The sequence below is a fragment of the Podarcis filfolensis genome (assembly GCF_964270895.1).
Source record: "Podarcis filfolensis genome assembly, chromosome: 7".
Classification (NCBI taxonomy): Eukaryota; Metazoa; Chordata; class Lepidosauria; order Squamata; family Lacertidae; genus Podarcis; species Podarcis filfolensis.
Window position 1 is genome coordinate 67693597 of NC_139603.1, and position 1101547 is coordinate 68795143.

Here is a 1101547-nt window from a genome sequence, read left to right on the forward strand (position 1 = left end):
CTTTCATCTGCCTATTTCCCTGACTTCCTCACACCTCCCTTTTTTGTATCCTAATTCAGTCATTGTTTCAGCAAATCCTTTCTTATATTCTAGCTTTTAACCAATTAATTAACTCTATACATCCTATCCATCTTTCACCATATTCTGGTATTCAATTTACCTTACTTTATTTAACCTTATCTTACCATAAAATACCTTAAAACTTAAAAAACTGAATACTTATTTATCCTTATATCATTTCTGCTAAAGCCAGACAATTTCATTCCAACATTCTCCCTAATATTCATTAAATTTACACTAATTCCCAAAATAAAAGTTTTTCTTTATAGACTCTTCCAATTTTCATCCAACGTCCCTTCTTCCTGGTCTCGGGTTATCTCAGTCCTTACTATCCATTCCATCTAGTCCATCAACCTGGTAGTCTGATATCCGAGGCTCTTAAATCTCTTCCATGCCCCTTCTGCAGATCTTTTTCTTCTTGTTTATACTTGCACTTTTCCTTGTCTTTTGTTGGTCTCTTTCTTAGTTTCTTTCCTTTCTCCTTAGGGAGTAGGTCTCCGGGGAATTTTCACCCATACTCATGTCCATCTCCCCACATCAGACCAGCCCATTCCCCACAGTCCCACTCCCCACAGTCATCAATATAATCCAAAAGATCTTTAACAGCATATTTCAAAATCTCTCCAAAGTTGAGAGCCTCCTCAGCTCCAGACTCCCTCTGGCCCAATGGAAGTTCATTCTTCCAAAACAGCGGCTTATGCTCCTGCAGGGCCTCAGGTCTCTCCATTTGTGTTGCTTGAGGTATCACCATAGCTTCCTCCATTATTATCTGCCCTTGCATTTGCCCAGTCGAGCCAGTTTCCTGGATTGGTCCCTGTATGATTTCTATGTCAGTATTCCCTATTTGTTCACATTCACTGATTACAACAGTCATCAAATCCAACTTCTCGTTCATCATATCCACCTTCTCATGCAACTGCTCCAACAAAGCACTTGTCTTGCAAAAAGCAAGCACCAGGACTTCTTCCAAACACATTTTTATTCAAGGTCACAGTCTGGTCCCACGATGTTAATCTTGCAGCTGTGAAATCCCCAAGTAAACTGCAGCAACAATTTGACAAGCTCCCTCTAGAGGATACAATTTCTATTTGTGTCCATCTTTTTAAATCATGTCCAACAAAAGAAAGTTACTTTCAATTTTCAAATATTTTGTTTTTTAGAGTGCAACAGGCAACATTGGAATCAATTTGTTTCTCTTTTTTCTTGCTATCTGTCAAAATGTTCCATTCACAGTCAATGGACGTCTCCGATAATTTCTGTCTCTGACACCCCGTTCCCAGGTTTGAGACGGTGGAAACTTATTTTCCTTTACTCCCTCTCCAGCAGGCTTGAACAGTTTAATTCCCCCCCCCTTTTCTCCTGCTTCCAAGGGGGTTTTAATGGTTATAAATGAAGGAAATTCCGATCTTTATAAAGCGACTTTCCAGGCTATTAGCTTACAAGATTTTTGCTTTAGTCTATTTACAGAAAGCGGAAGGCGGACTTCCTGTTTTGAACCTTCCCGCTTCGGTACCAAATTAAGATATTTCTTGATCCAATTTTCCATTTCTACTCACGGGTACTTGTTTAGAGTCCAATTGTCGACAGGAAAAAGTCAGCGCTCTCCGGCAATGGCAATGCGGCTTCCCTCCATGAAAATAGCAGTCAGTTCGCAGCACCGCGCTGATCACCCTACTTCACTCCGGAGCCCAAAAATGGGGTTCCCCGCGAGTAGGGGAGGCGCTCCTGGTGCTCTGCCGAACCCCACGTTCCCAGGCTTCTTCCACCTGGGATTTCTAGCGGGTCCCCACCTTCGCCGTGGCGGGTAGACCCAGTTTCCACGGAGCCAGTTCCTCCGATCGGAGGAACTCCGCCATTTCGCCGATGGCGCTAACCCAGAAGTCCGATGCAAATGTCTTCTCAAACCCCAAATGTCCACCCTAATAACCGAAAACACACTTTTCCAAACCAGCAAAATTTCAGACATAGCAAGTGCTTCCTGGCACATGGCTATGATATATCCTGGTGAATAATTGTCTTGAAGTCCACGAAAATCTGTGCCAGCCTAGATGCCATATGTATTGGTGAAATTACATAAGCCACTAATCTGTGTCCCACCTCTGAGGTTTCAACTCTGCAAACATGGTCAGGCAGCTCTCATGCAGCAAGGGCACTGGAGCATCAAGAGAATCTTCCACCTTGAAACTGATACACTTTTTAAAAAAAGAATACAAAAAAGAATATGGCATACTAATCAGAGATCCTCACACATTTTTGGCTTAGAAGTTGAGTCCTTATTGTAAACTACTGTGAAAATCTCTGTGCTGAGCATGACTAACCTTTGCCGATATGGTTCCTACCTTAGCTGGAATAAAATTTAGAACTGTAATTATACAGAATGATAGGGTAAATAACCACAGAGCACTAAATGCACAAGTGACTTGTTTAAAACAAGAACAATGCAACAGTGCCTTTGAATCCAAAGAGAAAATTAGACAACTACTGCTTGCAAACTTTGTGGTGAGTCAGTCCAAATACACCTCTAATTCTCCAAGACAATGTGAGGAGAGAGTGTTTCATGCCACTCCTCATATTAAAAGCTTGGTGGGAGGGGCAGGAAAACTTGTTGACTTTCATCTAGTTCAGACCTTCTTGCCCTGCTCCTGACCTCCTGAACGGTGACTTCTGAGCACTGTGTCTGCTGCCGAGTCTGTGCCGTTACTTGCCTGAATAAAGATTTCTTTCTTTCTCATAAGTAAGATCCTTTATCTGCATGTTTTGGACAGGAGCCAGAACAAGCCACTCATAGCTACTATTTTAATTTCCAACAATTCCCACGATATAGTGCCACTCTGGGGTCACTGTGAGAAATCAAAATGGTGGCTCCAAACTTCGCGGCATGTGGGCCCAGGGCAGGCATTGGCTTGGGCCCCAACAGCTGCCCAAAAGTAACCCAAGTTGACGTCAGGCCTGCTGTTCGGATCCACTGAATTAACGGAACTGATAGGTAACTGGAACTTAGCAGATACAACACAGGGAAAACTGAATGGAGCTTCTGGGACAAATGGTCCTCTATAAAAATTAATGCAAATTGGCTGAAAGGCAAGTACTGTCATATAGATTGAAAACAGGCTGAGATGCATAAACAAAGAGTAATGAATGATAAGCAGCCAGGCGCAGAGTTCACCAGGAAGTATCCAGTGGGATACCAGAGGGATCTGGATTGGATCTGGTTTTATTTAACATCCGTATTAATGATCTGGACGAGATGAATAAACAACATGCTAACTCGGTTTATATACATTGTAGAAGATTATAACAAATTGGAGGTGTTGCAAAAAAAGTAAGAAAGAAAGGAAATAAAACTAAAATCCATACACACCACCACAGTGTAGAGAATCACTACCAAGCAACTGGTGAGGCTTAGCAAATCTGAGCTGAAAGTGGCAGGATGTGAATGATGCTGAATGTAATTTGGAAACAGGGACATCTGAAAAACGGTTACTCACTGGGAAAGAGAGATTTGGCACGTGGTGGTGCAAAGAGTTCCAGTCCCACTGTGATGGGCAGCAAGCTTGCTATGGAAATTCAGAACAAGGCACATCTCAGGGTGCCAGAAGGATTCACTGATGAAGAATGAAGAGAACTGACCGGTGAGTGATTTGATTTATGAAGTGTTTGCATCTACAGCAACAGTAGAGGCAGGCCATGTGGCTGTATTCTTCCCTTTGCTTTACTAGGCCTCAGACACTGGTGGAAAGCACTACCAAGAGAACTTTGCATGGCACAGTTCATGCACAACAACACCCACCACAATGAGCTGGGCTGTGACTATGACCATATGAACAAAATAACATATAAACTAACAAGACTATTGTTGTTGTTGTTTAGTTGTTTAGTCGTGTCCGACTCTTCGTGACCCCATGGACCAGAGCACGCCAGGCACTCCTGTCTTTCACTGCCTCCTGCAGTTTGGTCAAACTCACGCTGGTAGCTTCGAGAACACTGTCCAACCATCTCGTCCTCTGTCGTCCCCTTCTCCTTGTGACCTCCATCTTTCCCAACATCAGGGTCTTTTCCAGGGAGTCTTCTCTTCTCATGAGGTGGCCAAAATATTGGAGCCTCAGCTTCACAATCTGTCCTTCCAGTGAGCACTCAGGGCTGATTTCCTTCAGAATGGATAGGTTTGATTTTCTTGCAGTCCATGGGACTCTCCAGAGTCTCCTCCAGCACCATAATTCAAAAGAATCAATTCTTTGGCGATCAGCCTTCTTTATGGTCCAGCTCTCACTTCCATACATCACTACTGGGAAAACCATAGATTTAACTATACGAGCCTTTGTTGGTAAGGTGATGTCTCTGCTTTCTAAGATGCTGTCTAGGTTTATCATCGCTTTTCTCCCAAGAAGCAGGCGTCTCTTAATTTCGTGACTGCTGTCACCATCTAAGACAAACCTGGCTGCATTAGACCTAGTCCAACTTTGTGCTTCTCAGGAGTGACCAGCCATAGGTTTTCAGGAAGCCGATGTTCCTCTCCAGCAGCTAATATTCAGTGGCTTGCTGTCTCCGAACATTGAGGTTCATATTCTCAGTGAGTGTGCATATTTGTGTGCAAACACACATATACACACATGCATGTACACACACTAATTGTCATAGTCTAATACAGGGTTCAGCAAACTTTTTCAGCAGGGGTCCAGTCCACTGTCCCTCAGACCTTGGGGGGAGGACTATATATTTTTTGGGGGGCGTGAATGAATTCCTGTGCCCCACAAATAACTCAGAGATGCATTTTAAATAAAAGCACACATTCTACTCATGTAAAAACACGCTGATTCCAGGACCATCCGCGGGCTGGATTTAAAAGGCGATTGGGCTGGATCCGGCCCCCAGGCCTTAGTTTGCCTACCCATGGTCTAATAGCTATCTCAATACTCTTGAATGTCAGTCATTATGCGCCCAAAGCAGCAGCACCCACAAGGTGGAGGTATCGGCAGTGGGGGAAACTCTATGGGGGGTGGGAGACCCAAACACAAGCCAGTGAGGACTGAGCATGCTCAGAGACCACAGAATGCTGACTGACAGTGGGTAGGGAAAGAAAAACCAAGTGGGAGGAGGAATGGAATGGAATGTCCTGAACCAATCATCATCTTGAACCAATCAAAATCATTTCGTTCTTCAGCCCTCATTGTCATGCCATGTAGTTACATATAATCATTTTTCAGTGTCTTTATTAAGACTTTGACTAATTTTCCTATTCATTAAATGCCACCCAATATCCTCTTTCTTCTACTTACAAAATAATTCAAGATTAATCACAATTGCTATGCCAAGCCTATTCTCTTTTCATGCATACAATGGCTGCCATAAAGTCTATTCTTTTCAGTGTTCCGGAATGAATGTTTGCTATGTACAGTACCTAAAAGCAGCTAGTTCTGTAATGTAAAAGGTAGGAAGACACAGGTCTTTCCAGTTTTGCTTGGCCACAGGCTCAAGAGGAAATGGAATAAACAAAACCATACAGTTTTATGGAATTATTATTTTCTCAATCAGCATCTTACTGAAAACCACCCAAAGTAGAAGCTTGTGTTATGGGGCAGCATATAAATGCCCAAAATGTTACAAATTAAACTTAATTAAAAAGATGCTGTTGTATAACTGCTGATCGGAAGTGAGTCATCCTAACATGTTTTTATATCTAGATATATGGGCTTGTATGTGTTCAGCTGAATTCAAACAGTGTAAGAAGAGATTTGTTGTAGCTGTGCTCCCAGATATAGCACCCTGGGACCAGCTTTGCAGCTACACCAAAGAGATAAGGAAGTCAGGGACAAGTGAGGCTCCTTCTAATCTTGTTGCTTTTTATGGAAATGCTTTATTTCAGAAATGGCCAGGCTGCTTCTTAAAGCGACAGCCGTCAGCTAATTGAAACAATATGCAAAGAACTCTCAACAGTTTTAAAGAAGCAGTGTTAATTAACATGCTTTGCTGCCATATGCCACAGTGTGGGTGAAGCAGCACAACAACAGATGTTTGGCAAGGCAAGCCTGGAAGGGCAGAAAATAATATGGGTTTCTATTGTTGGTAGCCACGCCATCTGAAAGTGCAAGTCCCAAGAAGAGAGTAGCTGCCTCTACGCGCACATTCAGGTACTTTAACTTAGTGGGGCTTTTAAAAAAGGACGTCAACAATACCTCACAGCTCAAATCATGCAGGTGCACAAAGGAGGTGGTCCAATGTGGGCAAAGCTCGATTGGGTCAGAACCACAAGATTCTATGGTTAAATGCATTTGCAATTGATTTCTGTCTGTACCATCGAGACCAGAGCCTAACGTTATTTAATTGAGTGGGTGGTGCTGTGGGTTAAACCACAGAGCCTAGGACTTGTCGATCAGAAGGTCGACTGTTCGAATCCCCGCGACGGGGTGAGCTCCCGTTGCTCGGTCCCTGCTCCTGTCAACCTAGCAGTTCGAAAGCACGTCCAAGTGCAAGTAGATAAATAGGTACTGCTCTGGCAGGAAGGTAAACGGCGTTTCCGTGTGCTGCTCTGGTTCACCAGAAATGGCTTAGTCATGCTGGCCACATGACCCGGAAGCTGTATGCCGGCTCCCTCGGCCAATAAAGCGAGATGAGCGCCGCAACCCCAGAGTCGGCCACGACTGGACCTAATGGTCAGGGGTCCCTTTACCTTTACCTTTACTACTGCAGTCTCCTTTTCCTTGCAAGTTAGGGTGGCTGTATGCTCAATATGGAAGAAGGTTTCTTTTTAAGAGGGAGAGAGAAGGAACCATTTCAGCACATGCTAATTTCCCCACAAAGGCAACACTATTGCGACAGTGGCATCTATGGTGGCAGGGAAGGTAGAAACTTCCTTTTTGTGCAATTAATAAAGCATCAAGAATCCTGTCCTGTATTAAAATTGGCCATAAAAGAACCTGACATTCTAAAGTTGTATGTGAGGTTTGCATATAAACTGCCTGATCCTGTGAAGTCAGCTACAACACACCTAATCCCGTTAATTTCCATGGACTTAGGCATTTATTGGTTGATTTACTTATTTGTTTATTTGGGCAATTTATATATGACTTATATTTGAACAAACCTCAAACCATTTACAGCATAGCTTGAACTGTCTTAAACAAACAGCATATACAAAAAATATCAGGAAATTTCTGTGTTCTATAAAATACAATTAGCAACTGTCATGGAAACTTGTTGAGATTTCTGCATTGCAGGGGGTTGGTATAGATGACCCTCGGGGTCCCTTCCAGCTCTACAGTTCTGTGATTCTATATGAAACAGAGAATTCTCTGTGGTATCAAAATTAACATGGCACATAGAAACCAGTTACAAAAATACAAGGAAGATTCCTAATAAATAATCAAGTAAGATATTACAAATGAAAAGCAACTAAAAAGTATAAGTTCAGCTTTTTAAAATAACATGATAGACAATTGGGGGGGAGATTCAACCCATTTCCCAACCACCATACATCAATGTGTCAAAGCAATCTAATTTAATTCCCAGCAATAAACACAACGTAATCTAACTGCAGGGAGACTAGGCTAGGTTAATATTTGTACATATGCAGCAGTTCTTGACAACAGATTGCAGTGAGATACAAGGGGCCTGATCCACAAACAGCGTATTGGGTGCAGGTGGAGTACTTCTGGAGCAGGGTGGTGTTGGTTGCTGCTGCCTATGGTTATGGCTTTGTTAATTCTAGTGCTTTTAAAAGATGTAATTCATTTTTAACACAGCTCTTCTCTTTTTTTAATGCTGCTCTTTTTAACTTCATAAGTTCCTTGCCAAAGTGATTGTTGTGGGTTGGAAGAGCATTGTAGAAATATTAGATAGAGAGACCGATAGATGATAGATAGATGATAGATGATAGATGATCAGATAGATAGATAGATAGATAGATAGATAGATAGATAGATAGATAGATAGATATGCTCCAGGGGTTAAAATGAAGAGCCCAATCTTCAGGAAAGCAATGCCTTTATCCCTGAGTTTACTCATCTGCAGTTCAGCTACAGCTGAATGCCTATCTGCAAGGTGTTTACTGTTGCTAACGGATGGAATTGTTGCTTGGAATGTTTAATTCATAGCAGAACGTGCAGCGTTTGCTCTGTGCAACCCAGCTTTCATCCAATGATGATCGTATAAATAAACAAAGAAATACTCAGAGAAAACAAATCACCAGTCCATCAAAATGCCTGATAAATTAGTTCAACAGTCTGGACTACAGACATATTCAGTGAATCATCATCTTCACCCAGAGTAAATAAATTCAGATTAAGCCAAACTTGATTGAACCCTGCTGAAGTTTGGCACTGGGAACACAATGGATCAGTCTGAAATCTCACATTAGGAACACATAATCTCATAAGATTTATGACTGTTATTGCTCACCACATATGTTTCTAGGTTACTGTTTGCTGTGTTAAGGATGGGATGCTCAGAGTTTATAAAGGTTTCCTGGTTGTTATATGCTTTAATCGTGTTAAAAGTGTGTGTACTTTGCTTAAGCTCACACACTTTCAAAGGTGGAAAGCAAACTTTAACCTTTGTCACATACTTGAGTCCCAATCTTTCTCTTGTTTATATCATCGGCCTCTAATCCACAGGACTTTTGGATCAGAATTCTTGTAAACTGGTTTTGGAGCAATGAAAATGTGCAATTATCCTGTATACCTGAAGTTTCTTGTCAGCTCCTGAGGGGAGAGCTAAATTCAGAGACTTGGAGATAATCTTTTCGAACTTGATTGCCCATGAGGAAAGAGTGTGTGTGTGTGTGTGTGTGTGTGTGTGTGTGTGTGTGTCCCACAACAGTCTCTGGTTAAATCTGTGTTTCAGGAAAACAGGAACAAACATTGGTGTTCACAGCGCATGTTCATTTTGCTGTGGCTAGTATGAGAACATTTGGAAAAGGCCTAAAATCAGTTGCTTAAACAAAAATGTTTTTATGAGGCCCTGAAAACAGTACAGCGAAGGCACTGGCCAAATATCAATGAGCAGTGAGTTCCAAAGTGTAGGATCAATTCCTTGCAAGTGCAGAGCAAATAGTATGTGCCATTGGTAAAAGTGCCACTTCCCACAAATCAAAGTGGTTGGGTGAGTATAGATGGGGAAAGGTGATCCTTCAGGTAAACAGGTCCCAAGCTGTCAATGCTGGAGGATATTCATTACTCACAAAGGATAATTCATGGCTGAATTAAAAGTGTCACCTGCATTAGATATGGCATTGATTCTAGAGAGAAGAAGAAGAGTTTGGATTTGATATCCCGCTTTATCACTTCCCGAAGGAGTCTCAAAGCGGCTAACATTCTCCTTTCCCTTCCTCCCCCACAACAAGCACTCTGTGAGATGAGTGGGGCTGAGAGACTTCAGAGAAGTGTGACTGGCCCAAGGTCACCCAGCAGCTGCAGGTGGAAGAGCGGAGACGCGAACCCGGTTCCCCAGATTAGGAGTCCACCACTCTTAACCACTACACCACAGAGGATTATGTGGGCTTGCATATAAATGTTGTGGTCGAGGAGGAGGTTCAGTTCTAGGTCATTGCAGTCACTATGCAGTCACTACTATGGAGAGGCTTCTCCCCTAATAAAATGATACAAGGCTTCAGCTTATACTTTGTTTGAACGTCCTTTGATTACATGCACTATCACCATTCTCACTGCTCACAGCAAAACCAAACTAAACAACTTGGAGCATGCGCAGAGTCCTAGTCAAACCTAGCTTCTAATACGCACCTGGGCTTTCTGGCCCATGACTATTGAGAGCTGGGGTGGTATAGGTGGCTAGAGTGCTGGACCAGGAACTGGGAGTTGTTGTTGTTTAGTCGTTTAGTCGTGTACGACTCTTCGTGACCCCATGGATCAGAGCACGCCAGGCACTCCTGTCTTCCACTGCCTCCCGCAGTTAGGTCAAACTCATGCTGGTAGCTTTGAGAACAGTATCCAACCAGCTTGTCCTCTGTTGTCCCCTTCTCCTTGTGCCTGCCATCTTTCCCAACATCAGGACCTGGGAGACCAGGGTTCAAATCCCCACTCAGCCATGAAGTTCACTGGGTAACGTTGGGTGAGTCACTCAGTCTCAATTTAACCTACCATGCAGGATTCTTCTGAGGATAAAATGGGAAGGAGGAAAACTATGATATTGAAAGGTGGGGTATAAATGTAAAACAAACCAACATTGTTTCTATTGAGCTCAGTGGTGGAACATCTGCTTTGCATGCAGAAGGTATCCTGTTCAGTCCCACGCATCTGCAGGCTGGGCTGGGAATTCTCCTCTGCCTGAAATGCAGGAGATCTACTGTCACTCAGGGTAGGTAATACTGAACTAATCAACCATTGATTTGGCTCAGTATAAAGTGACTTCCTTTGTTCCCATCCATATGGATTGTGCATTATTTACCGGTGGGGTTTTTTTAATGGTCAACTTTTAAAGTTCAATACTATATGCTGTAACTTGCTAGTATGAGATATCCCCAGAAATATGACTTACTGGTATATCGCCAGCCAAAAACGAGATATACTGCCCTTTTAAAAAATACTCTGCAAAACAAAAGCTGCTCAGTTGTGGCCTTCCAGGATTTGCTCCAGCCATGAGCCTTGGCTTGACTTTTCAGCTTCCATTGTGTTTCTGCCTGCCAGTCCTGTTTCTGTTGCAAGGCCTTGAGAAGGTCTTAGAGGACTTGGCAGCACAGCAACATCCCACAAAGTCAACGCTACAGCTTTCTTTCTCTCCAGCTGCAAGAAGAGCTGAAATCATTTCTAAAAAGAGGGGGAGCCCTTAAAAAACAAAAAATCCATGATCTCGCTCTTTCAATGCTTGAGCAACAAGTTCACAGCAATCCATTTTTTTCAACATTTGTTTACGTTTCCTCTCCTAATCCTAAGTATCTTAGTTTTCAAGTAAAAGCTGCAGATTCCAGTGAAAGCAGTCTCCAAGGAAGGGTCCTTAGATTAGAGTTGACTTTGTATGTGCACAGAGGGATGAAATGCAGCCTGCACAACTTCTCCTAATACTGCCTTACCCTGGTGGGAGACTGTGCCACCCTCCTCAGTGAAGATGGGAGTGAGAGGATGTGACTGGATTTTGGTGTGACTTTAAAAGCTCAGACTCTGCCTGTCAGAATACTTAAAGGGTCTGTTATTATCTGTACGTAGTAGCGTTTCTTGATAACCAGCAGCAAGGTATTGCAATTATGTGATCTAAGTAAGAATGAGGCACTTTTGGAACAAAAGTAGAACTTTATTTATTTACACTTGATGAGGGTTACAGCTTAATGGCTACCCTATTAAGGTTCGTTTTAGACAAACACTATTTACAGAGATAATCGAGAACTTTCTTAAACTCCTAACTTTGAACCTGTCTCTGAATAGAATAGTTCCTCCTACAATGACTATAATTTGTGTCCATGCTGCCCCTGACATTGCCTGCCACAGAAGTGATTAATAAACACATATGCCTAACAGGTTTAATTCCCCCACCCACCCATTTGTTAAACTGCACGTTATCAGCTTTCCCAGTGCACCATTTCCCTGCAGCTTCACATTTTGTATCCAACTGCACACTGAGAAAAACAACAACCGATAATATCCTTGCTGCTGCATTCAGGTGTATCAGAGGATGTTGCCCTGTTGCAGACCCTCGAAGTGTCCCTATTTTCCAGGGACAGTCCTAGATTTACAGAAGCCTTCACAGTTTCCGATTTGATCCTGGAATGCCCTGCTTTCCCTTAGGAAGTCCCTATTTTCATTGGAGAAATGTTGGAGGGTATGGTAGGATGTCCCTATTTTCATCAGTGAAATATTGGAAGGTATGGAGTTATGCAACGCCTGAGCCGAGGAGATAAGCAACTATGCAACCTTGAAAAGACATCTGAATTCCCTGTATAGGGAATTTTTTGAATGTTTAATGTTTGATTATGTTTTTTCTCAGTGCTATTTTTCTAGAAAAAGAGGTGGAACGCACCATGAACTCACTCTTGTTCTCTTATAATGGCCCTCACCTGAGAAGTGCTGGAACTGAGGTCCAGTGAGTTCCAGTTGGGGAAAAAGCTTGTGAAGTTTCAGAAACACTGTTTTTTAATTATTATTACTGTTACACTACTGCTGCTTCTGCAGCTGCAGGATTAGGGATAGTACAATATCATCTGAGAACAGCAATGCTCTTCTGGTTTCTTTTTCAATTAGTAATGAGATGCTGCTGCATTAAAATAATATACAATGTGACCGTAAGATGGAGATATAGAATCTGCAGCTCTCCAAATGTTGTTGGGCTACAACTCCCATCATATCTGACCATTGGCCAGGCTGACCGGGGCTGATGGGAGTTATAGTCCAACATCACCTGAAGGGACACAGGTTCCCTACCTCTGTTATAAGATAAGGGACTGATTGCATCAGGGACGGTTCTGCTGAAATAGGAATCCGTCTGTGCACCTAGCCAGCTTTTGGGGGAGCCACAAATAATGTTATGTGATGGGTCGTCCTGCTAACCTTCTTACAGGCATTATTTATGTTATATGGCATTAAGCATCCCCTTGGAGGCATGCATTAGGACCAAGCTAATTGATATTTATAAAGCTCTTTGGAGATCTTGAGCAGGGAGCCACGAGCATTTTGATTCACCCCGGGACCACCTGCCTCGAAAAAGGATGCATTAATTTAAATGCTGCCTGGCCCAGTGCAGCCACCAATCTGATATCACTCCAGGAAATCCACAGAACAGATGCAGCTGTCACATTCAATTTCTCTCTCCCCACAAAACACAGAGGACAAGGAACTCCTTGAGGTGGAGCAAAATAAAACAAATGAAAAAGGAGCACATTCAAAGCAGGAGCCGAAGGAAACCCCATTGTTTCACTCTAGCAGCTTATGAAGGTACCACCCGTGTTGCAAGAGAGAGAGTGAGTCATTTTTCCTCCCACAGAGCAAAAAAGACCTGAACTCAGCCCCCTCTTCCTCCTCCTTTTTAGCATGTGCATTGGATAGCAGCGTGGCATGATATTTTCACCTTCCCCACATATGCCTGCATTTTGAAGCAGGGAAACCATTGTCAGATATTCCTTGTCGCAGCTTTTAGAGCTCCCTCACCTTTTCCAATCAATCAGTATCAATCAGTGGGCACCATGCAGCAGCGCCATACATTCATTCCCCTGCCCACCCATTCAGTTATCAGATTGCCTCTTCTTATTCTGTAAATAGAGGTGGGTTTAGGGGAACACAACCAGTTCGGTCGCACTGGGTGTGGAGCCTCGGGGGCACCATAGGGGACACCACAACAACAATGTGGAATGGAAGGTGGGGAGGGTTCAGGGGGCACCAAATTTTAGTGTCACGAAGGATGCCCCTAAAATTTGAGATGCCCATGGACTACCACTGCTGGAAATGCAGGCCTGTGTGCTTTTCATCATATGTTTCAGGCATCTTTCTCAGCATGGGTCACAGTATTCTCCTCAGCATTTCATTTCAATTAAAAAAGAACTATGCAAGTTACTAGTCCTCACTGTTGCTTAAAATAAACAAATGGAGGATGATAGCTGCAATCAACCCCTCCATAGAGAAAAACCTACTGACATGTCTTGTTTGATTATTTCCACTTGTATCCTAGCCAGTCCCTTGGGGTTTAAGCAGGAATGTTATTAAAATTAAATAGAAAAGAGGGATTTTAAAGTTAAAATACAGATGTCCTGGTTATAAACAACAAGGAAGTATTGAGTGGTATCCAACTAACTCATTCCATTGGTGATTGTGGAATGGAAATCCCCACCTCTCCACCCTCCATGTGCCTCCTAAATCTGTTCTGGGGGTTCCCTCATCACTTTGGAGCAGAACTTAGGAAGCTATACATACAGGGAGAATTCCATTGCATAATGAGAAATCCTTGCCCTGACTTAACGATTTGGTTGGCTGCCACCCATTGTTTCTAAAACATCAGAAGCTTTGGTGAAAGTTCCACAAGAGGGTATTGTTGGGAGTAAAGCAACAACACTTGCACTAAGTTACCAGAACCACGGGGTGGCATCTCAAATTTCAGTGGTGCCCTGTTCAACGCCAAAATTCCGCACCCCTGCCTCTTGCCTTCCAATCTGCATCATATTTGCAGTACCCTCTGAGGCATCCCTGAGGCTCTGCACCCATTGCAACCAATCTGGTCGCACTGCCCCAAATCCAACTGTTGGTATGTTATAGGCAGAAAGACAACCTGTTTGGATTTGATATCCCGCTTTATCACTACCCGAAGGAGACTCAAAGGGGCTAACATTCTCCTTTCCCTTCCTCCCCCACAACAAACACTCTGTGAGGTGAGTGAGGCTGAGAGACTTCAAAGAAGTGTGACTGGCCCAAGGTCACCCAGCAGCTGCATGTGGAGGAGCAGGGAATCGAACCCGGTTCACCAGATTACGAGTCCACCGCTCTTAACCACTACACCACGCTGGCTCTCCTGTTTTTCCTTACTGTTGTTTCTCCTTACTGATTCTATCTTGAGTAACACTACCTGTAGGGCGCTTTTCTCTTCCTTCCTGGTACTTCATCAGTATTAGTGTCAGACTTTTCTTTTGTTAACATCATAACCTCTGCAATGGCCAGATGTGCTCAGAATTGCTTGGATTGCCAAGAGTAATAAATCTTAAATTCATTTACTCTTGCAACTAGCAGTCTTACGAGACTCTTGTTTCTGCACCCCGTTGCTACATACACCAGCAGGAATTTCATTTTAGTATTCACTCGATCAGTGGAACTCACAGCTGCGAGAGGTGGATAAACCCATTTTCAGATCAAACAAGCTAGGGAAAGGGAAATTGCTATATGACTGATGATGAGCAAGTTTCAAACTTAGGGCCTGCAGTAATGGAGTATTCCGAAACACACTCCACAGCTCAGCTGGAAAAAACTGCACACGAGGAGATCACATTGCAGGGATGAGAAACAATTGCTTTGTTTGAGACTGCAGTAAAGAATAACTCTCTGAAGTTGCCTTTATCGTGCTCGCGCTGTGTTAGCATTTCTATAGCAACTGCATGCTTGCATCTGTCTGATTCCTTCCTTCCTCCTCAAAGAAAGCAAAAGGTGAATTCAGCAGCAAAGTTTACTGCTTAATTAGAAAGATGTGTCTGAACCAACAGGTGTGCACTGAAGTTTGACTCCAAGGACCGGTTACGTGGACATTATGATGCAAAGCATACGAGGTTTGTGCTATCAGGAGAAGAAGGCAGATCGCAGCAAGGTTTAGAGACCTATTCTTGAATGTAATTCAGGTTTACAGTGCAAAAAGCACTGTGTTGTAAGAGCATTGTGGATAATGTGGTGTCCACACTGACTGCCAGGGGCTCTGCAGGATTTCAGACCAGATTAACTTCCAGCCCTGCCTGGAGTTGCTTGGGATTGAACCTGAAACCTTCTGCACGTGAAGCAGGTGCTCTCACTGAACTCTCACTGAACTATTTTACAGGAAGTGCAAGTCAGCCTCTTGTGCATTGTGGATTTCCGAGCGGATACTTACAGAGGCCTTTCATGGGCATCACAGGAGGTGTTAGCAGGTCCATTGGCACCTGAGAGCACCACTAGAGCAAGCATCAGCCCAGAGTGTGCCTGGTTGCTCTACTCAATGCCATCAGATTATACAATCTAATTCTCTTCCCCAGGGATAATTAGGAAAGAATATTCTTCATCACCACGCCTTCTTCTATTTCCATCGCCAGCTAGAATTATCTCGCTATGGATCGAAATAGATTGAAACTAGAAAACAAAGCTGTCATATCCACAATATGCAATTAAGACACTTCTAGGTAAAGACCAAAAATTCCCTCTGCTATTTAACACTCTTCTGAATTTAGAAACTGATGCTCATGTCAAAAATATGAAGAGAGAAATGAGAAGTCAGCTCAGCTATTCCGCCCGGAGTGAAGGGTGTGAATTAGCTCGGGTATTTTTTTCACAGTTACAGAGAACAACTTGCACGTCCCAATCCTCCCTCTGCCCCCACAACTGCATTTCTTGAGAGACAGAGGCGTGTTAAGCGCACAATAGCAAAAAGAGAATCCCAGTGAAGAATCTTTGTACTTTATGGACTTTATCGTAATGCAGATTGTAATCTCCTTGCTGGAAGGGACCTATAATGAATTTTTTTTAAGCATAAATGGTGCTGTAGTAGTGCTGTAGTAATAACATGCCACCACAGCGATTATTGCTGCTCCTATTTGATTCCACCTCCTAAAGGAATTTCAGTGGCTGTACACTGATAAATTATTTGATGTTACCATGATCCTATTGGCTAAAATCAACAACCCCACACGGCAGTAATGGGGGAATCTGTGGTCCTCCAGATGTTGCTGGACTCCAGCTCCTGTTGTCTGTCCATGATGACTGATGCAACATCTGGAGGGCCGTTACTGCTCTGTGGGGTTGTTGAGCCCTATCATAGAGGATGCAATACAGGCCCAGGTATTGAGTATGTTTAGCAGTACCAGAGGCACCATCTTCTTGACGTCGCCTGCACGTCATGAGGAGCAAGGGGGTGTTGCCAAAAGCCCTCTGAACTTTGGGGGGGGCTAGTCCCCTAAAAATTAATAATGCCTTGGGCCCTAGGAGCTGGCACATATGAACAGCACAAGTGTTATAGTGTTGCTTACAGACGTCTCTGTGGAAGCATATGATGATGATGATGACGATGATGATGATGACAAATGTATAAAGGTAAAGGTAAAGGGACCCCTGACCATTAGGTCCAGTCGTGGCCGACTCTGGGGTTGCGGCACTCATCTTGCTTTATTGACCGAGGGAGCTGGAGTACAGTTTCCGGGTCATGTGGCCAGCATGACTAAGCCACTTCTGGCGAAGCAGAGCAGCGCACGGAAACGCCATTTACCTTCCCGCTGGAGCGGTACCTATTTATCTACTTGCACTTTGACGTGCTTTCGAACTGCTAGGTTGGCAGGAGCAGGGACCGAGCAACGGGAGCTCACCCCGTCGCGGGGATTCAAACCGCCGACCTTCTGATCAGCAAGTCCTAGGCTCTGTGGCTTAACCCACAGCACCACCCGCGTCCCCGAAATGTATAATGGTCCCCAAATCAGGATGGTGACTGCAAGAAGGAGCTCATGGCTAGACCTATCCAGTAACCCTTTCAGAAGAAGAAATTCTGCTCCTGTAAAGAGGGCCTGTCAATTGTTTTCTCTCTGGGAGCAGCTCAGCAATAATCATTGCCGGTCTGCCGCACTTGTGGGCATTCTACCAGCTACAGATTGGATTGTCCTTGTGGAGGGCATGCCTGGCCTATTCTCTCATATGCTGGTAAGTGCCACTTTGGGGGATGTTTGCAATTCAGATCCAAATCCTCAGCAAAGTTTCTATTGATAGTAGTAAGGCATACTGCATATATAAAAACCCAAAATGTCAATGCTGATGCCAAACTTGTCATCTTCCCCTGTCAAAGTGCACTGGATGTCTAAGGTCTGGTCTACTGATTCAAACTGCTACATCTGATCGGAATAAGAAAGAAGAAAAAGTAGGCAGAGGCCTTAGACACAGTAATGAATAATAGAGTTTTAACACCCTGTATACAGTATCACCTTAAGGCTATTAAAAGTATTTCAAACCCTGGCTACCAGTAGCGATGGAAGGACCTCCACCCATTCTCTCCGTTTCTCATTTATCCAATCTTAAATTTAGTTATTCACACTTCTACATCAATGTGCAAATTTCTTTTTTAAAATCCTCCTGAAATTTCTCCAGCATTTTAGTGTGAATTTCTGTTTGTACACAGTTTTGACTAATACACATGTTTTTGCAAGCCATTTCTCTAAATATAATGCATTTTTGCTTGCTATTTTCACACACACACACAAACACACATTTCACTCCTCCCCCTAATATGTGCATTTTTGTGAACAATGGTTGGTTGGCGAGCAGCAAATTTCAGATAAGTGAAAATTTTGAAGGATGGCTGCATTTCGGTTCTCATATAGTTTCAGAAAGTGTGAATCTGATAAATCCAGCTTTAAGTGTGAACCAAATCAGTTTTCTCCTGCATCCCCCATCACCCGCAACTCCCATCAACCCTGGCCATTAGTCAGTGTGGCCAGGGCTGATGAGAGTTGGAGTCCAGCAACATCTGGAAGGTTGGCTGCCACTGGACTAGAGAGACCTGGGTTCAAATTCTGACTCAGCCATAAAACTAACATACAGGGTGACCCAGAGCCAGCAACTATCTTTCAGCCTAGTCTAGCTCATAGGTTTGCTGTTTAGATAAAAGCAGGGACTATTTATGTTGCTCTGACCTTGGAAGAGGGGCAGATTAAAAATGCAATCAATAAATGCAAAATGCTCTGCTGAAGATCATTGCTTTCCCCCCCCAGCAGGTGTTCTCAGACTACCCCAGTGAGCTCTAAGATGAGAAACATTTGTTCAGTCCTCTCCAGTTGCACAAACACAAACACTTTGATTGCCAGAACTTTCAACGGTGAGCCCAGGAAGGGACCTGCCAAGGCAAATGCATCTGGATTGTAACCACATGGGCTCACGGAGCGCTTACAGATCAGGGGCTCTTAGGTAGGAGTATAGTAATGAACCTGTTTTCCAAAAAGAAAGCCGTGAAGCTAGCTGGGGGCAAGCTCCATTGAAGTCAATGGGCCTCGCTTCTGAGCAGACTGTAAGAGATTAGCCCAGTGGACCACAGCATTATTGGTTTGGGTAAGGAGAATAGGAAAGTGTGGGGAGGGGGGAAAGGGGGCAGACTACTAAGCAATTTCCAGTGTAAGTATGACTGTTGAATGTAAGCTTTGCCATTCCTGCTGCACAATCAGTGTATCGGTCTGATCTCCCTAATGTGTATTCCGCTTGTGAAGGACGGAAAAGAGATATGACTCATGGCAGGAGGAGATGCACAAAGAAAGGTCACTGTACGTCTAGATAATTTACAAAGAAGATATGAGTCTGCTCTGATACATGCAAACAATTTCACCAACTTTATCCGAATAAACACAAGGCCCCAGGGTGATTGCAGACAGGACTGAATCACATGCATTGCTTGCCCAATCCACTGTTTGTTTGTTTGTTTGTTTGTTTGTTTGTTTGTTTGTTTGTTTGTTTGTTTGTTTGTTTAGGGAGTGATGCCCCACCCCTCAGAGAACTTCCCAGGATAGCTTACAAAAATCTCTTAACAGAATAAAATAAATTAAAACATACGGAAATGTACAAAAGCCACAGTGTACAAGCCAAGATAAAATGAATCAGTTTGCATTGAAAAGCTTGAGAAAGTGAAAAATGAAGTATTTTCCTGGTGGTGAAATGACAGGCAGCCAGGTTGTGTATCCACAGCAGTGACCCAGAGGAGGAATGACTGCTGGGAGGAGCACAGAGAGAAGAAACACCATGGTGCATCTGCAGCGGCACAACCGGACACCTTCATCTGCCCCAGCTGCAACAAAACATGCCTCTCCTGTATCGGTCTCTACAGCCACAGCAGGTGCTACAACCTTCCAACATTTACCTTTACCCTCATAGGCATATCCAACAACAAACTTTCCTAGGGAGAGCATTCCACAACCAGGGTGCCACCACTGAGAAGGTCACCTTCTTCCCATGGTGGAGGACGGAGTATGCTCACTTCTTCCTCTGTACACATAGCATATGGGGTATGGGCACTCAAATATCATGCTAAAGAGGTGACATTCCGGACTATATCTGTATTGGGGTTGTGGAGGGAGATTATGGGTGCTTTTATTGTTAAATCGTGTCAGGATGTTTTAGGAGAAATGACTCATAAATAAATAGTGTGCGTGTTTTTTAAAGGCATGCACACACCTCTACTTCCAGCATGAAATGTTTCCAGAGGGGCAGCCCCACAAGTCTCTTGCAGCAAAAACAACAGAGGCGGTCTACTTGATCCAGCTGTGCACTTTTATGTTCTATTGTGCATCTGGTGAGATGTTAAACCAAGATGACATCCACACAAGACATTTAAAGAACATGACTTCCCTCTCAAAGAATCTCAGGAACTGTTGTTTGTTAAGGCCACTGGATATTGTAGCTCTGCAAGGGATAAACTACAGTTCCCAAAATTATTGGGGGTGAGCCATGTGCTTTAAGTGTCTGGTGTGTAACGAGCCAAACAATCTTGTCTCACCTTCAAAGCTAGCACTATGTTTATAGCATAAGCCTCCACTAACTACACGCCTCTTCCTGCAAGGCATCGGGTAGGGTCTTTCTTTGTCAGGCAGATGGGCAGAAATTGTATGGCAGGCAGAAATTCAACTGATTAAGCCTTTTCTGGTATGGAAATACAGTGATGGAAAACTCTTCACCTGTTGATATTTTGTCTGTCAGACATCTTACGACACATGTGTAGTCCCCAACCTATTTTGGGATCTTACATCCCACCTGTATAAAAAGAACACAAATGCACACATGACCTGAAGGGTATGCAAATTTTATGCAAATTTATACCCTCTTTTGCAACTGAGGCAGAGAAACTAATCCATATACTAGGTCCAGAAAATCCTGCTGAACTCCCCCTGCTCCTCTCATTTTGGAGAGTGGGGGGACCTTGACTTTTACCCCAAAATCCTGCCCTAGCAACACTGCTGATCCTGGTCCATGACATTTTTCTGCTAAAATTACTCTCATCTGCCTGGTTTTTTTGGGGGAAGGAGGTATGACAGCTGTTTCTCCAAAATAAAGGTTATGCACTCATTTTTAAACAGGTTTGCCCCTCATTTATACCACTTGTGAACAATATTCATCCTGTTACAGCAAGAAAGGCCACAGAACTATAATCAAATTCTAGGCAACAAAATATTACCACTAATGATCTGTGTAAGCCAACTCTGTGAAAATGCCTTATTAATGTGAAAAGCAGTCGTTAGCAATTTCTACTATTAACATACCAATGAGCCTGGAGACTTGCTTTCTCAAGGAAAGGACATAGTACTAGATGGTGGGCATGGCCCAACAAGTTCTGCTGAATCAAGGAACATAGTAGTTTAGCCTTCTCCCCCAACCTGGTACTGTACAGATGTTGAACTACAACTCCCATCAACCCTGATCATTGGTCATGCTACTGGGGCTGATGGGAATTGGAGTCCAAAATATCTGAATAGTGCTAAGCAGAGAAAGGTGGTATAATCCAACCTTTGTCAACCTGGCACCCTCCAGATGTTTGGGAGAACAGCTCCCATCATGCTGGCTGTGGTTGATCGGAGCTGTAATTGTAATGATGGTGGTGATGATGATGACGATGATGATGGAGCAGTTGAATCTCACTTTTCAGCCAAAAAGGTGCCCAGAGTGGCTTAAGGGTAAAGGTAAAGGGGACCCCTGACCATTAGGTCCAGTCATGACCAACTCTGGGGTTGCGGCGCTCATCTTGCTTTATTGGCAAAGGGAGCCGGCATACAGCTTCCAGATCATGTGGCCAGCATGACTAAGCCGCTTCTGGCGAACCAGAGCAGCGCACAGAAATGCCGTTTACCTTCCCTCCGGAGCAGTACCTATTTATCTACTTGCACTTTGATGTGCTTTCAAACTGCTAGGTTGGCAGGAGCAGGGACCGAGTGTCGCAGGGATTCGAACCGCCCACCTTCTGATCGGCAAGTCCTAGGCTCTGTGGTTTAACCCACAGCGCCACCCGTGACCCCCAGAGTGGCTTACATATCACCAATTAAAGCAAGACAGTTCCTGCCCACAGGCTTACAAGCTAAAACAAATGACACACATGGGGAAAGGGGCAGGAAGGGAAGAGTGGGAGGGAATAAGAACTCAAATACCAATTCTTAAGCAGGCAGAGTTCAGAGTGCCTGATGGAGCTGGTCTGTCACAGCAGAACTGCTGGAGTGAGCCCTGCTTCCCACCTCTCCCGCTAAGGGAGAGATGTGGTGGCATTTTCTATGGAATGTTTTTGTAATCCAAAGCATCCTGAGGGCACCAGATAGGCAATGACTGGTCTAATGCGACACCCTTACAACAGTGACCAGACAGGTATCTCTGAGAAGCTGATACCTTCCCAGTTTTGTGTCTCAAAAACATCTGTGATTGGCATAGGCTGCCTCTGAACCTGGAGGTCAGACACTTTCCCCGCTTAATATGCAGCATCACCACCTACCCACAGGCACCTGAACATCTGGCTGAACATCTGGTGGTAGTGTGATGGCTTACACACACACAGAGAGAGAAGTGAATAGGAAAGGTGGCTAGCCGGTGTCCCAAGTGTGCGGACTACCTCTGAATGCACAAGGATTGTGAGAACAGCGAACTCACTGGAGAAGGAAGGGAGAACAATGAGCCGTTGTGAATCAGCTGCCAATCCGTTTCGGCAAGGGTCCATTTCTGAAAACGGACTAGACGCTCGCGGATCTCCCTGCTAAGACGGGAAAGCATTGCAAAGCAGGCAATTTCTGGACACGGAAGCGTGACTCGCTGGCTCTGGGGCGTCAGCGCGATCGCCACTGAGGGCAAGAGAGCTTCATGTTGTGATGAAAGCATTGCTCATGACAGATACTCTTATCTATACAGAAGGAGGCTGGCATCTGTGGCAGAGCTGTGTGTAGGTGGGGGAGAGGAAGGCACCCCCCTCCCCACACTCAGGCAGGAATCGGTTCCCCTCGCACACGTACGGACTGGCTGCCTTGCCTGCCCGCGCCCTATTTTTCCCCACCATCGATGCCCGCAGGCGACGGGTCTTCTGTCGGTCAGCTCGCCAGCACAACACGCCCATTCCCTGCCTGCGCGCAGATCGAGTGAGCGCCCATCAGATAGTGTCGCCTCGTTGCTAGCGGTGCCAATCGCAGCCCCGTCCCTTCCCGTGGCCCAGGAGCACGATGTCTTTGCGAACTTCGACCTTTAGAGCAAAACAGGTGTAAGGGAGGGGGGATGTTGACTGTGGGTATTGTGGATTATGATTACGATGACTATTAGCAATCTGCACGGGAATGTGGGGTTAGGGGAGACAGGTGGGTGGGTGGGTGGTGGCTGCAGTCGCTCTAGAGCGATCGGTCCCATTCAGTCCCAAGACACGGAGTCAGGCTAGTTTTTGTGCACGCGGAGCCCCTGCAAAACCTGCCTTCCCTAAGAAAAGGTGTACATGGAGCGCATCGCTCTGTGGATCCCCTCCTCAGGTACCTCTCAACTGCAGCCCGACCGGAGGAAGAAGCAGGCGGCGCCCACCTTGGGTCGGGGTGCGGGGAGGCGTTCAATCCTCAGGCAGGGCTTGCCTGGAAAGTGTGGGGGGATGCCGGTGGTCGCCATGACTGCTGCTGCTGCAGCAGCTGCCGCCGCCACCGCCGCCTTCAACTGAGTCGGGAGGCGCGGCTGGAGAGGAGCTGTCCATTCAGCACCACGGCGCCGCGGCTTCGCTCTTGGTAGTAGCTCAACTCTCGGGCGTTGTAGGCGCTCCAGGATGTGAGCAACGCCCGCTGACACCTTCTCCGGGAAAGGGGCTGTCTGCCTACTTCCATCACACAAAAGGTTAGGCGGCGGATCGGTTCCTGGAGCCAAGACATCTTCAGCCTGGATGAAGGACCCCGCCCCAGCGATGCTCGAGTGGTGCTGGGGGAAGTTTCACGCTCCCAAACGGGGTCGCAGCAGCAACAGCAGCTCTTGAGGTAAACGGGGGTATGAGTATTTAAAGGGCGGGGGTTCCTATTTTGGTCGAACCTGGGGAGTTGGCCGTCGGAAACCACTGTCTCTCCTCGCCCTTTGTTATGATGGAGAGCGAGAGAGACCCACACGCTTACTGAGAGGTACCTGGGAGGTAAAGCGAAGGAAGCAAGAGAGGCTTGCCTTCACTCCACTCGCCAGCGCTACAGACTTTGGGGGAAGACGCCTGCTAGTCTGTCACCTGCAGCTGTTTTGGCTGCCCATCCAACCATTAAAATCCATGCCCTATTTCCAGCAGCTCCACTCTTGCTAAAGGAGGGGCTGTGGCAGTCAAGGGCTATGCATGGTATTGTGCCAGTTACAGCACTGCCAGAGGATGTGCACGGAAAGAAAAAGAGGGGAAAGGGCCAAGGAAGCACAGGGTGTCCATTTGTGGATTTAGCACACACTAAGCGATCCCCTCATCTGTAGTGGAGAACAAAAGCTACACCTTAAAGAACGGAGCCTCTTTGTGGTAATCTGTTAATATGTGTGGGGTGCTTTGGGTGTAAGACTATTTTTTGACCCAAATTAAACACAAAAGAGTGGGGGTAGGAGTAATTAAGAATCCCCTCACTACTGGATAACACTGAATGCCTCCTTTAATTATTCCATAGGTCTTCTCTCCCTGCCCCATATAGATTTGGAAGACACTCACTATGACAGGGCTGAGTCTGAGGGATTTATCAGAGGCTGATTTTGAAGACAGTGAAATCAGCATCAATGTCGGAGGCTTTAAGAAAAAGATGAGATCCAACACACTGTTGAGATTCCCTGAAACGAGGCTGGGTAAACTGCTGAGCTGCAATTCAAAGGAGTCGATTCTAGAGCTTTGTGATGATTACGACGACACTAAGAACGAGTTCTACTTTGACAGGAACCCTGAACTTTTCCCTTATGTGTTGCATTTTTATAACACTGGAAAGCTGCATGTGATGGGTGAGCTCTGCGTGTTTTCCTTCAGTCAGGAAATCGAATATTGGGGAATCAATGAATTCTTTATTGATTCTTGCTGCAGTTACAGCTACCATGGGAGGAAAATGGAACCGGACCAAGAAAAATGGGAAGATCACAGTGATCAGGAAAGTACCACCTCTTCCTTTGATGAGATCTTGGCCTTCTACAATGATGCTGCTAAGTTTGACAAGCAACCCTTTGGGAAAGTCAGGCGGCAGCTGTGGTTAGCTTTAGACAACCCTGGCTACTCTGTCTTGAGCCGAATATTCAGTGTCCTCTCCATTGTGGTTGTTCTTGGATCCATAGTAACCATGTGCCTCAACAGCCTCTCAGACTTTCAGATTGTTAATAGCAATGGGAACTCTGAGGAAGACCCTCGATTTGAAATTGTGGAACATTTCGGTATTGCGTGGTTCACTTTTGAGCTGGTGGCAAGGTTTGCCGTGGCCCCAGACTTCTTGAAGTTTTTTAAGCATGCACTCAATCTAATTGACCTAATGTCCATCCTTCCATTTTACATCACTTTAATTGTTAACTTGGTGGTGGAAAGTAGCCCTGCTTTAGCTAATTTGGGTAGAGTAGCCCAAGTGCTGAGACTGATGAGGATATTCCGTATCTTAAAACTTGCACGGCACTCAACAGGCCTTAGATCTCTTGGAGCCACCCTCAAGTATAGTTACAAGGAGGTAGGGCTTCTCCTGCTATACCTGTCTGTTGGAATCTCTATATTCTCTGTAGTGGCTTACACAATTGAAAAAGAGGAAAACAGGGCCCTGGAGACCATCCCTGCTTGCTGGTGGTGGGCTACAGTTAGCATGACCACAGTTGGTTATGGAGATGTTGTCCCAGTGACCACGGCAGGCAGGCTGACAGCTTCTGCATGCATCCTTGCTGGCATCTTGGTAGTGGTCCTCCCTATCACACTCATTTTCAACAAGTTCTCCCACTTTTACAGGCGCCAAAAGCAGCTAGAAAGTGCCATGAGGAGCTGTGATTTTGGGGATGGGATGAAAGTTGTCCCTTCAGTCAACTTAAGGGACTACTATGCCTACAAAGTTAAATCTCTTATGGCCAGTCTCACAAACATGAGCAGGAGCACCCCAAGTGAACTAAGTCTGAATGATTCACTGCATTAGTCTCTGGTTCTAAGACCAGTTTGCATGATGGAAAACCAAGAGCTGTATTTATGTGTGTTGTTTTTCCTCACCCCGGCATCTAATATCATCAATTAAGCACCATGGGCAGGTCCACATAACCATTCTTCCTCCACCACCATCCTTTTTTTGGCAGTAATCTTTCAGTAGCAATTCATATGCACTTGAGTCTTGTGAATGGTTCATCGTACATTCGGATTTAGAGACAACATGCATTTTGAAGTTTGTTCAGCTTGTGCTAGCTTGCAATTGGAAGTGTGTTGAACCCATCACAAAGCCATGGTGCACATAAATACCAACACATGCAAAGGGCCACCTAATGGGAAAAATGGTTGTGGGAATACACTTACTTTGGCAATTGTGAAGAATATAAAGTTTACTTACAGAACGATACGTGGTGCATTTTCACCTAGCTACATAGAAACAGCCTCCTGGTTTTTCTATGCAGCTGTATTTGTCTCCATGACGTTTAGTGCTGGTGATGTTGAGCTTCTTTGTCACATGCATATTTTGCTTTGGAAGTCCTTGTGAGAGAACCGAAAAGAATATTTCCAGGAAGACTACAGAAACAAATCACCTGCAAAGCTGGAAATGTGGCTATCCCAGTTCCATGTACGCTTGTGATACAGTAAAAAGGCTGCACAGTTAAATCACTCCTTTGTTTAAGGCCATTATAAAGCGGCTATAACACCCAGATTGCATTTCCAAAACCACTTGCCGCTATCATACTTTACTAGTTAATTGAGAATTCACTTGGGGAATCACTGCCCATTTATGAGAAGTAAAGCTGTTGTAACCATAATTGTGCAGCTTCAATTGAGTTTGATTATTCTGAAGAAATGGGAAGCAATTGTCAGCAACCCCTACCCTAAAGTGTGATAGAATATTGGGAGAGAGTGACAGAATGTTGGGGATTGATCGATAAATAGACAGAATGATTTCCAAGACCATCCAGTAAGTGCATATTTTTATTTCTTCTGGGTGTCATTGATAAGACTCTCGTTCACAGGAACTGATCTGTGATGACAGATTTCAAAAACTTATCTCCCATCAGCTCCTGCTCCTGAAACATGCATTAGGCCACTCTCTCAAAAGGAGCCTTAAAAAGAAAGAAAGAAAATACCCACTTTTGTGCTGAAGGAAATATTTAAGGCCTAATCTCCCTAGACATCAGAAACTGATACCAACTCTTAACTTCAGTATAATCTTTCATGCTCAGAATTTACATCTCTCTTTCTCTCTCTCTCTCTCTCTCTCTCACACACACACACACACACACACACACACACAATGTCTGAGCTAAGGGATCAACATTAGAAGATATTCTTACAGCTGACTAGTAAAAAGAAATACACCAAATCCAGTGGTAAAGGCAGCAATGTAATATGCAAGCTGACAACTTGAATGGCTTTAAAATAGATTAGACAAATTCATGGCGGATAATGTTATCAGTGGCTACTAGCTATACTCTGCCTCCACAGAGTATTGTGGACACAATTCTCTGCTTTCACAGTGGGAGGCATATACTTCTGAATACCAGTTCCTAGAAACCACAGAAGCAGAGAGTGCTCTGGAACTTAGGTCCTGCTTGCTGGTTTCCCACAGGTGTTTGGTGGTCAAGCATTGTGAGAGCAGGATGCTGGACTAGATGGGCAATTGGCCTGATTGAGCAGGCTTTTCTTATGCTCTTTGTTTCTGAGAGGGAGCCACAGGTTCCAATGAGAAGGATGGAGAGAACACATTATATTTTAACATTTGAATGGGAGGCCATTTCCTAAGGGGACCTAAATTCATGTTCAGGAGGCTTACTGTGAAACAAATAAACCATACCCATAAAGAGAGCACAGTTCTATACATCTCTACTCATATGTAACACCCACTGAGTTCAATGGGGCTTGTTTCCAGGTAAGTGGTTATAGGACAGTAGCCTCAAACAATTATCTCAAGCAACGGTTCTCAAACTGTTGTCTATGGACCACCACTGGTCCACAAAGTTCATTCAGGTGATCCACAGTAAAAATACAATAAAGAAATCATACAGCATCTAACACAGAACATTACATTTACTACAACTGGCAGAAAAACAATTGACTGGTCATCCAAGACCCTCAGCATTTTACAAGTGGTCCAGGGGGCAGGGGGGAATTTGGGAAACCACTGATCTAAAAATTCTGGTTGAAGGAACCTAACTGATCTCTTAGGGAAGGCGGTTCCACACTACAATGTCATAATATATATGTTGGCCAGTCCTACCATTAGACAAAGTGAGTCATGCTCCCAGCCATTTTCCTCTGTTAGAGGTCAAAGCGGCATATGCTCCATGGTTTGTCTTGCCACTGCCACCATCCTCTTAGAGGATATGGAGGATGCTATAAGCTTACCAATGATGAAACAAGATTCAAGCGCCTGTTGAGTCAGCTTTTGTACAAGGAAAGGAGAGGGGAAACCATCTTGTCCTTTACCTCAGGCAGCAAAATACTCCGGGCCAGCCCTGCACATACACAAGGCTAAAGAGATGTTGGCACTACCCTTTGAGTCCATGCTTTCACCAACCCAGAAGTTCATTTCCAAGTTGAAAAATGCTGTGACCTTCTCAGCTGGTGGCCCTCTCTCAGCTTGCGACAGCATTCAAACCATATTAGATCAGCATTCAACTAGACTGAAAGTTGTTTGCATTGTATGGGAGTCTGGGTGGTCTCAGAGAATGTTTAATGCTAAATAGTCCAGCACCATACATTGCATGGAAATAAGTCTCACTGATTTCAGCAAGACTTATTTCTACATCATGGACACATCCCCAATCTGGGGAATAAATTCTTCTGCACACGCACACACTTCCAAAACTTCCCCCAACTCTGAAGTGACTCTTACCAACATGTGTAATTCTGGGTGCTTATCAGGATCCTTGCAGAGCTTTGGATCATGGTGCAAGATTAGGCAGCTTTCCTATTTAAGAACTTGTGTTAAAAGGACTGAGTCACTACTGATTACTCCTATTTCTGATCAGGTGTAGAAGTGTGGTGTGATTTACCCTCCAATGTGGCAGGACCATAGAGTCTGCCAGTTTACCAAATGGTTTACATGAACATTATGTAAAGCTACTACTTGTTAAATGATTGTGTGTAGTCACGAAAATGAATGGTCCTACTTGTGATTTGTTGGATTTAGTGTTTTGATAGCTGCCTTGGACCGTGTCAAACCACATGCCCTTCCAGCTCAGTTATTTGTCTACTCTGGCAGTGGTTCTCCAGGGTCTCAGGGAAAGTATTTCCATCAGGTGCCGCCTGATTCTCTTAAAAATGGAAATGCCAGAGATTGAGCCTGGGATTCTCTGCATGCCAATTGTGTGCTCTACCCACTAGGGTAGGATCTCTCCTTATTTATGCCTCTGTATTAAAAGTCAATACATTCATCAAACTAGAAAGACTTGCATTATTTACAAATTAAATCTTTCTCAAGCCATGTCCTCAGAAGAAAAATGTGAGTGAGAGATCGGGGTGAAATAATTGAGGGCATCGGGAATTATCCTGAGGCAGCTGGAGGTTAAATGAGAAGTTTGTGTTTCTGATTCCCCCCCCCAACAAATCCTAATCCCATTTTACCACTGAAGGGTTGAATTGAAAGTGTATATAAATAATACAGCAGGTAGAGTTTTAGTACAGTATATATGAGTTATATACTGACCAAGCCAACCCAGTATATAACCCATATATACTGGGAAAGTTTGGTCAGTAATGAGACTCAATAATAATAATAATAATAATAATAATAATAATAATAATAATAATAAATTTTTATTTTTTATTTTTATTTATAGCCCAGCTCCCAACAAAATATTAAAAACAGGATAAAACATCAAATATTAAAAACTTCCCTAAACAGGGCTGCCTTCAGATGTCTTCTAAAAGTCAGATAGTTGTTTATCTCCTTGACATCTGATGGAAGGCTGTTCCATAGGGTAGGTGCCACTACCAAGAAGGCCCTCTGCCTGGTTCCCTGTAGCTTCACTTCTCGCAGTGAAGGAACCGCCAGAAGGCCCTCGGAGCTGGACCTCAGTGTCCAGGCTGAACAATGGGGTGGAGATGCTCCTCTTAATCTCAGGGTCATGGGTTTGGGCCCCACATAGGGCAAAAAATTCCTACATTGCAGGAGGTTGGGCTAGATGACCCTCAGGGTCCCTTCCAACTCTATAGTTCTATGATTCTAAATGATACATACTTGAATTATCTGACCTGGGCCTCATCTAGATGTGTGGAAATTGCCAAAATCCTTGTGGCAAAAATAATGACCACTTACCGGCTTGAACCCAGGAGCGGCAACTGCGATGCGGTTCAGCAGTCAGGAGTCGGGGGTGATTCCCTGGTCTTCCCGCACAATTGATGGATGATGTCAAATGCAAGCCTCATTCCAAAGGCAGTTAAAAAAATTAAAACCCCTTAGATTTTTCCTCACTGCTGTTTTGGCCAATGGCAAGAATTAATTTCTTTGGTATTAAAACAAAAAACTCCCTGGATTCTTAAATCCAGTTAAAAAAATTAAAACCCCTTAGATTTTCCCTCACTGCTGTTTTGGCCAATGGCAAGAATTAATTTCTTTGGTATTAAAACAAAAAACTCCCTGGATTCTTAAACCAACTATCCTTTTAACTTCTAGCCCAAAGGAGTTGCAAGTTCCCTCCAGGTCACAGATTCCTCCAGCTTTAGTCAGGAACACAGGGAAGCTGCCATCTGCTGAGTCAGACCATTGCTCCACCTAGTTCTACATTTTTGGAATGGGTTGGCAGAGGCTTCACGGGCATCTGTAGGAATTTTTATGGGGTGCGGGTATGACTAAAACACTGAAAGTTTCTCCTTTTTAAAAACCCGAGAAGAATAATGGCTGTACATTTTCCTTGTATCTCAGGTTCTACAGGTGCTAGAAACGTCCTCTTTTAAATAAATGAAAGCTTGAACTATTGAGATTATGGTTCATCAAGAAGGGGTATGACAACTGCCCCCCCCACTCTTTGCAGACACCCATAAGTGGCTTTCCAGAGTTTCAGGCAGGATTGACCCTTGGGCACACAGGACACATGCCCTGATGCTGAGATATGACTTTTCCCCATTAGTCACATTTGGGGCACATAAATTAGTTTCAGATTATTCCCTGTTATAGTTTGATTATTGACTGAGGCTAGGCTTCGTTGAAACTGCAGAAATGGGTTTAAATATTCTCAACGTTGCATTTTACTACGAAAAATGAATGGCTCAACAGAGACCAATGTCTGTTTTTATTGCATTGTTTGGAAGAAATTTTCATTAATGCTTTTAAATGCATTCAAGTGCTTTGATTAATATGGGCTTAACAAATAAAACATGTTGCAGTTTAGCCTGAAGTCACTGTCCCAGTTCAATAGAATAACTAACAATGCTACAGTGAAACTTCTCACACCATGAGTTTAGAAAATGATGACTCATTAAGACTTTATTTTGCCAGTGAAACTGTTGGGTTGAAATATGGAAACTATTTTAAAAGAACGAGCCAAGCACACATCTATCAAAACTGTAGCAAACTGGACGCACTGAATGCAAAATTCCCCAAACCTGGAGAATGACAGAAGAAAATAAACCACAGGCCAGTCTATGGCTTACATTGTTTTCTGAGAAGACCAAAGTGAAGACTTAGCCAAGTAAAGGACCCCATTCCTTTACAAGTAGTAACTGATGAAGCAGGAAAATAACAGGGGGTGGGGAGGTAGATGCCTGGGTCACATCCATACCATACATTTAAAGAACATTTATACCACCTTAACAGTCATGGCTTCCCCCAAACTTGGTACCTCAGGTTAAGAACTTAATTCGTTCTGGAGGTCCGTTCTTAAACTGAAACTGTTCTTAACCTGAGGTACCACTTTAGCTAATGGGGCCTTCCGCTGCCACCGCTCGATTTCTGTTCTCATCCTGAGGTAAAGTTCTTAACCTGAGGTACTATTTCTGGGTTAGCGGAGTCTGTAACCTGAAGCGTCTGTAACCTGAAGCGTCTGTAACCTGAAGTGTCTGTAACCCGAGGTACCACTGTAGTCCCCAGGTTTTAGTCCATTAGAGCAGGCTGGGCCTAGCATCAGATGCAACCCAGAGGAGCTATAAGTTGACAGAGGGGGAGACAAGAAAGGCAAAGGAGGATTCCCATTTCTACCATTTTGGCCAGTCCTGTGTGAGGCACCGTTTCCATGCAGCAATTGCTGACAGGGTCAAACTAACCTATGTATAAATAAGGATCCTTCTCGTGCTCATTGGACATTGCTGGGGGCAGTGCTGCTGCCTGTTATATCTTTGCAGTGTAATCGCTGATCTGCTCGTTGTTGTGTGCCTGCTTGCTCTCTCTCTCTCTGTGCCACTTAAAGAACACATATCTGGCCTCAGTGGAAAACACTGAGCACATGTGACTATGACTGTATCTGTATATAAATGGGATCTTTAGCATATAAGTGTATTCAGATTAAGGCACTTCCAGCTGAGCAACTTACTTTGTTAAAAGGATTACAATTTGTTATGGAACTGAGGCTTCTGATATAAAGTCAACTTGTGCCACTGGGGGGGGGGGGGAACATATCATACATCCCTTTTGGCAGCCTAGGAATTGTTTTAGAATTTGCAGTGAAGTAATTAATACTTGCTCAGGTTTAGTGAGAGTCAACATTAATTATATTAGCTGCTAATTGTACTTTTCAGCAGACTTAAGGATTTTTTTTTTTGTAGTGGTTTAACAATGTGTTTTCACTGATTAATTGATCAAGCAATTTGCAAATTCAATTCTATACCACCTTAATGCACTTCCTGGAAGTTCTTGTAGTTTCAAATATCAAGAAATTGATCACAGATTAACCCCCATACAATGTCTCCTGAATCCAATTACATGAGTCTATAGCCAGTACTAAATGGGTGCTTTCCTCTGGAAAAAGCAGGAGTTAAATCAGTTGTGACTCATGAGTCTTTACTTATTATTGCACTTATTATTTGCGTTTCCATTACAAAATGCACCCCAAAGCAACTTACTCAATGCATTCTTACCTCATTCTTCAGCAGAAAAGGCTCCCAGAGTAGCTTACACCAGATCAGTAACTAACAAGACAGCCCTTGCAGGCTTACAGTCTAAAAGACACAACACAAAAGGAAAAGAAGAGAAACAAGCAACCTCAGGCAACAGTTCTTAAAGTTACAAGGTTCTATATAAACCAGCTGAAATGGTAATAGTTCAGGGAGAGGAGAGCTGGTCTCTCAACACAGCCAATGGAATGCCTCGCTTTTCCATCCCTCCTTCTGACGGCTGATCCTAGATGACCACTGAGATTTTACATGCCTTAAAACTGGCCTTTGGAGCTAGTTTGCTAGCAGATTGGTTGGGAGGCAAGTCTGAGTTATAGCAGAGGTGGACAAATTGTGGCCTTCCAGATGTTGCTGCACTACAACTGCTCCCATCCCTCCCTATTGGCCAAGCAGGTAGGAGCTCATGGGAAATGGAGGCCAACAACATTGTTTTGTGTGTGTTACTATGTTGTGTGTTCTTTCCCAGCCAGCCAGATGGGCGGGGTAGAAATAAATTTTTATTATTATTATTTCTGTTTATATTGCAAAATGCCCTGTGAACCTTGGATGAAGGGCAGCACCTCAAGGACCAACATCTGCCCACCCCTGAGCTTCATGGAGCTTGGAAGTTTGGTTTTTCCCTTTTCCTCCAGTACTGGAAACAGTTATTACCTTATTTAAGGGACCTGGGCCTGACACTGAATAGAAGCAACAAACTCCTTCATACTTGCAGGAAGCTACTGTAATGAAGCAAACACTAGAAATGTGTTCTCTATAATCAGTTATGGTGGACCGTGGGCGCCACAGTCTCAGAATGAAGTCTTACCCAGGCCCAGATATAGTCACAAGGGGCAGACAGTAAGCACACTTTCCTATGCAAAGAATCCCATACCTTGAAATCTGCTATTGTCTAGAGAGTGAAGTAGTTGGATAATGGTTCAGAGGAGATGAATTCATGGTGGAACAACCCAATGCTACTGAAAGTGACATGTAGCAACCCAAAATTGTAATAGATACAAAAATAAAAATAATTATCACCACCCACCCCTCACTTGCACATCCCAGGGCAGGTTAAAACAATTTAAAATTCAGTACAGTGGTACTTCGGGTTAAGAACTTAATTCGTTCTGGAGGTCCGTTCTGAACCTGAAACTGTTCTTAACCTGAAGGCCACTTTAGTAATGGGGCCTCCCACTGCCTGAGCACCGCTGCCACACGATTTCTGTTCTTATCCTGAACAAAATTCTTAACCCAAGGTACTATTTCTGGATTAGCAGAGTCTATAGCCTGAAGCATCTGTAACCCAAGGTACCACTGTATTAAAACAGTTAAAACAGATTACATTAACGGGAATAGGGTGGGTCCTGAACACACTAGTATACTAACATATATTAATGTTCAATAAACATGCTAATTTGCCAGGATGTGGACAGGCGGAGCCAACAATGGGGAAAAAACCCAAGTTTTATACATGGGTATAGCCAAGATTAGGGACGCGGATGGCGCTGTGGGTTAAACCACAGAGCCTAGGACTTGCTGATCATAAGGTCGGCGGTTCAAATTCCCGCGACGGGGTGAGCTCCCTTTGCTCGGTCCCTGCTCCTGCCAACCTAGTAGTTCAAAAGCACGTCAAAGTGCAAGTAGATAAATAGGTACTGCTCTGGCGGGAAGGTAAACAGCGTTTCCGTGTGCTGCTCTGGTTCACCAGAAGCAGCTTAGTCATGCTGGCCGCATGACCCGGAAGCTGTACACCGGCTCCCTCGGCCAATAAAGCGAGATGGGGGCCGCAACCCCAGAGTCGGCCATGACTGGACCTAATGGTCAGGGGTCCCTTTATCTTTACCTTTATAGCCAGGATTTATTGGGGGGGGCAGAACCGAGTTGTCTGTGATGCAGTTGGTCAGTTAATCTGGCATTTCCATTTATTTACTTGATTTGGGGGGGGGGGGCAGCTACGCCCATGGCACTTCCTGATTGCTGAGGGATAACAGTGTGGATGAGCTAATGGCCTCATGTCCAGCTTGTGGACTTCCCATAGGCATTTGGTCAACCAATGTGAGAACAGAATGCTAGACTCATTTACTGACAACAGCAAAGAACTCCAGCAGAATCTTAACTAAATTGTCTTTCTGGAGGGGGGTTGTATTTTATTAAGCTGAGTATTAATGAAAAGTGGTCCCTTCTGTTCCAAACCGCCCCCCTCCTTGCCAGTAAACAGAAGGCACAGAGTTCTCATTTTCTCTTTGGTAGATTGGGGACTCGGCAAAGCAGCAATAATACTCAGAGGTGCTAAATCAATATGACATGACCTTTCGGCTCTTGCACAACAAGTCCTCTCCCCCCAGGCCCAGCTGTGCAATTGTTCCTAGTGACGTGCTTCTCAAACTGACTGTCCTTTACTGTATCGGTTATTTACTTTCATTGACAACAGGCTTTGTGGTCGTTGTTGTTTTAAGTTTCCTAACTCTGTCTAACGGCACTTGGATAGCATTCATCTTGCTGTCACCATTTCTGTTCCTTGGAAAGCTCTCACACCACAGCTCTTCCTTTGGTTAGCTTGCCTGACTTTCAAAGAATTTCACCTGGGGTGAATTTGGTCCAGTGTTTCTACTTTCCAGCTGTGTGCAAGGAGGCAGAGATGTAATGACATCCCCCCCCAGGCTTTTAGAAGTATCTTAAGCAAAACGTATCCTAAAGAGAGAACAAGTATTTTCCATCAGAGAATAATAAGGTACTGTATTAAGAAAAGAGACAGCACATAAAGAATTATATAGAACAAATTGCTGGCTTCTTTTCTATCTAAGAGTCTCCCCTAAGCCTTCTATTGTTTTGTTTTAAACACTGGATCCTGTGTCGGTCCAGAAGAAACTTTTCATAATCCACAGACAGGCAAGACCAACCAAAATATCACAAAAATACTGAGCCAGCTTTTGAGTTCTCTGCAAACTTTAAGTTAAGCAAAATGGGGGAGGTGTTGGGTTGATGTTGAAACCTCAAAGACTTCATTTAAAGCAAGGCTGAAGGTGGCATTTGAGGGGAGATCATATTCTTAGGGTGCAGTCCTACATCCACTAGCCGGGGAGTAAACCCATGAAACTCCATAGGACTTACTGCTAGGCAGACACCAAAGGATCTGCACTGTTAATTGAACTACAGTGGAACCTTGGTTGTCGAACGTCATCCATTCTGGAAGACTGTTCGACTTCTGAAATGTTCAGCAACCGAGACACAAAGTGCTGTCGGCAATTTCCATTGAGAAAATTGAGAAACGCGCCTTGGAAGCCATTCGACGTCTGAGGCGTGTTCGAAAATGGAAGCAATTACTTCCGGATTTTCAGCATTCGGGTTCCAAAACGTTCGGCTTTCGAGATGCTCAAAAACCGAGGTTCCACTGTAGTTTTTACTATAAGAATGGGGAACGTGTGGTGTTCTGGAAGCTGTTGGGCATTGACCCCGGTCATATGGAATCAAATTCTATTTCAGCCAGGAAGCTCACACAGGAGCATGGGTGAAACAGCCACTCTCTCAGCAAAAACTTTTGCACCAAATTGAGGTGCCTCTTTGGAGCTCAGTGTTGTCTGGCTTTCAATTTCATCTGGGGTTTTTTGTTTTTTTTAATGTTTCCTGAATATATTTACAAACAGAAGCATTCTGCTGGGTAACAGCTTGTAATACAGTCCTTGTGGCCTGGATGAGATATATATCAACTAAGCTACATATACTCAAATCCCTAAATAGTTTGGTTATAAATTCTGCAGTTTTAAAGAGGAATAATACCCTCTATATCTATTACACAAACACTCATATACACATTCCTGTTAACATTCCTGATTATTTCCCCTCCACATTTGACCATGGAACACCTGACAGCTTTGGGTATATAAACAGAGCTGATCATTTCATTTACCAGTTGAACAAGGTTTAGGTTCAGCAAATCCTTGCACAGAACAATCGAGTAGCTACCAGTAACTTAAGGAATATTGCATTACGGAAGATAAACAAACCTGGATGCCATCGGATTTCCCTTAAAGTAGAGCAATCAAGTCTTCAATACCCTTGACTAATAGAAGGGACCACTACGAAAACAGCCTATGGTTACATTCAGTCAACAATTTGTATCATATGTGCACAACCACAATCATCACACTTAAAACTTTTCTCCTGCTCAGAAGGATTTTCTACCAACAGGGCAGACATTTCTCATGCCCAAGGACAAATGAAAGCTTATAGTCACAGGAAGATATTCAATTTTTATTGATTACTAATTAATTATGACTATTGTTTTTTATTTGCTAAGCAGCAGATCCTCAGCAAGCATTGCATGAGAAAGTTGGGCAATGCAATGCACCATTCTTTACCCCTCCTGTTACCCTTCACACTAGCATAAAGGCAAGTATCTGAAAGAATTACCATCAAATGGCATTAAGTTGTTTCAACTTTACAAACGTATCCTGAGAAGTATATGGTGAACAGTGACTCCTTCCCATCTCTTCATAAAGGTAAAGGTAAAGGGACCCCTGACCATTAGGTCCAGTCGTGACCAACTCTGGGGTTGCGTCACTCATCTTCCTTTATTGGCTGAGGGAGCCGGCGTACAGCTTCCGGGTCATGTGGCCAGCATGACTAAGCCGCTTCTGGCGAACCAGAGCAGCACACAGAAATGCCGTTTACCTTCCCGCTGGAGTGGTACCTATTTATCTACTTGCACTTTGATGTGCTTTCGAACTGCTAGGTTGGCAGGAGCAGGGACCGAGCAACGGGAGCTCATCCCGTTGCGGGGATTCGAACTGCTGACCTTCTGATTGGCAAGTCCTAGGCTCAGTGGTTTAACCCACAGCGCCACCGTTGTAGAAATGCTCAGCCCAGCATTCCTTGCTGAGCTAGGAAACGGAAAAGGGTTTAAGGAAATCCAAGAAGCACTTGGTGGGAATCTACAAAAAGCCATACAAAAGAATGGTACCCTTTGGCTGTATCATTTTATACCCCTTGAGTGTTTAAAATAACAAACAGAAGGCTGTAGATACAGTGCAACAAAAGTGTACAGTCGTACCTTGGAAGTTGAACCGAATCTATTCCGGAAGTCAATGTATGTGGTGGACATGTGGGAAAGGGCTCCATTCTGAGGAAATATTTGTTGAAATGAAAATAAGTACCAGACAAAACCCTTTTACACGTGCAGATATCGCTCTGCTCAACCTTTTTACAGGAGATAACACTAACTTGCCTTTCAAAGCCCTAATAAGTTCTCTTTCACTAGCGGCCAGGCTTGTACTAATGAGATACTGGGAGGGTGCTTCTTTGACAAATTGGTGTAATAAAGGATGGCAAATAGCACTTGAGGAAAAATGGACTAATAAATAAAATTAGCACAAGGTTTGAAGCATAAAGACTTTTGAACCAGATTAGAACAGCTTTATTACGTTCATGGCTAAAAATGGAGGACTCCCCATTATAAAAAAATTGTTTAGCACAAACTGTATATTACCTGCTCTACAAATGGTTGTCTGGGATAGGAACTTACTACCTTACTTGGATGTCGTTTTTGACGTATTGCCAAAACTTCATCTTCTGCATCAGTATGGGGTATTTTATTGTATGTTTGTACAATGTAATATGATGTCATAATTTAATAACAACATTTATATATGTAAAAAAAAAGACACTATTTCAGGGACGATCGAATTGTAAAGCAAGAATGTTTGGAAGGCCACAGATCCCCCACCCCCAACCTATTGTTGACTAAAGTGAAAATGGGCCTGCTTTTTGAGAGCACTTCAGAAAAGGAACATTTCGTTCCCTGTTTTACTTCCTTTTTTAAAAAAAAATGATGTTCCAAATTACCATTTCCCTGCTTTTACGTTTAGCTGTTAACTGCTATACAAATAAGCACTGACAATTCTGTTTTATACTGGGGGGGGGGAGAAAAGGCAACACAAATTATCTCTGAAAGAAAAATGTAGGCTCTCAAACTTGCAACATGTATAGTGTTAAAATGTCACAGTATTTTCGATGGTAGACTGCATTTTTAATACAGGCAGTCTTGTGCAAAAAGGAAGGGAACAGGCACACCAAATAAACTATAAAACATCCACCTACTTCTACATGTTGCAATGTAATTTAACCACTAAAATCATCATAAAAAGTTGATCAGACAATGTAATCACAGCTTCTTTCACTTTGCAGAATAGGTTTTTGGAATAGGTGCTTCTGACTTGATTTTGCTTCAAATTCGGGATAGAAAATTTGTTATACCTTCTAATGAGCTTCAGAAGTAGTTGTTGGGGGGTGGTTTTAAGGCCACACAAATTCCCTGCATATTGTAGCATGCAGTTCTACCGTGCAGCTACACCTAAGGGAATTATTCCCAAACAATACTTTAAAAACAAGGCAGTAACCCAAATTCATAAGATTCATAAGATTGAATAGTACCGGTAATTGAGTGAGATCCAGCAGAGCACGAGGTGGTGTCCACTCATCCAACACAGCTTCTCCTTACTCTCTGCCCCCACCCACCCACCTGCAGCTCCCTGCAGGCCCCAAAGGGGTGGGGCTAGAGGATTTCCTTTTGATGTTACCCATTGTGTGATAGAACTCATGATCACACCTGAACTCCACTATCAACTTCCCCCCTCCTCAAGTTGAATGGAACTGACTTTCTCACCAGTATGCTTTCCAAGTCACGTTTTGGCTTTGTATTACCTAACCTCTGCCTTTTGTAAGATGGGCAAACTAAGAATAGAGGAAATGTGTTATTTTTCTGATCATTATAGTCTCACTTTTTGCATAGGGAATTCCCTATTTAAGGGAATTAACCAAGGTAGCAGAACATTCCTATCCAGAGAGAAAGTGAATATTTCTAATTTCCAGCCGCTATGTACAAATTACAAGGGATGGCTCTACTGGGCCCTACCTGTAGGCTCTGGTCTGAAGGCACAGTATATCACCTTGAGTTCTACTGAAGAAAAGGGTAAAAGAAAAGGGTATGAGCTTCCCAGGAACATTTCATTGACTGTGGCAGATGTTGGAATAAATGTTGGAATAGATGTTTGATCTGATCCACCAAAGCCATTCCTGTGTTTTTAGGCTGGGACATCCCCTTCACTTCCTTCACAAGCCTTCACTTCCAGGGTTGTGTTATGAATTCAGAACCAAAATCAACTACCCAGTGACAGTCCATCTTTCTGGCTTATCCAATGTGTCTGACAACTTGAGATAAATAAGGTTTTATTACAGAATACACAAAACAATGAGTACACCATTTTAAGCATTTTTCAAAAGAAAGTGCTTATGTCCAGTGTTGTTTTAGACTTTGTGCAAACTATTCAAGGTCCTTGTGACTGAAAATTATTACAAGGTGGGGTGGTTTTGTTCACAACACTAGGCTGGATTCCTCTGTTCAGCAGATATTTCCCTGATGAGTGGTTAGATAAATTACTGTGGAAGAAGTTTTAAATGGCTACAACACATTTTGTAAGATAATCCATCATGCATCCATATTGTGTTAGCAGCCTATAATTATGTTTTCCATTGTTAATCAAGTCAGTCTTATTCTGGGATCTGTTTTCATCAGCTTAATAAATAATCATGTTATTGAAACTAGTATGTGTAAAAATAAAACTGCATTGTTGTACAAAGTAGTTAGTTGGCAGGCAAGATATATGTCTGGAAATGCAGTAGTCTCTTGTTCTTCTAAATGACTTACCGATGTTGAACAACAAATTGGGACAAAGGAAGCTGCCATATGCTCAGACCAATGGATCCATCTAGCTGAATATTGTGTAAATCAACAGTAGCCAACATGCCACTCTCCAGCTGTTGTTGGTATACAACTCCCATACAATCTTCCCACAAGGGCTGACATTGATGCCGAAATCCAGCATCACCTGAGCTCTGCGAGTGCAGTTTTCTCCTGATTGAAGCACAAAGTGTTTGAGGACCAGGACATGCACAGGGAAACCAAAACGCTTGTTTACAAAGCTACTGTACTTACCAACCTTACTGTATGCTTGTGAAACATGGACCATCTCCAACTCTTTGAAAGATTCCATCAATGGTGTCTCTGAAAATTTTTACATATCACTTGGGAAGACAGGGAAACTAATGCCAGTGTACTGGAAGAAGCAAAGATCAGTGTCAAAGCAATGATTCTTCCACATCAACTTCATTGGACTGGTCATGTTGTTCAGATGCCTGATGATCATCGTCCAAAGCAACTACGCTATTCCAAACTTTAAAATGGAAAGCATAATGCTGGTGGACAACAAAAGAGGTTTAAAGGCTCTCTCAAGGCAAATCTAAAAAAATGTTGACAATTGGGAAACACTGGCCTGCAAGTGCTCCAAATGGAGAACAGCCTTTACCATATGTGTCATGGAATTTGAAGACGCTCAAACTCAGGACGAAAGGGAGAAACGTTCTAAGAGGAAGGCACACTTGGCAAATCCTCACCATGATCAACTCCTGACTGGAAAACTATGTCCCCACTGTGGAAGGACGTGTGGATCCAGAATTGGCCTCCACAGTCACTTACAGACTCACTTATAAGACTGTTTTCATGGAAGACAATCTTACTCGGCTACGTGTAATCACCAAAGAAGAAGAAGACAACCACCATTATTCCTGATCATTGGCTGCAGCAGATGAGAGCTGGGAGTACAACAACATCTAGAGAGTACTCAAAAGCTACTCCTGGGTATACTGACTGGTAGCAGTTTTTCAGGGATTCTGGCAAGAAACAGCCCTGCCTGGAGACTATGGTGACTGAACCAGCAAATTTTTGCATGTGGAGTATGCACTCTACCTCTAAGCTATGCTCTTCCCCTTGAACATGCATTTATTGTGCCCGTTCACTGTGTAATTTCCCTCTTGCAACTTTTTATTGTGTGAAGGGGTCTTTCAGTTCATGTATCTTTCCTACACAACCACACTGCTTGTAAGAAACATTAGAAGGCAAAGACATTCTTCAAAAATGTTGTGAAGTGTGCCCAAGAAGTATCACAGCATACTAAATGGCCAAAGGAGAATTTCTGGAAGCCTCAGATGGACATCTACCTCCAGGCTGATCTGTCCAGTACTTGGTATGGGATAAATGGACACCATAAGAGCAATTTCTGGAGTCAGGCAGTACAACCACGAGGCTACTAAAAAATAAGCCATACTCTGATTAATCTGGAAGAGAGTTCTTAATCTGATTTTCAGAATAGCAGCTAAACAGGCCTTCCACTGATGTCTATTAGAGAAAACTTTAATTCAAGACTTAACAGTCAAGCAAATAAAGAAAACAGAGACAATATGGGCAAGCCTGTGTGTTAATTCTAAGACACACACACACATATGCTTGAGTGGAAGACTGCTGAAGACTGTAGCCACAATCTTAAGCATAGTTACTAAAAAGTAAACCCCTCCAAGTTCAGTAGGACATGATCTAGTAAGTGAGTTTAGAAATGCAACCTAGCAAAGCTAGAATGAATAGTATGACAAATTGAGGCATAGATGGAAAATAACTTTTATTCAAAATGTTTGGTAACAAACAATTGTTTTTTTCCAGAGTTTGGGGCAACTGTACTTTAAAACTTTTATATACAAGACAGGAAACAAACCATAAACCAAGCTGGGTTAAAATTTCACTAAGGTTAATAATAATCAACTCTACTAGATTTATTGCAAGTTATAGTAAAATAAATACTTTACCAAATATGTATGTCTTCAGTGGAAATAAAAGTTAAGGACATTAATAGTATATGATTCAGTAAATATTAATAAATATGAACTAATAAAAGGCCAATTGCATATAAATTCTAACCCCATATTCAGTTTGTAGCACATAGCTTGTTGTTTGATCCAATAAACAACTTTTCAAAGTTGCTATATTCATTTCTGTACATATACAATTCCAATGGCATGTTTTGTGTGCCACTTTGCAGTCTGATTTAAAGGTGTATTAACTGTAGTTTAGTTTAACAAAATAAAATAAAACTGATTCAATTCAGTTCCATCTTTCTGGAGGAAAAGGCTATTGTGAAACTGAGTGGTTGAGTGTGGACATATATATCCTCGCTTCATAAACTGTGATATATACACAAGCCCTATGCTTGCATATTCCATCTTCATATCTCCCATTCCTTCTTTGGTACACCATGATTAACCTGAGAAGTCTTCCATGAAACTTAGTCCCATTATTTTCAAACTGAGAATCTATAGTTAACTGGTTTGGAACAAGTCATGATCTGAAACCACAGTTTGTAGTTGATTTAACATACTGGCTTGTTCCAAGCCTGGAAATCATATGTTCTCAAACCGGACAGAGCAAGAAACTATGGTTAACTTCCTGGATTAATCAAGGAATGCTGAAAAGCGAGGAAAAAAGGGGCAATAAAAGGCAGGAGTATGTTTGTTTATTATGCAGATCTTTGTACATTCAAAATGGGCCAGTATGTGAACATAGATTTTCCAGATTCTTTGCATGTGTATTGACCTGCTCACTGGTTCTTTAATACTGTCTTTCCGGGTTACAATGTGCAACAGTAATCAAAGCAACATCAAGCGAGGAAGTCAGAGAATATCTGATTGGTCAAAGTCAATTATGTATAAGGCACACCAGAGGAAGAAAAGGCTGATGCCCACAGTGATCTTTTTAGTAATTCACTTTGCTTAATTGAAAAAGGTGTGACTTATAAATTCATTAAAAACTTTAAGACTTTGGTGCTGCTCTGAAAAACTGATGGGGGCCTCTCTTGACACCCCTTGATATAATGAAGCCGAGTAACAGAGGCACTCACCTTTTTAGTAAACCCAGTGGAGGACAAGTGACTTGCTGTTAGTGGTAGGGGTTCTCACTGAACTAAAGCAGAAGCAATAAATAGTGCTGCTATTTCAGTATGGAAAAGCCTTTCTCAGGGCAGAAGCACAATTGGACCCATGCATTCCATTCCCAATGCCCACAGCCTCCTAGCTTTTGTACGGCCATGCATTAGCTAGGAGCTGCATCAAGGAATTATTCTTTACTGTAAATATATCTGTGCAGCTCTGCACTGTTCATCTCATACAGGATGTTGCAAACACATGCTAGCTACTATAGTGGAGGATGATCATACTGCCAATGAAGCAGTGTGCATGATTCTTCTGTACTGTAGATTATTATAAAGCATATAAAAAGAACGGTTCCGGAAGTCACACCGTAATTACCTATAATTAACAACAAATCTGTATTTTATTTAACAAAAGGTTTTAGAAATCTGATTTACAACTAAATGACCAACTATACTTTCACAGAACATCACAACGACTCTGATGTGATGAAAAATAGTGGCATACCAGGAGCACACAATTCCAATCAAGGTATTTATTCCAATCAAGGTTTGCAACCACAACTTTCCCTCTTCCTTCACAAAAGCAATTCAGGGTTTGCAAGAGCATTTCAGGAAAATATAAATTATATTATATTATTTTAAGGACAGGTACACAGAGCATGTGCTAAGATCATACTCAGCTGAAACTTAAAGATATGGTCTCTCTCTCTGCTGATCATTTCTTTTGACTGCTTAAAGGTTTTTCGGAATGTGTGCTGTATGGTTTGCCTGTCTGCAACGCACGGCACAAATGGAGTATCTGGTGTAAAGCCCAGAAATATTTGCAGAATAATATCTACATAGTGGTCACTAATAAAATCTTTACCAGCACTGTGTACAAGTCATTGTCAATAATAGCACATGTTCCGGGAGGTATAGAAACGCCACAGCTACATTAATTGTTAGTCAGGGGGGAAAGTCAAGATGAAATAAACCTGTAGTCAATGTGAAAGTAATTATACAATGACTTATGAAATGGATTGCACAGTTGTACAGAAGGAGCTTACTATACTGATTGCAATAGGATACTTCTCCCCTACCGTATATAAGCACAAATCAAGGACTGAAAAAGTAATAGCAACTTATTAAGAGGCAAACAGCCTGGTTTCCTGGCTGGCTAAGAAAAGCTCCTGCTGCCACAGGGAAAACTCTAGCTGCCATGGGACCTCACACTTGTGGGTTACATGAGAAGTGCTTCTTCACACAGCCCATGGTTAAACTATGGAATTCATCAGCTACAAGATGTGGTGATGCTACCACCTTAGATGGCTTTAAAAGGAGCTTTGACAAACTGATGGGAGGGTAAGGCTGTCAATGGCTAGATGCTGTCTCCGGGATCAGAGGCAGAGAAGGTTGCAGCTGACCTTGCGTCCTGCTTGTGGGTGTCTAATGGGCATCTAATTGGCCACTGAGAGAAACAGGATGTTGGACTAGGGCTCTACTTGCACTAAGCAAAACCCGTTCAGGTTGCACTGTTCCAAGAAAACCCCAGACAACAGGGCTGCAGTACCTGTGCTGGTAGCAAACCTGTTACTTTGCAAAAGCCAGATTGCCTAACAGTTACGGGAATTTTGCTGTGCTTTTTATTGCCACACGCACACTGTTATGCAAGGCTACCTGTCTCTTAGGATTCTGCATTTTTCTCACAGTGGTACTTCCCTACAGAAAATGTATTTCCTATAAGAAAATACAACTGCAAATATGCAGTTAGGATATTTAAAAAGTACTGATATGCTCTGTCTCCTTAGGGGGATTATTAAATTAGGATTCCTATTTATTGCTCACAATGCAGCAAGGTAATTAAGGCCACAACCCTATGACCACTTACATGGGAATAAGACCCACTGAACTCAATGGGACTTACTTCTGAGTAGACATGGATAGGATTGCGCTGTAAGACACATACTTGCCTGGGAGTTTTCCCACAGCTATTTCCTTTGCTTGAACAGCAAAATGCAAAATTCATTTTAAAACTCAGCAGTTTGTTTTTTTAAATGGCTTTGGCATTTGTTGTGAAAAGCTGCCCAAAAGGAGAAATACTAAGGGGGGCGGGGGGAAGCCACCTGTGCATGCTTGTAGCTATGGACCAGAATAATTTTCTTTGGCTTTTCAATTAGTGTTTCTTAACGTATGTTTATAATAAAAATATTTCCAATACAAGGAGGAAAAAATGGGTGAGGGTATTGAAAAAATAAGCAAGAATTCAAAATGGTCCATTTAGTGTAACAGTATTTTTTTTTTAGCTGTGGAACCAAGTAGGGTATTAAAATAGTTTATAAATGAAAAGCAAAGGCAGGCAAAAATGTGAAACAAGAATGAGTGACCTGAATTTTTCCTGCATAATGCGGGGGGGGGGGGGGGGAGAGGCAGAGAGAGAGAGAAAACTACATAGGCACTTGTCCCTTATTTTGTAGGATCCTTTTCAACAAAAAGCGAAAGTGGCAAGCTTAGGGGGAAACCTGCTAGGGACGTTTCCTATTCTAATCTTTGGGTGATGAATGGAAGTTGTTTAAGAGTGCATAACCCCCATTCACACACACACAAAAAATTGCACAGGAAAACCTTTTAGTGGATTGTGCCCTATGTCCCTACGTGAGCATTTCTCTAGCACTGCCAGTGTTATCACTAACCCCCCAAAATCTCCACAGTGCTTAAAATGCATGAACTTCAAGCTCAAAGAAAAGAAGAAGCAAAAACAAAACCATGAATCCCAAGTGTGCACTTACAAGCCAAGTAGAGCTAACACTCGAAACCTGAGCCTGATCTTAATATATCGTCGTAACTTTTGTTTAGAGTTTGGCCGCACACATACATTTTACTTACTCTATCACGGCTTCCACTATTAGTATCTGCAATCACTATTTGTAGCTAAGAAGCATCAAGCATAAAAATAAATAAGATCACCTACGTGTACACAATAAATATGCTTTTAAATGGAGGAAAATATATTGCAACTTAAGGCCCTGCATTATTGTGCAATTAGGAAATAGTTTTAGGTCTTACCAGGAACTAGGCACTACTCCTTATTGTACAACACACATCATTACTGCAACATAGCCAAGTAAAATATCAGGAAGTGGAATGTGAAATTTCTATTGTATTAAAACATAAAAATAGGACAGGGTTTTCATTCAGGCTGCCAAACATACAATGTGCCTTCTTTAAGGACTTCAGCTTAAGTTGTTGTGGAGCTCAAAGTCGCAAATTTTCAAGACTTGTAGTTATGTACAGTTTTCACCAGTGTCCACTTCGCTTTGCTGCATTATCTTGCAATGTAGGAAGATCAGAAGTTCTGTTGCCTTCGTTTTTTTGCATCCATAGCATCCAGAATCGGCTGCCTCTTGGCTGTGTATCTTTGACGAAGTTCTTCAATTTCTCGTTCCATCATTGGATCCAAAGCTTTTAACCTCATCTGCAGCTCTTCCAAACTCAGGTTTTTCAGCTATCCAGATAGGAAAACAAAAACAAAAGTCATAAAGCTTATTTAAAATAAGAGTAAGACTGAGCAATAAATAAAATAAGGGTAAGACTGGGCAATAGCTGTGCACAATGCAGCAAAATGCATAACAAATAACCTAAAACTTGACAACATATGAGCATATGAGGTTCCCCTGTATCTTAGCTTGTTTTTAGCTCCAGTCTTCATATAGTTTAATGGTTAACAAACCATGAGTTAACCACAAGTTGTCCTACAGTAGATCAAACAAACCATGGCTTTTTGCCATTTGGTTTGGTTTGCAGTTTCTCTCACCTCGAGCCTTTGTAGTTTCATGAGTATATGGCAGGGATATCCAACTCCCAAGAGACTGCGATCTACTCCCAGGGAGGGGAAAATGGCAGTGGGGGGGGGGGGCAGGTCAAAGTTGTGAGCTTTTTTTAAGGGGGCACATCAAAGTTATTTACCGTTTGGGGGGTGCCGAATTTGCAGTCCTAATTTGATAACGGGAACACCGAATAATGCTCACCAAAAAAAGAGCAGGGCAGCAATTTTTGTGATCCTGCACGAATGAACGACACAGCAAGGGGGCAGGGCTGGAAATGAGCAGCGGTTGACCGCGATCAACCAATATCACCCGGGGATCGACCTGTCGATCGCAGTCGATTGGTTGGAGATCCCTGGTATATGGGATGGGGTGCTCAAACAAAGCATGGTTAAGTAAGGGTTTTGAGTTTACCCTAAATCTCAGTTGGAACAAACCAAGGTTTGTTAACCAACAACAAACCATGGTTTCATACTGCGGTTTGTTGATAGTGTACAAACAACAGTTCAGCTTCTGGGTTAGTTTCACATGCTATCTAAAAATTTGGGAGCTTGTCATGCCTAGTTTGGCCCTAAGGCAGCTCCGTATGTTAGGAGGCAGGCACTTCTAACTTTATTGTGACGCGGAAAGCAACTATTTACTCTTGCCTTACTCCTAATTTGTTTCCTATTATCTTTACTAGCAGTGAATGGTCTACTCACTGCTATACAGAAACAGCAAGCTATTTTCAACATGCTCATATGGGCCTTCTGACAAAAATTCAGATCCTTCACTGGGTCACTGTTGCACCTACTCAAGGCAAGTTGCCTTGGATGATCAACACTGCCTAAAAACAATGGTCTGGATTCAGAAAAAGGAGACTGTTAAAATCAACTTCCTTACTCTCAGGGCAGCAGTACATTAGCATTTTTGCAAAAGGAGTGCTTGATTAATTTCTCAGGAGCTATCCAAACATTAATAATAATGAGGGCTATTTAGAAAGAAAATGGCTCATTTGCATGTCGGCTAGCTGCAGTGAACGATGAAGCTGGATTCTTGCCAGCAAGTGGGGGGGTGCTTTAAGTGGGGGATCTTCCACCTGTACTCGCAGGAAATAGTACAGTTTCAAAACGGGAAATGAACCCTGGGGTTCATATTTATTACATCATCCATCAAAGCTGCTGCTGTGTGTGCAGGCATACCAATCAGGTTTCACTGGTGGTAAAATTTTGCCTATTTTACGGGAAACAAACCATCTAAAAGAATCAAGACAAAATCATACCCTTCTATGGGGGGAAACAACAAAAGTTTGATTTTGCAGTAAATTCCCTGACATTTTGAACACATGGGCCTAAGAAAGAAGCAAATGAATAAAAGCATGATATCTGAATTGACCTGGTTGTGAATCAATACTGAATTCAGTGTATTTTTCCATCGTCAAAGTCGGACCTCTTTCTGTTGAGGATATAAATATTATCTTCAACCTTTACTTCTATTGTCATCTGCAGCATACAGATTCGCAAGAACCATGAGTGTTGGGCAAGCAAAATACCACGTGGTCCTGTAGTACAGCAATGTACACGAGAGTGCTTTAGGATTGGGTACAAGTATCCTACCCAGTAGATCTCAGAAATTTGCCACTGGCAGGCACTCCTGGCGCATTTCCAGAGATTCAATAGTCTATGCCTACTACAATGAAAAGAGCCAAAACGAGCCGTGTCAGGGACATGTCAAGAGAGGAGGAGTAGCAACATGACAAGAACTGTAGTACACAATGATTAAAATATTTTAAAACAGAACAGCTAAAATAATAACATTATACAGAAGTTTGATAATAATGCTAGTTAAGACCCAGGACAAAACTCATGTCCCGAAATTCAAAATTCAAAAATGTTTTCAGTTGACATCTGAAACTTAGCAGCACGTAGAATGATCACCCTTCCCCAGGGATTCCAGTGCTGTTTTTGACCTCTGAGAAGGTCCTGTCTTTAGTCACATCACGGGCCACTCCTGTTGGTAGGAGCACATGTGGGACCTCCCCAGTCAATCGTAAAGCACAGGCTGGGAAGGGGATCGTTCAAGTTCTTGGATCCTGAGCCATGAAGGGCTTTGGGTACTAATACCTACACCATGAATACCGATCACAGACTGGGAGCCAGTGCAGTGTTTTAAGGATCAGTGTTATACAACCCCATTTAGCTGCTTTACTTAATAGTTAATAAGCGGCATTCGGCATAAGCTGCAACTTCTAGATATTCTTCAAGGGTTGCCCAACATAGAGGGCATTGCAGGAAGAGAGCATAGGCATTCCTCACCACCAAGGACAGTTGTGTTTCCTTTTAAGAACCCCCAAGCTATGTATAACCTGTTCCTTCAGGGGAAGTAAAACACCACCCAGGATAGGCCATCTTCCTAATTCCTGGACATGAGAACCACCCACCCACATTAGGTAGATAGAAATAAAAAATAGCTAATGTTCATGCTGTCAACCATGATTTGTGCATACCTCATTTCAAAGGGCCAGTCAAAATATGTGCTTTGCCTCAATAGAATGTTTTTTGGCTTGATGTGCACATGTGTGTGTGTGTACATGTGTGTGTACACCTGAAACAATGTTATTGTTAACAGGCACTCTCAGAAACTACAACCTTCCATGAATGAAGGATTGAGCAGAATGCACGAACAAATCGACTTTACTAAAGGCTCTCATGCAGAAAATGTACAAACATTTATTAAAACATTCAAGCTCATAGCTCATTCGCTTCCACTTTCCGTTTGCTATTAATTAAGTAAAAGCTACAAATAAAAACCCATAAAACCCTCGGTTCAGCTTGGGAAGGGTAGGCTAAAGCTATTGATTTGATTATTTTCGTCATGATTACTTAGGAAGGATTAAACAGAAACTCTGTTTCCTGCTGAACAAAACTCTCTGGCATCAAATACGCCATTGCTTCATCAGATAAAAACAATTTCCTGGTGAAGCTACTCTGTAGTCCAAAAATATCCTTTGTCTACAAAATTGAAAACACATATCATACTTTAATTATGTTGTTACACTAGAAAACAATTCTGGAATGCCAAAAAGTCCTTTGTTTTTGTAAAATATCAATTGAAACAATGAAATTGCTGTTGAGAATCTCCTAGGGCAATCAACTTCTGCTACAAGAAGAGAGTGTAGAAGCATTCTCTTCCTGTGAAGGCCGCGGGAAATAGAAAAGTTATTTAAATGACATTTTTATAGTTTTTTTAAAAACCCAACTAACCACAACAACTCACACAGACCCATGTATCTTTCCTAAATCAGACAACAGCACTTGGTGCTACCTATCCCAGCTATGAAACCATTTTCCCTTTCAATATTTTTCAGGACGGAAAGTCCACAATCCAATAATCCAGTGGTTGGGCAATGTAAACTACTGGCCAATGTGAAGAAAATAGCAAACACAGCACAGAGCAATGTTCAGTACTATTCTGTAAGAAGACATGTAAATCTTGCACATAGGCCTGCAAGACTTTTGTGTACCTCCCATCAGAACTTTTTTTGGTCTTATCTGCAGACAGGAAATTACATAAACATTCATTTGTTATTTGTTTCTGGAAGCTAACTAGCGTAGTTCATAATATTAATGCCGCACGTTTTGAAAGTAAATGCTAGCTGGGAAGAGACAGAATTGTGGAAATGAGTCATTTTCCTATTTGGAATCAGCAATATGTGTTTTCAAAAAACCCTCCAAAGCAATGCTTATAGTATTCAAGTGCCAGGGAGGTGGGCAGAACCAAAATACAAGGGAAGCCAACATTTGAGTCAAAAGTGGCACAATGTGATGCACACAGATAGACTGTTTTGTTAACAGCAGCAATGGATTTATGAAATTAAACATGAAGCTCCATAGCCAAGAGCAGATTGTTAAAAATGACATTTAAAAAATGTTAGATTCCAAGTAGAGCAATATACCCCAACTCATCCTGACATGGTTTGAAAATTTCACAAGATACTGCTCATGAAAAAATTACCCAAACCCGGTAATGCATTTTTTTCTTGTGATAACGAGCACAGGATTCTAAAATTTAAAATAAACAGAATTATCCACAGTTGACAGCTTGGCTGAATATTGTATTTAAGAATAGCACTGTAATCCCCATTTTCACAATCTATTTTGCATCTTGCAACAATCCTGCCTTCTATATGTTGCCCCTTCCAGCACAATGAGATGGTAGTCAATTAATTACTTAGATGAAACAAATGAAGTTATGAATTAAATATTGCATCTTATATGCAAACTATTTAAAGAAATTTCCACGTCTGGAACCCCAATGGAAGAGTTGAATGATATTAAAATTACAATATACTTAACAGTAATAACCTTTGCTTAAAAGCAGAAATCTCTTCATTATCTAAATGATCTAATTTGCCCTGCCTTCAAGAGCCAACTTGTTTCTTCTGCAAAACACTATTAGGAAGGTGATACCAACTAGCATCTCCCTGGTAGCCTCTAGCAGAGAAAGCATGTGAAGTAACATCAACACATTCTTAATTTATCTGCCATCTGCAAGCAACAGCCAATGAACTGGGAAGATGGCAGGGAAATGCTGAAACGTAATGATGTTTTTGTCATGATTTTATATTAATAAACATTACTAGGTAGATGTGGAGTTTGGTAGCAGTCATGGCTAGCGTAACATCCCATTAGGCCTTCATTTCATCCACAGCGGGTGGCGCTGTGGTCTAAACCACAGAGCCTAGGGCTTGCCAATCAGGAGGACAGCGGTTCGAATCCCCGCGACGGGATGAGCTCCCGTTGCTCGGTCCCAGCTCCTGCCAACCTAGCAGTTCGAAAGCACGTCAAAGTGCAAGTAGATAAATAGGTACTGCTCTGGCGGGAAGGTAAACGGTGTTTCCATGTGCTGCTCTGGTTCGCCAGAAGCGGCTTAATCATGCTGGCCACATGACCCGCTCCCTCGGCCAGTAAAGCGAGATGAGCGCCACAACCCCAGAGTCGTCCGCGACTGGACCTAACAGTCAGGGGTCCCTTTACCTTTACCTCATCCTCAAAACTATCCTGAAAGGTACGTTAAGGCCAAGACACTAAGTGAGTTTCATGGCTGAACGGGGATTGGAACCCACAGTTCCCTTGTTCAGCACATAATGGTTGCCAAAGCTGCCATGTCTGAAAAAACATTCAAAAACTTGAACAAATTATTCAAGTTTAGGACATTTGTCTAGGTAGTTAGAAAATGTGACAGTTGTATACCATCTCAGCAAATCAGAATAGTTTTCTACTTACCATCATAACTTTAGTCAAACAAAGCTGAAGTCATCCAGAATTCAGCTAGGATTAGGTTTTAAAGTTTTATATACAAGGTGGTTAGCATGGTCTCATAGGAAAAAGGGGGGGCTGTAATATCTAGTCAGTGATAAATTAAGTAGACTCTGATTGGAGTTGTATACTATTTGCCTCTATTCATCCATGTTACAGCAAATTTCCAGGGAAAGAAAGCAAAAATAAATAAATAAATAAATAAATAGTGAGTTGAAGAGGCAGTTCACTCTTCCAGAGATTAGTAAAATGTACTGAAGAAAAATTGGTGCAACTCCTATTTTTGGATCAGATCAGGAAATAAAATGTCCATATATATCTATATATCTATATATTTTGAACCCACTTATGAATGTCTTGTTAAAGAAAGTTCTTTAACTCTAGGGTGACATTTCTTTCTGGTCAGTTAGGCAGAAGGTTGGGTATTCACCCTTCCCAGCATGCAAACAAGTACTGAGGTCTTTTGCACTCCGTCTTTATTACAAAACTTTTGATAAATTTCTTCTTAAAATCTGAGTAGGTCATACTTTTACTTCAAAGGAAGTAAGGCATTCTCTATGATATAAAACCTTTTGATTAGATGTGGCTAGTTATCAAGTAAGAAATCGGATCAATTTTGAGTTAGACAGCTATGAATCAAAGCAAAGCAACTGCCATCTCCAGCAACACAAATACTGGTTAATTCTTGTCAATCCTACTTTTTGATTTGATTTATTCAGTCCCACCAGCATAAAGATACTGGGAGGCAGAGCACAGAAATTGTTTGAACCTCTTTGTTTGCAGTCTTGAAACACACTTACTTGGAAGTAAGCCTCGGTGAATCCAGTGGGATTGATCTCTGAGTAACCATGCATAGGATCACACTGGCAATCAATACACCAATTGTCACTGAGGAATTTCAAGATGCTTATGAATCTCCAAATAGTTTTTTAAATGTTGCTCGCTTATTGTTTAAAACAACAATGGCAGGAATGCACAGAAGCTCCAGTCCATTTCAGCAACATTCACAAATAATCGATGTTCTGATTTTAGATTAGATACTGTTATTAAATGGAAGACATGGAAGGCATCAGTTAACATTTCCAAAATAACTGGTGTTTAAATTTTTAAACAAAACAGACATTCACTAAGAAACAAATTATATAGACAGTGTTTTGTTTGCTTCAAACACAATTTCTTCCTAGCAACTGTTTAAATGAATCTCACAGATGCTACGGGCTTTATTAGAGGCCTTTGATTTAAAAAATATGGATAGCTAATACTGTATTTCTGAGTCATCTATTTTCCCATCTGCTAGTAATTCCAACAATGTGAACTATCAACATAACGACTAACAATAATTTTCTATGGCAATTGCAATGGTGGGTTGCCTGTAGCACTTTCTAAGATTTAACTAGTGCATGCCTCAGATTGTTTTGAGTTGTTAATAGATTCAAGTAACAGGCAGCCTTTTCTTTCTTTCCAAATCTCCATTCTAGTTCATTCCTTTGCTGCTTGTAAGAAGAATATGGTTTTATTTTATGGAGTTTAGTCCATCAAGGAGCTCATTTTATTAAAAACTGTGCTTGAAACAAGAAAAAGCAAGTTAAAGGTCAAGCAGTTTATTTCTTGATCTGAGGTCAAAAGCCTACAGCCAGAACCTGCTTACTTATAATGCCATTAGTCTCATCCAGCCAAGGACATTTCTACAAGAGTTCACACGATAACAGCTAACTGTGGCGGAGGTGACAGGGATAATGATGTAAATAAAAGCAAGGCGCTATTAGATCTTTTAAAAAGCAGTATGATCTAAAGATTTACTGACAATAGGGAAGCACAGTACTAGCATTAACTGCAGCTGCAACCCAGAAACACAGGCACCCCACAAAGAAGCCGCCCACATAATTCTGCCAGGATCTGTCCAAGTGGACCTATTCACCTGAAAGATGTTTAAGGCTGTCTATCTGCATTGATTAACAACTATTTCCTGTTAGGAACTGATGGAAGGCTGACCTCTGTCAACGGTGCACAGTAGGGGCAAGGGATAAATTTAGTTAATCCTCATATATACAGTGGTACCTCGGGTTACAGGCACTTCAGGTTACAGACTCCGCTAACCCAGAAAAAGTACCTCGGGTTAAGAACTTCGCTTCAGGATAAGAACAGAAATCGGGCTCCGGCGGCAGCAGGAGGCCCCATTAGCTAAAGTGGTACCTCATCTTAAGAACAGTTTCAGGTTAAGAACGGACCTCCGGAACGAATTAAGTTCTTAACCCGAGGTACCACTGTAAGATTTACACTGATCTGTTACTTTCCTCAGTACCGTATATTGTGCATGGTTCCTAATCTGCTATCAGGAACTCCATCCAGCCTCAAGTGTTGGTTACAGATCTAGTATTGCAAACCCTGCACATTACTTTTTGGGCCATGCATAGGGCACATCTTCCATGCATTCTAATATGTAAAATGGCTTTAACTGCAACCAGGAATGAAGCTGCAACTATGGCAGGAAAACCATGTGAATTCTGGAGGAGTGCAGTAAATTGGTGAGAAAAAGGGATGGAAAGCAAAGGCATTAGACTTCAAAGACAAAACCCAAGATGAATTAGTAGAGCAAGTTGCTGCAATAAAAATATTTTCATTAGCAAATTGAGCATATTAATCTGCAAGCTAAATCAACAGGAGTCTCTGTGATGTCCTTATTACAAAGGCCACCGATCCCAAAATCACATTATAATAGACATTGCTCTTTCTAAATCCTTCCCGCGTTCAATAAATATACTGAGTAGTGTAAGATATTCAACTGGATTATACTGAAATATAAATTAAGGCTAAGCTTTCACTCCAAATCTATAGCAAAAAGAAGAGAGACTTGCCTAAGGTCACTTAATAAAGAGAGATTCAAACCAGTGACTTCCAGATTCACAGCTCAGTTAGCACACACTTAGGAGATTAATAGTTAGAAATAACTAAGTAAGCAAGCCTTGCATTATGGAGACTGTATTTCAATAGATCATCAAGTTAGCTTGCAGCTTGGCTCAGCATAAAGTTGTCACTGTATAATTTTCAAAATTATAGTTTACTACTATACTGTTATTTCTCCAAGTAGAAATTCAAGATTTGTTAAGTTTCTCAAACATAAAATGGAGGGGTGTCAATAATATTACAGATCAACAGAGAAATAGTAATGCTTACGGAACAGAGTATTCTGAAATAGGTGGCTAAAATTCCTGTTCTATGTTGCATTTCTTAATCCTGTTAAAGTTTGTCTGAAATTCCAGCCCAGTTGATACCTCAGCATTCAGCTGCCAACACCTGAAGTCGAGCTGAAAGCAAATAATTTTGTCTCAGATATGTTCAAAAATGTCTAATAAGGCTTTCTTCAAAAGAAAGCTTTAGGGCAGGGATGGGTCACCTTTTGCAGCCCAAGAGTATCATTCCCTCCTGGGCGACCTTCCAAGAGCCACGTGCCATGTGGTGGGCAGAGCCAGAGAAACAAAACGGGCAGAGATACCGCTTGCCCGAGAAACTTTTTTTAAAAAAAATCACAACAGAAATTAAATGCCAAGACAGTCCTACAACTGAAATGCTACTTAAAGACTTTTGAAAATAGAAGCATTTGCTTCTTTTTTCAACTTAACATAGCCATACATTCAGTCTTTACTGACATAATTTAGACAATAAAATCATAAAAAACATCAATAAAACATTAACTTAGATAGTCAATTGTTATGCCTGAACAATCTGTGATTAGCATTAACTATGGTTTACTGAAACAAACCAACTTCAATCCTTGCCTTTTTTAAAAACACCAACCACGTAATTAATATTAGCCACAGCTGAACGTTAAGACATGACAAATGGCAATTAGTTAAAAATGGAAGTGGATGATTACAATCTCCTCCTTGTGACTACACCAGCAGAGAAGATAGGAGAGGGCTGGAATGCATCAGTCCAAGACTTCTACACAACACTAAATTACGGTCTAGTGTTATGTATGAACTAGGCCATTAAAAGGGATGCCATTTAAACTGCCTTAAAAATTCTGAAACAACCAGTATGAGAGGCACGTAGTATTGCATGGGTGGTATTCAACTAAATTTTACTCGGCGAAGATCCACTAAAATTAATTGACCTAAATTATTAATGCTCATTAATTTCAATGACTCTACTCTGAGTAAAACTTAAGTTGAACAGCACCCTGTATTTTCACTTCATTGTCATTACGAACATCTTCAAAAACCCATGGTGATGGTCCTCTATTAAGACGTATGTTGTATTTGCATGGTCTATGTAGAAATTATGCAATTAGGGCTGCCTATTCTGAATGTGGAATAAGTGAACCAACAACCATAGATGAGCATTAGGTTACATCAGTCCTTTAGCTGTGAACAACAGAAGTTTGATTTTAAAGCACAAAATGCTCATCTCCAAAAATGGTTAACAAAAATTGTTACAGTAAATCTACCTCATCCTAACTAGGAATGCTTGCTGGAGATCTCTCTCAAGTTCTTCTGAAAACTATTTGAATATACAAATGTATCTTAGTTACTATGACAAATCTTGACTTATAAGGAAGTAGGAAAAATCAGCACAGTTTAAAATCTGCCAATTTCAGAAGGGTCTAGGAAAACAAAACTTAATTTAGGCAATGTTATCTACATATTGTTTGTTAACTGCATTTTATACAGAAAGCCACTGGTAGTCCCTTAGAATATGTTCTTCTGTAATAAATATTCCAGATGCCTACACAAGTCAGTCTACGACTCCTGGATCTTTTTAAGCACAAAAGATGAGGGAGAAGGATAGAGGGAAATGAACAGATGAGATGGAGGGTTGAGTACAGCAGCAAAGACAGTTAAATGGAAGGAGTAGGAAGGATGAAAGAAAGGCAGGGGATGAGATGAGAGGGGATGGTGAGCAGGCCAACAAGACATGGAGAGGACAGGAGTAATAGTGATGGTGACAAGTGTATGGACTCCATAAGCAGAACAGGGAACAAGCTAGTCAACTACAAAGCTAAGCTATGCTAGGGAAGACAACATAGCTACAAGCATTCAGTGGGACAAGGTCTATGGCTTCTGGTGACTTCTGTTTCTATCGTATCTTGTTGCATTTTTATTGACTTGATTATATGTTTTTAGATTATAGTCTTATTCTCTATTTTGTTCACTACCCAGAGAGCTCAGAGGCTGAAAGAATAATAAATAAACCCATTTTCCTTCAGAAAAAAAAAACTTATGGGTAGAGCGGAAATTCAAATCCAGATATGCAATCATTGTGTACAGCCCAAGTTCATCCTCTGACTGCCTAAGGAGCCCAATCTTTCTTTGCCCTCACTAATTTTCATGGGTGCCTACTTATAAATGACTCACTTGATGCTGATTTCCAAATGACTTCAGGATGGCAAAATGCCCCCAGTCCTGCACCTGGTATGCTTCTTCCCTTCCCATTTCTGTGCTATGTTACAATTCTCATCACACACTGGTATGTTACAAATCTTAATTGTGCCTATGGTTAGCGGAATGGCACCTATTAATCTTGTTGCACACTGCACATTTGATTGCTTATTTGGTATTTTAATGGACAACAAGAACAGAGGGTGCGTAAGGTGAAGAAAATGCTAAACTATGGTTTTGAATTAAGAATTAAAACTGTTGTTATAAAATAACCCCTCAACCAGTTTATACAATAATTTCCATGGGACAAGGTAAGAATGCACTGCTTGCAACTGTTGCTAAATGAAAACAATAGTATTTAACATTTTAGCACAATTCTTTCATTAAAATATAATATATGTTGGGATAGCCATTTACATATAGGGTTGTGGGGGAAGGGTTCCAAATCCAGAATTATAATACCATTATTATCTGTTATATTTGTCTCTGACTAAAACCCAAATGAGCAATCCATTCACAAGCTCTCATCAGCTGGTAATTGTGATGCTTTATTTAGAATTAATTCTTTGAACGCGGCATATTCTATCTGACAACTTATTCAATGAAGTACAAAATAACATCACTTTGTTTGATTAGCTCCTTTAGATTAAATTCTGTAGATACATTAGTTACTTGGAAGGATGGGGCAGGAATAATACTCAGCTGAAACAAATGTAATACAGGCAAAGCCAGTTTTTGTTTTTCTACATAAAAGCATGAATCGTAAGAATATAAAAATGAAGAGAACATAAATATCTTCATTTTCCTGTAGCATTATTGCTCATGAATTGATATACTGATAAAGTTATAAAGGTTTACTGCAAGTATATAAAACTGAACAGGAGGTAGGTTTATGCCCTACCTAGATAACTGACTGCAACACCCCTCTCATATGCACCCCTGTCATTTCATTCTCTCTCTCTCTCTCTCTCTCTCTCTCTCTCTCTCTCTCTCTGTGTGTGTGTGTGTGTACGCTATTCTTTCAAAATGATTGTGGATGTTTTAAAGGAAGAAGAAGAATAAATATTCCTCTCCTGACACTTTTGGATCTTGCACAAAAGCAAGCAATTGGGGTCTCCCAACACAGGGACAGAATGCATTTCTCCCTAAGAAGCCACCAAAGCCACCATACAGTAAGTGATGGGGGGGAATCATCAACATATACAGATTACTTGCAGCTAGGGATGAAAAATAATTTGATTTGGTTGACACTTTTAAGCAATCTAATTCACGCCTCCCACACTCATACATGGCTCAAAACATAATAATCTTTTGGATTTCACAGTTCTCTGAATTTTAGAATATAATGCTTAGCTCAAAAAAGTACCAAAATGCATATTTTAGGGTAAAATGTGTTTACAAATGCATATACTGAGATGAAATAAATATCTAAATAAGTATTTTGTATTAAAATAACATTTAAATAGGAATTTTGAATAGATTAATATGGAAATGGGATGGATAGGGCTTATGAATGTGAAATTGACATAGACAGGAAGTAGACTGACCTGTCCATCCCTAGCCTGATGATGAACTTAATGTGGACACAGCTCAGTGGATGACAAGGGGACAGTTTGTGGTTCCATCTCAGGCATATCAAGTCAAAAGGCTCTCAGGTAGCAGGCTAGGAAAGGTTTCTCTGAGACCTTGAGAAGCCATTTATAGTTGGCCATTGCCCAATAGTCTGACTTGTTATTAGGCATTCATATGGCCTGCAGTGATGACTCTGCTAGCAAATGCCTTAGTTGGAGGTATTTAAGCAAAGGCTGGGGGGGGGGTCATCTGTATGAGATGCTGCAGTTCCAAGATTTCTGGACTGAGCAGAGGATTGGACTAGATCACTTCCATTGTTCCCTTTCAACTCTAGCATGGTATGATAATGTTCTTAAGTAGGTATTGTAGGGAAAAGCTGGGAACAAGGATCATGTCACAGCAGTGACTTAAACTTGGATCTCCCCTGTTCAACATTTTCAATACTATACTACAGATGAGCAACACTGGGGGGAAAACCCAATTCTCCTCTTCAAGTAATTTTCTCTTTTAAAATTTTAATCTGGCAAAACTCATACCTTCCTGACTTAACAGTTTCATGCCCCCGCCCCAGGGCATGAAACGTGCAGAAAACAGCTCATGTCTACCTTTTGGAGAAATAGGTCCAAAGCTTTCAGAACTGACAAACAAAAGGAAAAGAAAAGGAAAGAAGCTCTGCTTCTACACTAAGAATTACCTTTGCCTCTATTTTTAGCTTTCAAGCACCTGATTAAGGATGACTCATCTTTCACCTTCCTAAAACAGCCATAAAGAACCTCAAAGCTCCAAAACAAAAAGCAAACCCTCTTCACCTTTTCATCCAGAGGGACCACCATATCCATCTTCATCACAAACTCAGGCTATCTAGATCTTGGGTATGTCACAGGATCAAACCCTTCCTCAGGCAAAATACGGCTCATGTTCAAGCACCATTGCATCAAGTAACCAAACTGTGTCTACCACTTGGGAAACTTCAAACAGCTGTCTGGGGGAAACGGAGGCATCTTCTGAGATGTACGTCCTTGGGAAAAGGGCAAGTACGCACCCACTCCTCTGGTTTTCAGTTTTAATTATTCAACTCCACAGTGTGTGAGGCAAACTGAGCATCATTCACCAGTCTGAAAATGATATTAGAACCTGAGGAGTGATTTAGCCTATTTACAGTTGCTATAGAAACAAAAAGGCAGCTATCTGTCTATGGCAATAAAGCAGCAAAAGGAGCTTGACACAACAGTTAAAATGACAGGAACAGAACAGGTTGAACCAGGAGGCTCTTCAGTTCTGCATCAAAAGGTTGTGTAGAAATACATCGTGAATTACAGACCTTACAACAACTGCATATATTAAACCAAGAGTGTTGTTTATGTGTCTGTTTCTGTCTGTGCTGGGGGATATCGACAAAGGGAGCACATAGAAAACTACACCAAGGAACAGCTTCCAAACACATTCTTTTCCTTCAGTTCTAGACCTTGTTTAATCTAGATGTCCCAAGGGTAGAATATTGGCACAATCCAAGTAGTCAGAAGTTGGATGGTATGAAGGAGGAGAAGCTCCAATGTACATGACTCCTATAACAACAAGGCCAGGTCTACACAAACCCAGAAACGAGCAAATTCCTTCCTCACCAGTCATCCCCAGTATGGGTGATGGCAGCAGAACAGTCATGAACTGGTGTCATTGGAGATGAGGAAAGAAAACAAATCAAATATAAAATGCATAAATTGAAAAACACAAAGAAAGAATGCTGTGAGAACAGGGCCTTTGGCAGAATACTATCTTCCCCTGTTGAATGCCACTGTAAACAAAAACGGCTTACTCAGCCTAGTTCACAGTCCATCTTGGTAAATCTTGTTTCCTATAAACTCATAAGAGAGCTGTTCTTTGGAATCCATTTCTCCTCCAACTTAATTTGTTCATCTGCTTTTCTGAGGCTGTGCCTGTACATTTAGTTAAGACATCAAGTAATCTGCTTACGCCTGGCTCAGAGATTCAGAAGTCCCTGCTGACTTGCGCATATCCTACTGCTGTGTATTTCAAATGACAATGATCATATGTACAAATTACCGTTGAACGTGAACCAACATAGTTTCTCCCCAAAGTAAGAGCTGGGATGAGTGTCAAGGTTGTATAGTTCTTTCACACCTCCGCGTATTGTGTATAGAAAGTAACATTCAAAGAGAGAGAGAGAGATCCCACATTTATTTGAATGCAGAATTTTACTTGCAATATACGTAGAACCTTCTAATAAGGTAAATACTGAGATCTGACGGCTGGTATGTTTTCTATGTGCCATCGCACTCTGCCCTCATATGATGCAGAGGGAGAAACAAGCTGTATCAGCGAGGCGCCGATACAGCTTGTTCCTCCCTCTGCATCTTTAAACTGCTATACTGAGGAGTGTAAAGCTGCCCTTACCTCAGCCAAGCGGTTAAAGGAGCCCACAGATTGGTTCTGGCTCCCATGAGCCAGTGGTGGAGTGGGGGCTCTGTGAAACTGCTAAGCTGAGGGGAACGTGTTGGTACTCCCCACAGAGAGCAGTTAAAGGAGCCCCGATGCTCTGCCCGTGAGCAGGGGGAGCACTGGGGCTGTATCAGCTGGGGAGGGGGAACCTTCCCAATCCCCAACTGAGCTGCGCGAACAAGCTGCGTTGTCCCAGCCCATGAGCACGTAGGTGAAACTGCCTCAGTTCCTGAGGTGAGAGCTGGGGCAGTTTCACCAGGTGCAGAGTGCACTGTGATGTTGAAAAACTGATATCGCCCAGACCTAACAAGTGGAGGCCACGGAGGTGTGTGCAGTTCCAGCATTGTGACCCTCTACAAGAAAAAAGGTGACTGCCATGGCTGGAACAACTTCCATGGAATGCCAAGAGCAGAAATGCTTGGACACTGGACATTGCCTTCATAGATCTGACACAGGCCTTTTGACCTCGTCGGCCAAAAAGCAGCCTAATTGTATTAGAAATCAATTTATCTGTATGCAAAACAAGTAAGATACACCCTAATAATCTTTCTCTGAGTTCTTTTGTTAGAGCAAACTCTCAAACTCTCTGAAGACTATAATGCAGGCCTCAACACTGGGGCGGCAATGTAGCTCAATGATACAGGACATGATTGACATACAGAAAGTCCCAAGATTAACTGCTGGCATCTCCACTTTAAAAGATAAACAGCAACTGATAGGAAAGACTTTGGCCCAATACCCTTCAGAGCTCCTACAAGCTGCTAATAGGCTAGATGGACAATTAGTCATAAGGCAGCTTCCTAAGTTCCACATTACGCATTCATCATCTTTTTTATAATCATCTGGCTTAATTCATATGTGACATGTTGTTTCTGAGTCTTTCTTAGCTCTCTTTCATAGGCTAATTCCATCACAAACCGCGTAGGACAGCTGCTCCACGTGGCTAACCATTTGTATTCATGTTGCCATACTATTGCTGTTGAGCCGAGGTGCCAGCTTGCGAAGATGATGGGAGGGGGGAGAGACAACATGTTCGGGACATTGGGAGGAGCTGGGGTCAGAACTGAGCATGGCGGCTGTGCAGCTAAATGGCCGGCAGCTCCTCCTCCACCTCCTCTTGGCACCATCACTGACAGGAGGCTGCTTCAACCCTCCTTCCCCTCCATGGCAGGAGGAGGAGAAGGAGCCGGGCCCTGGAAGCACGCCACACTCTGCTTTGCTCTTTGGCTCCATGCTTTTGGGGCATGGGGAGCCCAGCCCCTATCCCAAAAATATAGGAGGCGCCAAAAGGGCTTGGACCCTAGGAGCCAGCGCCCTGCTGCAAAGGTTTCCTCTAGATAGTTGTGCAATATGTATGGAGAAATATATGTATTACAGACTGAGGTGTGGCAAAACTGCCATGTGGAATTAATGCAAAGCAGCCTCCATGCTGATTGTTGTTTGTGTGAAATGAGACTCACCCTATGAAATCATAAGTTTCTCCTTGTGTTTCACCTTCACTTTCCATCTCAGACTTCACAAACTTCCTTCCATGTGAGGCCTACCAAATTGACAAATGCAGCTAGAGCGCTTCATTCAGCCAATCAAGATTATTAATGGCAAAGATCACCAGCTGGTTGTTATTTGACACAACTGTAGCAAAACAGGAAACTTCTCTGAATAAATGGTGCTACAAAATGATTCTATAACAGAAAATTATTTCTTATGATCCTTAAACTTGCTTGCAACAGCATAAAATGGGAGATAGCCAACTGTTGCTGAAGAAAGCAGAATTGTGATACAGCAAGCCATGGAAATCCCAGGCAAGAATCAGCTCTGAACTTACTTTTTCCTAAAAAAAACAGAAACCCACTGTATTTTGTCTTCAGCAACATCGTTCTTGCTGCAGAATGATACATATAGTTAATGGCATTCAAAAACACAGTAAAGGAATAAACTGCTGACAGTTCAGCATGGTTCTCTACAATTCCCTCCAGCTGAACGAACCAACAAGTGGCTTAGGAAGTTATGAGGAAATCCAAATGAAGTGATTTTTCCAGGTTGCCCCACTACTAACACTGTATAATAAATGTAAACATGAAGAGCGATATCATTTCATCTCTGCTGTTCACCTTTCCAATGACCTTTAAGAAAATACCCTGCAGCCAAATTTGGAAGGGAAAAAAGCATACGAATCATGCAGGCGGGATAATATTACATCCTTACCTACCAGCGAAACACCTTTAATACATTAATCTCTCCTGAAATAAAAATAAATATAGTAATATGTGAAAGATGGAACTAACACATAGCCATGTTAATTAAAACAGAACTTGTGCATGCAAGCATTTTGAATTCTATTTATTTAAGCATCGTTGCTGAGGCAATTATAATCTATTAGAAGGATCATTTTTAATTCCATTGCATTTATTAGTAGCTAGTGATGGGTAGAACATTTTGAAAAGAATGGTGAAAACTAAATGGGTAGCATCCACAACTCTGAAGATAAGCAATTGTAATTCAAAGATAAGCAATTGTAGCTACAAAAAATAGGATTGATAATCCAAGAGGCTAAACAAGCTAGTACTATGGAAACAAAGAAAGACACGCTTTGCCAGTATCAGTATCAGTATTCTCTTGTATCAAGCAAGAGAAGCAAACTATATCAGAGAGAGAATACAGCTTTGGATCCTACCCGCCACCAACAGCATTTAGACATCCTCTTCAAAATTAGTGCTGATATGTAGCTCCAAGGACGAAAAACAGTCTATGAAGAAATTTGTATATTATTCATAGCAGAAGTGGCAGCTAAGAAGGTACAGAGCAGCAGACCACTCACCTATAACCACAGTTTGCAGACAATCTTTATGAAATATTTTCATTCATGATTTTTAAAATAATGTTATAAAGCAAAATGTTTTCTAAAGGTGCTGCTTACTATCCTGACATAACTGTTTCTTATTTCTGAATTTATTTTTTGGCAAAATTGGTCACAGCTATGTCTTATATACCTATCATTTGCTGATAATGTTTTTATGTGTTGCTTATGTGTATCATAAATATTATAACACTTACAACACTGTCTGGAATGTTGGCGGGCACAACATCTGTTTTACATGAGTGTACATGAAGTACACTCTGAGTATTTTATTTTCTATCATGTTTGATGCTGTTAAATCAAATAAGGGGGGATGAAGGTTTTATGGTCATATTTGCGGGGTTGGAATAGATGACCTTTGGGGGTCCCTTCTAACTCTACCATTCTATGATTCTGTGGTTCTATAATATTGGGGGGGGTTAATCCTGGTGTTTATTTTGCTCTAGGAGGCTTAGTTAGGTCTAAATCAAGTATAAACTTCCAGAGTTAATGCAAATTACATTACTTTTGTTAAATGAGTCTAGAGGGCTGTGAAAATTTGTGTCCCAGGCCTTTTAGACTTTTCTACCCATGCACTATCTGGAACCAAAGTGTTGCATTGGTTTCCAGATGTGAAATATTTTGGCATTATTTTCAGCTCTCCCACCCCACTAAAGTACCTGCCGAGAGAACTAGTCACAAAGTGGGAGCTCTCCAAGGTCCTGCAGGTACTTTGGGTGCCAGGAACACTCAATGGGACACAGCTGGGCTTCTGCTGTAAGCCTTAGAGCAGGGCAATAGCAGATGTTCTTGCACAAACTTGTGCACTTTCCTTATTTGTCAAGGTCAGACTTTCATATCTCTCAGTCATAAAAAATTGTTTTGTTATTGTCTCTATTCCAAACCGGAGTCCACCTGGCAGTGTGCTACCAATCATCCTTGTCTCTGATCCCACTCAGATACGACTATGTTTGAAATAAAATATTGTCAATCTTTGTTTACCCATAAACTTATATCCATACATTTAAAAAGCATGTGATACCCCTTCTAGAACAAATTCTCAGAGCGCTATATACTATTGAAGTTATTATCATTTTGCTAAAGATGAAATCTAAAAAACTATAGGGCCAAAGCATGGTTGTGGAAGCTAGCCAATGACAAAAATCTGACAAGTTAATCAACTCACATTACCCCAATGTATACACACCATGGCTGCTTTTATGTCAGATGACTTTTGCCACTCTTAAAGGTCAAGCTACAGTTGACAAATATTTATAGCTTCAAAAGGAATATGGTTTCACTAGAAGGGAGTTAACAAGTCTGTGTCTTACTTTGTAGACTTGTTACACTTTTTCAAATTCATTTTATTATTTTCAAATGGCACACATATGTCTTGATTAAAATTTTCACACACACTGATATTATATACATTTAACAAGCCACCCAACAAGATGATGTGCCGAAAGTTTTATCTGTTACAGATTTGCTATTTGTGGCCTGAAACTAATTGAGCTTTTAGAACTGAACTGTCAATTTTTGAACTTTAACTGGTTGTTCTTGTTCTCTAAGAAGTTATTAATATAGCAACATATAACAGAGGCCATGTTCTCAAGTAATGTGCTAGTAAAGGTAAAGGGACCCCTGACCATTAGGTCCAGTCGTGACCGACTCTGGGGTTGCAGCGCTCATCTCACTTTATTGGCCGAGGGAGCCGGCGTACAGCTTCCGGGTCATGTGGCCAGCATGACTAAGCCGCTTCTGGTGAACCAGAACAGCGCATGGAAATGCCATTTACCTTCCCTTCGGAGAGGTACCTATTTATCTACTTGCACTTTGACGTGCTTTCAAACTGCTAGGTTGGCAGGAGCAGGGACCAAGCAACGGGAATCCCTCTCACGGGGATTCGAACTGCCGACCTTCTGATCGGCAAGTCCTAGGCTCTGTGGTTTAACCCACAGCGCCACCCGCGTCCCTCAAGTAATGTGCTAGAACTAAATTATTTGGGATGAACTTACTGCACTGTCATTTCCATGTCAAAGTTATACTCAATTATATCAATTTAAACATTGCTTTAACTTAGTTCATTCACCTAACTTAAATGAACTAAAATTTCAAAGATTATTAGCTGAAGGCAGAGGGTGGGAATTACAGCATCTTATCTGAAACAATGTTTTAATGCAATACAAGTGCATGTTTTAGTAAACTGCTATTATGATTATTACCCATTTAGATATGGCTGAAAACTACATGGTCTCCAGCTTATGTTCAGGAAGAGATACAAGAACACCATTTTTACAGGTATGCTTATAAAAATCTGTGAGTAGTTTAATTTGGAAGTCCTGGACAGCAACTCCAAGCAATCCTTGACCATGTAAAATGTATTATAAATAGTTCCATGTGCAACATTCATTTGGAAGCTCACTGGAGACGAATAATGACCTTGTATTTTGTTCTCATTTACTCTGAATTAGCCAAACCTCCTGTTTCCAATACACCTGGCATGGTTTAATTACAGCAAACAAAACATCATTTAAACAAAAGGTGACCTTGAACATAATCTATCAAAACACTAGTTAGCTTTAAAAGTTTGCAGTTTTTAACAAACTGCCAAGACATGCAAGAGCAATTTTCTATATAAGTTCATACATCTTTTAAAGCAACACATTTACCACATTTAAGAAACATCTGTATATGCTTCTTAAAACTGCAAGGGTTTCTTCTTTATTAATTCAAACCCTTAGATTTCAATAGCCATATAAAATACAGCTTGTGTGTAAATATTAAGGTCATACTAAATACGGTTCAAAATGTTGTAGAGTGATGGTTTGTTAACCTTGGTAACCCCTTAAATAGCTTTAGGGTTTTTGTTTTTTATAAAAAGGCAGTCGTGCCCCTTACCCACATACTGGAATCCCTGTTCTCCAATGAGACATTAAAACTTAAAGGAGGTAACCAACATTATTTCGGGAATATATCTACTTTGGCTCAATGCATAAGCAACAAACAGTGATGTTGACAATGTATCAGCCCTTAACAAAAGTAAACAAAACAGATCCCTGCTGAAAGTTTGTATATGGAACCTAGACAAGGAAAACACAACAGAGGGGAATGGGGGTCAGAGAAGCAAAGGGAAATTTGCACAGGGTTATGGCAATGCAGTTGTACCACCTGAAGGTAAGTTTACAGTGAACAAAGATCAGTACTTCTGTAATAGCTACCTCACTTGAGTACTGCGTACATGTTCTAAATTACATCAATAATATCATGGCAATCCATTGTGAGCTATTTATTTGCATGGTGAGCTATTTATTTGCATCTGCACAATGGGAAACTACTCATGCATGTCTACACCTTAATTCTGCATACTCTGACAGATGCATATAGGATTTGTCCATAGATGGCCAGTTTAAATCAGTGGGAAGTGCAGCAGCCAATCTGAATGTACATACTAAGGCAATTTAAGGGCATTTTTAAATCACTGGTCATGCTCCTGGAGTGTGTGATGGCTGTAGGCAGATCTTTGCTCATGTTATGTACTGTATGTCTGAACTTTGCAGATAAAATGGGTCACATTCACTTCCAACGTAAATGGCTCATTAACTGTAAATCCTAGGCAGGAGATGGCCGTGGCCTCCAGCAGTCTGATTTGCTTGGCTGAGCTTTTGTCATTGCTTAAGGGTGCAGACAAGGCCCTTAGGATTTGATCAACTACCTGTGCACTTGATCCTTACCTTTTGTGGCTGGTTCATGCTAGGCTAGGAAGCTTGCCCGAGATGGTACACAGGTAAACACCTCTCCAAGATCAAAGGAATGGCAATACCTTTGGGTCATTATTAAACTCTGACCCAAAATAACTATCAGTAAATTTCCAACCTACTTTTTTAAAGCAAGGTAGTGAAGTTTTCATAGTCAATCCTTCTCCTCTCCTCCCTCCACATCATAATTGCTCACAGCACTTTAACTATGTGGTCTTTATTACTGCTACATGGAAATCATTGGTGCTGGCATAGACTAGTTGGTTTATTCTGCACATATATTTGTCTCCAAGTTTGGCTCAAAGTATTACTTGGAGCTGCAAAGACTAAAATTCAAGCTAAATTATGAGAGACAGTTTCAAGGCAGCTCTTAGATTCTGCTATTCCAGGCCCTACCAGCAGCTGCCAATCTCAAACAGTTCCCAGGAGCAGTTGGAGGGGGGCTTTCTGTCCATTGAAGTCCTGGGACGATTGCTGTTTACATGCTATTGGGCTCTCATGATTACAGTTCATTAGTACAGCAGATTTGAAGCATTAAAGCTTCTAAACAACCACGGGTATGTTTCCGTGGGAAATCTACCCATATGCCATGTGACTTGTAAGGATCAGGTAGACATCTAATCCTCACACATGACATGGTGCCCATTTCCTAGCCATGGTAGAGCCAATATGGATAGTAGAAGCATCATGGGACTTTGTCAGGCACAGCAACCTCCTCCTCTACCTGGAATGCTTGAACACGCAAGAAAAGTACTCTACATATGCGAAGCATCAATATACCACCTTTGCTTCTTCCTTTCTATTAAATGGGACTTCTACTGCATTTCCTGTGGAGTACTGGAGTGTAACCTGGGAACCCACAATTCTTCTGTGTAGATTAACGTTAGAAATTCAACAAAGCCACATGCCCCACAGCAGGAAGCTGTGAAGGGGGTTCAAACAGATTGCAGAAATATGGCAGAAGGGCTAAGAGCTATTATTCAGTTCCTCGCTCTCCCCACCCTACACCGCCCCCATGAAAAATAGTAGGCTTCAACTTGAATAGTTTCCAACTTCTAACAGTTAAATGTTATGAAAATAATTCTGAGCTGGAATTGTTAGGAAATATGATAGAGCAAGATTTGGACTGGGCATTACTCAGACAGGACATTACTATCTCACAATAGAAAAACTAATTGCCCCACTGTAGGTGCTCACTGCTTTCTATCTAACTGCTCTAATCGGTCACCAGGAATCACTGGTTGGAGAATGAAAGTAAGCCACGCCCACTCCAAGTGAGTGGCCAAACAAATCATAGTTTTAAAGCAAAGCTGCTGGGTTTGGACATAATGCCAACCCATAGTTCATAAGCCTAACAACAAACCATGTCTTCACATCATGGTTTTGTTTCCAGAAAACAAACTATGGCTTGGCATTATGTGTAAACTAGACCAATGTACACAAATTCATGAGCTTAAGAAGAAGAGAGGGAAAAATTCAACAGGCTCACAAAAGGATGTTCACATATGGATTCTCCTCCTCTATCTGGAAATGCTAACACATTTTATAAAATGCAACTCATTGGTTACCTAATAAATTAAAATGTGTCAGAAAAGGTAGGTCACTGATATTTTAATTAATGTTGTGAATACCATTTGATTAGCTGCCTCTTCAAACAGTAATCAGCCTGGCAGGTTTGAAAGCGATATTTTTGACAAGTGATTATACAACACTAATAGAAGACAATTACCTGTCACAGAACAGAGTACCAGGGTGCTGTCGAGAAGTACCTGCAAGTCTTCAGGTACATTTAAGGTTAAGGAACTTATGGTCCTTAATCATACTAGCAGAAAAAAAGTAGCTCAGTGCTATCAAAACTTTGTTTCCATTGAAGAATTTAGAATCCTTGGGGAAGTCATTTAATTAGAAATACTGGAAACAGTTTTCAGCTGATGGCTTATTAGCAAGCTACCTGAGCCTGGATTAGAAAGCAAAGATCTTTCTAGTGGAACTTGTTAAAATAGTTTTCTTACTCTCAAGCATGAAAGCAAGGGAGCCAATTTAAAATTTTATTTATTATAGAATTTATATCTATACAGCAAGTCCTTATACTTTATTGTCACTAAGCCAAAGTACATGTAATTGAAATAATTGTATATTCTTCTCCTGCCTACCCATTCCTCCATTTCCCCCTTTTTCTGTTTTGTTTCCTTATAGCTATTTTAATCTGTAAACCCCTTGGGACACAGGCCTGTCATAACTGTTATTTGTAAAGCACCAGGCACATGGGTGGCCCTGAATAAATAAATAAATGCAATTTTCAATCATTCCCCAACTTAAGAGAAAAAGGCAGCTAAATTTGACAAGTAATTTAAACAAAGACAAGGTCTAAGAAAGGATCCACATTGCAGTCTTTATTTCAGGTTCTATGCTACAATTTCTTTTTGTTCAGTACAACAGATGGATAATGTAATTAGTTCTCTCAATCAGTGCAGATTATCACAGCAAATCATTGCAGTGGTTAGTAATTTTTGCCCAATCAGCATCTGCTGCAATCACACCAAAATTCACCGTTTCATGAAGTGCTTTGTATTAGGGCTTGCTTACACCTCCATTTTCAAATCAGCTGCCATTTGCAATTCAGGACAAGTAGATTGATCTTCAAGGTTCTTACTATACAGTGGTGCCTCGGGTAAAGTACTTAATTCGTTCCGGAGGTCCGTTCTTAACCTGAAACTGTTCTCAACCTGAAGCACCACTTTAGCTAATGGGGCCTCCTGCTGCCGCCACGCCGCCGGAGCACGATTTCTGTTCTCATCCTGAAGCAAAGTTCTTAACCCAAGGTACTATTTCTGGGTTAGCGGAGTCTATAACCTGAAGCGTATGTAACCCGGGGTACCACTGTACTGGACCTTTTTCTTTAAATTCTTAATATAGTGTGAGAAGCTTTATTCCAGAGGCGGGTAACCTCCACTCTGCAGGCATAATTAGGTGCTGATCTCAAAGGCCACTTCCCCCAAACCACACCTACTTTTCCCTCACCAGGTGTCACATGGGAAATCGAATGTGGACCAAGTAAACTCGTGACTCTGAAGGATAAATCAGGAGCTTAAAGCAAGCTCCCAATTGTTCATTTGCAAGTGACAAACTCAGACAGCTAACAATTAAGACCCACTGGGATTGGATGCAGAAGCAAATTCCCTGCCCAGTTCATTCTGGGCCAATTATTCAGCTGGTGCTGACAGTGTGCCTTCAAAGGGGCCCCTTCGAAGTTGTCACCTGATTGTTGTCCCTGGGGTGCTGGAGAAAAGGATCCTGCCCACCCACCCACTGGATCCCGTTCCCCTCCCTGCTTCACTCATTGGGCTTCTGCACAGGAAGAGTGAAAACCAATATAGCTCAGCCCAAAACAAACAAATGAGCTTGCCTGCGACGTGGCTCCAAACTGCCATGCCACATAGATTCCCTGACATAGCTGGGAAGCGAACATACAACCAGTGTCCAAAAACAGATAAGCGGAAACAAAGCATTCTTTAAAATATATATATATGCAAGCCAGAATTGTACTATGGCAAGCAAATAGGCTGACAGAGCTACTGAATAATGTGTTTCAGATATTCTGCTAAGCAAGAATTAAACTGAATCAGGTACAAAATATTGGTAAAGGGAGCTAGAAAGAAACCAGCCTAGCAGTGGGCACCACTTTGAAATCAACTCCCTTCTTATCTCTGCTAACCAAGAAGATGAGTCCAGAAACTTCATTCTCTTTGCTCTACTGGAAATGGAAGATAAAAAACCCTGTTAAATACTGCTAGATTTTAAAACGGCAAGCCCCCTCTTAATCTCTGTACTCAACAAGAGCAGAGATAGAAAAAAATTGCCCTGCCTCCCCCTGGATTAGGAACACCACCCCAGGTGCTGTTTGTTTCCAGAAGCTTTAATGCTCAATCAGTACCAGACATATGCAAATCACCAGTCAAAGGCACAGCAGGCCATACACATCTCTACTCAAAGGCATAGGTATACAAGGGCACAAGCAAAGAAGCTGATCCAGCAACACATCCCTTGCTTTCCTGTTAGGCACAACTTAGCACAGCAATTTAGCACTGCCCCTTGAAAGCTGTCTGCACTAGTGTCTCCGGGAACTGGGTGATGGGGGCGCTGTTCCCACTTCCAGAGAGGCGAGGGGTCAAGCACAGCATCCCCCTCTGGAGAGACAGGGGCAGACCCTGTATCTGACTCCAAAGGTAGGGTGGCTGGGCCAAGAGGCACAGTAAGAGCTTCAGAACAGGACTCTTGAAAACCATGGAACTCGCAGCTTTCCACTCTGATTGACAGGGCATGACAGTAAGTTGAGGGAAATTCCCCCCACACACATGCACACTCTGGGCCTCCCTAGGATTCTCAGCATCAAGCTCCTCTGGGTCAGAACACAACCTCCCAAGCCCACTGGAGTCGTCCCCGGGGTCCATAGCAAACCACCCCTTTGCGATATCCTGACTTGACCAACCGGTGATGTCTTATGTTCTGTTTGGTGAAAAGATTTTCACAAATTGCTTCTGAGCTACCACTCAGTGGTATAAGATTCTACAAAAATAAACCCCAAAGCACCCAAAATACTTGGAGTTTCTTTTTTTAAAAAAAGTTTGTATACTTTTCTTTTCCTAAAACACCCAAAACTTTGTAAGGGTTATAAGCATGATGAGATATGTACTGTATATATAAACTACAGTGACTGTGATGGAGTCTGCAAAACAAACATTTTCCCTAGCTCTCCAGTTTAGAAATGAATTTAAACAGATTTTTAAATAGGTTTTGAGCTATTCTTCTTTGAAACGCCTCAAGCAAAAAAGCAGCTCTAGGTGTATTTGGCCCCTTGTATGGATTTGAGATAAAACAGTTCCAAAAATTCCTGGCAACGGCAAAAATATATGCACAAGGAAGTTTTATCCTTACAACACCCCCAACCTTTTAAAAGAATACATTTTAAGTGCTTGGTCCTAAGTATTTTAATAAGAAAGCTGTTCACCTACACTATTGTAGAATTCAGGAAGACACAGTGATCAGCATTTTTCCCCTCTTTCTGACAGGAGTGAATGAGGAAATAAGAATACTATTGTGCACAAATTCCAAAGGAGGGAGAGGCTGAAACAGTTACTTGGGTGCAGGACCAGTTATCTTTGCTACCCAGGGATTCCAGGCTAAAAGGGAAGTTGCTGAGAAAGTGACCAAGAAAATACTTGTATACCACAATTTCATAAAAATATCAAAGCAATTTACAACAATCATATATATACAGAATAAAACCACATAAAAATCTTACAGGGCTGGATATCTCTTCCCTTCCTTTGATGGTAGCTCCTTCAGCTTGTTTACAGCAATTCAAAGGATGCACTGCAGCTAGTAAAAGAGCTTTTCTTAAGTAAATGTCCACTGTGCTTTACATCCTAACCAGAAGTAAGCCGCAGAGTTCAAAAGAGCTTATTCCCATGGAAGTATGCATAGGATAGCAGTCTTAGAGGAATATGGTGAAGAGCCAAAATTTGCAATCAATCAGTACTATAATGGGAATGCAGCAACTTTCTCCACTCTTCAAAAACAGGCTTTTAATCATTTTAATTGAATTTTTGGAGTATTCTGGAAACCCTAAATGAACCCTAAATGAAGGATTTTACATGCCAAAGGATTAATCATAAATTCTGATTTTTTTAAAAAGTCTAGAAGAGCTTTCACAAGCACTGTGTAAGCAGAGTTTCACAGTGATCTAACTTTAAAAGCTGCAGCTATAGAGTATAGCATAGCCTGTGAAAATTCATGACACAGGAGTTTTTCTTTAAGGTGTCGCAGGACTTTCACTTCTTCAAAAACTCATCATTAGTTGGTCCAGAACAGAGCCGCAAGATTATTAACGGGGACAGGGCACTTATACATTGGGAATATTATGCCTGAGTTTAGTCAGCTACTCCAGCTCTTAGTCCATCTCCTGGTCCAATTTAAAATGTTGGTTTTAACTTTAAGAGCCCTAAATGGCTTGGGATTTAGTTACCAGAAGGGCACCTACTCAGTCCTGATCATCATCTTTTCAAACACAGCTCTGAATGTCGCCATCAAATGATTTTTGGTAGTGGCACTCTGCTTCCTGGAATGGTTGCCTGGCGCCATCTTTGTGGTCTTCTGAGCCTTTTAAATAACATGCATCTGATTGTCTAGCCTCATTTTAAAATATGTTTTGTCATTGTTTACTTTTAATAAAGTTTATTGTTTTATGTTGTATTTTTATTGTTGTATCTGTTTTGTGAGCCACCTATAAAACGTTTTTAAATATAATACATAAATATTTGAGCCTAATATAATATATTTGCAAGAGCAACAAAAAGCCATAAAAATAGAAATAACACAGTTAAAAGCTTAAAAAATGAATCATGGTTTCAAAGTTTTTAGAAAGTCATATGCTCATTAACACAGATAAAGCCTACATTATTAATATATCCTACAGTCAGAAGAAACTGGAATCTATTCTGAAAATGAATATAAATGTTTTGGCAGTGTCATGGTGGAATTGGACATCATAGATAATAAATGTTGACTACCAGGGGCAACCAGTATTTTCTGGAATGCTGTAGATATAGCTATGTAGATGCTGTGCATTGTTTCTCTTGATACACATGATTAGGACAGTCAAGCAAAAATTCAAAATAAATCTCGACTTGCAGTGCCAATTAATGTGGCAACTCCCCTATGACTCTGCAAAGCCTGTGAAAACTTAAACTAGCATTCTGTTCTCTTCCGGCTGCTGTTCCCATGACAACAGCTCTCTAAATCACAGAAAACAGGTCAGGTTTTTAAAACTACCCACAGTTTCCCCCACTAGTTTTATACTAACCAACCTGTTTAAGATCATCAGAGGACTTGTTGCCATAGCAGCTGCGGGAGACAGTGGAAAAAAGAAGACCATTATGTATTCAGAGGGACAACAGAGAGAGGCAGCTGCCTGTATATTTGCCACTTCCTCCCTCATCATCTCTTTCACCGCCCTCATCTGTAAACCTCTCTAGGCTCTTCATTACTTTTCAGTTTTAAATCCAGTATCCAAAGCATTCCAAGGAAAGGTGTAGACTCCCGTGCCCTAAATTTAGCCTGGAGAAGAGGATCCCAGTGCTATTAAAATGAATTTACAAGCCATGGTCCCTCACGAATCGTTTTTGTGTATATATACTGAAGAATGCTAAATATAAGTTACTTTCCATACTATTTGCACTAGAGCTGGTCTACTTTCTCACTGTCAGTTGGTTTTGGAACCCTAAAATGGGAGAAGGGTGTCAGCAAAATGTGAATTCTTCCATTTCATTTTGGGAGCAGAGGGGTGGGAAGGGAAGCTTCTTAATTTACTTGAATTAAAATCTGCAGATTGTGCAGCACAGCAGAAGATAAGCTCTGGTCCACCACAGTCACAGTCTTTCCTTCTCAGAGTGTCACCTAATGATATATAAATTATTTTAAAGATGAAATAAAGTGTTATTCCTTTAGCATCTTTCCCAGAGGCACCCGAGGAAGACAAAATGGCAAACAGTTCTAACTGCTACTGCCATAGTACCAAAGGTGCCAGTATAGTGACACCTTTTATTTAAAGACAGAAATATAAGCATCCTCCCCACACCTTGAAACTATTTTAAGCTCAATTTATGGTCTCCAAAATGCCCACCACCAGTTAACTACCTGTAAGTAAGAGTGGCAAAGGGGGGCAACCATTTTGACCCATCCAAAATACTTCAACACAGAGAATGGGATTCGCCTCTAACCTGAATAACTTAAAAAAGATCTGGAACCATACTGTAATCTTTTACATTTGGTGCCAGAGTATGGTCTGAAGGTATATGAGGACACCACCTTGATGAAGCTAAGTAGGTCAGGGTCTGGATAGTTCTACTTTGGGTTCCATGACAGAAAAAAGGCAAGATATTAATGTAATACAATACAAATAAATACATCAAGTGGGGACTATTAGCTTCTGGGAGCCAAGAGGAGGGAAGCAAATTCAGGCAAATACAAAGGGCCTTCTGGGTAGTGGTGCCCGCCCTGTGGAGCGGCCTCCCATCAGATGTCAAGGAAATAAACAATACCTGACTTTTAGAAAACATCTGAAGACAGCCCTGTTTAGGGAAGCTTTTCATGTTTGATGTTTTATCGTGTTTTTAATATTCTATTGGGAGCCACCCAAAGTGGCTGGGGAAACCCAGCCAGATGAGCAGGGTATAAATAATAATAAGTTGTTGCTGTTGTTGGTGTTGATGATGATGTTGTTGTTTGCGAAGCTACTTTAAAGAATAGTTAGAGAATAATGTTGCTTCCAAGCTCCCAATGCATTCTTATGGGAGACGTGGTGATTATGATCCAAGCCTTTAACGGTGTAAGCACTATGTATTAGCAACCACTAAACTGGTACTATCCTGGTATAGTAATTCATATTATTATAAACCTTTTAAACTGGGGTGGTATTGTTTTTGTTTGCTACTATGTATTAATATTTTCGTGTTTTTATATTGTAAACCACCCTGTGATCCTCAGATGAAGGGTGGTAAATGAATGAATGAAAGAAAGGTTGGGCTACAGATTCTATGCTATGTGGATTCATAATATGTTTTTAAATGTGAATATATATATATAAAAACTTCAGCTAGAACACACCCAATGATGTACATAATTAAACTTAAAAAGCACAAGTTCATTTAAGATGTAAATTATCTCAGAACTAGGCTCATGATAGTCAAATTGCCTGAAGTCCAAAACCCAAATCACACTGATGTGTAGGGGGCGGGGGCGGCTATGAAATATCTGGTCTGGTCTAGTTACAAACATTTCAAAGCTGTCCCTGAACTCAGAAGGCTACTGAGCTATGTGCATGAGATGTATTAATATGAACAATTAGTTACCAAGGCAACGAAGACAAATATAACTGCTGCTTCATCACACTATTCTCACCATTTTATTTTATTCATTAGAGTCCTCAAACTATTCATGAATTATGAACCTGTTATGCAACTAAACAGATGTTAACAGAGCTGGCCAGCAACCTTCACAACCTACCGATTCTCCTAAGAGTCAATTCACTACAAAAACCCTTCTAGCTTTTCTTATGTGCCCAAGGCCTTGTTTTCATTTAATCTTGATGTTCTAGGAAAGATAGCATTTCTGAACTTTGTGTTGAATCTTAAAAGAAGCAGGAAAGGACTGTGAAATTTGTTGCAGGAAAATCTGCCTTATCTCATAAGTGAGCAAGGAAACACATGAGATGGAGTGAAAAAGGAATCCAAAGTTTATTTCTGCGCAGAAGTTTGGTCCAGCGGGATCACTCCTCAAAGACTGAACCCCAAACACACCTACAAGCCATCTTTTATAAACATCCCAATCAGAACCCGTGAGTCCTGTCTTTTCCTTATATGGTAAGCATGCTTAGGCTATGCTGTTGGCCTGTGATTGGTTCCCTTTTGCCGCATAGCAGAGTGTGCGCACTGAGTCGTGGCCTCTATGTCTACATATCAAATGCCTAGCTTTCCTGTACTTTCAAGCTATGGTGCAAACAAATCATCACCTATAGCTTGATCCTCAGTAGGCAAGCGTTTATACATCAAAAGCAATTTTCTAGCCATTGTAGCTTTTACGGTAGATTCTATCATGCGCCTAAGGGCCTGTAGAAACAAAGGTATAATACATGCCAGAATCAACAACAACAAAAACATAACCAATAATCCTCCTATCAAGGTTTAAGGCCTCCCATCTGGGGAAGCCATGAAGACAACCAATCCAGATTCCAACCCTCCCAAGACTGTACTGGAACATGGGCTACCGCTTCTATATGATCAGCTAGAGAACGAATAGCCTCACCATTATCAGATATGTTGAAACAACAAACAACTTTTGTTAAATTCAGTGCGTTACACATCCCGCCCTGTTTGACCAGGACATAATCCAGGCCCATTTGGAGTTGCAGAATGGCAGTTCTACTTTCATCTAATTGTGGAGTCACCACCCACAGAGCCTGAGCAGTTGTGTTGGTGACTATTTCCACTACAGCCTGCAGCCTAATGATGCAGTTCAGATTATAAATAGGCTCCTGGAGCCCCGCGACCAATTCATGAGGGTCCCATGAGTGTGCTCAATGGTCCACCTGTGGAGAGAATATATGACACGGGAGAGAGACTACACTTGTTTCTTTAGCACATGGTCACCCCATTCCATTAATCCATGGTATAAGGGCTGAATAACAGGTGGCAGTCCACCAAACATCAATTCAAGTGGTGAGACTTTTAATTTTTCCTTAGGAGAACACCTAATGTGAAATAGAGCAAAGGGTAACACTTCAGTCCATTTTAAATGAGTTTCCTTGCACAGTTAGGCTAGTTGAGCCTTTATTGTCTGATTCATACGTTCGCTTTTTCTCGAACTCTGGGACCTCCAGGCCAATCACATCTCCCAGTGGGATCCCATTCACCTTCTCTCTAGTTGGTTAGTATCCAACCTCCACGCCACTGGCCTTGTCCTCTTCCTCTTCCTCTCACTATAATTCCTCTACCTCTCACTGAGCCATGTCCTCCTCTTCCTCCGCATTCCACTCTCGGGCATTCATTCTTCCAGTGTCCTTCTTCTCGGCATATAGCACATTGGTTCGGGCCTTTGCCAACCTCCTTTTGCTCCCCAGCCTCCTTGTGGGAAGTCTGGCTGCTATGGCCGCTGTCAATAAATCCACTTCCCTTTTAAACTTCCTTTTTGCTTCCTTTTTCTCTTCCAAATCTCTACTCATATATACTTTCCTAGCTACTGCCACCAACTGTTCTGGATTCATTCCAGCGAATCCTTCCAGCTTCTGAAGCTTCCTTCTAATGTCTGGTGCACTTTGCTCCACAAAACTCATATTCACCATTCCGCGGTTTTCAGGAGCCTCTGGGTCTAATGGAGTATTGGTCCTATAGGCTTCATGAAGTCTCTCCAGGAAGGTGCCCAGAGACTCATCTGTTCTCTGTATGATTTCCTTCACCTTGCTAATATTCACTGCTCCAGCTTTCAAGCCTTCTATTATGGCCTGGTGGTGTTGCTCAAGCTTCCTTCTCCCCCCCCCCCTTCGTTGGGGTCTCAATGGGGGTCTTGATCTGGATAATTCTCCACCACCCAGGCCTGTGTGTTGGCCGCCCCATGCCTCTCTGCTTCTCACCTGAGCCAATCCTGTGCTTGTTGATCGACCCTTTGCCTTTCCTCAGTACTGAGAAAGGTCATCAGTAATTGCCTGCAGACTGCCCAAGTGGGATAATGTATTTCCATAATTGAACTAATCAAATCTGTTATGGCTTTGGGCTTTTCAGAATAGGGTGGGCTATGTGTTTTCCAGTTCAATAGATCCATGTATGAGAATGGCACATACGTCCATATCCTAGGGTTATATTTTTCCTTATTATCTAGAGGGGTTGTTGGATTAGGCACTTCCTTTAGGGGGAAGATTCTTGCCCCTGGGATCTTGTTGCATGGACTGCCCAAGGATTCCAGTGCCGCTGCACTTGGATTGGGATCCGGGCAGAGACCATATTCTGAATTTTCTTGTCGCCCTTCCTTTTCAGTTTGCTCTGCCGCCCCTGTAGTCCCAGCCTCTTTTTGTTTGTTATCACCCGATCCTTCCTTTCCTTTAAGTAGTTTTGGATAAATGAGGGCATAGGGAGGGGGTTGCTGCCAGTTCCTGGTCAGGGTCAGCTAGGATAGCAGGGGCTGTAGGCTGTAAGAAGGATTAAGGATTAAGCACATAGCAGGTAACTTCAGAAATGTGTGTTGCTAAATAGCCATCAAACTCTGCAGCTTACTTCTGAATATATCTGCATAGGATTGGGAATACGGCCCCACAAGGGAAGGCAACTATCAACAGAAAAGTTGCCCACCTCTTGTATAGTGTTAGGTCTGTAAGCCTATATATGCCTTGGATCTGCACATGCACACGCACACACACACATAGTGCAACATGGCTATAAGATCAGAAGCTTTTGCTTCTGCTTTTAAACTAAATTTATCTACCACAGATTATTTTTTTTAAAGTTGTGCAGAAACATATTTACAGAAATCATTGCATTTTTAAATTCATTAGGGTAACGGCAGCTAAGATATAATACAATAAGACTCTAATAAAATACCAATTTACATTGTTTCTGAGATTTCTATCTAAATGCTGTATATTATCCTTAATCATTTTAATGATTAAATCATGTTATTCTATTACCTAATCAGCTGTCACATTTAACGTCTGTAGCGCTAATTAAATACTTGCTATTTGCAATGTCATCGTTTTGGAGTGATTGTTATGTTTTAATGTATTTGTTGTTCTAAGAATACATTAAAGAATCATGCCTTTTAGTAACAGATGGCTTTTTAAAAAAAAAAATGCACAAGGCATCAAAAGTGTACTTAAACAACAGTGTAATGCCGACACATGATATGCACGTTCTGTGTTTAATGTTAAACAATCTGGATACCAGACCTGTTTGGTAGTAAGTTTAGCAAAGGCAGGAATCTTTCCTTTGGCACTGATGTAAAATGCATTTGCCTTCTCTATTTGAATTATTCTACCCAGGGAGAAAAAGAGGCACTTCACTTAACATGTAGATGCAGTTAAGATAATTGATTCAATCAGCCCTGATGAGACTTTTAACAGTTATCTTTCTAAATTAAATCAATTCCTAATACTAATGCCTGCATTTTTTGAGCCATTAAGAAAACTTATCTCTTTTGGGGAATGTAGACGCTCATTCATCTGTTAGAAAAATAATGCAAAATTTAGTAACTTTTATTAAAGAATGTGCTTTTAAAATAATACTATACTATTTCATGATCAAGCTAGCATGTTGACTGTTTTATTTTTCAGCAGCTTTTAGAGTATAGATTAGGTGGTTATTCCTTTATCATTTTAAAAGCAGTAAACAGATGGGGAGACAATCTCTGCTAGCCAACTACAATCCTAAAAGGCAGGCAAAAGAACATCAAGATACTTGCAATTACCGTATTTTTCGCACGATTGGACGCACCGGACCATAGGACGCACCTAGTTTTCAGGGGGGGAAATCAAGGAAAAAATATGATCCCCCCCCCCCGCAGCTCTGGGAGCAGTGGACAGGCTGCACGCAGCCTGTGCGCTACTCCAAGACCTTCTCCCTGCTTTTGCGGGAGGTGGCAGAATTCCCCCACCTCCCGCAAAAGCCCACAGGAGCCCCGCGTGACTCCTGCGGGCTTTTCGACCAGGAGGGAGAAGGGACTGAAACGGCCCGTCAGTCCCTTCTCCCTCCTTGGGGAAAAGCCCCCAAGAACCGCTCGCTCTTTAAAGGCTGCGCGGCTCCTGCGGGCTTTTCTAGGAGGTGGGGGAATTCCTAGAAAAGCCAGCAAAGCCGTGGAGCTCCTTTAAAGAGCGCACGGCTTTTGCCTGCTTTTGCGGGAGGTGGGGGAATTCCCCCATCTCCCGCAAAAGCCCACAGGAGGGAGAAGGGACGGACTCGGCCAGTCAGTCCCTTCTCCCTCCTTGGGGAAAAGCCCCCAAGAGCTGTGCACTCTTTAAAGGCTGCACGGCTCTTGCAGGCTTTTCTGCGAGGTGGGGGAATTCCCCCACCTCCTAGAAAAGCCAGCAGAAGCCACGGAGCCCCTTTAAAGAGCGACCGGCTTTTGCCTGCTTTTGCGGGAGGTGGGGGAATTCCCCCATCTCCCCCAAAAGCCCACAGGAGGGTTGGAGAGTAGCGGGAAGGCGTCGCACGCCTTCCCGCTGCCCCCCAATCTCTGGGGCTGCCGATGGGGGAAGCGCTGCTTTCCCCACCGCCAGCCTCAAACCCGGGTTGGAGAGTAGCGGGAAGGCATCGCTGCCTTCCCGCTGCCCCCCAATCTCTGGGGCTGGCAATGGGGGAAGCGCTGCTTTCCCCACCGCCAGCCTCAAACCCGGGTTGGAGAGTAGCGAGAAAGCATCGCTGCCTTCCCGCTGCCCCCCAATCTCTGGGGCTGGCGATGGGGGAAGCGCTGCTTTCCCCACCGCCAGCCTCAAACCCGGGTTGGAGAGTAGCGGGAAGCCGTCGCACGCCTTCCCGCTGCCCCCCAATCTCTGGGGCTGGCGATGGGGGAAGCGCTGCTTTCCCCACCGCCAGCCTCAAACCCGGGTTGGAGAGTAGCGGGAAGGCGTCGCACGCCTTCCCGCTGCCCCCCAATCTCTGGGGCTGGCGATGGGGGAAGCGCTGCTTTCCCCACCGCCAGCCTCAAAGAGCAGACTCTCCTGGCTTCAGCGGAAGCAACGCAAAGCCTCCGGAGCGCAGGCTTCGGAGGCTTTGCCTTGCTATCGCTGAAGCCAGGGAGCCTGCATTCACTCCATAGGACGCACACACATTTCCCCTTCATTTTTGGAGGGGAAAAAGTGCGTCCTATAGAGCGAAAAATACGGTAAGTTTTCTTTCAACCTCCGTACTGCTATCACTGATGTCCAATTCTCTGAACTGACTCTTATGCTTGCACTCAGAGGGGCCAGCTTCTCTGGATGATTGAGGGGGCCCGATGCAATGTCCTGACGTCACATGCACGACATCATGTGACATTGCAAGGAGCCAGGGGGCAGAGTCCAACACCCTCTGAACACTGAGGGGGCCCAGCACCCTAAAAATATAATAATAATGATGTTCCCAAGTGTCTCAGCCATCAGGAGCTGGTGCCTATTCTTTCACTTAGGTGATCCTACGTGAAACTCAATCCTTCATTTTTAGAAAGAATGAAGATATTGACCCCTGTAATGGTCTGACAAGAATTAAACTAAGAGCAGCTACAGTGTCCTAAAATAACACTGGATGCTGATTCATTTTTTACATTTTGGAATTTAAACTGCTACCCTATTCTTTTAGAACACACAAAATTAGTCATTCCTGATTGCATTCACTGATAAAATCCTTAACTAGATCCCATTAAGGCAAAATCCAACAGAGATAGAAGAGAGTTCCTTAGAACTGAAAGTTATCCATTATTTACAATTTTCATGAATTACTTAAAGACTGTATGTCAGCAATCTAAAAAATTGATGTCAATTTTAGAAAAGCATGAAATGCATGCTCCACCATGAGTTATCCTTTAACAAGTGTCAGTACCTATAGCCAATAATATGAGTAACATTTCCCAAAGCAAACAACTAGAGAAAATAATTGAATTTTCCACATACTGTACTACTCAGAACACCTACAACGATTATTACTGTCAGCTCATAGGAAGAGCTACAAAGTGTGATGGTTAAAATAACTGATAACAAAATCTATATACTTCATGCATGACTATTGCTATCACAAAAAAATAGATAATACTTCTTACACCAGTTTAACTCAATTTTCTAATGGGTGACCTTAATGTATACTCCCATACAGTTAAGGTGGACAATACAAGTAAAATATTGATCAATTAAGTTAGCTTAAAGATGTATATACAACAAACATTTGCCTGGTTAACACACTGAAAAGTGGGCGTTTGTTTTTACACTAAAAAGTGTGTACAGAAAACATTCAGCAGGATAGAAGGAACAGACCTATGATTGAGTGCAAGTGAAACTGAAACAGAGTCTAATAAGCAGCTAGTCATAGGATGTTCACAAACATCCTAAATGGCTGAGAATGAAGAGTCAGATTCATTGGTTATTTCAGTGGTGATAGAGAGAGAAAAAACTGCTGGATCACAAAGGTTTCACGTACCAAATAAAGAATTTTATCAAAAAACTGCAGTTTGCTATTCAGAGAAGATGGGAGATGCTGTCAGAGAGAAGAAACCAAAAAGATAAACTAGGTCACTTCTACATTGCTAGGTTCAAGTTCATTTGACAATATGTAATTTTGCATGCACATTGGGAGAATGCACATAGTGGCCAAGACAAGTCTCTAATAGTACAGAAAACGATGAAGGGAAGGGACCACTAAACTGCAGAACATGGAATTCACAATCTGAAAAACCCTACATTGCATCCTGGATCAGTGTTTGAAACTTCCATTGTTCTAGGTCTAGGCACATTTTGCAACAGGGAATTTCATTAGGGCAACCAGTTTCTGAGCTCTGGGTACAGTACTGCACCTAAAATTTCAGATTAAAACAGCAGAGTGGAAGGAAAGGTGGACTTTTTTCTGCCTCTCCATTTCCAGCTACTCTCTGAAGACTGGAGAAGAGATCCTCTAACACTGTCCTGGATCATGCTATGTAGGTGGCCATATTCCTAAGCGATTGCTACACTGCTAAGAATTCTGTATAGTGTTCATGTTCGCTGACCTCAGTTAGAATTAATACACCATGCAAAGATACCAGGAAAGCAAACTGTACAGCGGTACTTACAAAATCAAAATCACCATCTTGAGGAACCTTCCAGTTATCAGGAAAGACATTCTTCGATATATGGTAAGATTCATGCATATTCTGGTTGCAGTTTTCATGGCTTTTATTCTTGGAATCCTGTTTATCAAAGTAGTCCATAAAAGAAGGTCGCTGAGCCTGGGGTGATGTTGCATTTCCTAGTATGAAAATTAGAAGGCTGTCGTTAAAATTTAAAAGAGAAAAGCAGTAAGTTCCAAGTAAACTGTGTTTATAACGGAGCTGATCAAAAGATATCAATAGGCAGAGTTAATGTTTGTTTCCTAGCAATTGGGTTCCCAGGATAGGGTGACAGGGCAAACAAGAAAGAGGCATGCAATCAGAGCGACAGAAACCTAATGAAATACCACTGTGATGCAAATGAGTGCAAAAAGTGGCTTACGGCTCAGTTAACTCAGGATACATCTACAGAATTAAACATAGTTGGACTAACATAATGTTTGCAAATCCTGAAATTGAAGTCCAATATTTCTTTTCATTTTTTAACATTGACACTAATATAAATGTCCCTCACATGAACAGAAACACTCCAGCTTCACCCATAGCATATAAAGATTCTGGCAAAACAGTGCCTCCAACTCCCATCCCAGCAAGGGTAGTACAGAAGGATACCATGGTTGATGATATCAAAAACTGCTGAGAGGTCCAAGAGAACCAACAGGGACATACTCCCCTAGCCCAGTTCCTGGCACAAGTCACCCACCAAGGTCACCAAATCCATTTCTGCCCCATAATCAGGCCTGAAACAAGATTGAAATGGATCTAGATAATCAGTCTCCTCTAGAAACCCTTGGAGCTGAAATACCACCAACATGCTCCAGTACCTTGCCCAAAAATGGGATATTGAAGCAATCATCCAATACGGTGGGATTCAGGGATGGATTTTTCCATGGTGGTCTTATAACTGCCTCCTTTAGGCATGCTGGCACTCTGCCTTGTTGTAAGGAGAGGCATTGACCTCTCCCTTCACCCACTCAGCCAGTCCGCTGCTGACTCTTTTGATGAGCCAGAAAGGGCAAGGATCAAGCACACATGTGGTAGCTCTCACATTTCCAAGATTCCTGTCCACATCCTCAGGCTGTACAAATTGAAAAGCATCCATTAACTCCGGACTTAAGGTTGTATCCAACAGTGTGTGAGGGAAGTTCCATTCATGCAATGGGTCTTCTATTTCCTCTACTCTACTCCATATGCCCCCCCAAATCTGCTCTAGAGGGGCTCCCAATCCCCCAGAGCAGATTTTGAGGGCATGCCCAGAGCAGGGAGAGTGGAGGCGTCTTTCGCATCATTCCCAGAAGTATGTTGCATTAGCAGAGCTGCAGCATTGGATACACCCCTAATATCCCCTCTTACAAGTGGGACAACTCAATGAGAACATTCTAAGAAATGAAGATGCAGATCAATCACATTACATCTATGCTGAAAATTTACAATTCAGTCTTTGTAAATAACTGCATTGGCAGGATTTTTGCTTCTTATGTTTATGGCTTTACAAGCTGATCTTTAAGAAACTATTCACAGGACAAAAAAAATGTCTACTTTACCTAAAGAAAAAGAACCAACTAAGAATCTCAAATTTGTGTATCAAACCGTATGGCAAAGTCAAGAAGACCATAGAAACCAAGAGCCACTAGCAGCATCCTCCATATGTTGTGAACTACAACTTCCATAATTCCTGATCTTTGACTGTGTTGCCAGAGCCTGATGGGAGTTGATAGCCCACAACAGCTGTAGGACACTACATTGGCTACCCTTCCATAGAGAAAGGGCAATTATCTCGTAAGAAAAGGGAATCCTAGGCTCATGAGGAAACTGTAATAAATTGGTCTGACACATGTTATAAGGTAATCTTACAAACTATTTAAGCGATCATTTGGAATACAGCTTTGGTAGGAACAGCTAAACATTGCTGCAGGAAAGGAAAGTCATGCCTCACTAACTTCTTGATATTCATTCCTATTACTACAATAATCCACAAGAGAATTGCACTGACATCACTTGATTAGATGCTCAGAAAATGCAGAAGTTCCACATTAAAGGATAATCTCTAACTTGCAGAGTTTCACAATCATTTGCAGAATTGGCTGATTACTATCTTAAGCATAGCTTGGGAGAAAGATTAAGCATTTTCAACTCCAAAGAAGCTTCCAGATACAAAGTTTTTAGGAAAGAAAGAAAGAAAGAAAGAAAGAAAGAAAGAAAGAAAGAAAGAAAGAAAGAAAGAAAACCAACATTTACAGAGAGTCCCTACCTGCACCCTGAAACTGTATTGCTAATTTCCCCAAAATGTGTTAAATTGTTGCTACACTTTGCTAGATATAATGGAGAGGGGTTATAGTTTGGTTTCTCTCTCTAGCACAGGGGTTGTCAACCTGGTCCCTACCACCCACTAGTGGGTGTTTCAGGATTCTAGGTGGGCAGTAGGGGGTTCTACAGCACAAGCCGAATCCTCCTTCCATTGAGCACTGGTGGGCGGTAAGGAAATTTTACCATCAAGAAAGATGCATTAGTGGGCGGTAGGTATAAAAAGGTTGACTACCTGTGCTCAAGCATTTCCATTTAAAAGGACTGCAGGGATGGGAAAGATCACCACTGGAGACCTTAGAGAGCCACTCAAGGTCAGAATAGTCTGTACTGTGCTAGATGGGCAAATGGATGGACTCAAAATAAAAATGCAAAATCAACTAACACAATTCTTGTTGCCAGAGATGTCACCTTGACATGACCTTAATCCTATGCCCTTGAAGGCGGCCATCATCAACTGAGAACACACTGGATATTTTATCAAGACTATATTAATTTTATAAAGGTTTGCCTTTTAGTGCTGTTGTGAGATTTCCCCTCATTTTTCTCTGGCACACAAAAGCAGCCACTTTGGGGGAAACTGAGGGGGGGGACACAAAAAGACCCTAACCCTAAAAGGTGGGAGAATGAAAATCATTGTGGAAAAATGCCTTATGAAAACAGAAACTTGTATAAGCGAACTAGCAAGCGTATTTAGTAAGGATGTGGGCTTTCCAAATTAAAGCCAGATGAAACTGTAGAAAAGCAAGAGTAGGTCAATCAAACTGTACCACCATAGAAGGACTCTAGAGCCCACTTGATTTTCCAGTCTTCCAGGTTCTGTTTTCTTGTATTGATATAGTGCATCCCTTTCTCACCAACAGTTTACCCACACAAGCCCCTACTCCTGAAAAAATATAAGGCCAGAAAACACAATGCTATTTATTGCTAGGCTGTGTATTAAAATGTTAGGTTAGAATGTCAAGCTTTGTTTTGTTCCAGATCTCAGCTTTATTTGGGCACAAGTCCCTATTTGTTGGGGGGAAATATGTTTTTACTTATTTTTTGTCATAGCGCCCAGGGGCCTCCAAGCATGGGCGCCTATAAATAAAAAACTTATTATTGTTACTTATTTTGTCCTTGAGCAGGAAAATAGAAAGTTGAGGGAAATATATATACAAAATCTAATGTTAGCAAAGTTTTAAAGATGTCCAATAGTTTTGCATTGCTAGGAGAGGAAGAAAATTCCCCCTCTGTCTAAACACATTTATTTCTGCAGTTGTGTGGCTTGCTGCAAAAAAACCATCTGAGAATGTGTCACCCAAAAATCTACACATTTTAAGCAATCTGAAAGGGAGATCTGACCCAAACTAAATCCCAGTATGTCTGGGGCTACTCCTCCCTTTAAAAGACGCCTGCTCCTTGGGAGAAAGGCGATGGCAAACCTAGACAGCATCTTAAAAAGCAGAGACATCACCTTGCCAACAAGGGTCTGTATAGTTAAAGCCATAGTTTTCCCGGTAGTGATGTATGGAAGTGAGAGCTGGACCATAAAGAAGGCTGATCGCCGAAGAATTGATGCTTTTGAATTATGGTGCTGGAGGAGACTCCTGAGAGTGGACTGCAAGAAGATTAAATGCATCCATTCTTAAGGAAATTAGCCCTGAGTGCTCACTGGAAGGACAGATCGTGAAGCTGAGGCTCCAATATTTTGGCCACCTCATGAGATGAGAAGACTCCCTGGAAAAGACCCTGATGTTGGGAAAGCTGGAGGGCACAAGGAGAAGGGGACAACAGAGGGTGAGATGGTGGGACAGTGTTCTCGAAGCAACCAGCATGAGTTTGACCAAACTGCGGGAGGCAGTGGAAGACAGGAGAGCCTGGCGTGCTCTGGTCCATGGGGTCACGAAAAGTCGGACACGACTAAACAACTAAACAACAACAACAACTCCCTTAGTAACATTGGAAACCATTGTTGTAAAGCTCTCTGATAATTTTTATGATAGAGCAGTATACAAAGACCACCAGATCATAGGTTCCTCCAAATGCATCATCTATAAGTCGCCTTTTGCTTCTCCCAGAATACAATTAATTCCAACATGAGGAATAAAAATGCTTTCCCCCACTCATTTCTGAACCCACCCTATTCCTGTGACTGTGGTTTGTTTTAACTGTTTTTAATGCTGCATTTTTTATTATTGCAACATGCCCAGGGATCTGCTGGTGAAGGGTGGAAAATAGGTTTAACAACAACAACACACAGTACTGGGCTGAGAAAAAGCAATCCTGCATCACTGGTGGAGTAGAATGAATGATTTTTAGGAATATTTAGGGTTAGCAACTCTGCAGATTTATCAGTCACAGCGTTTCACATCTTCATTGCATCCTAAAAGAGCTACATTAAGAGACAGAGAACCAACAGATACAGAGGGCTGCCAGTGAAGCAATCACAGCAACTTTGCTTCTACCCAGTCATTTTTCACCTCAAGCCAGACTTCATGGCTTTGTTCTCTCCAGACTAACTATGAGCCATAGCCAAGAACAAACCTTGGTTACAACATGATTAGTCTGGAGAGAGCTAAACCATGAGCCTGGTTCAGAGGACAAGCAAACTATGAGGGAGAAATGAAGAGGTTGCATGAAACAGGCCAATGAAATCATCTAAAAACATCCTGGGGTTCTCATCTCATGCTCTGATTTCCAGAAAGGGAATAGTCTTTCAGCTTACGGTGGGCAGACACACTGTGGGAAGAGGCAGGAAAGTTCCTTCCTCGTAACATGCACAAGACCAAACAGATCATATGTTAAGAGACTGTACGAATTCCTCTCTCAAGCTCAATTCACACATAACCCATGAGCCATGCTTACCACCAAGACCCAAACTGCATGAATACAGGAAGAATGCCCACATGTACTGGTATAATTTTTAACATATTTAAGAGAACCATCTGAAAATAAGTGATTTCACAGTCGTTTTAAAAAAATCAAGTGCACCAAACCAATCCTAAGAGCTGCTTTATTGAACTGCTTCCCAGTTTGACATTTGACAGGAATTTTCATGTCTTTGCACAATTGTAACAACCATTCACAATCTTTAAGTGAATAAGATAGTGCATTCAGTTCAGCTTCACAAGTACTTAAGCTAACTGTTGTTTGCTTCTTGCATGACCAATCAAAAAGACCCTGATTGTACATGTAGCAAACTCCAGACGTACTTTTCCTGTCTGTAGTGTCACTTCCAAAACTTGCATCTGCAAATATCTCAAGACCACCAGACTTCTGATTGTTAAATCTCAGTCTGTAATGCATAGTGCCTTTCAAATAGCGTGCTATGCGTTTCAGAGCTTTCCAATCCTTAACAGTAGGATTGTTGACTTGTCTGCTTAGCAAATTACAGCTAACAGCAATGTCAGGTCTTGAACATCTGGCAATGAAGTTTAGTTTGCCTAGCACACTTCTGTACAGTGTAGTGTCAGAAAATGCTTCTTCAGTGTCATCTACCTGATAACCTGTTGTCATCGGTGTGTCTACAGGGTTAGCATCCATCAGGTTTAGTTTGCTTAACACATCAGCAATTTTCCGTGACTGGTGTACTAGAATGTTACCACCTTGATCTCTCTCTATTTCCAGAGATAGGTAGTTGTTTACCTCACCAAGATCTTTCATGTCAAAGTGCTCTTTCAGTTGAGCTAGGGTGTTATTGTACATTGTGATATCTTTCCAAAAGAACAAAATATCGTCAACATAAAACAAGCAATACAGCTTCTTTTGCCCCTCCTCTTTGACAAATACACATGGATCAGCTTTCCCTTGCTTAAAACCTAGAGAAAACAATACTTCAGCGAGTTTTGTGTGCCAACACCGTGCACTTTGTTTGAGACCATAAAGAGACTTCTTTAGAGCACAAACAAATCCCTGTTTTACCTGTACGCCATCAGGTGGAAGCATATAAAGAGATTCACCTAGAGATCCGTACAAAAACGCTGTATTCACATCGTGGTGACTAACGTGTAGATTCTCCTCTGCAGCAAGCTTGAGCATAAGCCTAATGCTCTCATACCTCACTGTGGGTGAGTAGGTCTCGTGATAGTCTTCACCTGGTACCTGTGAAAAACCTCTGGCTACCAATCTGGCTTTGTGTCTGACTATCTTGCCATTTTGATCAGTCTTCGCTTTGAAGACCCATTTGCTTCCAAGCAGTTTCATTCCTGGAACTACTGGAACAAGCTCCCATGTTTTGTTCCTCTCTAAGGAATCAAGCTCAGCCTTCATGGCATTTAACCATGGCTCAGCATCCTTTGAATCCAAATCCTGGATTTCTTTGAAACTTGAAGGTTCAAATACCTTCTTGGAGCTTTTAACAGCTGCTACTGCTGTCTTAGCAAATTCATCAGCAAATCTCTTTGGAGGTCTGCCTTTTGTGACTCTTTGTGATCTGCGAATTAGCCTTAAGTCTTCAACACTCTCCTCTTCTTTCTTAGGAGAAAAGTGACCTATTGTGAACAATGGTTCCTCCAATTCTTCTCGATCAGAACTTTCAGAGGGTCGCATAGAGGCTTTCGCACTCTTGAAATCCTCTGAATCACCCGATTCAGTCTCAGACTCAGAATCAGGACCTTCATCAGTGGGAGTGGGTGGTCGCGGCTGTGGCTTTTGCTGCTGCTGTTGCCTATCCTCAGTCTTATCGCTGTCATCAGGATAACATTGGAAAATTCCCACATTCTCCCCCCACTTGGCATTGTACTCAACACTTCTTGTGAGCCTAATTGTCTTAGAGTCAGTCATCATTATTCTGTAAGAACCTTTCTGATAACCTAGAAAGATACCATGCAATCCACGCTTGCCTAACTTGGAGATTTGTGGTGTGTGAACCCACGTCAGAACCAAAAATTCTCATGTGTTTGATGTAAGGTTTCTTGCCAAACATCTTCTCATAGGGGGTACAACCAATCGCTGAAGATAACCTGCGATTATAACTGTAAACAAAACAAGCCAAAGATTCGGCCCAATAACTTTCTGGAAGATTGGCATCATGCAGCAAGGTTTTTAACCCTTGAAGCAATGTCTGATTTGCCCTCTCGCAAAGTCCATTCTGCCATGGCGAGCGAGGACTAGACAAATCGTGAATTCCTTTCTCAGTCAGAAAAGCTTCAAACTGCTGAGAAGTGAATTCCCCCCCCCCCCGCGATCAGTGAAAAAAGTCTTTATCTTCTTACCATGCACATTTTCCAACCAAGCACAGAATTCCTTGAACCTTGGAAAAGCCTCTGATTTCTGCTCGAGATTGTACACATAAATATACCTGGAAAATGCATCAATGAGAACCATGAAGTACCTGTTTCCACCCAAAGAGGGCGATAGTGGACCAACCAAATCAGCATGAACAACCTGGTATGGTTCTGTGGCTTGCCTACTAGACACCTTACCTTTCGCAGCCATCTTCACCTTGTTTGCTGCGCATGCCTTACACTTCATGTGGTACCTGCAGGGTTTAATTGTCATACCTTCAACCAAGGCAGGCATTTTAGATACTGCCTCAAAATGCAAATGACCAAATTTCCTGTGAAAATCATGAATACATCCTGCATGCAAACCTTTGTTAGAACCTGCAACGCAACAAGTTTCATCCTGCACATCATCATCAAAATACAAAACAAACAATCAACATATTCAGCATGCGATACATAATCGTTTTTCTTTGTGATGGTGCACTTCTTGTTCTTGAAGGAAACGTCAATGTTCCGTTCATTTAGCTGCGCAACGCTGAGTAGATTGTGTGCAGCATCTGGAACGTAGAGCACATTGTGTATCGACAAGTCCAAACTGTGAAGAACAACAGTTCCGTAGCCTTGACTGGAGATCGTGTGGTCATCCGCCTGGTGAATCGCACCTTCCTGCGGTGTAAAAGACACGAACAGTCGCTTATCGTTGCATAAATGTCTCGTGGCTCCTGAATCAATCACGAAGAAAGATCTAGACGTCTTCTGGACCTTTGCAACCTTTGGAGTGAAGCGTGAGACCATTGCCTTGTGCTGCGTTGTCCTGGACACCGGACCTTTGCCTTTGCCTTTGCTTTTTCCACGCGATGAGCTTTCGCTGCGCTGCTCTGTCTTGGCCCTGGGAAATCTGCATTCCCTCTTCATATGGCCTAGACGTCCACACGAGTAGCATTTCACTGCCTTCAAAGCTTTGGCATCATCTGGTGGTTCCACTGCATTCTGGGATGACGTCTGTGAAGACTCCCCCTTACCCATGCAGCTAGCACCTCGGCGGTCTGCTTCATTCAGAATCACGGCAGTAACATGGGCTACTGTGAGCTGAGCAGTTGGCTGAACAGCAATCTGAGTGGCAACGGACTCCCAACTTGAACCCAAAGAACGTAGTATCATGAAGGAATACACAGCCTCTGGAAAGGTGAGTCCTCTCTGTTGCAGCTCATGTCTCAGATTCTGCATCTCCATCAGATGTGTTCGCACATCTGCACCTTCAGCAAGTGCCATATCATGCAGCTTGGCATAGTAGAACAAAGAAGCACCAGCTTCTGTTCTCAAATGAGAATCTCTCAAAGTGTCCCAAATTTCTCTGGCTGAGGTCTTTTCACGCAACAGACAGAGTTCTTCTGGGGATACTATCAATGTAAGTGTTCCCCTTGCTTTGGAATCCTTAGCTGCCCATTCATCTGTTATTGGAGCTGGGGGTGTGTCTGTAATAACTGTAAACAGACCTTCTTTTCGCAGAAGAGCCTCTGCGTAGAGCACCCAGTTCGCGTAATTCTTCTTATTGAGCTTTGGAATCCCAAAAGCATCAGCTAGCCTTGCATTAGCCATCTCTGCTCCTTTAATCAAGCTGCTTTCTAGCAGGCTGCGTCTGTGTACAGCAGCTGCATCCAAAAGCCCTTTTTAAAGTACTTTCGGTTTTCCAGCCTCTCAAGCCTGTGAGCCTGTGCCACGGCAAACGGCTTTAAAAGTTCAAAGTCCAGCCTTAAAGCCATTAATTAGGAGCTGGCAGGCTGCCCGGAGCAATGAGCACATACCTCTCATCAATCTTCTTGACTCGCAGAGCAGATATCGTCCGATCCGTCCCTCTGCCTCTGCCGGCGTTCCGATCCTTTGTTTCTTTGTTCCTTTGCCAGCAGCCATTCTTCAGTCCGATTGCGTTTTTCTGGGCCCATAACCAAAAATGTGAGATTTCGACCAGCTTTGGCCCATCTGAAGCTGAAGCTGATACAGGCTCGTCTTATCTTGAGCCCAAGCAGAGCGCTGTCATACACAGCGGAAGGATAAGCAGTATGTGCCACATTCTTAACTTTATTTACACTTCTATGCTGAGAGAATACAAACGTGCATCTTGCCTCTGCGACAGCAGATAAACAACTCCTCTCGGAAACAAAGAACACCGAGAGAACAGTGAAAAACAGGAAACCAGTGTACGTCACATCCAGTCTCCCATTCCCGTGGGAATCCAACAGTAACTCTGACTGTGGAAAGCAAAACAATGTCTTGTGACTGCAGTTGCTGCTCAGTGAGGGAAATAGAAACCAACAGTTTGTGGCTCGTATTGTGTTTATTTTCTATTTTGGTACTAGCCTTTGTCTTAATGGACTTGAGTGTTGAACTTTGATTGTTTTATGTGGATTTTATGATTTTAATTTTTTTTAATGACTGTCATCCAGAGAACTTGGGTTTTGGAGTGACTGATAAATACGTTAAATAAATAAATAAGTTCCAATATAACACAACTAAAAAAGGGGTGGCTATAGGGCTTCAAAACAGAACACATGTCAAAAGATGCATCAATAATTTGTGAAGTTGAAGTAACATCCACATTCCTTGGACACAATTTGTTATTAGGGGCAGATCATTTCTTTCCAGAGCAATGACATAGTTTAATGATTAACACAGAAACCAAGTATACTGCTGAAACAGCACAAAACTATTAAAGAATTTCACATATGACCACACTGCATTATGTGGAAGAAATTTATCACATACTGGGAGGAGATAAAAGGGAAACACTAATTGAGGACACACCAAAATCACAACGATGACTCATTCCAGTTTTTCTACACAGAACAGAGTCCTCTCTTCAAATAGGCAGAACAAAATCATATTTCCAAAAGCTGGAGAACTATCTCATCAAGTTTCATTATTAAAGCTAAGCAGTTTGGAGCCTGGTCAATACCTGACTGCGAGAATGTCTAGCAACAAGATGTAGGTAGCTTTAAGCTCAGTGTAGGAAGTGAAAGATGCATATGTAAATAATAGGAAAATTAAATAATTCCTTATACTATATAATAGTGAAATTAAGCATTTTATGACAAAGCTGCATGATCAGTCCAGTTCACTACTTTTTATACTTTCAACAGAATCTGGTGTCACCTCTTAACTGAGGAGGCAACAGTCCTCCATAAAGTATGGTTGGTAGCTATCTGAAGGGTAGATTTCCTTTGGATTAGGCAGGGATGGTATGTTGGGTTATGGCTCCACATTCTGGTCAAGGCAGGAAGTAAGAGGATGCTCCCATGATGCTCTAGTTTGCAGACTCACCAAGCTTGATACAAGAATCATGAGCCCATGAACTTAAAGAGAAACTTAGAAAAACAAGCACCAGAAAATAAACAGTAGTGGAAAGCCTGCTTCCAATACTATCAGCAAAATAGCTTAACAGATCAGTGGATGTATGGTCCCTATAAAAATATGTGCAGTCAAATATGACAGGGTGCAGTCATACCATCCGTGCTAAAGCGAAGGAAATCTACTGTTCAGGTAGGTACCAATCAAACTATTTATCTTCAGCTATCAGGGATCGTATGTTGGGATACACCAAAGCTAATCTTCTTCTTTGGAGATCAATTGTAGTCGAGTAAAATTGAAAAATAGGGCAGGTCCCTGGACTGCATCCAACTGTGCAATGTTCTATGGAAGGACCTGCTGAATGGCATATGAAATTATTTGGCGAAGCCCATGCAGTCACTTCCCAAACATCAGGAAGAGGCCTATTAGCAGTGAAAGCTGAAGAAGAAGCAGCAGCCATCGTGGAATGAGTAGTCAGTCTCAAAGGCGCTGGTATCTTTAACACCTCATAAGCCATCCATTTAGACAAAGTGTGCACACAAACCTTTCTACCCAGAGGTGCTGGATGGAAAGACACAAAAAGAGAATCTGCTTGTATGAGCAATTGGTTCTGGCTATGTACATTTTAATGGTTCTCCGTACATCCATGAGATGTACCATGATCCATTAGATCCATTAGATCCTTAAAGATGAAGCTGAGGGAGGAGAGGAAAACCACTCAAGATGAAAGTCTGAATACAAGACAGAAGAAAGATCAATAGCAACTAGCCTGAGAATATTACACAGGTGCCAACAGCGAACATAATTGAATTCATCATAACAAAGACAGGAAATGAACTAGAGCATCATAGGAGCCTCAGTCTGCTTCCAAAACCTTCTTTCCTGTCCTGAGGCATAATCCAACACACATCCCCTGCTATTTGGAGGGAACGTTTCCAGCCTAAATAATAGAAACAGAGTACAGATTAAAGAAGGGCTCGGTGTTCAGTGAAATGTAGTGGTGATCTACAGGATAACTAGTAAGTGACACTCAGTGCAAAAGGGGGACTGTTTTTAAGCCTGTTTCAACAAAATGTAAGTGTGGGCAGGTTTGAGGCATCCAAGTGGCAGGCTCTGTTCCTGACTTCCTTAAAACATTTACAGAGAGCATCCGCTTACACTGTTATATGTGCAGAGTCTTCTATCTAGGCTAGAGGTGACTAACATGGCACCCATAGGGGCACCTGCACCCATAGAGACCTTCCCTGGAGCCCAAAGGATCCTCTCCCCCAATGAAATTCAGCATGAAATAAGCATTCTATTGTAGCAAATAAAATAGGTTGTAGTATGCAAATATGCACATGGGTCCAAAGGACTGCTGAACCCTGGTCTATGCTATCAGGAACATTGCTTTTCAGTTATGCCCAAATGCCCAGAGAGAACCCTAAGACTTCCTAAGATGTACAGCTACATTCAGGGCAGCATTCTACAGAAATCTCATGAAAGTGCAGAAGTTCAGAGGCAGAACCTGCCACCACAATACCAGACTTTACAGACTTTTACAAGTCTGTAAAAGGTTATGATGGACCACAAACCCATGGAGTTGTGTATTTCCAAAAAATGAGAGAGGCTAGAGTATGTATGGGAAACTTAACATTAAAAGAGGGTACTTATTCTGCAATTAAAAGAAATGTTTTCTTAAAAGAGTTGCACAGTGTATCTTTCACATAAAAGGTAAAGGTAAAAGGTAAAGAACCCCTGGACTGTTAAGTCCAGTCAAAGGTGACTATGGGGTGCGGCGTTCATCTCGTTTCAGGCCAAGGGAGCTGGCGTTTGTCCGCAGACAGCTTTGCGGGTCACGTGGCCAACATGACTAAACCGCTATTGGCACACAGAAGACCATGACGAGTGCCAGAGCACACAGAAACAGTGTTTACCTTCCTGTTGAAGGAGGAACTATTTATCTACTTGCACTGGTATGCTTTCAAACTGCTAGGTTTGCAGAAGTTGGGACACTGCAATGGGAGCTCACCGTGTCATGTGGATTCAAACCGCCAACCTTCCGACTGGCAAGCCCAAGAGGCTCAGTGGTTTAGACCACAGAGCCACCCGCGTCCCTTTTCTTTCACATATACCATGGACTGGAAAGTTGTGCCTATCTCTTTGTGAATATATTTCCATCCAGAATAATTCATCCATTATTCTTCTTGGAACTCTTACATTTGCTTTACATAACATTATCTTCATGATGTTTTATAATACCCTTCTACCATATGTTAAATATTAGTTCAAGATTTTGATAATAAATCTCTCCATTATCCGCAGAAGTTTATAAAGCAAATACCTATTTCAGCATCGTACACAAATTAAAACATGTATTAAGTGTTTTATGGATTGAATCATTCTACTCAAGAGTCATCACTCATCAACAGAACTGTTTATTATCTTTTAGCTGGAGATAAAAATCCCTGGTCTACTGTACATAAGCACTACAAAATAAACAAAATCCTGTCTTAAATTGCCAGCTCCACTTCTACAAGTCACAACAAGCATGTTTCTAACATTCAAAGAAGTTAAATCTTTTCAGACTTTAATATGGCACATAAAGCTGCTTCAGTTCATCATAGCAATAGATTATATTAGGCTAATTTTGACATATGTGTATTTGCCAGACATATGGCAAGATAGCCATCAGATGGGCAACTGATGTTTCTTCTGCATTTCTGGAGAGAAAATATTAGATACTTTACATTGCCAGGAGTTATGACTGAACAGTCATACCACCAATGTTTTAACTAACTTCCAGCAGAGCTTTTGCAAAACTTAATTCAGCTGAATGTGTTGGGAGAGACAAAATGCTTTTGGAAACCTCAGTTAATATTTGAAGGCACTGGGCAAAAGGCAAGCAGTCATAATAGCAAAAGACAGAAAGTTTGTGACAAGGAGTTAGATTAATGCCAACATTGTACATTTACCTTTTGAACAGATAGTGAACACATTACACATCTCACGACACATTAAGCCATAAGCTATAATAAAATGTGTTTTTTCACCAACTGGCAGCATGCTAATGCATACTGCTCCATTCTAAGTTTTAATTTATATATTTTTTAACTGTCGCTATATCTGTATTGTCCCTGTTATACCTAATTGCAAATTCAAATGTATCCCTATCGTGTTTTATGACTTTCTTGATATTGTATGTGGGCTGGAACTGGTCTGTTACCGAAATAAAATTCATACTACTCCATTGTGCCTCTTTTGTCCTCCCCGCACCTCCTTTTCCTCAGCCAGACTCCTTTCCCTTATTTCTTCTCAGCATTACAAGACAACCAGTACTTCTGGTTTGTTTCTCTTCAACTTTTTTGCTTGCGGTAAACCACAGTTTATTTTTAACCATGGCATAACAAGATGTGCGAACCAGTCCAATGCTTTATGACATCATTTTTTTTAAATATACCCTTTATATTGTTCAACCATTAACTCCTGGCTATAAATCTATATGACTATCATAGAACTGGCTCCAAATGGCTCTGGGTTTGACTGGTGTGCCCTTAATGAAAAGTGTTCTATAGTTCTAAAAGATATTTTAATTTTTCCAGTTATCCTACGAGAAATGTTATGTGAATGACTTAAATAAAAATGAAATCACATTTAAAACTTATATTTAGTTCCATAATATAGGATGAAGTAAGCAAAGTATTTATAACTAATATTACTAATAAAGGCAATTCAGAGGTCGTGAGCCGTCTTGCAGAAGAGATCTGTGTGTTCATGAAATTTTCTGCCCAAGGGCAGACATGTTGTCAGGGAAAACTAGCTCAAGTACACATGTGAATCTCATCTGCACAAACCACAAGAATGTAGCCAATATCTACATGGACAACTTCCTTTCCCAAGGTTTTAACTCCAACATTCTTTTGTAGAATCCATAACATAACTGATTTTAAGTGCATATTTATTGATAGCAATTTATATATCTAGAGGGAAAACAGAACATGCTTTAAACAGAAAGGAAAATTGAACATACTTTTCATAGTTCCATCTTCATCTTCATCATCATCATCATCACTGTTTATCACCATGGTCCCCAAATCGGATTCGAGCATGGTGCTATTATGTTCAATCATTGTCTGAGCACTGTCACTCATAGTACTTGTGGCTCTCATTGTGCCGGCACTTTCTGAATTTGTCTTCACCATGGTATGGGAGTCCAGCTCATCCTCATCCTGTAAAAATGTTTAAAGAGAAATTACTTCCAAACACTTACTGATCTTGAGGACAAAAGAACTTCCAATCACACATTCTGAATCCCTTAGTTCTTTCTTCACATCATGGCTTGTCACATTTAAATTCTGGGTGATACCCAACTAAGTCCTGCTTAGAATAGACTCACAGAAATCAACAGACTTGTGCTCTATAACACTGTGAAACACCGTAGCATTTCTTGTTTCTCATATTGAATTTTGGGGCATGTCAGATTTAAGATTTACAGTCATTTTCATGGTTAGGAGAAGGGCAGTAGAGCATCTGCTTTGCATGCAGACGGTCCCAGGTCCAAACGCCAGCATCTCCAGGAAAGACAAGGAGAGAATGCCTTCTAGAATCCTAGAGAGATATCGCCTATAATGGTAGACAGTGCTGAGCTAGATGGACCAATGCTTTGACTTGGTATGTGGCAGATTCCAATGTTCATCATTCCCATTCTTCTCCTTCCCCATCCCCACTCCACAACTTGAAGCCAAATAAATGTTTAGTTGTTTCGCTTGGTACACTTTTTAATTCTCTCTTTCTCTCTCTCAACTATTAAAGGAGCTCAGAGCAGCAAACACACAAGCAGTAAAAAACCTAAAAACCATTCCAGTACAGATGCAGTAGGGAAAGATCTCTACTTAAAAGGCTTGTCGCTTCTCCAACATTGTTGCTCCTTCCTCATTGCTCCTCGATAAATTAGGCTTGGTTAAATGTTACACGGGACACGGGTGGCACTGTGGGTTAAACCACAGAGCCTAGGACTTGCCGAGCGGAAGGTCGGCGGTTCGAATCCCCGCGACGGGGTGAGCTCCCGTTGCTCGGTCCCAGCTCCTGCCAACCTAGCAGTTCGAAAGCACGTCAAAGTGCAAATAGATAAATAGGTACTGCTCCGGCGGGAAGGTAAACGGCGTTTCCGTGCGCTGCTCTGGTTCGCCAGAAGCGGCTTAGTCATGCTGGCCACATGACCCAGAAGCTGTATGCTGGCTCCCTCGGTCAATAAAGCGAGATGAGTGCCGCAACCCCAGAGTCGGCCACAACTGGACCTAATGGTCAGGAGTCCCTTTACCTTTACTTTAAATGTTACACAGAGAGAACTAACATGGTAGTTGGGGACAACGAGCAATGTTAAGGAAAAAATTAACGCTTTCCCCTTTTTTGTAATAGCTACCTGAAATATAACCTACAAGGATTTAAAAAAAATATGTCATGTTTTCCACTGTATTTTATTGTCCTATCTACCTAGATAATTCTTCAAAACTTTCCCTAGTAAGCACCAAAGCACACTTGGTTATGCCCCACACTGCCCTGCAGTCCCCAGGTGCAGATTGGGGGGAGTACAGTGGTACCTCGGGTTACATACGCTTCAGGTTACACACTCCGCTAACCCAGAAATAGTGCTTCAGGTTAAGAACTTTGCTTCAGGATAAGAACAGAAATCGGGCTCTGGCGGCGCGGCAGCAGCAGGAGGCCCCATTAGCTAAAGTGGTGCTTCGGGTTAAGAACAGTTTCAGGTTAAGAACGGACCTCCAGAACGAATTAAATACTAAACCCGAGGTACCACTGTACTTGATACAACCCAGTTTTTACACATCACCAGCAACACGACAAAAACAACTGGAAAGCATTCTGTGAAAGAAGAATCTCAAAAACAGAAAGAGGATATATGCATCCCCCTTACTGTTAATTCACATGACTTGCCCACCATGCCTGTTGTTTACTCTCACTAAGACTAGCTCTTCAATGCCTCAGGCAGCAGCCCTTTCCCAGTCCTGTTACCCAATGTAGTTTTAACAGAAATTTAACAAGAACTTAGAAAGCTGCCTTATAGAGTCAGGATGTTGCTCCATCTAGCTCAGCACTGCCTTCACTGAGTGGTAGCAGCTTTGCAGGATTTCAGACAGGGGTCTGCCCCACTCCTACCTGAAGATGCCAGGGACTCAACTGCAGCCTTCTCCATGATAAGCAGTTGCTCTACAAGTGACCTAAGGCTCCACCCCTAGGGACATGTATAAAAACCACAATAGAAATGAGTCCAGGAGATCAAAAGGGCATTGCATATCATGTTTAAAAAAAAAGTTTCTTTTTAAAATAAAATCTCAATGGTCAAAGGCAATTCCTTTCATTTGTATGTACTTAAAGGGTTTGTTAAGCTATGATAAAAGGGGGAAGAAGAAAACCCGTTGATACTTTGTAGAGAAGTATCTGCTGAGCAGATGCTTCGGGACCGTGGAACAGAGTTAATTCCAGCAAAGGATACAAAAGCATTTCCAATCAGTGGCAGTAATGTGCCAGGAATGTAAAACAGAGAACTGATGATAATCCAGTTCATGAATCATAAAACCCATATGGAATAGAAGTATTTGAAAACATTATTAGGAAATCCTACTCTCTTTCTGAAGTCAGATTTAGAGGATGTGCACAATATCCCATCTATTTAAGGACTAACATGCTGTTCTGTGCCTCAAGTCCTGTTACAAGGGCACATTCTACAACCCACAAAAAAACATCAGAATGCAAAAGAGCTGCTTGTTGATTGTATAAAAGCTTCCAATTAAGTGTTTAATTTTAGGTGACTCAATAAAAAGCAAATTCTTTGATTTGTAGCCCTCTTTGAGGGCCAAATAAAACCAGCCAAATACGCTTCGAAAGTCTATCCTAACATTGAGTTTACAAAATAGCCCTACGGATTTCAATGGCTAATGAAAAAGCCACGTACCACTAATCAGTGCCATCGTGAAGAAAACGATCCTGCTGTCCTGGGGGGAGTAAACTTATGAAGCACTGACTGTGTCTGATGATACCCATGACACAGACTAAAACTATAAAAATCAGGGTTGCTGGCATTATTGTATTTACTTTTTTTTTTAAAGTTGCAAGTTAGTAAGATAAATTCAGCTTAAAGTGCACTGGCTGTCTTTCAGGAATAGTTATTTTTCTCTTGCCTATTTACAGAAAGATAGGCAAATATTTTCATATGCAAAAAATATATGTGGAGTGTAATTCAAATGCCTAAATGTATGTTCTACTGATTTATAAATCAATAAAATCACAACCTTGTTTCCGGGGGGGGGGGGAGGGGACGACCCTAAATACCACATTGTTAACAAAGTTTCTTTTAAAATAAGTGATTAAGTGAGCCACAGTTTCAGAGATAAGTCTCAGTTTATTGGCCATAATGAAAATCAGCAATTAACAACAGCACCACAAGAAGAAATTCATGGGAACAATTTGCTACTATTCACAATTCCCTGCTGAGTTTGTCTTATAAATCAAATTTCTACCTTTTGCCCCTTGCTGTATATGTTAGTCCTCTAACATAAGATCTCTTTCAAATGTCTCCTTCCATACTTTTTAATATCTCTACCTCCATTTCTTCAGATTCAAATACCTTCAGGAGTTGTATACTCTCCTTTATATAAACAATAATCAGAGTTTTCTATTTCACGTCCACGGAATAGCACTAATACAATCTGTCATTCGAATTTGGATCTAAATCCATAAATTCAAGCAAATTTATTTACAGGTAATTAAAAAGAACAATTCAGGACTATTGTAACCAATGGAAATCCCTAAATTCCTCTCATTTCATGTTTCACTATAGAAAGATTGGCAGAACCCTCTAGGTCAGGGGTCAGCAACCTTTTTCAGCCGCGGGCCGGTTCACCACCCCTCAGAGCATGTGGTGGGTCGGACTATATTTTGAAAAAAAGTATGAACGAATTCCTATGCCCCACAAATAACCCAGAGATGCATTTTAAATAAAAGCACACATTCTACTCATGTAAAAACACGCCAATTCCCAGACCGTCTGCAGGGCGGATTGAGAAGGCGATTGGGCCACATCTGGCCCCTGGGCCTTAGGTTGCCTACCCCTGCTCTAGGTTTTCGCTCCATCATGAATGTAAGGGGCTTCTGTTCAGTGCAGTATCACTCACAAAGGGGGCCTTCCATGAATGCAACTCTCCTTCAGCTCAATGAGTGAAAGCTGTATTACTGAACTATGCTAAATTATATTAATCTTGCCTATCCTCTCCAAAAGAAACATGGAATCAACAAGAAATATTGGTTGAGTGAGCAAGAAAGCAATGGGTTTTACGGGCCTCCTTGCTGATGGATGATTTCTGTTGAGTGCTCCAAAAACAAAACTTTTTGTTTCCAATTTGTTTCTACTCAAAATAAATATGTTCACAAGCCTATGTGTTTGTGCTCTTCCCAAGGGCAAGTCTGCAAGACTGGCAAGCCAGAAAATTGCATGGAACCATGCACACTCCATAATGCACTGTTAATCGCGCGGTGAAATCCACGCCTTGTCAACCAGAATACCTACATTTCAGACGAAGTGAAGAAGGTAAGGAGGACAACAATACCACCTACAGAAAGCAATTAAGTCTCCCATTTATCCTAACATAGCTCCTCATTACAGCATCAACATGCTGCACCCCTTAGTATTCGAGTTCCTTCCATTTTAAGCAAGGAACGGATAGCATTTCTAAAAGAAAATTCAGTTGCTTCAGATGTTTTGGAGAAGCCTTGTCTTTTTGTCCAGGCTTTCTCCGACCCATAAGGTTGGTACATGTTTGAGTCCTCTGAATTTCTGTTTTATTTGCTTTCATCTACTTTTATGTGTTTTTATACTCCTGCTTTATTGGTTTTAGGTTGTTGTTTTAATAATGCAGTGTTTGTTTTTTAGACTGTACACAGCTTACAGATTTTTGAAATATGTAGCAGCCTATAAATGCTTTCAAATGAATTAATGAATCAATATGGAACTCTTTACATACTAATAAACAATAATACTAAATAATACTAATATCATGTCATAAAAAAACAAGTTTGGACATTCCCTCAAGACATGTTTAATGCCTCAGTACTACACCAGGTAGGGCCACTATATTCCTTATACAAGGAATGTATATGCACTCCTCCTGATGGGAGAAAAATTAAAAATATAATTGTAAGTTCCCTTATTTATAAATTGCATATTTCTAAAATTATTTCTGTTCTAGCATGTTAGAGACAATTATTTGGTTGGGATTTTTTTTTAAGCAGTATGCCCACCACATCTACAGCAGTCACATTAAATTTAATATTAATTATATGTGACAATCTTTTCCCATTAATTTTCATATTAATTATATATAAAAAAAACCTTTTCCCATTCAGATGCCATGTCTTTTATGCTGTACAGCTGGGAGAAAGTTTGCTGATTTTTAAGTTTTCTGCAATTCGTCTCTCTACTCTTTATTTCTTTTTTTTTTTTTTTTTTTTTTAAATAATATTTATTGAAGTTTCCAAAATACAGAAAGAGAAGAAAAGAAATTATGAAGATACATTCAGAACCTTATTTTCAAACATCCACTTTCTGGGACTCCCCCCTTCCCCCACCCCTACCGTATTCCCCTTTCATATTGTTGTTTCCACAAGTTCTATTTCTGATTTAAAGCACAATTTATATACCCCATTGTTCAAATTTAAATTTATACAAACCTTATGCAACATCCTTGATAAAAAAAAAGCAAAAGATCTCTCCCCATAGCCCACCCCCTTTTCTTTCCACAATGTCCCCCTTTTTTCCCATTAAAGTAAAAGCACACAGAATAAAAGTATAAAAAAATAAAAAATATATTAGAAAAAAGAAAACCAATTCAGAAAATAGTTGCAAGCCTTTGGATTCTAATTCTCCCTCCCCTTCCCCGGTTTAATTTCCCTTATCCTCCAATCTATGTTTCCAGCCTGGAAATCTTAAGTCCATCAATCCCATTTTTCCCCCAACTCCTTGCAGAATTATTTCCCATTTTTAGGATTACTTTTTTTAAAAATTAATTCCTAAATCTTTAAAAATGTCAAATTATAAAATTCCCCCCATTGTTCTTTCAAGGTTATAGTCCAGCTTCCTCTTGTTCCGCTGCTAAAACTTTCTTATTCAGAAGTTTAGTAACTCTACATGGGTTGTTGTTATTCAGGAACAAAAACTTGCGTTCAGTCCCTTCCTTCTTCAGTAAGGTATTCTGTTGTCTCCTTTTAGTCTAAACACCCTGTAGACGAGATTCAGTTTCAGTTTTGCAGCTTTCCCAGGAGATAACCAGTTCTGTGAAATTCCGAAGTGTTGTATTTTTCCCGGCTTACGCCCATCTTTGTAATGTCCCGAAGCTCCTCTAGGGGGGTTGTTGTAACTTTGTTTCCAAAAATCCGATTGTTCTCCGTATTTTCGCCATTTTGTATTCAAGTCTTAACAAATTATATCAAGTTGTAACAAATTTGACCAGCAAGGTCCTTGTAATAAAATCCTCTTTAAAATTCCGACTTTGACAGCTACTTTGACAGCTGTCAAAATCACCGGCTCTTTTCACCAGGCTCACTCCTCAATCGCCCCGGTTCCCAGGGAGGGGGGTGCATTTTCCTTCTCCTTCAATTCTTCCTCCAGCACAATTCTTGTACTTTCCCATCATGGAATTCTTGATTTTAGCAAAGATACCGTTCTTTTTGGGCCTTGGCTTCCCAATCCTTGTTTTAAAATGTCTACAATAGGGAGGGGGACTGACTTCCTTTTTAGATCCCCCCCCGCTCGTCTCAAATCCCAAAAATTTTTCTTCTTTTAAACCCGATTTCCAATTTACTCACGGGTTGTTGTTAAAAGTCCAAATTCTCAATGGAAGAAGTCAGCGCTCTCCGCCGGATGGCATGCGGCTTCGCTCGGCAGGGATGGCAGAGGACTCAAAGCACCACGCTTCTCCCCGGCACCCGATCCGTAGCCTTTAAAAAGGCTCCTTCACGAGTCGGGAGGGCGCTAGCGGTGCTAGCCGAGTCTCCAAGTCCACGGCCCCCGTGGCCGTGGTTTCTAAGGGTCCCCGCATCGCCGGTGCGGTAAAACCCAGCCCCTGCCGAGCCGGCTCCCTCCGGAGCTCGGAGGGAGTCCGCCATTCGGCGATGGCGCCAACCCGGAAGTCCTCTACTCTTTATTTCTGGTCTGAAGTATTCAAAATTTTCTATAAAAGCAATGACAGCATCTGCCAAGGAATTTGGAAATGCTTTTCTAGATCACTGGGCCAAAAGGGCAACATAATTTGAGTGTATTGATGTAAAGCTGGAACCTTGTTAAATAAACAGCACAGAAAAAAGTGAAAACAGATAGTAGAATTAATTACTCTACCCGATACAGTTGTAAGCAGTCAAGACGGCCGATATATGCAGTGCAACTTACAGAACTGTAGAGTTGGAAGGGACCCCAAGGGTCATCTAGTCCAACCCCCTCCAAGGCCGGAAACTTTTGCCCAACGTGGGGCTCATGACCCTGAGATTAAGAGTCTCACTGGAGAGTTGCTGCCAGTCAAAGTAGACAATACTGAACTAGATTGGCCAGTGGTGAAGCTCTGTACAGTGGTACCTTGGGTTACATACACTTCAGGTTACAGAGTCCGCTAACCCAGAAATAGTACCTCGGGTTAAGAACTTTGCTTCAGGATGAGAACAGAAATCATGCTCCAGCGGCACGGCGGCAGTGGGAGGCCCCATTAGCTAAAGTGGTGCTTCAGGTTAAGAACAGTTTCAGGTTAAGAACAGACCTCTGGAACGAATTAAGTACAGTGGTACCTCAGGTTAAGTACTTAATTCGTTCCGGAGGTCCGTTCTTAACCTGAAACTGTTCTTAACCTGAAGCACCACTTTAGCTAATGGGGCCTCCTGCTGCCACCGCACCGCCAGAGCATGATTACTGTTCTCATCCTGAAGCAAAGTTCTTAACCCAAGGTAATATTTCTGGGTTAGCGGAGTCTGTAACCTGAAGCGTATGTAACTCGAGGTAACACTGTACTTAACCCAAGGTACCACTGTATAAGGCAGCTTCCTATGTTCTTCCTGCACATTCTTTAAAAACAATTGTGTTCTGCAACTTAAAGTAATTAACAGTTAATGGATTGGATGAACTTGTGCTTTTTAAAAACACACACATACACAGACATGTATTCTAGGAGAGATTTCAATAAATTTGTGTTGTGTTCATTATTAGGGTCTGGCATATTTTCCAGTCAGGAAAATGTTTGAATAGGTTAGCTTGGCTACCGATAGCCTTTATCTTCCCCTACAGTATGTTCATTCTATTAGTTCAACAGGCAGAACCTTGCTTTGTAAATATCTGAAGATTCTCGGAAGATGTAATGCAGAGCACAATTTAACAAAATGTATCTCTCCCCACCCACCCCTTATCGCTAGTAAAGAGAAAAGAATTTGTGATCCATCTTGGATCTCAGTATCAATTTTAACTAATCTCTGTCTTATATACACAAGATCACTAGAGGGCAGCAAAGACAAGTAGAGTGCAATGCACAACTTTGCGGACTTAAAAGAACTAAATTTAATACTCTATACAATAAACACCTCATCACTGCTTTGGGGTGGGGAAAATGTGAATATAATTACAGTTTGCTTTTTAAAAAATTACTAGAGTAGCCTATGATCGCATAAAAGATGAGGAAATTCAGGAGCTCTAAAAACTGAGCATTTGAGCAAGTTTTTCAACAAATAAGACAACCTGCACAAATACTGTAAAGTGAAAGAGAACTATATATCAGATTCACTACTTCCGCGGGTTAATCATTATTGTCAATTAGCACATAAAAAGTTATTGTGCTATTTTACAAGCTATCGTAATAATGGGCACACTTCAGTGCTAGCTAAAATCGTATTGATTTCTCTCTCTTCTTCAAGAAGTCATAGGGATCCAATTATTTGATTAACATTTAGAAAAACTTAAATGAATGGAGCCATAAAATGTATATGGCATTACAGCAAAGGTGTGGAGGAGGGGGACTACTGCTCTTTATTAAAAATAAAAATTAATTCCTGGCCCTAAGAAAATATTTCATAAGAAAAGGCTGCCTTAAACAACAACTGGACAGCGTATTTACCCACATCTTTTGAAAGGCACACAAAATTCAAAGAATCCTGGCCTGACTTAAAAATAAGTAGGTTTCCAGCTATAATAGTTTCAGAAACACTTTTGAAAAACATGATGGCAAAACAAGAAGGCTAGAAACAGGAAGGTGATTCAGCTCTTTTTAAACTTCCCTGATTTCTAACTCTCTCAAGAGTTAATATCAAGTAATTAGATACATAAGGAAGTTGAACTGTAGGAATTAGTAACATAGAAGCAAGCATACTACACCAATAAATCTAACTGCTTTTTTGTTCTTAGTTATTACCATAAAAAGCACAGCATTTTATTTTTGTCATTAGGAAGTGTTTTCAAACAATCTTGTGGTAATGTAGATATTGAAATGTGAAGCAAAAAGATACACTAAGTTGACTATTAGTTCATTTCTTTAAAGATCCTTTGAAATAAATATTTGGACATGTTTCTTGGGCGCTGCCAGGCAACGAGTTGCTTTACGTTTCCATAATACAGCTGCCTGACATCAGAATCAAATTTGCATCACAGTTCAAAAATGCATAAAAGAAGAGATAGATCATGTTTAGTAATGCTTAAACCAACATTTAAACTTTGATATTGGGATTAACCTTCTGTAGAGTACTCAGCTTGGACTTTTTACTTAATTAAAAAAATCTGTAAAGTTACCTCAACACCTATCAAAACATGTCAGTTTGTCAGAATACATTCTCATCAGACAAGCTATTCTTGTAACATGCCTAAACTCAACTTCATGAGCTCTATTATTGACCATATTCCACATAGCTTTCAAAGAAGGTAGACACTGCTACTTGTTTATAAAAGTTGCCCAGACTACAGGTGTGCCAGTTGAACTTTTGAGGATATACGATATGCTGAAAACAACAGGCTTGTGGCACTAACAAATGAAGTGTTATCTGATGAAGTGGATTGCAGTCCCAGAAATAATATGCCATAATGAATGTGTTACTCTGTAAGGTCTGCAAGACTGTTGTTTTTGCTGCAAGAAACTAATGCAGCTACACCTCTGGGTAAATAATTACCACGGGTTATTTTTCTGTAATAAAATTCTAAAGGGCAATAGATCATTTCATTTTATTTATGAAACCTGACATCAAGCAGCTCAAAATTTTGCAGCCTTTTCTTCAACCAAAGTACTAGTTTTAAGTAACTTTGCAGCTGGTTTGTCATAACTGTTTCTTTAAAGGTATCTAATAAGAGAGGCACCGCAAGCTAACTTTTCATAAAATCCAGTATCTCAATAGCTCAGTTTTCTCAGTATTACATGAATGGAAGTGCTAAGAAAGATTTAGCGTGTCTGATAGATGAAGAAATGGTTCTAAACTCTGCCCTCAAGGAAAAGATGTCCAGTGAAGGAAAAAATGACCACTGATCATGCTACTTGAATTTCTCTCTCTAGATAGAACAACAACTGGTGAGAATGCTGTGTGTCACAATAAATATTCTTGTCTATATAAGCAGTCCAATAATATAGGATACAGTGGTGTCCAAACTTTTTTCAATGAGGGCCAGATTTGGTGAAATGAAGGGCTGTGAGGGCTGACCAAAGGGCCAGCTGAAGTTGTTAAACTTTTTTTAGGGTTGAAGTTGATGAGGTTTTTTTAGGATTTTACCCTAGGAAATAAACTGCCACAGGGGCTGGATTAAACCAATCGGCGGGCCGGATTAGGCCCCCGAAACAGACTTTGGACATGCCTGGGATATAGGAGCAGGGAAGCAAATCCCTTTTACTTGACAAATTGAAGAATGCACACATTTTCATTTTTTTGCAGAAGTCTCTGTCAAGCCAAAAGGGAATGCAGATACCAGGAGAAATTTACTAATGTAAATGCTTTGAGTCACCTCGGTAAGATTAGTCACCTAGTCACAAAAGACACAGCACGAAACCCTGATAGACAGACATTCACAAACTGCTGCTATACTCCCATTAGATATCTACTCAAATTATTGCTTGTATTTGGCAAGGTTATAAATTTAATTCTCTAACATGTTCTTTAAAGGTTGTATGGCCAATTATTATTAAAACAAGGGCCAGAACAGGTAAGATGGTCATACCAGAGTTACTACATGTCCACACACACCATGCCTTTGTTTATTGTAGTTTTTCTATGAGAAAGAATATATTTACAATCTCAAGCACGTTTATGTTTTGGCCATGAGAAACTGAGCAATCACTTTTTCCCCATAGTCTTGATTCTATCTACTCCCGAATGCAGGTAAAATATCAAGACTGCATTCCCACTAAAATGGAGGGAGCCAGACTGCTTTTGAGCCAACTGCCCACCCCTTTCTAATAATTAAAAACTTACAACAAACCTACAAACTGCTTTTGCAATCTGGGGTTTTACGTGGCACTTGCCAGGAATAAAACTCAGAAAAACCCAGGGACAACTCTCTTGATCACAACTGATCATTTAAATATGTTGATACTGGCTGGTTCATATGCAACACTAAACCATGACTTAGCGTGGCATGACCAACCTCAGCAAGCCTGAGCAAGCATCAGCTTGTGTATTCCATCTCCTGAACAGCTGGGAGGAGTGCTGGTGAGATTATTTTCATTTTGGAAGAAAAAACTAAAATGGTTTTTTAAACAAGCTAGCTTCATAAACCATGGCTTGAAGATGGCTCATTTAGCAACCACTGGCTTGTTTTAAAGCAGGATTTCCAATGCTAAGCCACAAGGGGGGAAAGCAAGAGGGCGGAGCACAATGCTTCGCTCAGGCTAATCTGTATAGCATTAAACCATGGTTTAGTACCACGTGAAACCAGCTCCATGGAACTAGCTACAAAATTCATAATTAAATTCTCACACACCGAGTTTTCGTCTTCTTCTTCAAGTTCCCTCTGCTGTTCTTCATGTCTTTTCGCCTTAATTTCCATAGCTTCAGTAATCAAGTCTCTCAGGATTGAAACTGGTTTTGCATTCTTAATAAAAGGATGCTAGAAAACAAAACTATATAGTTATACAAAACGGAGCCCACAGACACTGTACATATAGTATAAATATGGTGTAACATGTTAAAACAACATGTCAATCAACTTCACAGACCAGTGCATGAAAGAACATTTCCCTTTGGACAGCAATTAAAATTTGGAATAAAAGAACATATGATCTGTTTAACCGCTTTGCAGCTAAATAGGATTTTCCATTTTGTTTGTTTAGGTAAACAGCAACCATGAGAAGAATGTTACTACAAATCACAACTGCTTTACAGTTAAGGATATAATTGTCCAAAGGAAATGTGAATTAGGTGGTAAATAAACAAAGAGAAGATAGCCTGACATAGAAAAATAAACTTTTTAATGCATTCAGTTACAGTATTTAATTCATCTTAACAAGCTGACAATGCAAGTTAGTGGCCATAAGCAGAGCAGGCAATATAATGATCCACATAAATTGAATCACTGAGCCACTGAACTGGTTCACACCAGCCATGGTTTGGCTTAGCATTCCATCAAAACCCAGGCTAGTGGCTTGTTTTGCTCCAGGCAAACCATAAGCTGTAACCAAAGTTTGTTCCTGGTTTACCACCTGTGATTTGTCTGGGGAAATCAAACTACAAGTCAAGGTTAAGTTGTGACATTACACCAAACCATGGTTAACCGTGGGTAGCAGAACTGGAGGGAAAGTGCTACAGCCACAATGTGTAATCTGGGAACCTCCATGTTTTATCATTCTTTCTAAGCCACAGTTACATGAGCGCTGGGCCACCTACAATGATGAAATAAAAATGAAGTAAAATTAAAACCCTCAGGCTGTCCAAATGATATTGAAGAAATCAAGAAAACCCACCTATTTTGATATAATTTACACTCCTGTTTAAGAACTGGCATGTATTCTGCCACTAATGTGAATATGGCTGTTTACAGATCACCTGCTTTCCTATTCTTTCTATTAATATTTGCACATTAAAATTCCAACTGGAATTTTAAACCAATTTTTCTAATAAAAACCCAAGAGAGAAATTCAGTGTTGCATTATGTCAATTATACCACCCATCGGGGCAAGCATGTCACCTTGCCAGATTGAATGGTCCCCCTCTCCTACCCCTGCACACTGTTCTGGGGTTTTTCCCAACCCCCAAGAGCCAATTTCAGGAACATGCAGAGAGAAGATGGAGGAAGTCCCCTTGTGCTAGTTTCCACTGATGGGACTTTATTAGTTGACTTCTGCACCATAGGGTTTGGGGTTGTTGTTTTTTGGTGTGTTTTTTTAAAGAAGAAAGCTCATAAATTGTGCTCTTGACTCTTGATATGTCCTAATGGTCCTTGATATGTCCTAATAGGCTGTGCTCTCAAAAATATATTTTGCTTCGCTATTAAAAGTTGCTAAAAATATTGCTGATTTTTTTTCTTACAAAAGTCAGAGCAAACTCTTTTTGTAACTTCAGCGCAGGAACTTCCCACACAATCACATTTTAGTGCAAGTAATGCACCATTATCCATTTTCTGCACAAAGCCTGGATGTCTCTCCTCAAGGCTGTGTTTTTATTGCACAGATATCACCTTATTCCCAGCATCAGATTTGTAAGCTATAAAATGAAGTTCTTCCCCCATATCCCATGCCACAGGGAACATGGTTCCAGGACTATTGTGGTCACAGGGTGGTAATAAGAGAGATGACCATTTTCAGCGGCGTCATCTCTCCTCTTTTCCCAGGCATTATTCAACTGCTGGTTTTTATTGCTGTGGTTGAAAGCGGGGGTGAATTTTAGCTGAATAATTTATAGCAAGCATGTCTGTGTCGTTGGGAAGAGGATTTGGATCAATGAATTGTGCCTTATTTATACATATGATCATTGAGGTTATTTTAAATCTGTTTTAGTATTTTAACCTTTGTATGTTTTAAAGTATGTTTTAAAGTCTAAACCACAGAGCCTAGGGCTTGCCAATTGGAAGGTCAGCAGTTCAAATCCCCGCAACGGGGTGAGCTCCCATTGTTTGGTCCCTGCTCCTGCCCACCTAGCAGTTCGAAAGCACGTCAAGTGCAAGTAGATAAATAGGTACCGCTCCGGCAGAAAGGCAAAGAGAGTTTCCGTGCGCTGCTCTGGCTCGCCAGAAGCGGCTTAGTCATGCTGGCCACATCATGAGCCAGTGTGGTGTAGTGGTTAAGAGCGGTAGTCTCGTAATCTGGGGAACCGGGTTCGCGTCTCCGCTCCTCCACATGCAGCTGCTGGGTGACCTTGGGCTAGTCACACTTCTTTGAAATCTCTCAGCCCCACTCACCTCACAGAGTGTTTGTTGTGGGGGAGGAAGGGAAAGGAGAATGTTAGCCGCTTTGAGACTCCTTAAAGGGAGTGAAAGGCGGGATATCAAATCCAAACTCTTCTTCTTCTTCATCACCTAGAAGCTGTCTGTGGACAAACGCCAGCTGCCTCGGCCTATAGAGCAAGATGAGCGTGCAACCCCAGAGTCTTCTGCAACTGGACCTAACGGTCAGGGGTACTTTACCTATGTTTTAAAGTACTGTTGTAATTTTTGACTTGATTATCTTGTTTTATCTTTAAATAAGTTTCTAGTGGATTGTTGTAATTGTGTTTTTAATCTTTTATATGTGATTTTGTGTGTTGATTTTATTATCTCTCTCACTGTAAATCAACTTGAGACTTCTTGTAGAAGGCAATTAATAACAAAAATAGTAATAATTATGGCTTTCATCTTGTTTTAGATTTTTATGATTTTACTGTCTGGTTTTACTTATTTTTGCTGCTGCTGCTGCTGCTGCTGTTCTATACCACCGTGATAATATTTTTATGATACAGTTGTATATAAATATTTTTACAAATAAGTATGAATAAAAAGAAAAACAGTACAGGGATATTAATTCAGTTCCATCTAGAATAAAAAGAGTTACAGCGCTATCCTAACCATATCCTAACCATAAGCAGGGGGTGGATGGCCATCTGTCAGGGATGCTTTAGCTGCAATGCAGGGGGCTGGACCTTGAGGTCCCTTCCAAATCTACAGTTCTATGATATCTACCCAGAACTGAATTTAATGAAGCTTACTCCCAGGTAAGCATGGTTACAATTACAGTCTTAATATCCATCTACAAAGCTGCATGAGGACAGGACAGTGTGCTTGCTACCTGTGCAGAAACAAACTACTAAAATGAAGTTGGGCCACACTTGGATTTGTATTTTTCGCCCGCTATCACAAAAGAAAAGAACTAAAACCCAAAATTATACTGCAACAAAAGTATTCAAGAATGACAAAGGTAAGCGGGAAAATAAGGAAAGATGGAAAGCAGAGGGTTGGAGGGGACAAGGAGGGAGAAACAGTTCAAATAAAGCAGACTCAGATTTGCTAGCTGATAGAAATGGTTTGGGGAGTTCCAGAATGAAGGCAGGAAGAATGAAGGAGGCAGCAGCATGCAAAATTCAACAGTGACTAAAACCAATACCAATTTTTTTAAGTTTTTAAGAAAGCTGGGTAAGTGAAAAAGGTTTCCCAGAACTGTCTCTCTGGATCAGGGAATAGCCAATATGGTGCCACCCAGACTCTGTTGGATTACCTCTGCTGGGGGCATAAATCCAAGCTTCCCTAGGGGACACAGCTGAATACTAACCTGCAAAAGTTGGGTTGCAGTTGCTCTCTGCTCAGGATTCTTCACCAAACATTTTTTCACGAAATCAGTGAATTCATCAGACCAAAGCTCTGGCTTCCGGAATGTTGGAGGGGGGTTCGTAGGAATCATAAAAATTGCCTGGTTTTTTTAAGGGTGAAAGAAAAGGTAAGGATATCAGTATTTCAGCAAATTAAAACAACTTTGTTCCTTTTATCTTTATTTTTCAAGCTGAAACTGGAAGGGGGTGAGGGGAGTTTAGCTAGTCTTGAATTTCCAATATCACCAAGATAAAGGAACCAAATCCATCTGCTACCAATGTAGCTACTTCCCATTACAATTTCCTCTATTTAAACCGTACCTCATTGTGCACATCATTTCTTTATTTTATCTATTATTGCTAATCAGTCTCAAGAGAAGATTTTGTATTTCACAGTCTTTTGGCTGAGAAGCAAAAGCACTTCCTGGTTAAGCACATAAAATGTGATCTTGCAGCTATTATATGCCACTTTCATACATACAAAACAGTAAACTGGGTAAATCAAATGGGTAATATTTTAGAGTACATAACAAATCGATTAGGTTTCTGTTAATCTACCAATGCAATAAAAACCTCACTACATAAAAATAGATAAAGAATGAGAGGTTAATTGTAAGGTAAGCAGGTAAGCTTGGAACCAAACTACATATTAATCAGAATAAAGTGGTATGCCAAGTCCCTCTATCTTATATTATATTGTGGGAGCTCCTTTTGCATGACTCCTTCAGAGGCTAAAAAAGAAGGTAGCACAGGGCCATTTCCCCCGCAAGTTTTGTCTTTCCTGGAAACAGAAATAACAATGGGAGGGGAGAAGCCACAACCTGGATTCCTCCAACATATCTAAGGCTCCTCAGTTTATTCCAAAGGCAGAGGAAGGAATTGTGATAATACTGCAGCTTCCACATCACCACCATAATGGGTGTGGGGGAATGGGGGAATGATGCAATAATAAAATGACTGTAATATGCAAAATTGCAGGGTGTGTGCTTTTACTACTTCCCAATGTAAGAATCTCCCAGAAGCTGCCAAACTTTCCTAGAGATAAAGATTTAGCAAAACACTCTCCCTAAAGCGCAAGTTTATTGAACTTCTATGTGGGCATGCATAGAAAACACACATTCACTGCAAAAAAGGGGGAAAAGAAAGTACTTATTTGTGTAGTGCACAGTTATGGGACTTTCTCCCATAGTAGGCAGTGACGGTCACCAACTCAGATGACTTTAAAAGAGGATTGGATAAATTCATGGAGGACGGTACTGAAAGCCAGTAGTCGTTATGGCTATTGCTCTGACCCCACAGCTGGAGGCAGTAATGCTTCCTAATAGCAGCTGCTGGAAACCACAGGAGTGGAGAGGGCTCTTGCGCTTGGATTCCGCTTGCAGGTTTCCCACAGGCATAAGGACTGCCTCTCCCCATATGTACCAACCCAGACTCTGCAATCATCATTGGAGGCCCTTCTTCATGTGCCACCACCACAAGAGGTCCAGAGGGTGGCAACATGAGAACAGGTCTTTTCTGCAGTGGCTCCCCATTTGTGGAATGCTCTCCCCAGGAAAACTTGCCTGGCACCTTCATTACGTATCTTTAGGTGCCAAGTGAAAACATTTCTCTTGAAGCCAGGCTTTGGGGGGCTCATTAACATTCCATGGCCTTTCAAATGTGTTTGTGGGAGGGGGGTTATTGGATTGTTCTTGTTTCTATTGTGTATTTTGTGTTCTCATTTTGTATTTTTATCTTGTGAACCACCCTGTGATCTTTGGAGGAAGGGCTATATACAAATTTAATTAATATAGTCATCGTCATCATCTGGTGGGACACTGTGAGAACAGGATGCTGGCCTAGATCTGGCAGGTTCTTCTTGTGTTCTGATGCTACACCCAAAATGTACATACGTTGTGCACAGTATGTAGTGCAACCCTGAGCCTTAAGCATAACAACTGTGAAAAGGTCTCAGAAAAATTGTGACTATTATAACAGTCACAACATTTTCACAAATGGGAAAAGCTGCCATCAACATAAAATGTAATATTCTTTCCCAAACTCCATTCAAGTATTTATTTTTCATGAATAATTCAGATAAACTATTAACTTGAGAGAAATCTGGCAATAAGTCAAGCTGTCCATCTGGTGTAACATAATAATTCCTTCTACAATGATTTTCTTTATCATGTTTAATAAAGATACTCTAATTTAAGGCATAGTTATCTTCCAGTTAGAATTTCAGAACAGGCTTAGCAATGATCAACAGATTCATCTTAGAAAGTCTGCAAATCCAAACTAATTGTTTAGCAGCATACTTGAATTTAAAATTAAGGACATGCCAAGATAAAGTATTTGCTTGTGACCTTGACAATAACCAACATTTGAACCTGGAAAGTTGGAAAGTTGTCACATAATGTTCAAGTTAGAATGGCAGTTTTGCAGTAGCTTAAAAAAAAACTAAAGGGGGAAAATGGTCTAACTACTGTTTTCTTTAGTATCATCATCATCACAGAGTCAGCTGAAGTTCCATATAGTAATTAACAGTGACCTATGACACAAGGACTCACTATAAAACTTATTATATAAACCACTATATACAGGATAATTAGAGTATATTCCAACCCTTCAGAGTTTATTTCACTTTACAAGGTTGTTTGAGAATCAGCTCCAAAGCAGCTCAGAACCACACTATAAAATTGCTTTGGCCATGTGAAGGAAACAAACATTCATTACAGTTAAATGCTCAATATACTTTGCTCAGTTTACTACAGAAGATAGCTGAGTTACTAAGCTTGCACATAAAAGTTGATAAAAACAAATCCCGTTGCTAGACTGGAAGCGGAGTTGGGGCCAAAGCTTTCCTCTCGCCGTAAATAACCAGTGTGGGGTAAGAAGGAAGAATCTGAACAGGAATGCAGCAGGCTCAAAGGATTAAAAAGCCCACCTCTCTCCACACCAGTGATGATCCCACTTATCGCCCAGCCCACATAAAGAGTGTGTGTGTGTGTGAGAGAGAGAGAGAGAGAGAGAGAGAGAGAGAGAGAAACACATACAGTGGTACCTCAGGTTAAGTACTTAATTCGTTCCGGAGGTCCGTTCTTAACCTGAAACGGTTCTTAACCTGAAGCACCACTTTAGCTAATGGGGCCTCCTGCTGCCGCCGCGCCGCCAGAGCACGATTTCTGTTCTCATCCTGAAGCAAAGTTCTTAACCTGAAGCACTATTTCTGGGTTAGCGGAGTGTGTAACCTGAAGGTATGTAACCCGAGGTACCACTGTATATACACACACTATAAGACGAGGGGGTATACCTCTGCATGCAAAATGTCCCCAAATAAATTCCTAGCAATTCCAGATAGGTTTAGGGGGCGGGGGTGGATCCTTGTATGAAAACACAGGAGAGCTGCTGCCAGTCAATGTACACCAGAGAAAGCTAACATTGTGCCTCCAAATGTTGCTTAACACCCCGCCCCCATCAGCATACCCAATTATCGGGGATGATGGAAGTTGTAATCTACCAACACTGAGGTGGATAACTTATTGGCTATCTATGCTGCAGACAGTACTGAGGCAAGAGGCATTGTCTCTCAGTGTGGCTCACAGCAAGGCAGCTTCCTTGTACATCTCTTTTGACCCTTCGCAACCTGGCCATCCCAACAAGTGTGGAACAGGTATTATGTGGCATCTGTAACAGCGAGAGTTCTGCCAATCAAAGTGGCTGAAAGGGCTTATATAGGGTAAGTAAGGCGATCTCATAGGTAAACTGGTCCCAAGTTCTTATGGGCTTTATATACTAATAGTAACACCTTGAACTTGGCCCGGTAGCAAATCGGCAACCACTGCAGATCTCTGAGAACAGGTGTTATATGCTGACAAGGTCTCACGCCTATCATTGCACCAGTAGTTTAGCTGTCCATAATTTGCACCCATAAACTGCAAGTACTCTTAAAATTATGACCTTTGGATATTATTTAATGCAAACTATGATAGGATGGTACAAGCAGAAAATGTCACAGGAGGAGGAAAAAGATAAGGGAACAATTGTCACATGATTAAGAGAAAAGATTACCAAAGGATAGGCATTTTATCTTCAACTACAAGTTTATTCTGCAGTTTTGCACATGCTATGATAACAATTCAAGAGGTCAAATGTGTAAAAGTAGCTTTCTAGCACTTTTCAAGCACAATACTTTCAAAGAAGCTCAATTTGATTAACTTTAGTTATACATGCCACAATGGACATGTTCTACCTCTGTGTGCTAATTGTTGGTAATTACCTGAGACCTCCAAATATAGGGTGGTATATAAATTCTAACAACAACAAGTGGGGAGAGTGTAAGATGCACTCAGGTACATATTGCAGATGTCCTATAGAAATCTGGTTGGCCACTATGAGAACAGGATGCTAGACTAGATGGGCCTCTGGTGTGAGCCAGAACGACTTTTTTAAAGTTTACACTAATGAAGCTGTCTAGAGACGGGTTTGAATCAAACTATATGTGAAGGCAAAAGAGCCATTCTTTGAAAATGGATTTCCCCTGATCATATGTAAAGCAGAGGGTAAGAGTACAGAAAGGGCCCACAGGTTGAAGGTGTTGAATTTTTGCCACTTTTTCATATCTGGCTCACTCACCTGCCCAACCCCTGGGACATCTATTCTGCAACTAGACTCCAATACCAGAAATGAGCCTGCAATAAAGGAAGTGCTATGGGGAAGAACAGTGTGTGGGGTCTGTCACAATCACACATTGTCTGGCCCACAGTTTCTGCATTATTTCTTGCATATCAAGAACAACAGTTTTCTTTTCTCTCTCTTTTATTCTTAGCTGAATGATCTAGCTTCCATAATATCTGCAAATAGAAACCTAAGCACCTGTGTGTAAATATTCCCCATGTGATCTTTAATAACGCCTAAACAAGCCTGTCGCATGTTGGCTACAACACACAAAAGAAATCTCACTGATCTCCCTAGGGATCAGTGTACTTAACTTTTTGTGGATTGTACATGGATCAATTGCTATTAGTGGGTTTCAAATAATTACAGAATTACAACATTCTATCCCGGATCTCTGCAGAGATTCCCTGCACCAGTGACTGGTCAGGCTTCATATAACCAGAACTATAGAACCAAAAAGCCAGAAAAAGACACAGTTTCTCTCTCTCTCTTCTGCCTCTACCTTCTTCTGGCAAAGTCAATATAAACTGCACATGAACATAAAACATGCCACTTGTATTTGTACTAGTCTTCTTAAAACTACCTACAGTATTCACCTGGCTCTGGTCTAATTTATCTCTCAAATTGACCATTTCTTGATCACTTGCCTATCATTTCCAGGGGGGCACTGCCTAGGACTGAGCCTCTTGCATAGGTAACAGACCCTTCTTGCAGGTGTTTGCCACTCTCCAACCTACAAGTCCATTTTAAAAAGGATTAAATTGGCTAAAATAACCCTATACTGATGTGAGAAAGTCAAATAAGTTTGAGGGAGGAAATGTTATTTTCCAATAGTGAAGAATAAAAAGTAAAAAATTAGTATTTTAAAGAGTCCAAAACAGGTAAAACAGATGTCTAAACCTGTTTCATATCTCAGATTTTATTTATCAAACAGGGAATTTTTTCCAACTTTCTCCTTTCCTGTATGAGACCCAAACTATGTGATATTTTGTTTGTGTTACAATTATACTAATTCAATGCAGGTCATTTGCTTTTTACTGAGTCCAGATGACATTTAGTAAACTAAACATGGAACAATTAGCTTTGAAAAAGTAAGGATTGCAATTGCCGTTGGGTAGGTCATACAGTGGCTACAGAACACTATTGCCTTGGATAACACCAAAACAGAAGAATTAAGAGCAACTAATATTTCTGCATTGTTTTCCTGTTTCTCATCTTCAAACTGACATTTAAACTGAAATTGCTTAATCGCTTGACAGGCAAGAACAGTAGCTTTATACAATATTTTCTTTTATATATCTTGGCTTAAACATGGATTGTTGGTACCTCTAGGACACGAATAATGTAATTTGCACTTCTGTTTAAATGTCAGGTGACTACCTAATTTTCAAGCTACTCTAATAAAAGGGGGGGTGCAGATTCAGTGACCATTAAGAACAACAATAGTCTAAAGCTTGCGCCCTGCTTTTCCAATAACATTTGTACTTTTAAGTCAACCTAAACAACTGTATTAAATAATTAGGAATCTAGTCAGTTTTACTGACATCACTGGCTATCAACGTGGGAGGGTGATATTCAAGCTTATAAGCTTTGAATGAAATGATGTAAGTAGCCTGGAAGTTGAAACTTGAAATAAGACTAACAAAGGCTAGCACGCTAGCTTAGGAGGCACACAGAAGGTTGGGTGACACACAGTTCTGTCTGTTGCCATTCTTCCCACATCTGCTGTCTGAGGCAGCTGCCTCACTTTACCTAACAGTAAGGGGAGCCTTGAACAGAATGCAAAAGCAAATGAGATTGTAAAGTAAGGCACTTTGGGGCAGCAGCAGTAATCATAATTTTACATATAATCTGAAGTAACTCTTGGTCATTCAAATAAAAATTGGTCAGCTGTGAAGGAAGAAAGTCACAGCTTATTTTGATTTGAATACACAAATCAACTTTCAGGTTGTGCTACAATTACAATTACATATATAATATTGCAGTAAAACATCAACACAGAGAGCAACTATTTGGAAACAATTAAGAAGCATGTTCTTGACCAAGAAGCCTTCCTGCTGACCAACACCTTTACATACCAACTTAAGATCCAGGTAAAGAGCTATCTACTCTAAATAAGTTTAGCAAAAATCATCCAGTTTCCATTACTTTCCAAAAATATCTTCAACCAGTACAAAGTCTCTTCACTTCTGAAAAAAAGTTAGAAAAACCACTTTTATCTTTATAATCAAACACAATAGGAAAGAGTGTGTTTTATATAAACACCAATTTCTTAAGAACAACTGTTTCAGCATCCTGCAAGTCTTGTGCCAGCTTTTGAATAAGGTTGAAGCCATCCAAGTTCAGAAATAAGACTTTCACTATCAAACAATATATGCAGTATAGCAAAGAATTAGAAATCTAGGGCCACCCATCATATGCAGTTTTTAAAAATGTGTTAAATACAAATCTATACCATGGAAAGAAGATTTCAAAATGTGTTTAACTGAACTACCTCAGCAAAGTTGCATTAAATTATAAATTGAATAAAATTAAATTTAACCTTAATGCTAAATTCAAGGAGCACTCGTTTTACAATTCTGCTGGTTATATTTCAGTATGTCTTACTGGCAGATCTCTGCCATTTGGACTTAATAACATCTCATAAATGATCCTCAAAAAAGGAAGGAAAAGACATCTTTAGTTGACTGTCATTGAAATGGTTATTTAAACTTAAGCAATCACACAGTTCTTTCAAATTCTTATCATATTACCAAAATTTCATCAGAAGCATATGTTAGCAGCACAATTTAGCTAGAATTATTGAACAACTTTTCTTTCACTTTCATAACAAATTAGGCAATGCATAGTTGATGCATCTGAAAAAAGTTACAGAATCACAGCCGTAAGGCAAAGCACTGGGTGTCATAATCTAAACCATCTCTGGCTAAAATTCAAAGGGAAAGAAAATCAACATATTACTTCGTACACTAAATTACTTTTATTGATTATCTTCTTTATTTGCTAATCCCCAATGGGAAACCATAGGCTGCCATTGAAGCATTAAAAGCTTAAAGGAATTCTGAAAATCTAATGCAAGACTCAGTAAGATTCATAAGCAAAGGGAAAACCAGAATCTACATAGCAGCTCAGTTTACACACAATGTTAACCCAAACCATGGGTAAATGTGAATGTGTCAATGTACAGGTACTCCCAGAAAAAAAAAATCACAGCCACTTCACTCTTCTCTGCTGCTGTTGTACCACCCAGAATTAAGCCATGGCTTTGCCTGGTGCCGCAAGAATACCGAGTATGTTGTTATTCCATTAAATTTCAAAGCAAAGCTTATGGGTCAACCAAGAAATTCCAACACCCATCATATGACACCTTGTATACACACAAATAAATGCATTGCCTGACCAGACCAGAGACAAAATGAATACAAGTTTTGATTTAGATGCCTGAACACCACTTTACCACCTCAGCAAGGGAATTTTGTAACTGATGCTAAACTTTGAAGAGGCTTGCAGCACTCTTAACAGCTCTCATAATTAACCCAAAGTAGAAGCAGATACTATACGTATGTTGCAATGAGATGCTGATCAGTTTGAAACAAATGGGTATACTTTTCAAGTTAAGGCATCCTATAGAAAACATAACTTCCTATCAAAATTCAAGAGCAGTCTCTCATACAAATGTGGTTTTAAAACTAGTATCAAATTTATGTTTTGAGAATGTGATTATGCTCGAAGGTAGATGCAACATTGCCCATAGAAAACCTTTTTATGTGTGTCCAGTGCAAAAAGTATGGGCAATTAGTATTCCTACTGCTAAAACCCTGCTTTTCAAAGCAAAAGCCTTACAGCCTAGATTACAATATAAATAAAATAAATGCAGACTACTACAAACTAAGAGCATAACCCAGCCAAATGTTAGCTGGATGACACACAATATGAGATCTAGTTGGAGAAACTATTTGAATTGTTTTGCTTGTTCCCAACAGATAAAATTAGATATATAATATAATTAGGTAGGCCTGGCTATCAAGGCATTTATTTACCATTTAATATTTCTAAACTTTCCCCATTGCAAAGGAAAACAAATGCTACAAAAATGTAACAGCAGCAGATACAATGTGACATACTATACCAATATTTTATTTAATGCAAAATAACCTGCTAGAAATTTTTTAGACACTGATGCAGCACAAACTCTGCCCCAAGTACTACACGTCAGAAATAGACCATTAGGATATCAGCAGAATTCAGAAAGGTGGTCAAACCACTCTTTGTGACATAGGAACCTTTTATTCAGAGTTAGGGCTAGCAACTGGAAAAACAACTCCGTGGCAGTATCTTCCTTTGTCTCGAAATTAGAAAATGGGTAGGGGGAAAAAACACTGGCTGTCAGTTTACTACAGTGCTGAGTTCAATGTGGTATTATTGAATTAGGACCAGTTTACTTAAGGGATCACCTTAAGCCAACATGCTGACTCGATCACTTAAATCTGCAGAACTGGCACTTCTATAAGTGCCACACATTGTCCATGCCAAAATTTGGAAGTCTCTACCTATTTACATTAGACAGGCACCACAATTTATTCCTTTGTAGCCCTTTATTGATGTTTCTATGGATACTTTTTGGTGATTTTATTCTTCTGTGTTATATACTGCCTTGATATGTTCTTTTATGAAAGTGTGGATTATAAATATGCAAATAAACAAAATAGTTGCCTGCTGAAAACTTTTACTGTTTTGCTGCAAGTATCCAGACATACTATTTGGTTGCATCAGTCTTTAAATTCGCTTCAGGTGTTTTATTGTTTTTATCAGTTTTTAAATGTTCTAAGTATGTGGGGGGTTTTTTATTCTTAATTGTATTTTTATCACCAAAGTACTTACTGCCCTGGGCTCCCTTAGGACAGAGGGCAGGATATGAATTAAATAAATAAATTATGTAGCCAAGCAAGACCATATGCCCTCTGCCTTCAATATGCTGATTGTAGGGGCTGGATTGTGCCCAAAATTCCACTGGGCCAAGCTTCCCCAACATGGTGCCTTCCAGTTGTTTTAGACTGTAACTCTCACCAGCCCCATCTGGCATGACCAAGGGTCAGGAATTGTAATAGGTAACATCTGGAGTGCACCAGGATAGGGAAGGCTGTTCTGGGCCAAGTAATGCCTGAAAATGCTTGCTCCTTAATATAACTGGGTAGCCTGGAACAAAACTGGAGAGCAAAAATGGTCCTGAGCCAGGCGCAGCAAGTGTTTTACACATGATGGAATCAGAGCAGATCTGCTCCAGACCAAGCAAGGGAGTAGCTGACTTGGCTGATTTGGGAAAGTAGCAAGAGCAAATTACATTAGCAGAGAACTATTCTTCCCAAAGGGAAGAAAAAAACCCAACACATACTATACAAGAGATCAGTTCACCCATGACTGCTATTTTTTAAGGGACAATTCTGGTTTTATTTAATACTGCAGAAGAGTAATTATTATTTTAAAAAGGAATAATCCCCTGTCCAATTTCCCTTTGGCCACCAGCATACACAATTCACTTAGATACCATTTTTAAGGAGGGGAAGCATATGCTATACAAAATCCGTGTGGCCTTTAAGACAGCATGGCATTTTCCATCTTACTAGTTTATCAGCATCGTTGCAAAGAGAATTCTTCAACAACAACAACAAAAATGGTACCTGGAATGGCAGCCAAGGTTTTCCAGGTTTTACTGTCCTTCCCTGCCCCTGCCTTTTCTAACATACCACCCAAAAAACAAAGCTAGGGACTCATAATGCTTAAAATTCCATACACATCTTTAAACATTTTAACCCATGCTCATAGTCAATGTAAACTTACTGACACTGTCAAAAAGGCACAAGAGCAAAACTCTGGAGGTAACATTTGTGTTGGCTCTCTCTCTTTCCCATGGGAACCTCAATAATGAAAACTAACTCACATCTGGAAGCAACCTTGGATTCATACAATGTTAAAAATAGACCATGCAAGCTAAAAATATGAACTTTTAGGTCTATTTCTCAGGACAAGAGCTGCTTATTGCTTTAAAACACACATTCTTACTTCTTGCCTTGTAAAATGTAAATCATAGTTTAATTCTCTTTTCATTTAGAGTGCTAAACATGAAGACAATTTTAAGATTAATCTGTGTTTAAAAAAAAATTGCAAATTATGCACCACAAAGTCTTGCTCTACAGCTATGTCACAAACTATAACAGATGTGTTATACCTCTGTTTAAATATTTAGTCAGCAAACTAAAGGAATAAAAAGAAAAGGCCAGAGTGATTTCATCCTTTGCTTAAACCAGGGTGGTCTGCTGGTAACTTTTGGTACCAGTGGTGTTGCTGGGGGAACAAAAATGAAACCAGGTGCCATCAAATTCAAATTAAAGATTTTGTGTTCCTTTAAACAATCCTAAACCAAGTTTCCATAAACTCCTTAACTGATACTACTACAAAATTTGACTATTTTATAACAAGAAAGGAATGATAAGTTATCCTTAGACCATCAAATTCTAGCTACAACAAATTTAGATTGATTGGCACCTCTTTTTAAATAAGACTCTTACATTTAATATGCATCATATCCAACAAAACATAACTTGGAATTATGTTGTCTTTGAATAAGCACAGACATTACATGTGTACAAATTTTAAATAGACTTTATCCCAGTCTTATATTTTAACCAACTTGCAGTCCAAATAACCTTAACATTTCGGCAAAGTCAATCATTATATTAAGTTTCGTAAAGAAAATGCAGGATGGAAGCTTTAGATATTCTTTTGACTATAGTTTTTTCTCCTCTGCGATTAAAAAATTGACAATCTTAGGGGGTAAATAAGTGTACTGCTACATTTTAAAAGCATAGTGTTTTGAATGTGGGTGTTTGCTAGTCAAGTCTCTGCACTTTGCTTTCCCAAATAATCAGTTATTCTGACAGAAATACTTAAAATGCATAATGAAAACACTGAAGAATCTCACTTTTGATCTACGTTTTCTATGATACTGACCGCAGAAATCTCGGCACCCTATCTCCTAACAATGAAATGCCATATTGTTCAACAGAGTTCATATAACAAGAGCACCTGGGCAATTGTGAATCAATGAAAGGTTATTAACAAAACACATATATATAAGTTTACAGAGAGTAAATACACATAAACACTAGCTGGGAGAGCAATCCTATAAACAAGAAGATGGCATAAAGCAAGCCAAGGTAAGGTGGCATAAATTTACAGTGGATCCAAACCAAATTCAGCAGGATAGAGGGAAATCAAGCCTTTAAAAATAATGTTCTGCGCTGGATTGTCAGGTGACATAATCAAGCTTAGCATCCAACCTCTCTGGTCCCCCATGCCACACCCCTGGAATGCCCCTTTTGCTGGCTGGGCAAGTTGTTCCAGCATATCATTGGCTGAGGCACAGTTAAGAGACTTAACACCAGCTGAGTCAGGAATCATCTGGCTAAGCTGGAGATCAGCTGCATTCTAAGCTGCTCATCCTGGTGAATCTTGCCAAAGGGTTTCACAGTCTATCACAGAACAGTCTACTCCAGAACAATAGGCAGCAGAGTCCTCAACTGTGAGTTCAAAGAGGGGCAAACAGCTGATTCACACATGTATATATGTGCATGCACGCCTGCCGTTTCTTAATGATCTTCAGAGAAGTTCTGTGTTCCATGTTGGTCCCTTTCCATGAAAATAATAAAAGATCTTGTGCCATCTTAAAGGCCAACACATTTATTAGAGCGTAAGTGTTTTGTGGACTCAAGCCCACTTTGTCAGATGAATGAAGTGGAACCTTAGCTGGCATGTATGTAAAGGAGAAACTTGTAAAGGTGCAAGTATAATGGCAATGAGATGCAAAAACTGAAGTCAGTGATTATTACAGCTGAAACTTATGTTAAATATCACATCTTTTATAGTATCAGATTAGCAATAATTTATTCAGCTGAGTAAACTGCCATGTTGCAATGAGCGAAGTGTGCTTGAGTCCACAAAGGCTTATGCCATTATAAATATTTTAGCCTTTAAGGTGCCACAATGGCTAAATGTTTCAGCCAGCGGGGTGATATAGAAGCTTTATCCGTAGTGTTTTGTTTGCAATTACTATTTCACAATTGCAAGTAGGCATGATAGGGAGGGGTCTCTACTGACTACTGACGGAAGCAGAATGAACTGCATCTTTGCTCCAAAAATCAAGGAAAGCAACCCACCTTTCAATCATCTTAAAGGCACACCAATCACACCAGAAGAGAAAGAAATTGAAATGCAAGTTAATGGGACTCCCTATCAGTACTGCAGGGTGAGCAATGGACTGTTTGCTTTCTTCCTTTTCCAGCTGGCCTCCAACCCCCAGCCCAGTCAGATTTTCTGCACCATCAGGAGTTCCCAAGATTACAGATTACCTTGAAGGTGTAAGCAAGCAGGCAAGGACATCTGCTATAGCCTTACCAATCAATGAGATCAAAAAGTTACACCTTGGAGATGACCAAGCTGAAGAGCACAATGTGGCAGAAGATCCTGGTCACAAGCACCTGTGGCCCATTTTGACCTTCATGTTGCAGAACAGTTTTGTCTTGCACTTTGATCCAACGGGAGACTTAACTCTTTCTCATTACAAGCAATCATGCTCTGTAGCAGTTTTAAATTCTTTCAGCTTGTTCAGAGTTTTATTTATAACTTTTCTCTTGGGAAAAAGGAAACTAGTGCATTACCATACAATAATAATTCACAATGAGCAAGATTTGTTGAATACTTTAACCACAATGACTGTTCCATCAAATATATCTTCAACAAAGCTTAAAAGTTGTAGGTCCTGATCCAATGTGTATAGAAGACCAAAGCAGACATCTATCGACATCAATGGAGGTTGAATAAGCTCTTAACTATTGCTACAGTGCCTTTGAAATTAATATTCCCATCTCAAACAATTTCCTATTAAAACATCCTGAAAATAAATGAATAGAACCATGGAACTGCTCTTTTTTCAGATTAGCACTTGTAAGTATTTGAATTATGTAACAAAAATATACAGCATCACATGAAACTAACCAACATCATACTTCCTTTACAGTTATTTTAGTTAAGGTTTCAAGTTAACTCACTGGCGTGTAATTATGAAATTATTGTTCTGATCCTCTGCTTACTTTGAAAGTGATTAATCAAAGTCAGAGAAAGCCAACCATCAAGTCAAGTATGTTTCAAATTTCCTATTCAAGGATAAAACTAAAAAGATGAGCTAATTTTACTTTAATTAAATCCTCATTTAGATGTCTGAAATAAATGTTTTCTATTTAAGTTTCAATTAGACTCAAGCTGTAGTCCAAATTTCATATATTCTTTCCTTCTGCTACTTTATTACACATTCCCAATTAAGTTTTCCTACTTATGCACTCAACGACATAAAAGGTTTAAAATATTTTTCCTTGACTTTGTAACAATACAGAAACACATTTTGAAATCCTGCAATAAGGTCTTTTTTCTATTCTACTCACTACCTGTGGACGTTTGGATGAAGTCTCCTCTAAAAGGAATTCAGTGGGAAATTCCTGCCCATAGTTTGTCATACCCTAGTTCAGCCCAGCATGCACTTCCCCACTATGGACAGGAAATGGGGAGGGGAGCATAGTAGTGAATGGAACCCCGAACAAATCAAGAGTCACAGATTCAGGAGAGAAAATGGTCGCTTGTAGGCAAGTCTGATTTGCTCAGAACAAATACACTAGAGAAAGTCTGCACTTTAGAGAATGGGATTCTTTCATCCTTTTTCCAATGTCATTTGTTAAAAGAAAAAAACATTCTGCATGGAATCTGGGGGAAAGACCACGGGTGAAAAAAACACAATCTCATGTTAAACAATTTCTGCAAAACTGTAGAAAAAGAAATATTGGAACATTAATATGGGAATGTTCACTATACTTACTAGACTACAAGCACAAACTGTATTGGCCCACTTGGCTGGTTGTATTAAGCCAGGGGTAGGCAACCTAAGGCCCGGGGACCGGATGTGGCCCAATCACATTCTCAATCAGGCCCACGGACGGTCCAGGAATCAGCGTGTTTTTACATGAGTAGAATGTGTGCTTTTATTTAAAATGCATCTCTGGGTTATTTGTGGGGCATAGGAATTAGTTCATTTCCCCCCCCAAAAAATATAGTCCAGCCCACCACATGGTCTGAAGGGCGGTGGACCGGCCCACGGCTGAAAAAGGTTGCTGAACCCTGTATTAAGCCATAGATAAAAACAGTGATTTAATGTGAATGAAAAGTTTTTGCTCAGCTATTCTCCCACTTGAAGGGGACGACAGAGGATGAGATGGTTGGACAGTGTTCTCGAAGCTACAAACATGAGTCTGACCAAACTGTGGGAGGCAGTGGAAGACAGGAGTGCCTGGCGTGCTCTGGTCCATGGGGTCACGAAGAGTCGGACACGACTAAACAACAACAATTCTCCCACTTCTGCTGCACTGCCAGGAAACAAGCCAGTGTCTGGCTTGCTGTGATGTTCAAACCCAGGCTTGTGATTTGTTTCTCTCCAAACAAACCATGAACAGCAAGCCAAGAGCAAACCTTGGTTTCTGCTCATAATTTGTTGGGGTTTATTTTTCAGTGCCATGGCAATTGCCTGTGTTGCACCTTCTTGTAAGATGTCTACTAACATATATCAGGCACCTACTCTTTGGAATTCTTTTCCTTTAAAAATCAAACAGGTGCTTTTTCTGTTCTTTTTGTCACCTACTGAAGGCCTTTATCTTCCATCAAGCTTTGGGGCTTCTTTCCCAGTCAGAAGTGAGATATTTATTTAATGAATTTAGAATAGAATAGAATAGAATAGAATAGAATAGAATAGAATGTTGAATTTTGTAACACGGTAGTAACTGTTCCTAATCAATTCAGCAACACTTACATCTCACACCAGCTCATGGGCACCACTTAACATTAAGTCCAGGGTTGCTGCCTTTGGTCGGTTCCATGCCCAGCTCTTTGTGGGCACAGTCATTTAGGGTTTCCAAACATGTTACCTCTTTGTCACAACTGGAAGATATACCCAACCAGCCTGTGAGGGTAAGTGAAGGCACTCATAACTAAGAAACTTTCTCCTTTGGATGCCTCCTTTATTTTGTTCTTCATCTCAAGAAGACCCTGGATGTTTTGGCCAGAGGGGCAATAGTGTATCACCAATACAAAATTACTTTTGGGACCTGGTATTGCCACTAACAGTGTTTCCATGGAGGAGTATGCCCTGTTCGGGATTTCTAGCTACTTGGGCTGTGCACTCTATAATGTAGAGTTGCACACCACCTCCAAAGTACACTCTTCTCTGTATTCCCTATAGAGTTTGCATCCAAAGATAACTGTGTCCAACTTAATTTCTTCATTCCACCAGGTTTCCATTATGCTCACTATATATCCGCACTCCAGCTTACCCATCTTGGTATGAAAGCTTCTAGTGTTAGTATATCAACAGCCTCTAATCAAGGGAATGTGGCCATGACAGAAGAACATTTGTCCACCCTTGTTTTAGGCAATCATGTAACAGACATGATCCAAAACCACCTTGGGGATGTTGAAGTGTATTTAGTTGCCAGGTGCTGTCTTTGCTTGTTGAAAAAAGGAAAGGGTAACATTCAATAGCTAATAATGTTCAAAGTAAAATAAAAAAAATAAAAAAGTTAACTTTTCAGTTTATACAGACACTGATCCCCAGCAGAATGCCCAAATCTAGACTAAGGCTATATGGCAATATAAACAGCATCAAGAGTTCTGTGGCAAAAGGCAGCTGCTTGTAAGATACATTGGAAAGAAACTGATCACAAGCAGATTAGTCCATGGTGGCAGTGACACAAGCTAAGCAGGAGGTATGGATAATCTGGGTAAGTGCCATGGAAAAATAAATATCATGATTGGACTTAAGGCAAATGGAAACATTTCAAATTGGCTTCCTACGGTATTTTGTGGAACATATGATGTCCACATGTCCATTACCAACAACTTCAGCATAGAAAACAATAAAGGCAAACGCTGGATATGTTTTCAAGAGCTTACATTACTAGCCTCTCCCAAGACAAAACAGCATAAATTGGGGGGGGGGGGGCAAATTTGCAATGCTAGATTGCTTATACAAAAGGTTGGCAATGTTTTCTTGGAGTGCCACCAGGGCTGAAGCCTTCTTGGAAAGCTTATGTGGGTGTATGCTAAAGGATAAAGGAAGGAAAAGGAAAGTAAGCCCAGGGTTAGGTTCCAGCTGGGCTTCAGAGGCTTCCACGGTGTTCCTCACTTTCCAAGAGATTTGCTGGGTGACACTAGGTAAAGCACAAATGCCATTCTCTAGACAATATATGTGAAGTACCTACTTCAGAGTGTAAGATATACAGAAATAATTACCTTGGGACTATATACATAGACTCACCAAGGCTTCAAAAGAGGACTTGGAGATCATGTTTTATATTTTTATTGCAAATTTGTCTATCAGATCTAATCCCCCAAACCATGAAAAGCAAGTACTCATCATGAAAAGACATAAACTATATTGTAAGAAAAGTGAGAGCTAAGTAAAATACCAAGGAAGCAGTTCTGGGTGTAGAAACATAGAACCGGCCGAAGCACAGAAGAAGTGTAGGAAGGGGGTTCAATTTTAAAAGCAAAATGTGGGTACTGCAGAAAGAGTAAACTGACTGTGGAAATGTTGAAAGTTTTTTTGCTCTATCATCACAAGTTTTGACACACTGGACATTTCCACATACTACAAGTCACAGAACCATACAATTGGAGGGAGGCATTGGAGGCCATCCAACAGCCTGCTTGATACTAGAAATTCAGAGCTAGAGAGCATCCCCAACAGAAGGCTGTCTAACTTCAGCCTGAAGACCTCCAGTGAAGGATAGCCCAACAGTCCTTTAGGTAACTGGTTACACTGTTGAGCTGATATAACTACAAAGAAGTTCTCCCAATATTCATTCATTCATTCATCCTGCCCTTCCTCTCAAAGGAGCCCAGTGTGGCAAACACATCAATATATATTTAAGTATTCTAAAAAGAGTTAAAAACATTATCTCAATCAGTGATCTGAGGCTTGCCAGGAACAGTGTATTTCAGCCATCAAGTGCCTAGGGTAAACAGGAATGTTTTTTAATTCCTCTTGAAAGTTAATGAAGAGGGAGACAGAAACACCTCACCAAGGATGGCATTCTGTGAATGGGGAACTGCCACTGAAAAGGCCCTGTCACAGGTCAATTCCAACTGGGCAGCTCCCATTGGTGACAGCACCAACAATATTCAACCAATGTAATTAAACCCATCCAAGTTGGCAGCTATCAAGAATAAGACAAATTCTTAGACTATAAAGCTGTCAACAGCTACTAGCTACAATGGTTATGTTCTTCCCTCCACTGTATATGTGTATGTCTGAATACCAGTTTCTCAGAATAACAAACATAGAGAGTGCTATGGCACTCAGGTCCTGCTTGTGGGCTTCTCATAAGCATGTGGTTGGCCAGTGTGAGAGCAGGATGCTGACCTAAATGGCCCTTTGACCTGATCCAACAGGCTCTTATGAAACGGACCGTCTTGTAACTGAAGTCTTGATAGATCTAGTTTTGCCCTATAAGGCAGCAGAGAATGAGACTTTGCCCTCTTCTGCATGAGAGGCCTTCAGATATATGAAAATAACTGTCTTCTCCAGGCTAAACAGATCCTTCAGTCTTTCCTCACAGAGTTTGTTTTCCATACTGTAGACCATCTTCATTGTCCTGCTCTGACCCATTCCTATTAATCTATAATTTTATTAAAGTGCAGGGACCAGAACTCATAACACTATCTCAAATTTAATAGCACAAATTTACCCTGCCCTATTTCATTGGCTATGATTTGTGGGAGCAGGGGAAATTGCAGTCTGGTGATGTCAAGCTGTATGTTTGGTCATACTAAACCATGGTGATGAACCTGTGAGGCTCTTCAGATGCTGTTGAGCTCCCAAACAGCATGGCCAATGGACAAGAACGATGTAAACCATAGTCCAACCATATCTGGAAGGCCGCAAGTTCCCTACCCCTGTACAAGAGATGCTGGTTTTTGGTGGCAGCCCACCACATAGAGTTGCCACAATACTGGAACAGAAACATTTATACAGTGTCCCCATTATAGCCATCTTTCATATTTCAATCTGCTTCACCATTACTTCAACTCTGATATATGAACAGGAACTCTGAAGCACTTCCACTAGAGATTGCAATCTACTACTTACACCAAGTAAATCTTTTCCCCTTTGAGACTTCCTGCCACAAAAAGTTGATATTTTAAAGGTTTTAAACATCTAAAAAGAACATTCACTGATGCCAACGAAGCAGGTGGCCCTTACATCTGACATTCCTAAAACTACTAGTAACATTAGATCAAGTGTGGAAAGTAGCCCCAGGCATACTGCACAGATTTCAAAATATAGTAAATAGCCTACTGCATTGGCTGATTGTCAACACCTTTCCAACCGCAGCAAGAATGGGTTGGTTTTTGACAAAGATCTGATATATATTCCCAAATACTGAGCCCTAAAGTACTTTTATTGCCATCTTTCAACCTGAAATCCTTTCCTTACCTTCGCACTCTCACAAGATTTAGTACAACTCCTTGAGTAGCTAGTGTGTGGTTAGGGAGAGGAAGCTATGCTTGTTTGCTTGGAATCTGCCATTTCCGCCCCTGCCAAAACACTTGTTTAAAAAGTCATGTAATATCTCTATTAGATTGTAAATGCAATTGACAAGGAAATGGCCTACTGGCAATGCATTACCTTTGTGGCAGTGCCAACCAGCCTACAGCAAAATAGCATAAGGAATAACTTCAGCATGCATTCCCAAGTAACAAAACAGTGTTTTACATAAATACCACAGAATCTAAGCAAGATCCAGAAAAAGCAATGAAAATTTGCCCGAGCTTTCATGCTTGCCTATATCAATTGAATGTCTTAACGAAAACAAAATAGAAAAGCATCTACATATGTCCAGGAATCTTGTGAAGTTGGATCATATAACACTGGGAAAACTATCACAACTGAAATCTGTGTATTTCTTCTCAACCACTGTAACAACTCTCTAATAAAAATTAAGAAGAACTGTAGGGTATCAAATATACAAAAGAGTATTAACTGCTTACAAGCCCTTAAAAACCAGAACACAAATTATTAACAAGAACATGTGCACCATGTAAGCCAGAATTGTTATTTTTAAAATGAATTTGCCCTTTTGATTTAATACGACTGATTACAAGCATTACAAATATTCACATTCTGTCAAGTTAAAACACTAACCCTTAGTTTAAAAGCAGCTATTATGCTTAGAAAATATTCTCCAATAATTTAAGCTCTTACCTTTCATTACCAAGTGCAACTACAAGCAATTATGTCAAAGTTATCCCAGATGTAAAGAGGATGATATCATTAAATTTTAAGAAACCATTGTAGTCATCACTAATCATTATGTCTCCAAGAATAAGGGTACATACTTCTTTAAGATTCAAAAAATCATTAAAAAAATATGTTTCCTTTTCACCCTAAACATAAGACCAAAATAGCTTCATTATATAAGAAAAATCAGCTGCTTCTGTAAGATAATTAATAGTTCAAGTTCCAAACTCAGTTCACACACTACAATATACACACCATTACCCTTTAACAAGACACATGAGTGATGGAATATCCTTTTTCACAGCTGATCCCTTGACAAGCCGGAATGTTCAAGGGTATCACCAAAAAGCCAGAAATACAGATTGCCTATGCATTTTCAGTGCCATCAAAAGTAGCAGCTGCACTGCCTTTTTCACATTCCGTGCACACATAAATAATAACAGACAATAAATATAGGTTTACAATTAATTATATCATGCATAGTAGGTCCATAGTTACAGCTTTGTTTGTTTCCTATTGGAACAAAAGAGGTGACATCGCATAGATATAAGACCCATCACTTAAAAAAAAAAAGCAAAGCATGTAGCCACTAAAATATGAGATATGAAAACATTAAACTACTCTCTATTTAATTCTTGTTCTAAACTCAATATGTTTTTGGACTCTAACTCCCCTTATAGCACCATCCAGCATGGTCAATGGCCAGGAATAAAGGGAGTTCTAATCCAACAACATCTGGAAAGAAACAGGTTCTCCACCCCTGTGCAAAAGTGATTAACTCCTAAAATGCCCAAAACAGCAGAATCATTAGATAAGCAAACATCAAAATATCCTTGGTGACAGTAGCTGTCTTTTGGGGGGAAATCAAAGCAGCAGGTGTAATTAAATTTAAGATTTTAAACCATGTCATTAACAGCAACAGCTGCCTATTAAACGACATGAAGTAAATGATCACTTTTGGACTATATTAACTGTTGTGTAGCATATTTTAGTGCCTTCTACCACTGTAAGATTTACACTTTACTCATAGTAGTTTAGTTTTAAATCTCCAATCAAAGTAGCAACTGGACATTCAACTCAAGATGACCAATGTAACCACTTGTTCCACTTTTCCAATGAGCAACATTATACAGCGTGTAATTAATAACAAAGTCACTGTGTATGATTCTTACCCGCATTGGGTGTATATCAGCATACGGAGGCTTTCCTTCTGCCATTTCTATTGAGGTAATGCCAAGGGACCAGATGTCTGCCACACAATTATAACCAATCTCTTGTATTACCTCTGGAGCCATCCAAAAGGGAGTACCTATGACAGTGTTGCGTTTTGCCATTGTATCCTGTAATGACATTATTAAGAAGCTTAACATCTCTCAGTGTATTTTCATCTCTCTCTCCCATTATAATATCACATGGAATCTGTGCAACTGAACTTTAACACTTGTGCCTCAAGAAAACTCAGCAATGCGCTTTCTCCTAAAAGGCTTCTTTCCAAGAAAAACAGCCTTATTTTAGATAGGTACAAAAGAGTCCAATACAATGTTCTGGAGGCCATGTTTGTGCCTTCAATTAAACAATATTTGAAGCCGCAAACACATGCATAGTTTTTTCACACATTACACATGTTTGTGTGTGTGTGTGTGTGTGTGTGTGTGTGTATACACACACACACACACATATACACACAACCTCTGTGTGTAATTGCAATATGTGCTTACAGAAAATGTGCATCTAAATACACAAAAATTACAGTCATATGCACCAGGGCATTGGGACTGGCCACAGCTCTCTAAGCAAATACATCTGCCACCATATAATGTATGAAGCACCCTAAATATCTGATCCCACATTCAACTTCAACAGTCCATAATCCAGTGTATTTTTCAGTACATGGTCTATTTGCAACTTGGATAGAGAAAGTATTGTCAGAGTTAGGCCTCCATCTCTAAAGGCAACCATTGTTCACATTACTTTCCCAGCCAAGTGACACATGTGGAACTGGTTCTGTGAATTGTTCAACGCATGCTCTGAGCATGACAAAAAGTCTGGGCTCAACCCACTGTTCAAAAGCTTTGCAGGACACAGTTTGGACAAGATTCAAAAGGCACACACAAGAAAAGCTGACTTCAGTAAGCAAAGACTGCCAAACTAACTGCACCTTTGAAATGGGAAAAAGCTCCATCTCTCCCTACAACAGACTGTAGGAAGTGCAGTGCATATTTATAAAATATGACTCTACCCATACACTTTATACTTACAGTTAACTGTCCAGCCACTCCAAAGTCAGCTAATTTAGCATGCCCTTCGGTGTTTAAGAGAATGTTTCCAGCCTTTATATCTCTATGTATTTTTCTCATGAAATGCAAATATTCAAGTCCTTTAAGCGTAGATTTAAGAATGGTTGCAATTTCATCTTCTGTAAGCTATGGAGAAACATAAATAACATTTTCTTCTTCTGTGTGTACACACACTGATTACACACTTACGTAAACAATTTGAAAGACTGAGAAACTGTAACACAAAATTATGCAAACTGCCTTATAATTATTATTTATATGGCATGCATAAGGTTATGCAAAATGTTTTACAAATACAGAAAGCAAGACCCCCAATCAAGGTCCCACTCCTGCAATCCAATCCACATGGCTTGACCTCCTCGAACATGAATTAGATCCCACAAAAATCAACAAGCATCAAACAGGAGCAGAGGTCCCACAAAAAAAGACTGTGGACAGAGGACCTAAACAAACAGGACATGAAAAGTGAGTGTAAGAGTTTGTAATGTACTCAAAGCCTGGCTTGTGTTTTATTTTGTTATAGAGACAATTCTCCCTGTCTTCCCAATTTATCAAAACAGGATTGTATTATAAACTTTTCTGACAATGTGCCCTTTGGGTTGTGTATTTACTGACTGCAGTAGAGTTTGAATTGCTGGTTTTGATCTTTAAGGTCCTTCATTGCTTAGGGCTGGGGTACCTGAAGGATCAGCTTTCTCTATACACCTGCCTAAACTTTAGGATCTACTTAAGGTAGATACTAAGAACCTTGAACACATTCAGCACTAAGCAAGTAATTTTTTATTCCCACCCCAAAAATTTTAATATATTGCTGCTTTAAAATAAGTTTTATATGGCCCGTGTTTTTTTATGCATTTTAATGTGTTTTGTTGATTTATTGTACATAGCTTTAATATTTTTATCTCTGTTGTAAACTGCCCTGAGAATATGTTTATAGGGCAGCAAAGGAATAGATAAAACAGTGCCAAAATACTACCCCAAATCCATGTGCGTCATTAAAATACAAGTAACGCCATTTTCATCAGTCTAGAGGGTTGAACTGCTCCATCTCCGATTACAGAATTCATGGCCTAACTATGAGGACCCACATTTTCAGGACATCTTCCTTCAGCCTTAGGATGCTTCCACCAGAAGTCAGACTGTGAAAATCAAAGTAAATGCTATGTTGCTGGGATTCTGACTAGCACACAGCCTCCAAGACACAGGAGCACAGGACCGAGCTCACACTGATTCTGGTGGCTGCACTTAGGAAACACTAGTCTGTGAGGACATATCCATGGACAGCTATATAGAAGAAATATGACTGGAAATGTGAGAAGAGGCTGAGTCCTTCCTAGTCATATGTATGCTGCAAGGCTAGTCTGACTTCCAAGCTCCAATTCCTTGTGATGGATATAATATATGTGCTTCTAAATATGAAATCATAAACCAGTCAGTCCATCATTTTCTCTCTTTCTTCCCACAACACTCAAGCATGTCTCAAGCGGACTCTCCATCCTTATAGGATTTCAAACAGACGTTGGGGGGCATCTATCATGGATGCTTTAGTTGGGATTCCTGCATTGCCCGGGGTTGGACTAGATGACCCTCAGGACCCCTTCCAACTCTATGATTCTATGAAATTCTTGACTAAACTAAAATTGTTGACACTGAGTTTACTTCTACTAGGTATTTTCTAGTGGTTTCATTATTTCCTCCATGGATAATTAGCAATAGGAAAGAAAGGAGGACAAACTGATCTTGTATTTTACCATATCAAATAATTTTAAAGAGAATAAAGAAAGGAGAAAAGGCAAAACTATCATTCTGAACCAGATACAGGTCTGATTTATATATAACAATAAGTCATTGTTTTAAATAAACCATGGTTTAATGGTAGATAGCAGGTCCTGACAGAGGAAGCTACGCCCGTGGTTTGTTTTTCTCCAAACTGTGACTGGAACTCAAGAACAAGCACTGACATCCAAATGTAATGTGTGTGTGTGTTTTCCAGTGAATTTCACATTTAAAAACAAAGGTCTAAGAGCCAAACAGCTTATGAACTACAGTCAGAATCTGTTCATTGAAAGTTTATGATCTTTAAACTTTTAAACTATCAGCCTGGCAATAAATATAAATATTAATGTTAATAATGAACATCAGCTTATAAATACAACTGAATTTGCACCCTCATCCTAGCAGCCAGCAAAGGGTTTCCTCTCTTGCCAGTCTGCCCCTTCCATGACCCTCCTGAGTCAGGATCACAACCACTGACTGAGCATCAGCTTCTCAGACTCAAATTCCTACTTTATGCATCCCAGTTCATGTTCCTACCAGCCCACAAATATGGTTTTTTACTTTAATGTCCTCTACAGCTTGAACACCACATAAAAGAGAGAGAATATCTTCTTCCTTATAAACAGCCATGAAGATTGGTTGATGCAGGGCTGCTTCATATTCCAGCAACCCAAGAGACTCAGCCTTACTCCTCTGACATGTTGGTATATACTAGTATACTAGTAATATGATTTGCCAAGGTTAAGTCTGTGGTTCTCTGAAAAAACAGTGGATAAGTCATATTTCCCTTTCATAAAATTCTTACATTTTTATTAGACATGGTCTGAAAAGATTATTAGACTCTGTCATGGCATGTTATTGTACTTTAAACAGCAGCAGGAGAATCACTATCACTAACAACTAATATAAAAGTAAACAGGGAAAGTATGGGGGCCTTATGAACATCCTCCTCAAGTAAATAAATCTTTGTTGGGAACACTTTTTTATGCATGCAAACAACTGCAAAAGTAACAATATTTTATAAAAAATAATTAAACACTTACCGTTTTATTACGTAATCTAATTATGTCCGAGACGGAACCAGCTCCACAGTACTCCATAACAATCCACAGGTCTGTGTTCTTAAAATAGCTGCCATAGTACTTGACAACATAAGGGCTGAACACAAAAACATGGGTTATCAACATACAGATGTGAACCGTCAAGAATATTAAGAAGCAGTAGTGTCCACGATAAATTTTGCTAGAATCAGAGCTTGGTATCATTTTTCCAAGCAGCTGCCTGAGTTTTATGATAGGATTTAGAAAACAGAACTAAAGATGTTGGTGCACGTGCTAATAATTAAGAGTGCAAAATAGATAGGTAAAGGTAAAGGGACCCCTGACCATTAGGTCCAGTCGTGGCCGACTCTGGGGTTGCGGTGCTCATCTCGCTTTATTGGCCGAGGGAGCCAGTGTACAGCTTCCGGGGCATGTGGCCACCATGACTAAGCGGCTTCTGGCGAACCAGAGCAGCGCACGGAAACGCCGTTTACCTTCCCATCGGAGCAGTACCTATTTATCTACTTGCACTTTGACATGCTTTCGAACTGCTAGGTTGGCAGGAGCTGGGACCATCGCGGGGATTCGAACCGCCGACCTTCTGATCGGCAAGTCCTAGGCTCTGTGGTTTAGACCACAGCGCCACCTGCGTCCTTTGCAAAATAGATAACCGCTCGCCATTTTTGTATATGAATAAAAAAGTCACACACTCAGGCCTCCTAGGCCTCTCTATAAGCATTTCTCGAGGCCTCAGGATTTTCTCCAGAGGCCACACACCTCACAAGCCTCCTTCAGTGTTTCTGCCTGGCCAGAATGAATCCTTGAATTCTGATAAAGTTGCCTACTTGCCTGCCTGCCTGCCTAGATGACGAACAGAGAGGGTCATGTGACTGTAGAAACTAGCCTATGGTAGAAGCAGTGCTTTTTTTTCTTTAAAAATGTTTAGGGGTACTCTCATTTTGACTCAAGAAAATCACCATTTTATAGTTCAAATCAGGAAAAATAAATACTGGACAAAGGACAAAGATTCAATAAATGTTTAGGGGTATGCGTACACCTGCTTACCCCCCAAAAAAAGCACTGGGTAGAAGGTACAAATCATATTCATTGCTCTACCCACTTTTTCCCCCAGCTCCATTCTCCAAGGCCCCCAGAAGGGAATGTGGCCCTCAAGCTGAAAAATGTTCCCCACCCATGTCACATACCAAACTAGAAGAAAAAGAATCCTAATTCTGGTTTCCCCAGCAGATCCCAGAAAAATCTGTTCTGGTTGGTCCCCCTACCTTTCATAACAAACTTTCAGGGACAATGAAGGCTACAAGGGGAGGGGGAAATTAGCAAAAATCACCTCCCAAGCCTCTTCCATCAATGGACACCTTCACTGGATCAAAAGCCCTTGAGCTCACAAAACACCAATGGTTAGATACAAGCCAATATGTTCCTGCCCCCAATCTACATCTTACTGCTCATGCTTGCCAGCCAAACTGTTGGTTAAAAGCATGAGCATGGATAATGGCAACCATTTGCTTGGCGCTACATATTCATTCCCAGGGGAACTTCATATGTAACCCCTCTTTTTTATTCATACTCCCAAGCAGCAAGCGAGCCACTTACAGACACCTGCTTCTGCACTATATTAAATGTCACCTGATTAAGGTAACTGTATCTAAAAAGCCCCATAAAATATGTATTTGAACATACAAGACAGTATTACAATCTATTCATAAGGAAATTATCTCCATTAATTAGGAATTTTAAATACATAGTGCCACCACGCTGCATTAGTCTCTTTGCTTAAGAGAGTTTAAGACTTTGCTTAAGAGAGTTTAAGACTTCCTTTTCTCCCTAGGTCAAGGAGCTCTCGTTGCCTCTAGATTTTAGTGCTTAACTTTTATCTCTCACCACTACTGAGTTAAGCACAACTACTACTACTGACATATCAGTGTCAACAGGACATCTCCATCCAAATCCAACCCGGAGATCTACCAAACTCTGAATAAATACATCATAAAATCCCATTTCATCCTTATCAGCGATATATGACAGACTTTAAACCTTGCCCCTTACAATTGTGCTATTCCTAGGATACAATATTTTGGGACAATCTCCATAACAAATTCTGAAGACCTTACACTAAAGATTAACAAACTGCAATAAAAACAAATGATAAAAGCCTGCCGAAGTATATATGATATTTAAATATTTAGAGCTGAGCAACATTCTTGCAATCTTCTAATTCAGGTCAGTTAGTCTTACTTTAACTACTGTGTGTTTTGGGGCATTTGCATTTGTCCATAAAGATCTTCACTGATAAAAAAGCAAGCCTCTAAAGAAAGAGAGGTATTCTCCACACAAATATTTTACAAGGGAGTGATTCACAAATATTTTACTAAGGGCACACCCTTATCTACCTATCACTGCCAACCTTCTGCATGGATGGAAACCCCACTTAATCCCTCTTACTGCCTCATCTGAAGAACCAAGGCTCTCATCACCAGTGAATAACTGCAGTATAGTTTAAAGGAGTTCCAGCATCTTGATGCTTGGCTCCTCTGCCTTGCCCTTGCTAGCTAAATAGAATCCTCAAAGCAGCTGAAGAAAAATTCAAACACAGAAGCCTACACCAAGATACGACCTGCTCTCAATCCATGAGATAGGGCAGACTGTAAACATTTATTTGAAGGAGGATATCCTCTTTGCTCAAACTACTCCAGACATATTTCCAGCTTCTTAGTCCAAGGAAATCTATTCAATGCCATCTCAAAAACAGAAACACCCATGCACTAAGGAAGACCACAAATGAGGCGTAGTGGACCCCACTATATCATTGATGAATGGAAAGGGAGATTGGGATTTTTTGTTGACCACCCTACATGCAAGTTTCCTAGACAGCATTTACCGTATTTTTCACCCTACAGGACGCACTTTTTCCCCTCCAAAAATGAAGGGGAAATCTGTGTGCGTCCTATGGGGCGAATACAGGCTTTCGCAGGGCTCTCCACACTGTGGATAGCAGCCTGCCGCCCAGCGCGCGGGGCGCCCTGAAGCTATCAGCAAGCCTGGGGAGCCCGCAGGAGTTCCCGCAGGGCTCCCTAGGCTGCGGATAGCAGCCTGCTGCACGGAGCGCGGGGCGCACTGAAGCAGAGCGCCCCGCGCTTCGGGCAGACATCAGCCAGCCCCACAAGCTCGAGGGACAGCGGGGAGGCGCAGCACCGCCATCCCGCTGTTCCCCGACCTGGTTTTGGGGTGGAAATAAAGGGGGGAAATTTCCTTTATTTCCCCCCCAAAAAACTAGGTGCGTCCTATGGGACGGAGCGTCCTATGGGACGAAAAATACAGTATGTATTCATACATCACCATATTTCATTCATCTTCAATGAAACCTTTCTTTAAATAAAAACAAATTGGTCCACTATTCGTTTCATTCCAATATTTACCTTGCATCTAACCTGAACTGTAACTACCTGGTGTCAATTCTGAGATGAACTGTGGAATTCATTGCTTTTGTATATTAGACAGGGGTCCTCTGTGTTCAGCCTTAGAAGTCAGCTTAAAACAATTTTGTATACACAGTACTACCCTACCATGCAACCTTGTTCTATGTTCTTTTGATCTTTGCACTTTTGTGCGTATAGCATTTGAGAATATTTTTCCTTCATTCAGCAGTAATTTATGCATAAATAAATAACGAACATGAAACATGATCAAGCTTTGTCAGGGCACCAGAGTCAGCACCAAGGCATAAAAATACTTCAAAGAAAGAAGAAAGGATGCACCAGTCCTCTTCCACTCACCCAACTGCATTAGCCAGTAGGTAGGAAAGGCGTGTAGCAAGATTAAAAACCCAATAAAACATCCACATTTCTCATAACTGAACTGTGAAGACTTTAAAGGAGACTTTGAACTTCAGCTTGAAATTCTCAGCAGATTCAAACTTACACTATCAAATACTTTAGGCACTAAAAAAAAAGACAGAAGAGCTCTCACAATAAGTATGTACTTCATACCTGTCACATTGTTGCATTATAGAAATTTCCTTAATAATTTCCTGCAGATCCGATTCAACAGGGACTTGCTTAATTGCCACTACTTGACCAGATTCTTTATGAATGGCTTTAAATACACTCCCATAAGACCTAGAAAAGAAAACAGTTTCCAACTAATTTAAGCTCTGAATAATAAAATTGCAGTTCATTCAAACCAACCTATAAATAGTTAATGCAAAAGCCACATTTGTTCATTGTAGAGGCTTCATTTTCACATGCCTCTAAAACAGGATGCCCTGGCTTTAAATGTTTGTTTGTTTGTTTGTTTGTTTTCTTTACTGTCTTTTATCTAAGGATCACAGAGTGGCTTACAATATAAAAACATAAAAATGCTCAGCATAGTAACAAACAAAAGCAATAACCCCCCCCACACACACACACACACAGTTTAAGAGACCATAGATTGTTTAATTAGCCAAAGGCCTGGGAGAAGAGCCTCCATAGGGAGAGGACTCCACAAATGGAGAGCAACCACAGAATTGTGCAATAGAAGTAATGAATATAAAGATCTCAATAGTATTCCCTGATTTTAGGAAGTACATCGTTTTCTTAGATGGAACCGACACCCACATAGCAAATTGCTGCCAGTGAAACAGGCCTCAGTCAATGCTCTTTTTAGTAGAGCAGGCTTCCTCAAACTTGGCCCTCCAGCTGTTTTGGGACTACAACTCCCATCATCCCTACCTAACACGACCAGTGGTCAGGGATGATGGGAACTGTAGTGCCAAAACATCTGGAGGGCAGAGTTTGCCTATACCTGCAGTAGAGTGTGAGCATTAACATATTCCCTTGCTCTGTGAGAAATGCTAGTTAACCTGCAATAGGTCTTGTTGATGTTTCAAAGAGAAAGGAGGATAGGGAGGTCGCATAGTGACAGCTTCAGCTATGACAGCAACAGAAGTTGACTTAAGGGGCAAAACACCTGTTTAGTAGCATGCAAAGGAAAAGAGTTGCGGAGGAAGAAGAAATGCAATCTGGAACTTAAGCATGGCTAACAGGAGAAAAAATAACTAGCCCCTTCTCCACTCAAAATCAACAAATCGTGTTTTCATTTTATTTTTTATTTTTAAATCCCTATCAGAGCATTGTTACACTCACATGGGTAATACGGAGCTTTCCCACAGCTCCAAAATATTTCTTGGCTGTGGGCACTAGTCCAAATAAAGAAGCTTTTCCAGCTCTAGGTCAGTTGTACTATTCTTGTCTGTGTTTGTGCGATGTTTTGTTTAGAGTCTTCCCAACCATCCCACCTCTCTGCAGCACATAAAGTAATACATACCCTTCACCGAGCTTCTCCAATACATCAAATACTTCTTCAGGCTGTTTAGTCAAGCTGTCTTCGCTTAGCTTTTTCAGTTTGCTATCAAAAATATTTTAAATAAACAAAAATTAGTGATTTGCTATTTCTTATTGTAGATTCATTGGGTCGTATTCAACAAAGCACTGTGCAAATGTGCAAGGATTTTTCCTTGCGCAACAGAACATTTTCTCCTTCTCCTCCTCTGCATACCCCCTAGATCCATGGTTCCCAACGGTGGGGCACACAGGAATGTGTGGTTGGGTTGGGGGAGTGTATAGGCTAGTGAAATGTTGGAACTTGCTTGCAATGCTGTTTAATGATTAGATTCCTCCTGTTTAATTCTTATCAGCACACCAGTGCATGCCAGCCTCATGAGATTTTCATGTATGACATGTGCCCCTGCTGATGACTAGACAACAGTTAAGAACCACAATACAGTCATACCTCATGTTACGTCCGCTTCCTGTTAGGTTCTTTCAGGATACGTCCCGCAGTGACCCAGAAGTACCAGAAAGGGTTACTTCTGGGTTTCGCCGCTCGCACATGCGCAGATACGCAAAATGACATCACGCACATGCGCAGAAGGGGTGAATCATAACCCGCGCATGCGCAGACGCGCCGCTCCGGATTGCGTTCTGCTCATGTTGCGAACGGGCCTCCAGAACGGATCCCGTTCACAAACAGAGGTACCACTGTATCCCCTACAGAAAGGCATTATACTGAGTCTGTCTAACCTCATACCCAGAAGTTCTAGAACCTCCTCTGCTCTTCAATTCTTACAAAAGATTCATGTTCTGGACACGCAGGACAGAACAGTTCAATCTCAATATTTTCTCCAGCCCTGTTCTGTGAGTATCTTAACGTTATACTTCCAGTCCCAGAAAAGGTGAGAGCCTATTTTGTAAATGATTAAACTGAACACTTGAAGCAGCTGCCAGATGAGTCTTAGTTGCCACCAGAAATTCAAATTCAAATGTTTGGAGTGGGGAGACCCTCCCAGTCGAAGATGAGGAAATTGTAGTCTGCTTTCGTGCTTCATAAGAGCGGGGGGGGGGGGGAGATGACAACTAAAAAACTAGTACAATAATAGTACAGAGCTACAGAGTTGCACCACAACTTTGTTTACTGATGACCAGAAACTAGCTAGCTCTAAACGTGTACACCCAGTTAATCTTTTATGTTGGTTTTAAAATGAGAACTAGGATTTTCACGTGTTAAGGAGTTGAATGAGGGCCAAACATGGAAAGGAACTGTACAGTAGGGGTCTTGGTTTGAGGAGGCAGCAGCGGAGGAAGAAACATCTGTCCAATGAAAAAGCAAAGACAGAACAGTCATCCCATTGGTATCATTTCCCTTTCATGTACATGCATCACTAAGCCACCAATGCAGATATTTGCCTTCTGTATTGCAAGTTCCCTCATGAAATCAGGAAGCTAAGTTGATCAAAAACGAAGCTAATTGAAGAAATCAACCAATGAAAATTTTGCCTGAAATCCCCTTGCAAGTTGTATAAGATGTATGAACATTCAGAAAAAGTACAAAGAGCTGAGATGCTTCTTCTATAATACTAGCCAGTCCTGCCCACATAACAATGCAATCTTATCACAACATGGTGCTTTGATTTTAAAAAAGGAAAAGGATGGCAGATTATTGCCAGTGTGTTACCATTCCAAGCTGGCTACCAGCCAACCAAGCTGCAATTGTCTCTTGATGCTCAAGGATTTCTACCCTAATATATGGCAATGTTTGTTTTCCCAGGCTGCAATAGTGTATGCTCTACTACTAAGTCCATGGAACAGCAACAGAACATTTTATCCAACTACTCACAGTTTTTGCATCCAAACCTTTAAATTTAACATTTACTTTGCCGTTTTATTTAAGGAACACTATTTCCATTCATTCACATGTGTGATATGCAGTAATGGACAAAAAAAATTAAAATAATTCATGAGAGCCTGTGTGGTCTAGTGGACATCAGATCAGGGCCACTTCACGATTAAGTTGGTGATAAATGGAGCTCTTTACCAAGGCACATGCTTTGCATGCATCGAGTCAATCCCTGCCATTTCCAGGTGGTGATGGAAGAGTCACTACCATGCATAGTACAGTGGTACCTCGGGTTACATATGCTTCAGGTTACAGACTCCGCTAACCCAGAAATAGTACCTCGGGTTAAGAACTTTGCTTCAGAATGAGAACAGAAATTGTGCGGCAGCGGCACGACGGCAGCAGGAGGCCCCATTAGCTAAAGTGGTGCTTCAGGTTAAGAACAGTTTCAGATTAAGAACGGACCTCAGGAACGAATTAAGTACGTAACCAGAGGTACTACTGTACAAGGGCTATGTGGACAAATAAACTGGACCTCATATAAGGCAGCTTCCTAAAAGCCATGGTTGTCCTCAGTTTTATACTTTTTGGGGGCTGCAAAAACCAATCACAGCTCTGTAATCAGTATGCCATATAACACATTTCACAAACAAATCTTTGCTATATTCACATATTAATATTCTATAAGCGTATGTAGAGGATTTTACATGTAAAAAAGTAACATGATCGGGGCCCAAATCCCACATCTGGGTGCTTTTATAATTGTTACTGAACTGAATTTCTGCATTCTTTAATAAATTTTATTGCGTTTTGTTGTATTATATATATCGTAAATAGCTTTGGGACTTTTAATATATAAAATTACATACAGGTCTGGAAAATCAACCTAACACTCACTATATTGACTTGAAGAAATTCCTTTGTCACAGATTCAATACCTCATCTCTTCAAAAAGAAGAAAATATACTTATCTCTTACTACAAAAGCACCACCCATAGGGACTATACAGCACTGTACCTATTTTAACAATCTAAATTATTTTACCAGTGGAAGTGGTGGTTCTGAAACCTTGCACCTCTTGGGAAGCAGCAGATTCAAATTCACAGAAAAAAAATTCCAGCTGAGTTACAGTGGTACCTTGGTTCCCAAATGGCTTAGTTGATGAACAAATTAGCTCCCAAATGCCGCAAACCCAGAAGTAAGTCTTCTGGTTTACGAACATTTTTTGGAAGCCGAAAATCCGTTTTGGCTGTTACCATTGTTTCCGGGGCTAATCAGCCAATGAGAAGCCGTGCCTTGGTTTTTTAATGTTTTGGAAGTTGAACGTAACTCTAGAACGAATTGAGTTCGAGAACCAAGGTAAAAAGGTAAAGGTAAAGGACCCTTGACAGTTAAGTCCAGTCACGAACAACTCTGGGGTTGCGGCGCACATCTTGCTTTACTGGCCAAGGGAGCCGACGTTTGTCCGCAGACAGTTTTTCTGGGTCCTGTGGCCAGCATGACTAAGCCGCTTCTGGTGAAACCAGAGTAGCGCATGGAAACGCCCTTTACCTTCTCGCCAGAGCAGTACCTATTTATCTACTTGCACTTTGACGTGCTTTCGAACTGCTAGGTTGGCAGGAGCTGGGACAGAGCAATGGGAGCTCACCCTGTTGCAGGGATTCAAACCGTCGACCTTCCGATCGGCAAGCCCTGGGCTCTATGTTTAGACCACAGCGCCACCTGCATCTATTTTATGAAGTTGCAATATATTTGATGCAGTTCATACAGAACTGGGTCCAATGTAGCATTGATTTCCCCATTTTTCTGTCAGGCTTACGGAATGACTTGCCAGATGACTAGTGCCCAAGGAATCATTCTAGACCTCTTCTTACAACCCAACTTCATTCCTCTTACTTGCTTGGGGGAATCATTTTGTATATTTGATCCTTTGAATCTGCTTTGGCCAAACTGTGTTTTATACAGCACATGAAAGTATGCAAACCGGGAGAAGTTTTTAACATAGCCTACATGCCAAAGTTAGTCTAAAATAAACTGTATTTAGTTTCTAAATGAAGCTGGGGAATTTCCATTAATTGCTGTGTTGTCTCTATGCTCACTACAAGGATCTGTTGCAGACATTTGTTGGCCCATGTTCATTTTAAATTAAAAGTGGCATCTGACCCAAGAAATGGAGTTAAGAAAACTAGTCTACAGCAGAACAAATTGCTTATGAATACGTGAATATTTATAACCACATGTAAAAACAAACAGCTTCCTTAATTTAAAAACATAGGAAGAGAAGAGAATATATATGGAAATCATAGGCAGTTCTCATGTTTACAAAAGCCAGGAATGAATATTTTCTTCCTAAATGTAAAAAAAAAACCAAAACTTGAATCGAAGTTTATACAAGCTTATGGATGAAAAAAGGCATGAACTACAAAAAAACCTCTTGATGATTAATAATTTAAGCATTGCAATTGTAAAATAACACAACACATTGAAAGGTAAAGACAATTTAAAGAGGTGCAATCTCAAAAAAGCATATTATGTTTTGCCATTGTTAGAAATGCTCAAATTCTACCCCAAATAAAATAAAAATACTTCATACTGCATATAATTCTAACCACATCTACCATTCCTATGTAAGCCAGTAACAAATCTTGGTGCATGGTTTCTTTACAGAGAGGCAAACCACAAGCCCAGGTTCAGACATAAAGCTAAGCCTAGCCATGGCTTAGCACAGGAGTGGAAGAGAAGCAGCTGTGATTTCTCCCCATGCACCAACATGCTGTTCATTTACTTTTAATCATAGCAAGCTTAACTGCCAAGAGGCTAGTAATATTCCAGGAAAGGGCTTTTCTTCTTCCGTGGCTAGCACAGAAACCAAGTACAATGGTACCTCAGGTTAAGAGCTTCATTCGTTCCGGAGGTCCATTCTTAACCTGAAACTGTTCTTAACCTGAGGTACCACTTTAGCTGATGGGGCCTCCCAGTGCAGCCGCGCCACGCCGCTGCCGCGTGATTTCTGTTCTCATCCTGAAGCAAAGTTCTTAACCTGAGGTACTATTTCTGGGTTAGCGGTGTCTGTAACCTGAAGCGTCTGTAACCCAAGGTACCACTGTATGAAAAGGGAAGGGGAAACAAAGTGTTCCATCTCTCCTCTGTCAGTCTGCTCCACGCCTGCATAAAACTTCTAGTCACCAATGGCTACCAAGCAAGTTGTTGCTAAATAAAAGGCTGCCTTCTCACAATAACAGCATCAATGCTGGCAGCCCTAACACACCTTACTATGATTGCAAAGTGGGTTTGCTAGCCATGTGTGGATCACAGCACCAGCCATCACTGAACCTCTTTCCGCTGCAAGTTACTTTAAGCTTGCAGCTGTTACTTTAATGTTGGGGAAAGAACATAGCTCAATAGTAGAACACATACTTTGCATGCAGAAGGTTCTAGCGCCAATCCCTAGCATTAAAGAGATCAGGAAGCAGGTGATGGGAAATACTATCTGTGGACAGCAACCAGCCATCCAAGTAGCCAATATTGGACTAAAAAAACAGCTAGGAAATTGTCTGAATACAGTTTAAAATTAGCATCTCCCCAACCCAAAAATACGGCAGACGTTTATTATCTATCAATTACAGGAAAAAATACATAATCTGTTTTCAGTCCTGGTCAACTTGAAGATTCAATACATCCTAAGAAAGTGCACATAACAGGGCATACAGAACACCTACAGTCTGCTTCCTATGTAGATGCTGGAAAGGGAAGCTTGAGATCACTATCTACCCAACCCAACAGATCACCACAGATACAATGAGGTAAAATATACAGTAATATACCAATAAACATAGCTTTTAGGGTATGTATGTTTTTACCTCCTATAATCTTTCAAATATAAAATAAGTTGTGTGTATTACAAGATTCCCAAAATCGTGTTTTTTTTAAATAGATGCTGTCTCTTCAGGGATTTCATTTCTCACAATTTAGCACTCTCTCCTAAATCCATAACTTGAGTAAATGAAATCCAATAGCCTAAACTGAAGCATGTTCTTGACAATGAGCCAGAACCTACTGTCGTTGTCTGTTTCAAACATACACTTCCAGAAAGATTTGTAATAATGCAGACAGGCCGTAATTCCCCAAACTTCTATTCCCACACCCCTTCACTAAGATACAGGTCAGATGTTTCAGCAGGCCTCTTCCAAGGGGACCAAAGGAAGGACATTCAGAAAAATGCAACATTCTCTATGCCCCATGGGAAGAACCGGCAGGGAGGTCTAAAGTGGGTGGCGTACATGCAAGTATGAGAGAGAAATTAATTTCTGCCCTACTCCTACATGGACTACAGATGGGACCACGTGTGGGGTCTTTATCCCTCTGTTGGGACTATGAAGACTATATACACCGAGGGGGCATGTCATCAGACTGACCCAAAGCAAACCAGTCATGTCTTAATGTCCTCTAACAAAACTGTCAAACCCACAAGCATCATAGTACAGTGGTACCTCGGGTTACATACGCTTCAGGTTACAGACTCCGCTAACCCAGAAATATTACCTCAGGTTAAGAACTTTGCTTTCAGGATGAGAACAGAAATTGTGCTCCGGCGGCGCGACAGCAGCAGGAGGCCCCATTAGCTAAAGTGGTGCTTCAGGTTAAGAACAGTTTCAGGTTAAGAATGGACCTCCAGAACGGACCTTATAGTGAGGTACCACTGTAAAAGAACGGCAAAGGGGGGAGATGCCACAATTCCTGCTATGAAAGGCAAGCAGTACATATCCCACGTTACTAGTGCCTACCTGGAAATATTAGCCCAAACCTGTGCCACTCTGAGGCACAGAGATCTGGGGAAGGCATGATCCAGGCCATCATGTCTGTGTGTGTGTGTGTGTGTGTTTAACAGACATGATGGGGCATCCCCTGCTTTCCCACATGGGGCATCGGCTTTGGGGGAGGGGGAAATGTACACGTGTATTTACACGCATTCACACAGCAAAACTGTGACAATGATGGGGCGTCCATCGACGCTTAGCTAATGCTATAATAGATGTCTTTAAGAGGTGGGAAGTGTACATTTGAAACACACACACACACACTCAGGATCCCTCCTCAGAGGGAGGCCTGGCAGCAGGGGGATGCGGGGAGGAAATGGTGGCCAGAGGGGACGAATCCACCGGGAAGCCTCCCCGGGAACCCGGAGCCGGAGCGTCAAGGGAGGCGCCCGGGAGCTGCGCGGTGCGGCCTAGCCTGGCCTCCTCCTCCTCCTCCTCCTCCCTTGCGCCCAAAATAAACCTCGCCCCCGCCCGCTCCCGCGGCCTCTCGGGAACCGGGGAGGCCCTCGGCCGTTACCTTTTGGGCGCTGCCTGCTCCATGGCTGCGGCCGGCGGCTCCTGGGATTATTCCCGCCCCCCTTCCCCACAGGCCACCAAAGGCAAGGCGCCGTTTAAATACCCCTCTGACAGGACCTAACAGAAACTCTCCGCACAACTTTCCTTCCGCAGCTGGCCCTTTAAAAGCGACCCTCCCCTCGCGCCGCGTCCGCTGCCTGACTTCAGCGCTTACGCACAGGACGGGGCCTTTGCTGCTTGGGACGGAACGCGCCGCCCACCCAGCCTCTCTATTGGCTGAGGGATAGGAGATGCGAAGCGGCCATTGGCCTCCCCGAAAATCAATCGGGAAACCCAGAAGGAGGAAGAGAAAGTTACACTTTACGTCGGCTGGAAGCGAAGCGGGAGCGTTTGCTATAGTGGCACGCAAGAGGAGGGGGGATGGCGAGCAGAGTGCGTCATGACGGAGGCACGCAAGAGGGGAAGGTCCCCTTTGCGTCGCTAGGGTCCCTGCGTGAAACGGTGCATGTTGGATTATGTAGTATTGTGGGCCACATGTGTTCCACTGCCTCCCGCAGTTTAGTCAAACTCATGCTGGTAGCTTTGAGAACACTATCCAACCATCTCGTCCTCTGTCGTCCCCTTCTCCTTGTGCCCTCCATCTTTCCCAACATCAGGGTCTTTTCCAGGGCGTCTTCTCTTCTCATGAGGTGGCCAAAGTATTGGAGCCTCAGCTTCAGGATCTGTCCTTCCAGTGAGCACTCAGGGCTGATTTCCTTCAGAATGGATCGGTTTGATCTTCTTGCAGTCCATGGGACTCTCAAGAGTCTCCTCCAGCACCATAATTCAAAAGCATCAATTTTTGGCGATCAGCCTTCTTTATGGTCCAGCTCTCACTTCCATACATCACTACTGGGAAAACCATAGCTTTAATTATATGGACGTTTCATACATCACTACTGGGAAAACCATGGCTTTAACTATACGGACCTTTGTTGGCAAGGTGATGTCTCTGCTTTTTAAGATGCTGTCTAGGTTTGCCATCTCCTTTCTCCCAAGGAGCAGTCTTTTAATTTCGTGGCTGCTGTCACCATCTGCAGTGATCATGGAGCCCAAGAAAGTAAAACCTCTCACTGCCTCCATTTCTTCCCCTTCTATTTGCCAGGAGGTGATGGGACCAGTGGCCGTGATACATTGGTGGGTTAATCCTTAGTTATGGCTGCCATCGGACACTTGCTGGAAAGTTAAGCTTCACTGAATGTAGTGGCCCTTCTGCGAGTAAATAAGACTTAGGATAGTGCCAGAAAGACTCTCTTTCACAAAGGTGCTAGACCAGCAGGCATGGCCAAACTTGGCCCTCCAGAAGTTTTGGGAGTACAACTCCCATCATCCCTAGCTAACAGGACCAGTGGTCAGGGATGATGGGGATTGTAGTCCCAAAACATCTGGCGGGCCATGTTTGGCCATGCCTGTAAGAGCAAAGGGGTCTTCCACTTTTTCTCCGGGGGGAATTTGGCACAGAACTTTTCCTGGCATCTTGTGTAAACAGTGCAATGCTACACTTCTACTCCAATGTAAGCCCCGCTGAGTTCAGTGCATGTACAGCTGCTGCCTAAGTGATGAAATGAGCTTCTGCTTGCCAACAGGGATCTTACTCTGAAGTTGTGTCCTACCTTTAAACAAAAGAATCCCTAAGCATCTTAACGATTCGTACAGTACAACATATGATCAGTTTTTTGCAGTTTCTTCTTCATTTTTTAATGCCTGTGCCAATTTAATCCTGTTTCAGGGCTCCATGGTTGCAACCTGGAAGACCTTGCTTTTCCAAGAAGAATAATGGGAGCAAGAGTGGCTTCCTCCCCACCTCATTCCTCACCCCAATGCACCTGTATAGCAAAATTATATTCAGCTTGATGTTCAGGAGATGAGATGGGAGGATGAGCAAAGAAAACTGGTCAAGAAGTTACTGCCACATCCTCTTGCAGGGTTGCAGGGCTATTTGACAAAAGCATTCTTCCTATCTTCACAGATATTGCAGTGACTCCAAGTATCACACTGGAAAACTTAATTATTTTTGGGGGGGGGGTTAATCTCTCCAGGAGATTGGAGTGTGTATGGAAACCTCTGTTACAGGAGTCATCTGAAATACTCTGAAGCAAAACTTTGAGAATATACAAGTGCTGACATCAATTTTAAATATCACGTGAAAAGCTGTGATCCTGAACACTTGACATGAATGGATGGGCTAGAGAGGGTTGTCAAAACTAGCCTACTGAGCCTGAAGGATAAATTTTACATTCATTGTTTTGCCTCTGGCATCATGTGCTACTGACACATAGCCCTCAGAAGGGAATGCAGTGTTGGGAATCTGAGGTGAGATACCCATGTAGCAAAAGTTGCCCCAAGTTCCAATCCCCACACAAAGGCAGCTTGAGGTCCAAAAAAGTTTACTGCTATAGAAGATAACAGTTCCAGACACGCAGAGAGAGAGAGAGAGCTTGTAGGCTTTTGACTTTGGCAGATGCAAGCAGAAAGTATTTCTGTTGCTCCGGCTTCAAGACGTAACCCAGACTCCGACTCACAGACTCCCAGGGGGAGGGGGCTCACTGGCTGACCCCAACACACAGCGCAAGACCACAGATGCTAGTGAAATGACGCACCTTAATCACTTATATAGACAACACTAGGTTGTTACTACAGTGGTACCTCTAGTTACGATCTTAATTCGTTCTGCAGGTCCATTCTTAACCTGGAAATGTTCTTAACGAGAGGCGTGCTTTCGCTAATGGGGCCTCCTGCTGCCACTGCGCCGCTGGCAAACGATTTCTGTTCTCATCCTGGGGCAAAGTTCTCAACTCGAGGTAACTCTTCCAGGTTAGCAGGGTTTGTAACCTGAAGCGTTTGTAACTCAAGGTACCACTGTATAGCAACTGACTTGGCTGATCTTGCACCTGTTGACTTATCTCAGACCATGGGGTGAGTTATGCTCATTAAGGAAATTAACCCCTTCCTCCATGTCCAGTTCCTCCAACATGCAGCCCTCGGTTTGAAAAGGTTACTCCACCCCTACAAGAAATACTGCCAAGAAGAAAATTAGCAGTTATAATATGAGATAGGTAACCATAGGAGGGAAGAGTAATATTGCACTCAGGTCTTGCCTACACTGTTCCCATAGGCCTATGGTTGGCCCCAGTGAGAACATGATGCTGGAATAGATGGGCTACCTGCCTGATTCATCAGGCTCTTCTTATGTTCTTAACTGCCTTTAAATTATATTTAATGTATATAGATTGTGAATTATACATGGTTTGATGTCAAGTTAATATTTCAGGTTCTTGTATTTCCAAATAGTCAGTAGAGCTGAAGATAAGCTGTTGGCATTTTATTCAAGGTTTTATCTTGGAGATAAGAGAAGCATATTTCTTCCTCTCTTTTGTATTTCTCCTCAGAGGGGGTGAATTCCAACCATCCTGTCAAACACAAAATAACCTTGCATGCTTATCTTAACATGTACATCCTTAACCCTGGTTATAAATAATACTGTTGCAATCAGAATCTGAAGGCTCTTCAGGGAAGAGATTGCCCTTCAATATTTCACACAAAAATTAGGTTTGATTGAAACAAACTGTTGAAGAACCTTAGGATTATATTGAAACAGATCCATATCATTTGTACTTGGCTGTCCCTTACTTTCACATTGGCCATTATGACTGATAGAATGGCTGCTGATTCAGAATTAATCCAGCTCTAAAGCAATAACAGCCACAGACTGCCCATAACACTGATTTGCAATGTACAAGCAGCCTGCAATCCATGGGGGGAAACAAGTTTTCTTTTAAAATATTTTTAAAATTATACACTTTTTTTAGTCCCATCATGGATATGTTGTGCAGATTTTTGTTCTTAATTATCACACATTAATGGTGGTTGGACTATTAAGGTAGGTGTAAAATTTGGGGGAGAGGGAATCCTAATTTAGAATGCAGACCTAACCCCAGTTAGCTGAGAGCAGAGAAGAGAAGACATAGTCTGAACTATGACTAGCCATTCTATTCCAACTTGTTGTTATAAGAACTCTGTAACTAAGAGCTAGTGTCTGAGCTTGCTGTTTTATTCCTTCTCCCTCACAATTCCCTTTCCTTCTGAGTTGTCTTTTATATTGTAAGCCTATGAGAAGGGATTGTCTCACCACTGACATTCGTAAGGTGCTCTGGCAGCCTTGCTTGGCTAAAGACCAGAGTTAAAATGTTTGAAATAAATTAAGAGCTATGGTGGAAAGCTCAGCTAAAATGCTGTCCAGAGTGCAATACATGTGGAAAAGATTAATTCCATCCTAGGAGTCTTTAGGAAAGGGAACAAATATGTAACTGCTGATATAATGTTTTCATACAAATCTGTAGTGTGGCCACACTTAACAAATGCTATGTCCAGTTAGATGCCTCTTCTCAAAAAGGTTATTGTAGAGCTAGGAAAAGTGCATTAAAAGTCAGCCAATGTTATCAGGGACCAGAGCATCTTCCGCAAGAGGAAAAGCTAAATCATGGGAGGCTTTTTAGTCTATTTAAGAAAATGCAACAAAGTAGAGACATTATAAATTTATGCATAGTGAAAGTGGAGAAAGAGAGAGGTCTTTCAGACCTTCTCATTATAATAGAACCTGGGTGTTGGGAGTGTCAGGTGTGCAACTCTGCTTGCACTGTTGGGTGATACCTGCTTGGGGAGGGTAGAAGAGAGAAACCTTCTGGCTTCTTAGGCTGTCCTTCCCATGCTGATCTCTTGATCTTCCTTCAGTGTTAAACTGACACTCTTAGGATTGCTGATCTGACCACCTTTCTTCACTTCCTCTTTCTTCTTCATCATGCCTTCCTCATGAGAGGAGACATACTTGAATCTCTCCAGCCTAATGCGCAAGAGCAAGCACGGCTTTAGGCATCTCCAAGAACTGGTACCTCGGGTTAAGTACTTAATTCGTTCTGGAGGTCTGTTCTTAACCTGAAACTGTTCTTAACCTGACGCACCACTTTAGCTAATGGGGCCTCCCACTGCCGCCGCGCCACTGGAGCACAATTTCTGTTCTCATCCTGAAGCAAAGTTCTTAACCCAAGATACTATTTCTGGGTTAGCAGAGTCTGTAACCTGAAGCGTCTGTAACCTGAAGCTTATGTAACCTGAGGTACCACTGTATTTCCGGTAATAAACATTGCTTTCTTATTTAACAAACTCAGAGTTCCAGTGTGATTGCATGTAGCGTACGGTGTGTTCCTTCTGCAGGGATTTTGTAGCAAGTTTATGTCTGCTGATAATGTAAACTCAAAATGCCATCACTGGGATCATCCAGTTAATCTGACTGTGTTTCATGACATGGCACATAATTCGTTTATGGAATGCTATGCCACAAGATGTCACATCCAAGATGTACATCACTACATCATAAAAGGGAAGTAGACAAATTAATGGAGAATCAGGCCATCAGTAACTATTGGTCATGATAGCTGTAGAGTACCTCCTTGTTCAGAGGCACTGTCTTGTTTGGTAGGTCACTGCAGAAAAGAGGGTGCTGGACTAGATAGACCTTGGGTCTGATGGTATTGCAGGGCTCCCCTTACACTCTTAGGCTTGTGGACCATCCATACAAGGAATTCAGGAAGAAGAAGCAGGTGGGAAATGGTGTTCAAAAAATTAATATTTGTGTGCAATCTATGTATTCAGGAAGTGGGGGTGCTGGTTACATGTCTTTATGTAATTCCTGATCAATATGTTGCTGATTGTCTGTCTTCCTTTCATCCCAGTTCTGTGTTCCTTCCGGTTTTATTCTTCTTTGTATTTCTTTATACCAGCAGTCTGAAATAACTAGCCACAGTTATTTTCAGTTTAAATCAAGACACTGCTGTAATGATTGATCCGCTCTCCTTTCATACAAAATATTTAAACTTCTTTTTCTTCTTCTTTAAGGGGATGGAGTTACTTTATCTGAGAACTGGAGTTTGACTTCAATGTCAGAAACCTGCAGCTGCAACAATAAGAGGTAGAAATTTGACCCCCTCCAGGTTGAAGGTGATGTGGATTAGAAAAATAGTGTTAGAGAACCTTGCCCTGTGAAATTGTAGCCACCGCATAAATCAGCCAATAGCCTTGGCTAGCTTTTCCACAAATAACATGAAGATCTGCAGTCTCCCTGCTACTATCAGTACTGGTCATCTTGTTCACTCATACTGAGACACCAGATGTAACTAAGGGGCCCAGAGGGAAAGTAGGAGATGAGTTAAAATTAATAATTGCAGTGGCAACAAACATGTGCTGTTCTGATATGAAACGGAAACCTCTGTGATATTTGGGGGCACATTAAAAGCTCCGATAGCGCAGAAAACCTGCTGCCGACTTCAAAACAACCCCACTTTCAAACACTGCAGATAACAAGAGAGCAGATGAAACTTTGACTGGATTTATGTTTTCTTCTGCTTGTTCATTCCTAGATCACTTTTTCTTTTTTTGCAGCTGCTTTGATCTACACTTCAGAAGTCCTTGTACATCTAACTGGGGGCGGGGGGAGAGAGTTAGCAATACATATCAGCCCTATTCGCTTCCTAGATGTGGTGTTTCTGTCACTGCGTAGTGGATGGCATTTTAATGGATGAAAAGGATGGGGTTTTTCTTACATTTCAGTGTTAAGCCAGTTCAGGCTGTTGTGAGAGGTTTCATTTCCTGCTTCTGCATACTGAATGAAAGAGCCAGGTAGACCAGAGGGGAAATTATAATCCTCACCACTACTCGGGATAACGCCTTGTGCATCTGATGAAATCTGTTCCACAAAAGTTTATGCCGTAATGTGTTTGTTGCTCTTTAAAGAGCCAAAAGACTCTGCTGTTTATGCATTTATAAATATATCCCTGTATCCAGAAGAAACAAGACTGAAACATATGATAAAGTGGATTCTAGCCCATGAAAGATTATGCCATGGTAAATTTACTAGTCTTTAAACTGGTGTCCCAAGATTCTGTTGGTTTTGCTGAAACCAGCTAACAGTGCAGTCCACAGGAGCCAACTCCTAGGGGCCAAGGTTCCTTTGCCCCCCCATAAAATATTTGAGGGGACCTGGGGCCCCCAAATGGGCATTGCCATTCAAATGGTGTTTGTGTGCCCAATCTTGTGACTGATTACCTGCCTCCTCCTAAAATATATTATTCAAGTTGACACTCCTGGTGCAGTCCTAATCCCATCTACTCAGAAGTAAGCCCTTTTGACTTCAGTGAGGCTTGCTCCCATGTAAGTGAGGCTAGGATTGCAGCCTAACGGGGCTGCCCCTCTGGAAAATAAGATTGAAAGGCATACTTAGCCTCCATTGAGAAATCAATAAGTATTGAGAGCCAGTGTGGTGTAGTGGTTAAGAGCGGTAGACTTGTAATCTGGTGAACCGGGTTCGTGTCTCCACTCCTCCACATGCAGCTGCTGGGTGACCTTGGGCCAGTCACACTTCTTTGAAGTCTCTCAGCCCCACTCACCTCACAGAGTGTTTGTTGTGGGGAAGGAAGGGAAAGGAGAATGTTAGCCGCTTTGAGACTCTTCTTCTTCTTCTATTCATGACCAACTAAGGCTTAGTCCTGGTAATATTATTTTTAGACTGAAAGCTTAGAAGGAATAACTGTGCTGTTAGAGCTATTAAAAATGCTCACTCATAAACCACAGTAGGGTAATACTTTCATTAGGACCAACCAAAATGTCACAGCAAGGTTTCACCTTTTCCATAACTTTACTTCAGCCTTGGATGTTAAGCAAAACGGCATCTATTCTTAATAAATAGGAGAACTTGAAAGTTTCAGCCCTTATATACCCAGTCAATCACAGTCACTCTGTGGGTGAGGGCCTCTTGCAGATATCACCTTATTAGGAGGTCCATTCTGATGATACAGGGATTAGGATTTGAGTGTGGAGACACCTACACTTTACACATTGGAATTCCCTCCTGTTATATAGTAGACAGGTGCCGTCTCTGTGGTCTTTTCAATGTCTAGTGAAAACCTTCCTCTTTCAGCAAGCCTTTCAAGTGGAGATCTTTATCCCATACCTTATTCATATTGGAACTATTTTTAATTTTTTTAAATGTGGAAGTGGTTTTAAATGTTTGTATTTTATATATATATGGATTGTTAATTGTTTTATATATGGATTTTAAATTATTTTAACACTTGGTTTTATGGTTGTATATGTTTTCATTTCATCTTATTATATATCTGTGTATTCTGTTTATTGTTTTAACCTGCCCAGGAACCTTATGGTAGAGGGCAGGTAAGAAATCTAATAAATAAAGATATAAATAAAAGTTTGTTCACCATTCCACGACATTTGGATCGGCTCTAATTACTTAATAATGGACCAACATGACTACATTTGTTGACCGTACCTACTATTCATGATAATCCTGTTTCTCTTCAATTGAGTAGATTTCAAACCTTTCTCTCCTGGAATGCAAACTCACAGTATGACCATGGCTGCTCAGGAGGTACATAGCGCAGCAGAATCAAAGTCTGGGAATGTAAATGAATAAGAACTAGGAAAACTTGGGAAGACCATGTGGGTAGCTGCTCTAGGTGATCATATAAGAATAAACAGTAGGTGGAGACAGTAGTGTTACCAAGGCAGGACTTTGAGGCAGATGTTGAGGACCTCTCTCTCAAAACACACACACACACACACACACACACACACAAAAACAAGAAGGAAGGCCCTCAAATTTAGTACTGGATTATTTTATTTTATTTTTATTATTTTTAAAATTTATATACTGATTGTACAAAAGCCTCAAAGTGGTTTACAAAGAAGATGAAATTATCAATTAAAAATTACAATAATTTAAAGCCAATGCATGCAGAAAATGATCAGCTGCTTTCAGAGTAATTTATGAAGTAAGTGGAATAATAGACACTATCATTAAAAGAGGCCCCTCCCGTAAATGCATTAGGTCTAAAAGTAGTCCACAGTAGTCTAATTGCACCACTGGGTGGAGAAAACAACCCTATCTACTTCAATTCCCCTTTCTAAAGCTTTGTTCTGGAAGAAAAAGCAATCATTAGTCCATCACAGTGGGAGGGAAGTCCTGAGTTCACTCTTCAGATGTTATTATATGCCCCCCAAAAAAGCAATTTCATATGTTAGCCACTCATACTTTTGCTTTCCCCCATAACATTTAAAGTCACTTAAAATACCATAGTTACATTTGCACAGCACTTATAAATTTCCTACATTGGAATCATTACCCTCTAGAAGAGAAACATGCAAAACATATGTAGGTTGTCATGTATGATTACCACACAAGCACAGAGTTTGCAAGATGCACATGGAGGGCACACATGCTGAAAAGCTGAGACCAAAGGTGGTTTCTGGTGTGTGCATATTCAGAAAAAATAGATGTGAGTGGAGGTGATTATACGCAGGGAGCAGAAAACTTGTAACATATGAGTGGCCCTTGGATGCAGTTGTTTTGGGGGGGAATTGATGCTTAAAAAAAATAATAATTAAGCCACATCCTATTGAAGTATGCACCAGCTCCCCGACTTCTGGGGATTTTTAAAATAATTTAGGAAATGTCGCAGTGACATGTCTCCGGCACCTCAATCTTTTTACATCTTTACTTGACGTTGCTTGAAATTGGCATTGATTCCCATTGAAGTTACTTCCAGGAGGACATGATAAAAGTGACATAAAAACTATTCCACCATATACCCAATCAAACTGTAAACCTAACAAATCAAGTGCCTAAGCAAACAAATAATCAGAGCCTTCCACGTTGCATGATGTTACCCAACTTTTCTTTTTGTTTAATTCTAGTACAGTATATTGAATTGTGGGGGGTGGCATAAATTCAGACAGGGCGCGCGCTGAAACTTGCAACGATTTCCTTAGCAACATTGTTTTTGCTGAGCGATTCCACTTCCCGCTGCAGAATGAAAAACTTTAACCCAAATGGCAACAGTGGAGAGACTCGCCTTGCCCCAGCCGTGTGCTGTGGAACGTGGAACAAGCGGTATCCCCTGCGTTGTTATACTGTTCAAAACAATATTTGTGCGCAACGCGGACAAATTCTACTGGATCTCCTCGCCGTGTATAAGAGCTGGATTCAGGAGGACCAGGGAATGTGGACTTTTTGCATGGCGCTGCATCTCCCAGCTGGAGTTGTGGTCTTTGCACATCCGAATATAATAACCAAAGCACGGGTGCATAAGGTGTACACTGATCAGAGTTGCCTCCTGCAACATCTCTGCAACCCCAAGAGCAGAAGCCAGGAAGCCTGGAGAACTTGAGACGTCTCACGCGATTGGCTGCGCGCCCTTTCTATACGTCCAATGCTGCGTCCTCAACTTGTTTCTCTCGGTGAAAGTCGCTTAAGCGAGTAACAGGAGGCGTGCAGAGACTCGCAGGGCTTCCATCAGATAAGGTGCCCCAATACTTCGCTCCTCATCATCCCATACACGCATAACGTTCATCTCGGCTCGTTTGTCCTGAGATAGATCCGTAGCCGCCCAGCTGATTATGGGCCGAGATTAAGATGGCATTAATCAGCTGATCGGTTAAGAGTCATATAGCATATTTGAAGTGATTTAGCAATGTGTGGAGCAAAGGAAGGCTACCAAATGCCAGTCGTTTTTATTGTCTCCATAATTCATAAACGCTGGGGAGGTGGAGCATTGATTCCTTAACGCCTAAATTAACATTTTGATCTGAACTGTTTTACCCCATTTAGAAAGTTTTGTTACGTTCGCTCTCTTTTTCTCCTCTTCAGATCGGATTCCTCTTTCCACTGCTGCTGTTGTGGACTCCGTAATAAAAATCTTTAAATAATCAGGTGCTTTGGCGTCCCGTGGCTATTTTAATTGGCTAATCCACCAGGCAAAAACTAGATCCTTAATCTCCGAACATTTTAAGGGATAAGTAGAACTGTAATAATAATAATAATAATAATAATAATAATAATAGCAGCAGCAGCAGCAGCAAATCAACAGCCTAACAAAGTTAAATAGTTGCATCGCCTTGTTTTTGCATAAACAAGTATTTGTCCATCAATTTTTTTTTTTAATCTTCTTTTTTTCGTTATGCGCACAGACCACTTTAGGGCAACTACAGTCTGGGTTTCAGCTCTCTCAAATCCCAGCCGTCCCGTTTAACTACCTTGTGGCTCTCTGTCTGCAGGGGTGTTCAAAGATTAAGAGCCTAGTGTTCTCCGTATTCAACCTGCTTCGCAGATTCTCTTTTCCTCGACTCTTAAAGGAGAGAAAATAGAAGGTGGGATCGGACGGGATAAAACTGCGGAGCCTCGGCTCGCTTTTCCCATTTCCCACATCGACTTGTTTCCAGGCTGGGCCTCTCTGAAGTCCAGACCCAGGCAAATTCTTACCTGAGCGCAAAAAGCGCAAGGCTCCTGGAGCCCAATTCTCGTAAAGCAATGCTACCAGAATGTATGGATTATGATTCTTAAACGGATCTCACATTCGCTCTCGGCTGTGTTTTTCCCCTGAGACGCAGCTGCAGGTTCGGGAGGGCTGCGCTCCTGGAACTCTGCCCTAAATCTACTTGCAGGTCGCTCCCTGCTAAGTTTACTCTGGAGAAATCCCATGGATTTCCATGGGACTTGCTTAGGTTTGCAGTATATTTAGGAAACAAATCCCACTGAACTCGGTGAAAATCTATTTAGGAATGGTCTGTGGGTGATCTTGGTCCGAATTGTACATTCAGAAGGATTAACAGAGCACAGCTATCCAAATGGTTAGTGTAGAATTAGGGGCGCGGAGGGGGTGCTAATCAAATCCATGCCTTTTGCGAGTATGGGGGGCGGGGGGCTGGCGGAGGAGTTAGGAGAGACTTGCTTCGAATTCATGGTTCACGGTAAAAGAAAGCAGCCCTTTCCATGTCTTCCTTTCCCAATAGGAATAAATAAACCTAAAATATTTTCATGCTTCTGGGACGAGGTCCAGAGATTATACAAATGTTGTTGTTTTGAAAACTCAATAAATTGAATTAAAGTAGCAAAGCTCTCTTGCAGCCTGTAATGCACGTTTCGCGATGTAAAGCCTGCATTCTTAGGTTGTGCTCTCGAAGGACGTGGGAAGCAACTTAAAGGCAAGCGATTCGATTTAACGGGGTCTAACGTCGATCTGGATTGTGCAGTAGAGTGGTACGTTAGGAACAGCAAGCGCGCAAAGGCAAGTAACTACAAAGTTCCCGGGATTTGACTTCACCAGAAACTCGAACGCAGGAAATACGTGTAAATCCAGATACTCCGCCTGGACTCATTTGGGGATCAAAGGATGAGTTATACAGGGAAGCTGCGGGCTGTTCCGGGAGCCTTTTTCCTCTCGGGAAGGAGGCGGCCAGGTGGGCGAGGATTTTAGCTGTAGTGACAGATTCTGCGGCGCAGGAGCTTATTTACATTCGCCATAACCACGCCCCTTCTAAGACTATATAGAGCAAAAGTTAATTTTCAGCCACGTAGACATGAAGGTTTCAATATCAAGCCAAACTTTTTCTCTTCGCCATCCCTCCTCCAGCTTTACTGAGCATCACCCCGCCTAGCGAAGGGTTCTGATAGTCTCAGAAGCTTGCTCCCTGTTTTGTTACATTTTCATTGGTGGCGCTGGGGATTTCCCAAAGTAAAAGTAGCAGTTTAGCTGGGGACCAAGAGCAATCTGCAGTCGCTCTTCTTCTTCCCGTGGGGGTGTCTCGACTGAAGTCGAGCATTTTGAATATCCCGGGGGAAATTGTGGTCTCCTTTCGGCGCGAAGAAAGTGTCAGTCCTGCTCGTTCCTAACTCAATCCCATCCCGAGACCACATAACACCGCTCTTGAAAGACCTACATTCGCTCCCAGTACCTTTCCTAGCACAATTCAACGTGTTGGTGCTGACCTTTAAGGCCCTAAACGGCCTCGGTCCAGAATATCTGAAGGAGCGTCTCCTCCCCCATCGTTCTGCCCGGACACTGAGGTCCAGCTCCGAGGGCCTTCTGGCAGTTCCCTCCCTGCGAGAAGCCAAGTTACAGGGAACCAGGCAGAGGGCCTTCTCGGTGGTGCCGCCGCCCTGTGGAACGCCCTCCCACCAGATTAACAACAAATACCAGACTTTTAGAAGACATCTGAAGGCAGCCCTGTTTAGGGAAGCTTTTAATGTTTAACAGTCCACTGTATTTTAATATTTTGTTGGTAGCCACCCAGAGTGGCTGGGGAAGCCCAGCCAGATGGGTGGGGTATAAATAAATGATGATGAAGAAGAAGAAGAAGAAGAAGAAGAAGAAGAAGAAGAAGAAGAAGAAGAAGAAAAGGAGGAAACCCTACAGACCGTGGAAGGTCCGCTGCTGCACCTCGGGACCAAGAATGGCAGGTGATGGGAGCAGGCAAACAGGCCCGCCCTCGACATCTGGTCCACTGGCCTGATGTTATCACATCCCATCTTTTATTTCTTCATCGTCCGGGATGGAGACACTCCTTGTGTTATTTTTTTTTTACTTTGAAAACGTTTTATTATTTTCTACAACAGATTGGTGCTGCCACCTAAGAGACCCAGGTTCAAATCCCCCACTCAGCCATAAAGCTCTTTAGGCGGCCTTGGGCCAGACACGGTCTCTCTCCGCTTCGCCTTCCTGGCAGGGCTGCTGTTGTGAGGATAAAACTGGAGAGCGGGCATTCCGTGTGTCGGCCACCTTTGAGCTCCTGGGAGGAAAGACGGGAGTATTAAGAGAAATCATAAATGTGCTTAGCCTCGGGGCAGCAGAAGCAACTCAGTTCTATTCCTCTAGTCTACAGAGTGCGATGATTTATGCGAGAGCAAAAGGAGAAGCTGTGTGTGCGCTCAGAGTGCGCTTTTTTGGCAATTTCGGGAACGAAGAAGCAGTGGAAACGCTGGGGAGAATATAAGTGTTAACGGTGTGCTTCGCAAGTGAAGTAATGCACACGGGTCACCTTAAAGGGAGGAGCCGTCAAACCACTAAACCCAGAATTACCTATATGCGCCACGGATGGGATTGGGTCCCGTTGTGCTAAGGACCGCAGCCTGCATCAGACATGCCTCTCGGTTTTTTGCTCTCTCATCTCTGAATCGCCGACGCTTCTGCAAGCTAAATGTGTGAACCCTCCCCCTGAAAAGCACAGCAATGATTTCATGAAAAAGGCTACACGTGGTGTTTGACCCTTAAGAGGTATTTCGCCCTGTATCACCGGGCGACTTGGCAAGCCGTCTGGGCATGTGTGAATCAGCTGTCGCTGGGCACCGCTTCTTACAAGCTCTGAATCCCTCGTTTCCTTTTGATTTCACGACACACACAGGTCTATGAGAACAGTAATGCACTTAAGTAATTTTAGACTGGGGACTTAAAGGTCTAAAAGCCCCCTCCCATCTTAATATGGCAACGGAGATTGTTTCTCTTGCTTCAAAACGTAACCAGACAGCCCTGCTGCGGGGCAGAGACCTGAGATGCAAATCGAGTCGCTTCAGAAAAGTCTCAGTTGGGTAAATGAAGCTGCCTCAAAAATTATTAGGTGTCAAAGGGCTTGATTTGTACCAGCGCCCAACCACATAATCTGTTTTCCGCATGAGAGCCCAGTTCTGGGATATATGAAGAGAGTATCTGAGCATGGGCAGAGAGCACTTGTGACCACCATACTGGCTTAAAATCGTCTAACTCTGCGCAAGTCCTGATGGGAAAATCTAAACCCTATTTAGTGACCTAACACGGGTGTTTAAGCCACGAGCAAATGTGATTGAATGTTGTTTTTCCTTGGGCAAGTAGTTTGAAAGTTTTTATTCAAACGCAGCTTGGCAGCGCTATGAAATCGAAAGCGTGGAGATTCTTCCAAGAATCTCCGTTTGAGTTGCAGCAGAAGCCGGGAATCTGGATTAAATGGACCAGAAGCAGGTTAGGGAGCAGATGGGACCTCTGCAGCTTCTTGGTTCCCAGGCTGTCGCGCTGGGAGTTTTTGCCGGAAGCGCGAACTTTAGAGGTCTGCGCAGGAGAGGCTTCAGCGGAGCTCCACGCGCTGAGACCTAGATCCAACCTCCCAAGCAGAAACGCATCTGGGAAACGCGCAAAGCTTCAGCGGAGACAACAGGTCCATTCAAAAGACAACGTGGGATGAACTGAGCTGCAGTCCACTGGTGTCCCTCGGGGCAAATGAGCCGAGGCCATTTTGCCTTCAGTCATTACAGCTTTATACATTTTGACACTTATTCAAACCCACGCATAAACTAGCCCTGAATCATGTTGCTTTAGGGAAAAATTGGTAGCAAAAAAGGGAAAACCGACGCCAGAGCATCTATGCTGTATTGGATTGTTGCTACAGCGCTATCAAAGTAGGACAGGGAAGTCAGATTAATTTGTTTGCCTTCACACGTGTATATGTAGTGGTTATTTCTTCACAGTTCTTTTCTATGCGTGTTTATTTCGAATTCAGGTCGCTGTGTATAATGGAATTAATTCCTAAGGGAGTAAGCCTTGTGTTGCGACTTTTATTTCTACGGGTATTTACTTGGGAGTAAGCCCTCTCGAGCTCAGTAGGGCCTGCTTCTGAGCAGGCACGTTTAGCGTAAGTCATTTTCAGAGTAGGCCCATTGAAACCAATTGCCTTAATTTAGTCATGGCTAACTTGATTTCAGTGGGTCTGAGTATGGCTTAGTCGGAGACCACTCTATATGTGGAACGGTCCTGCTCCTGTTGTACTAAAAAACAGCCACCTGTGTTTATCATATTTAACCGTATCCAAATATTTAAAAAATACATTTTTATTTGTATTATAAAGAGAGTAAAAGAGCTTTCACAACACCCCTTTTAGAAAGGAACTCAGGGGGGTTAATAATAAGACCCAACTCGGAAAGGGAAGTTCAGGTAATCAGAGCTTGGTTTTAAAACTGAAGGGGGCTGGAGCTCAGCCAGAGGTGCGACCTTGCTCTTGATTCCAGGTGTCTGAGCAGGGCCGGGTTTGTAGAAAGGGAGAAGCACTCTGCACATGCCTGGATGCACGCCCATCTTTTTTAGGCCCTCACGTCTCCCTCCAACTCAAAAGGCGTTCTAATCTGAGGGCTCTGGGTCCTTACCTGGAGAGGAGTTCACCTGCTGCAGGAATTGCCACACCTTTGTCCCGGGCTGGCTAGTGAGAAATAGCATTTGCGTCATTGGCTGCAGGGCAAGGAGCTACTACAGTACTGTATATAACCGGGCGCACCCAGTTGGTGCCCTCGCTCTGTCCTTAGGGCTTGTTTTCCCCCGTCTGTCCTTCAATCCGCTCATCAGTCCCCATGGAAAGTCTTGTGGTACCTTAAGAACGTAGAACAGAAGAAAAACCCGCTGGATCGGGCCAATGGCCCTCCTCCTCCTCCAGTGTCGTGGTATCGCAGTGGCCACCCAGATGCCGGTGGGAAAACCCGCAAGCAGACTTCGAGCGCAATAGCCCTCTCTCCTCCTGTGGTTTCCATTTTATTTATTAGATTTATATACCGCTGTTCATCATAAGATCTCAGGGCATTGCTACCTCCCAGCTAATAGTAATCGATAGCCCCCCCCCTCTTCCTTGGATGTACCTAAGCCTCTTGTAAAGTCATTTAGGTTGGGGGCCATCACTACCTCCTATATAGTTTAACTATGAGCTGCCCTGATATACTGTACCGCCTTTTACGAGTTCTAGGGTTATGAGAGAGGGAATAAAGCTTTTCTCTAACCGCTTTCTCCACGCAATGCATACTTTTGCAAACTTCTATCCCTCCACCTATTTCGATCCTTGCAGAGCATCCTTTCGGGGCTGCTTCAGAACAGCGTTTTTGTCTTGCCTCAGATATGCCATCCTATTGTCTATTCAGAAGTAAGTCGCTCCGAACTCAATGGCTGCAATCCTAACCCCACTTTACCAGAGAGTAAGCACCATTGAATTCGATAGGACTAACTTCTGAGTAGACATTTTGCGCTTGGCACATCAACTCTATGCCCTGCCAGCGTCCAAACGAAGACACGTTTACTCAAGAAGTAATTAAGTGGCACTGAAATCAATGAGCCTTCTTGCAAGCAGAGGAAAGCAAGGCGCACTCAGCTCAGTCTGCAACCCCAAATGCACTTTATTGGGAGTAAGATCCAGCGAGCTCTGTGGGGCTTACTTCTGAGTAGGCATTTACTGGAGCGCGCTGTCCTACTCAGCCCTTTTGAATTCCACAGGATTTATTTCGGAGGGGATCGCGCTGTTCCTTAATCCTGCGAAATGCTGGTCCCGAGCCCTTCTTTATCAATATCTATGTAGATAAAAGTCTCTATAGAATGACTCGATTCTCTCTGGTTTGGATCTCATTCTTAGTCTTTCGTGCTGTGGTTTTAAATGCACACAATTCCCCGCGCCGCAAGGGGCACAAAATAACCTAAACAGAGTGACCGGGGATCCTCAGCCTTAGTATCAGTTAGCGAGGAAGTGCAAGAGTGAGCCGGAGCTCCGCCCAAGCCGCTTCTTTCTTACGTGTTAGGGAAGCATCCTGAGCCTTTTCTGCCCCTTCCGCGAGCCGCAAAGCAAACAGATGCCTCCAGGGGGCGCTGGAGCTCTTCGTTTCCCTGCTGCTGCTGCTGCTGCTGCTTCCTAAGCGGACCTGCACAGCCGCTAACCTCCCCGCTTCCCTGCCTTGGCCCCCCAGCCCAGCGCCCCGCAGGCATTTCGTGTCCCCCAGCCCACCCTGCGGGCTCCGTCCCCGGTGCTCAGGAGTCGTCCTGCTCCCCTCGCCGGCTTCCTCTGGTCCTGCCTGGACCCCTGCAGAGGAGGGCAGGGGCGAGAGGAAGGGGCGCGCGCGCCGGCGCTGCGCAAAGCAGGCAAGTAAGTGGCCGCGTTGCGCGCGCCCGCCGCACCAGGCAGCTTGGCAAGCCGGGGAAACGACGCGCCGGGAAACTGCCCAGGCGCCGGGTGATTCCGCCTGATACTTTTTTATTTTTTTAATTTTTTTATTTTATTTTATTTTATTTTATTTTATTTTATTTTATTTTATTTTATTTTATTTTATTTTATTGAGTCGGAGGCTGATGTCTATTTAAACCTATTTTTTTATTTTATCTATTTGGGCCTAACCGCCTTGGGCAGCTGACTACTAGCTGCCTGCCTCTCCATCCGTCCTCCTCTCCCTACCTGGTGTCCCACCCACCCGGCTCAGCCAGCGTGCCTAGTGGTCAGGGATCATCGTCGTCGGTGGAGCCCAGCAGAAAAGGTCTTGGAAGGTCACGCAGGTTTCCCCAGGGCTGCTCTTGCGAACGGTGAGCCTTCCAAGGCCTAGAGCGCGTCGCTCCGACCCAGTGTCTCCTAGCTTTTAAGAAAAGCGTAGCGGCGAGAGAGCTTCGGAGCATGGGCAGAGCGCCTTCCGCTCGTCGGGGTGCGAATCCCACACCGCACTCCCCGTCCAGGAGATCAGGGCAGAAAGTGGAGCGAGGAAAAGGGCCCGGAGCGAGCCTTCTAGATCTTGCAAAACGAAGCAGGGCGCTTTTCGATTTGAAACCCCCCTCCCTCCCTGCTTCCCTGCAGGACTCCGGATCGGGCTTCCTGGGTGGCATCACCAAAGGGGGAAACACCGGCTCGGCGAGAAGGGGGTCCCGCTGCGCTTGCATTGCTGCCCCCAGGCTCGCGGGGGGGAGGGAGGGAGAAGCGGGCTGGGGGCGAGCAAGGGGTGTGCGCGCTGCTTGGATGGGAAAAGCGGCGAGTTTAGAGTGGGATACCCTTCCCACCTCATTGCCCTTGGAAAGGAACGCAGCCAAGGCCGGATCCGCTCCCGGCGGGTCTCCTCCGGCTCCTGATTCCCTGACAGCGGCCACCGGTGAGGACTTGCAGCCGCTTCCCCAGCGCGCGGACTCGGCTTCGGGAGCGCCTTCTTGCTTGGAAGTAGAAAGTTCTGCTGCAGCCAAAGCGAGCAGTTGCTTCCTGGTCCTGGGTTCCAATCCTGGGCACATGAAGTTCCTCGGGTGGCCCGGGGCCTGCCTCTCTCTCTCTCTCTCTCTCTCTCTCTCTCTCTCTCTCTCCCCCCACCCCCGCCGCAATTCCCTCGGCCTAACCTACCTCACAAACTTATTGTGAAGATAACACAGAGACACACACCGCTACCTCTGCCATCACCCGCAGCTCCCTTGCGCACGCAAATGCCCCGCAGAGATTGCGCACCGAGAGAGTGCGGAGTCTTCCTCCCAATGTGTAGGATGCAGCCGGTCTCGACTGCGCCCAATGGGGCTTCCTCGCAAGTAAGTGTGCGGGCTCAAGCTTCGTCCATTCAGAACCAACAGGACAGGTCCCAAGTCAACTCTACAGTATTTAGGGACTGGGAGGCCGAAGCAGTCGTGCATTTGTTTGCGTGTTTGTATATTTGCTTGTGTGTGTTTGTTGTCGTTGCTGTTTAGCGGCAGACCGTAGGAAACACACATCAACACCATTTCAAACGTCGAATGGATTCGACCCGACTTTGCACCAGATGCTGGGATTCGCTTTTAGCGTCTGAAAGAGTGAGCGGAAAGTCTCTGTTTGGGAAACCAGAGCGAAGGAAAAGCAAAATTTGCTAGCTCTCACCCAGCTTCTGCCCCGCGGAGGCACCTGTTGTGCCTTGTAAATGAAAACAGTCTCAGCCCAAGGATTGGGGCCCAAAACATGGTGCTCTCATCCTCGCCGTTGTTCTCTACCACTTGCGACTTTGATAGTGGCATAGAGGCAACGCCAGATTATTATTATTATTATTATTATTATTATTATTACTATTATTATTATTAGCCTCAACAGCAGCAGCAGGAGCAACCTCGTGAATTTTTTTGCAGATTCCTTCTTTCACTCCAGTGCCAATACCTTACCCAGCCACTGTAATCCGTGGGTGATTTTGTTTTCTATTATTGCTGAACCTGCATAATATGGAATCTAGAAAGAACAACGGGGAAAGATGGTCAATATGTTTCCTCTCTCTTTTCATTTTGGGGGGGGACCCAACCAGCATGGAGCGCCGATGGGAATTTAATTTATTATGGATAAGGGAGTCAATATTGCGCGGGGTGCGGGGCAGAGACATTTGCCGGCGACGGGAATTTCGCTCAGATCCTGCTGCTCTCCGGACATGGGTCATATTTTTAAAATGAGAAAAGGTAGGGATTGTTCTTCCTAACTTACGTAGCCATGCCAACACATTGCAGCTATGGCCACGCATGCATTTATCGAATAAATATAGAGTAGCCTCGCCCGGTGGGTCGCTCCTGTTTCTCCGCGCCGTCCTCCGTTCACCTTTGGAGTCAGCCGTCGAGGGAAGAAGTCTCACTCTGCGCCCATGGTGCTGTTGCCAAAGGCCGCTGGCGAACAGGAGCAGAGCCACCAAGTCCCACTGCTCTCCATGGAACTGAATTAGAAGGTTCCTTAGGATTACAGCCATTGAGGTCAAGGGGCCAAGATGATGGCCAGGCAGTCCCTTTAACCCCCAAGTTGGGGGCGAGAAAATTGTCTCGCTGTCTGCCCTGATCGTGCATTCACATCCATTATTATTTTTCTTCCCACCCCTTATTTTCCTGCTCATTGCCATTCTCCCCCCCCATCCACCCTCCGCCCTCTGCATCTTCCTTCTCAGTTTCTAATCATCTCCTGTTTTCTTTTCTGTGCAGGGAAATTCAGGAATCCTAATTGCTCTAGGACAGGAACGGATCCTTCAATGCCCACTCAGTTCCTTATCAATGGGAAACTGGGAGATCTGGCTTTTTTTCGTTGCCTCACTCAGCATCTCACATTTTCCAAAGTTTCCATCGCTGGCGTGTTTATTGAGAGTATTTGTTTCGCGTTCATCGTTTGAACCAAACGCGCTTTCGCATCTGGCCCATTTGCTCGAGATCTCTCTTTCTCTCCTTCCCTGTCTCTCTCCCCTAGCTCTTAAGCAGCGCGATTTTGCTCCAAGTCCCGAGAGGTGGAGGGTGATGCGGCTGTGTGTGTGTGTGTGTGTGTGTGTGTGTGTGTGTGTGTCTTTTAACGTCATTTCGCCATGTGGATTGTTTTAGGTTTCAGGGAGCCGGTCCTGCACGGTTCCGTCTGCGGGGCATAATCAGCCCTCCGCGCTGCGCTCCGTGCCATTAATGAGTAGTTAACAAATATTCGTCTAAAACGCCGCTTGCATGCAGGGGAAAAGGAGCCCGACCGCAACTTAACCACGAACAGTAATGTGTTTCTATTTATCCAGGGGCTCAAGTTAAACAACCTGTGATTGGTCACTTGGGATAAGTAAAAACAACAACAACATAAAAAATCCCTCTTAAACTGAAAAGGAGGAAAAGTGGTAGCAAAAGCCCCCGAGGTCCATATAATCTGCATGCATATGCTTCCAACAATTAAATGTATATAAAATATATTTTTATGTATATATATTTGAGGGAACTTTCTCATCTAACAGAGGAAAAGCATTTCCGAATTATAGTCACTCGGGAAGTTTAAAAACTACCTTTCAAGATTTTCCTAGATGCCAGATATTTTTATTTATTTCGCCCGGGTAATGTTGGCGGTTCCTTGGGATTCACCTGTTTCGGGTAGAAGAAAATCGTTTGCTCACGAAAGCCAGGTTTTGAGAGAGGATTTCTTCAGCTGGGAGATGATGATGATGATGACACTAATACTTTGAAATGGCTACGACAAAGTGGCGCCCTATAATTTTGTTTTAAAAACACGATTCTCTCGGGAACCTCACAGTCTAACAAATTAAATAAAGAAGAGGCAAAGGAAGGGGGGGAGAAAAGAGGGGAGGGAAAATATAGGATTAGAGAATTCAAAGAAGCCTTCTAAACTATCGCGTTCACATTGATCTGCTTCACACGAAGCAGGAAAAAACTGCTAATGGTCTGAAGGTATTACTCGGAGTGTATAGAGAACATATAGCCAGCATATTTAGTCCATGAAAACGGTGTGTTGGACACGTCCAACTTCTAGGGCTTAGCCTGAGAGACAGCTACCGAAGTTTCTGCAGTTGGAGTAGCCAGAAGCATTAAGGAAGGAAGATCTTGATTTATGCACTGATCGTGTTTTCTCAAAGGGGAAAAAGTCACCTTAGGTAACGTTGGGGGTGGGGAGCGAAAGTGTGGAGCGGGGGGGGTGCAGGGGGAGAGAAAGGAGCTCTGCCCCTTTAAAGCCAAGTTGCTATCCAAACAGAAGTAAACAGTGGTGGTGGAACGGAGAGGCGGGGCTTCGAGGGGCGGCCCTCGGAACGTTCGCAACCTCTCGAGCGTTCGGAGGGGGGCGTGGTTTCGAACGCTGGGGCAGCGAGCGTTCGAATTGCTGGGGCTCGGGGAGGGACTGCGGGCGGGGACAGAGCCCGCGCCGCGGCGAGCGCTGAAATGCGATGGACCCGCGAGGGGGAGGTCCAGACTCGCGCCGAGCTCCGCCGGAGCCGAAGGCAGGACGGGGCTCCCGGGGAAGCTCTATGCCGGCACTTGACTCGCCGTCTCCCAGCCGCCGGGGGAGCCTGAAAGCCCGGGCCGGAGGCCTCCTGGAGCCGCCCCTCTGACTCCTCGGAAGCCGCCCCTCGGAACATGCCCGGAGCCCCCGGGACTCGACGGCTCCACTGAGCGAGCTCCTCTCTCGAGTGGATCTAATGACACCGCCAAGGCACTTGCTGGCCTGAGGAGCGCCGGGAGGACGTGGGTCCGGGGACGAGGCGGAGGCCCCGTCGGAAGAAATTGGCAAGGGGGAGGTAGGTAGTAGAGTGACAGCTCCGGGATGGTCGCCCTGCTTGGGAACGGGGCACCTGCGGGTGGGAAGTGAGGGATCTGGGCAGGAAGGGGCAGAACAGGGCAGAACAGGGGAAGGACCCGATTCTAAGCTCCGCAGGGAACCCCAACCCGGAGAATTGCCCTCGGAACCGTCCAGGAACGGGCTTCTCCAACAACCAGAACCTTCTTGCACTTAGTAATGTGACTGTTGGGATCCTTTGCGCGTTTTACCCGGGAGTAAGGCTCGCTGAGCGCAGGGAGACTTCCTTCGGAGTAAGCGCGCGTGTAGAGCTCGGGCTGGCCGCAGAGGGCTTTGTCAGCCAGCTCGGTCTCTCGCCGAGGAGGAGCGAGCAACTCCTCGCCTTTACTTTCGGTTTGACTCCCGGCGGCTCACACCAGAACAGGGGCAGACCTGTCTCTCGGTGCACAGAGCCGGCTGTGTTCTGCGCGCTCCATAACGCTCCGGGCAAGTGGAAGGGCCTCCAGACCCCGCCTTAGAAAGTTCGCACTCCGAAGGCTTCCAGGAAAGCCAGGTGAAGTCGCATTGCTCGTTCAACAAATCTTGGGCGAAAGATTTCCTTTCCTCCTCTTGATTTGTTCGAGATAGCCTTTGGGAACGCCGGAGCGGGACGGAGGTCTTGGTTTTGGCGAGGATAAACCAATACAAATCTGTGGGATCTGGCAGGGATAGTTTCCCCCAACTTCAGCCGGCGTTTGCCTACCTGATAGCTGAGACCCTCGGCGGGCTCCTAGCCTTCTCCCACCAAGAGCGGTTATTTATTTCCCTCTGACATCCAAGCAAAAACTCCTTTCAAGTCCTTAGCCGTCGGAAGCCCTTGAAAAAGCGAGTCAGAGCCAGCCAAAGATCACGCCGGGAAGACTCTTCTTTCTGCAGACACTGGCCTTAATTAAATTAAGGATTCGGAGTGGAAAGGGAAGTGACAGTGTGTCTAAATAACATCCGTGTTTGATTCGCACCCTGACTACCAGTGGGCTCTCAAAGGAAAACACTGCACTTTCTGGCCTAATTTCAACCCCCATCCCACCCCCACACTTTCTCATTGTCAAGTTTGGCACTTAAACGTATTTACTTTGTACTGCGCTGCTTGCTTTCCGCGGATGGAGGGTTGTGAATATAGGACTGCAGCCTGCAAGATGGCTCAGAGGGCAGTAAAGTCTGTATCTAACGTTGTTCGGGGTGCAGTCCTACGCCTTGTTTTCATTCGATTCTGTGAAATACTGCCTTATGCATCAGTATGGATACAGCAGGTAGAGAAATTCTGCTATGTCTTATTTTAAAAAGATACCACCTTTGGGTTGTGCTGAAGCAAAAACAAGATCGGTGTGAATATTACACAACTTAAACACGTGGCTTTGAAAGTAAACTTTAGCATTTTTTTAAACAAAACTTATAGGCTGTAATGGATATCCCATTGAATCAAAGAGCAAGCGTGGGCAAAATCTTGTAGTAGAGAGGCGATCCCATGTAAATGAGCAGGTTCTCCTAAAACCTGCGCTACTATTTTCCACGTAAATTTATAAAATGTACGCCTAAAGATCATACTTGTATGAACACTTACTAGGGAATGAAGTTGCAGTGGTTTAACTAGTATCAAGCCCCACTGAATTCAACAGAACTCATTTCTGAGTAGCAATGGTTAGGATTGTGCTGAAATAAATGGAACCTACTTCCAAATAAACATTAATCGAATTGTCTTTTTTTCTTGCAATGGGAAGCTCTGAATATATTTGCTTTTTTTAAATAAAAAACTAAAATTATATTCGAAAAGTGGCGTATTTTTTCATCATATGCCTTTAATCAGAAACGAAAATGTCGGTGTTAAACAAAAAACCCTCAACTTTGTTGAGAACAATTAATATAAAATAAACCATAACTGGATTTTTATGTGAGCGGCCTAATCCCCGAGTCCCGGCCCTCGGTCTTAAAACAGGTTAACATTAAAAGTAACTCTCGCTTGATTCATTGGGATTGTTTCACTTAAATGTGTATTAAGCAGCACAGCAGCAGGAAGTAAACTCTAATTAGATCAGTAGCACTTAAGTTTCTGATGGATGTGTTTTTAGGATCTGTGAGGGAAACATTTAAACCGACTCAAATTTTCAAGCCGCTTCGAAGGAAAATGTCAAAACGAAATTGGAGTCTCTATCCTTAGCACATTTGCTTGGAAACAAGGACCATCGAAATCCGCAGGGCTTCTAGAAAATGTGTGCGGTGAAAGTGTTTGGGGACAAATTGCGTCGTGGGCGTGTAAAAGCTGCACATCTGAAATATAAATACCTAGGCATAATACTAGTACTTTGGTGCTATGCATTACAGCTATTTTAATACAGAACAGAAAGAGTTTTTTTAAATTAAAAAATCACGTGCTTTCTGGGTGTGTGTCCCCCCCCTTTTAATCTCCGAGAAAACATGTTTTTCTTTCAAGCGTACATTTCAATTTTTTGTGTCAAGGTCCTGCAGCATGATGTTTTATCTAAATCAAGCAGTCCAGCCCAGATGGAGAGGGGATCCCCTCCCCCCTCGTTAGGAAAGGACCCCCTTGAGTAAGTCTGGAAGCCCCTTGACCCTGGCACTATGGGAGCTCCAGCAGGAAAAAGTAAACGAACCTCTTTCCTTTTTGCTTCCCATCTCTGCGAGGCGATGTCTCTTATCAGGATAGCCAGCCCTTGTGCGGTCGCGTTGCAGTGTCGAGGGGGTGGTGGTGGTGGCGTGGGCGCCATGATTTGTGCATTTATTTATTTATTTGCAAAAGGGAAAGTGATGAGTGGTGGGAAAGTCGTTGGGGGGGAACGGGAGTTAATAGTTTCGGTTGAACGGGCTGAGTGAAACCCTCTGACTGTCACACACCGCTCATTAACTCCCTTCCCTGCGCACTCGGATCGCATACCAGAGGCAAGGAAGAGGCTGCGTGTTTTGTTTTGGGTTTTTTTGCTACCCCTTTTTAGCGCTGCATTAATTTAGAAATGGTCCGTCCTTCCCCCCACCAATCCCCAGAAGCAAAGCTCTGCTCCGCCCGGGCGCGAGTGGGAAACCGGGCCGAAGGCAACCAGGGCACTTCGGCCCCTTTGGCCCATCAGATGTTGATGCAAAAGAGGAAAATAATGCACGATCAAGTGCGCTTTATGTTGGCACACGTATAAGACCCTGAGGTCTCTGCTCCTCCTTCCCTCTTTGCAAACTGGCGGTGCAGAGGCCTACAGCTGCCATTGGAGAAATCAAGGAAGCCTTTTGCGCCCAGGAGCGCTTCTATCCAAACTGGTTACCCCTGCAGACTCATAACCCAGCCTCACGATCCTCTATTTTTTGAAATACAAAAACAAAAGACGATGCCTTTAAAGAAGGGGGGGGGGAATCAGATTATTTTCACTTCCCTCCCCGGGCTTGTTAATAGGTCGCAAGGCGCAATTCGGGGATAGAGAACCGGTAGCTTTTTTTTTCCGACCAGGCATTTGAAATAAAGCTCGGTTAAGCTCTTGTGAGCATCTTCCAACCGGATTATTATTGTGTTTTTTTAGAAGAAAGTATCTGGGGATGCCTAGAAAGGAGCATCTGAAGGCTTTATTTCTTTTCTTTCGAAAATTGCCTTGTGAGAGCGAGCGGGACTAACAGATGTGGCCGAGCCCCAGCCCGTCCCAGAAGCCCGTTTAAATGCTTAACTCCCAATTGGATTTTAGGGCCGCTTTTATTTTTCTCGAAGTATCACATTTCCCACACTCCTTTCGGGAGGCTGCAGGGACGTTCCAAATGCAATAAGAAAGCGGAGCAAGGAAGAGCCGCCAAGATCCTGGGGCAGGAATGGCCGCGAAACTGCAGTGCTGGATGAGAGAAAGGCGGGGGGCGAAAGAGTAAGCCTCGCCTGCCTCCTCGAGCGAGCAGGGCAGTGCTTGCCAATGCTACTTCTGCGGGGCTAAAGCACCCCCCCAAAATAACCTCGACCCCAGATTAAGGTCCGGCTGCCTGCTGGAAGCCTGGGAGCTGAATCCCATGTGGGAGATCCTCGGGGCAGCGCCCTGTGGCGCTTGCCTGTCGCAGAAAACATCCCCGAGCGAAGTGGCTCTTCCAATGGACTCCCAATGGGGCGGGCGGGTGTTTCCCCTTGCAGAAAAGCGCCCAGCTGGCCCCTTGGTCAGGGCGCGCGGCTACTACTCGCCTTTCCCTGAAGGCCGTCTGGGAGAGACCCTGAAGGTGTCCCTCTTGGGTGGCGCCTTGGCCAGCTGAAAGGGATCTGCGAGAGAGGAGGAGGGAGGGGGTATTCCGAGCCTGGAGCGCTTGGCGTCGAGGGGCGACGGGGGAAGTGTTGCTTTTCTCTCTTTCAATTATCTTGATTAATGAGTTGTCGCTGAGGGAAGAAAAATAAGCGCAGCAGCACCGGGGAGGGCCAAGGCGGGCGGCGCGGGCAACCCCACCAAGGAGAGCCACCAGCCCCTCCTTTCCTCGCCTCCCGCGTTGGACCTTTGCTTCCCCGCCCATGGAGACCCCTCTGCTCCCCTCCCCCTGACTAACCCCCGCCAGGCCAACCTCAGCCGACGACTTCCAAGGCCTGGGAAAAGGCGCTATACCAGTTCAGGGCCTCGCCATTGAAACCTCGTGGACACTTCCGACGGAGCCGGTGGAACTGACTTCCAATGGCGAGGAGGATCCCAGGCGCTGACCCCCCCCCCACTCCTGTATAATCTGTAGATGCGACGAAAGAAACAGCCCCCAAGTTGTAATTGTTCTGGCCCTTTCATTCAGCAATGACCGGCCCTGTTCGGTTGGCGTTTTATACCCCCTTTGCCCTCCTGAGATGATGGGTGTCTCGGGCAAGCGCGCCAATTCGAGGCCCAGGCTGCGATCCTGGGCTCACCTGCTTAAAAGCAAGCTCCGCCAAGGCGAACGAGCCCTCCACCTATGTTTCCTCGGAAGTCACGTCCATTAATTTGAACCGGATTTCTCTTCCATGAAAGCATGGGCCAGGTCATCGGCCTTACCCGTAGGTGGAGTTGCTTACTTGAGAGCAAGCCCCCTTGTAGTCAATGAGACCCCTATTTATTACATAATAGGATCCTTTGGTGGGAAATGCACTGGATCGGGCTGCGCGCGTTTGGAAGTGTTTCAAGATGGGGCATCGGCATCTTCATTCAGTCTTACAACCCAGGCCAGCTTCTGAAAGGATTGCTGGTGGTAGGTAGCTGTGATCCATAATACAGCCAAATTCAAAGCAGCTGCCATCGTGCTGGTTGGACCTCGTGTGCCCTTTGCATGGTGGAAGGAAGTTAAATCGACTCAATGAGCCTTACTCTCGTGTAATGTGGGATCGGGGCCCCCTCCGTTTTCACTGGTTAAATGAGTCGGGAGCCATGTTAGATGCACTGTGCTCGCACATATTTCCCTGTGAAGCGAGGGAATCAGCGAGTATTTATCACTTTCCCCTCTCCGCCCCCTCCCCCGCAAGCCCCTGACATGACTTATCGCTTCTTCAGACATCATGAGCTCTTAAAGAGCCTCCTGCTCCCCACCTAGGCGCATAAAAAGTCCATTCGAACAAGCAGGATCGCAGCCAAACGCCTTAAAAAAAATCTATTTGTGAAGCTCGCTCATGTTGGACGGGAGTCAGTAGCTCGCTTGTAAGGGCGCGCGAACTTCCCTGCTTACACCACCACTGTGTGCGCTATGGCAAGGACGCAGAAACCGCACACCAAAGCAGCCCCCGCTTCCAAACGGCTCCTGTCCTGAGCCTCCAGCCTTGCAGGACACCCGCTTCGAGGGTTAAGTGGCCGGCACATCGCGCTCCTCCTGGGTCGTTTCAAAAATATGGACTTTGTAGTCAGTTCTGTCATCAGTACAACTCGCATTCAGAGAAATGATGGACCTGGGATCCCCCCGCCGCCGCCGCTTTCAAAGATTCTAGTCCTCGTGACCTTGCACGCAGACGCAGCCCTTGCCAGGAAACTCGGCTTTGATTTCTTGATCCATCTACGATACTGGAAAGAAAGAGTCACTCTGCCTAAACCAATTGCGGAGTGTGTGTGTTTCAGGGGTCCGTGCGCTTGGCCGGCTTAATTGCTATTTGATATTTTCAGGTGATATTTTATTTGCGTTGGCCTCTTCCAGGTAATGCCGTTCCCTCCCAAAGTTGCTTGCATTTCTGAACATTATATATGATTCCGCCGGTTTGGGGCCCGCTTCACCAGCGAGATCAATTCGGAGTCTGAATTATTCGCCGCTCTAACTACAGCCCTCTCATTCGGGTCCCCTAATTAGTTATCCTGGTTGCGCATTATTGTTGTGAATGTTGTTTAATTCTACTGTACTTCGTCTTAAGGGGCCTGCAACTGTACTAAAACCAGGCCCCTCTTGTCAAATCCACGTGTAGACGCTGCCCTTGCAATAACCTGCTTCTTGTTTTGTTTCTGGTCCCCTCCCTCCCTCTGTCCCTGCTCAGGACCTGCGCCCGTGCGTGCGCCCCGAGGAGCCGCGGGTCGCCTCCGGCCCTCCACGGCCAGGCCCGGCCGCTGGGACGATGGGGAGCAAAGCGCTGCCGGCGCCGATCCCGCTGCACCCGTCTCTGCAGCTGACCAACTACTCCTTCCTCCAGGCCGTCAACACCTTCCCGGCCGCCGTGGACCACCTGCAAGGCCTGTACGGCCTGAGCGCCGTGCACACGATGCACATGAACCACTGGACGCTGGGCTGCTACGCCGCGGCCGCCGCCACGGCCGGAGGCGGCGGCCCGGCCGAGATCAGCCGCTGCTCGGCGCTGAGCGAGATGGCGGCGGCGCAGGGCCTGGTGGAGCGCTTCCCCTTCCCGGCGCTGCCCTTCGCCACGCACCTCTTCCACCCCAAGCAGGCGGCCGCCATCGCGCACGTCCTGCCGGCGCTGCGCAAGGAGCGCCCGCGCTTTGACTTCGCCAACCTGGCGGCGGCGGCCACGCAGGAGGACCCGCCCAAGGCGCACCAGGCCGCGGCGGCGGCGCACGGCGAGCTGGCCAAGCTGAGCGGCCCCCTGTCGGCGGCGCTGGGCAAGCTCTCCCCGGACCGGAAGCCGGCGCGCGGCAGGCTGCCTTCCAAGACCAAGAAGGAGTTCATCTGCAAGTTCTGCGGGCGCCACTTCACCAAGTCCTACAACCTGCTCATCCACGAGAGGACCCACACGGACGAGCGGCCCTACACGTGCGACATCTGCCACAAGGCCTTCCGGAGGCAGGACCACCTCCGCGACCACAGGTCAGCTCCGCTGGAGATTCAAAAGGGGGACTGTTGGGCTACTGCCCTCGCTCCAGCCTCTTTGGAGAAAAGGGTGCCCACGGGGTTATGCCATGCAGGATCCAGCCACTCCCCAACCCTCCATTTCCCTGGGAAATTAAGCCTTATGATGGATGGCCTAGTGGTGAGGTTGAGGTGCCAACCAGCAAGTCCTGGGCTCCAGTTTCCCCCTAAACCCACTTAGATAGGCCTAGAGGAGAAAGGACTGTTTCTCAGCCTCCTGTATGCAATAGGGAGGTGGTTGGTGTTGTTAGAATGCTGCCCTAACTAACAGGGCAGTTCTCAATATGTAGGAGGGGCGCCGGTTGGATTTATTTCCCAGGGAACAAGGTTGGGACTGGGAGTGTTGGGTTGATTTGCATAGAATCAAGTGACGTTGATCAGAAGCAATTTTCTTCCACTTCAGTGGGCCCAACTGAGGGTGAGGGGTGCCTTCAAGGTGGTTGGCTTTCATGACACTTCTTTCCAGGGCTCTGCATCTGATCCGTACCTCCTGATGGCATTTCCAATCTTTTCCCTTTTGCTTTCTTTTCTAGTCTGTAGGATTTGATAAAGGCTTGGTGATCCCAGCAAAAAAGCAACAACAAACTATTTTACCTCTGTAGAAATAACATTTGATAGAAGTCCAGTAAGGAAGCTGCAGAAAAAATTCAGTAGATTTATAGCCTAGCAAATGTGGATCAAAACTCAAAGGGGAGGGGCAGAGAGAAGGCAGTATGTTCCTTGGAATGAGTATTTCCTAACACTAATGGGATGTTTGTTCTTTTCTGTCCCATACATGCCAGAGAAACAACATTTACAATGTGTTTGTAGCAGTGTACAAATGGCCCTTTTCCTCTGTTGCTTGCTCTGAGAAGCTCAAGGGCTTTCTGCCTTTTCTCATCCCATCAAACGATAATGAACTGTGGGCCAGATCCTGTGGGGCTCTATAAACTTAGTAAGGCAAAATTCCAGCTGACCTCAGCTGGAACAAGTGGGACCACAGCCTTTACATGTTCACCTGAAAGCAAGTCCCAGTGCACACATGTGGAAGATTGCATACTTACATAGGACTTTTGTGCATTGCTACTCAGAAGTAAGTTCCACTGTTCTCAGTAGAACATACACTGTAGTAAGTGTGTTTAGGATTGTCTCCTTAATTTGTTAGCAGAAAAGGGCAATGAAGCGCTTTGGAGAAACTACTGTCAAGTGGCTGCAGAAAACAACCTCTGAAAAGAAAATTGGAAAAGTAGATTTCAGTGTTGAGTTAGGCTTAGGCTGCAACCGTTTACCCTTACCTGGAAGGAAGCTTCATTGACCTCAGTGAGACTTACTTCTGAGTCAACATTTATAGCATTGTCCCATTAGTATAATTTCCCCCCAGATACTTGAGCTACCCAGAGACTACTGCTAACTGTTATGGCTCTTTCTGTGTCTACACATACTGATTCCAAATGCCTGTATTGGCTTTTAGGTATATCCATTCCAAAGAAAAACCGTTCAAATGTCAGGAATGTGGGAAAGGATTTTGCCAGTCCAGGACTCTAGCAGTTCATAAAACTTTACACATGCAGGTAAGGTTAGATCCATATTGCTCTAGACAGTTTATTTTTATCTTAATTCTGTTTCAACTCTTTATACATAGCAATATTCATTATGAATAAGTAAAGACATGTAACTGTACCAGAGGAGTGGTGTTGATGGTTATTTAAATTAGATAATTTATCCACTACTGACCTCCACTTCGTTTCATTGTGCAGAAAATATGACACAGTCTGAACTTTTATTTCAGTTGTTCAGAGTCATTTAATTCATTTTTGGGGGGTGTAAATTGTCTTGACTCATTCTTTATGGTAAAGAAAATAAGCACACTGGGATCTTAGAAGGATTAAAGAAGCCTGCAGAAGTTGTTTATGGTTGTGTTCCAATGCACAATTACTTGAGAGTAAGTCACGTTGAATTTAACAGGATTTTATTCTGAGTAAACGTGTGTTGGTTTGAACATCAGTTCATTTAAGACTTGCATATTCCATAGCTGGAAAAGATTCTTTGGGAAGTCTGACACTTCTGAAGCAGATGAAATGTATGCTCTGTTTTTAACAGCTCAGATTAAAAAAGACTTGCTTTGTGGAAAGCTTTTCACTGATAGAGATGATGCAAGTATCCCTGGGAAGCTGGGTGGATTAGCAAGAAGCATTTTTCAGTAGATCCTAGAGATGGGGAAATGTGATGAAGTGAGGATTGTCCTTGACAGGCAAGAAGATATATCCCTGCTGTTAAGGCTGTAATCTTAAGCACACTTACTGGGGAGTTAGTTCCAGTGAGCTCAGCTGGACTGACTTCCGACTAAATGTCTATAAGGATCAGGCTGCAAAGAATTGTGATCTTGTACCTACAGCAGATACATGAGCTACCCCTGCCACCCCCCCAAATGCATTTACTGGGAAGTAAACTGTTAATAAGTTCAGTAGAACTTGTCTTCAAGTAGGGCTGAACTCCTAAGCATACTTGTTTCCTCCCTCTTTGTTTATTTTTATCTTCATAACAACCTTGTGCAGTAGGTTAGCTAGAGATATAGGGGATTGGCAGAAGTTCACCTGGTGAGCTTTCTGGCCGAAGAAGAATACGAATCCACATCTCGCTGGTCCAATCCAAGCTTATATGTACTATCCCTGACAAGCTCTCTATTTTATTTTTAGAGACCTACTTCCAGTTAAATGTGCTTATGACTGGGCAGCAAGCATGCTAGGATCCTCACCTTACTTTCAGGACTCTAATCATCTTCAAATTTATGGATATTTACTTTGGAGTAAATCCCACTGAATGCCATAGGATTTACCTCTAAGTAAACACACATAGGATCAGGCTACAAATGCACATACAGCCTAATCCTGTTTTGGGTTTATTTGTTGTTGTTTTTTAAAATAACTAAGAAGTGAACATTGTTTTCCGTGGTGTTTACTGCCCATTTAAATGTGCCTAGAATTGCAGCCTTATGTGGAAACCACTTCCATGGCATTTAGGCCTGAGAAGGGGCACTTAGGATTTGTGAAGATTTATTTCCCGCTATGGCATGGGTGTTTTGAAGGGTAACGAAACTGGGGAGGGTGTGTGCATATAACAAGAGACGTTTTGAGAAACTCAGTAAACCAGGTAGTTTGTAAAGGGTTTAATCCTTTGCTTGCTTCAAATCTGAACAGGAATCTCCACACAAATGCCCCACATGTGGAAGAACCTTTAATCAAAGAAGTAACCTGAAAACTCACCTTCTCACCCATACAGACATCAAGCCCTACAACTGTGAGCAGTGCGGCAAAGTGTTCAGGCGAAACTGTGATCTGCGGAGGCACAGTCTAACTCACACCCCGCGGCAGGACTTCTAGAACCCTCCACAGGGAGCTAACTCTGGCTCAAAGGACTTGAACTGTAGAGAAATCTTTAAGCCCATGCACATGTGGACAGATGTATGCAGGGCCCCATCCTCTCTCCCTTGGCTCCTGCCAAAAGCAGCTGGGGTGGGCAGCACAGGGGAAGTGACAGCAGCCCCAAGCTGCTTTCTTCGGCCCAAGAGCACCTCTTGTAGATAATAACATCGCAGCTCATTTTAGAGCTCTGTACAGAAACTATGGCGTCATGTGTGTTTGTGTACTTCCTTTTTTTTTTTTGTCTTACCAAATGCACATTGGTAACAAGGACAACGAGAGTGAAATAATATTTTTAAAAAGTGTATTGCAAAGTAAACCAGTTTCCTCCCCCCCCCCCAACTCTCTCACGTTTGATAATTAATGATTCCACGGACAGTGTGGTTATTCAGTCCTTCTTTCCGTGTTGGTTAAAAAGCAGGAGAGTACGGTAACTGAAAGGTAAATGGCGTTTCTACTTAAGCTGGGTTGTTTGGCTTCTTTTTTTTGTAAGAACGGTTTTGATTTCTAAATATCGTCTGTACGTTTGTAAAAGGGATCTACATTTTCAAGTGTTTTAATGGTGCAATCCTTTGCATGTTTATTCAGAAGTGAACTATTATTAAGAACAGTTGGACCTCAAGATCAGTTTAATAGTACACCTCAAGACATGAATCCTCTTGAGTTAAGCGCACTTGTGTTATATAGGATTTAATTTTAGGTAATGGATTTAAAGGTGCATATTGGGCACTAAGCCTCATTGAGCAAATATACAGGGGAAAACACTGCAGAACTGCCATTTCTTTACTTGAGAAGACATTTTACAAGCGTGCATACGCACAAAACATTTAAAGTACACCCCAAAGAATTCTGGGGACTGTAGTTTTTAAGGGTGCTGGACTTTGTAGCCCTGTGAAGGGCTAAACTACAGTTCCCATGAGTCTTATTTTTTGGGGGGGCGTTAAATGTATGGTATGAATGGCACGCATAGGGCCAGGCTGCATTAAATCTGTAATGCAAAAAGCAAGCAAACCGGGTAGCTTTCCTTAAAACGTTAGCACGTTTACCTATATATTTCCTCTCCTACTATTCCCCATGCAAAGCTGAGAGAAAGAGAAACGGCAGGACGGGTGGTGGGCTGGCTGGGAAAGGCTTCAGAATCCTAAACCCTGAAGTTATTTATTAGTAACTTATTGGCAATCGAGCCTCAGAAGCAATAATCAGCTCTTCTCTACAGATTGCCTGAGATAGCGCCCCTGCTTAGACTTTGAACGCGGGCGGCGATTTGCCCAGTTTGAGACAGGGACTTTACACCGCCCAAGACGAGGCAGCGGGCCTGGCAGCTCCCTCGAAAACAAATACAGCGCGGTGGGGTGGGGAGGAAGGACCCTGCCCCCTCCAACCCTCCAGGCAGTCGAGCGGGGCTCCGCGGGGCCGCATCCGACGAGGCTGCCCAGGGGGAGCACGCGGGAGCCACACGATCGCCAAGGCGCAGCAGCGGTGCTCGCGCAGAGCGCACGGGGTTTGCCGTGGGGAAAGGGAGCCCGTTTCCAAAAACGAGGATCGGGGCGGAGGGAATCGGCGATCACGAAGCGGAGGAAGGGATGCAAAGCGAGCACAACGGCAGCTGCCGAGGGAAGCCAAGCTGACAGCTCCGGGCAAACGCCTCTAGGCGGAAGGCTGCCAAGATGCGCTCTGGCCGGCTTCCCGCGCTGGGAAACACGCGGCGGCGGTGGAGAGAGAGCTCGAGGGAGCCTCGGCTCTGCCCGGGAAAGGCGGAGAGGTGGAGGGTCTGGTTGCTAATGGGTAGATCTGGGTTGTTATCGAAGGTGAGTTTTCTGAGGCGGGTCCTTCTATATTCCTAAGAATAGATTCGGTTGCACTGCATAGCATTTCCCCCTAAAACATGTGCTGCGGTTACTTGTTCCAGCAACTATAGTATAGCAAAGTTATCAATACAGGCCTAGACATGGGCGCAGCCAGGGGGAGCAGTCCTTTTGTTAGAGGGGGAGAGCCTCAGTTAGCTATTTATTTTTTAATATATATATATATTACTTGGGGGGTAGCTGCTCCTCCCTGCCCCCCCCTACACTCATGGGCCCAGAAGCCCCCTGTGGAAGGGAGGGGTAACCAAAGCAGCTGTGTTGGATCTGGGTGCCAAATTTAAGGGCCTCACAGCCTGGATGTCCCCAAATGACCATCCAGAGAGCGACCAATGTTGGGGGCAGAAGCATCCAGGCCCCACATAAGTACCTGGACTGGCATCTGGGCACGTGGGCCTACGCTGATTGGCACAGCATCTTTTTTCTAAAAAATAAATCCCACATTTTATAGTTGGGTGGGGTTGATGGCCATGTCTCACTCTGACCAGGCTAACAGATGCCTATTTTATAATTTTTATTTTAAATGCACACAAAGTGGTTATTATTCTCAAGTGAATGTGCTTTTTACCAGATGCAGAAGCAAACCCCATTTTGTTCAGGATGGTGCTATGATTTAAGCGAGTTTAAAAGGAGAAACTCCATGTGTTCAGAGTATTCCCCACCCCATCACGGTTGGCAAACTTTTTTATTTGCTCTAATGTATCAGGAATGCAGAAGCAGCTGTAAAACATGAAGTGATGGAGGAAGTAGAGTAATGTTAATTTTGTGCTTCACAACCAAAATAATACACGTAAAGGAGGGAAAGGTTGTAAGACCACTGAGTCTGGGGACTAAAATTTCTGAGCTGTATGGGAGGCTGGGGGAAGGCCAAAGGGATTTGGGCCTTTGACATGCATATGTAAACTCATCTGACATATGTATAACCATATAGGTCTACTCTACACATTCTGAAGTGGCAGCAAGAAGGGATTGCTACCTATATACATGAAGCTGCCTCATCCTGAGTCAGGCCATTGGACCATCAAGTGGATTGTCTACACTGAAAATTGAAACTGGAGTTTTTTCCAATCCCACCTGGACATGCTGGCTGAAAAACCAGGGACCTTCTGCACACAAATTATGCATTCTCCAACTGAGCTAATGCTTATCTGTTTTTTTCCTTTAAAAAAAAATTCTCTGAAACTCGAAATCTCGCACAACGATGAAGCAGGATAGAATACACGTCTCCCTAGTCTGATATGTTTTTGCTTTCAGATTTTTAGAGTGTGGTGGTGGTCATGTAAAGTATGGGAGCATATAAAAATGGCACACACACACACACACAACTGCAGTCTCAAAAAATGCTAAGTGTTCTGCCACCTCATTCTGCTGCAGGTGTAGACCAGGGCCCAGTGTGAAGAACCACTGAGTTGTCCCAAAATCTAGGTGCTTCTGTGAAACGATGCCATGAGATCTGAAAGACATCAGTATGTGACATTGCTGCAAATTGGTGAGGATAAGATGTGGTTACTCAGTAATGAGGGGGGAGGCTATTCACGTGCTCAGAATACTGTATTATGACTTCACATGCTCCAAAGCTGAGCCATAGTGTGGAAAAAGAAAGGCTGGCTTGGAGCCCTGTCTCAGATTAAGTATAATAGTCACAGGGTCAGTAAAATGTTACAAGCCAATGTTCCCAAGGTGGGGTTTCAGCTTTGGCGTGACACACTCAGAAGCTCATATAGTAGCTACATAACTGACACTGCTTTCTCCCTGCAAGTGCATTATTTTACAGAGTGACCCTGCAAACACTACCACTGTTGCCAGTGAATATGTTTGCCGTATCTCCATATTATAGTTTTAACCCAAACGTGTGAAGCATTTTACATTTACACTTTAAAAACTTAAGCAGGAACCCCAAGGCAACTCTTTCCCTCCACACCCAACATTTCAGACCACATTTACTTATTTCTTAGGTGCTATATAGAAGACATTAAAGGTAAGCACAACAATATCACTTAAAATGCAATGTGTTGGGACTGTTTAATCCTGGATATAGTCAGCCTTTGAACGTTGGCCATTGAAATCTCTTCTTTGCCCATGAAAACATCAAAGAATATCGTTGCATCCAAACTAAGCTGCTCTGTAGTTCCACTGAAATCAACAGGAGTAGACTCTGTGACAGCTAAATTGTCAGAAAACGTGATGAACAATCTGGATCCAACAGATTTCTCCTCCTTCACTAATCTAGTTCTCTCCCTCTCTGTAGATATTGATTCCTATGTTCAGCCTGCATTTGAGGAGTTAATAAATATAATGGTATAAAAGAGAAGGAACATTTGTACTCAATATCTTCTTTAGCGTGGGTGTTATGTAATAGCCTTGAGGACAGACTTGTATACTTGGCAAAGCACCTTGACACGAGCAGAATGGAGCTGTCTTCTCTGTGCAGTTTGCTGTTTCATTTACAACACTAGGTTTACAAGGCTTATGTTTGTAATGCTGACCTAAACATTTAAAACTCACACAAGACCATTCAAGTGCCCTTTGCTAAAAATATTCACACAGCTGGGAGCAGCAGTTCTATGAAGCGCGAAGAATGGGCCACTCATCCCCTGTAAAATAAATTTTTTGCATAATCCTAAAATATGGACCTTTAGAATACATGTTACCAATTTTAATCACAATTGTATGCTATACGGGGAGACAGGTAGCAGAGCATTTCCTTCAGCATCCCTGGTAAAAATGGAGGGCAGGACCCAAATCTGATGATGGAAAATTATTACTATTATTTGCCCACACTTTACACTAAGGTCCCCGGATAGGTTACAACATCTTGGGGGGGGGTATTTTCAGCCCCCAGAAATGGGTGAGAAATGTTGGGTGGACCTGGAATGTTTTGAATTTGGAATAGGGAAGGAGAGTCTCACTATGGGAACAAACAGCAGTGGTTTCGTCTCCCCACCTAAAAAAATGTATAAAATATATATTTGTTGCTCCCTGTGATAGTGGCAGCTGAAGAGTTCTTCTCAGCAGTCACCAAGAAAAGCTATGCAAAAAATGCATTTTAACATTTTTTTCGAGAAAGGAAAGCACTGTCCCCTGCTGCTAAAATTTCCCACAAAACCAGAGGGGGTAGTCCCACTCCTTGACAATCTACAAATCCCACCCCTCAAGCCTGCCACTTTTTAGTATAGTGGTGTGATGGAGTAATTCATTTCAGCCCCAGTGCAGTCAGGGGGATTCCAGAGGAGTATTGGTACAGATTATGAAACATTTCACGGTGCTCCCCCTTTCTATTCTAATGCTCCATGAAAGTAACACATAGGGGAGCAGCTAAAACTCTTTAAGAAAAAGCAATCTGAAACTGACAAGTTTTAAAGGCATCCTTAAATGCTTATAAATAGGAGGCTAGGCACAATTAAGTGGAGAGGGGATTCCATAGCTATGGGGCCACCACAGGGAAGCTCCTGTCTCTCAGGCCTGCAAACTTCATTGATCTTACTAAATGTTGCATTGTCTTCAACAGGCAAGTAAGAGCAGATATTGCACAGCACATATGACAATGGAATGCTCATATATTCACTCAGGTTTCAGTTTAAACCACTTTAGAATGTCGGTAGGATGGCTGTTTTCCATGAAAGAAAACATCCTTGCACATAGAAAACTAATGTGTCACAGAGAGGGCTGGAGGGGGAGAGTGACTCAAACCTCTCTAGTTGATGTTTTGTGTTCTGAGGAGTTAGTCAGTTATATTATAGGAAACAGTATTCCATCAGGGAGCCACCACCTGGAATCTGAAATAGTACAACTAGACCCAAGTTTGCTATTTCAATGGGCTCAAGGATAGGACTGCACTAAGTCATGCTGTTTGAAAAATGCAGAGCAATTTGTCCTTGACAATCACTCCATAACCATGGAGAGCAGTCATCCGGGATGAATGGTGCAACCCGCCTTAACAAGTGCTTCCAGCTAATGGATGAAGCTAATTTTCTGTGTCCTGAAAGAGAGAGGTTAAAAATTAAGAACCAGAACAGCAGGCCTGCGGCTTTATCACACTGAAGTGAAAAAGAAAAGCAGTGACACAGGCTATCTCATAGCTGGATATAGAGTACCCAAACAGTGCAACTATACATGACAAGGAACCAAATCAGTCTCAAAAAGAATATATTGAACCGGTGGGCTATTGAATGAATTATCCAAACAGAGAAGCAGCATATCTACTTTAAATGTGAATTCAATACTATTAATTCTAAAGTGAGAAAGATTAGCAGCTGTAGCAGAATCACACTTCTGCCAAATTATAAAAAAAATAAAGTGAAGAAGTGTGCATGCACACTTCTGAAGAAGTGTGCATGCACACAAAAGCTCACACCAAGAACTAACTTAGTTGGTCTTTAAGGTGCTACTGGAAGGAAAAAAAATTTTTGTTTTAAAAAAAATAAAGGTACTGTATGAGTATCAAGGACCTTTAAAACCTCCTGCTGCTACAATTACAGCCCTACTAGACAATTTTCAAAAGAGATTTAGTTGGCCTCAAATCTGCTATCAGGCAAGTCAAGATTTCTTGCAGCAGATCTGGGGCACAATTAAAGGAGATAAAAGTTGTTGGTTCTGGGTGTGGAGTTGGTTAGATTTTCTGTCCCTGGAGTTGAAGCACCTCCTGCTTGGCCCTTTTGGAATGTCACATTCTTTGAGCTGGAAGCCTTCCTCTGTAATCTGAAGCGTGCTGCAAGCTGTGGTTGCTCAGTGATGACAGGAAATGCATTCTGCCCATGTTTAGAAACACACTTTTCTGAACTACCGCTGTGTAGTCTGGTATCTAGTTTTCAGCCTAAAAGTTTCTCCTCTTCCCTGCTCCACTGAAACACACATTTAACAGCAGGCATTCTGAACCAGCAGGCCAAGTGAAGTTTTATTTTTTCCTCCAAATTCTTCACATCTCTTTGGACCAAACTCTCTTACAATTCAGTGGATCAAAACATGAGTTTGATAGCTTACTCAGCATGATGCCTGTGTCATTTTAGATCGCTTCTCACACTGTGGGCAATATAAATGACATGAATTTGTTAGGACAGTGGTTTTCAGTCTCTGGTCAATGGATCAGGGCCAGCCCACAGACTGCTTGTTGCTGGCAGTAGAGGACTCACAGTTTTTTGCTGCCAGATGGAAACTTCACTTCTTTCTCATTTCTGTACAGTATTCTAGTACCAGAGATCAAGCACTCAATATCCTAGCACTGGGAATCTGAACCAGCCTCTATTGATTGGCTGGACTGCAGCAACACGTTTTCTCTCATTAAAGAGGACCACTGCTGTATGGGGAGAGTGTCTAAGATAGGGATGGTTGACTATGTCAATTTCAGTTTCTAGTTATTCTACACTTAAGTTCAGAATAATTTTTGCATCAGTTTGTGATTTTTATACCAAAAAAAAGAGAACTGGCACAAAAGTTCATACACATTTTCCTGTGCATTTCTCAGCAGACCAATAAGTGAGGGAAGGATTCACTGAGGCCAGGAAGCCTGAAAAACACAGTCATATTTCAATGCCAATGAAGAATCATATCCAGTCCTCGTCCTACTCAGACTAGACCCATTGAAATGAATGAACATGACTACCTTAGCTTAATTAATCTTAGTAAGTCTACTCTAAGTGAAACTTAGTTGGATACAATCCAAAGGCATTATGGCTGCAACCCTATCTTCCTTTACCTGGGAGAAAGTCCCACTGAACTCAATGGCGATTGCTTCCAAGTAGCCATTATAGGACTGGACTGTTTAAGGCTTACAGAGATAAATGATGGAACTTGGCTGGAATTCCTACTGGAATAGGATACTAACACCTTTTGCCTACTGTCATTTTACATTGAGACCTCAATAAAACTCCACTGCTTAAGCACCACCATTTAGAGCAATGCTTTTTTGACATTGAATGCACTGGGTTGCAAAAATATGGTAATATCCTTGTTGCTCATTTAAAGAAAATGGCTTCTGTCTCAAGCTTCAGTAGCTCTTAATTATGAGGTTAAAAGGTCTCGTCATTTTCCAGTAGTGGGAAACCTTTAATGTTCTGTATGTACACATAAGTGAATGGGGCTGAGTGATTTTATTTAAAAAAGAGAGGAAAGGTAGCATTTTTCTTAAGAAAAAAATAATCTGTGGTGGTTTACAAGGTGCAATCACTTGACTTGTCAACCGACATCCTTTGGAGCATTACTCGCTTGGTGAAAGGGTCAGGATCATTGCCCCAGGTGTTTGGAAGGTGCTTCAAGGTGTGTCAGCATATTCATGTCAATTCTGCACCTCTCTGGCATGGATTGAAAAGTACAGTTTCAAAATCTCCCCGTGACCCATTATCTATGGATCACTGATAAGAGAGAATGCAATTGCTCTTGTCTGTCATATTCATACAAGTTTGCCTCTGTGCAAAGCAATGCAGCTGCATTTCAACCTTGTATCTGGAGCTTCAAAGCTAGGGCAGAAACGTGTGAATTTATTTACAGACTGTGCATTAAGCAGTTTCACTTACATTATGCAATGTTTAGACTAGCTGTTGCATAAGTAAGTAAAACAGACTCCAGCTCTAATCCTAAACATATAATTTATTTCTCACATGTGCCTCTGCTCCTTTTCCAGTGAACTCTGGGTGCTGCACACTTCGTTAATTTGTCTTATACTCTCAACACCTCAGGGAAGTAGGTTAAAGAGAAAAAGTAATAGTCACATGTCCAAGGCAATCTAGATTGCTCAAAGTGTAGTAGGGATTTCTCAGCTTCCTGGTTTCCAGGTTTACCCCTTCCTGGTCTACTGCTTTAACCTAAGGTTGGCCATATGTTGTTGGTTCCAGATGCTGCAGAACTACAACTCCCATCATCCCCCACCATTAGCCATGCTGTCTTGGGCTAATGGGAACTGGAGTCCGATGAATCTGGAGGGTGCCATGTTGGGTATCCCTGCTGTCACCAGTACTGTACACCACACCAGCATTAAATACTCACTTACTTGAAAATCTTATTCAATGGAATTGGGGCTGAATCACATGACCACCTCTGGCATGGTTACTACCTGTGTATGCTCACGGGTACCATGTGCTAAGATGGTCATGTAACTCCATGATGGTTCTCAAACCCTCTGGCAGATTGAGATGATGAGACCAACAGTGGATCCAATGGTCAAGAAGGCGGTTTCTGCACATGCTATAGAGGGAAGTGAGGGGCCGATGGGACTCGTCAACCTGGGAAGATAGCCCATCAAGGAAAAGGAAAACTGATCCTAAGCCTCCACTGCCTTGCAGGACATATTCGGGAAAAGAAAAGGCTAAGGAATAAACCCTGCAGAAATTTGGAGCAGAGTTCCTATGATGTTTGGATGGCGCTTTGTACAATGTGCCTCCTTCCAGCAATTCCTGCAGCCAAGCTGGTGCCAAATGTCTTGCTCTGCTTTCCTTTGGACCACAAAGCCCAGGACCTCCACACACACTGCCTGGGTTTGTGCTCTGGAGAGGTCACTTTGGTGCTGCGAATGCAGTGGTTTGACTTCACTCCCAAAGGAGCACTTCATTTTCTCTAGAGAAAGATGGACGCCAGCAACAACTGGTGTCCAAACAACTCACTTATCGTTGACAGCTCTGCCTTCACTCATAGGCTAAAAACACAGACAGGTGACAGCAGTCAGGCTGGCTCATCTCGCAGTAATCACTTAGAATAGTATCTACATTATACCCGCCTTTCAGGAGCCCAGCTCAATAGCATTAAGAAGGCTTTTCCGTGGGAATTCCTGGGCCACCTCCCTGCGTAGTACCAGGAAATATATTCAGTGCTTACCATGCCAATGATGTTTGTGTGACCCATCTCTTCTTCCCATGCAGTTAGTTAGGATCTAGCTATTGTTCCAGTGTGCCAACCATCTATGATCATGCTTCACTGCTTCCTTTGAGAGATTGAACCACTGATAAGCTGCACTTGTTACAGTAGTGTTGACAAACATCTTCCTTCAGCCCCATGCTAGTAGTGAACAAAATTCAAGCCCACTTTTGACCAACTTGTTTGGTGGCTCCACCTCTTCAAGACTGCTGATATTAGCATTTTCCTTTTACCCGGCTTTTTTTCCACACTTTCCACGACTCTGAAATGTCTTGTTTTATTTGTTGCTACTCCTTTTGCTGCACACTGCTATTTTGCATTTTGCCTTATAGTGACACATCTTGATTTATTGCTCTTGATTGTCGTCAGACACCTTGTGCACCTCAGATTGGAATAACAGCCTCTAGACATGTAAGAAAAATAAAAAATAAAAAGTTGTATAAGGATGAAATGGCAGCAACAGCAGGTAATTGCCTTCAAGCTTCATAACCGGAACACTTCTACTCTGTGGATAAAAAGTCATATCACTGAATACCTTGCACTGTCAGAAATGCATATAGAAACTCTGGCCACATCTAAGCAAGGCCCATTGAATCACTCAGCTTCTTTGGTCTCTTCACTACAAGGTGCCAAGTTGCCCCACTCTGGCTGCAATCCTGTGCACACTTACCTGGGAGTAAGCACCATTGAACACCCAGTGGGACTTACTTTCAAGTAAGCATTCAAAATAATTGGACTGCACAACTTGATTGCTGGTAGCAATAAAGAGCCATGATGTCAGTGTACAGATCTATGTAAGCAGCTGCCTTTTAAAAGTCAGACTCCTTGTCAATTTCCCCATATTGTGTGCTTTCTTTGTGTTCCTCCTCTGCGAGAGGTCAGGAAAATGGCAGCATGAAAACAGGCCTTTTCTGCAGTGGCACCGTGCTTGTGGAATGCTTTCCCCAGGGAGGCTTGCCTGGTGCCTTTGTTCCATATCTTTAGGTGCCAGGTGAAAACATTCCTCTTCTCCGAGATCTTTGGCTATTTAAACAATCGATGGCTTTTTAAAGTGTGTGTGTGAGGGGTATTGTTTTTGTTTGTTACTATGGTATGTATTGTTGCATTTTTATATTGTAAATTGTCCTGTGATCCTTGGAATAAGGGTGGTATAGAAATTTAAACAACAACGATGATGATGCTTACTCTGACAGGCAGTATGTCTCTGTTGTCTTAGGCAACACCTGCAACCGTATCCTTTTAACTGGAGATACATGAAAGGGTGTGCTCTACCACAAAGCAATGGTCTCTCCTCAGCTTAACATAGGGGTTAGAATCCTCACTGTATTTGTTCTACCCGCCCCACATGGCAATCCTTGCTCTGATCCAGTACGATTCCTCATGGTGGGTGAATGGAGGTGGAACACTCACAGATATGTTGAGACCTGTGCTTTCAAAGCAATGTGTCTTGTATCAAAGGTGAAGTAGCTGAGGGCTAGACAGCAAACCTGGTGGGCCTCTTCTGTCAGGCACTTGCTGCAGGTGGATGAAACACGGCCCCGTGCTTCCATTCTCACCTTTTTACCTATTGTTTTTCATCCTATCTCTGCAGATCAGCTTTGATCAAATGTCCTAACATATTATTATAACACCTGCCTCTTCCTCATCTCTTTTTACATATTTTGCTGTGATTTGCCCCCCGCTCACTAGAATGAAAGTATTTAATTTTTAGCAGATACTAATGAATGCACAGTGTGATTAACAGTGCAATCCTATGTGTGTATACTCAGAAGTAAGTTCCATTGTTTTCAGTGCAGCTTGCTCCCCGGTTAAGTGTTCAATTTACAGGAGGTCAACTTGCAATCCTGCAGATGCTCATCAGGGAATAAACCTCAGTGAAAATAGCAGAAATTACTTCCAAGCATCGGTCATACTGTGCGGAGGCTTTCTCCAGCAAGGATTTTCTTTTCTTTTAAAGCACTTTTAGGGCTGATTTTTATCACCTGAGGTTCATCTCTATGTGCCTTCACCAAGGGAAATGTGGAGGGTGGCAACAAGAGAATGGGCCTTTTCAGTGGTGACTCCCTACTTAAGAAATGTTCTCCCCAGGGAGGCATGCTTGGTGCCATCACTGGCTACTTTTAGACACCATAACAACAACAACAACAACAACAACAACAACAATTTTATTATTTGTACCCTGCCCATCTGGGTTTCCCTAGCCACTCTAGGCGGCTTCCAACAGAATATAAAAACACTAACATCAAGCATGAAAAGCTTCCCTTCAGGTGTCTTTTGAGGCAAAGACATTTATCCAGGCAAAAGCATTCTCTTCAGCCAGGCTTTTGGCCTTTAACATAGAGGGTTTTAGATATTATGGTTCCTTTAATGTGTGGGATGTGTTAGACTGCCTTTTATGCATTGTTGTAGTTTTTATTTTATTTTTATTTTTTATATTATAACTCGCTTTGAGTTTACTCTTTGAAAATATGTGACTAATAACTATATGAAAGAGAAGTAAGCATAGCTGTCAACTTTTCCCTTTTCTTGCGAGGAATCCTATTTGGAATAAGGGAATTTCCCCTTGAGATGGATTGAAGAGTGGCAGCACTAGTGCTGGACCACCAGGAACAGGTCTGCCCCCCCCCACAAACCCTGAGAACCAATGACATCATAATAACCAGCAACCTTTGGGGTTGGCTATGCTGCTTCAATCAGAGAAAAGCTTCTGGCAGTCATCCTGGGTCCCACTTGGATCCCCTGGCACTCTGAGAAAGGAACATATAGGGGGCAAAAAATCTAGAGCTTTGCTCCACTTGATACAGCAAATCTACTCTCTAAAGGACTTTTTTAAAAGGAAAATCAGTTGTGGCCCCCCCCCCCTTCACCACCATTGCCATCGCCTGATAAACAGGAGGGGAAAGAGAGACTAGGGAGACCGACCAGGCAAGTTTTGAGGTGAAGTGAGGTAATGAGCAGGTCAGCTGGGACATCCAGGAATTTGGAGTCAACATGTAGACCACACCCAATTCTATCTCTTTGTTCTATCGGAGCTGGGAGAGGCGTGGCTGAGGCTCTTGGAGGCAGTCCCTGGAGATGGTGATGGGCTGCATGTGGGCCAATAAATTGAAGCTGAATCCTGAAATGACAGAGGTGTTATATTTCCTGAATTCTCAAGTCAGGGAGGTGGGGAGATGGCCTGTCCTGGAAGAATCAGGTCCGCAGATTGGGGGAGGTTCTGGATTCACTGGAGTCTCTGGTGTCCTCGGTGGCTAAGAGTGCCTTTTTCAGCTGTGTCCAGTTGGCCAGTTACTGTCCCTTTTGGACAAAAATGACTTCAAGTGGTCCCAAATGCAGCAGCTAGGTTACTGGCTGGGGGTTCTGTTTAGTACAGTACTAGCATAAACTCTGGCTCCATTGGTTGCCAATTAGTTTCTGGAGCCCAAATTAGTGTTTAAAGCCCTAAGCATCTGAAAAACCACTTATTTCCCTACAGAACCTCTCAGGTGTTAAGATAGACAGAGGTGGGCCCTCTTAGTAGTTCCACCATGCTCAAAAGCTCAAGGTGTGTAGGTGTGTGTGGCCTAGGAGAGGACATCACTGGCGGACATTGGGCTCTCAAATTTCAGCATTGCCCAATAATAATAATAATAATAATAATAATAATAATAATTTATTTATAACCCGCCGTCCCCAGCCAAGACCGGGCTCAGGGCAGCTAATACCAGGTATAAAAACAATTGATTAAAATACAACTTAAAAACAAGATTAAAATACAACATTAAAATGCAGCCTCATTTCAGTAGAAACTCAAATCAAAAACTTTTGGGGGATGAAACCGTCAAATCTTCACCAAGGCCAGCTATGCAGACTGGTCCTGTGTGGGCCAGAAAAAAGCCAGGGAAGTCCCCAATTAGAAATTCCATCACAGAAGGAGAAAGGAAAAAAGAAAGAGGGGGAGGGGATTAAGTTGATCCAAGCCAAAGGCCAGGCGGAACAACTCTGTCTTACAGGCCCTGCAGAAAGAAATCAGATCCTGCAGGGCCCTGGTTTCATGAGGCAGAGTGTTCCACCAGGCCGGAGCCAGAGTTGAAAAGGCCCTGGCTCTGGCTGAGGCTAATCTAACTTCCTTAGGTCCCGGGACCTCTAGGGTGTTACTATTTATGGACCTTAAGGTCCTCCGTGGGGCATACCGGGGGAGGCGGTCTCGTAGGTACGAGGGTCCTAGGCTGTGAAGGGCTTTAAAGGTCAAAACCAGCATCTTAAATCTGACCCTGTACTCCACCGGGAGCCAGTGCAGCTGGAAAAGCACTGGGTGAATATGCTCCCATGGCAGGGACCCCGTGAGGAGCCTCGCTGCTGCATTCTGCACCCGCTGGAGTTTCTGGGACAGCTTCAAGGGCAGCCCCGCATAGAGCGAATTACAGTAGTCAAGCCTGGAGGTGACCGTCGCATGGATCACTGTGGCCAGGTCGGGGCGGGAAAGGTAAGGGACCAACTGCAATACTGAAATTACTTCCCCCACCCCGGCTTCCACTCGTGCTCCATTCTACAGCATTGTTTACTGCCCCTTGCAGTGTGGTGCCCTGTGTAACCACACTAGCATTACCCTAAAACCACTTCTGAGGGTATTCCCTGTGGGAGCCCCTAAATTGTGAGACTCCCTCTGTATGGATGTACATCTGGCACCTTCACAAAACAACTTTTACCTTTGCCTTCCCGCCATTTGCTCTCACAAAATAACCCCTCCCGAACTGTATTCTCCCCACAGGAGAAGAAATTACAAGATTTCAGTCAGGTAAGTAGGAAGTTATAAAGTGTGTGTGTGTGTGGGGGGGAGAAGGGTACATTTTGAATGAGCAAGGAAATGGTTAAACAGATCCTTACCTCTACCATTATGAATTCAGCATCCCACAAGTGATTTCAATTTTTATTTTTATTTTTATTTTAAAAATAAATCTTGACAGGAGGAAAAACCACTGAACTGCCCATCACATGAAGTTCAGCCCTACATTTTTAGTTTTTATTGGCTTGTTCCATGTGCGTTTGTGTGGAACTTCAATTCCAGATAATCATGATACAAATACATTTCCTCACTGGAGTGAGGAAAATGAGTCAACTGAGATTTGAGGCAGCCTGTCTAACATTATTTTGATATGCAACAGGCCCAGAGTCCCTGTTTTTATTACCTGCAAAAGACTATCAGAGAAAGCATCAGCTATTCTTACACTTCTGAGGTTTGGCCCGTTCATTTGCTATTCCAGAAAAAGCAGTTAGATTGCAATTTCTCAATCACTACCTTCACAAGATGCTGCTTCAGAGGACTGTGCAGTTTCGTATGGGCTCCATCTTGGAAACATCTACACACGCTTTGCTGATGAGACCAAGGAAATACAAAGGAACAATTTGCATGATGAACAGTAGCTAAACAGGTGTACATGGGACCAGGATAAGACCATGTCAAAATTCTAATACATTTTTAAGAACAGGTGGTTGGGCTCCTACCTAAATCATCACAAGACCAAACTAGGCAGAACTTTAGCTCCATATTTGTGCCCTAAAGTCAGTGCTTTTTTTCCCTCTCTAAAAAAATGTTTAGGGGTACTCTCATTTTCCTACTCATATTGAAATACCGCCCCTCAATGAGGCCAAACTTAGATTCACAAAATGTTTAGGGGTATGTGTACCCCTGTGTCCCCTCCGGAAAAAAGCACTAAAGTGCAGGATTTTTAAAAACATAGATTGCCCGTGTGTGTGTGTGTGTGTGTGAGAGAGAGAGAGAGAGAGAGATCTGGATTAGGGGGGACTCTAGTATATGGCTCTAGTGTATGGCTACGTAGTTCCAATCTAGATCACACCTTTTGCACAGAAGAATAAAGGTAAAGGACCCCTGACAGTTAAGTCCAGTCGCGAACAACTCTGGGGTTGTGGCGCTCATCTCACTTTACTGGCCAAGGGAGCTGACATTTGTCTGCAGACAGTTTTTCTGGGTCATGTGGCCAGCATAACTAAGCCACTTCTGGTGAAACCAGAGCAGCACACAGAAACACCGTTTACCTTCCTGCTGGAGCGGTACCTATTTATCTATTTGCACTCTGACATGCTTTCAGACTGCTAGGTTGGCAGGAGCTGGGACCGGGCAACGGGAGCTCACACCGTTGCGGGGATTTGAACTGCCGACCTTCCGATCAGCAAACCCTAGGTAGGCTCAGCGGTTTAGACCACAGCGCCACCCGTGTCCCTTGCACAGAAGAATAAGCTCCTGTTAAAGAGAATGGGGTTTCCCCCTCCTCTGTGCTTGCCAGTGGTAGAAGTACATTGGTACCTCAGTTTTTGAACGTAACCCGTTCTGGAAGACTGTTTGACTTCCGAAACGTTTGAAAACCGAGACACAAAGGGTGGTCTGCAAAAAACTGAAAAAAATAACAGGTGCATTCGAAAACAGAAGCATTTCCATCTGGGTTTTCGGTATTCGGAAACCGAAGCGTTCAGCTTCCGAGATGTTTGAAAACTGAGGTACCATTGTATTCTGAACTGATATTAAGGGGGGGCAAAGGGTTAAAGTCCCACCACCCACATCCAGATAAGGCATCCTGTGCAGCCAATTTGTGTGTTTTAAAAACCAAAGAATCCCTGTAGTTAAGGGCACAGATTTGGAGCTAACATTATCAACTAGTGTGGCCCTTGGCTTTGGGGCCCTGATTTTAAAAATTTTCATGCTGACGAGCACAACTTAATAATTAGATAATAAGGCAGCACACCATGTTGTTATCGTTGGGTATAAGCAACCTTGCATACCCCCGGCCAGTAGAGGGCAGGCTTGAGACTAACAGACAGTCAGGGGAAAATACACTTTGTGGTTTCTCACTAGCTCCGCCCCTTCCCCCCCATCTCTCTCCTTGAAGAAACAGCCAAGAAACTGGCTCCCACTTGTAGGCTAAGAATATGAACTCATCCTTGTAAATATGAAGAAACGGTAAGTAAAGAACCTTTTTTCTTCTTCTTCAGTGGGACCTCTATGTGTTTTGTTTTACTTTTTTAAGCAATGCTGGTGAATTAAATAGAATGTGAGATACACTGCCATTTTGGCAGCAGAACAGCTGCCATATCTTATACCTAAAAAGGCGGGGGAAATGGCAGATATGCTCACTGCATCCATGGGAACACAGCCAAAGCCCACCAGTCAGGGACTGTGTTGGTGACAACACCCACACATAGCGAGAGCCAATGAACCCGCAAGAGCAAGGGACATGCCCCCTGGCCCAAACAACAAAATGACACCACAGCACCACAAATCCATCAACCCCAACAGTACGAGAGCGAGCGAGCCAGTGTGGTGTAGTGGTTAAGAGCAGTGGACTTGCAATCTGGGGAACCGGGTTCGCGTCTCCGCTCCTCCACATGCAGCTGCTTGGGTGACCTTGGGCCAGTCACACTTCTGTGAAGTCTCTCAGGCCCACTCACCTCACAGAGTGTTTGTTGTGGGGGAGGAAGGGAAAGGAGATTGTTGGCCGCTTTGAGACTCCCTAGGGTAGTGATAAAGCGAGATATCAAATCCAAACTCCCCTTCTTCTTCTTCTTCTTCTTTTACTACTACTACTACCAGCCACAAGCTAGCTACATCTGAAGGCAACCCTGTACAGTGGTACCTCGGGTTAAGTACTTAATTCATTCCGGAGGTCCGTTCTTAACCTGAAACTGTTCTTAACCTGAAGCACCACTTTAGTTAATGGGGCCTCCTGCTGCTGCTGCGCCGCTGGAGCACGATTTCTGTTCTCATCCTGAAGCAAAGTTCTTAACCTGAAGCACTATTTCTGGGTTAGCGGAGTCTGCAACCTGAAGCGTATGTAACCCAAAGCGTATGTAACCCGAGGTACCACTGTATCTGGAAATTTTTCCACAACTATAGCTACTCATGACACCAGAAAATTAATCCTGAGAATATGACACATTTTCACAAAACAAAGTAAAAGCAAATGAATGGATTTATATTTATGAGCCAGTATGGTGTAGTGGTTAAGAGCGGTAGTCGCGTAATCTGGGGAACCGGGTTCGTGTCTCCGCTCCTCCACATGCAGCTGCTGGGTGACCTTGGGCTAGTCACACTTCTTTGAAGTCTCTCAGCCCCACTCACCCCACAGAGTGTTTGTTGTGGGGGAGGAAGGGAAAGGAGAATGTTAGCCGCTTTGAGACTCCTTAAAGGGAGTGAAAGGCGGGATATCAAATCCAAACTCTTCTTCTTCTTCTTCTTTATATTTTTTAGCTCTGATGTCTCCTGTGGGTTAAATTATCAGGGCTTGATCTGGCTCCCATTGGAAAGAAAGGCAAAGCTCACATACATTTTCAATGTTTTGCTCATAGAACTATGAACAACTTTGCCTACGGTCTCAGGAAGGCAGGGATTACACATGATTGGAATGCTGTTGTTTATACTTCCACATGAACATAACAGGAATGTGAGGAATGCATGGTTTCATTAATCATGCCCAATCAAACCTATCACTTTTTTAGCATTTTAATTGCAGAATTATTCCAACCACAGAGTTATTTTGTTTTTATCTACTGAGAATACACATTTCTTTTCTAACAGTCTGCCTCTTTTTATTGGCTCCGACCTAAAAGCCTGTCAGTGAAAATAGAAACTACTGTGAGGGTGTGATCCTATGGGATGGATTAGTTTGCTGAGCGGCAGAAGGACGCTTGGGGAGGCCTCGAGATGCCCAGGTTTTGAAACCACTTAGTCTGCCTGTGGGGCAGCTGTGGGGCAGGAAATGCCTTGCTGTCTAACTAGTGGATATACAGGGCCCAGAATTTGAGTATGCCATGGGCAAGGTGGGGGCAGATGTCCATAGTGGATAGATGGCTGTTGGGGGGTTGAATTCAATGCTAGTACCACCCAGCATAGACCCACTGAAATTCATGACCATGGCTAACTCCGTTCCATTAATTTCAATGAGTCTGCTCTGAGTAGCACTTAGCTACAACCATAGGCTGTACAGTACAGCTCAGGGAAGGTTTAGCAAACAAGGAACAGGGATCCTGTGTCAAAAAGAGAAAACCGAATTGCTGTCATTTGATTGCTGTCATTTGATTCAATTTATATGTAGGCCCCATTAGCTAAAGTGGTGCTTCAGGTTAAGAACTGTTTCAGGTTAAGAACGGACCTCCGGAACGTATTAAGTACTTAACCCGAGGTACCACTGTAACAGCATTATAGACCCCACAGTTATCTGAATCCAACATAAAATTGATAAGCGTGGATAAATAACACTGCATGGATCCTGCTGTGATGCTTCCATAGAATTACAGGGGGAAATGTTTCAGGGCAGCTTCTCCTGTTCCTATCAATGGAGCATATCTTGGGAATTTCCCTCTGGATTGTGTTCCAGAACTTCCTGTCTATATATCTGGGTGCTGAAAATGCACCATTTGCCATATGCTGGACGTCTTATCGTAACAGGCAACAGTAACTGTAAATTTGCATTGGCATAATAAATAATGTTATCCTTTACTTCGTTGACTCCAAACTCTCCCCTGCTACACAAGCACATAACACTTTCACACACCTCTGTTAATATCAGATAGGATCCTAGGTCAGTTCTTTTTTATCATAATGTGTCTGTTGGGGCCACTTTTCCACCCTGTCCAGTTTGGTGTCCAGAGAGGATTTGTCAATGTATGTATATTTTAAAACAGGGGTCAGCAAACTTTTTCAGTAGGGGTCCTTCAGACCTTGTGGGGGGCCGGTCTATATTTTGGGTGGTGGGAAAGAACAAATTCCTATGCCCCACAAATAACTCAGAGATGAATTTTAAGTAAAAGAACACATTCTACTCATGTAAAAGCACACTGATTCCCAGACCGTCTGCGGTCCGGATTTAGAAGCCGATTGGGCCGGATCCGGCCCCCGGGCCTTAGTTTGCCTACCCATGTTTTAAAATAACAACAACAGTACAGTATCTTACTTTCATTAAGCTAAGCTTCCTGCTGATGTCATTCTTACATTACAAAGGTCTTAATTTAAAGCATGACATAAATGCTTTTCATCAGTTTAATTCTTTCTTCCTTCCCTTTCCCCCCCCTTTTTGGTTCTTTGTGCCAAAGTCTTGCATTTTTAAAAATAAAGGGTATGCTGTGTAATAATTGCTGCAGGACAAGCGGCTTTATTCTTAAATATGAAAGACAAATGGGGTGTGACATGCATGTGTTTCAACATGCAGAAGTTATTTCTACAGGACCTCACGTTTTTCCATTCTCCCCCCCCCCCATAGAATATTCAGCTTCCTTTGAATTTGACCTAATAATAACACTAGATTTCAAGCACAATTCCCAGAAATGATTGGACCGGGAGGTGAAAACTAATTTGCCTTTTGAATTCTCCGTCTCACTGTCACACATACTCACACATGCACACACTTCCACACAGGTACTTGTGGATTATATTTAATGACAGCCTTTTAAAAGAAGAGATGAGATGTTTCATTACACATACATATGCTGCTTTGTGTGGTGCCAATAAAGGCCCTTTGCAGCAATGTCAGGAATAATATAAGTGGTTTCTTTTGCTTTGTTTGACGTACGACAGACATACAGCGCTGATTACCACCTTTCAAAGGTAATATTCCCCACCCCCCACAGAATGGACCCTAATTCAGCTTATGTACTGCAACACTTTATGGATGTTTCCCAGGAGTTTTAGAACTCATGAATATAAATTATGAAATGTACTTTGCGTTAACACCCAGATGAGGACACCATTCAGCACTTTCATTTTAAACCAATCTTTATGTTTCTTTTTAGACAAAAATTGATAGCAGTGGAGTTAGATTTATATTAGACATTGATTTAAAATTTATCTGAGATATTGATTTTGTTTATCCTAATTTATTATATTGTCTTTCTTTTTGTCTGTCTGTGTACACACATGCAAAAATATAATGGTTTTAATCGCGTTTTCTTCTTCTGCATATTAGTGATCTACTGTGTTTCTGTGAATCTTTAACATTTTTAATTGTATTAGTTATTTTATTATCTTAAAAGCTTAGATTACCTTGGGAATGTGTGCATACAAACGGATTCACAATCATAATATGCCAGGGCTTGTCATGACTTTTAGTCTTTGTAAGGGACCTGGCTTTGCCATGCCGTAACTTTCTAAGAATGCGTCTCAGATTGTTTTGTCTCTGTCCTTCCTTCACTACTGAATTTGGAATCTTGTTGCCTTTCCTTGGAAGCAACCACGTCTGAAAAAAATAGCAGATTATTAATGCACTTACAAAAACAAATAAGGCGGAATTAAAGCACAGAATACAGATATGCTGAAAAGCAGGCTTTTTTGCATTATATTTTTTTTAAAAAACATTTTTACAAAAGGGCAAAACTTGCTTCCACCCAACCAACAAACAGTCATGGTTTCCCCCAAGGAATCCTGGGAAGTGTTGTTTGTTAAGCATACTGGGAGTTGTTGGAGACCCTATTCCCCGCATAGAGCTACAAAGTTCAGAGTTCTCTGGAAAGAGTGATTGACTGTTAAACCACTGGAAAGTGTAGGACAGGGCATGGGGTCTCCACAAACCACAACCCCCATGACTCTCTGGAGGCTGTTTAGAGTGCTATGATACTGCTTTTAAAAATGGTGAAGATGGGGCCTGGGACAGACTGGAGAGGAAACTTAGCTCTTTGTACCTAATCTCCAGCCTTTTCCTGCAGAGGAGACGACTGAATGCTTGCCTCAAGACAGAGCAGGATGGGAGACAAGTTGCTCGTGCTTACAGTTCTCTTTGGCAAATAGGGATGATTAGGGCAGCAGTGACTCAGTTGGTTCCATTTAACTCAGAATTGTAGAGTTGGAAAGGGAGCTAAGGATCATCTAGTCCACTGCAATGAAGCAATCACAGCTCAGTAATCCCGAGGGAGTGTGTTCCACTGTCAAGCAGCTCTTACCATCAGAAAGTTCTTCCTGATGTTTAGTTGGAATCTCGCTTCTTGTAACTTGAATCCATTGGCTTGAGTCCTACCCTCCAGAGCGGGAGAAAGCAAACTTGCTCCAACCTCCATGTGACAGCCCTTTAGAGATTTGAACATGGCTGTCATATCTCCTCTTAGTGTCTCCTCTTATCCAGGCTAAACATACCCAGCTCCCTCAACCATTCCTCATAAGGCTTGGTTTCCAGACCCTTGATCATTTTGGTTGCCTGCCTCTGCACACCTTCCAGCGTCTCAATGCACATCTTAAACTGCGGTGCCATTAATGGACAGGCAAAGAGAGACAAATGTTTAGCCACGTGGTCTTAGTTTATTGACCACATCAATAAGTCAGCACAGTTATTGCAAACTCCTATAACATATGTACCCCATATCTTTATGGAGAGCACTAATTAATGTCAGGGACTGGCAGAGCTCCAAGGAAGGGCTTGAAGAGGCACCACAACCACTTCCATTTAAGAGAAGTTGCAGGTTGTTTGCATACACCCCATCAGATGAGGTTACTTAAGCTTGGGTGGAGACGTAGTGATGCCGTTGCTCCAACAGTCCAGCTTGGAGTGCAAACCTGGGGACGGAATGCCAGATACTTTGTCGCCCAAAGTGTGTGTGCATGTTCTGTGCACCTTTGGAGCTATTGTAAATGCGTGCTTTGCCAATGAAGAAGCAAACTACGGGCTGTTTGTCCTCTCTGTGCTGGGTGGGCTCAGGACAATTAATCAGTGATGTATGTACTTTACTGTTACTTTTTGTAACTGACAATCCAATAATTTGTATGTTACATTTATGGTGTTTCTGCTGAAAAATTTAATACAAGTTAAAAACAAAACAATACTGTGGGGCCCAGAACTAGAAATAGTACTCCAGTTGGGGTCTGACCAAAGGAGAATAGAGTGGTACTATTATTTCCTCTGATCTGGACACCATCCTTCTGTTGATGCAGCCTAGAATTGCATTAGTTTTTTTGCAGCTGCATCACACTGCTGACTCACATTCAGCTTGTTAGGATCCTTTTCACATGTAATGTTGTCAAGCCAGGTGTTCCCCATCTTATATTTGTGCATCTGATTATTCCTGCCTAAGGATAGAAGCTTATATTTGTCCCTGCTGAAATTCATTTTCTTAGTTTTGGCTCAGTTCTCCAATCAAGACAGTAGACTGTTCTCCCATCACCCTTGATTTATGATGGTGATCTAATTCATTATTAAATTGATTTTAACAATAGTGAAATTTCCAGTTTCACCATTTTTGCTTTGAGCAATTTGTATTTGTACTCTTTCTGCTCCCTTTAGGAAGAAGCAAAGCATAGAAAAATTCAAATTATTTCCCCCTTTTTAGGAAAAAAAAAGATTCCCTCCACAAAATAAAAGTGGCATCGAAGTCTTCTACCCTGAGGTTTATCTCTTGAGGTTTAAATAGGATAAGTAGGAACCTGTATTGGATTCTTAGCAGGTACTGGAGAGTCTGATGTTTAAGATACAACCTTATATTGTTCCAGAAAAGGAAACAACCACAATGCTCCTGAATAGCACAGATTATTAAGTTTCTATCTCACTCACAACATAATGAAATCCACATCTCCTATCGCTGGATGGCAAAAGAGGACAACAATTGCCCTAACAGTCACAAGTTGATCTCGTTTGGGCAGATATTTCTTCATGATCTCAGGGATGGCAGTTAGAGGAAAGGAAATTTCAGGAATGCGTCCCTATAGTGAATTACTCTTGGGTAAAGCTATTCCACACATTACAACAGTGGCCCTCGGTCTGGGCCTCTTGGGAGTGTAGGACACTTGGATGGGGGCATGAACTTCTAGGAATAGATACAAATGAGGTAGATTGAGCCTTTGTTTGCCCCAGTGCCTAGAGCTGGGTGGTTAAATGCCCTTGGCAGAGAACCTACACTAATCAATGTTGGATTTCAAGGGATGACTACACCTGTGTAGCCCCATCATGCCATGGGAAGAAGAGAAACTTGCAATGTATTCCTGGGCATAATTTTAAGGGGGGTGTCAGAGAGACAGAACCTGTTTTATTCCTTTTCTTATACCAGTGTTTGTTAGTGCCCCAGTCTGAACACAGCAGCAAGCTGGATATATTGCCTTTTGCAGATACACACAGCCTCTCAGTATTCAGGTACTCTGTCATGCAGCCAAATCTTTTGTTTATGTCTTGTGGTTATCAGAAAATACATTTCTCGCCTTTATTTTGAGCAAGATTTTCACTCTGTTCATTAGATCTTACCACATATCTCTGGCAGACACTCTTAAGTCACAATAAGATATAGAGAGAGTGTGGCGGGGGGTGGGGTGGGGGCTGATCCCTGACAGTTAAGTGTCTTCTATGAATGCCCTCATAATACTGGCATTCTCATGTTTCAAAGAAGCGCTAATTTTCATGGTTCTTGACAAGCCATCTCTTTAGATCCACTATCACATTCTGATAGGAAGCTACAGGGTGTAATGTCATAAGAGAGATAATAATTCAAAGGCCTTTTCTCCCGTTATGAAGGGAAAGGAAGAAGCCCATAAATCTAAGAAGCAGGCATGTACATGCAAAGTATCTGTAACTGCACCAATGCTTGTGTGATGTCAGCCACTCCACTCATTCAAGTGTAGAAACTATAAGCTCAGTTGAGCAGCATTTGTTTTGTTTACATTACTGAGGTGCAAGGGAAGGGCTGGAGCCGGTTTTACTCCTCTGTCAAGACCAGAAGAGGCCTAATTTGGTTCATAATAACAGAAGAGATGTGCGGCATCAGGCTCAAGGACTACCTAGTCCAGATCCTATTTCCCACAGTGGCCAGTCAGATGTGTATGGGAAACCCAAAGCAAAGCAAATATTTAATAAAAACTAATTAAAAACAAAAGAGATCCCAGCAACTGGTATTTGGAGGCAAGCTGCCTCTGATCCTGGAGGCAGGATATAACCATCATGACTAGTAGACGTTGACGGCCTTATCCTTCATGGGTTTGTTTGATCTCCCTGTAAAGCCATATAATCAGCAGAAGTGTGTCTGCATTCTCAGTGTCTACCCAGTCTCCAGTCTAAGCAACTTGTCTTGAAAAAAATGCAAATAAATAAATAAATAAAAACACTCAACAAGTCACTCTGGGTAAAAGGTGCTGTTTCCTGTTTCTATCCAATACTGTAGGCTTAGATTTCTTAGGTGAGGAATTCCGTCTGCAGACCAGAAGGTTGGCCTTTTAAGAGACTAGTTCTCAAGCAGGTGGAACCCAGCAGAGCTGGTCTGGAGGCAGAGGATCAAAAGGCCTCTAGACTTCATTGGAGCAAGTTGCTCACTCCATGGTGCTGCCATGTCTTGTGGGCTTCTCTGCATGGCAGAACAGGGTACTGGTTATTTATTCTCTGGTCCTTCCTTTGGGTTTGCCATGGATTTCCCCTGGCTCACTCCAGACCTCTGTCCATGACTGAGTCCTGGTAAACACTCAGCAGACTAGCAATACAATTTAAGAGTTCCCTTGTGTCTGACCATTTGCTGAAGAAACATCTGCCTTCATTGGGAGCTCTCCTTGGTCCTGAAAATCCTGACCATGACTTTCTACATGGAAACCACTTCCTACTATCTGATTATTCCAGCTTAAAGGCCTGCTCTCTTGCTGAGTGTCCTGGAGGATGTTATGGGCCAGGAGTTGGCTTCACCTGCAGAGCAGCAGCCTGAAGGAGCAGAGGCAGGAGATCAGTAGGAAAAAAACGCCTCCCACTTCACTTTCCCAGGGCCTTCTGTTGTTCCACAGTCTGAAAAACAGCCACTAGGTTGTTCTACGGTGTCTGGACTGGATCCAGACAGTATTCTGCCTACTTTTTTATTCTGCTGTTGGTTTCTGTTCATCATTGCTCTATCTGTCCTTGCCTTGCTGAGTCAATGGCACTGAGTCCACGAGAGTCCCTGACTTCTTCACAGCACAGGTTCTGTGCATTCTACATTTCCTAAGAGATTGAGCCATGAACCAGAAAGTCCATGCTTCAGACCTCATCTGTATCAGGGATTAAGTGGAAGCCTTAGGCAAGCCACTATCTCTGTCACACTTTCCATCAGCAATATGGCAATAATAATAATAATAACCTACCTTGTAGGTGTGGTGTAAGGGTTATTGAGAAAACATATGTGGAACACTCTGAAAATAGCTGCTACCATCATCATCTCATCTACATAACTGTGTTGCAAGAGCTCATATTTATCTAGGTGTTTTTTTTTTAATTAGTCAATGTGTCTGGAACCCAGTCCTTTAAAATGCCACAAATCCCAGGACCAGAATGCTGAAATAACTGAAATACATTTTGTCAATTAATCAAACTTCCATTTGCTTTCAAAATTTGGAGTTTATTTACATGAAAGTTTTAGAATATGGTGGAAATGAGGCTTTGTATGTAGCAGAGCAATTCCCACAGTTGTGATGTATTGAAAGTCAGCCCTGCAGTCCTAAGGCAGCATTCTTCAGATAGGTAATTGCATTTTTAATATTCTATTGGGGGGGGGATCCTGCAAGTCGAAAACTAGCAGAACAGGGAGTTGGTACAGTAAGAATCTTGCTTTTAGATGGGCTAGTGTTTTTAGGGAGTTTAAAAATAAAAATAAAAAGAGAAGATTATTCAGAAGTAGCTTCCAATACCTGCAGACTGAAATTAGAGTCCACTATAGCACCAAAGGATGCTACCATCTCTTTCTGCTGGGAATAATGTTGTATTTTCCAACTCATTAAAAACTTTTTTAAAAGAAAGTGGTTTCAGAAACAGAGAGACTTATGTGGAGAGCCTCAACAAAACATCACAAGTTATTCAGATTCATCAGTAGAAGAGAAAACACCAATCTGTGCCTTATTCATGTTAGTTGTGAGAAACTTGTGTGGGGAAAAAGGCTTAAAGATCTGTTGCATGCAGAAGCTCAATCCCTCAGTGCTTCTAAACTTTTAAGAAAAACACCACATACATTTTTAGTGTTAATAATCAGGACTAGAAACTTGCTTTTTAAAAACCTGATGTTCCCCGAATTCTTCAGGAACTGTTTTGTGATATGCCACTTTTAGGGGCATGTCTGTATGGGAGTGTCCCTCACTACAAATTTGGTAATTTACCACAGTGCTTGAAGCATGGGAATGAATCCCTGAGAAAAGTAGGGTAGGCTGTGGCGTGGGGATTAATATGCCAACTTCTCCTTCCTATTTGTGAATTATGATTAATGTTACTGAAACGGAACAAGCCACCCCCATGTGGGGACATGTCACTAGACACTTTGATGTGAAGATACCCTGAGGCTCATCAGTCCTGATTCATAGATGGTTTTCTGTATTCCAAGTTACAATATGTGCATCTGATAAGGCTGTATCTTGGAGATGTTTGTCCCTAACATTGGAAGCTGTCAATACCCAGGGCAAAATAAACAATTTAAAACATGAACAGACTACGGTGTTTAGTAATCATGGAATGTTTCTAGTTCATGCAGGGATTGTCCTCAGGCAATTCAATCATCATAATTGCAGTTTCACATTGTCTTCTGACATATACTTCTCTGTGTACTCCAGAATCTGGGATACTTTATTTTGAATAATCATGGTTGTCTCCTTCAGGGTCTAAAGAAGCAAAAAAAACAACCCATCAACTACATTCCAAAATAAACTCTCATAAATGAAAAATGACTGCTTGCAGCACTACTTCTCAACATCTTATTTTTTTAAAAAAAGTGTTTACAAAATTTCCTCCTCTTCAGAAGCAGTGAGGCACAAAGTTGATCACCATTAGGCTTATAGTCAATTTTATATTTGGATACTTCCTAGTGTTGCTTAAGTCAATGGGTGATTTCCCATTCAATGTCACAGAAAGTAGCTTTTCACCATTAATGTGCTGATTTAGCAATTTATTATGACGCACAGGCCAGTTAGTTGCAGCAGGCTGCAGGTAAACAGAGACATTTAAAGATTGGGTTACAGGAGCAGGCATTAGCGTCTGCTTGTCAACACGTTCAACAATTGAAAGCTCCCTGGCAGCCAATAAATTGTTAGGAAAGTGGCCACAGGAAAACTGATGGCTGGGGGCTGCTGCTGACATTATTATTATTTTCCTAGGGAGTAGAGGGAATAAAGCATCCAAAATGTGCAAGCTACTTTGCTGATTGCATTCAGTTAAACTACAGAATTCTCTAGTACCACAAGGTGTAGTAATGGCTGTCAAGATGGATGGCTTTAAAAGAGGATTAGACATGTCCAGGGTTAGAGGTAGCATGTTTCCGAATACGAGTTGCAGGGGAATAACAGCACCTGTGTCCTGTTTCTGGGTTTCCCCATAGGCATAGGTATGAACTTCCTGGACTTGGGTGGACTTTTGGTGTAACTGGGTAGGGCTGTACTTATGGAAGATTAACAGGATATAGTATATCACTTCAGATACATACCAATAGTTTGAGAAGTACACAGGTAAGCATTGAGTGTTTCCTCCCAATTTATTTTTTACTCACTTGTGTGAGACCTCATGTGTATAACTCACGGAGCAAGCAGCCCCCAGCTGGCTTTAGAACAGTGTTTCCCAAATGGTAGGTCCTGGTGTGTACCTGGGTATGTTGCACAATGTGGAACCCCTACCCGCATTTCCAGCGGCTTTTCAGACTCTGAACACACATGCTTTGGTCTAGAAAGGATTTTTGAATTATACAAATAGAAAGACTGGAATTGTCCCAGTGCAAGCATCATCCTGGATCCAAACAACTGCACAGCAGTTTCACATGCCCAAGGGGCCCCTGAGCTTAGGTCTGGCTGCATGCCAAAGCTTTTTTTTAAACTACTGAGAGAAGTTTCTCAAAAGCAGCTTGTGATAGGGCATGAAAGTCTGTCATTCAAAGAGCAGGGGAGTCAGAAGCCCCACAGGGGATGCCGAAAACCATGGGCGCACCCAAAATCCAAAATAGATCGTTGGCCATACAATGCAGGAATACTAGACCTACATCTTCTGCCCCTTCTATTTTCCTTCTTATCTCACAACTATTCAGTTTTTAGGGCATAAGGATTATCTACTTACTTTTCTTTCTCAGCTCTCTCGTTACTTCTGTTTTTCTGTCGTTCTCATGACTGGGCCAGTGGGCTAGGAAGAGTTGAGTACAGTGGTACCTCGGGTTAAGTACTTAATTCGTTCCGGAGGTCCGTTCTTAACCTGAAACTGTTCTTAACCTGAAGCACCACTTTAGCTAATGGGGCCTCCTGCTGCTGCCGCACCGCCGGAGCACGATTTCTGTTCTTATCCTGAAACAAAGTTCTTAACCTGAAGCACTATTTCTGGGTTAGCGGACTCTGTAACCTGAAGAGTATGTAACCTGAAGCGTATGTAACCCGAGGTACCACTGTAATTCATTCCTTGTTGGCAGTAATCCTTCTTTTGCATGATATTGCTGAAAAATAAAATAAGATTACAGATATGTGGCCCAGGACCTTAATACCTCAAGGGCCACCATTCCTCACGTAAACCAACCCAGACACTGAATTCATCATCTGAGGGAGATGCAGAGGGAGGTAACACAAGAACAGACCTTTTTAGGGATGGCTTCCTGTTTGTGGAATGAATTCCTCAGGAAATAACACCTGGCACAATCACTGCCTGCTTTTAGGCAACAGGCAAAAACATCAGTATTTACTCAGGCTTATGTTTTTTAATTGAGAAGGTGGTTGCATAATGTCAGTGGATTTTGTTATGACCGTCCTTTAAGTGGGGTGGGTAAGAATTGTTCCTTTAAAATATGTTTTTGGAAGAGTACTTTAGTTTTCATTTATTGTTGTTTTTGTCTGATTTTAATGCTGTCGTTATTTTATTTTTACTATGTGTAAGTCATTTTGAGGCACTTGAGTGCAAAAATGCAACTAATAAAAACAAACAATTTGGACTGAGCAACAGCAGCACACATACAATCACAGCAGCTTTTAGCCACAAGTTCATGTGGGTTTGAATAAAAACACAACCCACACAATTCTGTGCCATAAGCCTAGAAGTTTGTGTAAATTGGCATTGAAATTATATGTCACATGTACAAGATATCTACAATGTATACTGGAATAGATAAAGACAGAAGCTTCACCATGATGCTAATTTGCTCATTGCACCCCTGCAATTCCCATTAACCACATCTGCAGATTATAGGTTGCCAGTCTTCTTAGTCATTTTGTCCCTGTCCAAGGGAGTGTCCTTGGCAGATAGCATGAATACATACTACCAACACACAAACATGATGGGTGGATCTGTTTACCTTATTATTGAGGACAAACAGATGAGCTTGAATAACAGCCCCAATGCCCAAGACATATTTTTATTTAAAAGTGAAGTGAAACTAAGGAGCTTTGCAATATTTAAAGATGCTAGGAACCTAGGTATCAACCCTGAGTTTCAGCTTTTGCCAATGAGATCACATATTGAATAGCATTGAAGCTGAAAGTACAGTAAAATGTTAACAGCCAAAGAATGGGTGGGAACTGATTATATAGCTAGCTAGCTAGCTAGCTACCTACCTACCTACCTACACACACACACACACACACACAATTGTAATATAATGTTACTGTTTCTGTACAATTGGACTTTGTAAGAAGCAAAAAAGGGACTGACAGCTAAAATGATAAAAGTGCAGTATAGGCAGAAGCCACACTTGCAAAGAGAGAGACTCGACAGCTGAGTTGGTTAGGGCGTGGTGCTGATAATGGCAAGGTTGCAGGTTTGATTCCCATATAGGACAGCTGCATATTCCTGCATTTCAGGGGGTTGTTCTAGATGATTCTCAGGGTTCCTTCCAATTCGATGATTCTATGAACTTCTAGTGGTATCTGTTCCCTGGTAGGCTATTGAATAAACTCAGCACTTGGTCCTGGAGTTACATTCTCTGCTGATGCTCTTAGGCCTTCATTCAGTCAAAATGTTCAGAAGTATAGGAGAAAATCTTGAGCTTCAAGGGGTACCAAAATTACTTGGGAGCTGGAGCAACTCCCCTGTGAGGAAAGGCTGCAACACTTGGGACTTTTTAGTTTAGAAAAAAGGTGAGTTTTGGGAGGACATACAAAATTACACATGGTATGGAGAAAGTGGTTTAAAAGTTTTTCTTCCTCTCTTATAACACTGGAATTTGGGGTCTTCATTGAATGATTCACTAGTCTTCTTCACCCCTAATCTTTAGCACTTCTGAGAAGATATACATGCACTTGGGCTGTTAGTACCTCTTTTTGTCTGTCCTGAATCATCCAATGAAGCCCCATAAATGATTCAAAGATGTCTCATTTACAGTGGCGTAGCGTGGGTTGTCAGCACCCGGGGCAAGGCAAGTAATTTGCGCCCCCTAACCCGTGGATTTGCGCCCCCTAACCCGTGGATTTGCGCCCCCTAACCCATGGATTTGCCCTAACCCCAGATGTTGCGCCCGGTGCGGCCCGCCCCCCCTGCACCCCCCACGCTACGCCACTGCTCATTTACAAAATCTAGTGTACCTATATCTATAAATATATATATGCTTGGCAGTGTATTCAGACAGCTTAAGCAGAAGAAAGAATAATATTTTTTTATTATATTTGTTCATCACTATTTATGAAACATCTCAAAGTGAGTTACAAGACAATTAAAATACAATACAACTTGTAATTGTTCCTTATCAAAACTTGCACTAAGTATGGAAGTAAAACCAGACCCAGTTTGAGACACATAGCTCTACACTTGCTAGCGTTTGCACAGAGGGCAGTGACTGCCCTCGTTCCTTGTGTCCTGCTGCCTAATGAGACTGATGCTGGTTTCTAGTTCTCAGTTCTTTATTCAACATGAGCTGCATAAACTGCCTGAATAGGAAACTCAAGCTTCCCCAACTTTGCATCTCAAAATCCTTGGGGACATACCAAATTATATATCCCTATTTTTGGAGACAGTCCCCTTAAAGAATTCCCAGCATTATTTTTTAGCTTTAATATGTCCAAGCCACTGAAGGGTTTCCCCACAAATCCAGCTTCAACATCATCCCATTCTAGCACCTTTATTATAATTGTGTGGGTGAGTCTCCCTCCTTCCATGCCACCACTGCAGTTTTACAGCTCTGCGTGTTCTGTGCCTAATGTCAAAATGACAAAGTTAACTCTCCAGTTGGGGGTGAGGGGAGTTTTGGTTCTGCATAAATCAATCTGCCCCTCAGTGTGTCTGCGTGCGCTGCCTGTTCATCTGGGGAAACTGTGCATTTCCCAGCCTTGGGGTTTACTTGTGCTGCCTTTGACAAGCTCTTTCATCAGTCTTGTGGTTCTGTTTTCTGACCTGTTCAGTGGGAACAATGGAATGCTCTTGCGATGAATTTGTGATGTTTGTGCGGCTCTCATGGGAATGCATTGTCAAGCATGGCACAGGGTGGCATTTAGGTCTTTTTACCTCATCGTTATTTGCCTGAAATCAAATAATATTGGCAAGGAAACAAAGAAACAGATCGGGCGGGGTGAAGACAGTGCAGCGATTTGCTTTTCACAAACCAGAGAAGCTCTTGAGAATCCCTTGTAATTTCTCCCTCTCATCATTCATTCATTCAGCCTTCCTCTTAAAGTCAAGCACCACCATTCCATACCTGTATTTACACTTCTCAAGTATCCTTTACCCTCAGCTTTTCATCACTTTACAACATTATGTAAGATGGAACAGGGAGTACTCATTTCTCTTATTAGGGAAGGACATCATACTCAAACGTTACAGGCATAATTGCAAAGCTGTTATAAATCATGGGCTGTCACTGAATCTTAGCCTCCCATGGTGCCATATCCCTTTTGTGTGCTTGTTACTTTAGTGCCTTCTTCTGTGTTTGAAAACTAAAGGCTCTCTTGGCTCTTCTTTTCCACATTAACGAAATGCATTTCTCCCATTTGTACAACACAACGGCATTGCTGACAGCTGTGAACCCGTCCTGATCCACACCCACACACTTGTCAATCAGGCGTAATATTGCAAAAAAGGAAAAAAGTTTGTGTTGCAACGTTAATCAACATTAATCAATGGCTAATGTAGTCATGGTATGACGTTAATGTTATAATATATTTACTTTGAATTTGCTTTGATTGAGCAGCAGCTACAAGCTGAACACAAAGTATGTTGCCACTCCTGTTAGATATGCTGTAGAAACGGGGCTTCGAATATGACCTATCTTGAATAGGCAACATAAGAAGAGTGTGCTGGATCAGGCCAGTGGCCCATCTAGTCCAGCAACCTTTTCTCACAGTGGCCAATCAGATGCCTATGGGAAGACCAAAAACAGGACTTGTGTACAAAGGCAATTTCCCCACATGTGATTCACTGTAAATGTTATTGAGGGGCATAGTTTTGAGATACCTTCTGGTTCTCTAAGCCAGAGGTAGACATTTTGGTGCCCTCCAGATGTTTTGGACTTCATCTCTCATTAGGTCCAGCCAGCATGGCCAATGATCAGGGAAGAATTAGAGCCCATGACATCTGCTCTAAGCTATCATTTCACACCCATCCTCATCTTTCTTTGCATTTACACAATATGCACCATAGCAGACATCTAGGCATCTTTCTCCTTTGCTGTTGAACATTCCAGTGCCATGCCAGGCTATGCCTGGTCATTTGCTACCAGTGTTTTAAATTTCTGCAGAACTGGGGACTTGGCACAGCCCTCCATCATGCAGTAAAAGAGCAGCTGAAGTTTTAAATAAGCTTGGTTTTAAGCTTCACTTTTTTGGCTTTAAGTATCTCTCACAAATACAGGCATGGAAATGAATTGATTGGGATGAAGAAGGAACAGATCTATAATCTGACTCCTAGCCCAGTGCAGATATATATACATCTTGAGTTTGAGATAAAGAGGTTTCAGAAGAAGCTGGCATATTTCCCTAACACAGCTAGGGAGATGCATATCCAACTTTTGGAACTGTGGATTTTTTAGTGCCTACATAACTGTTAGCTTGCATAATGATTTTATTCAAGGCCATTAGCTTTTAACATTCCTCAAAGTAGAAGCAGAACTATAAAATCTGCAACCTTAGGTAGAATGCTTTACCTGGACAATTCACAATGCAGGTATGTCTTTGGAGGACAAATGCACTTTACTTAAAAAACAGTATTTTGTTTTAGCTTTTAAAAAAGTCATCTTAATTAAGCATAGCTCAGAGATAGTTAAGCTTGCTATCAGGAAGAAAATATGAAATAACTGGGAACTCCCAAGTTGAACTGTATACCGCTGTCACCTGTGTGATAACTTCATGTACAGTAGTCACACCTTGATCTTTGCACAATATTATTGCATTCCTGGCACAGATAATACATGGTTTTTAGGATATATATTATAAATTGATTCAAGATAAACTCAGCCTATGGACAAGGACTGATAGAGTAAGCAAATACTGTGTGTGTGTGTGTGTGTGTGTGTGTGTGTGTGTGTGTGTGTGTTGTTACATTTCTTACTAGTCAAAGTTGAGTAATCTCATGCCTTTGTAAAATGCTATCTTCACTTAGATCTTCTTTAGTAGACTATTCGTCAATCATAGAACAACAGGGTTCCAACTAAACTTTTTTTACCAGCAACGCTCTTATGTCAACACACCACTGGATTCTGTGTTCATTAGTGACTTCATCTGAGTTACAGGAATATATGATCTTGTGCAAACAGGAAGTAAAGGAAATAATCAGCATAAGTACTTCCCCTTTTCATACGGCAGTCCTCCCTCCCTTCCTTCCTTCCTTCCTTCCTTCCTTCCTTCCTTCCTTCCTTCCTTCGTGGCACTTGCCACTTTTACCTTTCCTCTTAGTGAAATTGACAACCTGCTTCAAGTTACTTCCTCAATCTGTTTTCCATCATTAGAATATATTCATATGAGGGACTTGCAGGAGAACTGTACAAAAGGGGAAATGTTATGCAGGCAACTTGCAACTTCAACTTAAACACATTAAACCTGTGCGTATTCAGCTATACATACATGACAAGATTTTTTTTAACTATTAAAAAGAGGGTGGAAAGGGAGGGGCATACCCCTGGGGGGGACTTTGGCAGCCCCACCCACCATTGCACCCAATGTGTTTTGACTATATGCAGTTTTGGGTTTATGTGCTATCTCCAGAACATAATCCCCTGCATACAGTAAGAGTCGCCTATATGCAGAATTGCAGAGTGATTCTGCAAAGACCAAAATGTGGTAAAGCCATACTTTCAAGTTATCATGTGGATAAGCTGCCAAGGTTGATAGTACTGGGCCAGATGAAACACTGTTTTTTTCAGTATAAGACAGTCTATAACATCCGGTTATCAGTATATATTTTAGCTATTGCACAGACTTCCTTGGTGTGGACCAATGTTTGCTGGCATAACATCTGAGCGAGTCCTGGAAATGGGGAATGGTGTCACTGTGGATGTTGCTGGACTCAAACTCCCATCAGCTTCAGACAGCAATTCCAATGGCCAGGGAGAATGGGTTTGTAGATCAACAATATTTGAAGGGCCACGTTCCCCATTTCTGCTTTAAGCACAATACAGCCTATGCAGCAAGTGGCATCTTGCACATGCAAAACTATATTAATGGGGTTTAATGCAATAGAAAAAGCTGTATGGAACTTTACCTCCATTCTAGCATGGGCAGCCATTTGTCTTCTTTTTTTTTGTTTTGTTTCATTCTTTTTTGCTTGGTTGGTACTCTCCTTTTCTCCCCCCACCCCTGTAGTTCATATTTATGGCACATAAAGTGGATTGCTTAAAACGCTTACAAGAGCAAGTCAGGCAACAGTTTAACCTTTGACAAAGGGAGCATTTTTAGATTTAACTGAAAGCACTTAGTTAAGAAAAATCTGTTTCCACTTTGCTGATGAGATATTTTTAAACAAATGGCAGGTTACAGCTACATGTGGCAAAGCTATGGTTTTTCTAAAAGCCTGAACTTCCATTCTTTATTCCTGAGAAGTCCAGGGATGTAATCAGAGTCCTATGACCAGGGGTACAGATTACACTTCCAAACAAGTTCAGAAATGGTACTTCATCACAATGCGTGCCCTACAAGCCCATTAAGTGTCCTCTGATTCTTTCCCAGTGAGACTATGAATGCAATCCTATGCATACCTAAACAGAAGTATATTCCACTAAGTTCAACAAGACTTTTGCCCAGGTACGTTAAGTGTGCCTAAGGCAGCAATCCTGTACCCACTTACATGGAAGAAAGCACCACTGAACTCAATTTGGACTTTTGAGTAGACATTAACAAGATTGGGTTATAACTCTCATAAGATTGATGCTTAGTAATCCAGCACATGAGTCATAATGCAGACTTAATATACTAATATAAAACCCTGCATGGTGGATTATATGTATGTTTGATGTAGGTGTTCTTGTAAACCTGTTGAAAAGCCAAGAAAATAAAGATATTACCTGTCAAACAGGTCAGATCTGGAGAATGCAGCACATCCAATTTGCATGCCCAGATCACTCTCAAAGCTGGAGAAACAGAAGTAAATCATTGTTTCGGCTAGCTAAGTTACATCTGAGTTAAGGCACAGGCTTTCCTGGGTATGAAGGCTTCTGGGATTTTTATTTCTTACCCACCATTGTTTTTTTTAGAGATACAGCACTGCTATAACATAGATGTCTTCAGAATTTTTATCCACATTGTTCTGAATTCCTGTGCAGTTTCTGCTCTACATAAGAATGCAGTCAGATTTGGCATTTGGAAGGCATATGTTCTAGGTTATTTGAGAAGCACCAGCTTACTCTATTGGAAGACAACATGGCCACCACCCTGGTTAAACCAACATGCTCTGGCATATCTGCCTTGTAGGAAGTGTGTGGGGGAGGGGGGTTATTGGTTTTGTTCGTTCGTTTATTATGTATTATGCATTATGTATTTTTATCTTGCATTTTTATGCTGTGAACTGCCCTGAGATTTTTGGATGGTGATAATAGTAGTAATAATAGAAGCATTATTTACAGTGGTGCTGTAAGGGGATAACTGGGGTGGGGGGTGCTGAGCCATGGGTCTCTTGCAGTGGGTCCCAAAACTACTGCAGGAGATTTGCTTTCTCACATTGTCCCAGTCCATGGATTTTCCTTGTAAAATCCAACTACAATGGTGCCTCAGGTTAAGAACTTAATTAGTTCTGGAGGTCCGTTCTTAACCTGAAACTGTTCTTAACCTGAGGTACCATTTTAGCTAATGGGGCCTCCCGCTGCCGCCACATGATTTCTGTTCTCATCCTGAAGCAAAGCTCTTAACCTGAGGTACTATTTCTGGGTTAGCGGAGTCTGTAATCTGAAGCGTCTGTAACCTGAAGCGTCTGTAACCCGAGGTATTATTGTAGACATGGAAACATCCCCCTCCCAGTGCAGTGTTGTTGATGTTGTTTTTAACTTGCAATGATCTTTCAATGAATATGACTTATACTGAGGGAAAACATTACATCAGAATCTATTCTGAGCTGCTGATTCCCTTTGAAACATATCATCTTTGTGTCTCCATTTGCACATGCAGCAAAAGCAGCTGAAGACGCATCTCTTAACACAGAAATGTTTCAAAAGATGCTGGGAGTGGAATGGAAGGAAAATCTGTGTTACTGTCATGCTAAGCTGGAGTGTGCAGCGAATGATCCCATCCTTATTGGTATTTCGGATTCAGAACAGGCAGAGCCAGCTGTTTAGGAGTGTTGACTTTTTGAGTGTTAAAAGACACATTATGCCTTCTTCTGTGACCTCCTTTCAAAATTGTTCTTACTGTTCTTAATATATCCAAACCGATAGCGCTTAGGGAATTTGAGGAAACTATTTTACTGCTTTGCATCATCAAGCAAAAATGTATTACAATGCAATCCAGTGTGTGCCTATGCAGAAGTAAACTCCTAGGTGTGTGTTTATTTATTTAAATTTTTTATTAAAAAAACATATTTCTGAACTGCACCTTCATCCAAAACATGGATTCCGATACAGTAGCAAATGTAGCAATACATTTTTAAAAACAAATCAAAACAATATATCTGAGAAATAATAGGATGTACAGAATTGCAACTTTAGTTTAATTGCTGTGGAATCTTTATTTTGAATGCTGACAAGAACTAGAAAAAGGGTACTGGGCATGAAGATAAAGAATTAAGTGGTATATAAATTAAATTAAAGCAAAACAAGTAAAAATATGGGAAGTTCTGGCCTTCGCGTTCAAGCCTCTGCCTGCCGTGCAGCTCACTGCCTTGCAATTGGATTTCAGCCCAACCTGCCTCGAACGGTTGCTTTTGCGATGAGAAAATGAGATAAATATGACAAAGTGCTTTAAAAGGATTATAGAAGCAATTAATAATAATCCCCCCAAAGTTAGATTATATTCACAAACCTGTAGAGCAATTCTATGAATGTTTTCTCAAAAAGTAAGCAGAAGTAATTCACTTCAGTTAAACAATACACTGTAAACCAGACATAAAACATACACTGAATTCTTCATACTCTTAAGGTGAGGATTGGGGCAGCGAGGTGGGGGTTCTGCTGCCAAGAGCAGTGGTGACAATGACAGCCGCTTGTCATTTGGATGGTGGCAGAAGTCACCTGCCTTTTCACAAGAGCTAAATGTTACTAGGAAAATAACCTGGGGGATGTGGTAAACCAGACTTTTCTGCGTAAATTTAAAACGAGACCATTAAACAAATGCATATCCAAACTAGCAGAAAAATGAGTCTGTGGTGTCTGGTGGTGTAGAATTGTGTTGTTCTCTTTTAACAGGAAATTATCTGTTTAAATAATGAAGAGTAAACCTGGACTGAAGAAAATCTAGATTTCCTGTTCAATGCCGCTGACTTTAAAATGGTTTAAATAAAAATTTCAGATTGTAGCCAAGTAAATTTGACGCAGAGTACACTTATTGAAATCAATTAACCTAATGTACTCCTTCATTATCTCCTGAGGTGGATGAATGTCAATAACAACAAGTCAGTCATGTCCAGTAATTTCAAGGGGCCCGCTCTGAGTAGGGCTAACACTAGATACAGCCGTGTATTCCTCCACATTAACCTATATATTGTTCCTCATGACGCTTACATTAATGCAACTGCAGCTATTAATATCCTTTTTATATTTGGTTATTTTTGAAGCTTTAACACATCAGACCAGCAAAAAAGAAAGAAAGAAAGAAAGAAAGAAAGAAAGAAAGAAAGAAAACAAAAAGAAAAAAGTGGGGGGAGAGAAGAGGGGAAAGCTCTACTAAACAGAACTATCTTTGCCCAAGAATTGACCAAGCTGGTCTCCCTTGGCATGGAATTCCACAAAGAAGTCTCTACAACTTGAGGGGCCTTGCCACCAAACATATACTGTACCTTACATGCAAAAAGTCCCAGCAACTCCAAGTAAGGCTGAGCCTGGGAAAGACTTTCTGAGACCCTGGGAGAGCTGTTGCCAGTCAGTGTGGGCAGCACAACAGCTGATGAACCATGTTCTGACTCAGTATAAGGCAGCCTCCTATGTTCTTAACTGACTTAGAGACTGTTCACATTCTTCTGTTTTTCCTAATGTAAGAAGTCATTGGCTGTGTCCATGTGGTCACAGGGAGAAATGTTAACTGTGATACTGGGAGAACGTGGATGCAGTCAGACTTTCATCCAGCTGCATTGATCACAGGAAATGCTACTGGCTGTGTTCATGCAGATCAAAGACCATCTAGCTGTGAGACCTGCTGCCTGTTTTCAGTCCGACTCATCTTCCATCTGGCCTGGAAGGGCCCTCGCTGACTCCAGCTATGAAGTCTCCTCCTGCTGCTGAAGGTCCTTAAGAACCATCTAGCCGTCAACCCTTCAAGATCTGGTCCCTGCTCTCTGGCTCATTTCCTTCCAACCTAGCCAGGTGGGGCCCCAATTTGATGGAGGTGGTGTTGCTTGAGGCAATGTTTACTTTTGTTTTAAGGTTTATGGTTTTTGTTGCTATTTAGATTTCATTTTTGTATTTCTGTTATTGAGTCTTAGTCTGAATGATCAGTGGATTGTTTCATTGTGTGACAGCTCCGTCAATAGAGCATGAGACTCTTAATCTCAAGGTTGTGGGTTTGAGCCCCACACCGGTCGAAAGATTCCTGCATTGCAGGGGATTTAACCAGATGATCCTCACCGTCCCTTCCAACTCTACAATTATATGATTTTATGATCTTAGTGCACATTTGTTAACATGAGACTGTTTTTGTAACGGTTAGTGAATTATCTTGAAACATTGCTAGGTTTTATAATGTGAGCTTTTCTAATGCTGTGAGCTGCTTTGAGCATGTTTTACCCTGGAAAAGTAATATACAGTACACTAGTGGTAGTGATGTGTTGTTGTTTTTAGTGATGATTTGCTCATACATATAAAAAATGTCACAAGACACTGGAGTTTCTGCTGCAGTTAAGTCTCATGCTGTATCATCCAATGCCACTTGACATGAAGACATATTAAGGTTCATGTTTGGCTTGAGATTAAAATCTGCTGATACTGGTATCCAGTACACAGCACTCTCTTCCCAGTCTACCACAGACCTTACGTAATCCTATCTTCAGGTAAGCAGAAATCAGCAAATAATTAGCATAAATATTCCCAGCTTTGTAACACACAGAGACTTATGTCCCCTTCACAGGATTTCCTTACCTCTACACACAACAAATAAAAACTAACTCGAAGCACAGTTGTAATATTATTTATATATAGACCAGAAACTTAACTTTCCATCCAGGACAGAAGCAATGAAAGCAAGCAGACATCTTTCTTGCTACTAGTGTTAAACAAGAGCAAGTCCCCAGCTGCCACATTGCATTGTATGGGGATATTTTTGGAGTTTGTTTTGTATGGGAACCCAGGTTTTATAGCCAGATTTCCTGGCAGCACGCTGTGCAGGTTGCATGTGAAATCTGATTGAGGTGAGTGAATTAATGTGGTGGCGGTTTGGAATGTCGTCCAGCTGCCAGTTAGAATTATGTTTGTTTGCCTTTGGCATAAGTGTGAACGGAGCAGCCATACATTTCAGAAGTGTGAGCGTACATTTTTACATCTCACACTAATGAATACATTTTTTTGTATCCTTCTCACTTGGGAGAATGCATTTGTGGCTGTTGTTTACCACTTGTGTGGTACGGGGTTGGGGGGACTTTGACCTCAGATTTAATGCGGCAAATACAGCACTAGATAGATGAACGAACTTAATTATGTCTGCAATTAAAAACATAAATGAGGCCATAAGATTTAGGGCAAATTTTGGATGGCTGAAAGGCAGTGTTATAAGAATAACAAATTTTTAGAGACAAGGTTATTGAAAGATTTATTTATTTATTTAGCGCAAAAAATGTATTTTCTTTAGAGGGATTTTTAAAAATAAAATAAAAAATCACCAGTTTCACATGCACACCCTATGTCTCATCCTCATGCACAACCTCTTTTATCAACAAGCTGATGGTAATACAATTTACAACATGTTTTTCATGTGGAAGGTACTATATAAAATTAAATTGCTGTTACTGCTGATATGGCCAGAATTTTCCCCCCAACCAAAGCTGTCAATAACTGACACTAAACCAATAAGTTACAAAGTACACTGCAATAGTGTCAGACACCATTGGCTTCGCTCTTTATCCTAGATAAACTATTTTCTTTCTTTCTTTAAACAGATTGGAGGTTCAGTAGGAGAGGTTACATTTATATATGGTGTAACCCTTTTTTATCACCTTCTAATTAATGCATACAAAATCCCCTCTTTTTATGTGTTTTGTTGACATGATTTTTCTAATTTAATGTAGATGTGTCTGCCTGGCCCTGTCTAAATTACTTCAGGACATGAACTTGGGGATTTGAATATGTAACTCACTTTCACAACAGCTGACATGCCAAATTGTGTAATAACAATTACAATTGGAAATAAACTCTCTTTGCTTGCAGTTCTTTACGCTGAGCAATTATATGCAGTGTTTTCTTTATTTGTTTTTAATCAGGATATTTCCTGCGTACAGAGTGTCAAATACTTGTAATCTAATCAGTTGTGAAGGACACATTAATGCGTAAATCAGCAGGAGAGGATCATGCCCTGGCCTTCATACATTTTGATTTTAGAGAATGTACAAATCTTCAGATATTACGTAGGGCACATGTGTTTTGGTACTCAGACTTGTAGTACAAGACTATAAAATGTAGAAAGTCCCGTTCAGACTATTGCAGTATGAATGCTTTCCAAGATGAAAAGAGGGTTTGCTATGGTAAAATATACTGCATTCAGTTTAAAACAAAATGTGTTCAGTACCTACTTGAAGAATGGGTAAATCAATCACAACAGATATAAACAGAGGCAATTTTGACAAACCTGTTCTATAAAATATGTACAAAGTTCATTGCTTCTCCGATGTAACTATAGTTCTGGAATTTTTGGCACTTTACCCATCATTCTGTTTTCATACACAGAATAAGTCAGGGGGGAAAATATCTCCAGATATCTGTCTTTGAGCATCTCCCACCCTCCCCTTCCGCCTCAATCCATTTTGGACCAAATGTGGACTATTGACCTATGAAAGAAAGCTAAAGTTGCTTTAATATGAAAATAGGGACATTTGATTGATTTGGAACAGAATGTCTTCATTTTCATGCAGTGTTGGAGAGTATGTGATTGAGTGATAGCCAAGAGGTATATATGCAGATCCTGTTAATTCACAGGCTTGTGAAAACACAATTTAAGGACTGTAGGATCACATGATAATAGATTCCTCTTTCCACAATGAGCTCGATCCAAGTCCCAGGTATGAAAGCACTTGGAACTGAGGTTCGAAATCAGAATGCAATGTTTCCAAAAATTCGTGGTATATGGAACTGGTATTGAGATTTGATAGGTAAGTCTCAAAATGCTAACACTGTGGATTCCATTTCCCCCCTTTCACTTTTACCCTTGTAAGTTCAAGAACATTGCGATTATAGTGTGTTTCATGAACATGGGAACTCCTCCTACATATCTTTTCTTTAAATTTAAACTTAGACCGATCCACCTCTCCTTGACTACTTCCTTGTTTTTGCCAAAATGGCTGCATTTGTCAGCAGCAAAACCTGAACAGAATTTTTAGCTGACCTGCTCCCTCTTCTGGCTGGCATCTAGCTTTGCAGCACCAGAAGGAAAAATAAACAGACTACACGTGCATAGGTTTATTTAAAATAATGTTTCGTGTTTATTTCTTCTGATTATCCGCAAGTTTAGTGGTTTTATTTTTTTTTTTAATGAGAGATATTAATCTTGAGTGTGACAAGAGAGGACACTGGTGTATAGGTTGGAGTAGCTCAATGTACCATTGGGTATATGATCTTTAGTTTCATTTTTTGAAACAGTGAATAAGTTGAGGTGTAGTGTGATAGCACCACAGGAGTGCAAGATGAGAAGTCACAACTACTAAGGACCTGTGACCAGTAGTGGCCAATTAATCCTTGTTCTTTGCGGGTCTCTGTTTGGGTTCCCTCATCAAAAACTCCCTTTCAAAAATGGCAGATTTCAGTCCCACTGTGTTTTAAGGACACAGTAGACGCCGCAGTGTCAGGCTTCCTGGACATCCAGTCAGCTGGCCCCCAAGGACCATTCTCAGGACACCAGGCCCTATATACCCCCTGCTTCAAAGCTAGCTCTTCAGTCCAAGGAACTAAGCTCTGGAATTGGATTTTTGCCTAGCCCATGCTCCGTATTCCGGGTTGCTGCTTTGCCTGAGCCCACTCCTGCTTCTGGTCCATTTGGGTGGATAGTCAACTCCTGAAACCTGATGGGCCAGATCCAACTGAGGCCAGAAACACATCAGACCATGTACGCTTTTTGCTCAGCTTGAGATTAAATAATCAATATTTCACAGCTGATTCAATTCTGTCAATAGAGCTAATAGGAGTTTGGATTTGATATCCCGCTTTATCAATACCCGAAGGAGTCTCAAAGCAGCTAACATTCTCCTTTCCCTTCCTCCCCCACAACAAACACTCTGTGAGGTGAGTGGGGCTGAGAGACTTCAAAGAAGTGTGACTAGCCCAAGGTCACCCAGCAGCTGCATGTGGAGGAGCGGGGAAGCGAACCCGGTTTACCAGTTTACGAGTCTACCGCTCTTAACCACTACACCACACTGGCTCTCTACTCTAATAGAGAGTAATTACCTGTGCCCAGGGTGGTGAACCACCAAGCCTGCAATCCTTAGGCAGAAGATGAGAAAGAAAAGACTGTCTTGCCTTTTCCAGTGCTCTGCTGGAAGTAAGAGAGAATGAGCACTCTTGTGCTTCTCTGTAGTTTCCCTGGTTTATATATATATAATTATTCTCTACCGTTGGGAAGACTCAATATACTCAGTGCCCAGCTATTTGAATATATTGAACACTTTTCATACAATTTATATTGTTTAATTATGCAGTGACTGAATACTTAGGATTTCTTCCCACCCCTTCATCCTCACTTATACTTGGGAGCTAACAGTAAAGAAATTCTTGGAAGTCAGCATAACAGTAAGTTTTTAAAAAAACACCAGAAGTTGAACAATACATGCAAACCAATGTACTGAATCTGCATAACTCAAAGAACAAATTAATACAATTGCACTCAGACAGAAGTGTACTCTGTGTATATATGGGCCAAATTAGGATCCCTGTTCATATTAAGCATATTAAGGCAACAGGAAAATACTTACTGCTAGTCACTGTTGTTTTCCATAATTATTGTATTTCTAACAGCGTGCTAAGTTTGCAGATTACTAGGATCAGTCCCAACCCATGCTTTTGTAAAAATAAAAACTCTTCCCATGTATTTGACTGTAGCCTCCATATTTTATGTTTTTAGTGAAATAACATTTATTGAAACTGTCCATGTTCCAATGGGATCCAATGGGATTCCAAAGCGCACAATTAAGCAGATGGAAAACAAAGATATTGCTGTTGTGTCAGCGTGAAATAAATCTGCTTAACTTCTTCACCAGTCTTGTGAGATACAAGTAGCCCTTTACTTCTGTTTTCCAAAGTGTCAAATGCACTTACTGCCTTTTTCAAAGAAGCCTGATGTTTCTCCACAAAGCTCATTACATTGTTTTTGGATAAACTTGGGTGGCATCAGTCATACTACAAAAAGACATTAAGTACCTCCCTGGAAAGCAACAGAATCATGCACATCATGGAGTAAAAAACTCTTTTCAGATATTTATATTGCAGTAGGATAGGAGGAGGAGGTGCTGCTCTGATTAGAAAGGAGTAGGAGGAGAGCAAACCATCAGGATGTCAAGTCCATTGAAGAAGAAAAGGGAAAAAAGAACACATCTGTTCTCTATTCTCCTTCTCCCAGTGTCTGGAAACACACAGATCTAATTTCTCATTGCAGCTGGCCACAGGGAGGTCAATTTGAGTGTATTCCTATTCTCTGAAGATTATCTCTAGAATTCTTTGGTTCCAGTCCCAATTTCTAGCTGTCTTCTGCTTTCAGCCCGGTTTGCAGAGTGCATTTTGCTCAAATGCACTTTGTTGAAATTTGTATGTGATTCTTGAATCCACTACAAAGTTGACTCCTGAGTTCCGCAGAGAGGAATCTAGTTCCCCCTTGTTGGTTCACATGTGGCTGTTGTTTCGTATGATTGCCTTTAAGCTCTCATCCCATGCGATTCTCCATGAATCACTGCCCACTTAGTTGCTCTCAACTTCCTCTGCTTTATGTTTAGATTTTAATCATTTTCCTTAGAATGTTACAAGGGGTTCATCTGTGCTCCTGAAAAGGAACTCTCCAAGGCTATTGACAGGATGTTTTGGTATTTGGTCAATAGGTTGCATTTCAGAAACAGGCAGAAAGAACTCTTGTCCAAATAGCACATGCTCTGAGCTGATTGGGTAACGTCCCAAAGCTCCCCTTGTTGAGGGGGAGAAGGTTCAGCAATGGACCAAATGACTTTAGCGTGCATGTATTGCTCCTTTGGGGTTCCAATTATTTTTAGACTTTCAGGTTCAGATTAGGCATACTGGAAGAAGATTAATGAAACTTTGGAAGGATGGTGCAGAAGATGATTTGCTCCTGAATACTTGTTGGAATTATGTGGCCTCAATAGTTCTTTCCAGAGTGATTTCTATATATTCGGCTGCTTATATTCCAAAAGTAGTTGAATAGACATTTCCTGGTTGAAAGGATAGGCTCACCAGCACAACCAAATACTTTGCTGCCCCAGCCAGTATGGCCAATGATCAGAGATGATGTCAGTTGTAGTGCAGCAACATCTGGAGGGCATCATATTGGCTTACCCCTGCTCTCTACCCGTGGGCTCTAAGTAGTAGAAATGCATGCTGAAAAATCATTAAAAAATAAATAAATTCTGGAACACCAAAGTGGAAATTCTTCCTTTTTGAGATTCTAGTTTGATCAATCATATGTAGCCAGAGCCTCTTGGCTCTACTATAATCCATTTAAAAACAATGTAACCTATCAATTGAGTCAGCTGGATAAAGAATGGCTGGGTGGTGGGGAGACAAAATGTGTTAATGGATGGATTTGTCTAGTTTAAACAATATTTTTGAATTGTTTGGCATTAGGGTGAAAGAATAAGAGCCGGTAGATGTACGGTGGGAATAAAGGTTTTAATTCTTTTTGGGTATCAATTTATGATACTGTCAGGCTGTTCTTAGCACTTTTGGCTCAGGAGAGGAAATGGACTTTAGTCTAACCTTAAAGACTTGAGATTTGGAAAAGTCAGCAGTTCCTTAATGTTTGCTGCTCACACGGGAGTTTTAACTGTTTGCCAAATTAGTGAAGCAACCTTTCCATCTCCTTCTCTAAAGATGGCAGAAAGTGTTTTGTTTCTGGAAGAAGGAAATGGGGATGTTGACCCTATGCATTGGAAGCATTTTCCTTCATCTCCTCTTGAGACATACACTTACATATGAGCAGGATTTACACAGCATTGTAGGAGGAAATGGTCATGCAAAAGCAGCATTTCTGAATAAACACAAATAAAAATGTGAGATCACTGCATATGTAGTATTTCAATAAGAAATCTACTATTTCTAACATCTATGTGATACACTTTGAAAACAAATCGTTTCTCAGAAAGAAGTTGTCATTCATGTTTCACTCTGTAATAACGTTGTCCAACTTTAAAAAACAGAATGAATATTTAATACTGGTAGAAATGTTTCATTCAAAATGCCAATTTCCATTTGGGAATAATATTCATTTGTTGTAGCTCAAATCTTCCCAGAATATCTAAATGAGTATGTATTTGATTAAAAACAGGATAAAGCTGCTTTTGCAAGTTCACAGACTTTATTTCTTGTAAGACCAAGGGCATAAATCTGAGGACATCTGGAGGTTACAATAAATCATGGACCGTTTCTTTAAAAAAAAGTATTTTAAGGCTATTTATCATATTTGTACATCGTATACTGCAACCAGAAACACTTTTGGGTGGATGCTTCTTGGTTTCAGAAGTATTCACTCATGAGATGTTCAAGTGAAAGATGTTTTTTTGTCCAACGGAACAATAAAACACAAAATGGAAAATTGCAAAATAACTTCAAACATTTTGGTCACAAATCTGATAAGAAGGTTGAGAATTACTGTGCATATCCTTAATCCTCACAATCAGTTTTATGTTCAAGATTATTTTGCCAGCAACGCACTGAAGCCTAGCCCCTGGAATACTTTATTTTTTTAAAAAAAGTTTGATTAAGGATAAAGATGTTTATGATGTTTGTTATAACATCATAGAATCATAGAGTTGGAAAAGACCACAAGGGCCATCGAGTCCAACCCCCTGCCAAGCAGGAAACACCATCAGAGCACTCCTGACATATGGTTGTCAAGCCTCTGCTTAAAGACCTCCAAAGGAGGAGACTCCACCACACTCCTTGGCAGCAAATTCCACTGTCGAACAGCTCTTACTGTCAGGAAGTTCTTCCTAATGTTTAGGTGGAATCTTCTTTCTTGTAGTTTGGATCCATTGCTCCATGTCCGCTTCTCTGGAGCAGCAGAAAACAACCTTTCTCCCTCCTCTATGTGACATCCTTTTATATATTTGAACATGGCTATCATATCACCCCTTAACCTCCTCTTCTCCAGGCTAAACATGCCCAGCTCCCTTAGCCGTTCCTCATAAGGCATCGTTTCCAGGCCTTTGACCATTTTGGTTGCCCTCCTCTGGACACGTTCCAGTTTGTAAGTGTCCTTCTTGAACTGTGGTGCCCAGAAATGGACACAGTACTCCAGGTGAGGTCTGACCAGAGCAGAATACAGTGGCACTATTACTTCCCTTGATCTAGATGCTATACTCCTATTGATGCAGCCCAGAATTGCATTGGCTTTTTTAGCTGCCGCGTCATAAAACACCCCAGTAGAATTGTGATTCCCCCTTCTCTTTCCACTGCAGTCATGGATAGAAGACTGAAGGTTGTAAAGATATCAATAAGTTTCCAAAGTTTAAAGCTTCAAATGTCTGTCAAAGGGAGTCATATCTGATAATAACTTTTAATAGTCTGTTATGACGTCCAAATGTCCAATGTAGTTTGAAGATAAGCTCCCTGTCCGTGATATTAGGTGCAGAAAATAAAGGACCACTATCTTGTGTGAAATGTCTCTGGTTTTTCTTTTCCATGGGAATCCTTAATATTATGGGTAATCTGGAATACTTTACTGCATTTCTAATCAAAGGTGCAATATAAGAAATGACTGTTTATTGCTGGCAAAATCTAAAAGATTTAAGTTCAAGATACACAGCCTAAATTATAAGTTATGTAAAGTACTACTTTTCTGTAGTGTGGAGGAATCATATTATTTCCTCCACACTAATAATGTGGGTTTTTTTATTCTGTGTAGAATGTAAGGATTAACAGTTCTGTAAGATGTCTTGTGTTCCTGCTAAGAAATGTGGAGATACATTATGTCAGCAGGAGGCCAAGAAGTTGACTCAGTGACACTTAACTTGCCATTGCCTACAATTGTTTTAAATATTAGATTGTTATATCTTCTTATTCCTCTTCCTCAAGTTACAATGGTGTTTCAAGGCCAAAAGAAGATACCCTATTATTGCCACCTACTGGCTATAACATAATACTTCTCAATTATAATTGCCCATAAACTATTATCTTCTAAGAACTTCCACAAAATTGGCAGCACTTGACCCTAAAGATTTTTGTCCTGAAAGATATGACCCAAAGCTAAATTTAAATGCTGAAGTTATTCATCTTGCGGAAAATAAGCTCCCTCTCATCCCTGCATCTCAAATAACCCTATACTTTACTTGATTATCAACTCATTCTTCTACCCTGAAAACTTCGCAAAGTGCCAACCTATCCAACAGTGAGATAGCTATATGAGGTTATATAAAGGCACCAAGACATCAGAAGCTGGCAAATTCTAGTTGGCCAGTTGGTATACATCCTATTGGATCATAGTTCTAGGCCAATGATGTGACAGAATCCAACCAAAAATTGAAATGATTGGCTGTGGGGACCATGGCTGGAGACAATAAAAGAGCAAGCCTTGGGCAAGGAAAAAGTGCTACTGGTGTGCAACTGTTGGGTAGCTGAAGGAAGAGTTGGAAGTCAGGTAGTGGGTATTGAGGAACTTCAGAAGTGGCTTGGACAGGCTTGGGAACCAAGAGCTATCATCACTAGACTAGGACTGAGAATGTTCATAGGGAAGAGTTTATGACTGTAGAGACAAACCTCAGAAGAATTCTGTAGCCAATTGTCAGCAAGACTGCTGAAATATTGAGACAGAAGAGTTGGCTGGACCAGGGTAGAGACGGAAGCAGAAGTCCTATGAGAAGTATGAGAGACTCTGGAAGGAATAGGGCATTAATCAGTTTGAAGACTTCATAGTCCTGAGTTCAGGACTGTTATAGGGAAACTGGCTTATGTTTGGATAGGGGGAGGAACTGAAGTGCAAAAGGCAGGAACCCTATATTGTGTTGGTTATACTGCTTAAAGTTATAGTAACATATTACTGTAGTGTATACATACTTATTTAAAGTAATTGTAGCAAAGTAAAGTTTATTACTAGCTGATTAGGTAACCAAACATACATACATCACAATCTGTTTATGTTAACAATTTTAAATAAAATGTAGTATACTCTGTATTTATATTTGGATAGCTGTGCTGTTTTGCCCTATGCTTAACCATAGCTACTGATGGATAAACATATCAAAGTGAGATAACATGGTGGGTAGCAATAACAAAGGGCGAAGAAAGAAATTGATGGGTCATAGCAGGGAAAACTAAAAGTGTGAAATAACCCCCTCAATAATAAATGAGTGAGGTATTTTCCACGAGGACAAGTACATGGATTGGTTTAAAACTATAACGTGAATAATATTCCAAATTCCTTTGTCTCAGAACCCAGAAAAGGATTTTCATCAGAATTTTTTATGTTACATTAAAATTAAATGTATGCTATGCAGTTTCTTGTAATCCTTGCATTTGGCCCTGAACACTGTTGCATCTGCACATCTATACTTCAGCCCAGGATTTCTATTTCCCCCCAAGAGAGATTTTAACCCTTTTCAAGAGTTTCCTAGGGCAGCTTACAAAAAAAGTTTAAATTACAATAAGATTAAATCAAAACAAAACATAGCAGTATAAATGAAAATATACCCACACACCAGCATAAAAGCAGTGTACAAATTATAAACCCTGGGAAAATAAAAAGGTCTCTGCATAGTGCCAAATTTACATCAAGGTATTTGCCAGGTGAGCCACCCTGGGAAAAGCTTTCGACAGCCAGAATGCCATTCCACTGAAGCTACCTGCCACACCTTAGAATCTTATGTAACTGTAGATTACATGAATACTGAAACACAGTTGTAGTTAATGACAAAATAAAAACTGACAAATCACCAGGTCTGGATGGCATCCAGGTGAAAATTCTTAAAACGAACCGACCTGGACTCTGCGATCGTCATCTGACGCCTTTCTTTGTGTGCCTTCTCCATGAGAGGTCCAGAGGTTGGCAACGTAAGAACAGGCCTTTTCTGTGGTGGCTCCATTTGTGGAATGCTCTCCCCCCAGAGTGCCTTAATTACATATCTTTAGGTGTCAGGTGAAAATGTTTCTCTTTAACCAGGCCTTTGGCTATGTCCTTCTAAATGTGTTTGTGCCAGGGAGGTTATTGGTTTGTTTTTGTTATGTATTTTGTGTTCTCACTTTGTATTTTTATGTTGTGAACTGGCCTGTGATCTTCAGATGAAGGGCAGGATACAAATTTAATTAATAATAGTAATAAAATTAAAAGAATGTGAATGTGAGAATATTCAAAAATATGCAACTTGCTTCTAAGACCAGGCTCCATACCATAGAACTGGAAAGTGGCCAACATAACACCAATGATAAAAGTCAGATTTAATGAAAGTGAGACCAATTTGCTTAATATCTATCTTAGGAAAAATCCCATTTTGTTTAAACTACCTGGTATTGGGGCCTGTGTTTTTTAACTTGTCAATGTACTCATTATGATCTATGAGTAGTGAGGAAGCCAAATTTGCCTATGATATCAAATGGTTCAGGGTAGTTTAAACAAAATGGGATTTTTCACACCAAGTGAATAGATAGTAGAAAGGCAAACACAATTTAATAAACACAAATGTAAAGTGATGCACCTTGGGGATCTTTAGGCAAAAGGTGCACAAGGAGGAACATGACTGAGGTGTATAGAACTATGTATGTTGCGGAGACTCACTCCTAAACTTCCTTCCTTCCTAAAACCCTCATCAGCGAACAAGCCAAAAGCCAGCGCTAAACTGCATAAAATCAAGATAAACAAACCAGCACATGGAAAAGTAATGCGGGTCAGTTATTTAATAATAATAATAATTTATTTATATCCCACCCTCCCCAGCCGAAGCGGGTTCAGAGCGGCTAACAGTAAAAATAACAATTTACATAAAATCACAATCAATTAATTGAAATACATTCTAAAATCAATTCAGGATCAAATTAATGGCAACCATTGGGCTAGAGTTCTATGAGGATTACCAAAAGGAGGTACTTAAATGCACGTAATCAAAAATGACTGGGTGTGTGTACGTGTACAGTGGTACCTCGGGTTAAGTACTTAATTCGTTCCGGAGGTCCGTTCTTAACCTGAAACTGTTCTCAACCTGAAGCACCACTTCAGCTAATGGGGCCTCCTGCTGCTGCCACGCCGCTGGAGCACAATTTCTGTTTTCATCCTGAAGCAAAGTTCTTAACCTGAAGCACTATTTCTGGGTTAGTGGAGTCTGTAACCTGATGCGTACGTAACCTGAAGCGTATGTAACCCGAGGTACCACTGTATTTCAAAAGTCTTCCCGCGGCTCTAGGCAGACCACAGTGCAGGGGCCAGGAGAGCCTCTTCAGGAAGGTCCTTCCACCACCGGAGCCTTTTATGTTCCCCGAGGCTGCGCGGGCAGCGCGTGGGAAAAGCCGACAAAAGGCGCCAGCGAGGGAGCCCAGGGCATCTCCAAGAGATAGGAAGTAGTAGTTAAGAGAGGTGGCCAACGAATACAGCACTTTCCCCTCCTTTCCCCTCTCCCTTCCGCCTTGCACAGCCTCAGGTCCGGGCAGGAAGCCGTCGCCGGGAGCTCCGCGCGCCTCCTCTCCCTTCCTCCCTCTCTTTCTCCCGCAGCCCTTCGCGTCCCCAGCTGAAGCCTCTCTCGGAAGCTTCCCGCCGGATGGTGTCACCGCCAAATGCGTCCGGCGAAACGGAGGCGGCGGTTGTTGTGAGGCTGGAACCCGGAACTGCCTCGGCGGCCGACCAAACAAACCAACCTCAGGCTCTCTTGGCCCTTGGCGACGCCTTCTGGGCTGCTGAGCATGAAGGGCCGGGCTGCGGACGACGGGGCGCCTCGCGGGGAGTGAACCACCGCCGGCGAGCCGCTAGCAGGGGAAGAAGCCCCATGAGGAAGCCGAGGCCGTGGTAGGGTTGAGGGGCGTCTCGGTGGGGGGCGGCGAAGGGCGGCGCGCGCGCGCTCAGCTTGAGGGGGTCTCGGGGTGCCTGGCGGGGGGCGTTGAAGCAGGAGGAAGGCGGCGGGGAGAAGTTGCTGAAGAGGCGTGTTGGAAGAGAGTCAAGGGTCCTGAGCCTGGGGGGCATGAGATTCAAGGGTTGGGTTCCCCGTGGCAGAATACGCGCAGGGTGACTTGCCGGAGCCCACGTGGAAGAAACTGCTAAAAGTTTACACCTGGTTGGTTGGACGCTTCCCGTGTTTGGGTCGCGTGCCAGCAAGGATGAAGTTTGTATGGTGGTGTTGGCCTTAAGAGAGAATAGCAAAATAGCTTACAGCTGTCACCTGTGACGCTGTGTGCCGAATGCATTGGTTGTTTTTAGGATGAAGAACGCTAGGGACATTACAATAATCCCATATGTTCTTCATCCTAAACAGAACCAACGCATTATTACTGTAGTAACCTGCAGTTTGATAAGAGTATATATTTAAAGTCGGTGAATAAATGAGGAAATTAAGTTATTTTGGATATGCAGAAGATATTAAAAATAAATTTAAGGAACTGCTGAAAGAGGGGGAAGGAGGTCAAGTTTCAAAATGTTAAAATGATTGTAAAATTGGTGAAATATATAAACCTGAAAAGCATAAATAATGTTTTTTTAAAAAGGAAAAGAACATTTGGGACAGAAATGCCACCCCTCATAGCAAAAACCCAATGAGTGGCTGGGGAAGCCGAGCCAGATGGGTGGGGTATAAATAAATTATTATTATTATTATTATTATTATTATTATTATATATGTTTGCATGCGTTGCTTCAGATTTGTTCCCTCCTACTAGGCACTTTAAAAGGAGTTGTTTTAAACTGATACAATAGATGCATTGTTTTATTATTATGGGCCGCATACAAAACTTACTATATTTGGGCTGCAAATTGTCATTGGAAGTGATACACAAACTGGTGGTGAGATTACGTGAGCTACAAAACTTACAGCTTTGGAATTGCTGCTTAACAGCCTGTGCTGCAAACTAGTTAAGAGAGAGAATAACATTGTTTAAGTGAATAATTGTGTTCAGTCATCTGTAGGTATACTTTAGTGCTAAGATACAAAGTTTAAAGGGGCCTGCTACGATAGCCTAAGCTTGTGAATGCTTACTGGAAGTCTCCTGTATTTGCTGTTCTTGGTATAAACCTCACTGAATTCAGTGGGTCTTCTCAGTTGAAATGCATATGATTTGAATGATGCATGGCTGTTAAACTGCATCAGTTTAAATCCAAGTACAGTACTCTGATTTGAAAGTTTCTGGCAGTGGCAGTAAGTTTGCTTTGTACAGTATTTTTATGCATACTAGGAAGATATAACATGAGTTTCTTTTCTTTTTTAAAGGTTCCATCAACAAAGACACAATGCTTGAGTCGTATGTGACTCCTATTCTAATGAGCTATGTGAATCGCTACATTAAGAACTTGAAGCCTTCTGATCTACAGCTATCACTCTGGGGAGGAGATGTCGTTCTTAGCAAGCTTGAGTTAAAACTTGATGTACTTGAACAGGTATGTTGTTCGTTGTGCTTAACTCAAATAAATTAATGTAACATTAAATAAGCTGTCCTGAATTTACTTGGGGTGAATGATACCCTTTTTTAGCATTATTGAGACGTGTATATTCCATGTTTCTCAGGAATAAAATCATGTGAATTTAGGGTGCAAACGGTGCCTTACTACTCTGGCGTAATTTTCTATAATGCATGAAGGTATTTTATATATTTTTTTCTTCCATGTTTGTGAAGCCTGGCCTCCATTCCTCTCTCAAGGCCCTCCGTTGCTCAGATCAAGCTGCCTAATTCTATATTGGTGGCATTTCTTTCCCACAAACATCAAGCACCTTTGTACCTACATCTTCTGTCACTCAGTACGCAAGAAGCCTTGTGGTACAGCACTACAGGCCAGTTGAAGTTGTCTTTCTTGCAGTGAGTTGTTTGAAAAGACACACTTTATATTTCCCTACATATTTTCAGCCGAAACTTGCTAATTTAAGCTGTTTCTCTTCTGAATATTGTGTTGAAAAGATAAAATGGACTTTCTACAGAAAAGACTTGCACAATATAACAGTCTTGTGTTGAATGTCTGTAACATTTTGTTTCTGTAACTGATGTTGCATCTTGTTGACTTGGGGAAAATAACTTTGGTTGGGATCCAGTGATGCAATGTATGTATACCATAGCTGTCAACTTTTCCCTTTTTTAAAGGGAAATTCCCTTATTCCAAATAGGATTCCTCGCAAGAAAAGGGAAAAGTTGATAGCTATGATGTATACAGGGGAGAACCATACCTGCACCTGTTGTTTGCTTTGGTACAGCAGTTCTATTGCTGAAGAGACAACTTGCAAATCCTCAGATGTGGGAATTGTTGCATCATAACACAGAAATGTAGGGATGACTGTGCATGGTTCTCCTGCTATGTGTGCAAATCTTGAACATTACGTCTTTCCTCTGGAGCAGTGTTAAAAACTGATATATGAAAGCTAGGAGCTAAATGGCATCTTAAACCTAGGTTATGGGCGGAACAATGGATTGTCTAGGCACACTTTTATAACAAGAATACAAAGCTGACAATGAATGAGCTGCAGCTAAAACGTATGTTCATTTTTCATATGGTCTAGTCCTTATCTGGAGCCTGCAAAAAACAAAGCCATGCTTCCCCTGCCCGTCTCCCTAATAGGGTCTCTGCTCCAGTATTCAGAGAGTGGCTGGAAGTGGGGAGGAAAAAAATGGTCCTCCTTTTCTTCTACTCTGCAGACAAGCCCTGGATTCTCCCTATACCCCCTTTCCTTCATATAAATATATATATTTTTGGCACCACAAACAACACATATTAAAAGCCTATAAAACTGATGGCAGAGACACCTACCTTGAGTGTCTAGTTCGCAAACCTAAGACCTATAATATTTTTTCGTGTAGAAGATGACCCCTAGATCTATTGGAAGCCTAGCGAGGAAGAATTTCTCCTCCCCACCCTTAGCACCAACAGTGGCAGTTTTAATCGGAAATCTTAGGCGCAGTACTGCACCCAGAGCTCAGAAATTCCCTGTCGCAAAACGTGCCTAGAACAATGGGAGTGTCGAACACTGCTCTGGAGAATAAACTCTGTTCGTCAGTTGATATTACTTCTAACTCACTGTGCATTTTTATCATTGTCCTTTATAATATAAAAAAACTTGCTTTGGCAAGTTTATCTACTTACTGTACATCTATCTACTTACTGTTAGTTTCCCCCCCTCTTTTGCCAAGTGTTTTTTTCCGAGAATTAATTTGATTCAGTGTTGTTGGTCATGTGTTCTGTGTTCTATGATTTTTAGAATTTTATGATTTATTTTTTTATACAGAACCATGATAGATAGATAGATAATTTATTATGGTTGGAGACCAGCTTTTAAAACACATTTGGGGGTACAATCCCAGAAGGAAAACAAACATTTAAAACAATATACAACAGTAAATTTTAAATTTATAAATGTGATAAGTGTATAGATACTTATAAGCTATAAGATAAGCTACCGCAGAGAAATGACCCAGAATCACCCATGGAACCGAGTTTGGGGATTTTCATAATGAACTAGTTTGAACTGGGGGGATGGTTTGCACCTACAGATCTGTATACAGAATCTGGTGGCCATCCGGGTTGTCTTATGATCTTTGCCTAACAGGAAAAGGTCAAATTTATGCTTTTCCGGGAGGTCAGTGAGCCTCACCAGCAGGGGATCAATGGTCTCACTACGTGCCTCTTCGTAAAAGGGACATCTAAAAAATAAGTGCTCTGGACTTCCTATATCCCCCAATGAACAGGTGCAAAGTCTCTGAGCATATGAGACTTTTTAAAAGGATCCTTCCAGGACCAGTGAGGGCAGAGCCGAGCTTCTGGCGAATGTAAAAGCCCTTCTTGCATTTTTGGATATGAGAAAGAAGAGATTTGCTGCCGGTGTGGCTATATCTCTCGATTTCTCCAATTTTATAGTCTGGGCACCTTGAGCAGTCCTGTTGTCTCTCGGTGCCTATGATTCTTTGCCTAACCGTAGCTTTTGCTTGGTCCAACGCCTGTCTTAGAAAGGCTTGAGGTGCAAAACCCAGTTTCTGAAGGGTGTTCAGGACTGCTGTCTGCCAGCCTGACTGGAACTGGTCGCAGAGGATCAGTGGGGCTTTTCCTCAGGGGAGCACATTCAATGACAGCCATTTGTACCGTAGATTAATGTTAGCCTCCACTCTCATCATCCCCGTTTCTAGTCTGACCCATGCGTTTGAAATGCATCTGGGGACTTGTAGGAGAGCTCTAACAAAACCATGATATATTTTTATGAGCTAGAAGTTTATAAATGGTCTTATAAATAATATATATATGTCTACATCATATTCATGTGATTAAAATGAGGAATATTTTTTTATCTCATATGAAAGTAAAAAAGATTAATAGATGAAAATGACCTTTGTTGAGCAATGTTTATGAAGTTTGAAATTGCCACACATTGGTGTATCTGAAACACAATATAAAGAGCTACAGTAGAGCTACATTATAGAAAGGCTTTTGAAATTGAGAAAAGATTCAAGATCAAGTGTCACACATGGTGTGGAGGAGGCTGCTTTTTGAGGAATATGTTCTGTGTTCTAGCATAAACATTCAAATAATAACTTCTGAAGGATTCTCAAATTGCTTGGCCAAATTGAACATATTTCTAGACCTAGAAATGAGTTTTAGAAAGAATGTGGGTATGATGTATCTGTTTAAATTTGCTTGTCATTAAAATGGATGTACACATTTGTTCTATGTAGCATCAATCAACATACTTAATAAAGATAAATTCTAGTGTAAGATGTTGGACTATATTCTTTTTTGACATATGTATTCTTGGCAATCTTGCACTTTTGGTCAGCATATTAAAGAAGCTCTCTTCATCTAAACAAAACAGAGCATACAAAACAGATGTTTTGTTTACTCAGGAGTAAGTTGTTGTTCAGTGGACTTGCTCTCAAAAAAGTGCATTGGATTGCAGCTTTAAGTGGTGTCTCCTGGGTTGTCAGCTTTTGACATCTGACTTGATTCTACATTTTGACAACTTCACTTTGTTAAGTTGAAAACGTTTGTTGGAAAAAACACCAACCTGTATTTATACAACAAAGAGTGAGTCAGGCAGCTGTCATAAAAGGCAAACAAGTTGTTTTCAAACTTTCAGCAGCTTTCTATTATCCACTTTTATGTTTTCTTCACTTCTATTCTCTACCCTGATGAAGGCTGAGCTCCTGTGTTTCCTCTTGAAGCATTAGGACAGTGGCATTGAATCTTCTATCTTTTCAAAAGTTGTGAAATTGCTGTACACAGTAGTAGTAGATCATGGGAACCTGTATACCTTAAAACCTAGCTTATAAACACAGTGGACCTGAACCTGATCTCGAGAAACAGTTGCACATCTTTCCATAAAAACAGAATTGAACAGTAGCTCCTAAAGTAACTTCTGTCCCCTGCACCACGGTGCTGTCTCACAAACTGCTGCTGTAATACTGTGCAAGGGAGTTGGTGTGTGTATGTGTGTGTACACACACACACACACACACACACACACTGGCTTGTGCATGTGTGCACTTACACCCTTGCCTGAATGGTTGCAAGTCTATGTGTAAGAACACACGACCTTGATGGATTATCAGGCAGGTTCCTTCGATGTACTGTTTTTGGTGCCTGGTTAAATCATTTTTGTTTAGGCAAGCCTGCCCAGTCCCTGACATATAGATGTTAACATGTTTTTAATTATTTTAACTGGTTTTATGTAGAAGTGGATCCCATTTCTCATTGGCATTGCATCTTGAGTACATGCATGATGATTCCTTGTTCATTCAGCTTCTTGTTACTGAATTCAACAAACAGCAGTTCATGTATATGCCAGAGTGCTTATGGATCAAGGCAATTTTATGTAGGATCAGAATATAATGTTTCCCCTAGGCTTGGCTAAACAGTAGCTTCTAATGTCTGTTGTTAGTGACTTGTCTGGAGTTCCTTTTATATGTCAAAAGTGAACTGCAAATGTCCCATGCAATTCACAGTGCAACATCCCTTATTCATGACACAGTTGTGGAATAAGGGGCTGACTTGTTATACATTATTGAAACCTATTGGGTGAGCTATCTGGGCCTCACCTGACTCAGATTGTCCTGTCTGAGTATTTGGTGTGGCACCAATCCAGCGGATGGAGGGCGGTTGCTCCTGGGGGGTGGTCTTTAATATTCAAACTGAGTCTACCTTGTTAGGACCACCTCAGAACTTTATGGCCACCTTAACAATTGTGGGGCTGTCTCAGTATACCATTGACCCAGCACATATTGCATGTCTGACAACTGATCTGGAATTTGCTACAGAGTGAATTTGGAATGATCCAGTGGCTGTGCAGAGTTTGACCCTATTGTGGGTGGAATCACTCACTGGTGAGGTTTGGATTGGCTGTGGCTGCCTCCCCCTATGGAGGTGCGGGACCCATTAAGATGGATCTTTGAGCAATAAATCAGCCCAGTTCATGGCTAGGTCTCAGGTGGTACACATCTCAGAGCAGCTACAGCCAGGCAGAGGTAAAGGTGTATAATCATGCCTACCATGTAGCAACATTGAAAACACCTTTTCCTCAACTGTTGCCTCCTCAGTGAACTTTTTTTGGTGGCAAATGGTCTGGTTAAATCATGTTTGGTAATAAGTAAAGGTAAAGGGACCCCTGACCATTAGGTCCAGTCGTGACCGACTCTGGGGTTGCGGCACTCATCTCGCTTTTTTGGCCGAGGGAGCCGGCGTACAGCTTCCGGGTCATGTGGCCAGCATGACTAAGTCGCTTCTGGCGAACCAGAGCAGCACACAGAAACGCCGTTTCCCTTCCCGCCGGAGCGGTACCTATTTATCTACTTGTACTTTGACATGCTGTTGAATTGCTAGGTTGGCAGGAGCAGGGACCGAGCAACGGGACCTCACCCCGTTGCGGGGATTCAAACTGCCGACCTTCTGATAGGCAAGTCCTAGGCTCAGTGGTTTAACCCGCAGCGCCACCCGCGTCCCTCCATGTTTGGTAGTAAAGACAGATAATTATGGAGGATGCTGAATGCTGTTTGTGCTGACTAGTAAGGAGGAGACAGACTACTGCCGAAGCCATAGGTATATTGTATGAAGCTTTCCAAGGAGGAGCATGATGGAAAGTTGGATTTAATTACCTCTGAAGTTTTATTTTAGTCACTGGAGAGTAGAGCATACAGGAAAAGGTTGCCTCCTCTTCTGGAAGGCAGGGTTAAAACTGGAACAAACTGTTAAAGGTGGCAAGACTGACAAATAGGAAATCTTAGCAGCCTTACAGGCTTCAAGGCCTGTGGGTTTTGTCAGGACCTCGGAAAGAGGAGAGAAACACCAGCTGTGGCATATTGCCACCTTTCTCTTTTGTGTGTGTTCTGTTTCTACTATGGAAAAGGAGTGGGAGATCTTTGCTGTTTATACTTGTGGGCGATGATTCATACCACTCAGGATAAGGTCCTGGATGAGTTGGAGAGAGGGGTGAAAGTTGTTAAGTTGCGCAAAGGTCACAAAGTAGAGTGGGGACTTATTGCTAGGTTTTACCCAAGTTATTTTATTAAATTGACATTTGTAATTGCTGCCCTTATTTCAGTTGCTTTGTTTGCATTATCATGGAACTGTTTGTTTTTTACTGGGCCTGTTGATATGATTTTGTAACTGCTGTGCATGGTTATATTTTTCTGTATGTCCTTCCTACTTTGTTCTTTTGTTTCCGCACTCTTGGATTGAAAATATTCAATGAATAGCAGGTTATAAATATTTCTAATAAAAAGTAAGTCACTCAGAAGCTCATGGTGGTTTATGTAGCACTTTGAAGGCAAAATTGCTCATATTTGCTTCAAACTTGGTGTCATAATTGTAGCAATGATGATGGGATGAACCCATGTGCTGATTATAGGACTCCTCTGTGGCAAATGCCCTGTATGTGGAACTCCTTTCTAGGGGATATTTGGTTGTTTCCTTCCCTTGATGGGTTTCAAATGCCAATGAAAGATGTGCATCTCATCTTTAGCACATGGTTGAGGAAGTGGTGTTATGTTTTTATATTTGTAAAGGTAAAGGGACCCCTGACCATTAGGTCCAGTTGTGGCTGACTCTGGGGTTGCGGTGCTCATCTCGCTTTATTGGCCGAGGGAGCCGGCGTACAGCTTCTGGGTCATGTGACCAGCATGACTAAGCCACTTCTGGCGAACCAGAGCAGCGCATGGAAACGCCGTTTTCCTTCTCGCCAGAGTGGTACCTATTTATCTACTTGCACTTTGGCGTCCTTTTGAACTGCTAGGTTGGCAGGAGCAGGGACCGAGCAACGGGAGCTCATCCCGTTGCAGGGATTCAAATCGCTGACCTTCTGATCGGCAAGCCATAGGCTCTGGTTTAACCCACAGCGCCATATTTGTACTTAGATACAAAATTTTAATTGATCTTTTAATTATGGTTTTGAGTATATTTTTGAATTCTGTTAAGCATTCTGAGCTCCTTGGGGAGGAAGGGTGGCATAGAAATTTGATAATAAGTGTTTATTTGAAGGCAACCTCAGGATCCACTTCCTAGCTTGAGAATTCCTATTCAAGTTTACTGTAACCCTTTGAGTGTCATGTGTTTGTGTGTGTGTGGTGGATTAGCAGTGTAAGACCATTTCATTCATTCATTTTTATTGGATTTTAGTGGCCATTGATAATTAGGCAGAGGGCCTTCTCAGTGATGGCGCCCGCCCTGTGGAACGCCCTCCGATCAGAAGTCAAGGAAATAATTAGCTATCTGACTTTTAGAAGACATCTGAAGGCAGCCCTGTTTAGGGAAGTTTTTAATGTTTGATGTTTATTAATCTGTTGGGAGCTGCCCTGAGTGGCTGGGGAAACTCAGCCAGATGGGCGGGGTATAAATAATAAATTATTATTTTTATTATTAGAAGTTTGAATTAACTGTATATAGTTTATGGATTTTATGTTGTATAAGTTGTGCTTATTTTTTCAATGAGTCTTCAAGCTTAGAACTGAATAAAAGCCGAATGAATGAATGCAGTGTGTGTGTGTGTGATGTGTCAGAATAGATACAACTTGACACACATTGGTTATGTTCTTGGTTTATTTATATGAATGAGGTAGTTCCCCATTATCCGGTAAACTATTTTGAAATGCACCAAAATTTATGTCAGACAGCTTGCAGCAGAAAAACTTGTTAAATTGCATTTGGATAACTGTAACTACATGCTCAAGCTGCTCATTTTATTTCATTTTGTTTTTAATAGCTAGCTTGGTAATTTGATGTGACTTTTGTTTTCAAGGAGCTGAAACTACCATTTACATTTTTAAGTGGACACATTCATGAACTGCGCATCCACGTACCATGGACAAAGCTTGGTTCCGAGCCAGTTGTGATTACAATAAATACAATGGAGTGCATTTTGAAGTTGAAGGATGGAGTCCAGGTAAGAAAACAACACACAATCTTTAAAAAGACAATATATATGAACTTATTGGATTTTACAGGAACTTGGATACATGGTTAGTTTCCCTAGCAAAAGGCTACCATGATGCTCATCTTATCCTTATGGGGTTTTCTCCTGAAAGTCACTTTCTATTGCTGTCAAGATGTGATTGGAGGCTCAGTTTCTTCTTGATTCCACTGGATCTTTGAAGAAGGTGAAATGTGTTTCTTGCTGTAGCGATCCTTTGGACTGGCTATAACTGTTCCAGTTTTCTACTACGGTAACTAAAAATCTGGATCTCATTGCTGGAGTTGAGTACTGGCATCCTTCCAAAATGAGGAAGTGATGTAGGGAAACTAGTTTTTTATTATCGTGCTTCAATATTTTCATACCAGTGCACTTATCACATTTAAATTTTGCTTTTAATTTTTATTTCAATTTTCTTCTTTGTCATCCTGGAATTGATCTTCGTAGTTGAGTTTTTTCTTTTTTTAAAAAAAACCTTTCCCATCAATAAGATGTTGAATGTGCAAAAGGGATGTGAGGGATGTTGAGATGGAACAACAACAACAACTTTATTATTTGTACCCCGCCCATCCGTCTGGGTTGCCCCAGCCACTCAGGGCGGCTTCCAGTACAGTGGTACCTTGGGTTAAGAACTTAATTCGTTCTGGAGGTCTGTTCTTAACCTGAAACTGTTCTTAACCTGAAGCACCACTTTAGCTAATGGGCCTCCGACTGCTGCTGCACCGCCACCGCACAATTTCTGTTCTCATCCTGAAGCAAAATTCTTAACCCGAGGTACTATTTCTGGGTTAGTGGAGTCTGTAACCTGAAGTGTCTGTAACCTGAAGCGTCTGTTACCTGAGGTACCACTGTATTTCACTGTAACCTGAGGTTTGATTGTATATGAGGCTGGAAATTGCCCACATTTGTATGCTGTGTGAGAACTGGTACTTCTTTTGGTTGGGTTGGCACACTGTGTACATTGATTAAGAAATTGCTACCACGTTCCCTCTTGAACAGTAAAACCAAAATGATCACATGAATAGGAAGGGAATTTCTCCAGTTAGAGTTCTCCTCTATTGCACGAGTTTAGGGTATAAAATTGCTATGTGCTGTCCTTCATACTGAGAACTGTAAAAGTGCAGAAAGTTCAGAGTTGCTATTATTTCTCCTAGAGATGAATTGATTTCAGAAATTATATTCATACTTGGACAAAAATATCTACTGTGTGTCCATCTTTTAGCAAATAAGTTATTTGCTCTTGTAGCAAATAGGTTCTTCTCACCTTCTGCAGAATAACTTATGTAGGTAGATGATATGAAAGGTATGAAGATGTATCACCATAAAACTCTACTACAAATGGGCTGATGATACCTGATGTGCTTGCGATGGCTCTGAAATGCTTTGATATGCTTATGATTTGTGCTGAGATACAGGAAAACACTTATCTTCATCTAAGTGCTTATGCACTAGTATATTTGGAGCAGATAGCACAGTGCCTTCATTTTCTTACAGTGAAAAATGTATTGCGCTACTAGGCACAACAGCATTTTGCTCTCTGTTTTAAAAATTAGGAGCGCTACTAAATAAATACATCTATATGTACTATATATGTGTACATTTTATTCATTTTTTATTATCTACAAAGTACCAGTGCTGCTGCATACAATGTTCTAATCTCCTTAACAGGCTCCTGTTTAATAATTAGCCTGGAAAAAAATCTGACTACCTCTGAAACATTATTTGCATACATTTAGATTATTTAATATTTCTGCATAATGATATAAATCTCTGTTTAAGAAGTCTGGTCCTAGTTATGCCACCCATGCAGTGACACAAACACACGTACATGTATGTATTTAAAATATTCAGAACACTAAGTATTTTTTCAATGCAAAAGGTAGACGTTTCAAGGCCAGATGTCCCATAAGAAACACATTTTAGAAGCAGCAAATTACAACTAATTATAGAAGCTGCAGAAACAGATTTGTAACACATGACTTTGTGCAACCCAGAACTAATATTTGATATTGGACCATGCAGATGGCTACTGCTGGAATGATCATATTTCCTGCTTGCATGGTATTTGAAACTTGAATTTTGTGGTGCATACGGCAAAAGGTCAAATGTCACAAATGTAAAGCACTCTCAAAACAAGTATTTGTTACAGATGTTTAAGAATCTATAGTAAGAGGGGGATTTTGAAAATTACAACTGACATTTGGACAAATTATTCCATGGTATGTACAACCTTAGAGAATAACATTTGGATTTTTGCCAATGATAGGATTTATCTTTGTAATAATAAGAATGTAAATGAAAGCAATCTCTTCTCTTTTTTGAACATGTATTTAGGAAGTTATAAATTCACTTCATTTCATGACAAATAACTCCTTTTGGATTTCTGGTTCCCAAGCTCCCCCGCCCCCCGCCCCAAGCTGCCTTTAAGAACTTCAGGTACCAGCTTAAGCCCCTTCTTTGTATTTTATAATATAATATATCTTAAATTTGTAAAGGTTTTGTAAAAGTTGATTTATGCACATGGCTTCTATGTAGCCCTTTACCCTGATAAGAGATGTAATATCCCCAAATCCACTTCCATACTATTTATTTATTGTATTTCCCTGTTGGAGAATAAATCTGATAAGTTCATAGGTTTAAACATCTGCACCAACAGATTTTTTAAAACCTGCACTTCTGTTTTATAGTTAATCGACATTTGACTTTAAGTCACCTTTTGACTATAAATCAACTTTTGAGTATATAATATAGCAAAGAGCATTGTGTCAAGAACCTTGTGGAAAATTACAGTAAGTAGTTAATTGGCATGAACTTAGTTCAAATTTGGCTAATTTTGAATAAGGCTATCATATCATAATACTTTATTCTGCATTTTTCTAGTTGTTCATGAAGCATATTGTTGTCATAGTAAAGTCTTAGTATGCAGTATAGAAGAAGAAGAAAGAAGATAATAGTATAACTAGATCAGAGGTGGAGAACTGGGTCTGGTCTGTGTCACAGAGGTTTATTTTCCCCAGCACTCACAGGCCATGGTTGACAGGTGGAAAGGGCCATCCACTTCTTAATCACATGATGTCACAGTGTCATCAGATGACTTGGTTTTGACCAATCAGTCATCTGATTGTAAAGTGCTGCAGATCCTGATTGATTGCTGGCAAAGTGCTGTGCACAGAGTTTTTCAGGTGTCATTGATCACTTTCAAACCCCATTTGGCACTGCCATGTCTTTACCTGCGTCACACTTGCAGGGCAGGTAGGTGTGGCTTGGCCAAAATGGCACCCCTGGCCAAATTGGAAGGTGTGGAGGGACTAACTAGGCATGTGGACTGGAGGTTCTTGTGAGCTATATATCAATAATGACTGAAAGAGGACCGTATGGACAAGCAGTGAGAGTGTGTACTTGTTTTCTAAATAGATGGCTTCTTGTCTCTTTATTTTTCAAGCCTAATGTTTTGCAGAAAAATACTCAAGGGTTGGGGGAAATAATATTTAAAAATGGGTTGGGATCACACATGCTCTGTGACCTGTAGATATGACATTGGTTTGCTTTGGTCTTCCGTTGCCTGCAGGTCATCCCATTATTGTTAGTGACAGTTCCTCGACCACGAAGTTTAGGGTGGGTATTGTGGGAACAAATGGAAGAGAGCTGAAACCTTCATAGTGTCATTTACCCTTACTTCAGACCATTTCCCCAGGGTTTGAGTGGGGATCCTGTGTGTACTTTCACCAGTTCTATTAATGACCTTTTTGCTGGGATGTAGAATACGGAAAGAGAGTGAAGGAGTGTTCCCAAGTGAGGTGGACCTGCAGAAACCTTACAGATTTCAGCTAATTAGCATGCCAATCATTGCAATCCAACCTTACAACCTTCTCCTGTATACAGTATACCTACTATGATTACACTTCCTGCATCTGAAGAAGTGGGTATGTCCAGAAGAACTTATGCCATATTAGTGCCATAAGACTCCTTGATTGTATATGTGTTGTGAGTGCTAAATGTGACATTTCTCAAATCCTCATTTCTCTGTTCTCTTACTAAACTTACTAAATTGCGTGCAGTTATGATGTTGGAGCACAGACTTGGTTCAAGTTCCAAATGAAATGAGTACTTCTGTAACATCCATCTCCAGTTGTTCAATTTGCTTTGGAATTGTTTTAATATGTTAACCTAGTAAACAGTGATGAAAGTTGTTGTAGACATTGTAATAATAATCAAAATGCATACTTTATGGCAAAACACTGATTCCTTCTCCCAAGTTCTTTGGTAAAAGCTTTCAGAGTAAGCAGTGCTGTCAGGAGAGGACAAGAGTAGCAACCATTTAAAAAGCCATCAGCTGAACTAGTATGTCCATTTGCAGCAACGTAGATGTTTTGGAAGAGAAAGTAACCTGCATGTTGCAAAACACATTTATCAGTTCCTAACACATGAAGGGTGTGTGGTTCCCATTTATGGGGAGGGGAATGCTATCTGTGCCTACAGCTCTGGAACCAGTCTGCCTCAAGCCATTACCACCAGGCAGCGGAATTCCTTCATCCCTGTTTCTTTTCTCCTCTGCCCCAGCCACCTTTTAAAATGCTATTTTTTTCCTGTGTAGTTTCAGAATGGCTGAAGCAACCAAGTTAGATAGGTGGGGTACAAATGATAAAATTATTAAAATTATTATTATAAGAATGTAAGAAGGGGCAATATTTTAGTTGCTAAGATAAAGGGTGATACCCAGTGATGTCATACTCCAGGTAGACTCCTTGAAATCAGTGGATTTGTCTTTGAATTTCATTGAGTGTACTCTTGAGTATGACTCAGTTGGATATAATCCAAATCAATGCTTTTTAGAATTTTATTCTGGTTGTGTTGCTCAGGGGCGAAGAAAGTCACTTGCTGAAGTGAAACAGGACTGGGCACTGTCAGTACCAAGTTGGGAGATGGTTTGGGAACCCCTTGTATGCTGTTTTGAGCTTCATGAGTGAAGAAAGGACGGGAACATGAATGTAAATAAGTAAATAAGTACATCTAAGTTATCATATCTGCATAGCTAATAAGAGCAAGAAATGTAATGCCCCCAATACCTTGGCATGTTACAATGTATAATACTAGGACTGAGTCTTGCCCATCCTTTTTGTTGTGAGAAAACTCATACATGAACATATGTTATCAATGATTTAAGGCTATATTTAAGCCAGTGCACGAACTGACATTAGAAGCAAGCCTATTCCTTTTCTTATCAATATAGTCAGGTTACTAGAAGTAATGGGAGGACTGTTCAGAATTAGACCTAATCCTTTTCAAGCTTAAACTTCTAAGATGACTCTCCTTTTTTTAGCATGCTACGAGGCATGAAAGTAGGAAGATGCTTCCAGAGGAAAAAAGAGAACTTCATCAGGAGTTCAACTATAAAGGAAAAGAATTAATTCGCTACAGTAATAAAAGAAAAAAGATTGCCTCAAATAATTATTGTAAATTTGCAATGGGTAACTCAGAGGGGAACAAAATATGGTCCAAGAAAAGAAAAACAAACAAAATCAGCAACAGAAAGTGAACAAAATTAAGGAAGGAGGAGGGAACAATTCAGAGTATACCGGTAATTACATGCTTAAGTCTTTACAAACAAACAAAATCTGAAACACATGTAAAAAATGAATTTCGCAAGAATATAATTTGGCTTGAAGAAGTGAGGGAATTGTGTATCATAAAAGCAATGTGAAAGAAAAAAGTCCCAAGGACCCTTAAAACATTAACACACTTTGGTTATGTAATTTTTCCAAGAAATCTTAAACGTCAACCAGTATGGGATGCACCAATTTAAACTACACATTTAGCCTTCATTTGCATGTAAAAGTTAAGCAAAGTTAGTATGACTGTAGTGCTAAGATTGATAGCATTTTAATAATACTTACATATATATTTCTTTATTTTTGAGGTACTATTGTATTTTGTAATCATGTTCACTTAAGAAGGATTATGTACTATTTCTTTCTCTTTGGGTCTGTGCAGACAGAATGCTGCTGATTGCTTTTGGTCATGGCTAAACACTAAATACATGGATTGAATGTATGGGAATGGTTCAAACTCTCTCTCCTTGTTTGCTTTTGATCCTAATACTGAATTCCCATTACTTTGGCAGCAGTGTTAATCACAGTAAGGGCAATCAGGAGCACTGTTCAGGTGTTAACTACAATTGCACCTAAGCAGATCTGGGATGGGGAGTATATTATCAAGTCTCGCTCCTCTGGCATATTGTCCCCATTCTGTGTACAGCTGCCCACAAGCCTTAGGGTGAATGTCTGCAGTGGTGAGCTGCCTCTGTGCAGGAACATTCCATGTGTGATTTAGATCAGGGTTTTAAATTGTGTGGAGTCTGATGTAGGTCTTCATCTGCAAACATGGAACCAAAATAATGTGACAGAGTAGGGGGTTGGCAGTGCACCCCCTTGTGTTATTGCTCACATGCAAGTGCAGTCAACGCTTGAATCGGCTAGGATTTCCTCTTACAATGAATTCAAAAACCCAGGTTAAAGCTACTTTTAAAAAACCCACTGTTCAGTGGAAATCTGGGTTAGAGCTAGGTGGGATTTCAGTTTCACTGAGGACAATGTTACTACCAATGTGGTGGTTAACCCAAGTTAGGTCTGGTAGGAGGGCATTCACATCCAAAGGGGAGAGAATGGGAGAAAGAAGGGCATATGTTTTTGTAGCTTGCTTCCCATTCCTTAAACATGAGTTGGCCCTTTCCATTTTGCTGGTTCAGTAAGTTCCCATTAAAGGGACTGATGTGGTCCACCCCTTCTTAGCTTCAGTAGTTCTCTGCATCAAGGATTCCCATTTGGCTCTTCTTAATCACATACCAGCAATCTATCATTTTACTTCTTTCCTGTGCCATAGACTCTGCTGTCCAAAAATCCATAACATTCTAAAACGATGAACTTACCAATAAACCTGTGGTATTTTATAGCAGTTCAGCCAAAAATATATATACTGCATTGCTTTATTTTTTTAAAAAATGTTCTTCTAAAGAAGAATAAATTTTTTTTGCCCGATATGCATTTGAGAAGGAAGACTATTAAAAGAAAAAAATAAATTCTAAATAAAGTTTCCTTGACTTGATAGCTTCATTTTCTTGTCACTTGCCTAGCCATAACTTTGTGCAGTTGTTCCATACATTAAAAGCTGAATCATGTCAATCTGTTATTTCCTGCAGTGCTTACATAGTTCAATTTCCACGTAGTTACTTGCTTTGTAGGCTCTACTAAATCTTGGGTGTATTTCCTTTTATTGGTTTTAGGAAGCCGCCCTTGGGAAAGAATGTATAGAATCTTCTTAAAATTTAAATTTATTTCTCTTGCTGGAGAACATTTTATCAAAGAGGAAGGTTTTGCCATATGCCCTAAAGTTGCTTAAATTCCAAGTGTTTGAGTTCCTAGGGGAGAGCATTCTGTAGCTAGATCCTCTCAACCGATAATGCTTTAGCTCCGGATCGCATGCATTTGTCAGGAATTCATAAATGTCATTGTCCCACAAGAGTGCAGCTGTCTTGATGGGTCATGGGGATGTATTTGCAGATGTATTGGAGCCCTAATTAGTGTGTGTTATTTTATGTAGCAATTTTAAATCTTAAATGGAATACGTTGCAAACTGTTTATGCTGAGCTGATTTGTTCATGAAATAATGATTGCACTAAAGGAATGTATTTAATGTTGGCATTAGTTTTAGCAGTTCAGTGGAAAGCAACATAATGCATCTTATTTAAATAACTGATTGGTGATTAATAGCACAATGACTTTTTTTTTTAAAAAAAGGAGCATGACAACCTCTTTATATGGATCAGGTTCTTCACAATTTTGTTGATTGTTAAAATAACCTTATTTGCAGTCCCATTGATTTTCAGTAGGACTTAAGACTGCAGTCCTAAACATAATTGCTAATGAATAGTTCCCATTGAACAAAGTAGAACTTAAATGTTTACTCAGAAATATGGAATTGCACTGTAAGCATTCCAACTTCTGCGCTGAACTGAGTCTGCACAGTCCTTTCAGCTTTGTGTCTGATCCGACCAGTTGCAGGTTTTTATGCCCTTGCTATGGGAGACAGGTGTTCCCAAATCCTTTCTCTTGTAATAAATTTTATTAGTTTTCAATTACAGTCCAATAATAGCCTCATTATAACAATACCAATTTATAATACAGTTATTAATACCAAACATTCAAATACTGAATTACATAATTTAGTTAAAGTGCCTGCTAGATTTGATGGTTTGATGATTTTCTTTATTTCTGCGTTCCAAAATCTTACTAGTTTCAATTACATTCCGGTCATCATAATAATCCCCTTATACAGCAACTGCAATACTAATAGCTTCTATTTGTATTGACACATTAAATGGTTTATAAAACTGCAAGTGAATAACTCAAACTATATCCTTGTTCATCCTGTGTGTGGCAATTATTCTGTCCGTGGTGTTTCTTCCTGTCCTTGTAAGATGTTATGTTTTTCTTTCCCCTGATTGTTGCTGTTATCTGTCATGCCTTGGGCAGAGCTGATATCCCATTGCCGTTCCGGAAATTTATCCATGTTCCTAGATCCTTTCTGCCGTTTTCCTGCCTTTCCACCTTATCAAAGTCCACTATCCACAAACGAGCTAGCTGGACTTACTCACAAACAGGAGGGAGAGGGAGGCAGATATGTTATCACTGTGGACAAGAGGAATTGGAAACAAGTGGTGGCATCTTCAAGTAGGAAGGGCAGCAGCAAGGAGACAGGGCTGGGCTTGCCTATGACACAGTTCTGTGTTTGCCACATATTACTTCAGCCCATAGCTATCAACTTTTTCCTTTTTTAAAGGGAAATTCCCTTATTCCGAATAGGACTCCTCACAAGAAAAGGGAAAAGTTGACAACTATGCTTTAGCCAGTTAACGTTCATGGTGCTCTAGAGCCTGTTTCTTCCAAGTTTAATTAGTGCCAGATGCAGGGAGCATGGAGACAGCAGTGAAGGAAAGCCAAGGGCATTGTCTGCTATCCAGCTTTTAACTTTGAACCACTTTGGGTGGATAGTTGGAAGCGGAGGGCCAGATCTACCCACTTTTGTTGCCCTCATATGCTAAATTATGTGGCCTAACTACTAATACATTGTGCTGGGAAAATATATGACACCAGATACTAAAAGTTGGTATCAATGTATTTCTCCCTATGTGTTACATTATAATAGATTGTCTTTAAAGCAAACAAATCAATTGATAGCAGTCGAAAGAGTTAGTGCATCTGCTTTGCATGCTGAAGGCTTCTGGTTCAATTCCTGGTATCCACGTAGGGCTAGGAAATCCCCCTGCTTCAAACCTTGGAGAGCCACTGCCAGTCTTTGCTCTGACTTGGTATAAAGCAGCTTCCTGTGCTACTAAATCCTTGTGCTTGCTTAACTTCCATCAGGCACCCCCAAACTTGGCCCTCCATCTGTTTTTGGACTACAACTCCCATCACCCCCTAGCTAACAGGACCAGTGGTCGGGGCTCATGGGAACTGTAGTCCCAAAACAGCTGGAGGGCCAAGTTTGGGGATGCCTGACTTACACAAAGGAGAAAGGAGAACTATGCCAGAGGTTTCATATTTGGTAGTTGGAACAAAAGCTGCAACTAAACATTTGCATCTTAACCAAAAATTTAAGTGTTTCAGTAAAAACAAGTGCTTATTGGCAAATTGTAAAATGTTCTGAAAAGGAAAGCTGAAATTCTGCTTTGATTGAATGTAATCTACGTAATATATTTCCAGGGTGAACATTTTTTTTTGGCATGCCAATCATCAAGAAGTAGGTGAGATAAAATAGGCACTTCCGGGTCAGCGCCATCGGCAATGGCAGATTTCCTCTGACTCAGAGGAACCTGCTCCGCAAAAATCGGGTCTTGCCGCCGCGGCGAAAGCGGAGACCCTTTAAAAATCCCAGGCGGAAGAAGCCTGGGAACGTGGGATTCGGCTGACACCAGGAGCGCCCCCCCTACCCACAGGGAAACCCCTTTTCCGGGCTTCCGAAGTGACGCGGGGTGAGTGGCACGGTGTTTCGAATCGACTGCTATTTTCGCGGAGTGAAGCCGCACAGCCATTGCCAGAGAGCGCTGACTTTTTTCTGTGGACATTTGGATTTCAAACAACAACCCGTGAGTAGTACGGAAATTGGATTCTTAAAATATTTCTAAATTTGGCACCGATCGGGGAAGGCCCAAACAGGAAGTCCGCCTCCCCTTTCTGTAAATAATCTAAAGCAAAGAACCTCCAACTAAGGTCGTGGAGAATTTTTTTTTTTTTGTAAAAGACTTTAATTCTACTGATTGAGGCTATAAGAAATTTTATTTGGAAGCAGGGGAGCCTGCAGGAGAAGAAGTAAATTTGGGAATTGATGTGCCACCCCCCCCCCTGGACCCGGGAGTGGTCCGTGAGAGCCCGTTGATGAGGAATTTAACAATTTGACAGCTGTCAAGCTAGCTGTCAAGATATAATAAGAGGACTTTGTTTCTATTGTCTACATTTGCTACAAGCTTATGTTTAAAAAGAAGGAAGGACTGTTACAATCTAACGTATGGGACTTTTGGGTCTGTGCTGAGAGGAGTAAAAAGAAACTTAAATCCCCCTAGAGGGAGCTTTGGGACATTGCATTAAGAACCAGCTGAGAAACTGTTTTTTTGACCTTGATACGCTTAAGAATGGCAGTCAGAAAGGAAATCCAGTCTGAACTGACTAGGACATTTTTTCTCTTGGGAAAGTTGCAAGGTCAAATAGGTGTTTTGACTACAAATGTTACAACTTTGAACACAAGAGTGAGTACCAGTAATGAACTTGATAAGAACTCGGCACAGGAATTTTATTTAACTGAACAAACAGGGAAATTTGAGAAGGAGAATAATGTTGTCTTTGAAGAGAAGAAAGGGGGAGCCGTAACCCTGCAGATGCGAAAGGCGAGCTGCAATTTGAGGCCTGACATGATGGTAACAAGGAGAAATAAATTTTCGAAGATGGAAGCCTGGCCTGAATTGGAAAGTGAAAGATGGAGAGATCTCCTTATGTGGAGATCAGATGACCCTTGGATTACAAATCTGATCCAGGTGGAAGTTGGAGCTATGGGGACATTTGGATTTGAAAGAAGAATGAAACAAGATTTGGAATATCCTATAGGCCTTACCTTTAAGTACGGAGGTTTGGCTGGAAGGAATGTGGATGCTGTTGGGTTGGAGCCTCCCCGAGATTTGGTTTTCAATATTAAAGACTATCAAAAAGACTGGCAGAGGAGTCATGAGAGAGACTTAAGAGCCTCGGATTTAAGATCTCCGGGTTGATGGTTTTTTGAGATTGATGGATTTATGCTGGGGACTGAAACCAGGAAGGGGGTATGGGTGGAATGAAAATTGGGAACTCAAAGTGTATATAATATAAGTTGTTTTTTTGTTTTATTTTTATAAGAGTTGGGAAATTCGTGGAAGGGAATTTTTTTTTTCGACCTTAGGCAAATGTCTTAAGAATAAGTATTGATATTTAGGTTTGGATGAGAGTAAAGATCGGATAAAGTAAAAGTGGCTTTTAAAAAATATTGTAAAATTAAGGATTTTGTTGATAAGATGTTTGAAAAAGAAATTTATGTGGTATTGGTAAAAAGACATAAAGGATTATTTTAAAACAAATTATTAAGATAAAAATTAGGTTAAGGATTTGCTGAAACAACAATTTAAATTAGAATACAAAAATGGGAGGTGTGAGGAGGTCAAGGAAATAAGTAAAGGAAGAAAGTTATGTAAAGGTTTGATTTGTTTCTTTTTCCTTTTTTAATGTTTGTATTTCTTTCTGTCTTTTTTAAATTTCTTTTTTTTTCTTTTTTCTTATTGTAATTTTTAAAATCTTGAATAAATATTATTTTTAAAAAAAATAATAGGAAAAGGCAAAATAACAGCACTTTAGTCCTTCACAAAGTAGGTTGGCAACAGCAGGAGCCACATTTTTCATCTGTTTCCTACTTTGAAGAGGCAATAAAGTACACATTGCTGCCCCTTCAGCCTTGCAATCTCTTTAGAGACGTTGCCATTTGTCCCTACTGATTTTCTTCCCCTTTTTTGGCTGGGTATAGAACTTGCAGAGCTAAAGTTTGCAGAGGATGGTAGAACTAGGCACCCTTCTTGACTGAATCCTAGTTTCATGCGTGATTTTGAGGACCCCATTAATCATGTAACTTTGGAAATTGCTTTATTTGTATGTGTTTTTGAATGATAGTATATCTTAAGATCACTCCAAGGAAAGAAGTGAGTGTCTTATTTACTGGCAGATTTTGAAGGGGCTTAATTTACTCTCTTGGCATGCTTACAAGAATTTCATTCCAAGATTAATGCCTATTATTCTTGTGTATATCTTCAGTGATTTATACTGGAATTATTCCAGATTTACATTAGTTCAGAACAGATCAAATTCTGGCCCTTAGTGTCCCATTATATTATGCAAAGGCCTTAGATTGGTGCAGTTTAACATTGAAAAGGTGAGGTAATGCATTTAAAATTTTACCTCTGAGAGGAAGTGGGTTTTCCTTATTTGATGATAGATTAAAGAAGAGTTAAATTTCTGGGAGTGTGTTTTTAACATGTTTCTATAGCAAAAGTGGTAGTTGTGCATTAGGTATAACCACAGATTTTTGTAGTGGGGAAGAAGTGTAATGTGCCTTAGTTTAATTCTTTAAGTGCCTTCTACAGGTCTTGTTACAGGTCTAAATATAATTTCCTTATACTTGAGAATAAAGTGGGTAATGACTCATTTCTATACCAGGCCAATATGATCCCCTCTTTCAATTATAGTCTCTTAAAGACAGCAGGGTGGTGTTCTCTTAACTATTGTTAAGAGATTGGGTGGAAGAAAGTGCCTATATTGTATTTGGTTTAATTTCCTATTAGACCTATTTCAGGGCATGCAACTGGTGCTCTTTAACTCATGGAAGAGCTTTTGATTCAGTGAATGCTTTCGCTAACAGAAGTGGAGTGCAGGTCATTTTTGCTGATGCACCCTCCCACCAAGCGCCCCTTGAAAATCAGCTCTGGATAGAACAGTGGGGAGGGTGGTGTGGGGCTTCAGAACCAAGGGAAACAAGCAAAAATTGGCACCCATCTTCTGTTCATGGATCAGAGCCTTTCAGTGAATTAGAAGGGCATCAGTTGTAGTCCACTGTCATTGTATTTTTCCTTGTTAGGAGATGGTAGCCTGGCTAATAATTAATACCGTATTGGCCTGAATATAAGCCACACCTTTAAAATTCAAGGGGGGGGGGGAGACAATACCCGAATATAAGCTGCTCCCTTAAAATTCTGCAGGCACTCACACCCGTTACGTTTTACCATATGTCTGTTTCAGCAGCGATAATGTAAAAGCCAATTTTTGTAAGGTCGCGAATTTAAACCACACGTTAACTCTTCACAGTCAGAATTTGGGGGGGGGGGAGTGAGGCTTATATTCAGGCCAATACGGTAATCTGTTTACTGGCAGCACTTTGGTAGGTACTTGATGGAGAGCAGTATATCATAGAATTGTAGAGTTAGAAGGGACCATGAGGGTCATCTAGTGTAATCCCCTGCAATGTAGGAATCTTTTGCTCAACTCAGGGCTCAAACCCACAAGCCTGAGATTAAGAGTCCCATGCTCTACTGACTGCGTTATTCCAGCTCCAGTCTGTCCCAGTCAGTCATAACATTTAAAGTAGAAAGGTCATGGAATGTGGAATAAACACAAAAATGAATCCCACTCTCCCCATAAGCATGCACTGAAAGGGTGGGGAGAGAGTTCAAAAAATAGTAAAACAACAGGAAAGTTTTATTTCCTAGTCTTAGAATGGTATGGCTAATTCATGATCCTTGTCTGCCAAATGCCCATTAATCATCTGCTATCACAATGATGTCAGGTGATTGGTTGCTTTGAAGTCCCCACTATTTGCAGTTAAGTGATTCGATGCAGAAGGGGGTTACTTGTGCAGAACTCCCCTCATGCAGGGCGCTTTGCGCAGACATTATGTATCTGAGGGAGTTCCTTTGGGAAGCCAGTGGGTGCTTTCCCCTGCAAATACACAACCAGGAGAGCACTTAAAGGCTCCCAATTTTTATCGACAACCATGTATCTACCCGCCCCATACTGACATCTCTTATAGATCCACTATACATTTTTCACTGTATGCTGAAGATGCACCTCTTTACCCTGGCCCATGACACTTTTTCAAGTATATTTTTTTAATGACCCACCCAGTTATTGTGATTGCAATTTGTTTTTAATTGCTTTTAATCTTGAATTTTAAATTGTTGTGACCTGCCCTGGAACCTTAAGTCAGGTAATAAATAAGGAAATAATGCTGGTTAGGTGACTGTGGAATTTGAATCCCTGGCAGACCTGGTTTAGCCTGTGGGCCAGAGCACCCCTCACCTCTGGTTTATTGGAAGGGAAACAAGCCTTGTTCCTGCATGCTTCCTTTTTGGCATGCCTAGATTCAGCATTGATATAGGCAGGCACGTCCTACAGGTAGATCGTGATCTACTGGTAGATCACTGGGTGTCTGTGGTAGATCACTGGTAGATCACCGCCAGTTTTTAACTCTGTTTTTTACCTGAACCCCAAAAAAAGGGGTAGATCACTGCTAGTTTTTAACTCTGTGAGTAGATCGCAGTCTCTTGGGAGTTGGCCACCCCTGATAGTGGTTTATTAACCATAGTTCTCCATGATACCCAAACCAGGAAACTTTGTTTTAACCACTCCTCACAGAGCAAGATATCTGCCAGATAATACTGTAATAATAATAACTTTTACTTCTATCATAGTCTGGCTGCTTCATGAATGTTGCACATACGCATGTATACACAGTCTTCTGTTCTGGACTACACCTGTGATAGACTTAGTGCAGGAACTTAATATCAGGACTTAATGCAAGAACCTGTTTCCAGTGCTGGAAATTGATTTTAGAACACTGTAGGAAAGAAAAAATAAGTTTGTAGCTGGTTGTGTGCAGAATATTCTAATTTTATTACTGAATAAAAGTATTCACGTAAGACATTTTAAATTACTGGTTCCTTTGAGAGTGAACAATTTACGTTTCTTAATATGTTCTGCTTGCTTAGAAAACTGTGGTTTAACAAACCACCATATGTGGGCAAAAGCTAGGTGTGAAAGACAGCACATGAGAACAAGGCTTGTTCTGTATTCCGTGATGAAATTTAAGAGCTTTTTAAGTAGCACTTCAGTGCTAGCGAAAGATGTAAAACAACAGAGGTGTAACATACTAAGGGAATTTTCTCTTTGCAACTGAGTTGGCTAAGAAATTTAAGAATCAATGTAGATAGATGCAAAAAAATGTTAGGGAACAGTGATTTTCCTTGAGATTAAGTGTATACAGCTTTGGAAAATGTTTCAGCAAACGTAATAGTGTTTTCTATGCTGTTTAAACATTGTGGAATCTATTTTTCATGAGCCTAATAAACTTTAGTTTTATTTGCCACACAGAAATTATTGTAACCACTGCTTTGTCCTCAATAAATCAAAAACCAAAAACTCTGCATTCTTTTTGAGGCTGTGGTAACTAACAGAGACCCACATCATTGTGAATAACATGGTAATGGCCTAATTCAAACCAACTTTTGAGAAAGAAGCCAGTGTGTGCTAAGTGAGGTATTTGGAGACAGTAAATGAAGTGACTTAATGATTCACGGCTTTAGAAAATGAATCCTTTCCCACCAGTAGTGTCAGGATTCAATTAATATATTGCTAAAGTAGGCCTGTGGTGTTCATAGAAGCATGTGATTTATTCAGACTCAGATATGTTACTTTAACATTTCTAGTTTTGACGCGTGGGTTCCATTCCTGATAAACACAGATGATTAATTCTATGGGCAAGGAGAAACCCTTGAATCCCATGGCGTTTTGGCAGGTGGAGTGCAGCTCATCAAGGATTTTCGAAATGAAGAATTCCAGCCCAAACTGGATGACTCACTGGAGATATGCAATGGGATCTCCTGTCTCTCTGACGCTGAGGGCTGATAATGAGCTGAAAAGCAGGATAGATATGATAAAATAAAAATAAAATTGAAGCAATGTCATGTCTTAACAAATTTTTAAAGATCTAATGTAATCACTCTTTCTGTGGCTATTGGTGGTTCTACGTCTTAACTTTCTAGCAGTGTTGGCCTTATGCATTCTCAGATTATTTTTCTGCCTTTACTCGTAACACAATTTTTGCTGGTAATAGTGATCAGCAAGCATTGTACAAAACTTAACCTTTTTACAGAGAAGAATGAGAGGCTAAATCTGCTCTGTGCTCTGGGGGCCTAGGAGATCTTGCAGCTCTGGAGTTCACAAGGCCCAGAGCAGGGGTCAGCAACCTTTTTCAACCGTGGGTTGGTCCACTGTCCATCAGACCATGTGGTGGGCCGGATTATATTTTTTTGGGGGGGATGAAGGAATTCCTATGCCCCAGAAATAAACCAGAAATGCGTTTTAAATAAAAGGACACATTCTACTCATGTGGAAACACGCTGATTCCTGGACCGTCCGTGGGCCGGATTGAGAAGGCGATTGGGCCGCATCAGGCCCATGGGCCTTAGGTTGCCTACCCCTGGCCTAAAGTCTAAGAGGAATTCCAAGAGAGCTAAAATATATGGAAAAAGAACAGTTACCAGAATCCAAATTTTGTAGAAATTTTACACTTTTCCAGCAAGGAGTCTGAACCCACCTACACACTACCCATAATTTGAGGCCATTCCTTTTCCTGGTAGTACAGATATTCAGGCCAAAGCAATGTCCTTATATAGTCCCTTTGAATCCACTTGGGAATCGTTAGGACCTGCTTGGTGATAAAAGGGCTTAAGGCTGCAGTCTAGACCTTCCTTATGCTCTCCACTCACTTCAGCTGGCTTCCTGCTGGCTGATCATATCTCACTGAGATGTGGACTCAGAAGCAGATAGCATATTCCAAAGGGATCTTTGCAAATATATGGGCAAGAATAGCGCATGAAATAAGTTGCCCTCCAGGATACTGTCAATGCTAACTGAAATAAGCAAGGTATATGACATCCTTTAGCTTTAAAGTTGAGACTTTCAATATTTTGGCAATTATTTGATGTGTAGGAGAATAATTCATTAATGTTTGCTCCTGCCTTTGATTTAGAGATCTGCCAATGGAACTATTTGATTTCTGGCAACTCGGCAATAGAGTTGAGCTTTACAGCGCTGCATATATAATTGACTGAAATGCTGCCATGGGATGCCTGTGGGAGTTCTTTTCATACTAGTTGGTTTGGCTGTCGCTCAGGGAGTTGCTTTCAAAACTGTTTCAAAACTATTTTGGTAAACTTAAGGATCATATGAATAATGAGTCACATTGTAAAACCGAGAGCCCTGAGCTCTTGCAGTCAGGGGATCACTTCAAAAGTGGACAGGAGAGCATTAAAGGATTCGAGATCACTTGTATTCTTGAATCCAATGTTTTGATTACCTTCATAAAACTCATTTTCTTAGCTGAACAAAAGCTTCTGCTTTAAGTGGTGAGCACTGGCTTGGCCTTCTAATTGTAAACTTGTTTATATTTCTCTAGTTTTTTGTGAGATACTGAATGCCACAGTCCCTCTCACAAAATAGTTGCTAAAGGTTATCATTTAGATTTTTTAAAAGAGTTTGGTGACTGTATATTAAAACGTAGGGTTGCAGTCCTTCTCACACATTGAATTCAATAGGACTTACTTCTGAATGGATGTGTAGGCTAGCACTAATAGCTACAAAAATTCCCAGATATTGCAATTCTTACATGTTTGGTTCTGTACACATTTTAGATCACCAGTTAATTTTATAACAATAGAATTTAGCATGTCTGTTTGCTACACGTTGCTGTTACAATAGATCACAGAAAACTGTCAAGCAAAATGATTTTGCAACATATTTAATGCTACTATTATTGTTATTTCCTTTATAAATTGCTTCCCATGAAGTATTCTGAAGCAATTTACAATATAATAAAACACAAACACACACACTGTGTGCAAACCTTGGTTATAGCTCATGGATTGTTTGGAGTGAGACAAACCACGAGCCTGGTTTGGATAGTGTGTTAAGACAAATCATGACTTTGCTCATGGCAGCGAAGCAGCAACAGGACAGGAGGAAGAGCAAAACTGCTGCAGTCTCCCATCAGGGAGTCTGTATGTTTGCATGTTCACACCAAGACATAGGTTGACTTAGCATTCTGTGCAAATCAGCTCACTGTGTTCGATCATTTAAGGCTTTCCCCTCTCAAATTATATTTTTATAAACTAGAAGAAACTAAACCTTTACTTCACATTTAATGTGCTGCAGTATCTTCACGTAGTCTCCCTGCAAATGTAAGCACTATTAACTTAAAATGCTTTTGATCCAAATCATCCTCCAGAGTCATTTTTAAAGCACATTTTTACTACTCGCTGTTGCTAAATCTAGCAAAATATTTATTATTGGGTAGAGAAACATGATCCGGCATCTCCAGGAATATTTTAGGTTTATCAAGATTTACAGGATTTGCTTTTCTGTCTTTTTTGGGGAAAGTTCTCCATACCTATACACTACTGATTAATTTTCCATGGCATTAAAGATATTCCTGACTATGACAACCTAGAAATATAGAAAGCCCAAAGCTGAAGTTCAATAAGTTATAATGGTGTAAAGTGATACAGATTTTAAATTATTTTGGTATCCAATTAAGTCAGGAGTAGACCCATTGAAGTAAACGGACTTAAGATCATCATGACATGCCACCCTTTGTTTGGGCTTTTGTCATCTTTTGATACTGCATATTCTCATTGAAAATATCCTGGTAAATGTTCTAGGTTTCTGTTATGTCTTTAGTAGCTGTTATAGCCATCCTAATTCCAAAGCCCATGATCCTAATTTCTCCATTTTGTTGCTCCAGTATCAATACTCTGATTGGTCCCCCTTTAACCATACCAGTACATATTATTTTAAACTCCATGAGCTATGACTTACCTGTTAAGACCCAAAATATTTTATTATTATTATTATTCAGTGTGTTTGTTTCCACTCCAAATTATTTTAAGGCTCTCCTGAGATACATTATGAAGACTTCCATAGACATTTCACCTTGCTTTTAATTAGGTGTGCTGTATTCCTTTCCAGCAAAGCTACATGCCTATCAAATTGCACCTGGTTTTCATACATCATTATCTCCTTCCGACTTGTGAGAATATTACTTCTAAGGTCATGCCATTGAGTTTGTGGTCTTATCCTTGCATTTCTACATCAACTGTATTTGTCTGAGGAATTAAGTGACACCAAAGGATATGACCCATGCATATGCACGCTCAGCACAACGTTTGCTTTCCTTTTGTTTCTTCCTTTAAACATGTGGCTCTGTTGTTGCCTTGTAGAACCTAGAAAGCAGGAAGCTATTCCTACCCTTGATTTACATACAGTGGGAAATCTAAACTAGATTCTTAATCTGGACCATGGAGAACCTTGTGGTACCCCAAAAAAGATGTATGTGGGAGGAGTCAGTCATGTGGCGGAATGTCAGTATATAACATGAATTAAAGCAATTTTAACATATATAATGACAGAATAATACTATACTGTAATAATAAAATTTGACTCTACCTTTGCTACAGACTATTACCATGGTTTGCTTTAATTTGAAACTTTACATTATTTTCTCTGTAAACACTCAATACTCCCCAAGCTGCTTCTATCTGGCATTATGTACGAAAATTGGAAGATGCATCCAAGATTTTACTTTCCCACACTTCCCTTTTCCCCTATGTTACTTGTAAATCTTTCTTACTCCATTCTGTTCACCCTGCTTTCCATATTTTTAGTAAACCTCGTTGAATACTGGAAAGCAACTCTTTGTTTTTTCCTTTTCCCAAAGTTTGAAGATTCCCCACACCCATTCTTCTTCTTGGTTCATCTGAAATAAGTACTTAATAAAAAAAAATATTTATTTGCTGTATGGCAAAATAATCTGGATAATTCAGTAGCAGAGAGAGAGAGACATGTGAATATTGCTTTTCATGTAGGCTATAAACTCTTGCAACCTTGTGCATAATTTTTCAAATGAAATTATTTACACTTAATGGATGATTATGTATCTATTCAAATTATGTAGCATCCAAAAATAAATATTGTAACTTTTAACAATTTAGAGCGCAGTAATCAAGACTTATTGCACTAGTAAAAACTGCTTGTAACCAGTTTGAAACCAGAGTTTCAGATATTAAATGGGGTGTGCATCCTCTGGGTTTGTATTAAACATGGTTCATGCTGGTGCAAACCATGATGAACCATGGCTAAGGACAGTGGGAGGAAATTCCTGTGGGGGTGGATAGGGGTTGCAGAAGTGAATTCATGACCCTGGGACCAGCTTCTAAACTTCAACCCTGTTAAGGGCCTAATGACATTACATCTTTATTTCACTCGATGCTGATTTGTATTCATGGGACAGTGCTATTTGAAATTGGTGTGTTTAATGTGCTTCCTTGTGATTTATATTTTTTAGCATAGCATCAAAATGTTTAAGCCTTTTAAAGTACTGATGATTATTTTTCCAAATGTCTATGTTTTCATTAGTGTGCCTTAGCTTTTGGTGTTATTTTTGGCAGCAACTGAGCAGAAATAATCTTGTTTTCAGTTATTTGATTTGTATGTAATCCAGGACATTTTATTTAATGTTAAGCCACTTAAAAATGCTACTTGTCTCTGCTTACAACTTATGAAGGAAGTACCAAGGCCTGGCTCTATCAACTTGGGATTGAGGCCCTTTGGATCTTAGGCCAAATTGATCCAGTGAGGATACAGCCCATTGGTTGCCCTTCCGTTATCGAAAATCGAAACCACTTTCTGTCTCAGGAAACATGGAGGACGGGAATAATCATAGAGGATGCAATAGGAAAGAGAAAGGGGGGGTACACGTGTATGAAGAGGGGTTGGTTCTTTAATGCATATATATTGCTGTTTTTCCTGCTCCTGCCTCAAATCTACAGAATGATTTCAGAAACTTACTGCGACCTGTGCTAACAAATGCAGAATAAGATGCTGGCATGTGCGGATATAACGCTGTTACCTGGCATATTGTCATCAGATCAACTTGCAGCCCCCGACTCTTATTCACTGACATCTGTCTCAGGAGAGCACTTTGGAGATGCAGAAACAAATAAATATATAAAAATATACAGTGTTACCATATTTTTCTGTGTATAAGACACCCCCATGTATAAGACAACCCCTGTTTTTTTAAACCCAAAATTAAGAAATTAAGTTGTTTAGCTTTTTTGGGGGTGGTGGTGGAGGTCACTTCTACTAATTGCTCACCTGCCTGCCTGCCAGTCGAATACCTCACTGCAGCCGCCAAATGTCTGCTTGCTCACCGCCACCAACAGCCCCCTGCTCACTTGCCGCAGCCGCCAATCGCCTCCCCGCCTTGCCACAACTGCCAATCGCCTGCCCGATTGCTGCAGCCACAGCTAGTCACCAGCAGGCCTTGCTGCAGCCACCAATCACCCGCCCAATTGCCGCTGCCAATCTCCTGCTTGCTGCTGCCATTAATCACAGGTTCCCACCCACTGCATTCATTATCCGTGTATAAGACGACACCCAATTTTTGCCTTTTTTTTTTTTTAGCAAAAAGCATCTTCTTATACACGGAAAAATACGGTACATTGTGTGTTTATAATATATATGTAAATATATACAAGCGTAATATATGTAAATAAATAGTGGGCAAAGTAGCATTATTCACCTCGGAAACCAGCTTTTCTCCTTCGTGAGCTATCCCTCAAATACTGGAAGCACTGACATCCCCTTTATCTTCTCTATATTTCCAATAATAGTCATGCAGACAGAGAAACCTTCCATTTTACTTACTAGCCACCTTTCATCAGGTGGCAGTCCCAGAAGTGTCAACACAAAAAGACTCTTAAATATTTATAAAATTAAAGTTCGTCTGGTTTTTTTTTAAAAAACCTGCTTCATCATGAATGCCATAGTTAGAGGGGGAAACTCGGCAAAAGTAAATATGAGAGAGGTGGATTGTGAAACGATTATAGGAAAAAGTATTTAGAGTTCTTTCAGATTTAGGCACCTACAATCACAACTAAAGTTTTTTGGGAATAATTCCTGCAGTTATTGAAACCTTTTCTTTTATGAAATCCTCTATTTGAATTCAAGCTAATAAAATGGGAAAATATCATTTACATTTCTTAAACTTTAAAATGTTTGTCATATGCTGTGACCTAGATTTATTAGACTGTAGTAGTTTTAGTGCATTTTGGCTGGGAAGTGTGTCATGACATCAGTGTAATCTATGCAGTATGTGATTTCAGTTGGTCCCAGTGTTAAATATTTTCATAATTATGCTGGTTTTGGCAGTTAACTTGGAACTTTTAATGAACATGTTTTATTTCTGGGCTTGTGAGCAGCCACATATGTTTCAAAAATTAATTGTGTGTTTTCAGAGTTAACATTGAGCAGAAATATGTATGACTGCAGATTGCTTTGACATAAAAGGTCTAAATAGCAAAATAGTTCTTGTAAGGTCATGGCCACATGTAATAATTAGGGTTTACATATTGTGTTAAAGATATCATTAGCTGTTGTTCACTTAAACAATAATATTTTGAGAGCTTCGCTTTGGGGTGATTCCCCCCCCCCCATGTTGATAAGAACAAGCATAACTTGGTCTGCATGTCACATGAGCCAACATATCAAACAGGTGGGAAAGTAGATCTGGCTAGTGGGTCCCGTTTGGCCAGGTGGCAAGCTGTGCTATAGAAGAAAAGCCAAGCCAAGCAAGGCTTGAAGTTCTGCAGGGATCGGCTGTGCGACTGAGTTCTTCATGGGAATCTTGGTTGCATGACTGACCCAGTGGGCTTGGAATCGCTGCCTCTTAGCTGATAGCTGGTGACTTCAAGCCCTCTTTGGGCAGAAGTCAGCTGTGCTACCCAGCAGTTTTGTTCTCACTGCCAGTCAGCCGATCAGCCGTGACAGCAAGTCTTCTTTGCCAGGGAACCATCAGGAGTACGGCTTGAGGCTTTTGATTTTCTGTTGACAGCCACATCTGTGCTTGCCCCACATATGACATCCAGTTTGGGGCAGATGTGCATGGTTTGTGGGAAGACTGTCTCACATATTAAATTGGGATCCGTGCTGCGCCTTATTAGGTCTGTGGGTCAGAGTGCTACTACAGCATTCCGTAGAAGCCAGCACTTTTGATTTCTTTCTCTCCCAAAGAAACCACAAAAGGGGGCCAAGGACAAACCTTAGCTGCCTCTCATGGATTGCTTTGAGAGAACCAAAGCGTGAATGCTTTTTTGCACAGAACGCTAAGCTAGTTCTGCGGTTAGTTTTCTCCTGGTTTGGCAAAAGTAGGTGTGGCGTGGCTGCACTTTGAGCAGCATGCACTTGTGTGCTGCTCTTGCATGGTAAACTATAATGTATTTTAGGCTATGGCTTCTTATGATGTGCAAGCAGGGCCAGAATTTTATAACCTTAAGATACTCCTTTTGAATCCCACATTATTCAAATATTAATTAAATAGAGATACAGTGGTACCTCAGGTTACATACGCTTCAGGTTACATACGCTTTAGGTTACAGACTCTTCTAACCCAGAAATAGTGCTTCAGGTTAAGAACTTTGCTTCAGGATGAGAACAGAAATCGTGCTCTGGCGACGCAGCGGCAGCAGGAGGCCCCATTAGCTAAAGTGGTGCTTCAGATTAAGAACAGTTTCAGGTTAAGAACAGACCTCCGGAACGAATTAAGTACTTAACCCGAGGTACCACTGTAAACATAAATGCAGGGCTTTTTTTAAGCTGGAACTCAAAGGAACTCAGTTCTGGCCCCTCTCAGGTGGGCGCCATTGACATTCTAAGAGAACGAGGGAGTCATTCATGGTGAGTTCTGAGCTCCTCTTTTTCTAGAAAAATAGCACTGCATAAATGACTTTTTCACATCAACAAATACAAAGAATTGAAAGAGGTGTCAAAATACCAAGGTTCTTTGTTTATTACATTAAATAATTTTATATTAAAAAGAGATATTTCCGTTGAAAGGGAGAATTCTAGGCATCTTACACTGTACAGATGTAGTATCCTTTCGTATTGTTGTGAACAAGTACAAATGGCCATTGTGGCGGTCGTGTAACTGTAGTCTGAGAAATTTAAGCCATAACCCCCTCTAAGCATGCATATATGGTTCTTTGAAACTGTTCTGTCCACCAATCCAACCATTATAAAATGTTTGAAATGTGATAAGCAATTATAGAGCACCGTTGCCAAATTGTTAGCACTTTTGTTTGTTTTCATTATCTCGTGGTCAGCAGCTTTTGTTTCTAAGGTATTAGACCCCAACTTATCCATTCTGCTGTTCATTCCTTCCCCTATTACATATTTAATTAGTTTGTATCTTTCTTACCTTTGTTACTTTTCACTAGCAATCTGTTTTTTATTCTTTATTTTCTTTTTTAAAAAATAAATTGTTTTCCCCCCACTATTTTTTTTTTTGGCCGTTGTGGATGCAGTATGAACATTTGTTAACTTTTATAGGATGATCATGAAAGCTGTGGTTCAAGTTCAACAAATCGTAGTACCACGGAAAGTGCAAAAGCAGCAGTGAAACCAAGAAGAATTCAACAGACCACCCCTGACCCAGATTTACCACCAGGTACTTTGTGATAAAAAATAATATAGTTATTTTTAGGACTCTGTTCTTTTGGCGGTTGTTAGTTTGCTTGAATCGCAGGAAGCCTGATGTTTTGTTTTATTTAAACACTTGATATCTCTTCAACTGGCAATTTTATTTTTTTCTGTATTTGGTAACTTGTTGGTAAGGTTCCCAAGCAAAGGGTTTAATAAAACCATTATTTCTTTTTAGGCTATGTACAGAGTTTGATCTGGCGGGTTATAAACAATGTCAACATTGTCATCAATAATCTCATACTCAAATATGTGGAGGATGACATCGTTCTGTCAGTCAATATCACTTCAGCAGAATGTTACACCGTGGATGAATTTTGGGATCGAGCATTCATGGACATATCTGGTAAGCAGACTATTGAATTTTTAAATGACATTGTACATTTTTTTTTAAAGATAATGTTCTAAAATAATTTTGCAGAAAAAGTGACCAGAGAGACAAATATTGATCTATTTTACAGGTGAGCTTTATTCTCTGAGTTTCCCCATTGAGTTCTTACAACACGATGCATTGTACAGCTTCAGGCTTTTCAGATTCTGCACAGACTTGAAGCAGATACCAAGTAGGCAGCATTTGTAACTTCCTCACTCCTGCAGTCTCTCCAGTGTTTCGAATAAAACTTTGGATATGTTAAACTTGTGAAGGATCCTTTAAAAATGTTTCTATGTATTAAGTAGTGTGAAATAAATACGAGCATTTGTATAGTATTTACTTTGCTTTATCTGCTAAGAACTGAGCAACATTTTTCTTTCTTTTGAAAGCAACTGATTTGGTCCTAAGGAAGGTGATAAATTTTTCTGACTGCACAGTTTGCCTAGACAAAAGGAACGCTAGCGGCAAGATTGAATTTTATCAAGATCCCCTGCTTTACAAGTGTTCGTTCAGAACTCGTCTACATTTCACTTACGATAATCTTAATTCTAAGATGCCATCCACTATTAAAGTAAGTACTTTTCTAGATCTTTTAAATTTGATGTATGAATTGTTTTTCACTATGTACTCCTAAGAAAAATGAAAATCGACCACCTAAAACAGATTAATTTCTGCTCTGCCTTTGGGGACCACTAATTTCTGAGCCTCCAGATGTGAACATTGGGTGGCTATAGCCGTACCAGGACTTTGTGTCCCAGGAATAGTAGTTTGGCTGTTAGCGTGTTACTGCAACCATTCCATACATTTTTTGAGATACAACTTCTAGCCTCAGTATGGCTAATTCATCTTAATTTAGCTACTTCTTCATAGTGTGAGCTTAAGGATACTTAATTCTGGTACTTGTATGGATAATAAAAAGGCTGACTGGGGTAATAGATAAGTGAGAATTCAAAAATATTATGATGTAATTCAAGGTACTTAATAGTCTTTAATGAGATTGTGTATTCTAATCTACTTCAAGAGAGGATGCACATACTGTATGTGGGAACAGTGGTGCCAGAGCAATCTGAAAGCCTGTAACAACATGTACTGTGGGGGTTTTGTGAATTTTTGAAATTAGATTGAGAAAGCGAAGTATTGTCTGTTCTGAACATGTTTCCAGATGTGTCCATGAGTACTGTAGTTTATCTGTCCCTGTGTGCAGCTAATTATCCTGATACTATTGATGCCAGATGCCGCATAGGAGTTGTTTTGCACATACATTTATCCAGTAGCATGTGGCTGTAGGGTCTTAATTCAGACTAACAATTCATTATTAGGTACTTAAAGCTATTCAGTTTAGTTTCAGTTTGTTTAACTGTAACAAACTTTCTCCTGTTTCTAAGCCAAGGATTGGAAGCAGATATCCAGAGCGGTTCAGGATCTGTAAGGCTCTTTCTAATCAATACAACTATCAATCTGGCATTCTCTGTGGCATTTATCCGAGCTTAATGTTCTCTTAGATCAGGCATAGGCAAACTCCGGCCCTCCAGATGTTTGGGACTGCAATTCCCATCAGCCCTGACCACTGGTCCTATTAGCTAGGGGATGATGGGACTTGTAGTCCCAAACATCTGGAGGGCCGGCATTTGCCTATGCCTGTTTTAGATCTTCACAGTTTGCACTGCATGCTTTAGTTTCTAAATACAGTGGTACCTCGGGTTAAGAACTTAATTCGTTCTGGAGGTCCGTTCTTAACCTGAAACTGTTCTTAACCTGAAGCACCACTTTGGCTAATGGGGCCTCCCGCTGCTGCCGCGCCGCTGCTGCACAATTTCTGTTCTCATCCTGAAGCAAAGTTCTTAACCCGAGGTACTATTTCTGGGTTAGCGGAGTCTGTAACCTGAAGCGTCTGTAACCCGAGGTACCACTGTACTAAAACGGCGATAGGGAACCTTGTGCAGTCCAAGGGCTGCATTGCCTCAAGAGCAACTTTCTGGGGCTTCATCCTGGCAGGCAAGAACCATTATCACAGCTCAGTGACACATTCCAGCCTGGCAAAAACACTCAAGGAGAGAATGAAGCTGGCCTAGGGAGCAGTGTTGACTGGTGAGAGTATCAAGGACCAGGCACTCAGCCTCCAGCCTGAGTTCCCCACACCTGTCCTAAAGTCTATGACAAGCACTGTAGACAAAATTACTTGTCAGATTCTGGAATTTATATTTTCTCAACTTGTCTACAACTTTGCTATGCATACTGTAACACTAGATGGAAAGAGATGACAGCTAAAGTCATTTTGAGATATTTGTGCTCAGCAGCTTCTGAAACATAAACAGGTTCTTGTCTTCTATTAATCATAATAAACTCTGACATGCTAAATGCACTTCACTGCGGTACTATGTGGCTATTGTAGGTAAGCAGAATATTAAATCTTGGCCTTCTCTCTCTCTGAATCTTAAAGTTTGCCAAATTTTTGTTTTTGATCGAGGAATGAAGTTCAGTTGTGGGCTTGATCATTAACTTTCATGCCAGGTTTTAGCAGAGGGGATATTTTAATGGCAGAATCACAAACTTCTGACAGCATATAATGGAAATTTTGACACAGTCTTCACTAATGTCAATTGGTGCTGTGGTTCTAATAAGGAATTCTGTGTTTTCTATTCCTTCATTACTTATATAGATGGTTTTAATGAATTCTGAGTTACCATAAAAAGCATGCCAGGGAACATAGATTAGTGTGAGCATAATTATAATTACGTTTATAAATAACTTGCCTGGTTATCTCTGTTGGTGGCCACAGTTCCTCATCAGGGTACCCTGGAAAATCTGTCATTAAAAATGAAATTAACATAATGTTTAACATGCTTCATAATTACAATCTTCATTTGCCTTGGATGTATATTAACATTTACTTTTAAAATCTGAATTTTGTCTCTTGTTGCTTATGTGGAGCCTGGTCCTATATGCATGTTTAAGTCTGACTGTGCTCAACAGAATTTATCCCTTATTATGCACGGGTCGCCATCTAAGACTGCAGGAGAAAGGCACTACTGCTTGTGCAAGACAGTTCAGCTGAATTCTTATAATTTCCCTGTCCTACTGCAACTTATGCTGTTCCAGAGGATCCATTGTTGCACAATTGGAGTTCCATTCATTCTTCCTTTCATGTATTGAAGGGAATTGGGCCAGATTACCCTAGGGGGCCTCTCTCAGCTCTACATTTCTTCAGATCCAACTCAAGGCTTTTCTTTGTACTTGCAGATCCACACTTTAGTAGAAACCCTGAAGCTCTCCATTACTGATCAACAACTTCCTATGTTTATTCGAATAATGCAACTTGGAATTTCACTCTACTATGGAGAAATAGGCAACTTTAAAGATGGAGAAAATGAAGACTTGGTTTGTCACACTAAGGATGTTTTGGGGAACATCTCAGGTAAGACAGATTGAATTCGTTCACAATCCTTCAAAAGCATCAGAGAAATTACAGTTCAAGTGCAGATATGTAAAACTAGTTGTTACCTAGGTTCTCGGGCAATTTTGTAGATTGGTTTGAGATGATTTAAAGACATAATCACAACTTCATGTTTAATTCTCCTATTATGGTTTAAATAACAAGTAATTATTCTGTTAGCTTCCTAAAGAAGCTATATGTAAGATTGTGAAGGCAAAGTTATCCTGTAAGTAAACTGGTCCCAAGCTATTCAGGGCTGACTGAAGAGGGCTGAGAAAATCCCCTGGGACAGATTCTTGAGGCACTACCAGTCAAAAAACACAATCCTGGCCTAGATGGTCTGACTTGCTGTAAGGAACCTTTATATGTTTGATTTCATTGTCCCGGTAACTAGGTTAGGCTGGCTGCTTTCACAGTTTACATTGCCTTTATTTTCATTGGTCTTTCTTACAGGCTCTTTAAAAAGCACAAGATTCTGGAGGCACAGTACTTTTAAAGGGTTTACACATCTTGCAGGAAAATTATGGCCTGAGGCATCAGTTTGTCCGATTAATATGCCATGTCACTCTTGACATAGGAATCAAAAATAATCCCTACAGTTCCTATCATGTTCGGCTAGGAGACCACCAGCTTATTCAGACTAATATAGCAATGTTTTATTTGCGGGGAAAGGCCATTTATAACAATGTGAGCTTTTTCCTTTTGAAAATATGCATCTGGACCATAGCTCTGAGCAATGCTTTCACTGCAGTGGTAGAAAAGCCAAAAGTATCTACTTTGGTTGCTACTCATGTAGGAATGTGTTGTTGAAGACTTTGTCTGCTTTTATTATGGCCTACATTATAATATTAAATCCAATATAAATATGTATAGACAGGACCTGTGCCTAGGCTAAATATCACATACCATTCAGCCTGTGCAGCCCCTACTTTTCGCATTGTACTGCCTTTCTCATAAAATAGAATAATGAGTAGAACAAAAATGATGATAACAAAGGAGATATTAAGATGCATAACTGATTGTGCCATTTCTCCCAAATTAATAAAGTGTGCAAAAAAATTGCTGCTGCATGTATCTGTATGGTGGTGGTTAGTAGATATTTTCTTGTTGTGTATTCTATGTTTACTCAAGTGTTTCATTTTCATATTAATTATAATTGCCTAATTTGATAAGCTTTGTGGTGTCTAGTTTGTATTGGTTAATGTTAGGGGGAAGAAGCCAACTCTACTTCACTATCACTCAAGTGGAGCTGCTGGTATCTGTGGTTTGTCTGTATGCTGGTTCAGGCTCAAATGCAAACTATCAAAGTCATCTCCTGTTCTACCTGTTCTAAAATGTTCAGGATAAACTCTGCCTTTTATCTAAATGACGGGGAAGAGCAGGATATTATAGCATTAGGATGGTACTGCTGACTGTCCCATCACAAAATGCGCAATCCCAAAGTGTCTGCATTAAATTCCCACCATCCCCTTCCTGACCTACTTCCAGATGAAAAAGATACCCCAACTGTGGTGAATTTGGGAAAATGACACACACTATCCACAGTTTTCCAGGCTCCTCTGCAACATCTCTGCTACAAACCATAGTTAATTAAAAGTTCACACAGGTTTCTGAAGGTATGGATTTGATAACTTTATCCATCAGCAAAAGGTGACATAAATGAAACCTAGCATTTTCCTGCCAGTTGTCAATACCTTTAAAGGGATAAAATGGGAACATTTCTGCTGTTTGAAGGATGCCTGTTTGGACATATTATACTTGAAATTGTTCAAGAACAGTTAATCCTTCCGTTAAGACTGTGCTGGTGATGCTGCCAAGGCCGGGGTCCAGCTTGTGTTAACAGCCATGTAAGCACTGATTGCATAAGTTTAGGGATTTTATCTGATGTTTGATATCAAAGAACCTTTTAAGCATTTGCAGTTCATTTGTTTACTTTTCCTGTTCATCAGCTCTGGAAACTGAGTAAACGTTATCAGCTAAATTAGGCTGGGATTTTAAAAAATATTTCTAAATTGGTATAAAACACAGTATTTTTTGCCATGTCTCCTCTGAAGAGAGTTGAATGTGAATTGCTCAAGTTCACTATGAGAATTCTGACAAGGAATGTATTTCATGACTTATGGAAGAGTGTATAGGGTGTCTTGTAATTTGCTGCTAATTTAATTCTGCAGTTTTTCATTATACTGGCTACTGTGTTCAGTAGTACATTTCTTTTCCGTAGTCTATACCCTCCAACATTTCTCCAATGAAAATAGGAACATTCCATTCCATAATGATAATTTTACTGTTTATACCCTGCACACATTACTGGGTTGCTGCAGCCACTGTGGGCAGCTCCCAACATATATAAAAACATAAAAAATTAAACATTAAAAAAAAAAAACTTCCCTATACAGGATTGCCTTCAGACAGCTTAGTGGGGTCGGATAACTCCATACCCTCCAACATTTTTCCAATGAAAATAGGGACACCCTAAGGAAAAGTGGAATATTCTGGGATCAAATCAGAAACCGAGGCAGCTTCCCTAAATCAGATGTACCTTTATAGTTTGGATCAAAACGGATGATTTAGGACAAAATGAAAGCCAGTTTTCATAATTTTAATTAGAGTTCTAAATGTAAATTATTTAGTGTTCATCAAATATGACTTGGTTTGAAATGATACCAGGAATGTAATATAAAAAATATATTATAAATGCAGGGTGCCCAATCCACATACAGTGCACTGGGCCCAGGAAATCTTGCTGGCATCCCTGTTCATACCGCAAGGTATAGTATATATTGTTTAAAATACATGTTGTATGTAAGTATAAAATAAAATGCCTCTTGTTTCTAGTTTGTGGCTAATACTGTTTTTCAAGCTGAATAATCCCTGCTTTGCTTCTTTTAAAGGTGCAGAAGATGAAATAGGCCATGATATGCAATATATTTCTCCAGAATCTTATGTTCAACAAGATGATGATCAACAGCAGGGATGGGTGTCATGGGCCTGGTCGTTTGTACCTGCTATTGTGGGTAATGATGATGAAGAGGGAGACTTTCTTGGAATAGATGATGGAACAACAATGAATCAGCATAAATCGCCAGCAGTTAAAGATCCCATTGTTTCTATAGGATTTTATTGTACAAAGGCTACTATTACCTTCAAGGTAACATTAAAAAAAACAAAAACAAACAAACCCATAAGTATATTTCTAGTCATTTTTGCTAAGTGCTCGGACAACAAAAATAGATGGCAGTATATGGTCATTAGTTCTCATTGCGAATAACAATGTATGCTGGTTCACATATAGTTGAATACCTTTAACAGTGCAATCCTACATATGTCTATCCCCCTGTTCCCCATGATTCCTACACATGTGTAGATCATCTGAAAGCTAACTTTGTTAGTTTTCAGATGATCCAAACGTGTAGGCATCAACTTTAATGCTTCCAGTCAAGGAAGCTGATTGATCATTGGGTGTTCACAGTAGATCTATGTTCTACTCTGGGGATATGAAGAAGGGAGCAAGTATATTTTCTCCCAGAGCACCAGTCTCAAAGCAGTGATTCTTCAACATCAACTTCGTTGGACTGTTCATGTTGTGCAGATACCTGATGATTGTCTTCCAAAGCAACTACAGTGGTACCTCGGGTTACATACGCTTCAGGTTACAGACTCTGCAAACCCAGAAATAGTACCTCGGGTTAAGAACCTTGCTTCAGGATGAGAACAGAAATCGTGCTCCGGTGACACGTCAGCAGCAGGAGGCGCCATTAACTAAAGTGGTGTTTCAGGTTAAGAATAGTTTCAAGTTAAGTACGGACCTCTGGAACGAATTAAGTACTTAACACGAGGTACCACTGTACTCTATTCCAAACTTAAAAACGGAAAGCGTAATGCTGGTGGTCAACAAAAGAGGTTTAAAGACTCTCTCACGGCAAATCTAAAAAAATGTAGTATAAACACAAACAATTGGGAAACACTTGCCTATGAGCGCTCCAATTGGAGAACAGCCTTTACCAAAGGTGTCATGCACTTTGAAGACACTTGAACTCAGGACGCAAGGGAGAAATGTGCTAAGAGGAAGGCACGCTTGGCAAATCCACACCGTGATCAACTCCCACCCGGAACCCTATGTCCCCACTGTGGAAGGATGTGTGGACCCAGAATTGGCCTCCACAGTCACTTACGGACTCATTGTTAAAACCGTGTTTATTGAAGACAATCTTACTCGACTATGAGTGATCGCCAAAGAAAGAAAAAAAATGTTCTACTCTGGGGCTATGAAGAAAGGAGCTCGTATATTTTCTCCCAGAGCACTCACGTTCTTCACTATCCATGGATTTGTTCATACCTTTGTTATTTTGTACAGTAGTTGCCTGATCCTGTCAGTCACTTCTTACAGCAGACTTGTAGGATGAGCCTGCCCAGTTCAAGAGGAAAAGGGACTTCAGCACTTTAAAAAGATGTTTTATTTATAATCTAACATGGAACCCAGTGGCCTCAACTCTAGTTCGGATATTATTCCCACTAAATCTCATAATAAACTGCTAGTGTATACAGCGTCCTTTGCTGAAGTAGGTAAAACCCATTAAAGGAGACTTTGTTTTTATTCTTGTGCATTTAGCATTATACATTACAATAATTTTACCACATCCTAACATCTTGAATGTTATATTTTTTACACTATAAAATGGTATGCATAAGAGAATTATGCTGGCACTTAGAAGGAAAACATTAGAATTCATTGTTCTGCTTGAATGCTAAGAATGTATGGAATTAATTTGTGGTTCATATTTTGGTCAAAAACAAGCTCAGGTTTCTGCATTAGCATTCTGAATAGCTGATACCACTCCAGCTTAAAAAAAAACCCCATGCCAAATTAAATGTTGCATTTTCCTAATAATGTCGAAAATTGTTCTTGCAATGTTTGAGTTCTTTTAATCAATTAATTGCTTTTCCTCTACAATGATTGCAGACAGCTGAAGGGCGGGTTTTTAAATCCTGTTTTCCTTGAGCATTTGCTTTATAGAACTTAGCTTCAAAACAGCAACCATGTGTACACCCAGTTGGAAATAGCTAAGTAATGAGAGCTTCTAGGAATTTTATGTTATAAGAAAATTAGAAGGAATTATTTCAGCAGTTAAAGATGCCAGAATTAGGAGCTGTTAGGGCTAAACATTTAAATGTTTCATTATTTTGCCCTTGTTTAATGAATGATGTTGAATAGTCAAAAGTGCACTATTGATCTCTTTTTGCTGCTTTATTCATGGTGATCAGAGCATAGACAAAAAGGTAGTATATTTACTTATGATTGAGGTTTGCAAGGGTTGCTTAAGTACATCCATCTTGTGAATTACTTCCTATGCTATTATAATAAACTGTCAAGTTTATTCTGTCAAGTTCATAAACTGAGTTGCACCTGCGTATCTGTTAGATTACCTTTTTATTCATTGTTTATGTAACCGAGAAACTAAAAATGTTTCAGTGTTGTTGTTTTTTTTAAATTGTGCCAGTACATAGATTAAAGTTGTTATTTTCTAGTGTGGATAATATATTGCAGCTGTTTTAGTGCACCTGTTTCCTGCCCAATCATAATCACCAATAGTAAAATTTAATTTGTCATCATCTTTTCTACACAGTAATAATAACTTATATGCAGCTAATACTAATGTTGACTAATGGTAAGTGTTTGGCATATTGTTACACAGCTCACAGAAATGCAAGCTGAAAGTAGCTATTACAGCCCACAGAAAGTAAAATCCAAAGAAGTAATATGCTGGGAGCAAGAAGGAACTACAGTAGAGGTAATTTTCCATTACTTCTGTATATTTATAGTAGATTTCTTGGCATCAGTATTTATTTCATCAGAATCATTACTTTATACTGGCAGTTGCAGTATTGATTTTATATTCACTCATTATTGGATGGCTATAATAAAAACATAACTGAAATAGAGCCATTCTTGGACTTTAGCTGTAGTACACTAGGCAGTAAATAATAAGCTCTCAAATCTGGTGTACATTATTATTGTGCTTTTACTTCATTTGTTTCTTAATTAAGTGCAAAAAATGACCACAATATTCCTGCTTATACATTCATCCACATAAATATTAATTTTGGATAGATAGGTGTGCATTTACTTATGATTCAGACCCTGCCTTTCGTTCCAAAGGTGCCTAGGGTGGCAAACAAGGCATAAGACGATAAAAACATATTTTTAAAATCTTAAAAAAACAATTCCAGACTGGGAAAATCTCAACTTAGAAGATTTGTTGATAGATGAGAGTCTTCAGTAGGGACCGGAAAGACAACTTAGAAAGTGCCTGTCTAATATTCAAGGGGACAGAATTCCAAAGGATAGGCTTGGAATAGCCTTGATTCTCATTTTTCTCTTCTGTCCTTGTCCCTTGTCCCGTTTGTTTTATTTTCGTTTAGATTGTAAGCCTGTGGTTAGGAAATGTCTTGTTTTGATTTTATGTAAGCCTCTCTTGGAGTGGAGTGCAAATGCTATAAAAAAATGAAAAAATAAAATAAAGGCGACAACATGAAAGTTAGATAGGTGAGCCCAACAATGTGTTGGTTCTTGGCTAGAAGCTTAACTCTCTTCCAGTTTCTTTATACACACTCAGCATGTTAACATTTTTTCCCCCAGGTCCTCATGAGTGGAGAACCTTTCTTCGATTGCCAAATAGGCTTTGTTGGTTGCCAAGCTCTTTGTCTCAAAGGAATTATGGGAATTAAAGATTTTGAGGAGAATATGAATAGAAGTGATGCGGTAAGTACAAGTTACGCTTTGCTAGCTTGTAGACGTGCTTTGTTAAAAGAGGGCATAAAATATTTTTAGAATTTTTCAGAACAACCCCAAAAGCCGCATGACTGGCTCACAAAAAAGACAGGTAGCTGTGTTAGCCGAATTGGACAAACCATGAGCCTCGGCTCACATGTAATACTAAGCCAAATCATGGCTTAGCTCTTGGTAGTGTGGCAGCAGCAGATGCGGGGCGGTGTGGTAGGGAGTGAAGAAGCTGCAATTTCCAGCTGTCTACCAGCAAACTTGCTTGTTCATGCTTAGCTGTGGTTTGGCTTATCATTGTGCAAAGAAGACCATGGTGGGGAGGGGGGAACAGTTTCTTCAAGTACCATGTTTGTAAAGAAGAAATCAAATAACATGTTCTTTTGTTTGTTATGTTTTGTTACTATCTTTCTATTCCCACTGATATATTTTTCCCCCTTTTATAAAAGGAGGCCTACTTTTTCAACTGTGGTGAAAATCTGAGCACAAAAGGGATGACATACCTCACCAATTCACTATTTGATTACAGAAGCCCTGAGAACAATGGTGTCCGTGCAGAATTCATTTTGGATGCAGCCGCTCATAAGGTCTTAAATAAGTTTTCTTTTAAAATTTTGGATTTGTGCTCAGTGTTCATATCCTGTTGCTTATTTTGTCCACATCTATGTTCAGCAGCTCTGATTATGGAGTCAGTGTTAACACCTTATTTCTACTAAAGTATTTTGTCACTTAATGAGTAGATGAGTTATGTCACAATGAGCTGCTTGAATTTACTTTTCTTGCACATTTTACTTGAATGCCTAGAGGCCATAACTAATTTAGACCTTAGTCTTCTTAGATTAAGCCTTATTGAGCTAAGTTGGAAAATGATTATTCGATAGCTGGGATAGCTCAGTTTGTAGAACATGAGACTCTTAATCTTAGAGTCATGGGTTTTGAGCCCCACGTTGGGCAGAAGATTCCTGCATTGCAGGGGGTTGGACTAGATGGCCCTCGTGGTCCCTTCCAACTCTAAAATTCTATGATTCTATGAATGAACCACTTTTAGGGCTTCCGCTGGGATAGAAATTTGAAGAGTAAATAGATAAGAGTCAGTCTTTAGTAGTGGGCAAAGGCACAGAGTGTTCAGTCTGGAGAAGAGAGACCATGGTTCAAATCTCCTTCAGCTATGAAGCTCACTGGCTAATTATTGAAGAGTTTATCTCTTTCAGCATAAGCTACCTTTAAAAAGTTGTTGTGAGTAAACATGAGAGAACTGAGAAAGCTGCCTTGAGCTTCTTGTAAGCAGGGCAGGCACCTGATAACATCAACATTGCCTTAAGGCTTATTCCCGCTATAAGTTTTTGTACTCGGGCATGTGTATCAGAGTACAAATTGCTCAGGGTCGTATTCAGCTATGTTTTACTCAGAGTAAACCCATTGAAATGTATTAATATTGACTAAGGTCCATAAATTTCAATGGACTCTGAGTAAAACAGCCTCCAAGTTTTCACTCAAATATAAAGAGGTAGCAGAGGTAAAATTAGATACCTCTTCTTTTAAAATATTCAGTAGTATGGCTCAGATCCATTCCTAGTTGCCGCTTGCAAGTACTCTAGAGAGCTGCAGTTGATAGGAAACTGTGATTCTGTACTCAAGTCTAAAATGCTGAAATTAATACATTAAAAAGAGATCAACTCTTTAATCCTTAGTGTGTCTGCACGTTGAACTGGATTGTCCTTCATATTTGGTTTCTCTGTTTTTGTTTTTTAATGAGATGTGCCCTTGTGAATTGGACTGAAGGTCCATTAAGTCTAGCTTCATTCAGTGGTAAACCACAACAGCACAAGCAGGGCAAAAGCTTGTAAACTACAGCCTTCTTTTGCTGTGGATCCCCAGCAACTAGAATTCAGTAGCATACTTCCTTTGAACATGAAAGTTCTATATAGCCACTGATAGATTTATCCTCTGTGAATTTGTCTAATCCCGTTTTCAAGCCCTCTAAGCTTGTGACCATTACCACATCTAATGGAAGTGAATTCCATAAATGAATGATGTGAATAAATACATTATTTTGTCTGACTTGAATCTATCAATTTCATTGAATGATCCTGAGTTATAGTACTATGAAAGGGAGAAAGACTAAACTTTTCCCACACCATACATCACAACATTATGCTGTCCCTTTAATTGCTTTCTCCTGAAACAAAAAAGCTCAATCTTGTAATAAAAGTGTTCAGCTCCTGAGTATTCTGGTTGCCTTTTCTGTGCCTTTTATAGCTCTATGATGATGATGATGATGATGATAATGATGATAATAATAATAATAATAATAATAATAATAATAATAATAATAATAATAATTTTTTATTTATACCCCGCCCTCCCCAGCCAAGGCCGGGCTCAGAGCGGCTTACAAGCAATAATAAAAACAAGATGAATGATTACAACTTAAAAACAAAAATAAAAAACAACATTAAAATAATGGAACATTAAAATATTAAAATGTAGCCTCATCATCAAAGAATGATGCCTTCTTTGAGTTGCAGCAGTCAAAACCACACACAATTTTCCAAATGTGGCTGCACCATAGATTTCTACAAGGGCATTATGATATGGGCACTTTTATTTTTAACCCCTTCTTAATGACATCTAACACAAAATGTACCCTTTTCACAGTTGTTGATGTTTTGACTGAGCTGCCTGCCACACAGCTCAAATTGTTTGCTGGTTAGTCATCACCTATTTGCGAAGTTAGGATTTTTTTGCTGCCTTGGTCATCGTTTTACACTTTTTCATATTGAGCTGCAATTCCCGTTTTGCTGCCCATTCACCTACTTCACATAGATTCTTTCAGAGCTCTTTATAGCCTGGTTGGGATAAATTGGTATTATTCATTAATCTGGCCTCAACTCACTGCTCATTCTTAAATCCAAACCATTTCTGAGCAAGTTAAAAAGCACTGGTCCCAATACACATCCTTGTGGGCCATCACTCTGTTTTTTTTAATGTGTTTATATTATATACTTCTTTTTAGTTTCCTCATCCTTCATAGAGCAGGAGAACAGAGAAACACTGAGAATTCCATGTATCTCATTACTGCCCAATAAACTCATTTTGTTAAAGCTGCAAATTCTCCTTTTATTGGTAGTAATAATAGATTCCATTTACTTAAATGTCAACCTTCATGTCTAATGATGTGATTAGAATGTTACTTACAACTCACTGCTTCCTATGGAGACAAGAGCAAACAAATACCTACCGAGTCCAAATAAATCTGATTGTTCTCTAGCTAGATGTCCTAAAATGTTTCGGAAGTAGCAAATGTTAGATATGAAGTTTGCCCTAGTCAGCTGGTTTACTAGTGAGTGAGAGGTCAAGCTGAAATAATTGACTCCGCTAAAGATACTAATTAACTAGCTGCTTTGGAAAAGTGGACAAAACATCCAGAAGAGTTATAGATGTCCTTTTGTGTGGTCTAGTCTAGATGTTGCATTAGCTATCTGAAGGATGAATTCTTTGGCTAACCTCTGTCCTTTGTTTTGATAAGGTTTACCATGTATTCATGCACAAACCCAAACAAGTATATATCTCTAGTACTTGACTATAGCCCTGATACCATTGGGTTGTAATCTCAAGATTCTTTCTTAAGAGAACATTAGTTGTATGTACTTTGCTTTGTTGGTAGGAGATGTACACAGAGATAGCTGGAATGCAGAGGTTTGGGGCTTTCTACATGGATTATCTGTACACAATGGAAAGCACCAGTGGCAAAGGTACTTCATTGCTTTGTTTGCTTACTTTTTGAATAACAGAAACAAAGGCTTCTTCAGAGGCACCTGACAGTCCTTGACCGACTGTCCTCAGATTTACCTTTTTGACCTAATTAAAAAACTGGATAGACTTGCTGAAAATTTTGAATTCTAGCATGCTTGTTTGCTTATATACCCTTTTTCTGACTTTGCCCTAAGAAATACAGCAATGTGCAATTTGATATGACTGCTTTGCCCATGTGCTTTGTTATCGTACAATGATTTAGCTTGAGAAAATCTGGGTTCAAATTGCTGTTCAGCAGGGTTGTTGTGAAGGCAAATCTGGAGGTGGGCAGAAGAAGATCCTTGCTGATTCTCTTAACCCCTGTGCTACACCTTGCTGTTCAGCAAACGTATTTCAAAGCAGCTTTGCAAGCTTTATGCTGGCTTAAAGGAAATAATCCAGTTTGCAAAGGAATAAACTGTGATGATTATGGTGATGTGCAATTAAATTTGTATACTGTCCATTTAAGATGATAGGGTAGTTTACAACGTTAAAATGCAGAATGGGAACACAAAATACCTAACAAAAACAAATAAAAACAAACCAGTAACTCTCTGAGGAGAGCATTCCATAAACGGGGAGCCACCACAGGGAAGACCCATTTTTGTGTTGTCATCCTTCAGACCTTTTGTGGAGGAGGAACACGAAGAAAGGCCTCAGGTGATGATCACAGAGTGTGGGTTGGTTCATTTGGGGAGATTACATTAGAGAAAGACGAAAGTTTCCCTTCTGTGTGTTTATATTATAGTTACAATCAGTGCTTTTTTTCTAGAAAAATAGATGTCGGTACTCACCGTGAAGTTGTTACAGTGAGTGCCACACTTTTTAACAACAAAAAAGAGGTGCGAGTACTGCATACCATTGAGTACCCCCTGAAAAAAAAGCACGGGTTACAATATTACTTACAGTGGCATCCTATGCATGTGTAAGCAGCAGTAAATAATAGATATTAGGGCAGATCAGTATGATCTGCTTTATATAAAGGGCAGGAGTCTAATAATCTCTCCAAAGTCAAGGTCCTTCAAAGTGAAGGACATGAACAAGCCTTGGGCTTCCTTACTTGCTTTCCACTTTCCTCTTTGAGGAGGAGACTGGAAGCTCCCATTTCTGTTTTAGGTTAACCACAATTTAGAGCCCTATCTGAACTATGCTCTTAGTCCACCTCAGTGTGCAAGGCTCTGCGTGATCAGAGCACTCATGCTTATGGGTGTTCTAGTTCTGTGGAGTCCCTGCACATGAACAGGGGTTTGCATGTTGGGTCTTCTTTGTAGACAACTGTGTTCAACGTGAAGCTGAAGGAGGAGACTTGATATGTTTGGGGCAGTACTAAAGGCATGGCCCTGCTTTCAATTAAGTACAGCATTGCCCTATATCTGAGTAACATAAATAGGGTGGGAACATACAGTGGTGGGAAACTTTTCCTAGCCCAGGGGCTGCATTTCTTCCAGGGGTTGCATGCCACTGGTGTGCAGAGCAAGTCCTTCCAGGGGCAGAGCAACAGATGTGTCTTCTAACTTTGTACTGTAGGATACATTCCATCCATGCAGAAGTTAGAGATTTCTGCGCCCCCCCATTTCTTTGTCTTCCAACGAAGCAAACAAGAGGCATTTTCACAGCTTGAGAGCACATTCCGGCCAGGCAGAAGCACTAAGGAGGGTTCTGAGCAGAGCCTGGAGACAGCCTCAAGAGTTAGAGGGAGAGGCCTGGAGGATCCACATTTGACTCCCAAGCCTGAGGTTTCCCAACCCTGACTTAAACATGTTGTAAATTGTGGTTAATCTTGACTGTGACCAAAGTTCTAATGAACTTGAAATCAAAGCAGCTTTCTCATCCCATTAAGTGGTTATTTAAAAACACAGCTGAGTTGCAGTTGGCAAAAAGCATGTGCACTATGGATATGGGTGGTTTAAAACCCTGTCTCCAATTTTGAGTATATAGTGTAGTACAGTTGTTGAGACCATGTGATTTGAGCTTTAAGCCTCCAGTTTTTCAGCTCAATATTGCTATTCACCTCCTACTTCATCTTTCCTTCTTGTCATGGACATGAAGAAGGAAAAGTGGGCCTCCCTGTGAAAATGCATTGGTGATCTTGCTTGTATTAGTTTATCCTGAAGAAACAAAGTGCAGTTAAGGCTATTGTGTGAGTGTTTATAGCTAACCACTGATAATTGCAAGAAATTGTTTTTCATAGGTAGTTTTTAATGTCTCTACCATTGTCCCAATCAGTGTTAGAAACTGAGATATGAAAGCTAGGAGCTTAAACCTATATCATGGGTGCAACAACAGAATGTCTAGGCACACTTTTTAAAAATAACAATAATACAAAGCTGAAAATGAATGAACTGCTGCTAAAATCTTATATTCATTTTTCACATGGTCTAGTTCTCATCTGAAGTCTGCAAAAAGCAAAGCCATGCTTCCCCTGCCCACCCCCTAATATTCTTAGAGAGTGTCTAGAAGTGGGGAAGCAGAAGAAGGTCCTCCTTTACTTCCACTGCAGTTTTTATCTGAAATGTTAGGCGCAGTACTGAGGCCAGACCTCAGAAACTGCTTGTGTTAATGAAATTCCATGTAGCAAAACACGCCTAGAACAATGGGAGTTTCAAACGCTGGTCCTAATGCGCGTATTAACTATCTGTAAATATATATATATTGTAGTTTTAGTGTCTGGAAACCAGCCAGATGTGACTTCAGTAAAGAGTGAAGACTTTGGCCATGTTCAGGAGATGTCTACAAAAACCCTTATTGTGGGCCCTCTCAGTCTTCGGCTTGATAGCAGTGCAGTGCACAGGATTATGAAAATGATTGTTTGTGCTCTGGAACATGAATATGAACCATATAGCAAGTCTAAGCAAGGTATGTCGTGATTTAATTCTATATTCTTTATTCTTTTTTACAAATAAAGTAGGAGAGCTTCAGTGGAAAAATGTTAACTGCAAATAATGTGTGTGCGAAAAAAAGGAAAGATTGGTAGTGGTTTATTTGAATTTTTTCATTGTTGTCTGTGGTAAGAGCCCAAACAGAATCTGTTTGTGGCACTGCTGATCTGACCAATGCAGTGTTCGATTAAAGTAGCCATTTGCAGCACTTTTTGAGAGGGAAACTTGGCATGGGGTCACCAGATTGGGCTCTGACTCCACTCTGATCAAGAGCAAAGACTTCTTGGGAAAGTGGGTGGCTCCCAATCAGATTTTTGCTCCTGCCTGATTGAAGCAGTCATGTCACCTTTAGCTCCCATTTCCCCCACTTTCTCAGGCTAGTTTCTTGAATCTTTTCTTTATCTGTTCCTGTTTGCCTTCCCTCCCTCCCTCGTTTGTTATCCCTACTAAAAAATACTTTACATAAAAACTTTTCCTTTTCCACCCACCCCACCCCTCTGTTAGTTCTGTTAGTTTTCCTAGTTCCATTGGTTGTTACTATATTTGGGGAAAGTGGACTTCTGTTATTTCCTTAATTATGCTGTCTCCATGGGCTGTTTGGGCTTGGCAAGTCTGCAAAACTTTCTCAAAGAATCTTTGTTCCTGCCTCATGATCATGGTGGAGTCAGAGCCCAATCGGGTGACCCCCATGATGCCATTCATGATCTGCACTTCAGATGAGACCAGTTGTACTTTTTTAGGAAACTGGAGAACAAGCAATCTCTAACATAGGACTATCTTATTTACTTATTTAGCTAGTGCTATCACACTTTACAACGAATAAGAGGTCCTTTCCCCAAGAGCTTGCAGTCAATCTAAGAGCTGTCACACAGGGGATAACCAAAAAGCAAACAACAACAACAACTCAGAACATCTGAAGAAGTGTGCATGCACACGAAAGTTCATACCAATAACAAACTTAGTTGATCTCTAAGGTGCTACTGGAAGGAATTTTGTTTCGAATAAGGCAGACCAACATGGCTACCTATCTTTATCTAACCCAGAACTATGACAGTCCCCACCCTCAGGCTCACAGTCTAAAAGGATGTGGCACATGAGGAAAAATGGTGGTAGAAGGGAAAAGCAAGCTCAAGCAGAAGTTCTTCCAAGTTATAGTTCTTATAACACAGTTATGGAGTTCTGTCCATGTGGAGTCTGGCTGTCTAGAAGAGCAGCAACTCCTCACCAATGTCAGTGGCAATTCTGTCTGTCCTGCCCATTCTTCTTCCAGATCAGATTTAGGAACAGAGCAGGTGACAATGTCCAGGCCAGAAGGACAGGAGAGCTCCTGCCGCACAGTTCTTCCCTCATACAGCTGACTTGATGGCAGTTAAAATGAACTGTGGTGACAGTTTAAAGGCAAATATATAAAGAGAGCCAGTTTGATATTCCTTGTGAGAAATGCAACAATGGAAATCTTTTTGCCCTTTTCATATTTAGAGAAGCACGGAGTGATCAAAAAATTAATAATAGTTATAGTAGTACTTATGGAAGACTATGTACATTCCCATTGATAATTATGTTAAATTTGAGTAATTATAATTTATTACAGATTCTGTAGATGGAACTAAAGCTATGCCAAGCCCAGAAGAAGTAGCAGCTTTGGAAGAATATATTCCAACTCGGATCACAAACTTCACAATTCTGAAATGCACTGTGACAATCCTTATGGCTGAATTCAACTTGCTGGGCCACTTGTTGCCTGTTATCATGGGTCAAAAGGTACTATAATGTAGTCTGTCATGAACTATATTTGGAATTAAAACGTATGCACCTAGTCAGTTACATATGCTTATTTCATATAGGTTAATTTAGTGTGCATATATTTGCATACATGATAGACTGATTAAAAAAAACCAGACTGTGCAAACATCTAGAATGAAACCTTTTTAAAAGTTAGATTTGGAAATGTTGGGCTGTATTTTTAAATTTATGGGGTGTTACATTAATTTGGCTTGTATTTTTCCTCTACTATAGTCCCTGAAGAGTTCAAGCAGCCTCTTAAATACTACAAATCTTCAGCCTTTGCGTCCTCTGCCTTGTATCCAAATACTGGTGGACAAAATGGCCCTGGAACACTCCATGCCAATGTATGCTGAGCAGCTTGTGCAGACCGTCAGCAGCCTTAGCCAGCCATCTGATAACTTACTTCACTATTGTTACTCACACTGCTATCTTAAGGTAAAACATTTTCATTACTTTTTTTTTAGTTCATTGAAAATTGCTAAGACTTCTCAGAAACATTATTACAGAGTGATCCTAATTATGGCAGGGAAGCAGCAGAGTGGAAAGGAGTGGCAGATCATCCACCACATTCCGAGTCCTGATGGACGGGTGGTTCTGGTTTTCTGTTCACTGTTCACTGTTTTCTGTTCACTGTTCACTGTACCATTTCCAAGCTTGTGCAACTGAGGACTCAAGGATCACGCCTCTCGGGTTAACAGCAGGGCTTTGGATACAGTAAATTCAAAGGCTCTGGCATCCGAGACCTGATCTTGGGAGGCCCTTCTTTGTGTGCCCCTTCCACGAGAGGTCTGGAGGGAAGTAACACACTAAAAAGCCTTTTCCGCAGTGGCTCTGTTTGTGGAATGCTTTCCCCAGGGAGACTTACCTGGTGCCTTCATTGCATATCTTTAGGCACCATGCAAAAACATTCCTCTTCTCCCAGGCCTTTGGCTAATTAAACAATCTATGTGGGGGAGGGGGTTATTTTTGTTTTGTTACTACGGTATGTACTTTTGTGTTTTTATATTGCAAACTGCCCTGTGATCTTCTAATGAAGGGTGGTATAGAAATTTTTAATGATGATTATGATGATGATGATCATAATCATCCCAGACAGAAGCCCTCTGTTTTGCATCTACTACAGTGGTACCTCTGCTTCTGACCTTAATTCATTCCGGAGGTCTGTTCTTAACCTGAAACTGTTCTTAACCCGAGGTACTACTTCTGGGTTGGCGGAGTCTGTAACCCGAAGTGTTTGTAAGCTGAGGTGTTTGTAACCCGAGGTACCACTGTATTGGCAGTAGCCCTCTGTCTGCTAGGACAAACCTGGCGCCTCCACTATGGTGGAAAACTGCCATGGCACTCCTTTCTACCAGCAGAGGCTTATACTGCTGCCCCCCACAAGCCATCAATGTGGGTTGTTAAGATTGCGCTGTTATACTGACATCATGATAATATCATGTAATTATAATACTCATTGTGGTTTAGATTTGTTAATGTTTAGTCAGTTGTTTTAAGTCAGTAGGACATACTCTTCCTGTGATATAAATTGTGTGTGTTTTTATAGAAACATGATTTTCTATCTTACATTTTTCTTGGGGATAAAAAAAAATTGGCTTAAAATTGACATTGGTTTATATTAAAGTAAAATAATTTGTACTAATATTTTTTGTTACTGTACAGCTTGATGTTTTGGTTTGTTTCAGATATTTGGTTTTCAGGCAGGGCTGTCATCACTGGATATTAATGGATCTTACAACTCACCAGTTTCAGTTGTTTCTCCATTCAGTACTGCTGTTTATGGCAAAATGCTTAAGCTTCCTAACTACTGGTGAGTATTAAATGCTTTATATTCACAAGCACTCTACATGTGGGTGCATCATGGGTACATTTTTATCTTTACTGTACTGTACTGTACTGCATTATATTATACACCTCTCCCTTTCTCTAGATACAGATACATGGACATATATACATATACAATTTTCTGTTTATTAATTTTCTGCATTAATATGTTTTAAATATTGCTGTCTCTGACCATACTACTTAGACTGCCATTACCAAAAGTGTTCTTTTTCTTGTTAGAATTTTAGACCAAAATGTTTGCTACTAATGCATGGATATTGCTATAGACTTGTTTTCATTCGTTCTGAAATGAATACCATAACTTATAGGTTGACACCAAGAAAAATGTGTTGAAGATGTCTCTTCTCATTCAACAGAGTATCCCTTAGCCCTGAGGGCTGATGCCAGCTGCAGCAATATCTAAAGTAATCTAGAGAGATGTGTGTGTTCCTTACTCACGGCATCTGTGAATGATATTTTAATCCAGATATTAGTAGTACTTTGCCATATTTTCATAACTGTCACAAAAATCTTGCAATGTACTCATTGACCACAACCTCATTTTCTTCATATTTTGTAAGAGTCTTGTCATATTTTGCTTCATTGGATAGTTCTTCTTGTTTTATTGAGTAAAACCTTTGTCCATTCAGGTCTGTGGACAAATTCTGCTGTAAGTTCTGTTACAATATTAGATATTCAGTGGGCTATTTCTGTATAATGACCAATAACCACATTTGAACTTGAACAAATAGTAGCAGTTTACACTTGAACAAATACTGCCTATTTAATTTTCTTGCTCATCTGTTTCATTGGAAACAATTAATTAATTCAAAGTGATTGCTTTCTATCCAGCTACTTTTCTTTTCTTAGTAAAGGAAATGCTTCAGGCATTCAAGTTTTTGAAATTATGTCAAAGCTGAAAATAGTATTTATCTTTCTTGTGATGTGTATGAATACAAAAACTACTTTCCAGTGGATTTCAGATCACTGCACATACATGGATCTGTGTGTGCATGTAACATCTTTTTTTGCCCAGGTGTTTATAGATTGCTGGCTTGTTTTGCCAATCTTTACTGTGCTAAGTAATTTCTTACTTCTATTTTGATTGTTTTAATATAAGTGTTTTAGTCATGTTGTACACTGCTTTGGTATGCACATGAAAAGTCACATAGAAATCTGTTTTTATAAATCAATAATATCTGTATATTAATGATTAATTCATATTGGTTACTGGTATTTTAAAGTTAGTAAGAATAGTGCAATGGAGAAAAACATTCCCAAGCTGTAACAGATGCATTAGTTAAGCAGAGGGAGAAATTAATATAAAAAAGGTTTAACCTGACGTTTGTAGCTAGTGCAGTGATTAAACTGGATTAAATCATTGCCTTTTAATATATGCCTGTACAAATGTGTGTGTGCATGCGCACAAACACACATACAGACATTAAATTGTACTAAGAATGTAAACTAAGACCAAAATATATTAATTTGAGGATAATGAAGTAGAAACAAATGAATACTGCAGCCACATTGTTAAATGAAGTGCAGTATGAAGTGAATAAAACACCAGATGAAATACATCAAATAGCACTTGAACTAAATCGAAATCAGCATGCGGACTGAGAGCTTCATTGAAGTCATGAAATGAGTGGGAACTAGTCTGGTAGAATAACCTGGTAATGTCATTAAACTTCCACTCTTTTTTTCCTCCCAAAAAATTATAGCACCTGCTTTATTTGGATTTTGAGATTTCGCATTCCAGAGTTGCCTAAAGTGCACACATCTGATGATACATATGTTCTATATACACAACAGGTCATAGTTTTTAAAAACAAAGACACTTTATGAACTGTTATGGAATCCCCTAGGTAGTATGTTTTGAATTAGCAGTGAAAATCTCAACTTTATTTCTGACATAAATCTGCAAAATAGCTTTCATTTTTCTTGTTTAAAAATAATTCCAAGCGATATACATCCAATATATGGTATTACTGTAATATTTGCGCTTTTCAAACTGTATTTGAAAAACTTGGATAACATACTTCATTGCCTAGATGAAATAGCGTCATTAGAAAGGATCAATATTAACTTGTTTTTAAAATCAGCATAGAAAAAAATAGTTCTGTAAAGTGTACTACTTGCTACTATAGCTTTCAGTGCTAAGATATACTGAATATCTCAGAACAATAAATAATGTTTACAGATATGACTTCATTGTCAGAATGATAACACTTGCCTTACTAATTCCACATTTTATATATTTGAATTTTCAAATACTGAGTTCGTATTTTGAAGGCAAGAGAGTTGCTCCCCCATTTGAGTGCTGCTGCTTAAGAGAAGTAAAGTACCGCTATGAGAATTGTCTTCCCAGAGAGAACTAATTTTCAAGATATTGCATTTTTCCATGTATAAGACTATATTTCCCCCCAAATTTTTTAAGGTTAAAATTGGAGGCCGTCTTATACATGGAATGTTTAAAATATTTATTTATTAATCGTGGGCTCAAAAAATAGGAGTCGTCTTATACATGGGGGGTCTTATACACGAAAAAATACAGTATATTACACTTACCAATACATAATGGCAAGGGAACATCTGAGTAAAAAATTGGATTATTTTTTGTTTCTCCAAGGAAACACTCTCAATTCTCACAGGGAAGAGACATGTCCAGGATGCTTAATAGGTTTTTGGCTCTCTTAAAATGAAGATTGAGTCCTTCCAAAATAGAACATCTTTTGACTAAACTTTTAAAAGATGCAGCCTAGGTTCATCACAGTGATGCCAACTGCAGTTGAGAAGTGATCTCCACACCTTGTTACATATCAGATTATTCAGCTTCAGTTCCACATGCTGAGGAATGCTGGATTAACCATTCCAGGGCAGAAGCATTTGGTCTTTCAAGATGCTACTGCATACCTATGTCACATTAAAGACTCCATTGCTATTCAATATCATATAATTAATCAAATACATTTTTTCATTCCATTCCAGGCTCTCTCACTGATCTGAGGAATTGTTTGGTAGTATACCTTACATAAAGAAATTACCAAAAGTTTATATGTATTATTCATTTATAACACTTATAAATACTTATACACCATTTTCTACTGCAAATTCAATATTGATAAACAATATATCAAAACACTTAAAGTAATTATGGAATCCTCCAAAATCATTAAGGACCATCAGTTCAAATTTAGTTGGTCTTATGTTATTTTTCTTAAGGTTTGGAAAGCTAAGAGTGCATGTTTCTTAGGTTCATTCACAAATTTTAGCTCAGTGAGTAGTCATCTTCTGCTTGCTGTTGCTGGACTGAAGCCCAGAAAAGAGAGACTACTTCCTCATCCTCAGATTCCAGGTTTTTGTTTTTCTGTGCAGCCTTGAGCATTTTCTCCTGGTCTCACATAGCAGATAGAGTTACAGTAATTTTTCCTTTGAGACTACAGCTTCTGGCTTTACTGTGCATTGTTATTGTGTAGTATTATTCTTTGAAATAAGGAATCTGAATGTCCAGGTCTGATATTTTGAATATTTTTGACAAAACCAAATATTCCAGTTGTTATAGCCAAATGATCATATCATTCTCTTAGGATTATGCCATATGTTAGGTTTTTAATGTTTAGTTTGTAAGGTAAAACATGCTTGGTGTTGCAAAATATGTTTTTGGTACTGGTGTACAAGTTGGAAGGTCAGCGGTTCAAATCCATGTGACGGGTTGAGCTCCCATTGATCTGTCCCAGCTCCTGCCAACCTAGCCGTTTGAAAGCATACCAGTGTGAGTAGATAAATAGGTACCACTGTGGCGGAAAGGTAAATGGCATTTCCATGTGCTCTGGTTTCCATCATGGTGTTCCGTTGCGCCAGAAGCAGTTTAGTCATGCTGACAACATGACCTGGAAAGCTGTATGTGGACAAACGCCAGCTCCCTTGGCCTGAAGCGAGATGAGTGCCTCACCCTATAGTCGCCATTGACTGGACTTATCCATCCAGGAGTCATTTAACTTTTAACCTTTTATGTTTACACAGTTGGAAAAATGTTTTTTGGTCTCCCTGAGATGTCTCCCCATGTTAAATGTGAAGCTGCTCTCACACCAGATTCCTAAAACCATTTTTATTTCATAGTGGTAGTATAATATAAATCAGTATAGTCATAGTGGCACACAGTTTTTCATAAAACTAATTGGTTGAATGATAGCATATTCTACTGCATTCCCTTTTTTAGTTTGAGTTGCTTCCTTATCCTAAATCTATTTAGTTAGAAATGTGTCCCACTGATGTTTTTGCTGATCTTGTCTAATCCTCTTTTAAAGCCATTCAAGTTGGTGGCCATCACTGCCTCTTGAATTTCATAGCTTAATTTTATGCTATGTGAAGAAGTATTTTCTATTGTCTGTCCTGAATCTTCCAACGTGCAGCTTCACTGAATGCCCCTGAGCTTTACTACTGTGAGAGAGGGATAAAAATTCTGTATTTACCTTCTCTGCTCCATGCATAATTTTACACCTTCATCATGTATTTTCCTCCTCTAAACCAAAAAGCAACCAAACTTTGTAGCCTTTCCTAATAGGGGAGTTGCTACATCCCCTTTATTATTTGGGTTGCCCTTTTCTGAACCTTTTCCAGCTTTACAATATCTCTCTTTCAGGTGAGGCAACCAGAACCGTGCACAATATTTCATGTACAGTTGCACCATAGATTTCTATAGCAGCATTATCATAATGTTTTCAGTCGTTTTCTGAATGATCCTTAGCATTGAATTTACCTTTTTCACAGCTGCCACATACTGGGTAGACATCTTAATCAAGCTGTACATTACAATCTCAAGGTCTCGTTCCAGGTCATATACCATTAGCCCCAGACCCCATGGGGGTATATGTGAAAGTTATATAGTTTTGCCCCAGTGTGTATCATATTACATTTCCTTTCTTTGAACTGCTTTTGCCATTTTCTTATTTCTTATTTCATTAAAAATGCTGCCCATTCACTCAGTTTTGAGAAATCCTTTCAGAGCTCTTCACAATCAATTTTTGTTTTAACTATGCCAAGCAATTTGGTATCATAGGCAAACTTCTTACTTCTCAGCCCTAACTCTAGATCATTAATAAACAAGTTAAAAAGCACAGGTTGCAATACTGATCCTTGAGGGACTCCACTTTCTACACCATTGTATTGGGAGAACTGTAATATATAATAGATTTGTGAGCAAGAAGCAATAGCCCCTTTCATGAAATATCCATGTGGATTTTCAATTGTGGACATGTATTTTAGTTAACTTACCCATCAAGCTCCTCTAAGAGCCAAACCATATTAGTTCCTCATGAAACAGTATTAGAAATGGTGTTGTGCCTGCCTTTAACAACAAGAGAAATATGTTGGGAAGTGTTCAGAATCTTTTCCCCACCTTAAGTGTTTGCCTCCTGTAATGGTTATAGGGGTTGCTCGTGCGTAAGTTGCCGCCACTCCTGGCTAGGTTACCTGGTTAAACCCTTTCTGTCTGGACAGCCCTTCACTTCGTGGCTGTTTCAGTCGCTGGCAGAATCTGTCAGTGGGCGTTTCTTGAACTTCTTCCAGCAAAGAAGTTCTTTGACGCCAAGTCTCCGCCTACTCTCCCTGCGCGGAAGTCTTCTGCGCAGGGTGGGTGTGGGCAGTGGAGGACCCGTGCTCTCCTCGCTGGTCTCCGGCGAGGAGTCCTGGAGCCCCTTCGCCGATTCCCCCATCTGCCCCCCTTCACCCCTGGTGTTACGCTGATTTCCTTCCCCAGCAGATGGGCTGCCTCTCCCCCTGCTGGGCCCCCTCTCCAGCATCGCTCTGGAGCCTTGCCTCCGCCTCTGGCTCCGATGGCTGTTCCCTGACACCTCCCTACAGCATCTCTGCCTGAATGCTTTTCTCCTTAGCCAGGCTGAGCTACTAAAAGACTAGGCCTAAACCGTTTGGGATATTTGCTGTGGAATGAAATCGGCACTATGCATGGGAGGGTTCCCCATCCCTCTTTTACACATGCCTTCTGCTGTCAAAATTTGATCTCTTCCTGCTTTTTCTGTATTAAGGTAAAGGTAAAGGTACCCCTGCCCGTACGGGCCAGTCGTGTCCGACTCTAGGGTTGTGCGCCCATCTCACTTAAGAGGCCGGGGGCCAGCGCTGTCCGAAGACACTTCCGGGTCACGTGGCCAGCGTGACAAGCTGCATCTGGCGAACCAGCGCAGCACACGGAAACGCCGTTTACCTTCCCGCTAGTAAGCGGTCCCTATTTATCTACTTGCACCCGGGGGTGCTTTCGAACTGCTAGGTTGGCAGGCGCTGGGACCGAGCAACGGGAGCGCACCCCGCCGCGGGGATTCGAACCGCCGACCTGACGATCGGCAAGTCCTACGCGCTGAGGTATTACCCACAGCGCCACCCGCGTCCCTTTTCTGTATTAGCCTTTGCTAAACTGAGGGCCTCCACATATTTTGTACTACAGTTCCCATCAGCCCTAGCCAGCACAGTCTGGGACTAATGCAAGTTGTAATCCAAAACATCCAGAGGGCACCAGCTGGTGAAGGCTGTTCTGTATGGTTGGGGAAGTTCTTTGTTTAAATGAATTGAACTGTTCCCACCACACCTAGTTGACACCATTCAGTAAGTATTCTTGCTTGCGAACAAATATTTCATCTAGGGAGCACTGCACCCTCTCTCTTATATCATTGCAGTACTACTAATAACGATACAATGTTATAATTTTATTAATTGGCATTGGTATTTAATAGTTGGATCCTATATCAGTCAATAATCAATCATTCTCCTTTATTGGCATAGAAAAAGTGTATTTTATACATGGATCAGTCTTTAATACCAATTTGTTACCCTGAATGAACAGATTTATATGGAAAGTAGATAATAAGTGCATATATACATGTATTTTTGATTTAAAGACATGGTGTTCTGTCCATAATTTCTATGTTACAAAATCATGAGCCTGTTTCTTCTTGTAGCAAAAGAACCTGTTCACTAGTGATCCTTGAAAACTCTAAGGTATATGATGTTTAAGAGTGGTAAGGGAAATTGTGGTTGGATTTACAAAGTTAAGTGTGACATTCGTATTCCAAAGTGTTGGTCTATCCATTTGTGCTTGGGCATAAGTAAAAAATGGCAGACTTGCATATCTCTCTTTATCATCACCACCACTACCGTTATTAAATTTAAATTAATATTACTTCAAAGATGGCAAGGAAAAACAGCCTTGTGACTGTACCGGAAGTGATGCACATTATTTGGCTGCTGACATGCGTAACTGATTGGTTAAATGAAGTAGGTGTTTTAACTAAATGATCAATACCACTATCAGTATACTTGCAAATATTTCGTATTCCAAAAAGCTAAGCATGTTAAAAATTTTTTTAATCAATTGTGTAAGTGCCAACTGAAATGTATCCATTTTTTTAAAAAAGCAACACACACACCCTGGCCCCAAGTCATCACTAGGTTCTGGTAGCAGGTTACTGGTCTTGTGTTGGAAAAAATGAACTAATCTTATTTTACTGTACAGGATATGAGTAATAAAAAAAATTAATTTTTGGAAATACTTGGCAGGTTCCAGTCTTACATTTGGGGACTCTGTATAAACTTTTGGAGCCAGCTGTTCGCTGCTATGTTCATTCAATCACTATGAAGTGTTGATTTTAAAGGAATGGGTTGCTGTTTCTAAAGGTACACATTGCTAATATTTCACAGCGAGCCTGTGGACTTGCATGGATTGGTTACATTAGTTCCTTCACATAGAGGGTCAATTCATTTTCACATTCAAGAACAGGGATTAGAATTGCTTTAGCAGTATGTCAGATTTATCTAAACTCTTTAAGGCAACTTGCATCAGGGTAAGCAAGTTAGAGAGGAAAACAAATGAATTTTAAAGTAATTCACTTAGGACAGAATCTTTTTTTAAAAGAAATTCCATGCCAAAGCATGGCAAACATTGCGTGTTCTTCTTTCCTTAAATTTATACTGGAAATGTTCCAACTTCAGCTTTAATGAGTGGCAGATTCCCTTAGCTCTACTAAGGTTTATTTCACCCTAAAGAATAATAATTGGATTGATAGTTTTTTAATCTGTTCTGCTAAATAGGCATATGTTGAAGGTCCATTTTTAAGGACAGAAGTTGTGAAACAGATGCTTTATAGACAATAAATGGAAATACCTTTTAAAACAATTTGGTGGTACAACAAATTCATAGCAAAACGTTACCAAAACTAAAGATAAAAAGATGAGAGATCTGTTTGACATGATGATGATCATTCTTACATTCATTTGCATTTTACTCTGACTACAGGAAAATGTTTTCAAAACTTTATATTTCAAAACAGTTATAATAAAATTATAAAATAGCTTTTCATCTAAAGGCAGTTGAAGCTAAAAAAAAATCCTTTCAGAAACATTTGCTGCACATATGGTACAGTAGAATGTACTGATTTTTTGTATGTGTCCTGCTTTTGAGTGTGTAATATTTTCTTTAAGTTCTCCCCATTCACTGAAAACCAGTATCTTTCTCCCAAAGGAAGTATAAAAAATACAGTAAGTTTTAAAATTTGCATATTGTTAATTTTTTTTTTTTAATACAGTGTTACTAGCCATCAGGGAACTTTTTATGTGAAAGCTGTAAGTTTAAACGTCACTGTAGTTCAGTACAGTAGCTGTATTTCCCATCAAACCAGAGGCTTGTTTTAAAATAAAGTTATTCAAAGATTCTGCATTATGAATAGTTGTTATTGCTACTGATGTTTAAACCCACGTGCGTTTATTTTCATGAAAATGCTTCCTTAGAATTTGGAGATTCTCTGTCAATGTTTACGTCCATGCTTAGTTCATGACACTTTACATTCCCACTATGTGGTCTGCTCACAAATTACATGTAGTGTTCAATATTCAGAAGAGCAATTTGGTCCAATAAAACACAGCTACGTAAAATATTTGAATTAGAATAATAGATTAGAATCAAATAATTGTAGAGCTGGAAGGGACCATGAGGGTCATCTAGTCCAACCCCCTGCCTTGCAGAAATCTTTTGCCCAACGTGGAGCTTAAACCGACAACCCTGAGATTAGGAATCTCAAGTTGTTACACTTCAGATATGGTATAGATTCTTAATGACAACAGCATCTGCCAGGGCAAGTTAAAACAGTATAAAAATTTAAACAGTCCAAACAGAAACCACAGGAATAAGGCGGAACCTGAAAACACGTGTCAGGTGTCAAAGTGCACGGTAACGGCTGTGTCTTTAACATTTGCCGAAAGCTCTATAGCAATGAAGCCACAGACATTTCTGCGATCAGTTTATACCAAGATCTGCTTGTTCCAGAAGTAATAATTAATGATAAATAAATAGCATTTGTATGACTTTCAAGTGTTCAAAGCACTTCACATACTTTATCTCTTTGTATAGGAATCCTTGCAAAACGTAAGGAGGGTCAGTATTGTTATTGACAAGTTAAGAGAGACTGGCCACCTAGGGCAGTCTGGCCACCATGGCAGATGCAAGATTCATTCTAGGACTTCCTGATTTGGAGTTCAGCCTCTTAGCAATCAGCTCTCTGTTTCATGACTTTGGCATGGGCCTTCTAAAATCCTCACTAACTTATCTTAAAACAAGTTTTTTTGTGGACAGGCCCCGAAGCAACAAACAACATGGTGGCTAAGTTTTAGTCCATGCAAATTGGCATCTTGGGGCCAATTTTCTGAGAACTTCTGATGAACTAGAGGTAGAAGTACTCATTCTGATAAATACAAACATGCTGGAGGAGAGGGCAGCCCTGTGTTGAGTTGTACCTTTCCCTTCTCTCTCCATAATGTATCATAACACTTAATACTTCTCATTGGGCCAGTTCGGATGTAACAACCCCATGGTTTAGCAAACCGGGAATAAACACCAAGTTGGACCCACATGCTCTTGTCTCAGTTCTCTCATCCTCCCATTGCAAGCTAGCTTCAGCTCCATGATCTTAAGTTTGTTTAGAACAGAGTTCCCTGTTAGATCCCAGTGGGGATACCTGGCTTTAACATCACTTTACAGAGATCTCAACTAGAATTTATTCCTGTCTCTCTCAATGAACAATCTATATCAGTGGCTGTTGGGGCCAGAGAATGCACAATATGAGAACACAGTAAGTTTAATATGTGTTAGAGAGGGAGAACTTGACATAGGCTTTTTGGCAACAGCTCCATGTTGCTTGTAGTGTGAATCCTTATACAAGTTGACGTCCTTCTGCCTTAGTATGTGTTATTGTCTTAGTATGTGTAGAACTTTTGAATTGTTGAAGAAGTGTCTAAATTGTTATATGCTTGTCTACATCAGGGGAAGAGGTGAATATTGTGGTTATAACTAAACATGGAAGTTATGTGGAATTCAAATACAAACCAGCTATAGGTTTTGTGAGAATGTGAAGTTCGGAGATTCATTTTTGGAACATTCGATGTATACTCTTTAGCAAAATAATTGTACTATTGCTTTCTGTTTGTTGTAAATCACTAATTTTTGAAGTTCACATAAAATGAACATGAACTAGCCACGTTTTCAGTGAGCTTTTCCAGTGTTGCCTCTCCTAGGGATTTGCCATTTGGCATTTCTGCCAATAAGCCTGTATACAGATTTAATCATATTTTTGTTTCTGTTGTATTTTCTAGGTCCAAGCGTTCTCATGTTGCAGTTAAAGAATGTATATTTGAGCTTCCAAGTCTGACAATTCAAGCAACAAGAGCCCAGACCTTCCTAATGCAAGCTATTTGGCAGAGTTGGGCTTATACTGGAAATGTTAGTTCACCAGTTGTGAATGAAGCTTTAGTGAATGAAGTCTTTCAACCATCAGGTAAAAACTATTTTTTTTCTTACCAGTATACTTAACTGATATCGCTGCCACAGTACAGTATTGCTTTTAGTTTTCATATATTGAACTTTATCTTTAGAATCTAGCATTTAAATACATTTTAGTTGGAAAATCAGTTTGAATGTAGTATCAGTGAAACTTTCTGCTTATAGATTAAGAAGTCACCAGGCTTCACTCTTTGCAAAAGCTTCTACATGCTTTTAAAATTGCTTTTCTTCATTTTGGATGTGTCATAATATAGTAACCTAAGGAAATTTACATGTAAACCTTTGGAATAAAACGTATAGATCTTGGTTCCGTGTGTTTCAACCAGGAGTGACTTGAACCAGGACAGAGTATATATTTTACTGTATTATATTGGTTGCAGAATTGTAAATGTTTAGAGGTTGCAATGTTTGGAGGGAGGGTAGGATGTTTTGTCTTTAAAGTATGAAGACAGGCTTCTGTAAAAGCTTTATATGCTGTAGTGAATGTTTATGTCTGTCTTATAAATGTGTTTCTATCTTGCTCTGTTGTTATGCCTGGGAAAAATGCAAAACAACTTTTAGTGTAAAGAAAAATATGGAAGATACTCTGTTTCTTTCACTACATGCGCCATTGCACCCACTCTACCTTGGACATTTCTGTGTTGTGAATGGTGGTTGGGGCAGGTATTAAATTGAATGAATGAGTAAATAAATAAATAAATACAGGCACCCCCCCACTTACGTGTGACTGTGTATACACGTGGCACCAGGAATAGAATCATATCACGAAATGGCGGGAGCTGGAGAGCCCTTGTGGCTTACGAGGAGAACCTCCGCAGAGCCCAAAGAGGACCCTAGTGAGGGCATAGGAAGCCCCAAATAGACCTCAGGAGCACCAGAACTTTATTTAGGCTGCTCAGCCTCCCTGCCTAACAGCTGACACGCAGGTTAGCACAGCAGCAGCAGCAGCGTTCCTGCACATCCTCCAGCTGATTCCAGAGCTTCAACTCTAGATATTTTGGTCTGGATTGGAGAGAGAGCTGGAGAGCAGGGAAAAATAGGCATTTACAGGCTTTTTAGAGGGTGCTCCCCACTTTATGTGATTTCACTTATGTACATGGGGGTGCAGAATGTAACCTCCGCAAAAGTGGGGCTACACCCTTACACTTTAAAAGCCTGAGAAGAAAACAGCATTCATCAGGAGAGATTACCCTCTGCCCCGTGGCTTACCTGGCTTGGTTTTGCGCACTTGGGTGCAGAGCAGGAATACACCCATTGTGCTGAATCAAAGAGGCTAGTTAGAACCATTTGGGGGGGGGCTGTGCATAATTACTGTTCTTTATTAATTTATATACTGTTTAATGCCAAAATAGGTTTCAAAGCAGTTTACTTCAGAGGTTTATTTTTTCCTCTCTGCTTTCCACCTGTCTGGGAGTCAGGGCTGAGCAATGGAGCAGCATCACGGCACCCCCTGCAGTTGTTCCCTCACAGAGTGAGCCCTTTCCTCTCCTCCTTTGGGGGAGGGAGATGAAGGGACCACCCAAGATCCATGGCTGTGGTGTGACCCACCCAGCTGCCACACTCCCACAAGCATGCGCGTGGTTGAGGAAGGAGAGTTGGCATGCCAGTTCTGGTCCAGCGGCTTCCAGAAACCTTAAAGTGGCACCCAGCAGCAGCAACTAGAGCTCACAGATGCCAAGAGAAGCAGTAAAGTTGCTGCAGTTAATACCCCCAAAATAATACTCCCGCGAATCTCTCCTATTTTCTCACCCTTTTTAACCTCAAGAATTTTACCAACAGCATTGTGGTTGCTCCAGTCTGTTTTTTTCCTCTCAGTGTCTCAGAGCAGGCATATGGGAGAAGCACTGCTCTATTAGCGTTTTCTCTTTTGAAGCAGTTGCTCCCCCTTCCCCTCATCTGTGGGTGAAAGTGCCTAACTGCAGTACTGAGGCCTAGTAAATTTGATGGGAAATGTGTAAGCAGTACTGTACTGTTAGTGAATTGAGGGTTAGTATGTTTCTTAGTGGAGTGTAGGCTGCAGCACCTTGTGGTGGGTGCTTAAAATGGCTGCTGGATTTAAGCGTCATGAGAAGCTCAGGATAGTTTCCCATCCAGGACAGGCCGGTTGTTGCCAGAAAGCTGGTTTCTCTCCTTTGGTGGAAGCTTGGCAACCCTCTTAAACTCCATTGCAGCTTTGTGTGGAAACGAATGGGTCATCTCGCTCCTTATTCGCTCTAGAAAACACTACAGTGGTACTTCGGGTTAAGTACTTAATTTGTTCCAGAGGTCCGTTCTTAACCTGAAACTGTTCTTAACCTGAGGTACCACTTTAGCTAATGGGCCTTCCGCTGCCACTGCATGCTGCCGTCGATTTCTGTTCTCATCCTGAAGCAAAGTTCTTAACCCGAGATGCTATTTCTGGGTTAGTGAATTCTGTAACCTGAAGCGTATGTAACCTGAAGCGTATGTAACCCGAGGTACCACTGTACATTTTTCCTTTCAATCTTGAGACACAGAGGTAAGAACAGCATGTAAAAGAAGGTAGCTCTTACTTCTCTCCTGAGCACCCCCCACGCCTTTTTGTCCTTATGTGGTGCAGGATGTAGTACGAAAAGGGGAAAATGGCAACTCTGAGGGGATAGCCTTTGAGGAAAGGAATGGTGGCTCCTAGACCTAGACCCCCCTCCTTCCCTCAGCAAAGCTGACCACCTTCCTCTGAAAGATTAGCACAATGTTGTCAAGGAGCTGAGGCACACACTGGAAACAGACACACAAAGGGACCTCTCTCATTCTCTCCCTCCCTCCCCCTCTGTGTGTGTGTGTGTGTGTGTGTGTGTGTGTGTGTATAAATCCAAGGACCATGCTGCGCTCTCTCTCTCTCTCTTGCTCTCTCTCTCTCTCGCTCTCTCTCTCTCTCGCTCTCTCGCTCTCTCTCTCCCTCCCTCTCCCCCCTTCTCTCTCTCTCTCTCTCTCTCTCTCTCTCTCTCTCTGTGTGTGTGTGTGTGTGTCTGTGTGTGTGTGTGTGTGTGTGTGTATGTGCAGGGTAAACTACTCCCCCTGCAGACTTCCATGTCCCCTATTTGTGTTGCTTTTCCATGTTCAGGCATAATGTGATAGGGTGATTGTTGTGTTGTGAATGGAATAGAATGCTAAAAAGAACGTTCCTTCAGAATGGTGGGATGCTCGTGGGGATGGTCTTATTTGTTTAAAGTTAGGCTAGCCCTCTCCAGATAGGAGGAGCGTAACTGGGCCACCAGCCGAGGCTCATGTGCCCTAGAGGCCACTTGACCCTCAAGTGATGCTGGTGGAGCCATAAGTATTCCCAACCTAGTTACCTCTTCCTTCAGAGGGAGCGTAACTCCATCAAGAACAGGCTACTTCCCACCCATCTGGTCTAGGGAACCACCATGAACAGTACCTCAGACTTGTCTTGATTAAGTTTCAGTTTATTGGCTTTCATTCAGTTTCCCCCCAACCAATTTATTCTAAAGAAAAATTAAAAGTAGGTGAATTCTCTTTAATACTCTTTCTAAGGACCATTCAAAAGCAATGAATGATTTTTGCCCAGGGAATTGGCTGTTGAAGGACATACGTTTCAGAAGGAAATAAATACAATGGGATATAAATATATTGCCAGAGTTACAAGAACTACTCATGAACATTTATGTTTCATAATCAACTGTTATTGTTAAAATACGTTTGGGTAGAAAATGGAAATTTATTTGTTTGCCTAAGTAAAAATCAGTTTATCTCGGGCAAGTTATTAAAGTATATTGAATTAGTAGAGTGTGAAGTGGTCAAGCTTTTGTTTCAGCCCTGAACTTCTTAGGTGACTTTAGGCAAGACACTATATTTTGGTTTGCCTGTAATAATTATATTAGTAGCATAATTTTATTTGTATAACTGGGAAAAAAGCTTAGCAAAAAAAATACTTGCTGCATACATTGCACAACAGAATGAGTTTACCAGCGAAAGATTGCCACTGGCAATTGTAGGCCTTTCAGTATGTTTTCAAATTTCTGTTTATCACAAACCTACTTTACTTTTTATGTGTATCCTAGAATAATCTGTACTAGAAAGGTACTAGATAAAGATGTCCGAAGTGAAGATCTAGGTTTAATATTATTTGTTTTAAACTGAATAACTACATTAATAAAAGCTATCATCTCCTGTTTTAGAGTTCTCATTAAATGGTTATATTTAGTGCACCTAAATTTAGTGCAATAGGCCTGCTAGAATGCTAGGAAAGCATAGATGCAGTTGCACATGCTTTGGTTTTCTCAGGAAACTGAAATTGCTGTTGCACTCTCCTTGTACTGTTCAGGTAGTTCATAATTTTGTTGACAGTCCAGTTCCATTAATCTGGTATTTTTAGGAAAATTGCTTGCAGACCTTAAATTTCTCTGCTTAAGGTGATCAAATAGGCATTTGCATCCTTCATGTAAATGATGTATTAAAGTTAAAATAAAATCTACTTTCCAGAAAGTAACTGCAAAACTATTTTATGCAAGACTTCATGTGGGATACCTTAATGGTTGAATAATAAATTTTACCTCATAAAAATGAAATTCAATAATACAGTAGCTTTCTCAGCGCAGTAGCATCTGGTTAAATCTCAGGAGAGCCAATATTTTCCAACTCATTAGGATCATGTCATTCTGTATGTCGTCAACATTGACTTAGCCAAGCTACCTTTACTTACATAACCACCAAACTATTAAATAGGTCTCTTGTGGAGTGAAGTCAAATATTCCTCTTATTTTCCTTTTGCCTTAGAAGAAGAGAAGAAAATGTACATGTTGTAACATTTAAACATCTGGTCGAAACCACATCAGGGTAATGCTGAGGAAAGTAACAGGATTCAGAATTCTTCCCAGGTGTGCATATAAAAAGGGTTTTGGAGTTGCTGCATAGTTCTTTAACCACTTAGGAAAAAGATTGAAATATAGTGATTTGCTGTTCTAATGCCCCTGTTTGAAATCTGCTTTCCCCCTCTTTCTCCTCTTTTTAAAAAACATTTCTGAGTTCAGTTGTAATGCAGGTTGTTGAGCTTTAATCATTTCCTTCCAATGTACTGGTTGGAATGTGTGTTCCACATAATACAGCCAAGACTGGTGCTTATTTTGGGCGCTGCAAGTTTTGATTTTAAGCAGTGTGCAATCTGTGTTCAGGGTTGTGTTTTCATGAGTAATTGCTTGGTTGTGTTCAGAGCACATATGGAAGAGTCTTGCAATGTGTAAATGTTTCGTTGTCTCCTGTAGATCATTGTACTTCCAAGAGTTTTGATCCCTGAATAGGCTCCTGTGCTCAGAGCTATTGTGCTGTCTTAAATCTGTATTTCACTGATGGGTTTAGCATGCCATTCCAGAGAAACTCATGTTTTGCCTGTGGCTTGCTAGAAGTTGGTATGGGTTGATATCTGTCACCATAAGGACTCTTGGCATTTCCTAGCCTCTTAGAAGCAGATTTTTTGCTGCTGGCTGAGGTGATCAGAATAGTTTGTAGCAGGGGTGCCAACTTGAATAAAATATTGTGGGGTCCCAGGTAAGCCCTGCCCCACATAATTGATCACATGATGCAATGCACACGCTCCATTTGAATGGGAATGCCCATCAACTTTGCGGGGGCCCAGCCCCTCAAATATTTTATTGTGGGGGCTGAAGGCCTCGTGACCCCTAGGAGTTGGCTGCTGTGGTTTGCAGGGGTACCTCAGAGTGATTTAAATGGATCTCCTACCTGGTCATGAACTTGGATAAACACTTCAGGTATTTTTCAGAATTGGGTTGCAGGTAGGGGAGGAAGTGGGAGAGATAGGCAACACTGCACAAGCAAGATTCAGAAAGAAATATAGGGAATTACAGTGGTACCTCAGGTTACATATGCTTCAGGTTACATACGCTTCAGGTTACAGACTCCACTAACCCAGATATAGTACCTTGGGTTAAGAACTTTGCTTCAGGATGAGAACAGAAATCTGCTCTGGCGGCGTGGCAGCAGCAGGAGGCCCCATTAGCTAAAATGGTGCTTCAGGTTAAGAACAGTTTCAGGATAAGAACGGACCTCCGGAACGAATTAAGTACTTAACCCGAGGTACCACTGTACGTAGAATACGTGTGGTAAGCCTGCTCAGCTTTGCTATTGGATGAGACCCTTTCTCATGTAACTTAGTTCTTAAGCATTTAAAGGGCTTATGCTTAAAAAGTTTTCTTCAGTTTCTGTAGAAGAAAGGCAGGATATAAATTTAAAAAATTAAATTAAATTTCATTATTGAAAACCCAGCTTCTTCACTGATCACTTTGGTAGCTGCCCACTTTCAATGCAAGCTGCCTGCCTTTTTGTCTACTCTAAAGCCATTGTAAATTTAGTTCTTTAGTTTCATTTAGTTCTTGGAAGTCTAGGTGTTTTGTTAGCTATCCAGGATATTAATGCCCCAGAAAAGTGAAGTGTAAATATTGTAATTAGCAATCTGAAGATAGCACAGCTGATTTAAGATGACTGCAACAAGAAAATGACAGTCAAGCACAACTTCCTTGCAAATCTGTGCAAGAAATACACACTGTGTAGTCTTGAGCCAAGATAGATGCTGACAGCTGAGATAGCTTCAAAGAGTTGCTGTTCCAAATGCTCGCAGTAGAAAGAGCTTCAAAGGCAGACTGACTCAGCTGTTCCCCCCCCAAAAAAAGTATTCTCACACTCTTAATCCTGTGCTTTCATTACCTGTCACCTTTTCCCATGCAAAGTTGAGTAGTTAGTGTGTGCTATCACTTAAATTGGTAGAAGTAAGCTCTGAGATTGTTGAATTGTGTGGTACATTGTGGTGAAAGAGAGAAACAGGGTGCTTTGTTAAGCAAATAGTTCTGCAGTTCTGCTCATTCTACTAGGTACCCCACTGGTTATGTAGCATTGTGTGTTTTTCTGTGCTCCTTGAACCATTAATTCATTTTGCTGTTTCCCAGCATCCCCTACCCCAGTGGATTTTTCATTTTCATTTCAATTCATTTTGCTGTTTCCCAGCATCCCCTACCCCAGTGGATTTTTGATTGCCTCAGTGTTAAGAACTGGATGAGAGCAGCAGTGGGTCTCGTGCACAGGAGGCATAGAAGGCAATAGAAAGAGGCCATCCTAGACTTCATTGAAACTGCTCTACTTGGTGCTTTTCATGGGCAGTGGGCAGGATTCCCTCTCAAAGTTATAATCTTAAGTTTAATTATGTGTAGCTCCTAAGTTTAATTATGTGTAGCTCCTAACTTTTGGCCACCTCATGAGAAGAGAAGAGACTGTGGAAAAAAACTCTGGTGTTGGGGAAGATTGAGGGCACAAGGAGAAGGGGACGACAGAGGGCGAGATGGTTGGACAGTGTTATAGAAGCAACCAACATGAATTTGACGAAACTCTGGGAGGCAGTGGAAGACAGGAGTGTCTGGTGTGCTCTGGTCCATGGGGTCACGAAGAGTCAGAGACAACTAATTGACTAAACAACAACAAGCTCCTAATTTGAATTCATTAGCTTCATACCTGTAAGCAGGAATGCTGTTGTTGTTGTTGATGATGCAATATTCAAAGCACCAGTGATCAAATCACAATCATCAATAAATACAAGTAATCTTGCCTGAATTTCAGCAGTGCATGATTCCACAGTTAACAGTATTGTTATTGTTGATTACTGATTATTATTGTTGATTATGAGTCCTGGAATACCTGCTCCCTGCCTTGCAGGCCTTTTTCCACCTGGCCTGGGAGGGTGGGGTTCTGGCTGACTCTAGCTACAAAAGCAGAAGCAGCTGAACAGAATCTTGGGCTGGGGTATTGTTCAGTTTTTGTTGGAGGTGAGGAGTTGTCGCCTATGTCAATGTTTTGTAGCTTTACTTTGGATCTTAAGATTTATGTGTAAATTGTTCAGTGTGGCTGAGTACATTTTATGTTTTGTTTATTGTTTATGACTACTTTCGTTATGCTTGTAGCCAGTGTTTTTTTTTCTAAAAAAAAAAGTATGTTTAGAGAGACTCTCATTTTGACTCAAGAAAGTCACCATTTTATAGTTCAAATTGGGAGAAATAAATACAGTAAATGTATAAAAGTACAAAGATTCACAAAATGTTTAGGTGTATGTGTACTCCTGTGTCCCCCCAGAAAAAAGCACTGCTTGTAGCTATGTAATTTTTTAGTGCTAGAAGCCGCCTTGAAGATGGTTTTAACTTTGGCAAGGTGGCATACAAATAAAATGATTGATTTCCAAACCTCAAAAAGTTTGTACCTCCAAATACTTGGGTTAATGTCAGTCTGGATCTGTGTATTTTGTTGTTGAGTCGTAAACATAAATAACCCCAGCTTTCTGATAGATAGTTTGTATTGAATTTGCTGGCTTCAACTAAGATAATTTGGGCCAGGCCTTCGAAACTTGCTAACAGTACTCTCTGTAAAGGAATGGATGACTAAAACTTGAGATAGGTTGGTTTTTACAGCAAGAGCGTAGGAATCAAAATGCAGGATCTGTTGCTCATCAGAATTTCCAGGCTCTTACTACCAAAACACTTTAAGTTTATTCTTGAACCCGAGTTTCATCAGTATTGCTAAGGGCTGTTTAATGCTGTTACTTTGTACATTTCGGCACCTGTTTCACAGAAAAGAGTCTTCTTTCTAGGATTTATGTGCACAATAGAGTTGTCTTCTAGATTGTTTTCATCTGTGTTAGGAACTGTTTGATATTTAAGTTGCACAACTGTTTCCCAACAAAAGTCATGTGACATCAGCACTGAGGTGCAATAAGAGCTCTCTTAGGATTACATTAAACAGAATGGAAGACTTTGAGTATGTAAGGTTGTGTGGCCTTGAGTACAGTTTATATTTGATATATGAGCTGTCACATAGCTGTTGCATGACTGAGATGTGCCTGTAAGCAATGTACTATGCAGATGGGTTTTCTCTGAAACAAAGCCAGAGACTAAATCTGAATGTGTTCATTTGGAGGGTAGAGAAGGCTTCATAAAACATATGGAAGCATTTCTATGTTTTTATTAAATAGGCCTTTTGGTATTTAAGTGGTTTTGATAATAAGGTTGATACCAGTTACCTGAATTTTCAACGTCTGAATCTAGATGTGGGAGATATACCGTAGTTAGAATAATATGGTGAGGAATTAATATCTTTAAGTTATCAGTTTTTTAAAAAGTATGGTTAGTTATTAAGTATTAAGTATTGCAGTTAGTAAATGCCTCAGATGAGTTATTTTTTGTCTTCACTAAGCATATTTATCCAAGGACTTCCTAGGTAAATTTCTACCTACTCGTTAAATAATAATCTATTTTTGCTTTGGATGTAATCCTTTGGGGTCCTATGTAATTTATGGACCAAATTCCACCCATGCATTGTGTTTCACTGTGGTTCCCAAGACTGACTGGACAAGGCTTCCTTTCATGTTTCTCAACTGTTTTAATCTGTAATCTGATCTCTGATAAATTTCCACCCTGACTTGCATAAGCCCTTCAAGCTTCCACATGTCCTCACCGCTTTTCTTCTTTATTTTCTAATTGTATCTGTGGCTTGCTCATGTTCTTTATACTTTCAATTTCCCCTCAGTGTTATATTGGACTGGTCCTCAGTTTCCTAGAATGTGCTCTATCATACATGATGGCCTCTTCTTTACACTTGGCACCAGTCCTCATCCCTTTCCTGCTTCATCCAATATTTATTGGTTAGTTTTCCTTTCTCAACTCACTTTACACATTTTTCTCTAGCACCTCCATCCTTCTTCCCTTTTTGGGTTTCCCCCTAAAGCTTAAGTTATTTCTCTTTTCCACATAGATTGATTTTTAATGTCTTTTACCATACATACTCTGTTTTTGATTTCTGCTCTATATCTTCCAACCACTGTTAAAGTGAGCCCCAGGTATATCTATTGCAGTATGCAATTTCTTATCTTTTATTTCCTATTTATTTCTGTTTACTAGATCAAGCAGCTTTTCTTCTGTGTTTATCATTACCGTTTGTTTGAATGTAAAACCATTATGAGATCTTGATTAGTTGCGGCTCCCATTTTTATAGCAGTGCTTTTCACTGAAGAGAGTTCTCTAGGGCTACTCACCTAACATCTTATGGATGTCAGTGAAGGTGTGGAGCATGCAGGAAAGGGTTAACTCCTCTTCTGGAAGGCAGGGTCAAAACTGGCCAGTCTGAAGAGGAGCGAACCAGCCTGGACTCTGCCTTTGATGGAAGAACAGAGTTAATTCATGGCTTCTACATACCATTTCTGAGGGTGCAGGGCAGCTGCTTTTTCTTGAAAGATGTAGGGAAAGGGGTTGTTTTTGTTTGTGGTTTGTCCTGTTGCCTCCTTCACTTCTGGTATTCCATTTGCTGATGTTGTTAGGAAAGGCAAAGAAGGGTGTTTGAGTGGGAATAGCAGGTTTACGTGTGGAAAATGGGTCCCACAAAGTCACAGAGGTAGACGGCAGCATGTGTCTAAAAAGTGGCATGCTGCAAACCAGCACCGCAAAGCAGGTCCAAGGAGGAGAACAGTAGAGCGGCTTGGCACCCTTACTGCTCACATGGCAGCAATTATTTTCCCAAAGCAAGCAAGGTAGCAGGAAAACAGCTTAACACACTTCTTGCTACCCTGCCAATGCTTGTTTCCCTATCACTCCTTGGAGGGGGTTGATCTCCTCCTGCTTCTGTAGCCCACCCTCATGCTCACTGAGATTCAGGTGGGGGTTTCTGAGGAGAATCAGGCAGGAGGACAGTCTCTCTCATCTCTTCCTCCACTTTAAAGGCTTCTATTACCTGCACACCCCTGCTTTGACTAAAACGTTGGGCTGCTACAACTTCTTGCCAAGTCATGTCCATGAAGGAGAGAGTAGGCTATGTGTGGAAGGCATGTGTCAAACTCTGGCTTTTGTCATGGGCACCATTTTGCTTCCCACTTCAGGGAATGAAGGAGGCATGGACAAGGACTGAGAGTCCTCAAAAAGGATGTAATCTCCAGCTTGAGGCAGAGCTTTAGGAAAGAAACAAAATTCTCTTCAGATACATTAGGCTGGATTAATAGGGAGGTAGTTTTCATGTAATACCTCAGGCCCCAGTAAGTGATGTAGAAATAAAAGGTGTAGAGGTCATGGCTCCATTTCATCCTTCGTACTCTTCCAGTTTCTCATCTAGGAGTGTCACAGTAACGGGAAGGGGTAAAGGTAGGTGGCACAGAAGTCATAGAAACAGCTGTTCCATGGGGACTGGGAATAGGAGTTCTTCTCCTTCCAAGTCCAGATGTTGTCTTCATGCCAAGGACTTAAACACTAATTCACGAGGAGAGGATATTTTTCCATTCCCTGAACAGTCACTATCAGCTCCAGTTCCACCCTCTATCTCAGGAGGGGGTGAGGAAGAGACTTCTCCGTAAAAGTTTGCTTCAGGGAGAGAAGAGTGCAAACTGTCAAGTGAACCATTATTTCCCTCTGCCATTACAAAAGCATCTTTTCCACACTGAATTTTATCTATTTCTACTCCGTAAAGCTATAAAGGCCTTGCTGATAGACCCATATAAGTAGGCTACCAGTATTCCTGAAGGCAGAGGAGATAAGGCTTGGGGAATCACTCAAGGTTTTTCTTAGAACAAGTCTTTTAGACCCAGTAGTTTATTAGTGTCCTCAGCTCATTCATAGCACTTTATCTCAGGAATGGGGAGAACCAGACAAACCCAATATGCCTGCCACTTTCACAGAAATTTTGTGTATCTTACCCAAAGCAGTTATGGACATTCTGAATGCGCTTCTTGTTTCAATTCCTAAATCTGTGATTTCACAAAATGGTGTCAAATTTCTATTTGCTAGGCCATAGAATGAACAATGCTGTTTATAGATATCTTCATGACTGGCCATTAGGCCAATTTCATCATTACAAGGACATCTTTCCTCTGTGAATTGCTGTTCTACTGAAAGTGCCAGCTGAAGCATCTCTCAAACTCGTGTCTGCAACGCCTCAACTAGCTCCATCCATGGGGCAGCTGCCACAGTCAACCCACACACTGGTGCTTCTATAAAGCACTGTATGGCACCTATTTTGACTCACCAGTCCACCAGTTAATGTTTGTCAAACACTGTATTCCTCCGCTTTTGGCAGAAGGGTCCTTCAACAGGTAACAAAAGGTTCTCCCTTTCTTCTGGGCATCCCTTTCTTTTATCACCTTCCTGTTCCACTGACCAAGAATGGCAACTTGGATTTACTACGAAGTGTTTTTCCTGTCAGTGGAGAGTGGATAGTTAGGAGCAGCAACAGCATCCCTCCTGTTTAGTTCTGTCTACCTGTTTGGTTCCTTGTTTTGTAATTAAATTGGTCTGAGTTACAAGGTTATTTGAATTGCAACTATGTTCGTTGTTGGGGCTTAATCTGGAGACTGGTGGAAGGTTGCTACCTCTTCAGGCTGGTCACCACGCTTAAGATGGTAGACAATTTTGTCTGCCTGGGTTCCTCCATAACCAACAACCTCTCCATAGATGCTGAGCTGGATAAGCATATTGGCAAGGCAGCTACGGCAATGACTCACCTCTCCAAAATGGTATGGGAAAATGTGATGCTAATGTCCAATACCAAGATGGAAATCTACCAGACTTGCATGCTAAACATGTTGCTTTATGGAAGTGAGTTGCGGGCAGCTTACAACTGCTAGGAGCAGCACCTCAATGCCTTCCAAATGCACTGGGTCAGGAGGATTTTGGCCATCACATGGCAGGAGAGTCTCAAACAAAGAAGTGCTCTCCCAAGCCCATATTCCCAGCATGTTTGCACTCCTGTCTCAGCGACGTCTATGCTGGGTCGCTCTAGTCCACAGAATGGAAGATGGCAGGATCCCCAATGACTTGCTCTATAGGAAGTTGGCTTCAGGAACGAGGCCAGTTGGCAGACCAACTCTGCATTACAAAGATAATCTGCAAACGTGACACGAGGGTTGGCATCATGAAGCCTGCTATGTAGAAATCCCTTGCAGACAACTGCAGTGCCTGGAGACAGGCAGCCTGGTCATGTATCCATAGCAGTGAGCAGAGGAGGAATGACTGTTGGGAGAAGTGCAGAGAAACACCACGGTGCATCTGCAGCAGCACAACCAGATGCCTTCATTTGCCCCTGCTGCAACAAAACATGTCTCTCCTGTAGGTGCTGTAACCTTCCAACAGTTTGACTTCACCCTGAAAGGCGCACTGTTCCATTGTCTCCCAAGACAGACAGATGTCAACCAAGTACAAATTCAAGTTCTCCCAGACCATTCACAGATGGCCTGGCATTCTGCACCTGGGAAGCACATTTGTTGCTCTTTGTAAAAAGAAAAAGAAAAGAAGAGAATTCTATCTGTTCTGAAATGAGCTGGGAATGATGTTATGATTCTCTTAATCCCCTATTTTTCTTTCAATGTAAGAATTTATTATCATATTTCCTTGTGTATGAAATGAACATAGGAACTCTTTGTAATAATTGGTGTGTGGTATAGATTTGTAAATAAAGTGTATTTGTGTAAGTAAAGGTAATTCCCCCAGCTCTTAATCAGCTCTAACTCCCCCAGTGCTTAAACCTCTCATACTGCTGTTGTTGGGGCTCTGGGGGCTTTCTTTGTAATACATACTTTAGTCAGTTTTGGGGGTGTTGAGCCAAACAGATCTTTTCTCTTTGTTTGATTTCCACTTTTAATTTCCCCTGATATTTTTTATTTCCTATGGCAGGGTTAACCTTTATTTCAAATGCTTGCATATTTAGATTTCCCACATACTGTGTAGTCACTGGGGTGGAACAGCAACAACTGTTTTCTATTGTTCCCATCTCCTCCTCCTCCTCTCCCCCGCCCCCTTCTCTCTACAGTCAGTGTGGGCACCACAATGGAGTGTCTAGGCACACTTTTTAAATAGCAAGAATACAAAGCTGAAAATGAATGAACTGCAACTAAAAATGTATGCTCATTTTTCACATGGTCCACTCCCGTAATATTCTCGCGAGGGTCCCTTTTCCAGTCTTCAGAGAGCGGCTGGACAGTGAGGAGGCAGAAAAAGGTCCTCATTTTCTTCCAGAAGTAGCAGTTTTAATTTGAAATCTTAGGCTCAGTACTGCGCCCAGAGCTCAGAAACTGCTTGCATTAATGAAATTCCCTGTCGCAAAACGCACCTAGAACAATGGGAGTTTCAAACGCTGTCTACAATATGTCTTTTAATTTAGAGATCCTGGTATGCTCATTTTAAAATACCAAGATAATGGCACAAAACTGATAGTTCAGGTTGTAAAAATGGACACAATGCCTGTTATATCTTAAGCACATTTTCTCTAAATTCTTTTGTCATATGTTCTGGTCCTATTTAATAAAACTGCTTTCTGTTTCTTTGAAAAGTTAGAAGAACTGCACACTCTTGATTTTTATGTTGCTTATTGATCAACGTGTCACCTAAAGATGAAATATTTGGAATAAGTGTTAGTATCTAGGCTTCCGTGGTTGCAGTCCTGTACACACCTAGATGCTAATAAGAATAAGTCTCATTCAAATTAGTATATCAAAGAGTGTCCAACAAGTTAAAATCTTCAAACAGAGCAGACTCTTCCACATAATCACTGTGGGTGCTAATATCGGACCTCAGTAGTAATTTAGTACTGGGGGCTTACTGTTGTACCCCTAAACAAAATCTCTAGGGTAATATTTCTATTTTTGATAGAATTATATGCCTGATGGATCAGGGGGATGCTGTGGATCTAGTGTATCTTGATGTCAGTATGGTGTTTGACAAAGCAAAGTCCTTCATATTCTTGTGGAGAATCTGGTAAAATGTGGGCTTGATGATGTTACTGTTGGTGTATTTGCAGCTGGACAACTGACTGAATCCTGCATCATCCTGGAAAAAAGTAACAAGTGGAGTGCTTCAGGGTTCTGTCCTGTGCCTATAGTTGTTTAATGTCTTTATAAATGTATTGGATGAAGGAATTGAGGGGATTCAAATGGCCGTAACAGATTGGAGAACTAGGCCAAAACTAACAAAATGAATTTCAATAGGGACAGATGTAAGGTTCTACACTTTGACAGGAGTAATCAGTTACAAAAATGTAAAATGAAGGGCACCTGGCTTGCCAGTGGTACATGTGTGAAGAATCTTCACATGAGTCAGCAGTGTGATGCAGCAGCAAAAAAAGCTAATGCAATTCTAGGTTTCATCAACAGAAGTATAGTGTCCAGATCAAGGGAAGTCATAGTACTGCTGTATTCTGCCTTAGTCATACCAACTCCTGGAGTAGGATATCGACAATCTGGAACATGTACAGAGGAGGGCAACCAAGATGATCAAGGGTCTGGAAACTAAGCCTTATGAGGACGCTTGAAGAAGCTGGGCATGTTTAGCCTGGAAAAGAGGAGACCGAGAGGAAGTAAGATAGCCATCTTCTAATATCTAAAGGGCTGTCACATGGGAGATGGAGCAAGCTTGTTTTCTCCTACTCCGGAAGGTAGGACCCGAACCAATGGATTCAAGGTACAAGGAAGGAGATTCTGACTAAACATCAGAAAGAAATTTCTGACAGTAAGAGCTGATTGACAGTGGAACTGAATCCCTCAGGAGGTGGTGGAGTCTCCTTTATTGGAGGTTTTTAAACAGAGGTTAGATGGCCATCTGTCATGGATTCTTTAGTTGAGAGTCCTGCATTGCAGGGGGTTGGACTAGATGACCCTTGGAGTCCCAACTCTATCATTCTGTGATTCTATACAGTGTTTAAACTTCGTCGTTGCCTACCTGGGTTACAGTAAACCTGCATACCGTACTAAATGCTCTTGATAACTGGATTCTAAATGCAAGTTTAGATGTGTAACATTCTGCTTAGTATTTTTTCTTTGAGGAATTTGTATGTGAACAGGTTCATACAAATAGCCCTAGTTTTAAGAAGTGGTACAGTTGCATGCTTTAAGATAGTAAAGTTATACACTGGTTGTGCATCACTCAAATTGTAGGCCTCTTTTTGCCAGACAGAAAGGAGACCTTGGAAGTGATACTACAAGTTCTGAATGTAGTGGTCTCATTGCAAGTGTTCCTGAGAGAAATGTGGGTAAAACTCTTAGTGTGATGCATTTCAATATTGAATTAATTTCTAAAAGAATGTCTGCTTCTTATTTTGAAGATAATGCCATATTAATGTATGCTTGGCATATGAAAATGATTATGGAAATAAGGGTGTGAGATCTGAGCTGCATTTTCAGTTGGAATGTAATACAGCTTCTGTTAAAGACCCATGTAATTCAACACCTCTGCTAATAGAAATATTAATGTTTCTTGTTAAGGGTAATGATCTCTTCCATCTTTATATGTCTCTCTTGTTGTTGCTGGGAGAGGTATTATCGTACATAGTCATAGATAAATTGCAATTTGATTTTGACACATTTCCTCCATTTATTGTAATTAGGATAAAATGGATTCAATTTTGCTTCCCTTTGAAATGTATCTTGTAGACCTTCCTTTGAATGGAGAACTGGTGGCTCTTTCTACAAAGTAAGATATTAAAAGCATTATATATCATAAGAATTTCACTTCCCCCAGTATACTGAAAAGCAAAAAAAGTACAGTGATTAGGTTTAACTGGGTGACCTTGAGCCAGTAGTAACTGTCTCTCAGCCTAACTTACATCACAGGGTGGTTGTGAAGATAAAATGTATACCACCTTGAGCTCTTTGGAGGAAAAGTTGATATATAAATGTAAGAAAGAAAGAAAAACTGAGATTGTTACTACTTTTTCAACTCACTAAATGAACCAGGGTGGCATGTATGTACCTTTGCACTAGAAAAGCATCATGAAAGTTTACATTGTTTGACAGCTACAGCTTTGGGAATGGAAAAATAGAAGACATCCGCCCATATATTTATCTATAAATATATCTTAGACCTGTGTCTCAAGTGACAGGATCCCAGTGCTAAAAGAGGAAGGGAGTCTACCAAGTCTCAATCCTGAATCTTCAGCTTTTCGCCTTGTACCTACCTATGTAGCGAAATACTGGTGTCACCCTGCCCCCCCCACGTGTGATTGACTTGCATGTGACTGCATGTGCACATGGTGCCGGGAGATAAATAAATAGATTCAAAACAGGAAATGGAGAGGAAGAGAGTTCTCGTGGCTTGTGAGGAGACCCTTCCCGGAGCCCAAAGAGGACTGGAGGCACAGTGGGACTTTGTTTAAGCTGCTCAGCTTCCTGCCTGGCAGCTGACACACAGGGTAGCGCAGAAGCTGATACTGCTTTTCAATGCATCCTCCAGCCTCTAGCCAGCCCCAGAGCTTCAACTCTAGTTGAAGAGGGAGTGTGGGACCAGGATAAAACTGGTGTCTATTGGCTTTTGAGAGAGTGCTCCCCACTTACATGATTTTTGTTTATGGGGGTGTGACTTCATAAGTGCGGGGGGACACCTGTAATGTGCTCTTGTTTATGAGTCAGAGCAAGGGTCAGGATGTCCGAGACCCTTTCACATTCAAGCTCAAGGAGTATCAGAGCAATACAAGAGCACCAGCTTCTGCATAAAATTTCCCAACATAGTGCCCTCCAGATGATTTTAACTATAGTTCCCAGCAGACCCAACCGGGTTGGGAAGGCTGGTTTAGGAAATGGAGGTAATAAGTGTCAGCCTCTAGTGTAGCTGAGGGCAGGAAGGGGGCAAAGGTGTAGTGGGAGTAAGTGTCTGTAGCTAACACAACCAGTTCTTCTCATTGCCCAGATTAGGAAGCATCCTAGAAATTTTTACAGGAGGTTGGGGAATATTTCCTGAGCTGCTCTTGTCTGTTGATGTGTGAAAGCGTCCTTGTCAGCACAAATGAGATTGGGTGGTGGTACACAGGCTAAATTCCCACCTGAATGATTTATGTCACCAGTTCAAGACCTGCTACGTGCTTGAGTCCAGAAAATAGGTTGGGTTTAGGTGACAGTAATCAGAGGTGAAACATAATTACATCACCTCACTCTGTAGTTCTCTGTGTGTGATTTACCCTTAAATTAAGTTCAGACCTGAGAGCTTGAGATGAGGCCTATAATAAGGTAGTTACTTTAATTAAATTCACTGTGTTCACTTTTGTCTCTTGGATGAATTCTGCTGATATAATACTGGTGTGGAAACAAATACTCAACACATAATTTTGCATACCAACAGGCAAGAGCAGCACTATTTCCTGAACACCTGTAAAATTTTCTGTGATGTTGCTTGCTGATCTGGGCAGTGAGGAAATCTGATCCTTTGTGATATATTATAGGAAGCCAGAAATGGAATGAATGAATGAATAAATAAATAAATAAAAATGTTCTAGAGAAAATGAGGTTTAAACCATGTTTTAGGTTTCACCAAGTTTGAAAATCATAGTTATGACTAAAGTTATTTAAATCCTACCTAAATTTAGAACTAAAGGTGTTTCAAAGAGCTCATCTCTTAGTTTTTAAGTATTTCAGTATATGCATGAGAAATTCTATGGGTGAGAGCCCCCTAACTAGCCCCATTAGTGGAAGCCCTAGTCCAGGCATAGGCAAACTCTGCTCTCCAGCTGTTTTGGGACTACAACTCCCATCATCCCTAGCTTAACCGGGCCAGTGGTCAGGGATGATGGGAGTTGTAGTCCCAAAACATCTGGCGGGCTGAGTTTGCCTATGCCTGCCCTAGTCAATAACTTTTCCCTATATAACAGGACTTTCTGCTGTCTGCTCCGCCTACAAAGCCCCCTGCACCCCCAAAAATCGACTCTGGGGGTCTGTACTGTATGCAGGGGGAGGAGAGGGAGGATGTTCTGTCTGGCAAGCTGAAATGCTTGTGCAGATGGGATGGTTGTACGAGCATAGCATTGAATTCCATCCTGTGTGACTCGTATTGGTAGATAATGTATTAACATGGACATTTCATATATATTTTTAGTGACAACAGACAATTGGAGATTTTCAGCAAAGTGATAAGTGCAAATTGAGTCATAGTGTCTGCTGAAAGAATATACTGTACTTGGATGTGAGACTGCATACCAGTTTCTGCTGTATCCAGCAGAATCTGTATCCAGATTTTCCAAAAAAAAAAGAAAAGAAAAGATAACCATTTTATATCTCATTGATCTTCCCTCCACATCCATGAACCTATTCAAGACAGATCCATGAATATATAAACTAAGTCTGTAGAAACTAAAAAAACCCTCAACCCATTTGTATTGTTCTTTCGCATTAAAATAATGCAAACTCAAAACAGTGGTAGTCCACTGATTTAATTATGAAGAGATGCAAGAGATAGTATTTACTGGAGGCGAAGGAGTTCTTGAAGATTAGGCAGTTGTGTAGGTTCCAAACAAGTAACAGAGCACACATTTTGCTAACTTAAGACATGGCTTAATTTCATTAACTGTGGTCTAATATGTTGTGCATCCCACTCTTGGTAAACCACAGTGGCATTTACTGGCTATTGCTTCAAAGCACTACTGTTTTTCATCCATTTTCATTGACGAAATGTGTCATAGCAACATTAACTAAAGTCTGGAAAATAGTTCTCAAGGCTTTTGCTTTAATGAAAAATCTAACATGTACTGCACTTGCTGATATAATCAAGTCAATGGAATTTCCAAAATCTTGACTTAATGTCTTCTGAGTATGAAGCAATAATGTTTTTATGAAGTAGCTTTTAAAAAGCATTTGTTGAAGCAGAGAGCAGATGGATTAGAAGGGTCTGTTTGTAACAGCAATCAGCAATGATCATGGTATACTATTACAATCACCCTATAAAATAGCCCGTATTTAAAAAAAAAGTGGAAAAGGAAAAGAGAGGTTGTGGGAGAAGGGGAAACATCCATATATGTGAAGCCTGTGAGGGATCTGGAGCTCCTTATATTTTGAGATTGTTTCTCCAGCTGTCTTGATGAACATTAGTTTTCAGTCTGCAAACTTCTATGACTTTAGCTTTCATTTTAACTTTGTTTATAGTAATTATGGTTATGGTGACTAGAGAGATATTTAATTATAATGTTTCCCAGACCCCTGTTCTCAAAGAAAAAATGCAAAAACTAAGTTGTGTTTTAAAATGCTCCCATTTTTTTTGCCTGCACGGTCATGACAGGGTAAAATATGCCTGCCCGTTTCTGACTCTATAGCTACTGCCAGTTTCTAGAATCATTGGGCCCTTTCTGAATTGTCTGGTCTGTTTAGCTCAAGTTTGCATACTGCCTTTCCTCTGTTATTTCTTCTGTTGTGTCTAATAAGATAATCAAGCAATCCTATGCTCTATTTAAGCTGTGGGGGCACCTATTCCAGTGCTGTGTGTGTGTGTGTGTGTGTGTGTGTGAGAGAGAGAGAGAGAGAGAGAGAGCGCGTGCGTGTGTGTGTGTGTGCGTGTGAGAGAGAGAGAGAGAGAGATGCCACAGCAGAAAACTATGTTAAGGAACATTATCAGCCACACTTGGTATTGGCACAAACCACTGTCCCACACCAGTTATGGGGTTCATGAGTGACAGTACCCCATGTCATTCTATCAAGGAAGGAACTAGTCAACTCACAGAGATAGAGACACACTCTCCAACACCTCTCTATTTCACCTCACACACAACCCAGCTTGCATGACTAGGTCCCTGGCACAAGGAAGAGTGACCCATTCTGTCAGAGTTCCTGGCAAGCCCTGAACGCAGTGGCTCAAATGCACATGTGCATTTGACACGTGTACACTCCTCAGAAATATCTTTTTGACAGAGGCAGATTTAGGGCAGCACAACCTGTTTCCCTTCACAGCACTCAGAGCCAAGAGGGGTGCCTTCGTGCCTTCTTCCCAAAGCCTAGTAAGTGCTTGCTTCAGGAAGGAGGTGTGAAGGCTCTGACAGGGCCCTAGAGTCCTTCCCAATGGGGAAACTGTGGCCGCCAAGAGGTTGTTGCTCCCACATAATCCAGCTAGTCCCTTTGGCTCACCCCTCACCTAGCAAACCATGTGACCATTCCCTTCCCTACTATTTTGTCTGACAGGCCGCTGTATTATCAGTGCAATTGTGCTGTCCTTGGAATGTGGTTGGCTTCTGAAAGGATATAGGATTTGACATGTCTGCTTCTTCCCTGTTCCATCCATATATGTACCCCATTTTGGGGTTCAGACAGGTAGAGCAAACACTCCATGTATCGCTGTGGTTGTGTTGGCATAATTTATTTCTGCTGGCACAATGGGGCTTCCGCTATATCCTTTTGTATCTGACTCTCTTATTTCTGTTTAGGCAAATGGATCTTTTCTGTCATGCCAGTACTAATTTAAATGGCCTCTTTCTAATTTATTCAGACAGTAATGAATGCCTATTAGGTTGCAATTTTAGGGGTAATTTCCAGTGTTCTTTCTTAGATTGCCACATTCATTTTATTGAAATGTTTTTAGTTTCTGTCTACTAAATAATATCAGGTCCCCCCCTCCCAAAATTTGAATTTTCATGAACACATTTTGTACAGATGAAATGTGATCTCTGAAGAGCAATTGTATTAAAGTGTGTATTAAAAGCGCCAATGCAGACATAATCCTAAATTACTGGGGTGGGTGGAGAATCTCAAGTTACTTTATTGGGCCTTCTTTTAATTAGCATTTATTTGTATGTGATGAAATCACTGATGCAGTTAGAAAATGCACAGCAAAAAGTTTCACTGTTTCAAAAACTCACACAGGGAAAAAACTGAAAATGCAAATAGTAAGAAAGCAGTATAGTTTGGGAGAGTGATTGTAGCTGTGAATGTTGAGTTTTGCATCTTTTAAAATTAATAATTAAGCAGACTGAATGTAAGAGAAAGCAAATATAGGCTCCGAAATGTTACAAATAACAGCACCAAATAAAATTAGTATTTCATTGTGTAATGCATTTAGCCTTATAGAGGAACAGTAAAACTAAGTGGGAGGTAAAGCTCTTGTAAATAACTTAACATTTGTAGTTGTGATCACCATACACCCCTCTAACTTAGCCCAGGATCGCTTGTGCTGGGCACATTCCTAAAAATGTTTCCTACTCAGTAGAAATAATGATTTGATTGAAATACCAGAAAGCAGGATCCAACTATAGTGACTCACTAGCAGACTTGCTTGCTAACTTTTATTTCCAAGAAAGGCCACTAACCCCATTGCTTCAATAATCCTCTGTGTATGTTCTGGCAGGAAGGTGAGCCCCACAGCTGTTTAGCCCTCCATAGGGCAGTCCTGCTCTGAACAAGCTGCTACTTACACATTCTGGCTGGGCATTTGTCTTGCCTTTTCACACATCACGCCCTTAAAGGATCTAATGACTTAGATTGGGGAAGGTTGGCTTTCATATTCTTAATAGATTTGTTCAGAGTGGTGGAAAACAACACAAGGTTATGTAGATGCAAGGAAACATCTTTCACCCAGATGACCTCACCCTTTACAGAAATGTGGTGGTCTAATGATAAATGGATAGACAGATAGATACATACATAGTGGTGTTTACTTCTTGGTAAGTGTGTTTTGGATTGCTGCGAAATGGGAGTTAGTTCTACTGAGCACAGTGAAGATTACAGTATTGCTGAATACCGAATTTAGCTCTTTATTATTGTATTGCTACATTTCTTCTATTCTGGATACACTGGGTTCAGGTTCCATCTTTAGAAGGACATTTGAAGAAGTAACACCCCCCTCCCCTGTGTAGCTTAATTTATATGATAGAATAAAGCAAAGATTCAGAGAACTTGCTCAGCAACATCCTTTTATGTTGTCTCCTTAGAAAACATTTAAGTAAAATAATTTCCCTTAAAAAACCCATTTCCCTTAAAAAAATTCAAATTATATTTTCAAAGTAAAGTATGTTAAAAGCCTAACTCCAGGGAGAGTTTTCACAGTACAACTTAATATATTATTAACTAAGCCTTTAAGTCTCCACATAAGGATCACAATATTTATAACATGCTTGCAATTGAGCTTCATCACACACAGAGATTCACATTGCCAGGCATGATCAGTGCTGTCTTGGGATCTCATCTCTATGCATCTTGTTATGGCGTCCTATGAAACCATCATTGTCATGCAGATATTTTCTTGACAGGCGCCTCATGACAGTTTTAATGTGTGAAGCAACCCAGTGTCTCCCTATGTCATCTCTCTGGAGATGGTATAGCCTATTATGGTAATTTGTTAGAGATCAAGGACATCAGATTCTAAAGCTGTTCTGACTTCACTGTCCTTCTCTTCATATGGTAAGCAAGCTATATTCCACCAGTGAAGGAGAAACCTGTTGACTCAGCTGCCTACCCTTAAAACGTATCCTTAATTTTTGGCCTTGGACACTGGAAATTTTTGGGTGATTTTGTAATTGCCAGATTCAAGCCAAAATCAAAGCTGTCAAAAATTTGCATAAACACATGATACTAATATGACATTTTACAAGAGAAATCTTTTCTCTATAATTTTATGTCAGGCTCAGAACTCCAAAATATTTGTGCTCACCAAAAATATGTGCAAACCTCTTAAGTCGGTTGATCTTAAAAATCCGTAGAGCAGAAAACGCTGTATAATTATGGCAAAATAAAATATATAACCAACAGGAAGTTTCACAATATACTAATTTGAGTTGATTCCAATGATCCTGCTAAAGCCAATGCAAACAATTGTAACATCTGTCAAAAAACACCTCTAGCGTAAAACCCTTTCAACATTTTACACATAATAAACTGTTTTATATATAAACTACCTTATTGTTTATATTGCAAACTAAAAAATAGCCACTCTTTTTCCAGCATTCAAACAAAAACTTTAATAAGTAGACATTGCATAAAAATGACACAATCCAGCAGTTATTTCGTAAGGCCGGCATAATCATAAATTTGCCATCCATGCTTTTCCAAAAATACTAACCCATATTGTTCTCTCTGGACCTGTTGCAGAGATGATTAATCCAGCTGCTGAGGTCTCCCTTTATGCGTTTGATGGAACACTTGGCTTGCTAGGCTACAGCTGTGTGTTTATGTGCAGTGCACACCTGCAGGGGCCTGACAAATAGCTGTAGTATGCACAGTATACAAAATTACCCTGGCAGTGCTGCAAATAAGGAAGTTTCTGTTTTGAAGTCCATATGTGTGAGAGCTTGAGATGCCAGCTGGGGTATTTTTGTTGCGTTGCACAGATGTAAAACTGCCAACTGATTTTATACCAAATAAAGGCTAATCTTTTTATACATACTTGGTGTCAGAGTTATGAAGTGGTACGTAAGAATGTTCTCACGACTTAAGCGTCTTTTAAAATAAAAGCTGATGTTTAAAAAGGCTCTAACTTAGAATGTGAGTAGAAAAATAGAAACAAAAATATACTGCATTTGTTTAGATAAATGCTACATTAAAGTTCCCTAAAGGGGTTATTATCAATGATGTATAGTTATTAGGTGCAAATCATGATAAGGATTTGATTTATTGCATGCATATCCACTATATTACAGAACCTTTTTTCCTGTAGGTCACTTCATCTCTGTGTTGAATCCATTTTATGGGCTCTGAAATGTGAAAGCCAAATGTATATTGCTACTTAACTTGAAAGCTTTGCCTTCCTGTTTTCAGGAGTATAATTTGTAACAGACTGAAATGTATAAAACCAGACACTGTGTACATGTTTAGCATTTATTTTAGTAAATCAAACTTATTAAATATATTTTATTTTTCACAGAATAGAACTTGGCGCATTTCTTTTGAATGTGTGCTTAAAACAAATAAGTGTAAAGGTAGTAAATATTAGTCAAGCTTCTGTAGATGTTAACAGCCAAATCCTTGTTAGATATATGATTAGGGCATATAGCAATAAAGAAGATAAAATATATCAAGTGGCTTGTTAAATGGGGGCGGGGGGACTTGCCTCTTGTAAATGGTTCTGTGCTGAATCTTGAGAGCATGTGCTCTAAGGTTCTGACTTCAGTGGAAGAGTTAAAAGTTTGAGGTCATATGAATTCCAGTGGAAGGCAAGGTACATATGCAACCCAAAAGGTTCTATTGAGCAACAGAAGAAGAGTGCACCATTTTTCTATGCAGAAACAGAAACTAGGGAGTAAGGATCAGAGCAAAGTTTGAAAAAAGGGGAAGCAAGTCTGGAAAGCAAGAAAACTAAGTCTAATGTGGCTTTGATGAGTTGTTCAGATAGAGAGGGTAGTATTCAGCTAACGCAGGATTCTCATTTCCTGTTGGCTGGTGGTGTGCGAAGAGGGAGAAAGGCAGCTTGGATAGGAATTTACCCCTTATTACAACCACCTCTGTGATCTACAACCTGTCCCCCAACTGTTTCCCCCACCTACCGCTACGGGACACGCATAAGTGGGGATTTCCCTATTTGGCCCTGCCCCCTTTCAGTGCCATTTTGGGCTAGTGTGTGAGTGCATGTGTCAATGGGAACTCAAGCAATGCCACTGCTCTGCAGGGCCAACCTAAGGCACTCCACATGGGCCCCCCCACTCCTGAATCTAGTGTGTGCATGGTGGGCGGGGGGTGGAGAGGGCAAAGCAAGATTAAGATCAGAAGCAGAAATATTTCATTATTATGGGGAAGGAAAGTAGAAACACAGCACAGGACACACATGCAGACATGGTCCTTTCCTGCAACATTCTCCTTGTCCCCATAAAGCTGGATGACTGTTAAGGAAGAGGAAGGTTGCCTGCGGGGAGAGGTAGTGAAGAAGAGGGTAGACGGATGTTGGGGGTAGAAGGAGAGAAAAACACAGAAGACACTGCTCACTTTCAGAACAAAACAAAAAAATTTTTTCCTTCCAGTAGCACCTTAAAGACCAACTAAGTTAGTTCTTGGTATGAGCTTTCGTGTGCATGCACACTTCTTCAGATACACAGTACACTTCTTCAGATACACAGTGTATCTGAAGAAGTGTGCATGCACACGAAAGCTCATACCAAGAACTAACTTAGTTGGTCTTTAAGGTGCTACTGGAAGGAAAATTTTTTTTTGTTTTGTTTTGACTATGGCAGACCAACACGGCTACCTATCTGTAACTCACTTTCAGAGTTATTTTTAAATCCCTACTTATAGCGCACACATACATCCAGGTACACACACCATCAAGCTGATTTGCTATTTTTTTGCATTTCTCAAGCCCTCTGTGTAAAACTAAGGAACTGTTAGTTACTGAAGCAGGGGAGGGTTTTTGTTTGTGTGTGGGGAAGAAGATTTTAAGAAAATGCAAAAGTGTTTCCCCACTTTTTTGCCACTGTTTTATTTCGGGAAGATGATGGGCTGCAAGTTTAAGCTGCTGGCTCCCCTGAATGTTTCTCGGAGAGAAAAGAGAGAAAGAGAGATAGATAATCCAGAAAGATGTGGTCTGCAAGTTAATGAAAGGACAGTCCCACTCCCCTGGGGCTCCCCTGAACAGTCATCAAGTCACCCCAAGGTGCCATGGCACTCTGCTTGAAAACCAGTGTCTTAGTTATTTTGATAGTTACTTGAACAAAAGCCACCTTTTAGCATATTTTGTTTTCTCATTATCGGCAGATTTAGAAAACAAATATTTGTATTTGATACACAGCATGAGGCTCACTTAAAGTCAGGAGACTGAGGGTAGATGGTGAGTTTAAAAATTGTGAAATGAAATTCTGTTGGACTGTGATGCTGGACTCAATTAGGCATTATTTCCTTTATTGAGAATATTTTATTAATCCATTTAACATAGGTTATTTAGAATATTGGACCTCCTGTGAGAGGCAATACTACAAAGATGGCCATTTTACTCAGTGACAACTTCAACACTTCTAAGAAGGTTTTCACTTCAAACAGCTTTCCGCCACTGCAGGTTGCATGTATACAGTTGAGAGTTTCTAGTTCTTGGCTCATGCACAGATGTCTTTCAATAATGCTGGCCTGTAATTTCGTCAAATTGCTTGGTTTATCAGCAGCACATGTCATCAATCCTAGAGTGCTTGCTCAAGTCAAGCCTCAGAATTCTTAGCTTACAGATGCAGCTGCAAACAGGTGAACTGGCAGAAAGTAATTTGTGCAGCTTGGTGGCTGTCAGACAAAAGACAGACAATCTGTGTTTTAAACAGATTGCAGGCCTTGCATGAGCCAGACAAAAGGGATTTCTACAACTGCAAATAATTCCAAGGTTGACATATTTTCCTTTCTGCCATTAGGTGATTTGTTAAAATTGGAAACAATGAATGTAATAAATCTACACAGAAACCAGAGATAAGATGAAAGAAAAAAGGAGATCACTAAATAAGTTTACATTGCTTTGTTGAAAAGGATACAACTGACATTCATATAGCTTATTCTCTTGCCAAGTTACGGAGTTAGTCTTTGTAACTCACAGGGCTCCTTATAGGCACATGCAGATGTTACACAAAGGCAAAACTTCAAATAACAAGAATTATTTGTGCATTATATTTATGAGACACCTCATAAAATAAATTCTCTCGGCATCATACAAATAAAAAACCACACACCTTACAACAAAGGTGGTTATCTTATACCCATTTACCTTGTAGCAAACCTATTGAACTCATTAGGTCTTACTTTAAAGTAGACACATATGGGATTACACAGTAAATGAGTTTAAAAAAAACTAATAACAGGTGATAAAAAATTAAAGAGCTTTTGTAAGGCAACTAGTGAGCTTCTCTATTTTCCAAGCTGCAAAAAGAAAAAAGAAAGAAAAAAGGGGGGGATTTACTTCCGAACTTTATTTAGATATTATTTCTTCTGATAGCTAATTGTGTCAAATGAACATTTTATACCCATGGGTATGATACAGTGTGCTGTGTGATCTGTGCCCAAAGGCTTGCATTGCATACGTTTGCAGAGAAGGTGAGATCATCATCTAATAAAGTATGGTTTCAATTTGTCTTAGTGAATCAAATGGATACCGTATTTAAGGGGGGGAGGGAATGCACTCCTACAGGTTGCTGTCTGCAGTCCAAATCACTGATCAGAGAGTCTTTATACACATTGGTAATGTGCTGTGCAACATAAGCTGAAATATATTCCACAAGGGAGGAAAACGGAATAGTTTACATACACTGTTCCTAAGTGTAATGAATATAAAACTCCATTACTCACTTTAAGCAGGTGCTTTTTATATGAGGCTTAAAAAAAAAAAACTTCTGGTGAAATTATTGGCTTCTACAGGCACTTAACTTCCAGTGGTCTGACCAGATAAAGAGGCTAAAAATACTATCAAAAACATTTGTTTAATGCTTTATGGGATGAAAGGTTAATATCCTTTTGATAGAAGGAACTGTCATTTTGGACAGTAAAGTCAAAAATCCAAAAAGACTACTGTTGTGTAGTTCTGCGGATCAGCAGGTGTATAGATCTCTGATAGGATGGGGTAAACGGAAACATTTTAAGCTTTTTTTAGATTAAATTCTAGTTGTGATTTCAGATACTCCTTTATATTAACATCCATTCCAATGACTGAGGAACAGGGATAATCTGTATGTGTTTTACTTGTTTTCATAAGTGTATATTGTATTGTTGTGTTGTGTGCTGTGGGATCTTATGGTGAAGGGCAGAGAAGAAGTCTTAACCAAATTAGAGCTGCTGAAGTAATAGAGCAGCTATGACCCTGTTAAATGGCATATTGGACCATTTGCTCATTCCTCTTTTCCTTACCTTCCACAGAAGATCATGTGTTTCTGTGTGGGTTGCAGGGGAGGAGTCTTTCCCCCTTTGGGTGGGTATGTATTTAATGCCTTTACGTCTGCATACCTTGGGGTTCCCTCTTGTTTATGGATGGAACAATTTTGACTGCAGTGTTGTAGGTACAGCCAACCTGAATTCAGTATTAGAGGGAGTTTGTTCCTGTTTCCTATTAACTGTATTAACAAAAACACAGCACAGGACTGTGCAGATGAAAGGGCCAGTACTAGGTAGATAAGGACTCCTTTGGGTCTCAGTGCTCCGGTTTGGCTTCTGTGTGACTGCCTATGTAGGTTGCAATCAAAGGTGTAGCCAAGGCATAAAACTCTATCCTTTCCTTATACTCTGAGATATCAAGGACGTATTTAGTCTTTGTTCCATTATTTTCCCCATTTATTTTCTCCTGTATGAGCAATTAGATGGGCATTTGCCCTCATTGGAGGAAAGCAAAGCACTGGACATAGCACTGTAGTGGGGGCAAACCTTTTCCACCCCCCTTTCTATTGTGTGGTTCACAGACACATCACCACTCCTAAATGAACATCTTACTAGAGCCAGTGTGGTGTAGTGGGTAGAGTGTTGTGCTAGGACCTCAGAGACAAGGGTTCAAATCCCCTCCCAGCCATGCAGCTCATTGTGTGACTTTGAAAAAGAATAAGACAGATTCAGGGAGAACCCCTGTGGCTATTAGTTGTGATAAGTAGAAACAAAAACTCACAGGCAAGTGAGATGAGCTGTTCTCATCATGACTCATTTCTGAGCTTACTTGATGCATTCGTTGAGGACAGTACGCTACGTCATACTTTTTGATTGACCGAATGTTATTATGATAGAATCCTTTAAAGTATTAGAGATGACAGAGTCAAAGCAAACCTACCTACCAGCAGGGCGTTTTAATATAGGATTCTGAAAGCTAATTTTGTGTCCTTGCTCTCATCCCTGGGTTTGTATTTCTTTTCTTTGATCCAACTCTTTCTAATTCCTGATAGTGTTCAATTCTCCAAGAAGTCCATAAATAATTATAGAAATTTATAACTGCTGTAACAGGGTGTGGTGTGTTGTTAGGTATTGCTATTAAATCAGTATTTTTAATGTTATTTTTGATTGCAAATTCAGCAATCCACTCTCCACTATAATTATTCATTTTTATAGACCTTATTTGATCTATTTTCTCTTATATTTTCAGTATCAACATTTTGTTCTCCATTGAATTCATAGGGTGGAACTATGACAGACGTTATGTTGGTGCAAGCATTTCAGATTGTTAGATGGACTGACACCCACTCCCTCTCCTGCTCCTGTGCACTATTCTAGGGGATCTGACATCCTCCAGAATCAATTTTGGGGGTTGTAGGAGGAGAGTGAGGAGAAGGAGAGGGGGAAAGCTGTGTTGCTCAAGCTGAAGTTTTTGCATTGATAGGGCTCATTAGATTAATCCCACCCATAATTATTACTATCTTATGGTTTTGTTATGCTAATTCCACTAGGGACTAAAATGCATGCCCAGACATCTAAGGGAATCCAGACTTCTATTCAGCAAAGCACTATTATATTATACATACATGTAAGCCAGTTGTGGGATTTTGTCACCATCTAGGTCAACCTTTCTCAATCTTAGCTCCCTAGTTGTTGTTGGACTACAACTTCCATCATTCATAGCTAGTATGGCTGGTGGTGAGTGATCATGTGAGTTGTACTTAGGTCCTAGATCAGGCACCCCCAAACTTGGCCCTCCAGATGTTTTGGCACTACAATTCCCATCATCTCTGACCACTGGTCCTGTTAGTTAGGGATGATGGGAGTTGTAGTCCCAAAACATCTGGAGGGCTGAGTTTGGGGGTGCCTGTCCTAAATGCTGGGATGGCCAAGATCTGGAGCACAGAGCTGAAGATAGGAAGATGAGGTGCACTTTGTTCTCAGTGTCATATCAAGTCTTATGGGACAAAGTAAGCAACCTCCAATCACTAAGCATATATGTACATGGGAGAGTATTCACAAAAGGCAAGGGCAGATTCCTCTTCCATCCTTGAGAACACCAGAAGAGTCGCCACTTTTGATGTTCCTCATACAAATAAATGGTTGCTATTCATTCCAAGTAAAGCCTTGAGGATTCTGGAGCAGTGGAAGCAGCATATGGACATGCTTGACATTAGATGGCCCATCCTCTATTGAGAAAAGGGACTTGACTCAGTGATAGAACACACATGTTCAGCTTGCAGAAGTTCCCAAATGAAGTCCACAGCATCTCCAGAATGGCTTGGAGAAACCCCAGTCTGAAACCCTGGAAGGCTGTTGTCAATCAGTCTAGATAATACTGAGCGAAATGAACCGGTGGTCTCACTCGGTATAAGGTAGCTTCCTGTGTGCTTTTTATCCAATCCTCGGGAGGCTTTAGAATGTTTTTTGTGTGCAGAGCTTTACACACACACGGGCATTTTACTTCTATTTGGTGTTGAAATTAAGTTTTATTCTGGTTACGGCATTTGTATCTTGCTGTTCCACAGAGGAGCTCAAAGAATGTCAAATAGTTCTCTCACCTCTCCCAGTATATCCTACCCTATGAGGTAGGCAAGGCTGATGGATAGTGACTGACCTAAGATCACTCACGGTCAAGTAGAAATTTGAAACCGGGTCTCTCCTCATGGGCTCTAAATACAGTCATACTTCGGAACTTGAACGCCCTGGTACACATATTTTTCGGCTCCCAAACGATCAAAACCCGGAAGTGATCTGGTTTTCGAACGTTTTTCAGAAGCTGAACGTCCAACATGGCTTCCACTTGACTGCAGGAAGCTCCTGCAGCCATTTGGAAGCCACGCCTTGGTTTCTGAATGTTTCGGAAGTCAAATGGACTTCCGGAACGGATTCCATTCCAGTTTCGAGGTACAACTGTTTTAGTTTCCATGATGATGTCCCCTCCCTCCACCTTCTGAAAGCACTGAGTTGCAAACAAAAACTGATCACCTAATTTTATTTTGTCTCTGCTACTGAAATGGGTTTTGATTCATAAAAATGGTATCTGTACAGTAGTGCAGCCTTATAACTGCTCCCTTGGGCCTTGTAACAGTGTTTGATTACATTGTCTCATGCTATTTTTCCACAGCAGGGATGGCTCTCTTGAAAAAGCACTGTTCTCATCTTTCGGTATGTGGCCCCATAGCTTTTAAATACCAGCTGGCCACAAGAGTTTATAGTGGAAAGAGGCCCACTCATTTATTATATAGCAATCGGTGCAAACTCACCAGTTTTGGTGTGCATGAATCTGCTACAACACCAATTAAGCAATTGGAAAGATATGGCCTGGCGAACCATGTGAAATGAAAACCAACATTTGGTATTAGTGGTGTTGACCAAGTAGTAAGTTGGTGTGTGTTAATGCAAAAAGTGCTGTACACTGTGCAAATACTCTAGCCTACTTTAGCTAATGTGAGGGGTGTAGGCTTCTCTAACGGGTTTCATCTATGCTCTGCAGTATGCAGCTGGAGAGTTCGTATCTAAATTTTAAAAGGCGTACTTTCCGGTTAGGGAATCTGTTCCTGTCCAGCATGCAGCTTAACACAGCAATTATTTTATGTGGTTAATGGATGATAAGGTGCATCATTTGAATATAACAGTCAGCCATGACGACTTCAAAGGGTCAAGCAGATTTCATTCATTTGGATTTTTGAACGTTATTCAACAACCTTCTTTTGTTTTGTTTTCCTGGTACATAACACGGAATATGATCTGCACCCCTTATTTCAGACAATGCACAAGTTGTGGATCATATTCAGTGGGTGGATGAGCTGAAGGCTACCTGTGCAATCAGTCTCTCTCTCCTACCACTGCAACCTCCTGTACCCCCAAAAAGCGAGTCCAGAGGGTCTGGGGACCCCCTGTTCCATGTCATAAGGGGCTGCAGAAAGAAGGGGGCATTGCTCAAGATTGGGCATCAGAATCTTACAGAAGCAGAGCTCTGCTGTGTTTGGAATTCCCACTTTTGTACAAGGGAGATTTCCCCTCCTTCCCTGCAACTCACTTTTTCTCACAGGTGCCCAAGCTAACTTTTCCAGATACTGTGAGTTAATGCAGCTTTCCTGAATATTGCCGTTTATGAAATAATAGCAATGGATACAGCCAAATGTAATGTGGGTGGGTGTTCAGTTAGCTTTCCTGTGCAACTGCCAGAGTTGTGCACTCGTGACCTGTTACATCCCCCACCGTTGCAGTTCTAGGTCTCTCTTCAGAAACAGCTGCCAGTAAGTGCTGAGTTGTGCCAAACTGTGTGGTAGCCTCCTTGAGTGTACAAATGGAGACAGAAGAGACCACCAAACCGATTTCCACTTCTGACCTGAAGCAAAGTTTGAACTTTGGTTTCCGTAAAAAGATGACACGTGTAGTTACCTGCTGTGCAACTCAGCTGCATAAGTTTAATTTTTATTTTGCTACTGAACCAAATGGTTTTAAGTGAAATCTTAGATGGTTTTTTAAAAAAACTCGTTTTAACACTTTGAAATTACAGGATTAAAAAGAGGAGCTAGAGGAGCCTGGCTTGCCTTTATATGACAATGAAAGCAAAGTTTAATGCATATATGAATATGACCAGCTAATTAATTTAATGCAACGTTCTGTGTTTTTATGTATAATAAAGATCTGTATTCTTATGTAGAAGAGATATTTGTATAGATCTAAGCATATAATAATTGTATACTATCAATAATTATCTTTAGAATCCAAACAAAAATATTGTAAAGCAGATAATTAAAGTATAATTAAATTTAAATGTCTTGGTGAAAGAATATAAAAATATTTAAATTCAGCAGGCTAGTACATTTGCAGTTTTCTTTTATTAGGTGTGAAATCTAAGAATCCCCTGCCAACTCTTGAGGGCTCAATCCAGAATGTTGAATTGAAGTACTGCAGCACATCATTGGTCAAATGTGCCTCTGGGACCATGGGATCAATAAAAATTTGTGCCAAAGCCCCAGGTATGTGCAGCTGGACCATGTAAAAGTTTATAGCCTGTGTAGGAGAATTGGCCTTGCTTTTTACAAGGAGAGTTACTGAAACAAGAATTTATTCATTGTTCCTATGAATCAGATGTATTTTTAATTTTTTTGTTTTTAGAAGCAGGATAGGATGATGTAGCATGGCATCGTCAAAGGTAAAAAATAAGAAACTATGTTAAGGTGTTTTGGTCACTACAATTTTAAAGGCATTCAAAATCAACACAGGTCAAAATCAAGAGTCTCCTTGATAATACTCTGAATGTGAGTGTAGCAACTGAATTCTGCATCTTCATAATGATAAGTTTTGGGGGGAAGAAATGAAACATTGTTTCCTCGAATGTTATGTAATGCCAGATACACGAAGTGCACAACATTTAAACTGTTTTGCATATGAATGTAAGATCTTTGCTGAGTATTACCTGTATCTAAAATTGGAGAGATTCTGTACCTGTGCTTAAATATATTGAATGCTGGTTTTCCTGTGGCTTTTTGGACTAAAAATCACAAAATGTCAGGTAAGAGCTTCCAATTTATGCATCTGGAGAAAATGACAACTAGATAAATATAAGTGCCCTAACAGAATATGATTGTAGTCTTAGAATTAATGATCCATAAATAATAGAAAAAATAGGGGCAGGGAATCAATTGCTAAAGCCTATTTTGGATCCAGTTAAGAGAAAACAACATGGCTACTTGAAAGTGTACCACCTGCTATAATTTACTCCTTAGGTAGATTTGCTGCCGCTGGACAAAAAGGAAAGAAAAAGCCCTGCTTCTGATTTCTCCCTAAGGCCCCTATAAATGAGGCCAGTGCTATAATTGCAACCAGAAGGAGTGCAACACCACACAGCAGAAAGATGACAAAAAGGCCAAAGCCAATTTGTGCAAAAGGAGATAATTGAAGTATTAGCTTCAGTCTTTTATGGCAAATCAAGAAAACTGATTTATAGCATATTAACAAATGTTCAGGTAAATTCGCAACAATATATTTGATTTACGCACATTTCAACTATTAATCAAGTAAAATAATTCTTCCTTCAGACTAATAACTTATTATTCACCATTTGTGATCAAAACTAAGTTGCGCCCACTGCAAATAATACTACCTTACAAGTCACTGTATTATTAATATCATGCAGACAAAACCAGTATAAATTTTGTTGCTTATCTCACCATTTTGATTCAATACACATTAAATAAGGAGCCCTAATTTTGGCAGCTCATTTTCACCTGCTGGCTAGACATGCCAGCCTCCTATGGCTGTTCAATGGGCATAGTAATTCCATATTTTATAAAGAGGATACAACCAGTCTGGCCATCTATTCCCTAGGGATATCCATGCTAAATTATACATACAGCATCTCTTAAACAAGTGAGGTACATACAATTCTGTATTAGCAGCCCAAAAAGTGAGTGGTAAAATCTACAAATAATCACTGTTTCATACTGAAAACATATACCAAAGAGAGAACAATGTATTCAGATTTTATGTCTTTGACCGCAGAGTTTGACCATATTGATAAATCAGATTTATGTCAGAAAATTGAAAAACTGGTTTTAAAATGTTCAGCATTCCTATGTTCTTCCTCAGGACACTGGATATAGAGTAGTTTAGTCATGGAAAAAGCTGTTTTCTTCTAGTTAGTTTATGTTGCCATGGTTACACACCGTGTCAACCCTCACGGTTTGCCGCTTACCACCCAGTTACAATATTGAAATGGCAAAACTGCAAAATCAGCCTAAGTTGGAGAGAACAGTGTTTTCTATGACCTGTCACTGTGAAACAGCAGTACAATGTCCTCTGAGGAAGGCATTTCAAATGTGTTGGGAATTCAGAGACATTTTAAAGCTAATCTTTCAATAAATCTGGAGTCTTTGCACTGATCAGCCTTGCCCTTCTCTTGTTTTCCATATTGTTCAGGTATGTAGCTTATCAGGAGAGCAATGTATTGGACAGTCTCTCAGTCCTCCCAAAACATTTTTCTCCTGGCTTTGGGGCAGTTTTCCTAGTTTTTGACAAGTGAATGCGGCAGCCAGCAGCTGTCTTATCCAGTTTGTCCCATATGCAGAAGAAGCATTCATAATAATTATTTGGAGCAAGTGAATATTTTCTCTGTGATCTTTCAAGAGAATTTGCCTTCTACCTTACAAAGTCAACAAGGCTGAGGTATGTTCAACCTACCATAGCATAGTGGACAGTTGGCAGATTAGTCTTGAACTTGATTCACTTTTCTTTGTCCTTTAGTCTTCATAGACTAAAGTCTTCAGAAGTCTTCAGTAGCCTCCTCATGACACTTTTGCTCTCTTTCCAAAAACTGATTTTGAGGGGGCTTCTACTGTAAGTGAGTGTATGTATGACTGGAGCTCATGTGTTCAAGTAACACCGAGAAGTAAACATTTAAAGATGTTTATTTTATATGTTGAAGCTCTGAAATCTAATGAATTTAATGCTTCCATAGAACATAGCCCTGAAATACTTTGAATATACTTAAAATGTTTGCAGGTAAACTACTGATATCATCTTTTAACCTATGCAAATTATTTAATACATTCTGACCATTTTTTGGGAAAATATTATTTGCAGATTATTTCTGTCCTTAGTAATAGAAAAGGCAGTGTTATCTGGCTTCTTCAATACAATAAATGTCATTGTGATTATATAGTTCTCTGAGGTTCACTGAACATCTATTCACTAAACCACAATGTTGTTGTTATAATACACTTAGGAGATGGTGGAAAGGAGAAGCTGATCCCTTTAATTCAAGGCCCATCTGATACCAGAGATTTATACAGCAGCAAATGGCTTAATGAAAGCAGAAAGCCAGAGTCAATCCTTGCTCCAGATTTGTTTGCCTTCACAATTCAGATCCCTCAACATAAAGACTACAGCTACAGTTCTGGTGAGTGCAGAAATTATTCGTTATGTTATCTTCCTGTATCTAATATAGTATTCAGAAGGATGGTAAAGAGTGTTAAGGGAACCCATGGAAGCCAATGAAAACTACATGTTTCTCACATTGTTTGTGAAAAACGTTGAGAGGCACTGCAATCTCATTTGGAAAGCTGAAATTCAAGCCAGCTATTGGAATCTTCTTGTGTTCTGCTAAGGTATAGTATCTTAACACGGTCCAGGGTTGCTTTGCATATATATTGTCCTTGTGCTACTTTTATTTTTTAAAGGCATATGATTCATGCTTTACTGTAGGGGTTGCCAGCCCATTGCCTGGCAGGTTCCAATGTGCCTTCCAGTCCCTTTTATGAAGCCTGTGAAATGTTTGAATAGATCTCCTTTGAAACCCATAATGCACACGAGTTTCTGTTTCTGCACTGGTTGACCTCTCCTATGCTGACCCCTAAACCCGTGCACATTTCACTGGATGCCAGGATTGGGCACCTACTCTTCTTCTTTTCTGAACTGAGTAGGGATGCAAAAAGCTGCTCTCTGTCAGTGAGCACAGTAGTGGCTGACCTACAGGTAGGTGCCTTTTTTCCTTTTCTTTTTGTGGCCATTCCCATGCAATTTTGTGTTTCTCTCTCTCTTTCTGCTCTCTTAAATGTGGCAGAAACTCCTGCAACAGCTGTTTTGTGTCTGCTGCCTATGACACTTTCACAAAATTCCAGGTGGACTTACTGGCCCCAAAAGGTTGGCAGCTACTTCTTTAGTGCTATGTGGACAAGCCTGAGCCAAATGTTGAGCTCTCATGCTGCCCCTTCTTCTCTAATAGATTTCATAGCAAGTAAACTTCAAACCACAGGTCGTAACGATGACTTGTTAAACGAACCAGGATATCTGGTTCAGACATGACATTAAGAAAGTGATCTGTAAGAGTCAGAATAAACCAGAATAAATAAATAAACAAACCAGAACAGTCAGAATAAACCAGAATAAGTCCTCCTCCCAACTGGGGGGGGAGGTGAAAGAGGAATGGGGAGCAGGCAGCGCTAAACAATGGTTTAGCATAAAATGTGAACACAATCTAAGTGTTTTGCTACATTAAATGACTGAAATGTTATTAGGAGCTCTTTAGAATTCTGTGCAAACTAGGTATTTAGCTTTTAGTCTTGCTTTTAGCTGTACACATTTTGAATGTTGTGTGGCAATTCTGAGCCATTCCTTGCCGCTTTCCGTCATTTTGTTTATTTATTTAACAAAATTTATATACCGCTTGATTGTAATGAAACCTCTAAGCAGTTTACAAGAAATTGTACCCGTTTGCAGGATGTCATGGAGACCCCTTAATTGGGCAAGCATGAAAAATGAGGATGGAATCCAAGAATTTTAATTGGCTGAAAAAAGCCAGGCTTTGGTTTTAACTCTCATGCTCAGCATATTTTGTCAGTAATTCAATATATTCTTTAAACATTGAGAGCTGCCTCCAGTTTTTGAAAGAAGCCCCCCCCCCTTTAGATCAGACCAAGATGCATGATGAGAGGAAGTGCTCCCTTGTCATTTCATTTAACCATCTGAAGTGGTTTCAGGATAGTGATATGCAGCATACATACTCAGACATAATGCTGCATTTCATATTTGCAAATTAGCCTGATTTGTCCACCTGTTTTCAGAGGGCAAAAGCAATCAGGAAGGTTGTAACAAGTTTTGAATGTGAAGACTCAGAAACTGTTTTACTTGCAGAAAGCATAAGACAGTAAAAGTAATAAATGAGTTGGGAAAGCAGATTGAAATAAACCAAATCAAACCATAAGATACTAAAACACAAGTTTCTTATTTTTACGTACGTAGTTTGGAAAATTTGTTCACCACCCCAAGGTGGCTATTGTTCCTAGTTACTGGAGTCCATTGCATGGGAATCTCCCAATTGTGCATATATAATGTAATAAGAAATCACTTGATTTTGCATTAATATTAAACTATATGCCATATTTCCTTAGTAATGTTGAAGTTTGATCTTGTTTGCTTTTGTTAATCCTGTAGAAGCCATGCAAAAAACAACACTATAAATTTGTTTCAAGTATTTGCAATGCAACAGGTCATATTTTTCAAAGCGATAACTTGTTTTTCTTTCTTAATTTTTTTATGGGAAAATCTAGGCCTTTCTGCATCCTAATAATGTTTGGTGTGGTAGGATATTTCACATATTACCTTTTTTACTTCTCCCCCAAAGTATAAGGAACAAGTCCCATACTGCAATCTGCAGAAACATAAATTATAGCAGCAACAACAATGTTACTTGATACTTCCATACTTTGTAAAGGTTAATTTTGTTCAGTGGGGTTAATTGGAAAGGAAGGGATGGGCATAAAATCCAGGTTTGCTGCCTCACTTTTTTTTTTTTTTTTTTTTTGCATTCAGGAGAGGGCAAAATGAAGTTGCCCATATTTCTCATTCTTAATTCAGGTCCAAGATGCCATCAACTCTAAAAGGGTCTAGACTTCAAACAGTGTGGCTTAAAATATATATATATTACGTAAACACACATGATCAAAATATTTAATACATTAACTGATGGGCTTTTTAAATGTATAATAAATGCATTAAAACATTGTAGTAATTAAAGACAATTCACGTTTATGATTTGGGCATAAAAGCATAAAAATGATACCCATCTATCTTGTTACATTTCCTCTTCTCTCCCTGAGGACTTAACTATGTACTTTATCTGTAATTGTTGCCAGTTTTCTATCACGTTCCCACTGGATTTCTGGTGCAAAAAAAATCTTATCCTCCTGCTGACAGAGCTTGCTTGAATGATTTCATGCTCTTAGCATTTTTGTTCACGGGAATTAGGAGCAAAATGTAACTGCAGCTGAACATAGCATCTATTTTTGTAATTTTGAAGTTTATATGCCATTATTGGAACTAAATGAAGAGATACAGGTGTTCTCCAGCTCTAGTCTGTTGGGATTTCTTGATGGCCGAAGCTTGAAAAGAAAATGCATGTGTTTTCAGAGTCAAACAGCAGCTGTGAGACAAGGATTTATGCTTTTCTCAGAACTTTGGGATTTCAAAATGTTACATTTAATCACAGGCACAGAAAGAGAGCAAATGTTAAAGATGTTACATCTGAAAGTAGGGATTGATCTCTTTACCATACCAGTCAGTTGTGGGAATAGAGGAACAAAATAGTCTTTAATCTTAATATGAATAATTTCAAAAGTATTATGATAGCTGCCAGTACTCCGTGGTCAAGGTATTTTCACTGGGGCACGGAATAATTTAATCTTTCCCACAGAATTTGATATATTTTCATTACTTTATCTTTGCTTGGTGAGAGTCCTGTAAAGTTTGATGAAGCCAACAGTAATTATTTTAAAGTCTCATTGAATTTAAGTCCCTCTGAAATCAGTTGGACTTAAAAATGTCCTTTTGTAATTTTGAAGAGCAGATTTAAAATAGTTTAAATTCTTACCTAGGGTTCGCTTAGGTAAAAATAATATCAAGATGAGTATTTGATAGTTCATTGTCCATAATCTCCATGAGGAATGAGAGCCATCTACAATTTCTAAATTGCTTCTGTCTTTCTTAGGGAGATTTCCAGATGGCACTGTGTGGAAATATCTCATAATATTTTGTGTGAAACTAATAATAAAAAATGTACATAATATAACAGAATACACTGGCAATAACAGAAAGTTGACCACATAAATGCTAAATAAAATGGCTGTGGCACCATTTACCTTCCTTGGAGGTGGGGCAGAACAGATAGAGTTTAACCTGCGCTCTATTATTGATGGTGTTTCTTGATAGGCTTTTTTTTTGGAAAAGAAATTTCACAGCTTTGTCAACCAGTGTGCATGCACACACATGCAGCCCAGCTCCAAACCAATACAGAATGAGTCTGTCTAGAGCAGAGTTTAGGAAAAGAGCCCCATCTGATTATGTCAGTTGCCCAAGGGGAAGTAATCTCTAAGGTACTTGGTGTCCAGGCCATTTCACACTATATAGCACTAGCACCTGATGATAGTAATATATACCTACACACACATGCTTAACCTCTTTAAAGGGACAACAACATTCCAACAGCAGTCATTGAATTAGTACATGCTTTGCTGTGGTATGTTTCTGAATTAGGGTCTGTGTTTCATAGTTGCTATTAGATACTTTTATGGGTTGAAGAAATTGTTTTTTCTGATGCTATGCAGGTTCTCCTCCTGCCAGATCCTGTGGTGAGGTCATAGTTCTGTATTTATGATGTAATGTTCTGTTCCTATGGAAATTGTGATACAGCAAATTCAGCATTTCAGATTTATAAAGATTAAATAGGAGAAACAGAAGGGATATGAGCAAATGCAGTACTTTAAAAATGAAATCTTGCTGATTTAGAAACAATAGCAGCCATAAGAATTAAATTATAGCTATTCGAAAGGTTTAGCTAATGTAAATAGCTATAATCTCCTTTAAGTTGTTTCTACAAGTGTAAGTGATTTCTTTTGTACTCTGTAAAGGGGCTTTGGATACTTCAGAGAACCTTGTTCAGCCCCAAATCACTTCTGCATCTGCTAGCTTATAAAAATCTGTGACAGTTTTAGGGTTATGAAATGTTGTGATCTAGCTACCTATAGCAAGTGAGAAACAATGCATTTCCTGTGTTGCTCCTGTTGCAATTTCAGATTATGTTAGGGGCATGTTGTTGTTACTGTTTCGTCGTTTAGTCGTGTCCGACTCTTCATGACCCCATGGACCAGAGCACGCCAGGCACTCCTGTCTTCCACTGCCTCCCGCAGCTTGGTCAAACTCATGCTGGTAGCTTCAAGAACACCATCCAACCATCTCATCCTCTGTCGTCCCCTTCTCCTTGTGCCCTCAATCTTTCCCAACACCAGGGTCTTTTCCAGGGAGTCTTCTCTTCTCATGAGGTGGCCAAAGTATTGGAGCCTCAGCTTTAGGATCTGTCCTTCCAGTGAGCACTCAGGGCTGATTTCCTTAAGAATGGATAGGTTGGATCTTCTTGCAGTCCATGGGACTCTCAAGAGTCTCCTCCAGCGCCATAATTCAAAAGCATCAATTCTTCGGTGATCAGCCTTCTTTATGGTCCAGCTCTCACTTCCGTACATCACTACTGGGAAAACCATAGCTTTAACTATACGGACCTTTGTTGGCAAGGTGATGTCTCTGCTTTTTAAGATGCTGTCTAGGTTTGTCATTGCTTTTCTCTCAAGAAGCAGGTGTCTTTTAATTTTGTGACTGCTGTCACCATCTGCAGTGATCATGGAGCCCAAGAAAGTAAAATCTCTCACTGCCTCCATTTCTTCCCCTTCTCTTTGCCAGGAGGTGGTGGGATGATCTTAGTTTTTTTGATGTTGAGCTTCAGACCATATTTTGTGCTCTCCTCTTTCACCCTTATTAAAAGATTGTTTTAATTCCTCCTCACTTTCTGCCATTAAGGTTGTGTCATCTTCATATCTGAGGTTGTTGATATTTCTTCCGGCAATCTTAATTCCGGCTTGGGATTCATCCAGCCAAGCCTTTCTCATGATGAATTCTGCATATGTTAAATAAACAGGGAGACAATATACAGCATTGTCCCACATAGAGATTTCTCAGGAGACAGATGAGGTGATCAGGCACTCCCATTTCTTTAAGAACTTGTCATAGTTTGCTGTGGTCAACACAGTCAAAGGCTTTTGCATAGTCAATCAAGCAGTAGAAGATGCTATTCTGAAACTCTCTAGCTTTTTTGCAATTTGGTCTTTGGTTCCTCTGCCCCTTCGAAATCCACCTTGCACTTCTGAGAGTTCTCGGTCCACATACTGCTTAAGCCTGCCTTTTAGAATTTTAAGCATAACCATGCTAGCGTGTGAAATGAGTGCAATTGTGCAGTAGTTGGAGCATTCTTTGGCACTGCCCCTTTTTGTAATTGGAATGTAGACTGATCTTCTCCAATCCTCTGGCCACTGCTGAGTTTTCCAAACTTGCTGGCATATTGACCTTATGCTAGGGGCATATTATAGTGCAAATCCAAAGCTTTCTGCATAGGCACAACTGTTGGTTAATCAGGGAATAGTGGTGGTTTTATAGACAAAGGAAGTTAGTTCCATGCACTACAGTTCTGTGTATGTAGTATGTAGTATGTAGTATGTAGTTCTATGCTTTATGGAATGTACCTGTATTTTTGTGCCTGTTCAGTGTAGTACTAGGCTGTAGCCTCAATAATCTGCCAGGACCAGGTCTACTACCCATACACTGAAATGTACAAACCCTTCCCTTGTTGTGCTTTATTTGATGTATTTATCAAATTTCTATCCTGCTTCATGATACATAAGGACCCACAGGGCACTTTATATATGAAATAATACAGTGCAATTACACTAAGGCAATTTTTACCATCTCTAACAAATAGCATAGCTCTGAGGTAGCATATCCTCTCCACCTCACCCCACCCCATGCAGCTTTCATTAGGTCATTGAGGCTTTTTCCACTGCTATTTCATTCCCTCAAATGCTGGCAATGGCTGTGTGTTCCTTACTGCCTTCCCCTGTGGACTCCTGGTCTTTTTGCTATCTAAGTGCAAGGAAGGAGAAGTCCAATGCAGCCACTGTGAACTGCAGAATGATGGCAGCTAGAAGTTCTCTTGCCTTTCTGTTTCCTCGTTAGTCCCTTCCTGAAGGATTTCAGGTCCTTTTGCCATTCAAGTGCAGAGGACAATTTTAGCTTGTCTCCATGAGCTAGTGGTGGTGACAGGGAGGGAACTACAGTCATACCTTGGTTTACAAATGCCTTGGGAGTCCAACGTTTTGGCTCCCGAACGATCGAAAACCAGAAGTGATTGTTCCATTTTTTGAATGTTCTTTGGAACTCGAACGTCCACCATGGCTTCCAATTGGCTGCAGCAGCTTTCTGCAGCCAATCAGAAGCTGTGCCTTGGTTCCCAAACGTTTTGGAATCCGTTCGACTTCCAAGGTACCACTGTAGTTTGGACTGGTGGGAAATTTAGGACAAGAGTGTGGAACCTGATAAAATGTTAGCAGTGGTCTCTCCAGTTCCGTGTCTGCTATTAAATATATTGTGTCCTCCACATCTGGATTCTCAGTGCTGTTTGGATACATTCCCTTGTCTGCTTTTTGGTCAGTGCTACACAAAGTACTTCGCTAAGGGTAGCTCCTATCTTTTGGTTAGTTTACACCAGATCTCTTTTGATATAGACTTCCTACTACAGAAGTGAGATGGTGGCAACAAGAAAAAGGCACATTCATTCCTTACGCTTATTAATTGGAGTGGCAGATAAATAGCTCACATTCCAAACATTTCACATGTTTACTACTTTCAGGAAGAAGGTCAGGTGGACTAAAACTCAGAATGAGCTCAGGGAGAATGACCTTCAGGGAGGGAGGGAGGGAGTTGGCTATGTTTAGCTTGGAGTAGACTGAGAGGTGATGTGATGGCCATCTTCAAATATCTGAAGGGCTGTCACATGGAAGATGGAGCAAGCTTGTTTTCTTCTGCTCCAGAGTGTCATACCCGAATCAATGGATTCAAATTATCAGAAAAGAGTTTCCGACTAAACATGTTTGGACCCATGTTTGGTTATAATGAAGATTCTTACACCCTTAATGCCAAACCGACTGGGACTGCACAGCTGCTTTTTCTCTAAAATAAAAATGGCCAGGTTGGACTGCTCTTGTGAAGCAAGAGTTTATCCAGCTCAGGCTGTGGAAGTGACAAAGCAGGAATGAACACTTAACACACTGCTCATTCACAGTAAACTACAATAAGGCACAAAGTCTGGCTAATTTTTGCATGTAAACACAGTAGCTGCATTCAGGCATATCAATGTTCTATGACCTAGTGTTAGGATCCAGCCTTAGCAAGCCTTGGTATTGTGGACTCTCCCCTCCACTAGCATGGCTGTGATTAGGAATTCAGAAGCTTTCATTTCCTTTTTCCAATTAATCAGTGTTTGCCATTCTTTCCAAACACTAACTCTGAATGGTCTTAATGATAGTTTATTGAAACAAACCAGCTTTTTAAACCTAGGGTTGAAGATAGCTTATTTTAATAATCTATAGTTAAGACTAACCAAAGTTGGTCTAGGTTTGCATGAAACGTAAAACTTGGTTAGTCAACAGCAGATGTGAAAGCTTCTGCCCAGGTGGGGGGTGTATACGAGCCTTAGATTCCTTCCTGTAATGATAAACTATCATTTATTCTTATGTCCAAATGCAGGTATTGCCACAGTTATTTTTTGGTGTTACTATCTCCAGCCCTTGCGTTCTTTTGGCTTTGAACCTCCAGTAAGGCAAAGTAAAATATATGTGAGAGGCAGAAATATTTGAGAGGGAGCTGAGGATGTAGGCGCTTTCAAATTCCCTTTCCTCTTTCTGCTTGTTAATAATTACTGCTAAATTTGGGTATTAATGATTGTTTTAGTACATATTTGTACGTGAACTGGTATCCAAGCAGCTGCATATGAATTGTATGTGTTATAATTTGCCTTCCAGCTGTGATTGTATAATAGATACTTGATTATTTCCATTGAGAGAACTGGGAAGTCCTCAAGGCTAACTGCTGAGAGTATGAAAATTTTATATCCCTCTAACCGAAACATTTTCTAGTCATTGGACAGACGGGGGAAGCCCTCCGTTCCACCTCTTTTTCACTCATTTTGAGGACCTCAAAAAGCACATTTAGTGCTGAAGTCCATGCTGGTTATTAATGCTTCTCATTTACTTAAATGGTGAATATTTTGTCAATGTAGCCCAGCAATAATACATTCCTTTTTTACACTGCTGACTGAAATGTAGTAACTTGTTTGCATGCAACAAGTAATTTAGCACATATTTGGCAACTTGCATACTAATTTTTGATGGTTTATATATTGGGCAATATTTGCAGAAGAAAATGGTACTCTTGTTATGTGTTTTGGATTTTTTGGTAATGCATTCTAACATATGAAATTATCAAATAATTTTAAATCTTAAGTCTAAACTTAATAAAGAATTAAAAATAATTTATCTTAATTTCTCCCACTATTAGTAAAATATGGTATAAGGCAAACAGACCCTCCAACAGGGATGGCTAAACACAAATGTTAATGTATTTGGAGTGAAACATCTTTATTAAGTTAATACAAGATGTAGTCGTGCCCTACTTGAATTACTCATTTATAATAGCTGAACAGCAGCCTGCATGTGGACTTTGAAATCCTGGGAAAATAAGATGCATGCATGCATTCTGAAGTCTTTGCTTTAAACAGCTGGAAAATGTTCCAGTGAGTAGTCAGCTACTAGCTGGTGTCTATTGTTTCTGTCTTCAGGGAGACATGATCAGTTTAATTACTGACTAGCTTCATTATTCCTTAGTCACATTCTGAGTTGTGAACTTGGTCAGTTTATATAACTTCAAGGTTTAATTGGCCGTATTACATAATTATTCTTCTCCTTTGTCTCTTCTTTGTGACTGTCTACAAACATAAGCAACTCCTTCAGTAACTTGAACTCAATTACAGTTAAGTTTGACAAGTGAGTTGTCATTTTTGACATGTGCAACCAGGATAATATCCAGAGCCAATGTTTTGGCAGCTAGAAAGCCAAATATAAGAGCAAAAAAAGGTTGTTCAATGTTTTTTATTGTACTGTGGCACATAATTTTAATAATGATACAAGTTGAGGAAAATATGTACCTATTCTATATCCAACAGTGTGCTTCGTGTGATGCAAAATACAATCTTTTCCTCAAAGGGATTTATTTAAGAAAATTGGCCCTAGAGTGGGAAAGCAGAAGAAGGAAAAACAATTCAAAGAAGTTATCCAAATAGTGGTTGGCCAACTGTTTGGTCTTTGCTTCAGAAGCAAATTTTCTTCCTCCTTTTGCATCTCCAGAGAGCCAGTGTCATGGAATTTGACTGGAAGTACTCAGGCTGTTCCAAGTCTGTCCATTTCCTCAAGCAAAGCAGAATAAGGATATTTGATTTGTTGTTTTGAGTTGTAGAGCAATTTTGACAATTTTTGGTGTTTTGTGAGGTAGAACAATGTGTTTGGTTCCATGACATACCACAGTGATTTCCATTCCTGATATTTATTATCTATTATTTTTGGCGTTTTCTACCTGAGGGAGAACCCTGAAGGAAACTGAATGTGATGGTTTAGTTTCTCTGTGCTTATTCTTTTTACATCATACCAAATAATTTCAGCCTTTAAAGGCGTTAGAGCTTTATGGATATCATAGTGCACATAGTGGATGCAGAAAGACAGAAGCAACTGTGTTACGTTCAAGGATTTCTAGACAGATAATAAGGATTTTTAGACTTCAGCTGTTCATATGTATTCTGTATTCTCATCTGTTCAAAGTGGGGCTAAAGCTCAATGAATGAGCATCTGCTTATCACACTTAAGGTCCTTCTCACTGTTCTCTAGGCAGCACTAATGGAATTTTTTGTGACTAAGGGTTATCTACAGTGGGAATATTTCATCTGCGCAAGGATAGGATTGTGCAACATAATGTTCTCTCTCTCTTCTTTGCCCGTGTGCCCCCTAATTCTGTTCTAGGGGTTTCCCCAACCATCTGGAGCAGATTTGGGCTGCACATGTATGCGAGGGGGAGGTTCAGTAGTGCAAAAGGAGGTCTTTGCACTGATGGAATTGGTTAGCTGAATAATTTACGTAGAGCTTTTTGAAGTGGTGCTGTGATTGTTACTGTATTATCAAACAATTAAGTATGAGTGGTTAGGTCTCTGCTTCAAGAGAGTTACGATATACAATTCAGTACGGGGGAGACAAATAGAAAGAAGAGGGAAATGGAGGAAAGAGTAAATGGGGAGAGATGTTGCCACTACAGCTCAAGTTTCCAAGGTGCCAACATTAAAAAACAAACACACACAGTCCTTACTCACATGCTTACAGTTAAATAGATGTGATACCAAAGGGAAAAGGAACAGTGAGGAAACAGGAAAGCAAGCAAATTCAGGAGCTAATTCTTCATAAAGTTTCATACTACATATAAATATTAAAAGTATTGATGAAAGCTCTTAGTGGTGATTAAAAAGGTGCATTTTGAAGCCTTAGATGTGGTTGAAGCAGCTGCTGTGGCCGTTCCAGTATTTGCTCATTGAAGGTCCCGTGGTCAAGAATATATAGTTATTTCAATTAAATGCACTAAGGCTTATTTACATTAGGGTGAGGGCACTGTGATCACCTCAGTTCACTGCCCATTAACTACAGAACACCTTGTATCCAATTATAGGAATTAAAATGAGGTTATCCAAGGGTACTAAAAGAATTTGTAATCTCAGAGCCTCTGTCTACAATCTTTGAGAATTCTTGAAGAACAGGTAAGGTCCCTACACACTGGAGATGGGCAAATTTTGTCTCCATCTTCAGAAAGGGTATGTCTATATAGGAAAAAACCTATAATAAAACAGTTGGTCTGTGACCATTCAGAAAAGAATGCTGTGATTTCTAAGAGCTATATGGGTTTCTCAAAAAGAAGTCTGGCCAGACAAATATCATTTCTTTTTTATATATATACAATTGCAAGCTTGATGGACCAGGGGAATTCTGTGGATATAGTGTATCTTGATTTCAGTAAGGCCCCCATGATACTCTTGTGGAGAAGCTGGTAAAATGTGTTCTGGATGAGGTAACTTTTTGGTGGATTTGTAGCTGGTTGACTTGCCGAACCCAAAGAGTACTCGTTAATGGTTCCTCATCATCCTGGAAAAAGGTATAAGTGCGGTGCTGCAGGGTTCTGTCTTAGGCCCATTGTTGTTCAACATCTTTATAAACAACTTGGATGAAGAAGTTGAGGGAGTGCTCATCGAATCTGCAGATGAATATAAGATGAGGGACACCTGGCTTGCCAGGTAAAAAGGATAATGTGAAAGGGATCTAAGGGTCTTAGTAGACCACAAGCGTAACACGAGTCAGCAGTGTGATGCAGCAGCAAAAAAGGTGAATGCAGCAACAGAACTATGGTGTCCAAATCAAGGGAAGTAATAGTACCAATCTATTCTGCCTTGGTCAGATCCCACCTGGAGTACTGTCTCCAGTTCTGGACACTACAGTTTAAGAAGCTTATGGACAACCTGGAATGTGTGTAGAGGAGGACTACCAAGATGATAGAATCTGGAAAATAAGCCTTGTGGGTGGTGGGCTGAGGGAATTAGCTGTGTTTAGCTTGGAGAAGTCTGAGAGGTGATGTGATAGCCACCTTTAAATATCTGAAGGGCTGTCACATGGAAGATGGAGCAAGCTTGTTTTCTCCTGCTCCTGAGGGTCTGACCTGAACCAATGGATTGAAATTACAAGAAAGGAGTTTCCTACAAAACATTAGGAATAACTTTCCAATGGGTAAGAGCTGTTTGAAAGTGGAATAGGCTACCTCAGAAGGTAGTGCACCATAAACAGGAGTTGGATGGCCATCTGTCATGGATGCTTTAGTTGAGATTCCTGCATTTCAGAGGGGTTGGCCTGGATAATACTTGGGGTCCCTTCCAACTCTTCAGTTCTGCTTCATGACACTTCAAATAGAGGACTGTCCTCTGTAAAGTGGCAGAACTGGCAACACAAATGAATGAGCTAGCACAAAAACCAAATTAATGAGCTAGCCACAAAAACCAAACTCCTTTTCTGACTCAGCAGGGGTGGGGAAACCTCAAACACACCAACAGACAAGTATCTGAAGCAGCTCTTTAGCCACCAATCTAGCTAAAACATCATAGAGTAGGGCCTTATCCTTGTATTCCCCAGTAGGTTCTCTCCCCTCACAAGGGATTGTGGCAGCAAACAGTGGGATAATTCAGGGATGTCCCACTATTATTGTCTTTTATATGTGGGTTTTAAGGGCTGTTAGACCCTGCCTGGGCATGGTAGGTATGCATCTTCTCTAGATGTTAAGCTCTTTTTTCATTATTGGCTGTCACTGAGTAGAGCAAGCTCCTCCATGGAATTTTTATACATAAGAAAGATTATTAAGACCTTTACAAATTTAGAAAAGACTGTAGGAAAGTGATCAGCATTCCTGCCTAAAATTTCAGAGAATGCAGAAGGGGAAAACAATTTATTGCCAGCAGCTGAACCCCGTTTTCCTCTTGAATTATTCTAGCTGTTTGTTCAAGTAGCACGTATACAAGTTGACCCTATAAAATAGCCTGCCACAGTGTCAAGGAAATTACTAACAGCCTGATCATATCTAGAGCTTAAAGTGATGTGCACAAAATATACAAAGGAAAGTAGCACATCTGTACAGAGCTTTGTTCCACTTGACTCCCCAAATCGTTTTTATTTCTGCTACAACTATGACAGCATTAGATGGACAGAAATATCCCCAGGCCTTTCTGGAACCAACCAATGGGCAATGTGTGACCCTTGTTTGACAGGGACCCCTCTCCTGTTACTGCTAGTTATGGCTGCTGTCTTGGTACAAGGGAAGGGGACAGCTCCCAGTTCACTTGGCAGATTTTTAACTTTGCTAAAAATATTAGCATACGCAGCATTCTGTTTTGGGGGGAAATGCTTTTGATGAGCGTCGTTCAGGGCTTATTTTTAGCCATAACTCACTGGAACTGAGTTCTGGCACCTCTGCGGCATTGCGGCACGTCGGCACATCGCTCAGTGCTGAACGACGGAGGCTGCTGGCGGCACTGCGATAAGTTCAGTGTGGCAGGTGGTGTGGTGGCGGCGTAAGCAGAGAAGCTTTTTAAGGGGAGATCTCCAAAGCTCAACAGCTTCAGCTGGGTGCTCCCCCAAGTTTCGGCACCTCTTTTTCCAGAAAAAAAGCCCTGGTGCCATTTATATCTCTTCCAAATTTCTGTACTCTAGCGATTACAGAAAACAAACACGCAACTTTGCAACTAACAGAAAATAATCCAATTTAAAATATGCTCTTAATCGGATACATGAAAAAAATAAGCGTTCAAGACTCAATTGTGTTGAGTGATACATTTTAAAAGGACATTTGCTACTATAAGTTTAATTTGCTATTATATTCCATTTGCCATATACGTTCATTTGAATGCACTTAGATCTGATACACATGGTATACCTAATGTTTTGTTTGCTCAAGATCAACATTTAAATATACGTTACCACTTTAGAAATTAAAAAATATATAAAAAGGCTTTATGAGTCCAAGGAGATACTAGTTTCTTTCAATGCGTTTTGCATATCGTAATTGTTTTTGCTTCTAGGTGCAATTCAATCTGAGTTATCTGTAGTGCTCATTATATTTGTTATGCTTTGGATCAAAAGAAAGATAAAACAGATTCAGTTACCAAGCACAGAATGATTTAGGATTTTGTCCGTACGATAGAAGGGAGCTGAAGTTTAGACTTACAGTGAATAATTCTGAGTAGTTTTCTGTGCCATTAGCGGAACAAATTAAACTTTCACTGGTTGACTGCATATACCTAAACAGTGCAGTGTGGGAGGATTATCAGCCAGTTAGTCTTATTGGTTTATTGGCAGCAGAGCAGATTTAAACCAAATTTTCCCATGGCAGAGGTACTGTACTCAAAATTCCAAAAGTTGTACTAAGAAATTTATGAAGTGGTATGAAAGTAAATTACTGAAGAGCCATCAAAGTAAGCATGTTATTAATTGACAATTTATTGACTTCATCCTCAGTGCCAGTTTTTTTTTTTTTTAAAAAAGAGGATTAGCTTACAGACTCTGCTTTGAAAGCTGTGTGAGGTCTTCAGTTTAAAATACTTCAGTTAAGCTGTAATTAATTAACTTAATTAAACAAATATTAGTAAAAAAACAAAAGCACACTAATTCTTACAGATCTGGAAAAGCAGTAGTCACGAAATCAGCATAAATACCTAATCGAAAGTGTGAATCTGGATCTGGTTAGGATTGAATGCAACACTGGCTATCTTTGATCTTCTGAGAAACTTGGGACTCACTCAAGTGAATCTTTTGCTGACAGCACTTGACTAATTGCCTTAAATTGCATGATACGTAGCCCCCTTGTTGCTTATGGTTAATAATGTATAACTTGTTCAAACTGCTGAGCTTGCAATTTATGTTGGCAAATTGTTGGAACATGTATAGCAGTAAAAATACAAAATCTGCTTTCCCAGCTCAGAGGCTTGTATGACTTCATTGTGGCATACATTTTGGTAGGCAATAGTCTACTTTGTTGGTAAGACTGAGCTGCCAGCTGAGACCGTTACCAAGCAATGATAAGCTTCATGTTGTGAAGGAGCAACACCATCTCCACCATACACCATACATCCTCTCTACCATACACCTGAAGTAGCACATTGTGCAGGTGCGGTAAAGGTAAAGGGACCCCTGACCATTAGGTCCAGTCGTGGCCGACTCTGGGGTTGTGGTGCTCATCTCGCTTCACTGGCCGAGGGAGCCGGTGAATAGCTTCCGGGTCATGTGGCCAGCATGACTAAGCGCACGGAAACGGCGTTTACCTTCCTGCCGGAGCGGTACCTATTTAACTACTTGCACTTTGACGTACTTTTGAACTGCTAGGTTGGCAGGAGCAGGGACCGACCAACGGGAGCTCACCCCGTCGCAGGAATCCGAACCGCCGACCTTCTGATCGGCAAGTCCTAGGCTCTGTGGTGTAACCCACAGCGCCACCCGAGGCTAATATGTGCAGCCACATAGTTAGCATATTAATTTGCTAGGGGAAGGATTGTGCAAATTGGGCAACAGCACCTTGAGACCTCTGCATGGTGGGCACATCTTATGTAATGTCAGGTGCCTGCTGAAGAAGAGGGCCATCATTGTCATTTATCCACCACACAAAATTCTGTTGCTACCTTTTAAACATCAATAATAATAATAATAATAATAATTTATTATTTATACCCCACCCATCTGGCTGAGCCTCCCCAGCCACTCTGGGCGGCTTCCATAGAAACCAAAAATACAGTAAAATATCACACATTAAAAACTTCCATGAACAGGGCTGCCTTAAGATGTCTTCTGAATGTCAGGTAGTTGTTTATCGCTTTGACATCTGCTGGAAGGGCATTCCACAGGGCGGGCGCCACTACCGAGAAGGCCCTCTGCCTGGTTCCCTGTAGCTTTGCTTCTCGCAATGAGGGAACCGCCAGAAGGCCCTCGGCGCTGGACCTCAGCGTCCGGGCAGAATGATGGGGGTGGAGACGCTCCTTCAGGTATACTGGACCGAGGCCATTTAGGGCTTTAAAGGTCAGCACCAACACTTTGAATTGTGCTCGGAAACGTACTGGGAGCCAATGTAGGTCTTTCAAGACCGGTGTTATATGGTCTCGGCGGCCGCCCCCAGTCACCAGTCTAGCTGCCCCATTCTGGATTAGTTGTAGTTTCCGAGTCACCTTCAAAGGTAGCCCCACGTAGAGTGCATTGCAGTAGTCCAAGCGGGAGATAACCAGAGCATGCACCACTCTGGCGAGACAGTCCGCAGGCAGATAGGGTCTCAGCCTACATACCAGATGGAGCTGGTAAACAGCTGCCCTGGACACAGATTTGACCTGTGACTCCATGGACAGCTGTGAGTCCAAAATGACTCCCAGGCTGCGCACCTGGTCCTTCAGGGGCACAGTTACCCCATTCAGGACCAGGGAATCCTCCACACCTGCCCGCCTCCTGTCCCCCAAAAACAGTCTATGTCGAAATGATTTCATTAGATGCAAGTAGCAGTTTTCATAGAGGCATCCAATTCTGGAGTTGGAAGGGATCCCTGCAGTGCAGGAATCTCAACTGAACTATCCATGACAGATGGTCATCCAACCTCTGCTTAAAAACCTCAAAGGAAGGAGAGTCCACCACCTTCTGAGGGAGTCGGTTCCACTGCATACCTGAAGGAGCGTCTCCATCCCCATTGTGCAGCCCAGACACTGAGATCCAGCTTCGAGGGCCTTCTGGTGGTTCCCTCATTGCGGGAAGTGAGGTTACAGGGAACCCGGCAGAGGGCCATCTCAATAGTCATGCCCACCCTGTGGAACGCCCTCCCATTAGATGTCAAGGAAACAAACACCAGACTTTTAGAAGACATCTGAAGACAGCTCTGCACAGGGAGGTTTCTAATGTTTGAGTTTTGTATGTGTGCTTTAATATTTTGTTGGAAGCCACCCAGAGTGGCTGAGGCAACCCAGTCAGATTTTCGACATATAAATAATAAAAATATTATCATCATTATTATCATCATAACCACTGTCAAAGAGCTCTTACTGTCAGAAAGTTCTTCCTGTTGTTTAGTTGGAATCTCCTTTCTTGGAACATGAAGCCAGTGGTTCAGGTCCTACTCTGCAGAGCAGGAGAAAGCAAGCTTGCTCCATCTTCCTTGCGACTTTGCATAGTTCGAGTACCGTACTTAGTTCTTTATTACAGTATAGGTCGGATGTCTCAGCAAATACTGGCCTGTTATGTATTTTATTAATAGTATTTATAATCCTCCCTTCACTCAAAGGTCCCAGGATAGAAATATGTGCAGTCAAAACCAAGATTAAACAATGAGATCAAAACAGCTTTACACAAAATTCATACTTCAGTTACATATAAAACCAGCAGTACAGTCATCATCGTCATCATCATCATCATCATCAAACACCTCCCCCTCTCCAGAAGTGTGGCCAAAGAGGTATATCTCCACTTTCCACCAAAATAACTTTCTAATGTATTCTAGTGATATTGTGACACCTCCACCAGATCATTATGTGTTTTTCCTTTCTTTTTAATACTCCTCCTTCTTTGGCGATCACTCGTAGCCGAGTAAGTTTGTCTTCCATGAACACGGTCTTAACAGTGTGTCCATAAGTGACTGTGGAGGCCAATTCTATTTCATTTGGGGCTGATGATGATCTCCTCAAGTTCTAGGCAATTTCATATTAATGGGAAATGCATTAAAATGATATGCCTCTTTCTATAACATCAGACTGCATGAAATGATTTGAGAGGTCATTGCAGTCATTACTTAGGAAAACTATGATAGTGTGGGTTAGGTTTTTCTTTTGGAGTTTTGAGATCAAGAAGTTTTCCAATATATTGCAATAAATAAAAACTAAAAATAGAAGAAATCACTAACTAGACAAAAGTAAAAGAAAGCTGGCAGAGTCTAAATGTATTTAGAAAGAACTGGACTTCTTTTGTTGAGTTTTGTAATAAATAAACTGTTGGATTCAGGGTGGGGTTAGTTTTTAATAAAAATAGATCTTGAAAGATATTTTCAAAATCTGTAGTTTTCCAAGATTTCTGCATGGCTAGATATAGATACAGATAGAGAAGATTATCTACCGAGTTTTCTAATCATCACCAAGCAATTGGGAATGATCCTCATTATCTGTTCTCATTCTCTACCTTCTAGAATGAAATGTTATGTTGTCAGAAATATTAGAATGATTAAAGATAATTGCTGGCCCCATATTTAGCATTTGAAATCAAGTTTGAAGCTTCTTGTAAGTGCTGATCAACTGTGACCGCCGTTTAGCCTGAACTGTGGTTAACATTGTTGCTGGTATAATGTTTAACCATGGTTTAGGCCTTTAGTGGGAATTTGTGCTCCAGAAGATAACCTGTAGAAAAGGAAGTGTATTATCCCATGCCCTACTCACATGGTGCACTGTGAAGAAAGACCCAGAAATGTCCAGAGAAGCAAAACAAGGGGTTAATTGGTTCTTGGCCTTGTATTTCACTGTATATGTGTACAACTTACAGCACAATTCTATATATGTTTATTATATTCAAAAGGAAGTCCCATGGAGTTTACTCCTAAGAAAGTGTACACAGAATTACAGTCTTGGTCTTTCAAGCTGTGTTGAGGTTAATAGGTCTTGATCCTTTCAACTTTTATACCAAAGGAAACATTCACCAGCATAAACTTACTACCTATTTAATTTCAGGGAATTGGATATTTTATAGGATACAGAGATCCACTTTGGTTTCTGAATCAAATATTAAAATGTTCACACTCCTAAGCAGTTTCAATCTTTAGAGTTATCGAAGCATGCCTTAAACTTAGAAGCAGATGACCGTGGCTAATTTTTCTCCTTTACAGAACTTTTGAGAAACTAAAATCATCAAAAGGGGAAACAAGCCCACCATTTTTAAATGGACTACCAAGGTTCTCTTTTGAAGTTACAGAGCAAGTAAAAAATACACTTTTCTCAGTAATTATGTTAAAGAAAGGTTGGTAGGATACAGTTTAAACTGTTTATCAATTCCACTTTCGACAACAAGTTGCTGAAAGCAATTCCTACAGCTTGACTTAATGATTTTCTGATGTTCACAGCACTGTTTTGTTTCAGAGCCTGGGTCGCAGCAAAGAACTTCCCCCTGCTTTTATCTATTAATGAAGCTACTGTGCGCTATGTGCCCCTCTCCCTCTTTATGACAGTCTATTCTATCGTACCCACCCCAGATTCATTACTTCACCCCATTAACAATCCGTGCAGAGTCCTCTGCTAGTTTTATGAGGCAAAACCACAAAATGTCAGGTTAAGAAAACCCTCTCCCAAACTTCTCTCATAAAATACTGACACATAATACATTACCTGTCAAGTATCTGTTTACACAGATTCTCACCGAACTCGCAACATGAAGTTTAATATTAGAAAAGGTGGATGATGAATAGTCTACTACTTTTTTTAAAAAAAAAAGGCAACTGGATGTAAAATATTTGGTAACTTTCTAATCATAATGCTGCAGCGATCCATACTTTAATTAAAGGAAATAAAAAACACCCTCAACACACAGCAGCATGATATGGTCTAGGATTGTGTTCTTCAATTTGGATTCCTAGGTAGTGTTGGAATTATCTTTGACCATTGAGATAAGCTGGCTAGAGACGATAGTTGCAGTCCAACAAATCTAGGGACCCAGGGCTGAAGAACACTAGCCTAGGACACTTTATTCAGAAACAGATGTCTTGTAGTAAGATACTTTAATCATCAGCATTATTCTGAGGAAAAACCATCCCAAATGAATTTCATTTTCTTTTGGAAAGCAGCTTTGCGAAGAGAATCGTAAGTCACATATGTACACTTTGAATGGATTGGCTGGATGAAAATATTGATATCCCACCTCTTGGGCCTGAAGAAACATTTGAAGTGGTTCACAATATAAATGAAAAACAATACTAAGTACACATACAGGTATACCCTGTACACATACAGGTATACCCTGTGACTAAAAATGCCTGATATAAAACTAAAATGCCTGGTGTTCTGTGTGGCTATGATACATCAAGAGATGCAGAAAGGTTGTACTGAAGATGATGTGATGTGTGTGCAGATTTAAATTTTTAAAAATAAAGTTGGAAAGATGTAAAATGAATCTTCATTTTTAGTTGCTTGCTGCATTACCTGTGCAAGTGAGGCATACGAAGCAGCGTCACTCACTCGGAACAACCTGCTGTCTAAAAGCACCTAAGGCCATCAGCTTGCAGAATCCAAGTCTGTCTGTCTCTTAATGGGTGACTCTGCCTAGGAAACACCTGTGAGCTGTCTTGGGTTCTATGATGGAAGAAAGGTGGGACAGAAACACACTTCAGCTTTGGTTAAATCTGTGAGTCTGGACAATTCTAGGTGTCATTTCTCAAGCCAATTACTGCCCTGGTTCCAGAATTTAGTACTTTTTTTTTTGCAAAAGGTACTAAAAAAAGTATTTGCCTTTACTTCTCCAGGCAGCCATATGGTCTAGAATTTATTAATTCCTCAGTGTCCATCTCAGTAGAGCAGAATGTGACTGTCCTGGGAGTAACACAGTGGTCTCCCTGTAAGTGTGAAGCATGCCAACAAATTGTCTCAGATCCCCCTATGAGGGGAGTGGAGGGGAATAAAGGCAGTGGTTGCCATAGGACAGAGCAAGGTTGCAGGAGAAACTGATGGACAAGAACTGAAAGTGTTCTCTAAACAGGGTTTAAAAAGACTCAATCGTGAGAGTGGAGCATTCAGCCATATGTTACTTTTCTTGATGCCAGGAAATTTCAGTAGATGCCAGATAGTGTCTTCTCAGGTGTGTGTCTTAGAGGGTGGGGCTGTGCTTGCTAGCCTTACCTTCTGTTGCACCTTCTGCTCCCCCTCCACCAGGTGTTGTGTGGGAAAGTCCAAAGAGGGCACCTTGCTGTACATGCATAGGCTCCTCATGTGATTTTGAATGTTGATTGCGTATGGAGCCCATGGATAAATAGGGGAGCCTATTCCTGCTTCAGACTTCACCCACCCATCACCCATGCATAGATGGGGATGGGGACTGGGCTGGCTGGCAAAAGCAGCAAGAGGAACATTGGAAGTTGTCTTCTATGGAGTCAGATCCATCTAGCTCAGTATTGTCTACTCTGACCGACCATAGCCCTCCAGGGTTTCAGACAGGGTTCTCTCCCAGCCCTTCCTGGAGAATCCAAGGATTGAACCTGGAACCTTCTGCATGCAAATCAGATGCTCTGCTACAGAGCCAAGGCCCCTCTCCATCTCAGGGATAGGGCTAGCAAGCATGGCCCTGCTTTTCTTGCCATACGATTGTAACCACATGGGACATGTTTGCAAATCTGTTTAACCAGTTAAAGCCGGCAGTGGAAATTTACAATCCGGAAGGGAGGGCCTGAAAAGAAGGGAAATGTTATCTTATGTCTCACTCCCAATTAACTTAAGGATAATAATACAAAACAAACAAAAAACAGTAACCCTCACAACCATATTATCTCTGGTCATCAAAAATTGACATACTTTTTAAAAAAATGTCCTTCTGTATTTTAGGAGTGCCAACAATTTATGTACAATCCCATAATATTTTGGAGAAATTATATGAGAGGATGGCTAGACAACATTTATTTCTAATGATGGCCCTGATGAAAGACCTTCTCCAAAATGTGTCAGTCTTTGAAATACATTATTTGTGGCATTCCTGATAACTTTTCTCTCTTTGTTTTGCTGGCTGGTGTAGTTCCCTCCCCACCCCTCTTTTTTATTTCTTCTGTATTTAAAAAAACAGCAACCATGCTTCCAGATTTTTTCCTGGAACAAAACAGAGGAAAGGCTCTTGTAAAAACAAAAAACACCTGATCCTAGTTACATATGTTTAATCTTGCTTTAATGTAATTTGTAACTGTGAGCAGGATTATAATAAAAATTTGCAAAGGTTGCAAATGTGGAACAACAGGTTCATAGAACAGAGGGTTGTGAATGTCTGAGTTGATCTTACTGGTTATTTTGATATTCTAGATCATTCCTGGATCAGATTTGCAATTGAGAGAATTGTCAGCTTTCTGTTTCTGTGACTATACTTAGCTTCAACTGTTAAGGTCCTGCTCCAGTAGGCAGAGAAAATCCATCTGCCATAGAGGAAACTCCTTATTAGTTCCAAATTATGAAGAAAACTGATATCTTTTCAGTCTTTAAGCAACTTCCATCTGTAATGAACCCTAACAGTTCCTTCTGGCAGTCAGCTGGAGTTATAGCTATCAGCTTAATCACCAGATATGTTCCATAGCTTTGACCCTCTTCAGCCCTGGATAGGGCAGTGTCTGTTCTTTGAGCTAACAACCTGAGACAGATAAACTTTTCCTTTCTCTGCACCGGAAATCTGCATTAGTCTTAGTCTTAGCCAAGTCAGGTTGTGATTTAGTCATAGTACTCGTCTGTGACTTAGAGCAAACAAATCTTTCCCATCTTTGACTTGCGTGCAAACCAAACTTTTTGCGCCATACCTTTTTAAAAAAACAAAACACAACAAAATTTCTGTGGTTGACTCCTAGTTATAAAGCTTCCTGGCTTTTTGTACACCCCAATAAATTTGACTAGTGGGTCTTTTTAATACATAATACATTTTCATCACATCCATGAGTAAACTTTCTTTCTTTCTTTCTTTCTTTCTTTCTTTCTTTCTTTCTTTCTTTCTTTACATTTCAGGTACAGTGATCATCACGACTTAATGCAAAGATTGCAGATTTGATCCCCTTAAGGGACAGCTGCATATTGCTGCATTGCAGGGCGTTTGACTAGATGATCCTCAGGGTTCCTTCTTTTTTTTCATTTTTAAATAATTTTTATTAACTGGCCAATCACATCAAATTAAATCACATCACATAAATTCCAAATTACAAAGCCAAATTTTTAAATTTTGTTGGGGGAACCCATACTTCAAGATCCAAAGGGGGATTCAAATCATCTTCTTATTACTGCGTTAGTGTCCAAATCAGTCCCAATCAGTCCAGATAAAGTTCATAATTCTATCCAGTCTTATCTTGGTGTTTCCACATCATATCTTGTTCATATAATTTCTCTTTTTCTTTTACGATCTCTTCTGTTAGTCTCCTTAAGCCGATAAGCAAATATAATAATCCTGTGTGAATTTCCCGTTCTTCCAATCTAAGTCCAGATGGTTTCCATATATCTCCTTCGTAGATAACATCACTCTTTCCATCATAAATCAGGCATTTTTCGCTCTTAAATCCCACAGAGGAGTTTATCCACGATATGTCACTATTTCTCTCTTTCTCCTCCCAGACCCAAGAGCTCCAACAATGCCTCCCAAGATGGCGACGGCATTTTTAACTGCGTCATTCCAAAACTCTTTAACTTTCCAGCTTCGTCTTGAAACATTGCTTTGGTTCGAAAGTTTATCTCCACACAGCCTTAAATCACAGCTTAAGTCCTTAAAGTTCTGACTTATTAGGGGAGGGGATTCTTGTTAAATCACGTAAAAAGGAATGGAAGGTTTTTCCCCCCTCCCCCCTCAGTCATTTGCAATACCGTATCTTGTCGTATCTTCTCATATTTTATTCTTGCCTTGTTATCAGAGATCTCTTCTGTCAGCAGTCTTTACTCCCCCTTTTTCCTTGAAGTATGTGCAATTTATCTCGTCCAAATTGTTTCTTTTGAAGATTCTTGCAAACTAGAGGCGCGGATCAGAGACGGCATCAAGGAGTGCCGGAATCCCACAGGAGGGCTTTGTGCCTAGTGCCCCCACCCCCACAAATTCGGGGGTGGTATAGGGCACAGCAGGCAAGGGCCGTCCCCCCCACAATCCTGGGGGGGGGGTTAAGGAGGCTAATTACCCCCATCATAGCCTCCAAATTACCTCGTGTGGGTCGGAGAGATGTTATTGTCAGCCATCTTCCGATGCGCCACCTAGTGGCCCCCCTCCTCAGGGTTCCTTCTAACAGTATAGTAGTACTTCTGGTTAAGTACTTAATTCGTTCTGGAGGTCCGTTCTTAACCTGAAACTGTTCTTAACCTGAAGCACCACTTTAGCTAATGGGGCCTCCCGCTGCTGCTGTGCCACGATTTCTGTTCTCATCCTGAAGCAAAGTTCTTAACCTGAAGCACTATTTCTGGGTTAGCGGAGTCTGTAACCTGAAGCGTATGTAACCCGAGGTACCACTGTACAATTCTATGATTTAGAGGCTTTGCATGTGGAATTGACATAAATCCTGAGTTAAGATTGTGAAGTAATATGGAAATATCTCACCATCTCTGTGCTAATGGACCTTTGAACTCTTGAGAATCCAAACAGGGAGATTTGAGCACTGTCTCCTGATTTTGAATTCCCCTGATCCTACTAACTGACCCATCAGTGTATATGATGACATAAACAGCAAGCCTCCATTTGTAAATTACAGATGGGAACTTAACTTACCTGGTGGCAAGGATTATTAATGTCGTTAAGAAAGGGAAAAATTATTATCTTAGAAAAAAATGTGCATACCTAGCCATTTTAGCTGTTAAATATATGTATAGATATGGAAAATGAAAAACAGCTCTGTACATGATTTGTGTAAAAATAATTTGTATGCATTATTCTCAGGTTCCATTGCTGCCCCTATTCCAGCCATCTGTTAATGGTATCTTGTCAGTTTGGGATGCAGCACTCAGATAACTGGTTCTGTCGCTTTCAAGGAACACCATATGCAGTCCAGTGGTTTTTGATGATTTGGGACTTGCTTAGTCTTGTTGATAAGGCATGCATTATATCTTACCATGACCAATCAATACAGGTTCATATACTTGGCAGTATTTCATGGTGGAAAAGTAGAGAGAACTGGGAAAAAAGATGGTAGAATCTCTTAACCATCTACTGTACTGTGATGTTTTTATGTTCAGTTTATAGATCAGTTGCAAACACACACAGCAGTGGCTAATCCCAGGAACATACTTCATCAGGATAACATCATGACTGAAACTCTGAGATAGACATTAAGATGTGAAACTGCCAATATATTTTGTTGAGAGGAAAATCCTATACACACTGGAGATATAGCTGGACACTGGGTGGTCTTAAATATAATTCTTCAGCGGCATTTTAAAAGAGGGCTGTTTGGTAGGCCATAACCTTAATGTTTTATATTTACTTCTTTCTGATGAGCAGCTTTATATATTTTTTTCATTGAGAAAACCCAAGGCAGTTTTCTGAACAAATAATTAAGGTGACTATAGTACAGTTATTATTTTTCTTAAACGTTACTGCCCCCATATGGACACAATGATGAACATACGCTAGCAATGTAGGTAAAGCTTCTCCCTAGGTTGCATGGCTTTAAAATATCTACTTTAAAGTTTTAATCCAGACAGATATAAATTAAGTTTGGGTGATTAATGGTTAAATCAAGTTGATCACGTCTCCAGACTTTGTATTTGTGTTTGCCGTAATTACTTGTTTTCTGACATACCAAATATACTTCAGTACTCACCTCAACTGATTGCACCTGCAATTGCTTAGTGTAGTTTACTTTCCATAAAACTTTCTCATTTTTGTGTACTGACCATCTTCCCTTTCTGAGGATAAATTTATAATGGGTTTTGAGGTGTTTAAGGTTTGGTAAATGCTTTTCATGGTAACTTGGACCCACAATAACTACTGCGTTACTTTCATAACCTGTAAAGCCCAATTAGAGGTGGCTTCATAAACCCCTGAAATTGCAAAGTCTACCCATCCTTATCTTTAAAAACATTTGTAGCTGCATCCATAGAATAGAATTGCTGACAATTGCCAGACATTTCTGAATGAGGCACACGCAGTTTGCACCTCCCATTATTTTCTGGGATTCACTAGATTGTTATAAAATTTCCAGGCTTGAAATAGGTGGGGTTTAAAGATTTTTAACAAGCTATGTGTGCGTGCAGGGATTATAAGGTTTTAATAACATTAAAATTTACTGCTACTACCACAGCATTTTTAAAGTGGAAAGCTAAAGAACAGTCATACTTATTTTTAATCAGTTAGAAGTACTGCATGCCAAGTCAAGTGTTCTTTATTTATTTCAAGTAGTTCATTCACTGAATTCTTTGACTGTCCCAGAGGGCTCAGTGTGGAAAGGATGTTTACAAGTACAAAGTCAGAGTTATACACACTGCCTGCTCAACTCCGGTTTGTTTCATGTGCTGTGGAATTGGCTGTTCTTTTCAACTTCATAGCTGCATTTTCGAAGACAAAAAGCACAGCTGCATTGCAGAATCGGCAAATAGTTACAAATTCTATATTTTCTCATACTTTTTGCTGTGATCAATACGTTTCAGTACAGGAATATGGCATTGACAAATTTAAAGTAGCCTATATGTTCAGTCTTGGCAGAAAAGAGTTTGCTCCATCTCTAGCTGTGTCTGTTAATGCACCAGAACTATAATCTTCTTAAAGCCCACTTGGAAATTTTAATGTGTGTGCCACCTTCTACATTTATAATGTTTAATGACAGTGGAATTCTGTTTGTGCCACTGTTTAGAAATTTGTCCATAATCATCCAGCATAATTTATAATTTATTTATTTACGGCTATTAGCCCATAAATCATCCAGCATAGGAGGTATTCACATTGATAGGTGCATACATGCATCTGGATTAATGTGTATATCACATTGATGTCTCTGTTTGATCATGGCCAGCTTTAGGTCTGGTGCCTAAAGGTGTACAATGAAGGTGCCAGTCAAACCTCCCTGGGGAGAGCATTCCACAAACAGGGAGCTACTGAGATCTTGTGAACTGCCCTGAGATCTTTTGATGAGTGGCGGTATATAAATATAACACATAAATAACAAGTAGTAAATAAATACTTGTGTTGCCACCATCCAGACCTCTCATGGAGGAGGCACATGAAGAAGGCCCTCAGATTATGAGGGTCCAAGTAGGTTTATATGGAGAGAGGTGGTCCTTAAGGGTATGGTGGCCCTGAGCCATTTAGGGCTTTATAGGTCAAAGCTAGCACCTTGAATTGGACCCAGCAACTAATTGGCAGGGAGTGCAGTTGGGCCATGATTGGTGTAATAGGCTCAAACTTTCTTGCCCCAATGAACAACCTAGCTGCCGAATTCGGCACCAGCTGAAGTTTCCGAAACATCTTCAGAGGCAGCCGTGCGTATAACACATTGCAGTAATTTAACACAGAAGTTACCAGAGCATAGACAACCCTAGTTAGGCTGTCCCTGTCCAGATAGGGGCACAGCTGGGTCACCAGCTGAAGCTGGTGGAAAGCACTTTGCATCACTGAGGCCACCTGAGCTCAAGCGACAGCAAAGGATCCAGAAGTATCCCCAAGCTGCATACCTCTTCTTCAGTGTAACCCCACTGAGAGCAGGCAGATGGTAAGGAGTGAGTTGTGTGTCATCCATATACTGGTGGAACTGCACTCCAAACCTTCCAATAGTTTCGTATCCAGTGGTACCTCAGGTTAAGTACTTAATTCGTTCCAGAGGTCCGTTCTTAACCTGAAACTGTTCTTAACCTGAAGCACCACTCGATTTCTGTTCTCATCCTGAAGCAAAGTTCTTAACCTGAAACACTATTTCTGGGTTAGTGGAGTCTGTAACCTGAAGCGTATGTAACCTGAAGCGTATGTAACCTGAGGTACCACTGTAAATGTTTAAAAGCATGGGAGACAAATAGAACCTTGTGTGGACCCTACAGCATAGCCACCATGGGGCCGGCAGAAGTCCCCCAGTGTTACTCTCTAGTAGCGGCTCTGCAACCAAGACTGAAGCCAGGCTGAAATGGGTTTAGATAACCCATTTCATCCAGGAGAATTTCACTGAACTAGCACCACTCTCTAGATCACTTTCATGGATGATATGTCTAAAACCATTTGGACTTGTCAAAGACATTTTGATGTCTGAAGTGAAGCAGCAGACAATGTCCCCTAGCCAGTCAAGGTGCATAGTAACTGGAACATGACATTTTCTGTAAGTTAGAGCAAACATAATCTACATTACTCTGCTTCTTGCTTTTCTTTCCAGAGGACTGAAAGCATGGCTTTACAAAACCTACATATAAAAAAGTTCCACCTATCACTGTGTCTGGCCAGTTTGTGCAAGGCAGCCCATGAGAGAAGGTGGTCATTGGGCTGAAAAGGTTTTAACCACCCTTGATTTAAAGCATTTATACTCTTGTCTTTTCTTAATAGAGTGCAAGGCAGCTAACAATAATTAAAATAACGAAAAACTAAAAAGCAGCACACTTAACTAAAAAGATAGGAAGTGCAAACAGCCATTCAAAGCAAATTAACCAAACTTGTTACAGTAAGTTAAAAGCAGTTCAGTGAGAAAGCTATTATTGCTCATGGCCCAAAGCCCAAAAAGGAAGGTTTCTACAATCCATCTGAAGGACATTAAAGAGGGGACAAGATGAGCGCCTTTGTAGGGGAGTTCCAAAGGCCGAGTACAACCAGTGAAAAGGCCTTATTACTCCAACTTGACATACTGGGTATGCCAGTACAGTGGTACCTCGGGTTACATACGCTTCAGGTTACAGACTCTGCTAACCTAGAAATAGTGCTTCAGGTTAAGAACTTTGCTTCAGGATGAGAACAGAAATCGTTCTCCGGCGGCATGGCAGCAGCAGGAGGCCCCATTAGCTAAAGTGGTGCTTCAGGTTAAGAACAGTTTCAGGTTAAGTACGGACCTCCAGAATGAATTAAGTACTTAACCTGAAGTACCACTGTACTTACAGTTCAAGGGCATCCTTGAAAGTAGTCTTTACAGAAGAGCAGGGATATCAGATTTCTTTTTTCACAGAAAACTTTATTATAGCAGAAAATAATTTAGTTTCTTATATTATGCATAGATGCTTAACAGGAGAATTGTTGATTTCTGGGAGTGGGGGTGCGTTTCCTGGTTTCAGAATGAAATGCAGGCACATTCCATTGAAGTCTATGGCAAAACCTCATGGAATTTTGATTCTTACATGATAAAACGTGTGTGTGTGTGTGTGTGTGTGTGTGTGTGTTTGAGTTTTCATGCTGTATAAGAGACTCTTTAGCCTCTGCTTCAGCTTCAGCTATAACTGAAAATTATCACAGTACTCTGGAGTATCCAATTGGAAAAGTATGCTTGGAATGTCAGTGTTTTGGCAGTATGCAGTAGCATCAAAACACCAAATGTTGTCTGCTATACTAAAATTAGAGACAGTTGGATATTTCCTTTTAGTGATTTATAGATCTGTTATGTACCAGATTGTCTTGTATACAAAATGAACGTTGTTTGCTCACATTCATACGGGATAAGTTGTGCTATTTATAGGCTCCTGTGCATTAAAATCACACTCAAACATGCACCCACCCACACCCCTTCTGCGTTACATAGAGAGCCACCTTAGTTTTTCCAATGGATATTACAGGCACAGGCAAACACGGCCCTCCAGATGTTTTGGGACTACAACTCCCATCATCCCTAGCTAACAGGACCAATGGTCATGGGATGATGGGAGTTGTAGTCCCAAAACATCTGGAGGGCCGAGTTTGCCTGTGCCGGGGATATAAGAAGCAGAATATGTTTAATTGGCCATATCAATTTGTGTAATACTAATAGGCTATGAAAGGAGTACGGCAAGGCTGTATATTGTCTCCGTGCTTATTTAACTTATATGCAGAATTCATCATGTGAAAGGCTGGGCTGGATGAATCCCAAGCCTGAATTAAGATCTCCAGAAGAAATATCAACAACCTCAGATATGCAGATGACACAACCTTGATGGCAGAAAGTGAGGAGGAATTAAAGAACCTTTTAATGAGGGTGAAAGAGGAGAGTGCAAAATATGGTCTGAAGCTCAACATCAAAAAAACGAAGATCATGGCCACTGGGCCCATCACCTCCTGGCAAATAGAAGGGGAAGAAATGGAGGCAGTGAGAGATTTTACTTTCTTGGGTTCCATGATCACTGCAGATGGTGACAGCAGTCACGAAATTAAAAGACGCTTGCTCCTTGGGAGAAAGGTGATGGCAAACCTAGACAACATATTAAAATGCAGAGACATCACCTTGCCAACAAAGGTCCGTATAGTTAAAGCCATGGTTTTCCCAGTAGTGATGTATGGAAGTGAGAGCTGGACTATAAAGAAGGCTGATCGCCAAAGAATTGATGCTTTTGAATTATGGTGCTGGAGGAGAACTCTTGAGAGTCCCATGGACTGCAAGAAGATCAAACACATCCATTCTTAAGGAAATTAGCCCTGAGTGCTCACTGGAAGGACAGATCGTGAAGCTGAGGTTCCAATATTTTGGCTATCTCATGAGAAGAGAATACTCCCTGGAAAAGATCCTGATGTTGGGAAACATTGAGGGCAAAGGAGAAGGGGATGACAGAGGATGAGATGGTTGGACAGTGTTCTCGAAGCTACCAGCATGAGCCTGACCAAACTGCGGGAGGCAGTGGAAGACAGGAGTGCCTGGCGTGCTCTGGTCCATGGGGTCACGAAGAGTCGGACACGACTAAACGACTAAACAAAAACAATAGGCTATGATTGTTTAGAATGCTTCTTGTTAGTTTACTGGAGTCTCTTGCTGCCACCTCCATTACTAAAATATATGCTTTCCAGAATCATATTCTTAGCTACAGAAACCTTTCACGTTATTAGAACGCCAAAGTTTGCTATGCTGTGTAGAAAACAAATGCCATGTAATTTCATACTGAATATTTATACTGAGTATTCGATTACCAAAAAATGCATTACTATTTTAGCTTTAAGAAGGTTAAATGCTTGGGAGTCATTTAAACTCTAATTAATTTCTCTTAATAGCTGTCTACTTGCAAAGGACAGCGGTATGATAATTGTTTTATGATGGTTAGTGTTTTACTTAGAAGCCTCCTCCCCTGGATCATGGGAGCATGAAAGAATATGACACTTCATATGAAAAAAACCCAGGGCTTCCATATACATGAAATACCATATTTTTCGCCCTATAGGACGCACCGTCCCATAAGGTGCACCTAGTTTTTTTGGGGGAAATAAAGAGAAAAAAATTTATTTCCCCCCCAGGGGCTGGGGCGGGGGAGGCCCGAGCTTCCCCTGACCCCAGCCCCCAAACAGGCAGCTCTCTGCAAGCCGTGGGAGCCCAGCGCTGGCTCCCGCTGCTTGCGGAGAGGTCCGCGAAGCCTGGGCGCGCTGATCTCAGTGCCCGCAGGCTTCGGCATGCTGGCAACTCTGCGCAAGCAGCGGGAGCACTCCCGCTGCTTGCGGAGAGGTCCGCGAAGCCTGGAGAGCGAGAGGGGTCGGTGCCCACCGACCCCTCTCGCTCTCCAGGCTTCAGCGAAAGCCTGCATTCGCCCCATAGGACGCACACACATTTCCCCTTCATTTTTGGAGGGGAAAAAGTGCGTCCTATAGGGCGAAAAATACGGTACATAAACATTTGCAAACATATTTTCAAGACAATTTTTTTTAAGTAAATGGGGTTTTTTATTCACATGTATATTTATTTACTGCCTTATTCAACACATTATGGATTTTGTGATTACACTAATGTTTCCAATATCTCTTTAATAAAAAACGTGGAAGGTTTCTGAGCTGGCATATGTATGGCTACTTCTATGTTAATATACATTGCACAGAGGCAAGTGGTTTTAGCCCTGTATATTCCATTATTTGCCAGATACAAGAGTGGCCAAAAAATAGACAACAAAGGCTGACTTGCTACTTGTTTGGAAACTGCAGTAAATTAAGGGCCATTGCACTCGTACTACAAGCATACACTGGTTTATTGCGAAGAAATCCTATTGAAATCCATGTAAGATTTATTAATAATTAAATATGCTTAAGACATTTTGGAATGCATTTCAATAAATTTGAGTTACTATAATTATTTCTAAAAAAGAAAAGGCATTTGTCTAACACCTGTCTCTAAAAATCTTCTGCAAATTTATGACGAGACCCTGATACCAGTAGAGCTGATAGAATTTTCTTCTTCTTCTTTTACTAACTTTTAGGAGAACAAGATCAACTCTTCAGTTTTTGGTATTTTAATTGAATTAGATACTATGTAACCATGACCTAAAAGAAGTCTTTTATGTTTTAATCTTTTGATGTAGTATTCCCATGGCAATATATAAGCTCTTACTAACACACACACACACACACACACACACACACAGAGAGAGAGAGAGAGAGAGAGAGAGAGAGAGAGAGAGAGAGAGAAAGCCAGTGCTGTTATAAAATAAACTTGCCAGCTCAGTATTATTATAGGAAGTACCATACTTTTCCATCTATAAGATGCCCCCATGTATAAGATGAATAACTCAAATTTAAGAAAATTGGGGGAGATGGCACAGCTGCGGCAGCAACCAATCAAATGTCTACCCTATGCACCACCCATATATAAGACGACATCCACTTTTTAGCATGATTTTTTAAGAAGAAAACATAGTCTTATACACGGAAAAATATGGTGACTGGTGTGCATGTAAAACCACCTGATGCTCTAACTCAGTAATTCAGTTTTCAAAGTGTATTCTGCCTGTGGCTACTCAATGGAAAATAATTGCAATTTTTGAACTCAAAACCATGGAATGGGTCCCTACAAAATGTACTATGTAATGATAGGGTACCCAGCATTGCAGCTGCCACTCCCCAACCTTCCTTTTAATGTTGACTTTTATACTGTTTGTTTTGTATTGTAAACTGCCCCAGAGTTATATATGGGGTTCTGTAGAAAATAACGAGTATAGGTGTTTGGGATATTGCTACCCATGGTGTGTCCGAGAGGAGAGGGATTTTTAAAAACATTTTCCCCCCATGTGTGTAATCTGGACATCTTTGTTATTTCTGTTGTTATGTAGGAGCCGTGCTTTTGGCCAGCATGCAGGGATTAACAGTCAATATCGATTCAATTTTATATACTTGGCTCACGTACCAGCCTCAGAAGCGAAGCAGCAGACCGATGCAGCAGGTAAGAAATACTGAAATGCCTTCTCTTTGTGTGTTCTTAAGTAGAATGTCTTGTCTACATTAGTGGGAGAGAAAACGAATGCCATCATCCTGCATCTCTTATAAGTATCTTGCTGTTCTTCAATAGTAGAAGCACAGCTGTGCTTATGGTTAAAAATAGGAGTCTTCTGTTTTGTTAGTTGTTGCCTTATTTTATGTTCACTGTATAAGTGTGCTTCTATCTATCAATCATCTATCTATCATCTATCTATCTATCTATCATCTATTATCTATCTATTTTAGTTTACCCCCTTTGAGGACAACATCATTGAAAATGTAACTAATAAAATCAACAGATTTTATCCCCTCTAATGTAAAAAATGTATCTTTAAACAGGTAATTTGTGTGAAAACTGACTTCATTTTAATGATTTATGCCCAGATTAAAAGAAAAGGTTACATTATTTTTAGAAGTTAGCCAGATATACCTTGGGCTGTTCTCTAGGGGGTAAGCATGCCACCATTGAACGGCAGCCACAAAGAACAGTTTTCTGACTGTGTGAAAATATGTTTTCTGATCCCTGGGAAGTAAGGAATGAGGTCCACACACCTAATGGGACTTCCCCCCTACTTTCCCTTCCTAAATCTGCCTCCTAAATCTTCTCTAGAGAGTTGGGGGAACTCCCATAACAGGTTTAGGGGGTGCAGGGGGTGAAGTCCTTACCCTACTTAGTGATACATTGATATTCACACTAAGTTTCCTGACCCGTGTGTAATAATATACTGTATAGGTAGCATACTCTGCAGCAGGAGAGGCTAACCTGTGGCTGTCCATATGTTGTTGGACTCCCAATTCCTATCAGCCCTAGAGAGAATGGCCAATAGCCAGGGAAGATGAGAGTTACACTTCAGCAACATCTGAATGATGTATTTGCAAATAGGATTAATAAGAGTTTTAAATCAAAATGTTAATATGTTAAGCGGCTTCTTTAACGGCTAGCTAAAAGCTGAACATGGCATTGTATTGTTCATGAACATTCTTCTTTAAACGTAACTTTAGTTAGGAGCCTTATGCTTTCAGAATATAGCAACATATGTCATATTTGTGCTTTTCCCACTGCAAATGAAAACGCAAGCCAAATCGTAGCGGCTGTTACATATTTGAATAAGAATCTATGTAGTTCCTGTTGCAACTATGTGGTTAGTGCTTTAGGGGCAAAAGAGGATGTTTTCCCATATCTGCATTTGGCTTCCGCATGTATCTGAACATTTCTCCCCATTTTGAATAGTGAACAATGTGGACATTCAGCTTTAAAAAAAAATAGTAAAGGTCCATGAAAAAGTTTATGAATGCCTGCATAAATCTGCATAATACCTTCTGACTTTCTTTACTGATCACTAGTAAAATACAGTGTTTCTTTCTTTTTTTAAAAGGAAAAACAGATAACTTAAGCTCAGCTAAAAGTGTTGATTTATGGAAAACCAAGTTCATAATCATCCAGTATATCATCCAGTTATGATTATCACCCAGGCTGTCCAGAGTCTAAGCTGTGCTGCTGATGCCACAACACCTCGGGACGCACCTGATCTTTAAACAGGATATGCAATAACAAAGGGGAAGATTCAAGGGGAATATAAAGTTAGTGGGAAAAGTTTAGGAGTTGATGTCGTTGCACAAACTTAACCATCACAGAACCTAACAATAATAACTGCTGCCCTAGTGGCTGTGCAGCATCTGTCACAAGCACAAAACACTCGATAGATTGGGCTGTTGCACTGTGCTGAGAGCAATTTTCCCAATAGCGGAATGGTTGTTTTGCTTGTGGGCTGCAAAAACAGGAGATGACCCAGTGTGAAATATGCCTTCAAAGTCTAATATACTTATTTAATGGGTGGCCAGTGCCCACTAGACATAGTGGGGCTGCTAGGAGGTCATGGACGCATGGGCAGCGAGTGTCCAAGTTGTTCTGGTTCACTACCCACCCCCCTTGCAAATTACTGTGGACACTTTAGTTTGACTAAAAGCACCTAACTAAAAGTGTCTTCCTTTGGTTCAGAAGGGGTCTCTGCTGTCACAATTTCTGAGTAATGTACATTACTCAGAAGTAAGCCCCACTGAATTCTATGGGGATTACTCCTTGGTAAGTATGTACAGGATTGCATCCTGAATTGGTTAATCTTAAAGGTACTACACAGGACTCTTTATAAGGGACCCCATAATTTTCCAGACCTACGTGAATAGATTATTTCCTTCTCTAGCTTATTCACTTCTACATCCTCTCCCACCCCCGAATGCAGGATATGGTGGAGGGATATTTAAGTGGAGTAGGACCTAGGAGACCAGGATTAAAATCAGCTATGAAACTCACCATGTGATTTAGCGCCAGTCACCATCTCTCAGGCTAACCTACCTCACAGGGTTGCTTTGAGGATAGCATGGGGGAAAGAAGACTCATGAATGTCACCTTGAGCTCCCAGAAAGAAAGGTGGGATGGATATAAACGTAATACGGGCACATAAGGAACAAATAAAATAAATTTCTCTCCAGCCAGCTTGCCCCTGATTTTGAACTGGGGTAGGGGGTCAGGTTCAAAATAAGGAAAAAAGCCTAACCTGAAAACCAAAGGAAAAGTAATCAGAGACACCAGCAAGATATTCAGGCCTTGTAGGCCCTCAGCAAATCCAATTTGTCTGCTGGGACAAGCTTGCCTAAGTGTGTAAGTCATGATCCCATACGACATATGGGCACTGTAGCTGGAGTTCTCATCTACACTGTCCCATTTTTTGTAATAGCATTTTAAGTTTGCCAAGGTGTCTTTTTATCCTCACAACAACCCTGTAAAATAGACCATAGTCCAATTTTAGCAAAACAAAAACTGCAGCGCTATCAAGTTTATTTTATTTTATTTTAAAATTATGGTATAAGCTGGGGGGGGTAAAGCTACTTTATCATGTGCAGTAGGCTTGGTAATCCATGAAAGTTCATGGAATAATACATCTTCTAACCTCTAACGTGCTGCTTCACTATTTCATTTCCACTGTAAGCCATGGTTAGTTGGCTGCCCCTTTGACTGAAAGCATACAAGAGTAATGCTCCCAGCACTGCAAAATGAGCCAGTGACAGAGAGGAACATTAAGTTCAGTCCCCAGATCCTCTGGTGTGGCTCTTTGTTAAAGTTATGAGGACAAGGAGGCACTTGCCAATAGGCTTATTGAGAAGGAAAATGTGTAGGCAATATTCTACCCAATCAAAATGCTGTCTAAGTGGTTTAACAATTAGCACCACTGATTCCTCCTCTTCTCAAACCACATCTTCCTCTCTCAGAGGAGACAGCATTAGGAAGTATAAGTCCCAGAAATAAATGCCACGAACATGTACAGAATTCACCAGCATTACCAGTGAGGAACCTCTGCTGCTATGTAATAAGATGATTCCACAACAGGTATCCTTTGCATAAACACAGGAATGCAGAACCTCAGAACTTGTCTCAAACCTAAACACACATGGACAAAACCTGTAGTTCCAATTACCCACAAGTGTTAAAAATTGCAACACACACAGAATCCACCCACCATTTCTTCTCCATATCCTTCTCCCCCTGTCACAAAATATTTGCAAAGTATAAAGGTAAAGTTGATAATATTGAAAGATATTCACACACCTCACCATTGTTTTCTTCCTAACAAATACTAACGAAAAGCTAGCTGCTCTAAACTAGCAACCACACCCTTTGCCATGCTAGCTAAAACGAATGTGCTTTGAGGTCTGGACATTGCCCTAGGGCAGCCACGAGCATGCTTGGACTGCCCTTCAAGGTAGCCCTCCTGGGCTAATACTGAGACTGCTAGTTAGCCTCATAACAACAGATAGAATATAGTGTGGCTGACTTTCAGACCATCCAGTCACATGGTTTCCTGTTTAGAGACACAGGGGAGGGACCTGTGTGCCCTCTCTGTACCTTTACAGAGAACTGATTGGCTAGAGAACTGTAGATTGACAGAAATGCTTGCAGGGCTTCTCCACGTCCAAACAGAAGTATAAAATGTGTCTGGGACAGGAAAGAGTGTGTGACATTGACATTTTGTGGGGGATATTTTTTTTAATTGCTTGGGAGGGCTGTACCATAGTGGACCTGCCTCCACTGAATGTTTTTGATATTGCTTTTGTTATATAATTAATAACATCAATTTTTCTAACATACTCCTTTATCAATCCAGTTGGTTACTTTTGTACCTTTACATGCTGATTGCTGCATCTGGGCTTAATGAGGCATGTGGCCCTCACCTGTTCTGTACCTCCTCCAGCTGAGGAATCACACACCTCCTCCCATAGCTAGCAAGCCTCACCTGGCCAGCTAGAGAGCTGGGCCCTGGGCCTTTGCCTGCCTTAGCCAACTAAAGCACCCCTCCTGCTGTTCCCTATGCCTCAGAGCCTGCCGTGTTCATGGGGACAGGGGCCCCTCTGGTGATGGGTCCTGCTACTCTGGTTTCTGTGAATTGACCCATTCATTCTGTGAATTGAACCATTGATGAGCACCGAACCCAAAGGGTGCTCATCAATGGTTCCTCTTCATCCTGGAGAAGAGTGACTAGTGAGGTGCCACAGGGTTCTGTCTTGGGCCCGGTCTTATTCAACATCTTTATCAACGACTTGGATGATGGACTCAAGGGCATCCTGATCAAATTTGCAGGTGACACCAAACTGGGAGGGGTGGCTAACACCCCAGAGGACAGGATCACACTTCAAAACGACCTTGACAGATTAGAGAACTGGGCCAAAACAAACAAGATGAATTTTAACAGGGAGAAATGTAAAGTATTGCACTTGGGCAAAAAAAAATGAGAGGCACAAATACAAGATAGGTGACACCTGGCTTGAGAGCAGTACATGTGAAAAGGATCTAGGAGTCTTGGTTGACCACAAACTTGACATGAGCCAACAGTGTGACGCGGCAGCTAAAAAAGCCAATGCAATTCTGGGCTGCATCAATAGAAGTATAGCATCTAGATCAAGGGAAGTAATAGTGCCACTGTATTCTGCTCTGGTCAGACCTCACCTGGAGTACTGTGTCCAGTTCTGGGCACCACAGTTCAAGAAGGACACTGACAAACTGGAACGTGTCCAGAGGAGGGCAACCAAAATGGTCAAAGGCCTGGAAACGATGCCTTATGAGGAACGGCTAAGGGAGCTGGGCATGTTTAGCCTGGAGAAGAGGAGGTTAAGGGGTGATATGATAGCCATGTTCAAATATATAAAAGGATGTCACATAGAGGAGGGAGAAAGGTTGTTTTCTGCTGCTCCAGAGAAGCGGACACAGAGCAATGGATCCAAACTACAAGAAAGAAGATTCCACCTAAACATTAGGAAGAACTTCCTGACAGTAAGAGCTGTTCGACAGTGGAATTTGCTGCCAAGGAGTGTGGTGGAGTCTCCTTCTTTGGAGGTCTTTAAGCAGAGGCTTGACAACCATATGTCAGGAGTGCTCTGATGGTGTTTCCTGCTTGGCAGGGGGTTGGACTCGATGGCCCTTGTGGTCTCTTCCAACTCTATGATTCTATGATTCTATGACCCCCATTGCCTCGCCGTCCTCCATCACCCTGTGAGTACTTCCTTCCCCATCCCCAGCTTGCTCCTGTATGTCATAGTCCTGGCTGCACCCCTCATGGGATCCTCTTCCTCCTTCCCATCATCCTGCCAATTCATGACAGGTATTGGTGTTGAAAAGAAATAATAATTACTTTAAATGCCGTTGCTGAGGTATAAAGAAGCTTTTTTTAAAAAAAAATGAAGGAGACCATCAATAGTATTGCGTTAATTTTATACCATGTGTTGAACCACGAGGTAGGAAAATACTATTTTTATTCATACCAGCCTTTAAGGAGCTCAGAATGGCAAATTTGTCTTCTATCCAAAGTACCAGCAAGGCCCAGACTTCATTAATTCCCTTTAAACATCCTTAGACTGGTCTCTGATCTGCTATGTCTAATATACAATCTGTATACCAGACACTTAACTAACTAACTGACATATGGCACATGTTTCCTCCAAGGAGCTCAAGGTGGCACATGTCTCTCCCCTATGCATCCCCGCCCCTCAAAACAACTGTTTGAGGCAAATAAGGCCAGAGATGGTAGTAGGCCCAAGTCCACCAAATAGCCTTCACAGCTGTGTTGAGATTTGAAATTTGGTCTTCCTAGTCCTGCAGTGACACTCTGGCCACCACACCAGCTCTCTCAGCATGTGTCTTTTTTAGCATAAATAAATAGTTATAGTATACTGTAGCATTTTCTCTGATCTATGGCTGGATACTTAAATTTGGGGCTTAAAATAGTTAACATTCATTCAGGGGAAATGTCAAATTGAGTACCCTTGATAAAGCTCACTTTAGAGGGTCAGTCTACTATTTGCTACATTTTAGTTAATGTTTTCAAAAAAAACAAAAAACACATGTGGGTTTGGCCGCATTAATCCCATTGACTTCAACAAATAGAAAGCCTCTTCCCCAGCTTTGAAAATATACCCCGTAATGCTTGCTCTGTGGCTTTAGATATTTTCCACAGTGATGCATTAAAAGGTTAGGTAAAAGCCATGTAATTATTGTGCATTCTATACAATCTTGCGACTGTTCAAGAGAGGGGGAAAAGCATATGTCCACATGTGTTCTCCTCTAACCATCTGGTCTACATCAAGACAATATCTGCATTAAAAATAACTGTAGTGTTCTATATTTGTCAGCCTTCCTTGAAATACAGTTTTCTAGTGGAGATCAATTTAGACACAAAATTAAGACACGTGTGCATTGCATGAAGGGGAATTGTGAGTGGAATGAGGCTGCAGGGCTGTGCAGCGTTAGGTGTACATGTCTGTTAGAGAAAGGCTTTCCTTTGCAAATGTCTGTGCCTGATGTGTTGCTGTCAGAAACAGAGTCAGACACACCTCATTACCTTAGGGCAGACCAGAGTTCTCCACTCACATCCCTTTGTTTGTGCGATTCCTCTTCATGCAGCATACAGTGTAGTGAAACGTCCTGTATATACTTGCAATTACCATAACACTTTGGTTTGCACAAAGAAATGAGAACAGTGAGAGTTAATAGTTTATAGACATGGAAGGTTTATTTGTTTGTATGAGGACCAGTTATAAATCATCTCCATACTATTGGTGATTCCGCGGTTCTCAACAACAACAGATGACTCTTGCTGTTCTTTATTAAGCTTTGTCTTAGGGTCATCCAGAGAGGAGGAGGAGGCTTCATGTCACAAAAAAGGCCATTCAGGTCCCACTTTTCTGTGTGTGCAATTGGCACACAAACACTCAACCACTCTGTGTGTAGATAATCTGGACAGTAGTGTTGAAGGACTATGGCCCATTTCAGATGTTAGGTACTCCAGTCAACAAACCATGACCAGGTAATAGTTTCAGTCTCTTGTCTGAGAGCCAACAATGGTTACATTGGTTCAGACATATTGTAAACCATACATGTGAGTGAGACCCAGGGTGTGAGCTCTATAGAAGAGGCATCTGTGCCAAAAATGTGTCAGACATTTGCCCTACTTCCCCTTAAGACAATTCCAATGCTACACACCCGTTCTCCTATCGCTGGGAATTGGTAATAATGGTGGACTTGGCCCCTTGGCTCCAACTTGAGGCACCAAATAAATATGTAAAAATATGCAATTTCGTTCTGAAATAAATGCTAATTTGTGCTCTGGTGGATGTTGTACAAAGGATACGTGCAGAATCAAAACAGAAAACGTGGAAAGCTGTTCTTATATAATAAATATGCTATTGGATATTTTGCCGCTTCTTTATTGGTGTTTACTTTGCTATTAATTAGGTGAGTCACCCAATTATATTCTCTCTCTCCCCCCCCTCCCATTTATATTCCATCTTCCTTCTATAGAACTCAGAGTGGTATAAATAGGATTTCTTTTTAGTCCCCCATTCAGGCATTGACCAAACCAGTCCTGCTTAGCATTAACAAAGTTGCTGTATCATGTGTCTTCAGATCATGTCCATTATGGTGGCTGAGTCTAGATTTTTAATGTAAAAAACCCGTAAATTGCCTTTGAAGAAAATGTAGCATCAGTAACTGCAGCTTGATAGTTGGCACGCATCCATTTCTTTGTATACCAGGAAATGGCTGTGACTTTATATTGAAAAGTATAAGGTTCTATTTTTATTGTTGTGTGACTCTCTTTTATTGCCATCATGTCAGTTCCAAAGTGGTAATGTAATAAAGGTAACAGTGTATTATTCTATGTAAGTAGAACTGTTTTTGAAATGTGGAGCTATTCATTATATTTTGCTCAGTTGTAGTAGCCTCCAGTAGAAAAGTGTTTCCAATAATGATGTTGAATAAGTAAGCCGAAATCTCACTTCTTTCATTGTTGTTTTTATTCAGTTCATTTTGGATTTCAGAAATAGTGCTCTAGTCTTTGTTATTTTAACTCATTTGCAACTGCTCATTCTACATGCATATTTTATGGCTTTGTTTTTCATCTGTTAATTTTTGCCTGCTGTAATTGTTACCTCTGTTTTATATACATTATAAAATGAAAGAATAATAAAAAAATACAAAAAAGAAATAATGCACTAGTAAAACACACTGCATTGTTCAGGAGCCTAATTCAATTCTCTCCTTTCTGGAGAACAAAATAGCATAAATCCGTCATCACAGCCCTTTCTGAGCCATGAAATTAGTTTTTTTTTCATGTGGGTCATACATCCTTAGCATTCCAGAGATGAGAATTTGAAATTTTTAATACTTCATACACGGTGCCATGGCACAGATGTTTTCAGAGCCCTAAAAATAACTGAGCACTTCTTTTAAATGATGCATTCTTTCAGAAAGCTCATGTGGCTTATTGAAGCAGAATGTTGTGACTGAGTCAGTCCAAAGTGCACATGCCAGATCTTCCTGTGTCCTCTGGCTTTTCCTTTCCTTTTGCTTCACAGCTCCTGTTGTTGAACTTGCAGAACCTACTTTCCAAACTTGGAGAATTTTAAAAACAGTTTGTGGTGTGGGGTGGTGAGGAGAGCTGCTGAGGAAAACGAACGCATGCAAAAACCATTGCATGCTTTCTCTCCTTTTCACATTGTGTTATTGGCTTGCCAGAATAGCAGTCTAATATGTTTGTGTTTTAATGTGGATTTAGATTTTGTTTTTATGGGCCTTTGCCCCCCCCCCCCCAATTTCAATGCTGATCCTAAAGTTTCTGCATGGAACTAAGTCAGGGACAGCCCACCCATGAAGTAGGGTGAAGCAGCTGCCTCAGGCAACGCCCATGTGGGTCCCACCCCCAGCCTGCTGCCTCCACCACTGGCACCAGCATTGATTTCCGGAGAGAACTTCCAAAATATTGCAAGATCTCACAGAGCGTGAGAGATCACGTAAGATCTCGCTGGTGCCGCTTCTCTGTGGTTGGTGCTGTTGGCAGAGGAGGGGACAGAAGTGGCCACACGGCAGAGTAGGAACAGTACTTTGAAGCAAAATGGGATGTGCCATCCCTTAAGTAAGTGTCATTTATTCCGCCTGATCTTGCTCTATTCACATTCAATAGTCTTGTGGCAAAATTACTAATTTTCCTCTTTCACAGAAAAGAGACATGTAAAAGTAGGTGGACTAAAAAGACTCAACTATTTTTCAGTTTTGAAAAACAGGGAATTGTCGCTGAAGCAACTGCTAGGCAACTGTTGGTATAGTGTATATTTTGTTCAAAGGACACTAGCAGCCTCGTACTTGGTGTTGCTAGGGGATTCTAAGAAACAAAAAAAAAGTTTTGAAATCAGATTGACCTGCCATCTTGATGTGAAAGATGGATCCTTCTAGTCCACTTGATCCTGAGAAGTAGATCAGAATCTACTTTGGGTGTTTGTTTGTTTGGCAGTTTTATGTGATGCAACTAACCAAAGAGGTGACAAGATTTAAACAGTAACTTAAAATTTAAAATGAAACCCTATTGATCATATCAGTGAAATGCGATGTTGTTAATTTTGTAAGACATTTCTGGTATCAATTAAATGTATATCAATACAGTTGAGTATCTTCATATGTTTATCAATTATTTATCAATTATTGTCAGATACATTGTTTTCAAAATTAGGAGGAACTTTGGTGTGGATCTTTTTATTTGCCACATGCAAATTGCCATATTACCTCCTCATAATGCAGAACAATTCTGACTGTTGTATTTTCTCATTATTAAGCCGTTTTCTAGAGATAGTTGACATAATTAGCATAGTTATATTTAAATAATTGAAATCTTTAATTCTCATAAATACTCATTCCAGTTGCTTAGTTTTCTGTTAACTGGTGAGTGTTTTCTTCCTCTAACGTTAAGGTGGCTGTGCAGAAGTGATAGAGATAACAAATCAATGTTGTATCACTTGCATAAGAATCCTTCTCATGTTCTCCAGCTGTGGGGCAGTTGTCATTTGCTATTTTTTCTAACTGCAATTTCCTTGCTGGTTTGTGGCTATAACCCAACATCTTGATCATTTTCCACCCAGTTTAAGATTGATCTTTCATTTACTTTATAGTTACAGCCAGCAGTGCCAAAAAGCTGGCAAAATTGTATTTGGTGTCATCAGCTTCAGCTTCAAGCCTGAGTGCAGTGAGCAAAGATGAAACAGCTGTTTCATTGTCCAGATCAGCACCCAGTACATGGCCATAATTTTTTCCATCTTTCTCTGGCTGTGATCATTTTTATTTCTCCCTCATTTCAAATAGCATAGTGTACAATATTTACCCTTATCTACTGTTATACCAAACTGACTATATTTTCAAGTCATATTTTTGCATCAAACTAGTTGTACTGTCTCCAGCTTTTGTTTTGCCAGGTTTTCAGCTTCCTTTTATATTTGACATAGTAGCATCTTGGCAAAAATATGGTCAGTAGTTGAGAAAAGAGGAGGGAAACGCCTTGTTTCGTACTTTATTTTAAGAGGACAGTTGTATGGGTTTTTTTAGAATTGTAACTCAGAATTAAAATGACATGTAGCAATCCTATCTTCTGTATATTGGCATCCAATCATAGAATTAGGAGCTAGACTTCAGGTGTCACTGCAATCCTCTAGTCTTAGTATGAAGAACTGGCTGCATACATAGCTGCCCAAGAGGAGAGCTACTGTTATGGATCAGGAAATGGTTAAGCAGCGGGAAGCAGACAGTAGGAATAAATTGACATCTTTCCAAACGGAGGGATGTACAGCGTTGAGTTCGCCAAGGATCGGTATTGGGAACTGTGCTTTTTAACTTGTTCTCAAATGATCTAGAGTTAGGGGTGAGCGTGAGGTGGCCAGGTTTGCTGATGATACTAAATTGTTCAGGGTCATTAAAACAAAAAGAGATTGTGAAAAGCTCTAAAAGGACTCTTCCAAACTAAGAGAATGAGTGGTAAAATGGCAAATGCAATTCAGTATAGACAAATGTAAAGTGATGTGTGTTGGGTCAAAAAAATAATAATCTTAATTTCACATTTATGCTAGTGAGGTTTGAAGTGGCAGTGAATGAGAGCTTGGGATCATAGCAGGTATCTTGAGGAAGATGTTGATCCTGTGTTTGGCATCTGTGAAAAAGGAAAATTTTGTGCTAGGGATTATTAGTAAAGTTTTTCTTCCTCTCTCATAATGTTAGAACATCCAGTGAATATGAATGCTGGAAGATTCAGGACAGATAAAAGGAAGTATGGGAAAGTTAAACTGTGGGACTTGCTCAGATAGCTGCCATCTTGAAGGGCTGTACAAGTTCATTAGATAAACACATGGATAAACACTGTTTATCTGGGAGCCTTTAGGCTTACACATTTGCACTAAGCCGTGGTTTGTCTTAGCATCTTAGCATGATGTGCAAACCAGGTTTCTGACTCCCATAGCTGTAACTCTGCTCTACAATATGGGGATAATAATCCTTTGGGACAAATTCTTAGACTGGCATCCAAAACAACTGGAGGGCTACCAAAACTGTTGACAGTGACTAACATTACAATGATGTGTAATGTTAGGGCTCTTTCAGTAGAAACTTAGTAAAAGCTTGTTTTCTGTAATTGTTAGGAAGAACAAATGGAGTGGAGTTGTATACAAGAATGTGACTATTAAAGCTTTTCATCATTCCATTTTCACAATTTGCTTTGGCATTCTATATACTTTAGTTACTAAGTCAAAGCTTTTGCCTAGGAAATTATGGTGATAAAAGTACTGCTTATAGTGCCCTTCCTATGATATGAAGTATCTTTTCCTATGTACTGTTCATAGTTTCTGAGTAAGTCACTGTACTTTTCTTCTTTTTCTAGCAGTCTGGATCTGTTTCTCTGGGGACACCAGTGACTAGGAAAAAAGAGGATGAGGTATCAGTTGGAAGTACGCCTTTGGCTAAACAGCAATCAAATCAGGCCTCTGAATATGCCAGCAGCCCTGTCAAAACAAAAACTGTAACAGGTATGTTTTGTTTTCAGTTAAATCAACCCATTCTCCAGGAACTTTCCCCCCCTTGACATGTGTACATTCCTGCAGGGTCAGGTGTACGTATCGGGACACATTTCTGCAGTTAATGTAGAAAGCTTCATATACAATTTCTGCAGTTTTAATGGATATATTTTCAGTTCAGTTCTACAATGTTAGATCACATTTTCTAACTTTAATCCCAAATGATTTTTATAGTACTTCATTTTAATACATCATTGGGTCAGCTCAAGTTTGCTGGCCTCTCCAAAAAGATAGCTGTTCAGAGAATGCTTTAGTGAACATAGTGTATCTTAATTTTTTCAATGCTGTTGTATAAACAAGACACAGTGTGGTATAATGGCAAAGAGTGCTGTGTTTGGTTGCAGGAAACTTGAGCTGAAATCCACACTTTGCACTGAGGCTTGCAAGATGGGTTTTTTTTTTTGGCAAGTGTAGAGGGAGATAACATATTGTAAATAATAGGTCACCTGGTACATTATGCAGGAGGGTTATTATATTGCATGCCATGCTTTTGGGCTTCTTGGAGGCACCTCTGGGAAATGGAATGCTGGACTAGATAGACCTTTGGTCTGTTAGGCCGAATTGCTGTGATAAAAATGAACGTATTGCCAAGGATGCTGTTTTTGTTTCAAACATTGCAAATTTTGGACAAAATGGACTGTTTCAAGAAATGGCAGAGAGACATCTCTAGATTTGTCTGGCAGGGCAAGAAGCCTCGAATAAAATTTAAGATATTAACTGATGCTAAAGAAAGAGGTGGATTTGCCCTGCCAGACCTTAAACTTTATTATGAATCAGCCGCCTTTTGCTGGCTGAGAGAATGGCTGCTTCTTGAAAACACTGATGTGTTGGATTTGGAAGGTTTCAACAATGTATTTGGTTGGCATGCATATCTGTGGTATGATAAGGTTAAAGCACATAAAGCGTTTAAAAACCATATTGTCAGAAAAGCACTGTTTAATGTCTGGATAAGATATAAGGACTTGCTAGAAAATAAAACCCCAAGATGGTTGTCACCAATGGAAGCAAAGGCTCAGAAAAAACTCAATATGGAGGCCAAATGGCCGAAGTATTGGGAAATTCTGGAACAAGAGGGAGACAGATTAAAACTGCAGAGTTTTGAAAAATTAAAAAATAGAGTGCGAGACTGGCTCCATTATTATCAAATAATGGAGGCATATAATTTGGACAAAAAACTTGGCTTCCAGGTGGAAAAATCAAAATTGGAAACAGAATTGTTAGACCCCAAAGTTAAGAATCTGTCAAGAATGTATAACTTGCTCTTGAAATGGAATACTCGGGATGAAACGGTGAAATCTGCTATGATTAAATGGGCACAAGATGTTGGACATAACATTATGAAAGCTGACTGGGAACAGTTATGGACCACAGGTATGAAGTTTACGGCATGTAATGCCTTAAAAGAGAATCTAATGAAAATGATCTACAGGTGGTACATAACACCAGTCAAGCTTGCAAAAATCTATCATTTGCCCGATAATAAATGCTGGAAATGTAATGAGACTGAAGGTACATTCTTTCACCTTTGGTGGACATGCCCAAGGATTAAGACTTTCTGGGAGATGATTTATAATGAAATGAAAAAGGTATTTAAATATACCTTCCTGAAGAAACCAGAGGCCTTTCTCCTGGGCATGGTCGGCCAATTGGTGCCAAAGAAGGATAGAATTTTCTTTATGTATGCTACAACAGCAGCAAGAATACTTATCGCAAAGCATTGGAAGACACAAGATCTACCCACCCAGGAAGAATGGCAGATGAAGTTGATGGACTACATGGAATTGGCGGAAATGACTGGCAGAATCCGAGACCAGGGAGAAGAGTCGGTGGAAGAAGATTGGAAAAAATTTAAAGTTTATTTACAGAAATATTGCAAAATTAATGAATGTTAGAAGGATGCTGGAATGAAGTTATATGGCTTTAGCAGAAATGTTATAAAGAATTAAGTAAAAATAGATTGTTAATGGGCCAAAGTGGAAAATTTAAGGTTAGATTGTGTTAAGATAAATTATAGAACAAAAATTGAGAAAGATGGAAAGGATTTGCTGAAATAGCTAATTGAATTAGAATACAAAAAAGGGAGGTGTGAGGAGGTCGATGAAACAGGTAAATGAAAGATAAAGATATGGAAATATTGGATGTGTTTTTAATTGTTTTTGTTTTTCTTGTTGTTTTGCTGTATTGTTTTTTGTTTTTCTTTTTTTTTGATGTATTGTAAGGTATTGTTTCGTTTAACTTTTCATTGTTTTTTTCTTCTTTTTTCTGTAATCTTTAAACCTCTAATAAATATTATTTTTTTTAAAAAAAAATAGATAGACCTTTGGTCTGAAGCAACAGGGCTGCTTTATTTCCTTTCCATTTACATTAACATCCCTTGCAGTGGAGGCTTCTCTGTTGGACGAAGTGGAACATAGCCCCCCTGAGATTCTGAGCCACCCCAAACTCCAAAGCCATAGTCCAGTCTTTCTCCTGTCTCCCACAATCATTATTAATGCGTTTTCTACTGATTTAGAGGCTTCCTATATACTTTTGCCCATCTCCTCTGCTTCGTCAATCAAAACAATCACCACCAGCAGGTTCCACCCCTTCTCCTGCAGCTCTCTCCCACAGAAATGACTTCAGTAGGGCAGTTGATTCTTTTGATGCTACTTAAGGAGTGTTCAGTGACTAATTTCTTTTTATTTCTCAAGAACAGTCTCAGAGAACCAAAGTGTTGATGGCTGCATTAGTGGAAGGGAGCGCCCTGGGTTTTATGCCCTGCTGCTGTACTTTAGCGGAGCTGAGGGTTTGGCCACTCATCTCTTTTAATTCAGCTATGAAGAGAAAAGGCCACAACAAGTGTCTTTAATTTGCTGTCTCATCTTTTGAGGAAAAGCTGTATCTTAAATCAACCCTAGAGATGAATGGAGTCAGTTTCAAATTATTTAATGAAATTAATATTTGCTCATGAAGAAGGAAACTTTTCTTGGTGGGACTGATACATTTTTAAAACGTTTCCGTTATAATAACATACTTTCTTTTACCAGCTCAACTTAAATCTGTTTCTTTTTCTGTTAATTGGATCTTTAGTTTTATTGTAAAATAATTCTGTGGAACTGAAACTTGCAATTAATGAGCAGCATATGGTAGATTTTATTCTCTTAGGAGATTGTTTGGTTTGATAGCTGTTAGGCTTTATTGTAATTTTTTGGACTGTTTGCATTTGTTGATTTAAAAGTCTGCTGCTACCTATCAAACCTTAAAAAGTTAAGATAGCAAAGATTTTTGGAGCCCATTTTTATGCATGCTAACTTGAATGCCCCAGTGAGTTCAATGGGGAAATATTCCCAAGTGAGTGGGCATAAATTGCAGCCTTAATTTCACAAAAATTGTATATTTTAGAAAACTTTTGAGTGATTAACAAAATATCCTGTGCACTGTCTTCAGAGACCTTTATGACTTTCAGTTACAACATGAGTCTTAGGGAGCTTTTCTTTAGAACTGCTAGAAACTGATATTGTATATTGTGCTCTGTGATGGCAACTTTGGTTGCAGCTGGTATATAGCTTAAACTCCTGTTCTTTTATTCTAGTAGTTTGGGAAGTAATGGCAACTGAAACCTTGTTAGAAATAAAGGGTGGGAAAATATGATTTACTCGGGAAATAATCATAAAAAGCCCAATGTTTTACAAACACACAGAGACACATAGCTCTTGCCCTTGCTCTCAAAATAAATGGCCTTGTCTCTTCTGAGTTCCCAATAATTTTCTCAGCTGACATTTTCTTGTCCCTCTGCTGTTTGGAGACAAACAAAGGTTATGTCATCTTGAGGTCAAGACTTGCCACTTTGAAAATATTCCCTAGTTCCATGTTTCCATTACTGAGCATTCAGCAGAGAGCCTTCCATCCAGACATATATCACTTTTTAAATATGGTAGAGCTTTTTATAAGTTCAGCTAAAGTTTTTGTGCCCGTAAACTATTTTTATTGTTTGATCAGTATACAATAAGAGTTGAACATTTTCACAAAGAGGTGTTTTAACAAAATGGCCCACTATAGTTCTTAGGTATCTTCACTTACTTTGAGCTTTTAGCAATGTGATTTCTCAAAATGAAAAATGTATAGGGAAACTACTTCCCTTCATTTCAAGAGATACTAGAAATGACCACCACTGCCAGTATGCAGTTTTCAGTCCATGGCTAGAATTTGTCAGTGGCTGAATAGAACATGTGAATTCTTATCTTCTTCTTTTTAATTTTGTTGGACTTCTGCCATTCCTCTCCATTGGCCATGCTGGCTGGGCTGATGTGAGTTGTAATCCAGTATCTGCAAGCATTATGTTGGCTATTCCCTGGGTTAGAAAATGGGCTAGAGAGAGGGACCCTTTAACTCTTTCCCTTGCCTGCTCTGCCCTGAATCCTTTAGTGTGCACGAGGACATCCTAACTGGAAGCTATTTGAGGAAATTCAAAAAGTGCTGCTGGCATTTTAACCTCCATATCTTAGGTATCATTAACTATGTGCTATCATGGTCATGAGGGAATAAAACGTGGACACTTCAGGAGGCTAATTAGATAGTGAGACTTTTTCTGCAACACTTAGTGGGGTTTGAGGTGTCTTAGAGTATGGTGTTTAAGTGTATGAGTTAAGTCTGAGCCCTGAAAGTGACATGTTCAGTCCAGTCCTGACTGATGGAGGCAGTGATATATTGAAATAATTCAAAGTTTCATCCATGCTTTGTAATGCGATATTTAATGTTATTTTTCTGTACGATAAAATTTATTCATGATAAAATTACACCATTATGTTAAGCTCCTCCTTTAAGCTTTTTTTTTATAAATCACAATTGATTTATATTCCCTCTCCCGTTTCACTTTTGTGAGTGACATTCCCACACCTCCACTTCACCTCTGTGACTAAATCCCACCCACCCCTTTCTTTCCTTGCTGGGTTTGTCACAATCTTAAAAGGATTTCACATCCTAATTAAGAGGAAAGCCTAGTTTGTGTTAGGTTTGTTTAACATTGGGGTTGATGTAATACTTAATTGCAGAAGTGAACATTACATGCAATCCTGTGACCCTCTAGCAATTGAAAGACCCCTAACCATTACATCTACACCACCTCTTTGAATGGAGGAAGGGTGTTGCAGAAGTAAATAGAGTGAGCACTAATAAGTTGGGGCAACTGGAGCATTAAAACTAGCTGGAAAATACCCAGAAAATTCGGGGATTCAGTGTTGGGCATTTGATCCTTCATAATTATTTTTTCTTGGTTTTGTTTTGTATAAACCTAGCAAGCAGACACAATTTGAATACAAAACTGGATTCATTCTTAAACTTAAATGCTAAGACTTTGGTAGGCTGTAAAATCTTTTGGCAGAAGGGAAGCACTTAAATTAGGAGATCACACATTTCCGTTTAGTTAACTGAAGGGCTATTGTTTGTGTGTGCCTGCTGTGCAGTGGATGCTTGAACAAGGATGCTTTAGGTGGGTGAAGAATGTTAACTAGACATGAAAGAGCGCAATATTTTTATTTAAATCTGATATTTCCCACAAGATTTGGAGTGGGGGAAGAACGTTTTCCGGTGTATTTTTCACATGCTGGCAGTAATCCATCAAAACAAGCCCAACCATGCTGTTTTGTAAAGATTCTGTTTTTGTCCTGCATACTGGTGACCACAAGTTTTTATTCATATTGATGCAGAGCACATTGTACTGCTTTTGCTTTTGTGTATCAACATCTTCATCCTTGGGAGCTGGTGAAAGGCACCATCAGTGATTAAAAGCAGAAGTATTTCTCTTATACAAAACTTATGCAAAATAACTTTTAGCAAAGGCAGCTTTTACAACTCAATAAAGTATGGAAACCATAAGATGCTTGGTTCAGGAAAAAAAGGGGGGAAGTGTCCCACAAATTCAGGTATCTTGTTGGGGTTGTTCTGTCAGCAGTTTGCATGCATAATAAAATCTACCCATTCACCACAGAAAATGTCTAGTTTGCTCCCAAGGCAGTCAGACCTTTCGTGCTGTCTTTTCACACATTGTGAAGACACAGAGCTTATCATACCATCTATCATTGTGCCTTCCAAGGTTTTCCAGAACCATATGATTACAAGTCTGCCATCAGCATGAACCCAATCAGCTCTTTACTTTTAAGATTTTTGTTTTGTCCATCTGAGATGTTTAGCAAAGTCAGCGTAGAAATAGAAAAAGAGCTGGTTTAGTGATCATGTTAATTTCCAAGAACTCTTTCCCCACAAGTTTGCCACACAAGAGTATTCCAGCCCCAGCAAAGTTAGTACAGTGGTGCCTCGCAAGACGAAATTAATTCGTTCTGCGAATTTTTTCGTCTAGCGAATTTTTCATCTTGCGAAGCACGAAATCCCATAGGAATGCATTGAAAATCAATTAATGCGTTCCTATGGTCAAAAAAAGTCCAAACAAAGCCAAATTTGGTACAACAAGAGTTTCTTAAGTGCTCTTTAAAGTCACACATACTGTAAAGAGCATTTCAAAATTCAAACCCAGAAATTTTTTTAAAAAACAGCAGAGTGGCCCAATGGTCACAGAAAATCATAAAAATGCAGGAAAAAAACCACAAGCTTCCAGATTCTTGCAAACCCCTCCCCAACTGTTCCCCCAGCCACCCAGCACACAGAAATTCAAATCCAGAAATTTTTTTAAAAAACAGCAGAGTGCTCCAATGGTCACAAAAAATCATAAAAATGCAGAAAAAAACACACAAGCTTCCAGATTCTTGCAAACCCCTCCCCAACACCAAGTCCTTGAATTCCAAACACCCCAACCCAAAATCCAACCCCCCCCCAAAAAAGTTTTAAAAGCTTAACTTACCAAATGGCTGCAAAAGAAGTTTTGGAAAAGCTTCAAAAATCACCAAAGTCTTTAAGAACCTCAAAAAAGGCTACTGTGTACACTGCGTTCTATGAGTTGCTCCTCGAAGTCAAGTCGCAACTGTATTAACGGTGTTAAGAAAAAGGAAACAAACTTGCAAGATGTTTTCGTCTTGCGAAGCATGCCCATAGGGAAATTCGTCTTGCGAAGCAGCTCAATAAACGGAAAACCCTTTCGTCTAGCGAGTTTTCCGTCTTGCGAGGCATTCGTCTTGCGGGGCACCACTGTAATATGGCAACACTAGCAAATCGCGAACAGGTTTTTATTTATGTAAGATAACTTACATAATTACTGGAGTGTAATGCCAATGATAAAGGGACGCGGGTGCCGCTGTGGGTTAAACCACAGAGCCTAGGACTTGCCGATCAAAAGGTCAGCGGTTCGAATCCCCGCGACGGGGTGAGCTCCCGTTGCTCGGCCCCTACTCCTGCCAACCTAGCAGTTTGAAAGCACGTCAAAGTGCAAGTAGATAAATAGGTACTGCTCCGGCGGGAAGGTAAACAGCGTTTCTGTGCGCTGCTCTGGTTTGCCAGAAGCGGCTTAGTCATGCTGGCCACATGACCCGGAAGCTGTCTGCGGACAAACGCCAGCTCCCTCGGCCTATAGAGCGAGATGAGCGCTGCAACCCCAAGTCAGTCACCTGATGGTCAGGGGTCCCTTTACCTTTAATGCCAATGATACACAGTTTTTTACATAGTTTCCTTTAGTTACGTGGAGATCAATGTTAACTGATTACTACCCCAAGTTTGTTCCACGCTGAGTAAGTTAAACAATTGATTTAAACATAGTGCACAATTACTCTGTCATTGTAATTTATGTTGATATTTATTGAAATTTCCTATTGTCTTTTAATTTTGTTGTCCTCATGCTTTGATTAAAGATACTTGGAAGATATGATGTTGTAATTGTAGAGGATCTATAAATGTGATATCCTGCTTGTTATGTGCTTGAAAGAGTGATGCTATTTATAAATAAGCAAATAATAAAATTATGAATAAAATGCATGTACAGATAGCATCAATTTTTAAGGAATGTGGTACAAATTGAAGATACTTCCTAGATTTGATAACCAAACTGCTGAATTGCTAATTCAGGTTCTTTGGCACAATCGAAGCTAGAATCTCCCTCTTATTTGCCAAATGTTTTTGTACTAAATTATTTGAATGTAACCACTAGCTTTATGAAATGGTAGAATTCTATTGGAAATCTGACCTTTCCACAATGCTTGCTCATTTAGTTCAATTCAACTAAGGCCTGTTGAAACTAATGGAATAAGTTACTTCTGATTAATTAGAGTTACATAGGTTTCAATAGAACTTGTGGCGACTAACTTTGGTTAGATTATGCTACTACGCATCACGTAAAACAAACTAAGTTCTCAAATGTATTCTATTTTCCTTTTATTTTTAAGAATCGCGACCTTTATCAGTTCCAGTGAAAGCCATGCTGAGCTCATCTGAAAGCTGCAGCAGAAGTCCTGAGGAAAAGATGAAAGAATTTATTGGGGTATTGTGGAATGCAGTCAAGCGCCTTACACTTCAGGTAAGATGTTGGGGGGTGTGTGAGAGAGAGAATGGAATATTTGAAATACTTAATACTTTCTAGGATTTTAGCTTATTTTGAAACCCTTGTAAGATAAGTTCCCAGCGTTTGTTTGTATAAGAAATGATGAAGCCAGTCTTAAGCACTTTAAGCCCCTTTGGTTGAAACAAGAGAAGAGTTAAGTATGGTCTTCTGCACATTGTCTTGTGTGTGGTCACATGTAGCAATAGCGGTGCATTGACTGTGAGCTTTCTGCAGTGCCTTGTTTGTATGTATATTTTGCACAATATCTCATGGTCATTTATAAGCAGCAGATTAGCGCTGCTTTTAAGAACTCCCATCATCCAAATATCCAGTCAGACTGCAACCTATGACTATCTTTTGATTTTAAAAAAAGAAATTAAGCTTACAGGTTACTGTGGGAACCAGGCAAACAGTGCTCCAACTCCAGTGTACGACAGACTTTTGCTCCATTGCATTTCCTGTTCACTTGTATTTGAAAAGCATAGATTTCCAACTCCTACAGATTGCCTTGCTTATCTATATACTGTTTGAATGGGATGATTTGGATATCTAAGTCATAAGTTCCTCTATTCTCAGCAGAAATTCTTGTCAAGTGATAACAGGGTGTTTTTCCCCCTGTAGGGATTGTTGGTCAGGGAGATTTGAGCTCATGGCACTTGGGTGCCTTTTATCATTCATTTCAATTTGAAACTAACAATGCATTTGTACTTGGGGGGCAATAAAGTTATAAATCTAGCTTCTGGTAAAGCAGATTGGTAGTCAGCCTCAGGAATGCATCCCTCCTTAGGCTTAAAATCTAGAAGACAGGATGCATGAGGAAAAAGGAATGGGAGGAGAGAAAAAGCCAGCTCAGGCACCAATTCTTGAAGTTTTACATTCCTATAGCACAGCTATACAGTTCTGCCTATGCAACTTCTGGCTGTCTTGGAGAGCAACCCCTTCCCCAGAAGAACTCCCTCCCCACAACCAGATCTATGAGCAAAGCATGTAACAGCACCCAGGCCAGGAGTTCAGGGCTCCTCGTGCTACACAATTCTTTCCTCCAACTGCTGACTTGATGCTAGTTGGGATCATCAGCAGAGCGGGCTTGATAAAGTCCTCCTCTCTCATTGATGTCTATGGCAGTTCGTTGTTTTAAATATTGATTTAAGGGACTCCCTTGCTAACCATGTTTCAGGCTAACAGCAGTCCTGTCAAAGTGCTTAACTGCAATTGAGGAGGGATTTGCTTGAGGGCAGTGAGATGCAGTTGAGGTGTGTATGTACCCAGTGTTCCTGATTTGCTAATCACATTTGCAGTGTGGTTGTGGAGCCAGTGTTGCATCTGTTCTGGCCCTTATTATAATGCCCAAGGTATTTTTTCTATTCCAACAATGGTATAGCATTCTCGGAGTTCCACCATCACTAAATATAGAACAACAATCTGAGAAAACTTGAAAGCTGCCCTTCTCATTGTAGTCAGCCAGGGCTTATGTGGATGTATTTTGGCAGTATGGTTTGGGGATAGTGATTTACAGGAGATTGGTTTTATAGGATGACAAATATAGACTGAAAAGGAGTCCTGAGTTGTCAGCAGACTGTTGTCTTCATAATTTGAAAGCATGAAAGGGTTGTTCTTTGTATTTATAAATAAATACATAAATGCTTAGAACAGAAACACCTGGAAAATTTACTTTGGATCCAAGGCTAGTGTCTGCTTGGCTGTTTTGCTCACAGTAGTGTCCAGCATGACAACTCCATGAACTAGGCTTGTTGTAAGTAGTTATGATGTAATTTTTAAAATGCTGTTATGCAAGGGCTTTTTTCTATAGCTGCTAACAATTTCAGCGTAAACTTTGCAGTGTCTTTTGGCAACTATAGCATGAGGGAGGGAAGTGTTCACTTTGCATGTGTTCCTGGTACTAATAGCTGCTCAACTTATGAAGTAATGTAAACACAATTATTTTTAAATGGTTGTTAATGCTTGATTTCATTGAGAATAACAAGGGTTCCACATTTTGGCATGAATTAATAATGAGTAATAGTATGCTGAGCACCGACCAAATAACTCCACATTTTTACTATGTTTCACATAAATACACTATTATCAAAATGTTCCTTAAGTACCTTATAAAATGAATCCTTAGTTACTTGAAAATATTTGAATCAGTATTTTAAGTCAACATGATTTGTATTAAATGACATATTGAAAACAAATGAATTGGAGTTGGAAATACGTTGATGGTGTGGTGAGTGCAGTATGGAAGGCTCTTAGCATCGAATGAAAAGATAGCCAGAACTGGTGCACACAGAGTCCTGTACTCTTAAGTGCTGTTTCCTGAACTGTCCATGTGTGAGTGGAATAGACTGCTGCTCATGCAAAGGGACTTCCCCTTCCCCTCACCCCTTGCAGCGCTCCCCCTGCAGCCTTAAAATCAATTCTGAAAGGTTGGGAGTCCCTCTTGAGCAGATTTTGGTAGTACACAGGAGGCTGCAGGTGGAAGAAAGGAAGGTGAAATTCTGTGGCATAAGCAGAAGTTCACTTGTGCAGTTAGACTCCATCTTAACTGGCTATTCTATACACTTTGACGAATTATTCTCTTGGGTTCCCTCACCTGCTTTCTGATTGTGACACAATTCCTACTTCATTTGCACTCATAGTTGTTCTAGTAGAATGTCTAAACCCATCAAATCAACCTGACAGGGATCTTTACTGCAGTACAGTATAATATTTCCAAAGGAAACATTCCCATTTCCTCTGTGTGTGTTCATAAGATCACCACAGAAAGCAAAAACATATGCACAAAATGTGACCTTGGAATCAACTCTTTGCTTCACCCTTTGGCCTTGTTCCTTCCTTCTGCCTTGCATTACTTGCTGCTTACCTTGGTCCTTCCATACCTGCGTTCATCGATCTCCAGACGTTTGATCACCGGTGCTGAATTCTTCTTGTTGGAGTTGCTGAAGATGATGGTGTGGATCATCTTAGGATCTCTTGTGAAAATCATCCAACAACTGGTTGTTGCTAATTTCTAGGCTGTACAGTGTCATAAAATCATAGAATCGTAGAATTGTAGAGTCAGAAGAGGACCCCAAGGATCAACTGGTTCAACCCCCTGGAATGCAAGAATCTCAACCAAAGCAGATGGTCATCCAAGCTCTGCTTAAAAACATCTAATGAAGGAGAATCCACAACTACCCTATAATACTTCTGGGTCCTCCCTCACCCCCACTCCCCAAAAGTCCCAGCATAGATTTGTTTGAGGCTGGCAGATGCCAGAAAGCTGAGACATTAAGGTGTTGGAGTTGATGATGGAGTTGTATAATAGATTGGAGTGGGGGGGGGAGGGAATTGGTTCAAGGACCATGTTCCTTTACAGCCAATCTTCCAGGGGCCATATACCAGGGGTGGGTGTGTCCAGAGGCAAAAAAATGGGAGGAGCAACAGATGTAGTAGGGCTGATGAGGACTGTGGTGTAGTCAGAGGGGGTGGAGCCTGGTGAAGGGAGCATGGCTGGGGTGGATGGACTGAGGGCCACACAGGGATCCCTGCAAGGCTGAATTTGTCCCCCAGTTGTGAAGTTTCCCATCCCTGTTATAGATGATGTTACCTCTCTCCCTCAATCTCACCTCCAGTGTTTCACAAATTTTAAATATTATATTTGTCATAGATTAATATATACACTCATTACAATTTAAAGTGTTTGAGAACATCCCTATTTTACAATACACAATTTAACATTTAAATCATGTGGACATATGAAGTACAATTCTTATAAATATTAACCGGTGCAGTAATTTTCTGGAAAGATCTTGTTCAAATGAGAGATGACTCATAAAATTACTGTGTTTTTAATATTTATTGTGTTTTTAATATTCTGTTGGGAGCTGCCCAGAGTGGCTGGAGCTATCCAGTCAGATGGGCAGCATACAAATAATAAAATTACTATTATTATAATAAAATTATTAGTGAGGGCACTTTTTCTCAGACTGTATATGAATTATGGAGACTGTAATGCTAGTCTCCTTTGCAGGTTTGGTGTAAAGATTGCTTAGAAAATGTAAGTGAAATATTTTGAAAATGTGCCATATCAATATTGATATTGCCATTTTAATACTATATTGTTCTTTTTTTCTAATAGAAAACTAAAACTTCCCTATTGTGTAACTTAAAAATCTTATTTGGTTCAATTTGAAGTCATACAACAGGAGAATTTTAGTTTCTTACTACAGTATAGACTGATTTTATTAGTGTGGAAATTGACACATTTTGAGACATATTATCAAGAACAGAAAATAAATGCATATTTTGAATGCATGTTAGCTGCCCTTTGTTGTTCTGTTATTAGGGAGTGTTGCGTAGCAAGCACAATCCTTAACATAATCAAAAAGGAGGTGATTTTGTTTCAAGAATTTGTAATAATTCCTTGTCTTTAACACACAAGTATGTTCGGTATTGGCAAAAGAACACGTTGCTACCAAAACTGAAATACGATCCTTGAAACAGAAAGGATGTTGCCATGGAAAAATGAAGTAACACTCAGTGCAGCTGTGATGCATTAATGAATAGGATATTTTTTTAAAAGATCATTTGTGTTTGGTGTGGCTTAGAGGGTCCCAACCAGATGGTTTCCATGAATAGGATCTGACCCCCAGCTTGAGGACTTCTTACTGGCAGATTACTTCATTTTCTTTCCCTTGGATTGTCAGATCCTTACATTAATGTAAGATTTACTGCTGCAGATTTATATTCAGTTATATAAATCAGTCACATTTCACATTAAATTCACAATTTTAGACACACAGTTTAATAGTTATTTTTAAAGTGTAAAAAGATTTATTTGATAGCTTTAATATAAGCTATTGATGTAACTTTAAGAGTACAGGAATTTAAAGATATTTGGATTACATATATTTTTAAGCACTATTTCTATCAATAAAGTGATACGTGATACATTCTTGTTTAATCAAACAACTAATAAATTTTTAGAAGTACTCTTCCTTTTCTTTTACTCTCTCTCTCTCTCTCTCTCTGTATGTGCAGAGCACACACAGTTACACATCTGTGGTATTTGAAGAAGCTTTCATGAACATGAAAGCTCATACCAATAGCAAACTTAGTTGGTATCTAAGGTGCTACTGGAAGGAATTTTTTTTATTTTGTTTCGACTACAGCAAACCAACATGGTTACCTACCTGTATCTACATACATATGCATGTGCAGTTAGTTGGTGTCCCCAACATAGAAATTTGTCCAGATGTGAGCTGTCCAACTGTGCATCAGGATCTTACATATTCACATGTTTTGCAGGAGTGCACATGCCAGCTGATTCTTTTTCATACGAATACCAATTTATTGTGAATAAATTGTTTCTTTTGGGGGGGCAGCAATTTCGTAATTTCAGTGCATGGGCTTGTACATATGCACAAAGAAATGAACACTAATTGCGGGGTGAGATTCTAATTTGCATATGCCCCAGTCTTATTTTTTGACAGAACTGGTTAAAAAGTCGTCACGGCTTCAATTTCTGTTGAGATGGCCAACTTCTAAAGAATGCAGAGAATTATTATTATTATTATTATTATTATTATTATTATTATTATTATTATTATTGCATATTCTTATAAGGGACAATTGAGTTGTCCTGGAGTAAGAGCCTGGCAGAAGGAGGGGAGTTTCCTTAATATGGGTCTGAAAGTAGCTTCCCTAATACGGGTTTGAGAACTTAAAAGCAGCAAGCCTTAAAACCAACCAACCAACAAGAAAAAATGTGAGGATGTCTGTGATTCAGCCGTCTAACAACATTCCAACAATGCATAGTGCTAGATCCTTATGGCAGCAGCATATGGTGCAGTATGGTTAGGTAGAATGAAATGCAGCTGAATGCTATGCAAAGATTATAGCTTGCGACTTTCTAGTGTTTGCCTCCCTTGGTGAAGTACAGCAGTACCAGAGGACATGCAAAGTTCACTCCGTCTTCCCCATTCGATTGCCAGGAAAGATCCTTCTGATCTCTCATCACCCAATAGCCATCCTTCAGCTGTAACTTTGGTGCTGCTAACACAGTGGTTTGACTTCATCTCCAGAGATGCACTCCATTGTTTCTCGAGACAGACGTATGCCAACAATCGTTTCCCTATACATACCTATGTAATATCTAGGTTCATTTAGGCTTCATTCTTAGCCCACTTAAAAAGGTAAAGGTAAAGGACCCCTTACAGTTAAGTCCAGTTGTGAACGATTCTGGGGTTGCGGCGCTCATTTCACTTTACTGGCCAAGGGAGCTGATGTTTGTCCGCAGTTTTTCCGGGTCATGTGGCCAGCAAGACTAAGCCGCTTCTGGTGAAACCAGAGCAGTGCACGGAAAGGCCGTTTACCTTCTCGCTGGAGTGGGATAAGCCTATTTATCTACTTGCACTTTTACGTGTTTTCAAACTGCTAGGTTGGCAGGAGCAGGGACCAAGCAATGGGAGCTCACCCCATTGCAGGGATTTGAACCGCCGACCTTCTGATTGGCAAGCCCTAGGCTCAGTGGTTTAGACCACAGCACCACCAGTGCCCACTTACCTATGAGTAAATCCACTGAATTCAGTAGGGCTTCTCAGGCGTGTAAGGAATGCAGCCTTACTATATCTTACTATTTTTTGTGTAAATAGTATATATAAAAATTGATTTCAAACATTAGTATTATTTCTAGAAAAAGTTACGGATTGGCATATTTCAACTGGTTTTTTGTCATGTAATTTTCTGTGCATACACACACACACAAATTATTGTATTGGCATATATATATATATGTATATATATATATATATATATTTGTCATTTTTAAATTATAGGGCTGCATGTGTTTCTATATTATTCAAGTTCCTTTACCAACGCAAATTATAATGATCGGTTACATGAATAGTTTGCCTATTTTGTGTACAAAGCTACTTAAATTGTGATCTTTTATTCTAAAGGTGATGATTTCAGTTATGCAAATTTTAGATAGTTTTGATTTCATGGGGGGGGCAAAGGAGAACTATATTTGTAATGGCAGATAAGGTAAGATGCAGCGAATGAGTAAGGTTTGCATGACTGATAGTACAAGGAAGGAGCATCTGGTCATAATTGAAGCCTATGAATACTACATCCTTTTTGGCACACTGTGTGCACACTTTCCCTTCTAAACATGGACAACATGCACATTTTCAGACCTATTTCTTGTGCAATGAAGGCAAGAAACCTTTTGATTCCCCCCCCAACATAAACACAAAGGCTAAATTTCCCAAGTTTCTGTGCCAGTTATCACATTCCATCTACACATAACTGCAGAAGACAGATCATACTAGTAGTATGTGGTTTTGGCAATAATGAGCAATATTTGGCGAAATAACGAAAGTTGTACTTTCATTACATTTGTTGAGAATGATGCAGGCTTCACAAAGCACGAGCATCTCAAACTACAAAGAAAACAAAAAGTAGCAATATATGAGCTACTAGTCAAATCTGAAGCCTTAGCTAGTGCTAACAAAAAGGTAATAAATGGCAAATGGAGCAGGATTTTCTTCCTCTCTTTTTTGTGGGTTCACTTTCCAAATCAATCACCTCTCTGGGAAAGAGTTGTGGAAAGGTATATTCAGCTTTTTGTACAAACGGTTTTCTGAACAAGTTTATAGGCTAAAAAGACACCTCTTTAGGTGTGACTTCTTTCTAAAAGATTTCCAAAATACAAACCACCTGCAGCTTGGGGGCCTTCACTTGAAATTCGGTTCATAAGTCGTAGAAATATTTGTAGCTCATTTTGTTTCTTGCTATTGTGCAATGCTTAGATACAGTAAACACATCTTAAGGTCTGTTTATGAGATTCCCTTCATGGATTTGTTTTTGTTTTTCAGCTTGAAGTTCAGTCCTGCTGTGTTTTCATTCCAAATGACAGCCTGCCATCTCCTAGTACAATTGTGTCTGGAGATATTCCTGGGACAGTCCGCAGCTGGTATCATGGGCAGGCTAGCATGCCGGGAACTCTTATTCTTTGCTTACCTCAGATAAAGGTTATGAGTGCTGGCCACAAGTACATGGAGCCCTTGCAAGAAATTCCCTTTGTTGTGCAAAGACCAATTCTCGAAGAAGGTAGAGTATAACATATTCTAAAAGAGAAAAGTTCATTCTATGGTCATCATTTTCCCTGTGTACATTTCCAACATGCTGAAACCTTTATGTTGAAAAATGTCCTTCAAAATGCTTACATATGATAAAAAAAAATTATTTTGTGATTTTTCTCCTGAAATTGTATTACTTGTTCTTCTTACTTCTCAGTCTTTAATATTTTTGAAGGCCATCGTTCTTTTTATTGCTGTGGTTAAGTTGCCTGTAACATCCAGGCTTATCTTGTTTATTGCAACAATTTATCTATCATCTAAATATCTATCTATCTATCTATCTATCTATTCTTTCATACATTCTCCTCCTTTTGCAAACTTTTCCCATCAGACTCATTTGTTTAGTATTTGATCATATTGTACCCTCTTTTATAGTTATCTTAACTTGATGTTCCTTTTAGTGATTCTCTTGAAACCCTGCATGAATGAAGTGGTTGCACTTGAGAGCTCCTCTTTGTTGACTTTTCGTAGCCTGAGGATCTGCTATTCCGTTACATGTGCTTGCCCTGTTTTCATTGGCTTGAAATGCCCTTCTAAGATGCATTGAATCTCTTTGTAGAAAATGTAAAGCTTGTTCCTTATTCTCTTTCTACTACTGGCCGTCCCCGTCCCCCAATATATGGAGGGGTTTTGTTCTGAGTAATTGTACATACTGGTGAAATCAAGTATAATTGAAACCCATTGAGCCTGCAAACGTCCTTTCCCGCCCTGCTCCACCCCTGCCCTGCCCCGCCCTTTTAGCGACAGTTCAGTAACATCTTTATGATGTTTCCAGGTCATTTCTGGGTTTGGTGTGATGCGTATATACACGGTCGCACACATATTAGATGCAGGTAAATGTGGGGCTGCCTGTACTTGTTCTTTAACACATGAAATTATTCATGAAAACTTTTGTTTAAGTAAACCTGTTTCAGAGGGACGCAGGTGGCACTGTGGGTTAAACCACAGAGCCTAGGACTTGCTGATCAGAAGGTTGGTGGTTCGAATCCCCACGATGGGGTGAGCTCCCGTTGCTCGGTCCCTGCTCCTGCCAACCTAGCAGTTCGAAAGCACACCCAAAAGTGCAAGTAGATAAATAGGTACTGCTCTGGCGGGAAGGTAAACAGCGTTTCGGTGCGCTGCTCTGGTTCGCCAGAAGCAGCTTAGTCATGCTGTCCACATGACCCAGAAGCTGTCTGCGGACAAACGCCAGCTCTCTCGGCCTATAGAGCGAGATGAGCACCACAACCCCAGAGTCGGCCACAACTGGACCTAATGGTCAGGGGTCCCTTTACCTTTACCTTTAAGCCACTTTCTATATATTGGTTCATCCAGCCAATAATCAGTCAATTATGGATGCTTTCAGCTGAATATATATGGGGGGGGGGAGGTGTGAGTGAGTTCATGGCAGCCAGTGTTAGGTATCTTCATGATTTTCATCTTCATCTGTTAGAGGTATAAAATACAGTGGTCATGTTTAAGCGGCTATGAAAATTGCCACTGATAATTGCCATTCAAGTATGCTTCATATACATTATCGTAGTAATCCTCAGAGTTAGGCCAATGCTAATATTTTCGTATTGCAGCAGTGGGTCTGAGACAGCAAGGGTGATGGGTGTGTGTGTTATGTTTTTTAACTGAGATTTGAGCCAGGACTTCCCAGTACATAGCTCATGGTTTAGTGGTTCCCAATAGCCATCTGTTTAGTTTGTAACTAAGGTAAGACTTGCCCCATGTCCTTTACAGGCCTTGCATTTGGCCTCTCTACTAGACAGTAGTTGTGAGAACAGTCAACATTAATAGTTGCTGTTTTTCAAATGTGTAGTTTGCCAATTTCATGTCATAACATGGCAACATTTGGGAAAGAGCTATGTTTGCTATTAAGCTCTGAATGGAACGTTCCTGACAATTGTGGTAGGTTTAAAGAATGACATGTGTAGATTATTTATTTTTGTTAGAATAGGAAATACATGCTATCCATATTTTAGGCCGTACACTATATGAATTTCTTAAACTAGCTTATGTTAACCATAGACGTACATTTCATCTGTATTTGTGCAGTGTTGTTTAAAATGATAGTTTAGGCTGCAGTCCTAATCTCATTTACCTGAGAGTAAGATCTATCAAATTCAGATTTACTCAGATTTAGGTAGGAACATAGGTAGGGCTTGAACTGTCGTGCCTGTTTTTACTGCCATTGGTCTTTCTTAGTGCACAAAATCACATACAACGTTTCCATTCTATGACTTTCCTTAAAATGTGGTTTGGATGTATCAGAAGGTACAGTATATTAAAAGATACATTCAATATTCATGAAATCCAGTGTTTTTGCAAATAAATAAATAAAATGCTTCACATGTTCTTTCTAAACTCTCAAGTAAAACTAGCTGTGTCCATTTAATTCTATCTCTACCCCTGCCTTTTATATTATGAAGTATTATTCACCAAACCACAGTAAATGTTACCTATGTAAAGCTAGTGCTAATCTGTGTACATAGATCAAAACAAAAGTTGAACCCAACTGTGGCCATACACCTCATCATTTGAAACACTGCTACCTAGTGTTCTCGGAACTTGCTCAGCTGAATTTGTACATATACCCGTAAGTCTGGATGAAAGCAAAACCATTTGACTAGGTAGACTTTCAGCACAGTAACTCCCCATAGGTTACATTTTGGATGAATCTACAGTCCACATGTTTGTAATGAGTGGAATCTTCATTCAGCACAGTTCCCCATTGAAAAACCTCAGTGTTCTTGTGATAAACAATTTTTTGCTTTTCAGTGCTGATGCCACCCTGCCTGATATAAAGAGAAGCATGTGTAGGCATATATATCTGTATGTGTATTATAGACATAATGGTTGACATCCAATGCTGTCTGTGCAGCGAACTGCCCCTCATGCAATGGGGCTTCTCTTTCCTGTTCTCTCCCCTCAGCATCCTGCATCCCCCACAAAAATATATTCTCTGGAGGCTTAGGGGATCCTCCAGAGGCAATCAGCATTTTAAAAACAGATTCTAGGTCATTAAAGCATTAGAAATAGATTTGTCTTTTTACTTACCCATATTAAGGATAAACATTCCTTTAGCAGAGTTCTTGCTCTCAGCAGTTTCCATTGTTGGTAGGGAGGGAAATATTTAATTCATGGTACATTTGTAAAAATGTAAATGATAGTGTTGATCAAGATTTCAGCTTTTTAGAACAGGCTGTAAAATGTTAAGAAGGTTTTGCCAAGAGCCGAACAAAGTAAATGGAGTGAAATATTACTTGGGGACTACTGAGAGTGTTCTTAGCCCACAGCTACCACTGTTATTGGTCTGGAAGGTTGCCATGCTTGGACTCTCCAGTTGCATAGTAGCTCTCCATGTTAGGGAAATACATTTCCCAAACTTGAGGTAGGTGGATAGCAAACACATTTGCGCTGATAGAATCATCTCCTAGAATCATCTCCTTATGCCAACTTCTGCTTAATGGAACTAAGTTAGTTATATCCATTAATTCCAATGGGTCTACTCTGAGGAGGATTATAATTGCTACAGCCCTAAAATCTGTTCAATTATCTCAAATTGAATGATTACCCAGAACTGCCATGCCCTCTTCTCATATTCCTGTATTTGTTCTCTTTAAAAACTTTGCTGTCAATGATGTGGCATTTTAAGCAATTTTTAGATGTTTTATCTATTTTTGAACCCCAGTAATCAGAATTCTTCACTGCAGGAGATGTTTTAAATTGGAGAATAATCCAAATTATTCTAAGTCCCATTGAAGGGGAGAGCATAGTCTTAAATCTGTCCTACTGAAATCAATAGAAATTAAAAGTACCTATGTTGGCAGAGCCATGGGTGATTGCTATAAAAACAATATGACAATATGGGGGTTCATTACGTGGATAGGTGCAAAATATGGAATATAATAACAGATATTCTTGATATGTTTATTATATGTAACAGGAGATGATAAGGGCTTTGTTAATTCTAAGTTCTACACAACACAATGTGGTTGCTGGTGATCATTATTTGATTTGAGCGTGCGTTTGTTTTTTATTAATTTGGTACAGGAATCGTCCAGTCATGAGGTGGGTTAATTTATTTAATGTATTAAGCTTTTGATATTTTGTTTATGTATTGAATATTTTGCTTTTTTTTCTTGATCCACTAGGTGATGCCTTTCCTTGGACAATTAATCTGAATCATTTCAGCATATATACTCTTCTTGGGCAGCAAATGACCCTGAATATAATAGAACCAATGGGCTGCACTTCTACTCTAGCAGTTACGTCACAGGCACTACCTGCTGCAGGATCTGAATCCAGGCACTCATTCGTTGTGTGCCTTCATGTTGACCTTGAATCTCTTGAAGTAAAATGCTCAAATCCTCAGGTTGGTGCATTTATTTGATTTATTGGGGCAAATAAAAAATGGTTGATTTAAGAATTAATATTCTGGGTTTTGCAAAAGAAATACCTTTTTTTAAAGCTCTCTCTCCCCCTCCCCCCAGCCTCAGAAAAAAGGAGCCATCAAGATCACTGTACTTAGATTAGATTACAATTTGCTTTGAAGCTCTTTTAACTTTCGTAATTTAAATTCGTCTCAAAGTGTAATAGCTACGGCACATAAATGCATCTTTTGGCTGATGGAGTGAAATGACTTGCAGATGTACTGTTCAATGTTGGGGCCCAGCTTTGCTGTCACTGTGGATGCATCTGTTGAAATGATCTAATGTAGTCTTTGTGCAAATTAGCACATACCTGTTCTCGTTCAGCATAACATACCGTCCATTAAGGCGAAAGGCTATTTATTCCTTTATGTATTTATATACTTTCACTCTGGCTTTCTATCCATGCAGACCCCAAGGTGACTAACCACAACTGGAGCATAAAACAGATTTAAAATATACGTAATTATTACATTTTTTAAAAGCCAGTAAAATTCAAAAAGGGAAGCAGGAAAATAAGTCTCCAGTCACTGCCCACACCAAAAGCACATTGAAATAACAGCATCTTCATCTTTTGTCTGAAGCAGGGATGGAAGGAGGAAACAAAAACAAAACAGGCCCCAATCTGGCTGTTGTATTCTGCATTCTGCACCAACTCAAATTCCAAGTGCTCTTCAAAGACAGTTCCTTGTAGAGCAGATTGCAATAATCTAATCTGGATGTGATCAAGGCGTGTCTAACAGCGACCAGATCCAGGCTTGCGTATTAATTGTATTTGATTGCATGGGTGGAGCACAACACCTCCTCCCTCATTAGCAAGGTGCTGAGTTGGAGACAGTCATGTCAGGGGTTGCAGTTCAATCCCAAAATGGTTTTGGTAAAGAGGGTTTCTAACGGTAGTAGCATGCTGCCCCCCCGCCCTCTTCTTCCTCTTATTTTTTTTTCTTCTTTAGCTAATAAAAGCTGTCAGCTTGGGCAGCGTAGCAGAGCTCTGGCCACTGTTCTTCTCATGCAAAACCAGCTCCTTTTAAAAAGAAAGAGGGAGAAAATGATCAAGGAATATATGATGATGCAATTAATGCATGCCTACAGAGGACAGGCATGTAATTAAATTCCTATGAATAATTATTTGCTAAATTATGATATGCATAATAGCTATTTTAAAGGGTTACTCTCTTGCATTGACATCACTTCTCTGTCATCTATTTGCAACCACCTGTGCCACATCACATATGCTTCTGGAGGGTTACCTAAACTTCAGAAACACCTCTGCAGTAGCTGGCGTGGAAGGCAGGGAAATGTTACTGTTATGTTTTCAAGAGGTTGCTCGAGAGCAAGCAGGCAAATACCTCCCTGTTCAGCTGTGAAGCCTTGCTTTTGCTGCAAAAATAAACTTTATCTGTCCGGAGCGCCACTCTCCCGTGGCTGACTCATTCACTGGTAGAATCCGTGAGTGGGCGGGGCTTAAACTTTCCCCAGCAAAGTAAGTTCTTGACGCCCAGTCTGCGCCTCCCCTCTCTGCGCGGAAACTTACTGCACAAGTAGGGCGTGGGTAAAGGTGGACCTCTCCCCTCCCCGCTTTGCCCAGGCAAGGTGTCCTGGCAACGCCTCGCCTCCTCCGAACCCTGCAGCTCCTCTCCACTGGAGGCGTGGTTACTCTCCCCCGCCGAGGAGGAGCTGCTTTCCACAACCTTTGGGGGCTCTCTGTAATCCATCCGGCTTTTCCTCTCTCCCTCCTGCACTGATGGCAGTTCCCTGACAGTTACAAATTCAGATACAAATTGATGAGATTTTTCCTATGTATTTTTATATGTAAAGAGCACAGTTTATAGCAAAATAGCACAGTCCAGAAAACTGCTAATTGCACATCTGTGGGTCTGGCGTGCGATGTGATTTCCCCTCTTTCATCAGCATGGTACTATGTGACTTTCTCCGGCTGCTTTTCCCTCTTGCATTGCCTCATGCATCTCTGTCTGTCTATTGTTGACACATTGCCAACAATTCATTGTACCTAGAACCTGCTCTAGTGAAGAACCTCCATCGCCGAACAAGCCACTGCCACCCTCAAGCTTCTCAGACGGAGGCAGTGAGGCAAAAGCCAGATATTCGTCTGGCCTGTATTTCACAGATCAACTTACTGTTTCTTGCGTGGAACCGTTACTCTGCTTGTTGCTAAGCAGTACAACTGAAATTGCCCTCCGGGATAGGATAACCTGTATCTTGAACATTCTGTGGAAAGGCAGGACTGTTCTTCCTAATTTTCCCATTCCCAGGTCAGCAGGATGGGTTGTTGGCTCCGCCTCTTTGGTTGAAGGCAGGGCTCCCACCGTGCATATTTTCATCAGTTCCTGAGTGTTTTCATCAGTTCCCTTTGAGCACCTTTTAAACCCTTGACAAAGGGTTTAACAGGGGTTAGTGTTGCTGTCACAAGCCTGGTCGGTGCCCGGAAATTCCTGTTGGTAGTGGGAGGCACAATAGATTACTCTGAATGACAGCTCATAGAAAGACCCAACAGCTGCTAGTCTCCTTAGCTTGAGAACGCCTTGTTTTTCTGGGGTAGAGGCAGTAGTCTCTGTCTTCAAATGTGACAGTGACGCATAGAGCAGGGGACTTAAGCCTGTTCCCCAGCTCAGAACATTTAGGTTCTAGGTTTAGCTGGTGTAGGTTGCCTCAATTGCCACAGGAGAGCTATGTGCTCAGGCTAGCGCAAGCATGCACTAACTCGTGATTTGGATCTAATAGGATCTGCGCTGTGTCTAGCATGATACTCAAAACAGCGCTCTCTCTTGTGCTGAGGCCCCTATTATAAGATTTGAATAGGGTGTGTACATTGTTAAAAAGAGATTTGCTCATCTCTGGATTGTCAGTCTTGATTTTAATTATACTATACTTCTAATTTTGAAGATAAGTTTCCAAAGCTACCACAACATTTAAGTAGTATTGCCAGAGTTGGGAATGAAAGGGACCTCACACCAGTACTGTCTCTCTTTAAATTATTATCTGCATATATGGGAATGATCAAACAGCTCACTTCAGAGTTGCCACCAACATGCTAAATAGAAACCACCACCCTCTTTATAATCAAATGCAGTTAATAAAATATAATCGGATACATTTATAACCAGCAAGTGAAACCTTAGTTCTTCTGCAGGGTTGTTTAGTGTTTCTTTCATGTTACAGAAATGGTATCTTTCCATATTTTGTGTGCAAACAACACATAGGTATTTTAGTTTTTTGTGTTCTTCCCATGGGAAAGTAGGCCATTTACGTCTTTTTTGCTCTATAAGACTCACCTTTTTCCTCCTAAAAAGTAAGGGGAAATGTGTGTGCGCGTCTTATGGAGCGAATGCAGGCTGCACAGCTATCCCAGAAGCCAGAACAGCAAGAGGGATTGCTGCTTTCACTGTGCAGCGATCCCTCTTGCTGTTCTGGCTTCTGAGATTCAGAATATTTTTTTCTTGTTTTCCTCCTCCAAAAACTAGGTGCGTCTTGTGGTCTGGTGCGTCTTATAGAGCGAAAAATACGGTATACATCCATGGTGTACGTTATAGATTTAGGTTCAATACAGCTTGCAAAAGCTTGCTTGCAGATAGGCATCTCAGGCACAACTATTCTGAATCATAGAATCATAAAATTGTAGAGTTGGAAGGGATCCCGAGTGTCATCTAGTCCAACCCCCTGCAATTCAGGAATCTCAACACGTGTTGGTGACATCTCTGTTTCAGAATACATTTCTCAGCAGGGGTGTGAGATCTCGAATTCTACACCACCTTCAGGCTTCACAACAAGATAAAAAGGAGCCAGGAACCAGAGTGATGTGTATATTTTCTTGATTGCTTATTTACTTGTGCCTTAAGAAAGTGTTATGAAAAAGCACCATTAAAAGCTGCCATAATACAATAACAAGGCACAGAAATGGACAGATGCTGCAACTGAAAGACAATTGATGGTTTTTGTCTTTTTTTACTTTGCCTTGCAAATATTTGGCTAAACCCTGAAGAAGAATTGTTAGGTATATGGTTTTACTGTTACATTGTTTTTTTGTTTTAGAAAGAGTACTCTGCTACGGCCTCTACAAGTATAACACTGGCTCCTTGTTAACCAATCTAATTTATTAATTGTGATGTTTAATGCTGTTCTTGGTTAGGGTGCTTTTGAAACATTTGTATTGAGTTTCATTATATTGATTTGTCTTGCAAGCTGGCTTGAATGCCCTTTGTAAACAGAAAGGCAGAATAGAAATATTTTTATAAATATATACATAAATCTGGAGCCTGCTTTGGATACTTGTATTCCCTCCTCGTCCCTCCACTCACTTTCCTTCTCTCTTCTTCTGTAACCACAATTAAGCAGTTTATTGGCAGATGGTTTCAGATACTCTTTAAAATGTTTTCTTACCAAAAATGTGGTTGAAAACCTCCAAGTATACTTTCCGTTGAAGAGCTTAGCACAGAAAGAAATGTATGCCATAGCCCTTCTAGGATAGTGCCACTTCCATAGTTACAAACAGTGTTCCCAAATTTTGGCCACAATTTTCTTTCTGTAAATAAAAGTGTCTGGGGCAAGATAGATCCCACAAAATCTATTGATTTTGGGAATTACGGTATTTTCTTGTCCCAATCAATTTTAACCTCTAAGGAGTCTCACATAGTTTATCATGCAAAAACTGATCAAGGGAACAGGTTATATATAGTTTTGTCTTCTCCTGACATAACTCACATAGTTTTGTTTGTGACAGTCTTGCGCTCCAAGGTACATTGGAATTTGGCTTGAGGTAACAAAATCCTCCACAAAATCATCTCTGTCAGTTTTTAAGTTTTTGTCAGTGAAGGTTAGGAAGCCATTACCTGCAGTAACATTGGTGCTGAAAGAGGATTTTTACCAGGAAGGAGCTTTCCATTCTTCAGGCTAGGATCCTGTTTGTTAGTAGCTTTTAGCAGGAAGTCATTGCATTATGTGATATCCACATTGCCATAATACAGTGAAGATTTTAAGAAGTACAGCGGTACCTTGGTTCTCGAACAGCTTAGTTGACAAACAAATTGGTTTCCGAATGCCAAAAACCCAGAAGTAAGTGTTCCGGTTTTCGAATGTCTTTCGGAAGCCGAACATCCGCTGCAGCTTCTGCTTGAGTGCAGCCAATTGGAAGCCATGCCTTGGTTTTTGAACGTTTCAGGAGTTGAACAGACTTCCAGAACAGATTAAATTCGAGAACCGAGGTATCACTTTATCTTTTCTGTGGCCTAATACTGAAATTTCAGAAAGTATTTTCATGCCACAGGAGACTGGGAGAGAGGGCTTGCATGAATCATTGACACTTGATCAGCTTATCAAAGTATACTAGAAATAGGTCAGATATTTTTCAATGTTAACAATATTAGTTTTATGCTGTACTGCCATCCACATGTGCCATAATCAATTTCCTTATGACAGTTACCTATGTAAATACTGAAAGTGTTAAATGTATAAATTTAAAAAGTACCCCTCTTGACAAAAAGCTGTATGACAAATTGCATGAGGACTGCTTTCTATCAATGTTTGATTTAAATATTAAACATTAAAATATTAATTGAGAGGAATTTTGGGCTCTTACAAAAAACCAATACCTCCAGCGCTGTAGCTATATAAAGACAGTGAAACCAAAACCTGAGGATAAATCATATTCTCAGATGTACAAAATTAAGTCCTGTTTTCTATCAAAATTAAACTGACAACAGTGTTTTTCTGCATCTGTTCTGCCCACATTAGAAGCCAACGTCATTCTCTGGATATGTCCCGAGGCTGAAGCTTCTTTATAATATATGAACATTTTGATTCCCCTCACCCTCAAATAATGGCAAGCTGGGTATGGTGTCCAGCTGTGCATCTGCTTATGTATTGTGTTTGCAGATTCCCTGTTCTTTTTAAAATACAGTATGTGGCAAACTGTTGTCATACAGATTCTATGATTAATGCTTATTTGTGAAGCCTTGTGTAAATACCTTAGAACTGAGTCAGACAATGCACAGTTATACAGAGTGTTTTGTGAATACTGAAAAGACACATTCCAAGAGACTTTTTCCCCTGCATACTGAGAACAGCTTCATATCTACCATGAACAAATAATTTCGCATTTTGCAAACTATATTGCCTTTGTTTTTAGAATTTGAGATTATTGTGAGTCCACTGAATGGGATGAACATTTGTAAGAGCCTGTGAAAAAGTGTTTTTTTTTTAAGTATTTATTAAAACTCTACCTTGCATAGGGCTTGCATTTTTATACTGTACTTTTACATTTCTTCCATGCTTTTTACCATAGCTAAAATGCTGAGGTTGGGATTTTTACATTATCAAATCTTGAAGTTTTAATGATTTGCTGAACCTTATTACCTTTTTCCCGTTTAAGGTGCAGCTGCTGTATGAACTAGCAGATATAATGAACAAAGTCTGGAATAAGATTCAGAAGAAGGGTATTTTGCACCACCCTCCAGCTTATACAGAATCCACTTCAGGACCTGCACCTCCAGGCTCCCCCGTAAAAAGTAGTGTTGGGACAGCTCCACCAGATACCAGCACATGTAGCCCATCTGCTGACATTGGGACAACTACAGAGGTAATTAAAAATTATATTGGCATGCTATGGTAATTGGCTAAGAGTCTGAGCAAGTGACCAAATAGGAATCAATAAGATAAAAGATGTAAATAAATGAACATGGATAAATATTCATTGAGGTTTAATGAATCATGCTCAACATCAAACCTTCACAAGACAGAAAGAAGTGATACAAATAAGAACATTATGAATGCGTTCATGGTTTATTGTCACGTAAATGAGCTGCAGTGAGCCTTAGGCTTGTCCTTCTCCACCCCCTCACTATCCAGGTGCAGCAGTGAGGAGGAGATTGGAAGCTGTTGCTTCTGCCTTTGATTAAGCACAGTTCTCCACTTGGAATCATGAGGTCACTGGATTGGTCACGAGGCAAGAGAAGAAGCTCTTTGGGAATGTGGGCAGCTCCCAATCAGCTTTTTGCTCCTGCCTGAATGAAGCAGCCACATCACTCTGGCTCCCACTGTCTTGTGGAGCATACTTTTAGTTTGCACTTTCTGGATAGAGTTGCAAATTATATTGACTATCATTCAGAAAGATGAAGAGCCATCTTGTGCTGCTGCAGATAGAATGCCATTCCCTGTCTCTTTTAGGTGGATCTATATATAACCATCTCACTCGTTTTCATATTAGCTCAATCAAGTCTGGTCTAACTATCCTACTTAAGCCAATGGCAAAACCTATATGTGATTTGTAAGCTTTGCCCACGGGGGAAACAAAGCAAAATTCTAAAGGAATGCCTGTCCGATAATGATTTTCCTTTTCCTTTTCCTTTTCCTTTTCCTTTTCCTTTTCCTTTTCCTTTTCCTTTTCCTTTTCCTTTTCCTTTTCCTTTTCCTTTTCCTTTTCCTTTTCCTTTTCTTCTCCTTCCTTCCTTCCATCCTTCCTTCCTTCCTTGAAACACTTTTGGCCCTGGTTGGGGGATCTGTGGCCCTCCTAGATGTTGTTGAACTCCAGTTCCCCTCATTTCTGACCCGCAGGATTGATGAGAGTTGGAGTTCAACAACATCTGGAGGGCCATAGGTTCAGCAAAACTGCTTTAGGCAATTTCTACTTTAAGCAAAAAAACCCACCCAACAACCTAGATTTTTATTGTATTTTGGTAGTTATCCATTATACTTCGTTACTCATAAATTACCTCATTTTAGCTTCAGCTAGCTTTCTTCTAACATCAGATCTGACTCAATAGGTTTCCATGAGCACCTAGCCAATTGCTCTGCAAATTGATAGTAAAAATATACTATGTTTTGTAATGATTTGTTTAAGTAGGCCATATTGGCAAGCTATGTTTCAGTCTCTCTCATGGCATTCTAATTCCAGGGTGCTTCAGCATGTAGTAGCTTTGTTTAAAAAGGGAGCAAGAAATAAACTTCCCCCTGCTTCCTTAGAGAAGCGTTTTCCTAGTTACATTAGAACAAATATATTAGTTGATAGCTGATGGGAAAACCAAGCACAGGATAAGGTCTTTCTTGACTCTGCCAAAAGTTCCTTTTGGATTATCTTTTGGTACGGACCAGGATTTACTTTCAAAGGATTCTCTTGGTGGAGAATAGTGCTAGGGACACCAGTAGATTCTGCCCCCTTGAAGAGGCTGTGATGGTGCTTGACTTGGACTGTACCACCTACCTTGTTTATAGCACCTGCATTGTTCTTAGGCTGGGGAGGCAGCAAGAGCAACAACAGCAGATGTTCAGAATTTGATTGCAGAAATTATTAAAGAAAAGGAGTCCAAGAGAAAATAGGTTAGATTTAGAGACCATAAATCTCTGAATCAGGAATCATCTGAGATCTGCATATAGCTTCTCAGATATTGTTAACTTCTTTTACTCTGTATTATGAACAATAATAGTATAGTAAACTCATTAAGTTTAAAAGAGTTTGTTTCATCAGGGTTTATAATATTTTAGCTATGTTTCAATTACTGGAACATGGTACGGTGTAACATTTCCTGGATATATTTAGATTATTGTTGGAAGGGGGACTGCTCTGAAATTTGTTACTGTTTTGTTTATACATCCAGTACAATTTATGTTTAAAGCCTTGAACGTTGTCAAATAAAAATACGCTTGCATCCTTTGTATGAATTTTTGACTTCAGACATTTCACAGTTAAAGCATACTACTTCTCTTTGGGACCAGAATGATTATTTTGAAATGTTTCACCCCTCAAAGTTCTTTCAAGTATACAAGTCTTTCCATAAATGAACTTGGGGGGGGGGTTGGGGTGGTATGACCCACTCCAACAATTGTTTGTATTAAATAGCATATGAAGTATTTATTTATACTATCCATAGATGATTTATACATTTAAGCTGTGAGTAATTCTTTTCATGCTGACAGGTTGATAGGGAGTGCTGCTCTCTTATGTGTGCAAAGCTATCAGGATTCCTGACTTTCAAACTGGGTGGTGGCTAAGATGGAAACATGAGTGAGAGGCTTAAGCACCAGAGCTTAGAAACAGTTAATCATTTTTACCACCCCTGTATTGGAGCGAAGGTAGTATAGAGTACAACAGGCCACTTGTTACTGTTTACTTAAGTACAAACAGTTGAGGAAGTGTTTAGTCCTTGGGGAAGCTGTATGATTGAACAGAAACACAGAAGTTATTTTGATAAGGCAGAGCAGTAATTTGCCCAAAACTCTGATCATCCCTGAGCTTTAATGCGGGCCAAGGATGAAGGTCCTATATGTTTGGTTCCTCCAGATGAATAAAGATAAATTCTCCTAGAAAAATAAACTCACTATTTTGGGTCAATTTGCAAGAACTGGCAAAAGAATTAAACTGTGTACTTTAGGGCTTGGCATGAGGAGGGGTGGGAAAATAGTTCAGCCTTCTAGATTCTGGCATTTTTATGGATTTGGATGCAAAGTGGAAAATTAAGGCATAGATTTACTTAAATATGCATGTGAGGGATTAGGAATTCGAAATAAAGTGGAATGAGAAATAAAAATGTTTCTTGTCATTATTCCTAACATTTTGATTGGAACCTAATATTTCAAAAATAAAAAATGAAATTTATTTTTTAAAATAGTATTAGAATTTATAGCAAGAAATTATTCCCCAGTCTGTCCAAAAGTGTCTAGACAGCTTTCAATTTCATGTTTGGAAGAGCTAGTTTGGCACCCATCATGGGACCCATTGTTATGAAGGCCTCCAAAAACACAAACTGCATGCAAAGCTGTTTGTGTGAAACATGATTTTAGACAGTTCTAATCAGGACATTAAAATCATTCTCTGTGCAGTTTGTCTTGTGTTGTCTTAATTGCACAACCAGTTTTCTATGCAGTTTACATTCTCAGCTAAAGTCACACCAGCAGTTGCTCATTTCTTCCCGCAACTTGGATTAAGCCATAAAATGGGAGATGTTTTGAGCAATCATCTTTGAGCATTTTTTCCTTTTCTTATATTTGACAAGGAATGAGAAAAACATTGAACAATTTACATTTCTGTATACTTCAGAAGCAAGGGCATGATGACCCATGCATCTGTGATAGATTTTCTGTAATGTTTGGTTCATACAATGAGATATTATGTGATATTTTCATGCCGTTATTACCTAAGAAGTGTTGTCGGCTCAGATAACATTTGTAGTGTACTTCTGAGAATTTGCTAGGTTTGCTATTGTATTCACTGGAACACAGATTTGAGTCCTTGAAAGTTAAACATGTGGTAGATAATTACATACTCATTCCTTCTGTGGAGAATCATTGAATATTTCTGAAATGCTTAATTTATGTTAGGCTCCATGGATTTAATTAATGCTACCACAGGTGAAGTTATGCCCTAATTAATAACCAGTTGATTATCTGTGGAGAATGATTGAATTTCTCATATATTCAGAATATATTCTGAAGCCTTTTCCCACACTCGGTTTTTTTTCTTCAAACATTGCAGAGATATCTGTAACTTCCAACTGCTAAACACAAAACAGATTTCTCTGGAAGGAAGTCCTACATCTCAGATTAAAGTCTGAAACAGCTGAATGCAAAAGGTTTTTAAAAATCCAATTTATAAATATCAAATATTGCCATGACCTTGTTATTTTCTTCTTTCTATAACTTTTTGTTTACTATTGTTAGGATAGATCTTTTGTCATGAAAATGAATCATTTTTGCAATTAGGTCAGTAAAAAAATCATATATATGTGATGAGGGTAGGAGCCTCCTCAGCTGCTGCCATATACATATATAGACTATAAACTATAGTTTGGCAGATCTAACTCTGAAAATGATCAACAAAGAAGTTCTGCAATGCTACTGCTTTCAAGCACATGGAAAACTATTCTTTTATTAAAATTAAACCACTTGGGAGCAGCAAACCTATCCAGAGAACATCAAAACTGACTTGAACTTCACTTTTGGACCAACAGAGAACACGTTTTCATGTTTTAAACAAGTAATACTTTGACTCCTAATAAGATACATTTGTTTACTTCTGTTATGGTAAATCCATACATTCCTCTTGCAGAAGGTTGATTCTGACTCTTCGTCGCTTTTAATTTTTAGTGTTCGTCCCAAGTTATTTGTCTGTTACATGCTTTTGTGCCTGACCAAGTCAAATGCATTGTAACTGGTTTTCAAAAGTTTATATGAAATTTAGATGAATTTTTTGAGGAAAAACTTGATGCAAGAAGGTGAAAATATAATGATGGATGTAGGTTGTTTAGCTACAAAAGAGTGGTGGGAAGGAGGGGGGGGCTTGTTAAGTAGGGACGTCCAACTCCCAAGAGACTGCGATCTACTCCCGGGGGGGGGGGAAGGGGAAGGGATTTCAGAGTTGTTGAGCTATTTTTAGAGGAGCAGGTCTAAGCTGTTGAGCTTTTTTTAGGGGGGAGCTTCCCAAAGTTGGGTACCTTTTTTTAAACAATAAGTGTGCAGAATTAAAATAAATTGCTCACCTACAATACAGCCGCTAACAGATGGATGCAGCGTTACAGCAGACAACAAAGGATTGCTCACTAAATGACCATTTGGACACCCCTGCACTATATCTTGAATTGGGCTCAGTAGCATGTAGGCAGCCAGTACCAACTCTTCAGAAGTAGTATTATATTGTTCTGGACAACTGAACCTGACAATATTCTAGCAGTTGCATTCAAGGGCATCAAGGGCAGCTCAGTTTAGAGTGCATTATAGTAATCTTGCCAGTAGGTCACCAATGCATGGGTTACTGTGGCCTGAATTTCTCCATCTAGGAATGGCACTAGCTGATGAACCAGAATAGGCACTCCATGACACTGACACTACTTCAAACTCCGTTGAAAAAATTGGATCAGGGGAGTACCCTGAAGTTAAGTACCTGTTGCCTCAAAAGGAATACAACCCCATCCAAAAGAGGCCATTTACTCAATTATTAGACCTGAGAACCATCAACTCACAACACCTTTGCCTTGTTGGGATTCAACTTCAGTGTCTTGTGTCTTCATCCAGCCCATTACCACCTTCAGGCATACTCAGCCAAAATCCCACTCTTTTCTGCCTCTGCATTGTAATTCTGTTGAATCTTCCATGGTCTTTTTTGTATCTAGGGAGCAGGAGAAAGAGATATAAACACAACAAAAAGATCATACAGAAAAGCATATTACAAATGTATTTTATATAGATTGGATCTGAATATGATACATTTATGTTAGGTTTCTACTAATGTTTTGGGGTTTGGGTTTTTTGGCAGGGTGAATCTCTACAAGGTGGCGATGATTCTCCGTTCTCAGATTCTGTTACCTTAGAACAAACAACAAGCAATATTGGCGTATCAAGTGGACGTGTTAGCTTATGGATGCAGTGGATGTTGCCAAAACTCACTGTCAAGTTATTTGCACCAGATCCAGAAAGTAAAGGAACAGGTATTGCCTACAGAATTTATAAAACAAAACTAGTAATTTGAAGTTACCTGGCAGTTTTGTTCCAACAAGTTTTCTAGTATTAACAGAGATGGCATTTGGGAGTCCTAAATCTATAGTCTTCAGACTTATTTATTTGAATATTTAAGTCAAACTCAACAGTGAAAGCTCAGGGTACGTTGCAGTTAAAATGACAAAACAAATATAGAATCCCATCCACCTAAATAATAAGATAAGCCCAGAAAGATTAAAATCTTAACTTGCTACTCTCCAACCCCAGTGCATCTGTGACTAACTTCTTTTTTCCAGCCAGTGCATCCAACCTTTGCAACAGATTACTATTTGGCAAATGCTGCTTTTTTATGGCTGCTTGGAGATTGCTTATATATTTGGGGTTGGATCCAGAATTGCCCTCCTACAAATGGAAGGGCTCCTTGTGTTCACAGAAAGATCTGAGATCAATCAGGGACTCCTATCAGAATAAGGACTTTTAAGATTCCACTTTTCCATTACAGCTCCCCTACCCCCAGTGTCACCTCCCATAATGTTCCACTGAATTCCATAACTACCTGGAGTAGTTTTTCAGAGGACAGAAGGCACTGCAGAGAGAAGGAGGCCTCAAAGTATGGTCTCAGTTGTTTCTTGACAAGCAGGGCTTGTATTTGATGCCCTTCAAACAAGGTACCAAATGCAAGCTCCCCTCGTGTCGGTCTCACTCAGGAACTCCAGAGTGCAGTCTATCCCTGGCAAAAGCTTATCAGCACTGGCTGCAACCCCTGCATGGATCAGCTGCACTTTGGAGTTCCCAGTTGAGAGCCCCCAAATACAACTGATCCTTCTAAATGCAGGGTGTGCAGTCAAGCGCCAAGCAGCCGGAATTAGCTGCAGAGCTATTCCTTTGCAATCCAACTTGCCACCTTTTATGGAATAACTGCAATAGCTGTATAGGAAGATTTCATTTTTGGGGTAGAGAACTTCGAATAAAATGTGGTCGATGCAAATATAAAATGACAACTTCTTAAGGGTTCAAACTCATGGCTTATTTTCATTGGATATTTATTTATACTGCAGAAATATGTGTTGTTGGTGAATTAGAAGACCTCAGTGCCTCAGTAGATGTACAAGATGTCTACACTAAAGTCAAATGTAAAATAGAAAGCTTCAATATTGATCACTACAGAAACAGGTAGCAACCACACCTTATGTGCATTATTATTATTATTATTATTATTATTATTATTATTATTTGTTAGTGCTCATGTAGAAACATTTTACTCTTCTTTTTTATTGGGGTGGCTAACCCATTTCAGGCATTGACTCATGATCAACATTTCAGGGGCTGCGGCTGAAGTGTGAAAGTGGGTGTGAGGATAACTGCAGCTCTGCGTTGAGCATTAGAGGTGTCAAGGGGTTCCTTCTACCACTTAGAAAGCTGAGAATGAGATTAACTCGTTCTTTTTGCCAGCAGCTCCTCCCTCTGCTGAACCTCCGTTTCATTTCCTGCATTGCCTGGAATAGTACCCACTTGCTCCTTTCCAGTGCATACTTCTCTTTTTTTAACCTCATTGTCACTATCCAACAGCACATTCCACTAGAGCAGCCAACATCCTCACCTGCCTTTTCTACCATACATCTCTGGGAGATGATTGCTGTAGTAGACCATACACGGCCACCTATCAGAGGTTAGCTGGGGTATATCTCACAGAGGCACCTCCCATGCTCATCTTAGAATACAGTGTTGGGAACTTACCAGGAACATTATTCCGAGCTGAGTCCCTTGGTGGTGTCCAGGGCCACACTCTGCTAGGTGGTTGCGACTAATCACATATAGATGCTACTCTTCTCTTAACTGGGTCTCCGCACTCCCTCCCCCTTCCTTACAGAGTCTGTGTTCTGGGGTGTTGTTTCTTTCATTCTCGTTCCCTTTATTGTACATTATGCTCAGCATTGGCATGAAACACAACCGAGGTTCAGCAGAGGCAGAGGCTGTCAGCAATGGTGATTTCCTGAAAAGTTAAGAGGAATTACAACTCACTTAGATGCAGTAAGCTTCCATCTTCCCATTCTCAAAGCTTCCAAAGGTCTTTCCCATCAGCTATTCTACACAATTTTAAATAAAATATTTTTATCACTCCATTACTCATCCAGCAAATAAAATAATAATTAATGGAAAATTTTTAGATGGGGAGGCATGGGGTGCCCCACAAAAAGCCTATTGGCATCATGGCATCATAGCATTGTGTGTGTGTGTGTGTGTAAATAGAAATCTCTAATATTTTTAATGTGCTTTTTGAAATTACACATTTTGGCAGTCCACAAAAACAGATTGGATTCTCAAATATGGCCAGTGGGCTGCTGATTAGTCACCTCTGTCTTTAGTGGTAGTAATAATAATACAAATAAAAAAGAGATGATTTGAAGTGATATTGCTTTGCCGCAATTTGCACATGGAAGAAAGCAGCATTAGTTGTAATAAGAAGAATATACTCAGTGTGACAAAGAACATGCCTCTGCTAATATCTGTAGGTTTGATACAAATATTTACCTTCATAGTCTCTGGAGAGCAATATGTAGTCTTATGGTACAAACTGAAGATTATTTAAGGTTACCTTTCTAATCATTTTATCATGGTGGTTAGCTTAAGACACGAAGCTGGATTTCATAACTATGAAACCAGAAGCTGATGTTTTGTATTTCACATTAATTATATTTCTGGAATTCTTGTGTTTATGACAGTACTTGTGTGAAATTTTGCAGCTATAACAAGCAGCCTGTGGAATTAGGAAATATCTGTGCACCGAAACCTTACAATGATCTAGTGAAAAAAGGCTTGCAATCTGACAGTATACAATTTTCTTAGTTTTTTCTTCTTATTCTTCCAATAGTGTAACTTTTTTTAAAAAAACAACCCACATGTATTAAAGTAATTAATTCAGCATGTTTTTCATATATCTATCCAAATTATTAAAATACTCTTTCTGTCTACAGATTTAGTGCAAATGCTGAGGGGTTTCAGTTGGCTAAATTACATATTAAAAATACTAGTATTCTTTTCTTGATGCTAATCTTCCAATGTAAAATGGCTTAACATGGGTGGGTTTGTACAGTTTGGTTTGCAAATCAGAATGACTACTATATATATTTTTTAAAGTATTCAGAATATAGTTTCATGTAGTTTAAATGTATAGATTCTGACCAGCTGCAGAGAACAGATAAGGTGAATGTTCTGTTTTCCAGACCAGGAGAAGGTTGGCAGTCTGGACTTTTTGAAGGCATATTCCTACAATGCAAAGAAAAACTTGTGGTGAGATTTTTGTAGCAGAATAAGATATTTAACCAAATAACTACCCTAAAATCTAAACTTTTTTTTCTCATGCAGAAGGGTGAAGGACTGCAAGAATTATGGTATAAACCACCAATAGCTTTTAAAAAGTCAATTTGTTCTTGTGGAAAAGGAGAAAATGCAATTTCCAACTTTTAAAAACCCCATTAGTTCTTGCACTCCATCTCTTCCCATTCTAATAAAGCTTCTGTTCCCTTTTTATAATTAATTGCAAATCAAATTACACTTAGTCATTACCTAGGGAGAGTCCTGCTCTACTTTAATTCCTGATAATTTTTTATTCTCCTGCCAAATAATTAGACTGTGGCAAGTTTCAAGTTTATGATTTCCTTCTTTTGATTGAATTGAATTGTGATTTTTGAGGTGAAGGACTTGCAAAGCCTGCAATGGATATTGGCCGAATTCAGCTTAGTTTTAAAATATATGATTTCCCCCCCTTATGGCTTTATATTTGTTTTTTGCTTTTTTGCCTGCATCACCTCAAGCTTTGGGGAAGACTCTTGGTCTCTGGGGAAATGTGGAGGTGTCTTCCTTTCCTGTACTGACAAGCTGAACAGACGTACATTGTTGGTTCGACCCGTCAGCAAGCAGGACCCTTTCAGTAACTTCTCTGGCTTCTTTCCCTCTGTAAGAAATCAATGCAATATGTATATTACAGAACTTCCATTAACAAACAGTGGTTTAGAATGATGAACAGCTACTCATGCAAAAGCTTATTTATCAAGCTGGTGTTTTTATTTTGTTCTAAAATAGCCTCTCTCCCCCAGTAATGTTCTGGCAACAAGTGTGGTCTGTCTACACAGTTGGGAAAAAGGATGGCTGCAGAGCAAAGGAAGACTATTCACTTGAGCATCTTTGTATGTTACAAATGTGACCCTAAAGGAGAGGTCACCTTGATGTTTTACGCTATCATGCATAGGTTCTGGATAACTCCTGAAATATTTGAGTCCATTGATTTTGGTGGCTCTGCTCTGAGCATGGCTTAAGCAAACATATTACTAAAATTCAAAGCTGCAGATAATTGGTTTTATTAGGCCCAGCTAAAATGCCACAAAGTAGTGATGAGGCTTTAAAGTTGTCCAGAACTCTTCTTCAGACACTGTGGATTAAGCAGCCAAAAAAAAGTGATGTGGGTGGAGAGAACTACTCTCAGCTTTAAAGATACATAGACTACCAAATTGTTGTGACTTTGGATACCAACAATTGGTCTGGGGGAAATGGGTTATTCTACTGTGGCCAGTGCTTTTTCCCTTAAAAAATAAAAATAAAATGCGTACTCTCATTTCGACTCAAGAAAATCACCATTTTATAGTTCAAATCTGGAAAAGTAAATACAGTAAATGGACAAAAGTACAAAGATTCACAAAATGTTTAGGGGTATGCGTACTCCTGTGTCCCCCCCAGAAACAAAACACTGACTGTGGCTTTAGGGGTTTTTCCCCTAACGGACCAGTTCATCTACGTACGCCACGTAGATTTTTACAAAGGGTCCAGATTTCAGACATCCACATATGCATTATTTATATTTGTATATTTAAGATGTGACTCTTAAGATGTTCCATTTATTGGGAGTAAATCTCATGTTACTTTTCAGTGAGAAATTTCAACTTGGTGTCAACCTGTGGTGTGTGATCACACCTTCCTCTCCTGTGGCAGAAAAAAAAAATTTGACTATTTGATTATGGCGTCTCCCTGACCACCTAACTGAAAATGTACTTATCATTCAACAGATCAAATAGCCAGGGAGACACTGCATTCAGATAAACACAGTACAGTCTGGTCCCCTTGTTACTTTTTCAAGGGCTCTTGGTGAGAAAGAGCCTGAGATTTTAACTAACTTGAGATCCCCCCCCCCCCATGGAGAGTAATGAATGAACAGACCCAGCATCAGTTAAGAAACCCAGCAAGGGAGGTTATTATTATTATTATTACTATTATTAGTTAGTGGAAGTTCTGTTCTCCATGATTATTTTCTGTCAAGAACATGTACATGCAAAATTACTGTTGCTACTTATCCAAGTTACTTCATTCTAACACAAATGAAGCTAATTTACTAATTCTTTATCATTTTTTAAAAAATAATTGCATAAATGTAACTAATCAAGTGTATCTGAATGACATTGTTTGAAAATGTATAAAGAGCCATTTGTGCTGTTAGCTAAATTGGGCTGAGATACATGTGTCTTAGTAGAACATTAAAAGAATATGTACAAATTCATTGAACGTACAGGAACATTATTGTATTTGCAAAGCTCCTGTTTAAACAAGGATTTCCCCATTGATTTCACACAAAGGGTTGCACATTCTCATTTCCATTGTATGAATGGAAATTCCACTGTTATTGAAATGAATGGGGTTCCTGCAGAAATTTGGATTAGACCTCATAGAGTCAATTCGTTGACTATTCTACTATTGGCTTTGGTGGGATTTTGGTTGTGTTGGGGTCCAGTGTGTAAGCACGGAAAGTCAAATTTCCCACCATTGCCATTTCCAGTAAGATTAGCACTACTCTGTTTTGCACCAAAATAGATGTATTTTTCACATTTGTCTTTTCAGACTAGTAGGAACATAATAGATAGATATTAGGTCAAATCTTCATTCAGAAGGTCTGGCTCAGACAAAATGCTATGACAGTGACTTGTAGTGAGTTCTGCCTCCTTCTTTGTGTGCAAAGGGGAAATCAAAGCTTCCATTCTTGGTTTTGAATACATCCATACTTCCAAGTCCAGTTTATTTTAACTGTGGCTTGTTGGCAAATCAAGATTAAACCATAGTTTTCAGAGTTTGGATGTAATAGAAAACAGCTGTATATTAAGAACTAAAAGGGGAAACTTTCATTCTGCTCTTGCACACAAATGAGGTCAATGAGGCATGTGAGCCTGAAGCTTGCTATAGTTCATTGCATCTGAACAGAAAGATGTCAAAGTCAGCATACCCTGATCTGAAACAAATGCATTTTAAAATATCAATTGTATGTATATTTGTATTTGAATCAGTTCTAAGAGTAGCCATGGCAGTTAATATGTACTACATATTCACAGAAACCTTTTCATCTGATGTTCAGGGAAGTGTATAGCTGAAAATAAATAAAAAATGAAAGGGTTGATCGACAAAGTTCTCATAATTTTTACACAGTGCAAATGGATTACTTATTTCTCACAATTTCTGTTTTCTGATACAGGCAACTGCAAAACTTTTGGATGGTTCTCATCAGCAACATGGATTTCTGTCACTGACTTACACAAAGGCAGTTACAAAAAATGTCCGTCACAAATTGATTTCAAGAAATGAACAAAGAACTTTGCATAAATTATCTGAAAGTTTCACTGATGGTTCTCCTCATTTCCTTCATGAGATTCTTCTCTCGGCTCAGGCATTTGATGTTGTCCTCTGTTTTCCTTTTCTCAATGCAATTGCAAGTATATTTCAGGCAAAACTGCCAAGAAGCCAAAAAGAGAAAAGAAAATCGCCAGGCCAACCTATGAGGACTCATATTCTCACATCTCGGAACTTGCCGCTTATTTATATCAATACTGGGGTAATCAGAATCTTTTCCCCCAAAATGGAGGAATTGCAGCACAATATTGAAGGTACTATATTCTCCACCTTATATTAATACAATAAAAATATTTTTCTTGGATACTGTTGTTCATGAAAATGCTGTCTCCACTATATATCTATGAAGGGTCCTCATTGGCTTGTTCTCCAGTTTTACTGATTTGCAAATTTTAGAGAAAATCCTTTAGGGAAAAAAAAAGCCTTGCCTGCCTTTCCGGTCATAGAATACACGTCAGCTCAGGGTAGCTACCTCAGCAGTGACCTCTCCAGGTTTCCTCTAATTAACCACTTAATTAAGGGAAACACTTGTGGCAAATGACTACTGTGCTTTTGTTATATGTGTATATTTTTGGCCTTTCGTTCAGTGCTCAGCTCTACTGTGTCAAATCAGTGGTTGAAGTGGATTCATACACTGTCTATATCTAGTATGCTTAATTAAATCTAAAGTTTTGACATAATAATGGGCAGTAAACCTCAATTTGCCCTCTGTATTCTACATAACATACGAGTTTCAGGCATGCATGAAGATACAAGCAGTTGTTAAAGAATGTACAGTGGAACTTCGGTTTTCAAGCGTCTCAGAAGCCGAACGTTTCGGAACCTGAATGCCGAAAACCCAGAAGTAATTGCTTCCGTTTTCGAACACGGAAACGGCTTCTGAGGCGCGTTTCTCAATTTTCACCATTGAAATTGCCGACAGACGTTTGCGCCTCAGCTGTCGAATGTTTTGGAAGTTGAATGGTCTTCCGGAACAGATTACGTTTGACAGCCAAGGTTCCACTGTACAATTGCTTTCTAGAGTGCTCAACTATCCCTCCCCTTCCCAGGGATATGTCTTGATTGCTCCAGGAAGTTTTTTATTGTCAGAGATTGAAGTGGGAGAAGAAAGCTAGTTAGATGGCTTCGTTTCAAATTCGCTCAGTCATGGCCATTGAAAAGTAACAGGAAGGCACCCCATCCCACTTTATACCATTTTGAGTTCTGCCCACTTCTCATTATTTTACCTGGCAGCCACCTGCCTTTTCACTTCCTGTCTCGATGGAACACGTTGAAAGACAGCAAACAAGCATTCTAGTAGGAAACTTGTGGCCCTCCAGAAGTTGCTAGACTCCAATTTCAGCACAGCCAGTAGTCAGTAATAGATAGGATCTGTTGTCCCTCGTCTTCTGGACGTCCAAAGACGTCTCCCCCTTGCCAGCTCTATTACCTACAGAGAATATAGGTAACCCCGTTTCTGTTAGGGACCTAGAAGACTAGCTTGTTTTCTCCATCTTCTTCCAAGGATTTGCTTAGTCTTCTGTGTGGGTAAAATTGTTTTCTGCTAAGTAATTAATAATTGGTGCTTTTTGGACAAATCAATTAATTGCCTTTTGATCTAGAGTAGTTTCCCGTGATCTTCAAAGTGGCTTCACACAGAGCAAAAGATCTTAAATGGAAATTTCATTTGAAATTTCCCAAAAAGGAAATCATGTCAGACTCATTTGTTAAATGTGACAAATGTGCTAATGCCTATTTTGTGGTGGGAGGCAGACAAATAGACAGATGTCCACTTCATTGATACACAGTGATGTTCAAAATTCATATAGATTTGCTTTGTGCTCCTACTGTCAAAGCCCAAATTAGTCAGTTTGCCTATTGTTGGGCTACATACTACAGGAAGATTTTTATTTTTTTAAATGCTGTTCATAGGATTATCATTCTGCACATACTTCTTCACAAAAGCTGTAGCAATGTTAGTTCATTTGGGTGTTGCTGAATGATACTTTATTTGATCATCAGTTAAAGCATGCATGAAATATGATGCTTAGAGCTACATTTATTTAACAGACTTACTTTGAAAGTCTACAGATGAATTAGAGGGAGCCCCAAGAGTCAAATCAGCACCACTAAGAAGCTAAGTTTGATGATTTAGAAGTTGTGTAAAGTTGATAGCATAAATGTCCTGTAGTTTAAAAAGATAAATGTTCTTGAGGTTAGCTTAGACATCTACCAAAGTATTTGTAACGGGGGAAAAACTGAGTATCTATTTAGCCTGATTAAAATACAAATGCTTTGTCCACTTAACTTCCCATATAACCATGGCCTCCCAACCCTATTTTCCCAAATAGTTTATTATACCTTATCTTCAGTGCAGTTCCTTAATTATTTTTGATGTATTTCATAAGTATTTGATAGCATTGCCTGACACACCCACACCCCTGCCTTGGTTTATTCATTAGCTGTGTGTCCAGATTGTTAATCATAGCCTCAGTATGACTGCCTGATTCATCCTGGACGCATTTCAGTGGTGTTGCAGAAGCCAGCTTTTATATACACAACACACATACACATGAGTCTTCTGAGCTGCATGTGAAGTTTGCTTGTTCTTTCCACATCAAGCAACGTGTTATTTAGTAAAGTACTTAGCACTCACCACACTCTTAGCATCTGTAGCTGAAAGCTTAGCTTTCAAAACAAGTTGTCTGGGATATCTCACTGGGTGGCCACAGATGGGGAAAGGGGATTGAAAGCTTACGTACATCCTCAAAGCATAGGCTTGTGGAGATCACTAGGCCCAACTGCATGTATATATATCGGATGTCACTGTCAGCTTCTAAAATGTCATAAAATCCTTCATGGGCAAAAAGAAATGTTACAGGTTATAGAGTGCAGGTCTCTGTACTGAAATACATGTTCACTTCTTTATTTCTTCACAATATACCTTGTATTTTTTTAGTAGCTGTGTTAAAAGTAATTGCAATGATGGCATAGGCACAATATTTAATAGGAGCTAAAACTGTTAAGATCTCTAAAAAACAATTAAACACTTACTAGGTAATCAGTAAGCTTTCATATGTCAATACCCAACATTCTTTCCCATTCTTCCAGCAGCCAGTCCACGAATAAGGACTTAGGGCATAGCTTTGCCAATAGGGAAATACTTGTTTGTTTCCCATTAAGCTTTGTGGGGGAAAGTATATAGACTGTAGATTAGGACACCATTGGAGAAAAATAATGTTTCTTACTCCAGACACTGAGATAGGTGTAGGGAGCAGTTTTAGCTCCCCCCCCCCCCAGCATAGTGTACCTGAGTCCATCCCTTTCCTTTCCTCTCATATAAGTGGGTGCCCCACACAAAAGCTGCATACATACTATATATTTAAAGCACATGACCCCCCAATCATAAGAACTGTAGTTTACCCCCCACAGAGTTACAGTTCCCAGCACCCTTCACTACAGTTCCCATGATTCTTTTGGGGAAGTCATATGCTTTAAACATACAGTATACGCAAAACCAAAGATGCACAAAGAAGCATTCATTCTCCCTTTTCTCTCTCTGTCTGTCAGAAACAGATACATAAACACACACGTTTCTCTGTCCCTGTAATATCCCCAGGGACACTGCACTTATAATAATTACAGGCATTTCACTAGTCAATACTAGTCAATTTAAATATATTCTCATGTTATCCTGATGGCGTTAGGAATGAGGGAAGCTAAATCAGCCAAAATAGCATGAATACCAGGCCTAGGGATGGGCAGGGGAACTATATCTGTCTATCTGCCTGACTGTCGTATCTGTCTATTTTGTTTGGTATTAATTGTTTACCAGTAATTTGATTTGAATTAATTTTATAATGAAATGATTTTAGAATGTTGTATTAGTTTATTGTTGTTAGCCGCCCTGAGCCCGGCTTCGGCTGGGGAGGGCGGGATATAAATAAAAATTTATTATTATTATTATTATTATTCATTGCAGAAGTTAATAATAATGATGATGATGATGATGATATGGTTGCTCCACTGAAAAGTCACCTCACTCATTGCATTGGAAATACCTTCATTAATACATCTGGCTCTCTATGTATCCACAAATGTTGTTTGTTTCCTACTTCAATTGCAGATAATAAGACGAATAAGGAAGATACTTTGGTACTTAAAATTGGCTCTGTGTCGATGGCTCCTCAGGCCGACAATCCTCTTAGTAGAGCTGTGCTGAGGAAGGACATTTACCAGTAAGTGTTTTTTATTTGACAAATTAGAATGAGAAAAATGTTTGAAAAATCCAGAAATGTTTTTAAAAATCAAAACAAGATGTTATCTTGAGAGAGAAGATACGAAATCATTGATCTGGCATTCATGGTTGACGACTGGGATTGCATTGTTTTATCCTTGCCTGCACATTGCACATTGTACATTGAATAGTATTTGCCTAGCCCAGTGTGCCGAGTTCTATCAGCACAATCTGTACTCTTGATTTTGTATTCAAGACATAGTGTTCATGTAGTTTGAGCAGTGCATGTTGGGTTCTGCATATATAAGCTCACATGCAAAAATAAAGTTGAATACACAAAGAACTGGCAGGCAAAGTAAACTTGCATGATCCTGAGCCCCTCGCTAATTACACAGTTTAAACATCATCACAGGGCTGGAATAAAAGTTATCCAGTAAAACATGTATTCTGATGAAAATCTTTTTGTATAGAATTTTCCTTTTTTACATTGATTACTGAATTATCGTGCGTGCTTTCATATTTTTTCAGACACTTCAACAGTCTGTGAAGCACTGATGAATGATAAATTAATTTTCAGTTACGTTATCATGATCTTAAGGGCTCCCCCACCTCTGCAAGGAAAAAAAATCAGTCAGGAAAGGGATCTCTCTTTTTTTGCAAATACCTTCTCTCTCAGTAGCTGCCTAGTGTGAAAGTGATTTTCATAATGTTAAATGGTTAGCAGACATTCAAAACGCTGGACTGTTGATGTTATGTGGATCAAAGCTGTGAAAGAAAGCAAACTTCTAAGGCAAAGTTTCACAGTAAACACATTCTTTGTGTGAATGTCGTGCTCTGGATTGTGTCACTGACTTTCTGCAAACCACACTAATCATATGTAGGCAGCAAAACTGGAGAACATATGTAATCAACATGATAAAAATAATATATGATTCTTAGTAGAGTTGGCACTGCTGAGAAACATGAAAGTATAGTTGCAAATAATACCAAGTGAGAAAAGTCACAGAAATACAGATGAACAAGTGTCTTATGCTTCCTGTTGGTCTGTTTCTCAGATGTGGCATTTTCGAACTGTACTTCAATGGAAGTATGTTACAAACATCAAAATCCTTTCCCAGCAGTAAAATGTTTTACGGCTTTAAAAATGACAGATATTACTTTGTCAAGCATAGGAATTCCTCAACTGGTTCAGGCTCCTTGCAACTTACCAGTTTCTATCCAAGGGGGTGGGGTGGGGGGAGAAACTTTGTCATAGTGCACTTAAAGGTGGGTTTGCCTCTGAATACCATTTTCACATATTCAGGAAAATGTGATATATGAACTGGTGTCATGGGTTTGACTTGGATATGGACCCATAAAAATCAGGAATGTTTTCCTTGAGCATGCAAGCACACCAAGAAAGCAATTGTGTCATCTTCTTTAGGAAAACCAAGATTAGATGGAGTGATAGGATTGAATGGTTTTCTAGGAAGCGTACAGATGAGAAAGTAAGAATAAACGCCTAGGGTACCAGAAGTGCATGTCCCCTCAATATACCTTAATGTGCTTGAGAAAGGTGTGCCAGGGTAGGGCAAAATGTGCGTCCATGTGAGGTTGTATTCTGTGAAGGTCCAGTTTGGCAAAAGCATTTGGGATGCATGGCTTTTTGTGCTGTGAGGTTGTAGAAACAACAAAGAATCTTGTGAAATCTTAAAAGACCTCTCTGGAAACTGAGGTTATGATAGTACTGTTGTAATCAAAACACTACGTAGGGTATTTTATACTGTGTACTGTTGAGAGGCACATTGTGCATTTTGGGGATGGAAGCATTATAGACTAACTTCCTTCATCAGTTCACGCTTAATTTATTTTTAAAAGACCTAGTTCCATGTGCATTTCAGTGTGTAATGTGTGAAGCAGCCTTCGATACATGATTATAGTGCTGCATTGTGGTATGAAATTCTATAACCTTTCTGTAAAGAAGACTAGATGGCTTCATGCATTTGTGGCAGGGGATGGGGAACCTGCACCTCAGACATTGCTGGACTATAGATCCCATTATCCCTGACAATTGGCTATGCTGGCTGAGGGTGATAGGAGTTGGAGTCCAGTAACATCTACAGGGCTACAAATTTCCATCTCTGTTTTATTGTCTCTCAGTTAACACAGTTTATCATTCTCACTTTGATACAGCAATCACTTACAGCTGTACTTGACATCCATTTTTTCACTGGGACATATTTCTATCAGATGAAAAGCTGAAGGGCTGTACAGAACTTTGTTCCATAGAAGCCAAGAAACAAGAACTAAACGTATTTTCATCTGATACAGGCAGATGAACCTTTTCTTAGTTGCTTGTTTGAATATTTATTGTACTACTCTTTAGTGCCCCAAAATTCTCCCAGGATAGTTTACAACAAGGTGCAAAAACACAATGCACAATTAAAAACAAAACAAACAAACATAAAACAGCAGTATTTACCAAATAGAGTTGTGGATAAAAGCTAACAAGTCACAGATCTAAGAGGTCTGGGCAAATAAAAAGGACTTTACTCAGGTGTCAAAAAGATGCCAGGCAGAGGAGAGTCCAGACAGCATTCCAGAGCTGGGCTGCCACAACAAAAAAGACCCAATTCCTGGTTCATACCTGCCTTACTTCCAAAGGCATAAAAAACAGGGGGAACCTTCTCAGGAAGATCTTTGTGAAGTTCATATGAAATAAAGGGATCCTTTTGGGGGCAAGCCATTCAGGGTTTTGACTGTTAATTAATTAAACAACGAATTGTGCTCAGAAGCAGTATAGAAGCTGCAACTGCTGTTTTAAGACTAGAAAGATACATTCTGTATTTCCAGACAGTAATCTTACTAGTCTGTTTTGGCCCCAATACATTCTTAACAATGTTCAACAACAGCCCAATGTACGTATCATTCACGATGATGGTTAAAACAGCTCCTTCCCTGTGTCTCCATATGATAAAATGTGGTCAGGGTGTGTAACATGGTATACATGGGGTGTTATTGTTGGGATCAGAGGATATACTGGAGGCTAGATGGAAACCTTTGAGGTGTTGACCTGCGTGCATCCAGCTTCTCATCCTTAACTATTAATAAGCTGTTTCCTTTGTGAGAATACTTGAAGTTTGTTAGAATGTGGAAGTAGTTTGTAGGGAACCAAATTCTCAGCTTAATGTAGTTGAAAGAGGACTGAAAACATGAAGTTGGAAGTTGGAAGAATATCCCACTATATTGTCTTATTTGAATTTCGAAGCACTTATTTCACCTTGTCTAAAAGCAGCAGGCATGTCACCATTTAAGTACCTTGAGCTGCCCTTTTCACCTCCTGTTACATCATGACTGGTGTTCATGGAGGCTACTTTATCTTTAATGGCTGGTAGAAGAATCTGTACTCCAAGATGAGGCTCCCCTTAACTTCACTTAGGTTGGAAATCCTGCCTGGTAGTAGTGTGCCTGGTTCAATTTAGCAGATAATGTGAGTCTCCCTTGTGCACAAGCTGTTAGTATTAATCACAATTAAATCCATATTTAACATGTCGGATCATTTACTCAAGTTTTCTGCAGCTTCTATGGTTTTGCTGCTGAACCTTGATATTCACAACATTATACTGTTTTTGTATGCTTGACAGAAAAAAGATTCATACAGAGCACTAGAAAACGAAGTCAGGGTTCATCATGGTCTAGGGCAGGCTTCCTCAGCCTCGACCCGGGCTACAGTTCCCATCATTCCTGACACTGGTCCTGCTAGCTAGGGATCATGGGAGTTGTAGGCCAAAAACATCTGGAGGGCCGAGGTTGAGGAAGCCTGGTCTAGGGAAATTATTTCTTAGGTGCATAACCATAGGGATCAGGGCGAAAAAATGTATTTGGGAATAGTGGCAAACTTTTGGTTCTCAAATTTCAGCAGTGGCCTGTGCGACACTAAAATCCGGTGCCCCTTGCCTCTCACTCTCTGTTTTACAGCACTGTTGTGCCCCCCGCCCAGCAGTACGGCACCCAGTGCAGCTGAACCAGTCGCGCTCCCCTAAAACCGCCTCTTTGGGGAAGATTATTACACCAGAGCACTGTCATAACTAAGTGGCTTCATAATATTAATAAATCTATGAAAATGTGGAGAGCTGTTTTCTAAAAAATTTCCAGACTCTGTGATTTGGATCTGAGAACTAGTCTTCAGGATTTGGAAGAGCAGTTTTCTACTGGTAATTAAATTATATGATTTCAGCGGGGACTTCCGGTGTGCCGCGAGCTCGACGCAAGCAAGGTTCTTACCGGGAGTGAGAGCCTGAGCTATTTTGGAGGGAGGGGGCAACTCCAGGGCGCGGAGACCCCCCAAAAATACTTCTGGAGGGTGTTCAGAAGGTCCGGTTCCCAGCGTGACCAGAAAAAGATCAACCCGGCTGCCAGGTAGCCTCGAGAGAGGTGAAGAGAGTGGCGGAGAGATCTTGCAGGTCGAGGGACGCCATTATCCACCTCCAATTAGCGAAGCCCTGAGCTTGCAGAGAACAGCGGTCCGCTCTCAAAACCAAGAACTCCGACACAAAAAAAAAAAAGGAAAATACTTGAATTTGGTGGCCAAGAGCCCAAATACTAACAAGGAAGTCTCGGAGGAATAAAAGGAGTAAACGGAGTTTAGCTGAATCCCGAAATCAACGCAGACGCAGCGCAACGTCAGTGCAGGGGGAAAGTGAAAGTGAGCTGCCCTGGCGGATAAAACACTGCCCTTCGGCTGCTCTCTCAGGACGAGAGAGAATCTTTCTAAGGGAAGTAATATTGTTGCAATAGGAGAGAAGAAGAGGGGCCAGAGAAAAACTTGTTGGATTAAAAGGTCCTTGGCGAAACGGAGGGGAGGAGAAGAGGGGAGGTGCTTCTCGGTTTTGCATGAAAGAACGCAAAGGATTTCGAGCCGGAAGAGAAGCCCCGTCGCCATTAGAAACCGCCTCAGTGTGAAAACGGTGAAAGAAGAAAGGGAAAAAAGAGGAGAAGGCGAAGTAAGTTAGCGTGGACACCACCCCACTGTAGGTGTCTCCCTTTTTCCCTGTGAGGCGTTTGACTTCTTTTCTCTTTCAATTGGAGACGAAAATGCTAAATGCTGACTCATATGAGTAACTAAGACTTGACGAACTAAGATTTGGTGATCTAAGTTATATCTTCAGAAAAGATACAGATATACTTCAGAAAGAGACTTGGATTGCTAGTTGTCTTTGAGGTAGAACTGAGATATCAGAAAATTAATGTTTATTTAAGAACTTGATGTCGCCCAGCGTTGGGATGGAGATTGCTTAATTTTTTTCGGCTGGTTCCTCTTCCTCCTTCCTCTCCCTATCCCTCCTACCTCTCCCTATCCCCCCTACCTCCCCTATTTGTTATTTTTATTGTTTATCTTTCCTCCCCCTTTTTCTCCCCTCCCTTTGCTGTTATGCGATACTGCTACTAACTGTACCTGAGTCCCTGCTCAATTGCGCGGATTAGCCTGTTTGGAGGCGAGAAGAACAGCTGGCTGAGAGATAACCAGATCGGAGAGAAGTGAACTTGTGGGACTAATTGGGAAAACGCTATACTGACTATAAGTGTAATAGAAAGATCTGTATAAAGGTCTGGTAGCCCAGGAGGGGGGTAAGGACGAAAAGTCAATATAGCGAAAGGGAGGAGGTGAAAAATATACAATTAGAACACAAGAAAGAAATAAGGGAGGAAGATACTTTCTGGGAGGTGGGGAAAAGAAAAATCTGAAGGATGTCGCATACGGGAAAGAGGGGTACGAATGGGGGAGTACCTAGTGATAGAAGGGGATCTAAACAAGAAGTGGATTTTAAGACTGATATTTTGAAGGTGCTTGCTGAAATTAAACAGAGTCAAAATAATGTAGAATATAAATTAGAACAAGTAGATAACAGGATTGGGAGAATGGACAAAAAGATGGATGAAACAGTGAGTGAACTTAAAGGCCAAATAAAGGAAATATTTAGGAGAACGCAGCTCAATGAAGAAGGATTAAAAAAGACTAGATTGGAGTTAAAGGATATAAAAAGAGAAAAGGAAAAGGTGAAAGCAGAAGTGATGGATTTAAATAAGGCACAGGAAGAGATGAAGGACATTATAGCAATGAATGAATTGAGACAGAGGGAGGTGAATCTAAGGCTGAGGGCAGTGCCAGAGGCACAAAATGAAAATATTAAGGAGAAATTAGTAATGGAGCTAGCGGAATGGATGGGTATATCAGTGGAAGAAATGGCCAAAAATGTGCAGAGTGCATTTAGAATGCGGGTTAGCTCAACAAGAACAAAGAGATATACAGGCGACTGCCTGATTACATTTAAAGATAAAGATATAAGGAACAAGATTCTTCAAAAGAATAGGGAAAAGAGGTTGAATATTGAGGGGAATTACATCATTATTTTTAAAGACATCCCAATCAGACTACTCAAACGAAGAGACTCTTATAAACCATTGGTGCAGGCACTGAAGAAAAATAAAATTGAATTCAGGTGGGAATTCCCGGAGGGGTTATCTTTTGCATATAGAGGCAAAAAACACAAGTTATTAAATCAGGAGGAAACCGGGAAATTCCTGAGAAAATATAAAGAGTTAAGAGCACAGATGAATGGAAGGGGGGGAGCGGAGGGAGGAGCTTCAGGAGAATCAGAATCGAAAGAGGAAGAGGAGGGAGGGGGGAGTGGACCAGACGAAGAAACAGAGGGCGAAGTAGAAGAGGGGGACCCAGAGAATCCATAAAGAAAAGGAAAATTCACGGGAGAGTTAGGGAGAGTTAGAAATTATGGGGTTAAAAATTTGGAGTTGGAACATCAATGGGATGAATGAGAAAAAAAAGAGGAATAAAATCGAGCAATATTTGAAAAAGAAAAATTTGGATGTTATTTGTCTCCAGGAAACGCATATAGCCAGAAGGCACAGGAAAATATTAATTAACAAGAGATTGGGGAAGGAATTTGAATCATTGGATAAAGAGAAGAAAAGAGGAGTGGTACTATATATTAAAAATAAGATTGAAGCTAGAACAATATTTAAGGATGAAGAGGGTAGGATAATAGGGGTCCGTATTAATTGGCAAGGAGAAAATTTGGTGTTAATAGGGGTGTATGCCCCAAATGACAATAAGTCGGAATTCTTTAATAAATTGGAAGAGAAAATATGTGAATATGTAGATCAGAAAATTGTTCTAATGGGTGATTTGAACGGGGTGGTTTCTCTAGAAGTGGATAGGTATAGAGAAGGAGGAAGTAGGAACGGGAAACTACCAAAATCTTTTTTTTCAATGGTGGATAATAGTAATTTGATAGATATCTGGCGTCTCAAACACCCACTAGATAAACAATTCACCTTCCACTCGGAACCCAATCAGTCTATGTCACGGATCGACCAGATATGGACCTCAAGTGAATTATGCCCAAGAATTAAACTAATAGAAATAAGACCGAGGGTAATTTCAGATCATAACCCGATAGAGTTAGAAATAAAAAGCCTGGAGCCAAGAAGTTTTAGATGGAGATTGAAGGATTATCTTCTGGAAGACCAAAAAATTGTTGAGACGGCGCAGGAAAGACTAAAGCAATACTTTAAGGAAAACAGTGGTAAAGGAACAAAAGCTAATGTGGTGTGGGACGCAAGCAAGGCAGTAATAAGAGGCTACTTTATCCAGCAAAATGCAATTAAAAATAAGAATAGAGAGAAAGGGAGGGAGGAAATTTTGAGGCAGATAATGGTAAATGAACAAAAATTAGCCCAAAAACCCAATTGTCAGAAAGCAAAAGAAAGAATAAAAATATTACAAGCCCAATTTGCCATAATAATAAACAGAGAGGTGGAGTGGAATATCAAAAAATTAAGACAAAAAAACTTTGAGTTTGCAAATAAATCAGGCAAATGGCTTGCCTGGCAAATAAAAAAGAGGAAGGAACGGAGTACAATAAATAAAATAAAGGTAGGAGAGGAAGAGAAAACAGACCCCAAAGAAATTAGGAGAGAGTTTCATGACTACTATAGAAGACTATACTCTAACAGGGAGAGAACTAATTTAAGGAGAATAGAAAGATTTCTGAGGGACAAAGGGGTGCAGAAAATCTCAATAGAGGGAAAACAACGACTAAATACCCCAATAGGAAGTGATGAAATAGAAGATGTAATAAAAGAGCTAAAGAGAGGAAAAGCCCCAGGTCCAGACGGATTTACTGCAGGTTATTATAAGGAGATGAAAACTGTATTGATGGGACCTATGAAAGAAATTATGGATAATATTCTAAGGAAAGGAGAACTCCCAGAGACTTGGAGGGAGGCATTTATTACGTTCATTCCTAAACAGGACGCGGATTTAACCCAGGTCAAAAATTATAGACCGATCTCACTGCTGAATATAGATTATAAAATTTTTGCAGGGATCCTAGCGAGAAGGTTGAGGAGGTTGTTATCAGAAAATATTCACAGAGATCAAGCAGGATTCCTGCCAGGTCGGCAGATGAGAGACAACACAAGGAATATAATCAATATGTTGGAGTACTTATCTGTTAGGATTAACAAACAAGCTATAATGATGTTTGTAGACGCCGAAAAGGCATTTGACAATGTCATTTGGGACTTTATGCTGAAAAATTTAGAATATATGGAGGTGGGGGAAGATTTCTTTAATGGAGTAAAAGCTATATATACAGACCAGAAAGCCAAATTGATCATTAATAACATAGTGACAGAAGAGATAAAGATACAAAAAGGAACGAGACAGGGCTGCCCGCTCTCCCCGCTTCTGTTCATAATGACATTGGAAGTCCTATTAAATTCTATACGGCAGAACCAAAAAATAAAAGGAGTGTGGGTCGGACAGAATGTATACAAGATCAGAGCATATGCGGATGATGTTGTAATAATGTCAGAGGAACCAACAACTGCAATGGAAGAAATATTGAAAGAATTAGAGCAATTTGGAGAGGTGGCAGGGTTCAAATTAAATAAGAGTAAAACCAAAATAATAAGCAAAAACTTAGATCAGAAAACCACAGAAATAATTCAACAGCAAACACAAATAGAGGTAGTCAAAAAAGTGAAATATCTTGGTATTTGGATAACACCTAAGAACATAGATTTATTTAAAAATAATTATGAACCGACGTGGAGGGAAATAAAAAAAGACTTGGAAATATGGGGGAGGTTAAAACTGTCATTTTGGGGCAGGATTAACACAATTAAGATGAATGTATTACCCAGGTTGATGTTTCTGTTTCAAACTATCCCAATAATTAAAGGAAGCCGAATTTTTAAAGAGTGGCAACGAACGCTCTCGAGATACATCTGGCAGGGAAAGAAGCCGCGGATTCAGTTTAAATTATTGACAGATATAAAAGAAAGGGGAGGTTTCGCATTGCCGGATGTGAAGTTATACTATGAGGCGGTTTGCCTATGTTGGGTTAAGGACTGGGTAAAGTTGGAGAATAGGGAGTTATTGGATTTGGAGGGTCATGACAACAACTTCGGCTGGCACGCCTATTTATGGCGGGAAAAATGGAGGATACACAGGGGGTTTGGAAATCATATTTTTAGAGGACCACTAATTGAAATTTGGGAAAAATATAAAAACTTGCTGGAACCAAAAACGCCACATTGGCTTTCACCTCTGGAAGTAATGTGCGTAAAGGCTATTAATATGAGAAGTAACTGGGCAAGATATAATCAGCTAATAATTAAAGAAGACGGTAAATGGAAGGTCCGACCATACGATCAGGTCAAAGAGTATGTTTTCGATTGGCTACACCATCTCCAGGTGAATCAGATGTTTAAGAAAGATCTTAAAGAGAGAGGCTATGGAGAGAAGGAATCCAAGTTTCAGATGGAGATTATAAATAAAGAAGAGAAAACTGTTTCGAAAATGTATAGGATACTGTTAGACTGGAGTTTAGGAGATGAGGAAGTTAAATGTGTGATGATTCGCTGGGCACAGGACGTAGGACATAGTATACTATTTGAAGATTGGGAAAGACTTTGGAATGAAGGATTAAATTTTACGGCCTGTACAATGATAAAGGAGAACGTATTGAAGATGTTTTATAGATGGTATCTAACACCCATGAAATTATCAAAGATGTATAAGGTGGATAATAAATGCTGGAAATGCAGGGTTAGTGAGGGTTCCTTCTACCATATGTGGTGGGAGTGTGGAATAGTGAAGCAGTTCTGGGAAAAAATTTATATAGAATTAAAGAAGATCTTAAAATATACGTTCTCAAAGAAAGCAGAACTTTTCTTATTAGGCATGTTAGGCCATGAGATAAAGAAAAAAGATTGTAAACTAGTGTACTATGCAGTTACAGCAGCAAGAGTAATGCTTGCTCAGATGTGGAAAAGACAGGAAATACCAACGGTAGAGGAGTGGAGATCTAAACTACTAGATTACATGGAAATGGATAGACTTGCAGGTAAAGTAAGATACATAAGAGACCAAAAATTTACCAAGGATTGGGGAAAGTATGTGGATTATCTGGAACTTATTAGTCAAGGGAAAATAACGCTAAGGGGATTTAGAGATGCACTGTAAGTGAATATGAGTTATTGTTTGAAGATAATAGGAGTACAAATAATGTATAACGAATAATGAATAGTATATATTAAGAAATAAATATAAAAAAGTATAATGACAATATTTACTAAGAAATGCGTAGCTTAAAGTATTATTTCGAATGATTGTCGGGAAAGCTAAAGGAAGTCCCGAAAGTGTTAATTTAAGAAGGAGTAAATGTGAAAATTAAGTTTTTTTTTCTTTTATATTTCTTCTGTTCTTACTTTTTTTCTCTTTAGTGGTGTATGATTGTGTATGATTTCTATTTTTATTAGCTCATGTGTGTGTAGATAATTCTTTTGTTTAATCTTTTTCTTGATGCAAGTAATAAAAAATTAAATGTGAAAAAAAAAAAAAAAATTATATGATTTCAGGTCTTTTCTCCTGTATGTCAAGCTTTAGAGAGCCTGACATGCATTCTTTTTTGGACCAAAGCAGTAAAATGCCCTAGTGTGCATTTTGCTGATGTTGCCCTTTAGCATGCGATTGTATTTGTATTTAAATCAAATTCCAGTTGGGCAAATAGTTGACTTTCCACAAAACGTTTCATTGTCCCTTGGGCTCTTCCTGCTGATTTCAAAAATATGTTTTTGAACAGTCATTTCAAGGATACTTTGCTGCCATATATGTTTAACATTGACATATAAAATCCTTGGTTGTGGTAAACAGTGTTACTGTAAAATAATTCAGAAAAGCTTCAGAAAGCTTACTGTTACCATTCTTTATTAATGGCTTGTGAGTAAATATAATTTACATTGTATTTGGTTTCAACAAATGTTTTGTTTGTTTGGAAAGTATTCTCTAGTAATATTTAAAACAGATTATTTTCTTTCTTTTAATTATGGTGGAATTTTAAGTTGAATATAATGTGAAGGCTATGCTTCTGTTACTAAGGTAACCATATCCTTGTTGTAATGAGACATTTGTTAACTTCTGTATACAGCTTGTGGTTCATTCCATAAATACTTGTGGGTTCTCTGATGTCCTTCACAAGGTTTTATCTATGACAAATTTTTACCACAGCTCTTGAAGTGCTTTGTGAGAATGGGTGTGGGTTTCTTCTTAAAATTATTCTCTAAAATCTTAGCACATTTTAAAAAAATCTCCCTCTTCAGCTTTGTTGCTATTTAACGTATTCCATCCTTTTTTTTACCATGTTGAATGTTCACCTATTGAAATAGATTTATCAGTAGCCCTTCGTTGAGTTAAGGGGAAACGTCTTCTGTTTATTCATTAGGTAAGTTTATTTTACACCAGTATTGTGGGACCAATACCTTAGCCCAGGCTTACTTTTTATTGCAAAATTTACACTAAGGATGGGGAACTTGTTGCCTTCTAGGCTACAACTCCTATTATTCTTGACCATTGGCCATCTTGGCGGGGACTGATTGGAATTGTACTGCAGCAACAAATAGAGAAGCATAAGTTACCACCTTTCACAATCCTTTTAGTATTAGCTAACATGGTGTCCTTTGACTCCCAATTTTCCTCAGCCACAGCTGGCATGGCCAGTGGTTCAGAATGATAGGGGTCAAATCTCAACACCACCTGAAGAACACCACTTTAATTCCTCCTGTTCTAGGGCTGGGTGCTGTTTTCCCAGTGAGTTCCATGTGTGGAAGACACTGGCAGAGCAGACCCCGGCTGCCTTCAGGACTGAGTCCTCTGGAAGATCTAATCCTGCTGGGGTCTGCTTCCAGCTGGGGAGCAAATGTCTCAGTCCTGCTGAATTTGACTGTACATGTGTGCTCCCTTGCAGAACAGGCATGTGCAGGAAAACTTCTTTTACTCTGTTTCCCCTACCACCATGCCCCAGATCTCATGGGATGCCCATCCCAGTGCAATCTGGGGCTGTCTCCATCTGACTAGCCTGGTTCTGCCCAAATCAGCCCAATACGATTGGGGCTTCAACTGAATCCAGTGTGCTGCCCTACCAGATACATTAACTGATGGGAACGCCAACATTGGTATTAATATAAAGTAACCCTGGAACTCACTAGCAGACACCTAAAAACAAATCTCTAATTTAATGGTAACTGATTTGATATAAATAACATTTTCTCACAAGTGGAAACTAGTGTGACAGTGCGAAGAACTGTAGCTGGCATAAAACCACCATTCAAAAAGGTCTTTGGCATATGTCTCCTGCATATTGTGTGCATTGATGTTTAGCTGATTTAACTTGAAGGCTTTGTGTTTGGCTTTGGCAGGCACGAAAGCAACGGTGTACACTGTGGCTTCCTGCAGCAGGAAATAAGTTTCAAGGAATACTATCCTTCTTGCTGCCAAAATTTACCATAACAATACTGTTGGAAATGACTGAATAGTTTACTGTTTGCCATTTTACTACATTTTAACTCTTCAGGTTTAAAAAGTTTGTTTTCTATATGTTTTCTTGTTTTGCTTGATATTTCATGGGAATCTGTCCTTCTGTTTTACTTGTTAAAAAAGCTCTTTTTCATTCAGGTGGTATCTGCTACTTTTCAAATAGTTGCATGTTTGCAACCAGGGCTGTAGTCCTAAGCACAGTTACCAAGAACTCTGTCTAATTGAACGCAGTAGGGCTTAAAGGTAAAGGTAAAGGGACCCCTGACCATTAGGTCCAGTTGTGGCCGACTCTGGGGTTGCGGTGCTCATCTCGCTTTATTGGCCGAGGGAGCCGACGTACAGCTTCCAGGTCATGTGGCCAGCATGACTAAGCCACTTCTGGCGAACCAGAGCAGCGCACGGAAGCGCCGTTTACCTTCCCGCTGGAGTGGTACCTATTTATCGACTTGCACTTTGGCGTGCTTTCAAACTGCTAGGTTGGCAGGAACAGGGACCGAGCAATGGGAGCTCACCCTGTTGCGGGGATTCGAACCGCCGACCTTCTGATTGGCAAGTCCTAGGCTCTGTGGTTTAACCCACAATACCACCCTCGTCCCAGTAGGGCTTAAATTGGAGTAAATATGCATAGGATCACACTGAGTTCTTTGGTCCCCTTGATATCAATGGAATTTAATCATGCTTTACCGTACAATAATGCCTGACCCACTAGCAGCTGGCAGGGTGAGTGGGACTGTGTTGCTCTCCCATCTTCTCAACAACTTGTGTCACTGCTAGTACTAACAGGGAGAAGGTGAGAGGTAAGGCAGCAAGGAGTTTAGCATTCTATGGGCACAGTGTCACATAGGCACCACTGCTGCACCCGCATCACACTGAGCTCTGTGCTACCTTGCCGCTCTCCTTCTTGATACTAGCAGAGATGAGAGAACAACAGAGACCCACCCATCTCATCCCACTGGCCAGTCCAGTTTATGTTTGCAGAGAAAACATCCCTATGCATATTCTTTGCTGGATAGGAATTTTATATATATGCATGATGCCTGTATCTAGAATTCCTTTTCCTTATCAAGCTGCGGAGTCTATGCATGTATAGCCTGATAAACAGAGTTGAAATCCTGTCTATAGATAGACAATTAGAATTGGGTGTAGTGAATTGGGTGTAGTGAATTGGGTGTAGTATCCCAGTTTTCTTGTTTCTGCTAAACAGCAAAGTGGCATAATCTCTTGGGTCACAGCCATTATCTGTAAGAAATTTAAACAACTGATGTCAAGGGTATTTAAGTATTATGCATGCATGTTACAAATTAGGAAAGAACAAATGGCCATAGGAATGATGTAAAATCAGTTGGGGGAACCACTTCCATGAGCCTCTTTGCAAGTGAGACCAGGCCTCCTGATGCATGAGGATAATGCATCCTTAAGGTAAAGGTAAAGATACCCCTGCCTGTACGGGCCAGTCTTGACAGACTCTAGGGTTGTGCGCTCATCTCACTCTAGAGGCCGGGAGCCAGCGCTGTCCGCAGACACTTCTGGGTCACGTGGCCAGCGTGACGAAGCTGCTCCGGCGAACCGGCACCAGAGCAGCACACGGAACGCCGTTTACCTTCCCACTAGAAAGTGGTACCTATTTATCTACTTGCACTTAATTGTGCTTTCGAACTGCTAGGTGGGCAGGAGCTGGGACCGAACGACGGGAGCTCACCCCGCCGCGGGGATTCGAACCACCGACCATGCGATCGGCAAGTCCTAGGCGCTGACGTTTTACCCACAGCGCCACCCGCGTCCCTTTAATGCATCTTTAGAGCCCTGGAAAATAGCATTGGGACTCGTCAAGTATCAGAGTGAAGAGCTTGCCTTCCTCTTCAGCCCAGTGCCACTGCAAAGACATGCATGACCTCAGGATGAATGCAGCAAGCTACAGTCATCTCCTAAATTGAAGGCTCTTCAAGGCTGTATGTGCAGGGGATGAGCAACTTAACTTTCTGCTTTGACCTAAAACACATTGCTGCAGTTTTTGCTGGTTTGAAAGAAAGCCTAAACATTGAGCCCCAGAAGCCAAGAGCTGGACTTGTGGGCTGCTTTTTTTGCTGCTAGATACTTAATCTGGCAACAAATGTGCAGTCATTACTCAGTAGTAATTTTGGAGGGATTGGTGGACAGCAGCGGGATAGTCATACTAAGATTGGTGTTGACAAATAGATGATGGAATACTAGCGGATTACTGTTGTAGTTAAATGTGCATAAATTTGTATCCAAATAAAATGAGTTGTAATGATTTTTTTGTGAGAGAAGTTAGAGGTGCCTTTTAAAATGTCACCCACCATCCATGGTTTTTGTAAATACATGTATTAAACATTCTCAAATCTGCTGCCCAGAATAACTGGAAATAACTTTACATACATATACCTTATCAGTCAGAAAAGACAGAGGTGTTATGTGGCTTCATGCCTGGGAGGTGGGGAGGCCACCCGCCCTGGATGAGATTGCACTCCCCTGGAAGCAGCAGGTCCACACTTTGTGGGTGCTCCTAGATTCAACACTATCACTGGAGGCTCAGATGGCCTTAGTGGCCAAGAGTTCCTTTCTTCAGCTACAGCTATTTCATCAGCTACTGTTTGACAGAGATGACATAGCCATTGTATTCCATGGTCTGGTTTGGATTATTGTAATGTGCTCTACACGGGCCTGTCTTTGAAAACAACTTGGAAACTTCAATTGGTCCAAAATGCAATGGCCAGATTACTGGCTTGGGTTCCCTTCAGATGTCCCATTTTGAAACAGCTGCACTGCTTGCCAGTTCGTTTCTGGGCCCAATTCAAGGTGCTTCTGTTAGAGTTTAAAGCCCTAAACAACTGAGGCCCCAAATACCTGAAAGATGACCTGCTTCCCTACAGACCCTCCCAGGTGCTGAGATTGGTGGAGGGAGCCCTCTTGGTTGTTCCACCGCCATCAGAATCTCTGTGGGCGGTGGCCTGGGTGATGGTATTTTCTGTGGCAGCCCCTAATTTGTGGCAGTGTCTTCCTACAGAGATTCATCCAGGGCCTTTCAGGAAATGCTGAAGATGCATCTTTTTACCCTGGCTTTGGACACTTGAGATGTATGTTCTGTAATGTAAAGTTGTTTTAAACTCTTTTTTATATTGTGTTCTAATTGTACAGTGATTTATGGCAATATATATTATTACTTTGTGTATTGCTCTGCAAAAGCAATTGGTACATCCAAAGCGATCACTTCAGTTTCCTTTCCTCCACCCATGTGCCCCAGGAACTTCTTCAGACAGTCCCCAATCCTCTGGAGCTGATTTTGAGGGGGCTGCAGATGAGAGGAGAGAAGGGGGACATTCCATTCCACTAGTACAGTGGAACATCGGGTTGCGGACGTAATCCGTGACAGAGGCACGTCCGCAACCTGCAGCGTTCGCATCCTGAAGCGCTGTGCCTGTGCGCAAGTGGCAAAACCCAGAAGTAACCTGTTCTGGTACTTCCGGGTTTCCCGCAGTCCACAACCTGAAAACATGTAACCTGAAGCATCTGTAACATGAGGTATGACTGTACAAGTCTCTTGTGTTAGCAGAATTGGAGCTTTGGATACCATCCAATTAAATTATATAGCAATATTTCTAAACATGTAATATTTCTAAATGCAATCTAATTATCAAAAGCTGCAGTTAATATGACTTTAAGAACTCTCAAGATAATTTTAAACAGCTCTGAAAGGCACAAAAACTGCTTTGTTATGCATAGCAAATCTTGACAACTAAAAGTTTTAAATATGATTCAAACACCTACATGAGCTCTCTGCCAGACCCTATCAGCAATATTGGAATGTAATGAGGTAAAAATTAAAAATGCAGATCACAAGTTCAAAGGCAAGTATATATACCATATTCAAGAGACTTTAAAAAAACCTAACTGCCCAAATTTGTAGTTTATTACACATAAATTTAGGGTAACTTGCCACAGTGCATTGATTTTTTAATCGCTTTAAAGAGCTTTATCCATGACTGTAAAAGGAGGAATTCAATAAACAGTATAAATTTGTCTTATTTTGTTTCTTAACTTGAGAAGCAAGTGGCAGTTGGGAGGGGCACATTGTGGAAAATTAATAATTCTGACCTGCTTTGTAGGTTTCTTGTAAGCTTTACTGAAATAATATATGAACAGTTCTTCAAGTACTCAGAAAGGCTGAGATGAATGACTATTGCCTTCTGGTTTCTTGCTTTGGGCTCTTTATTGCCAGTTCACTCATTCATCATAAGGAAGATTTTTGGCTTTCATTTCTTTCTCCCTGCCTTCTCTACTAGACTAACCTGATTGCCCATACCCTTTCAGAGAATATTAATGTGCAGATTTCATTGAGGGCCTATATCCCTAAACCTTTGCAGTCTTTCCCAAGGCTTGGTAACTTTTAATATTTTTATTACTGATTGTTTGTCTCTGAAAGCAGACAGCTTTTACTTGAAATCAAAGGAATATAATGTTTTACAGACGTATATCAAATGCTTTACATACATTATTTCTCTGAAATGACTGTGATTCTGTACACCTTGGCACCCACCTGGCTTCTTTGAGTATATTATAATTTCCCACAGATTTTTACATTTAATAGTCAAAAGCACAGCATACGCATTCTGCTGAATTCTGAAGCTAAAGCTAGCATACCAGTATAGAACTCGCAAAACAAACACACACTTCTATCTTACTAAAAGTTATCATCTCTAAAACATGTGAATTAGAATAAGAATAGAGTATCTTACTTAGTTACTGTAACTTCTTTGTCAATGCAGTCTTCTGTGGTTAATATTTCACTGATTCATTAGAACAAGCATTAGCTGAAGACAAGACTTTGAAGAAAGAGCAAATGTTAGTTTTGTTAATGTAGCAGAGTATTGCATTTCAACTTTGGGAAAGGATAGTTGATTGATGCAACTTGGCAGGAGGGTAAGGCCCCACATGCTGCTGAAGAAGGGTGAAAAAACTGTAGATTATAATATACCTCAGGATGGGTGTTTTAATATGTTTACATTTTTTCTGCTTTATTTGAGATGCTGATAACACTAGGTAAAATTCCACATTTGTTATTAACATGGCTTCTATCACATTTAATATCGAAATACCACATTGGGTATTTCTATGGAAACTCTGACATGCATGCTGTTTAACAGATAATACAATAAAAGTGTGAAACTATAGCAACTTGGGTTTCTCCGCCCCCCCCCCCCCCCGAATATAGTTCACATCATAAACTCTGGTCCTCCTTATGATTGCAGTTATTATGAATGCAGTTATTAACTAATGTGGACCCCCTTACATTAATTTCCCCCACTATATACTGTATAAACAATTGCATAAGAAATTGGAATGGTACAGATATAATGTGTGTAACATATTTTTTTCTGTTTCTATAGAGAGCACAGTACATATCATACGTATAAGTTATCTATTAAAATAATTTCAGTGTGGTCATTAGAGGATTTGACCGATATCCACGTATGGGTTTGATAAACTGACACAACAGCGAAAAAAGAGCTCCTGTCCCATGTCAGCTTATCAAACACACTATGGATGTTCTGTCTTTCATCCAACATCAAAATAACATCCACAGAGTAAATAGGAAGCTTGTGTTCAGTGAAACTCAACCTCAGTACTTCCAGGTGAATATATACAGCACCTGATAAGGCTGAGGTATTGTACCACTAAACGAACAGAACCTTGAGCAACCAATGAGTACCAGGTACGACAAAATGAAAATGGGTGTAGAATCCGAAAGAGGTTGTTTGCCTCAGTTTAGTGTTAAGCCAAATATTTATGTAATATTTTAGAAAGCCAAAACCTAGTGTCCTGTTACAGACAAGCAATGTTGAGTTTTGAGCTAAAATTATTTAACCCGTAAAACAAATCAATAAAGAATGTGTTATGTTCTTACATCTGGTTTTAGCACCAGTTATTTCTTCTTGCTGCTGACATTACTCCCTGTTCTTTGTCATCCTTTCTGAGTCTATTTAGAAAAGTTATGTTCCTCTTGTGACTGGTGGAAATGTTTTATCATCCAAACATATCACGAAACCTCCATTTAGAATTATGCATCTGCATCATTTGCACAGCTATCAAATCAACATTTAGAATAAGTCCTGCAGTAAAAGTAAATCAACATTATTCTCTCTGAGCACAAAAAAGTATTAAAATGTTCACTCTCACTTTAATTTTTTGTTGAAGCGTTTAAACAAGAAACAGATACTTTTTTTAAATTACCAGGCAGAATACACATTAACACAGCAAAAAGCTGAAACTTAGTTGACTTTTACATTTCCCCGCATTTAGCCTGAAAAGATATAGTTGCCATACTTTACCTTTTTTTCCTCCCTATTGTGCTCCAGATATACGTGTAAGAGACAACTGCAGTGGGAAACGGTCTTCTGCTTATTTGTGGTAAATTACTGTACACAGAGCTTTTTGGAACAAGGCACTACTTTTAAATGTCTGGTCACCTCACGGGATATGTAGTGCATTTCCTGCCACTAGGATAAGAGGAAGGAAGCACTAGGCCAAAACGTTTGATGTGTGGTCTACTGTAATTCCTTTCATGTGTTCAGTGGCTTTTGTAGGATCCATGTACTACAATCAATTCTGACCATGCTGTGGTCCGTTTCATTAAAGCTGACCTTCCTAAATGGAAAACAAATTCACATTATAGTGGCATTCACCTGCCATCATTACAGGGGAAAGAGTTATCATATTTTGCCCTTAAGCTGATTCTTTTCTAAGTTTTGTGAGAAGATTTCCTTTGGCTTATAAAGTTCATTTGAGTGTGGAGATAAAAATGCAAAGCAGAGGCTCAATATTATTTTTCAAAGATTAATATATTAAGAAACTGAGAGCGAGAGGCCTCTTAGACTACTTTTCATAGTACAGCTGCCATGTGCAACCCTTTTGGAACTCTCTGTGTTTTGGTTGCTGCCAGCTTCCATTCATTTAATGTAAATCAACCAGCCATGCAGATCAGTTCCCATCACAAGAATTTAGATCAATCTATTTTTGCTCCATGTCAGTTTCACATAGTGTGCTTATTCATAATGCCCTTTCTGTCACATTTTTGCATTGATCTGTGGGGTGGGGTAGTTTTTGTTTTTTAAAAGAATCTATGAAAGTATTTTAAATAATACTTAAATATTTCTTTTATTATCTTGTCACAAAATGTACCTTTACCTTTTCCCCTCAATATGCACATTTCTAAATGGATGTTCATACACATTTTGGTACAATTTTTGAGCTGAGCACTATATTGCAAAATTCAGGGAAGTGCAAAATGTAAAAGATAATTACGTCCTAATTCATGCATTAATCTGGGAGGTTCAAATTTAGGTCAGTTAAAAATATGGATCAGATAAAATTCTCCACCCCTAATTGGATGCTGCATGGGCACAAACTGTGTAGTGTGGGCTAGTCTATACGTTGAATAGATACACATAATATTGACTTGTGGCACAAGGCAGCTGCTGTGCAGACTCAGATCAATGAGACCTCCATGCCAAAACTGTTATCATGAGAGGTGGCTTGGAATATGGGTTTATACCAACAATAACATTGTTATATGAAAAACAATTGTGTACCATTTCCACTTCTGTGTAAAATGCTGATGCAAATTCAGATGGTGGCTCATTTGCCTTTCCCTGTTTAGGGAAGCTTTTAATATTTGATGAATCATCGTATTTCAATATTCTGCTGGAAGCCGCCCAGAGTGGCTGGGGAAACCCATCCAGATGGGCGGGGTATAAATGATAAATTATTATTATTTGCCAGACAAGATGCAACCTAGGGGATCTATGAATAAGACATTTCATTTTTCAAAAGTGTTAACAAGTAGCAGGAGGTGTGCCTAATTTGTATCAATACTGTAACACTAGGATAGGATCTTAAAGATGTCGTCGTCATCCCCTCACCATTTTCCTGATTAAAATTACTTCACTACCATAACACACACACCCTATTTTTTTCCATGGAAGAAATTCAAATATCAAAGTGATACCTCTATCTGTTGTCTCCCCGACTGAGAAAATAGCAAGTGGGGGAGGGGGAAATAGGTGACAAACCCTCCCCAGTGCCATGGACCTTATTCAAAGGGGCTGCTAATTCAACTTTAAAATACTAATGTACGGTATTTAAAGGGGGGGGAAGGGGGGGAGTCTAATTACTATTAATAGTACTGCTGCCTCACATCCAGTTCTGTCCAAAGTTTAGCACTGACACACTTTGATGGTTGAATTAAATTTTCTTTCATTTACAGTTTTACAAATGGAAACTGAGATTCAAAGTTGATGTCTCAGCTTGTTCCTTGATTATTATTTTTTAAAAAGTAATTATTTACATTTAGATCTATACACGGGGCAAAGCAAGTCCACAATTTTGACAACTGCACCAAAATAAATTATTTTGCTAAAGCGACAGTTGTTGATTAACTTAACCAGTGGTGGTCTTCCACTAAATGTCACATGTTTTTGGTGGAAGATGGCAGAGTGCTCCATGTGTACTTCTTAAGAGGATGGGGAATGTTGTCATGTATAGAATAAGCATATGACATTTTTGTTGAAAAGTAATTGGTTTTAGTGAACATTATAAAAATGTATAATTCTTCAATCTGCTTTTTTTTTTTCCAACAGCCAGAATACAAAAGGCAGTTTGTGCAGTTAACACTTTTAAAGGGCGCTGTGGGTTAAACCACAGAGCCTAGGACTTGCCGATCAGAAGGTCGGTGGTTCGAATCCCCACGACGGGGTCAGCTCCAGTTGCTCGGTCCCTGCTCCTGCCAACCTAGCAGTTCGAAAGCACGTCAAAGTGCAAGTAGATAAATAGGTAAACCTTCCGGCAGGAAGGTAAACGGCGTTTCCATGCACTGCTCTGGTTCGCCAGAAGTGGCATAGTCATGCTGGCCACATGACCCGGAAGCTGTACCCCGGCTCCCTCAGCCAATAAAGCGAGATGAGCGCCGCAACCCCAGAGTCGGACACGACTGGACCGAATGGTCAGGGGTCCCTTTACCTTATTGCCATATACACTTTCTCAAGCTTCTGAATTGCTCTTCAAATTGCCCTGAGTTCATTTTGGTTCTTGGGCACAAGCAAGAACATTTCAAATACAGACTGGGAAACACAGCACATGGAAGCTAGCATTTGTCCTCCTTTTGAAAAGTGCTTGCACCAGATTATTTTTTGCTTTTTGAATTTGAGGGCAGTAATCCATTGGGGAGAGGAAAATCACATGACCCTAAAGAATGTGCATACATGGTCTCTGGAGCCTGGTTAAGGGCAGGTTACAGTGCATCCATATTCCATGTTTTAGCTTTACAACCCTGTGTAAAGTATGCTGACTGAGGCAGGTGGGAGTGTGGCTTTCCCAGTCACCCAGGAAACCAAAGCTTCTGAACAATAACCTTCAGAGCCAGACATTCCCAATATATAATATGAATATTCCCCTAGCTTTGGAGTGAAGAGAAATGTGTGAAAGTAAGGCTTCCTTTAATAAATACGATTAAGCCATACATCACTATTATTTATATCCTTTTTCAAAACTTCTATTTTTTATTTTTGGTTTCTGCAGTCTTTTATAAGTCTCAACTGACCTGTAAGGGAATACATTTGACTTTCTTACAATGAACCTCTGAATTATGCCTATTCAGCAGTGAGTAATAACTGATTCAACATGAGCTGTGTCTTATATAAACATACAAAATGCCTGACCCAGACTAAATCAATTTAAAAAGGAAAACATCAAAGTTATGTTTCCTGTTACATGCTTAAGGTCTTCTCTGGGTGTATTACATTAGTATATTATTTACCAACTATAGTAGGCTTTTAGTTTATTCTCTGATGCCACCTGCAAAGAGAACAGTAGAGAACGTATTGGATACAATAAATTGTACGTCTAATGTAATATGTCACAGTGATTAAGAGAAGCTTTTACAACAGGGATCAGGAAGTCTTTAGCATACCTTACAGTCCAGTTTTTAGTTTCTATAATGTTCTTATGCTGCAGAATGTGACCAGGGTAAAGTTCAGAGGGGCCACTGATTGCCTTGGGTCATGCCTCACCTGGATTTTAAAGTCCCAAGAAAATCTCCAGGGTCTTGGAACAGGGGTGAGAGACAGAAACATCTACGCTTGTACCCCAGAGAACATTAGCTCAATTCTCTGAGCTGTCCCGGTATGTTTTTGGCCTGAACTGTGTAGCAGAAGGAAAATGAACTTGTACATCATTTACGAACATCATCATAGGCCCTAATCTGTTTCACTGCCAGGGGGAATGTGTTGGTAATATGAGATGGGGATCTGTAACTCCCCCAACGAGAGATTTGACTGGACTGTTCCATTATGCTTTTTAAATGAGCAGTCAAGCACTTTTATTTTTCACCAGGCTTTTAATTTATTTTAATTGTAAATTAATTTTGCTGTTGGTTGGGTTGTTTAACTCTGTTTTGGGGTGGCTGGCATGGGATCCTTCAGATGTTGTTGGACTCCGGCGTCCATCAGCCCCAGCCAGCATTGCCAGTAGTCAGGGATGATGAGAGCTGTAGTCCAACAACATCTGGAGGACTACATGCCAGCCATCCCTTGCTTTATTCTCACTCTTATTGCATTGTGACTGTGTTTTATTGTTGTAAACATGTGCGTTAGGGTATTGATGAAGAATCATCTGCATAGCTGTCAACCGTCCCTTATTTGGCGGGAAACTCCCTTATCCCAGCGCCGTGTCCCGCTGCTGTCCCTTATTGATGATGTCCCTTAAATTTCCCGGGTTTCATGCTCGCCCGGCTCGGGAGGGGAGCAGCAGCTCAGGTCCTCCGCCGCGAGAGAGGGAGCGTGCTGGCGCCGTTGTCCTGGCGCGAGGAGTTCCATCGGCCCTTCCCCGCCTGAGGGGGGGCAGTGAGAGAGACTCTTGCCACCAATGCCTGCGAGCCCGGAGGTGGCAGCGGTGGTGGCAGCTGAGGAGGCAGCCTGAGGGAGGAGGAAGAGGAGGGGGTGGGGAGGGACGCAGAAGGGCCGCCGTGGCGCCGCAACCGCCTCATGCCGGCATTGACAGCATCTGTCAATCCTACCAATGTATGTAACTCTTTACAATAGCAAAATCCCTTATTTTGGCTGCTGATCCCTTATTTTTGAGGCTGTTGGTCCCTTATTTTCAAATCTGGAAGTTGACAGCTATGGTCATCTGATGTTTAGAGGTGAGCTCCTCACTTCAATTCCACCCTCTCTTATTAGCACATAAGTGTCTTGCTCCTGTTTTGCAGCAATTTAAAATGCACCCCAGGTCTCCGAACTCAACTTTTGTCTGTTATACTGGGTACAAATGGGGCAGCTGTTCCATTCTACTCTGATACAGGGCTGGGTATTGTCTGTGGCTGACATGTAAAGGGCGGTCCAGATGGCAATTTCCCCTCGTTAATTTTGAGATGTGGCAGAGTAGAGGGTTAGCATGCAAACTCTGGATCCAAGTATTTGTTCTCATGCACATACTGACCTCAACAGAGGCAAGATGAGGTGGATAAGGCAAAACAAAGGTACTCTAGCTGTGCAGGACTCAGGCTGAATGCTACATGAGAGCAGAGCTCACATAATGTTTCTACAGCAATTGCTCTCCAGCTGAGCCTTTTGTAGGAGCTGCAGATTTGTTTTGGTAGCTGGCTCCACCTTCACTAGATGCTTCTTCATTTAAAGGGATGCAGTGGAACAGAGGAGAATTTGGTTTTACTGGGGCCTCTGAGATGAGTCAGAGAAGACCATATGACATCCTTAGTCCAGAGGCCTTTTCAATAGAGAAGGTGCTTCTAAGGGTGACTTTAAAGCCATTTACACCTCCCACTCTGAATCACCAACCTCATCCTCCACAGAAGGAGAGTCCAGCCCCAGGGCCATAACAGCCATTGACCTAATAATTAACCCTATTGTTAAGTTACTGTTTGTTTAGACTTTCTGTCCACATTATGGCCTTGAGACTTGCTCCAGTCCATAATCTCAGAGATGAAAACAATGCAACCTCTCTCTATTATCTCTTTATTTTTTTTTATTTTTTTATCATTATAGGAGAGCCCTGAATCTGGGGATTCTTCGTGATCCTGGATCAGAGGTGGAAGACAGACAGTATCAAATAGACCTCCAGTCCATCAACATTGGTACTGCTCAGTGGGATCAATTGAAGCCAGAGAAGGAGAATGGTAAAGGGAGGACAGTGCCAGAGAATGAAAGGAATTCTCAGAATCCAGCACTTGAGTGGAATATGGCTAGTAGGTAAGAAAGCAGTGCGAAAATAGTGCCTCGTATTCTTTAGCAAAAAAAAAACTTTATGATAATAACATCCCACATATTTCAGCTGAGCATGCTGTTGTTTGTACATTCAAGTGTGTTTGCATTCCCTAGCAAGCATGTTTCCCGTGAGCTAGAGATCTGGACAGTACACTTTAAGTTTTTGTTTTGTAGCACTGTTGCACTGTAATTTCCATGCAGATAAAGTTATGTCTATATTTCCATAATAGCTTATAATATGGCCATAAAATATAACTCCAGGCTGAAACCTGGCGTTCACATTTCCAGTCTATGAACAACAGAGTTGTTACCCTTTTGTTCTTTTACAAAGTTTGAACAAAACCAGTTTAGACATTTTTAAGCCGGCAGAGGACAAAAAGAGTTCCCCCCGTTTGTTGGCTGCAAACCAGTTTCTGTGCTTCTGTAAATGAAAACAGCTGCAATTTCTGAAATGACAAATTTCTGCTGATTTGTTGATATGCAAAAGAGGGCTTCCAGCTCAAGTCTACTTATAAATGTTACTTTGACATCTTCCATTTTTAGTGTTCCATTTTGATTATATTGCTACAGTAGACTTTGATGCTTTTTTCCAGTTAGAGGTCACAGTAGCCCTGTGCAGCTAACATGCTTTTCAGAATGAGTACAGGGGGAGGGAGTTGGGATTGTGCCTGGTGAACACAGTTTATGCCAGGCCTGTCTGTCTGCACAATCTCTACCCTGCAAAAATGTACAGTATGGATAACACCAACATAACCTGCATGTTTACATTCACAGCAGAATACTGAATTGTTGTGCTAAGGTTTAAGGGTGGAGCTTTGCTCCCAAATCCATTCATTGTACAAGTATATGGTACACACAGGGCTATAGTGTGACAAATCGATGGTGACATTTTGTTACATCTGCATGGGAGATATAACATGGTAGACTTGGGATAAATGCCTTTTTTTGCATTAAACTAAAGCACTACATTTTGATTCCTGAATTATAGTTAGTGTTGTTTAGTTATGTTTCTGTTTTCTTTATCATGGCTACCCAAGCTGTTCACACTGTCTTGAACAATCTCCTACATGTTCAGGATTCTGAGTTAGCCCAGCAATATAAATATGCAGAGATAAGGCAACAGAGTAGACGTCGGAAGACATGAAGGATCCAAGCCAGCGGAAGCATACACTAGGAAACTACAAGATGTCTAACACCCTATTTAACAGACTTTAGAATATCACAGTGACTCTTATAAATCATAAATGTCAACTGTAATTTTGTTTTAAAATGATATAATTTTTAATGACTTTTTAGAGCTGGAGACTTTGTTTCAACTTTCAGTCTGCAACGAGTCTTCTATAAACCCCAAAAAGTGCAGTTTTCAAAGGAAATGCTGATTCCACAGTAACTTTAGCTATGATCATGATAACTGTATAGCATGTACGTTTGTAAAAACAAACCACAGGTGGGGTCCCTATCAGATGTTCTGAAAAATTAAAGAGCCTTTAAAAGCTTTGCAAATGATTCACTGCTCTTATCTATTAGATGAAGTAAAATGTGCTGATATTTATAACTGAAACTCTTGATGTAAAACATCAAAAACTCCTTTGGTGCCTTCAGTTGAAGCACTTAAGGACTGGATCAATGACAGTAGTTTAAATGATTTAGGCAGATTTGAGCTTTTAGCTGTTATCAGAAAGACTAGATAATGGTCAAAATGTAAGAAAATTAGAACACGGTGTATTCCTCTATACACATTTCTTAAAGGGAGGGGAACATGGATCACCTTTCCTTCTTTGCAGAATGCCATTGTCTTTGTTTCAAGTTTAAAAACACAGTGTATGGGCTTTACTAAGGTCCCTGTGTGCCTTATTTCAATGGGTGCCAAATTTATAATGGAGCGTTCTAAATATTCCTCTGGGATGTAGTGGTAGAGAACCTATTCAAACATGCTCCCCCCCGCCCACCGCCATGGGAATGTGCAACATGTGGAAAACATATGGCTGGAATGGAAAATCCAAGTGGATTTCATGGGACAGCTATGATAAAAGGATAGCATCAGCTCCTGTGCCCTGATATTTCCTGCAAAATCCATGTGGATGTTTAATTGTGCAGGTCTTCATGGGATTCAGCATAGAGGCTTGAATGTACTAAGATAAGCTAATCAACAGGAAACATGTATTTCATTTCTCTTACTGTAAAAGTGTTTGTCAGACTTCTCTGATAATCCCCCCCCCCGCATTAGTGCTTCCCAATAACTAAAATGATTGTTGCATCAATGATATTAGGAGAGATCTAGTTTCCATTCTCCTTTTTTAGAATGGCTGTATGGCTAAGTGACCTGTATCTTTTGCAGCACAGTAGTCAGCTGCACTGTTATAGTGTGCATGAATGGAAAGGCCCAACTAATATACTTATGTAACCCAACTTGTGATTGCTGGTATTTCTCCATTATTTCTCCTTATAATTATTTTGTGTGGACATGCAACAGCTTTCTTGTTTTCTCTATTACTCTAAACAGATGTTCTTTAAGGTATACTAAGATGGTCAGCTACTTTAATATTTCTGAAAGTCTTGTCTTTGAAAAAGGTATAAATATGTAACAGATGCCTAAGTGGATCCTGGAGTGAACATAGTGTGGTCATAGTACCATCATTACACCGTTCCTTATTGAGGATGCTCATATGGTACCCAGCTGTGTCAAGTTAGCAGAACACTTAAGGATAGTACAGTGTGGAAGACTTAATAAAGAAAGTGCAGGTTTATTTCATATTATTTCCTTGGGATCACTGAAATGGACACTTCACTTTTGAACACAACGTTGTCCTCAGTTTCTCTTTATAGTTGCATTAATTCTAATACCTGCTTCTGCCATCTTCCTAGATTAAACCATTAAAAAAAGCTTAAAAGACCATTTTAATGATTAGGAAATTGGTACTGATGTGTAGTAAAATAGTGAACGATCTTTCCTTTCTCCAATGTGATGATACTAGAGGGCTGAAAATGTCAACTCTATAATAGATTTATGCAAAGATGATATTAATCCTTATGTTATTATATTTTCTTCCACTATTATTTTTTTCATAAACCATTAATTGCCTCATGACTTCATTTTTAACCTGGGAATTTGTTTAAAAAGTCCTTAAATGATAGCCTAATAGCTATTATATTCCAATTGATTTTGCATCTCATTAACGGTAAGCAGTAGTCCATTTTTGTAAACCTCTTTCAAATAATACAGTTGTTTTTCTTTCCACACATCTATATTTAAGGCTCTATATTTATTTTTGAAAACCCAGTGGAACTGTAATGGAATAATGGGTGAGAGGCCGTTGGACCATTTTGTCCAAATTTTGAAATTTTGTAAATGTGAATGGATTTGTAAGCCACCGTAAAGAGCATAATTTGCTTTTTGAAAGTTATTACTTTTATAGGGACACCATCTATTACCAAGTTCTCTAATGTGCTCCATATATTTCTCTTATTGCCAGACATTAGGTCGGTCATGTTGCTAAGTTGGCATGCATTGTAATAGCTGTTTAGATTTGGGGGCCCCGATCGCCCAACAGTTGGGTGATGGTACAAGCAAAGATTTTTAATTGTGTGGTCTGTCTGATTGAAATATGAATTTGTTTTAATTGCAGGCGCTTGGTCCATAATAGAACGTTTCATTTTGTTCAAGCATTGCATGTCCATATTTATTATATTCCAGACTTTGCTATAATTTGTCCGATAAAATTTGTTTAATCAGTTATGGGCAACCTGAATGCCGAAGTATCTGAAGCTTTTTTCGTAGCTATTGGGCTTTGTAATATTTTGTAGAAGGTTGCAGGGGAATATGAAAGAACATTACTTCCAATTTTTGAAATTTTACCTTAAGTCCAGAGACATTTAAAAAGGTATCCAACTGTATACTCAATAACCTTCCAGCATTAATTGAGTCCTATAAGCAATACATAAAACAGTATCATCAGCATGGAGTCCCAGAATGTATTCCATTCCATTGATAGTTACAACCTTTCCTGCTAGAATTTGGTGTAATCTCATTGACAGGGGTTCTATAATTAGAGCAAATAATACAAGTGATAATGGGCAACTTGGTTTTGTCCTGAGGCCAAGTTAACATTTTTGTGAATTTGTATTACTTATCCTAATTGTAGCAGTTGTAATATCATAAATATTTTCCAATAGTCTTACCAGTTTAGGGCCAAATCCAAAAAAACGTTATCACTCCGATTAAGTGCCGATTAAGTTCTACACAGTCAAATGATTTAAATATATCTAATGATAAACACACTGCTGTTGAGACAGTCTGTTTAGTATGGTGTGTTATGTTTAATAATTTCCTACTTGGGTCTGCAATTTTATGCCCCAGGACAAACAGAGCTTCATTCAGATGAATATATTTCCCAATAAAAGTTTTCATTCTGTTAACCCTCACTGTTGTGAAAATCGTGTAATCTGAGTTGAGTAGAGAAATTGGGTGATATGATTCCACTAATGAAAGTTATTTTTTAAGGTTTGGGAATTAATATAAATTTTCTTTTTCTTTTAGCATCAAGCGGCATCAAGAACGAAGAGCTATTTTAACTCCAATTTTAACAGACTTTACAGTGCGAATAACTGCAGCTCCTGCCATCATTTTCACAAAAGTAATCTCACCAGAGAATTTGCATACAGAGGTTGGTATTTGACTTGAGATGTACTCACATGGCTTTCAGATTCATGTATCTTTCTGAATGCAGATATTTGCAATAGTTAAAACGCTACATTAAGTTGAGTTTAATTATAAAACAAAAACTCGCATTAGCTATCAAAATGTTTCTCGAAAGGCTCTGTCTTCTGTAAATCCTTATGTGTAGGTCAGAAATAGTGATTATTGCATGTATGCTAAGAAGAGCAATAGATGGTAATTGTATGCATGTTAGCCTATGTTTCTGTGTTTCTTAATTACATTTATAACACACATGAATACTGTTTAACCAACAGAGAAACTCTGTGAGGTGGATTAGGCTGGCAGCAGGGATGGACAAATTAGTTTATTTCTGCTCCATGTCAGTTTCACATGTGTCTAGTCATATGCCTGGTTCATCCTTTCCAACACACACACATGCATTTGAATTCTATACATTTCTCCCTAAAATACATGTCTTTGATTTAAGACACAGCTCCAGACCAGAATGCCACTTCTACATTTCCTTGCAGCTTTCTTGATTTTTGCTTCATCCAGTTGCTTCCTTCCTTTCCATTCACATCAGTTCCTTACAGACATCACACAGCACCCTCTTTGCTCTCAGCCCAGTTGGAAGAGGAACCTATCCTTGCTATCCTTTCACTGTAAATGCCAGGGATTAAATATGGGGATTGTGGGGCATTCTATGTTCAAGGGATATTGTGTATTGATGAGGCGTTGCACCATCCTCACAATGCTGACTTGCTACTGCAAATGTGCTGGAAATGAAATCTAAAGGAAAATGTTAAATGACCTAGGGAATTGCTGTGCTGTAGAGAAGGCATCCCATGAAAAGTAACAGATGAATTTTACTGTAGCTCTTGTTAAAGAATATAAATGCTTTGGTTATTATTATTTTTTTTAATCAATTCCCTTGATGAAATTCAGTGAGGAAGGGAGAGGCCTACTACAGATTACTAATAAATACTTATGCACATGTCATGATAAGGGTTATGAGCATCTGCTTAGTAAGCAAACCTGCTCATTTTCTTCTTTCCGTCTCGGAAGTAATTTGCCAGAAATGGTCAAAAGCTTTTCCTATGTGTTTAACAACAGCCATAAAATAATGGTCATCTAACTATAATTCTGCCAAGATGTCAACAGTAGTTTCCAGGCAGCTACAAATCAATTAAGTCGGTTATTTGTGGGTTGCAATGTACAATTTCATTATAAACCAAGATGTGTTTGTATTCCACAATGTATATCTGTCATTGAGAGCAAGGAAAGGGGAAGTGTAGTCCTCTGCCAAGAACATGAATAGAGTCTCTGACAGCCCAGAATTTGATGCAACAAAGAAACAGGACCTCACACATGAAACAAACAAAATGTATCTTAATCATCAAATATCCTGTTGGAAGCCTAGTGGTATGCTATTCCACCACTCCTCCACCTGATTTCCTTTTACAGATGGTGCACAGTGCTTTTCTGCCTGAAGAGATAAGAAAATGTTAATAGTCCCAATTTGGAGAGTATAAATAGTCTACATTGTGTTTGGTTAGAAAAGAAAATTACATAATTGCCTTGAAACAGCTGGTATCCATTGACTTTGTTTTACAAACTTGTTTTTCACAGGAAATTTTAGTATGTGGCCATTCTTTGGAAGTGAATATGACAACAAGCCTGGACTTCTTCCTCAGTGTGGCTCAAGTACAACTCCTACAGCAGTTAATACAGACTAATATGGTTGGACTGGAACCATCCAATAAAGCTGCAGAGGTAACTTCGTTCTTTCAGAGTTACTATGGTTCATATACTGCTATCCCCCCCACCCCCATGTACTCTTCAGCATGTTTTGGCTGGAAATGTGTGTTACCATTTCACTGCTACTGAAAATGTCACCTCAGTGTTGGGGTCTCTCCTTCATGCTATCTATGCAGGGACAAAACCCTGTGACATCTTTGTGGTACATATTTCCTTGGTCTCCTTATGGTGTCCAGATCATTTGAGGGGGGAGGGTATACCTTTTCTCTTCTTCCAATTATTGGCAACAGTAAAACTGCCAAAATCACATTGACACAATCCTTCTGATGGGCCTGCTGGGTGATCCGTGCCTCTGGTGTTCAGATAGGCAGGCTTGCATGTCTAGTCCTTGAAGTCTTTAGTTTTAACCCCAGTCCCTAAACACATGAATGAATTAATGTTTATTATTACGGCCAAACAGCCAGCATAAGTCCCTAAGCACATTTCTTAGGTATTTCATTTATTGTATTATTTATCTTCCTTTTAAGATACTTAAGAGTAGTTTACCTGGTGTTCCAAGTGGTTTCCCATCTAGGTCTGGTCTATGCTGGCTTTAGCTACAGTGATAACAAAATAAATACTAAAAAGCTACAGTATTCACTTAATTTCAAGAAGTGCTAGTCCCTGCCCTATACCATGGGATTGATTGGGGGTTGTGGGCTTAATCTTAATCATACAGTGAGGTTGGTTCAGTTTGCTGAATTATCAATTTGACATGTATTTATTTATTTCATAAAGTGTATACACCGTTTGATTGTAAAAAAAAACCCCTCAAAGCAGTTTAGAAAGCATAAAACGGTAAAATCAAGAAAAAATAACAAGCTTACTTTAAAACATACAAAAGTTAGAATACAAAATAAAAAATAAAAAAATTTACCTCAACTTTCTAACTATCAGGTTAGGTTTGCCTAAACAGGAAAGTTTTTAGCGGTGTCTATTAGAAGCATGTTAAGTGTCAAGAGAAAAGGGCAATTGTGACACTTGACTTGCCACAATTGTCCGGCAGTGGAGGCCAGTTGTGCAGTATCATTCTTATCCTTTCTACCACCACCTTCTACCTCTGGCCAGTAATGGATTCCAGAGCTATGAATCAGTTATCTGCCTTGGTAAGGTAGCACCTTCCCATCTCCATGCATTTTCTTTTTGGAAAGGCAGATCATTCAGTGGATGGTCGAATGTGGTGACAAAGGGATATGTGCATCATTTTACCATATTCATGTTTGCATCCAGGTGGCCTTGATTGACTGGCTGTTTGACACAGTCAATGGACTGAGTTGTTCATAAGCAACACCTTTCTTGGGGGCCAGGATAATTAGCTGGAGAAGTGTTAATTGAAAAGTGGACTGCCCTGTCTACTTCCTATATACAGGATTTATCAAATGATGTAACGTTTACTAGCGTTGCATGACTTGGTTGCTTGGAAGGGATGATGACCGGAGAGGCTGTATGTGAGAAAGAGATATACCCTGGTATGGCAGGTCTGTGTCACAGCAGTGTTTCTATTTTTGTTGAAATGCTGAATACAAGACATACCGTTTTGCTTTTTCTTGGATACTTTGCAATCATGGGGCCTCTTTTGGAAGTTAGCTTTCAGAGCAAGTATACTATGGGAATATTTGCAATAAATAACTTACAAGGCAATGTTTCCCATCTTGGTGGAATGGATAGAATCATAAAGTTGAGTGTGTGCCCAGAATTTTAATTTAGGGACGGTGCTGCTCAGAAATCCGGCACTTTGTCCATAGACCGTACAAACTTTGACAAAGAAAACCACTTTAAAAATATATAGCACTTTTATCATGTCCAGAGAATGGCACACTCTCTCTAGTTCATGCGCTTCTTAATTAGCGTAGGCCTTTTAAGGTAAAACACTTATAATTTTGTATTCTGCTATAGAAATAACTGGTCAGTCAGGACATAGCTATTTAATGCCTTTGCATGAAGTGATTCATTCCATACACACTTCTACAACCAATCCACTGTAAGGATTTCAAAATATTCACCCCAGTTTTACTGTGGTTGGTGTCTGCTGAGGTTCTGTTCTTAGACAGAGGAGCTTAGCCAACACAGCATTTCAGAGACTGGCTGGGAAGCAGCAGAAAGAGCAGAAAGTTGTGTTGCTTTAAATTAGGGAACCATGTCAAGGTTGTTTGGTTTCTCTGCTGTAGAGAAAGGAGAGGACTTATTTTCTTGTAACTTGTCACAGAAAAAGTAATCCCACGCCCCTTAGATTCTATATCTACTCTTCCTAGCCTTGCTATTTCTTCCCTTACTCACTATTTAACCTTTCTGTTTATTCCCCCGCCCAGACCCTTGCCCTTGCTGTTTCTTCTCATCAGTTCCAGATTTACATAAAGGCTGAGTGGGCTACAGCCCAGGGCCTTGTAATCTTGGGGTGGGGGGCTCAGTCTCTTGCCAAAATAAAAAACAAAAAAGGCAGATTTTACTATCTAGGGCCCTTTGCTTAGTAACATTAAACATGTGGTGTATGAGTCTGTGACTATAACAGTTACACAAGTGCGTACTTACTGTTTAGTAAAGTTCATGGGGGCATTAAAGCTACTCAGAACCAACTGATATTGTCAGCTATGAAGCGATACATGTGTTCAGATCATGGTATATAATTATAAGGTGCGTTTTGGGAACAAGTGAGGATTCTTTTATATCATTGTGAATCGCAATAAAATTTAATTTTGACTTTTCGTGAAAATAATGAGTAAATGATATGAAAATGGTGCTACCCCTAGCTTCAGCTGTTCCTAGCTATCCTGACCTTTTCACCTTCAGCTGCAGTGGGCTGCTGCTGACCCTGCTGTGATGGATCTATAACTGGAACTTTGCTTTGTTTCCTCACTAATCCTCAAGTGTCAGACTTGAAGTCTCAAGCTTCTCTGTCACATATGAGGCAGAATTACACTTGTCCAGCACTTCTAATGGGGCTGACTTCTGACCACATGGCATGCCCAACAGTGTAGGGGTGGAGAGATGTGGGGGGTTGCAATTTGGGTACTGTATTTTTTTCTCATGGCAAGAGTGATGGTGTCATCTGCCAAAGTGGTGTTTGCCACCATTCTTAATATGTGTTATTGAAGGACAGGTCTAGCCTGGCACATGATCTCTTTATCTGGAAGGCTTCGCTCAGAAAGTCACTCAGTAAAGCTTCATGGCTTATCAAGGATGCGAGCCCAGGTCTCCGCAGCCAAAGTTTCACATGCTATACACCACAGCACCCTTTTGACTCTTTGTGTGCCTGGGGAGTGGCAGTGGGAAAGGTCCTGAACTTCACAATTTACCACTGTATTCCTGCAAATGTCCTGACACAGCTATTCTTTTACAAGAGATCCAGGAGCAAACACAATGATGTGTGTTTCTTGGAAGCTTCCTGGCAGTGCCCATTTAAAAACCCTCCATGCCTAACTAACCCTCAGACTGCATTTTAAACTTTCATATCAGCATACAGACTGTGTAATAGCTCCAGCGTTTAGGAATTTTGATCGTTTCTTTTATCTTTCTCTGGGAGTTGTTATAAATTATTTTATGGCAGAGAGCTTTTGTTTTCCCTTGCCTCCCTCTCACAACCATGTTTTTCTTCTCTGAGGAATGAACAGCCAGAAGAAGAAATAAAGAGCCAAAGATTTGTTCCCCTTGCTATATGCTTTCCAGCTCCCGCTAGAAGCTCTCTCACATTTCCTTCACCAGTAAAGGAAGGCCATCTTCTGTTATCTAAGCTGCAAACACCTCCTCCAGCAGGCAGCCCTTTGAAGCATCTACAAACTAAAAGTTCAAAGAAAACCAACAAAAAAATATCCAACTTTAGGCTGATTTATTATCAAGGTTTCTGAAGCTAAATATATATAGTTTGACTAAGAAATGACAAATGGAAAAGAAAAGCCATAAATCTGCAAATATTTGCAGGATGTAAACACAAGGGAAAGGGGGAAATGTTAGTGTTTCGCAAGAGATCACTACTAGAAATCAGATGTTGACATTCAGAATGGAATTGTTTTAGAGGGAGACCAGGAAGCCTATTGCCTGTGTTAATGCATAATGCTATAAAATTATTTTGCAAGGAATCATGTCGAATTGTTTAAATTAAACTGAATTAAACACTAGAAATACCAGGCCAACCTATCTTTCCCTCCTTCAGCAACTGTTCTTCACTCTCCAATCCTGCACCTTCTCCTGCCTCTGCCTCTCGTTTCCTGGCTGTTACAGATTCCCCCTGTTCACTGATCATTTCTTCCAAGTCAGTTTCCAACCCCTCCATCCTCTGCTGCCCAGAATCCAGCCACCACTCCTCAGTGTTCAGCCAGTCCCTAACACTTCTTTGTGGTCACCCCCAGGTTGTGGAATGGCCACACCTCTGTTATTTTGTGGGTTAGTTTTATGATTTTAAGGTAATCCTTACTTGTTTTTAAATTGCATTTTTATTATCCACCTTGAGACCATTTGGTGAAGGGTTGGCTTATAGGTTCAGATTATCACTGAATGCCTAGCTGTAGTTACAGGTAGGTAGCCTTGCTGGTCTGCCGTAGTCAAAAGAAAATAAAAAAAAATCCTTCCAGTAGCACCTTAGAGACCAACTAAGTTTGTTATTGGTATGACAACTAAGTTTGTTATTGGTATGAGCTTTCATGTTCATGTGCATGCATGGATAGTGTTCTCGAAGCTACCAACATGAGTTTGACCAAACTGCGGAAGGCAGTGGAAGACAGGAGTGCCTGGCGTGCTCTGGTCCATGGGCTCACAAAGAGTCAGACACAACAAACGACTAAACAACAAAGTCCCTATCTTGAGAATTTTCCCTGTTTTTAAACTTTGCTTAAGGCCCAAACTCACTTGCAGTGCTACAAAGTTCTCTAGGGGGTAGCCTCCCAGCCAGTGCTGGCCACGATTCCTGGGATGATATAGCACGAGTTAAATTCACCGTTTGGTTGAAGTTAAACACAGGTAGGGTGGGGATGGAGAGGAGACAGATGTTTGTGGAGGTTAATCCTAAACTAAAGCCTCAACATCTTTTGTCTCCTATCACCTACACACGCTGAAGGGGACAAAGGAGGGTTCTTTTGCTCTGAGGGAAGCGTCAGGGACTGACATGCTTTGTTGGCTTCCTCTAGCCCTCCTCTGATGCAGCTGTACATGTATAGCCCTTTGAGGATCGGCAGAAGCTAGCATGGTGCAATGTAGCTGGAAACAGGGGACTGTCAGCCCAGCATGCTCCACGGGAGATCGGTGGATTCTCAGGAAGTGGCGGGACTTCATGCAGTTCAGGCCCAGAGCAGCCATGCCATTCTTACCACCCTACCCCCACCCCTCCAGCAGCCATGCTTCTTCTATGTAATTTTGTTTTCGCCTGAATTTTAAATATTGACTTGGAGGCTATATGATATAAAAGGAACCCTCCGAAAGTACAAAAGCAAAATGCTACTGCTACATTACAATAATTGAATAACAAGGTGGTTTTAGAATGTGGGCAGCAAAAGCTGAGTGTATCAAGACTGTGTGGACTAGATGGATTTGGAAGCAGTAATTACTTCGTTCACAAATATCAAGTAATCATCAAATTAAACCCACTTCCAAAAGAACCATATGTAAGGAATAACATATGTATACTTCTGAAACCAGTGTTATAGAGTAAATTAAATGTTTATATTTTAACAAAACAAAAAACATATTGTGTAGAGGCTAAAGAGGAACCACATAATTAAGGCCAAAAATGGTTGCTCTTTGATCTAGGTAGGAGGTGTTAAAGGACAAGGCATTATTTTATGCTAATGCCACATTCTGAATTTGTTGATACCTCATGCTACAGTTCTCAGATCCTAATTCATACACAGTTGCCTTATTCTGGTAGAACTTGCTTCCTTAACATTGCCATTCTTTTTAGAGTTTTCATTTTACTTGTTTATCTGTCGTTGAGATTAAAGCACTTAAGACAAATATAGAAGCTTCTGTGGGATTCTTTAGTTTCGGTTAACATAACAAAGATCTTGCAGCTCTTTTATGTTAAAACTTGTTTTGCAAAAGTTAACCTTACATTACTTAAGGTAATGGAGAAGCAACCTAAATCATCTGGCATGTTACTTCATAGAAGAAATATTTGTAGACAATGCACTGTTGAAGGAATCAAATTTGCTAGTTTAGAAAAAAAAAATCTTAATTTTGAAAGAAGAATGAAGCTGAAACTTTTCTGTAGTTCACTACAGAAACTTTTCTGTAGTTCTTCTGTGTATAAATCTGCAAACAAGTGAGCAAGATTTCTTTCATGTTCATCAAAATTCTTATCAGGCTGGAAGCAAAAAAGCAATGGAGAGACAATCAAATGTTACTGTGTCTGACGGAAACCCCAAGCAGGCAGTTCATATTCATAACAAATGGAGTAGCAGGTTAGGCTGTTCGTTGTGCAAAAGGATCTAATTTTGTGCCAAACGCGTCAGAGAAAATAAAAATGATGGCATTTATTTAGATATATATTTGCACCCAAGGACCCCGTTTCAATTAGTAGTGGGGGTAGGTCTGAATAACTTCTAACTTTTCTATTGTAAAAGGGACATTCTTTTGAATCACATGTTTTCTCCTGTAATTACTACTCCATTCGCTTTCTTATTATTTACAAGCACTTCTGTCCCCTTTTCCATTAAACATAATCAAGATGGCTGACAACAATAACAATAGTATAGTCCACAATAAACATATGAACAGAAAACAACAATCGACATTTAAAGGAGTTTAAAAGAATGGCAGCAACTAAATAGAGGGTTAAAGTGTTTTTAAATGGTAAGTTCTTAAAGGTCAGACAAAAATAAAAGGTAGACATGTTGAAAATAAGATTTTGTATGGGTACATTGGACAGACACAAGTCCAGTGTCAAATTCTGTTGCTGGATAAGTATATAAATATTTGTTTCTGAGAGTGCAAATAACCATTAATTTTCTTGCTGTTATTTCCCCACCAAAAAAAAAGTAGGGATGTCCCCTATCAGGGAGGATTGACCCAGGGCTTCATTTCATTTCATTTATTCGTCAATTTAAGGAATTTATACTCTACCCTTCATCAGGGCAGATTACAAAAAAGTTATGGGCAATATCCAATTGAAGTTGTACTCAGATTAGACCCACTGAAATGAATCTCATCCCATAATTATAATAAAGCACGAATATCAAAATACAAGATCAATATAAAAAGGCACCAACTCCCAGGGGCCCAGCTTTTTTATGGGAAGGCCAATATTTGGGGGTGGGGGCAAGGCCTCCAATGTTCAGAATGATTAGGGGTGGAGGGGCCAATTGTGGAGCCAAGCGTGGCACAGCTTCAGTGACCGGCTCCTGCTCCTGCTGCTTCAGAGGAGAAGGAGCAGGAAAACAGCTCCTAGCTGGTGATGGCAGAAAGAGGAGGCCAGTTGTGGAACTGAGGGTAGCACACCTTGGCTTCAGTGGCTGGTGGCTCCTCCTCCACCTGTTGCGTAAGGGAAAGACAGGGGAAGCAGTCCCTGGCTGGTGGTGGTGGTGGCAAGAAGAAGAGGCTGCGCATGAAAGAGAAGGAGCCACTGGTCATTAAAGGTGTGCTGCTGCTGCTGCTGCGTTTGGCTCCTCCCTCTGGCTCCTCCCGACATCACATGTGTATTATGCCCCCCCTCCCCATCTTCTGCTCAAGAGGATTCTGCTCAATCCTCTGTTGTAGAACACCCCATTAAAAGAAACCTTGGTATTATCCAAGACAGTAGCAGAAGGGGAGTATAAGGAGTGTTAAGTACAGAGCTACCTTTTCTGAGTCAGACTATTGTTCTACCTACCCAACTGTTCTGATCTGATTGGCAGTGGCTCTCCAAGGTCTCAGGCAAGCGTCATTCTCAGATCTTTTAAACGGAAAGGTTGTGGATTAACCTGGGGCCATATGCCTGCAAAACATGTAGTTGCCACCAAGCTATGACCCCTCCACATAGCAGGGGGAAGAAGGAAAAGGCATTTGTTAAACTTGTCTGTGGTGCAGCCAATTCAAGGAGAATTATAGTTTGCACACACACAGAGTCCTTACATGAATTCAGGGGGTTGTGGGAGAGGGTATTTCCAGTAGAGGTTTATTTGGTGCATGCGCATGGAGGGAGGTGTGTGTGGACTGGCTAGACTGTGTGTGTGTATCAAATGGACAGATAATTCAATTTATTTTAAATCTCATGGTATAAACTTGGGGTGCACTTCCACTAAAATGCACTCCACACTGCAGCATTAAAAAGACTACAGTCCACTTAAACCTGATATGGACAAATGACTTGTCCATATATTTTTTTTACCAATTTGAATTTGAAGTTAAAATCCAAATATTCTTGTCGTTAATTATAAAGTGCTGCCTTTTTGTTTCAAGTAAATTTAAGGCTACTTTGCCATTTGTATTTCATGTGAAAAAAAAACATAAATATTGATAACACAGATTCCAGAAAGCCGTATACAAGAAGCCAGACAGCTTAAATGTAAAGTGGCTGATACACATGCTGTGCAGATGCCATTGATTTGTTACCATCCCTGATGAAAAATCTGTGTGTATACACACACACACACAGAGAGAGAGAGAGAGAGAGAGAGAGAGAGAGATTATTTCTTAAAATCCACACATTTTTCATACAGTTTTACACACTTCCATTAATCTGTGAGATGCTAACTGTATTTTGTACCCAAAAGTTAAAACATGTATGGTAAAGGTAATCAATGTAATGCAAATGTACTGCTGCTTTTTCTGAAAATTCATACTTCAGGTGCCCTAGTAATGTTCCCTTCTCACAATACAGCCACCATGTGGAGGCCACATGAAGCTATCTCAGCTGAGTGGTGCTCCGTGCAGCAAATTGTTTATGTTTACTGGCTCCCACCCATGTGTCTTATTTCTACACTGTCAGAAACAGCTTGGAAATTGTGTGGACAGAAGCCATGTGGTTAGCGAGTGCTGAGGGCCACTGAGTACAATATGGCCACCACACAGACACTGTTCGAAACAGTGAAACTACTTGGCAACTGTTCCCACGTAGCACACCATGATCTATAAAATGGCTTGCCATGCAGAGTCTGTTTGAAGCAGGAATGTTTGGGGCTGCGTGCAGAGAAACCACATGGCAAGGTACATACCACACAATGAGTTGTCATATACACATGAAGCATCACCACCACATGGAGACAGTTTCATCATCAACCTTTTATTCGACCGTCAGTCAGAAAAAAGTACATTTGTCAATACACAGTTAAAACATCCAGGAAGATTTTAGAACTTAGCCCACACTAAAATGGGCTAAACAGATAGCCCCATATCAATACAGTCAATTATAGTCTTGCAACGCTTAAAAGCTAAAAAAAGAAATTTGGCCACCAAGGAAGGTATAGCTCTAGTGACATTATTCAGCAGGTGTAAAACCTGGTTTTCTCCGGGTAGGAAGCTAAATTGACATAGGTGTGGGTCTATAAAATTTTGTCTAAGCTCTGCATAAGAAGGGCAAGTCAAGAGAATGTGTTCGGTGGACTCAACCACACCCATGGCACAATGACAGGTTCTCTGGGCGTATGGTACTCCCCTGTACCTTCCCCACAATATCGCAGAGTCAAGGACATTTAATCTAGCCGCTGTAAGAAGTCTGCGGTATTCAACAGTTTCAGGCAACCACCCTAAGAGGTCCATATCATGAGAAGCAGCAAACACAGATATCTGCCCACCCTGCAGTCCAAGCTAGCATACAGAGGCAGTTTCTGGCAGCCTCCATGTGGCAACTGTGTGGAAAGAAGCCTTTCTTACTAACTAAGGTGTCAGAGTTTGTTGTAATGTGTATTAGTGTGTGCATTAAGTAAAGGTAAAGGGACCCCTGACCATTAGGTCCAGTTGTGACCAACTCTGGGGTTGCGGCACTCATCTCGCTTTATTGGCCGAGGGAGCCGGCGTACAGCTTCCGGGTCATGTGGCCAGCATGAATAAGCCACTTCTGGTGAACCACAGCAGTGCACAGAAGCACCATTTACCTTCCCGCCTATTTATCTACTTGCACTTTGAGGTGCTTTCAAACTGCTAGGTTGGCAGGAGCAGGGACTGAGCAATGGGAGCTCACCCCGTCGCGGGGATTCGAACCACCGACCTTCTGATCGAAAAGTCCTAGGCTCTGTGGTTTAACCCACAGCGCCACCTGCGTGTGCATTAGTATGAAACAAATGATAACGTCATGGGACCAGACAGCACAAATGGCAGCTTTTCCTATCTTAATCCCTGTTTATCCAGTGTAGCATATAGATTTTTTAAAAACCCCAAGAATTGGAGTAACAATTACTGGTTTATGGTTTCAAAGTATGCTACATTATCTTCTTTTTGTATTAGCAAATGCTTATATAATTAGGTTTTAGGAAAGCTTCATTGGAAACATTGCCTCCCTTAATAAAGAAATGGAAAGTTATTTGTAAGCCAATGCCCTCCTTGACACTAGTGGTGCATTCACATGCCATGTGAAGTTTTTCTTTAGTACTTGTAGAAGAATTAGTATGTAATTCATGTATTGTTTACAGATAGAAGAGCACACACATTCATGGGCAAAGGAACTGGGATTTAATCACCCTCTAAAAACGATTGTGGATCGGAGCAGCATGCAAGCAGTTCTGGGTTTTCCTCACATTAAATAGCAGCCTGAGCAAGCAAGGTCAGAGTGATGCTTCTTGGCAGTCTGCTGTGATTGAATTCACAGGTAGCCAACATGGCGCCCCCTAGATGTTTTTGGACTGCAACTTCCACCAGCCCCAGCAAATATAGCCAACAGTCAATGGTGATAGGAGTTGTAGTCCAGTGACATCTGGAGTGCACCACATTGGTTCCCCTTGATTTAAACAAATTCCTGAGAACTCTAGAGATGTGATGCTGGGCTTCCTCAGAGTCCTCTCACAGAGTTTTGCACTCTTTTGGTAGCAGGTAGTACAGTCAAGGTGGCACTTGCAGTTGATCTCAACCATTGTTCTAGTACAAAGGAGTAGAAGCCGTTTTTGAGGTTTCTGGGGCCCAAGTCGTTAATCATCTGCCCTGCCATCTTAAATATCTAGCCTACTTCACCCTAAGCATTTTTTGCTGGCAGAGAAGGTAATGGGTGTTTAACATGGTCTCTTTATTTTTCTTTTATTTCTTGTAAAAATCAGATGTGATTCTATCCTTAGCATACAGTTTCCAGAATATAAGTGCCCCACTCACATGACCTTAACTTCGTATGTTATTCCAAAGGATAAACATTTGTTGCAATGGATTATGTAATCCTCTGTTGATAAAGACTTAACATTTACTTTTTTCCCCTAGTAAAATTCAGCATGCTGGCCCATTACCAAGATGATAATTGCCCCCAAGAAGTTGATTTTCCCTAAGAAAAATCATGAAAAATTGTGCAATCAAAAACATAAAAGATAAATCATGTACTTGAACCAAAATAGATTTCTGTCCTCGTTTTTTAAAAAAAGTTAATCTGAATTAATTTTATTTATTTTTCAATGTGTTTGAGAACTAACCCTTATGGATCAAGCAGTTTAACCTGAGTGTTAAGTGCAAGATTGGGTTCTGTCCAGATTTTAAGGTCTATGTTATTTGGTTATCTGAAACAGACCTCTTTGTTATTGGGATTATATTTCTTTTTTCTTTGTCTTACCTTATTTTAGTGGTCTAAAAGAGATGAATGTTCTAGCTAGTCCCTTTCAAGGTCTATCAAAATATTGGATAAAATGTGTCAGACCTTTTTTAATGTCTCATGTATAGCTTAAATATATTTTACTAAAACTTCACAAACCTAGCTTGGTAGCGAAATGGATTGTGTTTTGTTATAACTGTTTAAATTTTAAATAGTTATTTAGACCTTGAACAGCTAACTATTCTCCTGTTTTATATTGCAAAGCACACAAATACTACATCTTAGCTGTTTATTCCAAATATGTTTTTAAAAGCTTCTCCTTATCTAAATAGAATGCTGTCACCTTAAGAAATTTGTTTAAAAGTGTTACACCAAACTGGCTTTCATATTAAATCACAGTATGTTGAGAGTGCTGGATTAGGATTTTGGAGCTCTTGGCACAAATCCCCATTTAGCTATGAAACTCACTTTCTTATCGTGAATTTCTTCATGCCAATCACCCGCTCCCCTTCTCAACCTATTCTATCTCATAGGGTTAGTAGGAGGATAAAATGAGGTGACCACAGTTTTCCTCCACTTATGTTCAAGCTGTCTCCCAGCTTCTTCTCTTGCCCTAAGCTCTGGGCAATCATGTTAGCAGCCCAAGCCATTTGGATGTTCAAGAGTTTGGCCACGGCTTCAACAGGAGTGCCAGTCATGGCAGCTAAAAAAATTCCCCGGAGCTGTCAGGAAACCCATCAACCCCTGAGGGCAGATCATCCTAATTGGTCCCCTGCCTCTGCAGTGGGGAAAAGTTTCTGAAAGCCTCAATCCCAACAGAAAATGATCTAACCATGACAAAGGACTGATGCTAGTATCTCCTACTTTCTTATCACCCTCTTCTTGCCCTGTTGAGAAAACAAAGTCCAGAGTGTGGCCTGCCACATTCATTGGGCCAGTGACATGTTGGGACAGCCCCATGGTTGTCATGGCAGTCATGAAGTCTTGAGCCACCCCAGAACCAGTCACCTCGGTAGGATGCTGAAGTCTTCCAAAACCAGCAGTCTCTGAATCCTTGGCACTGCCTACGAGACCAGTTCTGTCAGCTCAGGCAGGGAGACTGCTGGGCAGCGAGGCAGGCAGTAAACCACCAGAATTCCTAATCTGTCTCTACTGCTCAATGCCACCGCCGCCGCCGCCACCACTGTGAGTTAGGTTCGACTGAGAGTTGCTCTTAATGGCTGAATAAGAATTTAAACCTGGGTCTCATAGGTCCTATTCCAACACACTTAATGACTCCACGACACTGGCTCCATAATCCCCACACTGTAATTATTTATGGGTGGGGTTTTTTCATATTTTGAGCTAATGTGGACTCGAAAAGATTTCCATTTCCATAGGAATAGAAAAAAAATGAATCCCATTTCTAAAATTCTGATAGAAGGAATCATAATTTATGTTCATGCTCTAGTCATGATATTCTTGCCCACAAAAAAACATTTAACTTTTAGCTGGAGCACAAAATTGGGTCAGACGTCATAATGAAGAAGAAGATATGATTGGCACATTTACTCTGTGGTTTCACGCTTGCAATTTGTTCCATATTTTATGTGATGTGAAAAATGAGCTCATGATTGGCTAAAGATGTTTAGATGAGAGTTTGAAAATGACTATGATGCAAGTTGGAAAGAGGACTTAAATAGTCCTGTTACATAATCATAACTAAAATAAAATGGAATTGCTTCATGCAGATGTATAACATTCTTCATTCAACGCACCCACTTCAGAAGTATATTCTGTCTTGACTATGTGACCTGAGGAGTTTTCTCTGTTGTTAAAATATAGTACTAGAGCCAGTAAATCCCTGAAGTATATTTTTGCCACCACTACATATATATTTTCACACAATTTAATCAAGCATTTCAAACATTAAAACAAATTTTGTATTAATTCAATGTTTCCAGTTGGTTAAATGATAAATTAAACTACCAGTAGCAGGAAATGCACTCATTATTTTAAGTTGTTCGCTTTTGGAGCAATCTTTTTGACCATCAAGGTGAGATGATGGCTCAAGCAAGGGGAAGGTCAGTAGTTCCTGGTTCCCTTGGCAGAGCAGATGATCAAGGCAAAAATCAGCACCTGGCTAGGAGACCAGGGTGTGGGTCTAAGACAATGGATACCACTCCTGCAGCTGAGGAAAAGCAGATAAGTTGTCTTAGTAAGTTGCCTTAGAGCTCCCCTGTGAGTGTCTGAGGGCCTGCTCTTGCCACTTACCATCTGGCCTGGGGCGGGGCCTAAAGCCTCACAAGGACTGCTCCTGCCACTACCTGGCCCAGGTGGGGCCTCACAGGGACGGTTGTTGCCACTGATGCTGCTACTGCCCATGAGGACCCCGAGGGGCGCAGAGTTCTTTTTAACATGTTTTAAAATGTTCCTTTCCCTTTAGATTTTTATATATGGGGGTGGGAGGGATGTTTGGGTGGGCTTGGGAATTCGTTAGATTTTGATGAATTTGTAATTTTGTAGCTTTTATTTGTATTGTTTTATTGTTTTCTGGGTTGTTTTGTTTTTTGTTTTTATTGTTTTAAGGTTTTATTGTCTTAGGCTGCGAAAGAATAACATTAATTGCCATCAATGGAGGCTACTATGAGGCTTGGGATTGCTACCGTGGAGGGGCGAGGGAGGTATGGCGGTGGGGGCAGATGTTATAGGCGAAGGGGATCGAGATATGGATATGCTCGTACCCCTTCCAATCTGCGCCTCATCCCGAGGGACGAGGGTAGGGCGAGCAAGGACTACTCACCTCCGTCACTGGTGCTGTGCAATGCCAGGTCTATAGGCAACAAAACCGCCACCCTGCGAGATTTCTTTATCTCGCAGGGGGTTGACCTGGCTTGTGTGACGGAGACCTGGGTGCGCGAAGGGGCAACAGTTACCTTAAGAGAGATGGCGCCCCCGGGTTTCTCCGTCCTCCACCAGTCACGGACTGTGGGCCGGGGGGGAGGGGTGGCATTATTAATCCGGGAAGATTGTTCTTTCAGGGCTCTACCATCACCATCGATCCCCGGCATTGAATGTGTTGGCCTAGTGTGGGGCTCCGAGGAGAGCTTGGCTGTCTGGCTGGTGTACCGGCCACCTAGCGCACCAGCAGCCACCCTGTCAGGCCTATTGGAGGCGGTGGCCGGCTGGGCCTTGGAGTTCCCTAACCTATTGGTATTGGGGGACTTCAACATCCATGCTGATGCCACTCCCTCCTCACAGGCTCTGGACCTGGTGTCTTCCATGGCGACACTAGGGCTCTCCCAGTTTGTTTCGGGCCCCACACATCAAGCAGGCCACACGCTGGATTTGATCTTTGGTGCAGGTATAGATGTGATCATGTCTCCTTCGATGAAGGTGCCATGGTCTGATCACTACGCTCTGAAAGCCAGGATTGACTTTCCACCCCCACCCTGCTTAGGTGCCGAGCCGATTTGGGCTCGCCCGCAGAGGCTGATGGACCCTGATAGATTCCACCAAGCCTTGCGGGACCTTGCTCCCCCTGGCGACTCATTGACTGAGCTTGTTGAGGGCTGGAATATCCAGCTCCTGGCAGCCATCGATGAGATCGCACCGAAGCGCCCTCTGCGACCCCGCAGAAACCGGGCTCCCTGGTTTACCGAGGAGCTCCGGAAAATGAAGCGGGACCTCAGACGGCTAGAGCGAGTATGGCGGGGTGCCCGTGACGGAGCCTCAAGAACATCTTATAGGGCTTTTATGAAAACCTATGAGATGGCGGTGAAGGCTGCTAAGAAGTCTTACTTCTCGGCCTCCATTGCATCCGCTAGCTCTCGCCCGGCGCAATTATTTAGTATAATCAGGTCTTTAACGTCCCTTGAAGGACAGCCAAATTTAAATAACAATTTGACACACGGCTGTGAGGCATTTGCGAGCTTTTTTGCGGAGAAGGTCTTGTTGCTCCGCCATGACCTCCCTGCCAATTTGGATACAATAAATGAACTGGAGGCCCCTCGACTGTCCTCGGGTCCAGTATTGGACCACTTTGACCGGATATCCCCAGCCGATGTAGACAGACTCCTCCGAGCTGGAAAGCCCACCACCTGTCCTCTCGACCCGTGCCCGTCTTGGCTGATTAGAGCGTGTCCAGACGAGGTGCGGGCCCTCCTGGGGGATATCATCAATTTGTCCCTTGGCACGGGGACATTCCCAGGGGAACTGAAGGAGGCAGTGGTGCGCCCGCTCTTAAAGAAAACATCATTAGATCCTTTAGATCTATCCAATTACCGCCCGGTTTCGAATCTTCCGTTCCTGGGTAAGGTGATTGAGAGAGCGGTTGCTGAACAGCTTGGTGGGTTTCTGGATGAAACATCGGCTCTGGATCCATTCCAGTCTGGCTTCCGCGCTGGTCATGGGACCGAGACAGCTCTGGTTGCCCTAACAGATGATCTTCGTAGACAGCTGGATCGAGGCGGGTCGGGGCTGCTGATTCTTCTAGATCTGTCAGCAGCTTTCGACATGGTCGATCATGAACTTCTGGACCACCGCCTTGCCGACGTGGGGATCCAGGGCACAGTCCTTCAATGGCTGCGCTCGTTTCTCTCTGGTCGGGGACAGAGGGTGGCGCTTGGGGGGGAATTGTCATCGCGCCACTCCTTGGTGTGTGGAGTACCTCAGGGTGCGATACTCTCCCCAATGCTTTTCAACATCTTTATGCGCCCCCTCGCCCAGCTTGTCCGGAGTTTTGGGCTGGGTTGCCATCAGTATGCCGATGACACCCAACTCTATCTGTTGATGGATGGCCATCCTGACTCGGCCCCAGACACACTGACCAGATGTCTGGAAGCTGTGGCTGGATGGTTACGTGGGAGCCGGTTGAAGCTAAATCCTTCGAAGACAGAGGTCCTGTGGCTGGGACGGGACGATATGGGATTGGGGGGGCAACTCCCATCTCTTGCGGGGGCGCAGTTAGTGCCAGCACCGTCCGTTAAGAGTTTGGGTGTAATCTTCGACACCTCCCTTTCCATGGAGGCGCAGATTGCAGCTATAACAAAGGCGGCATTTTTCCATCTCCGCCAAGCTAAGCAGTTGGCTCCTTACCTCTCTCGCCCTGACCTAGCCACTGTGATCCACGCGACGGTCACCTCCAGACTGGATTATTGTAACTCGCTCTACGTGGGGCTGCCCTTAAGACTGACCCAGAAACTCCAGCGGGTGCAGAATGCTGCAGCGAGACTCCTTACGGGGTCTTCGCTGCGAGATCACATTCATCCGGTGCTATATCAACTGCACTGGCTCCCGGTGGAGTACAGGATCAGGTTTAAGGTGCTGGTTTTAACCTTTAAAGCCCTATACGGCCTTGGACCCTCGTACCTACGGGACCGCCTCTCCTGGTATGCCCCACAGAGAAACTTACGGTCTTCAAATAAAAATATCTTGAAGGTCCCAGGCCACAGAGAAGTTAGGCTGGCCTCAACTAGAGCCAGGGCTTTTTCGGCTGTGGCTCCGACCTGGTGGAACACTCTGTCACAAGAGACTAGGGCCCTGCAGGACTTGACATCTTTCCGCAGGCCTGCAAGACAGAGCTGTTCCGCCAGGCCTTTGGCCAGGGCACAGCCTGACTCCCTCCCTCGGCAATCTTCGCGGAGCTCTGGCCCAATAGTGGCCAGTGGCTTGAACTTAATTAATTTTATAATGAATGATTTTAGAGCGTTGTTTGTGTTGTACTTTTGTATTGTTTTATTGTTGTTAGCCGCCCTGAGCCCAGCTTCGGCTGGGGAGGGCGGGATATAAATAAAATTTATTATTTATTATTAAAATACTGGAGCAAATAGTTGAGTTGTGTAACTGGAGTATGTAGTCTTGGATTAGAGGCCCCATCTCCAGAGTGTTGCATCGTGGCTAGCTAAAGTACAGATGCTGGCTTCTTCAGCTTTTGGCTCATTCAAGATCGTGAAGTTTGCAACTATGGGTTCAGTGTTGTGGAGGTGGTCTCCTGTGCCAACAAAGCCACAGGGGATGGGCAAAGGCATGGATCCATCTCTTCCTTAAAATTGCAGCTGTTGGAAGACGTTGCCTCAAAGGAATCCTGGTCTGGGACTTCCCTGCCACAAATAAGCATATTACAATTGTGTGTGTGTTCATGAAGCAAGAAATGATATGCAAGAGAACTGGATTTTCTTCCAGGCTATGTGTTTAAGAAAGTTCTTCGGTTAAAGCAGGAAAGAATAGCCGAATAATTTTATACCAAACCTATTTGTGATTGTAAAGAAGTCAGGTCTGTTTCAGTCATCATTTCAAAGTTGCCAACTGATTTTTAATCTATATACTATAAAGGAAGCGACCCACTGCAATGTTAACAAACTGTAATTGCAAGCCTCTCACATGAACAGCTTGAACCATGAGGTGTTACAGAAAACAGTCCACGATCCAAAGAATCATGTCACGGGGCTAGTGTTAGCCTACTATGATTTTTAAACTTGAATAACTACCGTAGTACCATGCCATATTACAAAATGCTTTTGAAACACTCCTCCATTTAAAAAAGAAGAGTTTAACATGCAACACAGGGAGCTTCTTTTAGTAAGACAGGTCTAACCTTAATGGGGTCACTGTAATTGTCCCAAATCCGGTCTGGAATAAAATGATTTTGAGGCTGGCTTTTCATTTCCTTGATTTCCTTGGAGATTTTAGTTTTCATATTAATACATTGGACTGACAGTCCTTGCCAACTATTAAGGTAATACGGCTGATTAAACAGGAAGATTCATGACATATCATGGCTTTAGTAATAAAAAGCACCTGAGCATATTTACAACGATGCTTGAGGATGCCCAGCAACAGCAGCGTGTGTCCGTGAAGTGGACACGTACTGTAGCAGCTATAGTTAAGCCTTATCTCTCTATCTTCCCTAAATGCTTTTGAATTCAAGGGGTTAAGCTAGTAAAGTCACTTATCTCAACACATGACAAGGAAGAATTTGCCACAGTTCCCTAGCTACTAGCATAGCTTTCATCACCTTCTCTATAGAGACTGCCATGAAGTGAAAGGATGGAGAAAATGCACTGAAGCAATCTAATAAGTAAACTATCAACTTGACATTTTTCAGCGATTGAAAACTTTTTCACGTAGCAATTCATTCAGACAGAGAAACTGTAGAATCCCTCTGATTTAAGGCCCATCTGGTTATGCTCAAAGTTTTAAAGCTATTCTATCAACATTTAAAAAAAAAATTCCAAGTTGTATACTACTTTTCTTCGCCAAACTATCCATTTTTAAGCCACAAATATTTTCCCAGTACTTTTAGATTTTATCTAAAAAGTATATTTTAACAGTATTTTAAATAGTTTTTAAAACAATAACAATTTATCTTGATAGATGACATGCTGTGTTTTTTCATTTTATTTTAATTAGCCATTGTGAAACCAAATTCCCCTTTGTTTTATTCCTTTGAATACTGTTTAATTATGGTTATCATGCCAGATATCTTAAAGGTTATTTTACCAATACAGTTTCATTTAACATAAGCCATATGGAATCAATAGTGCTGTTTCCTAAAGTAAATGCTTGGAAAATCTTACATTCATATGTTAAGAGTGCACATCCTTTCCTCATTAGTTGGAAAGTACAGGGATTTTGGCACAGGTTCTGTGTGGAAGCATTGTGCAGCTTTTATATGGATTTTGTTTTTAGCCTTTGATGACACTGTTTAGAATAGGAAGTATCTAATAAGTAAAGCATTTTGTCTAATGTGCTGCCAGTGTGTTTAATATATGCCTGGAGGTCTGAAACATTATCTTCTCCACTGCAGTAATATGCATTTAATTCTCTGAAAGCAGAAGGTCGAACTTTTAAAAGGGACTCAAAGTACATTTTCAACTAAAATAATTTAAAACACATGTGATAGGGGACCTGAGAAATGTACAGTTGGTTTTTATGGTTTAATCATGATCATGTTAATGCACACCAGTAGCTAATTAAAGAAAACTTTTATTGTTCGTTTTAAATGGGTTATGTAAAGAGTAAGTGAACTGATATAAATGCAGCTCAGCGATAAATGTTGCCATTACATTTGCTATCAGGAAGCCGATATTGGTGCTTTTGACATCTTTAAAATATTGGCCCATTTCTTCCATGCATGGAACGTTTTTAGAGTTCTTGCATTTGGAATTGTTCACCAGTATAAAAGGATATTCCATTTGATGCCCAGATTTATTGCCAAGCTTGCCTTTTAAAGTTAATAGCTGCAAATCCCAACCAAGTAACTGGCTAAGTGACATATAACGATATATATCCTCCCAGAGATCATCCCTAGCAGATCTGTGTGTCTTGCCATAGCCCTTAAGGTCTGCTGGATATACTTTCCTGGAGGCATTGCCTGTGTGCCAAGTCAGAACATCAAAAGGTGATAATGCTGGTGTACTTTCTTTTCTTTTCTTTTTTTTTAAATTCTTTTTATTGAGTTTCAGTTACAACATCAAAGAAAGAAAGAAAAAAAAGAAAAAAAGAAAACCAAAAAAGAACACAAAAGACAAAACAACAAATTTCAAAAAGAAAAAGGGAGAACAAGAAGAAAATTAAAAAAAATATCCACATCTAACACCAGCAAGCAACAATCTCTGTTACAATTCTATATCTTATTCTTTAAAACTTTATATAATTAGATATTTAGATCTTTCTTCTACACCCCTGTTGACCTCCTTCCCTCCCGATTTCGGGCTTCTTGATGAAAGGAAATTTTCCATTTTCTGCAGCTAATAATTATTGATGGTTTGCGCATCGTAAGTTTTATAACAGACCTGCTATAGTTTTTAGATTTCTATAGTTTCCTTCAATGTATACCATAAATTTATTCCAATCACTAATAAACTTTGTATTTTTTTGGTTTCTAATTTTTTGCGTCATTTTTGCTAATTCAACATATTCAAATAATCTTGTTTGCCAATCCCTAACCGTTGGTATATTTGTACTTTTCCAATTTTGTGCAATTAGTATTCTGGCCGCTGCTGTCGAATATTGGAATAAAATCTTATCTTCCTTTTTAATTTCATCCCCAATTATACCTAGTAAAAAGGCCTCTGGTCTTTTAGGGAAAGTATATTTAAATATTTTTTTTAACTCATTATAAATCAAATCCCAAAATTTCTTCATTTCCTCGCAAGTCCACCACATATGATAGAAATTGCCTTCTTTGATTTTACACTTCCAGCAGGCCTTATTTCCTGTTTTGTACATTTTTCCTAATTTTCCAGATTTTCTCTAAGGGTAACACTTGCCGTAAATTTTATTCCATTGTTCCATAATTTCGACCATTTTTCGTATTCTATATTATATCCCAAGTCCATTGCCCATTTTGTCATAACCTCCTTTATTTCTTCATCTTTGGTGTCCCATTCCAATAATATATCATACATTTTGGATAATAACTTGGTTTTACCTTCAATTATTTCTATCTGAAATTTGGATTTTTTTTCACTCATCCCTACTTTTTTATCTTCCATCCACATTGCATTTATTTGATGATATTGTAGCCAGCCTGTTAATTTTTCTTTCAGATCCTCATATGTTCTCAATTTCCAGCCGCTTTTTGATCTTATCAGTAGGTCTTCGTAGGTTAATCTTTCTCCTTCCATATTTGTTTTCTTGGTTATTAAAATATCCGTTGGCGATAACCACCAGGGTGTTTTCCATTCTAGGAGTTTTTTATTTTTCTCCCAAACTTCATATAGTGGTCCTCTAATGATGTGGCTTGAAAACCCTTTATGTACCTTTTCTTTATTTAACCACAAGTAGGCGTGCCAGCCGAACCTATTGTTGAACCCTTCTAGGTCTAATAAGTCAGTATTTTCCAAAGTTATCCACTCTTTGATCCAGCAAAGGCAGGCGGCCTCGAAATATAGTTTCAGATTTGGGACCGAGAATCCCCCTCTTTCTTTTCGATCTGTGAGCAATTTAAATCTGATTCTCGGTCTTTTCCCTTGCCATATAACCTTTGAAAGGGTTTTCTGCCAATCCTTGAACATTTTGGAGCCTTTGATCACTGGTATGTTTTGGAACAGGAACAACATTTTTGGGAGTACGTTCATTTTTATTGCCGCCATCCTCCCCATCCACGAAAGTTTAACTCTATTCCATATATCTAGATCTTTTTTAATTTCCTTCCATGTTGTCAAGTAGTTATCTTGAATTAAATTTATATTTTTTGTAGTTAGCCAAATTCCCAGATATTTTATTTTTTTAGCCACCTTGATTCCATTCTGTATCTCTAATTTTTCTCTTTCATCCTTTCCCAGATTCTTAGTCATCATTTTTGTCTTTAATTTATTCAGTTTAAAACCGGATAGTTTGCCGTATTCTTCTAATATTTCCAGCGCCTTGCTGACACTTTTTTGCGGCTCTTCTAGGGATAGCATCAAATCGTCTGCGTAAGCTTTTAATTTATATTCTTTCGTTCCTACTTTAATCCCTCGAATCTCTGGTGTTGCTCTTATTTTGCTCGCGATAACCTCTAATACTATGATGAACAAAAGCGGGGAAAGAGGGCAGCCCTGTCTTGTTCCTTTTTCGATTCTAAATGGATTTGTTGTTATTTATGATCAATTTGGCAGACTGACTCGAATATACTGCCTTTATTCCTTTCATGAATTCGCCCTCTATCCCTGCCTTTTCCATACTTTTTAATAGGAACGACCATGAGACATTGTCGAATGCCTTCTCCGCATCGATAAAAATCAGCGCCGCAGGTATCTCATTCTTACACTCCAGATATTCAATGATGTTTATAGTATGTCTTACATTATCTTTAAGAAACCTGTTTGGGAGGAATCCTGCCTGATCTTTATGAATTAGATTTACTAAACACTTTTTAAGTCTGTTTGCCATTACCTCTGCGAAGATTTTGTAGTCATTATTTAATAATGATACAGGCCTGTAGTTTTTGATGTTTAATTTATCCGTGTCCGGTTTAGGGATCATCGTGATGTGAGCCTCTTTCCATGACTCTGGTATCTTTCCTCCCCCTAATATTTTATTCATGATATCACATAGCACTGGCGTTAGTTGATTTTCTAATACTTTGTAGTATTTTGCAGACAGTCCATCCGGTCCCGGGGCCTTCCCTAGTTTCATTTTTCTTATCGCATTCTGGATCTCTTCTATTTTTATAGGTTTGTTTAGTTGAAGTCTTTCTTCCTCTGTTATGGTCTTCCCGCTGCAGTCTTCTAAATATTTTTCTATTTGGTTTAAATCTTCGTTTTCCTTTTTATACAATTTCTCATAAAATTTGAGGAAATTTTCCTTTATTCCTTTTGGATCTTCTATCAATTGCTCCCCTATTTTTATCTTATTTATCACATTTTGTTTTTGCCTTCTTCGCAATTGCCAAGCTAGTAGTTTACCTGTTTTATTAGCTGATTCGAAATATTTTTGCTTCATTAACTTAATTTTCCATTCGATTTCTTGATTTGTCAGCACTGAATATTGTGTTTGTAATATTTTTATTATTTGTATGTTTTGTTCATCTTTCGGATTTGTTATTAATTTTTTCTCACATTCTCTTAGTTGACTGAGAATTTCTTCTTTCTTTTGTTCCCTTATTTTCTTCTTATAGCTATTTTGCTGGATAAAGAAGCCTCTTAAGACTGCCTTGCTAGCATCCCAGGCTATCTCTATACTTGATTCTGTATTAAGGTTCAAATCGAAATAGTCTTTTAAAGTGGTTTTAGCCTTTTCAATAACTTCTTCACTCTCCAATAGGTATTCATTCATTCTCCATCTGAACCCCCCCCTGTGATACACCTTTTATTTCCAACATTATCGAATTATGATCAGAGAGAGTTCTCGGTTGGATTTCACATTTTGAAGTTCTTAAAGTAAGTTCTCTTGAGATCCAGATTTGGTCAATTCTACCCCAGCTTTTGTGTGTTTCTGAGAAAAAGGTGAATTGCTTCCCTTACATATTTAATAAGTCTCAGACAAAATTGTTTTGATTAGGAGTTTATTTTGGATTTACCCACATTTAGAGTGTACGAAATGTATGGACTGTAAATGAATTAAGTAGGCACGGGATTTGAGAACATTTGGAATTACGGATTTTGATTTGGAAAACCTATAAATATAAAATATAAATAATATTTTGATGCATTAGGAGAAATTTAAAGGGACAGGGAATAATTTGATTGGTTAAACTTATAGAACTATTCCATATCTCTCAAAAGATTTAAGATCACTGAAAGCCAGGAAGTGGGTAAATTTCTACGTAGATATGAAAAAGATCTTGGGAAAGTGGAGGAGAGGCCCTATGATAAGGCCCTTAAAGAAATGTCAGCCTTAAAGGGAACCTTTATGTAAAATATAAAAAGACAGGAGAATCAAAAGTTTAACCTGTAACCAACTTTTTGTTTTAAGTAAGGGCAGTTTATTCTTTCTTTTGTTCGATCTTCAGCCACTTGGTTAGCTTAATCCAATTCAAAGGAGGGTAGACAGTATTTGGGAATCTGTCTCAGTAGAGTCCCTTCTATATCCAAAAAAAAGAGGAAAAGAGGAAAAAAGGAAAAAAGAAAAAAGGAGGCAGAAAGTTCCAACGCTCCAATACAGTCCAAAAACAGTCCGTGAAGAAGAGTAAGTTCTAAGTTCTAAGCTTTTCAGCCACTTGCTGGGTTATTCCAATATAAAGCTGTGTTGGGGAAAAAATCCAGGGGTCCAAAATTAAATCCAGTCCATCAAGTGGAAGGGGGGTATATGCCTCTAAGCACACCCCTCTTTGACTCAGTTCGTAAGTAGTTCAAATCCAGAAAGTTCCAAATCTTTGAACATTCAAAATATTCCAAAAATTAATCCGGTCACTCGGAAAAAAAAGAGAGAGAGAAAAAAAAGGAAGGTAAGTGTCCTACTGGGAATATATGTAGGACCCTATAAGCTCAGTTCGTATAAAATCCCCAACCATTTAGCAGGAGGAAGTAAAGAGGAAATCAAAAATCCAAGTTCTTTTAAGGGGGGGGGGAGGTTAGAGTCCAAAGTTGAGGTTTGGGGGAAAAAGAAACATTTACTTGCCCGAAATATGATATAAAAAGTCCAAAATTTGAAGCAGATAGAGTAGTGAGTGGAGCGCCTTAGCCTCTTTGAAGCCTTTGAATTTATTCCGTCTTTTCCTCCTCTCCCTTCTCCTTTATATTTCCATCTTAAGATTTAAGGCTTCAACGTGCTCTTTTTCTTTGTAGCCACCCTGTTTAGTTCTCCCCCTTATTCTTTAGTGCTTTCCCCAAAGGAAATACAAAGTCTCTAAGTATCTTTTCTTTCTGCTACTTTTATTTTATTTTGTTTCCTTTGCCTCGCTTAATTGCTGCTGAGGACTTTCACTTTTCTGTTTCTACAGCGGGTGCCTGGTCATTTCCTTTTTCGCTCTTACGACTTTATATCCTGCGCCATTTTGACTCCGAAAAAACAGGTCGGGCTCCTCATTTAAATCCTTTTACATCCAGAGCTCACTTAGTGTATAATCCATATTTTTAGCCCAAGATTGTTCCCAAAACACTAAGGGTTCTGTTCTTAAAGTTACGGAGGTTTGTCGCCTTTCCAGTGAGAGCTAGAGGCATCGCCACAAGGGGTCCGCAGAGCTTACCGTTCGCGTTTCTCAGTCCCGTCGCTCCCGAGTCTCTCAAAAAAAACCCCGAAAAAACGACGGACCCACTCCAACGCTGCTGGTTAGCTTTTCCCTCAAGAGTACGCCTCTTGAGATTTCGGGGGTCGCAGTGCCTTTGCGTTGCCCCCAAGCCCCCGTGCAGCTCGGAAAAGCCCTTCAGCGGCTTCTCCGCGCTCCCTGCTGCTTGCGATCCAAACCGGAAGTCCATGCTGGTGTACTTTCTAGCTATGCAACTCCCTCCCCGCAGAAACCTGTTTAATTCCAAGTCTGGCTGCTTTCTAGAGACAGTACTGGCCTGTTGTGACTAGTGATTGATGGCTTTATCAAGCTTTTCTTATATATTGCTTTATTGGGTTTTTTTTGGGAGGGGTGGATTTTATGGTTTGGTTTTATATATTCTACTTTTTTGTGCAATAGCTTGCACTTCTGGATTCGCATGATAAAAAAATTGTATACAGTGCTTCAATACAATTCTTACTAATTTATTAGTGAGACACATATTCAAACCAATGTTCTATTTTGCATAATACTTTGAAAAATAAGGCTGCTGTTCTGTTTTTTTAGAATACTTTTTTTTAGAAGCAAAAACCATGCGACAATGCGTTAATAGAAAATGCCTGTTCGAGATAGAACCAGGGATTTGGGCATTAAAAAGCAGGGTGAGGAATCATGCTTCTCTGTCATTAATTGATAGTACCTGCTGTATACTGTGCAATATCAATACAGGACTCACCACTCCTACTCAGTTCAGCCTGCGTCTAATATAAAGACTTTTCCAGCCTTCTTCAAAAGCCGTTCCAGGATATTTAAATATTATGGGTTTGTCAGGGTTACGGTAATCAGTGCAGAAGTTTAAGAAATAGGTATTGAACTCAAGTTGGAAAATCTGTAACTAGAAAACAAAAATTTATAGTATTAATGTTTCTCTTTGCAAAGCTATGCTTCAGTAAATTGATAGGTCTAAGGAAATAGTTGTTTCCTTTGACTCATAAAAAGTCACTATGTGGACACATTTCAGTGGGGATTTTTTCTTATATATTTTGTGCTGAACATCTTCTAAGTGGACCATATTGCCTTTTCTTTAGCAACAGGCCTATTGGGAAGACAGTGGCATTAGTCCCAATTCTTTGCTTAACCACTCAACAGTTCTTGTGGTGCACAGCAATGCATTGAGTGGGAACAAAGTCAGCAGGACTTGTTTGTCGTCATGACTTCAACACACAACATCCTGTTAGCGACCAAGATGGTTTAAAGATGTGAAAGGCAAACAAGTGGCTTGCTGAAGGAGCTGGTCATATTTTCTCTACAGCAGGGGTGACTAAACTTTTTCAGGCTGAGGACCATACTGACTCATGCTCCAATCTCTCCTCCTGGGGCCAAACTGGGTGTGGCAGAAATGTATAAGTGGGCATAGAATCAGAAAATGGTGGAGCTGGAAGGAACCTTGAGGGTCATCTAATCCAAACTGCAATGCAGGAATCTCAACATGTGGCCCCCTCCAATCTACTTTGAAACCATACTGGACCCTGCATGGCCTTGCAAATGTGCTAGCAAAACAGCCAGTGTTAATTTTGTTAAGAATGAGTTTTCAGGGGTGGGGTGGGGCTCAGAAAAGTCTTTTGGCTCCACAGAATCATGGCTGCGGGGCGGGGAGGCTATGAAGCAGTCATTAACAAATGTTGTTTTATTTTTATTTATTTTGATAATAATTGATAAATTTGGAAGCTTTGGGGGATGACAAAAAAAATCTTTTGGCATCACAACAGCAGCCTATAGCAACAATTGAGTTATAGAAGTTCTAATAATATATTTTTTTAAAGGAAGAATTTTGTGGGTCATGGTGTCACAGCAGCAGATCAGTAATCCAGCCAGCAATTTTAAATACTATATACTACTGGTAAGCCAGGTACCCCCCCCATCTTATATTTGTGCAGCTGGTTCTTCCTGCCTAAGTGTAGAACCTTACCTTTGTCCCTATTGAAATTCATTCTATTAGTTTGGGCCCAGTTTTCCAATCTGTTAAGATCATCATGAATCCTGATTCTGTCTTCTGTGGCAATAACTACCCCTCCCAGTTTGATGTCCTCTGCATATTTGATGAGCACCCCCTCAATACCTTCACCCAGGTCTGTTATTTAAATATAAGTAATTACTTAAAAGGCAGCTGATCAGTTAAAACATCTTTAATTGGCTGACACACTATCTTTTGAATTCCTAAATGGTCTGAAAAACAAATTAGTTTGAACGTAGGAAACATGTATTCCTCCTGCCACATCTTTCACTAGCATGTCATTAAATATGAGTCACCATTTCTCTGGAACAGACACCTGCTGAGTTTTCATGAGTGATTCCTATTTTAAAAGTTAACTTGGCAAGTTTCTTTTTTTATAGAATTCTCTCTCTCTTGACCTCATGTTTATATAGCAATTGTTTTATGTTGTGAAATGGAAATACTTAGGATATGACTATTTTAAGTTAATATGCTATTTTTCTTCCCAGGTTTCCAAACAGGAACAGAAAAAAATGGATACATCTGATGGAGGCATGACTGAAACATCTTCACGTTACAGTGGAGCCCAAGACAGTGGCATTGGCAGTGACAGTGTTAAAATCAGAATAGTCCAAATAGAACAACACAGTGGTACCAGCCATCACCGCATTGCCCGTCCTTCTCGGCAGTCTTCTATCGTGAAGAACCTGAACTTCATTCCCTTTGATATTTTTATTACAGCAAGCCGAATATCCTTCATGACTTACTCATGTGCCACTTTACCTAAATCAAAATCGATGGAAGATCAGAAAGATGGAGAGAAAGCAGCCAAAACTTCATTAAACCTTCCTGAAGCAAACTTGAGAGCTGAGCACGATTTCAAGAAGCCCAGCAGAGCAGGCATTTCATCTGTAACAGCAGATGACCTATTGAATGCTAACAGTTCACTGCCTTCTGGGAAAAAAGCAGGTCTTCTATCTCTTGAAAGTCTTCATGCTTCTACAAGATCATCCGCTAGGCAAGCCTTGGGCATAACTATCGTTCGACAGCCTGGTCGCAGGGGAACTAGTGACTTGCAGTTAGAACCATTTTTGCACCTTGTCGTATCCCAACCTTCTTTGATCTTAAGCTGTCATCATAGAAAGCAGAGAGTGGAAATATCTGTGTTTGATGCTGTCCTTAAAGGTGTAGCTTCAGACTACAAGTGCACAGGTAAGACTATTTAATGTCTGACAGAATAATAATTATTTTGTTCAGAGATTACCTTGATGTACTATTGACAACTTTCCTTCATGACCACATAATCTGGCCTCTGCTCAAGTTCAGAAACATTTTTTTTTTAATCTTAAGAAAGCAGAACTGTATAGCTAAATGTTTCAGTTTGAAGTGTTTTCCCCTTTTCTCGCACAAACCAGTACATGAATGTCATTGTTGTTTAGTCGTTCAGTCGTGTCCGACTCTTCGTGACCCCATGGACCAGAGCACGCCAGACACTCCTGTCTTGCGCTGCCTCCCGCAGTTTGGTCAAACTCATGCTGGTAGCTTCAAGAACACTATCCAACCATCTCGTCCTCTGTCATTCCCTTCTCCTTGTGCCCTCCATCTTTCCCAACATCAGGGTCTTTTCCAGGGAGTCTTCTCTTCTCATGAGGTGGCCAAAGTATTGGAGCCTCAGCTTCACGATCTATCCTTCCAGTGAGCACTCAGGGCTGATTTTCTTCAGAATGGATAGGTTTGATCTTCTTGCAGTCCATGGGACTCTCAAGAGTCTCCTCCAGCACCATAATTCAAAAGCATCAATTCTTTGGCAATCAGCCTTCTTTATGGTCCAGCTCTCACTTCCATACATCACTACTGGGAAAACCATAGCTTTAACTATTTCCTTATTAACCTTTAAAACATCTAAATTGCTCCATATAAAATGGAGTGCTTGCTGTGGAGCAGTACTGTTGTTCCTATGACATCTTTCTTTTAAGCAGCACTGCCTTAGGAGTACTGCCTTTGTAAGTGCTGCTTTAAAAACCTTTGGGCCCATGAAAAGCCTTCTAGTCGGCTTATCAGACCCAAGTATTAAAGGGAATCTGGATCTGCTGGTTTTCTCTGGGGGCTCTACTTGACCAATGCACATTAGGCTGTTCCCCAATGATTTTTAAAAACATATGATTGCATATCGGTGTTGTTTTGAAGGGTCTGTTCCATGCTGCTATCTCAACCCTATTTTCACTCCTGAAAATGTCATGTCAGCCACTTGTCCACTTGGTAACATCGGGGTTTTGATTTCAAAGGGTGATATGAGTACTGCACAGATATTTGTGGGGAAGTGGCCACAACTAAGAGGATCTTTGCACAGAAGAGAAGGACCGTGCAGGAACTATCAACCACCCTGCTGCCTGGGACCCTTAAAAGGAGCTGCTACCTAAGGATTTTCTCCTGCTCTCTGAGATCGGGCAAGGGGTGGGGGTGGGAAGATCCCTTGCCTTTTTGGCAGAAACCTGAGTGCGTTTGAATGTTACTGGTTTTCAAAATATATTAGAATTTTGTATTTGTGTGGCATCCTTTCTGAGCCACTTTGGCGGCCTTTTTAGTTGGCACTTAAATAGGCAAGAACAAAAGATCCCAGGTTCCATCCCCAACCTCTCCAAGTAGAGTAGGGAAATAAGGTAAAGGGACCCCTGACCATTAGGTCCAGTCGTGACCAACTCTGGGGTTGCGGCGCTCATCTCGCTTTATTGGCCGAGGGAGCCAGCGTACAGCTTCCGGGTCATGTGGCCAGCATAACTAAGCCACTTCTGGCGAACCAGAGCAGTGCACGGAAATGCCGTTTACCTTCTCACCGGAGAGGTACCTATTTATCTACTTGCACTTTGACGTGCTTTTGAACTGCTAGGTTGGCAGGAGCAGGGACCGAGCAACGGGAGCTCACCCTGTCGCGGGGATTCGAACCGCCGACCTACTGATCGGCTAGTCCTAGGCTCTGTGGTTTAACCCACAGCGCCACCTGCGTCCCAGAGTAGGGAAATACTCCTGCCTAAAACACTGGAGAGTCAGCCAGCATAGACAAGACTGGGCTAGATGGACTAGCTAGCTTCCTAGCTTATTGTGGCTGATCGTGTACAGAAGTAAGGACTACCATATTGGTATGTATGTGCATCATTTCCAGAAAAGGATGAAAAGGTAATGACCTGAAACAGAATGATTTTCTACTTTAGTCCATTGCCAGTAACAAGCATTAAATAGGAAAGAAAATACCAATCTTCTCGCTGACAAAACTGACAAATGGCAGAATTTTGATCCGAGATACTGTTTCTCTATCGCTCCAAAATATGGATATTCATATTTGAAATCGTTGGCCTAGATTTACTTTAACTTCTTCAGCATGTGATGGCTTTAAGATTAACAGCAACAATCCTTCTCCTCTTGCCAAACTTTGGGCAATCCATTTCATTTTCAGAAAAGAAATACATTGTTAGATTTAGATGTAATACACCACATTTTTATTCTCCAAATTTCTGCCTAAAGATATTAACAAGTTTGTTAAATGTTTTCAGCAAAAAGAAGAGTAAAATCATAGTGAGAATAAATGCCATCTGTACTAAAGCTGTCTGTAGAATAAAATACTGAAGAAACTGAACTGATAACTTGGCCGGGATCCAAAGAGCTACTTTAGATGTACCCAGCAAGTGCAAAGTTTTCACCTTGCCTCTAAAATCCCCTCTCTTTTTGTGTAGTTTAGATTTTGAACATGTGGGCAGGGCCTGTGTGCTGTATTAGTGTATAGCACCAAGTATCTTTTTAATACTTTTATAAGGAATAAATGGTGATGACAACAATGGGGACCATACACACTTTTCTTTCTCTCTTCTGAGATGTAACAGGAGCATTTTAAAGCAGCATCACTAGTATATGTAATAACACGTGCTCCTCAGATGGGTCTAGTGTGTGGTCATCAGGTAGGTCATTTCCCCTGTTTGCAGGACTCTACTGGCATCTAGAAACTAGATTAATGAATTAATTGAATGCTTCAGCCATGACCTACAGTGGTACCTCGGGTTACATACGCTGCAGGTTACATACGCTTCAGGTTAGAGACTCCGCTAACCTAGAAATAGTGCTTCAGGTTAAGATCTTTGCTTCAGGATAAGAACAGAAATTGGGCTCCGGCAGCACAGCGGCAGCAGGAGGCCCCATTAGCTAAAGTGGTGCTTCAGGTTAAGAACAGTTTCAGGTTAAGTATGGACCTCCGGAACGAATTAAGTACTTAACCCAAGGTGCCACTGTATTCCATTTTGGAATACTTTCTGTTCACGAAAGTTTCTGAATTCTCAGTTCCACTGTAAAGAGGGCTACTGGTAATTCTAGCAACCAGACACAGACATTTACTTATTGTGCCACTGTTTGGCCACTTGCTCGAATGGTGTCAGCTTTGTATCTAGTCCATCTGCCCATTGCCATCTCTCTCCTCTTTGTGCCCATGTCTGTGGTGGCTCTTAACTATTTAAACCTCGCATCAAAGCCGTTGTTATGGTGGCTTATTTAGCAGTATTTCATTGGCTTTATTTTCAAAACTTCAACCCTTAAAGCACAGACTACTAAGAAAAATAAATGTGGCTTTACTTTGACCAAACAAAGCAACGATGTGGCTCCATGAAGTTTTAATTGTCTCATAATTGTCAGGATTTGTGGTCAAAACTCGCTATTCCATCACTCCTGAGGAATGTGGTCATCCTATCGTGTCAGCGTCATCGTTTGGCGGTTTTAAAAAATAAAATAAATTAGATTTGCCACACACATCTCAGGGATATTTGGCATGTATCATTTATTACCAGAAAATATATCATTGGGAACTGTGCATGACATTGTTTAAACCATTTAATTCAGTTAGTAGCATTAATATTCCAGCCAATTCCTGCAGCTTGAGTCTGATGGATCATCTGTTAGTACTTTGTGGGGGAAAGTGGTATCTTCCAAAGAAAATGTAGGGTTCTGAAATAAGAAAATTAGTGTGTGTGTGTGTGTGTGTGTGTGTGTATCTCTAGCTTGTGGGCAGAGCTCCCCTGAAGCTGAAGACAGCAAGGAAGCTCCTCATATGGAAGTGTGATAATACATACACCACAGATGTTCTATAAAGAAACCGTTGCAGCCTGTTCCTGATCTGGTGTGATAGGTTGGGACACTGGAGGAGGAACTTACTATTTCTTTCTCTCTGCTAATATAATAGGAAACGCTACTTTTCTCCACTGTCAATTTATTCCTAATCTCTGCTTCTTAATTCTGCCATACTAATAATGCATCAGCATGTCTTCCTGCCTATATTTCCCCCCCCCCCTTAAGAATCTGAATGACTTTTGTCAAAGCTTTTTGAAAGTTTAAGTATAGAATACAGTACCTACTTATTTATAGACTGCACCAGCTGCATAGAAAGCTGCCTTATATCGGGTTGGACTTCTCCCATCTGCCCCAGTTTTGTCTACTCTGACTGGCAGTAGATCTCTCCCAGCGGTGAACTTTCATGAAACCTTCTACATGATCCTGTTAACTTAGGTGTGCCAGGGATTGAATCTGGGATCTTCTGTATACAGAACATGAGCTGTACCATTAAGATGCCATTCCTCCTCTATATTACATTTTGAATTTTTTGATACAACAATTCTAAGTGGTTGGTGAGGCAAGACTTCCCTGTGCTGAAATCACAGCACATCGACATGTTCTGTAATTCTAGTTTTAATCGTGCTTTTCACTAGTTTATCCATGATTCATTAGGATGATGGTTTTTATATAATACAAATCATCAGGTTATTCAGATTATGTGCCCTCCCAGTAATCTTTTTCTTTATCTAAATTTACAAAATTGAGAAGCATATTCCATTAGAAAATAAATGGAATATGTTTCTCAGACAGAATCAGTGAACGTATGCAATTTCTCCTTCAGACATAGTTCGTTAAGTATCCATTTTAGCAATCTCAAAATTTTTGATAGGGATTGACAGGTCTCATTTAATTAATGTTACATCTGGTGTATTCTCTAGGGTTGTGTGTGTGTGTGGAGGGGGGTGTTTGTGTTGTTCTTTTTTACAAAAACGCAATTTTTTGATTGATCCAGGACAAAGTGCCACCTTTCGGAAATTCCCCCAGGAAATCAATTCTGCCTTTGAAATCCCAATAGCGTCCGGGAAAATCTGGGCGTATGGCAGCCCTATTTTAAGGCAGTACTGCCTAAAAGAAAGATGCCCTAAGAAGAATTGTGCTGCTCCACAGCAAGCACTCCATTTTACATGGAGCAATTCAGATGTTTTAAAGGTTAAGAACAATATGAATGTACTGTTAGGAAACATACATTTGTTGAAAAATCAACAGTTTCAGTTTGAGTTATTTAAGAACTCTCAGGTGAATATTAATGAGTTGTTATTTTTTAATTTGTCAGTTAAACAGATATACTTGGTTTTATAGAGAGAATGAGAATTTGAATTTAAGGACTCATATAAAGTAACCTAGCATAATTGGATTGCAGTATGACAAATTTAATTTTAGTGCATGAGAATCTATAGTATTCGATGAACAATTATAATCTCGTTGACACCTTTAAAAAGGCAAAAGTAGTTGGATGTTTTATATATTATTTCTGGATTTTAAAGTTTTCAATACAGTGCTGTTTTACGTATGCATTTTTGCTTTTTCTTTGCTTTGTGATCTATTCTGATGAAAATTGTATACGAATATTGGAAATAAATAAAATGAACTTGGAGGGTTGATTTTACAATACAAAACACCCAATCTTGGTGCTGAAGGGCATTCTATGCAGAAAATGCCTTTAAGCTATCCAGTATTGTATTCTTTTGTAATTATCAGTGGAGCAGGCAGTAATTTTAAGTGAAAGAAAAGGGAGAGCTTATTGTAAAACATATAGTGCAAGCTTGCACAGTGTTGTAAAATCAAGACCTGAATATTGATCAAATAATGATATTGAAAAACTGACAGAGGAATGTGCTAACTTTTAGTTTAACCTTTGACTTCCCATGTAGAACTAAAGTCACAATTACTTGGTTTCAGTATGTTATTTGAAATTACACAAGGTTCAATATCTGCCAGGTTATATAGCAATCCTGTGATTAAGTCAAGAAATGCATTCCAAAACAGACTTTTATATGTCCACACCACATAGCCATATGTTGACTATAAGCAAAGGTATGAAACTACCGTACTTCAAAAGAAAGCACCACATCCTACTTGTGAATAAAGCTATTGGTAACATATTTAAATTATCTAACTATCAGGGAGCAGTATTCTCTGCAAGCATCACTATAGAACAAAAGAGGATTAAGGGTCGTGGTGGTAATGCAGTGTGGGATTAAGCCAGAATGAAACAATTTTGTGGCTAAAATTCTTAAAGCGGTTCTTTTTAATGCTCAAGCACTGCAGCTACTTAAGAACAGAAAACAAAACACCCAATAGAAATATTATAACAAAGACTGTGGGTTGCCTTAGATTTTAAAAGTTTTACGCAGTGCTGATTTCTCATATACATTGTCCAGGACATGAAGAAAGACAGAGAACTGAAAAGCACCAAATGTGAACTTTTAGTCACAATTGGGAATATTAAGGATTGAGCAAAGGGGTTTCATTAAAGAGGGCCAAGAGGAAAAGCTACTGAAGTTAACTTCAAAAGCCTAGTAGTAAAAGGGGATTGCAATGTCAGTGAAACTGCAAACTGTATCAAATAACCCATAAGTAGAACCACTCTACTGCATTTCCAAACATGTGGTTTTCTGATCTCCAAGGCTTGTTTATAGTTTATTCCTTTTCTTATTTGCTTGCTTTTACTTTTGTGCTTATCGTTTGAAAAGAATGCTACAAAATTTTGAATGCATTGCTAATAGGGTTAGAAATTAGATCACAGACCTATTTTGAATGCACGGTTAATAGGCACCTATTAGTTGCACTGAACTTAACTGTTTATACATGGCACCTTTAAACATTTGTTGGTCGTATCTGATGATTTGCAGCCATTTCTATAATTATCATGTTATAGTATTTATATGAGATATTTGTGTACACTGTGGCCCGGTTTGCAAGACAAAGTAAGCCAAACCATGGTTTACCAGGGCCGGGTGAATGTGTGGGCTCAAAGACAGACCCCATACTGTTTAGTTCTCTCCTCCCTAGCCATGAGCTGTTGTAAAGGTTTGTTCTTGGCTACAGTTTGTGGTTAGTGAGTAGATACCATAATCACAAGCCTGGTTTGGACACTTAGTGTTGCACAGGAGCAGAAAGAACTAGGGAGGAGAAAAGCAGCTGTGAGTTCCTTTCCGAGAGGCCACCACTTCTCACTCTCCCATCAACCTGCAATTTTCCTTACTGTGTCACATGAACCTGGAGTTTATCTATATAAACTAGATGGTATATGAACAAGCCATAGATATTTAAAAGCTATGAATGCACATTACTTCCCTTCACTACTTTATTACATTGTTGGCTGTCGTATTAGCAACATGTCATAACCAGACTCTTCTCACTGTGGTAGACCCTGGAAAAACTCTCCCAGAAACGCTGGACTATTGCAAGACATGGTTACAGACAGTGGCGGGGGAAATCGATGCTAAAAGCGGCATCCCACCTCCTCTCATCTCATTGCAGATTAAAGACTTCCTCAATGGACCAGGTAAGCGTACCGTTATGATTACTCTTACAAAGCAAGAGGCGCAAGCAACAGTTAGGTAAGGTTCAAAGTCTCCCTCTTTCTTTTAACCGGTAGTGTTCACTGGGTAACCAAGTCCATGCTTCCCAGTTTCGTGTCCGATTGTGGGCTTTTTGTCCATCAGTTTTCCCAAGGATTGCTGTTCATTCCAATTCTGCAGTAAACAGCGAGTTTTCCCAGAGAAAGCAGCAGGAGGAGAGAAAAAAAGCCCCACTCAGACATGGACATGGAAATCACACACCTGTGCTTGGAAAGCAGATTGCAAAAGGAAGTCTAGATAAGCCCTTAGTGTAGTTTTTGACAAAATAGTATCAGTAGTAATTCACAGTAGTATCAAATAGTATCAGTATAGACAAAATAGTATCAGTAGTAATTCACAGTAAACAGGTATGGAACCCTCAGCCAGGAGTTGATCTGGGCTGTTTGAAAACCCACATGCATGGAGCAAGTTTCAAATGATCTAAACAAAATAACCTCCACACATAGGGCAACATGACCATATAAATAGTCGATAAAGAGAGTAAATACATCGCTACAGATGCTGGTATTTAAGTTGTGTGCCATTCTATAAATATGTGGGCTGATGGTTTATGTTAAATAATTCCTTAAAATTATATCACAACCATAAATATTCCAAGGTGTATACATTTATTATTGATTACTGTAGGGACAACTAAACTAAATTTGTTTTTCAGCACTTTTATTTCAACTCTTACAAATGCTAGCAAAATATATTCCAATTATCTCAAAATTTATAGAGTGAATAAATGTCAAGCTATACTGTGTTTTTTAAACCAGCTCTTTCCATTCATTTGTAAAATACTTAGGAGAAAATTATTCAAGATTTCAGTTTTTATACTGTAAGCTAGCATGTAACTCACTTTATGTGACATTTTATACTAATAAATGCAAATGTGTCTGCGAAAGATTTGCCTCCTTAAATTTACATTACCTGTTTGTAATGAGAACTTCCCTGAGGTCTCCTTCCCCCTCCCCCTCTCTCTCCACACCTATACTAAGTACATTTGCACACACTGAGAAGGGACTTGCATGCTGCTAGGTTAATGTATGAGAGAGAGAGAGAGAAGGAGACCTCAGTCACCAAACTGTGGTTTATTTTTAAACAAACATCCTTAAATTTAGCACATCCACAAGAGTTGTTCTTTTGTACATGAGCTGGTAGCTTTTAAAGTTCTATTTTAACATGCACCATCTTGTTGTCTATTTGCAGACTAATAGTGGTGAACTGCATTTGAAAAGATGCAAAGTTATATTAAGCCCTTGTTGGTCAGCTAATTGTTACTGGCCATGATGGAGATTATCATATTGTTTTATTACCTCACTGTTCTTTCTGATGGATAATTTAATATTTTTCAAAGATGAAAACATCAAATTTGGGAATGTTTTGGCTTCCCGACATACTTTATCCCAGTCTTTGTGAAAATATATTACAAAAACTCAGCAATTCATAAAGTTTAATATACCTAATAGTCACTAATTCCAAGTCTAAGAAAAATGCAAGCTTTCTTCTGCCAAAATGCACGCCCTTGTTGTTTTCTTGGAAAGACCTGTATGTATGAAATTATAAAGTTCATCAAATTTTAACTGTATGAGTTATTTTTATGTACAACATTTTATCCAGTCAAATTAAGGAATATGGTAGACTCTGTTTTATCTTTCAGCAAAGAGGCTGCAAGTGGTTTGTTTGTCTAGGTTTTCCCCTCCCCCACTTCTGTTGGTCGCATGTTGTGATGAATAACATGCCTCTCGCCATACATAAAAAAGCACTTTGTAGGGTTCCCTCCCCCTTTACCTCCAAAGGCAACAATTGTACCCATTAGCAAGGTCAGTGGTTTGGAGAAACCTGGAAAATAGCAGCTACCAGAAACCCACTACAATAATATCTCCAGCAGGTGATAGATTAGTTGGAACAAATTGGAACCATTGCACTTCGACAATCCTGGTTTCTTTCAAGCTGTTTTAAAATGTCGTCATTTTAATACACAGCCTCAGCCCTGCGGAACAGTCCACAGCAGGTTAATTTGAATCGTATGATGTGTCACTGCCCTCAGTTGACATGAGCTCCATTCCATGTGTGAAGCCATAATAAATCCATTCCCAACCGAGGCAAATTCCCTGTGAGAAGGTGAACTAATCCAGGCCTCACACTGGCATGTTAGCCCTCCATAATTGAAAGCAGGGCCACCTGTTCCCAGCACAGTTAGCCTATAGAGAGAGAATTAGCATTAGATCAGATACTTACTATATTGAAAAATCATTCATATTTTTGCGAGTTCAGCTGTGGGCTGCTTAGCATGACATCATATATAAACCTAGGAATGTGCCCACTTGATCCCAGTTTAACAGTTTTGTTAACCATGGTGTTGGTTAACTTTGAAATGAGAATTTTTTGATTTAATGAGAGCTGACATGTGAGAAGGGGAACTGACCGGGGTGCAGACTTTTCTAATTAACTTAGGGTCATTTGCAAAAACACTCAAACACTCCAGTAGGGGTTTTTTTCATTGCTTTGTTACAAATAGGTTTTTGAAATAGTGACGTAATTGGATAGCTCCATTTCTTAATAGAATGAAGAAAACTGTGCCAGATAGTAAATATTCATTAACACAGGTATGGTTTTAGTTGTTGCAAAGCATAGTTCTAGGAAATGCTTCAAACAGCAAGAAATAGTACCTTTTCCATCCATATGAGATATCACAATCTTCATAGTCTTGCTTTTGTTTTCATCAAGTATCTCTCTTCACACCCCAAAAGCCCTTGAGCTTTTAGGTTTTCACTATATGTCTTAATTTTGGATAGATTAATTGTTGCTAAGGGAGATAATTTTCACCAATTCATACTCCACCGCTACATCTACCTTAGCCCCCAGAATATCTATCCAAGAAGGAGCAAATCATGATTGTAATGGATCATGATTGCGATGGAAATGGTACATACTGCTTTTTCCATATGTACTTGCAAAGTAGGATAGTGAAAATAGCAACAGTGGGAAGCAAAAAGAACGAGTTTCTGTCCTCTTCTTTTCCCTTCCTCCTCTGCCATTCTGATAGATTTCACAGTGACCTGGATATGCTAAACTAAATCATGGCCAATAATGAACCTTTGGTGTAAAGTGGTATATAAATTATATTCAATAAATAAATAAACACAAGAGGATACAGCTTCCTGAAGAGGAGTTAGAGGCTGCTTCAGTCTCTCATGGTAATTTTGCTGCTGCACCATGCTGAATGTAGGCACTGCTTGGCTTAGCATGTCATCAAAGCCAAGGCTTGTGGTTTAGCTCTCTCCAGATTAAGCACCAATGTTTGTCCTACAGTTTATGGCTTGAGGTTGGTCTGGGAGAGCTAAACCCTGGTATGGGGAACTCAAGTGAAACTATGGATTAACTCAGTGCAGCACAGCTGCAAAAAGATCTCAATCTCCTTTCCTTGAGCCTGCTAAGCAGTGGTTTGGCATAGTACAGTGTTTCTCAAACTTGGGTCCCCAGCTGTTGTTGGGGGTACAACTCCCATCATTCCTAGCTAGCAGGACAGTGGTCAGGGATGGTGGGAGCTGTAGTCCAACAATAGCTGGGGACCCAAGTTTGTGAAATACTGAATTTGAGAAATATTTGAGAAATACTGACATATGACTTGAACGATGGAAGAAGCTGAACTAAAATGAACAGAGAAATTATTTTAATGAATGGGAGCATCAAGAGCTGGACAATTAAAGTGGAGATTCAGGGCTTGGAAAAGAATAATGGCCAAGAAAAGAAATGAAATAAAAGTATAGGATAGGTCGTTTGTTCATTGTATCATTATTCCGGCATCATGTACAAGCAATAGCAAAGGCTGGGCAAGATTGTTAGCTTTAACATTTGGATCAAGAAGAAAAGGAGAAAAGAGACAAACTTTTCACATTACACACTTTTAAAGATATCGTTAAGGAACATACCTCTCAGATAGCATCAGGTGAACAACTAGAACGACCTCCCTACAGACACTACATTGGAAGCAAGTTCAGTTGGCATCAGATAAACTTCCAAGTATGCATGTTCCAGTTCCAATTTGGCAAAAACATTATGAAGAACTGAGATTTTGAATTCAATAGTTAAATGGGAACAATGTCTCCAATCCAGTAAGAAGCATGAGCACACTGAAGACTTTCAGCAGTCCCTCAGGAAAGCTTAAAAAGCTGTTTGGCTGTTTAGTAACGTGAACTTCCAGAAAGGAAACCTTTGGTCCAGACTGTGGTCCAGTTCACACATAAAGTTAAACTAAACCATGGCTAAGTGTGACTATGGGGGCGTGTGGATAGTCCTAGGAAAAACTTGTGCTGTGATGCTTCTCTGGTCCTGTTGTTGCCATGTTACCCAGGGCTAAGGCATAGTTTGGTTTAGTATTACGGCTGAGCTCAGGTTCATGGTTCCTCTCCCCGACCACAAGCCGTACATAAAAAACCAACTTCTCATGGGTTGTTTGCAGCAGGTGTGGGGAACCCTTGGCTCTGCAAATGTAGCTGAACTACAACTCCAGTCAGCCCCAGCAAGCATGTCCAATGGCCAGGAATGACAAGAGTTGTTGTTCATCACCATCTGGAGGGCCAAAGCTTTGCCACACTTGGTCTAAAGTGAAACAAACCATGAACCCAGGTTTAGAAGTACAGTAGTACCTCAGGTTACATATGCTTCAGGTTACAGACTCCGCTAACCCAGAAATAGTGCTTCAGGTTAAGAACTTTGCTTCAGGATAAGAACAGAAATCGTGCTCCAGCGGCGCAGCGGCAGCAGGAGGCCCCACTAGCTAAAGTGGTGCTTCAGGTTAAGAACAGTTTCAGGTTAAGAACGGACCTCCGGAACGAATTAAGTACTTAACCTGAGGTACCACTGTAATGCAAAGCCAAACCATGGCTTACCTCTGGGTAGCAAGACTGCAGCAGGGCTGGATGAGAAGCAGCATAACCACAATTTTTCCTTTGCATAGTTTTACTTTAAGGATTCCCAACACTTTTACTACATAATTCCACCCCCACCTACCCCCAATCTGTAAAACAATGCTCTTCTCATTATGTGTTTTGTTAAAACATTTGCTGGAAGGGCTGCACTTTGAATCTTTATGAAATTATAAATGCAATTAGCCAAGAACAGATTGCTGAAGAATTTGGGTTGTATTCCACTATGTTTTACTCAGAGTAGGTCCACTGAAATTAATAAACATGACGAAGTGAAGTCCACTAATTAATTAACTTTGAAGTAGGAAGCCAGGTTATTACCTTCTTTGAAAAGCAAAACTTTTCATTTGAACTTTCATTTTACAGTAAATTAAGTAATTGTTTGAGGATGCATAATTTTTATAGGGGGGGAAATGGTTAAGACAAATTTCTCTCTCCCCCCCTACTTTCCTATTTGTCCCACAGCGGAGATAAATGTGGATATATCAAAGCCTGTGAAAGCAAATTTGAGCTTTGTCAAGTTGGATCAAATAAAACAATTTCTGAAAAAGATCAGAAGCAAAAGTGATGATGAGACTCAGGAGGAAAATGCTTCAGCAGCTGATAGCCTTCCAAAGAAGGATGACACATTAACATCCCAGTGTTACAAAAGCCAGATTTCTGACTCTGAAGATCATGGTGATGGAGGACAAAAGGCATCCCAAGAAAACTTATGGATGGGCATTTCCTTTTGTCAGAAGGTTTCTATCCACACCACTCAGATTGTCATTTCTATGGAAACTCGTCCAGATCCTAGGAAACCCTGCCTATTAACATCTTTATCAAATCTCAGGGGAAATTTGAGTGTCAAAGCCAGCTCAAAGAGCAAAGGTAAGAACATTTTAAGTCCTACTTGTTTATCACAATGGTATCACGAGAACACTGAAATAGAAACAACTTGAATTAGACACAAGGCACTGGTAGTACCAGTGGATTGACATGCCTGTCTGTTGCTCCCATTTCCAGTATTTAATTCAAGAGATCTCTAGAAACAATTTTATTCCATGGCTCACCTGTGGTTTATGTAATTTTGCTTAGATTTGATCCCTGAAAACAGAACTTTAATTCTGCTTATTATTGAATTTGCATGTTAGAATATGTGTGAATTTGCATGTCAGAATATATGTATGGTTTAGTTAAACTGAGGAAGCTGCTAAAATAATTTAAGTTAAAATAATATATGTGCTTGAAACAAAAATAATGCAACACTTATAATATGCTTTGGACTCTGAACTAGAATACAATTTGTTTATATTGATTAATTTGCAAGTTATCAACTTGAGTAAAGCATTGGCTCCATAAGATGCAATAGCATATAAAAGTACCAGATGATTTACTGAATATGCTCCTGCATTATATGTGTATGAATGACACCCATGACTGTGTTCTAAGAAACTTTGTGGTATCTACTATGTGCTCAGAGGATCAGTACAATTCGCCATCATAGGCCCAGTTCAGATAAACCAAGGTTTAGAACTCGGAAGATTGGTCCATGTGATCTTGTGCCTCCCCTCTTGCACATATTAATTGTTACCACCACCACCTTTCTTCCTAGGTTTGGCATTAGTTGTTAGTACTAACCCAGTGCAAAAATTAACCAGATAATTTAAGTGAGTTTCTGGATCAGTTCAGACAAAATGTGAAACCATGGTTTAGCATTTCAAGAACAACAGGAGAATTTCAATGTTGAATAAATCAGTTTCTTGTGATGCCCAGACACAGGAAACCATAATCTATTCTACCTGTGGTTATTTAAACCAACTAGTTCAAATCCTCTAGCTGTAGTTTCAGAGCCTGAATTATTCAGACTAACCACAGCTAAAATAAACATGTGTTCCCCCAGATTCAGATATAATGGTAAACTGTGGTTAATTCAAAACTAAACGTGGAAGCTTTCATTTGTTCCCCTTTATGCATAAAGAGAAGAATGAAGAGATGAACATGTATGCCTGAGGCTCACTGCAGGATGTTCTCACAGTGTTAAGCCATGAGGGCTGGGGAATTTGTGACCCTCCAGAGGTTGTTAGACTCCATCTCTCAACAGTCAGTACTGCCAATCATCAGATTTGATGATAGTTTTTATCTGAAAGGCCTCACTTCCTTCATTCTAGCGTTACACGATTACACATGAATTGGGCTTATGAGTGTACTAGGTTTCATTCTGATCTGGTTCGCTGATGTCAAATATACAAGAGTGAGTGTGGAGTGCTTTGAGGAGTGTGCACAATTCTGTGGTCTTTCCCTTTTTCCTGTGACCTGGTTTTCCTGGAGCCTAGTGAGTAGCATGTGAATATTACCCAACAGAATTTGAGACATCTGTCCCGTTTGTTCGATAAAACAATGGATTATGATTGCCATTATGGGAACAACTCTATACAAACCTTGAGCTCATACACTCCGCTGCCACTTCTCCTATTGTGGCACAGCCACAAAGAGAAGATCAGAGATCTTTGGCTTCCAATTTTGACTAATAGCAGCTTGTCATTTTGTCCAAACCAGGACAAACTATGGTTAATCTTAACTATAGTTTATTAAGGCAAGCTGGCTGTGTAAGCAAAGGTTCAGTGTTGACTTGTTTATATAAAAAACAGATAAATTGTTGTTTTGTCGGAATAAAGACACACTGCAAACTGTAGTTAGTCAAAAGCAGAAGCAAAAACTTCCAGTTCCTTTGCAAATATGCTCAAAGGGGGGGGGGGGTCACATGAGATGGAGATTCATCAAGGGTCATTCCCATAATAATAAACCATAGCTGTTAAGTTCGAACAACCGTAGAACATTTGGTGTTTTATTGAAATATTGGAAGCGTATTGAACTGGGGATGAAATACTACTTAGCATATACTAAATCAATATGCCATAGATTTACTTTTTTAAAAAATGATAATTTAACCATCCTTTGGTTTGAAGTGGGGGGGGGGACGGAATCCATGATGAAATTATGAAATCAAGTCCCAAATTTTCTCCACTAATTCCATTAATTATTGGAAGAACACAAAGCTTAACTAAAAAGCATGAATCATAAGTGGTTTATCATTAAGCGTTTGAATTTAGTGCTATTTTTTAATGCTATGTTGGGGAATCTCATAATAAAAGTCATTTAAATTGTACATTTTCCTCACTGGATATTGGCCAGGTTTTAGTGAGTTGGCATAAGTAGCTTAAGAGATAAAGATAGCGATTTGTAGCTGAGAAATATAAGTTCCAGGCCAAGCGAGGTGATTTATAGCTTTTTCATCAGGAATCTTCCTTCTCGGGCCAATAAATCTTAGCACTTTTTATTGTTTTAAAAGTTAAAAATGAAAAATTTAAGGTTCATAGAACATGAAAGACTGTGGAAGTGCTAGAGGCCAAAATAATTTTTATCCATTAATAAACTGCTGTACAGACAAGAGGAGCTAAGGCATTCCCACCCTTTTCTAGTTGTGTCTCAATTGTAGCATGAAAGACCACCGGCAGGAAAGAATACACGGCATTCTTAACATATTTACATACTTATGAGCCCATCTTGTCAGTTCCGATCGTCCTTTTCAAACGCTTTCCCTCAGCTTCTCTTGCGTTATTGCTTGACTGGTATGTTTCAGTTTCTACAAGAAGTCCCTCTATCTCCAAGCCCAGGGTCCTTCCTGTTCTATATGAGGCTGTAAAGAGCAATTTGGCAGGCTGAGCAGTAGGTATCACTGTTTCTTGAACTTCATCCATCTGTTTTGACAACATAATCCTAGTGAGTGGGTGGGTTGTACCCAGACCTGGTTCCGGGTCTTGAAGGCACATCCTCATCTGCAAGACTTAAGCCCATGTGACTGCAGCTTGACAGTCACCCTCACTCACGTGCCCACTCACCCAAGTTGGCAGGTGGCAGTGGTGACCAAGAGCAACAGTCGTGGCCCAGAGAATCAGACAGATAGCACAAGGTGGCTTCTTTTCCTAGCCACCATTACCACTTGCTCAGTGGCTTGCTTGGGAAAGCAAACAGACTGTGCCCCTTTCCTCATGAGTTGTGGTGGCTGCTCCTAACAGATGTTGCCACTCACCATTTCATTTCTTTGGGCAGGCAAAAGAAGATCAATGGCAAGTAGCAGCTGCTGCCACCTTCTGCCCCTGCCTGGAAGAGAAATGTGAGGTGGTGGTGGTGCTATGCAGTGTGGGGAAAGGATTGATAGCGCTCACTCCTGTGGCTGTAGTGGGACTTCACACTAGCTCACAAACCATTGATTCCCATTAATGATGGCATATTCCTCCATTCTAGAAATCTCCTCCACATAGTTTTCTGATATGCAAGGGAGAAGCATTATAATCTGCCCTTCTACCTGACATGCTAGGTACTTTTTTGCAGATGGGGAATGGTCCAGGTGGGAGGAACCCATCATGTGAGTGACCGCCCACCTGCAGTCTGAAGTGGCACGGCCCAAATGCAGGTTGAACATTTCAGTGAGAACTAGCACATTCTTCTGCAGTCAGTTATGCTCATACACATACATGGTGAGGGAGGAGAGCAAGACTATGAATTTAAAAGCAAACTGCATTCAAATTTCAAGAATGTTTTTAATTCAGTAAGAACGCATAATAAAGTCATAGCAGTGTCAGACCTAATTAAAATGAAAATTAATCATTGAAGGGGAAGAACATCACTAACCAGATTGTGAAGAGGGAAAGGCGAAGTGATTTCATATTTCTCTTACTGTAGCAATAATGAATTTCAAATGATCAAAAAACAAACAAATAAACCCAAAAACCTCCCAGCAGTTTCTTGATCTGGCTGTAATAATTAATGAAATGAATACATTCTTGTTTTAATCAGTTTCAAAGCATGTTTCATGTGTTTTAATATCAGGCATTTCGTGTAATTTTAAAAATAGAAAATATTCATAGGAACAATAGGATAAATGCATTGATTTTCATTTAGTTATACATTAGCTAATAAAAAATTCAGATAGGACTGCCATAGAATATATATTTTTATTGAAGTTTTACTGTGGAAATATATAGTTCCACAGGTAAGCGTAGTTTGCCTGAACATAAAATTGCAGTAGCTACATCTAAAAAAAGAGAGAGTATAATATTAAAAATATGTCAGTCGGCCCCTTTTTATTTTTCAAGTTTTATGGATATACCTTTTGAGCTGAATAGAGCTGATGTTGGCATATGAAACTAATACACAAATACTTCACTGTGTTTCGGGTTTTTACAATCGCATAACTATGGTGACCATCTGCAGCAGCTGCATTTTACGAATTATTTGCTGAAGCAAATGGCGTACAATGACAAAAAGTAGTCATCTCAGATGGACTGTTAAAACAGACAAAATAGCATTGCTTGCCTTTTATACAGAATGGCCATCTGCTATACAGATGTTATAATAAGGAATGACTTCAGATTCAATAATTGTAGAAAATGTTCATTAAAACCTCAACAATTTGCACTTGTTTACTTGAATCTGCATAATTCTCCCATGAGACAACACAACACACTTGGTTTTTTATTTTAGTTCTCACTAGCATTGGCTTTGATCCTTTTTGATGTGCTGACTTTAATAAACATAGTCAAAAGGCGCTGTTCAGAAAACATCATGGAAAAAACTACAAAGGAACAATTATAGCAGCAGAAACTACTCTAATCCCTTACTTACGCAAGCTATTTTTAGTGAAATATGTTTTTTTACAAATTTTATTTGACAGTATTTTATAAACAGTGTAAAAGGCCTCTTTTCCAGATGAGTCTTTGTGTAAGAGATGGAAGTTGGTTTGTAATGTAAGAAGAATCTTATGTGCCGAGAACCATTTTTAAAACCCTCGCTTGGGAATGTGTTGTAGGCATGTTTCCTCCTTCGTGGAGGCAAAAACAAGAGCTTATGACCTCGACTAATGACTTTAAAAGAGTTTTGATTAACTGATAACCTTGCATTAAAATATTCCCCCCCAGATATTACTAATTAGGACCTTTTAATCAGGAATTTTAATAGCTAGGTTTTTGTCCTACTTTGTACTTTTATAATTCTGAAAAATGTGGTTTCCTTTTACTAGTTGTAACTTATATATTTTTTCTTTAAAAATGACAACAACACCTCGATCCATGTAGAGAAATTCCACCCGCAGAACATGCTCTGAGGGATCCTGCTTGCAGAGCCACTGCTTGAGTCTTCTGTGTGCAGAAACTCGAGCTAGCAGAATTCCACATGTTTAAACAGACACATTGGTGACGCATGCCTTGTGGTTATGTAGTCTGTTCTTCCGCTTGGAGCTAATCACGTTTCATATTTATGTGTGAAATGTTTATAATGCTTAATGTAATAATAAAAAATAAGTGGTTTACATAAAAACAATAACATTCCTAAAAGCTAGATGAAAATAAGATTTAAAACAACACAACTGTATATGGCAAACTGAGCAACACACAAAACAAAAAGCAAAGTGTTAGAAGTTGCCCCACTAAGCACCCTAGCATTTTGCACAGGCTGTAACTTCCAAGCTAGGTGCAAGTGGAGCTCCACAGATAGCACATTAAAGTAATCTAATCATAATGCTCCCAATGCATGGGTCACCATGGCAAGACAGTCCCTGTCCAGGAACAATCATAGTTGGTGTTGTGCACTCTGAACCACTGAGGTCACCTGTGTCCCTAGAGACAGCAATAACTGGCTATAGGAGTGTCCTCAGACTATGCACCTATAGAGGAAATGCAACGCTATTCAGAGCTGGTGCACAATCCATTCCTGGACCTGGGAACTAGCTACCCATCCATAGGATATTTGCCTTGTCTAGATTCAGCCCACGACTGCATCCAGGCAGCAGTTTAACACCTGCTCAGCCTATTCTGATCCAGATGTTACTGAGCAAAAGAGTTGGAATCATCAGTATGCTGGTAACACCTTACCCCAAATCTCCTTGAGATGTCTCCTGGAGACCTCATACAGATATTTAATAAGATTGGAGTTATTAAATGGAATTGGGTCTTGAGTTCTATACCAAGCTTTTAAAAATGTATATTCTGTTTACAATTACAGTGGTACCTCAGGTTACATACGCTTCAGGTTACATGTGCTTCAGGTTACATACGCCGCTAACCCAGAAATAGTGCTTCAGGTTAAGAACTTTGCTTCAGGTTGAGAACACAAATCGTGCTCCGGCGGCGCGGCGGCAGCAGGAGGCCCCATTAGCTAAAGTGGTGCTTCAGGTTAAGAACAGTTTCAGGTTAAGTACGGACCTCCGGAACGAATTAAGTACTTAACCCGAGGTACCACTGTATTATTTAACTTTTCAATGCAAACAAGAGGTATCTACGTCAAATAGATGTGTGTATTATATGGCTCCAACTTACAATGCATTAGTATTATTATCTCATTTTCTAATATTCTTGAAAACTCCTCTTATCCTTTCGCCTCAGAGGAGGGAGACCTTCCCCTCTTCCACCCCCCCCCTAAAAACTCTGTAATCCAACCAGCTTTACTCAGCATGCAAGCAGTAGCTGGTTCTGGCAGTGGTCTAACCAAAAATACCATGGCACAGCTAGGAGATGGGGCAGGCCATGAAGAAGAGGCTCGTGACAGGCTGTGACACTGAAGCCCATAGCCCACTGGTGGGTCCTAGGCCACTTCCGCTATGAGGAAGGTTGTAGCATTTTGGAACTTTTCCCTTTTTGGTTTAGAGTAAAGGCAAGTAAGATACGTCATGATAAAAGAAAATTAAGGTGTTGCTTATAACCAGTTTGTGGTTAAAGTTAGGTCTTTGTTTATAAAAATATTTATACGGTATAAACCTTCTAAAAATGGCGGGTTGTTGGTTTTTTTTTTGTTTCCTTTGGTGCACCTCAAAATTATGCAAGCAAAGCTATAAATACATTTTGCAAACAGTTAGTCCTTAAATGGTCTTGAGGTGGAAGGAAGGAGGAGTGATATATGCATTCTGCAAAGTGAAAGGATCCATTTAAAACAACAAACCTCTTTAGCCAGAAAGGACTTCAGTGCCTTGGGCTAGAGAAGGAAATGTAGTGAACTGTATAGCTGCACTTCAGAATAACATCTGTTGTGGTTTTTATTGTGTGTGATATTTTATCTTTAAATATTCAGTAACACAAACCAAAAAATAGTCTGAATTTCTTCAAAATTCTTCAAAATGTAGTGCAGTGGAAATATTTGCAAAATATTAGAAATCAGAGTGGTTAATGATGAGTATTGAGCAGAAAACATTCTTCCCCAACTGAGAATTAACTGGTTCTCATGAGAGAACTCTACTAAGATGTTGCAATGGCCCTTGGATGCTTCAGATCTATAAGTTAGCCTAAGGAGAAATAAAACATCAAATTAATTTTGACTACCTAAAATAATATGCTAGAGTAACAATCCATTTACAGCACCCAGAAGACCTTTGTTACTTTTAGAAAGAACTGTAAACTCTTTCCAACACTTGAACAATAGGAAATGAATTCTTTGTCAGTAAAAGCCAGAGGACAAACTAAACATTTTAATGGCCACCGAGGATTGAAGTGGAAGTTCAGCCTGTAGACAGCTATACAAATCACTAACGAACCGTAATGAATATTGGGTGCAGGCATCAGGGTCCTGTCAGTTTTGACACTGTGTCCCAAGTAGCTTAAACACAACACTCAAGGAAAGGTGGAGACCTCATCAGGTCTCTAACATCTGGGATTTTATTTGTCATTTTGGCATACCCTACAAGCGCAAAAGAAAGAGTAAAAGGGGATTATCCTGACAATGAAATGAGTTACTGAATCTTGTGATAATGAAAAGCAGAACAATTCTAATTCCTTTCTATAGTCCCTGAGGTAGAGGTGCGTTTATAGTTCTGCAGAACTAAATGTAGGAGGGAAGAACAGATGGCCTAAAATCCATGAAATCAGACACCACCTAATCCCAGGACTGAGTACCACTATTAATCCTGGTCAGGTTCCCTACTGTTACTTTATAATAGAGTTCAGAGTTGCTACTGATGAACTGGCATGTCCTATCCCCCCCCCCCAAATAAATACAAATTAACTGTAGCTTGCTGATTTTGGGAAAGAAAACGCTCAAAAGATATATGCCCATTAAAACTGTGGTTCCACCTGCCAGTTCACTTAGGAAAGTGCAAAGCAGGGATGACATTCAGATGGACTGATCTTAAACTATTTTGTTCCTTTCAAAACGTTTCCCCCCCTTACTGTTACATTCATAATGGATGTAATCGCATATCCTCTGAGAAAGGAACATTTTGTTTATTAAATTGATGTATGTGCTGTGCATGACATTGGTACGTTGGAGTCCTGGACCTGACACATTATATTTTACTATTATAAAACTACTATCAGAATATTGTTAGCTGTAAAGTTATACTTTGCTGGAACAGCTGGGATCTAGTAAATAGAAGATGGAAGGGAGACTCCCGAGATTAGGGACACAATCTTCCAGAAACTTTTTCTGCACATGCTTTAAGAGGGGTTTGCCCTACAGAAAAATGGAAAGTGTACTTAGGAGTATTGCTACATTAAAATGTTCTGTCTGAACTGAATTTAACAACCACTCCCATATTGTCATTTCCTTACTTCCCAGTTGGGTAGTAATAAACTACTATACTATTTTCAAGCATAAGGCTTAATTGTTTTGAACTGCATTCTTGTAGTCATTTATTTAGTAGATCATTCTATGCATAAAATAGTAGTTGACTGAAGGTGAAAAAGTGTCCAGAATTAGGGCAGTATTTGCTGTGAACCAAGTTGCTGAAACAATAAATAAATCAAAAATTATCAAATCACTGGCTATCTTGTGATTTCCAGGCTGTTTAGCGTTCAGTATTGAACATGATGTACCTGCTTAGCCTTGCTTAAATGGAGATGAGCTCATTTCATAAAGATAACCATCTCTGACTTTGCTTCTGATTCATCACTGGCCTGAACTCCACTTGAACCTTGTTAGACACAAAACAAGCAGGACTCCTGGCCCAGGCTATAAAATATAATTAAGCCCTTTTGAAAAGATGCGTAAGAGAGCATTGCTGTCTGCCCCTCAATATATATCCCACTACCGCCAGCACAGCCAATAAAGTTAAATCAAGCACTGCCTGCAATGGATTAAAGGAATAGATGTTCCTGAATTCTTTGTGTTTGAAGTACTTGAAGAAAATACATGCTCAAGCTGCCAGAGCTGCTGTAATGCAGGAGGGACATACATTAATGATGAATTCAAGGATTTGGTCTGTTCAAGGTCATTAATTTCTGTTTACCATTGGTAACACATCTTGTGTTTTTACAGAGCCCACATGTGGCCATATACAATGCTGAAAAACTCTCTCGGTGAAGAATGGTTAATTGGTAATGCAGAAATATAGTACTCTTGGGGAGAATGAACCATCACAAGACTCTGTTTCACACTAATGAGAAATCCAGTAGTCTAATTCATTGTACTCGATCATTGCTAGCATTTTCACTTAACTTGATGTCTTCTGTTTCTTTGCTGATGGTGTTGGTCTGGTCATTCCATTTAGCACACAATTTCTGTTAACTGGTGTACCTGCTCAACAGCTCTGTTCTTTCATCTTTTAATATTCAAGTGTGAGAGTCTCTGCATAATCTTTTGAAACCCCATTGACCATTTAAAATTGGACAGTGGGAGGATCCGAGAAAGAACACATCTATATGGGGACAGCGCTTCCTTTGAGCACTTGCAGTGACCAGAGACCCTTTCAGGGAGTAAATAACTGCATCAGAAGGTCGGCGGTTTGAATCTCCGTGACAGGGTGAGCTTCCGTTGCTCAGTCCCTGCTCCTGCCAACCTAGCAGTTTGAAAGCACGTCAAAGTGCAAGTAGATAAATAGGTACTGCTCTGGCGGGAAGGTAAACGGTGTTTCCGTGCGCTGCTCTGGTTCGTCAGAAGCAGCTTAGTCATGCTGGCCACATGACCTGGAAGCTGTACACCGGCTCCCTTGGCCAATAAAGCGAGATGAGCGCCGCAACCCCAGAGTCTGCCATGACTGGACCTAATGGTCAGGGGTCCCTTTACCTTTACCTTTATCCCTCATTAGTTTTAAGAGCATAAGCCCATTAGAGATGGATCAGGCCAATGGCCAATGTAGTCCAGCATCCTGTTCTTATAGTGGCCAACTATGGAAAGCCTGCAAGCAGGAATTGAACACAACAGCAATCTCCCCATGTGGTTCCCATTAACTGGGATTCACAGGCAGTGGCGGCTAGTATTGGCTGTGGAATGGGAATGAAGCAGGCTTACTTTTCGTCTTGCTTGTAGACCAAAAACAAGCCGGATGTAGCTTGAAGGCATTATAGATTTTGTGGAAGAGTTGCAAGAGAATGAAATGGAAAGGCGAAGGGTGCTCTAAGATTTCCTCCTCCTTACAGTATAACATACAAATATAATTATGTATGTATGTATGTATGTATGTATGTATGTATGTATACTCAAATACCCTGGGGAAAATACAAAATACATGAACCACTGGAATTTTGCTGTTTGCGAATAGAAGACCCTTGCCCTTACTTATTTGCTCCTCTCAACTATCACTGTGCAACATGTTTTAGTATCTCATTTTCAGCAAAGATAAATAAGTCAAATGGTGGAGGGCAGCCTTTGGTTTTATAGGATTTTAATAATTCAGTCTTGATGTAATTGTCATGCAAATCAGCTTCTGGATAGTCTCCATCCACAGACTTGCGGATTTGTCAAGTGGTCCTAAATCATTTCCAGCTGTATAAAGAATACCTGGATATTCTTTGCTAACATATGTCATCCCAGACTAATCTTTATAATGACATACAGAAGCCTCGTTGTAAAGAAGCCCGATTGTCTCTTGCTCCATCAGCACGGTGGTACATCCGAGTGCTATTATAGATCAAAGCAGAGCCTGACAATGTAAGGCTGGCAGCATTTTGTAAACATCATCCAAACCAAGTGCTTCATTTTTATTAGTCTCCTGAAGGGCTATTTTTAAAAGTCGTGAAACTGCTTGCTCCTCGTGCTAAATTATTGCGCTCCCTGAAAAGTATGCGAGGGCACAGCGAGCGGCGATGCGAGCCGAGTGTGTTAACTTCTGGATATCACAACAGTCGTTTGCGAAGATACATTGATTCAGTGAGCTGCCATATCAGGTTGAGTTGAAATTGTTGCCATGATTTAATCTGTTTAAAGGGAAGAACAAATTCTACGGTCGGTTTTTGAGGGAGGCCGGAGGAAGCTGTATAAAGTCCTTCGGGTGAGTGGGAAGGGGAATTTCACTTCATTTCATCTTTTCAAGTGGAGCTATTCAGTCCTAGGAAAGTAACCTTATAAGTTCAGCTCATACTTTGTAATTCGACCAGGTGCTTAGAAATCCTAAAATAAGACTCTGGGCACACTGATATATGTTCCATTGGTGCTTCTGCGCTTCTTTCCTTTAGGATGCAAATTCCGTTTGTCCACACATGGCAGCCTATTGAGATTTCTCTGAATGTGATGCTCCACTGAAAGAAGCTTTACTAAAGCCCATGCCTTATTTCACTCACCATTATTCTTGTTGTATGTTCATAGCTGTCTGTCTTCAGCTGTTTTTAAAGTACTTACTCCGTTAACCCTCTCATGATTGCACTTTGTGTGACTTCTGACTGAATATTCCCCTTCATTAGGTGCGCTGTGATTTATATAGCAAGATTTATTTCACCTCAAAGACGGAACAGAACAGCTGAAGAAGAAAGTTATAATGTCCTTGAGGAAAATTCTGGCTCTTAGTAAGATTAAAATAAAAGAATACATTTCAAAATTGTCCTGCATCCCAGTGCAGTTCTTTTGCACAATGTAAATCATCATCGGTTGAAATTCATAGAGCCTTTTTCTTTTATAGATCATTGGGGCTTGAATAAAATTCATACCACTTGGAATGTCTCTTTATCACTATCCCACCTAATTGAAAATACAGTATATTCCAGCATTGATGCTGTTGTAGGCTTCTAGATATGCCCTTTGGTGAAAAGTATACAAGGCTTTTCTTGGATCAGGCTTTGTGGTATAATATTTTTACAGGGCCAAGCAAGCCAAGTGACCATTTCAGCTATGCCAAGGAAGCAGAATTTGCCCCGGGATCCCTTTCAGCATTAGAGGACAGTTTGGGAACATCACAAGGGATTGTGGGCACACCCATCTGGTCACACGTGTTGATGTTTAGGGCAGTAGAAAAGTTTTGGGGTGGTTCTGTGGCTCAACAGTGATTTAAATAATAGGTAATAGGCCTCAGCTTTTATGGCCCACTCCCATTTATGTTTAGTGATGGTAGGACTTGGTTAACCAGGATCCCTGGATAGCCATAGCTGCATTTATTACAAGCAGTGAAAGGGTGCTTGGGTTGCATTACGTAATTCTGCATTGCAAAAAATGCTTCTGGTCCTCAGAAATAAACCTTTCAGAAGTAGATGTGGACCAAAAGGGGCTGAAGAGGAAGGTCCTTATCTCTGGAACATTGCATTGCTCTATCTTAGTAGCTTTCTGCTATTAGCTAAAGACACATGCAGGTTGCATGTTGATATTAAAGGGTTGCATGTTCATGGGCAACAGCCTGGTAACAATTTTGTTGCAATGAGTACTGCACCTAGGGAAGGAAATGGGGGTGGTTTCCCTCTCTCATTTCTCTTTCTTCAGATACCTCATTAGAGTCCTAATGAGATCTTAAAAGGGGAAGTACTGAGGGAGGAAGCTTTATTAGAAGCAAGGAACAAAGGATATATGTATCCCTTTGTGACATGATTTTAAGAGGGCAATGGCATAGAAGAGCAGGGAAGTGAGGGAGCATGGCTCCAGTACTTTTTTCATTGCAGGAGTGGTTATGTCACTTGCAGGAGCACTAGTTGCCAGAGCTGAAAACTTGTGAGTTTCATTCATTTACCCGGCAAAAGCCTCTTCCGCACTGTTTTAAAAGACCTAAAGATTTATTGGTTCTTTACTTTTAGAAAGTAGCATTTTTAGTCCCTCTTTGGTGGTGTTTTCATGGAAGTTGTCACCATGAGCTCCTGCACTTCAAAATTTACCACTAGCCCAGTGTTTGGAGAAATCCATTCAGGTAGGCAGCAATAGGTTGGCATAATAGAATTCTGACCTCCTGCCTGCTTCCTTCTCTGAACATGCATAGTCAAGAGCCTGCTTCCAAATCTCTTTTATGACAGAGGACCTGAGTGAGTCAGGCATGTACTGCACTTGTGCACAGTTGTGTTTTAGCTGTGGGTAGAGGAAGGTAGCTTCCATTGCATTTCCTACTATTTTTATTTATATCAGCCTCTTACACGTTGGTGGTGCTGTTTTCCCTACACGAGAATTGGCACTCACACCTGTACAGCGGAGGGATGATCGCACTGGCCAATGGTCAGTTAGAGTATAGGGCAACTTCTTGTGTTATGTGAACCTGTGGTCCACTCTGGGTCTCTTAACCGCGGTTTAAAAGAAGTCCCCTATTAGGATTGCACTGTCTCTGTGAAGACTGTGAATCCGGTGCCTGTGTGGCTTTGCTTTGTCATGTGCGCCATTTTGTAATCCATGTACAGATGTTCTTTGACAGAGGCACCTGAGCAACACTTGGTTTGGGGCCTGAGATTTTTCCATTCTTGCTATCAAATTCAATAAAAGCTTTGTGCAAATATTCATTGCCAAAAAATAAAAAAATGGCTTGTGCACATTATTGTTCTGTAACATAAACCTTATTCTTAAGGAGCAATAATTCAATACATTTATGAAATTATTCTTGGCATGATAGTTACATTTGGAAATTTACATTAAGGAAGCAGACCCATTTTCCCTAATTTCTAAAAAAGATTCATAAGCAAATCCTTCTTCTGCTTCTTCCTCCCCCAGCACATATTTGACACAGGTGTGTCTACATTATACATGGGATAGAGTTTTGACTTATTAGAGTTCATTTTTTTAGCAGACATTTGAAAATCCCATTCTCTAAAACAGCTGTCTGTTGTAGGCCCTAGGTGTTTTCTTAATCTTTCATTTTTTATAAATATTAAATTACTTTAGAAAAATAAGCCTTAAGCGTTACAAATTATGTATGCCGAAATTTAATATTCACAAAGATAATTCAAAATATGAATAGCAAAGTTGGTAGTGGAGGGGAAGACTCCCTGATCCTTAAGTCCAGTGTTACACAATTTAATCTCCTAAAGTGTGGATGGATGGATGGATGGGTGGGTGGGTGGGAAATAGGTGCGGGACTTCAAACTACAATAGAAGTATATGGAATTATAGGCAATCTTTTGCTCAGATAAAATAATTTTGGGACATTATATCTAGCAGTGTAATCACTTCAAGGTGTTATAAACATTAATTGAAAATAGTTATGTTACTTTTTTACAAATAGCAATTTATTTTGATAGTAGAAATATGCAAAAGTGGCAAAATATATTCAGTAAAGAGAAGGTAGAGAATGGTCTATTAGCTTATGTAAATTGTATGCAACTGTATGTTCTCTTTCATTTTCTTTCTTTCTTTCTTGACAATGCGAAAGTGCCTAGGTAATGAAAGCATCCATTTTCTGCTTTAAACTAGTTAATGTCGATGGCTATGTAGAAATTGGGAGGAACTCTGGTTAAGAATTTCAAGATATGGTTTGTTGAAAGAAGCCAGGATCGTGCTATTGTTTGTGATCCTGGTTGTTAACGAAGTTAGTAAACACATGGTTTAAATGAAGCTGAGTTTGCTCTAGTTTGTTTTTAAACCAGAAGTTGCTTCACTGAGGGCAGAGAGCAAGGAGCATTTGAGCCTTCTTCTTACCTTCTTGCTTGTTCATGTTTTTGGACAAGGAATAAGAACTTGAATTCACATTATTGTTCTAAGGTACTTTAATCACCGAGTAATAATTTACAGAAAAATCCACATCGCAGCTGCTGCCCAGCAATGTGCGATGGAGCAGCAGAGCCGCCATCACATCTGTAGCCCAGAAAGAATATATGGGGCAGGCAGATTGCTGCGACAGCCTAGTTTGGGCCCAGTGCCATCAAATGACAGCCGTGGGGTTGGCTTGGGATCCAGTGGGATCCAAGAACAAAGCTTTGTACAGCTTGTGGTTTGTCTAGAGTGAAACAAACAGCAAGCCTGGCTTCAGATATAAGATAAAGTCAAACCATGGCTTTGCTCCGGGTAGTTGCAGCAACAGTAGAGCAGGGGAGAAGCTAAGAATTTACTCTGAGTACCCACACTCTCCTGCTTTCATGTTTAACCATGGTTTTGGCTTAGTGTTGTTACATGTGAACTGGCCTCTGTCTTTCAAACTATGGCATTATGCATTGTATTAACAATTTGGCAGACAAAATCACATTTCTTAAGCTCCCTCTCAGCTGGAAAGGCTGAATCCTTAGCTCTTTCTAGTCACAGTTCAAAGACATGCAATAGATGACTTGTGTATGTAAGTGCCTGAAAAACCTTTCAAGATAAGTGAAGTGGTTTTGCCGCAGAATCATTTGCATTTGATGCCTAGTTTTTTCTCCAGTCAAGTAATATTTTCGTAAATATTACACTTGTGTTTTTAAATATACAGAATGAGAAGTTCTCTTTGTAAGTTGCCTTGTGTTTTCATATAATATGAATTAGTTGCTCATGGAATAAAACAAATGGTAAAAATTACTGTTTTGTGCACAGCTATGGATGGACCTACAGTGGTACCTCGGTTTAGGAACTTAATCCGTTCTGGAAGTCCGTGATTAAACCGAAACCGTTCTTAAACCGAGGCACTCTTTCCCTAATGAGGCCTCCCGCTGCCGGTGCCCTTCCACTGTTCAGATTCCATTCTTTGACCAAGGTAAAGTTCTCAAACCAGGACACTGCTTCCGGTTTTGTGGAGTTCGTAAACCAAATCGTTCGTAAACAGGACTGTTCTTAAACCGAGGTACCACTGTATATTGACCTTTCTTTCTATGAAGGAAAATGATACCAATGTATTTAAGAAATGGGTTTGTACACACAACGAACACTAATGATATATTTTTTTGTCCATTTGAACATTAGGAATAATTAATGGATCGTCATTTATGCTTGACATCAGTGATATCCTAATTAAGACAAGTGTCCAAGAAAAAAGCAGAACTCTGGTTGGACCTGTTTGCTGCTCTGTCGCTGTAGAAGCCAAATGGTGTAAACACAGTGGTAATCCTGGTCCAGAGCTGTCAGTTCCAAAAGTCTATGTTGATGTGAGAGGTGGACTGATGCAGGTTTGTATATGGATCATGTTGAGTAATTCTTATTTGTTTAGCTGTGGACAGTGTTAAGTTGAGGAGCATGAAGAAAAAACCCCCCACCAGATTACAGAACATTTTAAACCATGTGTATCCTCCCAAGTGTGTGTGTGTGTGTGTGTGTGTGTGTGAAAACTGACATTCAGTTTTGAGTGCCCTTTGGAAGTATCCAGTTGCTAGCAAAACCCTCTTCAGCACTCTGTGCTATGCAAGCATGATCCTGGTTTGCAGCTCTAATAAGTAAACACCAGTCTTATAACAATATTGGAAACATTCACAGGAATCACTTCGTAGTGTTAATTGTGACAGGTTTTTAATATTCATTTTACAAAACCTCCCCTAACTTGAAAAGAATCCAACGTTTAGTGACTAAACATGGCAGATGTTCCAGAGCCTAGTTGCTGTCTGTTTGTTGTTAAAAAGTGCCAACCACGAGAAGCAGACGTTCCATTGATCTTAAGAGCCTCCTGGTATCTGGCATTTGATAGAACCTGAACCGCAGATCAATCTCCAGAGAAAAGGGGCAGGAGCTGCAGAGGGGCAAGGCTGGGTGTTGGTAAAGACGTCAACCCACACATGCAGCCCTTTGGGGAGATTACATGACCTATTTGCTCAAACCTTTTCTGCAACCTGTAGCTACCTTAGATATTTTGGGAGAGAGGAGGAGGAATACGAAGACAACCACGTGCTCAAGCAAACCTTGGCTTCGCAGGACTGTGCAAGTATGCTGCCTCCTGCCTTGCTCTTCACTGGTCCTTTCGACTGCTGCCAAGTTGCTTATGCTCTCAACACCACTAACCACAAGATGCAGCCAAGTGAAGAGAGAGTTTTGCCACGAGCCTCCGTTTGAATGTCACTGCTGGGGGAGAAAAGCATGGGGTAGAATTGGTGTAATGTAGCAGCTAAGACTCTGAGCCTGGAAGTCTCCTGTTCAGTTCTTACCTCAGCCATGTATTCTTAAGGGAACCTTATGCTCTGCTCCCCATTCCTTTGCTATGCTGGGGGTAAAAGTGACTTCCTTTACAATATTGTTGGTGTGTGGGTTGTTTGTTTCTTTATATAGCGCCATCTGTTGTAGATGGTGCTTTACAAAGAATGAGAAAGCAAATCCATGTGCCAATGAGTTTACAGTCTAAGAATAGACACAAGACACAAGGGGGCAATAAACCTTTCCCTCTGTTGACCTCCAATAGCTGATTTTTCAGAGGCCTGCTCCCTATGAACCTGGAGGCAGCATATAGTCATCATGGCATATAGCCATGGGATGCAGAGTAAAAGAGAAGTAGGATGTATGATTTGCTGGGATTTATTATACACGGTATGACTGATGTAAGGATTACAGAAAAAATTTACGTGATGAACTTTGAACACCAGAAAAGTCATTACATTTCTGTAATGCCTTCTGTCCTCTTCCTCCTCATCTTTAGAGTCCCTTGAAGCAAATTGCAGGTGATAGTTTTAGCAACTGTATATGACCTTGATAAATTGGGCATGTTCTCTGTCTCATATGGAAGCCACGTTTACAGCAGGTTTTCTTATTACACCACCCTAATTCCCACAGGCATCTGGGCGGCCACTGTGAGAACAGAATGCTGGACCAGAAAGACCTTTGGTCTGATCCAGCAGGCTCTTCTTAAATTCTTAATCTTATTCCTTTCAATTCCCTTTTCTTACCCACCATTTCTAAAAAGTGGCCAATGACAGCAACCATACCCCTAGGCCAGACCCCACTATGCTCCTGTAGATTTTCCTGTGCAATCTAAGCCACATAGTGTCATGTACAGAGCAGGGGTGCCTACTTGAATAATATATTTCACAAAACAGCAGAGGTATTACTACTATGGTGTAAGTTTTCCTGAATTCCCCAACATCCCATCTTCTTCTTTTTTTGTACATAGCAGAGGATCAGCTTGCCCCTACTCACCTTCCCCAAACGTATACCATAAGGAAGATCCCAGTGTCTTCTCTGTATCTGTATTCCATTAAGTTGATTGACAAAAGGCTATGCCTATTTTATTTTTCTTCGTCTCTGGGGGTTTTCTGATTAATTTTAAAGGGTATTACATCCCATCATAGACCTCTGTCTCTTTTTACTTGACCTCTGCTTTGTGCAGAGGAGCAAAGCCAAGAATCCTGTCTTTTCTGCTTGCTACTACTGGAGGGTATAAGTTTTATTTTTCTTTGATTTAAGGAAGTTCACTGTGAGCTGTCATAAGAAACCCTGCTGCTAGTTCCTTGCACTCAAAATCTTTGCCACTATAAATAGCTTCTGCTTTTTTAAATATTTCAGGGCCAGGGTCTAAACTTCTAAACCCTTCAAGATGCTCGAGCCTGTTTATCTGATAAGTCTGGAGAATTCCTAGAATAAACTTGCTAGCAATTAAGCTGGCTTCATGAATGGCTGAACACAAAGTGCTTAAATGTTGCTAAATTTAGCTTTCTTTTTATAAGGTTTTTTGGGGACAAGAGCATTTGAACTGCTTACTTCTTCTGCATGAACTTCTGCAAAGTTACCTTGTCCAAGAAGGCAAGATGCACGGGCAGAGCACCGATCAAGCACATTTGGTGCAGAGTCCTACAGACAGGAGCCAGAGTTCTAAAACAGAGCATACGTCAGACGATCTGCGAACAGGCCTGTTTCAATACATACAAGATACAGGTACAAATAGCATTTTGAAAACGCACATCAATAACAAAATAATTTCAGTAGTAGGCTATTAAGGATCACTTTCCTTTAACAGCATTTTTTTGGTAATTAAAGAAGCATCTGGTAGAAAACTACCTTTTTGATTTCTTTCCATTTTACTATGACCTTTTCAAACTCAGGGAAACTGCTTTTTTATTTTCTCTCTGTTTGATCCTAAGAGATTTGTTTTTAACTGTTTTGGTCTCGTAAACCAGCATGCTCCCTTTTTAGAAATTATATAACCAATTACGGCTTTCCCCCTCCTAATTTGATAGATGCACAGAAACTACCCAGTGCCTATGAAGTTGTGTTTTACAATGAAACAGAGGATAACCCAGGAATGATGTTATGGAGATACCCAGAACCCAGAGTGCTCACGCTTGTGAGAATCACTCCTGTTCCCTTTAACACCACTGAAGATCCTGATATCAGTACTGCAGACCTGGGAGATGTTCTTCAGGTGGGTAGGGTTTTTATTATTTCGGAAAGTATATTTTCACAGTGCTGGTGGGAGGTCATTTATTATACAGTGGTACCTCGCAAGACGAAATTAATTCGTTCTGCGAGTTTTTTCATCTTGTGAAGCACGGATTCCCTGGGTATTAACGGTTTTAAGAAAAAGGAAACAAACTCGCAAGACGTTTTCGTCTTGTGAAGCAAGCCCATAGGGAAATTCGTCTTGCGAAGCAACTCAAAAAACGAAAAACTATTTCGTCTTGCGAGTTTTTCGTCTTACGAGGCATTCGTCTTGCGAGGTACCACTGTATATATTTTAACACGTCTCTGGTTTATAAGGGTTACAAGGGACTTAGGATGAGTGAAACTGTTGATTCTCGATTGCTTAAAGTTTGCTTTAAGCTTTTGATTTGAATAGACCTGAGAAAATAATAAGAAAACTCTCTACAGACATAATGTTACAGGGAATGAAAAGCATCAAGACTAGACTATAGGATCACATACTTCCCACCCTATGGCCTGGACCAGATTTGTTATTCAACCTGCTTAAAATTAACCTAGAGACAATCCTAAACACTTGTGCAGAATCCTGGATTAAAACCTGAGTTCCAAAGGGGTGCTTGCTAACAAATATTAGTGTATTTATTTCATCTGTTCATACATATGAAATATTCCCATGGAGTTTGGGGGTCCACATAGATCCACCATTGTCACTCTGTTTAGGGTCTTTTGGGGCCATCAGCCTATCTAGACAGGAAAAACCTGGCTGCAGTAATCTATGCTCTGGAAACCTCATGAATGGGTTAGTGCAAGACTCTTTGGAAACTGCAGCTAGTGCAGAATGCAGCTGCTGATCGTTGCAGACGTGAAGCAGTCTAATCATATGACATCAATTCTGCCACAGCTTCACAGGCTACTTGTATGTTTCCAAACCAAGTCAAAGCCCTAAGCTTTGGAAACCAATTCAAAGCCCTAATATATTGGAGCCCAGTATCCTTTGGAGCCTCTCACCTCATGAGCCTACTTGGACCCTTTGGTCTTCGTCTGAGGCCCACCTCCAAATGCCCCCTCTGAGGAAGAGTCACTGGATGACAAGGGCTTTTTCAGTTGTGGAAAGCTCTTCGCAGTAAGGTTCACTTAGCACTATCATGAACATCCTTTCAGCACCAGGTAGAAATATATCCCTTCTCCCAGGCATTTAATGGATTATTATGTCTTTGCTGCTGTTTTATTGAGTGTTCTGTGAGTTGGCATCTGTCTGTCTTCAGAGACAATGGAGTGCGCCTCTGGGGGTGTGGTCAAACTGCTGTGTTAGCAGCACTGAAGTTACCTCCCCGGGGCAAGCCTGGGCCGGGTGTATAACAGTCTTGGGCTGCCCAGACAACAAAGTTCTTGTATGGCTTTTATTGTATTGTTTTTTTCTTTAATGTTATGCTTTATTCTCTTACAATTTTGTAAGTCACTTAGAGACTCATTGTAAGTCACTTAGAGCATCAAACAACTGATAAATTGAAATAGTAATCACAATAGTAGCCTTTCCTGAGAGGTCCAGGGTTGTCCCCATTTCAGCAAGGACAAAAAAGCCCATGCTCCTCCAGTATTAGGTGGGCTGTCTTGGCAAGAAGCAAGGAACTGCTATGGAGAATATCAGTTTTTATTTGTTCTCACGCAGGCAACTCCATGTATGACATGGCTGGACCCAGATTTGGGGTGGGATCTGTTCAGAATGTTGCAAATGAAATATAAAAACCAGAAACCATTTTAAAATTTATTTTGCTTGTTGTCCAGTGTAGGTTTAACATTAAAGTTGCAAGCTTAGGCTGCAACTTAGTCACATGACATGTAAATTGCTTTTGTTGGTCCCAAGTCAGTTCTCTCCAGCTAGACTATCTTTGAGTTTTTATATTTGAAATGGCTAGAACTTTTTCTCCCTTTTTTGGGGACTGTTCATTTTAACAAATGTCAGGAACGCTTTGATTTAGCCAGATTTCATCAATTCGAAAAAGTGTCTGTTACGAAGAAGAAGAAAAAAGCAAAACATTATATGGTTATCTGAAGAGCATAAGAGTTTTGCTGAGACTCAGTAGAGGGAAAACCTAGTTAATCAGCCCAAACTTTGGAAGTAAATGCAAGAATCCAGCAATATTTGTTTTCTTTTTTTATATTTGATTCCAGCAATATGTATAATACAGAACAGTAGGGTAGTTCTTTACCTTGAAGAGCTTAAGGTCTAAAATTCAACACAGGGGAATCTAGAGGAAGGGGAGGGGAAAGGAAACTTGGTAAACAAAAGTTAAATGTGTCAGAGCTATAAAATAAAGAGTTTGGATCCCAGTGTGGTTTTGCATGAGCAGAAAATGATCTACCATTTCCCACCCTTCCACAGTATAAATCCATGCTGTTTTGAAAGGTTACCTGATCTCAAGTGGTTTGAGGGGGGTGGTGTAGAATGGAAAGCCCCACTGGATCTTCAGGTCCAACCAAATATGTGCTACATTTCATTATATGTATCACTGGAATTTTTAGGTGTAAATGAATGGATCACATTTAGGGCAGATTTATTGTCTAAGTGCATCAATAAGCCTGTGCTTGTCTAAAGTATTCCTGCACTAAGAGTTTATGAGTTTGGTATTTTCAACACTATGTTACCCTATAAATAGACAGCTTTTCAAATACTTAGTTGCTCCTTAAAACAGTGGCTAAAGGAAGTATGGGCTTTAGAGCAATTGGCTTGAGATTTACTATAAGTCATAACTTCAGGAAATATTTGACATGGCAGTCAACAGGAAACTAATTATGATCAACGTCAAAGGCATTAATTTTTCCTTTTAACAGAAAATACCTCATATTTGGCTGATTCCATTTCCTTTTTGTTTTGCATTCCCCATTGAGACTGCAAGGTTGAGCTGGCATTTGAGAGGCTGGGAAAAGGGCTTTTTGAAAAACCACAATTTTTACTGATGTTTGACTCATTTCTCAAATTTCAGAAGCAAGTATTTGGGAAATCCAAATAATTTGGGCATGACAAGGTAGTGAGTTAAGTTCATAGCATTAGCAAGGGAAGATACAAAAGTTCTGCCACAATTATCGACAGCAAAGAGTAACACTAGCCTGTTCTAAATGCTAGTTATAGCAAACTGGTTGAACAGAGATTTTTTTGACTATGTATTCTCTTTCTCTTGGCATTTTAATTGGTAAATAAAATGACCACAGCTTCTTATAGGTAAATGAAATGAACACAGCTTTTTCGATCTTAAGGGTGTGATCCCATGGCCTTTGGGTGGGCATCTCAGGGACCATAGAATATATTAGGTCTCCCTCTTTAGTATCCAAGAAGGAGCTCTGGTGTCACCTTAAAAACCTCCTAACACCCCAGCACAACTGCTGTCAGATCTCCAGTGTCGCTGGGCCCCCGAAGGGGGTACTCTGTGGGAAGAGTGAGAATTGCTTGGATCCAAGACCTTCTCAGTTCCCCAATGCCCCCCCAGACAGTGATTTCCCTCCTACAGTATTGTTCCCAATGGGGGTGGGGGGTGGTAAGAGTGACCTCCAAGCCCAACAGAGCTTAGGGTATGGATGTTAAAACTGCCTTCATTTCTCACCAACATAACCACCTTAGGACTGCGGCCTAAGTTCTGTCTGCTGCAAGGTCCCCAACCTCTGATGTCCGAACATCAAGATGTTTTCTTAGATGAATTTGTGATTTTTTTCATACATGGAGATGGAATGCAGGCAGTATTTGTATGTCTGTGGGAGCTCTCAAGCTTGCAAGCAACTGCCGAATCGGAGTATCTGCCAATGATAATTAGAGCTATGTGCTTGAAGCCCCTGTGGTTATATCTTGAATGCTATCATTTTAGCCTCAAAGTGCTAAAATTATAATTTAGCAGCACTGTTATTGCTGGGTGCAATCCCAGAACCACTAGTTAAAGGATCTCTGGTAGCAGGGCTGGGAAAGAGGAAACTCTTGCCTGATATGATGGAGAACTGCTGCCTGTCAAAGGACTAGGCTAGATGGAGCCAATGGACTGATTTGCTATAGAGCAATTTATAGAAATAGAGATAGAGGCAGAGATAGAGATAGAGATAAAATATCCATACAGAGAGTCCACAAAGCACTACTGCTGTCTGACCTCAAGCCATTATGTATCCATTTGTCTTTCTTAAAGTGCCTTTCTTATTTGTTTGCACAGCACGTGATGTTCTCTTCCCCAAAGTTAGTTGAGAGCTAAATAAACAAGCAAATGCCTACTAGCATGTTGAATCTACATTTCAAGGTGATATGTAGAGTACCTATGAAAGCAGTTCAGTATGAGATGTGCATCCATAGCTCTGTATGATACATAGCTCTGCATCCATTGGTTGCAAAGCCAAGCAGTACATATTAAGAGCAGAATATTTGTACAACGCCTTTCTGTCTGTCTTTGCAGTTAAACTTTTAAGTGACCTCCAAGGGTATTTGTACAACAAAAGACAAGAGACGCATTCCTCATATGAAATTGGTTTGAGTCTTATCAGCATGTTATCATATATATATATATATATATATATATATGCACACATGTTTCATGCATTGTTCTCTCTGTGTTTTCATGAAACCAATATTTTAAATATCTGTTTGTTTGTTTCCTTTTTAATGAGAATAAATCCAGTCTTTGTAGCACATTGCAGTCCACAGCACACCTGCATTTGCTCTAAAACCTAGTAGCTTGATGAATTGATAAGATAAGCTGGCCACATGCTTTCCCTAAAAATAAAGGAATGCCGCATATTTCTTCATAAAGGTTAAAAAAGTATTTCTCAGGGCTCTTGAATTACCATATTCTGATACCAAGGGAAAATAAAACCTCAGCTTAGAGTCTTGTTTGTACTTAGCGGGCTTTCCGGACAGGAAGGCAATCTTGATGCAATGCAGCAAAGCCACAATACCAGTGGGGCATTACAGGTGAAAAGCGTGCAGCTGTACCCCGTACCACAATGTATTACAACTGTACAGTGGAATATTTCCTGAACAGAAATAGGGCTTGGTTAACTTTGTTTCCCAAGAGTAGATCACATTAAAATGTTATAAAATCATGATTTCCTGCATTTGAATACTTGTGGTTTCTCAACTGGTTCCAATATTACAAAGGGGGTTTTATGGCTTCTATTAGTTGAAGATGTATAGAAGCCTCTTTCTAAAGTCATCTAAAAGGCGGGGAGATAATGTAAAAAGAGTACTATATTTTCCCCCCATGCAAACATGACTTCTCCGGCATTTCAGCTATATAACTGAGTGTCTATGGTTTATTTTATAGAACATAATATGTACTCAAGTGTAGTGGAATGGGTATAGAGTATATACTAGCTGCTTGATGCATGTAACGGTCATGACTTGGAAGCAAAATGCAGGTGGTGGTTGTTGTTTTATTTTAATTTTTAACATTAGAGGAGAACATTTTTAACATTAGAGTTTATTTAAGGCAGAGGTCCTGTTCTTAATTATATGTGAACAACTCCCACTGAAGCCAAGTTCACCAAGGCGTCTAGTTTGTAGGAACATATCGTGTCTTCCATTGGGTCACGTCACCTCCATAACTAGAATAAAGAAATGCATGGCAATATATAGTTTTACATGGGTTTTTTTCATTGAGTCTCAGAATTTGTTGGAGAAATTTAGTGGCTTTGCATTGTGTCATAAATTATGCTGAGTGCGCTCTCTCTCTCTCTCTCTCTCTCTCTCTCTCTCTCTCTCAACCAAACATGTGTGTATATTTTCTGTCTACTCTAATATGCATGCTTTGTTGTACAGTAATTATTTCTGGAATAGGAATCCCTAAGGGAAAGCAGGAAACAAGTTGTGAATTAGGAACTTCTGAAATGAATTGCCTGAGCCCTGCATTACCCTGCTTCCCCCACCCCTCTTGCCACTTCCATATATGCATTGCTCTCTTCCCTTTGTCCCCTCAATCCCGACCCACTCTCCTCCCCCAGTCTCTTCTGTAGCAGCCTGATCCCTATACTGCACCCTCCCCCCCATTTTCTCCTCCCCATCCCACTTTCCCCCAATCCTTCTTACCAAGCCATGGAAGCTGTCCTTACTTCTTCTTTCAGTTTTTTTGGGCCCCAAACCCCTAAATTCATCCGTCAGTCCAAGAGGCATGATGGGGAAGTGAAGCCGGCCAGCAGCTGGAGGCCAAAGCTTTCTTTTGCAGTGCAGGTGACAACTGGAAATACACTATGGCTGATGATATCAAAAGCTGTGAAGAGATGCAGCAAAATAAAAAGTGTCTCAGACCTCCTATTCTCCTAGCCTCTATCAGGATGACCAAACTCAGGCACTGAGGGCTCATCCACACCAAAGGTGGCCTGTTTAGCATTCCAGGGAGCTACATACAGTCAGGACTCTCAGGCCACCCAGCTTACTTAGACTTTAGCACCCACTGTCCCCTCATGCAAGAGCATGTAGGCTTCAGTAGCAGCTGCTTGGCCCACCTTTGTAGTAGGAGCCCAAGTCATTGTCGTCATTGCCCTGCCCTGCCTTTGACTACTTCTGTTCAGCTTCATTCATAAACTTGGGTCCCATGCAACACATGGAGAACTGAGGTGTGCGAAATTCAGAGAGCTGCTCTGTTCTGGCTGTGTGTGTGTGTGTGTGTGTGTGTGTGTTAATGGCACTATGCCAGTGTACTTTCCTTGCTTTTATTGTGGAAATGGAAGGAGCAACATCCCAGGAGGTGAGCATTATTTGAAATGTAGGTAGAGTATTAATCATTTTGAAGACAAAAGGAATACAATTTTATTTTTCTTATGGGACACTTTCTAGTGCAACTAATATCCTCACTTCCCTTGCCCATGAGTCATTTTGTGGGATATACTTGATATCCAAGTTTCAAACTATTATTTTTGGCAGCTGCTACTGCACAAAGCAGTCATCTTCCTTTATATTTACCAAGCCGGGCCATTAGTAATAACCCCCATCCACCCACAAGGACAAATAATGTGATATGCTTAGAAATGTAGAGTTTAAATCAGTTTAAATTGCCAAATCCAGTTTCCAAAGCTCTGAGCCACTGTAAACCCCATGCATTTCAGTGGGACTTTCCTCCTTGCTAGGCCTTTGGGTGTCAGGCTATAAATCACTCTTAAATATTTCACACTGCAAAGTTTGATATTTTTCCGACTCCCAGAATCTAACTAGCATTCCTAAAGGGGATCACTAAAGGATGAATGTGCAGTTTTTATTTTACAGCATATTACATTTTCACTGTATCTTGTATATTTGTTAACTTATGAGGGCTTTTATGTTTCACACTTATTAAAATTAAAGATTATGTGAAAATAAATCTTTGCTTTTTTTTAATAGCTGTGTGTTTGGGTTGGTGTTTTCCTTTTAAGGCCTTTTTCTAGTTAACCTTCCATAAAGGCATTAGAAGAGCTCTGCTGGAACAGACCAAAGTCTCATCTACTTCAGCATTCTGTTCTCAGCAGGGGCACCAGGTCCAGAAGACCAAGCCCTTTTGCATCCCCCTATATTTTCAGAGTTGGGCTGCCCCCCCATCCCAAAAGTGCAGAGGTGAATAACAGAGCCGACCATGTTACAGCCGTGGAGGGGAATGAGGGTCAATGCAGCAGCCTCCAGCTAGTGGCAACATCAGGAGGAGGAGCTACCAGCCATTGAAGCTGTGCAGATGCGGAGTTTGGCTCTAACCCAGCTCCTCCCAATGTCCTGACATCATGCGTGTGACATTGGCCCCCCAATCGCCCTTTGGTTTTCACAGTGGCTAACTAGACGCTTATGGGAAGCCCAAAAGCAGAGCCTGAGTGCAGTAGCAGTCTGCCCAATTGTTATTTGACTGATTTCTCGTGTGTGTAATCACATGACCTTGAGAGAGGAACGTGGTGTTCCAGGTAATGCCCTGGCTTGGTAGGAAGCTTAAAGGTAAAGGTACCCCTGACCGTTAGGCCCAGTCACAGACGACTCTGGGGTTGCGGCGCTCATCTTGCTCTGTAGGCCGAGGGAGCTGGCATTTGTCCGCAGACAGCTTCCGGGTCATGTGGCCAGCATCACTAAGCTGCTTCTGGCGAACCAGAACAGTGCATACCACCCGAGAGGTACCTATTTATCTACTTGCACTTTTTGGCATGCTTTTGAACTGCTAGGTGGGCAGGAGCTGCGACCGAGCAATGGGAGCTCATCGTGTCGCAGGGATTCGAACCGCCGACCTTCTGATCGGCAAGCCCTAGGTTCTGTGGTTTAGACCACAGCGCCACCTGTGTCCCGGTAGGAAGCTTAGCCTATACTTTTTCCCTGGCCTCCAATCTTCCAGTCAAGTAATCAAAATTCTACAATTTATTAATTTCTAGTGTTTAGGGGGAGGGGATCCCCTGCAAATCTATAACAATATTGGATCACTTGGTGAAATATTTGGTGGGTGATATTTGCCCTTTCCATAGGATTGAATATGTAGAGCTTAACAGGACTGGGTTTTGCCACTTCCCTTGCTTAATAGCAATTTGAAATTGGTGGAGTTTTGGAGTTTAGTGTTGTCAATATGTTCTACTTTTCATAATCTGCATTGGTAGTAGCTGTGACATTTCTAAACTGGTGCTTAGATACAGTAGGGGGCTGTACAGCAGTTAACAAGATGATGCTGTATCTAGATAAGAACAAACTTTTGATGGTTGGTTTCCACTGTGGCTTAAGAGAGGTGGAATATCCTTTCTTGGATGGATCACACCCTTTCTGATAAGGGCCCAAGTGGATAATTAGCTGCTTACTGTAATAGGTTCTGATCACTAACATATGTACATTGGGAAATAATACTTTCTGTCTCCAACTGTATTTATACTATATAGAAAATTTAAGTCACTTAATCAATGTCTTAGGAAAACATATTCTTGGTGCATGGTGGAATTCACAATTCAGTTGTGTTTTTAGAGTGTTTAATATCTGTTCATAATGTGTTTTTGTGTGATCCTGGGGTGTTTGTACAAATTGTCTGGTAGTAACTAGAGATGTATCCTAACCCCATTGAATTGAATAAAAACCTATATCAATGCCAGCTATATTAACATGAAACTTCTAAAAGAAATCTGTTAAGGATATGATTGAAGAGATGGCAGCAAAAAAAATATCTTGGCTATTTACCATTAAAATAAAAATAAACCAGTAGTATAGCTACAAATGCATGTTTTTATATTTGTCAAGAAATGTCAAGCAACTAAGATTTGTTTGCTAACTTTACAGATTCCCTGCAGTTTGGAATACTGGGATGAGCTCCAGAAGTCATTTGTTGCTTTCAGAGAATTCAGCCTATCAGAAAGCAAAGTTTGTGAGCTGCCACTGCCTAATATCAACTTAATGGTTGACCAAAAAGAGCTTGTAGCCTCAGATCTTTGGAGGATTGTCCTGAACAGCAGCCAGAATGCAGGGGATGACCAAAGGTAATCAAAACTGCAGTTGTTTGATGGAAATGCATAACTTATGGTATCAGGTCACAGAAGTAGGTCACCAAAGCAAAGAAAGCCATTGACTCTTCCCACAATATATTATTTGTGGCAAGAAAGCTTGCTAGCCTGACAGTTGACTAATACACCAAACACTTCAGTATGCCGGTTTGCAAGACTAGAAGAATGCTAAAATCTGCATGGTCAAAACACATAACTGGGTAAAGATATTCCAAAATACCAATTTAGACATAGAATCATAGAATTGTAGAGTTGGAAGGAACCCTTAGGATCATCTAGTCCAAACCCCTGCAATGCAGGAATATGCAACTGTCCCATACAGGGAATGAACCTCACAACAGAGCAGCCACACAGAAAACACCCCTGATAAATACCTGTCCAACCAAAGTACCTGTTTCTGGTACTTATTTGTTTGCTTGCTTGTTATATTTTTATCTTGTTCTTTTTCCAGTGACTTCAGGGTTCTCCCCCCCTCCTGCTTTTATCCCCAAAACAACTTGGTTAGTCTGAAAGCACAGGCTCATCCTACATGCCCTAAGGAGGATTTAAACCCAGATCTCCCCAGGCTTGGCTGACATTTTAACCACTACACCACATTGGCTCTTAGAATGGACACAGAAACGCAGAAGTTGTTGTTGTTGTTTTTTAATCTCTCTCTGAAGTGTCATGAATACCTTTAAAGTCCTAAATGTGTTGGGCACAGGATACATTAGGGGCTGCCACCTCCTGTACCAGCCTACCTGTGTCCTTTTCTGTGTCCTGACTATAGCAACAAAGGACTTTTCAGTGGTTGCACTGAAATTATATTATTCTTTGCTCCACAAGGCTTGATTGATCCTCCCTTATGCTGTTGTTTTGTGAAATGGTGAATACTTTTTAATTCCAGCATACCCTTGTTTTACTAGTAGGTAATTTCCTGTTCTATGTCTTTATTTTATTTGCCGAGTCTCTCTCTCTCTGTAGGTGTGTCATATTTTTACTTTATAAAATATTGTACTTTCTAAATGTTTCTAAGTGTAAGCCTCCTTGAATGGTGTGTAGAAGGGGGGATATAAATCATTACATATAAGTAAATATACATACATACATACATATCTATCTGTTCATCCATCCACACATTCTCACACAAAAAATAACAAAGCAGTTGAATTAGGAGAGTGGAGTTCGCATATTTTTGTTGTTGCATGTGTGTGTGTGTGTGTGTGTGTGAATAATTCAGGGAAGAAAACGGATAACAAATCAATAAAAAGTATTAAACATCTGGTTTCCATTGATCATACTAGGTTGAAATGATTTCTTGATGTTAATTGTGAAGGAATGCATTTTCATCACTGAGAAGTTAAGTGTTTCAGACAAGGTTAATTCCTCTGAATGTGGGACCTTCGCAAAATTACCTTCGTGGTCAGCTTAGTACCACAGAAATGTGAACTCTGTGAGAATTGAGCAAAAAGCTTGTGGAATTCAGTAGTGCTCCCCCAAACCCTTGCCCTTATCAAAGCAGTTAGAATTGCAGTCACAATTCTTGTTCATTTGGGATTTATCACTGTGCCTGAGATTTCATTAAAAAGTGTTATCTGAAAGGGTTTTTTGACAGTGATAGCCCTGCTATAATTTCTTATTTCTATGTGGAATATTATGATGTGGAAAATATTCATTGTTCCCTAAATTGTAAAATAAACGCATAAATGTTTACTTCCATTGACAAAAGAATAATATGACTCAGAAGGTACATTCGAGGCATTAGGAGATGGTGCTGGATAAGTATAGGGACTCTGGAGTGTGACTATAATTTTAGTCCCTAAGCAGCTATACCGGTGTTTGTAACGTAAGAAAGCCAGTGTGATTTAACCAACAAGAAGACAGGCTGATAAATAGTAAGGGAGGGGAGCAGCGAGGAAACTGAGGGTAGCCTCTGCATGAGGTGGAGGGGAGGGGATTTCATTGTAGCTCTGGGGAGAGGGATTTCAGGTTAGACTTGCTTAGAACTACGAAAAGAGAGATGCATGTGGTTTTGCTAACTTAAAATTGGAAAGAGGAAATGCAGCGTATCAATTTATCAGGTTAGTTGTATTATACTTGCAGGCCTAGGAATTAGGAAGCCAGTTACAGGTATCCTTTTATGCCTTCGCAAAGTGTCAAAAATTTCCTCTTGCCTCTCCATATATACTTTGATATATTTTGAAGTCCCCCAGTACTGTAGCCCTCCATATGTTATTGAACTGCAACTTCAATCTTCACTGAGCATTGGCCATGTTAATGAAAGTTGAATTGTAACAGCATCTGGAGGGCCACAGACTCCCCCATCCCTGACCTAGCACAAGTAAAAGGTAAATACGTATGCCCTAAGACAAAGATAATTAGATACTGGGTCTACCGTTTAGATGCCACTCCTGCTGGTAGTCAACCGCTAATGCTATTCCTCTGGGTTTTGTTTCTACTGTCAAAAGTAAACTAGCTCCAAGTGGAACTGAGCTACTGGGCTTTGTACTGTGAAAGTTCATCCTCTCCTACTCTCTGCAGTTGAAAGGAAAGGGTTGGTTAAAGTAGCATTCACACCATTAAAGCATTTGTATGCTACTTTCATAGTCATGGCATCCTCCAAAGAACCCACAAAACCCAAATTTATGGGTAGTATAAGTGCTTTAAGTTTATGGTGTCAATGTGACCCAGGTTTTACCAGACTTCTTTTTGTTTTGCCCCTAAAAGCCAAAAGGTTTCTAAGATGCCACATAGCGTATCAATAACCCTACCTCTGTCTGTCCTTATGCATAAATGCCCTTGTATGACATTGCTCTTCTTTATTGTATACTGTAATGGTGTTCCAGTTGTGCACATCCTTGGCAGTCCTAAGACGCTGTGGTCTAAAACACTGAGCCTCTTGGGCTTGCCGATCGGAAGGTCAGCGGTTCGAATCCACGCGACAGGTTGAGCTTCCGTTGCTCTGTCCCAGCTTCTGCCAACCTAGCAGTTTGAAAGCACACCAGTGCAAGTAGATAAATAGGTATCGCTGTGGCGGGAAGGTAAACAGCATTTTCATGCGCTCTGGCACTCGTCACAGTGTCCCATTGTGCCAGAACCGCACATACTGGCCACGTGACCTGGAAAGCTGTCTGTGGACAAATGCCGGCTCTCTTGGCCTGAAACGAGATGAGCGCCTGAAGTGTGATGAGCGCCTTTGACTGGACTTAACTGTCCAGGAGTCATTTACCTTTACCTTATCCTTGCTTTTATTAAGTCACAAAGTTAAATCTCCAAACAAAAAGAACAGGGATTATTGCTACCAATTAGAATGAATTAATATGTGTGTGTATGTCACACCATGATGTTAACCTATATAACAGATGATGGTGTTGAACTCCAACTCCCATCACCCTCAGCCAGCATTGCTAATCGTGAGCCTTGATAGGATTTGTAGTCCAAAAACATCTGGAGAGTCACAGGTTAGCTACCCCTGCTATATAACATTTACAGTGGAATCCTATACCTGACTACTTAGAAATAAGCCCCATTGAGGGGATTTGTGGATGTTTGAAAATGATTGCTGAATAATTTTTGGAAGCATTTCATGGCACTGCAAATAGTTACTGAGAGGCAATGTAATGGGATAGTATGTTAATGGTAAAATTACAGCTTTAGATTTCTATCTTAAAATCTAGGTCTTTCCACATTTGGGGAAGTCATTTTTAGAGGACAATTTAAGTGCAAATAGGAAGGAGAGCAGTATTGCTTGAGAAGTGTGCAGTGCGTTTGTACTTAAGTGATAGGCTCTGGTTACATTTTTAAAACTCCTGTATTGTGGTGTTGAAATAAATGTTCAGACATTTATGAAAAAGTGTTTAATAATTGCTGAAAGGTTGTTCCCCTCACCCTTTTCTCCTCAAGAGTACTTTCCTTGTTCAGATAGGCTAGCATTTTAGAAAACTTTGCAAACTCTTCCCTAGAAATGATGCGTGCACCAGTTGTGTTGCTGTGGTTATCCAAAATAATCACGGTCTGCTCAGTGTTTGTGCCCCAAACACAGCATTGCAAATGGTCAAATCCCATGATAAGCACCAGGATATATTGAAATAATACACTTGCATGTTTTGTTTTGTTTTTGCCACAGCTCTGAAAGCGAATCGGGCTCTCAAAGTGCTTGTGATCAGCTTGTAACTCCTACTGCCCTAGCAGCCTGTACCAGGGTGGACTCCTGTTTTACCCCTTGGTTTGTTCCTGCCCTTGGCGTTTCAATTCAGTTTGCTCATTTGGAACTTCACCTTTGCCACCATCTGGATCAGTTGGGCACAGGTACGTGTAGTACACTCACAAGAAGAAAACTGTAACTGTTGTTTTTACATTTCCTCATCATCACCCCACCTGCTTTATATTTGCAGTTTCTTGGTTCCTGGAACCATATGCTCAGATAACTTGCAACCATTTATCGGAAGCAAGAATGCGTAGGAAAGAGTGTTTTGGGATCCAGTATCTGCAGAAAGCGCTGCTGCCTTTGCGAAGTCCTGGCTAATGGTCACAAGTGCCCCCTTCGCTTTATTTTGGGCCATCTGATAGAACCAATTCAGCCACTTGCCAGCATACTTGCACTGATGCTGGAAGTTTTTACATCCTCCTTTATCAAAGAAATTATGAAGCGAACTCCAAGCAATGGAAGCTCATTTGTTACTCTAAAAAGAAGGGGAAGGGGAGTCCCATCTGTTTTTGTTCAGTAACTGTGTGCTGCTGTGTTAATGTCAAATTTATTCCAAGAAATTTGGTTAGATTGTCTGATATCAAATAATGCTTTCCAGGAAAGATGAGCAAATAACTAAGCACACTTCAAAAATAGACTTTCTTACTGAAGTTGTTGAGCCTTTTAAAAAGAAAAACGCAACCTAACAACTAAATATTGGAAAAACAAGTTTTGCTAACGTTAATATGTACAGTCTTGTATATAGTAATGTATGCCTTCTTCCCCTTATCAGCTGTGCACACACTTCCATATTTTTGACTTTTCAAATGGTAAATAATAAAAAGGCAGAAGCTGCTTGAACCAAATACAGTTCCTGTCAGTATATAAATTTTCCTTTTTCAGAAAGAACTTTCCTTAGGCAGCTATTATCATTGTATTCTCTGCTTGTTTATTCATAGTGGGACAATTAAATATACAAAGCTGTGGTTACTTCAGACTTGCTATAGGACACATAATTTCTAGGATGTTGGCTTTCTGCAAGTTAAAATCCCATTGTTCTGGATTGGTGACATCCATTTACTTAAAATAGCATCTACATTTTTAAAATACTGTATGATTTCATTTACCTAGGATAGTTCTGTTTCCTTTCTACTTTGCTAATTGTAGATATTTTAACCAGTTTTACTTTTCTGTGTCCCTTATGTGTTCACCAGATGTTGAGGCCATTACTGTTAATAATTGCATTTTTTCTCCAAAGTGCACATCAGCGCTGTATCGAAACAGATAATCATATGAGTTTATCTGCATTAATCTCTCAATCCTAATTTGGTCTCCAGTTTTTACTTTCCAACATCTTTTGTTGGCTCTGATCTGTAGTACATATTTCTATTACTATTGGGCTAATTCTTGATTAGCTCAATTTGTTGTGTAGGGGAATTGTTTCTGCTGATTCTGTTATTGTTGTCATTGTAATTGCAATGGTAGTTAGGGATAACTAGTGTTTCTACTTAGTGTGGGGCCTTAGTGTACTAAATTTTGCCCAACAGAAAAAAGACTTCATTGTATTACATTTATATTCCACCTTTTTCCATTGTGGAACTCAAAGGAGTTGTATGTGGGATTCCCAGGCTGTTTCCCATTCAAGCAGTGGCCCAACTCAGATTTGGTTAGCTCCCGCAAGAATTCTATAATGTGCCTTTAGACCATGTTTCAAGCCTATGCTTAAATATGCACATACAGAGCAGAAACCACAAGCTTTTGAAAAAATAAATATGGCTCAGCTCAGACCCAATCCAGTCAGATAGGTAAATGTACATGTACATACTTAACTGTTTTGATTTAGAAGAAAGTAAATAATATAAAGTTCCTGACAGCACTGAGTCTTTGAATAACAAAATTTTTATTCTTTATTATTTGTCAGTATTTAAATTTAAGGTTTCATTTTCATCCCCTGTGTGCTTATTCTGGTTTCAAATAAGATGGGATTTCTATATAATAGTGGCTACTTAACTGAGCTGAACAAATACATAGATTTTTTCCCTTGTAAAGTGTTCTGCATATATTGATCTACTGAACACACTCATTCCCAATCTGCATTTGCAACATTGTACCATTGATTTCCCCCCTTTATTTCACAGTGCCACCAAAGTTCCTTCATCCATTTATCTCTGATAAAAATGTGCCATCCGAACTAGAATATTTGATCATTTCATTCAAAGAACCACACATCTATCTAAGGCAATGGAGTGATGGATCCATCTTCAAGGAGATCCAGTTTTCTACTAGGATTGACTGCAAGCTGTTGGAATACCGAAATGTAACAATGCAGGCTGTTGTGAAGCCCTTTGGTGTCCTTGGACAGATTGCTATTTCTGGCAATTTAGCGGAAAAGATACTGGATGGAAATGTGATGGTGGATCCCATATTTATAAGCTTTGGGCAACATGCTATTCACTCCCTGCATAAAACCATCCAAGCTTGGCAACAGGTAAGGCCAGCAGCTAAACGTTAAATGAAAATGTTAATCTGGATACCCTTATTCAGGATTTCTAAAAATGGGGGTTACCAATAGGCTAGTAGGGTGAAGGGAGAGGGAAGATAGGGCACACTGTTACCTCCCCTTTTTGCAGAACCAGAAACTTGATTGAAAGTAAATCAAATTAATAGGCAAAGTGATAGCATACAACATCATAAACACATAGAACCAGCTTACCTATAATGGCAAGCCAAGTTTCAGTATATTTTACATGAGTTGGCAGAACATAAACACTTCTAGAAATGAATAAAATACATTTGCAAGCATCAGACTCATGTGCACCTTCCTCCTTCGCACAATCAGATTCAGTTGTTTCTTCCTTTTTAGCAGAAACCATACTTTGCCATTATAACCAAATTGGCAAGCAATGGTTCGCACCTGCTGTTTGCATCAGCAGTGCAAGCTATGGTTTAATGGTGGTTTGCATTCTGACAAGCCATAATTTGCTGGTTTGGTGTCATTCCCAAGTATGGTTTACTGCAACCAGGAAGCAACTAACTGATCCTCAGTATATGGGAAGAAAACCAAAGGGACCTTGTGGGCCCAGAGCTAGTTCCTGATTTTCCAAACCATTGGGATAATTCAAAGCTGCCATGCATGACTAAACGGCACTTCCACTCTCACAAAGTGGTCCCCTAAATTCTGCCAATTCCCTGCTTCCACTGCAGCCCCTCATGCCCATCTTGGGCCATTTCAGAGGGCGCACTGACCCTCCAAAATATCATTTTTTGTGGTGGAGAAGGTTTCATTGGTTTGGGGCAGAAGCCCCATTGCATTAGCAGAAATCCACTCGCAACTCCCTGGATGCAATTCAGTGGATTGGAGCAGTACTTTTCTTCTAGAAAAAAAGGTGCCAGTACTGTGGGGGTGGGGAACACTGGTTTGGAGGATCAAAATCTTACATCTGAGTTGAGCCATGTCAGAATGGGCAGGGGCTGTGATACTGAGTTTCTGTCTCTTCAGTTAGCGGAGAGCTAACTGTGCAGGGCATGTGTGAACTTCTGAAGGTTTGGCAAAAGCTTTGGGAAATCTAGCCTGTCGCTTTATTGTCAGATTTCCCCACACTTTAAAGTAAAAGTCTTTTTATTATCACATAAAACATGTTTTCAAAGGAAATTAAAGCTCCTTGGGCCATTTTGGGTGGGTTTAAGTCTATGCCGGTGAGATCAGGATCTGACCTGGTGAATTGTAATATTAGTATTTCATTGTACAGTGGTACCTCAGGTTACATACGCTTCAGGTTACGTACACTTCAGGTTACAGACTCCGCTAACCCAGAAATAGTACCTCAGGTTAAGAACTTTGCTTCAGGATGAGAACAGAAAACACGCGGTGGTGGCGCGGCAGCAGCAGGAGGCCCCATTAGCTAAAGTGGTGCTTCAGGTTAAGAACAGTTTCAGGTTAAGAATGGGCCTCCTGAACAAATTAAGTACTTAACCCAAGGTACCACTGTATGTGTTTTAGAAAGTCAGTGACGTTGGGATAAGCAACTATGAGGACCAAACACCATGTGAGATGGAGATGTGGTCACAGATCTTCTGGGTTGTTTTCAGTGTTAAGCCTACAAAGAGTAAATTTATTGAAATTATTTTACATGACTTATTTAGATTCATTAATTTCAGTAGGGCAACGTGGAGTAAAACTTAGTCGAATAAAGCCCTCTGTCAGGTATCACTAGCTATTTCCCCCTCGTTATATCATTGAAAGCATTTGCTACATCTTGCATCCTATTCTGTTCATACAAAAATAATGGTACAAGGCAATCCAAATATATATGTAGATTATTTTCCCCTGCAATTGTTCAAAATGCCTTGAGTTGTCCTAAGTTATCCAGGCCTGCAAGAAAATAATTTTCTTTACCAATCTAAATACCAAAACAAAGTACTGTGCATTAATTACCCATCGCAGAACTACAATAGCAAAGCTAGAAAAGATAAAAACATCTGTTTTGTATCAAGAGTTTCTTTTTTTCAAGCCATTCCATGGTTTTCTTATTGTAAAAGGACGTTCATAAAACAAGAGCTAGTGTGATTTAAATCTTTACAGCTGGTTCAAATATCACTGTGAAAAAAGAGTCTTTGTAGCTCCAATTTCTGCTTTTTGTCATATTTTGAGCAACGTGCTTAACAGAAAACAAGCAAACAGAGTTTTGGATGAGGCCCGTTACGCATGGCCTGGCAGGGCAGCAACTACTGCAAAATGGCCTTCAGAAAGGTCAGTTGCTTTGTGCTGTTAAGGAGTATCAGACATCGTATACATATAAATAAAATGTAGTGTATAAATATTTAAATGTCTGAGACCACATCAGAGTGTGAATGACTGACTTGGACTACAGGGTGCCTTACAGGAATACTCTTGAGTTGAAAATAACAGAATTGTATATTTGATTAAGTAGAGCCATATGTTGCAGAGTACATTCTGACAGGTACATTCTAGGAATAGTTGGGTCTGATTTATACACGGGGGTGGCAATGTTCAAATGACCCACAGGAGGATATGCTTCTGTAATTGTTGTTGTAATTTTCTCGTTTCCTCTCATGTCAAGGGTTCTTGCCACCATCTTCTGATGTGGTGGGTGGGTCTCCAACCCAGGGTGCACTTGATTAAAAACTCAGCCTACTTTTAAATTAGGGGACATCAGACACAGAAGTGGACCCAGAGCTGCTTATTAACGTTAATTGTTAACAACATTTTCCTTATGTGGCTTCTCCTCTTCCACATACCGAAAATTAGCTTCCCACTAAGTGTTGTTTGGTGTGCAGCGCTCACAATCAACACATTATTCTGCTGGACAAAGTCAAGAGCACCACCGTTAGTTGAGTTTTTCACATTTTCTAGCTGAATTATTAGAGACAAGTAATTTTGTACACATTGTAGATGGGAGCTGACATATGAAGCATAAAGCAATTTGGCCTTGCACCTTTAGGTCAAGAGTTCAAGATTAACAGAAGCCTCTGTCAGTATTTGTTTCTGCCAATATGCAGACTAATTTTTTTCCCCTATATAATGATGGTAGTTTTAGAAGTAGAATTAGGCTTATAAAGACATCATCAGCCTCTTTGCTTGTAATTCTAGGTCACATGTTCAAATCCCAAGATGATGAATCTTTCCCTTTTTTCCCCAAGGCACTGATTCTCTTTTGTAGGCAACAGTCTTAAGAGTCTAATGTCTTACAGTGGAAAATGCCTTCTAAAAGACCAGGGGCACAATTTAGCCAAAATGATTTAGCTTAATTTTAAGCACCTGCTTAACTCTCCCATTGAAATTAAGGGAACAGAAATGTTTTTAAATTCAGTCAGCTGATTGATCAACTGATTGTTAATAAGGTACATTTAAATGCCAGACTTGAGTTGTTTATTGTTGAAAGCAGTTATAGAAGTCTTGAAAATGTGCACTTTTTGCCAACAAAAGATTGCCCCAATAAAATCCATCCCCTCATCAGATTTGTGTTTGAACTGTAGTAAGATTCATTTAAAAATAACCAATTTATAGAGCATATAGGTGGTTTTTAATTCAGCAAGATTGTATAAGTAAAATGAAAATATGTGAAAATGTATTATTTGCTTCAATTGCATAATTCTTTATTGCTTTAAAAATAGTTCTTTGAAATGAAATATAGTGGAGACGCTCCACATATTCCATAGTATTTCATTATTGCAAAGGGCTACATATTTAGGGATACAGTGGTGCCCTGCAAGACGAATGCCTCGCAAAATGAAAAACGCGCAAGACGAAAGGGTTTTTCGGTTTTTGCGTTGCTTCGCTAGACAATTTTCCCTATGGGCTTGCTTCGCAAGACGAAAACGTCTTGCGAGTTCGTTCGCTTTTTTCCTAAAGCCGCTTGAAGAGGCACAGTTGCGACGGACCGTGCTTCGCAAGGCGAAAAACATCGCAAGACGAAAAGACTCGCGGAACGAATTAATTTCGTCTTGCGAGGCACCACTGTAATGAATTCTGTGGTGAATGGATCAGTTAAGTAAGAAAGCCCCGGATATTTCATTAGGGAAATGTAAACCATCCCACCAGACACATTCTTGTTAAAATAATTTCTAAAGGCCACAGAATTTATTACAGGCCACTTTTTAAATATGAGAAATCCATGTGTTTAAATCCGACAAGTTTCATTTGATGGTTTACCCTGGAAGACAGTGATTGGGAAGACTCACCCAATGAGCTTATTGCATGTGCAATATAAGACACAGATGGGATTGTGGTGAGTGGTATATTTTACCATGCTCTGCAACATCTTGAACCAGCAGACAAATCCTACAATGATATACAGTGGTACCTCGGTTTAAGAACAGCCCTGTTTACGAACGATTCGGTTTACGAACTCCGCAAAACCGGAAGTAGTGTTCCAGTTTGCGAACTTTACCTCAGTCTAAGAACAGAATCCAAACCGTGGAAGGGCACAGGCAGCGGGAGGCCTCATTAGGGAAAGCGCGCCTTGGTTTAAGAACGGTTTCGGTTTAAGAACGGACTTCCAGAACGGATTAAGTTCATAAACCGAGGTACCACTGTACATGTGGCCATCAGGACATTTCCTATCTTCTAGGAAGTTCCAAAATATAGCTGCTTAATCAGCCCTGCCTTCAAATTAGATCAGACAAAAGTGCAGCCTCAACTACACATACGTAGTTTTTACAGAGTTTTTGCACATTGGGTGAGTGGGCGTTCATAAGCAAGAAAGAAAGCAGGTACTCTGAAGAGATATGCTGTTTTCTCTCTGGGCTCAGAGAAAGGAGGAAGCAGGAAGAGAAAGTTAACACAATGGATATACTGCAGAGGAACAAACCATGTATCTGCCCTTCTAATTGGGTAAAAGCCTATATTGTGGCACTTCCCCATTTGAAAGGAAATATATTTATTTCTATTCTTCTTGTCTGATATAGTAATTGACAAGTACAAATAAAAGGGTTATAGATTGAAGGAGGCTGTGATAGGTCTAAGTCCTCCAAAACTACATACATGGATAGCTCTAATACTCATTCCAAGAAACTCACGGGTGGTATACATAGAATTATTTATTTACAATAGCCCTGTAAGATAGATAGACTGGAAGACAGTGGACTCACCCAATGAGCTTTGTGACTGAAGGTGGCCTTGAATATGGGTTTCTTATTGCATTGCATTGCACTGCACCACATTACCAGGAAAATTTCTTTAACTGGAAACAGATAAATGAGCAGAGAGCTATATGTTGGTGAAAGTCTGTAGTTCAGGAGTATATTAGGCTTGTTTTTCTCCTTTTCTTTTTTCATGATACTCCCCAGATCTCCCAAAGGGAAAATAGAGGTTTAGGAATCTAGTCTAGATGACATTGGTGCCTTTTCTCTTTAAAGTGATCTGCCCATAGACAGCTTGGGGTGTTGAATTGCTGTTGAATATTTTGCTTTTTAAAGCCCCCCCCCCAAATGTCTTATTCTATAAATGTTATGTTTTCTTCTTGTGCATCTAATCACTTGGCCCAGTTTGGTTAAGTTTAGCCTTTTTGCACTCCTGACTGAGAGTCAGTGTACACATGCAACTACCTTACTGTGGCCATACTAAACATGTTCCCATACCTATCTTTTTCCTTCTGTTTTTTAAAATTGCAATCCAGTTATGCCTAATTAAATACATCAGACTCAATCAGCCTAAGCTGATGTGTTAAAATCATGGAATGCTGGGATTTCTAATGACCATCACCATGCCTAGGAATTTCAGTGAATGTCTCATGGGCTGTGAACACCAAAATTCTTCTGAGACTTTTCATACTTCTCTTTTCCAAGAGCTCAGAAATACATGCTGAGAATGTATTAGCCTGCCCCACTTCCTTCAATGTCAAACGTCTCACTCTCATTGCTAAAGGGATACACCTTGGTCACAATTTCTCTTGGACTGGATGTGGATGGAACAAAGTGGTGAAATCCTTGTGTTCCCTTGATTGCTTTCACTCTTTCAAAGTGTCATTTTAGGAACATTTCTTCTTTTCTATTCTCCTCATTTGTTGAAAATAATAACTAGATAGAAAGGATGTTATTGTGGCACCAATTAAAGAGTTCCAGCGGTGTCATAATTTTGTTTGATATGTATTTTGTTATAATGTTCATGAAATAAAGTACTAACAACAATTATTTCAAAGCATTAATTCTATCATTCAACAGCAAGCTATCAGCTAGCTTTTCAGATATCTTTTACTTGAATAACTTTCTAAAGAAATCCCTGAAATAGCTGATGTTATAGTTTGAAGTCTTGTTTATTCTATTATGTTTTACTCCAAGAAAACCCATTACTCCTAAATAGAACCCAATAAGGCAGACATGTAGGTACAAAATATTTTTGTTTAATGTGATCCCGTTGAGATCCCAAGATGAAATTTTGCAGGTAACTCTTAGAAATAGTAAATAATCACTACAGTTTTGGACATATCATTTGACATATCATATTAAGGCCCATGAAGATTGGTATTTTTAGTTTTGAAATATCTTAATTCTGGGCTGAGCTTTTATGGTTTTTGTGTAATCAGGCAAGGTCAAAAGTATCATAACTCTAAAACGGGATGAGATAAAAGAAATTAAAATTTAAACTTGGTTCTGATCATTCCACAAGTGTACAAAATATTAAGAAAATTGGATGACATGACGTAAAAAATGGATCATTTGATTTGGAATGACCCTTCAATCCTTCAGTTAATATAACCAGTAAAATACAAGAATTATTGTATGGGAAAAGTAGCTCTATTTTAGCTGGTCTTATTTGAATATTACATTATATCTTAAGTCTCAACTGGACAAAAATATATGTATGACTTTATAGTGCATAAAGTGATATTTAATTGCTTCAAATGCAGTTTCTAAATCTATGGAGCTTATTCTGGGCTGCTGTACCTATGCTAGTAACTAGAAGATAAATATACTGACATTACAGTGTAGACTAGAACTTTGATTTGCACAGTGATGATCCAGTCTGTTGCAGCCCCCTCCCAAACAAATGCTTAGTTTCTTGGAGACCATCCTGTTTCCGTTCTTTTAGATTAGGGATGGCCAACTGCTGTATATCTGGAACCACTCTTTTCTCCAGGTGGTGGTCCTGGGCCAGAAGTGTATTATGCTTTACGTGCTGACCCCTCATAAGTGGCCAGGCTTCATATACCATTTGGCACCATCTAGCAGTAAGGGCTTTGCAGACATGCAACCAATGCACTGAGGCACAGTATTACATATAAATGTGTACATTTATGTATTACATACATATTAATACAAATAGAATGCACAAACATTTCTATCAGCTACACAGGTTTTAAAAGTATGATTGTTTCTCTTGGACTCCACTGAAGGTAATAACTGAGTGCATAGATTTCCAATAACAAGCAAATTCATTAACAAAAGCTGCATATCTATTTTGGGGTAAATCCCATTTAACTCAGTGGAACTTAGTTTGAAGAATGCATGCATATGATTGTCCTGTAAATCTGGGCTGATTGGTAGAGTGCAAGCCAAACCTGTTACCTCTAACCCCATGAGGTTTTACATCTGAGTATAGTAAGATGTCACTGACAATTTCATGCATAAGGAAAAGAAAAATGCTTTCAAATACTATAAGGAGTTTGATATTACTCGTCTGTTCTCTACATGGGTTTTCTGCTCATAGGCTTAAGCCCATAACCATGCAAAAATATTCACTTCAGTAAACTGACAGTAAAACTTCAAATTAACTTATTCCACTAATATGAATTTTGAACATGTTGCAGTGCTAAGCTTTCAGTCTTTCTGGGTACAGATTTAACAAGAAAGTCCAGTAGATACTTCCTTGAGGGGGAAATGCTTTATATATTCCTTTCTATACTTGATAGCAACATACTCAGTTCTTTAGATTTTAAATCCTTCCTTTAAAGAAGAACATTTCATAAATCTGTAACAAGGAAATCCATGTTTGTGGGTAGATTTCTGAGCATGTGGGTATGGCAGCTTGACAGTATAAAGTAATAGATCCACCATTGTAGAGTGCCAAAACAAACTGTGTGCTCTGAAGTGGCACCAGGAATGTCAGCCTTACTTTCCTCAGATACACTGTACATCCAGATGCTCTGTAGTAGTCTTCCCTGCTTACAAAATGCGAGCCTTTGGCTGTTCTACTGACCTTTTCTGTATAGAATATGTTGATGAGAACGTCCATCTATAGATAAATTTTGGAGAAAGTAAAAGGTGGGTATATAAGCAGCCTATATAGAGTGAGCACATGGCCAAAAAAGAGGAAGTTTATCATCCAAAATGAGAATATGGATTTGAATAAAATTTGCATATGCATAGATGCGTATTTAGTAATATTATAATTTAAATAGATACACAATGCATCTCACTATCGCAGGAAAGACTGTGACCAAGTGACCCGTGTGCTTTCTCATTCCCTTTTCTAGGCACTGCTATCTGTTGATGGGCAACTTCTCTCTTAGGATTCTTAAATTTTAAACAGCACTTTTAAATGCACAGCCCTTCACATAGAGTACTGTTCTCTGTAAAATAGGATGCCTTGCCACCCTAGACTTATGTGCGAAGGGTGCAAGAAATATGTCTTAACATGACTCCTGCCATTCCTCCAATATTTTATTCCTTCTCTAGAAAAGAAAGCACTAAAGCCAAGGGGAGATGTTTTTGAAATGCAGGAATGCAGTAAGAACATAGTTACTCATAACGGAAAATGAAGTACTGTATACACATTTGAATATCTGGTCACCATAGAAACCAAGTTCTGCTTTGTGTGTGATGATGGGGGGGCGTTCATTTAATGTGTGGAAATTTTGTACACCCAAGAACTCAAAATTTCTTTTTCTTTTTTCTTTTGGTCAAAATGAGGTGTTGACAACAGCAGCTACCAGACTGAGCTCTGTGAAAAACTAGTGGCCAAAAAGGAGTTGGCTGGCTAGAGAGACCTGGCTATCTTCCTTGTTTTTATATGCTTCTACGCATTCTCTGGCATTTTGCTGACAGAATCTTGAAGCAGCTGTAATCAGCAAGGGAAGAGCCTGTGTTGGTACTAGTGCCAGGAGAAGATGCTACTATGGAAGAAAAGGACAATGGGAAATCCAGCTCTCTAACAGACTGAAGGCCATCTTGAAGCTGCCAAGCCAACCAGGGGTGGGGCGGTGGTGGAGGAATGGTTAGGGAAAGTCAAAATGGTTGAGGGGAAAGGCAACAAAAAGGGAAAGGAAACATTGCTTGGATTATATTGACTCAAACGGAATGTGTGAAACCAAAATAGAGTTCTTCATAATGTGGTACACAGTATTACATTGTTGGAAAAGAGACTGCTGTGAGTTGGAAGGCAGCTTCAAGCTGATGGAAGGACTGGATAGGAATATTTTAAGTCAATGATACAAATCTCCTTGAAGGACTTATATTGCCATCTTCTGCTGGCATCAAATCATTCCCATAATTAAGTGAGTTACAGGGTTTAATGAACCCCTGAGACATTGGTAATTTATATCAACATCAAGTAAGCCTATCATTCATACAATATTACCAGCGGAAAATGCCCAGTTTGCTCGTAGCTCAAATCTGATCACTCAGAGCATCAGAGGATACACGTGGATGTTCAGGAAGGATGATCACTATACTGAGGGAGGACCGTGAGATATTTTCTACAATCTAAAACAAACTTTGAAAGTACACTGAGGAGTGTAATACTTCAAATGCCAGAAGCTGTCTGTGTGCGTTAAAAAAATAAAAAAAATAAAAGTGGATTTGCCATGTTGTGTTTCATGTCCACACCTGTCCACACCTTGCTCTAGAATACTGAAACATTTCAGAGTGAATACTGAAGCATTTCAGGACACTTGTGAGTTGATATGGCATCAAATTACTCTTTTACTCCACAGAACCTTTGCACAAAGTGGACTTGAGTAAGTTGTATTTGCTTAAGTCAATGCAGCAGAGCATTCTGGAAGCTAAAGGTGAACAGTGGGGCTAAGACCAGTTTAGAGAACTGAAGTAAATTTAAAAACAAAAAATCCAATCTTGGTATTTTGATATGTGTCATTTCTGCTTTAAAAAAGGAGAGCATGTTTGAGTGTGTATATGCAATCAAGCATCAATTGTAGGAAAGTGCAGACTTTGATGCTATTTTACTTTTTGCTCCAAAAAGTATTAAAAATACTTTTTTTTTTCAAAAACCTCACACTAAATTCTAAATATCAGTTCAGGTGTCTTTGAACTAGTGGTTTTATTGTCAAAACCTAGGCATTTCTAATACGTGTGGATGCAGAGGCTCATTTGGTAATCTAAGAAACTGTAATGGGTTGCACAGGATATGCATTTCACAAAAGAAAGAAAGACAGTGCTCAGAAATACTCCACCCCTGCGGATACAAAACATTACGGCCCCCCAAATGGGTAAAAATTAGGTAACACCTTCCCACACGAAACAAGCAACACCCTCCCAACCAAACAACCATCTCAAAAGCACAAAACTATCCCTTAATTATAAAGAAATATAGAAAGTTGGAACAGGCAGGGGGGTCTTAGCAAGCACTGTGGGGGGTGTCTGAGGACACCAAGTTGCCCATAGGCAGTACGTTGCGAACCCCAGGCATAATGGCTCATGAGTAGGTTTTGTATTGTTATGTAGAATCTCCTCAGGCTGTTCTGTACGCGACACTGCAGTAGTCTCTGGTGTTAATTTGGCTCAGATAATCTTTTAAAAGTTGTTATTTCATTGTCTTTTTGCTTGTGGGTTACAGTTCAATGAATATAAATATATTTGGGGGGTACCCATAAAAATATATTTCGGGGTACCCATAAATTGCTTTGTGATTTTATTATATAGAAATAAAGTTCTGTAGGAAAAGCTTGTGACAAGGGAGGGGTTTTTGTGTGTGTGTAGAAACATTCGCCACTGGGCAGGCAGCTGCCAAACATATTGCAATTAATCTGACCCTTGTTTGGCTTTCATATTCTTTTCCTTTCAGAACCAGTGCCCTGAGGCAGAAGAGTTGGTCTTCAGCCATTTTGTAATCTGTAATGACACACAGGAGACACTGCGGTTTGGCCAGGTGGATACTGATGAAAATGTTTTGCTGGCTAGCCTCCACAGTCACCAGTACAGCTGGCGCTCTCACAAGTCCCCGCAGGTATGAAAGAAAAAAGCATTACAAGTGCAGCGATTGTTAAAATTGGGTGGTGTTTTAATCATTGATTCTGGTTTTTTATTCAAGCATTCAGCTATCTTTAGCTTTCCAGATTCCAGCTGGAGTCACACGCTTTAGCTGCAAGAGACACAAGAGATAAACAAAATGGATGAGGAAACCCAGAAGTGTTTAGATTTCATTCAAGTTTGGAACTGAACACCCACACCCTTTCCAAATGAAACGAGAGAGAGAGAGAGAGAAACAGAGAAAACTGCAAGCTTCTGAACCCAAAGTACAGCAGTAATTTGTCAGGTTTAAGAGAGAGAATTTAGTCTTCAGGTTTTGGTATTTTAATCCTAACTGTGTGGACACAAAGCTCCCATTGAAAATAAAATTGCCGCTGTCATAATGCCTTCATGCAAATCTATGGTGTTGACCACACTTAGAATACATTGCTGTGTGTGGTTTTGGTCTCTGCCTGTCCAAAGGAGCAGAAAAAAAGGACACTAAAATGATCAAGGGGCTGGAGCAATTCCCATGTGAGGGAAATTTATAATACTTCTGGCTTTTTAGTTTAGGAAAATGGTAAGAAGGAGAGGGTAGAGGTGCGTAAAATTATGCATGATGTTGAGAAAGCGGATAGAGAGAGATTCAATGCTGGGAGATTCAGGAGAGACAAAAGGAAGTTCTTCACATAGGTAAACTGATGTGATGGCCACCAGCTTGGATGACTTTAGAAGGCCACAAAATGATGGAGGATAAGGCTATACCTCTTATATGCCACCTCCAGTAGGAGAGACAGTATGGTTCGGTTGCTATGGAACAACTGCAGGAGAGCACTATCATATTCATGTTCTGCTTGTGGGTTTTTCATAGACATCTGGTTGGCCACTGAGAGAAGAGAATGCTGAACATGATAGGATTTTTCTCTGATTCATCTTATGTTTTAATGGTTACCAGTCCCTCAGTCTCATATTGTATTGCTGCTGCTGTTTTCCCAGAATAACCTGCAGCCCCTAATGAGGAAGGATTGCAGCTTTCACTTCTGCTTAGGCAAAATCAGCTTGCAAGCAACTTATTTAAGTGTTTGAAGTTATTCAACATGTCTTTAAAATGCTGCATTTTAATTACTCTTTATTCCTTTGGCAACTGGTGTGTGCTTTTTTATTTTTCAACTTTTCTCCAGCAGTGGAATGCTCATGAGAAATGTACATGAAAATCTTTGTGAGGATACACAATGTGAGGATACAAAACCGTATTCTTCCATGAAGGAAAACTGCTACATCAGAATTAGTTTTAATGGAAGTTGCATCTAAGAAAGGAGGGCTCCTTGCTTCACCTTTTTACTATGCTTTACCTCTGGTCAAGCAGTGAGATGCTATGGAAGCCTGCTTCATTTGCCATTTGTGTCCCAGCTGTAAATTTTGCAAGCATTTACAAGCAATTGAATCAGAATGAGGAACATTCAGTTATGACAAAATCCTACGCAAAATACGCTTCTTTGGTGGATATAGCAGGTAGCCTGCTTGTGATTTTTGCCCCTGTGTTATTTCAGTGTAAGCATGATGGCAGGCTGCCGCCCAGCGATTATATCTCTGATACAATGCACATACTTGTTAAGTATATGTATTGCGACCTGCTCTTTCCTGCAAAGAAGTGCCTTCTAGGTACATGATGATGTGAATATCAGCCCACAGTGCTGTAGCATATGATAACTCATTTGTGAATATCCGTGAAAACAGTTATCTGATTTTCTCTCTCTCTCTCTCTCTCTCTCTCTCTCTCTCACACACACACACACACACACACACACACACACACACCCATAGCACCTAAAAACAGCCAGGGTCACAATTTGTTCTGGGTTTTTGTGGGAACTGAAAGTAGAATACTTGTTCCATAACTAATGTAATTTATACTACCATAAGATGATGGCTACTGGTTTATAGGTGGCTGTAAGAGACAATTGGGAAACAATGTAAAAAGTCAGGAATGATATATTATAGGGCTTTTTTTCTCAGTTTGCTTACACATATTTTATGTTTATGTGTAAGCAAATTGAGATTTCAAAATGGTCTTTTAAATATAAAGATTATTTACACAATTTTATCCTTACTGCAACACAGTTACAGATACAAATTTGTCAGTAATGATGCTGGGAAGCAGGATGATGTACTCAGTGGGCATATACTCTGATCCAAGATGTTCTTAGGCCACATTAATGTATAGGTAGATGAGTCCTTTATCTGCAGGAGTACCAGTTTTGCTTTATGCTAAGATGTGAATTCTTCTACTTCTAATCACACGATTGCCTGTGAGATGCAGCTACAATATCTGGATGACAGAGTTATCCTGTATATTAAGGACTAGGATCTAGGAGCCTTGAAGTCCAGTTTCTGTTCTAGACTTGCTTATGTGTCCTCCATTCCCAAACTACAAGAATAATCAACCTGCCTCACAGGGTTGCTCTGAAGTTACAAGTGATAGCTCAGAAAAAAAGAATAAAAATGAAATACACGTGATTAGTGGTCTAAGTAATTTATGTTTGAGTTTGTTTTTTTCTTGTATTGTTAGTTACCAGGTCTGTGAAATTCAGGTTGCTGTGCTGTTCTTTGGAAGGGGACAGAACAAGTCAGCTGACTACATTGGCTCTTGTTATATGAGGAATGAATGATGTGCCAGAACGAATGGGCATACAGTGTGAAGCAGAGCAAGGGAGAGACAAGGAAAGCAGGTCAGCCGTGGAGCAGCTTCTACTACCACTGGCTGGAGAGCAGTTCTTGATTCTCTGAAAAGTTAGATTATTGGGACGTTTTCTGGCAAGAACTGAACTAAATGAGTAACTCTGTTGAATGGCCCCCAAGCCTTGTAATATTTTCTGTGTTATTATTGTTCTGCTGACACTTTATCGCCTCTCCCATGTCACCAGAATGTTGAGATCTCAGAAATGAACCATTTGGGTAATTTAACATACCAGGAGCGTGGGGCGCTTTTCGTGCATAAGTTGATTCCGTTCGTTAAATGCTGCAAAATCCCCACACCCAGATCTGGGTGTAGTTTGCATTGTGAATTTTAAACAAGAACTCACGATGCTATGTTCTCTGGAAAGAACTCTGGACATCTTGATACCTTGTCATCTCAGATAAGCAAACTTTTATTTTTAACACCGTGTCCTAATTTTTCAAAGTGGGGTATGTAAGTCTACAAAATTAATGCAACTTTATTGTGGCACATTCCAAATTTCTTTATTGCTGGAGACGTTCTTGAGGAACTCATTATCCAGAGGTCAGAATGGTGCCCAAGCATGGACAAGCCACTTGAGTGTCAGATTAATGGAATGCTAGATTACTTCATAGTTTTGAAGTTATTTCATTCCTCATGATAATTCTCATCTTGCCAAGTTAGTGAATTTTAAGAACTCTGAGAGCAGATTGTGAGATAAATGTGAAATATGAAATAATCCATACTTTTGGAGTCAGGGACTTTCCTCTAGGCATTAGTTCATACTTGACTTTCTTGACTCACACTTGGGGATAAAAATGAGTTAGGACAAGGTCTCAGATACCACATTCCCTTACTGGGAAAGAAAATCCACTTGCACAACTTTGGACAGCTCATGTTTCTTGTTACATAGGCACTAAGCAGCAGCGGTTGCCATAAAATACTTTATTTAACCTTTGCAAAAATGTTTTTTTTAGTATGGCAAGGCAGCTCAGTTAAATGAAAATAAATAGTTTTCAAAGGATTGGGTTTCATTAAAATTCATATCATTTAAAGTATTAATTTTTCTTTCACTGATTAAAGTTGAGGAGAGGTGTTGTAATTGACTGTTTAGAATAGATAATATAAATAAATGAAAGGAGTTTTAAGATTCCTTTGGTTTTGCTGTGGCAGTACAAAGCTAAAATCTCAAAACACATTTGCTTCAGAAGTAAATGCATATAAATAATTGAATCATTGGATTTAAAGTAAACAATTTATTTAATAGTCACTATGCACAGGCAATATATATATTCTATTTTCTCATATTTTGAAAAACCTCTGCAAATCCCAGTGAGTATGAGGGACTTCTCTTTTTTTAACCTGGAATTTCTCAAAATTATCCACTCCCCAGCATTCTTCCAGCTCCATAAAAGTTCATTTTTTTAATGCTTCATTAATGTAATGTAGTTAAGATTTTACTTCATTGGGAGACACTAGATCTCTCTCTCACACACAAACATATATATTAGATTTGAATCTTGCATTTGCTCTAAAGTTCTTGACCTTGCATTGGGTTCAAGGCATTTCTGATATGGTTCTGCACAACTTTATATGTAGGAAACTGATGAAGTGTCTTTACTTTCAACAATAACTTAGTGGCAGTATTTGCATGCAACAATAAGCCAATAACCTTGGTTTAGTAACCCATAATGTACACACGGCCTAATTGCTTCCTCTTCCCTCCTCCTCTGGCACAAATAGGTAAACAAATAGTTAAGCATAACAACCGAACCCAGGATTGTGGTTTGCTTCTCACTCATAGGCCAATATTTGTAAGCCAGCAACAAACCTTGGGTTAAGTCTTGCCAGAGATCTCTGTTTATTAGAGAAAAAAGCCATAATCCCAGAATTGGAATGTTATGCTAAGTTGTTTTGTTTAGCTGCTCATGCCAAGAGAGGGGCAAAGAGGTAGTGATCAAACTGCATGCACTAGCTGGCAGCTTTTACACACTATGGTTTATTAAAGGTTCTTGACTTCTTGTTAAGGGAAATGCAACTAGTGGTCTCATGAAAATCTAACATTAAAGTTTAGAAAAGTAAGAGGTCTTCTGAAGGCCTATTTTTCCAGACTGATAAGCAACATGAGCTGCTGAATGTCATAGTAAGCAGGAGCCCATCATTAGATCCATTCCTTTAATTGTGATTCAAGCTACGACGGAAGCCATACTGCTCTGCAAAACAACAAGATGTTTGGGCCCCATGGAACTTAAGTGAAACTCTTCTGTTCAGAGGTATCTTTTCAGGAATCTTCCCTCAGAGCCTGAGTTCTCTTTGTCACCTGTTATGTTTCTTAATAGGTCTAATAATTTTTGTAAAGCAACTCTACAGAAGATCCATTGTATATAGGGAAGATCTTATCTCTGTTCTTTATACTATTTATGACTTCTTGATGTAAAATACAATAGTGGTCAAATCGCTTTTCACTTAAATCCTCTCCTGTCTGTTATCACCAGTCCACATATCCCAGCCTGGCTTTCCCTTTTCCAGCTTTATCACTCTGCAACCAGAAGTTTTAATTTAGCAGCACCTCGTGGCATTGATGCCTGGTTCCTTAGCCAGCCTCCTTTGTTGCAGCATCATGAATTCCTTGTCTGTGCCAGCCTTGCTAGAACTCACAAACTTCCCCACTTCTGATGATTGGCGTACAGCGTTGATGACTTAATGATTCTGAATAGCAATGAATAAACAGTTTGGCTCAAAACTAAATTTAGTAGCTGAAAATAGAAATCATGCAGGCAATTCAGATTAAATCTTGAAGGAGAACAAATCACAGTGGACTCTGTAACCAAGGCCAAAAATGATATGTGAGTCTTAAATGTTCCCCGTTCCTTTTTGTCTCTCAGTCTTGTAAGCCAATTTAAACATTTCCATGAAGGCCTTGTGGCACCTACATCTGTAAATTAGGTGGGTGGTTCTGAATTGGGTTGCGCAACCACTAGATGAAGAGGTACATAGTCTGGGGATGCTCCATCATCCATCATTGTTGCTGGAAGCACAAGCAGCCAAGGCATCTTAGCAAGCACCTTTCACTAGCTTGGCCGCATTGTTCTGTTTCATACCTTCCTACACAACGCAGCCCAAATCTGGCATGCCTTCTTCCAGGTCTGCTCTCCCACACCAGTCATGTGACCCACGTCAGCTAAATTCCCAACAGTTCTCAAAATGTGTGTGTGTGGGAAACTTAAAAGGCAGCAAAGGTATCCCCTAAAGCAGTGGTTTAACTTAATTGGCTGAGTATGATGTTTGCTTATGTGTGCTCAGGCTGCTCATTCTGACTGCCATCTTCGAGTCCTTAGGATGCCCATTTAAATCATAAGGCACCCGACAAGGTGGTAGTAGATTCAGTGCTCGAATTTTGTGGGGGAAAATAAGAAACCCTTTATGAAATTCTTAACCCTGGCCGTTGAATAGTACCCATGCCCCACGAGAAGCAGGTTCCATTGGACACCTGGTGATATTTGAAGCAGCAGTGGGAGCATGGAGTCGTGAAGCTCCCACAAATCAGTGAGATATAAATAGGAATTCTTTCCGTAGTACAGAGCTTACAATGTCATCAGATACTCGCTCCCAAGAGTACTGTTTTCCTAGCCTTTTCATACATTTAACATGAAATGCGCATCAATCTCCGTGCTGCATTGTTAGAAAATAATCAGCCAATGTTTGTAAAACTTTTGATGTAAACTGATAGCATATTTCTGGGTGATATGAGCTGGCTGTTCATACAAGATGGGAGGAGATGCTCCAGAAGGGAAGTTCTGTGTTCAGACTCATCATTATCTATCACAGAGCATTTGTTTTCAATAATTTTTGAGCACACAGGGCCAGCTTTTGTATAGCATACCTCCATTTGTTTGTTGTTTGTTTGTTTGTTTTCCCTGCTACCATTCTCTCTCAACAGTCAGCAGCCTTCTCATTTCTTTCATTTTGGGTATGCGGCTTCTCCTCCATCCCCACCACCACACACACAGGAGGCTGTGAGCAACTTGGTTTCAGCCACAGCAGTTGTTTCTCTTTATTCTGTGACTAAGATTTAAATATCAAAGCCATTAGGAGCTTTTATGTCCCAGAGTACATTTTCCCCTTAGGGTATACTTATTATCTTGTATATTTGTGTTAGTAGTCAAGGCCTAACTTTTGTAATTCAAAAGCCACCCACTGTATTGCATGTGTTTGTTTTACAAGCAGTTTTGTGCTGAGGGGACCAAAAATTGCCAGCAGGCTACTGAGTTGTAACATCTTAGCCGTTTGTTATTGTGGCTCCTTCTTAAAGGTCAAAGTCAAACTTCACTGGAAAAAGCATAATTTCAGTCCATTAGCCTTGATTCATTGCCCTTGATGTATGGGGGCCTTCATTATCTCCTTTTTCTAGACCTTGATGTAACTTTTTTTTAGTACTGTATTCATAAATCAGAAAATTTGTGACTTTTTTTTCCTGGGCAGCAGTTTCATACTGAATAACTATATGATAAACTGGCTTCATTTGGCCTCTATTAAAATAGAGAAATGTACTTAGAAATTCACCTTTAAAGACTGGAGGTTTATTTATTTAGTTTATTAAATATAAAGCACATGATTACCAAGGCCTATGTTGCTTTAGTACACTGGGTAACAAGGGTCATACGGCTTTGTTTGTTTTTAAAGAAAGGTATTAAACATGTTCAAATCTTATAATGAGAACTTTTGCAGTGATGGGACTTGGGTTTTGCTGTAAGGTTAGCTGATTAGTACAGGTCATCAATTAATGTGCTGCTTGTTTGCTTTTGGTTAGTTATTATTTTTTATCTTTTTCAGCTGCTACATATCTGTATTGAAGGTTGGGGAAACTGGCGGTGGTCTGAGCCATTCAGTGTAGATAATGCAGGAACATTTATCAGGACTATTCAGTACAAGGGAAGGACTGCATCACTTATTATCAAGGTCCTGCAGCTCAATGGAGTACAAAAACAAGTGAGTGTTCTAATGCATGTGCATTTTGCTGAGGAATTCTTTTTCCAACAAACATTAGGTTGTCCAAGAGGATGCCACTAACGAAGTAATTAAGTATTACTTACCGTATTTTTCGCTCCATAAGACACACTTTTTTCCTCCTAAAAAGTAAGGGGAAATGTGAGTGCGTCTTATGGAGCGAATGGCGCTGCGCAGAGAGGGAGAGCTGTGCAGCGCCCCTTCAGCGAAGTGCCTCTCCTGCGAAGCGGGAGGAAGAACGGAGCCCCTTGAAAAGTTCCATCAGAGTTCTTAGACACTTAACATCACATAGAGTCTTAATTGATTTTGGTGAGCAGCTAACTTCTTGTATCTCCAAAATTGCTTAAATTGAAAGCATTCACTGTGACGATGCAATTGAATTTAGTATTTAGTTGAATATTAAATTATTGGTATCTGGTCAAAATAATATTTTACTGATGATATTTTTTCATTAACACTTTATTATCTAGATGGTTACATTTGTGAATTTGTGCCAGCAGCAGTTCAGCAATATACTGGTTCAAATGTAACGTGAAAACATGATTTGGTGGACCAAGATTGTTATAGCTGAACTAGCATTATGTCTCTTTATCTCCATAAAATAGACATTTTTCAACTTATACTTTATTGTAAAAATCAGTTCATATAAAATATTTATTTGTGTCTGTGTCTCATTGTCCCTGATTTAGATAATTATTTCTGGAAGACAGATTGTGTGTAGTTACCTCTCTGAAAGCATTGAAATGAAAGTTGTTCAGCATTACACTGGGCAGGATGGACAAGCAGTTGTAAAGGAACATTTTGACTGCCTTACACCCAAGCAGAAGCTGCCATCGTATGTCCTAGAAAACCATGAACTAACAGAGCTGAGTGTGAAGGCTAAAGGAGATGAAGACTGGTCAAGAGATGTCTCTCTCGAGTCTAAAGACACTGAATATAGCACAGTCATCCAGGTACACAGACAAATAGTTTGCAAATCAGAAGTTTGTAATTTTCTAAAAAAACCCGAATGTGTTTTCCAAGATAACGATTCTCTTATTATGAATGTGGATTTTGGATGAGCGTAAGGATACTAATCACCCTCAAACCCATCTGCTTGAAAGAGTGCTTCTTTTCAGGATCAGGTGGGGGGAGTAGGATTAACCCTTCGTCTCCTGCTGCAGTCCATATTGGACCTACCCACCCACCCACTGGGAATTTGCATTGGGGAAAACTCTCATTGATGCCAATAGGAACTTTACTCCTGGTGTCAGTAGGTGGGTGTAGAACCCCTGATCCAGAATGGAACCACAGTCGAAGCCATAGGGTAAAAGCCCCCCTATAACTGCCGTCTAGGTCCTTATCCAGACTTGGGCACCTTCTGTTTATTTAAATACAAATGTGAAATTGCTAAGTGTGCAAATGGTTTCATGCATAGTTTAGCCCTATCTAAAATAATGTGCAAAAAAAGAGAGATGGATTTTCTTTGAAAACTGGTCTTCTTTTGACTTGCAGTGTGTTGCTACATCAGATGATACAAAATATTTAGCTCCACAAGGCTACCGTAACCTCCAGCAATACCTATCTTTTTTCTTGTCTGCAGGTGCCATCATCAAACAATTCCATTATTTATGTATGGTGCATGGTTTTGACATTAGAGGCCAATTCTCAAGTACAACAACGAATTGTGAGTACATTCCCCATTGCCCAAATTAATACGACCTCACATGTTCTGAAACAAATTAAGGTCAAACTGACCCACAGCAGAGATTTAGTGACAGTCTGTTATAGCTGGAATGCTGGATCCACAGTTAAAAAGCTGAAACTGTTCTACTGCTTTGATTTTGTAGATTGTTTTCAGCCCTCTTTTTATCATGAGGAGCCATCTTCCGGATCCCATCATCATACATTTGGAGAAAAGGAGCCTGGGACTAAGTGAAATGCAAATTATTCCTGGGAAAGGACAAGAAAAACCATTGCAAAATATAGAACCTGATTTAACCCATCACCTCACCTTCCAAGCCAGGTATAGTATCTATACCTAAGCATGCTGGGCTGCAGGATGAGTTTAGCGTCGGAACAAAAGTTTACTAAAACCACACGTTTCTCTGATGGGTAATGGAAATGCCATTGTGCAGTGTAGACTCGAGACTGATTTTTGTGTGTGAATGGACTGTGAGCTTCACCATGGTGCTGAAAGCATGTGCTCAGATGTGCTCTTTTCCTCAATTTTTCTTACAAATATTATTTTATGTATACCACTTATAGAGAGCTTTTTTTATTAAGTGGCATATAAACGTTAATAAGCAAATAGGCTAAACAAATTCCAGTTGTGTCTGCCACCACCTCTGCCACTGTCTGCAGCCGGCTTCTGTTGGTGGGTCCACATGTCTATTAAAAAAACAAACAAACCCACAAGCCTGAAGTCTGGTGTAGAGTACACACTCAGTTTCTCTGATTAACCCATGCAATGAAATACATCCTTGCTTTATTCTCGTGGCAGGGAAGAAGATGATCCTTCTGAATGTGCAGTCCCCATCTCAACAGCGCTCATTAAGCAGATTGCCACCAAATCAAATGCAGGAGGCACTGCAAATGAAATACTTGCCGATTTCTATGGGTGCTGCAGCTCCCCCCAGTCTGTGTGGCCTTATACTAAGAAGGATTTTGTCAGGTACTGGTGTCTTGCTATTTTCCTCTGGAGTTGCACAACTTGCAATGAAATAAATACATTTGCAAATGGTAGGATCCTAAAACAAGTTTTATTTCATTGGAGGAGCATCATATTTATCAATAACTTTTCTAGGTATATCAGCTCCACCTGCCTCCTGGATAGAAAAGACACATCTTATTTTGTTAGCTCCTTAGCTTAAGCAAATTCCAAAGCAGAGAGTGGCTTTTCATATATTGCAACATATTGAAAATATTTTTAAAAATCGGAATCATATTTTCAGGGGATCATTTGCTATCATATTTGTAGGACTAAGAAACTGCCAAGGAGACTGAATGCCAGGTGTTGTCCTGAGACTACTTTTAATTCAATTATTTCAAAATGTGACTTGCTTTTTGATCCTTGAATAAAAGCCTATTTCAATCAAAGAAGAAAACCAGCCTAAATCAGGGACAGATTTGCCCTGGCAGAATCTCTTTGTATTTCAGAATCATATCTGTTATCAGGAGGCACTACAGTGTAACAAAAGCTTTATGAATGGCTAGGATGATAAACTGCAAATCTTACCAATGAATTAACCATTTTCTTTTATCTCTCCTTTGATACGTTACTTGGAAAAGCAGCGAACAGCTCACTCAGTGGGATAGCCCAATGCGAGTGAAACTGTCAGTGTGGAAGCCATGTGTGAAAACGCTGCTGATAGAACTCCTGCCATGGGCTCTGCTGATCAATCACTCCAAGTGGGATCTTTGGCTGTTTGAAGGCGAGAAGATTGTCCTGCAGATACCTTCTGGGAAAACAATGATACCTCCAAACTTTCAGGCAGGCATACTATTCAAAACAATATGCACTGTTTTATTTTAACCATTCTCTTTTCATTTGTGTACAGGGGCAGATCAAAGGTTGCAAGGCCCACAACACATCCTACACAACATGTTTTTTATTTGTCAGTACGTGCAAACATAGACAAACATGCAAACAGTGGCAGGCTTCTTCCCCACATGGAGTCTGGGTACATCTGGTCAGTTGTTTTGTTCCTAATGTGGGGCAAGCAGTGAATATTGCAAATTCCTCCTTGCATCATAGTCAACACATCACTGCTGTGAGAAATGAGAGTAGCTACCACTTTTTAAGCTATGAAGAATTGTAAAGGGAGTCTTTAATCAGGAAACGGAAAATATGGTCATTGCATTTGGAGCCCCTAAATAAACTGCACCAAGACCCTTTGAAGCAGCTTACCCATTTCCCAGTTTATAACAATAAATGGCAGCCATCTACTGTGGATTATTTCATTGTCTTCATTTTTTTTCTATGAACTATTTGACCACAGGGCCTCAAGATGGGCAATTCATTAACAGATTGAATTTTATACTGTACTACCTTGAATATACGAAAAGTAATCTCAGCCTTGGCTTATACATTTAGCCAGTTCGGCACTAAGGTAGCATGATGGAGGAGTGGCTTAAGTCCCTCTCTCCTACAAACAGCCTCCGGTGTCAACTAGGACCTGATAACCAAATGCACTGAGGCCAAGTCTGGGCCTCCCCCTGTGTTTTTTTAGGGTGTGTATGAATAGAATGCCTGCATCCAGACTGTTCTTAGCCTTGAGTACAAGTGCAAACCTGCAGGGTGCCAGGAGAGTTTTGTATGCAAAAACTGAAGTTATTTAGGTAACTATTTATTAGTAGGGACAGTGTCAATTGCTTTTGTTCTGACCAGGGCTAATTAATGGCCAAATGGAAGTGCATGTTTGTGATAGCTGTTGAAAACTAGTTCAGGTGCAGAGTAGGTCATTTGCAAATATCAGAAGTGGTTGCTCCTCCCCAGCAATGGAAAAAAGTTTATCTTCTGTGAATGATCTTACCAAATGTATGTCTGTTGTGCTCGCAAGAGTGCATCCTCTGTGCAGTCACCTATAGAGTGAACCTAAAGGAGTTAAAGGTCATGCTTAGGGCACCAGCTAAACTGGGTACTTGGGTAACACAGTTGTTCTACCACATTACTGCTGCACCACCCACTAAATATATAGACAGACTGTGGCTTAAGGATACGGAATAGGAATATAGAACATTGAATAGGACATGAAATCTTGTGATGAAATGCAGTTCAGCATACACATTTGGCAGCACTGCTTGATATCGCACAAGCAAATAGTAAGTTGCTTAAGTTGCTGAAAAAAATATATAGAATTTAAATGTGATCAGATTTACGTTTGCGATCTCCTCTTGTCTTATATTGAGTGGAAGTATTGAAAACAGGAAGTACTGAACATGGCCCCCAATTTATTTATTTTTGTTTTAGGAAGCTTTTCAAATTGGCATATACTGGGCAAACACTAACACTGTGCACAAGTCAGCAGCAGTCAAGCTGGTCCACAATATGACATCACCCAAGTGGAAGGATGGAGACAACGAGGAGGTGGTGACACTGGATGAGGAAGGATTTGTTGAAGCTGAGATAAGACTTGGAGCCTTTCCAGGACACCAAAAGGTTAGAAATATTTAGGAGATTATTTCCTAATGTTGAAAGGAGAAAAAATATTATGTCATTCAGAAATATGGTAAACTAAGAACATTTGCAAGATGAACTGATCAAGCATACCCAGAAGAAAACTGTAATTGGGAATGGTTTGTTCATATGGATTTATTTAAAAAGGTAGAATAACCTTAGCTGCCTTCCCATGGACAGAGTGATTACAAAAGGAACATCAAAATCATGTAATTCAGGTGTCTTTTCAGACCCAGGACCCACTTTTAACATTTGGGGACTCATTTCTGAATCCTTTACCATATATTTGCATGGTAGTAGTGCTCTTGTTACAACCCACTAGTGGATCCCAACCCGTCGGTGATGTAGTTCAGCTGCCTGCCAATGACAAAAATCCACTCTTACCACATGCCTGAAAGGTAACCATCCAGTCTCTGCTGCAGAACCTCTAACAAAGGGACGCCTGCCACCTTCCAGGATAGTTTGTTCCACTTCCAAGCAGCTCGTACCATCCTAATGTATGGTTTAAATTCTTTAACTGAGGGATAAAGTGGCAGCAAACGGTGATTTGCTAATAGATTTTCTTCCTTGAAATAGTGCTTAAGGTGGTGTACATAATAGGGTTCCTATATTTTTGAGCATCAAAATGAATTGTTTATTTAGCGGTTCTTACATTGTTGGAAAATATTTGTCCTTTACCTACTAATGTTCTGTTCCTGATATTATCCTGCAGCTGTGTCAGTTCTGCATTTCTTCTATTGTTCAGCGTGGTATTCAGATCCTGCAGATTGAAGACAAGAGCATCATCATCAATAACACTCCATACCAAATATACTATAAGCCTCAGCTATCTATTATGAAGTCTAAACTAAGAGAGGAGGTAAAATATTAACACTGTATTTTTTGTTTTAGCTTCTACAGTGGGTATAAATTACTATTTATATAAAGGCTAAACTTCTTATTGAAAGGAAAACACTGGATAAGGAATTAAAAGTCACTTATTTTAGATTGTTTTAATTGAGAACATAGATGCCACAATACAGTGGACCATGGTAATTAACTTGTGATCTCTGCATAGTTGCGGATCTTGATACTGTGTAGAATTAGTTCTGCTTGGTCCCCATATGTTCAGAAGCTGAAGGCTGCTGTTGAAACAGAGGCAGCATAATCCATCATAGCTATTGAAACAGTTCTAAGAATTCCCATACAGAAAAGGTGTATCTGGTTTGTAAGCACTGGGAAATAAGCCTCATTGAATTCACTGAGTCTTACTTCTGAGTAGGCAGTGTACTGTCAGGGACTTAAATCAACTGTACTTGCTGATAATAGCAAAAATGAATAATAGCTATATTTATTTATTTAAATTATTTTATAATCCATTCTTCATTGTTCACCCAATCCCAGAACCGGGAAAAACATAAAAATTCAGTAAGGCATTATTTCATGAGAGCCAGTGTGGTGTAGTGGTTAAGAATGATAGACTTGTAATCTGGGGAACCGGGTTCGTGTCTCCGCTCCTCCACATGCAGCTGCTGGGTGACCTTGGGCTAGTCACACTTCTCTGAAGTCTCTCAGCCCCACTCACCTCACTGAGTGTTTGTTGTGGGGGAGGAAGGGAAAGGAGAATGTTAGCCACTTTGAGACTCCTTCGGGTAGTGATAAAGCGGGATATCAAATCCAAACTCTTCTTCTGCTCTTCTTCATTTAAATACAAAATGTAACATCAAAATATGTTGTTGTTGCTGATGTTGTTGTAGTAGTAGTTGTTAACTTTTTATACTACAACATAGCCAAGAGAGGGGCACCACTTTAACCAAATGCTCGGGTGAGTAGCTACATTTTTACCGGATGGAAACTCCATTCACATTGTTGCGAACTGCACCTGAAAGCGATGCCACTATTGAGAATACCCTTTCACAAGTTGCCGCAGGCCATATGGCAGAGAGCTGAGTCACCATGAGGAGTCTGGGCAGGTGTAAAAGGGAATAGGGGTGTTTCATGTATACGTACAAGAAATGCATGTATAAAATAAACTAATCAGATGATATTCATAAACAGATACTACTGCAATTGTAAAATCTAAAAAGCGAGTAATGTAAAGTTCATGGTAGTTTGCAAGCATGAGTATAAAAACCGGAAGCAGCAGTCATGTGTGACACTAACAGAACAGTCCACTGGGAGCAGGGAGGAGAATGGAAGCAAGAGGCAGCATTTGCTGATCCACTTTAGGTAGCAGAATATCTTGGCGCAGCCCTGCATAGGTCTAGCAGGGAGAAAAATGCACATCCTATATTGCAGTTGTTCACAACTCTTTAGAGATGCTTGACAGTTCTTTGAGTACTATTGCCCTGGATTATCTGGGAAATACATCTTTCATTGGTGTATTAAATGACAGGCAGACTGTTCTGGATACAAAGGAATGCTTTGGCTTTAATTAAAAAAAAATCAATGCAAACTTATTTAAAACGTACGTTATAAAAGCTCACATTACTTCCTTTTTTGGATTTATGAAACTACTCTTTTACACTGCTTCTCCTACAAGTTTTTGGCATTACCACTCAGTGCCTGACTATAAGGATATCCTACTATACCAGTGCTTTTTTCGGGGGGGGGACACAGGGGGGCGCATACCCCTAAACATTTTGTGAATCTAAGTTTGGCCTCGTTGAGGGGCAGTATTTCAATATGAGTAGGAAAATGAGAGTACCCCTAAACATTTTTTAGGAAAAAAGCATTGTACCATACCAAAGAGAAGTGGACGCAGGCAAGATGTTTGGAGATTTAATGTAACCTTGTGAATATTTTGAATTGTGCCCCTTACAAATTCTGCAGAAACTGAAAACTTGCATTAAATAGCTATGTACTCCCTTCCTTGTTTCCTTCCTAGTACTTGCAAGTTCCAGACAGCAGTACATTCAGCATCTGCTCAGCTACAGAGACTGACACTGCCAAAGCAAGTTCTGTTGTTTTTTGGGACTTGATGCCTGATATTACCCAGCCAGTTTCTGATATGCTCCCTCTTCAAAAGTACATGTTGCTAAGCTTCAAACATAGCATTAATTGCCACGCCATTTCATGCTGGAGCCCGCCAGCTGTCATCCGGCAGGAATTCCCAAGGCAGAGTATAGCTGTACCCCTTGGAGGTAGAGCTGAAAATGGATTCTGCACCAGGTATGTAGAATGCGCGTGAACGAGCTTTATATTGACAGGCAGAGGGCAATGCCAGTCTTCAAAAATGCAAGGGGTTTATTTAAAAGTTAAAATAGTGAGGCTGGTCCTCAGTAATGTTATAGGCCAGGCACCCCCAAACTCGGCCCTCCAGATGTTTTGGGACTACAATTCCCATCATCCCTGACCACATTCTCTTCCAACTCTATGATTCTATGATTCTATATGGTGTTTCCTGCTTGGCAGGGGGTTGGACTCGATGGCCCTTGTGGTCTCTTCCAACTCTATGATTCTACTGTTCCTGTTAACTGGGGATGATGGGAATTGTAGTTCCAAAACATCTGGAGGGCCGAGTTTGGGGATGCCTGTTATAGGCTCTTAAATACAAATACAGTGTTCTGCTTTTAATTGCTTAAACTTTGCAATTTTTGATATGAAAAATGATGTTGTTCTCTGTTCATCTACTTTAGTAACACTTTAGTAGCATCTTGATAGCTTGAGAAATAAATGTGCTCTCAAACAGCTTGTGAACAATTATACTTTTAATAATCCAGTTGTATGTGTCTCTGTCTTCTACAGCAGTTTGGGAAGAAAGTTAGCTATTTAAAATGGCACAGTATATGTTAAAAGATGAGGGGGCGGGGAAACTTGTCTGGGAAAAATACTGAGAAGTCAGTAGGAAATATAGAAAACTTTCCAAGTCTGAAAGGCTGCCTATATCTAAAATTGCATCCCCTTTTGAAAATAAGCCACTCCGTGTAGTAAAAATTCCACTGCTTCATAGAAGAGATTATTTCCGTTTCCTGCCTCCAAAACTGATGTTGTTCTTACTGTGTGATGCAGATCTAAATAAAGAGCTATACAGAGCCACGTAAGATCAGAATCAGCCATATGGTATTGCCCTTGCTGTGAGCTGTGTGGGAGATGCTTTGAAGACAATGTGTGCTTCAATCTCTGAGCATTGAGGAGGGAATACCTATATCAATTCAATTACTCAGCAGTGACTCTTCTGGGTGATTTATGAATGATGTGGCTGGACTCAAAGAGATTCCAATATGGGCCTTAGAAGAAAGGATGCTGACAAAATACAGTGATCCTAACAGGCGAGAGCAGGAGTCAAAAGCAGGATTATGAGAAAGAAGAAACTGTTCCCTCTTCCAAACTGACACATTTTTATCTTTACATATTCTTGGGGGGGAAATCACTCTAATAGAATAAAGGTGAACAGGCAGCTTTAAAAAGAATATGTGCGAACAGGAATTTGTTCCTGTTCCTGTGATGTAGGCATCACTGTCAATGGGCATGATGCATGATGCAGTGCCCATCAACCCCAACCAGGTTCAGGGATGTTGGGAGTTGTAGTCCCACATCCAGAAGAGACCCATTGGCGGGAGGTTTCTTTCTGTTTCATTGGATTTTTATTGCTTTTTTGCATTTCTTTTGTACCAGCAACATGCAAGTTGCTTTACAGTGTGTGCTGGTTTTCTATGCAAGAAGGCTACTTAATAGAATTACCATCAAAAGTTACTTAGAAAATAAAGTTTCTTTTAAAATCCATGAAAACCGAGGCCACCATCATGCAAACTTTTGAACTTAAATATGTTCGTAGGAAGTTTGATCCTTTGTTGACATTGTTCCCTTCTCTTTCTTTTGAACTTCGTGTTGCTGGACACACAGCCACTTTTTTTTTAAGTGGGCAAGTATTCATGAGATCTTGGTTTTAACTTCCCATAACTGGTTGTTCTTTCATACATTACTAGGTTGGTATGAAATTTGTAACAGTAAATTAAGTTGACTTTCAGATGTCTAATGTTACAATCTTGTTCGCTTTAGAGCTATTGCGCTGACTTATCAGGAACATCTTGGGGTGACGTACTTAACTCTATCAGAAGATCCTAGTCCTCGCATAATTATCCACAACAGGTGTCCTGTCTCATTGCTTGTGAAAGAGAACATCAAAGGTATGTGATTTATCCTGCTTCGACATAAAATTTAAGCCTTTGAATTAATTGCCTTGCTTGCCTCTTAAATTCTTAATTTAAGAAGTGTGCTCAGAATTAACATATTTAATTCAAGAAGCAGTTTGTGTATGAAGAGGATATGAAAGGGGGGTCTGAAAAATAAGCAAAAAGCAATAATTGTATTTCCTGATAATTTCTTGGGCAGAGTTTGTTACAGTCTAGCTTGTGTGTATGCAATGAAATCAGATGAAACTGTGCCATAAATACAAACATCTTTCCTTAAAGAGCTTTCTGGATCTTTTATTAAATTCCAGACACGCCAAAGTTTGATATTTACTGCAAGCACATTCCAGCTGAAAGCTCAGTACACCATGAACTTTATCATCAAGTTTCCGGCTATCCAGATTGCAAAACCAAAGACCTGGTGCCCAGCATCCTTTTGAAAGTTGTATCATCAGAGGAATTAACAAATGAATGGAGTGATTTTGTGGATATTAATAATCAAGGCACACAGGTTAGTTCTTTGTTTTAATTCTGCATTTCCAGTGTGGTAAAATGATAATGTGAGCATAGAGTTAAATAAATTTAACATCCTCATCTTAAAACACAGGAGTTGGTTGGAAGTAAATGTGTTTTAGAATTAGGGTCCAAACACAACCATAATTAGTAAATGGGGAAAATTTCATGTTCAACCCCCATTAAAATCATTAGAAATTGAACTTAAGATGTTTGTGGGGGACTCCCACTCATTTCCATGGTGGTTTGTGCAAGGAGGGAAATGTAATACCTAATGGAATTTTTGTTTCCCTTGCAGCAGAAATTTGCTGCCATTGTTGTGACCATTGCTTTGGCACCGAATGTACACAGGATCTCACAGGATCGTGGGACATTTGCTTTTTCAGTCCAGGCATTAATTTAAGTCAGTGGTTTCAACCAGTGTGCTGGGGTGCCTTGAATGATGATCGGGATGCCATGGGCAAAACTGGCCTCTGTCCCTCTTTCCTCCCCTCCCACCTCTGATGCCCTGTTGCGTCTCTGCCTCCCAAAGGCTTACACAGCTGTTTATTGCAGCAGCCCTGGCTACAAGCTCCCCAGGCGAATGGTGCCTCTGGCAGGCAACTCTCTTTGGGGTGGGGGCGCAGCTCAGAGACCAGGGTTGGCAGCTGTGGCTGCACAGAGGACTCCCAAGGAGAGGGGAGGGGAGAGGAGACTCAAGGAACAGTCCACAAGGGAGGGTGTTCAAAAAAGGGTGAGAGGCTGCCAGCTCTGCAGGCAAGGGGTGACATAATTGGGCTCCTGGGCTCCACAGGGGTGCCACAGAAATAATATAGTTGGTTAAGGGAGCTATGGACTCAAGAAGGTTGAAAACCTCTGATTTAAGCTAAGTGTTCTTTCTTTGTCTAGTAAGAAAGCTATGTATGTATTTACTGAAATTCACATCTGCCATCCACGATCAGAGGCAGCTCTGGCTCAGATTCCAAAGTTATTTGATTGAAGTGTTCAGAAACAGGCAAGAGTTGCAAGGGGTGGGGGAGCACTTTCCACAACACGAGATTAAAAGGATACTTGGTGAAAAGAATGTCTCTAAATGTAAAGAAACGAAATAGAAATACTTCCTTCGCTGTGTTTATTTGACCTGTAGAATTAATTGCCATCAGGAAATCTTCAAAGAAATAATTTAGCAAGATGTTATTTCATATATCAGAGCAGTGCTGTAGCCGCTAATAACATTTGTAAGCCAAGATAAGGGTAGTACGGAAACAAAAACTAATTTATCTAGCTTTTAATAACATGGTTGGTTTTGGAATGGGTCCTTCCTCTCTGCTGTGAAGTTAGTGCATTCCAGGGTTATTCACCTGACTCGAAAGCAAATGAACATGGGTCACTGGGAGGGATATTGTTAGATGGCTCCAGCCAATGGCGTTATGATGCAGTTACAATAAATGAATTCTGGACCAATTAATTATTAAGATATAGCATTTAGATATAGCAATGTTTCTACTATCAGTAAACCTAGGAAATAGAAAGTGGGTCTGACTGCTGTAATTTTTCTTTAAGAAATGCACATTCTTCTGGTGGAATGTGTAGATTCTTCAGTTTCCAAAGCCAACTAGACTGCGCAATTTTTCTTCTGCCTTAATCAGTCGGGGATTCAGATTATTACTTATTAGTGAGATTGTGCGTTCTCCCCATTTCTTCTGCAGCTTTGGCTTTATCAGTGCCTTTGTCAGGTCTCGCCAATAAACTACCTCAGTAGGAGCACCATATTTATACTGGTGTTTGTTACTGTGGGTGGCAATTGGTGTTCCCCCCCCCCCCATTGCACAGTCAGATTTTTTTCTGCCCTGTCCTGTTCCATTCAAGGTGGTTCTCTCTCACCAGATCATCTCTACCCTTCTCTTATTCTCACTTAGCAGAAGCAGACTGGATGGCTTTACAACTGCTAAGAGTCCCAGTCTACATTCACATGGTACCAGGAGTGTTGCATGACTACTTGTGCTGCTACTGGAGTGGAAACCATCACTGCTTTTCCATCAAGGCACTCAAGGGAAAACTTGGCCAGGGCTCCTAATCTGACCCCACTATACACACACAAATGCACACAGCCCATGAGCAAATGTTTGCCTCCCATTTCCCTGTCTAGCACCCCCCCTTGTTCTTTGTCCACATTCTTTGATCCAAGTGAAGAAGGGAAGACTTGACAGGAATAGGAGAGATGTGCTCAGGCCTTACATTTTCCATATCTCCATAATGATTTGGTTTTCTGAGAATATTATTACATAATCCTCTTGAACAAGAGAACTTGTTTGGTTGCCAGGCTTTGTAATGCCACATGTTGGGCATGAAGTCCCTCCAGATGTTGTTGGATTCCAACTCCCATCAGCTCCATCCATCTTGGTCAGTGGGCAAGGATAATGGGAGTTGTAGTCTAGCAGCATCTGGAAAGCCGCACTCTGCCATATGAAGATACCTCCACATGTGGGTGCTGTGTCCATGGTGGGCTGGATTTGGACCATCATATTTTGCGCCTGGAAAAACGTATGTTTCCCAGATAAATGCATTCATAACCATTGTGGTTGTTCATCTGTTGGGCATAGCTTATTTCTGAGAGGGGTTAGTGCCATTCCTCTTCTGGGTGCAGTTACGTTCTGCTAGCTGTTCAGTCTTGCCATGGCATACTGTAAACATTTTTTCCATAGGTAGTGCATATGAAAGTTGGCATTGATTTTCTGCATTCTTAACAGAGACCTGCATTTTATTGCTATTGCACCATTTAGCTCTTGGCTTTCCTTTAGATATTTTCTATTTCATAAATAGAACCTTCTTGGCTTGTGTGTTCAACCTGCCTTGGTGTAGCTCCATAAAATCCACTCTGCATGCTGCCGTTTGGTTTCTTCTTCCATAAAAAAACAAAAACCCAAGCATTGCACTCTTGACTATGGAAAAAGTAGATCAGGCTACAGCTATAACAACATTCCCAAGTTGTCAGAGCTGTTTAAACCAAGAGAGCTACCCCCAAAACTGTATGTCTTGCAAACCACTGCATGTTACATAATGTTCCTGCTGATACAGATTCTGCACTCCCCTTTGATTGGCTCCTTTGATTTCTCAAAAATAGCATTGGAAAAAAATGAAAATCGTTCTATATTTAATGTTGCCTCTATGTAATTTCCTGAGAAATAAGCTTTTCTAAGTGTTAATCCCACAACCCCATACTTGAGGTGTTTGGGATCATGCTGAGTTCTTCCTTTCCAAAGCGGCATCAACAGCAATAAAATTCTCTAGGGCAGATTAGTGCTTCATGAGCAAATATGCTACTGCCCAAACTGTGCTGTCCTCTCTGCTTTTATTTTCACCTGAAATAAAGAGATGGTGTTACCTTCACCATAACAAACGATAGAAAGAAATGTTGGTGTTCTGGAAAAAATTGTTAATACAATCCTGATCTGTTTGCTTTGGTACTGAGACAAAAAGGAGGGCCACACTGAAAATTGCCAGAGAAGGAAAAAGAGAGGTGAACCTTAAGCAAGAGCCTGAAAGAGAAGTTACTGGCTCAAATACACTGCCCCCACCCCACCCCAAAAACTACCTTCCTCAGGGACAATTGTTTCTCCTGTTTAATTTTTTTAAATGATTCCTCGGAATGCTCTTTAACATAAGATGTTCTCCTGGAACATTTCTTTAGACTCCTTTTTTAAAGGATTACCTTCCTTCTTGCTTCACCACTCATTTAGACCCACAGCCTAAATCTGAATGTCTGGCCATCCAAGTCTTTATTTTGGTAGGCCAGGGGACCTGCTCCACAGTAAAGCCATAGATCAGGGGTAGGGAATCTTTTTCAGCCCAATGGGCCACATTCCTCCATAGGCAACTTTTCAGGAGCCACATGCTACTGATGGGCAGGGGTCAGAAACAAAAGTGGGTGGCAGAACGATGGATATGGCTCTCCTGTAGTAGGCCACATGGCTAGCTGCACCTCAGTGAGGAGAACCTTTCACAGACTTTGAACTGCCACTGAAAGTTCCTTTTCCATGGGCCCCAGTGCTGTGCACTCAGTCATGTATAGGGTTGACCAGTTTGGCTATGAAGTAGACACTGTGCTAAAATGTCCATAACAAGCATGCCAGAGCTGGAAGAGTTGCCAGACGGGAGTGCCTGTGTAACTTAATCCAATATTGTGCTAACTTCTGAGGTATTCCCGTCTTCGCGCCAGTTTTATGTGAAATGTGAAATAGTTATGAAAAGTTACATATGAAACATCAAAAATGAATCACGTTGAAGAGAACGCTTCCCTTTTCCATGCAGTGGGAGCATTTTTACACTGCTGACTTTTAAGCACTTCTCCACGCTACCAGGCCATAGTAGTCCTGAGATTATGAATGTCTTGGTGGCATGTTGAAGTGAATGATACTTCAAATAGCAGCCTGCAAATGGATATCAGTGGTCAAAGTACAAGATATTTTAGGCCATAGTTTCAAATAAAGGTTAGTCAAATTATGTAGAACTCTGTCATTAGCCTCCTGTTTCTCCCCTCTCTCCCCTACTGCTAATAGGAAATTCTGCTGTTTTGAGGAGTTTGGTAATGTATGTTTATATGCTGCCTTGCTTGTGCAGTAATATACATACTACAAGCCTTTTTTGAGTTTCTGCCTCACAGAAATGATTGCAGGACTGTGTGGCATACAACATGTGGCAGTGTGCACAAGCAAGCAAAACAAATGGCAAGAGTGAGGTAAAGAAAAAACGTCTTGTGCCATGTCCAGTTCTGGTGGCTTTTAAAGAAACCAGATGTTTGAATTGTTGGATCTTTGTGTCTGATGCTGTAGGAAATCTGCTTTTATTATTTCACTTGAAACAGAAAGTTAAAACTAAAAGCTGCAATTTCCAAACAAGTTGTGTCACTATATTTGTACAGCTGTCTATAGAACTACGTTGGAGTAAGTGTTTTTAGTCCAAAGAGTATTAACATTAATTGGCTCAAGGTGTAGCTGTATTTCATAAATTTCTAAGTAAGCGTTTTCTCCGCTTCTAGATTGTGTTCTTAACTGGCTTTGGCTACGTTTATGTGGATATTGCTCATCAGTGTGGAACAATAATTGTCACTTTAGCACCTGAAGGAAGACCAGGACAACAGATCAGTTTGAACAGGTATGCTAAAACTGCTTTAAAAGGTCATAAAAGAGAATTATCCCGTGTTCAGTCCTTTAGGTGTGAAGTGACTTATTAAATCTAGCACAACTGTTTGTTTTGTCTAGTGTTGCTGCGTATGTGTTGCGTATGTTTAGACCACATGTTAACTTTTTGTATATCACAGTAAAACATGACAATCTTAACATCTGAGGTCATGTCACCCTAGGATAAACATGAAATGCCTGGTACAATAAACAAGGCTAAGAGAGGACACACAAGTTTAAAGTTTATTTGGCCAGATTGGCAGTCCTTACTTGCATAGAACTCCCATTGAGATCTGTGGGATTTCTCACTCATGATGCAGGGCAGAAGAATGGTCCTAGGCAAACTAGGTAGTCAGTCATCTTTATTACAGCTCCTTATGCCCCAAAGTTACAAAACCTTTGTTGCAAGCCACACTCAGCTTGAATTATAACATCACCTTTTTATAACAGCTGAAGTTCTTGGCTTCCAGAGGTGCATCACAGAAAGAGCAGGGTGCGTTTTTGTGGATTTTGCTTATATGCCCTATAATGAAGTATTAATACCCATGAAATCAGTGATTCCCTGTGCTTAGTAGCCCACTTATTAGTTAAGTTTTGCCAAGAGTAGTTAACGCTATAAAGCAAGCAACCCATCATCAGTTTAAAATAGTTACAGTGATTTAATAAGGGAATATATTGCTTCCATAATGTGAAGTTAATGATCCATATTAGAAATGCTCTGTTTTGTCTGCTGCAAAAGAGCCAAAAAAGTAACATGTGACAACGTGTGAGGATATTTTACGTTGTCTGCTTTAGCTTCATGCTACATTGCAAGTACGACCAAGAACTACTGTGCATAAAATGTTATAGTGAAGGTCAAATATATCTTTATGTTAAATGGGTGGGGAGGATGTAACTTGGCATAGACAAGCAATAATACCTCTCTGTATGCTTTGGCTGTAGGTATTTTGATCTCTAAATCTGGTTCCTATTTATAACATTTGCACATTGACGTACCCGATTATCATTTTTTCCCTTGGCTAATTTCATTTGAAATTGAAGGAAACTAGTTGCTGTTGTTTCTCCCCACCCCCCACAGAACTCAAGAGCAGAGCCTCCTTCTTAAAATGTTCATCAGCCAGCTGAGCCTCACTGTATATGATGACATCACGAGCCCAAAAACATCATCTGAACTTTTGCGGTTCACAGTCGACCACATTTACCTTCATATGGTTCCAGTTGCCAGCTACCTTAGGCCTCTCTCTCATGAATTTCACGGAGAGGCCACCAGTGGCCTTCAGCAGTTTTATACTCTCCATATCTATTGTGGAGACCTGCAGCTGGACAATCAGCTTTACAGCAAATCCAATTTCCATTTTCCTGTCTTGCTGTGCCAGGGAGAGAAAAACGAAACCACACAGTGGACCAAAGTGCACAACCTCATGGTATCCAACAAAGATCTGGAAGAATATAATGAAAATTCCTTCATCAAACTCTGCCTCACTCTGTCGGAAGAGCAGAATTTGCTGTTTCATGTGAATGACCTCAGCTTTGAAATGAAACCAGCCAGGTTATATGTAGAAGACACATTTGTTTATTACATCAAAACTTTATTTGAGACCTACCTGCCAGACAGCAGAGGCATTTGCCATTCTGCAGAAGCCGCAGCTATTAGCCGGATACTTCCTGAACCAGTAAGGCAGCATGCAAATGCTTTAGCCAATCCAGTGAAATTAAGGAAGTTAGCAATCCAGCCGGTGAGCCTCTTGGTCAGCGTCCATGCTTCCCTGAAGCTCTATATTGCTTCAGATCACACTCCTCTCTCCTTCTCTGTGTTTGAACGAGGACCCATTTTTACAACTGCCAGGCAGCTCATTCATGCGTTGGCCATGCATTATGCTGCAGGAGCATTATTCAGAGCAGGTATGTTTGTTCCATATTTGTACCTTTTTGACATAGCCCAATGTTTGCAGCATGTGGCTAAGTGCGTGAAAACAGACAATTCAGGGTACACTTGATTACCGTATTTTTCGTCCCATAGGACGCTCCGTCCCATAGGACGCACCTAGTTTTTTTGGGGGGAAATAAAGGAAAAATTTTTTTCCTTTATTCCCCCCCCCCCCCAAAGCTGGTTGGGGAAACTGAACCAGGTCGAGGAACAGCGGGATGGCGGCGCTGCACCTCCCTGCTGTCCCCCGAGCTTGTGGGGCTGGCCGATGTCTGCCCGGCGCGAGGGGCACTCTGCTTCAGGGCGCCCCGCCCGCCGGGCGGCAGGCTGCTATCTGCAGCGTGGGGAGCCCTGCGGGGAACTCCTGCAGGGCTACCCACGCTGCGGATGTCTGTCCGGCGCGCAGGACACTCTGCTTCAGGGCGCACCTCGCACCGGGCGGCAGGCTGCTATCCGCAGCGTGGGGAGCCCTGCGGGAAACTCCCGCAGGGCTGCCTAGGCTGCGGATGTGTTCCCGAAGCGCCGGGCGCTCTGCTTTCAGCGTGCCGGCGCTCCGGGAAGCAGGCTACTATCCGCAGCCTAGACAGCCCTGTGGGAGTTCCCGCCTAGGCTGCGGATGTCTTCCTGAAGCCTGTAGAGAGAGAGGGGTCGGTGCGCACCGACCCCTCTCACTCTCCAAGCTTCAGCGAAAGCCTGCATTCGCCCCATAGGACGCACCCAGATTTCCCCTTCATTTTTGGAGGGGGAAAAGTGCATCCTATAGGGCGAAAAATACGGTACACACCGATGATGGTCAACAAGCTTAAATCCACATAACTATGATCAGGCTGCCTGTTGGTTTTTGTTGGGGAAATCAAAGATGACCAAGGCTTGGACATCACATTGAGTAAAATGATAGATCTAAAAATGCTATGAATGTGAAATAGTAGAGATCAACATTCTCTTGCAGGCTATTTTCAAAGCCCGTGAGAAATATGGGAATAGTATTCTGATTTTCTTTCTTTTGTCCTAGCCAGCCTGCACAACTCAGAATTCATAGCAACTAATTCCTAACATGAACTCAACAAAAGGAATTTCTTTCATGAAATTATTCAATCTGTCTCGATACATTTGAGGCAAATTATGCCATTGAACACTATTTTCTTGTTCAATCTCCTTTTGGCTGCCGTTTATGATTAGCAATCTGTCTTTCTTCACAGAATCCTCATGCTAGACTGGCACACAGATGTTTATTGTCCTTTGATCTGAAGAGTGTGTTTGTTTTACTGATTCTTTCCCATACAAGATCAATAGTGAGCAAACAGTCTATTAGATTAATGGATACCTTGTCTCACTTCCATACATGTGCATTCATAAAGTGACTCCATCTCTGCTGTACCTTTGCTATATAGGAACATGTACGTTGCAGTGGAAAAGGAGACTAGCCTTTGATCACCCACAGCCAATGCACAATTGCTTTTGCTGAAACATGATCATTATCTTTCTCCATGCCAATTGCTGTTGGGCCCTGTACCATTCAACAGTCTGTGAACCACTTTTACTGTGTGTTATGTGCAATTAAGAAAGTCCTGCTTATTCAACAGTCACATGCACATTACAACACCATAGCCGGATAGGCTACTTGTAGGAACTTGGAGTGCTCTTTGATCATACCTGATTCTCTTATAGTGCAAGCCCATGCAGGAGCACATTCATCTACATCAGGGTTTCCTAAACTTGGGTCTCCAGCTGTTTTTGGACTACAGTTCCCATCATCCTTGACCAGCAGTCCTGCTAGCTAGGGATGATGGGAGTTGTAGTCCAAAAACAGCTGGAGACCCAAGTTTAGGAAACCCTGATCTACATGGACTGGAACACAAGTGACATGCTATGCATAAAGAAGATTCTTGCTTGAGTTCCTGGCATCTCCCAAACCTCTATGAAAGACTTATGCCTGAGACCATGGAAAGCTACTACTAGTCAGAGTTGAAAATACTGGATTACAATAGCATATAGGACAAATAGATTGATTTGGTATAAAGCAGTGCTATATGTTCATTTGTCATTCATTCATTCATTTATTTAAGTTGTATAGTCAATAATGATGGCTTTCCTCATGACAGTCCCATCACTTGGTTGTGCAAATTGGATACAGGGCCAATTCAAACAGTCTAACAGATCAGACTTCTTAGGATAACAGTGAAGTGGTATGCAATCTGAAAGGTGAGCCTCAGAAGCCCTTACGGCAGGGGTGATTCACCTGTGACCCTCCATTTGTTGGACTATGATTCCCATCATCCCTGATCATAGGCCATACTGGCTGGGGCTAATGCGAGCTGGAGTCTCCTAACAACCAGAGGGCCACAGGTAAACTACACCTGCCTTACAATGTTACAGGGGATGTTAGGGCGCAAAGCTTGCTATAAATGTGATTTGTGTATTGCACTCAAGTATCTTCTGCAACATTTGCATCCTGGTGTGCATATGCAGCTATTTGGGATGGTGCCTGATGAGACACTGCCATTTGGCTGAGTCCCAAGAGCGAAAAAAACTCTTCAAGTGGTTTTTGTAGTTTCACATATTTGCAGCAGGATCAGATAAACCCCAAAGGCATAAGTCTTGCTATATATGCACATGTTGGCGGAAGCAGCAGCCAGTCAGCAAGTCCCTGTGGAATGTACCCACACATATTTTTTAATGTAAATCCTAGTATGTAATAGACAGGTTTGTGATGGTGATGATGATGATGATAATTTGAATTGATATACCGCCCTATACCTTGAGCCCTTACTAGCGTTTGGTTGCATTAATTTGAATCTTTCCTCCACTTGTGTTCAAGCCGTCTCCAAGCTTGTTTCCTTGCCCTAAGCTCTGGAGAATACAAACTTGAGCTATGCTACTCAAACCACTGAAACCAAACTCCATAAGCATTGACCGTTTTTCTAAAGAGGACTATCTCTTGGACTCCTCCATTCTAGGGCTCTGAACAAACTGCACAGCACAGAGGAACTGATATGCCCTCAAGCAGGAGCCAGCTTAGGCCTTAGGGTGCCAAGATGAAGGAGAGGAGCAGGTTTTTGGGGGAGGGGGGTGTTTGGTAGCCTGTTTGCGAATTAGCTATTCAGACTCACTGTGGAGTCAGTGAAAAGGCATAGATAGCTCTTAGTATATGAGACTCTGAAAAAGGAGAAGTCAAAAGGAGACTTTTAAGTTTCAGTATATGCAGAATCAAAGTTTCTGCTATTGAGGGGTCTGGTTCATGTAAGTGCATGCTTAACAATATATTTATTAGTTTTTAGGGTGCCACAAGACTCTCTTGTTGTTCTTGCAAAATTTAATTCAGAGAACAATTCCTTGTGATGAACATCATCAATAGAAGTAAATTTTGCCCACCTGCTTACGAATCAGGCAGCGTACCAATTTACTCCTGGATTTTCCACATAAACTTGTTTGACTCATTAATTAAAATATATAAATCCCTCTCACATTATGATTTGTTACAGAAGTACGTTACTGAGGCATACCATTGACCAAAAAGTACAGATATGGGAAGGGGAATTGTCTGTCTGTTCTGCCAGTACCTACTATAATTGGCAGCTCAGTTGATCATTAGCTGCATGATTAAATGTCTTTGTTTTACTTGTACAGCCAATGCACAACCAAACCTGCAAGCAGAGACCACTCCTGTAGTCTTCTGAGGTCACAGGCTCTCTCCAGGTAGCCTCATGGGGCTATTCTGTTGGGTGCTGCAAACATCCAACAGTTGTGTGACCTTACAATCCCTTTTGACAGTTCTTTTCTGGCTTCCAAGGCAGCATAGCAGCACAGCTTGTAGCAAACAAAGGACAATGCGCTTGGACATCAGGCTACCTGCCAGCAACTGTAATTTTATGGAAGAAACTAAATCCTAGGAATCCTCCATACTCATCCCCTTGTGGGGAACTCATAAGGGATCCTCCTTCTGAGTAACATAATCAGCATGCAAATGTCATTGCTGTTTACACAACTGCACTGAGCAAAAAGCCATTTATCTGGCTATAACTAGACTCTGCAAGAAAGTGATCAGCACAGAGCTGTTAGGGTGGATTAAAATAATTCCTTGCGCACTTGTCAAAAATCTGCATCCCCTTTCCCAACACCCCATCAAGCAGTTTGACCTTCACACTCCCCCAAGGCTGTACACTGCATCACTGTAAACTAGCTGTCATGATTCTTTCACTGTGAGGACGTGAAATAACAAAGTTGCTTTACAAGATGTAAAGCCTTCTAAGCAAAATAAGCCTCTGCTCCTATTACTTCGAGCTATTTGAATGCAGCATCCATCTCTCCACACGCAGTTTTAGCAGAAATACGGGAGGCTCATGGAAGGAAGTCATTTTAAAGCTATTTGTGTTTTTGCCAAAGGGATTTCTTTGATTTAGAAAGCATGAAAGATTGCCATTGCTGAATCCGTAGTGGATGAGCTATTTCCCGTGTTTTTCTCAAAGGAAGTTCGTGATGTGATAAATTTTTGTGTAAAAGTGGGATGGAGGGAGGGAGAGTGGAGAGGGTTCCCCTCCCTTCCTTTTTGGTTAAACTACTTTTTCTGTAGTTTTAGTGAGCATCAACTCCTCTCTTCCCCCTTTCTCTCTCTCCTTTTTCCTCATGTAGGATGGGTTGTTGGATCTCTGGAGATTCTTGGCAGCCCAGCCAGCTTGGTAAGAAGCATAGGGAATGGAATCGCCGATTTCTTCAGGCTCCCATATGAAGGGCTGACCCGTGGTCCTGGAGCCTTTGTTAGCGGAGTATCCAGAGGAACAACATCGTTTGTAAAACACATTTCCAAAGGTAGATACCCTGCTGCATTTTTTCTAAGGGTTTTGAAAGACAGTGCTAAAGCTCCCAGATTTGCTGTCCTCATCTTAGTTCTAGCTTGTTGGGTTTCAGCAAAATGCTGGGAGGGTAACAAACCTCACCAACCCTCTGTGTTTTTAAAGCAAGCCATTCCCTTTAACATTATCCTAGAAACACTCGCGGTTTAAGCTTTCCCGCATGGCCACTTTGTCATGCAGCAACTGAACGGAGATGTTAAAGAAGTTCAGTACTTTTGCTGCACCTTGGAAATCCTACACCACATTGCCTCATCATATGTAGCCTTTTAAAGAAGGAAAGTAGGCACCATCGCGAAGTATTTCTGAACATGTTTTTGGAGAAAGCGTACATCTGGATTTTCCTGGGCTTGGACACAGACATAGTGCCATCTTGTGGCTTCAAAACCCAGCTGCAAAATGCAGAGGATTCAAAGCAAGAACTGTTGCTCTTCCAGCATTGCAGAGCAATATAAAAGGTCCCTACGTGGACTCGTTTTTCTGTATCTGTGTGGCATTAGATTAGCTGAGCAATTATTGCTAGAAGGCTTGGCGGGTTACAGTTATGCCAGGCCTCATAAGAAGGAAGACTGAAGGGCTGTGGTAAAACCTGCACTGTACACCAATAAAATGCATTATTGATCCTTAACATAACAGAACTACTGTATAGATTTTGTGCCTTGATTGAATGGACAAAATGCCATGGTTTCAGCAATCTGTTGATTTGACTTCCTAATCTGTTTGCACGTAGGTACACTGACATCAATTACGAACCTGGCAACGAGCCTTGCTCGGAATATGGATCGGCTGTCCCTGGATGAGGAGCATTACAACCGGCAGGAAGAATGGAGAAGGCAACTCCCTGAGAACCTGGGAGAAGGACTGAGACAAGGCCTCTCTCGGTTAGGCATCAGCCTTTTAGGTAATGGTTGTATGATTTCATGATCACTATACCCAGTCTTCGGGAGGATGGGCTCCAAAAATAGTTACAAAAAAGATTTTCTTATTTTTAGGATGTTCATTTGGGGACAGTGTCCCCCCCCCCACCTCCCCCACCACCATGTTCTTGTGGGTTGAAAAGTGAGACAGGCTCTCACAGTATATTTGGTCTCATGGGGCAATAGGTTCATAGCTGTTGGAGGCAAGGGTGGGAAGAGAGCAGACTGCACTAAGCAATGCACACGTCCTCAGCTGCAGTTAGCTTTGCTGCTTTTTCCTCTTAGCAGAAACTGACTGGTATGTTCTTAGGTTTTGTTCTCCACATTCATGGAGACCAAAGACTGTTGAAATGAAGGCTTCAGATCCAGCCAACTGTCAAGTGAAGGGCATGGGGTCTAGGGAAGAAATTCAGGCAATGCTGACAAGGCAAAGGCAGAAGGTCCATCTATTATGGGGTAGCAGCAAGCTGAGTTCTCAAACTGTGTGGGGTAGCTGCTGCTGGTGGTTGTGATGTCCCAGTGAAAGGTATAATTCTGAAGAAGATGGAGCCTTCCTCTTCCTATCAGGGGGTAGGTAGGTTGATTGTCTTCAGCAGAAAGCTCTCACTGGCTTAAATCCTCAAACAGAAAGGAAGCTCAGGGATATGAGCTGCTTTGTTTATTTGTGCACAGCTTTACTTACAGGAGGAGACCGGGGTTCCTTGTTCCGGTCCTCTTGTTATGCCAGTGTTGAGTTAAGTGTTTCACATAAAGCAGCAGCCTGTAATCAGTTGCATATGAAAATTGTCTTTACCTATGGAACAGGTAGTTAGAGGCTGAGCATCGCAGGGTAGAGTAAATTCAGAAGAAGGAGGCAATTTCATGAGAAACAGTGGTTCAGATCAAGTCTGACCTGGAACCTTCTGTGGAAGTGAGGTTTTGCAACATGGCCTGCCTTTGCTTATCAGTGTTGCAAATTCAGATCGGTATGTTCTAGCTCCCTGCCTGTGATTAGCCTGTGTATACAGCATGGGGATAAATCCCTGGCCATATATATCCTGATGAGGAACTGCTGCAGTCTCGAGTTCCCGACTGAACAGGTTATCCTGCTCTTTAATCCAGCATTAAATATTAGATTCAGTGTTCTGTTCCCTTGCAGCTAGACAGGTTACAAAACATTTTCTGATGACCCTGTTAGATGAGAAGGGAGTTTAATGCACATTTAAAAAACAAGCAAAAGCCAGCTGCATTTAAAATAGTGGCTGCAAGGGGATACATTTTTATTGTTAATAGTAATTGTGGATATTTAGAAGTACAGTTATCCTTTAATTTAGATGTGGCAAAAGATGCAGGGCGGAATGAATGTCATCACGTAAACAATATAGATACAAAGACATGCTCATTCCAGTGTTTCCTTTTAATGAGCTACAGGAAAACCTTTCAGACTGGCTATTTCCTTTGCATCATAGATAACTTAGATGCTTGTTTTTGTTTGAAAAACACTTGAGTATAGTTCAAATGTCAAGTAAATGTTGACAAAAAATATTTCTGCAGCAGAAACAGTCACATCGCATCAACGTTGTATAATAATATTAAAACTCCAGCCAAAGGGCTTAGCTAGGGGAGAAGATCACCATGGGTGTTTTAAACTACGGTATTACTTACAAGTTTAAAAATTAACCACTTCATAGTAATTTGTGAAATGAAAGCAGGATTTAAAACTGAACTGTTTAGAAGCATGTGCGTTGCAGAGCGTGCATGCATCCATTTCTTTAAAAGAACACAATTTATATTGCTCAGTAAAATGGTTTTGTGCATACTTGGGAGTATGTATCACCCTAAAAGATCAAAATGCTTAGAAATCAGCAGACTTAGAAATTTAGAGGCTAACTTCAAAAAAAAGTCACTTTTAAAATTTTCAGTCGCTATACAATTCAACCTAACAGCAGAACTTTACATAAGAAACTATCAGGCTGTCATAAACAACAGCAGCACCATCTCAAGCTCTCTTTGCTTCTTTCCAGTAATCTATACTACAATTTAGCTCCTTTCTGACATTGTTGTGCCATGTATTTCACTGTCCACACCAACAATATTTATTTACTTCTAGGCTACCTTTTAGGGAAAGCCCTCAAAAAAGCTTGCATAAAAACAATTGAAGAAATGAATAGCCTGCCCCAACCTGGTACCTTCTGGTGTTATTATAGCCAAGTCCCATGTTCCCTGGCCATTGGCTCTGCTGGGAATTGTAGTCCAGAATATCCAGAGGGCACCAGGTTGGAGAAGATTACAGTATCATGTTTCAAGGCAAATGGGCAGCATCTGGACACAAAGTAAGTTTAAGTAGCTATTATAGAGAGAGAGATTCAACACAGAGCTGCCAGCTTCAGTGGTAGATTCATATTTCTTTTAATGTATTGCCAAGGAATTGGTGAAATGTTGGAAATTAGGTTAGGGCTGCTGGAAATTATTTCATAGCATGACATAACAGGGGCTTTGAAAAATGCAGGATGATGCAACAAGACTTTTTAAAAATTCCCTCCTAACAGCGGGTGAGTGGCTTTTCCTTCAGGTGCAAAATATCAGAGTCTATTAATAAAAATGTCCATGCAGCAGAAAGCAGGTTTCCTGAGAGTGGGGAATGCAGATATAAAAGAAGTTTACCTACAGTAGTTAGGATCTAAAATACTGGAGAGCAGAATCTTCAACAAAGATCTCCACTAAAATGAACCGGAGCAATTGAAGATCTGTCACATTGTCCTGCTAAGTTGCCTGTTGTATACTCAGCTCACAACAGCAAAGAAATGTTGATCTAAAGGGTGTCAGTTTTAAAGAAGCATTGTTTTCTGTTTTAGCTATGAGAGGAAGCAGAAGCTGGAGTGTTCGTAATACACATCCAGAGTGTCCACCACTTAGTGGGGCTACTGGAATCTATACCACCATATAACTCTGCAAAAATGTTCCTCAGCAGTTCTTCTAATTTTTTGGAAGTTAGTAAAGTCCACAGGCTGGTAGAAGTCATGGCATCAGCAAATTGCTCTTAGCTTAAGCATATATGAGATCTACTTAATTTATCTTTCTCTAAAGATTTCCACTCTTGACTTTGTCTGGTTGTGGAAGTGACAGTTGTTGTTGTTGCTGCTGCTGCTGCTGCTGCTATTGTTATTGTTATTTTTAACCCTACAACAACAGGTCTCAGGGTGGGTTACTAAAATTTAAGATTCAATATTAAAAACAATTAAAACACAGGTAGGTAGCCATGTTGGTCTGACGCAGTTGAAATAATAAAAAAATAAAAAAATGGTCCAGTAGCACCTTAGAGACCAACTAAGTTTGTTCTGGTATAAGCTTTCGTGTGCATGCGCACTTCTTCAGTGCTTCTTAAAAACTGCACATGAATGCTTATACCAGAACTGAGTTGGTCTATAAGGTGCTACTGGACAATTTTTTTATTTTTTTATTTCAGTTAAAACACAGTCACAGGGTGAGCCCTGAAAACACATCTCAGGTGTCAAAGGCCAGGATAAACTGGTACATCTTCAGCATTTGCCAAAAGCTTTATGGTGAAGGTGCCAGGCTGTGACAAGAGAGTTGCACAATTTAGGAGCTGCCACAAAGAATGCCCTCTCCTGGGCCACAACCACCCAAAACTTCTTAGGGCAGTGGAACTCACAAAAGAGCCCCTCTGCTGATCTTAATACCCAAGAGGGTCTTTAGGGTAGCAGGTGGTCTCCCAGATATTTGGGACCTAAATTGTTTAGGACTTTAAACACTAGTGTCAGCTCCTTAAATTTTGGCCCAGTTAGGGACTAGCAGCCAGTGCAGCTGTTTTCAAACAGGGGTTATACGAGTTCTAAAGGCAACCTCAGCCAGTAATTTTGGCCAGTTGAATTGAATTGGAACAGTAGAACCCCTGTTTTTCAAGCAGGTTAGACATTGTGCTGGAAATCTGAAGTTATTGCTGTTATATTTAAGCATACCAGACTGCTTCTTTTTCTTTGTTGCTGCCTTTACTCAAGATATGGACGACAAACTTTAGTTTATAAATTGGCTTAGACTGCAGTTGCCTGCACTGTTTTACTTACACAGAATGAGGAACTTAACCCGTCTCTCTGATTCTGTTTACAAATTCTTTATTGCTGAAATAATGCCCACTGTTCTTAGTCACAGAAGAAATTAACCACCCAAATAAATATATGCACGTGCATTGTAATGTGAACAAGCAAGCGCCCAGATTGTATCTTACAAGTGAGAGATTAGCAGGCACAGTTGTTCACGGGGCATCAAATTTAATAGTTTGCTGTGCAATCCAGCATGCTTGTATAGTTCTGTAAACAACTGGCCCATCAGCACACCAGGCCATTAGTGTCATTCTTGCAATCTCTGCTTTGTCTCTCGATAGGCTGATAGGTTGTGATATGTCATGGCTCTTCTAGCTTCCACTGGCTTATCTGATGTCATAAACAGGTTTTCCTAAGGGGTCTCAAAAAGTCCCAGTGCAGCTATAATTTGAATGCAAAGCACCCACAATGAGAAATATTCAGAAGCATTGCAGAACATAACCATATTGACTAGTAGCCATCAAGAGCCCTCTCCTCCATGAATTTGTCTAATCCTCTTTTAAAGCCATCGAAGCTAGTGGCCATCAGGAACAACAACATTTTAATGAGACTGGATTAACTGAAAAGCAAGATTCTTTCCTCAAAAAAATAGAAAGCAATGAGGGGCAAACTGCATGCTGCATGATGGCTGCATGTCGTGAAACACTGATGGCCCCTTCTGTTATCCCTTACACATTAGGGAACTTCACCCACCTTCACCATTCTGTGTTTTTGGGAGCAGCCAATATCGATGAACAGTAACATTTGATTTCAAGTGCACATAGTGAACTGCAATTGACCAAGGTGCCCATTTTTGTTGTCCACATGGAACTAAATAGATGTCCCTTCCAGGGCAGCTGTTTGATCTCTCTGTTTGTACAAAGAGGTCTAAAGACTTTACCCAGTGATTTCCTCTGTGCTGAACAACCATGGCCTATTGCTCAGGCAGCTAAGCTTCAAATTGTTGTCACGTAACACCTTGTCACTTTATTCAATCATTGTCCTTTTAGTGAGTTCCAAATAGCTTATCCATCAAAGTTACAACAACTAGAGACATCTCTGTGGTAAGTGGCTTGAGTAAACTCGAGATCAAAGAGAGATCCCACCTTACATACCTGTTTACATTTAAGAAGATTTAAACTGCAGTCTTCTGTTGATACTAAAAGCCGGAGGGGTCATTAAGGCACTTGTAAAAGTTTGACCCATGTACATTAAAGTAAAATATGGTTGTGTTCACAAAGATAGTAACAAAAAGTCCCAAAGCCTAATTCTACTAAGCTTGGTAATATATCAGAGGTTGCATTAGTTTATGAGCATTTCTGGCAATAGAAGGGGATATTAAAATGATATATGGAATGCAGGTCTTTTTTTCTTATGAAGTCCATCTTAGGCTTACGTGAAAATCTCATTTCCATAGCAGCTAAAAAACTCTGAATGTTAGCAGACATTTATTCCAATCTAATATATATATATATATATATATATATATATATACACACACACACACACACACACACACACACACACACACACAGTATCCTAAATCCTTTCCAGTCAACAAATGCACTTGGAAAGAAAACACCTAGAATAAATGCATTATGAAGCCACCAAGTGGCCTGGTTTGCACAAACCTCAGCTTAGTGAGAACATACTAGCTTCCAGGAGTTTCTTCTTAGTTATAGCTCATGGTTAGTTGGAAAGAGCTTAACCAGGAGCCCAGGTCTGGACAACATGCTCAGCCAAACCTTGGCTCAGCTCCGCTCAGCGTAGCAGGGGGAAAGGGCTGGGAAGGAGCAAATTGTGTAAGCTCCTCTCTGGAAGCCCACACATTTATGCTCTGCCAGGGTTTGGCTTCGCATGAAGTATGAACCAGGCCAATGTAAATGTTTATATGAAAAAGAGAAACACAAGAAGGGACAAGCGGAGAACTGAATTCAGTGTATTCCTCAGGTTAATTGGTATTCCTTATTGCTATATTAGGCAGGTGATAACTCAGATTCTCAGTCCAATATTCTCTGTTAATATTTATTCTTGTTCTAGGAGTTTATCCTTCTGTCATACTCTCGTTACAGGTGCGATTGCTGGTATTGTAGACCAGCCAATGCAGAACTTCCAAAAAACGTCAGAGGCCCAGGGTTCAGCTGGACTCAAGGCCAAAGGTGTTATCTCTGGTGTGGGGAAGGGAATCATGGGAGTTCTCGCTAAACCCATTGGGGGAGCAGCTGAGCTAGTGTCACAGACCGGCTATGGTAGGTTTCAATGAATCTGTGAAACTCTTTGTGTTCTTTATTAATTGCCAGTTTTTTTCTTCCATAATAGGCTTTTATTGGTATAATATACACACACAAAAAGATAAGAGATTACAACAAAGCCCCAAGTCCCCATGCCCCCAGTCATCATCCTTATACCCCCAGTGATATCTGGTTGGATAGCCGCATAATTGCCTTTTTGATCAGTGGAGGATAAATATATGTATAAAGTTTAATGTCCAGGGCGCTATTTGGAATCAGATCCAATGAACCATTCTAGCCAAGGAAGTTGACAACACTCTAAGTCACAAGGTCATCGTCAGTTTTCAAATTTTGTTTTAACTGTAGCATGTTATGTTCCTGCAGATTTAAAATAGTATGTGTTTTCATAGAATCCTAGAGTTAGAGAAGACACAGAGTCATCTAATCCTATCCCCTACAATGCGGGACAGGTGGCCATCCAACCTCTGGTTAAAAACCTCCAAGGAAGGAGAGTCCACTACCTCTCTTGGGAGTCCGTTCCACTGTCAAACAGCTCTAACTTTCAGAAAGTTCTTCCTGATGTTTAGTCAGAATCTGCTTTCTTGTCACTTGAAGCTAAGGGTTTGGGTCCTACATTCCAGATCAGGAGAAAACAAGTTTGCTCCATCCTCCATGTGTAACAGCCCTTGAGATATTCGAAGATGGCTATCATATCTCCTCTCAGGCTCTTTACCAGACTAAACATACCCAAATCCCTCAACTATTCCTCATGGGATTGTTTCCAGACCCTGTATAATATTGGTTGCCCTCCTTTGCACATTCCTGCTTGTCAGTATCTTTCTTAAATTGTGGTGCCCAGAACTGGACACAGTATTCCAGGTGTGGTCTCACCAAGGCAGAATAGTATGGTATTATATGCTGTGAGCTAACAGGGGAGGACATGGGATGCGGGTGGCACTGTGGGTTAAACCACAGAGCCTAGGACTTGCCAATTAGGTTGGCAGTTCGAATCCCCGCGACGGGGTGAGCTCCCGTTGCTCGGTCCCAGCTCCTGCCAACCTAGCAGTTCGAAAGCATGTCAAAGTGCAAGTAGATAAATAGGTACCGCTCCGGCGGGAAGGTAAACGGTGTTTCCGTGCGCTGCTCTGGTTCGCCAGAAGCAGCTTAGTCATGCTGGCCACATGCCCCGGAAGCTGTACACCGGCTCCCTCGGCCAATAAAGTGACATGAGCGCCACAACCCCAGAGTCGGTCACGACTGGACCTAATAATGGTCAGGGGTCCCTTTACCTTTTAACAGGGGAGGACAACCCCTACACACACACACACACACACACACACACACACACACACACACATTTCTGGATAGCTCAGTTGGTTAGATCATGGTGCTAACCATGCGGAGGTTTCAGGTTCGATCCTTGTATGGAATAGCTGCATATTCCTACATTGCAGGGAGTTGAATTAGATGGTCCTCAGGGTCCTTCCAACTCTAAAATTCTATGATTCAAGATACATCTGGCTACATTGCTCAGACTCTGCCTGGCAATTCTTATGCTGGCAGTTAGATCTGCCCTCCTGCATTGTGCAAAGCTTCCATTTACCAAACTGAGTGAGGATGCTTCCTGCTGTTTTTGATCAAGAGGACCTGTACTGGGGAGAGTGGAGAATAACTGCCAAAGATAATGCGAGTCCTGCTATAGCATGTTAACCACTTACTCCAGCACAACCCCACAGGTACAGTTGTTCCATTAATTGTTAAATCAAAAAATCTAAGGACTTGCAAATACTTTACTTTTTACTCATATAATGTGAAAGTCCCTTTTTCTTTAATGGGCTCAAGGTTTCCCTTCATAAAAGATGAGTCACTGACCACTTACACTGGCAAAGCCCCACTGAAGCTTTTAGATTTCCATTAACTAAATCTGTGGACATCATTTTTCGCCCAAAAGGTTGTCGAAAGTCTGACCGCGAAGTCTCTCTGTTAGGCTCTCCAATGCTCTTTCAAACATTTTGAGGTAACAATCATGTCTGTGAAAGACCTAAAATGAAAGGCTCATGGGCTCCATTTATTTGCAAAAAAATAAATTTGTCTTTGTGTCCAGCAGTTATGCCTGTGGAATGGGACTTTCTGGCCCCAAGCACCTCCCTCCTGTGACACCCCCCCCCCAAAAGCATCTCCTGGAGGATGGGAGACCATCAGGAAAGGCTGGACTGTGACAAAGGGGGGGGATTTGGATGCAACTATTGCCTCTGTGTATTTGTACTTGTCTTTAGACTGCTGGGCAATTAGAAGTCTGGTGTACAGATTATTTTCCCATCATGACCATATAAGCTTGGGATAGCTTGTTTTTAATGAAAACTAAGCCTTTGTGGGATGGGGGGTGGCACAGAAAATAAAAATATAGGTTAGTTCAATTCTTTTGAAACCCACAAGGAAGCAGTACAAAGCTGGGAGATGCTGTGCGTAATAGGCTTCCCATGTATTATTTTTAAAATGTTAGCAAGTGGTAAACAACCCAAAATGTCTCTTTGGGCATCCCGTCTTGCGCCTGAGGCCTCTTGAGACAGCAGCACCAGGGATTGGGGGGGCACTGATGACACACAGACCCCCCAGCAATTTGGGACCCAGGGGCTGAGGGGGCAGCCTGGCAGGTGCGGAGGGAGAGTCTTTTGGTGGGAGAATTTCATTGTTCTGTATGGGACAATGACAATAATGATATTGTATTGTATTGTATTGTATTGTATTGTATTGTATTGTATTGTATTGTATTGTGAGATGCAAACAGTGGCTTGGATCCAGAGAGTTACTTTAAGGGAGGTCCACAAGGTTACAAGCATCCAGTAGGATTCATCCTTCCCTGCTTTTGCAGAGTGGCCACACACACACACACATGGTGGCTGCTGTCCAGAAAGCACAAATTCAGAGTTACCTTGGGTGCACAGAGCGAGTTCCGCCCCCCTTTTTTTCCTGGATGCTAGCCAGTGTCTGTAACATATTTTACTTTCTATATCCATTGAACAATAGTGCTAGGAGAGGATACACAAGTGGCTTCAGATAATAATCGATGGTACTGCATGGCTGAGTACCCTCATCCCATCTAGACTGCAAACGGGATTATGCCCAATAAAGTGAATGAGAGGACAGGAGACCACACAGAAGTCAACACATGTTCTTTCTTTCTCCACTGCAAACGACATTTTCATTCGCATAACACTGTAAAACCTCAATCAGCTAATTGTTACAACTGGAATGCATCTTTTAAGCATTTCCATAAGCAGTTAAATATTAAACTATACCACCCCCCTTGCCCAACATAACCAGTGCATTACTTAATCTGGGCATTAGTTATTAGTTTTATGAAATGGACTCTTGAGTTGCTTATACCCCGGTGCAAAAATGTCTGCTTTGCCATGGAGTTACTTGACTGGTCCAAGTCATTCCTGCCTCCCCTCCCCAAATGCTCACATCTTAGTGCTCAGTTCTTTGCTGCATCAGGCTTAGCCTAGCTTCGATCAGCCTTGTAAAACTTTTATTATATCTGTGAAGTTTTTACACCCCGCTAATTCTCCGTCTAATGACCATGCCTTCATTTATAAAAATTTACAAGCCATCAGAAACCGCACATGCCAGGTCACCCCTTAGCTCTGGCAGTTCTGCTCAGAACAAACAGGAAAAGAAGCTGCTCTGCAGAGCTCTACCTTGGCACAATGAAGCACTCCTCATATTTTGGATGCCCCAGGAGAACCCATAAACGTTTGGGATCCATGTTTAACAGCTGCATTAAGTAACCTCTATTGAAATGCAGTATCTATGGCAAGCTTGCCTTCTAATGTTTACTAATCATGACATATACATGGAAGAATCTGAATACGAAGCAAGAAAGTTAACAGTGGCCTTGACTTTTTATGCATACATTGTTAAATGACGTTTTCAGTCCCATTCTGGACTGATGGCTCTCAAGAGCATTATGTTTCCCCTAATTGCTCGTATGTGACTGACATTCTGTCTTTTGTTTATTTCTAGCTAATGCTAAAATCCACCAGGGTTAAGTGCACGATTATTGTATTCTAATGTTGAATGAATTATCTCCGCTAGAGTGTCCAAAGATGTGACATCACTTTGGATCTGCACTGTTTTATGGACTACTCTAAGAAGATGACATCACTACAACATGTTCCTGTTTTCCGAAAAAACAACTAGTAAAAATCTTAACTTCTCTTACCACAGGTATTTTGCATGGAGCTGGACTTTCTCAGCATCCCAAACAGCGTTATCCTCCAAGCGATCAACATGCTGAGCAGGCACCAAACAGCCACGTCAAATACGTCTGGTAAAATTATTGAGACACTTGCTCATTTTTCTGTCCACATTGTTGATTAATAGATTTTGGCCCGTGGTCAAGTTAACAGGCTATTGGCCTAGGAAGAGGTTGAGTTACAACAGTTTATTTAGGAACGCTAAGCAGAGTTACTGCACAGAGGCCCATTTTGCAAATGATAAGCGGTTGATCTCCTTTGAGCTTTGTAACTCCGATGCTACTCTGTGTTTGTTTATCTAAGCTTTTACTTAGTTGCCTTTGCAGTGGACCCAAGTTCTGCACATTTCCAGAAATAGCTGCTGGTTTCTTTCTGCTCTGTGTTTGGTTCCAGCTTCTTGGGGTGGATTCTCCACGGGGAAAAGAAATGAGTTGGAAAAAGAGAATGAAATTATGAGCATCGATTAGGTCAGCTTTGCTGCAGATGATTAAGGAGTTTTGATAATGTTACAAAATAAGCATGACATCCTTTTGATTTAAAACTGAAATGGGATTTGCAAAAACTGTGGTGCTTAGTATCCTTCCAGCTTGCTGTGATTCTTTTTATATATTTTTTAATGGCAGCTTCACTGAGAAACGATGCAATTGACCGTATCCTTTGAGCACAAGTTCCTAATCTTGAATTATTCTTTTAACAGGAAAATGCTTCAGTCTCTGGGGAGGCCAGAGGCCCACATGGCCTTGGATGTGGTAATTGTGAGTGGATCAGGCCAAGAACACGAAGGATGTTTGCTGCTTACCTCAGAGGTGCTGTTTGTGGTTAGTGTCAGTGAAGACACACAGCAACAGGCATTTCCAGTGACAGAAATCGAATGTCTACAAGACAGCGAACAAAGCAACCTGCTGAAGGTGCAACTCAAGCAGCAAAGAGTCCCTTCTGATTTGGAGGTAAAGCTTCCTAAACAACGATTTGTAGCCTTTATTTAAATTTGCAGCATGAGTGCTGTACATTTCAATAAATCTGTGTTGTCTCATTTCAGGCAGATGGAGTAAGAGAGAGATTGTCTGAACAGCAGTACAACAGACTTTTGGACTACATCACAAAATCATCCTATCACTTTGTTCCCAGCACTTTATCTGCGCAAACCACAGCACAAGTGGTAGCTGCCGAACCCATTCCTACAACAGTTAAGACTTACCAGTACCTTGTTGATCCTGTTTTTGCCCAAGTATTCATCAGTAAATTTACTATGGTAAAAAATAAAGCCTTGAGAAAGGGGTTTAATTGAGAACGCCCAGTGGCAAGACTTGTTTTCAATTTTTAAAGTAATATCTATGCAGTTGCCTAATGTGAACTTTTAATTTCACATTGTGTCAAACACATGTGTTTAAACTTTGTGGGTTGGTGTAGTAAAGTAGCACTTAAAAAACAAACAAACCCACAATAGTCTTATTTTTTGCCCAGCCTATATGAAATGTGCTGATTCTCGATCTCTGTGCATGAGGCAAAAGTTCAGGAAATATTAGTGATGCAAACCTTGTTATAAGCTAAACTGTCCAGTAAAGGGAAATGTAGCAGCCCTACAGAATGACAGTGAACACGTTCAGTCCATTCTTTCAACTGGAAATCAGACAGGCAAGGGTAAGCAAAACTCTGCATGTTGCAGTGTTCTTGTCCCAGAAAGAATATCCGTGTTCTCTGTGTCCTATTTTAGGGTCTGCCAGTTTCTATTATAAGCAGAGTTTATAACTCAGCTGTAAAAACTAGCTCAGGGCTGAAACTTTTACCCTAAGTTTTCCATCCAATAGCAAAACATTTCCTCCCACTCCAACTGAAAGCATTGAAGTGGCTGTTTTAAGTTACTAGTGACAGCTGGGTTTTAGCACTGCTCTAACCTTATAATAGCCTTCTTTATTTGACTGAAATTCTGCAGGACTTTAGTCCTTAATATAAACTAGTGCCTTTGTGTAGTTTGGAGAGCAAAATGGTAACTACGGCATTAATTTATTTTTGAAACTTCCTGTCTGTAGTAATCTTATTCCCCAGTCAGATTTTTCTTAAGACTTTTGAATGTATATGATGTTGTGGATTATTGGGCAATACATAATTATGCAATGTACGTCATCTCTTATTATTGTGGGACCAGTAATATGCATCATATCAATTTTAGGAGTGGTGTTCAGTCAAGTGTACCAAAAAAAACCTAGACAAAACTCAGTCTCCAATCCAAGCTGCATTACTCAGAGGTCAGTCCCACTGTAAGTAGTATGATTAACTGCCAAGGATATTGTTTAGGGTTGTTCTGTCAGTCTTGTTACACATTTCAACATAAATGCTAATTGTATGCATTAACTAATCCTGAGGCCTATATCTGTGCTCTTCAAAAAGTTTATGTAATTTGAATATTTTGTTCTTGGTCTCAAACTTACCTATCCAATATTTAAAGGTTAAGAAATGGAGATTTAAAACTAACAAATGTTAGTTTTACTATAGCTCTGTGGATACAATTTAATGAAGATAGATGAATCTTGTACTAAAACGATCTAGGAACTGAACAATCTGGAAGCAAATAGATCACTCCTTTCAACATCTTTGTCACCACTTTCTACACTGAAAAACTCACTTTAATTGGGAAGGACTTGTTAAACCATAAAACTAAATTCCAGTAGTTTGGGGTTCTGCTCCTAATGCTGTCCCTACTGTGTTTGAGAAGTCACATTTCCCACCCCTTCCAATACAAAGACAAATATGTTACTGAGTACTTGAAGCCTTATCTAAACCACTGCATAGAGAACAAATAAAATTATGACTGATGGGACTCAATCCCATATTGGGGCTATGAGTCACATCACATTTACATTTACATTTAGTCTGATTTGATGGCTTCTCACACCCTTAAAGGAGCTCCCATTTTGATTGTCTGTGGAGTTCTCCTTGCACATTTAGGATTTTAGTGTTTTGAATGAGTTTTGTTATAGGCAATTCAAATTCTGTTTTCTTCTTTTATTTTAGAAAAATCACTGTTGCCATAAGAGCTATTATATTTGTGGATTGCAATGGGATCAGCAGTCTTAGGTTTGAGAAAATCTATTTAATGTGGGTTCTTAGCTATTATCTGTTTCTGCTTCAAAACTTTTATTCCAAATGATACTCCTGGCTCAAACTCTCAGGGCAAGAACTCAACATTATTCTGTGGAGATTCTTCCTATACTTCAAAACTATGCCCAAGACAGGAACTGAAATGAAACTAAGTCATTACTGTAATAATGATCTATTTTTGTTGTTATTGACATCTCCTTTGCATTCTTGGTACAAACTATTAAGAACATTTTGATTTAAATGCTTCTCTTGTAACCCACTTTGCTATGAGTTACTTCTGGAAGCCATTTTTCTTATTTATTGATCACGATGAGTGTGAAGTGAACACAGCCATTGTTAACATCTCATATGTTGACTTGTCAAACTGGTCATTGTTTACCTTTGAAAATGTATACATTTTATTCTTGAATCTTTTATGGGAAATAAAGAGTTATATTGCCAGTGTTGCATGCTGACTGCATATATTAGAACAAATTTATTCAAGGAAAACAATTTTTGTGACCCACACACAGATAGCTGAGGCAGGCAGGCAAGCCACCATATTGGTTTACAGGACTTTTTACGACTCATCTTTGAGTGAACTGAACTATTCAAATATCATTTTAGCACCTTCCCTCCAAAAACACCTTCCCTGCTGTCACCCAATTCCTGCAGACACAAAGGAATGGTGGGAGGCACCAACAGGGCAACCTCTCAAGGGAAGATGGCTGGGAGGCAGTGTCAGAAGCTGAAAAGGTAACAAGAGTTTAGTGAGAAGGAAGAGGCTGTGGCAGAGAGAAGTCTAGAAGCAGAATCAGGAGAAAGGAGAGGCAGAGATGAGTCAGCCTGGTGAAGAAGTCATACTGTCACCCCCTCCTGCTGCAACAAGCTCCCTTCCTCACTGGGCTCCCAGGACCAGAAACCTGGGAGAGGAGGAGACTTAAGTCAGCTGTGGACTTTCAGTCTGTACAACTGCCTCATAGAGGCAAGATCTACTGAGAAGGCTCATTAAACCTGGTGCTCCTGAGCAGGCCTTATTTCTTCTAATAAAGAGTTAACTTCACTAACAGTGACTTACTGCTAGCTGGCTCACTGACACACACAGTCCTTGCTTACGATGACAGCATAATTTTGCTGCAGCTACACTACTTATATCAAGAAGCTGCTTTAAATGAATAGTGCCTTTCCATGGTCCCTGCACAACCCTGAAGCAAAACACAACTTTTATAGGAATTTTCCAAAATCTATCTACGCTGCCCCAAATGTTCAGTGAAGCGACAAATTAATCCCCATAGTTCTGCAAGCATTTTGGTCCATCCTCTGTAGACCAGTTTAAAGTAGTACCTCATATGCTCTCACTGATGGCAAAACTACTCTTTAGAATAGAGTTTCATTAGTTTTAATGGTTTCAACCTAGTCCTGCAGTTTATCTATATGAATAACACAATCACCCATCAAAAGGTTGCTGCTTGTGATCTTTTGAGCTGGCTATAAAATCTTCACATAAAGTAGGATGCCAAATTAAGCCATCTGTATTGTATTTTCAAGCTTGTAAATTCAAATCCCGATAGCAAAACATCTACTTCAAATGGACCATTAACATCAACACTTTGTATATATACACATTCTCCAAAACCATTCACTCTAGTAAGCTACTTAGTAACTTCTTCGTTGATTCAAAACACAAAGTTGCAGTAACAAGGGACTTTCAGACTTTCCAGGCACTAGACTCTTGCCTTAAATTAGGGAATACATTTTTACTGGCATTTTTACATCAGTATTTGGAAGACCTCTAATGGACAAACTCACTCACACACTGTTCCATTAAACATCAGCTGGAGAGCTGTGTACCGCTGGAAGCAACACTATAGGATACTAGCGGACAAAGTTCAAGAGTGTGCAACGAGCAAGAATGCAAGACCTAAGGAAAGCTAAATGATCATTAAGCCAGTCACGATGAGATGTTTTAAGGACTTACTGGGAATATCTGAAAATACAATTACAGAAGTTGGCTGCTAGTTGTACAAACTAGACAGATATTAGGGGGAACATAAAGGCTGGCATGCCTGTGAAAACAGATGTCAAGCCTGCACAATACAGATACTGCTATGTCTGCAAATGTGCATCCTTATCCACAACTAATCACACAACTACATATATCCTCCCTTATCGTAAGGCAAATTGTTAACTGATCTTTGCTGAAGCATGTTCTAGTACCCATTGGGTATTTAATCAGCTTTTTTTAGAGGCAGGTGTGCCCATTATGGACCTAGCAATCATCCAACACAGCCCAGCCTAGACCTCTCTTCCTGCCTGGCTCCTTTAGAGCAGTGGTGGCCAAACCTGACCCTCCACTGTTTTTGGACTACAACTCCCATTATCCCTAGCTAACAGGACCAGTGGCCAGGGATGGTGGGAACTGTAGTCCCCAAACAGCTGGAGGGCCAAGTTTGGCCACCACTGCTTTAGAGCAACAATGACCTGCAGCCCTATAAAGTTGCAGAACTACAGCTCCTATCTTCCTATCAACAATGCTGGCTGAAGTCCAACATCTGGAAGGCTGCATACTCCCCACACCTTAGAGAGACAAGTGTTAATAAACAAAAGACCAGGATAAACCAGATAGAAGGCTTTTGTTCTCAATCTCCCTACCCAGTTTCAGTGAAAGGAAGATGTAATTAATCAAACATAGAATCCAGCAGATTTTTCCTCTCATTCATCAATCATTCTCCAAAAGCTTTCTAAGAAAACTTGAAATGATGACGGGCACCTAGTACCTCAACAATAGTACATAAGGGGGGAAAAAACAATAGTACATAAGCATTCTGGAACAGATATTACTACCTCCTCGCTATCCAGTTTGAAATAAGTCCAAACATCACTTAACTGAAGTACTTAATTTAATGATCAACGTTACAGCATGATCAACACCAAAGTGGATCACAAGGAATAGTTCACTGAAACAGTGATGTTCAGTTGTCAGGTATCCGGAGAGGACAGTCTGAAAAGGAAGAAACAACAAGTTATAAAATGAATCTGTTTTTAAACTCAAGGCCACTTATGCAAAGGTTTTTGTCTAAAATGAGCAACAGGATGCTTTCACCTATATATTTACGCCCCATGAAAACCAGTATTGTGTAATAGATATAGGAGTTTACAGACCAAGTTGGACAAACCAATGTGAACAGAGACAAACGTGTAATACACATATGCAGATAAACACCTCACTGCAGGCATGGTTAACAGTTCTACCACTAGGGGGCTTTGAATAAAACAGGTTTTGAAAAGTGGGTAGGAAGGCAAAAGCGGCAATACAGCATAGGTATTCCAGAAAAAGAGGTCAAATATTTAAAAAAGTAAGGGGGCTAGGCCAAGGGACAGGGAAAGATAGCAGGCCCCATCATGGGGACTGAAAAGACAATATATAAATGTTTCTATAAATAAATAGGTTCAGATGAGTAAGTCTTTAGTAGAGATGCAATCAAACACAAAAGCTAAAAAGTAGAACATTGCAGGGCTATCAATTGATAATAAGTACATAAGATGGGTCTGGTGGATACAGAGCTAAGACAAAACATCCACCATACCTAGTCAAAAAGTAATATTCTTCTGCCAAGGTTAGACAACGGAAAGTTTTCAGATACCTACTCATGATCATTTGGGTGGTGCACTTTCAAACACCCCAGCTTTTCTCATGGCCTCAAACTCCTTCATGGCATCATAGGTTTTATAGAACTCAGCATATGCTCTTTTCCTTGGTTCAGCCACACCAAACTAAAGAGAAAGAGATAAGACCGCAAGTTATTACTGGAAAAAGTTGCATCCTCTCACTAAGACAGTCTTAATAAAAGAACTAACTCACAAACTGACTTCTTAATGCACCACATTCTGACCTTGTATCCAGCTGCACACCCCATCGAAAAAAGGAAAGCCACTACAATGTGTTTTCTTAGACGACTGGCCAGGAGGCCTCTCATCTGGGGCTTGGGCAGCAAAGCAGCAGACATGGTGATGTTTTCTCCTAAAAAAGGCAAATCAAAGAAAATTTAGCAAGGGCGTGCTGTCACAAAAGCATCTCTACGACCAACAGTGAAAAGCATCAGCAACAAAGATGTGGTTATTCAAATCTCTAAACCCTATGCAGCTGAGCCAAGCTTCATAGGCAAGGAAGTCACTTATATAGCTCCCCAAATTACTCAGAAATTCCTGTTTCTTAGATTTTCAATAAATATCTAATGAGGCATGCATAGAAGCTCTACAACCTTTATCACTTCAATAATATGTCTTACTTGTAGACTTAATTTTAGCCTTACACCTTTGGATGCAAGGCATCATTTGCCCACACAATAGGAAGAAATGGGTGTGTGGGGCAGGGGGAAGACCAAGGGCAATTAAGCAGCCTTTTTTATTTATTTATAGGATTTATAACCCTTTTCAGTCAAAAAGACTCCCAGAGTGGCTTACATACAGTCAGTTAAAAAACACAATATACAAGGGGAAAGGGACAGTGACAAAAGGAACTCAAACTCAGGCACCAATTATTAAACATTTGTTGTTATAGTGACCACTAGGCTCCATTCGGGTAGGAGGTGCCTGATGGAGCTAAGCTTTTGACCAAACTGATGGAACAAACTGCGCTTCCTATCTCTCCCCCAGAGGCAGTCTGATGGAGTGCCTTCCCACGTAAGTAACAGTTGAGAGAGGCAGCCTAACAGAGCTGGCCAATCACAGCAGAGCTTATGGGAGTGCTCTGCTTCCCATCTCTCCCACTAATAGAATGGCTGCTTCCAAATGAGAGTTGAGGGAAGAGGCCTGATGGAGCTGGCTATATACAAGCTATCCCAGTTATGGTTCATAGAGGACAAAAAGTTACCGTGTCTGCCCTGTTTAACCATCATTTTGCATCTGGTTCCACCCCCAAAGACATTACACATACCTTGGTTTTCAAACAGCTTAGTTCTTGAACATTTTGGCTCCCAAACGCTGCAAACCCGGAAGTGACTGTTCCGGTTTGTGAACTATTTTTGGAAGCTGAACGTCTGACGGGGGTTCCACAGCTTCCAATTGACTACAGGAGCTTCCTGGAGTTTCCTGGTTTTCAAACATTTTGGAAGTCAAACAGACTTCCAGAACAGATTCCGTTTGACTTCCAAGGTACGACTGTATTTTATGCTCTGTTGCTAAAGGTGCCTTCAGTATTCTAATTCTGGACACGTTTTCTTACAATATTGTACATGCTGTGTCATATGGAAACATAACACCTGAGAGCAGCACTCGAAATTAACCACTCGCCAGCTGTTTTCTGTGACACAGGAGCACCACCTAGTGACCAAGTTTAGAATTCCAGTCACATAGTTTGTGACCAGCTGTGCGGGAGAACCACAGCATCAGTTTTCCCTTTCTGCCTGACCCCAGGAAGCCTTTTGATGTGCTAAAAGGTTGTGGTTTGCAAACAAACAGATAAGCAATTGGGGGGGGAGCAGCAGGAGAGATCCAGCTGTTTTGCCTCTGGTCACAGAAAAACAGATAAATTGGTGCAAATTCTATAAATTAGAATCTTTTAGAAACAGAAGTGGGGCCCATTTGTATGAACTTTTAAGTGCAAGTGATGCCAGTAAATCCTAGTTATCAATATGGAACGGTTATCTCTTTTTTTTCTTTTTAAGTGCAAACATTCCCCACAGACTTCCTCTCATCCACACTCAGTTCATACACTACAGCTGCAATGGTAATTTGGGATGGGGGCAAACCAACAAAGAAACTACAGTGGTGCCTCGCAAGATGAAATTAATTTCGTTCCGCGAGTCTTTTCGTCTTGCGAAGCACGGTCCGTCGCAACTGCACCTCTTCAAGCGGCTTTAAGAAAAAAGGAAACAAACTCGCAAGACGTTTTCGTCTTGCAAAGCAAGCCCATAGGGAAAATCGTCTTGCGAAGCAACTCAAAAAACGAAAAACTCTTTCGTCTTGCGAGTTTTTCGTCTTCCGAGGCATTCGTCTTGCGAGGTACCACTGTAATGGTCTTGAAAGAGTGGAGCATCACCTACTTTTTAAAGATTTGCATGAGTGCTCCTGTACCATTTACAGGGAAGTGCTTTACAGAAATTAAAACATTAGAACTTTGAAAATAATCACAATACATGAGCACGAATGGAGAAAATGTCCCTCACTGGTAGCTCCATCTATCACAGAAACTGTGGCTTTGCAAACTGAAAAACAGAGTTTCAACCCAGTGAGAGCAAGTGTGTGTAGTAGATTGTCTGTAGGACCAGGACCTGGGAGAGCTGGGTTCAAATCCCCACACTATGTTACTGTCCTATACTTGTCTAAACTTAAGTCTCACTGTTAACCTATGTATGACTTGTTTTGCTGTGTCTGGTTATAACCCTCCAAACACCACAAATTACAAAAAAGACCAAATAAATTCTCTATGAAAAAATAAATAGAAAGTGCTGTTGCATTGAGGGAAAGGGTGATTAGCCATTGTTTTTGCACCTGTAACCCAGGTTCCACAAGCCATGTAGGCAGTTTCTAACACTGCTAGGAGTGATGCGCCAACGCGAGGAGCAGGTGCATAGAAAATGCAGTCACACCTCAGCGCTGCCAACTCTGAATAATGTAAACCTAATGTCTTGGATGCTAACAAAGAGCTCTTTCCTCTCCTACTTTTGGGGCCCATGCAAGTTTCTTTTGCCAGTCTTGACTTTTCTACTTGACTCACTCATGGTTCACAGTGGATCAATATTCCACTGATAATAGCTTTCCTCTGAGTAGATGAAAGGAATGTTTGCAAACATTTCATAGCATCACAGCAGCTTAGTCAATGACAGTCTACAGATGAGTTTGGCTTCAGCCAATCAGATACAAAACTATTCAGTGGGCTATATCCGTAAATATGGAACCTGATGAGCTCTACATTTAAGTAAGCAAACAAAACCTCTTCCAACACCTCCAATTCACATAATATTTACTTATTTTTATCCACACATCTTTGCCCAATAAATAAGATTCTCAATGGTTGAAAGAACTTAGACATGCCCCATTGGTCTTTGGGAACTGAGCACCAACCCAGCCTCCAACAAGAACCCGTGTAAAACACGATCAGGTTTTTGCCAAGTTCTTTCAGCTACTACAGATCAGCTTACCTCAATGAAGCTAGCTATGTTTAAAGACTCCTCCATGCCAGAGATATCAAGCTGGATCATCTGCAGGTCGTTGCATTTGATAACAATGGTGCCAACAAAACATTTTTCAATGGAAAAACCATTGAAAAACCTTTACCCTATGCCCTGCCAGGCTTATGCTGGCAGGGTGGGAGAATGGTCCATTTTCTGTTTTAACTTTTTTCCTTTTACACTTAAGTTTCCACTCCCATTAAAAACAGTGGTAGGGAAAGCAGAGGGAGAGATTTAGTCACACTCAAAAGCATCTCTAAGTTTCTCGCTGGGCTGCAGATTGAAGCCACTTGCTGGAATGCCCCATTTTAGCTCTTCTGATGTCACAGCTTTGACAATAGTTGGGCCAGGACTTTGGAAGAGCCAAAGGTGGCTGGGCGGCAAACTCCAACTTCTGACATCAGAGCAATAGATCTGATGTATCTGACGCCCTCACATATAACTGCATCCTAACTATCACATGATCATATAATTACATACACAATTGTGCCCTAGAAGAGTTGGTCATGGAACCGACCAATCCTTGACCTGGTGCAAGATGTTAACTGTTGTCTAACCAATTGGGAGCAGTGGCCATAGTACCATTAAATTAAATATACATGGATATGGCCAAGAAAATCCAACATGGCCACATCAGACTTCAACAGAGGAAACTTCCCAAAAATGAGAGGTGAGGTAAAAAGGAAGTTGAAAGGCAGACTCAAGGTCAAACCACTTCAACATGCTTGAAAGTTAAAATTACTTAAATATGACTGTAGCAGAAGGGTGGCTAAAGAGGCAGTTGATACCTTGGATGACAACTGAGTCAAAGGTGTGCTAAAGGAGATTGCAGAGAAGTGGAATGTCTTCACAGCAGAAGTTATAGGGCAGATCTCTGTTCCTCAGGTAACTTTTGCAGGAAGGAAGTATGAGGAACTGAGGCATATAGTAGTGATGAGGGATGAAGTTCTAGGCCTAATAATAATACAAAAACTGACTAATAACCAGGTCTGGATAGCATCAACCTGAGAGCTCTCAAAGGTGAGAAGCAGTTGCAGCCTTGGTGGCTTTTTAGTTTAGAGAAAATGTGCACGAGAGGTGGTATGACTAATGAAAACAGTGGATAGAGAAAGGTTTCTGTCTCTCATAACACAAAAAATCATGGATATTCAATGAGGCTGAATGGAGGATTCAGGGCAGATAAAGGGAAGTACTTCACACAGCACACAGTAAAACTGTAGAATTCGCTCCCACAGGAGGTAGTGATGGCCATCAACTTGGATGGATTTAAATGAGGATAGGGAAGTTCATAGAGGTAAGGGCTCTCAGGAAACTGCAGGATGAGAGTGCTTCTCATAGGCATCATGTTGGTCACACTGAGAATGGGATACTGAAATAGGCCAGTGGCCTGATCCAGAAGGCTCTTAAGTGCAATTTTAACCTGCTCTTCCTGTTTCATTCAATGTGGTGTACATGGTCCCACTCCCCTTTATCCTCAATGTTCACCCTAGGAAATAAGCTGGGCTAACTTAAAAAGACTGGCCAGGCCCAAGGTCACCCAGTAAACTTTGTGGCTCAGGATGGAACTAAAGTCAAGTCTCCCAACGCTATCTACCACACTGTATGGACAATTTATATACTCAGTTTTACGCAGAAGCCTAAAAAACGGAGGGCTCCGACAAACTACCAGTTAGCTACTCAAAGTTTAGTTTCATGCTTTTGGGAACCAGCACAGCTCAACACAATTCTTTTCCATTCACAATTTTGTTAAAGGGATTTGCGACCGCAAGTGCCCACATTCCAGCAGACGACGACTAAGAATTTACTCCTACAGCTTTCAGCATTTTCCTAGGCTACAGAATTGTGAGGGTGTCAAACATACATACATACACACACACACACACACACACACACAATGAAGGCCTGCAGCCTCCTCGTTTTAAAAAATGTAACATTGTCTCTCCATGCACACACATGCTGCACACATGTATGGAGAAGGGAACAAAAGCGACGAGGAGCCGATTTCTCGCCTTGGGCCCCCTAAGCGCAAGTGTGTTCAGGCGAGAAATTATTAAAAGTCCTCGAAGGCCTTCAGAGGCTCCGCCCCGCCTGGGCGTCTGGTAGCCAAGCAGCTCGCCTTCCGTGCACCTGAGGAGCCTAATTTCGAGCAGTTCACCACTGACGCGACTCCAGCACGTCCTTTGCAAGGAAGTGGGAGGGCGGCGAACAACTCCTGTCCGGGCCAGGGGCAGCTTCCTTCCCGGTGGCGGGCGGGCGCAGCTGCCCTCACAAGCACCTCACGTTGGCGCCATTGCGACGGGACGGGCCCCTCCCAAGGCAACAAGGCCGAGGAGAGAGGAGAAGGGCCTGGCCGCAGGGTAGCCAAGGACCAAGGCCCAGACCTCCCCCTCAGGCGCTTCTTCGTCCCTTTTCCTCCTCCGAATCCAAGCCAGCCGAGTCCTCCGCCCCCGCCCCCACCAACGGCCCAACGGTCGCACCAGGAACGCGCCGCTCTCTGGAACGCGCGGGAGGAGGACGGGGAGGGCCCACCAACCAACCCCCTGCAAATCACTCACGTCTCACGGAAAGCGCTGGAACCGCAAGGTCCTCCTCGCACACGCAAGTATCCTGCGCTGTCCTTCCTCGTTCACCTTCCGAACCGCAGCTCCCGCCTGCGCACGCGCGTTGCGATCGACGGCTACGGGAAGGAGCTCGGGTCAAATTTAATAGGGCGCGGAACGCGCGGAGGTTTCTCCTCCCGCAGTCTGATTCTGCGTGTTTATATTTGACTTTCTTCAGTAATGTTTTGTTCTGGGTTGTTTTATTTGATTTTTTAATGTGTTGTAAACCAGGTTGAGATTAAAAATAAATATAAAAATTAAGGCATAGAAATGAAATGAATAATAATAATAATCACAGAATCGTAGAATTGCGGCGCTGGAAGGGATTCCCCAGGCTCATCTATTCCAACCCCCAGCCTTCTGGGTAATAGCCACACACACTGACCCAGAAAGGTTTGGGCTAGCAACTCTTCCATCATGTTTGTTATAATAGCCTTGCTTCATATTAAATTGAAAAATAAATCTAGCTGTGAATGTGTCACAATCAAAATCAGATTTCTTCTTCTTACTGTCTGAGGCCAACTCTTGCCTTAGGACCAACAGACGTCAGGCCCAAGACACTTTACCACCATTATGAATCTGGGACATTAAAGTGGCCATTAAATAAAATTATCAAAATTGTATCAAAGTTAGAGACATATCTGTTAAGATTTGTTGATTCAACACCACAAATACTATGCAGTAATACAGTTCTAGTAACAGCACACTACAAATCTGCCGTCTCACATTTGTGTGATTCTTCTTATTTTCCAGTGATACCAATTAATTTTTCTATTACTAAACTTGTGTGCTATATCCACAACATTTTTGGGTCACTTCTAGACTAATAGTATATTGCACAAACCTCCTGATTTGTTTACACAACATTTGTGCAGAGGTTATACGATATGGCCATCACATGGTTGTTATTTTTTAACTGCATAAAGTTCATTTTCTTCCTTTTTTTCCTTTTTCTTGGAAGCAATTGCACGAAAGCACTATTTAGCTGTTCCCATTTATTGCAGGCTGCCCACTTTGTGGTAGGTTATGAAGATGCACTCTTTATTGTGCATACAGCATGTACCTGGATGTGAGACAGTCTGAAAGCACCCCTGGTGCCATGGTTCAGTTTTAAGATTTAGATAACTCTTATCTAAATCTAGACAAGGTTCCAATTTACAAACCTCCAGTGAATCAAGCTTTTTAAAGCTTAGACTATACTTGGCATCAGTGTTTTCATTGCAAAATGGCCTGTTTCTACTTTATTGTTTCGTTAGAAAAGAATCTAATTAAGAAATAGGGGATCTCATGTTTCTTCTGCGTTGACATGTTTGAGCTTAGTGATTAACAGAACTGGCAATAGATAGCAGCGTAAACAATCCCACTTAAACGTATTTTGATTAAATGAATTTGGTGCATATTTTCGCAAAGCACATTTGGCCATGTTCAGCATGGTACGCTCTGTATACATAATGGAAAAAATTGTGGCGGCCTCCAATTCCCTCCCCCAAGCAGAAGGTATGCAATTGCTACAATTCATAGCCTCCCATCCCGGTATTAATTAGCTTGTCTCACCAACCCGAGCTGTAATATATATAAATGAAATTCTAGAAAGGCATCGGCAAGAACAAGATGTTGAAGCCAAATGGAAAACATGAACCAATAAAAAGGCTGAGCTAGTAGAAGGGCAAGCTTAGCCTTTGAAGTTGTTTCAAGTACTGCATGCTTTAATTTTGGGGTAATCGTATGACGATAGATACAAACAAGAAATGCAGGAACAGCTTTTGTAACTTTGGGGCCAACTGGAGACAAATCAATGTGTTGAAGGTTACCAACAATTGCCACAGCCATTGAAAGCATTAGTTATTGTGAAGTTGGATTTTTAATCACTGGCTTGAAAAAGATTTGTGAAGGTGGCGTGAGCACAAATTTCCAGTGCCAGCACTTTTTAAAAATAGGGGTAAAGCACCACAGTTCTTAAGAACCTAGAGAAAGAGATGATCTTAGTAGTTTGGCAAACAATAAGAAGCCTGCATTTCTTCATATCTGATGTTTACATTGACTTGTTCAACTTAATGGACCTGTTTGGGGTTAATTTACCATGGCAATAAATTAATGATGAGTGCTCAAGAAACATGTAAGTTGCTTGCCATCATTATTTTAGATCATACTCTTTTGGGTTATGTTTATATGGTTTTAAAACAAAATTATTGTTGTTGTTGTTGTTGTTGTTGTTGTTGCTTTTTTAAGAAAAAAGCATGAAATTGTTACAGTAAGTGCCACATTTTTAACATTTGGCGGGGAAAGGTGCTGGTACTTAAGGACCCCCAGAAAAAAGCACTGATGATGAAGATTATAATCCCCCAAGCTTCACCCTAAGGTGAAGGGGCAGGTTGCATCAAGTGAAACACAATATTAAAAACAGTTTTAAACAACTAAACAATCATAGAAATAAGGTGGATCATTTCTGTTGCTGTTGTTACTATTAAATGCTATATCACCTGGTGTCCCCATGGCCACACACTGAGCCCCACTGAGCTGTGGGTGTAACAACTCTTCCCAACCATCCCCAAATTTGGTCAACTGGGAGTGGGAGACTGGCTTGGCATGATGTGTTTTTTACTTTTACACAGGGCACCAGAAAAACAAGAGTCAAGGCTATCCCCTTCCCAGAAGAAAATCCTTTATATATAAAAATGCTGTTCATCTTCTTAGATTAGCCAATGCCAACCTGATGCCCACCAGATGTTTTGAGCTACAACTCCCATCAGCTCCAGCCAGCACAGCTTTTAGCGCAAAGATGGTAAACCTTTGGCCCTTCAATTGTTAGACTACAGCTCTCATCAGCCCCAGCTAGCATGGCCAACAGCCAGAGATTAGAGGAGTCCAACATCTGGAAGGCCCCAGGTCTACCATCCCTGCCTCAGAGGCTCAGCACTCTTATGCTGTACTGATCCAGTATTGGGCCCTTGTCTAGCCCCCCCCCCTTATTTTTCCATGTAGAAAGCACTCTCCAGCCTCCTTCTCAACCTCTGCATCCTGCTCTGGCAGCAACAGCCGATTGCTTAATGAAGTTTTTACTTTCACTCGGTTTAATTATTTGAGGGCTGTGTGCTCCCTGATCTATCCCAGTTTCCCCCAAATATATGTTTTTATTAATAGTGGGGGTGTCCCTCCCCCCTCCCCATTTTAACAACATTATAAAAGAAGAGTGAATGAGAACAGCTTTAAAAAGTGTTTATAGGGTTAGAAAATACAAGGTTTGCCAGGTGTGTAAGCTTCAAAGCATACTACTGTGGTATGTTTTTACATAAGATCAGACTAGAATGATTTAGGTCTACCTAACAGAAGGTTCTCCATTTACAGAATAAATGAAAGGGTGCCATTTTGCATTTAAAAAGGATCTGGTTGGCCAAATCTCTGGATGAGTGTACTTTGTGAGTCAGTTTTTCCATTTGAAGGGAGGACTCCTAGATAGTGTTGATAGTATAAATGTAAAGGGAAAGTGCCATGCCTTTCCAGTGCCTCAGAAATTTCCAAACGTGCAGCAAGGATGAGCCAATGTGATAAAGATCTGTATAAAGCAGATCTTTTAGCTCTTCTGGGAAGATGCCCAGTTGAGATGGCCTAGGAACTGGGCAAATGGTTTGGCCTGCTGTTTTGTTGATTGCTTGATACGTCTAATCCAAGAATTTAAAGATTACCTCACGAACCCACATGTGATAGAAGAAGCTTTGTGTTCTTCTGCAACCCTAGCAAGCATAGTGAAGAATGAATGGTGGAGTTTAACAGTGAAATGACAAGAACAAAGCATGAGTTTTAAAAACATTTCTGAATTTCTACCCAGCTTTTTTAAACAAAGGGATAAAGAGCAATGTTTATTCCCACACCCCAATATATTACTTGAAGATTACATTAGGTTAGGATCCTTATTTCTCCCTGATCATGCACTAAACTCTTAGCTGGATGCCATCTTGGCTTCCCTGTTAATAATTTACCTTGGACACCCAAAAATCACTCCTGTCTGGGGGCAGAGGGTCCCAAGGAGGTGTCATGGCAGCCTATATAGCTTTGGGTATGACTGAGCTACCTCAAGAGGCAGTCATGGGAGGAAGGGGGGAAGCAGGCTTTTTGCCTCCCTCTCCCACCATGTTTGAAAGTACCAGATATGAAAAAAGAATTTGTTCTAATAAACAGTGTAAACACCAAACAAGACACATGCTGGCTTATTAGCTTTCTGTTAATATAACATTCTAAAATGGGCTTAACGTTGCATCAGAGAAACTGAAAAGCTTGTTAGAACTGCATTCTGTTATTGCGGCTGCAGAAGTATTTGATCCATGCGAGGGATCATTTGGAAAGGGACTGAAAAAAAAAGTGCCAATATACCGTATTTTTCGCCCCATAGGACGCACCGGCCCATAGGACGCACCTAGTTTTTTGGGGGGGAAATAAAGAAAAAAAATTATTTCCCCCCCAGGTGCGGGGCTGGGGCAGGGGAAGCCCAAGCTTCCCCTGCCCCCAGCCCCCAGAACAGGCTGCTATCCGCAAGCCATGGGAGAGCTGTGCAACTTCGCGCCGCTCTCCCACGGCTAGCGGAGAGCTGCGCGAAGCCGGAAGCCTGGGGCATGCTGAGTTCACGCTAGCGGCTAGCGGAGAGCTTCCTGAAGCCTGGAGAGCGAGAGGGGTCGGTGCGCACCGACCCCTCTCGCTCTCCAGGCTTCAGCGAAAGCCTGCATTTGCCCCATAGGACGCACACACATTTCCCCTTCATTTTTGGAGGGGAAAAAGTGCGTCCTATAGGGCGAAAAATACGGTAATAACTCCACTATATAAATCTATGGTGCAACTGCATTTGAAATACTGTATACAGCTCTGCTCACCTCACCTCACTTCAAAAGGGATACAGTGGTACCTTGGTAGTCAAACAGCTTGGCTCCCGAACAAATCAGTTCCCGAATGCCACAAACCCAGAAGTCAGTGTCCTGGTTTGAGAATGTTTTCCGGAAGCCAAACATCCGACATGGCTTCTGCTTGAGTGCAGGAAGCTTCTGCAGCCAATCGGAAGCCACGCCTTGGTTTTCGAACCGTTTCGGACTCCCGGAACGGATTAAATTCGAGAACCAAAGTACCACTGTATTGTGGAGCTGGAAACGGTTCAGAAAAGAGCAACGAAAATGGTCAAGGGGAGGGAGCAACTCTCTTTTAATGAAAGGTCACAACATTTGGCACTTTTCAGTTTGGAGAAAAGGTGAGTAAGGACTTGCACACAAATTTATTGACAGCTGCACGAATTACAATAGCTAGGAAGTGGAAGAGGCAAGCAGTATATAAAATGGAAGAATGGTATAAAGAGGTGTGGGATATATCTATTAATGATAAATTAACATGTGCCATTAAGGTTAGATGGGGTATATGCAGGAAAAATGATTTTGAGGAGATCTGGAAGGTGTTTTGTAGAATTTGCACTGTTAAAACGGAAAGGGATCAAATCATTGCAAGAGGTGTTGAAATTTTGGGAGGTTGGATAGTTACAATGGAATGGTCTCAGTCGTCGGGTGCACGTTTTTATTCTTATTTATTTATGATTATTACTTTGTCAAAATAAAATAATTTAATTTAATTAAAAAATTTAAAAGGTGATTAAGAGGAGCTATGATAGAAGTACTCAGTTACTTAAGTGTACTGTGTGTATGCCACATGTAATCTTACCCCACTAACAAAGTCACGGAAAGGATGAAGTGAAGATATCGCTAATACTGGATCTAAAGGGGAAAATAATCATTGTTCATTCAAATGCACATTAAAAACAATGCAAAATTTTGCAGATGTGGGAAATGCAAATAGCAATTTAAGAGCTGCTTGTAGCAACTGCTTATGTAAACAGACAACTTAGATTAGTAGAATGACCTAGCATCAGGTATCGTTGAGAGAAATGTCAGCAAAGTGCAACACATTAAGAACATTTAATAAGAAAGAACTGATTACCAAACGTTTGATTCCTCTCGACATCCACCTCTGCTCCTGCAAACACTTTTTTAAAAAAACCAATGCATCAAAACACATCAAAAATACAACTAGGTAATAATACTATTTCATGGCATTAACATAAAACCATTTCTTTAAATAGTCACAAAGAGTGATATCAAATGGTGTCCGTCCACTGATCTCTGGAATTAGTGCAGAGTGAAATCAGTGCAGAGTAACGGGTAGAGGGAAGTTTCAGCGGTACCCCCTGCAGCTGTGCACCCATCGGAAACTGCACCACGGGGCCCCCAGTCTTCTGAAGTAGATTTGGGGAGGCACAGAGGGCTGCAGGGGCAAGAATGGATTGTCCAAGGAGGGGCTCGTAGCTCAGTGGTAAAGAATCTGCTTTGCATGCAAAAGACCCCAGGTTCAAACCCTGGCGTCTCCAGGCAGGGGTGGGAGAGAATCCCCTCTGAAACCCTAGACAGCTGCTGCCTGTCAGTGTAGGTAATTCTGAGCTAGTTGGACCAGTGGCCAGACTCAGTATAATGCAGCTTCCAATATTCCTCTGTACCAAACATTACCACTCAATAAATCTGTTAGTCTTTAGGTGCAATAATGCTGTTTTTTAGTTTAAATAGCCAGTTAGGAACAAAACATATGGGGCACGATCAGAAGTAGAACACTTTTTTAAGTTCAACTGATTTGCAGGGAAGAGACTTGAGGTCATGATAAACTTTCTCATTAAAATCAATTGTATTCAAAAGTGTTTAACTTGGCTGGATCATAACTTGGCCCAACTGTTAGCTGGATATATGAACATCAACATCAATTTGTGAAGTCTTCTGGAAGACTTAATGTTGATAAAGGAATGAATGAATTACAGCCAGTCGTGCAAAATTCTACCTATGCACCAAAGCAATTCCAGCTCCTTTATGACAGGCAAATAAGACATCCAGTTACACCACCTCCATCAAGACCACAGGGGAAACAAGTCATTTAACTGAATGGGTGGATATAATTCTGAAAGGCTGGATAGCATTCATATGACATTTTATCCTCTCTGACATGTATCTGGATAATATCCTTCATACAACAAATCCACCTAGTATGACTCAGAACAGAGCTACCAATTAAGATATACAGCAGGGTCTTTAGTTATTAAGTTCTTCAGAATACAGTAGACAACATGGAAGAATGAACTGGTGGACATTTGGACATGGGTAAACCAAATGTTGTGTGTGTAGATAATTTTAGATTGTACTTTTTATTGTAAAAATAAAAAACGGAATCTACCTAGAAGGCTCTTTAATATATGATGTTGACCCATTGCTACTGTAATTTCTACTGAGAAAGGAAATGATCCTGATTGCAGTTGTTTATCATATGCCTAAGGAAGCAGTCCGCCAAGAGATGGATCTGAACCAAATTATCAGTAGTAAACTTTTTCATCATTTAACTGGAATGGTGAAAAGGGAAGGAATATCTAATCGTAGCTGTCAGCCTTCCCTTCTTTTACGGGAAATTCCCTTATTCCAGCGCCGTTTGCCGCTACTTCCCCTCTGCTGTCCCGGATTGTTATATATCCCGTAGACTGTCCCCGGGACAGGTGAGGCTGCTGATCCCTTATTTTCAAGGCTCCCCGGGACAGGTGAGGCTGCTGATCCCTTATTTTCAAATCTGAAAGTTGACAGCTATGTATCTAATATGTGTGGGTCCTCCCACTCCACCTCACATCACCTGTAACCTATAGAGAGAATAGGCTGTAACTTTAAAAACAATATGATAAACACTGGCACAGACCTTACAGGGAATTACAGTCCCTCGGGAATCTTCACATAGTGGGTTTTTCATATATTTCTAGCATTTGCTGAGCAACGGCCTCTGTCCTTAGGATAGCTCTTTCTACTGATACTCCAACATGCCAGAAAGCCATAGTAAGTGCCTTGATTTTCCTTGATAATCAGAATAAGAATGGTACTAACAGACCCTCTTGCTAATATCATTCCCAACCATCAGCAGACTCACAAGCCATCTGGATCCCTCCCCCTTTGGCTCTGAGCTGCACCAAGATTTATATTTCAAAGGGAAGTTGAGCACAGATAGCTATCTTAAACCAAGGCTATTAGTCCATATAATTTAGTATTGTCTACACTGACTAGCAATGAGCATTTCCCTACCTGGAAATACCAGGGATCTAATCAAGGAACTTTTCCATGCAAAGCATCTGTTGAACTATAGCCATTCCCTTACACATACTTCATACAGTTGTGTTGATGGACAAAAGCTCCACCCCCAAAGGGGGGGGGACTGTAGTACATAATAGCACAATAAATAAGGCCAGTGCCCCCCTTGCCACTGAAGGAAGCGGGGTACAAGCAAATTGCCCACAATAGTTTATTTCTGCACTGGACTGCTCCCAGAGTAGCAGCAAATCCATCATGTCTTCACCACATTCCACGCTTAAAGTTTTGGAGTTCCTGGGCAGGGGAAAACAAACCAGAGCATTAATACAACGTGAAATAAAAGGTGACAACTCAAACCTGTAAGGAAGAAAAGTAGCAAATAATTTAGGAGCTTATGCACTTGTGATTAAAAAAACTCTAGGCAAAAAATGTTTATACCTATTTTGATCCTTTAGCTAATGCTAAGAAGTGCATTATTTCCATCAAATACTAGTGGCAGGGACTGAATGTGAGACCCTGGAATACCACTGAGCTTTATTTCCTAATCCTGCAATAACACCACATACTGGCCTTGAAAAGTTACATCACACTTTTTGCACTTTAGCAGGGATGGGAAATTGTGGCTCACTCAAAGCTGCTGGATTCTAAATCCCATCAACCCCAGCCAGCATTGGTCAGTGGTGATGGGAACTCCAGTCAAGCAAAACATATGGAGGGTCACAGGTCCCCCAATTTAGATAATTCACAACTAAATACTATAGAGATGATCTTATTTGAACTGTAGAGCTTAGAAATATCTCTACTCAAACTGGAATGAGTTTGCATGTTGTCATGTTTATTGTGCACAGATATGGTGAAAGACGTTATAAATTGCTGATAGCCATCTTTACCGCAGAGAAAAATAACACCTCCCAAGAACATGGTCTCTCTGGTGGAAGAAAACTGATTTTCTGCAACAGCTTGATCCTATGTGTGATTACTTAGAATAAGTACCACTTTTAAACAAACAAACAAACAAACAAACAAACTGACTTAAGTAAACATTTGTAGGATGGCAGGCTACACTGAACCAAGGGGGCTTGAAGATCGTATAGAAGAATATGCATTGTAGCAGAGAAAGCAATCTGATTCAACATGTGTTCACTCTCAAGAAAGCCCCACTGAATTCCATTTGACTTTCTCCCCAGTTAATGTGTACAATATTGCAGTCTTACAGCCTAATGCAATGCATGTCTATTTGGGATTGTCCTATTCTGCTCAGTGGGGTTTACTTGCAGGTGAGAGTTCACAGGTATGCAGCCGAAGAGCCCAAAGGGTAAACGAAATCAGTGGAAATGTTAAGTGCATGCCTAAGTACACCCCACTGAGACCAACGGGGCTTAACTTTGGGCTGGGTAACACCCTCAGAGTGTGAAAATATTAATATCTGTGAACAAGAACTTTGTGTTGGCACGACGCCACTGTGCCACTGTGCAGATGGGGAGTTCTGCAATAAGACAGCCTAAATCACCAATGCCAGTGTTTCTTGTGAAAGTGGACTTTGGCAAAGCAAGAGGCGGAGGAAGCAAGCACAGCAGGAGCAGCTTCTCCACAAGGCAGACAGAATGACAAGAGTATGAAGTCAGAGCAGCACTAATAATAATAATAATAATAATAATTATTATTATTATTATTATTATTATTATTATTATTATTATTTCTTATTTATACCCCACCCATCTGGCTGGGTTTCCCCAGCCACTCTGGGCAGCTTCCAACAAAATATTAAAATACAATAGTCCATCAAACATTAAAAGCTTCCCTAAACAGGGCTGTCTTCAAATGTATTCTAAAAGTCTGGTAGTTGTTTTTCTCTTTGATATTTGGTGGGAGGGCATTCCACTGGGAGGGTGCCACTACCAAGAAGGCCCTCTGCCTGGGAATCACCAGAAGGCCCTCGGCGCTGGACCTCAGTCTCCGGGCATAACGATGGCAGTGGAGACGCTCCTTCAGGTATACTGGACTGAGGCCATTTAGGGCTTTAAAGGTCAGCACCAACACTTTGAATTGTGCTTGGAAACCTACTGGGAGCCAATGTAGGTCTTTCAAGACTGGTGTTATGTGGTCTCAGCAGCCGCTCCCAGTCACCAGTCTAGCTGCCGCATTCTGGATTAGTTGTAGTTCCGGGTCACCTTCAAAGGTAGCCCCACATAGAGCGCATTGCAGTAGTCCAAGCGAGAGATAACTAGAGCATACACCACTCTGGCGAGACAGATGGAGGCGCAGAAAGTGTTGGTGGACAGGCTGCAGCCGTACCTGGGCTTTCATTGCCAGTCTGCAAATACAACTTAAGACTGCATCAGGCTATTGCTCCATCAAGCTCAGCGTTGTGTATACTGCCTGGTAGCAGCTCTCCATGGTTTTGGACAGAGGGTCTATCACAGCCCCAGCAAGATGCCAGGGAATGAACCTAGGATGTTCTGTATGCAAACCAGCTGCTCTACCACTAAACTATGGCCCTTCCCATAACTGGGGCAAGTCACGTATGCAACAAGACAAAGGTAACTTAATGAAGCACCAAGGGATTAGCAAGGTATTGGTCCATGAAGCATGCAGAACAGCTAGAACATTTGAGATATATGTTTACTTCCTGCAACAGCCTTCCCTAGTCTGAGGCCCTCCAGATGACACCTCTAGCTTGAGTATCACCTAAGAACATCAACAGTATTTCAGTTTGTTTAAAGTAGCATTAGCAAAACACAGTTTACTGAGCATCTGATGATATCACACAGTTCAAACAAGAGAATTACGACCCCACCCCCCTTGAAACCTACTTTCACCGTCTTTGGGATTTAATGGACGTTGTTTCACAAAAGCAGAGCTGTAAGTTGTTGTGATCATGGGTTTTTCTGATGGATCGCTCTTCAGCGTGAGAAGGTTTGAGAGCTCTGAATGCCAAAGAAAGAAAGAAAGAAAATCCGAAAACTGCAGGAAAAGCACATAACGTTTCAAGCAATGCAGCGTTGAGAAATGCTGCTATGTTTTATAGCTAGCCCAGCAGAATACATGGAAGGCAACTGTTGTCATGATCTGTAGGACAAACAGTGAGATACTCTAGCAAAATTACAAATGGGGTGGGTGGGTATAAGCTGGGAGTACTAGACTGTACTTGGGTACAGTACCAGAATAACATCTGTACTTTCTTGCACGATATATGCTACATCTTGACCCTCTCTTGTACATGCAGTCCTTGGATGGAAATTCTCCTTGTCTCAGTTATATGCAGGAATGGATTATACAACTGACTAGGAGAGGCTGGCCCACAAAGGAAAAAGGGGGAGCAAACTACCAACAGCAGCCAGTTCCCCCACCCAGTGGCCCCTCTCCCTCTGCCCTTCTCCTGCATTACAATCATATTCTGCCTGTCTTCCTGCTTTGTCTCTGCATTACTATGTTCTGGCCCCCTCCCACAACTCTCCAGGAAAGAGGGGAAAACACACATTTCCCTATGCCCAGGCTATTTCCCTCTAGAAAATGGAGCTCAAGCACTTCAGAAGCATGTCAAGGGCAGATGACTGTTCTCATTCTTCTAAGCACTCTCATCCCCCCACACTCCCAAAGGGGCCCTAAACTTTGACAACTCTAGAACTGGTGTAGTTAATTCCCTCCCACTGGCTACAATGTGGGTTGGGAAAACCAAAAAGGGGAGGGAAGCTTCTTCCCTTCTCCTGCTAAGCCACAACAAGTCTTTGTTATGCTGTGTAAGATAATGCCAATGCTTTTGCAAGCAAAACAGGGTTTTGTTCTCAATGAAGCTGTAAAAGAGATTAAAATGCTGTAGCACTATAGGCAAAAGGGACAACCAAAACCCCTATTGCAGCTCTCTAATAACCACCTGTGACCAGCAAGGCATATCTTTGAGATTCATGCAGTTGCTCCACCATGGAATCTTACTGCTACCACCAACAACCACCCTGCTCTGCCCAAGAAGCTCCATGAAAAGTATTCCATAGAAGTGCATATGCAGCTGCTTCATACATTTAAGTGAGAAAATGAGTCATAACTAGATCCACAGTGACCTCTCTCTAGCAACAGAACCTGATGAAAAGCTGACCTGTATACGCAGATGACGCTATTGATTTTTTATCCAGGTCATCTTGGATTTTCAGAAGAACTCTTTCCTGCTGGAGAGCTTCTAGGTACTTTGAATAAGACCAGGAAACCTACATTTAAAAAAACAACAACACCAAGAAATTAATTGTGGCACAATGGTTTAGTGGGCCTTTGTTTTGCTGTGTAAGATGTTAATGTTTTTGGACGCAAAACAGGTTTTGTTTTGTTTTTAATGAAGCTCTAAAAAGGTTTATCACCACAGGTAAAACAGACAACCAATTTCTCTACGGCAGCTCACTAATAACCACCTGTGACCAGCAAGGCGTATCTTTGAGATTCATGCATATCCCCCAACCACAATTTCTGCCTGTATTGGACCTCTCCTGATTCATTTTGCACAATGGAGTAAGTAGGAAAACCACAGCAGGCTGCACTTTGTAGATGCAGTCAGATGGAACACTGACATGGAGCTGTCCCATGTGGTGCTGTATGTTCTCCAAATTCCCACTTTGGAGATAAGGAGCTGAAACTCAAGCAAGAGACGGTCCCATATAGATGTATCTCACATGCCTATTGAATCTACAATCCCACCAGGCAGTTCTCTTGAGCAATCCCCAGTGAAATACATAAGAACCAGCCTCGTTCATTTCAGTGGGGCTCACCTACGAGAAGTCCTGTGAGGTCTTGTATATTTTGACTCAGATCCAAGTCCCTCTAAGAGGCGAAAATACAAACCTTCCTTCTGCAGCTACCGTGAATGAAACTAGGAAGAAAACATAAGAGGGGTCTCTAGATCAGGGTGCCAGAGTAAAATATGCTGGAAAGGAAAATTCCCTATATACTCTGGGCCCAAACCTGTAATTTTTCATTAAAATATGTTGATTTGGATTTGACATTGAACTATCATTCCCACTTCAGTCCCATATTATGTAAACTGCTTAGAAATCTTGATTAAGTGGTATATAAATCTTGTTAAATAAATAACAATAATTTACCAACAGGGTAAAGAACAGCTTCTGTCCGTGGGCTGTTAGGCTGCTGAATGAAAAGATAACAACAGGGCAACTGACTTTCGGGTTTGGTGGGTGTGCATCAGTAAACGAGGGGAATTATTACTGAGAGAGCTGAGTGGGGGGTGCTCGTGTAATCTCACTGTATACAAGTTGTACAAGTGACAATAAAGTATTTCAATTTCAATAACGGAGAAATCAGAAGTCATTTCTACAGCTCTGACTTCTCTGATTGTTAATAGATTAAATTTGATAAGTACCACCATATAAATGATCATTATACCTTGCTATGGCATATTAATAGCTATTGGAGGATCAGTCCCTTTGCTTATCAGCTGAAAATATTTCAATATGTGTGGAATATGCTGGGCCACATTTTGGGCTTTCTTAGGGATCTGAAAAAAAGTACTCATGTCCCTTACACAGGTCTAGCAATCCTGTGTTTGATCTCTTATTTTCAAAGGCCTATTTGTGTCTCCTCCTTCATCAAGCATAAGGACCATATGCAATAGAACAAAGTGCATGTTTTGGTATTACTGTCATAACACTCGGGGTACAGTTGCACTGGGTGTCCCTCCCTTTAGTTTTGCCTCTGGGGGAAGTTCTGGATTTTTGTGTGTGTGTTTGTGTTTTCAGTTAAGAAGGTGAAAACATTTGGGGTTTATCCATCTGTTTGCACATGCACCCCTTCAAAACAGGAAAATGCCCCTCCTTCTTTTTGCAATGCCCAACATTTAAAAATATCCAGGGTATCATTGTTAGTGTAAACAGAGCTACAACTAAAAGGATGGGTCTTTGACCGAAAGAGCTTACAATCTATATTTTGACAAAGTGGAAGACAAAGGTGGAAGGAGGGAAGGAAACTACCGAGTAGCAAGGGGGAGAAAGAATATTAGCAAGTGCAGTTACATGGGGGCAAGCTTCATTTCAGTTCCATGTACTATACGAATGAAATCAGTTGGATCAGAAACTGCTTGCAACCTGCTCTAAACAATGTCACTGATCTATAACGGACTGTGATAAATGCAATTAGAAACTGAAGAACTAATAGGCATGTCCACCGCCTTAGCCTTTGTACAAATATCAAGCAACCAATTCAAATATGGGGCCAGTAACAGCAGCAGCTTCAACCTCCCGTTGACACATAAAGGAACAACTTTACATAGTTTATCACCAATCACCTGTTTGCCATATTCAGTAAAGCTCGGCGTAGATGAAAGCTCACTTTTACTCATTTTACTCTCAAGAACAGAACCCATCTTAACAGACATGGGAGTTCTCTTCCCAGATACCTAGCAATAAAAAGAAAACTTGATTAATCTCAGTTTAAGGTGAGTTAAAGCACTGTACTTTATATGCTTCTTGAGATTTTTAAAGCTTTGCTCTACACCCTTTTATACTGTCATTTTTTTTTTCAAATTCCCAAAAGCCAGTTAGAGCAACCTCTCAGTAATACCACCTGTTTGGAGAGCTAGAGGAGTTGCAGAAGTGTCTTTGGCTGCTACCCTTCAGTGAGATAACTCATTCCTTATGAATCAAATGAGACCCGTTTTAAGCAGCTCTTGAGACACCACCAACAAAAGAATCAAGAGCTTGGAAAGGAACTTCAAATTAACATTCACATGATGTGAGCACGGATCAGAGACAACACACAAATGTTCATTAATTTATATTTCGGGTGAGGCTTTTATCTTTCCTCCTTCTCAGGTGCTCAGTCTCCACCTTCAGGGTGACTACTATGGGGAGAGACTGGGCTCAGAGACAGCACACTGCCACTGTCTGAACCTATTTCCCATCCCTTCTGCAATCACTTGAGGGTGTTCAGCCTCCTTTCCCCCCTCAACAACCTTTGGGGAAGAGGAGAGCATTTGCTGGTCCTTATGCCTCGGCCCAGTATACCTGAAGGAGTGTCTCCACCCCCATCGTTCTGCCCGGACACTGAGGTCCAGCGCCGAGGGCCTTCTGGAGGTTCCGTCATTGCAAGAAGCAAAGTTACAGGGAACCAGGCAGAAGGCCTTCTTGGTAGTGGTGCCCGCCCTGTCAGATGTCAAATAGATAAACAACTATCTGACATTTAGAAGACATCTGAAGGCAGCCCTGTTTAGGGAAGCTTTTAATGTGTGACATTTTAATGTATTTTTAATCTTTGTTGGAAGCCGCCCAGAGTGGCTGGAGAAACCCAGCCAGATGGGCGGGGTACAAATAAATTATTATTATTATTATTATTATTATTATTATTATTATTATTTAGGCTGAAGGAAGCTACCAAAGTTAACCCCCCATCCTAATCCTGGATCCTGGTCAGAACTATCATCTGCATGGTGCCTCCTGCTGCCCAGGGGTATTCCAAGAAGGGTACATGCACCACCCATGGCTGCAGCTTGAATAATCTCTACTGCTAGTGGATTTCCTATTCTAATCTGCCTTCCCATCCAGTATGGGTAAGGTGTTTTATCTGCTATTGGCTAAAGACCCTGCCTGGATACCTCCCCTATCTCCCCTTCCGCTGGGACTCCCAGCATTCCAGATGTGGCAGAGCTACTTTGCTACTACATGTATATTTAGATGAGTGGGCCCATGTTCATATGGAAGCAACTCTCTGAAATGATGGAACACCTTTTCTCTGGAGATGCTTGAAAGCCCAGGGTGTTCTGGCATCGCTAGAAGCTGCTTTCATTTAGACTAAGCTTTAGCTTGCAATGTTACATTTCAGCAACATTTCAATGTATGCTTTATATTAAAATATTGTACCTGCTTCAAGTTCCAAGGGGGGCTGAAAACAAACGTAATGAATGAATTAGATTAGCATTTATGGGAGGGGTAGGGGGAGAAACAGAGCGGAAGAAACACTATTTTTAAAAAAAATCTGGACAGTGATATCTTTCTATTGACTTCAGCAGAATTTGAGTCCGATCCATATCAAAATTGTTTTTACTGTCCCGCCTGCCTAAAGCTGGTGATGCTCTTTTGTTTCTTAGCTTTTCTCACCACGCCATCTGTTTCTCTTGTTTTTCTCAGCTTCTTTTCTCTTCGCTTCTCCAGAAGAGGCAAAATCTTCTCATCCGCCAAATTGCTTCGGAACTCACAAAATTGTGGCCAAAATTTAAACAGAAGAGCAAAAATAGTCATCTGGGTCAGGAAAAAGAAGAGAGGACTTTTATTTGTTTTAACAGCATATAGAAGAAGTACGCAGAAGGTGGATCAAAATCTACTAGAAGATCTCCAGCTGATCTGAAGCAGATTGCCTGGGGTTCTGACTTCCAACTGTTCAATAACAGCAAATGCAAAACAGCTTTCCCCACCTAAGTTGGGCTGCTGAAATGGAGAAAGCTAAGAAGGGTCTCTTCCTGATGAACTGTGTTAGATGTTTCATCAAGCATTATCCCACCTTTGCAGTATGTTTCCCCATCAATTTCCTTCTCACAAAAATTTCAATTTGGGAGTGGATTACTTGAGCAAAATCTCCAAATCATCTCTAAACCTGAATTTGCTAGTACGTAATAAGAATCCCACCTAAAAATAGGAACAGCCTGGAAGTGTGAAAGGACTTGGAGTTCAGATCAGCTCCAGTTCCTAGCCTTACAATGTGCTCAGAGACACCCTGTTCCTAAATTCTAGCTGTCTCTCTTTTACGCTTGGCTCTGGTTAGTAGATCTTGGGAGTTCTAGTAAAAACCAAAGTAGCTCCAACAAGCCTGGTGTCTGCTCATCCCTCGTATAGAGAGAAACTGATGGTGCTGCAGACAATTGGGATATTTGCCATAAAAACAAAGCACATCTCTCTTTCCTAATGCCCAGCACAAACCACCACCTCCCTCCATATTGTTGCCCAGTATTTTGCTTCAAACCTGCACATACTTCTAATCAGTATGTGTTTATTGCTGATGAGAAACCTACCTAAAACCACAGTAAATAAGCATTTCATTAAAAGAATGTCCTAAATAATTACTTGCATTAATAAAAGCACAGAATGTCAGGTTTTGGTTTTTAAAAAATGGTTTTGTGTGTGTGTGTGTGTGTGTGTGAGAGAGAGAGAGAGAGAGAGAGAGAATAAATCACAATGGTTGCTTTTAACCCAACTATTTTCCAGAATATTCTATTTACAAAGGGAAGGGAGCTTTTTAAAAAACAACACATTGCTCTTTAAGAGAAAGGGATTTCATCACTGAATAAGTTCTGAAAGAACAGAGCTGACAGGAAATGTTTCAAGCGATACAATCTTTTTGCAATGTATGTTTTAAACTAGGTAGAAAAAACCCACACAAATCTGAATGCAAAGACCAATACTGTATTCAAAGGCTGGTCTCAATTAAAGCATTAACGCATGAACCTATGTTGCGTGGATACTACCATTATATAGTTTAGCCAATAGGCGGCACTGGACTTAGTTATAGCGGGGTGAAGTTGGAAGTCACTGTCCATCTAGCTCCCTGACAGGTGTGCCCTTTAAGCTTCTATGACAAATGAGAGTTCCCAGGATTCTTTGGGAGAAGCTATGTCATTGTTAGCATTGTAAGCAGCCATTGTTATGAAGTTTTGTGGCCTACTCCAACAGCTCTCTCCAAGGCCTCTTTCCAGAACGCAGGGAAAATCTCTTCACATGCAGATTGCATCTGATGATGTTAATGGCATATGATCCACTAGAATATTGTTGGTTCTCACAATAAACACATTGAGTCTCATTTTAGAGAGGGAGATCTGAGGCAAAGCGCTAGGGAACACATTGTGCCTGGTGCTGTCCATGAATTCTTGGCTGAGGTGACATCTGAATCCAGGTCTGGACTCAAGGCCACCCACTATCCATATCAGCCTGGTGAAAGTATCCACCATCTCTGGGTTCAGCTGCATTTTCCATTCATACATTGGAGCCCTTTATCTACCCCACAATCTGTTCCGACTCTCGCGATCAGGGATGTTTTATGGATTCATATTAATATTTGTTTAAAAGGTGAGGAATGTTGGTATGGAAGAACTGTTGGTGGTATTTTGTGGAAGTGAAGAATTAGCTAAATGGCCTTTCAAAACAGAAGCATAAAAGGTAGTAACTGCTGGTGGTCAACAATACTAGTTTGTACAGATGACCCTATTTGGTCAGTACAGCAGAATAGGCATACTTTAAAAAAAAAAAAAGCGAGGAGGAGGGGGAAGAGCCTACAACCACATCCAATAACATCCCTCATCTAAAGAAAAAGGGCAGTGCATCTGATCAAGTTAAGCTGCCCTTGTGCATTGCTGACATTTGCAAAATCCCTAGCACAGATCCAAAAATCCTTAGACGTCTGCACTCACACAGTGGGATACACTGATTTTTCATGTTGGCAGCAGCTTTTATGAACTACATTGGAGGTCGAGAGAGAGAGAGAGAGAGAGTCCCCTGACTTTCTGGAGTAGTTTTACAAGGATCACAAGAAGCTGCAATGGGAAGGAGGCTTCAGCAGTACCAGAACATGGGCAGAGTTTTCTGTGCATGGCTAGAAGGTCAGTCTATGAGCGACTACTTCAATCTGAATATTTCATATTCGTTACTTAATACAGTCATACCTTGGGTTGAAGTAGCTTCAAGTTAAGTATATTCGGGTTGTGCTCTGTGGTGACCCGGAAGTAATGGAGCGTGTTACTTCCAGGTTTTGCCGCTCGCGCAGAGGCTCAAAATGATGTCACACGCATGCGTGGAAGCGGCGAAACGCAACCTGTGCACGTGCAGACGCACAGTCGCGTGTTACGTTTACTTCAGGATGTGAACGGGGCTCCAGAAAGGATCCCGTTCGTATCCAGAGGTACCAGTGTACACTAAATTCTGATCCTGCCCATGAGTAAAGGTCTTGCCTATGGCTCCTTAAATCCAGTTTCATACACTAAAAATCTGATTAGACTTAGAGGTAGGTTCTGGTTTTCTGGGCTGAGATTTGTGCTGGTAAATAACTGTGGTGGGTGAAAAGCTGTTTCTATAAAATTTTCCGGCACAAATCTCAGCCCAGAAAACCAGAACCTACCTCTAAGTCTCATTCTCAATACCTCCCAACTAAACCCAGGGTTTTCATCCTTCTTATTATACCTGTGCCTCTCTAAACACGTAAGGGCCTAGCTCTTTCCTGTGCTCCATGATCTTCTGGGCCTGCTCCTCAGGTATGTCAATCTGAAGAGTTGGTGGAATGGCAGAATTTATGAAGCAGTTGATGATGGTCGTGATCTTATTCTGGATGATAGCACTGTCACAGTGGGAATGGCACAAGTCCTGGAAGGGAAAAGTACAATAGGCAGGGTAAAGACTCTCAGAGCAACAAACAAAAATGAAAAATAACACAATACAATAAAAACATTAACACAAAATAAAACAGCAGCAGCAGCAGCAGCAACAACAACAAAAAGAGAAACAGATTAAAGCAATATAGAAGCCAATTTCTTAAAAAGTTGGGGCAAATAAGGCTCTACTTGGTGTTAAAAATACACTGGACTCAGTGTCAGATAAGCTGCCTTGGGGAGAGTATTCCATCATTCTCTGAAGACCTTTTAAAGGCTTGTTCAAATACATAGCTTAGCCATACCATGTCACTTATGCATTGTTCCAGACATCCACTTAATTACCAAAATGGCAAAGAAAGTTAGCTTGTAGGCAGGTTAATAGCCACAGCCACATGAATTTTCTACCACCTCAGTTCCATGATTATCCAGCTGTTTGGATACACATCCGCCCTGGTCCAGTGCCTCTACAGCACATGCAGGGGGTCTTCACTATATAGATCAACCTACGTGTACACCTTTCAGGTCAGTGTTGGAAAAACACTCCATCTGTTCAGTTCCATTGCATGTACAGAGCATTTCCCAATGTTGAGAGAGATGTGGCAATCCTATACACTAAAGCACATGGCTTCCCCCAAAGAACTGTGAGAACTGTAGTTTGCCCACCACAGAGCTAGAATTCCCAGCACCCTTTGCACACTACTTTTTAGGGGAAGCCATGCACGTTAAATGTATTGTGTAGTTGTATTAAACACTAACCACACCCAGGAGTGAGGTCTATAGCAGCTGGATAGCTCAGTTAGTTAGAGTGTGGAACTGACAATGCCAAGGTTGCAGGTTCGATTCCTGTAAGAGACAGCTGCATATTTACGGGGGGCTGGACTAGATGATCCTCAGGGTCACGTCCAACTCTATGATTCTATGAGATTTCTTTGAGATATCTATGAGATAAGCAGGCTTGGTGGTGCTCCAAGGGTTGAGGAAATGCATGCATGCACGCACACACACACAAATTTATATGTGTGTGTGTGTGTGTGTGTGTGTGTGTGTATATATAAAAAACAAAGCAGGGAAAACTCAAAATAGTCCAACAATGACTGACTCTTTTCTGTTTTTGAGCATGCTCAAAATGATGAGCGTCTGTTGGGCGGTGAAACAGGAGTTGGGGCATAGAATGGAGTATCATGGAAAGAGGCCTGCCAGGTTGGCTGAAACTCTGAACAGAAGCACTCCACACACTGCAATATTCTGTTGCAGGTCCCACTTGCCTACTTGAATGCTCAGACAAGCCTTCTGTATATATACGTCTGGCTACCAGAAAGATGGATTCTGAAAACAGAACAATTTTTCAAGGCTTATAGTTGCATGATGAGCCTCCAAATGGATTTCAAACATGCCTCATCTCTATGGCTGTGTGCACAGTATACCTTTACAGCACACTGGAAGCACATTCTCATTTCCCTCAAATCATTCCAGGCTCTACAGTTTAACCCTCACCAATGCACAATTCCAAACCTGCCCTTAACAAACTATTGTGTGGGCACAGACTTATGTTGAATATTTGTGGTCATCCAGACAAGGGCTCCTTGTTCCCTACAACTGGAGGGATGTGTCTCATTAAGAACCACGCGACCGTCATCACGGAAGAATTCAACATCTTTGACACAGTCGCTTGAATCTTATACGAACAATGTGAGGCGTTTTTTGTGTACAAAATGTGAAAATGAGCTTCAAGCCCTCTGGTCTTCCGGCCACATACTTACTGCCTCAACTCTGCTGGAGGAATGATATTTTGGGGGGAGAAAAGGAGGAGGACTTCACAATGGGTTGCATCGATAGTCTCAGCAGAAATAAAGCAATGGCCCATCAGCAACCATAAGCTGATTTGGGCCTCCTGAAATCCAGCCAGTCTACCAGCTCAACGGACTGTGTCACCAACCTACAGTTGCTGTCCCTGCCTCCCACACAACCAGTCCTGATGAGCACTAGTCACCACTAGACCCTTGTACCGTGTCAAATTCTTCCATCTATTTGGCTACTAAATAATTATTATTATTATTATTATTATTATTATTATTATTATTATTATTAACATCTGTTAGTACCTTTTTTTAAAAAAAGACTCAAGGCAACTTAAAAAACAATAAAATGAGTGACAAGTTATCCACATACAGTGGTACCTCGAGTTAAGTACTTAATTCGTTCCGGAGGTCCATTCTTAACCTGAAACTGTGCTTAACCTGAAGCACCACTTTAGCGAATGGGGCCTCCTGCTGCTGCCGCGCCGCCGGAACATGATTTCTGTTCTCATCCTGAAGCAAAGTTCTTAACCTAAAGCACTATTTCTGGGTTAGCGGAGTCTGTAACCTGAAGCGTATGTAACCTGAAGCGTATGTAACCCGAGGTACCATTGTAATGTAAAAAAACCAAAAACCAAAAACCCAGCCCTACAAAAACAACACAAAACATTAGCTAAAGCCACACTAGCCTGTCCCATACTGAATCTGGCAAGCTCAGAGTGATAATGTGTGTTCTGATATCCAGCTCCAAATCAGAGGATCCGTAACTATCATCCACATGGTGTGGGGAGCCTCTTACTCCAACAAGCCTCAAGGAATCAAGTGGTCAGCCCCAGCTTTCCCCTATCCCAGAGAAATACCATTGCAGACATAAATGCCACAGTTTATGAGAAACTGAGTTGTTTCCATTCCTTGATAGCCCTGTACCTTATATTTCTGCACTTCCTGCCAGAAGATCACTCCATTCTCCAGTAAATCTCCTTTCAGAGACACATAGCGTTGAAACTGATAGGCTGTGATTGGATTCAACAGGGCTTTGCGGAAAGTAATTATTTCCCGAGATGAAGAAACCCACTTACTGTCCAAATGCTGTCAAAAGGAAAGGCAGAAAGCACGGTGAGTAAACTCTGTTTTGAAAAGCAATACTACAAGCATTAGTTAGGGTAAACTGCCTGATACTTATCTTTGCAATGACCCCCAACTTTCAGTAGTTTATTACAGGGACACAATAAGAACTTGGCAACCATTTTCTCCCTCCTATTTCTTTTGTTTGATTTGGGCAACATTTCTTTGGAAGGGACGAAAGGGAAAAGGAAATGACTAACAGTGATTTAGAACATATGACTCCATAGTATAAGTATGGAAACAGCCATCATTGTTGATTATGGCAAGAAACTCTTTTTTACTTTTTCTTTTGCAGGCGGGGTGGAAGGGGTTATGAAGAGAAGGGGAAGAAGATCAGTTTGAGATCTTGTGGAAACAAACAAGAGCTGGGAAGAAGAGGGCAAACCACACAGCCTACACATCTAAAACTCCCCTTGACAGCAACCTCACTAATAAAAGCCGCTTTGAAATCCTCTGCCACAAGCACAACGGAAGCTGGAGATTTGTTGTTTCTGGAACTCAGTTTCACCAACAGTAAAACGCGATTGAATGTCATCAAGACATTTGGAGGATCTTCACACTGAGAAAATAGGAGCGTGTAAAGCAGGTGCAAACAAGGAAAAAGCTCAGAAATAAAACTTGAAAGAAATGGAGAGAATCTATGGGGATTAAACAAAAGACAAAAATGACTGCAGAATCAAAAAGGTTCCCTTCCCCCATTCCAACAAATCACTTTTAGGTCACTCATCACCAGCAGCAGTAGTTTGCAGTGCAAATCTTACAGCAAGGTGTAAACCACTTAGGGGTTTATTTACAATTAAGCGGTATATGAATTCTGTTAAACAAATAAATTACGTTTGAACGTGGAGCTCTCACAAATACAGTGGTACCTCGGGTTAAGAACTTAACTCGTTCTGGAGGTCTGTTCTTAACCTGAAACTGTTCTTAACCTGAATCACCACTTTAGTTAATGGGACTTCCCGCTGCCGCCATGCCGCTGCCGCACAATTCCTGTTCTCATCCTGAAGCAAAGTTCTTAACCCGAGGTAATATTTCTGGGTTAGCGGAGTCTGTAACCTGAAGCGTAAGTAACCTCAAGTGTCTGTAACCCGAGGTACCACTGTATAGCATAAGCACTTGCAATTCCTCTTGCCCTCCTCCATCAGCAATTATAAGACAGGAAGTTACTACAGGGAATAGAAGTCTCTGTTCCCTGTTTCCAGGCTATTCTTTACCTCCCATATCAAGTCTTGACTTGAGCCCACCTTTTAAAGAAACTTCCTACCTTTCTGAAACAGCCCAGACAGCTGGGAAACGAAGTAAGCAGAGATAACGGAGCAGTTGCAAGGAGAGGGGGTTTCACATGGTTCACTTGCCTCAACCCTCTTTAGAATTCACACACACACACACACACACACACACACACACACACACTTTCCTTTATTTCTCAGGCTCAAGGTGTGAATCCCAATGCTTATGCAGTCAAAACAGCAGCACCCATGTAGAAGATAAAGGTATCAGAATGTTTGGGGGAACACCAGATTTTGCAGAAGTATCTTTTTTAAAAGATCGTTGGGGGGGGGGAACCCTGAAAAGGGGAACATGAAAAGCATCCCAGTGAGAAATGAGCGTGATCAGTGGTCTCAGAATGCTGCCCAACTGTTTCACAGCAGGAGGGATGCAAAAAGAGAAGGGGGCAGAAGGATTGGAGCCATTAGCAGGAGCACTCCACACCGCAAAATGCTTTAGCAGGCACTATTGTTCCTCAGCATTATACGACACACTAGAATTCTATCATTATGCTAGAGGAGATATCTATCACACTTCCTTTGGGCACTCTTGGAGCAATGTGCAAACTTACACATCTCACCCATTAGCATGTGTGAGGTGTGCCTGCCTCCAGGGGTCCCATACCTCCTATGAGGGGACAGGACATGAATAGGTTTCCCTGTTGCAGGGGTGCCATCTTGGATAAAATATTGTGGTGGTCCAGGTAAGCCCCACCCTGCGTAATCAATCACATGACACAGTACACACACCCCATTTGAACAGGAATGCCCATCAACTTTGTCGGGACCCAGCTCCCTCAAATATTTTCTGCGGGGGGCAAAGCCCCCATGACACCTAGGAGTTGGTTCCTATGCCCCATCGCCCATGATGCTGAAAGTGGAAAATGAAGAAAAACAACTTGCATATTAGGGCACATAGTGTGTGCATTTTTGGATGTAGCCCACTGACTGTAAGAAGTTACTGCTCTGCTCAGATCAGATCAGCTCCTACAATAGGAAGCAGAAAGAGCTTCTGTTTGTAGGTTGGTTCTTGCTGAGAGCACACTGGCTTTGCATTTTACCAGTGGCGTAGCGGGGGGGGTGCAGGGGGGCTGGCCGCACCGGGCGCAACATCTGGGGGTTAGGGTTAGGGGGCGCAAATCCACGGGTTAGGGGGCGCAAATTACTTGCCCCGGGTGCTGACAACCCACCCTACGCCACTGCATTTTACCAAGAATGGGGGAGCTGTGGTCACCCTGATGTTTCTGGAGCATCATCCCTAACCATTGACCATCAAGCTGGGGCTGACAGCTGTTGAAGTCCAACAACATCCAGAGGTCCAGGAGACACCAAGCTTTGCTTCCTTGAATTTGCCTGGTGCTTTTTGGACCCTGCAAAACCTGGCTGCCCAACTGTTCTTGCTCTTGCTATGACGTACTTCCCAGTCCTGCCTCTGCCTGTATTCCCTGGTTTTCCTACACCTGACCCTGCCAAGATATACCTCTCTGTTTCTGATCTAGCAAATTGCATTCATATCTCAGCTGGCTCCTGGCACTGGCATTATGGAGCCCAGACAAAAAAGAAAAAGCCCCCCACCCCTTGCATAATGTATACAACATGTGTTATACAGAGCTTGCTGCTCTTTGACAAAGAAAGGAAAAATAGAACAGAAAGGCAAAAAGCCCTCCTGAGATGACATGTTACAGTGCTTTAAGATGTTTAACAATTGATATGATCTTTGCATTAGAATGCAGTTCTAAATGAAACAGATACTGTGAGATATGATTAATCCTGCCCACTTTGCTACATGCTTCGGATTCTTTTTTGGTGACTGCATTTAATCGCTCTCAATAATAAATTATCTTCCAGATGCTGGAGCGAACAGCTTGTCCCAATGAGTCTAGTGAATGCAAAGCACTGAAAATGTGCATTAAGGTTACCACATTAATCCCTGACCTTACAGTCATGGCAAACAATTACATTTCACGGAAGTCCAAAAAATAATGATGTTATGGCAGCAGTGGAGTTGTCCGGAACCCAGTTGTCTTCTTGCGCATGCAAGAGCTTCCTCATGTACTGCAGCTTTGCTGGCATGAAATGATGGTCCAGATCCAAACCCCAGTCTGCCAACTGCCCGCATCTGCCTCAGAAGGCAATGGAATGAAGCAAAGAACTAAATATGCCTTTGCAAGAGTCTGCCCTTGCTCAAGAGGGAACACTGTGGCTTGCACAGAAAGGGATGTGTCTAGCTCCCCTGGAATTAAAAATGTGTGCCTATCTCCTCAGGAAGCATTAACATGCCCAGTTACGCCATGAGCAGTTTCCTGTGTTGGATAATACAATAAATGCATCTGCAAGTCGCTTCCACATTTATTATAAATCACTTTCTAAACAACTGTCTCAAGTCAAGAAGATAAATAAAAACAGTTAAAACAGTGAATACATTGAAAACAAAACTGAAAACATGCAAAGTAAATATTCGTGATAAAGACCCATTTATCCAGCTGGGAAAACCAGTTGGAACAAAAATGTATTTGATTGTTCCTGGAAAGTGCAGTTAGCAGGCACCTGTCATATGTCAACAGGTATGCTATTCCACAGAACAGCGGCAGCTACACTAAAAGCCCTGCTCCACGTTACTGCTTCTGGTATCTCTGAAGAAACGTGCAGGGAAAACTCTCCCACCGACTGCAGCATTCTAAAAAATGCATACATCTAAATCATATGTACTTGTAGTGAACTCAGTTGTCTGGCTGCTGCTCCCTCTGTAGCCAAAGTACCATCCATGCAGAAGAGGGAGGTTATCGCCAGGCTTAGAGGAACCCTAAGGCTTGCAGAGTACAAAAAAGAACTTGGTTGCGGGGGGAGGGACTCCTAAGGGCAGGGCACCTGAAAATAGCCTAGTGAGCATGCTCAGTAGCCACAGAATGCTGGCCAACTGCTAGTGGAGCCAGAAATAAGCAAATAGAAAACTGCAAGAGTGGGTGTGCTGGAATGGAGTTTCCTGGAAGAGAGCACGACTAGCTGGCTAGAAACCTGAATAGGAGCAATCTGCTATCCTGCAGGTACCACTTGACTTATTTATATATTTGTAGCCATGTTTGCAGCTCATGGCAAAACATGCATATGGTACCCAAGTAGTCTCCCATCCAGGCATAATCAGACCAAGACTTCCTTAGCTTCAGAAGTGGTTACTGTAGCTTATGCTTTCAGATCATGTCCCCTGGGCTCACTTACATCCTTCTTAAGTTACCATTTCAGATGCAGGAGTGATGTAAGAGAGTACTGCTATGCCATGGGAATGACTGACCGGAAGACTGGCATCCAAACCATGACCTCCTGTCCACATTTTGTGGTGCTCCATTATCAAACTGTACCGCATTATCAAACACAAGGCTCGCGTGGCAGGGGCTGGCAAACCAGGCAGTGAAGGGCAAACAAGGAACTTCGGCAAAGAGCTTTGCAGCCGTTCAGGAACTAGCCTTGGAACTCCATGCTGACCAGACAGGAGCCACCTTCAAGGTATGTTAATGTGTGAAGCAGAGCTTCTACATGGTGAATGCACAAGCTGAGGTAGGTGGCAATTCTGGTTCAGTTGATGGTGGGGGGAAGTGATCTTGTCTATTTGATTTATTTGCCTCCCGTGGGTTCCAAGCAATACACTGCAGCTCAGGTTGTTTTGAGATATAAGTGCCTGTAGATATCAGCAGCGTGGGAAAACAGGGTTTCGGCATAAGGAAAACGTTTAAGGACAAGATGACTAATTTAGAAGGCAACAATTACTTTGAAGGATGACACCACTATGGCTTCCCCAGGATCTGAAGGCCATAAGAGTTTAAGATGGAATAACCACAGACTGATAAATTAGACAATGCTGGATTCTGGGAATTATTCATCACTCAGTATGGTCCTGAAAGTAATAATTCCTCCTCACCTCCCTTTTTCCTTCTCACAGCCCCTCCCCTTTCCATGTTGCCTGCACTGCCTTTTGTTCCAGATACTCTCCCACTGAAAGTCCTGCCATACTGTCTTGTTTTCTGGATGCATACTGGTAAACATAAGCATGTATCCAGGTTAGGGAAGGGGGAGAAATTCAGTTTGGTTAGGATTTTAATGTGAACCTAACCAATTCCCACTCCCCCCCCAAAAAAATCAACACTATTCTCACTATCCTTCAAAATTCTTACTCCTCCAAATTTTGTGAGGTCGTTCTCCAACCAAATTATGTGAAGAAAAACATAGTTATTAGGGGAAAGTGTCTGTGCAAATGCATATACAGTGGACGCTCAGATTGCGAACATGATCCATGCGGGAGGCACGTTCGCAACCCGCAGCGCCGCATCTGCGCACGCACAGGTCGCAATTAGGAGCTTCTGCGCATGCGCAAAGCGCAATTTAGCGTTTCTGCACATGCGCAAGCGCTGAAACCTGGAAGTAACCCATCCCGGTACTTCTGGGTTTGGCATGCTGCGCAACCCGAAAACGCGCAACCTGAAGCGTCTGTAACCCGAGGTATGTCTGTATTAGCGAAAATTACATGAAATGCATTTTATTGGGCAGAATTGTTTTTAATGATTTCTATATTAGGAGAAATTCTCACTAAAATTTACTCTCACAATAACTTTTTTTAAAAATTGCAAACTGACATGCAAATGTGAACATGGAAGTGTTAATCTAGTGGCATCTGGAGGGCTGTGAGTTAGCCAACCCTGGTTCACAGCATCATGAAAGGAATAATGATTGCATGTGCCCAGCACCAAGTCTTTGTGCCCAAATGTGCAAGGATTTACATTGAAAGTACTGAGCATTCTTACTAAGAAGTAAATCCCACAGAGTTCAATGGGTTTTACTCACTAGAAAGTGTCCTTAGTACTGCAGCCTTAGAGGTATGTAAACCCAGAATACAATCAAGGACAAGAGGTAACAAACATAGCTTGCCTTCCATGCTTCCGCTCTCTTCTCAAGTCTTTGAATTAAGATATCTTCTGCTGCATCTTGGAAGTGTGGCTGCAAGGAGGGAGTAGGAAGCAACACAGTAGTTACTGTGGATGTGCACCTTCATACTTTATTGGAGTGCTCATTATAACAATGTACACTGGTGGACAACGAATTCCGGGGGCAAGGAGAGGATTGGTAAAAATTAAGATTGATTGTTCTGTCCCTAGAAAAGCAGGTGACAAGTTTCCATTGAAGTTAGGAAAATGTAACATTGCGTGTGCAGATTGCTTGTGTTTGTCATCTGAAAAAGAACCTTTTCTAACCTGAGGACAACACTGCCTTGTAGCTAACCTCATGTGAATTGTGGGCAGAGCCAAAAAGGTGTGTATAGCCAAAGCCTACAGGGCCAGCTCACAATCTCTCTCACAAATGCACGTGAACACATTTTGCAGATATACAACACACATACGCACTCTCCCACATAAGCTGTCTTGTAATGGCAGGAGGTTGTGTGGGAGTCATCCTTTAAAATATGACAGGTATGTGGGAAAACCACAAGGATTTGTTTCCTGAAATAATCTGAATCTGGTCGCTTTCAGAGAGAGAATACTGAACTGAACAGACCACTGCTGAAAAAGTACAGCTGCCCATATATCTGCAGATGCTCTTGCCAAAAGTGATTATCTTTCCCGGTCAAAAACCCTCAACTATATAAAAGAAATCCTGGAAAACAAAAACAAAACCAGGTTTCGCTCGTTCCTTTCTCTGGCAAGTGTGTGAACAGCCAGCAGCACTACCATAAAAATCAGTGAAGTGAAGACTATGCAAACTCACTAGTTTTTCCTCTCTGATGTGGCACCGGGCTCCAAAGCTCATCCCACCCAGTAGACTCATTGTGCAATGTAGCAAATAATAATTCTTTCACAGTCTGTCAAAGGCCTGGCTGATAGCCAGTCACTGACACTGCCTTCCTTAACAATTGTGCAGGAGAAGAAGGGATCAGAACCATTTTTAAAATAATAGACAGCCCCAGATGGGAGGATGAGGAGGGAGCAGTGTGAGAAACAGACGGGGCGGGGTGCTGGGAAGCCAGCTCATTTTCTTCGGGCTCATATTCCTCTGTGCTACTCAGCAACTTCCAGCTTCCAATGTGTGGCTGGATTGCATTTATGTGCTCTAGAGAGAGAGGAACCGTGTATAGAGGCTGGAATTCTACAGCAAAATTCAAGATCTGTGCACACGCAGAGCACTCCCCAATACCCACTTCAAAAGTTGCCAGATGTGGAGCCAGACTTCAACATGTCTTTGGTTGCTAATGGGAATACCTGCTAGATGGGGTGCATGAGAAGCAAAACTGCATACAAAGCTATGAGCCTTATTTGGCTTTCTTCACATATTCTCCTGTTTGCAACCGATTCCGAGCTAATTGGCCATTCTGCTGTGTGTCTGCCTCACTAGCAAGTAAACGACAGGCCACCACAAAGAAATAATAACGAGGCAACGCAGGCGGGTGAAGCCTTACCTTTACCCTTGTCTGTGGTCCTGATTCTTCACTTGTATAAAATAGTGGCAGCCACTGCTTCTCTAGTCTCCTCTGAACGCACTTTTGAACCTCCAGCAGGATCACAGGAATGACTTGTTCGTGAAGTAAATACCCCCAGCCTCCACCTGATTTCATTATCTAAGAAAATTGTGGATATATCAGCAAAATGTATTGCCCTATACCTTCAAAGCACGTTCAAAGCACATTTCCCTCTCAAAGCAGTGGTGTATTTATTGTGTCTGACACCTCTGGGCAGAAAGATTTGCTGCCCTTGAGGAGAGAGAGCTGCACACAAAACTGTCTCCGATGTTGCGGTGGCAGCCTTCCCAAGAGCCACTTCAGGGAAGGCACGCAGCTGGTATCTATCAAAGGGGGCTGTGGTGGGGAAGCTCTTCTGAGGAAAGGGCCTCAATTGAGGCACACTACCCTTCGAGTGTCACTGCCAGTGCAACACCCTTGGCATGGCCTCCAGCTGCAGTGGCCCAGAAAACAGCATCTCGCTAGTGTCTCTTGAAGGGAGCAGGGGGAGGGTCTCTGAGGAGAGTTGCCAGGGCTCTTATGCTGCTGCAGCTGTTGGGGACAGAGCAAGGAGTTGGAATAGGCGCCCGCATCCTGGTGCCTCTTCTCTCCCCCCAGCCGTGATGCAACGCCTCCTCAAATTCGCAAGTGCCCCAGTTTGCCCACCTCAAGGGCGCTGTAATTTGTGTCTCTGTGAGGGCTAAACTACAGTGCCCAGAATGCTTTGAGGGAGAGAATGTGCTTCAAATGTGCTTTAAAGGTATAGTGTATACACAGCCATAGTCCAAAAACAACTAGAAAAGCATGAATAATTTCTATGAAAAACGAAGCCTGGCTACTGTGCAAAGTACAATCTAGAAATTCTCTTTCCTATCAAATAATTGTTTATGCAGACATAGCTAAACTCAGTGACACCAGGATGATGGTACGGTGGAACAGGGTCACCAGTATGACACCCGCGGGTGTCTGTGTGCTCACTAGTCCTCCCATGGCAGCTGTGAAATTATCTTAGGAAATATCTCCTCAAAAATCCAAAATGCACAAGGGACTGTATGCTCGCCCTGCTCATTCCCTGATTTTTCAGCCTATTGCTGTTCTGTGTCAGCTTCATTTCTGTTCAATCTGGATCGTTCTGTACTGGGTTTTTAAAAATTAAAAAACACCCAAGAGCTGCATATAAATTGTGTGCACCTTCCGTATGCAGCCAGATGGGCGGGGTATAAATAATAAATTATTATAATTATTACTATTATTCCCCTAATTTTATTTATTTATTTCCATTTTTAAACCACCCTACCCTGGTGAAGATCCCAGGGTGATTCAGAAAACACAGCAAAGTCATTCAACTAAAAACAACAGAAAACCTTAATCTTTACTTTGAAACAATATTCAAACAGACACATCAGCAGAAGGCAATATCAGTGTATCTGCCCTAAAACACATTTCTCTCTTAAAAGCTTGAATGAAGAGATTTATATGCTTTTCAAGGCATTCATTCCCTCATATGTATGTTTTTATAAGTATTTTCCATGGAAAGCAAGGGATTTTAGCGCGGTTGGGTTTTGTTTTGTTTTTTTATTTTAACAGTGATTAGATTGCAAAATTCGGACGCACACATAACTGGATTAATTGCTATGTCCCAATCCACATATAAATCCAGGTGAATTACATTGGTGAATTATGCTGGGATTGAAATGCAGACGGAACAAATTTCACCCCTAGTGGAAGAATACTTTTGTATATATCTTGTCACCTTCAATGATTTTATACCAGGGATTTTATATATAACAGAAGCCACACAGAGTAAGTCCTCAGTTCTTTATGTTTCATACTTTATGGGTTTGAACTTCTCTCTCTTTTTTTATGTTGATTGTAGGTCTTGGCTCATTAGGCAGTGGGAAAATTCTTGGCTGTTTTCACATAATATCTTGGCTAGTTTTTCTTCAATTCCCTTCGTCTCAAGGCTAATCTTAGAGTTCCCTGACTCCAAGACACACCATAAAGTCTAATCTCTTTCTGCACTGTGGTAAAGCCATTGAGGGATTATTTCAAGATATCAATTTCTTACCAATGCAGAAGTCTTCTGCATTTCTTACCCCTCTCCCCACTGCCACCACCGAAATGCGTGCGCACAAACAGTGGCAGCTGATGATACGAACCACGCTATAAATTAAACCTGAGAAAGAAGCACATCCTTGGGAATGTAAATACCAGCAGTCCACCAGATGGAGGTCAGTTTTATGTCATGGAGTTCCAGGAGTTTCCAGTCATGGGGACACAGCCAAACTCTCCACACACACACCAAGCATGGAATGTTGCTTTAGCTGCAGAATAACAGGTCACTGCAGCACAGTTTGAATGCTGTAACTAGTACGGATGGGGGAGAATTGCTTCACATTTAAAGCTGAACCTACCTACATTCACACACTCCAAAACAATACACGAACCAAAGCACAGCAATCCTTTGAAATGCACACTTCTCCAAATTTTGCAGCAAACTGGGCGAGGGGCAGGTGGCACAGGCCGTTACTGAGTGTGCCATGTGCCAACTCCTCCTCCAACCTGGGGAATTGCTGTTGTCCCATCAGCCAGGCCTCGGGGTCTGCGGCTGCTGAACGCCAGGTTGGCTCTGAGTAAGACTTCCTTCATCCATGATATGATTGTGGGTGAAAGGGCTTATCTGGTCTGCATCACCGAGACCTGGGTGGGTGAACAAGGTGGAGTTGGTCTCACCCACCTTGTGCCCACCTGGGTAGTTGGTGCAGCATCAGGGCAGACTTATGAGATGGAGAGAAGAAATGGCTGTGGTCTATAGAAGTTCTTTCTCTCTCTACAGGCTCTGTCCGATTTATGGGGGGGAGGGGATCTAGTGCATGTGATCCTGGCGTTGGGCAATCGGGACAGTTTAGTGATTCTGCTGGTTTCCCACCTGCCTCGCTGCCCAGTAGTCTCGCTGCCTGAGCTGACAGAGTTGGTCTTAGAGACTCTGAGATTGCTGGTTTCTGGTGATTTCAACATCCATACCGGAGCGACAGGCTGTGAAGGCTGCCATGGCTTCCATGACAACCATGGGGCTGCCTCACACTGTTTTCTCAGCTGGATAGGAAGAGAGTGATCTGAAAGTGAGGGACATTGACCTCAGTCCTTTGTCATGGTCAGATCACTTCCTGTTGAGATTGAGGCTTTCAGCACCTATTTCAACGGTCTGCCCTAGGAGGCTGATGGATCCAGTGGGCTTCTAGATGGCTCTGGGGGATTTTCCGGCTGATTTGACTGACGGTCCTGTCGAAGCCCTGGCCAAACTCTGGAACGTGCAAGTGGCTCAGGCTGTTGACACCACCATCCAGAGATTGGGAGTACATTTTCAGCAATATGCCAGTGACACACACCTCTACTGACACAACACAAAGCTCTCTTTTTACATCTGCAGGTAAAGCAGTGGATATGCTGGACCAATGTCATGCCTTGGTAATGGACTGGATGAGAGCCAGTAAACTGAAGCTCAGTCCAGATAAGACTGAAGCACTCTTAGTGGGCAGTTCCCTGGATGGATGAGAGGTGGCCTACTCTAGAGAAAGTAAACGTTAATGCAATGTGAGAACTGATCTGTCCAACACTGTCAAATCTTAAGCTCTTAATAGCAACTGCTTACCTGCTCTTGCTCCATCTTTGTAGCTGGACTGTCAGGCCCAAAGAAGTATTTCCTATTCAAATATTTATTCTTAATGTCCTTAGATTTTGCTTCTCTCAGTTCTTTATTTCTGTGAAGCATCCTACGGAACTGTTCAATGTCTAGCCAGCACGTGAGGTCGATGCTGAAAATAAGGTAAAAGAGTACTTATTTCCATCGCATTACAATTTCCATTGACCAGTTAACAAATTAGGTCCTTAAAAATCAAATATCCATTATCATATGAAGGCTACAAACTTCAACAGAAAAACCAGGAGGAATTGCTCCTGAGTAAACACACAAAGGATTACACCAGTGAGACACTGTACACCACAAGTAGTTTACCAGCCAGACAAAATTATTTTCCCACACCTTCACAGCAGTCATGAAGAAAGTCTGGCAACAGCATGGTAAGAGAAACAAAGAATCTTCTAGCGCCTTGATGTTTAACAACTCAGACACTATCTTCATTACACATTTAAGGAGTATAATACTACAGTAAACAGTCGTGGCTTCCCCCAAAGAATTCTGGGAAGTTTGTTAAAAGAGCTGGGGGGTTTTTAGGAGACCCCTGTTGCCCTCACAGTCATACAATCCCCAGAGGTCCCCCGGGGAAGAGGTACTGACTGTTAAATCACTCTGGGAATTGTTTTATCTGATAGTTAGATGGCATTTGTATATGTATATTGTTTTGTTGCATATTTTAGAGTCTCTAACTCTTTGACTCCATCTGTACCTTACATTTAAAGCACCCTTATACAGTGGTACCTCTAGTTGTGGACTTAATCCATTTCGGGGTGCCGTTCGCACCCCGAAAAGTCTGCAACTAGAGCGCCTCTTCTGCACATGTGCACGGCAAGATCAAGCGCTTGTGCGCATGTGCACAGATCGCTTTTGCACATGCACGTGTGCCAAACCCGGAAGTAAACACTTCCAGGTTTGCCACGTTCGTAAGCTGAAAGTCGTAACAAGAGCGGAATGCAACTAGAGGTACCACTGTACCATTTTGACAGCCATGGGTTCCCACAAAGAATGCAGAGAACCACAGTTTGTTAAGAGCCGCTCACAGAAACCCCAGAGTTCCCTGGGAAGAAGGACTGAGCATCCTTAACCAACCATGGAATCCCAGGATTTTTTGGAGGAAGCCATTCAGACAGTAGTACTTTAAATATATGGCTATAATCCCCGAATCTCCTGTGAAAAGCCAGCCAGGGGAAGGGATTCTGGATGGAAAGCTTCAGCTGAGTAAGACAGCAAAATGTCTTGGACCAGCCTTGCACAGCTTTTATATTTCCTTTCAGTTATATTTTCCTTTCTGGTGAGAAATTACATCTGCAGATATAAACACCACGTGCCTCCCCCACTGACATGAATGAGAAAGACCTGATGAGCAGGCCAGGGGAGAGTGGAAGGTGCTCATGTACCCGGGAGCATACATAAGGCCCTGGATTCGAACACATGTGTGTCTATGATACACCTGCACCACCACATACCCACAAAACCCATTCCTGAGATGGAATTCTGAGAAACAGCTGAGAGGCTCATTCCTTCTGGGTGCATGAAGGAAATGACTTTTTTCATTGCAAAAAATCTAGCTCAGCCTTCCCTGACCCAGATGTTTTAGACTACACCACCTATGTGCCCCAGCCATATCTGAAGGGCACTACATTGGAGAAGGCTGATCTAGTCACTGCAGCAATAATTTTATCATGAGACAAGATACCAAATATCACAGGCTCCGGTCGAGAAGACACACTTTCACTGCAAGGATGTACTAGCACAGGAAAAAATACCTTGCAGACTGCTGTTCAAGGAAGGTCCGGAAAGCTTCCAGCTCCAGTTTCTTCTTTAACAGGTCGTGAATGCTATATGACGTAGCTTCTTCAGGAAGTGCTTGACTTGGGGGTACTGTGACTACGGTAGGTTCAGGATGCAATAGGATCTCCTCTTCTTTGACAGTCGAAACCTAATGAAAGAATTGTACCAATCACTCTAGTTAATCTAATTAACGACCCATTTTCATAAGCCTTATAGGTTTTCCTCTGCCTTCCTCTGCCTACTTTCTACAGATTTCTGTTGTTTTCTGCTCCTTCATGGAATTGCATTTCAGGAACAAACATGAAGGGGCAATTACATGTATCAAGATATGATACAGGGTGCGCTCCACCAAGGATGACTGCCAAGCGACCAGCAGTTATTACAAAATGGCTTCTATGGGAGTCAAGCACTGATGAAGAGGAGATGGAGATGTGAGCTGAAATCAATGTTTCCTTATCTCTGAGATGAGGCTTATGATGTGACTGTAGAAAGCCTTTAGCTCACATTTCTGGCCCAAGGGCCACATTCATGCTTGGCCAACCCTCTGGGACTGCATGAAGGCAATGGATGTGGCTGAAAGTAGATGCTGTGGTAGAAAAATAAAAGTTGGTAGGCCCAGTTTAATTGCTGCCCTCAGAATACTACTGATTAAAATGGGGGCCCTGATATAAGGAAGGATTGCCAGATCAATCAATCTTTATTATGGTCCAGAGACCCAACAAATCGTTACAAAGCAATACACAATTCAGACAGCCTGCCTCCAGGTTAAACAAGCATTTTATTCAGACTTAAAGATAGGGATCATTGGTTCTTGCAACCACCGATAAAAACTTCGCCACTGCTAATGTTCTAGCGTTTGTCCGGTCTTCCAATAGGAACCTGACATAGTGAGCCTCTGATTTTCCCGGGAAAGGCACCAGCAAGGGTAGTAGGATTGCCAGATCAGCTAACTAAGGCCACATTCACTCAGTATATTTCGAGCACTAAGATGCCACTTTAAACAGTCATGGCTTCCCCCAAATAATTCTTGTAACTGTAGTTTGTTAAGGGTGCTGAAAGATGTTGGGAGACCCCTATTTCCCCCTCAAAGAGCTACAATTCCCAGATTTCCCTGGGAAGAGGGGTTGTTAAACTACTCTGCGAATTGTAGCTCTTGAAGCGGTATCATGGTGCTCTAAATGAATGGAATGAAAATGGCCTAAAAAAACATGTGCTGTGCAAACTAAAGCATGGACCGCTAACTGGAGGCTACAATCAAGTATGGCCTATTGATTAAAATATTCAGAGCAGATGCGGCTCTGTTCTTTAAGGCAGCCTTTCCCAACCTGGTGTCCTCCAGATGGACTACAACTCCCATGAGTCCCATCCAGTATGGTCAGAGATGATGGAAGCTGTAGTCCAAAACATCTGGAGGGCAAAAGTTTAAGGAACCCTGTTCTGAGGCAACACCCCATGGATTAATCCTCACCACCTAGACAATTGGATGTAAAAGTGATGTGCATTCTCCTAGTGTAAAGACTTTGGGCCTATCCACACCACTTGAAATGCAAGCAAATGGAGGCTGTCCCATGTGTCAAAGCACCACTTGGGTCTCATGACTTTTCATAGACCTTGTTTCTGTCTTTCTTCTCCTCCTCCTTTTGTAGTTTGCATAATGACTATTACTGATTTGTGTGGCTGGCCACTTCTCATGAGACACTTCCTATCTAAGTTTTCCAAGGAGATGACATGCTGTAGCTTGTTGCCATGAGCTGGACCTTAGCGTGGGTAGTGTGTCCCTCAAAAGCCAGTGATGCCGAGCCACAGTGTGTAAAAGTCTACAAGTGTCTACAAGTTATCCCACCCGAGAAATACAAAGAGTTAACCTCCTGGTGCTAGGCAAAAATAAAGAGCTTGTTTTTGTTAATAGGTGCTTGTCTTACCTCATCCTTCTTGGAAATGCTGTCTCCATGCAAAGCCTGCAGCTTTCTAAAGTACACTGAGTCCAGCTGTCGAGTTTCTTCCACCAGCTCCACCTAATAAAAATAATATCTTATGTCATCCGCACAGTACACATTATAGAAAGGAAGATGAAGGGGTTGGAGAGGCAGCCTGCCAGTGACAGTGGGTAGAAAAGAACCACATTTGCCAATAACAAGACAGATGTTTAGGAGGCATATCACTGGAAGTTGCATCCTCTGGAGCAGATGGTTCAAGGAAAGGAGTTGCTGAAACAGCTAAAAGGAAATTCCCTCCCAGCGGTGCTGAGGCTTCTCCCTTGGGGGTGAATGCACCAGCGAGAAAGGAAGCATGATAAAGTTGTTGCGAGCTTTGTGCAAGGACTGGTTTTTCAAATTTTATTTTATATATGCATTCGGAAGGAAAACACACCAATTTTATTTAAACTCATCCAGGATACTGTTTTAACTTTCAGATAACTAACAAATACATAGACATATATGTACAGAGGAGTTATCTTGATGGTGGAGGCACAGAGAACTCCACTCCTTTTAATAGCGAGCTCAGGAAGCCAGTGCTGCTAGGATTATAGCCCAAACAGGAAACCAGGAAAGCAAAAGTAGGTATTAGCATCCTTGGGGAAACCCTGAGATTTGCAAAATACCCAGAATGATAACAAAAACAAACAAAGGGGGCAAAAGAATCCAAAATGCAGCCCAACATGGACTGAGCACACTCAGAAGCAACAGGTCCCACCTGTGATGACCAAAACATTCAAACGGCTGTTACTATATAATAAAAACTGGACAGTGTAGCATCCTGTTAGCCACGCTGGCCTGGATTTCTTTCTTCCTTTAATAATGTTTTTATTTGTTCTTCATGGTACAAAAGATACATTTTGAGAAAACAATTATTAAACCAGTAAACAGCGAACTACTTGTCCTGATAGAACTAGAGATTTTTGTCATGCTATGTAATAAAGTTTCACTTTATTACTCTAAAATATCACGCTAGATCTGGATGTCTTGTCTTGGAGAATTTTGTCTAGCCCTCTCTGTGTACAATTGGGAAGGGCGTGATGACCATTCTCTCCCGGACAAACAACAACATCTATGACCCACAGGGCATCGACATTACAGGCAAGGGATCCGAGGCAAGAAGATGAACAGGCTTAAGGTTAAATCCTATTTTATTAGTTGCTTAGAGCTCTCAAAAAGCCAATGAACACCCAGTATGCTAGAAAATACCAGGACTTTAAGGGCACAGACAATAAATTAAGAGTCGGCACTCAATTAGGGGGGAAAAGAGGATGAAGTTCTATTAATTATTTTGTAGCTTAAGGGTTGCTAGCCTCCTTACACAAGCCAACAACCAGTTCAACACTGCATGACTCCAAATGCAGGGATTTCAGATGCAACAGCTTAGCAATTCAAACAGAAGGGGCCAATGGTGAGTTAAAAACAATACCACTTCTTTCTCACTCCTTACCATATATCCTTAAATTACCTGCCCATAAGTTTTTCTGTCTTGTTCTACCATCTTCATCCATGGATCTAAAAGAAGGATGAGAATGTATTCTTCTGCTGAGTCGAAAAGATCCTCAAATGGTGGCTCAATTTTCTGGTAAATCTCATTTTTTGTGATCTGTTGTAGTCCAATATCCATGCTAGCAGAAGGGGCAATGTAATTGGCATAAAGAAACTGTGTTCAGTGAAAAGAGAAGCAAACAGTTAGATGGTCATCCTAACAGACACAATAAATTCATTTGTCTAACCGCTTTGAGGTTGTTGTTGTTGTTGTTTTTAAATAATCAAGTGGTGTATACATTTTATGAAATACAAAAGGGGGAAATATTAAAAAAAAACATATTTGTAATTTGTGTTTTCTGCAACATTAGCTCTCGTTTCCTATTCTCATCCTGCTATTAATTATTCCAAAATTCAGTATCTGCTGTCAGTTGTTATGCTGTTTATCAAAAATATTTGGTTTCCTCTCCAAGTTTGTTAAAGCTGCTAGAAATAGAAGATCTGTGAAGGGGAAACTACAGGTCCCCAGGATACTCTGTGGTAAGTCATGTGCTTTAAATGTGCATTGAATATGCTTTAAATGTACAATGTGGATTTGCTCTTGGCTGGCTTTTGTGATACACACTATTTTAGCACAACACAGGAACTCTGCAGTTTAAACACTAAAAGATTTGTTTTAACAAAACTAAGTAGAGCTAACAGAAAGCAAAATGGAATTATATATCCCACCTCTTATTGTGTTCTACCCGGCTGCAAAATAAAATGCAATTTTCAGATACACAACAATACTACCAAAACTTGGAAACATCATGGAAAATTAATGCTATAGTTACATCAAATTTTAATATGATCTACACTGTTCAAATGTAAAAAAGCTACATTAGCAAAGAACAGAAAAAAGATTTTAAACAATGCAATATCTATAAACACTTTTTCTTAGAAGGGGATTAGCTATTTTATTCAGACTGAGCTGGGCCGCTTCAAGGCTAAATTGATTGCTCTCCTATGACTCATAAATTAACACATAGGAGCTGAGAATAGGAAAGGATGAAAGAAAGAAAGTTAGTTTTCCTTGCCTTGCTGGAAATGTTCTCTCACCAATGTGTGTGTTTTTAGAAGCTCAAATGTCATCTTTTTGTTTTACTCATTGGAAAAGTGGTGGAAGCTGTGTGTCCATTATTTACAAAGCCATTCTGCAGGCATTCGTGTGCACTGTACAGAACAGTAATCCTTAAATTTTGTTACGTTACGAACATGACCTTTTGCATAGCAGTTGATACAAACAAGGCTGCTTGAAAAGCTTAAATTTAGAGGGCTTTTAGGCTGTTGCTGGGACAGCTGGGTTGGGATTCAGTTGCACTCCAGAAAATTCAGGTTGCGCAATTAACACTGAATTGGAGCGCTTGCACCACAAACCTACTTCCCCCAAATATTATACTTTTTCCAATAAGTAAAGTGAGGGGAATCATAGAATCACAGAATTGTGGGATTGCAAGGTACCCTGAGGGTCATCTAGTCCAACCCCCTGCAATGCAAGAATCTCAACTAAAGCATCCATGACAGTTGGCCATCCAACTCTTGCTTAAAAACCTCCAATGAAGGGGACTCCACCACTGGAAAGTTTGGGGTAGCATTCGTTAGACACAACATCATCCAACCCTCCCACAAATAATTCAGAATGAATGCTCAATAAATAGCTGGCCTTATCTGATCTCCCTGAAAACAAATCAATAAACATGCTCAATAAACTGGCTATTTGGAAGCAACCCATATTCGTACTTCATTCTGATGCAGAAAAACATAGGGACGTGGGAAGCTGCCTTATACCAAGCAAATACTTAGCAGCTCTCCAAGGTTTCAAAGAAGGGTCCCGCTCCGCTCTATTTGGACATGCCAGGGACTGAACTTGGGACTTTCTGCATGCAAAGCTGATGTTCTACCACTGAGCCACAGCTCTTCCTGAAAGGTTCTTTGCTTATCTGACAAATGTCTGAGTGGCACAAACATAGGAATCAGCTTTACTCAATGTCAGATCACTGGTCTATCCAGTTCAGTACTGTTTATACTGACTGGGAAATGACAGTATGTAGGGCAGGGCTGGGGAACCTGTGACCCTCCAGATCATAACAAAAAAAAAATTTTCCTTCCAGTAGCACCTTAAAGACCAACTAAGTTAGTTCTTGGTATGAGCTTTCGTGTGCATGCACACTTCTTCAGATACCTGAAGATACCTGGTATCTGATACCAGGTATCTGAAGAAGTGTGCATGCACACGAAAGCTCATACCAAGAACTAACTTAGTTGGTCTTTAAGGTGCTACTGGAAGGAAAAAAATTTTTTTGTTTTGACTATGGCAGACCAACACGGCTACCTATCTGCCTCCAGATCATGTTGGCTTCCAACCCCTATTAGCATCAGACCAATGGTCTGGAATGATAGCAGTTGTAGTCCATCAACATCTGGAGGGCCACATGTTCTCCCAGCCTGTTTTAAGGGTCATCGTCATCATTAGTATCCCACTTTTCTGTTAAAAGCAGAAGCAAGTAAAACAGTACCGTCAAAACCATACAAAACAAAAATCAATCTATGCATAAAAGGTGGCATGCCTCTCCATCACTTCCCCTGGTACACACATTCCCACAGACATCTATGGTCCAACAAGTGTTGCAGCAGCACACAAAGCCAGAGGTGATCACAGGATACAATATGAAGTAATATGGTTACTTCAGGTAACCATATTTCTACCACACAACTTTCAATTTCAATTCACACACACACACAAATCCACGTAGTTTATCTCCAGTTTAATAATGCAGCCTTTTTTCTGGCGCAAACCTAAGTTTGAACATATGATGGCAACAATTGCCAATGTTGTTCTCACTCTCAGTGGTGAAGATTCTCCTTTAAATATCACTTTATTTCCCACTCTATCTATGCTTTCCAGACTTTTTCTGGGGTAGTCAAACTTCTAAATGCCCCTTGTACAGGACAGGGCTCTGAACAATTAGAGTATGATACCGTCCATTACATGGGGGAAAATGTTTTAATGGGGTATCTATAAACACCTGAAAAGTTCAGAGAAAAGTCACAGTACATATAACAGCATATCAGACTTCATTTATTCAGTGATTTTTTTTCTTCAGTAAAAAGAAGAATTCATTTCCCTATATTGCCTCTATATAATTTCTCAATAATATAAAAGCAAATTCCAGATGTGGACTGTGTTCAGTGTTTGCATCTTTATACTATTTATAAAGATAAAATCTGGAGGCAGTAAATTTATCCAGCACCTCCCCCTATTCCCAAATCAGGTCAGCATTCAGGTATAAAACCCTGACCCCAGGAAAGTAAATTGGGCATTGTCTTGGCTTAGTACAGACAAAACTTGTCCTCAAGTCTTTATTTCTAAACTCCCAAGTATCCTGGTTGAACCAGAATTAAGTATTAAATCCCTTTGAAGTAAATGAGAAAGTTAAGCACGTAATGTAATGAAATGTCCAAAAGTTAGGAGATATATTCGCGAGCACACACACACACACAATTCAAGTTGTCAACATTGTTTTCAAGCAATTTAATTTCTGTACATAAAACAGTGATAGCTCTTTTCATCTAAAATTGTCCCTGGCATAACAGCAGCATATTTCCTATAACAGCATTACATTTTTCTACCTCTAAATAGCATTTCTTCCTCCGGCCCCAAGCAGATTTCCACATGTGTTTGTCGTTTTCCTTTTCCAATTCATTTTACACTTTACTATATGTACTTTTAGCAAAATAACCACAGTGCATTCCATTCGCTGTGCATACAGTGGCACACACACACACACACACACACAACCCCCTGGAATGCACTGTCGTTTCTTTAATATATCACAAAGCTTGAACAGAAATAATCAAAGAAATTATAAATGCTTTTTTTATTTTTAAAAAAATCTAATTTAGTGCTTATTTTCAGTGGCATAACAAGCACACCCACATAGCACATATGAAAGGCTTTGGGCACAGTTCATGCAGAAGTTGTCCTATGCAAGCCTCAAAGGAAGGAATGAGTTTTATAATGTCAAGCCCTGTGAAGCATTCAATTCGCTTGTACAAGAAAATCAATCCTATTCATAGGGCTCAAGGAAAGTTACAGCACCAAAGCATCCATTTAACAATAGGATAAAACCTTGTGCCCAATTATAAACTAAAAACCCTGACCACCAAAAGCCAAACCCAATAGAAAGTTCTTTAATGCTTTCCATGGAGATTTGTGAGATAGGGCTTATGGCAGGGGCAGCCAATATGGTACCCTTCACGATGTTGGAATCCAGCTTCCATCAGACCCAGCCAACATGGCCAGTTGCAGAAATAGCAGCTGTTGTCATCCTTAACATGTGGAGGGCACCAGGCTGATTCTCCTTGTTCTATAGTGGGGTGGAGTAGGGAATTGATCCAGCCAGAGGGCCAGATCCCTTTTGGCTCTGACACAAGGGGTGAGTTCGCCCACCTGTCAAGCACGATGCCATAATGACATCAGGAGACAGCTTCCAAGGCTGTACCCAATCAGACAACATATTCAAATGGGCTTGCTATAACCACCAATCAGCTGAATCCAAACCACACTGACAAATTGCCATTTTTCCTCTGTAGGCAAATGCCATTTCTACATTTCTTTAAATGTATTTAATACATAATTAAACACTTTAAAAAATAAGCATTTAAATGTGGATTTGGTCTCAAGGCATGTGTTTACATGCATGGTTTGATACCTTTAAGCTACACCAAATTATTTTGCCACTTTCAGAGAAGTGCAAAAACTGATGGATTAGCTAAGTTTCATTCCACACATGAGGTGTGGATAGATTGTTTTGCACAGGCATTCACAGATATCAAGTTCCTCAAACATCCCTTTTTGAGTGGTAAAGGTAAAGGTAAAGGGACCCCTATGGGCGTGACCGACTATGGGGTTGCGGCGCTCATCTCGCTTTATTGGCCGAGGGAGCCGGCGTACAGCTTCCGGGTCATGTGGCCAGCATGACTAAGCCGCTTCTGGCAAACCAGAACAGTGCCCAGAAATGCCGTTTACCTTCCCGCTGGAGCGGTACCTATTTATCTACTTGCACTTTGACATGCTTTCGAACTGCTAGGTTGGCAGGAGCAGGGACCGAGCAACAGGAGCTCACCCCATCGCGAAGATTCGAACCGCCGACCTTCTGATCAGCAAGTCCTAGGCTCCATGGTTTAACCCACAGCGCCACCCGCGTCCCATGAGTGGTATAATGCCTAAAAATCTGGATCGGCCTATGTGCTGTTGCCTAGCAGGGCTAACTTTCTTGGAAACATCCTCTGAATACTCAAACATGACTAGCTTTATTGAAGTACAGCAGACAGGGAGCCTTGCTTACTCCTAGGTCTCCAGGCTCAGACTGGCTTCCTTCTCCCATTCATATCTACAGAAGAGGTTCTGTCTTCAAGTACTTCACCTTGACCCGGAACTAGTTATATACATAGCCTCTAGGCTGGCATGCTTTGCCCCAGGACTTCTTGCTTTTCATAGTCAATATTGTTTGGCTTCAGTGGGCTCTTTCAAATGTCACTATTAACATAGATTTTTGGAGCTTTTGGTTATTTCATTTTACAATATTTTGATACAGTTTATATTTTAAAATTTCAAAGTGGTGTACAAAGACAACAAATGCCCAAAATAAAAGCACTGTGGAACTATAATGCACAATTCACAAAAATGTAAAATTCACAGTGACCACAGTAACTGGCAATATGGGCAACAGTAACTGGCAATATAGCCAAGAAAAGCCTGGATAAACACATAGGTTTTCAGCGTGCACTAGAAGCACAGCAGAGTCAGTGCATGCCTTTTATCTGTGCCTTATTTATTTACTTTTTGCTATGCTGGTTTTTATATTAATTGTAATTATTGTATTGTGATATCTTTATTTATTGTTGTTAGCTGTTGGCAGTATGTGGAAAAATAAAATAAAAATAAAAATAGGATAAGTCAGTCTCTTAAGATATCTCCAGGGCACAAGTCACATAATTTGTTCTAGTTTAAAGCTTTCAAACTAAAATAATAACAAACAGGATTGTGCTTAGGAGAGGTAAAGGGACCCCTGACCATTAGGTCTAGTCGCAGATGACTCTGGGGTTGCGGCGCTCATCTCACTTTATTGGGCAAGGGAGCCGGCTTACAGCTTCCGGGTCATGTGGCCAGCATGACTAAGCCACTTCTGGCGAACCAGAGCAGCGCACGGAAACGCCGTTTACCTTCCCGCCAGAGTGGTACCTATTTATCTACTTGCACTTTGACGAGCTTTCGAACTGCTAGATTGGCAGGAGCTGGGACCGAGCAATGGGAGCTCACCCCACTGCAGGGATTCAAACCACTGACCTTCTGATCGGCAAGTCCTAGGCTCTGTGGTTTAACCCACAGTGCCTCTCCATTAAATATATACCAACTGCACCAAGGTAATTCTATGCCGGAGCTGGTATGCAGGAGCTGGTATACATATATTTTATGTGAATTGGGCTACTTTGCATGCATTTGGTTAGTTTGGACAATTTATTCTGCTTCTGCTATTCAAGGGGAGGGCTAAAGAGCTCACAGAACAGTATCCCCCCCCCAACCACAGAACATTCTATTGAAGCCCACTTCTGATAACCATTTTCAAGCTTATCTTTGAACAGAGTTGAGGTAGAAACTTGCTCAACGAAGGGAAATTCTCAAGATTGATGAATTCTGCCTCCAATGTCATTTACTGTATCATCAGAAAACTGCAGAATACACATAGTACTGAGTAGTAATAAATGTTTGAAATAGAAGCACAAAGAACACAATATGCTTTTCAAATCTCCCCTCATCTGTTCATGGGCATAATCAGAATAAGCATATTAATTTCCATGCCAATGGTGAGGGCAGAGTTTGGAAAAGCACAGTGACCAAAAGCAGCCTCTTTTCTTGATTGGATGCAGCTTGAGACTCATCTGCGTTCCAATCGTGTTATATATATATATATATATATATATATATATATATATATATATGATCATGCTGCCATAAAAAGCAAACTCAAGAATGATACCAAATGTTGCCGCACATGTGTTGATTTGCTATGTTACATTTGGGTTGTTAGTTATGCTAATGGAACAGTTTCACATATTGCATTTTGATGTATTTGCTTTTAATGATCATGCGGATATCGCTTTCTGCAATTTCCTAGTTACACTCTTTGTGCAATGTTCTGCTGTCACCACCAGGCCCAGCATGGAAATGAGATTAAGAAGGAGAAAAAGAGTCAGAGGAAAGTCACAGCTTCAACGTATACTCATGCACTGCCGGGCATATGCTCCAAATGCCCAAGTTTAAAGCAGTATTGAAATTGTACTAACAAAATTTCTTTCTTTCTTTCTTTCTTTCTTTCTTTCTTTCTTTCTTTCTTTCTTTCTTTTTTTCTTTCTTTGAACTAAGGTTGACAGGTCTAACTTACACAATATTAAAAAAAATAATTAAACAAGCATGATGGCTAAATGGAATGTTTCTTCAGAGAGGCAGACTAGGGTTCTAGTTCAGTGACAGAACACCTGCTTTGCATACAAAAGGTTCCAAGTTAATTGTCAGCATCATGTCTGGTGTTGACCTATAAAGCCTTAAATGGCTCAGGACCACTTGCATGTTAAGCACAGTACATTGTGGAAGCAAGGCATGGAAGTGAGAAATGGAAGTGAGCACAGAAAGAAGAAACACTATGGTACACTTGCATTGACACGACCAGATGTCTTCATCTGTCTCATATTTCTTGATCAATGACCAGCATGCTGGCTGGGGCTAGGATCATGGAGTTCAACCACACAGGGGATCAAGCTTTTGGGAAGGCTGGTTTAATCATGACCCCCACTCCCTTTTAATTATCGTGCTTGTAATTGACAACATTCTCACTCAAAATGGGTGCAAGGAAATGCAGTAATGGCTACTGAAGCTCCATTTCAACAGGGACTAACTAAGGACATACTCTCAAGGCATAAATTTAACTGTTGAAGCCTGTGCTACAGAAATGGGGGAGGCCTTGTTGGACCTAATAACCAGTATACCTGAAGGAGCGTCTCCACCCCCATCGTTCAGCCCAGACACTGAGGTCCAGTGCCAAGGGCCTTCTGGCGGTTCCCTCGCTGCAAGAAGCCAAGTTACAGGGAACCAGGAAGAGGGACTTCTCGATAGTGGTACCCACCCTGTGGAATGCCCTCCCACCAGATGTCCAAGCGAAAAACAACTGCTAGACTTTTAGAAGACATCTGAAGGCAGCCCTGTTTAGGGAAGCTTTTAATGTTTAATACACTATTGTATTTTAATATTCTGTTGGAAGCCGCCCAGAGTGGCTGGGGAAACCCAGCCAGATGGGTGGGGTATAAATAATAAATTATATTATTATTATTATTATTATTATTCAACCACTCTGACTTTTTCACTGATGCAGAAATATAAGAGTGTGCTATTTCCAAATAACAAGCAGCACAGCGACTGCACAAGAATTACACAAAATGCCTGGAGCCCAGATACATATCTGAGCAAACACCATGCCCAGCTAATGTTTAGATCATCTACAGAAACCATTTAAAGCATCTTTTGCTGACAGTGACTCCAGAATAATTTCCTTGGGGACAGACATACTTGGAAGCAGTCTTACTCTATATTTATGACTTACTTGAGCTTGCTGGCCCACTTTGAAAGGATGGATGGTTTCTTGATAGAAAAGCTGGTGATAATCCTGCAGGTCAAACCAAAAATACGTGCTGTTCTTCCACAGCTACAGATGGAAGGGGGGAAATAGAAGTTATTGCTACCCAATTTTTGTGAAGTTTTCCAAAAAAGAAAAGAAGTAGTTTACATTTCCAGGGTTAGTTGATTGCACAGCTCCTTGGGGTTCACCATAAATCACACTTAATTGAAAAGAGCTTGAGTCATGTGTTCCATGCTGGCAGAAGGAGAGCTCACGTAAAAGCGCTGCCACTGTAATACATGTATTTCCAATACGTGCTCTATCTTTTATTGTATCCTCTTGCAAATAATTGGCTATTAAAATTGTTAGTGTAGTGGTTAACATTCGAAGATTAACCCACATTTGAATGGAATTAAGCCATGGGTTCATAATGCACATCTGAAACTTACGCTGTGCTGGGACAGCATTTTTCGGCAATTGCTGAGATCATGAAATGTTTTTATCCTGACCATCTTACATTTTTTAATTATGCTCCTTTCATCCGCCCCTCACTAAAACTTGGTGCTGTTGCGCAGAGCCAAGTATTTCCACAGGGACAAAGCACTTAATGAACTCCATTACCTCAGAGGCTCTTGTCATTTTGAAACAAAATCAAGGGAATTTATTCTGAAATGTTACAACAGGCATCAGTGCCCCAAGTTTTGACACTTAGGTTTGAAGATTTTGGCCAGCCGGAGCCAAGACAAATGTAAATTTTGACTATGAAGTCTGCACTGTATGTGAAATGATAGAGAATATTTTAGTAAGTCTGCTAGTTTGCTGGATTGTGTTTTTAATTTATTTCCCTTTTTAAAAATTTGATTTATAACCTTTTCTGAAGAATGAACAAGCATCCATAACATATTATCATCTTAAGAATTACACATCATTGAAGTACCGTATTTTTCGTCCCATAGGACGCTCCGTCCCATAGGACGCACCTACTTTTTTGGGGGGGAAATAAAGGAATTTTTCCCCCCTTTATTTCCCCCCCAAAACCAGGTCAGGGAACAGTGGGATGGCGGCGCTGCGCCTCCCCCCTGTCCCCCGAGCTTGTGGGGCTGGCCGATGTCTGCCCGGCGCGAGGGGCGCTCTGCTTCAGGGCGCCCCACGCGCCGGGCGGCAGGCTGCGGACACCTGCGCGAAGCACGGGGCGTCCTCCGAAGGGCGCCCCGTGCTCCGCGCTGCAGGCTGCCGCCCGCAAGCCTTGCGCGCCCTGGGGGATCTCCCCCCGGACGCGCAAGGCTTGCGGACACCTGCGCGAAGCACGGGGCGTCCTCCGGAGGGCGCCCCATGCTCCGCTCTGCAGGCTGCTGCCCGCAAGCCGTGCGCGCCCGGGGGGAGATCCCCCGGGTGCGCAAGACTTGCCGACACCTGTACGAAGCACGGGGCGTCCTCTGGAGGGTGCCCCGTGTTCCGCGCTGCAGGCTGCCGCCTGCAAGCCTTGCGCGCCTGGGGGAACTCCCCCCAGGCGTGCAAGGCTTGCGGATAGCTTCCTGGAGCCTGGAGAGCGAGAGGTTTCGGTGCGCACCGACGCCTCTCGCTCTCCAGGCTTCAGCGAAAGCCTGCATTCGCCCCATAGGACGCACACACATTTCCCCTTCATTTTTGGAGGGGAAAAAGTGCGTCCTATAGGGCGAAAAATATGGTATATATAAAAGTCAATATTACATAGTTCATACGTGGCATTTCTTGCAGAGCTGGATTCCTTCAAGAGGAGTTATACATCCCCTGGGGGCGGTTCTGATTCTTAATTATTATATATGTTCTGAAGAATTAAAAGTTAACACTACTCTCTGAATTGTGTCTGTTAACTGGATAATAAATCCAAATGACTACAATGAAGAGTACTTCCAAATAAACCTGTTCAGGGTCTATAGGTAAGTCCCACTGATATCAGTGGAGCCTAGGGCTTGATTACGTTTAATGTTAAAAGCATCACATGGAAATATTGTATGAGGTATTTCTACTTAATAGTAAACACAGGGGCTGCTTTGAATTGGAATCACAACATCCAGACAGAAGTTTAACGTTTATCTTCCCCACCACAATGCAGACAAAAATCACTCCTTGGGGTAGCAATTAGCAACATGAAAGAAAGCTTCCATTGGTGCCAATGGGAGCGTCTTCCTGTTGCTATTTGTAGAATGGGGAATATTCTTTCCCCAGGTAAATTGGAGGTAAAAGTCCAACCTCCCATCCATGTGTGCTGTGTTTCCAATTCAAAACAGACTTTGGCCTTCCTATTAAACACACACACACACACACACACACAGAGAGAGAGAGAGAGAGAGAGAGAGAAAGAGTGCTATGGACAATGCATTTTATGTCCCCTGTTGTTAGGCCCTAATTCCCAGGTGTGCGTTAAGATTCTAACTTTAGAACGAAATTTTAAAGCACAACACACCTACTTGGAAGTAGGGATGAAGGAGAAATTCAATTCAGCTTGCATACAAAGACAAAAAAAACAACCTATTTGCTCTTTTTTAAACAATATGTGAGCTGAAACAAAGCTATCCTTCTGAATTTACAATCCGAATTTTGCAATGCTGTTCTCCGGTCAAGAAATGTGTACAAAAATGCTTAGGCTAGGGAAAAGCATGCATAAGAATGCATATATTTATGAAAATAGTATACAAAAAATTGCTTTGTAAAAATGAGTAAATTGCATACAAAAAGGTGTATAATACAATTTTCATGAATGGTTTAAAAAAAACAAAACCCAAACTGATGTGGAAACATGGAGAACTGAACTTACGTTTGAAAAAATATGAAACAGAGAGAAACCAACATTGATAGATTTGCCAACCCCTACTTTAAAATAAGATCCCAGAAATCAATGGGGCACACTTCCAAGTAAGCAAGTTCAGGATGGCAATTCTCTTGTCTTTTCTCACATTCAGTCCACCCAGAACAGAATATCCTACATAGGCTTTGGAGGACTGGAGTGGGTGGGATACTTCAAATGCTTGATTCTCTCACCTGTACTCCACGGATACATCCTGCTTTTAAAATCCTCCAATGTGGTTGATCCCTGACATCTCAGGTAGCAAGTGACAGGAAATATCTCTGCCTGAGACCTTGGAGAGCCACTGATAGTCAGTGTAGACCAGACTTCCCCAATACAATGCCTTCCAGATGAGTTCCAGACTAAAACTCCTGTCATCCATGACCACTGGCCATAATGGCTGGGTCTGATGGGAGTTGCAGTGCAGAGCATCTGGAAGGCACAGGATTGGGGACGGCTTGTGTAGACAATACCAACCTAGATGGAGCAGAATAAGGCAGCTACATTTGTCCATATTTTTAAGCAGGGACTTTTTAGAAATACCTTCTCTAGCATCTTCCTTTACCAATCAGCTATTTCCCGATCCCCAGCCCAATCTAGCATCACCTTATTTAAAGGGAGATTATAAATATTTAGGCACGATAAGATAGTGAATGTGTCTCTGGGCCTCTGAGGTTCAAAACCATCCTTAGCTGCTCAGTTCAATGAGTTGCCTTGGGCAAGCCAACGTTTTCTAGCCTAGCCATCTTCACTGGGCTGGAGAGAGGCCAAAATGCTTCTGCATATTCCTAAGAAGAAGGTGCAAAGTGCCCATCGTAAGAATAAAATACCTTGATAAAAAAAATCCTTATACCTTATTTTCCGACTTCTCACAGAATTCAGTAAAGATGTAGCCTGATCTGCTCTCCACATTAAGGGACTGAAGCATTCTTTCCATTACAGAACTTCCCAGTTCTGAAACGGCTGCAGTCGTTGTGCCCTAGGATCACAGAAAGCACACTTCAGCAAGTGTCATTCTGTCTCAGATTTAAATAGCGGCAGCCAAATAAGCCAGCTGAATGGTGTCACCTGTTTTATAATCTCAAGTTTCTTGAATGTGGTACTTTTATCTCTATAGTGACACATTGCAACACTTGCCTCTCTCATGCGTCCCCTTCTTCAGTTCTTGCCGTACTATCAAATTTTAGGAAAGAATAGTTTAATCCTTCCCTGTGTGCCTGTGAAGCACTGTGGAACATGGTGGCATTTCCAGTGGCGTAGCGTGGGTTGTCAGCACCCGGGGCAAGGCAAGTAATTTACGCCCCCTAACCCGTGGATTTGCGCCCCCTAACCCGTGGATTTGCGCCCCCTAACCCATTGATTTGCCCTAACCCCAGATGTTGCGCCCGGTGCGGTCCGCCCCCCCTGCACCCCCCACGCTACGCCACTGGGCATTTCATAAATATATACTAATAATGAAATGGATGTTGCAGACTTAAACATTTTTGTGTGTTTTTACTGCTTTGTGATAGGACTGACAGGGTCCTTAGGGGTATCTAGAATCTGGGAAATCTTGGGTGATGTTTGGTTAAAAGGAAGTAGCATCGCATCAACTGTCTTCCCTCCTGTGGGATTCTCAATATGCATTTAGAAGGGAAATTAACTGAGTATGCATCTGGGAGCTTGTAGGGTGGGGGGGGAAAGTTGACAGGAGGGAAAAGGAAGAGAAAATGACTTTTTGGGAAGGGTTAAATATCCCTAAAGCTCCCCAACAGCTTCCTCAGCCAAAATGACAACTTTCTGAGACTGCTTTTCATTATTTCTTTTCTTTTCTAAAAAACTGTTGGGGCTTTGTTTTCTGCAGTTTGCCCCTTAAGCAAGCTTGGCACTGGTTTACATTTGTAGTGCCTTAACATCAAGGTTTTGGCCTGAAACAGAAATGGCCAGTAGGACAGTTCTGGCCCCTGTAGGAACTTCATGTGACTGCTGGTAGCTCTGCCAGTTTTTAATCGAGGCATGGTAAAAAGGTTTGCCTCAGGTTCACTTCTAAGGAAAACAAAACAGAACAAAATAAAAAGGAGGTTTTGAAATTGTGGAAATAAGATATTTCACAGTTTGATGCCATCTCTCCCTCTCTCCTTTTTATTTTGCATGTAACATAAATAATATGCAAGTGTACTCATTCGTGTGGTTAATGCTGTGCCTGGTCACATGTGGTCCATTATAGTGAAGCCCTTATAGTGTGACAAATTCATTATGCAGCTTGTCTGATCATGGTAGTTATGGGGTGAATTTTATGCAGCACAATATACAATTCAGACCTCAGACCATGGTCTGGAGAACAAAGTTAGCTGCCTCTTGCCTTTTGTAGCCAGTTTTGATGTTATCAAGAGGGTGGGGACTCAAGAGGTGGCTACCACAGGGCAAGCCCAAACAAGAAGCAATCATACCTCCACTCTGGTATGGAGGGCAGTATCATAGTCACCTGGTCACCAAACCATTTTCAGCAGATCCAGGAATTCCAAATGCTACTCACAGGGATCATTTCCACGTAGGTGTATTTTCTATCCAGCTTTGGCATCAGATAATCTGTTTTGTCAGGAATTGTTGTCATATGAGCAGCTGTTGCTGGCCTGGACCCATGAAGAAGAAATAGTTCAAAAGATGCTTGAGGATCTATGGAGACTATGTCATGTGTTACAAAGGAGATAAAATAAGTGAGTTCACAGTTAGGGTTATTGAGTTCTACTCCTGGAGACAGTGTCCTTACCTTTAAACGTTCCAAGCAAGGAGAAGATGCAGTCAGTATACCGCCAAACTTATTCCTTCTCCAGCTCTTGCCCTACATCCCAGGTGTGGGGAACCTTTGACCTTCCAGATATTGCTGAACTACAGCTCCCACCAGCCCCAGCAAATATGGCCAATGGAAAATAGCCAGGGATGATGGGAGTTGTAGTCCAGTTACATTGGAAGGAACAGAAGTTCCCCACACTTGCCTAACCCTTTCCCAACACTTGTTGGGGAGCATAATTAGAGCCCTGCTGGCAACAGCATTAGAGTAGAGGAGGACAGGCAGTGGGGCTGGTGAAGGAAGAGAATGAGAGCCACCAAAATGGTGTCCTTTCTCGGTGCCTCTGAACATTAAAAGACACATTCACCATTTCCAGGCAAGGATCTATGACAGGTGCTTATGACAAAATATTAAACGAAGATGCTGTCAGCGGAAGAATAAGCAGGCAATGAATGAAACTAAAATGTGGTGGAACATGTTATGAATGAAAAGAATAAAAGCTTTTTGCATACAGGCAACTCCCTGTTTGCGCGGGTGTTGCATTCTGGATCATTGGATGCGTCAGCGGTCATCCGTAAGTCCGTTCCGCCCCGGCCCAGTTCTGCCCCCTGATGGGGCTGAAGATGACACACATGCCAGCGTCACACATCAATTAGACACATTCAAAAGGGTGCATGCAAAATATTTTATATGTGGAGATCTAAGTGCTTACCGCTTCTTGTCAACATCCACTGAACTCAAGAGGAGGGCAGGAGCTTCCTGAATAGCACTTTGGCTCCGGGGCAGGACTGCTGATAATAGTCTGGAAGGCATCTGCTGATCTACCGTAGCTCCTTTTGGTGGTGGTGGTGATCCCGTTTCTCCTCTCTAGAGAGAAAGAACTTCTCAGAATTAACTTGTCCTGTTCCATCTACTGCATATCAGTTTTCAATAGATACAGTCTAGATTTAGTAAAAAAATAAAAATCTTTTGTAATAACCCCAAATTCTTTGCACTAAAGGTAACTACAGCATCAGACCGAAACCATGAACTGCTTTTTCAATTCAGGACAATTTTGAAGATCAGTTTGGTGGTTCTATAGCAGGGACAGCTCTTGAAAAGACACGTTTAAGTACACATACCCAACTCACATGGCTTATGAATGCCATATATTTCTACTTGATAAAACCATCAAAACAATATGATGGTTCGAAGGCTAGCTTTTGTAGGCCAAGGGAGCTGCATTTGATCCACTAGCTGAGTCAAATTTCCCACTAGCATGTTACAAGTTACAGCACCGTCTTTCTTGACCAGGCCTCCACTATCACAGTTCTTGCAGATCAAGTTATATAATGGGGTTCTGCCATCTTCACCACCTGGTACAGGCATCATATATTATGGATGAAAGCCCAAGAGTGACAGTAGCAGTACCTGGGGCTGTGCTATTTTTGGCATGCAAGATTTAGCTCTCAGTGGCAACAGTGATACCATCTGTGGGAACGGATCCACATCCATACGTGGCTTCTGTTGCCGAGAATGCCAGATTTTCAGTTTGGTGCTGGCAGCCTGTGTGGCTCCTGTATGGATAACACAAAACCGGGGACCCCTGGAGAGGATATAAAGGATCAAGTAATTAGATGGACGTTGTAAGTGGGCTCAGGTGAACAAAGAGAAACAATACTGCCTTTTGTTTCTCTTTGTGTCAGAGAGAGCCCTTGACCCATTCCTCTTGTTGCCCCCACCTGGCAGTGGTAGCAGGGAAATGGGAAGGATGACAGGAAATATGTCCTGCTGCAGAAACTGAGAGAGGTTCTCACTGTTTTGGTCTATTATTATTTATTACTTATTGGTTGCTTGTCACCAAACAGGTCTCCAAGCAACTTGCCACTGAAGAACATTATATATATATATATATATATATATATATATATATATATATATATGTATGTATGTATATATATGCACACACACATTTTAAAATAGAATAGAAAAGGAGAAAAATCATATAAACATTGACATACCATATATCTACATCTATGTACAGCCCCTTTCCTAACAGTAATAACAACAAGCAAGAATCTTCACTCGCTCGTTAACTTTTAAGCTACCTTTAAGGGCGAAAGTCACAAAGCAGCTTGCATAAAAATGTAAGAACAACAAAAATCTGTGCACCAAAAGCCAGCAATGAAACAGCAATATATAGCATCACCCCATTAAAAGGAGCATAAAATACTAGTATAATTTCAAGCCAACAGACCATGACATCTTAAGAGAAAACAGTTTGGTTCTTCCCATGTTCAGCATTTAGCTGCTGATGTAGCAAATGTTTAGTGGCATAATTTTCTCTTTCCTCCCCTCAACTCCCCACAAAGTGTTGAGACAAAACAGGATTTGATTGAATGGCTTTGATTTTCATCCTCTTACCAGTAAAGAAGCAAAGGTTTCACTACTTCAGGTTGAGCACGTCTCAAGTTAAACATGTTCCACTGGTCCCCATCAATCAGGTTTAGCTTCATCAAAACTTCAGTGGTAAGGAAATAATCTCCATTGCTCACTAAGTAGGTTTTTTTCATTTTATCAAGCTGTCTTGAATGAAGGAAAACATTCACACAGAATATGCACAAACGCACTGCAGCTAACAACTGAGAAGAAGCTAACTATATTTTCAGATAAAATTCCACACAGCAGAAGATAGAATAGTTCTCTTCCCCAAAAGAAAATAAAAAATTAGGTGTTTCAAATAGTTCAGTATAGGGCAGTGCTGGGGAACCTGCAACCTTATAGATGTTGTTGGACCCCCAATTCCCATTAGCTACACACAGTCAGCATGACCGATCATGGGGATGGCTGGAGCTATAGCCCGTCATGACATAGGGACCAATCAGTCAAACAAACAAGATGTGTATTAGCTAGGATGTTTACTACTAACTCAAAAATAATTCTTCCACTGATCTTCTTAGGTGCTAACTAAATCCAGTCTTCGTTAATCTGGTGCCCTCCTAAGCTGGTTGGACTCCAACTCCCATCAGCCCCAACCAGCACAAGCATGATGGGCAATTGAGTATAGCCCCATCCAGAGGGTACCAGGCTGACGAAGACTGGATAAACTGATTCAACATCCCAGCCTCTTTTGGAACAGCCGAAAGGCTCAAGTTATAAATATTCAAAACAGGAAATAAGTTAAATACCTTCTCTGTCTTTTAGGATCCCGCAGAACCTTTAGTCTTTCAATGTCCATCCAAAGCCGCAAGTACCTTTCTCCCAAAGTTCCTTTGATGAACCTCTTGAACCTTTCGAATTCATGCCTGTTGCCAATATCATAAGTCTTGTGGCTAAGACACCAGGCAGCCCTAGTTTCAGTGTTATCCTTTTCAGATTTCGTACTAGCGCTTATTTCGCTCCCCTTATCTGGTATATCATCCGCAGGAAGTGGAGGTTTTGGTTCGAGTGGCTCCATGAAAGGTTGAATGTTTGCTATCTCAACTATAAACACTCTAGACGTTCTGTCGAAGTCGATAGCAGTCGGGTTGACTATGGGCGGCTGCCCAGTAACCTGTGCTACAGAGCTTTTAAGTATATACTGAGCATAGGCTAATGAAAACTCATCTACTGTTTGAAAATACATGGGTGGTTGGTCAAGTTCCTTGCTCTTTGCTGCTTGGAGGGCAACATCCCAGTCCTGCCCTACGTATGCTCTTAAGACAGTGCTTGAAGGAGTATCAGGAAGAGACACAGAGTGGCCCTCATCTATGCTTCTTCTAGCTACTACCCTCTGAAGAAGTGATGTACCAGATTGGGTGCGCTTCTTCCTCATCCTGTTTTCCGGTTCTGTATTAAAAACAAAAGGCCTTATTGAGAACTTAACTGACTCACCACCACCCCTTTTTTTAATATGCAATAGTTGAATGCTGTATTGCATTCTCAATTGCTTTCAGGTTTTTCTCCCCATTGTATCTGTCTTTTATTTTATTTTTCTATTTCTGCATTCATTTGCATTATTTGTATTATTACTTTTACTGTGTTTTGTAAAAAAGAGAGAGAGAAGGTCAGTTTTGCAAAGCCCCCTGCCCCACCCCAGGTCTTTGCATAACCTAGCACTTGACAATGAGTAGAATTGTTATTTATGGACTTTGGGGCTACCGCAAGCCACTGGAATTTGTGCCACCTCTCACTTACCTGGGATGTTGTTGCTTTTTCTCCTCAGCGCCTACATGTGCACAAAAGAGAGTCACAATGCTGAAGCTCCTCAAACAGATTGCCATGAAGTTTCTGGCAATCCCAAACAGCTTGCTTAAGACACTGTTGTGAGGGGCCGATATTGCTTGGAAACTAGTGCTGCAATGCCTTTCCGTTTGCCTGCTTGCTTACCCTCTGCTCCTTCTGTTTAAGTTTTGATTTATTATTTTTATTGTATTTATATCCCACAATTTATCCCCCCCTTCTCATTTCATCCTTAGAATAACCCTGCAAGAGAGATCAGGCTGATATACTGTGACAGGTCCAAGGTCATTCATAGTTGGTTTAGGGTTTGATCCCTCGTCTCCCAGGTCCTAGTCCAGCAGGCTAACCATTACACCACTCTGGCTTTCTTCTTCATTAAAAAGAAGCCATCTATTACACAAACACAAATGTTTTTAAGTATTCGGTGATATTCCACCATTGCTAGGGGTCTGATGCTACAAGCCACTTTCCTCTCAAAATTCCTCACACTCAGGGAAGTGGGGAGCATGGTACCTCTTTTTTCTCCATTTCTGCTTTATCCCAGGTCTATATGCAAAGAAGGCTCCTACACGATAAATGCCACTTACCTCCAAGGGCAACAGCATGGAGAACGGTGGATGAAACACTAGGCATCCCTTCTACTGCCCTGAAATCTAAAGCAATGGAAATTAAACATTAAAACAATCACAAGGCGAATCTCAAAACTATTAGCATCCACCTTGGTCTTTCCACTTGGTTATCTGAACTGAAGGACATATAAAACCTGCCCACGGTGAGAACAGTGTGAAAGACTAGGTTGGCCTTTGACCTGATATATCTTATATTCCTATTATTTTTTGCCAGCCCTTCAGACCCCTCTTTCTCTTCTTGGAATTCCTGTGAGGTGGAAGTTTTCTATTGTAAGATTATTTAGACAGTAGACTGGTTTTGTTTCTTTTGATGGTACTTTCTGATTCCTCCTCTACCCCCATTTAACAACCCTATTAAATTTGGAACAAGAGGTTTGACTGTATGTTTTGATGTCCCAAAGATAAACTCTTCCATGTGCTAGTTCACTCTTTCCATACTAAGCATTTTGTTAAAGGGGAGGTGGATGACGCCAGTGGAAACTGGAAGTGTTTGCTAAGTTCCCCCACCTCGACCTACCTAGGCATTAAGATAATCTCAGATGCTCTCCCCTTCTGAGATGAGTCAGACCACTATAAATGTCAGACAATTCCATTGAGATAAGAAATAGTACCGGAAACTGCATAAGTTCATGTGTCTGTCTACAAACAGGAAAGGAAAACAGGGAGGCAAATACGATTGGTATTTGCTATCACCATTTCCCACCCAGTCTGCAGCTCACAGTTTTTATTTTTTCACTCTGTCATTACGTTTTCGTTCCCTACCCCCGCTGAAATCGTGTAATAATAAGGTAATGAATTCCGTAATCAAATTTGGCCGCATCAAACAGTGAGCTGAATATCAGACCCTGCAGAATCCGAACTGTAGCAGAACGAAACCAACGCTGCATGCAACAGGTATGGGGTGGAATAGAAAACAATGTCTTTTTACATCCCTACATGCTGCATCTGAGAAGACCAGCCTTTGTAGTGGAGGTCTGCTTATGGAACTCCCTCTGCAAGGAGTTTCATCTGGCAGCACAAAGCAAAGTCATTTTTACAGCCCAAGCCTCTACATGTCGACTTGAAAGTGAAACCCCATTGAGTTCAGTGGGATTTACTCCCAAGTAAATCCCACATAGGATTGCAACCTTATTTTCCCAGGCTGTTTCTGGTTTTTAAGTTCTGCGTTTGAACTTCTTTGAACTTCTGCTTTCAATTGACGGGTTTTATTGTGATGCTATCTTATTCTGTTCTATTCTTGAGATTTTTATTGTTTTTATGTTTTGTTTGTAAACTGTCTTGGGAACCGTTTTTGCTGAGGGCAGTACAGAAGTGTTCCAGATATATAAATATTGCTTCAGCTGGTTCCACTTCCACTTTTGGGAAGCTGTGTTGTCATTGCTGTTTGTTTTAACTGTTCTGCTGCTGTTAACTAGTGCTTGTTTTTGAACTACGGGCGGCGGCCATTTTAGGAGAGTTCAATGGATGCGCAACCACTGACACATGGGTCCTGTTGGATCTGGAAGAAGGAGGATTGGGAGTGGAATGGGGGGGATGGAACAGAACCCCCATGCAAAATGGTTGCCACCTGTATTGGTTTTTATTATGGTTGGTTTATACTTGCCCCAGGAGTGGAATTACTGAAGGGCAAAACACATCATTCTGACATCAGGTGAAGTGACAGGTGAGCGGCCTCACCCACCTGTCAAACTTGACCCATAGAGGTGGGGAGATAAAAATCTGGCTCCTCGGCCAGATCCTGTTCCCCACCCAATATGGATCTTAAAAGCTGCAATCCTCTGCACGCTTTCTTAAGAGTTAGTTCCACTGAAGACAGAGCAACTTAATTCTGAGTAAGCGTATATAGGGTTGTGCTGCAAATAAAAACAGGCAAACATAAATACGCAAACAGGCATTAATCAACAAATGGTGATCTGCAGGGTTTTGACAGGATCCGATATGCATCCAAGGCGCTATTGACCACAGTAGCCTAAAGGCATTCTGATTTTCAGCCAATGCTAGTCTTTTGTCATGGTTCCAATAAAAGTGTCAGACACTGACAGTGTACATATTTAGCCCTGCTCAAAGAATCCCAAAGGCTCTGGAGGAGTAATAGTGATTACCCAACATCTTATTTTTATATCAGTTCCCATCCCTGAGTGGCTCACTAACCCATAATCTAAAGCAATTTGTGGGCTGGGGGGGGGCGTGTAGAGAAGACAGGGAAGAAAGAATTAAGAAATAGAATGTTAACACCATGTCTTACAAAGGGGATCAAATATGACTTTAAAGACATATCAACCCTTTACCAAAATAAAAAATGTTCCATATGGAGCAGCTCAACCATACAGGAGGGACCATAGCTTAATGGTAGATAGGGAATTGAGAGAAATTTGATTCAGCAAGCATTTAAAACCAGATCATTCAACCTCACTGTTTCCAAGACAATATGGAAACCAAACACAAGAACCCTTCGAAATTGCAAAGCAATTCTCCAACCAAACGACATTTGCAAAAATGCTCATATTAGGTGGAAGTGAGCACAAAAAAATGACATTAGTGAAAATAACATACAAAATGCATTATATTAGGAGAAACTGCTTGCAAAAATGTGCACAATAGTCAAAAGTACATAGAAAAATGTATTTATTAGGAGAAAATTGCATTAAAATGCTGATGAATTTTCATGCGAACTTTCTTTAACAGAAATTCACAATTGTGGAAGACTGAACTTAATACTGGAAAAATGGAAAATGGAGAAAACAAAAATGGACAGCTCCTTCCATCCCTAGCTGCAACATGCAGAAGATCCCAGATATGTCCCAACCATCCCAGTTTAAAAAGCAACAAGTAGCAGGAGATGAGAAAGGTCTCTATCTGATACCCAGCAGAGAGGCTGCCGGTCACGGTGGAGATCAGGTTAGGTGGACAAATAGTATGACAGCTTCCTATGTAGTCAGGAATGCAGATAGGTGTAGGAAGTAAATTCCAAGGATATACAATTCTTATTGAAACTTTTGGTATTATATGATTCTCACCATAGAGATGCATGGATAGGATGATGCCCTATATGGTCACGATCATAGTGGTGTCCAGTTTACTACCAGAAACTCAGGATGTGCAGCAGTCTATTTTTTAAGACTATGGTATCTTTTGACTCTCCGCATCCCCCCTCCCAGTTGCTAATGCCTGGGGGATGGGGGAGTTCACCTGAGTGCGGCTGCATGTTTTGCTTAATACTTATCTATGTTGATGACATTACCTAGGATTGAAGAAGATGACTCTGAAGGCCAAGGAGAAAAATGAACGTGGGAAGATGCCACTGGATGAGTAAAAGAATCCGTAGTAATCATGCGCTGACTTAGCTTGGCTAAAGTAAACCAATCCCGTGTCTGGGTGACAGTAGCCTATAAAATAGAACATTCAATGGTTTAAGTTTATTTCAGTGCAAACCTTTATAGGTTCAAAAAGAGGAACAGATTTGCAAAATCTTCATTCCTTTGACACTTGTGTGAATAATCAAAGCAGAGGTCTATAAAGCTGAGATGACACATTGTAGAGCCCGATAACACAACACAATACAGTGGTACCTCGGTTTAAGAACAGTCCTGTTTACAAACGATTCGGTTTATGAACTCTGCAAACCCAGAAGTAGTGTCCCAGTTTGCAAACATTACCTCGGTCTAAGAATGGAATCTGAACGGTGGAAGGGCACCAGTGGTGGGAGGCCTCATTAGGGAAAGCGTGCCTCGGTTTAAGAATGGTTTCGGTTTAACAACAAACTTCCAGAAAGGATTAAGTTCGTAAACCAAGGTATCACTGTATGTGAATGTTTAAGCAGGTAAAGTCGTGTATATGCAGTATATGCCAATTAAACCATACAGAAAGTGGTCACTGATAGCTACAGGTTGCAATAAATAACACTACTAAGATGTCTATCTTACAAAAATACATAGATCTGCATTGTGATGATAGGGACCTGAATATTTGTACTCATCTTCTTAACTGTACCCCAGCATGTTGTATATGTACCAGTGAAGGGCATTCAATTCTATGTCCTTAAATCTGCATTAGGGATGACACAATTGTATTATTCCATAGCTCTTGTGCCTTTAACATCATCGCGGCTAGAAAACGTTCAAGCTTTTCCAGTATCGCAATGCTGAGAAAACATAATCTAGTTACATTCCCCTGACAGAGTTGAAATTCCAAGAGTTCCCTAGCAGGAGGGATTGATTGTTAAACTACTCAGAGAACTGTAGCCCAGTGAGGGGAACACCTCTCAGCACCTTTAACAAACTACACTTCTCAGGATTTTTCTCAGGATACTGCTTTAAATGTAGAGTGCGGGTGGAACCAAAGTCAAAGACTCTAACATAAGGAACAGAACAATACACATATACAAATGACAAATAATCAGCAAATAAAACTATTTTTAAAAGGGGGGGGGAATCAAATAGATTACACAATTCTAAAAACAATAAATGCAACATAGTAAGACACAGATAATCAACCTGTGGTCCAAAGTCTTAGCCAAATTTCATGTGAACTCAAGGAGAAAAGGCTATCTTAGACCTGTTTAAGTCACATGGCATCTATTTTACCTGGCCAAGAGAGACGTAGAACTTTCTCATAATTAAGTCATTTTCATTCTCTTCAGAGGTTTCTGAGGGTGGTAGGCTTTTGGTGAACCAAGGATAGTACGTTTTATCTATAACAACGTTGACGCCAGTTCTGCTCCACTCCACCTGCGATATCAGTTTAGCTAACCTACAGCGAGGTGACAAATATCATATGGTCACTAACCGGTTTTAGCAACAGCATTACTGTTCTCTTAAAGAAAACAAAATGTTGGAAGACACTTTATGAATCTACCACTCTTATCTTTAATCCTATTCAAAGTCTGAAGTGTTTTGAAGGGTACTTTAGCAAATGGCCTTGTCAGGATACAACCCAGAGAACTCCTCCCCCAATGCTCATTTCAGTCTACTGCCCAGTTGCTCATTCCTCCTATCTGCTAGGGAAAGCAGGGGATATTGTTTTTCACTACAGCAGACTAAGAAGAAGAAGTGTTAGGTGCAAAGACATGGAGGGTTGCTGGGCTGGAAAAGCAGCAGATGCACATTAATTTGCATCTCTGGGAAGTTGTTAAAAGTGACAGAAGGATACCCTGTAAATACAGCATGACCTTAGCCTCAGGTCATTCTGGAGATAGATTGCAAGTTGGCAGATTCCATCTGGGCTCTAACTGGTTTACAAACAAAATTACAGGTAGCACAGACTAAGGAGTCAAACCAGGATCAGTCAGTATTTATGGCCAGCTGGAACCCCAATGGCTCATGTCACCTGATCCCCCTTAGGCTGAAAGCTGCAGTACATCCTCCAGTCCTCTGATGGAGCTGTAGTGCCAGAGTATAGGCCTATGCTTCCCTCTGCTTGTCAGCTGCCCTGCTGATGCACTGAGTCAGACACTTGGACCCTGCCTGCCAGAGTCCCCATTTAGAAACCTTTGGAGCACCCAACTGCCACAATTAATTATTTTTTATTTTATTTACAATAAAATTGGACAACCCACTCTCCCCCTTCAATGGAGATGTTCAAAGCGAAATAAAACAAACCCAATAAATTAAAACAAGTTAAAACATTAAAAATAACAGCTCCTCCACACTAAAAACAGCTTTAGAAATCAAGGCGGGCAGAACCAACGCCAAACCACATGGAAGCAGCTGTTCTGTTTGCCTTGATCTCCTTGTACTTATTGTAAAACAAATATATGTATTTTCTGTCATCAATCACTTCCATTTCCTGTATAGTTTTCTTGACGCTGTGTTTTTGTAAACTACCCTGGAAGCTCTGCTGAAGGGCAGTATAGAAATATTTTTAAACAACTAAACAAACAGTGGCTAGATCCGCCCCCCCCCCCCCGAGAAAATAGTAGGTTACAGGCATTGCTGCCCCTGGTAAGTGCACACAATTGCTCATCATCTGCCTTGTAGGTTCTGTATTCATATTACTGCCTGTTTTAAATCGAAGCCAAAGCCAAATTAAGCTTTGTGTATGAAAACACTCTGAGTTCATATAGATGTGTCGCTCCCAATACCTTAATGGAGGAGGAGGTCTGGAGAAGGATGAGTTGGTGGTGGGGCTCCTTCACCAGTACTTTCTGTCTCTTGGACAAATGTCCTTGCCATCTCCCTACCAGAGTTAATCAGGGCTCCTTCCACACTGGGCATTTCCCATAGAATAGCTACATTTTGTTTGCTCTTTTCTCTTTCCAAAAGAGCATCTGCATGTCATGAACAAAACACTCCTCGACTTCCATATTTTCCCTCCCACCCCACAACAGCTCAGAAAATCCAACTTTTTAATACAGTGGAGCAGTTCTGCAATTTCCTCAACACAACTATTGAGTAGGTTCTGGGGCTGATTTCGGCCTATATAGATATTGCTCTACCCATTTCCTTCCCTATAGCCCATCACTCTTCCCTAGGAAGCAACTTGGGTTGCTTCCAGAAGACCCGTTCGTTCAGCATTCAGACTGATTTGTTTGCAGTATTTGAAAGGAAGTTATATTACATTCAGTGTTTATTGAGCATTCATTTCTTTTGTTTGTGGGGAGGTATATGACATCTCATCAAGCAACTGATATTCCAACTTTGCAGTACATTTTCCTGCTATTTTCCTGACCACAAACGGTGTTGGTGGGGAATGGGTTTGCTGCAGAAGAGTGACAAATCAACTTTAATTGTGCAATCTGAATTTGAAGGTATGAAATTGAAAACCACCTGCAAAATAGCTTGGAATCAGTCTCATATCACTTTAATCCGACCCTTTCCTTTATATCCACTTCTTCTCCCTCCACCGACCACCACCACAATGCAACTGGGGGAATCATGATCATGGGTGAGAGTATTTAATGTCTCCCCACTGTGGTAATTAATTAATTAATTAATTAATTAATAATAATAATAATAATAATAATAATATATTATTTATACCCCACCCATCTGGCTGAGTTTCCCCAGCCACTCTGGGTGGCTCCCAATCGAGTGTTAAAAACAATACAGCATTAAATAACCCCACCCACCCACCACACACATTTGGAGGTGGAGAAAGGAGTGCCCACCTGGCTCCAGAATGTTATCTGGATTTCTAAAGTCTGGGATCAGAGTTGCTATTCTTCTTGCAGCTTAAAGCAGAATGACAATGATCGGGTCCTGCTAAACCATCCAAACCTTGAATCACCCCGGGGTTAAGACTAAACAGGGTTAGCACTTAATTAAGCTTTGAAACCTGGGTTTGAATTTGGTTTCAAATTAGGAGCAGCCTCTGCCCACAATGGTTAACTTTGGTACAGACGTAACAATTAAGCATCAGTAAACCATGCAAAGAGGATCTGCCACAAAATGAAGGAGGCTGAGGGAGGAAGCCCATGACCCAATGGTACACTCCTGCTTCTCTTAACCATGGTTAAGGAAGCTGCCTTATAGTAAGTCAGACTACTGGTCCACCTAGCTCGGTCCTACCAACATTGACTGATAGCAGCTCTGCAGGGTTTCAGACAGGAGTCTTCTCCAGTCTTACTTGGAGATGCCAGAGTCTGAAGCTGGGACTTTCTGCATGATAGAACACATGCTCTACTGCTGAGCTACAGCAGCCTCCCTCCCCGGATTATGTCTACACCTCTTAGATCAGGGACAGGGAAACCTGTGGCCTGCCATAAATTGCTAGATTCCAGAGTATGCCTCTAAATGCCCGTTGCTGGAAACCACAGGAGGGGAGGATGCTGTTGTGTTCATATCCTTCTTGCATAGGTATCTGGGTGTCCACTGTGAAAACAGGATGCTGGACTAGATGGTCCTTTGCCTTGATCCAGCAGCATCTTCTCACGTTCTTAACATTCATCAGCCCCAGACAACATCAGTGAAGATGGAAGCTGCAATCAAACAACATCTGGAGGACCACAGGTTCCCCATCTCTGACTCAGATGCAGTTGCAATTTGTGTTTTAAAGAAAGGCACAGAGATATACGGAGGAGATCAGGCAAAATGAGCCACAATGGGAATGCTGTGGGAGAGATCTATTGATTAAACACATGCATACCAGTAAAGTTCGGTAATGATTAAATGTGGAACATCGTGTACAGGCGATAAATTAGGACTGCCTGTAAAAATTACAGAATGAGAGGCCATAAAAATAGCATCAGTTTCATTATCCACATAAGTCATTAAACTTATATAAGCTAGGCCAAAAGTATCTGAGAATTATTATCATATTTGTTCAAGGGAAATGTACAGCTTTAAAAACCTGCGTTCCAATTAGAAGTTGCAGTACCTGTATTCAAAGTAACAGTCGCTCTCTAAAAACGATGGGAATCTTTCCTTCTTAATCCACGCAATAGCCTGCTCTCGGTCGAGACACTAACACACATACACACACATATAAAAACCTTTGTAAATTATCTTTCACTTCAGGTACTATACGCCATGTAGTCAACAAACAGATTTGCTTACAGATTAAGGCAGCAATCCTAACTACAGCAGTCTGTCAGGACTTCATGAAACGGTGAAGCCATGGTTGAAGAGGGGGCAAGTCATAATTTGGCAGCAGCGGAGACAGCTTGAGATCCAAAGGTATAATTTGAAAATCACTGGATTTCAGAGGAATCCATACCCCACATTTTGATGGTCTGGGGAGGAGATTAGAATGGGGAGAAGTGGACCTCTGCTCCACCCTGCTAGCCACACACCCCCAATTGGCACAGAGCTGCCTCTCTTTCACCTGCCAAAAGCTCTGAAACAGCAGTCTAATTGAATGCATCTTCTGTTTGACAGCTGTCCAGTCCAAGACGGATTTAAGAATAAAGAGAAATTAAAAAAGGAGAGCAGGAGCTTTAAAGTTGCCCATTGAGTTAGCAACACCAGGACAGCAGACTGAGCAGCAACACAAGTCACAAGTCTCCCCCCTCAGAGTGAGATAGAGAACATTCCTATTTGAATTACAGTAATCATTTCTAAATTTGCATCTCTATATGTAAATCACCACATTCAAATTGGTGGAGTATATTGTCCTCTCTTTTGTGATGTTGCAGTTAATCATGCATGCCTTATTTGAAATGCAGGGTGAGCTGAATACATGTTAGAGCAGGGACATCTTCTGGCTGGTGGACCAGATCCTTATCTTCCCAACTCTGGCAGGCCAAATATGACAGGTGCTTGGGCCCACCTACCTGTCAGTCATCTAATGCAGGCATAGGCAAACTCAGCCCTCCAGATGTTTTGGGACTACAACTCCCATCATCCCTAGCTAACAGGACCAGTGGTCAGGGATGATGGGAGTTGTAGTCCCAAAACATCTGGAGGGCCAAGTTTGCCTATGCCTGATCTAATGTCACCATGATACCAGATGATACTTCACTTTGAAGCCCTGGTTGTCAAGACTTCAAAGCACAGCACAGGGCTGTTCGAAAGCCCTTTTGGAAACAGATCCATGCTGCTTTTTGAATCTCTGAAAGCCAGACTTTTAAATAGCAATGAAGGGATATTTGCAAAAGGGCTTTCAAACAGCCCCACACTGATTCCGAAGCAGTACCCAGCAGGACTGAAGTCTCAATTCATCAGCTGATGAGTGAAGACTTTGAATCTGCTCTCTGCAAGACTTTGAGCAGGATTTCATTCCCACTCTTCAGCTGAGTGTTTATTTATTTTTATTTAATGAAGTATTTCTAATTTGCACTTTCATAAAAGTATAACAATACGGCATATAGCTTACAATATATATAATGAAAGCAGTAAAAGCTTAACTAAAAATATCAACGAAACATCAGTGAATATGGGTTAGTTAAAAATAAAAAAGGCCTGTCTAAACAATAGAGTTTTCAGAAGATATCTAAAATAAGGCAGGGCTGATTCCTGAACCTCTACTGACAGGGAGATCCACAGGGCAGCAGGGTCTGTCACATTAAAGGCTCCATCCATAGTAAAGGCCAACGAAACCTCGGTTGTGTGTGTGGGAACCACCAGAAGTGCCCCATCAGAGCATCGCAGTGATCAAGATGAGCATAAGGAATCAGACAGTGTTTAAGGTACTTTGGTAGGTTGTCTAGGACTTTGTAAGTAAACACAAACACCACAAGCACTTTTACATTTTCATTAATAGTCACCGCATCGGCCTGAAATTGCTTCTTTGTGTCTATTCTAAGTGGCAAGGAATTGTTCCCAAAGGAAAAAGTGAAATCCAAGAAGCCCTGCTACTTGGCAACCTTCATTTGGTTCTATAGGGTTGTGTGGGAAGTATCCTCCCTGGTGCCCCTGAACATCTGCAGAGAAGAGGGGGAAGCCTCACTCTAAACAACGTCCCAGAATAATGAATGCTGATGTTGGCCATGGATCACATAATACTTTTTGCAGAGGCAAAGGATGGCCGTTCTTCTCCTGTTAGAATATGCCTCCTATGGTTTACTGATAATGGTTTCTGGAAAGACTGAAGACCGCTTCTTTATTTTGGCCAATTTTTCTGGATGTAAGAAAATAAATTTGCAATTATTTATGTTCAGCTGAAACAAATTCCAGCCTTTTTGTCTGCAGTGTTCCTGAGAAAAGATGATATGCCAAAGTCAGATTTATCATGCTAAGGGAAAACAAACGTCCAAAGTTATGTTCTAAATTTAATAATACGGCAATACTATGCATGTTTATGTGTTCACTGGGGTCTATTCCTTTGTAAGCGTATTTGGCATTGCACTGGAAGTATTTTGCTGTTGTTGTTATTAAGCAGATTATAAGGGCAGCCATCCTATTGAAGAAATCCTAAGCCCTTATCACGCAGCAAATGTATATGAAAGCTTGAAAGGAGGGGGCGAGATCGTGTCCACCAGTGCCAATTTTAATTTCCATGCATTCCTCCAGTGGTGTGTGCAAAGCTTAATACATAAAACTGTAAACATAATACGGTCAGGAAAAGGCAGGCTCTATGATCATGCCGGGGGCAGCTCTTGGTAATATGGCACCCTGTGCAAGGCCAAAATTTGATGCCCCAGCCCCAGCCCCAGCCCTGCCTTCCTAAAGCCACCAATTGGCTAAACACGGGACCCCACCAACTGGATAAACATTTTGGAATTGCTAATATATAGCACATCATATTGGGTTAATACCTCTTAAATGCATAAGAACAATAATAAAAATAACAGCACCAATCATCAACTTACCATTGTTGAATAAGTTGGGTCAAAATTTAACACTGGTGGGGGAGGGGGAACAGGTTTGAGGTCTGGAATTTCTTGCTTTGCTGGCCTTATGACATCGTAAATGGGATTCCGGGGTTTCTTTTCACGCAACATCTTTTTCAGCTGGTTTTCCAGACGCTGTGGGGCATCGGTAGCAACTTCAAAAACGCCAAAGTCAGGATTGAACTTAATTGGCTCTGCAAAGGTCTACAACAACAAAACGTAAAGACTAAAATATAATAATTATCATAGCACTGATAGGTACAGCTGTGTATTGGTGGATGTTCCTGAAGCTGGAAGTCCAGCTGCTTCCACACCTGGTCGCAAGTTCTCTGGAGTTCAGTGGGACTTACATTTGAGTAGGCTTGTATAGGATCGGACTTTCTTTCTATTCCTTTCAACCCATGTGATGTAATAATTTGCATTCTGGATGGGTTTCTTGCTGAATTTTTGTTGATTGCATTAGGTTTTGCTTTGGAACATTCTGAGATTGTGACACTTCACCAGGGATATGGTACCTGTGGGCCTCCAGATGTTGCTGGACACCCCCAGTTCCCAAAATCCCTGACCCTTCACGATGATGGCTGGGGATGAGGGGAGCTGGAGCCTAGCTACACCTGGAGACCCACAGATTCCACATCCCCCTGCCTTTCACCTTCTAAACTTACTAGGAAGATCTTCCATGCACTGTCAACATAGAAACCTTACTGGTTATGGTCATCTGGTGGCTGCTGGCTCTGCCTCCTCTACCTCCTGGTTCTGCCACCAGTAGGAGGCTGCTTCGAGCCTCCTTCCCCTCCCTTCTTGTTTATGTTATTTTGACATTTCTTAACTTTGGGTCAGCAGGAACCTAATTATACAGTCTTTGCAACGTAAGAATTTAAAGTTTCCTGCAGTTATTTAAAGAGGAGGGAAACACAAACAATAACAATAAAGGATTAACTTCTAATTCCAAATCATTGAACCCTTGCTAGTTTATATGAGCATGCAAATGAAGCACGTAAATTCCATAATCTGGAGCTATTTGAATAGACACTAGATAATTTTAGTTGTACAATATTTACATAGAAAACTAACCAAGGATAACATTAATTAATCACTTGTATCTATTTTTAATTCAGTCCCTAGCTGTAGAGCCCAAGGGCCCATTTTCCAACATGCATTCCAATTAGCTAAATTGAAAACATCTGGTTCCTTTAATGTAGTAAAAAAGATGCCAATAACAATTTTTTAAATATAAATCGTATTGTCATTTTGGATGCTTCACCACCAATCATTTACACGATATATACAGGAATGGAATGAAACAACCAATTGCCTTCGCCAGTATGATTAGCACCAAACTACTAAGTTAATCAAAGGCACATTCTCAAATTCAGCAACTGACTTCACTCTTCTGAACTGGGCCTCACACATGCAAAAGGGTTCAGTGGTATTGGAGGAGACGACTCATGTTTTGCATCCCAAAGCATTGCACAAGCACGGCTGAACATATGAGTAGAACAGTGCTGATCACTTGGTTGACAGTTGGGGGAACTAAATCCATCTCTGCCCCCTGGTGCATGGCTTACTGTGACTACATGAATATGCTGGCTCCCAAAGAGGAGCTCACATTCACTTTCCTCCTGCCCGGGCTTTTTAGGTCAGTGTGGGATGCCAGCTAAGCCAAGGTTTGGCTCACTGTATCATCTACACATGGGATCATGTTTAAGGTCTCCCTTTCTTAATTATGACCAGTAAACATAGGAGGAACCTTGGGTACAGATTGTGGTTAAGGAAGAGAGACCTCAACCATAATCCCAGGTTTAGACAACACACTAAGACAAACCTTGGCTTAGCTGACATGCCCCAATGAACCAAAAACCAAGGGAGGAGCAAAAGGGCTGTGATCTCCTCCCCAGTTAAGCCACCTGGCTAAACAAACCCTGTCTTAGCATTATGCTCAAGCCATGCTTATGAATAAACTTACTAAAAAGATCTATATGTATACCTGAAGGAGCGTCTCCACCCCCATCGTTCAGCCCGGACACTGAGATCCAGAGCCGAGGGCCTTCTGACAGTTCCCTCATTGCGAGAAGTGAGGTTACAGGGAACCAGGCAGAGGGCCTTCTTGGTAGTGGCGCCCGCCCTGTGGAACGCCCTTCCTTCAGATGTGAAATAAATGAGCAGCTATCTTATCTTTAAAAGACATCTGAAGGCAGCCCTGTTTAGGGGAGTTTTTAATATTTAATGCTGTATTGTTTTTAACACTTGATTGGAAGCCGCCCAGAGTGGCTGGGGAAACTCAGCCAGATGGGCGGGGTATAAATAATACATTATTATTATTATTATTATTATTATTATTATTATTATTTACATTCTGATGTAATTTCTATGCAAGAAGTGCCATTCTTCTGCCCCTTAGAAGTAGGCCATCCAACGACCACCATACCACTGAAATCCCCCATTATACAAAAACCACAATGTAATGGTTAATTTTGTCAGATGAACACTCCTAGCATCTATGTAGGCTAGCAACAATTCTTTCTCCTTAAGCACATGCTTCCTGGGGTAGATGACATTCAGCCCAATGCTATTCTTTAATTTAACCTCTTGCCTACATAGTAATGCTTACACCTGGGCCCTGTTTCTAGGCAACGGCTGCATAAGCACAACAAAGATAAAAGGCCAAATTGTAATGGTGTTTTAACAGGGGCGTCACATTCTTCCCGAGTAACTCGTGTGATGAGCTGCAGGAGAGTCAAACTGGAAATATAAAAATGTTCACATTAACCACATTAATGTTGACAAGAGAAAACTCTCCTGAGAAAATCAAATTATGATGAGGTCAGGGTTTCTCAACAGCCACTTTCCATTTTGTTGCTTTGACATGCATTGTAGCATTGTTCTCTCGACCTCGAAACCCACTGGGGTTTCCCGCATGAGATAATTCTTACAAAGTCAACATTCTCTCTGCGATATTTTCATGGGCAACCAACTATGTGTGCTCACACTTCGGAAATGCAGTTTAGAATCTGCTGTGACCTGGAGGCAAGCGGGAGGGCCTATTCCACTTCAAGAATACAGACGTCACCCCATTACCCTATATTATCTCATAAACCACTTAATATTCACAGTAAGTGTTTAAGGAAAAGTTTATATCAACATACTTACGGGGAGATTCAAGAATTCATTAAAGAAGTCTACAAGCATATCATCGGTTGCTAAATAATCCTCCTACAAGAGCCAAAAAGAACAAAACTATGTGATGTGATGAAGAAAGAGCAGTTTACATCTAACAGGAGTAGGGATGTTGGAGAATTAAAAGGTAGCAGAAATTGCTGCAGCGTGCATGTTCTTCTGTGGTCAGGAATGGAAATCAGTTAAATATGATTTGCATTTGTTCACATTGTTGTTTGAAATCTGCAAACTACATGCGGTTAATTATTTTTATAAAACTGCTTTTACATTTCCTTTACACTGAATAATAACAATAACAATAATTTATTTTTGTACCCTGCCCATCTCACTGGGTTGCCCCAGTCCTACTCGGCATCTTTCAACAAAATATAAAAGAGCACAACAAAACATCAAATATTAAAAGCTTCCGGAAACAGGGCTGCTTTCAGATGTCTACGAAACAAATGTAAGTTATATAATTTACTTTCAGCAGTTGGCAGCAAAACTAGAAGAAGAAGAAGAAGAAGAGTTTGGATTTGATATCCCGCCTTTCACTCCCCTTCAGGAGTCTCAAAGCGGCTAACATTCTCCTTTCCCTTCCTCCCCCACAACAAACACTCTGTGAGGTGAGTGGGGCTGAGAGACTTCAAAGAAGTGTGACTGGCCCAAGATCACCCAGCAGCTGCATGTGGAGGAGCGGAGACGCGAACCCCGTTCACCAGATTACGAGACTACCGCTCTTAACCACTACACCACACTGGCTCTAATAACGTAAAATTTGGTTCAACAGAAACAGTGCCAACTGTGATGAACGTAGGTTGGAGTGGAAATTGCTGCCTTCTTAGAGGGGTTGGCAGTTTCCATACTGTCAGTTTGCTGTTTGTGAATTGGTTTCAACTCTCTTTACAGGTACATAGGAGGCTGTCACACCAGGTGAGACTTTTTGTCCATTCAGTATTGTCAGACTAAACCATACTAGATTAGAAGGATAAATTATCTGGCCTAATATAAGGCCAGCAGCTGCTTACTGGACATTTACTATGGAATATTTACTACTACCTTGTTCGCTCACATTTTATGAAAGATTCTCCTCTCATGGTTTCTTTTTTATTATTTAATTATTTAATGATTTTCAATTCTATACATTTCAATAATTTTATAGTCATTTTAACATTTCAAAACTTGACCTCCTTCCCCCTCTTTCTGTGGTTCCTTAAATTTATTTTTAATATTTTCTGCATATCCAAATTTGCTCATTTATTCATCTACTTTAACTATATATTCATAAAACTGCAGGTTATTACAATAATCCTGCCAATGTTCTTAACTTTCTTTTTGTAAATATTCAATAAACCATTTCCATTCCTTTATAAAAAGTTTGTTATCTTGAGTTCTTATTTTCCCGGTAATTTTTGCCATTTCTGCATATTCCATAAGCTTTTGCATCCATTCTTCTTTCGCTGTGACTTCTCCTTTCCATTTGTGGCCTCTCCTCTCATGGTTTCCATCTTCTGTTTCCATTTTTAACTCAACGCAGTAGCTGTGCAATTCCCTCACACGGCTGTTGCATAGATTGCTCTTGCCATTTTCATTCTCTGTGGTCTGCCTCTCCTCTCTAAGAATCAGCTCCATCACTTTAGCTCTTCGCTCTTCAAAGAGAATTGCCCTGATACCTTCCTCCTCTGCCCCTCTGAAGTAGGGGGCAATTGTGATGGGAGTGAGGGAGACAGGTGTATTTAAATACCCTTTCCCCACACACAATGGTCTCAATGAAAATGAAAATCATTTTCAATGAAAATCATGCCTCCCTCAAACATTTGGGGTTGAGGAAATGGGGGGGGGAGGCCTACCCACTTGGTGACTATTAGAAGTGCTACAGAACAGTTCCTATTTCAGCTAATAGAAGAAAAGCCAGAAATGGCTTGATCATTAGGTTAGGGTTGCTTGGGAGGGGGGCAGCAGCAGCCCCAATCCCTTTTGAGCCCCTCAGCTGTTCCTCTCTCTTAGCACCATCTTGTCCTCTGCCTCAGGCAGCAAAATGCCTTGGACTGGCTAGCCCAAATGATTGAGTGCTGCTAAACTGTCCACATCTGGAAATACTCGGGGTCTCTCGCACAGGTCTGTCCTTGCTACCTGATCCTTATAACAAAAGGAATCAGGGCTCTCCAGGGGCCTTCTACATTCAAAGCATGTGTTCTACCACCCAACCAACAGTCTTTCTCCCAATGACTAGAATTAAGGCATGTTTCTCCGGACAATCCGTTCAGAGAAATGACCCACCTCCACCCGAAAATAACTACCTTTAAAATATCAGAAGGCAACTATATTCATCTTCCTATTTCAATTTCTCATACCTACCTAAAAACATCTGGACCACAATGGTGCCAGATGCTGGGATTTAGAGGTTTGCACAGGGAGTTCCCAAACTAGAAATCTTAAGATTGAGGATAGGGCCTACCCTGGTCAGAGGCAGATTTAGGGGAGTGCCACTGGTTCGGTCACACTGGGTGTCAAGCCTTGGGGGCACCGCAACTATAATTTAGTATGTAGAACAAGAAGCGGGGGGCGTGACCAAATTTTGGCGTCACACAGGCACTGCTGAAATTTGAGTGCCCAAAGTCTGCCACTGCCCTGGTGAGCTACTGTGAGCTGCATATGTGTAGCTCTCTCAACACTCTCTTTCAATTTCAGAAGGGAACAGGAGCTTCTGTGAAGCATAAGCCTGCGATTGGCAGGAATTAAAAGCCTGGCTCAGCCAGGTCTAGTCTTGAGATCAAGCCTGGTAGAAGACAGAGCAGCACATTCTGTTTGATGCTTTTCAGCATGGAGTTTCCCGCTCAGGCCACTGACTTCAGAATGTCAAGAACTGGATTTAGGTACAATTGCCACGGCTCCATCCTGGCCTTGACATCCCCATTGCAAACAGTTTCTCACGTGATTAGATAATGATGCTCTCAAGCCGTAACAATCTCTGTGTAAACCTCTGAGATTAATGGGGTTCACACAGCAGCCCACTGACACAGGCAATGATCTGAGTCTTAAATGTTTAGTTGTGTTTTGCATGAAAAATTATTAGAAACAGGCCACAGTCAATAAACTGACATATTTCACGTTTATTCAGTCATCATATGCAGATAGTTTTCCAATCACCCCATTGCAGATGACTGGATTTGAAAAATTAACAAGAATTGCAGATTTTTCTGTCCCCAGGGAACTGTATAAAACAAATCACTTCTTAATAGAGGAATTAGAAACCCTTTAGAAATATGCAGACATGTGCTTTTATTTGACCATAACCATGTTATTTGGGGGACTAAAATAGGGGTAAGAAATATATACAAATTGTATCAATTAAGATATTTTACTACATTATTTACGCACTTAGCATATTAATGGAATTATCTTTTTAATATAAACAAAACTTCCTCATAGATTGTTAATTGTTATTCCCCTTTTAAAAATCCACCTTTATTCCCCTTGCAACAATGGCAGCATCGGGGGGGGGGGGATAGAGAGAAGGGGAGAGAAGGAATAAAGTAGATTTTGGAGGGAGCCAGTCCCAATTCACATCTTACAGTTTAAGGCTTAATCTTCTCCGATGAAAACAGCTGTAGATATCACGTTAATGTGTTTCACAAGTTACTCTGAATTCCATAAGAATTAGATTTGAGCAATTATGTTTTGAATTGAAGCCTTGAAATTTCTAATTTAAGATTCTGTTTATCTTTGGATTTAGTTGTTGTCCCTCGGTGCTGGTAGAAACACAAATCTTTTTTTTCTGACTAAAGAACAATCCTGGGAAACCTTGATCCATCTTGTAGGAGTATGTTTGCTTTTAACAATTGTGTGACAGAAATTCAACAGGAGGGAGTTATTGCTAACACTTTATGTTACACTGATGGGAAACGTCCCTGGGAAGTCTTGTGCAACAAATCCATTTCCCTAAAAGACTGGAGTCTTACAATAAGAAAAGCGATGAGGAAATACACTTGGAATTGTGAGTAGCACTTGCTTTGACACAAGGTCATCTAATCTTTCTGCAAATCAGAATGAATGCTTAATAAACAGGTCATTTGGAAGTGACTGCATTTTGGGATACTGTTACCTCCCTTCTCTTCCCTATTGCCTAAAAACCCTTCCAAGGGTCTTTGTGTCCTCATCTCAGGCAGATTTAATAACAGAGTGCTTTGCGCCCTTTGATAATACAGCACTTAGTACATTCTAGATCAGTCCTTGCTGTGCCTACAGGGAACCATCCAAACTTTCTAGAACTGAGGCAAAATGTACCAAGTATTTTATCAACATTGGGGGTGAACCAACCACTTGTTCCCAAATAATTATGCTATTTTTTGCCTGAACCCTGAGTTTGAGCTAGCAGCCAAGACAAATAAAAGCACTAGAAATGGACTGTGTCTTCTGCTAGCTTCAGGGATGTAAGATAGCAGAGACTTCCATTCTGACCTGTATTCATCTTAATCAGTACTGTTTCCCCTCCGCTGCAGTTGGGTTTGTGCCAAACGCTATCATACTCATCTCACTCTCTGCTATTTAACATAAATTATATGTGTTACATAACTATTCATGTAACGTATTCATTTCCATGTAAAGGAAACATCAAAACAACATAAAAATGACTTAATGGTTAATTATGCATCATTTGCAGACTTCAGAAAAACCACAACAACCATGTGAGTGAATACTGATCGTATTCACTTGACTGATTTCCACTCCTTACCATAGACGAGCTTCTTAACCGTAGATATTTCCATGTCCTTTTCCAGTTTCATTGGAATTCTCCGACATCCCTAGCTAACTGGGGAAAGGGCTCAAAGAACAGGGAAGTCAATTTTCATGGGGCCTTGCTTGCCTTGTGATGCCATCTATGCCTTGCAAAGATAAAGGGGCAAGAAAAACCTTACTATATTTAAGCCTGTACAAAAAGTGGGTGGGTAAAAGAAAAATTGGATAGTGTTGACATGGCCAAGCTCTTAAAGCCACAATGTAATAACAGTATCAGAGCTACATGTTTCAGGGAAATGATGGATGATATTAACATGCAGCAGTCCAGTGGCAGTTACAACATAAACCTTTGTTATCTTACCTTATTTCAGGGCCCACCCTATTCCTGTGATTGTAATCTGTTTTATCTTTTTTTAATTTTGAACTTTAAACTGCTGTAACCTGCCCTGGGACCTGCTGGTGAAGGGCAGGTAAAATTAAAAATTAAAAAAAAATGTGTGCCTAAGGTTGCAATCCTATACATGTTTACTGGAAATAAGTCCCACTGAAATTCTGAACAGACAAGCATATGAATGCACTGCAGGTATGTGTCTAGTAATTAAATGCATATCTGGCAAACCTTTAATTAATTAATTAGTCCATAATGCAATTTATCCTATTGTCCTAGTTTTGAAATTTGTCCTAATTTTGAAATTAATATCCCCTCTGCTTTGTAATTTGAATTTTTTGTAGGGTCTAATCCTATACAAATTTACTAAGGAGTAAGTTCTATTGGACACAATGTGACTTACTTCCAGGAAAATATGCATAGGAAAACGTGCACCATTATAAAGAAAATGATAATAATTTTGAAATAATATGTTTAAAAAATCTTTTCCAATTTCCACCCCTATCTTGTGATATAAAAAGTTAATTTTCTTGATTGAGAAGATGACAACTAATAGGGAGTGGAGTGTGAGGCATTGCTGCTCCTCTGTTTCATTCTTGTTTCACTTAAGAAATTGCATGACATATAGCAATTATATTTATATCATATTTATATTTATAATAACTACCCAATTCATCTATAAATTGAGGGCAGGAGAGGAAAAAAGTTTACTTACAAACTCATCGTCCCTTATGCTGGGGGGCACTGAAACACAGCACAGAAAGAGAAAGGGAATAAAAGTTATTCAGCCAAAGCATTTTTCATTTGTTTTTAATCTTACCAGAGATCAGTGATCACTAACTATGCAAATGTAGTTGTAAATATTGAGAACAATGTACATTTTAGAACCAAACCCATTTGCATATCCAAAAAAGCAGCTATTTCACAATAAAATAAATATATTCCAGATAATATTGTTTGCAAGATAGACTGATAATCCTTTTTGTAAAGGACAGTAAGGAGGAGATGGAGATATAGATCATTTGGGGGGGCTTATCCCATATTGGGGACCTCACTGGGCCCTTTTCAGGATGTTTGGGTGTGTAAGTGTCATCAGCTCATTTCTTGTATATGTAAGAGCAGCTTGTTTTGCAAATATTTACATATCATCTGCTTATTAGCTCTATATACCACCCACAAAAAAAAGTTTCACCTGCTGATTCCTGCATATGAAGCTGCTGCTAAAAGCAAAGGAACTGTTTTGGAATGAGTTTGTTTTCTAGCCAGTGGCCAATTCTAACGAATTATTCTAAAAATTGATGTACAAGAGTGAAAACATGTAGTGGGCCTAAGCAATAAAAAAACCCCAGGGTTTTAAAACAATAGTTTCCTGAAATATACTTTAGGGAAATGACAACTGAATCGGCCAATTTATGAGTCTGCAGTATCCACCTATAAGATGCACAGACACTTGAGAATTTGAGTCGTTGCTTTAAAATTAAAAGCAGAAGACTTTAAAGAACATTTCCCGATGCATGTTGAATGATCCTCATTTCAAGCGCCATAGATTATGAACTCACTAAATCCTTGTCTAGGACTTAGTGCATTCAAAATCTAATGGGTTCAACTCCTGGATGAATCCTGCTAACAGAAGCAATCCTGAATGGCTGATACAATGGATACAGAACTGGACTCTAATCCAGGAACTATTAAAACAGACACCTGTCACAGGTGCAGCTCACCTATGGGCCACAACTTCCAACATCCCTGAGCATTGGTCATGATGACGGAGATGATGAAACTGGGTGCAACAACACCTGCAGGGCCTTAGTTACCCCTGCTAACTGGGCTTTTCCCTGCACAGCCTCAGTATCTGACCCTGTGCAATAAGTCACTATCTGTACAACTCAGTTTACCCTGTAGATTAGAAAATGAAGGCTACATAATTTAGGAGTTTGTCAAGAGAGAACATGCTAGCACTTGTAAATAAATATATGACTGTGCAGCTTTATAAAAAGATAGGCCTATGTTACCAAATTAGTGTACAACAATCCCAGAATTTGGGACATATAAAATCTACTGATTTCAGTTACCTTAAGCGCACCGCTCTATGTTAAAGAGTGAACAGGGTATTTCCCCTATGGAATAGTGTACAGTGGTACCTCGGGTTACATACGCTTCAGGTTACAGACGCTTCAGGTTACAGACTCCGCTAACCCAGAAATAGTGCTTCAGGTTAAGAACTTTGCTTCAGCATGAGAACAGAAATCATGCTCAGGCGACGCAGCGGCAGCAGGAGGCCCTATTAGCTAAAGTGGTGCTTCAGGTTAAGAACAGTTTCAGGTTAAGAACGGACCTACGGAACGAATTAAGTACTTAACCTGAGGTACCACTGTATTGGAATAGTATGTGGAACAGTAATTGGACAATACATACAACCAAGTCATTTGGCGTTTGTATGAGCTTTTGGAACATGGGAGCAGATTGCTCTTTCCACCTGGGCTGCATGTTCACACCTGACGCATTCCAATCTAAAAAGCGCTTCTGAGCATCACTTGTGAACATGCCCTTTAGGGTTGTGGGGCTTGGCTGGCTGACAATGTATTTTCCTTTCAGCGTTCACCATCCCTCTCCCTCCCACTGGAACATGAACTGTGACGGGATGAAAGCGGAGCACATCCGATCCTCTTCATTGCCTGCTATGCTCTCCGGCCGCAGTACATACCCGTGGTGAGCTTCTTCTCCCGCATGGTGAGGATGGGCGCACTGCCTCTGTATAGCTCGTGATCCCGCCTAAGCGCCTGAGCTAAAGCCTCATGGTCCTCAGGGGAGCCCGGGGAAATAACTTCTGCCGGGCCCGGGGCAAAGAGACTGCAGCGGGCCTAAGCCTGGGCACGCACGAATTGCTCGGCGTTTACAACTTGTCCTAGTTATTGCGCGCTATCACAGCCCAGCTGGGTTGCTATGGAGCTGCTGCAGACCGTGCACAGGGGAAACAAGGCTCCTTGACTCCATGAACAAACATTTGTCTTCTTGGGGGCGAAGGCTTTCTCTCGGCTTGGCTAGCCAGCCGGATAAAGCGAGGCGCGCGGAAGCAACGAGCACACAAGTGGTTTAACCTGGGGGAGAAAACCTCCCCGTCGGTGGACAGGCGACCGGTTCCTTCCAATACGCCTCGCCTTCACTTTCAGCCTCGAGGGGGCGCAGGACCGCACGGCCGGGTCTGCAAACGACAGCGCCCTCTCCAGTCCTAGCAGCTAGCAGCTTGAGGGCCTCTCCCTCTCTCACCGCCGCCCCCCCCCAAAAGCCCGCTGCGTTTAGACGGCTGCAAAGATTTGCGTTGGTGATAGGACCCTTCAGGTGTTGCCCACGCTGCTTGCAGCTCCCATCACCTGCAAGAGGAGGGGGTTGGTTCGCCGATATTGTGATGCATTTAGCAACGCGTAAATGCTGCCTTGGTGACGATTGTGCTGTGTAGAATTCTTATCTGCCCTTCCTGGCAAGCCTCCCCCCCTCTCCTTTAAGCAAACAACTCTTTGGCATGACCTCCTCGGCTTCAAAATAACGTCGACCAGTCTGGCAGGGGCACGTACATTCCATTTCCATGGAGGAGTTGCTCTTGGAACAGGCTTTTCTTAACTATCCTGGTGCAGATGCCATCGGGTTTAGGGCTCAACAGGGGCAAAAGTTTTTTTTCCATAACTTGAAGAGGCACAGCATAATTTGAATGCAAAAAGGGTATGGCCTTTAGTTGCCCTGGATTTGACTGATTCAGAATAAATACCTCCAACAATTCAGCCTAGTACAGCTGAGATTCAAAATATATCTGCAAAAGAAACGGTGCTGGTGACATTTGTAATCAGAGTTAATTTCTCTACATGTCATCAACTTTGAGAGTTAATTTGAAGGATTTCCAGGCTCCCCCCCCCCTTTAGAGATATGTGAAAATACAGATGGTTTAAAAGCTGATAGTTTAATCCTGCAGAAACTTACTTTGGGCTATGGAAAAGTGAGAGGTGAATAGTAAGTCGTATCAAAGGGTTCCACTGTCTCACTAAAATATTAATTCTGAATCCCTGCTCCTGATTATGCCCTTATTCCTATCTCTGCTCATGGGTTGGCTGTCTGCCATTTATTTTCTTAATTCATGCAGTCTCCTTTGAGCCAAGAATAGTAGATTTGCTTCAAGTTAATTTTCATAGTGGCCATAATAGCCATAATTTATATTTATTTCTCCATATAAAATAGAAATTGAATGTCCAAGATCCCCGTGGATTTGTGCATGTTAACACTTTGGTAGTAAAAAATAAAATCAGATGTTATTTTATTGTTAGCAGAGGCTGACAGTGCAATCCTTTCATGTTTATTCAGAAGTAGCCCAACTCCATTCAAGGGGGCTTGCTCTCTCAGAGGAAAAAAATAAGCCCTTCATCCAGTCTGGCATCCTTCTTGCCCACCCTTCTTCCATACCTGTGGGGGATTATGATGAAATTAATCAACATAAATGAACAGTACTGAGCCTCTAAATGCCTCAAATCCCAGCTTCAGATTCAAACAACCAGACAACTACAGTGGTACCTTGGGTTACATATGCTTCAGGTTACAGACTCCGCTAACCCAGAAATATTACCTTGGGTTAAGAACTTTGCTTCAGGATGAGAACAGAAGTCGCGCTCCGGCGGCGCGGCAGCAGCAGGAGCCCCATTAGCTAAAGTGGTGCTTCAGGTTAAGAACAGTTTCAGGTTAAGAACGGACCTCCGGAATGAATTAAGTACTTAACCCGAGGTACCACTGTAGAGTCAACCCAAATAAAACTATCACTGCAATCAAGATACAGCTCAGGTTAAGAAGCCCATTCACTTCCTATACTAGCTCTGTTGAATAGTGCTTTACAAACGTAATGATTCCAACAAAGTCAAATCTTTTGACACCACAATGAAACTGATATCAAAACCTGACTTTACTGATGACCAAAGTGTATTATTATTTCATAATTCTAAGAGACCAACAAAACGCCCACTAAATGAGAGGATATATTCCACAGAGTTCTGGAGGCCCATGGTTAGGCTATTCTAATCATCCTATCACCACAAGGAAGCAACAAGCCTGGGATTTGTCAGCAACCTAATGACACCCCAACTTATTGGAATACTTGTGTTTCCAGAGCTATGCTGAATATTCTTTTTTCCAGCAAATGTCCTCCTATGTGCACTAAGCCAGCTGAGCTGCTAGGGAGACCAAGAAAGAAGTCATAACTTAGTCCTGATGAGCCAGCTTCTTCTTGCCTTCCAGGTCTTTAACATGATCTCACTGAAACAAACAAAGACTTCTCAGAGCCATAAGTTATAACTGATAGCCAAAGGAAACACATTTTAAATATTAAATACTCATTGGCTATAGTTGGCAGGCAAGGCTGAAGCATGAACCTACGATGCTAAGTTTACAGATGCACTGAATAGCCTAAAAGCATTAGTTCAGGTTCGCCCCCCCCCCCCAGCTTTTGCGAAGTATTTTTCGAAGATGAATCTTTGATGTCCCCTAGCGGTGAGATTGAGTATATTTCAATGAACAATGCACAGAAGAGCCTCAGATATCAAACACCAAGGGAATAGAAAGATGTTTGGTACTCGGAACCTACTCACTCCAAACCCTCCTACACGCCTCTTAGCACAGGCTCCCCTGAAGATCCAAATTCAACAAAGAAAGAATGCCCTCCATTTCTCACAAGATCATCTGGCAGCAACTTAAAGTACTCAGAAGGGGGGAGAGTAGGCGTTTTAGTGTCTGGTTTATATCACTTGGGTTTGTATGGCATGGATACTGCTGTAATTAATTTCATTCTAGTAATGGAAAAGCACAGGCAATTTGGAACCATACTTCCATGCTGTGACAGAACTTTTTTGGGGAAAAGATTTCTTCTGGCTTGTTCTCTCTGCCCCTTTCTTATGAAATCTCGTCTTAACTTTATCATTATCTGCTTCAACATACTTCATGTTGAAACAGTTAACGTTGCCATCTTCTTTCAATGTATTTTAGAAACACTGTGCCCTTATTTATGCCCATTACAAATTGCCATCTATGCTGCTGATCCATAATTTCTTTAGGTAAACATTATTGCGCTCTCTCTCTCTTACACACACCAACACACACACCAAGGCATTTCCACATGCAACAACTGGTTTGTGGACAAATTGCCACCGACTATGTGACTGCAGAAGAGGAAACACACACGTCAAGGGCTTTGAAGAAACACAAACTCAGGACGAAAGGGAGAAATGAGCTAAGAGAAAGACACATTTGGCAAATCCTCACCAGTAATCAACTTCTGCTCTGATACCTGTGTCCCCACTGTGGAAGAATGTGGGTATCCAGAATTGGCCTCCACAGTCACTTACAGACAAGACTGTGTTCATGGAAGACAATCTTACTCAGCTACAAGTGATCGCCAAAGAAAGAAGACTGTGTCCAATTCTGGGCACCACAATTTAAGGAAGATGCTGACAAGCTGGAACACGTGCTGAGGAAGGCAATCAAGAAGATCATGGGACTGGAAACCTTATGAAGAAGCTGGGCAAGAGGAAACTGAAAGGAGATATGATAGCCATCTTCAAATATTTCAAGGGCTGTCACATGGAAGATGGAACAAGCTTGTTTTTGCCTGCTTCAAATGGTAGGACCTGAACCAATGGATTCAAACTACAAGAAAGGATACTCCAACTAAACATATTAGGAAGAGATTTCTGGCAGAGTTGTTCAACAGTGAAATGGACTCCCTCAAAAGGTGGTAGACTTGCCTTCCTTAAAGGTTTTTAAGCACAGGTTGGATGGTGTTTCCTGCATTGCAAGGGATTGGACTGGATGATCCTTGAGATACCTTCTAACTCTACAATTCTATGATTCTGTTATCACTTGTAGAGCTTCACTTGCATTCACAGCACAGTGGATTAGGAGGAAATGTGTATTATCAATCAATTTCTGTTCCTTGTTAGGAGGAGGATGTATTATAAACACAGCTTGGAATTAAAGCAGTTGTGAATGAAGAAATTATATTTGTTTATTCTAAACTGATTATTCTAATGTATTTGTATATCTTCCAGATTGCCTTATGTTTGATCTCTTGTGATTTTATTATTCAGCTGCAACTGCCAGTTGCCTTGGAACTGTGGAAGGGGGTGAAATGATGCTCTAGCAATAGCCATCAAGCATAAGGCTTTGGGCTGCCTGCATGCTTCTGCATACTTAGAAGCAGTGAGTGTTGCACCTCTGTCCAGCTCAGATGATACTGCTGAGATTATCAATTTAAGGAGTAACAAACTTTATTAACTTGCAAGAACTGTTACCTAAATTTACTTGGTTTTGTCTTCCTTACCTTTTTCATTTTGCAGTGTGTCTATTAGATTGTTAACTTGGGCAAGCAGGGAGTCTTGTCTTTTGATCTCTGTATAAGACTTCAAAAATAATAATAGTGATGCTTGATATTAAATAAAATAATTTTGGGTTGATCTATGCAGTGTGTTTTAATGTACTATTATGGCAATATCTTCTCACATTTATCATAAAATACTCCTTAAAATGTAACGAATATTTAATTATTTTTAATTTACCATTGTGACAAGAACAGTATTTAAAATCTCAGAACACGATTGTAAGATGTAGTAAAAACTACATTGAAAGTACTTTATTGAAATCTCATTGAATGTGTCTGGCAAAGTGACAAACACCAAGACAAAGAGTTTAAAATGTTTTCACTTTTTTCTGAAAGGTATCAAAAGTCAAGTTTAGGATATTTACACAGAGAATTAAATTATCAACTTGATTAATGGTCAAAATTACGATATGTAATACTTTCAAAATGCATAATTATTTAAAAGTTCTACCTATACAAAATAGAATTGAGGGGGAGTGGAAATACGTTCCATTCATTTGAAGATATTTAGAGACGTTTTAAGTTTCTCTTGCTTTTTGCACTTCCTGGCAGAGCATCTTTTCCGTTTTGTCGTTTAGCAGATGGACTGCTACAGTCTCTTGATCCGTGGAAGGCATAAAGACACAAAGTGCAGAAGTCAAATGCACAGTCTTCCCGGCTACAGAGTCCTCTTTTTTGAAAGGCTTGGTATTTTGCAGGACACCGACATCTTGGACAAGGTTTTAAAGCTTCGTCACTGAAGAGGGATTGGGCAACCTACATCAGGGGAAGAGATATTTAAGATTTGGTCGTGCATTCATTTTTATAAGGCTGCTAACTACCCCATCCTGTTTCTTTAATTTCTAGAGAGTTGCAACAGAATGAGTAAATTAATTTCCACTATAGAAATATATCAAGATAGAAGAGTCAACAAAATTTTATCCCAGATGACAAGATACAGCAAAAGAGACAAATGGTAAATGTTACTAATATGGGCCTACGGGCAGTATCCAACTAAACAGTTCCTCTACTGCAGGGGTCAGCAAACTTTTTCAGCAAGGGGCCGGTCTACTGTCCCTCAGACCTTGTGGGGGGCCAGACTATATTTTGGGGGAAAATATGAACGAATTCCTATGCCCCACAAATAACCCAGAGATGCATTTTAAATAAAAGCACACATTCTACTCATGTAAAAAACATGCTGATTCCCGGACCGTGCGTGGGCTGGATTGAGAAGGCGATTGGGCCGGATCTGGCCCCCGGGCCTTAGTTTGCCTACCCATGCCCTACTGCAAGGACTTTTAGCTGCAAAATGGAACTTCCTCATCATCTCCTCTCTCCCTGTGCAACCCCTGAATCTGTTATGAGGTTTTCCCCAGCCCTCTGGGGCCAACTTAGGGGGTCACATAGGAAAGGACAGAGTGAGGAAGGTCCAGCTAAAAGTCCTTGCACTAGGAGAACTATTTAGATAGCCCCATCACTTTCCCCTCATACTTCTTGTGGCAGCCTTCGCTTAACTTGTATCTGGCAACATTCATTACTAAAAGAATCTTTCTAACACATACTGCAGTTTCCTACCTTTACACACACTTCTTTGCTAGCTGACTGAAGAACAGGGCTGCATCCACGAGGTGTCAAAGACTCGTCACAAGAGGGCTGCATTTGTAATACAGCAGGTTTTGCTTGAGCCTGGACTGATCGTAGTGCAAATCTGGTCATCAGAAGTCTAGTGGCAGCATCTTCAGTATCTGGCAGGTGTCTCTGGTAAAATAACCAAACACCACAAATCACTTCCTCAAAGAACAAACTAAATGTGCTGTTTACTATTTAATGCCAGCCATTTCCCATACTGGGAAGAAGGGGATGCCATGCGGTCAGATCCATCTTGGGTGCTGGCTGGAGAGGTGGTAACACAGAGACAGGGAGCATGGCAGGCTGCTCTAGACTCAAGCTGCCTGAAGCCATGAGAGAAGCAGGGAGAGACACTCTTGAGAGGACAATGCTGTAAGATCTACAGCTCCCTCCAGCTACACTCAGGTTGTGTATATGTGAATAAATTCACTAGTCTACACCACAACTTGACTCTCAATGGAAGCACAACTCTGGGTGAGGGGCTGGAACCCCCCAGAATTTTGTGCACTGCTTGGCAGAGATTGGGGGTTTGTGTGCCACCTTTGTTACAACACAGCTTGAAAAAATAGTTTGGCACAGAAAGGAAATAAAGATGATTCGAGTATGGGTCAAAGGGAGACGACTACGAAAAGGACCAGGTTTAATCCAAAACTGATCTGCCAGAAGCATTTTAAAAAATCAAAACAAACCTCTAAGAGGTCTTGAAAGAACTATTTAAAAATAAATGTGCTAAATGTGTGGTTAGACTAAAGTGGTTACACTAAAGTGGTTACACTAAAGACAGTGAGTTATATCCAAGTAAGTCATACTGAGTAGGCCCACTGAAATCAATAAACTATGAATCTACTTTATAGACACATTTCTATTCTCAGTATGAATTTGTTGGTTATCACCCTAAATCTTTTAATCAATAAGTAGCACAGGTAAGCAGTACAACAAATTTAATCTGATGAAATGTCTATTAGATACGGAGTTTTATTTCTGCTTTTCCTCCTCTTCAACCCATACTGCCTCACCAAACACCCTCAATAATGCCCGTCCAGTGGTATATTACCTTAGCTTCAACTGCCAGCTGTTTTATGTACAACTTTCTCCTCCGATTCGCATGTCTATCTTGTATAACAATTTCTCGCCAGTTCTTGCTTACTTTCCACATACTAAAATAAAGAATCGCTATCAGCCACAATTCAAACATTTTGCTAGAATTCAGAATGGGGCTGCTTTGTCCTCAAGGAACCTGTTCTGCATTAATGTCTTCACCAAGAATGAATAAATCAGCTTCAATGATAGCTGCAGCACAGGATCAAGGGGACAAGTGCTGTGAAGCTGACATACATCCAAGTATAGGGATATTTACATATATATTGGTCACTTTTAATCATCATACCCTCTTGTCACAGAGGGACAGACAACATTATTTTATTTGCTAATGTTTACAATTAATACATAGCATTTTAAAATATTATTTATGCTTCAACCTTGCTATGCTTAATAGCCAAATTCCCAAACCGTAATTAATGGAGGAATCCAAAAGATTTGTCATTTTGTAAAAGGTTATCATAATACAAAAACAGGGTATCCAAATGGGAAAACTGGAGTGAAGTTGTAACTGCAACAAAACATGGAGTGCTTCAGGTTTATAGCCACTCCCTTCCATTTTTCCTTCCTTCCCCGTTCTTCATCCCCCACCCCAGGCACCTGTGCCCACTAAGGATGATCAGTCTTCTGTGGCCTGCTCTGGGTTTTGCTTAGATTTTTCTCCAAATAATTTTTGTTCTTCTGCAAATTATGACGCTCTCACAAGCCTCATGGTGCCTTCCATGTGTGTAGATGGTGCCATTTTGGCTACATAAGCATAAGCACTCAGATAACTGATTTCACTACTAGTATACAGAATTTCAATTATGTTACACTTGTACAATGTCATTAGGGGGCACTCAGTGAAAGTCCCAAAGTTGTTTCTTTTACCTGCATAGGCTTTCCACAGTCAGGATATCTAAAATCAAAGTAAGAACATGTCTTAAGTCTCTGATTCTTAATTCTGTTAATATATCTAGTTTCTCAATGCCCATTTTCCTGCCAATGAGTTGAGCCACAATACACTTCAGCGCAGATATGTCAGCTCCATCAATTTTCTTCAGCAGGTCATCTTGTTTTGTTCTTTTACTTCTGTTTTGCATAAATAGCGCACGCACTATCTGCAAAGCAGGGGTTCTTGACAGAGTGCCAAAATCTGGAGCCATGCATTTGTCATCCTCATGAAAAACCAATTCATTGCTTTCGGTGATAGAGCCAGCTATCTTTAGTATGCATTTTGAATGAGCAACAGTGGTATCACAGTCCTCCTCTTTTTCTGATTGGGAACCACATTCTGAAAGTGTGGATAATCTTCTTGAGCGTTGTAGCTTTCTTACCTTTCTTTTAGAGTTTAGAGTGCTAGATGATTCTGTACGTTTTTGAAGTAGTTCTTGGAAAGATCCCTCATGTTCTGACAAGGACTCCTCCGATTTATCTAAACTAAGTGAATTATAGCTGCTGCTACCAGGGGTTGATAGGCTCAAGTCACTTATTTCTTTAACTGGAGGGGTATTTATTTCAGATATATTAAGACTAAATCCTTCTACAAGACTATTGATGGGTGTGATAAATCTATCATCATTTGTCTCAGACAATGTACAGTTAGGAGTTTCAATCAATTCTGGACAAGTGCTTTGATCATTAAAACTATTAAGAACATTGTCAATAAAAATATTAGGTGTATTTGTAGATGATTTAGGCTGGATTGGAGATAAACAACCTGGCTCGGACAAGCAGCCGCCTTTAGATTTTGAATCATCTATTGTAGATGTCCTCTGCTGAGAGAAAACAAGCCTGAGTTTTTGACAACCAGAAATAGGGTCCTCACTTTTTAAAGTACTAGTAGCCAAGGGCTTGTAGCTCTTCTCTCTTGGAGAATCCAAGGCACATTTTGAAATTATTTCATCAAGACTAAGAAAGTGAGCTAAACATGTTTTTTTCTGACGGCTCCCTGAAGATACTTGTTTTTCAGAACACCCCAAAGAACCAACAGAAGCTGATTTAGATACAAGCAATCTTCTGCGGAGTGACAAGTCTTTTTTAACAACTTTTGGTGTTTCATATAAGTCTGTATGTGTAATTGGTTCCTTTCTTTCTGATAAAAAGATAACATTTTCATGGTCAATGGGAGACAATGAAGTGCTTAAACTAGAATGTGCATGTTTTGAATATTCAGGCAGGCCTGTTTCATTCTGTTCGCCTTTATGTTCTGCATCATTATAATCAAAGCTTGGGTCTTTTAATGATCCATTGTATCCACTGTCATGAAATATGGAAGGGGAGCAAGAGTCTTTAAAGCTGAAGTATCTTGCACTGTTGCCAGGAGAGGTCAGTCTGCCTCTTTTAAGAATACTGGATAGAATTGAGTGGCTTTCTGACATCTTGTGCTTGGAACTGGTTATGATCTGTAAAGTGGAAACAGCATTTTACAATTAATAACACCATACCTGGAATCTCTGGGTACCAAACAAAACACTTATATGAAGCTATTTCATCAGAGAAGGAAGCCAGTCACCACAGTTGAATGCTGCTAGAATAAGGATTGCCTATGTACCTATTATAAAGTTAAAGGAAAAATGCTCCACTATGTTCGTAGTAAGAGGTCACTCAAGTTATCATTTACCATTCAGTTGCCTCCTTTAAAAATATCATGACATTACACATTCACAAATAAGGGTTATAGTTTTTCAAAAAGCTCGTATTGAAGTAACCAGAAGCCCCCGCCATGCAATCTCAACCATATCTAATCAGAAGTCCTATTTAATTTAATAGGGCTTCCCCCTCTGGTAAGTACAGTTAGAAATGCAGTCATAGACTTCATTTGAGTGATATGGCTTAGTAACCTTGCATATATAGACAGAGCAAAACAAAAATCTGTCTTATCCATAAGCAGTAAAATGTTGTACTGCAAATAGCATGAGGGGCATTAGAAAGATTTCGGATTATGCTCCTATGTGGTATAAAGGCTCTGCTTAACTGCAAGCAAATGTGTCTTGATTTTTATAGCAGTTGGTTAGTAAAAATGATTTTAAACATTAGCTTAAATTGGTCTGTTTTTTGTGATTTAAAATCAATCCACTCCGGGTGCATTCTGTTTTGCTGCTTCCTGCTGCCTCGCCATACTACACTTACCTGTGTTGTGCAGCGGCACCCACAAAGCACCAGCAGCAGCGCTGGCTTCCATGAGATCTCGTGAGATTTCGGAGAGATCTCATTGGATACCAGCACCACTGCCAGTGGAGGCAGAGAGACAGGCAGTGGAGGAGAGGTGGGTGCTGCCTTTTTGTATTCTGCCGCTCAAAGTGGGCACCTCACCTTGCCTCGCCAATAGGCTGGGCCTGAAACACTCCGCTCTCTCCCTAAGGCTTGCTAGTCTAATGGAATTGTTCGTTTTATTTAAACCGCTGACTCTCATGAAAGATCACAAATTATTTTTGCAAATCCACCCAGTCTTACAAGTGGTTTGCCATGCACCTTTCAGGAGCTGTTTAAAAAACAAACAAATCCTGTTCTCATGGTATAATAGAACTAGCTGCTCAGTTCTTTGGATCCTGGCCAATACAGTGGTACCTCGGGTTAAGTACTTAATTCGTTCCGGAGGTCCGTCCTTAACCTGAAACTGTTCTTAACCTAAAGCACCACTTTAGCTAACGGGGCTTCCTGCTGCTGCCGCGCCACTGGAGCACGATTTCTGTTCTCATCCTGAAGCAAAGTTCTTAACCCGAGGTACTATTTCTGGGTTAGCAGAGTCTGTGACCTGAAGCGTATGTAACCTGAAGTGTAAGTAACCTGAGGTACCCCTGTATTTGCAATGACTCTTCAACAAACTAAGATTTTGTACTTACCCTGATGGAGTCACAAGGAGGCTGAAGTTAAATAAATACTCCACAACTGTATAGGCATCACCTAGGATGCTGAGGGACAAAAACATTTGCTATTACAAAACATAGCATAACTTTCTTAGACTTTAGTATATGGTGGGCCAAAGTTTCTTATGATTGTATGGGAATCACAGGTTGTGCAGAACACAGCAACCTATCCCATGGTAGGTTATCAGCTGACAGTATAAATGAGGTCTCCCAAGTCCTGCACTGCCTTCCAATTATAATCCAAGGTAGACCTATAGAGTCTTAAAATGCATTTGTAATGCAGTTACTACCTCCACCCTCCAGTTAAGTTTGTACTGTGTGCTTGGAATAACATTTCATGTGTTTGATGAAGTGAACTCTACAAAGGTATTGTTAATTACAAATGTTTCACTCTTTAAGGCACAAGACTAACACAACGACGCAGAGAACAAACTGACATTTTTAGTGTCTTCCTTGTAAAAAAAAAAGGCTTAAGTAGCTGAGTTTTTAGCTTAAAGACAGCTGAAGGAATATGACACAGGATTATAAAAACCATGAACAATATAAAGAAAGTAACTAGAAGAAGTGTTATTCACGTTCTCAACACAGGAGAACCAAGGGTCATCTAACAAAACGGATTGTTCTGAACTTACTACTAGGGAGATGGAAGTACTTCAAACAATACAAACATTTACCTAGAGAATCAACTGTCACAGTTGTTGCTATAGCCACTTGCACAGATGGCTTTAGGGTTGTCAAATCACAACCCAGAGGTTCCCCCTGTACTTTTAATCTAACACTGAATCAGAAGACTAGGTTAATTTCTCTCTCCCCATTTCCCTGTCTTTTTCCTTGTGTCTTGTCCCTCTGTGGTAGTAAACACTCCTGATCAGCTGCAAATCATGCATGATTAGTCTCATTCAGTGGTGGGCTTAAAAGTACAGAGGAGCTTTTCAAACGAGACCTGGAAAGTGGAAACTGACTATTTTTTAAAGGCTTAGATATATACACACTGTTTATTGCTTAGGAAAATTGCAAAATGGAACCTCCATTGGTGGCAAGTTGTAATTACCAGCTATCTGGAGCAAACAGGAAATTATCACCTGTACACAAGATACCAGTGTCATCTTCCTCACTTGCTTGGAAGATGTTTAGAATTTAGAACTATGATCCTCTGCTTTAAGTAAGTAAGAAAAGAAACAGTTATTAGTATAAATGCAGAGCCAGTAGCAGACACAGAAGGCAATAGTGTGTGTTTCTGGAAACAACTAGGTTTGGATCTTAATTTCTTAAGGCACCATCCACAGTATGCTCTAATTAAGTGGCCTGCAAATTAATGCAAAAAAAGGATAATTGTGCCTAAAAACAAAACTACAAATGTAAAGTCTTAACTTTATAGCTTTCTCGATAGTGACTTTTAAAAATACTGAATATAAAAAACTGTTTGTCAGTGTGTCTGTTTTAAGCAAGAGCATTAGAAAAGCAGGATTTTCTAGTGCAAATGTGTGTTTTCTTCACCCTCATCATTTCATCACCTATGCCACAGTAACAGTACAATCCTACCGGTGTCTACTCAGAAGTAACTCCCATTGTTATTCCCAGATAATTGTGTACAGCCTCTACAGAACACTTTCTCTTCCAGCTAGGATTTCATTAACTCCATCATTCAGGACTGATTTAGGGGAGAACAGTGGCTGTGTGAGATCTCCCTCAAAACACACAACAGCCCTACTTACCTTGTGAATTTGAAAGGCAGGAGCCGCTTCTCATGAAGGTTTCCTTATTGTTAAAATCAGAATGCCTTTTTAACCTGGGGAGGAGGGAACGGTGAAATGGAGGAAAGGCGTCCAAGGTTGAAAAAAGGAAACAGAACAAGCCAAGCACTCTACCAAACATACAATCTTAATCATGAAACTGATAGGTATGGTTAGAGTCAAAGTATGTTCAAATGAATGGATTAACATTAAAGTTAATTAACTGTACTCTGTTTTCTTTTAGTAAATGGCCTAAAATAACAGGGACAGAAACGGGACTTTGAGGGGTTCAGTCACCTTGAGTGCAAAACACCACCAGCAGCAGTTCCACACACCCCAAATCCTCGCACAAGTCAATGGAGACGGTGAAAAGGGCTCTGCTCCCACATGTGGAGCAAGAGATGGGTGCGGGGCGGCGGCTGGGAAGAGTGATTAAAGAGGGCTTTTAAAAGGGAACGAATTCGCACCCATCCTAAGAACTGGCAGGGGCTGCGCGCAAGATCTATGCAGAAAGAGCACGGCTCTCTGCCTGTTGGAGAAAAAGCAGCAGCAGCAGCAGCTCTGGGCTTATCCCGCTCCAGCTCGCCTCAGCCCCAGAGCGTTGCCCTAAGCGAGAAAGAGAAACGCCTCCCGCTGCGCTGCCCGCGTGCGCCTGCCGTGGTTTTCCCTCGCTCAGTTTTGAACTACCCGCCTTTTCCCAACTGCTGCAGCTTCTCTCCTCCGCTCCCTCTTCCTCCGCGTTGCTTCCTAGGAGAGGAGCTGAAAACGGACGCCACGCGCAAGACCGGCAGAAAGAGGGAGGGAGAGAAGCAAGAGGGGAGAAGTTGCAGTTGTGCACTAATTGCAAAGGACAGAAAGTTTTGTGAACTGAGGCTGGGCAAGGAGCAAGTTGCAGAGCTTTTCTCTGCTAGCTAACACGCGTCGTTGCGTGTGCATTTTTATAACCTGGGGGCGTGTGAAGGAGGGCTGTCAATTTCCTATAGTTGACCTCCTTACCCCATGACCCACTTCCTTTCACAAGAACTGGATTTCTCTGACGTCTTCGGTGTTTTTCAGCCACACATGAACACATTTTATACCCCGTATTAATTGAGGTGGATGTACACCTTCTCTCTCTCCCCCCTTCCCTATGGTAGATTAGAATTTCCACTTCCCCCCTATTAAGGAGGAGGAGAGAAATGTCATCTTTCACAGCAGACAAAACTAATGTTAAGAATGAGCCAGGAAATCCAAGGTCCAAATCCTGCAAGGACCACAAATTGCAGTTCCCTCACTCCACCTGCAATGTTGACTAGTGTTGACTAAGTGTAGTGTGGGCTAGCTGTGAGTGTATTTTTTAATTATAAGGTTTTTTTAAAGTGTATTTTAAATGGCAATCTGCCCTGGGACTTTAGGGTCAAGGGCAATCAATACATTAAAAATTAAAATAATAATAAATATTATTACAAAACATTGCAAGATAATGGAAGTGAATTACTTTGAACGATAATAAACAGAAATCTGCCCTTATTCCCTTATGGGGTACACAAGAGCCGTTGTAGAGTCCTTTGCAGGTTCTCCATTGGTCGCAGAAAAATAACAGAGACCAACCAGAGAATATTGAGAAGCAAAGCAGTTAGTAAAAGCCTGATCTTTATTGATCTGTTGCAACAGGGTGCTCCCCTCACACACAGGAAAGGAGGAGGACCCAGAACCCAGCTGTGTCCGCCCTTATATAGACATTTTAAATTGCCCGCCCTGGAGTTCAAGACCACCCCCAGAAACATCATAAATACATCACAGAAAGGGCAGGCTACAGCAGAAATCTGAGTGAGTTGTTTATCTCCTGTCGTTGTTTATCTCCTGTCTGGCAGGTTACCTATTAATGCTTTGTTGTTGTTGTTTAGTCGTTTAGTCGTGTCCGACTCTTCGTGACCCCATGGACCAGAGCTCGCCAGGCACTTCTGTCCTCCACTGCCTCCCGCAGTTTGATCAAACTCATGCTGGTAGCTTCAAGAACACCATCCAACCATCTCATCCTCTGTCGTCCCCTTCTCCTTGTGCCCTCCATCTTTCCCAACATCAGGGTCTTTTCCAGGGAGTCTTCTCTTCTCATGAGGTGGCCAAAGTATTGGAGCCTCAGCTTCACGATCTGTCCTTCCAGTGAGCACTCAGGGCTGATTTCCTTAAGAATGGATACGTTTGATCTTCTTGCAGTCCATGGGACTCTCAAGAGTCTCCTCCAGCACCATAATTCAAAAGCATCAATTCTTCGGCGATCAGCCTTCTTTATGGTCCAGCTCTCACTTCCATACATCACTACTGGGAAAACCATAGCTTTAACTATACGGACCTTTGTTGGCAAGGTGATGTCTCTACTTTTTAAGATGCTGTCTAGGTTTGTCATTGCTTTTCTCCCAAGAAGCAGGCGTCTTTTAATTTTGTGACTGCTGTCACCATCTGCAGTGATCATGGAGCCCAAGAAAGTAAAATCTCTTACTGCCTCCATTTCTTCCCCTTCTATTTGCCAGGAGGTGATGGGACCAGTGGCCATGATCTTCGTTTTTTTGATGTTGAGCTTCAGACCATATTTTGCGCTCTCCTCTTTCACCCTCAATAAAAGGTTCTTTAATTCCTCCTCACTTTCTGCCATCAAGGTTGTGTCATCTGCATATCTAAGGTTGTTGATATTTCTTCCGGCAATCTTAATTCCGGCTTCGGATTCATCCAGCCCAGCCTTTCGCATGATGAATTCTGCATATAAGTTAAATAAGCAGGGAGACATTATACAGCCTTGTCGTACTCCTTTCCCAATTTTGAACCAATCAGTTGTTCCATATCCAGTTCTAACTGTAGCTTCTTGTCCCACATAGAGATTTCTCAGGAGACAGATGAGGTGATCAGGCACTCCCATTTCTTTAAGAACTTGCCATAGTTTGCTGTGGTCGACACAGTCAAAGGCTTTTGCATAGTCAATGAAGCAGAAGTAGATGTCTTTCTGGAACTCTCTAGCTTTCTCCATAATCCAGCGCATGTTTGCAATTTGGTCTCTGGTTCCTCTGCCTCTTCTAAATCCAGCTTGCACTTCTAGGAGTTCTCGGTCCACATACTGCTTGAGCCTTCCTTGTAGAATTTTAAGCATAACCTTGCTAGCGTGTGAAATGAGTGCAATTGTGCGGTAGTATTTATTCTTGCCATCTCATTTTTGACCACATCCAACTTACCCAGATTCATGGTTCTTACATTCCAGGTTCCTATGCAATATTTTTCTTTACAGCATTGGACTTTCCTTTCGCTTACTTAATGCTTACTTAATGCTTACTTAATGCTTACTTGATTGGATACCCTGGGGAGCCTGGCCAGTCTTTTGTAATGATACTTAGTTCCTGAGCCAGGTCACAGGCTCACACCCTATTCATATCTTAAATGTGCCCTTAAGACAGGATTTGTGAGAAAAGAGCCAATGGGGAGGTTTCCCACTTTGACCTTGCAGAGAAATATTTGAGGTCAATTTGTTCAGGACTTTTTTCTGTGGGGTTTCAGACATGTGGTTTATATATTTATGTATGTGTTTGCTTGGTACATTTATGAACAGAACAGTCTAAAATACTACTGTATACTACTTAAAAGCTTAGTAGTAGTATTCTTACTACTTGCTACTCTGTTTTTGGTTTGCTCCTGCTGTATTTGGTTTACTCCTAGTGAGTCTAATTCTGTGTATAACTACTCAGAAATAAGCCCTACTATGTTCAGTGGGGCTTACAGGAAAGTGTTTATTGTAGCCTTAAGGGCACCCAACCTATCTGAAAGATACAGAACTAATTTGCATTAAAAGACACCTTGTGACAGGACACGCTGCCTCCTAACTCTTTTTTTCTTGGTGGAGGTGGGAATTGGCGTGGCTACTTGACGCAAGAAAAATACACGTTGCAAACGCTCAGATCCATTTTTAATCATAACCAGCCTATAAACTTTTAAGAAAGAGAAAAGGAGGGGGCGGGAAGTAGACTACAGTAAGGAAGTAGACACAACCCCGATAAAGATTTTGGGTCTGAGCTCCGAGCCACAGTTCAAGTTTTACCTATGATAAATGTTCAAAACGTACGTTGCAGTGCAGTGTAATACTGGAAGCTAATATACTGAAGTTAAACCTGAACAAATTGTTATAAGAAAAAACTGCTCCTTTGAATTCCTATAACAAAGTATTTGCTGAGCAAACCATTAAAGGCGCAATCCTAAAATATGTCTACTCAGAAGTAAATCCCACTGAATTCAATGGGATTTACTCCCAGGTAAAAGCGATTAGGATTGCAGCCTCTTAGTTTACTGAGTAATTACGAAAGATTATAAAGCGCTAAATGGGGTTGCAACCCAGCTCTTTAACAACACGCCTGAACTAGCGGGGCGGGATTCGCTGGCTTGCTGTGTGTGCTTCTTACGTCATCAGCCTGCGCCCAAGAGTAGTGCTCATTAGGCTGCGCCCTAGAGCCGTGCATGGGAGATACGAACTGGTAACGGAGCTGGTTTTTAAAAAACCTGTTTTGGGGGGGGATTGTTTCTGTTGAAAGGTGAGGTTATAAATTCCCTAATCAGGTCCTTCCCCAAAAGTTGTAGTTCATTCGTGCAGTTTCCTGCCTTGCTGGGTGAGACTATAGATCGACCCGCGAGGGTTGAGTCATGGGTTGGTTGGGGGAGCGGGTAAATAATGTAGCGTCTTCCTCGTGCTCTTTTCTTTTGGCATACTCTTGCTTGGTTTTAAAAGTAAAAAATCGGCGTAATAAAGAAATCATGTAGAAACCTTCCCTTTTCCAGCCTGTAACACCATCACCCGATTTTATTTAAAAACAAGCCTGAAGTGGACTTGTAAGAGAACTATGCGTACTAAACTCATAACAGATGTGCATGATTTGTCTTCTTTTTACTGACAGAATATGGACACCCAGAAAGACGCTCCTCCTCCAAAGCAGCAACCTATGATATACATCTGTGGAGGTAAGATCATTTAATGCCTAACTGTTAGGAGTTGTGTGATGTATAAGCTCTTGGTAAGGTGACTGTGCCACAGAGTGTTGCTGAAATTGAGTTTTATCTCACGTTCTGAGGGAAGGATAATGTTGCGACACATCTCTCTCTCTCTCATTTCGGCAACCTAGAAGTTTGAGCAAAAGCTGGGTGGCGTCCAGCACACCTGTTCCATGTTTTTAATGTTTGAAATTTTATTCTGTTTTTAGTGTTCTGTTGGGAGCCGCCCAGAGTGGCTGGGGAAACCCAGCCAGATGGACGGGGTATAAATAATAAAATTAGTAGTAGTACAAGGACTGTGCAATGGGATATTCCCCCCTGTGCATGCCCTAAATCTGTTTTGGGAATTCTGCCAACCCATTGATGCGGTGCAGGATACATGTGGGGGGAGGGAAAGGGAGAAGTACCTTTGCTTGAAAAATAAATCCTTGCAGACCCTCTTGGGGTGGGGGGGGGAGAGTTTTGTCTCACGTTCATGAGGCCTGTCATTAATTGCATCTCAGAATTCTGTAGGTTTAAATGAGAGGGAGAGGAAGATGACACAAAGTGCCTGTTGCTGCTTTGTTTGGTATCTCTGCTCCCCACCACAGGGCCATTTGCTACCAACTGCCTTGTGGAAAGGAGTATCAGATCCCAGCTTGTGCTCCAATGGAATTAGTTTTATTTTGACTGGGTGGTTCTTGGTGTATCTGTTGTACTTTATAAATGCCCTAGGCCACTTTGAGGACTGATGAAAAATCAAAATAAAAATTGTCTATATAACTATTGAACTCAGATGCCATTCTAATTTGACAAACCCCAATATGAAATGTTAAGAAACTTTCATAATTCTAGTGTAAACTAATTTATAAAATACAGTGTGATATGTTTTCTGTCCTCACAATCTAAAGCATAACTGAGGAGTAGATGGGTTTAACAGAGCGGCAGGGCTGGAGCTACAACTGTGATTTAGGGAGCAATCCTATGCACACGAGGACGCGGGTGGCACTGTGGGTTCTGTGCACTGCTCTGGTTCACCAGAAGCGGCTTAGTCATGCTGGCCACGTGACCCGGAAGCTGTACGCCGGCTCCCTTGGCCAATAAAGCGAGATGAGCGCCACAACCCCAGAGTTGGTCACGACTGGACCTAATGGTCAGGGGTCCCTTTACCTTTACCTTTACCTATGCACACAAAACTGGCATAAAATAAGCTGTTGTTGTTATACCAGATCCAAATCCTGTTCAGTAGCAGGGCTGTTTTTGCTCTGTCAAAAACAGAAGGGAAACAAGCCTTTAAAATGGTATTTTACACTGCATTGCCAGGTCACATGACCAAGCTAGGCAAGTTTAGGATCCAGCCTAACCCCCCTTTTCTGGTTGCAGACCTAGAACACCCCTGTTTTTGAACCTACATGGGCCTCAGCTCAGCTCCAGCTCAACCAAGATGAGCAAGTTACACTGTTGTATTTTCAGCTGAGCTAGGAATTAGCCAGCTGAACCAGAAATCTGCGTTGTAAACTGCTAATTGCAGCATGTCTTGCCATAGGATTGCCCCCTAAATCTGGATCGTGTCAATGCCTTATTATGATGATAGTAGGGTCAGTTTGGGATTCAGAGGATCCTAGGCCAGCTCAGCCCCTACCTGGAATGTTCTAATTCAGGGTTTTCTGCCAGCTGCTGGTGGCAGAATCCCCCCATTAGCACCTCCACCTACATGTTCAGTGGGTGGAATGGAGAGTTGTATGCCAGCAGTGATGCATTACTCCACAAGTAGAGGCCGGTAGGGCTAGGCGGAGGGACACCTCCACTCAATCCAACTTTCTCCTTAACCCCTCAGGACTTGGATTGCAGCCTAACTTCTCTAACATTTTAGTAAAATGAGTTAGCCAGACTCTGTTCTTTTCAATAAAATGTGACATTGTTTATAATATTTTGTGTGTTATAATAAAAGGACAGTTTTTCTCTCAGGTTGCTATGCTTTGTTCTCATTGCTTTGTTTCAATTTTCATATATTTTCAGAATGTCACACAGAAAATGAAATAAAAGCAAGAGATCCCATCAGATGCAGAGAATGTGGATACAGAATAATGTACAAAAAAAGAACAAAAAGATGTATCCTTCTATGTGGGCCTGTTCATTGCTTGATTATTGCATGCTGATCCTAACTACCTGAACTTTTAGAATTTGTTTAGAGTTGCTGTAATGTGATGGCATAATTTTACACTAATAAAGATCTACAAATCTCATCAGTACTGAAAATACTTGTGCTGCAGTACTTTGATCCACTTACATATTACATTTCATATACAGATACTCTGGTTGGTAAGTGTGTTCTTTGCCTGCCTTTTATTATACACAGCTTGGATGGATTAGTCATATTGTGAAGTGTAATGTGTAAACTGGTCAGCCATAAATATTTTCAACACATAGCACCATACTTGTGCATATGTATATACTGTACCCTAGTTGCTTTTATTTGCATGCCAGTGCCATTGCATTCAGTGGTGTTTAAATAGATCAGGGGTTGTCAACCTGGTCCCTACCACCCACTAGTGGGTGTTTCACGATTCTAGGTGGACAGTAGGGGGTTCTATGGCACAAGCTGAATCCTCCTTCTATTGAGCACTGGTGGACGGTAAGGAAATTTTACCATCGAGAAAGATGCATTAGTGGGCGGTAGGTATAAAAAGGTTGACTACCCCTGAAATAGATAGAGCAGCTGATTGCAGAGGGAGATGTGAAAGTTACACCTTGAACACTGGAAAGAAGCACAAAGCACAAACTTTCTGCTTCTTGCTTATGCCTCTTGTTGAAATGTGTTAGGAGCGTGAAATAATTGCTTGCATAATTCTTATAACTAACCGGGTTTTTTTCCTTGTGCTCTCCAGCTTTTTTCTTTAACTCTACTATAGTGGTTGTGTTTGATGCCCGATGAAGAAAACAGAAGATGCATCTGGTTTATTGCAATGTATTTTATTCATGTTAGACTTTGATTTTCTTATGGGCAAATGCATTCTTTCATTCTGACAGTGTGTAAATTATTCTGTTATGACAATAAAGTTTTATTCCAGTACTTGCTTGACATTTTTGCCAGTAATGAAATCTGATAAAACTTTTAAAAATCTTTTAAAGTTCTATAATATCACCCACTACTCTAAAATCTAATTCTCTTGCTAACTGGGAACAAAAGGGATACTATTTTATGTTAATAACGATCCCGTTTCTTTGGAACAGCTGGCAACTAATACAGGAAATCTGAATTTAGCATGGTTCCAGATACACCAATGACAACATTTGTTATTGGACCCATGACTGAAAACACAGGCTTGTCAGCCATTAACATGGTTTGAGAATTTAATATCTATGTGTGACCATGTAAGGGTATGGTGTCATTAATTTATGGAGGATTTGTAAGCAATTTGATAGGCCCTCTAGAGGGATTATGGGAGGGTATGGGAGACAGTTGTGAATATGACTGTACACAACTGTAGACAAACCAGTTAAATCTGTCTCAGCATATGTTTGGGAAAATTCTATCAAGATAATCCACAGATGGTATAGGACACTGGTTCAATTACCCCATAGGACATACGGATTTGCACCTACCTTTTGGGAGGGATGCAATCACAGGAAACATGTCCCCTGTGATTGTCTTTCCCTATGGCCCAGGACTATCGATGGGCAATAGGTTTGGAAGTACCACAAATTATCCAGGAGCATGTGGACTTCACTGCTTAGTGTAGTGGTTATGAAAGGGCAAAAGAAACCACACACACATTTTATGCTGTTTGACGGTCATTTATTACATTGGCCAACAAATCAGGTTTACAAAACAACTTCTCACCAGATCATCACAAATTTGTATGCCATGTTTCTGCTCTGAAATTTATCCTTGGATATCTCAATCTCTTCTGGCTGAAGGAAATGGTGACATCTTGGCAATATACTCTGTAAGAACAACACAGGCAACAATCACTATATAAAAGAATGAACATGATTACTTACCTGTTTCTTGTTATAGTCAATTTCTATTTTGTGACTTTGTACGATATGTATATCATTGAAAAACCAATTAAAATAGTTAAAAAATCATTTAAGGTCTAATGTGATTGTAGCATCCAAGTCAAACAGGTGGCTAAATCTAGTTGTTAGAATCTCTTATGTTTGAAGGGAAGGAAAGAAGCATGGGGTGATGATCGTGGGTTCAGAACCAGGTTAGTGTAATGGTTAAAAGAATCAGATCTTCAAATGCTTGCTTGACCTTGAAGCTCTCTGAGGGCATCAGACCTATTTTTCTTTAGCTTTGGGTACTTTGCAGAGAACTAATAACTTGTCCTAAATGCCCTGCCATCTGATGTTGCAGAAATAATACAAATTGCTAGCTTACCAGCTGAGTGAAGAACCAAGGATTGTCTCCATTTACTATTCCTATGCCATCAATTTCCAGCAAGCAGATGGAAGAAAGCTGGATCTCTTTTTTTCTATTTTGTGTTAAATTGCAGTGTAACCCTAACATCTACTAAGAAATAAATCCTGTTGAATTTAATTGAGGGTTAGGCTAAGGCTGCAACTCTTAACTCCACCTAGTAGTGTGAGGCCCCATTGATTTAAATAGGATGTTCATCTCCGTGTACAGGGTTAGAATTGTGCTACTACTTGTGTATTCCATTGTGCAGATATTTTGTTTGCCTCCTTGAGCCTACTAATGAAAAGCCACCTTTAAGGCGGCATTTCGGTTGTACTGTTTTTATAGCAGAAGTTTGGTCCTGGGTGTGTTTTTTTAATTATGATGATGCTTTTTAGTTGCTGAACTTCATTGTTTTTATTGCCCACTGATTTTGTTCGGCGAGTGTAAAACACGGTGGAATTGGGATATATTTAGAACAAATTCAATAGACAAGAAGACGAAACGTTAAACCGTTTTTAGATGTACGCTTTAATGAAGTGCGGGAGGAGGGGAACGAGCGCCTGCCTTCACAACGTTGGCAATCCGCCCTTTCCAGAGCGGCGGCGAAGCAGCGTCTCCTTAGCAACCGCCCCGCGCGGCCCTCGGTGGAGACTGTCTTCCTCGGGCGACGGCGCTGAGGTGGTGGTGGGCCGCTCGCCTTCTGCGCATGCGCTTGAGGGGGTACGTTTTGTTGCTCGAGCGAATTCTATTTAAAAAGTGGCTCTCGGCGGGGCCACCTGTAGGGTTTCCCTCAGCGGCGCCGGTTCAAGGCCGCTCCGAGCGGCGAGGGGCGGCGGCAAAGCGTTGCTGGAGTCTCTCTCCTGTGGAAAAGGACGTTGGAGTGGCGGCGTTCGTTGGGGAAGGAAGCAGGTAGGAGCGTCCGGTGCCGGGCAGGGGATGCTGTGTGTGGCCGTTTGAGGATAACGGCAGGAGGAAGAGGGAGGGCGAGGAATCGCGGAGGATGGATGGGGAGGGCTGTGGGAGATCTGGGGGGGCGAGTCTAGGGTGACGCAAACGGGGAAGGTGCGATGATGCTAGAGGCAGCTATAATTGGTAGAACAGGCTTCATAGGGGGGCAAACAGGTGGTGGTGTCAATGTATGTTTTTCTTTCTTTAAAATAAAATTAATTCTGATTTTTCTCTCAGGGTATGCTTTTCTCTGACTGTCTTCACAGCAACCCTGTAAGGTAGGATAGATTGTGGTGGTAATTGGCCTGAAGTCACTCAGCTACATGGGTGTAGCCAGATACCCCCCAAATCAAGCAAATAAATAAAAATACTCAAGTAACTGACCAATCGTGTCACATGGAGCTCAGTTCTGCCCCCCAACATAAATCCTGCCCCCCCCCCACAACATAACTCCTGGCTATGCCTGTGCTCAACCACATGGGCATTTGAAACTGCAAAAAGCCTCAACGGTATATATTACATGGGCAGCATACATGAACAGCTGTTATCTTTCATGCTCCTTTTCCTACCCCCCCCATGGGCGTAGCCAAGGGGGGCAGCTGGCCCCCAATCAATTAAAATCAATACAAATTTGAGGTTCTCCCCCCCCTAACAAAAGCCTGCCCCCCTAACCAAAATCCTGGCTATGCCCATCCCCCCCACCCTCATTGTGAACATAGGGGTGTGACTGCTGTTGCTAAGGTCAGTTCTTGATTTTTGTGTGAATTGGGGCTAAGGCTGTAGAAATTACTTTGATAAAGGGGCGCTGGCTAGGCCCTTAAAATATTCATGGTACAGGCCCCTACCACAAATTTGTATGTGCTGCTTTATACAGATAGATACAAATTTAGACCTCTGGGCACATTTAGATGGTTGGTGGCTGGAGTCTTGCCAGCTCTGCGCTTTACATCTATGCCCAGATGCCCTGTAAGCAAATAAAAGCATTTTATTTATTTATTTTAATTTATTTTTTAAAAAGGAGAGGGAAGGAGATCGGGGACCCAACACAAATGATCCAGTCATTTCAGACTTTCATATAGAATAAAGCAGAATACCTTCAAAATGTTGTTATTTTGGGAGCTTGCTGCATGTACTGAAAAAGTGAGGCTTGCTTCCATGGTGTTGTGAAACTGCGTAGGACAGGGCCTAATTTCAGGAGATGGTGATCTGAAATTTCTGAGCTTTGTGGCTCACTTCAGTACATAGCAACAGTTGCTAGTGGATTATTTATTTATTTGCTGCAACCTGTTTCTTTTTTTTAACTGTAGAGGGCATTGTCCTTGAATTATTCTTTATAAAAAACATATTTCCCCATTACAGTTCTGAAATTGTGTTTTGATGCTACGTTGTAGGCTTAAATGATTCTTGTTTTGTTTTTTATGTTTCAAAATGGGGATGGGTCAAAATTTTCTGGCATTCCATTTTCATGGGAAATTACAGGGTTTGTTTGTTTTTTAATTGATGCTGACATTTTGCATTTGTTAACCAGTACACAGTAAAATACTCAGTTTTCTTATAAACTGTAGCATTATAAACCATGTTCAAGAAATGAGCTTGTAGGTATTCTGTACGATTTGCATAAGGAGAACAGAAGGTAAATAATGTGGAAAATCTTTCACAACAGATAATTCACAAATACACAATGTTCTCTGAACCTATGATTCTCTAAGATCATCAGTCACATAATTTGCAGACAAAATTCAATCAATGGATTTATTTATATACAGAAGGATCTGAGAAGAATTCTCACAAATAGGATTATGTTCAGTTAGTCTGTATTATGGAAAAAAGTTTGACATTCAGATGGCTGCCAAATCTGAATGAACATAAACATTATGAAGTCTGCATTTGGCATGTTGTAATAAAAAGCAACTGTTATTGCAGATGCAAATAAGAAAACAGTGGCTGCAAAGATTTAGAAACAAAAACAGAATTATACATGTGAAAAATTCTGCTGAGGAAATTCTTTTCACTTAATCATGTTTTTTTTTTAGCAGTAGCTATTTATACATATAAGCATTCATGGTGCATAAAGTACTACCCAACAGAAAGTCCTGGTCCTATAAATTGTTCCATTTCAATGGACTGAAGATAGAAGGATTTAAAACAGGTGCATATGTAACATAAGAGATTATAACACATTATTCAGTGAGCTTATGCAATTTCAAAATATATATGAACACTGGGAAAATTTAAATATTACCTTTTATATTTCTAGTTATGAGTGCTGACCAAGTTTCATGCTTGTTAAGCCAAGGAACAACAAAAACATATCAAATTCCTATTGAGCATCTGGACTACAAATTCATTGAAACATGCAAAGATGTTAAACATTTGGAAAAGATTCTTAAGATATTAAGGTAAACATTTAAATTACATATTTATTTTATTATGGTTTACATATTTTTATTCATATTAACTAGAAACTAACAAGGCCACCACTTCTTTTGTAGACCTTGTCAGAAAACTTGTTTAAAAGCTAAATATTGTAATAATTTTAAATAAGTGAAAATAGTTTAGTCTTGCTAGCATGGCATTAGTATAACATAAATTGGTTGTTTGGACTGAGAAGGTGATATATTTATACTAGCTAAGGCTGGGATATTCAGATTTAAGATTTTACAGACCTTTTGGTCATGCAGAATTGAGCCATTGAATGGTTATTGAGCTTAAAAAAGCAATACAAAAACAATACAAAATGTAGCAATGTCAGCTGTAAACTACTTACAAGTCTAGAGCAAATCAAACAAAAATAGTGGAAGTCTTTATCTCAGAAGGGGGGGTGTTATAACAATTCCTGAAGTTAATATTTATGGTTTATGCTTTAAAAATTGCTATTAGTGATATATAATGTTGTATGTGCGGAGGTCCACTCATCCAGCAGGACTTATTCTTTCTCTGCACTCTCTCTTGAGTTTTCCCTAACCTGTCATAGCATATTTTGAGGATGCATGGGGGCTACAGGAGACAGAAGAGAATTCCTGTTGTGCTTACAGAAGCTCGTATAATGTCACATTTATTAATTTTTAGATCTGGTGAAGAAGGTTTCTACCCTGATCTTGTATTATTTTGTGAAAAACGCATTGAGTCTTTGGCTCCAAATAGCAGAGCTCTGCGAAGAGATAAACCTGCAGCCACTGCTTCTGATTTTACTACTGAGGAATGGCAAGAAATAGAGAATGAAATGAAGGTATTCCACTTCTTCATTCTGTAGCATGCTAATTTTGTATGTAACTTTTAAATAACAAATAGTTGTTGCCTGGTAAAAAAACAATTTCAGATTTTGAAATATGTTTATGTTTTCGATTTCTTTCAGAGCTGGATTACCGAAATGAAAGAAGATGAGTATAAAATGCGGTATGCTACAACGGAAGTATTCAGGGAGAAAGTGGAAAATTTGCCACCAGTTCGTAGTTCAGATAGCTCTCTTCCTTCTAGACAGGTGGGAATCTGTGTTTCTATACAATATTCAATATCTATATATGATTTTTTAAAAATGTGTTGTTGGCATCTGACTAAGTCATACCCTGAAGGAGACCCATTGAAATCATGGCCAACTTGTCCCTATTTCAGTAGGTCTACTCTGAGTATGACTTGGTCATATATCAAATGGGAGGGGGGAAACATCTAATAACCCTGGAGAGAAGTACTCCACAATGGAACATTTTGTCACAGGACCCTACTTGATTCAATTCAATTCAGGACCCTACATTTAAATTCTGTGAGTGCCAATCGTGTAAAAGGAAGCTATCAGTAGGTTCAGGGCATCTCAAAGGTTTGCAGAAGTAGGAAAAAAGGACAAACAAACCCCAATCAGCCCAGTGATGGCAGAGCATTCCATGCCCACAAACTGGAGGTGAGGAATGGAAAGCTGGAGGGGGAAGGGGCTGGATTCTTGATGAGATAGCACTCTATGCTGCAATGTTTAATTGCAAGTCCCACTTAGTTATGTATGTTTGCAAATGATATGTTTGCAATTCTCATTTTTTCCCATATGAGAATTTTTAATATCGAAATATTGACATTTATTCTTAGTTGATAAGCACATGATTGTAGAAAGGATAGCAAGTGATTGAGTTACTTACTGAACATATGTGAACTCCAAAACCTCAGTTTGAGGTAGCTAAAACATGTTATAATGCTCATATTACATGAAATGAAAAGTAACAAAACAAATTCTTTGATGAAGCTTATTTTTTTATATCTTCTCATTCCAGAGCAAAACTTCAAGAAATGGTGTAGTAAAGAATAAAAATGTACCAAGGGACTATAGAGAGTGGGATAAGTATGTCAGATACCTTCTGCATATTGTTTAATTCAGTTATTTTCTAATGTTCTATTTAGGTTGGTTTTGAAAAAGGAAGGTTTGTTTCTGTGTTAACATTCCCTTGAAATTCTCAAAATCTCAGAGGGCTAACTATAGACAAATGGTATTCGAAAGTCTAATATTAATGGAGAACTTTACACAAAAATTGCATGTTGGGAGAAAGCATTCTAAATATGATGAGTTGTATTCAACATCATGCTAAGGCAAGTATTTGATTTGTGCAATAATTTTTCCTTGCACAACATCTTGCTTGCCCTGCCAATATCCTCCTTAAATTGTGGTGCCGACACCAGGACACAGTACTCCAGGTATGGTCTTTCCAAGGCAGAATAGAGCAGTACTATTACTTCATTTGATAGGGGCACTATACATCCTAGAATAGCATTAGCCTTTTTGGCAGCTGCATCACACTTTTGACTCACATTAAATGAGTGGTCTACTAAGACACCTAGAGCCTTTCCCACATCTTATATTTGTACAGCTGATTCTTCCTACTTAAGAGTAGAACGTGCCCACTGCTGCAGCTCAGTTGGTTGGAGTGAGGTGCTGATAATGCCAAGATCATGGGTTTGATCCCCATATGGGCCACCTGCATATTCCTACATTGCAGATTAATGGTCCATCATATCCTTAAACTATGTAGGTGTGAAGTCTTGCTATAGTTAAACATACATTTGTATAATTTATGGATGTTTATTATTATAATGTAAATATATTAAATGCTTTTCCATTTTTTAAGGTTTGATGTGGAAAAAGAATGTTCCAAAATTGATGGTTATGAGGAAAATAAGAGTAAACCCAGCTTTAAAACTACTAACAAAGGGTTACCAAAATCTGATATAGACACAACAGGTAGGTTTTCATTCAATACTACAGTGATTTTGGTTGCTGTTGCCTTTTATTGAAAAATAAGAAATCTGCTACTCATAGGAATCCCTGTTTTCAAAAATACTGTGACTTGATGCTCATATAGAATTATGACAATTTTATATGAATTTGTTTATCAGTATTGTATGCATTGTCAGTAACTCCTTTATATATCCAATGTCTGCCTATCCTTTCCCAGAAACATTTACCCCCATTTTACCATGTTACTTCAAAATTCAGTAATGTAGTCAGTACTGCTGGATTACAGTATTTAAAAATCCTGTGTTTTTGATTGCATAATTCTGCTAAGGTAGTAGATAAATCAGCAATATAGCTAGAAAACATTTTTTTGTAAACAGGGTTTTAAAATGTTATAACCCTTACCTTGAAAAAAATAGTATACCCTTAAACAATAAAGCAAAAAAATCCAAAGTGTAATTTCAACCACTGCCTACTTTGACTGCCACTAGTATTTCAGGATCTCAGAGGTGCTTCCCAGCCTTGTTACAGGAGTTCCTTTTAACTGGACAGACTAATAATTAAATTTGTTACCTTCTGTACACAAAGTATGTGTTCAACTATTGAGATATAGCATGTTGCCTGAAGTGGGTGGAGACTCAAATCAACACAACAGAGCACTTGTCTTTTACAATATTCCCTCTCTCTTATTATTTCTCTGTAGTGTTAAAGAGAAATTTTGGTTTTGCCTGCAATTTTTCTTCCTTTAATATGTAATAGATATTTTCTAGGTTTGACTACAAAGGAAAAAATCTTCATTGCTAATCGTGAAAAAGAAAAAGGAAATGAAGCATTTGTTACAGGAGACTACAAAGAAGCCGTTATCTACTATACTCGGTGAGTCATCCATAGTAATTATTAGCCTGCTGCAGTAGCAATAATAATAATAATAATAATAATAATAATAATATTTATTTATTTATTTATTTATTTATTTATACATACCCTGCCCATCTGGGCAGCTTCCAGCAAAATATTAAAATACAGTAGCAACCTGGATGCAAGGCAGGCATTAATATGTAGTCTTAAAAGTTACAACTTTCACTTAAAAAATCATTTAGCTGCTTCACTATCAACTTCGTTGTTTAAAAGTGGTTTAAACAAAATTTGTACTAGTATACATACCGTATTTTTCGCTCTATAAGACGCACCAGACCACAAGACGCACCTAGTTTTTGGAGGAGGAAAACAATAAAAAAAATATTCTGAATCTCAGAAGCCAGAACAGCGAGAGGGATCGCTGCGCAGTGAAAGCAGCAATCCCTCTTGTTGTTCTGGCTTCTGGGATAGCTGCGCAGCTTGCATTCGCTCCATAAGACGCACACACATTTCCCCTTACTTTTTAGGAGGGAAAAAGTGAGTCTTATAGAGCAAAAAATACGGTATATCAGTTTTATGGTATGCATTTTTCTGTGTATATGTTGTTTAGCCACACAGTAACCCTCACAATAAGGCATTCTAGACTGAGACTGTGTACTGACAAAAACCTCAGGAACTTGAAAGTGCGACATGACACTATTTTTTTGCCTTCTTATCCTGTCCTATTAGGCAGCAAAAATGGCTTAGACTGATCCTGATTGTATTGAATATGTTATATATAGATGCCTTCTTACTGGTGGTCTTTGCAGTTGTGCTGGGCTTCGTTGGAGGTTTGAAACCCGGCATAACTGTGGGGATGACTCCCACCCTCCTCCAGTTCCAAATTTGTAGGTGGAGAACTAGAATTTGTTTTGGCACTGGACAGCTGATGCACTTGATGTACCCCTGCTGCCCATTACCCAAATGAGCCTATGCCAACCTTCACCTCCAAAGCCAGAGAGAAAACTTGTGCTTGTTTAGGTACTAGGCAGCAGAGGCACTTTGTGAATCTTTAACTGACCAAGGCCAACATGGCAGGCCACAGCCTTCATCTTCAGCTTGGAGTTGGGGGTGGGTGCAACTTAGTTTGCTCTGTAACTCAGTGCAGTTGCAGGGGATTATCCCAGCTCTACCTTCACTTCTAAGCTGGAGAGTTCATCATCGTTGACATATGTAACTTTTGTGATGACAAGGGTGACGGGCAGAATTGTAGATCACTTGGCCTTTCTTACATGCTTTATCATATAGTCTTCATATTATAATCGCTTTATGACTTGTAGTCAATTTTCTGCACTGAGTTGCATGAGATCAATAGAGAATGAAAATGGTTAGGTAACTACGGAAAATAATTTGTCCCTCTTTAGGCTTTTATGTGTATTCTTTATCTTCCTTTGCCATTTTCATTAGCAGATGGGAGGCCTCACCCACTCTGTTGTTTTTTTAAATAATTTTTTAATTAATTTTCCAACATATATCCAAACACAACACAACTGACAATACACAAACAAACAAACATACAAACACGTATACTTTCATAACCTCTTTTTCTTAAACCTTATTTCAACGACTTCCCCATACCTCCCTTTTCTGCATCCCTGTTTTAAACTTTTCCAGCAACCCCTAATTTCAATCACTTATAATTCACTTTCTTTAATCCTTTTTCTCTTACCCAATTATTTGTCACTGCAATTCTGTTTTACATTACCCATAACATTTTAGCACTCATTAATTTTACAACAGTTCTTAAGATAAGTTTTGAATTTCTTCCAATCTTCTTCCACCGTCTCTTTTCCTTGGTCACGGATTCTGCCAGTCATCTCAGCCAATCCCATATAGTCTATCACCTTCGTCTGCCACTCTTCCAGCGTGGGTAGTTCTTGTGTCTTCCAATACTTTGCTAAAAGAACTCTTGCTGCTGTTGTAGCATACATAAAGAACGTCCTATCTTTCCTTGACACCAATTGGCCTACCATGCCCAGGAGAAAGGGCCTCACCCACTCTGATTGGATCTTTTACTCTTTTGACCTGTACTTGTTTTCATTTGTACTCTGTACAGTACTGTAACACTCCTATCTTTTTCATTCTTGGGTCTTCTGGCTTTACTTTGTAACAACATCCCCGCACCTTAGGCTTTAAGGAATCACCTGACTCTTTTCTGAAGTGCCTGTGTTCATTTCAGCCTGCCTAATGCCTCAGTATTTTGCAGGAGCATATCTGCCTTCCCCACTGTGGCTGCATACAATAATAAAGCTCAGGCAGAAATCAAACTTCAGAATTGGCATGTTGCTCATCAGGATTGTGAGACAGTGTTAAAAATGGACCCTGAAAACATAAAAGGTAAAATTAAAGAAATCACTTTTGAGAAATTAATGCTAGCAAAAAATCTTTTTAAATTAATGGAGCAAAATCAGCATAGGTGACAAACACGGGTTTTTGAAATTTGTGGATGGCATTCTGTGGAATAACCGCTCTCAGTTTTTTATTTTTCCACTTCTGCTATAGCGGGAAATGAATTGTTCAGCACATAGTGGCTTAGTACCCATGCTAAGTGCTTTACATGGTTTAGTGGAAGGGAATTTATGGGGGTACAGTATCTGTGATTTGCTATTAGAACCCTGAATATTTTCCCACTCATCTCCAATATTCACTGTAAAAGCTTGTATCCCTTCAATTCAAGGTAAATTCCGAGACAGGGCTAGCCAGGCGATGGTGGGAAAAGTTTATTCCAAGCAACAAGAGTTCCCCTTCCAACTATTAATCAGCTGAAGGAAGTTCAGTCTACTTTGTCTAAAGCAATTTATTGCAATCCTGACAGATGAAAAGTTGGCTTTTTCTATACAATGTAAAAGGGAAGTCCCCACATGTCTAGGTACTGCCTTTTCCTAGCACCAAACTAAGTAAATAAAAAGGGAGAATAACAGAGCAATCCTACAGAGATCCAGGGAAGCACAAGAGTCTAAGCACAAAATAGGACATAAAGTGGTGCTGGTGGACTTATTTCCTTTATTCCTATCCCCAGTTGGTTTCAGTAGGAGGGAAGTTATGCTAGTTCCAGTGTTGGCATAGTTTGTATAAAACTTGCCACTACTGCAATGAAGAGGCATCCAGGAGTGGAACTCCTCCACCTGGTGAGGAAGGGATTCAGGATTCCGCAGCTGCCTTTCCTGGGAGTGTAGAATTCCTCCTGGAATTATGCTTACACCTTTAAGAGATAGTTGGCCTCTCCCACTCACAGCAACTGTTGTCTCTTTTGCTCTGTTTTCCCATAACAAGTGATTGTGTACAGATACAGCATTTTTAATTTATGTGTCCATGCCATGCAATTATCATACATGCATATACCATGTGGGAGACTTTTTATAGTGCGGTTGTTGGACTAGGACCAGGGAAACCTGGCTTCAAGGTTAGCCCACTTTACAGATCATTTTGACAATAAAACTGGGGAGTAACATAAGCCACCCCAAGGTCCTTGGAGGAAGAACAGCATAAAAATATAATGAATAAATAAGAAACAATGCCATGTTACATTATATAGGTTATTGCAGCTGTAATCACATCTCTTTCAGTGGGTTAATTTTTGGTAACAGATTATACTTTGATGGGAGACTGGGACAGACTAGAAATTTAGTGGAATAATTACAGTATTAAAATAAGGGTTGAGGATCTTTTTTCAACCTGAGGGCCTCATTCGCTCTTGGGCAGCCTTATAGGACCTCGTGCCATTGATGGGCAAGACCAGAGGCAAAAGTGGGCTAAGCAACTACTGCCATTTTTGCCTTGTGTATTGTAGGTTGGCTTCTTCACACTCGCACATCTCTCTGTATTCTCCATTGAGGAAGCAAGAAGCCTTATCGGAGTTAAGGACACATTCCAGCCAGGCAAAAACACTAGAGTGGGCTGTAAAGAAGGATTGGTGATGGGTGTGGTTCAGGAGGGGGTGTGGGCTGGGGAGAACCTCAGGGGCCAGATGGAGTGGCCTGGAGGGCTGCATTTGGCCCCTCGGCCTGAGGTTCTGCATGCCTGTACTAAAATGGATCCTTATATGTAAAGATGGTTTGTCTGCGTCAAATTGAAATTATTTTTAAACCATTCCTCTTTATTACAAAGTTATATTGCAATAGTTGCAAGTTATTATATAATTAATGCAGAATTATTTTACATTTCCACTATTTCACATTATATTGACATATTTATTATGTAACTTAGAATATTGCAATAAAATAATGCATTCTCTATTGATCTGCAGCTTTTATGCGCCGTGCCACTGTTTACACTAATCTACATAATTTCAAAGCAGCTGCAGAAGATTTGAAGAAAGTGTTACATATTGAGCCAGAAAATGCTATTGCTAAGGTAAGTATTAATTGTTGACTTCATGGACGTATTGTAAACTATGGATACCGTTTGTATTAGACATATTTACTATTGAAAGATGGTACACAATGAAATATATCTAATACAAATACTGTATTTGATACAAATACTGCCATCCCACAGATGACAGCAGGTTAAACTGGTTTTTCAAAAGGGAAAAAAGCAATAAGTTTCCATCAGCTGATCCAGAGTGGAGAGCCCACCACTCACCCAACTATTACAATACCATATTTCTCCCAATTTTGATGCTGCTCTGCAAGCTAAGTTATCTGATTTGGAGGGAATGTCACACAGAAATAATCTGCACATTTTGAGGGTTCAAGAGAGATCTGAGCAATTGATTACCTCTGTGGTTGTAGCCACTCTGTTGTGGATATTGCTATGGTTCTGTACACTGAGTTGGCCAATTGCAGCCCAGTTCCTTCCAGAATGAGTATCTCAAGTTCCAGTGGCATAGCATGGCTTTCAATAAATCCTGTAGCCCTCAACCAGTGGAGTACAAGATTGCTGGCTGAGCCATTTGCAGCAGAATGAGTGGGGCAATCTGGTATTGTGTATGCTGGGGATGTGGTATTGTGAGTTCATTGGCTCCCTATGTGGGTGTTGTCACTGGCACCGTCCCTGATTGGTGGGCTTTGGTAGTGTTTCTCTTGACACGGAAGGCATGTCAGCCTGCAGCCTATTTTCCTCACTCTGTTTTAGTGCAGGTGACCTAAGTACCACATACATGTCAGGAGAAGTATGGTAACGTATAATTGCTCCACACAATTTATATTTATTTATTAAATTTCTATACCACCCTTTGTCTGAGGATTACAGGGTGGTTTACCAATTACACATGATGAATTTAATATAGAAGATATTCTAAAACAGAGTCTAGTTTTTCTTGCCCTTTCAGTTGGTGAATGATCTTTGTGCCAAACTGAGAGAGAAATCCTGAGCCGATTTCTAATGATGAGCTATAGTCAGTCTGGTTCCAAAGGCCATCTTGATAGGCTGATAGTAATGAAAGCATCAAACAAACTGTATTCAGTAATATCAATTGTGGTACTAAACCAGCTGCCTCATTCAGAATTTTATACATTTCTACTTTAACAATCTCCCACTACAGATAATTTAAAGCACCACTCCCAATATAATATTCCTACATTTACAACTGTATTACTTAAATTTATTTGAGAACTACTATTGTACTGAACAGGTTCTTTTTAAATAGAATTTCCTATAGAGGTATATGTACTTTCAGTTCTAAGTACTTTGGTTCTGATCTCACTTCTGACACTAGGTTCTCTAATTTTCTCCTTTTGCAATTACAGTATTATGTAATGTTGAAAATGTTGAGTGTATCTTTCAGTGGTGGAAGAATTATTATTAAAATAAAAATAAATATTGCTATATTACTGCAGAAAAACTTGTTGGATATTGAGAAGAAGCTGAAAGAGTTGGAACCTATTTCTCAAACTAATAGCAAGGGGAAAAAAATACTTATTCAAGATATAGAAGACTCAGATGGTGATGAAGAACTAGGAGGAAATGAAGCAGAATGTGAAAATGGCAGTGGAGATAAAAGTAATTTTAACTTGTTAATTGTTAATGGAAGGACATGGAGCTGACTGTAGTGTCACCTCACTGGAAGATAGTACTGCACATCACATCATAGTACTGCACTGCAGTGTGAGATTCCAGGGGTTGCAGGCACTTACGCAGGGTTCGTGTTTTCTTCGGAATGAGGCACAGTGGAGACTGAGGTGTCTTTATGATATATGTTTTATTTACACATATATATGTATACCTGAGCCTATGATGGAGGGGTTCACAGCATTAACATCCCAAGAGGGTCTTGCTTCCCCGATAGCTGTGGCCTGGAATTCAAACAGAAATCAAATATCTCTCTGATTCACCAGCTTCCCAACTTGTTTGTGTACAGTACTTAGACATACTTTCAATCTGTAATATTGCACATTATTCCCCACCCACTCCAATTTTCCTTTAAAAAGTTTTCATAGCATAACCTTGAACAGTTGTTTTTCATATGTCTTTTAACAGTAGATTTGCAGACACTGGAGCTGTTTTAAGAGGGAAACTCTCATAAAGTTGTGGTCTTCTATTTTTGGTTTAAGATGGTATTAAACAATTTTGTTTAATATTTTGTGTTTAGATAAGTAAGAAATAAACATGTTCAATATTGCAAGTTTTACTTTTAAAATCTGGAATTATTTGTTTTAGGAAGATGCTGCAAAATGATTATTTCACCTTTTTACGATCTCTTTAAAATGTCATTCTCTTTAAGATGATTATTTCATACTATTATAGGGGCTAACAGAGATACAGCATATGGTAAATCTGTTTATCTGCTATACATTTTATATATTGAATATTCATCAAGTTTCTAAAACTGATCTCCAAATTGTTCACTTTAAGCAATCTATTCCTTTTTTCAGATAGTAGCAAGTGAATACAGCTCTACTAGTATAAAAACTGTTAATTGGTTTATCCAGTACCATTTTGGCCCCTGCTATCTATTCTAGACCATTTGGATATGAATAGAAAGCCTTTTTGAAATAAAGGGTAGAAGAATTTATCCTTACCTTTTAGTGGACCTGAAATTGTATGTGAAACTTCACAATACAGAACATGGCTTAATCTTTTTATATGTTTGATATAGTCTCAAAAAGGTAGGTTGCAACTCTGACTTGAAATGCAGTTGTGATTTGCTGTCTAATTTGCTTGTCAGGCCAAATTTTAAGTTGAGCATCTAGTATTTAAAAGGTTAATTTCAAGGTGATTGTATACCATTCAGAAGAGAGTAGTGCCAGTTCTTAAAAAATACTGATTTGACGGTGTTAAATTCCCACGATGGCAAACCATTTATACTTAGCTGTGCAGTCTAAAAAGACTGCAGAAAATGTTATCTTTCATTGAATTCATTTCAGTAAGCTAATATGTGTGATATACCGGTACATGCTTTTAATCCACCCCTCCTTTGCTTTTACAATGGTTCCTTCTGATGATGCAGTCTAACCTAGCCGATTAACTTCCTTGTAGAAACTGCTGTGCTAGTGGGAGGAGAGATCACAACTGAGAAGACAGAAATGGGGAATGCACAAAAGAAGTTTCCCAGCAAAGGAGATGGCTGTAAATGGGAACACAAGGAAGCACAGAAGCTCAGAGACCCTTTGGAGAATAGTGTTAAAAAAGGCACACCTGAAAAAAAGACAGCCAAGGTTTTACGGGATTCTGAAAATGAAGTAAATGGCTATCTGGGCAGTGACAAAAATAATAGTGAAAACAAGGAAGTAATACAGAAAAATGCAGAATCTTCAGCAGCTGGAAAAAACAGTTCTACTTTGCTCCCTTCCACTGCAGCAAAACTGAAAGCTGAAGGAAATGAATTATTTAAAAATGGACAATTTGGAGAGGCCGTCCTCAGATACTCAGAAGCAATTGAAAATGTAATTAGTTCTGGTGAGTTATATCTTTATGCAGTTCTTATGGTGATTTTAAAATGTCTCCTTTCTTCAATTAATATATTTCTAGGAGAAAGCTGCATTTCTCTGTAATAATTATGTAGTTGTGAAAATATTCATATACAGTTGCCATGAGAATCAGATTTATTGTGTAGAATTTCATTGTAACTGAGTTTGGCTGCATATTAAAGCAGTAGGATGTATTTATAGGTGATCCACTAAAAAAAAATCCTTGAAGCTTTGCTTCATCAGCACAATTGCACTACTGCAATGCAACTTACAATCTAATGAAGTATTTTATACTAATAAAACTTGATTTCAGTGATCATAATCCACTGTAATTTTTTGTAATTTAAGGAATCCAAAGTCCAGAGGATCTAAGTATTTTGTATTCAAACAGAGCAGCATGTTACCTAAAAGAAGGAAACTGTGTTGACTGCATTCAAGACTGTAACAGGTAAATACCAATCTTACGCAGATAAACAATTCCCCCCCCTCCATGATTAAAAAAGCATTTAACCTTCCTTTAAAGAGTTTAAACAGTTTGAAATGTGTAACCCCTATGAATATGATAGTATGTGTTTCGTCAGAATGTGTTGGAAATCACTTCCTTGCTAAGAGGGAGGAAGATGAGAAAGACAGTTAATATTTCTCCAAGTTATATAAACATGTAAGGTTGGTTTGAATGTAAAATTAAAGCAAGTTCATTACAGAATTGTTAGTTCCTATAGCTATTAATGTATTTTCCATTTGATACCTGAGCCTAGAATTATGTTTGATATTATCCAGAACGTTTTTAAGTAGTTGCATCATAATTGCAACATGACTGCAATTGTGTTGCAATGGTTCCCAGAAAACACATTATTGGTCTCTTACGTATGGTGCAGTATAGGGTATAGTTCTGAAGGCAAATGTCTTGAATCCTTTCTCTCATCTAGAACATGAGGGGAAGGGTGTAGCTCAGTGATAGAGTATCTGCTTTTGCATGCTGAAAGTCCCAGGTGCGGTTCTTGGCACCTCCAGATAGGAGTGGGAATGTTCGCAGTTTGAAACCTAGGGAAGTCGTCATCAGTCTGTGTATACAATACTGACCTAGATTGACTAATGATCTTACTCAATACAAGGCAGCTTCATATATTCCCAACTTGCTGCTGGCTTTTCTAAAATGTATCCTCTTATACAGTGAATGTATTTAATCAGTATCTAATGAGTTAGACATAGCAGCAGAGCTATAGCTGTCCAGGCCTTGCCTTGTTAAATGTAGACATTAGACGGTCAATGTATTTTATACAGGGGTAGCCAGTGTGATGCCTTCCAGGTGTTATTAGACTGCACTACCTGTCAGCCTCAGGCAGCATGGTCATGATGAGGAATGATTGGAGTTGTAATCCAATAACGCCTGGACTCTGGAGGATGCCATGTTAGGATTTCTGATTTAATTTCTGTTTTAATATAGTTAAATTTCTGATTTAATAAGCATTTTTGGATCACAGTTTTCTTTAATAGCTCTTGAATCTCACAGGCAACATATAATTCATAATTGTTAGGCAACTCACACAAGCTTTCAGGTGTCAGAGTTGTCCAAGACAACTAATCATTGTTATATAAAAATAAGTACAAAATAGGTTGGCATCTTTAATTGCACCAACTTTTGTTGGTTTAGAAATTTGAGAGTTTTAGAAGTTACAAAGAACTTGTAGTAATGGGTAGTGATAACACTGGAGACAGTGCTTAACTCTGTCATTACTCACTGCTCAGAACTCTGCCTTGAAAATAATGGACAGATAGTGTAATCATAAAATTCTTTTCTGAGAAATTTTTGTTACTTAATGCTGAATGAGCTAAGAAGGATGAGCGGTAGAAGTAGGGACCAGTTTTAAATATTAAAACTGTATCCCAAATTACTGAATGGTGTGATTGGCGAGTCTATTTTCTAAATATTCTCCAGGGGAGGAATGGAATTATCTGATCCTTCAGGAGGGGCTCAAAAAAGGAAATCACCAGAAAATTCTCAGAAAATTCTTTGAGAAATTTCAGCTGAGCCACTCACCCACCTGCTGAAGTTCCTCACCACTGAAACTATGAAGATAGGCTTGAAAGTTGTGTGCAGTGCTTTAAGTCTTAGAAGGCAGAGAGTGGGCACAGCAGGATTTCCAGAGCTAAGAACCTTGGTTTGGTGTTTTGTATAACTCTTGTCCCTCCCTATGATTACCTGACACATAATAAATTATGCAAACAGGGGAAATAATTCTAAACAGTCTTAATTTGCATAATTTATATAAGCCACAGAACTCAGCTTTTCTTGATTCAAAATGTTGATTTGAATTGAAGTCCTACCTAGCATTGTTCATATTATTACATAAATGCTTAGAATTCTCAGAACAAGTGCTTCTCCCTCCATTATAAAAATTCCCAAATGTTGGATGTTACTCTTTTATGGTATCTTTATTAAAGCTACAGAGTTCATCATCATATGGGATGAACCATTTGTAGGTAAATTCAGTATATATCAGTATTGTGTATCTTCATGTAGGGGTGACAAATTCAGGTAATATTACTTGTAAAGATAATTTGGACCAAGTAATTGGCAGTTGTGTATATTGCAAGGAGACAGTAATAAATAAATACTTTTTTCAGCTATTAGGCTCTGGGTATACAGTGGTACCTCTAGTTATGGACTTAATCCGTCCACACCCCCAAAAGTCTGCAACTAGAGCGCCTCTTCCGCACATCAGGGCGCAATGAAGCACTTCTGGGCATGCACACGTGGTGAACCCGGAGTAAACACTTCCAGGTTTGCCGCGTTGTAAGCTGAAAGTCTGTAACAAGAGTGGAACGCAACAAGAGGCACCACTGTATTTTGTACCTGTACATACTGAATGTTATGCAACTATAACAGTCTGCAAGCTATATAGATATAGATACAGATGACAACAACAACTACTAGTACTAATAATAATAATACAATTTATTATTTATACCCCGTCCATCTGGCTGGGTTTCCAGGGATGGGGAATCTGTGGCCCTCCAGAAGTTGTTGAACTCCAACTCCCACCAGCCTCAGCCAACATGGCCAATGGTCAGGGATGATAGGAGCTGTAGTCCAGTAGCATCTGGAGGGCCATAAATTCCCTACTCCTGACCTAGATACTACTTTAAGCGCGATAACCATTAATCCTCTGAGTTGCTTCTCTGCTAATAAGTATCACTCAGTTTAAATCTGTCTCTTATCTATATGATTAATAGACTTTCCTTTATATTGTCCCAATATAAAAAATAATATAATAAAATAGCAATAGACGGCTTGGTACATTATTTCCTTTTCCTTCGATTTATTTTAGGATAGGCCCGTATCTGAAATATACATGTTTATAAGCGTATCAAAATTCTGCATTTTTGTGTGTGTGTTTTTCTTTCAAGTATTTGTAATAACTTCTGGCCATTTGTCCTTAGTGCACTAGAACTTCATCCATATTCTCTGAAACCTCTTCTGCGTCGAGCAATGGCCTATGAGTCTATGGAACGATATCGGCAGGCATATGTTGATTATAAAACAGTACTACAAATAGACAGTGGAATCCAGGTAGCAAATGACAGTGTTAACAGGTAAAACCATTTATAACATGAACATAAAATTGTAGCATACCAATGTGGAACCGACTACAAGCTTCAGTGTCAGTTCATCTAAATGGACTTCATATACTGATCTGTTGAATGGGGACCAAAATCTTTTGTGGCCAGGTGCCTGTTTAGTGATAATCTAATTCTGGATATATATAGCCATATGATGGGTAGAAATAATTAAAAATGGGGGCTGTATACTGCTTCCTTTACTGCATACCCTCCTTTTAAAATTATCTATTATTTTTTGTGCTGTTTTTAGTTGCTTTTATTCTGTTCTGTACATTACCTTGCGATATATATGTGGAAGGTGATTTAGTAAATATGCCTTATTTAGTAGTAGTGGTTTTGATGTAAAATGGTTTGGAGTCACCCAGGTTGGTGAACCTGAGGGAATTAATTATACATTTGTCTGGAGAATGTAAGGATTTCATGGCTGCATGACCACCATGGGTCAGTCTCAATCATTATTGAGCTTCATGCTTCTGGCAGGTTAAAATGTTGATATGGTGTTTTGTACTTGACAGAATGATGGGTTCTAGGGAACTTGATGTGGTCCCCTTATAATGAACAGATTGCTGCCTCACAGCGTTAAGGTTCACTGCGACCTCTAATCTCTGCAGGGGTGGGGAACCGATTTAGAACAGTTTGCCTGAGAATGGATACATCCAAACGGATTCTTGGTGCTTCTTTGGGAGTTTTCTATTTCCAGTGTCTAGCAGTCCTGTTGGACCCCTAGCCTACCTCCAGAATGGGGAAATGACTAGGGCAGTTGACATGATTGCTTCTAAATCTCTACTTCACTTTTTAAAGCCCAGCTCCACAGTTTCTGGGATGATTGAAACAGTGATATAGCAGATACATCAGCTACACACACACAGTGGTGAAATATTCAAAGTGAATCCAACCCAACATGGACTAGAACCCATTTTCAGACTCTTTGGTGGTACTCAGTGGTAGTAGTGATGGTGGCTATTAAATGTTACTGTTCCATCATAATTTGGTCCGTGTGATTTTGGCAAGTGTAGCTTTTCCGAGTGGTGAAAGGGCATTTACCCTTACTGTAACTGATTTCATAGAATATTATAAACATATAATTGTAAAGTTTGAAGGGACCCCAAGAGACATCTCATCCAACCCCCCCTTCAATACAGGAATCTTTTTGCCTAATGTGGGGCTGAAACCCACAACCCTGAGATTAAGAGTCTTATGCTCTAACAACTGGTCTGTTGTCTACGCTTGTTTACAAGACAGTTCCTGCATGAAGTGGCTCACATCCACCCTGTCTTGAATGCCATAGTAATTGCAGAATCATTATGTGCATTTAGAACTCTTGCTCACCCTGTTATTATGGATACACTTCAGCTTGTGCATCATTGGAGGTTTGAAGTCTACAACAGGCAAGGATAGATTGTACACATAATAGCCTTATACCTCCAAGGATCTTGCAGCAAGAGGTGGAACGATTGGTTGGGTGAATCAGTAAATGCTTCTTTGAAAGAAGGCAGGAAAGGAAGTTATGGTGAAAAGGTGACTGGCAATGTTTTCTTAGATGCCACCAGTCTGGGCAATTAGTCGTCTGTGTCCTGCATACCATTTTTGGGCAAAGTGCTTAAGCATCTAGTGATGGCACCCAGCAGCAACAAATATTTATTACGGTTGTAAACCAGCATAAATGACACCCAAATTCTTTATATTTCTAGATGGTAGAGGGTATTTAGATCCTTTTCAGTCTGGTTTCTTGTTTGGATTTGGGACAGAGACTACTTTGGTTGTCCTGGTAGGTGAGCTTCATAGAGAACTGAATAAGCAAATGGTGTCCCTCTTGGACAGATGATTTCAATGACTGCTGAAGACTTATGTTTTTGCCCAGGCTTTCCCTGACTCATAAAGTTTTACAAATCCAGATTTCTGCTTTATTTGCTTTTATGTGTTTTTCTATTTCTTGCGGGTTTAGGTTGTGTTATTGTTTTAATGAAATATTGTTCCTTTTTAGACTGTATACCATTAGTTTTTTAAAAATACTAAGTGATATATACGTACATGTTTTTAAATAAAATATGCATATAATCTTGTGCAACATCCTTTTCTGTGGATGTAACTCCCATGTTGCTGGGTATATTTGTACGAAGAAGTCTGCATGTATTGGAGCAGAATACCATTGCAGAGGTTTGCTATGAATGTAGCTTTCAAAATGAAACTATTTGGCCTAAACATCTTGATTAATGTACTAATAAGTTCATTTTATTGCTGTGATAACTGTATTGGCACAATAAATTTAGTGCAGTTTTAGTTTTCCCGTAAATTGATCTCTAGTGTACTGCCAGATTTAATCTTAAGATCTGTACTGTACATTACTGTATTAATAGGGAGCCTTTAAGAAAAGTGGTTTGTTGTTGACCACTCAGTTAAGTGTTTCTTGCACTAAAGGCCAATTATTAATGTACATAATATATCTATATGTCTGTCACCACTGAAAGTCTAATATTAGTTTTGAGGAACCATAATAATAACCCCACTTCACTTTTGGGACACACTACTTGGAAACTGAACTGACATGCCCATTAGGCAGCTATCTACCAAGATCTGCTACTGTAAAGTTTTCCCCCCCTTTCCTAGCCCACTTTAATAACACCCAGTTATTAAAAAGGGGGTAATCATTAAAAATAATAATTTTCAAGTTATAAAACTGCTTATATATAATAAATAATTCCCTTTTATTTTTGTCACCTGATATGATTATACATGTCTCTTAAGTGCTATCAATTTTAGTTCATGTTTTAAGTTTTATTAAAGATGGCTCTTGTGATTTCTCAAGATACTATTTTTCCATCATTTCTCCAAACAAGAGCTTAGGTTCATAACACTGGAATTTTAATGAGTTTACAGTTGGAGCTTTGTAAGAGTTTAACATTCCAACACTAAGTCATATGTGCAATATTTCCATTTTATCTTGTATTCATCACACTGAATTACACAAAACATTGTAGGCCATACAATGTATTTTAGACTAGCTTGGATAGCCTTTTGTACTGTGGTGGTCTGGTGCAGATGTAAACTATTTGAAACTAAATCCTGTGATATTTAAAGAAATAAACAGTGTTCATGGCATGTCCATCAGTCTTTGAAAAGTGCTTGAGAGATTTGTGTCTTGCTTTGGTTAAACAGAAAATGTTTTATTCCATATTTGCTTTGAGAAATGGTGGGAAGCACCCAGTGTTAATAGACCCACTGAAAACCTTGGGCTTAACATAACTTGCCCATTGATTTCAGTTGTCCTGCTCTGAATATGACTGACATCAAATATCACTGAATATATTTAATTGGGGCTATGTATATTCAGGTGTTTTCTGTCATGTGAAATAGATGAAGTAGAAATTGGAGGTCATAAACTTAGGATTTCCATTCTTTTCATCTTATATTTGCATTTAGATGTTTTAAGAATTACTCCAAATACCTTCTACTTTCTTGCTTCTTATGATGGCTTCTCCTGCGTAATTCTGAACACATGGACTCCCCAGCCCCTCTCTAGGTCTTACTTATGCTTTTGCTTCACTGCTTATTGCTCTCTTCCTGGCAACCCATCTCCTTATTTCAGCTGCTTCCTTCTCCTTCTGGTAATTCATTTTCAGCTTGCAAAGTATTTGTTTCTGCACTATGTGAAATAGAATTAAACTAAGTTGACATAGTATTATAAAACCTGAGGTTTGAAAAAATACTCTTTTGGTTTGAATTTGATTCCTATGAAGTAATTATTGAATACCTCAAAATATATTAGTGGAATGCTCCTAGCAATACAAAATAAACAGAATCTGATTATCTTGGGGCTGATTTGTGTGTACTATATGCAAGTGGTCCTCACTGGGTCTGAAAGAGATAAAACAGTTCAATGTGGCTTTCATGCTTGTACTTAGTTGACATATTCAATAGATGTTATTGTTACTAGCATTCTAAAGATAACATGGGTATGGCTAATAAATAAAAACAGCTTAATGCGATTTTTTAAAAGATTTTTAAAAACTTGAATGCAAACCATTTAAATTGTTGCAGTATTTTAATTACCTAGTTTACTGCATTTTATTGCCATCGGTGGAAAAAAAACAACACCTTGTCTTTCTCTAGGATAACAAGAACTTTAATAGAGGAGGATGGCCCAAATTGGAGGGAGAAGCTTTCCCCGATTCCTGTTGTTCCAGTTTCTGCTCAGTTACATTGGTGGGATGGAGGAAGTGTTACTGCAGAGCCAAAGCAGAAGAAAAATGCAGCCAGGCATGGAGATCAACAGTCACATTTTCCTAGTATGTGTAACATGATTGCTGATAAATGTTTTATTTGAGAAAGCTTAATACTTGGGAAATTCCTGCTAGTAACAAAAGAGCTGCATATATAGCTTTCATACTCTCACTGCAGTGTCCTTGCATGGGCTGGGGGAGGGAGTCATTAACTTTTGCTTCCTCTACAACTTTCTTGTTCCCCCAAAGCCTGGATTATCCAGTGAAAAGCGTGATGGTATGAACTTGCTCTTAAGAAATAGATCCATACTCTATGAATTCCAGCCTTGCTTTCTGAATGCCGCAAAACTAGTGCATGAATGTTCTCCCTACTCAAGTTTGCCGATGACTGACAATCTCTTTATCTGTTTGGGGAAACAGATGAAAAACCAGAAGAAATGTTCAAGTCACTTAAGAATAAAGGAAATGAATTTGTGAAAAAGGGTAACTATGAAGAAGCATTGATAAAGTACAATGAATGCATCAAATTAAATTCCCAGGAACAGACTATCTACACTAACAGGTAAGGAGAATTTTAAAACACTATCAGATACAACCCAGCTTATTCAAATCAGCAGGCATTTGTCATTCATTTTAGTGGGAAATTGATTTTGTCAAACTTTAATTTTGTAATTGAAAGCTAGTTTCATTGCAGTTCTGTTATATGAAAGTCTATGCCTTTATATTAAGACGTTTATACTCTGCTATGCAGGGAGGACCATAAACATCTGGGCACACAATTCTCATATTGCCTTTCCAACTAGTACAGTCATACCTCGGTTTTTTAACAGCTTAGTTCACGAACAACTTGGAACTCAAATGCTGCCAACCCGGAAGTAGATGTTCCGGTTTGCGAAATTTGCCTTGGAAGCCGAACGTCTGGCGCGGCTTCCGATTGGCTGCAGAACACTCCTACAGCCAACCGGAAGCTGCACCTTGGTTTCCGAATGTTTTGGAAGTTGGACAGACTTCCGGAATGTATTCTGTTTGAAAACCAAGGTATGACTGTATATCAGAATCAAACTTAGGTTGGCCATTTAGCCAGTCTTATAACTACAACCATACACATTTCTTAATATACAAATAATGGGACTTTGAGAATTGGCCTCAGGGTTCTATGGGTGCTACCCTATGTTCTTACCGTGCTTTTTCTTTTTTCTTTTTACTCTATAGGGCCCTTTGTTACTTGAAGCTGTCTCAATATGAAGAAGCCAAAAAGGATTGTGATCATGTTCTTCAGATTGATGACTCTAACATAAAAGCTTTATACAGAAGAGCTCTAGCATACAAAGGATTACAGGTAAGAAAAGAGTTTTAGCTCTTAACTTGCTCAGTGTTGGTTATAGCATAAATGATAACATTTAAATTATCAAAAGTTTGAAGGAGGGAGAATTCCAGTTGTTTGAAGAAACAGAAATGAAAAACTGCTGATTTGGAGGAACACTTTGTGGTAGTCACAGCATCACCTGACCTAGTCTTAATGCCAGTTCTTACTATGTTTTGCTATGTTTCATATTTCTGAGTATTTGTAAATTTTGTGATATTTCCAGCTATTCAGTTTATAAGGCCAATAATTAACTTTTTAAACATTTCAGAACTACAAAGCCAGTATTGATGATTTGAAGAAAGTTCTTCTAATAGATTCAAATATTGAAGAAGCAAAGAAGGAGCTGCAGGAAACAACACAGTTGCTAAAACTGAAAAATGAGCATACAGTCAACGGGCAACAAAAGCAAAGGAAAAAAATTGAAATCCAAGAGGTATTCAGTTAAAAAAAAATCATGTACTGGGCCTATAAGTGTGTAAGATTCAAACCTCCTTATGAAATGTCTGGATTGAGCTGCTCAAGCACTTTGTGGTAACTGGCAAGCTAAGTAAGTTGTGCAAGGCAGTTGTAGACCTGCTGGTTGTGGGGCCTCTTTTCTGAGAAAATAGTGGAAGGCTAAGACCAGCTAGTCTATACCTTTGCAGATCATGCTTAGGGTCTTCTGGACTTGTGTTTTATTAATGGGAACCTGTTTTGTTTGATGTTATAAACAAATGTGGCTAGCCACCAGCTGATTATCACATAGTAAACACCGTATTAAAATAAATAGTTTTGGCTTACTTATTGCTTATTATACAGCAGCCACCATTACAGTACTAAAGTAAGGTAGTTTAGAATGTTACTTATTACAGCCAAAGTATTTGTAATGCTTAAAATCTTGATGCTATATTTGAATTTAAAATGCCCTCTTAGTCCCATTGCTTCATTTTCTATATTACAGGTAACTCACAACTTGTTTGCATTCAGCTTTATGTGCTTGGCAAACTTTCTTTAAAAAAAACTATAAATGTGAAAATGAACCACCCTGAGATGTTATGATGAAGAGTGGTATATTAACTATGTGTTCATTTTCCTTTTCACTCAAAAAGGGGTTCCCAGTTAATGATAAATGCCAAGAATGTTTCCCCCCCTCTAATTAAATGTTTAAACTTTGCCTCCAATTTCCTCCTTTGTGCATATAAGAATCTATCTGCTATGATCGTATATTAATATTCCAAAATCCTTTTATTATGTATCCATTGGCCCACACCCAGTTCTGTATCTTCAATTTCCACTTCCTGTTGTATTTGCCATGTTTTTTCAGCCTTATCTAGTACTGACTCTTCCTTTTGTGTTTCTCTTTCCAAAAAGAATGCCAGAGATTTAATTGCTTTATCCCTAGGATCACTCCAAGTCATAGGTCAAATTCTTTCTCTCTCAATTCCATCGATGTCAGATTATCCAGATCTCTCTTCATTTATGTCATTTTTGTTTTCCAAAATCTTACCTTCATTTCTCCAAACACTTGTATAGTGGGTACTTCCATTTCATCAGTTGTTCCTTCTAGTTTTGCCATAGTTTCATCTCTCAGTCCTGCCAGTTCTTTGTCATCTTTGCCTCTATATAATTTCTGATCTTAATTTCCATTTCATTAATCTCTGGTTTAATTTCATTCCCCATTTTCATTTTCTGTGAAGCTTTATTATTATTATTATTTAATTTTATAATGTATCTAAAACAGAGAATCCTAACAGATTAAAAGATGAAAAACATAACTATAAAATAGGAATGAGTAGCACGTTAGTGTTTACTTGCACTTTATTTTAACTATCAACATTGTTATGCACTTGCCGTTGAGTCAAGATTATTGTCGAGTGATTGAGGAACAGCAAAAGCCCAAATCAGCAAGTGGACAGGGTGGAAGCTAGAGGGAAATGCCCTGGATCAAGGGCCACCAACATTGCTTTGCAGGTGCACACGTGATCACCAAGGGCTTCCCTGGCATCTGCAGGGTCTCCTCTCCTCCACTGAAATTACTGTATTGGCCCAAATATAAGCTGCACCTTTAAAATTGGAGGGAGTGGGGACGAAAAGAACCAAAATATAAGGTGTTCCTGACTGCATACTGGGCGGCGGCAGAGCCGTGCTGCTTTGCCAGCGACCTTTCCCCTTTCTCGCTCTCTCCCTTCCCAGCCTTGGAGGAGAGTACGGGGGACTGCACACAGGACGGCCACTGCTTTGCCGCTCTCTGGATGCATACCATAAGGTCGCAAATATAAGCCACACTTTTAACTTTTCATGGTCGGAATTTGGGAAAAAAGTGAGACTTATATCCAGGCCAATATGGTAGGTCTGAAAGTAGCTTTCTGTTGTAGCTAGTAGAATGTGTTACAGTGTGGGTGTGATGCCCATGGCAGTTTCTCTGGTTTGCAGATGTGCCCACAGGCCTCCAAAGGTTGGTAACTCTTATCCTAGACTCAGCCCAGTCTCTCGGTTCTGAACAAAAGTTTTTTGATGCTGGAGTTAACATTGAAACTGTTAATAGTCCCTCCCTCACCCAACCTCTCTGATTTTGTAAGTGCACCAGTTTGTTTACTGCTTTTAGTATACGCTGCTCTGATCGCAGACACCCCATCATATGTGCAGCCAGCTATGTGGAAGTCAGTTAAACATATAAGACACCTGCACAGCATGGGCATGCAGAGGATGAACATGAGCAAATAGGTGAAGCCAGGCATAATTTTTTACATCCTTTTTTACCATGCAGTCAGCACCCCACTGAGAGGGATGGAGCCACCACAATCAAGCTCACCTATGTTATAATCTGGCAGCTGCACATGTGAACAGGGTCAGACATTGAATATATCATTTTGATGGTGTCTAGGACAGAATTAAAATGTCTCTTGGGAGGAAGATTTTCATAAGTTTTACTCAGGCGGCAATAATAATTTCTCTGACTGTGCTCCTGCTTATCACAATTATGAAATGTTACATGTTGCATACATATATCAAAACCAACTGGGCATGTGGTTATTTCTTTGTGAAGGTGAATGAGGAAGAGGAAGCTAGAGAGACCTGTACTTCAGAGAAGGCTACATCAAATCATGACAGCGCTAAAGGAGAGACTGACGCAGTGCCAATGAATAGTTCAGAAAAACTCATTATTTCAAAGCCATCTAATGCCTATGAATTTGGTCAGATTATAAATGTTGTGAATGCCAATAAGGACATCGCTGCTTGTGCAGAGCTCTTGACAGCGATTGAGCCAAAAGATTTACCAGCCCTTTTAAGCAACAAACTAGAAGGAGACATTTTTCTGCTCTTTATCCAAGCCCTGCAGTCGGATGTATTTTGTCAAGACCCTGGACTGGTGTACCAGCATCTTGTCCACCTGAGTAGAGCAGAAAGGTTTAAGGTAAGAAATTATGGCATTTGCTGTCAATTATTTCTGAAAATGTGCATGTTTATGAAATGCTAGCATTTACTAGGCATTTAGACAAATGCCATTTGCAGATACCACTTATAAATGCTAACCACACATTTTTTTCCCCTTTTCAGATGGTGCTAACACTACTTAGTAAGAATGAAGTAGAACAGGTTCAACAACTGTTTGATTCTCTTTCCAAAGAGGAAAACCAACAATTTTCTTTAGATGATCTGAAGAGCCTTAAGAGAGACTTTGAACTTTAAACAACTTCATTTTGGAACTGCCTCTAGCATGCATTCCCTTAATGCTTGTAGGACGGGCATATAAACTATGCAGGCTTGCATGAGGTAAAGTCAGTCTTTTACCTGGACTGTTCAATATGCTGTACATTTTTTTTTTTACAGTACTTGCACACTGAAAAATCTGCTCTTCCGTCTTGTATATATTTTATCCTACAGAGTACACACGCATGGCTTTATAAGTAATGGGCCTGTTTACTCACCATTTTGTTCTTGCAATTATAGAATGAGATCGGGAGCACAGGACTCAGGCTTGCACATTCTCTTCAGAGGGGAGAGAACACACAAGCCAGTGAGGACATGGTTCTCTGGGACAAATCAACAGTTTCTAAAATGTGGGTCCCATATATAACAGTATATTTATCTAATAATCAGAATGTATTCAATGACATCAAGCTGTATTAATGGGGCTGAATATAGCCACCTATGTTGTATTCCCTTTCTTGTAATACAGGAGAGTCTTCTAAAGATGCTACTATTTCAGAAATGTTTTTGGACATGTAGCAGAATTGATGGAGAACATCTTGTACAAAAGTCCCATTGACAGAATGGAAATTGTGCATCATTATCTTTCAGTGGGGCTTATGCCGAAAAACAATCCTACTGCATTTGTGCCTATAGCCTTCATTTTTTTCCTGCTAGTCACATCTAACTGCAGTGCAGCTGAAACCTACCTTTCTTTCCATCAGTCGCCGATGCACTTGGACAAACACTTGCATCTAGCTCCAATTCTGTGTGGCTTCAAAGGAAAACACTGGCACACTTCTTAAAATTCAATGCTAACTTAAATATATGCAGTAAAATGCTTTATGGCACTGAATGTGTAAAGTTACATCCGTACTTTGGTAAGCAGGTTCCAAGAAGGGACAATTGGTTGTCTTCTACTTTGTGTCTTCTAGGTATGCAGAAATCATTTTATATGGCTTGTGGACTACTGGTGAACAGCAAAACGGGAGCAGGATAGACTATGTTGTTAAATGTTTTAAAGCAATAGAACTGTTATATTTTTAAAACAGAGATTCGTAATTTATTGTTAGTGTGCATTTCAAATTTTATTATGGGAGGGACTGCTCAGGTACTTGCACTATTTTGAAGGTGATGTTAGTCAGTGACTTTCCCCATTATTAAATAACCTATGTATGACATTTCTGTTACCTTAAGACTTTAACCTGGTTGAAAGTTGTTTCCTTGAAGAACCCTTACAAGAAAATATTTAAAAATAAATATATTTGGCATATTTGTGTTTTTGCCTTTTCATTCCCCTAGCGTAGCAAGGCAACAGTTTTAGGATGCTTTCCACACTGACAAGATACTTTCTAGAAGACTGCAATAATTTAGATATCATTAGTAAATATGAAATGGGGACTTTTATGCTCCTAATTTAACTCTTGTTAGTTGCCCAGTCCAAATGTAGGAATGTCCTCTGATAACTGGCTACCTCAGTTCTGTTCTCTGTCACATAGAAGTTTCTAGCTCATTTTTAGAGTTCAATTCAAGTAATAACAAAGAATAGATACTACATTTCAGTTGCATTCTTAAGTAGGAAGAGGCATAAACTCTCTAAAGACAGCTCTCTTGCATAACAGCTTCTATAGGCAGATTCACATTAGAAACCTATTTGTGAGGTGAAGCAAGGCTGTGTCCTATAAGCCCATATACACAAAAAATTCAGGGTAGCAGTTCATCTGCTCCAAGTAAATCATGCTTAAGGCAGTTTTTCGCTGCCATTTATTACAAGCAGTATTTTCTTGTTTTCCTTGTATATGCTTTCTGGGGCCTAGGCTTAGCTTAGCAACCTGAACCATGGTTTCAGCGGATGTTAGTTAATAAAATACTGTCCACCGTTAGTTCAAACCAAAATTAAGTGTTTTGCTTATACCAGACAACAGAAGAAGTCTACCTACAGATTTAATTTTGAAGGGTATCTGTACCTGAATGATTTGTAACTTAATGTATAGTGTTGAACATTATCCTAGTACCGTGAAATTAGTTATTTTCCCTATTAGGTTTCATTTATTCATATTATATAGTCTATATCCTTATGTGTGGGGTAGATTAGTATTAAACATTACTCTTTTTAACTGAAACAAAAAGCTGCATTGTCCATAATGTCTCATCTCTTGGACAAATCTATCAAAAAGCCCTATCCTACACAAGACACATGCACACACACCTTGTATTTTACCTACTTAATAGCCTTGATAGGTCTGATTACAAAATTCTCAGGGTATTGACAGCTATTAGCCATTGATAGCCCTATAAGTCATATTATTTCGTTCAGTCAAAGGTTGACAATACTGAGGACACAAAAGACGCAGTTTACCAAGATCATATTCATATGAAACTTTTAAAAAGTACTTCATTTTCCATCTTCAGTGTTTTGGTAGTTGTCACTTGACCACCTTGTCAACCCTAAACTAGTTTTGTTCAGGGCTCTTCCATGGACACTGATTTGCAGATAGGTGCAGGGTACCTAAATGGTATGGTTTGCTTCCTGGAATGCTAATAGGTTTACATTAAAATGCTACTAGTTGTTCTTAATTTAGAACTTAAGTAATTTTAGCTTACTCATCCGTTGATCTCTTGTTCATTTTCATCTTAAACTGAATTAACCTCATCATTGCAGTCTTATAGTTAAGATGTGCTTTTTAATTAACACAAACACTCACTTGATTTGGTATTTATTTAAAAGCCTTTACGTATCACAATATTTCAAAAATATGTAAGTTGTGGCTCTTAAAAGTATAGAGATTAATATTTAATGTACAGCCTAAACAGATATCTATTTCACCATATAGAGAACCTCTTTTTCTTAGAAAGTCAAAGAGTAACATTTAATTTCAGTATTTTCTTCTAACTCAATCATTAGACTAAGACAAGGAGCCTATTTCCTTTGCTCAACAAGTTATCCTGACTTGCAGCAACACAGTCATCTAAACATCCTGCAACTTGCTCAAGGTTGGACAGCAAATTGTCCACTCTGAAGTCAAGATTCATGTGATGGCTAGCGCATTGAGAGTTCTTACAAAATTGCTATATGTAGAATAAAAAATGCTACTGGTTGCTACTTATATATTTAGCATAGCCATGTATATGAATACCTACAGCAATTACAGTAGATAAACAAGTGAGACCTATTACAGTATATCCTTACCCAGTAACAGAAGTGCTCCTTTTCAGGAATCCAGGCAGATGTCCATGCCTTCCTTCAGAACACAGTACTGTAAACAACTAAAGGAAGCCAGCCAAATTCCTGACCTTCAACTTTGTTTGGCTTTTCCAACTTATACAGCATTTAAGAGGCTCCTTCCAATGATCACTGAAGAAGCTCAACTCTCATTGGGCTGTTTAAGGAAGATGGTCCCATTAGGGTATTTGCTTTTTAGGTGTTTTGTACTTCTGGAACCTCTGGCTTCCCCAAGCTTGCCAATTTCTCATTTCTCAGTAGCCCCACTTTTGATTGTGAGTTCAGTATTAAGAGGAATAAGTCCTATATTTAGATGTCATCTACACAGGAATGTTGTAGCAGGCTAAAGCCCTAACTCCAGAGAAGACCCACTCTCTGAAAGCTTGTTTAGAAGTCTTCCACAAAGTAACAGAAATAAAACAAGGTCAGTAGAAATAGCCTCAAGGAGCTGGCAAAGACTGTGAGAAAGGGCTTATAGTATTAAAAGCTCACAGTTGATCTAATATTCTATGGAATCGTAAAGGCAATGCATATTCCAGTTTTCCATGGGCTTGTTCCACAGAGTCTGGCAGGTGACTCTCCTAAAATTTTAAAAATCTTTGAATCCTGCTGCCAATAGAGAACACGGATTTAGAGATGGCTACTAATAGTCCAGTGTCAGTCACAGATCCTTGCTTCATGCTTCCAGTCCCTATCTGTCCATTCACCAGTATGCAAATATAGACAAAGGTGCACACATGCATAACTTACTGATTCTGTCAACATATTTAAATGCCAAAAAGTGGCATGCATATGCTGGTTTCTGGAAGTACTGCGCCCATGGTTCTTGCAGCACAGCCCATCCACCTTCCTGCAGGTATTCAGCTAACCTCCCATGTGAGGTGAATTAACAGCACTGCTTGAAGTTCAGCCACTGCTACTGATTGGTTGAAAGTGAGTTTGGAGAAAAGATAGCAACAATTACACTCTACAGCGAAGAGGGTGTATTTAAATGGGCTTTTCAAGCAGAGCTTAAATGGAGACATAGACCCTGGAAGCCAAAAGCTATGCAAATGAACCCTGTATTAACACTGTCTTCCCATTTGAGGAAGGATGATTCACAACCACAGTTTTAATTGTACAGGTATGAAAATCGAGTAATAGAAATACTGAGCTTTCATAGTTGCTTAAAAAGAATCCAAACCAAGAACTGCAAGACTCAAAACTTAGTGCACTCCAAAGGAAATTCCATAATTCCTTACATTTAGTCAGGTGTGGAGTACGAAGAGAATGCATGAGCTTTTTTCTATCTTGGCAGCAGCTTCTTTCCTAGCCTGGGCCCTGCAGTCACACAGAAGTATGAGTGAATTAAAAAGATTAAAAAATGATGACATCTACACATTACAAACCTTGTTGCGCAAGTTTCTTCCACTATAGTGGTTCATAAAGCTAATTCTTTATAATATATGGAACCTGTGATCTTTCTTAACAGCACTGTCAGATCAGAGCAAAAGACTGTTTCCAACAGTAGCCAACCAGACATTTCTTAAATACCTTCAAGTTTGGCCCCAGCCCTCAGGAGCTTGTCCCAGCAGCTGGGATTCAGTAGTACACTACTTCTGACCAAGGAGACTCCCATTTAGTTTGCTGGCTAATCGACATTGACTGATAGACAAGATTCATGGAGAAATTATTTATTTCCCCTTTAAGTCAGTGGCCATCACATCCTGTACCAGTGAATTCCTTAATTATGTGGTATGTGAAGTACTTGTCTATCCTGAATCTACTTTTAGTGGATGACTCCAAGGTCTTCATGCTTTGCAAAAGGGAATAATTTGTTTACCTACCCTAACCATACATTTTATAAACATCCCCTCTTAGTATTTTTTTCCTAAACTAAAAAAGTTCCTAACAGTTCAGTCTTTTATTTTTCATAAGGTACTGCATAATAGTTGGGTCAGTAAATATATGGTTTCTGCAGCAAAGGAAATAACTGGGAGCGCATACATACCATTATACCAAACCTGACTTATGCCATCACCACTCATATGCTATCAGAAGTGAAACTACCCATTAGGAACTCCTACATCAAGCAGTTTTAAGGATGTTTTGACCATTTTGCAGTATCTGACTAGGAAGCAAAGGAATTTTACAAAATTCCTACCATATTATTATTTTTATTAAGTCTTCTTACCCATCCATCGTAAGATCCCAGGGGGTGCTACACAAACTGAATATACAATTATAAAAACAAATAAAACAAAATTATAAAACACTCTTTAAATAAAATGTTCAGGTCAGGTTTCCAATTAAAGTTAAAAAAAATGGCAAAACATGCCAAACTTTCGTTTCCAAGTTTACATTTATCTGTAGGATAAGACATACAAAATTATATTGCACACTGTGTGCCATAAAACAGTTTTAATGTAGTTAATACTTACTGGAAATAAAAATAAGATGCTATATTGAATATTTTCTGTGAAATATCACAGGAGAGATTATTTGCCCATGTAGTCCTGTATTGTGCACTCTGGCTGGCAGTAGCTCCCCAAGGTCTGACAGACAGACAAACTTCACATTCCCTGCTACCAGATCTTTTTAACTGGAAATGCCAGAGATTGAACATGACATTCTGCATGTAAGGCATGTATGTGCTCCACAGCTGAGCTATGCTTCTTGTCCTATATTCACCACAATAAACTATTTCTGATGGCCTCAGCCCAACTTGATTAAGTAGCTGAGAAGGGAGAGGTGAAAATGGAAGACACACTACTTTGGGGGGCCATTCTTTGAAACAGCTATTTCATCCCACACCAATATTGTATATGCTTGATCTCCAGGCTAAAGGTTCATTGTTCAAATGGACAGAAGACAACCAACATAGTACTCAGACATTTATTTCAGGTATGCAGTTTACACACATCATTGAGCAAAAGAAAAGAGCAAATATACAAATATTGTAACAAGCGTTACCAAATGACGTATCTGGCACTAGTGTTATAAGCCGATTAAAGAAACTGGTGAAGGGAAGTCATGGAAGAGGGCTGCAGCTCACAGCAGCCGTCTTCTCATACAACCAAACTTTCAGTAGCACCATAATGGCAATACTTACAAAAAACACAGAACAAAAATTGGAGGCTATTATGCCAAGGATAATCTTTTTTTTTTCTTTTGGGGGAGGGGCAGAGGGCACATATCATTATGGATTGTGTAGCAAACATCTAACAGTGCAGACGCCTGAGCTAGCTTCAGCTTATGTTTAGCTGAATATCTTCCATAAGGAGGATAATGTGGGAAAGGCCCAAAAGCCAGCCAAATTTGAAGCCCAAATTTTGTATATGTGCAAGCTCTGCACTGTGCTTTATTTCTGTGCATGTGTCTCGCAAAAGGGTTGTCAGAAAAGTTATCCACTAAAAGCCTGAGTGAGTCTTTGGTAGGCTAATACTTCAGTATTATGATACCCATTAATCTACCACAGTCAGTTGATTTTCTGAAGTTTTCCTTTAGCTTCCAAAAAGGTGGCAAGAGAAAACATTCTGGAAAACTGTACAGTGAAAGCATCAACAGACCAGGCACTTAAACCCCCAGTCTTTTCCAAAGGCACCAAGAATTAAACAGCATAACTGAAGTCCCCTGGGTGAAAGGCGACTATATCAGCTTCACTATAATGGATTACAAATTAAAATGATCTTAAATTTTACAAAAACTTTTATACAGCATATCATAACCTTACCTTCTGCTGTCAGTTGCAAATATAATTAAATTACCCCCACTTGCTTGATAAGGAGACGTCACCTTGCTACCTATCATATATCAAGTACCAGTTTTTCATACTTAAAAGTTATATTAAATGCCATAACCTTGGTCAAGGAACGTTGTGTGTCTCAGCATTGCCTAGAACAGATTACATTCTGTCCCAGACAATATTAACAGCACTGAAATATTTGGTATGGTTAATGCAACTTATTTTTGCTAGGTGCTATTCACCAGAGCTTGAAGTTAAGTTACTGCTGGGGGCCTGAAACCACTTACTGAGTTATTTCATGATATCTTTTAAGAAGTGGTCACTTCTGCAATTGACACGAGTCAGCTTTTGCCCCTGCCCAAATGCAGACCTTCAGCAAAGTTATGGCAATAATACAAAACATCAACATATTCATTTCGTTGTAATGCACTTGTTTACACCTTCATGTCACTTCACATAGTTCTGCAACAGAGTTCCACGCAAAGCATTCTGCCTTAATAGAGATATATAAAATGTAAATTGCATTGAAGCTTTGCTTCTGATGGCCGCTGAAAGTTACCTGACCAGCTAACAGAAAAGGGCTCTTTAGTGGTAAATACATTTCTGCAGCACTTACAGGTTTAAATCTCAGTCTGAATTGCAGCATTTAACTCCACAGCGTGCTGTGAATGGTTGTTGTTTGCTTCTTTCAGTGTTTCACCAGTACCCATATCTGCAACACTTGAGGTCCCATTATAAACACATTCTTCAGCAATGTAACTCAGCTGTGGAGCCTCTGAGTTTGGAGCAGCTGGAATCAGCAACGAATTGCCACTTTGGTGTGGAGAGTTTTCTAAACGGTCATTTTCTACCTCTGGGAGAATGTTAACCGTGGTAAACCGAGTATGATAATCGCTGGAACCATGGCTACATGAGGTTTTCATACTCTCCATATCAGAGCAACTAAACTCAGAAAAATGACTTGAGTGGGAATCAGCTACAGATGGGATACTGTCACTGAGAGAGGGAGAGTTAAATTCACTGGAGTTTGTGCTTTGTTGCTCTAATAACTGAGCATCCATGTCCTCTCTGGTCTCATTTATCTTCATGCTACTCTTTTTTCTTAGTTTACCTTTGCATTTTTTCCCTGCCGATGCATCTTTGGACCACTTGGTGGCACTAGATTTGTTTTCTGACAAGCAGGCTGACGAACAACCAGCGTTACTTTGACCTGCAGAACTACCATCGTCAACACTACTGCTGCCACTGTTGTGTCTGAATTTTGTGGGCTTTGATTCAATGTCTACTTGTACCTCCATACTGCTGCTATCTCTAGAAGGGGGGGAAGAGAGAAGTATTCATTAAAAAAAGGTTTCAATTTGTGAAATTAAAAATGGAAAAATGCAATTTAAAAGCATTTTAACACAATGCAGTATAGCTTTAGGAAAAAATGGCACTAAAAGCCTGGTGACTCATTCTGCTAATATTGCCTTTAATAAAATGATGTAATACAATACAAACACAACTATTTCAGGTGCTGAAACATTGCCTCTATTTATCTCTACCCATCCCTTTAAGGAAAAATGTGCCACTATTATTCAAATATAAGTTTAGTTTCTTTCTTTCTTTTTAGAACTGCAGATATAAAGCCTTGTGAACTGCAACTGATTTATGTGTTGAAACTCTGCTTTAAGAAAATAATTAACATAACAGATTTCTCACTAGACCTATGCACGTAATCCATTATCTTCACTGTTCACTTCATGGATCAGTTGCAGTAGGGTTTTGCCTTGGAAGTTCTTGTCACAATCCATTTTAGTCCTTGAAGTGTCAAAGGACTTTCCACTGTTTTTAGTACACATATCTAAAAGCACATTGTGAGAACTTCTTCCTAACTTTAATGTGCCACGGATCCACAAGCATACATTCCAGAAGCCCATCAACCATTTGTAAAAGATATCCAGAAAGAAAACCATACAGGGTTGGATCCAGACATGCCAAATGGAAAAGGATGAGAGGCAATTTTCAGCAATTTTCCTTCCTCCTTCAGCCTGCCAAAAGCAGTTCAAGAGTCAGAGGACTACCTGGAGGCACGGGGGTGGGGGGGGGCTGCAGGACGAATTGGTGGGAATCACTGCTCCCGTCCAACAGAGTCTCTACAAGACCTCAGTCCTTTCTGTGAATGGAATAAGTCTGAAATTCACAGGATAGCCAAGCTGGATCGACCTTTACCAAGCTTTGCAAACTGTGGGAGGTGGGGAGATATAAAGACACCTCACACCAGTTTGTCAATAAAAAAAAGAAATGTACAAATATAATTTTTAAAACCAAGCCAGGGAAAAAATTCTGCCAAGAGCTTTTATTTCAAGGCGAAACAGATGCACTAAGTGGACAGTGAAGATTTTGGATAGTTCTAGCAAGAAATCTGATTGACAAAGTTACTTCATAAAAGCAGAGATCCAAAGCTTTTTTAAAAAAATGAATTTAACAAGGTTTTGTATCTGCAGGTCAAGAAAACTATATTTGAGTAATAGCAGCTCAAACCAAGAAGAAACTAAAAATCCCACCACCTCCCTGGCTCTGAAGGACTGAACTTCAGAAGGGTGGGGCAGAAATTTGATAATAAATAGACAAAAAATATTGTTACATCCAACAACAATCATACCAGAAATTTCAAAGAAGGAGAATTCATTAATGCTGCTTTTGCAGACTACTACAAGGTATGCATATTGAATACGACATCGTTCAATTAACAGAGCTGAATAAGCTGCATTTCTATTCACATTTCCACTACTTCTTACCTGTCCAACGGGATATATGAATTTAAAATGGATCCAGCCATCGCTTTGGTGCTGGCATTGTCACTAACTGTTCCTAAACTAACGGTGCCCGACTCTCCACTCAAACTGCACCTTTCCTTCTGCACGTCCGCTTGAACTTCCAACCTTGGGGAGAAATTCAATTTTAGTTCTGTTATTATCTTTCAGCTTTCATATCACTTGGGAGTCTTTTAGAAGCTTCTCCTTGCAAGCTACTCACAGGCATGTGGCTAGAGTATGAGACTCAGGGTCCTAGGGTCGTGGGTTTGAGCCCCACAATGGGTTGGACGATATGAACCTCATGGTCCTTTCCAACTCTACGATACTATGATTCTATTATCTAGTTGGCTACTGTCAGAACAAAAGCTTCCCAGACTACAAAAGACCCATGTTTAGACAATATTTTCCTGTTGCCCCTGAAGCCATACACATGGTAGAAGGTAGAACTCATTATGGTATTTTGGTACATTGCTCACTGTAGTTGAGACAGAAAACCAACTACAGAAGAATAGCACTATTTGGCAAAAAAAAAAAGAGGGGCATAAAATATCATTTATTATGAGCCCAACTCATTTCAGAAAAGAATCTTCTCTCAAAGCCCCCCCCTTTTAGCAACAGTTTCGACACACCAAACACACTGCACTAAATTCTGTTGCCAGAAACTTTCAAAGTGGCCTATGTAATTTGTAGCACCTGAACTTCCTTCCCTTCCTTTAACTGCAATTGAGTAATCAGGGATCAGAAATCTTCTTTAATCCATGTAAACAAAGTAACTGTTTTGAGACTATATAAGATCAAAATAAAAAAGTATCACATCAGAACGTACAACATGAAAAAGTTCATCCTCTCAGAGCTAACTGTAGTTTGTTTACAAAAGCAGACAGAAAAGCTGAACTTTGGACACAAATTATCTTACCTGTTAAAGCAGTTGACCATTGCACTTCCCGACAGACTCCCTGTTATACTAGCTCCAGCCAGGGCCATAGTGCTGGCAGTTTCGCTCAGATTGTCTCGAATTGCTCCCATTCTGTCCATATGGCTACCACTTGCACTCAGGCTTCCAGTCAATCCTCCAACACTTTCTTCCCCTATGCTGGGGTTATTACGTGCCTCTGCTACTGATGTGGTATCTAAATATTAAAGGTAAAGGGAAAGACACTAACTCAGGACGCAAGGGAGAAACGTGCTAAGAGGAAAGCACGGTTGGCAAATCCACACCGTGATCAACTCCTGCCCGGAAACCAGTGTCCCCACTGTGGAAGGACGTGTGGATCCAGAATTGGCCTCCACAGTCTCTTACGGACTCATTGTTAAAACTTTGTTTATGGAAGACAATCTTACTCGGGTACGAGTGATTGCCAAAGAAGAAGATCTAAATATGAAAAGGGTGGTACTTAAAATTAATAGGAAAAGCATTTCACTGAAACTCCTTCAATGTAGAGAAAGACACTGCTCTTGGAAAAGCTGGAACAGTGACTACTAGGGGTTGCTGCTATGCTTTTCCATGTGTCCCAAGAATCTGGGTTAGTGCTGGTCCTAGACCGATACAGCTACAATGTCTGCAAGAAGAGAGCATGTATATCATCTATCAACTCCAGCCATCAACTGAAGACATTGAGAAGAGACTGGAACAGACTTCCCTTACCTACTGCTGCATTTGTTCCACCAACAGTTATATCATTTTCATCATCAAATTCTATTCTGACACCCTTTCCATTGCCAGCCGATACACCGCAACCTCCGCTTCGGCAGAGAGAGATAGGAACTACTCCATACACATAGGCCAACATAATCGGGACACCAATTCCTGCAATGAAAATGTAGAACACTATAATCAGTACAAAGTTGTCATGTTGTGTGATAGCTCTATCTGTCTGTCTGTCTGTCTGTCTCTCTCTCTCTCACACACACACACACGAGAGAGATCACCAAATATCTCCTTATTATACAATTTAATAGGCTATCACAAAAAGTGGCAAAGAAAATAAAAGCTGAATTACTACTATAAATGAAAAATACACCCCCCCTCAATCCTATAAACACCTCCTGATGCCAGGAGTTTCTATGTGACACGGAGATCCTCTGCTTCTAATGCCTCTTCCATTCATTTCAACTGATGAATCAAGTCTGTATGTACACTGTTTTGTACCACTGGGTGTGGTTCTTCCCTTGGAATTGATGGGGCTTGACCCCAGGGCTCACATACATATCTGAACACACACACAGGTATCTTGTACTGAGGCCCTGGTTTTCAGAGAGAATCTTACCAAACCTACAATAATTGGGAAGAATGCTTAGGCACAGGGATTGTTTCAGCTCCACATACTTTTATAAGCTAGTAATGCATTTTTGAAAATAGGGTTCAGAGCTGCAAAATGAATGGCTAGCAGCATCAATAATATCAGTTCTTTGTGCCCCACCTTTACAGCAAAGTGTAAACAAAGCATTTTATAAATCAGTACAAATAACTAATTCTGAAAGGATTTTCCTGATTTTTACCTGCACCTTTACTTACCAACAGTTACTGCAGCTACAACCGGTGAAACAATTACGGACAAGGTTACGCCACCTGCAATGGCCAAGTTCCTCTTGTGCTTTGAAATGTCTTTACCTTCATAGCGATTGTGAATCTTTAAGAAAAAGAGCATTTTAGAATGCATTGCACATCACAAAACTGAGAAGTATTTCCTGCAAATATATATATTTTTTAATTTTGAGCTGCCTTTTCTTAAATGAAGCGTCTTAATGCCATAGATTTATGGACAGAAACTGTTTGCAAATATTACTAGCTTATTTGATTCTATGCTGCTGCATTATACTTTTTTTTAAGTGTGTTTTTAAAAAAAATTATACTTTTTTCCTAGATCTAGGTACATTTCTTTATGTAAGTTGATTAAAGGCAGTCTCTCTCTCTCTCTATATATATATATATATATTACTACAATATCTTAAAGTACAACATGTTGCTGTGTGAACAAGCCTTAAACATGTGTACAAAAGTATCCAAGTCCTATGTAATTGAAGACTCCAAACACACAGTCACCTTACCTTACGTCCCACATATACAGGTATTCCAATAATCATAGCTGGAATAGCAATGCCTGCTATTAAGGCGATTCCCACAGGTGCCCCCACAAGCGTCCCTAGTTGCCACAGTATTTTCTTCTTCCGACTCCATGGTTTTTTCCCCCAGAATGTACAACCTGATGGACTATTTGAAGAAATTTTCCGTAAGTAAGGCAAACTTATGACTCACAGTGAATAGTCTTAACTAACCATCAGTTTTATAATAACATTCTCTAACAGAGAGAGCAAGAATGCTTGAATCTGCAATGCTGCTAAAAGTGTTAACGTAATGTAACGTTTCAGGTTGTGGAGAGAGTAATCTGAAACTAATATAGTATCAGACCAGCAGTACAACATTTATATCCAGTGCATTTTCTTTTTGCTTCCATCAGATCATGGCTCTTCCCAGGGCTGATGCTAAAATGTGCAACTCAGGATTTGGAACAAAGTTTCTCCACCTACGTTTTAAATGAACATTTTTACTATGAATGCGGAAAATTTACCTTCCTCAAATTTAACTGAAACATCTGACAAGTTTTGTCTTTCTCTAGGAATTGTGAGTTTTACTTAGGCAAAAGCTCTAAGGCCTGTTGATGAAGTGTTATGGCAGCAGCTGCCCCACTTGTTCTGAACACAGCTAGACACAATAACAAACAGAATGTCCTCTTTGCAAAAGGCTTCTCCAAGCATGTAGGACATATGATGGGAGGCGGGGATTGTTTTGATAAATTTGATTCCATTGCTATCTTTCCTAGTGAAATTTACTGCAGGAAGTCCATTTTCTAATCTCCCACAGTAAGTCCTGGGGTTTCCCCATCACTTTATCATATTCTGAAGAGAGCTTCAGTGTGCACCAAGCTATAGAAAGCAAGGCACTTCCTGTAGTTGACACCCATGCAATGGAAAATCCTGCCTTATCTAATGTCAGTAAACTCCCTCTCAACCCAGTTTTATATATATAAAAAAATTGAACCAGGTATGAAAATAGAATTACACCTCAAACTAAAGACTACATCAAATGTGCATGATCAAAACAAATGTCACTTGTTCATTCATTCATTCTTTCTTTCATTCCTTTTAAAGGATTTATAGCCTAGCTTGCTGTTAATTAGTGGGGTACAATATGAAGTGAGGTACATGAACTCTTTCAATACATACCTTAAATAATGCAAGTCTGAAATCTCCTTCATGCATAGCCAACAGAATTCACATCCACAGACCGCACATGTCATATGATTGCAGCTTCCATCATTCATCTTTATTATATAAGCAGCACAGCGTGGGCATGGCTTTATGTCATCAGCTGTTTAAAAAGAAACCCAAGAAACCCATGCTGCTTATGAGAACAACCAACACTGAAAATCATGTCTGGAAATGTTTGTAAATTTTAACTGGTTGCAACCAATTCCAAGTTCAGCCTAACTTAATAAAGAATTAACCTAAAGGGAGAAAAATTTAACTGGAGGACCGGGAGATCTGTGGATGTATACAAAATTAAGAAATAATAACAGGTACATGCAGGTACCCTTTACGCAATTTTTGTGCAATGAGCTAGTTCGGTTGCTTCAGCCTGTCATTTGCAGTCAGCAAGGAAAGTCAGCGCTGTTTGGACACCTGGGATCCTAAAGATCTGTTTTCTTCTCCCTTTTAGCGAATTATTCCTGCATTTGTCTTATTTTGAGTAGTCCTTGGAATCTCCATAGTTTTCCTCCTTTTCCCATGGCAACCAGGATACATATATCCTATGGATAGTTCATTTGCGATCAGGTACTCTCTAGAATTTATTTTCTGCAACTACTACTACACAGTAAGCGTGGGTGGAAGCTAAATAATCCCTTTTCCATATGGCAAATGCAAAACATGAACACTTGGAAAAGTGGCTTAGGCGTGTCTCTTGCAGTGTAGGAGCACTCCAGGCACTCATTAAGAATTCAATGTATACTTAACTTACAGTTCAACAATACCCATACCTCCTTCAGAAGCAGTCTCTGTGCTTAATGGGACTTACTCCCAGGTAAGTGGGTACAAAATAGCAGCCCTGGCTTTGGTTTAGAATTGACGCTGGGGGAAATGGGGGTTTTGTGCCTTTAACAGTTGCATCTCCACAATCAAGACCAGCAGGACACAGATCTTCTCATGATAAACATGAGGTTGAGGAGGTTGACCATGTTCTCTTATTTTGTGTTATACTATGCTCCTATGGCAGCCATTTTGTGGCAAAACATGTCCACTGGCATGGGTGTAGCCAAGATTTTTCTTAGGAGGGGCAGGCCTTTTGTTAGGGAGGCAGAACCTCAGTTAGCTATGCATTTTTATTTAATGGGGGGGCAGATGTCCCTCCCTGTCCCTGCCCCCAGCTATGCCCATGTCTACTGGTCCCAAAAGGTTAGCAACCCCTGCTCTAAGTCAACATCTGTGACTCAGTATAACAAAGAAGCACCTGGGTCAGATGTTCTGACTATCCATATCCAAATAAAAATCCAACAGAGAGTACAGTGAAGTTTTTCACTCTAAATCAAGTCAGTAATTATGCTCTAAAGCGATGCCAACTCCTCCCCCTTGCCCAAGATTCTGATGAGGTTTCTGGCTGTCCAGTGTGAAATAAGTTCACTGACAAAGCAAAGCATTATATGCAGTCAGTCCTCTTGCACAGGTTACCAAGGAGCTTATCATAGGTGAGTCAACAGATAGCCTGTTTTCTCTTCATATTGTATAAATCTTTTGCCTTTAAAACAGGTGGATAGGCATGGTTATCAGCTGCAGAAGTATAAGCACAAGGGCAGTTTTTTAAAATAAAAAAAATCTAGTATAGTAAGCTCTGTCCTTCAATTTCTACTTAAGTCATTGCTTCTATTTTGAAGGTCTCCCCAAAAGTAATCATAAAAACAAAATAATTCATGAATGGAATCTCAAACCAAGACAATCATGAAAATGTCTAGTTTCATTGCACTGTGATCCTTGGATGAAGTACGGTAAAGAAATTTAATAAATAATAACAACAATGATATTGGTTAACCTCTATTAAGTCAACCATTATCAGTCGACTTCTGGATCATCTGTTTATGAAAGTCTGCACTATTTGCATAATGCTAAAATAAGGGCTACTGGACTCAGCGCTCCTTTCTTAATAAACATCAATAATCAGTGAACAAAACAGTTATCTGATAGTTTAAAATGTTTTAAAGACACCTAGTATTTCAGGTAATAAATACCTGCTGCTCCAGACTCCTGGCTGTAGCTAATGGACGAAGAACGAATTGTTCGCAAGCGTAGACTCTGGGCTCTCTCCTGGCGAGCAGCATCACAAGTCTGGTTAGGATGCCAAATTTGTTTACAATGATAGCAAAATTCAGTTCCACAGCCTTCACGTCCACATGTAAGTTTAGGACAGCTTGCACAGCCAAAAGCGATTACAGCATACCTTAAAATGTTCAAGAATAAGTAGGAGGAAGATTGTTATTCTCAGTACTGCACAGTGGCAAGCAGAAAAACTGACTTTTGGGGATAAATTAAGAAATATCCCTTATTCTGAAAACAAAACTCCATTGTCATTGTGATTGTGATCTAGCTAACAAAACTCTGAAGATCTGAACCTAACAATCTAAGTCCTTGTATTTCACAGTCTGTGTAGCATGTACTCTTTGATCTAAGTCCCAAGTTTAACAATGAGAATGGTACATTCCAGATTCCCACATTTCTAAATGCTTGGTGCTGACCTCAAGCCATCTATAATAATTGTGTTATTTTTTTAAGGTCTTTCAAAGTTGTACACACTTTAGTGGTTAAGAGTTAGCCCAAATAGTCTATGTAATTGCAGTTGCTTGTGTTCGGTGAAGCCCACAGTAGACACTACAAATGACAAATAAGTAATCAATAGGTCTAATCTTAAATTCCCCAAACCACCTCATCAAACTAAGGCAAAAAGGAGTACCCACCATTGCAGCCATTTTATATAGTAACTTGAGTTGTGAGAATAAAATTAGTTATTCTCAAAACCTCTTAAAGCCAAACTATAGGGAACTACTATCCTCAAAAGCAACAAAAGGTCAATGTTGTGTAGCATGAACTAATATAACTTTAAAAAAACTACTTCCAATTCTGTGACTTGTCTACTATATAAAATGTGATTAATATAATAAGGACCATCTCAGGCTTCCTCATCATCACAGTGGCAGCCAATGACTGGAACAGAAGATCCCACTAAAATGCAGTTTCTGGTCCTGCATTCAAAATGTTATCTCCTGGTTCACCCTTTACGTTCCCCTCCATGGTGTGGAAGCATTGGGAGGAATGTGAAAGCCCAAGGTTTGCTCTGAATTTCATAATCTGTAAAATCCCAGGGGCCCAGGTCCAGCTGAAAACAAGCTTAGATTCAAATAATATTTCTGAGAACACAAAGTTGATGGCAATCTTAATTTTCATATTCCAACCCAACAACTACCAGAGAGAAGTGGGACACATTGTATCAAACAGACATAGTGCATATGTGACAGAAAATCAGTGAGCACTGGAGAGTTAACAATGTCTCTTATAACACACAAGAGGTTTGACTCTGAAATTAAGCTGTTAATCCCAGCTTTTCCCCATGAACATTCTCTAATCAATAATAGTAATGCAATAATGCCATTTGTAGAAGGGAAGGCATGTTCAATAGACCAACAGGGATTCTGCCCTTTTGTGTAGAAATAGGGGCTTTGCTGGCAGAATCAGAGAACAGAGGTATAAAACATTAGGCGTCTGCATTTCAGTCTTCTCACATGCTTAGAAACTAATCCTCAGTATCTAGAAGCATCAAGCCTCAGGCTGTTTAAAGATATATGGGGGGGGAGGAGGAGGAGAGAGAGGAGGAGGGACAGTGGCACTTTTGTACTTTAGGCTACATTCCAGCTACACAGATACTTCAGGATTCCACAGACACACACACATACCCCATCCTCCAGCCAGGCAACAGCAATTAAGGAGGATGCAGAGCAGGGCTGATGAAAACTTTAACTTGGAGAGGAGGCATAGCCTAGGGAGAGTCCCAAGGGCCAGTGCGAAAGGTCTGTGGGGCTGTGTCATTCCCAGATTCAACATACTAAGCAACAGCACAGCACAACAACAACGGGGAGGAGCAAAGTTCTCTGATCTTTGCCCTGGGAGCCTGTGCAATTGTGCCAAGCCATGGTTTGGCTTAGCATGACATATGAAGCAGGCCACTCACAGAACTTGCTAGTCAACAAAAAAGAACTGATGCACCGTATATTAAAAATCAGCACACTTCTGGGTGCAGACTGTTTATATCGGGGTGGGGGGGAACCTCAGGTCCAGGAGCTAAATGCAGCCCTCCAAGCATTTCTATCTGACACTTGGGACTAAGCCCAGCTCATGCCACCTCCCCAGACTATACCAGCCCTATTCTATGCCTACCTTGATACCTTTTGCCTGGCTGGTTTTTGTGTGGTTGGAATGTAGCTGAGCTCAAAGAAGTAAGAGTCATCCATAGCCACATCCGTTGTTTTGTCTCTGGCCCACCAATTACATGCTTCCCTCAGAAGGTCACCATATAGTAGCTCTCACAATGCAAAATGCTCCCCATCCCTGGTTTATATTATTGCTTTATTTGTCATCTAATATCTTGCTTTATATCTTAAAATATTTTTAGACTTGGCAGTTTTTTATTTTTAATGCATGTATTGTCTTTTCGGCATTCCTCTTTCGAGAAGGAAAGTGGATATCCCAATCTGTATTGGATATGTAATTGTTCTTATATGTGCAAGTGTTTTATATATGTTTTTATTGTATTGTGAAATAGCTTTGAGATGTTTCACAGGAAGTGGCTTAATAATAACAACAACAATGATGATGCAGAGCCCTTTAATTACAGGCTTGACCAGAGTGACATGCAACCCAGCCATGCAAAACCAGCTCCCTCACCACTCTTGTAACACATGAATCATTTCTAACAAAGGAATCTATATGCAAGGTCACTGAGAAGTAAATACAAGTGTGTTCAATGAAGCTACCTACCAGAAAAGTGTATGCAAGATTGAAGCCTCAACCTAGGACACAAAACTGAATCTGAACATTACACAGGACTCAGTAGATTAAAAAATAAAATAAAAGGTACAATCAACAAAAAATCATTTAAAATGAAAAGTCACTCAAATAAATCCATAGCATTGTGAATCAAGGAAAGGGGTGGTGAACAAAAACCTATTGTATTGTACTGATTAAATAATCAGGTAACTGGGTCCATGGTCAATCAATTCTATTTCTCAAGGAGTTCCTCTTACTGTTTAACCAAAATCTAGCCTCCTATTATTTTAGTATTTTCTTGAAGATGTGTAGTCTTCTCTTGGAACATGTTCCAACACATGGTTTGGAATCTATAGGTTTCCAAGTTCATAAATGCTGTAGTGGGGCAGAGAAGGACATTCAAAATAGCTACAACATTGTCCAGAAAACTGGCAACATCTCAAATTAAAAGAATTTTATGCTCCATACTTTTGGTCTAGGATTGGACTGATAAGAACAAGATGATAAGCGCAAAGCAAGAAAAGCAAACCATGCTTCTGCAATGTTTCTTTCTAAATAGGACCACAATCCAAATTTGATTCAAAGCCAATACTGGAGAACATGCAATTACTGTCATTTGAACTACTGAAGAACTGAATTTTTTTTTTAGTTATTCAGTCAATCAATAGATATTTAGTAATTACTATCCAACATATGCAGAAGTGAAAAAACATACTCATCTGTTATTCTCCATGGAAAACCAATTACTTCCCTACTACCAGCTCATTTTCCATACTATTTTATTTACAACATCACTATACTTTTTCTCACCAGCCACCTGTTCCTAGCTACACACAATCTTCTTGCTAACATGATAATGCAGCACTTCAGGTCACAGAATAAGTATATACTTTTAATGCAAAAAGTGCTTGGCTTAATGACTTCATGGATACTAATGCCATGTATACAATAAACACGAACGCTTAAATTGGTCTAAACCACAGAGCCTAGGGCTTGCCGATCAGAAGGTTGGCGGTTTGAATCCCCGCAACGGGGTGAGCTCCTGTTGTTCAGTCCCTGCTCCTGCCAACCTAGCAGTTCAAAAGCATGTCAAAGTGCAAGTAAATAAATAGGTACCGCCCCGGCGGGAAGCTAAACGGCGTTTCTGTGCGCGGCTTTGGTTTGCCTGAAGCAGCTTAGTCATGCTGCCACATGACCAAGAAGCTGTCTGTGGACAAACGCCGGCTTCCTCGGCTAATAAAGCGAGATGAGCACCGCAACCCCAGAGTCCGCGACTGGACTTGGGGTCCCTTTACGTTTACCTTTAAGCTGAAGTTATTGTTTTGCTAAGGATTAAAATCATCTAAAAATCAGCAGAGGACGTGGTATTTGTCATTGTATCTAATTTGTGCTGGTTGGCATACTGTTGTGTAAATTTTGTGTAGGAAGGTTTGTATGATTTAAGATAAGGCAAGTTCAGGGGGGAGTGAAAGAGGGATGGAATGTTTGTGTGTGTTGTGTGCTGAATGACAGGGTAGCTTATGACAGAATAGGTATGTGTCTGGGGAGTGACAGTTGGGTTTTGGAGGAAGTGAGAGTAGCTGGTGTGGGTGCTGAGGAGTAAGGGGTAGAGTAGGTTGGCTGGATACAGTTAGGAATAGAGGTATAAGCACATGTTAAAACATAAAATAAATGAACACCGTTATTAAAGCAAATCCCATAAAAACCCTTTATATTCAGCTTTTACTATACTAATGAAGTTTTGTTTGTTCCAATCACATTTCATATTTGGCCAAGTTATCACAGCTATGACAAAATAAGTCAGAGATAGGTGTTTATATGATAGCAGCAGAATAACAGCAGTTAGGAGATTGCTTGAAGTTTGAGAACCCAGAGCTGGGAACCGAACAAGGCAACCGAAGGCGGGGAGAGTGGTGAAAGGAGCTTTACCAAGCAAAACAGTGATTAGAATGAAAAGTACCCTCTTGCTCCTCCCAAGTAGTGGGCTTGGAAAGGGAAGAATATGACAAAGGGTACACTTGTTCTGGCTTAATGATGGCAATTAAATGTGTTTCCTTGAATATTAAAACATTTGCAGCTTAGGAAAAAGTATTCTAGCATCAAGCAGCAACAACAAACTGGTTTATGCTCTCTTATACTGAATTTCTACTGGCCGCCAATATTTGGGGTATTAAAACTGCCAATGCCAGGATGTGTAACTACAAAGTTAACTTCTTTATTTTATAAAAACTTTCACAATTTACACTCAAGAAACTGCTAGGTTTCTTTTCAAAGTGTATTAAAATATTTCTATTTTATTTTAAAGGAACTAAAGTCACTCCTTTAAACACTCTACAGTGTGAAATAACAGTGTTTACCAGAATAAATCTGCCTGTCTGTTCTTTTACTTTGTTTCATCTATGCCATGAAACAATAAGGACTACTTAGCACAACCTGAGCAATATGAGGGAGGCACAAAACTTCAAATGTTAAAATAGTTACAAATTAGTAGACAATTAGAGCAATTTAATGAGCTGAATAATATATTTCAGAATGACGACAAGATCCATGTGCTTCATTAGAATGGATAGGAAGGGGGCGTGGAGATAATAACTTACCCACAATCAGGAGCAGGACACCACCTACAATCAGGGTCTGCCACAAGCCATCTTCTAAGCATAAATTCTTCATATTTTTCCATCAATATGTCATCATTTAATATCAATCGAATATCATGGGGATTGAATCGCTCAGAGCACTCTGGACAGCTGATATTAACTCTGCTCTCAGAGATTTCTATCCGGAGATATTGACGTAAGCAATCCACACAAGATCTATGGTGACAAGTCATTATTTCCGGAAACCTCTCCTTGGAGTGTCGCAAAAGGCACAAGGGACACTCCATGAAGTCTCCGCTCTGTTTGCTGATGATGGTTGTTCCATTGTCAGAAGACATATAGGCAGAGAAAATAGAGTTCTTGTCCATACACATTTCCGAATGTATGCTTTCAATACTTGCAATGCCATCCACACCTCCGTTTATATCTCTGGACTTGCGTTTTGTATCCCTTTTTCTTCGAAAGAGAGACCCCAGTGAAATCCTCCTTTTCTTTGGTGCCTTTTTAATTGAAGGCAAGCTTACAGAGGAGGCAGAAGATTGCAAGTCTCTATCAGATCCCATTTGCCGATGTAAACTCATGGCTAAAACATTCATCAGAAATGGATCAAAGCATGTGTACAACACTGATCACTTTAAGGAAAAAATGCCTATTGAGAAGCAGCAAACTTAGAGGTCATGTTGGGGAGGGGGCTAAGTCATGTTATACATGGTCGGGTCTGTCTTCTTCACATACAAAATTCTTCACAACATACAATTCCAGGAAACTCTTCACAGCAATTCTACAAATGAAAGGGAAAGACAAGAGACAGATTAGCATCACATATATTCGGGTTCTTTGTTGTTTTCAGAGGACTTGTATTACTCTGCTAACTCCTATTACAGCTACCTCATCAACTAAACCTCCACCTTGTTTGCTTCAGCCACCTGTGCACTTCTGTCAATTAGCAAGTTGATATAATCAAGGGGTGGACCTTTTTTTTGTTACAGTTTAATGATTATACTACAGTTTAATGAGATATATACAACAAAAAGAAATAATCTAACAAGGAGAATTGCTTGGGAGTTTTCCATTCTGGTGAAATTGATGCATTATTTAAGAACTAAGGAAAAAAAGCAACATGATAACTTCATGGCAAGCTAGAATCCTTTTATTATCGTAGCAGCTTAATATGCTTTGAGTTGGGGGGGGGCAAGACAAAGGGACACAAATGCTGAATATGACAAAAGGCGATATCCTATACAGGTGGTAGAAGTGCACAAAAGGGGGGGGGGGAGAACTGGAAAATGATTGTTAATCACACTGACAATCCTCCCAAGTTATAGATGCATTTAAATCCAGTATTTTATTGAACTCTTACAAGGGAGACACTGTTATTGATAAAGCTGATAAAGAGCAAAGGAGAAAAATAAGAACAACCATACTCCCCCGTTAGATAGCCCAACTGACCCTGAGTGTCGTCTTGTTCAGGCAGGACCATGGAGAAAGTGAGTAGAACCAGCTGTAGCTAATAATGGACATCCAGTTACAAAACCAGCACAGGCAAGCTGCAGTGGGTGTCACTGGCAGGGCACTCCTGATAGGGAGACACCGAAAGAGAACTCTCCCCTTTGGCCTGTGCATTTGGGGTTGCAACAAGGGTGCCCTCCTGCTGGTTGGGTTTCTATTTTCTGTGGTGTGTCTGTGATGTGGGTAGAAAATGTCTGAGGTTATTCTTTGGTGAGAGGAAGGAGTACCAGGGAAGGGTGTGTGCAGTTCCACCTATCCTTGGGTGAGAAATAACAAAATGGGTGAGAGCCAGATTGCTATGCATTTCTTTTGATAGTTTACAGTTCTGACAGTGCATAGTCAACTCCTGGTGATTCTGCATACATTTTTAGCAGAAACAGTAGAATGATTGGTCACAGCAATGTGGCGAATGAAAGGGAGATATTGGAGTAACAGAGTGGATAATGTATTTTTAATGATGGATGTGTGTGAGTTGTGGAAGTGAAATGGGACGAGTGATACGGATGGGTAGGTGGTAGTACATTATTTGTATTTCTGTAGAAGGGAAATTGAGAATACATTTAAAATAGAATCTGCAGGGGAATATGCATGTATTACTGGGATGAGTTTTGCTTATTATGAGTAAATGTGTCCCTTGGTAATAAGAGTGAAACTGTTTCCAAAAAAAGTACTACTATGTTTTGCTTTAGGGGGAAAAGTTATTATTTTATTTTGTATTCTAGTTCTTCAGTTTCATTGTTTATAAATATATTTGTTACTTTTGTAATCCCCTTAAGACACTTTCTTGGTATAAAATGGTAAATAACTCTATCAAATAAAAACTTGCAATCCAAAAAGCAGAAGACACACAGCTTCATATTTTCCAATACTTCCCTCTTAAACATTACCGTTTTGGCCACATAATCAACAGCACTCATATAACTGAACAGGAATCAGAAGACAAAATGCTGGTTATTAGGAAAGAATGGAGGCATTTGTTTACAACAGCTATGACCAGGGCTTTTTTGAGTCAGAACTCACAAGAACTCAATTCCAGCACCTCTCAGGTAAACACCGTTGCCACTGAAAGAGCAAAAGAGGCGTTCATGGTGAGTTCCAGCACCTCTTTTCCCAAAAAATAGCACTGGCTGTGACCATAATAGAACATCAAGATCATAGAATCTTAAGAGTTGGAAGGGACCCCAAGGGTCAGCTAGTCCAGCCCCCTGCAATGAATGATGATAAGGCTTCTTTCCTGATGTAGGACTAAGCCATGGACTTCTGAGAGCATATTGACAGTTGGAATGCAACAGAAGATTCAGCTTAGGGCACAGCTTTCCAAACTGTGTGTTGTGAAATGTTAGTGTGTTGGCTGCAGTGTTAGGTGTATAGTATGAACGTTCCCCACGCTCCTCCCAGGACTGGAAAGGGGTTAGTTTAACCTTCAGTTTGCTAGTAAAACTAAATTACTGTGTCGCAAAATGATGCATGTCTAAAAAGTGTGTCAACAACATGTAAAGTTTGGAAAGCTCTGTTTTAGGGGGTTGAAGGAAAAGGGGGACATCCTAGGAAAGAAACACTCCTGTAACTAAAGTGACTAAGGTCTAGCAGTTCAGCATAAAAATACAGTGGTACCTCTGGATGTGAACGGGATCTATTCCGGAGCCCTGTTCGCATCCTGAAGCGAACGCAACCTGCGTCCGCAGGTCGCCACTTCCGCGCATGCACGTGACGTCATTTTGAGCATCTGCGCATGTGAGAGCGGCGAAACCTGGAAGTAACGTGCTCCGTTACTTCCGGGTCGCTGCGGAGCGCAACCCGAGAATATTCATCCCGAACCATATTTAAACCGAGGAATGACTGTAATGCAAAATTACATACTATAAATTTAGAGCACAGTGCTTTGTTTGTTGTTTTGATTATCTCTTTAGCTTGGTTGACTTTTGTGCACAATGATACAAATTTGTTATTGTTAGTTAAAAATGAGAATTTATGCCTTGGACAAACGCAGTTCCCACGTTATTCTCAAGGCTAACAGCTGCCATAGCAACAACCCAAGTTACCTTTGTATATTTGAGGAATACATGGTAATGGAAAGAAATTATTCAAGCAGTTGAAGTGGGCTGGTAATACCAGAAAGACTGTACTCAAACCCACATGGTGCGTTGTCATACATATTAAAATTTTAAAATTCTGTTAAATCATTGGAAAGTAATGTTTAAAATCTGAAGAAAATTGAGTTTCTTATTAAGAGATCAGTTGTCACTAACAAATGGTCTGGTAGTGGCATTTTCCAAATAAAAGTGCTGCAGTGGGAAAGGCCCAGAGAAATCTAAATTGGGACTTGGCCCAAATTCTCTCTCTCAAATTATTCTATGGTTCACCAATGTGCTATATATTCCTTAGGAAACAGCTACAAAGGAGCTGAGAAGTTGCTGTTAGACAAGTTCATTTGCCAGTCATCACTAATTATTCGGCAACTTCACACTTCCTCTCAGAGAGCTCATTCCCAGCTGATACAGAAACATACTTTACTTAAAGCAGAAGCATATATTTAAAACTTTTAATTAGCTGGCTGTACATTTAAAGTCTGACATTCATTTTTTCTTTCTGTAAAAGCAGTTGAACAGGAGTGTTGTAAATTACTTTAATAGGGCATAGGCCTAGAACATTTTTTTTAAAAAATAAGCCCCTCTTTAAGTATTGATATTTCCTTTCCCAAGTTATTCCATCTAACTGTCCACCCCCATATCTAATAATTGAGCTGAAATGAATAAATGTGGCTATTTAATTTAGCTGGAAATGTACGGTAAATGATGTACAAAATTAGTAAAGTAAATGTATGTATCAAAGTTATTGTTGGCATTAGCATTACTACAGATACAGCATTTGTTTTCACTTTTAATGCTTCAGCAAAAATGAAATAAATGTTTTACAATGCATGCAAATATGAAACATGATTTACATGAACTGTGATTAACAATCCTTCAAGGCACTTAGCAGGGAAAGTTCCACTATTTATGCATCATCAACTAGCCGTTGTTGTTGTTGTTGTTAGCAATTCCAATAGGTTCACTTTTATTTATTACTTCATACAATATAGTATGAACTAGCACATATTAAAATTTAATTTGCACCTATTTCAATGATGTGAAATATGAATCTCCCTCCCCCCCCGCCATCATATATCCTGCAGAAATAGGCCACAGTTCCGAAACCTAGAAGCTTTTAAATGCTGCCCAACTATAACAACACTGGCATGAACAATAAAAACATTAAGAGTCAGGGCACCATAAAGAGTAGCAAATTTTAGTAGTGTAACAAAAGCTTTTACAATCTGGAGTCCACTTTGGCTGATGCATGAAATGATCTCTTAAAATAGACATGTGGGCACCTGGGTACAGATGGGGCGGGGGACAAATATAGTGTTTACAGAGGGTCAAAAGGCCCGGAAAAGGCAGGGGCAGCAGTAGATATTAGGGTGTGTGCAAGGGCTTCAAATCTGCCCTATATATCATCATCTCTGCATTTGTAGTCTGATTTTTTTTTGAGTCACACTTTGTTCTGTAGTTCAGCTCCTGAGCCACTCTGAATGAAATGAAGTTCTGTGTTTTCCCATTCACTATAATGTGGAATCTATAAAATGCTCATAATCCCCCCTTTTGGCTGAAGTGGATGAAATTTATATACAAAGGAGCCCCTCCAGAGTGGATTAAGACTTCCAAATTGCAGACAAACTGCTACAGAGCCTCAAAGGAATGTAGGATTTGGGGGGGGGGGTGGAACTTAACTGAAACTTTTAACCTTCCTAGTTTCAGCATATTCCAGGCAGGAAACTAGGACTACAAATCAATTTAAGCATCAGGGAATACAAGAGTACAGGAAACAAAAGGCATTATCCAACTTCATACAGAAAAGAAAATTAGCACAGAAAGGGGAAGAGAAACTGACAAAACAGCCCCACCTAATTTGCACTCTACAGGTCTGTGAAATATACATTTTAAACCCAAGGATGGGGAAAGATAGAAGAACGCCTTGTTGATATTTAACTGAGCTAAATAGTAGATATCACATTCTAGCTGATTTGTTGAAAATTTTTAAAATGTAAACTAAGCAGCACTAGAAAATGGCTGAATGAAAACAGGTTTTCAACATGGAAAATTTTGAACAATCTTCAGGAGGTCACCATAAAAGTTACTACATATTTGGAAGTCAATACTGAAATCACCAGACCCTTAGCTTATATTTTCTATACTATGTTTGCTGAATTTAATCTTTACCCTGAACAGTATTTTTACAGGTTTTAACTGAGAGGCCATAAACTCAGAGAATACAAAAAACAATGTGTGTGTGAACTTATGATGTATTAAAGAATGAACACAGAATTTCAAACGTTGTCAAGCACTTTCATTAGGATTCCATGTATGACCAAACACTGATTGATGTGAACACTGCCACTGTTATCTAGTAATGCATACACCTCTGGTCATTACTACTGTAGGTAGCACACAATCAATAGCTACAATTAATTTATTTTGGGGGGTCTCACCTGCTGAGTAATGTGAGCTGAATAAAGCAGCAACATACAGCTTGAGTAAAGAAAGTTTGTTTTTGCTAACCCTGCAGGAGACAGAGCCAGTGAATTGCCCAACTCTCAGGAGCCTACAATTTCTTCCATTCACTTTGTAATAATATAGTCTCTCTCACACACAGTTAATGTAGTCTTCTACAGTTACAATTAATTTTGTTTGTCAAACACATAATGCTGGTGTTGGTGATTCCCCGGGATAACTACCATTTGCTCGGCAACTATCACTCTGCATTGTGATAAGCACATTGTTACTCTCCTGCCCTTGCATAGTCTCCCTTGATGGGTCTGTACCCATGCTGTCCTTGGAGTCATGCTTGGTGCAAAGATCATATTTACTGCATTTCAAAGTGAAAGACGTTGAGTCAACAGAAGAGTCAGTCCTCTTAACCCTAGTCACATTTCCAAAAAGATGCAAGTGCCTAACAGCTTTTAAGGTTTTGGAAGAACCTGCCAATTGTTCATGTTTGAAAGATACAGCAAGTCTTACCAAGAAAATATGCGTTATTGAGAAATTACTTCCAGTAAACGGGTAAAATGTAGGCCATATTAGCAATCTTGTCTTCGAACTGCTTGCATTTCATATAACTATCTCAATAGAGAGGGAAAATAGCTAGCAAGCATACATATTTTTAAAACAATAAAATTAAATGCAGTCTCATAAAAAGAAAGGGATAAAGTGTCCTTTTTCAGTGGATAAATCATAAATAAAACTTTAACAAGGCTTTTGTCGTTAAAAAAAAAAAGCAAAGAAGAGGAGAAAGCATCTAAATGAAGTTGTGTGTGAAGAACTGGTTTTTCCACAATTGCAGCATGTCCTGTTTTGGATTTCCTATTTTCCTGGGGAATTATATATAAGAACCTACAACACTATAGGTAAAAACTGGTTATCATACATCTTCATTGAAAGCTTTAAACCACTTAAAGGTAAAGGTAAAGGGACCCCTGACCATTAGGTCCAGTCGTGACCGACTCTGGGGTTGCGGCGCTCATCTCGCTTTATTGGCCAAGGGAGCCGGCGTACAGCTTCCAGGTCATGCGGCCAGCATGACTAAGGTGCTTCTGGCGAACCAGGGCAGCGCACGGAAACGCCGTTTACCACGACTGGACCTAATGGTCAGGGATCCCTTTACCTTTACCTTATGCTGAAAAACAGAAAAAGAACTTTCCAGGGGAAATTGTTTTGTATAATTAGAAACCATTTTAAACATTTCCATCTCAGCTTTCCATTAATTAGGGTAGCTAACAAAGTGCATATATGTGTAATTTCTAGAAGAGTTAGCTTGACTGTTGATTTAAAAATATATATTCCTGAGTCGCTGATTCAGGCTTGTTTTAAAGGACTAAACAGGAAACCTCTTCAGCAATTCAACTAAATCAGGGGTAACAGCCACAGCCCAGGTCAGGCACACAAAGCCATTTTAAATGGTGCACAAACCCTCATTTTACTCAGCATTAGGGCACTAGGCCAGGGGGATTTTTCACCCACCCGTGCCACACAAGTTAACTGAGATTGTTTCCTCATCCTAGGCGAGTTAACAGTGGGTGCAAAGGCACTCCCAGGAATGCCTGGTGGAGGAAATCTCACACAGCAGGGAAGGAGGGAAAGTATTCTGCCCATTACAGTTCTGGGGCCTGTGAAGACATAAACCTCTCCTAGCTAGCTTAGTGCTGTGATGAGGAACTTACTCCATAGCAGGGCTGGGCTGAAAGGAGGGGCTTAAACCTCCAAATCCAGCTTTAAACCTCTGTTCTCAACCCAGTGCTATGAGGAGAATGAGCATGGCTTGTCCCAGCATGAGTTTGTGTGTATAAGATATGTGCACTGTGTGTGTACGTTTGTGTGCAGTATGCACACACAATATGTTTGATGGCCACTTTGGCCATTATAACTGCTGGCATGCTGTTCACAGAGGACTGACCAATCTTGAATGTGGCCATGAGACGGAAAAAAGTTACCTCTCCATAGACTAACTAAGTCCAATAATTTTTAAAAGTATCCAATTAAATAGTCATGGGTAGTTGTGTCCCATTGCTGGCTATCTGCTTATGTAGTACAAGATATAGAAACTGGTCAACCATTTCTGCCATTTGTATTTGAACATTACAGCTGACATGATATGAAATTATATTTAATGTGCCTTATTTAATAGTCTTCTTTAAAGTTTGATGCAAATTGTTAGATTTCTTACTCGCCCTTCAACATGAGGTTCTACGGTTGGTTGCAATAATTTAAAGATACAATATTTTAAAATAACGAATTACAATTCAGAGAGAGGGTGTCAAGGGCCAAGGTAAATAGATGTCTGGGAGATGTGGCAGTGGTCTTTTGACCATCCATAATCCGTTTAAATCTCCAGAGCACAAAACAAATCTGTTAACACTATCAGAAAACAGTATTAGATTAAAATAGAAATAATCTACCAGAAAACATTATAAGATGCTTTGTAAGTATTTATTTATTACTAAAGCCAAACAATTGTGCTAAGGCTCTCTGAGAAAAAGGACCGTCTGAAACATGAAATGGGATCACAATACGAAGAGATAATTATCTACCAAGATATTTTAAACTGCTACTTTGTTCTTATATATTTTCTGGTGTATGACTTTTGAAGCAGGTGAGTAATATCCTGTTCTCTTCTAATGTTGTACAGGACTAATGCCTGAATCCAGAGATAGCCTGTTGTTAACTGTGACTATGTACACAAAACTATGCAACTATTCACGTATGAATAGCTTCTAGAAGAAAGCATCTAAAATTTGAGACACACTGCTGCAGAACCAATAAAGGAGACTCATAGCCCAGGAGTTAAATGAATACTTGAGGATGAACAAAGATCAGGCCTCCTTACTTGCACTCATCTCACCATTTTCAGAGTGGTAGGTTCATAGCTCCAGTGCTTTTAGAATTTGAAAATTGGAAAACAAAAAAGGGACAGAAATTTTCCCCACAATCAACAGACCTTTATAACTACTTGTAATATATTTAAAAATGGCTGAAAAATAGCTGGTTTCTGCTTTTGGCAGCGTAATAGCTGAATAACAGGAAATGGTTCAGACTACAAAAACAACTGTTAAAGTTAAAAACACATGCATTGGAAAGCATGTGATTCAGCCATGAAAAGAAATGATTTTATTATGGGAAGTGCTATAAATTTCATCTTCAAGTGTTGAACATGAGAAAGAATATAAGCAAGTCAGTAGAACAGAATTACTTCTAGAGTCAAATATATGCTGCTAAGCTAACAACTAAAAATATCTAGTTGCTAATATGGAAAAGATAAGGAAGAAGTAGCCAATACTAGTTTGCCCAAAGTGAATAAAAGTTTGCTACAATTCAATTTCTATTACTGGAAGAGATACATTTCCTTTTTTATATTTTTGCTCTGAAGTTAAATCTTTTTAGATAAGTGGATTCCAGTTTATCTGGAAACAATTGGTGCCACTTTGGAAAGTCCTAAGGAATAGGAAGGGAATGTCATCCACCAGCTCATACAAATTCCTTTAATCTTTTAAGAAGTGTATATTGGGTTATGTGTGATCGGTGAACTTTGAACACTATTTTAGTACCTACTTAAATCCTCACATTTATAACACTAGTAATTACAATGCACTATTGACATTATAAAGTGACTACCATTAAGGCAGTCAATGGGTGCATCAGCTCCATGGATGTTGGCAACATGGCAGGAGACAGAGCCAAGGAAGCTATAAATACATAGATTTCCTAAGAATACTAGGCCAAATGATACAAAACATCATTCATTTATTTATTCCAAAGACTTCCAGTTCATCAAAAGCCCCCAAAGTAGCTACACAACCTGCATAGAAGGTAACCTCCTAGATAACACAGATGCTCCTTGATAGGGGTGGGGAACCTTTTTCAGCTTAAGGGCAGCACTGTTCTAGGCAACTTTCCAGTGCCTACATACCACTGGTGGATGGGGCCAGAGGTGAATGTGGATGGACAACAAGTGTAATTTTTACCTCTTTACAGTAGGCTAGTTTCTACACACAACTTATGCCCTTCGCTATCGTCCATCTTGAGAGGGAACCACTTGAGGGTATTCTCCTGGGCCTGAGGTTCCCTACTCCTGTTCTAGAAATATTATTCTTATGGCTCTCTATGTTATGATTGCTGCTGAAGTTGTGTTTTATGGTGTATTTGTATTGCCATTGACTGGTTTTAAATTTTGACCTGAATGTTTCAAATATGTACAACACCCAAGAGAAACTTTGTTATCAAGCAGCTGATAAATTAATGGCTAAAGGCTCAAACCCTTCAGAAGGGATAAATGGCCTATTGGGGGATCAGAGCAAAGCAGCAGACACATGCAATTCTGATGCCCAAAATGCCTTGGCACCTATGACCAACATGTAGTAATATGGTCCGCAGGAAGTTTTCTACTACTACATTTTTCCGTTTAAAAAAATGTTCCATTTCTAAAAGTACATTTTTTCCATAAAATTGTTTTAACATAATGAACTAATACAATAACTGTAAAGTTGCGGTTTCAAACGTGCAGTTTAATATTTTAGGTTCCTAGGAATCACAGCCTGCCTATCCTTGTGCATGCCTGCATACCCATATCTCCAGCCCATTTCTGGAAATGGGATGGGATAGTAAAACTAAATGTCTAAATAATCCAACTATGCCAAGTCAGATCCCAGTCTATTCAAGGCATTTGAAATTTTTCGAACTAAAGTGCCCTAAAAAACTTCTTGCAACTTTTTTGCAGGGCAACAGCAACACAGTATCAATTATTGTAAGGATATATGCTTCCTACAGTTAAATATTTTATTCATGATTTTCCTAGCGGCTTTAGGGGACTTTCTGGGTTTTGATAATATAAACACACTGATACTAAATGTGTTAAAAACCTCAAGTGAAAAGAGATATTGATGAAAATCTAAAATTTGCTTAATATTTAGACTCAGTAAGCCCTTGGAGATTCAAGTTTGGAACTCCCATTTCCAAAACCTTTGAACATACGGCATCATGGGTAAATATTTAAATCAACAATTGACAGAACCACACTAGCACATGCATAAATGAACCAAATTTTTGTATGGTATTACTGTGGGCTTCATATAGGACCCACTGACTAGCAAATAGTAACAGGTGCTGGGATCCAGGAGATAGCATCCATATATTTCTAGAATAATCCAATGAACAACTGTATTCTTATTTTAGGTCCTTCAACTAGCTGATCTCTGCAATTTGTTGTTTGATTCTACTAACCAGAAAGAATGAACATTTACTTCCCAACTCATGAAGTAATGACAGTTTGTACAGTAACTGATATGGCTTATGAAAAAGTTCTGGGCCCAATCTTTAACCAAATAATCTTGCCTAATATTCCTGCACAAAGACAGCCAAACCAAAAATCTGCCTGCCTCTAAGCAAATATAATTCTGCAGTGTGTGCAAACTACATGACTGAAGGTTCGGGTTATGTTCCTAGCTTGTATAAAAGCTCTATATATTTTAATTGCTATAGCAACCATATTTATTAACTTGCTATATTTGTTTGACTGCCCAACATGTTCTCTAGAGGCTCCAAAAATTAAATAAAATGCCATATCAAGAACACAAGCTAACCAAGATGTTTGTTCAGGAAATGTTAAATTTCAAAATGGAAAACTTGATTTAAAAACCAATCCAGCCTATTTCCAGAATGTGCAGTGTCCTCCATGCAACATTTCATTTATGTAGAGCTTCCTCCCAAAGTTGCTTCTTCCTTCCCCAAATGATCCCCCTGCCCCCACATAAGCACATTATATTCCAAGATAAGATGGTACAGAAACAGTACTACACACATGGCCATTAGAAGCATACATGTAATTTTACAATTCATTACAGGGTCATTAGGGAACTTCCACATGAACGCCAAAGTCTTTGTACAACATCTGGAAAAAATAACCTCTATGACATTAAGGACTTGCCAATGAGTCCTTATGGATACCAATTAGTCAAGCAAGTTTGCATGACAACCCTATACATGTCTACTCGAAATTTAAGTCCCACCGAGTTACTCTCAGGTAAGTGTATAGGATTACAGCCTTCAGTGTCTATAAAAAGAGAAAAACACCATTCCAGAGACTTCCCTCAATAATAGTATTTCATATGTAAATACAAGCATAATAAAAATAAACAAATGAAGCATCCTTACGGGGTTAGGGAAAGGCAAAATATTTCACTTAAAGTGCAGTGACTCTCAGAGCATGAACAATGAAATACAAAGCCATTTTTACTGCGAGAGTAGTGATAATTGTTAAAGCAAAACTGAATAATATAACTGGATGGAAGAAACAATTTTTTAATAAGCTAAGATAATTACTGATATGCTAAAAAGCATAGATTAAAACTGCAGAGTGGAAGGAAAGGAGGACCTTTTTCTGCCTCCCCACTTCCAGCTACTCTCTGAAGACTGGAGACCCTCTAAAGAATATCAGGGGGGGCGGGGCAGGGGAAGGACCAGAGTCCAGACCATGTGAAAAATGAACATAATATTTAAGCTGCAGTTTATTTATTTTCAGCTTCGTATTCTTGTTATTAAAAAAGTGTGCCTAGACATTCCATTGTTGCACCCATAACTTAGGTTTAAGGTGCCATTTAGCCCCTAGCTTTCGTATCTGTTTCTAACACTGCTTTGTTCTTGAAACAAAAAGGTGAACTTGATCCAAAATAAGTTTATTTCTTAAAATTCTAGACAATTTTGTCTGTTGGTTGTCCAATACGTTAGGCTAGAGTAATTTTTAAATATCTGAATGCTTCAGTTTTTTCTAGTGTAAAATAAATGACGTTACTGTACTTCTATTGTTGTGATAAAATGGAGGTAGGAATTTATATCATCTAATGCGGGGACGCGGGTGGCGCTGTGGGTAAAACCTCAGCACCTAGGACTTGCCGATCGTCAGGTCGGCAGTTCGAATCCCCGCGGCAGGGTGAGTTCCCGTTGCTCGATCCCAGCGCCTGCCAACCTAGCAGTTCGAAAGCACCCCCGGGTGCAAGTAGATAAATAGGGACCGCTTTATAGTGGGAAGGTAAACGGCGTTTCCGTGTGCTGCGCTGGTGCTGGCTCGCCAGAGCAGCTTCGTCACACTGTCCACGTGACCCCGAAGTGTCTGCGGACAGCGCTGGCCCCCGGCCTCTTAAGTGAGATGGGCGCACAACCCTAGAGTCGGACACGACTGGCCCATATGGGCAGGGGTACCTTTACCTTTACCTTAACCTGGATGCATTCAACTCAAAATATTGCCATCACATTTCTACTGTGACATGTAGCTTTTACTGTGCAGTGTCTATTTCAGAAAAACAACCCCTTTTCTCTCCAAAGCAGCCTCCAGGGCACATCCTTTAAATGTACAATTATTGAAGGGATGGAACAGGAGCAAGGTGGCCATAATAATGACAGTTTTTAAAAAGGCAGGCTTACGTTGTGTTATACCTGCCAAAAAGGTAGGAAGAGTTTGGTAGAATAGCTCTATGCTATGTAGATAAAATAAGCTGCTATCTAGAAATTTTTCCTATGGAAATGTACACGAAAGTTAAATATGATTAACAGGTAAAGGTAAAGGGACCCCTAGCCATTAGGTCCAGTCATGGCTGACTCTGGGGTTGCGGCGCTCATCTCACTTTATTGGCCGAGGGAGCCGGCGTACCAGAGCAGCACACGGAAACGCCGTTTATCTTCCCGCCAGAGTGGTACCTATTTATCTACTTGCACTTTAACGTGCTTTCGAACTGCTAGGTTGGCAGGAGCAGGGACTGAGTAACGGGAGCTCACCCTGTCGCAGGGATTCGAACTGCCGACCTTCTGATCGGCAAGTCCTAGGCTCTGCTGCCATTTCCCAATTCCTAAAGGAAGTCATCCAGTCTTTTTGCTGAGGATCTCTTCAAGAGAGTATCTTTTCTCCAGGGAAGGAAGTTATACAAACACAAGGAAGCAAATAAACCCACCATATGAAAAGGTGTTATTAAAGCCCCTACTAAGTTACTTACAAGACAGAATTGTGTATTTAAATATTTTAATTAAAAATTAGTCTGATTTGCAAGCATCTTACATTTCCAGGGTTGTGGCTACACAAAGGTAAGAGTGAGTTCTGTTCTGTTTTCTTTCACCTATGTGCACAGGACTTTCCGCCTTCTACAGCAGAATCTGACACTGCCATAAGTAAGGACACAGAATACTGGATGGGAGAGACTTCTATATCCATACAATATTTCCTTTTGGTGATATATGCCACATGGTTTTGCTTCATGTTAAGAATGTTCCATTTGTAGGTCATAAAATAATTCTATGCCAGGTCAGATTGCCCAATGACAGATTTAGCAAAAGTCTTGAAAAGGTAGCAGCTTACATATTTATCTTGCAACCTGCAATTTAAGGAATTATGTTTATTGCATTAATGCTGTGCAAAAACTGAGCTATAAAGACATAAGAGGTTTTTGGTCTTGAGAAGTTAAAAGTGAAAGAAAGCAGAACAGCTAGAAAAAGAACAAAATGCAGGTAGCTTAGGAATCATATCTTAAATAGGAATCGTATCTCAAAAGAATGATACATGTCAAGATATAGCTGCAAAGCTTGGCATTTATTTAACACAGTTTATGTGTTTTCAATACAGAAAATAAAATTTATTATTTTATGGGAAAATGGAGTGATATATACAATGCAACTCAAGAGTCATTACCTTCTTGGAGGAAATCAACCTCCATGTGCCAGTCAGATGTACATATTAAGCCGGGGAACCTTAAAGATCATGCTCAATCTTGTAATGCTGTCATCTGTTGAATTAGTCCATTATCTCTTTTGCCAACTAAGTGAAAGTGGAACTTAAGAGCTGAAATACAAACAAAAGGAGAAAACAGCATTAAGGCATGAACAGTAGAAGGAATCCCCTCTAACAATACACAAAAAATGTCTTAAGCAGTAGATGAAAATTCCATAGGAAGGAAGGGAAGGGTGGACTGGAGATGGTGTAATTTTATGCATCAAGGAGACCAAGCTAGATATCCCCAAAAAGGGTGGCCACCTTCACAGAACCAATATGGGTAGCAATACCAAGGCCGAAAGTGTGATTCAATACTGGGGACGTACTATGATAACCCTGACCAAAATGCCCACAATGATCTTCAGGTGGCTAATAAATCAAGAATGTCCCTAAAAGACGACCTTGCTGTAGTAACAGGAAACTTCAATTACCCTTCTAAAGACTGGATACATGCATGTTCCACTTATGACAAAGAGGTAGAATCTCTAGATCCCTAAATGTCTGTGTATAGGTGTAATGTGGGGTGTATGGGGTGTCAGCAGAAGAGTAGTACCTTTGTGGCTCCCAGAAGCTGTCAGCATGCGACACATCCACAATGCTGAGAGGGGGCCCTGTAGAGGTCACTAGTGCAGCAAAAACAACGTGTGAGGCAGCAGTTTTAAGTTACCATTCTCTGCAGCCGTAGCAGGTGCGGTGATTGTCCAGAAGTTTGACTTTACCCCTGGAGACACACTCCATTGTCAAAAATGACTGTACCTAAAATAGTTGGTCATCGAATGAACCAGAGGGGCAACAAGCCTGGACTTTTACGTAGTGCTCAAGACTTGATGCAATGTGTTGTCAAACCAACTGGCCACAGCAACTACACAATGCTTTCAAATTCTATATATATGTAAGTGGACAATTGCCAAAAAAATCCAAAAGTCACACCTGACTTCAAAAGAGGAAACTTCTTTAAAAAAGAGGCTTTGTAAAAAGGAAGTTGAAAGGAAAAGTGAAGACCATCACATCTTTCCAGAGCACCTAGGGTTATTCAAGCTACAAGTAGCTAGAATGTACGGTATGTGGTACCGCAAACAAGGAAAGGCACCATCAAGGCCAAAGGGATGTCACCATAATTAATGAGCAGAGTCAAGGAAGCTTTTAAGAGGCAAGACGACTTTCTTCAGAAAATGGAAGCCCCCTCCAAATGAACTTTGACAAAAGAAATGCAAGCAGACAATAGTGATGCAAAAAATAATTTGAGGAGTACAGTGAATAGCTAATGAGAACACTTTGTTCTTTCACTGTTTAAGTAAATCTATCTTAACAGGCTTAGTTCAGAATTCTAACTTTACTTTTATGAATTTGAACTGATGACCAGTGATCATAGACCTCTCTCTGTTTTCAACCTAGTATTTAAAAGAGAAAAGTTATAGCTCAGTGGTCGAGCATCTTATTTGCATGCAGCAGGCCCCAGGTTCAATCACTAGCATCTCCAGGCAGAGCTATTAAAACTGCTGCCTAAAACCTCAGGGTGTAGACAATACTGAGCTGCCTTTTATTATGTCAAACTTTGGTATATCTAGCTCTTTTATCCACACTGACTGGCTGCAGCTCTTCTGCATTTTAGGCAGAGGTCTCCCCTAACCCTACCTGGAGATGCAGGAATTGAACCTGGGGCCTTCTATATCAAATCAGGTGCTCTACTACTGAGCTATAGCCCTTCCCCTTCAAATGCCAGTGCCTATGATCATTCATTTTAATTAATTTCAAATTCATAAGACTAAAGCTGGACTTCTAAACTAAGCCTGTTAATTTGGACAAATTCACTGAAATTGTGACTGAATGAAGTGTTCTCATTCACTATTCCATCTTTCTTAACATGTTAATTAAGACAGTTAATCTGTTTAGTCAGAATCTGCTTATCATGAACACTAAATACTTTATAGTGGGTAAAAGTAAGAACTCAAATACCAGTCCTTCTACTTGCACTTTTTAAAAACAACAGTTTTTATTTTATAGAGAGACTAAGAGAACTTTAATAAGGTTCTGTGGCTATGTATGATTAGCACATTTAGTCCTACAATTCCACAGTCCCCTCCACAAGCACCCTCTGACCTTTGTGCAACTCTCAGTGACTTAAACTGCACTGATGTGACACACCAGTGCCTACAAAAATGTTTTACATTAGCAAATTCTGTGTCCAAGTAGAAATAAAGGTGGATTGTGGTAGAAGTTATACTATTGCCAGTCTTCCCCCACACTTTTACAATCAGCAGCATTCCAATCTGGGCACTGAAAGCACACACTGAAGTTTTGGTTTCAAACCAAGAAACTAGCAAAAAGATCCCTCAGGCAGTACAGTTGTGGTTGCCGGTGAAATACTATGGGGAAATTCCACATTACTTCATATTGAACTCTCGGTGCAGTTCATTTGATCAGCAACAGCTCTCCTTTCATTAGACCTAAGCTTTTTAGATGTACTTCTGATGCCTATGTAGCTCTCAGGGCTTATTGTTAAAGCTCCCATGTCCACTTGTATGAAAAGGATCCCACTTCTGCAAGCTACTAAGCTGTGCTGTTATTCATTAAAAACTTTTCAGACACTGGTATCACCCAAGTCAGCCTCAAAGGAGTTCCTGGCATAAGTAGTGAAATGCCAGTGACCACCTACAGGGTGAGTTGCATTGTAGTTGCCTTTTTCGTTTTTTAAATTCAATACTCCTCCACTGAGAAATACTGTACAGTTCAATGAAGTATTTAAATATGTCAGACTGCCCTTTGAACACAAGCTTCTTTAAAGAGATTACATTTAAGGCTACCCAGCTTATTCAACCGCCCCAAAAGGCAGGATAGGGGAGGACGACGGAATATCCACATTCCCAATAAACTGTAATCCGAGGGGAAAGGGAAGAAGTAGCAGCAGCAGCAGTAGCAGCACTGCAGCCTTTATAGGACAAAAGTTAGCTAGTCTCGCCCCAATTTGGAGTGGATGTGGAAAATTTCCCCCTCCCCTGGGAGTGAACTTCCTCGTAGTTTCGGCTGTGCGTGTGTTACTGTGTCTTTCTAACGCTTTCGGTTTTACAGAAAGCCCCATTTCTGACAGAAAACGGTTCTATATCACAACTTCTAAAAGGGGTCTTTAATAAAAATTACTATTTTTTTTCACAGATTCCGCCCCCCACCCCACCCCAAGGCGGAGAATGTACCTTTGTTTTACAAGAAGGAAGTGCAAATAGAGACGCTCCGAAGCTGTATGAGAGAAAGGAGAGGGCGTTTTTCCAAAGTCCTTCCCTCAGAAAAAAAAACAAAAACTTATTGGGGTGTGGAAGCGATCGAATATGGAGTTTCCACCCCCCGAACCCCACCCCGAGTTTCTCCTCGGACTTTGCCCGCGGAGTGGATGAGGGTTTCAAAGTCTGTCCAGTATTGCCCCCCCCGGGGGGTGGGGTGGGAAAGAGAATTTACCCGGCGGCTTCGGAGAACAAGGCGGGCCCCACGGCTGGTTGCTGGCCTCCCCCCTCTGGCGGCCCAGCCGGGGAGCTGAGGGGAGACAATGGCCACGATGACTTCACCCTCCAGCAATGCGAGGAGCAGCAGCGGCAGCAACGGCCGCCGCCGACTAATCCCCTCTGAGCGCCCGTGAGCGGCGGCCTGGGAGGGACCCCTCGGTGGAAGCCTCCCCCCCCCCCCACCTTCAGGCGCCAGTTCGCTCGGGGAGCCACTCCCGCCCGCCCGCTTCCCTGACGGGCGGCTTCTTCGGGGACCCCCCCGCGACCAACTGCCGACACCTCGAGCCCTCACGGCAGAGGCCCTCGGAACGTCAACGGACGCCCGCCTGTCCCTTCCCTTCCCCAATACCTTTTTAACTCCGCCGAGGCGGCAGCAGCAGCAGCAGTCTCCCCCTCTCCACCCGACTGGGCCCGGCCCGGCCCCGCGCAGGAAGTGCCTGTGAGGAGGAAAAAGAAAGCGGAGCGTGTGAGGGAGGCGGGCGGGCGGGGGAGGCGCAAGGCGAAGCGAAGCTACCAGGCCCCAGGCAGGGCTCGGGTTGGGCTTTGCCCGGCCGGGAGGAGGCTTCTTTCCGCCTCTCTTTCTCCCCCTGCTGAGATCACAGACGAGGCGGGGCCGCCGAGCGGTTGAACCCGGTGTCCGTCCCGCGGGGGAGGAGGGAAGTCTGGTGGATGTGAGGGGAGAAAGGGGCAGGAGGAGGCGGCATTTTTATCCCCGCGCCTTGGAGGGCGGAAGCTGCTCCTGGTTCCTTTACCTCGCCGACACCTGAGAGGTAGCAGCCGCGCTGCTCTGCCAGGGGATTAAGCTCACCTGACGCTCGCGCACCCGGAGTCTCAAGGACTAGGGCTGCAAGGTCCTCCACGTATCTGCGAGTAAGCTCCATTGAATTCAGTGGGGTTTACTTCTGAGTAGGATTGCTCTAGAAGAGGTTTTATTGCGGCGTGTGGCCCACCCACCCCCTTTTTTTGGCACTGGAACCCACTCCTGTCACAGTCTGTTAGCCTTGACGGTAGGTGCCCCCAAATTATTATTTTTAGTTATTTACATAGTAATTTAGGCTTTATTTATTGCCTCCGGCATTATGTCAGCTGAAAATTAGTGCACTTTTAAAACATGGGGCGGGGGGGGGAGTGCTCTCCTAAACATATTTATGCAGAGTTAGACGTCTTCCCCTAATAAGTGTGCTTAGGCATCCATGGGAAAAGCTGGATTTTTGCTTGGTATGCAACTTTTATAGTATTCCTGGGGAAGGAGGATTTAGCAATCTAATCCAATGTAAAACAACCTAGTAAAGTATAAGATGCCCTATAATACATTGAATTAGAAGAATAAAAGAAAACTTATCTTACTGAAGAATGATGTGTAGTTTCTTTTATAAACTTTATACTGTAGAGTTATTTTCCTATTTTCTAGTAATAATGTTGAATTGGACATTTTCACCAAGGTTAAACTTTGGTCTTTAAATATTTAAAAAGAAATAGGCGCTTTCCTTCTCCACTGGTTTATACCCAGATTATAGTGTGTTCCAGGATGCAGATAGGTGTTCCTATGTTTCAGTACAGCTCCACACAGAAAAAGATAACATGCCAGGGAGAAAGCTGAACTGAGCCATTCTCCACACAAGGGAGTTTTGTTTTAAGGAAGAGCATTCAAGCAAGTCTACTTCTACCTGTTTTTCCCAGCAAGTACTAGTCACTGGATTCTACTGGATGGATTTTACTGGACCTTACAACTTTTGGAAAATGCCCTTCAGTTTTCTTGAATGGTGTTCCATGGTTGCTATGGGGAAACTGGAAATGCTGGTATGCATATAGTTTGAAATACTGTATATGTCTCCTTTTTTCCTCAATCACACAACTATAATTAATTACTCTCCTCTCTGCAAGGCTGAGTGTCGATGTGGGTGAGACAACAGAAAACCCAGTAGTTCCATCATCCATAAACCACCTCCTCACACCCACATTTTCTCAGAAGTGCACTTTAATTAGTTTATAAACCAGTAGTAAGTGTATTTATTATTGGTCTGCACACTCATAATTTATGAGTAAATCTCAGAATAATTTTCTTTTATACTTCCAAACAGGCCATACTACTTCACGCCCACAGTGAAAGTGTCTCAAAAATATTTTGTAAAGTTGTTCCACTTGTTGATTTTAGTTCACACACCTTGTGTTTCCTCAGTAAATGCATGATGGAGAATTTCCATTCTAAATTAAAGTCAACTTCCAGTAGAGAGGACTAAATATTAAAATTACACACATACCCAACTATATTATTTATGAACAGCTAATCCTGACTCTTTGCACACATCCTTGGAAGGTGTGTGAAGCTGGACTCCTGGTAAACCAGCCTGTGTTCATTGCTTTTTGTATTTCCTGCATGCGTACAATGACACCACACAGTGACCCTGTTTAATACATGTTCAAATCTTAATGCTTTTGTTCTTTGACAACTGCCTTTCCATAATTTCCTCCTATAGGAAAAGCAACATTTATACTGTATGCCTATGCATTTCTAAGTAACACATAGTGTGATATGTGACTGATAATGCATAACTTTAATAATAACTGGTTGAGAGCAACAGGAAATAATGTGATCGCTGTATCATTGAATTAGTCATATTTCTTAGAACTACCATTTAAATTAAATTTACTTTCCTTTGTTACATGTTGCATTAACCATATGTTCATACCGAAAACTGTATGACCCTCCACAGGCCTTCTGTTGTTCCTTATCAATCAATACACCAGAAGTAAGTTTGCATACATGGAATGCAGCCTTAAACAATAGTTGGGGATGCAACTGTGTAATGAAAACACAGGCTGTATAGCCATGCCGTATGTATAACTGTGCAGTCAGATTTATATTTTTCTTGTATCATATCGACTTTTTAAGGATTACATCAGTAATTCAAAGTAGTTAAATTACTTTTGGACCTCATGTTCACTGATAAGTAAAAGTACAGAAGAAAAATTGATACTTGAATAAAGCAATATTGTTACAGGTATGTACTTGTTGACCTGCTAATTGGATTTTTATTACATTTAATTTATTTCATAACATTTATACACTGCTTGATTGTAAAAAACCTCAGAGTGGTTTACAAAGAAATTTAAAAAAAACAGAGAAAAATTCAAAACCATACATGCCAAAACACAATTTTCCTTAGTTTTCATGCCACACCTTTTGTTTCACAAATAACTGTATCATGCTTCAAAATGTAGCTTGAAAGTTTGTTCCTCTAGGTTTTTTCCTGGGCATGATGAAGTATAGAAACAGATCACCAGCAAGGACCAAAATTGATGAAATATTTTTGGAGAACACTCCATTGAAGGAACAGGCACGAAAATCCTATGAAACGTTCATAGGAATGTAAAATCTATAGAATTTTGCAGTCCAGTTGAACAGATTTGTAGAAATGCCTCTGTGAAGGCAAACCCATTAAACTGGATTGACTAGTAACCACAGAGGCTGGATTATGAGCAAAATGAGGGGTGAGCTGGCTTGATGTTGAAGTCACAAAGTCTACATGTAGCCAGAGTCTTAAAATTTAATATAGGAGGAGACTGCAAACTCCCAGCTGCAATTCTGTACTTACTTACCTGAGTGTAAACCTCATGTTTTTCACATAACACCATTAACCTTTAGAGCAAATTGACACAAATGCCATGATGACCAGTAGGTGAATACAGAGAAGTTGCCTCATACTGAGTCAGACTGGTCCATCAAGGTCAGTATTATCTACTCTGACTGCCAGTTGCTCTCCAGAATTTCAGATGGGATTGCTCCCAACACTAGCATGGGGACTCAACCTGAAACGAATTGTGTGCAAAAGATTCACTTTGTCACTGGGCCATTGCCTTTCTGGTACCTTTCACTAGCTAGTAGTAAGACTAGCATGAACTGCTTGCCATGAAAGCAAAAACTAGAACCTTTCTGTTCAGCATCGGTATACCCCGAACTACAAGGTGCTGAGGAATGCTTATTTTGCTTAAACCATCTTTCAGGAAAAACTACCCTTTGCTTCTGAACTTCCTTGATGAATCTGGCTAGCACTTTGCCATGAGAAAGAATGCTAATGTAGAGTAACTGTTGATCTAATGCAGGGGTAGGCAACCTAAGGCCTGGGGGCCGGATGCGGCCCAATCGCCTTCTCAATCTGGCCCGCAGACAGTCCAGGAATCAGCATGATTTTACATGAGTAGAATGTGTCCTTTTATTTAAAATGCATCTCTGGGTTATTTGTGGGGCCTGCCTGGTGTTTTTACATGAGTAGAATATGTGCTTTTATTTAAAATGCATCTCTCGGTTATTTGTGGGGCATAGGAATTTGTTCATTCCCCCCCCCCAAAAAAATATAGTCCGGCCCACCACATGGTCTGAGGGACAGTGGACCGGCCCACAGCTGGAAAAGGTTGCTGACCCCTGGTCTAATGGTACCAAACATGGAAATCCTGGCACTGTTAAGGGCTTGTGCTGGTTTTATAACCACTGAAGTTAGAGTGGGCTCTGCTTATTGTCTCAACTCTTAACAATTGTTAACAACAAACTGCTAATTTCAGACACACACAAACCTATAAGCTATGTGTTTTATTCACCTGCTGTTTCAGCTTTGTCATTCAGCTCCACAAATTTGTGTTGTAGCAAGCGCAAGCACAAAAATAAGTAACTCAGAAGAATTCAGATATTTCTTCTATTAATAAATGTATTTAAAAAAAAAAAGAATTCAGATAGTTCCTTACCAGAGATTGTATCCTTCTGGCTGCTTTTTACACCTATAGATGAAAGCCCCTAAAAAGAATGATTTCTAGATTAACTCAACTTACTAAAGATATAAAAGGCAGAAATCTTGAAGAATATAAGGAACTTATTAATAATCCAACAAAGGCAATGGAACTTGCTCGACATTCCCATGAATTGTGAAACCAGATTTAGACCTGAACTTTGCTGTTGTAAAGAGAGCAATGAAATTTAAATTGCCAGGGTTTGCTGTGCACAAACTTGGATTTGTATTACCAATTTACCCACAATTGCATTAAAGTTGGTTTCAGCTGCTATGGTGATTCTTCATCTGAAAACTTTCCAAAATAAAATGTAATAATAGCCTAAGTTGCTGAGCAAAATATTGTCAAATTATTGTTCTGGCTGAGTGATGCCCTTTTAGAGCAGATTTTTCTGGTCGCTTCTCTACAAAACACGGGTGGAGAACTTCTGGCTTGCAAACAAATCCCGGCCCACCAGGAGGTCTGATTTGGCCCATGAAGCTACGTTTCCCATAGAGTATAAAAGGTGCCAATTTCCTGATCCAGTTTCTACACACGAGTTGAAACATTTCTACACAAGAGTTAAAACAACTTTGCATCAAAAACAGTCAGCTGAAACTATTAGTATCTCCCCTTTGTTTAGTTTGGAACTTTGAACTTCATTGGAAAATACATTTTTGAAGCTTTCTAAAAATGGTAATGTAAAAATGAGAGAGATGGAGGAGGAGACTGGCACTCAAGGATAATTTTTGCCATCTGCTTATTTCAGTCTGTCAGAGGTTGGCAAGAGAGGTTGCCATGAGAGTTTGCTGTGCTTAATGGCATGGCTGAATCGCCTACCCTGGGATGCCCAGTCCTTCTGACCTGAAATGTTCAAAAAAATTGGTTCAGCTTATAAAGACTATAATGAGATGGAGTTTGAAGTAGGTTCTGTCTAGATCATTTCTTTTCTGTAGTTCACATTGCTTGTTTCCAACTGCCCCATCAGGTCCAGGGTCTAGTAGTAAGTTGTCTGTTCTGTTCCTTTTAAATGCACTTTAAACAAATTCTGTTGCAAGGAAATGCCAAAACAATCCTGCTGGCAGAAGAGAGTAAGGACTTATTCTTCTTCCTTTTAAGCACAAAAGGAGAAGTACGGAACTGTCACTAAAGGTAACGGTAAGTTTGGCAACAGGGCTGTAATTAAGAGAGCAAAGAACAATACAAGTTCTGTGGTGGTGGTGATTCTGTAGGAAGGAACCTTGAGGGTGGTGACAGCTTTGACTCCTCTACAACAGCTCTTGCTGTGAACAACATGGATTAGTGCTCTTGGGCTCTGTCTGCGCCCGCTTAAAAATGCTGGAAGGAATTGTTAAATACTGGCCGAATGCCAGCGCTCAGCCAACCTTCATAAGCTGCACCAAATCATGAGACAATTGCGTGTTGGCTATGTGCTGATGTGCAGCTAAGCCAAGATGTCTAGATTCCAGCCTGATGTGATTAAGAATGCCGTCATGCCACTGGGGCCCAGTTAATTTATTTTGTGATGCAGTAGCTAACAAGAAGATGTCTTCCCATGGCCAGGCTCCTACATGACTCTGATAAAATGTGAAAGCACTAATCATGTGGATTGTCTGGGTCATGTGGTTACTCCTATGCCAGCTTCAGAAACCCCCAGTTTGGGTCGTAACCCTGATCCTAGCACATGATTCACATTTACAGAATTTTACACCTATTTGCTACTAGCCTGTTTCTCACTTGGAGATTCTTGGACCTCAAATGAGTGAGAAAATCAGCTGTGCCAGGGAATACAAAACACATTTGTTTTATCATCTGTTAGTTCAAACATTTTAGAAATGTGCAGTATTATGCAATTGTCTATTATCAACATCTTTGAGAGGCATTTTATGCTAGCCCTACTCAGAGTAGATCAACTGGTGGTTTCAAGAACTCTAGCATTGCTGTTTCCCCCCCAGAGTTCCTAAGCCTGGAGTGCTCTATGGATCTGTTGGGCAAGACAAGGGTGGGGAATTCCTGACTGCTGGTCAAAGCTGGCCTGCCAGGCCTCACCAATCTGGACTGCCAGCTATGAGCACCCACAGGATCTCCCCTCCCCGCCGGCCCGGGGGTGGGGGCTAAGTATATATTGCAAATAGGTAAAGATACAGACATCCATACATAATAATAAGCACCAGAGAGCAGTGTATCTGGTGAATGGGCAGTGCCAAGGCCTGGCTAAACATGGCCTTTGAGAAACTTGTATTCCAGATCTACCTCTTACATAGTTTCTTAGTGGGTAGACCTGCTGCCCATCTATGCATAGCTCTGGCATCTAGACATCTTTCCAGTCACAACTGAAACCCTCAGTTGTTTTCCGTGGGGTGGCAATCACTTCACCACCAGCACAGAAGGCTTAAAAACAAACCAGGAAGTTCCTTCTCTAGAGTCTGGACAACGGGTGTTCCACTCTAGCCTTCTCTTTGTCTAATTAGCTGCTTTCCTAAATGTCAGCCATTGCTCAGACTTCACTCATTGACTAAAAATGCAGGCAGGCAGGTATAGCCCAGATTTCCCCAAAACAAATTTGGTGAATAGTACCTGCACAATGTGTGTCTCATAACTTGCATTCTACAAGGGCTAGAGACTCGGGTGGGGTTTTTCCTCCAAATAAAAGCTGAGAATTGGGGAGGGGGTGTGGCTCATCTAGTGTGTGTGTGTGTGTGTGTGTGTGTGTGTGTGCAACTGTTCTTCCTTCCCACTTGCTGCCAGCCTCTTCATAAGCACCATCTCCTCTGCTGCTCTGCTTCTCCTGCTTTTCAGCTGAGAACAGTCCTTTGGAAGGAGTGGAGTTTGGTGGTGAGGACCATCTCTTCCATCATCACCAGCCAAGGATGGTGGCCCATGTAGTTCAGCTTGTTCTCACAGTGGCCAGCCAGATGCCTGGGAAAACCCACAAGAAGAATCTGAGCACAAGAGTCCTCTCCCCTCCTGTGGTTTCCAGCAACTGAATTTTGTTAGCATTAGTGGAAAGATGTCAGCATCGCCCTTGAGCCAGTGCCACCAACTGGACTCATACACTTCAGCCCCGACTGGGCTAGGCGAGCTGGGTAGCACTTCCAGAGACCACCTTCTGCACAGGAACAGGTCAAAGTGCTGTGGACTCACAGCTTAGAGTTGTGAGCACCGGATTCACTTCCACAAGTAGACAGTCGTCACACAGCAGAGTATAGCAGAGTATAATCAACTCGGAGAGCAGCTCTGTAGAATAACTTCTTTATTCTATCTACAACTATCATACAACTATATACAGAGCTAAATGAGGTCTAAGCATAAATGAATGCTAAACTGCACTGAGTGTCTGCAGCTGCTCTTAGCAGCAACCTTATCTATACACACGATCTCTAACACTCAGTCTCTCTCTCTCTCCCCGACACACTGACTGACTGACTGACTCTTTGATGTGGTGCTGGAGTGGAATAAGTAGAGAGCAGAACACGCCTCCTCCTCTCTGGAGAATCAGCAGACTCATCAGGAGATTCTTGGATATGGGAGGGGTGAAATCTCTTCAAAAGGCAGCCGGAAAGGTAGAGCATAGCCATCATAGCTAGTAGCCACTGATAGCTCTCTCCTCCATGGATTTGTTTAATCCTCCTTTGAAGCCTTCTAGGTTGGTGGCAATCACTGCTTCCTGTGGGCTTCTTGTTGCATTTCCTCTCTGTGCACTAGAAAAGCATGCTCATTTCTCAGCATGCTGCAGAGAGAGAGAGAGAGAGAAATATGTGAAAGGAATGAGCATGTGGTTCTCTGGTGCATCTCTGGTTATGCCACTGCAGTATGCACTGGAGTCAGGACAGCACCGATGGAGGATGCCTCTGTAGCATACTGTTTGTTCGAGTTCGTATAAGCCAGAAGAAGATGAGATGGAGAGTTTCCAAGGGCACGTTGTTATTGCATAAGCATATCTCATATTGGCACCTGCCACCTGGATAGGAGACTTCCTGGAAGCCCCACACAAGCTGCTCTTGAGCTTCTTGAAAGAGAGATCGAGAAATGCTATGTATTAAAAACAACCCCCGTGATCAATAAATGATAAGGCCAGCAGGAGCAGGACCTTGGCTCAGATGCCTCTGCTCCAAATGGCTCCATTGCTGAGTGCTTCGTTGTATCGAATAACATCTTCTAAGAAATAAGGCAACTAGAATAAAAAGTACTCCCTAATAACAATGCAGTATTATAATGTGCAGGCACACCCCGGCCCCGCTCACACCGCCACATAAAGATGTGTGGTATGAACTGCGCATGTGCGGCATTCCGTATGGAGTGCGCCGCCCCGGGTACGGAGACGGTTCCTCTTCCACTGCTCACATCATCATTGACCAATGGCCCTGTTGGCTTAGTTGAGTTGATGGGAGGTGTAATCCAGCAGCAGGTGGAGAGTTACAGGCTCCGCACCCTGACTCCCAACATACATAATGAAGTTCTACTCATCTCATGTCATATTGGGTCATATTGGCAACTTGATAGAGGACCATTGTGGGAACACCCTCTTTGAGCAAGTGCATCAGAGAAGTGAGATTGCAGGTAGATGTGCATACATACCAGGGTAGCTTTATAAGGTATATGTCTATCAAGACATACAAGGTGTATTTATATCCTATTAGTGCTCCAAGGAACTCAAAGTGTTTTGCATACTGTTTATTTATTTAATTTATTTCTACCCAACTGTTCAGGCAGCTCACAAAAAATGTTAGAAGACAACGGACGAACATACTAGAGAAAACTTTATCAAATATATATATGTGCTTAGCAGGATCAGCCATTCTTTCAGGTCCACTTAAAGCCTGAAAGAGAGGGAGCTAAGCAGAATTCTCAGTGGATGGAATTCCACAAGTGTGGGGGCCACCACTGAAAAAGGCCTTATTCCTGGTAACTGCTAAGCTGATCGCTTTATCAGAGGCGCACAACAGATAGCAGGGCACTCTTAAGACCAATCTGAGGACCTGGGCAGATTCATATGGGTGTAGGGAAACGTTCAAATAATGTGGTTCCCAAACATTCAGGGTTTTAAAGGTTAGTTACTAGTACTTTAAACTAAGCCCAGAAATGAATGGGTGACCAATGAAGGTGATGCAAAATTGGGGTGATATAATCAAACAGGCTTGCATTTTGCACCAGCTCAAGTTTGCAGACTATCTTTTAAGGCAGCCCCACATAGAGATTATGACAGTAATGTAGGCTGGGTATTTAAGAGAGTGTGTATAAGAAAGAAGCCCATTTTTCGCAGATAGTGGTCCTTGGAGTGCTCTTAGCTGGGCAGCTCTTCAAAATCTTTACTGAACTCCCTACCCACAATGCACAGCAAAGGGGCTGGTAAATTAGATGCTAACACCCACTATCAGTTCTTGCAAAGTACATGCAGGTGGAAGCAGAATGTATCCCCATATTTAGAGCAGAAACACGGGCCTGTCTTCTTCTCCTTCATTACTGGTGAGGATGAGACACCTTTTACATGTGTCTCAAGGCCATTTACAAACACACTATCAAAACAGATAAAATAGTTTTTTAAACAGTGCAGATGCAACCACTAAAGATCGGTCTTAAAACAGTACAAAAATAACACCCAAGGCCATTTCATCCAGCTTGGGAAGTGTGTCCAAACAAAAAGGCCTTCAGTAATTCACAGAAAGGACAAATAGCGAGTGTCTGTCGTATCTCAACAGGGACGCTGTTTCGCAAAATGGGGCCAGCTACTCTGAAAGCCCTGCTCCAAGTTACTGTAGAACAGTGGACAGAAAGGGAGAAGATGACTTCTGGAGAGCGTTGACCTGGAAAAGTAATGCAAGAAGAGTATCACCCGGGTATAATAACCGCTGGTGGTTGCATCAGAGCCTCTCTCTTTAAACAAATGCTCCCCATGCCAGCAGCTTCCAAGCAGAGTGCTTGAAATAATAGCCACATGGGGCACGTCACTAGATTTTCCGAGTTCTTCGTGCATAGCGAGAAGAAATATGCATTTGCTCAAAGCTTCCCCTCTATTAATTGCTGTGTGAACTTCCTCTATAAAAATCACCCGCGTCTCAACAGTAAAATGTTCCAAAAATAAATACAACAAACCATGTTCACATTACAGGTCTAATTTAAATGTAAAAGCAAGCCAACGGCAAAAGCAAGCCAATAACAACAGCAAACAAAAAAAGCACTCAGCAACCACAGAAAACAGCAGAAATGCATTTCTAAAGCAGACGCAGATGGCAGAATGGACACTCTTTCAACCACCTGGGAGCATTTACCTCTCTTGAAGGAGTTAACATACTCGAAAACCATGTTGGTTATATATGACACAGGTCCGAATAATCTGCTTATCACAGATGTTTTCATGGATTTCCCCCCTCTCTCTTTCTAATGTCGAGGGAGCTGAAGCACTGAAATTCTGATAATCCTCACTGTACCTGCTGCTGCTGATCCTTCGTGGGGAGGTTATCACTCCACAGATTAGAGTCTTTTTGAAATGCTATTTCAGTAGGCTGCTGCATTCTCCTACAATTATTTCAAAGTTCACTAGATTCTCTCTCAATGAATAAATGATACCGTTGCTCTTGTATAGATGCTTACAGCGGCAAAAAAAGGGGGGCACCTGGGAAGGTCAGCAATTCTGTAACACACAGTGTGTTTTGTAGTATCTGGCGGGCAGCACAGTCCAACCCCCCCTTCCCTTAGCCTGGGATGCTGTGTGTGTTGAAATACAGTGGTACCTCAGGTTAAGTACCGTATTTTTCGCTCTATAAGATGCACCGGATCATAAGACGCAGCTAGATTTTGGAGGAGGAAAACAAGGGGGAAAAATTCTGAATCTCAGAAGCCAGAACAACAAGAGGGATCGCTGCGCAGCGAAAGCAGCGATCCCTCTTGCTGTTCTGGCTTCTGGGATAGCTGTGCAGCCTGCATTCACTCCATAAGATGCACACACATTTCCCCTTACTTTTTAGGAGAGAAAAAGTGAGTCTTATAGAGCAAAAAATATGGTACTTAATTAGTTCCAGAGGTCCATTCTTAACCTGAAACTGTTCTTAACCTGAAGCACCACTTTAGCTAATGGGGCCTCCCACTGCCACCGTGCCGCCGGAGCACGATTTCTGTTCTCATCCTGAAGCAAAGTTCTTAACCCGAGGTACTATTTCTGGGTTAGCGGAGTCTGTAACCTGAAGCGTCTGTAACCTGAAGCATATGTAACCCGAGGTACCTCTGTAGGTGGTGGTATCCCTCTGCCAAGCCCTTCCAGCCTCCTGACTCTCCCTGAATACAGGAATAGGTGTTAGCAGAAAGAAGTCCTGCAATGGGGTGATTTGAGGGAGGACAGGGTGGGCCTGAGGTGGCCCAGGATTTGCAGGATCCCAGTTTCACAGCTGCCATACAATGGCATCCGGCCCAATCTAACTGATTGGGTACAGATCAGGCCTAATCGTCCTGCACCTTCTATTGCAGCCACTGTGAGCAAAAGGGCTACAGATGTGGCAGTGGTCCAACTGCCCCACCACCCCCTGTTGGTGGCAGGTAGGAGTTAGGGTTGCACCCTGAGTCGTGCTCAGAATCGACCCATTGAAATCCGTGATTTTCAAAGCAACCTACTGGGCACACGTGACCAGTCTGATGCAGTTTTTGAGGGCTTGCAAAAGCACGCTACAAACTCAGCCCTTTCTGTGGCAGGTCCACAGAAGTTAAATTCCTTTCAACCATACAGTTTCAGAGATGTAACTGCATCGTGGTAATTTTCCAGGTGTCCATTTTATTCCACTGATGGCAACTCATGGGTGTTTTCTTCTTCTTCTTCTTAGGAAGGGGACATCAAATGTCAAGCTGGAAGTTATATACCTTATTCACTATCACCCTTTTAAGAGAATGGCAAAAAGCAGCAACACATGCAGGCAGGATCAGGTGTGCTTAACACGGGGAGCACATTAAAATATTTCTGCGAGCCTAGGGATGTGGACAAGAGGCCACATTTGGCTGATTGCATCCTTTGGTTAGGTAAACTACAGGTGATACATCACCACTGGATCCAAACAGTTAGTCAACTGCCTCTTGATACAGGATCTTTTGGGGAATGTTTTGAATATTCAAAATGAACAGACATTTCCACTTTCCAGGAAAGGTTGATGCAGTCCAGGTGTCTGTGTGCAAAGGACAGGCTGTGTGTGTGGTATGAGTCAGAAACAAAGAGACAGGGAGCTGAGCAGGGATCTGTAAGGGTCTGGCTGGAATCTTATATGGGTGCAATGTCCAGTTGTTTGTCTACAGAGGTGTGTACGCTTTGCCTCTACCTATAGTCAACCTGTCTATTTGAAAGTAAGTAAGTACTGCAGACCTGGAATTTCTCATTGCTCACCAAAGAAGGGGTACGTAAGTATTATTCAGGCCTGCGCCACCAACCCTCTGCTGCCAAGCCTGTGGCCCTTCGGCCCACTCAGTGCGCCTCCCATTGGCCTCAGGGCCCCAACATCTGCGCCACTATGTCATCCTCTTTAGCCGGCAATGAAAGAGGATATCCCATGTCACAGAACGCATATAGCAGTACTATGTTAAAAAGCTGAAGAAGCTAAAGAGGCATTTTCAAAATGTGGCCTAACATAGTTTGGTTTGCCGTATAAGAATTGAAATGTCTTTCGCCAGCTGCGTACGATGCAAGAGATGAATCTGCAGCAGCAACACTCGCGACCATATTTATGGCCTAGCTCTCATGGAGGGCATAAAGCTGTGTCTGGTCTCTGCCACTTTAGACTGCTGGTTGGAGGTCGCAAGACCGAATGAGCTTCTGCCACAATCTCAGCATCAAGTAGCAGCCAGGATTCAACCAGCATGATGGAGGGGAAGGAGCTGGATGAGCTGGTGGGATCTTATGTCAGACCTGGGGATCAGATGCAAAAAAAATGATAGGGCTCCTGCACCTCTAATAGTTGCATTAAAAATTGTGTTAAAATTGCAGGAGCCCTGCCCTCTTTTACATCTGGTTATCCTATCTGCAATAGCCACGCATCAGTGCAAGGAGCCACCAGGTGAGAAGCAGCAAAGAGGTGAGAGAATCTAGAGCAGGGGTCAGCAAACTTTTTCAGCAGGGGGCCAGTCCCCTTGTGGGGGGCCAGACTATATTTTGGGGAAAAAAGAACAAATTCCTGTGCCCCCACAAATAACCCAGAGGTGCATTTTAAATAAAAGCACACATTCTACCCATGTAAAAACACACTGATTCCTGGACCGTCCATGTGCCGGATTTAGAAGGTGATTGGGCCGGATCCGGCCCCCAGGCCTTAGTTTGCCTGCCCATAGCCTGACTATGCTTTCAAGGAACTCCATTTCTCAGCAAGGGTGTCAAACCCTGGCATGGCAGCCTGGGGCAAGAGAGATGAAAGGCCTCAACTGGAACAACTCACTTCTCACTCCCCGTTATCTGTGCGTGATCCTGCAAGTGTTATGTCTGATCATCCTTATTTTCCAGGCCCTGGACATGTCTGCCTGCTTGCTACCCTTGCCTTTGTAAGTACTGGACTGGACTGTCTGGTTTGCTAATTCCAGTTATCTCCAACACCCAGTCGACTGACCAACCCTCCTTCCACCCTGGTTGTGTCTGAGTTCTGGCTTCCTCAAGACGGACAAACAAGCCCCCTGCATAGAAAACTAGCTGTCAGGGATATTTATTCTCCGCCCCCCCCCCCAACATCCAAGCCCTCTTCATGTGAAAATCATGCATGCAGCTAACACGTGGAGCAGGGAGGGGATCAGGGTGATGCCCTGAGTTTCATCCACCCATGGCCTCCACATGTTCAGCTACAGATGTGCATAGAGCCCTACAGACATACAGTTATTAACTGTATGTCTCACACTATTAAAGAGCAAATAATGTGTGTTTAAAAATATATATTAAAAAGTGAAACAAGTGAAAACAACTTTGGGGAAATGATTTTGGGCAGGAAAATGACTGAAAGGGAGAAAGGGTTAAGTGCACTTTCTCTTTCAGAATCTCAAACTCCCAAATCTACTTTTCATTCTTTTAAATATCAGGGCTTTGTTGCTCATATTTCCATATAATGTAGTTTGCCAATCAAGCATTCATTTCCTCAGGCTTCCACCCGATATTCACATTGCCTTCTTTTGCCACTTCTTCCCAGTCCGACAGTCAGTTCCCATATTATCCCTATTTGGGCATTCTCCCTCTCACAATTAACAAACATGTAAGCAGAGGGGGCGAGAGCGGAGGCAGCACCCGCCGGCCCTGATGTGTGCTGAAACATCATGTCCCTGCTACTCACACTGGAAGGACACACCTGCTGTACGGCACACAGTCTCTCCGTGATTTACAACCTTGTGATTTACGATCCTGTTAGTCGTATGAGGGAGCACACCCACATAGGGCTTTGCTTTGCAGTTTTCTGCTGACTCTTTAGAGGAAACAGACCAGGAATAATGACTTTGGCCGTGCACTGAAACAGCTCAGATGTGAAAGTGAGCATATGGAAACCACATGGTTGACTTAATCACATGCCACTCACTGCACAATCCACCCAGAGATTTGGGATAACAGGTCACCATCGGTCTACCTAAGAAGAGGATCATATGGCTTGTGATTACATGTTCACCACCACATTTCACAGACGAAAAAAAGTTAGCCATGTATGCCTGTAACATCCCTGTGTCCAAACCACCACTTAAATCCGCACACCCAGCTATGAATTGCTGAATGTTCTTCCCTGTATTTATTGACTCTGAAATAACCCATCTTTTGCTGGATTCTGAAGCATAACAGTTTCCTTTTATTTAAAAAACCCAACCACCTAGGAATTTTCAATTGCCTATTTAATCACAAAGCAGATCCGGTTGTATTGATTGCAGAATGGCAGCAACAGCCAACACATTTACTACTTCAATTGCTAGTTATGGGGAGATCGAAGCAAAATGACCACAAGCTGATGTGCCAGTGTGCATACTAACAAAAGTTTTAACAGGTACCCCAAAAACATCCCTGGAAAGGCAAAACAGAGACAAAAGAGACACCAGAATCAAGACAGCAGGGAAACAGGGGCCACTTCTGGAAAATCGGAACAGCTGGGTCATATGTAACTGTGCTATTAGCATTATAGTGAAAACCTCACTTGACCATTTCTTAATCCAAAACTAGAGACTGCTTCTTCTAACAGGAAGAGGCCATAGCTCAATGGCACATCACATGCTTTGCACACAGAAGACCCCAAATTCAATCCCAGGCATCTCCAGTCAGTGCTGGGGAGACTCTTGCCTCAAACACTGAAGAGCTGCTGCCAACCAGTGTAGGCAGTTCTAAACTAGATGGACCTATGGCAGCTTCCAAGTCAGATGTCGCTCAGAGGGAAATGATGTGAAGTAAGCCTAAGCCAAATGCTGTTTTGCACGTACAAGATGTTAGCACATGACGAGGTCTACAGAAAGAGAAATTAATGACTGCATTCCTCCCCACCCCCCGGAACAGGAAGAGCTTATTTGATGTGCTTTGTAGCAAAAAATAGCAGAGGGGAGGAAAAGCTCTTTGCTTCAGATTTAAAACTGAGGCTTTAAGGACGACGCAAGTGCTTTACTCTCAGCAGCCAGGAGCAAGCAGTTCATGTAAATACTTTTAACAGCATTAATGCAAAATCTGCAAAGGACGAAACAAGCATACAGGCAGAAAGATAATCCACAGTTTTCGGGGCTATAACTGGCAGTATGGGTGGAGGGAGCAACAGCATACACAAAGGAAGAGAAGAATGTAAGTAGGATTCAGGCATTCCTGGGACAATTTACCCTTTATTACTTAAATCTAACTTTGTTACTCTCCTGAATTTTAATCACGTTGCAGATTTTGGTGTTGAAAACACAAAACTGAAGTGCATATGGGCAAAAGGAAGATCATTAGAGACAGAAAAATCCTTGCCCTGGAGCTGAATTTTATATGAATGTATCTCTCTCTGTTACAAATTTATTACGGCAGAAGGTTTTGTGGACTGCAGTCCACCTCATCAGATACATGGAGTGTTATCTTGAATACACACACACACACACACACACACACACACAAATTATAAAGAGTGAAATCAGAGAAAATGAAGTGCAGAAAGCAGAGAGAGTGATAATTAAGTTATTAACAGTGGCCATTCACAAAACAGTTGTTGGTGATAACACAGGCACCTTGGCATTTAATTAACACATGTAGTGCAATGGGGGAAAAAATCCTTCTCCAGTGTCAAGCCAAAAAAAGTACAACTGAGCCTTTTGATGAATTGTGATTCAGTGGTTTTCCAGGGCAGTCTCTCTTTGACGTTCCATTGTTCATTAGAATATCTCTGCTGGATCATACCAAAGACCCCTGTAGCACGACATTTCTTTTCTCGCGGTGGCCACCCCAATGCCTATGGGATGCAAGGACACAAGCCCAACAGCACTCAACCTGGTTGTGATCCCAAGCGTCTGGTATTCAGAAGCACGTTACTTCCACTACTGGGGGTAATATAGCCATCATGGTCAATGGCCATTGACAGCCTTATCCAAGATGAATCCATCTAATCCTCTTTTAAAGCCATCCACGTTGTGGGGGGCCAAGTCGATAGCTGTGTGAAGAAACACTCTTCCTTTTGTCTGTCCAGAATCTCCCAACTTTCAGCTTAATTGGCTGAAGCCTGGTTTCAATATTACGAGAAAGGGAGAAGAACCTCTCTCTAGTGACTTTCTTCATACCATGGATAATCTTATAACCTCTTCCATGTCCCTTCTTACTTGCGTTTCCTCCCCCCCCCCCTTGAACTAATAGAGATGCTCTATCTTCGGGATCGTTTTGGTTGCCGTTTCAGAATGGTGGCTTGAAAGGAAATCACAGGCTGCATTCACACAGCAGTTTCTTCCATCTCCCTGACTTTCCCCAATTGTTAATTTCCACATTGTATTTGAGCCACATGATGTAAACACCACTTCCAGGCGGATGCCAACCGATCCCCCCCCCCCAAAAAAAAACCCAACCCAATAGTGCAACTTTAGTGCTCATTTCCGTGTTATTTGCAAATGGACTTTTTCTGGAAGCAAATAATGAGCACTAACCTTGTGCTACATTTCTGGAAGGGCTTTTACCAGTGTTAGAAACTGAGATATGAAAGCTAGGAGCTAAATGACACCACAACGGAATGTCTAGGCACACTTTTTTTAATAACAAGAATACAAAGTTGATAATGAATGAACTGCAGCTAAAATATTATGTTCATTTTTCACATGGTCTAGTCCAAGCATAGGCAAACTCCAGCCCTCCAGATGTTTGGGACTACAATACCCATCATCCCTAGCTAACAGGACCAGTGGTCAGGGATGGTGGGAACTGTAGTCCCAAACATCTGGAGGGCCGGAGTTTGCCTATGCCTGATCTAGTCCTTCCACTGCCCACCCCCTACCACTCTTTAGGGTCTCTTCTCCAGTTTTCAAAGAGTAGCTGGAAGTGGGAAGGCATAAAAAGGTCCTTCTTTCCTTCCACTCTGCAGTTTTAATCTGAAATCTTAGACTAGTACTGCGCCCAGAGCTCAGAAACTGCTCGCTCTAATGAAATTCCTTGTCACAAAATGCACCTAGAACAAGGGGAGTTTCGAACACTGGTTTTTACATTGTGCAAAATATAATGGAAAAATTAAAAGTTAGGGAAATGGAATTAGTTATCATGTGAATGCAGCCGCAGAGTGATCTAGGATGCTAAAATGTTTCCCCTCCAGTTTTCAGAACCTCCCATTTCTGATGCTATATTTTTATTTGTTTGTCTTCAATGCTCCTAAGACCAGTTTACAAAATATTAAAAATTACACTGCAACACATAAAAATGGCCTGGAATCCACATAACACCACATGGGTAACACCTCTTCCCATTACAGACCACCTGTGACTCAAGATCTTCCAGAGCCCCTTCTCAAAGTACTTTCTCTAACAAAGGTACATTATGTAGTCACAAAAGAAAAGGGGCTGTGGGTCAGTTACAGAGCACATGCCTTGCATGCAAAAGGTCCCGGTTTCATTTCTTACTATCTTTGAATACAGCTGGGAAGGACTCCAGCCCCAGACCTGTTATCTGTCACTATAAAAGAATATAGGGCTAGATCATGGATAGGCAAACTAAGGCCCAGGGGCCAGATCCGGCCCAATCGCCTTCTCAATCTGGCCCGCGGATGGTCCAGGAATCAGCGTGTTTTTACATGAGTAGAATGTGTCCTTTCATTTAAAACGCATCTCTGGGTTATTTGTGGAACGTAGGAATTCGTTTATATTTCCCCCCCAAAAAATATAGGTCTGAGGGACAGTGGACCGGCCCCCTGCTGAAAAAGTTTGCTGACCCATGGGCTAGATGGACCAATGGCCTGATGAAGGCTACTCCCGGACAGGGGCTTAATGTTGCAAATGGGTAATTTGGATTCCTGATAAGATTAACTTTTGATGCTGACGTCATGTGAACATTGCAAAAAGAAGAAGAAAAGCAACACCTTCATGCATGAACACATCCCATCATAAGTACACCTCTGAAAGTACTCTCAGCAGAGACCCTGAGAATTCCCTTCTCCCCGCATAGGATCAGGAGTAGCTCACATCTCCAACCATTAGGTATGCTGTCACCAGCCCTTCCCAGGGCAATTCTCAAGGCTACAAAATATTTATATTAGTCAGGGAGATGAGGAGCATCCAGCCTGCTCTTCTTCCTCTTCTGGGAGACAAGGCAGCATGCTTTCCTCCAATTCTCCCTAGACACAAATGTGCAGTGTGAGTTCAAAGGGATCTAAGCACAGCGGGGAGAATACAATCTCCCATGAGCGGTCACAAATGCACAGCAAACCCCAGCAGCCCGTTTTAAGAGTGTTTATTAAGAGCACGGTTTTAAGAGAGCAAAGGGGGAAAGGCAGAACAGTGCATGAAAGCAAATAGACTTTTCAAGTGTACCTGCCCTCTGCAGCTGCTTTTACACACACACTCATAAGTCACACAGCATCCTGGATGCTCAGAGGGATGAGGGATGGGTGAAGAAATGCTGGCAACATTCCATTTTTCAGTGAACTTGGAGATTGAACTTTTGGCCTTCTGCTTGCTTCCGAAAGATTGGAGCTGATAAAATTGGGGCTTGGAAGGAAAAGGTTAACGGGCATGTTGTAAACAAAATCTGCCCTTATTCCCTTATGGGGTACACAAGAGCCCTTATAGAGTCCTTTGTAGGGTCTCCATCGGTAGGAGAAAATAACAGAGGCCAACCAGAGACTATTGAGAAGCAAAGCAGCTAGTAATCCTCAGCTTTATTAAACTGTTGCAACAGGGTGCTCCTCCCACACGCAGGAGAAAGGATCCTTATACTGTACGTATAGCCATTTTGAAATTCCCTGCCCTGGAGCTGAAGACCACCCCTCTATACATCATACATACATCACAGAAGGGGTGTAGCCCAAGACCCCACAAACATCATACCTACATCACAGAAAAGGCGGTCTTCAACAGAAATTTGAATGTTGTTTTTTCCTGTCTGCCAGGTTATCTGATAATGCCTTTCCTGGTAGTCTGGCCATTCCTTTGAGATGGTAATTACTTAATTCCTGAGACAATGGGAAGGTTTTTTTCACCTCCTCCCTCCTTGAGGAGAAACCATTTGGTCAGTTTGGGAGTCAAAATGGTTTGAGGACTGTCTTCCTGTTCTGCTTCAGACATGTGGTTTATATATTTATGTACGTGTTTGCTTGGTACATTTATGAACATTTATTATATATCTAAGACCTTAAAATTCTTATAACAGGCAAAACCAGCCCCCTCCATTGGGTTTGCATGGCAGCCATTTTGGGCGCCATGATCTCACTTCATCTCATGTGGGTCATGTGATGAAACCCCACAAAGCGGCATCCCATTTTTTGCCTTGATATGTTGAAAGGTATGTGATCAGACATCAGACTTGCAATCTTTTTTTTTTTAAAGCCCTGCCACTGTGCTTTATGCAAACCAATGTATGTATTTATTATTTAACAAAATTTATAGATTGCTCCAAGCAGTTTACGATAATGATAGAGGAAATGCTTTTGAGGCATAAAGATAAAACAAGAAAGATCTCACCTGCATCCTGTGTCTTGGTAGCAGAAGCTGTGGAGTGAGGTCTTACCACTTGCTAATCACCACACTTTGCAAAATGGCTGCTCTTAAAGGCACAGAGCTGAGGCTGTAACAAAAAGATGACAACCCTTAAACTACAGACATTCCTCCTGGAATTAACTGAATTTATTTTTTGCTTTCGTTAAAAAATAAAAAAGTCAACCCGAACTGGATTGCATACTCTTGAGTTTATTTCTTGCTAAGAAAGAATACACTTCAAAAACTTTTTAGCGGGGGTCTTTAAAAAAGATATCTGTATTTATCTGTCTATACAGCTATACAGCATATGTTTGTTCTGTATTTGACAGTGTACATCACAAACATTCTTCCTAAGAATATTGAGGCATGAGAAGCCAGCTGATCTTGTAGAAACAAGCAAAGAAAAAGAGCAGTCATTTTTGACTCCTGGCCAATCTGCTTTGTATATACTAAATCAACAAACTGGACAAGTACTTTCATGGTTTTTCCCTTTTAGGTACCTTTACTGGCCGCATCTAATCTAGATGCACATTTCCAACGACTATTAAATTCTTTGCTAAGACTTTCTAAAAGCTGGAGCAGACACAAGGCTATCTCGCAAGCAATAAATGCTGCCAGGCCTTAGCAACAGCAGTTTATATAGGTGTTTTGGATACCATCCAAAGATTACATCAAAACCGCTCTGCTTATTGAGCGATTGAGAAGGTGCTAATCACTATATTTATATATATATCAAGCAGCCTGTGGTTTTTCCAATGGTTGTAAAGTTAAAAAAGAAAAGAAAAACCCATGTATTCTTTGAATCTGAACTTCAGGACATTCGTTATCAGTTAATATGTTTAGTGCAGTGCATTGTACACTGACTGGCAGTGGCTCTCCAGGGTGTTTTGAAAGGAGTCTTACCCAGAATTATGTGGAGATGCCAGGGATTGAACCAGGAATCTTTTGCATGGAGAGCATGCGCTATACAGTGGTACCTCTGGTTAATAACTTAATTCGTTCCGGAGGTCCGTTCTTAACCTGAAACTGTTCTTAACCTGAGGTCTGCTTTAGCTAATGGGGCCTCCCGCTGCCGCTGTGCCACCGCCGCGCAATTTCTGTTCTCATCCTGAAGCAAAGTTCTTAACCCAAGGTACTACTTCCGGGTTAATAGAGTCTGTAACCTGAAGCATTTGTAACCCAAGGTACCACTGTACTACCATTGAGCTATGGTCCTACCCCAAAGGTCAAGCTTGACACTGTTCTTTGATACAAAGAGACACACATTATTTTAGCCGATGTCTGAAGTCCACTTGGGTTTGAAGAAAAATGGGTTTGAAGGAAATGGGATGGTTTCAAAGCGGGAGAAAGAAAGTGGGGTGATCAGGCTAGACTGTCCCCAACTCCTGCTGCGCCATGGATGAAACAAGCCTGAATTGAAATTGATGTTTCATCTGAACCCAGGGCCCATGGTTTGTTTCCTCCAGACAAATCACAACCAGCAACCAAGGTTTGTTCTTGCTTTGTTTGGGGGGGGCGGGCAAATCAAAACCTGGATTCAGATGACACAATAAGCCAAACTCTGGCTTGTTTCATCAACAGTGCAGCTGCAGAGCAAGGAGAAGCAGAAAAAGATCACTGCATAATCTTTTGTCAGGGTGCACTGTGCTGCTTGTTCACATTAAAATCATTGTTTGTTTGAAACTGGTTTATTGTGGAATGCACATTGGACCAGTGTATGCATTCTGAAGCACTTTGTGCACCGTAAATATGAAATACAAATGCTAAGTGCTTCTATATATTTTTCATTTTTTTTCTAGCACACTGCCAGCTGTGTACTTTTTTATATTTTGTTTGGCTTTGGGCTACAGCGGGCAACCTTTCTTCCTGGTGTACACAGTTCCTTTGCTGAGAATGAATGAAATGGCTTGCAGCGCTTTCCCTTCTCTGTCTCTTCCCTCTGAAAAAAGCACCTCAACGCCTCTGCCTTTCATCTGTCAGCACAATGCAGACCCCAGTCTGGAGTATTTAACAGGGACCCATCAGAATATTTCCTTGCAGGTTATGAGGGAACTATGTATTGACAGAGTTGACAATGGGAACATTTTACTCTCTGCCAATCCACCAGGCACAGGCAAGGTGGCAGACCCTCATCATAGAGTGACAATTAGCTCCCTTTGAAAGAGTTCTCTTGCAGATGAAGTAAGGAGAGATGAGTCAGCCTGAGAATGCAGAAGTGTTTCACTGGAGATGAAAATAAGCCTGCTGTTCTGGGAGGGCCATCTTTCATCTGTTAGCGACTGATGGATATTTCAAAGGCTGATGAACTGCTCTGGGGTGATTTTAATAAGAGAATATGCATATCTACAGTGGAGACTTTAAGTGGTTTACTACAAGGGCTGCACTGCATTCCCTTATGGCTAACTTTCCTGGGGCTGCATGCCAGCAATGTGCAGGAGGAGCCAATGCAAAATGGGTGGCGCTGTGGGTTAAATAACAGAGCCTAGGACTTGCTGACCAGAAGGTCGGTGGTTCAAATCCCCGCGACGGGGTGAGCTCCCGTTGCTCGGTCCCTGCTCCTGCCAACCTAGCAGTTCGAAAGCACGTCAAAGTGCAAGTAGATAAATAGGTTCTGCTCCAGTGGGAAGGTAAACGGCGTTTCTGTGCGCTGCTCTGGTTCGCCAGAAGCGGCTTAGTCATGCTGGCCACATGACCCGGAAGCTGTACGCCGGCTCCCTCGGCCAATAAAGCGAGATGAGTGCCGCAACCCCAGAGTCATCTGTGACTGGACCTAATGGTCAGGGGTCCCTTTACCTTTATGCCCTGCACACAACATCCACATGCACCCATTCAGATAGATGGAAGATAAGCCTTTTTAAAGCCATCCAAGTTGATGACCATCACTACTTGCTGTGGGAGGGAATTCCAGAGTTGTTGTTGCTATTGTTATTATTGTTGTTGTTGTTTCAATTTATATACCACCCTTTATCAAAAGATATCAAGGCAGTGTACAACTTTTAAAACAATACAGATCAAAGCTAGTTTTTTGAGGGGGGTGCAGGACTGCATAAGAAATAACATTATAGTTATGGATTGCAGCTAATGTTATATATACACCACTTCTCAAACCAGTGATGGGAGTGCAATGCATTCAGAGTAAATGGGTGTATATACACAGCCTATGTCCAGTCTTTATTGAGCATGCATTCTGATTTGTTTACAGGGTGGTTCTATGACAATGAGCTTAGAATCACAGGATTTGTAGACTTGGAAGGGAGCACAAAGGGTTATCTAGCCCAACCTCGTGAAATGCAGAAAGCTTTTGCCCGACGTGGGGCTCAAACTCGCAACCCTGAGGCTAAGAGTCTTGTGTTCTACCGATTGAGCTACTCACACCTGCCTGTGGGAAGCTTGCAAGCAGAAACTTCTAAAAGACTCCAATTGCAAAGCAATTTGAAAGCTGAAATATAATTACAGAACTAAAATTGAATTTCATCCTGAAATACTTGCAGGGTGTTTACACATCTCCCCATTGTTGTTGTTTAGTTGTTTAGTCGTGCCCGACTCTTCGTGACCCCATGGACCAGAGCACGCCAGGCACTCCTGTCTTCCACTGCCTTCCGCAGTTTGGTCAGACTCATGTTTGTAGCTTCGAGAACACTATCCAACCATCTCGTCCTCTGTCGTTCCCTTCTCCTTGTGCCCTCCATCTTTCCCAACATCAGGGTCTTTTCCAGGGAGTCTTCTCTTCTCATGAGGTGGCCAGAGTATTGGAGCCTCAGCTTCAGGATCTGTCCTTCCAGTGAGCACTCAGGGCTGATTTCCTTAAGAATGGATACGTTTGCTCTTCTTGCAGTCCATGGGACTCTCAAGAGTCTCCTCCTTCTTCGGCGATCAGCCTTCTTTATCTCCCCATTAATCAGTCATTTATCCCACACTTTCCCCTATCACTTTCCAAACTGCAAAAAAAGTCTTTTAAAAAAAGTGGGTTCGTTTTTGTGCTAAGGCAACAGAGCACTTTAATCCACTTTAAACATTAAATCCTAAAGTTGTGGAATGTGCTTGAATCCCTCTTGCAAAATACTGACAGTCTGGAGGCACCCTCATAACTTTTAGTGTGGCAGGAAAGTACTTCCCTTTGTCAGCTCATAACCTATTGCCAAACAGCTCTCCACTGGATCTGAACATGAGAGAGAGCTATCATTGACTTGAGCATTCATTTTAGAAAGAATAAGAGTGCCTCTCTGCCGAACTAGCCTGTTAATATTTCCACAGTATGATAATTAAGAAAATATGTGACAGGTTATTCTGGTTTATAATAGGAGACTAGAATGTGACCTTCTGTTCCAAAGTTCCCCACTTTATCACTTCCTTCTCCAAAATATCTGGTTTCACTATGGTTAACTAAGAACTCTTTCTGCCCAGTTGAATACCAAAGACAGTCTCCAGTCTGCAGGACTGGTTTAACAAGGGCTGCTTTTCACAGTTGGCTGTAAGCCAGGGGGATTCTCTTGCAAGTAGCTCACATGATTAAAAATCAAACCAAGGAAAGGGTGCATCGTACATGTGTCTACTCATAATAAAGTTTGATGAGAAACCCAGACAAGCTCATTACAGGATAGATCTTCGGTGAGATTTGGAAGGGTACTGTAAACATCAGAGAGAGATTGTGTGCATTATCTGATTAATTACATTAACAGAGATTGCATGAATTAACTTTTTACAGCTTAACATTTCCCCAGCTCTCAGCATCTGAAAATATTTGCCACAGTTGTATCTCACCCTTTCCCCAAGGACAAAAGAGCCCTGTTTTAGCCTGATAACAACCCTGTGAGATTGGTTAGGTTGAGAGCCAGCCTCACCACAGCTAAGCAGGGTTTGTTTATTTTTTAAATGCTTTTAAACCTTTTCTCTCAGGAGCTCATGGCAATGTTCATGCAATGTTCTCCCCTGCCCCCATCATTACAACAACTCTGTGAACCTGGATTGCCCATTTATCTCTGGATGTTGCTAGACTACAACTTCCATCATTCTAGTTACAGGTAGAGCTGTGTTGGTCTGCTGTAGTCAAAACAAACTAAAAAAATTCCTTCCAGTAGCACCTTAGAGACCAACTAAGTTTGTTATTGGTATGAGCTTTCTTGTGCATCTGAAGAAGTGTGCATGCACACGAAAGCTCATACCAATAACAAACTTAGTTGGTCTCTAAGGTGCTACTGGAAGGAAATTTTTTAGTTTGTTTCAACTTCCATCATGTTGACATGTCCACAGAATGGAAGACGGTTTGCTCTTTGGGGAGCTGGCTTCAGACACCAGGTCCATTGGCAGACCAACTCTACGTTGCAAAGATGTCTGCAAACAAGACATGAAGGCTGGCAACATTGGCCGTGCTATGTGGGAAGCCCTTGGAGCCGGCTGCAGTGCCTGAGACAGACAGTCAGGTCATGCTTCCATAGCAGTGACCAGAGGAGGAACGACCGCTGGGAGGAGCACAGAGAGAAGAAAGGCCATGGTGCATCTGCAGTGGCACAACCAGATGCCTTCATCTGCCCCAGCTGCAACAAAACATGTCTCTCCCGTATCAGTCCCTATAGCACAGCAGTTGCTGTAACTCTCCAGCCAAAGGTGCACTCCTCCTTTTTGTCTCCTAAGACAGATGGATGCCAACAGTGACAACAACCATCATCAGCCACCATTGGCTATGCTGGCTGGGCTGATGGCATCTGAAATGTAACACATGTCTCCTAATGCTGCTCTACATTCTAACTCAGGGGTGGCTAATCACAGGCCCGAGAGCCAAATGTGGGTGTTTTCTGTCTGGTCCTCAGGACTCTCCCTCTCACCGGCCCTGCTTCACATAGTCCTTGGGTGTTTATGCCTGGCTGGAATATGTCCTTGAGTTCTAATACTGTTTCTTGCTTGTCTTAGAGGGAGGATACAGAGAGTGGGAGGTGTGGGCATGTATAGTGAAGCCCTGACTAGGGAAGTTTTTAATGTTTGATTGTGTTTTTACTATTTTGCTGGGAGCCGCCCAGAGTGGCTGGGGCAACACAGTCAGATGGGCAGCATATAAATTATAAAGTTGTTGTTGTTTGCTTCTGTTGTTCTGCCGGTTTTGGCTGCTGGCCCTGCTCACCATTGGCACATGACCCTTCAGTGGTTGTCCAGAAGGCATTGCAAAAGGCGAGCCACACCTGTTCTAGTAGCTTCACCACCCAGGCTCTCTCTGTTTCTAAAAATGATGGGTAAATTCCACACATATCCAATCCTACCCTCCAGGGTAAAACAAAGCCTAAGTGTGCATAACACAGGCAGCAATAAAGGTCACTGGGCGACCTTGGGCCACTCATGCACTCTCGGCTTAACTTACCTCACAGGGTTGTGGTGAGAATACAACGGGGAGGAGAACTCTGTACACCACCTTGCGTTCCTTTGACGACAAAAGGCAGAATATAAACATAATTAATTTTAAAAAATATTTTCTCTTACTGCTACCACTGCTTCTCTTTCCTCTCTCAAATTTCTGATTGCTTGCTCCTAGGGGCAAGTGTCCTGCTTTGTGGGGGGAAACCTCCATATGTACTGAAGGCACTATAGGAAGTCAACCATTCAGACTCCACTCGCCATTTGAGATTGTACAGCCTGGCTGGGTTCAAGCTGAGATTTCTGCATTGCAGGGGGTTGGACTAGATGACCCCCAGGGCCCCTTCCAACACTGCAATTCTATGATTCTGTAAGGAGAGCATTTCCAAAAATGCAGAGCTGGTATATGCTGCTTCCCATGTCACTTGTTTTACTATTTAAAGACAATATTGAGCGTTTCTCCTTCAAGAATCTAGGAAGTCGCTGCTGTGACAGCTGTGGAGGATTTGTTCTCATTGGGAAATTGATTGGTGCAGGAAGGGACAACAGATTTAATTATGCAGGGACAATTTCTAGCTATCTTTCTAAGTACCCAGACGCAAACAAGGCCACCCAGAATTTCCTATGTCCGGATCCCCTTTCTCTTTGATCCCCATTGAGTAAACTATCAGGCATGCTTGTCCTCAATCAATAGCCCATCAAAAGTGCCCTGGTTTTGTAAAACACCCCTGCTTTCTCAAACTAATGGCAAGTCATTGAAGAAAGGGCTTGCTAAAGGAAGACAGCACAGCAGGAAGCAAAGCACAAGCAATGAGCCATTCCTCATGGCATTGCCAGGACTGGGAATAATAGAAATGGAGTTGCTCTAGCAAGATGTAGCTATATTCAGCACGTCCATGTTAGGCACTGGTGGGTGAAAAAATGGACAAGTTGATGTTTACTTCCTTTAAATAAACAACTTAATTTTTATCAATTTTCCCTCTTGTGTTAGGGACAGGACTAAACTCTGGACTGTAACCCCTTGGAGGCCCATGGGGGGTCGGTCCCATAGCTCAGTCCACCCTCTGTGAATTTTCAGTTTTCATTTAGAAAACAAAAAGAAAACTTCTGTCTCTTGGCTTTTTTGTTGCGCCTAAACTTGCTCACAGTATTTTGCCCAGTGAGTACAAATGAGGCAGTGTGATTACTCACAAAGCACTAGGCCCTTATTCTTAACTTTTAGGACATTTGACATTATTTTATTTAATGTTTAATACCATATAAACCTTCCTTTATTTGGGTTCTGGCTGTTCAGCATCAGTTCCCAACCTCATCAGGCTTGTCAGGCAACAGAAGGACTCTGATCAGTTGGATCTGAGAGCTGCCATTTAAACTTCCCACGATGTCTTGGGAAAAGCTGTATCGTGGGCAGTCTCACAACTCACCAAGGGCCATCATGCCCTGGAGAAGCATTGTGAGAAATCCTTTCATGTTACAGAGGATTATAGGAATTGGGAAGTACAGTGGTACCTTGGGTTAAGAACTTCATTCATTCTGGAGGTCTGTTCTTAACCTGAAATCGTTCTTAACCTGAGGTACCACTTTAGCTAATGGGGCCTCCCGCTGCCACCGCAGCGCAATTTCTGTTCTTATCCTGAGGTAAATTTCTTAACCCAAGGTACAGTGGTACCTTGGGTTACATACGCTTCAGGTTACATACGCTTCAGGTTACAGACTCCGCTAACCCAGAAATATTACCTCAGGTTAAGAACTTTGCTTCAGGATAAGAACAGAAATCGTGCTCCGGCGGCGCGGCGGCAACAGGAGGCCCCATTAGCTAAAGTGGTTCTTCAGGTTAAGAACAGTTTCAGGTTAAGAACGGACCTCCAGAACGAATTAAGTACTTAACCCGAGGTACCACTGTATTTCTGGGTTAGCGGAGTCTGTAACCTGAAGCGTCTGTAACCCGAGGTACCACTGTACTGTAACTCAGTGCATAATGGAACTTGAACAGACAGGCTGGGCCTTATTGTTGCTTTATGTGCCTTGTACCCAACACTTCCCTGCACAGGAGATGAGTCAGGCCTGGTGGGCAGCTTTGACCTGCGTTCCTGGCCTTATCACTGCATGCAGGGAGTCAAAGCAGTGTTTGCTGTACTATTATCTCCTTCATTTTCACAATGTGGAGATATGGGGTGTCAGTCGTGGTCAACAGGAGGCTTATCTATGGCTTGACGACTCAGTGTTATGTTGACCTTCTATCTGTTGTAGCTTGACTACAAAGACATGGGCTATCAACAAGCACACTCGTCATCAACATTTCTGCACAATTCAACCTTTTTACCCCACAAGCAGGCAGACAACCCACACCAGCCAGCACAGCAAAACAGTTTGCCCAGGAAATCCTCATGTATCTTGAAATTTGGTTTGGACAGGAGTCGTGAGTCCACTGAGCCAGCTGATGTGAGTTTTCTGGAGATGGGAGTGTATTATATTTGGTAGCCCAAAGCTTAGTCTAGAATTTGCACCCCACCCCTCAGGTCCTTCTTTGCAATGGTCAAGAGCACTGTGAAACAACAAACACGCCAAGCCTAGCTGTTTGGATTGGAGAGAATTCTTGTGGACCTTGAAGGAAACTGTTTCTCAGTCAAGGAAGTTCATTAGAAAGCCTAAAGCTCATTCTGCAGCCCAGGGACATATATGTATCAACTCCAGTTCTTTATTCAGATTGCCCATTCAGTCCTGTTTTGAACTTTTATGGGAATAAGGAACTGGAAACGGGTACTCAGTTTCAGCCTGGTAGATATTCTCATGTGCTTTTTTGGATTGCAGCCTCAGCCCATGATAAAGTAGGGACAGTAGAATGATTTGTCAGGGTCTTAAAAAAAAAAGTAAAAGGTAAAGGATCCCTGGATGGTTAAGTCCAGTCAAAGGTGACTATGGGGTTGTGGCGCTCATCTCGCTTTCATGCTGAGGAAGCCGGTGTTTGTCCACAGACAGCTTTCCGGGTCATGTGGCCATGACTAAACCACTTCTGGCACAATGAAACACTGTGACAGAAGCCAGAACACACAGAAACACCGTTTACCTTCCCGCCCTATTTATCTACTTGCACTGGTGTGCTTTCGAACTGCTAGGTTGGCAGGAGCTGGGGCAGAGCAATGAGAGCTCACCCCGTCGCACGGATTCGAACCACTGACCTTCCAATAGGAAAGCCCAAATGGCTCAGAAAGCTCCCCTTCACCTTTTCTTTATCAAAATAGTGAGTGTGTATCAGTTGAAGCAACATTTCTGTAATAAACACCACTTGCCTACTGGAGCTTTCTTTAACACCTATACAAATAGGACTGGGGCAGAATTGAGTAAAAGCTGAATCACTTAACCAACTGCATTTCACATTCATGTTTACATCCTTGTAGCCTCCTATTGTTTTAAGCTTTTGATTCCCTTGCTTGAAAGAATGCCCCTTGTGCCCCTGTGCCATCCCAACCAGAACCCTATGGGTACATGTCCTCAGGCTGCTCTAATGCCAGGGTTTAAAGTGTTCCTGTAGTCACCATCCTGCTGGGGCTGGGTGGCCACACAGTTAATTGCAAATATCCTTTCCAGGCTGTGGAACGGGTTCAGCGCCTTGCAGTGACTCAACTCGTGGTGGAATGTAAGGCTGAGGATAGTTCCCCAAATATGTACTGTGTGTCTCATGAATAGCTTGGCCACACACAAGCTCATAAAACTTAGTAATAACAGATCACAAGGCTGTGTAAACTGCAAAATGTGAGTTTCAACAGATAAATACAGTGGGAAGTTTGATTCAGGTCCAAAATGAGTTGGCAGTCTTTCCCATCTTCTGCCCACAGTGGACATTCAAGAATATTACCTGCTGAACAAGTGAAGGCATGTTGCCTTAGAATAGCTGTGGGTGCATGCTGCGATTCTACAGAAGCACAAAAGTCATGTAGAACTTGGCAAGGAGTGCAAAACCTGAAGTTCTGAGAAATCTCAGTGGTTTTTCATTTTTTTAAAAAGAATGTTTCCAGCCTTCGTCACTGGAAGGTGGGGTTGAAATGGGTTTAGCAACATCTGATGAAATAGTCAAAACTAGAAGTGACTTCAGCAGGAATTCTAGACATTCAGGCCCAAGGCTGCAGTCTTCTTGCCCTTTTCCTTAGTTATCAGAAGTGAGAAATCTCACAAGGTGGAGAATAAGCAAAATAGAGAACATGCCTTATTTGCACCATTTATATACATTGCAGAACTCATTTATTATTCATTCGGTCACAAATTGGGTTTCCTTGGTGTGTAGTTTTAATTTCTTCAGGGTGCACACAAAGGAGGGTTGTTGTTGTTGTTGTTGTTGTTGTTGTTTTACTAATGGCTCCATGTTTCAGCTGGTGTATAAGCTTGACCTTTTTGCTGGTTTTTCCCTCTACCTCTTGCTGCATCACATAATCCTTAGATCCGTAGGCCCTTATCATACTGGGTAAAAGTTGCTAAACATACCACAGGACATTATTGCGTTCAGCTCAGTTTACAACTTAATATTCACTGTAGTTGCCCAGCAACAATAGACTATTTTTAACATTTCCGTTAACATTCAAGCTCCAGCTTGACAAGATTTCCAAATAAGCGGAATGGAGGGCACCAATGTATGCATTCGTTGTGAGGGAGGGGGGAAATCATAACCCCTCACTGCATACGTTAGCAATCTAACAAACCCATTCTTGTCTAGCTAGGGTGGGAAACACCGCATGCCAAGGCTAGACTCTGAGTCTCCCAACTCTAACCATGTTTTAAAAAGTCAAAATCATATAACTGTAAGAAGAGTCCGGCTGGATCAGACAAAAAGGCCTCTCTAGCCCGGCATTCTGTTCTCGCAATGGCTAACCACAGGCCTCTGAGAAGCCTGCACTTTCCCCATGTGTGACTCCCAGCAACTGGGATTCAGAGACATACTGCCTTCAACACTGGAAGGATGCAAATCACTTACCCACCAACTTCCCTGTTTTTAAGCAGGACACCCCAGAAGCATACAAGCCAATCCCAGCTTCTGTTCGATTCCTGGGTGTCCCATTTTTTTGGTCCGGCGCTCTGGTGTGAGTCCTTGCACCATGGGACCAAAAGACTCTCAGTCTGGCACTTGTGAGCAGGGTCGCGCCAGAGTGCTGAAGATACAGCAGTCTGGCTGGCACGACCCTCTGACAAACCCAAAGCACCAGTGCTGTGCTCTCTCGACCCATGCCTTGCTCTCACCCCCCAAAAAGCGGGGCATGTGACCCGATGTGTGTCCCAATTTCAGGTAAGAAAAAGTTGGACAGTATGAAATCCTAATTACCTTATTCACCCTTTCTTTCCTATAATAGGAACTCAGAATCCATGTATGGGAAAATCAGGAATAATTAAGAGACATGAATGAGAAACAAGAAACAGGAGGGTAGTATGGTGGTGGTTTTTTTCCATTGCCAAGATGCAAACTAGGTTTAAAAGCAACGGACACCTTTGTAATTCAGCACTGGCTAGGTTTTGCACCATTTTTATGGCGCCTTTTAACAAAGGCAGAAGGTATTTGTATCCTAAACTGCTCTGCTGGTTGCTAAGAGGTTGCTCTTAAGGGAATGGAAATGTCCATACTACATTCCAGCAGCTCAAGAGTGGCTACTGCAAATAGCTGGTTTATCAGTAAAGAAAGAACAGTTTATAGAAAACAAGACAAACTCGATAAGCATGGACAAATTTGGACGTTTTTCTCTTCATAGTGTTTTGGAAGCAGTTCAGGTTTGGCTTTGGTCTAATCTTGGAGGATGGTTTTTTGGTTGTTGTTGTGTTTTTTTTGTTCTGTTTGTTTTTCTTCTTTTCCCTAATAATAAAATTATTTTGAAGACAATTTTTAATGTCTTCCCACACATTCCTGCTGGCTCTTCTCTGCTCATAGATATCCTTACCCAGCACAAATAATATCCTCCCTTCTACTGCTCAGAAAGCCTCCCAGAGTGGTTGGGGCAACCCAGTCAGATGGATGGGGTACAAACAATAAATTACTACTACTATTACTGTGGGGAAGGGTCACAGAGCACCTGCTTTGTATGCAAATGGTATTGGGTTCAACCCCTGGCATCTCCAGGTAGGACTGGGAATGTCCCTTGCCTGAAACCCTGGATAGTTGCTGCCAGTCAGGGCAGACAATACTACAGTCATACCTCGGGATGAATACGCTTCAGGTTGAGCATTTTCGGGTTGCGCTCCGCAGCGACCTGGAAGTAACTGAACGTGTTACTTCTGGGTTTCGCCGCTCGCACATGCGCATAAAATGACGTCACACACATGCGCGGAAGTGGCAAAACGCAACCCGCGCAGACGTGTGTTACGTTTGCTTCAGGATGTGAACAGGGCTCCGGAATGGATCCCGTTCGCATCCAGAGGTACCACTGTAATCTAGATGGACCACTGGTCTGAGTTGGTATAAGGAACTATGTTCCTGTGGTCCCTTGTGAATTAGGAATGTTGTTGTTTAGTCATTTAGTCATGTCCGGCTCTTCGTGACCCCATGGGCCAGAGCACGCCAGGCACTCCTGTCTTCCACTGCTTCCCGCAGTTTGGTCAAACTCATGCTGGTAGCTTCAAGAACACTGTCCAACCATCTCGTCCTCTGTCGTCCCCTTCTCCTTGTGCCCTCCATCTTTCCCAACATCAGGGTCTTTTCCAGGGAATCTTCTCTTCTCATGCGATGGCCAAAGTACTGGAGCCTCAGCTTCAGGATCTGTCCTTCCAGTGAGCACTCAGGGCTGATTTCCTTCAGAATGGATAGGTTTGATCTTCTTGCAGTCCATGGGACTCTCAAGAGTCTCCTCCAGCACCATAATTCAAAAGCATAAATTCTTCGGCGATCAGCCTTCTTTATGGTCCAGCTCTCAGTTCCATACATCACTGCTGGGAAAACCACAGCTTTAACTATACGGACCTTTGTTGGCAAGGTGATGTCTCTGCTTTTTAAGATGCTGTCTAGGTTTGTCATTGCTTTTCTCCCAAGAAGCAGGCGTCTTTTAATTTCATGACTGCTGTCACCATCTGCAGTGATCTGAATTAGGAATAAGGAACTGGAAACTAGCAACTGATGCCAGTCTCATCATGGGCACATAACATAAGAAGAGGCCTGCTGGATCAGGCCAAAGGCCCATCTAGTCCCGCATTCTGTACTGAGGGTGGCCCACTCTCCCGTGTATGTTCCCCAGCGACTGTATGGCTCTCTATAAATGTGCAGCTTTTGGTGCCTGCTTGAGACTTTAAAACCAGAGGGACTGGCCGCGACATGGCAGGCTGCAGACATAGCCAGCTGACCATTCTTCTTGGTGGGTCACAAGTTGCAGAGTCCCGGAGTGGCTCCTGTGGATGTTTATTTGTCTGCATTTTGCAATGTGGGTCCACTTAATCCTGCCGCTCCTTTAGGAGGCCCGGAGGTCTGCATTCCATTCTTTGCAGCGCAGATGATCTGACACACATCCTATTTGGAACGCCTTTTTTTTGAAGAGAGTTTTCTCTGGCCACGTGCCCAACCCTGCAAGTGCAGGATCAGGATCTCGTTTCATCAGTAGCGCTGGAAATAAAATAGCTATTTTAACATGCGCCTTCCATGAAGAGACGGCCGCCAGTTTAGCCCGGAGCCTGGTTTCTGATCTGTCTTTCATTTTGGAGCATGCCCAACATTACACAAAGTTAAACCAATTTTCCTAAAACATTCTGCGTGTGTTCTTATGCCGGAGGAGTTCTTAACCGTTTAAAATCATCCTTTTTGAAAAATAAAAATAAAAATTGTGTTTGAGGTTTTTTTGATGTTTATTGTGACTTTTATGAGATTAGTACTGTTGTTTTTAAGTCTTTGGTTGTAAGTCATTTTAAGCGCTGGTTTGGATGGCAAGGTTACTCTGTTTACAAATAAATATGTACGCCAATAGATCCTGCGTCTTGACAAAGCTTTGCCCTCATTTTGTCCCCTCTTATTTTAATATGCATTTTGACCGACAGATACAAGACAAAGCATAACATTCAGTCCTTTTTGAGGAAATGAAGGCTGAGTACACACCATACATTTTAAAGCACTTGAAAGCATGCTACTTTCCCCAAAGAATACTGGAAGCTGTAGCAGAGCTACAGTTACCAAAGTCCTGGAGAGGAATGGCAGCTTCAAATATCTGGGCCAGTGCTGACCTCAGAAAGCAGCACTCCTCAGAGGCGACCATTTTAATGTACTTATTAAGCTGGAGTGCAGGAATCATGTTGTGCATTCATGGGGTTGGGGAACTCATTGTATGACAGCTTCACTCTGCATAGTAAGAGTTTTGTAATAGGCTACAATATGAGAAATGGGTAATTTACCAAACCATGCTGTTTTTGGCAGTACCCTGTGGTAAAATAATGTGAGATCCAAGTCTCAGTGATGATTTCTTTCTTTTCTTTCTTTGCTTTTTTGTGATGATTTCTGAGGCCGTTAAAGCTCTTCCAACTTGGTTATTTCACTATTCAGTTTTGTGTGGGAAAATGTTTGCCTCGCACAGGCATGAAATAATGGCTCATCGTGACAGAGAGGCTGATCGTTCTCTCTAGTTGCCGGAAACTTCCGGCTTCTGCGTGTGGCACTGGATTGCCCTGCTCCACACAAGCACACAGAAATTGAAGAGGTAAAGACCGTAAACTCATTTTACCTGCTCGGAAATCAGATGTCTGAAAACCAGCCCATTGTTTGTTTAAATACACAGGGGACTCAATTTTCTGTCAAAGTTAAAGGGAAACAGAGCTGGAAGAACACAGATTCAACTGCAGGTCATTCAGCTGAAACTATAAATAAGAACAATAGATAAGAATCATTCCAGAACAGGATGCTCCAGGATTTTTTTCCGAATAAACAAATGCAAGTGGAGAGCAGATCAAGACAGCATAAAAGTTTCTATTGCCTAAGTTTCTATTACACTTTTGAAGGTAGTCCAAATTCTCCCCCTTCTCATTAGTATGCTGTTAATTGATTTATGAAGCTTCCTGAACACTGTGTGTGCGTGTGCATGTGTAAATCACACACAGCAACTTGAAGGTAAAAGAGAAATTACAAAAAGGGCCGTGTTGGTAATTCTCTGCTCTCTTCCCCAAAGCCTCTGAATACCCTCCCCCAGCAGAGGCCAGCTTGTTGGATAAAATCATAACTTGTTATACACACACACGCACTTACCACCCAGTTTTTGTTTCCTGGAATGAAGAAAGTAGGAATTCAATCTTTGGCTACTTCCAAACATTACATCTACAGTTCTCCCTCATCACTGAACAGAATTTGAGTTGGTTGTTGTTTTTTTAAATCACCTTCTGCTTGATCATGTGACTGATATAACGAGCGTATTGATTTAAGGAAGTACTGGATCCCAGAAGGAGTGTACTTCATTTGTGAACGTTATTATTCAATTAGTTGTTCGTTATTATTGTTATTAACGGGAAGGCTGTAGGTCCAGCTTAGCATCCACTGATGGTTGACATGGATCATCACTCCACTCTGCTCAGCCTGTTTCTGCAGGGAAATGACAACCATGACTCAGCAGAGAAGGGACTCCACAGCTGGAAGCCCTGGCTGCTGTCTGGGCATAGACCCAGTATGATGAGGTTTCTTTATAGAAGACGTGGCAGGACGGAGAGAGACAAGGAGAGAGACAGAAAGCACAGAGAGTGAGAGACAGAAAGCATAATCGGATAACATGCTTCCAGATTTGCAACTGCGAGAGTCTCTCCAGATAATTTATTTGTTGAGCATTCAACCCGATTTGGTTGCACAAAGTTTACATGGAGGTTAGATTATAATCTGGAGTTTAACGAAGCATTTATTATGATTTGCTTGTGGGGTGTTCACACATCTTCCAATTAGTGATTTGTTCATCACACACTTTCCAATGCATTTTCCCATAAGTTTCCAAGCTGGGGGAAAGAAAAGATCTATTTTTAAGTGGATTTGTTGCACTAGGTCAATAGAGCCCTTTAATCCACTTTACTTGTAGAAACCTAACAGTCTAGTAGGTGCCAGAATTCCACCCACAAAATAGTGAGAGTCTGGAGGCATTTTCAGACATGCCGATTCGTAATATCTGATATGGTCAAGCCACAAAGAAACTGTGATGATACCTGAGCTGATGGTCAGTACAAAAGCCAACCAGCAGAATAAATAGTGTTAGAGGAAGCTCTAACATTCAAAATGGCTCAGTCACCCATCATCACCCAAAAAGACAGAACTGCTAATTAACAGCTGAGACCGATTCAACAGTTTATTGCTGCCTCACCATGACCCTCTGATGGATCCCATCCCGCATTTGAGAATTAATGGTTTGGCAAGCATACTATGTACACCAAAATCCCCATATTTGCATGCACAAGCTTAAAAGAGGCCGAACGAAATCACTCTCTTTTAAGCAAGAGAGGTCACATTTCCTTCACGTGATTCACGACATCAGTTCTAGTTGGCTTTGCTAAATGTTTTGTGATTACTTTAATCCTAATCATTTACACCAAAAACAGAGGCTTTGGCCGTGTTATAAATTGCCACCCAGTTCAGAAGCAGGTGAGAGTTCATGCATGGCTTAAAAAATAGTCAGAGGAGGCAACATGCCACGTTCTGCTCTTTCCAAGAAGCAAGGACTTCCGCATATTTTGTAGTTTGTATGCTCTAAAACCAATGCCACTGGCACCACCCAGAACAAAGTCTCCTGTATTTATCAGACGTCCTGGGAACTGTGCAGACATCTTGGCAATGTTCCAGCAATTTAGCTCAAAATATACCTAGACCTGGTTGTTTGTAAGGAACTGCCTGCTCTGTTCAATATAATGAACTCTGAAGGAAACTATGCCAGAGCTGACATTATCCCATATTACTGTGATCTTCTTTAATAATACTGCCAAGGCCACAAAGGGATGAGACGCCCTTATTATTATTATTGTTGTTGTTGTTTAGTTGATAATTAAAGAAGTGTCCTCGGTGAGAACTAGTAGCTTGAATAGGTTTCTTTAGTGGGCTTTTATGGCTGATAGCTAGCTGTTGCTGTACACATCTACTAGGCTGAGTATACATTACCATTTACTCTGGCTCCAATGTGCTCCCACTGGTAGTGTTTGAAGCTTTGTACACATGACATGTACTGTACAAAGCTTCAAACACTACCAGTGGGAGCACATTGGAGCCACAGTCCATAGTGTTATGAAGTTTTTCTGGGCAAGGGTAGTCTGGATGATACCCTGCATGCCTTCCAAAACTGTGATCCTGCGTGTGTGTGTGTGTAAGGGAGAAATGTATAAGGGCAAGCTTGCCAAACCAGTTCCTTTGTTCAGGTCAGTGGTTTTCAACACTGGCCTCTGTCCCTCTTTCTTTTTCTCCCTCCTCTGATGCCCTATCGCCAGTGGCGAAGCTATCTGCTCCAGCACCGGGAGTGGCGAACATCCGGGGGTGTGGCTGGCGCGCATCCCAGGGGTGTGGTGCACAGCGGGGGGGGGGTGCGCAGCAAATGGTGTGCATTGGGGGGGGTGCACGTCGAGCGTTGAGCATCCCAGGGGGCGGGGGCAGGGGTGGCCACAATGTCATCTCCCCTCCTGGATGGCACCCGGGGTGATCCGCCCCCCCGCCCCTACCTTCGTCTGCCAGTGCCTCTCGCGTCTCTGCCTCCCGAAGGCTTGCACAGCTGTTTGTGGCAGCAGCCCTGGCTACAAGCTCCCCAGGTGAATGGTACCTCTGGGGCTGGCCAGGGGGTGCTTCCCTAGCCCCTGTGGGGCATGGTGAGGAGGCACCTCTCTTTGGGGCAGGCGGAGCAGCTCAGAGACCAGGGGGTGGCAGCTGTGGTTGCCCAGAGGACTCCCAAGGAGAGAGAAGTTGAGAGGAGACCGAGGGAACACTCCACAAGGGAGGGTGTTTGAAAAAAGGTGAGAGGCTGCCGGCTCTGCAGGCAAGGGGTGACATAACTGGGCTCCTGGGCCCCACAGGGGTGTCACAGAAAGAATGTAATTGGTCAAGGGAGCCGTAGACTCAAAAAGGTTGAAAGCCTCTGGTCTAGGTAATGGCTTTGGCTGACTTGTTAAGTAACATGATTTACACGTCCAAAGAGGTTGCAATAGCTACAGCTGAGTGATGGAAAACAATAGTCCAAGGGGAACTGGTCTAGAGAGTTGTGTGAGTGAGTGAGCTGGAAAAGCTGAATGTAAGAAGTGGCAGAGACACATATTTAGCTTTGTGCTACTCTGTGCTGGGGCTCTGCTGGGAACTGAATGGGGAAGCAAGATCTGTTGGGGCTGCCAATGCTGTGAGCCCTTCCATCCTATGCTCAGGTTGTATAAATGTGTAAATAAAACCATATATCCTAAAGACACCACAGTCTCTACTGAGTGAGTCTGACTGCTCAGAGACTGGGGTGATGTGCAACAGCATCTGTCCTGTAGCTTCTTGAGAAACACTGCTGTTTCATGTGTTTTCTCTCAAACCAGCTGCCTTGCGGTTTGGAAATTTAACCCACAGTTAAGCCGAAGTGGGTGCGTTGGAGACGGCCATTTCACATGTTGGGGTCATGAAGAGCATCTGTCCATCAGAAATGTATGCATAAAATGGAAGAGAGGTTTCTGGTAGAGTCTCACCTGCTTTTGCAGCATTCATAAGAAAGTTTGCCTGACAATTTGAGAATCCTGGACCTACCAGAAGTCTTTCTTGAAGATGTGCATGTTGCAGAATTGGCTCCAGGTTCCTGGGCCCTGGATCAACTGTGGACTCTTGTCAGTGCCATCCCCATGAATCTAGCTTTGTACACTGTACTTATTGTTCTTTACACTTCACCTGCACTAACAGAAAAGCATGACATTTTTAGACGGGGTGGGGGTGATGCTTCCCTGGTCTAGAAACAAGCAATTTGAGCCTTTCCCAAGAGTAGCTCAGAGAAAACAAGCATGACTCAGCGAGCAGAACTTGCTCTTATCCCAGGCAGAGAGCCAGGTAGATCAATGGCAAGTGGAAGGAATTTGGCTAGCCTTTAAGGTCTGTTAGTGTTCAAAGAGGGAAAACTTTTGCAAAATGTAGGCAGCCCTTCTAATTCTAGTCTTGAGCGCATTAACCCGGTAAGCGGCGAGGAACAAAATGAATTATTCTTATTGTAGAAGTGCTCCCAACATTCTCCCCTCTGCCTCTTTACCCAAGCAAGACATCTGCAAAGTGATCAAGCTGTTGCAGGCTATATTTCATTTCAGCAGGAATGGAAATGGGAATAATGCACACTCTTGAGTCAATGGTGGAGACGTCCCATGCAAAATGATTTGTACAATATAGGATGGGAAATGAGGGCTTCTGTCAATTTGTCTGTACTTCTTTGAAGACAATAGAGCAGATGAAGAAATCTGCATGTCTTGCATTCCTACTGCTCTCATACTAGATGAAATCCCATTGGCACAGTTGGTGCCAATGGCACATGGTCTATCCATTTTGCTTTCAGTGTTTGTGCGATTTTTAAAATAAAATTAAGTCACTCACAAACAGTTGGGTTTGACATGGAGGTTCTGTGCAGTGCCTGCAAAGCCCTGTGCACAGCGCTTTGTAAGACCCAACCATCAGCTAACTGTCAGGTCAGGTGGAGTGTTTTGCAAGGGGCACTGCAAGTGATAATCAGCACTTTGTGGCCTGTACCTTTGCCTGCATGGTTTGAGTTCAAATATCATGCAGGCAAAAAAGGGTCACCTGATCTCATTATGATGCCAGGTGTTTTGACAGGTTGGTGGTCCTGCCTTCTGGGATGGTCGTTTATCGTGCCTCTTGTAATTTCTGAAAAAGCATTTTAAGTCAGTAGCGTATTAGTCAACCTTTGATTCCAACTACAGCTCCTGCCCTCTTCATTTAGAGGGGAGAACCTGGATTTCCAGATTAACTATTTATTGAGGATCCATCCTCATTTGTTTGCACAAGGCTTCTGGGAAGGTTAGACAACATCAGCTTTCTATTGAGTATCAATTCTGATGTGTTTTCAGGGAGATTACAGAGGTTAGATGACATCAAGCAAATGTTATCCCACACTTCCGAGTGTATTTTCTGATCACTTGTCTTTATTAAAGAAAGTCCTTTTTTTTTTAAAGGAAGCTGGTCACCTTGGAAGAGCTCCAAATCAACTAAAATTTGCCAATAAAAGATTGAATCCTACTCCAAAATAGTAACAGCCTGTGTAATCAATTGCAAGATGTCAAAAAAGACTGCCGGTTGCCCTCACCCCTAATATAATGCATTCCAGATGTAAAATCCTTTGTGCGGGTTTTAACTGTAAGTCACATCAGGGGCAAATCTTGTCTGAAGATCAAACAGGATCTATATAAATTCCATCTCTAAAAGAGGCTCACATGTCATCAGCTTTGAGACTGATATTCAAAATCGATTCACACAAGTTAAAGGCATATGGGAATTCTTTTTCCAGCTATAAGGGTGAATGATTTGAGGTCCTGAACTGCAAAAACAGCTGTTACTGAGATAAGAGATGCCACCTGAAGTCTCAAAACTGTATTGATCCCACAATTACTGCCTCCCCACATTTAGGAACAGAAAAAAGCAGCATTGCCTTTAGACTGCAGGAGGCAGGCTGTGATACATGAAGGATGAACGTTACATAAAACTGATTTCTCGTTTGGCCCCAAAATAGAAGCAAACATTATAGTTGGATGGCCTACTTTTCTGATGAAAAACACAGCTTGGAAACACAGCATGTCACACCAAAAACCTGTTCCCTAAAGTCATTTGAACCTTGATTTCTAGCTTATGCTTCTGAGTGGGAGAGAGTGGGAATTTATTTCTCAAATTGCTTCTTAAAGCTTTGGTGAACAGAATGATTCTTGTACTTTGCTCAGACTGTAAGGCTATGTATGGGTACCTGAGAGTAAGGGTCTTTTTGCAGGTGGATTCTTCAACATGTCCTTGATGCAATAATCATGCAATAGTGGTGGATTTATACTGGAGCATCCACACATCCTGTATGCTTCTCCAATGATACTGCTTTGTTGCTATCCGGAGAGGCTCTCTTGTGCTATAGCTCAACAAAACTGGAACAAAAGACAAACAAAACCAGAACATTTGTGGCATAAAAAGGACTTGTCCACACCAGAAATTACTGAGTGTTTGCAGCTTTTTGCATTCCCGTTTAATCAACATATTCCACATGGTGCTACCCTTAACACCAATCTTGATGCCAGTCTCCTGTAAATTTGAATTTATCTGATATGGGAATATTCCAATAAATTGGGGAAAATTAGGTGGGTGGGTGGGGACTCCTGTTCTATACTTTGGCCATTGGCCTAGGGCAGGACTTGCTAACCCACTGCCTTCCAGATGTTGGACTACATTGCCCATCATCCATGACCATTGACTATGCTGGTTGAGACAGATGGAAGCTGGAGTCCATTAACGCCTGGAGGGCCACATCCTATAGTGTCCTGCAGGAATTCCACCTGTTCCCCCAAGCTGATTAACAGCTGTATGAAACCTCTGGGCAAGATAAATAATACAAAATGATGATGATAATGATGCAGTGCATCGCATTTCCTTTCCTTCCCCTGCCCCAAAGCTAGAACAGATTTCCTTGCTTTCCAGAAGAAAGGAAATTTGACACATTCATGTGATGGCGGTGAACTCCTGGAAAGTCCCTGGATATTTATCAGTGGTGACTACAACAAAGAGTTTGACATGAATTTTGTTTCACACTGTCATTATTGGCTCAAAACACATAGGGTGGGCAGACTAAGAACAAAGTCTATTGTTTTGTACAGTGCTGATTATTACTTCTCCCTTACAAAAAGGAGCTGCTAGCTTTACTAAGAGGTTTCTCAGGCTGTGTTGCTAGGCTCCTCTCTGAGCCAAGAAAGAGAGTGAACTGCAGCTACTTGTCTCCCAGCCCTAAGCTGAACAAAGGACAGTGGAGAGAGAGGGCAGGGGGAAGAATCACAACTGAAATACTGGCTGACCATGTGCATTCTTGCCCCTGGCCCAGGACAGGGCAATTCAAGAAAGATGCAAGAAAGGCAAATAACTTGTGAGTTTCTGTCCTCCATGGGACAACTGATGCCCCTCACAAGACAGAAATTTGGCAGAGTACAGATTAATTTTTTTCTTTTTCCTTGGAGCCCCTTACTCAATTTACCACACAGACCTCAGCCAACTAGCTAGCTACATACATACACAGGCAAGACAGACAACTGTCTGTTCTTCATCACCAGATGGCCATTGACCATCCCTACCAAGTGCTGATGAAATATTTCTTACTGCACATCAGAAATCTGGGGAAGCAGGGGTGATAAAATTCTCCTTACGACTTGGTGGGCCATTATAGACAACAATAGCAGTAGCATTTGTATCTGTATAGGGCTTTTAAGCAAGTATTTGAGGCATTTTGCATGCATTATGGAGAGCTGCAGTCCTAACGACAAAGGCAGTATCTCCCATACTGCAGATGTAGAGAACGAAGCTGAGAGAAAGAGAGACTCACCTAACGCTATCTACTGAGTTCAGAGCAGAGTTCAGAATTCTTTGTTCTTTTTTTACATACACGTGTCCTTCCATCATGGAGCCCAAGGTAGTGCAGTTGTGGGTCCCAGGTTGTTTCCCATCCAGACCACTGACTGGACTCTGACTTGCTTAGCTTCAGAGGGGTTGTGGCCTCACGTGTCCCTTCACACCACACCGTGGGAGTGAAGATTTCCTGAAGGACAACCTGGACTCTTAGGAGTTCCTCCAGACTTGTGTTTTATTGCAGGTGGGTTCTCCAACATCTTCTTAACACAATAATAGTGCGCTAGTGAGGGACTGCGGGTGGCGCTGTGGGTTAAACCACGGTGCCTAGGACTTGCTGATCGGAAGGTCGGCGGTTCGAATCCCCGCGACGGGGTGAGCTCCCGTTGTTCGGTCCCAGCTCCTGTCAACCTAGCAGTTCAAAAGCACCTCAAAGTGCGAGTAGATAAATAGGGACCGCTCTCCGGCGGGGAGCGAGAAGGTAACGTCGTTTCCATGTGCTGCTCTGGTCCGCCAGAAGCGGTTTAGTCACGCTGGCCACGTGACCTGGAAGCTGTCTGCGAACAAGTGCTGGCTCCCGGCCTCTTGAGTGAGATGAGCACGCAACCCCAGAGTCGGACACGACTGGACCTGATGGTCAGGGGTACCTTTACCTTTACCTTAGTGCGCTAGTGATGGATTTATTCTGCTTTATTGGTTGTTCTGTGATGAAAGCCCATTAGAATGCCTAGAGAATGACTGTAGCTCAGTTGTAGAGCCTATGATTCACATGTTTAGCTGAGGGATCAACAGATCAAAAGAAGATCTAATGGATTCTGCCTTCCCTTCTAAAGAAAAGCGAAGGCAGAATTTAAGAAGCATCAGCTGACATTATTTAAATATGGCCCTATTTCAAAACAGCTGTAAATAAAGTTCAAGTTCTAATAAATACCTTAGTATTAAAATGGAAAACACACACTGGGACACATATTTATAAACGTATTTAATCTATTCCTCTAGCAGCAATTCAGATCTCATGCACGTTTCCCTCGTCCAGGTACAAGGAATCTGTGGCCACAAGACTTGGTTCTAACTAACTGCTTTTTGCATGCTCCTCCACTCCACTCCACTCCACTCCAACCCAATCCATCCGCTGTTCCAGGGATTCGTACCAAGCACCATAAATGGGAAAAGGATTAGGAGTTGAATGAGGAATGGGATTGGCAAGGCTGAGTGGCCCAAATCAAAACCCTGGTCAAAGTGTGCTCTCCATTGTCCACTCCCATTTCTGTATAAGATTTCTCTCTCTCCTTCTTCCAGTTTCCAGCCGCAGCATCCACCTTGCCGAACTCTCAGCCTCTGCTCTGTGAACATCTGTTTTCCGAGTTTGTGTTCTTAAAACATTTCACAATGATAACTGCCAGGCAGGTCAGCTGCTGTGGAGAGCTATACAGGGACGTCCTCTGCCAAAGATATTAACTCTTATCCTGGAAGGAATGAACCCACTAGCCTTTCTTAGCAGCACCAAAACATCTTTCAGAAAGCTATGTGGTAGAGAGGCACTTGGAGGAGTGTAACTTCATTTGAAAAACACCTCCAAGAGAAAAAACTAGTGTTTGGATTCCTTGACTCAAAGCAGGAATTTATTTTGGAAAGAGTTTTCTCATTTCCTTTGAAAACAAAAAGAACATACACGCACGTGACATAAATGTGCTGCTAACATAAGAAATGCAAGAGACTGCCGTTTCCTTGGAAAGTATTGTACAACAAAACAAGTATTATAATGCAACAGCAAGAGGCTTTTCTTAGGAATCTGAAAGATATAAATACCTCTTAAAGCAGCACGAAGAGAAAAAAAATACAAGGCCAGGCAACATCTTCCAGGGTTTCAAGGAAACCAAATTAGTATTATAGGAACCACAAATCGACACTTACATGGGAAGAACCTGAATCCAGCAGCCCTTGGCACTCCTGCTTCTATGAATGATTAAAGCCCAATATAGTTATGACATGACAAAGGTATGCCTGAGTTGCTTAATTCTTCGCTGTCATAGTAACAAACAACTCTTCTAAAGCTTTAAGATGGATGCAAATCAAGTTCGTGCATTGGGAATACTTTGCATGTGCAGAGATCAAAACAGTGGCCAAGTGTGGCTGTAATCTCCACTTGGCTTCCTCGAGGCAGGGATTTCTTACAACCCGGTCTCACTCTTCAGCAAAAAGAATGCTAAATGTTGTCTTCCCTCCCACTATGCTGTTTGTGCAGGAAAAAATGCAGGAGAGGAAGGACCCATAGGATGTAGTGGATTAAATTCAGTGGACTGAAGGAGATGGAAACCTTTGAGAACTTGAGAAAGGTACAAATTATCTGCATTATATCAAATGGGGTGGGAATAAAAGCACATTTTTTTATTTGAATGATTCAACAGGCAGTGTTAAAACCAGCTAGCTATCACCGACTGCAAATATTTATAGTAAGCCCACAACTTACACAGGGGTTACGTTCTGGGGGTCGTGCCTAAAGCCAAAATTGCATATAGTCAAAATTGCCAAAGTCTTTCTTCCTGGATGCCCACCCCCTTTTTTATTTATTCTTTTTTCCCCTGCAAGGTGCTTAAAGCTGAATTTGCACAAGTTAAATGTGCACAAGTTTCGGGCTAACTATATTAACTTAAGCCAAATATATACTACCCAGTGCCAGTTACAGATTGGAGGTAGGGCTTGAGAAGGCAGGCTCTCTTTTCCAGATCTTACAGCCGTGAAGCATAGAAAATTGCACTTCTATTTAAATAACACCAAAAGTTCTCAGGGTTTAAGAGCCAAAGGTTCCTAGGGAAATCCCTCAGTCTGATACAAATAATGGGGGAAACTTAGTGTCCATCTCCTCATTTGTGATAAGGCAAACATGCCTCATATTATATGTCCACAGGGTTATACCGTAGCAAATAAACTCATCTTTCCATCCTTCCCTATCAATGGGTGGATTACTTGCAGATTAGTGCACTCGCTTGAAAAATAAGGTGGGGTGGGGGAGGACTACTCACACTGCTGGTACTTCCATACGGGTCTCAAATATCATAACTGGTGCATTAAAAGAATCCATTGCCTCTCTAGGATTTGCCTGGTATATTTGATCCAAGTTCTTTGTTGCCCACTGTGTCAGCCAGGCAGTCTCATTTCATCTGTATTCAGGACATACTCTGGAAGCATTATGGATTCCTCCAGATTAGAAGCTGCTATATTCATTTCTAACTGCATTAACATAATAAAGCCATAAGAATAAAACCTCATTAAAAAGTCAAAACAACCATGTTCTAATAACCTATTTATTAGAGTTAGGAACGCTACAGATATCTGTGTCTGCAATCCATACTTCAAAACATCCAGTGTGCAGAACTGATCCAGAGACAGTACATAGATTGCATGGTTATTATGGTCTAAAACAGTACAGAAAATATACATGCACACAGTTGGATTATACACATTTATGAAGAGCGTCTAATCATGCTTAAAATACAATTAAAGCTTATTACAGAAACATAAAAAGAGAATCTGTAGTGAAACAATACTGATGACTACATCAAATTAACTGCTGAGAAGTTACTTTGTACCCCAGTATTGGAGCCTTCCCAATTTGTTGTATATTATCTAAAAATGATCCAGTGATTTTTCCATGAAAGAATTAAACGCAAGCTGAATTTTCTCTTCAAACTCAAATGGAGTCTTTAAAAGCAATTAACTGTGGCTGGATCATTTTCAGATCAGGTACAGTACACCAAGAAGATTCCAAAACTGGCATGCATGTGCAGAGCGCTTACCATTTATGCTACCTTTAACTGAAGAATCCTTCAAGAAAACATTTAGATTAGATGCCTATACGTTGCCAGGGGGCGGGGGGAACCACTGTCTTTCTGCCAAAGAAAACAACAACACAGAGAATGCACTTATCCCTTAATATACTCACCTAGTATTTCCTTCCATTTCTGAGTTTAAAAATGTTTATTTTATGTTCACTCATGTGGATTTACATGGATTGTAGCTTACCAAGCAGAGAAATGAACCATTATTCTCCCTCTTATAATTGTGTGTGTAAGAGCACACGCCCCATTCTGTTTAGTAGAAAACTCTTGCCAAATTGCCTTTAAAATATCTGCACTACTTACTAAATAGTTACACAATTTTTCTAAGAGTGTATTAATGAAATCTCATATAAATTAGTAAAAGGACCTCAAAACTGTAGTACTGAGACAGCTTTCAGGTGATCCCATATATTAAAATGTTAAAACACTTGAGTGTCTCTCTGTTGTGTTAGCTCTCTATCATGTTAGCAGAGAAGGCATCCCATTAGCTTTTAAGTGCTATCTGAAAAACTATAAACCTTTTCACTTTCCTGCCTTCTAATGGAACTTCAATGAGATAAATATTACTTTCTAGCTCCTAACGAGAATGTAACAGACTAACATCTCACACACAAATATGCTTCGAATTATACAGCAAATGAATGCCATATTAAAAATTATTTGTGTGCTTTTGAGAGAAAAAATGGCTTCCCCTACAGGGAAAAAACCCCCACTCAACATATTTAAAGTCAGAAGATGTTTTCATCCACAACCAACAAACCAAGTTAATGTCATTAATATTAATATTGTGCACTCTAAATAAACTGATTGCCTTGAACCAATAAACAGAAAGACTGACAACATTTCAAATAGAATGTAAGGAAATGATGTTATGGAAGTGAGCCTACTTTACAAAAAAGCACCCTTAGATGAAAGAAGTGCCCTTGCAGTATTATGCTATGCATATTTCTGATGGAAAGTTAACACTATTAAGCACCCACAAGGACAGATGTGGTCCAATAAAATAGTGATGACTTGCTCTGATATCCATCATCCTACCCAATTTATCATACTGTTCAGGGGCATTTAATACCTTTGTGTGTTATCAGTAGAGACTGCTAGTAACAACATTTTACTCAAAGCCAAGACTCATTAGAGGTAGCTTAAGGCAGCCTTCGGTAACCTTTAATGCATCCACACCATACATTTAAAGCACACTTACACCACCATCACAGTCACTGGCTCCCCCAAAGAATCATGGGAACTATAATTTGTCTCCCCCAGAGCTACAATTTCCAGCACCTTTAACCCAGTTCCCAGGGTTCTATGGGGGAAGCCATGTGCCTTCAGCGCATGTTGTGAATGGTACCCTGTTGCCCTCAAGCTGGTTTGGACATCAGTGCCCATCAGCCTCAGCCAGCACTGATGTGGAGGGTGCCAAGTTGGTGAAAGCTGATTTAGGATTATCTTTAGTCGAAATGAATGCATCCCTGCTCAAAAGGAGTTCTTTACAAAGGAACATATGTATATATGTCAAGGACAACAATACATGCAGCCGCTGCCACCTGCACCAAAGAAAACAGACTGAGAAGATAAAAAGAATGGAAAGGGCACTCTTTGTCTGCGTCGCCTCTAATGCAGGAGTTCAGGCTGGTTTTCTACAAAAGGAAGAACTCCACTAACATAGTATGCAATCCCCAGAGAGAGCAAAGCAATGACCACCAACAAGAGCAGCACCCTCCAGACGCCAAGGTCCTCCACAAATTCTTGCCAGGTGGTTCGGAAGCTGGAGAGGACTCCCTCACCTTGCTGCAGGTTGGGGTTGAGAAGCGAGTGGCTTTCCATTGCGCTATAAAAGGAGCACAGGTGAATTAAGGTTAATGCACCAAGCGAAAACTCCAAACCACAGAACATTAATATTGACTTAACTGTGCAAGCAACATGCCAAGGGCTTACTGAGCTAAGATTGGGTTTTGGATGTGGAAAGCCCAGATTAAAATGACCAGGCTGCTTCACACTTTGGTTGGCTGCGTTTGCCAAAACTACAAGAGTGTTACAGTGGTATTTCCCACCAAAAAACCCACACCGAGTGAATTCTGTTTATGGTTTAACCAAAAGTGCATAACCACCGTTTTTACAAAATATATGCTATTACACAATACACTGCACAAGGAGCCTTGGTCTCTGACACAGACCTGCTGCATGTTAAAAGGAAACATCTTTTATATTCCCTTCACAGATGCAGCCCTGTACCAAATGTCGTAAACACTGGTTGTGTAAAGAGACTCTCAGCAATTAAACTGAGGGACATCACTGCAAGAGAAAGAAGTGAATGTAACAGGACTAATGAGGAGGGATGAAAAAAAATGGGGGTGGGATTAAGGTACAAGTGGAGAGTGAAAGGAGAATAGGAGTAGATATTTCAAGAGATGGGCAATGAAGCATGCGATGGTGTGGAAAGGGAAACATATAAAAGAAAAAGCTTTCTCCACTTAGATGCTCTAGGTCTACACATTCTGCCTAAAATGTGGAGTCTGAGTCACAATGCCTGCACAGCAAATGCCTGTGCTTAGTTTGAGGAAAGCTGAGTTATGGAACTCCTTGTCACAAGGAAAATGATGTGGCAAAGAAATTCCCAAAGATAGATTAGATAGCAGTAAAATCATTATGAATAATTGCCAGCTGAGTATGACAAACTCTGCCTCCATGTGTCACCATTTTGTGACGAGTGGGCCCCAGTAATCTTTGGCCATCTGAAGTGGACAGGGGCGGGGGGAAGGAGTTTGAGAGGGCATTGCAACCTCATCGCATTCAGTGACCTGATTTCTGATTGGCTGGGATCACCACTAAAGATGGTCCCAAGGAACAGCAGGGGAGGAGGAATAGTGGTTGCAATCAGCCATAAAAGAAACACAAAAAAGGTATTAATTACACCTCCTGAATTTTAAAGAAAGTTGAATGAGAATATTTGGCTATCCACAGGCCAGAAGGTGGGAGTACATATACTGCTTGCCAAGTAACTGGGTAGAGTGTGGGTTTTTCTTTACACTTCTAAAAGGAAAAAGGTTAGAAACTTAAATGCACACACACTTCTAAAAATTTGGTAAAGGGTCATGGAGTGAGGAGACTAGGCTGCTCCTGCCACTATGCAGTCTACATGACTGCTCCATGGCAGAACACATGCACAGGATCTCAGAAAGAGGAGAAACAGACAGAAAGCACCTGATATTTGTAATATAATTCCCTACTTTTGTTTTTAAATATTTACTTCCCTGGAAAGAACCTTGGTGTGTTTGCTACTGCAGAATCCAAGCCATTTCACCCTTGTTATCAACTCCTCTAACACACCACAGGAATGCTTACTAATTAAGATTCAACCTGTTAATCTATAACCACTATAGAGGTTAAATAAAGGTATGATGTATTTTAAGTGGAAAGATCACATGGCTACTGAAAACAAACTAGGCCTCTTTCTTTGAAAACAGAAAAAGGCTCACCGAGAAACCACCTGTGTTATTTTCCATTACCACCAAATTAAACTCTCGGCACTAAAATGGTAGGAAGTGCTGGAATACCAGCTATTTTGGAAGGACTTGGGAAGTGACGTGAATCCCAGATGTTGTTTCTGCTGCTAAGAAAAGCAGGCTGCATTTTTGTTAGATGTTGCTACCAACAGAGTGGTTGGCCGTTAGTTACGGGTCTGGCTAAGGCTAAGTACACAAGGAGAACACATCCTCAGAGTTAAAATGCCTCCAATAAGACTCCACGCTAGAGGAAAAGGGTGAGAGTAGTTGGGAATCCAAGCTTCAACTGCTAACAGAACAAGAAAGAGAAACAATTTGGTGAAATAAGAAAGCAGGAAGGAGACAGAACGCAAGGCAAAGAATCAAACCCTAATTGCAGTCTTCTGTTTATATTTTTCTATTCAACCACAAAGGGTACAAATGTAAATGCACTTTTGAGCCCTAAGTATACCTATTGATGCCATGAAAAGTCCTGTATAAAAAGATGGTACTTAAAAGACTGTAGAGCAATTCTAGGGACACTGGGCAGCACATTGTTTAGATATTTGCAGCTGAATAAGGCATTTTTCTTTGCCAAGTCATTTCATGAAAAAAAATTAGGGGATAAGGAAGCAATGGATTATGTTTAAATGCATTAGATGCACAATGCTGATTTGCAAACGAAAGCTCGATTAGAATTGAAGGTACTTCTTAAATGGAAGAGGTGGGCTGCATCTCCTACAGAACGGGCAAAGAAAACCACTGTTTTGATTTACTTAATGCGTAAGAGGATCTTGAAAAAACCCATAAAATGTTTAAGGAATAAAGATCTTGTTCCCCTTTCCCAATGTGTTGATAAGGATTGGAGGACAGGCATTAAAAAGTCTAGCCTAGTTTCTACTTGAAAATAATTTTCAGGATGAAAACCTGAACATATCAATATTCCAGCTGCTTCACTGTAAATATGAAGCACATACATTTCCAAGGCAGATAGTATTTTCAACTTGCCCCCTCCAGCAGCTGGGAAGGGGCCTATCTGCATAAAACAGCAGGGATGGTGGAAGTGAGAGCTCCCTTGCCTACCACAGAAAGGCTATGGAAAGTGTGTAGCACCAGTCAGACAACTGCAACCTGCAGCAGGTGCCTGAGGCTTCCTGTGTTTACACAAGCATATCTCCCTTTCCAATAACACAGCGTTCATTGAAAGACACACAATGGACACACTGAAAGCAGGTCTGTCACACAGAACACGAAAGGACCCTCAAAGACTTTCTGCTGCTGAAGCCACTCACTACAGCCTAGTTTGGGCTGGTTTGGGCATGACTGAATACTCCTCCGTACAAAAATCACTATCTGCCCGTGGTTTTCCAACATGTCAGGGAGAAAGTTAAGCTAGAACCTTTCTCCCTGACATCTAGTTTTCTATGTCTAGGGTTTTCGCTTTTTGGTATGGAAGAGAAGTCAGATCACGTGAGCCTCCTCTGGCGATCCGAGATGGTACAGGCTCATTGAGAACTAACCATATGTGATATTGGCTGACTACCAAAGTTCATGAGTCACATAAGACACAGGCAGTCCAGCTTTCGAAGAACCTGAAAGATCAACTTGGAAACTAAAGCCCAAACATAGAGTAAAGGTTCTATGGAAACGCTGACAATAAGCCCTGACCTTTTTGAATACGCAGAACAAGCTCCAAACATGAGAACTCATTCAGCTATGTTGAACCAGTAAACAATACTGATTTGATTTTTTTGTAGTACCTTTCACTCTCAGCAGTCTGCATTGTTTCCAGCTTCGAGTGAGTTCCTCTGTTGAATCCTTTCACTTCTTGTTCCTCCAAAGATTCTAGCAACCGGATCACATCTTTATTTACACCTCTTCGTTTTGCCAGAACAAGAGGTGTAGCACCTTGGTGATTGCTATATTAAGCATAGAGAGAAAGAGCTCACAGAACTGTTTCTACTTGAAACATGGATAGATGCAATAAAACTGTTGCCACATTTGCAAAGCTAAGTATGGTTTCAAATTAGATAAGGGACCGCGTGTTGAGATTCCTGCATTGCAAGTGGTTTGACTAGATGACCCCTGGGATCTCTTCCAATGCTACAATTCTATGACTTCTATATCAGAACAATTTTTAGGGACATTCCTTGCATTATGAGGGAGATGTGTAATATTTCAGAACCATTTACCATGCGATTCCATCCAATAACACAAAGGTGCAGCATGGAGGTCGTCTGGATGATGCAGCATCAGCACTATCTCTCCAATTTAGACAGGTGAAACAGGTGGAAAGCAGTTTCCCAATGTTATAACTGCCATATGAAAGCAATTTTTAGAGGTGTAAGCATGCAAGGATAAAGCATTTCAAGTGGCCTTCAAGTAGCCCATTATTGCAGTGTTTTTATTACTACCTGAGTAGTAAACGAGCACCAATGTAGACAAAATAAATAGCTCCTTAATTTTATCATTCATTAAAAACTCTTTTGAATTTAATACTGACAATGGATGGAGAAAAGGGGAAATGAAAGCAACTTTTCCTAAACAACGGTTAAGAGATTGTTTGGGATTGCAAGATCCAGGTTAATTTTATTTTATTTTAAGTCTGCACAATTGCATTTGATCACATTTTTCTCTGCCCATTATCTTTCCTCTTGCATTTTTGTTGTCCAGTCGTGACCGACTCTGGGGTTGCGGCGCTCATCTCACTTTATTGGCCGAGGGAGCCAGCGTACAGCTTCCGGGTCATGTGGACAGCATGACTAAGCCGCTTCTGGCGAACCAGAGCAGCGCACAGAAATGCCGTATACCTTCCTGCCGGAGCGGTACCTATTTATCTATTTGCACTTGGATGTGCTTTTGAACTGCTAGGTTGGCAGGAGCAGGGACCAAGCAATGGGAGCTCACCCCGTTGCGGGGATTCGAACCGCCAACCTTCTAATCGGCAAGTCCAAGGCTCTGTGGTTTAACCCACAGCGCCACCCGCGTCCCTCACGTCAGTACCATATCTGGCACCAATTCTTTTTCAGAGCTTCCTGTTGCATTATCAGAGGATCTATCCCAAAGTTAATTATGATTTTTTTTGAATTCATGCAAAGTACAGGTGAACTTACTAAGATTGCACTGTCTCTAGATCTCTTAGCCAAATACAAGTCAATAAGAGAAAATGTCAAAATATAGCTCAAAAAAATAAAAACAACAGACTTAAGCCTGACTGCAGTTTTTCAACAATAAGTATAAGTGAGCAGATAGTTCAAACAAGAAACCATTCTGGGACAATTTTAAATGTGTTTATTTATTCAGTACATTAAGTGCTTCTGTCCGGGCACTGGCATTGACAGATGTTGGGAGCCTGGCAGAGCAAATATGCAGTATTTCAGAGAAAAGACTGAATCACAAGCTCTGGGAGCAGGTAAGGTGAATGCTGGAAAACAATGTTGTCCACAGCAATGAAAAAGAACTGGGGAACACTTTTTTCTTTACACTGAAACCAGCAAGTCGTGAAATGAGGCCAGTTATTTTGAGATGACTCCGTCCTTCATCTCCACATTAAGGATCTGTATCAGAATACCAGCACCACCTATGACCATAGACATTATTCCTTTGTCAGGTGCACAAGTGCTCATCTGACAGTATCGCATGGAAGGCACTGGAAATAGTTTCTGCCTGATACCGCTTCCATGGTGCCACCACAACATGCAGTACAGATAGTCCTTTACCTTCCATGGAAGGGGCTTATGACAGTGGCAACAACTATCAAAAAGAGGCAGTGGTACTGAGGAAATTCCCCAGATGCCAGGCACGTTTTGTTACTGGCGCTGGTCCAACTGTGACTACATGGAGATCTCTGGGCACCAGGTTGGCAAATGACATCTCCATCAAGCCAGTTGACTCATGCGCAGCAAAAGATGCGTGATCTATGTTTCTGAACTGCCATGAAAATCATGTACCCCTTGCTGGGCATCTTAGTCCTCCATCAGCACATCAGAGCAGGGCTGGGGACACATATATTTGACTGAGCTGCAGCCTTTCCACAGGCCAGCCAAATGAAACTCAAAAACCAGTTTATAAACCTCTGCCTTAGACCACATTTAATACCCATTTCCATTTCCACCATGTGTGTTTCTCCTTCTTGCATACTGGGACAAGTGAATTGTTTTAAGAGTCAACAGTCAAGCAATGTAGTTGAGATCATAGAACTGTAGTGTTGGAAGGGACCCACAGGGTCATCTAGTCTAACCCCCTTGCGAACAGACATTCCGTTGTGTTGACTGTAACCTAGGTTTAGGGTGCCATTTGGTGCCTAGCTTATATATCTAACACCGCTATATATCTGTGTTATAGATCTAACACAGAGTTTCTAACACTGCTCATAATGTGGGAGAATCACAGTTCCTCGTGCTACACAGTCATTGGGGAGGAAAAGCAAGTCCATTATAAGCTATAATAATGGACCTGAAGACCTTTCCAGCTTCTCCTGTGTCAGCTCTGAAACAGCTTTTGTTTTTTGTGCAGCTCATTAGCCCAGAACTATGCTGAATTTCTACTCTGGCAAGGCTGCAGAATAAACTGACATGTCTGAAATCCCTCGCATGTTCCTTTGCAGGGCCCAATCTGCCTATTACGGTAGATTATCAAACAACAAGTATTATTATTATTTTTTAAATTCAAGACACAGGGTTCCAGCATACTTACCAAATATCTATTTTGAGCCCATTGGACACGAGGAATTGAATGGTATCCACATGCCCACACAGGTGAAGGGCTGTGTTACCTTGATAATCAGTGGCCAGCAGATCTGCACCAAATTTATGCAACAACTGACAGATGTCTACGTTTCCTCTAGCCGCTGCTAGGTGGAGGCCTGTTCGGCCACGGCTGTCGCGAATGTTTGGGTCAAAGCCACTCTCCAAGAGCCTCTTGGAATAGTTAAAATCTCCATCAATGCAAGCCTGCAGCAGAGGCACATTTGTCTGTGAAGAATCGTTTACAAACACATAGGACATGTCTGTTTCTGGGAAATGCAGCAAGCCTGTAGTTGAAAATGAAATGAAATGAAACCAACGGTGAGACTATGCTGGTGAAAACAATGCTAACACTTCGAGCAAGCAATTATTTTCCTGAATGAGAAAAACTGTCACATGGAAGTCAGATCCAAACTACTGTACTGTATACATATAGTGCAGGATTCAACTTACATGTCACCTCGGCAGAAGCCCTGAATAAGGATTTCTGCTTATGCAACAAGGGACATCTCCACTCCCCTCAAAATTGGCTCTTGGGGGGAATTGGGAGAACCCACCTGGCAAGCTGCAGTGCTTATGCAGACAGAGCGTTCATAATAGTACAACATTGAATTTCACCCATAGTGCTTCATATTTCACTCTGAACAGAGAACACTTTTACTCCTTTTTCTCCCCTAGAAGGATTAGTAACTCTCTCACTTCTGAGGGTTGGTTCAGGTCACTATGATGAATGTCAGACAGTTGGTAAATCCTTACTAAGAAGAGATCTCCCTGACCTCTGCAGCTTAATTTCAGAATATAAAGGGTGATCAGGAGGGAAGGAAAGATCCCCTGCAAAGAGGCTTGCCAGCTCCCATATTATGCCCCTTCTGGCAACTTTTTATTTTCCCAGGCATTTTAATTTTAAAATTTGTTGCTGCTTTTCAATCTGCCATATTAAATAGCTTGCTGATTTTACCTATTTCAGTTTTTGTGATAAGTTTTATTCTGTTTTTGCTTCATGTTTTAATATTTTACCGTTCACTTCCCAGAGATCATTGATGACTGGATGATATACAAATATTGCTAATGATTATAAATTTGAAAAGCCTAGTTTTCTCCAACTGAAGAAGGGTACATGGATATACCTTATGCAGTCTCCAGATAAGAGACAGTGATGCAGATGAGACATTCTTATACGGGCTATAAATAAAACCTCTCTTAATGCGATTTCATTTCTCATTTATCCGTTCCTTATTTACATTTGAACTTCAGCACATAAGCAGTGGTGGTGTGATTTTGCTTAAAATACCATCCTCCCTGAATACATCAGCCCCCTCAGACTTACTTTAAATGTTAACCATCTCTATTGTACATTTCATTTACACAAAGATTTCATTCAACTCATGTGCATCAAATGCCCAATGTAGAGACAGAGAAACGAAAGCAAACCATTAAAGATGTATGCTATGCAACCTCCATCGCTTTTCAAAGGGAGTTCTACAATTGTACAGTCTGTTGTTGTAACCTACCCTGGGACCTTATAACAAAGGACATCTCATAAATAAATAAAAATCTGTTGGAATTCATGGAAGTTATGTAACAATAGTGTTTGGTGGACCACATCCATGGCCACCATGTATCCTGAACTGGGTATCAGTAAAGGAAAAGCAATAAAACACAACCCGAAGTGGAAAATACAGGTTGAAGCTGTGGAAATGTGAGAGGTAATTACACAACCAGAATAAGAATCAAGTGAACAATCTGTTTAATGTGTTAATTCCACTGCTAATGTGTTGTTCTACTATCTAAGTATTTTTCTTGATGCTTAAAAATTGGATTATGGAAAGGAAAATATGGATTTTGGATACTCAAGACTCAGTATTTTCCAAACAGAATCCCAGTATATTTTACACAGTAATTCTGAATAAATATTTGGATCATTCTGACTGTACCAAAGACTCTGATCCTAAGCACTCTTGTATGAAACCAGGTTCCTTTGAAATTAACTGGGCTTATTTCTTCTAAGCAAATATAGCGAAGTGTTGGTGTTTGTTTTTTAATATTCTATAAATTGGGTCTTCCCAACCCTTGCTCTTTTATCCTTACTTTTCAAGTTTACAATAGCAACAATCTTTTTTCCCTTTTTTTAAATAGCTGTTTCACAAGCATTGGGATTTTAGCAGTTATTCCACATAGTTATGATGCCCCAATCTAGTCTTGACTAGACTTCAACAACTGCAGTGTGGCACTGCCCTCTGGCGACCATGTTGAGTGACAACAAGTTTCCGCCCAACTTTGAAGCTGCAGAGATGGGTGGGAGTTGACCTGGTAGCTTTGTGGCAGTTCTATTTCCAGCTCCAAGACTGGGAGAAAAGCTGGCCATGCTCCCCACGCCCCGGGTCAAGCCAGCAAGCCCACCACCCTTTCCTGCTATAGGGACTTATTGGCTGCTGCCCAATGGCAGCATTCTGAGCATCACCACTCAGTGCGTTCCTGCCTCTCTATCTCATAGGAGAGAGGAGCAGGTGAGGGAGGCAGGCTTCTACAGCTGTTGCCCAGCAGAGGAGCTGTGAGTCTTGCTACCAAGCAGCGGCTGAAGCCCTCACACATCTGTCTCTATTTTCTAAATGATAAAGGAGGGGCTGCATTCAGAGAAACACAGTCAAGCAGCAGCCCAAGCCTACATTTTCCCTGCTTCTTGTTTCTAAGAAAACAGGCTCTGAGCAAGGCCAGCCAAAAGCTGCAGACTCCTGCCTATGATCCTTAACTGCAACCTGAAAAATGGGGCCTACTTTCAACTTTTCAACACACACATCCAGGTTCCTGCTTTTCTATCAGGACCAACCAGGTGTAAAGGAGGCGGTCAGGGTTCCCTATTCAATACGGCAGATTGAATTCTGGTTGGCACAGCTTATCAGGCAGGGAGATAAGAAACACTTCACCACCTGAAATTCCTTCTTCTATACAAGAAGGAATTCTTCCACCCCCTTGGAGGTTCTGACCCACTGACTGAAGATCAATGTCCTGCAACAGCTGAAAGTTAAATTCTCTATACAATAAAACCAGCTCGGCAATGGAAAGCCTGAATTTAATACAGAGTGATGGTAGTTGAAATTGTTCCAACTGACTGTGTGTCCAGCAACATGTTGCTTTGCTTTTTATACCTTGATAAATTCCAAAAAGCGTTTATCCAAATCCTTCTAGATAGTTATGGTTTACTACAAATACAGAAAACAAACCCTGAAATGAAAGACGTGAAAAGTACAGTTCTAAAGGATAAACTTCTTTGACGGATTTCCCCCAAATCAAGCAGTGTATAAATTTTATGAAATAAATAAATGTCAAATGAACATATTTATTCTGTAAGTGCTATTCATCTACAGAAATGGTTTGTGGTCTATTCAGCCTCCTTTGAAAACGAAAAAGTTTTCACGAAAGGGACTAGACAGAATTTGTAAGAGATCACCAGTGCCTTCTAGAGTAGCAGCTGCTTCCATTATATCTGGAAGAACAAAAACTAAGCACATAAAGCTGCTTTCATTTCCAGTCTGTGATGTTGGGCTCACCCATGCTGTCATTTAATGTGGATGGTAAGCTTCCTGTACTTTCACAGATTCTCCATTGTCCAGATGACATTCTCCTCCAAATTATCGCCTTCCCACACTTTCCGCTTCCTCAATCCAGATTTTCTCATACCAGGGATACTCTGAAAAGTAGAAGGTATGAGAACATCTGGAGGAGGGAGGAAGTCTGGGAAGGGAGTGTTTTAGAGGAGAATGTCATGCTGGCAACGGAGAATTAATGGAGGTACAGAAAGCTTACTATCCACTTTAAACTACAGTATGACTGAGCCCACTGTTAAGAACTCTAATGAGCTACACAACTGGGGGTGCTCATTCAAAGCCAGTCAGGCTTTCTGGCCTAATTCCCAGCCAAAATCTGAAGAAGCCCAACTCTGGCTTCATCACATCTTTGCAAAACAACTGTCCTAATTTCTAGATGCTTACAGGCTCACCCTGCTGAAGATGAACTTTTCCCCCTTCAGAGCTCAGTCTCATGTTTGCTGCAAACTAGAATTACAGACTGAGATACTGAAGTGATCAAGTAGTAAAGATAATATCTTAAATACTCACTTATTAAGAAAGTATCCGGTCTTCAGTAGGTAAGTGTGGTCTACTCACAAGGTTGTTGACATTCGTTCTAATCACATATTTTTGTGGTCCAGTACAAACCTGTAATAGAACAGAAGAGTAGAGCTCAGTATTGTAAGTTTTAAACTGAGCACAATACACCTAGAAATGTAATGTTATTTTACATTTCTCGAAGATCAGAATTTCTAGCAAAATGTAATCTACTAATCAGAGATGCTATTTCAGATGCATATTATGCTAATCTAAACAACATATTAGCACAAATATGTGGGTGTTCTGAGAGAGGAAATCAAGGACACTGCACTCCTCCCAAATTCCTGCACTGCTACAAGTGAAGAAATGGTTTGGTTTAGCATGTTGTCTGAACCCAGGATTGCCTCTAGACACTCTCGGCAAAGTGCTGAAGTCCCTCACTAGACAAATGAGTGTGGAAAAGGGTTTAACAATGGTAGGGAGTCTGAAATCCATTGCTTTCCAAGTAAGGCACTAACGTGTGTGTGTGCGTGCGTGCGTGTATAGGATGACACACCAAACTGCCTGTATATAGATCTCATGTTGAATAAATATACGCTGTTTACTCATGTAATTATTCTGCTTCTGAAAACAGTGAGTTTAGTAATCTGCACATACTCTGAGCTCAGACTGAGTGCTTACTTTAATGAGGACTTGAAGCTGCTTATGTCTATATTTTATTTTAGTGGTATCTGCATTATATTCTCCTCATCCAGGTGTCGGCGTGCACTCCACCCTGCACAAAATTTGAATTTTCCTGTTCCATAGATAATTTGATAAGGGAATATTCTCGATTAATGAGTTTAGAGAATTTTCATTTAAAATAAGAGAATATTCATTTCAATGCATTCTAAGGTGAGGGCACCAGTAATTGTCATGTTGAGGTTTGGTATAATGAAACTCATTAGTTAAATCATATTTTATTATTCCATTAGAACATGTACATGTTATAGGACAAGTCAAAAAATACAATTGGCATGTTAAGGTTTAATACAAGTACATTCAATAATAGGCTATCTTGTGCTCTGATAGCTCTAACACTTAATAACTGTTTTGGTGACTAAAACACAGCTTGAGAAACAAAACTATATGCATACATATAAAAAAGAAACCATTTGAGCGCCACAACCCCAGAGTCGTCCGTGACTGGACCCAATGGTCAGGGGTCCCTTTACCTTTATCTAACATTAAATATATTATCATTTTTTTATAATATATTTCAATATGTCACTCTCTGGTAAATGGCACCTTGTACCATTGAATGGCACTGCAAAAACCAGTTACTGGCACTAAATAAAAATATAGAAACGTCAACTGTTTAAATCAAGGCCACCTCACATGCTGTTACACATAACTGTGTAGGCCCTTAGGTACTTAAGTGTATAAAGCATTAAAGCTACTTTCTGTAAACAAAAAAAAAATCACACTGTATGGCCAAGGGTATAGAATTTCTAAGAATAAGGTCACCCCAAAATAGAAAAAAAGGCTATTACGTATAGTTGAAATTCATATGAATTCAAATGTTCATCAAATTAAATAAATAGCATTTTTAAAACTAAAAAAAAAATTTTTTTTCTGTAGCTCACTGCCAATGGTGAATGACACAATGCTCAGTAATGTAACTGGATCAAAAAAATCATTATTCATTACTTACACTGGCAATATCACAGCTTGACTTATTATTTACTAGATCTTTTAAATGTGGGTTGTAAAAGTGCTTCTTACATTAGAATTTACAGTTTGTGGAGAATATTCTCCGGAGAATTCTTGAGATATTCTCAAGAAAATTCTCATTCTCGAGAATACTCTCCGGAGAATATTCTCACCTCACATCACCAGGTTTTTTAGTTGTGACATTTGGCTGAGTGCCATCTATTGCCACAAACCCCTATTTTCATTTAGTTTACATCAGCCCAAAGGAAAGGATGCAGCCTGCCCTTTTCGCACCAGTCAGTTGTTGCTGAAAGCACATTTACATTTCTTTTTTTAAACAACCATCTTCTTTTGTGCAGACCTGCTCTTGCACAAAATAAGATATATTAAATATGTAATTCGCCTTTTCAAAGGTGACAGTAAAGGAAAAGGGGATGAAAGAAACAGAAAGTGACTCTGAATTATTACCAACTTAATTAAAATATTGGGGGGGCCAGGCTGCCCTGCGTAATCGATCACATGACACACCATTTGAATGGCAATGCCCATCAACTTTGTGGGGAGTAGGGTCAGCCCCCTCAAATATTTTACTGCAGTGGGGGGGGGGGCGAAGGGACCTCGGCCCCACGAGTTGGCACCTAGGCCTGCATAGCAAGGGGGTTGGACTAGAAGACACTCGTGGTCCCTTCCAACTCGACCATTGGGTGATAAGCAAAACAAATTCAAGCCTCATGTATGTTTTACAGCTGCAAGGAGAATTTATCCCTGTTTCTCCCGTAGAAACTACGGGATAAATTCTGTTTCTCCCGTAGAAGCTATAGCTTAGGGCCCCACTTTCTTGGGCCCTAAAAAATTAAAGAAAAAACAAAACTGGATGTACATTTCCAAAATATAAGATAAAAAAACAAATAAAATAAATAAAAATAAAAAATTCCCTTATTCTGAATAGGATTCCTCGCAAGAAAAGGGAAAAGTTGACAGCTATGACCTGCATACAGCAACAGTGTTTTGTGTTGCGTAGTTTACCCAGTAGTGATGTATGGAAGTGAGAGCTGGACCGTAAAGAAGGCTGATCGCCAAAGAATTGATGCTTTTGAATTATGGTGCTGGAGGAGACTCTTGAGAGTCCCATGGACTGCAAGAAGATCAAACCTATAAATTCTGAAGGAAATCAGCCCTGAGTGCTCACTAAAAGGACAGATCGTGAAGCTGAGGCTCCAATACTTTGGCCACCTCATGAGAAGAGAAGACTCCCTGGAAAAGACCCTGATATTGGGAAAGATGGAGGGCACAAGGAGAAGGGGATGACAGAGGATGAGATGGTTGGACAGTGTTCTTGAAGCTACCAGCATGAGTTTGACCAAACTGCCGGAGGCAGTGGAAGACAGGAGTGCCTGGCGTGCTCTGGTCCATGGGGTCACAAAGAGTCGGACACGACCAAACAACAACAAAAGGCTCCTATGATGTAAATAATGAGCCCCGCCTGCTAGCCTTTTGTTATGTACAAATGGCTTTAGAAACCTACTGGGTCCATAAATGACCACATAGCATATATTCAAGACAAAAAAACAGCGACAATTTGTTGTTGACAAAGGACTGCTGGACATATAAAGGGCCCCATTACCTTCAGTAGCTGAGGGCCTCATCAAGCCTAAATCCGGCCCTTCACCTGTTTAATTCCCGCGCGTCGCTGCAAACTCGAAAAGGGGGCGGGGCCAGGGTTGGGCCACGCCCCGAACCCGCCACCTGTAGTGATGACACGGGACAGCCCATCCCCACAATACCTCCTTCCGCAGAGGCGGCTCCGCTTGCCCCCCCCCCCCCAGCTGGAGCCCCTCAGCAATTCTGTGGCAATTCTTCCCCGCCTTCCCCTCACGGCCACCGACGCTCAAGGGCCGGGCAACAAAGCACCGCTTCCTTCCTTCGCCCCCCGCTGCGGCCCACCGAGAAGGCCGGCGCTGCCTCGCCCCAGCCCCGGCTCCTTCGCCCCTACCTCGCTCTGGACGGGCGTCGTCAGCTGCGGCGTCCGCCTCCGCCCAACCGCCAGAAACCAGGCCCCGGTTGCGACAAAGAGGTAGAGACGCCCTCGCGAAAGGGAGCCCGACCTCGCCTCTCTCTTCCGGTTCCCGGTTGCAGTTCACGGAACTCTTCTCTCGGGAGAGGGGGGCAAGCGCTTTGGGGTCAAATGCTTGCGCTGGAAGGCAGGAAAACCTTTCTGATGCAATGCTTTGAAGAAGTGGAACAGAACTGCAGAGTTGGAAAGGACCTCGAGGGTCATCTAGTCCGACCCCCCTTTGCAAGGCAGGAATCTCAGCTAAAGCATCCGCGCCGGATGGCCATCCAATCTCTGCTTAAAAACCGCCTTCCATTGTCGGAACAGGAGAAAACAAGCTTTTCCTGTGACGGTTCTTTCTATATAGGGCAGGCACCCCCCAAACTCGGCCCTGTTTTGGGACTACAACTCCCATCATCCCTAGCTAACAGGACCAGTGGTCAGGGATGATGGGAATTGTAGTCTGAAAAACATCTGGAGGGACGAGTTTGGGGGTGCCTGATATGGGGAGACGGCTATCATATCTCCTCTCCGTCTCTTCTTTTCCAGGCTAAACATGGAAAAGCACACATACGGCTTACTTTCCAGACCCTTTATCGTCTTGCTGGCTCTCCTTTGCACATGTTCCGGCTTGTCAATATCATAGCTGTCAACTTTCCCCCTTTTTTAAGGGAAATCCTATTCGGAATAATATGGTCAATATTCTTCTTAAATTGTGGTGCCCAGAACTGGATACAGTATTCCCGCTGGGGTCTGACCAAGGCAGAATAGGTTGCTCACTTCCACCACGTTATTTTGTCAATTAGATAAGAATAAGCCCCCCATGGCTTCTGGAGTTTATTTTATGTATGGAGTGTTTTAAGGGAAGGGTAGTTGGTTTCTTGGGGATTAAAGTCTGTCCAGCTGCCATGGGGTTTCTTACTGGAACATTTTATTTTTGTACGCAGAATGACTCTCGCCCTGCAGGTTACGTAGATTCTTGGAGCGTCGATTGCGGACCATTGCTATGCATGCAAAAGCAGCTGAGACTATACCCGCTTTGGGTTTTCAGCGCTGCCTGACTCAAGGAGCGAAATGACGCGGAGCAGAGTCGAGATGATAGAGCGTCGGGCAAAGCGAGATCGGTCCAGCAGCGCCCCTCGCGGGCTGGCTGATGTAGAACACGCCCCCCCACCCGCTGTGTCTAGCGAGAGGCGAGATTAGCTCGATGGTAGATAACATGCTTCGCATATATTGCAGGTTCGATCCCCAGCATCTCCAGGTAGGATTGCAAAAGGAGTGTTTACCAGTGTAGATGGACCAGTGCCTGACTCCATACATCTTCTAGCACTTCCCAAAGGATGTTTCACCTGCCCCTAGCAGCCGCACCGGTTGTCTAACACGAGACCATGTTGCCTCAGCAGGGGCCAATACGATTTCAAAAATTGGATAGCATCATATAATTTTAGAGTTGGAAGGGACCCCGAGTGTCACCCAGCCCAGCCCCTTGCAATGCAGGAATATGCAGCTGCCCCATATAATAATAATAATAATTTATTATTTATACCCCGCCCATCTGGCTGGGCCTCCCCAGCCACTCTGGGCGGCTTCCATAGAAACCAAAAATACAGTAAAATATCACACGTTAAAAACTTCCCTGAACAGGGCTGCCTTAAGATGTCTTCTGAATGGGGCTCAAACCTGCAATCTTGGCATTATCAGCACCACACTAACAAACTGAGCCATCCAGGCCACGTGTTGAGATGCCTCCGTTGCAGGGGATTGGACTAGATGCTGTTGGGTCCTATTCAACTCCACAATTCTATGATTCGCCCAAACTCAGGCAACTATTGAGCAGTGGAGGGACAAAGGATGATCTAATGTAGCCTTCCCCACTCTGGTGCCAATAATCAGGGGTTATGGGAGTTGTCCATGGAGTTTTCTTGGCAGGGATACTGGAGTGGCTTGCCGGTTCCTGCTCCAGGTGGATCACGTTTGGTCAAAACTCTCCAATATGACCTGTCCATCTTGGGTGGCCCTGCACGGCATAGCTCATAGCTTCTCTGAGTTATTCAAGCCCCTTCGCCACGGCAAGGCAGTGATCCATGACGGGGACAGTCCAGATTTGCTGGTCATTATAACATTGTGAGACATCACCTTGCCAACAAAGGTCTGTATAGTTAAAGCTATGGTTTTCCCAGTAGTGATGTATGGAAGTGAGACTGGACCATAAAGAAGGCTGATTGCCAAAGAATTGATGCTTTTGAATTATGGGGCTAGAGGAGACTCTTGAGAGTCCCATGGACTGCAAGAGATCAAACCTATCCATTCTTAAGGAAATCAGCCCCGAGTGCTCACTGGAAGGACAGATCCTGAAGCTGAGGCTCCAATACTTTGGCCACTTGATGAGAAGAGAAGACTCCCTGGAAAAAACCCTGATATTGGGAAAGATTGAGGGCACAAGGAGAAGGGGATGACAGAGGATGAGATGGTTGGACAGTGTTCTTGAAGCTACCAGCATGAATTTGACCAAACTGCCGGAGGCAGTGGAAGACAGGAGTGCCTGGCGTGCTCTGGTCCATGGGGTCACGAAGAGTCGGACACAACTGAACGACTAAACAACAAATGGGAGTTGTAGTAGTGACACCTGGTGTCCACAGTATTTTCAGCTTTGTAAGAAGTGTATTTTTTGGGGGGGGGGGTAGAGAAATTACGACATTTATAATAATTTCACAGTGCTTATATTTAACATAATCACAGGTTGTTCACCACAAGTTGTCTCCCACCTTGCATATTTTTTTTTAAAAAAACACTCATACAAAACATAGTAGGTTAACAAGAACAAAAAGAGACCAAAATTGTAATATGTTGGAGTAATTAAAACTGGAGCATTCCTAACAGTCCTGAGGGTAATTATTCCAGTAGTCAGTGCACAGTTGGGAGGCAGGAACGGGTGGAGATAATCAAAGACATGTCTGCAGGTACTGGAGGGAAGTAGGGATCATTGTAAGATGATGTACTTTGTACATAGGAAGACCTTACCACAAATTCAGTGGCATTGTGTAATTTATCATTAAGCTGAAGACCTGTGGGGAGACAGTTTGTATCCCGTGGAACAGAACAATGGTAAACATTCCAGAGGCCAAAGATTAACAGCTTAATGTCAAATACTTTAAAAGGTGTTACTTTGATCCAAGATATGCAATGTTTCCCATTTTTTTTAAAGGTCCTGTACATTTTTTATAATAAAATGAAATATATGTGCAAAATATTTACAGTCTTCCCCGTTATAACAAATTCTGGTTCCCAGGAGCAGATGATGTTTTTTTAAAAAACCTCAAGAACAAAAATACATGAGGAGTTAGAAAATGTAGACTGCTATTAAACAGAGGACAACTGCTGTGATAAGTTCGCTATTCCTCATTTTTAAAAAACCCAGAGGCAGCAGCAGCAGCTGAAGTGCAGGTCACAAGTCTTCTTCGCGTATTTTCTCAAACACGCAGTCATCCTCATTTGGTCTACTAGCGTTCGGTTTTTTTCTTGGCTTAAAACCAGAATGAAATATCTGCACAGAATCAAATACAGGATATGTTAAGCCAAGAGATTAAAAAAAAAAACTTCTAGTCAATAATACATGAAACACACACCAGTAGAACACCACCTAACTGTGTGTTGGGGAATACCACCAGCAGCTATGCTAATGATACGTAACAGGAAAGAAAAGGTTTGTGAAAGCCAGCAGCTATCAAGGTTTTTGATCCTGCTTTCTCCAACCTAGTGCCTGCAGATGTTTTGGCAGCCTATACTGGCTGGGGCAGATGTGAGTCATAGTTCAAAACATCTGGAGGGCACCAGGTTGCAGAAGGCTGTCCAATGGGTATTATAGTTATAGTACTGCAGCAATTGTATTGAACCGAGATAAGCAGTGGCAGCCTCTATGACGCAGTGATAATAACTGTTTATATAGCACTATGACGTGCACAGAGCACTTCCGATAATAAGCTCAGTAATCCTCACAACCACCAGGAAAAGCATGTCAGCGTCACCATCCTTATTGAAGATTTTGTGTGTGTGTGTGTGGCAAGGTTAGGAGGAGAGAACAGCAACTTGCATTAGGGACCCTAGCCATCTCCTTTCCCATCCCAGCCCCTCTCAGGTCTCCACCCAAGTTTATGTCATTTAATTCACAAACCTGACTTGGATGGATGCTTGGTTTCTTAGCTTTACCTGGTTCAGGAAGTTCAATCTGCTAAAACAGATTGATAAAATGTAAAGATCATTGCTAGGCAGAAGATAAACACACAGAGGCAGGCAACATGTAACTCAAGTGCATTCACACAGGGGAGACACTGGCAAATACACTATAGTATCAGCAATTTTAATCACATTTCTCTTTGACCTTGTGAACATGATTTCCATTGATATCAAGCACCAGTGGCATTTATATGTGGAGAAGTGAATGAAAGCAATGGGTTTGTTTTTTTGGTCTTTTCCTTTAAGCAATGAACCAATTTCTGTGGTGAGCCTAGAATCTACAGATACCAGGCAATACTCACCCCTACTGAAAAAAGAAATTATTGCTAAAGTTGCCCTGAATATGATTTATGAACCTTACCCAAGAGGATGTGTCGTTCTATAGGCTGATGATCAAATGTTGAGCAAACTTCCCTCTAGGTTCCTTGGCCTCCCATTTACAAAATGGAAAGTATGCATCTTGATTCCATGTGCATGTTTACTGGGAAGTACTTTCTAGTTCCATTGAACTCAGTAGGATTTGCTCTTAAGCCTGTATATGATTTCAGACATAGGGTGGGTCAAGTGAGGATCTCTGGAGCCAGTATTGCCCACTGAGGCTGGCAAGACAGAAGGCAGGGAGACCAACAGTAGGCCCAAGCCAACAACAGGCAGAGCAACTTTCTGATTGGCTGTAAGTAAGGCTGGTAGGGGCTGGTTGAGTTTGGTGGGGCAATGTACCAGTTGCTCTAATCACCCGGCCTCCACCGTGCAGGAGCAATGGAGCCAAGAACCTCACATCAACAGTCAGGCAAACTCGATTGTCAAACTTTGCTCACCATTTCTTGATCACCTTTGGTTGCTGTCATCAGCTGCTCCGATATTATCTTTTTTAAGCAGGAGCTTAGGAGAAATGCCTAGACGTGGGATAAATATTACATTTTGATTTTAAGTAACAAAAAACTTTATATGCAGAATTGCTGCTTTCCAGAGTACATCAGCCTTGCTCTGTGGTTCGCATGTTTTTTTACTCCCAGCTTAATCTATCCGATTGTAGTCCACTAGCCATATCATTCAATTTACTCAGGACTTACATATGAAAGTAAACCTGAACAAGCCTTTCCTGATGTGAACCTAAACATATAACAGTAACGCTCAGGGGATATTGTCTCTTGCGAATTGTCATTCATAAGTAACAGATATAAGGCAACTTTTTCCCCTTTATATTTAATACTAGGTGGAAGAAAGCAGGGGGATGAACACAGCTTAGTTGTAAAAGCACATCCTTTGCATCTATAGTGTCCCAACTTCAACCCCTGACATTAGCAAAATGGAGGAAGATGTCCGGGTAAGGTCTTGTTGAGCTGTTGCCTGCAAGGGTTAGGTTAGCGGTGGGGAACTTCTGGCCCACAGACCTAATTAGGCCTTATACGAGTACCAGTTTGCCCTGTAAGGCTATTATTACCCACAAACCACACCCACCTGCCATACCTGATGTCATATGTGATGCCAGGTGTGAGGGAGGTATGGATATGGCTACAAATAAATGGTCAGGAGCTTGAAGTGAGTTCCAGATTATTCCACTGCAAGCAGGGCTCCCTGGGCAGAAAGCCCCACTGGGATCAGATGGACTAGGGATTTCCTCCATTGGGAAATGCACCTTCAAAGAAGGTCTCTAACTGCTAAAAAATGATCCCCTCTGAACTTTGGTGCTGCAATTTCAGCAGACACACAATACATGGTTGTTCACTCTTCAGGCTTCTCCTTTTATGTACTTTATGTACATTACGTTTGTATTATGTAATACAAACCTGCTTTGTGTTAAAGGCAATCCATCTCCAGGTGTCAGAATCGTTGTACTCAAACCTGAGCTCCAGGAATTGGTCAAGGCCTTGGCCTGTAACAGATCCCTAAGGAGTTTTAAAAAAAGATGCAGTAATATTAGTCGAGAGGTCCTCCAGTCTATACTAATGCCTAGTCACTGCACTACACTAATATTCAGAGGATATCTCCAATGTTGTTGTTGTTTTAGAGAAGACCCACTAAAATTGTTGTATGCAAGTTAGAAATGCCCACTAACTTCAATGGGTTCACTCTCAGCAGAACTTTCATCCCCCGTTTTCTATATGCAGCTATCACTTTCTCCTAGGTCGGAGGAGAATGTTTAGAGGAATCTGAGGTGAGGCAAGACTGCAGAAGTATCAACTCAGTCTACCGTTGATGATATTTGGAACACAGAATTTTAACAATGAACAACTTCTTCCTAACGTGTATGTGCAGCAAGAAAGGTGCATAAAGGCAATCTAAACTAAGAATTTGTGTTATTGCTTACAAGGCAGGGCCTCTCATTTAGGAATTTTTTTTTTCTCATGAGACTCAAGTTTAAAGGAAATCCAGTACAAGAAAGTTAGCATTAAACAATGTGGTTAAGTAGTGAAGTTGCTCACAAGGTACTTACTAGAAATGTGACCTGCCAGCACCTCACCCTGTTGATCTTGAAGCTGACCTCTTTGATCTGGTTGCTAGGCAACTTTATGCAGCAGCTAATCTCATTATTCCCCACATGAATAGCAGCAGTACAGCCTGCTTCAGGATAGTCACAGGAGCAAGGAGCGAGCTTGATGTATCCGTAGTGCTGGACCTCCTGAGCCAGCTCTAAAAACTGTGCAAGAGAAACAGAAACTGGAGGACAACAGTGGGTTATATACTGTACCACATGATGCAGGAAGGTACTGAGGACTAGCAACTTCAGCAAGGGACCAAAAGCCAAGGACTCTGTTGTTATCTGGATAAGCCCCCGCCCCCTCAAACACACTGCGGGCCACGTCTCACATATAAAATCAATGCAGGAATTATCCCAGTGCTCATTTGAGAATATACATGTCAATGTCAAGTGGGGATGGTTAACACACTGGAAAAAATGTGTATGGCAGTGCAGATGGAATACCCGACACTATTAGCTTTTATCAGTAATTCCTTTCCAAAGCAGTAGCTTAAAGAAACTGGAACGTGAGAAGAAAGGCAGAACTCAACACTGTGGTTCTGCTAGCACTATGGAACTTCTGCAGCCAGCTGTGCACCCTCAAAATCTGCTCCAGGGGGTTGGAAGATCCCTCAGAGCGCATTTTGAGGTGCACAGGGAGAAGAGGAGGAAGGGGAAGTCCACTTGTGCGAGAAAAATTCCACATGAGCAGTGTTGATTGCAGCAAGTCTCCAGGCCTCATCCATTTAAATCTGGAGCACTCTATAGGAGTTGTTCTAATCTTGTAGCAAGTGATCTGCAGGCTATACTCCTGCTTTGCATGTCTAGAAGTTTGTCATTGTACAAATGCTACAGGAAATTCTGCAAAACTGGCTTATTATTTCTCTGTTGCCTCTCTTTGTATGCTTATAACAAACTGCATTTTCACCCACGAAATAATTAAATACCGCAGCAGGCATTCTGTCTATGGAGGCAGAGCTGGAGATGCTAACACAGAGTATGCTGGGGTTGAAAGATCAGAAGGGAAGGGAGAAGGGGTCTGGGTCTCTAGGTCTGCTCTTTCCCCTCTCTAATCCAATCTCACATTTCATCTCCTGGCTCTGCAGGAAGAGCTTAAAGGAAAAGCCAGATGGGTAGAAGCCGGTCTGGGTTTGCCAGAGAGCAACCTTTGCAATAGCTTTGATGCAGGCAAGAGAGCTCATCTTCCTTCCTTCCTAACACATGATTTGTAATATGCATGGGAAGTTAATGCTCCTCCAAACTGTAGATGGGCCTCAGCTAATTTTCACGAACAACATCAACAGAATCTAACACACCTGGACAAATTTTGTGAAATGGGGACTCATTTTTTGCGCAGCTGGGCTTGGATTAATAGAAGAGAGTTTCCCATCCTCATCTCTCCCTGAGACCCCTGACAAGCTACTCTGTTGGGGTCCAGCTTGAGCAAACTGGCGTGGGATGAGACACAAGGAGAGGATAGAAGATTCTTCTGCTTACAGAATAAAATAAAAAATCCTTGGCAGAGCTGAAGAACACAGCAAGCCTTTATAAGCAGATGCTCTCTCTGGTGTCTTTGCACCACAGCATGCACCCTGAAAAGGTTAAAACACTGTGTTACCTTCATTTTGTTAGGTGCTTTCTGTAGCATTTGAAGCTTCTGCATCTGTCCGTCTGTAGGCTTGATCCAGTTCTTCTCCATTTCCTGCAGAACCTTAAAAAGAGAAAAAAGGTATGTATTAAAGTCCCCGATACATTGTTCTCCCTGACTTAAGAGTCCAGCAGTCAAACCACCAAACCAATAAGCTCCTCAAATTGCCTGTCCTGCTGATCCATGTGGGATCAGGTCCCTCTGACATGGCAGAATGGGCACAAGAATCGTGGAGAACAGTTCTCTGAAGCAGCAAAATCAACATGACGTTGCAAATAAATTGTGGCAATAGGATCCTGCAACCCTGGAGTCCCACCATGCCCACCAGATACTACTAGGCTGCAAGCAGCTACCCAGTTGCTAGTTCAACTGTCTGCATTACTGCAGCTCAAATAGCTCTCATGATAGAACTGTGATATATAAAAAAACAGCTGTAACATGCATTGCAATAAGAGGGAGCCAAGCACCAATTTATTTAATTTCAACCTAACATGGTGGCATATCATGACTCTCACACAACTATTAAGCAAGCATTTAAAGGTAAACGGACCCCTGACCATTAGGTCCAGTCGTAACCGACTCTGGGGTTGCAGCGCTCATCTCGCTTTATTGGCCGAGGGAGCCGGCGGACAGCTTCCGGGTCATGTGGCCAGCATGACTAAGCCACTTCTGACGAACCAGAGCAACACACGGAAACGCCGTTTACCTTCCCGCTGGAGCGGTACCTATTTATCTACTTGCACTTTGACGTGCTTTTGAACTGCTAGTTTGGCAGGAGCAGAGACCGAGCAACGGGAGCTCACCCCGTCGCGGGGATTCGAACCATCGACCTTCTGATCGGCAAGTCCTAGGCTCTGTGGTTTAACCCACAGTGCCACCCGCGTCCCATAAGCAAGCATTTAAAAGGTACCCCTGCCCGTACGGGCCAGTCGTGTCCGACTCTGGGGTCGCGCGCCCATCTCGCTTAAGAGGCCGGGGGCCAGCGCTGTCCGGAGACACTTCCGGGTCATGTAGCCAGCGTGACGAAGCTGCTATGGCGAGCCTGCACCAGCGCAGCACACGGAAACGCCGTTTACCTTCCCGCTATAAAGCAGTACCTATTTATCTACTTGCACTAAAGAGTGCTTTCGAACTGCTAGGTGGGCAGGAGCTGGGACCGAACGACGGGAGATCACCCCGCCACGGGGATTCGAACCGCCGACCATACGATCGGCAAGTCCTAGGTGCTGAGGTTTTACCCACAGCGCCACCCGCGTCCAAGCAAGCATTTAGGATGGTGCTAAAAACCCTTACCTTTTGGGGGGCAAGTATTAGAGTGCTAATCTCTAAACCAGTTACTGCTAGATTACCCATTTCCTCCCTTCCCCACATTATGGGCAGAACTTGAAGTGACCTGTGGCAAAGTTCACTTGGGGTTAAACCATAGATGATGGCAGCAGATTCAGCTGATCCTTAAACTCAGATCTGTGACAACTATACGATTTTAAACAACATATGGGGTACACAGAGGTGATGAGTGGTTCAAGTCTTCCGCCACCCTCTGCTTATCTCCCTGAGGTTGCTCTCCTCATGAGCAATGGGCTGTAGCTTAGTGGTAGAGCACATGTTTTGCATGCCAAAGGTCATGGGTTCAATCCACAGTGTTCTCCAGGCAGGGCTAGGGTGAATTCCTGCCTGAAAACCTTACAGCAGCTGCCAGTCAGTGTTGGCTGTACTGAGCTAGATGGACTTGGTATAAGGAAGTTTCTTAAATTCCTACATTTCCTCCCAGCCAGGCTCATGTCTGTTTCAGTAATATCCTAATGCCTGGAAGGGAGAGAAAGAAGCCATGGGGAAGTAATCTATGAGGAATATTTACAGACCTTTTGCTATGAACAACCCCCTGTGATGTGGTCTAAACCCAGTTCTATCTTACATCTAGTTGGGCCAGCCTCCTCTTTGGGAACACCTATTTGTTATTATACATCAGGTAGCGTTGATGGATGGGAGTTAAGAAGCTCTGCTTGTTCCTGAAAGCCTACTTTTAAACACAACAAGAAGTCAGTTTCTTTCCGTAATAGTATTTCAAGAGTAGTGCTTTTCTAGGAGGAACTCACCTGCACATGAAAAAAACCTTACCTGTATATAAAGTAAGTTCACTGAAGTTCTGCAATTCATAAGCATTTTATCAAGGGATGGGTCCATGTACCTGTCCAACAGGGAGAGGGAAATGGAAAGTTTAAACAAAACAAAGCCACTGATCCAGTGAAATATCTACAATGAGAGCTACTACTGAAATACTGTATTTCTGCCCTTCCTCCAGCATATCTATACATTTTAATGCATCTTGCTAAATCTGCTTCTTCATCATTCTTGCTTACCACTTTCTGATCCCAATCTTACAGGGTGATTCTTTCATGCTCTGAAGACTCACATAGGGAAGTTCAAATTCTGCCAGTTTTTTCAATACTAGAGGTGAGGGGGAAGAAAGGGGGAAGGTAATTTTTGAAACACTTTTTTAAAAAGTTGACTTTTTAAAATATACATCTTTTAAAGGGACACGGGGGTGCTGTGGGTTAGAGGCTAGGACTTGCCGATCAGAAGGTCAGCGGTTCAAATCCCCGTGATGGGGTGAGCTCCCATTGCTCGGTCCCTGCTCCTGCCAACCTAACAGTTTGAAAGCATGTCAAAGTGCAAGTAGATAAATAGGCACCGCTCTGGCGGGAAGGTAAACAGCTGCTCTGGTTCACCAGAAGCAGCTTAGTCATACTGGCCACATGTGCGCCAGCTCCCTCGGCCAATAAAGCGAGATGAGCGCTGCAACCCCAGAGTCGGCCATGACTGGACCTAATGGTCAGGCGTCCCTTTACCTTTAAAGCACACATTTGTCTCCTTCATGCAATGCATTTTAATATGTGCTTGTGAAACACACAATTTATGAAGTAACCCCAACCTCTTCCAACTTAAAAAGGAGAGAAATAAAAGGGATATTTTTCCAGCAAAAGCAAACCAAAAGTTCTTGCATTTTTGTGATATGATAAAAGGTTTCTCTCCATGCAACATATAGGCTTTGCTTTAGGTTTTAAAGTCAACCAAAAACAAAGAGGAAAAACCAGAGTTCAGCCAAAACGTTGCTTCTACACAGCCATCACCCATAAAGCCTTCCCACAATGCACAAATAGAAAGGAATGTGAATGCAATGTCTAGTATACTAAACAATGCACCTCTTACCAGACAGCTCCCCATTGTTGTGATCTTGAATAAGGAACAAGCTGAAATAGCCTATTAATTCTCTTGAAAGCTCAATCTTGTACGATACAACCTGGAAGGGGGGTGGGGAGAAAAGAGAGGTACTTTCCCATTAAGATTACGAATAAGTTACGTTGTTTAAGACAATATTTTGAAATGGCTTTTGTATCAGGGTGGATTAGAAAAATGCAACAAATAAATCTGTTTCTGTTTCCCCACAGAGGTTTAGAGAGATGAAATAGAAATATTGCAAGTTTTCACATTCTTCATAACGGTTCATCATGAAAAATGAGTTTTAAAAGGCTCTTACATATCTGCCTCACTGATTCTATCTATGGGTGTGTTTGTACTGGTTCTTTCTGCCAGAAATCACTAGTTTAGTCCAAATTGCTCCATTTCGTTTGGGCTTGGCCACCAAGAAGTAAGTGTCTTTTTAAGCTAGTACTTTGGTTGAAATATCCGGACAGACACAACAGCAACGTATTGCTTAACATGCTTGTGAATTGGTTCCTATGAGATACTGTAAAGAACATTTAAAAATTACTTGCCTCTAGCACTCTTTCAGCAGTATCTGATGTCTGAATATCAATTCTGAGATACCGTCCATCAGCAAGATAAACATCCAGAAATGATTGTTGGGTTTGTATTTTAAATGTATCCTGCAAGACATGAAAACATGGGATTGGAGTGCCTATATATGTGGTCCTTGCATCTGAAAGCGAAGATTTCAGCTTCTTCACTACAGGAAAAAAATACGGTGGGTCGTTAAGCAAACTAGGTCAGAAATGGATGGTCAGTGGTCAGGGCTGAAGGGAGTTGTAGTCCAAAATATCTGAAGGGCAACATGTTTTCTATCCCTGTTTTTGATCCCCAAAATAGTAAAAATGGTCAACTGGCTTTGGTAAGATTAAAAAAGCAGATGTTGAAGTCTGCAGCACTTAGTTGATTAATTGATTATGTAAAATTGATTTTTTTTGATCAATTAAAGAAGTGCACCAATTAAACTGTTTATTTTTAATCTAAATGCTTATAGATCCAAGCCCTTCTGAGAGCGGAGGCAATATCTCTTCTGATATGGTCTGCTATGACACAGCAATGCAAGCATCTGAAAAACACTATTTTCTTCTGAATTGCCCCTGCTCATATACAAGTTTATGCAGATTTGATTAATTATAACTAATTGATTAAAGTTATACCTTAAATCAAGCAACAGTGCTGCAATAAAATAGTTGTGGACCCTAGGCATTTAGTTGCAAACACACACACACACAAACTTCTTATTTCTCTTCATGATGACATGAAGCAACAACTATTTTTAGAACTAATTATGAGCATTAAGGAGTGAAAGGTGGCAGCTTCTCCTTCACCTATCTCATTGCTTTCAAAGTAGTTTACTTTCTACAAGATGTGCTTTGGATTACAGCCTTAGTCTGTACCAAAGGGTTGTATCTAATGCTAGTCCTATTCAGGTCTAGCCAACAAGGTGGCATCATCACGACCCTCACACATCCATTAAACAAGCATTTAGCACACTGCTAAAAAAGAACCTTACTTTTTTGCCAGTGTTAAGAGTGTTAATCTCCAAGCCAGTTGCTGCTGGATTATTCATTTCCCCCTTCTCCCCATTATGGGCAGAACTTGAAGTAACCTGTGGCAAAGTGCACTTGGGGTTAAACCAGAAATGATGACAGCAGATTCAGTTGATGCTTAAACTCAGAACTGTGACAATGGTGTCCAATTTCTAACAAAAATGGGGTCCAAGTCTTCCACCATCCACTGCTTATCTCCCTGAGTTTGCTCTGCTCATGGGGAATGGGCTGTAGCTCAGTGGTAGAGCACGTTTTGAATACAAAATGGCATGAATTCAATCCAATGCATGTGTCTATAGAACATGAGACTCTTAATCTCTGGGTTGTGGGTCTGAGCCCCACACTGGGCAAAAGAGTCCTATGTTGCAGGACGTTGGGCTAGATGACCCTCATGGTCCATTCCAACAGCACAATTCTGTGATTCTATGATTCTAAGTACCTCACCATTCTACGGTCTTGGAGATGTTGAAGGAAGAGAGCCCTGTTTCACTGCCAAAGATGTCCTCAACCCATCCAGAGTGGGCACATAAAATGAAGAATGCTTGAATCTGTGTTGCCATGTTCACAGCCCATTCACCAGCAAACCTCTTCACCAAGCTCTGTGCTTAGAATATCACACTATATTCCTGTTTTGCCCTTCCACTACACCATCAAATTCACACCAATAGTCACTTCTACTGTACAGTCTCACTTACAAGGATTTTTCATGCAAGTGTTAATACTGAAAAATCCTAGGAGGGAAATCATGTGCTAAATATCGCCACTACATTTATGCAGCAACTTAAAACAAATAAATTAGAGGATGTTCTCGGGTCATGCTGTACCAGTAGAAATTCTACAGAGGGGAGGAAAACGTTTGCTCAGCCGTTTTACAGCTCCTCTTGTTTACAGGCCATCCAGAAAGGCCCTAGATCCTCTATAAAATGTTTTGCAAGAAAACAGCACTGAGTATCAGAATATCTCTATTAAAAGCTATTTGCTCAGAATCTTTCATGCTTGGACAATGTTTACTTAGCCTTCAATTGCTGTTTTATAAATGCACTTACAAGTACATAGTGAAATACAATGGACACTTGCTGTTCACACATAATTTATGATCCTTCCCATAAATCATCTCTCCTATTGAAAAAAATGACATATTGAGATTTAGGCTATGTGTCTGGCATCATAATGCAGCCCCAGCTAGCCCACAGACATTTGGCGGAAGGAATGCTAACTAGGCATTCTATTGCATAGCTCTTCTCATGCACGGATCACATTCCTGGACAAAAGCTCTGGGTTGGGCATGAGAACAGCTTGCGTAAAGTACAATCTGACATTTGTGATGTTTATGAACTACTACACAAAGTAGTAAGAACCTGAGTTACTTTATTTGGAAACCATATACAACATGGGTACACTGCTGCAGGCCTGAAATGTGCTCTCTCCAACAGAATATTAAAGTGTGTTGGGGGGGGGGTTGTGTGCTCCAGTACAAAACTGCTAAGCTGAAAGCAATAATGAAATTTGATTCTATTTGTTTGGACATAAACGAGGTAAGGACACTGTTTTCAACTCCTACTACATTTAATTAAATCTTAGAGGACTTATGCTATCACTTATGTCATCAATTCAAGTGCATCCCAAAACTTTGGGTGTGTGCACTTAAAGGAGATTAAATGACTGTCCCCTTAGAGCAGGAATGAGGAACTATGGATCTCCAGATGTTATTTGACTCCAAATCCCATCAGCCCTAGCCAACATGGCCTACGGTTAGGGATATAGTTGGTATTGTATTCCCAATGACATCCGGAGGGCTGCAATTCTCTGTTATGCAATAAATGCAGTTTAAAAAACAACCACCACCTGGCTTTTTGCAGTTTGGAAAGTGATGGGGAAATGCATTGAATGTACGGAATGAAAAAATTATTAATGAGAAGATACAAGGACAGCTTGCAAGCAAATAGGAATGAAAGCTGAATGAAGACTGGACATAATTTTAAGTTTTGTACAAGCAAACCAAGATCAATACTTAATAAGTAGGTGATCTGGCACTGCCCTGAATATAACACTTCATGCATCTGATTGAAGTGGGCTCTAGTCCACGAAAGCTTATGCCATACTAATAAAACGAACTCTTGTCACATCATTTAAATGTCCTTGCTGTCTGTGTTACTTAAATGGTATGATTTTAACTGAAGGCCAGAAAATATTGATAAAATTACTGAAACTAAACTCTGCTATCATCATTCCAACCTTGCAAGGCCTTAGGACGCTGCACCTCCATGATCATACACCATATTTACACTGTTTCTACTAAGGAGAATATAGGCAGAGAGGCTAGAAGTTCAAGTTGCAACACTCTGAAAGTACGTGCCAGACTGCAGCTGTTGCCACCATTACAAGATAAAGAGATGTTGACATTTTCACATCAACATACTTATCGTTTCTTGACCCGACATAACCCAAAGCTGTTTTCTTGAAGCCAAGTCCCAAGGAGCATGCTTTCTTTTTAAAAAAAGTGCTCAGAGAGTTTTCTGGGAGTCATGTAGTGACCATAAATAAATTAATACCGTATTTTTCGCTCTATAAGACGCACCTGACCATAAGACGCACCTAGTTTTTAGGGGAGGAAAACAAGAAATAAGAAGCCTCCTGAGCGAAGAGGGAGCGCTCCTTCCGCTTCGCTCAGGAGGCTTTGTAGGGCTATCCCTGAAGCCAGGAGAGCAAGCAGGATCGGTGCGCACCGATCCCGATTGCTCTCCTGGCTTCAGCGAAAGCAAGGCTCCTGGCTTTTCCCTGACCTCCCGAAGAGCCACATGGTCTTTAAAGGGAGCGCAGCTCTAGGGGGCTTTTCTGGGAGGTAGGGGAAGGGACAGAGCCACACGCTCTGTCCCTTCCCCCACCTCCCGCAAAAGCCAGGGGTAGGTGTGCGAAGCCTCCACAGGGCAGCGGGATGAAGGCTCCCCACTGCCCTGCAGAGGCTTCGCGCAGCTAAGCCAACAGCTAGAACAGCTAGAGGGAGCGCTGCGCAGAGCCTGCATTATCGCCATAAGACGCACACACATTTCCCCTTACTTTTTAGGAGGGGGGAAGTGCGTCTTATAGAGCAAAAAATACGGTAAGTAAGTAAATAAATAAATAACATAACATAACATAAGCAAACCCTTTTGCCACACTTTAAAAAAAACAACCAAAAACATTAGGGGCATGGGAATAGCATTAGCTTTTAAACAGATCAGCTTATATCAAATTGCAACTATTGCCAACTTGGTAGCTAATGCAGCAAAGTAGGCAAAGTTAAGCAGTAAGGATCTGTTTACTCTGCACACTAATATCAAACTCCAAGTGCAGGCCAAAACACCACCAACCAAGCATGAGGAGGAGGCGGCGGGAGAAGCCTAGAGGGAACCCTTAAGGTTTGCAGAAGTACAAAGAAAAAAAGTGGGGGGTGGGCCCTAAGGGGAAGGGGGTGGAACCAAAACATTGCAAGGAGAACTGAGAATGCCCATTGGGCGTGGAATGGTGGCCAATTGTTGGAAGGGGGAAGGAGAGGAAGGAGAACTCAGAGGGAAGGACGAATGGAACGGAGTCCCCTGGATATGGTCATGGCATCCTAACAAAGAGAAGTTCACACTATGGTATTTTGTCCCAGGGCCCATTTGTTAGTTTCTAAAAACAAGCTGATTTTTCAGTTCGTTTTAAGACAGAATAAGGTGCAGAGAGCACAAGGCAAGCATTTTTTCCAATAGGTTTTCTGTGAAAGACTAGAGTTTACCTGCTGCAATTTCCTAAAGAAACTAATAAAGACATCGCTGTTCGTAATACTAGGATCAATCGACACTGAAAAACAAAAGCACAAAAATCAGGACCGACAGCTTAAAGGATTATCTAGATATGTAAGCTTTCAGTCATTTTATGACTGAAAGGGAAACTAACAATATAGATCTGAGGAAAGCACATGCATATTCAAGACAAACATGGTAGAAAATAATTATTAAGTTTGTATAATTGAATGTGGATTTTTTAAATAGCACATTGGAGGATCCAGAAAGGATTGTGTAGAATGGCTTTCAGGAGTAATGATCATCACATTTCATAAGCTCCTGATGAGATTTCTTATAACTCAATATACACAGTGATGCTTTAGATGACCGCATTTTCTCCTCACCCTTTCATTATTAAGTAAGGATTCAGGAAAACAGATTTAATTTAGGTATTGGGTTTCTTAATGTATTTTTTATCTTTATATCCCATCTTTTTCTCTAAGGAGCTCAAGGTGCCATAAATGAATTCTCATTTAATCCCCACAACTACCTTGTTAGGGGATGCGGGTGGCACTGTGGGTTAAACCACAGAGCCTAGGACTTGCCGATCAGAAGGTCGGCGGTTCGAATCCCTGCAACAGGGTGAGCTCCCATTGCTCGGTCCCTGCTCCTGCCAACCTAGCAGTTCAAAAGCACATCAAGTGCAAGTAGATAAATAGGTACCACTCCGGTGGGAAGGTAAACAGCATTTCCGTGCGCTGCTCTGGTTCGCCAGAAGCGGCTTAGTCATGCTGGCCACATGACCCGGAAGCTGTACGCCGGCTCCCTCAGCCAATAAAGCAAGATGAGCGCCACAACCCCAGAGTCGGTCACGACTGGACCTAATGGTCAGGGGTCCCTTTACCTTTACTTTACCTTGTTAGGCTGAGAGGCAGTGACTGGCCCAAGGTCACCCAGTGAGCTTCACAGCCAAGTGGGGTTTTGAACCCTGGTCTCCTGGTCTAAAACTCTTAATCGCTACAACCACACTGTATCCAATGCAGCTCAAACAGGGGGCATTTCCTACCCCCCGTCCCTCCTGAAACCTCCAGTCCCCCTGCCCAAGGGTAAGAGAGTCCATTCAGGCAAGCTGCTTCCACCCAATTTCCCCCAATCTTCCTTTTTGCTGCATCCATTCACTCCAAATCCTATGCCTTTTCTGAGAGTCCCCAATTGAAGACTATAATGGGTGAGGAAAAAACAGGGGGATCCTCTTTCTTGTGCACCGCATCAGATGCAACTCATATATATATATATATATATATATATATATATATATATATATATATATATATATATATTGGCCTGAAGGCCATTGGCTAATATGAGGAAATAACAATACTGTGCAGCCTTTATTTAGTGGAGGTTTTATAGAACAAGATAGAGCAGCATCTGTAATAAATAGTTTGGGGCTAAATAAACATGCTCAGCCCATGAGAACAGATGAGATACCATCTAATGGTTTATGACCAATGAAATCATGTATAAAATTTACATTTGCACCATGTGTCATGAACCACTATTGACATGTGTGTGTGTGTGTGTGTGTGTGTGTGTATTAAGGATTCACTGTACCATTCTGTAGATATTGTTCCAGTTGAGCTCTCCTTTCATCAGCCATTGACTTTGTCATTGCAAGGTAGAATTTTGGAGGGAACGCAGGCACACCTTTCCCAAAGACCCGCCTTAACTGAAAAGACAGGGCAACTGGATAGAGCACTTTACTTGTTAGAGACAAGAACGACAGACTTGCTGGACTGGAAGAGCAAAGCAATTCTTATATTCTTGAAATACAAGGGGCTGTACGTCTCCTATTGTCAACCTAAATGTTCCTGTGAATCTGGAGAGGGAGAATCAACAACTCATCTTCTTACGCATTGCTCTTTTTATCATGATATATGTACGATTTTTGCTGAACCCTTTTAATGGAAATCTCCAGGATAATCAGATGCATTTCATGCTTTCTTTCTTCCTTTCAGTTCAGAATACACCCAACTCTTACAGGGTGGCTTAATAATGAGCTGTTGCATGTACAACTTGTCAGGGACTACTAATTTTAGTAAACTTGTAACTTATGCCTGGTGTTCCACATTACCATACACTTATTAGTAATTCACTGTTATGGTTCTCCATTTCAATCAATCAATATCAGTTTACTGTTCTAGCCAAAGGCCACGACAACCCCTTAGCAACCATACCAATTAAAACAATACAGATGATAATATGACCCAACATCCATGATGCAAGAGAGGTTGCCAGAAACACCAAGGAACGCAAATCCAGCTTGATTTCAAATTACCGTATTTTTCGCTCCATAAGACACACTTTCTTCCTCTTAAAAACTAAGGGAGAATGTCTGTGCATCTTATGGAGCAAATGTGTGGTCCCTGGAGCTAAATTGCCGGAGTGCAGCACGCTCCTGAGCTGCTCTTTGGGGCTGGCAGGGGAAACCCCGGGTGCCGGCAGAGCAGCAGGGGCTTCCCCCTCCAGCCCCGGGAGCAGTGGGCAGGCTGCACACAGATACGCGCTCCTGAGCTGTTCTTTGGGAGAGGCTGAGAGAGGCTGCACACGGCTATCCCATAAGCCAGGACAGCAAGCGAGATTGCTGCGCAGCGATCCCGCTTGCTGTCCTGGTTTCTGGGATCCAGAATATTTTTTTCCTTGTTTTCCTCTTCCAAAAACTGGGTGCGTCTTATAGAGCAAAAAATACGGTAAACCTCCAAGTCACCACAACAATTTATAGTGATTTTATCTAACTCCTTCTTCCTGATTTTTTTGTTTGTTTGTTTTTGCAGCCAGTGTATAGAGGGCCACTCTGGAAGCTTTTACTAGAGGCAGAGTATTACAGCAGCAGAATGCCGATGCCTCACATGGTTCAAATGCAAGAAGGCTGTTGTAATAACGTTCATGGACATGCTGCAATATGGTTACCTGGATCTTTCTGATGAGGGTATGCTAGGTATCTGTATCAGTGATAGCATCTTTCTGACAAGAACATTGAAGCTGGGTGCTGGTGGCTAACACAATCTGATTTTTCTGACAGATAAACACTGAGAGGCCATTGTCTCTCATGCCCAGGGAAGGTATTTGGCGTAGTTTATTTCATATTGTTGGTTACAAGGTGTTCCCACCTGTTAAAGGCACCTGAAAAATGAGAGAAACCTGTTCTTCTCAATGTTACTCAGTTTTCCTTTCATAGCTTTTGGATATTCACTAATGCCAGTTGGGATTAAAAGAATAAACTTTAAGCCTTAAGTAAGCAAAAAATCAGCAGAGAAGAATGAGAGAAAAAATAAACTTTACAGTGGTGCCTCGGGTTAAGTACTTAATTCGTTCCGGAGGTCTTTTCTTAAGCTGAAACTGTTCTTAACCTGAAGCACCACTTTAGCTAATGGGGCCTTCTGCTACCGCCGTGCCACCGGAGCACAATTTCTGTTCTCATCCTGAAGCAAAGTTCTTAACCCGAGGTACTATTTCTGGGTTAGCAGAGTCTGTAACCTGAAGCGTTTGTAACCTGAAGCGTATGTAACCCGAGGTACCACTGTACTTCAACCCTACATGCCTTTCCCCCTTGCCTTTTTACTTTGACTTGCCCTGAAACATATACCCGCCATCCTGACATTAAGCCTGAGAGATCCACCACAGTTCAGTCCATGTTATATCATTGAAGTCACTCTGGTCCAAACACTGGACATATTGTGATGCATCCAATGTAAGTTCGACTCAAGAGTATACCAAATGAAATTAATGGCTATGATTAGGTCCATTAATTTCCATGGATCTAATCTAAGTGGAACTTTCCTCTCCATCCTTACATTCTATTCAAAACCACCATGTCCCTAAGCTCTGCCAATATTTAGTCAGTTGAAGTAGGATGCTGCCTATTATCTTAAATTACAGTCATATCTTAGAAGTTGAATGGAATCCGTTCCGGAAGTTCGTTCGACTTCCAAAACATTTGGAAATCAAGGCGCAGAAAGCTCCTGCAGCCAATCGGAAGCCGCAGAACCCATGTCAGACTTTCGAGTTCCAAAGAACGTTCGCAAACCAGAACTTCTGGGTTTGCAGCGTTCAGGAGCCAAAATGTTCAACTCACAAAGTGTTCGACTCCTGAGGTATGACTGTATATGTTTTGCTTTAGCTATAAATTAACAAATACAGTGTACTTTGGGATGCGAACGGGATCCGTTCCGGAGCCCCGTTCACATCCAGAAGCAAACGTAACTAGCGACGGCGCATCTGCGCGCGCGTCGCTTTTCGCCGCTTCTGAGTATGTGCATGGCGTCATTTTGAGTGTCTGCGCATGTGTGAGCAGCGAAACCAGGAAGTAACGCATTCCGTTACTTCCAGGTTGCCGCGGAGCGCAACTTGAACGCGCTCAACATGAAGCATATTCAACCTGAGGTATGACTGTATGTCCATATTGTTCCAGCCTCAGATATTTATTATGAAAATTATTTATATGCCACCTTTGAGGATATAGCCCAGACAAGTCATCTCGATTGTAATATTGCAATAAAGGCAATGGGCAGTATTCAACTAATGCATCCCGTCAGCGCAAGGATTTACACTTGTGCAATAGGACTTTCTCCTCCTCTCCCATTCCCACATGCACCCCACACCCTTTCCAAATCTGCTCCAGAGGCTTTGGGGAACCCCTAGAACAGGTTGGGGGGCACAGAAGGAGGATCTCTTAGTGCTACTTTGGATTCAACCCAATGGCCCAAAATAATTAAAATTAACAATGGCAGAAATGATTAGCAAGACCCTTTAAAGCAATGACAGAGAGTAATAAAGCAACTAAACAGAGCTATATTTTGGAACATCTCTCTGTAGCGGTTTGTGTGAAAAGAAATTATTAAAAAGAAACACACACAAAGGACAATGCCCATTACATATCCATACCCTCTCATATAAACTACAGTAAGGTAGTTTATTCTTGCATATACAGTGGTACCTCAGGTTACATATGCTTCAGGTTACATACGCTTCAGGTTACAGACTCCGCTAACCCAGAAATAGTGCTTCAGGTTAAGAACTTTGCTTCAGGATGAGAACAGAAATCGTGCTCCAGCGGCGCGGCGGCAGCCAGAGGTCCCATTAGCTAAAGTGGTGCTTCAGGTTAAGAACCGTTTCAGGTTAAGTACGGACCTCCGGAATGAATTAAGTACTTAACCCAAGGTACACTGGTACCTCGCAAGACGAATGCCTCGTAAGAAGAAAAACTCGCAAGACGAAAGAGTTTTTCGTTTTTTGAGTTGCTTCGCAAGACGAATTTCCCTATGGGCTTGCTTTGCAAGACGAAAACGTCTTGCGAGTTTGTTTCCTTTTTCTTAAAACCATTAATACCCAGGGAATCCGTGCTTCGCAAGACGAAAAATTCGCAAGACGAAAAAACTCGCAGAACGAATTAATTTCGTCTTGCGAGGTACCACTGTACCACTATACCTCACTTATGTAAACCCTAAAAGTGATAACCAGGCTTCTAAAATTCAACTTTGCCAGTGAATTACAAAATAAACTACTAAAACACAGAGGGCATATCCAATTACAAAAAACCTTTGAAGGTTTCCTACCTGTATAACTGTCACAGCTTCTCCTTTAAGGATCCTGGGAACTGTAGTTCAGACAAGCTGCTGCAAATCAGAAATCCTTTGCCCCTTTACAGAACTACAGTTTCCAGGGGGAAATAGTATCCAATCACTTAAGGCTACAAAGCAGATACGCAATGCGCACTGATGCTATGAATTTACCTTGTCAGGGCCCTGAGTTTTGATACTGAATAGAAACATTCCTCTTTCCTCAACTAGCACCAGCACTGGTATTTGGTGTGTAATGTGGTTGTGCAACTGTTATGGACACTTAGTGGAGACTAATCATTATATTTTCCGTTTCTATCTCTCCTCCCATAATCGCTCAATTTTTAAACCATTTTGGGGATAGGGAATTTCCCCCTCTGCAGCAAAGCTCTTCCATGCACATTTATATTTATAACTCCTACCCACAACCCACCTTTTCATTGGAACAATTAGCACTGCACATGTGCTGGTATTATTTGATCTTAAGAAGTATTGGCTGCATACTGCCTAATATTTACTGTCCTTGACCTTTGTACTTGGAAAGGCCAAACTAATTATCTATTTCTAATTCTGAGAATATTCTTGGGGAATGTTCCCCAAGTGCATGAAGGGAGAGCAGAAATGTAATTAAACACTTTTAAGGCATACACACACACAAAGTTTCATTTGAAAGGAAACTGCTAGCATGCAGATAATCTCATTCATGTAAAAATTTAGATGGAAATCAAGCGCTCTGAATAAAGGGAACATTTACATAGGTACCTATCGAACCTAAATATTAGACCCATATGTTCCTAAATTTAGGTGATACTCCCCATTCACAAATCAATGAATGTCAGAGAACAGGGATGGGCAGAAGACAGATCATGATCTACTGGAAGATCTCTGGGTGATTTGTGGTAGACCACAATGATTTCTGACTCCCAATTGCATAGCTATAGCAATAACAAAAGGAACACTTAAAAAAAATTAAGACTGCAGAAATGAACAAAACTTGGAATAACCAGGGATTGATTTTTACGTGGGAAAACTGAGTGCATCTCAGTTCTGGAACTCAGAATAAAACCCTGTACTCAGCAGTAGCTGAGAGGCACCATATTCTTTCGTTCTAAGTGCAAATCTTTTGTACCTTGCTCCAGCTGGCAGATCTCAGGACTCTAGTAAAATACAAAGTAGATTCAACAAGGGCTGGAGTCTGACCTTCCCCCGCTGTAGAATGTACCCCACTTCCATGTAAAACATATCCTCCAAAATGTTTTCTGGCAGAACATGAAAAAGGAGAAGCGATAAGCGAAAGGGGAAGGTGACCAGTGAACCGGAACATCTTACCTGTTCATTCCAGTGGTGCAACTGACTGTAACGCACCTTGCAGAAAAGGAAGCCTTCGAGATACACAGAGTACAGCTGAAAATACACAGATTCTCTAAATAAATCCTCTTGGGAGAGTTAGGGGAATTTGTCACTTCCTATTATCTGCATTTTAAACTTTCTTGCATAGAGCCCCATCATTCTTCTCATGCAGATCCTGCAAATTCCCCAAACCAGGGAATCCTCCTATATGATGGCACACCCATCATGCCTCCTCACCCTACAGTCAACTCACAATTCCCATCACACTGCTATTCATTCCCATGCCTTCCCCAAGTACATTTAAAGTACATTGCGTCCCCCAAAGAACCCCTTAACAGAGCTGCAATCCCCAGCAACATCAACCAACTACAGCTCCCAGGATTCTTTTGGGGAAATAATGCACTTTGAGAGCACATTAAAGGGAGTATATGCCGCTCTCTGCCTACCCTAGGCTTGCCAGATATTTCTTATTTTAAAAGACTGGTCGCTCCAGATCATTTGATCATTTCGGGTATTGCAACCGTAATTTCTTCAAATATAGGACGAGAATCTTCGTAGTTTACTTGAGAAGCAGGGCACAGCAGCATTTTATATTTCCCTTCTTTCTGGCCGTAGTATAGTCTGAGCCCCCCTCCTTCTCCTTCTTACACACACTCTTCCCCCAACCTTGTGAAACCACGTGCCAACCACATTCTACTCTCTCAAATGCTCCTTTTTCCTGGGGCATCAGTACAAATCTGTGCCATCCAGGCACAGACCCCCCCCCCAAAATCTTGACTCCCGCAAAGCCCACCCTCCTTCCCTACAGACACTATTCAAGTTATTTGCCTCTGGCAATCACTCCCCACTCCCAACCTCCCCATTCTCTTCACACGGAGACTGTGCATCCCACCCACCCCCACCCCACATGCCACGCAACCATCCGCCTCCTCCCCTCGCGCACACACACGCCCCATTTCCCCCACCTCAGCTGCGCATAAAGCATCCCCCAAGCTCAGCGCCAAACGACGCGGACGGATCCTTCAACCAATCGCTTGCAACGGGGAGCCAAATCCACGCTCTCCTTCCCTGTGGAACCCCCCCCCACTTCCATCTCCCCTCTCAGACCCTCCCCACCGCGCCCCACAACAAGCAGCCCTGGAGGGAAAGGCGAATGATGCAAGGCGGTTCTTAACCCGCGTCAGGTGCGCGCCTCTCGCCCTCCTCGGCTGCGTCCCTTCAGCGCGCAAAAAAAAAAAAAAAAGGCGCGGCTCCTGCCAACTTGCGGGCAAAGTGGCGCTTGCAGCGTGTGGTGCAGACGCGGAGGGTCTCCGCCGCCTCGCTACTTCCACACACACAGGCGCGCGCCTCTCTCTAACCCGCCTTCCTCGCCGCCAGCGCGGCTACTACGGTCGCCCACCCGCCCTCCATCCCTCCCTCCCTCCCTCTTCCTCCTGGCTACTTCACCACATAGCGGCCGCCAAACTTCTCCAGCAGCTCTTCGGAGAGAGGGATGCTGAAGTGCATCTTCATGGTGGAGGCGGAGAGCAGGCGCGCGCGCCGCCTCGCCAGCCCAGACCCCGCCGCGTGCCTGGCCAGGCTGTGCTAATGGGGCAGGGCGGCCGCGGGAGCATTTGTTTTCCCCACGTGATGGCGGAGCCGGGACGCGGCTGTCTCCTCCCTCCGGAGGGCGGGGAGCGGCAGCAGGCCAGGCGAGGCGTAGCAACAGCAGCAGCAGCAGGTGGAGGTCGTGGAGCGGCCGCGCCAGGGAAATCTCTTGGCTGGCTTGGCTTCCCTCCTTGAGAAAGACAAACCGGGTAGGGAGCCCTCACCACTACCCAAAGGGTGTATTCCCCACCATGTGGCAGATAAGGTACTACAGTACACGGTGGATATTTAATTTGAAGGGGGGAAAGGGGAGTAGCCTGAGCAAGTGATGCCCCCCTCCTTGCAGGGCCGGATTTAGGTTTGATGAGGCCCTAAGCTACTGATCAGAAGGTCAGTAGCCCTAAGCTACTTGCCGATCAGAAGGTCGGTCCCTGTTCCTGCCAACCTAGCAGTTCGAAAGCACGTCAAAGTGCAAGTAGATGAATAGGTACCGCTCTGGCGGGAAGGTAAATGGTGTTTCCATGCGCTGCTCTGGTTCACCAGAAGCGGCTTAGTCATGCTGGCCACATGACCCGGAAGCTGTACGCCGGCTCCCTCGGCCAGTAAAGCCAGATGAGCGCCGCAACCCTAGAGTCGGCCGCGACTGGACCTAATGGTCAGGGGTCCCTTTACCTTTACCTTAAGCTACTGAAGGTAACAGGCCCCTTTCTATGTCCAGCTGTCCTTTGTCAATAACAAATTGTCGCTGTTTTTTGTGTTGAATATTTTAGGGAGCAGGCAGGGCCCATTACTTACACCATAAGAGCCTACACAACACAAAACACTGTTGCTGTATGTAGGTTTTATTTTATTTGTTTTTTCTTATATTTTGGAAATGTAAATCCATTTTTTTCCTTTAAATTTTTTTGGGGCCCCCAAGAGAGTGGGGCCCTAAGCTGTAGCTTGTTTAGCTTACACATAAATCTGGCACTGCCTCATTGTATGAAGCCACCCACAAAAGAATTCGCTAATCTATCCTTTTTACCCATTTAGTACATTTATATCCTGCCTTTCCTCCAAGGTGCCAGGGCTGCGTTAGCCATTAAGCCAGTGGTTCCCAACCTTTTTGTGGCCATGCCCCACCTAAGCATCTCTAAAATCCTGATGCCTGCCCCGCCGTGACATATACTGTAAATTTTATTATTCTAAAAGTGAATTATTCACATGGAGGAAGCCTAAAAGGCCATTAACTGTTAATAACTCAATTCTTGAATTGCCTCCCTTAAAAATCAAATTGCTCCCCTGTGGTCCGTGTGCCCCATGTTGGGAACTACAGCATTAAGCAAAATAATGAAGCACGTGCTTAGGGCATCAAGGGAAGGGGAAAATTTCTGCTGGAAAATTTCCACAGACCATAAGGTACAGCTGAACAGGTTCCACATAAAAAAGGCTCCCTCAATGTGTGCGTCATAGGTTCAGTGCAGCAAAAAATGCAAAAACAAGATTCAGTTGTGCTGAACTTTATAAAGTGATTGCAGAAGACAATATTTTACAGTTTATTATTGTTTATATTTGAATTTAGATCTACATGGGGGTACCAAAATCTTTTAAGTGCTATGGGCCTCTAAAGGTCTTAATCCAGCCCTGTGAGTTGCTCATAGAATCATAGAATTTTAGAATTGGAAGGGACACTGAGTATCATCTAGCTGAATGCAGGAGTCCCATGCGGGGACAGAACCTGCTGAAGGCATGGCGCTGTGGTTCTGCCCCCTCCATTTTATATTCACAACAGCAGTCTTGTGTCTGTGGCAGGTCCAGTTGAAAAACAGTGGGTGCTTCAAGACTGTCGCTATTTCTGGGTGGAATTCAATCAGATACCAGCAAATTCAGGACACACAAATTGGGTTGGGAGGAGGTCTCGCACAACAAACCTGCATGCACCACCAAAATTTGACTTTTTTTGCAATGAAAGCAATGGGAAATTGCACTGGGAAATGTGGATTAGCGCTTGTTTTGATGCAACATCATCTATTGACCCCGCAACCAAATCAGCATGAATGGTCATTAAACAGCCAACTTCATCTAATCTCTCTGCACAGAAGGATGAATGCGCAGTAAGCAAGTTATCTGAAAGCACTCAGTGACTGGCACAAGGACAAGCAGAGAAAAATATGAGATAAAATAAAGGGGGGGGAAGTACCATTTCATTTTCTTACTGAACTGTTATTTTAACTTCATAATAAAGTCCTGGGGGAGTTTTCTTTTTCAAAGGACACCCAGAGAGCTTCATGGCTGAGTGGGGATTTTATGCTGAGAATTGCTCTTCTCTCTCATCTAACACTCCAGCCTTGGGAATGGAACCTGTGACCCTCCAGATATTTTAGAATATAAGTTTCATCATCCCTGACCAGGCAGACTTGGACTGATGAGAGTTGGAGTCCCACAGCAAAGTTTCCCTTGGGCAGTAAAATGTCTTGGGTCAGCCTTGACTTCTGAGAAACTAGTAATGAGGTGCAAGGACCAATAACAGTCTGTGCTGTCAGTATAAGGCAGCTTCCTACATTACTAGGCTCATTTAGATTATATAGAGATAATAAGGTTATCACCTTTTGTTCCTGGGTCTTTAAAAGTTGCATGATGGAAATTCAGCAAGGGAACAAAAAAAAGAGAGTTGAGACTCTGGTACACAGGTTTACTATGCCCAACACATCTTGAGAAAGGACTTCTTCAGGGGAAGCATGAGACAAAATTGTAGACAGACGTGACACCAGTGTACTTTCTGTATCCCGTTTTCAGCTGGATATTGATTCTTCTGTCTACCATTTTGTTTCACAATGTGCCCCTGAAGACTTTTGTCAACATGCATTTGGCCTAATAAACCACTTCCCTGCATACATTTCTGTTGTTTTAACTTTTTTTCTGAATTGATGTTCTTCCACCATTTATTCTTCTGTCTGCTGTCCTGAATATGCTGTTGTCATCCTGAGCAAGTGACCATTTTAATTTCTGTGTAAGGTGGCTGTTAAAGGCCTGTAAAACACAACCATTGAACCCCTCACCAGCTGCAGTACATGTCCATCATATTTGTTAAATGAAACATGGATTGTGGTTGCAGGAGTGGCATCCCTGAGACTTTGTGAATATAGCTTACGCCATTGTTTGTGATGAGGATGTAAGACTCTTTCCCCCCCTTGCTTAACCACATTCCATTACTTGTCCAAGCAGGCCGTGCAGTTTTGTGATATATGTATATATAGAGAGTGAGTTGTTGGACGTTGTACACACCCTCATTGCCTGTCCGGGTTTGATCTCTATTTGATGCACGGTGGGGTACAATGCCAATCACACAGGCATTGTTAGGACATGCTTTTTTTTGCTCTCACCTTGTAAGTACTGAAAAATTTCCTTCCTGTATTTTAAACTGCATTCAGCCTGGTAGCATCAGAGATGTCTCCTCCTTCTTTACTTGTTAGGCTATGTGCACATTAGCGGTTTGAAACACAGCAAGGTCATTTCCCTCCACTCAAGTTTCGAGTGGCATTTGCATGTTGCTGTACACACCAGAGAGGGGTTGGGAATGTCTTCGCCTGGTGCATTTTACCCATTTGCTTTCCCCACATCTGAACCCACCCCCAAAGCAACTTCTGTTCATGCAGCTGTGATCTGCACATGTGCAGTGGCTACCTCAAATGTACACACCTCAGCCAAACTGCAGTGAACGTGGCTGACATTTTCAAATCAGATGGAAGCTGGTTTGAGGAGGGACACATCAAACAGCAGTGTGTCTCAAGAAACTATGCATTGCAGCTAACCAGAGGTGGATATAGGGCTGGGAGACTGGTGCACCTGCACTGAGCTGAGGCAGCACCATCTCAAAGCCCAGGAAGTGCAGAGCTTTGGGAAGGAGGTGTAAGGGCTCTGACAGGGTCCTAGAGGTCTTCTGCCTCCTTTCCAAAGCCTAGTTAGTGCTTTTCCAGCTTTGGGAATGGGGTGGGAGGGCTCTAGCACACTACCAGAGCCCTTCTATCTCCTTCCCTGCCATTGGGAAGGCAACACAAGGGCTGGGGGGTGCCTCTCACAGAGCCTCATAGTACCCAACTCTGCCACATGGCTTCAGACCCCTTCAGTGGGAGCACACTGGAACCAGAGTAAATAGCAGTGCATACACAACCTTAGTTAATTCCTCAGCTTAGGTCTGTGTATATTCTGCAGTTCCATGCAGTCATAAGAAATGCGGAATGCAGCATTGGGTACAAAACTCAAGAGGCTCAGCAGGCGGGCTTCCAAGTTTATGAGGAATTCCTGGTGAAACTGCTATAATTAGAGAGAGACTCAGCAGGATTTCTAACTTCCAGGGTCCAATTGGACCAGATAGTGCAGCTATCTGAATGAAAAAAGCTACATTGCATTATTTTTTATGGTGCTTTACACTTTATCGTTGAACACCAACCACCCTGATATTTTATTATATGGTGGTACAGAAATACTTTATAAACAAACAATATAAATTAAGGCTAGATTAGAAGGCGCTTGTGGTCCCTTCCCATTCTATGATTCTGTATGAGAAATATGCATAATTTGTTTTGGTTTTTGAATGAAACTTTCTCGGTGCAGAATTTCAGGTAGATTTTGTAACTCTTGTCTTTTTGCTGCAGTGTACCACTGTAACAGAGTTAGAGTGTGTTGTTCTCTAATTACAATGACATCCTTCAGACTGATGCAGCTCTCTATTTTTAAACAGAGTTCTTAAATTATCATTGTTCAGCCGGTTTAATTTGAGTTGGCTACATTTCCCCATCCCTTTGGTACATGGAAGAAATGCCCAGCAGGTTGTAAAATGAGACCGATAGACTAATGCTAGTTTATTTTCAGCGCGGCTTTTGATTATCTGAAACCATTTCACAGTTTGTGGAGAGTGGGCAAGGAGGCGGGAAACAGAACCTCTTGGTGCCTCTGAGCGTGTAGACAAAGGGCTGTTTTACAAAGAATAAGGATAAATCCAGAATATCTGGGATTACGGAGAAGAGCTTCCAAATTATGCATGCAGTTGTGGGTTGGTGTGCCCAATGGCACTGTTAGGGCAGAAAGTTGGAAGACCAACAGTGGGTGGAGCAGAGCCAATGACAAGCAGATCTTCCCCCCCATTGGTTGTAAGTAAGATGGCAGGCTGGCTGAATCCAGACTGAGGTTGGTGGGGCAGTGCCCCACTTGCCCCCAGTGGACCGGCCTCTACTGTATGCAAATGAAACTTCTCTAGTATCTCTCTTAAAAATTATGCGCCGTGGTCAAAGGACTGGACTACTAGTAAAGCAAGCATAATTGATGTAAGTGCACATACTAGCAAGTGGGTCAGCTCTCTTCCAGCTGGGCTAATACGAGCCTTAGAAAAATCTATTTATTTAAAGATGTATCCCACTAAAAAGGTTCCCAAAGTGGCTTACAGATATATTTTTTTTAAAAGAGCCTACCCTCAGGGCTACAGTGTTAGATGACAAAGGAAAATGGATTGGGAGGAAGGAGGAAATAAGCAAACTCAGGCACAAGTTTTTACTTAGGAATGAAATGTACGTTAGTAAGACACGAGACAGAAGAGAACCGCTGAGCAAGCAGGATAACACCCAGAAAAGAAAATGCTGACTGTTACACACAAGCAGCAGTGAGGGGAGCTGCAGCAGATTTTTCACAAGCTCTGTGTAAAAAACAAGACATTCATAGACAAGGAGAAAACCTTAATGCAAGGTGGTCTTGATTTGATATTGTGAATGCGAGAACACAAATGTTCTGTTTGTTGGTGCTTGCTGTTGTAACAGAAAACAATAAAAAATATTTTTAAAATGAAAGTGAGGCTGATACATCAACATAATTCTGTTTGTAAAGTGGGCATCCTGGCTTACCATACTAGGTACCAAACCAGAGGAAAGGACAGGGATAGATGGAGGAACCCCTGTTATATGCAACAAAGCTCTATTTAAAAAGACCTGCCCCCCCCCACCAGCATGGACTCACATGCTGCCAGAGAAGGTTTGCAGATGGCTGATGTAAGGTTACATGTTCTCTCGCTTCCTTGACTAGGAGTTTAATAAGAAGGGGGGTGTGCATGGAGAATTGCATGTCCTTGCGCGGACTTCTGAACCCAATTTCTCCCTCGTGCAAAAGATTCTTTAAAGTAGAAAGGGCAACACCACCTTGAATGGTGAAGGACTTCAGAGTTGAATCAGAAGCCTCACTGAATGCACAGCAACTGAAGATGCATCTCATTAGTTACACCATGGTGCTGATAATGCAAAGGTTGAGAGTTCGATCTCTATATGGGGCAGCTGCATATTCCTGCCTTGCAGGGGGCTGGACTAGATGATCCTCAGGGTCCCTTCCAACTCTAAAATTCTATGTTTCTATCATTCATCTTAATGTGCATTCATTGCTTTTGCAACGCGATGTGCCAATTAACAGCATCTACACCAGGGTGCAAGCCAAGAACCCATATACTGTATGTGACTGCAGAGATAATGGGACATGAATAGGACATATTTTTTAAAAAGCCACAAAGCAAATTATGGTTTGCTGGACCTCCAAGCAGAATTCAAAACTATGATCTTAAAAAATGTGTCTTAGTTCTTCAAACATCCCCCTTTGTTGTTTCTTTCCCCTCTCCTGTCAGCCTTAAACTTAAAACCTTAAGAAAATTTTCCCACCTTTGCATTGTAAGTCCACCCTCTCCTGTTTCAAAATCCTAACTAAGGTATAATTGGAGAAAGAAGTATTTCTGAAGAGAAACACCAAGTTAGTCACTTCTGTTTATTGGCAGGATTTATATACTGGATTTAAAGCACTCTGGGTTGGATCCAGAGGAGCTTTTCTATATGTCAATGTCTTTGAATCACAGAGGGACTTACGTTTTTTAAAAACATTTTTTAAAAAAACATTTAAAAAAAATTAAGTGTTGTATGACAAAAGGGAAACTAAGGCTGTGTACACACACATTTCCCTCAATGAATTCTGGGCATTGTAGTTTACACCTCACAGAATTGCAATCTCCCTGCAAACAATGATCAGAATTTTTAGAGGCAAAGAACGCACTTTAAATATATAGTGTGTGCACAGCCTAAATCCAAAATATATTATTGCATTTCTGAAAAGCATGTGCAAAGGGAAGCATGAGAGCTGCCAGAGCTTGCCTACTCCAACATTGCATGAACTGTTCTACTATTGCTTACACAAGCATTTGTAGAATACTATCGCTGGCTATTTTCCTTATACTCCATTCTTTGGATCGAGCAATCTGCCCTGCAAATTATGCACGGCTCCCAGCCAGCCCAAGGGCCAAGTCTTGGCACATTTTCTTATCTGAACTCCCTGCCAAACCACATCCATTGGCCTCAAAGTCTGATTTCTACTTGCAACAAGCAAGGCTACATAATTATTTCTCAGCTCATCATTCTCACACCTTGGTGATGGAAGGAAACAAAGGAGAAAGGAAAACCACAAAGATACCCATTGCATAGGGCGAACTGCCCATGTCATACAATAGTGCAGGAATATGAAATGAACTCAGCTCAGATTCAAAATTGAGCAAGTTTCATGTGTAGGTAGATCTTGTCAACGAGTTTCTGACTTCCTGACAGCTCGGGATAGTTCTGCACTATAAATTAAAAAGCACATCTCAAGTGTAGAAGCATACAGGTGACAAAGCAGGTTTTTTTTAAATCCCCAAGTATACCTATATGGAAATTTCTGGGATAGCACCACCCAGTGGCAGATAGACTCTCGCACAAGGCACTGTGTGTCAACCCTGGGACCTTCAAATTTGCACTACATTGTGTGTTTGTTCATGTGACTAATTCCAAGGAATTATTCTGAAGGCTTGATCAGCACCCTTGTTCCTTGACATACAAATGACTTACAAGAATACTCCTGTGAGTCAGCTACTCTTAAGCTAGGAAACGATCTCATATCCATGGTTTACCCGAGCCCTGCAAACTGATCTAGAAAACATTGAAGGTTCACCAGAAAAGCAGCCTTATTTTATTTGCAGGGCACCGGGAAGCGGGGTGGGCACAGAACCATAGAGGCATTCAGCTCTAATTGGGATTGGCTTTTACAGCACCACAAGCCAAAAACCCAGGGTTTAACTGCAACCATTCAACTCCCTACAGTTCTCAGCCTGTGCCCAAATGGAATCCTGATCCTGAGCTTGCTCTAAACAGTAATTGTACTCATACAGATGTCAACATATACACAGGGGGAAAAGACACAGGATAGAACCCTACAACAAAATGGATCAAACTTGAAGTTATAAGGTACATGTTCTAACAGGTTGTATAGAAGATAAAGTGTTGCAAAAACTTTTTTCTTCTTTGGCAATCACCACTACAGGATGAATGGTATATTACAGTACAGTGGAACATCAGATAATCCTTTGCCTTACAGTTGATTTTAATCTCAAAGGTCATTTTGAGATGATCCCCCTCTCCAGTTCAAAATATATATATATTATGTGCACTTACCTGGGAGTTAAGTCCATTTGAACTCAATGGGGATTGCTTCCTAACAAACGTGGTCTGCATTGATGGCATTGTTAGCCATTGCTGAAGGATAAAATGTCCATGCCTACTGCCTAGAATTCTAAGAGCATGCACTTATCCTGTGTATTTTAATTATGGACATTTATACTGTAATGTTTGTGTAAATTGTTTTTATCCCTGTAAACACTTCCAATTTGAGGTTTAAGTGCTATATAATTTCTTCTCAATCTGCTAACTACATACTGTGCTGCTGAAATGATCATTCCTCACCACGCCCAACTCACATGCTCCAGCCGTCACTGGGCTTTTTTTGGCAGGGTCCCCTATTAATCTGCAAGCCTTGGGGCCTCCCTCTCAAACCTATCTTAGGCATGGATGGCGTCACACTGTCTATTTCAGCAATGGAACTCGCTTCTGAACATTGAAAATTGAGGTGGTGGGTCAGAAAAACCATCTGGGCATGTGGTAGCAACTAAAGTAATGTCTGTAGAGGTCAGTCATGTGCAGGACTGCACTTTTATGTCAATGGTGACCATTTAAAGCACTGGTGGGGAAACTCAGGCCTGGGAGCCAAATGAATCCTGTCTCTCCCCCCCCCCCCCGGAAATCCTTTGAGTCACACTCCTTCAGGAACAGCATATAATAGGGTCACCAAACATCACTCCTTCCTCATCCTCCGTTATCAGGGTTGGGTTTTTTAAAGTGACTAACAGATAGCACTAGTTTCAGGTATCAAAATATCTTATCTGTACCAATGAACTTTCCTGTAAGCTCCTCCCCTTTCTTGTTCAATAGGTACTCTCACCCCCAACACACTCAACCCCAGGCTTGCAGAATAAGGTACAGTAAGCCCCCAAGTTATGCAAGGGTTATGTTGCAGGGATCTCACGTAAAGCCAAAATTGCACATGGTCAAAACACGCTGGCAGTCCCACCCACCATTGGAACAAAGGTTGTCCCCCCACTCTCTTTCTTTTTTGGGCAAGCACATTAAGCTGAATGTGTGCAAGTTACAGGCTTACTGTATTACACTTGCTCTCAAGTCTAGCTGTCCAACATCCACAACTTATTTGAAACTCAATCAGAGGTCCTTCTTTCTTGGGGGGGACTCATTTTCTTTTCCTTGTTGTGCCCATTCATTCCTGTTTTCTCACCTCAAAATCTCAGATCTCCCTAACCTCATTACTTTCAACCATTGCCCCGAAGTTTCCGCCTTTCATTTTCAGCTAAAAACTTTCCCCAAAGCCCACTAACCAGATCTTGCTTACCTTTACAAGAGTTGGGTTGTAACTAGGCTTGCACTGTAGAGATATACTTGCAAGCGAAGGGAAGAGAAACCTCCAAGCTTCCTAGCAGTGATTCAGAATTGTCAGCATTTTAACTCCATATGCCAAGGCATGGCCAAACTTGGCCCTCCAGCTGTTTTGGGACTACAGCAGGACCAATGGTCAGGGTTGATGGGAATTGTAGCCCCAAAACGCCTGGAGAGCCAAGTATGGCCATGTATGCCATATGCCAACACCTTACTCCTCAAATTCTTTTAAAAAGCAACCAGTTCTTATCAGCATCCATTTTTCTCTTGCAATATCACTTTCTGCCCTTCAGCCAAACCTCCTTCCACCCCATTCAATTACACTCCCTTTCCCTGACAACATTCTGTTTTTTTCCCATGTGTTCCTAGGAATGCTTCTAACAATTACCTGTATTGGTTTTAACTCTAAGATCAGACTATATATTTAGTGTGCTGTTTTATTGCTTAATATTTTTTTTAGGAAATGTGCTACTTCCCTTTTGAGACAACAAGCTTAATTCCCTTCTAATTTCTGCTGCCTGTTAATTCTATAGGTGATGAACACTGGAGGATGTCGTTCTCTATCAAAAGATCCCTAGAACTGAGTGTCAGGATTGCATGTGGGTCCTGAAGCGTTCATGTAAACTGCATACCTAATAGAAATATATGACAGCTGGACCATGTTGATTTGCAACAAAACGCAAGCATGGTTCTATTCACTCCATTACTGATTGTTAACATATCTTGTCCGCCTACTCCCCAAATCTACTCTGCTCCTTTTTGTTGGGCCTTTGAATGTACCATTAAAATTATGTATTTTGATTTCCAAGCTTAATCCAAGCCTATTCATATTTAATTAACTTCATTTTGCCCCCAGCTCAACAGAAAGATGCATACAAACACAATATTTCTATTTAAATTTCACTACAATAAAAAACCTTTGCATATTCAGCTCTAGAAAGTGCTGCCAAGAATTTTAAGCTACAAAAGAGATGAATCCAGTTGTTCATCCATTTTAGTGCTTACAGATACCCCATTAACAGGTGGCTCAATGTAGGTTAATCTCATCCACAACTGCATTTGCTGTAGATCTACATCCAAACTCTATTGCTGACATCTCATTAGAAGTATAGAAATAAAATGGCAATTAGATCAGTGTTTAAGGAATTTTTATTAAAGCAAGAATTTTATAATCCAAATTATGGTTCTTTGCTCAGCTATCAATTCCTACTGTTAACTACAACAGTAGTGATATTCTGAGCGTTTTCCACAGTAAATTACAAAATTAAAGAAAGGAATGCTTTAAATTTTTGTACTGTGCTGAAAATTCTTTTCCTGGGTTTATAAAACATTAATTTGTTTTTTTAACTTTTGCTATTTTTTTTGTATTTTAAATCAATAGGTAATCTAGGACCAACAGTTTTGCTAGTCCTGGCATTTGTTGTGTACATAAGCTTCAAAGTTTCCTTTCCTTTTTTTATTTATTTTATATTTTGCAATGTTTTTCTCAATATTTAGTAGTTTTTCCATGTTTAGATATTTTTCTTCGGTGAAGCGAAATTATAATGCGTAGTCCCGGATCTTCTGTAACCAAAAGAATTAAAATATTAATACTGAAATATATTTCCTTTAGAAAAACAGATTTGTATTATATTAAATATTATTAAAACCAAACAGCATACTTTGACCAGGATCAGGTGTAATATGGGAATGTGCGATGAGCTTGCTTTATCTTTTTATCAAGAGGGAACTGATAAAACTGTCAGCCTACAGAAATCATGCATTAGAATTGCATTTTTGCACCAAATTATTGGACAAAGATATGAAAATTGAAGTAAAATCCTTTACTTCTTTTTTGCATGCTAGGTAACTTCCACAGTCCTGTTTGTTTGTACAGTATGGTGAGAAGTGTCACTAGGATAATTGCCAAAATGTCATACTCGAGGCCCGCTGAAATCAACAGACTTAAGGTTTATGGATTTTAGTGGTTTACACTCGGTATGGATATCACCCAACCTATAGTCAATAAGGCTGCACAAGGGCAAAAATTCAGCTAACATCTTTTCCATTTGCTAAGTTACCAGTCCCTACGACTGTCACAGATAGCCCTAGTTTTGTTTAAAATTCAATGCAAGTTGAATACTAATCTTTGATCTAGAACAGTGGTTCCCTCCTGGGATCCATAGAACCCACTTGATGGATATGTGCCATAGACCCCCTATCCGGGACATCCCATTTGGGGGGGACTGTGCCCCAAAACATGCAGACATATGTCTCGTGTGAGATCACAGCACCCAAAACTACACGTTTTAGGGCACCATACTCTCATGTGGGGTCGTGTGACTTGCGTACAAGCGTAGCCTTGAAGACATGCAACCCAGTTTTGCACTGGGACATGTTGGAGGGTATGGTGGCACCATAATAAAAACTACCACAGAAATATCAAGGTTTTCAAAAGCAGAAGGTCCGTGGCTTGGCTTTTGAAAAACGGGGTTTGCAGTACTTACCTAATTGGGAACCTCTGATCTACAAGATCTAATTTAAAAAAACCTGTACTCCCTGACAATAGATGCTTCCCCACACTTTGAAACTGAAATCTTCATTATGGTTGTGTTAGGATTCAGACAGGGGATTTGGTAGTAATGTATTTAAGGGCACACACTGCAAGTTAAGGAAAACATCAGCCCACAGTTCAGCATGACAATCTCCGCAACAGAGGTGGGACCATTAGTAATTATGATGCTCCAGTACCAACAAACATTAGATAGGAATCACTGTGAGCAGAACTTTGGTCATCCTCCCCAGACAGAAGATTTATTTCACACACACAGGTGCATCTATGCCTGCATTTGAAGCCATTTCTCCAGAATACTTACATTAGACACTTGGAACACCCGCTGGATTGTTAACTGCTTTTTGAGCAGCTTCCTTAGCTTGGTGGGCTTGCAGTACGGCTACAGCTTCATCAACCTAGTTAAGATAAAAACAATGTTATTAACATTGCTGTAAAGGCAAGCTAGTTTAGCACATAAGCTGCACTTAAAAGAAAATCATTTAAAGGAAAAAATACTGTTGACAAAAGAATCCACCTACCTTCGAACGAAGAGATTCAGGAGACTCAAGCATATGGAGGAGTTCAGAATTGTCAATCTCTAACAACATACCAGTGATTTTACCCGCCAGAGTAGGGTGCATGGCGTGAATAAGAGGGAAAAGACGTTCGCCTAGAAAACAGTTGACAAGTTTGCAAGGTTTATATTTGCCTCTTAATACTATTCCAAATAGATTTCCTTTTAACATGCCTCAAAATGAGTACGTTAGCCATCTACATATCAATATTTGTTTACCCCTTTAGCAGAATGGCAGAAGTTTTTTTAAAAGAATAAACCCAACTAAGTTACTAGAACTGGAAAACTATAATAATTAGCCAAGCAGACATTTATGGTTAAAACACAGATCCTAATAGTAGATGCCCATTATCAACTTAATAATTTGTAAGGTTATGAAATCACATCCCTTTCTCCAATTATACCTTCTTCCACCCTAACACACTCTGGGAGTTCGCTCACCCAGCTTCTAAACTCTTCAGATTTATTCTTTCTCCCACTCCCTGGATCCTCCATACCCTTTTTTCTCTGCACAACTTCCCATCAGAGTTAACTGGGCCCTCAGTCGTGGACCTACTTTTCCTAAGCAATCCCAGAGGGAGCCACATTTCTAGAAATTCTGGCCCTACAGGGTTGCATCCAAAAGCACACTTACACTGGGGTAAATACATAAAAAAACAACTATAACCAAAGATGATTTCTGAACTGCTGAACAGCCCACCTATCACTGCGTGTGCTACTGCACAACTATTTGGAGCAAGCAGCAGCAGTACTTCCCCAGCACTCATGGGTCATTGGACTCAGCCCTAACTTTTTGGACTTCTCATGAAGACATGCCAAATGGTGCTGCTGCTATCTGTCCTCCCCCACGCACGGACACCCCAACTCTTACAACATGAGCCCCACCTCTCCGCCAAATACGGACTTACCCAACATCTGCTTTTGTTCCTGTGGAGGGGCAGAAGCCAACATGGAAGCAGTCAAAGGTTCTTGACCTTGGACATGGACAGCAGGCTAGAATTTGAAAAGATTTAACAGGATTAAAATGGAGTACATAATTTGTGTAGTACGTTCCAAGTTACATTTGCATTAATGTCACTCAGAAAAACTATTTCTAACTCCATACAAGTCCACCTAACCCTACTGTTTTCAATAGGCTTGGGCACGTCCAACTCTGCAAGTGCTCAGGTTATTAATATAACCGACTCCATACAAAAGTGCTGCTATAACTGTTACGCTTACCTGCTGCATAGCAACCTGAGGTTGTGTATTAAGGTGTTGCTGAGGATTGCGAACACCTGCCGCATACTTGTACTGAGGAACCGTGCGTACGGCTGGAGTAGCAGCGGCGGCAGCAGCAGCTGGACGTGGACCCATTGTCTGTGTTGATGTGTTTGCTGGAAAAAAAGACTGTTTTCAGGCCAAGCAGCATATTCTATTCAAACTGTTTCAGCAGACCTCCTTTCACAGTCTAGCTTAAGACAGTCTTTTAAAAACACATTACACTTCAATTTTCAGACAATTAACAGCATGCCAAACCAAGTCAATATACTTAAAATAACTGATCTCCAGAACTCACCAACACGCTGTGTTGACATTACTCGTGGAACCTGTGATGAAGCTGGCCTCATGGTACTGAATGGTGGTCTGGGAGCTGCTGGGCGGATGGCACTTGGCATGTTCTGGAAAGCTGCATTTGAAATTAATTCACGGTAAGTATGCATTTCTGAACCAACACAAATCAAGCTTTGGTCAAATCCAAACCCCCGCCCCCCAATTCCCTAAGAAAAGCAAGTCACTTACGATGAGGTCTGGCACCCTGAGTAGTCCAGCGAGGACTTGGTCTGAGCTGAGCAATTTGGCTAGGATAGTATGCAGCACGGTTTTGCATCTGTCAAAAAATAATAATGTATTTGTTTAATTCGTCAGCTTCAGTGCTTTGCTGTACCAAAAAAAAATGCTTTAGGAAATTAAGTTATTCCATTCAAATTAAAATGCCTGATTATTTTTATTTATTTTATTTTTTATAAGAGTAAATGTAATAGGGAACATAGTGTAAGCCATACCTGTGGAATAGCTGCCATGACATAACCTGAAGGAGGCGCTGGCTGGTACGGGTTGATGACTGGATTCGGCACTGCTCTCACACTTGCCATTCTCTGCATGTACTGGTTGGTGAGGTGAGCTTGGCGTTCTTCTTTACGTTGGGCTAAGGCTACATAAAGTGGTTTGGTGGCCACAATTCTACCATTCATTTCTGTGACTGCTTTGGTTGCTTCTTCTGGTGAAGAAAAGCAGACAAACCCAAATCCTTTACTGCGGCCCCCTTCCATCATAACCTGTTAAAAAAAGAAATGCAACCGTAAAAATGCAACATAGAGAACACTGAACAATGTTATTTCATTATATTCTATTGCAGCTTGTGATTGAACATAATCTAACTAATTAATCATGTGTTAGGTTTCTTTTTGCTGCCAGAAGCATACCTAGGAATTTTCATTCAGGGGATGAATCTCTCAGCAGAATTTAGGAAACTTTTGCAGATTCCCCCATCCCCCTCAGAATCCCCCGCTTTGGAGGGTTAAGGTGTAGGATATGGTGCTGAGAGGAGGGAAGAATCAACAAAACTCACTTCCCACTTTTCCGCAGTGGAATAATCAAAAGCCTCCTGTAGACAGAATGTGCCTTTTTGTTCACAACAGTGAAACCTGGCTCTACATTCATTTCTCTGAAGTTTTAAAATATCGTATTTTTCATCCCATAGGACGCACCTAATGGTTTTTTTGGGGGGGGAGGGGAATAAAGGAAAAAAAAATTCCTTTATTTCCCCCCCAAAACCAAGTCGGGGAACAGCGGGATGGTGGCGCTGCGCCTCCCCGCTGTCCCCCGAGCTTGTGGGGCTGGCTGATGTCTGCCCGGCGCGCTCTGCTTCAGGGCACCCTGCGCGCCGGGCAGCAGGCTGCTATCCGCAGCGTGGGGAGCCCCGCGGGCTCCCCAGGCTTGCTGATAGCTTCCTGAAGCCTGGAGAGCGAGAGGGGTTGGTGCGCACCGACCCCTCTCGCTCTCCAAGCTTCAGCGAAAGCCTGTATTCGCCCCATAGGACGTATACAGATTTCCCCTTCATTTTTGGAGGGGGAAAAGTGCGTCCTATAGGGCGAAAAACATGGTAAAAGCCGATCCAACAGCTTTTAAAAGTCTAACAGCATATTTTGTTCTGCTGCAGACAAATCTGTATGTATATATAGAATTTATTGTATCTTGTAATTTTAAAGTACCACTAAAAACAATTCTTGATAGTTACTCTCCCTACAAGTCACTCTAAAAGCCGATTAAAATGCCATTTACCTTTGCACTAGTGATGGTACCAAATGGTGAAAATTCTTTGCGTAGGCGCTCATCATCAATTCCATCATCGAGATTTTTCACATAAAGGTTTACACCCTGAAATATTGAGTAGGTGAAGCGATCAGTATGCAGAACATTTAACCCAGTGAAAATATTTAATTTTTTTTTGTATTTATTTAATTTGTATACCACTCCTCACCTGTAGATTTCAGGGCAGTTCACAACATAAAAATACCATATAAAAACCACAAAATACTTAATAAAAACAAGAACCCCCCCACACACCAATAAACCTCTCCTCCCCCAAATATTCAGTTAACATCCTACCTGGTATCTGGTGATCCTGTCCTGCTTCATTTGCCCCAAATATTCAGTTAACATCCTACCTGGTATCTGGTGATCCTGTCCTGCTTCATTTGTTCAAATTTGCGCTTCAGCTCTGTTTGTCTTTCTACTTTTTTCTGAGCTCGACCAACATATATTTGTTTTCCATTGAGTTCCTTTCCGTTCATCTCATCTACAGCCTTCACAAATAAAAAAGGTACTTTAACTTGTTTGTCATAGTTGATTCCACATAGAATTAAGTCAGGTCCCCCAATCAAAAAGCTAGAGCAAGTAAAAAAACAAGGAATCTAAACACACATAAACTAGGTGGATGGAATGTACAGACTGAGGCAGTGTGCTTCTATCTTCCTAGCACATGAGAGGGAATAATACACTGTAAGAACACTATATGAAGAAGTAACTTGGCAACAGATTTTACAGCAGGACTGGGGAGATGTTTTGGTCCAGTAGGCCAGATCTGCACCTCACTCACCCTGTGAGCCAACTCTTTGACAGGTGGGCAGGACTATTTATCTATCATCTGATGTCATAATGCCCAAATTTGACCCAAATGAGTAGATTGGTCGGACCTCCTGATGCACATGGAGTTCCATCCAGCTTTCTGTTAGGTTCAGGGGAAACAGCAGGTTCCAGAGAACTCATTTGAGTTCCTGAACCAAGCAAGAGTGAACCCTTCATGCTGCAGTTGAAACAAAGGGAGTTCAATCCTGCTTTCCAATCACTGGATCCAGCTCCGTCTCTACCTATCCTACATCTGACATCACATCAGGTGTGGGGTAGATGGGCAGTTTGGGAAAGGTCTGTTCGGTCAAATGAGGAAACTTGGCAAACCAAATTTAGTCCATGGGCCAAAGGCTCCCTAGCTTGATTTAGAGGACAGATTAATATTCCTCTGATCACTATTAGACCTATTTTAGAAAACCTACTATCTATAAGAGAATTAATATAAAGATATATAAAAATTAAAACTAGGCATGTTCTGTTTTAGATCAGGTTACACTAAATAAGAGTGTCCAAAACCATTCGTTTTAATTAATTAGTGACCACTCACAACACTTGACAAATTCTTATAAAATGTATGGACTTACTTTCTGAGCATCCTCATGTCTTTCAAAACTGACAAAGCCAAAGCCTTTGGATTTCCCACTCTCATCAGTCATAACTTTCACACTTAAGGCAGGCCCTAAAAAGTACAAAAAAATTATTTTACATTTTATTTATAATAATCTTAATATACCACATCATTAAAAGGTATCATGGCAGTGTGTAATAAAAGCCTTAAATAATAAAATACAGCACAAATGACCAACAATGATTCAAATTAATTCTCTAAAAAGGCTTGTTTTCAGCAGACAACACTTTTTACTTAGAAGATTTATAAACTGACAACTGTAGCCAAGGCAACCCATTTGGGAGACTAATTTCCCAACTGGTTATAAATTAGTAGTCTGACAAATTACATGGCCATGTCAGACTCTGGTTGGCCTTGTTGATCTCATTTTATAATGAATGCCTTGATTTCTTGAATATACTACAATATTAACTCCTTGAAGAAAATTAACATTGCAATCATGGACTGAACAGACTATAATTTACAATTATTACTAACCCAACAGTAAACTTCCTTTTGGTATTGTGCTAGATTAAAGTACACACATTAGAGATTTTATTCTGCCCTGCATTAAATCACTTGGCTATTTTCAGTGTAGAAGAATGGAATGTTTTTTCTTGTTTTATTTAACTTACCAATTGTTAAGATGACAACAAACAAGCAGCTATGTTATCACACATATTCCCCTTAATACTTCTGTTCTTGAGAGCAAACTATTGTTTTTGGCCTTATCAGAGCTTGCATGTTACATTGCCAAGAGCTTCGGATTTCCAAAGATCTGAAGCCAGTTTGGAACCTTGGTTTCAAATCCTTAAGTGGAAGCTCTGGTTGGTTCTAACGGCAATCAATAGTGCTGCCAACCTAACACATATAGGTTGAAATCAATGGCAGGAATCTGCACTCCAGAAGGGCACAAACAAGTGGTTGCAGACGGTGCCTGTCTCAGTTCCTGCCATCTACAGCTAAAAGGTTAATACCGTAACAGCCTGACTCTGTATAAAGCAGGTTATTATCAGGAGTTGAGGTAGGCAAGCTGCAGTTGGGTGCAAGCACTATGATCACACCAGGTCCTAAATCATTTTCAAATACATGGAAAGGAAATGACATTACCAAACTTGCCAAAGAGTTCCTTAAGTCTCTCATCATCCATGTCCTCTCCAAAATTCTTGATGTAAACATTAGTGAACTCCTTGGCACGAGCTCCAAGCTCTGCTTCACGTTCTTTACGAGATTTAAACCTTCCAACAAACCTAGTTAAAAAAGCAAGGTGAAAAGTTGCTTAACTTTGACAAGATTCAGGGCATTATTTTCTTTCCATTAAGGAGGTACTTTATATAGTAAAAGCCTGGTGCTTACCCATACCCTGTGTCAGCTCCTGGCAAGCGAGCTGCTGCCATAGCACACTGCAATATTCCCCCGGTAAGGGAAACAGCAGAGTAAGCTACTCCCAGCCTCTCTATCTGTCATGGAAGACAGATTGTTCAGAATGGGGCAGCCATACTACTCTGCTGTGCTTCCCCAACCAGAAAAAACATGGCAATGTGCTATGACTGCCCCCAATTGTGACATACTGTCGCTCTCACAGTTCCTGTGCAATGAATGAAATAATTCCCTCCCTTTTGTTTTCTGAACATATATTTCCAATTACTGAACCAACACTAGAAGCAAGAAACAATAATTGATAAAATCTCTCTTCTAAATTCATTTCCGCATTAAAAAATTTTTTAAGTGTTAAGAAAACTCACACTTTACGATCATTAAGCAGCATTCCATTCATTTTTTCAATAGCTCTTTCTGCAGCTTCTTGTGTCTCAAAGTGTACAAACCCATAGCCTTTGGATCCATTTTCATCACATACAACCTATGAAAATTAATAGGATAGGTCAGATGACTGGAATGTAATTATGCTAATTTAAAGGCTGAATAACTGTTCTAGGTTCTTTTTCCTTTCAACTCACCTTACAAGAGAGGATGTTTCCAAAAGCAGAAAATGTATCATACAAAGCTTTATTATCAATTGACTTATCCAAGTTTTTAATGAAGATGTTTCCAACACCACTCTTACGTAGAGATGGATCACGCTGAGACCACATGATACGCACTGGCTTGCCTTTAATGACATCGAAATTCATAGTATCTAAGGCTCTCTCAGCTACAAAAGAAGTTAGAAAGTGTTAAATTGTTTAAATCTTTAAGGCAACACAAATATCACATAGATATCACTAAGAAAATTAATTGTTAATGTCTTTGCACCCACTTACAATATACAATATCTTGGCTTCTGGATCACCACCAAAATCAAACACTGTTCTAATTTGTGATGTTCAGGAAAGGCAGTGCAATTCCAATGAATGGGGTAAAAATTGGACCCAGGGTAAGCATTCCAAGGAGAAGACAATGGGCAATATTCAGTTAAGCAGTTTTGCTAGTGCAAGGATTTTTGGTTGTACAATAGAACCTCTCTCCCGCAAGCTTTCACTTTTAAATGTATTTCAAACTACTGTGAATTTCAGCACTATTTTAGCACAGTCCCATACACACAGCCATCAAACCTCTTTTTCTATTCTTGTGCCTCTAGACTTTCTGCAGTTCTGTTGCATGGTCCCAAAATGATGTTAGCAGAGAAAGCCTCAACCCTCAAGTGTGTTACTTCTCCCAATCCCAAATGATACTGCACTTTTCAGAGTGGAAGCTCAACATTTTGACTTATCCATGAGAATGTTCTTAAGATAGAGTACCATGGTGAAAAGCCATAGAAAACAGAAGTAGCCAAGTTCAAGCCCCAGCTACAACTGGGAATGGCCCCAGCGTGAGTTGCTGCTAGTCAATGTAGACAGCACCACCCTATGGTCCTATTCAGTATAATGCCGCTTCCCAAGTCTTTTAATGGCATGAGGATTGCCAACAAGCAATAGGGTTACATATCAGATGCATGCATTGACTCCCTGCCCCCAAACTCAGAAATTAACCTGGCAAGGAAGGGGCAAACTGTCAGGAACAGGAAAACTATGTCTGGCTAGGCTCTATGAACCAAGTGACACCTTTCTTCCCTACCCACCCATGTCCCTGCTCAGAGCAATAAAACAACTGGAGAAGACCCACCATTTCTTATACTCCCAAGCTGCTTTTCTGCCCAGCAGCTCATTCAAGCATTACCAGGAGCTTTTGGCAGCCTTAGGAACTGGCTGTGCTAAGATGTAAAGAGGAGCTATCTCTAGACGTCCATGCTGTTACAACCTTTTCCCTGTATTTACTGACCTTCCACAATTACTGCAAGCAGTTAAATCACAAATCCTATGTCATGATTCCTGGATATGATCCTGTAAATCAACTGTCTCTAGGTAAGCATCTGAATGGCAAGCTGTGAATTCAGTTAGCCAAGCAGTGCCACCAAATACCTGTGCAGACTGAAAAAGCTTGAGTGGAGACTCCCATTTAAAAGTTGCATTTCTGCCTAAGAAGCTTATTGCTCTGTAAAGTGGCAGAATCTTCAACTCAGATAGCAAGCCCCAGCTAACAACCCACTAGAAAAGTACACAGACTCTCCCATTTTTCTCACTTAAAGGTAAGAGCTCTAATGCAACTTGGTAATAAGCTGTCAAGACGGACACTATATGGTGTAGGACCAATGTGTCCACAAAAAATTATCACAACTGCCTGACATTTAATAGAAACTAAACTGATTCAAGTCATCAAAGGCATATTAAAAAAATAATAATCTCTATGCATCACTGCAGGCCACCTGCTCTCAAAGTGTCAGCCTTAAGGTAAGACTAGCAGATGGGCTTTGGAAAGAGCGTCTTAAAGACCCCACTCCCTTCCCATTTCTGGTGTCTTGACTGGGCAAATGTTCACCTTCCCCTCATCAACCAGCAATGGTCAACAATACTGGCCTCTTAAAACCCTGTTTGCCAGCAAGAGGGATGGGTGTTGCAACTTCCTGTCCTGTCCGTGGACAATCGACTCCCCCCCCCCCCATACACCAATTTGATGGATTTTTCATTACATGCAAGGTTGATAAATTAGTACCCGCGACCAAAGGGCACCAAGCAGCCCAATTCAGAAACTTCTAATTAAGCGTGGCTTGCCCTAGTTTTACTTCGCGCGGGCACACGACCCACTTGCGCCCGTTCCTCCGTCGCCATTTAAGGCCCTAATTATCCAGGCATTTCCTTCAAGGCGCCTCTCATCTCGGACTTCCTCATTGAGCCGGCGGAAGCGAGGCGACCCCCCCCCCACCCGCGCCAACTTAAGGGCCCTGCCTCGTGATCCGAGAAACTAGGGCCGCTTCCGAGATGCCGACCCAGGCCTTTTCGCGGAAGGAGGCCCCGTGGCAAAAAAAAGCAGGCCCAGCCGATGACGAGGCCTCCTTTTCTCCCTCCCGCTCGGGTGCCGCGGGGGCTCCTCCCCGCCACGAGGCCTCTCTCCCGGCTCCTCCACAACGCGGTGGGGTAGAGCGGCGGCAGAAGCTGGCCTCACACGAGTGTTTCTCTCACCACCCCCCTCAGTTATTTCCCCCTCTGGGCAGAAATGTTCGATAATTTCACGTGAAGGAGGGCGAGTCCTTGCGGGGTCGGGGAGAAGGGGGTTCTGAGAGAAAAGACTTATGGGGAAGCGCCGCCGCGAGGCAGGCCCAGGACTCTCCGAGGGGCCGCGCAGAATCCGTAAAATGGATGCTCCGGGGATGACTCGCGTGGAGGAGGCGGGGAGAAGCGGAAGGGAAGGAATGCGCGGCGGCCCTCGTGGGGGTGCGAGAATATGGCTCCGGGAACAGGAAGCCGGAGGCCGGGAGGGCAGCCTCCCCCAAGCCCCCACCCCCAACACCGGACAAATTCCGCCCGGAAAGTCCCTGGAAATGCCTCGCCGCCGTCCCTCCCCGCACGTGTCCCCGTCCCACCCGCTCCTTCCCCATGTGCCCGCTCCTCGAAGTGTGGGGGGTAAAATAAGAGAAGGGAATCAATCGCCCGACCAGCTACGGCAGCTTCTCTGCCCTCCCCGTCCCGTCCCCCGCGCTTCTCCCCATTCCTCACCGTCGGCGGGCTGCTGGAAGTTGACATAGGCGTAGCCCAGGGAGCGCCGGGTGATCATGTCCCTGCAGACGCGGATGGAGAGGATGGGCCCGGCGGGGCTGAACTTCTCGTAGAGCATGGCCTCGGTGACATCGGGGTGCAGGTCCCCCACGTAGAGCGAGGCCATCGGGTAGCTGGGGGCGCTGGGGTTCATGCTGGCGGGGGGACGGGGAGGGGGGGCGAGGAGGCAGGGCAGACTCGCGAGCGCCGAGGAGGCCGCGACGGGCCGCCGGGTTCGAAACTCAACGGCTCCGCGGAGGCGGTTGGCGACGGTTGGCGGGCCGCTCGAGCGCTCGTTGCTGCCGGCGGGAGGAGGAGGAGCGGGTTGTTGCTGCTGCTGCTCCTGGAAGCGGCGGCGGCGGCGGCGGCTCTTCTTTTTCTTCTTCCTGCTGCTCTTGGTAGTGGCTTGGGCGGGTCTCCTCTCGGCTGCGCCGGGTCTGGGACTTCGCTTCGCTTCACCGGGTTATTTTATACCAAACCGGCCGGTTTCAGATAGGGGCGGGTGGTAGTCGAGGGGGGTTTTTTTTAATGGTTTTTTCGGGCTTTTAAGATTTTTTTTGGATTTTTAAAGGTTTTTTTTTCTTTTAGTAATAAATGGTGCGGCGGAGCTGGTGTGCCCGGGGAAGGCCGGAGCACACACACTACGCACAACAGCACCTTCAGCGGCCGGGGGACAAGGGGGAGGCCGCCGCCCCGGCCGCGCACTATATATAGAAGCCCCGCCCCCAGCCGCCTCTACCATACAGCTCGCCACGCACTGAAAGGGCTCGGCGCGCACGCGCCGCCACAAAAGGGAGAAAAAGGGAAGGAGGAAAGGGGCGGAGCAGAAGCGCGTGGCGGTTGCGTCTGACGCCATGGCTTACGAAAAGGTGCCCGGGGTTGGGCAATAGGTTGCGCATGGGCAGTTGGAAGACGCACGAGAGAATAGGCGGCTAGATCGCAGGACTATTGTGGTGGTGGGGAGGGCAGCGGTAAGGAGGAAAGAAGGAGCGCATGCGCTGTTGGCTTCCTTGCGGTTAAAAAACAGGCTATTAACCTTTGTACAAGACGCATGCGCAAGGGGAGTGGCAGGCTATTACAGGTCTACGAATAGCAAGCTTTTTCGTAAAGAACGCTTCAGACGGGCGCATGACAGTCAGGTTTCGTGAACGCATGCGCAGAGATGGGTGTGTGTGTTTTTTAACAGAAAGAATTGTTTAGTTGGTAGGGAGAGGGAAGAACTGGTGGTTGTTTACTGTGCTGCTGGTAAAAAAGTAAACTCAAGGAGGGGGGGATCTTACTCTCAATAGTTTAGACTCTGACATTGTTTCCACCTTTAAAATGTAGATCATTTGTCCTTGTTGCTGTCATAGTTAAGCTTTTCAGCTAAGGTTGGCTACCAAAATGACTTTGCAGCAGTTAAAATTCAGAATAAAAGACTGTTATGTTGAAAATACCATTTCTGGGATAGCCCTACCCCACAAAGGTGCACTCCTTCATTGTCTTCTGAGACAGACGGATGCCAGGATAGCGCAGTTGGTTAGAGTGTGCTGCTAATAGCACCAAGGTTGCAGATTCAGTCTCCATATGGGACAGGTGCAAATTCCTCCTTGCAGGGGGTTGAACAGGGCAGGTCTGTGGTTGTTTCTGCCCCCCACCTCCAATATCAGCTCCAAATCTTTCTGCCCTGAAGTAGGAAATTCTGTGTATCTGAAGTTTACCATCACCGACAGATGCTTGTGATGGAATCGTGACATTATGGCTGGATGAGACAATGGATGAACACCTGTTAATTCATTACATTTGTATCCCAAGAATTCAATATGATACAGTAAACAGAGAGCTCCCATCTAGCCGCTGACCAAACCTTGATCTGTTTGGCTTCAGCATAATTCTAGTTTCTTAAAATAGATGAGTTACCTCTTATTTATTTATTTATTTATTTATTTCATATCCTGCCTATCTCCTAGGACAAGACCCAGTATAGCTCACAACATGAATTAAAAAACGTGAAATTATAAGCTGGACATATTAAAGCTAAAAGCACACCAATTAATATAAATATTTAAAAGCACACACAAATAAGTTCTCTATTAAAACAACACTGAAGTCAAACACCTAAAACCATTTAAAAATAAGCCAAAAAGGAAATATACATCACCCACACTCAGAATACTCTGCCACAATAGCCTGTTAGTGGCCATAGGCCTGTCCTAAACAAAATAGTTGTTAGCTAGTGAAAGAAAAGCAGAGGAGGCCAGCCTAGCCTCTTGTGGAGAGGAGTTCCATAAGCTGGGAGCAGTAGCTGAGAAGGCCCTTTCCCATATCCTTAACAAGTGTGCATGTGAAGGTGACTGGACCGAGAGAGAGTCTCGCCCAAAAAATCCCAGAGCCCAGGCAGGCTCATATAGGGAGATACAAACTTTCAGATTTGCATGGCTCTTGTAAAGAGCAGTAGAATTCCTGCCCACCCTTGTAGCGCATGCTTATGGGCAAGGTGGAGGTTAGCATTCCTTTGTGAATAAAGTGGGCATGCTGCTTCTGGTTTCTGGGTGCAAAAACAGGAGGTGATCGAACAGAAGCAGATCCCCCAAAGTAGAGGGAAGATTCTTGAGGTATGAGCATTTTTTACATGTCCCACCTCCCCCTTTACCTCCCCCTTCAACTAGGAGCAGGCTGGGGGGCCTAAGCAAGTTTGCTGCCACAAAACATTTATTTAAATTCTTGTTGAATTTATTATTATTATTATTATTATTATTATTATTATTATTATTATTATTGTTATTAGTCTGTACCCCACCTTTCTCCCCACAAAAGCCCAGGATATAGCAAACACATAAACAATAAAACAATTAAAACATCTGAAAACAATTCCTATGCATATGCAGACTGAGAAAGAGCTCCACAGCCTGTCTAATATTTAACGGGAGGGAATTCCAAAGGGTAGATGCCACAGCACTAAAGGCCCAATTCCTTCATTATTAAAATACTGTACGTCTATTCTTTTCCTGTCCCAACAACAGAACCTGCAAGGCAGCTTGGCAGAGTACACAAGCAGTAAATCCCATTTAGAATCATCAAGTTGGAAGGAACCTCAGAGATCATTTATTCCAACCCCCTGCCAATAGAGGGGACCCACTATGCCAATATTCATGCTAGATGACTGTCCAGCCTCTGTTTAAAAACCTTTAGTGAGAGTCAACCAGCCTTTCAAGACAGCCTGTTCAACTTGCAGTCTCCGTCACTGTGAACTAGGAGTTATTTTGTTATTCCAGATGTATTAACACAGAAAGCCCAAAATTCACATCTGTCTGGGATGAGGGACAAAGAAAGCAGTGCTAGGAACACCCTGCCTAGAAAAGTCCACCTCACCCCTTTCCTTATGTTCTTCTTTGGCAATGCAGAAACTTTCCTTTCCAGCATGGCTTTTGGATTTTAATGGTTGAGAATCTTCACTGAAGACTTGCTGTGTTAAACTGCTATTCTCATTGTTTTCATCTGCTGGGTTTCCACCTCTTTCTTATCAACAATGGCACTTTTCAGTGGTGTTTTTTAATTTTTAAAATGTAACTTTTTGTATTTTTTATACTGTTTGTATATTCCTTTCTTTTTCAGATGCCTTGATTTATTTCCCCAAAGGGAGGGATTTAAATGTTTTAAATAAATAAATGCAACAATGTGAACCTGTGTTTGTGGTGTTAATGAGATTTGTGTTGCCTCCCACTTGTCAAACATTATTTCTGTATCATGTGACGAACTCACATACTCTGAGCTTGCTTTTCCTTCATTCTTCTGTCATTTCTCTTGCATCAGGAAGCCTCATTCGCCTTTTCCTCCTCTGGCTTGAACTTTGCCTTCTGCCTCTTGTTACTATTTAAATTAGTGAGCACTGATCCTGAAGAAACTGCTGAAGTCATCAGTCCTGTTTGCCAGTTATTTCTGTTTCTTCTTCTCACTGAATCATAAAATCATAGAACTGTAAATTGGGAAGGGACCCCAAGGATCACCTAGTCCAACCTCTTGCAAGGCAGGAATCTCAGCTAAAACATCCATGGTAGGCCGCCATCCAACCTCTTTTTTAAAATCTCCACAACCTCTTGAGGGAGTCCATTCCACTCTCAAACAGCTCTGACTCTCAGAAAGTTCAGAATCTCCTTTCTTGTAACTTAACGCCATTGGTTTGGGTCTTACCCTCTGTAGCAGGAGAAAACTTGATCCATCTTCCATGTGACAGCCCTTTAAATATTTGAAGATGGCTATCATAACTCAATTGCCTCTTATCCAGGCTAAACATACCCAACTCCCTCAACAGTTCCTCATAAGGCTTGATTTCCAGACCCTCCTCTGCACACATCCCAGTTTGTCAATATTCTTCTTAAGCTGTGGTGCAAAGAAGACATCATTTGTTATCTCCATTGCATCCTCATTGTGCCATCCTGCACTTTTTCTGGGGAGTGGAGTGCAGGGCCTTCTACAGTTCATCTCCACCTCTGCTCAGTTTATATTCCTGTAAATAAGCCCAAATATTGCAAATGTGCCGTATCCTGCTTCCAAAGTATATTTAGCTTCCTCTGGAACATCTTGCCACTTGGAGGAGTGGGGAGCGTTTTAGTAGGTACTTCATAGTAAGCAAAAAGGCTTGATCCAGTATATTATTATAAAGTATTATACACGGCACTTTACAAAGAACAGGTGTGGCAGGTCTCTTCCCTGAGGGGCTTACAGTCTAAAACAGACACAGGGAAACAAGAGAGGGAGTGGGGAAATAGAAGCTGAGAAGGCAGGAGAAGAATATGTGGTGATTTTAATTACATGTACTTCGGCTTAATTGCCATGAAGTGCAGGAACTAGGCCACGGGCCTGGAGCTGGGAGCCCAGCAGATGTTTTTCGACTTCCGACTCTCACCATCCCTGACCATTGTCCATGGTGGCTGAAGGGAGTGAGTCCCAACATTTGGAAGGCCACAGGTTCCTCACCCCTAAACAATTGAAAGGTTTTCCAGAGACTCACATTCTCCCCCTAACTCTCCTTGTGCTCTGCCTCATCCAATTGTATCTTCCCTCAACCCCTCTTGGGCTCCATCTGGAGTCAGTGGCAAGAGGAAGCAATGCAGTGATGACACATTAAATTGGCTTGTGTCTCTGAGGTTCTACAGTAGCATGCCGAGAGCAAGGATTTCTCTTTCATTTGGCTTCGTCAAGCAAAATAACCAGTTATGGTTTATGATTTTATTCATCCAGATTCTGTCTGATATAGCAGCAGAATTCCCAAGGTTTTTTTGTTTTTTTTTTAACATCTTAGCAAACCGCAGATCACACTTTCTCCTCTAATGATGATAACTCTTCACCATGGCAACTAGCAATTCATGCCACAGAAAATTAACAGAAGGAAAATGAAAGGTTTTTTTGTTTTTGTTTTCAGTGGTCTTGAATAGAACAAAGTTAGGTGGTGCTGTGGAGAAGTCTTTGCAAACTCTGAACTGCAGATGGAAGCTGTAACCCTAGGGTGCAAGTAAGGTCAAAGCAGGAAGTCTAGTCTAGCAGGGAAAATCAAGGTCCAGCAGAAACAAGAACTAGCACTGGAATGCAAGACACTTTCAACAATAAACACAAGCAGGTTTCTGTGGTTGCTTGAATAGTCTGTAAGCAGAAGTATTTATAAGTGGCAGGCACATGCCCCTGCCCCCATCACCCCATGCAAAGACATATTCACCACACTCTGGTGTCAACCAGGTAACCCAGTCAAGAAGGGCACCCACTCATCGTCAGCAGGTTGCAAAAACTGCAACTGATGCCAACAAAACATGGCTTGATGGAGCATTGGAGTCTTCAGTTAGAACTGCATCAGTTGCGGCATCCAGCCCACTATGGAGACAAGCAACTTTGTCCTCAAGTGTCCAGCAAGCTACTCACAGAAGGTCTCTGAGATGTTCTAAGATTTGTCCACTAAGACAGGTGTGAATAGCCTATACACCTTGAAGAGCTCTCTTATTTGCTGCTTTCACCACCATGCAGTAGACCCAGTCATGAACGCTAGGCACATGCCTTTGCAGTGGGACTTTCATAGTTAATCCAGAGCTGAATTAACTACGACGCTAACTATAATATAGAGAAGGGCACTTACCGCACTAAGTGGGTTGCCAATACTGAGTAGTGGACGGTCCAGTGGATCTGTGATCCGTGGCTCACCATGGCTGCAAACCCGCTACTCAGTGAAGTGATTAAGTAATCTTTAGTAAAACTTGGCAGAAACTGCAAACTCAGCTTTTGAAATATAAAGTGGAAGTATACAACATCAACATTATTTTCCACCCTGCTGTAGGTTTTGTTTCATTTTGAAAGATATTTTTTTATTTTATGGTTTATTATTGTTTATATTTTGAATTAGATATATATAGGGGCTCTCTCTCTCTCTCTCTCTCTCTCTCTCTCTCTCTCTCTGGACTCTAAAGGCCTTCATCTGGCCCTGCTTCTGAGAGCCCAAACAGACAGACTCGTGTTTGCTAAACATATGCTTGTTGATCCCGTGCCTTATCTCCCCACATCTCCCCATAGCTCTGCTTATTGAAGACTCTCTACCCCCAAAACCAATTCATTTCTGGTAATCAAAGCTGTGCAGCACAGGGAGGTAAGGCAGAATGGAGATGAGTTTTACTTCCCTTCACCCATAAGTTCCATTTAGTAATAAGAGTCGCACTCCCTAAAACCTAAGTTAGATCCAAAGTACACATTTTGCAAATGTGTGTGTATGTGTAGTCCAGCATTGCAGAGGGCTGAACAAGATGACCCTCAGGGTCTCTTCCAACTCTACAATTTTATGATCTTAGAGTCTGTAGCAGGGCTGCAACAAACGGAGGATAGCAAGCAGCCTATTTGAACCTAGCAAATAAATATCGAAACCTTGTTTTATTATCTACCTTCATGTCCATTTTCAATAAGGCTTTTCAAATCAAATCAAATTGTTTAGTTAATTAAAATCTGAAGAGCACCCCCTCCCCACTGCACCCAATAATCCATTTTCTGCACTGATAAGATCTGCAAATGTTCAATTTCATTATCCAGAAACTTGTTTGGTTGCTGTCAAAGCGTGCGGATTTCTTTTGTGCTATTGAAGATGCTGCAGTATTATGCTCACTCCCCCCCTTTTGCTAGGCTGTTCATTTTGCTTAGCAATTGATCCAGTTTCAAATGCTTGCTGTCCCACGGAGTGTTCATTATCGCCATTAACTGCGGTTCTGAAGATGTGGGTCATGAGTCGTTTTGTCTCACCTTGAAAAGTCCAGGCTTTATCTTCACTTTTCTATTAGACTTTTGTCACAGATCTACAGCAAGCACATGAGGATCCCACTAGTCGGGAAGGGGGAGAAGAAAAGAAGTAATAGATCTGAACATTTTGTGCAGTTCATGCAGGCAGCATGACAGTGTTGCTTGCCTTAGTTATCTCACACCTAAAATGAAGCATATTTAAAGGGTAGGAGTTTAGATTTTATTATTTCTTTCTCTCAAAATGTATAATTGTGTTATGTGGGTAGCAATTTAACTGAAGAACATTACAGATCATTTTGATTTAAAATAAGTTTATGTGTTCATAGTGCAAAGAATGCCACATTGAGACTCTGGACAAAAGCTAGGAAATTTATGGAGAGCTTATCTACCTTCTGTCCTGGGAACTCCTACATTGGGCTGCCCTTCATGAATGTTTAGATAAGAGGTGACAAACCTCTTTGGACCAGGGGACAAAAATGGGTTTTTGAGAAGGCATAATGGGTGGCAGCCACAAAATGCCAGCTGCCATAAGGGAATGACATAACACAAAATGGCTGCCATGGGGTATGAACAAAATGGCGGCCATATCTACAAGAACAGAAAAAGAGATGAGCACAAAATGCTGTGAGCATCCCCAGCCCCAATTGATGCAGGAAAAAGCAACTATATCAGTCAAAGAGAAGCTCTTTGCATTTCTACTCTGTTCAGAACAGGTGGAAGGGTGAGTGTCTGATCCTGGCATCCAATGAAATGTGGGCATGTTTAAGGGGACATATTCAATGTAGGAGAGGCTGAGCCAGTGCAAAGAGGAGCTGAACAGCAAGAATAAACAGTCTCTTATTCACTGCAGATTTTTGAGGGGAGATTTACTGAGGGCTGTCTCTGTGACATCTACGCTGGCATGGTCATGTCCACAGAATGGAAGATGGCAGGATCCCCAAAGGCAACCTAAGGCCCGGGGGCCGGATGCGGCCCAATCGCCTTCTCAATCTGGCCTGCAGATGGTCTGGGAATCTGTGTGTTTTTACATGAGTAGAATGTGCCCTTTTATTTAAAATGCATCTCTGGGTTATTTGTGGGGCCTGCCTGGTGTTTTTTCATGAGTAGAATGTGTACTTTTATTTAAAATGCATCTCTGGGTTATTTGTGGGACATAGGAAGTTGTTCATTCCCCCCCCCCCCCAAATATAGTCCAGCCCACCATATGGTCTGAGGGAGGGTGGACTGGCCCACGGCTGAAAAAGGCTGCTGACCCCTGCTCTATGGGGAGCTGGATTCAGGTACCTGGTCAATTGGCAGACCAACTGTAAGCTACAAAGATGTCTGCAAACATAACGTGAAGGCTGGCAACATCAACCCTACTGCGTGGGAATCCCTTGCAGACAACTGAAATGCCTAGAGGCTGGCAGTCAAGTCGTGTACCCATAGGAGTGAGCAGAGGAGAAATGACCGCTGGGAGGAGCGCAGAGATAAGAAACGCCATGGTGCATCTGCGGCAGCACAAACAGATGCCTTCATTTGCCCCAGGTGCAACAAAACATGTCTCTCCCACATTGGTATCTACAGCCACAGCAGGTGCTGCAACTGTCCAACTTGATCTTGCCTCCAAAAGTGCACTTCTCCATTGTCTCTTGAGGCAGATGCCAGCAACAATTTGCAGGCACCATAGAAAGTTCCGGCAGGCACACTGCTGCCTCCAGGTATCACATTGGCAACCCCTGGTTTAAAAGCTGCAGCTAGTGCAGAATGTGAGGGACGCAGGTGGTGCTGTGGATTAAACCACAGAGCCTAGGACTTGCCGATCAGAAGGTTGGCGGTTCGAATCCCCTCGACGGGGTGAGCTCCCATTGCTCGGTCCCTGCTCCTGCCAACCTAGTAGTTCAAAAGCACATCAAAGTGTAAGTAGATAAATAGGTACCGCTCCGGCGGGAAGGTAAATGGTGTTTCCGTGCGCTGCTCTGGTTTGCCAGAAGTGGCTTAGTCATGCTGGCCACATGACCCGGAAGCTGTACGCCGGCTCCCTCGGCCAATAAAGCGAGATGAGTGCCGCAACCCCGGAGTCAGCCATGACTGGACCTTATGGTCAGGGGTGCCTTTACCTTTACCTTTAGTGCAGAATGTGGCCCTAGAGTTTGGCTGCTACAAGCACATGGGTTTTGTGTTGTTCTGTTCTGTTCTTGTTCTCTGTCTTTGTCTGATCAGTGTGCTGGCGGTATTCTATAAAGCATTAAATGGTATGCAACAACAGCAGCAAGAATACTTATTGCAAAGTATTGGAAGACACAAGATTTACCCACCCTGGAAGAGTGGCAAATGAAGGTGATGGACTATATGGAATTGGCGGAAATGACTGGCAGAATCCGAGACCAGGGAGAAGAGTTGGTGGAAGAAGATTGGAAGAAATTTAAAGACTATTTGCAGAAATATTGTAAAATTAATGAATGTTAAAATGATGCTGGATTGAAATTAAGTGGCATTAGCAACAAGGTTAATAAGAATATGCAAAAATGGATTGTTAATGGATGAAAAAGTATAGTTATAATATGTTAAGATATAGAGTTAAGATAAAGGAAAGAGGGTAAGGATTTGCTGAATTGATTATGTAAATGGGAATACAAAAAGGGGAGGTGTGAGGAGGTCAAGGAAACAAGCAAATGAGCCTAAAGATATAAAAAGATGGATTTGTTTTTAATTTTTTCTTATCTACTTGTTTTTTGTATCTTGTATCTTTTCCTTTTTTCCCCCTTTTTTCTTCGGTATGTATTTTTGTATTTTTTGTATTTTCTCTTATTTCTCTCTTTTTTATGCTTTTTCTTTATTTTGTAAACTTCTTTTTTTGTAAAACCTTAATAAATATTATATAAAAAATAAAAAATAAAAAAAGCATTAAATGCCTAATATGCTAAAATGGCTAGCTTCCTCACCTGTGGCCCAGACATCTCACGGTGCCACCCGTGAGCTGCCCAAATGTTGAGGATACACAGAGAAGTATTATTGGGAGCACTCCACAATTATGGAAACCTTAGAGGCTTGCCAGAGTTGAGCATCTTGTGGAAGCATTGCCAGACTTTTTAGTTTGGGTCTGGCAGTCAGTACCTGGGGAGGGCTGTATGTCCAATGAAAAGGATGGTGGTATCGTAAGTTGGTGGACAAACATGGTAACTTTTTTTAAGCATGTTGTAAACCACCTGGAGTCCTGGGAATTGGGTATGGTAGTTTCTCTGTCCACATACTGATATACTTTAGCAACAGCAAATTCTGGTGTTCATGTGTGGCAAAATTGCCTTGTTCTTGAACTCCAGTACATCAGAATCCTTTTTGCCCTGTTTTCTCCACCCTATTTCTAAACTATCCACAGGGCTGTGACATGTACTTAAATGTCATTGTGAAAACTAAAAAGCCTGAGATCTGTACCAGCAAGATAAGAAAGGAACACGTAGCTTTCACAAGGGAGTGCCAATTTCTTCAGACTGATATAGTGTGCTCTTGATAGCACTCCATGTTTTACTCGGTTTGGACATATAGTTCTGTGATACTCTTTGGCAGTACAAACTCCAAGTAAATTTTAAATAAGGAATATTATGAAACAAAGGACATAGTGTGAATTCTTTCTTTCTTTTTCGGAGGTGGGAAAATCACTCTTTGCCCTTGTGATGAAATATATGGGTGTGTATTTTTCCAGTTCTTCAGCTGAGCTGGGAAAGGATGCAAGGAAGTCCTTTTGCAACAAATAAGACAATTCCCACTTTGCATAACGTCTAAACAGTCAGGTTGGAAGCAAACAAGTTGGTTTATAATGGAGCATAGAACAAAGAAAAGGCAATAATTCCACAGGAACCAAGTGTAAGAAAGTAATGAAGTATATCTCCCGTCTGGACAAAAGGAAAGGCTAAACTAGCAATGATATTAACCGTGTGGATACAAAACTTTTTAACTTGTGTATCTATTTGCCTCCCTGGGCTCCTCGAAGGAGGGAAGGCGAGATATAAACTCAGTAAATAAATAATACTTCAGCAGGTGTACGTCACCAAATTCCTTGTTGCCCGCAGCTGATAACAATAGCTTGGTCATTTGACGTGTTTGCTCATGTTCAGCAGCTCAAAGTCACAATCCTTTCTGGGCAACATTTCAGGATCTACATCCCATTTGGAGGTGGCAGAGGCAAACGCTGGCACAGCAACCAACGTTTCATTTTTACTTTTTCTTACTCATTGTCCACTATACTTTTAAATCTGAAATGTTAGCCCTCTGCTCTGGTGCTAAGGTGGCTGGTGTCTCATCCACTGCTTTGTCAGGTTAGGTGATCTCCTGTCTTCCCACATTGACTGGAGGTTAGATTAAGAGAAAGTTCGCCTACCTGTAATTCCACATCAAGATCAGAAGCCGCAATAGGCTTCAGTGGGGACTTGCACCAGCACCTGGCATTTCTGGACAGCTGCCTAGGCCCATGGCTGATGGGGGCCCTTCTTTTGTGACACTCTGAGGAGTACGGCACCATTTACCTTTCCTACAATGCTCTGGAGTCTTTCCCCAATGTAGCGTCACTCCAGGGCATTGTGGGAAATGTAAAAGGTAACTCCAAAATGCCACAGTACTGATGGGGCTGCTACTGTGGCTGCTTGCTGGCAAGAAGGCCCACGTGGTGTGTGCATTCATGTCCATAGGAGAGGACCCACCAGAGGGCACCATACCAGAGGTTTTATCTCAGAGCTGACCCCAGCAAACCATTTCTATCGAAGAAACTCCTTTTGCAACGGGATGCAAACAATATTTCCATGAAGTTCTCCTGCGACGAACAAGTGTTCTGCTGGGTGCGCTAGGCTAACACCACATCCCTCTAGAAGCTGCCAGCAGGCTGTGAGGACAAAAGGTTTTGATCATTCCTTTTTTGGTTCAGTTTGTACTTTCTCATTTAAAAGAAATAGCTCTTTTGATTTGTGAGAGTACCGTACTTCAAAGCCAGTCTTTGTAAAGTGAGCCGGCAAGCGGCGACAGTCACTGACATGTCCAGGCGTCCTTTTTTTTTTTTTTAAAAAAGAGCCAGCTTCCATGTTATGTTAGAACAAAGTGGGTTCCCCCCACCCCCCCACACTGCCTCTGTGATCACAGAAGTAGCATTAAATTTTGGAAGGTGAACAGTGACAGGTGTGTCATGGCAAAGATCTGAGGTAAACAAATGCTACTGCTCCCCTGAAGGAAGTCCCTGTCTGGGGAAGAAGGATGCACACCAATCACAAGCTACAAGAGGACCTCAGTATTCTTTTCAACTTTTTCTCCACACTTAATTTAAGACAGGACTGGGGAACTGAGGAGATGATGACCCCCACAAAGTTGATGGGTACTGGATCATGTGATCGATTATGTGGCCTCCACAATACAGTATTTTATTCAAGTTGGCACCCCTGCCACTGATAGTATATGGCGGCATATATGATGTCAGGTGACACCATATTGATGTCAGAAGTAGGGCAGGTAGGCGTGGCTTCGCCAAAATTGTCTTGAGGGCCAAATCAGGAGGCCTGGGAAGCCTAATAATAATAATAATAATAATAATAATAATAATAATAATAATTTATTATTTATACCCCGCCCATCTGGCAGGGTTTCCCCAGCCACTCTGGGCAGCTTCCAACAGAACACTAAAATACAATAACCTATTAAACATTAAAAGCTTCCCTAAACAGGGCTGCCTTCAGATATCTTCTAAAAGTTTGGTAGTTATTTTTCTCTTTGACATCTGGTGGGAGGGCGTTCCACAGGGCGGGTGCCACTACCGAGAAGGCCCTTTGCCTGGTTCCCTGGAACTTGGCTTCTCATAGCAAGGGAACCGCCAGAAGGCCCTTGGCGCTGGACCTCAGTGTCCGGGCAGAACGATGGAGGTGGAGACGCTCCTTCAAGTATACTGGACCGGCTTTAAAGGTCAGCACCAACACTTAGAACTGTGTTCGGAAACGTACTGGGAGCCAGTGTAGCCTAATCAGGCCTGTGGGGCTGTGAGTTTCCTACCACCACCGATTTAAGAAATGCCTTGCTCTGTAGCTGCAGCCTATTGGCTGCTTGTGTGTAGATGGTGTGCTAATGTCTGTTGCTTCATCAGAAGAAGGAAGGAAATCTCAATATGGAAGGGAGAATTCCCAGGCTTAAACATGTAGATGTTTGCTGTAGGGCTTGATGGTTTGCTGTGAAAATCTTCATGGTTATCAGCAAACAGATTTTGCTCTTCTGCAGTTTAAATGTATGCTTGGCATTCAGAAGGTCTCCACTTCGGTCCGTCACATCTCTAGCTAAGGAATTTCAGGAAGCTGGACTGGGAAGGACCACTGCCCGAAAATTGGACAACGGAGCCAACTGGAGCAGGCAGGACTAGGTTAGATGGACAAACAGAATGAGTCAGCACTTCATGTGTTCACTTTTCATGTATGCATCATGTACAGGATAGCCTTGCAATGTTGCATCAGCACCTGAAATTTTATTACAGTGATGCAACATTACAGAAACTACAGCATTGCAGCATCATGCTGAATTGGCTTGGAATTACCTCAGTTAGTGAACCCTTCTGCTTGCACAACTTTACAGCCTTTAAATCAGGAATGGATGAGGAGTGTCACTGTACACAAGGCTTTGGGGGAGAACATGGCTGGACTGCTGATAAGTACGGCTGTCGCTGCTCGGAGCAGCCGCCAAGCGACCCTTTAAAAGAAAAGCTGCCTCAATAACACCCCTGTATGTTTCTCAGGTTTTTCTACCTCTTCCCCATGAAATATTCAACATTTCCCCCCTCCCTTGGTCCCCAACATCCTGGGGCTTTTTTGGGGGGGGGGTTGGGGTGGTTTCAAGATGAAACTTTCAGTTCAGTGTTAACCCACCTAGAGTGGATTACTGTAATGCACTCTATGAACCCCCAGGGAGTTTCAGCTGACAAAGTGTCATGGTGAAAAAGTTAAGCAGGCAAGTGAGTCATGCACCTCTTAAGCTGCCCCCCTGCCTCCCACCGAGAACATAGCAGACAAGGGAAAAACCAGCCTAGTCCAATGCGCTGGCCAGAGAAGCAGCCGCTGCAGGGAATTTGCTTCTCTAATGCACAAAGGACTTTACTCATCAGTGGCTTATAGCATACATTCAAAGCAGAGTCTACCATGTGAACTGTAGTTTAAGCATGCTGGGAACTGTAGCTCTGTGAAGGGTAAACTACAGTTCTTGGAATGCTTTGAAGAGGGGGAATGTGCTTTAAATGTATGCTGGGTGCATAGCCAGAATGCTTGCATCCCTCCCCATTCCCTTTTCCTTTTGTGTCTGGCCTATGATGCTTCACTCGGACAGCGACAATTCCCAGAGTGGTTTAACGATAAATCCCTCTTCCCATGGAACTCTGGGAATTGTAGCTCACTGAAAGGGAATTGAGGTCTCTTAACAACTCTCATCACCCCTTAGCAAACTACAGTTCCCAGGATTCATTGGGAGAAGCCATGACTGGTATGCCACTGCATTAAATGTACACATAGTGCAGATAGGACCTTCCTTAAAATCCTGGCAACAGGACAGCATCCTCCACCATACCTCAGAGCAGCAGCCTAGCTTTGGAGATATGGAGTGGGCTGTGTCATTCGACACTTCTTCCCTCACCACCTGCCCCCTAAGAGAACTGCCTTTTGTTACCTAGTGGTAAGGCTAGCCCTAAGAGAGGGGTAGGAACATAGGAGCCAACTCCTAGGGGCTGAGGTCTTTTTGGGGGCCCCAATAAAATATTTGAGGGGGCTGCCACCCCCCAAGTTGATGGACATAGTCATTCAAAAGGTGTGTGTTTTGTGAGAGATTATGTGGGGTGAGACCCCCCCAATATTTTATTTAAGTTGGCACCCCTGGGTAGGAAGAATCATGTAGAAGTGGGGTAGATATAGCAGGATCCTCAGAAAGGAGGAGATAAAAGACCTGTTCGCACATGACACTGAACGAGCATTCACACTGTACGGTCCACACATTCAGGAGGCTGTAATAATTAGTGCTATTCCGGCATGTTAAATTAACATATAAGGGGCCTGTGAGGATGAAGTAAGTTCTAGCGCAGGGGCCAGATACAGCCCAATTGCCTTCTCAATCCGGCCCGCGGACGGTCCGGGAATCAGTGTGTTTTCACATGAGCAGAATGTGTGCTTTTATTTAAAATGCATCTCTGGGTTATTTGTGGGGCCTGCCTGGTGTTTTTACATGAGCAGAATGTGTGCTTTTATTTAAAATGCATCTCTGGATTATTTGTGGGGCATAGGAATTCGTTCATTATTTTCCCCAAAATATAGTCCGGCCCACCGCATGGTCTGAGGGACGGTGGACTGGCCCATGGCTGAAAAAGCTTGCTGACCCCTGTTCTAGCGTTTCTTCTTTATTGGGGTTGCAAATTTACCAAAATAATGTTTAAAAATACAGGATGCGTTTAATCATGACAACGCTCCTTGAAAACGAATGGTACCAATTAACCTGTAGCACCGCAGTTAGTAATATTCGGGCTGAAATAGAAATGTCAAAAAGGTGGTTTTCTTTTAAAACATAGTGATAACGATGACAGAGCCACGTGTATTTCCAGGTAGGGGGTCAAGTGATAAAGAGGACAGGGGCTTCTGCTCCTTTAATAGTTATGAAGAAAACAACGAAAGGTGCAGGAGTCCTGACCTGTTTCCACACTGGAGGGTTTGTGGAGGAAAGAGGAGGCCAAAAGGAGGATTCTAAGAGCGGAAAGGGGCACCGCGCTAGGATCTGCAAAAGATGGCATTTTATAGGAGGTAACAAACCCAGTCTCTGGCTGCTTGCAGGCCTTTAGCTTTCTGTGGTGAGGCTAAGAGGAAGTTAAAAACCAAACCTCCTTCCCCAATGCATAGCCCCACTGTTAACGTTGCACATCCCTCACTTGGCCACCAGAGAGCAGCCCTCTAGTTCAGAGCTGATGAACACAAAGAAGAAAAGCAGCAAAATAAAATGTTGTCATTCCTCGAATTCTCAGACTGTTCTCTTGTTGCCAGTCCCACAGGGGGATCTGTGAGGACTACATAATTCACCGAATAATGCCTTGAACATTAAGCACTTCTGTAGAAACATTACATTTCCCATACATTTGGGTGCAGAGACGAGCGGGCCTCTAGAATTGTGCTCTGCTCTTTGTGTGACGTCCCCTGTAATTTATTTTGTTTAAAAAATTGATTAGGAACCTTCTCCATGTTTTTTTTTTATCGACTGCTCTGCTCTGTACATATCGACAGGCAGTCAGCCCTCTTTTCTCCTGTTGATGAAACCAGAGCGTTCCGCTTGCATTTTGGAAAAACCCTCTCCCTAGGCAGCCTGCTAAAATATTCTTCTTATTGGGCTATGTTTTTCTTGACTAGCTGCCAAAGTTAACTACTGCATTTCAAGCCAAAGGCTATTTAGAGCCATTAAGTCACTGGGATGGCTGCCTTTTCTGCATTGGCTTGAAGAAATACTGTACCTGTGCAATTTTCTTCTGCAGGGCACACCGTACAGACCAGAAAAGCACTGGGGCAATTCTTCAAAAATGTCTTGATAGGTGTAGGGTTTCCCCCTCACCCCCTGAATTGCAGGACTCCACATTTTTACAAGTAAAAAGATGTACATCCAGTGCAGAGACAAAGCAAAATCTTCATATCAGCAGAGGGGGCCCTCTTCCTACATCCATCATTTTTAGAGATTTGGAGTATGTGTGTGACCTAGGAAAAAGAGTTCTCTGGGGGCATACCTGCCAAAATTTTGAAGGCAAAATCTGGGACACCATCTTCCAGAATGCCATCCTCCAGTTTTTATTTTTTATTTTTGCAAGAGTACGACAGACCATTACAGTTGCCACATAATACCCGTTTTGCATTTGAGACAAAGCAATCTTTTAGTGTGGCAGCATGTAAACTTTGGAACTCCCTGCTTAATGACAGAAAACAGGCGCCTTTGCTGGACTGTTTTCAGTACCTGCTCAAAACATTTTTGTTTAGACAATCCTCCCCAGATATGTAGAATGCTGGTGTGTGTTTTAATTCGTTTTTTGTTTACTGCTGATTTTTAAAAAAAATGTTTTAAATCATTGCTTTTAACTTTTTACTGCTAATTTTATTGTTTCATTCCCTTTGAGGTTTTTACACTCGTGGAATATTTTGATGAAATAAAAATAAATAAATAAGTAGACTGGGTGAACATCTCAAATGCTTATCAGAGAAAAATAATTTGTAAAACCTTGTAAAAAAATATATCAGCCAGATTTATTTAGGCCTCTGATGAAAGCAATAGCAGGGCTCTGTCATTCTAGGGGCCAAAGTCCATCATAAATACATACAACAGCTTGTTTTCTTAATACATTTCTACAGGTGGCTCCCATAAAGAACACCTTAGATTTTAACCTTTTGCCTACTGCTTATCTAACTGTGACATTCTGAAGATTGTATCTTGTTGTCCCTTTCCCTTCCAGCAGGGAATCTTTAACATTTTTACAAGTGACAGTAAAAACAAGCTTTTAGTCTGGACCATGCTGTTAAATCAAGCAAGGAATCATGTGACAACCGGTGTGTGGAATAGCCAGAGCGCTGGATTGGGAGTAGAGAATTCTGAGTTAAAATCCCTGCGCTGTCAGGAAACACCCAAGATTTGCAGCAGACAAACACAAGGTCCTAGCCCTCATGAACTGTAGTGCCATGAAAAACCCAGGGTGACTTGGGTACAGCTATGGTTAGCCTAACCTCACAGGATCACTTAGCCTGAATTTAGCAAAAGTGGGGGCGCTTTGTTGTTTGATGCGCTGCCTCTTTCCCTGCGCTTCCATGTAGGGCTCTGCATGTAGATCCTGTTATGGCTGTTGGCAAACTATTCATTTCGTAGTGCAAACTACTGATGAATGGTCTAGCTTGGTTGGTAGATGCTTTCTCAACGGGAGCTAATGGTTAGGCAATAGTCGGCAGATCTCTCTTGAGTATTTGAATGGGTGAGCTTTCAAAGTTTGGAGAGTGACACACCCTTTCCTCTGCAGCTAAGGAAACAGACTGATATGTGTGCTGCTTTACTTAGACCTCTGCTCTTGTTTAAAGCCGCTATTTTCCTCTCAGTTTCCCCTGTCCCTGCTTTACTCTGCCATGGTTTTAAACCACCACTTTCCCCTCTCATTGCTTCCTCCTTCTCAGTTCAATGCCTTAGCCACTGCTGTTGTTTAACCTGCCTTTGCCTTTTCTCTCCAGGCTTCGTGCAAATCCACGACTGTGATGCGGCACCACAAATCCTCCAATGGGAGCTACATGACGACATCCTGGCATTTTTATTATATACACAGAAATAAACCAAATATGACATACCTTCCAACATTTCTCCAATGAAAATAGGGGTGTCCTATTCAATAATAATAACACACACACACACACAATCTGACTGGGTTGCCCCAGCCACTTTGAGCGGCTTCCAACATGTTGTTGTTGTTGTTTAGTTGTTTAGTCGTGTCTGACTCTTCGTGACCCCATGGACCAGAGCACGCCAGGGACTCCTGTCTTCCACTGCTTCCTGCAGCTTGGTCAAACTCATGTTGGTAGCTTTGAGAACACTGTCCAGCCGTCTCGTCCTCTGTCGTCCCCTTCTCCTCAGTCTTTCCCAACATCAGAGTCTTTTCCAGTGAATCTTCTCTTCTCATGAGGTGGCCAAAGTATTGGAGCCTCAGCTTCACGATTTGTCCTTCCAGTGAGCACTCAGGGCTGATTTCCTTAAGAATGGATAGGTTTGATCTCCTTGCAGTCCATGGGACTCTCAAGAGTCTCCTCCAGCACCATAATTCAAAAGCATCAATTCTTCGGTGATCAGCCCTCTTTATCGTCCAGCTCTCTATTAAAAACATAATAAAATACAGTATGAAACATTAAAAAACCTCCCCTATACAGGGCTGCCTTCAGATGTCTTGTAAATATTTTTTAGTTACTTATCTCCTTGGCTAGGGGGTCGCATAACTCCATACCCTCTAACATTTCACAGAAGAAAATAGGAACGTCCTAAGGAAAAGTGGGACATTCCGGGATTGACTCAGAAACTAAGACGACGTCTGTGAATCTGGGACTGTCCCTCGAAAATAGGGACACTTGGAGGGTCTGCTATTACAAAAAGCCAACATTTATTTATTACATTTGTATCGTTCACTGAAAGAGCTTGAGGTTCTGCTCCCCCTCCAGTACACACACATTATATTCTTACAACAACCTTGTGAAGTAGGCTAGACTGAGAGAAAGTGACCGGCCCAAGGTTACCCAGTGAGCTTCATGGCTGAATAGGAATCTCTGCAGTCTTATTCCTGACACTGCAGCTCAGGAATAGAGTCTAGGGCAGGGGTCAGCAAACTTTTTCAGCAGGGGGCCTGTCCACTGTCCCTCAGACCTTGTGGGGGGCCCTACTATATTTTGAAGAAGAAGAAAAAGATGAACGAATTCCTATGCCCCATAAATAACCCAGAGATGCATTTTAAATAAAAGGACACATTCTACTCATGTAAAAACACACTGATTCCAGGACTGTCCGCGGGTCAGATTTAGAAGGCAATTGGGCCGGCTCCGGCTCCTGGGCCTTAGTTTACCTACCCATGGTCTAGGCTACCATTTTGTTGTTGTTGTTGTTGTTGTTTAGTCGTTTAGTCATGTCCGACTCTTCGTGACCCCATGGACCAGAGCACGCCAGGCACTCCTGTCTTCCACTGCCTCCCACAGTTTGGTCAGGCTCATGTTTGTAGCTTCAAGAACACTGTCCAACCATACTAGGCTACCATACGTCTGGAATATCCTAAATATATCTGGGATTTGTCCGTCAAAAACAGCGTCTGGGCGGAAATTCCTTTAACTGGTTAAAATGTTTAGCAAAGCCCATATTGGAAATGGCAGCCCATATTGGAAGTATTGATTTTTTGGCAATTTTCCTTTAAAAAGCTCAAAATTTTTCTTTTTTGTTGGACAACTTTGGGCATATGAGATGGCGCTTTAGGGACCAATCTATTTGACAATGATATACCTTTCGCCTCCTGTATGTATTGTTTAGGGTACATGGGCTCTTATGTCGATCCCCTCCCTTTTCAGTTCAAAACCAGCTTACAAGAATCAAAGTGCAGACAAAATGGTACCATGTACAAAGAACATTGGCGGCCTGGCCTTGGTTTCTGGCTCTTGCCTCCAGGACAGGATAGGAGCTGCAGATAGACTGAGAGGCCTGCTGATGGTAAAAGGTCTCACTCTGCACAGGGAGCCCTTTCATGGATCTGCAGACAGATTTATCTAACCCAGAGGTGGGGGACCTGTGGCGTCTCAGACGTCTTTGGACTTCAAATCCCATCATCCACAACAAATATCTCTGCTGGCTGGGGCTGATGGGAGTCAGAGTTCAACTGCATCTGGAAGGCTACAGGTTCCCCACTCCTGCTCTCACCCTTTGCAGTTTGTGTTCCCTGTCACCATCTTCCTTCTGCTTTTTTTAGAAAGCAATGCAATAGAACAAGTATATTAACTGATCCCCAGTCAATCGGATTGTTCGTTTTAGGTGTGATGCTCGCCAGTCTGCATCCCGTCCCAACAGGAGCAGAGAATCAATGAACTGATGGATATTTTCCGTTGCTGGCTGGCTGGCCGGCCGGCCGGCTGGCTGGCTGGCTGGTGTGATCCCAGCCCTTTTTTACAGCTCCTTGAACAAGAGCCAGAGCGAAGTGGCCGGCAGCGGCACTGCCAAGTTGCAACTCCCAAGCATTACTGCTGCTGCTATTTATAATTCTGCCTCAGCCTGTGCTAGGCTGATGAGATAATAGCATTGCTGTTTGGCTATGCAAAGCTAATATCCCTCCTCCCCCTTTTCTGCTGTGTGGTAATTGTTTCCCAATTTAATTGACTTTAGTGGGTTTTTTTAATTGCTTAAATTTTGGATTGGGTTTTGTATTTTTAACTGTCTGTAAACCATCCAGAGACCTGAGTTTTGTGGGCAGTATGCAAATGTAAAACAAATAAATTATTAATATGTATTCATTTCTTTCTTAAAAAAAACCAAAACTTTAGTTATATAACAAAAGGGGGTTATTGCTAGGAAAGGATTGTGAGTTAGGTTGTTAAGTGGGAAATTTTTCTAAGTGAACTAGAGAGCAACTGCAGTTGCACGTTGGGTTGTATGCAGTGCAATGCATTCTGCTCAGAAAACAGGAATCGCCTCCCTCTCCTCCCCTGTTCTCTGTGCCCCCCCACCTGTTCCAGAAGGCCCCCATAACACTTGGGGAGGGGAAGAAAAGGGAAGCCCCATTGAGCAAGCAGAACTGCACAGTGGCAGCATTTGATACAACCCTGTTAGTCCCAATTAGTGATGGGTGAGAAATTCGATTCGGTTCACATTTAAAGGCAAATTTATCAAGTTTGTGCTTTCTGAAACAATGTGAGAGCTGAAACGTAGCCATCGTTTGAACTTTGCTCTTATCTGAATTTTGCGATGCAATTCACCAACCAAGCAGTGTTTACAAAAATGCACATATTAGCGGAAAGTGTGCGTAAAAACGAGTATTTTAGTGAAAATAGCATACAAAAGCACATTATATTAGGGGAAATTTCTTGCAAAAATGTGTACTTTGGTCAAAACTGCATACACACATGTGTTTACTTGGAGAAATTCTCAATACATTGCCAATCAATTTAATTTGGATTTTTAAAAAATTGCAAATTGCTGCAGAAAGGTGGAGAGCTGAATTTAAGACTGGAAGAAGCAGAAACTGAGATAACCAAAACTGACAGATTATTCTATCCCTAGTCCCTATACAGTGGTACCTCTGGTTGTGAACGGGATCCGTTCCGGAGGCCCATTTGCAACATGAAACGAGTGCAACCCACAGTGGTGTGTCTGCGCACATGCGGGTTGCGATTCACTGCTTCTGCACATGTGTGTGACATCATTTTGTGCTTCTGTGCATGCGTGAGCAGCGAAACCCGGAAGTAACCCTTTTCGGTACTTCTGGGTCGCCGCAGGACGTAACCTGAAAGAACATAACATGAAGTGGACGTAACATGAGGTATGACTGTATATTGCATCATAACCAGCAATTATGTGGCTGTCACCCAACAGGCTCAGTCTTGTGCTTAGCGATTCCAGGGGGCACCTTGACACTCAAAGTGCTGGTTCATTCGTACATATGTACCATTCAGTTTCACATAAATTGACTATTCACAGCCAAATGTGTGAATTGAAATGACTCTTCTGAAAAGCAATTCTGCCTGTGGTATTTTCACACATGCAAACCTTCATTTGATATTGTGCCCAGCAAGTGAGGGAAGAGACATGCAAACCAGTTCAGTAGCCTGGGATGAGGAGAGTTGGTAGTCCCAACAACATCTGCAGGGCCACAGGTTCTGCATCGGTGCCTTAGACTGAAGTAGATATGTAAGAACTTATTTGGCTTTTAAAAAATGATACCTTAGTAGTAGTCCGCATCCTTAACATCCTCTTCCAACAGCTCTCATTACAACCTCCTGAACCTCTTCTGGGTGTAATGGACAGATTTCTACTCAAGGAAACGAGGGTACAAAATCTTCACTCAGCTATGAAACTTCCTTGGCGATTCTCAGCACACCCCTGTAGCTCAGTCCGCCCTGCCTCACAAGTTTGCTGTGAAGATAAACAAAAACCTCACCCAGGCCTCTTTGAGCCTCCTTTGGAGGAAATGTAAGAAGCGAGTGTTATAGACAGATAGACCTAGGAGAATTTAAAGCAGTTTAGGCATTCCGCAGATGTATCTGCCAAAAGGGAAAACTCTCTCACAAAAAAACTAGTAGGCGGGCAAGTTGTTGTGCTGAAGCAACTTGTGATCCATCAAGCCCAATACAGCCTGACAGTCAAATACTCTAGCTTGCTAGATGTTTGATGGGCCCCACTATTGAAATTCCTGGCAGGCAAAAAAACCCCACCAACCCCTAGAGGACCATAGCGGGACCATGTTTGGCTTGGTGGGTCACAAGTTGTGACTGTGACCCTGGAGCAGGGTCAGACTGACATTTAATTCAGAATTAAAGAGCAGCTCCATTGGGGTTTTTTGCTGGGTTGTGTGTCTTTGTATACACCAGCCCTTTCACTTTTTATAACAAATATTTGTGTGTGCGCTTTTATCAATTCTTGCATGAATTTCTTTCCCTCTTGCTGGTTTTTATAGTGATTGTATACTGCTGGTTCTTATTCTGGCTTTTAGAATGGGATCTTTTGTGCTGCTTTGATTTATATTATATATAAAAAAAGGATTGCATTTTGCAGTTTTAAAATAAGTTTGTAAGCCATCCAGCATACATGTCTACACATATATACGAATGATGAAGGCAATAGATGCACAGCGACTGAGGCTGAAGATTATTGCTGCTGGTTTTGATGCGAAAGCATGGCTATAGAGCTGACAGGATGTCACCAACCATCACATCCTTCCTGAGATGCTGGTCACTCAGCTTCAGGTGGGAGGATGCATGACTTGAGGGGAGGAAAAGAAGATGCTGATTGGATAAAGAAGCACAAGCGAGTAATGAAACGGGAGCACCAGAGAGGATCAGCTCCCTAACCCATAGGCTCATGAAAAAATATAGCTGTAAGCTGTAAGCTATAATGTAGTACAGCGGTACCTCGGGTTACATATGCTTCAGGTTACAGACTCTGCTAACCCAGAAATAGTGCTTCAGGTTAAGAACTTTGTTTCAGTATAAGAACAGAAATCGTGCTCTGGCAGCACGGCGGCAGCAGGAGGCCCCATTAGCTAAAGTCTTGCTTCAGGTTAAGAACAGTTTCAGGTTAAGAATGGACCTCCGGAACGAATTAAGTACTTAACCCGAGGTACCACTGTACTGCTGCACGTGGCATAAAGTTGGGAGAGGGAATCTCCTGTAGGTATTGTCTGGTCTTTCTAAAAACAGAGGGCTCCAGCGCTCTGGAATCAGTCGCCAACACAAATGAGACAAGCACCTCATATCTTGATATTTAGGCAGCTGCTAAATAAGTTTTTGTTTCAGGCTTTCCCTGAAGCATGACCCAGTTATTTTATGGAATGTTGACTGTGTAATTGTACAAGTAGTTTTACTATTCTGAGTGTCTGTATCTTTCGTGCTTTACCTTATGGCACACTGCTTCGATAGCTTTTGGCTGCTCAATCTGTGAAAACAAATAAATAAATGTCACACACACACACACTTTTGACCACGGCCATTTAGCTTCATCACTCCCTTCTATGACCCCACCTCTTCTTTTAAAGATATGGCCATCAAATAAAAATAGTACCAGTGAGAACATACATTGAGTGCTTTCCTCTCATCAGTGAGGAAGGGAAGCTTTTGCCAACACATTTCTGGAATTAAGCTTTCCATGCAGATGTCAATGTTGGGTTGGTTGTCCAGCGAGGTAACTTTAGACCAGGTGTGGACCAGGTTGTTCCTCCAACTCCCACCCATTCTAGCCACCAGCTGCAATTGCTGGGGCTGATGGGACCCAACAGTTCAGCAGCAAATGGAGGGCCAGAGCTTTCCCCTACCTTCTTCAGACTCTGGAATTAATGGTGTAAGATCTCCCTGCCCCTGCTTCAGGTGGTAATTGCATTATGTCCCTTCAAAATATGTTCAGCCAGCCTTGTCATGCATACGCTCCAATATTTCTCTGATGAAAATAGGGATGTCTTATTTAATAGACACTTGGAGGGTCTGGGTAGTTTTAGGTCCTCTTGTTTATTTTCCTCAGTGGAGAGCTGCCCTAATGGTGGCTGTCTCTTTTTGAAAAATGTGAGTATTGTTCCCACCTCCATTGACCGCATTCTGAGAACACAGTCCTCTCCTAAAAAAAGGGTTCTGAAATTTTTAAAGCATGTTAACGCATGGTGGTATTCGTTCTTCTCCACCACTAAAATGTGTGCTGGCACTCTGCTCCAGACGGTGGTGGTAAAATGAGTGGGTGCAATCGAGTGCAATTAAACTATCACTTGGCTCGGCGAGCCAGGGTCTCAGAATTGAGTGATTGGAGAAGTTAAAAATGAAATGAAATGAAAAGGCAGTGGTGGAGCCAGATTGCTTGTTCGTGTGGGGCAAACACACACAGCAGGTTCCTAAGGCTCTAACTGCACTACTTCAGATTGTGGGTGGGGCCGCAAATGCAATTTCTGATGGCTTTCTTAAAAAAACCTAACAACTTCCTGTCAGTTTAAACAACAACCAGCACCCTGAGGAGAGGGCTGGGCCAGAGACTTCCTCCTTGATGTGGCAGATTTCTGCTTGTTGAGAGAGCTTATATATGGGGAAGCGTTCAAAAATATAACCTCACACACACCTGCAGTCTGAAGTCATAGAGTCCACTCAAACCAGCCTTCAGTGTTGTGTGACCTCAGACGAGACCTCAGCCTAAAGGGATCAGGGTGGGGGTGGGGGGCAGATAAGGTGCAAGTAAAGGACAAGGAAACCCTTTGTTAAAAAACAGATTTGGTGTCCTAACTTGATTGCCGGGGGGAAGGAGGAGACAAGGGCTGTACACACCGTACATTTAAAGCAGCCCTCCCAAATAAAAAAACCCTGGGAGCTTTAGTTTGCTACCAATGCTGGGAATTGTAGCTCTGAGGGATAAGCTACAGTTCCCAGGATTTATTATTTTTTAGGGTTTGCGCGCATGCTTTAAACGTGTGGTGTGCATGTGGCCTAGGAGGGTTGGGACTAGCCAATGCTGGTCCTACTCAGAGTAGATCCATTGAAATGAATGAACCCAAGGTCATCATGGTCATTAGTTTTAGTGGGTCTCCTCTGAGAAGCACCGGCATCAGCTACAACCCTCTGAGAGTCATTTGGGCCCTTCCTAGTACTATGTACTATGTCAATTTTCTGGTGGTCATGGCAGAAGATGGGAGCATCTTAGTGGAAAGGGAATCAAGTATCTGACTCAGCAGCGAAAGAGTGTCAGGGCATCTCTAACAGGAGAATTTCCTGTTATTTCCCTGTGGGCTTCTTGTAGGCAGCGAGGGGCGGAGGAGCCTGGAATTTTATTTTTCTGTCTCCTGCTGATTTTCTTTAATGGAAGCCATGAGCCCAAAGCTGTGCGGTGCCTTTGAAAATTTGGGAGTGGGGAGGCTGCAGACTGCGGCATGGCACACGTCAGGGTACAGAAATGGAAATACTAATAGTTCAGGCACAGTATGGGGGCAAAGCTGAATAACAAAGATTCCTTTCTAACAGCTGTAATTTAGCACTGGAGTTTGGGTGTGACATGCAAAGCCAAAAAAAAAAAAAAAGCAGTTTTTCCTTGTTTGTCAGGGGGAGGGGGGTACAGAAAACATGTTTAATAAATCTGGAAGGTTTCTTTTCCTAACTTTCTTGAAATTATGTGCGGGAAGCTGCAAAAAGGTGTAAAGGCTGCAGAATAAATGAAGAGACAGCAATTTGCTTCCCAAATCTGAAAGCTCTCTTAGTATCAGGAACAGGCTAAGCAATGGTAATTGTAATAGCTCTTGGGTGCTAGCCAGAATTTTGGGTGAAATTGTTCTAACAATTAGCTGCAACTGTCAAGGACGTATCAGGTCCCTCTCTTGCTTCTTTCAAAGGAGGTAACTTACATAAAAGTGTTAGCAGTAGCATGCTGGATTTAGTTCAAACATGACTCATGGAGGCCTTTTTATTTAGGAAGTCTGAAAAGGGATGGGTGCAATTGCACACCAACCAGGACTTTTTCCCCAGCCGGAACTCGCCGGAACTCAGTTCTGGCACCTCTCAAGTGGATGCCATTGCCATTATAAGAGAACAAGGGAGGTATTCATGGTGAATTCCAGCACTTCTTTTTCTAGAAAAATAGCCCTGATCTCTACGCTAGGAGTTGGGATAAAAAGGGGAGGGGTGACATTGTATGTGTGTGGTGGGTGTTTGTGGGACACACCTACTAAATAAATACTTTGCTTATATTTTCATCCTTACCATTCACAATCCACTTTATGCCATTGTTTTGCCTCCTGAAGTTATCTCCCGCTTGGACTACTGCAGCGTGCTCTACGTGGGGCTACCTTTGAAGGTGACCCGGAAACTGCAATTAATCCAGAATGCGGCAGCTAGACTGAGTGGCCGCCAGGACCACATAACACCGGTTCCGAGAGATCTGCATTGGCTCCCAGTACGTTTCCGAGCACAATTCAAAGTGTTGGTGCTGACCTTTAAAGCTCTAAACGGCCTCAGCCCAGTATACCTGAAGGAGCATCTCCACCCCCATTGTTCAGCCCGGACACTGAGATCCAGCGCCGAGGGCCTTCTGGTGGTTCCCTCATTGCGAGAAGTGAGGTTACAGGGAACCAGACAGAGGGCCTTCTCGGTAGTGGCGCCCACACTGTGGAACACCCTCCCTTCAGATGTGAAGGAAATAAGCAGCTATCCTATCTTTAAAAGACATCTGAAGGCAGCCCTTCAGGGAACTTCAGGGAAGTTTTTAATATTTAACGCTGTACTGTTTTTAACACTTGATTGGGAGCCGCCCAGAGTGGCTGGGGAAACTCAGCCAGATGGGCGGGGTATAAATAATAAATTATTATTATTATTAAGTGTTCAGGGTTCTTGCGACTTCTGTTACAAAACCTCCTTTCTCACAAGAACCAGTCCAGTTTCCACTTGGCCAAGTGGATTTGAGCTACACAATCAGATGACCCGTTTCCTTGAGATAAGAGACCTTTGTAATATCTGCTTACTCACACATATCCATGTAGAGCACAGCGAAAAGCAAATATGCTATCTATGAAAGGCAGCGTAAGCCTGCCCCCTCATAGATTTGAGGGCAAATCACTTTGGGTGTGTGGCTATGTGTGGGATTTTATGCAGAAAGCCATGTGGCTGGGAGGAGGAAGAAATAATTAAGAGCTTTAAGCCTGAGAGAGCTTTACAGTTAATCAGATGCTGAGAATGCTTTTGAACTAGTGTAGGCTCTTGTGGGCATTCCTTAGGCATCAGGTGGACCACTCTGGGAAACAGGATATTGGCCTAGATAGGTCTTTGGTCTGGTCCAGCAGGGCATGGTTGCCAATTCCAGGATATCTTCTCACCAAGCATGTTCTGTGCAGAAGGCAAAGAGGTACATGTACTTTTGACACCACTTACTTTGCACCAACCTTCCCATATTTATGCAAGAATTTGTACTGAACTTTTCATGCTGCTTTGCCACTCTAGGTGGATACTGCCTGTCTTGCCTGCTGAGTGGTATCCAAGTCGTACTCAAGGTCAACTGAAACGATTGAGTTAAGTCAGACTTATTGTGTTCATTGATTTCAATGGTCCTGTATATGACCAACCAGTGTCAGAAATTTTGCTGGTGCGATGTTGTGGATGAGTAGTTTGAGCCTTTTGGCAAAAGGCTGCCAATGTTCCTTAACAGTTGTGGCAGAGTTTTGCCGAGTGGGGTCTCTCAGACCAGTAGAGTGCTGCTGGATGTGTGCATGTGAATGCATGCACAAAGCAAATCTGGAATTTTAAATTGATGGACACAGGCAGAGAGAAAACTGTTCCTATCTGGATTGTAAGGTCAAAGCAGAAAATGTATTTAAATTCTCATTTCAAGCTGTGGGAGCCTTGATCTAGATTCAGATGGAGAATTGGTTTGTTCTCATGAGATCATTGTTCATGGTTTGGGCTGAATGAGGGGCTCCTGGATCACCATGACCTGCAAGTATCAGCCGTGGTTTGTTTATTATTTCCCTGGCTTCCTGGAGGTAGAAGAGACCTCACCACTTTGGACTGCAGGAGCCGAGCAATTTCATTTCTTTCAGCAAAAGAGTGGACATACTGTTGAATGGGACAAAGCCTTTCCCCACCCAGTAGGTGCCCTAAATTGTTCCTAGATTATATCATTCCAGGAGGGAGTTTTATTTCGCTCACTTGAATGCTCCTCTCAAAATCTCCCTACGCTCAGACAACCAGCATGTCAGAAAGAAGACGGTAGTAGAATTCTTATTGCCTGACACACAAACTTTCCATGTGCAGGTATGCTTTTAATAGGGAGGGAGCATTCAATCATGTGATTCCCCCAGCAGTCTAAAGTGGTACAGACCAGGAATAGCTTTTCCTGTGTGAGCTACTGTTTATATAGACTAGCTCTTAGGGTGGAGGTACCCACTTCAAATTCTCAGAATCTGCTGTCAGAAGATTAATGGATGCCATGGAATTCACAATAACCTAACCACGCAAAAGCAGATTTCTTCCACTCCTTCCCTCTCGAATCCAGCTTCACTTATGGCTAATAGTTTCCAACATGCATATAAGGACTGTACAAGCCTTGTCAAATTACCTAATGAAACATTTGTGAGGCTTGATGGAAATAACAAAACATAGTATTGCTCAGAGCTATTGAGGAACAATTATGTAACTCTTAATTGCTGGAAGGAACTGAACACCAGCTACTATTTTCAGTATGAATATAGAAGTGAATATTTGCCTTTTGAACCAAACAATTATGTAGACTTTTAGTGGAGTAAAAATGCAATCCTGTACATGTCTACTAAGAAGTCTCATTTTAATTGGGGCTCACTCTCTGGTAGAACTGCAGCCTTAGTTTTCCCTAAACATTAGCTCCAAGCAGGGCTTGTTGCAAATACAGTATCATTTTTTTCATCCAATGGTCTGTGAAAGCTGTAAGGGTAAACTGAGTTGTATGAAGCTGCATGGGGGATGGAAACTGAAGTTAGAGATTTATGTTTTCAACCCTCCCGAGACAGCTAACAACAGATTTAAAATGCCCCTTAACATTATATTAAGAACACGAAAATTAAACTGCATCTCAACCTCCCCATTTTCAAAGCATTACTTGTGAAGAATGCTTAGAACCACTTCAGAAATGCAAGAGTAGATGATACTGTCCTTTCTCTACAGCAGACTATAGATAGGTTATTGCACATTTTAATAGCCCTTGCCCCCACACTGAAGTAATTCCCTGGACATTTGCAGATGGTTTGTCACAGTAATGAAGTAATCTGGAGTGGGGGCAGATGGAGAAGCAGACATTCAGAGTGGTTATGTGAACTGACGTAAGAGTAGGGTTGCCTCATCTCTTTTAAAGACATGGCAGTGACTGTGGCATCCAGATCTGACAATGTAACGGCAAAGATAAATTGCATATATATCAAAGACGAGATATGTGCAAGGAAAAAGCCACAAGTAGACTTCCATCCACCTGAATCAGGCCTGTGGCCCTAGAAGTCCAGCATTCTGCTTTCAGAGTCACACCATTGTCTTGTCCTAAATGACTTTCAGACAACAACACGGGAAATTCACATCAATCTAGATAGTATGAATGATGCTGGCAGCCCAGGCTTGTCCAAAAACTGCTGCTTCTTAAAATGAGCTACAAATTAATTGCCACAGCTGGAACCTGAAGCCTACTTCACAATCAAGCCACCCTTGGTCCCAGGACAGGTGTGATTTTTTATGTTCGGTAGAGAAAACTTGGCACGTGAAGCTTCTCCCACCGTTGCGTAGGGATGAAAGAAGATGCAACAGGGGAGCCAAGAGCAGGTGTAAAGCCTTTTCAGATGATTCCCCTTCCTTGGACACTAGCTTTGGTGTAACTGCACTAACCCCAGGACTGTTACGCTCGACTCCATCCTGTTTCCTTACATCTTTTATTAGCCTCTTAACAAGGCCAATTAGGTCACCATATTTTCTTCCCCCATCCCTTTACGATGATCAAACCAGAGTGCAAAACCAAGGGGAAAATTATGAGTAATTGGCTTGGAGATTTCACATTTTGTTAGCATTTTATATTCCTCCCGTGTAAGGGAGTTGGAAACGTGCCTTGCTGGCGGCAAATGGCTGTTTCACTGCTGGGGGGGCAGAAAATGGTATAAATAGATTGCAAGGACGTTGGTACAAGGTAGCAGTCTTTTTTGTAAAGTTTATGAAATGTAAATGATTATAAACAGTATGGTGGGCAGATTGTATCACTCAACACTTGCCAAGTCATAGGTGCCTAAATAGGAGGCCACTGCAGTGGATAATACATCTGGCAAGCAAATGTATTTCTGCAGTTGTAAAACTATTGCTGCTTGCCCGGAAAAACTGTTATTTCCCCACGACTTGAGATGTTACCATCCATCGCAAATGGCATTTAGAGCTCTCATTAAAGAGAAATTACTGTAACTGGACAACTGCTGCGTAACAAACGCAGCTTTGAAAGTCCCTAAGAACAGGAGTCCTGTACAAAATAGCATCAGATCAGCAGCGGGTGGTGTTGTGGGGTGACAGCACTCAGCTGACCTCTGGCTGGTTGCATTGCTGTTGCTTATGGGTAGATGGGAGAGGTTGGCGCTATGCAAATGCACCAATGGGAATGTTGTATTGGCTTCACAAATGCATTTGCACTGCGCTGACCTTCTTTTGCCTAGTCCCTCCCCCTCTGCTCTCAGTAAGCAGCAGTGCCATGATCAGCTGTCTGCTACTGCTAATCTGGATTTACATGCGAACCCACTCCTACAGAAGGGACTAAGCAAACATAGGGCCCCCACAGGATACAACCTGCCTTTTATCAGCTCTTCTGGCCAAGAGCACAGAGTAAATGCCACATAGTCAAACCTACCATGGGAACTTTTCTTGGCCGCAGAGGCTACTTAACATGCAGGACCTATCCCATTGTCTTTTATACAGCAAGACTGCAACTTATGCAGGGTTAAGTTCCAGGGATCGTGCCTAAAAGCCAAAATTGCATTTAGTTAAAAACACACTTGGTGCAACGGCAGGTGGGATTGCCCAAATATTCCCCCCCCCGATGCTCATTCCCTTTCTGCTCTTTTTATATTCTTTTTTCTGCCAAGTACGTAAAGCTGAATTAAATGTGCGTAAATCATGGGCTTACTGTACAGAACACTTTGTTTGAAAGGTAGCTGTACTGTTCTAACTGGGTTAAAAAAATATGCCACCGCCCTTCTTAAAATGTATACTTACCCACATCCAAGATGTGCACCCATGTGATTTTCACTCCCTTGAGACTATTTGACCTAGATGCAGGCTGTAATGTCTTAAGTTGGAAGTAATGTGTTTTTTCTTTGACAGACACTTGTACATTTGATCAGATTTTCCTTGAGCTTGTAGGCTCTGCTACAAATGAAGTATCACTGTTTACAAAAATGTTTGAGATACACTCAAAGGTAAGCCTTCCCTTAAGCCAACAATATAATGCTCACCACCCCATTCCCCATCACCACCCTCTCCCAACTCCAAAAGTATACGAGAACACCTTTTGGCCTTTGTTCGGCTGATTTTACAAGTGGCCTGCAAGTGTGTCTTGCTTACCCCTCCTTCTTGAAGCACACTTTTACTCTTTTAAAGTATGTAATTATTTCCCCTTTTAAAGTGCGTAGCAAGCCCTGTGTCTACATGTCATTTTCTCTCTACAAAGTATTTGAGACACTTCAGGTTGCTTAGAGGTGGTGTATGAGACTTTATGCCAACAGATTCCTTTGCATAAACATACTATATTTGCCAGTGAGGAGGAAGAGATAAATGTGAAAATTCAGATTACATGCATACAACGTTAGCTCTACTCAAGAGTAGACCCATTTATATTAATGGTTATGACTACCTTAGGTTCATCAAAGGGTCTGAGTAGAACTGAAGTTGAATACAGCCCAAAGACTTTTTGGAAGTATCCTTCGGGATGTTGCTCAGGGCTGAGCCAAGAGCAGCGTGTCGGAACCTTTGAGACCAAGGAAGACGACACTTATTTCTTTTGTTCCATTGTGGGAAATCTTTCCACAGTGTCTCATAAATCCTGTTTGTGGAGGCAAGACAGAAGGTCAAAACGATCTGGAGCACTGCAGAGAAACAAGCCCGTTTCCACCAGTTGCTGTTCAATCTCCAGGCATGCAGCTGTAGCTATGACGGATCTGGATGAGTAACAGGTCAACTCTGAGAAGAGGAGGCCAGCATTTGTTGACACCGAGCTCTGTAAAACTGGGGAAGTACTATCTCTGCGGCTAGCATCAAGCCGTTACAATCATCTCCACCTCAAATTACCTCACCTTGCACAAGACCCAGAGGAGAATTTATTTTATTTTATTTTTTTACCACTGAACTGATGGACTTGGTTGCTGGTCTCCAGTGCTTCCCCCCCCCTTAAAAAATGTTTAGTGGTACTCTCAATTTTGACTCAAGAAAATCACCATTTTATAGTTCAAACTGGGAAAAATAAATACAGTAAGTGGACAAAAGTACAAAGATTCACAAAATGTTTAGGGGTATGTGTCCCCCCAGAAAAAAAAACACTGCTGGTCTCTGGTTTTTTATGCAGGCGTTCAAAGATGCACAAGGTCAGTGACCAGACACTCCCATAATCATGAAGAGAGTCTGTTCATAATCATGTTGAAAACTTCAGAATGGAAAGCCTACTCTCCTTAATCTTAACTTTTAAGCAGCTAAGCCAGTCCACTCGACTAGGCGATAGAAAGCAAAATCTCATTTGCTCAGGCTAGAAACAGTGAATCCTTGAGCCTTAAGTGTGACCTGATTCTCCCAGACCTTCAGAGAAGACCTGGAGGCACATCTTGAACAGCTAGCCCAATGGCCTTACCACAAACTAGGAAGTTGTGGATTAAACTCTTGGCTTCAGAAGTGGCAAAATAATGAGTACTACACCCTTCCTTCACTGGATCTGATGCGAGCTCACAGGAGGGATTTGTATCAAGGAGAAAACAGACAGCAACATTATTGGGCCTTACACCTGAAAGATTATAACTAGGTATCAAGGACCAAGGTGGCCAATGGGCCTTGAGGTAAAATCCTCCAACTTATCCCTTTCCCATCTAGTATCACTAGGAAAGGATGATATGGGTGGGAAGAGGGGGGGGGGAGTTACTTCTTTTAAGGCTTGCAGGCAAAAAAGAAAAGAAGAAGAGAAGAGAAGAGGGAGTACAATAGACTCCATTCTCTTTCCAAAAGCAGTGTCAGAACTGGCAACTCTGGAGAGTTCACCTCCAGCCAGGTTATCAAATCTTTGACCCTTGAGCGGCTTCCGTCCAGAATTAACCTTTGCTGCTTGCTCTCTTACAGTTTAAATGTGAACAGACTCAAATTGCAGCTGGAAGTATTTAGGTTAGAGGTTAGGCATTCTAACAGTGGAGGTGCAGAACATATTGCCTAGGGGTTTAATGGCATCTCCAATTACAGTCAGATGTGCAAAATTCAAAAAATGTTGACAAAGGTGACACATTTAGTGCCTCTCCTATTCTATAATATTCAGTGCCAGAGCAATTTCTAATTTCAAAAAAAAATGACAATTCCAGGGGGTGGGGGGAATGACACATCACTATTGCTAATTTGGCAAATAGATAGGCTTTGCACATGCATTTTGCTCTTCTCATCTCACAGGAAACCACCCCAAGGGGGAATGAGAGGTCACTATAGATTGTGATCTCTCATTTCCCATGGGGAAGCATGTCTTGTGGGTAAGGAATGGCACACTGTGCATGCAGATCTTGGCACTGGCAAGCCCTAGTCAAACACAGTTGCTTAAGAGGCAGCGCTGACAGTTGCCAGAGCAGTATGCGACTTTCAGCCAACTAGCTGATGGCCCTACAACCAAAAAACTTAAAGAGATACTGCTGGGCAGGAGAAAAGCAGTGTATTGGTGCACTGCTTTGGATTGGATGGCAACTGCTTGGAGAACAGGGCTAGCATTTTCAGGCTAATTTGCTCAGGAAAAGGTGAAAAGAGGCTACTCCACTCTCTAGTCAAAGCTGGCCACTGCTGCCTTAAAGATGGAAATGATTATATTCTGTCTCCTTCTCAATATGCTTCATGCCCAAGGAAAAGGAAAAGGGGAAGCGGACAGCTGTTTCATCTATTTAATACCTATTAAATCCTATTGCATTTCAGGTCAGTACTCTATACTTCTTATGAGTTTACTGTTCAAATAATTGTAGTCGCTAAAAAGGAACTATTTTAAGAATTATGCTAATCAGTGATTGCCCAGAAAAATGCACACCCAATGGAAGGAATGTGCATGGGCCAGTTTGTCTGGTTGTTGCTTGCTTCTGTATGCTTGGATTCACTCTTGACTCATTTACTTCCAAGCCTCATAAATGTGGCAATCTGTGCTCCTTTCCCCAGTGTAAGGCATGTGGGTTGCTAAGGCATGCAAACAGATCTACATTTCGCATGGTGGCTAATGCATACAAAGCACAGTGCATGTGTGTAGCAATGAAAAGTTGCACATTCTACAAACACTGTATTTAACTTTGTCTCTCTATCTCCCTCAACATGTGCCAGTAAAACAATTTAGAAGGCAGCAGCCTCTCAGGCATGTGGGGCATTAGATTATTATTATTTTTTGGAGGGGGGAGACATTGGATACAGACAACTTCAGAAATAATCTTACACTATGGATTCTAATACAGCAAAATATTTTGAAAAGGAGTCCAGATGTACAGGAAAGCTACAGAGAAGGTAGTTGAAAAGTCCATTCATAAAACTTTTATTCCACTTACATCAACTTAATACACATGTTCTTAACAGTTATGCTTAGATTGTTCATGAAAATTTTCAGGAGACATTAAACAAAGCTAGCCATCATCTCAAGTTATTTCCCTGTTAACTATTTTTACAGCACATGCATGTTAGGCAAAGTATCAAAAAAAAAATCACAAAAGCAAAACCCTAAAAAAGTTAAATACATGGGTTTTTGTTTTACTGCTGTGCTCGATATACAGTGTAATTATGGATATCAAGCATTTCATTTTTACTGCATCTTTACTTGTACATTTGTTCTTAGGTTGCCTAAACCATTTAAATACAAATAAATTGTGTAGCAAAAATAATGAAAGCAACAGCAGGTAACTTTACAAGTAATGGAATGTGAACCGTTTCTGCCCTTCCCTAGAGAAAGTTCATTGGGTTAGCAAACCACCTTAAGGAACACTTTTCAGATGCAATCAGAGATGTATACTTGGACTGTAGATTCCACAGATTCACATGATTGACATGTAATATCCATGGGACATTAATTTTCCTCGGCTATGTGTTCCACCTTTGAAGTACCCACATTCTCTACACCTGCGTGGTTGCAACCAATCATCCCTTTTTTACCACTGTGACAGACCAATATGCAAGCAGTTTTTTCTTTGCTCAACATAGGAAGCTGTTTAACATTGGCTTTTGTGGGGAGCCACAAAGTACCAAGAGTACTATGCCAAACATGTAAAACTTTTATAAAAATTCCACATCCCTATATTGGCCACCTTGGATGAACAAAAATTCCCCAAATGTTAACTGGCTCTATTCCCCTAATATTAAACATAAAACCACATGGGAAATATAGAAATCCAAATAGAAGTAACATAAACCTGTCATAAATCGTAAACAAAAACTATTTGTGGGACAGCATGGATGACAAATGGTCTACTGTGTAAATTTTAGAATGAGGCAGACAAAAATTGGAAGGCTGGTTAATTCTCCCCTCCTTCTCCTGCTTCAGCTTCATCTCCTTGGGTATCCGATGTCCACAACTGTTTAAGAAAAATGCAGTCATGTGTTACCGATTAAAGCATCAGTAGTGTGAATAAGAAAGCACTCATCAGGATAATCTCCAAGAAAGCTATTCCTCATCTTTAAAAAGGCACTCTTTCCAAGAGCTGCACAACTGAGCAAAGCATTCGTATTATGTATTTCATTCCATAATTAGATTTTTTATTTATTTAACCCTTGGCTACCTGGTGATTTAGGATACCCACAAGACTGTTTTCTGCTTGTCTGTACATAACTTGGCTTAATAAAAGCTGTACAAGTACTTACTGTCAAATTGTCTCTCAGTAACTGCATTATTAGTGTGCTGTCTTTGTATGATTCTTCGCTTAACGTATCAAGTTCAGCAATGGCTTCATCAAAAGCCTATGTAAGAAAGGAAAAAAGTACATTTGTACATGCAACACTGACAAAAATATTATATTTAGTGCAGTAATTAGACTATTAACTCACAGTCTTTGCAAGGGAACAGGCTTTCTCCGGAGAATTCAGGATCTCATAATAGAACACGGAGAAGTTTAGAGCCAGACCTAATCTGATAGGATGTGTTGGCTGCATCTCTTTTTTGCTGATTTCGAAAGCTTCCTGATATGCCTGTTGCGACTGCTCCACTATCCCTTTAAAACCAAAGAAGTAAACACAAAGTTAGCAATTGCACTTTGGAGTATGTTAAAACAAATATAGACTAGATGCCTTAATATATAGGACAAGAATTGTACACAGTTTCAGAAAGTAGAATTTTTGAAGCTGTTAATTACATCTATAAACAATAATTAGAAATAAGGAAGTATATGCCCATGTGTACTGAATCCAGGAGACCCTGTTCTATAAAACCTTATACTCAATCCTAACCATGTCTACTCAGTCCTAGCCATGAATACTCAGAAGTAAATCCCACTGAATTCAGTGTGTTTTACTCCCAGGATTGCACTCTGTTATACAAACAAATTAAAGGCCAATTTGATGGGGTTTTGTCTTTCCATACACTCTAGATTCAATTAAGATTTCTAGCATATCACAGTTTTCAGGTTCAAATCTTGGCCAGAAAGAGCTATGCTAGCTATCCAACTGACTGATGAGAAGCTTTCAAAGAGTAACAACAATGCTAGCCAAACTGTAGAATGCTAAAAATCCCACCCTCCCACAAATTCTGACTAGTAAAAGATCTCCTAGCAGCTGGTTCTTGCCTTCACAACAGCAATGTTTTTAAGCAACATGGATAATGTTAAGCATTGCATTTAGTTCACAAAATTTAAGACAAATGTGACCTGTAACACTGAAGTACACAAAGGTAAATTGGCCAGCAACAGTACTGCTGAAGAGGATTTGAATGACAACCACACTACTGCAAAGAAGTGGAACACTATACTGTAATTCATCAATAGGAAGATAGCATCCAAACCACAAGAAATGCTAATGCTTCTGCCCATTAGCTAAAGAAAGATGCCCACTGATATGAGAACGTGTTTGGGTAACCTGCAGCAAGGTTAGTAAGGAGTTTAAACACCCCTTTTCAAAACAGGCGTATCTAGCCTAAGTCAGAGAGAGCTGGCAATAGTAATTCAGTATTTCAGAGGATGGCATAATGGTGGGGAAACAAAGGATAAATTTGAAAAAGTGAAATTCTCTTTGTCTGTACAGAAAACTAAAGCAGCAATAGCCTTCTGCCACAGGCAACAGAAGATGTATGTTGGCTAGACACTAAAAATGTGCCACATTTACTGCATATTTATCTACAATTGATCCTGGGCACGGTTGGAATGGACTACCTATATATCCAACCACCTTTCTTTAAGAGGGACTAAGGAGATGCTATTACCAATGCTAGTAATTCAAATACTAATATTGCAAACATTCAGAACAGTCACTCTTGCTGCTCACAGAAGTGATACTTCCCTTCCTGCCTACACCCAGCACTAATCTCCAAACCTGCCCTTATCATTTAAAGCAAAGAAACCAAAAGCATTGGGAGAACCACACATAGCATTACAAAAACCTGCAATATTCAGAACAAAAACCAGAATGATGGGTATTTTCTTTCATTTCCTGAAAGCGCACAAACCCCAACTGATACTAGCAGAAATAAAGAGAGCGCTCAGCAAAGTTTAATTTGGGAATGACAGACCGACCTCATGAACTAGAGTAATAGTCGTTTTGCCAAAAGTTGAATGCCTTAACTACAGAGAATTCTAAATGCATAATCTTGCAATTAGTATTACTGTTTCATTCATGACTCCTTTTTGCAAAAAGGGCAAGTTTACTTTGGGGAAATACAGTGAGGTGTTTCCAGAAGTGGCAGAAATAATTGGTATGCTGTACAAAAGCACTGAGGTCAATTCAAATACTGTGCAGACTTTCCTGCCATCAATTCAGAGGACTTAGAAGTGGAACAGGTACAAAGAAGAGCAACTAAGCTATCCCTTTTTGGAGATCTTATGAATTATGATGAAAACATCAGCAGTGAAAGCATGTAACAGCATTTCTGAAGGAGGAACATCCGTACACAGAGGCCTTAGAATATTTTTTTTGGAAACTCTACCCTTGAATTATGCTTGGTTGGAGCATAAGATTGCCCTCAATCCCCTTTAGTCAGCATAACCTGACATTATATCATTGTAAGCTGTTTAGTGCATCTACGACACTAGATTTAGCTATGAAAGTATAAGAGAGTGGACAGTGTTGGGAGGTAACCATACATGTGCCCAGTTTATTTGGATCTCCTACATGTCTTGGCAGCAGCAAAGTGGTCAATTCCCTCAAAGGAGTCAGTGTAGAGCCCATGACAGCTGCCCCGCCACATCTGCCACGAAAGAGAATGAGATGACAACTTACTCTGTAACCAAATCAGGACACAATACCAGGAGTATATAAGCCCCGGCAAGGAAACAGAGACCCCAAATATAAGTAACTACATTTCTTTGCCCTGTTTTAGAGAGAATGGGGCACATAATTGGCAACAGAGCACTTTTTTGTTTGTTTTTGAGTACTCCTTGTGAATAAAAGGATGTCTAGACATAGAAAAATATTAAGTCAGAGAAAAGCGGTTTTTTGAAAGAGGGCCGTATTTGATGAAGTGAAGGGCCGTGGGGGCCAACCAAAGTTGTTGAGCTTTTTTAAGGGTTGGAATTGTTGAGCTTCTTTTAGGATTGAAGTCGTTGAGGGTTTTTTAGGCTTTTACCCCAGGAAATAAACTGCCACAGGAGCCAGATTAAACCGATTGGTGGGCCAGATTAGGCCCCCCGAAATGGACTTTGGACATGCCTGCGTGCTAGACCCTTCCCTTTTTGACATGTTAGAATATTAGTTTCCTATTTGTTGGACTGAGAAATATTCCACCATGGCACAGCCTGGAAGAAGCTTACCACTTCAATGAGAGACATATTATTCCAGGCAAAAAGAGAACCAGAAGATATGCACCGGAACAAATCGACTACAAATGGAGCCATATACAGCTCTGTCTAAAGGATAGCAGTATACTGTCCTGAAAGCAAAAGATTTCATTTCTACCCTTTGACCTCTGTCTTAGTAGGCAGCAGAGCCTGCTGAGGTCCTCCGAGGCAAAGAAAAGGGGCTAAGTAGCTGGAATTTGCTCAACCTATGATTGAGACAACTCATGCATGGACAATACTGTACTGTACTGTTTGGCACAGAGACATAATCAAATCATTTAATCTAAAATCACTGGCTTATCTTACATACTCCTCCCATACACGGCATAAGCACACAGCCTGGAAAATAATCTCCAGCAAAACTAATTCCATAGCTCAGTAATTAAGAGGGCAACACCCTGTATCTGGAATCAGTCGACTTCAGGGGTCTGCTCAGTTCAGTTCTCTTGACAGTCCAAACAGTAGGCTTTTTGCCAGGCTCACAGAGGGAAACAGCAAAGGGTAGCAAGGCAGAGGCCAGAAAATGCTACTGGCATGATCCTGGCACCATAGAGACATCATTTAATCTCTGTTCTTTACACCAAACATGATTTGAATGTGATTTTTTGTAAGCTGTTTTGAGAGTTTCTTGGAGCTATAAAGTAGGGTAAGTATTCAACATAATTAAATACTAAAAAACTGTGGAGGCAATCACTGGGATTGGTGAATGGCAGTTATTAGGCACTCTGTGGGAGCCACTGGCACTGTTGCAATGCTGCTTCTTTTCTCCACTGCAATTGTGCTTTTGACCCAGGATCCCAGCTCCTTATGCTCATGTAATAGGTGTAGCAATAACTATCTTAGCTGGAGCACAGGACTGAGAGTCTATGAGACAGTGAGGGAGGAAATAAGCAGCCTGGATTGACTCTATGAGCTAGAGATTTGCAGGTTTTTTAAGGGAAACTGACTGTTACAAATATGCAGTGCAACCACCTAGAACAGGCACGTCCAACAGGTAGATCACTGGTAGATAACATGTTCCCCCCAAAGGAGGTCAACAACTTTGGATCCCCCCTAAGAAGGTCAACAACATCGCCCTGAACCCTTAAAATGGGGCTTTCCTCCCTAAAAAAAGCTCCACAACTTTGACCTGAACCCCTAAAAAGGGGGTAGATCACTGCCAATTTTTAAGTCTGTGAGTAGATCGCAGTCTCTTGGGAGTTGGCCATCCCTGACCTAGAAGAAAAATGAATACAGACAGCAACCATTTCACATGGTGGTTCTATTTCTGGCCCCCATGTGTGTATCGACAGAGCTTGTATAAGTGCCTCCCCACCCTCTCCCGGGTCCAAAAGAACCCACACATCAGTGATCACATGTCAACTAGACACGCCAAAAATGGTTTTTGCCTGTACTATAAAGTTATCACTGCTCTATAATCCACCAGACTACCTGTTTTCTGATACAAGAGCAAGTTTAGCCGATAGCTAGATAAAAGGCCATTAGAAACTACTCCAGGTTTTTACACAATAGCTAAATCTGTTTATTACTACAGAGGCCACTGCTGTAAGGAAGCATCCAGTGGAGTTTTTTTTTAATGACATACTAGAATTAGGTAGTGAACATTACAAGCATTAAGTTACCAAGTTTGTCTGGGTTCAATTGACACTGCAAGCTGTGGTTAATCAAAAAGGAAGTAAAAGCTTCCGAACGCCTTTGCAGGGAACATAGACTGTACTAGACTGGTTTGCTTTGAAGTACCTACTTTTCAACTCCACATTTTACAAAACTTGAAGAGATTCAGAAGCCAGCTGTAGTGAGGATACAAAGGGTAAACCTGGGTGCTTTTATCCTAAATGGAAGACAACTAGAGCTGATGGAAGACAACTAGAACTGAGGAGTGGTGATCCAGTCTTCAAATTTTTTAAAAAGCTACAGGGAAGTAAAGGTTAGTTTGAAAGCTTCCCATACATCTATTATGGTAGCTTAGTAAACAAGCTGCCTAGAAGTTTCAGAAATTTTGAGGTTTTTGGGAGATGATTTGATTGGCAACCTGTCAGGGATGTTTTAGGTATAAGGAATTCTGTCATTGGGCAAGGGATTGACTAGTTAAAACTTCAATACATTAAGACTGGAATTAAAAGTCTCTCACTTTTACATGCAGCATGTAGAGAATATTGGTTTTCAAAATTCGAGTAACAACATTACTTGTGGAAATCTAGAAATGCCTGAACAACATTATGCCATAAAAGATATCAGAAAAAAATAGCAACAGTCCAGATTTGTATTTTAAAGGAAAATTACCTAGAGTAGTGTTAGAGTACAGTGGTACCTTGGTTGACGAACTTAATCCATTCTGCAAGTCCGTTCTTAAACCAAAGCGTTCTTAAACCAAGGCGTGCTTTCCCATAGCAGAGAGGGACTCAAATTACAAATGGAACACACTCAACAGGAAGTGAAGCATGTTCTTATTCCAAGGCAAAGTTCACAAACCAAAACAGCTACTTCTGGGTTTGCAGCGTTCTTTATCTGTTGTTCATAAACTAAGCTGTTCTTAAACCAAGGTGCCACTGTACACTTTTTGTCACACCATAAACAAGAATTTAAAAATGGTTTTAAAAAAAGGTGTTGCATAGGCTATTCTTTATTTTCTAAGTATGTGCTATTGGCTGAGCCAAGAGTGGCACCTCAAACTTGCAATGTTTCATCCCTGCAGAAATGGAGACACTGTGAAATCACCAATGGTTTATTACACCCATGACTCAGATGTATTTGTGTGCACTTGCTTAGATTCTGGCTTATGGCAGGGAGCTCCTTTGCTTGGTACCCAAGGGGGAAGTGACCTTTGCTCCCATTCAGTTAAGGGTTTTGTAAGAGGCTTTTTTAAAAAAAACTAACTTGGCCGAGTCTGGAATCCTCACCTGCCACCTCAATGCACTCGAGTATTCCTTCCATATGGGGCAGTTCGCCCGTGAACCCCAGTGTTGTATCTTGCTCCAACTTCCAACCACAGGGTCCCAAGCAGGGCTTAAATATTTACCCATTATCCTCTAATTTGGCCTTCTGCCAGAATCTTCTGATATGCTCTTCTTTCCACTTCCAGCCATTCTCAGTTATAGCTTCCTCCCTGCACTGATGAGTGATCTAGCTTTGTTCATTCCAGCTCCTCAACATTAGGTCTTTCCCTTCTCTGTGTTGTACCTCTCTGACTCTTCTGACCAACTTGCCTCATATCCTGTCTTCTCACCAGACCCCACCCTCCTAACACCATGAAATATTAGATGCCAACTGTTCTGACACACTCTGAGTAAACTATTAATGCTGAATTTTTTCACTACTGCTAAGAACTTCAATTCTACAATTCCACCTTGCAAAATCTACTTTAACACTAGAGTATACTTATTGGGCAGAGGACACAGAGAATGTCAAAAGAGCTCTCCTGCAGTCAGCCATGAATGCACACAATAGCAAAAATGGCCAATGCACGTATTTTGAGACCCTGTTGATTAACATTAATGGTCACTTACGAAAGCTTTTAAACTGCTGATTATGTTTACTCACGTGTCACTCTGAAAGTCAATTCTTCAGATCAGCATCTTTAAAATATTACAATACTGCAACACTCAAAACTTGTTTCCTTTATTGACGTGTAACATTCCAGCAGTAAATACCAGACTATTGGAAAATTTCATGGGAACTTTTGACACTAAGAAGCCAACACACTGTACCTTTCTTGTCATCACCAGCAGCAACTTCAGCCAAATAACGGTAGTAGTCGCCTTTCATTTTCAAATAGAAAACTTTGCTTTCCGCTTGCGAAGCATTAGGAATCAAGAACTTTTCCAACAGAGACTGCAAATGAAAACAAAGAATAATCAGGCGGCTATACACATTGACAACTAGAAAATTGTACACACCGGTTGGCCTGTGGCCATTGAAGTTTCCCCACTAGTGGTAATATCAGAAATCAAGCCACTGTATCTATTACTGTATCACTGAAAATAAACCCAAAAAAACTACTAGCCCCCAGTTGTCTTTTTACTATCTGGTCAACCATATGCACCTAACTCTAAAAAAAATGAAATCTTATCTGTAATGCTTCCCCGATGGATTGCCCAGAGGCAATTCTTACCCTGGAGATAAGGGAGTAAAGTAGGTTTTTACACAGGTGTTGTGCCACACACCAAGCCCTACAGACAAGTGGAAGTCTATCTTTCACAAGTTTTTGAAGTAACAGAATGGGCAGCAACTCATGCCAGTCTGATCCTATGCTGCTGCTTTAGCTGCTAGTGTCAGCCAGATGTGCACGTAAGGAGGACCTTGGCTTCAACTGATTTTAATGCCACAGAAGACCAGGGTTTACTACATGCTTTAACAGTTTATCACTGCACTAGAGAATCTGAAAGGAGAATCATGGTATTATGCATTTTGGTTGGGCCTAAAAAGCTTTTACCCAACTGGGTTAGTACACAAGAAAAAGCCCACCACTCCCTTTGTGTTAAAGAATCAAGAAGACTATTATTGCACATGTGCATGCAATGCTTTATTCTACTCATAACCCGGTGGTAACCCATGGGCTACTTCTCCAAGTCTCCTCTCAATCCTACTGTTTGGGATAAGGAAAATTTCACTCCTCAGAAGGAAGCCACTTGGGGGCCCTTTAAGACTGCCCTAGTTTACTTTTCCACGACTGGTTCCCACGTGAATGGGCTAATATTTAAGTGACCCAATCACATGGGAGCTGCTCACGGAAAAGTAGATAGCTATTTGTTCCTGAGAAGGCCTTTAAATACCCTACTAGCCAAGATAAAAATTCGGGAAGCACTAAAATATTCACCTAATTCACATTTAAATTTGTTACTATAGCATCAATGACAAACTGCAATAATGATGTTTGAAGATGGTTTACCTTAACTGAACTGAGTTAAGATCTCATGGGTGGCTATCAAGAGTCAAAACTAGTATGCATATTGCCAGCTTTTAACATGTGACGTCAGGAGCATTTCCCCTTAAGATATGAAACTTAAAATTCACCATGAGGTCCCAGGGTGGGGTGCAATTTAAAAACACAAAATTAAAATCAGTTACAATTAACTATAATCAAGAGAATAGGCTAGATCCTAAAATGTACACTTCAGGTGTAAAAGAGGTATATCTTCAGCATATAAGGAGAACTACACTATGAAGGTGACAAGATACACCTCTGTGGGGAGGGAATTACAAAGCTTAGGGGCTGCCACAGAGAATACCCTCTCTCACACTTCTGTACTACTTTATTTAATTAAGGCAGAATAATACAGTGATTGTAAGAGGAGGCTGTCCAATCCTAAATTATGTGATGTGTAGTTATTACTAACTGCAATCCAATGCATTTTCACTCAAACCAGGAGCTTATTTCAGTAGTTACTCTGAGGAACTTCCAAACTGTTTGAGGGGCTGTAACAGGAGAAACTGCTGAAAGGGAAACTGCTGCTGGTGCAGGAGGAGCAGATAATCAAGCTGTTTCTCTATATGAAGTCTGGTGCTGGTTACACCCATTAATCCTTTTAATACGATCACCAACCTTCCATTCAAGACACAGCCACACTTTTAAGGTGAGGCAATCTAATCCTATTCAACTTGCATTCCCTCCCAAGACAAGTAATTGCAACTTTTGTTCTTAGCCAGCTGTATTTGTAATTTGCCAGGATAACCATGGTCCCTATTATTAGATACTACTTCAGTACTACACAGATGAGAAACTATAGTCTACCCTTTTGCAAGAAGAGTAGATTCAGGGTTAACTGTGTATGCCACATCTTATAAAATATGTGGCCTTAAAAATAAAACCTCTTCAGCTACTTGAAGAGCAAGTGACATTAGACAAAAATCAAGCAAGCCTAATGAAACAGAGATATTTGAAAGCAAGGATATGAAAAAGCAGAATAGCAAACCACTCAATATACATGCAACCGTGTTCTGACAACTTGTGTTAAATTCGTAAGTGGGTACCAAAAGCAATCAAACAATTGTTAAGTAAAGTTGTGGATGATGCAAAATGCAAAACACCACACCACTTGTGATTCACATTCATTTAAGCCAATTTAATATAATTATATATTCAACCTATTTTTGACTGCATGGTTCTCTTAACACCAGAACGTAGCAGAATAAAGTGGAAGTGTTCAGTAGGGACAGATGACATAAATGATACAATTAGTTCTGTATCAGTAACAAGCAAAAGTTAAAAGTGACAGAAAAGTCTGGGCTATGTAATTGAACTGACAATGAAACCCAGCATGCATACCACTGACAAAGCATTGCACAGGTATGCTCTCTATTATTATCAGCAACAGCAGTTCTACAGGCTTTTCCTAGTTACCCTAGTCACAGCATCACAACTCATGAGGTTGTTATGTAGATGAGCGTCTAGATTTAAGTGGATCAGCACCAACTACTAGAGGACAGCACTCCATGCTGCTTGCTGCCACTCCAAAAACATAAATTAAATGTCACACCAGTTTTTTTGCCTAGCCACAAGACAAAACTAAGAACTACACAGCAGGAATCAAATTCCCATCCATGTTTGTTACTAACATATGAAACAGCAGCAGCATTTGCAAAGGAAGGAGCATGGCTGTGCACACATTAATCCTCCTCTTGCTTGCATGTCACTTTTATTCTACGACCCCTTCTTGAGCCAGCTTCCTTTAACATGACAGGTGAACATGCCTCAAACCCTGGCTGAGGCATAGCAGCTAAGGAGAGCAGTTGCAGAGGCAAGTGGTAGGATTGGGAGGGGTATTTCTCTCCCCCTCCTAGACCTGCATGCTTGAAATTCCACTTGCCAGATACTCCGCTCTTGCCTAAGTTACATTCTTATGAGTCTACGCAAGCACACATGCACTTGCAGGGTGGATTCAGCCACATTTCCAAGAAGCAAGCAGCATAGGCTGTTCATGATTGTCAAATAAGCCAGACTGAATCCTGGCCCTTTTATTTATGATAGCAGCTCAGTAATCTTCCAGTATTCTCCAACTTAAGTCTGAAACAAACTATGAAAGAGTGTATGTCTGCAACATGGGATTTCCCTTCTAGAAATACAGTAGAACCTCTGGTTACGAATGCTTCTGGGTACGAATGCATCAGGTTACGAGCTCCGTTAACCCAGAAGTAGCTGCTTCTGGTTGCAAACTTTGCCCCAGGATGCAAACGGAAATTGCATGCTGGAGGTGACTGTCCAGTGCGATGCCCTGCTAGCGAAAGCGTGCCTCAGGATAAGAATGGTTGCAACTTAAGAACTGACCTCCGGAACGAATTAAGTTCGTAACCAGAGGTACCACTGTAAAGGCTTTATAGCATTTTTCTCCTTATACAGTGGTACCTTTGGTTAAGTACTTAATTCGTTCCAGAGGTCCGTTCTTAACCTGAAACTGTTCTTAACCTGAAGCACCATTTTAGCTAATGGGGCCTCCCGCTGCCGGAGCACGATTTCTGTTCTCATCCTGAAGCAAAGTTCTTAATCTGAGGTACTATTTCTGGGTTAGCGGAGTCTGTAACCTGAAGCGTCTGTAACCCGAGGTACCACTGTACACGTTTGTTTTAAGAACTACAAACCAGCTCACCAAGAAGTCTAAAATCATGCAAACATGACAACTACAGAAGTGAACCATTTCCCTTTCACATCTTTTAAAAGGTGGCACATCACTTTCAGTATGATGGAGAAATGGAGTGCCCTTCTACAGGCAGTCTACCCTTGACATCCAATCTGTTGGCACACTTCGAATTTTAGAACAGCCAAGGATCTTGGTTCACAGCCCTAAGCTTTTACACCCTAGTCTCTTTAGTGTTCTAGCAGGTGTGAACTCCCAGCTCCTAAACTTCATGCTAACTACACCATAAATAACTCCTCAGTCACTGCAGTCAGTGACTTCATGGTTTCCCCTCAATAACTAAATGGTCTGGATTCTGAAAAGACAGAACATAAAGGCAGAGAGATGGAAGTGTTGCCCAATCACAATGTACTATGTTGCATCCTTCACTTTACATAGATATTCAAAATTTGAGATACTGTAGCTCAGTAGCTCATCATAGGGCTACAAGTCTAGAGCTCTATATACTGCAGATACAGTTGAAAACAGCCATTTCTAACAAGCTAACTTTCTGTAAGGGGTATCCAAACTAACTGGCCTGTTAGAATGATGGGAGCTACATTAAAATCTATTCAGCATTCAATTTCCCAAATGCAGATGCTGATAATGCATTAAGAGAAGTTACCTGGGGATTTCACTTAATTATACTATTGGTGAATTGCAGTATTAATGTTCTATTTCCCCTCTGACAAAGTGGAACAGTTCACTTGTCCCACAAGAGATCAGATGCTCATTAACAGCAATACAGCCAAAAATAAAAAGGCATGGGTTTGTTCTTTAAAGGTTATTGCTCCTTCCAGATACACCAAAACAATAATTTAGTAAAATCGCTGAAATATTTTAATTTCTTGATATGCTGAAAAAGAGGGGGCTCCACTTGACCTGAATTAGTTTTGAATGAGATAAACAGAAGCGTTTACAATTTTTTTCTGCCAGGAAGTTAACAGATGGGAAAGTATAACATCTATGGTTATCTACAGTTCCTATAAATGTGCAGTTAAGAGTTCACAAACATGTTTGAGAGCTCACCACTTTGTTTTGGCAAGAGCCACTGACCTCTTCTAGACACATCTTGCTGCCTTCTAAACCTTGGCATAAGAAGCAGCTCCTATTCATTGTGCTAAATCACAGGTCGCTTGCCTCTGCAGTTACGCTGGGCTTTACAAGTGTACTGAGCACATCAAAAGCTCATGGTAATGCCACAATTATGTCTGAACATGTTTTTCTCAGAACTATACAAAACTAATGCTAGAACCTACAGTAGTTGCCACATAGCCTGTAGTCACATCCTGCCACAGCAGACGATTAATTATTATTTTTTTGCATTTTATTCCAGTTTAAGTATGTTGTTTTGAAACTGCAAGGCCATCACAAATATTGAGTGTCAGCCAATTACTTCTCAATCAATAACGGATACAGAATATTCCTTCTATAGCCAAGGTAATGCTTTCCTACTGCCAACAAAATGAGGAGAATGAATTGAGGAGTATGAATATACTCACAAAATGAGGAGCATGAATATACTCACATTAAAGAGGTGCAGCATATCTGTGCAGTCTGGAACCCATGCAAAATCACTTTATTTTACTTAAAACAAACTAACTGCCTTTAGTAGTCAGGAAAATCTTCTCTTAGTAAAAAACCTGCTATATTTTTCAAAAAGCAGTTTTTTTCTCTGGTTCACAATACAGGTTTACCATGCTAGCAATTACAAGTTTTATTACAAGAAATGCCACTAGTGTGAAAAAAATCCATGGATTTGAATAACTAATTTTACAGACTGTCTATATAAGGCAGCACACCTGTAGTATATCAAGAAACAGATTCTATACTTACCATACCATACTATGGTTTGGCAAAACTGCAGCTTACCAAAAGATTTTTAAGCTGCTTCTAGCACTAATTCTCTGTGCCAACAACCACACCAGTGTGCCTCAAATAAAAAAAGCCCCGATGCCTTCCTTGGTACATTAGTTTTAGTATAAATTACACTTGGCATCTCTCCCCCCTCCAGGCCAAATCTGACATCATTATGACATCAGGTGACTACTTCAAAGGGGCTCCCTCTTAACGCTTATCAGCTGATTGGCACCAAGAGTCAGCTCCTTTGATGGCGTGCTAACAGCACCAGTGAGCTGACAAATCATCAAAAGAGCTCCTCTGCTCAGTGCCAACCAGCTGATGGGTGCTGTGAGCAGCCCCTTTTAAGGTGTGCTGTCAGCACCAATCAATGGCGCTGACAGGAGCTTGCTCTCAGCTGATTGGTACTGCATCTTCAAAGAAGCTCCTCTCAGTGCTTATCAGCAGATGAACACTTGAGAGCAGCCACACTGGAGGCACCATGGAGTTCCCAATGGGAACCCCCGCAACAAATGCAGCTGATCCGAGACACTCAGGTGTTTGGCAGATGGGCAGAGTTTGGGGAAAATGGCCTCATGGGTCTAATTAGGTCTGAGGCTAGTGGTTCCCCACCAGTGCCTTAGTACTCACTCACATGAATTCCCTTGCAAATAGTAGCTTGCAAGTGACAAAAGTACAAGCATAAGGGCAGGTGCAAGAAATTCCAAAGTGGCTGCATGCAGGGAGTCTAAACCTTATAGACTTTATGGCTTTCAAGGAAAGAACCTGACCTCAACTTAAGCAACCTGGCACGATGGTACTCAAAGCTAAGTGGCTAGATCTCAACCCTTCCCAAGAGATGAAATCAACACAGGCAGGCAATTTGTTCTCACCTAAAATTAAGTATAGAATTTTTTGGATACATTTTAATTGATGAATAGAACAAACCTACCAGTGAACAGTAAAAACATTCCTTTATCCAAAAAGAACCATTTTGAAGTTTGGGTTTAGAATCCTGACCCAAACCTATTAAAACATTACCCAGAAAAAGACCTATTAAGTTGGCCAAGTATGAAAGTGAGGCAATTTTATTTCAACAGGCTTATGTTTCACTTAACAGAAGCATAGATGCACACTAACTTGCTTTATTACTATAGTCTTCTAAACAATTGGTAGTTCATCTAAAACCCCAATATATATGAAGGGGGGAAAGCAAGCATGGTGAAAAACCTACATTTAATATTTCATTTGAATGCAAACTTGCTTGTTCTCACAACCCCAGAAAATAACTATTCTCAGATGGATATATATATAAAATAAACTTTAAAAGCTGTATTTCAGGCTGTCATTTTGTTTGCTTTTATGCTGCTTGTATTTTTTAAAAAAGTGAACAGACCTGGGATTTATTTTATAAATAGCAGAATTAAAGTTTCCTTTATAACTAAAATTTTCGTATGTAAAATATGCTGATTTAGAACAAAATGTATCTATTTAAATACCATCCAATACTTTAATACACACACCAGATTTGAGCCTACTTTGCTATGTAAAAGATTAATGAATACAGAATTACAGGTACAGTATGTCTCTGTAGACCACAAATTTATCCTGGTAAATTATAACTACTTCTGGTTCCTAAACCACTGAACCTGAACACATTCCATCTCATGACCAAAACACTTCTGCCCAGTAATTATCAGCCCCTGCTCCTGTGTAGGTGTGGAGACTTAGTCCATAAGTGAGTTCAGAAAGATATTAAAACTTATTATTTCACTGGGCAGGATATACAAACTAAAAATGTCCTTTCAAATACACCAACCCAGCCCAACAGAAACCCATTCTTGCACAACCAGCTCCAATTCCTAAGTATACTTACAATTTATTATCCAAGGCAATGTGGCCTACGGGGCCAAAGGTTCTGAATTATTGGCCAATATAGTAGGTATAAAGATTTATTTCCACTGCAAACTGATAGGCTGCCATAACAGGTAAAACACATTATTTATGCTTGCTCAGGAATCAAAATGGAAATTAGATTTTATATCAATTTAAAATTGATTAAATCACCCAGTGTGGAAAATCCATCTACCCAACTACTTTCCTCTGCCATCTCTTCAGGAGGATTTTAGTGAAATTTGCATTTCATAGCTGTGCCTTGATAGCCAGGTCAGAATTGGTGGCCACCAAGATCTTGCCCCCATAAAGGCAACCCCATTTGTGCTTCATTTAAACACAAGGCTTATTTCCATGATGTCAATGGAATGCAATTCCCTTGAGCAAGACAGCCCTCTGCTCAGCTCCAAATTTATAAAGTTGAGAGAAAATAGGGACTTAATTACTTTGGTCCTGGCTAGCATTGAGGTAAGACTTGGGTTGGGGGCACCTTTCCTATTCTTGCACTGAACCATCCAAACTCTGTATAACTGCAAGGATGATCCCTGCTCTCCCCATGTCCAAATAAGAGAAAAAGGTTCAAGTGCCTCACTGCCCTTGCTATGACAAAGGTGGTCGGTGGAAAACTGGACCCCTGAGCTAGTGCCAGCGTGCAAGGCCCATATGTGCAACTGTCACAAACTTTATTTAACTTCTAAACTACCCAGTACCCAGCGGATCCTAGAGAAGTTTACAAAGAAAAAATTACAGAGCAAAATTTAAATAATAAAAATGCAACTTCAAACACAGGGAAAGTACCATTTCTGCAATCACATGGAGGGATTTTCCGCTCTTCCCATTTCCAAAGGGAATGAAACATTCACACAAGTCAGAGGCTGCCCAAATATCACCTGCTTCTCTATGGGCATGCATAAGAGCTGCCTGCTCACACATGGGGTGTGAATTTTTGCTACTGCAAACAGGCTGCAAGCTAGGGCACAGAGGAGGAAACCCTGGACCAGATAATAGCCTTAGGGCACATGATATGGTCCAACTGTTTAAGCCAAAAGTATGTGTTGCAGAAACAGCAGGATATTAATATAAACAATTTAAAAAACACACGCGAGGAGCAGACTTCATCCACATCACTCAATGTACTTGACTGCACATTTTGTTTTTCCCTTTAGGTGATAGTAATTCATTTATGAGGAAGTAATGTGCCATACTTGGAGACAACACTGCCTGTCTGTCCCCCATTCCTATAGAAGGAGGCAGTATGTTGACACCTTATCCTGTAAGCACAAAACTAAACACTGCAGCTTGACAAGACTTTTACACCTTACTCAGAGCCTAGAAATTGTGCCTGACTTGGATGAAGAGAGAGCAGAACTAGGCTTGGAAAATACTTCTGAGCAAAGGGCTCGGTGGGGAATGGGAGAGAATGCACAACGGCTTGGAGGAAAAGGGCTAAAACTCTCTTCCCCCCTCTCAATTTTCCAAGCCCAAAGTTTGCACTACATTAAAAAGCCTGTTCCTGGCTTCTGTTTGTCAAGTCAAGTCCAATAAAGAAACCAGAAAAAGCTACTTTGTCAATGAGGAAGTAAATGGGTTGCAATATCTAGATGAGGGGGAGCCAACGTTACAACCTCTGGAAGTTGAACTCCCAACTCCTCTCCACCTCAGCCAGCATGCCCAATGGTCAGGGATGATGGGAGTTGTAGTTTAACACCATCTGGAAGGCACCATGCTACCCACCCAGATTTAAATGTAGCTTTCTAACCCAGCAAGTTTTTATGTATCACTTTTTATCTTCCCCCAATACCTAACAGTTTCTATCCAACAGCCAGTGCTCCCACCTACAGGAATATAATAGAAAGGTCTGATTTGGACACACGACTCAGGTAAAGACAAATCCTGCCTCCTTCCTATCATTAGAAAGGCTCCACTAGTCCACCAGTCTCTTAAAATATAGGAGTTCCTTTGAGATACTTTTTAGTATGCTATTAGAGAACGTGAGGGAGCAAGGAATTTTTTGGCATCTGTGTTACAAGCTACTTTTCTAGGTTTCCTAATTTTATAGAGTATTTCCCTTTACCACAGCAACATATAAAGCTCCAAATGAGCACTTTTTCAAGTTTTACAAATAAAGCTATAGATTTAATCTCCTGAAGTCTAGGCGTCAATTAGTATAAACCAAGAGGGTCTTTTATCCAATATAGACAGAAACTGAAACCAAGTGATTTAAATATTTAGCTTTCCAGCAATGAATGCAATGAGGCTTTTAAAAAAGAATTCAGACATGCATTGGATATGGGCTTTAAAGAAAGTATTGCTAACATTAACCAGAGTTCTTTGAAACTTTTCTGGATGGGAAAAACCTAGTTAAACACACTGTGAAGATAATGGCGCCAACTATTTGATATTGTAAGGGGTCAATGTCAACTGAGAATGTCAGGTAAGTATCAGATTTTTATCTGATGAAATTAATGGACTTAAACATCTGATTCATTACATGTCTCTTACACATAATACATATATATATATACATATATACATATATATATATATATATATATATATATATATATATATATATATACACACACATATATATATATGTATATATATATATAAAAAATGAAAGATGTGACAGATAAGGTATGGGCTCCTTTCCCACACCCATGCTTCAGACAGAATGGTGTTTGACTAGTCTGAAATGAAGGTTTATGTAGTTATCAGCAAAAACTGCATTTCATATACAACATGCATCTGATTATCCCTCTACTTTTCTCAATGCTTTTATATGGCAAGAATCCAAGATAAACGAATGACCTTCAAGTAAGTGTATCTAAAATTTGAGCTCAACTATACATGATGGCCTTTGAACTCACCAAGGTATTTGTACAGCTGCTTTTACAAAATAGATGGAAAAAACCATGGTAATTATGCTCATATGACTTGACTCAGTGCATCAAAGTATTTTTTTCTCAAGTTCTTGTTGAAATGAAATTGTCTTCATCTTTAGCAAAAACAAATACTAACAATTAGTTGAGTGGCACATCAATAAAATAGCTTTCTTCATTTAAAAGATTTTATGAGGTAAAAAAAACTGTTGCCAACAGCACAAGTATAGAGTCAGCTTGCTTTGAAGTTGCTATGGCTTTGCTTAAGGTAGGCCCATAGCACTGTTGCTACCTCCTCCTCCCTCTTGCAGTGTGTTCTGCATGGGTGAGTCATAGCTAACATTACATCATCTTATTCAGGGAGGGGCCTGATTTCTATAGTGAGAATTACAACTTCTCATAGAAAGCACACACAGCACCCTCTAGGTTATGAAGAAAGCACACTTATTTTAATTAAACTAGGCTGAAAAGTCCTTTACTCCTCCCAGTTTCTAACTGGTAAGTGGGATCTATGTGACAACTTAATGGAAAGTGTCAATAGGGCAGATTGTGTCACTATTATACAAGTGTTTTGCTACAAGCATCCAGCTGCAAAGTTTTAGGAAGAAGCAAGTTAAGACCACTGTTTGGTTTTCTATAGGTGGCAGGGGAAGATATTTAGAAGCTTTTTATATAAACAGCTTTATACTTTGATTAAACAATACTGAGTGTTAATAGAGGGTTATCTGCCCTTGAAGGTTTGCTTAGGGTGGGGGGGAAAGTAGTCAGAGCCTTAATTCTCACCAGCACATCATTGCAGATGTCCCTTAGTTCAGTCTCAATTTTCTCTCTGTATTCTCGGGCCATTTGCTGCTTTTTCTCAGCACCTTCCGTCTTTTGTTCAATGCTTGACACAACCCTCCAAGATGACCTACGTGCTCCTACAACATTTTTGTAAGCGACAGAGAGAAGATTCCTCTCCTCATTTGACAATTCTGCTCCTTGCTCAGTCACAGACTTCATGCAGGCTGCCATGTCATCATATCTCTCAGCCTGCTCAGCCAGTTTGGCCTTCTGCACCAGCTCGTTTTTATCCATGCTGATTTCTCTGGAGAATGAAAAATATCAAATAATTATTTAGACATCTATCAGGCAAAATCATCTGCAACTCAGCTATGTCTTAGCAACGTAAAGAGCACATTGCAACTGACACACATTTATTGGATGCAAAAACCACTGATTTCAACGGCCCATTCCAAAGTTCTATATCAGGCACGTCCAACTCCCAAGAGACTGCGATCTACTCCCAGCATAAAAAAACTGGCAGTTTTCTACCCATTGTCATTGGAGGAAGGAGCGTTCATGGAGTGGGTGGATTGCCGAGAGCTGTTGAGCTTTTTTTGCCAAGGATTGCCCAGAGTCATTGAGCTTTTTGGGGGTAGGGTTGTCCAGAGTTCTTCAGCTTTTATTTGTTAACTTTTGGTAAACTTTATTTAATCCCACGATCGATAAGGGCCCCGCGATCTACCAGGATCAGCCGGGGATCTACCAGTAGATTGCAATCTACTGGTTGGACATGCCTGTTCTATATTATTGTTGAGATATGGGTCAAATTAATCTTCATTTTATTAAATTCGTGAAATCTTGGGAAGGATATGGCCTCTGCAATCTTAAAAAAATAAAACCTTTCAAGCATGGAATGTGAACTATTCCCTCAGATGCCTCTGCTATCTGTCCCCTAGATGATCTTAGCCTTTTGTCTGAAGGGGCTACTATCAGCACATTGCTATTTTGAGAAACACCAAACCCTTTGGAAGGTTTGCAATCTTAAGAATTTCACCACAATGTGTTGTGAGAGCCATTCCTTCCTTTCTCAAAAGTTACTCAAGTATACCTCCGTACCTTCTTTTCTCAAACTACATTCTTGTAGATGGTTAAAAAAATCCTGATTGGTATCAGGGCCACTGGGCCCAAAAGCAAATGAATTTAGCTACTACACAGTTCAATCAATATTAGGGTTGGAAGCAAATAACTCTTGCGTAGCTTAATCAATGAAACTTAATTCAAAGTGCATCTGTTAAGGTCATGATGCAAGTCCCTTATTATAACAGAACTTAGTTTAGAATCAGGATGCCAAGCTGCAACTGTCAAGCTACTTTATTGAAGCAGCCGAGACGAGAAGGTTTTGCACTATGTTGTCTACTTTGGTGACCTTCCCCTCACAAAGACCAAGAAACATCTTGGTCAAGAACCATTTTGCTCCCGAGGAATGGCAATTTAATGCATCTATGCCGCTACTCAGGAATGGCAATTTAATATATGGAAATAAAGCCAGGGCACGTTAGCTGCTTAGCAACCCAACCTCTCGCCTTGCAAACCTGGTGGCATCTGGGAAGACTGCGGAGGAGAAGGAACCTTGCTTTTTGACCCGAAAGGAAATATTCGTTTGGTGATTTCCTGTACACAGTGTAGCTAGGACTCGGCTGTCTAAAATGGTGCTGCTCGGTGCACTCCCTGGCACAGGCGGCCGAGAGTATGCCGCTGCAGCTGGCACGGCTTAGAAACATGGCTGGGGCGGGTACAAAAAGCGAAAGGTGTGGGCGAGAGGGATGGCGGGGCGAGGGAAGAGGACAAGTCAGGCCAGGCTGCCGCCGCCGCCGCCCCTCCCAGCGCCGCAACCGCCCGGCTCCGAGACATGAAGCGCCTTGTCTGGGCTCTTTGTCATGGCGGATCCGAGTCAGAGCCCAGCCCACTTGTGTGCGCGCTGATCCCCCTCCACCTCCGCCCCGCGCCGGGAGGGGAGATTGCTGCATCTCCCCCGCCCAGACCCAGGCCGGAGGAGAAGAAGGAAAAAAGGGGAAGCCCAGGCGGCGCCTCGCCGAGGGAAGGAAGAAGAAGAGACACGCCCGCCCACCTGCCCCTCCGCCGCTGCTGCTGCCGCCGCCTCTCCCCTCGCCCTGCGGTGCCGCTGCCGTCCCCGCCCCGAGGGAGCCTCCGCGGCCGCAGCCCACACTCGCCCCCTCGCCTTTTCTTTCTTCGCTTCCTCCTTCTCTCCCGCTCCCTTCCTCCGCCCCGATCGCCCGCCCGCCGCTCCTTTTCAAGGCGGCCCCCTCCGATGCGGCGGCAGATCGCACCGGCTGGATGTGCCGCTCCCGGCAGGAGGCCACACCCTAACCAGCCGCCCGACGAGAGAGAGGGAGAAGGCCGCCGCGGGAAGGGAGGGAGGCGGAGAGATGGAAGAAGGGAAAGGAGCGAGAGCGAATGGGGAGGGGGGAGAGAAAGGAGAGGGAAGGAAGCCATCCTACTCCCCAACATGGCGCCCCTCCTTCCTCCTTCCCTCGCTCACATGGCACCCCGCATTTCGAGGAGGAGCAGCAGCAGCTCCCACCCCAACAAAGATAATATGAATATGGGTGGCGGAGAGAGAAGGGAGGCTGGAGGTCGGCGGCGACCCTTCCCCTTCATCATTTCTGCCTCACAGGTAGAGGCGCTCGCCTCCCAAGAATGGGGGGGGGGAATCAGCTCCCCTCCCCGGTCCGAGTAGCCAAGGGGCACCGCCCCGGACCTTCACCTGCCGTAGCCGAGGCAGAGAAAGGGGCGCCGCCGCCCAGCTCAGCCCTCTGCCTCCTCTGCCCTCCATTCTCGCCTCCTTTCGCAGGGCGAGGCGCGGGAAGCAGGTGGGGCGGCCGCCGCACCTGTGGGGGGGGGGTCTGAAGCGCGCGCAGAGATGGGGGGGGAGAGGAGGAGAGACACCCGCCGCCGCCGCAGGGAGGGAATGAATGGCTTCCCCTCCACCAGGCCGCGGCAGTGGGTGTCGCCCAGCACCGCGGCAAGGAGGAGCCGCCCTTCTGTGCGGGAAAGAAGGGGGCCGCTAACCCGCCGCCTCGCCCGCTCCTCTTCCCCTTTCAGCCGCCGCACCCCCCCCCCCCCGCCGGTCTCTTCTGCCGCCGCCGCCCCTGAACCGCAGCGGATCCCGCCGCCGGAGCGCCTACCCGGACAGGAAGGGGAAGGTGCGGGGGGGGGGGGAGAAAAGGCGGCGAGGCGAAGCCTAGCGAGGCCGTTACCTGCGGGCTCGACGGGACGGGAGTCTCTAGGCGGGTGACCGGCGCGGACTGTGCCTATATCGCGGCTCGCTCCGCTGCAGCCTCGCTCTCGCTCTCCCAGCGCCACACACGGGGTCTCCGCCAATCACCGCGTCGCAACGCACGGGCAACACAGAGCCCGTGACGTCAAGCGGCGCCATGGCAACCGCGCGCGAGCACGCGCTTGCGCCTACACTTTCCCTCCCTTCCTTCCCACCCCCCCCGCCCCGTCTCCCGTCAGTCAGTCTCTCTCTCACACTTACCAACCCGGTGGCTGCATCAACCGCCTCAAGCGCGCGCCCGGCTGCCCTTCCTGCCTCCGCGCGGCGGCAGCGGACACGCCTTAGCCCCGCTGTTACACCCTCCGTCCCCCCCCCTCCCTCTCCTTCCGACGACGGGCACGCGCGCCGCCTTGCCGCCCTCCCACTACTGCAGAGCATGTTCGCTCGCGCATGCGGGAGAGCCGCGCCTCTCTCCTTGGCGGCGCGCAGCCAGCGGCTCGGCTGTTGGGAGCAGCGCAGGGTGAGGCTGCGCGCCACCCCGACGCTTCCGTTCCTCTGCCCCACATCCTCATAAGGGACTGAGGAAGAGGAGGGCGGCGCGCGCACGCGGCCGCTGCTCCCTCCCCCATCTATGCAGCCTTTTCTCGACCGGGGTGGGCGGGTGAGTGGGGGCCAGGGGGCTGAGACACGCCAACAGGCAAGCCCACCGCTCCAACAGATCTCTTCAGACGGAGTGGGCCGAAGTAACGCCCTCCCCCCGCTCCCACACAGACACATGCCCACAATCCGAATCGCCTTTTCGGTTCCCAGCCCTCGGCCTCTCCGTCATTCAAGGCCACACAGAGGGTAGATCTTGTTTCGGGTTCCTTTGGTCGATTTTCTAGTGCTTTTTATTTTTTATTTTATTAGGGACACACGTGTCGTCGTCCCCCGCCCCCACAAGCCTTACTGTCGGTTTCACGTTCAATTTCAGCCGTGGAGCCATCTTGGAAAAAAGCACAGAGGCCACTGTAAGGTGCTGACCGCACAAAAAAAGGTGTATACAGTACAGTATTCCTTTCTATCATGTCTTTGGTATTGCTTCTGTGGTACATTTTCAGGTCGAAGGAACCCTTTGTGAAGGTAAAAGTGAGGTGTTTTAAAAACAAAAATGCTTCAGCTTTGTGAAATGTGTATTCTTAGCATGCAAGTTTCATGGTTTTTCCGATGTGATCAGGGATGGCATAGTCCTGGAAACTGGAGGGAAAGAATGCTGTCCTAAACTTGTTAGTAAATCAACTCTGGAGGAGAACTCTTGAGAAAGCATTTAGCATCTGGTTACTGTTCATCTTGTGTCAAGATTCAAGTAATAGTGATGTGTACTGTTTTTCAAATCACACTAATGAGAGATCATATAATGCAGGCCATGTAACTTTTGCCAACAATCTCAGAAAATGCAAAAGTCTTAAGTGCTATCCGTAGCAAAGTCCACAATGGAACAGTAAGAGAAAAGGAAACAGGGCAAAAGAGGAAGTTCAAACAGTTGATTTCAACAAGCCACCCTTAGTGAAATCTACACACAATAAAGAAATTGCCTATTTGTTCTGCAAACGTTCTACCTCATGATTCATTATTTAATGTTGCAATGTATGTTTAATTGAACAACAAAGCAGCAAGCTAAATTCTGGTTATATAGTAAAGTCACATATGATGTCAAGCATGGTGCAGGTAACTTTCCAAGCTAAGTTCTGGTGACAGAAACTAAGCAACTTTTTTTTTTGTTTGACATTACAGAAGTAAGCTTGGTAAGAAGATTAGCATTGTTCAGCTAATCTTTTGTTGAATTATTATATAGAATACATTTTTAAAAGAAAGGGGGGAAATACACTTAGTACAGAACGAATTAAGTTCTTAACCTGAGGTACCACTATTCAAAGTGGGAGGCTTACAGGAGGTGTAGTGGTTCAAACACTGGACTAAAACCACAGACCCAGGTTCAAAACGCCATGCTGTCATGATCATTTAATGATTATGGACTAGTCATAATCTTGCACTTTATCTGCGTCACAGGTTTGTGGGGAAAAATGGGTAAGGGAGAAAAACTATGTAGTCTCATTGGAGGAAGTGTGTGATAAAAATGTAAAATAATAAAGCGTGGTTTATACAACTACTGAATTGGATATTGTATATACACATTTCCAGACTGTGAAGGAATTGTATACTTTCCATTGATGGTGGTGACATTTTGAGGAAGGCAGTGTTTATTGGTTTATGACAAACAAGCTTTTAGAGAAGATTAGGATGAAGATGCACCAGTTTGCAAGAAAGATTGGACATGAAGTAGTGGGCCTTATTAGCACTTTTAATTGGCTGTTTGAGAAGAATTGTCAGATAAAATCTTTACCCCAAGGACTGCTTGCTGCAGTGAAAATGATTATGAGTTGTGTCAAAAATGATGGATTATCATACCGCAGTTTATTGGGTGTTTGTGGGGGGCAAACACCAGTCATAAGCCAACTGAAAGTATAGTGAGATCTGCAGGGAATCTCTGTGTACTTGGGACTTCCAATATATGGAAAAACAGAAATAAATTGTGGGGACGTTACATAACCTTTGCCTGTCAATATAATCAATGTGTGTTTTGGAAATCTCAGCTGTGCCAGTGTGAAAACTCAGAAGGAAGAAATTATCTAGTGAAATGACCCTGACTGCCTTTCTATGACAATAGTGACCATAAATCAAGCGGGACAAAGGTTTCTTCCATGTTCCATAGCCCTATCATATCCATACTATTATAAGCAACATCTGGATTTTCTGATGTTGAAAGATCAGTATTACACTACTGATCAATCAACCACCAATGAATGAGCATGTTGATGATTTTTTTAATTTTAATTTTTTGCAGTCCAGCATTTACAAGAGAATCTACTTTTTCTGAATGGTCAGCAAATACAGAAAGACTGCTTAGACCCACAAATTATCTCAAGGTAAAAGAGCACACAGAAATAGCTTGCCTCCAAGGTGTTCATAGTATGTGCACCAATATTAGTAGATATTTCATGAACAGATACATTGTCAATACCTTGTAGGTGTTGGATTGGATCCAGAGTTCCATAAGTAGAATTCTGCTCTAAGGTTTTGACTCACCCTTTTTGCATATTCCAAAAACCTCCAGAGTGTTGTAGCGGGCCTGGAAAAGTATGGTAGGTGGTATGAGTTGCAAGGGGAATAGATAAGCAAAAACTCCTGTTTATTGGTCTCAAGCTCCTTTTGTTCATGGAAGCGGCTTTTCTGTGAATGGAGGGCCATATTTGAATCCAACTCATTGTCCCAACTGACTTTGTTATATGCAAAGTGTTCTTCAGTGACTGGTTAGACATGCAGCGGGCTTTTAAAAACTTATATAGCACTGAACAGCGACATCTTTGGGGATTGGGTAGATAAATACACTTAATGTGTTCTCTTCTACCAGTGAATGGGGATGGTATCTCTTGAAAACCAAAGTAGTCACAAATTCTATAAATATGGGCTACATGTTGTGAATTCTGAGTAAACATGCATAAGGCTGCACTGCAAATGAGTTGTGGTTAGTTCCCAGTGGGTCTTGTTAAGTCCTGAGTAGTTTTTCACATTGATTTCAATGAGGCCTAAATGCAACTAACTTGCAGTGTAATCCTATATATGTCTACTTAGAAATAAGTCCCATTAGCTCAGTGGTGTTTACTCCCAGTTAAGTGAGTATCGGATGGCAGGCAACGTCTTGATCCATCCAAGTGTGCCCACCATCCTATGGAAGACAAGGTTCTGTCACCTATTTAAGGGATCCAACACGTATCTATAAATAACTGCACCTTATATCCTAACATATGAAGTTGTATTTCACAGTTATTTCCAAGGCTTATGAGGAACAGTTGAGGGAACAGGGTATGTTTAGCCTGGTAGAGAGGAGATATAATAGGCATATTCAAATATCGTAAGGGCTGTCACATAGAGGATGGAGAAAGCTTGTTTTTTCCTGCTCTGCAGCGCAGGACCCTAACCTACGGGTTCAAGTTACATTAAAGGAGATTCCAACTAAACACCAGGAAGAGCCACCTTACAATAACAGCTGTTTGACAGTGGAACAAACAGACTCCCTCTGAAGGTGGCGGACTCTTCTTCCTTGGAGGTTTTCAAGCGGAGTTTGGATGGGCATCTGTCTTGGATGCTTTAGTTAAGATTCCTGCATTGCAGGGGGTTGAACTAGATGCTCCTTGGGAACGTAATGATCACAGATTCCTCGATTTACATTTCAATCCTAAACAAATTATTTGGAAGAAAAGCCCATTGATTCAGTGGAATTTGCTGCCGACATAAGACGTGTGTGTTTGTGTGTGGCAGATTTGGGACCAGATCGCTAAGGCTGAATTTCTCAAAACAGTTTGCTTGGCAGTAGGTAGGTAGCATCAAAATAATATTTCGTTTAAGGCTTTCCAGACTTTTCTCTTGTTTGTTTGTTTTGCATGAGAAACACACAGTGGTTTTTTTGTTGCAGGGAATTGAGACGTATTTGCCAGGGAAAGTGCTTCTGTTACGGGATCTTGTATTTCCTAGCAAAGCAAAGGAAGAGGCGGGCTGTAAGCTGGTGCTAGAAAGCTGTAGTTTATCTGTACTGCATGTACACCATACATTTAAAGTGCATTTCCCACGTACAATAATGCTGGGAAGTGTAGTTTGTTAAGCGTGGTGCTGGGTGTTGTAGCTCTGTTGGGTTAAACTACAGTTCACGGGAGTCTTGCAGTGAAGAGGGAGATGTGCTTTAATTGTCGGAAGCATATACAGCCTTTATCAAGAGTGCCCAACCATACGCCTTCCTCAGAGACAAAGGGATTTCATGCATGTTTCTTGTTCTGATATAGCAAAAGCACCTAAGGCAAGAATATACTTTTGAAATATATTGGAAATGAGGCTCATTGCCTCCAGAGAGCACCAGTGGTTGAAAAACCATGGGCACTCTTCAAATTTACCACTTCCTTGAATCGTCTTGGGGTTTCCTGTTTCCTTAATTTTTTGAAGAAAGAATTCCTTAATTCTGCTATGCTGTGAGTTTCTTTTTGTGTGTGCACTCTTCTCCCTTTGGTGGTTTCCTGCGTCCCAGTACACATTGTTGAATTTATGGGAAATACTGATTCCCCCAAGAAATAGCACCATTCATTCACTGACTGCCATTTTGATTCTGGCTCCCACTAGAAAGTGCCAGCAATCTTTCAAGTAACCTTTGGTTGGCTGTGTGTTGCTGTTGGGCTGCCTTAGGCAAGATAAAGTGACTAACAAACTTAATAAATATACTATAAGTAAATCTTACCTCTTGTCTTATCTCCACCATTTCTTCCAGCATTTTTAAAAATCCTTATTTTCTTTACTGCACAACATGCCATCTTCATCAAGAGAGAGAAATTCTAGCAATATCTTAAATAAATTTTTCCACACAGTAAACTATCTTTATGGTAGTTGCTGGGGAGGGCAGAGTGGTGGATGACTCCTGCAACACTTCTCCAAGTCTCCTAAAATGTAGCATAGGAACTGTTCAGTTTGGAGGTGTGCCTAAGTTAGGAGCATAGGAGCCTTATATGAGGCCAGGCTATTTGTTCACCCAGCCCAGTATTATGTACTGGCAACAGCTCAGGCAGAATTGCCGCCGCCCCCATTGCTTATTATCTGATTGTTTTAAACTGGAGAAGCCAGGGATTAGACCTAGGGCTCCCTGTATGCAATGCCCTGTCACTGACGTGAGGTTCCTTGAACTTCCTCTCCTCACACGTCCCCAGTTAAAAAGCAGTCAGTAGCTATTTGCCAACTGTAGCCAGTCATCTAGTGGGTAGCATGGTCAATGAACTAATGCAGACAATTCTCCACCAAAAATAGCATCATGCCTCCTAGAGCTTCTGCATTACACTTGCAGGAAGGGATAAGCATTTTTAGATGCAATTCTATACCCACCTGGGAGTAAGTCCTATTGTCATGTATAGGATTGTGCTGTTTTTCTTTACCTCCAAGGTTGAAGACATCACACAATCTATGGTCACATAGTACCTGCTTGAGGCCTCTTGGGATTTCTGATGCCACTAGCAAATTATTTTACCCTTGTCTTGTTCAAGTCAATGGAGTGCACTTCCTCCACTGATTCTTACGAGACAAGAAAGGATGCTGAAATCTTGTCCTAGTGTTTCTTGATCTTTTAAACCCATTTCAGCTGATGTGAAATTCCCACGTCCCCTTTCAAACCTGGCCCCTCTAATTATTTTATTTGGCTTTTCAACAGGTTTGAAATATTGTGACTTTTAATGATATTGTGACTTGCTTAATGATAAAAATGAATCAATGTATTTATAATTTTAAATATATATACTGTATTCAGATCTTCAAAAAATCTACATTGAATTTAAACATTCTAAGAGTCTACTTCAGTCATTTTGAATGTGAGCATTGATATTGCGTGCTTGTCACAAGATTTTGGATGCTGGGCATCACTAAAGAAATCTTAGGTCACTTTCAACACCCAGTCTGTTGCACTGCTTGGTTTGAATAGCCAGAATAGCAGAAAAACCAGTTTTGTAAAGGGATATGGAGGAAAATGGCATAATGATGTCCAGAGTCTACTGTCCTGTTCTGGAGTATACAGGGAGATATTTCAACCAAAACTTTACCGGAGTGAATTGGTTGATATCATCTTTGGCAATTTGAATCATATTTGAGCTCCAAAAACTCCTCTTGGGGAAGCTCTGGCAAGGACTGAACATCAATAATAAAAGGGTTCCTCACAATATGCTTTGCAATCAACAGGATGGTCTTCTCAGTTCCTTCTGCCAGAGTATCCAGGCCTATGGACAGTCTGGTCACTTGGGAAAACCTGACTAGGAGAGGGAGGCGAATCCAAGAAGAATTAATCCAAAAAGAATTAGGGAGGCAAATCCAAAAAGAATTAATAAATTAGTAGCAGTTCCCTAGACTGGCCTACTAACTGAATCTCTTCTGCCTCTTATATCCAGCTGAAGTTTTCTCTCCATCTCTCGTATTTGTGTGTTGAGGAGGGGGAAGAAGGAAAATGGTGAGTGTAGCACTCCTCCAAGAAAGCAAAAATTAAAATCTGCTTTCATTGATGAAATGTTGGGCCAGCATTGTGCTCCAAAGTAAAGCAGGAGCTGCCTACCTCCAGAAACAGAAAACTTTATCTTTATTATAATATGCCACCATTGGCTAAGGTGGACCAGCTGTTTCACATTGGCCTCAGAAGACAAAACAAAGGGTATGAGACAGGCCTAAGGCACAAAACCAGGAGTACTTTAAGGGTATTTACAAAGATGTGATGATGCATACCTGCCCAAAGATGAAGGTGGAGTGGAGGAGGTTCTGACCATAAAGAATAAGGTGTTTTAGTATGGTTTGGGCAGTGTAAGCATGGAAATTGAGTTCATCTAATTTGCGTACATACTGCCCAACATTGCCTGCCATTTAAGTGCTTAATAAACACTCCTAATGTGCCTAGTTTTCTCCCCATTTTTCCACCTGCACATTTTGTGCCCAACTACATGCTACAGAACCCCCCGACTTAAATTGAGCAGTAGTGTATGGCTTGTTCAAAGTTAGCAAAAGGAATGAAAATAGACGTCACAAATAAGCACGCAACCGTTTAACCACACTGCGCATGACAAGCTGCTGTGCTGTGTATGTTGTACACCATAGCACATGAGAGATAAAGCTGATTGACTGTGCACCCGTGGTGGAGTGTTGATCATATAATAAGCGGCATATGATCTCACCTTCTAAACATAACACTTCACACTTTTTATACCAGTGAGGAATAGTGGTTAGGGTATCGGACTAGGATCTCAAAGACCAAGGTTCAAATCTCTACTTGGCTATGAAGCTCACTGGCTGACCTTGGGCCAGTCACTGCCTCTCAGCCTAACCTACCTCACAGGGTTCTTGTGGTGATTAAATGAGGGGACAAGTGTGTCCCACATGGTTTCCCCAATTGCAAAGAAGCGAACTGCTTTCAAAACCTGCGGCTACCATGCATGTTCTCTTGCCACAGTTAAATATCAGTTGAAGAACCATTGCTATGGAGATTTTGTTTTTATTTATTTTTTGCTTATATAAAATATGTAGTGTTCCAAGTGAGTTTTGGTTCTCCTGAGCCAAATGGATAATTGCATACTAAAGACAGCAGTGAGGCAGGGTTGGTGCAGAGGATGCTGAAGAGGCCAGAGACCATCTTGGCTGTGAGTCCTGGAAGACCTGCTCCCTGCCTTGCTGGCTTTTCCCACCAGGCCTGGGAGGGCGGGGCCTTGACTGACTCCAACTACAAAAGCTGAGGCTGCTGAACAGACTCTTGGGCTGGGGTATTGCTAAGGGAGGGCATGTTGAGGGGGTTAGTTTGCTGCTGTTATTGATATTAAATTTTTGTATCCTTATTTTGTATCTTTATTATGATTTCTGAGGGAATTTTTCACTTTGGTTGTGTGCTGTTTGATGTTTTATTTATTGTTTATTACTATTTCTGTTGTGTTTTGAACTGTGTATTCCCCCCATACTGTAAGCCACCGTAAGCATGGTTTTAACTGTGGAAAGGCGGCATACAAATAAAACAATGTATTTATGTATATACAGAAAACACAGAAATGCAGTGCAGGATCTCTCCTTGTCATTCTCACACCTGCAAATGGATTAATAGTACTTAGGTCAGTTGTACTCCCAATATATCCCTGCTGCATTTTCCAAGGAAGTGAAAGTGACCTGCACTTCACCACTTATAAACCATTGCTTCCATAAAACTCAATGGCTTGGACCTTAAGATGAGTTACCTTAATGAAGTGTGTGGAAGGAAAAATTATTGTCCCCTTCTCCCCATGGCAGACACCTACATCTCCAAAAAACACATATTTTGTGTGTCTATAACAGGATATTTAAACCACTTAATATTTAAAAATCTCCAAGTGATATACAGTGATATAGGCAGAAAAACAGTAGAACAGTATTGTAAAAACAAGTAACGGCCGAGTCTTAAGGGCTTATCCCAGAGTCAGGAAACTGCAGGAAGGGAAGAATGCTCTTGTGCTCAGGTCCTCCTTGCTGGGTTCACCCAGATATCGCCACTGTGAGAGCAGGATGTTGGACTAGATGGGCCATTGGCCTGACCCAGCAAGCATCCTCTTAGGCTCTTACAGGTTAGCGAAAGTCTGGGCAAAAGGATAGGTAATAGCAGAGGGAAGGGCACTGCAGACCAGCACAGGCAATTTGAGATGGGGCATGGGGAGGTTGTTTGGGGAGGGAGGCAATTGGACCCTAAGATAACAGAAGCTAAGTTTCCTATCCCCTTTTCTCCTGTGTAGCCTCCTTGTGTCCCCTTCCATATTGCTCAGGAGTCTGCCACCACCCTCCAGAGAAGCTTTTCAGGAGGTGCAGGTGACTTCCGAGGGGAGATAGGAATGGAAAATTTTCCTTCTCTAACTTTGGGCAGATCCAAGCTATACATTTATAGCATATTCAATGCACATTTAAAGAGAACTTCTCCCCCCAAAAACCTCATGGGAACTGTAGTTTGTGAAGGTTTCTAGAAATGGTAGCTCTTTGAGGGGAAAACTACAGTTCCCAAAACACTTTGGCAGAAAGAAAGTGTTTCAGATGTGAATGGAATGTGCTTAAATGTGTGGATCAGTCCATACTAGGATCCAAGCTGATGTTTGAAGTGGCTGTTACACCTTTCTCCTCTTAAAGAGGACCAAATAATTCCTGAGTTTGGTAAAAGAAAACATTTGCTTTTTAACTCTTGCCCCAATTTTTTTTTAAAAGGGGAGGATTAAAACAGTCTTTAGAAAATGCAGTAGTCCATTGCAGACACTTAAATCCCACTGAAACAAACTGTTCTCAAGGCACCCATGTTCTGGAATTTGGCCAAAAGTGGCAACGAAAGTTATCGTCCATCAAATGGTTAATGTTTCACTTGCTGGTTAAACATTTATACTTATTTTATTGTTCCAAAATCTTGATAAATCTGCCAGGATTCTAGCTATGATCATTAGCGTACAGATTGATAATTAACATATATGCACTTATGCTGATAAGAGTAGTAGCACACAGCAGACAATGCGACCAGAAAACATGGTATCGATGTTACCATGAATTATCCTTCTCACGCTGTCAGACGATAATTGAGAAGTGTCTGAAGTATGTGGAGGAGCTGTTGTGGCATAAGGCTCACACCAAAGGGTTTGTCTAATGGTTCATAGCAAATAGCGTGGCACATATACAAATACAAGCAAATTTTACAGGTAACAATGTAACGCAGCTAAGCACAGGGCAAAGACCAAGGTTCAGAACAGATAGTTGATCCCAAGGAAGCTAGAAGGCTTAAAGAACAGTTGGCTATTTTTGCTGAAGCTAGCTTGGAGTTGCAGTGACTTATCACCACTACTTGTGCCCTCACAACCATATGTGATGTAATCAGGTATAATTTAAATGCAGCCTCTACATAAAATTGCAACACAAAGTAATCCTTGGTACGGATTTCTAAAGACATCATTTCCCATTCTGCCCTGTATCTGCTACAAGCCGTGCCGTTTCCATTCTGCTGCAGTTCAGATTCTGCAAAAACAGCTTTATTGAACTGGCTGTTTGCTGTGCCCAAATCAAACAACTTAATTAACTGCATTATTGTTAAGTGATTCCATGCTGTTCTTTTCTGTTGGTGGTGGGAAATCATCATCAATAACATGCTGAAAACAAACAGTGAATTGCAGACTGGAAAAAAATAATGTGAGATAATGTGACACCCGTGAGAACTCAAAAGATATCTTGGCTATAATAAGATGCACCAGAAATTGCAATCAATTACGTTGGCCTTGATCTGCACCCAAATTTTGCCTTAGCCATGGGAGATTTAATTCATAATATTTACTTTAGGGTTCAGAAATCTAAGGTCACATCGACGCCATGCATTTAAAATACTCTTATTCCACTTTAAAAGTCATGGCTTCACCGCCCTCCAAAGAATCCTGGACATGGTAGTTTGTTAAGGGTGCTGAGAACTGAAGCTCTGTGGAGTAAACCACTGTCCTCAGGTGTGCTGACTGATGGGAGTTGTAGTCCAAACACATTGGAAGACCACCAGGTTGGCAAAGGCTGTCCTGGGAACAGAATAGCACTCACCAAAGAAAGGTGCTTGATGAAATATGAAGCCATTGAAAGGATCATGCCTCTCTGAATTCTTCAAAATTAGGTGGTTGCGTTTCAACTTCATGGAGACTTCTGTGCATGGGTGCATGGGGGGGGTGTAGTGTCTCCCCCCGCAACAAGTAAGCAAAAATACTTAACCAAAAGTAGAAATAATCAGAATATTTGAAATTGACATGCTTGCTGACATGACTTGGATGATGTCTTGGTGCATTCTAATGACACAAGTAGCAACCTGAGTGGGCAATAGAGCCAGAGGATGAGAACAGGAGGGAGTCTCGTCCCCACCTAACATAAATCCAGGCAACACCCATGCTTCTGAGTAGACATCTATAGGGTTTCGTATATACAGGCACACGTAGCACAATTGCGTCTTGTGCCCATTTAATTTGTGTGATTTCAGCTGTGTGCAGTTGAAGGCTGACCAGTCAAAATGGCACAAATTAAATGCATGCAGGGTTATCCCGGAGTGAAAAGAGCTTTGAAGAAGAGGAAGAGGAAGTAGTAGTAGTAGAAGAAGAAGAAGAAGAGTTTTTTATACCCCGCCCATCTGGCTGGGTTTCCCCAGCCATTCTGGGTGGCTCCCAACAGAATATTAAAAACACAATAAAACATCAAACATTAAAAGCTTCCCTAAGCACTCTGCCTTGATTACCTGGCAAGGCCTGCTCAGAGGGCTGACTCTGGAAAGGTACTACAGATGCTTGTATGGCGGCAGTTCCAAGGCGGCAGTTTGAAAATATGGGGTTTTGTGTATGCGTGAAAAACCCTTGGAACCTCCATGCAAGATGCAATTGTACTGTAGTTTAATGCATTTCCAGCACTGAAATTTGTTCAGCTACGATTGCTCCTAAGGCCACACACTTCTTGGTATCCCTCTGCTAATGCCTCTAACACAAGTATGTGTTTAGATGGTCTCCCCTTTACTTTTTGCCAATTCCAGCAAGGAGGTTCAACGAGTAACAAGGAAAAGAAGCAAGAAAGTCTTAGAAGAGTGCCAGTGGCAATCAAAATCAGGTTGTGGGGGATAAAGGAAAAACAACCCGAAGGCGATCAACACTGAAATCTAGAATTAAGTCAAAGGTGAAATGCCAAATAGTGCATACTTTTAAAATGTAAGGTAAGAAGCAGAACTGAGTGAGGGGGTGTTCACTTGACTCACTTGTTTTTTAAATCTCTGGTGCTTATATATCTCGAACAGCCAAGTCTACTAACAACGTTGAAACTCATCTAACCTCCACAAAAAACCACACTCAGCTCCTGGGAAGGTTGAAAAATGTTATCATTTCTTCAGGAAAGTTTGGCTTTTTGCTTTTCCAGGCTCGATGGCTTTCCAAACCGTGTTGAGTCTGCTGTACGTTTTGGAGCCCAAACACAAAGCTATGGGGATTGAAACCTTTCCTCTGGGCAGACCCATTCAGCACCAAATAATTGGCATTGCAAAACTGGGTACGGGAACAATTGCCAATAAGCATAAGATCCAAGCTGTGCAAGGGCCCCGTGGGAAATAAAGATGAGCAATCTTAAATATTGAGCTTTTTGTGTCTCATCTAATATTTCCATTCCTTGATGGAGCCTTTCGGCGAGTTGCTCACTCTCCGAGTTGTGTCTAAGGTGTATGCAGAGGGCAAGTCAGAAACCATAGAGACCCAGAAAGAGGCAAAGGTGCACTGAGAGAACTTAGCTAATAAGTCCTTCAGGGATCACACATGGAGTGTGTGAATAATAGCAGCAAACAAGAAGTAGCACTCTTATCGGAAAATGCATTAAATGCTTCTTTGAGTGGATGGGGGGAAAGAGCATCAAAAGGGGCACTGCATTTGATTCAAGAGGCACATGAAGGTATAGGTGTAGGATAACAGCCTTGTGGGAAAGCATACCTGGCTGCTTCCTGGAAGGAACTCATCTCAGTGGAGCTGTATTCTCGCCTCAGGGCACAGAAACATTCACCTTGGTATACAGAGACGGGAAAGCTCCTAAGAGGACCTTCCTGGACCTTTGCTACTGGAGTTCTCTAGGGGAGGGAGGAAGGAGAACCTGTGGTCTGTGGTCCAAATCTGAACAGAAGAAGATTAGACCAAAATCTAATCCAGTTTCCTGGTATAACATTGGCCAACCGGATGCCTACGGAAAGCCCACATGGAGGTCACATACCCCCCGACATTGCTCAGATGAAAATAGGGACATTTATCACTCCTCATCAACTGACCCTCCTCTACCCCCCCATTTCCCCCTCCCCCTGAACATTACCTATCAGAAGAAGCTACCGCCGCCACCACAACAGGACACAACAACAACAGGACACACACTGTCCACCGTCCTGAGGAAACGCCTTAATCCCGGTTTTATTTAATTTTATTCTTTGGTAGATTTACGAAAAGAAAAACACATACCAATAAATAAATTTCAGAAAGGGGCAAGGATAGATATGGACACACAAAGCATTTTTTTACAAAAAACCAAGACACCTTTTGTAGTCTCTCCTCCTCCTCCTCACCCTTTACTCCAGCAGCCTCTACGAGCTGCCCAAGGGAGGAGGCTGGCAGTGGCAGCCATGGAAGAAGAAGAAGAAGAAGAGTTTGGATTTGATATCCCGCTTTATCACTACCCGAAGGAGTCTCAAGGCGGCTAACATTCTCCTTTCCCTTCCTCCCCCACAACAAACACTCTGTGAGGTGTGTGGGGCTGAGAGACTTCAAAGAAGTGTGACTAGCCCAAGGTCACCCAGCAGCTGCATGTGGAGGAGCGGAGACGCGAACCCGGTCCACCAGATTATGAGTCCATTGCTCTTAACCACTACACCACACTGGAGAGGTCATAGAGAGGCAACAGGGTGCTCCCTCATGGCCGCCACTACCACTGCCGCTTGGGATGAGCGCCTGCTCATCTTCCCCCCTGAGCTTGGTGGTGGCAGCACTGGTTGGGGGAAATAGGTATGTTCTGGGATCAAATCAGAAGCCAGGATGACTCTTGTAATTCCGGGACCATCCCTGGAAAATAGGGACACTAGGAAGCATATGAGATCATGAGTGCAAAACATCACCTCTGATACTCAAGGTAGTATCATGACTAGTCATCATATGACTAGCAGCCAGTGATGGTCTTATCCTCCAGCATTTGTCTCAACTTCTTTTAAAGCCACCCAAGCAGTCATTACTACTGGCCTGTCAGGTCTCTGAATCTATCGTATCCCAATTTGCGCCAGGGCCCTGTGTCCCCATTGTCCTCTAAACTACCTAACTGATGCTCCTGGCTCAGCGGGAATAACGTATTGCCTTAAGTGTGAAAGGATCCTTACAGGAGCAGAAACACCCTGTGGCTGCAGCGACTGTGCAGAACCCCTCCGGGCTGCGAGCGTGCCAAGTGGCGGCACGTGGCTGGGCAGCTTGCGCAAAAGCCATTTCATGGCACAAGTAGTTTCTAATCAAGACAGACTGCTGCAGGTTGTTCTGGCAGGCGGGTTTGCTTGCTGGCCAGCTGATGCTTCTCAATGCAGCTATTGAGAGAAGCATTCTCACTTGCTGAGGCTTTAGAGTGGCTGGCAACTTTTCCAGCTCGATCAGGGCACTTCATCATCAAAGAAGCTCCTTGTCCCAAAGTGTACAATGCAACATAGTGATGGTGGTGAAACACACACACACACACCCCAATGCTTAGGCTCAAGAAGGATTTGCTCCTTTGAACGAGTCATAAACGTATTTCGCTTGATCAGTATCCAGCACATTTCATTCATAAAGATTTCCAAGGGCATCAGGGCCAAGAGAGGAATGGGGTTTGAAAAGGGAAACGAAGAAACTATCAGAGCTTGGAAAGTTCATTTTAAAAAGGAACTAGTTCTAGTTCGGCATGTCCCAAAAGGATGCAATTCCAGTTCAGGTTTGTCCTCTTACAAAATGAGCTAGTTTGCTTCACGTTTTTTTCGCAGTTCATCCAAATGCACCTTGGCACTTCCATCGCAGCATTCATAATGTTACGAGTTGCAGTGCTGAAGTATAAAATATACTTAAGAAGATTAAGAAAGCATCCCCCACGCACAGAGATGTATATTGTGTAATTTATTTTCCAACATCATTATGATCTTTAAGCTTAAATGCCCGGAGAGTTTAAAGCATAAAAAAATGTAAGAGAGTGAACTTGAAGATGAACTAGAAATAGTTCAAAGCCTTGGCATATTGGACGAACTCATGAACATCCCATGGTACAATCCAGCACCCTGTTCCCCACCCCCAAAGCCAAACCGGGCATGCTGTTAGCATTTGTATCATGGGCCCTGTAGTGGCTTGATCCAGAGTTGCCAGATTGTGGTGATACAGTTCAATTCTTCCCCTTCATTCACAGATAACCCCAGCCAATATGTTGGTAAAAGGTAAAGGACCCCTGGATGGTTAAGTCCAGTCAAATGTGCAGTGATGTCCAAACATTTTTCAAAGAGGGCCAGATTTGATGAAGTGAGGGGCCATGAGGGCCAACCAAAGTTGTTAACCTTTTTTTAGGATTGAAGTTGTTGTTGAGCTTTTTTAAGGGTTTTATCCCAGGAAGTAAACTGCCACAGGGGCTGGATTAAGCCATCCAGTGGGCTGGATTAGGCCCCAGAAATGGACTTTGGACATGCCTGGACTATCGGGTTGTGGAGCTCATCTTACTTGCAGGCCGAGGGAGCCGGCATTCGTCCACAGACAGCTTTCTGGGTCGCATGGTCAGCATAACTAAACCACTTCTGACGCAACGGAAATACTGTGATGGAAACCAGAGCAGTGCACAGAAACGCCATTTACCCTCCCGCCGCAGCGGTACCTATTTATCTACTTGCACTGGTGTGCTTTCAAACTGCTAGGTTGGCAGAAGCTGGGACAGAGCAACGGGAGCTCACTCTGTCATGGGGATTCGAACTGCCAACCTTCTGATTGGAAAGCCCAAGAGGCTCAGTGGTTTGAACCACAGTGCCACCTTGAATACCTTACCACCCATGGGATCCGACTTCCCCATGATTTGCTCTGGCATGAGGACCAGCCCACAGATGGCAACTGCATAATAATAACGCAAAACTAGGACCTGCAACAAAATCCTGTAGTGTGAAGTACTCCTTTTTAGGGTGTCAGCTACTAGCCGAACTATCTTCCAGAGTACTCCATTCCACCCCATTTTCCTCTTTCTTCCCATGCAGCATTTGTTGGCCAGTAAGCATGTTCAGTCATAGAATCACAGAATCATTGAATTGTAGACTTGGAAGGGACCCTGAAAATCTTCTAGTCCAACCCCCTTCAATACAGGAATATGCAGTTGTCCCATATGGGGATCAAACCCCCTCCCGACTATTATTTTTTTTTTTCCCTACTTTTGCAAACCTCCAGGGACCTCTGATCACGATTCTCAGTAGTGTCATTTTGGCTTCAATCCTGTTGGCACTCGCCAGCTAATTTCACTATTAGAAGGAGGGGTGTGGAATATTTGCTTCTTTCAGAGGCAACAGTAAGATCACAATGCATCTAAAACAGGTCAGGCCCAAATGTGAGGAACATGCTTTACATAACAACTAGTGAGATTCCACCATCGGCCAGTGAGAAATGTGCAATTTCACTGACTTGAAATCCTGCACAGATTTATTCTTGCAGGCTGGTCCTCTTTGCATAGTGTGACATTTAAGTCTTTCAGAACCTCTAAGCACAACAGCTGGGCAATTACCAACTCTCTTTGTTGTGTCGTTTTAAGAAATGAAACTGTAATCTTCCAGCGTTTGCCCAGATAACTGTGACTGCTTCTTCTCCCATTGCTGTTCAGGAGGTTTTAGAGCGATGCCTTAACGGATTTCAGTCAAGAGAGGCAAATGAGCTTTAACCATAGTCTACCTCCAAGTATTTTGCCATAAAATAATAATAAATGACAGGAATATCCAAAGAAAATTCCCACTATTTATTTTAGGCTTCCTGAGAATGGACGGACATTATATACAAAAGTTAGGCCTTGTTGACACAAGATCTTTCTTCAGGCAATAGCTCCCAAAACTGCTTCGTCCTTGAATTTGTTTGCACTAAGCTTGCCAGGCCATAATCCAGAGAACAGCCTTGTGTCCTTAGCAGTTCTGCACCTGCAAAAGAGGAACACATTTCTCTCTTATCCACACACACATCTGATTCAATTACTCATCCTCTTTCCCACTTTCTGATACACTTGTGGACAGAACAGGAAAAATTAGTTTTCAAATATCATACAAATAATTTTCTATTGCGTGATCGGTCAGTTAATGATGTACCGCAGGGGACAAGTTCCACAGGGGGGGAAGCACTGGGACATCCGATCTCGGTGATCATGGGCAGGAGGCGGAGTTACGCTAAGACCAGACCATGTCATTACCGAGGAGGCAGGTTTAGTCGTTGTTTGAAGACTATCCCTGCCTCCGGGTCTGGCCTTGACCGGATGGATACTGGAATCAACAGGGGAAACCTACATGACCTGAAGGTGTTGCTGTGTAATGCCAGGTCAATGATGAATAAAACCACTGCCATCCACGACCTGATTGTGGATGGAGGATTTGACCTGGCATGTGTGACAGAGACCTGGTTGGAGGAAGCAGATGGGCCTGTCCTTGCCGCTGCTTGCCCACCAGGTTTCTCTTACGCACAGCAACCCAGGTCATGTGGGCGGGGAGGGGGGGTTGCAGTGATTTTTAGGAAGTCACTAGCTTGCACCAGGCGTCCTACTGGGAAGATCCAGTTTTCTGAGTGCATGTTCTGGAAGTTGGGCAATAGGGGCAGTACAGGATTCCTATTGGTGTACCGGCCTCCCCGCTGCACCAAGGATTCCCTGTCTGAGCTGCTTCAGGTCGTGGCGGATTTTCTCCTGGAGACACCTAGTTTGGTTGTCCTAGGGGATTTTAACATCCATGCCGACACGACCTTACAAGGGGCCGCTCGGGACTTCGTGGAAAGCATGGCCTCCATGGGGCTGTCCCTGAATAAGTTTGGCCCAACTCATAGTCATGGACATGCCTTAGACCTGGTGTTCACCTCTAGTGACGTGGGTGATCTGACACTAAGTAAAAGTGAAACAAAAGAAGTGCCATGGTCAGATCACTTCCTGGTGCAACTGGACTTCTCCGCGACCCTTCCCCTCTGCAGGGAGGTGGGACCAATTCGGATGGTCCGCCCCCGCCACTTAATGGATCCAAATGGTTTCCAGAGAGTGGTAGGGGATGCTTTATCCCATGTTGATGGCCTTTCAGCTGATTCCCTGGTGGCCCGCTGGAATGCGGAGTTAACCAGGGCTATCGACTGTCTGGCTCCGAAGCGCCCTCTCCGATTGCATGGAGCCCGGATAGCCCCGTGGTTTTCTTCGGAGCTGAGGGCGATGAAACAATCGCTGAGACGGCTAGAGCGTCGGTGGCGGAAAACTCACTCCGAATCTGACCGGACACAGGTTAGAGCTCAACTTCGAGCCTACCAAGTGGCGATAGCGACGGCGAAGAAGACTTTCTTCACCGCCTCTATTGCATCTGCAGAAAATAGTAGCAGGAGACTCTTTCAGGTGGTTCGCAATTTAACGGAACCACCTTTACCACCGGGGCCTTGTAAAGACCCCAAGATCTCCTGCAACGATTTTGCAAAGTTTTTTGCAGATAAAATCACTCATATTCGGAGGGAGCTAGACACCACCGTGGGAGCAGGGCTGGGGCGGGAGAGTGCTAGAGCTCTGTCTGGTCAAGTTGCATGGAATCAATTTCAATCCGTTACCCCCGAGGATGTGGACAGGCTGCTTGGACGCGTGAAACCAACCACCTGTCTCCTTGATCCTTGCCCATCCTGGCTAATAAAAGCAAGCCGGGAAGGGCTGGGCGATGGGCTCTGCGGGGTGGTGAATGCTTCCCTCTGTGAGGGAACATTCCCAGATCCGCTGAAAGAGGCGGTCATTAAACCGCTTCTTAAAAAACCATCTTTAGACCCGGCCAGTATGGCCAACTATCGCCCAGTCTCAAATCTTCCATTCTTGGGCAAGGTGATTGAGCGCGTGGTTGCTGAACAACTCCAGGCACGCCTGGAGGATGCGGACCATTTGGATCCCTTCCAATCAGGATTCAGGCCTCATCATGGGACTGAAACTGCCTTGGTCGCGCTGGTTGATGATCTCCGGCGAGCTAGGGACAAAGGTGAGAGTTGTTTCCTAGTTCTGCTGGATCTCTCAGCGGCCTTTGATACAATCGACCATAACATCCTTCTGGACCGTCTAGAGGGGCTGGGAGCTGGGGGCACTGTTATGCAGTGGTTTCGCTCCTTCCTCCTGGGCCGTGTTCAGAAAGTGGTGGTGGGGGATGAGTGCTCAGACCCCTGGGCCCTCACTTGTGGGGTGCCTCAGGGTTCCGTCCTCTCCCCCATGCTTTTTAACATCTATATGAAGCCACTGGGAGAGATCATCAGGGGGTTTGGACTGGGTGTCCATCAATATGCAGATGATACCCAGCTCTACCTCTCTTTCAAATCAGAACCAGTGAAGGCGGTCAAGGTCCTGTGTGAGTGCCTGGAGGCAGTTGGAGGATGGATGGCGGCTAATGGATTGAGGTTGAATCCTGACAAGACAGAAGTACTGTTTTTGGGGGACAGGGGGCGGGCTGGTGTGGAGGACTCCCTGGTCCTGAATGGGGTAACTGTGCCCCTGAAGGACCAGGTGCGCAGCCTGGGAGTCATTTTGGACTCACAGCTGTCCATGGAGGCGCAGGTCAATTCTGTGTCCAGGGCAGCTGTCTACCAACTCCACCTAGTACGCAGGCTGAGACCCTACCTGCCCGCGGACTGTCTCGCCAGAGTGGTGCATGCTCTGGTTATCTCCCGCTTGGACTACTGCAATGCGCTTTACGTGGGGCTACCTTTGAAGGTGACTCGGAAACTACAACTAATCCAGAATGCGGCAGCTAGACTGGTGACTGGGGGCGGCCGCCGAGACCACATAACACCGGTCTTGAAAGACCTACATTGGCTCCCAGTACGTTTCCGAGCACAATTCAAAGTGCTGGTGTTGACCTTTAAAGCCCTAAACGGCCTCGGCCCAGTATACCTGAAGGAGCGTCTCCACCCCCATCGTTCTGCCCGGACGCTGAGGTCCAGCGCCGAGGGCCTTCTGGCGGTTCCCTCATTGCGAGAAGCAAAGCTACAGGGAACCAGGCAGAGGGCCTTCTCGGTAGTGGCGCCTGCCCTGTGGAACGCCCTCCCATCGGATGTCAAAGCGATAAATAACTACCTGACATTCAGAAGACATCTTAAGGCAGCCCTGTTCAGGGAAGTTTTTAATCTGTGATATTTTAGTGTATTTTTGGTTTTCTATGGAAGCCGCCCAGAGTGGCTGGGGAAACCCAGCCAGATGGGCGGGGTACAAATAATAAATTATTATAAATTATTATTATTATTACCGTATTTTTCGCTCTATAAGACGCACCAGACCACAAGACGCACCTAGTTTTTGGAGGAGGAAAACAAGAAAATAATTATTCTGAATCTCAGAAGCCAGAACAGTAAGAGGGATCGCTGCACAGTGAAAGCAGCAATCCCTCTTGCTGTTCTGGCTTCTGGGTTAGCTGTGCAGCCTGCATTCACTCCATAAGATGCACACACATTTCCCCTTACTTTTTAGGAGGGAAAAAGTGAGTCTTGTAGAGCAAAAAATACGGTAATTATCACTGTCTGTGCTTTTCTTTATAATCTCCTGCCACCATGTAGTTGCATATTGGGGTGGAAAAGCTTTGGGGCTTGGTGGGACAGATCTTTATCTTCCCCACCCTGGTAGGCCAACTCATAGCTGTCAACATTCAGATTTGAAAATAAGGGATCAGCAGCCTCACCTGTCCCGGGGACAGTCTATGGGATATCTAACAATCCGGGGAAGCAGCAGGAAACGGCGCCGGAATAAGGGAATTTCCCGCAAAAAAAAAGAAAAAAAAGAGGGAAGGTTGACAGCTATGGGCCAACTTTGTCAGGAGCACAGGGCCACCCACCTGTCAATCATCTGAGGTCATAACAGCAGATATGCAGGGAGTTCAAGCCTGCTTTCTGTGGGATGTAATCCACTGGAGCAGTCAAATACAACATTCCTTGTTTCCCTAGAGTGGGCACAGGCAGGGAGATGTTACTCCAGTCAGTATAACTTCCTGTTCCACTGGTCTGGAGCGTCCTCCCCCTGCATGTGACCAGGGGGATCGGCGTGACCCGGGCTGACTCCATAAAAGAGCTGAGTCACTCAGCCATCTCTTTCTTGATGCCATGCTGCGCTCCTGCAGTCATTTTGCTCTCTTGATGCTGTTCTCTTAATGTATTTTGCTGTCTGCTGGCTCTCAGCTAGCAACACATGGGCTCAATCCCCATAAGCGATGAACTCACACTATGTTCTGTAACTGCAAGCTAAAGTCTGCCTTCAGGGATCATATTGGGAACTGAATGTGAGTAAACTTCTTGTTACTTTTAAGGAAAGACTCTTGTGTCTTTATTCTTTTAAGAGGAATCAAAGGGGACACCGGGAATAATCCAGTCTGATCAAGCCAGGCTTGATTTCCTAACTAAAGAGATTCAAACAAATCTGCAAACTATCTTCCTGCTGTGTTGAGGGGAATCTGCTGTGCTACATGACTCACTAGCGTGAGTGAAGGAAGGATAATATTTACCGTAATCAATATATCTTCTCCTACTATCCTTAACATTCCCACACTTACCCATTTCAGCAGCACCCTGTGTGACACCAAAATTTGGCGCCCCTGCCTCTCACCTTCCGTTCTAAGTCAATGTTGTGGCATCCTCTCGGCTTGAAGTCCAGTGCAGGCAAACTGGTCACACTTCCCTCAATCCGCCTCTGCTTTCTGCTGCTATGTAGGCTATCTACCCCAGCCCTGAAAACATCAGGTGTGGAGCACTTGGTGTGATTTCAGAAAAGCAGCCTGGTTGGCCAAATGGGAGGGCCTGGTGGGTCAAGTTTGGCCTGAAGGCTGTAGGTTCTCCACTCTTGATGTCTGTACTTATTGCTGTCTGTACTTTTTTTGCATTTCCTTCTGACCTCATTGTTTACAAGCCACTCTTCCCAGTGGTGTAGCGTAGGTTGCCAATACCCGGGGCCGCATGGAAGGGTGGGTGGGAAATGGACGGACTACGCATGCGACTTCAACTGCCTAATGGTGTCCACATCACCCACAAAATGGCACCCACAGAGATAAGAAAAGAAGAGTCATTCTGGAGAGGCCAGTTCCTGGTTCACATGGAGAAGCTGTTTTCAGCAACAGAAGCTCACAACTGTATTGAGGCAGTACCAGGTGTTGAAATTTTGCATCTCTAACAATTTTGCACCTGGGGCAACTGCCCCCTGTGCCCCCCATGCTACATCACTGTCCTCCCCTCAACACACACAAACACACACATACACAGTCTTGCACTCAGGATAATGCTTCCTGCATCTGATGAAGTGAACTGTAGTCCAGGAAACCTCATGACCTCATAAATTCATTAGAGGTTAAGGTGCCAGAAGACGCCCTGCTGTTGTTGGTACAAAGAGGTCTCCTGGTTTGTACTCCAGCGGGTGAAAAGAAGTTGTGAGCAATAGGACAGCTGAGGGATCAGAGCAGGAGAAGCTGCTTCTTTTAATGCAGAATAGGAATGATGCTTTTTACCGGTGAAGGAGGAGAGAGAGCAAATAAGCCCATTGAAAATAGATATCAAGCAAGAGTGATTCTGAAGACTTGTATGGGAGGTTGGAGCTGCTTCAAGTGCTATTTTTATCCATAGACATTAAGTTCTTATGGGAAGCAAAACTTTAAAGGACAGTTATAATTAGGTTACATACTGAGAAACTTATTACACTTTTACTAAACTTTATCCCATGAGAACATAACCTAAGTGATTTTTGTATCCTTATTCAGCCACGGTCTTCACTGTTCCACACTGAATTGTTTTGTTTTTTTACATGTAACCTAAAGTAGGATAAAGATGATGTTCGAACTGCTAAGCACTTTAGTCGCAAAGCTTCACAGGAAGGTTTGGGAGGTTGTGGACTCCCTTTCCTCGGAGGTTTTTAAACAGTGGTTGGATGGCCATCTGTCATGGATGCTTTAGCTGAGATTACTGCATTGCAGGGGGCTGGACTAGATGACCCTTGGGTCCCTTCCAACTCTATTGATTCTTTGAAATCTGTCTTGTGCCAAGCCAGACCATTGGTCCATCCAGCTCAGTATTGTCTACACTGACCGGAAGCAGATCTCCAATGTTTCAGACGAAAGAGTTTCCTCTCAGCTGAACCTGGAGATGGCAGGAATTGAACCTGGAACCCTTTGCATTGAAGAAAGATGCTCTGAGCTATGATATCTCTCATGAAAGGCAGGAGGCATGGTCCTTTAAAATGAAATAATAATAATAAATACAATAACCTATTAAACATTAAAAGCTTCCCTAAACAGAGCTGCCTTCAGATGTCTTCTAAAAGTTTGGTTGTTATTTTTCTCCTTGACATCTGGTGGGAGGGCGTTCCACAGGGCGGGCGCCACTACCGAGAAGGCCCTCTGGCTGCTTCCCTGTAGCTTTGCTTCTCGCAGTGAGGGAACCTCCATAAGGCCCTCGGCGCTGGGCCTCAGTGTCCGGGCAGAACGATGGGGGTGGAGATGCTCCTTCAGGTATACTGGACTGAGGCCATTTAGGGCTTTAAAGGTCAGCACCAACACTTTGAATTGTGCTCGGAAACGTACTGGGAGCCAGTGTAGGTCTTTGAAGACCGGTGTTATGTGGTCTCGGCGGCCGCTCCCAGTCACCAGTCTAGCTGCTGCCAGTGTTTACAGCCAGACAGGGACATAGGATTCTCCTTTATACTATATCAGATTATTCATTCCTCTAGCCTAGTACTCTCTGCTTTGACTGGAAGCAGCTCTCTGCAATTTAACTGGAGATAGCAAGGACTGAACCTGCAGGTGCTCCATTAATAACCCTCCCTATAAATGTTTACACCAAAATCACTCCTAATACGTTCAGCGGGGCTCGCTTCCAAATAAGCACGCAGAGGACTGCAGCCTTAAATTTTGTTTTGTGCAAAATGATCCAGTGTTGTATGAGCATCTACTCTCAGTGTTGCTCACTAGAAAATACTCAGCACTTTATGGAATATGCAGAAATGGCAAAACTTACCGGAAGAATAAGAAATCAAGACAACAAACTTTTTTTTAATAAAAGAATGGAAATGGTTTATTGAATATTTACAGATAAATTATAAACAGATAAGAACATGGGCAGGATTATTGTAATAACCTGCAGTTTTATGAGTATATATTTAAGATGAATAAATGAGCAAATTAAGTTAATTCAGCTTTGCAGAAGATATTAAGAATAAATTTAAGGAACCGCAGAAAGGGGGGGAAGGAAGTCAAGTTTTGAAATGTTGAAATGATTGTAAAATTAGTTAAGTGTATAAACCTGAAAAGCATAAATAAAATTAAAGAAGAAAGGAAAAAAGAAATTCTCGACACTGGTAAAATGCTTTGGGTTCACTATCATTCATTAATTCCTACCCTGAATGCCTGGAGTGTTTAAACAACCAGATGAACAGAGTGAAATGTTTGCATGATGATGCCCTGTATTTCCACTCACCTCCATACATGGATCCCTAATGAATCAACTGACATATGGATAGGAACACTCTGCCAATGAAAGATGTGAGTTCACAGGCCACCCGCAGGTTTTCCAACCTGGAAGCATGTTCAGAAGAGAGAAGACGCTGTTGCTGGGAGTATGGCCAAACAGCTTATATAAGAAACATCATTATAGAGAGACTGGGCCAAGCCATTGGCCATCCCAGAGAGCACTATTCTTACAGGCAACGTTTAGAGACAAACCACAACATGAGGAGCCTGGTAGAGGAACCAGCTAGGCAGAATTCAGGGAGCGTCATCGCCAGGCAAATAAAAGAATCTGAAAGCCCTCTCTAGCCACAACCAAGGTGCTCTGAGCACTTTTATAGGAGCTAATGGGAGTCTGCAGCTAAACCTACCTCGAAGGATTGATGCAAGAATATAATAGAGAGGAGGACAATCATATATGCCATCTTGAGCTCCTGGGAGGAAAGTTGGGATAGCAATGTAATATAATTATTATTATTATTATTATTATTATTATTATTATTATTATTATTTGCAAGAGGCATGACCTGGAACATTTCTATGCAAAATTCAATCTTGAGATTTCAGCCATTAGGGTATGTGGCTGTTTTGCATGTTTTTAAATGTTTAGAAACATTTTATTTTTAATTGCATTGTTTTATCACTTTGGTGTTTGGTGCCCTGGGCTATTTTTGGAGGGAAGGTGGGCTATATTTTTAATAAATAGATGAACCGGGCTTTTAAAATGGGCTCATATTGGCGTTCCATAAGGGTGGTACTAAGAGGAGGAGAGAGAGCTTCCTGTCTCCTTTGTCTGGAGTGGCCCTGAGAGGTCCTCCCTTTCAAACAATTATTTCACAGCCTTTAGGTGGGGCCCCTGCCCTTGAGAGCTGGTTGCAAGGCTGAGTGATGCCTCCAGCCCAGCTCCCTGAGGCTGAGTACACATGACAAATTAGTAAGATGATTCTCCATTTTTTACACCAATAAGGGCATCGACCCGGAGCAAAAGGAACATCGTAGCCGATGTAAATTAGGTTAGCATTGAGTTGGCGAAAGGATTTTGCAATTGCCCTTCCTACCCCTTGCAGTATTTGCATCAGGCATAATGAAGACAGTGAAGTTAATTCTGCCAGGCTCCCCGGTCTTATATTATTGCTTCGCCTAAGGGGCACACACTGCAAACACACACATCAGAGACTAATCCCCAGGCTAAGGTTGCCAGATCAAATTTCAGTAACAAGGGATGCTCGGGAGCTTTGGACTCAGAAGAAGTAAGGGACAGGTATTGTATTTGATGCTAGTACCAAAGCGTGGAACAACCAGGGAGGTCTGGTAGGAAGCGCTATAGCTCAGTGGGAAAGCAAAACAGAAAGTCCCGGGTTCAAGCACCAACACCTCCTGTTGAAAAGGATCAGGTAGCGAGTGATGGGGAAGCAGGAAGAGATGCTGCCAGTCCAAGCACACAATACGAGCCGGGGTTAGATAGGCAAACAGTCTGACCTGGCAAAAGCAGATCCCCATGATTGGCAGGGCCAAGATGTTTTGAAGCAAGAGACATCCAGCAACTCTAAACTAAAGCTAGGCACTGGGTTGTAGATTGGCCGAGGAGAAAAGCATAGGGCCAGGGGTAGGAAGAGTTCAGGGAGTTAGCTTACAGGAGGAGGAGGGCTCTGCACCCACACAATATAAAGGTAAAGGGACCATTAGGTCCAGTCGTGGCTGACTCTGGGTTTGCGGTGCTCATCTCGCTTTATTGGCCGAGGGAGCCGACGTACAGCTTCCAGGTCATGTGGCCAGCATGACTAAGCCACTTCTGGTGAACCAGGGCAGTGCATGGAAATGCCGTTTACCTTCCCGCTGGAGCGGTACCTATTTATCTCCTTGCACTTTGACGTGCTTTCAAACTGCTAGGTTGGCAGGAGCAGGGACCTAGCAACGGCAGCTCACCCCGTCGCGGGGATTTGAACCTCCGACCTTCTGATCGGCAAGTCCTAGGCTCTGTGGTTTAACCCACGGCGCCACCTGCGTCCCTTACCCACACAATATATTTGCTGATAAAAATGGACCTACTTCCCCTTTCTGTGTCAATGGGACCCAAATCTATTGTTGCATTTAGTCTTGCCTTAAGAGTTACTAACTTTTGCATCTTGGTTCTCTTAGTGTGTTGCATGACAGTTCTAGTCTGGGACTAGGGAGCTCCAGGCCCAAACCTTGACTTTGCTACAAAGCTCACTACATCACATGGTTGCCGCGAGGATAAAATGGCAGGGGGAGGAATCGTGTTCCTTGCCCTGGCATCCTTTGAGCAGAGATGAGAGAGATATATAAAAGTAAATAAATAAATTAGGCTAAATTGCTGAGACTGTAACTGCAGGGGATGGGAGCTGAAAACGTTTTGCCTGGTCTCTGAGCGGTATTTGGTAAGGAAGACACAGAGAGAAAGAGAGAGAGAACTAGTTGGATTCTGCAGTGCTCTTAACTGAATGGATTTTTTTTTTATTCCTAAAATATGTTAATGGGAAAGAGAATTTGCCTGTGTGCTTGCTGTTGTGCCTTTGTAATGCCAGTAAAGTGATACAGAGATGATTTACAAAGATGACCCAAATCTTCCCATGCTCCAAAGACAACAGACCTTGGAAAGTCCAGCCTGACCTTCAGCGAAGGTGGCCATGAGGCAAGGAAAATGGTAACAGTTGCCAAATAGCAAAAAATAATCCTGGGTTGTTACTTAAGCTGGACATCTAGCCAAAGGGAAGGATGCACATGTGATAAATAGCAGGACTCAGTTATGGAGGACACAAGTCTCCCTCAGTATGTTAAAGAAGCAAACAAACCACTGGTCAACTGCAAGGGTTATCCCCACACCATCCTCTGGAAGATGGCATGCAATTTGTACCACTGGGCAAGTGTCGAGGGAGTCAAGTGTGGACCCCTGCATAGACAAAGCCTGGAAGGTTTTGTGCAGTTCACAAATCGATCTGCAATCTGCAAAAAGATGTTCATTTATGACCAGGGAGCTGAAAAGCTCCCTTAAGTGTGAATGTTGTGAATGCAGGAGAGATCACGGAAGAGAAATCCATTTGTCCTAATCTAGCACCCAACCTGCAGCATGCAGTCACATCGTGGCACAGAGTCAGACCTAGACTGCTGCCTAGACCAAGCATGAAACTGCGCCAGGGCACCAGGGGATGTGTATTGCAGTGGGCACTGGAATGGCACCATCTCACACTTGAGACGTAGCTCATGGCATACTTGGCCAAAGGTTGAGTTCCACTCTTCTAGGCAGCTTGGAGAATTCATTACAGATGGATTTAAGGAAAAGCCCATTTATGATTCATGCATATATATATATATATTTAAAGCCCCAAAGGTAGCTTTGTCTTACAGCCAACTTGAAAAAGTCTCAGATTCAGTAGTTTGGGGATCACAACAATATTAACATTTGCAGTCCACTCAGCAGTAAGCCCCATTGAGTTCCATGGGACTTCTATGTACATGAGTGCAGAGCTGTAAGGAACCTTTAATATTCATTTTCTATTTCCTCTTCTTGTTGACTGTAGAGCTGGGATGGGGAATTTGTGACCTTCCAGATGTTGTTGGACTCCAACTCCCATAAGCCTCAGCAGCATTGCCAATGGTCAGGGATGATGGGAGTTGTAGTCCAGTAACATCTGGAAGGCACAGGTTTATCCTTGCTAATGTGCTCTGCCAAATTTCCCAGACTCTTTAAAATGGGATCTTCTGTTACTGTTTTGTCTGTTCCACAGAATATTACAGAGCTGGAATTTCCTGCAATAAGGGAAATATTATATCCTCCCAAATTCTCACCTTCCTTTTTGCTAAAATCAGGCCCACAAAACAACCCCCTGATGCTTAGAGAATGTATTCTCCTTTTGCTTGGCCAGAACGTCTCTCTTCCTCATGCCTGCCTGCTCTAACCTTTCCAGCTAATTAGCTCTTTGTTTCTGATATCTAGCACGTTTGCCTCCTTTTCGATTATTACAGTGATGTCAACAAATCTAATCAATCAGTGATTGATTTGAGGCAGAAGCAGCTGAGCTTTGCCTTTGGTTCAGCAAATCTAGCGATAGCAGAAGGTTACTGGCAATCCTGATTATCTAAATCTCTACCAGCTTGAATCTGAGGATCAGAGAGCATCATTTTCAAAGTGGAATAGGATCAGTGCCAGCACAAGGGTACCACTCACATACGCTCAAGTGCTTCACATGGAGACATTCTCGTACACAACAGGGGCCTTTTCATAACAGCAAACACCACTTCCCCACTCCCCAAATGCCACATTGCCAAAGTCTCTTATCTCTGCCGGCTGCGTGCTAAATGGACTGAAATAGTCTACTTATAAATCATGTTTTAATAGAACGTTTACATCTCACAAAGGATCTTGTTATTTGGAGATATCCTTTTGGAGCTCCTTGCAATCCCCCCTTTTTTAATTACTGGCACAACAACAACGTGACACAAATGTAGCCCACAATACAACTTTTGCCATTTATAGCACCAGACCCTCCAGGTGTCCCTGTTTTCCAGGGACGGTCCCACATTTACAGAAGCCATCCCGGTTTCTGATTTGATCCCAGAATGGCCCACTTTTCCTTTTATAAAGGGAACCCTGACCATTAGGTCCAGTCGTGACCGACTCTGGGGTTGCGGCGCTCATCTCGCTTTATTGGCCAAGGGAGCCGGCGTTTGTCCGCAGACAGCTTCCGGGTCATGTGGCCAGCATGACTAAGCCGCTTCTGGTGAACCAGAGCAGCACACGGAAATGCCGTTTACCTTCCCGCTGGAGCGGTACCTATTTATCTGCTTGCACTTTGTGCTTTCAAACTGCTAGGTTGGCAGGAGCTGGGACCGAACAACAGGAGCTCACCCCGTTGCGGGGATTCGAATCGCCGACCTTCTGATCGGCAAGTCCTAGGCTCTGTGGTTTAACCCACAGCGCCACCTGCGTCCCTCACACTTTTCCTTAGGACATCCCTATTTTCATGAGAGAAATGTTGGAGGGTCTGGAGTTATGCAACCCCTGAGCCAAGGAGATAAGTAACTATACAATCTTTAGAAGACATCTGAAGATAGTTCTGTATATGGAAGTTTAAAAAAAAAATGTTTAATGTTTTATTAGTTTTTATATGTACCGTATTTTTCGCCCTATAGGACGCACTTTTTCCCCTGCAAAAATGAAGGGGAAATCTGGGTGCGTCATATGGGGCGAATGCAGGCTTTCGCTGAAGCTTGGAGAATGAGAGGGGTCGGTGCGCACCGACCCCTCTTACTCTCCAGGCTTCAGGAAGACATCCGCAGCCTAGGCAGCCCTGCGGGAGTTCCCGCAGGGCTGTCTAGGCTGCGGATAGTAGCCTGCTTCCCGGAGCGCTGGGCGCGCTGAAAGCAGAGCACCCGGTGCTTCGGGAACACATCCGCAGCCTAGGCAGCCCTGCGGGAGGTCCCACAGGGATGTCTAGGCTGCGGATAGCAGCCTGCTTCCCAGAGCATCGGGCGCTCTGCTTTCAGGGTGCCCGGCGCTTCGGGAACACATCCACAGCCTAGGCAGCCCTGCGGGAGTTCCCCGCAGGGCTCCCCACGCTGCGGATAGCAGCCTGCCACCCGGCGCGCGGGGCACCCTGAAGCAGAGCGACCCGCGCGCCGGACAGACATAAATAATAAGAGTATAATAATTATTATTATGGAATAGGAGAAACGTTGGGGGTTATGTAGCTCCAGGATCAAGCACTTTATAACTCCAACCCAATCCGTAACCCAGCCATATCTGGCTCTGCTTCTGAATGTGGCAGATGTGTGGAAGAATGCAGATTTTGCTGGGGAAACGTGCCTTTAATGACACAGAAACTGTTCCTGAAGCCAGACCTAAGAATCAGAACAAGCAAGCCTTGGATGCATTTATATAGACTTTGTTAAAGTGTCACTGTCACCTACCCTAGCAAGAACTAGTCAGCTGTCAAGCTTAAGTACTGCTGTAGCCTTTTCCTCACGCTCAGCGATTAAAGTGCAATTCAAACTAAGCTTAAAGGACCATTGTAGCCTGTTAACCACAGTGTACGAATAAAGTGTAGCATGATAATGATCACATTGCTTCCCCCCTCCCCAGTCTTCCCTCAGACATGCATCAGCTATGAATAAAAGTGATGCTTGCTTGCTTTGCTAATATACTTGGAAGAAGCCCTTTGTGATCTCTGGGCTGACATTTGCAGAGCCTAGAGACAGCACACGCTACTTAACATGGCTTGCATGAATGTACCAGGACAGAATAATATGCAGGAGCAACTCGATAGCATGTTAATGAAGGATCTGACAGAATAAGGAGCAGGGAGGGTTGATTTAAATCTTGATTTAAATCACCAAGAAAGAAGGCCAATTTAAATAATGCATTCAAATCAACTTTTCCTTTCTGTAACTCACGTATTTCTCAAACAAGCACACGTGCTAATTGGTTGCTATAACAATTAAAAGATATCTCTGTGCAACTTCGTAGAGCTTTTATGCTACCCATGAGCATAATACAAAATCTCTGGTTGTGCAGCCCACATGCCTTTCGTAGTGCAGACTTTGTAAGCTTTAAGGAGAAAAGAGTGAAAGAAAGCGTTTCTGTTTGGCCCTCTGTATCTGCGGTGAATGGGTAAGGACTCTAAGTAAGATCGCTTGGGGCCAAACTAAATGTGAGGATAGGGGTTTGATAGACCAGAACAGGTGTATTGCTGCTCCATGTTCCTCCCTTACAACGTCTAGATACGACGTCATCACATTGTAAGTTGCATTGTACTACCAAAGGTTCTCCTGGTGTTGATGGACTACAACTCCCATCATGCCTGATCAATCAATGGCCATGCTGGCTGGGGCTGATGGGAGTTGGAGTCCAACAACACTGGACCCCTGAAATAGACAGTTCTGAGTCTGTTGTACCACCTTCAGGCACACTCAGCAGCAACAGCACTGAAAAGAGTTGAAGGAGACTCTCTGCATTCCTGTGTTATTGATTCCAATAGCAGCTGCTACCATCACCCAGAAGACTCTAAGGAGGTGGTGGCTGTTTCACAGGTTGCTGGGTGAGCCAGATCTACCTCTCCTTGTGGAAAACAGGTCAGGGATCAGACTCAGGTAAATTAATTAAGACATGGAGCATTTTTCAAGGCTAGAAGAACAGTCTGTTACCATAGCTGTCAACCTTCCCTTTTTTGCGGTAAATTCCCTTATTCCAGCACCGTTTCCCGTTGCTTTCCGCTGCTATCCTGGATTGTTAGATATCCCATAGACTGTCCCCGGGACAGGTGAGGCTGCTGATCCCTTACTTTCGAGGCTGCTGATCCCTTATTTTCAAAGCTGAAAGTTGACAGCTATGGTCTGTTACAGTTCTTCTTTCACTATATAACCAGCTTTGGGGAGCCTAGTTCTTGCCAGAGTAGTGGTAAGAGCAGCTTTTGCTATTGCAGTGATGTATGTGTAGTTCTTTAGATTGCTTTGTGTTCAGTCAGCATTTTGGTGTGTGCTGCTGTTTGCCAAGTCAAAAGTTCAATAATAAATGATGCTGTGAAGCTCAAGAATCTTTTCCTGTGGCTCCTGGTCCAGCAGGCATGCAGTTTTGTTGGAAATGGTATTTTTTTACAAGCACAGACCGTTGGGCAGCCTCAGCGCACAGGCCTGTTCTCCTTTCCAGTTACCTCTTTCATCTTGACTCTAAAGTTCTGATCTTTCTTTCTTTCTTTCTTCTCTCAAAATGGTAAATTAGCCAAGCTGTCTAAAGCCCTGGCTTTTGCGAAGACAATGCAGCAATCTGCTGTTTTTAGGTTTCTGCAGCATCAGCATGCCATTTATCATAGACAAAACACAGAGCTCCAAATTCAGATTTGGCAGGTATGGTCATCCTTCTGCTCTAGTTAAAAATACCACTTTACTCCAGTAGCTCCCAGGGCACCATCTAAAATACATCTTCTACCTTTTTTTAAAAAAATGCTCTCGCTGCAGCAGAGAAATGCATAACATGGTCTTGAGACTGAGCCAGTTCCAGCTTCATGTAGTCCTTTTCCATCCAAGGTAAGTAGCAAGGCCGAAAGAAACATGGAATGCTTGCAGTTGCTGGTTAAGGCTGACGTAGGCTTAATTTATGTGAATATAGGCAAGGCACGTTGCGTGTGTATTGGAGAGAAAGAGAGACTGTCCTCTTGTCAATTGTTTTTTGCCTCTCCATTTAGATCAGGAGTGGCTGGATCCTGACTTCCCTGACCATTTGGACAGGTAAGTGGAGCCTCCCACTTCTCAGTCACCTGCCGGGAAACTCCATATAAAGCAGGTTGTAGACTTTCCTTGGCTCCCAGGTACATAACTGCGCAGTGCGCAATTTACGGAATTCATTCCTCACACTTGCCGCAGGCACCTGCTCACAGCTTCACAGGGACAACTAGGGTGATTGAAAGTCAGCGTGGCCAGACCGGTCCAAGGTATTTTGCTACCTGAGGCGGGGCAACAAATGGTATCCCTCCACACACATATACATACAGGTCAAGGTGTGTAGTAGGTCAAGGTCAGTCAAGTTGTGGTGGCTCCTGAGGCAGGAAACCGCACAAGGGCCTCTTCCCATCCCTGGCAGTAAACATATAATACTAATAAATGAAACAGCTAACCATTTGTTCCCCACACAAAATCAGCTGCCTGAGCCAGACATCTCACTCTGTTAAATGATAGGGCCAGCTCCAATAAGTATGCCTAACCATTTCCCCATTGTCTTCCATGCTCTTCTGGTATTACACTCAGAGTACCTGCAAAGATAGCCTTACTCTGAATTTTTCATAGCTGGATATTCAGGTACATTGGGAGAAAAATCTGCATTCTGCTCCAGTTGGGTGATGATGAAGTTTCATGATAGCATGTAGCTCAGTGCACTTTTTTTTAAAAAAAAACCCCAACAAGGATTCTGGTCTCATTGTAGCCCTGCAGTCCCCATGCTTTCTTAGTGGAAGTTTGTGGCCATGAAAGAGGTTTTCAGCTGGTTTAAATTCCTGCAGATACTTGGGATCCTTTCATAAAGTATATTGGCAAACGTATCCTGGTATTGATCCTGCCTCTTGTGAATGGGAAGCTATGGAGAAATGCATGTGTGCGGATTTGTTACTGCTTCAATGTCTTGCAACAGAAGTGTGAACTGAAAGAGGAAATTGGGTAATGTGACTCCAAAGTTTGCTGTGATAGTTTATCATTGTAAGAGAAAATGCTAAAAATATGTGTGTGTTTTAGCAACCCAGTATACATCTGTAGCGTCCTTCTGTGAGACCTGCTGCTCCTTTCTCCCTCTTTTTTTAAACCTGAAAAGCATTTAAAAATTTTGTTTACAGGGTGGCTGTGCAGGCTGAAAGGTATGCATGGGGCTTCTCTACCTAGGAAGGAACATATGCTCCTCTGATGCAAATCGGTGTCATGGGTTTGTAGCCCCAATCCTTCAGTCATCTAACAATTCCCTTTGACCTGGAGAAAGGAAGTCTGAGTTTACCACAGGCAGGTGGTTGTGCCAATGATACAACCTTTGTTGGTCAGTCCCACACAGACCAATGAGAACCGATGTCAGCTGAAGCACCCTGCTTGTCAGGACGGTGGATCCGAAGCAGTAAAACAGCACTTGTGGCAACTGAAACTGTCTTTTGAGCTTTCATTCTGACTTGTTGGCAAGGAGGCTATGCAAGAAGCCTTCATCCTGAATTCATCCCGATTTGCTTGCTGTGGTAGTTATACGTCTTCCCATTAGCAATTCATTCACCCCACACTTTTCAGTAAGTTTTTCATACATGTAAGGCAATGATTGTTTTGCGTGGGGGGTGGCCTTCTTGAGCCCCATGTGCATTGGTGGAGCATGCGTAAACCTGCCCTGCCCCTTTTTTCCGGCTGCTTCTAGGCTGTGGCAATGTGCAGGTGCAGTTGCAGGCCAACTGGACGCACATAAATTGGTCGTTGCCTGTCTTGTATGAAGCAATCCCCCCCTTTATTGCTCTTTGTCTGCTACCAATTTATTTAGGTGACCCTGAGAAGGGGAATCCCCCCCGTCCTCTTTCTTTGGGACCTCTGGTCCTCCAGATGTGGTGCACTTCAATTCCCATCATCTCTGGCCATTGGCCATGCTTGCTGATGGGATTTGTAGCTCAGGTGGGCTTAAGCTTCCCTGCTCCTGGTCTACCCCCACCCACTATTGTATCAGCTTCTGTCATTTCCCTATCACATCTTTTAACACTAAACTTAAACACCTGAAACCCTATAGTGCTTCCTCATATGGAAGGTGCTTCTTGCTCACGCACTGAGATCCCAACACGGCAACCAGCATTTATGGTTCATGAACTAATTAAAGTAAAGGTAAAGGGACCCCGTTAAAGCTATGGTTTTCCCAGTAGTGATGTATGGAAGTGAGAGTTGGACCATAAAGAAGGCTGATCGCCGAAGAATTGATGCTTTTGAATTATGGTGCTGGAGGAGACTCTTGAGAGTCCCATGGACTGCAAGAAGATCAAACCGATCCATTCTGAAGGAAATCAGCCCTGAGTGCTCACTGGAAGGACAGATCCTGAAGCTGAGGCTCCAATACTTTGTCCACCTCATGAGAAGAGAAGACTCCCTGGAAAAGACCCTGATGTTGGGAAAGATGGAGGGCACAAGGAGAAGGGGAAGACAGAGGATGAAATGGTTGGATAGCGTTCTTGAAGCTACCAGCATGAGTCTGACCAAACTGCAGGAGGCAGTGGAAGACAGGAGTGCCTGGCGTGCTCTGGTCCATGGGGTCACGAAGAGTCGGACACGACTAAACAACTAAACAACAACAAAGGGACCCCTGACCGTTAGGTCCAGTCGTGACCGACTCTGGGGTTGCGGCACTCATTTCGCTTTATTGGCCGAGGGAGCCGGCGTACAGCTTCCGGGTCATGTGGCCAGCATGACTAAGTCGCTTCTGGCGAACCAGAGCACCGCACGGAAATGCCGTTTACCTTCCTGCCCGAGCGGTACCTAGTTATCTACTTTCACTTTGATGTGCTTTCGAACTGCTAGGTTGGCAGGAGCAGGGACTGAGCAACGGGAGCTCACCCCGTCATGGGGATTCGAACCGCCGACCTTCTGATCGGCAAGTCCTAGGCTCTGTGGTTTAACCCACAGCGCCACCCATGTCCCTCATGACCTAATTGCTAAGCAGCAATTACCATAAAATGTAAGGGAGAACTCTAGTTGTGCCGCAGACCCCAGTTTCTCTAGGGAAAAGCTACGCCTGCATATCCTATATTGCAACATCTCCTGCCCTCCAATGTTTGTGAAGATAAGAAGCACCTTTTGTGCACTGGAGGAACAAAGGCTGTTCTCACACCTTCCGTCAGGAAGATGGCCGTTAAGTCAGTCAGGAAAGGGATCTAAGAAGCAGAGAACCCATGACAATTCCCGCAGATCGTTCAGTAATTATATACTTACAGTTGGTGTGGGGGAGGCATAAAATCATTAACGTGGAAGAAAGTTTGTTTAGCTGCAGATTGGTTTCAGTCTCTGATATATACTGTGCACATAACCCTTGTTTCCTTATTCAGTATGAACCACCCGTCTGCTAGGTGGGCCTGAACTCAGAACTCTGATTGTCTCATGGCCTGGAACAAATAGAGAAAGGTCCGAGACTCCAATAAAATATAATGGAGCTTGACAGCGTTTACATCACCTTTCCATCCTCAAGGAATTTCCTAGCATTTATGGGAAGGGAATAGGATGCTAGGGTAGGGGCCCTAGAGGCAAAGGCAACCTGAGACTACTGGGAAGAGGTCCAAAAGGAGCTCTCCAAACCGGATGAACTGGCAACAAATCGGCAAATGTAGAGCATGAGACTCTTACTCTTTGGATCATGGATTCGAGCCTCATGTTGGGTAAAAGATTCCTTGGGTTGGAGGAGATGACGCTCATGGTCTCTTCCAACTCTATAATTCGATGATTCCACACCATATATTTGAAGCACACCCAACATACATTTAAAGCATGTGACATCCCTCAGGAATCCTGGGAACTGTAATGTGTTAAGGGTGCTGGGAATTGTAGCTCTGTGAAGGGGAAACTACAGTTCCCATGATTCTTGGGGGGGAATGATGTGCTTTAAGTGCCCTTGAGTCAAGCACACCAGTGGCAAAACCTACCAGCTTCACATGCTCACTCTGAGCTAGGAATAAGCAAAAGAGAAAATCTCGGGGGTCAATAACTCAATGAAAACATTGACCCCGTGTGCAGCGGCTGTGAAAAAGCAAATTCCATGCTAGGGATCATTAGGAAAGGGACCAGATATAAAACTGCCATGCCGTAATGTCTTTATATAAATCTATGGAGCAGCAACCCGGGGAGCATGGTGTATAGTTCCAAACACACTATCTAAAATAAAATTACTGCAGAGCTGGAAAACGGTTTAGTAAAGGATAGGAGCAGCCCCTTCAAGAGAGACAGCAAACATTATTTAGGCTTTTTAGTTCAGAAAATAGATTGCAGAGTAGTGGGGATATCAAATGTCAAGGGGCTTAGAAGCCTCTTTTAGGACAGAAGAAAAAGAGCCTGTCACATCAGCCCTTGTGATTGAGAGACAGTATGAAGCCTGGTGATTGGTCAGCTCTTGTGTATATATTGACTGGCCAGCCTATTGGCTCAACTTCAGGGTCAGCCTCAAGTTTCAATCTCCACCACCAAGTGACCTCAGGGATCCATCTAGGTCAATATTTGGGGAGAGTCACTAATGGCCTTGATTTGGCCCTTACACAGGGCCAGGGTATGTACTGAAACCTGAAAGGTGGAAAAGCCATGCTACAACCACAGAAGTCTCCTTTCAGTTTCTCAGAATAGTTGTGTTGAAAGTGAATTCCCACATGCAATTCATCGCTTACTGGCTGTAATCGGAGAAGGAGGCCATGTATGGTGATGCCATTGCAGATCAATCGCCATGGGCAGAAAATGCAATTCCATTTCATACCTTCTGTGATGAGTCATTGAGTGACGAGATATTGAATGATGTCTGTGCTTGTATAAATCATCCCTGACTCATGCCTCAAAGATAAAGAAGCAGTCCTTGCTGATTCAGCCACTCCCTGCCCTCCATCAGATACATTTTTGCCCTTGTGTACATGTTATGAGTTAAGAAAGGGTCCAATATCTTTGTGTTTTGAGCGAATAAACTAGCTGTGTTTCTTCTAGATGGGAAACCTCATGCTGCCCTCCACTTCATTCTCTCTGGTCCTCAGAGCTCTTGCCAGGCCACACCCACTCACCCGTCCTTTTTTCTCAGGCCACACCTCTCACTGGCTTTGCTTTGCACTATCATTGGTGCTTTTGCCTGTCCTTCAGCTCTCATAACGCTTCCAGCTTGCCTGGGTGGAGGGTGGCGAGATGGGTGTGAGTAAATTGTCATCTGTTGCTCCCCCCACTTTTGCTTATGGTGCCGCCCACCATTGGCATGTGAACCTGGGAAGGTTGCCTAGAATGCAGTTTCCTTATCACTGCTTTAGACCCACCACTTGTTTGCCAAGAGCAGAAATGGGATTTGGAGGACCCTTGAGTAAGATGTTCTGGTGAGGCCTCCTCCAGGCCCTGGGCCCACCTCCTGCACACTGTCGTCAGCACTGCCCATTGGCCTCTGCACTCTTCTGCTTGGTCCATTCCATGCCATTACTCAAGGGCAGAGGGGGGCGAGATGAGCAGAGCTAGCTGTTGCTTCTCCTTGCTCCTGTTACTGCTTGTGTGCTGAGAGGAGCAGGTGTCTGGGCTGAACAGTGGGGGTGGAGACGCTCCTTCAGGTATACTGGGCCCAAGCCATTTAGGGCTTTAAAGGTCAGCACCAGCACTTTGAATTGTGCTCAGAAATGTACTGGGAGCCAATGAAGATAAACAAATAAGACAAATAAATAAGTAACGTTGCCTAAATTGCTGGTGGTAGATACTTATTCCCCCAGCATAGCTTCTGAGACTGAGTTAAAATTTGACGCTGGAATTATAAACATACGCACACACAGTTCCATGATGAAATCCCAGTCTCTATTTAAATGTAATTATTTCCCCCCTGGGGGTTAAATCTAGGCCAGCTTTAGAGTGAAAATGGATTTTCTCTCCGGTTCGCTAACACCTACAACCCTGGCAGCTTGCATGGCAAAGGTGCCGCTAGGAAAGCATTTCTGTGATTAGCCAAGGCAGATGGAACTAGAAACAACACCACAAACATGTTGCTCCTAAATGAAAAAGCGGATGAGCAAAACTAAATCAGAGGAGGAGCTGGTATAAGCAGTGCAGCAATGATAGAAACTGCCTGCTGGGACCATACAGGAAGGGCCATTCTCATTTACGTAATCAACAGCCTTGCTGAATCAAGGTAAAAGCCCATCCAGGGACCAACTCAATACCTATGCGGGGCTGGAGCACAACAGTTTCCCCTTGCCGAGCTACACTTCCCAGCACCCTTAACAAACTACAGTTCCCAGGATTCTTGGGAGTGGGGAAATGTGCTTTAAATGTACGATGCGTGCGCAGCCTATACGGACTGTCCGTTGGAGTATTTAAGCCACATTTCCACTGATGCTCAACATGTATATGTGAAAAGAAACACCAATATCACAAGATGCTGACAAGCCTCTAGTGACTTCCTTCCAAAGCAAGAATGGGAAACCTTTTTCAACCTGAATCTAAAAGAAATGAAAGCTGGGAAAGTGTCAGATGCCTGGGATGTCTTATCACTCAGATAAATGTGGGGAGTGCAACTTGGAAAGTGGGGGGAAACGGACAAAAAATGTCAAGGAAAAAATGCAGACCTTTGGGAAATGACTAGTGGTAGATATGGTAGCCCCCAACTTACTTAAGGGATAAAGGATGCAGCATTTTATAGGACTTTGTATCCATAACTTGCTTTTTTTTTTACTGTTTAGTGACGCAGTAGCCTTAGGGGCTCATAATTTCCAACTTCTGTCAAAAGTTGTATGTTGTATGCAGATTCTTGGTCTGCCTACCTCATTAATTCTTCCTCACAGGCAGAGATAATTCCAAACCTTAAATGCTTAGCAGGCAGTTGAGTGTTATATAACTCTCAAGATGCCCCTAAAGTTCCTGCATGTGGTAAAATCAACTGTTCCATATTTACCACTTGGCCCAAAATGAAGTGAAATGTGTATTTGGAACTCATGTTTATACCAGCTCAGGCAATTTTGTCTAACTTCCCCAGTTCTGTCCACTCTGAATGGCAGCCGTGCCCGAGGGGCTCAGTCAGAGAGATATTTACATTACCTACTGCCTGGTTATTATTATTTTTTACAAAAACAAATTGGAGAGGTGAAGTATCAAACTGAAAATTTCTATCACAGAGCTGCAGATTCTTTCCTGAAATGCAAGTGAGACAGAATGGCTTACAACACGGTGATGCATGTATTTATTCCCTATCCTGCCTTCTTAGATCAGACCAGAATCCTTTCTAGTCCATCATGTGGTCTATCACAGTGGTCAACAAGGTACTTTGAGAAGGTTCACAAATCAGGCAAGGAGGAAATAGCCACCACCACCACTGTTGTTTGTGCCTAGCATTTTTCATAATCAGCTACACAAGTGAGAGCTGCAGCAAAATGTTGTCAAGCCCCCTACCATGTAACAGGAACTCTGGTCCAGGGTTCCAGCAACTCATTCCCTCCAAGCAGGAAAGCCCACTCCCCCATTTCAAGTTTTCTGATTTTCTTTTCCAATGGACACTCCGTATTTCATGGCCACAGAGTTTGCCTAGCCCTGATTGGGCTGTTCCCCCCCCCAAAAAAAACAACAAAAAAAAACACCCAAAAGTTTTCTGGAGTGCTTCGACAAACCATAGGTTTCCCCGAGCATGCTGATACTCCTCCTTATTCCAGTTTTGATCCTGTGTTTCTGTTGGCGCCTGAGTTCACTGTTAGAGAGACTGATACTGCCTTTGAACATGAAGGTTCTGTTTACCTTTCATGGTTAGAACCCACAAATACAGCTGTGGCCTAATCACTTCAGAAGGTATTCTAACCAGTAGAGGCTGGCAGCTTGGTCCAGAAGGGGTTGTAGTGTTGACGTGCCTTCCTAACCCCGCACCACTGCTGCTTACGGAGAGGGAGAAAGGGAGGGGGAAGGCAGTGGCAGCCCCAAGCAGTGCAGTAGGTACAATCTGATGCATCTGTCCTGCAGCTGCTTCATGCCTTGCCTTTCTCTGTTTCAGTAAGCGGCAGTGATGCACAGCATGGGGAAGGCAACACAGCAATGCAGCCCCACCTGCCCTCCACTACGGCATCTGTAGTAAATTCCATCAGTATCCTTTATGAGATGGAATCCTTCCTTCTGCCATTCTACAGCCTAGTACATGTCGGCTTCATTCGGTGCATCATGTGTCATAGCAGTGTGAGGCGGGGCAAAACTGTTCTCTCTTTCTAAAATTCTTCACATCACTCACCATTTTATAAATCTCTTATCCGGTCACCGTTAGTTGAGTTTCCTTCCCCCAATCCCTAAACAGGCAATTTTAGATTTTACCTGCAGGAAGATGTTCCACCTTTTGATCATTTCAGCTGCCCTTATTTTAATGTTTCTGGCATTATAACACCTCACCATTGTGGTATATTAGCAGCTTCCCCCTCTAATACATTTTAAAAGATGTAAAAAATACATGTAACGTAAAAGGCCCCTTTTCTCCTTAATGCAGCGCAATGTTCTTTCTGTAAAAGCTGAAAACAGCACTATATGGCATCACCAAGTAGCAATTGTTGGTTTCCTCAGAAGGCAGGTTTGTAAAGGCTCCACCTATCTGGTGTAAAGTCTAGTGAGAGCTGATCTTTATAGACCACAGTCCCTCACACCCCACTGAAAACAGTGGAATTTACTTCTGTGGAACTTATACAGAGGATTGCACTGTCAACTGAACAGAACAGTTTTGCCTGTCATATTCAAATGTGATTTGAAGAACATATTGGCCATGTTGCAACCAGGCTGCTCTGCTTAGAGCTTGCTTAAGAAGGACGAAGCCTCTCAAAACCAGCCATTCCCTCACCTGTTCTGACTGTAGCTGAAATTTCCTAATTTTATTCTGGAAGGATATGCCAAGCAGGAAACCTCTCTTCTATACAGTGGTACCTCCGGTTACAAACTTAATTCGTTCCGGAGGTCCGTTCTTAACTCGAAACCGTTCTTAAGCTGAGGCGCGCTTTCACTTAAGGGGCCTTCTGCTGCCACCGCGCGACTTCTGCTCACATCCCAGGGCAAAGTTCGCTACTAGGAGCATCTACTTCCGGGTTACTGGAGCTCGTTACCCAAAGCATTCGTAAGGAGGACGGTACGTAACCCAAGGTTCCACTGTATTTTGTTCCGCTGGTTACACCCTTTTTTATGACTGGCAGAAGAAGCCACTGTAGTGAGGTCCTGAACACCCCTCTCCAGTACACGGGGCCAGCCAGGCTAGCTTTGGAATTAAGGAGCTTCTTTACACCATCACCACATAGGTGCCATTCTGTAAGAGTGAATGGGATGGGTGGAGTGGGAAGCGTCAAGGAAGCCAAAAAAACCCAAGAGAAGCAGGAGCCCCCAAACTGGTACTGGATGCAGGATCTGCTAGTCTGAACACAAATGCCAAAGTGTTTTGACAACTTTCTTCTTCAGGGACAATATCTTCTCCTTCTTCAATAAGGGGCTTTTTCAAGAGAGGTGTCTCTTGAGGATAAGCCATTAAACCTGACAATGAGATATTGCAATATGTGCATTAACGATCGAAAACAACAACAGCTGAAGAACAAACGCACTGCTTGGAATCTGGAGGTGTTTCCCTCCCTCCACTTCTTTGTATGCATGTCAGTGATTTTACACCTTCACGAACAAGATGGAACAAAAATAGCTTGGAGTTCATAGTGAGGGATATTTCCCTGCTGAGCCAATTGGAGGTGTGGGCATGGCTGCAGGGGACAATTTTCTCTGAGGAGACACCCAAGCTGACTTCACCTCTGTCCTGCTCCAACTAAAATGAGCTTCCGTAGGGTGCTGGGTAAGGTCCAATGGGAACCAGTAACAGGGATCTGAAAGCAAAGATGAGATTTTCAAGCAGCAGCTCAGAGTCAGTTCCTGCAGGACCCAGGACAGCTCCCAAGGGGAAGATAAGTTGTTCCAATTAGGCTCTTCTATTTTGATGCAGACCTGATGATTGCCAGGGTCCCACCAGTATTAAGCAACTTAAGCGGGTGATATACTAACCTGAAGCCATGTGCTGCGGCGCCATTTAATAGTGTCAGGTTGTACCATCTGACTCTTCCAACAGAGGCACTTTAGAGAAGCAAACTGCTTTTATCCATTGGTAGGTCCATCTGAATTGTCATGTTCAGCCCTTCCCAGGAGACTGGGTCTCCTTGGAGAAGGAGGAAAAGCAGGACCCCCTTAGCTGATTTCTGCACCATCAGTGAGTTTGAGGAGTTGTTGGATCCAAACATCCCTAGGACTGGATGTCTCCACCCAAATTGCCTGAGTTCTTGGCCCACTCCTCACCCTCAGGATCATAGGAACCAGGCAGGAACTTCAGGGCTGTAGCAAAGCACCCACCTAAGTGTGTGTGATGCTACTTGGAAGAAGAGGGTCATGCATGGAAGTACAGTGGTACCTCGGGTTACAGACACCTCAGGTTACAGACACCTCGGGTTACAGACTCCGCTAACCCAGAAATAGTACCTCAGGTTAAGAACTTTGCTTCAGGATAAGAACAGAAATCGTGTGGCGGCGGAAGCGGGAGGCCCCATTAGCTAAAGTGGTACCTCAGGTTAAGAACAGTTTCAGGTTAAGAACAGACCTCCAGAACGAATTAACGAACGAGGTACAACTGTACAGGTTTTTCTTTTATTATTCCATCCATTTAACAAAAATGAACTAAGAACACAGAAACTGCCCATAAGTACAGGTAAGCAATAACACAAACACACCAAATGAAAAGAAAAACCAGTAGGATGGCATTGGATGCAAGTATATGTACCAGCCCTGATCATGAAGCTGGCTGAGAGCCAGGAAGGGGTGGAGCCTCCAGATCTTATCTAAGCTCTTACTCTGAGCTGCTTCACTGCTGAAACAACAGTCCCTAAGGGCTCCAAGCTTCTGTCCAAAGCCTTGAGAACTGGAGAAATGGACATGGATGCCTGGTCTGTAGTTTGGAGTAGTGGGTGGGTCCAGTATGGGTGTGTGTGTGATATTCCATATGCATCTTGCATATGTCCTTCGTTGAGGACAATGTATGCATCCCTTTTGCTCTATAGCACTTTAGTATGTGCCAATTATATGTTTCACCCACCCCACAATTGCACCATATCTTAAGGTTACTGAACTTAAGGTTACTTCTTGCAGTATGGGGGAAAGACGGCAAATGTCTTTGCACTAAGATGCACTAGAACAAACAAATAAATCACTTCCAAATTCTAGAGAACACACCATAAGTTAACTTCACAAGCCTAAACTACATATAAAAGCATGCAATAAACCACCCTCGCATGACATAATAATTATTCATTACATGATTGTGGTGCAGCTAAAAGACTAAGCGAGAACAGGGCTTCTTTGTGCTAGGCAGTGGGAAAATGCAGAGTGATATACAGTCCCAGGCCCCCAAATGAACAAGCCAGATTCAGGGGAAGGGAAAAACATAATGAGTGATTTCATGATTAACGGACACAATGTTCATTTAGCAAGTTGTTTTCCCTTGAGGAAAACAAACATTTCCTTGAGGAAAGGGAAAACAGACAAGGATGATGGTGGGAATGGGGATATACTTCAGACTCTTCTTTCTTACACCACCATACACCATTTTAAACATACTTACTCTGAAGCAAGTCCCATTCATTTCAGTAGTGCTTACCTTCTAATGACTGGGGCTGTGTACCTGTCACCAGCTCAACACACAGCTAGGTGGTTCTTTTTCCCCAGTTTGGGATTGATGGGAGGGGAACACATTAAAACACAGCATTTCATAAGACAGGACAGGACAGGCACAGGATAGATATGGGCTGATGCTAAAGTTGTTTGTACCTGCTTCTCAATCCAGGCGTCGGAGTGCCCTGGATGCAGAATAAACAGGTGTGCGTACACAGCCTAGATTTAAGGGCAAACTAGAATGCCATGCAGATGTGCCCTGCCCTCTTTTGATATGGCAAAAGCTGTTTTGGGAGGGTCAGAGAGGGAGGAGTTCAGCATGTGATGTGACTTCTCTCTGATGTCAACAAGCCTTCTTCTGGCCTGAGAATTGCAGTTCAGGACACATGCTGCTCCTCAGTGTAGTCATCAGCTATGGCGTGGATGAACAATGTATTGACAGCGCCTTTCTCTTTCTCTCTCACATACGACAAACGAGACAGTGCAACGCACGGAGCCGTTTGGGTTTGTTTCACAAATGCCCCTCAAGAGTCAGTCGCTAACTATCCCTATTTCTTCCTTGCGAACAAAAGGCCATTGTGAAATAGCAAACTGTACTGCTACTTTGTTGGCTGAAAATAAATAAATAAATCTATCCATTTAGTCTGTTTCGTACTCAGTGCTCATATAACCTTCAATTAGCACCAGGGAAAGAATTTTCTTTCTTGCAGAGTGCATAATTTAATTAAAATATGTATCACACACACATGATGCACGACAGAGGGCCTATTATACAGTATATTGCATGATTTACAACACTTCCAGCTAATGTTAAAGCAATGTTAAAGAATTTTGTGGCCAATGTGAACATGATTTGCAAAACGAGGGCAGGAGCAGCTGGGAGTGGCAGAAGCGACATTTGTAAAAACAGATGAAGAAACTAGGTAGGGATTCTAAGAAAGGAAGTGGGAAGGACTCATGGGAAGGGAAGGTGGGGGTGGGGGTGGGGAACCACCGAGCAAATGCAAATCTATATATACCTACTCAGGAGTAAGTCCCATTAAGTTTAGTGGGGCTCACTTCCAAGCAGGTGAGAATAGGATTTCAGCCTGAAGGATTTGTAAGAGCAAAACCATAACAATTTATAATAACATTTGTAAACAGCCCTGGGAATGTGGTAGAAGGTTGGTATAAAAATATAGCGAGTATGCTGTATGAAGATATATAGCTCCAGCTTCTCCTTCTATGCTGGGATAGGGGAACCTGTGGGTCTCCAGATGTTGCTGAACTACAACTCTCATCATCCCTGATCATTGGCTGTGTTGGCTGGGGCTGATGGGAGTTGGAGTCCAGCAACAACCAGAGGGCCACAGGTTGCCCATTCCTGTTCTTTGGTGTGCCACACATTTCTGACAAAACTACTAACACAATATCATTAAAACATATTTAATTAAACTATACAATTTAAAAAAACAGTTAAAACCATAAAACCACAAAATCAGTTCAAGGAAATGCTTGCCTAAACAGGGTGTGTCTTCAGGGCTTGTCAGAATGCCAACACTGATGGGGCCTTTTATATTTCAACAGGAAGGGCATCCCACAACATTGGTGCCACTAGTGAAAAAGTACTTAAGTGCTTAAGTTGAATTATTGCATGAAGGGGTTAATACCATAGAGTAAGCTGTCCTGCCATGCTTACCTGTCACTTCCCCTTCCCTTGGAGGATATAGGTAATCAAGCCTTTGTCCCTCAACCCCTAGTCTACCTGAGAACTCAGTGTGTGTGTGTGTGTGTGTGTGTGTGTGTGTGTGTGGACTTCTGAGCTTGTTGCTCCAGATCAGCCACATGGCTCTCACCAGTCTTTCTTGTGTTCCTATATCAATAGTTTGGGAACTTTTACCACTCTGTAACTAAGCTACATCCTACTGCCTGTGCATCTTTTCTGACTGATATAAGGGAAAACACATGAATCTGACCTTTGGGGAGTTTGTAAGTAAACCATTTTAAACATACCAAAGTTTATGCTGGGGAAAGAGGGAAACTTTGGAAGGAACTTTTAACAGAGACTACTTTCGAATTCACTTGCAATGGCATATGTTAAATGTTTTACAACCTATATTGCCATGCTTTACTTTGCTGCATCTTTTGTGGTTTTAAATCTCTGTTGGAGTTCTCTCACCAAATAGTACTTGCCCCAAACTTGGATCTTGGCATCCAAGGAAATTTCCATTTTCCCTCTTTGAACCAACAACATATCCTACCATGTGGGAACATCAACAGGCCATGTGGGTGCTGCCACACTGAAGAACTGATTCCTTGCAAGTGTGGAACAAATGTTATGTGGCACTTATGGGAAGTGCTGTGATGGGAATCTTATCTTCTTCACAAATTCTACATCAAATTTCTCTTATACAGCATCAGTTTGCTTTCTTCCTGTTGGGCATGTTAAAGAAGGACTAACCTCATGAAGACAGTCAGATTTTCCTCCCAACTTACCCAACTCTTGGAAAACAAGTTTTCAGAACTGGCCTTACTAAGACAAAACTATTGTTTCTGCTAAGGAAATATTGATCATACGGTGACAATACATTTCCAGGAACATGTAGAAAACTATTTTGGTGTGTTTAACAAATGTATCCAAAGGTTCTGCCTTTAACGATCCCCTCTTTGCTTTCCTTCCAACAAAAGATCGCTATGATCTGGCAAATTGTTCTGTTACTTTGTCAGCTTAAAATAAAAATAAAAATCTATATCTATTGTGTTTTCCACCCAGAGTGCGGTACCCTGAAAATAGAATCTGGGAAAGAATGTCATATCTTAGCAGGCTACATAATTTAATTAGGAAAAAAGGGGGGAGCCCAGAGAAGGTGTTGCAGAAAGCATAATTCTGCAAAAGAACAGTCAGGATAAAAAGAATAAGATCTTTTTTGTGGGTTAAAACCAGTCAATTGCAGATGACTTGTACAATACTTATTATGGCTTCGGGGAAACAAGTGTTTCACTCTCACAATTTGCAGAACATTAAAAGAAATCCTTTTTTCCAAATGCATTATTAGGCATGAACTTTGAAGGTAACTATCATGTATCCCCGTTTTGAAGACAGAAAGCTATTACATTTAACCTCCTGTGGCCATATTTAATGCATTTAAACTCCCATCTTTGGAAACATTGTTTATAGAGTGATGTCATGGCTGCATGAATAGCTCTGGCCCCTTCTAACTGGAGTTTTGCTTAACACATATGGCCCTCGGATGAATGATGGCAGCTACAACTGATTCCATGGGATGCTTTATCTGAGAACAGGGGTCTTTCCTAACTATATTCTGATTGTCAGTCACCTGGAAGGCACAACAATAAGTTCGGAAACTGCATCCACCCACAAACATTCAGGGTTTAGCCTGGGGTATATTTTTCTCTAACCTTTTGGGGCTTGTGGCCAGGTTTGCAAACCAAAGCAACTGTTGCAGGGAACAAAATACAGCTCAGTGAGGAGGAAAGAGCATAGAAGAAGAAGAAGAGTTTGGATTTGATATCCTGCCTTTCACTCCCCTTCAGGAGTCTCAAAGTGGCTAACATTCTCCTTTCCCTTCCTCCCCCACAACAAACACTCTGTGAGGTGAGTGGGGCTGAGAGACTTCAGAGAAGTGTGACTAGCCCAAGGTCACCCAGCAGCTGCATGTGGAGGAGCGGAGACGCGAACCCAGTTCACCAGATTACGAGACTACCGCTCTTAACCACTACACCACACTGGCATACTTTGTGGACACAGGATGCTAACTGACTGTTGCGGTGATATGGGGTGGGAGGACTGGGGTTGGGTAGGGGGTAGGAAATAGAATGTCCTGCAAAGAGACATGGTTCATATCCCACAAGTGTCTTGGAAAAAAGGGACATCCCATTTTTTATTGCGAGAGAATGGCAGCCATTTTGGTTGCCATGACCTTTTGTGATTTCCCGCCTTTTTTCAGGGCCGTGAACTTGCACGGAGCCCCAAAACAGTCATATTTGGGTGGTGTGCCTGGAAAAAAAATTCTTTTGGTGGGGTGAGGAACCGCGGCACAAAATCCTAGCAACCGAAATGGCCACCATGGTCTCGCGATTAAAAAAAAGCAGGAAGATAGTGTCCTGGATTTTGGCTTCCGAGTGTTGGAGGGTATGGATGGTTGAGTGGCTGTCAGGCTGGAACCATGAACAGGAGCATCCGCTATACTGCCCCCCCCCCACAAGTTGCTGGTCTCCCTTGTTGCCTGTAAATGAGTATGTATGTGTGTTTCTTTCTCCCCATAGAGCTCAGGGGAATTCCTATGGTGGTGGTGCTCCAAGTCTAAGAACAGCTTGCCTGGTGCTTAAAGATATAACTCATGTCAGAATGAAAGACATATTGATGTGTAATGCTCTCAGGTGACTCCTCCGCAGCAGTCCTTTCTCGTGTACTGTTGTAGAATCCTTGCTGATTTCTTTTTGATGTTCTCCTGTCTCTACTTGTCACTGAGATACGTACATTTCCCCCCTCCCCATGTATGTCACTGGGTTTTGTAAGCCCAAAGTGTTTGTGCCTGGATGTTCCCCGCTTCCCTGAGTCATTGTGTGAGTAGTATATTGTCTGCAGGTTTACTCCCTCACTGTTTATACTGGCTGCCCCTAGAGATAGAGTCTTGGGGCCAATTCATACTTCAGCATGCAGCGCTCCATGTTTCATCCCTTTGACTTATCGCTCTGTGATTTGTAGCCAAAAGCATGAGCTGCATCGATTAGAAACTACATTGCTTGGGATGATGTGAGCCGATGGTGCTGTGGGACTGGACAGGAGAGGCTTCATGGAGCCAGGAGCCCCGCTGCTGATTCCCTTAGTGATCCTAGGAGAGTTGCCAGATATCTTCCTTTTGCTGTGGACTTTGCTCTCAGTAGCTGACCTTCTAAATCAGGGGTGGTGAACCTGTGGCCTCCCAGATGTTGCTGGACTAAAACTCTTATCAGCCCCAATAAGCACAACTCCTGCAGAGGAGCACCAGAATATACCAGGGGTTGTGTTATATGGTACAGCCCCATCTGCACTACCTTTAAAGCAGTACCACTTGAAACCGTCATGGCTTCCCCCAAAGGATTCTGGGAACTGCAGTTAAGGGTGCTGAGAGTTGTTAGGAGACGCCTCTCCTATTTCCTGCACAGAGCTACAATTCCCAGAGTTCCCTGGGGAAAAGGATTGACTGTTAAACCCACTTTAAGAATTGTAGCTCTGTGAGGGGGCGTCTCCTAACAGCATCCTTCACAAATGATAGTTCCCACTTGATTCTTTGAGGGAAGCCATGGCTGTTAAAGTGCTGTCATTCTGCTTAATATTGCAGATAAAAGAAGCATGAAGGAAAATGCAGTTTGTAGACTATCAACTGTAGTGGGTCATCAGAAGATCTTGAAAAGAGCTTTTGCCAATGGAAGAACGTCTAGTGTCAGGTTTCTCACACAGTAATGTACTGCTTGGTCAGAAACTGCCCTTTCCACTCATGGAAATATCCACCAATGTGGATATTGCTTTGGCCATCTTAACATCCGATTCTCAGACATCTTTCCGACTTTACGCTGGAAATTATAAGGCGAATCTTATTGCCTCCCAGATGAACGTTGTGGGTTGCTGACAGTAAACAAGATTAAATACTCCTGACAGGCTGAATTCCTAGAACATTCCTATTAAAGATGAAAGAATGTTGCTGAGATCAGACAGTACAGGATTGAATCTATGATTCTGTGGAGTGATGTAAAGAAAGGAAAATAGGGGAGGAATTTCATAGAAGTTCTTGTTAGTAGTCCAGTACTGGTGGCGACAATTTCGCATTCAGTTCTTGGCCCCTGCACACATCAGTGGAATGCATCTAAGCGTGCCATGTCCCGTTCCACCCTGTCCCTATTCCATCCCGCCCCCCACCCTGCTCCTGCCCCTGCCCCCGTCTCATACTGCCCCCGTCCCACCCTTGTTTTGCCTTCTTCTGGGTTCAAAAGGACATGTGCATTGGTGACCGTGTGTCGGTTGGACGTGCCTGAAATGGTCGCGGCTTGTATTTAGTAAGCAGGGGCCTACAATTCTGGAAGGAAAAAAGAGCAACCTTTAGTCTTCCCTCTTGAACTTGAATATAATTAATTAGTTTGAGGTGTAAATTTATATTCAAGACCCCCTGGAGGAAGGGTGCTGATATACCAGCATCATAAAAATATGCCATCAAAAATGTGCTAACTCTGGATATGCCAAGCAGAGCCAATTTGACCACTTGTGGTCAAATCCTGGGAGCTCCTCCTCTTTGGCCATAATTTCATGGGTTGTGGGGTTTGTTTTTTTGTTTGTTTTGCCAGGAATCCAAAAGGTGAATGGGACCACCCAGTGTAACAGAACTGATCACGCTCCCCTACATCCGCCTCTGTCGCCTCCATCCCTACTGGTTGTGAGAAGTATAATGGGATCCAGCTTCTGCCTGGAGCTGGCTGTAGCAGAGTTGTTGCTGGCTGAACTGCTTTTGCTGAGCACTGCACATCACCTTGCATGTTGTGTGTGATGACACAGAGGCATGTGCTAGGAGCATGTCCCTCTCATAAGTTTTCCTGGGTGAAGCTGGTATGCAGGTGTTTTTGCCAACACAGTCTCTGGCTAGTTGCTACAGGACATATTTCTAGGAAGGCGGGGGTGTGTGTCTCTATCCTTTGAGCCCAATCCCCCCCTCTGTTGTGTGTGTGTGGCTGTTATTCCAGCTTACATAGCAACAGCCAATCTCTGGTCCCAGCATAACACGAGTAAAGGATTGCTCTAGCTGGCACATTGGCATAATCTAATAGGTGTGGCCTGCGCTCTTTAATACAATCCATGTTTTCAGTCGTGAAAATCTCCCCATCTCTTTCAGGCCATTGCCTCTTTGGTTCTATAAACTCATCCCCAGTGCCCCCTATCCCACTCTACCCTATTAAAAGCATTATTCAGAGTAGCAGTTTGCACAACCCACTAAGAAGATAAAAACACAACAAAATTCAAAACAGTAGCGACTAATTGCACACTTATTCAAAACTATTTAGTGTAATTAATTCAACAAAATGGATGAACTTGACCTAGGGATGCCAACTTTTCAAAGTTCGATTGTCATTAACGCCTCCAGCAGCCCTCCAGGTAATCCCAATGTCCCCCAGAGGGCAGTACCACCCACTTTGAGAACCACCAATGTCAATGAACAACTGGCCCTATTCTTTTGCTTCTGAGGGGACCATAGGCAACAAAATGAGGAGTCTGGGCTGCAGTCCACCAAGCGCTGTCGTTGCATGGCTTCCATTGCGATGGGACTTGCACGGGCTCCCCAGGCACAGCACACTGAAATGGATCCAGGTGGCTCAGCAGGGGTGCTTGGGGTCAGGCTCCCACCTCTTCCAGAAGCAAGAACCGAAGGGTGCAAGTGAGCTTTCCTTGCAACAACAAGCTTTACATTTGGCTTCTCTCTCTTTCTCTCTTTTGCTGTGTGCAGGAATCAGCTAATTATATTACACAGATAGGGCAGCCTGACCTAATTTCTGTTGCATCTTCCAATGAAAGAGTTGTTTTGCGAGGGAGCTGTGTGGATATGCTTGGAAGGAGGGGAGGGGGAGAGAGAATGTGCACCAGGGTGCCTACAGATGCCTTGCCAAAACAGAGGAGACACACTGCCAGGAAAAAGGGGACAAAGGGTGACACAGATCTGCATAAAATGTATCAGAGATTCATAGAATCATAGAGTTGGAAGGGAAACCAAGGGTCATCTAGTCCAGCCCCCTGCAATGCAGGAATCTTAGCTAAGGCATCCATGACAGATAGCCATCCAACCTCTGCTTAAAAACCTCCAAGGAAGGAGAGTCCACTACTGGATAGCTCAGTAGGCTAGACTATAAAAAAATTCCTTCCAGTAGCACCTTAGAGACCAACTTAAGTTTGTTATTGGTATGAGATTTCCCTGATTTTTTTGCTTTTACCACGATTGGTTTTGAGTGGATTGTATTTGGGGCTTTTTAAAGTACAGTGGTACCTCGGCTTACATACGCTTCAGGTTACATACGCTTTAGGTTACAGACTCCACTAACCCACAAATAGTGCTTCAGGTTAAGAACTTTGCTTCAGGATAAGAACAGAAATCAGGCTCCGGCAGGGCGGCGGCAGCAGCAGGCCCCATTAGCTAAAGTGGTGCTTCAGGTTAAGAACAGTTTCAGGTTAAGAACGGACCTCCAGAACGAATTAAGTACTTAACCTGAGGTACCACTGTATTGTTTTGGTTTATTTTTCTACAGAGCTCCCCTTGGGACACATTTGTGGTGAAAACTGGTACATACATTTGCTTTAAGAATCAGAATAACACCACCGCAAACAAAAATTCAAAATCCATGCAATGCAGAGATCTCCAAGAAGTAAGGCCACCTTTGCATATATCCCTCTCTTCCGGACAGGTGTGGAAGTGTGGCATTGGTACTGAACAGGTGCCAGGGATTGACCTTGGACCTCCCACATACAAAGTAGACACCTTACCGCTGTGCCTTCCGAACTCTGTGCAGCAGAGTTCAGCTGAGCTGGTGCCAGACCAGGCTCTGCCACTTCTGCCCCAAGCTGTGCCGCCCCATGGCTGCCTTGAGCTGGGCCACTTGGGTTTTAATATGGTAGGTAGCACAAGCAGCTCCACTGGTTTCCTGGGCTGAGCCAGCCCAACGTGAAATACAACACACATACTTCAATCGCTGCCTCCTTCTCTGCTTCTGTTTCCCAGTTTAACATTTTGTGGGTGGCATCTAGCTAAGGCTACATCCATACCACGCTAGGATACCACTGCAAGCAGTCATGGCTTCCCACAAATAATTCTGGGAGCTGCAGTTTATTGCAGATATTACTATTGTGCAGCATGAAGCAAACCCAATGCATAAAAACTGACTCTTTCTGGAAAAAAACATTGTTCAGATCTATAAGTTTGATTCAAAGCTTCACTTGCAGAACTTTCTTCAAAACAGAACAAAAAACAGTAAACGATACATCCAAACAGTGTACAATATCCTGTATGCGTCCAGCACAGGCTCAGCATCTTAAAAATAACTTTACTTCTTCCAGAAATCAAAATTGTGTCTCTCTTCCATTTCAGCCTACATTAGCCTTCATCCTACCTAAGGGTATGGAGAGCCATTGTCAAATCTTACTCCAACTCTGGCTAGGAATGAAAGACCAAAGGCAACTCCCTTCAAAATGATGACTTGCAATTCAATACCTAAATCACCTGATCTAAGGTTAAACACCACAGGCGAGCTAGCAGAGAACAATAACAGTAAATTATCAACCCATCTAGCAGCTTAGAGAGCTCTTCTTGCTCTTCTTCAGCTTCAACAGAATCTTAAACCCGTTCAGCAATACACACAGGTATTTTCCATTTCAGTGTGAATTAAACAATTATACATAACACGGTTTGTTAAGAGTGCTAGGACCCCTGTTCTCCTCCCAAAGCTACAGTTCCTAGAGTTCCCTGTGAAGAGAACCACTCTGAGAATTGCAGCCGTATCAGTCATATTCTGAGAAAGTGTCACCAGGCCTTTGAGTGGAAATGGACAGTGGCCAAAGCCAAAGTAAGGGAGCTTTGCATGACCTCTGTTCTGAAGGAACACACACACACACACACACACACAGAGAGAGAGATAAAGACGCTCTCCTAAGTAAATTTCTGTGCAGAGCAAACTTCGAATAGCCAGACACAAATCCCCGAAAAACAGGATTTCTAACACAATTGCAGGGAGGTGTTATTTCATTTGCTAGATATGCTCCTCACCAAAGGCAATGTCATTCCAAATCTGACCTGTACCACTCAGTGCCAGCCCAACCATTAGGCAAAGTTAGGCAACTGCCTGAGGCGGCAGATTTGAGGTGACACACAAAAGCAATAAATCCTTATTTATTTTATTATTATTGTGCTATTGCTGCTGCTTAGGAGGGGGAGATGTGCTTGTGGGATTTTCTGCCTTGAGTGCCCGAATAAAAGGTTTGGTTTGGGGCATTCCTATACACCTTTCCTGAGGGTGGGTAGTCGGCTTTTACTCCTCTACCTCAGGCAGAAAAATGTATTGGGTTGGACTTGCGCACCGTATAAATATTAATTAACGATTGTCATGGATAATGGCAGCACATATTACTCAGGGCAGGCTTGAAAGCCTGACGAATCCATCCCTCAAGTCAATAACAGCAGCTCTCAGAGGCAAAAGGAAAAAAGAAGAAAAGCACTCCAGTTCAGACTGTCACTCAGGATGCTCTCCCTGCAGAGATATAAGCAAACAAGCACTTAATGTGCAGCGCATACATAATTGCATTGGGAGGGAGAGGGAGGAGGGGAATAATGTGGCACCCTCTGGCATGAAATATGCAAGAAGCAGCAATTCCACATGGCAAGCAGCACAGAATGCTGCGCAGCTTCCTCTTATCTGCAAAAAGCTGCAAATGAATTCGGAGCTGGTTCAGAGGAAAAGAAGGCCTTGAGAAGACGCAGGAGCAAATCACACTCTCCTCCTTGCTCATCGGTGCCCTCTGCAAGGCATGTGTGCGTGTGAGCAAGCTGTCTAATGGGTGCAAGAGAGAGAGAGAGAGAGAGAGAGAGAGAGAGAGAGAGAGAGAGAGAGAGAGAGACATTTAAATTCAGAACCATGTGCAAGGGCCACCTCTAATAGAAGCTCAGTTGCTGGGGAGATTGTGTGCTTCTCCACTGGAAACCTTCATCACGCAGAGCCAAAAGCATCACTTTCACAACTTTGATTAAGAATTAATGAGATAGAAGGCCAGTTTGAACTGAGTTGGGTTTCTTTGTTTGTAATATTCCCACCAGCATTTCTGAGTTCCTGGATTGGCAATATGAATCAACTGCAGGGTTAGGATTGGAGTAGAAAGGGATCGGTGACTTTGGCACTTAGTACCAAGGGTTTCAATGATCTGACATGTGTTTGGGTTAAGAATGTCATTTGGCCTGGAAAACCTTGAAACATGGGGTGCACCAGGATGAGCTCTGTCATGATCTGAACACCCCCCAAAGGCAGAATAGTCAGTGTGCCAAGTCAGCCAGTCAACGGCTGTTGGTTTTAGCTAGTAGGAAATGGTGGTGGGAACTGGCTCTTAGGTAGCATACACATCATATATTTAGAGCATGTGACTCTTGGGAACTGTAGTTTTCCCTACATCAGCAGTGGCAAATTCAGAAGCACAGGTTCCCTTCCTCATAGTCACAGCCATGACCCTTCACAGCCACTCTCCCTTCTAAGATTATACAATATTCTAAGATCATACAATAATCTTATAATTGTACAATAATAATAATTATAATTAATTATATCTGCGTGTTGCCTTTCAGCTAGATCTACTGCTTTCTGTGCACATGGGCAAATGTTTTGGTGCACTCCAATATCTTCTTCCTAAGCAACTTTAGTTGTTTTCTTCTTGAAGCTCCATCATACGTAACAGAACTTGCACACTGTTGTCTTGAATCTGAATCACTTTTATTCCCAGTGTTCCTGGATGCGTAGTTTTTGCAGCCTACGGAACCACAACTCCTTGTGCAACGTTTGGCTTCCAGCTCTGAGGCTGCATGCGCACGATACATTGAACAGCACATGACGTCTCCCAAAGAATCCTGGGAACTGCAGTTTATTAAGAGTGCCCACCTCACGTATCCTAGAGGTGCCCAAGCAGTATAAAAGGATATATTTTCAGCCATTGAGAAAGCGTTTTCTCAGCCTTTGTGATGATTGGAGCCAATCAAAGGAGTAAAAGGTAATGAGTCAGCCAATGAGGAATGGCTCCTAGGGTCACTCTGGAGAAGGCGTCTGAAGAACACCAAGGATTTGTTGTTTTTCTAGCAGCAGCTAGACTGGTGACTGGGAGCGGCCACCGAGACCACATAACACCGGTCTTGAAAGACCTACATTGGCTCCCAGTATGTTTCCGAGCATAATTCAAAGTGTTGGTGCTGACCTTTAAAGCCCTAAACGGCCTCAGTCCAGTATATCTGAAGGAGCGTCTCCACCCCCATCGTTCTACCCGGACACTGAGGTCCAGCGCTAAGGGACTTCTGGTGGTTCCCTCACTGCGAGAAGCCAAGTTACAGGGAACCAGGCAGAGGGCCTTCTCGGTAGTGGCGCCCTCCCTGTGGAACACCCTCCCACCAGATGTCAAAGAGAACAACAACTACCAGACTTTTAGAAGACACCTGAAGGCAGCCCTGTTTAGGGAAGCTTTTAATGTTTGATGTATTACAGTATTTTAATATTTTTTTTGGAAGCCACCCAGAGTGGCTGGGGAAGCCCAGCCAGATGGGCGGGGTATAAATAATATATTATTATCATTATTATTATTATTATTATTATTATTATTATTATTATTATTATTATTATTTTATTACTACTACTACTACTACTACTACTACTACTATTACTATTATTACTATTACTATTATTATAGATTGGCCTCAACCTCAGCTGCAACAAATTACTTATAAATTATTATTGGCAGCTTCAAGACCTACTTCCTAGTTTTGCTCACCATTTGGAATGGAACACACATTAGAAGCTAAGGAACCAGCCACTACCCTTTCTTCTTCCCTAATTTGCATGGTGCTGTTTTATTGGTCAGAGAGCATCATTGGTACAATAAGGGAGCAAAAGTGAGGTCGGAAGCACTCCCCTGGGTGGGTGGCATATTTCTAATTTTCACTGAAGTCAATAGAAAGCAGACAAGTGATGACTGCAGCATTCCCTGTTTTTTTAAAAACTTATTTATTGAGGAATTGATTCGATGTGGATTGCAGAAATGATATTGTTACCATCAAAACTGCCAGCCAGCAGATAAATATCAGCAAGTTAAGCAGAGGGATTCCCCTTACCTGGTCAATAATAAGCAACATAGCTTTATTCCCGCTGTATGCTGCTATGGTGGGTTGCTCACCCCCATGGGCTGAAGAATGAATGCAAATTTTGACAATTGAAATCCCACCCTCTTTAAAAAACAACAACAACTGCACACTAGACAGGCATTAGGAAAGGAAGCATTTTAAAGCTTCTCTTAGTATTATTGGCACAGTGAAAGGGAAATGCAGGAGAGAACAGCTCCACTACTTTTTTCAGAGCAGGAGTAATGATGTCATTTACCAGTGTCCTAGGGTAATTGATCTTTGCTCTGCAAAGCAAATGAGGTAATAATTTTACGTTCATTTGTCATTTATGAGTCCAGAGGAAGTCAGAGAAGGATGAACCCAATCAAGCAAAGGCTAGATACTTCTTCCTTTTTCTTTGACTGGATTCCTACTTAATGCTAGCTATTTAATGGCGATACTTCTTTTCAAGATTGAGAGCCTTCCTACTTAAAAGCTCAAAGCTGCATTTAAGCTGGCAAAGATCTTTCATTAAAGCTGGATGCATTTCCCAAGTTGAACTTCTGCAGTCAGAAGTGACTCAGTCAAGGCAGCTCCAGATCCTTGTCCCTACATTTCGTCAATAATAATAAAAGCAAGAACAAAGCAAACTTAACCTGATGCCATCTGCCACCAAAGGCTCTGCAGTTGTGCTCAAGAAAGTTGATATCTTTTAATAGGGATCTCGAGCCTACAAACAAATGTTCTTTCCATTAATTGGATAGAATCCTGCCGTTATAATATTAGAGTGAATAAAGAAATACAGAACTAAACTGTACCATGTCTTACCAAGAGCAGACTCTGGACCCTCATACAGAGTGGCTTGCTGGAGTGGGGGGCGGAGCAGCTGCGTAAGCTTTCTGACAGGTGGGTCACCATTGCTTAGCAGGAGGGGGAGAGGAGGTTGGCATGGTGCAAACACATCAGCAGAGCCAGTCTGACACACCTTTGCACCATGCTGACCACCCTGCCTTTCTGTCCCTCTTCCTGCTGGTAATCAACAACGGCCCACCTGATGTGAAATTAGCGTAGTGGCTCTGCCCCACTTGACAAGCTGCTTCTGCCCTCACAGCAACCAAATAATAATAATAATAAGAACCAACAGGGAGCACTGCAACGGTCATCTGTCAGCAGGGATGGCCCTGCCAACAGGCAAAGTGAGGCAGGCACCTCAAGCAATAGGATCAGATCCTCCTGGCATTCCCCCTGGGTCTCTCACCCAATGATTCCCCTCTGTCTATGGGCCACACAACCTTCTCTGCACCACCTAACAAACCTACTGCTCTCAGTAGCAGTGGAGGGCACTATCCTATCACCAGCGTCGAAGTAAGAGCAAATTGCCAATGGAATGGGAGGGGGCGTCATCCTTTCCTTTGCCTCAGGCGGCAAGATGTCCTGGGCCAGCCCTGATGTAGTCTAGCCATGATGGAGACTATGCCCTGCGTCCATAGTCAAAGACAGAATGCTTCTGATACGTGTTGCTGGAAATTGCAGGAAGGGAGAATGTGATGCTCAGGTCTGCCTTGTGGGTTTTCCACAGGCATCTGGTTAACTATTTTGAGAACAGGATACTGGACTAGATGGGCCAGCAGGCTCTTATGTACTGGTCTAGCTTAGATGTGGCAGAAAATGGTCCGTGAGACAAAAATTCCTTTATCTAACCCAGGGTTTCCCAAACTTGGGTCTCCAGGTGTTTTTGGACTACAGTTCCCATCATCCCTGACCACTGGTCTTGCTAGCTGGGAATGATGGGATTTGTAGTCCAAAAGCAGCTGGAGATCTCACCTAAGGTAGCAACCTTTTTCTTTTTTCTACTGAGGGCCATATTTCCTCAAGAGCAATGTGTTGGGGGCCACATGCAATTGGGAGATGGGGCTGGAGCCTAGTATGGCTTGGACTACCTACTTTTCTTTCTTTCTTTTTGCTGCTCCCCATCTTTCTGATGTTTGGAGGTTGTGCAGTCAGCAGGACCAGCTGGGGACCAGAGGGTTCAGTCCTGCTCAGTTTGACTGCGTACATGCGTTTCCCAGTTGGGAACAGACACACAGCAAAATTGGCGTGTGGGGCTGTTTAAAAGCCCTATTGCAAACAACCACATGCTGTTCTTTGTAGATGCTGCCTGCCCCTCCTTCTTCCCACCCAATGTCCTGCCCTCCTGACAATCTCAGATTGTTCCAGGCAGCTTAACCCTGAACAATCCAGGGTTGTCTTAACTGACTCAGTCAACACCTGGATCTTCCAGAACTGGCCTGATTTGGTTTGGGATTCAGGCTTTGACTGAATTCAGTGTACAGCCCTATTACTTTCCTGTCAATGTTGGTTTAAATCTGTGATTTTTGAAAGCTTCAGTCTGCCATCTTGAAGCAAAATGGCACCCAGTGGTTTCCAAACATAGACCAAAACCCACTCCTTCATCTCGGGAACCATAATTCCAAATTGGGTCCCCAGTTCGGAATGGTTCACTCCACCATTTTGTTTCGAAGTGGCACCAAGTTGCTTCAAAATATATACAAAACCTGGTTCCTCCATCCTCCAGACTGAATGATGAAATCTCAATAAGTGTCCATATGTATAATGGACAGACAGATGGACAGACAAAACATTTTCCACAGTAGTGGGTCACTGTGTTACCATATGTTTGGTGTTGCTCTGTGATTTTTAGACCTGTGAGTTGATAAGATAGAATGAGCCCATGGAAGAAACTGTCTCCATCTGTCTCTTTCTAATTCTAAATCTCATTCTGCTTAAGCTCTTTACTCATGATTTCCACATTCAAGTTCAGACAGATACACAGGGGAACAATTGCACCAAAGTATTTTCTGCCAAGTCCATTCTGACAGGCAAGACTACTGATAAAGGTCAGGAAAATATGACTGGAATATAAAGGACATCAAGCAGTCTTACTCAGAATGTGAAACCTTATGATTCCATTAAACACGCAGACACCAGAATATGTGTGCATCTTTTTAAACGCCAAACACAACCTGCTTCTTCTTAAAAAAAGAAGAAGCTGTTTATGACAAACAAAAGGAAAAAACCAATAATTTGTTAAACAACATTTCAGTATGTGGTGCATTATACTTTTGGATTTGACAGGGTTGGTTAAAAATAATGCCCTTAGTAAACTTTCCTTCTTCACCCCAACAGGTGACCCCATTCTTTGCCATGTGCAGAGGGGTGTGAGAGAGTAAACACAATATGCTTCTACGTCGGTTTAGCAATCCCTGCCAGGACCAGTCCCACCATTAGGCAAAGAGGTGGCTGCTTCAGGCACTGATTTTGGTTCCCATGAAAAGGGGAGAAAATTATTATCCTTTTAACATATTATTGTTATCGTTGTTATTGCATTTCTATTATGAGGGGGGAGTACTTGTGGAGTTTTCCGTCTCAGGTGTCCAAATAACTTGGCAGCCTTGGGTACAGTTGTTGTTAATTCAACTTATACACTGCCCTATACTCAGAGGTCTCAGGGCAGTTCACAACAAGATGATGGGTGGGTGCTGGGGACCAATGACTTTTGGACCAGTCCTTTCCCCTGGATTAGGACCTTTTGACTCACGTGGCTTCTAGGCCCTTGAACATCTGCATGATGGAAGGTTCCTGGATTTTCAGTGGCCAAGGATTGAAGGGGCCAGAACCTGGAGTAGGGTTGCCAAATTTTGAAGAGCAAAAAAGAGGAGGAGACATTTGCCAACTTCTACTTTTAACTATGGATTGCTATGACAACTCTACCCATGAAAAAGAGGATGAGTACCTGGAAAAAGAGGACATATGGCAACCCTATGAGTGTTCACCCCTCCTCAAGGTGAAGAGAACCAGAACAAGTTGTGAAAAAGGAAGTGCATGCCTTATTTCTAAAGGAAGTCTATTTTTATGATGATAAACAGACTAAAGATCTTCAGGTAGATACCACTACAGTACTGTTTCAGTCAGATCTTACTGGACATCATGTTAATGGTCTCAAGGATGGACTTTTGACCTGGCCATGCCTTAGTTTCAGTGAAGAGAGCCAGTGTAGTGTAGTGGTTAAGAGCGGTAGTCTCGTAATCTGGGGAACCGGGTTCGCGTCTCCGCTCCTCCACACGCAGCTGCTGGGTGACCTTGGGCCAGTCACACTTCTTTGAAGTCTTTCAGCCTCACTCACCTCACAGAGTGTTTGTTGTGGGGGAGGAAGGGAAAGGAGAATGTTAGCCGCTTTGAGACTCCTTAAAGGGAGTGAAAGGCGGGATATCAAATCCAAACTCTTCTTCTTCTTCCCTGTTTCCTATCCCCTGGTTGGTGTTTGGATTCTTTTTCTCAGACATCCTTGTACGCTTTCAAATTGTCACTCCTCTTTCTGCTTACAGCAAAGTCTTGAGGCATGGACAGCTTTGAAAAAGCACCCAGAGATACTTTCATTAGTGAATAAGAGTGGTAAGAGTGGTGCATTTAACTTATTGCAGATGTTCTGTTCTATCAAGCTGTCAGTTCCTTTTTAAAACCTCGAGAACACAACGACTTTCTCTCGTCTTCAGCTCTCTCCTCTTAGAATTGCCCCAAAGTGTAAAAAATTCTCTGACACGTTTTCCAAGAATAGGGATGTTAGTGTCGGTGTCCTGACTAATTTCCAGCTGATTAAGCTTCTCACTCCAGTTAATTCGTGGCAGGGGCAATTTGCCTTTTCTGCAATGCTTCTCTGAAGGTAGCACATACAGCTGCCGTGTGCCCTTCAAAGGGTTTGCTCCTTTCTCTCCAGAAGTTGCTGCATTTTAGTGATGGCTCAAGTGATGCCTGAAATTTTAGACTGTGTTAGGGTCTGCGCGATCTCTGGGTGGAGGTTCTCCAACCATGCTATAGTTAGGGGACTCAGCAACACATGCAACGGTATCTGTTCAAATAGGTATGAATAGAGGTGGAATCTAGAGAAAGCAAGGCAGACCTCCACCCCGTTGGAAAGCTATGGGGCTTAAGCCTGCCACTGTATGCTTCAAAGTGTGAGCCTAGGCAGGTTGGTCAACTGCCAGCAAGGGAAGGTGACAGGAGAGAGCCCGCAGTCAATCACACAAAGTAAGTGACGTTAACTCTTTATTAGAAAAAAACAGGACCCCCACAGGAGTGCCAGGTCTAATGAGAGCACAGAAGCTCTTGCTCCTATGAAGCAGTTGCAGAGATGGAAGGTCCCGGCCTTCCCACAGCTGCCTAAGTCCCCTCATCACTAGGATTTCTCCCAAGCAATCTGAGACCAGAGTCGGCGCTATGAAGACCGCTGAATGCATGGAACTGAGTGCACAACACACTACAGATTGCACAGCTCAACCTGGCCATGTGTTTTGTGCTTTGCCAATCCACAGATGCAGACACAGCATAACACAGCATCTAACTGCATGCACAGAATCCTGAGAAAATCTGCTTTGCTTTTTTTAAAAAAAGAAAAAGGCAAAGTTCTAGTCCTCATTGTTCAAAAACAAACAAAACATCAAGAAGAAGAAGAAGAGAAGAGTTTGGATTTGATATCCCGCTTTATCACTACCTGAAGGAGTCTCAAAGCGGCTAACATTCTCCTTTCCCTTCCTCCCCCACAAGAAACACTCTGTGAGGTAAGTGGGGCTGAGAGACTTCAGAGAAGTCTGACTAGCCCAAGGTCACCCACAACTGCATGTGGAGGAGTGGGGAAGCGAACCAAGTTCACCAGATTACGAATCTACCACTCTTAACCACTACACAAAACATCAAGGTATATGCAGAAATATTTGTTTATATCAGTGCTGTTCCTGGCTAGCTGCTGTGCTAAGTATATTTTTTAAACCAATGGAGGACTTTGGGTTTTCTAATGTCAGTGGTGCCCTGTGCAACCCCAAAATTTGGCTCCCCCTGCTTCTTGCATTCCATTCAACATCATAGTTGTGGAGCCCCCAGGGCCACCTCTGAGGGTCCGTGCCCCTAAATCCGCCTCTGCTGATACCAGGGCATACAATGCAGCCAATCTGTTAACTGGCAAGATCTCAAACCAAATATGCAGAAATTCAAGTAATTCAAAAATCCATGTTAAAGCATAGCTGGTTAGAAACCGCTGCCTTCTTAAATTTGCAAACAGATTGATTTCCAGCAAATGTTTGTGTGATAGCAGAGGGCTGCTGAAGATTCCTAGGTTAGTATTAACTAAGCAATTCCAGCATGGGGGTGGGTGGAGAGAAAATGGGTAGAGGAACACTCCCTGAAACAGTACAACAGATCCATTAGTATATATGATAGTGGTAATGAGTAGCTGCCTTCGCCTCTACACACACACATACAAAAGAACCATGTAGGTGTATGACAAATGTCTCAGCACAGGTCTGAATTATATTGTGTTGAGAAGGAGAAAAAATTGCCAGGCAGCTCCCCTTAGGAACTCTCAGGAGGCTTGGATTACAAAGATGGAAAACTGTAATGCTTTAGGTACACAGTGTATCTGAAAGGAATGATCCAGAGATGTCACAACGGAGGGGGGGGGGAGAGGGATTTGTCTCCTTTCAAACCTACTTGAAACAGCTGGAGCATCATGTCATAAGCTGCTGTGATTCAGACATTTATTTAGGACAGGGGTGGAGGACCGATTGCCCTCCAGATGTTATTGGACTGTGATTCTGAGCATCCCCCAACATTGGCCCATGTTGGCTGAGGCTGATGGGAGTTGGGAGTCCAACAACATCTAGAGGGTCACAGGTTCTGAAATATACTCGGAGTCGAGTGTGGATTTCATGCTCTTTATTCAGCTCATAGTAGTGAGGAATGAAAGTTTCCCCAAAATATCTGCTTTATATACATTATTTACACAATGGGCTGCACGTGATTGGCTAATTCCTGGATTCTCCTGTAGGCCAATCAGGTTGCGGATTCACTTCCACCTGGAGCTGGATTGGGTGGCTCCTGCGGACCAATCATACTGCTGCATTGTTCTAGGACCAATCTGCATTCTGAATCCTATTGTTCTAGGACCAATCAGACTGCTGCATTTGGATCCTATTCAACTCAGTACATAACAGGTTCCCTATCCCTATTTTATTTATTTATTAAATTTATATATCACCCTTCATCTGAAGATCACTGGGCAGTTCACAACAGACAAATACAAAATGAGGACCCCCCCCAAAAAAAACCAGAACCAAAAAACAAACCAATATCCCTCCTCGCATAAACACATTTTTTTTTATTCATTTCTACATCGATGATTTAGGAAATGGAAGAAGCTGTACCAGTTCCCACCTGATTCTGCTCTAGCATTATCTCCTGATGGATTTAGGACACAAGAAGGCAAAGAAAACACTCCGAAGAATGCTCCTCTTTGTGCCCTGGCTCCAGTCGATGATTATTTGTTTGACATCAGTTCATTCTGGAGTATGGCTGAAGGGGAGTGAAAAGAGTCCCAGTTGTTCCAAAGAGACGCTCACTAGCCCTCTCTGCCTTTTCTCGGGGTCCAAAGCCAGCCTTTGTTGGTATCAGTGGGCATTCATTCAACCACTTTGTGTTGCTTTGGCTTTCTCTAGAGCAGAGGCCCCTGATGTGGTACCCATGGGCAGGAAGGCATCCTTGAGGTCCTACCATGACACCCACAAAACCTCTGAACCTCCTCTACTCACTGCCCTCTTTGTCACGAGGTGGAAGGAGGAAGTGGGAAGGAGGAAGTGGGAAGAGGGACACTCTTTCCCATTTCCTCTTTCAGTTCTATGGTGCTTTTCAAGGCTCACATAAATTTTATTGGATAAAATGCTTGGAAAAGCAAAGTGTGTGCGTGTTTTCTCTGTTTCTGTCTTTGGGGGTGGGTGGCTGATCCAAGGGAGCGGGGGGGAAATTGGTGAGAGGTTGTGGCATCCATACCACTGTCACTTGCTCAAAAATCAAAATATGTCAATGCCAGGAGCCTGAACTGATTGGCAACCCCTGACTAAGAGCATGAAATCACAAGCTGTGTGCTGTGTGGCACAAGAGAACCATTAGTATACTGTAGGAAATAAAATTAACCAAATGATTCAGAGCTCCTGCTAGCTCAGCATGTCCTCTGTCTGCTGACATGCACATCCCAGCGATCCCACGAAGAGTGTGTACATTTTACAAGCTCAAAATGCAGCTAGGTTGTTCTTTTTTATCAATTCAGATCAAAGCGGCTTGGGAGAAAACTGCATCAGAACGCAGTATTTCCCAGAGAATGGCAGGAAAAGTAGATGCGAGCTAGATATGGATTAAGGTTAACTTGTGCTGGAGGAGACTCTTGAGAGTCCCATGGACTGCAAGAAGATCAAACCTACCCATTCTTAAGGAAATCAGCCCTGAGTGCTCACGGGAGGGACAGATCCTGAAGCTGAGGCTCCAGCACATTGGCCACCTCATGAGAAGAGAAGACTCCCTGGAAAAGACCCTGATGTTGGGAAGGATGGAGGGCACAAGGAGAAGGGGACGACAGAGGACAAGATGGTTGGACAGTGTTCTCGAAACTACCAGCATGAGTTTGACCAAACTGCGGGAGCAGTGGCGTAGCATGGGCTGTCAGCACCCGGGGCAAGGCAAGTAATTTGCGCCCCCTACCCCGTGGATTTTAGTAGGGGCAGAGAGCTGCGAGTGCGAGCGCGCCCCCCCCAGATGTTGCGCCCGGTGCGGCCGGCCCCCCCTGCACCCCCCACGCTATGCCACTGTGCGGGAGGCAGTGGAAGACAGGAGTGCCTGGCGTGCTCTGGTCCATGGCGTCACGAAGAGTCGGGCACGACTAAACAACAGCAACAAGTGCATACACCGCTTCTCAAAGCAGTGATGAGAGAGCATTGGATGTAAATGGGAGTGTGCACACTGCCTTAGAATCATATACAGTGGGGTGGTTGTTGTTTCTAAGCAGGCAGTGCTAGAATGACATAGAGGAGAATATATTCCATTCTGTCAGTCAGACAAAAAGGTGCAGCATCTTTATTGTTTCCTGTATTCCTTCCTGATATGTCTTCCTTCCTTCCTTCCTTCCTTCCTTCCTTCCTTCCTTCCTTCCTTCCTTCCTTCCTTCCTGTAAGTACTCAAGCAATTTGCAGTGAGTTACTTATATTTGATCACTGTTAAGTGAGAAACTGGGCCGGCACAGAACTCTGGACCACTCTACACTTTGCATGAGATTCAGGTAGGGAGCCGTGTTGGTCTGACGCAGGAGAAATATAATACAAAATTAAAAAATTGTTCAGTAGCACCTTAGAGACCAAGTTTGTTCTTGGTATAAGCTTTCTTGTGCATGCACACTTCTTCATATACTTTGAATGAGGTCCACTTTGCACGCCTCAGAAAGCTGACACTTACAAAGCAGATGGGTTCCTCCAGCTGATCTGTTTATTGAGCATTCGTCCTGGTTTGTTTGCACCAAGTTTACATGGAGGTTCAATTACGCCCAATTTTTATTTAGCTTTTATTCTGATTTGTTTGCGGAAAGGCTATATGGCAATGAGCACTCACCCTGCTGCCTTCATCAGGATTTGGTTGCATGGTGTCTTACTGTGAATCGCCTGTTCGTTCCAGACTTTTCTGTGCCTCTCCCCATCACTTTCCTAACTGCAAAAAAGTCTGTTTTGTTTTTAAAGTGGATTTGTTGCACTAGGGCGACAGAGCCCACTAATTTAATTGTACAAACATAAGGATTTCTTCAGACATCAGTTTTATCGTACATTTGTGATGATTTGTGCTTATGGTGGTTTCAAGGTAATTATATGTGATCCCATTTTCGAAGCTGTTTGCGCCTGAAAAAGTTTCAGGATGGACATACAGCTTCATTTCCATTCGGGGCTGAAATCCCGTAACTTTTCATACTACAAATATTCTGGGTTGTTCTCAGGTTTTTTGTTCTGTTATAGCACACAAGTGCCTCTCCAGATACAGCAATAATGTTGCAACATTAGGGAAGCATTGTCAAACAACTAATCAAGTGTGGACAGTATAAACCCGCCTGCTGATGCATTTATACTGCATCAATGCATTTTGCAGACTGTATTGCAAAAAAAAAAAAGAAGTATGAGTGTGGAGGGACCCCCAATTTCCAAATAGTCCCTCCCCCACAAAATACTGATCACAAAACCCTGACAGTCTGGAGGTGCCCAGACAAATGGCCAGACCAAAACAAAGATGGAGTCAAATTAATACACACCTTCGGGGAGTTTCAAGGGAACACAGGGAGACACAGATCTTGCTGTGGGTCTGAGGTGGTCTTTTGTTTACTCCTGGTAAACGGGAGGGGGAGCGGGAAGCAAACTGGAGACATTTAAAGTTTCCTTCTCCTGGCACAGCAAGCAGCTGCTAATTGCAGCCTGGCATCAGAAAGATTGTTTAGGATCCACCACTCCTTGGGGTGGGTTTGCTTCACAACACAGTTTTGGACAACTTGGAAATGCATCCCTGGCCTCCTGATACACATGTGTGGCATTAGATACAAAACATGCCTCTCTCTGTATGTGTGTGTGTGTATCCCCCCCCACTTCAAAACACGCATGAGCAACACCTCAGCCTTTTTGCCTGTCATTCTTTCAAGTCTGCATATTGAAGGAGAGAACCATGAGATCCGTCCTTCCTCTCTACGTGGTGTGTGCGTTTTTGACGCCTAGGAATCAGCTCCCGGTTTGCAGCAAAAAAAACCTATTGTGTGTGCAGCGGAATGGCTGGGACCACCATCTGACACCCTGCCTGAGCCTTTAAGTTTCCCTGCATCTCTCTCTCTCTGTGCAGTGTGGATGTCATGTGGTTCTCCTGTTGCCATGGTAACAAGCCTTGCTTGGTGAGCGGCACAGCTGAGTGCAAAATCCCACATTGGGACCATCCCTGTCAGATCTTTGCACAAGCATTCTCTCTCTGCGCACGTGTGTGCATGTGTGTGCATGGCCACCTGGGGGATTCATGCTGGTACATGGCTCCTCCTTGGATGGAAAACTTGGTTCCTTTTTTATGAAGCTGCTCCAGGGATGAGTTTCCTTCTCTCTCTCTCTCTCTCTCTCTCTTTCTGTGTGCTGATTTTAACAATATTAAAGATTCTGTACAATGTTGATTCCGGTTTGGAATTAAAATATGGAAATAAGAGAGAGGGTGGGCAGGGAAGGCTTTCAATGCAGTCGAGAATGTTAGCAATACACACACACACACACACACACACACACACACACACATATACAGTGGTACCTCAGGTTACAGACGCTTCAGGTTACAGACTCCGCTAACCCAGAAATAGTAACCTCTGGTTAAGAACTTTACCTCAGGGTGAGAACAGAAATCGCATGCCAGTGGCACGGCGGCATCCCCATTAGCTAAAGTGGTACCTCAGGTTAAGAACAGTTTCAGGTTAAGAATGGACCTCTGGAACGAATTAAGTACTTAACCTGAGGTACCACTGTATATATATTTCTCTTTGATGGAAAAAAGGCTGTAAGATGGAAGGCACCTTTCCCCTGTTAATCAGACCCTGTCTCATTTCTGGAAGCATTTGCCACAGGAGAACACCAATAGGAAGCTGCAACTGCTTCTAATAGACAGCTTTTGTGCCATACGAAACAAGACAGAAGAGCTTTGTGTTTCACACAGACACAGTTCTGTCGGGAGAATACAAGAGCCTGGTCATTCAGGAGCGCCACTTGGTTCCTGCCTACACTGATAGGAAGCGGACCTATCTGGGAAGAGGTGGACATCAGGCCTAGTGGGGAAAGCAGGTACCTTGAATGCGAAAGGTCCCAGGCTTGATCCCCCAACAAAACTCCCCATCTAAAACTTCTAGAGAGAGCTGTGGCCAGCCAGTGTAGGCCTTAGGGAGCTAGGTGGACCAATATAGCGCAGCTTCCTGATAGAAAATGGTTATTAATGGCTCCCAGTACGTTTCCGAGCACAATTCAAAGTGTTGGTGCTGACCTTTAAAGCCCTAAACGGCCTCAGTCCAGTATACCTGAAGGAGCGTCTCCACCCCCATCATTCTGCCCGGACACTTAGGTCCAGCGCCGAGGGCCTTCTGGCGGTTCCCTCCTTGCGAGAAGCAAAGCTACAGGGAACCAGGCAGAGGGCCTTCTCGGTAGTGGCGCCCGCCCTGTGGAACGCCCTTCCAGCAGATGTCAAAGCGATAAACAACTACCTGACATTCAGAAGACATCTTAAGGCAGCCCTGTTCAGGGAAGTTTTTAACGTGTGATATTTTACTGTATTTTTGGTTTTTATGGAAGCTGCCCAGAGTGGCTGGGGAGGCCCAGCCAGATGGGCGGGGTATAAATAATAAATTATTATTATTATTATTATTACTAGTCATGGTGGCTACGCTCTGCTTCCAGAGTCAGAGGCGGTACAGTGGTACCTCAGGTTATATACGCTTCAGGTTGAATATGCTTCAGGTTACAGACTAACCCAGAAATATTACCTCGGGTTAAGAACTTTGCTTCAGGATGAGAACAGAAATCGTGCGGCGGTGGCGCAGCGGCAGCAGGAGGCCCTATTAGCTAAAGTGGTGCTTCAGGTTAAGAACAGTTTCAGGTTAAGAACAGACCTCCAGAACAAATTAAGTTCTTAACCCGAGGTACCACTGTAATTCTTCTGCATACCAGTTTCTGGAAACTACAGGCTTCTTGTGCTCAGGTCCTGCCTGCGAGTTTCCCACAGGCATCTGGTTGGCCACCGACAAAACAGGGTGCTGATCCACTAGGCTCTTCTTATGTTCCTGTGGAAGAGTATTTGGTGAAATGCAATTAAGTGGGCACAGTATATTGCAGCTTAAGCTGTTCATCGAGGGCTTTGCAGGATCTGAAGGCCTCTTCACAATGTCACAACCTCTGTTATGGGAAACCAAATTTTGTGCTGCTGCAGTTCAAATGCAACAACACACACAGCGGGGGGCCTGATGCAGAACCTGTGACACGTCTATCCAGCGCTTCAAGAAAAATAGGTGCCGGAAGTTGTTACAGTAAGTGGCTGGCCGATACAGGGCAGCCCTGAACAGATGCTGGCTTGACAACAGCCATGTACACTGCCTGTGGAGGTGTTAAAAACTACAGCAAGTTGTCTCCCTAGCTGGTTTGGGAGTCGCCCCTGGTTCAGGTGGAAGTAAAATAAATGTGCCCCCGCCTCCCTTGTTCTCTTAGATTCAGGAAGATGGCTAGGACAGCTCGGAAGGGCTGTAGTTTTTAAGGGGTGCTGGGAACTGTAGTTCTGTGAGGGGTAAACTACAGTTCCCAGGATTCTTTGGGGGAAGCCAGGCTCTTTGAATGCATAGTGCAGATATGACCTTAACAACCTTGTGAGCAACTGATTTGTCACCTGGTGGTTTCAATCTCATTGTGCTAAGCCAGTGAGTCATCTTAACTGCCACTTAAATGATCTATTTCCTTTTTAAAAAAAAAAAAAATTATTGAAATTTTACAGACAAAAGAGAATTACAGAATAAAAAAAGAAAAAGAAAAAGAAAAAAGATACAAAAATGCAAAGAAAAATACAAAATACATGAGGAAATAAAAAACAATTAAAAAACAAATCAATATTTTCGTATCTTATATTTCAATTACTTGTTTCCTGACCTCCTCACACCTCCCTTTTTTGTATTCCAATTCACATGGTTAATTCAGCAAATCCTTTCCCTCTTTGTATTTATCTTAATTCTATATCTTAACATATTATAACTTTATATTTTCATCTAATTATCAGTCCATTTTTACATATTCTTTTTAACCTTATTGCTAAAGCCACTTCATTTCAATCCAACATCATTTTAGCATTCATTAATTTTACAATGTTTCTGCAAATAGTCTTTAAACTTCTTCCAATCTTCTTCCACCAACTCTTCTCCCTGGTCTCGGATTCTGCCAGTCATTTCCGCCAATTCCATATAGTCTATCACTTTCATCTGCCATTCTTCCAAGGTGGGTAGATCTTGTGTCTTCCAATACTTTGCGATGAGAATTCTTGCTGCTGTTGTTGCATACATAAAGAAAGTTCTGTCCTTCTTTGGCACCAATTGGCCGACCATGCCCAGGAGAAAGGCCTCTGGTTTCTTCAGGAAGGTATATTTAAATACCTTTTTCATTTCATTATAGATCATCTCCCAGAAAGCCTTAATCCTTGGGCACGTCCACCAAAGGTGAACGAATGTACCTTCATTTTCTTTACATTTCCAACACTTATTATCAGGCAAATGATATATTTTTGCAAGCTTGACTGGTGTCATGTACCACCTATATATCATTTTCATAATATTCTCTCTTAAGGCATTACATGCCGTAAATTTCATACCGGTGGTCCACAACTGTTCCCAGTCAGTAAACATAATGTTATGACCAAAATCTTGTGCCCATTTAATCATCGCAGATTTAACCGTTTCATCCTGCGTGTTCCATTTTAACAGCAAGTTATACATTCTTGAAAGTATCTTAGTTTTGGGATCTAACAGTTCTGTTTCCAATTTTGATTTTTCCACCTGGAAGCCAATTTTTTTGTCCAAATTATAGGCCTCTCTTATTTGATAATAATGAAGCCAATCTCGCACTTTATCTTTTAATTTCTCAAAACTCTGCAATTGCAATTTCTCTCCTTCTTGTTCCAATATTTCCCAATATTTCGGCCATTTGGCCTCCATATTGAGCTTTTTCTGAGCCTTCGCTTCCATTGGTGACAACCACCTTGGGGTTTTATTTTCCAACAAGTCTTTGTGTCTTATCCAGACATTGAACAATGCTTTCCTGACAATATGGTTTTTAAATGCTTTATGTGCTTTAACCTTGTCGTACCACAAATATGCATGCCACCCAAAAACATTATTAAAACCTTCCAAATCCAAAATGTCTGTGTTCTCAAGAAGCAGCCAGTCTTTCAACCAGCAGAATGCTGCTGATTCATAGTAAACTTTAAGGTCTGGCAGGGCAAATCCGCCTCTTTCCTTTGCATCAGTTAATATTTTAAATTTTATTCTGGGCTTCTTGCCCTGCCAGACAAATCTAGAAATGTCTCTCTGCCACTTCTTGAAACAATCCATCTTGTCCAAAATTTGCAATGATTGAAACAGAAATAACATTTTTGGCAATACATTCATCTTTATAGCTGCAATTCAACCCAACAAGGAAAGCTTCAAATTTGACCATATTTCTAAATCTTTTTTCACTTCTGTCCAACATTTCTCATAGTTATCTTTAAATAAATTTAAGTTCTTAGCAGTCATATTAACCCTCAGATATTTTACTTTCTTAACTAATGTTAAACCTGTCTCCTTCTGAAACCTCTCTTTCTCAATCGGTGTTAAATTTTTCTCAAGAACTTTAGTTTTTGACTTGTTCAGCTTAAATCCTGCCACATGACCAAATTCTTGAATCAGTTCTAATACTCTTTTCGTACTAGATTCTGGCTCCTGTAACGTAAAAACTAGGTCATCTGCAATAGCTTTCAATTTGTATTGTTTGGCTCCGACCTGGATACCATTAATCAGATGGTCCCTTCTAATCATATTTAGCAAAACCTCCAGGACCGAAATAAAAAGCAATGGGGAAATTGGGCAGCCTTGTCGTGTACCTTTCTCTATCTTAAATTCCTCTGTCATCACATTATTGACTATTAGCTTAGCCTTTTGTTCTGAGTAAATTGCACTTATACCATTTTCAAACCCTTGACCCACCCCCATCCCCTGGAGATTTTTCTTCATAAAATTCCAAGAAATATTATCAAAGGCTTTCTCCGCATCTATGAAAATTAAAACTGCTTTAGTATTAATATTCACTTGCAACTTCTCCAAAATGTTGATTATGTTCCTCGTGTTGTCAGACAAGTGCCTACCTGGGAGAAAGCCAGCTTGGTCCTTATGTATCTCTTCCACTTGTTGGATCAGAAACCCCCTCATAACTGCTTTACTTGCGTCCCAGATTATTCTTTTTTCAATACTAGTATTCAAATTTATCTCAAAATAGTCTCTCAAAGTTTTTTGGGCCTTCTTAACAACCTCTTGATCTCTAAATAAGGTGTCATTCATCCTCCATCTGAAGGAACCGATTGGTGTTAGTTTCATCTCCATTTTCACAGCATTATGGTCGGAGCAAGTTTTTGGGCAAATTTCCACTTTTCGAGTCTTAGGTGCCAGTCCTCTAGTTATCCATATTTGGTCAATTCTAGTCCATGTCATTTTGGCTTCAGAGAAGAATGTTCCCTCTCTTCCTAAGGGGTTCTTAATTCTCCAAATATCAATCAAGTCCATATTGTCAGTCAGTTCAAAAAAGGTTTTTGGTAGTCTGCCATCTTTAGTTACAATCTGTCTCTGCGACTTGTCCATATTTGTAGATACCACTCCATTCATATCTCCCATCATAATAATGTTGTAATCCATGTAGTCCAACAATGTCTCATGCAATTTCTTAAAAAATTCAGATTTCCCCTCATTTGGTGCATAAACTCCTACTATTAAAAATTTTTCTCCTTGTGATTGAATTTCGATTGCCACAAATCTTCCTTGATCATCTTTAAAAACAAATTTCGGTGATAGGCTCTCTTTGGCATAAATTACAACTCCTCTCTTTTTGACCTTATCCGATGAAATAAACTCTTGACCCAATCTTTTATTAATCAATACTTTCCTGTGTAGCCTTATCACATGTGTTTCCTGTAAACAAATTAAGTCCATCTGTTCCTTTTTCAATAAATGAAAAACTTTCCTCCTCTTCTCCGGGGAGTTAAATCCATGAATGTTCCAACTTAGCAATTGCAGAGACATTGTGTAATTATTCTACTTTCCTCCAACTGCTCCCAGTAATTCCTCTTGTTCTGACGGTGGTATCACTTTTGCTGGTTTGTCCAATCCCAAAGATGGTGGTGCTATGTCTAATACTCCTGGTTTTAAGGCTCTTAACTCTTCTAAAGCTTCTTTCTGCAGGTCTTCTTCGTGGTCTCTCAGAAATTTTCCCTTGTCTTCCACTGATCTTATTTTTAATTTTTTCCCTTTAAATGTAAAGGATAGGCCCTGGGGGAATTCCCACCTAAAAACAATTCTGTTTCTTCTCAGCAGGGCCACCAAGTCTCCGTAGTTAGTTCTAAGATCCAGTAAATATTTCGGAATATCCTTAAAAATCTCCACTCTTGAATCGTTTATTTCCAAGCTTTTCTGGTAGTGCAGACTCAGTATTTTATCTCTCTCTTCTTTCGTTCGGAGGGTGACCAAACAGTCTCTCTCCCTGTTCTTTCTCCCTCCTCTTCCAAGTCTGAAAGCACTCACTATCTTGAAGTCTTGATTAGCATCCAGATTCCAAAATTTTGAAAATTCCTGCTCAAGGTAGTCACATAGGTTATCTTTTTCAAATTCCGGTACCGCCCTGATCCTCAAATTAGTCTGTTTCTCCCTCAGTTCAATCATAGACAGAAGCGACTGATGGTCCCTGAGCTGTTTGCGCATCGGTTTTATTTCTTCCTCTACTGCCGCTGCTTTTTCTTTTGCTTCCTCAGCTGTCTTTCGATTAGAGGCAGATTCTTGCAACAATTTTTCAATAGATTCTGTATTGGAATTCACCTTCTGTCCCAAGCTATTAATGCTAACAGTATTCTGGTCAATTTTAGTTGTTTGTTCAGTAACTTGTTTACTTAGGCTTTCCAATTTTTCATAAATTTTGCTTAGTACCGAAGTGAATCCCTCTTCTGAGGCCATTCCTTTTAACCCAGCTTGTGCAGTATCTTCCCCCTGTGTCACAGGAGGGCCAGGAACAGATGGTCTACGTTGCTGGGATGCTGCACTAGGCTGCTGCACTCTAACCTTGCCGGATCTTGTTGTTTTTTCATTCATCACCCTTTGTCTATGAGTCAAGGTCAATCCCACGGTAAAAGCTTGCAATGGAAATTCCCCAGAGTTAAAAGTTAAGAGTGGAAAAATCCCCCAGCTGGGTGTATAGTTCCAATGTTCCTCTAGGGGGACACTGTAGCAGTCATTAATGTTACAATAAAATGTCTTTTCCAACTTTCCAAAGTCCCCCTCAGCAAAGCAGGCAACAGTTTCAAATCCAGAGAAGACCTTTAACAAATATCTCCTTTGCAGAGTTAACCATTAAAAAGTTACATTGTCCATAAGTAGTGCGACTCTCAGTGCAACAGTTCTAACGATCCTTGCAGTCCGTTCCCAGGAATTAGGTGGTGGTCTCTATTCCCTTTTCCTTTCTTTTGCAGGCAAAAAAGTCACTTTCCCCTCCTCCCCACCCTCTCCTGCAACCTGGGGAGGGAGTTCTTTTACTTTGATGTTCAGATTTGGAGCTTTGAAGCACCGCTCTCCAGGTATTAGCTCAGAGAGTCTTTGCTTTGATCTGTATACAGAAAGGAAGGCGGACTTCCTGTTTACACCTTCCCGCTTCAGTGCCGAATCAATCCCTTTTTTCTCCTTTTAGTCCCAGATCTTAAGCTTCACCTACTCACGGGTAGTTGTTTAGCAGCCGAATTGTCACAGGAAAAAGGTCAGCGCTCTCCGGCAACAGCTGTGCGGCTTCACCCCACGGAAAGAGCAATTGACTCTCAGCACTGCGCCAAACTCCCGTTACGCTCCGGAGCCCCTTGCGGGGTTCCTTCGCAAATCCGGGGGCGCTAAAGGTGCCCGCCGAGTCCCACATTCACAGGCTTCTCCTGCCTGTGATTTTCGAAAGGGTCTCCGCTTCGCCATAGCGGACAGACCCGATTTCCGCGGAGCTTCTCCCTCCAGACTAGAAGGAGACCGCCATTGCCGTTGGCGCCGCCTCTGGAAGTCCTTAAATGATCTATTTCCTATCCCCCCTGGCTGCTGCAGCTATCGCTGCTGCTGCTCCTCCTCTTAAAACTTACGGATTGCCTGTTTTGTCAGAGGAGTACCCAACGTGATATACATTCTCATACATTGCCCACCTGATGTTGTTGGACTCCAACTCCTATCAGCCCCAGGCAGCATGATTAGTGGTTAGGGATGATGGGAGTTGTAGTTCAGCAACATATGGAGGGCGCCACGTAGGATATCCTTGCTCTAAGGTAACCATGGTTTCAGAGGAAAGCCTGAGCTCATGACTTCAATGAATTCTGAAAGACTCAAAGAACCCGGTGACTCATCAACATAAATATGCTTTTATGTCATGATTTCAAAACGCAGTTCAGTTCATCTGCGAGTTGGCAAATTATTTTGTGTTGTTTGAGCTTGCTGCACTTCAAGTACCCCAAAACAGCAGTGGAAGTAACAACGTCAAGAGATTGCTTGCTTACAAAGATTCTAGACTGTTAACCTGACCACCGGTTTACATGTGGTTTACAGCGATAGAAAAATGAATTATCATTAAAATAAGGGTGGGGAACCTGTGGCCTCACGGTTCACCACATTTTCACATCAGTCTGTGGATTTGTTTTTCATTTCTTAAACAAGTTTTCACAAGGATTCATCAGTGTTTTAGTGTGATTGTCTCCTAATTTTTGTGTGAATTTTGAAGGAGGGCTGTGTTTTGGTTCACATAGCATTCTGGGAAGTGAAAACAAAGTAGGTTCAACCTTTAAATGTATCAATCAATCTCCTTTATTGGCATAAAAAAGTGCATTGTATACATGCATAGGAACACAACACAGTTAATGAAACATAGCAGGAGATACTTTAGGATAAAACTGTCAAGACATGATGAGGTACGAAGATGGTTCTTAGGACCTGTGATGACGTAATTTCATAGCGACACTCAAAAATCTTGCCACATTTTCCACAACGTTGTTACTACAGTTGTTCAGCAGATAAGACACCCTGGAAGAGTCAGTGTGATAAATCCCCTCCTTCAATAAGAGGGCCAAATACTCATATATTTTTGCATAAAATGGGCAACAAAATAAAACGTATGTGATGGATTTGGCCTGTTTTGTGCCACAGGGGCAGTATGTTTCAGATTATGGGATTTTTGAGAATCTACCTTGCAAAACTGCAGACGTTAAATCTTGCAAGAGAAAGAGCTCTGCGTAGGTGGGGATCGTAAAGCTGATGTAAATATGGAGTGTCCTGGCCAAACGAGGGTGGAATTCCCAACCCCAAAGGTTCCCCATAGAACTGCTATGTTCTGCACTGTCTCCAGCAGAAGATGGTTCTAGAAGGCTGTACATGTTACTTATAGTGTCAGATTTTCCTTTCAAGTCAAGAACCATGGCCTTCCATCAGCCAAAAATCAGGTCTCGTTAACTGAGACTTAAAACAAGAAGAACCAGCTAATTGGTCTCTTTTAAAAATAAAAATGTGAAGACAGGGTGTGGACAACTGTCTTTGCCAGGAGATGAAACAAGATCCATATGGTGCAGATTGGGTACCTGCCTGGCTGTAAAGAAAAGGCTGGCAGCAGGCATCTAAAAAGGTGAAAATGCAGGAGCGATGTGGGCTTAACAATTATGAAGAATACCGCACAACAACACCACACCACACACATACACACATTCCCTCTCTCGTATGGGGCATCTGCCTTCAGTGTGGATCACATGGCCAATCTTTGGTTAACTTCCTGCCTGCAGAGCTTCCTGGATATATGTGATCTAAATGCTCTAAAAATAAATAATTGGGTAGGTAAATTCCTGGCCTTATTGTACAATTGCTGCTTCGAGGCCATATTGCATCAAATTATGGGTGCTTCCAGATGGCCGCTATTTTCAGGTTGGATTCAGCAAATTCAGGCTGCACAATTAAGATCGAAAGCAATTGAGAACGAATGTGCATGAAATGGCCCGAGTCGTTTAACCTCCTCACAAACTTTCTGCAAACAAATGGAGACAAGCGTTCAATAAGCAGGCCGGCTGGAAGCAACTTGTAGAATATCTTTAAATGCTGGTGTGTGTGAATCACATGGCAGGAGCACACCTTGGTTCAGCTCCTGCCTGCTGTGCTTGAGGGTTGTATTTGACTGTGACCCAGGGAGTGGTTTTGAGCTGGCTCACAACAGAGACATGGCCAAAGAAGACTTTCCTATCACTAAACTTTGAGGCCGCATTTGATGAAGAAGGGTTTGGATTTGATATCCTGCTTTATCACTACCCGAAGGAGTCTCAAAACATTCTCCTTTCCCTTCCTCCCCCACCACAAACACTCTGTGAGGTGAGTGGGGCTGAGAGACTTCAAAGAAGTGTGACTAGCCCAAGGTCACCCAGCAGCTGCATGTGGAGGAGCGGAGACACGAACCCGGTTCACCAGATTACGAGTCCACCGCTCTTAACCACTACACCACACTGGCTCTGAGAGGATCAGAATTGTGCTTGCCTGTCCAGTGTGTAACAAAGACTGTTCCAACAACCCCAGTCTGCCCTCAACCAGCCCCACTTCCCTGTCTTGCTGGGAGCTGGCACTGCAGGGAGGAGAATGGGAGCAAAACTAGAATGGGAGCAAAACTAGAGGCAGGATGTTTGTGCTACAGTACTGTGTTCCGTGAAGTGGGACTACAGTGGTACCTCAGGTTACATATGCTTCAGGTTACATACACTTCAGGTTACAGACTCCGCTAACCCAGAAATAGTGCTTCAGGTTAAGAACTTTGCTTCAGGATGAGAACAGAAATCGTGCTCTGGCGGCGCGGCGGTAGCAGGAGGCTCCATTAGCTAAAGTGGTCTTCAGGTTAAGAACAGTTTCAGGTTAAGAACGGACCTCCAGAACAAATTAAGTACTTAACCTGAGGTACCACTGTATTGTCCTTTGTTCTTTTTCTCTTTGCTGTCTGATGCTAAAGAGAGAGGGAGCCATGTTGCAGTGCTCCATGTGTGTTTATATGTAAATAAAGAAGATTAGCCTTTTACATATTTGAAGATAGCTGTCATATCTCCTCTCAGTCTCCTCTTTTTTAGGCTAAACATACCCAGCTCCTTCAACTGTTCCTCATAATGCTTAGTTTCCAGACCTTTGATCATCTTGGTTGCCCTCCTCTGCACGTGTTCCAGTTGGTCAGCATCCTTCTTAAATTGTGGTGCCCAGACCTGGACACAGTATTCCACGTGTGGCCTGACCGAGGCAGAATAGAGTGGTACTATTACTTCCTTTGACCTGGACACTATACTTCTGTTGAAGCAGCCTAGAAGAGCAGGAGTCTCTAGCAACACCTCTACGATTGCAGCCAGAATTATATTTTGTTCACTTCTATGTGAATGCTTTTCATATTAATATAATCCAGTTTTTGTTACCCTCTTAGGGGTTGTTTTTAAGACCAGGGAAACATGGCTATGTAAGAGTGTTTACCTGTCAGGGAACTGCCATCGGAGCCAGAGGCGGAGGGAAGGCTCCAGAGGGATGCCGGAGAGGGTCCCAGTAGGGAGAGAGGCAGCCCATCTGCTGGGGAAGGAAATCAGCGTAGCACCAGTGGAGAAGGGGGGCAGATGGGGGAATCGGCGAGGGGGCTCCAGGACTCCTCGCCGGAGACCAGCGGGGAGAGCACGGGTCCTCCGCTGCCCACACCCTCCCTGCGCAGAAGACTTCCGCGCAGGGAGAGTAGGAGGAGACTAGGCATCAAAGAACTTCTTTGCTGGAAGAAGTTCAAGAAACGCCCACTGACGGATTCTGCCAGCGATTGAGACAGCCACGGATGGGTGGCTGTCCGGACAGAAAGGGTTCACCCAGGTAACCCAGCCAGGAGTGGCGACAACTTACGCACGAGCAACCCCTAGAACCATTTGGGGTATCAAACAACTATGTCCTTTTTCCGAGTACAGGATCCATTTCCCCAAGCTCCATTCCCCCCCCCCATTCCACCACCCCAATGGGCAGCTGGAATGCCATGCACAGGGATCATGTTCAATTCCCACTGGAATACTTTGAAGGTAAGGATAGGGAGGGGGGAATTCAGTCCAGTTTGCATTTTAAGATGAAACTATCAAATTCACACTTTCCAAAACAATGTGAGAACTGAAACACAGACATCCTTCGAAATTCACTTTCCCAAATCCTGTGATGCACTTCGCCAAGCTAGAAATGCTTTTATTAGGGGAAAGTGTGTGCATGAAAATGAGTATACTAGTGAGATTAGGATTACGTTGCTTGCAAAAATGGGCGCTTTCATCAAGACTGCATGTAAAAATGTGCCTATGAAGAGAAATTCACAGTAAATCTGTTTCAGAAGTCAAATTTGCCAATTCCCTCTTCCATCCTTATGTTTACCCTTTGCTGGGAACTGCAGGAGGGGAAGAGTGCTGTTGTGCTCAGGTCCTGCTCACGGGTTTTCCACAAGCATCTGGTTGGCCTCTGCTGAATTAGATGGACCATTGCATGATCCAGCGTGCTCTCGGGTTATTGGGTTTAGTAAAGCTTTTGCTTTCTGCACCTTCAAACCTACCTCCTCCGTTTATCGCCGAAACTCTCTTGCTTGTTTCAAGCATTCTTGCACAGCGCTGTGGGATTATTATTTTCCACTGAACAAATGCCAGGACCCACCTTTAATTTTGGAGCTATTAAAAAACACTTGAAATCCCACCTCTTCCATGAAACGTTACACCAAGCCCTCTGGCTGCTCATTCATATGAGGTGGCATTCCATGACCTAGATTTCTCCACTCGGATTTCTCCTTAACGCACTAATTGTTCTGTTCTCCTTTCAGTCCATCTCCAGGCGCTGTTCAGTTATTGCCTTCTTGAGCAAATAAAGGGGCTTCTGAAACATCACTTGGTTCATCCCTCTAGTTCCTGCTGCTGATTATCTGTGATTCCCTGCTGGGTTGGCAGAAGGCTCAGGACAGACAAAACAAAGTATGCCTTGGCACGATGCATCATTAACTTACAAGAGTCATTGCTGTCAGGTGCCGTGATAAATGATCGTTTACATCAGGGGAAGGCAGGAGACTTCAGCCTTGTGGGTATCTGCTTAACTGGAACCCAAAGATCCACCAACTGCAGCCAGGTGCAAAGTGAAAGGTTAAAGAACCTAGTGTTTATGTTGAGGGCTTGTCCAACCTTCCACTTGTTCCAAGATAGTTTTTTGCTTGTCCCATGCTTTCCAGACATGGGTCCAAGAGGTTTTCTGATGGTTCCACCATTGTCCTGCGGAAAACTCACTGTTTCACACTAAATGGGAGCAAACGTCATTCCACTGAAAACCTGGTTGTCTTTTGCTGCTATTCAGAGCTAAAAAACAGCTTTCCCTGGAGAAAAGAGGCAGTATAAGCATTGCAGGGGGTTTGATTTGTCCCTTCCAGTTCTGCAATTCTGTAGGTCTGGATGAACCTTCAGCTGCTGTTAAGTACAGGAATTTGTTCTAAGAACCAAATTTGAGCTGAGCTCAAAGTTCTGCCGTGTAAGAATCCATTTCCAGTTACCTCACATTTTGCTCATTTCAGCTATCTAATCTGGAGTGGTGGGAAGCTTGTTTTATTTATAAAAGTATAGGCTACCAATTCATACAATATAACACAGCAGTGCACAATACGATATACGCTATACAAATGATAAGATTTAGCTCTTGGGTCAACACAAGTATAGTGTCCAGGCCAAAGGAAGTAATAGTACCACTCTATTCTGCCTTGGTCAGACCGCACCTGGAATACTGTGTCCAGTTCTGGGTACCACAGTTTAAGAAGGATGCTGACAAACTGGAAGGTGTGCAGAGGAGGGCAACCAAGATGATCAAGGGTCTGGAAACTAAGCCTTACGAGGAACGCTTGAAGGAGCTGGGTATGTTTAGCCTACAAAAGAGGAGACTGAGAGGAGATGTGACAGCTATCTTCAAATATGTAAAGGGCTGTCACATGGAAGATGGAGCAAGCTTGTTTTCTCCTGCTCTGGAGGGCGGACATCAACCAATGGCTTCAAGTTCCAAGAAAGGAGATTCCAGCTAAACATCAGGAAGAACTTTCTGATGGTAAGAGCTGTTCCACAGTGGAACAATCAGTAGGTGGTGGACTCTCCTTCCTTGGAGGTTCTTAAGCAGAGGTTGGATGGCCATCTGTCTTGGATGTTTTAGCTGAGATTCCTGCATTGCAGGGGACTGGACTAGATGACCCTTGGTTTCCCTTCCAACTCTACAATTCTTTTTCTTCAGGGTGGTGGTTTTTCCATTCCATTTGGCACTCTGAGGTAGGATTTGATCCATGTGAGTTTGTGTCCCGCACTTGTTTTTCTGTTAAGCTGTCACAGACATTTTCAATTCAAGGAGGAGGAAGCAGGAGCCACTTTACCTCCCCTTCCCCTTTCCCTTTCCCTTTCTCTCTCTCTCTCTCTCTCTCTCTCATTCTGCAGCATTGGTCTTATGAATAATACAGCACGTTTTAAGTCGAGCCTTTACATTATGAATTCCTTGTCTGCATGAATTAGGAGAGGTGGCCTACATGAACCATATAAAAATACCTGCCTTTTAGGAATTGCTGGCCTACTTCAAATGCCTGTCAGAAGTTGTTGGACTCTGCTGTGTGAGCCAAGCTTGCGAGGTCACGTGACGGGACATTGTCTAAGAGAGCAGCATGACGCGGCCTTTCGGTGCTTTGCAGGAGCAGCCCAGACCTCAAAGGCTTCCTTTCTTTGCAGTTTGACTCAGTGGCTCCCAGACAATGAAGGGCACCGATTCTCGGAGCCTCCAAACTGTTCTGCCGAGTCATTCCATGACACATTCGCCCCGGTTTGGTGTCTGGGCTTTAGGTGTCAGAGCAAAACACATGTTATCCGCAATCCTCCCAACACAGGGATTTATAACCAGTGGCTGCTACAGTTCTCCCTCCTTTTGCCACTGTTTTTTTTGTTTTGTCTTTGTGGGTAATGTCAGAGAGAGAAAGGAGTGTTGCTGCTCCTTGGATAGAGCAGGGAGCTGAGGGAATGCAGACCCTCCAATTGTCCCTGTTTTCCAGCGACAATCCCAGATTTACAGATGCCGTCCCAGTTTCTGATTTGATGCCAGAATATCCTGCTTTCCCTCAGGACATCCCTATGTTGGAGGGTATAATAATAATAATAATAATAATAATAATAATAATAATAATATGTTTTATTTATACCCTGCCCTTCCCACTTCAAAAACCGGGCTCAGGGCAGCTAACAACAAATTTAAAACAATTATAAAAGCAGCATAAAATACAGTATAAAAACATGAATAACAATAAAATTCAAAATTCAAAAATCAATTTAGGGGAAATAAGCATTAGATAATCCCCAGGGCTAGCTGGCTGAATTAGTCCTACTTGGGCCATTGAGGAGGCCAGGGGAGAATTAGCGGTGGGGTCTCAGAGCGGGTGATCTTCATAAAAGGGGAGGGGGAGGGAAGAGAAGGGAAGAATGTGCCTACTTTCATCAGGAGGTATGGAGCTAGGTGACATCCGAGCCAAGTAACTATACAGCCGTTAGAAGGCAGCCCTGTATAGGGAAGGGTTTTTTTTAATGTTTAATGTTTTCTTATATATGTTGGAAGCTGCCCGGAATGTCTGGGTCAACCCAGTCAGATGGGCGGCGTATAAATAATAAAATTATTATTATTATGGAACAGGATGTCCTTATTTTCACCGGAGAAATGTTGATGTGCATAATTTTGCAGTGGGTGCAGGGAATGAGAGACCATGTTCCCTGGGGAAAGCAGGGGGCTTGTGTGTAATTTTGTCCCGCATTTTAGTTGGGGAGAGAGAGCAGCAGAAGTCAGAGGGCTGCAGCTGGCACTACCTATAAATACATGCTTGTATATTTGGTAAGAGGGGCTGGTTGTTTTCGCTGTATCTGGACCTGCTACTTGTTATTATGGTCCCCATGTGGTAGCTGTTTCAGTTTACAGTGATGCTTAAGAAGGGCATCGGATTTCATTGTTATCTGTCCTGCTGCTCTAACATGTGGGATTCTTTGTTGCTGAATTGTATTTTTTTTTTTTTTTTGCATTTGATCTTTTTGCTGGTGATATTTTTAGGATGAAGACAACCGCTTGGAGATTTTCTGTGAAATGTAGATGCACACACAGACACTATAAACTAAACTAACTAACTAACTAACTAACTACGTAACTAACTATCGTGCCACTCTGTGCTGCACAGTTCTTGCAGCTGGTGTGCATGTCATGATTACCTCCAAGGTGGCAATTTTCGCACCCCATCTCTTCTGCCATCTTAGTTTCAAGGGTGTGGATAGATCTCATCACCCCACCCTGCAGCAATAACTTCCTCCACCGAATAACAGCAGGACTTTTATTTTTATTTTCTTGTATTGGTAGGTGCCTCGAGACGGGGGTTTGCTTTTTGTGGGTGTCTTCTGCCACACGTCACTGCCACAATAATAGTGCATTGATGGTTAGTTTATACGGGACCATCCATGCATAGTTGCTCTGTGATGTAACCCCAATGTTTTCTGCATTGTTGCCACCTGGAGGGGCACTCTTGCACTACAGCGCAACAAAATTAGCGCTTAAAGGTTTTCCAAAAAAAATTAAAGCTGTTTATAAATGCATATAAATGCAGAAATAAATGTGGGGATGTCTCGGTGAGATGAGGGGCATTCTGGCAGCTGTGGGAGTGGTACGGCAGTGGGCTGGAGCATGGCAAGGAAGCAGGAGAAGACAAAGCCACACCTGGTTTTAACTCACTGCGAAAAACACCACCACCACCACCAACAACAACAACAACTAAACAAGCAGATTCTGGAGAGAGGTTGTAGCTTCAGCTCGTTGCTCACTGTGCTGCTTTTAGATTTACAGACGGCATCCCCCCATGTCTGATGCAATAGACTCTATTCCACCCTCTCAGCATTCTGCCACCTCCGTCAGTTTTATATTTAGATCCTTTATCAGTCACACCCAAAAGCATTCCTCCTCCCAGAGGAACTCCTGTTTTCCGACTTCTTCACGGTGTGGCAGCCTGACGCATTTGCGCAGCAGAAACCAGGGGTCAACATTATATTCACCTTTCCCCCTGCTATGGTTCTTTCTCCTCCTTCCTCTTTGATGATGTGCAGAGCTGGAGATGAAGGCAGGAAAGAATCAGAGCCCTCTGTGGAATCTGCTGCCCATAGCAGCTGCTTCACATTCCATTTCCGCAGTGTAGGAAGCTGCCTCATTCCACGGAGGTGAGGGCTACTGATGGCGACTAGACATCATGGCTATGCTCTGCCTCCACAGTTGGAGGCAAGCAGTGCTTCTAAATACCAGGAGAGGAAGATGATCCTTCACTCAAATCCAATTCCCATCAGCCCTAGCCAGCATGACCAACGATCTGAGATGATGGGAATTGGAGTCCCACAATATCTGGAGGGCCAACCCAGTGCCAATTCATGCAGGAGTGGGAGCCATTTTGCACATACAGTGGTACTTCAAGTTACAGATACTTCAGGTTACAGACCCTTCAGGTTACAGACTCCGCTTACCCAGAAATATCACCTCAGGTTAAGAACTTTGCTTCAGGATGAGAACAGAAATCGTGCTCTGGCGGTGCAGCGGCAGTGGGAGGCCCCATTAGCTAAAGTGGTACCTCAGGTTAAGAACAGTTTCAGGTTAAGAACGGACGTCCAGAACAAATTAAGTTCTTAACCCGAGGTACCACTATATTGGAATAACAAACAAGATTTAATTAGAGGAAACCCATTTCCTTTATGGCGATATAAAGCACAATATAAAACACCAGAAGCACGTTCCATTGAGTCCACCAGAGCTTACTCCTAAGTAAAATGGTTATAGGACTGCAACCTTAAACTGGTTTCCCAAACTTAACTTGCCTCAGTTGCTGAAATGTTTTAAAGATTTGCATGTCTAAGTTTTGTTCTGCTTTTGTATAAGGAAGAGTAGGTTTTTTTAAAAGGCCCATGTGTGGTATGTTTTCATTCTTATGTGAGGTAACCTTAATGTTTCATCCCCCCCCCCCCCCGATGCCTTTAATCTAATTGCATAAATTATGGATATAGAATAATAAAAATAAAGCTTGAGTGGTGGTAGAAGGAAGGAAGCATTTCCGTGTGAGCATCCAGGAAACACCTGGTAAGAAAAAGCATGATGGGCTGGATACTGTAGACTTCTGGTGTGGTCTGGCAAGGCTCTTTTTATGTTAGATAGCTTTATGAGATCCAGTGGGGTTATAGTGGATACAGTGTTAGATTCAGATCAGGATTCAAATCTGTGGCCTGTAGTTGTTATGTAAATTTGCACATGTGCCATTTTAAAAATTAAATCTCTCTTTCTTTCTTTTTGCATGATTTTGTTTCTTCCAGTCACAAGACCCAGGCAAAAAGCTGCAAATGTTACCAACACCCCTTCTCCTTGCCTCTGGAAAGCCTGCCCAGTTTCCTCCATTCCTATGTTGGCCCTTGGAGAATACCCTGGTAGCTCTCGTGCACTTTCAGGACTTTTGTTCACAGCCTGGAGAACTAGAAGCTTATTTGTTTTAAAAAAGAAGGAAAACGCAAATGAATTTGGGGCTGCAGCCCTGAACACACTTATCTGCAAGTACGTCCCACTGAACTAAAGTATACTTGTGGTAGTGTCAGGCTTTGGGGGATCAGATCCCTCCCACGGTGGCAGCCAAGAAGCAGGGAAATGATAAAACTTCTTACCAATCAATTTATTCAATAATTCACAGAGAGCAATGAAGGAATGCAGTCTTCCCTAAATAATGGCATTGCTCCAAGTTAAGTCCCACCCCCCTATCTCTCCCCTATTCTATGTTACCCCTGCGTCGGCTAATCTGAGCTTTCTGCCTCTGAGCGCTCTGTTCTACTACCCTCATTGCACGCCTGGCCCTGGGAGGGGGTGGTCAGGAATGCTTTCCAAGGACACTGAGTCTGTCAGCTGCCTGTCCCCTGCGCTTCTTCCTGCTGTTCCTCTTCCAATATTTCCCAGCCCTCTGCAGCCTCTGAACTATGCCCTTCTACAAACCACTGTTCTAAATCTATACCGTCCTCCTGTTCTTGGGAAGGTTCAGAAGAAGGGTCCCCACCATTTCTCCTCAGTCCAGCCCCTGACAGCTAGAGGCCTAGTTGTGTGCTTCTCCATAGGCATCTGGTCAGCCACTGTGAGAACAGGATGCTGGACTAGATGGGCCATTGGCCTGATCCAGCAGGCTCTTCTTATGTTATTATGTATAGAACTGCACTATAATATTAGGAGATTTTTGCACCTAGTACCAAACTCCATTCTTGCTCTACGTGGTTGAAGAGTACACACAGGCCTGCCAGCAACCTATGGCCCACCTCCCGGCTTTCTGGTTAAGAATCTGATCTTGGACCAAACTCTTTAAAAAAAACCTCTCCAGGCCTAAGATTAAATCCCTAAATCCACTGTAGGCTTTAGAGATTAAAAAGTAGTTTTGGATTCAGGGAGGCTGAGCGCATTCAGCAACCAATGGTTTTACGGGGATCTCCCAGTGCTCAGTCTCTCTGAAATTTGGGCTCCTTTGATTTCAGTGCCATGAAGTGGGTTTTCATGAGGCTAACAATCTGCATGCCACTCTGACTGCCTTAATCTAATTGCTTTGGCAGGTCCGGCAATCTGGAAGGTGGCTGGCTGAGTGGGTGCTGCACCCATCTTTCCTTCTGTTCTTCTTCACCCTAAATGACACCTAAACCATGCAAGCTCAAGCAAGCAAGGGAACTCGCGCAGGGGTTTATGAGTCAAAGCCCGACTTCCTGCAGAAGTGCTCCTCAATAGCTTCAAAGGAAAAAGCTTTCCTCTGGAATACCTGCCTGCAGCTTTTACTGGTGATCCAGCTAATGGCGGGTGTGCCACTGGCAATTCACAGAGGTGCTAATGTGCCTCAACACGCCTCTGCAATAGACACTTCATGGCTCTGCAATTTTTGCTTCAGTGCCTCTTGCTTACAACCCACCCCATTCCAATATAAAATAGCAGCCTCAACTTTATATGGTTAGAACAGGGTGGTCTAAAATGTAGCCCTTGGGAAGGTAGTATGAGGGCTTCTGTGGAGGGTGTCAAATTTTGGCTTCACTCCTCACCCTCACCCCTGTGTGACAAGGCAGTGTGCGGCCCACAGATTCCGCGTCAAAGTACTCTTGCGGCCCACTTGGTATATGAAAGATGTTATGTATTCAGTGGTCTGTGTTTGCCTGAGCTTGAGTCTGGACTAAGGATTCTGAGTCCCTTTGTTCTGATTCGATGCATGATATCCAATCACAGAACATTTCAGGGTTTGGGCTTCTACCATTGGCCCTTAAACTCTGAGTCATGATTTGCAGCTTGGAAGTTTAGACAGCCAGTCACGTTGGGAGTGGCCCAGGCCTTCAGAAACGTAAGCAATTGCTTTGTGCCTGTTGTCCAGTTCTGTTAGTTCAATAAAGGTTTTTGCTGTTATCACTGTGTCTTGCCTCGTGGGAACCCACCTACACTTCAAAAAGTTTGACCGCCCTGCGGTTAGACGAACACCAGAAGGCCATTAAGCTGAACCTGCCTGCCCCAAGAGAAGACCTTCACGTCCTCTGTCTTCCTCTGGTCTTCAGTATGCCCATCTGAAATCCTGGAGAGCTGCCACCAGTCAGCAAACACAGTAGACTAGATTGCTGGCACTAGCTGCCAGTTAGCTATCAGGCTACATTCAAGGTGCTGGTCTTGGTCTGTAAAGCCTTCTACAGCTTGGGGGTCTGTATACCTGAAAGCTTGCCTCACTCCTTATAGACCCAGTCAGCCACTCAGCTCTGCAGGTGAGGTTCTCCAGCAGATGCCATCTCATCAGGAGGTCTGTTCCGCACAATGAAGGAATCAGGCCTCTAGTGTTGCATACCAATCACCTGTCCCAGAAAAAAACAGAACATCTTTTTCTTTTTCTTTTTTGCAAGAAGATGGAGGCCAAAATGGCCATTGCGATTTCGGGCTGCAGTCTTACTCCCACAAAATTACCTTTTCAGAGCAGTGATCTTGCGCAGCACCGCGAAACATGCAATTTTTTGCCCAAAAAAGTTGGGGGTGACGGCGTGATCTTGTGTGGGTTACACATGCATACCCTCCAACATTCCTCTGACGAAAATAGGGACGTCCCATTCCATAATAATAATTTTACTATTTAAACCCTACACGTGTTACTGGGTTGCCCCAGCCATTCTGGACAGCTTCCAACATATATAAAAACATAATAAAACATTAAACACTAAAAAAAACTTCCCTATACACAGGATTGGATAACTCCATACCCTCCATCATTTCTCCAATGAAAATAGGGACAGTCTAAGGAAAAGTGGTACATTCCGGGATCAAATCAGAAACTGGGACGGTTTCTCTAAATCAGGGACGTCCCTGGAAAATAGGGACACTTGGAGGGTGTGAGAGTGCAGCCGTAGAAGATGGTGTCCTGATTTCATATTGGAGGGCACTTGCCCTTTGAATTCTCTTTGAGTTCTCACCCATCATATATTAGGCTCCATCTTGGTTGTCTTTTCGGCCCCTGCTGAAGACCTTTCTCTTTCAGCAAGTCTTGTAAGTTGGGCTCTTTCCCAGCCTGCATCTGCACGTATTGGAGTATTATTATTATTATTATTATTATTATTATTATTATTATTATTATTGCAATTTCTTATTCCTTGTTTTTTGCTGCCCTGAGGTCCATTGGGAGGAAGGGGGGCGGAATATAATTTTTTATAGATGGACCAGTGATCTGATTCGGGATATGGCAGCTTCCCTTGGAGCAATGCCCCTTACTGAAGCAAATGAAGAGTGTGTTCAGGAACACAGCCTTAGAAGTACCTCTCTTCCCCCCTTCAAAATCATACCATGCCATAATCAGAAAGCTGCTCTATTAATAGCCTTTCCAAATGATTATTGGGGTATGGTAACTTTGCACAGGCTCTCTTGTCGGTTAGTAAAAAGAACAGTCCCTGGCAACCAGAGACTGGAAGTTTGTTGCTCTTCATCTTTGCACAGCCAAGTCAGAACCAAACTCAATGACCTTATGCCTTTTCGGAGCCCTAACAGTATGGGAAAGGTAAGCTCATTAGCACTATCAATTCAAAGATAAAATAATTCTCACAATGCAACCCAACTATTTTGAGCCGTTTCTTTTGAAGCCTTAATTAAACAATCAAACAGGGCGTGTGTTCACAGGCTCGCTGTGCAACGCTGTTATGGCAACGTGTGTGTGTCATACCAGGTCCAGGAAGTCGCCAGCTGTTGCATTGCCTGGCAGCATCCTGTTGGCTGTTGTTGTTGTTTAAAAAAAGTCTCAGTGTAGGCTTATGCTGTTGCGCACCATCAACTGTGGCGGAGGAGAAGGAAACCTGCCAAGCAACTTTTGCAGCCTCATAAAAGGGTGTGGTTTAACGAAGCCTTCGCACAGGGGAAGCCAGCTGTAAGATGGAAAGTCCTGAATGAATCATTCACTTGCAATAACTTCATTAGCTGGGGCAAGTTTCTGCAGGTGTAGCAGGGTGGACTTGCAACAATAACAATAAAAAAAAAGTACAGGCCTTGCAGTTTTCCGAATGCTCGTTCTGTTGCAAAACCTGCCATTCATATTGTTCTGTCAAATGGCTGGGGTGGGTGGGTTAGGAACCGCCCCACTGTCTGGATCCTGTTTTCCAGCCCCGGTCTAGTATGTATGTATTATACCCCATAGTTTTTAGTCAAAATATATTTCTCTGGTCAATATTAGTCAATGGAATTGCTTATTCCGCTGGTCGCTGGGCAATGGTTCTAGCCAACCTTATTCCTCTGGAAGTACAGAAGCTTGCTGTTGGTGTGGGAGATTCTGACAGATCAGGCCTCACCCTTGAAGAGTTTTCAGTTCAGGTAGGCCAAGAGGTCAGAACTTAGGTGTGAAATAAGAGGAGCAGAAATCACAGGTGATGAGTAAAAATTGTTTGAGAGGCACCGGGAAGGGGGAAATATATCTTAGGTGCATGGTGGTTGGATTTCTGGTGGACAACTTTTGAAGGTACCAGAGAACCTTCAGGGAAAAAGAGAGAGAGAAGTAATGAGATTTCATGGGCAATTATTTATTTATTCATTGAATATATATATACCACCCTATACCTGGAGGTCTCAGGGCGGTTCACAGAATAAAATCAAAATATAAAACCACATAATCAAAATAAAAACAACAATTCCATATGTTCTAGATTCAGGTAGGTAGCCGTGTTGGTCTGACTCACTCAAAATAAATAAAAAAAATTAAAAAATGTCCAGTAGCACCTTAGAGACCAACTAAGTTTGTTCTGGGTATAGCTTATCCCCAGAACAAACTTAGTTGGTCTCTAAGGTGCTACTGGACATTTTTTAAATTTTATTTATTTATTTCAATTCCGTATGTGTTATCTGCTGTTTTCCATTGCAACCTTTAAAGGCTAGGCTTGCTAATTAACCTGAACGCCCCATTCCAGCTGGGGGCATTCAGCTGGCTTGCGCTTTCACCAATCACACAATGTGTAGAAATCACAATGTGTACATTATGGGAATCAACAGGACTCTGTGTTAATGTCACCTAATGAGCAATTTGTTATAGGCAGAGAAGCAGCAGCAAGCAGTAAATGTTGTCAACCCCATTAAAGATGCACAAGAGCCTGGTTAGGAAAATAAGTTGCAACACTTCTTTGGTTTAATAAATTAGGTACATAGTAGGCATAAGGTGTGTTGCACATGAATTCTTGCCCTTCAAAATAGAGTGTGCTTTCTTAATAATGAGGATATTCCTTCCTTACTTTTTTCCACTGACTTTCCTATTTCCAACTTCAAGTTTGCCTGATTAGAGAGTTGAAGGTATTGCCGTCTCAAAACATAAACCTTTTGGTTTAACAGGCAAGTCTGGGATTTAGGTCTACCGGACAGCTCCAAGATAGTGGTGAAGTTGGAACTAACCACAGGATAAGACACCATACTTGGTATCAACCGGCTGGGCAGGGAAAGACTTCTGTCTGAAACTCTGAAGAGATGCATTTGGTCACTCTAGACCAGGGTTTCGGGTCTCCAGATGTTTTTGGACTACAGTTCCTATCATCCCTGATTACTGGTCCTGCTAGCTAGGGATGATAGGAGTTGTAGTCCAAAAACAGCTGGAGACCCAAGTTTGGAAGACCCTGGTCTAGACAACATGGTAGATGGACCAATGGCCTGAGTTGGTATAAAACAATTTATCACGTTCCTGCGTATTCTCACAGATCAGCGCCATTCCACTAAACATTGCTTCACCACAATTCAAGTCTAACACAATGGAATAAGTCCTTAAAGCCCTAGATCACAGGTATGGGTTGCAGCGCATAGACGAGGTTGGGTGGACACATAAATGAGAGCTGAAACATGATACCTTTTCCATTTGTTTTCAGATATCCCCCTGTACTCCATTAGCACAATATTTTGCCTCCCTGAAGACTGTAATTCGAAGTTAAGGAATGAAAATAACATACCAAGAGTAAGCAATTGAAAGGAACATAATACATCTGGAAGGAAATATTTTGAAAACTGCATCTCAGGATGCCGCTGAGTAGCACTGAGGGTTCCAATCAGCTGTAAGCAACAGGATAGAAATAAGGATAGGTATAAGTATAGGTATAAGTACAGATGCTGGCAGCCAATGTTTTATTTTAGTTAGAGCAGAGGAATGAATTGTTACATGCAGCTTGAAAGAAGAGCCTTGCTGGATCTTGCTAGTTCAACATCCCTTTATTTTCAGTGGCCAGTAGCCAGATGTCTCAAGGAAGTCTGCAAGCAGGATAAGACACTTGTTCCCAAGACATGTCGCCTCAGCTTCTGAAGGTAGCATGTAGCCATCATGGTGGAGTCTGGGCCTTGGAACTGGGCTCAGTATACCTTTGACCTAGGCCCCTGGCAGAGGTGCCGACTTGAATAAAATATTGGGGGGCGGGGAGGTAAGCCCTGCCACTCATAATCAGTCACATGATGTGGCACATTTACACCACTGAATGGCAATGCCCATCAAATTTGGAGGGGCCTGGCCTCCTCAAATATTTATTGAGAGGGCCAATGGAATCTTTGCCCCTAGGAATTGGCACTTATGGCTGCTGGACTTCTTCCTAACCAAGATGACTTCTTTTTGGCACTGTTTTCAACCATTCTCCCTATCCACACTTCTGATCGGGGCAGAACCTTGTGCCCAAACGTCAGTTCAGGACTGTTCTGGGCAAAGAGATCAAACTGTGGTTGAACCGTACTACTTCAGACTTCAAGGGAATGGGGTGGGCAGGTTATGCACAACAACATTCAACGATCTGGAAAACCAGCATGTCAGGGAGGCCAAAAGACAACAATACTTTCCCCTAACCTTCTGAAGAGTTTTGTTGCTGTTGCTTCATCAAGAGCTTCAGTCTGGTAATATTTCACCATGTGCTGTTTGTCTAGATCAGCTTATGGCCTGTGCTGGACTGCAGCTAACAGGAGCTGACGTCCAAAATACCTTGAGGGCACCAAGTTGCGAAAGGTCGGTCTAGAACAGTGTTTCCCAAACTTGTGTCTCCACCTGTTTTTGGACTACAACTCCCATCATCCCTAGCAAGCAGGACCAGTGGCCAGGGATGATGGGAATTGTAATCCCAAAACAGCTAGAGACCCAAGTTTGGGAGACCCTGGTCTAGGCCTAGCTTAAGCTCCATACATAAGCAAGCCCTGTGACGTTTCCTGTACCTTCTCGTCTTGTATATTTACACCCAGGTATGCCATGTGGCAATTCATTTATTAGCAATTTGACAATAGCAGATGGCACAGTGGGGCTGTGCCCTTCCTAACCTCCTGCTGGCCAAGTTGCTGCTGCATACAGGATGAGGCAGTGAGGTGAGGCTGGCTTGGTGCAAACATGCCAGTGGAGCCAGTCCCCTTCCTTCCATGACTCAAGAGGCCGTCTGGGTGGAGCAAGGAGCTTTCTGTATTCATGGAAGCTTCCCGTGCATTTGGGAATCCTGACGCTCCAGCTACTGCACAGGAGCTCCCAGAAATACAGGGCGCTTCTTGCTTCAGATAGTCGGCCTCTAGCTCAGTCAGAACGTCTGAAGGGGACTTACCTGGAATTTCCACATTCAGGGGTGCAATACCTCCGAGTACAGGGTGGTTTTAGGAAAGGACTCTTGGCTTTTCAGACCTGCTAGTGAGCGCTCAAAAGCATCTTGGGGCTAGTTCTGGAGGGGGCTGGTCTCTCTTTAATCACCCATCTGATGGCTGGAGCCCAAGGCTCACTCTGCCTTAGACTGCACAGCGGCAAGACTGCTGGTGAAAAGGTGGTGATGAGCAATGTGTTTACTGGGCGAGAGGCCCGAGATCTCAGAATGACTCAAAGTCAGATCTCCCATTAACGAAGGAATCTAGGGCCACCTGCTGCAGTACTGGCATAGGAAGGCAGAGCCTGAGAGGCAAAAGGATTAAGACACGGGTTTCTACCTGTCCAAGCCACACACCCAAGCAGTCATCAGAATAGTCATTCAGAAAACAGTAAATGACTATTACCACCCTTGACAAAGCGTAGGGGAGAATTCCCATTCCCAGGCAAGTTGAAGTTTATTCCAGATTTGATATAAATCAAAGTGAAAACCAGAGTTTGGAATCCTCTGTCAACAGGTACAACTTTCATTATTATTAAATATTCTGGAATATTTGGCACAGGAGGTTTTTTTAGTTTTTGTTTTTGCATAATTTTTATTCAACATGATATTTAGAGCATGCAAGAAGATTTGTTTTAAAACTAGAAGAAATAGAATTTTTTTTGGACAGATCATATGAATTCTTCCAAGCATGTGAGGTGTTAGCAGAACAATGGCATTAGACAGATTTATGATCCCACTTCCTGGCAAGGATAAAGTGGGAAAGTGATGTAAGAAGATGCTATTAGGAATCCGCATTGGCTCTTTGAACTACGGATCGGAATGTACTTTCATGCCTACAGTTTGTTTCATTAAACTTTGGTTCCCTACCTGTTCACTGCAGGGTGTTTCATTCCATCTCACTGAAAAGGGTACAGTCTGGCTGAGGCTATTCCCTTTCCTTTAATTCAAATATGTACCTCCATCGCAACCAGGATGGGTAAAGAAAAGCAATTCTAATTCCGAAATCTTAAGGTCACTTTCCATGTTAAAAATACTTTGTATACTGATTTAGCACTTCGAGGTTAACAAAAGAATCAACAGTAGGTAGGAAGGCAACTGGGAGCTTTATGGCAATAAGGAGGAAGATTTATAGCTCTACCTTGAGAGATATTGTAGAGCTGTACAAAAAGAAAAGAGAAAGGATGCAGGAACAGACAAGCAAAATGATCACAGGACTGGGGCATCTTAAGTAAGAGGAAAGGTTATATGTGGGGCTTTGTAGTTTAGAAATGAGGCAAGGTGGGACAAGTTAGAGGGATACAGAATTATGCACGATGTGGAGAAAATAAGACTTTCCTCCTTTCATAATATCAGAATCTGGAGTCATCCCATGAAACTGTTTAGAACAGACAAAAGATAGCACTTCTTCACACAAGTGTATAAGGTAGCGATGGCATGCCCTTGCAAAAGCTTAAACACCTTGGAAAGGGGATTAGATAAATGAATGAAGGGCACGGCTGCTAGTCCTCATGATGGCTGAATAGGCTACCTCTAAGGTCAGAGGCAATGACAAACCTAGACTGCATCTTAAAAAGCAGAGACATCACCTTGCCAACAAAGGTCCGTATAGTTAAAGCTATGGTTTTCCCAGTAGTGATGTATGGAAGTGAGAGCTGCACCATGAAGAAGGCTGATCGCCGAAGAATGGATGCTTTTGAATTATGGTGCTGGAGGAGACTCTTGAGAGTCCCATGGACTGCAAGAAGAACAAACCTACCCATTCTTAAGGAAATCAGCCCTGAGTGCTCACGGGAAGGACAGATCCTGAAGCTGAGGCTCCAGCACATTGGCCACCTCATGAGAAGAGAAGACTCCCTGGAAAAGACCCTGATGTTGGGAAAGATGGAGGGCACAAGGAGAAGGGGACGACAGAGGGTGAGATGGTTGGACAGTGTTCTCGAAACTACCAGCATGAGTTTGCCCAACTGCGGGAGGCAGTGGAAGACAGGAGTGCCTGGCGTGCTCTGGTCCATGGGGTCACGAAGAGTCGGACACGACTAAACGACTAAACAACAAAAAGGTCAGAGGCGCTATATGCCTCTGAATGCCAGTGTATTTGTATTTATTTCATAAAATTTACATACAGCAGCAGCAGCAGTGGAGAACCTTCACCAGGGGTCCTAATTGGGACTGCTAGGGCTGTTTTTCCCAAGCCACCCGCACCTGACCTCATATGCCAACCTGGCATCAGGTGTGGCACGGGCAAAGATACAGCTGCAGAGGAACAACCATGAACCTTAAAAGGCACTCTTGGTTGTTCCTTGGCAAGCGGGGCTTCCATCTGGCTCCACGGTGAGAGGACCTGATCTCTGCTGAATGCAGTGATAGAATGATAGTGGTGCTCGGTGCCTACCTGGCAACACACCTGCAGGAGAGGAAGCAGCTGACTGAATGAGGGAAGGGTCTCATGTAGGAGTGTTAGCCTTGCAAGACTCTTCATGCATTTATATTAAACAATACAAAAGGAACTCTGGGTGAGGCATGGGGAAAATGTGGGCACCCAACAGGCGACAGTGACAGTGTTATATGCTGACCCCTTCTAGAAATGACTATTTCAGGCTATCTAATGGGAAATTTCCTTACATTGTACCATTAACGTGCTCTGAAAGCAAGCAAGCAGATTAATTTTTATAACTTCAATACAGAACATTAAGAAAACAATGAAATACAATCCAATTTAGTTAGGATGCACAGAATACAGAAATCTTCAAGCTGTAACTATGCTTATGTCAGCAAAATCTTAAGTCTTGGGTGTGCAATTATCATAATCACAAAAAATTGGTTACATATTGCAGAGTGGTCAGATGACACTTGGAACAGCAGTTCTGTTTATTCGTGGCACACATTATTGGACACACTATTCACTCCTGGAGAACAGAACACTAATCTGAGTGCTATCCCTTATTGCGCCATGATGGTCAGCTGCTTTATGAAATTACTGTGACCCCCAATTATGTTTGCCAGAATTTTCTGTGTATTATGCATACATACTCCAATCATACAGTAAGTTACAAATACAAACCCTGTGAAGTAGTCTTAGAAAATCATCTTTATAGAGCTAAATGAAGATCTTCAGGGTCAGAACCAGTCTATCTCTGAATACCACGTGCTCTTGGGCAGGGAGAGCTGCCTTCATAAGCTGTTTATGTGCTTGCTGAAGACATCTTCTTTAAATATAATCCTGGACTAGATGGACTCTCAAACTGATGCTACAGGGTTTAAACCACAGTTTAAACAGTGAAGGTTTTACATAGAATTCCAAGGAACCTCAAAGTCTGCCCAGTCCAGTGATTCCCACTTTCCCCTCCTGATTTTCCTGCCTGTTGTGCAATATGCTGTCTGATTTTTGTATTGCTTTTTTCCATACTGTCTTATAGGTTTTATTTTATTTCATAGAATTCAAGTTGCATTGCAATACAAAGACAATATAAGAAATGAAAAAAAGTTTAAAAAAAATCTTTATGAATATTTAATACTGACATGCTGCAGACTATCTGAATAAAACTCATGGACCACAAGAAGTCCAGAGACCATTTGGGGAACACCTGATCCTTCCAACCACATACACTCCACTCCTATAGCAGTTCCAAGAGGTGGCATCCCCAATAAGGATGTCAACATTCTGCTCTTAGAGGCCAATCAGGTGCCTGTGGGAATCCTGCAAGCAGAATGTGAACACAAGAACCCCCTGCCCATCTTGTGGCTTCCAGCAACTGGTATTCAAGAGCATTACTCCCTCCAGTAGGAGCAGAGCCATCATGGCTAGTAGTCCTTGATAATCCTCTATTCATTTATTGAATCCTCTTTTAAAGCCATCTAGGATGGTGGTCATCACTGCTTCCTCTAGTTAAACCCAGCCTCTTCGCTTAAGGACCTGTAATGGAGGAGAGCCCACCATCTCCCAAAGCAGTTTTAACCGTCTGTACCATCAGGAGGCTCTTCCTAATATTTATCGTGATGGTGTACTTGTGCAACATACAGCCCTCAAGGCGGCCAGTCCTCATCCACTGATTTGTTCCAGACTCGACTCCTCGTAATCTGAAGTCGTTGGTTCAAATTCTCCCCTCCAGAGCAACAGAAAACAATGAGCTCTATCAACTTTATAACAGTCCTCCAAAATAGATTCCAACACCTGGCAGCTTTCAGCCCTTTTGAAGAATATAGATGTTAGATTTTACCTTTGCAAATGTTATAAACTGCCGTGCGTTAAGGAAGTCATAACCTGGTTGATGTGCAAATCGCTACCAGAGTAACTCGAGCCACCCAATGAATGAGTGCATTAAGTCTGTATCTTCCAAGCATGCTGTGTAGTCATCCCCTGAAGATCTCTGCAGCGAGACATGCAATTTCATCTGAGTGCTGCAGCTGTACTGTTCTCCTAGCAAGGCAAAAAAGAACCTAGATAGCACGTAGCTGGAGTGAAGAAAGAACCCAGTGCTTGATATGACCTATAAAGCTCAGCTGGCCTGTTAAAGAGACAAAACCTGCCTGACAGTGTAGTATTTGACACTATACATGTAAGTTTCACAAGGGTTCTTGCTAATGCCCTGAGTTCAAGGTTAGGCAGCATTCCAGAGACTAGGTATTCACACTCTTTCACAAGAGAATGCTGTTTCAGCCAATCTACATGCAAATAGTCCTGGAATCTTTGGTATGATTATGAGCAATTTTGTATGATGCGACTGACTGATGGCCATAGCACATTTCACCCAAGATTATGGGTTTGCCTCAAGTGCTACATGCGTAGAGTGACCTTGTGCAATCTCCTCTCTACCTACCCTGCAAATCTGTACCATAAGGTCCCCAAAACTTCTAGAACAGATTTTGGGGGTGTGCAGGGGATTGTATGGCAGAGCAGAGGGAAGTTCCATAGTGCGTCTACTGCATAAGCATAATGGCAGTGCTGGATACAACCCTGTATCCTGTTTATTTCAAGTGTGACTTAACCAATAGGCAAACATCTGTTCATCACAGCCAAGCACTTTTGGCAATTCACCAGGACCTTTGCTGAGATGTTTCTTTACCTTATCTTGGTGTTTCCAAACCCAAGTTATTCGTGCTTAAGAGAGTTGAGTGAAATGCTTGCTGTCATTTCCATTCCCTGTACTAAACAAATTGCTAAAGCTGCCCAGCTAGCATCAAAGCTTAATAAAATGACACTTGCTTTAAGTAGGCAGGAAATATCACATTTTACACTTTTGCTTTTTAAAAGATTTTAATCAGACACATTACACTGCACAATTGTGTCTTTATCCAGGATTAACAGGGTACCATCCACAAGATTTGGAAAGAATATTTTTTCCACATTTATCCCCATCTCTTTAACTCAGCACAGAGAATTCAAGGTTCCTACCACCTCAGTTTTCTCTCCCCCCACCCCGCATGTTAGCTCCCATGTGTGTTGACCTTCCAAGATTCTGTGGTGGCTTTTAACTGATTAGAAAACAAATTATCTGCTGGTAACAGCATTAGCATAGTGTACAAAATCAAGATCTAACTTGCTCAGTGCATAAACACAATGCTACTGATGACAACCATTTTTTAAAAAAAATGCAAATTCTGCATATAAATGGGTCAGTTGTCCTACAGCTAGTAGGAAACTTATGCTTAATTGTTCCCAAATAATTTAGAAGAAAACCCTCCTTTATTTACAGCTCTGAGGTCTGAAATAATATATGACAAGTATCAGCTTTAGGAATGAACTTATTTAAAGGTGGTGGTTTTTTTTAAATTCCCCCCAAAAACAGACTACTAAAAGTAAAAATTTGTGAACAAGTGTCTTTCAGTTTAAAAAGCACTCGGTTCCAACATTTAAGCATACCACAGCAGTTTGGAAGGCAGATTTCTTGCCTACTGGGACCTAGCTATCATATGATGAACAGGCTGTAATTATCAAGTGAGGAAACAAAACGAACCAAAAGGCTACATTCTAATGTCAGGGGTACAATGCAATGACAGCTACAAAACTGTGAAGATTCATTCCAGAATGACTATAGTAAAGGCAGATGAACTTAAATGGCATAGATAGCACAAACTGCTATTTACCTTTCCGTGTCAAATGTGCAACCTGCATGGGCATGTTTAAGTAAAGAATTAACTGTTTAAAAGATTAAATGACCCAGGCACAAAGCAAAGAGAAGTTGGTCAATATTTCCTTCCAAATATCCAATCAATGGGAAAGCAATAATGCCCATGTCAGTCATCTGCTACCAACATAAAATGGATTTGCAGTTCTTTCCAGTAAAAAGCAAGTAAGACAGAGCTCCAAAACATGGGCACTCTGCATCTGACATTAGAATCTAGTTCGAAATGAAATTTGGGTAGTCCAGACATAAACCAATGCTGCAAGATAGGAAAAAGGTAACACCTATCCTGCTACCATTCATCGGTTCCAACTAATCAAAGCTCAGCTAGTTTTTCTTTCCATTTCGTTAGTTATTATCTCCATTTTGTGTGCCATCCTGTTCTTTGAAACAGATTTATTTAACATTTGCTTTCAAACAAGGAAACCGTTACAGTAGTAATTTTTTACACACTAATGTAGCCAGTGTGGCTGACTTCTCATAGGTGCATTTAAGAGTTTCCACAGCGGAACTTCACAACAGAGTTAAATTATTTTAACTTGCTATAGCGAATATGATCATTCAGATCACACCAAAACAAAACTTCAGTTCTACTATACTTCCACCAGCCTGCCACCTAGCATGAGGATTCACTGGTACTGCACTTGTCTCCAGTGCATAAATTTAAGGTAAAAGCTCATTTATATACAAGAAAGAAATTTCAAAGGGTCAGTAGAGCAGGCACTCCAAACTAAACAGAGTTGAAAGAAAACACTAATTCGGTCAAAGACATTAAGTGTTTTAGAAAATAACCAGGCTCAAAGCAAGTTGCATACCGAATGGAGAAAGAATTTTCTAGTTAATGTGGACTCAACAGTAATAAGTGTTAAAGAGCAAATGACACCATTTAGTTTTTGGCTGTGGGAGAAGTCCACTTGTTAGGATTTCGTAAGGCAAATAAAACAGGTATTGAAAACAGAACTTCTACAAGTATTTTACCTGCGATATTGTAAAATCAAAGTACTATTTTATTAAATGAGTTATTTTACACAATATGAACATCAATATAATTACAACTGTAAAAAATTTAAGAATGAACCAATTTTCAGATTTCCAAGTAGGGCACAACTGTACAGTTACATAGATTCATCTTTACAAGACGCCCAAGAGGAACAGCATAAAAATATGAATGTTTCTATAGCCCCTTCATTTTTGCTGATCAACAGTTTGTTAGAAAAGCAGCTGCAGGTTTGTTATGCAATGTCTGACAGTAGAAGAGTCAATAGGTTCCATGAATTCACCTGCAACACAAGAGTAATATTGTTAAATACAGTCTTACTGTCTCATCGAGTTACTAGCATCTAATGAGTCAATGTAATGTCATTTCATAATTAAATGAACTGAACCTCCCTGAACCCTTGCAGCAGATAAAGACAACAAAATTAGAAGATTACACACATTTATCTTCTCACAGACTTGTTGCCAATTTTGGCAACTCTCCAAGTTGCTATGTAATGCCCTGGCTATACCAAAATAAAGTTCTAAATATGACAAGCAACAAAACCAAAATAATTGTTTATGCTTCAAGTTAGCTCCCGATTTTCATAAAACCTATATTGTAAATGAAATCCATTTGATGCAGTTTTACTTATGATATATACCAAATTTATTTAATTCAAAGCTTAAATGCTAAGCATTCACCTGTGAGCTTTTACGCCTGAACATCTGCCAGTTCTGGAGGGAGCGGAGTCTTCGGATGCTTGCTCTCAAAGTGCTGTTTGAAGGTCTTGGGATCTGGCATCTGTGTCTGATTAAGGAGAGAATGGAGCTTTATGCAAGGCAAAATCCCAAACAGATTCAAATACAGCTTCTTCTCCCTGAATCCTAAAGGACTGCATTAGGGTTTTTGGCTCAAGAGCAGCCAGATTTTGGAGGGATTGTTCCTCGTTCTTTGCCACCTCCTAACTTCCCTGCTTTGTTCTACCTACTCATTCCTACTCAATTCTTATCCTTTTCACAAATTGCACATAAAATTATGTCCCCTCCCTGCCTGCTATTTGGCTAGTATTTCATGGGTATTCCTTCCTGAAACCAGTGAATTCAGTTTTAACTTTAGTTTTTTGCCTGTTGGGAAGTACAAAATTATTATTTATTACATTTATATACTGCCCTTCATCTGAAGATCACAGGACAGTTTACAATATAAAAACACAACATGCATAATATATTAATAAAAAAATAATCCTCCCTCAACACATTTCAAAGGCCATAGACTGTTCAACAGCAAAGAGCCTGGTTGAAGAGAAATGTTTTCCCTTTGTGCCTAAAAATATGTAATAAATGTGGCAGGAGAGCCTCCCTTGGGAGAGCATTCCACAAATGGGGAGCCATCATTTTAAAAATAGCCTGTTGGGTATTAAAGGGAAGAGGTATCAAGAACCGACTTTCGGTGATGGGCATACGGGAGGGGGCTCACCTTCTCTAACAGCTCACCTGGGTTTTATAGTAGGTGCAGATGAGGGAGAATTCATACCACCCCTGCCAGCCCACTCCCATATCAGCATGCAACTCCTGGTCACCAAAGGTTACTAGACTAGTGCTTAAATATAAGGCTAAACTTACAAGCAAGACACTCACCAAATGCTGGGAATGTATAGAAACACAGTCTAGAAACAGGCAGGTCCCTATGTAACAAACAGTCTCCCCCCTGTATTTGACCAAAATCCCTGCTTCAACAAGTCCTGCACTGTTATTCAGTTGTGTATCCAAGCAGTACCTGTTCCTTTTTTAACTCCTCGTTGCACACATCTGTCTGTCCATCCTGCCCATTTTTATCATACCCTGTTCTGCAGGATATTTTATTGCTATTGTTTATCAATTATGTTATTATATCTGCTTTCAACTGTATGCTGCCTTGAGAGTCTCACACTGAAGGGAAGCCTGTTGTTAAACTGCCCAGAGGACACACGGTTAGTTGGGAAGCATATAAATAAATAAAAATCAGAAATCTCTTGCCCAGGAACCCACAAAGTGAGGATGTTCCCATTTCCTTCTCCCTGACCTCTTAACCTACTGATTTATTACACCCTCCAACTCTTCGAAGCAAAGCGCATGCAATTCCCCAAGTGTTGCAGAAATGATAGGCACTACCGATAACATACACCTTCATCTGATACAAGATTCAAGTGTTTGCCATGTAACCTTTTTGACTTGCTAGCACAGGATACCCAACAACTGAAATCAGTAGTAGGAGACTGAACTCATACAAATAGGCACAAGTTGATATAATAGCCGGTGACAACGCAAAGGGTGTGTTAAAACTTTATGTAGGTTCTTCTGCACTGCCTATGGAGAAGAGAATTCTAGGGAATTATGTGAAGGCAAAAGAGCATAGGGAATCCAGAGTCAAATTATCAATTCCCCACCTAAAGTGCATACGTAGCACACAGCACACATAGATGTTATTTGTCTCTTCCATAGCTTCATTCCATACCAGTCAAACTTGGGGCCTGGAAAGATTGCCACAATGCTTCATTTTCAAAGCCTCTTACCCTACAGACGGTGCAGGTGTATATTAGAGCAGCTTTAGCTGCAGCCTTCTGATCATGGCCTTGTTTCTTCTTTGCCCCAGCTTGCTTTTTGGCATTCTTCTGCTGTGACTGGATCTTCTGTTGTCCACGAGCCATATCTAAAAATAAGTGCAAAAGGCATTATAGCAGATTGAACCGTATGAGCAATCTAAGGCATATTTGCTGAGAAATAAATGGCTTCAAGTTAAAAGAATGTGCTCACTACTGTGTTTAGGGTTGCAGCCATAGCATTTAAGCACTTCTTAAGAGCCAGCCTCCATCTAGAAAAAGCACAAGCTGCTTTCAGATATGGACCAACTATCCTCCCCAAACAAATTATTTTTGTAATTACTTGCCCAGGTACTTTCCTCACAACTAGCATAGGTGCCCCATCATTTATTCCCATAAATGAGACAAGAGTGGTTCCACAGATTACAACTAAGAGAATATTTATTCTGTTACGAGGCGGAGGAATTTGGAGGAAAGAATTCAGGCTCAAACCCCTCCATTTAGTTAGAGCAATTGAAGGTGGTGCTATATTTGAGAAGAAACACATGGCTGCTACTGAAACTGGTAGTCCTGGGTCAAATTACAAAACTATCCTGTGTCCTGACATAATTACTGCTGTGCGTTTCCCTGCTCCTGACAGCCAATGATTTGGTGACAGCCCAATTACAGCCCTATACTGTTTCAAGGTACTCTTAGATTAAGTACACATTGTTCCATTCACACGGATATAAATCAGTCACAGAACACAAGGAATTCAACACCTTTATTACTCCAACTAGACTTGGGAGAACTCTAGCCTCTATGAAGTTATTTGTCAGCTATGCTAGGATAATAGTATTTCAGAACTCACTACTGTAGTTGAAAATAAAGGGACAAGAACTGACCAGCCACAAAAAGCCACACACAAAAAAAGGGGGGGTGCTTATTAAGAAAAATGTCTTACACCCCAGATGCTACTGGAAACAATGGGTTAAAATGGTCTGGAATGTTTACAAAAATACTCCAATTCTCCCTTACAAATACGTCTCTGCACCCACATTCATATCACAAGGCAAACAGAGAAGGGAACACATTTACCAAGGACACTTTGCTTACAAAGCAGGGAAACTTTCTTTTTTATATTTTACACCAACAGATATTCTTGATTTGTACCCTACCCTTTCTTCAAGTACAGTGGTACCTTGGGTTACATACGCTTCAGGTTACATACGCTTCAGGTTACAGACTCCGCTAACCCAGAAATATTACCTCGGGTTAAGAACTTTGCTTCAGGATGAGAACAGAAATCGTGCTCCGGCGGTGCGGCAGCAGCAGAAGGCCCCATTAGCTAAAGTGGTGCTTCAGGTTAAGAACAGTTTCAGGTTAAGTACGGATCTCTGGAACGAATTAAGTACTTAACCTGAGGTACCACTGTACTTAGAGATAGCAGGTATGATGTTATCCCTTCTTATTCATCAAACAACTCTATGGGGTAGGTTATGTTGAGCGTATCATTATGGTCCTATATTATCGAGGGAGCTTTATGATTGAGCAAGATTTACATTAATGTCTAAGTTTGCCATCAAAAGTGACCTAGTAATTCTTTCCCACACTATAGCCAGTGCTCATTCCTCAGGTAACATATGAACTCAGAATAATTTCCACCCAGTTCTGGTTTACTTCTGATTGCTCCTTGTATCATTGTGCAAGTGTGTAACATGAAGCTAGAGTCTGTCACAATATGCTGTTTCAGAGCATTTACAGTGTTTTGTTGCAAGAGACCAAGAAGACTGAAGAGTGACAGACAACCAGAGCCTGTCTACACTTCTCCAAGACATCTAGGTTATCCCAGTGTACTCTTGAAGGTCTCTCTCTCTCTCTCTCTCTCTCTCTCTCTCTCTCTCTCTCTCTCTCTCTCTGTGTGTGTGTGTGTGTGTGTGTACAGTGGTACCTCGCAAGACGAAATTAATTCGTTCTGCGAGTTTTTCGTCTTGCAAATTTTTCGTCTTGCGAAGCACGGAACTGCACCTCTTCAAGCAATGCGCCCGGTTTTAAGAAAAAGGAAACAAATTCACAAGACGTTTTCGTCTTGCGAAGCAAGCCCATAGGGAAATTCGTCTTGCGAAGCAACTCAAAAAACGTAAAACTCTTTCGTCTTGCGAGTTTTTCGTCTTACGAGGCATTCGTCTTGCGAGGTATATATATATATCCTAGCAGCTTGATAATCATCAAGTTGTGATACTAACACAAAACAAACCCCCCAAAATGTAAAGCTGCATATAACTGCATAATTTTTAAAAGATATGCATCCTACTGAGGCTCACGTGACTGCTTAGTATACATAGCATCCAATTTTTTTAAAAAAGTCAACTTCTCATATGAGTTTTAGCTGATTAGGTAATAGCTAATAGTTTGCAGTCAAGTACAAATAGTTCTGAAGCAAAATACACACTTTGTGATCGTATGGCACAGACATAAAAGAGAGAGATGAGGGATATTCTTAAGATTGTGTTTGTCATTGTACTTTTCAAATACAGCTGTATTAAAAATGCTTTTAAAATCAGGTATCCTTTTAGTCATTGAAAATATTTTATCATTGATTAACCACGTAAGAGATTTTCTTATAAACCGCTCAGAGGTTTTCTTACAATCAAGCAGTATATAAATTTTGGTATTAAAAGAAGCTAGTATGGCCACTCCTAAAGAAGTACGCACTGGTCTCCATGGTTTGTGATAGTTACCAACCAGTTGTAAATGAAGATGACATGGGTAGTGGCAGAACAATAGGAGACATTCTTGGAAGAGATCAATTATCTAGAACCATTGCAATCTGAATTCAGGCATGGTTTTGGGACGAATTGGCCTGTTACCCTGATAGATTACTTTGAGAGAGACAAGGAGAGTTAGACCTTGCCTATTTTCAATCTTTCTGTAGGTTTCTGTACCACTGACTATGGCATCCTCCAGGATAGGCTATGTCTGGCTTTAGTGTGGTGGCACCTGCCCTTTGGCTTGTGCTTCCAGTAATTATCAGGCAGCTCCCTAGAGTACTGCCATTTTGGCGCCTGCTTACAGCTCACCTGTTCACTCTGGCTTCCCCCAAGTAGTGATTCAGTAAAGTTGATATATTAATTTGATTTGATTTGTGATGTTTTGTATTTGTTTTATGACTATAATTTTATTCTATGTTGTTCACAGCCATGATATTTTTCTTAAAGTCAGTGGCGTAGAACCTGCATTTCTCCTGATACTGTTGCACTCCCAACAGCCCCAGTCAATGCCAGTGTTCAAGGGCGATGAGAGTTGTAGTTCAACAAGATCTGGAGACCTACAGATTCCCTATTCCTGATATATAATTAGATATGCAATGGAATGACAGCCTATACTTTTTTGGGCTTGCTCCTAGGTTTATTATTTATTCCTAATACAGTGGTACCTCGGGATGTGAACGGGATCCATTCCGGAGCCCTGTTCGCATCCTGAACAGAAAGTAAGACGCAACAGCGTGTCCGCAGGTCACGTTTCATCGCTTCCGCGCATGCGTGACATCATTTTGACTGCGCATGCGGTGAAACCCGGAAGTAATGCGCTCCGTTACTTCCGGGTCACCGCAGAGGCGGGAAGGTAAACGGCGTTTCCGTGCGCTGCTCTGGTTCGCCAGAAGCAGCTTAGTCATGCTGGCCACAAGACCTGGAAGCTGTATGCTGACTCCCTCGGCCAATAAAGCGAGATGAGCGCCGCAACCCCAGTCGGCCACGACTGGAACTAATGGTCAGGGGTCGGTATGACTGTATAAACTGGCCATTATCAAAATATGCACCTCAAGAGATTGAACACCTGTTTTGCATGCAAAAAATCCCAAACTCAACTTGTGATGTCTCCACAAACTCTGGAGAGCCGCTGCTGCCAAACAGTGCTGACAATACCAAGCTAAATGGACTGATTTTTTAGAAGGCTGCTCCGAATAAAGGGATGTTCATGCAAACAGGAAAATGGTACACTAAAGCCATTATTAACTTTTGATAACAGGAGCAGTATCAAGTAACAATGGCCAGTTTCAAAACAACCCCAAAGCCCAGGTGAATAAGCATGTATTGAGCTACTGACAAAAACTCCACACCAGGCATTTCCAAAGTCCGTTTTGGCCTGGCGGTCGGCTTAATCCAGCCCCTGTGTCAGTTTATTTTCTGGGGTAAAATCCTCAACAACTTTAATCCTAAAAAAAGGTCAAAAACTTTAGTTGGCCCTTTGGTCGGCCCTCACGGCCTTCACTTCATCAAATCTGGCCCTCTTTGAAAAAAGTTTGAACACCACTGCTCCACACTGAAGATGGCTTGAATTCAGAACAAGACAGAACTCTCCTGCAAATTTCAGTGACTGGGTCAGCAGAAAAAGGGAGACATACTCCTTCCAAGTCTCTGAGTTCCTCAAACACAGTTTATCTTCCTGTATCATTTTCCTCAGAGCATTCCATCCACATGCCAGCAAAGTGATTCACGAGGAAAAGGCAGAGAGACTTATATTCATGTGGGTCATACCTTCAACTGAAGTATTAGGCAGTGATCCTCCAAGCTGTTGTTGGACTCCAACTCCTATGAACCACCCCCAGCATGGCCAACCATCAGAGATGATAGGAGTTGTCATCCAGCAATTGGAGGCCTGCAGGTTAGCTACCTCTGCTGTACAATGTGTGTGTTCTGACCACAGAGCAGCTCTATAGAAAAGGTCACATATTCTCAGACTACAGATGGGTAACTTTATTATTATTTATTCAATTTATATCCCTCCCTTCCTCCTAAAGCAGCCCAGTGAGAACAGTGACAGGGAAGTGAGAATGACTTCACATATGCTGAACCCACATACACTGAATCCATAAAACCAGTGTGACCAGATAAAAGCTTAGAGTTTCACTATAATTGAACAGCAAAGTTCTCTCATTTTATTAGCATTGGGGATTATTTTTTAAGACTGCAAATATGGTTCTGAAACTTCTGCCTTGCATATTCACATTTCCTATGTTTTAATACAGTCGTACCTCAGCTCCCAAACAATCAAAAACCGGAAGTGAGTGTTCCGGTTTTCGAACATTCTTTCAGAAGACGAAATCATAAGTGGTGCTTTGGAGGTCAAACGTTTCGAAGTTGAACAGACCTCCGGAACAGATCCTGTTCAACTTCTGATGTACCACTGTACTGTACATGGGTTCCTCCCTCATCTGCTATCTACATGATCAAAAGTATTTTTTGGTGAGATCTCTAGATCTTCTAATTCCAAAAAACAAGAACAAACTTCTTCTGCATCAAGCCTTGTCCGCACTGTTGCTGTGGCTGGTTATTATTGTTTTGAATACTGAACTGCTGCTAGTGAAGGATAGTTGTGTATGTGTGTGTATTATATTGCTACTTCACAGGGCAAACGACAAGATAAAATAGAGAGAACCATCTATACCACCTTGAGTTCCTTAGAGGATATAAATGCAAGAACAGTTTCCATTCACTTTCTCCACACCATACGTAATTTTACTTACGGTGCATGCATAATAGTAAGTTATTACCCTGGCAAGATTAATAAAGTAGGGATCAACTGGTTTGCATACTTGTTGCTGATTTCCCAAGATGGTTTCCTCCCCAAATAAAACTCATGCAACTGTTTTGTCATGCCTTGGTGGGTATACTTATGGGTATCTTGGTTGGGACAGCTGAGAATTTAAAAAGGAGGCTGGCCAGGATGTTCATTCTAAAGGCACACCCATGAGACTTCAACCATATCCAATCTGCTAAGTCCTAAAAGAATTTCACTGTCATAACAGCAGGCAGCAATTTCTCCTCTGGAACTGCATACAGCCAACATATGTCATCGGATCCTTCCTTGTTTTCAACCAGATTCCGATTCCCAGAACAAAACATGTGCATCTAATCTTGTTGTGGTAACCTTCTAACTGTGTATGTCAGGAATATCAGTATTAAATACCTTCTTCATCAATATTCCTATATTTGGGGCACGGGGCATATAACATGCAGTTTTCCCAAACTCATGAGAATGCAGACTAGTTTCCACTTCTTAACTTAATCAGACAAACAAGGGTAGAAAATGAACAGGCCTTTGCAACTGAATGTACAAAAAGGTAAAGAAACAAAAATAGAGTAATAAGATTCTGATTAAGCTGTCAAGCATATCACTTGCATAAGATCTTGTTTTCTAGAAGGAAATGTCCAAGTCGGAAAACAACCAGTGCATGTGACCAAGTAACAAATGGTAATGAGGTTTCATATCTCAGGTCTGACACTAGCAGCTGCCTTTTACACACGTAGCACAACACAGATTAATTTACCATTCAGCTTCAATCAAACTCTTATGATATATAATTTTTAATCCTTACTGTACCAAGGAACACACGCAGAGACAGCATTCCAACCTGATTTTAAGCTGTTTCAAATGTTGATGCGAACAGCAGACTCAGTCCCAACACGTGATGGCAAGGAAAGAAATGAAACAACAAAGAGTAAAGTGTGCCAAGAATGGTGTTTGGCATGAAAGCGTATGAGGCCAAGTGTGGCCAACGCAATATAAATCCTCTTGTTTTGCACAGTCAAGTGCAAAAACCCTAGGAAGGAAGGAAGCGGGAGCTCACCACCTTCATGCCTGGTTTCCCACTCCGTCCAGCTATCCTTGATACAGCTGGCTAAAAACTTATTTCCAAGAGAGATCACCATGACTTCAATGAAGATGAACATCACATCATTTACCAACTTCACCTTTTCAAGGTGAATTTGGTGCTGCCAGTAAACCTGTTACATGGATAACTAGGGGAAGCCGGGGATAATCTAAAGAGAGGAAACACTGCAAAACTGGTCAGGGCTTTTTTTAAGGTGGAAAAGCCCATTTCAAAAACCTCACAGCACTATGTAAGAAAGTGCAACTTTCTAACAGGCAAACGCAGACAGCCAACCCCCATAGCCATTATTCTACATGATTTATATGTGTAGTGTTCCATTATGCTACTCATATTTATAAGCTGCTTTGGGATTCATTTGAACGAAAAGCGGCATAGAAATGTAATAAACCAACCCAATGCCATCATACCCAGCACCTTCCGGCGGGGGCCTAACAGTAACCCCCCCCCCCAAGACCCTTCCCTCACCCTAAACGTGTTTGGGATTTTTTAAGGCGGGGGAAACAAATAAATGGGAAATGCCACCACAGGGCAAAACCATAAGGAAACCACCATGTTCCCAAATCTCCCCCCCCCAAAAAAAAACTTCCCGTCCGTGAAAGAAGCGGCCATGTGTCCAGCCCCGCAAGAAACACGAGGGGTCTCTTCTACCTTTCTCGGCCCCCACCCGGGACGGGGAAACTTCCCCACGAGAGCGGGGGGGAACGGGACTGAAAAATAAACCCCTCTAGCCGCCGCCCGGCTCGGGTGGAAGAGACTTAACCCGCCCCGAGCAGGCTGCCGGCCTCTCTCTCCTTCGCCCCCGAGGCCTGGCGGCGGCGCCCAAACCCCTGCCCTCGTCCCCCGCGTTTACCCGGGCTGTGGGGGTCCCGCCTGCGAGGCGTCCGTCGACAGCTACGGAAGGCTCCGCGCGGCCCAGCAGCAGCAGCAGCTGCTGCCGCCTGCCCGTGAGGATGGAGGAGCCCGTGTGTGTGAGTGAGGGACGGAGTCTCTCTCGCCGTCCGTCTCCCTGCCCGTCCGTCGGCGGCGGCGGCGAAGTGCGCACGCGCCGCCCCTCCCCGCCGCCGCCGAGAGCCGAGAGTCAGGCCAAGCCAGGCCAGGCCGCTCCCGCCAACGCCTCATCCGGCGGCAGCGGCGGCTGCTGCTGCTGCGCCCGGACCGGGCCAATGGCGGCGCCTCCCTATTACATAACGCGGAGGAAAGGCCTCTCGCTTGGCCTGAGCAGGAAGCCGAGGTGGCGGCGAGGCCTGTCGGAGTTCCCTCCAAAGCACCATTTCCCTCCGCTTTCCTGTCTGTCAGGGTCACAGCGACGGTTTTCCCGCCCGTTGGGGCATCATGGCGGGTTGAAGGGAAGCCGCCCCGCAGGGGAGGGGAAGTCGGTTCCTCACAACAAGCCGTGGCAGAAGAAGAAGAAGAAGGCCGGCTGAAGGGACCCGAAATGCCGGTCTTTTATAATGCATTCTTTGTGAAGCTTTAGTTAGCCGCAATAATAAACGACGTTCTGCTGCTTTTAATATCTCTCTCTTTCGCCTCCCCCACCGCGCAAGTGTAAAGATCCTTCTCTCGGTTTTTATGGTGCTGGCTTTTGTGTTCAGCTTTCCTTGATGTTTATCATCAGGTCAGCTTGACTCTTCCGCTGACAATAGCTGCTGCTGCGTGCAGGCACATAGTGTGCGGGAATCAAAGAAAGCCAAACTCTTCGGTTCATAGAATTGCAGAGTTGGAAGGGACCCCAAGGGTTCATCTAGTCCAACCTCCTGCAATACAGGGATCTCCACTAGATCGTGGCAGGTGGCTCTCCCGCCTCTGGTTAGAAACCGCCAAGGAAGGAGAGGCCACCTCCTCCAGAGGGGATCTGTTCCTCTGTCAAACAGATCTTACTGTCCAAGCTCTTACAGGTCAAGTAAGGAAATGTCTGACAAATTTATGTCACACAATGAAAAGCCCTGGTGAATCAGACCAGTGATCTGCCCAGCATCCTTTTCCTCATGGGGGTCAACTAGATGCCTCTGGGAAGCCCAGAAGCGCAATAATGCCTCATCCCTGTAGCCCCACAACATTATAGAGGCATTGGGCCTGGAGGAAATAAATTAAGTCGTCATGAATTTGCCTAATCCCCTTCCCAAACTTAAAAGTTTGTAGCCATCAAGAGGAAGTAAATGCTACAGTGTAACTGTGCTGTGTGAAGAAGTAGTAAAATAAGTACAGTACTAAAAACAGTTAAACAGTGAAAAAACAAAGCAGTCAACTAAAAAGAAATCAAAATGTGTCAACATATACATTTCAGGATAGACATGCCTAAACAAAATTGTTTGCAATCCATTTTTGTTTTTACCATGCAGAATAATTGGGTGTTTTCCACTTGGCCATGGCTCACCTTTTTCTCCAGACCCTTAAAAAGCACTGATCCTAGTGCGGCTCTTCAAGGAGACCCCGCTTCTTCCATTATGAACACTGCCTCTTTATTCCTACTTTCTGCTTCCTGTTATTCAGCCACGTACCAATCCATAAGATCCTCAGTTGCTCTTTTCCTATTGCTGTCCTTGTTTACAGAGGTAAAAAAAGAAAGAAAGGACAACTTCTTCCTCATGTAACCATTGCCTATAATATATAGGGATAAGAGCTGACTTCAAGATGGGCATAAGGACACAACCGCATTTGCATGGTCTATTTGGACAGTTCCAGGTCACTCGGTGAAGATACCAAATGGGCAGTTCTCTTCAAAGGTAGGGCCTCACAGGACTGAATATAATAAACTCTCTCAGTGCAAATAGTTTTAGGATTTTATTCAAAGTTCCGCTCAGAGGAGACCCACTGAAATTAATTGACATAGTTAACTATGGATAACATTTGGATTTCTCCAAACTCTTGACGTCAGAAAATTGCCACTTTGGGGTAACGTCATCATTTATCTCAGTCTTTCATGCATTTTAGCATGACATAGTTCCGTCTAATGTCCCATTTGAAATAACAATTAATTATGATGCCAGAGGAAGAATATTATTAATAAGTGGATATCCTTAAAAATCTTAAGATTTCTCCCCCCCCCCGGCCTCCATTCATGACAACTGAAGCAAAATAGCAGATTGCAAGCAGCTAAATGTGGCATAGGCCATATCATAAATTCCACAGAAATATGACCAAATAAAAATGCATTTGGCAAGCTATATAACAGAGAAGGAACAGTTGCAATACCCTTTTCATGTGATTTTTGAGGAGAGATTAAAATGACAGACAATATGCTTAGATATTGGAAACAATTTTTCTAGTCAGAAATAACTAGAAGAAGCAAATGATACAGCTGCAAGTATTAAAATCTAACCCCACTTACTTGGGAGAAAGCCCCACTGAATTTAATAGGACTTCTCAGTAGACGTGGTTAGGATTGTGCTGCTGCACAAGAGCACTATGGAGGCAAGCCTATGACAAAATCTGCTGGGATAGGCAGGTTAGGGTACAGAAGATCTCCAGTTCAGCTGTCTGATTCCCAGTTCAGCTGGCATTAAGTCCCCAACCCCAGCTCAGCCAAAGATACATTGCCGTAACTTGCTCATCCCAGTTCAGCTGAATGAGCTGAGACTGGTGAAAGGCATTCCTGGGCTATGGTGGGACTAGGACTAGAAAGGTAGGATTTAGGCTGGATCCGAAGCCTATTCAGCTTGGTCACATAATCTGGCAGCCAACACTGTTTTTTTAAAGGCTTGCTTTCCTTCTGCCAGGTAGCAGCAGCCCCACTGATGAACTGAGTCTGCTGTAACATTAAGCTGGCTTAATTTATGATTCACACTAGCTTCCAAAGGAATGCTCCCTAAACTAGCTACTATAGCCCAGTTTAACATATGCAGTAGAATTATGAATGCTTACTATGGGACAGATGGCAGTGCATTCCAGCATGTTCTTGGGTACCATGGTTAGCTTTTGTAAACGTGCTGTCTGTGGCCATTCCTGAAATAGCTTTTGCTTCCTTGCGTCCGATAGCTGTGACACAATCGTGCCATTGTATCTAATTACGCAAGAGCTTTGTTTATCATAGTGTAAAATTTAACATTCCATTTGACTCTTCTGAAAGGAGAGGGAACTTAACAGACTTCTAGCAGCAGTGAAGAGAGTAGCTGCCCAAAATGGACAACAATGGGAATAAGAGAGTGTGGTTAGCTAGGATAAGTGCTCAAAGTAGTAGACTGAGGAACCGACAAAGACCATAATTTATGGAGTTCAAGTACAGTGGTACCTCGAGTTATAAACACCTTGGGTTGCAAACACCTCAGGTTACAGACTCCGCTAACCCTGAAGTAGTACCTCAGGTTAAGAACTTTACCTCAGGATGAGAACTGAAATTGTGCGGCGACAGCAGTGGGAGGCCCCATTAGCTAAAGTGGTACCTCAGGTTAAGAACAGTTTCAGGTTAAGAATGGACCTCCAGAACGAATTAAGTTTGTAACCAGAGGTACCACTGTATAGCAGAGAAGAGAAACAACTGAGGGCAGACACCAATTTTATGGCCTAGAAAAGAAGGAAAGAAGAGTTTTAAAGCTGGCTCCAAGGTTGCACGGCTAGAAGACAGGTGAGACAACTCTTTCCCTAACATTAAGAAAGTAATGTGGGAAGCTTTGGAAGGAAAGACTGTCGATTGTGTGGGTCAAATGTTGGCATGCAGATAAACCACATCCTTTGTTTGGTCTGCTTCAAGGACGCGCACATACTTCTTCCCTGCCTAACCATTGCATTTGCAACTTGTCCCACTTGGCAACTGTCTCACACATTCCTTCGTTGACGTTTTCAGCATTACACGGTCAGGGATGGTTCCAGTTTTTCACTTCATCCAATCTCATTCTCTGCACACATGTCACACAAACACACATAGGAGACATGCACACTTTTTCATGCCTGTGCCTGGCACAAAAAGCTTGCAGAGACAAACTCACATTCACACAAAGGACAAGTTCTCCCTGCCCCCTGGCAGACACACACGAGAATGGGACTAATATCTGGCACTAGGCCAAATAAACTAATAGATGAAAATGCTGATTCTAGAGGATGAGCAGGCAGGTGCAGAAATTGCAGAGGTCAGGGAAGCCTGCTCTGCCTGCCATGACCCACATTACCAGAGAGCGTGGCGGCTGTGGTTGGGAGGGCGGGCTCAGAGCTTAGACCTGCACAGCATCACCTAGGCCAAGCTAAGCCTCAATGCTGTGGCCTGGCTGGGCTCCATGGCTGGCTTACTTAATGGGATGTAGGGGAGCAAGCAAACTAAGTGTGACCAGCAAGCAAATTAAGTGGCCAAGTGACTGGCTGTTCAAATAACAGGCCTGAAGCCTGAGTTGTAGCAGTGAACATGTCTTGTTTGCATACGTGTGTGCACTCCTTGATCACTGCAGATGGTGACAGCAGTCACGAAATTAAAAGATGCCTGCTCCTTGGGAGAAAGGCGATGGCAAACCTAGACAGCATCTTAAAAAGCAGAGACATCACCCTGCCAACAAAGGTCCGTATAGTTAAAGCCATGGTTTTCCCAGTAGTGATGTATGCAAGTGAGAGCTGGACCATAAAGAAGGCTGATCGCCGAAGAATTGATGCTTTTGAATTATGGGGCTGGAGGAGACTCTTGAGAGTCCCATGGACTGCAAGAAGATCAAACCTACCCATTCTTAAGGAAATTAGCCCTGAGTGCTCACTGGAAGGACAGATCGTGAAGCTGAGGCTCCAGTACTTTGGCCACCTCATGAGAAGAGAAGACTCCCTGGAAAAGACCCTGATGTTGGGAAAGATTGAGGGCACAAGGAGAAGGGGACAACAGAGGACGAGATGGTTGGACAGTGTTCTCGAAGCTACCAGCATGAGTCTGACCAAACTGTGAGAGGCAGTGAAAGACAGGAGTGCCTGGCGTGCTCTGGTCCATGGGGTCACGAAGAGTCGGACACGACTAAACGACTAAACAACAACAGTGCACTCCTAAAATATTTAATTATAAATTGGGGTGCTGCAATTGTTGAGTAAGGCCACTTGCCGGGTGAAGTCCTCCGGTGACAGACCTACATCCTGCTCATACTGAACCACTGCTTCTTCGACATGCTTATTCTTATCTGCGTTTATAGCTAAAACTGTTGTCTGTACTGCAGCCATTTCTCCTTTAAGCTGCTGCAGTGCCTTCTTTGTAAGTCTTCTCCTGCTGGCTCTCTCCTCCATTCGGAGTTGTCTCATTATTGAGATCCTCATGGCAGCGGCTCTCTGACATATTGGAGGAAGTGTAAAATAACAATTTTAGTTTTGATTATCTGTTATAACAACACATGAGAATAATAATGAGCTCAAAAACGTGAGCAAGTTTGCTCTTCTTGTAGACCTACAAATTAAAATTGGCTCACACAGATTAATCAATTACATATTTGGTTGATTGATCTTCCAAGTAAAGCTTTCAGCTCTGTTTTATTAGATCTCCATCTGGCTTCTCCCTGACTTGCAATTAAGCATATAGTGTATAAAGCGTATCAGGTAGGGGTTGCCAACTTTATCAGGGCTTCAGATGCATGCGGATTTTTGAATGAGTGTTCTGGTCACTTCTCTCCCCTCTCCTGCTGATCAACCTCCCCACCACCAAGAGACAGAAAGAGAGAAAGCACAGAGCCAGTAGAATTAATCTGAGCCTTGAAAAGAAAGAAGAGGTGAAAGAGGAAGTGGGAAAGAGCTTCACTCTTCCAACTTCCTGCTTCAGGTCTATCTAGTTTTCCAGGAAGAAAAAGGTAATCACTGACCCTACTTCATCAGTGAGTTGGGGATCTGAGTGTCTTCATGGGTTATAGAACACAATGCAAGTACAGTGGTACCTCGGGTTACATACGCTTCAGGTTACAGACTCCGCTAACCCAGAAATAGTTCTTCAGGTTAAGAACTTTGCTTCAGGATAAGAACAGAAATCAGGCTCCGGTGGCGTGTCAGCAGCAGGAGGCCCCATTAGCTAAAGTGGTGCTTCAGGTTAAGAACAGTTTCAGGTTAAGAACGGACCTCTGGAACGAATTAAGTACTTAACCCGAGGTACCACTGTACCAAATGCAGTGAGATGCTTCAACTTTGTTTGTATTGTTGCTGTATTGTTTTTAACACTCGATTGGAAGCCGCCCAGAGTGGCTGGGGAAACTCAGCCAGATGGGTGGGCTATAAATAATAAATTGTTGTCGTTGTTGTTCTTTACTTTGGTGTACTTAGCCATCATTGACTGAAGGAAATTATTTACAGAAGAAAATTGCACCTTAGTTCTTAAACTGGTTAGTACAGTTTTAAGAGGAGGGCCATCATTCTCAGTAATCTACCCACATACCTTTCTGTGTAATCATGTAATTATTAATTTGCTTTAATTGAGGAAGGCATGCATTTCCTGTTCACACTTCTCATTGTTTGTGAAATATTGCAGCTGCCTTTCTGGTGACTGTTGTGTTCAACCCAAATCAAGGATTCAATGAATATACTCGTACTAACAAGAGGCTTATTTTTTTACTTAGGCTTGGGATTGCTTGATGTAAAATTTCAAAAGGGGTCACTTTTAAGTGGTGGTGTCTGAAGAAACAGAACATCTAACCTATATATTAATAGGAAACTCATTTTTGGCGTGAAGATACTTGAATCAAAAATGGCACCCTCATTGTACAAGGGGGAGTTATCAGCAGGCTTGGGAAAACACCAAGATTTGTAAAAGTGGTGGTAAGGGGAGCCTGAAAAGCATTTTTCCAGTACTACTGTCTGCAGCCCCATCCCTCTGAACCAGTCCAGAAGGACATCATGGTCAATGGTATCAAGAGCCACAAAGAGATCAAGGAGAAGGAGCAAGGTAGCCCTTCCCTCTCCTGTACTTGACTATGGTAGTTCATCAGAGTCATCAAGTGTTAGGTTGTGGGTGAACATATCAGATGACACAGCGATTCTTCAAACAGCTCTTGTTTATTCAAAAGGCCAGAACAGAACTGAACTGAGGAGCTCAGTCAGCCTGCTTATATAGAGCTCCAAAACAGCGTAACTGTTGCAACTTTCTAAAACTATCCAATCACTGAACGTCACTTTCGATCCTTCATTTGCATACAAACTATCCAATCACTGAACGTCACTTTCAATCCTTCATTTGCATAACTATCTACAGTATCCCCCTGCTGGCCCAGGGTGAGAACTTCAGTACATAACATCAAGTCCAATTCATGTCTATGGCCAGGCCTGAACCCTGATAGGGATGGATTCAGATATAATCTGTATCATCCAATAATGCCTGCGGTTAGTAATTAGTTCAAACCAATGAGTCCAGGGCTGGCTTGTTTACAGTAGGTGTGGCCATACCCCTGCTTCTTTCAAGGCAGCTGGGCCCATTCACTTGCATACTGAAGCATTAACCACACTCCAGACCCATCCAGTCAAACCTCCTCTGCTAGATTTAATAAACTTGCATTACATCGCAGACCAATGGACACTTGCTTTGGAGCATTTCCCATCAAAACCCATATGGCTTACTTGAGTAAACCTATTTATGACTGGGCTGTTTCTTATTCCTTTCCTTTTCAGTGTTTATTTCCTTCTTCTCCTTCTTTTGAAAAAAATGAAGGAAAACAATGTCAGGTGTGAAAGCAACAATTGCATCATGTGCGAGAATGCCTGAGGGCACGTACACTGTTTAGGGTGTGCACCCCATTTGCCTGTGGAACATAATGCGCACAGGTGGTGTGAAAGTCACTCTTAACAGCGGTTGCATTTTGCAGATGACTGTCAGACATGGAGATTGGCTCCAGTCCCATTCCTTGGCATTCCTCCCCTCCTAACAAGTTTTTTGAACTAATGAGAATGTCATTAGCAAGGAAGCTAATTATGAAACATCTTTGAAACCAAGTGCTGTCCTGATGCCAGTTGCCTGAACCTTTAACACAATTGCTTCTGTTTAACAGTTACAATATTTTATTTAAAAAATATAAAAATAAAGATTTACTGCTGAAATATACTCAGAGTCACAAAGTGATTTCATGCTCTTTATTCAGCTCATAGTGGTGAGGAGGAATGAATGAATGTCCCCTCAAAGTATCTGCTTTATATACATTATTTACACAATGGGCTGCACATGATCGGCTAATTCCGGAATTCTACTGTAAGCCAATCAGGTTGTGGATTCACTTCTATCTGGAGCATGATTGGGTGGTTCCTGCCAATCAATCATACTGCTGTATTGTTCTAGGACCAATCAGACTGCTGCCTTTTGGATCCTATTGTTCTAGGACCAATCAGACTGCTGCAGTTTGGATCCTATTCAACTCAGTACATAACAACTGCCCTGTCCTAAACTTTGTGGAGTTTAAAGTAAGCAGGAACAGAAGATGGGTGGAGTGCCAGAAAACCATGTCAGGGCCATCTAGGGCTGGGTGTGAAAGAGGAAGCAGGTAATACCTGCAAGGCTGGGCTGCCCATGAGGTGGACTGAAGCAGCTTCTCTGCCTGCCTCTGCCACTGCAATAGCTTCTGGCAAGATCATGGCAGGCACCTTCCTATTTTACCTCAGGCAGCAAAATGAGACCAGCCACCTCTGAATACTTGGGTCACATGAACACTGTACATTCAGGGCACTGTTATGAACAGTCATTGTTTCCCCCCAAGAATCCTGGTAATTGTCATTTGTTGGGGACACTGAGGGTTGTTAGGAGACACCTATTCCCCTCACAGAGGTACGATTCCCAGAGAGGTTTAAAAAATCAAGCCTTCTTTCCAGGCAACTCTGGGAACTGCAGTTCTGTGAGGCAGACAGGGGTCTCCTGACAACGGCACTTCCCAGAATTCTTCAGGGGAAGCCATGACTGACCAAGTGGTATAATAATAATAATTTAAATGTATGTTGTGGGTGTAACATTCCTGAAATTCCTTCTTCTATGCAACTGTGAAAGGTTCAGGAGCCTTGTCCTCTTTTTCATCTGGCTGCCTTCGGTATGATTCTCATTTCCACCCCACCCCAAGCTAATCTAGGGTTACCATATTTGACATTCCTGGACATCAATTCCACCTTTGAAATCCCGATAATGTCCAGGAGAATCCGGATGTCTGGCAGCCCCAGCTTTTCCTCACAACTCTGTGTTTGGTAGGTAGCCAAGTTCACCTAGTGTAGCACACAGGTGAGGAGTAGACTTTACCACACCCCTATTTCTGGCAGAGGGAGGTGGGCCTGGTTCTCTCAATAAGAGCCAATATCATACCTCTTCCTGCCACTTTTCCTTGCTGTCCACCCTGAGAAGGGATGCAAGATCCCTTCCGTCAGCTACATCCCTGCTCTGCTGCCTGAGGTGCAGAAATGTACCCTGCCTCGTGCAAGATACTAAAATGACTTAACTGCGCTGTTGAAACAGTGGGCTCTGCGAATCAGTAGGCTGCCAGTTGCTAGAGCTCTGAGCTTTGTCAGACATTTATCAGCCATGTGCTATGAATCCATTCGTCACCCCAAAGCTTTGACACTGGGCAAGACATCTTCATGGAGTGGGATCACCTTGAAACTCAGCAGCTGCGAGCATGAATATAATAACAAACCACCTACACTATTAGTGTTTCGCTGTGGGTTTTATAGGCAGCATTCAGCAGCTTTTGCTCCCTGATTAATTTGTCTGTTGGGATCAAAGATGCCATTATTCACTGGGTTTGCAAGTATACAGTTTGAGAGCTCCTCAGCCTCTCGGAACCTGCCCCATCCTATTTGGGATTTGAACAATTAAATAGCACTCAGCAGAACGGGAGACATTTTCTTCAAGCTCACATCCTTATGCCATCTGGTGGGCTCAGCAATAAATGCAGCAACAGCGGTCCATGATCTCTGCAGTTGCATGATGTCTGGTGGTTTTTTGTCTTTTTCCTGTATCACATGCTTTGCTGAGAGATTTCGCGACCATGAGCAAAATAACAGGGTAGCATGGAGGCGAAGGGTGGGCTGGAGGTGGAAGATTGAGAAATTTATCTTTCCTTAACAGAGCGCATGTTTTTAATGGTATCCCATTCTTCCTGGTGTGAGTCAGGACCTCCTCTGCAAAAAGAAAAGGGGGGGGAAGGAGGGGAAGGCATAATATTTTTTAAAAAACCCAATTGCAGTCAATCATGCACAGTTTAACATCATTACCCTAAAAATCCGATGTGATTTTGGCCTGTGTCATCCAATGCGCTGATTAAAAACAAAAACCTCCCCACCCCCAGACGAACCACATTCAGGTTTGAAGCTTTATTGGTGCTGTAAGGGCAAAAAAGAGCGGGGAGCTGCAGCTGAAAACAGCCTACCTTTATTGTCCAAATTAATGATAAAATGCAGTGTACATCAAGCTGTCAGAGCCAATATGCACATTATACGCAACAAGGAGGTAGAATATTGCAATGTTCCACTTCAGTGTGTGTGTGTGTGAAAGATCATATTTTTAAATGCCACCCACCCACCCACACACCCTTGAATGTAGTAAATTAACATAACAGAGAGATGGACGGGGTTGTTTTCTACATACAGAAAGCTGTTTGCATGGGGAGCATTCAAAAATACGAACCACATACTAGAGTGAACCTAGCTGTTTAGTTTTCTCAGTTTCTCAATGTCCAATTTTAAGTTCAGTTCTCTACATTTCTGCATAAATTTGTGATTTATTTATTTTTTAAAAAAGCTTCTCATTAAAAATTTTCACTGCCTGAGTGCAAATTTCTCCTAACGGAAACATTTTGGTGTGCAGTTCTGCCTAATATAATGCATTTTAATGCTGGTTTCACTAATATATTAATTTTTGTGCACACTTCCCCCTATAGAACAAATCATTGCACATGTTAGATAGCTGCAATGCAAAATTTGGGGAAAAACGCAAATTTCAAAAGCAAGCTGCAAATATTTCATTCCACATATTTTTTTGGGAAGTGCCAAATAGGTAAGGTAAAGGTAAAGGGACCCCTGACCATTAGGTCCAGTCGTGACCGACTCTGGGGTTGCGGCGCTCATCTCGCTTTATTGGCCGAGGGAGCCGGCGTTTGTCCGCAGACAGCTTCTGGGTCATGTGGCCAGCAAGATTAAGCCGCTTCTGGCGAACCAGAGCAGTGCACGGAAACGCCGTTTACCTTCCCGGAGCGGTACCTATTTATCTACTTGCACTTTGACGTGCTTTCAAACTGCTAGGTTGGCAGGAGCTGGGACTGAACAACAGGAGCTCACCCCGTCGCAGGGATTCGAACCGCCAACCTTCTGATTGGCAAGTCCTAGGCTCTGTGGTTTAACCCACAGCGCCACCTGTGTCCCAAATAGGTAGGTTCACATTAAAATGCAAACTGATTGGAATTCCTTCCCCACTACCTCTGTAAACACTTGCTCCCTGAAGCGGTGCCATCAGGACTTCCATCACTTCAGTCTACCGCTGCTCCTGAGCAATGTGTCCATTGGCTTTATGTCCCCTTTGCCATGTCACCCTGTCATGGCAATCTCTTCATCCCAGTTCTGAGCCACACACATGCCATGGAATTTCCCCATGACAGTGTTGCCCTTCCTGGAAACCACGCATGGGCACGGGAGGAACTGCAACTCTCTTGCCACATGGATTCTCTCCAATGTTGTGGGGTGACAGGAACGGGTGACAGGTCAACAATAACTCACACAGATCCAGTGAAGTTAACTCTTTATTCAAAGAAACAAGACAGCTCAGGAGGCCAGGCCTAGTGAACACAGCAACTCTTCCTGGTAGAACTTGACTGTGGGCCTTCCCACAGCTCCCTACGTTTCCCCCCTGTCCCGGTTCCTTCCCAAGCTATCAGACGCTCCTTTGTCTTGCTTGTCTTTAATCCGCCCTCTTCATACCTTTTTGGATTCTGGGAGACCAGTTTGCGGTGTTCTATTTCCAAGTTGTTCATAAACTAAGCTGTTCTAAAACCAAGGTACCACTGTATCTCCATGCCAGGTAAAAAATCCACAGCCTAATTTCTTTTTGCTGTACAGTCATTAAGACACAGGAGCCGTGCTAGGGGGAAAATTCAGTACTAAGTGTAAAATCTGTTCATGGAACTTTGAGAATCGTGGGATTTGAGCTTGTATAAACTAAGCAAAACTACCTAGAAGTAACTTCCACTGAAGTAAATGGTGCTTACTTCCAAATGTGTGCACAGAATTACAGCCTTGAGGCTGGATATTCAGCTCTGCTTACTTGCTCCATTGGCCACAGTCTGAAAAATCCATAGCATCCATTTGTGCTTTGAGAGGGTCAGAGCCTTAGGCTGCAGTTGTTTGCACATCTACTCAGATGTAAGTTCCCCATCACTTACTTCTGAGTAAGGATGCATAGGACCGAGCTGTTCATTTGCTAGTGCTCTAGCAGAAACTGTGGTTCAATGGCACCTCAAACATGGGAGCAGGTTAAGACTTGTTCAGCGGGGGTGTGAGAAGAATGGGCACTGATGCATTGTTGGCTGAATGCATCCCTCAGCAATTGCTTTAATTAATTGGCTTTGCTTCAGGATTACCACATTATGATGGCTGGAAAGGATGGCCCCGAATATCTACTGTGGAGATCTTGTGCAGAAGTGGATATATAGAACCAAGGAAGAAGCCAGAATCTTCTTCCCAACACCACTGCCTTTCCTCCAGCAGCTGATGCCAGCTTCTTTCTGTAGCCTTCTCTAGAGAGCTGCCTTTCAGAAGACACTTTACCTTTCAATCATTGAGGGCAGAAGAATAGGAAGCAAGCCATACATATTCATGAGGCATAATCATCAACATTCCAAAAGCGTCTCGAGACACTGGCTTAAAGGAACAAGACCCACTCCAGAAGGGTGAGTGTTGCTCAGAGAGGATCCTTTTAACACGGGGATTAAAATAACCACACAGAAACATCTTTTGCTACATGCCTTGTAAGGTGGTAGGGTTTCCCCATGTCCTTTTATTAAGATGAACCCCACCCCGCAAAAAAATAAAAAGCCAGGCATCCTATCCTTGCAGGCCACATATGCTTAAGCAAACCAAAACACAGCTATCCCTAAAAATTCACACTTACCCCAGTGCTGTGATGCAGTTCTCCAGCAAAACAATGCACATATTAGTGAAAATAATGCATATATTTTATATATATATATATATATATATATATATATATATATATATATATGGGCTGGAAGGAGCTCTGGCGCAGCCCTGCAGACGAGCACCAGAAGAATGGACCAAAACAAATGGGGTATTCTGTGATCCAAACAGACGCCTGGATTGGCTTCTGTGATCCGGGATGTCCCTCTTAAAACGGGACACTTGGGGGGGTATATATAAATCACAAATAGCTGCAAAATACAGAGAACCAAATTTAAGACCTGGGAAATGAGATACTGAGGGAACTGAAGCTGACAAATCTTTCCATCCCTAATACTGAGTCAGACCAGTTGGTCCCTGTAGCACAGTGTTGTCTACACTGACAAGGTTTCGGAACAGAGACTCTCCTAGCCCTGCCAGGAAAGCTATTGCTCCTGAAACTTGAGAGAAAAGAAAGGAAGGGCCATTGACCCTGGTCCAGCAGGCTCCTCTTATGTTATAATAATAATAATAATAATAATAATAATAATAATAATAATAATATATTTATATCCCGCCCTCCCCAGCCGAAGCCGGGCTCAGAGCGGCTAACAACAGTAAAAATAACACAGTTTACATAAAATCACAATCAATTAATTGTAATACATTCTAAAATCAATTCATTCTAAAATCAATTCAGAGTCAGATTAATGGCAACCATTGGGCTAGAGTTCTATGAGGATTACAGGAGGAGGGGGTCAGACTGTGGCTTGGCCAAAGGCCTGGTGGAACAGCTCTGTCTTGCAGGTCCTGCGGAAAGATGTCAAGTCCCGCATATGTGGAAGAGGTGACCTTTATTCTTCTCAGCCTACCAAGTGTTTCGCTACCACTGATTTTGCTACTGCTGCTGCCCCTCTGAGCAGATGGTGTCTAGAACTCTCTGGGACAGTGGTTTTTGGTGGCACTGAGGAGAGAGTGCTGTTGCTGGCCCTCGCCCTATCACTCTTGTTGCCGGTGCAAGAAATGGCATAAGGGAGGTCCTGGGGAGCATCTGTTCCTTAGGATCATTATCAAATCACTCACCCATTACACTCTTGGCATTTCCTGCATATAAAGTAAAGGTAAAGGGACCCCTGACCACTAGGTCCAGTCATGGCCGACTCTGGGGTTGCGGCGTTCATCTTGCTTTACTGGCCGAGGGAGCCGTCGTACAGCCTCCAGGTCATGTGGCCAGCATGACTAAGCCGCATCTGGCGAACCAGAGCAGCACACGGAAACACCGTTTACCTTCCCGCCGGAGTGGTACCTATTTATCTACTTGCACTTTGACGTGCTTCCGAACTGCTAGGTTGGCAAGAGCAGGGACCGAGCAACGGGAGCTCATCCCATCATGGGGATTCGAACCGCCGACCTTCTGATCGGCAAGTCCTAGGCTCTGTGGTTTAACCCACAGTGCAGATAGCTGTATGTTATATATCACTAATGATAAGCAGGCAAGAGAAAGCTATCCCATGTAACCTCGCTGGTAATCTGATGTTAGTGCAGAGCTATGGAATTTTGTGGTTCAGACTGCTGCTAAAATATGCTTTCTATTATTACTCTTCTATTAAGTTTTAAGAAGCATAGCTGCACTATCTGTTATTTGTTACGAAACATTGCATCTGCTAGCTGAAGTCCTGGGATCTGGGAAAGGACACTGAGAGCTCCGAGTATCTTTGAAATTTAGCATCTGTACTCAGATTCCGACAAGGAGATTAAAGACCAGGATCTTGTCAGAATTGCTCATGTTGACAAAAAGCATGTGGAGAACTTGAAACAGCTTTTGCAGGGCTGTTTTGGGCTTAGAGACCCACCAAATCCCTAAGCATGTATGCCTAGTCAGAAACATCTTACTGCTCAAGCTTTTCCCTCTTAACTCAGTCTAGCTTTTTCCCAGGGTGGGAAATAAAAACTTTGTTCTGACTTTGTACATGCAAGCAGAGTAGTCCTAAACCTGTTTATTTGGAAGTAAGGCCGTCTGATTTCAATGGGACCGACCCACATACAGGGAACTGAAGCCTGAGCTATACAAAGTGCCCAGTGAATCAGGCTCTAGGAACTGCCTTCTATGCTTTTGAGTCTTATTCTTACTAGTTAAGATGCAAGAAGTTGCTGACCTGGAGAGAAAATGTGGAAACTGAAAATGATCGGTTAATAGCTACTTTCAGAAGGATTACAATATCTAATTTGTTTGGCTTCTGGTTGCTTAAATAAAGATTAACCACCAGAAAAGATACTGAGGTAGATTTTTTAAAAACATGATTATGCAAGTCCCATGAATTCATCTTGATGTGGTTGCACAAAGCTTACACCAAGATTAGACTATGCCTGATCTTTATTCAATATCCATTCTCATTTGGTTGGGGTAAGGTCATACAGCAATCAGCATTTAACTTGCATTCATCCTGATTTGTTTGCAAGGTATTTCTGTGCCTCCCCTGTGAATTGTTCATTTGTTCTACTCTTTTCAATATATTTCCCCCTCACTTTCCTAAATGCAAAAAGTCAATTTCTTGTTTGAAGATCGCCAAAGCAATCCCAGAAGGTGTCCTGGCTCGTGCCAGGGTGCCAGTCTTTAAAGAGGACGTTCTGGGATCCAAACAGAAGCTGGGATTGGCTTCTATGATCCGGGGTGTCCCGCTTAAAATGGGACAGTCGGGTATGTGTGGAATCCCCTCTTCTGCACAATTATTAAAGAAGCCCCATCTTCATTTTTCTCCCGATCACCTGCACTTCCTGTTACATAATTTGTTGTTGCTGCAGCAGAAGTGTTCTTTGCAAGATCTTCTTTCACCGGCTCTGTGACTTCTTGGAAATGAGTCCGGATTGTCCACTGCCTCTAAATGTCGCAGATGGCAAATCTAACACTTCTGAGAAAACGACAGCATGATCTCATGTTGAGACGAGGTACTTGGATATAGTTATTCTTCTTCCAAGGGTCAAATGTGAAATTCAAATTTTACATTTTGTGCTCGGGGAGCCATATTGGTGAGAATTAGATATTAATAGGGCAAGAAATGCATCTTCTTAAAACAACTTTTGAAAGAAAAACCACCGAACTAACAGCTTCGTAAGCTCCTACGAAAGCTTACTTGGCAGTGAGTTCATTGGACGCAGTGGGGCTTACTCTCCTGTAAAGCACAGGATTGTGTTTCTGTTTTCTGCACTGGGTGCCAAAGGTGATCTCTCCCAAGCTCTGCTACTGTTTCTAGTCAGGAGTGTGAAATTGAAGAATTAACTGAATACCGTTCCTGCATGCATAAAACAGTAGTTTAAATATCGGCATACTTGCTGGAATTTCACGCATAACTGATCCAGATTATACACTCCAACATTTATGAGACTGAAACGGGTGCACTCGTATTAAATTAGCAACTCCCAACATCTGGGATTTGATATATATCCCCCTACCCACCCCATGACTGTTAATTTCAAAACATGCAGCTTACAGGAATCAACATCTTTGCCATATTTAGACTGCAATTTTAAACAGAGTTATTAGGTTGTAAGTCCCACTTGACATAGTCAGGGGTGAGGGACCTTGGCTTCTGCACCTCTCTATCCAATCCCCCCCCCATGCTCCCATTGACTGAAATTCCACTTTCTTACCATCTGCAACACACCTAACCACCTGAGATGCTTTTCCCCGTCCCTCTGTCTCCTCCTCCCCTGTCCTTGATTAAGATCAGCAAACATATAGGCGCTTTCTCACTTCACTCAGCAGTCCATAGGGTCCTTCCTCAGACTGAGGCATTGGGGCAAACCGACCTCAGAGAGCCACCGGCTGCTTCATTTAAGCAGTCTTTGCGGCAGTAGCACTGCAGGCCCTCTCCCACAACCCTTCACCCTGAAGAAAGGCCTTTCCCCAGAGCAAGGCATTGGGGGGCAAGAACAGACAGGCTGGGGGAGGCAAAGCTGCGCATGGCTGTGTAGTAGGTCAGGAGGTTGGCTCTGAGGTAGGCTCCTGAGACAAACGTCTCCATTTGCCTAATGGGAGCGCTGGCGCTGCTCATCTGCTGTGGTGGCATCGAAGCAGAGTAGGCAAAGCAGCCCCCTTCTCTGTTGACATGGAGAGTGAGGGTCCTGGATCATGGCGCTTGATGCCCTCTTTTGAGACCTGCCCTTGACAGGTGCCAAATGTTCCTGGTGAGAACAGCAGCCCTGCTGCTTCCGATCTGTATATATTTCATGCCTCTCCTAGCCTTAGTCATAGAACACTATAAGCAAGCAGCCCTCTTTTCTTGTAGCCCCGACACTAAAGCTCTTTGCCAGCAGCTTCCCTGGAGCTCGGTGCATTGTGTGGGCACAATAGATGAGAGATGAAAGTCCGCAGGAATCCTCTTGAGAGGGAAGCATTAAGGATATGACTTTTACAAACATCAAGGTGGTTTAGACTGTTTCACAAGGATGATATTTCTATATTGCTTTTCAGCACTGGCCTGGCACCTAGAAGACACCGAGCTTAAATTTTTATCATTTTGGTGTCCTTTCCCACATAAAAAACGTTGTGTCTGATAAATCTGAATCTGCAGAACTAGTTCTCCTGCACAATAAGTGTATCCAATTATTATTATTTCCCCCTATAGCCAACTTCCATTTCTTGAAAGATTATGCTATTCTCCAGACAGAGGTTTCGGGGACAAGATTGAATTTCCCCTTCTAAATCAACACCTTTACACGTATCCCTTACAACAGGCACAGGGGACATTTGGCCCTCCAGATGTTGGTGAACTACAACTCCCATAAGCCCCAGCAAGCATGGCCAATGACAAAAGGTTGAAGGAGTTGGGTTAGAGAATTAAGAGGCGATAAGAGAGCTGTCTTCAAATATTTGAAGGGCTTTCACATAGGTCAAGGACAGCCATCATGGTGGCTCTAGATGTTGTTAGACTATAATTCCCATGAGCTTCAGCCAATGCTCAGAGAAGGTTGTGTAAGCAGGGCATGATGGACAGACAGCATTTTTCACTCCTGCTTTACCACCTGAGTATATATGGGAAGCCAGTCAAATGGCTGCCAACAAAACACACATCCTGGTGTTGTGCTAATATGGCTGTCTGGATCAGATGTTTTCAATGTTTTCAGACCCAGGACCCACTTTTAATCCAAACATGCATTTGCATTTCTTAAAGGTGGTGGTAGGGCTGTTGTTGTGACCCACTTTGGATCAGGTGATGGCTATGAATATGTGGGACAGGTGGGGGGAGAAGAGAGGACACCAATCACCTCTTTTATGAACAGTTATCTTGCTGTGAGCATCTGTAAATATACAACCGTTTGATCTGTCTATAATTTGTCTGCAGATTACGTGGGCGAAAGGAGCTACTCTAAGGATTACCGTTTGATAACTTAATTAGCCGTTCTTCCAAGTCAAGTACAGGGGCTTGAAAACCCCTTTTTCTCATCAGGCAACATGGATATATCCTTAGAAGTGTTGGCACGGGGCTGGAATAAAGCTAATGCCTACAAGTTGCTTTTATTCCATTCTCATGCGTATGCAGTGCTTTTTTCCCTAGGAAAAATAAGTGCCAGTACTCACCGTGAAGTTGTTACAGTAAGTAAAAAGATGAAGGGCTACCGGTACTGCGGATCCTTGAGTACCCCCTGGAAAAAAGCACTGTGCCTATGCAAATGCAGAGATGCCCAATGGACTTAATTAGGGCAGGGGGAAGGATTTGCTTTCTCACCTTACACAGCAGGTGGGTGACCAGTATATCTGTAAGAGGTGCCAGCTGCAGAGGGTTGTATTTTTCTTGGTGGCTTTTAATCTTAGCCGGCCTTGAAAGGCTGGCCTATCTGCGCTGCATAGCAAACAGACAGGTTTTTTTATTTTTCTAAACCAAGAGACTTCTTCTCAGTGCTTAAAAAGGGAAGTCATGTTCAGGGATGATCTTGCCACTAGGTATGAATGAGCTGTTACACAACTCCCTGGCAGCATGAATAGAGGAATTGTGTGGTTTTCCTGTACTGTGAAGCCAAGCTTGTTAAAACTGTTTGGAGAATGGACCCTTCTTATACTGTTTCCATGCTTCTGTTTAACACTTACATTAAGTTATTTCTGTTTTTCTGACTCTGATTCGTTTTGATACTGGCAAACTCTTATTAATAATATCAGCTTACTGATGTTTTGCATCGTCATAGCTGTTTTCCTCTTATTACCTCCCACCTTGGTTCAACCACACCAACAGTTTTTGGGGTGTGTTTTATACCACAATGATATTCCCAGTGTACGGTGTGGTAGAATGTAGACTTCAGATAATATTTGTGGCTCTGGCATCAGGTGAAGTGTGCTTGACAACATCCAAACACCCAGAGTCAGAAAACAGTAATTCAGAGAAGGTAAAAAAATACTCTGCAGGAAATATATGCCCTTGCATGTTGAGTAAACAACACAAGTTATGTTCCTTGAATAAATTATGATTTTTATTTTCAATTGCAAACCATGAAAAACTTATAGTTTAAAGTAAAAATGTCCAGAAAATACTGCAAACTCTCTAGAATAAAACTGAGAACCAACACGGACAGTTTTGAAGGGTGTTTTTCCGTTAAGAAACCCATCTTTGGTTAATGCCCCCAAACGACGCTATATGGTTTGTGCCAACCTACACACTTCTGACAGGGACACAAGTGGCAGGGACACGAGTGGCGCTGTGGGTTAAACCACAGAACCTAGAACTTGCCGATCAGAAGGTTGGCGGTTCAAATCCCCGCGACGGGGTGAGCTCCCGTTGTTCGGTCCCTGCTCCTGCCAACCTAGCAGTTCGAAAGCACATCAAATAAATAGGTACCACTCCGGCGGGAATGTAAACGGCATTTCCGTGCGCTGCTCTGGTTCTCCAGAAGCAGTTTAGTCATGCTGGCCACATGACCCGGAAGCTGTATGCCGGCTCCCTCAGCCAATAAAGTGAGATAAGCGCCGCAACCCCAGAGTTGACCACGACTGGACCTAATGGTCAGGGTTCCCTTTACACACTTCTGACACCCCACAAACTTCTTGACAGGTTTCACTTATCATTTTTTTCCATGGAAAAAAAATGGGATATTTTTACAACCCCTATTTGCTTACAATGGCTGGGGTAAATAAATATACCCCAATGGCAAAACTCAGTGCATTTCTGGGACATTTTACAATATAGGTGTTTTTTTTTTTTTTTTTTTTGCAGAAGAAAAACAGTAAATGGTAACTGGCTGAAACCTGGGGATGTTGTACAGGTGACAAATTTGTAACAGTGCCCTAGAAAGACTACCCTGTAGCTCTTCTTATGCATATACTCCACAATTAAAAGTGTATCTGGGGTGCGTTTCTTGCCCTTAAAATCGGATGAAGGTTAAACTTCTACCCCTTCATCCTGGCAGCCTCAATCTATCCTGAGTGTCTCTACAGGTTTCTCTTTCTTTCTTAAATGGCAGGAGCCATTCTGATCACGAGCCTCTCATGGTGTCATGTCCAGTTGCACCCTTAACCGGTGCCTAGAAGAACCCATCTTTGGGGGAGTTAATGGGAGCTAGTTTGTCTTGGCAAAAGGAGTGAAAAGTCCCTGCGAGCCTCTTTGGTTTGGTTCGTTGGCTCCAGTGTTGGGCAGATCAGTAAGCAGCAACGTCTCGGTACTGCGATTTGCCTCGAGACAAGGAAAGGACAGATTTCCAGATAGTTAAGCCAAGAGTCCACGTCAGACTGTTCTTTCCGAGCCATTTGCTTCCTCTTCGCCACCAGACTGCCTTTCAAGGCGCTTTCTTTTTTCTGTAAACATCCACTGCTGGGACAAACCCAGCACCCTTCAGAGATAGCCCTGAAGGAGGGCTGTGTGTGGTCTAGTGGAGCTCCCTGCAAGTTTAACAGGAGCTGCTGCTGCTTCAGATACGGAGTTCCCCTGACACTGCTGTTAATATCCCTCTGCAGAAGACAGATCCTGTGAAGGACCAGCAATAGGAGCTGTAGGACAGTTCTGGGGGACCTGAAGCACCAAGGCCAAATGCGGCCTCCAGACCTCTCTGCCTGGCCCTTGGGACCCTCTCCAGACCACCCACTCCATCTCCCCTGGCCACACTAGCCTTGCATTGCAATCTCCTTGCATGCTTTTTGCCAAGCTGGAATGTGTGCTTGAACTCTGATCGTGCTTCTTGCTTGCCCGGACAGAGGATAGAGAGGGAAGAGTGAGCATGTAGGAGCTGGTCTACAAAGATAAAATTCACATTTGTTGCCCTGCCTAAGCTTGCCACTTGCGACTCAACTGCCACTGGCATGCGGTCCCTGGAAGGTTACCCAGAGGAGAATGTGGCCCTCAAGCTGAAAAGGGCTCCCTACCAGGAGGGAGCCAGCAGTAAATCACACCAAGAGAGGTGGAGTTAACTCTTTATTAGCAAAACAGGAGTCTCAGGCCTAATGAGCACAGCAACTCCCAGCAGGTCTTGCCCCCCATGAAGCAGTTGCTGAGACTGAAGGACACTGCCTTCCCACAGCTATCTAATCCCCTCCTCTCCAGGGTTACCCCCAAGCAATCTGAGACTGCACCTCTGCCCTTTTCATGCCTCTTCTGGTTCTGGGAGAGCAGGGGAAAGATAAGCTTGTCACAGCAGGAGGGGGAGACACCATAACTTCTCCATCAGACTAATTCATCTTTGCCTCTTGGCTTCCTTCCTCTCCTGCTTCTGATTCTGCACTTCCATCCGCCACAGACTCCCCCAGCTCACTAAGCCCTGTTACCTCTTTAGCTTCGGACACCTCCTCCTCTCAGTCTTCTCCATCTGACCACTCACGATCATCTCACCACCACTTCCCTGGCTCTGAGCCTTCTTCCCTTGGTGCCTTCCACCACTCCTCTGCATCTAGCCAGTCCATGATAGTCCCCTTCCCTGCTGTAGGGCAAACTGTTCAAGCAGAATAGCAGATGGTGAGGGATTCTTCCTGGTGCCCCTGCATTCGAACACCCAGTTCATTGTTTGCTTCAAGCTGCTCTGGGTGGAGGCCTCTCAACTCCCATTGCCCCTCGATAGAGAGTGACTCAGCGCAGAATACTTCTGCCTTTGATTTCCAAGACAATGGATCTTGTCGCCTTTTATGTGTTTCAGGGATGATGTTCCAGGCAGAGGTTTCCCCTCCTCTTGGATTTGCTTATTCAGCCTGTCAGACTGCGAAAGAGGGGATGGATTGATTTCTGCGTTCCTCCCTGCTTGGCCAAAGAGGAGAAAACAAGGCACTGCAGTTAATTCCATTCAGACAGACAACCATTACACACAGTCCCCTCCTGGACCAGGCAACTTCGTATCCCCCTTTTCTGGGATGTTACCCTACTTTAATGTCACATGAGGAAGTCTGCTGCTACCTGGAGCAGACAGGAGAGGACAGGTTGGCGACATGCAGCCCCGCCCAATTTTGAAAGCCCTCTGCGGGTGATGGGTTCAAATTTCTATCAAGAGATATTTTGGCACCCGAGGCGAACCACACATACCCTGCAGGGGCAGGAGGAGGAAATACAGATCTACTTTGGGAACAAGGCGGGGAATCAATTCATCTTACCTGATGGTTGAAATGGGAATCAAAAGCTGTCATGGCCACACACACCCCTGCTCTAAATCATGCTGGGTGTGGGCAGAACCCAGAAGACCCCAGAGGGCAGCCCCTGGCACTTTCTCTATGGGGAGAGAGGAAACCTGCGGCTGAGAGGCTGCTGTAGAGGCAGCATGGAAGGAAGCTGCTGAGGAGGTAGCAGATCTGGAATGTGTGGCAGTGGCAGCAGGCGATGCATTCTTAGGTGGCCTCTTTTGATCCTGCCACCCAAGGCAGTCGGCTCACCTTGCCTCATTGGGGGTCCAGTTCGGAAAAGCGGTATGTCCTTCTTTCAGCATTCTGCTGGGCGGGCAGGAAGAAGAGGCAGAGTGGAGACACTTACAAGTGTCCTATGTGCTTTACCTCACTTGTTGTTGTTTAGTCATTTAGTCGTGTCCGACTCTTCGTGACCCCATGGACCAGAGCACACCAGGCACTCCTGTCTTCCACTGCCTCCCGCAGCTTGGTCAAACTCATGCTGGTAGCTTCGAGAACACTGTCCAACCATCTCATCCTCTGTTGTCCCCTTCTCCTTGTGCCCTCCATCTTTCCCAGCATCAGGGTCTTTTCCAGGGAGTCTTCTCTTCTCATGAGGTGGCCAAAGTACAGTATTGGAGCCTCAGCTTCAGGATCTGTCCTTCCAGTGAGCACTCAGGGCTGATTTCCTTCAGAATGGAGAGGTTGGATCTTCTTGCAGTCCATGGGACTCTCAAGAGTCTCCTCCAGCCCCATAATTCAAAAGCATCGATTCTTCGGCGACCAGCGCATTCCAAATCCATTAAAATCTTTGCTCTCCAGTGAATCCTGAGTTTACTTGTCATTCTGGCACTATATTAACCCAAACAATACTCCAGCTGAGGCCTTATCTGATCTGGGTAGAGCCCAATACATAGTGCAGTATTATCTTAAAGGTAAAGGTACCCCTGCCCGTACGGGCCAGTCGTGTCCAACTCTAGGGTTGTGCGCTCATCTCACTTAAGAGGCCGGGAGCCAGCGCTGTCCGGAGACACTTCCGGGTCACGAGGCCAGCGTGACGAATCTGCTCTGGCGAGCCAGCACCAGCGCAACACACGGAAACGCCGTTTACCTTCCCGCTATAAAGTGATACCTATTTATCTACTTGCACTTTAGGGGTGCTTTCGAACTGCTAGGTGGGCAGGAGCTGGGACCGAACGACGGGAGCTCACCCCGCCGCGGGGATTCGAACCGCCGACCATACTATCGGCAAGTCCTAGGCACTGAGGTTTTACCCACAGCGCCACCCGCGTCCCCAGTATTATCTTAGTGCAACCTAAAAGTTGTTGGGAAAAAAGTGAAGAATTTCTGCTCCAGGAATGTAGGAGTCAATCACTGCTAGATGGAAAACTGTGGATTAGCTCAACCGTCCCAATGCAGCAGCGAAAGTGTGTTTTATCCCTCTATCCAGAAGATGGCGCCATTGTGCCACCAGGAACCACTGGCTCCATTGTTTTCACTGTCTGCCGGAGGTAAAAGGATTTGTTTCCATAACAATGCCTCTGTTTGTGGACATATTGCTGCTGGAAATGACATCGTCTTGGACTGCGATAGTCTACAAAGTATTGAACTGCAAAGGCCAACAGCCCTGAGGTGATAAATCAGATTCATTGTTGAAGAAACAGTCGTCGTGCTTTCCCCCACCCTTATAATTAATTGATCTAGTGCTATCTGCATGGTTCTGGAGGATGCTGGTGCATCATAGAACAAGATGCAAAAAGCAAGTGGGGCAATCTCTTTAATGGGAGCCAGTTCGAGTTTACAATGCAAATAGCAAGCTGCCGAATCACACAGCACTCTTCTTCAAGGGCACAACTCCCATCAGCCCTGTCCGTTGCCCGTGCTGGCACCTCTGGTTAATAGAGAGGGGAAGGTAGTCACCTCCTTTGTGTTTATTCATTAGCAGTCCCTCTGTCCAGCTAATTAGTTTTACACACCGGATATCACAATATAAACATCGGTATGGGGTTATGTGTAATACTTATGTATGCCAATGGAAGCAAACCCTTTACATGCAAAGTGTATGTGTATTTAAGAGAGAGAGAGACAGAGAGCACTCTAAGGTAATGCACATTATTCTGTCTTCTGTCCTCATTTTTCTACATCAGCCCTGTGAGGTAGGTTAGGCTGAGAGACTAGTGGCTAGCCTAAGGTTTCCCACTGAACTCCTTGGCTTGGATTTGAACTTGGGTCTCCTCCTGGTTTTAGTCTAACAGCTTAAAACAGGGGTGGGAAGGCTTCAACTTCTGTCCGCAATAGCCAGTCCAGACAATGGTCAGGGATTTATTTATTGATTTATTTGATTTATTTGTTAGAGCCCTTCATCACAAGAGCACAAGTTAAAAATACAGAGTAAAAGCACAAATAAATAGTTAAAACAAAAGCAACAAAGCAGTACCCCGCTTTGCAAAGACACATTTAAAAGGCTGAAGAATATTAATTAGCCCAAGGTCTGGTTGAAGAGGAACGTTTTCGCCTGGTGCCTAAAAATCTATATTGAAGGCTCCAGGGAACCTCCCTGGGGAGAGCATTCTACAAATGGGGAGCCACTGCAGAGAAGGCCCCGTTCTTGTGTTGCCACTCTCCAGACTTCTTGTGGAGGAGGCACAAGAAGAAGGGCCTCAGAGGGTGATCTCAGGTCTAGGTTAGTTTATATGGGGAGAGGCGGTCCTAAGCCATTTAAGGTTTTCTAGGTCAAAACCAGCACTTTGATTTGAGCCCAGAATAGCTAATTGGCAGCCAGTGCAGTCAGACCAGGATCAGTGTACTAGGCTCAAACTGTCTTGCCCTGGCCGCCAAATTCTGCACCAGCTGAAACTCCCAAACCATCTTCAGAGACAGCCCTGCGCATAACATATGTAGAGAGTTTTAGTCCAGCAACATCTGGTGCTTTTGCTCAATTTCCCTGTGGGGTGGTGAGCTAGAAAAGGCCATTGGCTGGCCTGCTCCTGAGCGTCTTCTCTGAAGCAGGTCGGACGTCTGCAGTTGGAGAAAGTCCCAGTGCAAAACTGCCGAATCAGAGGCACAAGTGTGTAGCTGCTCCTACCATATGGCAGGTGGTAGCAAAGAGATCATATCTCTCTGCCTCTGCTGCCTTGTCTGCTCAGAAGGAAGCTATGCTGAGTTCAGAGGAGCCTTGCTCCCAGACAAGACAGAATAAGATTGCAGACTTTGGCTGTTCTTGCAAGACTGAGCCATGTGTTTCTGAGCAGGAAGGGAAACGAGGGGAAGTACCGTAAGTGGAAGAAGAAGAAGGAAGGAAGGTGGAGCGTGGCCATCCTCTTCTGCAAATCTAAAGGGCAATCACCGTATAATCCAGGAGGGAGCTGGAGCCAGCTGCTCATGACATCTCCACAGTTCCCTGCTAATAGGGTGTGTTGTGTCTTGTGTGTTTTTGCTCATGAAAAGGGAAGAATCAGAATTGTGGTTTCCAGCTTCATTATAACAGGACAAAGAGATTTGTTTTGAGCCAAACTGTGGCAAGCGTGATCAGGTTGTTGGTGGTGTTTTTCTTTTGTGTGTGTGTGTTTTTGGTTGATTCTCCCCCATGCTGTTGTTGAAAAATCTTCACATTTGCTTTCATGAGCTTATAGCTAATTGATTCCTTTCTTGGGCTTGGACAGCTTGTTCCCAACCTGGTGCCCCTCGGATGTTCTTGGACTCAAACTCCTATCAGCCCCAGCCAGCATGGGTAATGTTTAGGGGGGTCTGGGAATCACAGTCTAGCAATTTCTGGGGGGAACCACATTAGCTACTTCAGTTCCATCAAATGGTCCCTTTCCACAGAAAAGCGAGTTACCCATTTTAGAAACAACCAAATACACTCACCGCAAATGGCCGTGATCCCTCCCACTGCTGCTTCCATTAGCTGGCGCAATTAAACACCTCTCCAGATGACCTGCTCCTTAATAATAATGCCCAGGCAGCAGAGGGAATGAGGAGAAAGAAGCCTGACTCATTCATCAAGCAGCGAGCGAGGAGCAAAAGGGAGAGTTGGGAACCGGGAGCCCCAGAGAGGCATGAAGGAAGAATGAAAAGGAGTGGGAAGATAAACATGTACTGGAGATGCCGGGATGCTTTTCCCAATATACTAATTATTTTCTCAGACAAAACTCGCTTGGAACAGAGCCATGTTTAGCCTGTAGGGGAAAGAGGTGCAAATTTAAATACAGACCCATAGCAGAGAAGGAAAGCAGCGACGTCAGAGGCACCTTGAAGGATGAATTTCTCCCACAGTTTTCATCCTGGGAGCACCCTGCTTTTGCTCCCTACCTATTACTACCCTAACAGAGCACAGAACGTTTCACTTTCTCAGCAGGCAGCATCCTGCGGGCCAAGGAACCATATCCAGCCCTATAGCCCTCTCTGTCTGGCCCCTGAGACTCTCCCCAAACAGGCCACACCACCTCCCTGCAGGCCACACCCCTCACCAACCTTCCCTCACCCCCTGAGGGGTTTGGGGGGGGGGCCTGACTGGAATGTGTCCCTGTACTCTGATGGTGTCGATACTTTCCTGGATGGTGATTAGGGAGGTGTGTGTGTGTGTGTGTGTGTGTGTGTAGAAACTTGCCTATTTTATACAAATGTACTGTTGACATTCATTGCTCTGCCCACTTTTGACCTCTGGATCCACTCATTACAGGTGTGTGGCCCACAGAAATTTCCCAGAAGCGAGTGCGGCCCTCAGAACTAAAATAGTCGCCTACCTTTTATATAGGGCTTCATGGGTCTATGAGGTTTCCAAGTGTGCGGAGATGACATGTGATGGAGATGTGGGACTGTACTTCCCAGCCATACGTGGTGGGTGTTTAAGTCCTGTTTCCACACCTGGTAGGAGAGGAGGGAGGCCAAGAGGCAGAGATGGGTCAGGCTGGTGAAGAAGCCAAGGTGTCTCCCCCTCCTGCTGAGATAAGCTGCCCTCTTCTCTTGTTTTTCAGGACCAGGAGAGGTATGAAGTGGGAGGAGCAAAGGAAGGCACGCTGGGGCAGTCTCAGATTTCTTGGGGAAACCCTGGACAGGAGGACACTTAGGCAGCTGAGGAAAAGCAGGAACCTTCAGTCTCCACAACTGCCGCATAGGGACAACACCTATCAGAGCTGAGTCACTGTGCTCCTTAGGCCTGACACTCTTGTGCATATCCTGGTTGTTTCTAATAAAGAGTTAACTTCACCTACTCTGTGTGATTTACTGCCGGCTCACTTCTGACACCAGATACCCCTGTGTTGGGCATCCTGTTTGTAGAGTTGTTATGTGCATTGGAACTAACACACATAGGCCCAAAGTGCACACCCACTTCCTATATAGGACTGGCCTTAGCCTCTACACACTGAGAAAGAGGTAAGGCTTGCTGATCTGTGACAGAGGGAGTGTAAACCGTTTTTTTGTCCAGATCTCAGGTCCAGTCTCTAGCATCTACAGGTAGAACTGGAAAAGACTCTTATAAGAATGCAATATGAACCTGCCAACAATCACGCTGCAGCATTCTACACTAATAGAAGCTGGCAACAGTACCTCCAATTACTCTGTACTACAAGGCAGCGTTCTTATGAAGCATCTGGTTCTTGGCCAATACATGGCGAAATATCTGTCGGTTGCAGTCAGGGCCTGCTGGGGCTAGACCTGTAAGCTGCTAAATTTGGGTCATTGTGCGGTTGCAGGTTGGAGCACCTCCTTGGCCAGCAAATGGATCCCAGGTACAGGAATGCTCTGCCCACTCAGGCTGGCTACTCCCCAGGAAGGGTTAAAAAGGTTTCCCTGTTCAGGCTGAGACTTGGCCTGGGAATGGATAAATTCCATTGGCTCTGACTCTTGCCTTGTTTTGCCTTCTTAGTTCTTACTCCTCGCTTGGTCCCAGGAGGCAAATAGCAGCTGGGCAGGGGGTGGGTATTTTTATTTTAGCATGAATATTCTCTTGTAATCCTGAGTGGGCCAGAGGGAGAGACTCCATACGGTTGGCCTGTATTTTATCCCTATGTCGCAGACAGCTGGTGTGAGGCTGAGGCAGTACGAAAGCAGCTCCCTGAACTCCTGGCTATAAGAAGATGCAAATGGGGGACTTTCTGGTTCATAGGTGCTGCTTTATACCACCTCTCACAGCCCTTTGGTTGGTCAGTGGGGATCAGGTTTCCCAAGCGGGGCTGGAAGTGATGCATACGCTTGTTTATATTTGCACTATCAATGTTCTGATATGTTAATGGAATTGGAAAATAATGAAGATGGCCACAATTAAATATGGCCTTCACTAGTAGCTTTTGTTTATTATACTTCCTGTAATATCTCAACCAGTTAGTCATTAGACTCTCTGGACCTTAGGCAGCCATTTATTATGGCTGAAAATACACATTTCCCCCCCTTTTGCATGCATTGATCTCAGCACCATGCAAGTGCACATCCATCCTTCAATGTGTCACAAGCGAAGGGATGGCACCATGCCCTTTGAAGAGGGAACTGTACTGTAACAGCTTCCGAGGACCCTTGATGAGCATTAAGTGGGCCTTAATTTGCCCCTGGGCTCTCTGGGACTCTGTTCTGAAGGTTTGAAATATGGGAAGTCATAAATAAACCAGCAGGCTTTGGAAAATGGTGCAGAGCAGACAGAGGAGAGGCTTGGGGGTGCACCTCCCCTGTTCAACAACCAACAGGCAAGGCTATTTGTGCTATATATTCCAACTGTCCTAAAAAATCCCTATTATCTGGTTTCTGTCCTGAGTAAATCATTGTCCCTGGTTTCGCCTTTTGGGGAGAAGTAAATAAAATGCATTCAGTGGGATTGAATTCTGCAGCAAGCTCAGTTGTGTGGGGTCTGAATCAATTGTGCAAATTTAAATACGATTTCTTATTTTGCATAATTTATCCTGTTTTGCGACTGATGGGGAAGGGCTCAGACACTGAAACTCCACACCCAGCCACCAGACTATCTTGATTAGCCATCATCTGGCCTCTGAGATTTCAGCAAACATTGCCCAGCGTCTTTCTAGTATATCCAGAGCCTACAATGGAATACCCTGCCAACTGCCACATATGAAGCAGCCATCATCAGTTGCTTCAGACATACCTTGCGTGCGTAAGACTTATTTTTCATCCAGAATCTTGGGTGAAGGTTTAAGTGCTGGAAGAATATGAGTTATTCCTAGGGCAATGCCATTCTGGCTCGTTCAGTTGCACTTGCAACATCCTCTCAAGAAATTCAGAGTCTTTAAGAAGGGCACTGCGTGTTCCACTTCGTTTGTTCCAGCATTGCAGAGGCATTTGGGTCTCATGCATCCTCTCTGCTCCCCCATCGTTGCTGAACTGACTCCGTTGCTGCCCCATGGCAGATTGCGGTCTGTTAGCCGCACCTTGCTTGGTGCATCTTTGGGGGCAGTTGTTATGAAATGAAGGACAGGGAGGGGAAACTGAATCCAAACAAGACATTCGCTTCGGGATATTGGCTCAGGTTGAATAGAGGGTGTTTGCAATCTCTCAGTCCTGCTCAGCTTACGATACTTAACCACTGTACATATTAAACTAGAGGCCTAAACACAACTGTTTGCTTAGTGTCACTATTTATATTGTATTTAAGGATCATGCCCCTTATTGATCACCAAAGCAACCATCTTTTCTCAGTGGTAAGTAAGCTTTGATCACCCTCACTGAGTCTGTGTAGAGCTGGTTCTGTAGACAGCTTGCTCAATATCTGTGTTTGCTTCTAACACGTAAGACTATGGATGAACCCTCCGATCGGAAGGTCGGCAGTTTGAATTCCCGCAACGAGTGAGCTCCCATTGCTCGGTCCCAGCTTCTGCCAACCTAGCAGTTCGAAAGCACGTCAGGACAAGTAGATAAATAGGTAGTACTGCAGCAGGAAGGTAAATGGTGTTTCCATGTGCTCTGATTTCCCTCATGGTGTTCCGTTGTGCCAGAAGCGGTTTAGTCATGCTGGCCACATGACCTGGAAAGCTGTCTATGGACAAACGCCAGCTCCCTCGGCCTGAAAGCGAGATGAGCACCGCAACCCCATAGTTGCCTTTGACTGAACTTAACCATCCAGGGGTCCTTTACCTTTACCTTTTTTTATAATACTAGGATTTAGGAACACACAATGAAGGTGAATATTGGAAGATTCAGGGAAGACTAAAAGAAATCCTTTTTGCAGAGTGCATAGGTAAACAATGGAATGGCCGCCAACTTGGTTGACTTTAAAAGACTATACAATTTAATGGAGGATAAGGATAACCACAGAGCCTAGGGCTTGCCGATCAGAAGGTTGGCAGTTCGAATCCCTGCGATGGGGTGAGCTCCCGTTGCTCGGTCCCTCGCTCCTGCCAACCTAGCAGTTCGAAAGCACATCAAAGTGCAAGTAGATAAATAGGTACCGCTCCAGTGGGAAGGTAAATGGTGTTTCTGTGCACTGCTCTGGTTCGCCAGAAGTGGCTTAGTCATGCTGGCCACATGACCTGGAAGCTGTACACCGGCTGCCTCAGCCAGTAAAGTGAGATGAGCGCCGCAACCCCAGAGTCGTCCGCGACTGGACCTAATGGTTAGGGGTCCCTTTACCTTTACCTAAGGATAGCCATGATGGCTAAGCACTACCTCCAGTATCAAGAGGTTAAACGCCTCTTAATCCCAGTTTCTGTTAATCACCTTTGGGAAGAGCACTGTGATACTCATGTCCTGCTTTTGGCCCACAGGCCTGAGGTTCCCCACCCCCACCGTAACCCAAGGGAACCATCTGTCTTCAGATGCAGTGGAAGAGGCCGCCCCATTGCCAGTGTCAAAGATACAGCTGAATTTTCAGTACATGGGACAGAAGGGAAAGGTGTCACCCTGCCTTTTACCTCAGGCAGCAAAAAGTCTTGGGCTGGCCCTGAGTATGGTGTCCATGTGCTGGAAAACTCCAGTGAGAGGCAGCCCAATTGTTCCTGTTAGTGGAGAAAAAACCCAACAGTGGCTGAGGAGCAGTGGGAGAGTCCATGTCATGGAATTCTCTGCATCACTTTCATCCTGCATCTCGTTTGTTGTCAGTAAAACAGTTGTGACACATGGGATACCTGAGTTGTTTACATGAAACTTGTGCTGTTTACTGATGCTACAAGCGCTAATCAGAGCCAAGACTAGGAATGAGCCACTGTAATCTCCTTGTGGCTAGTTACTTAAACAAACCTCACTGAACATAGATTGGGCACGACAGAATCTCAAGGTAAGTGTTAAATGAGATGATGGAGAGCCAAAGAAGAAGCTAAAAGAGTAGTTGTTGATGATCCTTTCTATAAATGGGACTCCTTGATATCTCAGGGCAATTCTCTATCTTACAGAAGTTCACCATTTTCACTAGTGGCTCATTCCTATCCCAACCGATTGAACTGTCTGTCTCCATGGTTATCACTAATAAAGCTTTTGTTCACTGATGGAGGAACATAAGATCAGGCCAAATACTTGAAAATAGTAATACTGTAGTAATAATTTTAAAACCAGATGGGAAATTTAGGTAGCACATTCAGTGCCAGAAATTATTCTCATTTTATCTTAATTGAAGATGGAAAGCTATTTAGCTAAAGAATTCAAGCACACTCTTTTACCTCAGAAGTGTGTGGAATAAAGGGGGGCCTTGACCTCCAGGTGACCATCCGGTTACCCATTACACCTTGTAATGTATGACATCAATATCTGTGAAGGACATGGGCCATAGAAACTCTTTATTGTGACTCTGTCTCAGCAGAAGGACGGCTGGCAGAAACAAATGTCGCTCAGCTGAAGGTCAGCCCATCCATGGAGCTTAAGAAGTTAATCGCCAGTGGTGTAAAACGCACCCACCAATGTGAAACTCAAACAACCCTTTTGTGGTCCAGAGTTTCTTTTTTATATATATAAGATATTTATTAAAGTTTTTTTTTTAAGTACAAAAAGAAACATAAAAAAACCATCCTTTTAAACAAGACAAGATGAAATACAACAAAGAAAAAAGAAAAATCACAAAGGAAAAAAAAGAATTAACATCTATTAGACAAAAAGAAAAGTCAAGGGAAAAAAAATACAGCAACTCTTCCCATTTGTTTTCTTTCATTAGCCTATTTCCTTGACCTCCTCACACCTCCCTTTTTTGTATTCTTGGTCACTTTTCCATTTCAGCAAATCCTTTCCCTCCTTTCAAATTTTTGTCCTGTAAATTTATCTTGATATTAATATAAATTTACTTTCCCTCCTTTCACCAATTAACAGGCTGTTTTTTCCTAAACCTTTATAACATTTCTGCTAAAGTCACATAAATTCATTCCAACATCATTCTAACATTCATTAATTTTGCAGTGTTTCTGTAAATAGTCTTTAAATTTCTTCCAGTCTTCTTCCACCAACTCTTCTCCCTGGTCTCGGATTCTGCCAGTCATTTCCGCCAGTTCCATATAGTCCATCACCTTCATCTGCCATTCTTCCAGGGTGGGTAGATCTTGTGTCTTCCAATACTTTGCAATAAGTATTCTTGCTGCTGTTGTAGCATACATAAAGAAAGTTCTATCCTTCTTTGGCACCAATTGGCCGTCCAGAGTTTCCTCCAGGCCCAACACACTGGAACAGAAACTGCCTTCCAATCAGGCAAGAAGAGTCCCGGTTCTTGTCAGTTTTTCCTTCAACAGTCCTAGTTAGAATGGTGTGTAAAAGAGAAGTAAAATATCAAAAAGGGTGGTGGCGGTGGCTGAAGTTAGCAGTATCTTAAATGTACCCATTAATCCACAAAGCCTCAGCTCCTCCATTAAATATAAATTCTGTGTAAGCTGTTTTTGAATGACAAAGCTTTCTTTCTCCCTAAAACAATAGGCAGGCAGCTGCATTTGGCAGTGCCTGGTAGCTGCCAGCTGGGCCTCTCAGCATCGAGGAATCTGAAGTAGAGCTTCCATTGGCAAACAGATAATGTAGGACGATACATATGGATGTTGGGCAGAGTGTTGGACCGAGACCTGGGAGACGGGGGTTCAAATCCCCACTCAGCCTTGGAGCTCTCTGGGTGGCCTTGGACCAGTCACTGTTTCTCAGCTTAACCAGCCTCACAGGGTTGTTGTGACGCTAAAATGGGGAGAAGGTGAACCATGTACGCCACCTTGACTTCCTTGGAAGAACAGGTGGGATATAAGTGTACTATAATAAATGTTAAAAAGGCCATCTTACTCGGGGTTGATTGTATGACTTTTTATAAGGGGCTGTCTAGATTGTGGTCACACCCACACCATCCATTTAAAATACATTTAAATCACATGGCTTCCTGCAAAGAACCATGGGGACTGTAGTTTACCCCTCACTGAGCTACAGTTCCCAGAATCCTTAGCAAACTACAGTTCCCAGGATTCTTTGGGGGGAAGCCATGTGCTTTAAATGCATGGTGTGGGTGTGACAGTGTCTTGCTTAGGAGGGGCTTCAAAAATCTGCATCATAGCAGACAATGCACACATTCTTTCAGTGACATGAAGCCAATCAACGATCTGTTCCAAGTATTTTAATTGACATTTGTTTCTGTGAAAGTTAGGGCTGACTCAAGATATTTCGCTGCCTGAGGCAGAGCAGCTGTTGCCCCCTCTTGCAAGTCAAGGGGCACAGAACCATAGGCAGGGAAAGCTATTTTGGCACATGGGGTTAAAAAATCCCACATGCAGGATAAATGCATTAGATAACTAACCATCCATGACTCTGGTAAGCAAGGCTTTGGTGGGGGGAGGTGGTGACACCTTCTAGTTTCGGAATAATAATAATGTAATGGTTATATGGGGTTGCTCGTGCGTAAGTTGCCGCCACTCCTGGCTAGGTAGCCTGGTTAAACCTTTCCTGGCTGGACAGACCTTCACTTCGTGGCTGTTCAGTCGCTAGCAGAATCCGTCAGTGGGCGTTTCTTGAACTTCTTCCAGCAAAGAAGTTCTTTGACGCCAAGTCTACGCCTACTTTCCCTGCACGGAAGTCTTCTGCGCAGGGTGGGTGTGGGTAGCGGAGGACCTGTGCTCTCCTCGCTGGTCTCCAGCGAAGAGTCCTGGAGCCCTCTCTCCGATTCCCCCATCCGCCCCCCTTTATCCCTGGTGTTACGCTGATTTCCTTCCCCAGCTGATGAATCCCCTCTCTCCCTGCTTGGCCCTTCTCTGGCATCGCTTGGGAGCCCTGCCTCCACTTCTGGCTCCGATGTCAGTTCCCTGACAAATAATAATAATAATTTTATTATTTATATGCCACCCATCTGACTGGGTTTCCCCAACCACTCTGAACGGCTCCCAACAAAATATTAAAAACACAATAAAGCACCAAACATTAACAACTTCCCTATACAGGGGGATCCTTCAGATGTCTTCTAAAAGTCAAAGACACCCCTGCTCATGAAGGACAGAAGATGAGTCTGCTAGATCTGGCCAATGACCCATCTAGTCCCACGTCCTGTTCTCACTGTGGTCCACCAGATGCCTGTGGGAAGCCTACAAGCCTGACATGAGCACATTCCCAGCAGCTGGTATTCAGAAGCACAATGGCTCTGGCCGTGGAGGAAGAAACGAGAACACAGGACCTCTGAGATAAGGGAGTGGGCTTAGCAGCTGAAACATACCGTACTCAGTCCATGATGGAGGCAAGCCTTCCTCTATTTACACAGGGAATTTCAAGAGAGTCTCTGGCTGCAATACGATGCACATTCAATTGGATGTAAGCCTTGCTGAATTGACTTACCTGTGAGTCAACAGACATGAGTTGTATGGGCCTTTTGGCTAATAATTATGCTCTTGGGTTATGGTGAATCAGGAGCAGATAATGAAGCAATATAGTTTATTTGCAGATCTCCATATGCATTGCTGGGTTCTCAGTGAAATGAAATGGTTGCTCTGGTTACGCTGAGACTCATGATTCTCAAGTTAGTTTGCACTGGAACTGCTGCTGCTGTTGGAACTGCGATAGCACATTCGGGTCCGTGTGAGCTTGTGGCTACTCTGCAGGACGTGTGTGTGCTTGAACAAAATGACTCTTACTTGGTGATTTGCATAGTAATAGTCTTGGAAAGCTGTTTGGTTCAGGATTGGGTAATCTGTTGTCCCTGACTCATTTGAGGTTCTCTTTCAGTGCTTCAGTTGTTTGAACAGTCAACTCTGCACATTAAAAACTCTGACATGTTGATGATTACCAGAACCTATACAATTTTCATTAGCACTACAAAGCACCCGAAAAATGCATTGGAGGCATGAGTACCTACTTGCATTTTCTTTCCAGGGCCTGGTGTAACTTTCGTTTGGATCTACCCTTCTGAATTCTAGAGGTTATGCAGGTCATTCAAATCTTTCTTCCCTTCTTCCTTTTTTGATTAGATTTCAGGCTGCTTTTTGGTGATGGGGGCCCTGAAAGACTTCTACAATAATATAGCATCACAATAATATTCTTTTGCAACATACAGTATGTACAAAAGTCACGAATGCCACCAGTAGATAATTTCGTGTTACTATTTCAATCTTAGTTCTCCCAAAGCCTGGTGGAATAAAAACATACTCAGATCTCCTAATGATTGCGGTACCGCAGGTCCAGTTAATCTTCACAGGAGGGTAATATCTGTTTTATGTGTAAAATGTATGCCCTTGCTGGACTACAGTTCCCAGTACTTGACCATTGGTCATGTGGGCCAGGACTGATAGTAACTGGAGTCCAGCAGTCTGGAAGGCGACAGATTCCCCCATCCCTGTGATACAACAGCCACAAATGTAACCAACCGAATCTCATTTTGACCTAAACAGCCTGGACTGAGCTGCTTAAAGAACCGTCTTAAATGTTGTGAAAGAAATGAAAAACCGATGTGCTTCCTATACATACAATGTATTAATCTATTCTCAGTAAAGGCCCACAGAAGTGTAGTGTACATGCACAAATTTCTAGCTTCTCCATTCTGAACAGGTTTCAGCAGCAAAATCTATGAGGAAGATCCTGGGTTTTCCTTCAATGATTTCCTGCCTAAGTAAAGGAAAAGAACTGGAAAAGAACTCGCAGAAATACAGCAAAAATGGGCTTAGCCATCATGATACGACATGCACAGTTCAGGTATGCATAATGAGAGGCGAGGGAAATTGGCAAAGCAGGATGGGGCACAAGTTAAGAATGCCTCTGGGAGTTAAACAACTTTTGGAAGCATTGTGCAATCACCAAATATTTACTATGGAAGATTCTACAGGTCTTGATATTTACCAGAGCGGCTGAGAATTCGCTTCCAAACCATAGTGAGTCACCTGTCCTGTAACTGTAATTTTCTACCCGGGCTTCTTTTCTCATGGACAAATTTTGCAAGGAACATTTCTTGGCAAAGTAACTATGCAACAGAAATTGAGGGTCCTGTTTGCGTATCCATCCAGGAAATGTTAAATGAGTTCCCGTGTATATGATTGGGGGGAAAGTCTATCAGTCTAAGAAAACATTATGTTGGAAGGAGATCTAAATCAGGGGTAGTCAACATGATGTATTTGACCTCAACTCCCATAATCCCTGACCGTTGGCCAAGCTGGTTGGGGCTGTTGGGCATTGGAGTTCAAGAATATCCGGGCCATAGCAAGATTGTTTGGGAATCAATTTGGCTGAGTGGTGCAGGGAGCTGATTGGCCAGAAAATGGGAGAGTGAGTTGAGTATGTGTATGTGTGGGGCAGGGAATACTTTGGAGAATACTTTTTTTTTATTAAAAAAACTGCTTGAAATTTCATTTGGTAGGGCAATACCCCAGTAGACTACATTGATCAGCCTCCAGTGGTATAGCAAGAGGAACCTACGATAACAGTGCTGAAATAAATCTCCAAAAATTCTCCCCTAAAACTAAATAAATTATCTTATCTCCTAAAACTAAGATAGCTTGATTGTAATTTTCTTTCAAGATCAAATCAGTATTATTTTGATCCATTGTCGCTGGGCCCTTAAAAGGCGTGGACGTCGGGACCGGGGGCAAGATGGCGGGGTGGGAGCAGGAACGAAATAGGCCGGTGCCTGCTCTGCCTATTTGACAATCCAGCACTGTACAATAAACTGTTGAAGTTTGGAGCTCTCTGTTCAGGAACCCAGCCATTCTATGCCACATCTGCTCTCACCTGGTTTCCCACCCACCCCACGATCAGCATTTCATGCCACTGAACATGCACAGCCCTCTTTTGGCTGTTTGAGGGTTTGCTTTGCAACCACTGAAGTTTTCTAAATGTTTCTATAATTCTGCAAACCTTGGGGTTATTCCAAGCCTGCTGATACCTCCCTCTTATGCATGGGGTGTGCGTATGTGTTTGTGTGTGTGATGCCTTTTCCGACTACATAAGGACTGACACTCAGAATGGGCATCGCTGTTAGCATAAGCGCAATGCAAGGGTGGGGAATCTCAGGCTCACGGACTGCAGGAAGACCTCTCAGGCCACAACCTTCCTACCCTGGCCACACCCCTCACCAAGACCTGCTCCATGCCCTCCTCAAATGTTTTTGCCTGGGTGAAATATGCCTTTGAACTGTAATAATACCTCTTGCTGATTTGGATGAAAGTTGGAGAGTCAAGTGGATATGTAGAAACCTTTGGCTTTTGCATGGCTAGAATGTAGCCTACTTCTAATGTTAAGAGTGACATGTATTACTCCTCCCCTGGTGTAAACTAATATGCCCTGGTTGAATGGGTATTGCACTTTTTGTATTATCACTTATTCCACATTATTGGCTGCCCTGCAGATGTAAGTGCATGTGAAGGATACAATCCTTGGACATGGTTTCCTCGTTAGCAGAGAATCCACCCTCTGACAATGAATGGGATGTGGCAATGAAACACCAGTGAATCATAATAGTCTCACCTGGATTTTACAAGTCTCAAAGCAGGCTTATGCACATACTTTCAGCTTAGTTTGGCAGTTTTCCCTAATGTGTGTGTAACTGAATTTAATTCAAGATGGTAACCACATTGGATTGGATTAATAATAATAATAATAACCCACCCATCTGACTGAGTTGCTCCAGCCACTCCAGGCGGCTTCCAGCATATTTCAAGAATAAAACGTTAAACATTTTAAAAATTCCCTATACTATATCACAACCTGAGAAGAAAACCATTTCACCCCCACCTCTGCATAAAGCAGGTGTGAACAAAGTTTTTGTTTCACCCTGATACTCACCCCACCCTGCCTGCTCTGGTGTTTTTTTTGTGTGTGAGTGTATTTACTTACACTATCAATAACTGTTTTACATGAAAAAGCCATTATCCTGGATCTTCTAGGCTGATGCCAGATCAAAGTGATATACACAAATTTTTCCAAAATACCTGAACCTGCCTTTGTTGTAACTCACCCCCAAGGAGTATGGACTTGGTTATCTGACCTTTACTTCTGCTGTTCTAGGCATAAGAAAGGAAGTGAAGAGGGAGTCGCCATCCCCAACTATCTATGGTCTAATTACATCACGGAGTCTAATCTCCAAAGATCTTTGGTTTTAGTGCCTTTGTTAGCAAGGATGATGAGACTGAAACCAGTGGGATGTTCATTTGCAAAATAAAAGGAAAACCAACTAAATGAAACCAGGTGCCTGTGGCTCTGGTGACCACAGTTGATGATTGAAGTTGATGATTTCATCAGCGAAAAAGGTGGCAAAAAGGGTCAAGATTTTCAGCGGCTATCAAACAAGCCAACTGTAATAGTAAGCATCTGGACAGAATGAGGAATATTATTTTTTAATTTAAGCACTTTATCCTAAGCAGTAGACATTAAAAGTATATGCTCCTAAGGAATGAAACCAGTAAAACACAATTTTCCCTACATTGGATCACATTTGCCATTGTGATGCCCATTTACCCAGTTTGCAGGGATCCTTTGGGAATGCCTCACAATCCCTTTTCTTCTTACCAGAATTATAGAACTGGAAGGGACCACGAGGGTCATCTAATCCAACCCCCTGCAGGTATCTTTTTGCCAACGTGAGGATCAAACCTACAACCCTGAGATTAAGAGTCTCATGCTCTACTGACTGAGCTATCCCAGCTTCAGGCAAAACTCATTTAATATTCCCAGGCCTTTTAGGGACTCTACAACTTAGTCTGCTATTCTCAAATAGTGTCTTGTTCCGTTTGATTTTAGGCCACTGTACTTTTTTTGACACAGTTATGCAAACTGCTCAGAGATCTTTTGTGATGAAAGCCGGTCTCTAAATAAATAAAACAAACCTAAATAAAAGTTTTTTTAAAAAAATGTGGGGAATTCAATATTTTTATATTAAAAATTACGTTAGTTAGTAAGATTTCCTTGTTGCGCATGAGACCATGGTCCACCATTTGGTAGCTGTGCTTAACAGACTGCCTCATTTTCCAAATCAAAGCCTTGCCACCCTTTTACCTTAAGCTACTGAGTCATTTCAAAGGACTCTGCTAATAAAATCTGCTGCCAGAAGGGCTGGCTCCTCTCCTCCTCCTCCTCCTCCCTCGTAGCGACGAACATGTTCTAGCTGCTAGCCTAACCTTTGCATTCCTCTGGAACGAGATGAATGATTAAATGGAATCAGTTTTTATTTTCTATTTTTACTTCCAGTCTATTTTGAGGCACTAGCCTTTCTTTTAAGGAATAAAGGCACATCCTAAGAGTTCTAATGAGGCAACAGCAGGCATTTGAGAATTAAGATGTTTAACAGAAGATTCCGTTCTGGACAGAGTGTCTGACTTCTTTTGCAACTTGAGGAATATTAGATGTGTGGTTTTACTTTGCATCTGGGAAAGATAAGATTAGATTTGGAAATGGTGAGTATACTCTCCCTCCACAAAGGCAGTAATGCTCCTGAATATCAGTTGCTGGAAACTGCAGGAAGGGACACTGCTGCTGTGCTCAGGTTCAGCTTGTGAGCTACCTATGGGCATTCGGCTGTCCACTGTGAGAACAAGATGCTGGACTTTTTGGTCCACTGGCCTGATGCAGCAGGACTATTTTGATGTTCTTATAGGTACATAAATTTGTAAATCTTATTTCATTGTGGAAAGCCTTTCGCTGTGTCCAAGGTAGCCACCATATTGCCCTCCATAAATTGGACTACAGCTCCCATAATCCCTGATGATTGTTTGTATTATAGTCCAACAACATTCCCACCCATGTCTTTTGATCTTACCTTCCCAATCCTGCTCCTGCCAATTTGATTTTACTTACAGCAAACGTTCAAAACATTAAAACAGAGAAAATACATATAAAATACAGAACATGTCGGTAAATTCCAAACAACCAAAAATCAACAGCAAACACAAAATAAATTTAATATTGCCAAAGAAAAAAAAACAATCTAAGCTTGAGTACACAAATATAAAGCAATAAAGTTTCTGGTATGGGTCTTGCTGCCCTTCAAGGAACCTGGCTTGAATACAGTTCAGAGCAGAGAAGTAGACAATATACAGCTGTCTCCCACATCTCTCCTCCAGAGGAGGCTGACAGCATCAAAATGCAAATGTTGGGGAGAGCAATGATGGGAAGTCTCTTCCCCAGCCTCCTAGAAGTACCAACTGCTGGTGCAGGTCTTAGTGTATGCCATCATTTCTTTAATAAGGCTTCTACAGAAGTTTCACTGGGCTGGTGATACCCTAGATCATAAGAATGAAATTAAAGGAGCTGCAAGAACTTTTCATTGACCCAACCATAATTTTTTGCATTGTTTATGGTTTTCCTTCCAGCTGCTACAACTATGGTGCCCAACATAAATCAACCATAAGGATTACCATTGTTCATCACAATTGCTCAAGACATCCGACTAGGTCAAGGATGGGGAAGTTGTGACTCTTCAGGTACAGTTGAACTCTCAACTTCTACCAGCCCCAGTCAGCATCACCTAGGGTCAGGGAGGATGGGAGTGGTAGTCCAACAACATCTGGTTGTCCATCCCTGGATAAGGTGAAGGAACTTAACACTGCTCCATGTCTAGAACATGTGCCCTGATGAAGCATATTCCAGATCTGTCCAAGGGACATTTAGTATAGTATTCCATTTCCCACACTGGCCAAATAAATGCCTTTGGGAAGTCTGTAAGCAGGACATGAAGGTGACAGGGCCATAGCTTACATGTACGTGGTTCCAGGTTCAGTTAATTTCCTGACATCTCCAGGTAGAGCAGAAAATGTCCTAAATGAAACGCTGCAGAGCTGTTGCCAGTCAATGTAGGCAGTAGGATGGACCAACAGTGTGACTTGGTCTCTCCCAGTAACTGATACTTGGAGGTACAGTTTCTAAATATGGAAGATCCATTTAGCTACCATGACAAAAAGCTAATGCTAATAGACCTGTCCTCTGTGAATTTGTCCAAAGCAGGGATATGGAACTGGTGGCTCTCCAGATATTGCTGGACTACATCTACCATCATCCCATCCAACAATGCCTGGAAAGATGCAAGTTCCCTTGCCCTGGTCTAAAGCCACATACAAGTATATCGTCTAGAATGTTAACATTTATAACATTACATCCTGAAAACATTTATGATGTTTATGAATGGAAGCGATTATGCTTTTATTTTTGTTGGAAGCCATCCAGAGTGGCTGGGGCAACCCAGTCAGATGGATGGGGTACAAATAATAAAATTATTATTATTATTAGTCACTTTCACATCCTATGAAAGCTAATTCTGGAAGTCAAATACTGTATGTGCTACATTGCTTTATTTTGTCTATCCTGTGGGCACTAGGGGAAGAGGGAGAGAAAATAATGACCTCCTTTCTCTCTGAAGTAATATATTGTATATTTTAAACAGACAAGTTGATTAAAAATCAAAGATCAGATAGAATAATGGGACTGAATACATCACATCTGCATTTAAGAACAGACTTTACCAAGGCCGTGTCACATATTTTTTCGCATTGGTGCCACTGTGATTAGCTTTGCTTTGGAAAGGAGAATGTTTACATTATGATTCTACCTCTGTGTGTCTCAGGCATTGAGGGCTACATGTTGGAGCCTGCAAAGGGATTCTTTTTGCGTCCTAGATCCTGCTTCACTGGGATAACCATGAAAGTGTTGGTTAATAAAACTTCACGGCCTTTCTTGGAGGAGTTTGCAAGCTTGCAAATGGCCATTCACCTAGTTCAGGCATGTCCAACAGGTAGATTGTGATCACTGGACGTCTGTGGTAAATCACTGCCTCCCCCCAAAGAAGCTGAACAACTGTGGCTCCCCTAAAA

General features: G+C 41.7%; 15 protein-coding genes and 7 long non-coding RNA genes across 72 annotated transcripts; 7 read left to right on the top strand and 15 right to left on the bottom strand.

Moving 5' to 3' along the window:
• The first annotated feature begins 22018 nt into the window (after positions 1 to 22018).
• KCNS2 (potassium voltage-gated channel modifier subfamily S member 2) lies at positions 22019 to 28949 on the top strand. 2 transcript variants are annotated; one of them, XM_083624196.1, is made up of 2 exons: positions 22019 to 22903; positions 24302 to 28949. In XM_083624196.1, exon 2 carries the CDS (start codon positions 24344 to 24346, stop codon positions 25775 to 25777), a length of 1434 nt encoding a protein of 477 aa, XP_083480322.1. In that variant the 5' UTR covers positions 22019 to 22903; positions 24302 to 24343; the 3' UTR covers positions 25778 to 28949. The 2 variants fall into 2 exon arrangements, with proteins under 2 accessions (XP_083480322.1, XP_083480321.1); XM_083624195.1 differs by having other exon boundaries at positions 22051 to 23650.
• A 13399-nt stretch (positions 28950 to 42348) lies between these two features.
• On the bottom strand, positions 42349 to 153806 carry STK3 (serine/threonine kinase 3). Of its 3 annotated transcripts, none has more exons than XM_083622728.1 (11): positions 153421 to 153806; positions 146239 to 146319; positions 144921 to 145049; positions 140917 to 141031; positions 138059 to 138223; positions 136973 to 137140; positions 115714 to 115851; positions 111960 to 112085; positions 99996 to 100194; positions 85095 to 85270; positions 42349 to 47148 (listed from the first exon to the last, which is right to left on the bottom strand). In XM_083622728.1, exons 1-11 carry the CDS (start codon positions 153441 to 153443, stop codon positions 46990 to 46992), a joined length of 1479 nt encoding a protein of 492 aa, XP_083478854.1. In that variant the 5' UTR covers positions 153444 to 153806; the 3' UTR covers positions 42349 to 46989. The 3 variants fall into 3 exon arrangements, with proteins under 3 accessions (XP_083478854.1, XP_083478855.1, XP_083478856.1); XM_083622729.1 differs by lacking the exon at positions 42349 to 47148 and adding an exon at positions 75629 to 75665; XM_083622730.1 differs by lacking the exon at positions 42349 to 47148 and adding an exon at positions 76009 to 76041.
• A 4951-nt stretch (positions 153807 to 158757) lies between these two features.
• LOC310766546 lies at positions 158758 to 160622 on the top strand. Its single transcript, XR_014550240.1, has 3 exons — positions 158758 to 159055; positions 159351 to 159423; positions 159894 to 160622. It is a non-coding gene; the product is annotated as an uncharacterized lncRNA (long non-coding RNA).
• A 15007-nt stretch (positions 160623 to 175629) lies between these two features.
• On the top strand, positions 175630 to 187095 carry OSR2 (odd-skipped related transciption factor 2). Of its 3 annotated transcripts, none has more exons than XM_083623631.1 (4): positions 175630 to 176073; positions 182539 to 183320; positions 184813 to 184912; positions 186621 to 187095. In XM_083623631.1, exons 2-4 carry the CDS (start codon positions 182617 to 182619, stop codon positions 186693 to 186695), a joined length of 879 nt encoding a protein of 292 aa, XP_083479757.1. In that variant the 5' UTR covers positions 175630 to 176073; positions 182539 to 182616; the 3' UTR covers positions 186696 to 187095. The 3 variants fall into 3 exon arrangements, with proteins under 3 accessions (XP_083479757.1, XP_083479755.1, XP_083479756.1); XM_083623629.1 differs by having other exon boundaries at positions 175654 to 176073; positions 186539 to 187095; XM_083623630.1 differs by lacking the exon at positions 175630 to 176073 and adding an exon at positions 179534 to 182176 and having other exon boundaries at positions 186539 to 187095.
• A 2022-nt stretch (positions 187096 to 189117) lies between these two features.
• Positions 189118 to 202105, bottom strand: LOC310766975. Its single transcript, XR_014550556.1, has 4 exons — positions 201743 to 202105; positions 199387 to 199582; positions 196426 to 196867; positions 189118 to 190891 (listed from the first exon to the last, which is right to left on the bottom strand). It is a non-coding gene; the product is annotated as an uncharacterized lncRNA (long non-coding RNA).
• Positions 202106 to 238633: 36528 nt separating this feature from the next.
• On the top strand, positions 238634 to 597153 carry VPS13B (vacuolar protein sorting 13 homolog B). Of its 7 annotated transcripts, none has more exons than XM_083622696.1 (62): positions 239002 to 239269; positions 240681 to 240847; positions 248667 to 248810; positions 273398 to 273515; positions 273726 to 273893; positions 274310 to 274491; positions 277161 to 277335; positions 280245 to 280501; positions 283047 to 283142; positions 283991 to 284113; positions 284581 to 284718; positions 287799 to 287886; positions 290585 to 290782; positions 292397 to 292566; positions 292831 to 293025; positions 294276 to 294400; positions 305068 to 305249; positions 338648 to 338782; positions 341530 to 341703; positions 374671 to 374780; positions 387052 to 387196; positions 395548 to 395678; positions 403562 to 403796; positions 407965 to 408185; positions 414626 to 414832; positions 420497 to 420668; positions 421737 to 421851; positions 423903 to 423969; positions 427190 to 427598; positions 431450 to 431561; positions 456512 to 456715; positions 461268 to 461394; positions 463017 to 463160; positions 490922 to 491624; positions 498931 to 499068; positions 504523 to 504927; positions 521062 to 521264; positions 523740 to 523947; positions 524250 to 524434; positions 533660 to 533856; positions 537986 to 538167; positions 540184 to 540533; positions 551526 to 551687; positions 559239 to 559394; positions 560102 to 560365; positions 560995 to 561078; positions 561242 to 561417; positions 561895 to 562065; positions 562683 to 562884; positions 564364 to 564552; positions 565283 to 565429; positions 567437 to 567720; positions 569551 to 569678; positions 569993 to 570192; positions 575212 to 575327; positions 576432 to 577255; positions 581910 to 582086; positions 582858 to 583028; positions 589196 to 589372; positions 593585 to 593687; positions 594311 to 594560; positions 594653 to 597153. In XM_083622696.1, the coding sequence occupies exons 2-62, from the start codon at positions 240701 to 240703 to the stop codon at positions 594899 to 594901; spliced, it is 12015 nt and encodes a 4004-aa protein (XP_083478822.1). In that variant the 5' UTR covers positions 239002 to 239269; positions 240681 to 240700; the 3' UTR covers positions 594902 to 597153. The 7 variants fall into 7 exon arrangements, 5 of the variants coding, with proteins under 5 accessions (XP_083478822.1, XP_083478819.1, XP_083478820.1 ...); XM_083622693.1 differs by lacking the exon at positions 423903 to 423969 and adding an exon at positions 424494 to 424635; XM_083622694.1 differs by lacking the exon at positions 423903 to 423969 and adding an exon at positions 424494 to 424635 and having other exon boundaries at positions 562686 to 562884.
• Positions 589424 to 591873, bottom strand: LOC310766549. The gene is made up of 2 exons (XR_014550243.1): positions 590701 to 591873; positions 589424 to 590666 (listed from the first exon to the last, which is right to left on the bottom strand). It is a non-coding gene; the product is annotated as an uncharacterized lncRNA (long non-coding RNA).
• Positions 597154 to 599573: 2420 nt separating the features above from the next.
• Positions 599574 to 606544, bottom strand: COX6C (cytochrome c oxidase subunit 6C). 3 transcript variants are annotated; one of them, XM_083622798.1, is made up of 5 exons: positions 606419 to 606536; positions 604652 to 604817; positions 600585 to 600712; positions 600340 to 600465; positions 599574 to 599692 (listed from the first exon to the last, which is right to left on the bottom strand). In XM_083622798.1, exons 3-4 carry the CDS (start codon positions 600696 to 600698, stop codon positions 600346 to 600348), a joined length of 234 nt encoding a protein of 77 aa, XP_083478924.1. In that variant the 5' UTR covers positions 600699 to 600712; positions 604652 to 604817; positions 606419 to 606536; the 3' UTR covers positions 599574 to 599692; positions 600340 to 600345. The 3 variants fall into 3 exon arrangements, with proteins under 3 accessions (XP_083478924.1, XP_083478923.1, XP_083478925.1); XM_083622797.1 differs by lacking the exon at positions 604652 to 604817 and having other exon boundaries at positions 606419 to 606544; XM_083622799.1 differs by lacking the exon at positions 604652 to 604817 and having other exon boundaries at positions 606426 to 606539.
• Positions 606545 to 614792: 8248 nt separating this feature from the next.
• On the bottom strand, positions 614793 to 687555 carry RGS22 (regulator of G protein signaling 22). The gene is made up of 28 exons (XM_083622705.1): positions 686890 to 687555; positions 684901 to 684929; positions 679052 to 679114; positions 675881 to 676105; positions 673009 to 673094; positions 669279 to 669444; positions 667937 to 668081; positions 664654 to 664719; positions 663034 to 663673; positions 662270 to 662431; positions 661277 to 661451; positions 660579 to 660733; positions 659612 to 659708; positions 657950 to 658075; positions 654255 to 654356; positions 645539 to 645733; positions 644017 to 644109; positions 642070 to 642242; positions 640259 to 640421; positions 636568 to 636726; positions 635046 to 635114; positions 628663 to 628824; positions 625752 to 625931; positions 622686 to 622826; positions 620879 to 620989; positions 618689 to 618797; positions 617409 to 617522; positions 614793 to 614889 (listed from the first exon to the last, which is right to left on the bottom strand). Exons 1-28 carry the CDS (start codon positions 686912 to 686914, stop codon positions 614873 to 614875), a joined length of 3948 nt encoding a protein of 1315 aa, XP_083478831.1. The 5' UTR covers positions 686915 to 687555; the 3' UTR covers positions 614793 to 614872.
• Positions 687556 to 691810: 4255 nt separating this feature from the next.
• Positions 691811 to 701173, bottom strand: FBXO43 (F-box protein 43). Of its 9 annotated transcripts, none has more exons than XM_083622720.1 (7): positions 700178 to 701173; positions 699230 to 699303; positions 698124 to 698192; positions 695170 to 696683; positions 694256 to 694358; positions 693148 to 693330; positions 691811 to 692346 (listed from the first exon to the last, which is right to left on the bottom strand). In XM_083622720.1, exons 4-7 carry the CDS (start codon positions 696657 to 696659, stop codon positions 692098 to 692100), a joined length of 2025 nt encoding a protein of 674 aa, XP_083478846.1. In that variant the 5' UTR covers positions 696660 to 696683; positions 698124 to 698192; positions 699230 to 699303; positions 700178 to 701173; the 3' UTR covers positions 691811 to 692097. The 9 variants fall into 9 exon arrangements, with proteins under 9 accessions (XP_083478846.1, XP_083478848.1, XP_083478845.1 ...); XM_083622722.1 differs by lacking the exon at positions 699230 to 699303 and adding an exon at positions 699863 to 699936; XM_083622719.1 differs by having other exon boundaries at positions 699863 to 701173.
• A 3109-nt stretch (positions 701174 to 704282) lies between these two features.
• Positions 704283 to 707933, top strand: POLR2K (RNA polymerase II, I and III subunit K). Of its 2 annotated transcripts, none has more exons than XM_083623540.1 (4): positions 704283 to 704370; positions 704788 to 704851; positions 706880 to 706972; positions 707773 to 707933. In XM_083623540.1, the coding sequence occupies exons 2-4, from the start codon at positions 704791 to 704793 to the stop codon at positions 707793 to 707795; spliced, it is 177 nt and encodes a 58-aa protein (XP_083479666.1). In that variant the 5' UTR covers positions 704283 to 704370; positions 704788 to 704790; the 3' UTR covers positions 707796 to 707933. The 2 variants fall into 2 exon arrangements, with proteins under 2 accessions (XP_083479666.1, XP_083479665.1); XM_083623539.1 differs by having other exon boundaries at positions 704291 to 704427.
• A 1967-nt stretch (positions 707934 to 709900) lies between these two features.
• SPAG1 (sperm associated antigen 1) lies at positions 709901 to 738327 on the top strand. Of its 5 annotated transcripts, none has more exons than XM_083623515.1 (19): positions 709901 to 709988; positions 712474 to 712615; positions 713286 to 713445; positions 713572 to 713697; positions 714473 to 714540; positions 715322 to 715434; positions 716199 to 716304; positions 718532 to 718662; positions 720572 to 720678; positions 722106 to 722268; positions 723745 to 724164; positions 724524 to 724623; positions 727620 to 727772; positions 731910 to 732085; positions 732440 to 732581; positions 733232 to 733358; positions 733654 to 733818; positions 736411 to 736779; positions 736923 to 738327. In XM_083623515.1, the coding sequence occupies exons 2-19, from the start codon at positions 712476 to 712478 to the stop codon at positions 737052 to 737054; spliced, it is 2898 nt and encodes a 965-aa protein (XP_083479641.1). In that variant the 5' UTR covers positions 709901 to 709988; positions 712474 to 712475; the 3' UTR covers positions 737055 to 738327. The 5 variants fall into 5 exon arrangements, with proteins under 5 accessions (XP_083479641.1, XP_083479638.1, XP_083479639.1 ...); XM_083623512.1 differs by having other exon boundaries at positions 709910 to 710177; positions 731910 to 732091; XM_083623513.1 differs by having other exon boundaries at positions 709917 to 709988; positions 731910 to 732091.
• RNF19A (ring finger protein 19A, RBR E3 ubiquitin protein ligase) lies at positions 722449 to 779949 on the bottom strand. Of its 16 annotated transcripts, XR_014550517.1 has the most exons (17): positions 777174 to 779949; positions 776522 to 776601; positions 773250 to 773399; positions 758481 to 759261; positions 753078 to 753286; positions 751024 to 751168; positions 749848 to 750010; positions 749315 to 749429; positions 748445 to 748606; positions 747716 to 747929; positions 746782 to 746925; positions 745113 to 745312; positions 741519 to 741597; positions 740245 to 740434; positions 734872 to 735111; positions 731245 to 731442; positions 722449 to 722561 (listed from the first exon to the last, which is right to left on the bottom strand). XR_014550517.1 is itself a non-coding variant. In XM_083623520.1 (14 exons), the coding sequence occupies exons 4-13, from the start codon at positions 759074 to 759076 to the stop codon at positions 741563 to 741565; spliced, it is 1983 nt and encodes a 660-aa protein (XP_083479646.1). In that variant the 5' UTR covers positions 759077 to 759261; positions 773250 to 773399; positions 776522 to 776601; positions 777174 to 779949; the 3' UTR covers positions 722449 to 722561; positions 741519 to 741562. The 16 variants fall into 16 exon arrangements, 13 of the variants coding, with proteins under 13 accessions (XP_083479646.1, XP_083479644.1, XP_083479645.1 ...); XR_014550519.1 differs by lacking the exon at positions 722449 to 722561 and having other exon boundaries at positions 731187 to 731442; XR_014550518.1 differs by lacking the exons at positions 722449 to 722561; positions 734872 to 735111; positions 740245 to 740434 and adding an exon at positions 731551 to 731654 and having other exon boundaries at positions 727574 to 731442.
• Positions 777713 to 788165, top strand: LOC310766918. The gene is made up of 2 exons (XR_014550525.1): positions 777713 to 777831; positions 787285 to 788165. It is a non-coding gene; the product is annotated as an uncharacterized lncRNA (long non-coding RNA).
• On the bottom strand, positions 785184 to 805445 carry LOC310766916. The gene is made up of 5 exons (XR_014550523.1): positions 805337 to 805445; positions 804036 to 804095; positions 800480 to 800575; positions 797672 to 797774; positions 785184 to 785315 (listed from the first exon to the last, which is right to left on the bottom strand). It is a non-coding gene; the product is annotated as an uncharacterized lncRNA (long non-coding RNA).
• Positions 805446 to 811916: 6471 nt separating this feature from the next.
• Positions 811917 to 819807, bottom strand: LOC310766917. Its single transcript, XR_014550524.1, has 3 exons — positions 818902 to 819807; positions 816699 to 816830; positions 811917 to 813644 (listed from the first exon to the last, which is right to left on the bottom strand). It is a non-coding gene; the product is annotated as an uncharacterized lncRNA (long non-coding RNA).
• Positions 819808 to 823823: 4016 nt separating this feature from the next.
• On the bottom strand, positions 823824 to 840803 carry ANKRD46 (ankyrin repeat domain 46). Of its 4 annotated transcripts, none has more exons than XM_083623535.1 (6): positions 840390 to 840548; positions 836714 to 836812; positions 836147 to 836286; positions 832549 to 832885; positions 829614 to 829772; positions 823824 to 826199 (listed from the first exon to the last, which is right to left on the bottom strand). In XM_083623535.1, the coding sequence occupies exons 3-6, from the start codon at positions 836214 to 836216 to the stop codon at positions 825983 to 825985; spliced, it is 783 nt and encodes a 260-aa protein (XP_083479661.1). In that variant the 5' UTR covers positions 836217 to 836286; positions 836714 to 836812; positions 840390 to 840548; the 3' UTR covers positions 823824 to 825982. The 4 variants fall into 4 exon arrangements, with proteins under 4 accessions (XP_083479661.1, XP_083479662.1, XP_083479663.1 ...); XM_083623536.1 differs by lacking the exon at positions 840390 to 840548 and adding an exon at positions 840181 to 840325; XM_083623537.1 differs by lacking the exon at positions 836147 to 836286 and having other exon boundaries at positions 840390 to 840803.
• A 2350-nt stretch (positions 840804 to 843153) lies between these two features.
• On the bottom strand, positions 843154 to 865957 carry SNX31 (sorting nexin 31). 5 transcript variants are annotated; one of them, XM_083623531.1, is made up of 14 exons: positions 865769 to 865954; positions 864302 to 864376; positions 858969 to 859083; positions 857366 to 857430; positions 852568 to 852678; positions 852002 to 852092; positions 851152 to 851239; positions 850910 to 850979; positions 848762 to 848854; positions 847120 to 847323; positions 846473 to 846571; positions 845501 to 845578; positions 844621 to 844674; positions 843154 to 843993 (listed from the first exon to the last, which is right to left on the bottom strand). In XM_083623531.1, exons 1-14 carry the CDS (start codon positions 865832 to 865834, stop codon positions 843895 to 843897), a joined length of 1308 nt encoding a protein of 435 aa, XP_083479657.1. In that variant the 5' UTR covers positions 865835 to 865954; the 3' UTR covers positions 843154 to 843894. The 5 variants fall into 5 exon arrangements, with proteins under 5 accessions (XP_083479657.1, XP_083479656.1, XP_083479659.1 ...); XM_083623530.1 differs by having other exon boundaries at positions 844621 to 844677; positions 865769 to 865949; XM_083623533.1 differs by lacking the exon at positions 865769 to 865954 and adding an exon at positions 865498 to 865713 and having other exon boundaries at positions 844621 to 844677.
• A 10895-nt stretch (positions 865958 to 876852) lies between these two features.
• On the bottom strand, positions 876853 to 889537 carry PABPC1 (poly(A) binding protein cytoplasmic 1). 2 transcript variants are annotated; one of them, XM_083623541.1, is made up of 15 exons: positions 888639 to 889537; positions 885567 to 885760; positions 885354 to 885469; positions 884719 to 884858; positions 883586 to 883680; positions 882539 to 882676; positions 882153 to 882248; positions 880874 to 881146; positions 880611 to 880698; positions 880387 to 880497; positions 880050 to 880204; positions 879737 to 879821; positions 878794 to 878924; positions 878577 to 878670; positions 876853 to 877284 (listed from the first exon to the last, which is right to left on the bottom strand). In XM_083623541.1, exons 1-14 carry the CDS (start codon positions 888829 to 888831, stop codon positions 878578 to 878580), a joined length of 1908 nt encoding a protein of 635 aa, XP_083479667.1. In that variant the 5' UTR covers positions 888832 to 889537; the 3' UTR covers positions 876853 to 877284; position 878577. The 2 variants fall into 2 exon arrangements, with proteins under 2 accessions (XP_083479667.1, XP_083479668.1); XM_083623542.1 differs by having other exon boundaries at positions 876853 to 877281; positions 888639 to 889535.
• A 6258-nt stretch (positions 889538 to 895795) lies between these two features.
• On the bottom strand, positions 895796 to 900332 carry LOC310766548. The gene is made up of 2 exons (XR_014550242.1): positions 900280 to 900332; positions 895796 to 896003 (listed from the first exon to the last, which is right to left on the bottom strand). It is a non-coding gene; the product is annotated as an uncharacterized lncRNA (long non-coding RNA).
• Positions 900333 to 924361: 24029 nt separating this feature from the next.
• YWHAZ (tyrosine 3-monooxygenase/tryptophan 5-monooxygenase activation protein zeta) lies at positions 924362 to 949979 on the bottom strand. Of its 2 annotated transcripts, none has more exons than XM_083622780.1 (6): positions 947361 to 949979; positions 943820 to 944123; positions 932520 to 932643; positions 925877 to 926040; positions 925694 to 925789; positions 924362 to 925407 (listed from the first exon to the last, which is right to left on the bottom strand). In XM_083622780.1, the coding sequence occupies exons 2-6, from the start codon at positions 944111 to 944113 to the stop codon at positions 925348 to 925350; spliced, it is 738 nt and encodes a 245-aa protein (XP_083478906.1). In that variant the 5' UTR covers positions 944114 to 944123; positions 947361 to 949979; the 3' UTR covers positions 924362 to 925347. The 2 variants fall into 2 exon arrangements, with proteins under 2 accessions (XP_083478906.1, XP_083478905.1); XM_083622779.1 differs by lacking the exon at positions 947361 to 949979 and adding an exon at positions 947080 to 947316.
• A 96747-nt stretch (positions 949980 to 1046726) lies between these two features.
• Positions 1046727 to 1058900, bottom strand: ZNF706 (zinc finger protein 706). Its single transcript, XM_083622800.1, has 4 exons — positions 1058676 to 1058900; positions 1051144 to 1051280; positions 1049294 to 1049399; positions 1046727 to 1048893 (listed from the first exon to the last, which is right to left on the bottom strand). The coding sequence occupies exons 2-3, from the start codon at positions 1051276 to 1051278 to the stop codon at positions 1049304 to 1049306; spliced, it is 231 nt and encodes a 76-aa protein (XP_083478926.1). The 5' UTR covers positions 1051279 to 1051280; positions 1058676 to 1058900; the 3' UTR covers positions 1046727 to 1048893; positions 1049294 to 1049303.
• Positions 1058901 to 1101547: the final 42647 nt, after the last annotated feature.

What these genes read in the sequence shown, in the direction of transcription:
- YWHAZ (XM_083622780.1), bottom strand. Translation starts at nt 944,113, where the DNA reads ATGGATAAAAACGAGCTGGTGCAGAAGGCCAAACTGGCTGAGCAGGCT. An exon ending in ACATCTGCAATGATGTGCTG is followed by an intron (nt 932,644 to 943,819) that starts GTGAGAATTAAG and finishes TTTCATTTGCAG; the next exon opens with TCTCTGTTGGAAAAGTTCTT. An exon ending in TGCTGGTGATGACAAGAAAG is followed by an intron (nt 926,041 to 932,519) that starts GTACAGTGTGTT and finishes TTGGTTTTAAAG; the next exon opens with GGATAGTGGAGCAGTCGCAA.
- STK3 (XM_083622728.1), bottom strand. Translation starts at nt 153,443, where the DNA reads ATGGAGCAGGCAGCGCCCAAAAG. An exon ending in TTAGATTACGTAATAAAACG is followed by an intron (nt 138,224 to 140,916) that starts GTAAGTGTTTAA and finishes GTTTCTCCATAG; the next exon opens with CTTACAGAAGATGAAATTGC. An exon ending in AAGATGGTGATTTTGATTTT is followed by an intron (nt 47,149 to 85,094) that starts GTAAGTACCGCT and finishes CTATCTGGATAG; the next exon opens with CTGAAAAACCTGAGTTTGGA.
- SPAG1 (XM_083623512.1), top strand. Translation starts at nt 712,476, where the DNA reads ATGAGTGCTGACCAAGTTTCATGCTTGTTAAGCCAAGGAACAACAAAA. An exon ending in CAGAAAATGCTATTGCTAAG is followed by an intron (nt 720,679 to 722,105) that starts GTAAGTATTAAT and finishes ATATTACTGCAG; the next exon opens with AAAAACTTGTTGGATATTGA. An exon ending in AAATGGCAGTGGAGATAAAA is followed by an intron (nt 722,269 to 723,744) that starts GTAATTTTAACT and finishes ACTTCCTTGTAG; the next exon opens with AAACTGCTGTGCTAGTGGGA.
- RNF19A (XM_083623523.1), bottom strand. Translation starts at nt 759,076, where the DNA reads ATGAATGTTTTAGCCATGAGTTTACATCGGCAAATGGGATCTGATAGA. An exon ending in TCAGACTTGCATTATTTAAG is followed by an intron (nt 750,011 to 751,023) that starts GTATGTATTGAA and finishes TTCTTCAAATAG; the next exon opens with TCCATCAGGTTGTACATTCT. An exon ending in TGGAACAAATGCAGCAGTAG is followed by an intron (nt 747,930 to 748,444) that starts GTAAGGGAAGTC and finishes TTTAATATTTAG; the next exon opens with ATACCACATCAGTAGCAGAG.
- ZNF706 (XM_083622800.1), bottom strand. Translation starts at nt 1,051,278, where the DNA reads ATGGCTCGTGGACAACAGAAGATCCAGTCACAGCAGAAGAATGCCAAA. An exon ending in ACACCTGCACCGTCTGTAGG is followed by an intron (nt 1,049,400 to 1,051,143) that starts GTAAGAGGCTTT and finishes CTCCTTAATCAG; the next exon opens with ACACAGATGCCAGATCCCAA.
- RGS22 (XM_083622705.1), bottom strand. Translation starts at nt 686,914, where the DNA reads ATGCGGGAGAAGAAGCTCACCACGG. An exon ending in AAGTGGGCCAGCAAGCTCAA is followed by an intron (nt 645,734 to 654,254) that starts GTAAGTCATAAA and finishes CACTGAACACAG; the next exon opens with TTTCTTTATGCCAATTACAT. An exon ending in ACGTGTTTAGAGAGGCACAG is followed by an intron (nt 622,827 to 625,751) that starts GTATAATAAGAA and finishes TTCCTGACCCAG; the next exon opens with ATGACTATTTTTGCTCTTCT.
- COX6C (XM_083622797.1), bottom strand. Translation starts at nt 600,698, where the DNA reads ATGTCTGCTGCTTTGCTGCCCAAGCCCCAGATGAGAGGCCTCCTGGCC. An exon ending in GGTGTGCAGCTGGATACAAG is followed by an intron (nt 600,466 to 600,584) that starts GTCAGAATGTGG and finishes CTTTCTCTTTAG; the next exon opens with TTTGGTGTGGCTGAACCAAG.
- POLR2K (XM_083623540.1), top strand. Translation starts at nt 704,791, where the DNA reads ATGGACACCCAGAAAGACGCTCCTCCTCCAAAGCAGCAACCTATGATA. An exon ending in TATGATATACATCTGTGGAG is followed by an intron (nt 704,852 to 706,879) that starts GTAAGATCATTT and finishes ATATATTTTCAG; the next exon opens with AATGTCACACAGAAAATGAA. An exon ending in CAAAAAAAGAACAAAAAGAT is followed by an intron (nt 706,973 to 707,772) that starts GTATCCTTCTAT and finishes ACTCTACTATAG; the next exon opens with TGGTTGTGTTTGATGCCCGA.
- OSR2 (XM_083623629.1), top strand. Translation starts at nt 182,617, where the DNA reads ATGGGGAGCAAAGCGCTGCCGGCGCCGATCCCGCTGCACCCGTCTCTG. An exon ending in GACCACCTCCGCGACCACAG is followed by an intron (nt 183,321 to 184,812) that starts GTCAGCTCCGCT and finishes ATTGGCTTTTAG; the next exon opens with GTATATCCATTCCAAAGAAA. An exon ending in ATAAAACTTTACACATGCAG is followed by an intron (nt 184,913 to 186,538) that starts GTAAGGTTAGAT and finishes AAATCTGAACAG; the next exon opens with GAATCTCCACACAAATGCCC.
- SNX31 (XM_083623530.1), bottom strand. Translation starts at nt 865,834, where the DNA reads ATGAAGATGCACTTCAGCATCCCTCTCTCCGAAGAGCTGCTGGAGAAG. An exon ending in CAACAATGGGGAGCTGTCTG is followed by an intron (nt 851,240 to 852,001) that starts GTAAGAGGTGCA and finishes CCTCACCTCTAG; the next exon opens with TATTGAAAAAACTGGCAGAA. An exon ending in TGAACTTACTTTATATACAG is followed by an intron (nt 848,855 to 850,909) that starts GTAAGGTTTTTT and finishes TCTCTTTTTAAG; the next exon opens with GTTCTGCAGGAAATGGAGAA.
- PABPC1 (XM_083623541.1), bottom strand. Translation starts at nt 888,831, where the DNA reads ATGAACCCCAGCGCCCCCAGCTACCCGATGGCCTCGCTCTACGTGGGG. An exon ending in CTTCCAGCAGCCCGCCGACG is followed by an intron (nt 885,761 to 888,638) that starts GTGAGGAATGGG and finishes CTTCTTTTGTAG; the next exon opens with CTGAGAGAGCCTTAGATACT. An exon ending in ACAGGATCACCAGATACCAG is followed by an intron (nt 882,249 to 882,538) that starts GTAGGATGTTAA and finishes TCAATATTTCAG; the next exon opens with GGTGTAAACCTTTATGTGAA.
- FBXO43 (XM_083622721.1), bottom strand. Translation starts at nt 696,659, where the DNA reads ATGTCAGAAAGCCACTCAATTCTATCCAGTATTCTTAAAAGAGGCAGA. An exon ending in ACTGTGGAAAGCCTATGCAG is followed by an intron (nt 694,359 to 695,169) that starts GTAAAAGAAACA and finishes TCTTTATTTTAG; the next exon opens with TATGTGGAAAGTAAGCAAGA. An exon ending in GCAAAGAAGTGTGTGTAAAG is followed by an intron (nt 692,347 to 693,147) that starts GTAGGAAACTGC and finishes CCCCTGATGTAG; the next exon opens with GTTGCCCAATCCCTCTTCAG.
- KCNS2 (XM_083624196.1), top strand. Translation starts at nt 24,344, where the DNA reads ATGACAGGGCTGAGTCTGAGGGATTTATCAGAGGCTGATTTTGAAGAC.
- ANKRD46 (XM_083623535.1), bottom strand. Translation starts at nt 836,216, where the DNA reads ATGTCATCTGGACAATGGAGAATCTGTGAAAGTACAGGAAGCTTACCA. An exon ending in GGGCTCAAAATAGATATTTG is followed by an intron (nt 829,773 to 832,548) that starts GTAAGTATGCTG and finishes TGCTTAATATAG; the next exon opens with CAATCACCAAGGTGCTACAC. An exon ending in CAGACTGCTGAGAGTGAAAG is followed by an intron (nt 826,200 to 829,613) that starts GTACTACAAAAA and finishes CTCCTTTTATAG; the next exon opens with CGCAATGGAAAGCCACTCGC.
- VPS13B (XM_083622693.1), top strand. Translation starts at nt 240,701, where the DNA reads ATGCTTGAGTCGTATGTGACTCCTATTCTAATGAGCTATGTGAATCGC. An exon ending in AGGCTACTATTACCTTCAAG is followed by an intron (nt 280,502 to 283,046) that starts GTAACATTAAAA and finishes ATTGTTACACAG; the next exon opens with CTCACAGAAATGCAAGCTGA. An exon ending in ATATAGCAAGTCTAAGCAAG is followed by an intron (nt 290,783 to 292,396) that starts GTATGTCGTGAT and finishes AATTTATTACAG; the next exon opens with ATTCTGTAGATGGAACTAAA.